General features: G+C 42.4%; 7 protein-coding genes, 5 long non-coding RNA genes, 1 other non-coding gene and 4 pseudogenes across 61 annotated transcripts, besides 34 other annotated features; 6 read left to right on the forward strand and 11 right to left on the reverse strand.

Annotated features, from left to right (window-relative positions):
• LOC105372091 (uncharacterized) lies at positions 351-87,559 on the reverse strand. 2 transcript variants are annotated; one of them, XR_007066349.1, is made up of 4 exons: positions 87,471-87,559; positions 81,215-81,341; positions 42,835-42,960; positions 351-467 (listed from the first exon to the last, which is right to left on the reverse strand). It is a non-coding gene; the product is annotated as an uncharacterized LOC105372091 (long non-coding RNA). The 2 variants fall into 2 exon arrangements; XR_935421.3 differs by lacking the exons at positions 351-467; positions 42,835-42,960 and adding an exon at positions 61,514-61,838.
• Positions 34,545-34,594: an enhancer, noted in NCBI's record as "active region_13259". NCBI's record gives its function as "activates an Ori minimal core promoter by ATAC-STARR-seq in GM12878 lymphoblastoid cells {active_cell/tissue: GM12878}" and the evidence as "EXISTENCE:reporter gene assay evidence [ECO:0000049][PMID:35858748]".
• Positions 34,675-34,744: an enhancer, noted in NCBI's record as "active region_13260". NCBI's record gives its function as "activates an Ori minimal core promoter by ATAC-STARR-seq in GM12878 lymphoblastoid cells {active_cell/tissue: GM12878}" and the evidence as "EXISTENCE:reporter gene assay evidence [ECO:0000049][PMID:35858748]".
• Positions 87,560-89,630: 2,071 nt separating the features above from the next.
• LOC101927961 (uncharacterized) lies at positions 89,631-112,443 on the reverse strand. Of its 2 annotated transcripts, none has more exons than XR_243875.4 (5): positions 112,076-112,443; positions 110,961-111,053; positions 100,507-100,596; positions 98,796-99,893; positions 89,631-89,749 (listed from the first exon to the last, which is right to left on the reverse strand). It is a non-coding gene; the product is annotated as an uncharacterized LOC101927961 (long non-coding RNA). The 2 variants fall into 2 exon arrangements; XR_430098.4 differs by having other exon boundaries at positions 100,463-100,596.
• Positions 99,038-614,763, forward strand: SLC14A2 (solute carrier family 14 member 2). Of its 6 annotated transcripts, NM_001371319.1 has the most exons (24): positions 99,038-99,283; positions 112,257-112,345; positions 127,432-127,557; positions 144,135-144,266; positions 414,308-414,397; positions 555,706-555,889; positions 556,758-556,938; positions 558,033-558,222; positions 563,425-563,553; positions 568,065-568,257; positions 570,821-570,968; positions 572,284-572,418; positions 574,207-574,256; positions 575,061-575,235; positions 594,860-594,982; positions 597,212-597,294; positions 598,010-598,169; positions 598,908-599,097; positions 599,424-599,552; positions 600,381-600,573; positions 603,975-604,122; positions 604,758-604,892; positions 610,050-610,099; positions 613,394-614,763. In NM_001371319.1, exons 6-24 carry the CDS (start codon positions 555,740-555,742, stop codon positions 613,592-613,594), a joined length of 2,763 nt encoding a protein of 920 aa, NP_001358248.1. In that variant the 5' UTR covers positions 99,038-99,283; positions 112,257-112,345; positions 127,432-127,557; positions 144,135-144,266; positions 414,308-414,397; positions 555,706-555,739; the 3' UTR covers positions 613,595-614,763. The 6 variants fall into 6 exon arrangements, with proteins under 6 accessions (NP_001358248.1, XP_024307038.1, XP_016881505.1 ...); XM_024451270.2 differs by lacking the exons at positions 99,038-99,283; positions 112,257-112,345; positions 127,432-127,557 and adding an exon at positions 134,138-134,464; XM_017026016.3 differs by lacking the exons at positions 99,038-99,283; positions 112,257-112,345; positions 127,432-127,557; positions 572,284-572,418 and adding an exon at positions 134,138-134,464.
• Positions 144,085-144,134: an enhancer, noted in NCBI's record as "active region_13261". NCBI's record gives its function as "activates an Ori minimal core promoter by ATAC-STARR-seq in GM12878 lymphoblastoid cells {active_cell/tissue: GM12878}" and the evidence as "EXISTENCE:reporter gene assay evidence [ECO:0000049][PMID:35858748]".
• Positions 266,664-267,229: an enhancer, noted in NCBI's record as "NANOG hESC enhancer chr18:42915554-42916119 (GRCh37/hg19 assembly coordinates)". NCBI's record gives its function as "activates a minimal SCP1, AML or CMV promoter by ChIP-STARR-seq in naive H9 embryonic stem cells {active_cell/tissue: H9 hESC(naive)}" and the evidence as "EXISTENCE:reporter gene assay evidence [ECO:0000049][PMID:30033119]".
• Positions 293,473-295,245: an enhancer, noted in NCBI's record as "VISTA enhancer hs1363". NCBI's record gives its function as "enhancer in: midbrain (mesencephalon)[5/7] | forebrain[4/7]" and the evidence as "EXISTENCE:transgenic organism evidence [ECO:0001131][PMID:17130149]".
• SLC14A2-AS1 (SLC14A2 antisense RNA 1) lies at positions 295,962-438,138 on the reverse strand. 3 transcript variants are annotated; one of them, XR_007066352.1, is made up of 11 exons: positions 434,999-435,222; positions 425,157-425,294; positions 415,202-423,201; positions 414,246-414,624; positions 413,472-413,682; positions 378,331-378,415; positions 367,718-367,793; positions 366,274-366,400; positions 298,343-298,481; positions 297,802-297,923; positions 295,962-296,653 (listed from the first exon to the last, which is right to left on the reverse strand). It is a non-coding gene; the product is annotated as an SLC14A2 antisense RNA 1 (long non-coding RNA). The 3 variants fall into 3 exon arrangements; XR_007066350.1 differs by lacking the exons at positions 295,962-296,653; positions 297,802-297,923; positions 298,343-298,481; positions 434,999-435,222 and adding exons at positions 354,839-355,231; positions 438,049-438,138 and having other exon boundaries at positions 415,202-415,270; positions 415,362-415,483; positions 423,115-423,201; XR_007066351.1 differs by lacking the exons at positions 295,962-296,653; positions 297,802-297,923; positions 298,343-298,481; positions 434,999-435,222 and adding exons at positions 354,839-355,231; positions 434,849-434,900 and having other exon boundaries at positions 415,202-415,270; positions 415,362-415,483; positions 423,115-423,201.
• Positions 315,580-315,629: a silencer, noted in NCBI's record as "silent region_9415". NCBI's record gives its function as "represses an Ori minimal core promoter by ATAC-STARR-seq in GM12878 lymphoblastoid cells {active_cell/tissue: GM12878}" and the evidence as "EXISTENCE:reporter gene assay evidence [ECO:0000049][PMID:35858748]".
• Positions 333,292-334,491: an enhancer, noted in NCBI's record as "P300/CBP strongly-dependent group 1 enhancer chr18:42982182-42983381 (GRCh37/hg19 assembly coordinates)". NCBI's record gives its function as "activates an origin of replication core promoter dependent on BRD2, BRD4, P300/CBP, MED14 and CDK7 cofactors, with strong dependence on P300/CBP, by STARR-seq in HCT116 cells {active_cell/tissue: HCT116}" and the evidence as "EXISTENCE:reporter gene assay evidence [ECO:0000049][PMID:35650434]".
• Positions 387,396-387,465: an enhancer, noted in NCBI's record as "active region_13262". NCBI's record gives its function as "activates an Ori minimal core promoter by ATAC-STARR-seq in GM12878 lymphoblastoid cells {active_cell/tissue: GM12878}" and the evidence as "EXISTENCE:reporter gene assay evidence [ECO:0000049][PMID:35858748]".
• Positions 484,166-486,339: an enhancer, noted in NCBI's record as "VISTA enhancer hs1464". NCBI's record gives its function as "enhancer in: limb[4/6]" and the evidence as "EXISTENCE:transgenic organism evidence [ECO:0001131][PMID:17130149]".
• Positions 519,457-521,839: an enhancer, noted in NCBI's record as "VISTA enhancer hs1440". NCBI's record gives its function as "enhancer in: hindbrain (rhombencephalon)[4/5] | limb[5/5] | branchial arch[4/5] | other[5/5]" and the evidence as "EXISTENCE:transgenic organism evidence [ECO:0001131][PMID:17130149]".
• On the reverse strand, positions 537,411-713,911 carry LOC105372093 (uncharacterized). Its single transcript, XR_935423.3, has 10 exons — positions 713,822-713,911; positions 711,790-711,834; positions 709,181-709,349; positions 698,992-699,232; positions 678,201-678,352; positions 668,541-668,669; positions 623,470-623,515; positions 567,898-568,232; positions 542,711-542,872; positions 537,411-542,615 (listed from the first exon to the last, which is right to left on the reverse strand). It is a non-coding gene; the product is annotated as an uncharacterized LOC105372093 (long non-coding RNA).
• LOC105372092 (uncharacterized) lies at positions 644,224-654,110 on the forward strand. 3 transcript variants are annotated; one of them, XR_935422.3, is made up of 4 exons: positions 644,224-648,041; positions 652,298-652,434; positions 653,072-653,285; positions 654,013-654,110. It is a non-coding gene; the product is annotated as an uncharacterized LOC105372092 (long non-coding RNA). The 3 variants fall into 3 exon arrangements; XR_001753558.2 differs by lacking the exon at positions 654,013-654,110 and having other exon boundaries at positions 653,072-653,286; XR_001753559.2 differs by lacking the exon at positions 654,013-654,110 and having other exon boundaries at positions 653,075-653,286.
• On the forward strand, positions 655,256-683,595 carry SLC14A1 (solute carrier family 14 member 1 (Kidd blood group)). Of its 13 annotated transcripts, XM_047437758.1 has the most exons (12): positions 655,256-655,348; positions 656,025-656,088; positions 658,407-658,493; positions 661,061-661,195; positions 661,375-661,546; positions 662,090-662,279; positions 665,349-665,477; positions 667,531-667,723; positions 670,238-670,385; positions 670,603-670,737; positions 679,451-679,500; positions 680,853-683,595. In XM_047437758.1, exons 4-12 carry the CDS (start codon positions 661,112-661,114, stop codon positions 681,024-681,026), a joined length of 1,275 nt encoding a protein of 424 aa, XP_047293714.1. In that variant the 5' UTR covers positions 655,256-655,348; positions 656,025-656,088; positions 658,407-658,493; positions 661,061-661,111; the 3' UTR covers positions 681,027-683,595. The 13 variants fall into 13 exon arrangements, with proteins under 13 accessions (XP_047293714.1, NP_001122060.3, NP_001426093.1 ...); NM_001128588.4 differs by lacking the exon at positions 661,061-661,195 and having other exon boundaries at positions 658,336-658,493; NM_001439164.1 differs by lacking the exon at positions 661,061-661,195 and having other exon boundaries at positions 658,336-658,493; positions 683,253-683,595.
• Positions 713,912-731,655: 17,744 nt separating the features above from the next.
• EPG5 (ectopic P-granules 5 autophagy tethering factor) lies at positions 731,656-898,404 on the reverse strand. Of its 21 annotated transcripts, none has more exons than XM_047437706.1 (44): positions 898,252-898,404; positions 885,469-886,413; positions 883,475-883,718; positions 882,177-882,313; positions 880,559-880,666; positions 879,578-879,651; positions 877,738-877,843; positions 875,080-875,194; positions 874,236-874,386; positions 870,675-870,830; positions 865,884-866,041; positions 861,751-861,905; positions 859,944-860,084; positions 856,813-856,977; positions 854,343-854,462; positions 853,416-853,675; positions 848,754-848,894; positions 847,513-847,657; positions 847,084-847,281; positions 846,586-846,696; positions 844,781-844,903; positions 843,365-843,531; positions 841,596-841,817; positions 839,033-839,156; positions 835,048-835,192; positions 832,071-832,242; positions 830,479-830,641; positions 820,873-821,015; positions 818,826-818,982; positions 815,692-815,886; positions 813,349-813,562; positions 811,150-811,298; positions 810,088-810,289; positions 809,451-809,523; positions 807,311-807,414; positions 801,642-801,817; positions 798,638-798,823; positions 797,873-798,082; positions 796,690-796,834; positions 791,179-791,421; positions 789,641-789,857; positions 788,928-789,143; positions 786,648-786,762; positions 731,656-731,965 (listed from the first exon to the last, which is right to left on the reverse strand). In XM_047437706.1, the coding sequence occupies exons 1-44, from the start codon at positions 898,312-898,314 to the stop codon at positions 731,888-731,890; spliced, it is 7,632 nt and encodes a 2,543-aa protein (XP_047293662.1). In that variant the 5' UTR covers positions 898,315-898,404; the 3' UTR covers positions 731,656-731,887. The 21 variants fall into 21 exon arrangements, with proteins under 21 accessions (XP_047293662.1, NP_001397787.1, XP_047293660.1 ...); NM_001410858.1 differs by having other exon boundaries at positions 807,311-807,417; XM_047437704.1 differs by having other exon boundaries at positions 843,338-843,531.
• Positions 737,295-737,796: an enhancer, noted in NCBI's record as "H3K27ac hESC enhancer chr18:43386185-43386686 (GRCh37/hg19 assembly coordinates)". NCBI's record gives its function as "activates a minimal SCP1, AML or CMV promoter by ChIP-STARR-seq in naive H9 embryonic stem cells {active_cell/tissue: H9 hESC(naive)}" and the evidence as "EXISTENCE:reporter gene assay evidence [ECO:0000049][PMID:30033119]".
• SIGLEC15 (sialic acid binding Ig like lectin 15) lies at positions 756,750-775,169 on the forward strand. The gene is made up of 6 exons (NM_213602.3): positions 756,750-756,855; positions 768,104-768,163; positions 768,588-768,971; positions 769,793-770,170; positions 771,286-771,316; positions 773,181-775,169. Exons 1-6 carry the CDS (start codon positions 756,804-756,806, stop codon positions 773,260-773,262), a joined length of 987 nt encoding a protein of 328 aa, NP_998767.1. The 5' UTR covers positions 756,750-756,803; the 3' UTR covers positions 773,263-775,169.
• Positions 759,098-759,277: an enhancer, noted in NCBI's record as "active region_13263". NCBI's record gives its function as "activates an Ori minimal core promoter by ATAC-STARR-seq in GM12878 lymphoblastoid cells {active_cell/tissue: GM12878}" and the evidence as "EXISTENCE:reporter gene assay evidence [ECO:0000049][PMID:35858748]".
• Positions 759,840-760,538: an enhancer, noted in NCBI's record as "H3K27ac-H3K4me1 hESC enhancer chr18:43408730-43409428 (GRCh37/hg19 assembly coordinates)". NCBI's record gives its function as "activates a minimal SCP1, AML or CMV promoter by ChIP-STARR-seq in primed H9 embryonic stem cells {active_cell/tissue: H9 hESC(primed)}" and the evidence as "EXISTENCE:reporter gene assay evidence [ECO:0000049][PMID:30033119]".
• Positions 769,417-769,918: an enhancer, noted in NCBI's record as "H3K27ac-H3K4me1 hESC enhancer chr18:43418307-43418808 (GRCh37/hg19 assembly coordinates)". NCBI's record gives its function as "activates a minimal SCP1, AML or CMV promoter by ChIP-STARR-seq in primed H9 embryonic stem cells {active_cell/tissue: H9 hESC(primed)}" and the evidence as "EXISTENCE:reporter gene assay evidence [ECO:0000049][PMID:30033119]".
• Positions 828,139-828,433: an enhancer, noted in NCBI's record as "tiled region #10800; HepG2 Activating DNase matched - State 8:EnhW". NCBI's record gives its function as "activates a minimal TATA promoter and a strong SV40 promoter by Sharpr-MPRA in HepG2 cells {active_cell/tissue: HepG2}" and the evidence as "EXISTENCE:reporter gene assay evidence [ECO:0000049][PMID:27701403]".
• Positions 829,266-830,465: an enhancer, noted in NCBI's record as "BRD4-independent group 4 enhancer chr18:43478156-43479355 (GRCh37/hg19 assembly coordinates)". NCBI's record gives its function as "activates an origin of replication core promoter dependent on BRD2, P300/CBP, MED14 and CDK7 cofactors, and independent of BRD4, by STARR-seq in HCT116 cells {active_cell/tissue: HCT116}" and the evidence as "EXISTENCE:reporter gene assay evidence [ECO:0000049][PMID:35650434]".
• Positions 881,816-883,015: an enhancer, noted in NCBI's record as "P300/CBP strongly-dependent group 1 enhancer chr18:43530707-43531906 (GRCh37/hg19 assembly coordinates)". NCBI's record gives its function as "activates an origin of replication core promoter dependent on BRD2, BRD4, P300/CBP, MED14 and CDK7 cofactors, with strong dependence on P300/CBP, by STARR-seq in HCT116 cells {active_cell/tissue: HCT116}" and the evidence as "EXISTENCE:reporter gene assay evidence [ECO:0000049][PMID:35650434]".
• Positions 898,163-898,664: an enhancer, noted in NCBI's record as "H3K27ac hESC enhancer chr18:43547054-43547555 (GRCh37/hg19 assembly coordinates)". NCBI's record gives its function as "activates a minimal SCP1, AML or CMV promoter by ChIP-STARR-seq in naive H9 embryonic stem cells {active_cell/tissue: H9 hESC(naive)}" and the evidence as "EXISTENCE:reporter gene assay evidence [ECO:0000049][PMID:30033119]".
• Positions 908,410-908,981: an enhancer, noted in NCBI's record as "H3K27ac hESC enhancer chr18:43557301-43557872 (GRCh37/hg19 assembly coordinates)". NCBI's record gives its function as "activates a minimal SCP1, AML or CMV promoter by ChIP-STARR-seq in primed H9 embryonic stem cells {active_cell/tissue: H9 hESC(primed)}" and the evidence as "EXISTENCE:reporter gene assay evidence [ECO:0000049][PMID:30033119]".
• Positions 914,611-1,003,335, reverse strand: PSTPIP2 (proline-serine-threonine phosphatase interacting protein 2). The gene is made up of 15 exons (NM_024430.4): positions 1,003,231-1,003,335; positions 971,022-971,122; positions 955,684-955,761; positions 946,978-947,012; positions 942,256-942,362; positions 936,544-936,606; positions 930,511-930,609; positions 929,869-929,914; positions 928,824-928,903; positions 924,680-924,778; positions 923,181-923,277; positions 922,977-923,058; positions 921,797-921,831; positions 919,777-919,834; positions 914,611-916,525 (listed from the first exon to the last, which is right to left on the reverse strand). Exons 1-14 carry the CDS (start codon positions 1,003,261-1,003,263, stop codon positions 919,785-919,787), a joined length of 1,005 nt encoding a protein of 334 aa, NP_077748.3. The 5' UTR covers positions 1,003,264-1,003,335; the 3' UTR covers positions 914,611-916,525; positions 919,777-919,784.
• RN7SKP26 (RN7SK pseudogene 26) lies at positions 920,728-921,020 on the reverse strand (annotated as a pseudogene).
• Positions 944,903-944,952: an enhancer, noted in NCBI's record as "active region_13264". NCBI's record gives its function as "activates an Ori minimal core promoter by ATAC-STARR-seq in GM12878 lymphoblastoid cells {active_cell/tissue: GM12878}" and the evidence as "EXISTENCE:reporter gene assay evidence [ECO:0000049][PMID:35858748]".
• Positions 959,267-960,907, forward strand: LOC100422497 (UTP18, small subunit (SSU) processome component, homolog (yeast) pseudogene; annotated as a pseudogene).
• Positions 994,816-994,865: an enhancer, noted in NCBI's record as "active region_13265". NCBI's record gives its function as "activates an Ori minimal core promoter by ATAC-STARR-seq in GM12878 lymphoblastoid cells {active_cell/tissue: GM12878}" and the evidence as "EXISTENCE:reporter gene assay evidence [ECO:0000049][PMID:35858748]".
• Positions 994,926-995,125: an enhancer, noted in NCBI's record as "active region_13266". NCBI's record gives its function as "activates an Ori minimal core promoter by ATAC-STARR-seq in GM12878 lymphoblastoid cells {active_cell/tissue: GM12878}" and the evidence as "EXISTENCE:reporter gene assay evidence [ECO:0000049][PMID:35858748]".
• Positions 1,001,821-1,001,920: an enhancer, noted in NCBI's record as "active region_13267". NCBI's record gives its function as "activates an Ori minimal core promoter by ATAC-STARR-seq in GM12878 lymphoblastoid cells {active_cell/tissue: GM12878}" and the evidence as "EXISTENCE:reporter gene assay evidence [ECO:0000049][PMID:35858748]".
• Positions 1,001,961-1,002,020: an enhancer, noted in NCBI's record as "active region_13268". NCBI's record gives its function as "activates an Ori minimal core promoter by ATAC-STARR-seq in GM12878 lymphoblastoid cells {active_cell/tissue: GM12878}" and the evidence as "EXISTENCE:reporter gene assay evidence [ECO:0000049][PMID:35858748]".
• Positions 1,002,871-1,003,250: a silencer, noted in NCBI's record as "silent region_9416". NCBI's record gives its function as "represses an Ori minimal core promoter by ATAC-STARR-seq in GM12878 lymphoblastoid cells {active_cell/tissue: GM12878}" and the evidence as "EXISTENCE:reporter gene assay evidence [ECO:0000049][PMID:35858748]".
• Positions 1,003,240-1,003,741: an enhancer, noted in NCBI's record as "H3K4me1 hESC enhancer chr18:43652131-43652632 (GRCh37/hg19 assembly coordinates)". NCBI's record gives its function as "activates a minimal SCP1, AML or CMV promoter by ChIP-STARR-seq in naive H9 embryonic stem cells {active_cell/tissue: H9 hESC(naive)}" and the evidence as "EXISTENCE:reporter gene assay evidence [ECO:0000049][PMID:30033119]".
• Positions 1,003,291-1,003,340: a silencer, noted in NCBI's record as "silent region_9417". NCBI's record gives its function as "represses an Ori minimal core promoter by ATAC-STARR-seq in GM12878 lymphoblastoid cells {active_cell/tissue: GM12878}" and the evidence as "EXISTENCE:reporter gene assay evidence [ECO:0000049][PMID:35858748]".
• Positions 1,003,471-1,003,630: a silencer, noted in NCBI's record as "silent region_9418". NCBI's record gives its function as "represses an Ori minimal core promoter by ATAC-STARR-seq in GM12878 lymphoblastoid cells {active_cell/tissue: GM12878}" and the evidence as "EXISTENCE:reporter gene assay evidence [ECO:0000049][PMID:35858748]".
• RNY4P37 (RNY4 pseudogene 37) lies at positions 1,008,079-1,008,174 on the reverse strand (annotated as a pseudogene).
• Positions 1,011,323-1,035,302, reverse strand: ATP5F1A (ATP synthase F1 subunit alpha). 5 transcript variants are annotated; one of them, NM_001001937.2, is made up of 13 exons: positions 1,035,212-1,035,302; positions 1,029,247-1,029,354; positions 1,026,128-1,026,206; positions 1,022,757-1,022,926; positions 1,020,898-1,021,071; positions 1,020,641-1,020,807; positions 1,019,184-1,019,332; positions 1,018,416-1,018,567; positions 1,018,083-1,018,307; positions 1,017,462-1,017,569; positions 1,017,188-1,017,332; positions 1,015,579-1,015,729; positions 1,011,323-1,015,438 (listed from the first exon to the last, which is right to left on the reverse strand). In NM_001001937.2, the coding sequence occupies exons 2-13, from the start codon at positions 1,029,304-1,029,306 to the stop codon at positions 1,015,357-1,015,359; spliced, it is 1,662 nt and encodes a 553-aa protein (NP_001001937.1). In that variant the 5' UTR covers positions 1,029,307-1,029,354; positions 1,035,212-1,035,302; the 3' UTR covers positions 1,011,323-1,015,356. The 5 variants fall into 5 exon arrangements, with proteins under 5 accessions (NP_001001937.1, NP_001244263.1, NP_004037.1 ...); NM_001257334.2 differs by lacking the exon at positions 1,035,212-1,035,302 and having other exon boundaries at positions 1,020,964-1,021,071; positions 1,029,247-1,029,371; NM_004046.6 differs by lacking the exon at positions 1,035,212-1,035,302 and having other exon boundaries at positions 1,029,247-1,029,371.
• TRK-CTT6-1 (tRNA-Lys (CTT) 6-1) lies at positions 1,020,380-1,020,452 on the reverse strand. The gene has a single exon. It is a non-coding gene; the product is annotated as a tRNA-Lys (tRNA).
• Positions 1,028,737-1,028,796: an enhancer, noted in NCBI's record as "active region_13269". NCBI's record gives its function as "activates an Ori minimal core promoter by ATAC-STARR-seq in GM12878 lymphoblastoid cells {active_cell/tissue: GM12878}" and the evidence as "EXISTENCE:reporter gene assay evidence [ECO:0000049][PMID:35858748]".
• Positions 1,028,737-1,029,970: a biological region, named in NCBI's record as "BRD4-independent group 4 enhancer GRCh37_chr18:43677662-43678861".
• Positions 1,028,771-1,029,970: an enhancer, noted in NCBI's record as "BRD4-independent group 4 enhancer chr18:43677662-43678861 (GRCh37/hg19 assembly coordinates)". NCBI's record gives its function as "activates an origin of replication core promoter dependent on BRD2, P300/CBP, MED14 and CDK7 cofactors, and independent of BRD4, by STARR-seq in HCT116 cells {active_cell/tissue: HCT116}" and the evidence as "EXISTENCE:reporter gene assay evidence [ECO:0000049][PMID:35650434]".
• Positions 1,028,887-1,029,036: an enhancer, noted in NCBI's record as "active region_13270". NCBI's record gives its function as "activates an Ori minimal core promoter by ATAC-STARR-seq in GM12878 lymphoblastoid cells {active_cell/tissue: GM12878}" and the evidence as "EXISTENCE:reporter gene assay evidence [ECO:0000049][PMID:35858748]".
• Positions 1,035,285-1,035,384: a silencer, noted in NCBI's record as "silent region_9419". NCBI's record gives its function as "represses an Ori minimal core promoter by ATAC-STARR-seq in GM12878 lymphoblastoid cells {active_cell/tissue: GM12878}" and the evidence as "EXISTENCE:reporter gene assay evidence [ECO:0000049][PMID:35858748]".
• HAUS1 (HAUS augmin like complex subunit 1) lies at positions 1,035,460-1,059,408 on the forward strand. Of its 2 annotated transcripts, none has more exons than NR_026978.2 (9): positions 1,035,460-1,035,516; positions 1,036,269-1,036,483; positions 1,049,256-1,049,391; positions 1,051,001-1,051,135; positions 1,053,542-1,053,665; positions 1,054,374-1,054,439; positions 1,055,897-1,055,968; positions 1,056,819-1,056,866; positions 1,059,150-1,059,408. NR_026978.2 is itself a non-coding variant. In NM_138443.4 (9 exons), the coding sequence occupies exons 1-9, from the start codon at positions 1,035,487-1,035,489 to the stop codon at positions 1,059,198-1,059,200; spliced, it is 837 nt and encodes a 278-aa protein (NP_612452.1). In that variant the 5' UTR covers positions 1,035,460-1,035,486; the 3' UTR covers positions 1,059,201-1,059,408. The 2 variants fall into 2 exon arrangements, 1 of the variants encoding a protein (NP_612452.1); NM_138443.4 differs by having other exon boundaries at positions 1,036,269-1,036,443.
• Positions 1,035,775-1,035,864: an enhancer, noted in NCBI's record as "active region_13271". NCBI's record gives its function as "activates an Ori minimal core promoter by ATAC-STARR-seq in GM12878 lymphoblastoid cells {active_cell/tissue: GM12878}" and the evidence as "EXISTENCE:reporter gene assay evidence [ECO:0000049][PMID:35858748]".
• Positions 1,052,690-1,052,796, reverse strand: RNU6-1278P (RNA, U6 small nuclear 1278, pseudogene; annotated as a pseudogene).
• Positions 1,059,409-1,068,180: the final 8,772 nt, after the last annotated feature.

Here is a 1,068,180-nt window from a genome sequence, read left to right on the forward strand (position 1 = left end):
GGAGTGACAGGAGGGGCTACTTAATAAATGACAGACAGTTACTGATTACCTACCCAGTGCCTATGCTGAGCGTCCTTGCTCTAAAGGGACTTACTAGGCCTCCATTTGAAAAATGAAACTAGCAATTTGAAGCTGAATATGGCCAGCTGTGAAAGAGTGATGGGGTCTCAAAAGGAGTCTTTACTGCTTTCCTGCCTGTTTTTTCTACCCATTCTGTTCCACTTTTTAGTTTGTATTTATAAGTGGGTTTTAAAAGCCTGTCTTAAGCACTTTGCACATTATACTTTAATTGTATGTGAACATACAGGCATTTATATATTTTTTGCCTTCTTTCTTTGTCTTACCTTTGGACGTGCGTCTTCCAAAAGCCAACAAGATAGTCAGGAAATGTTATGAGCTGCTCCCCACTCCTAGCCATCAATCTGACCCAGCATAACATCCACTGTGACTTTCGGTATTTGCAGCACCTGCAGTAGAATTATAGACGTCAATGGAAGTCTTCAGGAGTAGAGTATTAGGGAGCCGTTGCAGGAGGAGTGAAGCACTCCTACCTCAGCTCGTCTCCTGAGACTCAGAGAATTTGGTCAGCCACCTCTAGTAGAATAGGACTTGCCTTCTTTCTCCTCTCCTCCTCCCACTATCTTGCACTGAACTAGGACAATTTAAAGCATTCTATAGTCATCATTCTAACTTGGGCTCATTAATTCCATTGATACTTCTGAAATCAGCAATGACTTCTGAGAGTGGCCCTAATCTCTTCCTACAAGCTTCTCATGCAGGGACAAAGCTGTTGCCTAGGAATGGATTGGCTCAACTCTAAAGTTTTTAAACAGTCCATAGCGGAGCAATGTGCTGACAAAGATTCTCAGGAAAGTTGGATGTATCCACACATGTGGCTGGTGCAAATCTCAGTCTACAAATTGATGGATGGGAGGAATATATACTTTTTAATTTTTCTCCAGCTCAATATTTATTAATTTGTAAGGCTCCATTCCACCAACATATAGCAGAATCTTACTTGCAGAGCCAGGGAATCATTTTTCTAATCCAAAGGGGAAGGAAGGAGGGATCCTGGAAAGCCTGGCTCCAACTTTCTTCCAAATTGTTTCTCTGTGCCCAATTCCTTTCTATTTCCCAAGTTTCTAGACATTTGAAGCCAGAAAGAAAGTATTTTTCATGTTTTCCCTGCTTTCTGCTGTCAGAAACATGCCCTGAGGGGATAAGCACAAACCAACCTCGCTGCCTGTACTGGGAAGAGGCAACTACTAGAATAGTGAGGATGCTGGAAATCAATTGCCACGTGGAAAAATTTAACCTGTCACACATGCAATAGGGAGTGAGGACAATGGGATGCTCAGGGCTAAAGGATTTGCCCACAGTCATAAAAAGACTCTTTACAGGTCAGATGAAATAACAAATGGCTATGAAAGGGAGTGGGTAGGTGCAAAACAGTGGTGTGTGCATTTCCATTCCTTATTACTAACATTTTCACTTTTATGGAAATGCCAACACCCAGTTTTAAATCATTATAAAGCATGGTAATGCACTTTTCTAAAGTGTCATAAGGGCTTTCATTTTGGATTAATTAAAGAAAAAACTAGTTCCAAAGTGTTACATTCACATATGGGAAGATTGGGAAGTAACAAATGATAAGTGTTAAAACCTCAAAAGAGTTGGAAACTACATCCTCTCATTATAAAAAGCTTGATATTTTAAAGCTTAATTCTCTACTTTTTAGGGGACCGAGCACTGGAATAAGGGTCAAGTGACATGGAATATGTTCCTGCTTGGTCACTAAAGACTCTGTATCCAAGAGCAAAAGTTCTTTGAGTCTCATCTGCCTACTTTATAAGATGGGAGGTTAAACTCTCAATGGTGTCTCCAAGGTTCTTCAAGTCAAAAATCTCTGATTCTGTCATCTTTGTACCTTCCCAACAGAACCTATCTTTGATTTCCAACTTTATTCCCACCATTGTGTAAAGCCAGCAATACAATGTGGTAGTATGAAAGAAGTTAATGAAAAAAATATAATGATGACATACAGTTAAATCTTTCCTTCCTTCTTCCCTCCCTTCATTCCTTTCTCCCTTCTTTCCTTCCCTGCTTGCACATTGCCAGGTACCAAAGATGGAAGAATGAGCAAGAAAGACAAGACCTCGTTGAATTTTATTCAAGCAAACATTCCTAGATAATGAATATTCTCTATACGTTCTCTGCCTATCCAAATTCTACCTACTTTTAAGGTTTAATTCCAACTTCACCTTCTCCAGGAAATCTTACGGCCACAGTCCAGAAACACCTCTTTATCTCCTGTACCACTCATTTGGTAACTGCCCTTAATAATTCCACATATGACAGAGTATAATTGTCAACCAGGGCTGTCATATAAGGTTGCACCAATTGCTCCCTGCACAAGGGGACTTGGCTGAAAAAATTAGGGCTAAAATCCAGCCTGTACTTATCTTGCCAAGATCTGCTCCCTTGGTGTGGTGCCCACCCTGAGTGGGCATCTTTTTCTCATTTTCACAAAATTTCTTTTGTGAGAACAAAACCCTTTAAAAAAAATTCAAGATCTACTGTGTGTCTTTGTAAAGCAGAATAAACTCCTAGCAGAATGGTATCTGCCTCTCCTTCCCACTCAAACTGTCCATGCTGCCCTTGCCTCAAGACCTCAATAGCCACTCACAAATCCAGGAAATCCTACCACCACCATTATAGTCAGCAATACTCCATACTCTAGAAGACTCCAGAATCCATTTCCAAACTTAACAATTGCCCCAGCTGTCTGCCAGGAGAAGTGGGAAGAAAATAATGACACCGGAAAACAGCCCTGCACAAATGAGTCAGCTAGGTTCAATGGCACATCCTAGTGAGTACAGTTTACTAAGATGCTGGCATCTGACATCTCACAAAGTCTTCAATTTTTCAAAGACTTTTAAAATTTTTATTTTTACATAATTACAGAGTCACAGGAGGTTGCTAAAGAATATACTGAGTCCTATGCAAGTGTCTCCCAACTCTCCGCATCCCATGCCAATGTCCCACACAACCACAGTACAATATAAAAATCAAAACATTGATATTGGCACAATCCATAGAGCTTATTCAGATTTCACCAGATGTACATGATTTCATTTATGTGTGTGTATTTGTGAGTGTGGTTGTATGTGTAGAGATCTGTGCAATTTTGTCACATGTATAGTCTTGTGAAACAGCCACCACAGTCAAGATATTCAATTGCACCGTAGCCGCAGAGCTTTCACTGTGGCAACCTCCCTTTGAGTTCCCCTCATCATCCTTAACCCCTAGCAACCACGAATGCCTGCTCTATCTCTACAATTTTGTTATTTCAAGATCATACATACTGCATAATGGAATCATGCAATATGTATCCTTTTAAAAATAAAGTCTATTTTTAGAAAAGTTTTAGATTTAGAAAAAGTTATGAAGATAGTACAGAAAGTTCCCATGAACCCTGCACCTAGTTTCCCTTAGTATTAACTTCGTACAATAGTATGGTACGTTTGTTTGTTACAATTAATGAAACAATATCATTACATCATTATTAATAATGTCCACACTATATTCAGATGCCCTTAGTTTTTAGCCAATGTCCTTTTTTAGTTTCCACCCAGGATACCATATTTTATTTAATCCTCATGCCTCCTTAGGCTTCTCTCGGCTATATCAGTTTTTCAGACTTTCCATATTTGTGATGTCCTTGACAGTTTTGAGGAACACTGGTCAGATATTTTGTTGAATATCCCACCATTGGGTTTGCCTGATGATTTTCTCGCGATTAGAATGGGGTCATATGCTTTGGGGAGGAAGACCACAAAGGTGTGATTGTCCTCACTTCCTATCAGGGGTACCTACTATCAATATGATGCATCATTGTTGATGTTAACCTTGATCACCTGGCTGAGGTAGTATCTGCTCAGTTTATCCACTGTAAAGTTACTCTTCTTTTCTCTTTTTTCTTTTTTTTAAGAGATGGGGTATTACTCTGTTGCCCAGGGTAGAGGACAGTGGTACAATCATAGCTCACTGCAGCCTCAAACTCCTGTGCTCAAGTGATGCTTCTGCCTCAGCCTCCCAAGTAGCTGGGATTACAGGTGTGCACCAACACACCTGGCTAATTTTTTTTAGTTTTTGTAGAAAGAGGAGCAGGCTGTTCTACAACAGGAGCCCAGAATGGTCTTGAATTTCTGGCCTCAAGCAATCCTCCCACTTCGGCCTCCCAAATCACTGAGACTACAGGTATGTGCCACTGCACCCGGCCCTCTCCATTTTGAAACTGTATTCTTTGGAAGGAAGTCACTTTATGGAGCCCACACTTAAGAAATGTGGAGTTATGCACCACCTCCTCAAGGTCTGCATTTATACATAAATTATTTGGAATTCTTATGCACAGGAGATTTGGGTTTTTAACACTTTTGATTTTGAAATAATTTTAGACTTACAGAGAAGATGCAAAAACAGTACAGAATTCTATTTAATGCCTCACCCAGCTTCCTCTGATGTTAACATCTTATATAACCATAGTACAATGATCAAAACTAAGAAATTAACTGCGGTACAATACTATTAGCCTCACTGCAGACTGCATTTCACCAGTTTTTCCAATTATGCCATTTTGAAAACATTTGGAGAAATATTAAGTTGTAGTAAAATACACATAACATAAAATTTATCATCTTAACCATTTTAGTGTATAGTTCAGTAGTGTTAATTATATTCACTGGAGATTGTGTAACCAATCTCCAGAACTTTTTCATCTTGCAAAACTGAAACTCTATACCCATGAAACAACTCCCCATTTCCCCATCTCCCCAGCCCCTGGAAACCACAATTTTCTCCTTCTGTCTCCATGAGTTTGACTACTCTGGATACCTCAGATAAGTAGAATCATATAGTATTTGTCCTTTAGGAGGCTTGTCTCTTATCCTTCATTTATTCATTTACTTGATGATTTATTTATATTGGTATAGACTCATGGACACCTGTTTTATATTTTGGGTTATATTCCAACACTATTTTGTTGCTCAACTTAGTAAAGATATGGCCATTGAAAGCTTTTTCTGTGGATTCCTGGGTCCCTTTGACATACTCCCATCATTACGGTGGGGTTTTTAGTTTTATTTGTTTTGTTTTACTTTCTCATACCAAAGGAGCATCATTTTGTGTGTATGCTGGGACAGTCCTAGAATTAGTCATTTCTCTAAGAGCTCTGATTCTTTTTATGGGAGAAGGGTGTTAGAAACCAAGTTCTGAGTGCCAGGTATGCTTGTTCCTACTAGAGTATTATTGCTTCTAGGCCCTCTCAGCTGACACAGCAAGGAAATACATGTGTGTATACTACCTCATGTATATTCACCACAGATCTATGAATATTTCTATATGTGTTCATTTCTATATGTATTCATTTAGACTCATGTTATAAACATGAGTCTAAACTGCTACCTCTAACTCTAATCTATTACCCCATGGATCATTCTAACCTCCTCCCTTTGCTTAGCTATACTCTCCCACTTGATAATGAAAAACGCAAATCTTACCATCTGCCATTTATTTACTTAAGTAAGTATTTAATTCCAGTATAGCAGTATCAGAACAGTTGACACATATCTATCCTTTTCTTACTTAGCATAATTTCTTGAGGTTCCCCAAGTTGTTGTGGGTACCCATAGTTGGTTTCTTTTTATTATTGAGTAGTATTCCATACCATGGCAGTACCAGGGTTTGTTTGACTCTTCATTCATTCAAGGACATTTGGGCAGTATTGATTTTGGAGCTCTTTTAAATAAAGCTCCTATGAACATTCATATACAAGGACTTATGGGAAAATAAAATTTTATTTCCTTGGAAAATTTCCCCTAACTGTAATTTCTGGGCTATATGTTAAGTCCATTTTTAGTTTTGAAGGGAACTGCCAAACTATTCTCCAGGGTAGTTATACCATCTTACATTCCTACCAGCAGTGTATGAATGATCCAACTTCTCTGCATCCTCATCAGTATTTGATGTTAATACTATTTTTTATCTTAATCATTCTGATAGATATGTAGTTGCCTTAGTCCATTCAGGTGGCTATTACAAAATAGCACAAACTGGATGATTTATAAATAACATTCATTTCTCACAGTTCTCGGGCCTGGTAAGTCCAAGATCAAGACACTAGCTGATTCATTGTCTGGTAAAGGCCTCACTTTCCGGTTCATGGATGGCGCCTTCTTGCTGTATCCTCATGTGGTGGAAGGGGGAAATAGGCCTCCTTTATAAGAACACTCATTCTATTCATAAGACCTCCAACCTTATGACCTAATCTCTTCCCAAAAGGCCCCACCTCCTAACACCATCATCTTGGGGGTTAGGATTTTTACATATAAATTTACAGGGGAAACACAACCATTTGGACCATAGTAGTAGTAATAACTCATGTAGTTTAAATTTGCATTTCTATAATGGCCAATGATGATGAAGAAGTTATCATGCAGTTTTTTTCTTTAATTGTTTTGTTTTTTGCCATTAGCACAACCTCTACAGTGAAATGTTTTGGCATATATTTCACTCATTTTCTAATAGGATTGTTTGATTTTGAAACACTGCTTTTGATAATTTTTTATATATGCTAAATATAAAGCTTTTGTTGTACATGTGACTTGCAAATTTTTTTTCAGTCTGTAATTTGTCTTTCTATTTACACTTTAAGTCAAAAAGTACCCCTGAAACGTTGACGTTACTCACATTTTAGTGTGAGAGACAGAACAGGGTTATCAAGATAAAGTGAATTGTTTTTGAAATACACACCTATAAAGGGCATAGCTGGGACTAGAACTCAGTACATTCATAGTCAAATACTTTTCTACAATGCAAAGTAATCTTGGTAACATCTCATATGGTCATTCGTTACCTTTTCGTGATGCCAAAGAGCTTTTCAATTAATAACACACTGTGATTTTGGAAGGAACCTTAGAAAGCTTATAGCTGAAGTCCCTCAGTTTATAATGGAAAAAACTGAAGCACAAGGACATAAAGTGAACCTGCACTACTCACATGGCTTATCAATTATCAGTGGCTCCCAGGCTGGAGTCTGAGGCCTGGACTCCCCCATCTGATTCTTTCCCTACTCTACCACATTTCTCAGTATTCCCCAAATCCCACAATGTCCAGCATGCCCGTGTCCTGAGAGGTTAGGGAAGGAAAACAATAATGAGTTAGGAGGTCAGAAAGGAGCTCTTTACCTTGGAGAGGGTGAAGGAAAGTGAAGAAGTGCAGCAGAAAGCAAATGGCACCAAAAGAAGTGATATGGGCATGTGGTCACCAAGGAGAATCTTAGAGATTTCTTCAGTAAGAATGCAAGGGGACTGCCAATGCCTTGTGAATGTCATCACTGTACCCCAAGACAGATTTGTTATTTATTTCCCTGAAATATCTGTGACAATCATAATAGAGCCTGTATTTTCAGGCCTAATAGTTTACTATCACCTTGACTCAAACTTCTAAAATATACTTATTCCTCAGTTCAGCAATTTATGTCCATGCTTCCATACTTTCCGTTGTACCCTTTATCACCACCACCATCTCTCTCTCACCTTCCCACACACATCCAGGCAAACACACATCTAGATCCAGGCTGAGGTAGAGTAGGGATGACACAAAGCTAGGGAAAAGGCTTTGCTTCTCATTCTGCCAGAGCCAAAGCCTTTGGCTTAGGAAGCTATAAGGTTCTGCCCAGGGGGACCAGGGAAATGTGCATGTTTAGAAATAATCACAAAGCCCTCAAGGGCTCTCTGAACTCTCTGCATCTTTGGGGACATATTTTATTTTAAAATCCTTACATTGTAAAATAAAATATCAATGTACAAACCATACAAAATGTGGTTTTATGAATTATAAGGTAAACCTTTAATAAGCACCACTCAAGTCAAGAAATAGAACGTATCAAACTACCCCAGAAGCCCCTCCATGTACCTCATCGTATCCCAGCCCAGCCCTCCCTTCAAAGGTAGGCTCTCTCGTTACTTGCTTTCATGTGTTTTTTATGATCATGGTTTTATCATCCAAGTGAATTCCTGGACATCAATGGTTAGTCTTGCTCACTTTTAAAATGTGTTATGTCTTTTAAGTCTCTGAATCTACGTCTCCCCGACATTCCTTACTTTTCCTGATATGTACCTGTTGAAGAACATAGACTATTTGACCTGTAGGGTTGCCCCAGTGTAGATACTGCTGAATGCATACTCAAGATGCAGTTCAATATGCTCCCTCTTCTGTCCTCAGAATTCCTTGAAAATTGCCTGGATCTAGAGATAGAATCAAACGCAGGGTTGATCCCTTTAGCACGATTATAGGTGGCATTGTGTTCTTACATCAAGTAGTACATATGTCTGGTTCTTTCTCTGTGACGTTCACAGCCATTGATGTTTTAATGCCTAGGTCTATTAATTTATGAGAGATTGCAAAGTGATGATGTTTTAACATTATTATGTTTTCATTAATTGGTATGCTTTTATAAAGAGATGCTTCCCCTTGTCAACTCTTTGATTACCTCTTGGTACAACTCACAGGAAGAGCAGGATAAATATTTGATTCTTTCTTTAATTTTCAAGATCATATATTCCCTGTGGTCCTCCAAAGATGACCAACTAGAATTTTCATTTTAATCTCATCTTGAACTCATGGGCTTAGCCATGTTTGCAGGGTTTCAATCATTGTAATTACTGTCATTATTGAAGCTTAAATTCGTCCATGTGTGGCACATTGGAGTCTATTCAAGTTGGTTCCTAAGTCGTTTTTCCATAATCCCAGCTGTTTTTTATAATCTGGTAAGCTTTGGTGACTTCTTGGATATATGATGTTACAAGACACTCTAAGCTCATCTTATGATTTTTCTGTTAGACCTGAAATGAGCCATCTTTTCAAGAATACTTATTTCATTTTTTAACTGGGAAATGGTATTTCAAGACCACAATTTGGACCCTAGGAATGGATGGATAGATAGATAGATAGATGATAGATAGATAGATAGATAGATAGATAGATAGATGATGATAGATAGATACATAGAAATATAATCTGAAATAAATTTGAATTATAAATATCAGTATGAATGTGTGTATGTGTATATTCATACTGATATTTCTAATTCAAATTTATTTTAAATTTTTGTACTTCAATTGTAAAAGTTTTAACTAAAACTTACATCTGTATCTTCTAAAAGAATCAAAAGAAAAACATATTATTTTTGGTTCATTTACTCCACATCATATACACAAGATATAAACAACCGTAATTTAAAAACAACCATAAAAAAGTGAAACAGCCATAATACAATTATCAATATGATTACTAAAAACATAGAAAAATAGCATATGTTTTCCGCCTTTTCCCATTTTTATAGTTGTTCTGTATCTACATTTTCAGAACATAATGAGCATATCTATCTGCTCCCTTTCAACACACATTTAATCTTAGTTCTAAAAGTAACTATTTAGTGCTCACAACCAGACTTATGTCAATGCTTCAAGTCATGTTGGTTGCCTGAAACTCATGCTCAAGCAAATCCCTAAGAAAACGCTCATTGGAATAAAGCTTCCTGAGTTCTTGCATGTTAATAAGAGTTGTACCCTTTATACTTGAAAGTCCATTGGTTGAATATAAAATCCTTGGCACACAACTTCTTTCCTTAAGTATTTTAAATAGGTTCCTCCATTCTCATTTGGCATGAAATGCTGCTTTTGAAAAACCTAATTATAATCTAATTTTCTTTCCCTTATGTCACTTGTTCTTTCTGTTTAGATACACAAAGTATATTTTCTTTTTTCTTAAAATCCAATAGTTTTACTAGAATATATTTTGGTTTGGTTAATGGTCTCTTTAGATAACTGATTCAATATTTGTTAAGGAACATTTTCCTGAATCAAGTATTTTAGTATTTATTCCCTTTTCTTGTGTTGATTTTCTTCTTCAGGGATTTCTGTTACCTTTAGGGATCTTCTTCGTGTGGCTTCAATTTTAGTCACTGTTAAGAATCTTAAGTTCTTTTCACCCTTTCCCCCACATTTGTTTTTAATTTTAAAAATTCTCCTCCATTCAACCTTCTATTTCTCTTCAGGTATTTTCTGTTGAGTTTATTCACTCTTGTATTCCTACTGGTTTCATCTTCATCTTTGACATTATATTTTTATATACAGTTGACCCTTGAACAGCATGAACTTGAACTGTGCCAGTTTACTTATATGCAGATGTTTTTCAATAAGTGTATTGGAAACTTTTTTGGAGATTTGTGACAATTTGCAAAAACTGACAGGTGAACCAAGTAGCCTAGAGATATCAAAAAAGACAAAAATATATATTATGAATGCATAAAACATATGCAGATACTAGTCTATTTTATCACTTGCTATCATAAAATATACACGAATCCATTATAAGAAGTTAAAACTCATCAAATCTTATGCACACTTATAGACCATACACAACACTATTCACAGTCAAGGGAAATATAAACAAATGTAAAGATGCAGCATGAAATCATAACTGCATAAAATTGACTATAGTACAGGATAGCCTACTATAATAATTTCATAGTCACCTCCTATTGCTATTGTAGTGAGCCCAAGTTTTGCAAGTATCCACTTAAAATGTCGTATGACACTAATCATCACCGTATGAACAGTTCATCGCTCCAGTAAATTGCATATCGCAGTAAAAAGTTATCTCTCACAGCCCTACTCCTTAGGATCCTCAACGTGAAGATGATGAAGATAAAGGACTTTATGATGATTCACTTCCACTCAGTGAATAGTAAATAGATTTTTTCTTCCCTACAATTTTCTTAGTAATATTTTTTCTCTAACTTTATCATAAGAATACAGTATATAATACGTATGACATACAAAATACGTGTTAATTGTTTATATTATTGGTAAGGCTTCCAGTCAACAGTAGGCTATTACTAGTTAAGTTGAAGGGGGAGTCAAAAGTTATACACAGATTTTTGACCGTGAGGCTCTCGGCACCCCAACCCCGATGTTGTTCAAGGGCCAACTGCATTTTCAATTTCTCCTGTCTTCTGTCACTTTATTTCTGAGTTTTCCTAATTATAAATTATGCTATTATTTCATGTCTCTTATTATTTTCATATATCTTTTGCCTCATTTTGAAACAGTGAATTAGAATTTTGATTTGTGGGCATAAGTTATTGATATGTTTTTAATTCTGTCTCTTTTTCTCTTTTCTTTTTTTTTTTTATTTTTAATTTTTTTTTTTATTATACTCTAAGTTTTAGGGTACATGTGCACATTGTGCAGGTTAGTTACATATGTATACATGTGCCATGCTGGTGCGCTGCACCCACTAACGTGTCATCTAGCATTAGGTATATCTCCCAATGCTATCCCTCCCCCCTCCCCCGACCCCACCACAGTCCCCAGAGTGTGATATTCCCCTTCCTGTGTCCATGTGATCTCATTGTTCAATTCCCACCTATGAGTGAGAATATGCGGTGTTTGGTTTTTTGTTCTTGCGATAGTTTACTGAGAATGATGGTTTCCAATTTCATCCATGTCCCTACAAAGGACATGAACTCATCATTTTTTATGGCTGCATAGTATTCCATGGTGTATATGTGCCACATTTTCTTAATCCAGTCTATCATTGTTGGACATTTGGGTTGGTTCCAAGTCTTTGCTATTGTGAATAGTGCCGCAATAAACATACGTGTGCATGTGTCTTTATAGCAGCATGATTTATACTCATTTGGGTATATACCCATTAATGGGATGGCTGGGTCAAATGGTATTTCTAGTTCTAGATCCCTGAGGAATCGCCACACTGACTTCCACAATGGTTGAACTAGTTTACAGTCCCACCAACAGTGTAAAAGTGTTCCTATTTCTCCACATCCTCTCCAGCACCTGTTGTTTCCTGACTTTTTAATGATTGCCATTCTAACTGGTGTGAGATGATATCTCATAGTGGTTTTGATTTGCATTTCTCTGATGGCCAGTGATGATGAGCATTTCTTCATGTGTTTTTTGGCTGCATAAATGTCTTCTTTTGAGAAGTGTCTGTTCATGTCCTTCGCCCACTTTTTGATGGGGTTGTTTGTTTTTTTCTTGTAAATTTGTTTGAGTTCATTGTAGATTCTGGATATTAGCCCTTTGTCTTTTCCTTTTAATAACTTTTATAGGATTTAGAAGTTGATACTTTTCTGTTTCTAATTTTTATTTGAAATTAGTTTTCCTAAACTTTTAGAAAGAGACAGTGTCCAAGATAGTTTTTCTAATTTTGCAGCACTCCATCTTCTGTCGTTTCCCTGTGGTGTGAAAAATGTTGGTTTGCTTTCTAGGATTTCTTGGCTCTGTTTCCCTCACCCACTTTTATTTGAACCTTCTCTTTCCATCCTTTCTATGGTTCCTAACTTCTCTTATGTCATTTTAAATGACATGAGGATTTGACTATTAAGCATATTCTCAAGGCTTGACCATGTGCTACATGCTGGTAGATGTTAAGACGGCCTAGAGCCCATCTCTGATCACAAGTTAAGGGTCTTTCCAAGTTTAATTGTAGATATGCCACACAAAATAAATGGGCCAGACTACCCACATTGGCAGAGTTAAGGAGAGAAAAATAATATATCTAGATGTAGATAGGAACTGAGTTTGACCTTAAAGAGTAGATATGGACTGCCTGAAAAAGTAAAGAATGTAGGCAGACAGGTCTACAGATGGCCCTGGCCAATCCAGCTCTCCTTCCTCCAGCTCTTATTTCTCAGAATAACTGTAGAACGTTCTAAGAATGTGACATCCTGAAATAAAGAGGAAGTGTCCAGGGCAACACAGTCTCTGCCCTCATCCCTCGTAAAACAGGATGCTCTGCAACACTTGGGCTCAGCAAACCAAGAGACACCCGGGGTATAAAACCCAAGAGCAGAGTGCTTTCTGGGGCCCTCAGCTGCAGTGAAACATACAGCATGTGCAGACAGAACTCCATTCGCCTGGGGCAACTTGCCAGAGCCTGGAGTCTGGCTCCCCAGGGATCCTAGGCTTCTATTTGTTCTTATCTGTGAGTGAAAAATTTGTTTTGCTTCACGTGTGGTGTGACTGTTCTGTCTCACTGAGCTTGAGAACCTTTGCAAAGGTGAGGCATTCCCTGGCATGTGCCAAAAATGCAGGGAAGTGGGTGGGGTGGGGGATGAAAATACAAGCAAATATGTGGTTAAGGTTTATGCACAGGAGCGGACATGGTGGCTCACGCCTGTAATCCTAGCACCTTGGGAGGCTGAGGCGGGCAGATCACTTGAGGCCAGGAGTTCGAGACCAGCCTGGCCAACATGGTGAAACCTCATCTCTATTAAAAACACAGAAATTAGCCGGGTGTGGTGGCGGGTGCCTGTAATCCCAGCTACATGGGAGGCTAAGGTGCGAGAATCTCTTGAACCCAGGAGGTGGAGGTTGTGATGAGCCAAGATGGAACCACTCACTGCACTACCCCAGCCTGGGTGACAGAGACTCTTTCTCAAAAAAAAAAAAAAAAAAAGAGTCATCCACACAGAATTATGGAACAGAGAGGAGACACGATTGGCTAGTGAGGTAAAGTGCCACAGAAGGAAGAAGGAGAGGGGTCAATGGGGAATGTAAGTGAATAAATAGAAGGGGATCATAATGTTAAAAAGAAAGAAAATTGGGCTGAAATTGCTTAGCATTTATGATACATTTTAAAAACAATAAACCAGGATTCAAAATTCTAGAGAGATTGGTTTGTGGTTTATGGGCCAAGTCTTCTATTTTGATTATGTGCTCCCTTTTATACCTAGTACCTTGCACATACAATGCTCTGAAATTTGCTGATTCTACACAACAGGAAATTACTGTAGGTATACTCCAAAAAAAAAAAGTCTTTGTGAACCAATATAAATACACTGATCATAAAACAGGTGCTGGCCCTCAAGGAAAATATAGTCAATGATGTCTAAGACAGTTGAGATAAAGAATTCACAAATCAGCGTGGCTGTGAATGACCATTAGTATGGCTTAACGTAAAAAAAAAGTACACCTTTTAAACATATGTTTAAGAAATGTTATTTTCAAGAATCACTAAATATGTGAAGCAAGCAAAGAGCAAACGAGTTTAAACTCAGATAGAAGTAGATGTCAGCACTTAATAAATGATATTTTTTCCCCTCTTTCTCTCCTCTCTTTTTCCGACATGAATGTGATACTGTTCCTACCAGACCAGAGGCTGATAAACATCGGCCCCTGGGCCAAATCCAGCCTGCTATTTTGTGTGGCCCACAAGCCAATGGTTTTTATATTTTCAAGTGGTTGGGGGAAAAAAATCAGAAGAAGAATAATATTTTTATGTCACATGAAAGTTACATGAAATTCAAATTTCAGTGTCCATCAGTAAAGCTTTATTTGAACACGGGCTTACTTATTCATTTACATATTATCTGCAGCTGCATTTGTGACATGACAGACTTGAATAGTTGCACAAGAGATCGTATAGCCCAGAAAGCCTGAAACATTTACTATCTGGCCCTTTGCACAAAAAGGGTGCTGACCTGTAGACTAACACAAATCATGGGTCCCTAGAAAGTTGAAACACAGATTATATTAACGTAATTCAGCTCATTATGAAATTTGCCTTGCAGCATTTTACTCAGCTCCTGAGAGGAAACAATATAACCTTCCAACTCAGTCACTTTTCTTCCAAGCCAGGACACCATTCTTCGGCATCCCTCAATCATGCGGGCTTCTCGTTCCTTGCATAAGCTGGTATTTATTTAGACTGGTCTCACTAACCCCTTAATGTTTCAATTGTGTCCAGGCTTCCAGTCCCGTGAAAGCCTCCTGGCCTCTAGAATCCCACCCTAACCTGTGTTCTGCCAGATGGAAGCAGTTGCCCTTCTGCCCCGCTGGAGCATTTAGGCTGTGAGGTCAGATCATCTAGCCCTGATTAATAATGAACTGTTTCTCATTGCTGTCAGCTGTGTTGAGTGTCTGCTGAAGTCTGAGGGGAGCACCTCCAAGGAAAGAGCCTCTGCTGAGCACTTTTTTCTGTCCCTCCTACCTAGGGCCACCATGCCCATTAGTACATGATCAACATGCATTTGTTGATTGATTCGTTGATGGACTGATGGAGCAGCTGGGCTACTGGAGGAGCAGCCTGGGGTAAAGGAGGAGCGATCAGAAAGGCCTTTATGTGGGCTGTGCCTCAGAAAGTGTCTATTAGTTTTGTGCTCTTTCTCCTTCATGCCCCTTCTGGGTTCACTGGATTTGAATGGCGTTTGAGAAGGGGAGAAGGTGGCGCAAGTGAACCAAAGCAACTTAACTCCATCTGCCTTCGATTCCAAGGCTGAGAAAACATTTCCAGAAGGCCTGGTGCATAAGAACCTGATGTGGTGACAGGATGTTCTGTCTTCCTCTTGTTACACAAGCAAGCGCGCTGAGTCTCGGCAGGCTCATAAATCCTGAGGGCCTTTTCCAGCAGCCCCGTTCGGGTCGCCTACCCCCATTCCAGGAAAGGGACGCTTTGAAACCCTCATCACAAGAGAACATTGTGTCTTTGAACATCCGGCGCCACTGGGGTTTGACTTCTCCCAGCGCAGGTAGGATGGGCCAGCCAGTGAGGTCAGATGTGATTTATGCTTCTAAAGCTCTTGCCTTTCAGAATTTTGGAAGAAAATACAAGCTGCCCAATACTGCACAGTGCTATGTTTGAGTGAACTGAAATATGTATTATAAATTCATGGCTTGAATTTTCCAGAAGGAGACCCAGAGATGTGTGGCCCAGGGATTAACACAGAGTGGCTGCTTGCAGAGTGGAATTGGGATGAAACCAGGGCCCAGGAGGGGGCCAGGTCAGACCTGAGGAATTTGTAGCAAGTCACTGGCAAGTGACTCCCCAGCCAGCCCACTTTGAAGGCTCTTCCGTAACTACCAGAGGAAGGAAAGTCTGGGGCCCGGCATAGAGGAAGAGGGAAGGAAGAGGAAAGAGAGAAGTGGGGACACTCGTAAGCCAGACACCTAGCCCAGGCCCCTTCACACACTCCCACACCCACAGCAATGGTATCTTGGTACTGCCCCCTTTTCTGCTTCTTTTCTCATCAATATTTGTGGTGTTTCTGGCCACACATCGAGTATTTGATGTTTGGCGACACATTTTTAAAGCACACACAAAAAACACATTATGCCAGCAAGGTACCGAGTTCTGGTTTGGCGAAGCATTTAAAACACACACACACAAACATTGTGCCAGCAAGGGGCTGAACTGCAGGTCCTCTGGTGTGAGACCTTAGGCAAGAATTATGTTCAGTTCCTTCTTCTATAAAATGAGAGACCATAGTATCTACCTCCTGGTGTTACCTTGAGAGTTAAGTCAGACACTGTCTTTGAAAGTACTTTATTCACTGCTATTCAAGCAGAAAACATTACTAAGAAGCCTGGGGTACTAAGTATGTGGCTACAGATACACCTACTATGACTATGGCCACTAGCCCTGCAACTATTACCAGATATGCCAATCAAAGGGACGGACGACAAGGTGAAGAATCTAGAAACCACATCATATCTCAGAGGAATGGCTGAATAACCCAGCTGGCACTGGACTGTAGAAACATCTCAGTGGGAAAATAACTATCTTCAAGGATGCAAAGGTTTGTCATGTGGAGTAGCAGGTGGCTTTGTCCCGAGTGCCTCCAATAAAAACTCAAGACCACAGATCAGGATTAGAATTAGAATTGTTCACTGGCAAGTAAACAAAAACTATTTTATTACAGGACAAGGAGAACTTGCTCTTAATATAATTGTCAAACAGTGCAAAATACCATCATAGGACAGACACAGTGAAGACATTGTCTTAGGAAATGCCAAAGGAGAGAGATGAACATCTATACAGACGGACTTCAGTCATTCAGTCATTGATTTACTTCTATAACAATGTCTATTGATGGCCTTCTGAATCTCAGGCAGTTCTTTGTAGGTACTGAGAACACCACAGTGAACAAAACCGATTCTTGCACTCACAGATGGTCCATTACATAGGGCCCTGGATGGGAGGGCGATGCTGCATCACTATAGCCATTTTTTTTATCACCTCTATCATTTCTCTTTTAGAACACTACAGTTTCACAGGTATATGATTAAATGGGAAGAAGGGAACAATTGACTCATATCCTGTTTTTTTTTTTTTTTTTTTTGGCCTTGTACATTGATTCTCCCTCCAACCTGGCAGAGAATGGCCCTGGCAGTATGGAACGAGTAGTGAAACAATCCTCCAATTCCCAAGGAACCCCTTCTTCTTACTCAATGGCTCTCCCTTGGTGAAAATGGCTTGCCCTCCCCCAGTGAGTTTCAGGTAATGACTATTCTGAGAGCTGGACTTCCAGGACAGCCTTCCAAGGAGAGTCCTTGAAAGACAAAGAGCCCTAAGCCCCCAAGACATCTAGGAAGCTCCTGCAAGGGGAACAGCAGGGTTCCTGCACACAGACACAGGTGACTGCAAACAGGATGATGTAACCCTACTCTGCCTAAAATACATCTTCTCTTGCCCTGAAGATAGTCTGCAATTCTCCCAGGCAACGTCTCTTAAAATGCAAACATTCCTGACAGGAGTCCTCCTTATTGCTCAAATCCAAGCTCGGTAATTCCTGAAGGTTCACCCTCCTAAAACTTCACCTGGCTCTTTCTCCTCCCCTGCACCACAACTGCCTTGCCACCTCTTGCCCAATGTGTTCTAACAACCTCTCGCCAGTCCTCTTACCTCCTGCTAAAACTCATGCCTGTCTGAGCAGCAAATCTTTGTAACACTGGAGCTCCTCAAAAGCCTGCCACTTTCTGACTAACCTTCAGTGGCTCACTGCTGCCGACAGCACAGTCTTCAAGAGGGAGTATACACGCCCCAGGACTCTGGGAAGGAAATACTAGAACTTCTCTGAATGTGTTTTCCTAAAAAGTAAGAAAAGTTAATCTTTACTGATAGAGCTAACATATAGATCAGGGCAGGTGAGGTCTTTACAAGAAAAGGAGGTAGCACATACCAGAAGATGGCCCCCTCTAGGCATCTATTGGCATTAGGAGCCTGAGACATACTGCACTTAAGTGGATTTGAGGTTATACTATTTGAACTATTTAAACCAGCCTCCACACATAAATAACTGGTTTAAACAATTTGCTGCTTCAAAAACTCTTGCTAGTTGAAGAGATGAGGAAACGTATGAGTAAACAACAAGATAAAATAGAATCGTCATTTCCCCAGGTCTTATCCCACTATATGACCTTCATCAGCTCCAGTACAAAGTAATAACAATAACCTAAACAATAACAATAGCCTAAGTAACAAGAACCTAAAGACATCTGATAAGGAGGCTAAAACACGTTTTAAGTCCTTGAGAACTCTGTTCCAAACGCGTGTTTACGTCTACCACGATTAACACTAGACTACTCCTTCAGATCATATCCTGAGCATATGAACTGCCTTGAAACATAATCTAATAATCATATGATAATTAACAAGACATTTAAAACCTTGGGAGTCACCATTTCATAAAAGAAAAAGATAAATAATAATATGTATCTATTTATATATATGCATTTGCTTTATTTGCATAAATAAATATTAGAAAGGGTTTATTTATATAAATAGATATTAAAAGCTAATAAAAGTTGTTCACTGTGTGGGCAAAGAGGATGAATGGATGGGGCTGGGGTGAGAGAGACTTCTCATTTCATACCTTCTGAAATCACAGTGACTTTGGAACAATATGACTCTATTAACTATTCAAAACATTAAGTGAAAAAAACAGCTTTGACAACACCATGTCGAACTACGAATCTGTAGCAAAATTTAGTGTCATATAATAATCCAATTATTTGCAAAATGTCACTAAAATTAATAACAATGTATAGAATCCCTGTTTCTATTTTCTTAAAAATATGAATTCAATGGAACATGTATAAAATTTAGAAATACCTAAAGATCGATATATTTGAGATGCCTACTCAAAATTGTTTTACAGACAATTGTGTGCAGACGAAAATATTTGGTAATGACTGGCCTGGAAGATTAAGTCCAAACTCTCAAGGCTGTTCTTCTAGACACCTTCTTAGCTTCCATTCCTTCCCTTTCCACACTCTATGCTTCCGCCACGTTTTGGCCACTGCCCTGCCAGAGACTGAATATACAAATGGACAATGGTCAGACCATATATGAAAAGAGAAAACTTGGCCGGGTGCGGTGGCTCACACCTGTAACCCGAGCACTTTGGGAGGCCAAGACAGGTGGATCACCTGAGGTCAGAAGTTTGAGACCAGCCTGGCCAACGTGGTGAAACTCTGCCTCTACTAAAAATACAAAAAAATTAGCCATGCATGGTGGTGAGCACCTGTAATCCCACCTACTCGGAAGGCTGAGGCAGGGAGAATTGCTTGAACCCAGGAGGCAGAGATAGCAGTGAGCTGAGACTGGGCCGCTGCACTCCAGCCTGGGCAACAGAGCGAGATGCCATCTCAAAAAAAAAAAAAAAAAAAAGAAAAGAAAAAAGGGAAAACTTTAACCCATGACCAGCAGTAACCTGCCCGGAAACCAACCCCTTGTTGACAACCCAGGAAAAACACACCTAGTCTAAGACTTATGGGAAGCCAGATCACTGTCTCTAGTGACAACTTGGGATGCTAAACAATACAACTTCTGTAACAATCAGTCCAAAATGGCCAGGACTCTATTAATAACTGACTTTTCCCTAATTTTTGACCCTTCTTCCAACTTAGGAGCAACCAGTAAAAGCCAAATATGCCCTTCTAACCAATCACATGCCAAATATTCAATGTACCCATCTATTCACCTCTTCATCTGTTTTAATTTTTTCTCCCTTTCTCCTTCCCTCTCTTCATCTTCTCCCTCCCTTCCTATCTTCTTTCGTTCCTCCTTTCCTTCCTTCCTTATTTTTCCCCTTCCTTCCCTTCTTCCTTTCTTCCTTTCTCCATATTTCTTTGTTTCTTCCTGCTTTTCTATTAGGACTACAAGAAGAAAGAGAACAGCCCCATTGAGAAGAGAAGCAGGAATCTAACATTAGGAGATCATTTCCTCAAGTGCACAAAGCTCAGTTCCTAAATGAAACCCTGAACTTCAGGGGCCACCAATAGATGGGATGATGGCCTGAGATAAGCAGAGAGTGTGGAGTTCGCAATTTTACAAAAGAGCTAAATATAATAGTAATTGATGGAAGCAGTTAGATCAAAATAAATTATTTCCTAGGCAGTTTCAAAATCAGAAAATGCTTAAAATGCAAACCACAAAATGAAGACAACCTCAAAGGTTAATGAAAACCTGCAACAATAGACAAAGGAAATGAAGAATTGCAATACAGCCTCCTCCCAAATCTATTAAGCAGTCATACCAACATCCTTCCAAATGGGGAATGCTATCCCGCTCCATTTATTCTGCCTTGGAACTGCTGAAATAAGGACAAGATGTTAAGATAAAATGCCTCAGTGGCTTCTCTCTCCACCAGACCAAGAATAAAGACACTAGTCCCTTCAAACATTGCTGAGACAGCACTGGCTTATGCAGCATTGCCTAGTAGGTGTCCCATGAGAATTTGCAGAATGAATTAAGAGTCCATGGGTCTAGCCAGTTAAAAAGGGCAGGGAAGAACTAGGGAGGATAGCGGTAAAGAAACTGTATGGTAGATCTAATGCAGAGCCAAAAATACTTGTCCAGGGAAGGAACTCAAACAAAGTCAAAAAGTCTAAACTCATAGAAGTCACTATAAAAGTTAAAAGGTAGATACAGGGAGGCTGAAAAAGTAAAATTGGGTAATAGGTTCTGGGTTGACAGAAGGGAATTTAGTGCTATGGAGAGTACAAATTCAAGATCCAGAAATTTAGGCGTATGCTCAAGTCTGAAAAATAGAAGAATATTCAGCCGTGGGAAGAGGACTGGAGACAAGTAGACATGGGCCCTGGGGCACATAGAGGGGTGAGTTGCCTCCAGATCTGTAGGATTTATATTTCATAGAATCTGGCCCTATTTTTGTCAGAATGTGTTCTTAAAACAGTACTATGTATTGTAGTCTGGCAATGAATGCCTGAAAATCAAGAATTCTGGCTTTATGCTAATGTCCTGTTCTGTACCCTTAGAGATGCCACTGAACTTCACTAACTACAGAAACAGAAAAAAACTAGTTCCTGAAAGATGAAATAGCCAGGCATAGGCAGGAGAGAAAAGCCACTGTACAGTTGTCAGGAGTTCTGGTTCAGAGCCTGGCTCCATAACCAATTTATGTGTGGCCTTGGACAACCATCTAGACTTTTTCTGTTTTAGTTTGCTCACCAAGAAGATAGGGATGAATTGCCTTATAACTTGCTCCTGTGTTTATGTGGGACCCAAGTGAGATCCTGCAGGTACATGTCCTTTGGAAACATAAAAGCACTATTCAGACATGTCCCTTATAATTATGAGTCAACAGTAGGACAACTAGGTTTGTAACTATTACTTAGGGCACCACCAAGCACTATCCTAAAATTGTTCAATTTCTTTCCAAGGAAAGACTGAATTTTGTTGGGTTGGGTTTGTTTTGTTTGCCTCCCTCAAATCTTTAAGTTACACCTGGGAAATTGGTGGTTGGCCTGATCCAGGCCTGCATTCTCCTTTCCTTTGCTTGGCATGGGATTTCAGGTGCTTTGATGTCAGATGCTCTGCTTGGCGACTCCAGCATGGGCAGCATTTTCCTTGTCTCGCAAGCTGTCAGGACAACAGGAAATTTTAGAGTTGGCATGAGAGTATAACCCAGCCACCCTGGACTCTGTTTCCTCCAAGAGATAAGCTTAGTTGACCGTGAAGACAAATGGAGGGTAATTCTGCGGAAAATCGCAGGGAATTGGCCCATTTGGGTGCCATGTAGTTGGGATCTTGTGCTCATTGGGTGAACTGATTTTCAATAAAAACATCACCTCTGTCTGTTCCTTTTTTGCTGACAGTACACAGGAGGTATGCTGAGCCGGGAGAAATTGGTTGCAAAGTTTATCCTGCGGTCTCCCTGACACTCAGTCACATAAACATCCACTGGCAGGAGCAGCCTCTAGTCAGGGAAGCTCAACTGCAGTATGATTATAAGTTAACCAAGAGTAAAAATGGCCAAGAGAACAACATTGGACCCCCAAGCCCATGAACCTTCCTTTTATGCCTTTGCTCTCTTCTGCCTCTAAACGTTGTTTTCTCCCCTTATGGTTCCTCAAAATTTGCTTTCCTGAGAGTTTGATATTATTAATGAAGCCTTAGAGTGACATGCAAAGCAATGAGCCAAACATTGAATCGAATGACTTGGGTTTAGTCTTTAGTCTTCCACTGTGCACTGGAGTGACTTCATTGCCATCTGTAAGCCCAACTGCCTCCAGTGTCAGCCAAGCAAGGGATAATATAACCAGAACTTCTCTCTTATTTCATGCAAGTGTGAGAGTCAGACAAAACTAACAACGGAAGGACACTTTGAAAAATGGAAAGTTACAGTACTTTTGATATATTTTTATTAGTAGCAATATTTGTATTAGGAGTAGCCATAGGAGTAGCATTAGTAGTAGCAGTCTTCTTGATATCAGAAAGAACCAACTTCTTGCCAGTCTAACTCTGTATCAACTATTAACCTCATTACCATAATTACTATTTAATATGCATCTCTCATTTTATTTTTTCTATGGCATTCACCTAAGCATAACTAATGTCTGTCTATTCTCTTCCATGTCTCTCCCATCCAAACTTGCTCTTGGGAAAGGATTTGATCTCAGTCAACAAAACAAAAAGGGTAGACGTGGTAGAATAAAAATCCTAAACCTAAAGAGGAAAAAAGTGAAAAGGAAAGAAAGAGGGGCAAAGAAAGAGAAGGAAAGCATTCTCTAGGACTTAGAATCTCATGGAGAAAAAAAAGAAAGACTGTTTAAGATTTTGTTAGGGCCTCCCTCCTCCACTTCTCTAGGCCAGGAACAGTTTGACCAGTGGTCATTTTCTTAGCTGGCTTAGACTTCCTCAATATGGAGAAAGAAAGCGCTTATAAAAGTCCCAAGAGGATTTGAGTAAACGTGATCCTGCAATTCAGGGTAAAATCTTTGTGTTATTTTACACAATTAATTGCTTCCTCAACATTTGCTGTAAGATGCTATTTTAAGAGGTGAGTGAGCCACAGGAAGCACTGAGACTCCCTGTGCTGAATGGATGGACTGTGTCCTGGTGATCAAAATTCATTTCCGAGTTATTTCCTGAAATGGTATTTTGACACCTGGGTCATACGTTAGCTTTATGGAGTTCCTCTGTGACATGCAACGATGATGCAGATGTGTGATAGAACATTATTCACAGAGAGGTAACTTGGAAGTTCATTCCTGCTTGTGAAACTGAGTTAAGTATAGGGAAAGGTTTAAGAACTCAGATTTGCTTAAATGCAAAGTGCAAAAGATTAGTTTACTTTTTAGTTGGGATGACTTTCTCCTGTGGCATCGTTCCCAATCCAGTTGTCTGTAGCAGAGCCTTCACGAGGCTAAATCGTTCATTATAGGGCTCCACATATTAAGGGTAGAAGGATCCTGAGGGATCACCTTTTTCAGACTTCTGCTGCTGAAAAACTGCCATTGTTATCCCCAATTTCCTGATAAGCAAACTAAGGCACAATAGTGTAAGCGAGCCAGCCATAATCATGCAACTGACAAAGGCTGGGCGACAGGCTCCAACCCAGAGCTCTATCCCAGGTGGAAAGCAGCGTCTAACTTTTATCCATAAGCATACTGGACTACTGTTGAGGGAACAGTGAAATATCCTTTACCCCGGGCTTGAGAAAGATGTAGAAAAAGGTCAATCAGCTGGTGGGTTTTGTATCATAACTGTTGGTGTTTTCTCCTCCCTCATTGAGCCAACCTCATGAGTTGGCAAAATAGGAAGCTATCAACAGGGTATGAATACCTTCTCAGCCCGACAGGGCCTCCAACCCCTGAAATACCTTTACCAGAGTCAACACCTTTCTTTCTTCAGTAAGTGCTAGGCCTGGAAATGCAGATCTTCATGTGGTAGCATGCTACCATGATTAAGAGAACAGCTTTCATATTTAGAAACATCCAGGATCAACTGGCTTGTCACCTACTAGCTGTGTACCCTACAACAATTATTACAAACTGTAATCTAGTTTACTTCTTTGTTAAACAGTAGTACATCACCTATCATGTGGGGCTGGTAATTGGTTAAATGAGATTGTGAGATCCTGGCACATCAAGTGAATTCACCAGTTCCATTCTGCCAAGATGGAGAAATTGGGCAGTCTTTGGTTTCCTCTCCCAGATCAACTCTTGAAAAACTGTAGGAGCAAGAGGTTAATATGGATTTCAGGAAATAATAAGAACCGCAAGTGAAGAATATCTGGGAGACTAACGTAGAGAGGTATGTGGTTACAGGGTGCAGCTAGAGGTAAAATTGAAGAAAAAGGTTCAGTTCAGCACTATTCACAATAGCAAAGCATGGAATCAACCTGATGTCCATCCATGACAGATTGAATAAAGAAAATGTGGCACATATGCACCATGGAATACTATGTAGCCATAAAAAAAGAACGAGATCATGTCTTTTGCAGGAGCATGGATGAAGCTGGAGGCCATTATCCTCAGCAAACTAATGCAGTGACAGAAAACCAAATACTGCATATTCTCACTTATAAGTAGGAGCTAAATAATGAGAACACATGGGAACAAAGAGGGAAACAACAGACACTAAGGCTTACTTGAGGGTAGAGGGTTGGAGGAGAGAGATGATTAGAAAAAATAACTATTGGGTACTAGGCTTAGTACCTGGGTAATAAAATAATCTGTTCAACAAGCCCTCATGACATAAGTTTACCTATATAACAAACCCGCACATGTACCCTGAATCTAAAATAAAAGTTTTTTTTTTTTTAAAAGATTACATTTAGCTCTTGCCTGTTCCAGCAGTAACATTCCTTTGGGACAATCATTGCCTGAATTTTATACCGTAAGTCTGCAGCAAGAACCCAGACCACCAGGGCAGGTCAAAAGCTTTACTGGGTGAGAAACTGAAAAATAGGTACAAGAGGCCAGGTACGGTGGCTCAGGCCTGTAATCCCAGCACTTTGGAAGGCCGAGGTGGGCGGATCACCTGAGGTCAGGAGTTCAAGACCAGCCTGGCCAACATGGTGAAATCCCGTCTCTACTAAACATACAAAAAATTAGCCAGCATGGTGGCAGGCACCTGTAATCATCCCAGCTACTTGTGGGGCTGAGGCAGGAGAATTGTTTGAACCTGGGAGGCAGAGGTTGCAGTGAGCCGAGATCACACCACTGCACTCTATCTAGCCTCACCAACAAGAGCAAAACTTTGTCTCAGAAAAAAAAAAAAAGGGGTATAAGGGTCTGGTTGTCCTCTGGCATGGCATTCATTGCCACCTCAGCTCTCTTCCCCACAGACTGCCAGCTGTTGTATTAGTTTTCTATTGCTGCCATAACAAATTACCACAAACTTAGCAATCAGTCCTGTGTGGAGAAAGTCTGGGTACAATGTGGCTCAGTCGGATTCTCTGTTTAGTCTCACAAGGCTGAAATTAAAGTGTCAGAAAGGCTGTGTTTTAAGGCCCTGGGAATAAATCCGATTCCAAGTTCATTCAGATCATTGGCCAAATCCAGATCCTTGCAATTTGGTGACTGAGGTCCCTGTTTCCTTGGTGGCTGTCATCCAGGGGCCAATCTTTTCTCTTAGAACCTGCCTGCATTTCTTATGCTTTCCATGCGGCCTCTTTCAGTAACAGTGAGTGAAGTTCCTCTCACACTTCAAATTTCAGAAACATCTTTTCTCTGTTGTACCTGTCTGACTTTAACCAGAGAAAGTTCACTGCTTTAAGGACTCATGTGATTAGATTGTTCTCACTGGGAGAATCCAGGCGCCTCTCCTATTCAAAGGCTCAAAACCTTACGTGCACCTGCAGAGAGTTCCTTTTGCCATGTAACATGACATATTCACAGGATTCCAGGGATTTCAGTGTGGACACCCTTGGGGAACTCACTCTGGCCTGTCACAGCTGGCATGCTTATAGGACTATTTTATCAACACTAAAGACCTGTTTCATCACCTGCTCCTTCCAATCCTTTCACCTGCAGTCTAGATTCTTCTTCTCCTGCCCTCATCCATCAATTATTTTCTCTTTTGCATATATTTATAAACTGTTTCCCTAGGGATCCTTACTCAAAGACTGTAAACATCTACTGGTTTCTCTCCAGCTCTTAAAACCCTCTGTCAGTCCTTATCCCCTCTTACATATGCATTTCTCTTTTTTATACCCTGTTCCAGATAACATTTTTCACTCATCTTTGCCATTCCCTCATCTGCTCACTTCTCTGTCCCCATAACAAGGCTTTGGCCCCTAGAAATCCAAGGAAACTGCTTAAGCACGTGTCATCAATGACTTTCAAGCTTTCTAACCTGAACGTAATCCCCAGGTGTCAAGGGAGAGACCAGGTGGAGGTAATTGAATCGTGGGGGCAGTTCCCTCATGCTATTCTCATAATAGTGAGTGAATTCTCACGAGATCTGATGGTTTTATAAAGGGCTCTTCCTTCGTTGCTTGGCACTTCTTCCTGCTACCTTGTGAAGAACGTGTCTTGCCTTCCACCATGATTGTAAGTTTCCTGAGGCTTCCACAACCATGCTGAACTGTGAGTCAATTAACTCTCTTCCTTTGTAAATTATCCAGTGTCAAGCAGTTCTTTATAGCAGTATAAAAATGGCCTACTACAGAGACCAAGTCCTATCCAGTATACTCTATTTCTTTGGCATCTGTCACATCCTTACATCCTCCATCCCCATTGCTATGTCTTTATAGGAACTACTATTTGTTGAGTCCCTATATATGAGATATTGTGAGATATTGTTAGACCTTTTTTTTTTTTTTTTTGAGATGGAGTCTTGCTCTGTCACCAGGCTGGAGTACGGTGGTACAATCTCAGCTGACTGCAACCTCTGTCCCCCGGGTTCAAGCGATTCCCCTGCCTCAGCCTCCCAAGTAGCTGGGGTTACAGCTGCATGCCACCACGCCCAGCTAATTTTTTATATTTTAGTAGAGACAGGGTTTCACCATGTTGGCCAGGATGATCTTGATCTCCAGACCTTGTGATCTGCTCCCCGCCCCGGCCTCCCAAAGTGCTGGGATTATAGGCGTGAGCCGCCATGCCTGGCCTTTAGACCCTTTTTTTTTTCTTTGAGATGGAGTTTTGCTCTTGTTGCCCAAGCTGGAGTGCAATGGCGCCATCTCGACTCACTGTAACCTCCACCTCCCAGGTTCAAGCGATTCTCCTGCCTCAGCCTCCTGAGTAGCTGGAATTACAGGCACCTGCCACCAAGCCCAGCTAATTTTTTGTATTTTTAGTAGAAACAGGGTTTCACCATGTTAGCCAGGCTGGTCTCGAACTTCTGACCTCAGGTGATCTGCCTGCCTCAGCCTCCCAAAGTGCTTGGGATTGCAGGTGTGAGCCACCACATCCAGCTAGACCCTCTTTGAAGATTATTTTAGTTTATCTTCACAACAATCTGGGGAGGTAGGTAATATTATTTCTATTTTACAGCTGACAAAATGTAGGCATAGTTAGGTTAAGTGATTTAGCATGGTTCACATAGTTTCTAAGTAGCATCCCAGGTTCATCTAGTTCTTAAGTCAATGCTCTTTCCAAAGCACTGTTGCAATATGCTGTTTGAGATCTTAGTATCCTTCCTATGGACTCCGATGTTTTCTCTAAACAGTCTCCCTATAGCCCTTCTTGTTCTGTTAATCTCTCCTCAACACGTGGAATCAGAGTAATTTGTATAAAACAAAAATTCAAGGATATTACTACTTGGCTTAAAACCTGTCCATGTTACTACCTGGTTTAAAAAAAATCTGTGCCACACTGAGATCATTCTTACCTCTTTAAACCTCATTTTCGTTTGATTTGCTTTTGCCTCCAGCTTATTTTCTTGTCGTACTCCTATCTGCTCCCCATATCAAGCTCCTAACCACTCCCAAACTTGCCTCCCTATTTCTCACTGCACCCTCCACTTGGGATTCCCTTTTCTAACTTGTATTCTGGAGAACCTCTGTCATTCAAAATTAATCAGCTCAGCTTACTCATTGAAACTATCAACCTCCTAGTAGAAAGCTTTCTAGGTTTTTCCAAGAAAAATGTAATTACATGCTCTTTTTGTGTGTGTGCGTGCACCATGCTCTGTACATTTTTCTCTTGTTGAACTCAACTTTGGTTCACTTATATTTGTTTACCTTTCTTCTTCCTTCTATTAGAAGTATAAGGTCCAAGAGTCAACGAACACATATTGCTTGTATTTACATTCCTACTACATGCTTGTCACATGTGAGGATTCAATGATTGTTAAATGCACGAATTCATGAAAGACAGAGACTTGAAGGCAAGACTAAACAGTCTAGATTTTATTCCCTAGATTTAAAAAAAAAGGAAAAAAAAGTCATTGAACTTTTGGAGAGGTTTTTGGCTTGCTTTTGCACATGAGAGTACCACGTTCAAGGTGGATGTAACTAGTAGCAGTATGCAAGGTGGACTGACATGGGGAGCACTAGATCCTGGGAACACGTTACTAGACCACTTCTATAGACCAATAAACAAATGGAAATGTGGTGGAGAAAGACACTGATAATGACCTCTAAGACACAGCTATTCAACACATGGAAAATGAGAGCATCATAGCAATTGTGCATTACTATGCTCTTTTGATGTGATGCACCAGCAGGCAGTGAATATGGAATAAACAAAGAATTGTGTCAAGTGTGATTTCACAATGCCTTTGGATTTTGGAAATGGTGGGTGGATTGCGGGCGGGCGGTGGGGGGAGTTTATCATGTCTTTTTATACAAATCATAAATCTCCTTGGCACCAATTGAAAGTAAAGGCAGCAGCCTGAGTATTTAGATTTTATGCTCCATTTATTGTCTCATATTCCTCCAGTCAAAGATAATTATTTCTTAATTAATCATACGTAAACAGTCTATATCCTTTGCAGAACTGGCTACTTAAAAGAACATTTATCACAGCAATTGGTCCCACATACCCAACTGCAAATCACCCACTTTCAGTTGATTTTGCAGCAATTGACTCCTGATCATTTTTGTGTTTCTGATGGTTTGGGGAAGGCAGGGGGACAGAGATTGGAGGAGGCCAGAGGAGGGATAACATGCATAATTATCCTTTTTTTCTTGTTGATTCTCTTTAGAAAAAAATGTACGAGGATATAAAAAACCCACCGTATATTGAGATATTAGCCATTTGTATTGGAGTTGCTCAAAAAGTTATTTTATTTCAACCACAAGAAAAAGCTCCATGAAGAGTTCCCCCCAGAACAATGCCACCACCACACTATTCAATTTTCTGGAGTTATATTTATAAATGACCTAAAACTGTAGACGTGGGTTAGTGCCATCTTGGTATGGGTTATATGATCTTGAAAGGAATGTACTGAGTATTTTATCTTCATGGGCTCCCAGTGAAAATGGAATCATAGCATTTTGGCATTGAATCCAGGAATATCTAGTCATTTTGTCTTGTAGTTCTCCAGTCTCTTTAGAAAGTACTAACCAGCTTTCCCTACCTCATGGACAATAGCTGATTGATGAGCAATGTTAAAGATTTAAGTTAGGCTAAAGTCCACGATACAGAGACTAACCACCCAGGTTGTCCAGTTAAGTCAAGAAGACTTTATCTTAGAGAATGTAGTGAACCCAACCCTATGTAACTAAGGTAAGTCTAGAAAGCAGCAGCTTCAGCCATCATGTGGATCCTTCTCTTTGAAAGCAAGCTATCTGATGGATCTTCATATCTCCTCTAGCAATAAGCTCTGTTCCTGGCCCCAAATAACAATAACAAGGATAGCAAGTATTTATGCAGAATTAATTAGGGGCCAAATACTATTCCAAGTGCTTTCCACATATTAATTTAATCTTATCAACAGTCCCAGGAGGTAGACTTCTATTACTATTCCTATCTTACAGGTGAGGAAACTGAAGTATTGAGAAGGCAATTCGCCCAAGTTTACAAAACTAGTATGTGCAGGTGCTTAATACATGTAAATCAATTGGGATTAAATTGTGAGTTCAAAGATGAACTGAGCCAGTTTTTCTCAGTGTCTGTGTTGCTGCTTATAGTGCCTTAGATCCAAGAGGGTGTTCCCTTCCCCTCATCATATTTCTGAGATAAAAGTTAAAACCAAAGTCATTAACCAGGCCTTCTCTGCTGCCAGAAAACCCACTGGGACAGGTTTCTCAGCCAACTTCATTGTTCCCAATGGAACCTTCTGTCCATCTCATTCAAATGAAGGCTTTAAGAGGTTTTCTTTTCTCCCCTTTTTCTTGGCCCCCTCATTTGTATTTTCCCTGCCCATATCAAACCTGTAAATTTTTCCAAAGAGCAGTGATATGTTCTACTCATCTTTTTTCTAACTCCTTTTTATATAGCAGGCACATAATAAATGCACGTTAAATATCTTAAATATTTATATAGCAGGCACATAAATGCACATTAAAGAAATATATAAATATTTTAAATATTATTATATTTTTAAAGTGGCAAGCTTAATGAATTCCTTGACGGTATTAAATTGCAACAGTTGTACCACAAATGCTTTGTAAACTGTCCAATCTAATTCTCCTTGCTTAGAAATGAGGACACTGAAGGCTGGGCATGGTGGCTAATGCCTGTAATCCCAGAACTTTGGGAGGCTGAGGTGGGCGGACCATCAGGTCAGGAGTTCGAGAACAACCTGACCAACATGGTGAAATCCCGTCTCTACTAAAAATACAAAAAATTCGCCGGGCGTGGTGGTACGTGCCTATAATCCCAGCTACTCAGGAGGCTGAGGCAGGAGAATTCCTTGAACCTAGGAGGCAGAGGTTGCAGTGAACCGAGATTGTGCCACTGTACTCCAGCCTGGGTGACAGAGCGAGACTCTGTCTCAAAAAACAAACAAACAAACAACAACAATAACAACAAAAAATGAGGACACCGAAGTTCACTGGAGGAAACTCATCTATCCAGTGCCCAGTTGGTTGATTTGCAGGAACCTGAAAATAAGGCTACTATGAAATCCTCTTCCTTCTTCCACCTTCTTGCTTCCTTCCTCTTCTTTCCTATGACCCTGTGCATGACAACATGGGAAGGGTTCCACCTATATATTCAGACCTAATAAAAACCTTGTAAACAGGGTATTTTTCTCCTCGTTCTGTAGATTTAGAAATTTAAAATTTACTAGAGTTAAAAAACCCACTTAAGGCACTTAAATAGTAACTGTTGAAGCTGTGTTTGTCCGATGCCAAATCCTGTGTTCTTACCTCGTTTACTACAAGAATGATATGACTTCCTGAAAGAAACTTTGTTTTTGTATTGCTATGGAAAAATCACCCAAGATATACTAACAAAAGATCATCACGATATGCAAAAGACAGCACAGGGCATGGGACTTTGTGTAAAAAAAGAAATATATAAAAACATATATTTTATTGGATTGAGTATGCCAAACTATTTACACGAATGGACAGTAAATTAATCACAGGGATTACTGTGGAAACTTGGCAAATAAGGCAAGAGTGGGAGACTTCTCACAGTACTTTAAAAATACATGTTAAAATTTGAAACATATACATGGATTATCTCAACTTTTTTAAATTTAAAGCAGGTTTTACAAAGTATATGGCTTTTTATCTTGGCCATTTTGACATGGGGCCTTTTTAACCTGGTCATTAATTACAACTATTATAACTGTATAACTGCATGTCAGACATACTGCAATTATTCATTGTTGAGCCATGCCAAATCAAAACCAGTACAGAAGCCTCAAGATTATGTCTAGAGCTTCTGCTTTTACCAAAAGTACATGAGGACTTTGAGAGAGAGGCATTGTGAGGCCAGCTTCCCAGTCTTTAGCCACCCGACTGCCACAAGGCCTCACGTAGTTTTGCCATGTTGGAATAACCCCTGCCCATGGTCAGTTCTTTAGCCTCATATGCTCATTCACTTTCATTTTCCTCTTGACCAAAAGTAGATCTGTATGGCCAGAATAGATTCACATTATCTAGGTTTATAAGAGCCTGGAATATAAACTACAGAGCCAGCTTAGTAATTTATAATGAGACATATAACAGAAGAGCCAACACATTCTCTCCCGTAGGCAAAGACACATGGTGGTGCAACCTGTATTAACAGATTGCTTAATCCATATGTCGTGAGAACAGGGTGGATGAGCTCTGTGCTGGTGAGCAGTAGTTCAAGGTTGATACTACTATCTCTGCAGCAGGAACAGCTGTGCCACCAGGACCTGGTAGGTTCTGTCCTCAGGTCTGGACACATCTCCCTTGGTCATGGCTTAGATGACCCTGGAACTCCACAGTGTTGTGCTTCTGATAGACATGTTCTCCCTCTTTAGACCTGTTAAAATATTCAGCCTGGTTACGTTTGAACTGGTGACTATTCGGATCTTTAAGATGACTTAGCACAGTTTAGTTCTAATCACTACTTGAATGAATTACACGAACCTGAAATGGCCAGCCTCATTTACCTTAATCTCCAATTTTAGTGTCTCCTTCCTGTGAACTTCTTGCCACACCTACCATGAACGTTCTACAGAACCCCTGTCTCCTGACCCCACTCCCAGGATTTTTCATGCACTCTTCCTGAGAGCTGACCAGCTGTAAGTTGTGGCCAACTGAAAATACTCAAATCTGATATCCAATCCTGAGGCTTTGTTTCCTTCAGTCTGGAAAACTATATTTTCAATTTCTCTGTTTACATGAAAGGGAAATAGTGTATTTTTGTATTAGGACTGTATACCTACATAAGAGTGAGTTGGCCTCCACATTAAGTGTCAGAGAGTACAGAGGAAGGAACCATAAGATTCCTCCAGAAAGGAGGTGAAAGGACTGGATGGAGCATCTTGTTTACTACAGAAGGTGGTGAAAGAGCCACAGACAGACTTGAACAGTCTCACACTTTTGCTGATAGCTGATGCTGCAAGAGAGCATCCAAGGGAATTGAAGATCCTCAAGTCTGTCCTCACTTCTGCTAAGGGTGTTTCCCTGGCAATTTTTTTATAAAGCAAATTCCTCCGGAAAGATCATATATTCAAAGTCAAAAGTGCAGGAGGATGTATGGCAGTGCCTTTCTGGGAACTGTTTTCTTTTTTTTCACGTGAGGTCCTTCCTTTTTTGTTAAACTACATTGTACACATTCATTTCTTGTTGTACACAACAGAAATTCAGAGTAAAAAGTAAGAGTTAGAAACTTCTGTAGCAATGTGACATTTTCTCTACGTCCAAGTGTAAAACCAGTGGACTTTAGCCCAGGAAAAGGGAATAAATGGGTTTGAACATTGTCAAAGTCATGTGGTAAGTGGTACATAAAGCAATCTGCATAGAAACATACGTAATAGGACCATGCACTGGTCTGTAATGAATGAGGGGAAAAATATTGGTCCTTCTCCCTCACAGGTAGCTTGGAAAGCACTTCTGTATGGTGAAAGTCTTCCTCTTGTTCTTATTCCTCAGCTATCCAGTTCCCTCCTGGAGGCAATCAATGTTATTGGTCTCCTGTGTTTTACACACACACACACACACTCACACTAGCTTATTAAATGTTCTGTATCTTGTTTTTGCTTTTTTCATTTAGTAATATGTCTTGACGATTTTGTTTGAAACTTTTAAAATAGCTGGAGAATAACCACTTGTACAGAGGTTCTTTATTTTAGCCACTTCTGTTTTGTTATGAAGATACTGCTTAATGAATAATTGGATATATTTTATTTCACACATGCAAATAAAATGTTTGACATTGAACACTTGTGTTTAAAAGGAAGCATGCATTTAATATGCATATTAATTGTTAAATGAATGCTTGTTGAGTTAAAAATGCAAGAATTGGTGAAGCTTTTGAGGAGAGATAGGCAGATCATCTGTGGAGCCTTAAGTGCAGGGAGAATTTGGCGTCATAGGGTGGAGGCTTTGTGAAGTGCGGGGACAGCTCACAGAGCACTCAGGTTCACCTCCACGCTGCCTTGTAGGAAGGCAAGAGATTAGCAGAACTGAGCCTCAAACTCAGGCCCCTCCTATCTCAACTTCCTCCCTCTTTAGACTCCTGCTGGGATGCTCTGCTCCTTTCTTTCTGTTAAACTACATGTGTATACCCATCACTTGTTGATTGGACTTACATCTCTCTGTAGCAGGACGAGCCGCAGACAAGAACCCCTCAGATACCGAATTGTAGAAGGAAAGGGCTTTATTCAGCTGGGAACATTGGCAGACTCACGTCTCCAAAAACTGAGCTCCCTGAGTGAGCAATTCCTGTCCCTTTTAAGGCCTTACAACTCTAAGGGGGTCCGTGTGAGAGGGTCTTAATCAATTGAGCAAGCAGAGAGTACGTGACTGGGGGCTGTGTACACCTGCACTGGTAATTAGAGTGGAACAGAACAGGATAGGGATTTTCACAGTGCTTTTCCATACAACGTAATCTATAGATAACATAACCAATTAGGTCAGGGGCCAATCTTTACTAGGCCCAGGCTGTGGTGCCGGGCTGTCTGCCTGTGGGTTTCATTTCTGCCTTTTAGTTTTTACTTCCTTTTTTTCTTTGGGGGCAGAAATTGGGCATAAGACAATATGAGGGGTGGTCTCCTCCTTATCTCCTGTGCCTTTTCAGCTTCAGGAAGACACAGTGGAAAAGTGGAATGAGTTTAGGCTTCGATATAGATGCAAGGTCCTGGCTTTAAAGCCTTCTCTACCTGTGGGACTTGGGCCAGTTGTTGAACCTCTCCATTTCTTGTGTCTAAAATTCAGACTGTAGTGTGTCCTCTAGTGTGTCCTCACAGAGTGGGGAAGTATGAATTAAGCTGGCTCAGGTAATGCTCCAGTGCTGGTGTCCAGGTTGTAGTAAGCTCTCAAAAGGTTTTGCCCCCTCACTACCTTGAACACCTGCCCAGATGCTCTGTAAATGCTCACTGAACTGAATCTAGTCACATGAAACTTCACAGTACATTTCTGTATCTCTTCCTTATTGAGGTGGCTGCTTGTGTCTTCATATCTTCAAGATGCATTTACTGCCAAAGAGCTTGGGAGGCCAACTCTTAGAGGCTCATTGCATTAGAATGAAAAAAGCACAAGAGGCTGATTGTCCCCCAAGGAGAAACAGGCAAGATACTGAAGGAAAGGGAGACTGCTGCTCTTCTAGGAGTTCAATGAGAAACAGTCATTAGAGCCACAGCCTGCTGTGCAGAAAACAGGCTGTAGTGAGAGAGCATTTTGGATTCACTGACCCGAAGTTCATGCTTCCTGTCTATCTGCTGCATTCTTATATTACCTTAACAAATGTCAGCCTAGCTGTTGAAGGTACAAATGGTACACTGCAAAGAATGCACTGAACATGTTTTGAGCTCAATGTTGATGCCTCCAAAAGGGCAGGGTGGGAAGGAAATGACCAGGGCCAAAGAGGCTAAAGGGTGCCCTGTTGCAAATTGGCCAATTGAGAGTTGTTTGCTGGGACATGCATTCTGGTGCACGCTGGTGGTGCACTGGTAGTCTGTATAGCTCCTGTTGCGTCTAGTCCATGAGCTCTTTAGCCCAAATGCACTCAGATGCTCACAACAGGCTTTTAAATAGCACTTGCTGGATGAATGGCAAGTGTGTCTTTGCAGTCTCCTGCAGGATTAATTAGCAGTTTCCTGGACTTTGGTAGGATGTCCTTAATGCTCAGCAACAATCCAGCACAAATCAAAAACCTGTGTAATGGTCATTACCGTTAGAACTCAATACCAGGAATCCTCACCTTTTGTTATGAACTATTTAACTCCCTCTGCCTCTAAGAAAAAGCACATTTTTGAAATTAAAGCTGCATTTACACCCTTAGAGAAAGGTGTTTTGTTTTAGCTTGAATACTGAAAACTACTCAGTCCCTCAGGCTAATGTGAACATGATCCCCTTGTTAGTCTTTTGCTTTTCCCATGTAATACAAATGTCAAAGTCCTCAATACCAATACAAATTCCCTGCTCTTGAAAAAGACTGGTAAAAAAGGATAAAGATGTGGATGAAGAAGAGGATCTGGCCTCTCCAGGGGGACTAAGCAGAATTCATAAGAATGCCAAACTTTTCAACTGAGGCTTTAATCATTATCCATCCATCCACCCATGCATTTAACATCTATGGGACATCTACTATGCCAGAAACTGTGCTTTGGATAAAGGATGAAGAAACCACAGCCTGTGTCTTCAAGCTTCTAGTTATGAGCATCCACCAAGAAGTTACCATAGGTGATCTTGTCAGATGGCAAGAAGCCATCTGAATTCAGAGCAAGGAATTAGGGATGAAACCAGAGAAGGCCTGAGTAGTCATGGATACAAGAACATCTATCTCCCTCAATACTTTTGTGAAATTACCAGTTTTCTGAGTCTTTTCCCTTTACTTGTAATAACACTAGTCAAAGGTTGATTGCCTGATTTATTCCTTTTGGTTCCTTCCTCTGAAGGTAAGGATTCTGCTTAAGGAATGTCTAGCAATTAGTAAATACCTACAGCATAGGACTCATGTCTTCTAGAATGCCAAGCTTATTGCTAAATACATGTATAACTAATAGGTGCCTGTCTGGCCTGTTGTAGCTTTGGTATAATCTTCACTAGGTTCCATGAATACTGAGTAAGAACAGGACACTGGCAAAAATGGCAGTCATTTCTTTACTGCTGTTTCTTCTTCATTCACACCACCTTCTAGAGAACCTCCTCTTTGAAATGTAACCCCAAGTACCAGAAGCTCCCCAAGCCATGCCATGGCTAACTACACCAGATGAAGCTCAGGAAATCCATGTCTCTTTTCAGAATTAAAAAGGAACTCCTAGATTAAGTAGATTAAATTAATGAGTGTCAGTGCTTTAACTAGAAACCTATATAGATTCAAAGGGTGTGGCCACTTTTGGGTACTGCTCTGATTTACGTGATGAGTGCACGAGTAGAGAAGCTCATCTGTGACAGAAAAATGAAGCAGAGATGAGAAATTCTTAGTATCTCCCAACTCTGCAGGTCCTATGATACCCCATTATGTAGCCATTGGGTTCTATGAGTTATATATTTACATGTATAACTTCTTTCTAATATTTAAACTAGTTTGAATAGACTTTTAGTGCTCATAACCAAAGGATAGCTGACTAAGGAGAATAAAGGTCTAGGTTCTTACTAGGAATTTATCAGGATAAAAGGCTAGATACAGAAGGAATATGGACTGTGGAGGTCAGAAAGCACCAGTCTGTGATAATCCAATAATCTTACAGAAATAGGAGAAGAAAGATATCAAACCAACATCAACTTTTGCCTGTTTTAGATTAAAAAAAAATCTGAAGCATTTGGTCTGTTTCTGCTTTCCTGATGATCTATCTGATGTGAAAATCTTGCATTGTCTTTATCTACAGCTGTTCCAGCTAGTTGGTATGGAGACATTGTGGCTTTACCACTGCAGCAGCACTGCCCAGTAGAACTTCCTGTGATGACAAAAATGTTCTATATCTGTCCAACACAAAAGCCACAAGTCACATGTGGCTGTGGAGCACTTGCAATGTGACTAGTGTGACTAAGAAACTGAAAATTTAATTTATTTTTAATTAACATAAATGTAAATAGAAAGAGTCACATGTGGCACTCTCGTAGCTACTGTATTGGCTAGAGTGGCTCTAGTATATGCTGCCAAATCCCACAACTGTTATCTCAGTGCTACAACCCACTTCAACAGCCGCCCAGCAGTTCCTCTCTTCTCTCTGTTGTTTCATTATATGGCCAGTCTTCACAAAGCTATGGGAGAGATCTTCAAAAATACAAATCAGCTTAGGAAACCCTCCTGTTGATATCCCTCCTGTGATTTATCTTTACATTTGTAATAAAATCTAAACTTCTCCTGCAGCCTGAAGGTCCTACCTGATCTGACGCTTGCCTACCTATTTCGCTGTATCTTCTTCCAATCCTCCTACCACTCTGTCCCATATTCACCACACTCCAGCCTCACTGGCCTTCCTTCTGTGCCCTGGACACACAAAGGACACCATCAGCTCAGGACTTTGATTTCGTCTCTTTTAAACTTAGAATATTTTCTCCCAGATCTCGCTGTAGCTGGCTGTTCCTTGTCATTTAGATCTCAGTTTGTGTATCAGTTTCTAAGATAATTCTTTCCTGGCCACCCTGCCTAAAGCAGCTTCCACAATGGGTCCTTCTTCTTAAAATGTATTTATTTTCGTTCTGTTTCATTTTCTTCATAGGACTTAGCACTTTCTGAAATCATCTCATGTATATCTATCATATTATATCATATTATATCTTTATCCACTTACCCATCTACTCATCTATATTCATCCATCCATCCATCCATCCGTCTTCTAGTGCTCATAACCAAAGGATAGCTGACTAACATAAGGAGAATAAAGGTCTAGATTCTTATTTTTTATCATCCATCTTATCTTTTACCATCTACCTTTTACCTCTGTATCCCTTCACAAAAAGGTAAGCCCATAACAAAAGAGGATTGGTTTGACTTAGTCACTATTGTAGCCTAAGAGCCTGGAACACTGCCTGGAATGCAGTAAGTGCGCAACAAATATTTTCTGATAGATAGACTGACTCACTGAATAACTACTTATTCATAGTTTGGAACCCTTGGCTGAGGCTCTTGCAAGGACTCCTTCTCACACAGCACTGGATCCACCAGAAAGGTACTGATATGTCAAAAACTGAGCTCTGACCTTTCCCCAAAAACTGACTCCTCTGCAGTTCTCTCTGTCTTGATTAGTGATAGCACCATTCTGGTACTGATTCATGCCAAATACCTCAGTGTCATCACTGACTCCTCACTTTCTCTTACCCCACATCCTATCCATCAGCAACTTTTGGCTTAGATGACCACTTCTGACTACCTGCACTGCTACCGTCTCACCTAAACCACTAAAATCCCTTCATCTCGTGCCTACATTATGGTAGAGCTCTCTTAACTTCTCCTACTCCTAACCTTGGACTCTTCATTCTAGCTTCAACAGCATGATTCTGTTAAAACATAAATCAAATTATGCCATTTCTTTATCCAAAACCCTCCAGTGCCTTTATTTTACTCAGAGTAAAACTCAAAGTTCATTTAGAAAGACCCACAAGTCCTATACCATTGACCCCATCACCTCTTTGATCTCACCTCTAACAATGCTTTCTCCTGCTCACTTCTTAACCACACTGGCATCCTTGTGCCAATAAGATGCCAAGCACACCCCATCTTGCTGACTTTTACAGCACTGCCTTTAAAAACTAGAAGTCTCTGCCCAAGCCACTCCTATTCTCTTCCCACTTTATTTTTCACTCTAGCACTTAAAGTCTTTTAATATATTACATAATTTTTAAATTGTGTGATTCATTCCTCATCTGCTTCTCATAGAACATAAACTCTATAAGGGCAGGGGCTTTTACTAACTTGTTTGTTCTATTCACTGCTACAGTTCCTATAACAAGGCCTGACTCTTAGCAGAATTCAATTCATCTTTGTTGAATGAATGAATGAATGAGTGGCACATAGCCAGAAATTTAACTTAACTAATTTAAATAGCTAATGAGATAATTTTCCAGATAAAGTGAGTTTATGTTTTAAATAGATGGAAGTGTCATCAATTGACTAGGATGCTAAAGGATCAACTTACTGAAATACTTCTGTCCCAAAGTATTGAGGCCACTGAGAGTCCAAGTTGATTGGCTCAGCTACTGATTTTTCAGAGCAGAATATTCTCCTTCACCATTGGCACTTAACACCGCAAGATCATCAGAACAACTTGGCGAACACAGTATGCCCGTCAGACAACCACAAACACAGGGAGGAGGAGATCTTTGTAAATAAGTCAAGAAAGTGAATAAAAAATCTCCTCTGTCAGGATTTTCTTGTTAGCATTGTTTACAAACTGCAGGTTCTTTAGAGCTGCTTGCCACCCTAGGAGATGACACCAGGGGGCCAGAAACTATCAAGGGAGTCAGGCGTGGTAGCTCACGCCTGTAATCCCAGCACTTTGGGAGGCCAAGGCCGGCGGATCACAAGGTCAGGAGACAGAGAGTGGGGATGCAAACACCTCAATAAATGAGAGGTCACTTCAAGAGATGGAGGAAAGGCAGCCTGGACCCATAGCTGCATCACTAGCTTTTCCTGTCACCTCAGTTGTGCCAAAATGCAATACTTAGCTTCAGGCTACTTCAATGATACCAACAATAAAGGGAATGAAAGTGGTATGGTGTCTTCCATTTTAAAATAATAAATCAAGGATTCAGAGAGGCCAACTAGTTTTGATATATAAAATTTGCTTAGTACATGCAGTAGAGCAGCCACCAAAAATCTCTCATCACGTCTGTGAATTCCCCACACCCCTTACTCACATCCATAAGTTCTAATGAACTGAAGCTTTCTTATTTTAAGTGAGCATCCAATAAACTATGACTTTCCTTGACTCATCATGCATTTCAGCTCTCCACTGGTGGGAAAAGAGAGAAGAATCGTTTCCTAGGAGTTGTGATGAGCTTGTAAAGAATTTTATGATCCACCCTTTCATGTCTTAAATCTGTGAAGTACATATGTATTGAGTATCTGTCTGCTTTGTGCAAAGACCTAAGCTAGGAATTTGATCTACAAGGAGAAGGGAGAGACAGGACTCTGGTGATAGAGTCCAACCTGTAAAGAAGTAAAGGCAGAGGGACAGCTGCCTGTGGTTGAACACTTATATTGGAGAGCCATCCTATCTGAGGAGTAGTTTCTAAAGCCAGAAAATATGATTTGAAATCAACATTAGCTTGAAATATCTTAGGAAATACCACAGTGAGAACCAACTTACAACTTTTTAGTAAGTTTATCTCAGCCAGTTTTTCCACTAGAGAGATCTTTCCTGGCTGAGTACCAATGAAATGATTGCCTTTTGTTTAGGGGCCTTGAGAATACAAAACAAAACCAAAATGAAAACATGAAAAAAAAAATGAAAACCCTCAAACACAAAATCCTGGTCAATGTGGGAAGATTTCCACAGAACAAGGGTCACATGCAAACTGAGACTATCTCAGACCAGACACTCATGAAGGGGAATGAGCTACAGAATCACCATATTTTGTAGCTTAATGTTGATCTTTCTCTATTTTGGCTAAGCCCATATAGTTGAGTTGAAGTCCAATGCCTGAATAAGACAACGGGGTGTTACTATGAGTCAGGTGTTTGTATACTTTTCTAATCTTTAAAATTCATATGCAAGATATACATCATTAGCTCCATTTTATAAGTCAAGGTGATGAGGCATGGAGAGGTTAGATAATGTGGCCAGGGTCACACTGCAAGTAAGTCAAAGTCTGTTATCAGTCCCAGATGGCAAAATAAAATTGGATAAGTTTAGGATAGTCTAACAAAAGTATTTTCAAAGTGTGTGCAGGTTGCAGTGAGCTACAGCAGATAGTGCAATATCTTGGTGTTACCCCACTAAGCCTGAAGAAGAGAGGGGAGGCATAAGGAGAATGTGCAGAGCACCACTGATTGGGACCATGGTTCCCTTGACGGATGCAGATAACCCAGGTGAATAGGCAGGGAGGGAGCCAGGGGAATAAATATTCTCCAACTTCTTTCCATTCTCTGTCTCCTCTCTCTCACTGCAAGGTTCCTCATTAACTGAACCCTTCAGGAAGCAGAGGACAAAAAAACCTTTTGATATAGTCTGTGCTGTCAGCCTTCTGGGACACTGAAGAGGGTGCATGGTGAGTCAGGAGCAGTGAGTGGAAGCTATCCAGCACAGTTCTCTGCCAGATAGTAAGTCATTCCTTCAAGTGAATGACAGCAGCGTTTTCCTCATCTTTATATTTCACAGAACAATGTCTGTCATATTATAAACTAACAATTTAAGAATGCAATAATACCCTGTCTTTCTTTCCCTTTCTGTTCTGTCTCCAAGATGAGAGGTCAAAAGCAAAAGATGATATTAACAGTCAACTGTGGGCTGCTAGTGGTTGTCTAATAAGAGAAACTGTTGTGCTCCTCTCCGCCCCCACCACAGTTTGCGTGGCGCGAGTGGAGAACACGCTAGAATGGGATTCCCTCTGGTAAAGACTCCATGTTCCTTGCCCTTTTGCAGTTGGCCTGGAGGCTGGGAACAGGGAGGATAAGTGTTTCTTTTTCTGGGGATGCTTCCAAGCCATTTTGTGGAGCATCAGCAACTTTAGTTTGGGTCAAGACCAAAGTTTGAGAACCAAGCTATTCAGTGAAATTCTTTACAAGATGTTGGAGGAAAAAAAAAAAAAAGCACTATTTTTCAAGGGATCAAAATTGTTGTGGAAGCACTTCAGGTTGAATCATACTCATGAGAAAATGTTGCAGAAGAGGACTGCGTATCTGTTTCTTCAATTAGTACTTACTCACTGTCTATCAAGTTCTCTAGTACCAAAAACAATCAGCTAGAGAGAACATTAAGGAATGAATAGACACTAGTTTAAAAGCTACAACTAAGAACTTTTTTTTTCTTCTCAAAGCCCTTCCCAAAAATCCAGTGTCTCAAAAACTGGTCACTTATGCTCTGAGGAGGTTGTTTTGCTCCACTTGGAGTATTTGTTTCTGACAAACCTTTCATATGGTGTTGATGGTCTTTTAACCACAAGCAGCTGGGATCTCACTATTCATTAAAATTTCTCCGGGCACATTTGCAGAAGAAGAGAATGTGTAATGAAATCTTCAGGCTTAAAGGTCCCAGAGAGGTCATCTGGTATGTCCCCTGTCTTTTTGTACTCACTCTTTCCCAAAGTAGTTGATAGGAATCCTCCTGAGGGTGAGAGCTTTGAAGAAGAAAAATAATCCTCTCTTCCAACTTGCCTTGTCTTGCTGCAAGAAAGCAGCCTGCTTCCTTTGAATCTTGTGCCTGTTCAGAATTAAAAATGGAAAGTACAATAGTTTAATACATTTTATGACCTTCATGTTTTATTAAATTTCATAAAGGCGTTCCATTCAAAAGAGGGTCAGATTTTAAATTAAGGCTGTACAACAAATATTTAAATTCAGATTTAATAAAAAAGTTATTGTGTATTTATGCAATCGCAATTGATTATAAAAGACTTAGGTATTGAAATTTTAAAAGGGTAATAGATATTGCAAATGGATAATAATGTTTAACAGGACACTGAATTTGGTATTTATCTAATCTATTTTAGGTACATTTTGAAAATTTATGGAACAATGGTAATTGTTTTTTAGATACAAGTGCTTCACACATAGAAGGGGCATAATAAATATTGATTGAAAGAATGCACAGATTATATGAGTAAAAAAATTTGCAAACTTTATGATGTCTTGTGTTATGAGAACTAATACACTTTAATTAATTCAATGTGACAAAATTTCGTAGGGAGTGTAATTTGTTCTAGCATTGCGCCAAGCTTTGAAGGAGCTATGTGAAATGTTCATGAGAGAGGCTGCATCCTTAAGAAGGGGAGCATTGAGATGAAGAGGCATGATCTATATAGACATAAAACACTGTGGAAATAAGAAAAAGAGACACTTGGCTCTGTTGCAGCTCTCAGGGGAGCTGGAATGGTGAGATAAGATACTACGGAAGTGAAATTGAGGCAGGTATTGAGTAACTTCCAAAGGGGTGTATAATATGCTCTCCCATTTTATCAAAACAAGCATTTAAAAATTGTCAAAGGATTTGCCAAGGATTCTCAGTAAAGCAGTATCTAAAGGCTATTTAAAGAAATCAAACTTCCTCCCTCATGCCAGTATTTCTCTCTATGGAAATTTTCTTTTCAGTTATATTTCCAGAAGTTTGACTCTATAGTGCCTGGATATAACATTTTTGTGTTTTTACCACTTATGGCTTACTGAGCTTCTTAAATATGTGGGTTAGTGTCTTTCATCAGTATTGGAAAGTTCTTGAGCTTTTCCCCCTCAAATACTATTTCTTTCCTATTCTCTTAAGAATACAATTACATGCATATTCAATGGCTTCATTCATCTCACATATTCCCTTCTGTTTTGTTCTTTTTACTCTTCCCATGTTTTGGTTCAGGTATTTTCCCGTAACCTCTCTTGAGATTCAATAATCCTATCCTCTGTTGTGTCCAGTCTGCTGTTAAACACGTGCAATTTCTGATATTATATTTGTACTCCTAGAATGTTCATTTAATGACTTCTTAGTAGATTCTTACTCGCTACTGAAATATTTTATCTGTTTATCTATCCCACCCATTTTTTCACTCTATTTTCTTCAACATAGTTTTTTGGAAGTCCTTGTTTGTTAATTCCAACACCTAGATTTTCTCTGCATTTTATTCTGCTAACTCGTCTTATCTCTTTATTGTGAGTCACTTTTTCTGTTTGATTTTATGTCTAGTAAATTTTGATGGTATAGTGGACATTGTCTATAATGCAGTGCAGAGGTTTTAGATTATGTTATCTTCTAAGGCAAATTGAATTTTATTCTGGCAGGTCGTTAATTACTGGTGAACCCCTTTGATTCTTTTCAAGCCTAGTAAAAGTTTTGTAGAACAGAGCTATTTCTGTTTTTTTTTTTTTTAAATTATTATTCTCAGGCACAGCCCTTACTTTTATAGAATGGCCATTTTAGAACCTTTAACTGGTGAGGGTGTTGCTCAAGGTACTGCTACACTGGCTGCCATCTGCGGGGCTTCTGGAATCACTGGTCAGCTCTCAACCTCTCAGCACCTGCTATCTCTAGGCTTCCTATAGTCTCATGCTGTACTTGCACAGGCAAGGAGTCGGTCTAGGGTGTGATGCATATTTCCATACAGACTTTTGAGATGCTCCTTCTCTGGCAATATACCTTCAAAAGTCCAGTTACCTTAGCAGGCCCAAACTCTAATTTTGCTTCCTTTGGCCATTAAGATCACTTAAGCATTTATTGGGCCCCTCTTTCATGCATCAAATCCCAAAAGAGTCATTGGGAGAAAGTCTGAGTGAATCTGGCTATCATCTCCTATGCCTGCTTCTCTTAAAGAATACACCATTTTATTTGGTTGTTCTCTGATATCTGTAAACAAATGATTTGATATAATTTATACAGGTTTTATAGTTTTCTGATGGGCAGGAGAATATAGTACCAGTTACTCCATCATGGCCAGAGTCTCCCTACTAAAGAGAAGTTCAAACTCATTTATACACATGCATAATATGCAGGTTTAGTTGTATTCTCACATACATATGTGTGTATGCATATGCATATATGCATTCAGGTTTTCTTGTGTGTGTAGATATGCACACACATATGAATGAACATATATCTACATGCATACAGGTTTACTTATAAATATACACAATGTATGAGGATAATTATGTACACACAAACATGAATGCAATTGAGGGTTAATTCATGCAGGCAGAGTTAGCTTTGTGTGGTTAGAAGGTAGAGATTTTCCTCCCCACTCCTGGGTAGTCTATTGGAGAGATATTTTGTTAATTGAGGATTTTCTTGAGGGTTAGTTCACCAGTCATTGACTCCTTACTGTGAATTCCTTGAAATACTCTCCCCTTCTAGCTAGGTCCCAACAAGGGTAAAGGCTAGAACTGCTGTTCCAAAACAGGTCTCTGCATTCCCCTTCCAGTGCTCCTCCTGCTGCGCCAAATTGTCTGTCTCAAGAAGGAATTGGTTTTTTCTGCTATTCTTCACTCCGCAGATACATAGTTCTTTGCTGCACTAAGCATTGACTACTAATGGAGATGTTCTAGGCAGCACTCTGGAGATTCCACTCTGTCCCTCTGCCTTAGTTTCAGGAATAAGCTTTAGCAAGTTTTGTTTTAATTCTTTCTCAAAACAGAAGAGCCTATTATTCACTCAAGCAGGGTGAAGAATAAAAAGAAAAAGTAACATTTAGCCAGAAGGAAAGGCTGGAATTAAGTAGAAAAGGAACCACAGCCCTGAGCGACTTTTCAGTTCAGAGGCTTTTATTTCTTATCCTCCCTGTTCTCTATATCTGATCTTGTCCCAGTAATGGTAGCATTCAGGCCTTCTCAGTATTCTTCCCATTCTGTCTTCTAACCCTCAATTCCCAATAAAACCTCAATTTGAGGTGAGAATAACCAGTGATATTAAGCTGAAATCTGCTCCCCTTGAAGACACTTGCATCTCAGCAAAGGATCTTCTCCTTGAGCTAAAGAAACAAAATTCCCAAGGCGGCATTTCTAGCATTAGAGAGTAAGTGAAGGAGGATTGGGCCAAAGCTTAGGGAGAGGCGGGAAAGTCTTTGTGCATCTCGGAAGTCATTCTCCATGGTGGAATCCTTGGCGACTAATAACACAAGATTGATAAAATCCTGACATTCTACTCTGAGTCTAGGTCCATTGGAGATGATGCTATTTTCAATCCCAGAGGGAAGGAGGATTATATAAAGGGACTTTGTGAAATGAAGAGAAAAAGAAACTCCCTGAGGTGCTCATTCTTTGTTTTTTTAATTTAAAAGCTGATAAAATGATTAGTCTGATCTAAGTTTAACAAAATTATTTATACATCCTAGAAAGTGTTTACACATCCTAGAAAGCTGTATGGTAAGAAAAAATTAATGTATTTAATTCTTACAGCAGTCAAATTTGTCTTTTAAATATGTGAATCATATCATGCCTTATCACAGCTTAAAAGCCTCCAAAGTCTTCCTGTTGCATGAAGACTGGACTAGCAGCACCTGGTGATCTGGTCTCTGTCTTCTTCCTCTCCATCTCCAAGCTCCAATCATGCTGACCTTTCTGTTTGGAAGCCCAGCTTGTTTCTGCCTTGGAAATCTCACTTTTTGTTTTCATTTGAAGAAAGAGCCTGAACAGCTCTTCCCTCAGATCTTTGCTTCTCCTTGTTATTCAAGATTCACTTCCAATGTCATCTTAGGTTTCCATAACCCTTCATGCTCCATTACATTCTCAGATTGCATTTTTCTTCAGCAACAATCTTGATTTTTGTGCAGTCATGGTCTAAGCCCTTTCTTCCCCATGAGAATGCTCTCTTTGAGGGTGGGGTCCCATTTTTTTCTCCTCTCAAGTATATGTTTGATTGGCAGAACAGCTACTGGCTTAGAGCAGGTTTTTAGTAAAGTGTGTGAAATGAAGGAATTAATGAATCAGTGAACAAATAGTTCATTCCAATAGGCTTACAAGAATTGCATTCATAGTCATAAAATGCCTAAACCGAGAAGCCCACGGAAAGGCTCTCACGTACTTTTCACTTAATGCAGCTCCTACCCCTCCTTCAGCATTTTGATAGCTGCTTCTGCTTAAAACAACAGCTTTATGCAACAGCTCATCTTGCTCAGACAGCCTTCTTAGTCCCACACTCAGTGTGTGTTGACTTTCATTTACTGCACAGTTTTAACATGTTCATCTGGTTTCCACGTCCTTAGGAGACCTACAGCACCAGATTAGGAAAGGGAGGGGACTGTCACTGAGAGGAAGATGAGACATCTCATAGTTGACAGTGGAAGAAAAAGACAAAACTCTCTGAAGAACTCATAACCTGGAAGCTGCACCCATTTAGTTAAGGAAATAGTTGAGTGCATTTAGTAACTGAAAAGCACCATAATATACATAAGGGGAGTACTATAAGAACCTAGACATTGTCACTGAACTGATCTGGGTTCAAGTTCACATTAGTAAAGTGGCTTCAGATAACAAAGTTTACAAGCCCCCAATTGCTCCTTTGTACATTAGAGAAATAAGTCTTGTCCTGAGAGATACTGTAAGGAGTGATAGAATCTTTGTACAATACTTAGCCTTCTGTACTGCCATGAAGTAAACCTTCAATAAATGTGAACTACTCTTATTACAACCTTCAATAAATGTGAACTACTCTTATTACAATAACGCTCATTTTGATGGCCTTATATTATAGATAAAAGGATAAATTCTGTGCAGTAAATTTTATGAATACCCAATGCTATTACTTTTTAGATTTTAGTATAAAATAAATAAAACTTCACACATTCAAACGACCTGACACAATTCATGTTAATACTAATATGTTTTATTTTAATTAATTTTATATTTTATGAACCCCTTTCATAGATATTCTCTCATTTGATGATTCACAGCTGCTTATTCAATGAACAATGTAAAGCTCTAGCAATATTTTGTAATAAAAGTTACCTGTATTCCGGTTCAAGAAACAGCTGCATCTCTTCAGTCTTAATGTTTGGTTTGGCTGAATCAGACTTCCTATGCCAGAAAGTACAGAACCAATTTGTTCTCTTAAAATCTCAAATGTTAAAGGTAGGGAAGAAAGGTCTTTATCTTTAAAAGGCAGCTTGGAGATATCAGTTAAATTTGCTGCCACCCACAGATGCTTAACCTGGAGAAATCAGAAATAATGGAGGATTAAAGATTATGTGCCTACAGTAATTTTGGAAAATGAAGGAGTCCCTCAGGTAGAAACATGATCCATTAGCCCAAAGCTTTTCAAGTTACAGCCTATAAATATTTGAAGTGTTTAACTTCTAAGGAGGCAAAGGAATTACTCAACCTAGTACAAGGAGAGGTGATGAGGAGTAATGGGATGACATTAACAAAGAGAACATTTCCTCAACAGAGGGGAACAGATAACTTAAAGGCTTTGCTTAAAATGGAGACTCTGTGACTTCGAAGAGTTGAAGCAATATGGCACTTTATGATTAGACCTGATGGCTGAGTCCCATTTTCAGTTCCTGTGGCTGGTCACCTGCTCAGAGTTCATGGAGTGATTTTTTAATGGTTCACTCAGCACCTTTTAGCTTGGATTTAGGTGAACTAGTATGAAAGAAGAAGAGTCAGAATGAGTAGAAATGTTGATGCTTTGTAGGACATTGACATCCACTTTTGCTGTTTTTCTTATTCAACACTGCCTATTGACTACACCCCATGTTACCATGATTGCCTGTTTCCTTGATGGTTTTTAATGATGACTGAATAAGGAAAGGAAAAGACAAGAGGCAGGGACTGGAGGAGAAAGGTGAATATGAAACTGGCTGTCATACACATGTAATCATTGATGAATATTCAACATTACCCTGAACAACTAGCACACAGGCAACTGTTTCTATTTGTAAATATATACTTCTTTTTGGTTCCCTTTGTTGACTCTTTATCAGCAAGCCTGCTTTCTATATTATTAAATACAAGAAGAGAAGAAAACAAATATAAATAATGAAAGAACCAGAGTTGAAATATTTATGTCCTCCAATGTATCAATTTTGAAGTCAATAATGAGGCTTTAAAATATTTAGATGATGCCAATGCAGTTTAAAAAATATTGTAGGATTCCATTTATATGAGGTATCCAAAATAGGCAAACTCATGGAGACACAAAGTGTAATAAAGGTTAGCAGAGGCAGGTGGAGAGGGCACTAGGAGTTATTGCTTAATAGATACAGAGTTTCTGTTTGAGATGATGAAAAAGTTCTGGAGATGAATGAGGGTGGTGATGGTTGCATCATAAGAATATACTTAATGCCACTAAATTGTGTACTTAAAAATAGTTAAAGTGGTGAATTTTATATTCTGTGTTAACACAGTTTTAATAAAGTTTTTCTTAAATTTTTGAATGTTAAATCTGAAGTCAAGGGATTCATTATAACTGAATTGCTAGCTATAGGACATTTTTTCAAGAGAAGACGGTTTTCACACTCCCTAGACATCCGAATCATTTCCTAACACCTTGTTTCCCCATTACCACTAGCAATAACTTTCTAAAATTTAAGTTAATCTTTAAGATTAAATGCTAATATTTATTAGCCACATATTGATGATTTGAATTTATGGCATATTATAATTTGTGATAAGATAAAATTTATTCATTTACTAATTCAGGCAACAAACACATTTTAGCACCTGCTGGTCAAGACTTTAGGTAGTAAATGAGCGTGATATATATAAAGATTGGTGATATTAGTCTCTACTTTTAATGAGCCTAATATCTATCAGAAAACTAAGACATGTATTTCAACAATTGAAAAAAAAGTAGAAGTTAATATATGTTGAAGATACTGCAGCTGTATTTAAATTAATATATTGTAATGAATAGTTTCACAGTTTGGAAAACATACTTGCATAAAAGGAGGAGGATTTGTTTTAACATCGCATCTTCATGAGGGCTAACATTTCATCCAGGTCATAGAAGATGGCAGCATATTAATTCCCATTTTGTAAATTACAAACACTTCACATAGCTATGTACAATCTAACAGTTTGGAAGGCTTATAGATCTATAGTACTAAAAGGAGACATGGGATTTGGAATCAGAGCTAGATTTAACTTCTAACTCTGATTACAACTATGTGGTTGACGGCAAATTACTTAATCTCTTGGAGTTTCAATGCGGTGTCCCATAAAATGGAAGCAGTAGCTCCCTAATGGGCAAGTCCTGGTGACTGAGATAACGCACATAAGGTATTCAGATGTAGCAACTGCTCAATAAATATTAGTTGTCTTCTCTAGTCATGGTTGTTGTAGGTTAAGTTGTTATAACATAAGGCTGATTGATTCCGTGATTTACTTGGTGTGATTCCTGGGTCAGGCACACCAGTCCTAATTATAACACTGTTCGTACCTAAAAGTGTTACTTGGTTCTCAGTGATCTGTGCTTGATAATCTTTGTGGTGAGGTTTCCAATGACATGACTCCATGAAAAGCAAGGACTGTCTTTTATATAAATGTGTGTGAATACACATATATAAAAGATACATTTATACCATTTTCAAATATTTCAAGTAATGCAATCTAGTGTCTAATAAATTGTTAGAGAACAGGGCTCCTACCAGATGTGTTTGAATGACTGGATATCAATCATTTGTAATTAGCACACTGTATGTAAATTTATGCAACTTAAGTGCTTGAAAACAATTCATTCTTGTAAGTAGATTAAATTGTCCCTTTTACAATCCTGTTTACATTGGTAATTTATATAACAGACCCTCATTTCATTGATGGTAAACTTTACCCTGCCCGAGTTCAAATTCTTTCAGTTTGGCTAAGTGCCATCTGAATTCATGAGGTTATAGTGTACGAAGGAAAAAAAATGGTGGAGTACTAAATTCCATCAATCAAGTGTTGGCTGTCAGTGACAGGAAATTGGCACAGGCACAGGGACCCCTGACCAGATGGTAGACATCTGTGCTTTTCTCATCAGCAGGGCCAGGTCAATTGTGCACCCTCTGCAGATAGGTCTCAAAGAGTCAGAGCCCCATGGGTGGACGGCTCCTCAGGGCTGTTAAAACATTTTGGTTATGAACAGCAAAGAGGAAACTGACACCTTGGGATGCCTTGAACTTTTTTGTTTTAAAAATTATGTCACAGAACTTAGGGCAGAAGTCAAGTTTGACCTCCTTGAGAGTTGTTAAGACTGGGTTAGTGTCTGCATCTCCAGAATGCAGAGAACAACACAGAGAAGCAATCTTCCAGCAGGACATTCTCAAAAGTATCCTGGGAAGGAGTGTGGGGAACTCTGGCTCCAACCAGATGGGAGAACTTGGGCTATTATATGGCTTGGAGTCTCAGTTTTTCTGTGCAAGATGGAACATATGCTCTTTGGTTTTTCTGCCTTCCAGGGAGGATTGGAGGATCCCATAAGCTGAAGAATATATGAATGTACTGCTTGAGTCCAGAGAGAACAGGAGCAAGTAATGCACCACAATACGCTTCACCTACTTAAATCACAGCCATTCCATGACAAGATTAAGCATTGTGTTTTTGTGTTTTCCATGAAAACTACCCTCATTCTTTCTTTCTTTTTTTTTTTTTTTTTTTTTTTTTTTTTTTTTTTTTTTTTTTTTGAGATGGAGTCTTGCTCTGTTGCCCAGGCTGGAGTTCAATGGCACGATCTCGGCTCACTGCAACCTCTACCTCCCAGGTTCAAGCAATCCTCCAGCCCAGCCCCCTAGTAGCTGGGTTTACAGGCCCACACCACCATGCCCAGATAATTTTTTGTATTTTTAGTAGAGATGGGGTTTCACCACGTTGGCCAGGCTGGTTTTGAACTCCTGACCTCAGGTGACCCACCCAACTCGGCCTCTCAAAGTGCTGGGATTATAGGCATGAGCCACCACACCAGCCCAAACCACCCCCATTCTTACCACCCAAGTCATGCCTCTTATGTCTGAAGTGCTAGGACCTCTAAGATCTAACCAGATCTTGTACTATTCTGGACTGTACCCTGAAGTGATAAGGAATTTGAGCACAGGAGCCATGTCTTTTCATCCTCTTTCACAGGAAGATGCTAAATAAAAATGTGTTAACTGATTCATAGCTCTGACATTTCCACTCATATTCACAGCCCACTAGACTGCGGTACTTTTCCCTCAAATCTCTGGCTGAAATCCTGTTAAAAGGACAAGCAGGATATTTCCATTCTCAGGGATTGTCAGTAAGCACCAGCCCTGCCAATGCCCACAGATGAGTCCCTGCCTCTTCTGTTCTGTGAAAGTGAGGGGGACCCTATAACCAGCCTCTCCCACTCAGAGAAAGTCATCATTGAGCTCCAAAAGCACTTGCAAATCTGGCTCTCTCTTTAAAGACTGTTGTTATTGAATTTTGATCACCAACAGTGGTAGCAAGGACAACATATGAGAGAGATAGAGAAAAAGAAGGGGAAAGAGAGAGAAAGAGACTGATTCCTTATCCTTGTGGTGATTTAAAAAAAAAAAAGGCATAAAAATTTAGAGACCTGAAATCAAATTATAGTTCTGCTCTTAACCAGCTCTGTAAGCTTGAGCAAGTCATTTCACGAACTTGAGCCTCAGTTTCCTTGCTTCTGAAATGATTATTTGAACTAGATAGTCTCTAATGACCCTTTCCATGTAATGATTCCAAGTGGAAAAGTCACAGGTAGTAAGTTATAAGAAGGTACGCAGGGAGTGGTGATGGGAAATGTGCTAACTCTTGCACTCTTTTCTGGAAAAAAGAAACAAAAATCTGTGTAGTTATTTATATGTCAGCAGAATTAAGGCTCTGGTGCGGCAACCTTCAGAACTCTACTTGGGCAAATGTGGAGATTCCATAGATGAGCATGACAGGAGGCTTATTTATTTGCATGTTTACTTGTGAGTACATGTGCATTTATTCATCATTTACATATTTACTTCATTGTTCAACAGATATCTGTTGAGCATGAAGGACTGTTGCACTGGGGATATAGCTGCACACAAAATAGATAATCCTGGCTTTCATAGGACTTATATTCCAATATTCCAGTAGTGACAGATAATAAATAGATAATACGTGAGCTAAGCTTAAGAAATCTGAAAATGGAGTAGGAAAAGGATATATAGTGAGGAATAGGAAAGGTGCTATTTTAGACATACTTTGTATGTTTGAGGGACAACTAAGAGCACAAAGTGTGTGGAGAGCACAATAAGGAAAGGGGGGAAATGAGATCAGGGCAGTGGCAGGGACAAGTATTATAGCATCTTACAGGAAGGTAGGTGTTTGGGCTTTTATTCTGAGTGAGATGGAAACCATTGCAGGGTTTTGAGTGGAAGAGTGCCACGATCTGACTAGGTTTTACAAGGCTCACTCTGCTGTACTGTGGAGAACACTGTGAAGGCAAGGCTGGAAGCAGAGCGACCAGTTGGGAGACAATTTAAATAACTTGGGAGAGAATGGATGGCTTCAGATTAAGGGCACAGCAATGGAAATGGGGAGACATGTTCTGGAATCTAAATGCATTTCCAAGGTTGAGCTGACAAACAGTGCTGATGAATTATATGTGTGGCATCAGAGAGAGACAGATGTTAAAGATGACTCATATTAAGGAGACTTAAAGTTTTTTCTTTGAGCAAGTAGCTGGTAGAATGAAGATGCCATTTGTGTTATAGGAAATAGAGTGAGAGCATGAGGGCTTTGGTGTAAGGCTTCAAATCAAGAGTCCTGTTTCAAACATGTAAAGCTTGAGTTACCTTTCAGATCTCCAAGTAGGGGTGTGGAGAAGGACATTATAGCCATGCATCTGGGTATCAGAAAAAGGTCAAAGGTAGAGATATAAATTTGGCCATCACCAGCATATAGCTAGTATTTCAGCCCTGAGACTGAATAAATTCACCAGATAAAATAGATGAGGAAGATGACCAAAAACTAAGCCCTGGGACTCTCTGACACTTAAAGGTCAGAAGGATGATGAGAGTGATCAGCTCTATCAAATGATTCAGATTCTGGTAAGTCTACTAGGATAAGGGATTTTATTTAGAATACCCATTGTGACGCAGGCAACTTTTCTTTTCCCTCATTTGCAATTGTTCTTCCAATCAATAGCCTTTCCTGCTCATTTGAATATGAGAAATGACCACTAAAATGAAATTAAGGCTCTGGTCCACTGCCATCCACCACTTGCATGAAGGCTCAGGACTGGCTTCTGTTTGGGATCAATTAGTGTGTGGATGGGTGTGTGTGTGTGTGTGTGTGTGTGTGTGTGTGTGTGTGTGGCGGGGGCAGGGGGATGGGTGGTGCCTGAGAGAAAGAAAGACAGATACAGAGAGATAGATATGTTTCGTAGAGAAGCACAATAGAACTAGGCACTGTCCCGGGCCTTAAAGTGCCTTCCCTAGAAAGACAGAAAAATCCCAAGTTGTTGTAGATCAAAATATACTTAAATAACAGACTACAGAAAACCAAAATGGAGAGACTTAGCAATTAGACAAGTGCTATGGAGCTGGGAAGGCACTATAATGCCTGAAAATTATTGTAACTCTGCATTGGAAAACTAAAGAATTAATTTATTTTCAGGAAGCCATGCCTCAAAGTCATTTCTCAAGTTATGTTAGTACATTCTAGCTTTTGCTTAAAAATGTCCAAGGGTGTTCCATTGTCTGGAGGATAATATTTCCCACAGAACACTGGTTGTCACTTGAGGTCTTTCAAACACTCATCCCACTCAGTCCTTCTAACCATTCTAATTTATAGTGAGCTCTGCCTTCAAACTCTGAGATCACTAATTACCTGTCTATCATTCATTAGATGTTTTGTCTTTAAACAAATGTGCTGTATCTCTTCACACAGATTATAAGTGATGGGAGAAATGAAACCTTGTTTTACATTTTCTCCCTGTTCACTATTACAGAACTATTATTAAATGGGTATTTGATAATGCTACTTGAATGAATGCACAAAAACTTAAATATTTCTTTACCTGCCATTTCTAGTATCTAACCAGATGAAATGTAACTAAGAACAAAATGAACAGACATATTCTGGGGTGGTGGATGCACCATTGCTAAGGTATTGAGCTGTCATATTTTCCATATTTAAGTAGAATATAAAATGAAAGAGTTTAAACCCAGGGTTGGTGTGTGTCATTTGTGTTCTGAGAATTTCATGAAACCTATCTCAAAGCTGCCCTGTCTTTTACAAGTTAAATCATGGCTGACTTGTTATTGTCATTCACAAAAAAAACAATGACTTAACCCATGGGCCTTAAATAGAGTAACCTTATGATTTATAATCTAGGCTGGGACAATTTTGAGAGTGAAAGAATATGCTAACAAAAATTATCTCAGACATTGGCTGGGCATGGTGGCACGCATCTGTGTTCCCAGCTACTCAGGAGGCTGAGTAGGGAGGCCAAGGCTGCAGTTAGCCGAGATTGTGCCACTGCATTCCAGCCTGGGTGACAGAGTGAGACCCTGTCTCAAAAAAAAAAATAAAATAAAATTAAACCAGATAAATAGACATAAACCAGGGCTATCCTGAATTTTTGGGTAGTAAACTCCTTGCAAAAGGTTGAAAGCTATAATTAATTTTTCCAGAAATAATTTAACTTATGTTTTAGGATATTAGGCACCCCCATAGCCTATTCAAAATCACTGCTTAAAAATCCTTGACCCATATTACTTCATGTCCATTTAAGTGTGTTGCTCACACAGTAAACTCACACATCCACATTAAAGAATTAATATGATCTTCAAAGGCCCCCAAATAAAACCAGATGAACAATACATAGGTACTGTTTGCTGTGCTTGATATATGCTACCAACTAAGATGTCTGTGAAGTTTATTTCTATGGAAAATAAAAACCTATTTTCTGCAGCATTTTGAAGAGGGAGACATGTTCCCATTTAGGGGAAAATTGTTAGATATTGTTCTATTTATAAGAGCATAGTAATTACTTTTGAAATAGATTCATACTTTTTCAGTACTTTCAAATATAACCCTAAGTCCTTTGTCTTTGAACTCCTTTTGGCCTCCTTGATACCAAGTTATAAAGTCAATGGACCTATGAGTTGTAATCTCTGAGGGAGCTTGGTGACTGTACCACACCCTGCCAATCACTGTAATATGCTGGGCTTCTCTGGGAACAGTTCTTATGCCTTATATTTTTTGTATGATGTCAAATTTCCAACCACGATATTGTAATAACCTCATCACAACACATCAAGTAAGACTTACAGTGTGTGCCCCACTCTATTCATTTTGTCCCTTCAGTTTTCTAAATATAATGAGCAATTAGTGAAAATAAATGTTTGGTGAGGAGGCACAGTCATAGGATGCTGCCAGTTGCTTGTCCTAAAAGATATTTCTGTATGCACATGCATAGACAAATATATGTTAATATTTAGGATGGACTTTTATGTCTCAATGACTATTTTTAAAAATAACATTAAAAAATCTAAAGTAACTATAATCTCATTGTAGAACATTTGAAGTACTGGTAGAAAATGTTTGAATCACCTGTAAGTCCTTCATCCAGCGGTAACCACTAACAGCATATACCTTTATTTTTCTATTTATTTTTTCGTGTATAACATATAAATAAAAAGCTTGGGGAATTTTTATAAGATGGATATTTGTGTGTGTATACGTATGTACATTTATCTGCATTTTTAAACTCAGATAAAAGCATAAGCACTTTCCAAAAATCTAGAAATTAGACTTAAAAAAGAACTTAAAGATCTTTCTTCTTGTTTAGCACTATTATATTACAGATGAAGAAATTAAGACGTGAAATTCACATCCACTTTTTGATTTTTCAATTAACAAATACACAGAGCCAATATTTTAGTAAATGAATATATGTATTGATGTGTAATATCAAATTTAGATGTTGTGGAATAATTCAATAAACATATAGACTACTATAAGTACAACTATACTTTTTTGAGTAATACTTGAGAGATAAATAATGTTTTGGTATATTAGCTTCTTTAATCTCCAGAATATAGTAAATACTATTATTACTATAATTTTAATTTTAGATATTAGGTAATCGAGGTTCAGTTCAATGAAACAACATGCCAAAATCAAATAAGAACTAGATAGCTGAGCTGAAACTCGAAGTTCAATGCTTTGATTTCAAAACCTTGTTTTTGTATAGTATTTGGAATCAGGTGGTAAAGTTTACAAAGTATGTTCTGCCATTAAGCATTCTTCCAGTTTTGCTGAAGGGACAATGGTATGGTTTTGCTGTGTCCCCACCCAAATCTCATCTCGAAATGTAATCCCCATAATCCCCACATGTCCAAGGAGGGACCAGGTGGAAAGTGATTGCATCATGGGGGCAGTATCTCCCATGCTATTCTTGTGATAGTGAATGAGTTCTCACAAGATCCGATGGTTTTATAAAGCAGTTTTCCGGGCTCTTACTCTTGCCTGCTGCAATGGAAAATGTGCCTCTTCCCCTCCGCCATGATTGTAAGTTTCCTGAGGCCTTCCCAGCCACGTGGAACTGTGAGTCAATTAAATCTCTTTCATTTATAAATTACCCAGTCTCAGGTAGTATCTTTATAGCATGTGAGAATGAACTAATGCAGACAAGATGTATTTGTCAGACTACGTGAACACACAGGCAAACAAAAATAGCTACAATTTATTGAAGATTCACTAGGGACCCAGTACTATGCTAAAGAATTTTGTTTCATTATCTAATTTAATCCTCACTTCTAAGGTAGGAACTCTTATTCGTAAGGTGAAATTATCCACTTTACATGCAAAGAAATTGAGAGATCATGCAATAAACCAGTAAAAGAAGTAGGGTTTGGTCCCAAGTAGCTGTATCACAGAATCATAAAGCTGAATAATAATCCAAATACAATGAAGTTTCTTTGCCGAAAAACTGAAGTTCTTTTTTTGCCATTAAATCTGACATCTTTCCTGATGCTGGGAGTAAGTAGAAAGAAGCTTCATAGAAATTGTAGAGTGTTGGACTATTGAGAGTCAGGAAGGAACTTAAACTCAATTTTGACATTGAATAAAAACACATGGATAAGTTGAGTATAAGAATAGAACTGTTGTCATTGCAGATGCAGACAAGAACAAGAGACAGATAGAAGGATATGGTATTTATGGAAACAGTAAGGCAACTCTATAGACAGAATTCTGAGACCACAGCAAGAGCAAATGTTTGGAGCCAGATTGCGAAGGGCCAGGAGTGCCTGGATGAAGAGTTTGGGCTTTGCCTTTAAACAGTTCAGGGCCATCAGATATTTCTGAATATGAAAGTCTGACAATGGTGTGCCATAAAGCTGGAAAGGGGAGGATGTCTAGGTCAGTATAATTGGCCCTGAGCAGCAGCAGCTGTCAGGAGCTTCAGTTTAAAAGCTCATCTTTGGTTTTGCCTACAGAGTTAAGGAAAAGAATCATTGCTGTCCATGGTTCTATTGTGGCTATGCCCTGGGGCAAGGTTGAAAAAAAATAAATGTCAGTCTGATTTATTCTGTTGAAAAGCAAGAAAGAGAGCATAAACTCTGCTCTGTGTTAGCAGTGTGAATTTCAGGAATCACTTTCAATGGTTCTCAAGCCTGGCTGTGTGTTAAGTTACCTAGGGCAGTTTTCAAAAGCATGTATGCTCCTGACCTATGCCCAGATACTGTGATTTAGTTTCCTTGGGGAGGAGCCTAAGCACTGGGATTTTATTTATATATATATATATACACACACACACACACACACACACTTACATACACACACACACACTTTATGTTCTGGGATACATGTACAGAATGTGTAGGTTTGTTACATAGGTATAAATGTCCCATGGTGGTTTCCTGCACCCATCAACCAGTCATCTACATTAGGTATCTCTCCTAATGCTATCCCTTCCCTAGCCCCCCACCCAATGACAGACCCCTGTGTGTGATGTTCACCTCCCTGTGTCCATGTGTTCTCATTGTTCAACTCCCATTTATGAGTAAGAACATGCGGTATTTGGTTTTCTGTTCCTGTGTTAGTTTGCTGAAATGGTTTCCAGCTTCATCCGTGTCCCTGCAAAGGACTTGAACTCATCCTTTTTTATGGCTGCATAGTATTCCATGGTTTATATGTGGCACATTTTCTTTATGCAGTCTATCATTGATGGGCATTTGGGTTGATTCCAAATATTTGCTATTGTGAATAATGCTGCAATACACATACATGTGCATGTGTCTTTATAGTAGAATGATTTATAATCCTTTAGGTATAAGCCCAGTAATAGGATTACTGGGTCAAATGGTATTTCTGGTTCTAGATCCTTGAGGAATTGCCACACTGTCTTCCACAATGGTTGAACTAATTTACACTCCCACCAACAGTGTAAAAGTGTTGCTATTTCTCCATATCCCCTCCAGTATCTGTTTCCTGACTTTTTAATGATCGTCATTCTAACTGGTGTGAGATGGTATCTCATTGTGGTTTTGATTTGCGTTTCTCTAATGACCAGTGATGATGAGCTTTTTTTCATATGTTTGTTGCCATATAAATGTCTTCTTTTGAGAGTCTGTTCATATCCTTCTGAATGGGCAAAAACTGGAAGAATTCCCTTTGAAAACAGGCACAAGAAAAGCATGCCCTCTCTCACCACTCCCATTCAACATAGTATTGGAAGTTCTGGCCAGGGTAATCAGGCAAGAGAAAGAAATAAAAGGCATTCAAATAGGAAGAGAGGAAGTCAAATTGTCTCTGTTTGCAGATGACATGATTATATATTTAGAAAACCCCATTGTCTCAGGCCAAAATCTCCTTAAGCTGATAAGCAACATCTCAGGATACAGAATCAATGTGCAAAAAGCATTGAGAATTTTAAAAGCTCACAGCTTCTTCTAGGTTGAGAACAATTGCTGCAATGGAGGATACTAAAACCAGTACTGGAACACCATATGTATGACTTTTATTTTAGCCTTAAAACAAAATCTCCTTTCCAAACCCATCAGTTAAACCTGAGCTCCCAGCCTCTTCCAGCCAAGTATTTTAGAAAATATATTTGGATTCTCTTTTTTTAAAAAAAATATTTATGTATAATTTTGTTGCAGAATCCAAGAGAAGAAATAGAAAACTTAATTGTCCTGCCTGCATTTATTTTTCTCATCTTGTTTGAATTTTCCATCCAGATCTACCTTTCTGACTCATTTTCTTATTTTTCCTCCACTAGCTTTCCCTACTTCACCACCACTTATCATGTTATTTTGTTCTCAGCAATCAGTGTACAATTTAAGGAAGAGATTCCCTTCCCCCAAGAAACCTTTGTCTGAATCATTCTTCAAGGCTCAGCCAAGGCAAGTCTTATCTCCTTCATGTGTTTATCCCTGGTGGACTCTGTCCTGAAATCCTATTTTTCCTCACTTCTTGGTACTTATGACATTAACAATATCTTGAAGCATCAAGCTTTTTGTATGTAAGTGTTTCATCTTTTCCTCCTTAAACTGCAATGCCTTCAATATCATCAAATACTGCTTGTGGCAGGTGTTCATTGAATCTCCTCTAATGGTCTTCTGTGATGAACTTCTCCCCACACTCATGACTCTTTAATGCTGCTTGTGGGTCCTGATGCTTAGGTTGTATCATGCTTTCTCACTACTGTTAATTTTTTCACTGCTCATTCTAATTAGAGTAAATGACTCATGGTTTGTAGCATTTTCTGAGGCATTCTCCACAGATCTCTGGACCTCTTCTTACAAGGAGACCTGAAAAATTGTATATTTTTATAGCTCTTAGATAGTTTTGATTATTAGCCAAGTTTGCAAAGAACTTCTTAGAGCAATATTTTAAATTTCTTCTGCTACGGTGCATAGGAATATATTTTTATATTCCAATCCAGTGCCTCACATACCCATAATTGAAACAAAGAAATATCTACCTTTATTACATGTGAGATATTCTGATGTTTTCTATTCTATTTTGCTTCATGTTTTTTTTTTAAATAGTGATCTTGCAATTCTCTGTTGGGTTGCAACCCTTAGTCTGAAAAAAATATTCTTCTAGAATGTAGTAAGAGTTACACTTTTTTTTTTTTAATGCTAGTGGTATTGATTTGTATCTTTGTGTTATGCCATCCCGAGAAATGGTTTTACTTGAAAATTTTTTTTATTTCATTTATTTCTTTCTTAAACTAAGTCATGAGTATGAGCCACTTCCTCAGGCTTACTCTATTTCAGCTCTATGTTTCTTTAAATGTCTAGAAAGTCTTAGTGCTTCTAGGAGATATCTCTGAAGAATCTTGCCCATGTTCCAACCCATAAAGACAAGAGAGTAGTTGCTTTTAACACCATAAGGATCTTATAAATATCTCGATTTGTGTTTACTGTGCATTTTCTTTGGCTGACTTCAGCCTTCTAGAGAATACAGTTTTTGCCTGTCCCTATCTGTATTTCAAGAATTTGAAATACTGCTGTATGCCATTTCGTTGATTTCGTTGTTTAATACATAGTTGTTGAGTGGTTGTCTTGTGCCTTCTAGCTTGGTCTATATGTAATAAAACTTGACATCAATTTATTCAAGCAGAGACCTCTTAATATACCATGCTGTCACTTCTAGCTTTCCAGTTGAAAGACAAGATGGCTGACACTCATACCAAGGTGGATTGTGTCACTGGTTCTCCTGTATAAGAAAGTAAGAACAGGAGCTGAGCCAAAACGATAAAAAATGCATGGCCCCATTCATTTTTTTAATTGCTTTTTGCAATGAGATCCTAAAAATCTTTGGCTAATCAAATCACTTGGACAGAGGTAGAGATAAAAAAAAAAAAAGGCACCCTCAATTTTTCTATCCTATGTTAATTGGACCAATGATGGGGCTAAGGAGACCCCTCAGAGCTTGAAGGTGTTTCTGTCACTTAGTGGAAAGCTGACGCAAAACACTTAACATAGCTAGTTGGATTGCACATGGATATTATGGATGCTGCCTGGAGCAACTGTCTAGATTAAAAATTGGCTTATGAGTAACACACTATACTCTGGATGAAATTCGTAGGGTTGGATTTAGGCTTGCTTTTTAAAATGTTTCATTTTAGATATCCAGGTTATTTTAAGCTATATCACGACCATCTTACAGAAGGTGTGTAGAAAAATAATAATAGTTAAGAAACAGAATATCTTTATGTTGAAAGGCTGATTTTTTTATAGTAAGATGTAGTTAAATTTATAGGTCCATATTTTACACACACACACACACACACACACACACACACACACATACATACTGTTAGCAAGACTAGCTAACACCATCAAAGAGGTCCAAATTCTGTTGGGCATGTGGAGCTGTGCAAAGAAGAAAGAGAATGAACTCTTCTGAACTGACTATTGATAATTGAAACTGATAACTTCTTTGAATTGGATTAAATAATTGCATGAAGATCATAAGATACAATTTTCTTTTGATTTTTATAAATTTGTTTTACAGATTTCTTTTCATTCATTCAGCAATAATTTATTGAGTACTCATGATTTGTCAGGCAAAATGCCAGGTTCCTGACATTAAGGAGCTCTCAATCTAGTGAGAAGCATGTAAACAAAAAGGCTTTTTGAATGATAAGCTTCAATGGAAAACATAATAGAAGCCATGTCGACTGATATAATCTGAACCAGTATTTTGTGTATTGAGAAAGTTAAAAAGAATTGTAAAATTGCTAATGCTATAAATACTGTATGTTTAGCTTAAAATGATCATTAATCAATTATAATGTAATATCAATGCCTTTTGCGTATGGGTTCAATAGCTGGTGTTTTACATGGTCTTTTTATGTAAACCATGTCTACAATGCATTATATTCAATTTCTAATTTTAGTGTTTTTGCTTTGAGGAAGAGTGAAAAGTTAAAAATATTTGCATCAAAACAGTCTGAATTCTGAATACCTCTAGAATGTTTTATTTTTACCTCCACTCTTGTATAATTTTTCACTCATACCTAATTTGACTTGCTTTTATCAAGTCTTTCCAGACCAATTAACATAATTTTCAGAAAAACAACCCTTATTTTTCACACTCATATCATCAGTTTAATACATGATTTAATTACATAATCACAATGAAAAAGTTCAACTACCAAACCTGGGAACACACAGTCGGTTCTCAGGACCAAGGTATGCACTAGGCAGAGGGTACCAGCCTCCTACTTTCAGTGTGCCCTGTCAGCTATTTTACAGGGGAAGAAAGCCAGAAGTTATTGTGAAAATTTTGTCATTTGAGACATCAAAAAGCTTGCTAGGTAAATGCTGTAACCTAGGGTCAAGCAAAATGGAGTAAGAGTGACTAAAGGACTGGGGAGATTTGGAGAAGGTTTCATAGAGGTGATGATATATGAACTGGATCTTCAAGTAGGAGTTTTCTTCATGAAGAAAGGAGCAAAAGCTATCCCATCCCGAGAAAGCAGCTTGTTTAAATGCAGAGTCAAGAAAGATATGGAGTGTTTGAGGAGAAGTTGGAAGTTGAAGGTAATTAAGCACAACAGTCAGTCAATGGATAGAGTAGTGAAAGATGAAGTTGGAGAAGTAGGATGCAGTAGATTGTAGAGCGACATACCAATTAATTAGAGATTCAAAATATAATTGAGGTACATGATTAATTATGAAAGTAGGCAGGTTACTCATTAGGTATTTACTAAGTGAATGCAAAGGAAAACAGGTGAGTGCCTATTACTGTACATCACTTTTTAAAGAATAACCAGGTCAAGATTAAATTTTATCAAGAATGCAGTATACAAATATTTTTTAAAATTATCTTCCAAATACAAGGCTTGAAGTAAAAGCAAAAGCACTGTGTGTCCCAAAACTGAATATTTTTAAAAATCCAACTAGAAAATGGGCAAAAAACATGCACAGACATTTCATTAAAGAGGATACACAGATGCCAAGTAAACACGTGAAAAGATAGTAAGCATCATTAGCCATTAGTGAAAAGTATATTTAAACTACAATGAGATATCACTACATACCTATCAGAATGGCTAAAATGAAAAATAATGGCAAGGGAAAATATTGGCAAGGATGCAAAGAAGCCAGATCACTCATACATTGCTGTTGGGAATGTAAACTGATACAGCTACTTCAGAAGTTTGGCAGTTTCTTTCAACACTGAAAATCTACTTAACATTCACCCAGAATTTTCAGTCTTGGGTATTTATTCCAGAGAAATAAAGTCTTATTTTCATGTGCACAAATGTTCATAGCAGATTTATTCATAATAATCTCAAACTGGAAACTACCTATATATCCCTTAATGGGTGCATAGTTAAATAAACTGTGGTTATACATACCATGGAATACCATTCAGCAGGAAAAAGAAACAAATTATTGAGAAATAGAACTTGGACAAACCTCAAGAAAATTATGCTAAGTGAAAAGCCAGTCTCAGAAGGACATGTATTGGTTCCATTTATGTAACTTTCATGCAATAACATACCTAAAGAGATGGAGAATAAATTTGTGGTTTCCAGGGATTAGGGATATTGGGGAAGGAAAGAGTGAGTGTGGCTATAAAGGGATAGCACAAGAGAAATCTTCGTGGCAATGGTATAGTCGAGTGTCTTGATTGTGGTGGTGGTTATGCAAAGCTACATGTGTGATAATATTCCATAGAACTGTAAATTTGCATCCCTCAACATACACAAATGGGTTATAGATTTACCATCTATAACTGGTAAAATATGAATAAACTATGGATTATACTAATATCGGGTTTCTGGCTTTACTATGGTGCTAGAGTTGTGTAAGATGTTAATATTGGAAGAGGCTGGGGAAATGGTGCACTGGAACTTCGCTGTACATTTTTTTTTTTTTTGCAGCCCTCTGGAATATATAGCTATTTCCCAATAAATAATTTTATAAAACTTTGCATCTATGTGTTATAATTTCTATATGTCTAATCGGTTGTGGCAAGTAGCTATACTGAGCCATATCTGTCACCTTGTGGCAGCCTCTGTGGTGGTAATTCTTTGTTAGGATGTGGAAAATCTATTCAGGATCAACCTTAAGCCCTAAGCCACAATACATGTAATAGTTATATCTATCACACTCAATGACTGTAAGCGATACACTTTGTGACAGCTGGCTTCACCACATGCTACAAACCTTGTATAGAATAGGTCTTGGATATAGATAATTGCTCATGATACAAATGCATTGATTATACTGACATCTGCCAATGTTCAGTCTCAACATACTAATGGATCTTTTCCTTAGGTAAGGGACAAGAGCACATTCCAAAATAAACTAACTGAAACCTAAATATAATCAACAAAGATGGTTTTCTGCCCTATATATTAATGAAGGTAAAGAAAACACACGAATTCAGGAAAAATCTAAAACAATTCCTAAACAGTTCAAACTTTTAGAGTAATCTTTGTTTGCAGGTAGAGAAGGGTGAGGTTTCAGGATCGTCATGAAAGATGTTGGCTTTTATCCACCTTTTTCCTGATGCCAAAACTTTTATAACTGGGAGAAAATACTCTTCCTTTCAAATGCAGAAATCAGATGCACTACAAATCCCCCTAGAAGGAGGATAAATGGTAACTTCCAGGATAGAGCTTGGTATTGCTATGACGACTTTAGATTCAGGTTATGAATCTAAAGGTTATGAGGAATGCGCCTGAGTGTGCAGCGTGAGTATGTGCTCCCCTGCATTCTGTGACTGCAGGGCTGATAGGAAAACATCCCGCTTTAAGAATCTGACTTTAAGACAGGCCCATTATTCTTGGATGATCCAGTGCTATGCCTTTTAGAATTTTTGCCCCAAGTGGGAATGTTCCCTCTTTCTGCCATAGATTGAGATCTCCCCAGTACCCAGCTCTTCTGCCATCTCAGGCACCAAGGAAAAGAGGGCAGGTAAGTCCCTGCAGCAGCCCTGATGCACCACCATGCCCTAGATTCTGATCTCTTCACACATTCTCTTAGCCTTGTTGTCTTGGTCTCTGGCGCCTCAGCTGCTCTCTGCAGCACATTAAAGACTTGCCATCTCTATTAGCCACCAATAATGCACTAATACATTTGTCCTCCTATTACCTCGGACACTAATTTGGTGGAATTGGATAGTGACAGCACATTGATGTTGTTGAAGTTAATGACCCAGCAATTTACAAGATAAGTCACATTAGTAGTCAAATTGATTGTAATCATTGTTTCACTGAACAGAATCTGCATTAAGTACAGTGTGTTGTGCTCTGTCCTTCACCACCCCATTAACAGAGAGAAAGAGATGATCAGAATCTTCACCTTCATATCTTCTTTCACGTTTCTGCAATGAATATGTTGGGACTTCTGCTTTCTTTTATAGCTTTCATTGAAAGATGCTAAGCACATATGAGAAACAATAGAATTTAACTTTATATACCTTTGAATATAACTAGGCCACTGGAGAGTTACAGTTATTCATCTCTTCTTTATTGGGCACCTATAATTTTCTTGGTTTTGTGATTTGTACTAGGGACTCCAGATAAGTTGTAAGATGTAATTTCTGTCCTCAGGGAGCTCACATTTGAATAAGAATCATGTAACAGCCAGGCTAGGTGGGTCACACTTGTAATTCCAGAACTTTAGGAAGCTGAGGTGGGCGGATCACTTGAGCCAGTAGTTCGAGACCAGCCTGGGCAACATGGCAAAACCCTGTCTCTACTCCCCCAGCTCCAAAAAGCAAACAAACAAAAAACATAGCAAGTCCTGCTGGCATGCACCTGCTCCTAGTTATTTGGATGGCTGAGGTAGGTGGATCACTTAAGCCCAGGAGGCAGAGGTTGCAGTGAGCTGAGATGGTGCCATCATAATCCAGCCTGGGTAATGAAGTGAGATTTTTTTTTTTTTAAGGAATCATGTACAAGATGATGAGATGGTAGGAGACATAGGAGACATTCTCAATGGGTAGAACAATCACTTCTGAAGAGAGAGTTGAAATAGACAGGGAGAATGTCATACTGGAGATGAAATTGTCAGTAGGCACTAAAATATTTCTAAGATATTGATAAATATCAGTAAATAAGTCTTTATTCTTTAATTTGTAGTTAGAAAATATAATTTAAAATATATTTATCCCTTGCAGTTGTACAATTTTGCAAAATATTAAACCTTGTTTTCCTCCTTTATTAAGGGGGGGTAGTATTGTTGGTCTCATGTGTCTTTAATAATATGAGAATGGTCAAAATGGACATAAACTTTCTGGCAGAATGTTGGCATATAGTAAGCATTTAAGTAAAAGCTATTTGATTCCATATCTGATTTAATTTCTAGGAAAATTAAAAGCCACTTGAAGCCAAGATGGAAATAAGGTGAATGGTCAGACTTAGAGATACAATTTGGGTTATGAATAAACAAGATGTATCCCTGAAATGATTGCCTCAGCTGTGTGTGTGTGTCCACGTGTGCATGCGTGCATATGGCCATGCATGTAAATAAGCTCTGAAGGCACGGAAAAGGGATGTTCTAGAACTGTATTGAGTCAGGAGAGTAGCATGGCAGCATGTGAAAGGGGAGTGAGAACTGAGAAACCATGTGGTACAAACTCTTAATTTTGCAAATGAAGAAACTATAACCAAAAGAGGGGCAGAGGTAGATTGTTCCATGACATATAATTATGCAAGCACAAACCCTGGATTAGAACCCTGATGAACTCATTCCTAGAAAAAATATTCTTTCCACCACTTCAAGATGCAAAAGTATCTCTTGTGAAGAACAATATTGGTCATACATTCTCATCTGGTTTCTGCATGTTTAGTCTTATTTCTTCACCTTCACATATCCTATAGGAATTCTTCTTCTCCTCTGGTTAATAGGGTGTTATTCTCACTCTTGCATGTCTCTGAAACACAGGACCACCCACATCCTGTCTGCTGCTAAACTGAACTTGTCACCCTTCTTTTACCTGCTAATTATATCACAAGCTTCCCTGATTATAGATGAATGTCCTGACCTGGGCTGAGAACCCCATTATGCCCAGTCCTGGTGGGTCCTCAAGTGACTTCCCCACCTGTTATCTGAAGCTGGACAATCACAAAGCATTCTTATGTCCTTACAAATTAGAAAAATTATGTTTGATGTCTTCTCATTTGAACTTCTGCTTTTGTGCTGTCAGAGAGCCTGGGGCATACATTATACCTACCTTGTGACTAGATTTCTACCTAGATAAAGCCCAGGACCCTTTAGTTAATGCTAATGAAACAGAAAAATAAAGTCACAAACAATATCAATAATAATCACAATAATAATAGCAATAAATGAGTTCCTTCCAGTTTAGAGCAGCCAGAAAGAAAGGCATGTCAGGGACTTGCAGTGTGATATATTGTGGGAATGCAACCGCCCACCCTTACCAATTATTTAAAAAAAAAAAAAAAAAAAAAAAAGACATGCTTCACTGCCTGCTACAGATATAGTCTAGAAAAAATGAATAGCAGAATTACTGTCTGTCCCATGTTATAGTTCTTATTATCTCATAATTAAAAATTGCTGGGATGTTATATTCCCCTAATTTTTTTGTTCTCCTTAGTATATTCTTGTGGTTCAAGATTCAAATAGGACTGGGTTACTGTGGTGTAATGATGATGTTAGCCAAAAAGGACCAACATAATTGGATTCTACAATGTTGGTAAGATATGGAGTAATGTGCTGAGGCAGGACAACACAGTTGAGTAGGTGAGGAGGAAAGGTTGGTTCTTAGGGAGGATATCAAGTAATGTGGAGGCAGCAGGAGAGCAGAAACTGATTCCTACACATGATAGGAATCAACAGGCAGAGGGTGGATCATCACCAGGCTCAGCATCTAGAGATACAGTCAAATAGTCAAAAAGAACAGATGCCCAAGAGGCTTTAGAGCTTTTGAGATTTAAATCTAGACCTCAGAGCTAGCAACGACAAAATGTGGTTCAGAGAGAATGGGATAAATACCAAAGGCTTGCTAAGGTATGACATGTTAAAATGTTAATACTAGGACACTGGGATCAGCTGCTATCTGCCCATTTAGTACTCCCCCAGTTTTATGTAGCATTTCTATAAGGCTGAAAAAATGTTGGCTAATGCATTTCTCTTTCATACTAGGACCAGGGGGCCTAGGAATGTGGATTGCCTCAGCCTCCTGAGTAGCTGGAGCTACAGGCATGTGCAACCATGCCAAGCTAACTATTTTTATTTTTTTGAGATGGAGTCTTGCTCTGTTGCCCAGGTTGGAGTGCAGTGATGCAATCTTGGCTCACTGCAACCTCTGCCTCCTGGGTTCAAATGATTCTCCTGCCTCAGCCTCCCAAGTAGCTGGGATTACAGGCACCCGCCACCATGCCCAGCTAATTTTTGTATTTTTAGTTGAAACGGGGTTTCGCCATGTTGGCCAAGCTGGTCTTCAACTGCTGACCTCAGGTGATCCACCTGCCTTGGCCTCCCAAAGTACTGGGATTACAGGTGTGAGCCACTGCGCCCAGCTGCTAATTTTTTAATAGAGATGGTATTAGCAGCCTGTGGCCCTCCTCAGATGTCCAATCTTAAACTTTTTCAGACATCAGAATTGTTACCCAAATAAACATTTTTTCTTTATTATTAATTACCCAGTCTCAGGTATTCCTTTATAGAAATGTAAATGGACTAAGACAATGTCTAATTCACCATTAGCATTCGGTCTTGTCTTTGTGCCTAAGGCCCAGCAAGCCTCACTCTGTTTGTTCTTGCCTCTCCCTTGCACTTAAACTGCTGTTATTTCTTCCTCAATATTTGCTAGGCTGGTTGGGGAGGGAAGAGCAGGCCAGAATTCTCTGTTGTCCTTATTCAGCCTTAGCCTTAGTCATTGTGTTGCCCAGGCTGGTCCGTGAACTCAGGGGCTCAAGCAATTCTCCCACCTCAACCTCCCAAAGTGCTAGGATTGCAAGTGCGAGCTACCATACCCAGCCCTGGATATCCTCCTTCTAGCTCTTTGAAACTATATATTATGGTTAACTATAGGCATTCTACAGTGCTATACAACACTAGAACTTATTCCCCTTATTATGTTGTAATTTTGAATCCTTTAGCAAGTATCTCTTTATTCCCGTTTCCCCCACCGTTTTCAACCTCTAATATCTTCTGTTCTACTTTTTACTGATGAAAGGTCAAATTTTTTTTGCTTCCACATATGAGTGAGAATATGTGATGTTCAACTTTCTGTTCCTGGCTTATTTCACTTAACATGATGTCCTCCAGTCCCATCCATGTTGCTTTGAATTAAAAGATTTCACTTTTTTATGGCTGAATAGTATCCCATTGTGTATACCATATTTTCTTTATTCAATCATCTGTTGTTGGACACCTAGTTGATTCCATATCTTGGCTATTGTGAATAGTGCTGTGATAAACATGCGGGTCTGCGCAGAGGTCTCTTCAAGATACTGATTTCCTTTTCTTTAGATAAATGCTCAGTATCTGAATTATATGGTAGTTCTATTTGCAGTTTTTTGAGGAACATCCATATGGTTCTTCATAGTGGCTGTACTAGTTTACGTTTCTATCAACAGTGTGTAAGAGTTCACTTTTCTCCACACCTCACGAGCATCTGTTCTTTCTTGTCTTTTTGATGATAGCCGGGCCAACTGGGGTGAGATGACACCTCACTGTGGTTTCGATTTGCATTTCCCTGATGATTAGTGACACTAAGCATTTTAAAAATATATTTGTTGGCCATTTGTATATCTCCTTCTGAGGAATGTCCATTCAGATCATTTGCCCTTTTTTTTTTTTTTTTTGCTGTTGAGATACTTGAGTTCCTTGTATATTCTAGATATTAATTCCCTGTCAGATGTATACTTTGCAAATATTTCCCCCATTTTGTAGGTTGTCTTTTAACTGTATTGATTGCTTCCTTTGCTATGTAGACGCTTTTTAGATTCATATAATCCATTTGTTCACTTTTGCTTTTGTTGCCTGTGCTTTTGAGGCCTTATTCATAAAATATTTTCTCAGACCAATGCCCCAAAGTGCTTTCTATATGTTTTCTTCTAGTAGTTTTACAGTTTCAGGTCTTACTAAAGTCTTTGATTCATTTTGAGTTGATTTTTTGTAGGATGAGAAGTGGGGGGTCTAGTTTTATTCTTCTGTACATGAATATCCAGTTTTCCAGCACCATTTACTGAAGAGATTACTCTTTCCCCAATGTATGTTCTTGGTGCCTTTGTCAAAAATGAGTTGGCTGTACATAATAGATTAATTTCTGGGTTCTCTATGCTGTTTCATTTGTTTATGTTTCTGTTGTATACCATTTTATCTTTACTATTGGCTCATTATTTATATCTCTTTTAAAATTTTCTTTTCAGTAGTTGCCCCAGGATTTATAGTACACAACTTTAATTAGTCACAGACTGCCTTCAAATGATAGTATGCCATTTCATGTGTAGTGTAAGCACATTATGACACCATACTCCCACTTTTTTCCATCTGTCTTTTATGCTATAGTTATTATACATTATGCTGTTACTACATGCAATAAACACAAAATACATTGTTACTATTTTGCCTTAGAAAATTATATCCACAGTAATAAAAATTAGAATAAAATAAATTTTATACTTACCCTATGTCATTTCCATTGCTTTTTATTTCTTTTTGTATATTCAGTTTATTCTCTGGTATTATATTCCATCTGCCAAAAAAACTTCTTTTAACATTTCTTGCAGTGTTGGTGGTAGTGAATTTTATCAATTTTTGCTTGTATAAGAAATTTATTTTAGCTTTATTTTAGTTTTATTTTTAAAAGATATTTTCACTTGGTAGAGAACTCTCTATTGATGTCTTAAAAATTTAGCAGTTTGAAATTATTCTCCATTCTCTTGCAGCTTGCATACTTTCTGATGAGTAGTCTTCTGTAATTCTTATCTCTCTTTCAGTATATGTAATGTATCTCCCACCAACTTTCCCCCAGCTCCTTCTAGAGTTTTCTCTTTATCTTTGATTTTCAACAGTCCAAATATGATTTGTTTAGGTGTATTTTGGGGGATATAGATAAATATCTTGATTGATGTTCTCTGTACTTCTTGCAGTTGTGAGTTGGATGTTTTCATTAATTTTGAAAAATTTTTGGTCATTATAACTTTCACATTTTTTTCTCCTTTCTCTTCCTATTTTTTTTTGAAATTTCAATTGTAAATACAGTAGACTGTTTGACATTGTCCCACAGTTCTTGGATATGCTTCTGTTTCTTTTCTTTTCTTTTCTTTTCTTTTTCTTGCTTGCTTGTTTTTTTTTTGTTTTGTTTTGTTTTGTTTGTTTTTTGTTTTTTTTGCTTGCTTCCTTTTTCTATTCTTATTTCTTTCTGTTTTAGTTTGGGTACTTTTTGTTGACCTACCTTCAAGTTCACTGATTGTTTTTCTATTCTCTGTTACTCTTTTTATGAGTTCATCAAAGACATTTTTGTATATTTTGTTTCTCTTTTATTTTTGGCATATTCATTTGATTCGATCATGTAATTTCCATCTTTATTTCTGTTCTCTAAAATTTTTCTATATGTTCATACATCCCTGCCTTTTCTACTAAAGCCTTTAGTCTATTAATTACAGTTACTTTAAATTTCTTATCAGGTAGTTGAAGCATATGGGGCATATCTCAGTCTGATTTTATTGATCTTTTTTTCTTGATAGTGTGCCATTTGAATTTTTGCTTTATAATATTTTTTGGAAGATGAGCATTTGTGTAGGACTATAAAGGCTAAGACAAATAGTATTTTTGTTAGACATAGATATGCTTTTTAACTTTATCATGCCTATGCCTTTAGTGGTGGTGGTGGAGATGTTGAGTCAATCTAGTTTGGAATTGACCTGGGTTTGGATTTTGTTACTGCTGTATTTACCTTCTGTTTACCTTAGGCTTCAAATTCCTCTAGCATTAGCTTGCACATGAAAAAAAAAAAAACTGGTTTTGTCAGGGTTATTTTCTTAATGTCTGCTATAATTTGGTTTGTCTGACTGCTCCAAATCTTATGTTAAAATTTGATGTCTCATGTTGGAGGCGTGGCCTAATGGAAAACGTTTAGGTCATGGGGGTGCATCCCCCATGAAGGACTTGTTTCCCTCTATGCTGTACTCATGGTAATGAGTGAACTCTCTCTATTCATTTCCACAAGAGCTGGTTGTTAAAAAGAACCTGGCACCTCTATCTCTTACTTCTTCTCTTGCCATGTAATCCCTGCACAGCTGGCCCCCTCTTACCTTCTGCCATGAAACTCAAACTCCTGACCTCAGGTGATCCACCTGCCTTGATCTCCCAAAGTTCTGGGATTATGAGTATGAGCTACCATGCCTGACCATGAGTTTTTAATTTTTAGTAGAGATGGGATTAGCAGCCTGTGGCTGTCCTCAGATGTCCAATCTTAAACTTTTTCAGACATCAGAATTGTTACCCAAATAAACCACTTTCTTATTATTAATTACCCAGTCTCAGGTATTCCTTTATAGCAACATAAATGGTCTAAGACAATGTCTAATTCACCATTAGTATTGTGTCTTCCCTTTGTGCCTAAGGCCCAGAGAAGCTCACTCTGGTTGTTCTTGCTTCTCCCCTCCCCTTAAACTGCTGTTATTTCTTCCTCAGTATTTGCTAGGCTGGTTGCAGAGGGAAGAGCAGGTGGGAATTCTCTGTTGTCCTTATTCAGCCTTAGTCTTAGGAAAATTCTTTGTCCCTGGGTCTCATGTGCAGGTCCTTCTCCATGATCCTGCCTCTCCCTCAATAGTACAAGTTCTTTTGCGCCAACCAAGTGAAGTTGTTCCGACCTATTTCCTTCCCCAGGGGTTAAGATTTTTTTTTCTCTTCTATTCTCCCAGCTATGATGTGTTTCCACTTGTGCCCTGAGAGGTAAGAGGTTTTCTGTACTTCCTCCAGCAGCTTAAGGCTTTTGTTCTGCAGGGCAGCTAGAAGAGTAGAATCCAGGTGAGACTTGCTGCCTTTCCTAAAGTTATTGCTGCTTCCCTCCTCCAGGCATGCAGCACGTAGGAGGATTTCTCTAATCTTTGTCACCTTGCCCCCATCTTTCTTGTGAGTCAACAGTATGGTCCCTGGAAAAGATCCTGAGAGTTTGTACTCATTTTCTTTATGTCTGTGTCTCCCATGTTTCTATATTTTTAATCATCCTTTAGCAATGATTTTTCTTTAGCAATTGTTACAAATTTTAGCTGAGTAGTTTTTACCAGATTGCAGGATGCCTGGCACCTGCCCCTAATAAGCAAGTGCTGTGTCCTGTCTTTCCTTGGAGACTTCTCCCTTCCTTTGGATTTCAGGCTACTCAGTTGTCCTGCAAACTCAGCTCTCTGATGTCTTCGAGAAAAATAATCTTTTCATAGATTATCCACTTTTCTTCATTCTAAGAGTGAGGATGACATTTTTCAGTTTTCTGCATCCTAAGCTGAAGCCAGCTATTTGTAAGCTGTTGTTTAATTTGCCAGGCTTTTTGGGGGGGTCTCCTATTCCCTAAATATACTTTCTAAAGCTTTTAATATTTTTATACATAGATGTAGTAAACATGGTTATTTTGTAGTATTTGTGTGATTTTATACAACTATAAAGTCTTTGTGAATATATTTTTTTTCTTTCTGTTGTTTCTGCTGCTTCGTGGATGTATTCACTTGTTTTGTGTCCCTGTTTATTTTGATGGTGGGCTAGTCCTCTCTCTCAAAAACATATCTGTGTAGGTTCCCAAAGTCTTAGGATGAATATATTTTCCTCTAGAAAAAGTTTACTTTTTTTCTGGATCCCCAGGGTGCCAGAAGCTCAGAATCACTTTAAATCTATTCTCGCATGGTTTGTGGTTTCTTTGATCACCCCAGGGATTAAAAGATGGGACATATATCCATATATAATTCTGTCCTCTTGGAATTAAACTCTCTTTCTCTCTCTCCCTCTTCCTTCCCTCCACTGCCCTTTTCCCTTCTTCTCTTTAATAAGGCAATTGTCCTCTACTTTCAGGAAGGAAAGCTTTCAGGATAAAACACTAGAGAAACTCATTTATACAGACATATGGAGATTTAGAAGGACAGAAATATTTGAATCCAAAGAAGCAATCCTTTATGATAAAATATATCTCCCCAGAGATTATTAAATGGAGTAGTCTATGGGAAAAAAGGGAGACAAGGAGGGACTCTTCCACGGAACCCTCCATTATCTTACTACCTATCTCTCTTACAAAGCCAGGTAACTGTTGGCCTAGAAGGCCAACTTTAATGTGAACTATAGATAGAAGAGAGCTGGATGCTGGATCAACAACTTGCTAGATAGTCTAAAACCTGGAGGGTAGAAACCTGTGTGTGGGCAGCATTATTGCTTTATTCAGTGGCTAGGCTGGGAGTTTCAATGAGATGGAATGCACTCTACAGAGAAGGTTACTGAGATCTGGCCTGATTCTCACTGCCTGAAGCTAATCATTGGTTCCCTGTGCTTCTCTGAATGTTGGTTACTGAATCGTTTTTCAATAAATGTGTTTTCCATATCTTCTGTAGGTCTTCAGCAAGGAATAAATGTTGATTCTATACACTTTTTACATAAAAATATATACCTCAATGGCTTTCCCTAAAGCAAGACAGAGTTAAGAGTTTATCAAAATCAATAAAGTTTAAGGAAGGGAATATCATTAAAGCTTGGCAGATCAGGAACCTTAATATAAGGGTCAGTTTTCCCCATTCCCTACCTTCTCCCAGTAGGTGTGAACTTCAAGGCCTGAATTTATCTTTTTGCTCCTCAGACTCAATGACTTCAGGATTGTTCTTTGAAATTTATACCTCAGCTTTGTTTCAATTTGCTCCTATTACGAAGCAAAAGAAGAGCTTTGCTCCTGTTTTCCTACAAAGAACTCTGCTTACATTTTCCACCATTCATAGTACAGGAAAACTGCCAGACATTTCCCAGAAAATCTAACCCTTAAAGTTATGGTGAAACCCTAGTCCCATAATAGCTTTATGTTATAGAATTAGATAACTAAAGAAAAGTGCAAATATTGTTTTTATTTATTTAGAAGGGTTTTTTTTTTTTTTTTTTTTTTTTTTTTTTTTTTTTTTTTGGTCTAGAAGAGACATCAGGTACCTTACCAGGAAAAGTAAAAAAAAAATAGCAAAATGGTAAATAAAGGAAAGAAGGAATGAAGGAAGAAAGGAAGAGGAGAGAGAGAGGAAAGAAGTAAAGGGAACCAAACATTTCACAAATACTTCCTATGCGTTGGCCACAAATTTGGTTATAAGACATAATTTAGTTTACCTTGAAAAAAGCCTGATGAATCGTGCAAATTATGTAGTGTCTTATCAGGTTCAAAAAGATGACTTGTTCAGGATACCCAGAACTCTCCTAACATTAACAGTAGCTAGGAATGTCTCATAAAGAGGACTACTAGCCATCATAAAGAGGACTCTGAGTAAAAGAATTAACAACACCCTTTACAAAATCATTTGGGTAGTGACACAGCACATACTCCTTGGAAGCTTTTCTTATGAGATCCCTCAGCATTGACCAATGACACCATACAGAAATACAATCTATATAGGTAACACCACAGGAGAATAAAACAGTATATAATGGGGCCCCAGACATGCAGCAGGGGTATTTCCGAGTCCTGGGAGATAATAGAATAAACTCATGGAGGACCTGTCCTTGAAGATGGATATTTGGACAAAGGAAATGATGATGTCAGACATCAATGTTTTGTATATATTTTAAGTCTTTTAAATGTATTGAGTAAATGCATGAGGAATATGGAAAGTTAGTTTTCCCAATGACATCAAGTGTTTTGAGGGTTGATGTGATAAAACTTTGTATCCATAACACAGTGTTTAGGACATAGTAAATGTTCAATAAATAGTAGTCATTGAATTAAGCCAAAATAAAAGGCAGAAATATACACAACTGGCACATTGAATAGTAAGAAGACTGGCTTGACGGAAAAGGAAGACTAGGTGGAGAGGAATTCAAACATTTCCTCTTTCAGGAAGCTTTTCTTTTTTAAAAACTTATTTTTTGTATACTTAATTTGTTTAAACATTTATTTTAGGTTCAGGGGTACATGTGCAGGTTTGTTATTGTGTATTGTGGGAGTTGGTGTACAGATTATTTGGTCAACTAGATAATAAACATAGTATCTGATAGGTAGTTTTCAAATTCTCACCCTCCTCCCACCCTCCACCCTCAAGTAGGTTGTGGTGGCTATTGTTCCCTCCTTTGTGTTCATATGTACTCAAAGTTTAGCTCCCAATCATAAGTGAGAACATGTGGTATTTGGTTTTCTGTTCCTGTGGTAATTTGCTTAGGATAATGGCCTTCAGCTCCATCCATGTTGCTGCAAAGGACATATCTTATTATTTTTTATGGGTACATAGTATTCCATTGTGTATATGTACCACATTTTTTCATTTTAGTCTACCACTGATGGGCATTTAGGTTGATTCCACGTCTTTGCTATTGTAAATAGTGCTGCAATGAACATACGCATACATATGTCTTTATAGCAGAACAATTTATATTCCTTAGGGTATATACCCAATAATGGGATTGCTGGCTTGAATAGTAATTCTGTTTTAAGTTCTTTGAGAAATTGCCAAATTGCTTTCCACAATGGCTGAACTAAATTACTTTCCCACCAGAAGTGTATAAATGTTTCCTTTTTTCCACAACCTCACTAGAATCCAGCATCTGTGATTATTTGATTTTTTAATAATAACCTTTCTGACTGGTGTGAGATGGTGTCTCATTGTGGTGTTGATTTGCATGTTTCTACTGATTAGTGATGTTGAGCATTTTTCATATGCTTTTTGGCCATGTGTATGTCTTCTTTTGAAAACTGTTCATGTCCTTTGCCCACATTTTAATGGGTTGTTTCTTTTTTTGCTTGTAAATTTATTTAAGTTCCTTGTAGATTTCTGGATATTAGACCTTTGATGGATGCATAGTTTGCAAATATTTTCTCCCATTCTGTTGGTTGTCTATCTACTCTGTTGATAGTTTATTTTGCTTTGCAGGAGCTCTTTAGTTTAATTAGGCCCCATTTATTAGTTTCTGTTTTTGTTGCAATTGCTTTTAGTATCTTCATCATGAAAACTTTGGCAGGGCCTATGTCCAGAATGGTATTTCCTAGGTTGTCTTCCCAGAGTTTTTATAGTTTTAGGTTTTATGTTTAAGTCTTCAAACCACCTTGAGTTGATTTTTTGTATATGGTATAAGAAAGGGGTCCAGTTTCCATCTTCTGTGTATGGCTAGCCAGTGATCCCAACACCATTTATTGAATAGAAACTCCTTTCCCCATTGGTTATTTTTGTTGATTTTGTTAAAGATCAGAGGGTTGTAGATGTGCAGCATTATTGCTGGGCTCACTATTCTGTTCTGTTGGTCTATGTGTCTGTTTTTGTATGAGTGTCATGCTATTTGGTTACTTAGCTTTGTAGTATAGTTTGAAGTCAGGTAACACAATGCCTCCAGGATTGTTCTTTTTGCTTAGAATTGCCTTGGCTATTTGGGCTCTTTTTTTTCTGCTTTATTTTTTATTTTTATTTTTGTTTTTTTATTTCAATGGGTTTTTGGGGGAACAGGTGGTGTTTGGTTACATGAATAAGTTGTTTAGTGGTGGTTTCTAAGATTTTGGTGCACCCATCATCTAAGCAGTGTACACTGTACCCAATGTGTAATCCCTCACCCTCCTCCCCTTTCCCTGAGTCCCCAAAGTCCATTGTATCATTCTTAAGTTGGGCTCTTTTTTGGTTCCATATGAATTTTAAAGTAGTTTTTTCCAGTTCTGCAATGAATGTAATTGGTAGTTTAATGGGAATAGCATTGAATCTGTAGATTTGCTTTGGCAATATGCAGGAGGCCTTTCTTATTCACTCATCTTTAGGCTGAGTTAATCACTTCTCCTGAAGACTTCTTTCTCTGCCTACCAGGGGCTCCTACTAGGGAATTTTCAGACCATGTTGTAATTATTTGCTTACCCTTCTGCTCCCGTTTACTCTCCCTACCTGCCAACCCAGGTGTTCCTTGGATACAAAGACTCAGGGTTTTATACTGTTGTATCCCAAGCCTAAATTCTTAATGAATATTGACTGAATGAGTGGGAAGATTGGGCCTGATTACTGGAATAATTTTGAAGGAGTTTGATCTCCAACCTTTACAAAGACTTTGTCCTACAGAAAAAAAAATTAAGTTCCTTGAGCAAATGAATTAAATAGATATTATTTTCTAGGAATATGAATGCTTTTATGTCTAGGTTTGCATAAGAAGTTACTAGAAATGAGACCAGTTCTGAAGCTGTTGTAAGGACAAAGGGCTGGAATGACAGGAACCAGAATTATGGTAAACAAGTAGAAAACAAAAAGAGTTGTCTCAGCAGGTTGTTTTTCATATCAAAATAGCTCATGCAGGAAAAAAAAAAGTTTAAAGTGAAGTTTTGGGCCAAGTGCGGTGGCTCATGCCTGTAATCCCAGCACCTTGGGAGGTAGAGACAGGCGGATCATGAGGTCAGGAGTTTGAGACCAGCCTGGCCAACATGGTGAAACCCCATCTCTACTAAAGATACAAAAAATTAGCCGGACGTGGTGGCATGCACCTGTAATCCCAGCTACTCGGAAGTCTGAGGTAGGAGAATCGCTTGAACCTGGAAGGTGGAGGTTGCAGTGAGCCAAGATAGCGCCACTGCACTCCAGCCTGGGTGACAGGGCAAGACTCCATCTCAAAAAAAAATAAAAATGAAATTTTGGTTAAATTCTACTTCTTTCTTTCCTATCACATGAAAAATTATTGCCCCAAGTCCAAAAATAAACGTTCTTCCCATGATTATTCACGTATCTTTAATACCCTTGGGGAAAAACTGTAACAGCAGCATGAATATGTCAGTAATGAACTGACATATTCATTAGGTTTTTCTAATAATGAATATGTCCTAGGTTGTCTTCCCAGAGTTTTTATAGTTTTAGGTTTTACGTTTAAGTCTTCAAACCACCTTGAGTTGATTTTTTGTATATGGTATAAGAAAGGGGTCCAGTTTCCATCTTCTGTGTATGGCTAGCCAGTGATCCCAACATCATTTATTGAATATAAACTCCTTTCCCCATTGGTTATTTTTGTTGATTTTGTTAAAGATCAGAGGGTTGTAGATGTGCAGCATTATTGCTGGGCTCACTATTCTGAGCCCAGCAATATTCAAATATTCAAATTCTGAATATGAATTTAATGACATAAGCCATTAGGTTTTTCTGCCTTGAAGGGAATGAGGATTAAAGGGAACTCACATCTCTGAAAGAGTTGGGCTTGGGCTTTTCTTCTCCTCCAACACTAACATTAGAAAGTCACTTACCCTCTCCTAGTGTCTATTTCTTTATTCATCAAAGAAAGGATAATAATATTTTCCATAGCTTAGTTATGGGGCTACTGAGAACTGGGACCTTGTCTTATATCCAAATACTTAGCACAATGTAATAGTAGGCAATCAGTAAATATCCGTCCGAAGAATGGATAAAGGAGACAATGAATATTATATTGCTGAGAAAAGTCTACACATCTTATAAATTTAATACCATTATAAAAAATAAAGCTATCTCATATTTGTGCCATTTCATGTTAGAAATCACTCACAAAGAGAGAGGAAGTTTTTTTCTCACACTACACTGCTTGTTTAAGTGTAGCTGGTTGTGGGGCAGGGATAGAGGGGATACTGATGTGGAAGAAATAGTGAGACACTTTATTTCTTCAGTCTCAGGTATGTTGGGGGATGTTTATAGAGATTGGCCATTTCTGTAGAAGATTCTGGATTCCACCCTGCTTGCCAGAGGCTTCTGTGTCAACAGCCAGAATGAACGTATGTCTAATTTTAACTCAAGTGGAGCAGACATTTATTTTGGGAAGACAGGATCCTTTTGAGAATGGCTGCAATTGCCTGTGGGTTGGATCAGAGTTGAATTTCTTGATCATTTTGCTTCACTATCGGGAAAGATATCATTGAATTTTTACCTGGCTCTGATATGATTTCTTCCTTTAACGTTCTAAAGGACGATTAGAAGAATTTATTTTTAATTCTCCAAGATGCCTTACCTGTTGCACACTTCCTGGGATCTTTATCTGATTTAGCCTTCATATATGGCTGAGGGAAGTGTTTAAGCAGCAACCTTTGATGGTGTTTTAGGCGACCACATTTCCCTCACCCCTCAGGGCACAGCAGCTGTGATGAGAGAAGGAAACACTGGATTGAGAGTTAGATAGACTAGGAGTTCCTTCCAAGATCTTCTACTTATTAGCACATAACCTCAGGCATGAGAACTACTAAAAGCTCCCATTTATTCTTACATAAATTACATAAATATGTGGGGATATATATATATATATATATACATACATATATTTATATAAAATAATATTGCTTTTCTTGACCCCATAACTATGCCTGGAGCTTATGTCATTTATCTTAACACCTAAACCTTTCAAGACATATGTAAGTTATTATTCTTGGAATCTGTAAGGTCTAATTCCACAGTGATTCTTTATACCTTTTTATACTGCTTTAAAGATGGAATTGGGCATGAACAAAAAGAAAGGGATAAAGGAAATTTTCAAAGAATTTTTTCCAGATAAGGCTGCCTCTGTTTGGAAGCCAGTGGTAACAGTAAAGACCCCAACATGACGGAACTACTTGGCTAGGAGCTGGTGACGTCTTACTCCCAGAGGAGTGAGTACAGATTGCTGTATTCTCAAGACCCTATGACCAAGTGCTGTTGCAGAGGTACCTACAGGTCCATGGGGCAACTTCATTCTGAAAAGCATTCTATTCGAGTTGAGGAATGTCTGCTGGAATCTTCTCTATGCCTCAGTGTAGGGTATATGGTGCTGGGATAGTATAAGAAATGGTCCTTGACCTCTAGGAGTTCAGTTTATTGCAGGTGTAAGATATAGACCAAAGAGACAATCATAAAGCAATGATAAACAGTGTATAACAAAATGTAAGTGAAATGCAATTCAAGTAGGGTGACAGAGAAATGGAATGCCTGAAATGCCAGCTCAGGTTCCACTAGCTCTGTAAGCTTCAGAAAATCACTTTATTTCTCTGGGATTCATTATGCCATCTTTTAAATAAGGGGCGTATGTACAGGTAAGAGGCAGATATACTCAGATCTCTTGCAGTAAAAATCCCAAGCATGCCTCTGACAAATTAGAATAAGACATCCTTTTCCCCAGGCAGGGCACATTGTTGGCTTGTTGAGCAGAGAATAAGTTATCAGGCCTCACTTGTCCTCTTCTTGCCCCGCTTTGCACAGTGCCTAACCTGCACAGTGCCTATATTGCAGTCTTTGGTCTATCCTGGCTCTGATACTTGTTTGCCCTGTGGTCTTTAGCAAGTTATTCCCTAAGCTTCATCTTTCTTACCTGAAAAATGGAAGAATTATGTCCACTTAACAGCATTGTTTTGAGTATAAAGTTTAAAGCAAATATAAAATATTAGTCACAAACTAAGCATTTAGTGTCAGTTATGAGTGAGATCATTGAGACAATGTGGAAAATGCCATGATGTATTAAATAAGTATCACATTTTTGAAAGCCAAGGAGAGGAACACAATGAGCAAGATGTGACTTCATGTAGGAGATGTGCCTGCAGGTGGTCCTTGCAGGATGGTGGAGTTCTGATCAGCATCTACCTGGGATCACATAATTTAGGCAGGGGAATGTTCTTCGAGATCAGGGTAAGTGTAGTGTGTGACAGAGTGAGTGAGCAAATCCGCTTTCTTGGAATAGAAACTTGATATCAGGAATGTCAAAAAGAGGGCATGAGTATTCAGATGCTTCAGAGGATAAAGAACTATGGGAGAGATAATGATTGCTAAAGAAATTATTTTGAGAACTCCTATTAAATGCATTTGGAATTTCTAGATCAAGTTTCCACACCACTTAATTTTGGTCTGTAGTTTCTGTTTCCCTATCTTCTGTGTGAATACAACCTAACATCTATCTTACTGGTTTGCCCTTCAGCTGTGTCTGGATTTTTTAATTATATATATATTTTTATTTATATTTTTAAAACTTTTTTTGTCATAGGTACCTACTCTTTTTTCCCCCCATTAGTTTTTGGGAAACAGGTGGTATTTAGTTACGTGAGTAAGTTCTTTAGTGGTGATTTCTGAGATTTTGGTGCACCCATCACTCAAGCAGTATACATTGTACCCAATTTGTACTCTTTTATCCCTCACCTTCTTCCCCCAAGTCCACAAAGTCCATTGTATCATTCTTTGCATCCTCAGAGCTTAGCTCCCCACTTATGAGTGGGAATGTATGATGTTTGGTTTTCTATTCCTGAGTTACTTCACTTCGAATAATGCTATCCAGTTCCATCCAGGTTGCTGCAAATGCCATCATTTCATTCCTTTTTATGGCTGAGTAGTATTCCCTGATATATATATGTGTATATATATATATATATATATATGGTATATATACATATATATACCACATTTTCTTTATTCACTCATTGACTGATGGGCACTCAGGTACCTACTTTTATTTTAATCTCCTGTTTTTGTTTTATAGGCTGTTTTTTCAAGAATATTATTTCATCCATTATCTCTCTGAGGATATTTAAATATTTTAAGAGCCTTTCAAATTACTCTGTTATCTCTGTTTCCTTTTATGGTGTTAGCTTTCTTCATATTATCGGTAGCTGTTGGTTAAATGCTTAGCTTCAAGAAAATTTTTCCACATAACTTTCCCACTGAAATTTTCATTATCTGTGAAAGTCTCCCTGTCAAGTGGCAAAGCAATACGGTTCTGTCCTCATTTCACCACCATGTTTTCTCCTGTCTGTATCTCTTTTGAGGAAGTTTCCTCATTTTTTTGTTCATACTACAAAGTATGGCTTTGAAGTAATTGATTTCTTTCTTACATATGCAATGGTTTTGTGCAAGAAGTGAAGATTTCAGGAAGAACCCAGTCCACTTTTTAGAAATCAGAAATCCAAAACTACCTCTTTCTAACATGTCCTATATGTCTAAAATGTTATAATTCTTTATGTTCCCTTAGGCATGTAACTACATGTTAAGGCACATTTTCTGGGTTTTACATCTTCTTTTTACTTTCTATTTCTTAAAAAGTTCAAATTGGGGCCAGGTGCGGTAGCTCACGCCTGTAATCCCAGCACTTTGGGAGGCTGAGGCGGGCGGATCACGAGGTCAGGAGATGGAGACCATCCTGGCTAACACGGTGAAACCCCGTCTCTACTAAAAATACAAAAAAATTAGCCAGCGTGGTGGCAGGCGCCTGTAGTCCCAGCTACTCGGGAGGCTGAGGCAGGAGAATGGCGTGAACCCAGGAGGCGGAGCTTGCAGTGAGCCGAGATGATGCCACTGCACTCTAGCCTGGGCGACAGAGCAAGACTCCGTCTCACTAACACACACACACACACACACACACACACACACAAAAAAAAAAGTCAAATTGGTGTTTGCAAAACACAATGGAGTCTGTACTAAAATATTACTGGACGCTGAATTTTTTTTTGAGGTTTGTGTTTAGCCTTATTTGTTATTCATTTCCAAACAAAACCAATGCCACGTTCAATTTTTCCACGTGATTTAGAATTGCTGTATCCAATACGATAGCCACTAGCCACCCAGGGCTACTCAAATTTAACTTAATTAAACTAAAATTGAAAATTCGGTTTCTTAGTAACACTCGCCACATTTCAAGGGTTCGGTAGCCAGTGGATAGCAGTTATCGCAAAGGACAGCACAGATAGAGAACATTTTTATCATCACAGAAATTTCTGTTGGATGCCATAGTTATTTGGATCATTGAGATTCCAGAGATATAAGCAGAATCTCTCCTAATATGTGTGTGTGTGTGTGTGTGTGTGTGTGTGTGTGTGTGTGTGTGTGTGTGTGTGTGTGAGAGAGAGAGATTTCATGTATAATGCAGAATTTCTTCAGTAAACAATATGGAATATGACTGGCAAAAACTAAGAACACAGTTTTTTAATATATTTGACTATATTTGTTTAGATCCTTTAGCTAAAACCATATGAATGGGCTGTGAGTTCTTCACTGGTGCAAGTCCACTTGGAGTGGTCTCAACTCTACTGCTGTCTGTGCCCTGTACCTCCCTCTCCAAGATAAGAACCCAGCAGGGTTTGTATCCTCTGAGGCTTCCTCTCTGCTTGACTTGCAGATGGCCATTCTCGTGCCGCCTCTTCACATGCTCTTTGCTCAGTGTGGGTTCATCCTTGCCATTTCTTATGCCTGTCCATATTTTCTTTTCTTATAAGGACACCAGTCAGATTGAATTAGGGCTCCCCCTAACATCCTTATTTTAACTTAATCAGATATTTAAAGGTCTTATCACCAAATACAGTCACATTTAAAGGTACTGGGTGGTTAGGGATTCGACATATGAATTTTAAGGGAACACAATTTAGCTCATAATAGATAATGTCCTTAGAACTGAAGAAAATATAACCAACTCATGATATACTTAGAAGGCTATGAGTTCCCCTGATGAATTTAATTTTTTGTATAATTGCAGGTCAAGTAGAAAATCCCAGTGGTTCCACCATGTTAGTTCCATGTAATTAGTGTGTTGGTTATCGGTATTTATTTTTCCTCACTAGTGAGGGTGCTTGGGACCTAGGAGTGAATATTTCTTCTAAAATCATGAAGAAGGTTGTAGAGTCATCTTGGGATTGCCATTCAACTTCTTTGCATCTCTGTATCCTCCAGTGTAAAATGGAAATAATCACAACTGTCTTATAATGCTGTTTTCAGTTATTTTCTACAAAGTATCTATCACAAACCCTATTTCGTAGTTCATGCTTTATAAATGTCTTTTGGAAAAAGAAGAGACTGAGTCTGTACTGACTTCCAAACAACCTATATTTTTAAAAATTTCTTCATCTAGATTTTTTTCCCCTTTACTGACAAATTTAAATGCTCAGTCAATGCAGTAAGGCCCATGTAATTAAACACTCCAGTCAAAAGAACTCTACCTTACTAAGATTTAATGAAGAACTCAGAAGTATTCAGATGCAATAGACATAAGATTTTTTCCTCCACCAGAAGATTGCTGGCCACCCTTGCACAGAATACCTTGGGCTAGGGGAGTCATCTAGTTTGAAACAACCTCTATTCCTGTGAGTTTTCTCCAGGGAGAGCCACAGTGCTCTTACAATCCATCTGGAACTCCCTGGAGGAGCTTGCTCCATTATGTGTCTCTCAATTAATTATACCATGCCAAGAAATAACTAAGACACCAATACTTTTGAATTGGAAGGAAATCTAATCCTTTCTGCCATCCAATATAGGTGACCTTTCTTCTGCACTCCTTTCCTCCAGCCTCATGGGCACTTAGGCATATCAAGCTCACCCCAAGAATTCCTACCACACATTGAGATAAAAATCTCCCTGTCTATCACTTCCAGTCCTGAAAGCAATTGCAATTCCCCTAAGTCCAGCCTTAAAAATGGCCTTTAAGCCACATTTATGGACTAGAAAGGAACAAACTCATTGATTTAATGAGATCATCCATGTTTCACTAACAACAGTTTTAAAATGCTGTTCTGAGGACCATTCCTGCAGTTCAAGTTTGCCTGTTGTGAATTGAGTCATTACAGGTATGTGGGTGAGTGGATGATGCCAACCTTATGGAGAGCTGGTTGAATGATTAATGGCCTTGGCTTCTGATTTTAGAGGTTCCCATTAATCACAAGGGATTGAGTCTTTTTCATGAAGACTCTGTTATAGCTTCTCCTGCCATTTCCTCACTTCCTTCCTAAAGTGAGTAAGATGGATATTTTTGATCTTGGAGTGTGGAAACCATTTCTTATAAATCCCTTTGGAAATTTCTGGACCAAATTACCCTAAAAACACATTTCTTAATCCTATACTATTTGAACCACTCTGGAACAAGAAGAAAATTGGTAAAAATGCCAATGAATGCACTCCTTCAGCTTGGTCTGTGAAGTTATTATCTTTATCATGGGGAATTTCAAGAAAAGCATTTATAGAGGTCTTAATTAAAGAATACCACTATCATTGGAATCATTAAAATGTCAAAGAAGCTGTATTTGCCACCAGTACTGTCTCTTGACCATGGATGGATAAAGAGTTACATGAGATAAGAGCACGGTGAAGGGAAATTAGCCCCACAATGGGGACACAATATTTGGGGTCAAATCCTGGTTCTGAAATTGACTGACTTTGTTGCACATAACTCTTACCTGCCTCAGTTTTCACATCAGAAGTAACAAAAGAGGAATCAAGATAAGGTTATTTGAAGAGTATGGAAAAATCTGTATAAATATTAGTCAGATTCTTACCTAAACTTCACTGACTTCTTTCTTCTGTCCTTTATGACTCCAAGATTTTAGTCATACTGTGCAAAATTGAAGTGGTTTGCTCAGATAAATTTTCAAAGTCAGCAACAAGCTAACCAATGGGACTGAACAATAGCATGGTGAGATGGAAAAAAATGGGGGTCATACATTCCTGGGTTTAAATTCTCACTTTACTTACCCATGTATCCTTAAGTAAGTTACTCCACTTCCTTCATTTAATCTTTAAAATAATATTTACCTCATAGGATTATTGTAAGATTAAAAAAGATAATATATATCTAAAATAGTTGCATAATGCCTGGCACCTATTAGGTACTCATTAAATATTATATATACATAAACGCCTCTTCCTCCCCCTCTTTTTCTTCCTTCCATAAAAGTCACCTAATCTCTGATCAGTCAATGTGGAACTTGTGATAGGGAATGGAGGAGACAGAGGATAGAGTGAGCAATAGATTCAGCTGGAGCCAGAGAGTCTGCAGGACAGGAGAACAATCTACCAAGATCTTGCCCATCTGTTAAGGAATAGGAATTCTGTAAGAAATTTATTCTCACCTCCCATCACAGACCTCTGATGGGTCTTCCCTGCAATATGGTGGAGAAGCAGAAGAAAGGACAAGGAAGGATTCTTGATCTTAAAAGTTTCTACAACCGCCCTCCTACGAAATCTCATTTCCTAGGCCAGGACACTTGGCTGAAAATAAACTGTGAAGCTCTCTGAGCCACTTGGAAAAATGCCAAGAAGTTGCATTTTTGACTTGTAATTCACATAGAAAATGAGAGCATTTCAGATTTTGTTTGCATGTAACTGTATTGAGGGTTCCCTTCTTCTCAAAATGAAGCTGCTTGGAACCTCTTCACAGTAATATTTCTCTACCGTGAGTAAGTCATAAATACTCAGGGCCATTCCTGCCAATCTAACAAACCAAGCTGAAGTGGACCCTGGTAACTGTTGACCTCAGGGCTCATTGGAGGGGACTGGCTGAAGTCTTCATTAGGCAGGCACCTGGAAGGCTTAGGAGGGCCCCGAGGCAGCTCCAGGGCATGTGAAGAGCAGTGTTACAGCCTCAGAGACATGGATACCAGTCCAGGCTCAAACATGACTTGTTTGGGACCTCAGGCGGGTCTGTTGAGCTTTCAAGGACTCAATGCCTCCTCTTTAAAATGTGGATAATGATCATTATACCACTTTACCTCACAATGATGGGGTGAAGATTAATGCTGATTATAGTTGTGAAAGTGTTGTATAAAAACAAAACACTATTATTATCTTTAGTAATAGTCTTCTTAAGTCTTGCCATAGCTGCCCTGGGACTGTAATCTATGGGACCACTTTATAATGAGCTCTTTTGGGAATTCCTCTGACCAAATTTCCTTGGATGCCATTCAAATTGGACCAGTATCATAGTCTTAGAGAGTGTTAAGAGCTAGAAGCAATCATAATAGATCTAATTTAACCCTCTCATTTTACAGAGGAGGAAGAGTCCTAAAGAAAGAGAAGAACTTGCCCTAGGTCACCCACGTACAAAATAGAAAAGTTGGTGTAGGAGCACACAGCCATGCATAGTGCATACACTGAATTCTACTTTTACACAAAGTGTACATAAACCAAACCCACTTCTTCCTTTCATGGCAGTTATAGGTATGGATTGATCCCTCCCCCTTTCAGACTTTGAGTCCCTAAATAGTCCTCCCTAGTTTTCAATTTGCCAGTGCGATCTCATTTTACTTACTGCCACAGTGAGCTTCTTAAAGCACATGTCTGATCACAACACACACACACATGCACACACATATTTTAAAGCTTCTCCATTATCTTCAATATAAATTTAATATTTTTTAAGTAGAGGGAATAAGTCATTCTAGGATCAGCCACGCTTCCATCTTACTTTTGGGCTCCCTTTCACATGGACTTGACCCTCTAAGCCTCCTGACCTTGCCATTTGCCTTCCATGATTTCCCTTCTTCCCTTTACGAGTGATCTTCCCTCTCCCTCGAGTCTTCTTTCCCCACTCCATTATGTGGCAAATCCCCCCAGTCGTCCATTATGCAACTTTCTCTCCCCACCCCCAAGCCTCTAGTCATAGGTACTTTATTCTCACCCCACACACCTGCTCATTTTAACATCTGCACACCATGCAAGTTGGAAAGGGAAGATCAGGGTTGGCATAACTGAACTTTAAAGTCTGTGTCAATCTCAAACTTCTAGCAATTTGTGCAGTCATTGAGGAATGGAGCTTTGGGGAAGACTTTTGATGTAGCTGTAGAAATTTGAAAGATAAAAGAGTTTGAAAAAAGCAGAGAGAAAAAGATATATCAATATTTGCTTGTTCGTGAAATGTTTTATAAGACACTTAAAGCTGTCTGTCACCCAAGTTATATTATAATGTCCTTTACAGTCAGAGTGCATGTCTAATTCTTGACTCTTGCTCATCCCTGTACCTCATGCCCAAACCGTGCTCTATATGCAGAGGTGAGGTGGTACAATTAGGCACATTTGTCTTAGAATATCGCAAAGGAAAATAACACTACTCTGTCAGTTTGGCCGCATACTGTCCTCTCTCCTTTCTCCTCCTCCTTTCCCTCTTCCTCTCACTCCTCCTTCTCCAGGTACTTCTCAGGGGAAGGTATAGGAAGGCTAAGAAAGAATGTTCTAGATCACTCAGAAGACACTGTTCAGTTGCTTTTGTAACCCCATTCCATCCCAGACTAAGTGAAGAAAATTATTCTAAAAACACAACTCAGTTATTATAGAATAGCTCTACAGATTTTTAGTGCCTATATTGTTCAAAAGCACCATTATTAGATGTCATAAAAACCTATGCAGCAGGTGGATACCAATGCTATGATGTCTGTGTATCAGACAGAAAAACTGAGTCTAAGGGGGTTTATGTTACAGACCTAATTGGAAATGCTTGTCTTGGAAACCAGGGCCCTGACTGCCTATTTTGTGATCACCAAGGGCAAAGTGCTTCTGCAGACAGAGAGAACTTGAGCCTCCTATTTACCCCTTTGGTGATGGAAGACATCCCCACCCTAAATTAATACTAGATGACTGCACACCTACACTGACACCATGCAGATGAGGCTGGCAGCAGTTTATTAGTCATGTGTACTCACAGTCCAGGGGTTGAGCCGGGGAAGAGGACACCACACATCATGTAAGGCCACCTAGGGGTTGCACTCAGAACAGAGGGAACCATCAGGGGATGTGGGAGGCAGGCTTTGTAACAACGAGGGTAAGGTGACCCCTGGTTCCCACAGGAGGATGTGATTGGCTTGTTTGCGTAACTGCTGGCTGGAAGGGAGGTGAAACCCATTAGGTTAAGCGCTGGGAGGGGTGCAGCTTGTCTAGTTGATAGTAGAACTAGCCAGGTGGGAAGCCTTTCTGCTGGGTTGGGGACATCTCTGGAGAGAGCAGAGGAACTCACACTTAGGGCCTCGTGGTCCTGTGAGGCTCAAAGGTGTCAAGGCAGCACATGAAGTATTAGGTCTTACAATGCAGCTTTCCTTCCCTGTTCATAGAGCATCTGCTCTGCAGAAAATACTCTAATTCATTGGCACTTCCCTTCAGGCTTTCACTAAGATCTTCTCTCTCACACAAATAACTGTTCATGAAAGAATCCCGTCAAGGAGCTGGCCTGTCCCATGATGGCCCGATAGATAAGGAGGCCTGACATTAATTCACTTGCCTAATGAATAACATGGTAAAGTCTTGGTTCGATAAGTGCACCACTTACACCAAGGTCTTTCATTCACATTCAGCTTCATAAAATGGACATCCCTGTAGAAACCAATTGAATATTGTTGGTGTCTGGGATAATGAACAATGTCAGCACACTTCGAAGATTAAAGAGCTACACCAAGGGGAAGTGGCAGCAGAAGAGACGAGCTTTGCTTAGTGAAGGTCACCATGGCCTCTCATGCTTGGACCATTTTCCCCACTGAAGGCATCATGATAACCAAACCATTCTTCAGTTTTTCTTTTCTAAAAGCCTACAGCTTTGAATCTCAAGATTTCATTGAAAGCATCTGATTTCCAAGAATGTTCATGTTCAATGACACTTACAATAACTCACAAGACTAAAAATTTACCTGGTTTTCCAAACAGGTTTTATGTTATTAGGGTTATGTTCTGACCCTCCCCTTATCCCCAAATCTCCTAATATTCAAGGTATAATTAGTGGGCCAGATAGAAATAGAAGATGTTTGCATCTTCTCTCCTTACAGATGTTGTCTCTGCACTAAAATTTGCAAGAATAGTGAATTTGTAGTGGTCCCATATCTGGTACCTGCAGACATATGGACTCCTCTGTCTTTCTGTTTGCTACATTGTGATGAGCAATACAATTTGGGATTTATGCAGCAATAGAAAATGGCAGGCCTATGGAAATTAAGATATTATGTCCAATTAAATGCTTCTCATTCCAGCCTGCACATGAGAATGATTTGTGGATTTTCTCCTGTTCCTTTTCAATGTTCTTTGTTTGGTATTTTGTTTGTTTTACAGGTTCCTGTACTCCTTCTGTTTCTACTGAATTCATATTTCCTGGGCAGAGGCTATGCAACAAACTGCACGTGTGATTCACATGTTACTGTCATGCATAACCAGGGGCAAGAATCCCTGATACCTTTTGAATAGAAAGGCTTTAGCGGTGACTACACATCCAGAAAAATCCATAAGTTCAGATCAGGGAGCAGTTAATATGGAGAAAAGCAAAGAGGTCCAGAAAAGAGAAATCAAAGACAGTCAAAAATTGCTAGGAATGAAAACAAAATTAAAAATCAAGCAATAAAGAGACAATTAAATAAGGAAAATTATAAAAATGGCTTTAGATGTGAACACCATGCAACCTTTATTGTAAATATGACCTTTTTCCCCAAAGCCCTAGTTTTATATTCTACCAGGGCTCATGGAAGTCAATTTGGAGTTGTAGCTGGAATATAGTGAGGCAGGTTTGGACAGATTCAGATTCCAGATAAGCCCAAGGGTGGGAAGGGTGGTGAAAGGGGGTTGGCACAATGAATTCTGCAAGGTAACACACAGATTCCAAATACAATAATTTTAGAATATATACATATATATATATATGTTCAACATCTGTCCATCTTGAAAGAGTTATTGACATAATTAACTACTTTTACTAGTAAGTGACTTATACCAAAATTTTACTAGGAGGATTTTTTAAAAGTAAAAATTACTGCCCTATCCTCAGTGAATTAAAAATCTGGTTTTGGAGGCAGTTCTCACAAAGTGTTGATTATGTGATTTAGCCTTATGCCAAAGAGGGAAAAGTTAGGATTGGTTGAATTCATCTCTTGCTGTTTCCCTACATGTTCCTACACTCCAGAGAAGCCAGAATGTAGGAACATGACTTCTCTTCTTCCCTTTATGAGTGATCTTCTACTTCCAGTCTCCTAACATGCCAGGCAGTTTCATGTCTTCCTGTCTTTACTGGTGCGGCTCCCTCTGTCTGAACTAACCCCAACCCTCCATAGCCGCCCAGCAATGCCTTTGCTTCCTGACCAATTCTACCTCAGTAACATCCCTCTATTAATTCTCTTCCTGACCTCTATCTGTCCTCAGAGAACTGACACTTCCTCATTCGCAAGCCTGCCTTCTTTCCGGAGTGAACGTTTTTGGTTCTGACGGGTTAGAAGTTTCACTGTCAGACCAGGTCATGCCTGTTACCTGTTGCCCATGGGTGGTTTCCCTCATGGTATTGCAAGGAGATGGGAAATAGACATACCAAATGGTTAAGACAATTCCTTTTTCTGTTTGTTTTGATTTCTAGAGCCAGCCTTGTGGTAAATATGCATCATGTAAGAAAGAGCAGAAGTACTGAGAAATGCCAAGACCATACTACAGTCATACATGAAGAAAAACCAGGATTGGAATGAGTGAATGGAAGTCATGTAACTTTGACTACATTCAGCTCTTAAAGCAAGGCCATTTAACTATCTTACTATCACAAAAGGAAATATATTTGTATGACTGTTTTCTGATTTTAATTGTATAAAAATATTAACTTACTAAATATTATTGAGTACTCATGCTGTACCAGGAAATATTCTGTGAGTTTTACACACATTGGTCCATGTTATCCACACAATGTCACTACAAGATAGGTCGTTTTGCAGCTATAGGAGCTGAGGCTGAAAGCAACATAGCCAAGAATGAGCAGAGATGGATTTTAAACCCAGATTGTCAGGTCCTGCAACCTACACACATAATCATTATGCTTTGTTTAGGGTAATCAACTGTCCTGGTTTCTCTAGAAATAAACAGGTTCCTGTTACCTAGAACGTTCATTGCTAAAACCAGGAATGTCCTAGGCAAACTGAAACAAATTGGTCACTCCAGCTGTGCTACAGGATCAGGGCAACTGCAATGAGGTCTTAAGGGAAATGTTTGTTTGCTAGGGCTCCTGTAAAAGAGTATCACAAACTGGCTGGCTTAAACAACAGAAAATTGTTGTCTCAGAGTTCTGGAGGCCACAGCTCTAAAATCAAGGTATAGGCAAAGTTAGTTCTTTCTGAGGGCTGTGAGGGAGGGATCTGTTGCAGGCTCCTCCCCTTGGCTTATAGATGGCTTTCTTCATGTTCACGTGGCATTCTCACTGCATATGGGTCTGCCTCCAAATTTCCCCTGTTTTTAAGAGTGCCAGTCATACTAGATTAAGGCCTACCCTAATGACTTCATTTTAATTTGATGATCTCTGTGAAGACCTTATCTCCAAATAAGGTCACATTCTGAAGGGGTTAGACCTTCAGCATATGAAGTTTGGGAGACACAATTCAACCCAATGCAAGGATCATTTGATAATCAGGAGTCAGGGTCAAGGTCAGGCCATCAAGTATATCATAAGTCTTCCATTTTGTTGTATGTTCAATTCACCTACATAGCATAAAAATCAAACAACAGAAAACATTGCATTCAAGCCCCATAACAGACCAATTAAGTTGGAATTTTGATCATGGAGCCCCAGTGTTGGAAAAATTGTGAAAGCTCCCCAGATTAGTTTAATATACATCCAGGGCTGAGAATCTATTTGAGCTGAGGACCCTGCAACTAGCGGGATCAGAAGAAACAAGGTTGGGGGAAAGGGTTAGACAAAAACATAGAAGGGGAAAGTATGATCAAGGGTTCGTATTTATAGCAAAATCCCCCATTGGAATTGGGAGTGGTGGCACCAGGAGTTCAGGAGACAGAGGAAGGTGAGACAGGGTCAAGCCAAGAGGTAGTGAACAGAAGCTATGTGCTGACCTGGGCCAAGGTCTTCAGCTCTTCAGACCTGGGAGGAATCATTTACTGGCAGATAATAGAAAGCAGCTGATTTAAAAGCCAAATCCAGGAACTAGACTTGCTCAAGTGTCTGTCGGAGGCTCTATCTGCCCCTCTGCTGCTGCCGTTTATACAAGTCACAGACTCAGCCAGCCTACAGCCACCTCTAATCAGGAGGAACGTGAAGGATGATTTAATGTCTGAAACGTGGAGGCTCACAGGTACCCCACTTTCAGCAGATACACATTGTTTGAAAATCCAGATTTGTAAAATGGATGCATTAGAGAATATTTACTTCACAAAATGATTCACAGTGGGACTCCTTTAAATAGCCTGTTTCCCCTGGGCCAACTGATTTGATTTGCCAGAAGTCATTGCACACAATAGTTTTCCATAAGCACATCTGGCAAGAAGCATCATGAACAAAGTTTTAGAAGACAATAATTCTTGTGTTTCTGACACCAGTTTTGAACTTAAACACATAGTGCACCTCTCTGAGACTTCATTTTCTTATTTGCAAAATGAGAATATGGGTCCTGACTAGTTTAGTATCTTTAAGCAATGAAATATGTGTGAAAATAATTAGAAAATGCTGAAATGTCTTAACAAAATATATTTATGGAAGCCATTATTAACACTAACATGTGGCTTGAGGAAATCTTATGATTCTATTGTTATTTAGCTCATAATATTGGATGTGATGAGATGAAGATGCTTGCTCCATCAATGGCTTCAGGGAGGATGCTTTATGGCCTGAGCTCTGTTCCAAATTAGGACAATTAGGAAGTCTGTCCCTGACTTCATCACAGTGAAGAGGAGAGAAAAATTTCAGCAGAGAGAATATAGGCAGGGCAGAATGCTAAAGCTGGAGTGGAAGAGAACTGCAGGCACATCAAAGTCATTTCTAGAATTAAGAAGACCAGGCAGCTAGCCTTTTCCACAACAGAGGAAGGAAAGTCAGCATTCCCTCCAGAAGCCTAAGCTCCCGTTGAAGTTTGGGCATCTGCAGATGGAAAAAATTAAAATTATTAATAAGAGCCCTGGAATGGAAAACAATCAGTCCAGTGAGGAAAGACTGTGATGAATCAGCAGAAATGGGATATAGGAGAAGGGGCATTGCTGTCTGATACAAAACAAACAATAATGTTGTTGGTGACCTTAGGAAAAAGTTACTAACATGTCTGTTTTTCTTTTCTCTTTTTTTAAATTATACCTTATGTTCTGGGATACATGTGCAGAACATGCAGGTTTGTTACATAGGTATACACATGCCATGGTAGTTTGCTGCACCCATCAACCTGTCATCTACATTAGGTATTTCTCCTAATGCTATCCCTCCCCTAACTCTCCACCACCCCAACAGACCCTGTTGTGTGATGTTCCCCCTGTGTGTCCATGTGTTCTCATTGTTTAACTCCCACTTTTGAGTGAGAACAACCAGCATATCTCTTTATGAGGCAGAATTAGGAGATGATATTAGAATGCCACTGTACATTATAGCTAACTATTCATAAACTTTATTTTGTAATGAAATACATAGTTATCATTAATAGTTCATTTTAATCATTCTTTTGGCTTAAATCATCATGTTTTATAAACAATCTCTCTTAGTGCTTTCAAGTAAAGAATAATCTTGCCTAACTTTTGAGACAAGCTGCTGAGGCCCTGGTGGACACAACCAATTGCCAGCATCCCTTATGAAACTGGGTTGGATAGAGGCTTCTGGAGTTCTGTCCTGCCTATACATTGCACACACAAACCCATTTCCTCCTGCCTGACCCATGCTCTCACCCCATCACTTCTGTGAGAAGTTTCAAACTGAGGAGCAATCAGATTTTCACTTCTCTCTTCATATCCCTCCTCAGCAGCAGCAGCACACATACACAGGGATAGAACTCAAAGCCAGAGGGAACCAAGCAGATGCATAGTGGAGATAAAACATGTAGACAGTATGTGCAGGGAAGCCTGCACCTGAAGAATTAGTATTTTATGCCAAGCCACTTGGGAATACATTTTCGTAAAGAGAATGAAAAGGAATTAAAATGGGAACCAACTGCGTAAAGGAAAGGGTTGAAAGTCTTACAGAACGCTCGTCAGCAGGATTGTTTCAACACTGGCTCATTCTTCCTCTCTGAGTCTAGGTGTTTCTCATTCTGTCTCTGCTCTATTTTCAGGAAGATTCAAGAGGTAAAACAGGACTGAGCCAATCTGGGAATTTGAGAGGGAAACTGACTTTCGTTAGTGAGTTGCATGGAGGGTGTGATAGACCATCAAAAGGTTTGCTCCTGAGCACACCATCCTCCAAATTCCTGAAACCACAAAGTGTGTTGAACAGTTACTGTCTACAGTCACGATTTAGGTCAGCTGGAAAAATTTCTTCTGGAACACAGAGCATTTGATGATAGACATGTCTAGGAAGCATCTAAACATTATCGTGGGAGTCAAGATAAATGAGTTGTCAGACTAACTCCATGTGTTTCTTCAAGCAGGAGAGAATATATGTTTTGGGAGGTCTCTAGTGGCCTTTCCTAAGAAGTTTAAAATACTGTACAAACTAATCTAAAAGTGAATTTGCATGACAGTTCCAGCTTGGGTGGATTCCCCTCACCAGCATTGGAACCTGCTCTCAAGAATGTCAAACTTGCAACAGTGCTCATGTCTGAGGATAAGGTTCTCCAAGATAGGATGGTAATAGGACTTATGATCTGACTCACAGTGTATGCTCAGGTCTTTTATAATTGTTTTCTTTCTTTTCATAAACTGTATTTTAAAATGTGATATAACACAAACATTGCACAACATAGGCACATTGTCCTCAAGATCTTTCTTGGCCCTGACTCAGATTCTATTCTGAGTTTAATTGGCTGGACCCAGTAAAGATGATGATCTGCTCTGATATCCACAGACTGAGGCCAAATTCCAGTCTCAGGACTCACCAGACTTGTGGCATCGGAGCAGTTCACGTAAGTCCCATATGTGCCATAGTTGCTGCAGAAATAGCAATGCCAACATCTCGTAACAACTGGGAAGAATGAAGCAGCAAATACGAGGCGGCTCCCAATACCAAAACTCACTCCCAATGCAAGATCATTAAATGTTACTCTCATGCCCCCTAAACTAGATGTGGTTACTTATCCTGTTCCCCCGAGGCCTCAAGCCTATGCCCCTGTCCCTGAGCTGGTTTGGCAAGAGGCCCAAAGAGGGCGGCACCAGCCTGGCTGACTCTGTGAGGTTCAGTGGCTCTCTGGTCAGGCCTCATAACTCTCTTGATGTGGTGAATTAGGCTACTGTCAGGAACCAGGAGCTGCCCTTCGGGATTCCTAGGGAGATGTTATGGTCAATGGGGGAAAAGTCAGCTAGCAACATCTGGCCCTGCATTGTGACAACTGCTCAGAGAACATCCTTATCTCTGCTTCCTAGTGCTCTATAAAGAGAGGTTATTGCCTCAATCAGCCTCTTGATATATTTTATGTTGACAGTGTGGGACGTAATGACTTTCAAACATATTGACAGTTTAGTTTTTACTACACACCATACACTACTGAGTGATATCACTATTCTTGTTGATTTTTATGTTCAGTTGAGTCAACATTAAGCCTCGGGGCAGCCCTGCATGTCAGATCTTTACCACAAGCCTTTGAGCACTTCTCTCAATAACAACTGACCACATCCAAAAGGAAGGCAAACCAAGCATTTGGGGGCTAATGTTTTCCTCCTATAAACTCAAACAAGAAAGCACATGTGCAACAGAACTGACAAACAATTATTGCACTCAGTGTGTGAAGCATCAGGGCTACAAACCAACTTAAGTTGTGTGGCTTTCCTTATCAAGGCTTTTATAGAGATGGTGAGACATATTTATAAATAAATCTGTAATCCCTGCTTCCCAGGATATGGATGTCTGGGCATGAACAATCAATGGGTGGTTTCTGACTTGGGAACTCCCCATTGAAACTTGGGAACTTAGACCAGCTGCCTCTGAGTCTCACCTTTCACTCAAGCATCCCATGTAATCCACCTACCTGCTAGCAGCAACTGTGCTACCCTTCTGATGACTTTGGCTGGTCCTTGTTCTCAGTTGTTGCCTGGTGCATATCAGATAGGATGCTCTTTGAGCTCTCTGCATGGGAAACCAATTAAGACAATGCTGGACACATAAGCATTGCTCATTTCCCAGTTAAGTTCTGTGGCTTTGTGTCATGACCTGACTGGAGCTCGTATCTTCTGTGTAGCCCTCTTCTATGTGCTTTCCTGCTGCTTCACCATTTGTATAATTGTGAGCTTGGTAGAGGCATCATTGCAGATCTGCTACTAACTCGGCATGGCCAGCTCGACAGAGAGCCAGTTTGTTAAACAGCTTGGTGGGGGAGTTCATCCGTCTTGATGTTGCCCTGAATCTACAACTTCATATTCAATATGCTAAATAATCCTCTTTTCTTTTCGTGTGATTCATGATAGTGTCATCCTCATCAAGCTTTATCTTTCTCATTTCTTGCAATTTTCTCTTAAGGTAACGTATAACTGGCAAAAAGGTGAGTTGCTTTAAATCACCACTTTAAAGTTTTTAATTTATTTCCTAAATTGCTCCTGAGGGAAAGAAAACAATATGATTTCTAGTATGAAATTTCTATTTATGGTGAATACCATGTGGGCTTTGGAGCCAGACGTTCGGTATTTGAATTTTGGCTGAACCTCATACTCATTTTTATATATGTAAAACACTGAGTGCCTCAGTTTCCTCAAGTGTAAAATGAAAATAATGAGTCATGCCTATTCCTTAGAGTTGTGTGTTGATTAAATTCAACCACAAAAAAGAGTGAGAATAGGAGGCATATAAGCAGCACTCAGTAAATAAGGGTTTAATAATATTTTTGAAATGTACTTATATTGGAAGCATAGAATTTACGTACATGAGCCTTTATATCTTGGCAAAAGTGACTTCCTTTTGAAAATTTACTATATTGTGATCTAAGTGCTTAGAATATGGTTTATCATGAGAAATCTTTCTCTTTTGATGAAGCACTCAAATCAGGGCATTGTTTTGGTGGAAAAGGAACTTTTTTTTTTATGAAGCACTCAGGGCCTGGAACATGATGCTCACATCTCATGATGAAACATTCCTAAAAATGAAAAAAAAGGGTTTTCATTATAAAATCTCCTGCTCTCTATATATTAAAACTTTTTGGATATTTTAATTCTTGTGTCAAATGGTGCATAAAGGGTGTTTTATGGTTTTGCATCATGAGACCAAATTCAATGATGACAGGGGTCATGCCTGTTTCATTTTCTGCTGCATATGGGGCCTGGCTCCATGCCTGACACATAGGAGCCACCTCTTGGTTGGTTGTTGACTATATACACAACCATTGAAAGCAAGGATTTGAGAGTTTGACTCACTGAGAGATTAGCCATGTGTGGTTGTTGACTCTAAATACACTCCTCTTGTTTCAACATTGGGGAAAAAATTGGAAAGAAAATGATGTTGATAAAAAGTCATGTTATTTAAAGCCAATTAATAGCCACAAGGTAGATTGTTGATGCAAAACTTCCCATATGAAGTATAATTTTTGCTGAAATTTGACTAAGTGTGATCTGCTGTTGTATGGAATTTTTGTTGATGCTCTTTGGTGAGCCAGTTCATTCTGACGTTGAGACCTGAGGCTACTGCATGTGCGCTTACACAACTCACTCTATAATTGATCTGATGCTGACACTGACACTGCCAGCTCTTACTCAGTGCTTTCCTGCCTCTTGCCTCCTGCCAACTCATTCCTCTTCTAAGGTTGCTTCCACTGGTGTTACCTCCAGAGATTTTGGATAAGGCTGTAATCACAGAGTCAGAGTTACATTAGGTTTTTGCATTTTGTGTATCTCTCTTTATGACAAGTTATCCTGGGCTTAGGTTGAATATAATGAGATATGATGATATTCTGCCAAAGACCATTTCTTCTCCACCATACTTAATCTGTAACCCTGGAATCATCCAGAAAACCCTGCTCCATTTTCCCACAGTGGCTTCTTTACCCTAAACACTGCCCAGAATGTTAAGGATAGTCATAGCCCTTGCTGACTCAAGCCTTAGTCATATTATCTAGCTATTGGGCAATACCATCTACTCATTATTCTTTCCACTTGCACCATCAGGCCATTAGGAAAACAGCACCCCAGGGACCACCCAGTATCCTTGCTCTCAGCACAGGGAATAGCTTTCTCTCAGAACCTGGCCAATAACAAAAACACAACCTAAAAAGAACTAAGTATCTCAAGAGGGCTACAACCAAAATGCCACCTGAGGTTAGAAGAGACAGAGAAAAAATTTCTGGCTGCAATGATGAGTAAAATCTTTCAGAAAGAGATGGTATGGTAGCTAAAGCTGATTCTTGAAGAAAGAACATGGAAAGGGAACAAATAAAAGACTTTGGGGTCACTTTTGAGTCGTGGCTCGGTCACTCTGCTCCCGAGCATTGTTGCATAGACCTGAGGTTCATCATTCTTCATAGTTAGACCAGATTCCTAGAGCTCCTTTTGCTCTACAACTTCACAGATGAGTGACTCTATGAATGGGTAGGATTTGGAGAGGCAGAGGTGAGGAGCATTAGAGACAGAAGCAGAAGGGCAGGCAGAGGTTCAAGGTGTCTTTGGGAAATGTTGAGTAATCTGTGGAAGGAGGTAAGACTCAAAAGGGAAAAAATAGATTCAGTTTTGAAAGGAAGTTAAAGTAAAGAACTTTATTTTGAGGAGAAATGTAGGTTGGTGGTAGAAGGGATATATAACCTTGAATGTTTGCACATGGACACAAAAAGGAACTCAGGACCTTACAAGACATTTCAAATATGTGAGGAGGTTGGTTCAGTGTCCTGCAAGACAGAAATTGTAGGTTAAAGTGTAGCTAGGACAAAATTGTCTAGCCAAAAATGCAGTTCTGCAATGACCTCATAGAACTTTTCAATTCACTAGAAATAGATTACTTTCTATTTTTCATTGTTGCTGGTAACACTGATCACCTGCTCTGGAACCAGTGTTAACTTTCACTGAGTCTCATCCTATTTTCCTGTGGGTCTAGGCAAATGTGACATGGTTATATTGTCTGAGTCTGCTTGAGGAAAAGGCGGCCCATGTTTTGATAACTGGGAGCAAGTCCATCAGTTGTGAAGGAGTCCCACAGGAATCTACCAATTACAAAATGATAAAAGGTGCCATTGGGGGTAGGAGAAGATGCAAAATGTGTAACACCCAGTTGTGTCTCTCACAGAATTTCTAATCTAGTTAGGGAAATCAGACAGACACAGACACTCAAAATGATGAATAATAATGTAAGTACACATGGAATGACTCAAACAGAGATCTATAGGATCTGGGGAAAAGAAGAGAAAAGTCTGGTCAAAGATAGGGTTGTTAGAGTTGGCAAATCAAAATACAGGATGCCACTAACATTTGAATTTCAGATAAATAACAGATAATTTTTATCACACATATGTTCATGAAACATACTTGCACAAAAACATTATTGTTTATCTGAAATTCAAATGTAAGTGGGTGTCCTGCATTTTCTCTGACAACTCTAGTCAGGGGAGATTTTAGAGAAAACGTCTAGTTTATCCTAGGGCTTCGTGGATGTAAAAACCTTTAGAAAAAAAAATGAGATCTTTAGAGGAAAAAGGAAGGTGTATAATGTTTAAAAGGTGACTACCATTTGCAAAGGGAGGGTAAGTAAAATATATAGTCTAGAATTAAGAGCTTATCTTGAAGAGAAATGTGGGCTGTCAGGAATTTACCACTTGAATTACATGGAAATTTTCAATTGATAGGTTCAATGACTTCTGGATTGAAGATGTGAAATTTAGGTAGATATGATTCTTTTGTTTTATAAAAAGTGTATGGACTATTAATGTGGAAGAAACACAAGCAGTCATCTCTCCCCTCATTTACAGATGAAAAAGGGACAGCCATAAGTCATGGAACTGGAACCAGAACTCTGATCTAATTCTCAGGCCAATGTTCTTCCTCTTCTCCATGCTAGTTATATTTTTCTTATTTCTCAGATGAGTAATACCAGATAACAGTAGGCCAAACCAACAATTTATTAGGACCTGGTGGTGAAAGCTAAGTAGTGAAATTCTTTGCTAAATTCTGTCTGAATCACTCAAATCTTCTCAATTTTGGAAATCTTTCTTGGGTGTTCAGATTATTCCCTAAGGCCCAACTTCTTTCGTTAGCCCTCGGTGGGGCAAATCACTACTGGTATCTTACAAAGTTTAGGGAGGCAGTTTTTCTCCTGAGTTCTGGTAGTTGTTATTTTCCACAGACAATGAAATTCTCCACACACAGATTTGTGCCAGAAAATAATCTTCCATGTGTATCAATGTCGTAAGCAGTGACTGGCCTGGGCTGAGCATGCAAATAAGATTTGGCTTCGCTCAAATAATTATTCCCTTAGTTACTTCACTCCTCTTTGCACTCCCCACAGGGACCCTTGCACCAACCTAGCAGTAGCTCATGTGACCCACTTCCTTTCCTAGGCCAACCAATACATTCAACCATCATCAAAACAATTTCTTGAAAGGAACCCAGTAATTCATAAGGTTAATTCAGTGCTCCCCTTCTAGGTGTGATAAAATTTATAATAAGCCAGCATCATTAATACCATAAAATACTGAAGAGGCTAAAATGGAAATGTCATCTCAGAAGTCACCAAGGATTGAAAGTCATGTTTCATCTGAATGTTCATGGATATTGGTGGTAACTGAACACTTTCTGGCAACCCTGAGCCTATGTCTTGTGGATGGTTATCTACCTTGTTTATATGTTTGTTGGGTCATAAAAACTCAATTCACTCATTTATTTATCAGTGGTTTAGGTGTCTTCCATTTGTATAGCACTGTCATTGCCTCATTAAAAGCTATAGCTGAGGAGAGGTGATGTTTAGAAATTGTCTAGTCTTCTGTCTTTATTTTACATACTATTAGGAAACCAAAACTCAGAGAAGTGAATTTTCTGAAGTCATGTCTGATGAACAAAGCTTACGACAAAATCCTACTTCTGTGATCCAATCCAGACTCATCCATAGATTGTCTCAACCTTGATGGAAGTCAATTCATAAAATGTAATAATTGGAATTGCATCCCCAACACAAAACAGCTACTAAAGATTACAGCTGGTATTTGGCACTTTTACTGTTAAATAAACACTAAATTGACACTACCAACTGCCAAGTGCTTTCTCCTAATTTGGAGAAAGTGATAATTTTAGGGAAAGTCACTCTTCTTTTTGAGTTTCAGTTTCTTAATAGTTTAGGATGAGGCAAGGCATAAAGAACAATGGGTCAATGTCACACTGCTTTTAAAGGGGTAAAAATGGGAAGTCACATACTACCATTATTAAGATACCAATGTGATTAGCTGCCTGTGCAGTAATGAGTTTCTTATTAGCTGTAGTATTCACCAACTACATGGCCCTTTGTCAGGGATACTGTATAAGACATTTTGAAATGGGTGGGAGATGGAGCTGGAAGATATATTTAATGTTTCTTCCATCTCTAAGATTCTGTGATCAGAAATACAAAATACTAAAGGAAAACCCACATCTGATCATTTAAATCTAGAAGCAATGACAATAACAACATGAATGAGACATCATATAGGATGCCTAATCATAGTACTGGCTCAAGTATGGAAATTCAGTATCAATGTAATCACGGTTTTCCTTTCATCATCATGCAAGTAAGAGCCAAAGTGTCAAGAGTAAAGGAGATTGCCTGAAAATTTCTCTTTTTACAAAAAGGGAGAAAAGAAAAAAAAAAAAGGAAAAACTTACTGGATGGAAGTTGGAAGATGACTCAGCAAAATAACCCGAGAGAAGTCAGGTCTGCTGTGAACCCAGGTGTTTGGGTGCTGATGGGCTAGTGAAGAGGCCAATAAGTTGTCAGTGGCAACTTGGAAGGTTTTAGAACCTGACTTGGAACTTGAAGCATGCATGGATAATCACAAATAATTTTCAATTATTTTTCCACTAGTGATAACTACTATTTAAAAGTAAATTTCCTTTAGATGCTTAGAAATGAAATGTATGGCTCTGTTTGCTAGCAACCTGGCTGTGGTACTACAGAGAATCCTAATGCATGAAGCTGAAAGAGGGCCCTGAGATGCTGCAACACAGCCCTGCATTTTGCACAAGAGGAAACTGAGCCCAAAAGTAGTGCAACCTGTCTCAGGACACATAGCTAATAAGTGACAGAGCTTAGATTAAGATCAAAGTCACCTGGTTTTATTTTGACTGAATTGGTGGTCATATATTAAACCATTTCCTGAGTTTCACTTTAAACGGTATTATGGAGTAAGCCATTACCTCATGTGAGTGTATGTTACCAGGTCAATTTTTGCATTGATTATGTTTCCCTCCCACCCCAGGGCAGCCCCTGACCTGGGCTCATCATTTCTATTTTAAAGCACAGGGCAGATCAGATATGTACACCTAGGAAATGAGTTTTCTTCCTGGAAGGGAGCATGTCATAGAAGATCTCTCCCACCATGTCAGCATCTCTATTAAGAATGACACTCACTCTGCCTTCCCCCAGTGATGACAGAGTCCTGGCCATTTTTCTTCTTTACTGATGGATTTCCAGGTGACTGACAGATGGTTGTAAGGGTAATTCCTCCTCGACAATTTCCCTCAAATTCTATTCTTTGCTCCACCATTTTCCTAACTACTATCTTGAGAATAATTGTTCTAGGGGGACCACTCTAGCAAGGTTACACATATTCTCTAATTTGCACATTTCTCTCAGAACTGGGAAGAAATGAAACCCTGCTAAAGTGGAGAGAGTCTGCCAGAATCACCGCTTAAAAAAAAGGCAGAGTTTGAATGTCAGTCCTAAATTGTCATCCGTCCCTGCTTCGTTCCACTTCTAATAATAGTCTCATGTACCCTTCTGCACACACACGCTCATGTGCTTATTAACAGAGAATTCAGGAAAGAACGGGTCTTGACCAAAAACACAAGAATTGGATCCTAGGATGGTGCATTAAAAATTGGGCAGGGTAGCAGGGGACAGGAGAAGGACTGGACATGTTTAAAATATGTGAGAAAAGGAACAACCCACTGGATGGATGGATCATGCATATGAACAGAGAGCTAACAGAAAAGGAAATGCAAAAGGCTCTTAAATGAAAAGATGCATGAGCTCATACATAATAAGGGAAATGGAAATGAAAATCACACTGCAATCCCATTTTTTACTTATCAGATTGGCAAAAATCCACAAGATCACAAACATACCCTGTTGTCAAGGCTGTGGGGAAACAGACCCTTTTTAGACATTGCTGGTGGGAATTTAAATGAGTACAACCCCGATGAAGGGCAATTTGGTGATATCTGTCAAAATTACAAATGCAAATACCCTTTGACCTGTAATCCCAGTCCTGGGAATTTATCCCACAGATATACTTGCACAGGTGCAAAATGATATACCTACAAGGTTGTTAATTGCAGCCTTGTTTGTAATAGCAAAGGACTGGAAACACACCAGAAGTCTGTCAATAAGGGCCTTTAAAATAAATCATCATATATCCACACAGTGAAATAATACGTAACTTTAAAAAAGGAAGGAGTTCTCTGTATACTAATTTAAAAAGCTCCCCAAGATATTTTTTAAAAAGGTAAAAAAAAGTGTCATAATATACTATATTTAGTGATTTGAAATGTAGGGGTAAGAAAACGTTTAAAAAAAAATCCTCTGGAAGATTCAGGTGTGGGCAATACCATTAGTTGCATGTGGCAATGCTGAGGTCTTTGTGTGTTAACTGGGCAGGTGGGGAAAAAGGAATGGGTCTCTTCATACTGTTGAACTTTTGTGACTTATGAGTGGATCATGTTCCATGGAAAATAGGACCACAGGCCTAAGATCTTGAATAAGCTGTTTTCTAAGGTGACAGGCAGAAAAAAAAATAAGACTCAGGTTCAGTAAGTCACACCACAAGCTGTTCGCTGAGACGGGTTACAACATTGTGGAATATTCTGTGGTGCTGACTTATTATTGGGCCATGAGGTGAGCAACCTTGAAGAGCCTGCTGTAAAGGGTGCTGACAGCACACTTTTGAAAGGGGTTATATTGTTTGTTCAGGGGAGTAAAACATAAGGGTCTTATCAGCTTGCTGTGCCCTTAATTGGCAGTCTATTTGACAAGTAGCTCTGTCTGTTATAAGGGGCTGATTGCTTCTTCAAGTATCTGGTCAAATAAATAAAATTTTTAAACTATACCATACGACAATTCTCTGGCTAATAACCTTCTATTACTGCCCTGTAAAATTCATGTGAAGAAACGGAATGGAGAATATATCCTTGCAACCAGGTAAAAGGATGCCAATGAGCAGACTGCCAAGGAGGCTCTACTGAGGTCTACACTGGCTGTCCGCCTCTGCCAACCCCTAGGAAGAGAATGAGCTTGCCCACTCGAAGTTGTAAGCACAGCTAATAATCACTAAGGTTCCTAAGCACCAGGCATCAGCAGGAATACTTTGCAAATGCTAATTCACTGAATTCTCACAACCACAATATGTGATAAGTAATATTTATATTTCCATTTTATATATGAAGAAACTGTGCACAGAAAACTTGCTCAAGTCTCCTTAGCTAGCAAAGAAACAGAAGAGGGATTTGAACCCAGGCAGTCTAATTCCAGAGTCTTTGTAATCTTAACCCCAATCCTAGCCCCTTTCTCTGGTTGAGAAACAGGATTTGCACCATATAGAAAATTTCCACACAATTAGTAGTCATTGTCCAGACTGAATTTTTTTCTTCACTTCCTCCCATTCCCAACTAATACTTCCATTTCTATGGCTACTCACAGATGGAAACCCCCAGAATAACATTTTTTACAATCCTCGCTAGAAAAATAGGAAAGAAAGGCTAAAGCTAACAAAATGTCTTATTTGACGTTGTTGACCATTACTCCTTCCAGAAGCCCCCTCTTCCTGTGGCTGCATTCACACACCCTCTCCTGATTTTCTCTCTGCATTGTGGACTTTTCTCACCTAATATGATTTGCTGGCTCATTCTCTTCCCTAGCCAATGAATGTGGAGTTCCACATGGCTCAGTCCTAACCCACTTCTCTATGCAAGTTAATTCCTCTTTCTTGGAGATCTCAAAGATGTCCAGAGCACAGGTCCATTTGCCAAAGACTCACAAATCTCCCAAATTAAGCCCAAACCTTTATTTTGAGCTCCAGATCAGTATTTTAACTGCCTTTTGACATTTCTACTTGGATGTCTTCATGGCTCCTCTAATTGCAATCTTACTAAAAATAACCTCATGCTTTTTCCTTCCAAAACTATTTTTTAAACTTATCTCAATGAAAAACTCTACTAGCAAAGCTGCACAAACCAGGACCTAAGGGGCATGCTTGACTCCTCACTCTTCTTTGTCTCCATTCTTCCAGCACATTTTGTTATGTTGCTCTTCATAAAATCTCTCCATTCTGCCCACTTCCTGCCATTCCTACTCAACTACCCTGGTAGAAGCTACTATCTTCTCTCATGCATTCCACTAGCCCCTAGCTGGTCAACTGTGTCCGTGGTTGACACCCTAATTCATGTTCTTCTCACCAATCAGGTTGATCATCTGAAGACCAATTCTAGCATATCAATCACTACACTGCTTAAAACCTGGTTAGCGGCATTTCATTGGTTTTAGAATGAAGATCAGTGTCCTTAAAAAGAGCTGGCAGGGCCCTACCTGAGCTGGCCTAGGCTACTTTTCCAAAGCCTTGCATTTTATCCTCCCTTTTATACATCGTGTTCCAGCCGCAGATTTTCTTTTAGTCCTGCCTCAGTGTGTGTTGCATGTCCTGTTTCCCGCATCTGGAATGCTCTCCCTCCCATTCTTTTGAATAACTCCCATTCACCCTTCAATTATCAGATTAAATGTTAGTGCCAGAGGAGTCTTCCTTGATCACTTCCAATATTCACTCCATTACTCTTTCCCCTCACAATATACAATAATTCACAACTATATATTTGTGGGATTATTTGTGGGTCCTTCCTGAGACATGAGATCAGATCTATTTTATTAGTAGTTTATTACTAGTGCTTGGCATAGAGTAGACATGCAATTCATAGTTACTAAATAGCCATTTGTTTTGAATGAATAAATGGATAAATGGAAGGGTAAGCCGAAGTAAAGATTTTTAGATGAAGGCAGAGTAAGGACACTGGTACCATGATATCCCCAGGTTTTTCATGTATTTCAAAGATGAAGTTATAGAAGATGGAGAAGTTCCATATCAGAAAAATGTCTTCTTCAGCCTATGCTTCAGCCCAATGTTCAGCTGCAAACCCAAGATTCTACTCATACCCAGGAAGGTAGAGAGAAGAACCACAGGTAAACAACACAGCCTGCTCAGGGGTAATCAGAAGATTGGGCTCCATGTCTCTTCCAGGAAGAAGCAATTTGTTTATTATTAGAATCCATAAACACATAAAACACTTAAAGCAATAGTAAATTTGCATATCAAAACATAAGAAAAGTGAACAGCTATGAAAAACCATTTAATATAGAAACAAGATGAAAATTTGAAAACAGTTTTGCATTCTTAAGCACTAGAATTCAGTCTACATAAAAGAGTGACAGTCATATTAGGAAGGAAAGTAATGAAATAAAAACATAAGTAGATGAAATGAGAGATGAGTAAGATTAAAAAAATGCAAGAAAACATAGCAGAATAAAAGCACACGTTATTGGCATTAAAGAACAAGAAAAAAATAATAAGCCAGTAATTTAGAGAACACCTGAGAAGTTTTACATTAATATGAAATGAAAGCAAAGATATAAATACCTCTGAGTAGAAAAAATAGCAAAAGAATTATAGGCATTCCTGAGGAAGGAGCTAGAATAATTGGAATAGAATCACTAGTAAAATATGCAATGATAATAATATTTAACTTTTATCAATCCCTTGTGTTGTGCCAGGTCTGTGCTAAAACATCACCATAAGCACATAATTACTGCTGCATGGAATAGTACAAGTGGAAGCAAAGTTTTATTTCTACAAATAAGAAAACCAAGGCACCAAGAGGCAAAGTAATTTGCAAAAGATTCTTCAACTTACACATGAGAAATCCTTGATGCATACCCTAGCTCTAGTACCTGTGTTCCTAGTTACCATGATTACTTAATAAAATATTTTTGAGCTGAAGAAAACATCTGATCATGTAGATGGAAGGTGTTAATCACTTTCTCAGTAAAGTTGATCATTAGAAAACTACTACAAGTCTACAGAGAAATTTGTAAAATAGATGGTTGCTGGAAATGTAACCTGGAGAATCCCTGTCTCTGACAGATATAGGTAAACAGTCTTTAATCCCCAAGTCTGTTGCCTGAGACAAAATGAAGTCTTCCCAAGTGACTTCTAAAATTTCCCAGGGAGTTTGCTTCCTCTTTAGCCTCTTCCCAGACACTGCCCATTCCACCCTTATCAATTTGCATGGTAGACTCAGGCCCTTCATCAATTTCTATGGATCCTGTATCATAGCACACCAAACAATCTATTTGCATCTATGAGTTTAGAGGTTTGAGAAAGGTCGGAGAGGCCATTGCAGAGCATGATGTGGCCTTCTGTCATCGCACTGGCTTCCCTCTCTCCCATCAGCCCATTTCTCTCCTCTCTCCCACCATGGCCTCAGGCTGGAAGTCTAACCAGCTTCCTTTGCCATAGGAACATGCCTTCAGAGTCTCACCTTTTAGCTCTGGCAGTTTCTTAATGCACTCTTTTGAAGAAGGAAAACAAAAACAAAACACAGGGTTCTTCCTAAAAGTTATTCTGTGAATAATGCTTTTGCCACATTGTAAGAAGAATAAAGATTTTAAAAATTCTCCTAAACATCCAGCTGACATCAGACCTTTCCTCAGTGTCACTGAATGCCGAAGGAGAACACAGCAAGGTTATAGCATAATTTCTATTTGTTTAAAGAATATTCTCCAGGTGAACTTAAACACAATTAATCTGGATTTCATAAATGAAGTAAAAACCATTCTCTGGCATATAAGGGTTCAGAAAATATACCATAAAAGTACTGTTTTTGAAAAAAAAAATTGACAACCTATAGAAAGATTAACTAAAATTGAGAACTTACAAATGATAGGAAGCAGAGCAGATCTAAAAAAAAAAAAATGGGCTGGGCACAATGGCTCATACCTGTAATTCCTGCACTTTCAGAGGCCAAGGCAGGTGGATTGCTTGAGCCCAGGAGTTCGAGGCCAGCCTGGACATCCTAGTGAGACCTTGACTCTATAAAAAATAAACGAAAAATTAGCCAAGTACGGTGGCACACACCTGTAGTTCCAGACACTCAGGAGGCTGAGGTGGGAGAATAGCTTGAGTCTGGGAGGTTGAGGCTGCAGTGAGACGTGATAGTACCAATGCACTCCAGCCTTTTCCACAGTGTGAGACCCTGTCTGAAAAAGAGAAAAAAACAAACAAACAAACAAAAAACATGGGCCTGGAGCCTGATTGACTGCTGGGTTTTAAGTCCTGTCTCTGTTGCTAACGAGTCATGTGACTGGAGCAAGTTATTATCTCTGTGCCTCTGTTCATCTGTAAAATGAGGACAATATTAGCACTCATCTCATAGGGCTGTTGTGAGGATTAATTGAGTTATTATTCTAATGTACTTAAAATTCTTGGTACCTAGAAATGACCATGCAGGTATTTGTTGATTATAATAAGAAATGTGGAAGTTGAAGTATAAAAAATATGGGAAAATAAGCACTGAAATCATTCACTTAAACATAGAATTAAAACTGAATAATTCTTGTAAATGTAGTAGCTTAAAAATAATGTCAATGTTACAGAATTTGAGACATGAGTTAAGAATTGCAAAAAGAATAGTGATTTATTAACAGACTTTGTAAAAAATCTCAGTTTATATTTTAAAGGAAAAAGGGGTATCAAGGAAGTATAATAAAACCATGCTAAATCCCTTCCCATATTCAACTTAGGATTCAAGAGATTCCATTCCATGTTTTTCTTTAATAGTTATAGAAATATCAACTAAAACTTAGTGAAATGATATTTTTGAAAAACGGAAGAATTCAGAACATGATATAATCCTTTCAAGTCTCTGGGACATATAAAATCAAACAATATATTTTGCATAGCAAAATAAGAAAATAAAAAAGTTTACTGAAGCATAATGAATAGAAAATGGGAAGCAATGTATTATTCAGAGACACTCTTGGGTCATCTAGGGTGAGAAGGGGATTCAGGGAAGAAGGGGCACAGGACACTGTCCTAGCCAACTGGATGGAGACCTGGTATGCTGCACCACTGTGGGCCTGGCTGTACTCTGCTCTCCAGCCTCAGGTAGCTCCCCAACCATAGGACTTGTTCCCTCACTGGTTCACCACTGCAGGCCATCACTGTGTCCACGTCACTGTTTAATGTCCCCAGATGCCACCAACCGATTGCTCTCTCATCTCCTCTCCTCCACAGGACTTGCACACGAAGTCTGTATGTCCGTAGGGCTTTGTACATCACTCTTGCAAAAGGACTCTCTTCGTCTTGCTTTCAGACTTCTTCAGGTGAGGGAATAATTGAGTTGCCCACTCAACACTCTATGGGGTAACCTGCTGAGATATCGGGTGCAGCCATTTCAGAGGCTCTCTTTGGATCAAGTGCCACTCCCTGCTCAGGGTGGCAGAGGTACAAAGCCTCAGGAAGGTGGTGTGGGTGGGGCAGGCACTGTGGCCTCACAGAGGGAGGTAGTTTCACACACTGGGTCACCGCGTGGTCTTTTCAATTACCTCCATGGAGGGCCAAATAAAAGATGGCAAGAGGGAATGTAACTTCTTCCAAACCTGCTTTTATCAGGCTCTTGGTTTATAAAATTCCCAGATACATATGTAACAGAATCAAGCAAATTCAAGCATAAAAAAATGACAATATTAATTTCAGATAAACTAAAATTAAAAGAAATTGCACAAAATAAGATAAAGGGTCCATTGTAATTGATAAATGATGTCTTCTGAAACAGATTTATGTACCAATTAATAACATCAAAATGTATTTGAAACTCATAAGAAATATAAAAAGAAATTTACAGAAAAACAGTTTACTTTAATATATCTGTGCGACTCTTTATTAAGTAGATTAAGATAATTTGAATATAATAATGAGTTTCCATTAATATGTATTAAACAAGAGTTTATTTTTTAACCTGTGCCATTTCTCTTTAAAAACTTGGGTTAAGAGGAAATCAAAAGTACAATTACAAACTGGTTAAAAAGTTCCTAAAACGAGAGAGTATTTATCAAAATATATGATTTATGGCCAAAAGAGAATCATTGGCAAATTCACACCATTATATGTTTTTGTTTATTAAGCAATAAGAAATGAAAGTAATTAAGCAGCCAAGTAAGTTTCAGAGGATTACCACACTAATCTAAAAAATAAAGAGAGTAAAATAGTATGTATAAAATAAAAATCAATGAATTATGAAATAGGAAAATTAGATAAACAGACTTTTAAAAATAATATTTGGTACGTTAGAAAAAATAATCACAATAAATGACCTTAGGAAAATTGAATCAGGAAAAAAAGATAGGATAAGAGACACAGTACTTTTAAAGTAACACAATACTGTATAAAATGCTATAGTGATAAATTCAAAGAAATGGATCGTTTTCTTGAAAAAGACCTTTCAACATTGATTTAAAAGGAAAAAATAACTGAAAAAAATTGTTAAAGACTGTAACTGATTTGAAAAATGTGTTATTTCAAACTTTGAAAAGATAAATAATTCTCATGTTTTACCAGAGCATAGAAAAATATAAAAAGTAATTAGTAAAAAAATTGACTTTAAAACTCCTAAGGCCAACGAGAGTATTTTATAATACAGAAAAGATACATAGACATCAGAAGCTTTCCTATGTTTCACAAAGAAACAGAAACTATTATAAAAAACAAGTCCTTTTAAAAAATAAATACAAAAATATATAAAGCAACAACAAAAAATATATAAAGTAGAAGAGTATAAAATGTGCTATAGTTTCATTAAGAAAAATCACACAGTTGTCTGAAAAGCATGAAATATGACTTAATACATGAGAAATATGCTACATTTGTACATAGGAAAATTCATATAAATATGACAGTTCTTCTGATTGTAATTTATAGGTTAATTCAATCTGAAGTGATTCTAGAATTTATCTGGAAGAATAAAGGCTACAGATTGCCAAGAAATTTTTTTTAAATAAAAATCATGAGGGAATAATTAAAACAGTACCGTATTGGTGCTAGACTTGACAGATTGGTGACTAGAACAGTATAAATGGCCAAAAACAGAGACTGGTATAGATTAGAATTATGAACAGTTAGATTTGGAAATGTAGTTCCTGGGTCCATCTGTTCATAAGCCCAAGTGATGATGAGGGTACTGTTTGCGCTGGCTTCCCCCAGTGCATTCCCACTGAACCAGATTGAGAGGTCGTCTTTCAGTGCTTTAAACCCAGGCACACCCTTCAGCTTCTTGCTGATCCTCCTGCAATGGCTTATCCTTTAGGAAACCATGTCAGTTCCGTGAAGGCTGATAACACCTCTTGGGGTAGGCCGCTCCCTCCTTGAACATCTCTGTATGTGCTTGGAGACCCTCAGCAGTTAACCTCACCTTTTATCTTGCTGCACACTTTGATGTGCTGATTTGAATGAGCCTTGAAGTGGGATGGATCAGCAGCCTACTCGCACCATATAAAGCTTTTATTTTCTCAAACTCCTATCCTCTCAGAACATTTACCAAACAAGCCACTGATGTTGATCATGTTTCTTTAGCCCACATCCAAAATATTTCCCATTAGCTTTGTTAGTGTAGATTATTGTTTATTGCAGAGGAGTCTGACACTTTCCTAGGTTGCACAATTTGCTTTTGTCCATCTGAGCCTTTTCTTTCCTTTCTTTTCCTTTTCTTTCTTTTTCTTTTTTTCTGTCTTTCTTTCTTTCTCTCTTTCTCTCTGTCTCTCCTTCTCTCTTTCTTTTCTTTCTCTCTTTCTTTCTTTTCTTTCTTTCAAGACAGGGCCTTGCTCTGTGGCTCAGGCTGGATGGAGTGCAGTGGTGTGATCATAGCTCACTGCAGCATCCAACTCCTGGGCCAAGCTATCCACCTCTCAGCCTCCCAACAAGCTGGAACTGTAGGCAGCACCACCTCACCTGGCTAATTTTCTAATTTTTTTTTTTTTTTTTTTTTTTTTTTTGTGAGACATGGAGTCTCATATGTTGCCCAGGCTAGTCTCAAACTCCTGCCCTCAAGCAATCCTCCAATCTCGGGCTCCCAAAGTGCTGAGATTACAGGCATGAGCCACCATGCCCAGCCATCAGGGTCATTTCTGACTGTGGAACTATTCATTCTACACATGTGTGCAATATTTACAAGTTTCTGAGTGCTTGCAATCATTAGTAATGTTCTATTTTTTAAAACTGCTTAAAAATGATCTCTACTTTTGTTTCTGTCATTATCTTACTATAGTCACACTGCTATTGTGTTTATCTGATATAATAGGGTTAATGATGTTAGAAAACTCAAATTTAGCAATGAAAAAAGCAAATACATGTAGTAAGTTAACTAAAATTACCACAGGTGACCACTAATGCCACTCTTTGGTGGCAAATGCAGTCAAAATACTCTTGCTCTGAAACATAGCTTGATTCCTATTTAAGTTCATAAGCAGAGGAGATTCTACAACAATGTCATCACCAATCAGGAGAAATAAAAAATGAAGAAGTGGCTTGTGCAGACACAGTACTTAATTATTTAGAATGGGGATAAAGTTAGATCCTTGTCTCACACCAAGCCCACAAAATAATTCCACATGGATGAACCATGTTAATTTAAAACACTGAGATGCCAAGGAAGAAAAGGTAACTACTGACTTACTTAATCCTGCAATAGAAAACCACTTTTTAAGTATAAAAGTAAAGGAAAAAAATCACATATAATAACTGAAATATTAAACAAGGCATAAGTAGTAAACTTTCAGCTGCAATTAACAGATAATCTAACTTTATAATGGATTAAACAATAAAAAATAGTATTGTTTCACAACATCTGAATCCAGAAGTAGAGCAGGTTTCAAAGCATTGACTTCATCCAGTGGGCTCAGTTCCTTCTCTTTGTGATCACTTCAGCTTCACCTATGCCTGTGGGTTGGCTTTATCCCTCAACAAGTTCCTCTCATGTTGGGAAAATAAATACAGTAGGTTCAGGTTTCACATCTGCACAACTTCTTAGCTTGGATTTCCCAGAAGGAAGGACGTATGTGCTAGTATTTTATTGGAAAGTATAATTGATGGGAAGTAGGAGTGAGGAAAAGTGAGAATGGTGCATCAATGAGTGGAGAGCCAGTTCCCTAGCTGGCCTCTGCTTTGAACCAGGCAACATGGATTGTTTCACTGCATCTCACACTTGAACCACTTAGTGCTCCAGAAACATTTGTGTCTCAGAACAGTCCTTCCTAGGAAGGGAGAAAGAAGAATGTATTTGTCACTTGTCTCAAGGGTCAAAGGATTGTTCTGCATAGGGATATTTTTCTTGAACTTGGAGGTTGTGCACACATTGAATTGTTCATGGTCTCTCATGCTTCATATCCACAGGGAAGATCTAAAGCATGAGGCAAAAGGCATGCAGTGTGACCCTCTCAGATTGTGGCCACCTGAGGCTGGCCAGAGTCTACACAGACATGGTTACCTCCGAGGAGCCTGGTATAAGAACAAGCGACCTTTGCCCCAGAATCGGGAGGAATAGAAGGAAACATCCTCAGTCTGATGAAAGGCATCTACAATAAACATACAACAAATGTCATACTTAATGGTGAACCATAGAATGTTATCTCTCTAAAGTTAGGAAGAAGACAAGGATGTCTACCCTATCACTTCTATTCAACATTGTCCTAAAAGTTCTAGCCAGTGAAATATGGCAAGAAAGAAATTCATCAAATTTTGAAAGAAAAAAATAAAACTATCTTTACTTCCAGAAAATATAATTATTCATGTAAAAAAAAATCTAATGAAATATATGAAAAAGTTATGAGAACTAATAAGTGAATTTAACAAGGCATCAGGATTAACAATTAATATACAAAAATCAACTGCATTTCTATATACAAGCAACAATCATAAACTAAATTTTTTTAAATTCCACTTACAATAGCATCAAAATATATAAAACAGGCTTAAGTTTGATGAAAATAAGACCAATACAAAGAAAACCACAGAATATTGCTATGAGAAAATAAAGATCTAAATAAGTGGAGCAGTATGCATTGTTTATATATGTAGGTAGATTCAGTATTGTTAAGATGTCAATTATTTTCATATTAGTCTCTAAATTCAATATTCTCAATAGAGATGCCAGCAGTCTTTTTTGTTGTTGAAATTGGCAAAATGACTCTAAAATTCCTATGCAAATGCAAAGTACCTACAACCGAAAACAACTTTGAAAGACACAAATTTGGAGTAATAACATTATGTGATTTCAAAACTCATTATAAATCTGTAATAATAAAGACTATATAATACTGGTTTAAAGATAGACATCAGGTCAATAAGACAGGACAGAGGGCCACTTTTATATATGACCAACTGGTTTTGCACAAGGGTGCAAAAGCAAACTAAATGGGAAAGGATTGGCTTTTTTTCCATATATGGTACGAAACAACTGAATATTTGTAGGCAAAAAAATTAATATTTCACATCATCTACAAAAATTAACTCAGAGATTTAAATGTAAAACCTGAACTATAAAACTTATAGAAGAAAACGTAGGGGAAAACTCTAGAGACTTCCAGTTTTAACTCATGCACATAGACAGCCAGGAAGTCCTCATTTCCTTCCTTACAAGAATAGCTGGACAAACAGAATGTCAAGGATTTTTTTGGACCCATCAGAGGACTGCAGTTGCAGGACAAACTGCCACTCCCAGATCTGGAGAGACAGAAGCATCCAGAGAGTCATAGCTAAGATCTGCTTAACTGGAGTATACACCATTACAGTCATAAACTAGTAAGAATACTTACAAGGTGGTTGCAATGAATTGTTGAAGACTGGGTGTAACCTACTGTGAGAGGAAGAAACTCCCAGAGGCTGCCATCTTAGGGAGAGCCCCCAAATTTCTATGAACTTTCCATCCAGGGATTGTACCATGTTTTTATGGTGAAGATCCTCTCGTGGCTTTATCTGTCTCCTGCAGCTGAAACATCACATCACCCCAAGGCTCTCCTTCACGAGATTCCTTGATATGAATCACTTTCTCTGCCAGGATAATCCCCTGCAGTCACTGTGGGGAAGCCATTAGATGGTTTTCAGAAATTACTGTTGCCCACCGCAGCAAAGCCTGGGTGCTTTTAAAAAGCATGAATTACTCAAAAAGTTAAATCACCACCCAGGAATATTCTGCATTTCCTTTTATCTTAGAATGTTTAGTATACTTTGGTGACTATGGCAGAAACACAAAAAGCCTAAGCAATGACCTGTATGGATCAATCAGGGAGAACCACAGGAGATTTGGGTGAGTTCTGTGGTTGACTGGGTAGACAGACAACCTCAAAAGTTTAGATGGAGGCTTCACATTGCCAGGGACCATGTATGCAGCCCAATTTTAAAGACAGCTTTTGAGATTGAGGTGGAAAGAATGCCAAACTGAATAAAGCAAAGTGTCTGCCACCAACTCCAACAGAATAGGACTCCCAATTAGAATTAAATTGTGGAACAATAAAGGTTTTAATCTGGGGGTACTAAAATTGCAAACTATGATATATCCCCTAGGATACTCCTTTTAGGATGTATAACTATCATTGTTTACTAGAGGCTGAGAAGGAGATAATCTTGGCATCATGGTATTGAGAGACGCTTTGATCATCTAGCACTTTTATGGCATTAACGTGTGGTTGCCAAGAGCCCCCAAGAAGGTGAAGCCACCTTATGCCCGTCCAGAAAATTATCTATGACTTGGGGCAAAGGTGTAACTTCCAGATCACTTCTTCTCTATGTTCTGCTAATTACTCCCTTCCCTGATTTCTGCTTCTGGTAAAAAAATAAATAAATAAATTAGTTGTTTGATAATAAGAGAATTCTGTTTTGGGAGAATATTGTGGAAAATGTTTATCTTTGTGAAAATGTATCTTTTGAGGTGAGATTGAGTCATCTTATGCCAGTGGGTGTTACAAATTCAGAAAAGTTTCTTAAACAGTCCATGAAATAGTAGGTTCCATTTTTTTTCTACATTATATTGGGACTTCAGGACTTTTGTAGCTACTTAGGAAGTGTCCTGTCAGTGCTAATAGAGGGTGTTACCTAATATATCCCGGGTCATCAAATTTCCCGGTTGGGAGGGTGTAATTTAAAGAGTGTGAGAAACTAAACAATTGAGTATGTCTATAATCCAGGGGCCCTTATAAATCAGACATAGATATTTGAATTCAAGATGGTAGAGGATGAAGAGTTAGTGTTGGTAAACCAAAAATATAGTTTGAAGGAAGTATAAGAGAGGTTAAACTTTGTGGGCAACTGAAAGTAGTGCTATGTCTTGCCCCGTTACCTATCTTCTATTCTACTGATGCTCTCAGGTAAGAATTTATAGAATCTTTGGACACCTCCTCAGTGATGATCATCACTAATTCATCCTGGCCATTGATCCTGATCTTGTTGATATCCTGTGTCTTGTAAGTAGGTTACCATCTTTTCTTTTATGTATAATTCCCTGTTTTGATAACCTACCTGCAAGACAAGGGTGGTCTAGGACTGTAATCAAGCATGCTCCTAGAATTCCCTACCCTTATCTCTGTATTCCAGCTATTTGTCTTCACAGGCTCTAGGTGCTGCTTAACAACATTAGCATTGCCCATCACAGGACCTCCAGGATCCCAGGTTTCAACTCCCTGCCTGAATGTCTTTTCTTTCACCTTCTCCCAGATTTTCCTGCTCCTGAGAACTGTAAGTCAAGTTCTGCAGTGAGGGTTTGCCTTGTCCCTCCCAGACTTGGAACTTTCTTTCCTTGCCCAATCAATTCTGCCTTAGATGGAGTATGAAGGCAGCCAGACCTAGGAAATTCCCAACATATAGAGATTAAGTATGAGACAAAAGTCAAAAGTTATTTGGACAATTGAGAGTTCAGGACACCCTGTGGTGTCAGAAGGCAATAAAAGGCAAGGTTGGAAATAAAGTATGAGCTATCTGACAACATGCCCAGAACATCTGAAAGTGGGAATACCTCTGCTTGCAGGCCTCCTGTTGAATGATTCTACGAATATTTTTTGAGCTCTGTTACATGCAATGCAGTGTGCTAGTTTGTTACATGCCTTTTCCCAGGTTTGGGTTTTGTGACTGTTTTCTGGGCAAAAGCCAACCTATAATCCTGATGTAGAAACAACTGATTTATGTAAAAAGCTAGTAAGTGGCAAACTGGATGTGATGTGTGATGAAAGATACTGACAAATATTATAGGGGACTGGAAGTATGCTCAAAGATTACATGCTTGAGCTTTGTAGTCAGAAGACTTGAGTTCAAATCCAGACTCAATAATTATGACTTCTGCAACCCTGAGAGCAAAATTTTCTTGGGGTCATGTTATTTCAGTTAAATGGGGGTAACAATACAATCTGCTTTATAATGTTCTTATGAGGGTTGAATGGGATAAGGCACAAAAGCACTTGGAAGTGTCCCTGGCTTGTTACAATACACCAATAAGTGTTGTCTTTCTTGTTGATAGAAAATAAATCTGGCAGCCAAATGTAAGAGGATATAGCCTATGGAGAAACTGTCATCAATAGATAAAATGTAGATATTGTAAAAGTATGAAAAAGTAGAGTAGAATGATTGAGACGCTGGGTCTTGTACTTGGACTTCAGTTGTCTCACTAGCTGTGTGATATTGGCAAAATTATTTAACCTCTCAGAGCCTGACTTTGTACATCCATTAGGCATGATAATCGTGTATGTTTCACGTAACTGTTAAGACAAAGCATGCCAAATGCTTAAAGCAGTGCCTTAGTGGCATAGTAAGTGCTCAGTGACAGATGATGAAACCAGTCATCCATGTGGGGGGAGTTTAGGACCTTTGCTTGGGTGATAATGGATGCAAAATCACAAACTGACAAAGAAATAAAGAGCCAGGAGTATGTGTGTCAGTAGGCAGGCAGTCCCATCCCTAGGGCAGTCCCATCCTAGTTTACATTTAGATGAGGCCCAGCTCTCAGAGTTCCCTGGGAAATGTCACCTCTTGGCCCCAGAAGATTCCCCAAAGCACAAAAGCTGAGATGATGGTCCTGGTTTTCCACAAGATACAGCTGATACCTGGGTCCTGAACAGGACACAGGTCTGTAAGCAACATTTGAACATAGGGGAAGGCTTTGCAGGTGAGATAAGAATAATTTGTAATTAGCACATTCTCTGTTTAGCAGAATTATTTGCATACAAAGTGATTTTTATAATTACTTGGGAACCGTTTGTTGACCTTTCTTCTTTAGTAGGCTAAATATTTTCCTGTTGATATAATAATTATCTCTACAATCTCTTCCTTTAGATCTTGCTTGGAGAAGCAGCATATTAAACTACAAAAGTTCTCAAAATCCTTTTCTGGGGATAGACAAATAAATGAGTATTGGCACTTTGTGTTTAAACTGACAGATCTCAAAGGAGGACACATTTACAAATCCTGCTTTAGATTCCTGGAGTAGATGTTAAAAACACAGTTTCCCTCCTCTCATCCTAGGCTGAATGAAATAGAGCCTCTGGGTGGGTCTAATAGTCTGCATTTTTAACAGATGTCCTAGATGATGAGTGTGAGCAGTTGGGTTTGAGGATTAGCATTTCAGGTCACTCCAAGTGGAATTTCTGCCCCTGAATCAAAAACCAAATTGGTCAACTGGTTCACTTCCTGGTTTGTAATAGAGATGGGCCGTGGCAGTGATTCAGTTCAGTGAGAACCAGACACATTTCTACCAATCCCATGACACGAAGTCTACCCCGCCAGTTTAGTTTGTATAAAGCATCCACTAAGAGTCAGGCACTTTTGTCCAAAGGGATATCATTTAATTGATCAACCAAAAATGAAGGTATAATTATTATCCGCATATTACAGGTGAGAAAACTAGCACTCAGAGGTGGGCAATAATTTGCCCAAGGCCTCACAGCTAAGAACTGCAGGGCCAGGATTATAAACTAGGTCAATTTTCTGCTACTCCATGAGGCCTTTTTTAGAAGGAAAATGCATCATGTTTCCCTTGTTCCAGGTAGGGCATTTTGGCTGTCAGTGACATGTTACAGAGGGAGAAAATATGCTTCTTGAGCTGAAGTACCTATAGCTCAATGGGGAGACAGGAGGACAGCTCCCATGGTGTCCCAGCTGGCATCCAGCTCCATGCCCTCCCAGCTTTCCTCCTCTTGGTTCATCTCTTCCCCAAGCCACATTCTATACTAGATTCTGACCCCAGTCCTCTCCCCCAATAGACTAAGCTCCTTGAAGGCAGAGGCTGTGCCCTGTTGAGGTCATGTTCATCCCAATTCCCCTCTGTTAGCCCAGCAATGCTGCCAGATCCACAGTCTCATTCACACGTTATATGCAGTGGATTGTGTAAGAAAATAAATAAAATGGAAGCATATGAATTAAGGAGTCCCAGATATGTCTGAATCAGAGAGACATGATTCAACATATGTCCTGAACTGTCAGTTCTTCCTGGGGTTCCAGAAGAATAGGAATGCCCAAGGTAGAAATCAAACAAATGTATACATCCATATAACAATTGTTTCAGAATACCTTCAATTATGGAACAATTTCTAAGTCATGTCCCAAAGGAAATGACATTTTAAGTGTTCAATTAAATGACATATCTTGGTTCTCAAGTCCAGTTCGGGCTGTTTCTTGGGGACTTCAGCCAGGGTCCTCTTTTGTCTCCACAAACTAGGTCCCCTGGGGGGGAAATTCTAGGGCTTTCTCCAAATAAACCTGCCCTTTCATCTCAACACTGAGACCCTGGGAGCTTGTCCTCACTTTGTGGCATGAGACCTAGGGGTGTCAAGCAGACACCCCTGGGTGTCCACCCACCCACTGGGTAATTTATGTAGTAATTGGGAGAAACCAGGTAGAAACAAGAGGAAAAAAATCATGAGTAGATCTGGAAACCATATCTTGCCTCTGCAGAAACTGGGAATGTTTATTCTGGACAAGGGGTGTCCTAAGAGGAGTTAGGACAGCTGCCTTGGTATATTTGATGAACTGTTAGGAGGAAGAAGGAATAGCCCCCAAAGAGGAATTACAATCTGTGTGTGTAAATAAAACTTGTCTATTGAGGAATCCCAACTCATGAGAATATCCATATGCTATGGCTTTTTATTTTTCTTGTCTCAGCTTTCAACTGTGCTTCATTGAACCCCTCTTCCCTGCAGAGTAGCAACAGACATCTTGTCCGGATTCTAAAATAGTGAAATTTACTCTCTCTAGCACAGTTTTGTCCCTTTTCATTTTCTTTTTAGTGTACTTGGAGGTGTGGTATCAGGCATATATTCAAAATATTATTTTTCAGTTTTATGGAAGCCTAATTGACATATTACAAACCACCTATACTTAAAGAATACAATTTGATATGTTTTGACATATGTATATATGGTTGTTACCACTTCTTGGCTATTACCAATAAAGCTGCTGTGAGCATCCATGTGCAAATCCTTGTGTAAATATATGTTTTTATTTGCCTTGAGTAATAAGGATTGGAGTACCTAGGATTAGAATGGTAGGTGTTGTTTAAGGTTTTAAGAAATGCTACATGGTTTCAAAAGTGCTTGTATCATTTTATATCCCCACAGCAGTGTTTCGTTTCCTTCACATGCTTGCCAATACTTGGTATGGTAAGTCTTTTTAACCATTCTAACAGGCAGGTAGTGGTTTTGTGTGTGTGTGTGTGTGTGTGGTTTTTTTTTGTTTTGTTTTGTTTTGTTTTGTTTTTTTGAGATGGAGTCTCACTCTGTTGCCCAGGCTAGAATGCAGTGGTATAGTCTTGGCTCACTGCAACCTCCGCCTCCCAGGTTCAAGCAATTCTCCTGCCTCAGCCTCCCGAGTAGCTGGGACTATAGGCATGTGCCACCAGGCCCAGCTAATTTTTTGTATTTTTAGTAGAGACGGGGTTTCACTGTGTTAGCCAGGATGGTCTAGATCTCCTGACCTCGTTATCCATCACCCTGACCTCCCAAAGTGCTGGGATTATAGGCATGAACCACCGGGCCTGGCCAGCAGGTAGTGGTATCTTATTATGGCTTTTATTTTCCTTTCCCTAATGATTATCTTGTCATATACTTATTTTAAACCTTTTGTCTTCTTTGGTAAAATGTCTGTTTATATCTTTTGCTTATATTTGTATTGAGTTGATTATTTTATTATGTTTTGAGAATTCTTTATATATTCTGAATACAATCCTTTAGCAGACACATATTTGCCAATATTTTCTCCCAATCTGTAACTTGTCTTTTCATTCTCTTAAGAGTCTCTTTCAAAGAGCAACATCTGTAATTATTATGAAATCCAGTTTATTAAATTTTTCTTTTATGGATGGTGCTTTTGATGTTATACCTAAGAAATTATTGCCTAAGCTAGGGACATAAAGTTTTTCGTCTGTTTTCTTCTAGAAGTTTTATTGTTTTAAGGTTTACATTTATAATTCTTTTTGCTTTGCATATAGGGCAAATAATCAAGTTCACTTTTGTTTTTGTATGTGTTTATCTAATTATTCCAGCACCTTTTCTAGGAAATATCATCTTTCCACACTGAATTTTGTACCTTTGCAGAAAATAAGTTGGTCATATGTGTAGCAATCTATTTCTGGACTCTCCATTCTGTTCATTGATATATTTGTCTATCTTTCTGTGACTAGCACACTGTTTTAATTACTGTAGCTTTATAATATACCTTGAAATCAGGTAGTGTTAGCCATCTACCTTTATTCTTCTTTTTCAAAGTCGTTTTGGTTCTTCTAGTTTCTTTGTATTTCCAGACAAATTTTAGCACCAGTTTTTCAATTTCTACAAAAATTTCTAGTGGGATTTTGATTAGAATTATATTGATTCTAGAGAGTAATCTGAGGAGAATAACATTTTGAGAATATTGAGTTTTCTATTCCATGACTACAGTATCTCTGTCCATTTCTTTAGGCCTTCTTCAATTTCTCTCAGTACCATTTTGTGTTTTTCAATGTATAAATCTTGCCCATATTTTCTCTGATTTTCCCCAAATATTGCATATTTTTGATGTTATAAATGGCATTTCCTAAGTTCCAATTTACAATTATTATTTGGTAATAGATAGAAATGCAATTGATTTCTGTATATTGATTTTGTATTCTGCAAGCTTGATCAACTCCCTCATAGTCAACTTTTTTGTAGATTCCATTGGATTTTCTCCAGAAATGATCATATCATCAGTGAATAAAGATATTTTCCATTATTTCTTTCCTATATGAATGCCTTTATTTCCTTTCTTGCTATATTACACTAACTAGAATCTCCAGTATAATGCTGACTAGAAGTGATGAAAGCAAAAACCTTGCCTTGTTCCTGATCCTAGGGAGAAAGCCTTTAAATCTTTTACCAGTAGTTAAGGTTAGTTGTCGACTTTTTTGTAGGGTCGCCATCAGGTTCAGAAAGTCCTCTTCTATTCCTAATTTATGACAGTTATCGGAAATAGATGTTAGATTTTGTCAAATTCTATGGAAATGATCATGTGGTTTATTTTTGCTCATTCGTTTAGATTTTAGTTTTTCTTTATAAGGTAAATTACATTTATTTTCCAGTGTTAATTTAAGCTTGCATGCTCAGGGTAAACTCCATTTGGTCATGAAATAGTCTCCTTTATATGTATCGTGAGATCTAATTTGGCAAATTTGTCTTATTGTCTTTGCATCTCTATGAGGGATATTGGTCTGTAATTTTTTTTTTTTTTTTTTTTGAGACGGTGTCTCACACTGTTGCCCAGGCTGGAGTGCAGTGGTGCGATCTCGGCTCACTGAAAACTTCACCTCCTGGGTTCACGCCATTCTTCTGCCTCAGCCTCCCGAGTAGCTGGGACTACAGGCACCTGCCATCATGCCGGCTAATTTTTTGTATTTTTAGTAGAGATGGGGTTTCACCGTGTTAGCCAGGACGGTCTCAATCTCCCGACCTCGTGATCTGCCTGCCTCAGCCTCCCAAAGTGCTGGGATTCTTTTCTTTTAATATCAACCTTGTAGACTTTCCCAAATCTTTTTGAATAATACTCTTGGAGATCTCCCTTACCTGGCTTCAGGCGTGAATGGGCAGAGAAAGAAGAAACTTCTTTCACCGCACTTCCATAAAGGCAAACGTCTCAGTTTTTCTTGCAGTCCTCTCCTTACTGAAACTATTGACTCTGGCCTCTTCCTATTTAGATCTGGAGAAAGAGAGGAGCCTGTAGCATAATGAGGGACGAAGTATCTGTGTCCTCTCAGAAAGCCCTGAAGGGAGTGTCTGGCCACAGTGTTTCATAAGGAGTGTAGACTTTGGCCTTAGCCACAATCCAGGACGACAAAAGATGCTCCAAAAAACATCTGGGTACAGAAGTTACAGAGAAACAGTTCCTTATCAAATGTGCTAAAGAATTTCTTACCAGTTAGAAGATTGCTAAAAAGGTTGAAGCAGATACCAAATGATTGGGGAATAAGAATTTTTTTTTTCTTTGAGACTAAGTCTTGCTCTGTTGCCCAGGCTGGAGTGCAGTGGTGCGATCTTGGCTCACCACAACCTCCACCTCCCAGGTTCAAGCGATTCTTCTGCCTCAGCCTCCAGAGTAGCTGGGACTACAGGCACATGCTACCATGCCCAGCTAATTTTTGTATTTTTAGTAGAGATGGGGTTTCTTTATGTTGGCCAGGCTGGTCTTGAACTCCTGACCTCGTGAACTGCCCGCCTTGGCCTCCCATAGTGCTGGGATTGCAGGTGTGAGCCACTGCGCCTGGCTGGGAGCAAGAAATTCTTATCTGGCATGCGGGGAAAGTAACTTCTATATCAGAGTCGTGAATTCAAAGTAGCTTCTCATATTCAACATCTCTTAAAATATAATAGAATAGCGTAGGATTGGATAGGATAGGATGAGATGGGATAGGATAGGGCAGGACAGGATCTAGTAATATAATATTTTTAAAAGAAAAATATGAGACAAATCAAACAGAGTTTAATTGAGCAAAGAAAAATTCGTGAATCGGGCAGCCTCCCAAGCCAGAGTAGGCTCAGGGATACTCCAGCACAGCCACGTGGTGGAAGAAGATTTATGGACAGAAAAAGGAGACTGACATACAGAAGATGGAAGTGAAGTACAGAAACAGCCAGATTGGTTACAGTTCGGCTTTTGCCTTATTTGGACACTGTTTGAACAATTGGCCCCCTTTCATTGTCCAAAACTCAATGATTGGCACAAAGATAGTTTACAGTTTGTTTACACTTCCACTTAGGTTATAATTCAGTATGTACACAGAAATATTTACACTGAAGTTCAAAGAGGTAAGGGGGCAGTTTTATGCTAAAGTTGATTTAACAATATCAAGTGCACCACATTAGTTACGAGTTTGCTGAGACTTTTTTTCATTCTCATTCTCTTTCTCTCTCATTCAATCGCATGTATGTACTAGGTCACAATGTAAAAGGTGTTTCTTATTGTGGATCACAGCTGAAGAATTTTGAAGCTGCTCAGCTAAAGGACTTTCCCTCTGCGAAGCTGTGATTCTCTGAAGTGGCCAAAGAAATTATGCAGTAAGGTAAGGTTTACAGCTGTTGCTGAGGTTCTTTCTCTAAGTCAAAATCTGCTTTGAGCTTGCCAACCTCAAGGTGATATTGAGGAATATTTCTTAAAACAGACAGCTGCCTTTGTAGGAGAGTGGGGAAGCATGATTATAGACCATCTGAAGGTGCTCTGTGCCCCAACTCAACCCACCAACTGTGACTTTGAAGGAAGCCCAAGCCAGAAGAGTGAATTTTGTGTCTTCCCTCAACAGCAATCAATCAATACAGAGTTAATTCTCTAGTGCCTTGCAGGTTGTCAGCAAACTTCTCAAACTGTGTTTCATACCTGGAGCTAGGGGCTGTTCTCAAAGGGCTTTTCCATTTACTTGGCGAATAGAACTAATATCCTTGAAATAACTCACAGACCAAGACAACATATAAACAAGAGCTAAGCTGCATGCAGCATACTGTAACTACAAAAGGAGTTTAGCAGCACAGAAAACGAATTAGCCAATGGGGAAGACATCTCTAAGGTAGACTTGGACTAATGTTGGGATCACTACGAAGGATGTGCTGGCTTCAGAAATCCGGAGGAAAAAGGTAGCGGCTCTTCAGTGTCAAAAGACATTAGACATAGATTTGGATGTGCCACACACATTTATCTTCCATCATGTCCACACTCCAGAAAAAAACAGCCTATTGTGCATTCCAACTAAGTCTCTTAAGCTGGGAGTTAGTCTAGGACCATGAAGAGAGAATTTTCTTTGTATCTAAATACATAATTATATTTTAGATTACTGGTTACCTTTCTCATTCACCTGTTCTATCTCAAAAACCTGTGGTATGCAACATTAACTTGGCTCTATAGAGAGCTGCATGATACATAAAAGACCTTCTATGTTCAGATTTTGTCCAACTGATGAGGAAAAAGTGTGACCCAGTAAGAGAAGTGAGAGCCTATCAGTATCAGTCAATAATATTCAAGCTATCCAGCTCTATAAACAAGGAAGATATTCGGGGTCAAAAACAGGTGAAGGTGAAGAGCAGTATAGTCAGAGAAGACATCCTGGAAGAAGTTGAATTTGTGTTTGTGACAGTCTTGTGGGTTCTATCCCACCAACCCTTCTCAGCAGTGACTCAGCAAATTGATTTCAGAGGCAGCCTCTGGGAACTTACATCCCACTGATGGGTTTATAATGAAAATGCTGACGCACTCCTAAGTCAAACCAGGACTCTTGAGCAGCACTACAGAATTGAGTGCGTCATTTCCCCCTGAACAATGCGTCTCATTCATTGCTTGAAGTGTGACCATTCATGTTGAAAATGAAATTCCGCAGTGATCTGTTTGGGGAAATTATTCAGAGCTACTCACTTAAAGATCTTGCTATCTTTTGTGGTTCTCAATTAAGGCTCACAAGAACCTCTCCAGGGTAAATTGGTGCCAATCTAGGCATTGAGAGTAGAAGGAAAAATGAAAATCTAAAGCTCGTAGGAACTTTCAAAAGTCATTTCTAAAGGCCCCTAGGGAGTAGATAACATACAGACCAAGTTATCCTGAATATAAGTTATACTGATTATAACCAGAATATCTAGAATATTGGTATAATAAGAGAAAAAACATGGATGTGAAATTAGGAAGCATTGGTCTTAGCCCTGGTTCTGCCTATAGCTACCTGGGTGCTTTGGAGTTAATGAATTATTAGACATAGAATGATAATCCTGTCCAAATATATTTTGTTAAAAATAGAAAAACATAAGGTATGCAAGGAAAAGTTTAATAATACCTGGGCTTCTTTCACCCCTAATTAATAATCATGAATATTTTGCTATATTGTCTCTTTTTTAATACACAAATCATGAACACATAGATAAAGTTTACCTGGACCCCTCACCCAATACTCAACCACTATCATGAGTTTGATGAGTTTGATTCTTTCAGTCTATTTAAAACATTGCATCTAGTTGGTCACATTTATGATGTGTTCCTATTATAATTATTAAGGATTTTAAAATTTTGCATAATAGGCATCGATGCTATATACAAAGTCTTATTCTGTAGCTTGCTTCCCCCATGTACATTTGGATTTATTTCTACCATGTTATTTTGTGTTCTCTATATACTTTTGCTTTACTTCTCTATTTCCCTCATTAACAGTCTCTTTTGAATTGATACAGTATAATTTCCTCTCTTTGCTCTTTTCTCTCTTACACAGCTTTGTAAGTTAGGCATTTTATTTCTATTGTTTTAGTGGTTGCCCTCAAATTTTTAACATATCTGTGCTGTTACTAATTTTTTTAACAAAATGCACCAAGGAAGACCTTAGTATACCTCATATCCCTTAGATCTCCTCACTCTAATTTTCTTGCTACTGTTGTCTGGAATTGTAATTCCAACATGTTTTAAAGATAAAGAGAAGCATATTTTCTCAATTATTTACAGTAAACACCTATGTATTTTTATCATCACAATACCTAGTTTCTTTGTGCACCAATTTTCTTGATTCCCACTTCTTCTGGATTTAATTTTTTCTGATGAATTATACCCTACAGTAGTTTTTGCAGTGAGAATCTGATAGTATTAAACTTAGTCCTTAAATGTCTGAAGATGTCTTACCATTTTACAATTACTCTTGAAGGCATAAAATTATACATTCACAATTATTTTCACATAACACTTTCACCAGGTTCTTTTATTAGTGAAAAATAAGCTGCCAACCAGATTGATGGATTTTATGGTGTCTTCATTGCAATGTCCATATGTGGGTTTATTTTTATTCCTTCTGCTGTGTGTACACATTAGGCTTTTCTAATCTGAAGGCTCCTGTGTCTTTAATTTTAGAAAATTTTAGTTATTACCTAACTCTTTTAGACCCTCTTCCCAATTATTTGTATTTTTTTCTTCTAAAATTCTTATCAGACAGATATTGTTGCTTCTCAGCCTCCAAGTCTGTTAATTTCTCTGTCATTTTTTTTAAATCATGTTTTCTGTCTTCATCCTGGAAAATTTGTTCAGTTCTTTTTTCATTTTACAATTTCATTAATTGTGTCAGCCTAGTATTTAACTCATTGTTGAGTTTCTCACTTCCATCTATAATTTCTTTGAGGATTTCACAGATACTCATTTTAAAACTTATTTTCAGATTTTCCCATTATTTCTATTTCCTTGAATAGGAACCTCTCATTTCTTTGGTTTCACTCTTCTCTTAGGAAGTTTTCTCTTGTGCTCCTTCCTGTAAAGCCATTTGATGTCACCTCAAACCTCTTGGTTGTATGGGTTGTCTGGATTCATAGGACTCCTTATATTAGCAGCTAAGCTGAAGTCTTCCTTTCATAAAAAGGTGGCAATTCCATTCTCAATGCTCATACCTTCAATAGCCTGGGAACCACGATCATGTGAGAATCTTGACTTTGGCAGTAGGTTTTGGAAAAACCATGTTCCTAGAAGCCACCTTGGGCAGGCAAGAGGGGATGTTCCAATCTCTGTGAAGTGCAGTCTGTGTCCGATCAGGAGTCCACATATCCCCATTAAAGAACCCTAGCTGGACCATACATATGGAGCTAGTCTCAACTCCCTGGTGGCCATGGGGCTTTAACCTCTGCCTATATCTATAGGTTTTCTTTCTTTGGGGATCCTTGAATTTTTTTCTTAATACTTCGTGCAGTTTTTTATTTTAAAATATAAATAAATGTATTACATTCTTTGTGTTTGGAGTTGGGGGAAAGATTATACATGAACTTTTCTCTGCTGTGGAAGTACCCTTCGTTTTTCAGACAGGAAAACTAAACCCAAGAAAATGGAATAAGCTTGCCTAAGCCACAACCTAATTGTGGTCAATATGTAGATTAGGAAACACTTCTCTGCCTTAAATACATTCAACATGAGTCTCTTTGCCCCAGGATTTTGATGTTCAAAATGGAGAAACTAATGCCTTCCTTACCTTTATCAATACATTAGTGCAGTAATTTGAAATGGCAAATAAATGTGAAAGTATTTTGAAATAAAGTTTAGTCTCTTATGAGCATCACCATTTTAAAGTTCTGCTGTGTGTATAAGTAATGTCAATATTTTCATTGCTGAGAAATTATTTCTGATTTTTCTACCATAGAATTTGTTTTTTTCATATGCCATTTCTACCCTCAAAGTCATTTTTAGTATTAAAGAACCCTTGGGTAGAAAGTTACTTTGGGTAAACTCACAGAGACTAAGGAACAAATTTTAGTTTTTCACATTCAATAAACACCTGTTGAATGCCATTGTTTTCATGCACTTAGGCTTTGCCTGGGATGCAATATGTAGATTTCTTTTTTTAAAAAGAAACTTTTAAAGAATAGTTTTATACTTATAGAAATATTGCAAAGTTAGACCTCCAAAATACCCAATGCCTGCTTGCCTCTATTAACAACTTTTATCAGTATGGTATATTTATTATAATCAATAAACAAATCTTGATTCATTATTATACTTTTATTAGTGTTTACCTCTTCTCTTCTAGGATCCTATCCAGGGTACCACATTACATTTAGTCATTATGTCTCTTTAGGCTTCTCTTGGCTATGACAGTTTCTCAGACTTTCCATTTTTTGATGACCATGACCGTAACAGTTTTTAGGATTATGGGTGAGGTATTCTGTAAATTTGTCTCATGTTTTAATTCTGAGTAGAGTGGTGTTATGGTTTTTTAAAGGAAGACCACAGAGAAAAAGTGCTATTCTCATCATTTCCTATCAAGGATACAAAAAGGTGATATCATTTGTGATGTCTGAGGTAGTGTTAGTCAGGAAATCTCCCCTTTCCCCTGAGCATGCTGTATGCACTCTTTGGAAAGTAGTCATTTTAGCCAGCCCACTTAAAGAGTGGGGAGTTATGTTCTATCTTCTTGAGGGCTGAGTATCCACATCAATTATTTGGAATTGTTCTGAATGGGAGATTTGACTATTCTACCCATTTATCTATTTAATAACTCATTTATATCGGTATGGACTCATGGATATTTATTTTACTTCACTTCTTTATTTTTCAAGTTGTTTCAACTTTGGTCATTGGAAGCTCTTGGCTCTTGTGTTCCTTTGACATATCTAACACCTCCATGTATGTATGTGTGTAGTGTGTGTGTGTGTGTGTGTGTGTGATTAAATACTTCTTGCTTTCTGGGATTGAAAGGTTCTCTATGCTCATTTTGTATATTTCCTGTTTCAGCCTTAGAATCAGCCATTTCTCCAAGGAGTCTTTGTTTGTTTTAGTGAGTAGATTATTGACTAAAAGGAAATATGGCATTGAATCTAACATGACTGGACATTATTTTCTTTACTCACTCTCACTTATGAAAGATTTGGTACTTTTTCTCCTGTCAGTTTCACAGGAATAGGGTGAATGACCTTATAAAATCATTAGATTTATTTGAAAGGGGAGACTTTCAAAATGAAGAAATGTAACTCCTGAAGAAAATTAAGAAATTCAGCTGAGATAACACAGAATTTCACCCTTAATTGGCAATTCAGACCACCCATCTCTTCTAAGAATGGGTCTAATAATGAATTATCAAGTGAACATTTCTTAAATGCAAGAGCAAATTAACTTGGAGATATACTAAATTTCAAGAAACAAAATTATTTTTCTTTAATCAGAACTAAGGGCAATACTTCAGCAGGTATTAATAAGCTATTGTTGCTGGTTTAAACAAAGAAACTTAAATGTTTATTGTTGCAACCTATCTTTTATGTGTGCCCAGACTCCAAAGTCTGGTTTTATTTGTAAGGTTCCCCAACAGAGTGGTTGCTATAGATATAGCAAAAGCCCAAAGGACAGCATGCTGAGCCTTTGGAAAAACAGTTTCATTTCCAAAGGCAAGGAATAGATATTGAGGCTTAAAGGGAGTTGATCCTTAGGATAAAGTCATAGCTAATGTAAGGTTTTCAGAATAAAATCTAAGATTTCAGAGAAATCTAGGGACCAATTATGTGATGTTCAAAGGAAACAGTGAATACAAGTGAGTCTGAGTTTTTACCCAATGTTTGAGGCAAATATATGCAAGTCGTTCTGCTCAATGTTATCAAACATAACATTGGGGAGTAAAATATTATTTTTGTTTCGTTTTGTGATAATCATAGCAAAGAGGAGGAGAATGAAATGAGGATGATTAAGTCTGGGGTTCTAGTCTTCTAGTTTTAAGTTACTTCAGTTTGGAAATTACTATAGTGGTGTAACTGGACTACAGCCTGGTTCTCTCTCAAAGAGAAGGGGATCAGATTCTATGGGAAGTGGTTCTCTTGACCTCTTCTTTGAACCTGCCTCTCCCACCTGAGTTTCATCATAAAGTATGCTCATGTACCAACATTTAACATAGCCAATTAGTTTCTCAAATGGAGTTTTCCACCTGGAGAAGGCCAGGTGTACAAGTCCTCCTTATCTTCCATCAGCTCAAAGACAATAAGATTTGTAAAAATTTAACCTCTCAGTAATGTGTAAAGAAAAAAAAGGAGGAAACCATATGGCAGAGGGGAGACCAAGCAGAACCAGAGTGGTCACAGGAAGAATCACCGTTCCAGTGGTTCTGGCTGGGGCCGCTGAGTTGGGTTGTCTGGCTACTTAAGAAGCAAATTCTCCAATGGCAAAATAATCAGGTCCTCACATATCACTTGGCCATTGAAAGAGAACGGGATGCTAATGAGAGTAGTCCGAGGAGAGGCACTTCAAAAGCAAATCTCCTGAAATGACAGACCCACGTTAGTGCTGAGGGACTAAGGAGTGGGGAAGGACTGAGTGAGCCAGGAGAGTGAGCCAGGAAAACAAGCCCCTGGACACCTATGTGCCTTCAAAGTCGGCTGTCTTCTTTGCCTTGATCACCTGAGAAGGACTCCACATTCTTACCCAGTGTGATCTCCTAGGTGATATTGACTACTCTTCTCAAAACCATCACTTCAAGGTTCAGGCGGAACTGTGGGGTAAGGCCTAGCTCTTTCTTTAATGTTGTTTCTTCTTGCTAACGTTTGGAAATCCTTCTTTTCCACCTGCTCATGAGAGAAATTATCGGTTTCTAAGTTTCTTTTCATCTCCCTTCCCACCTACCGAAATAAAAATACAACACTGTGTGTGTGTATGTACATCATCATTTTCCTATTATTAAAATATCTGACATGCTTGTTAGCCAATAGTATAGATAATTTGCAAGCCTTTTGAAGATGGGATCCTACTTTTGGTGGCATGGAGAAATACAGCTGTGATTTCACATATGGCATCTTTCAATTTCTAATTAGTTTACTTTCAACAGCACCCCCATACCCTAATCCAACACCAATTTAGATTATAGTGTTAAAAATATCATCATAAAATGTAGCCTTGTACAAAGAGATGATCTAATTATTCAGCCTTGCTGTATCAGCCTAATGAATTATGCAGTCTTGCCTACAGTATTTCACCTGACAGAATGAGTGTGTCAAACACTATAGTGCATGAATTCTCCAACCAGCCTGTGTAGGTGCCAGAGCAGTGAGTGTTTAGTACCACGATCTGAGAGTCAGTTTTACGGAGCTTGAAGAGTGAATATTAATAATTCACATTTTTTTCTGTAGGGGTTGGGAATATGCATTATCCTAAGGGGCTTGTATGCACATAGAATATATGATATGTGATAATTGTGGTATATTTAATAATGTTCATTCAAACAAAGGGTAGGCTGTTGCATAATTACTTGCACATTATTCCAGAGTGGTAATAAAAAAATCTAAGAGGAATCCCCCAAGAGTTCCAACAAGTTTATTTGGGACAGATGAAAATCAACCTCTTGAGGCTCCCGTCAGGAGAACAAGAGGACATATTTACAGCTCTATCTGTTCACATGGGAGAAAGCTCAAACATCTACTCCAGCCACTTAGGTGTACTGAATGGCCGTTAAATGGAAACCTTCGGGTCTACTTGATTGTCTGTTCCAACATCACCGTGTGTGATTGTAGAGCTGGCTTGTGCGATCCCTGTGGACTGTGGAAACTTTTGACTGGTCTGATGGAGAGTTGGTATTTGATGACCTCTGAGAACATTGCTTATCAGTGCATGTAGACTCAGTATAAGTGTGGGTTTAAAGTCAATGATGGAGACTATGTATTCTTATTTTGTCTTATAAATAACACTCTCAAGAGTAATGCATGTATTGTAAATTCATTGTGGCTAAAAAGCCAAGTGCTCATTGGCATTAGCAATAAAAGAATGATAGTTAACAATTTATGGCCTTATATTCAGGTTAACTGGCTGATGTCAAGGGAAGATTTATTGGACATATAAGCCATGGTTTTATATCAGTGAGCCAAATTCAACCAATGCATTTTCACGAATTAAAAGCAGCTTCCAATTTTAAACCTATCACTGAGATAAAAAAAAAAAAAAAAACTTTCCCAGAGAAGGTACTTACCTCATTGCTTGCCAGAAACTTTCCTCTGCCTCACACTCCACCTATGCTAATGTTGCATGAAGAGAGAAGTTTGTATGAAGAAAGAGGGAGGAGGAGAGTTGGCTGAGTGAGGAAATACCTGCCTTGGGTATCAGCTCCCTCAGCTTTGCTCAGAACACCTCCATAGGAAATGTAAGTATTAAGGCACAATTATGTGCCTGGCCATGGTATGGAACTAGGTGAGAACTTGGAGCTTCCACTTGGTGCTGGACATAGGGACCTCTCTGTGTTGAGACTCTTTTCCCCAGCATGCGGGCCTCCTAATGGCATGGGGGCCCAGACCTTCCCCTAGCAGCACCAGCTTTCAGGCAGCATACAGGGCCAGGGATTAGTATCACCATTCATCCACTGAGGGATGATGGATGATATTCTCAAATCAGCAGGCCAAAGGTGGTTTAGGTATAATTTATACAAGTACAGGTTGCATGAACTTTAAGCCAGTGTGGGAAGGATGGGCTGGACTGTTATTTTATCAGTTACCTGACAGAGGATCTTTAATGACTTCATGCTGTAAGTTGCAAAACATTTTATTAGAGTCGACTCTAAATTATCTGGGGATAGAAGGAGCAGACAAAGCTGGACATCAGCATTTGTTGAAGCGAGCCGTATAATGAGGACCATTGGGGGTTAAACACAGTAGTAGGGAAAAGGTCATTGTTGTTGTGGTGCTTAAGAGCCCTTGATGGAAAAATAGATCGGGTAGATGCAATTCAAAGACACACCACTCAAGACTTCACTGCTTGCATTGAAGCTAAAATCCTGTCACTAGCAAACCAACCTAGTGGGTTTTAGAAATCTTTTCTGTTTTTCACATATTATAAACTTGAAGATTCTGTGGATCCTTCAGAGTACAAGGCCTTACAGAATGGTCCCTGGCTGGACCTATCCAGGAATCCATTCATTCTTTTATTCAACAAATATAGAGTGAGCATTTACCCTATGTGAATCCCTGTGATTTCAACAAAGGAATCTGTTGCTCTCCCCTTCCATGCTAGTGCAGGAGGACAGCAGCATGGAAAGAGGGAGGGGGATCCCAAAGAAAAGAGGAGAGTAATGATTCAGTCCACCAGTTCCAGCCTAGAGCTCTGCATTTAGCATAAGGCTCTCAATGTACTGTGAATCCAAAAGATGATTTGAAGAGGCCGGTGGAGATGGATAGGCCATGAAAATAGAGGAGCAAAGTGTGTTGTTTCATCTGTTTATGTGAGATAGTGGTCACTGAAAACAGAGTTGATCTTTACACTGAAATTTACAAGATAATTGTTCTAGTAGACCAGATGGTGATGAAATCAAGTTTTTGGCCTTTTCACGTAGTGTTCCATGTAGCCCCTGTAGCTCAGTCACTGGAGAACATACTTTCCTGAGGTTGGTGTAGTGGAAAGGCTGTAATCCTGAAAATCTGAAAGATCAGATTCTTGGCTCACCTTTCCCACCTCTCCTGGTTCCTTTTTCATTTGTGACATGAGGGTATTTGATTAAAGAAGCCCTAACAGTGACCCTCCAGAAATTTCAGTACACACACATACACATACACACACACGTACACACACACACACACAGAGATACTTGGCCTAAAAACGAGTACTGCCTAAAGGTATTCAGCGAGGTTAGCCTTACTGTGCAATAACTTGCAAATAACTTTATTACATTTCATCCAGTTTGAAAATTCTATGATTATATTTTTGTATGCCTTTCTCCTTTATAATTGAGCATCTATTGCAAATCTCTTATTATTTCCTAGGGTATATTACTTTCCCTGTGTATGTTCTAAGGAAACTACATTTTAAAGACAAAATAATCTGAGCAGTTGAGTGCCATACAAGGCTGGTAGGCAGGTACTAGTTTGGGGAGTTCTGCAACTCAGGCCTCTGGACAGGGGGTTACATACACCAAGAGCTAAGGATACCTACAGGGTGCTGACTTGATCCATTAACAGATCAGCAGTCTACAAACTAAATATCCCAAAAATCAGAACCTGTTGTCTTTCAATCCATTGTGGAAATAAGGGCCTTTATATGGACTCCAAGAGTATTCTGGTCCAGTGAGGCAATAATTCTCATCCTATCAGAGAATGTGTATTGCCCCAGTAGGACATGGAATGCCTGGGAATGTTCATCAGTATCCAAGTTTTCTGCATAGTAGATAATGTATTAACTATATCATTTACTCTGGTACCTAATAGTAAACAACATGCATTTAGGTACATTTTTTAACTACTAGAGCATATCTGTGTGCTCTAGAAAAAATGGTGAGGCTTTGCAAGCATTTTAAGTAGACAAGGGCAGGGTAGAAGTAAAATATCACACTTTAGTCAAAAATTCATGTGGCATTTTCTTATTTGAATGTTTATAGATTCTTGTTGGAGGAAAGGGAGAGATGGAGACATGAAGGAAAGAAGAGAAAGGTAGGAGGGAGAGAAGGAAGGAAGGGAAAAAGGGGGAAGAAAGGGAGAAAAGGAAGGAAAAGGGAGAGGGAGGGGAAAAGAAGGAAGGAAGGAAAGGGAGGGGGGAGGAAAAGAGAGAGAAAGAGAGAAAGAAAAAAGAGAAAGAGAAAGCGTAGGGGATGGAAGAGGGGAAGGAAAGTGAAGAAAAGGGGAGGGGAAAAATAAACCTAATAATGTGTGTGCATATGGGTGTGTGGCATGTGAGCAGTTGAAAATCTAAGGTTGGAATCAGAATCTAAAATGGAAATTTCAGTCATAATACTTAACTGGGTTGCTAACAACAGCTTGACCATCAGCCTTCAAACAATAAAGAGAATAATTTTTTGTTAAGAAGTTGACTCTGCCGAATGTAATGTGAAGAGAGTTAGAGATGGGTCATAGAGCAAACACACAGACATAGGGGAATCACGTTTCACGATAGAAATTAGTTTAGGGTGGTTAGAAATACTTCTAGTATTGCATTTTTTTTAAAAAAAAGCTAGAGATGCCCAGAATGTTTTCTTAATAATAACTAACATTTGCAGAGCCCCTTATAATTGACAAGGCTTTTACAGCAATTACCAAAGTTAATTCCCACAGTAACCCTATGAGTTTAAATATTAGACTTCCTATTTTACAGCTGATGGAACTGCTACTCAGGAAGTTAAGGGGATTTTCTCAAAATCACTCAGGAGTCAGCCATAAAACTGGGACCCAAAGCCAAACCTTTTCACTATGAATTGTCCTCTCAGCCTCTCTGCCTTCACATCCATTGAGGCTTCTGCAGTTACCTCTATATGACAAAGCTGTAACCACCTAGAGAACAGATATGCACTTCTCACAAGCCCATGGGCACCTAAAGCTACTTCTATAACCAACACAAAAATTTGGGCTTGGAGATCTAGAATTGCAATAAAATTGTTTAAAATACAGAACTAAAATATATATTTTTTTCTCAAATACAATTCTTTGAAGTATGCCTAACTTCTATAATAATAAAGCTTTGTCGTGATAAAGTTAAGAAATAAAACCATATGAGTTGCTGAGTCATCAACAGTGACCCTGCTTGCGGACGTTCATTTCTGAGAGACATAAGAGCTAACGACAAGCTTATGAGTTAACGCAGGTGGCCAACTATAGTGGTTACAACATCTCTGGGTCCACCTCTGCTTTCATAGGAACGTGCAATATGTTGAGAAACACACCTGCACATGTGGAAAGAAGGGAGAAGGAGAGACGTTAAAGGCAGGGGACTCAGGAATGTGTGTGCCCTGGCTAGGGATCAGAGTAAGCCTCGTTAGTTAAACTGAAGAGCCCGCCTTACAGAGCAGTGGAGTGAGAACCTAGAGAAAGAAAGAGACTGAAATGGCAGACTGAGAAGCTGGGTTTTATACTGAGAAGAGTGGGGTGTCATGATGGATGACAGAGTAGAAACAGGGCAGAGTGAGTGTACTTAGGGAAGACAAATCTAGTAGGAGCATGGAGAATCAATCAGATAGAAAAAGTTAGGGGTTTGGGAGACCTGTTGCAAAGATATGGTAGTATTATGGAATGAGGTAGCATGAACATAGAAATACCAGTAAAAAGAAATTATTATTATTTCTACTATCATTATTAATAAGGAACATTGTCAGAACTGGCTTTGAATCATTTTGAGATGTATGATCAAAAATGGATTTTGAGGAATGCTGGTGCCTCTGGAAATTAACAGGCATTTAAAAAAAAAAAAAACAACAACAACTGTGGCCGAGCACGGTGGCTCACGTCTGTAATCCCAGCACTTTGGGAGGCTGAGGCGGGCGGATCATGAGGTCAGTAGATCGAGACCACACTGGCCAACACGGTGAAACCCCATCTCTATTAAAAATACAAAAAAAAAAAAAAAAAAATCAGGTGGTGGCAGGCGCCTGTAGTCCTAGCTACTCGGGAGGCTGAGGCAGCAGAATGGCATGAACCCGGGAGGCGGAGCTTGCAGTGAGCCGAGATCACACCCCTCCTCTCCAGCCTGGGCAACAGAGTGAGACTCCGTCTCAAAACAAAACAACAACAACAACAACAACAACAACAACTGTGGTCAAAATGTATAGAAATTACAGGTAAAATCAGGTTTTAAAAATTTACAGCAGGATTTATGAGACTTTATTATGTAAAATATACATTTTTAATTTCTGAAAGGATGATAGAGAATGCTGCATTTTCTGAACATTTTAAAGTAACTAGAATCACCCCTTCCTTTTTCTTTTTTTTTTTAACAAGTAAAGAATCTTTTAGAATTTGTAGAAATGTCTTAAAGATTATTCTTGACTGGGAAATCAGAAACCTAGGTTTCAAGTTAGTTAGAATCTAATGTGTAACCTTGGACTGCTGTGGACCTTGATTTCTTCATTCATCTTGCTAACCTATTTTTCGAGATTAAGAAGATAAAAAGAGACTGCAGGGAAAGAATCGAGACAGCTATTTATTCAACAGCAAGTATAGCTGATGGACATGCTCTCTTATTGAGGCAATAATTAATTGGTCACAACCATGCCCAGTGCTCCTGATTCCACTTGATATAGTCCTCTAATATCTCAGGAAATTATCTACTGGAAACAAGGTCAAGCTTTAGAATTTTCCTCTAGTTTTACAACTTTATGCATACCATGTGATTATGTCAGTATGAATGCCCACAAATGGGATGGAGAAAGCCCGATAGCATCAGAAGTGTTCCTTCTCACCAATGCATGTCTTACCTCCTCAAATATCCATGTAGGCAACCCCTACTGTTGTCTCCAGATCATGGTCGCTCGAGCCCAGGGAAGGATGCTAGGCTTTTATGCCAAGATCTAGGGTCTGCAAGACAGAAACATCCAGGATAGAATGAGTATTTCATACCCATAGATTGAAGTTGGTATCACTTTCTGCACCTGATATTCTCCAACACTGTGTACAGATTGAAATGGAACTTTACTGAAAGAGATAACCCTCCAAAAGCAGTACTCCTTTAAATAAAACAAAGGTGGCCTGGCATGCTGGCTCATTCCTATAATCCCAGCACTTTGGGAGGACTGCCTGAAGCCAAGGGTTTGAGAGCAGCCTGGACAGCATAGTGAGACCCTGCCTCTATGAATATTTAAAACTTAGATGGGCATGGGGGTGTGCACCTGTAGTTCCAGCTATTCAGTAGGCTGAGGCAGGAGGATTGCTTGAACCCAGGAGTTCGAGGCTGCAGTGAGCGATGATTGCTCCACTGCACTCTAACCTAGGCAAGAGCGTAATGCTGTTTTGAAAGAAAGTAAAGCTGAGTATTGTCATATGCCTACTGTGTGCCAGGCACTGCCACAGGCATTTTGAATGTCATCTAAGTACAGCATCATGGACCACAAGATTGGTATTGGCCTCAGCTTGCCCTTGGTTTTGAGTTTTTGCTCTGCCATCTGCTAGTGTAACTTTAACCAAACCATTCAAATTTCTGAGCCTGGTTTTCTCATCTGTAATATGGTACCAATGTATAGGGTTGTATTGAGCATAACGTGATATAGAATATGGAATGTGTTGTTGTGCATTCTGTGATTCATTCATGTTAGGCTTTATTAACACTACTACTATTTTTTTCTCAGTACAACTTCAAATATTCTCTAACACAAATGAAAGAAACAAAGACTGAGGCCCAGAATGACAAAAATCTTAGGAAATTTGCTAAGTGAAATTTTATTACTAAAGGCAACAGGCAATGTTTTCCTATTTTCCCCTTTTCCCGAGTTGTGATCTCTCTTTTCAGATAATGTTCTTACGGATCTGAAGCACCAGAGAAAATGTCTCTATTTTGCTTTGACTTTTCTAGAAGGAGCTATTGTGATTTCCATCCAGTTTTGGAGTGCCAGAGTTCACCTTTATCATGCAGCCAAAAAGTCAATTTCTTGACAGCACAACCAACATATTTTCCCAGTGCCCAAAGTACAACTTGATGGAATGCTGTTTACCTTTCTCCCCCTTTTAAATCCCACAGTCTCAGCCGGGGGCTCAGTTCTTAGCACATTATTCTTTAGCCTATAGGAAAACTAACCAATCTTAGACCAAACAGAAAACTGCACAAAATTTAAGGTGAAAAATAGAATGATCTGCAGTGTGCAAGGCAGGTATTTCAAATTCCACATTGTTTCAGATGACTTCTTTAACTTTTAGGGAGAAGAAAAAAATTACAAATTAATTCAAATTAATTGTCATGTTGATCTCTCCACCATTCTACCCTCTTCTCTTCTTTCTTCTTACCTTCTTGCCTTCTCTTTCCTCCTTCTTACTCTCCTTCTCTTCTTTCTGCTCTCTCCCTCCTCTGCTTTTTTCTCCTTCTTTATAGCCATTGTAATCACTAGTGTTGACTTTTATTCAGCACTTACTCTTTGCCAGACACTGTGCTAAACACTCAATGTACACTACATTCTTTAGTCTGTCAAAACACAATGTACAGAACAATACATTTTCTGTACAAAAAGAAAATTAAAAGGCTGATGCCCAAAGGCTACAAAATCTCCAATGACAAAAACCATACCTGAGTGGGCTGAGTTAAGATGAGAGCCAACCATCTCAATAGAAAAGGCTTTTCCTACAACATAAATGGAACTTGTATTGTTACCTTAATGCTAATGTATTTTTAGGTAAATAGTGAATGGCTTCATTTAGGTATACATGTGGATTTGATATATCTACTTTAAAATTAGTTAATATTCTTTTAAATGACTCCCATTTTAATTGAATCATATATTGGAATTAATTCTTATATATTTTTCTGTGATAGGGTTATTTAATAATTATCCTGGGGTGAAGAGGGAAAAGTGGAATGCCATATTTATTCAACTTTTTATGTATATTTGTAGTCCAACATAGATCAAACTTTTGCATAGAAGGTATTTTCATTTCGTATAGTGCACATGTGAGTATATTTGTGCAAACATACCACAAACCATATTCCCTGGAGTTAATTTGCACATTGTAAGAAACTGTAGCAAGTCAATGTGGTATGAGGTATAACTGTATTATGGTTTTGAAGCTTAGCAGAACTGGATTTTAATCCAAGCCCTGTAATTCCTTAGCTATGTGACCTTGGACAAGTTCCTTAACCTATACAAAGTCCATCAAATTTCCTTTGGTGAAAATGGGGCAATAGTAGGCACCTCTTGCAGCTGTTGTGAAGGTTACATGAGAAAGCACATGAAAAGGTCTGGCATACAGTACGCGCAAGAGAAGCTAATCCCCCTCCTCCAACGTGATCCTTATTTATTGTAATAATGGCCCCTAATCTTTAGCTACACCTATATTGATCCCTTATCTATATAATCTAACGCACATGTGTATTATTATATTGTATGTGTGTGCACATGTGATACATGAGATACACTCACAACCGCATAGGTAATCATACTCCAAAGAACACACACGTATGCCACCCCAGGTGTACCCTTCAATGTAGGGTCAAACTTAAAGACGTATAAAACACCCACATACACTCACTTTAGTCCGTTGGTACTGTATTAGGACCTGGCCTATACAGAATTGTGAAAACTGATCCGATCCCTCTGTTGTGCCATGGTTAACAGTACCCACGTATGCCATAGATGTGTCCTGGCGCCATCTAGTGGGGGATCCAACTTTCTGCTCCATAGTGCCTCCTTAGGCTGGCTCCAGCCATTGCTCCAACTCACCATTTTGTAAGCTGCCTCCATCATCCTAAAAAACGACCATGCTGAAAGAGCTCCTCTGTATTTCTTGGCAGACCCTTTCCAGTTTTCATCCTGGGTGTTTCTGAACAGGAACATATCTCATTGAAGTATTTGCACCTCTACCTACAGACAAGGAAAAGGCTTGGAGCACCTCCATTCATTGTGCCAACAGGACCTGAATGACCGTGAGTTGCCCTGCATCATTTATAAGTCCATGTCTTCAGGATCTAGAAGGAAAACTCTGTATGCTGTAATTATATGGCTTTCTGAATTCACTAAATTTAGGAATATTTTATATATTTTTTTCAGGAGAAAATATATTCTTTCTTTCAATGAGAATATTGACCCACAAAAAGACACCACCAGTCAATTGTTTCAAAGAGATGAGATGGTACTGGTCATCCTTTAGCTATGAAGGAAGCCAAGCTGGTTATAGGGAATTGTTACTACTATACCTAGATTAACCCATGGTATTCAATTTTCATTTTTTTAACTAGTAGATTTTATATACCAAAAGCATTAATAATAGTGGAGAAAATGCAGGCCATTATGGCTCTGTCTATATAGCTAATTAGTTTTGTAAGTTCTTTATCCCATTCAAAACGTTAAAGGTGACTGAGTAACATGGAAGAGGATGAGGTGAGGAGTAAATGTACTGGTTTAAATCTTATTGATTGGTTAATTAGTCCACATAACTAGTACATGCTATTAAAAACCAGTCAAATCCTTATCAATGTTCCAATGAAGTGACCAGTCAAATTAATGATCCTGTTCAGGCTGCTTATGTCACAGTAAGGCATATACAATTTGGGGGAAAGTATCAACCCATGATTCTCGCTTTCCCATCATCTGCCCCAGATCTCTGCCAGGGCCCAGGGACGTTTGGACTGACCACTTTTATTATTGTTTCACAGTCGTCAGACCAATAATAGTGCTGAAGATGTTACCTATATGATCAATAGAAATGGCCGAGCTTTCTGCCTAAGCATTCCCCACCTGCCAGGATAAAAGGAAGGGTATAGGTAGGAAAAGGGTATGCAAGAGTGACAGAGATAGGTGAGATGAGGTTCATTGCTAGATAGATTTGGCCCAAACTTCTGCTGCTACGTTAATAAGCCAAATCTTATTGAAGAAGATAGGAATTCAGACAAGAAATAAGTAGATTGTTTTACTCTTTGTGTGTATGTAAATGAGAATTGTATAAATTTACTCAACCCGACTCATATCATGAGAACTTAACTCATTTGAAAGGCTTGGGTTTGTTTTGGCAACAGTTGAATGCTCAAGTTTGCCTTCCTCCTCCTCTGTTTAAGGGGCAAGTGACGTGCATTCTGTGTATCTTGAGGGAAATCAGAATCTCGGTCTCTGGGTTGGGGAGATAGAGAGGGAGGAAAGGAAAGCCCTGTGCTTTCATTATGCTTGAAGTTGCTTATTTGCAAAGAGGTTCTTCATCAGATGAATGTATCTATTATTCCACAATGGCCTCTCAGTTCTGCTGCCTTTGTTGTAATGTTACATTTTGTATCTAATATTTCTTGTTACTGCTTAGAAATCATTGTGACTACATTGGTCTTTATCGATAATTTTATGTAGCATAATCCATCACCATGTTAGATGTTGGGGCAGGGAAGAGGGTATTACTTTGTCTTTCACTTGGTACTCAGACAGCTCTCTCATATTGATTTCTTGGCTTGCATGTTTGTTAAATGATGATTTGCACTTTTCCAGTATTATGTTTATCCAGATTATGTTTCAGATGTGTCTATAACATGTCATCATTAACAACAAACATTTATTGAACACTTACGGTCTGTGGATCAGGCTCCAGACTAGGTACTGGGAATAATAAGAGAAAGGTAATGTGACCCCTACCCTGCAGGGTTTTAGTATCTATCGGACCATGTCTTTAAAAAAAAAAAAAAAAAAAAAGAAAAGAAATAAAAGAAAAAAAAGATACCTAATAGCTTATATCCAGTGAGTGCTACAGGCAGTAAGTACTCTTGGAGTTTAGAGAAGGGAGTGATTGGTGAGGACTGGATGGTCAGGGAAGGCTGTAGGAATGAGATGAAATTTGAAAGGCTTCTTAAAAGATGAGAAGACTCTCTTTATGGGTTACTGAATACAGTGAGTTTCTAAAAACCATTGTGCCAGGAAAAAAATGCCTGTATCTTTAAACTAAAATTGCCTTATACATTATTCATGAGTTTAAGATTAAGAATCAATATTCACCTGCTTTCCACAGGGCTTTGTGCTGAGTTCTATTGTTAATAGCCTTACACGCCTGTCTTACACACCAAGGAAAAGTCAGCCCTGTTAAGTTTGTCATTTAGATTTCTGTGGCCTAGTCAACTTTTAAGATTGTCTTTTGCTTTGTCTAAAATTTGCCCTAGTTTTTCCCTTATTGAAAGCCCTAGTCAGAAAAAAAAAGAAATGGATGTTCAATGACTTCTTAAGGTTAAATGAATTTTAAGAAAATAGGAAAGGGAAAAAAAATCATGACTTCCTTGTGAATGTTGCTTCATCACATCATAAGAAGTCAAGTCTGACTCTGGAGAGGATATTAGTCCCCCAAGGGAAATATCCATTTATGAGAAGTTCTAGGGGTTTTCTTCCATAGGAGAGAGATGCTCAAACATTTTTGAAGATTGAAAACTTCACTTATTACTTCTGTGGGACTTCACTGGTCTAGATAGATATTTGCCGCAGCTTATTGACAGAAAGCTTTGCAGGAAGACTGTCTGTGGTTACGATTATTAATATTCTAAGGACTAAGCCCTATGACTTTCCCAGTACCGGTTCTTTTTACAGAATTCTCTCTGTGATTTCTATAATGGTATTTTTTTTTGGTCTCTCTGTTTTGTAATTTATTTTGGCTTTGGTGGAATGAGAGGCAGGGAAGAAACGAAATCCATGTTTTCTTCTTTTTGTTTCTTCATACAGTGTACATTTAGGGACACCTATTGAGTACATAACATGAAACATTCCACAGATCTCCAGGAAACTCTAGCCTGCTTGTTGTGTCAAACATGTAAAAAGGAGTGAACATTCACACACTCTTGAGTTAATGGGTCAGAAAATAAAAGAATAAACTTTTTTTCCCTATAACTTCTATCCTCACTTCTACCAATAGTAGTGGGGTAGATTTAAGTATTCCAATCAAGGCCAATTCAATCTTCTTTATTTTAAAATAGTTTTTTAAGTGTGGTTTGGTCTAATTTGGGCAAATATTTAGTGAATTTCAAGTATAAATGCTCAATCAGGGCTATTTTCCCTTTCACAAGAAGCACCTCTGTGTCCCTTCCCAAGACGTCGATGTGTGCAGGGAAAGCTATGTCTTCTGGGACAAGGGGGTGCCTGTGGCCTGTCCTCCCTGCTGGCCAACAGAGTGAGGCTGGTCTAGTCTGATTCCTGAATACTTTGTGCTGGCATCTGCCTGCTATGGCTAATCTCATCTGTTTTCTGGGGGTGTTATGTTGGTGCTCACAGCTGAAGCCCATAGTCATTGAAATATATCGGTGTTGGAGAGGCCGTGTATTTTTTATTCTTCTCATCTAACCCAGTGTTACAGAATCTCAGCACTCCTCTGTCCCCCACCCCACTTTCTGCGGTATATGGGAACTCACAGTACCGCTGCATGCAATGCACACATCATGTGTACTCAGAGCTCTGAGAACCACCTATTTGAGACTTCCTGCCATCTTGGACATAGGGGGGCCGAGCAGCAGTCCTGGGTGTTCTGGAAGAACTCATTTTGTCTAGTCCGATGTTTCGGTCAACTTATTTCCCACCTTTGGCCAAGGCCCAAGAAGGTTAGGGCCTTTGATTCTCAGAGAATCAAACTATATTCTTATCCTGGGGACATCCACACAAAATCCTCCTCCTCCTTATCTGGAAAAGCACTCTCCTCTTCCTATCTGGTGAGAACTTCCCTTCTTGTCTATTCTCCACACTCTAAGTTAGGGTAATAGTCTAACATTGAGTTGCCAGGCTTGGCTTCTCATCTGGAAAGAGGAGATTTTGGAATTTCAAAAAGCCCTTCTCTCTTGACCAAGCTTGACTTTCATAACCTTTATGTCTCTGTAGATTCAAAACCCAATTTTCCTCCTTTCCTTGCACTTCTATTTTAATAATCCTTATCATCCCCAAAGCAACAGATTTCTCTAACCAAATATGGAGAACACATTAAACTATATAAATATAAATATTTATATATGTTTTTATATATAAGCCAAGTTATATATCTATTATATATAATATACATATATTACATAGATATGTATTACATGTATATATACATCATCATATATACATATGTATATATAATGTACATATATTACATATTCTATAATATGTAATATATATATGCCAAGTTACAACATCTACCAAAAAGAAGAACAAGTCTCCACATAGTTATGAGTGTGATTATAGTAGCCACAGTGGGTTAGAACAGTGAGGAATGGCTTTCTTTTAGGCAGGGGGTCTTGATCTGGGCCTAAAAGAAGGAAGAAATAGCATAGGTGAGAAGAAGAGGGAAAGGGTTCTCAATCAGATTTCATATCTTCCTCCCCCACATCCCTAGAGATCTGTATTTATAACTCATGCACATTTAGCACAGTCTTTGTTATCACCAAGTTACTCATAGACATGTTTTCTTGTAAGATTTATAAATTACCTGAGGATTGGGATAACAGCATTTTGTGTTTTATATTTCTGTCTGTAATATTTTCTGGCCCTGTGCTTACATATGGTTGGTCCTTCTATATATTCAAAAGTTAACATGCTTAAAAACTTAGGATGTTAAAATTATTTTTCTCTTAGCTTTCCATTTCAAAGCTGCTGTGTTGCTTTACCTCCTATATCACAGAAGAATATTTTCAAAAAGATATCCAGGGAGAGATTTGCCTTGAATGTTCTTCAAATACCAGTTATTCAGAGTCTCCTTTCTCTTCACCCTTCTGATCTGTGGGATTTCCATAAGGTGGTCACCTCCAGTTACTTGTTTTATTGTAGTAAAACATAAATAACATAAAATTTACCATTTTAACGATCTTTAAGTGTACAGTTCATGGGCATTAAGCACATTCACATTGTTGTACAGCCATTGCCCATCTACGTCCAGAACTTCATCCCCCCGAAGTGAAACTCTTTAATCATTAGATAATAACTCCTCACCCCTTCCTTAGCCCATGGCAACCACCATTATTTATGTCTCTATAAATTTGATTCTAAGTACCTTATATAAGTAGAATCACAAAATATTTGTTCTTTTGTTCTAGCTTATTTGGCTTAGCAAAACATCTTTAAATTTCATCCATATTGTAGCATATATCAGAATTTACTTCCTTTTCAAGGCTGAATAATATTCTATTGTATGCATAGGCCACATTTTGTTTCTCTCTCACCTCAAGTTGATGAAGAAGATAAAATGCTTGTTACTGTCCAATCGGCATCTATATGCATGCTAGTATTTTTGGTAACTTGATTCCCTTTATATTGTGAAATATGTGACTGTTTGACTTCAGAGCTTGAATACAGACCTTCCTAAAAATATATGCCATGTGGTACCCACCAGAAATAGCATTTCCTCTGAGGCAGTAAATAGTAATTCTGAGGTCAAGTCGAGTAATAGCTTGGACTTTTAAAAGAAAAACAAACTTTTTAAATTTTATGTCTTTAAGCTCTCTTTCTTCTGCAAGTCTTTGAAGTGGCTAGAGACATCAAACCACTAACTGGAGGAACACTAGTTCCTCGGACTGCTCATCCTAAAAAGATGCCCCGCACGAAAGCAGTATGGAAGGTCAAATCGATTTGTGAGTGTAGCTTTCAGTAGCACCCCTTGCAGGTCCTCTTGGTCCACATGCACTAAATCTCTGAGAAGTCTTGCTGCTTTAAAAAAAAAAAAAGCTTCATTGATTTTACTCAGCATTTTCCAAACACATCTGAATTCAGAATTAATTTTTAGTTGTTATTTTGGTAATACTTTGAAATATGCTGGATTAAAACAAGGTAAAATCTTTAAGAAGATAACAAAAGTCAGGGCATCTGAAAAACAAAAAATGTATAAGTGAGTCCTCTCAAAGCGCTGACCTCAGTGGATTGTGATCCATAGACAAATAAATTTGCCTCAATTTTCCCATCATTAGGACAAAGTCACTTAGATTCATAGTCAGATAATTCATATTATTCGTTTTAAAATCCTTTAGCTAAACTGAAGAATTTTTCTTGCCTGCATAAATAACATGGAAAAATCAATGTAGTAAACCCTTTTAATACTCTTGTCTGCATTTTTGTGAAAGGCATATAGCAATGTTATTTATATAAATTTGTTTAAATAAAATGCTGTGTAAATAAAATTTCTTCTACAGTCTTTTGCTGTATGGAGCAAGTAATAAGTGAAGGCAGTTAAGTCCTTTGTTAGAAGCATATTCACCACAAAGGAAACTGATTATTAACCATGGGGTCGGTCCTCAGGTGGTAGAATCTAGAGAGTAAGAGGAGGTGAAAGGCGAACGGTTATCAAAGCCATGAGTAAAATATTCAGTGGGGGCTATATGAGACTCATGGAGAAAGATGCATTTGCAAAATAGCAAAGAGAGCTAAAAGAAAAACAGTTCCTTGTTTTCGTGCCTCTGAAAACCTGAAATATCAGTTACAAAGGACTTTTCATAACTTAGTAAATTTCTTATTGTTTGTCTTTAACCTGCGTTTTTAAACTTTCCTAAGTAAATACCTTTAGTTTACTTTTAAACAAGCACCAGTGTTATTGAGGGACAGAGAGGCAGGAAAATACATGCAGAAACTATGTTTTAGGAAGGGGAGAATCCCTGCAATAGAATGAATGAGTGGGCAGTGATAGAAAAAGACTGCAGAGAAGGAAAAACAATCAACAAACAAAATCAAATGTAAATAGACCACGAAGTTATTTAAGGTTTAAGAAGTAGTCCACATGGCCGATACTTGCAGAGGGTTAAGACTTTGAATCTTAGCTCAATGATAGATTTTCTGTCGGAAGTTAAGGTGACCATGCTACTTTGTTTTCTGACAGACAGTAGGCATGCAGTAGCTATCTGGTAAATGAATGAGTGTCCACCTTAGACTTAGATCTGATATTGCTCTCTATCAGCTGAAGTCATTCCTAATAGAGCTAGGAAGTACCCATTCCTGATAGTAAGCAAGCAGCTGATTTGGAAGTTGGAAAAATGCCCCTGGAAGTGTCATCCCGTCCTGTTTAAACCAAATCACCTGGTCTTAGCCAAGTGACCACCTTCACTGGGTTTATCTTGCAGGAGAGTCTGTCTGAGGTAAACACCATCTAGAAGGAAATGCCAAGTGGTTTTTGCAATCAGTTATCAGGCCCTTACTACGCACAGACTAAAAGTCAGTTTTGTCATTACTTAGTCCTAGGTTTCTGGATTCTTTTAAGGGGAAAAGGTGTTTAGCAAACAAAAAATGTTGGGCAGCCACTAATTCATCAAACTGAGGCAGGGTTTTAAACTTGCCTGTCTTAAGCTTGACCTGTGTCCCTAAATGAGTCTACAGTGAACCTGTCTGTCTTTCTGTTGTCACAGGCATTGGGCCTTGGGACAGGGTAAGAAGCCATTTGGGATACAAGTCACCATTATATTTGCTGAAGGCATTTGACATCCTGCACTCGTGCCCTTTAATTGCAAGACTTAGAGACTGAACATGAACTAATTTGAACCAAAAAGGGAAATGTTAGGATATGTATTAATTTGCTAGAGCTGCCATAACAAAGTACCATAGACTAGGTGGCTTAAGCAACAGAAATTTATTTTCTTGTGGTTCTCGAGGCTGGAAGGCCAAAATTAAGATGTTGGCAAAATTGGTTTCTCCTGAGGCCTCTCTTTTTGGTTTACAGAGGGCTACCTCCTCACAATGTCCTCACACAGCCTTTTCTCTGTGTATGTACATTCCTGGTGTCTCTTTTCTGTGCCCAAACTTCTTCTTCTGTTAAGGACACCAGTCATATTGGATTAGGGACCATCACAAGAGTCTCATTTCAATTGAATCACCACTTTAAGAGCCCTATCTCCAACTACAGTCACATTCTGAGATTTTGGGGGTTCAGGCTTCAACATATGAATTTGTAAGATGAGGGCACAGTTCAGCCCATAACAGGGTCATTTAATCAAACCATCTAACTGCCAGGGGTACAGCTGGACTAGGAAAAAGAGAAATCACTCATGGTCAAGATTTTCTTCTTCTAAATGTTGTCTTTGCTCTTGTCTTTCAGTCTGCTCCATTGTTCTGGAATAGCTCATGGCTTCTAGCACCTCTAGCCTCACATCCTTATTGCATTATTAAAGATAAAAAGAAGTGCCCTCCTCCCAGTTTGTGTTTGAAAAATCCAGGGGAAAGCCTCTAATTGGCCTATCTTGCATCCTGTGGTCTCCTACGGGCCAGTGTGGCATGGGAGTGAGACACTTTGATTGGTCCAGAATCAGCCGGTGCTCACTACCAGATCAGTCACTGCAGCCGGGGAGGCAGGGTGTAATCAAAATAGCAGCCCTCATCTGGAACATATTTCAAGAATGAGTGGGATGGGAGGAGGAGGTGTTCTCCCAGAGAAGCTTACCACCAGAAAAAGTGTGACCCATACAGATACTCAATGTGTCATTTGGGAGTCAAAGACTGTCAAGTCAGCAGGAAAGTTTCAGTGCAACGTGAGAAGTACCCTGAATAGGGATCTCATGTAACCTTCAACAGAAAACATGCAAAGGGTTTTAGGACGGCACTTGGTGGGCACCAACAATGTCTTAGAGTGTGTAGAGGTCAGCAAAGACTTCACATAGGAAAGGGTCTTCAACCTAGCCCAAGGAGAAGAAGGCTAGCCACATAAAGTAAGGCATGGGAAAGATAGACAAAGGCTTACATAAAAGTTGAGGATGGAGAGTACACATCCTCAAAATAAGCAAGGTTGGAAGACCCATGGTGGATCAAAAATGAGCATACATTTTTGGCTATTTTCTCAATGAAACAACAAAGCTCAGAAGTCCATTAAGATACAAAGAGAGAAGATGGAGAACGTAATTTGGTTTGGTTCTCTTAATAGAGTTTAACATTTCCCATAGCTTGAGTACAGAACTACTAGTCTGGGATTTGACATTAACTGTGACTTTGGGCTATAAACCTTTTCTTTGGTTCTCAGTTTACTTGTTTATTTCAAATAAATTGGACCGTATGAATGTTTAGGATCCTGCCAGGTCAATTAGTTGCTACTTATCTTTCTGCCAAAAAAAGTATAAGTATGTTGCTTGAATGTTGGTTATCAGCTCCATCTGGTCTCAGTACTGACCTCGTTTTTGGAATGCAAAAATCTGCATTTGGCGTGAGTCCTGTCCATGAAGAACTGCAGACTAATCATCAGGGCTTAAATGTGAACAATGGAGTATTAGTGCCAGGTCACCATACTGAGACTGACATGTGAGAAGTACAGACAGTTCTGTTCTAAGGGCTCAGAGGAAGGAGAACAGTGGTGAGAAAAGCTTGACAGAGAAGTGGGATTTCAACTGGACTTTGAGGATGGTTGTGATTTACATAGGCAAAGATAAGGAGGGAGGTCAGAGAGAATGGGGGTTGGGTACCAGCTGGATGGGGTGTGAACAAGAAGGCAGAGGTGAGAAAGAGAAAAGCTTATTCAAGGAAGAGTCATTCAGGTCTGCAAAAGATCACCAACTACCCTTTGGATATCACTGCACACTATCTATTTTAAATATTCCAGGCCATTTTTATTCCTTTGTTTAATACTTCTTATCCACTTGCTTGGATCGACTTCCCTAGAAAGTTGGTCCTACTCATATAAAGCAGCCATTTATGGGGCTTGGATAGTGTAAGATGGTCTCTCCCTTTCTCAGTGCCTGCATTCCCCAGTGATACTCAGCTGAGGCCGCAGAAAACCCTTTACTTCCCACTCAGTCCTGTGCAGGGCCTCAGGCACCCCATCAAGACTAACACTAAACAAGGAGGGTGTGAGGGCTGCCATCTTGACCTTCATCCTTATCACCATGGACCATCATGGCCAACAGAACTATATGCCACGTACTCTATGCTAAGGCATTATAGTTATTATTTCATTCAATCCTTCCAGCAGCCCTATAAGATGGAATCTGTATTATCTCAAATGAGGAGAATATTGCTTAGAGAGGTTCAGTGACCCACCCAAAGTCACAAGATGGTAACTGATGGAACTGGGACTTAGGCTCTTGTCTCTGGTCGCTGGGAGCTCACAATCACTGCGTGTGAGAGGTCACAATGACGGAAGTTCAGGAAGGCAAACAGCCCACCGTGGGTCATGCATTAAGCACCATGGAGAAAAGCAGAGAGAGACAAAAGAGGATCTTTTGATAGATGCATATGTGTGTGTGTCTCTGTGTGTGTGGTCTCCTACCTAGAACACAAGGGAAAAAAATTTATTACTTGCCTGAATGTCAGAAATAATTAGGGAAAACCAAACACAGTCAGAAATCCTGGTCTCTACTAATGGATAGTCAGAGAGGAAACTCACTCTCAGACAGGGTCTTCTTTCCAATGGTTAGTTTTCATGATGTGTGTGTTGGTGGGAGGTACACACACCCCCTCCCCTGGCTAGGCTTCCATGGCTAATCTCCCCAAGGAGTACTTATGTGGGAGGTAGCACTCTTTCCCACTGACCAGTGGGGACACAGGTGCCCTCTCCTAGCTCCCTTAAGGACTCTAAGACTCAGCCAGCCCTGAGGTCCAGAGGCAGGAGATCAATTGCCTGGGCCAGAGCCCTGAGGTGGGGCTTTGGAAACCCAGAGACCTTCAAGGCTCTAGACTCTTCTGAGCTGAAGTTGAGCTCTCTGGGGCAACTCCAGGGAAACAGGCCCTTTGTGAGGTGCTCCTTTGATGAGAAACATAATATACATACAAATTGCTATTATGTCAGCTTCTGAGAAGCCACTTCAATCCATTTGGGCACCTTTGATTTTATTCCCCTCCAATTCCTTTCCTTCTTTAAAAAAATTAATAAGAGCATGTTTTCATCTGGCCTCAAGAGAGTAATTTATTTATTCAAAGTAATAATAAAGTTTCAGCATAATCCTTAGTTCCCAAGCGGTAAAGAGACTCTTTGAACAATTTATTTTTCCCATTCTTGAAGTGCGAGGGAGACCAAGAGGCTGCTGTGCAGTGTCCTAGAGCCCACTGCCATGGCAGCAGCCAAAGCCTCTTGGCTGCCCAGCCGTAGGCTGCTGGGAGGCAGAGAGATGCGAAATGGTCTCATAACACTCTTCTTCCCCTCTCTCTGCTACAAGTCCTCCCTTTAAGAAACTGATGGACAGAATGGGATGAAGCCCTGGATCAGCTGTGGGAGTAAGAACAGCAACCTTGAAAGCTTATCACGACCAATCAGGTGCCAGGTTGGAGGCCCACAAGAAGCAGGTCAGGGCAGATGGGTGAGATGATGGCTCTGAATTCACATTCACACTATGGAGTCAGAACATGGGGCTCTGAGGGCTGGGTGAATGGGCCCAACTATGGGAGACAGGAAACCTTCAGAAATCTTGGTCTTCAATGAGTGCTGCAGGATGATAGAACCACCTCTAACAGGAAAACCAGTGCTATTTGACACTTATCTGCCAGCCAGTGTGTTAAGCATTGTATGTTCATTATCTCATTTAGTATTTATATGAGCATAGAACACTGTTGTTCCTATATTTTGGATAAGGAAAACAAAGTTGTGGAAATTAGTTAGCTTGTCCAAGTTCATACAGCTAGTAAGTGACAGACCTGGGATTCAAACCTGACTGGCTTGAAGAACTCAGGTTTGTATCCATTATAGACATTGCCTCTTGGTTTGAACTGGTTAGGGAAGGCTAATGAGGGTAGTTCTATCAGTTAAGAATAGTTTTGTCAGATGGGTAGATTGTAAAAATTTTCTCCCATTCTGTAGGTTGCCTATTCACTCTGATGGTAGTTTCTTTTGCTATGCAGAAGCTCTTTAGTTTAATTAGATCCCATTTGTCAATTTTGGCTTTTGTTGCCATTGCTTTTGGTGTTTTAGTCATGAAGTTCTTGACCATGCCTATGTCCTGAATGCTATTGCCTAGGTTTTCTTCTAGGGTTTTTATGGTTCTAGGTCTTATGTTTAAGTCTTTAATCCATCTTGAATTAATTTTTGTATAAGGTGTAAGGAAGGGATCCAGTTTCAGCTTTCTACATGTGGCTAGCCAGTTTTCCCAGCACCATTTATTAAATAGGGAATCCTTTCCCCATTTCTTGTTTTTGTCAGGTTTGTCAAAGATCAGATGGTTGTAGATGTGTGGTATTATTTCTGAGGGCTCTGTTCTGTTCCATTGGTCTATATCTCTGTTTTGTTACCAGTACCATGCTGTTTTGGTTACTGTAGCCATGCAGTATAGTTTGAAGTCAGGTAGCATGATGCCTCCAGCTTTGTTCTTTTGGCTTAGGATTGTCTTGGCAATGTGGGCTCATTTTTGGTTCCATATGAACTTTAAGGTAGTTTTTTCCAATTCTGTGAAGAAAGTCATTGGTAGCTGGATGGGGATGGCATTGAATCTATAAATTACCTTGGGCAGTATGGCCATTCTCATGATATTGATTCTTCCTATCCATGAGCATGGAATGTTCTTCCATTTGTTTGTGTCCTCTTTTATTTCGTTGAGCAGTGGTTTGTAGTTCTTGAAGAGGTCCTTCACATCCCTTGTAAGTTGGATTCCTAGGTATTTTATTCTCTTTGAAGCAATTGTGAATGGGAGTTCACTCATGATTTGGCTCTCTGTTTGTCTGTTATTGGTGTATAGGAATTCTTGTGATTTTTGCACACTGACTTTGTATCCTGAGACTTTGCTGAAGTTGCTTATCAGCTTAAGGAGATTTTGGGCTGAGACAATGGGGTTTTCTACATATACAGTCCTGTCATCTGCAAACATCCAGAATCTACAAAGAACTTAAACAAATTTACAAGAAAAAATGAAACAACCCCATCAAAAAGTGGGCAAAGGATATGAACAGACACTTCTCAAAAGAAGACATTTATGCAGCCAAAAGACACATGAAAAAATGCTCATCATCACTGGCCATCAGAGAAATGCAATCAAAACCACAATGAGATACCATCTCACACCAGTTAGAATGGCAATCATTAAAAAGTCAGGAAACAACAGGTGCTGGAGAGGATGTGGAGAAATAGGAACACTTTTACACTGTTGGTGGGACTGTAAACTAGTTCAACTGCTGTGGAAGACAGTGTGGTGATTCCTCAAGGATCTAGAACTAGAAATACCATTTGACCCAGCCATCCCATTACTGGGTATATACCCAAAGGATTATAAATCATGCTGCTGTAAAGACTCATGCACACATATGTTTATTGTGGCACTATTCACAATAGCAAAGACTTGGAACCAACCCAAATGTCCATCAATGACAAATTGGATTAAGAAAATGTGGCATATATACACCATGGAATACTATGCAGCCATAAAAAAGGATGAGTTCATGTCCTTTGTTGGGACATGGATGAAGCTGGAAACCATCATTCTGAGCAAACTATCACAAGGACAGAAAACCAAACACTGCATGTTCTCACTCATAGGTGGGAATTGAACAATGAAAACATTTGAACACAGGGTGGGGAACATCACACAACGGGGCCTGTTGGGTGGGGGGAGGGGGGAGGGATAGCATTAGGAGATATACCTAATGTAAATGACGAGTTAATGGGTGCAGCACACCAACATGGCACATGTATACATATGTAGCCTGCATGTTGTGCACATGTACCCTAGAACTTAAATAATAATAATAATAAAATAATAGTTTTGATTGCAAGTAATGAAAACTGGACTAATTGTCACTTAAATAGATAGAAGTTTATTTTCCTCTCCTAATTAGAGTCCGGAGGTGGGCAGCAGCTGGCACACACTCAACAGCTCAGTGACAGAGGCTGTTCTTGTGCCCTTTTGCTCATGCTCAGCACCTTCTTGTCACAAGAAGGCTGTGCACCTCCAGACATTACATCTGTATTCAAGGCAGGAAGAAGGAAAGGAGAAAAAGTTGGTGCCAGCACTATTCATCATCATTTAGCAGGAAAGTAAATGCCTTTCTCTCCCCAGCAAAAGCAGACTTCTATGTGATATTGGTGAGAAAGAGTCACACTAGCCTCCCCAGCTGAAAGACAGGCTGAGGAATGCAGGAATTTATCTCTCCACACCCTGCAGTGAAAGGACAGGAATGGCTTTTTGCAACTACTTCACAGCAAAAATGTGAGCTGGGCATTGGATGGTCAAAAAGAAGGACAAAATGCTAAAGGAGAAAGTTGCAAGAATGATGAGAGTATCTCAGTCCATTTGTGCTGTTATAACAGAATACCACAGACTTGGTAATTTATAAAGAACAGGAATTTGTTTCTCACAGTTCTGAAGGCTGGGAAGTCCAAGATCAAGGCACCAGCATTTGGTCTGGTGAGATCCTTCTTGCTTCATTATCACATAGCAGAAGGCAGAGGGCAAGCTAGCCAAAAGCAGCCTCTTTTATTTGGGCCTTAATCCCATTAATGAGGGAGGAGCCCTCCTGGCCTGATCACCTCTTAAAGGCCCCACCTTTTAATACCACCACATTAGCAAAGCCTGACTTTTGGAGAGGCCACATTGAAACTGTGGCAGATGACGAAGCACTTCTAGGTCTGGATCTGGGGTTAATGTGGAGAACTGGTGGGAGAAAAAATTGGAAAACCAAGTGGGGCTTAGATTGTGGTGCAATGTAAGTACCAATCCAGAAAGCCAAGCTTCATCTTTACAGGCATGTATTGTTTCCACACTCCTGTCAGCCCCATTCTCTTGCTCCTTTCTTTAACAAGATACATGTGTTAGTTTCTTTAATTTGCTAAAGTATTTATCCCAGGGCTTGGAGCTGGATTTCATTGCAGGAAAAAAAGGTTCTAAATTCATATATAAAGAGGTACTTTGTGTTTCATTTAAAGTGGATTGTATCACTTTAAATCGATAATAGATTAATTCTTCCTTTTCTGCTTCCATTTTCTCATTGCCATTGGCAATGTTCATTCTGTAAGACAAGAGAGAATCTTCCATTGATTAAAGGGATTAAGGGTAAGAGACAATGACAGTAGCTGTTGTGTTAGGTGACAGGATGTGGGATGATTTAGTATTATTACAACATTTTCATGAAAGTTGAATTTTATTTTGGTTAAAACAAGGAGGAAATATTTAAGGTCATTGGAAAAGAATATTTGGTCAAATTACTGTGACAGTGGTTCTAGAAGAGAAGGATGAGTCTTAATATAATGGTCAGAAACTTTTCTGGAAGGGGAGCTGTTACCACAGGCTTAGGGGTGGACTGTGGGAGTCCTCCCTTAGGTGTTCCTTGATGTGTGGATGCCCTTCTCCCCAGGTGAGCCCACTGCCACCATGGGAGGCCTGCTTTGTCTCTGGGGTTCTTCCAGACTGGACTCTGTAGGGCTATTGTAGTCTCTGGGTGACACAGAGTTCATGTCCAGGTGACTGCCACAAACTCGGGACACAGGTCCTCAGTATCCCTCTTTATAGGAGATTTCTTCAGAGGGATTTCTGGACCTTCCCCCTTCTCTTCTTAGTTAGGGGGTGGAAAGACATCCTTCACTAACCTGCAGGGAAACTAAAAGTTTAGGGTGTCTCCACAAGGTCCTCTCTTGAACTCTTCCCTGGCATCAGATAGTCTTTCACCCTCATCATATCCTGATGTAAAATGCCGCTCGTCACCATTTTCCTTAAGAAAGCTAATCGTGTTCAACACTCTGTAAGCTTAGGACCTTGACAGAGGCTTTGGGAGGCTCCAGTGCATATGGCGAAGGCTCTGGCTGTCTCACCTGAACCTCATGCCTCTCAAGCCCCTCTCCTTTAACATCTATACCTCTGTCATGTGATTAAACATTGGCCCGGTTCCACCTCCAGTGTTTTCCCCTACAACCATTGCCATCTGTCGCAGAAATCCTGGAAACTGCCCAAATCTGGTATCCAAAGGCCCTCTCCAACTTTTAGAAAGACTGTTTCGTTTACCATGTGTATGTTTCCCTGCTTTTGCACTGTGAATTATTGGCCTGTAGTCTTTTCAAAAGCAGACAAGCACACATCCTCAATAAAATACGTTCAAGGACACATGACTCAAGTCTTAATGCACTTACTGAATTCTTTTCTTGTAAGCCCCTGTGCTGATTTAGGTTCTGTAGTAGATGCTGGAGATACACGCAGATTGAAGCCAGGTCCTGCCTTCCAGAGGGCCAGAAGTCAGACGCTAATAATTAAGAGGTTAAATATTAAGGAAAAGAATCAGAATTTGAAAAGTAGATAATAGATATAGATCACCTGGGAGTTAAGACAGCAATGATCCCCGTAGGTTTTTTGTTTGTTTGTTTGTTTGTTTGTTTGTTTAAAAAAAAAGCCCTCTCCCACTGCCTTCCCACTCTTGCTTTCTTGATAGGTCAGGCGAGAGCTAAACAAGTTCTGCCGTGTCACTCCTTCACTCAGAAACCTACTATAGCTTCCATCTACCTAAAATTAGAACCTGAGTGCCTAGCACAGCCATACCTACACGATTGTTTTTGAAGCTACTTTTCCTACTTGTATCTACTGGTATACCCTCCTGCACTCTACCTGGTGTCAGCTCAAACTCTTCATCTTTCCCCAAGCACAGAGGTGTTCCTATGACATAGTTCATGTTACTTGAGCCACATAGTGGTCTCAATGGTCTCTTTACTCAAAATCCTGCTTACCAGTTCAAGGTCAAGCAACCTTATTTAATCTGGAAAGTTGCTTCTGCGTTCCCAGGTGCAACTCTTCACCCTATGGAATGAACATGATTAAAAGTGTAAGTTCTAAAGCCAGACTGCTTGGATTCAAATCCTGGATCGGTATGTGCTTGCTACACAGCCTTGGGCAAGTCAGTTAATATTCTCAGGCCTCTGTTTCCATCTGTAAAATAGGGTCAACAATAAAACATATCTCAAACATTACATAATTTATTTGTATATTGCTTATGATGGGGTCTGACATATGGTAAACACTATTTGAGGGTTATTGTAATCATCATCATTGTCATTAATATTATTGGCTGATCCCACTCTTGCAGAGTTACTGCCAGGTGCCTTTCAATTGTGACTTCTCTCCTTGTTCCTCCTTTGTTACTTCGTGAGGTCTGTATTACTTTTCTATTGCTGACAATAAAAAATAACCACAAGCTTGGTGGCTTAAACACCCCAAATGTATTATTGTAAAGTCCTGTAAGGCAGAAGTCGAACATGGGCCTTGCATGGGCTAATATCAAGGTAACGGCAGTGTTTTGGGGGGCTTCTAGGGGAGAATCCATTATCTTGCTTTTTCCAGGTTCTAGACCACCTGCATTTCTCGGCCTGTGGGCCCTATCTTTCATTTTCAAGGACAGTGACATTGCATCTGTCTATTCTTCCATTGTCATACCTCCCTCTCTGGTCACAGCCAGGAAAGATTTCTGTGAAGGAGCTGTGGGATCAGATTGTGCCACCCAGACAAGTTAATCCAAAAAAATCCCCCCAACTCAAGGCCCTTAATTTAATCACATCTGCAGGTTTCTTTATCCATGTAATGCAACATATTAATAGGTTCTGGAGATTCAAATGTGAATGTCTTTGGGGGCCATTATTCTGCCTACCACAAGGTCCTTGAAGGCAGATCTTCTTTTTCCCCTTAAGTATTCCTTGTAAGGGTTGGCATAAAAATGCTTTTAAGAAATGTTGAACTGAATCCAGTTCTCAGAGTGTCAGGAAAGGAAGACTCCAGGAGAGTTCCAAAGAGCTGGTTGTTGTCTTCTGGAACGTAGTTTCTTAGTATTATTTGTACAAATTATTGGAATGAATAATTATGCTATTTTGAGTTAATACCTCAGGCAGGAAAAATATTTTTTGAGCCCAGGTTTCAATTATGTTAAATCTTTAACAAGAACAACAACAACAAAAGTGTATTGGCAAGAGCGCCAAAGGCTAGGGTGTTTTACATTAGCCTACCAGCCTCCTGGAAATGTCAAGGAATAGAAGGGCATTACTATCCATGCTTTACAGGGTAAGAAATTGACGCACAGAGAAGTTAAGTAACTTGTCCAAAGTCACAGTGGACAACCCAGAGGCAAAAGCTGAAATATTAACATCTTGATACTTTTTTTATTTTTTATTTTTATTTATTTTTTTGAGGTGGAGTCTTGTTGTATCACCCAGGCTAGAGAGTGGTGATGAAATCATAGCTTACTGCAGCCTTGACCTCCTGGGCTCAAGCTATCCTCTTACCTCAGCCTCCTGAGTACCTGAGACTACTAGCATGCATCACCATGCCTGGCTAATTTTTTATTTTTTTGTAGAGACAAGCTCTTGCTGTGTAGTCCAGGCAGGTCTTGAACCCCTGGCCTCAAGCGATCTTCCTGCCTTGGCCTCCCAAATGGGAAGTACTGTGATTACAGGTGTGAGCCACTACACCCCTCCCATTATGGTATCTTGATGATTAAGCTAGTGCTTTCTCACAGCTTGTGACACTAAAAACCCTTCGTTGTCTCCAGTCAGGATACTCTGACCATTCCTTTCTCATCATTAAACACTCAAATTATGCCCAATTCATTGTCTTCATGCCATCCATTACATAGTCCTTTAATATGGCCATATGCAAATGGCATGATCAATAATAGTGCTGGCAAGTGAGGGGCATGTTTGGAGAATGACACACACTTCAGTTATGCTATGCTATGGGGTGCGTATGAGGAATTTGGTAGTTCATTCAGTGAGTAGTTACTGAGCATCTGTAAGTGTTATGAGTTCCCCTGCTGTCCTTATGGAGTGTTTATAGTGTGGTGATGAAAGCAATTCTTCAAATAAATAAGTATGTGTGTGAAAAGTGTTAACAAAGAAGAAACACAGGCTGCTCTGGGAAGAAGCAACTGATGAAGCTGGAAGACTTTCATATGATGCCTTGAGAACCAAGCTAAAGGATTTCAACTAAGAGTCCATTGCAATAGTAAAAAAAAAAAACAAAATGATGAGTGAATGAACCAGAGTTGAAGCTATGGGAGCAGAAAGGGAAGTGTATTGTTTATTCTCACACTGCTAGCAAGAACTACCCGAGACTGGGCCATTTATGAGAAGAGAGGTTTAATTGACTCAGAGTTCCACAGGCTGTACAGGAAGCATGGCTGTGAGGCATCAGGAAACTTACAATTATGGTGGAAGGTAAAGGGGAAGCAAGCACATCTTATGTGGCAGATCAGGAGAGAGAGAGTGAAGGGAGAAGTGCCACACACTTTCAGCCAGTCAGATCTTATGAGAACTCACTATCATGAGAACAATGAAGAGGAAGTCCATCCCCATGATCCAGTCTCCTCCCACCAGGTCCCGCCCCCAACATTGGGAATTACAATTCAACATGGGATTTCAGTGGGGACACAGAGACAAGCCATATCAGGAAGAATCAACTAGGTGAAAATAGTAACTTGTCTATACCCATTGTTCTAATTCTCTGGCATTCTAGTGATCATTTAGACATATGGAAGAATTAACCAACTTGGTTCCAACTTTGAAGATTCATTTGTCAAACCAGGGTACAGGAGGCTGTCACCATAGACAATCTGTTTGTGAACCAACTCAAGAGACTGTATATAAATACATTTTGGATTGTTACTTTTAATAAATCTGTCATAAGTTCAGCTTAATTGGTTAAGTCACAAGGGCTTTAAGAGCTCCTCCTGTGTAGCCAGCTCAAGGCTGGATGTCATGGGAGATGCTATTAAGCAGCTTATAGGCCCATTTTGAGGCACATTCGTGAAACCACAAAAGGGTAATGTGACTAAAAACTTAGAATCAAGTTCCAACCTGTGTGTAACTGGCTACCGGTGCTGTGTTGGTTCAGGTGGGCCATGAGACGAGAAGGTATAGGTTGACTTCTTGCACCCCAATTTTTCTCTAACTTAATTGTCTGTAGGAGATTTTTACCACTTGAATCTCATTCCTTTTGGGTGAAACAATTTCCCCCTCTTGCAGTTGTCTTTGAACCTGAGAGAAGTGTTAGATTCCTTTAGTTTCACTCTAGGTAACAACTTTCTAACATTGTGAATGGTTCAACAATGGAATCCACATATCGGAGTGGTAGTGAGTTCCTGTTGCTGGAGAGGCTCACACAGAACCTGAGTGAACATCTTCCTGCAACACTGAAGAAGGGATTCCTGTGTTGTTTAGGAGATTTCACAAGTTGACCTCTTAAGGTCAGCATTCTCCTGATCTGTGCTCACATAACTAACAAAAATGTATTGTTGAAATGTTACTTGTTCAAGATAAACTATCCCCTCCCCAAAATCAGCTCTGGTTATACAAATTATGTGACTCTTTGACCCTGATGAATGTGTTGTCTTTTTCTCTTGATATGGGTGAAAGTGTATCACAGGAGTATTGGACACCTAGAAGCACTGGAAGAAACCAAACAAAAAAGTCCCCTATTTCATGGTCTTGCCCGGGCTCCCTCCTGCGTATCACGAAAATGTTTAGGCAGAAAAAGTAATCTCTGTGGCTCTGAACAAAAAGTTAAGTTGCGATTGGACAAGTGCTTAACATCCTCATTAAATTCCTAGTTTCCTTGGGCTTGCTGGGCTGATCTTTCTAAGTGTCTCTTAGCCTTATTGCCTCCCGAGGTGGTCTCTATGTTTCTGGATTTATTCCAAAGTGCTCATCACTTTCCCGCCCCACCCCCCGCTTCCCCCGCCCCGACTCCCCCTTCCCCCACCCACAGTGCCCCCACCTAAAAGCATTTGCCAGTGGTCATGGGTCCTTTATGTAAAAAAGTGGAGTTGCTTCTTACCTTCTCACTTCCACTCATTTGCCTCTGTGTTTTTTTGGGCAAGGAGTGAGTTTAGAGCTACCTATCAGAAAAGTGAGAAATTAGCTCATTAGCAGAATGCAAGCTTAATAATAGATAAAGAAAGACCACCAAGACTATTTATTGTCTAGACTACTTACAGCCTTCCAGGTATTATCAGAGGTAATTTCTGCACACTATACCTCCAGCCAGAATCAATTATTCTTCCTGTTTGAAAAATTAAGAAAAATTAAGTGCTGATAACTAAATTCCTTAACCTGCCCAGCACCAGAAGATCATTCAAGAAGCTCACTGGAATTGCAGATACACTCCTGGGCTAAGAATATGGAGCTTTGGCTACCAAAGATGATTGCCCTAAGATATCTCCAAAGGGCTCATGTAGGGGTTGTTAGGTGATCTGCAAGGTAGGAACTCATTTTGGAAAATTACTATTTATCTTTCAATGCATATAGTCTTAGAGTGTTCAAGTACTCCATTCCAGTGTATTTACCTATTGGGCATCTGTTAAGTCTTTACTTACACAAGCATTCTATGACTAAGAACATTTTAAAACTACTGATTTTAGTCAACTGATTTTAGTGAACTCCTTTAGTTGACATTTGGGAAATAGATCCCAAAGTGGCTAAGAGGCTTCCAAAACATCACTCAAAATTTTGGAGGTAAAGCTAAAGACCAGCAATTATTTAAGTGGAGACGCATAGACTAGGTGTAAATTAGTAACACTTTCCTTCTGTTTTCACTTCAGTCATTTCATTCTTTTGGCTTCCCTTCTGTGTTCACACCACAAATCAAGCATGCTTTGTCCTTAATCTTCTGTGGGGAACCCGTTTTAATTCTCTACTGCCTTGTTGGGAAACCGTATCTGCCTAGAAGTTGCCCTGGAGTTTCTAGAACCAAACTCTATTTCTAATGGGATGAATTATTTATATAGCAGCATTTTGTTTTTATTATTTAGCGCCTTTTTTTTTCTTTTCAAAATACATGTTTCTTTATCCAATACCTTATTTAGTCCTCACAACATCCCAGTGAGACAGATGAAGCAGGTGTTAGTAAAGTACATCACACAAATAGCAAAGTGACTGTGCAGGTAGAACTTTAGGTGTTTTTCTTTTTTAAAAAAACAAGAGACATTTTCTGCTATTTCATTGTGTAGACGGGCATAGAAAGTCACTTTGGAATCTTCAAATCTGCCTCTTTTCTGAACAAACAAGTAATTCTTCTAATCAGGCAAATGTAAGATGTGAGGGGCTAAGCCTTTATATACTTTCAGCATCTTATAGTATGCTTACCTGGAAAAGAGATGAGGAAATTTGCATAGGTGCCAAGGGGTCCCCTGGCAGACAAGGGACACTCAGATTCTAAACAGATTCTCCTTTTCTTTTCATTAAAATGCTTTATTTTTATTATTTTGACACACAATAATTGTGCATATTTATGGGATCCAGTGTGATATTTCAAAGTATGTATATTATGTGTAATGATCAAACCAAGGTAATTAGAATATCCATCACTTCAAACATTTATTTCTTAGTGTTGGAAAAATTAAAAATCTTCTTTTCTAGCTATTTGAAAATATATAGTAAATTGTTGTTAACTACAGTCACCCTACAGTACTATAGAACGCTAGAATTTATTCCTCCTATCTAGCTGTAATTTTGTATCTTTTAACCAACCTCTGTATATTCCCCTCTCCTCTCTACCTTTCTTAGCCTCCAGTAGCTACTATTCTACTCTCTACTTTCTGTGAGATCAATTTGTTTGGTCCCCATTGTATGACTGAGAACGTGTGATGTTTGTGTTTCTGTCCCTGATTTATTTCACTTAATACAATGTTCTTCGGCCTCATCCATGTTGCTGCAAATGACAAGATTTCATTCATTTTTATGGGTGAGTAGCATTCCAATGTGTATGCGCGTGTGTGTGTGTGTGTGTATATATATATATATATACGTGTATATATATATGTATATATACATATATGTGTGTATATATGTATATATACATATATGTGTGTATGTATGTATATATACATATATGTGTGTATATATGTATATATACATATATGTGTGTATATATGTATATATACATATATGTGTGTATATATGTGTATATATACATATATGTGTGTATATATGTGTATATATACATATATGTGTGTATATATGTGTATATATACATATATGTGTGTATATATGTGTATATATACATATATGTGTGTATATATGTGTATATATACATATATGTGTGTATATATGTATATATACATATATGTGTGTATATATGTGTATATATACATATATGTGTGTATATATGTGTATATATACATATATGTGTGTATATATGTGTATATATACATATATGTGTGTATATATGTGTATATATACATGTATGTGTGTATATGTGTATATATACATGTATGTGTGTATATGTGTATATATACATGTATGTGTGTATATATGTGTATATATACATGTATGTGTGTATATATGTGTATATATACATGTATGTGTGTATATATGTGTATATATACATGTATGTGTGTATATATGTGTATATATACATGTATGTGTGTATATATGTGTATATATACATGTATGTGTGTATATATGTGTATATATACATGTATGTGTGTATATATGTGTATATATGTATATATACATGTATGTGTGTATATATGTGTATATATGTATATATACATATATATATGGGAAAAAGTATATATTCATGTGTGTGTATATATGTGTGGGTGTATACACACACTTTTTCTTTTTCTTTCTTTCATCAATGGACACTGATCTTGATTCCATATCTTAGCTATTATGAATAGTGCTACAATAAACATAAGAGTACATATCTCTCTTAAACATTGTGATTTCCTTTCCTTTGGCTATATATGCAGTAGTGGGATTGCTGGATGACATGGCAGCTTTATTTTTAGTTTTCTGAGGAAGCTGTATGCTGAAACATCCCCTTTTAGATCTTCTGTGATAGCTTAGCAGAGTCAACCAATGTCTGTTGGTGGGAAATCACTTTAAACATCTGAAACTGTTGGTCTAGTCTCAACCCTGGGGCCTGGAAGTCTTGGGGGAGAGCCCAGAACTTGTGCTGCTAGGCATATGAGTGTAACCACTGACAACTGTAACTCGGAGGTCACAAGTGAGGAGACCCACTATAGCCAACAGCAGAATGGAGACCAGAAGAGACACCAGCTCAGCCATAGAAAGAACATAGAGGACTGTGTGGTATATGGCTGTTTTCATTTGGTGGCAATAGAAACAAAGGCAGCTCAACTGGGGCTCGCCAATAAACACATGAGGGCCCCAAATTCTCTCTCTTCTGACATTTGAAATGAAAATTAGCCCATTTGACAGAAGTTCTTGGATAACTAAAGAAGCCTCAAGAGGAAAACACTAGACCCCTTGTTTTTATGAACATCCAGGATGCCCAGGAGAGTGTCCCTGGTTACGTATAAAGATGAGGTGAGATATAGATTCTAGGTAAGGAGTTGAAGGATTTTGCCCAAGGTCACATGGCTGGACAGATCCCAGCACTCAGCCTTCCTTTCCAGCCCCTTGCTAGTTCTCTAGTCGGCACAGCATGCTCGATTCACTGCTAATGACTCTGCTTTAACTACGCTCCCCATTCTCATGCCTCTGAGTGGAAATGTGACCTTGGAGTGGTGGCGAATCGTAAATCCTCCTGAGCCTTTCTGCTGCCCAAGCATTGGCTGGTTCCCATCTAATTTTTCATATTGTTAGGGACAGTTCTCAGAAACCATTAGATGTATCATCTAAGAGCCCTTAGGCACAGTTCTGAAATGCTGAGAACTCTTGTCTTGCTTGTGGGAGTCTGGAGGCAAAAGATGATTCTCCTTCTCCAGAGCCTTCCTGAGAGGCTGACAGTAAGACCAGGGGCACCTTAAGGTTTCAGCAGAGTCTGCAGGGCCCCTGGGAGTGCCTTGTCCTGGCTCCCACAGACTTCCATTGTGGTTGGTAGTATGCATGATAATGGTAGTTTAGTTCTTTTCCCTTGAAGATAGCTTTTAAATGTGCTCTGTTGGCCTCTTGATGAAATAGCTTCATGCATATTAATGACATCTTTTATTTACTGAGCAGCACCATTAAGCACTTTGAAATACCAGATTCCACCCAAGGTCTCCGGGGAGACAAGCCAATATCTCTAGACTTATTGGATGAATTGGAAACTGAGGAAACAAAAAAAGCTCAGTAACTTCCTAAAAGCAACACAGAAAGTCCCCAAGCTACATGTGCTGTCTGCCTAGCAGATGGTTATGGTCTTGATTGGGTAGTATTATATCAGGTTTCCGGCATGTCCATTCATTCTTATAACAGGCTTTTATTGAGCACTTGCCATGTGCACAGCACTATATAGGACACTGAGTGTGAAGGAAGGTGAATACAAGACTAATAAGACACAAAATGAAAGGGCAGACTCTATTTAAGAAACAGTCCGGTCTCTGCAAACCTGAGAGAGCGGTTAGAGTGTAGAAAGCAAGATCCAAAAGGTAAGATGGCAGCACACTGTTGAAGACTTTGAGGGATTGCTACTCCCACATGCTCATGCTCCTTGGCCCAAAAACTCTACTTCTAGAAATATAGCCAGGAACAAAAATGAGTTAGACACAGGTGACTTGGAAAAGATGACCATTATGTAACATTTAATGGGGAAAAAAATCTTCAGACCAATGATTTTATTTTTATAAACTGCATGTGTAAATGTTTGGGATTGTATGCATATATTATGCATGTAGATAAATAGGTGGGCATAGATAGGTAGATAGATAATAAAAGATAAGTAAGAAAGAGAGGTAACTAGAAAATTAAGGAATTTCAGGAAGCGTATACGTACAACTAACGGCAATGTTGGCAGGGATAGAGGCACATTGTTGTTTCTAATTTCACATTGTATTTTAACAGTCAAGTTAGAGGTGATTTTGTTTGTTTTTTATTTTAAAAATAAAATACTCAAAAATTAATACCTAGAAGGCGTTGTCCCCAACCTCAAGGACCTTATAGCCTAGGACAGAAGACAAAGAAGCATTAACTACACTATCAGAAAGAATAAAACAAAGACACTATTAGCATATGAAGGATGTCTTTAATAAGTGTATATAAGATAAAAAGAAAAGGTGTATATAAGAAAAAGGTGCATATGTTGAAAGAAAGTTTCCTACCGGGAATGTTGGCCAATGACTTCTTTCTTCCTTTTCTAGAGTAATACCTGCTAGTGAATCCACTCTTTAGGTTCTAGGGCGGCTCCTCCCAGATCCACTCACCTAAGGAGGAAACTACAAGCCAGTCCCAAATCCCCCCAAGTACCAAGTAAAGTGTCAAAGATGAACCAACTCTTTCTAGGCTCCCATTCCAATCCCACTGCCACTGTCCACTGTTGGAACAGAGACCTGTAGGTGTATTAGAGCTGATCTAGGGGAAGATTTTGGTAGCTTTGTTGATATGAATTTTCCCAGGGATGTTGAGCTTTGCTTGCCATGTGTCAAGGCTAACTAGAGATAAGGTAACATAAATGAACTTTTTACCATGTGTGTATGCAACCCCGGGCAGGATCCCTGAGGTGGCACACCTTGAGGGTGAGGAGGGCAAGCTAGGCTGATTCTCCTTGCAAGGTGCCTGCTGTGCTCTTGATGCTGCTGAAAATCATGCCCATCAGGGCAGAGACACATGTTGTACAGCAACAGTAAAAGATCATAGACAAAAACACATGCGGAGGGTGGAGAGGGCAATGAAGAGTGCCTCATTCTGACCGAAAAATCTACGATGGCTTCACTGGGGAGGAAATTCTTGTGCTAATCATTGAAGGACTGAGTTTTAATTAGTAACGAACATGGGAAGGGTATTCTAGAAAAACAAAATGCAAAATTTAACATTCCAATAGGAGCTAACATTTAAATAGCCCTTACCCTGCCAGGTACTAACCAAAGATCTTCATATAGAGTGAATGAATGAATCCTTGTAACAATTCAATGAGGATTATTTTACTTACCATCATGTCCTCCAGGCACATCAATGTCACAAATGACAGAATTTGATTCTTTTTTTATGGCTGAATAATGTTTAATTGTGTATCTATACCGCATTTTCTTTACTCATTCATCAGTGGACAATTAGGTTGATTTCATGTCTTGGGTATTGTGAATAGTGCTGTAATAAACATGAGAGTGCAAATATCTCTTTTTTTTTTTTTTTTTTTTTTTTTGACCGAGTCTCACTCTGTTGCCCAGGCTGGAGTACAGTGGTGCAATCTCGGCTCACTGCAACCTCTGCCTCCTGGGTTCAAGCGATTCTCCTGTCTCAGCGTCCCGAGTGGCTGGGACTACAGGCATGTGCCACCACACCCGGCTAATTTTTTCTATTTTAGTAGAGATGGGGTTTCACCATGTTAGACAGGATGGTCTTGATCTCCTGACCTCGTGATCAGCCCACCTCGGCCCCCCAAAGCTCTGGGATTACAGGCATGAGCCACCACGCCCGGCCCAAATATCTCTTTAATATACTGATTTCCTTTCCTCTGGATAGGATGCCCAGTATATATGTGATTGCTGGATTACATGGTAATTCTATCTTTAGTTTTCTGAGAAACCTCTATACCGAAACATCCCCTTTTAGATCTTCTATGTTCTAAATACTGCTATTATACCCATTTTACAGATGAGGAAACTGAGGCACAGAAAAGTTAAGCAATTTTCCTAGGGTCTTGGAGGGAGAAAGTGTTTTTTTTTTGTTTTTTTTGTTTTTGTTTTTGGTTTTGCCTTTTTGAGACGGAGTCTTGTTCTGTTGCCCAGGCTGGAGTGCAGTGGAGTGATCTTGGCTCACTGCAACCTCTGCATCCCAGGTTCAAGCTATTCTCCTGCCTCAGCCTGCCGAGTAGCTGAGATGACAGGTGCCCGCCACTATGCCCGGCTCATTTTTTTCTATTTTTAGTAGAGATGGGGTTTCACCACGTTGTCCAGGCTGGTCTCGAACACCTGACCTGGTGATTCGCCTGCCTCAGCCTCCCAAAGTGCTGGGATTACAGTCGTGAGCCACCGCGCCCAGCTTCATGGAGGAAGAAAGTGGTAACACTAAGCTTCAACCCAGGGAACCTGGCTCTAGAGACTTGCTCCTACCCTCTGAGAACCTTTAAGTGGAAGAATAATGAGCTCCAGGAAGAATAATGAGTGAGACAGGAAAAGGAACAGCATGGAGCACCCAAGGTGAAAAGTGCAGAGCAGCAACTCCCCTGGCATGGCTGCAATAGAGACAGCAGCCCTTGGGTGATGAGCTGGCACTGCAATGGGGTGGTCCTCGGCCACTGAGTAAAAGGCTAGGAACTTTATTTGAAGAATCAGGAAGCCACTGGACATGTTTTCAGAAAAGGGGTGACGTGCTCTGGCTGCTGTCTTGGGAAAATGTCTCTGCTGAGGACAGGAAGGCTGAATGTGAGAGGAGCGAGAATGAAGATTTAGGAGGCCAGTTAGGTAAGAGATGCTGAGGGCCTGAATCAGGTGGAGTCATCTGAGTGAGAGAAGACAATGGAAACAAAAGGCCCTTTGTAGATAAGAAACCACTTTCTATCTGCTTCCGCTTGGCCACTGGGTCCCTGGTAGGAAGTGAATGGTGAAGACAGAGGTGCAGCCTGAAAACAGGCAACAGCCAGCAGAGGCTACCATCTCCAGGCAGTCCTCTGGCCTCTTCTCAGCCTTTGCTGACTTATTTGATTTTCTTTTCTTTTCTTTTCTCTTTTTTTTTTTTTTTTTTTTTGAAATGGAGTTTCACTCTTGTTGCCCAGGCTGGAATGCAATGGCACAATCTCGGCTCACAGCAACCTATTTCTCTTGGATTCAAACGACTCTCCTGCCTCAGCTTCCTGAGTAGCTGGGATTACAGGCATGTACCACCACGCCCAGTTAATTTTGTATTTTTAGTAGAGATGGGGTTTCTCCATGTTGGTCAGACTGGTCTCGAACTCCCGACCTCAGGTGATTCACCTGCCTCGGCCTCCCAAAGTGCTGGGATTACAGGTGTGAACCACAGTGCCCGGCAACTTACCTGATTTTCAAAACAATCTTCCCCCATCAGCACCTTCTCCCAAAACTCTCCTTTTCCCAACCTTGAAACTAAAAACTTCTGCATTCTACATGCCTAGGACAGTGTTTCAGAGCACTTTACTGCACAACAAAGCCAAAAGCAGCTGGCATGATTTTGGCTTTTTCTGGTCCAGGTCCTGGGGGAGGTGGCTTGAATAATTCCTGGGGGTTTGGGAGCAGATGACGCTAAGCCCAGGCCCAGTTTGCTCTACTCCGTTTGTAATTTCCTCACACTGTAAATTGTAGACATTGTAGCTGGGCACTCTCTTTATGGCTTACTTTCATCTTGAAATGTTCCCGTGCTACATTTTCATGTAACTTATGCACCTCAAATGTTGTAAAAACTGCCGTAAAAGTCAATATAAATTCAATAATGTCACGTCAGTCAAAGGCGGCAGAGCAGCCCTTTTGAGCAAACAATTGGGAAACTAGAGGGAAAACTCGATTGCTCCATGTTGCAAATTGATTAAAGATATGAATCAGAAAATTAAAGGGCTTTTGGAGTTTAGGTTATTACTAACTGCTTTACTTTATGGAGCAATTACTTTGATTCTATCTTGAGTCCAGTAAAGCGACTGCCAGCATATGGTGAGATGGGGCCCTGTGTCTTTCTTATTAATGTGAATTACTCAAGATCAGGCTAAATGAATACATACATGCGTCTGAGCCATGTGAATTCACTTCTTAAGCACCGTATCTAAAATTGTAAAGAAATAATTTATACTTAGGGTCATATCTCTATTAGCCTAAACCTGCAGGTTCTTCTCTGCCAGGAGTAGAAACCCTATTTTCAAAGAGTGAGATGTTGCAACAAGTCACCTGTATATTTAGTTTATATATTTTTAGCCTATGTTGGAAGTGCAGGGAAGCATGGGGTGGTGTTTACATGAGCTGGTTTGTGCTACTCCCAGGTTTGGCCTATTGAGCTAAGTATTGAAATGTCAACCTCATCTGATTATCTCAGTATCTGAAAGTCCATAATGAGATAGCCATTCCTTTAGAGCTTAAACCTTTTTGTACTGAGCTCCTTGTATAAGTATCATAGGATTGAAAAAACTGGGGCTCAGAAAAAACCTTAGCAATAATTAATTTGGCCTTTTGGGCCTTGGCAGCCGGGAAGCTAAGAGCTAAATTTAATATTCAGTTGTAGTAATTACCCTGCAATGGATTCCTGGCCTAGCATAAGGCCAGGCACATTCAGTGGGTGCTCAGTGAGGGAAGGCTGAATAGAGGCATGAGAGATAATGAATAATAGTCACGATTATTATTGCTTACTGTGAGTGAGAGCTTGCATGTGTGCCAAGTGCTTCACAAAAGTTACCATAATTAATCCTAACAATAGTCTTCTCAGCCATTTTCATGACCATTTTACAGATAAAGAAGCAGGCTTGTAGAAGTTAAGAGACTGGTCCATGTTCACCCAGCTTGGATTTGAAATCAGACCTCTATGACCTCAGAACCAGCAGTCACAGCTCCCACCCCAAAGAATGATCACATGGATGCTCACAAGGACTTAAAATGGGGAAACTAGGGTTACCCTGAGAGTTATTTAGAAAAACATCACATATCTGAACAGAGATTAGCTGTTCCTTGTAGAGAGAAAAGTTTCCAAACAAGAAGGTTTTGACTGTAAATGTATTCCGAGTTTTGAGTCATCTTTAGGAAAAATGGATCAAGAAGGAATGTTGTTCAGCAAGAGAAGCACAGACCCACTGGAAATCAAGGAGGCTGGTGTGGGAAGTAGCCACCCAGTTGTGGCTGAGAGACTGGGTGTCATAGCTGGGCCTTGCACATCACAGTTCTGTTGGCATCTGAATATACGTTCATTAATTGTCAGAATTCCCCTGTTCTGTTACTGTGCTCACCAAGAAGCCTTCCGGTTTGGTTTTGGCATCCCAGGTATGTCTGTCTACAGGCAGACATGTACTGGCTATACCCAATCTGATTGGCACAAGAGTTATGGTATTCGGGGTAGATTAATTAATGAGGTGTCTGATTTATATAATGTCTCTGGGGTTAATTGGAGACCATTCCTGGCCAGCGTACTCATTCATGGGAGCTTACCAAACCGGGTTTCTGAGACTGCAAGGCTGAGAGTCAAATCCTGGACTGCCAAGTTCCGGAAGCTTAGAAGGCAAGTCTCCGAGCCCCCTGGGCAGCCCACCAATCTAGCCCTTCCTCAATATATAACTTCACATTTATTCAAATTTTTACAAATTACTTTATAAATTATTATGCTCTGCTTTCTTTAACAATGATTCTGAGTCTGCTGGTCACTATTTTATTTGTTCAGTTTTAGACATGTCTATGAATAGTTATTTCAAACTCTTTTTAAAAAAGCCGGGGGGAGGGGGGTGGTGCTGGGCGCAGTGGCTCATGCCTGTAATCCCAGCACTTTGGGAAGCCAAGGCGGGCGGATCACGTGAGGTCAGGAGTTTGAGACCAACCTGGCCAACATAGTGAAACCCCATCTCTGCTAAAAATGCAAAAATTAGCCGGGCGTGGTGGCACACCCTGTAATCCCAGTTACTTGGGAGGCTGAGGCAGGAGAATCACTTGAACCCAGGAGGCAGAGGTTGCAATGAGCTGAGATTGTCCTACTGCACTCCAGCCTGAGTGACAGGGCAAGACTCTGTCTCAAAAGAAAAAGGAGTGGGGGGGTGGGGGAGCAGGTGGCAGGTGGTGCTTTAAAATAGACATGCCTGTATGAGGAAAGCCCAAATCAGCAAGAAAGATTATATGGCATCCCGCTCTGATCAGGGTACTGAAGGAATAAGGTACAGGGAAGTTATGGTAGAAAGAGGCAGAAAAAATAAGAAAGACAGTTTTAAACTCTCTAAAATTTTTGCCAAAGGAAGACCCAATTGTCTCACATCTATTCATTCATCCATCTGTCTATTCATCCATCCATTCATTCATTCCAGCCAATACCTACCAATAAAGTGTCATGTGCCAAACAAACACTGTTGAGCCTAAGAATGTAAGTGGAAGGTGGTGATTCTGTCGGCAGGGCAATCCAACTCTTCTGGCTAAATACTTTATGCCATGTGCCATACTCAGACATACTCATCACACAATGAAATGAAGGGTGCCTCTCTCAAATTCCTGTGATTCCTTCCATCCTAACCTTTTCCTGCACCTCCTTTCTGCAGGAGGATCAAGGAGTGTATAACAGGCAATGGAGCAAACTTCTAATTGAGGTTTCCAGTTAGAAGTGGGAAAGGGGTTTGAGGTTTAGGCCCTGGGGATTCCTGTAGCCCTTGAATCATTTTATAACCCTGGCTTGCCTTATGTGTGAATACTTTTAAGAATGTAGCTGGAGATTTTCCCTAGGACTTCATGGCAGCTGGAGTCTGTGAGGTCTCCACTGTGTTCTCTGTGTTGCAGCATCTGCTCATTCTTGTCTCTTATCACCATCGCTGTGACCTTTGTCTTACCATTTCTCCCTCAGACCCCATAATTATCTGATCTCTTGAATTTAACAGAGCTCTATGCAGTGTAATTTCATCAGAGGCAATGTCAGAAAAACAAAACCTGTTGGCCATTTGGGAATTTAGAAAGCTCTCTGAGCATCCTGTCTTCATGCCTTTTGATTGCTGTGCACACTCTGACTTGGCCTTTACTTTCTGGTCACAACCAGCCACCAAGTGGCCAAGTAGAGTGTAGATGAAGGGAAGGTGTTTTCAGTAAGTGCTGCCAGTTTGCTCTGGAAACTGTATGCAGAAGAGATCATTTCCACACAATTTAACTCATCATTCCTTCATAAAATACTATCCACTCACTCAGTCACCAATCATCCATTTCTAATTATTCATTCATTTTTGTATTCATGTATTGAGTTCTGTTGAACACCTCTTCTACCAGACTAAAAGCTGGTGGAATTTTCAAGCTCCCATTCTTGGTATATTTTCTTCAAGAGCATATACTATTGTTTTGCTCTTTTAAAAGATGCTTTGAAAAGTAAGTCATGTTTCTAGAGCAGCTTCTGTGTAGATTCTTATTGAATGGGGTTATGGACTGAATTGTGTTTCCTCCTGGTCACAAAATTCACTTTAAACCCACAATTCCCAGTGTGATTTTATTTGGTAGAGTCTTTAAGGAGACAATTAAAGTTCAATGAGGTCATAAAGGAGGGGTCCTAATCTAGTAGGACTTGTATCCTTACAAAAAGAGGAAGAGACACCAGGAATATATTCACATAGAGAGGAAAGGCCACGTGAGAACACAATGAGAAGGTGCTGTCTGCAAGCCAAGAAGGGAGGCCTCGGGACAAAACCTACAAACACCTTAATCCTGGACTTCCAGCCTTCAGAACTGTGAGGAAGTAAATTTCTGTAGTCTAAGCCACCCAATCTGTGGTATTTTGTTAGGACAGCCTGAGTAGACTAATACAGATGGTAAGAAGGGATAATGTAGCATAGTCCTAGGTAATAAAAAACTTACAATATTAAATAATACATATTTTATATAGTGTATTGTTAGTATTAGTATCTTACAGTGATGTTAAATTTAAACTGTCTTTTCATAGGCTTACCTCATTTCAAACCTCTCACTAACATTGCAGAGTAGAAATAACTTTTGTTGTTGTTGTTGTTGTTGTTTTTGAGACAGACTCTCACTCTGTCGCCCAGGCTGGAGTGCAGTGGTGTGATCTTGGCTCACTGCAACCTCCGCCTCCCGGGTTCAAACAATTCTCTTGCCTCAGCCTCCCAAGTAGCTGGGATTACAGGTGTGTGCCGCCACACTGGGCACGGTGGCTCACGCCTATAATCCCAGCACTTTGGGAGGCCGAGGCAGGCAGATCACGAGGTCAGGAGTTCGAGACCAGCCTGGCCAAATATAGTGAAACCCCGTCTCTACTAAAAATACAAAAACAAAAACAAAAACAAAACACCTATTGTAATCCCCATTTTTTCAGAGGAGGGGAATAAGACTTAACAGAGATAAGATAGCTTGTTCAGACCATCCAGTTTGAAAAAGAAGAAACTAGAAACTCAACTCTATATACCCCAAAGGACTGCCTTGCCTGCAGTGACAGGAAAACACCCATGATACAACCAAAGATGTTTTTCAGAGTGTCAGATTAACAGAACATCAAGTTTAATGTGTAGGTTCTTCCCACCCTGACACCCTCTAGAATTTCAGCACACCCAATATAAAATCTGTATTCAAACACAAGGTAAATTCTAAGGCTATTTCGGCACTGTTAGCAGAATTACTACTTTGTTTTAAAGGTTGTTTCAACACCAAACTCCCCGGTACAGTCAAAATTTGATTCTTTCTTTAGAAAAATTGATTTATACACATTTTCCATAAACACATCTATTGTATAAAAAGTTATATAAGTTTGCGAGAATTGAGCAAGTAATGTTGAAGAAATGCTGATAAGGAGAGTAATGGTGTGTGGCTTCCTTCAACGGATTGTGGAGGCCTGGACCTATGACCTAAACATCCTTGGGTTCTGGCCTCAGTTACTTATCTGTATTCAGATTTAGATGTGGGAGAGAGATTTGTTTTACAAGCATTTGTTGATTTCTCTGATAAACATATATAACTCTGTCTATTCGTTCTTCTAGAAATACAGTACTCCCCTTCTCATTCAGTAGTTCAAGTGAGATCTGTCATGCTCTAACAGATCTCACCCCCTGAACAAACTGGACCAATTATAGAATCTTAGCCTGCTGACATCAGTTGGTTATTCTGTTAATGTAGGCCTTTTTTTTTTTTTTTTCATATTAACACAGTCAAAGCACTTCTTCAGCATTTTTGAACTCAGGCTCCAAAAGAAATTCTCTGGTGCTGTGATACGAGGCACTGGAGTTGTAAGCAACCATGTCTCTCATGACCAAAGAAGCTCATCTATGTAGGAGAGAATGGAGCTGACACAGACAGAAGCATTGATGAGAGAGGAAGGTGGTGGAATTACAATTCCTGATTCCTGGTGTCCCTGGGGCCCATAACATCCATGCCCTTCCAGCATCCAGTTGAGCTCTTAAGTTCTCCTTGTGCCTAAACTGGCTCTGGTTGAATTTGTCAGTAGGGAGCAAAAAAACCCCTTTCTATCAGTGAGGTTCTGAGAGTATATGTCAATAATCCATTGAGAAGATGGTAGCAGGATAATTTAGATTTGTGCAGTAAATGCTTAGCTGGCAAGAGTCACTGATTGGAAGAGGAAGGAAATGTAGGGAGGTGGCAAAAAAGCAACACCCTCTCTCAGTTTTGCCAAGGAAAAACTGTGCCTTAGAGAAGAAAGATCCTCCAACACAGAAAAAAGTCATAGTCATTGTCAAACCCATTTTATCGTCCCATAGCAAATACCGGATGCTTTGATTTGATTGTTATTTCTTCTGTTCTTGAGACATGAGGGCCTGTCTGAGGTTCATGAAAGGCACTAGTGCATGCAGACAGTTCCTGATCCCTGGGCAGAAGGGATTTGAGCTTGATTATTCTTATCCCAGCATGAAACAGGAGGACTTGGCCTGTTCCCCCCGAGATCTCAGCCCTCATAAGACCCCTGGACCACAGAATGTGGGACTAAAAAAGTTGGTTGAGCTTGTTCAAACAAAGTCTCAATTTCCCGACAAGCAGTTGGAACTTGGGGTTACATGTTGAGGTAGACTTCAGACTATTTTAATGGCATGCAGAGACATGGCTCTCCAACCAATTGGCATTCAGGAAATGTTTATCAGTTCTGACAGCCACAAGTTCCACCCTGGCCAATTTTAGCTCCTGTGACTGGAAGTGACTTGGATGTTTGAAATTCTGTAAAACACAAGCTAGTTTTGAAATGGAGCCACAGAACTTCAACGGTATTCTGGCTTAGCTCTTAGGCAATTTAGGTCAAAATTCTCCTCTCTCTTCTAAACAGGGAAAAGCTTCCCTGAAAGGACTGGTGATAAATTTTCAATAAATCTGCGGGGTGGAGGGAAATGAGAGAAGAAATTTTTAAATGATTTATGAACCTGAGTGAAATGATATTTTCATTGCTGTCCACGTTCCATAATTTTTCTCTTTTAAATTCCCTTTAGTGCCTTTTCAAGGAAATAGAAGAAAGGAGCCAGCGTCCTTTGGGGGTTACCTCTAAGATAGCAAGCACAGCACAGGACTACATATACACATGTGTCTGTTCATGTGTGTAAGCAGCTTCACTTGGGAGCAACCGATAACTCCATTTATAAGCGTGTTTGCCTCAGTATCAATAGAGAAGGAAATATATTTTATATAAGTACATTTTTGGAGATGTTTCCTTCATTAAAAACTATTATAAAATTTTTTTTGCATAGTCATGCTCCAGCCTTTTTTTTTTTTTTATCTGCCCTGTATGTACATGCAAAGGGTGGAGTATTGCTAACTGTGTGTGTGTGCCTGTGTGTGTGCTGAACATGCGTTGAGCAGCTGCTCTGGGTTTGTGCTATTTACTTTCTAAGCATTGTTTTTTTTTTAATATTCTCAAAAATTCTTGAAACAACTATTATAAAACATTCATTTGAGAAAAGACATAACTGATCTCAGAGAGGTTGAGTAACTGGTCTGAATTTCAATGAATGTGTGGTCTTTTAAGAAACATCTGGCCTCTCTGATTTTATCTCCTCTTCTGTCTGATGAATAGTCTCTCTCCTTACATCCAGGCACAACCCTTGACAGCAATGAATGGTATAATTCCTTTAGAAAATATCTATTTGGCCAGGCATGGTGGCTTACACTTGCAATCCCAGCACTTTGAGAGGCTAAGGCAGGAGGATCGCTTGAGTCCAGGAGTTCAAGACTAGCTTGGGCAACATAGCAAGGCTCTGTCTCTACTAAAATTAAAAAATTAGCTGGGCATGGTAGTGTACACCTGTAGTCCTAGCTACTAAGGAGGCTGAGATGGGAGGATCCCTTGTGCCCAGGAGTTCAAGGGTGCAGTGAGCTATGATTGTGCTGCTGTACTCCAGCTTGGGTGACAGAGCAAGATTCTGTCTCTAAAAAGAAAAAAAAAATGTTGAATTCATTCTATGAATCAGAGTCATTGACTAAATTATCAACCTAATAGCCACCAGAAGAAAAGATGGACCCTCACTAAGGCCAGATCTTGGATTTGAAATGAAAGTGGAATGTGAACCCACATGTGGAAACTCACACATGTGATATGATTTACTAACAAACATTGATAACACTACTGAAAATATGGTCACTTTAAAGAAACAAGTGACTAAAATCAACAAAAGGCACTTAAAGCAGTACTAATGAGCATCTATATCATGTTTTTCTGCTCACAGCATTAGGTCCAGTTTGACTTTTTGGCTTTAGATCATGAGTACCATTTACAAACACACACGCATGCACACATTTGGGGCCACATTTTTAACTAGTCCTCTTTGGTATTTTAATCTCGTTTTATTCCATGACTACTTTATAACACGTGATTGTCATACATAGCCTAATTCTTCCCCCCCTTATTAATTTTATTCTTATTTTCTCCTCTTTGTTCTCTTTTTTCTCTCCTTCCTTTGTGCTAATTTTTATGACTCTTGTTTTCTCTCTCACTTTGAGTTTTTCCTTTCCATCGTTGCTGTACTCACTTCCTGTTCTTTCTACTTTCTAAACATCCTTCCCATTGCCCTTGTCTCCAGAGCTCTATCTGGGGATGGGTAGTATTAGATCAGGATTTTCCATGGGAAACCCACTGAATGGTGCTGCCCCGGGATTGAGAAAGACCCAGGAGGTCAAAAGGGCTGAATGTTCCTGTACTTGTCTTACAACTGAATCCTCTGGCTAGTGGCTTCTTCCTTTTTTTTTTTTTTTTTTTTTGGCTTTGAGACATCTTCGGGTGAGAAAGAAGGTTATCTTTATAGGAATGTTTTCCTGAATAGAAAGCCAGTTGTGAACATTATGGGAAACTTTGAAGATGAGATGCCTGAGGCAAGTTAACTGGAAAAGTGTGTAGGTCCTACCAGAAATAATATTCACTGCTCCTCTGAAAGAGTTAGCAGAAGGCTGCAGAGAAATCAGGTTGAGAAAACTTCATAATTCAGCCATAGACATTAGAAAAAGAATCTTTTTATTAATTTTTTATTTCCATAGGTTTTGGGGAACAGTTAAAGTATTTGGTTACATAAGTTCTTTTGTGGTGATTTGTGAGATTTTGGTGTACCCATCACCCAAGCAGTATACACTGAACCCAATTTGTAGTCTTTTATCCCTCACCCTCTTCCTGCCCTTTCCCTCTGAGTCCCCAAAGTCCATTGTATCATTCTTATGCCTTTGCATCCTCATAGTTTAGCTCTCACTTATGAGTGAGAACATACTATGTTTGCTTTTTCATTCCTGAGTTACTTCACTTAGAATAATAGTCTTCAATTCTGTCCAGGTTGCTGCAAATGCCATTAATTCATTCTTAGAAAAGAATCTTACTCGGAAATACTTTCCACTATATTCGAGAGGCCCAAACTACCCTCTTGGTCAGAAAAGTACTCTTCTCCTGCACATGCATCATGATTCACAACCTCGGTAGTGTATTGTTTCCTAGGATTGTCATAACAAAAAAACACATACTGAATGGCTTAAACAACAGATATTTAAAGCACCAATCCTGGAGACTAAAAGTGTAAGACCTAGTTGTCTGCAGCGTTGTTTCTTTTGAGGCCTGTCTCCTAGGCTTGCAGAAGACCATCTCCCTGTGTCTTCACGTGGCCTTCCCTCTGTAAGGTATGTATCTGTGTCCTAATTTCCTCCTCTTATAACGACACCAGTCATAGTGGATTAAGGCCTATGCTAATGACCTTGATTTATCTTAATTACTTCTTTAAAGACTCTATCTCCAAATACAGCCACATTCTAAGGTCCTGGGGTAAGGCTTCAACATATGAATTTTGGGAGCACACAGTAAGCCCATAACATGTAGCAAATAGAGTATCTATGCAAATACAGCAGCCTCCAGTTAATGATGATGACAGAGTCTCTCCTGGTGTAGAGTCTGGAGAATCTGAGACGCATTAGCTTGTAGAACATTAAAATCATCATGGAGGAAACACATCCCTCGAATCTTTGCTTTAGTGCAACAGCTTGCCTCAGAGGCTGTGTTACTGATGAAAGCTATTTCTGCAATAGAAAGCCCTTGGTCTTCATTGTGACCAGCAATGAGAATCCTACCAAGGGTGTGCTGAGTTTCATGTTGAGCTCTGGCCTGGACAGACCCTGCCCTCTGAACATCTGTAACAGAACCATAGACTTATTTTCTTCATGAAAAAGCCCAGGAATCAATTCTATCATGAGAAGATTTGAAATCTATTTTCACCTGAGATTGAGAAAGTAGAAAGATGAGGATGAGATGCTAGAATTTTGAAAGCACACAAAAACCTCAGAAATTATCTGTATCTGTGTTTCCTGGACTTTTTGCATTTTGCCACCAGCAATTTTTAAGAGGGGTGTCCCTCAGGGTTCCCCAGTGTTTGCTTTGTTAAATATAGATAGACATCAATGAATGTAAAGAACATATTAACAAAAAGTTAGATGGATATAATCCAGAACATAAACAGATATTTAAATGGAGTCATTTGTCCTAACAAGCAGGCAAACAAATGCAAACAAGACAAAAACAAAACTCTCTTCACTTAAACATCTTGCCTTATTCTGACAAGAACTTCAGCGTGGATCAGGAGCTGTCTGCTGACTCACATTTGAAACCCTCACGGTTCTAGATCAATGATGTTCAAACTTGAGAAAGCTCAGACTCTCTACAAACTCAATTTGAGAGACATTAAAATCAAAGTTAGATGTTTCACTTCTAATTTTACTTTGGTGCAACATACTCATAGCAATATTGACTTTTTTTTTTTTTTTTTGGCAAATGAGAGAGCCTAATGGAGAGAGGTCATAGGAATTAAAAAGCATGATTAGGCTGGGATAGAACAAAAGTCACAAAAGATGCCTGTTTCCTCCCATCATGTTTTTAAATATAAGATTTGAACATTTCTACAGATAAGATAATTTAACATAAGGACAGCTATTCAAAAAAGATGGATGTTGGGGTGCTCAGGAAACAAAGCCATGACTGATGAAATAAAAAAGGCTGCATCCATCCACCCTACAGTCTTTTCCTGCTCCAATTCTTAATCCCTTCTGCATCCGAATCACCCAGAGGATATGTTAAAACCAGATTGTTTGGCCGAAGTATATCCAGAGTTTCTGATTCCACAGGTCAGGGTAGGGCCCAATATTTCGCATTGCAATGATTTCCCAGGTGATGCTGTTGTTGCTGGCTGGAGGGTAACACTTTGAGAACACTTGCTCCAACACAGGCTGAGAAGTGGAGCATCCTGACCACCCAGTACTGAGAGGCAGGAAAGAGCAAATGGGAAAATAGAAAACACGGTGGACGAAGGACGGAATGCAGACCAAGAAGCAGCTCCAAGAGAGTGCAGAGAGATCCAGGGATTTGGGGATATGAGCAGATTACTTCTACACAATGCTTCTTAAAATAGTTGCTCTCTGCATTATGCTGGATGCTTTGAAAAACAGACATTCATTACAACTTTAAAAGTCAAATGACTGCAAAAAAAAAAAAAAATCTTAATTTGAAAGCACAGAGCCCAGGCACTTTAAAATTTGGTGAGCATGCATGATTTTCCATCAGCAGCTGTTAGGAGGATAATCAAGGATTAAATTTTCATTTAATCATTTTTATATATGAATATACTTCCCTCTCCTTCACCCCAACCCAAGCCATTTGAAAAATGGAACTGAACCTCTGGCTCCAAGTCTTATCTTCAGAGAACAAATAGATTTCTTCAATTTTGTGAACTTATTAAAGTGATTTAAGAAATATTTGATTTAATTCCTATTTTCTAAATTAAATTTTTATAGAAAATAATAGTTTGTTTTGTTTTTACTATAGTGTTCTCATGTGCCTGAGTGGGTGAGGAGATTCTATTCTATATCTAGAAAGAAATCTGGGCAAATTATATCTTATTTGAATCCAAGGCTTGCTGGAAATTGGTGAAAGTGGACATGAGGGGGACATGAGGAAGTTTCATAGCAGAACCAAAGGACCGAACGCTAGAAGGGGCCCTAGGGGTCATCCAGGCACATAGCTTTATTTTATAGGTGGGGAGTCCCAGGTCCTGGGACGATCCCTGTGCCGATCATCACACAGCCAGGCAGTGTCCATCCTGGGACTGTCAACCAGCTCCTCTCATTCAGTCGACACTCTTGCCAGCTGGCCATGTGCCTCCTCAAAGAACCAATAGAGCTCCAGCTCTACTAACTGGGTAAATGGTCTGTTAACTGGGTAAATTGTCATGTCCTGTATTTGGTTTTGACTCCAAGTCCTGGCACCCTGGGGAGAGACACAGGAACCTAGAGGATCTTGAAAGCAGCCTTGAAGACAAGTCCTGGACACATGTCAGCCACTAGGCATCTTCAGCCCAGAGCAAGTGAGCTAACATATTAGAGGCCACACACATATTTCCATCACATGAGCTGAGATGCTGAAAATTTGGAAAGGGGTCCTCAGGGGAAGAGGAGAGAAGTGCAAATATAAACCATCCAACTGCACAATTTGGTGAAGATTTTTGCTTCCATAGACTGTGAAACAACCTCAATTTTCATGCTTTGAAGGCCTGCAGGCAGCTGACTGGATTTTGCTTTTTCTCTGGGAAGAATCCACACTCCCTTGTCTCTATGTTTGAGGAGAGAAATCCTCTATTTGAATCTTCTTTATTTCAGCAATCTCGGTGAAAATAAGAGGTCACCAAGGAGTGGGGTGTGGGGGACCGTAAGCCATCCTCAGGGGCCTGACCTGGGTTTCCGTTTGCAGCAGCCTGGAGGGGGCCACGTTCTTCCTGCGCCCCATAGCTGCCCCAAGGAGGCCAATGATGCTGGCAGGCTCAAGCTGGGCTTTGCCAAACCAGAGGGAAGGACTTCCCAACCCTTCCCTGGGGCAGGCCTGGGCAGCCGCCCACATTTACTCCGATTGATTCCAGCTGCACAGTGCCTGGCTGGCCTGGCCTTCTGCATTAGTAATGCTGTGTGAAGGGAAAGGAATACCAGCACACTTGCTCCCCTACCCATCCCCTTTACCTCCACATGGCCATCTTGCCAATTCTCTCACCATACTCACTTCCATTTCCTGCTTCTTTCCTTCTCTCTCTTCTTTTCCCATTCCCCCCGAACACACTGTGCTACCCTTTCTCTTTCTCTGCATCTTTTCCGGCTCTGCATTTATATCCACCCAGACTTTCTCCCTCTCCCAGGGGCTTGCTGTAGCACCCTGCTGTTTTCTCTTCCTACTGCTGGCTCACATCACCTCTAGTGTCACACCAGAGTTAAGCCATCCTCATTGCTCCTTTTAAATAGAGAGAGAGAGAGATGTTGATTTTGCACAGCTGCAAGCAGGATTGAGCAAGATGGCTCTTTACAGCATGGTCTTTTGTGGCCAAAAAGGGAGAGCGCATTTGTGTGTGTTTAGCAGCTTTGTCCGGGGCTCCATTGTCCAGCATTCAAGAGCAGATCCCTACTTTGCCAGAGAATCACAGACAAATAGTCAATTTGCTTTAAAAGACCCTTGATTGAAACCTTTGGAGAACTCTACCTTTGGCCGTGGTTTCAGAAAGTGATTGCCTGTCATCTCAAGATGTTAGAGTCAACAGCAGGTCTGCTCAGGACCACATGTTTATTTTCCACAGTGGCATGTGCTAGGTCACGTGGTGTCCATTTAATTTCCACGACTGACATTCCACAGGTCTGAGATTTCATTCCTCTGGGATTATTTCAAATACTTGTGGTTTTAACTAGCAGGGGGAAAATATATATATATTTAAAAAGGAAAAGCATAAGCCACCAGCCCCTGCACCCCCTGCACCCCCTTCAATGGTGTCCTTGGCAGAGTTTTGTGGGCAGCTCCTCCGCCCTTTACCTCTCAGAAACCTCCAGGCAGAGGGATCCCAGAGAGCATAGAAAGGCCCGGATGTATGCTTTCTAGAGATCTTAAAAGACTAAGCCTTTTGAATTGACTTCAGCCTTTCATAATTGGGGCAGTCATTGTACTTTTGATTCCTGACACCTGCCTTTGTCTCGCCCACTGACAAGCTGGGTTATGGGACTCAGCGTTCTGGAGGTGCCGGAACAAATGTCCACCCCTATCCCCAGGGTACTTGATATTTCCTGGTGAAGAGACTGGTGGTACCTTTTATCTAACATTCCCTAGTTAGATCTCAGACGGTAGAGGAAAGAGGAGAAAACTCTTACTGAAGTATTTGGATTGTTGTTTCTCACTGGGAGTTAAAGGAACAGAAATAGATAAACTATGGCTGCTACAGAAGAATGAGGTGTCAGCAACAGGGCCAGCCCAAAGCTAAATTGTGGGGAAAAAAATAAGTTGACATCATCTTCATTTCAATCACCCCCTTCCATCTCTTTGAATTCCACTGAAACCTGGCACTTCTTTATGATAGTTCAACTGCCTGGAGAACTCCTGATAGGTGTGTTGTGCAGGGCCAAGAATGGCCTTCTGTGTCCTGCCTCTCCTTCTCTGTGATTCTTACAACTCCAATGCCTCATTCCCTCTTAGCTAATCCTGTGCTAAGGAACAGTTAAACTCAATTCGGTGGAAGGCATCTTAATGGATCATACTTTTGTGTTGCTTCTCTGATGTGATAATTTCATTTTAACAAAGGGTTAGTTACCAATGATAGAACTATCATTAAGACAGATTCTGGAAGGTTCAAATCCAACAGGAAACTTGCTATCACCAATTGATGACCAAAATCAGAACCTAATGGTTTACAGTTTTTACTTCTCAAAACTATTTTTCTTGACTGTGTTGGGAAAGAAAGGGAAAAGGGGCAAATCTCAGGTATAACCTAAATTAGGATTTTGGAATATCAGCTCTGGAAAGACCTTGAAAGGTCAACCAAACATCATAAGTACCCTGTGATGTCCCTTAGGCTGGGGCTCATGGTCAAGGCCATGAAATGGCCGTATATTACCCCTTTACATGGACCAGTGTTGCTCTTGTCTGCAGATTGTATGCTCTAATGTGGATAAATTGTATTTGTTTACATTTCTATAGACAATGCCAGACATTAAATTTTGTCACATCCTGCTACCCTTACCTTCTTTCCTGATGCCTCTACCATGTTCTTCTGAAGGACCCATGTGAAAGAGTGACAGTGTTTTCAAGATGGGCTTGTGTAGAAGTTGGTTTTAGTGACACATTTTCAAAGAGATGGAAGTGAACATTAAACTGATCACTGCATTTGGATCCATTGACTCTATAAAGTGGCAATTTGACTTTGGAAATTAGTTGTTCCAGGGATGATGGACACTGAGGAGTTTTAGATAAATTCACACGTAATAGACTAAGTTGTCTAGGAAGTTATTCCTAACTTTTGTATTTACCAGTGCATGAGACACATGTAATCCTAATGCATACCTTATGGCCCTTCTGCCATTATTGAGACTTTGTATGCTAATTCTTAAGTTCTTCCTCTCTTCTTTTAATAAAATGGCAGGTCAGCTATTGGCCAGCAAGAAGAAAAGTTAATATTTCAATCAATTTTAATCAAATAATGAGCTAGTAATTAAAATATGCAAGTCATGAGTTTTTAGAAATTACAATATGGTTAATATTGTTTCCAATTGATTTCTTTATTTCTATGTAGCTCTTGGCAATCTTAAAATATCAGTATATTGGAGATTTCCTCCATTTCTCCAACCTCATAGAGGAGGTTCCCCAAAGTGTGCCCTGCGGAGAAGGTATAAAATCACTGGTGTTAAGTAGGACCCAAGGGCCCCATAGTCAAGTATGTTTATATTACCTAGGTTGGCTAAAGTTCAATCTCTTTAAGGATTTCTCCCAAGTTTCAAAACGTATGTGCATTGTTTTTCATGTAAAAGGTGGCAATTATCACATATTTGAGCCACAGAACATCCTCTGGGAGAAATATCAGGCACAACTAGTACGCACAAGGACTATTGCTCCCAAATGAAGCACTTTGGAAAACACTTGTAATAATAACAACTACAGTAGTCACAACTGTCATGAGCATTTACTGAGCACTTAGTATATGCCAAGCACTGTTCTTCATATTTGGCATATCCTAGACCCCCGTTTCATTCTCACCACCATCCTATGAGCGAGCTACAGTTATAACCCCCAAGGCATAAAAGGCATAAATCACTTTTCCAAGGTCACCTGTTGTTACTTTTGGAGATGTGATTTGAACGAGGCTGACTGACACTAAAGCCTGGACTCTGCACGCTCACACTGGGCTCCCATCCCTCCTTTCTGTGATGGGAGGTTGACAATGGTAGGACATAGTGCCCAGGAGCCTACCATAACCCAGGAGCACAGATGCCCAGAAGTGCCCGAATCTCACAGACCACCCCTGTTGCAACAGTGAAAACATTACCAGTATCAGGAGTAGGAACATTTGATCAATATTATTATTTCCTATCTGAAATATTTAAACCTCTGAAATCTTAGAACCATTGCAATATGCTACAGCCCAGAATTTAGCACCTGATTTGATCTGCTTTCTTAGGGTTCCAGCTGTGTAAGTCTGGATAAGCTAGGTACTTTTGTCTTCTCAACTGAACTTTAAGCTTCTTGTAGGCAAGGACCTTTCTTATTGCTTCTTCCTGACATAATAAGTGCAAATTATATTGATCAATTGATTTGGATGACCATTTTAATAATCATCCTTTTATTCTTTGTTATAGTATCTTATTTTCCAGTAACGTCATCCACGTGGTCCTTTGCAGTTTGTAAATGCTTTGACCAGTACTGAGATCATTGATCCCCATGACAGCTCAGTGAGGGAGATGGAAGTTGTCTCTCCCCTTTCCAAAGATGACTAGGGGTGTGACTTGATCAGGCTCCTAGAGGAGAATTTGAAGGTGGAAGAACTGGAACTCAATGTAGTTTCTTCAAATCCAGGCCTTGCACTTCTCTCAGCTGCCTTGATCTCTACATCACCTCAGAGAAGTGCAGCGTCTCATCCAGGAACTACCATTCTCATTGGAGTGTGTCCCTTCATATGCTGACACTGGCACACTCACACGTGGATTTCCCTGAGCTCTGGAGCTACACTGCCTTCTAACCCCTACAGTTGCTTTTCAAATAGAAGGCAGTGGTTTTGGCCTGTAAGACATCAGGCAGAAAAGAAAGGGAGGTTTGGAAAACTTCAGTGGTACACTCTTATCTCCTCTCTCCTGCTCAGAGGGTGGAGAAAGATCCCTATCACTCTGGAATAATTTTTAGGGTTAGGACAGCAATAAAGTTCCTTGGAATCATGAATTATGTCCACTGTAGGGTCATAGAGGCAAAACAGGAAGAAATAATATGTTGGAGAGAAATGACAACCCAGGGCAGGGGAAAGAAACAGCATTTGGATAATTCGCCACAGCACAATTGCTGCTGTCTGGAAAAATGAAAGGAGTTTGCAGTGTGCCCCAAATCTATGGGAATTCATTTCACATAAATGGCACCAAAAGAATGATCATAAAGATAGCTACAGACTCAGGATTCCAAGTTGGCTGCCTTATGTTTGGCCAGAAATAATTTAGAAGTATGTAAGTGAGAGAAATACAAAGAGAAGGAAAGGTGAAGAGTAAAGATAAGAGTGATTCATAAATTGAATGAAGATTTTTTTTCCTATGGAATAATGCATTCAGTAAGGAAACAAGTATGTCTTCAAGGGCACTGAAGGAGCACTGCACTTTAGATATTGAAAATGGAACCAAGAAGAATGTGGCCAAAATGCTTAACGAGAAGGGTAATATTTTATTTCTTTAGTAATTGCCAAGCACTGAAGCCCAAGTTTACTCTGAAGGTATATTCTTGGAAGAAAAGAATATAAAGGAGTAATCTGGGGAAGTAGATGGCAGGATTTGTTTTGTCCCTCAGACAAGAGAAAAAATAACGGTAGAGCACAAAGCTTGAGCATTGGGCTCAGTATTTCTGAATTTGTCTTCTCAGATATGGTGCTAATGGAATGATTTTTTTGGTAGAGGGGGAATGGGAGGGAGGGATGTCAAAAAGCTAACTACTCCCTTAGCAAACTCTGACAGAGTTCAGGGAAGACCAGTTCTAGCACTAGAGAATTTTCTATTTTCCAAGTTTGTTAAAATATACACAGATGACAAGTTAGCCTGAAGCAAAATCACGAAATAGGAGAACATTGGCTTTAGGACCTTATGAATCAATCCATCATTAGATATTTATTGAGCAGCTCCTCTGTGCAATGGATCATACTAGGGAAGGCATAAACACAAGGCACATGTGTCCTTGCCCTTGAACAACCTACAGTTTAGTTAGGAAGTCACAAGTTGCTATACCCAGAAGAATTAAATAGTATTCTGAGTCACATCATGAAGTAACAGGAAGAAAGATCTTACAGAGATCTTTAAATTTGAAGAGCAAACACTATGTAGCATTTACCATGTTGCAAGTCAACTTTTAAAAACTTCACACTCAGTAACCCTACTACTGGGTACATACCCAAAGGAAAATAAATGGTTCTGTCAAAAGACATATGCACTCATATGTTCATTGCAGCACTATTCACAATAGAAAAGACATGGAATCAACCTAGGTGCTCATCAAGAGTGGACTGGATAAAGAAAATAAGGTACATATATACAATGGCATACTACTCAGCCATAAAAAATAATGAAATCATGTCCTTTGCAGCAACATGGATGCAGCTGGAGGGCATTATCCTTGAATTAACAATGCAGAAACAGCCAAATGCCATGTATTTTTACTGGCATTTGTTGTAGAATCAACAATGTACTGGCATTTACTGGGAGCTAAACATTGAATACACATGGTCATAATGATGGTAACAACAGATACTGGGGACTACTAGAGAGGGGAGGAAGGGAGTGGGGAAAGGGCTAAAAAACTATGCATTGGGTATGATGATCACCACCAGGGTAACAGGACCATCCGTACCCCAAACCTCAGCATCGTGCAATATACCCATGTAACAAACCTGCACGTGTACCCTCTGAATCCAAAATAAATTTTATTTTCTATTCTCTTAATTTCTTTTTTTTTTTAATTTAAGTTTTAGGGTACATGTGCACAATGTTCAGGTTAGTTACATACGTATACGTGTGCCATGTTGGTGTGCTGCACCCATTAACTCGTCATTTAACATTAGGTATATCTCCTAATGATATTCCTCCCCCCTGCCCCCACCCCACAACAGGCCCCGGTGTGTGATGTTCGCCTTCCTGTGTCCATGTGTTCTCATTGTTCAATTCCCATCTATGAGTGAGAACATGCGGGGTTTGGTTTTTTGTCCTTGCGATAGTTTGCTGAGAATGATGGTTTCCAGCTTCATCCATGTCCCTACAAAGGACATGAACTCATTATTTTTTATGGCTGCATAGTATTCTATGGTGTATATGTGCCACATTTTCTTTTTTTGTTCTTTTAATTTTATTATTATACTTTAAGTTTTAGGGTACATATGCACAATGTGCAGGTTAGTTACATATGTATATATGTGCCATGCTCGTGTGCTGCACCCATTAACTCGTCATTTAGCATTAGGTATATCTCCTAATGCTATCCCTCCCCTCTCCCCCAACCCCACAACAGTCCCCAGAGTGTGATGTTCCCCTTCCTGTGTCCATGTGTTCTCATTGTTCAATTCCCACCTATAAGTGAGAACATGCGGTGTTTGGTTTTTTGTCCTTGTGGTAGTTTACTGAGAATGATAATTTCCAATTTCATCCATGTCCCTACAAAGGACATGAACTCATCATTTTTATGGCTGCATAGTATTCCATTGTGTATATGTGACACATTTTCTTAATCCAGTCTATCATTGTTGGACATTTGGGTTGGTTCCAAGTCTTTGCTATTGTGAATAGTGCCGCAATAAACGTACATGTGCATGTGTCTTTATAGCAGCATGATTTATAATCCTTTGGGTATATACCCAGTAATGGGATGGCTGGGTCAAATGGTATTTCTAGTTCTAGATCCCTGAGGAATCGCCCCACTGACTTCCACAATGGTTGAACTAGTTTACAGTCCCACCAACAGTGTAAAAGCATTCCTATTTCTCCACATCCTCTCCAGCACCTGTTGTTTCCTGACTTTTTAATGATTGCCATTCTAACTGATGTGAGATGGTATCTCATTGTGGTTTTGATTTGCATTTCTCTGATGGCCAGTGATGAATCCAAAATAAATTTTAAAAATTAATAAAAACAAAACATAAAAACTTCATAAATTGCCTCCTTTTATATTTAAGACAGCCTTATGAGGTCAATTCTACCCTCATTTTATAGATTAGGAAATTATGACACAGCTGGTCAGCAGTGGAATAGGATGGGAACCAGCAACATAAACCTAGAGCCTGGGCCCTCCACCACTGTACATGCTGCCCCTTGGGAAACACTGTGATGTCCAGCAAAAGGGGAGTTAGCCAGGCAATCACACCGCAGGGATTCTGAGGAAGGGGATGCTGCAGTCATCATTCTGGTCCGGACTCTCATTGTGTGCTTTGAGCCTAACCATAGCCCTGCCAGGGTGAGAGGGTAGGCCCCTATTAATTAATGCCCACACCTACAATAGAAAGGATTGACCAACTTTTTCAAGGTCATACCACTCTAAACAACAATCTGGTGAAGCTAGAACCCGATAAAAATAAGATCCCCTTCCTGGTAATCAGAGCCTCCCACCCTGGATGGGGGAGCCACTTTGTAGTCCAGGCACAAGGCCCGGTCCTGAGTACCCGCTGTCTTACTGTCATTCCTTCATTCGACAACATTAATTGAGCACACTGCTACAGACTGAACATCAAGGAGAGGATGGAACAAAGGCAACTCCAGCATGAGCCAGAAACAGTGACAGACCCCTGAGACCTTGATCATGGCTTTAAACTTTGTATTTTGAAAGAATTTTGGACTTACAGAAAAGCTGGAAAAGTAGTACAGAAAATTCCCATGCACACTTCCTCCAGCTTTGACTGCTAACATCTTGCACACACATAACACAAATATCAAAACTGAGAGATTAATGTTGGTACAATATTATTCACAAATTCAAGATTTTATTTGAATTTCATCAGTTTTTCCAGTGTTTGTTTTCTGTTTCAGAATCTAATCCAGGGACCTACGTCACATTGAGATCTCATTGGTCCTAAATCTCCTCCAATCTGTGTCAAGTCCTCAGTGTTTCCTCGTCTTTCATGACCTTGATACTTTTGAAGAGTCTTGGTCATTAATTTTGTAGAATATTCCTCAATGTGAGGGCGTCTGATGTTTTCTCGTGATTGGATTGTGGTTATGCATTTTTACTAAGAAATTTACCAAGGAAGTGATGTGTTCTTCTCAGCGTATAAGATCAGGGGTTAGTGATATTGATAGAGCCATTTACTGGTGATATTAACCTTTATCACTTGGTTAAATTGGTGTTTGCCGAGTTGCTCCACTGCAAAGTTCCTTTTCTTCTCCCTTTGAAATTTATAGATATCTTAGAGGAGATACTTTGAGATTATACAAATATCCTGTTTCTGTTCAAACTTTCATCTACAAATTTTAGCACACATTGGTGGATCTTGCCTGTACCAATTCTAATGTAGAGTTTTAATGATGATTCCTTATTTCCCTCATTTTTCTACATTTACTAAGCAAAATTCTTCTGGAAGGAAGAGCTGTTGTTTCTCCTATGTTTTTTAAGTGTTTATGTATATCGGTTTAGACTCATGGATATTTATTGTATTCTGCTGTTACAGATCAGGTCATTGAGAGCTCCTTCAGGTTGGTTTTTCTGCCCTTTTGATCTGCCCACATTCCGTTTAAAGCACTTTCTTGCTTTTAGCCACTGCAATATGTTCCAGGATCATTTTGTATTTTCCTTACTACAGCTGTGGAATCAACCAGGTCTCCAAGGACACCAATGAACGAGGTCTCCTTTTATTGGAGAATGGCATTTAGAAACCAAGATCTGGGCATTAGGTATACCCATTGCTACTATTATGACATTACTCCTAAGTCCCCTCAGCAGACAGAGCTTAAAATATATACTAATGGCTATTAACACAAGCATGTGCACTATCTTTTCTATCTATCCATCTATCTCTATCTATTAGAATCAAAGGTGTCATTATGAAGAGTATGAATCAAATGTGTCAGATCCATCTATCTTCTGTCTAACTATCAGATATCAGTTCATACTGACTCCTCTGATTCTAACCCAATACCACAGAGTTCATTTGAGCCTTCCTATTTTCCTTTTTTGTTTTTATTGCTCATTATTTATTTATTTATTCATTCATTTACCAACAGTGAAAAGGAACAGTTTTTACCAACAGGACTTTAGCTTTTTCCAACCTGACTCTCATTTTCTACAATATATTGCTCCCTCAAAACTATAAGGCACATAAAGTATTTTCAGAATTATTAACCCATACTCTTTTGAGAAATAAATTTACTAACTATATCACAGTATTTTTACGTAGTTCGTTTTATCTTGAGCCTTAGTGTATTAGTCCGTTTTTTTTGCTGCTGATAAAGACATATCTGAGACTGGGTAATTTATAAAAAGAGGTTTAATGGACTCACAGTTCCACATGGCTGGAGTGGCCTCACAATCACAGTGAAAGGCAAAGGAGGAGCAAAATCATGTCTTTCGTGGGGACAGGCCTGGGAGAATGAGAGACAACCGGAAGGGGAAGCCCCTTATAAAATCAACAGATCTCGTGAGACTTATTCACTACACGAGAAAAATATGGAGGAAACGGCCTCCATGATTCAATTATCTCCCACGGGGTCCGTCCCATAACACATGAGAGTTATGGGGGCCACAATTCAAGATGAGATTTGGATGAGTACACAGCCAAACCATTTCACTTAGTATATGATTTTTGAGTTTTGAAAAACAGAAACTTACCTTGAGCTTTCAGCTGTACTGTTCTCTGTGCTGGCCATATCTCTCCTGGAGGGTTATGTTCTAGAAATTTCACTTTAAGAGGGACACCAGCAAAGTAGAGAATATCCAGAAAAGGATGGTTAAGATGGTGAGAAGTTCAGGAGCAAGACATTCATTAACCCAGTGAGTGGGCCATGTCTTTGTATGCACCTATACATTCACTCAGTTATCACTGGTCCACTCACCCATTAAAAATCATTTATTTGGGGTATATAAAACAACATATCCTATTAGCAACAAAATAGTGGGATTGTTGAGGTTGGATCAGAAGTCAGAGTAAGGCTATGACAATTTTCTTCAAGCTTATGAAGAGCTCTTATGTAGAATAGGAATTAGACTTTTTCCTAACTAGCTCCAAAGAGCCAAACCAAGACCAACGGGCAGAATTTAGAGTGAAGCAAATTTCGGTAAGAAAGAATAATTCTTAGAATGGCCCAACAATTAAATGGGCCATCTTGTAGAGTTATGATCCTCATTACTGGAAATCTCTGTCAGAGGCTAGGAAGTTGGAAACAAGGTCCTCTAAGGTCCTTTTGAAATATGATTTTATCTGGTTCTATAACACATCCCTTCATAACCAGATATTCATTTGCTTTGTGTCTGCCCACCCTTTCATTTTATTTGGACTCTTGTAAAAGGCACTTGGCTTGAGAGAGCACCATCAGAGACTGCAAAACCTGCACATGAATAACAGATTCTGTCATATTAAGAGGGAGAGAAAATTATAACCTGGACATTTAAAAACGGATGATTTGGCCATCATTTAGTATTCACTGGCTGAGTAAAAGGTGCTTCAGGAATAAGCCTGAGGAGAGGGCAAGCCCATCATTTGGGAAAGAAGTGGAGACAAAGGTAATTTATAAGCAGAGAGTGAGTTGCCCTGTTGTTACTGTTTTTAGAATTTATTTCAGGTCAACAAATATTTGTTAAGCACCTAATGTGTGCTGGGTATCATTTTACGTGCTAGGGAGAGAACAGTTACCAAAATAAACAAAAATCCTTGCCATCATGGAGTGTACCTTCCACTAGGCAGAGACAAACAGTAGTTAATTAAAGTATATCGTAGGTTAAAGTTGATGCATAAAATTGATTAACAACAAAAACAACAACAAAAAACAGGTAAGGAGAATCAGGCTCACCAGGGTAGGAAGTTGTGGTGTAAAATGAAGTGGAGTTCAGGGTGAATCTCCTGAAGGTGATCTTGACTTGAGACCTACAGGAAGGATGGAGGTCATTGATGCCTGCTGTGCATCCTGAGGAGTGTGCTAGAACTGCACTTCCTGGTTCCCTACTGCTTCAGTAAGGCCACGCCATCAGTCCCGACTAATGAGCTAAGAGAGGAAGTGGGTATATTCCACCTGTGCTGGTGCATCTAATGACACTGAATTTGGGGAGTTTGGAATTTCAATTCTGACGGGTTCCTCTCCCACTCACATTGCACTAAAGCCTGAGAAGGGCAGGAGGTCTTGGCCATGTCATGCTAACTGTAGGGCTCTTTCAAGCCATTGGTTTTATTCACAAATCTGGGATCTTTTCATTTACATTCTCCAAACTTCCATCGAGACAGAGTTAACTACACTTTACTGAGTGCATGGCCTCTTCATAATTATTAGCCAAGGCTTTATTTTCATGGAAAATTCAACCTAAACTCCCTTAAAAAAAATCAAGTTGTTGATACTTTCTTTATAGCCTTTTATGGCCATAATGCTGTGAAAATCTCACTACAAACTGGTGATTATCAGTTGGTATGTGGCAGTTCTCTGGGTGCCAATCACCCTTTGCAGACACATTGCCAAATCATATATACAACTGTGTGTACAATAACTTCATTACAACTGAGGACCCATAATTGTATAGCTATGGCTGTCTGGCCGAATGCTGAGCTGGGTGATATGAGTACTTCTTGCTATAGGTCAGGGGTAAGGAATATAGTGTGTGATCAAACAACTACCAGCCTAACATCCTGTATTTTTAATAACATGTGAGAACACTGCCTTTTGAGTTAATAACAGAATGGAGTCAGGGCAGTGACACGTCTCCTCAAACATGACATAGATCTGAAGGGAAACCAGGCAAACCATGTGTACATTAATGTGGAAGCTTTTATGGGCACTGGGAGGTTCTCCAATCATACTAGTAATGCATTCTCCTCATGGACAGCTTGTTTAGGAACATTTAGTGTTCAGGGTTCTGCCAAAAATTCCAATTATTCAATTCAAAAAATTCTGACAACACATCCGGACACAGGCCTGTCCTGTAGAGTCACGTTTTCAAACATGAGGTAGGTGGGTATGTCACAGCAGTCTACTGAGATCTGATCCTCCTCATGCAGCTGATAGGAGATGGAGCTGAGAGCCTGACTTTGCTCCCCAAGTTCAGACCTCTTAGTCTCCATGCTCTGCGGCCTCATTTGATAACTCCACAACATTTTCTGAGCTCCCACCCTTCTGGTTATCCTTACCACACTCTTTCTGGCCCCAGCATCATGATGATACCACACTCTATTCCACTGTGCTGTCAACCCTTTTAGACTCATGGCATCCATTGTTGGGGAAACTGGATATTTTTAGGAGTGTGAGCTAGCCTACACATCAATAGGCAATCATTTTCAAACATTTGATCATTATGAATAATGCAATCATTAATGAATGTCTACTATGTGCCAGTGCCAGGCACTAAGATATCAAGAACTACAAATGTTCAGATGTCAAAGAACATCAGACCTGTTGTTTCTGGAGTTCTCTGGATCCTGTGAATCACACCCTTACTTGCCATTTATGTAATGTGGAGGACATTCCTGGAAAGAAATATGACCATTATTGTTATGGGAAATATAAAGGCAAGAAACCAAACATCCTGACACTGAGGACACTTAGATTGCAAAGGTGTTTCCCAATGACTGTGATGGAAACTGGATCCTTAGCAGCATTCAAGACTAGACTAAACAGAATTATAAAGAGATAAATTGTAGAGAACAGTTTGGCGTGGACTAAAGGATGTGCCTGTTTTGTGTTCTTTCATCTCAAATCCATGACTGTAAAAATTTTATTTTCTCAGGGATTTTTGTTTGTTTTTATGCCTCTATAGCAAACATAGTTCAATGCCCACAATTCAGCACTTGACCGTAAAATGTTGTGCATTCATCTCCATTTGTTTCATGCCCATTAATCATGTCCACCCTCTCCCTTGCAAAAAAATTGTAATCTCCAGGGAAGGGAAAGCATCATAAAATTTTATTCTGTAAATCCCACAGTAACTAGAACAAAGTTGAAGCAAATACCAAGTACCCGATAAATATGTGTTGATAAACTATGGGTTTATTTAACACAAATATATGTCTAAGCCCTACACTAGGATCTGGAGAATTTAAATATGTTCCTTCCTCAAACTATAGGAGAAGTAGAAGAAAGACCACAAGTAGTTAAATGTTCGTATAAAAGTTAAATAGAAATGCTGAGAACTAATACATATAGCAAAAAAGAGATCAAAAACAGTCTCTAATACAGGATAAATAAATGGTACGATATGATCTATGCAACCACCTTGAGTGCTTTGTTTCATAAACAGTTGGACTCAAACTGACAGAAGATTTTGTCTCAGCTGAAGTGAAAAAGAATGCTCTGATTTTTCCCCCTTTGTCCTGGTGTCTCTTTGGGATAGCAACACGGTTACATGAAGTCTAAATGTGTGGTATGTGAGAGATTTGGAAGCACCTAGTATAAGCAATTATGAACAGCTATGGTCTTGACTCAAAGGTAGTGGACAGGTGGTAAAAAGTCTGGACTGCAGGCATTTCATCTGTTGAATGGAGAAGGGTAGAGAGCTGGTATACACCATGGCTCAGACTGGCCAAAGGTTGAGCCTTATATGACAGATAAGGCTGGACAGTCAAGCATGAACTATGAGAGTTATTGAGAAAGTCTATTGTCCAGCAGGTTAGAGCAGCAAAGGTGGAGGAATTGAAGTGGAGGCACCAAGGGGAGTTCTGATCTGGGTGGAAAGAGTCTTCAGCATCACTTTGCCTCCTTTATGCTGTTGGTGTGTTTGTGTGTGTGTGTGTGTGTGTGTACAAAACGGGATGGGAGGAGGCATGGGTCACTAACAATGATCATTGACAGAAGGAGGGAAATCCTGAGGGGGATTCCTTCTTCCCAAAAGAAACCTGAATGATCCAAGCTTTATAGGCCAAATCAAGATAAAACAATGAGAATGACCTGGACCTCTCAAGGCTCTCCCCTTTCATTTTCACTGCTAGGGCCCTCTTCACTCAAAAGCAGAGTGGATAGGCTGGATTTCAGTTGTGCTAGGAAGATTCTTCTCACGTGGTTGGTGCCTAAAGGACATTCCTCTGGTATAAGACTTTGTTTTAAAGTGAGTATATGCCATGTAGAAAAACATGATAAGGTTTTAGCTGTCATTTGTACATTACTGAGGCTGTTCTTCAAATCCTTCCATTTAGGGCAAGAAGTAGAGGGCAGGCATTGATAGATGGGGAGTGTAGCTAATAGTGCTAATGTCCACAGCCCCCAGCGTCACTGTCTCCCATATGACGTCTTACCACAATTCACTGAGACTGCCTGAGTGCCAGGGGTTAATGCCTAAGCTCCAGCCACCAACCCCTCCATCATCAGTCAAACTGCCTTTGACTGATGATGAAATAGATGAAATGCCTGCAGTCCAGACTTTTTACCACCTCTGCACTACCTTCGAGACAAGACCATAGCTGCTCATAATTGCGCGTACTATGTGCTTCCCAATCTCTCACAAGCCACATATTTAGACTTCATGTAACTGTGTTGCTATCCCAAAGAGACACCAGGATAAAGGGGGGAACATCAGAGCATTCTTTTTCACTTCAGCTGAGATAAAATCTTGTGTCAGTTTGAGTCCAACTGTATGAAACAAAGCTGTCAAGGCAGTTGCATAGATCATATCGTACCATTTATTTATCATGTATTAGAGAGTGTTTTTGGTCTCTTTTTTTCTATATGTGAGAATTAGTTCTCAGCATTTCTATTTAACTTTTATATGAACATTTAACTACTTGTGGCCTTTCTTCTACTTCTCCTATAGTTTGAGGAGAAAAACATATTTACATTCCCCAGATCCTAATGTAGGGCTTTAACAGATATTTGCATTAAATAAACTGCCTTTGACTGATGATGGAGGGGTTGGTGGATGGAGCTTCCTCATCATTTGATAGGACAACGTCAAAGCCTAAACCATACACTCTTCCCAGTGTCCACAGCAGAGTTGGACCCTACTTGCCCTTAGCAAGCAGCTACTCACTAATGTACTCTGTGTGGGTTTCCTTTCCTTCTCATCACCTTTTCCCACTTTTCTACTGGTTCTTCTGTTGTTCACATCCCAAATAAACAATTTGCACCCAGTTTTTTTAGTTAAGATATTCTCCTGGGAAAACTCAACCCAAGACAGGAAGGCAGGAAAGAACTAGAGGGAAGAGAAGCCACTTTCTGCTACCTTCCTAATGTTGTTGAGGTCTGCCCCAACTTCTTCCTGGTGCTGCATGCTTGCTACTCTGATGAGAGCCATAAAACTATAAATCATTTGGTTCTAAAACTTTATTTTATAGACCAAGTCTGAGAGGCTAAATGACTCATTCTAGATTACTTAGACAGCTAGTGGCAAAACTGGGACCAGAACCCAGTTGTGCTTAGTTCCTGCAATAAGCTGTTAGCTTGTGCAAAAAGTATGTGCTCATTGGATCTCTATCATAACAATAACTGGCACTGATAAAGAAAACTGATATTTGTTTTGTCTCTACATCCCATCCATCTTTGGATATTTCTATGAGATCTTAAGAAGTATTCAAGTCCAGAGCCTGCCAAGAAAAATCAGATTCAGGTAAAGATGTAGCTAATAATGGAATGCAATTGGCTAAGAGATGGAGTTACTGGACTCTAGCTCAGCCTAAGTCTACAACTAGATCTTGGGCTTCACTCACCAAAACCAGCAAATGCAAAAATACTCTAAAAAAGTGAGAAAGCCTGAAAGAAAGCCTTGTTGATTTTAAGCAGATACAAATTTAGCTTTCAGCAGGATATCAGTAAATATAGCAGGAAAATGCCTTCCTTTATGTGTGTAAGGTAAAACAATTCTGCAGCAACTTCCCTTCTCTGCTTCCCACACACTTGCTTCCCCTGAAGCTTAGATGGTGGATCCCACTTTCAGATAAAGAACATTGGTGATGCATCCACTTGAAAATCAAGTGACATTTGCAGAGCCTAACCAAGTTAGAAGAACAAAGGAAAAAGTAATTCTTATCTGAGCAAGTAATGCTTGTCAGCTCTTCCCCAAAGGAAATGCCCTCTGTTGTGTAGACATCTTAGTGGCTGGGCCAGTCCAGTTTTAGTTCTTTCTAGCAATGGTTATTTTTTCCTTTTCCCTTGGGAGGTGATTCTAGGAGCTAAAAGATCATGTTAGCACAGATTGTAGAAAAATCAGGAAATTTATGACTTGAATGGAAATACAGACTGATGATTAACTGTAATTCATGACATTATGCAAAAGAAGATAGCAGCTGGAAAGCAACTTTAAAAGTATCAGCAAAACATGCAATGATAAAATGCTACCTACAGTGAACAATCTGAAACACAAATCAAAAAGTAATCCCTTTTACAATAGCCACAAATTGAATACCTAGAAATTAAAAAGAAGTGAAAGAATTCTATAATGAAAACTATAAAACACTGATGAAAGAAATTGAAAAGAACACCAAAAAATGGAGAAATATTCTATGTTCATGGATTGGAAGAATCAATATTGTTAAAATGTCCTTACTACCCAAAGCAATCTACAGATTCAATGCAATCCCTATCAAAATATCAATGACATTCTTCACAGAAATAGAAAAAAAATCCTAAAATTTATATCGAACCGCAAAAGACCCAGAATAGCCAAAGCTGTCTTAAGCAAAAAGAACAAAACTGGAGGAACCACATTGCCTGACTTCAAATTATACTACAGAGCTATAGTATCCAGAACAGCATGGTACTGGCATAAAAATAGGCACATAAACTAATGGAACAGAATAGAGAACCCAGAAACAAATCCATACATGTATAGTAAACTCATCTTTGACAAGGATACCAAAAACATACACTAGGGAAAAGAGAGTCTTTTCAATAAGTGGTGCTGGGAAAACTGAATAGCCATATGCTGATAAGGATGTGGAGAAAAGGGAATCCTTTTACACTCTTGGTGGGAATGTAAATTAGTACAACCACTATGAAGAATAGTTTGGAGGTTCCTCAAAAAACTGAAAATTCAGCTACCATATCATCCAGCAATCCCACTGCTGGGTATATATCCAAAAGAAAGGAAATCATCATATTGAAGAGATGTCTGTACTCCTGTTTGTTGCAGCACTGTTTACAATAGCCAAGATTTGAAAGCAACCTAAGTGTCCATCAACAGATGAATGGATAAAGAAAATATGGTACATCAACATGGATGGAACTGGAGATCAATATATTCCATCCATGTTGTTGCAAATGTTGCAACAACATTTTACTATGTTAAGTGAAATAAGCCAGACACAGAAAGAGAAACATCACATGTTCTCACTTATTTGTGGGATCTAAAATTCAAATCAATTGATTTTTAGTAGTAGTACCCTTCTAGTTTCGTGGACATAGAAAGTAAAATGATGATTACCAGAGGCTGGGAAGGGTAATGGGAGGTTGAGGGGTAGATGAGGATGGTTAATGGGTACAAAAAATAGAATGAATGAATAAGACCTACTATTTGGAAGCACAATAGGGTGACTTTAGTCAATAATAACTTAGTTGTATATTTTAAAGTAACTTAAAGAATATAATTGGGTTGTTTGTAAATCAAAGGATAAATGCTTGAGGGGATGGATACCCCATTCTCCTTGTTGTGCTTATTTCACATTGCATGCCTGTATCAAAATATCTCATGTACCCCACAAATATATGCACCTACTGTGCACACACAAAAATTTTTTTAAAATAAAAGCTACCTAAGCCAGCAACTGAATCCCTTATAGGGAGCCTAGTCATTAAGTAAACCCTACACTGCTATATCCATCAGGAATCGTGCAATTGCAAATATCGGAATAATGGACTTGACTGACTTAAACTAAAGCATGATTTTTTTTCACTCATCTATCTGAAATGTCTAAGAGTTTCAAGCTCAGATGGATCGAGGTGTCCCGATATCATCAGATCGGGGTTTTTGCTCTATTACTCGACTCTCGCTTTGCTATGTACTGGTTTTATTTTCAGTGGTTTTATCCATTGAAGAAGTAAAATGACCATCCAACAGTTCCAAGATTACATCCTCATAGCTGTAAGCTCAGCAGTAAAGAGAGAATAATTTTCTCAAAATAGTCCCAGAAGTCTTGTAACTGCCTTGTTGGCTCTGATTGGGTCACATTCTCATCCCTGAACCATTCACTGTAGACAGGAAAATGGGATGCTATGATTGGTTAGGCTTGAGTTATCTTCTCTGGAGGTAAAATCAAGATAACGTTCAAACCATAGAGCCTTTAAATGGGTAGGTAAGAATTTCCCAGGAGAAAAGCGTTGTCCTACAGATGAAGAGGGAACAGGTAGTGTGCAATACAACCATCAAATACTTCTACACTCTAGACTTGACTTTTTTCTGATAATGTGTGTGTATTTGTGGAAAGGAGTGGCCAAGAGGAGAAGGAGGAAGCACAAACAGGTGAGCAGAGTAATTGGGTGTGCAAATGAAGTCCAATAGTCTTTTTAAAAAAGCATTAACCAGGAGCTAGGAGGCAAGATGTAGGCCAACAGCTTGAAAAACAAGCTGAATCCAATGTGTTAGCACAGATTGTACTTTGGGTGACACAAAATTCTCTTCTCGTTTGGAAATTAAAGCTTAACTGTGACATCTGCAAGGCATTTTTTCTTCTCTGGACTCTGTGTGAGCATCTATAGAACAGTATTGAAGGGTGAAGAAAATTTAGATCAACTGAATACTAAGATTCCATTATGCTGTAAATGTGTTATATTTAACATTTAATGCATTTTATTTAATTTGAGTTTTAATTCTAAGACAGAACTAATGAGAATTAGGTGCAAGAAAAAATGCAATACAATGCACACTGCTTCCTCATATCTTTGATTCCATCTATGTGATAACAGGCTTACCAGGAATCCCTTGTATTGGTGATAGCACAACCTAACTTGACCAACAATGACACCCACAACTCTGAGATCTTCTGTTAGTGTGTGGGGGTAGGGGAGGCCAAAGTACATGAATCAGCTGTGATTTGGCTGGGTTCTCTCACCCATGTTGACTTTTCCTGGGTCAATTCATGCAAGATGTGTGTTGTTCTTGTTAACGAGGCTAAACATCTGGCTGAATGAGAAAATTTTAGTCTGCTACTTGCTTAAATAGCAAAATCTAAACAATCTACTAAGCTGAAGGGTTTTTTTCTTCTACTTTATTTTTGGAAGTCTTTGGGGTTAAATGATGCCTTGACCATTGTTTGCCAAGGCCAAGACTCAGCTATAGATCTTTTTTTAATCTTTCCTTATAGTTGTAGTCCAAGCTTTCACAAGGTCCAGGTTTTCCAAATCTCTGATTACTCCACGGTTATGGATGCAACATCTTGTTACGCTGCCTTTGTTCTTTGAGTTACTCACAGGGTAGGAAATCCAAGCTCTAACAAATTCTTACTTTCTCAAGGCAGGATACTGCCAGTCAACAGATGTCTGGGTTGGGACTACCACAACCCAAGATTTACAGCAATATCCTCAGATCCAAATATATAATTAATTCTGTGGTAGTAGTTTGGGCCTTGCCCAAGGGAGTCTGGCCCACTTAATTCTCTGTGACTTCCTTGATAACTCAATTCATTTGTCCTCTTGAACATCATTTGCTCCTTATTGAACACATCCAAGTCTCCCTAGAGAACGTGATTTTTGGTGTGTGTTTCTCAAGCAGAGCTCTTCCAGAACAGTTTTTCTAGACTTGATTCCCTGTTTTGATAGATGCATTTGAAGGTCTCTTCCAGGGAGAAGCTGTAGAGATGCGTTGACTGAATTATCTTTCTTAAGATTTATCCTTAGTTATGATTTTTCCTTTTTCCAATTTATGATTATATTTCTCTGTAATACTTTATTTAAATCAAAACATTATAGAACATAGAGCTTGGAAAGGGGTTGGGGGTGGAGGCAAGTAAAGCACTGTTTTTCACATTTCAGGGAACATGTGGTAGTTTCACATTTGCAGTGACCTTATTATTCGACAAAAATGAGTAATAATGAAAAAGTATGTGCAAAGAATAAAAAGATGGAACAAATACTTCAAAATTTTCTTACAGGGTTTTGAAAAACTATATCTCCACTACATTGGAAAAAGTGTCATATTTGTTCAATTCATGTAAGACCAATGGTTGTATTCATCTCTCACAAAGAAAATATATAAGATAAACTCAATAAGTACTGAACGAATTGTTGACTAAAGATGATGGAGTAGTTTTGCAAACCAGTGTTACTCACCTTCCTCTTTTCCATACACTGCTCCTCTCTGTCCTGCAACAATGAGATGGTGCAAAGACAGCAGGGTATAAAAGAAAGTGCATAGGATTTGGAAGGAAGATAGCGGTTTCCTCTTTTTAAGTCGGGGATGAAGGTACCCATATGCCAGAGCTATTGTGATCAATGAATTAGACAGTATATGTAAAGAACTTAAAATTGTGCATGCTTATTTAAGGTGCTCCAAAAAAGTGACTTCCCCTGAAAGTACTATGCCTGCAGTTCTGTTCTCTACCACTAGGTGGAAGTAGTCTCATTAAAGAGAGTAATAGATTTCATCTCTTTTTTTACTAATAAAGTGATCAGTTGTTTACTATTTGGAGATCAAAATCCCTGTCTTCACTGAGCTTACATTTCAATGAGGGAGATAGATAACTTTTTTAAAAAATAAATCAATGCAAAATATGCAGGTCATTGAGAAATGCTAAGAAGAAAAAGCAGGTTAAAACAGAGAATTAAAGAATAAAGGTGCTGTTTTTGACTATATGGTCAGGAAAACCTGTTTGCGAAGATGGCATTTGAGCAGAGATCTAAGTCAAAAGACGAAATGAGCCATGACAGATAACTGAGGGAAAAGTGCTGCAGACAGCTGCAACAGCAAGTGCAAAGGCCCTGAGGCTGGCTGCTTGTGGGCAGTGGGTTTCAATAGAAGTGTGTGAGGCAGAGAGTATAGGTAAATGTAGTCTGTGGGGTACCTGGGGCAGATCATCTAGAGCCCTGTAGGTTGTGGTAAGAAAATATTTCACAGGCGGCATATTTCATTTATTTATTCCTTTAGCAAGTTCACTCATGTGTGAATCAGATGCTATGCTAATAGGGACCCAATAGAAATACAGAATTTTCAGTGCAGGTGCCTGGTTACTATAACAGAGGTGTGTACAAAGTGTAAAGGGGACATAGAAGAGGCTTTGAAATCTAAGGAAGTCAAGAAAGACTTAGAATATCAGCTTTGAGAAGTGAATGTTGAATAGGAGTTTTCTAAGCCAACAAAGAGGTAGAAAGCAAGGAAGGTAGGATAAAACTACAGATAATAGCAGTCAGAAATTGGAGAGTGTGGTGTGTTCAGGAACATCATTGATATCTGATAGAAAAAGCCTGCAATACTGCATGTGATTTAATTTTTTTAAGTTATATTGAACAAAAATTTATTAGACATTACCTATGTTAACATTGAGTTAGAATACAATTTGGAACAAGCTTAAAGTAAATTGTATTCCTAAGCACAGATTGGTGACATAGAAATAACTGAATTATCATCAAGTACTCCTAAGTTACATTTTATTTTATTGGTCTGCAACCTCCAATGCAAAACTGAATTACTGTACCGGTGCCCAGGACAAGCTACACCGTAAAGGTTGATGTTTAGACCCGACTTTCCACTGTAGCCCTGGCTGCTTCGACCAGTGATACCACTTTGCTTTAATTGCTTGTCTTCTCTGGTAGACTTAAAACCAATCTCTCTTTATTGATGTTAATAATAGTGATCCTGGGCCTTTGGCCTTTATCTTCTTTATTCTCTCCTATTAGTTAAAATTGTCCTGAAAACAGAGAATAATACGAATGTACCATTTTCCTTAGCCTGTCATGGGAGCCAATCAGTCATCTCAGGAAGAAACACTTCTTAGCTGACTTTCCCAGAAGATTGACACTTAGCACTTGAATTTCCTTGGCGGATAAGAAATAAATAACCTACATATAGCATCTTATGGTTTCCAGTTCTGCTACATATTAGCTGTATGACCTCGGACAAGTAACCATATTTTATGAATTTAAAAATCCAAAGATTGTCAGATGCATCCTTAATTCAGACACATTAAAATATAAAAAGAAAAAAAGCCCAACACATTATAAGATGCCACAACTTTATAATGCATATCTATTCCAGAATGTTAAAATGTGAAACTATATTTGTTTAAAATCTGAAAAATACATAGTAGTTAGTTTTTCTTTTTTTCTTTTTTTTAGAAACAGGGTATTGAAGGCTGAAGCGCAGTGGTGCGATCATAGCTCACTGCATCCACCAACTCCTGGGCTCAAGCGATCCTCCTACCTCAGCCTCCTGAGTAGCTGGTACTATAGGCATATGCCACCACACCCAGCTAATATTTTAATTTTTTGTAGAGACAGGGTCTTGCCATGTTGCTCAGGCTGGTCTTAAACTCCTGGACTCAAGCAATCCACCCACCTTGGCCTCCCAAAGTGTTGGGCTTACAGGCATGAGCCACCGTGACCGGCCTACCTAGTTTGTCTAAGCCTCAGTTTCTACCTTATAAAGTTGTTTTGAAGATAAATGAGAAAACATATGTAACACAGGATATGATATACAAGAAGCACACAAAAATGTGCAGAGAACAAAAAGTTTCTGTACTTTATTTTCTGTTCTAAAGGGGTTTCCTTTTTCCTACCTTCTGAACACATTTAACATTTATATGAACAGTCTCACATTGTGGATTTCTCCCAGTAAGTACACGCTGCTTTTACTCCACCTCCCCCTCCATGCCAGACTGACTCCTTATAACTGAACTCATGCAGGAGGACTTTACCTATGAGGTCAAACTCATGTATAGTTAGGGCGTTCCCCAAACACTCCTAAATTCTGTAATAAACATTGTGACTCTGAGGTTTAGTGAACATATGGTATTGACAAAGAGCTATTTCCAGGAGCTTTCCATTGTAACTCACAGCCCTTGAGATGAATCAATGACTTCCTCATAGAGGGTGGGGTTTTCTGATATTTATTCAGTGTGACATTCTTGTGCTTTTGGTGGAAGGAATATAAGATTCCCTGTTAAGACAGGGTTTCTCAATATCGACACTACTGATATTTGGGGTCGGATAATTTTTTGTTGTGAGAATCTGTCCTGTGCATTTTATGATGTTCAGCAGAATGCTTGGCTCTGGCTACCAGATGCCAATAGCACCCACCGGTTGTCAAATATCCCCTGGGGGTAATAAATTTGCCCAATTAAGAATCACTGTGTTAGAGCATCAGATGCAGTAATTCTCACTGACCCTGGCTGAGCACCTGAGTTGGGCAGGAAATAATAAACTTGGCTCACCCATATCACAGGATCACTGTGATGGGCAAAAGGGAAGGAGCTTATGAAGTGCTGTGCCAATACAGTCATTCCTCAGTATACAAAGGGGACTGGTTCCAGGACCCCTAAGTATACCAAAATCCATGCATACTGTAGTCCCATAGTCAGCCCTGTGAAACCTGTATATACTTGGATTTCACATCCACAAATACTATATTTTCAATAGTGTCTAGTTGAAAAAAATCCACATATAAATGAACCTGCACAGTTCAAACCCGTGTTGTTCAAGGGTAAGCTGTATTATCGATTATAATTTTCCACCCAAAACCTGAAGGGTTTGGTTTACTTTTCTAAACAGCGTGGTTGCTAACTGGTGCTTACCACTGCACAGCCACTGTATGGGAGGCGTGATGTAAAACACTTTGTATACATGATCTCACAACAGTCCCAAAAGTTTCTATCTATCCATAGATAGAAACAAGTACGAGAGAGATAATAAGTAACTTGACCAAGGCCACATGCAGTAAATTGGGGAGTTGAATCCTGCCCAGGCATGCTGGCCCAGGGCCTGGTTCTGATCAGTTCTGCAGGCCACATGGAGGGTTCAGCTCCCCCTCAGCAGACAACTACTGACTGTCCAGTGGGCCAGGTTCTATGCGTGATGTCAAGGGATTAAAGGGAACATGCCGACAGCAGTAACAGGTTGTCTGAGATATTTTAGGATAATTATGAAGGAGAAATAGGAAGACCCTGAAATTTATGTACAATATTTTCTAGCAAAAACAGGTCACTTGAAGCATTTCTGATGAATTTACGGGCAAAGGTGAAGTTTCCTCGTACTGCTCAGGTCTTCCTCATATATCACTTTGAGGGCTTGCAGTAAAAAGGGATGGATGGAGTCAAATACCCTTTCCTTTGTTGACAACCTGTTGGAAAGCAGGGACTTGACAGTATTTTTCTCTTCTGAACTGTTTTCAAGTGATCTGAATGTGGTTTCCATGTGATCATCTACTACTATTGGGTTTTGTTGGGGGGTGGGGACACAGAGTGTGTAGTTTACTTCCATCTCATGCCTTGAGCAGATGAACCAGTGGTACCAAAGCAGAAGATCTTTTTGCCAGGAGAGTCAGTCTCTTCTGTGATTCCTTTTACCAAGCAGGTGATGACTTTTGAGGCTTTTTATTGTGCAAAGCCCCAAATGAGAAACAAAGAGGCTTTAGACACAGCCTCTGCCTACCCTTAAGAAACTTACAACCATCCAAGGCTCACATACATAAAAAACACAAAGCGACCCATGAGAACAGAAGCTGCCATCAGTGAAGAATCCACTCTGCAAGACATTTAATAAGTAACCTCAGCACTGTTCACATTCTAGGCTGCATAGTTCTTTGATGTGGTGGTTGGAGGGTGTCCTGTGCCTTTGGGATATTTAGCAGCTTCCCTGGTCTCTACTCACTCGGTGCCAGAATCCACACCCCCACCCCTGTGGTTGTCACAACCAAAAAATATCTCTACACATTGCCAAATGTCCCCTGGTGGGAAAGTGCTGATCTATTTCTAACAAACCTGCTATTTGTGCTGCGTACTGTTCACTCCTCAAACCAGGAAACTGAGGCTCCAAGACGGTAAAAACCTTGTTCCAGAGCACACAACTAATGAGAGGCAGAGGTAAGATTTGAAAGGAACCTTCCTGACCTCAATGGGGTTGTAGCCCCACTGCCTGCCAGGAGCTAAGGGCGCCGCTGATGTGCACAACAGGAATCACAACAAAGACCCCTGAGGAGTCTGGGCATGGTGGGAGGAAAAGGGGCCTCAGTTCAGACAGGAGAGATCAGGGAGGGAGGCAGACAGCCCAGGTTCAAAGGCATATAAGGGTGTTAAGGGGCCACAAGCAGGTTGGAAGCGGCAGGGAATGGTTTGATTTTGGTCGATTGAGGTTACACAATTGTGGGAGTGATACTTCCACCACCATACTGGGGTCTCCAGCCTCGAAGGCCACAGATTGAAGTGTGGTCCAGTCCATTTTGATACCAGTCCAGGCTCTAGTCTCCATTCTGGGTGATGTGTCTACAGGTCCTGGGAGAAGGACTCTTTCTTTCTGGATGGCTGCCTCTGGTTGAGCTCTGCTCCCTGACTCTCAGCCCTCCTGGAGGCATTTGTCATTGGGGTTTTCCTGCCTGGAGCACTAAGCAAGCTAAGCTCAAGGTGCCACAAGCTTTGAAGAGAAATAAAAGTGCTGAGAAGTGATGTTTATCCCCCTGTGGTCTGGCTTTTGACCCCTGCCTTTTCCTCTTGAATCATCTCTGAAGAGGTAGACCTGGGAAATGCAATTCTGCCCTTCTCACCTAACCCTGCCACCAGCATCCCACCATCCCAGCATCGCTGTGCCTTTATCTTTCCTTCCTTTCTCTCTCCTCCCTCCACTTCGAAAAGAATTCCTGTGCAGGCTTGTCAATCTGTCACCGAGGTCTCCAGCCTCCTCCCCTCCCAACGTGCCAAGCCCCACCAAGCAGCCCCTCTTTGGCGCTGTCCCTTGAACATCAGTCTAAACAGTCATTCCGTGTCTGTCAAAATACTGACAGCGCTTCTCCCTGCTCGGAGAGCATCAGATCCCATCTGTATCACAAGCAGTCTTCCAGGTTTATTTTGCCTATCACGTCTGAACACTTGCTATTTAAATTCCAAATCATTTTTCTGGGGGTTAACAGTGTCCCTGCTATTCTTGGAGTTTACTCACTACATCTCCAACTCAGCAACCTTATTTGTATGCTGCTATATCATATATATACACACTTACACACACACACGTTCATACCATACACACACACGTGCACGTGGACAGACACATCAGCAATGACTCCGCCACACCATCACTGCCATAAGCACCAGGCAGGATTATCATTGGTCTGCATGTTACATGAACAACAAAATGTCGGAGATCATTCCTGCTTTCAAAGGCCATTTGGATTATTGGGAAGAAAAACAAAATATGGAATAAGTTTAGATATTTTTTGTTTGTTTCTTCAGGCTCTTTCCAATCCAAATTTCATTTTCTGACTCTGTCAGTTGAAATATGTTGAGAACGGTTGTCATCATTCTCTCTCTCCTCTCTTGAGGGCTGGGGGGTGCAATTTAGAAGTATCTCTTGGTAAATAAAACATGCCTATCACTTTCTATGCTTAGTAGAACAAGGCCACTTAATGGCTAAGGAGGGTGAAGTCATCCTGCCTGGGTCAGGAGTAGGAGTCTCTTAACAAATCTGACACCTTTCTGTTAATGTGAAACACTTCTAGGTCTAATCATACCACTGCCATGCAGCTGAGAGTGTAAAATAGGAAGGGGAAACAGGATCAGAGGTCAGCCTTGTTCACCAGAGCTCAGTGGCTCAGTCTCTCACCTGCCTGAGCCCTGGCACCTGGCTGCCTCCCCTGGCATCTCTCTGACCTGGTTCCTACTTGCAGCCTCCTCCTTTCCCATGAAGCTGATCTCCTACCTACCTTGACTTCTTTTTTCCTGAATCTGTGCCTGGAATGCTGAGTCTTGGTGTAGCTCACTTCCCTGTGGCAGTGGGAGCCTTTGGTCATGGAGGTGACATCACTGGGCTAATGCAGACAAAAATGACATGCTGAGCCATTGCACCCCAGGTCTGAGTCCAGAGAAGGGTTTGAGAACTGGTGACACCTTCAGAAGAGAAGTCCATCAGGCCCTTCTTAGTCCAGGCTGGCTTGAAATGACCTAAAGAGTCAACTGTGAGTGAGAGAAGACCAGCAGCTGGGGTGCTTTAGTTACGAGTCATAGGGTGCTCAAGAGCTATTTGGACCCCAACTTAGTTCTCTGGATTGTTTTTCTCAAGCCTGGAGTTATTCTAAGAATTGGGGGACTGTCCCTGATCTATGATGGGCTCAGCTGGCCTTGGAGACTGGGTTCTACTTTTCCACCGCACCAACATTGCCCCCTACTTTTGAAACTGTGTGCTTGTCCTTACCTCTTATAAAAGCCAGCCCAAAGGTCTGCCTTCAAAGAATGATCTCATGGAGGACACAGGACTGTCAAAAGTAGATCCTGTGCCAGACGGTAGAGGGCAATGCTGGGGCCAGGCTTATCTACCCTGGAGCACATCTGCACATCTAGGAGACACCACCCTCGCTGTGTGAGGCTGGACAGTGGGCAAACCATAAAGATGGGATTTCGAAATACAGCAGGGCATATCTTTGGTTATTGTGCTCTGTGTGGGGTCAACTTATACTAGTTGTATATTCTGCTTTTGTTTGGTTTGCTCTAATTTATTTCTTCCCTACCTCCCTCCCTACCTCCCTCCCTTCCTTTCTTTTCTTCTCTTCCTTCTTTCCTTGTATCTTTCTCATTAACTTGTGCATTTGTGCAAGTCCCCTTTGTGATTGTACTGAGTTTCAAAAGAATACAAAATCATTTGTAAAATATGCGTAGGGTGTGAAGACTAGAAATACCATCAACAGTGATGGACCTCCGGCCCGGTTAAAGACACATGACATGGTCACAGCTTTAAGCCCCTGCCTCATCCTTTTCCCTCCTCCGTGAGAACGAATCATTACCCCACATTGTGTGTATCTGACTGTGACCCTCCTGACTTACTGAGACTTCTATAAGCCCAAAGTGCCCAGACACTGACTTAATACCCGCTCTAAGGAAAATTTCCCTCTGACTCTGAGCAGGGCACATGAGAGAAATTTCTGAACACGTCGAGTCTCCTAATTGATAAAAGTGGAAGCTATTAAAAACTAATATATCATCATCCAACATCAACCAAAAAAATGCTGCAGTCACTAGCACAGCTTATAATGCTGTGACCCTCCTGACTTACTGAGACTTCTATAAGCCCAAAGTGCCCAGACACTGACTTAATACCCGCTCTAAGGAAAATTTCCCTCTGACTCTGAGCAGGGCACATGAGAGAAATTTCTGAACACGTTGAGTCTCCTAATTGATAAAAGTGGAAGCTATTAAAAACTAATATATCATCATCCAACATCAACCAAAAAAATGCTGCAGTCACTAGCACAGCTTATAATGCTGAAGCTCATTAATATGATGTGTGAAACAGCTTTAAATGTTATTAAATCAGGTATACATAGCACTGTTTTTCTCAGACTTCTACACTGTGTATTCAACAGGTCTCCATTGTGTTTGCTTCTTCCTCTTTCAATTCTGAGTTCAGTAAGAATTTGTTGAAACTTTCACTTAGACAAGGTCTTTTTTTTAGATATAGAGATATGCCCCCTCGTGGGTTCTTGTCTTACCTCGAGGGTCTTACACTCTCCCAGAGCCTGAAACCATGAGAGATCACTGGAAGCCCTTAAAGCTGTGCTTTCTGGTAGGAAGCCACTAGCCCTCTGTGACTACAGAGAAATGTCTAAATTGAAGTGTGCTTTAAGTGTAAAACATGTACTGGATTTGAAAGACTTAGTATGAAAAAAATGGAAAAGCTCTCATTTAACCTGGTAATATTGATTACACATTCAAATGACAGTATTTTGGATATACTGGATGAAATAAAATGTATTATTAAAATTTATTGCATGAACTTTTATTTTTAAATGTGACTGTAAAAAATTTAAAGTAGTATATGTGGTTCATGTTTCATGGCTTGCATTATATTTCTATTGGACAAAACATACAATCAGGCATTACAGTGTGTTATACAGCTAACACACGGAACACTGTAGGTTCCTGGCCTTCTGCCTGCAGAACCAGTCCTTGTATTCTCCTTACTTTGCTTTGTATGACATGGGGGCTGACTCCTGTAATACCTTGTTTCCCAGATTTCCATGACATCTGGCTTTTGACTTGGTTTGGCCAATGGGAGGCACTGTTGGGAGATTGGAGGGCAGGAAGAAAGGAGGAAGTAGTATGTTTCTCCCCTCTCTGTGTTTGGCAATGTTTTGGCAGGCGCTGTCTCCTTCATGCTCTAGGTCTCTACTCCATGCCCCCTCCACCCTGCCCTGGGCTCCAACTCCCACCAGGTAAAGTGGCTGCTAGACCCTGGGCTCTAGTAGCTCTACCTCCTCCATTCATCCTTCCAGCCTACAGGGAGTGACTTCCTGCTGTTTTCATTGCAGTCTCACTCTCATCTCCCCATTTCACTTTTCATCTTTTGCATTACTTCTGTCACAGATTCCCTCTGTTTCTTTTTTCCTGGTTGGATGTTGACTGATGAAAAAACCTGAATGAAGGGAAAGAACAGAAAGGGCTGGAGGAGATGGTGAAATACAAAACGAGGGTCTGGGGGCTGAAAGAATCTCAAAGCTGAGTTAGTGCATCGATGAACTAGAAGTATGGAATGCAAATGGGAATGATGAGGGAAGAGACAGAGGGAAAGGGAAAGAAACATTCAGAAGAGGAGGCTAGCCCAGGAAAGACTCAAATATGGTGATTTGCATGGCCTGTTCAGAAGAGAGGGAATAAACCACCTGATGGGATAGAAAGGCTCTTTTTTAAATAAACTTTTAATTCTGGAATAATTTGGGGCATCCCAGGTTTGCACAAAAAAAAAAAATTGCAAAATTAGTATAGAGATTTCCCATAGTCATCTGACCTAGCTTCCTCTAACATTAACACCTTATGTAACTATTGTTCCTCAGAAGGTTTATTTTAAATGTGGAGGGTGATACATTCTATTGGTAGAATAGAGACAGACTATAGAGGATCTATATTGGTTTCCAAATTTTAGAATTTGAAGGGGTCTTGGAGATTGTATGGTCTAATCCTTTAAATTTTACTTATTTTTTGATATAAAAAACCTAATGCTCAAAGAAGCTACGTGACTTTTATTCATTTACTGTATATGAATTACAATCTAGGTACTGGACTACAGTGGAGAACAGTTTGCACGCCAGGGATTGTTCCATCAGTCACTGCACTATACTTGGAACAGATTAAATTTTTTTTTTGAGACGGAGTCTCATCTGTCGCCTAGTCTGGAATGCAGTGGTGCAATCTCGGCTCACCGCAACCTCTGCCCTCCAGGTTGGAGCAATTCTCCTGCCTCAGCCTTCCGAGTAGCTGGGATTACAGGCACGCGTCACCACACTCAGCTTATTTTTGTATTTTTAGCAGAGATGAGGTTTCCTCATATTGGCCAGGCTGGTCTCGAACTCCTGACCTCAGGTGATCTGCCCCCCCCCCCCCTCGGCCTCCCAAAGTGCTGGGATTACAGACGTGAGCCACTGCGCCCAGCCGGAGCAGATGAATTTATCTGCTGACAAAGGGAGCCATAGTCAGAGTTTCATGCATGACATGTCTCAGGGCGAGGCCTGTGTGGTCTCCTCTTTGGGGCACAGTTTGGCCACTGATTGGAGGACTCTGCACTACATTTCCTCAGAACAGTGGTTCTCAGCCATGGCTTCCCATTATAGTCACCTGGGAGGCTTGCAAGATGCCTGTGCCCAGGCCCAGCTTCTTCTCACCTAATTGGTCTGGTTTGGAGCCTGGACATTGCTAATTTTAAAAAGCTCCCTACCACTGCCCTAGAGGGTACAGTAGCACAACTAGAAGTTGGCACTTTCTGGCTTAACAATTCCTGTAGCTATTCTGGGGAGCTGAATACTGATCTGAGTGAAAAATCTTCATTTTCACAGTGTATTGATCAGGTGCTCTTCCAAGACTGGTCTTCCAAACTTCCTAGGAAACACTCAAGCTCTCACCTGGGAACTGCCCAGCCACCTTTATTACTGTTAGCATCCTCTTTACCATGGTTCATTATTTCCATCTTTGTTCATATAATCACATGGCCTTGATTCAATCCTCAGAGATGCTTGGATTCAGCAATGTGTCAAATGTAGTCTCTGCCACCTTCAGCATCCTCACTCAGTGCCACTTTTTACGTCCCAGGTCTGCACATGCCCAAAGCTCTCATTTTATGGTGGCCTTTCTTCTCTCCTTTACTAAAACTCGATTTGTAATTTCTCATTTACACCAAGTTCCAAATTTTAGAATCCAAGAATGTTGGTGATGGATAAAACTAAGACCATATCTACTCTCATTTTATAGAGGACTAAAGGTGGCTGCATTAATTTTAGATCGAATATTGCCTTTTCTCATCTCATACTTCTACCTCTAAGAAGCTGAGAAACTGAGGGGATTTCCCAATGTTCCCAAATTCCTCTTTTATAATTGACATTCACAGTTTTAATGCATGCATAACACACACACTCTCTCTCACTCCCCCCAACTTGTGTGTGTGTGTGTGTGTCTGTGTGTCTCTGTGTTAGGGTCTGTAATATACAGTACCCCTAAATGCTCATAGATGTTATGGAAATGACGGAAGGGCTATGCAAATCTCAAACACCAAGCATGCATTATTCTAAGACTTTGGCTCCCCATATGTGAACCTGTAAAAACAGGTGATAGATTTATGTTCATACATTAAACAGGCCACCCAGCCCCAGTGTAAAATCAGGGTGACAACTGAATACATCACTGTTCCCAGCAGCTACCTGTGTGCACTCATTACCCAGTGGAAAATGGGCCAGCCTTGTTCATTAGAGCTCCCTTCTCCAAAGGAGAGCCATTTGCACATTGTCTCATTTAAAACAAACCAACCAACCCCACAGAGACTCAAAAGAAAACAGAAAGACCTTTTCCTAAATAGCCTCTGGAAGGTGTTGTGTGTTGTTCCTGTTTGCCTGTGTCTAAGCTGTCATGGATGAAGGATAGCTGCACACCTGCTTAGAAGAGGGAATTGTTTCCTTGTGGGAGGAGGGATTACCTGCTAGCATTAATTAGAAAGAGGTAGAATCTGGTAAATGTTTTTGGGAGAAATTACTACAACTTGCAATAACAGCATATTGATTGTCACCCACGTCAGCTCAGAGAAACAAATGGACTGATTGGATTTGGAGTGCAAGTGTTGTGAACCTAGTGTGCTGGTCAAGGCCCTGCAGGGCAGGCCTTCATGTGAAGAGCAGCAACTCGTGGCCCACAGCAAGCGGGTGAATTGTGAGACTGGGGGAGTTCATGGGGACAGGGTAGGAGTGGGGACTCTACTGGACTTTGCTGCCTGTGGCTTTCCTCTCTCAAGTTCTGACACTATGAAAATTCTGTGGAATTCAAGGATGGAAGCAGAGGCCACAGAGTGGGCATGAAAACTAAATGATCACTCCTCATTCTGCCCCATCCTCCTGCCTGCCTACCTTGCTGGCTGTTGTGAACTTCCACCTTCTCTGGCTTCCAGGGCCTTTGGATCGCTGCCCGGGCTTCCTGCTTCTCGAGCCATTCGGGCAGCATTCTCTGCTTTGACGTTCTTTCAGATACCACCGAGTCCTCTCCCTCTGCTGATACCAGCGGCTGTGGATGAAACGTGGTCTTCCCCAGCCCCGCAGGACCTACACTAGCACAGCCAGCCATGGCCATCCTTGACCCCAGAGGATACTGGACAGTCCTAATATGCCATCCTAAGAGCAGAGTAACTCGCCTGCAGTCCTAGCTCCTTTTGTCTCCTGCCCAGTGGCTTTGAGCAAGTTGCTTTAATTCTGTGTGCCTCCATTTCTCCTCCCTACACAGGAGCAATATGGGAGTAACCATCTTAGATCCAGAAATATTTATTTCATAGGGTTTCTGCAAGCTTAAAATGAGATGAAGAAAGTGAGTGCTACAAAGCTCTTCACTGGGGCAAATGGTAGCTTTTGTTGATACTGACCCTCCTCCTTCTTAGGAATGCTTCCTTGTGTTTCTGATAGGTTTACAAGGGTTCATCACCAAAAACTCAAGCAAACCTCATATCCTCCCAGTGATTAATCCTGTGCTTCAGGATCAGTTCTATATGTTGACATGTGAGCTTGACAAGTGAGCTGCCTCACCCTAGACTCATGAGCAAACAAATGTCATGCAAGGCTCCACACTGCACCCTCAGTGGGGCAGGAGCAACGATGGTGACAATAATGGTTTGCACTTTGGGGTGTAGTTGACTTTCCTTGTCTGAGGAAAGGCCCTTCCCCTACAGGTACCCCTGTTCTGGTGCCCTGGCAGCTTCTGGATAGAGGTGGGACAAGCGTGAATATGCTTTCCTACAATCTCTAGCTTCTCTATGTGGTCTAAGTTGCCAGACACCCCAAAACAGATCAGAAGATTCAGGAGGCTAAAACCTATGGCCATTAGGGAGCTGCAGAAATGGGAAGAATCATAGTTCCTTCCTCATCCCAATTCTGAGGGTCAACTGAGATAATTCTTCAGTGACTGACAGAGCGTCATTCTGCAAGTGCAGACAACCTGCACTTTTCCTCTTCTACACAATTGATCATGCCATGCCCAGTCCCCGCCTGCCTCCCTGCTCTCACTTCCAGGAAGGTATATGGAGACAGGGCTAGAGGTGTCCCTAATCCTACTTGTAGTTCCTGTGGGGATTCATCCCGCCTTAATGCAGTCAGAGCATACTCTACAAACTCATGTTAAACGTAAATGAAGGAGCCCCACGGCTCTTTGCCTGCTGCTCACTAACCCAGGATATCATTGCCTGAGCAGATGCTGGGAACCTTCAAGAGTAATCCCAAGTCCTGAGCAAGCTGGGGCCTGGGACGCTTGCTGTTCATTCTCAGCCACCTCAACAAGAACAGCCACCTTTCTTTTCTACAGGAAAGGTGGACGAGTGCTGGCAGGGGCTGGGTATGCTGCCCATCATTTGCTTTAATTATTATATCCATGTCTCTTTCATTACATTTTATTGCTTATTTTCTTATCACATTTTTAATCTTCTTTTTTACCATTTTATTTTAGCCTGGTGGATGATCCCCACCAGCCCAAGGTGGGAGGCAGTGAGGGGGCTGCTGAACAACTCAAGCAAAGGAGAGCTGGCACCTTACCCTCAACTTCAGTCACCTCCATAGTGGTTCTTTGAGTCCCCTTGAGGCTGGAATTTAATGAAAATCCCTTAATTAAATCTTCTGGGGATTTCCATGAAACAAAAATCTACCTATCAATATGAAAGGGTGACAATCCTACTTTTTTAAAAGCTCACAAAGCTGATAAACTCTAATGAAGCACAGGCCAATGTTCCTTACTGTCTCCCCATCCTTTAGCCAGGGCAGCGAGGAGTCTTGCTTTAGGTGCATTTTGACTAAATTTCTGGAATAAAATATATGTCCCCAAATGAAAAACTCCTTTGGCATCCTATGTGTCTCCTTGTCTATCCCAAGCATGTGTGTTTCCCCTAAAAACATCCTTCTCCCTGGGCTGAGCAGAAAGGAGGTGGTGTCTGTTCCCCTGGATGAAATGTTAAGTCCCAAAGACTGTCCTATAAGAAGTGCCAATGTGTCATGCAAGGAAGGGTTTTTGCTTCCTTTGAACATCACTTAAATGGTTACTGTCAAAGTCAGATGCAAGACCTGAACAACTCGAGAAGATCACTCAGTGGCCTGATAGATGAGTTGTTTACACTGAAAAAGAGAAATATAGTACCTGGGATGAGGCCTCCCTCAATGACAAAATGGACAGATTAAATGAGTTATTGATAATAACTTTGACAGACCTTCAATTGCCAAGATCCCATCTGTGGCTCATCTTCCCTCTCTCATTGGCCTTTAAAAGTTTTCATTGCACTGTTTTTTTGTTTCAAAGTTCTTTTGTAAAAAAAACGTTTATTTTAGATTTCGGGGGCATATGTGCAGGTTTGTTACACAAGTATATTGCGTGACACTGAGGTTTTGGGGTATGACTGATTCTGTCCCCCAGGTAATGAATATGGTACCCAATAGGTAGTTTGTCAACACTTGCTTCCCACCCACCTCCCTGCTCCCACTAGTAGTCCCCAGCAGTCTTTTGTTCCATTCTTTATGCCCATGTCATTGCAAAATTTTTTGTGCCCACATTGTTAAAAGCAAGACAAACTAGATTTCTCCTGAGACTTCTTAGAGGCTTTATGTGACTAAGGTCTTTTCAGAGGCATTTGATGGGTTGGGCTTATGGCTGAGGTTGGCATGCAACAGGGAGAGAAAAGAATATTACCCAGAGGGTTAGGAGATGTGGGTTCTATTCCTGGCTTGGCTACTAACTGGCAATGAGACTTTAGGGCTGTGCTGTTCAACACAGTAGGTACCAGCCCCATGTGACTAAGAACTTGAAATGTGGCTACTCCCAACTGAGATCTGCTGTAAGTGTGAAACACACACTGGGTTTCGAAGGCTTGACGTGAGAAAGCATGTAAACTATCTCGCTAATGATTTTCCTATTGGCTACATGTTGTCATTGATATTTTCGATATGTTTGGTTAAACAAAATATTAATTTCATCTGTTTATTTTTAGTTATTTAATGTGGCTACTAGAAAATTTAAAATTTCATATGTGGGTTGCATTATATTTCTATGGAAAATAGAACACAGTGCTGCCTGAGACGAAGCTGTACAACTTCTCTAATTTGGAAAATTAGGGGCATTAGAGACCATCTCTGACAATCAGTAATTTCCTTGCATGAAATATGTCCTCCAAGATTCATTGGCTTCTTTGATATTTTAGAAATGGTTCCCAGCGTCATCAATAAATGTTAGAGAATTTTGAATGTTAGAAAGTTGTGTCATGTGGGTTGAGTGTTGGCAACCAGGCACTATACAGACATGAAAACCACAGTTCCTGCCTTCGAGTCACAAATGCTAGGGGTGAAAATATAGACATGAAAACACAAAACAATTACTACTGATATATAGTCATGTGTGATTAATTGTCAAATTAGTTTTTCTCACAGTATAGGATACATAAGGCTTTAACAGGTTCAGAGCAATTCAAATTGGGAGACTACTTCTCAGAGCGAGTAAGAGTAAGAAAAAAAAAAGAGACAATTCTTTCTTTCTCTCCCATAAAGGTTGCGTGGTAATAATGAGGAATGATGAGTGAGCATGAAGGAACTAAACATGTTATTGGGAACAGAACATGCCTGCAGATCCATTACCTTTCCCTCCAAGAATATTTTCCCAACTTTTTCCCCATTGAGATGAGGAAATTTGGGTGGTGCTACTTATTGCCCCTGGTTACGCAGAAGCTCAGCCGTTTTCTCCTAACCTCCCAGTGTGGGAACCCAGGAACCATGCCAGTGTCCTCAGAGGCAAGAGGGGACGATATTAGAAAATCCTGACAGCAAAGGGCAGTAAAGGCATCAGTCACTCTTCAGGAGAAGAATAAAGTAGTGGTTGAACACCACTCGTTGGCATGTTAGGGATCTTCCCGTCTGCTTTGTGGACGTTCCTCCCCCTGCCACAAGAATGAATCCCCCCTCAGCACATTTCAAGCCTACATAGGAGTCACGGTGACGAATCAATCGAATTGTCGTTGTGCTATTCTGGGTTTCTCCGGGGGCGGTTGGGGGGGTGGGGAACGCTTTGGAGAAAACCACAAACTGGCCAACATCCTCTCTCTCCTTCAAAGTTCTCCTCCCAGATAATTCAGGAAATAGCATCTCAGAGGTTCCCATCTTGGCATGTGTGGTGTTTTTAAATCCTTTCTAAATGGCTAAGAAGGCAATTCTTTTCAGCCATTTGCTTTGTGCAGCCCTCCCCTTTCCTGGCGGAGACAGTGTATGCACTGTATTAGAGCATTTTTTTCCTCCATATAATGGCACCAATTAAATTACCTTGCAGCCCGACCTTAATCTGGCAGGAATGATTATTCCATGAAACAGTTAGGGCTCTAATTGACATGAAGTGCCTGCAAAATATGTCTTTTGCGGCAACCCCTGTCAAAGTCACATTGATATGCTAATCCCTATAGCTGGCAGAATCACTTCATAAAGAGAGACATTGAAAATTGAATTATTTCAATTTCAGTACCTAGGAATCTAGTGATCTGTCTGTATATGTAACTAAGTAGGTGCAATACTTTATATGGGTAAACAGCTGTACTAGGGCGTTGCCATGGAAACTGCTTGACTCATGGCAGTTGTGTTAGTGACGAAGTCATTAGCAGTGTGAAATGTACTTTGAGGTTGTCAAGTGTAACACTCCGGGAATATTTCAGTGGTATTAGTGGAGCCTTTTCATTTACATAATTTAGGCTTTCACGCATGATCTCATTATGGTGCAAGAAAGGAGTGGGTTGTGGGGGCAGTTGTACCCAGACCAGATGAATCTCCATTACACCATTCACTTACTATTCTTTCTCCTTAAATAGGGTCCCCCAAATAAGTCTTATGGGAAATTGATAACTCCCTGCAAACAATGACTTTGAAACCCTGTTGGTGGTGGGACCGGCTACATTGGCGTATATATTGCCTGAACAATTAGAAACCATTGACAAGTTTGGGATTCATTAGTTACTTTTGTTCTGATGTTTCATTAACCTTGTAAGTTAGGAAATAAAACTTTCAAGTCAAGACACTCATTTTTAATCAATATTCAGGTAAGTGTCACCCTCTTTCATGTACACTCCCAATGGCTCCTTAATGATCTTCAAGATGATATGTGATGTGCAAGTTCAAAACTTGTCCTCCAAGTTAAATGATAAGCTTTGTTGCTTGACACCGCCCCTGCCCCCCCGCAAAAAAAAAGTGACTCCGTCCATGCTTTCCAGATTCAGGTCTGCATGATTTCTGGCTGTTTCATGAAATCAGAACACCCTGAATCAAGCTCTAAAGATCCTTCCAAAAGGAGAACTCTAAACATATTTAAGGCAGTAATTACATTATTAGAGTAAGCAGAAAATGTCCCATGGAGAACCTTTTTTGACGTGCAAAACACTCCAGTGTGTGTGCTTAGGTGTATGAGTTTATAGCCACATTTCAGTTTTAAGTCTGGTGTTATTTCATTCATTCATTCATTCATGTATTCATTCATAAACACTTATTGAGTATCCATAAAGCCCATGCCAGAAAGAGTTGCAGGTACTGGGGGAAAAGTGGTGAATGTAATGGACACAACACTTGTCTTCATGAAGTTCAATTTAATAGGGGAAGACATATATTAAAATATATATATGCAATTATAAGAACCAGAGACAATGAGAGAGACTAAAGGCAAATGCCTATTTTTATTAGAGGTGTCAGGCAAGGTCCCCCCGAGAAGTGCCATTTAAGCTGAGAATTAGGAGAAGAGGGGGCAGTGAGGGAAAAGTAGAATTGTATTTCACAACATTAACTTTGTCCTATTCAGGCCACACAAGTTTACTGAGCTTGAAAGTGTAGTTAAATCAAGGCAAGTTTGATCTTTAAAGCGGGATTCCAGGTTTGTAAGATGCCAGTGTGCAGTGTGTTTCTTTACGAAGAGGTTGTATTGTGCAGCCAAATATATTTGACTGTGGAAAATCATTTTCAAGTTCTACCTATTAACATTTGCAAAACTCCTCTGCAGAAGACAACATAGCTTAGTAAGCACTTAAAAAATGTATGGGGCCAAAGTATGCCATGTTTCATATTAGTTATCTTTTATACATTCCTTCCAGAAATTCTACAATATCCATATAGTTCTAGAAGATAACTGAGCGAGATGCGAAACAAATAACAGCTTGTTTTGCAGAATTTAAACAGAATTTAAAGAAAGTGGGTGGGATCAAGGGAAGAGTTCACGGTATCCATCACTTTTGGGGAAAAATAGATACTGTCTTAAAAGAGTCATTTCTTTTACCATTCATGTGAGTGGTGAGTTATCAAAGGATGCCTCCACATAGAATGAGAGTCTTCACATTCTTCAGAAATGTAAATATGTATTAAAATATCAAATAGGCAGATATTTTTATTTGTGCTTTTCCCTTGTGTGGGAATATATATATATAGAAAGAGTGATTAAGCAAGTATTACATTTTTACTGAAGAAAGTAAATTCTCAGCTATGCCATAGGGCCTAAACTAATTTATTTACTTCTCTTAACTTCTAAATACAGTTTTTTCTACTGAAAACATCCTGTATTTTATATATCCTTTGTCAATTTAAGGTGTGAATATTAGCTAGTATTAATGTTAGATTACCTGTTCCTGTTCAACTGTAAGACATTTAAGGACAAAAACAAACTGTTATTTGTTTTGCATCTCACTCAGTTATCTTCTAGAACTATACAGATATTGTAGAATTTCTGGAAGGAATGTATAAAAGATAACTAATATGCAATGTGGCATGCTTGGGCCCCATACATTTTTTAAGTGCTTACTAAGCTATGTTGTCTTCTGCAGAGGAGTTTTGCAAATGTTAATAGGTATAACTTGAAAATGATTTTCCACGATCAAATATATTTGGCTGCACAATACAACCTCTTCAGAAAGAAACACACCGCACAGTGGCATCTTACAAACCTGGAATCCTTCTTTAAAGATCAGACTTGTCTTGATTTAACTACATTTTCAAGCTCAGTTGATCTTGGACCTTCCTCCATCCTCACTCAGTTTTTGACAAACACATGGCAGTATCTGTGAAATGCAGTTTGGGGAACCCAGTTCATTTTAAAGCTTTTCTAAAACACATTTGAAATATGTATATTTGTTTTTCACTTTTTGAAAGCATACAACATTCTCTAAAGTGAATCCTTAATGAACCATGATACTTATTGTTTCATTCCTTTACTCATTTACATACATCGATTACCTCCAGTGGACACGTAATGTGCTGCGAGCCACACTTCAAGGGCAGCAGCTAATAAGAAAGCCTGCTCTTGCAGAGCAAAGTGGTAAGTGGGGCTGGAGTTGAGTCCCCAGGCCACTCCTGGCACAGAGGGGCAGGCCTTTCCCATTCTGTTTTGGACAACTGGGAGACTGTGATATAGACCAATGATGGGTTATTTTCTCAAACTTGTTCCCCATTGTCCGTTCACACAGCATCCCCTTAACATGTAATTAATATACATTTTTAAAGCATTTTTTTTTTTTAGGAATAGGGGAATACTCATGGAAAATGCAGCTGTTCACAGTCCTCTAAGTCCCTGGACCCTCCACTTGCAGTTGCAGTTGTGACTGTGACCATGACGAGCATTATTATGGGTTGTCATATGGCTGCCCAAGGTCATCATTAAGTAGCTGTCCATTCTCTTCCCAGTCTGCAGCTTTCCACCGCTGAAGAGGAGAACTAGTAAAGAGCCCATTACAAACATTTTCCTAGATGTGTTTCCTTAGAAGAGGTCAGGGCACAGTCACTGCCGGATAAGAATCAGCACATTTCTCGGAAGCAATCCCAATCCTTTCCATCAGTCCTCCCAGCGAGGCGTGTCATGTTCAGTCCATTTTTACAGGCCTTATCTATCTGAAGCCTGCCTTTTCACCTTGATAACTGATTTCTGCACCACCAATCACATTGGCTATGGGAACTATCTGAAGGACCCCAGAAGTGAGTGAAAGACTAGATTTACACTTTTCCTTTCTGGTCTCTTTTATCAAAGAAACACATTTTTAGATCCTGACTTTAGCTATACGACTGCATTAACCACTAAATTTGCCCATCTGCAAAATGGGAATGATAACTAATACTGACCTCAAGAGGCTGTTGTGAGCATAAATACTATAAGGAAAGGAAGATTCTTAGTGAGGAATCTAGTAGGTAGTGAGTACTCAATCCGGTAGGTAGTGAGTATGAGCTATATTTTTACTCTTACTATTTCTTAGCTGTTTTTGTCAGAGGCAGGTTTGGAAGTAATTTTTGAAGCCTCACCTTCTATTTGCATTAAACAAGGCTTAATTGAGCACCAGACATGCAATTCAGCAAATATTTGATAACCACCCATAATGTTCAAGGCTTTGCACTGGGCTCTGGGGAAACAAAGGTAAACAGATTAAGAACCCTGCCTCCAAAATGAAGTAAAGGAGAGGGGAACCTCCGAGTTCATTCCTGTGCCGGGTCCTGGCATGGGGTGGGATAGGTATAAATGTAGGAAAGAACAGTTCTTGCCTTCCAAAGACCCTAAAACTTCTCTGCTAGTCAGAGACATCAGCTTTTTATTCAGGGAGTAAGGTAAGTTGGGATATAATTGAATGCCAGATTGACAGGAATGTTTCTCTAGCATTAAATAGAGAGCCAAGATGTGAAGCTAACCTGGTTAGAACATCTGGCACCCAGGAGTTAATGAAGTATTTTAGGATTAGCTAAGCCAATCTCCTGGTCCTTTCCATCTTCCCGGTGACCACCTCAAACTACATGCTGGATTAGGGAGTCAGTCTTCCCTCTGGAATGTTGCTGTTGGGCATTAATTATAAGTAACTGTATTCCCCTGCTAGGCACCCCAGACAGCTCTGTAGGCCCACTGGTAGAAGTAAGATAGTCCCTAGGCTCTGTTTTCAGGGAAAGTGATGGAGGCTTGTTTCGGAAGAGCAGTAGTCTCGACTTCCCCAGTTTAGGGAGAAAAGTGTATGACAACTTCCTTTCTGAATGTATTTTTCCCAGGGTAGCCGTCATAAAAATGTCAGTCTCTGCTGGCTGAGATATTTTTCTCCTTTTCAAATATCCTATTGTTCTTTTCATGTTTATTGTTTCCTTTATGCCTCTTTGATAGCTTCTTTTTGAGGCCTTGTAAGGTATTTTGATACTGAATCAAGAAGCCAGATGTGAGACCCTCTATTATTCTGCCTCTTATTTTGATTTAAAGTTACATGCTGCCCTATGGAAGAAAACAATAAAAGTACAATGCTGGAAGAAGGAAAGAAGGTTGGAAGATGAATAAGAAGCTGTATCATTGGCAAATGAAAGAAGAAAGATATTGGACATTAACAATCAATATAAGAGATCATGGGTGATGTGTAGATAGTCTGTTCACCCAATAATGCCTTGTTAGAAGGTGATATTTCTTGAGGGTACAGCAACTATTGAAAGACAGTTTAAAACTGTGGTTTCTCTTGATATGTTGTCTAATTCAGTGTAATCATCATCTTTTATGTATTAATTACAGCTTAGTTTAACAATAGAGATGAATGACAGAGCTGGCATCAAATCAGGCCAGATTTGGTTAGCATCCTTCGACAGGATTCTTATCCAGGATGGCATTTTGAAGACTGTGTCTTCTAAGAACTAATGCAGATGAGAGTGTTTGGCTGGTAAAGATGAGTGGGTAGCATGTCAGCCTGGGTGCTCCGCACTGGAAGTTACCCAGTCCTAATCCCTACTCCATTACCTGCTAGCTATGGATTTAGGACAAATCACTTGATCTTCCTGGGTCTCAATTGCTTAATCTACAAAATAGAAGTAAATATATCCACTCGGTTGATCCAACAGGATTGCTGGGATGGCTCACTGGAAAAAAAAAATGTACGTGAAGGCGCATGTTCTAAACTTTAAATTGTTAAACATGTTAGAGTCAGTTCCTGAATGACCAGAGACACCATTCCCGGCTGGACAAATAGAGACATCTTGACCAGTCTTTTTCAGGGTCCAGGTCAGGTGTTTCTGCAAATAGCAGGCACCCAACCAACCCACGGAACTGACCACATGGTTTGGCTGCTGGGTATGGGCATCACTCTGAAGGAGAGACTTTACAATCCTATTTAGGAGACAGATAAAATGTGACAAGCCACTCACTCAAAAGGTCAAAAGAAGTTCACTTTAAAGACAAAGAGGCATTTTAAACTTTATGCCTGTGTCTCCATTTTAAAAGTAAATGGAACAATCCTTCAAAGACAAATTTACTTCATCAAGCCACAGAGCAATGAAAACCTATAATCATAATATAATATCTTCTGAATATTTATTACCTTTAACTGCACATAAGCATCTTTTTAAAAAAATATTCCTAACACCATTCCCTATAAAATAGCAGGAGAGATCATTTAAGATTTAGGAAAATGTGTTCCAGAATCATTTGTTCTAGGAGACATCCCAGTAATTGGTGGAGCAACATGGGAAAAGCCAGTGATCCAGGAACAGGTGTGTTGCCGTTACTTAGAGAAAAGGCTCATGAAATACCCATTTATTTTAAGTGGTTTGCTTGCTTGTTTCCCCTTTGATGCGGATATAACCATGTAGCATGCAAAAATCTACTGGGAGTCCAGGATACACCAATCCAAGGGCGTAGCAAGAGGTATGGTGTGAAGACCTGTTTACTCTCTTCTGATCAGATCATTTCAACATAGAATTTTCTTTCCTTGAGGCCCCTTTAGCCCACTTTCCATTCTCCAGCCCATGGCCCTAATCACTTAATTTTCCTGCCTCCTGTTTAGATTAGTAAACCTGATCAAAGACCATCTGTCTACTGGCTTTCAACTGAGGTTAGCACACATCAGAATGTGATTAACGTTTGATTGTATATTAATATCATTCTAATTATGAAAATGGAAAGTTAAATAAAGATACCCAATTTAAATCTCTCCTATACTCAGCCTTCTCTATGATTCTCTGGGAGAGAAGGAAAGAGGATTCTCTGACCTAATTCAATGGGAGGAGTGGGGGACCTTGTGCCCCCAAAGACCTGGTTTTATTCCTTTTTGAATATGACAATGACATCTTTCTCATTCTCAAGGAAGAAACAATTCTCAAAATTTTTGTGTTTTTAAAGACATAGTCTGGAGTTGAGTTACTTGACCCATTGGTTGAAAAGCCATTATTTAACTGTTAAAAAAAAAAAATGCAGAGTAACTGATAAAGCCAAACACAAGCCTTCTGGCTAAAAGGTAGTTTTGTTTTGCAAATTAGATTCTTTGACACATTAGGAATTCGGTAAGAAAGATACAGCATTCAGCCTGGGTTCTGAATAGGCAATGTTCACCGGAAGATAGCTCAGCTCCTAATACATAAAGCAGTAGGGTACATTCAAGCTCCACAGTAACTGCTGATGAGGCCAAGCTGTCCCTGGTAAATGAGAATCCCTTTCTTTTTAGAGAGTTCCAGCATCCTGCACATTAGCAAGTTTCTAATGTTCTATGTAAAGACTGAGAATTAGAGAGCAATGCTTTGCATGCCAGGTTGCCTGTTGTCTTCTTGCCATCTTTTTGGTTGTCCTTCGACACAGATTAGCTCCCAGGAAAAGCCAGGGGTGCACACACACATGTGCGCATGCACACACACAAACATCCCTCTTTATCGGTTTTGTTTTTGTTTTTGTTTTTTTATTTTTTCGAGATGGAGTCTTTCTTTGTCACCCAGGCTGGAGTGCAGTGGCACAATCTCAGCTTACTTCAACCTCTGCCTCCCGGGTTCAAGTGATTCTCCTGCCTCAGTCTCCCAAGTAGCTGGGACTGCAGGCACACATCACCATACCTGGCTAATTTTTGTATTTTTAGTAGAGACAGGGTTTTGCCATGTTGGCCAGGCTGGTCTTGAACTCCTGACCTCAGGTGATCCACCTGCCTTGGCCTCCCAAAGTGCTGGGATTACAGGTGTGACCCACCGTGCCCGGCACATCCGTCTTACTTTAAAATGCAGTTGAGGAAAAGGCAGCAACACCAAGTCCTCTCCACTCCCCATTTCTTGTCTCAAGTCCTGGCCTGAGAGAGGCAGAAAGTTTCTAGTACTTGTCGTGTCTTGGCCTGTTCTCTGAGACTGTCCCCATTGGTGCTGATGCTTGTGGCTGGGGTGAAGACATGCAAGGGGGTGATATTTTAGTTATTTGGCTGGTAATTAGGTTTGTGGTTTCACCTTAGGCATCTTGGGCAGCAAGAGAAGGAGCCTCTCAGACATCTTGATCAGACATCCTTAAGTGTCCGTCTCAGGGCAAGGTCTAGGTTTGACCTGGGTATATTTCAAAAGACAAGGCTATCACGAGAAAGGAAAAAAACAAGACTGACCATCCTGTCTGGCCTCACTCTGTTCTTCATCACAGTTATCCTTCTGGTCAGTGTTGAGCCCTCTCTGAGGGGCTGCAGGCTCCTATGTGTTGTATGTTTATCATCTCTTCCCATTTTTCAACAGGACTAATGAGTTAGGGACTGCTGTATCTTCATTTTACAGTGGAAGGCACTAAGGCTTAGAGAGGTTAAGTAACTGGCTCAAGTTTGCACAGCCAGTTAAATGACAGAGCCTGCTCTATCTCAAGTTCTTGTAATTAACCAATATGCTGTTCTGCTGAACCCTCCCCAAAAAAAAAAAAGTCCTAAGAAGTTGCAGAATTTCTTTTCCATTTCACGTGAAACTAATGACAATCCTGACTTGTAGTCATTTATCTGCTTTATCAGAAAAAGTTCATTACCCATTATGTGCAGGTCACTGGGATAGATGATGCAGGGGATGTGAAGTTTTTTAAAAAGCACTTTTTTTTCCATAAATAAAAATAATTGATAGCTAATGTTGACTTACTTTAATCTTATAAACCAGGCACTCTTTTAAGCATTTTACATACATGATTAATCCTCTGAGCATCTCTGAGGTAGGTTCTACTTTATCCTCATTTTACAGATGAAGAAGTAGAAACATAGATGGGAAGTGCATTCCTTGCCTAAGATCACACAGCTAGTGTGAGTTAGACCTTGGATTTCAACCCAGTGATGTCTGATGGGAACCTATGCTCTGCATCCTCCAGTCTCCTCTCCCCGGGAGCTGGCAGCCTGATAAAGGAGGCAGATGTGTGCATGAATATCTCTGCTATACCACAGGAGACACTGCCTGACTGACAGGAAGGGGAGATTGTGACTTTGGCATTGAAGCATGGGGAGGATTTGGGGCCGAAAACAAGTAGATGATGATGCGACTTCCTATATAAGCAGATCGTCTGCCTGATGGCTGGGCCAGAGGCACAGTGCTCACCACTCTTCTTAACACATTTTGCCATTTTATAAAGCATCTTCACTAGTAATGTGGGCAGGGTGATTAACAGCATTCCACTTTAGAGATCAGGAAATTGAGGCTCAGTGAGGACGAGGAACTCGCCCAAGGTCATGTAATGGATTTAGTAGTTGAGTCAGGACTAGAACCCCGACACTGTGGTTCTCAACTCTGCCATCTCAAGCAAATGATTTGCTGCATCGGTCTCCTGTTTCAGCCCCACTGAGCCTCCACGCTGGGGTGGGAGATGACCACTTCCAGTGGAAAAAGACAACTTAGACTTTCAGAGGCAGCAGAAGTAGTCCGTGGAGTCCCACCCACCCTAGCTAGAGGCTACCTCCATTTACAGAACCATGTCAGGCCTGTGTCCTGAGGCCCCACCTCTCTGTCTTACCCTTTTGCCATAGATGGTGTAACTGATAAAAACTAAGAAAAACTGGTTATTGGCATCACAGACACCCACATTTGTGCCTGCATTTGGCTTAGAGAATTTGTGACTGATATCAGAGATTTGTTTTTGTGCAATTCAATCAAACTGGCTTGTGTGTATGGTGAAGCTATAAGCCAAAGTAACAGCTTCGAAAAAAGAAAATGCAATCCATTGACCAGGTTGTTTTGTCTCCATAACATCAATTGCTCTGTTGGAATGATTTTGTATCCTGAACAGTCTTCTGTGACTTCTCCCTGGAAATCTTTGTCCCAACCAGTCTGGCCCATTTATTTGTCCTTGAGTGTGCCATAAACATTCTCACCATCATGCTTTTACTTATGATTCTCTCCTAAGTCTATCCTCCTCTTTTTTAGGTCAGACCCTTCTCTGAAATTCCACCCTAGAGTCACCTGTCTTTGAAACTTTCTCTACAATGCCAGCCCTGAAGTCTCACTCCCTCTGTTGGGTTCCTGCAGGTCTTGCAAGGCCACCTTGTTTGGTATTTATCCTTTCTGCACCATAACAATCATCATCTGTGTTGAAGTCTCCTGTCTCATCATTTATACTGGAAACCTCAAAGAGGAAGAGGCCATGCCTGATGCTCAGTACTCCTTTCAAAAATATAGCATCATTCAAGGCTCTTGGGCAATATTTGTTACAACTGGTGAAAAATGGCTTGAGGTTGGATCTTTAATGGGTCAGTTTTTAGATGATAATGTCTCTGGCTGCTGTGGGTTGGAATAAGTGGAATAAGAGTTAGTCTATACTGCTGCTTGCAGGCAGGTGGGAGCCATAAGAATTATCAGATGTCAGCACTAGCAGGAGCCCTACAGAATAGCTTTTCCAATGACTTCATTCTGTAGATGTGGTCACTGAAGCCCAGAGGGAAAATAACTTTGTCCAAATTCTCTCAGAAAGTTATGGACAGAGGCCTCAAGATTCCTTGTCTGGGCCCTTTGTCTATTTTCCCATCTCAATATCTAATCTTTCCACAATGTCTGCCCTCTTGACATTCTCTAGGAACAGAGGTCTTTATTTCTTCTTTAGTCATCTATTCTTTGTATTTGTCAATCCTGAGTTCGGGTCTTCTTTCTATAGCCAACAGACACTCGGGTTCTATTATTGAAAGAAAAATAATATTCATTATAGTCTCATATGCCTGGTGTACAGCAATGCACTATGGGAAATCCAGAATATATTAGATGCCATCTTTACTTATAAAATACATGTGGAATAATATGTAAGGAGATAGGACATGTTTACATAAAATGTTAACAAAAATATAAAGTAGTAAGTGATGAATATCCAAATTGCATTAACCAGCCAAGCTACCAAAACAATTCCTCAGGAAGAGCTCTCCTGTAGCAGGCAGTGCTGGGTAACTGTGGGTAAAAGCCAGTCTTGCATGACAGATGACAAAGCCAGGGTCTTAGGTTGTGGTTGATCAAGGAAATTTCACTTGATTTAAAAAAAAGAAAAGAAAAGAAAAAGAAAAAGAAAACTTCAGCTGAATTAAATTTAAAGGAGTTTAATTGAGCATTGAAACGATTTGCAAATTGGGCAGCCCCCATAATCACAGCAGATTCACAGAGACTCCAGCACAGCCACGTGGTGGAGGAAGATTTATAGACAAAAGGGAAATGACGTACAGAAATCGACAGTGAGGTACAGAAACAGCTGGCTTGGTTACCAGCTGGCGTTTGCCTTATTTGAACATAGTTTGAACACTTAGCAGTCTATGAGTGGTTGAAGTATGGCTGCTGGGATTGGCCAAGACTCAGTTATTGTTGCAGCCACATACTGCTAAGTTAGGTTTTCAGTCTTGTCTGACTATTAAGCTAGGTTACAGTTCGTCCACAAGGACTCGAATATAGAAATACAGAGTCCTCAGGCCATATTCAGTTTGCTTTAACACACTAAAGTGTCCAGGGATGGGGAGCTCAGGCAAGACAGGGCCTCATGTGGACATTGCTGGGAATAGTCCCCAATGCTGGCTGCTGCTCTCGTCCTGGTGGCACATACACAGGCTTGACATGTGTCCAAGATGTGCCATAAGGGGAGGCATCTCTGCTTCTTCCACAGTGACTTGTATTTTTGATATTCATGGGTCTGCAATACCTTAATAATATTTATTACAGAAACACCTTGGCAAATCAGTGATAGGCCAGTTGAACAGGTGGATCATACTGTGCTACTTTTGTAAATGTGTCTGTTATCAATATGTTATTATTTTTTTCCTTCCATTTGAGCAAAAGATCAAGGTTCCAGCTAAAAGATCAAGATGGTCCATGGAACACTAATATTAGAGTGAGGTTCACCTGTTCCCACCAGTCAATGCTCCCACTGCTCCTCCAGCATCTAGCACAGAGTCTTGCAAATGGCAGAAGCTTTAACAAGATGTGGTGATGAATTAACAACTGAAGTGTTTTTCTAATTATTCGACAACCCAACTGATGGAAGAGATGACTCAGAGCTTACAATATTCAGGGTTTATATTATTTTTCTACAAAAGAAGCTTAATGATGTAGAGCAGAGTTTTCTAACCTATGGGCCACCATTCCCCAGGAAGACCAAGGAGCCATTGCAAGGGAATTTTAATTGCACATGTACATATATATTTTCCTCACAAACACATAGCAAAAGGCAACCGGGAGTATGCAAAAATGTATTTTACTTTTTAATAAGGATTTTTCCACTAAAAATATTAAGAATCAATGTAGAAAAATGTAAGAACAATGTGAGACTATTCCTTGTGGGTTTCTCATGGCATAGGGGATGGAAATGGTGAGACTAAATAAGCCACAAGCCCACTGGTTCTCCTTCATGGACAAGGATTCTGCTTTGTGCTGTGGCCAGCAATGCGGTTTTGTTTTTGTCTCTGTTTCTAAGCTGTTTTCAAGAAGGGATAGGCAAGTCTGCACTTAAATAGATGCTGAAATGAGATATTTTGAGTGGTATAAAGAAAGTTCTAAGGCCCTTCAGACTTTTCTGCCACTTCATGGTTAGAACTTAGCAGAAGGCATTGTAACTTGTTAAAATGCAAAGCCCAGGTGAAGGGTGGTCTGTGTATTGGGAAGGGAGTGATCATTCTTTAAGCAATGAATAGAATATCTATAGCTGGTGTTGGGAGCAAAAGACAAGACAAGACTCTGAGTGCTGAGGAGAGAGCAGCCTAACTACACAGTCCTACCCCAGGGACCCTGAGATGTAGATAACAGTCAGGATATAGCCCCAGTCTGGATTCAACAGCTGGAAAAGAGGACTCAGAGGCCCAAGAAGTTCATGAACCCTCTCCGAGTGAAAGCCTGGCTCCCTGTTTCATTGAGGAATGAGGGGCAACTCTTCTTTGGCACATGAATCATGTCTAACATGGCTCAAATAATGCTTTGTTAGAGAATACATACATGTTTCCTTGCCCTTGCAGGGCTTGTAAGAGAGTGTTGGAGAGGCAGAAACTACCCCCTGAGAATCATTCCACAGTGTCTGTGGTCAAATACAAATGAGTGCCTCTAGCCTGACTTGTGACCTGGGTTGGGAAAGTGCTGATCCAGATGTAGAAAACTAATGGGATGGGGCTGGGAAGGCCAAAGCATTTCAGGAGCAACAGCAAGGTCTAGGTGAGAGGTAGGGCAGAGAACCTGCTTGTTTGGGAGACAGGATAAGGCACAAAATGGCCTGTGGGTTAAGGAAGCAGTCTGAGGTCCCTGAGCCTATTTAGGGGGCACCCAAGGGTGAGTCAAACCAATACAACTGTTTAATGTTATTACCACTTTCTGGCTGAATGTGTCCATCAGTGGTCACTGGATTTCAAAGTCTTACTACTGATGTGCACTGGGATGCCATCTAGTTTAGCATTCACTTAGAGTGGGACTCTACTCCAGGATCCTGGACAGAATCCTCTGCTGAAGGTTCTTGCTCCTTTTGGATGGGTTTTATTATTAATATTAGGCTTTTCTCCCTCTGCATCTCTGACACTTCTCTTCTCCTGTTTTCTTCTCCTCTTTGTCACCAACCCTCCCCAGGTCTCCCTGACCCACCACCCATTCCACTTCCACCCATCACGTGAACTCTCAATTAGACCTGGCATCTCTGCCTAAGTCACTAGCGCACAGCTTCTTCTTTTATTAATTGCTGTGTGTAGCGAAGATGGTTTTTTTTTCCCCTGCCAGATTTCTTCTCAGCCTTATTATTGTTCGGAAACCATAAAACTGAAAACTGCATTTTTATGACTCCAAATGACCTTCAGAATTCCAGACATGGCTGATCCTGCTTGGCTATAATATTTTGGCTCATTAATTTCAGAGAAGATATTTCGATTTACAATTTTATTAAGTTTCTGAGGATTTTTAATACTGTGTTTCTAAATATGATGAACTTCTCGCCACCAAACTTTAATTAGGGAGCATATTAAATCTTCAATTAATGCTTGCAGTAATGCATATTTAATATCTAATAACATTTGATCAGGATCCTTTCAGAGAGGGAGGGACTGAGGCACAGGTTCCTTGGTTCTCACTGATGGATAGAACAGCCGCGTCTTCCTTTCCGTCTACTCCCTTATCAGTAGAGTAGAAGCCCATTATGAGATATTGGGCAGGAACACAATTAAAGCTCTCATTATTAGCTTCCCCACTGCAGTGAGAGGGAATGTTGGGCCACTGGGTATGCAAGATGCACAGCTCAGATTTTCTGAACAAGCCCATTCAAAGCACAGAAAGGATTTTTAAAACTAAGGGCCATAAAGGTACCTCATATCATCTTTTCACCTCAAATCTATTTCCCCATGCATAGGAGTAAAATGCTTTAGTGCAAATATCTTCAACATTTTTCTGTAAAGGTCCAGAGAGAAAAGGTCTGAGGGTGCAGGAGCCATTCAGTCTCTGTCATAGCTACCGGACCCTGCCCTCGTAGCATGAAAGCAGCCATAGCTAATATGGAAATGAATGAGACTGATAGTATTCCAATAACACTTCATAGGCACTGAAATTTTAATTTCATATAATTTTCACATGTGATGAAATACTATTCCTCATTTGATCTTTTCCCACCATTTAAAAATGTAAAAACCATTCTCATGATTTGGCCAACGGTCATAGTCTGCCAACTGCAGCTTGAGTAGAAGAGTCCAGAGCCGAGGTCAGTAGACCTGGGGTCTCGTTCCTGCTCTGCCACTATGTCGCTGAGGAAAGCCACAGCATTATCTCGGGAACCCGCTTCTTCAATTGTAAGATAAAGTTTTCAGCTGGGTGGCAGCTAAGATCTTGTTCTAAAGACAAGTGATTCTTTGTGCGTAACTCACTTGTTCGGGCACTCTTTCTGGAGGCCACAAGAACCATCTGTTCTCATTTTTTTCTCTCCTCTTAATCCCTCACCTCCACCATCAGAAGACAAACTGGAACTAGGGCAAAGGCAGCCAGGCCAGCTCAGGAATGCTCATGGCTCACGATCTGCAGTGCAGGAGTTAAAAGCTTTACTCTTGCCTCGGTTATCATAGGAAAGACTTCTTCCTCTGCTCTCTGGAACCTCCATCTTCTTGAGGGCATCAGTCTTCATTCAGAAAACCCACCTAGAAAAGACTAACCTTGGCCGGGCGTGGTGGCTCACACCTGTAATCCTAGCACTTTGGGAGGCCAAGGCGGGCAGATCACTTGAGATCAGGAGTTCAAAACCAGCCTGGCCAACATGGTAAAACCTCGTCTCTACTGAAAATACAAAAAATTAGCTGGGTGTGGTGGTGGATGCCTGTAATCCCAGCTACTTGGGAAGCTGAGACAGGAGAATCGCTTGAACCCGGGAGGTGGAGGTTGCAGTGAGCCGAGATCACACCATTGCACTCCAGCCTGGGTGACAGAGTGAGACTCCATCTCAAAAAAAAAAAAAAAAAACCAAAAAACCAAAAAACCAACAACAACAAAAAAGAAAAGACTAACCTCTAGGGGAAGCACAAAGAATTCAGAGGCGAATGGCCTGCTGTGGAGTGGAGAACATATATCTCCTCCCAAAGGCTGGCCCTCAGCTATGTTTTCAAGACTGAAATGAGGCTGATCTCCCTCCAGCACCCCATCGTGGCTCTCTATCCTTCCACAGCCAGGCCTCTCCCTTCATACTCTTCTACTTTCTGTAAAAAACCTATCCTCATAATAAGGACATAATCTCATCATTAATGTCAAGATGAAAGCAATTGTTGAAAACTTGTAACACTAGAGAAAGCAAGAGAAACTCAGCCTTGATAACTATAAGAGCCAACATTTATTGAATGCTATATTAGTTAGTTTGTGTTGCCACAAATACCTGCAGCTGAGTAATTTATAAAGAAAAAGGGTTGAACTGGCTTATGGTTCTGCAAGCTGTGCAAGAAACATGGTGCCGACATCTGCTTCTGGTGAGGACCTCAGGGAGCTTCCAATCACGGCTGAAGGTGAAGAGGTAGCAGACACATCACATGGCAAGAATGGGAGCCCGAGAGAGATGAGAGAGGGGCCACGCTGTTTTAAATAGCTAGAACTCGTGAATTTAGAATGAGAATCACTCATTACCACGAGGAGGGCACCAAGCCATTCATGAGGGATCTGCCCCCATGACCCAAACACCTCCCGGTATGTCCCACCTCTAACACTGGGGATCACATTTCAATATGAGATTTGGAGGGATCATACACCCAAACCATGTAAGTTGCTTACTATGTGCTAAGCTCTGTGTGCATGTTTATCTGTGTATGTGCATATTTTTCCACCTAAAAATTCTCATTTTGCAGCTGAAGAAGTCAAGATCTAAGAAATCTAAGTAACTTGTTCAAGGTCATCACCTATTAAGTGGCATGGCTGAAATTTAAACCCATGTGGTCTAACTCTAGGACTCCCACTTATATCATACTGAATAGTGAAATTTGGAGAATTAGTAAGTAGAAGAAACGTATTTTAAAGACCTCGCCTGAACTGCCATATTAATCGCTGAACATCGTGTGTAGCTGCCCCTCCTTTATCTCTGCATGAGGTTACCTCTCCAGCCACTCGCTTTCCTCCCCTCGTTCACAATTTGCCCGGAGGGAGGATGCCTGTGTCCTGGCATCTGGGAGGTGATTCTCCTTGGAGCTGTCAGTGCCGCCTCCCTCCCTTCCTCTCAGGTTGCCTTGCCATCCCTTACAGTGTGATTCCATCCAGATGGCCAAATCATAACCCCATTATAAAGATAATTGCTTAACTAAAGCTAATATTTATTATTTGATTCAGGATTTTCTTTCCTCCTGGTCTGAACATAACAAAAACACAATGCTTTAAAATGTCACCATGACCATCTGGTTGTTGCCTATCAGTTCTTGACATCATTTGAGTGGCTTGTTTATTTTGGGGTTTCCATGACTGGGATAGCACAGGAGGCATTTTGGAAAGTACTGGGACTACTGAACAGGAACTCAGACTTAGGAGGGACCCAGGCGTCCGTACTTCTCCCTTCCCTGTTCTCCTGGCATTATTTCTACAGAATATCTGACAGGTAGAGTTCACCCTCAGTTTTGGAGATTTCTGATCCAGTCATTGAGAGATTTGGTTTTTAAGAAGTTCTGCCTTTCTCTATGCCAAGGTTCTATCCTCTGGAACTACACAGTATAAGGGGCTTCACATGGTCAGATGCTCCAAAATTATAAAACCACCATCATGTCATTTGGAAGACACCCTTATTCCACAGTGAGGGTTTTTCATTTCTTGTCCTCACTTTCCTAATCTTTCCCCTCCCATCGGACTCCAGGACTTCTCTTAATATGGGTAACTATAATTCTCAGAAGCACTTTTTTTTTTTTTTCTGAAAGGGTCTTTCTCTGTCACCTAGGCTGGAGTGGTGCAATCATAGCCAACTACAGCCTCCAATTCCTGGGCTCAAGCAATCCTCTTTCCTTGATTCCCATTGTACAGATGGATGATTCCCATTGTACAGATGGATGATTCCCATTGTACAGATTAAAAAACTGACTCAAAGGTGGATGAAACAATGTGTTCAAAATCAACCCCTGACTTTTTTACAGTCCGGTGGAAAGTCACTCCTTGTCCACTGTTCTTTTCTCTGTAGACCGTTACCTGCTCATGGTATACGACTTTGTGATAAAAAGTGCTCAGAGCATTAGTTTTCTTTTTTAAAAAAAATTGGTTTTGTTGCTAATTTTTAAGTGAACTACCTCAGATACATTACAAGAGTTTGATTAATTGTATGAGGAACATTTTTGTAGCCACTACCCAACTTCAGAAATAAAACATTACAGATATCAGCTTGCATATCCTTGTATAATAACTCCTATCCCATGTCCCTCCTTTTGCCTCAGAAGTAATCGTTATTCTAAATTTGATGATCATCATTCTCCATTTATATATATATATATAGCCCTACGCAACAATATCGGTCTGCATTTTATTAAATTTCATAGCTGTCTATAGGTATCCTGATTTTTTTTTTCACTCAACAGATTGGTTTTGAGATTCATCCATATCGATGCGTAGGACCATAATTCATGCTTTTCTATGGCCTATGTTATTCCTGTCAATGGATATATCATTTATTTACTCAACTTACTGTCGATGGACATTTAGGTTCTTTCTCATATTTGCCATCCTAATGATGCTTCAACGAACATTGTACTTCTAAGTTCTTATTTCTCTAGGGTTTGCCTAAAAGTAAAACTGCAAGGTCATAAGGTATGTGGATCTTCAACTTTAGCAATTTTATCGGATATTACCATATTGCTTTTGCATGTTATGCCCACCAGCAGTCACTGAAGGGTTCCATGGTGCTACCTCTTCACCCACACTTAGTTGTATCATACTTCGCCAGCCTGATAGGTATGATCATCATTGTTTTGGGCAAAACAGGCATCATTATTGCTAATTTATATTAGCATGTAGAAAACTAAATTTAATTAAAGTTAACTGGCTTGAACAAGCTACACAGTTCAGACAAGAATACAAACTCTTTGGCAGGAGTTAGAATTTGGTCCACTGATATCAGCCATTACCAATATTTCCTAGATATTGGTTTAAAAGGAACACTATCCTAGGTGCCATGGGGCATTGCTAGGAAATGTATTTGCATGTGTTAATGGAGGCAAGGGACAGAAAAAGTGGGTTTACAGTTTGGACCTGTGCTGCTTTCGGAGATGTAAGTGACATGCACACTATGTCGGTCTCTATAACAGCAAGATATGTAATCATGGGGTTCTATTGATGTGCATATGCTCAGGCAGATATTAAAGCCAAAGCAGGTCATTGACTGTAGGAAGAAGCAAGCAGGATGGTGGGGTACAGCAGGCCAAATGCCAGCGGGGTTACTAGAGCAGTTCCTTAGAGAGGGTTTATAGACAAATAGCACAGAGATGGCAGTGGAAATTCCCTTGGCACTCTTTGTTGGCCTAGAGGGGCCTGGGACAATGGCTACTAATCAGATCCAGAAGCTGAGGCCTGTACAAACTTCTGCTGTGTGCCTGCCAGCTTCAGACATGGGCAGGTACTGAGATAATAGGTATAAGACCCAATTCTTGCTTCGGGCTTGGTATCCAGTCAGCCAGCAAGAACAAGGAAGAAAAAAGCATTTTAGGCTTTGCATACACAGCACATACTAAAAAGAAATGAACATGATGAAAGAGTTCATGGTGGGGAGTAGCAGCACTAAAGCTGAAGGGAAAAGTCAGAAGGCTGTGGTAGGGAGCTTTGAATGCTGAGCGACATCACTGAAATATCACCCAGTAATCATATCAGCATACTTAGCCCCTGCTATAGTCTAGTCTCTACACACTCTAAACACATAATCACATTTAATCCTCTCAGTCACTATATGAGATATGTATACTCCTATCCACACTTATAGAGGAGGGAACTGAGCACAGAAAGGTTAAAAGACTTGCCCAAAATCTCAGTTTTCCCATGGCAGAGCCAATCTTTGGACCAAGGCAGGGTAACTATATGATCTGGGCTCCTGACCACCATACTCTACTCCGCAACTATAAGATCTTGGAGCTTCTAAGCAGAGGTGAGTTAAAGACATATGGCTTATTTAAAAAATATTCAAATGCCTGGCCCCACCACTGGACATTCAGATTTGACATTTCTGAAAGACTGAAAAACTCCTTCGGTAATTCTGATGTGCATGCATTCTTGATTGACAGCCACTGCATCAGCTGTTGGTAGCCACTTGGGTTCTGATAAGCCAACATCCTCAAAGTTGAGTAGTTGAGAAAGGGGGTGTTGGAACCAAAGTAGTGATTTAGGAGGACTGATCTGTGTGATTCTTGACAGGGACTAAGGAAGTCAAGAGAATGGAGATGGGGAGATAGTGGCAGATTATGCAGAGGCCAAGACGTGGGAGATGAGAGCTGTGTCAGAATGGGAGAACAGAAATGAAATAAGCCATTGATGCTGGAGACAAGCTATGACTATCTAAAAATAGTCATGGATACCTTCAAGTGAAGAAGTCTTAGTGAGTGACCAAGTCCTCATGCCATTGAGTCCACCATAGTGGGTGACACATGAGCTCTGGTTCAAATCCTTGCTCCATCCCTTACAAGCTGTGTGACTATGGGGAAGTTATCTAACATTTCTGGACTTCGTTTGGCTCATTTATAAAATGAAAATAATGATAGGCCCTCCATCACTGGGTGATTACACATACATAGCACTTAACGTGGTGTTTTTCTCACAATACATTATCAATAAATGTTAGCTCTTATTATTTTTATTGGTAGGAAAGGTAAATTTGTTATGTGAGCAATATGAGAGACAATCAGCTAAGATTTCGAGATTTTGGTCTTAGATGTGGCAAGATCTCTGATCCTTCTACAGGCTACCTTCAGACTAGAAAAAAAAAAAGCCTGCTTTTTTCAAAATGACAGCAGCTTCGTTTTCAATGAAAATGATGCTAATTACTGGGTATTGACCTAAGATGAATTTCTCTTTGATGAACTCCATACTGCTCTTCAGAAAACCTAGCCAAATCATCTCAAATACCAGGAAGTGTGGGGTAATGAAGCAAATGGGGGGAAAATGTGGATCAGAAAAAATTATTGCTACAAAAATATTTTCAGTAAGTTTGTTCCCTTCATAAATAGTGTGAATGGAATGCCTCTGCAATCAGCTGAAAGCCTGATCTTCGCTGTGGGCTAATTGCTCGTCTGGTTAGTGCAGAATTTAATTTGTGCTATTGTGCAGGCAAGGCTGAGAGCGTGAAATAAACAATGTGTGTTAATTTCACGTTTTCCAGTCTACTTAGCCAAAGAGAGAGCTCAGGCTCCTCTCAGGCCTCACCCCACCCCCTCCCCAGCTTCGCATCCCAGAGTTGCAGACCACAGAGGGGCGGGGTATGTGCTGACTGCAGGTGCAGGGTTCTTGCCCCAAGACCAAAGGCTCAGGGAAGCCGGTTGGCCTCGTCAGTGATGCTGATGGAGGACATACATGGTGCACACCCTCCACCACCACACGCCCAGGGTTGGTGCTCCAGATCTTTCTTCTAAGACAAATGGGCACCTGCTGATGCAATGCAGCTGGCTTTATCCTCTCAAGTTTAATGATGTCCTTGGTCCCCTATGGAGCTTTCACTGGGGCAAATGGAGAGCCACCAAACCGGATGGCATCCATACTGAACAGACTAATTTGATGAGCTGAGGGGATTTTCCTCTGGTGAGGGAAGAATACATATCTTCATCAAGAGGGGGACTAGATGCCCACTTCTAGGATGGGATTGGAGGAAGGCTGGGCTGGCCTCCCTTCCTGCTCCACACTAGGAATATGAGGAATGGGAGCTAAGTCATCCCCACCTTCTTTCTCCATGACTGCAGGGCCTGAGACCCAAGAGAAGTCATTTGCTCAGAGTCATAGAGCAACTAGACTCTTGACTAGGCCTCAAACTCACAAAGACCTCATTCCCCTCCCAGTACTTTCTGCTATACCGTCTCTCATTCAGTCTATATAATGAGCAAAATTATATAGACCTAATGAGAGAATTAAATATCTTCTCCTTGATAATTAATTGTGAGCAGGGATCCTGAAGTAAGGCGGCCTGAATTCAAATCCTAGTTCTAGCTCAGTAATATTTCACAAGCTACAGTGCCTCAGTTTCCTTACCTGTAAAAAGAGCATATAGTCTATAGGGTTATTATGACCATCAAACTAGTTAATACATGTAAAGTGCTTAGAACAGTGCCTGGCATAACTAAGTGCTCAGTAAACATTAATTATTATTAGTGTTACCATTTAGGATTTTTCAACATCTTACCTGTTCTTATCAGAAGATTTTTGTCTCTGTGTAATCAGATATTTCTGTTCCCCTAGAAAAGGGCTTTCTGTTCCCTTACCTTCACTATGCCATCCCTCCTGTTTTTATTGTTGAAAATCTAAGAGGGAAATTTCAGTCTTCAGAAAGGCCTGGGTTCCTTTCTAATTGAGAGAAGAGCAGATTTGAAGTCATGGATGCCCATCCGTGCAATGGCAGGAAGCTTGCCTTATTTGTCTCTGTCTTTCCAGTGACAAGCACAGGCCTGACACAGTGTGTCTTGAATATGTGCCGGAGCACCAGAAAGCACAGCAGAAGAGGCCAGATGTGGTCTTCATGGCCACAGAGGCCAAAGAACAAAGTGAAAAGAAAATCTTCTTGCCCTTGATCATGAGGGTGACTGGTGTTTCTTCTTAGGGAAACAATATCAATCTTATTTTAATCCATTAAAGCATAGGGTAGAGCAACCTTGCCCGTGTCCAAGATACACCACTGCATATGTTCTCAGTGGAATCTCCATAAATAAGTAGTAAACCCCTCCTAGTTAAAATACAAAATACTGAAGATACAGAGATTGTGCCTGTCCTCAGGGAAGCCATAATCCTCATAAGTAGTCATCCTAACCATGATAATGCAACCTCACATTGAAACAGCACTCTGAGGTTTGTAAAGCACTGTGTGGACAGTTTCTATACTGCAGATTAGGACACCAGGATAATGAAAGGTTGAGGGACTTGCCCAAGGTCACACAGTTGGGATATGACCCTATGTCTGTTGCCTTGAGGTCCTCTCCTCTCTCCACTGCACCGATCTATATCTCCATGAAATAAGGGGTATCTGTCCTGACAAACTTGCCCCACTGACTCTTGGCAATTGCAGAGAATAGGCACATTTTTTGATGTACTAGGTGAGGCTGTGTAACCTGGAGATAAAAGAACAAAAATCCTTCAACAATGTTGTAATGTCCTTGGAAGTCTGGGGAAAATTAATAGTACTAGCAATAAAGCAACCACAAGCTAAGGAGCATTTACTGCATGTGAGACACTGGAGTAGAGTTATAAAAGGGGGCGCAGAGATAAGGAAGATACTGTCCCTGCCTTCTGATGCATCACAAATTAAGAAGATAATAAGAGTGTCCACAGAAGCAAACCTCATGTTAGCATGTGGTAGCTGACTACCTGGGTTGCGTGGACTGAATGTGGCTTCGAGTTTGAGAGGAGGTTAGTCTACAAATGCTGGGCTGGAGTTAAGCATACAAAAACAGAACCAGGTAAGAGATGACCCCAGAAGGCACTTCAATGGCTCCCTGACAATAAGAAGAACTGTATCTCACTGCAGGTAGGAGTCATCAGAGGAAGCTTCAGGAGGCAGGGGAACCTACAGGGGCCTCCAGAAGGGAGAAGTTGAATCATTGGAGTAGTGGGACAAGGGATTTCAGACAGGAGTGTCAAGATCAAAGGCACCAGAAAAGGCAGGGTGCATCAGATCTGATTCCAGTTGTGGTCTAATTGGAAAGGTCATTTGGCTGTGATGACAGGCAGATTCTAACACTCTAGCATGGGGAAGATGATTGTTTAGTGCCTTACCCAGCAGAAGGAGGGTGGGGGAGAAAAGAAGGAATGTTTGGGATAAGAACACTACCATCTGAATATTCTACATGACTTCCCTGTTTGGCCAGTGCTCACAGGTTAGACAGTGAGCAAGTGGAGCCTGATTAGACAGGTAAACAAGAGGCTGAGAATTTTCCTGGCTTGGAGGAACCTGAGCAACCCCCATCCCTAATTATATGTTGTGTCTCAGAACCATCCCATCCCATCCCATGGCCCAGTAATACATGAGTACTCCTGACTGGGGGCTTGAGGGTTCCCTAAATGCTTGTATTTTGGCCGTAAGAAGAGAAGGGAATGAGATGAGATTCAAGTGGTCCACAAACCCTCCACTATCCTCAAGCAGGCATCACATAGTAGTTCTCTCCTTCAAGGTTCTCCTGAAGTTCATTTGTAGCTGGTTTTCCCTAGAAGGAAATATGTGGAGCTAAAGGAGAAGAGGTTGGCGTGGAAAAGGTAGCACACAGTGCCTTCAGAAGCCATATTCCATTGCTCCTTTTGAATGAGATGTTACCACAGTGAGAATATAAATACCGCTGGGAGGGGGACCCCATGAATTGCCATCTGCATTTAGGAGAGAATTTGCTTGTTAGACTTTTCTCTGTGCCTCCTCTCTGAGAGCTGACTCTTGTGGAAGAAGTAGGGGGCTATTCTCAGGGACCCCAGAGGGAGCAAGTACCCCACACCCTATGCCATTTGTGCCTCCCTCCCGGCTTGGGGAGCTGTTGAACCAAAGGAGAGCCCAGAGGAGAAAAGTACAAAGCAGAGGCCAGCAGAGTCCCCACAGAAATTTCTGCAGCTTCACAATCTCTCAGCAGGCTAATGTGGGCTCTGTCTTCAGCTTTCCTTCCTGAGAAAGCCCTAGGAAGGACCCAAGGTCTCAGTCCGAAAAGACCCTCGGAGGCAGAGCAAATGATGGCCACCAGGAGGCTGCCTGCACTGCAGTGCATCAGAGGTTGAGATAAAGGGAAGAGGAGGTCGGAGTGTGGGATCTCAGAGGTTAAGTGACCCAGAGGGGAAGGTGAAGGGCTTGTCCAAGGCACATAGCCATTTGTTTCAGTAAATGCATCAGCATGTCTGGCATTTGAAATCTAACATAGGAAATTGGATTTGTCATATGTTCCAAAGAAACTGACTTTTGAGGGCATCTGAGGACCCGATATAAAGGTTTAGAGATCCTGCATTTAGACTTCTCATGATGCGTGGACCTACCTGGAGCTTCAAAAATTTACAAGTGTGAGAATTCTGAAGTGAGGTTTCGAGGAGAGTATAGCAGTACTCTGGGTGCTCTGGCCTTTGCAGTCACCAACTACACACATGACCTGAAGGACTCTTCGCACAGGAAGCTTCCATGGACAGAACTACCCTTCCCTTCACCTCCAGCTCCCAAACCTTTTCCATCCTTCAGGAATCAGTTCAAGGACAGTGCTCCATGAAGGCATCTGCAAATAGCCAACACTAATCTCTGTGCTCTCCTCCCAAGGGTGAGCTAGTGAAAGCACCCAGCTAAAGAGTGTTCACTCCATAGGCCCTGCAGTAATCATGGCTTACCTCATTTATGTTCACAGCAAACCTATGAACTGGGCATTCTTCTGTTCACTGATGGGAAAACTGAGACACAGAAAAACTAAGGCATTAGAACTTAGGTCCAGCTGATTCCAAATTCTGAGCTGTGTACCACAGCTTTCTAATACCTCCTCTAGCCCTGTGTGCATTGTGGTGTTGATATTAAAACCACCTTAGATTATAACTTACCTTGCTAGGCTCAGTGGGAAGATGAAGCACTGTAAGATACACATCCCCTTTTGTTCAGGAAACTTAGAGTCTAATAGATAGATCAAGCATAGAAATAGATAGTGAAGACATGGGGTGCACACACGCACATTATATCATGACATCAGCCCATAGTCACTGAGCATCTACTATGTGCCAGACATCATGCTATGTTCTCAAAGAGCTTAAGGGAGATCTCAGTCTATGCCCCAGTGAAGCTTGTAGTCCACTGTGGAAATTAGTCCTTAAGGAAAACGTTTGCAACTAGCTATGTAATTTACAGTATAAAATGTTAGGCAGGGAGAGAAAGATCCATGAGAGAGAATAACAGGAGCCTGTTTTAGATGGGAAGGTCAGAGAAGGCCTCCCTTCTAAAGTGTCATTTTAGCTAAGATTTGAAAGATGAATAAGAGCTGGCAAAATATAAGGAGGTTGTAATATGGGGAGGGATGATTTCCGGTCAGAGCCCCGAGGCAGGAAGAAACATGAAACTCGAAAATCACCTCTAGCCCAGGCAGCCAGCTGTGTTCCCCAGCTTTTGCCATCCTTTTTGGGTTTCTGGAGCCCCAGGACCCCACACTCTGAATGCCCTGGGCTTGACAGATGTCTCCTCCCCTTCTGTCTCCTCCACTGGTTTATTTCTGATGATGTTATCCACAGCTTCAATCTGAGCTCAGCCTCTTGCTTTGTCCATTTCCTCCTTTGGATCGCAGTGGGGGCTTCTGAGCCACATGGATGATGAGGCTCATGCTTCATGAGCCCCACCTCAAGAGCTTTGGAGCCCCACCTTTGGAGCCCCACCTTTCCTTTGGAGCCCCACCTCAAGAGCTCTTTCCTTGTGTCTACTTCTTCCCAGCCTCAGCGGGAGCTAGGACCTGGGAAAGACTGTAAACTGTATACATTATTTCCTTTTTGATTAGGTGAATAAATAACTTGATTGAGACGCGCCTCTTTGGAGGGTGATGCTGGCAGGCTTCCAGGAGTGGGAGGCAGCTGGCTCCAAGCACCGGGGAGACGGCAACAAAGGCCCAAGGGACAGACACATTGTGGGGAGGCTTGGGGTCCAGCCTAGACCTGGAGAGGACCAGCCAGAAGCACTTAGGGAAAGCAGCCTGCTCCTTCCCTTCCATGTGAGAGGAGGCCCAGGTTTGGGATGCTTTTCTCAGCACTGGGTCATGTGCTCCAGTCCCTGCTTTCCTGAGGAACAAGCTTCTGCTGAGAGGAAGGGCCACAGGCTCAGGGCAGCTGACAACTGTTGTACAGCCCAAGTGAGAGAGTCCGTGTGAAAGTTCTTTATATATAATAGGTATCATTGTTAAGGAAGACCTCTTGGGTGAGGCGCGGTGACTCACACCTGTAATCCCAGCACTCTGGGAGGCTGAGGTGGGCGGATCACCTGAGGTCAGGAGTTCGAGACCAGCCTGACCAACATGGTGAAATCCCATCTCTACTAAAAATACAAAATTAGCTGGGCATGGTGGTGGGTGCCTGTCATCCCAGTTACTCAGGAGGCTGAGGCAGGAGAATCTCTTGAACCCAGGAGGTGGAAGTTGCAATGAGCCAAGATCACACCACTGCACTCCAGCCTGGGCAACAAGAGCAAAACTCTGTCTAAAAAAAAAAAAAAAATTCGCAGGTCCTCCCCAGGCTGGGACATCACTCAGCCCCGGTCAGCATGCTTGCTTCCAAGGAGGCCTCAGTGAATGTGAGGAAAGGCCAAATGCGCCACCAGATTCGGAGCCACGCCTGAGCTCATGGGGATGAGGACATTGTCAAAGGGACTAGAGAATCTGATTCTGAGTTGAATCAGATCCAGCTCAGAGACCCCAGTACAGAGACTCCCGTGCTATCTCTGCAGCAGTTTCCTTGCTCCTGCCAGGTGAGCCTCAGGCTGGCTTCCACGTGAAGACTTCCCACTCATACAATTTCTGCCCACCTTTGACCCTCACCTCCAGTTTCTCCATGAGCCCCAGCTCCTCTTTAGGACCACTGACTCTCCATTCCCTTCCATGCTTTGAGGCTCAGCTCGAAGACAGCCTCCTTGATGAGGATAACCCTACAACCCTCCCTCTTCTGTTACCCACTCCTGTGATAGCACTTACCACCTTGTTATACATATCTGCCTTTCCCTCCAGAAAGGAGGCCTCTTAAAGGCAACATTGGTTATATTCCCAGCATCTCACATAGCGCCAGCATATAATGGCTCTTGTAGGAAGAATTCCCTGACCTCTACCATACTGCCTATCTTGGTTAGCTATAAAATCTCTGTACCCTCGCATTACACTACTCACACATATAACATGATGGGGACTGTCTGTGTATTTGTGTGCACCATCCAGTAGGCCAGAGCACCAGGAGAACTGGGACCATGGCCATCTTTCCATTAGCCTAGCACATGTCTAGCCTCTAGGAGGCATTCAATAAATACTGTTGAGTGAATGAACAAGACAGTCTGGGCTTCTGAAGACCAATTAGGTTATAGACTTTGCCTGGGTTAGATGTTTTATTCCAGTAAACACCTTATTCTCAATCCAGGCCCCCTCCCAACATACTTGATCTGCAGTTGTCCAGAATCCCAACATCATGAAACTGTGCTCACCTCACATCACTGTGCTGGGGGTAGAAGTTGTAGATAAATGGCTTCAGTAGGGTATATTATTGTTTTTTTCCAGAAATGCTGGGTTTTCTCCTTTGCTCTGGTGCAAACAGAACATCAGCAACTAATGAGCTTTTTTTCTATGACATACAAGGAGAGAAGATAAATATAGTGTATCCAGTGGCAGGTTTGGTACTTTAAAAAATTGAGAAATCTGTGAGTGATGTCTTGGAAAAAGCTTTCTTCCCAGGCGTTGGGAGACCAGACTCCACCATTAAATTCCTGTGAGACCTCAGCAGATTCACTGAAGTTGCCTCAGTTTTCCAGTTTGTTTAATAATTGTTGCAAAAATTAAAAAGTACTTTCACAAGTACCACCTTTTAAGTGTTTATGAAGCTTATTCATGTGCTTTATCTCTTGTTTCCTGGACCTGTAAGCTAACTAGGATAGTGGAATTATTATTAATAAGGAGTCTAGACTGGATGATCTCTAATTTTTGGCACATCTTTCATTTTCTAAAAGGTTTGAGTTTAAAGCTTTGTACCCTTTGACCCCTAGGCGAGATCTCTTTCCCAAGGTGAGGCTAACGACTTTCATGTAGTCCAATCACATAAGTCACAAAACCCAAACTCGTCTACATGGAATGGTAAGAAAGAAAATACAGAGGGGCTTATTCCCCAAAGACATGACTCCCTGGTGGAGAAATTTCCCACAGTCATGATGGTCTTTTTTGGCAAGAACGTCTTCTTGCTTTCCTGTAAATCGCAGACTGGGGCTGACACCTTGCAGTGCATTGCACTGACCTTGCCTTGTGATCCTGGTGCCAGGTTTTTTGAGCCTGGCAGGAGTGGTGAGAGTGTCAAGTCTGAGATGGTCTGGACTTGCAGCTGAAGTTCAGTTAAGGACCCAAATCAAGTACTTTCAGCCACATTCCATTGCTTGCTATCATCAGATAAGAAAAGACAGCTATTTTATTATACTATTTTTGAAATACAGTGCTTAGAGAGGTACAGTGGCTGGCCCAAGAACCCCCCAAAATTCAGTGGTCAGGATACATCGCTACAACACCCACTCCTTTTCCAGAAGGAAAACTGCCTTCTCATCTAAAAGTGCCTTTGAACTCTGACTACAACATCATCTGCATAAAGATTGCATCATCAGTGCTCATGGGCTTGAACCGAGTGGAAACTATGCGATTTCACATGGGGAAAATTCTGGGCAACAAGACATTGAACCAGGGTTCTTAGCTGCAGCCCTAGTTAGAGAATTGCTTCCACATTCTGGGCCTGTTTTCTTGTGTTTACACAGGAGAACTGGTTGGGAGAAGTGGTTCTCACTATTTGGTCTAAGGATCGACTGCATCCCAATCATCTGGATCCATGTTTATAAAGGCAAATCCCTGGGCTTCCCCAAGATCTGTTGACTTGGAATATGAAGGGGTAGGTCATGGAAATCAGCAGTTGATACAAGATTACTACGGGATTATTAAGCATACTAAGGCTCAACAACCACAACAAGGGGACCATATGATCTCAGAACTTCCATCCAGAAATATTGTCATACGATTTTATGAATATATCATTACTGTAAGGTCCACAAGAAACAATAGCTAGGAACAGAACTATACTTGTGACGTCTTGATTTTTTATTCTTCACCCATGCATCCCAGTTCTATGTGGAAAGTGGATGCATTTTAAAAAGCTAGTCCATTCTGTGGGAAACTGTAGTCACTGACACATCCTGAAGTTCCCTCTAGGCTGTTCTGGAGCGTGGAGCCCTGAATGGTGGGGTGAGGGAAGAAAGCGGATCTGTGTTCTGAGGGAAAGACAGAGTCCCTATAAACAGCAGTCCCGGAATTATCCTCCAGCGCCCGTGCTATTATAAAGAAGAGCTGACACAGCAGAGTCCGGGGGATGCTGTGTGTCTGCAGAGCAGTAATCACGGAGGCAGGCAGGCTAAATGCAAAGAGAACATTTGCACAAACAGCACCTGTACCGAGCAGTCATCCACTATTTTTAGAGCTGCTGCAAAGAGCAGAGGGACATTTGGAGAGGCTCCTAAAGGGCACCAGTCAGTAGGAAGGTGGAGAGGTTTTGGCATGTTCTGTCTGGCTGATTCTGCAGTGCCCTGTCAACTGAGTCATTGAAGACTTGGGCAGTCTGACATTTTTGTTTTGCTTTGGTTTTTGGTTGAGAATGGGGTGGAGACATGCTGGATGGTGTGGAACAAGGGGGTGATAAAGAGGATTACTCTGATCTGTCAGTGACGTTTTTGATGGCAGAACACATATTTAAAAGTTTAGATTATTTTGATCCTAGAAAATAGAAGAACAGTTTGTTCTCCAGGGCTTAATCTGGAGCAGCCCAAAGCAGGAATAAATGGCAAATACTTTCATCTTATTCATTTGATCCAGCTGCAAAAATGGGATTGTCACATCTCACATTTGTAGATAGAATAAATTATATAACTTAGTGTTGGACATATACTGGTTAGGTCAACATAATTAGAGCCTGGAGCCTGGAGGTTGTGGCCATTTAGACAGAATACCTAAATGCTCTGTGACTCAGTGCATCAATTCTTATTTTCAAATAAGGAATAATAGTGAACACTAATTGAAGGCTTAAAAAAACATTTCCAAGGACAGGCCCATTGACAATTGGCTAATGACATCAACTCCGTGTATAAGAACAGAATGGGACTTACATAACGTTCTGACATGTGGAATTTCCCATCAAAGTGAACACAATCGATTTGATAAATGTTACACATTTGTTTGACCTTTCAGGTAGATTCGCAACACATCAGGTCAGCAAATGTCATTTCCTGATCTACCACCTCCTCTTCTCCCATTTGCAATTAGGAAATTCTTTTTGTTTTTAGCCTCTTCAGGAATGTTGTGTTGAACTCTCATGAGGTATCTGGTCCATTCCTCTCCTAATATGGATTAGCAAAATACCCTTCATCAAGACTACTTCTCAAGCCCACACAGCAATCTATTTGCAGAGTTAGCTTGAAACCTAGATATGTGACTCCCAGCCCAGCACTTTTTTTTCACTTTATCAGAGACACCGAGGTTCTTTGAGTTGGAAGAAACTGAGAAGTCATCCAGCATAACCTGTTATTGTCAATGCTTGAATTGATAAACTGGAGATCACACAAACTTTTTCTAATAATTATTTCGAAATCAAAATTAGACAACAGAGATGAATGCAAAGTTGAAATTATATTCTTTTCGTCCTGTTTGATGTAAAAACAAAACAAACAAAAATACTACCTGGCTGCATCCTAATGAATAGTGGTCTTGAGGTGTGTGATTCAGACCGTATGGACCTCACAAGGCTATTTTTTCAGAGTAAACTAATTATGATGGGAACCAAGCTAGGCTCTTGGTGTGTAAATACTATCTATGTTCATTGATGCATTCTAACTAATGCAAACACATTGAGACTGTTGGAACAATAACCTCAGTAAACTGATTATTTACAGAACTATGAAAAAGCAAAATATGTCTTTTGCAATGTCTCCTCTTTTTCCCAACTATTTATCTCTGTTCCTTGTGTCAGGCCTCTCCCAAGGAGCCACCATTGTGTTAAACATCATTCTTTAGAGTCTTTCTCTCAGCCAGCTATATCCTCCCTGAAAGTATTTGCCCATAAAGATTTAACAAGTCTGGGAAGGACAAAGGGAAGACGAAAGAGAAATGGAGGTTTAAGAAGTATAAATTCCTAAATCTGACCATATTTTTTTTCTCTCCTTCTTTTGATTGTGTTTGCTTTCATTATGGCTCTTTCAAATTCTGCTTTATATTAGGTTGAAGCCTCTAAAATTGCCGTTTTTGTAGTTCAAAATCAGTTAAACATTAGCAGTTTAATAGGATTCAGCCTAATGACATTGAGTCAATGTGTTCTGGGGAGACCAGGGATGTCCCACAGCATCCTAGCACTTCCTGTGTGCCACCCGATTGAATTAAGGTTCCTATCTCAGTGGACTTGTTTGCCAAGGTAGATTCCAAACACCAGTATGTAGTCTCAGCCCTGCCTTCCACCTCCCAAGACCAAAAATGCATCCTGTTTTCTGGGGCATTTGCACTAACAGACATTGAGAAGTTGCAGGTTTTTCTTTGGGTTTTCATCACCCTTCTCAGAGATGACTGTTGAACTACTCTTAGTACTGCATGTAACACGCATGCACTGGAGGGTTCAAGTTTAATGGCCATAGGGAAGGAAGGCAAAAGAGAAAATGTGAAAGAGACGTTATAATTTGAAAGCACAAAAACCCTTTCTTTAGTGGCTTGTGGGGTATATGCCCATCTATTAAATTGGAGTAAGCTTCTCAAAGATAGGTATTGAACTTTCCATGCCCCATATATTACTAGAAACATAATAGCTGTTCAGTAAGTATCTACTGAGTCAAAGTAGAACACTCTGTTAAGGATCCTCAGTAGTGAACCCATAGCAGTGGATCCAGAATGTCCCTTCTCCAGGCATTTTTTTAAACCACGCCATGGTGGCAGCCACTGTTTCCTTGTACTTGTGAAACCAGCTTTGATCCAAGTTTCTTCAATCTTTTTACTCTTTTTCTGCACTCAAGCAATCGCCAACGATTATTTTAAGCAAGATTCACATCTCTAAGTCCTTTTTTATTCCTCCCCCAAGGACTCTAAAAGCAAAGAAAACAAGAAGTCAGGAAAGTTGAAGCCTCTGAACTCCATCCTGGCCTCACCCCATCACCTCACACCCTCCTAGCTTCTGCAGGATAGGCTCAGCTCCCCTTCCTCCCCCTCACCCCACCCCCTGGGGCTGTTACCCTATCCCAAGGAATTCCAGCAAGTCTTGGAACAAAGACTGGCAGCACATGTAATGCCCTGTCTGGACTGAGACTAGAATGCAATTAGCCAGGGGAGGTTGTGAAATTTGTTTTTAAATGCTATGAATGTTTTATCTCCTGACCCTCACCTCCATAACATTCCCCTTTCAGCCACCGCCCCCCACCCCCGCACACACACACACAACCCCTTCACACTGGGTCTTTGCAAAGTAAAGTATGACCTTTAGATTGAGACATTCTCTGTTGCAATATGTTGGAATATGTTTCAACGCCGTAACTCGAGATCTATTTACTAAACTGTTTGGCACATTCAGCACATCCTGGGGGAATTGTTGGCGGGACCTGCGGTGCGTTTTTCACTCCTCCCTGATGCATTACCAGACATAAGGTCATCCCAGTCTAGCAAAGATGGGTGCTGTGCAGGGCTCATTACCTCGCAGCAAGCCAGCCAGATGAGGCCGTGGGATGTTTTCTCTTCATCATTCAAGCTTGAAAGGAAACTGTCAGCCTCCACTTGCTCTTAAAACAATGAAAATTTAGGTGACAGTGCTCTCATTAGCTCAATGGAAATGAAGGTTTCCAGGCAAAGACTTCCCTCTAGAAGTCAACGGGTGAGTCTCAGCTTCTGAGGAATGGGTGGTGTCAACGTCAGTGACCCACACTCGGATGACCAGAAACTTTCAGGATACACAGCTTCTGAGCTGGGGAAAATGGGCAGATTTTAGATAGGTGACAGGTTTTTTCACAGCTGCCCCTTTGCTGGGAAATGGATATATTCATAAGACTGTCTTCTTGTGACTTACATACATTCACATGACCAGAAAACAAGCAAGGGTATTATTACACTGGTGAATCCTCTCCCTAGGAGAAACTCAAACAAAAGTGCCAAGTGTCGATCCTGTTCTCCAGAATTACATTGCAGAATTTCTAATCTAAGAGGGTTTGGTTAATATTTGATGAACCACTTGGATAATGCACAGAATTATGGGAGTCCTAGTAATTGCTTACATTTGTGTAGCACTACCTTCTAGGACATCCATATGCATTATTTTCTTATTTGATCCTCGTAACAGCCGTGTTTAATGGTCTTGGTGAGTATTCAGTCTGTTTTTATAGAATCATAGGAATACTAGAAGTAAAGGTGACCTAAGCTGTAATCTTGATCAATGGATGCTAACCAGGGATGCATGTTAATTTATCCAGGGAACTGTTTCCAAACCTGTGTGCCTGTGTTCCCCTCCCCAACAAACTCCTCAATTCTTCCTGCACCCTCCAAAATACACATACAGGGTCTGGATCAGTGAGTGAGGGGTGAAGTCCAGGCATAAATACTTTTTAGAGAAAAATACGCCAAGTGATTTCAAAGAACATCCTGCTTTACACCACTGCTCTACATTCAGGCTGATCATTCAAGCAGAGATGTGATTTACTCAGAGCCACAAACAATGGCAGAGTTGCATTCACACCCACCCAGGCCTCCTGATTTCTAGCTGGATGGCCTCTCTTTCACACTTTCCTACCATCTTTCTGAATTAAAAAGGGAATTACCAAAATGGTGCCATTTGTTTTAAACTGTCTTTTTTCTAGCCAGAAGAAAAACAGTAAGAGATGGTCTGTCCAAAATATACATATGAGTAAAATTACAAGCACCACAATTCTCCACCTGAATGCAAGTTTTTCACAGGTTTTACTCATCAGTCCCAAAATTTGGCTAGGATCCTCATAAATGATTCCCTTTTTCTCTTGGTGGCACCTCCTTTGGATTCTCTATATCTTCTCAAAACTACAGGAGTATACCATTGAATGTGGGAATCATATTATCAATATCTAAAATGTATAGGAAAGCTACTGATGAAGAAGAGGAAGGACTCCAGACTGCATATAAATTATATTGAGGAGAGGAGCAAAAGTGCTTCTCCCCAACTCCTCTGCCCCTTCAACCATTCCTTTTGAGTCATCTCCCCTACCCTCCTGGAACTCAAAGAAAGAGAGGCTAATGGAACTATGTAGAGGTAAGGTCCTTTTTGCAGACCATTTTACTAGTGAGCAGGGTTACTGTGTGAAAGGGCAGAGTGCTTGTCCTTGTGCTTCCTGCACCCAAATACTAAGGCACAGAGGCTGGCCTTTCCAGGCACGCCTCTTTCCTCATACAGGTTGGATGAGTGGACTTAGGGCAGGCTCTACAAATTTCCTTCCCCCAATTCCTGTCCAGGAGTAGGAAGCCTCGTTGAAGCCTCATGCCTAGACTGTATTTTTTAGTCTAGATTTTAGTAGAGGGTCTTACATGAGGGTGAGGATGGAGAGCAGGAACATAGAAAGTCAGTTTTCCTACAACAGCTAGGACTTCACAGAACCAGACTTTTCCCTTCTCTATTTGAGATATCTCTATATATCAATCAATCAATCAGTCATTCTATCTATCTGTCTATCTCTCCATCCATCCATCCAGCCAGCCAGCCAGCCATCTAGCTAGCTTTCTCATTAGGAAATTCCTGGCAGTGGAGGGAGTGGAGAGTTACCTAGCTCTCCTCTTAACAAAATATGCTCAACCCAAGATGTTCCTGATTTAAGCAAGGTTCTAAGCACCACAATTCCCTATTATGAGCTAGCTATCCCACCTACTTGGTAGGAGCCATAATGTAATTAGTATATTTTTTTTACTCTTGAAGAATGTGCATTTGGGCTCTTTTTCTAGTAATAAGGGCCTGCAAATCAATAGCCCAGTGCTTTTTTGGTAAAATTTACATATAAATTTTACCATTTTTACCATGCTAAATGTAGCCCAGTGTACCATGCTAAATGAGACAGCTCAGTGGCATTAAGTACATTCGCAATGCCATGCAACCATCACCACTATCCATCTCCAGACCTTTTTCATCATCCCAAACAGAAACCGTACTCAAATAGAAACACTTTACCCATTCAAAAACCCTCAATCTCTTCTCCTCTGCATTACAGTCCCTGGTACCCTCTATTCTACCTCTGTCTCTATGAATTTGACTACTCTAGGTACTTCATGTAAGTGGAATCATATACATATTTGTCCTTTTGTGTCTGGCTTCTTTCACACAGCATAAGGTTTTCAAGGTTCGTCTACGTTGTAGCATGTGTCAGAATTTTCTTCCTTTTTGAGGCCGAAAACATTTTGTTTATGTATGTATCCATTGATGGACTAGGCCAGGCACTTTTATTATGTCATTGGTTGGGTGTGATGTATATTTACCTAAATTATAGGGGTAGGAGTGAGCGAAGGGAATGATAAGGCTTGGTAAATTCATAGACAGCCTCTGAATGAGGCTTCATAAACTATAGAAAGATTATGGTGCCTACTTTTCTCTGAACTAAAAATGAGAAGGACATGACTTGACAGATATCATGTTTGTATGGGGATAGCTGAAGAGAATGTTGGAAATATACTGTCTAGACACTTAAGCAGGTTTGGTAAACATAGCCCTCTTGGCAACTGAAAAAACAAAGTGGAAGAAAAAAAAATGTTGTTCCATAAGGATTTTCCTCCTGGAACAAAGGCTTTAGAGCTCTCTGTTCCCTCTCCTCCTCATGCTCCCTTTTCCCAGGCCTGTTTATCTGACTCTTTATTCCTGCCTCTCATATGAAAGCAAGTGCATTCTCCTCCTGAAGGTGCTTGTGTCTGCAGAGCAAAAAGGAAGTGTGGTCCTGGAGTCCCCAGCAAACGCATCTCAGGGTATGCTGCTTGTGGCTCAAGTAGGAGGTCTGTGTTTATTATCACTGAACATCAACCACAGGGCCAGAGACAGGAATGATGGACAAAGCCATGGATACTAGCGCAGGACAAAAGCCAACTCTGTCACAGCATTTTCAGGGTTTCAGTTGCACTGAGGTTATGCCCTGAGACAGCTGCTCTTGAGCTCAGATAAGACAACTCAGTCTTGAGATTCATGAAGTCTCAGTAACTCCCTCAGGGGCTGCGTCAACTTCTTGGAGGGGTATTTGGACATCAAGAAGTTGATAGAATAACAATAGGATTAAATTTGTGATTTGGTAAAGAACAAGTTCCCAGAAAATCTTCCTTCTCTTCCTTGACCCTAACTGGTAGATTACATGTTATGTAAGAAGCATATGCTTAACACTAAAGATGGGAGCTCCTTCTGCAAGGTGATGGGGGAGCACTGGAGGAGGAGCCAATTGGTTTTTATGAAAAGCAAAGGAATTATGAAAAGCACATTGCAAATCTTGTTATTTTTCTTATAATACGTTCCAAACCCAAACAAACTCAAAAAAAGTATGTGTGCAAAAGCAAACCTTAAACCATTTTGCGAATCCCGCCCTAGATTTCACATTTCTCCAGTGAAGCTCACATTCCTTTATTCAGATTCCAAAAGTAGAGATAATTTGTTCCAAATGTTTCCAAAGCCGACCAGCAGAAGGGCCTAACGATTTTTCCAGAGCTGGAGAAAACTGTGAAATTTTCTACACTCTAATGGAGCATTCAAAGTGAAAGAAAAAAAGGAGACAAGTGAGGGGAAAGGGAAAAGAAATGTTTTGATGATCTATTTGTTTATTTTGTTACGGTTATGGCTCTTTGACAAGGTCTGGGGAGAGATGCTGATTGCCAATGTCTTATTTCCTTTGGCAAGGTAGCATTTCTTCTGTATTATGGAGCAGATTATGATGGAGGAAATGGCCATACAATTATATATTTCTTGCAAGACGGTGAGGCAAGTTCATTTCAAAGAGACTGAACTTGGGGAGCCTTAGGGATGATGAGTGTGTATGTGTGCATGCTGGCAGCACCCTGCCTCTAGAGTGATCCCTGTCCTCCTCCCTAGCATATCTTCAAATAACCATCAATTTGCAGACTACAACACCCTCTACAAATAGAAAAGACTGTGTCCCAGGGAAGCTTCCATTTAGAAATGTGCTTGAGCATTTGGAGCCAAAGCTAGTGATTGACACCTGAGGTAATTTATAAGGAGGGGGTAAGACTCAGTGGAGCAAGAATGAAAGGTTTTTTTTCCCCACTTTTTCTCAATTGCCACCAGCCTGTGTTGTTATCCAATTGTTTAAAATATGTATACCTTGACTCTGCTGTGAGATTCTAAATGCCTGCAAGTCTAGAAGTGCATCTTTCTCTTCTTTGTAACTCCCACAGTGCCCAGCACAGTGCTTGACCAGAAATAGATGTTTATTTGGGAAGGAAAAAGATAGAAGGAGATACTATACATGCATGGAGCCAACACAAAGAAACAAACAAACAAAAACTTAGGTAAACTCAACTAGGCAGACACCCAGTTTAAATTCCAAGTCATCATGGTTTGTAATATAATAAATAATACTTGTAAACCTATTATCATCCTTGCTATCATGGGCACCATTTATTGAGGTTATGTTGTGTGCAGTGACAAGTGCTTTATATACATACTCTCACTTAACCTTCATAACCATTCAGCAAAGAGAAAATAATATCTCGTTCTACAGAAGAGGAAACTAAGGCTCAAAGAATTAAATAATTTTGGATTTCAGTGACTGAAGGAGGGTCTGAACCTGCTTGGTTGATGAGTCTTTGGGTGTAAGCTGAGACCTGGAAAGCAAGCAGAACTGATATCCCAGCCAGCTCATTCAGTAGGGTCAAGCAAGGAGCTAGTGAGACCAGAGCCATGACTGTGACCTCTGGTGTTTGTGTTACATCAAGACAGCCTCTTTTTTTGGCTTCCAATTGTACCCCTAAGCCTGTCCAGCTGGACTTGAAATTGGTCACAGACAATTGGTCACAGGCAAAAGAGTGTGGGTAGCTGGGGGAAAATTTATCATTAGGCTTGAGGTTGCATTTCAGAGCACACGGCCTTCTGATGGGAGGCTGGGAAAACATTTTTGTGTGTAAGTGATGATGGTGCATGGTTGCCAGAGGCTGAGGAGTGATGAACGTGGAATGTTAGTCATGCCCTATCTTTGAGTGATAGAGGATATACTAAAGAAGGCAGAATGCCTGCCCATCCCAAATAGCCCACAGGAACATGGAATATGGACTTCATGAGTTAGCACACATAGATCCTTTTTCAGCTCTGCATGCAGATGTGAGGTCATGGATGTGATGCACCCAGGCAAGTCTTCACTCTCCCGCCAGACCCTTAACACGCTGTCCCTCGGGCCATTTCCAATTCAGAAAGTCTTGTATTAGAGAAAGAGAATATTGGGCTTGAAATAAGAAGATCAAGATTCTGGATCAAGTCTTTCATTGACACTCACTAGCTAGAGAAGCCGTTGCACTGAGTCTACAATTCCTGAGCTAAAAGTTTGGGATAATCTCTGCCTTCTTGAATTTATGTGGTTGTTGTGAGGATAAATTGACACATACCACACAAACATGGAAGTGCTTCATGCATTTTCAAAAAATACGTGATTGAAAAAATATACAAATGGTGATATAACATAAAACCCAAGGAACATAAGAAAATACATAGGTAAAATTGTTGATATTTTTGTGCCCCAAATTCTGTAAGACTTTTGGATAAAATAATTGGAGACATATATGACACCATTCAACCCACAACAGCCATATTCCTAGCAAGTACTGCATCGATGTTCAGGCATCCGTCTTTAGAATATACGGACATCTAACTCCCTTTGTCTTCAGATTTGGGAACCCAGTGAAGTAAAACCTAAAGCCAAGTCTCCTGTAATATCCCCTTATACAAATACTAAATTATTTTAAAACTACATAAAAATTTTGACAAGCAGCATGGAGCTGCTCTTCCCTCAGCAAGTTTCTAAAGATGGCAAAGAAGTAACCCTCTCTTTTTTAGTTTTTACATAATTTAAAAAATATTTAATCCTGGCCGGGTGTGGTGGCTCACGCCTGTAATCCCAGCACTTTGGGAGGCTGAGGCAGGCGGATCACAAGGTCAGGAGATCGAGACCATCCTGGCTAACACGTGAAACCCTGTCTGTACTAAAAATAAAAAAAAATTAGCCGGGCGTGGTGGCGGACACCTGTAGTCCCAGCTACTCGGGAGGCTGAGGCAGGAGAATGGCATGAACCCAGGAGGCGGAGGTTGCAGTGAGCCGAGATCGCACCACTGCACTCCAGCCTGGGTGACAGAGCGAGACTCCGTCTCAAAAAAAAAAAAAAAAATTAATCCTTCAAACATACATAAAATAGAATAGTATATATGCCCTCATGTACCATTACTTGAATGATCCTTAACATTCTAGCACTCTTGTTCCATCTATTTTCCTGCACCAAAAACACAAACACAAAACACTCAGACCTGCTTTGAAATATTCCAGGAAAACAAATATATTTTACTTCTAAATATGAAGTGACCTCTTCTTGTCATTGGAGTTCAGGCCATATTTGACCTTCCTCTGTGCAGACAGCAGGTGGGGTTAACAATGAGAAGCCTCATCTCTGCTCTTGAGTGGCAGCTGGATGGGTCTAAAAAACTTAGCTATTTGTAAAGAATAAATCCTGTCCCCTTCAAAATCCATGTCTACTCTTATCTCTCTTCTAAAACTTCTCTGAAGTTAAGGGAAGCTGTAACATTCCAATCAACTAATGTGGTGGATTTACTTTGTTTTCATACTGCTGGATTTCTCCTTGGCAATCAGTTCTGGTTTCAAATACAGTTGGCCCTCTGTATCTGTGGGTTATACATCTGTAGATTCAACCAACTGTGGATCAAAAATATTTGAAAAAAAATTGAACCTGTACTAAACATGTACAAACTTCTTTTCTTGTCGCTATTCCCTATACAACATAACTATTTATATAGAATTTACATGTATTAGGTATTATAAGTAATCTAAAGATAATTAAAGTTACATGGAAGGATGTGTATAGGTTATATGAAAATACTACACCATTTTATATAAGAGAGTTGAGTATCCATGGATTTTGGTATCCGTGGGAGGTCTTGCCCAATCTCCCACAAATACTAAGGAATGACTGTATATTATTGTGCCCACTAATAATTAAGGACCAGGTCCTGGATGGTTCCTGTAGGAACTTCTTTCAAGAGACTTCCAAAATAGTAGAAGAGAGGAAATAAGACAAATACATAACCATACATCAAAGAGAATTAAAAACCCAAAGAGGAATAAAAAATTGCAAAGTTGAGTCAAAGTCTCAATCCAGGTTGACAACTGCTATCTTGGCCTGCAGAGACATTTTTGGAATTATGGTTCCTAAACTAAGTCCAGAGCTTAGATTGAAATAAAAGTGCTGGCAACCATTGGGGTGACACAATTTTGTACAAGGAGAACAACATAAGGGCTTGGTCCTGGTGACATTTGCAAGTGAATTTCCCAGCCACTTTTCTCAAGATTCAGACCGCCTTTGGGAGCAAATGCAGTCATTCAGATCCTGACTATTAGTCTTTCTATTTCAAAGTTCTTTCCTGAAGAATTCATAAAAATGCAGCTGGGGTAAATGGGCTGAAATCTCCTGAGCTACACAGCTCTGGCAATTTATCATTCAGCAAGGCTTTTCTCCAACTCAATTTGGCTTTTTTCTCTTTGCTAATAATAGAGTGTTTAGGGTGGTTTGTGGTTTCAGGTTATCTCCTTCCTCAGCCAAATTATACTCCCAAATGCATCAGTATCTTCTGGGGAATCATATCCATTGACAGAAGAAGTTATTTGCCTTCTCAGAGGATCAAGCAGAGGAGTCTGGAACCCAGAGATGAAAATATTTAGATAGAGGCAAAAAAAAATCCTTATTTGTAATAGTGGCTACAGTATGCAATAAAGCCAGTGACTGACTCCAAGAGTAAATCTGTAGGAGTTATTATACTAGAAAAGAGATACTTGGGAAAGAGTCATAATACAGGTAGGAGCTATCTAACAGAAATTTTTAAGGGTATTTTCTTGAAATTCAAAGCATGGTTTAATGCCCTTTAATTTGTATTGACAGTATAATTTATATTCTACAATATGCCTAGAAAATAACAGTAGATCTGTACCAGAACTGGTCTTGAGAAATATTGTAGAGTCAGTAAATTGCAATCAGTTAACTCATGAATCTTTACTGAAGGCTCATGAAGAACATCACCTTTTTGCTAGGCATGGCGGGAAGTTTGAAGGGGTGTAAACTCCTGCTCTGTCTAAAGGAGCTTATGCCACTTATAGCCAACTAGTCTTTAATACGCCTTGTCAAATTAGAAGGCAAGGTTAAGCTAAAGTTTGTGCTTATTTTGGGCAAGAGGATCTTGACTCCATTCATTAATTTAATAAGTGTTTATTGAGTGCCAAGCACTGAGCTCTGTACTAAGCCCACCCAGTATTGACACCTATTAATAATAATCTTTGGAATGTTTTTTAACTTAAAAAGTGTCTGTTGAAATTGATGAAGCCCAATTTTATAATGAGAACTATATATAGTTTACTGTACATGGTGGTATACCATACAAACAGGTTCTGACATTAGTCTCAGTTTCTTCTTGTGGAAACTAATAATTTAAGGTAAAGGGACTATTTCTGGCATCCTATTTGTTCAGCATCCTATTCAAAAGCCTGTGTTGCTTTTGTTCCTTGAGGTGTGGGCAATGCTGAATGGTTTGCTCCAGGATTTGTAGGTAATCAGTGATATAATAGAAGAAATTATATAAAAATTTAATCGCAGTCATTGCCCTTTATTGTAAGTGGAAGTCTGCATATTAGGACCCCAAAGAACAATTGCATTTTGCTTTGTCTATTGAATGAGAATTTCCTGTTAACCCTCCATTACAAACACTTTAGACCCCAACCAGTAGCATGAGGAAGCACTGGAGACATTGGGGATGTGCATGCAGTAGCCACATGTTTCAGTTCATGTGACAGCCACATATATTCCTCTTTTTTGTTTTGTAATTCTGGAAACTTCCTGTACTACAGTGGCAGTAGTAAAAGAAGTTAGCAAATTCCCATTACACCACCTGAAGAATAAGAAAGAAAGTTCTTAAGCACTTTTGTCACAATAACGTATAAATGTATTTACTTCTGTGGGTCCATCTTGGTCTGTAAAATCACAGAACTTTGGAAATTATCTTTTGAATGTACATTCTAGATGACCCCTCACATTTAGAACCCATTTTGCCTTGATCTTTCTTTTCTTTTATCCATAAAATAGGTTAAAAATTTTTGCTCCTCTGTGTCCTGGAGTTGTCCTGAGGAGTAAATGAGTCAGTAGCTGTGAGATGCTGGGAGCAAGCCTGCAGCACAGGTAGCCCTAGGTGAATGGTGACTGTGATTGGCATTCATCTTTTCTTTGGGATCTGCACACCACAGAGCAGGTGCCCCCCAACGCCTGCTGGCGGAGGGGTCTACCCAGAAAGCCCTGTGTTCTGCCTGTCTCTTCCACCTCCCTCTTCTCGCTAAATGTTCACCTCCTGACTTGGTACTGAAGTGCTCCCACAAGAATTTTGGTGAATGAGTGTGCAGTTTTTATTTACATATGTATATATTTAAACAGCTGTACAGAAGTACAATTAATATAAAATAAATTGCACTTATTAAAGTATGCAATTTGCTACCATCACCACAATCAAAATAATGAAGTATCTATCTTCCCCCCAAATTATCTTATGCCCCTTTGTCATCCCTCCTTTCCATCCTTCCTACTCCTTTTCCTCCCCTGCCACCCACTCCAAGCAGCCTCTGATCAGCTTTTTGTCACAACAGATGACTTTGCCCTTGCTAGAGTTTCGTATAAATGGAATCAACACAGTGTGGCATCTTTTTCATTCTTTCCTTCTTTTATTTCTTTTTGTCTAGCTTCTTTTACTTAGCAAGATTACTTTGAGATACATCTAAGTTGTTGTATGTGTAAATTAGATGCTTTTTTGAGGACATCTATTGAAGGTAGATTGATTGACTGCAGTAGAGGAAGGAGGCATAAACACTATTATATGCAGGTATGAGAATGCAAAGTGAAGTGTTTTGTATCCTGGGTGTAACCACCAGTCTTTCATGCCTCACATCATTCATTTAAGCCATAAGAATAGATGTCAATAAAGATGGCTCTCAGCAATAAAGACAAGAACAACTTGTGGTGAGTATTCTCTATTTAAGAAGACATGGAAATACAGAATATACCCTATAGAAATTTCCAAAATAGCTAGAATTATTTTGAATTTTGAAGGCTAAGGAAGTCACCCTAAGAAACCTGAAAAACTTCCCTTGCCAGAATGATTCATTCCCCACAGGTTCTGAGCTGCCAAGGTTTTACTGCATTTTACTTGTAGGGTTTCCTCTTCCAGCCAGGAAAGGAGGAGCCTCTCCCTGATTCATTGGATAAATGGCTCCTTTCAGAGGAAGGTGCTAAATTCTTGCTGGTTCCCTGGCCAGAACAGGTAGATGAAGCGCTGGGCTTCCTCAGCATCTTTGCAAGCTTAATGGGGCGATAACGAGGAGAAAATGGCTTAATCTGTGTTTTGGCCTCCTTCTCGCCAAGCTGGTTGGAATGAGAGAGGCTGTAACTTTGGAAAACCTAGTCATAAAATAGGTTTTTTAACGTGGCTGTTTTTGGCAGGTTTAGAAAGACCCTAAAGGAGCAAGTGCCTGCCAGCTTTTGCTTTGAAAATGGACCAATTAATTAGAAAAATGAGGGGTAGCAAAGGAGATGCAACATGTACCACCTGGACACCCACTTTCTTGTTGCCTTGTTCATAAGGAAAACACTTAAAAGAAGTGAATCCAAAAGAAAACAAAAGGGTATTTGAACTGGGAAAATGTCCTCTGGGCAGTAGCCTAACTGGATATAAAAGTTGAGGGATAGACCCTTGAGAAAAGGAGCTTTACAGGGGAAGCAGCAGGGAACCCTAATTAACATCAGCCTGCCATAGTTAATAATTCTGCACTGGGCAGGAGGCTGGGCCAGGTGATCTCGGAGGGCCCTTTCTCCCACTGAGATCCTAAGATGCTGATATTTACAGCACAATATTCAGAACCTAGAAATCAACTGCTCTCTGGTGGTGCACCTAGTAATGTCTCTCATTTCATCAGTTTTCCCCCTGGATCTTGCCTCTGTCCCCCTGTTACCTCATCGCCAACAGAGCAGGAAGAGTACATTCATAGATCCCTGAGTCACATCTGGAGGATATGTATTGGCCTCCAGCCCTGGGCAGATGTTCTGGGATTGTTCCTCTGGTCCCATATTTCACATGGAAATGTAACAATAACTGCCTATGATGGCTCCTAGTTTCATCCATCACCAAAACTAAATCTACAGCCTGGAATTCAGCATCCTTCATCAACTGGCCTCTGTCTTTCCTCACAGCCCAAATGCATGGAGGCTCAAGGTCTATTGGTTCAGGTTCTTAAGTCAATTGATTGACCAGCAAGTATTTACTGAGTATACAATATGCATTTACCTTGGGGTCAGGCTGTTAAAGTGGCTCCAATGGAAGGGGAATACATTTCCACACTCAGGATGTTTATAGCCTAGTTTTTTTTTTTAAGTGTGCATACAAAAATATTTAGAAAAAAAAAACCCCTTAGATTATATAACCGTGTATTGGGTTGTATACCTCCAGCTCTAAGCAGGATGGGAGTTCAGAATAGGAACTCAGAAGGGCTGGAGTAGCCAGGAGACTTTGGCTATGAGGAGTACTTGAACTAGGCTTGGAAGGATGAGAATAAATTAGGATGGGGAATATGAAGGAGGGTCAATTTGGTAGAGGAGACCAACATGCAAAGAGGCATGAAATTCCTTGCAAACTGACCCATGCCGATTATTTAGTTATGGTTTGTAGATACTGGTTGCCTCAGAAGTAAAAGGTAGAAGAGGGATAAATGCCAGTTTTCCCACTAACTTGCTTCCAGGTAATAATTTACCAAGTAGTTAGCCCTCCATGTAGTACTCAATTCTGCCATATGCACACAAGTTTATTAGCAGACAAGTATGAAAACAGTCACACAACCTGTAAGCCAAAAATAAAATCCTAAACTTCCTCAACCAACTGACTAGACGCATTCTGGGCCAAGAGAACCCCAGAGAAACCTGAAAAACTGAATTCCCTGCCATGACAGGAAAGCAAGTGGGACATGCCTCATTATTCCTCATTATACCCTTCTCCCTTTGGAATTTAGGCAGAGCTGACCAGCATTAACATGATCTCTATAAATAAAATAGAGATCATAAGACTGACAACAGATTCCTTTTGGCAATAAGATACCAAATTCTAACCTGACTCTGGCATAGCATCACATGACAGATAGCTGACCCTGAAAGAAATCAAAATATGTAACCCCACAATATATTTCTTTGGTGTATTTTGAAATGGCCCTGCAAAGCCATCTTTAGTGGGGAAAATTTGCATCTGTAGAGATTCTCCAATAATGCAGCCAGGCTTTTCCCAGATCTAGGAGAGATTAAGAATATGACACCTTTTAAGGTCCCAAAACAGACATTTGCCACTTATTCTTTCTGAAGGCTGTAACCTGGAGGCTTCATCTACATAATAAGAACCCTGCTCTCCACAACCCCCTTATATCTTACCTCAAGCATTTCCTTCTACTGACTTCAAGTGTATAGACAAAGCTTAATTCTTTCAACCAATTGCCAGTCAGAAAATCTTTGAATCCACCTATGACCTGTAAGCTGACCACTACCCCTGATTCAAGTTATTCCACCTGTTTTTTTGTTTGTTTGTTTTTTGATTTTTTTTGAGACTGAGTCTTACTCTGTTACCCAGGCTGGAGTGCAGTGTCGTGATCTTGGCTCACTGCAAGCTCCGCCTCCTGGGTTCATGCCATTCTCCTGCCTCAGCCTCCCGATTAGCTGGGACTACAGGCGCTTGCCACCACACCTGGCTAATTTTTTGTATTTTTTAGTAGAGACAGGGTTTCACCCTCTTAGCCAGGATGGTTTCGATCTCCTGACTTCATGATCCGCCCGCCTCTGCCTCCCAAAGTGTTGGGATTACAGGTGTGAACCACTGTGCCCGGCCAAGTTATCCCACCTCTTTAGCTGAACCAATGTATACCTTTCATGTATTGATTCATGATTTTACCTACAATTTCTGCCTCTCTAAAGTGTATAAAAACAATGTGTAACCTCACCACGACAGGCCCACTTTCTCAGGACCTCTTGAGACTGTTCCCCAGGCCATAGTAACTCACACTGGCTCACAAAAAAAAAAAAAAAAAAAAAAAAAAAAAACTCTTTATTTACAGAGTTTATTTTTGTCAACAACCCTGTCAGCAACATGGGTCCTGTCCCTCTGTCCTCGTGTGAAAACGTGCACTGAAGCAGATGCAGCAATATTCTTGTGGCACAGTTCTGGTGACCTAATCTGATAAGGAAAGATAGGGGACCGATTGGGTTCCTAACCCCAGGGACACCATTCCAAAGTGACAACAAAATTGCTCTCACTAGATTCTTATACCTTTTTTTTTTTTCTTGAGATAGAGTCTTGCTCTGTCACCTAGGCTGGAGTGCAGTGGTGTGATCTTTGCTCACTGCAGCCTCCTCCTCCGGGGTTCAAGCAATTCTCCCACCTCAGCCTCCCAAGTAGCTGGGATTACAGGTGTGTGCCACCATGTTGGGCTAATTTTTCTGTTTCTGTTGTTGTTATTTGTTTGTTTGTTTTTAGTAGAGATAGGGTTTTGCCATGTTGGCCAGGCTGGTCTCAAACTCCCAACCTCAGGTGATCTGCCCACCTCTGCCTCCCAAAGTGCTGGGATTACAGGCACAAGCCACCGCACCTGGCCTCCTTATACCTCATTTATACTAGGACAAGACTGCCTGTACAACACTGCAAGCCAATTCCACATTCTAGCCATCAATGAAAACATGCTTTCTAACATCTGTTATTCTAATTAACAAAGCCACTGGTCATAACGAGAAATAAAGAAAGCTGAATGCCTGCAGTAGGTGCCTCTGGAGCTACAGTTTCTGATTTGAGTTTTTAAAATACTAACTATGCACCTCTGAAGTATGCAGTCCTTATTAAGGAACTACACATACTCATCAATCACCTCTAGGGTATAGATTAAAATGAACACACACACACACAAACACACACACACACACATTCATTATGCTATCTGCATTTTGAAGTAAATCGCAAACAATATAACTACATGGAGAAGAGAATGACCTGGATTGTGGACAATGAAAAGAGCATCAGCTGAGCAATGGATGGTGGGAAGAAAGGAAAGAGCAGGTTGTGTGGGCAGGTTTTTGGCAGATTGGTGATGCATTGGATTCCAGGCTGAGCAGGTTTGATGGCATAGTCCATGGGTAGGGTGACCATATAATTTATTGTCCAAAGGGGGACACTTCAGAGAGCAAAAGGATGCACTGTTAATAGTGCCAGGACAACTGATGTAAACTGGTACTGTCCTAGGAAAACAAGGCATATGGTCAGCTTCGCTGTGGTCATGGGATTAAAGCATAAGGAAAACGTGAAGAAGCTGATGAAACTGCATTTGAAGATGACTCATCCATCAGATATTAGAGCATAGCCTCTGCTTACCTGGGCACAGAAAAGAGTCCTGGGTGGCTTGGTAGGTCACATGTGCTATCTGAAAAGGAAACTCCCTTTCATTATGCTTTGATTAATTCTCTCACACTTACCCATCTATGGCCAGCATGGAACCCTACCTTTCTCAGAGCAGCATTTCTGAACATGTTCATCATCTCCAAATTTTGGCTTGTCCAGAAGCAATTACATGACAGGAAAAAAATTACCTCTCTTACCATTTTGCTTATGCAACCTTGGGCAGTTACTTATCTGGACCTAAGATTTAGAAATGACTGTGTGCTGATGGAGGGCTTTTCTCTATGTTATCTCATTCCTCCTGATCGCCCTGAGAAGTACATGCCCTGCCCATCTGTCAAAGGAGGAGACAAATAGCTGCCATACTTTTATTCCAGAGTTTGTGAAGATAAAGGGAGGTGAGAAATTCCCAGAAAAGTCAGAGAATTTGTTGTCCTGATTATGAAGGTAGAGTATCTCTGATATTCAATCGGAGTCCATCATAGAATGCCTAACAGAAAAGTCTTACCAATGTAAGTAATTCAAGGTATATTTGCTCTGGATCCTAAAGCAAGTTAATGGTAAAAATTACAATACAACTTTCCTGGTCTTTTGTAGGCTAGAGATTCTGAATTGAAAGCATTCTTTCTCTGCAATAATTGGTAGAGTAATGAACTATAAGCTGTAACCACAAACACTGTGTTTGTCAGAAAGGGGATCCTGTAGTATGGAGAAAAGAGTACTGGTGTGGAAGAAACCTTGAGTTCTGGTTCCTGCGATGGCCCTTTATGTGTGTCACTTTGGGCAAATCACAGCATGGGTAAGGGTGAAGCCACCCTTCACAACCTGCAACCCCAAAGGGTGGTCCCTGCTGGGAACAAATACAGTCAATGAAGGATTAGACCACAGGTTGGCCAGTCCCTTAACAATAGAGTTGCTGTATTGGAGAAGATAAGAAAAACAATTCTGAGCCATCCTCCTGTCATCCAGCCAGGAAGTCCATCTCAGATCAAGGCCCCAAGGGTGGCTGTAGAAAGGCTTGAATCATTTCTTTGCATGAATAGACAACTGACCAAGATTGTGGTTTATTTTTTCAATATATAGCCTCAGGCATTTCTCATATTTATTTGTTTCTGAACACGTATTTATTAAGCATCTACCACTTCCTTCCTAGGCACTGTTAAGTCCGGTGGGCCAAGTGTAAAGCAAAAAATTAACAAACAACCCTCAAAGACCTTATAATCGATGGAGGATAAAATAGAATTGATCTTCATTATTTGCCAGTTCCATATTTGCAAATTTGCCTGCTCACTAAAATGTATTGGTAACCTCATTTGCAGTCATGCACAGAGTGGTGAAAAATTACGGTGGCCTGAAAAGAAAGTTCCCAGCTGAGGTTTACCAGAGTGACACTGACTTGTTTAATCTCTCCTCCTATAAACAAATGTCTCTTTCACATTCTATTTGGTGCCACACATGTTCTCATTTTTGCACATTTTGTTGGTGAATTCACTTTTTTAAATGGCCCCCAAGCCTAGTGTTGAAACACTGTCTAGTATTACTTTTTTTTTTTTTTTTTTTTTTTTTTTGAGATGGACTTTTACTTGGCCACCTAGTGGTGTGGTCTCGGCTCCCTGCAACCTCTGCCTGCTGGGTTCAAGCAATTCTCCTGCCTCAGCATCCCGAGTTGCTGGAACTATAGGTGCCACCACACCTGGCTAATTTTTGTATTTTTAATAAAGACAGGTTTCACCATGTTGGCCAGACTGATCTCAAACTCCTGACCTCAAGTGATCTGCCTCCCTTTGCCTCCCAAAGTGCTGGGATTACAGGCACGAGCCACCACGCCTGATCCCACTGTCTAGTATTTCTAAGCACAAGAAGGCTGTGATGTGTCTTACAAAGAAAATATGTATTAGGCAAGCTTTGTTCAGCCTGGAGTTATAGTGTTGTTCACCATAAATTTAATATTAATGAATTAAAATATGTATTAAATACAGCATCTTTAAACAGAGGCATGCATAAGACAAGGTTATGTATTGATTGGTTGATAAAAATACTGTGACCAGAGGCTTACAATGAAGTAGCTGTACATTTCCCCTAGGAACGAGGTTCGGTATTCGCTAATTCAGGATTTATGGCAACATTGTTGAACAGAACTGTGAATAATGATAATCAACTCTGTTAACTAAAATAATAATAATAAAGGAATGCAGCTCTGAACAGTTTCTGACACTATGAGGTTAGGGTGACCAGATGAGACGTTGCTGGATAAGGGCTTGAGCTGAGATATGGCAGATAAGAAGAAGGGAAGTAGAAGAGTGTCTGGAAGGCAGGAACAGCAGGGGGATTCCTTTGAAAGAAGAGACAGCAGATCTGTGTAGCTGGGCTTGAGAGTGAGGGAGGATGTGTGGTTTAAAGTCAAGGGCAGAGACGTGAACACGGGCCAGTCCATGCTGGGACTTGGAGAATTTTAATTTAGAACAAAAGGGTTATGGTCAGACTGATATTTTGAGGAGGTCATTTTTGCTGAAATGTGGAGAATATAACTCAGAGCAACCAGATGAATGCAGGGAGCCCAAGAAAAGGTTATTGCTAGTGTCTTGCAGAAAGATAATGTTTGTTTGCACCACAATATTGATGACTAGGATGGAGAAATTCAACTATTCAAGACATACTTAGGAGGTAAATTGAGCCAGACTTGGTGTTGAACTGAATATGGAAAGATAATCATGAATTATTCCTAACGTCCAAGACCTTTCCATGACAATGCAATCTAGTGACTGGTGATTCTCTGAAACTTGAGCTCTGTCCTTGGAAGAAATATAGAACTTCCAGATCTACTTCTAGTTATAGAACTATTTCCAGAGCAGGAAGCTCCAGGTCTACCAATCCCTGTGTAACCATTATTCAGACCTTTAATCAGTCTTTCTTTGATACCTGGATTACAAACTCCGAACCATTGTCCCTGTTCTCCAAAACCCTGATGAGTTGCCAAGACTAGCAGTAGCGGGAGGCCAGAAAACTGGATAGAGGAACCTAAATCTGGGTGGCACAACCTACCTGAGTTAGTCCTATCCATGCTGCTGCTGAAAACTGTTCTCTCTGCTTTTTTTTTTTTTTTTTTTCCTCATAAGCAAAACCCTAACCCAACTCCAAGGGAAGCTCCTCAAAGTTACCTTCATTTATTGAAGGTTGCATTGTGTCTCTCTCTCAGCTCTGAGACTCTGCATCTGAAATGAGTCCCACAGAGGAGATGTGTTATTTTATTTGGGCTGCCTTGTGCCTGCCAGTATGTAGTTTCAGGTGATCAGAGGTAACCAATGCTAGGGCGTCGGGGTGCTGCATGATGGTCCCCTTGTTGGTTGAATGCTCCCATGACAGTCTCTTTCTCTCCTCTCACCTCACTACTCCTCCCTCCTGTGACCCCCTGACGTGCTACTGTGACACAGGGAGAGTTCGAAGCACTCCAGAGCCACAGGATTCCATGTCTCTCCATCCAATTAAAATGTTTTACTATCTTCCCTTTTTATCTCGCCTTTGTAATTGGATTCCCAGTTTCTCAATTTTCATGGCAGCAAAGGGAGGGGGAAGATGATAGCAATATCTGATAAAAATAAAATGCTATGATTTAATTTTGGCTGAAAGGATTCTCTCTTGCCTTTGTGAAGCCTTTGAAAGGATTCCTGAGTCCCTGACTCCATCAAATTGTGGCCCTGTGATTCCTTTGAGTAATCAAAGGGCCTTAGAAATTGCAGGCACCATGAGATCAAAAGAAATTTGAAATCACCGCCTGTACCAAATACATGAAGGATCCAGAAGGGACAATTTGTGGAGTGATGACAAGACTAGATTTTGTGTGACAGCAATATCTGATTATATGAGACCTCAGACACCCTGAAACTATAGTCCCTGGAGGGGAAGTAGGGAAACTGTATGAGGGCTCGTCTCCCAAGAAAGCAACATTTGTGATGCAATTTGTGCATAAAAGCAGCTACAATTTGCTGGCCCAATAACTTTCATCAAAGTATGTGAAAGCCCTCTGTGTAATTGTCTAGTTAGAATTTGTCACAATCATTGTCATTATATTATTATCACTCCTACTATGCCCCATAGTACCTGACAATCTCCCATGTATCTCCTTCACTAAATCAATATACACTGATCTATTCATTGGGGGACTACTTAATTTCTGTGAGTTTGAACGCCAGTCCTCCAATACCACTTAGATGTCATTCAATTCAATTCTGACACTACCTGAAGTTCTCTAAGACCACATAAACAAAGGGTTCCATCCTGAAAGACTGCCCCAACTTCCAACACCAGCCAAAAGTCAGGGTAACCCCAAGTTCCGCTGGCTGGCTGGCTGGCTACAAATTCACAGCTTCCTATAACACCCTTAGTTTTGATAATTCCCTAAAACAACTCACAGAACTCGGAAAACTTCTATGTTCACAATTACTAGTTTGTTATAAATAATACAAATAAACAACCAGATGAAGAGACACTTAGAGCAGGGTCTAGAAGGGTTCAGACAGGCAGATATTTTGGATGCAAGGGGGAAGAAGCAAATCCCAGAAACGTTGTCAAAAGGTTGGAGTCAGTAAGGTACCTTATGATAAATAAATCTCCTAATAGGGTCTTATTTAAATAACACTGTGCTGGGAGTGAGGCAGAAATCAAAAGATGAACCATTAAGCCTAGTAATAGGAAAGTGGTGTGCGTCAGTGGCATTACTGCATCCCAAGAAGCCACATCAATTAGGCACCTAATGCATGACCCGTCACGTAAACCAGTCCAGCCACACACCCCTCATGCTCTCACTATTGATTGTTGCCCAGATATTTGGAATTAAACTGAGCCTCCTAATTATCCAGCATGCAGAGCTGTGCTGGTCCTGCCATCAGGAGACTGAACCGTGGCCTCTTCCCAAGGAATTTCCCTCACTGTGATAAGCGTGCTGTCCCTGTGTCTCTGAAGAAAGTGTTGGACGTGCAGTATGATCCATGATAGCCTGAGACAGTGTGTAATGGAGTTTCACCATGTTCTGCCCAATTTCTCTGTGTTCCTTGTGCATTCTTGTTCATAAAGGTGCTTCATGTCAGTACCTTTCACTTTGTGAAGACCCACAGTGAGAAATAAAGAAAGCTGTCTGGCCAGGAAGTGAATGCCATGAGAATAGTCTCAGAGAACATCCTGTATTTACTCTGTGTTTCTTTCTACAAAGAAGGGGAGAATTGGTTCTAATCGTTATTCATGCATTTTAAAATACATTATTGAGAATTTACTTTATGTTAGGAACTCTGATAGGTGCCAGAGAGACAGATTTTTTAAAGGCAGAGTCCCTTTCCTCTAATGATGTCACTTCAGATATCTGATGGACAGGTGTTCAGGAGTGAAGCCTTCTCAGATCATGCCATGCACGTGATGTCCTGCAAAAGCTTCCCTACAAAGGCACGGCCCTGAGTCTTATCCCTTTTGTTTATTACCCTGATCTTTTTAGTCCTCAGGCAAACCTCTCCCACCAGGTCTGTCTTCTGGACTTTATTTATAAGCATGATCCTTGTGCATCATGGGTACTTCTCTATATCATTCCATTGGAAGACCATTCCACAGCTTATTTATCCAGATCTATCAATCTCTTTTAATACATCTGGATAAATAAATTTATCCAGTACTTATTTACTCAAGCTCCTTTGATAGATCTGAGAGTTATTTTCAATTGTATACTATGCAACAATTCATATATGTGCCTCCAATGAACTCCCTGTGAGTTTTAATCCAGAGGAAATACTTACCTGAAGAATTGCATGAATATAGAAAATGTGCATATTTAAATTTACTAGGTAATGCCAGCTGCTCTCCGAAATGGTGGTACCAATTTATACTCCCACTAACAGTAAATGAGAGTTCCCATCAGTCTGTATCCCTGTCAACACTTGGAATTGTCAGGCTTTAAAATGTTTGCCAGTATCATGGATGAGAAACTGTATCTCACCATAGTTTAGTCTGCATTTCCCTGATAACAAAAGGATGAACTTCTATTCGCACATGTTTTCATGATCTGTATTTTCTCTTCTATGAATTGACTATTCCAATGTTTTGTCTCCTTTTCTACTGGGTTCTCCTTTTTTTTCCCCTTGAGTTGGAGTTGCTCTGGTGCCTAGGCTGGAGTACAGTGGCACAATCTCAGCTCACTGCAACCTCTGCCTCCCAGGTTCAAGCAATTCTCCCACCTCAGCCTCCTGAATAGCTGGGATTACAGGCATGCACCACCACATCTGGCTAATTTTTGGTATTTTTAGTAGAGACAGGGTTTTGCCATGTTGGCCAGGCTGGTCTTGAACTCCTGACCTCAGGGGACCTACCCGCCTCGGCCTCCCAAAGTGCTGGGATTACAGGTGTGAGCCACCATGCCTGGTCCCTGGGTTGTCTTCTTCTTACTCACATTTACTAGTTTAGAAAACAAATTCTGAATATTGATCCTTTGTTGTTATGAGATGTGAATATTTTCTCTAAGTCTGAATTCTTTCATCTTTTTAGTGGCATCTTCTGATAAGCAGGAGTTTGGAAATTTAATATAAATTTATCAGTATCAAAACATCAGACCTAGGCTGGGCGCAGTAGCTCAGGCCTGTAATCCTAGCACTTTGAGAGGCCAAGATGGGTGGATCACATGAGGTCACGAGTTCGAGACCTGGCCAACATGATGAAACCCGGCCAACATGGTGAAACCCAGCCAACATGGTGAAACCCCATCTTGACTAAAAACACAACAGTTAGCCTGGCGTGGTGGCGGGCACCTGTAATCCCAGCTACTTGGGAGGCTGAGGCAGGAGAGTCACTTGAATCCGAGAGGCAGAGGTTGCAGTGAGCCAAGATCATGTCACTGCACTGCACTCCAGCCTGGGCAACACAGCGAGACTCAAAAATAAAAATAAAAATAAAAATAAATAAATAAATAAATAAATAAATAAACAAACAAACAAATCAGGCCTACTTTACCTCATGATTATATTTTCTTTTTTAAAAAGTTTTGTGGCCCTGCGTGGTGGCTCATGCCTGTAATCCCAGCACTTTGACAGGTCAAGGCAGGCCGATCACTTCAGCTCAGGAGTTCGAGACCAACCTGGGCAACATGGCAAAACTCCATCTCTACTAAAATTACAAAAATTAGCTGGGCATGGTGGCATGCACCTATAGTCCCAGCTACTTGGGAGGCTGAGGTGAAAGGATGGCTTGAGCCAGGGGACAGAGGTTGCATTGAGTCAAGATTGTGCCACTGCACTCTAGCCTGGGCAACAGAGTGAGACCCTGTCTCAAAAAACAAAATGTTTTGTTTTCCATATTTAGGTCTTTTACCTACCTGACATTGATTCATGTTCATAGTATGAAGTAGAGATCCAATATTTGACTTTATTTTCTTTTCATAAAGAGAACCACTTATCTCCACAAGAATGGGCCATTCCATCCTTCCTCTATAAATCTGCAGGGCCACCTCTGTCATAGATCAGGAACCCAGAGAAGACAAGGGCTGGTTTCTGGCTTTCTATTCTGTTTTCCATCTCTCCTGGTGCTAATACCATCTGGTTATAATAACTACAGCTTTACACTAAGTCTTTATATTGGAAGGTACCTCCTACCTTATTCTGATACTTCCATCATCTTGAAGCTGTAGTTTCTCTTTTTCTTTGATCTCCCTTTAGTCCCCACTCACCAACTACTGGATTTTCAAGACTTAGTATAAACTTCCATGTTGCCACAGACACTTCCAGAACAGGCCACTCAGAATGATTGCACTCAACTACCATGCTTTTTTAGTGCTTACACCTCTATGTTAGCATCTTTCAAGGTCTGTCTTAGGTCTTAGCCCATGGTCCGGGGTGTCCCAACCCACTTTATCTATGTCCACACATCTGTGAGCTCCCGAAAAAACCAGAAGTGTCATCTGTGCATTCCCATGGCACCTCATACCAGGTGGACAGCACATGGTAAGCACGAAGTGGAATTCGTCAATTGAAGCTCCTTGCCATCATGATGGCAGTGATTTCTGTACTGCTGCACCATCCAGAACACAGGGACAATTTCTCCTGCAGGAGTCTGCTTAACTCTTCTACCAGGCCTTGGATGCACTGGCTCAAAGCCTGCAGGAAGCCCAGAGCGGGTAGTACGACTTCAGTGAGAAATTCTGGTTTGTGAGATGTTTATGGAAAGTAGTTGCAAGATTTGAAATGGACCTTGACAGTATTTAGTCCTCTTATCATTTACGCATGTGTTAAAAACAAAGTTTAGATTTCTGAAAACCCTTGCATATAACTCATCTCACTTGGACCAGGTGACAAGGGGTCCAAATACTCCAGTGGCCTCCTCAGTTTTCCCATTAATCCCCTAATTCCTCTGCTACTCTGGGACTCAACTCCTTCACTGTAAAGTAAAGATATTGCACCATATCAGTCCCCAGGTGACTTCTAGCTCAAATATCCTATGGCTGGAATTATACTCATGGTCCCTACTATTCCTCCTAAGGCCCCAGTTATACTATTTGACCTTGACATCACTGGACCTGAACAGTCTTATTTAACAGATGAATGTTGGACTCAATGCAATCATTTGCAGTTCCAACATGCTATAATTCTGTACGTGCCATATCCAATCTTGGATGGGTAGAACAGTAATGATTTTCTCTATTTAATAAATAAGGAAACTGAGCCCCAGAGAACTGGAGTGGCTTGCCCGGGACAACACTGTAGAAAGTGAAAAAGCAAAGACTGATAGTTCAGACTCTAATGATCAAGCTCAAGCATCTGTTTCCTGGATCATTCTTTTCTTTGCATGCAGACCAGTTGTGTGGCTCTGCCTTCCTTTTACATGGCTAGTCATAGAAAGACTTTGAAATCAGCAGTAGTTGACCAGAATGCTCATGTCAGAGGTATCAGCTTGCTTCAGGCTCCTGCTGGTCTCTTGTATCGGTGATAAACCCGTTGTTGACTCTGAGGAAAGTGTTGGACGTGCAGTACAATTCATGACAGCCTGCGACAGTGTGTAATGGAGTTTCACCATGTTCTGCCCAATTTCTCTGTGCTCATTTCGCTTTCTTGTTCATAAAGGTGCTTCCTGTTCCTTGTCCATTTGGATACAGCAGATCATATTTGGAAGGACTATCAGTTCACTGAAAAGCTTCACTTGATGAAAAACACATGATGCAAGCTGGGAATTATATCAAATAGGAGAAATGTTACATAATCGGGAATACATAGAAATGTTCCAGGGCAGATCTATTTTCCTTTGTAGCCACATGAGAATGTTGCAGTATACCAAAAGTGGGATGCTGGGGCCCATTGATCATGTTTCAGTGATAGAAATAGATACTGTTGTTTTAATAAGTTTGCTAGCAATCCCCTTTTCCCCTGCCCTGTGTTTTGATTGGCTGGCCACATTCCAACCTTCTCCTAGAGATGGAATATATGTCAATGGGCTTCCTAGGCAGTAGACCAGCACATCCATTCCAGAACACAGCAAAGGTCAAGCAAGACAGACAGCAACAGTGGTCCCCATGTTGCACTGGGCAATTCAATTCTCACAGGTTGCGCAGTGAATGCAGCAGGAATGGGCAGATTGCACAAACATAACCCATCTTGGTTACAGCTCTCTCCTCTCCTGGGCATTTCCCCAAATGTTTCCCTGGAATCATCCAAGGTGTTGTCATCTCCAGATTATAAAAAATTAAAAGGCAAGAAGTGGAACGTAGATGAAGATTAAGAGAACTAACTAGGCATAACTTAGCTAAATGAAAATGCCAGGGAACCTGAAAGCCATCTCCAAGGTTTTTACATGCTTAGGTAATTTGGCAAAAGGCAATGTCTAAATGCATCAATGGCAGGAAACATTGACTACTTCAAGAAGCATAAGAAATCAGAAGTAGTCAAAATAATCAATATTATCAACTTTTTATTGAGCTTCTACTATTTCTCCAACCCCAGGCTTGGCACCAAAGAGGATTTAAGACAAAAGCAAAATAATTACTGCACTCACTGTTTGGGTCAACAAAGACAAAACACAGACCCTTGAGCATGGTCCAGTGAGTGAGACTGACAGCTTGCTAAAAGAGTTCAGGGCAGGGAGCATTTCCTATGACTGAAGGTAGCCAGAAAGCCAGAGAAACGTGCGAGAAACAGATTTAGAGTGTTTTCACCAAAGTGAATAAATGTCGTTAAAAACCATTCTGGATAAAACCTCAGAATCACAATGCATTACTAACATACACTAAACAGTCACCATTTTTGATATCTCTGATTCCTGAGAACACCCCCATGGCTCAGATACAGTTGATTATAAAACAAACACACTCATAGCTCAAGGTCACAGGGACAGCACGTTCATCACAGTGAGGGAAATTCCTTGGGAAGAGGCCGCAGTTCAGTCTCCTGATGGCAGGACCAGCACAGCTCTGCATGCTGGATAATTAGGAGGCTCAGTTTAATTCCAAATATCTGGGCAACAATCAATAGTGAGAGCATGAGGGGTGTGTGGCTGGACTAGTTTATGTGACGGGTCACACATTAGGTACCTAATTGATGTGGCTTCTCGGGATGCGGTAATGCCGCTGACGCACACCACTTTCCTATTACTAGGCTTAATGGTTCATCTTTTGATTTCTGCCTCACTCCCAGCACAGTGTTATTTAAATAAGACCCTATTAGGGATTTATTTATCACAAGGAAAAGATTTATCCAGGAAAAAAAAAAAAGCTCCCTGAGACACAGCAGTTCCGCTTATAGAAGCACCATAATAAAGAAGACAATAGCAATATTTTTACTGTTTAGGTCGATACAATTATAGGATGAGAGAAGGCAAGAAGCAAAAAATATAAATTTCACACTCAGTGACCTAGTAATTTGTCAGTCATTTTCTGCATTAAACCTAATGCATCCTCTGGGACTGGGGCAGAGGATACCAGAGAAATCTCAGCACTCCTGGCCTGACGTTCCTAACTCCACACCGTCTCTCCCTTTCTTCTTTCTTCTTGATCATTTTCTCTATGTGTGTAATTGTCTTTGTCTTCTCAGTTCCTGTGCTTTCTGATGATGGTGTTCTTTAGTCTTTTATTCTGGTACCAATTGCTGGAAACATAATCACCTATTTGTATTTCATTATTGAAGGAAAGGGACCTTATATGAGGTGGTAGAAAAATCTTGACCCTGATCAGTTTAACTTTATCACCATGGCAGAAGAAGAAAATCCTATCCTTCCTGGGTCTCCAACCCAAATAGCCTCATTTTTTTCCCATGCAAGCCCTTTTCTATTCCACTTATGCACCGTTTTTTGTTTGTTTGTTTTGAAACAGAGTCTCTCTTTCTGTTGCTCCAACTGGTGTTCAGTGGTGTGATCCTGGCTCACTACAGCCTTGACCTTCTAGGCTCAAGCAACCCTCCTGCCTGAGCCCCCCAAGTAGCTGGGACTACAGGCATGTACCACCACACCCAGCTAATTTTGTTCATTTTTTTAAAGACAAGGTCTCACTATGTTGCCCAGGCTGGTCTTGAACTCCTGGACTCAAGTGATCCTCCCACCTGAGCCTCCCAAAAATGCTGGTATTACAGGCGTGAGCCACCATGCCCAGCCTACTTATGTACGCTCAGTACCTACAGTATACTATATTTCCAGCCAATTACTGGGTTTGAAAAGTATAGTAAAGAGGCAGAAGGGAAATGTTTCCCTCTGAGAGCTTACAACCTACATGGAGAGATGAGACAGACATGAAACAGAGGACTACAAATCACATCACAGAGTTTTAGTATGGGGCTGGAGAGGCAAGAAAGGGAGCAGGTGGAACACTTGGATTCAAATATCAGAAGGACTGTAATGGGAAAGGAGTAGATAAACAGGAGAGCTTTGGGAACACAAATGGGCTCAAGTCATAGGACCATCAGGGAGACAGATATTAGGTCAATGTAAAGAAAACGTCTCAGTCCATGAAAAAGAGTCATCTGACAACAGCAGGTGATGTATATGAGGAAGTCGTGGACAGGGCTGTGGTGGGGGCTTGCTGCACTGGACAGGGCATGGGACTGTGGCGCCTTCAAACCTCAGGTTCTTGATGTGTTTTAGGAATCTGTAGAAGGTGCACATTCATGAGGTCTTCAGTCACCAGGAAATACTTCAAAGAAAAGGCAAACACTGAGTTGAGTCCTGTGTAAATTTTCAGAGAGACCATGGAGAAGGGGCTTCTGGAAAGGGAATGACACACACACAACCTGTACCCCTGTACCCCACCCCATACCCATTCTTTCTTATGATTCTCCATCCAGAGGGCAAGTTTTCCTCTTTTAGGTAGAGACGAATTGTTCATGACATAGTCATTTATCCCCCAAAGAGGAGGAAGAGGCACATAAGTAGACTAAACTTTAAAATTTGATACCTTTATTTATTTATTTTCTCTTCTGTCTTCCCATTCTTCCTATTCTATCTTTCAAAATGACTTACTGAGGCCCTAGGCACTCGGGCTAGATTCCACAGATAGAATGATGTGTAAGGGCAGATTTGATCCTTGCCCCTGTAGAGCTTACAACCCATCGAGAGAGACAGACATTAGCCAAATACTGTCACAAATAAATGTTTACAAGTGACACCAAAGGAAAATAAAAGAAGTGGTAAGAACAGGTAAGAGGAAGCCCAGATTGAGGCTGTGGTGGGGACAGAGCAAGCTTCCCGGAAGAAAGGAGAGTTGTGCTGAGATCTAAGGTTGAGGGACAGTAACTGGGTAAAAGGGGGTGGCAGTGAAGAGGGTCAAGAGATAAGGAGAGAAGGAAAAATATTAAATAATATTCCAGGAAGAGGAAACAGCATCCCCCAGAATCACAGCAGATTTAGAGAGACTCCAGGGATGCCTCCTGCATGGTCAGAACAAATTTATAGACAAATAAAAAGTGACATACAGAAATCAAAAGTGAGGTACAGAAACAGCTGGATTGGTTACAGGTTGGCCTTTGTTTCATTTGAATACAGTCTGAACACTCAGCAGTCTACGAGTGGTTGAAGTGTGGCTGCTGGGATTGGCCAAGACTCAGCTATTGTTACATAAGCATACACCTAAGTTAGGTTTTCTGTCTTCTCTGCCTGTTAAGCTAGGTTACCGTTCGTCCACAAGGACTCAAATATAGAAGTACGGAGTCCTTCTCAGGCCATAGTTTGCTTTAACAGAGGGCGGACTACAAATGGTAGAAATTCAAAGAAAACTCTAGGAAATGCCAACAATTATACATATCCACAGTGGTGGAAGACAGTTGAATTAGGTTCATAATTCATGACTAGGGATACAGGAAAAGAATGATGGTAAACTGGTGAAATGTGGGAACCAGAGATTTCCATAAATAGCACAGTTCTGATTTTGTACAGTTCTTTGGGAAGATGGGAAAGTTAGTGTCCTTGTAGGTCAATTGTGTTACAGAAAATATTTATGACTGGATCCATGTGACCTGGTATAGCACAGTTCTCCTGAAGGTCCAGTTATAACTTACAGATTAAAATTGTTCTTACCTCTTAGTTATCAATGCACAAATTATCCCTAGTGACCTGGGACCAGATGTGGCTTTCCTTCCCACCACATCGTTAAGCCTCAATGGGACAACAATAAGAATGCATACTAAGTGTGGAAGATCCCTAGGGCTGGTGCGTTTGAGAGAGTCTGGGTGTGGCAGGCATGCATGAAGGCTGTGACTCATGGTTTTCTTCTCAGCACCTTCCAAGACTAAATATACACCCCTGGATTGACCAGCCTTTTATATTAGTCTACCTATGGCTGCTTGAGACCTGCTTTACTCTAAAATCTTAGAGGCTTATGTTAAATGGAGATTAAACTAGTTGTTAATTGTTTTCTTTTTCCTGAGGTTAAAAAGTTTTTTAGCAAGATGTATGGGGACTCTTCCAAGAAAGGCACGATGGTGGAGATGATGGACAGTGTTTGTGCTCTCCCTTCACCATGAGAAAGAGGCAAAATTCTTCCCTTCATCTGTAAAATATTGAAGGTGCTGGAGGTAATTTTTCGCAGGGGGTAGAGTTGACATAAGTTATAGGGTGAATGAATAATTGTTCTCTATAACATCAATACTACGTAAATATAAAGACAAATTACCTACACTATAACCAGTAGAAGTCGCTGATTCAAGCTTATCTAAGCTATTGATGTTCCCGGGATCACCAGTCCAACTTGTTAGCATTCTATTTACCAGATCAATAAGCCTCAAGGGTCCCTAGTGAATCAATCAGCAGAGCTCCTAGACACTGGGAGGAGGCTGATTTCTGAGAGACCTTGAGAAATAGGCAGAGCTGGGATGCACTGGCTTCTGGGTGATTGGTGGCAGCAGGGGTGGCTGTGACCCATTCCTCCGCTCACTACTTCAACCCATCTTGAGTAAGGTCTGCCATGTGAGTGACACAAGAGAACAACCATGTCAGAGACAGTGTTGACTTGCGGAGGCTCCCAGTTCAGTGGAGCAGACAAGCTTGCAAGCGTGTCCTCACATCCCAGAGGGATACCTGGAGCCCTGTCTGGTGGAGTCAGGGAGCTATACCAGAGCTGGTGATGCTTGGTTATCTGGTGGGGTCAGCTTGTATATGTCTTGGCAAAGCCACTGCTCTGGTAAAGGACAATTTCTGTGGAAATGGCCAGATGAGGAAAAATTAGGAAGGAGATGAAGTTTTCCAAATTTCATGGTATATGCTGCACTTCCCCAACCTTCACTCTCCATGTAGCCTACTGGGTCTACTATTCCACAAAGTGGCTCAACCTCCAAATGACCTCTGGTTTACCCCTATTAAAATCCCAAAGGACTTTCAGCTGTGTGGACTGGGCACTCACTAAAAGATGTCAATGACTGCTAATTCTATGTTTTGTTTTGTTTGTTTTGTTTTGTTTTAAGAAGTATGATATCTTAAATGGAGCATATATTGGTAGAACTGAGGAAAGATAAAATTATGGAAGAAACAATTGAGTCTGACCTGCCTTTGAGATGAGGAAACAGGGCTCCTTCACCTCCTGGTTCTACAATCTAGGGCAGAGAGATGTTCATGGATTTCCATGTTAATCTCTTTGAGCCCAAATATCCTAGTCTGTGAAATGGGGACAATCATAATTGACCTTTCGCAAGGAGACAATGTATACAGTGCACGGGGCCTGGCACATAGTAAGTGCTCAAAGAATGACAAACTTTATGATGCTAATAGAGATATATCTCTAATCCTATAGAGATATAAGAGACTTAGGCCTGGCGCGGTGGCTCACACCTGTAATCCCAGCACTTTGGGAGGCCGAGGTGGGTGGATCACGAGGGCAGGAGTTCGAGACCAGCCTGACCAATACGGTGAAACCCTGTCTCTACTAAAAATACATTAAAAAATTAGCCAGGCATGGTGGTGTGTGCCTGTAATCCCAGCTACTCAGGAGGCTGAGGCAGGAGAATCACTTGAACCGAGGAAGCAGAGGTTGCAGTGAGCCGAGATCGCACCATTGCACTCCAGCCTGGGCGACAGAGTGATACTCTGTCTCAAAAAAAAAAAAAAAAAAAAAAACCCTGATTTTTTTTAGCTGCCAGGGCAGTTGGGGAGGAAAGGTATTTTTGGAGAGGAAGTACAAAGACCCCTGCCACACACTCCCACAGTCAGGCTACATAAGGCTTACTGTTGCTTCAGACAGAATGTCTGGATATGAAACCTCTGAACACTACTGTCTGAATGCACCCACTCATCTCAGAACACTGGGTGGGCTGACTAGGGAGCATGGTCATATTTGATTTCTGAGCGGACAGTCAAGGCAGGCTTAGCATTCCAGGAAGCAAGAGTTAAAGAGACCTAGATGGGTTAATCTCAACCAAGGTATAAGGCAGGAGCTGAATACAGGAGCTGGGGAGACTAGAGGCAAAGAGAAAATCAGAAGACGGAGACTGAAACATAACTGGGGCAGGGGTTGGGGAACAGTCCAGGACTGCTGAGAACATTGCAGGGGTTTTGTGACAGCTTTTGTGATAGCTTTGATGGGGTGTGTGAGGGATTTGTGGACATGCCAAGTTTCAGACTACCTTATCATTGACTGAAACCAAAACTTCACTCAGTGTAGTGTGACCTCTGGTGGTCCAAAAATTCAAAAGGATGGGTTCTGTGGCTCCTTGAGCATGTTCAATACCTTCTCCAAGTCTCAGTTTATAAATCTGTACAACAGGACTGACACTGCTGGGTCTTAAAGCTTTCTGTGGGACAAAATGAGATCATGGATATAGAACAGCCTTGTTTTCTATGACAGGCTACTATTATGACTATGATTTTTAGAGTTTCAATAATCATCATCATATAGGAGTGCTGGTTAAACAGCAAAACCCATCCAACAGACTTTTATCTTATTTAGGGAATTTCCCCAGAGTGTGACGGTATCCCACTTACAGATGCCATGGAAGAAACCTGTCACATCAGCACAGACAGTGACAAATTGGACTAATGAGATACGGGAAACGATGTGGGAAGTGATCGAACCTGAGACCAGAAAGCTGACTTTCCTTAAGGTCATAGCTGGAGGAAAGGAAATAAATAAAATGTAGGCCAACAGTCTAGATACTCAAACATCAAGATATGGGTTAGGAACAACATAATATTTAGTGGCCTGTATCAGAGGTGCTCAAACATGGCTGGCGGTTACTAGAATTAGCCCAGAAGCTTTTACAAAAATATAGGCCTATTGAATCAGAAACTCTGGGTAGTGTCTGGGACAAATGTTTGCAATAGTTTCCTAAATGATTGGCATGATCAACCAGCCAGGTTTGGAAATGAGAGGTCTGTATCAGGTCTTGGAGCCAGATACAAGAAGCCATCAGCCCTGCAGAATCAAGAGCCTGGGAACCTGGGGCTGGGCATTTAGCTGGACCACCACGGGGGCACCAGGTGCTAGAACACAGCAGGAAGGATGATGCAGCAGGCTTCACTGGCCTCATCTTCACTGGATTTTGACTATTTGTTTAATTAGGGTTATATACATTCTAGAAGCATAGGGACTTTTATTGGGGATGTTGGAGAGGCAGTCTGTAGCTATGAGGAGAGAGGAAGCTACAGTGCTAAGAAGGGGGACCAGGAGGAGTGGCTGAGGGTAAGACTAAGACAACAGCTTTTCTCTTCCCACTCTTTCCCTCATTCTTTCCTGAGGCAGTGGCCTTGGGACACAATTTTTTTTTTTTTTTTTTTTGCTATTAATACTATCAGGGCAGGTTGAGAAAACAGATCTTGAGGGGGAAATACGGTGGAATTGGAAGAAAGAGGCCAGGCATGGTGGCTCACGCCTGTAATCCTAGCAATTTGGGAGACTGAGGCAGGAGGATACTTGAGCCCAGGAGTTCAAGACTAGCCTGGACAACACAGCCAGACCCCATCTCCCAAAAAAGTGTTTTAAAAAGTTAGCTGGGCGTGGTGGCACATGCGTGAGCCCAGGAATTTGAGGCTTCAGTTAGACATGATAGCACCACTGAGCTCCAGCCTTGGTGACAGAGTAAGACCCTGTCTCAAAGAAATAAAAATAAAGAAATAAGAAGAAGGAAGGGGAGGAAGGAAAAAGAAGACCACCCCACAGTGTGTGGGTCTGCAGGGTGTGGAGCCCCTCTGCAGCTTCAGGCAGAGGAGGGAAGAGAAGCATAGGCCTGAGATGAGCCATCCCTCCAGGGCTCATGACCTGAGGAACATCAAGGAAGATTCAGGCAGTGGACTTGCAGGAACCCTGATGAAGAAAGGCTGAAAAAAGGCTCATTCCCTGCCACATCTTAGGAGACTTCCAGAAAGCCCCCAGCTCTGAAGCACAGAGTTTTTGGTAACCACAAATGCAAAAATAAATCACAAATCACTCTCCTTGGAGACATGACAAAGTTAGTGAATCAGCACAGATGAGCTGGCAAGGGCCATATAATTCCCCAATCAAGGTAGTTGATTGTGCATATCTTCAGTTGAAGAAAAAAATTAAAAATAAACTCTCTGAAGGAGAGAGAGAGGCAGAGCAGAGAGGTTTGGTGGTCTACCCTTTTTGCTTGGTGAAGTGCCCAATGAGGACTCAACATTAAATCTTCAAAAATTTGCCAGAGAGACTGAGTTGCAGTGAATGGTGTGCTTTGGAAGGGAGGAAAGAGTAGAAACCAGCTTGGTTTCCCTGGCAGAAGCCTGTTTACCACGTGCATTGATTACTTTTGCAGCCACACTCTCTAATGTGCTTAGGTGGCCAGTGATTAATGACGCTTGGACAGCAGCCTGGTTGCTTTGTTGTGACAGATGATGCCTCGCCCACTTTATATTCCCGCTACTGGGGCTTCATTTCTATGAAAAAGAAAGGACCCCAAAACCACTCCCTGCTCCTATAGGCCACTTCTGTCGGGCTGCTCCTTCTGGAAGCAGTACCTCCTTGGGTTCAGATGAAACTCTGTAAAATGAGAATATTGAAAGACTCCACAGAGTCCTATTGGCCCACTAGAGGAATACAATGAAACACTCATAAAACTCGACTTACTTCAAGTAGCCTTTCTTTCCCCATAATTTTTTTTAGGAGACAGGGTCTTGCTGTGTTGCCCAGACTGAAGAGCAGTGACATAATTATAGCTCACTGCAGCCTCTACCTCTTAGGCTCAAGCAATCCTGCCGCCTCAGCCTCCTGAGTACAGAGATTACAGTCATACACTACTGCACCCAGCTAACTTTTTCGTATTTTTTTTGCAAAGATGGTGATCTTGCTATGTTGCTGGTCTCGAATTCCTGACCTCAAACAGTCCTCCCACCTCAATCTCCCACAAAGTGCTGGGATTACAGGCATGAGACACCATGCCCAGCCTCTTTCCCCACAATTAAATGTACAATGTATGACCAAACCGGTATAGCACAGAGAAAGGAAGGTGAACTTTGAATATCAGATCCAAACCTGACTTCTAACACTTTTAGTTGCATGGCCTTGGGCAAGTTAATAAACATCTGCAAAATGGAAGCAAGGATTCCTACACCTGCCACCTAGAGTTTTGGGGAGAGTCAGATGAGATAATGTCACTTTTTACAGTCTCTGAAGTATACCAAGCAGCAATCCAATGCCTTAAAGGTGATGCTGACTCATGGTTCCATCCGGGATTCTTCCCAATTTTCCTGCCAGTTGTTTGGATTTCTCTCAGGTCCCCTTTTTATAGGGCTGGTTTGAGCTGAAATGGAAGAGTGGGCTGAGGTGGAAGATAAGCTGAGAAGAGAGTTTGGGGTCAGACTGTGAAAAGAGATGGGAAGCAGGCCCCCCCGTCTAGCGTTTGTTCCAGAGTGGCTCCCCAGGGCAATGGTTCCTGCTCCAGCACCCCTCCTCCTCCTCTGCCTCTCTGCATCAGCCAGTTAATGTCTAACCCTGTGGTGCCTCCTTCTCCAGGGAAGAGATAAGGAGTAGGCCTCCCCGGACAGGCCCAGGCTGCATTCCTCAGTGCCCTGGGCTCTCAAGGGCACACCTCTGTGATCAGGTGCTTATCTCCAGGTGTTCGCCTAAAGGGAGGTCATGAAAAATCAACACCAATCAGGGCAGTTTCCTTGGAAGCTGAAATTATCTCACAGGCATCTCAGAGCAGGTGCCAGGCTATTTTGGGACAGCAATCACTGTGTGCAGAGGGGGAGCATCGCCTCTCCTCTCAAACCAGGCAGCAGCCTGGAGAGCACAAATTATGGCAAGCTGCTTCCAGCCCATTATGTCTGTGCTGCCACCAAATGGGGCAGGGTGTCCTGGCATGGCACGGGTCTGCTGCCCAGCCACCGGCAAGGGCTTCTGTCCAACTGATGAAATGATAGGGGCTCAGCTTTCTGGACAGAAACAGAGCTTCCCTCACCTATATGGTAAAGTTCACATTTCTTAGCTTGGAATTCAAGTCTCCCTGATTTCCAAACTCACTGCAATCTCCACTCAAAATCTTTGCCTGGATTCTTCTCAAGTTCATTTCCAGCCCAGGCCCTGCACTCCTGTCAGGAGATGTCTTCATTTTAGCCCAGACGAGCTGTACTCAGCTCCGGACTTCTGCCCAACCTACCCTCACCTCCTCCCTTCCCAGTAAAAGCTCCTCTGATTGGTTTTTTATTTCTCCAGATTCACTGTCTTCATCAACATATACTTCCTTCCCTGATGGCTGCCCCAGCCCCACAAAGATGTTTCCCTTTTCTGCCCAGGCATTGTTGGAACCACAGAAGCCAGTCGTGCATCCCTATGGACGCTTCAGTGGGCAATGATGATTTTCTGGGCCTACGACACATCCCTCCTCAAAGAAAAACAGAAAGAGACTCAAGGGTCTTCTATTTCTTTGTGTCCCCATAGTATCTAAGAGTAAAGTCTGGGCACTGAATAACTACTCATTTAATTTCTACCTCTCCTACCTCCTAAATCTTCTGCAGAGCTCAGGATCTCCCCTGACTTGTCAAAATCTCAAGCCACTCAGATCCTCAATGCCAGTTATAAGCAACATCCCATTTTCTAAAGGCTTCTGGTAAGCCAGTCCTTTCTCTCCAGACAGTCCATGTCTAAGGATGGGACATGTCTTGTGTGTACTTCCCCAGACAACATAGAAAGAAGATGCCCATTGTGTGTTTCATTTGCCTAAAGGCTCTCTAGCTGGTGATCTGATTTCCAAGAAGGGAAATAACTTGCACTGTAAACTGATTTATTAAAATAGGCGCTCATGATCCTTATCTTTTAGAAGCCAACAATTTTAAAAATATGCTACAGAGAGAAAGGGCAATTGAAATGACAAGAACTAACAGCTCAGTATTTTGAAAACATCAGGGCTCTGAAGAAGAAGGGGAGATTTTGTAGTGTTGTACATTGAAAGTTTATCTGAAACATTCCCCCATCTCTCTTTTCCTCTCTCTTTGTCCCTCTGTGCCACCCCTAATGTATTCACTTTTTTCTCTACTCACTCCCTCGCTTCCAATATTTAAGTCTTTAAAAACATTGAAATAAAATGCAATGGACAGGACCCGTATCCGTCAGTTCTTGTTCTCTTCCCCTGAAACTGGGTAGCACATCTTGTCGTTCCTGTCAGACCACCCAGCTAGAAGTCCCCTCTCCTCTCTCTGAGACCTGATAGCATTTTGTGTCCCTCTGATACAGCACAGATGAAGTCACCCTGGATTGTAGTCATCATGTGTGTGATTTTTATCCCTTATTTGCGTAATAAACCCTTAATAGAAGAGACTGGGTTTCATTCATCCCCCAGTAGCCACAGGACAGAATGCAGTGTTTTTTGTTATAAGGGGGTGGCCTTCTGCTAAAGGAATGAGTGAGCTGTCATTTGAAACCATGATTCTCTCCAGGGCTTGGCAGCCCATGGACACATTGACATTAATCACCACATTTTGGTCCTACCCAGCTCCCACCTACACAACCAGACAGTCTCACACATTGACTTGATTAGAATTAAGAATCAAGGAAAAGGGCACCTCTACAATTTTATTGAATGGAATCCCAGACAGAACCCTAATATCAAAAACAGATGGGACAGTTTAAAACTTCTGGGCTTGGCAGAAACCACTTTGTTGTATGCAGAGTCCCTGAAGCAACCCCAAGTGGCCCCAGAACTCTGTGCCTGCACCCAAGGGACACTGTGGGGGCATAAGAGCTAGGCTGACTCAAGCACAGTCCTGGCAGCCCTCTCCCTCTCGGCCAGGGCTGCTCGGCTTCTCGGCTTCTCCCTGTTTTACAGTCTGAGATTTCAGGTAAGATTTTGCTTGAAGAAAGTCTTGCAGTAATTTTTTTTTTTAAATCTTGAAAACCACTGGGTTAAAACAAAGTTTCCTGATAATTGCTGCATGGAAAAAAATGACACGGCTCAGGCCCATCTTTTCCCCGGGAGCACCACTTGACCACTTTTCCAAGAACCGCTTTAGACTATGAATCACTGGTGATATGGTTGGGCTCTGTGTTCCCACCCAAATCTCATATCGAATTATAATCCCCATGTGTCAAGGGAGGGACCTGGTGGGAGGTGATTGGATTATGGGGGCAATTGCCCCTATGCTGTTCCCATGGTAGTGAGTGAGTTCTCACAAGATATCATGGTTTAAAAGTGTAGCACTTCTTCACTCACTTGCTCTCCTGCCAGCTTATGAAGAAGGTACTTGTTTCTCCTTCCCCTTCCACCACGATTGTAAGTTTCCTGAGGCCTCCCCAGCCATGCAGAACTGTGAGTCAATTAAGCCTGTTTTCTTTATAAATTATGCAGTCTCAGGTAGTTCTTTACAGGAGTGTGAAAACAAACTAACACAACTGGGGAGTAGAATTTGAGCTGGGAAATGTGGCTGCCAGTTGATCTCCTCCACTGACAGGAACCCTCTGGTGCCCCCACCCCACTTCCAAACTTTTCCATAAATGTTCTTCATTCCTAGGAGTGAATAACTCAATGTGAGAGTCAGCAGGGCTATTCGCATCCAGCCCAACTCCCCTGGTCTTAGAGATGAAGAAATCTACTAAAAATTACAGACAAAGTGACATGCCCAGAGTCACACAACTAGATGGTGGATGTAAAGACTCATTCTCTTTGGGTCTTTGCATGTTTACAAGTTTAAAATATCACACTAAGAGAAACCAGGAAAATCAGAGGATTTAGGGCATTAGCTGCTACCAGGTAGGGCCACCCACGTTCTGTCCAAAGCAGGAAGCATAGGTTTTTCTAGATATCCAGAAGCAGCTGGTATAGCATCACTCACACTGCATAGCTGCTGCTGCAGAAACTTTTATCCTGATAAACATTTGATAGTTTCAGCCACAGGTAAGTGGCCTTGGACTCCAAGACAAATATTTAGTTCTCATCTTTCCCAATTTACCTGTCTCTGGTGTGTGCTGGATGGAGCTGCTCCCCCATGCTAGGGACAGATCTGCCATGAGACTGGAGCTCACTGGGGGGTACCAGCTTGACAACCTCCAGCATAACGAAATCCACCAGGGCCTGGCACTTTTCTGCCTGCTCATATCCATTCCTGTCTGCCCCTGCCTGCCCTTCCCTGTGCAACGACCCCCCCAACCCTCGGCCAAATCAAGAGCGTTGTATTTCCCAAACCCCATTTCACAGCGATATTGTTTTATACAGCCCCTCCAAAATACCTTGAATAGTCCCTTTTTATCGCTTCCATTTTCTGAAAACTCCAGCTGCTCCTCTGAAACCATCCAAATCTAATTAACCACAGAAGCTGGAGTTAGGGAGAGTGGCTCACTTTCGGGTCCTTAGCATACCCATTCAGGCCTTCTTTCAATATGGGCACAAAACCAGGAATTTCTAATAATTGTATCTATGGGCCTGGAAGGGGGAAAAATAAAGAAAAAGAAAGAAAGAAAGCTGCTAATAAGTAGGTCTGTGAAAGGAGGGAGATCAGCACCTCGCATGAACTTGGCAGCCTGGCCCCGAGAAACTTGGAGACAATGCCACTGGGGGATCTAAAAAGCTTAGCCTCCTGACTCAAATCTTGTGAGAATGTACCCAGGCTGTGAATAGAGATCGGAGTCTCAGCCTTAAATTGTCCCAGCTCAGACTCATTGAAATGTCTTCTCACAGAATTAAAAAAGAAGAGGGCAGGAAAGTTTGCTGAATATCAATGAGGCCGTGCTTAGAAGTGGAAGATGGAGAAACTCAGAGGTTTATTCCTGAATGACATGGATTAAGACAAAAGTAACACATTGGGTCTTTGCCAGGTGGTGATGATGGGGAGGGGCTGTGCTCCTCGGGCAGCTGTGGAGGATGGAAGCTACCTGGGCATAAGCCACTTCCTGGGGTGTCACGCTGGGGATGGGGGAAAGTCACCTCCTCAGGCCTCACTTCTCCTTTAACAGATGAGAGGTGAGGCTCGGAGGAGGAATGGGCTGCAGCAGGTACCCCTTGACCTGGGCCTCCTGCCTCCCCAGAATGGCCTCCTTCAGCATTACAATGCAGTCTCCTCAATTGCTTTGCCAAAAGAGGCCATGTGTACCTAATAACTGTACCCATCCTTCCAGTTTCAAATGCCAGTGCCTCCTTAAAGCTTTCCCGTCTCACCTGAGCCCCCTCCCATCCCTCAACTCTTCCCTGTGCTCTGTAGCTGTCTGAGTCACTCCCTCAACTCGTCAGCCCTTGCCTCCTACCACACTTTTTGGACATTTTATTCCCTGCTCTAGATGGCTGCTTGCAGGGGGTCATAGATTACATCATATACTTCTGGTATTCCCTGTCATTTGCTATGCTTAGAAGGCAATTAATAAGCATTATTTGAATAGAAAAATGACTAGCCCAAGCTAAGACTGAAATTCAATGTCTTCTGACTCTTAAAATATCTCAAAATGTCACTATACTAGGTGTGAAGACTCTTTCTGATGGTTGGTTGGTTTACTTCTCTTGATCACTGTGAGAGTAGAAGAGAAAAGGAGTTGTTCCTCTGTAGTATGTACTATGTTGAAGTTAGACAAATTATAAGAATTAACTTATACATGAACATATATACACCTATGTATACATATGTGCATGTATATGTGTGTATACACAAAAATGTATATATGAAATAGGAGTGGATGTGGCTGAACAGAGCAATTGCAGCAAGAGAGAAAACAGTTTTCTTCTGAAAGATGTCCATGATATGTCATTATAAAGAAAAACAACTACAGGTTTTTACAAGCAGCAGGGATTGGGGAATGCACGTTTTAGAATAGTGCTTGGCACCTAGCAAGCATGATATGTTTTACTCATTTTTATTATCAATATTGTCTCGAGTTTTTTCTCCAGAAGTAAGAATGGGTTCTCTTTTACAAGCAGGAACTCACTCACAGGAACTTGCCAGCAAACTTTTATTAAAAAGAAGTAACTCAAGCACCATTCTCTGGTCACCTCTTGTGACAGTGATCTGAAGCCCAGTTCTAGCTCCAGATATAAAGAGTAACAGAACTGGAACAGAGTGAATCGCAGATTTTGGGGGGTCATAGAATTCTCTTCAGATGAGATCACAGGCAGGTAAATAAGTCGAGGAATCCTCTCTGATTGAAAGAGAATAGGGGAATAGGGGTCTTCTCCCTTCTTCCCACCTCCATCTCCCCTCACCACTCCAGCAGCCCCATGTGGACTTCTAAGACCCCGAGCTCAGAGGAGTACTACACCAAAACCTCTGCTTCTCCAGTGTCCCAGCTTTACAGAGCTAGAGTTAGAAATTCTGGGTATAGGTCCCAATTCTGCCTTTTTCTAGCTCTGTGACCTTGTGAGATCATTCCTCCATAGTAATCTTTGTAATCTTGCCTAGGCAATGGTCATTATAGGAACTTCTTACTATATGTACCCTCTAGGGTTGCTGCAGAATCCAATAAGATCATGTGTGTTAAGTGTCTTGTTAGACAATTAATTCATTCACTCAATAATTTATTGAGCACTTACTTTGTGCTAGGCACGAACTTCATGGAGAGGAACAAAACAGGCATGTGTGCCTGCTCCTGTGGAGCTTGCAGGATGCCAAACACAAAGAAAATTCATAACCCATTCAGACTCTGTGACTTCTTGGTCTTGGTTGTCTTCCTTGCTAGAGAAGAAACTGAGGATTAGAGAGATTTCGTATCATGCCCAGCATCGCAGAGGTTCCAGATCACCTATACCTCCCTGCTCGGTGCTCTTCCCCTATGTCACTTGGGCAACACTTTTGGTGAAGAGGTCTGTCTTTTGATGGTTATGATCACAGACTTTAGAGCCAAGAGGCCTGCGTTCAAATCACAGTGCTACCACCTGGCTTAGAGCAAGCACTGTCTGTGTTAGCTATTGTTATTGTTACTATTAATAGTATTGTTACTAGTGATTGTTTTTCCAGCACTGTGAATGAGCTGGTCTCTTATACACTTAGCACACATAAATTGTCCAATTAGCCAGTTTAGGGTTGCAGCTGGGGCTAGATTATCCCATAAACAGACTAAGCACGTACACCCAAGCAAAGCAAAAGGACCAAAAAAAAAAAAAAAATCAACTTCAATAAACTTAGTTTTGTAATCAAAAAATTCCTCCAGCATGAGTAGAGTGAACACCACTACAGTTTTTAGTTTTTCTTTTCCAAAGGACCTACCATGAAGCAGAGTGTGCCCTGGAGCAGAAAACGCAACACAGCTGCCTCCCTGGTCAGGTGCTTGACCCAAGCACCTTGACTTCCTCAGCGGAATCCTCTAAGCTCCCTGCATTGGCTAGCCACAGCTGTCACCACGATCACACCATCCTTCCTGGGCTCAATCCCCAACTTCACCCAGGGGCTTCCTTGGCCTCCTTCCACAACTGCTCTCCTCTCCTCAAGAAAGGTTTGAGATAAACAGAGACTCTGAGCTCTGTCCAGCCAGGTGCTACCAGGTGGGGAAGGCATGTGACAATCAGAGAGACAAAGGCACCAGTGTTCTCATGCTGGGGACCCCCGTGTGGCCACTCCTACCTACAAAAAGACAGTGTGCAATGTGGAAGATGGATCCCCAGCATACTGTGAATTAGAGAGCTGTTTATCACTTCTACCTCCCTTTTCAACATCTTTTCTCTTACTATAGTGCCTTCTCCTCTCCTATCACCCAGAAGCTGCTGGCTAGCTGCTTTCAGACTACCCAGAAAAACCAGCTACAGCCTTCTGCCTAGGACATACCTCTGCCCCACCAGGACCCATGCGTGAATCCCTCTCTCCCACTTCCTTACCTCCATGCTTACCTGGAGTATGTCTCTCACAATTGAGGGAACTGGCTCAGCTGGTATCTGGTGGAATACTTATTGATACAAAAGCATTCAGGCTGCTGATGGACTGGATGTGCTTCATCAGAGCAGTCTACCCCCTTCAGAATGGAACAGAGTGTATGCGTAAAGGTAGGATATCAGGCCAAGTAACGGACCTGTGAGAGAGTAGTTTAAGGGCAGGGCTGGGACTTACTGGTATCCTTTCAATCACACAGCATGCAGAGGCCTTACACACAGAGACAGAAGTAAAATCTGTCAGAATCACAGCTCCATTTAGCTGTGGGGCAGGCAACCAGTTATACAGCAGCATGTAAATGAAGAAAGGTGTTTCTTTGATCTGGAATTGTCAGTTTGGTTTTATATTTTGGATCTGTAGCTTTTGTATTTTCAGTTTGGAGTAAGAGAAATGTTAGAACTATGAGAGAAACTTTGAAGTCCACCTTTTCATTTTACAATTATGAAAACAGCAAGCCAGAAAGGGAAAAAGACTTGACCAAAGTCCCAAGCAAGGTGGTACCTTATGGATTTGGAGGATGCTACCGAGATTTCATATATTTATGATGAAACTGGGTTTCCTATAGGTTATGGAAGAATGAGCGTCCTTGCCTCCTTATATCTTTCTCCTGGGTTTTTAGGTTCTCAGAAACCAGCTGACTCTGTCATGTACAAGAACAAGGAAAAGAAAAGAAAAAAATTATTCAGTGCATGTAAAGAATCTCATCTTCCCATTTTAAATGGCACATTGACCAAATCAGTGAGCAAGCAGACTGGAACATCATGTCAACCTGTGGACTCAACATTTTAATGGCCTCATGACCTAGCAAAGGTCACTTTCTCCCAGAAGTCCAGAAGTGTGCCAGGGCTGGCTCATACCAAGCCAGTTGTGAACATCATTCCCCAACTCCAATTTCAGTAACCTCACATTGGTAGCTTAATATTGGCCATGATTCAAGTATTTACACCATGGAAACCAGCAAGTGCTACAAATCAAATTTTTGTTGTTGTTGTTGTTGTTGAGCTGGTGTGTAAGTTTTCTTCCTTCCCAGGGCTCTGTTTACTCTGCTATAAGAGGCTATCTTGGCTCAACTTACTTCTGGCTCTTGAGTTCAGGAATTGTAATCAGAATAAAGTGGCAGCTCTTTATCTAGAGAAAGAGGCACTGAAGGCTTAATGTTCTTTTTGATTAATCAAAGGCAAATCTTGAGCTCACTGGTTGACACCTTGGATTGAAAACAGGAACATCTGGGTGGCTGTGATCCTTCATGTCTCTTTGCTGCTCTGTGCACAGTGGGAATTCCTACTGTGGGGATCCAGGAGGACAGAAGATAACAGACGCATCCTCCAAGCAGATTTAATGTGGGAGAGATGGAGAGACACACTCTGATGTTTTCCCTTTACCTAAGTAAAGGGCACCTGAAACTTTCTGCAGGTCTCCTGAGCAGTGCTTATGAGCCAGGCCTCTCAAGAGAGTGACATGCCCACACTTACAGTTAATTTCCTTTGAATGTATAATTTGCCTTGTTGCTGTTGAGTTTCATGATATTAGAATATATAGAAAAAGCATGAGTTGAGGGTGAGAGTGTAGGAGGGAAAACAGAATACTTAAGATAACATCCATAGCCTTGCACACCAAGAACTCAGAAACTCTGGTCCCTTAGATCCATTCGTAGCTTTTCCCTGGGCATAAGCCACCAGGAGTCAGAGACTGAGATGTGGCTGGAGTAGACAATCGCTTCCATGGCAAGATTTAAGGAAGAACCCACACTTCCTGCCACATTGGGCTTATGACTTTATAATGTCGTTTCCCTTGTTAAGCATTTGGGAAGTCAGATTTATCATCTCTGTTTAACAATCCATGAAACTTCGCAAATGTCAAAGCTAGAAAGGTTTGGGGACTCCAGTGTTGAGGTCAGAGAGGAAAGGCCATGCAGGCAAGGGAGAAATACAAAAAGCAAGTGGAGACGAAAGGGCTCAAGACAAATCACAACCTGCTCTGAATTTCGTTTTGGATTGGCTTAACTGTTTGCTTCTCTCCTACCAGTGAGAAATTGGTCCTGTTGGACACTGAAGTGTTCCGAGTAAAGTTAATAGCCAATAAAGACCAAAAATCTTAGTAATCCAATTAAATTGGAATTTTCAAAATTTTTCAGCCATTCAGCCGTAGAAGCACAGGCCTTAAAAAGCATGAATTCTCATCATCTTCAGCCAAGAAGAAGCTCAGCAACAACTCAGGCTGCTAGGATGTTGTAATGGGGATACCTAAATTGAATGAGTGTTTTCAACCAGTCCACCTAGAAAAGGCTGATTCTCCATGAAGTGAAAGTGATTATTCTGCATGGGTCTCAGTCAACATGGGAAAAGCAAATAAACACTAACACTGCTCATCTTTCCCTTTATGCACCACTCACTAACCCTGATCCTCACCATATAAAAGGAAATTCCGCTTGATTCCCTAGAGCAGAAAGATGAGGGCAGTTTAGTCTCCGATGAAGGAAATTCCACATCCATCTTTCTTTTCCCATATCTTTCTACCTATGCACTTCTCTTTAGGGTTAAACAATAAGGGTGTTTGTTCTCTTCTGCTTTTCTTAGGAAAGTTATTTTTCCAACTAATTCACATGTTTGACTTAATTTGATGCCCACCCCAGGTACATCTGCATTTTAAAAGAGGTTATTAGGAAAATGTAGGGCTTAATCCAAGGAAATATCATATATTTAGTAGTGAAATCCCAGGGACCAAAGATGGGTATATTATATATGGTTGGGTTGACTGAAGAATCGTGTTCCAACGAGGATAAACTAAGATTCATTTGATATATGTATATGTTTTATGCTAGCATCATTATTCTATAGTGCTTTCATTTAATTTCTTTTAATAGTAAAAGCAAAGCTGTGAGAAAGGTGTATTTGCTCATGTGTGTGTATATTTACACAAATACATATTTTACGTATGAACTTGCTCAAGGTTATATTTTTATTAGTGAACATCTACAGTGTACCAGGCACAGTGCTAAGCTCTGAGAATACAACGAGAAGCCAAGCAAACATGAGGACTCTTTGGTGAGATTACAGTCAAATACACCCTCTAAATTGTCCAGCAGAATCAAATCCTCATAACAAGTCCAGAACTCTTTCTACTGTGTTATAGCTGTTTCCCAGGGAAGTTATAGGAAATGTGTATTGGTAGATATTTTTCCCTCCAAAGGCATCCCTAGACCAAACTGGATCCTTTATGAAACTCTATGGACTGAGAGCCAGAGCTGTTGAGGCTCTAGGCAAAGCCATCTTCTCTAACCAACACTGAGGAGTCAGGTTGATTTTGGTATTTCTCTACCTTTCCTTTCCCTGTTCCTGCCAAATATTCTTTCCCCATATCAGAGGCAACCCTACTAGAAAACACAAAAGAAACAGAAACAGGATTACTCCCCTTCCTGGAAAAGGAGTATAAAGGCTGAACACATGGGAGAACCCAGGGTGACGAATGTCTAGCCCCCACTTCAACCACCCCTCAGAGTTTTTTCTTCCCCCAAGAGACCCCAGAAGGAGAATCAGCCACAAGGGAAGATTCAGGCAGGCCTCCGGAATGAGGGCTGGTGAAGAAGTAAATCCAGGCAACTCTATCATCTGCTCCGTGGGAGACCAGGCTGGTGAGCTCAGAGGCCTGTTTTTCCCTTAACAGATGCAAGAAAAGAGCCGGAAAAGGTCAGAGATAAATGCAGCCCTCACTTTGTTCTGCATATTCAAAAGAACTTCTCTAAAGAAAGACCCAAAATATATGTGTGTTCACTCAACCTTTTCCTGTCAGGCACAGGGTTCCAGATACGGACATGACAGGGTAACCACTGAGAAAATTTTTGCAGGTTTGCAAAATAGCAGTGCTTAGGAGCAGGGCGCCCAGAAAGAGTGCACTTCACGCGGGACCCATCAGTCTGGTGGGAGAAAGAGAAGCTTGGAAACAACATATTATCTTGAGAAATCACTCCCAGAAGGGAGCAAAAAGTTCACAGGGAGAATGCCAGGGAGTGGGAGAGAGAGAGCGACTGGAACACTGTCATCAGAGCGGCTGGAATTGGAAACGGTCCAAGACCTCATCATGGCTGACATCCCCGCGCATAATCAGAAATTCCTTTCAATTATGTGGGAAAAGTCTCTTTGCATTGTCAGCCCAGATGCCCCTGTGAAGAAATAGCATGAAATGAGTCTCAGGGAAATGTCAGCGTGGGAGCAAGATCCGATTGCCAATAGCTTGGTTAGGAGAAGACAGGCCAGAGAGGCGGGCTGATGGAATAATCTGTTGTACCCCAAGGCAAAACAAAGCAACACCCCCAAAGGTGAAGGAGCTGTGTACCCTGGCTTGGTGGTACAGATACCCATTTTCTCAGCATGAGTCAAAAATGTTTGATCTTGTAGCCCTGAGACATCGCTCTACCTCAGTTTCCACTAAAAGGACCCAACCAGCCTTTTGAGCCATAATTCCCACGATCTCCTTCTGTTCACCAAACTGGACTATCTCCTGTTCTCCAAACCTTGTTAAACCTCAAAGACCTTTTCAAATTCCACTTTCCCCACGCAGTGTTGAAAAGTGAATAGGCCCTGTCCTGTAACTCTTTTCACCCACATAATATCTAGCCCCATACTATATTAATTTCCATTAATAACAATAATAATAAAAATAGCTGATATGTATTGAACCCTAACACCATACTAAACTAATTTAATCCTTATACAATCTATTGCATAAATAAACAATGATATCATTCAATCCTTTTGCAGAGGAATAAACTGAGACTTAGCTAGTTAAGTCTAAGTTTACACATGTATCTAAGACTACATATAAAGGCAGAGCCTGTATACAAACGTTGGTCTTTCTGACCCTAGAGCCTATTCTCTAAAACCTTGTGCTTTTCTATCCCCCTCAATGTTTGCTTACTAACTCTCTCCTGAGGAGGAATTGATAAATGCCCATTGTGCAAATCTAGCCCAGAGAAGAAGCTCAAAAGCCAGTTGTAAATGTTTGTTGGCTTCATATCTGATTATTTTCTTTACTCAGTGTCTGTTTTCCAAATACTAAACTTTCTACTACTTGCTTTACAAGTAAATTCATTGACGAGTATGTGTACCAGGATAAGGTTTTTAAAAGGATATAGAAAAGGGTTATCTGATGCAGAGTTAAGTGTTCTTGAAAATAATTGGGATAGTATTACCTACTTAGATAAGGCCTTGGGTGGGAACTAGAGCTTCTAAAATTAAATGTTATGATAAGTAATTCATTTATATTAGGCCACACACAGTGGCTCACGCCTGTAACCCCAGCACTTTGGGAGGCTGAGGTGGGCAGATCACCTGAGGTTGGGAGTTCAAGACCAATCTGGCCAACGTGGCAAAACTCCATCTCTACTAAAAATACAAAAATTAGCCAGGAATGGTGGCACTTGCCTGTAATCCCAGCTACTCGGGAGCCTGAGGCAGGAGAATCGCTTGAGCCCAGGAGGCGGAGGTTGCAGTGAGTCAAGATCATGCCACTGCACTCCAGCCTGGACAACAAGTGAGACCCTGTCTCAAAAACAATAATAATAATAATAATAATAATTTCTATTAGATAAAATTTCTACACTATAATCATAGGGTCGTAGAATACTGGATTGAGCTGGAGATGATCTGGAAACATCTAACATAGCTTCTTAGATGGGAAATCTAAGGTCAGACTGAGGATGGCCCTTGTTCTTGTCATTCAGGGAGTTACTGCCAGAGCTGGCATTGTTTAAAATGTGAACACCTGAAAAGACTAACCCACAGAGGAGACACAGAGTCGCTGGTAGAGGCGAAGTCTTCTCAAACTTTCGTGTGCATACAAATCAACTGGGGTAATGTCAACATGCAAGTTCCGATGCAGGGTAGGGCCTGAGATTCTGCATTCCCAACAAGCTCCCAGGGGATACTTGTGCCAATAATCCATGGACTGCACCTAAGGTAGCCAGGATCTAAACCATCACTATCTAATAGGAATATAATGCAAGCCATGGATGGAATTTTAAATTTTCTAGTATCCACGTTTTTTAAAGTTTAAAAAAGATTATTTCAAGAATATCGTGTATTAAATCTAATATGTATATAATGTTATTTCAACATATAATCAAGATAAAATATAGTTAGATATTTTACATTCTTTTTTCATGTTAAGTCCTTTGACATCCAGTATGCAGTTTTAAATTTTCAGCACAATTTGGACCAGTCACATTTCGAATGCTCAATAGCCACACCTGGCTAGTGGTGACCAGATTGGCCAGAACAGCTCTAGACTACACTTCTGTCGCTTGTAGACTATCTGATGGAGTCTATTTCATTTTGAAGTCTTGAAACCCAACTAGACCAGCTCCTCCATAAGAACAGGGTTTATTGCTATGTATGCCCCATGACACTAAATGTGGGCATATACAGAGTGATAGTTCCTTATAACTCATCAACTGATTTCCCCTTCTCCTTCTCTCTTAGTAGGAAAAAATATCCTTTCCTCCACTATCTTCACACATTTATATTATTCGGCTCCAGGCTCTCTCTCTAGCATAGTTGCTGCATTGGGTGATGTTAGATTAGCTGACTTCCAAGCTTCTTTCTTCTCCCAAAAGTCTATGATTTTATCCATCCCAACACTAGCTGCAGTTATTGCCCCAGATACCTTCTCAGCTTCCTCTTTTTCTTCATAGCAAATAGTTCCTACAGCCCTCCCTCATTTCCTCTTTTAAAAACTCATTAATCACCTACATGCTCCCTCTGGAGCCAACTTCAGGCTACTCTCAGATTTAGAGGCTTAAGTGGAACACCAGAGTCTAATAGGGGACAACTGGGGGCACTATATCAGATGCTCCTGTTTCTACATGCCCACAGAACTCAGTCTTGTGTTTATATATGGCCCTGAGAAAAATGGCCCACGGTCAAAGTATTAAGTGTCTGAGGAAGAGTATAGTGTAGTGGTTAAGTGCACAGGCCTTGGGATCAGACAGCCTGTGATCACATACCAGCTCAGCACAGGGCAAGTATGTAAATCCTCTATGCTTCGGTTCTCCTAATAGGTAGGTGAAAGAGCCAACCCAAGTGAAGGACTTAAAAGACAGTGCCCCTAGATAGTCAGTGCTCAACTATTAAAGTTGGTTGTTTTTGAATTGTGAAGACAGGATTCATTGCATGGCTCAACCCAAGAAATACTGTTGCTAAAAAGGAGTGAACACATTGTGGATTGTGCCTAACTTAGAGCAAAACTATCTCTATTTCACATTAGCCATCTGATCATGACAACCTCAAGACCTTCTCATTTTAGTCCTCTTAAGATCCTGTTGCTTTCTTCCCTCTCCTCACCTTCCTACCCAGCACCCACTGCTGACCTTCACCTGGCTATTTATAAGAACCTGTCAAAGTACAGGTTATTGCAGAGAGGCCCACAAAAAGATATGCTGAGTGACAGCCTTGTCTCCATGCTGTCCAAAGTCACCCTTGTGCAGTTTGCAAATAAACAACTCTCCTGGAAGAAAGAACAAATAATTCATAATTGGCAATCTGCATAATGAGTGGTGCATCTATGCAAATATAACATTTGGAATAATCTATTAATATCTCAACTGTGATGTCTGTGGGCCACCACTTCCCATGCTAAAGAGCCAGAGCCAAATATTTTCTGACTCCTCTTGAGGTGAGAAGAGAGAATGACAAGCTGCTGTCTTCCTGGGGTTCCAGTTAAATATCTGGAGACCACCAGAGTTGGAAGGGACCTCAGAAACTGTTCAATCCCTACTCCCACCCCCACCTCTCAGATAAAAGATAAGGAGTCAGAAATCCAGAGAGGCATAGAGGTTCCCAAGTTTACTGTGCTATTAGAGGCAAAACTAAGATCACAAGCCAGTTACAGACTCCCAGCCTCAGCTGCTGAAAACTTCAGTCATCCGTGTGGGATTATTTTACTTTGTACAAAAATCAGTTACTTTGTACTTTGTACTCCCTCCTCTACCTCCCATCCTTCAGAGCTGAACTCCTTTTGCTCATCTGGACTTCTAACCTAGGGAACCAAATTCTAGGACTGCAAAGCAGAAGGATTAGGGAACTCAAACAAAAAGCATCTGATCCCAAACAAGGTGGCCATTTGTGAGTTAAGCTAAGACACAACCCCTGGGTTGAGCTGAGCCCCTTTGCTCTGGAAGTAGAGAGACTCTTGAACGCACATGCATACTTGAATAAATAAAGCCTCAGATTTATAAAGGTAATACTAAAACCGCCCTTGCAAAATTATGACTGAGAGACAATGAAAGAGATCTAACCTAACCAACTCCATCTTGCTTCTAACCTTTAAGCTGTCCTTGTTGCTTCCTGGCTGTAGACTGAACTAACTTTGGGAGGAACTTAGTTCATAGTTTATAGTTTAAAACAAAGACAATAACAGTCCTTTCCCAAAATAAACCTCCTTCTTGCCTGGGGACTAGACTGCCTTTGTAGGACTTACAAGTTAGCCACAAGATTAAAAATTATGGTTTAGGAATCATGCAGCTGGAGGCTAAAAGATTCTGACCCTCCCTAAACTGCTCCTAAGATCAGTGCTTGAGATACTTTGCAGACCCTGCATGGGATGGATCAGCTGGCACCACCCAGATCGATAAACTGGCTCATCTGGTCTTGTGGCCTCCACCCAGGAACTGACTCAGCACAAGAGGACAGCTTCAACTTCCCATGAGTTCATCTCCTACCCAACCAATCAGCACTCTCAACTCACTGGCTTCCCCTCACCCACCAAGTTGTCCTTAAAAACTCTGATTCCAGAATACTCGGGGAGACTGATTTGAGTAATAATAAAACTCTGGTCTCCTGCACGGCCGGCTCTGCATGAATTATTCTTTCTCTATTGCAATTCCCCTGTTTTAATAAATCAGCTCTGTCTAAGCAGCCGGCAAGGTGAACCCATTGGACAGTTACAATGTTACAGTACTTCTACTACTGAACCACCAGCATTGAGGAATTGCAGGACAGGCTCTGTGAGCAATCCATGACTACATTCCCCCATCACTTTCCTTTTCATCCTTATCTCTCCAGCCAATCCTAGGTAGCCTCACCACTTTCATCATGCTCCTTCTCCCCTTCCCTAGAGGGAACAGGGGCTCCCTGTGTCACCCCAAATATCTAACAAGCAACAGTGCATGCCCACATACCCACTGGCCAGGACAAGCTGGGAAACTCTGGATGGGTACAGAGCAATCAGTTATTCAATCAGGCAGTTAACCATTGCCCAATTTGGAAGAGTAGCCATGTGGATCTGGGAGGTTGGGCCACACCCCCGACATGGACATTAACTAGCCAACCTTAGTCCTTACTTTTTCTTTAAGGTACAGGGCACATAGTTTCTTCTCCTTGAGGCTTTTCTGGAGTTAACCTCACTTCTAAAATTCAATTAATAGCATCTCTTCCTGCTCTAGTTTGTGCACGCCGCCACTTTACTTTGCACAATTTGTATTTTGCTGAGCTCTTTGTATCTCTCTTGCAGGCTAAATTGTGAAGGTCCTGAGCACCTTGCACAGTGTCTGCCACAAATAAATGCTCAGAAAGTGTTTGAGAAATGACAGAACCAGTATATTAAGTCATAAGCCTCTCCAGACTCCAATTTCCACATCAGGGGAATGAGGGAAATGATGGACTTAGTCAACTTAATTCTATGACTAAGATACTATTAAATATCTGCTTGTGCTCAGATTCTGCTAAGGGTTACTGAGAATTAAGGGAAGTACAAAAACTGCTCCTAGTCCCCAGGAATTTAGCTGGAAAGACAAACACACTCAGGAAAGAAAATCATTTCAGGCTACTCTGGGTGGTTCTAACTGTTGATGCGACAACGGATCAGAGAAAAGAGAGATCACTGCCAGATATGACATTTAGAGATGGTTCTCGATGGCTTTGAGATGAGTACAGGGTGGGGACATCCCTAAAAGAGATGACTCTGTGAGCCAAGGCATGCTTTGAAGCTAGGCTTGTAAGCCAACTATCTGGGCATGGGAAATGGCAACCTCTGGAGCTGCAGATCTTGATTTCTGATGGTTGATTCAATGGATACTTTATAACGACAGAGACCTTACTAGATTTTTGGTTCTTTTCTCTTGCTCATACTTTTCACCTCTTACTTTCTACCCATTTCTTCCTAAAAATAGGTCCTTTTCTCTCCTGTCTTAATAAAACACATTGTTAACCTTGCTGTCCTCTCAAAATGTTCCTTTACTTCCTATCCCCTTTAAAGTGTGGTTTACATCACTGCCCCCATGCCTGAACAACCCATTGCCATCTGACTGCCTCTTCCACTATGCCCTGATGCTACTTTCTAAAGGTGATGAAAACATCTGCAGTTGCCAAAATCAGAAGCCATTTCTCATTCCTGGTCCTGTGTGACCTCTACTGCTGTTTAGTCTATATTAACCCTCAGCTTACATCTCTTGAAGTGTCTCTTCTGGTTTCTGTGGTCTGCTCAGGGGTGATTTTTTTTTTTTTACTACCTTCTTCTTTTCTTTTCCCCTAAACACAGATATTCTCCCCAAATCTCCTGAGGATCCCCACACTCAATCCCTTGATGGTTAAATCTTTTTGTATAACATTGGCATCTACTCCAATGACTTTTAAATCCCCAGTACTAATCCCAACTCATCTGAAACTTTAGACACTGGCTTCCAACTGCCAAATAAACTCTCAGCCTGGAGTCCTACCAGCACCTCAGAACCAAAGTCTAAAACCTAGTCCTTCCCATTTGACCTCTACCTCTTTCTCCTCCCCATTTCACTCATTTCCCCCTCTCCTTTTCTAATCACACTTATTTCAAAGATTAAGCATCACAGGTCCTTGCTTCTCAACATCTCAGATTCATCCCCTTCTTTCCATTTCACTTGGCCACTTTGGTTTGGCTGTTCTCTACCTCTAAGACACCTGCATTTTCACTCCCACTTCCAATCCATCCCAAACTTCCAGATGCACTTTTTCTGTCCTATAACTCTAATTGTTCCTCTTCTCTGGGTGACAGCCTTCCATGATTCTCTATTACCTACTAAACTTAAAATGAACCCTTGGTCTGGTCATCCAATCCTCTGTCTTCTACAGTCCCATCTTCCTGCTTTACTTGCTACAGCTACCTACCAGCCACCCAATTACAGGGATCTCTCCAAGGAAATCTCACAAATTCCCATTTCTGTGGCTTGTTTATCTATCTTCCTTGAAAATCCTACCCCCAACAATCACCATAAAAAAATGCACACATCTTTCAAAATTCCTGTGAAATCGCATTTCCTTCTCGAACCCAGAAACCAGTGTAATCTCTATCTCCTTGTTTCTCCCCTAAGGCACTTAGATACTTTACTTTGAATTTATAGTTATTTATCTATGGGCTCCAAACTACAGTAAGCTCCTAAGGCTTGGGACTGGGTCTTATTTATTTCTGAATTCTCTGGAGTATTTAGCATAGTGTAAAGGCTCCTATTAAGAATTGAATTGAGTTGAATTGAACTGAACTGAATTGAATTACTGGTAAAGATGTCTGAAGACAGCTCCTTTTATTGAGGTCTCCAGAGTAAAATCTTAGGAGAACTACTTCTTGAGAAGAATCTATGAGCTGTTATAGCACAGTTAACATTTAGAATTGAGCTTGGATGGCCATCCCCTATCTCTATTGAAAACTGACTTCAAAAATGTCTGGAAGTAGTTTTTTCTTTACAACTGTGAGATGACATGATAGAGGCAAGTGATTCAGCAGAAAGCATTTGGGGTTGGACATCAGTTGTCCTGAATTCTAATTTATTCTTTCATATGTAATCATGTTAATGGGCCACATTTTGCTAACACTCCATAAGACTTAAAAAATTAGTTTGTATTACCGTTCCTGCTGTCATGTTTAAGGTTTTGGTGGAACTCTATGAGAGGAGGGGACATGTCTGTTTTATTTACCAGGGTATTCACAGGTCCTGGAACACATAAATGCTCAATGCATTTTGTTTCTGATCATTGCTGTTGTTGTTGTTGTTGTTGTTTTGTTTTTTAGGACTGGGTTTTGCCATGTTGGCCAGGTGGGTCTAGAATCCCTGACCTTAGGTGATCTGCCCGTCTCAGCCTCCCGAAGTGCTGGGATTACAGGCGTGAGCCACCGCTCCTGGTCGCTCAATGCATTTTGATCAAATCAGCCTTATGGTGAAAAGATACCTGACGAAAGAGCTAATTAAATTAAAATCCAAGGTAGTAAATGATCAAATAAAAAACACAACATAGAAAAGTGACTGAATCTTGTTAATCCTCGAATTCTCTGCCCCACTTTTACTTTTACCCAAACCCGAACAGTGCCTGGGGTGACCTAACAGGACACATTAGAGATGGAACAACTGCAAGTGTCACGGAATACAATCCATCTGGCACACTATCTGCTCTCAAGTGTCCCTCACAAAACATCCTCCAGGTTATACTTAAATTCCCTCAGGAATAATAAGCTTACTGCCATCTACATTGTTGGACAGCTTTCTATGTTAAAAAGGCAATTCCTATATTGGGCCAAAAGCTGGCTTCTTATAAATTCCGCCCACTGGTCCTAATTCTGCCTCCAATGTAACATAGTGAAAGTCTATTTTCTCTTCTGTGTGTGGCCTTTCCCATGTCTGAAGACAGCTATCAGATCTGCACCACATGGAACTATTCTGCAAGCTACCTCTCCCCACCCCCATTCCCTTAACCATTCCTCCTTCGACCTGGTTTCAGAACCACCCTTCCGAGTCATTACTCTTATCTGAATGCACTCCACATACCCATGATCCTCTAAAAGGTTCCCAAATCTGGGTGAAATACCTTTAAAATGCTCAGTCTGGATAGTCACTTTCTACAGTGTGAATGAACACCATCCACCTTTTAATGAAGCCTAAGAGTACATCAACTTTTATCAAAGCTGAATCACTGTTAACTCACACCAAGTGTGGGATTATTTTAAGCTTTCATAACCATTTTAGATAAAATCCTCCCCACTGAGTCTCCCGTCCTCTAATTTTGTTGTTATCCCAGAACTTGGCCATGACCAAAAAGAATGTCATGCATGTACTTCATTTCATACATGGACCTGTAGAGGTATGGTTGATAAGGAAAGGAATTCTTCCCTGAGTAGCTAAGGAACACTATGTAAATCACTTTCCATCCCACCTGCCAAATGGCACAGTAATGCCCACCCCACCTTCCTCGCCAGAGTAATGTAAGGCTCCACTGGAATCATATGATTTGAAAAGGATTTGAAGAGTCAAAATAGTGACTCAAATGGAAATTTTTCAGATGACTCATTCTTCTTATACCCTAGTACCTTTTAACTATCTTTTGATGGCACCACAACACTTTCTGGGCCTCTGTCTTATGATAGTAGTGAGAGTGAGCCTTGTTTCTTTCAGTGGTTTGGTGTCCTGGAAAGAACCAGGGGCTAAATATCATAAGACCAACCATTACTAATTGTGTGACCATGAAAACACAGTTAACCTTATGGAAATTGTCAATGCCCACTAGCCAAAGACCATCAGGAAAATATCTGTAGTCGACCCAGGTGGGTTTATTACTCTTTGTAGCAATAGAGAGCACACACCATGAGAAATTATGGGCATCTGAGTAAGAGAATGTTAGAAAGAACCTATTATAGCATTTGGGCCCTGGATGGGTGATATGGGGAAGGGTCTAAGGAAATAAAGGTTTACTTAAGATTGAATGCTATCAGAAAGTAGAGACAAGTCTATGATTGGCAATCTCAATAAATTATTTCTATAGTGAGAATGAGAATCTGCAACTAGTAAAAAAAGTGGAATGCATTCATTCTACCCAAGAGAGGGTATGTTTGATGTTTCAGGGTGACACAGGGGCCTTGTTTTTGTCAGTGTTTAGACAAAATTATGAAGTTGGCTGTGCTTTGTCTCATTTTGTCTTGGTCTCAGAGTAACCTAGTTGGGGGTTTGTATACTTTGAGATTGTTTATGTCCAATAGGAGAGTAACATGGCCTAGCTGCGAGTGCCAGACCAGCTTTTGGATATTAGAAGTTGCTCTTTTCTCTTTCTCAAAAATCTGTTTAACTACTTGTTGACCTTGAATCTCAGCTACCTCATCTAGAAAACATAAATAACAACCCTTAGCCTTGTTATCGGGGATCAAAGTGGCAACACTTATGAAATGCTTTGTCAACTCTGAAGTTGTTTGATAAATATGTAGCTCCTTTGTCCAGCTCTAGTCTCCAGGATCTAGATCTGTGGACTTTCTTGAATTTTCCTGGGCACTGTTAGGCTGTCACCCCTTAGAACAGAAATCTCACCTATAGCTTCATAGCTTGAGTCCTCCAAGGAAGCTGTTCTTGAACCTTTCTGATAAACCTCTTCACAGATGGAGCCAGCCAGTACTCTGCACTTGTTAGTGAATTATCTCCCTGACCAGCTAGAGCTGAGCTCTCTGGTAGGGCAGAATCTGGCAAGTCTGAATCCACCATCTCACACAATGCAGTCTGATAGTGATGACTGGCTTATATTTGGTTAATAAATAATTACAGACTCTGAATTAAAACATCATGGGATATTAGATTTGGAAAACAAACATATCTTTGACCAAACCTCTTATTTTATAGTTGAGCAAATTAAGGATCAGAGAAGGGACGACCTCTTGAACTTATTTTCTGTGGTCTTTTCACCACAGTCACCCCAAACTGCATAAACCACAAAGACACAGGACTGGGTTTGACACAGTTCCTTTGCTTCTAGATCCTGACCTCAGCCAGTTGAGGACTTTTACACTTAAGTCCATATTTTCTTTCTTTCTTCTGCTGATGTCTTGGGCATAGTTTTTGTTGATCCAATTATATGGACTATAAGCTCCTCATAGGAATAGACTGACTGGGAACAAAATTTGTATCTTAATTCAAGTAACATTTGGGAATAACACTTTTTTGTTGTACCAAACCTCCTTCAACTCCGGGGGTTGGGGGGCAGGGGAACAGGGTGGTGAGTGGCACCAGGTTTGAGAGGCCAAATAAGAGATCCACAGCCTGCAAATGAGACATGGGGTTTTGTGGGGGACATACAGGCAGGAGCGAGAGTCCAGTGGCAGCGGGCTGGACAGGAGAACCATTTTACATGCAGTCCAGTGGTAGCAGGCTGGACAGGAGAACTGCACCACCCAGGGACAATGGGCTGGGCTGAAAAACTACAACTGCTTGCAAAAAACATGCAGTTTATATAACATTTCCGCTTAGCACCCTCCCCCTAACAGCTTCTACCTGGCAACCTTCATTCAACCCAATATTCAGGGCCTCAATCTCCTGTACAATTGTGTTCTACAGGATAGGCCAGGGGCTCAGATGATACTCATAGACAAGGGATGGATTTATGGTTGGCCACTCCCAGATTCTCTAGCTCTGAACTCTGAATACACACATTCAGTGCATCTGCCATATAGGGTCATTCTCAGAGTATGCTTAAGTTATTGCTATCAGGTGTGTTTACCATACAAATACTTGTGCTAGATGTTGGGAATACATATAGGGAGGAACTTAATATAAGCTCTAGTTTCACAGAGCTTAGACTTTTACAGAAAGTTAGTACATGGCAGAATCTATTGAGCAGTATAATGGGGGTCAAGGACAATGGGATTTTATTCTGTTTGAAAATATAGGGGAAGACTTCATGCAAAATAGGCCTGTATGTTAGCATTAGTCTCCATGACTTGGTCTGCAATACATTTAGCCACCAGGTTATGTCTCTCTGACTCTTCTGTAGTACTTAACTTTCTCCACCCCACTTTTGTTACCTGGAGAATAAGGGATTTCCTATCCTGAATTATAGAAAAGAATTCTATGCCCTTATGAATCAAAGTGAGTTTAAGGCTATTGTTATTAGTCCCTGAAATAGCTGTATCTTAGGCTGAATCTCTCTATAAAGAACTTAGAAAACTTCTAGACACTTGGTAGGCACTTGCTAAATACTTCTAATTGACACCAATGTCTTCAGATGTCTCTTTTTTACTTCACGTAGCTCTTTTGAAAACAGCTGTAGATATCCCTTTTTTCTATGACCATGCCATTCATGGGCAGTATATGGGAGAGGAAGAGTTTACTTTAGAACTGCAAGTCAAGTTTAAAATTATCTAGTCCAACAATAGTAAGTAGTTTTAATCTCGAAGAAAAGCTCTATTTGGTTGATATTGGTTGTCTCCAATGCAGTGTTGAGAAGGATTCTAAGTGTTGTTCAGTGGGAAAGAATGTTGCCATCTAACAGCAATATGTGCTATGGGAACAGACTGCTTGGCTTCATTTGTGCTGCACATTTGCCTGCCCTGAGGTATTTCAACTGTTATATTTGACAGAAAAGCAAACTAAAAACCAGAGAAGAAAAATGACTTTCCCAAGATCACAGAATGGGTTAGCGAGAAAAGCAGGACCAAGACCTAGGTCTCCTGATTCAAATACAGTGCTTTTCCCATAATCCCATTCAGCTCCCAGAAGCACCAGGGAGATTCTATTCAGTGATGCGCAGAAAATGGAAGCAACTGGCCTACTGTATACTAAAACAGCTCAGCTCCAGGTGGGAAACTTAGTGACCCTATGGAATCTCCTTCAGCCTAAGGCATTTCAGAATTCCACCAAGCTCATAGAATCCCAAAGGCTGAGTTTAGATGGTCTTAGAGATTATCCAGAGTAACCCACTCAGCCCATAGAATCCCAGAGGCTGTTTAGATGGTCTTAGAGATTACCCAGAGCAACCACTCACCAGTACAAAGTCTTGTCTACAGGTTTTCTGATAGCCCTCAACATTTTCATGTAGGCAATATTTACATGTGTTAGGCTCTCCCCTCCCTTCCCTTCTCTACTTCTCCCTTGTCTCCTGGGGTTCCCCTCACAGGCCTCCAGGTGTTCATATCCTCATGATGCTCTGGATCCAATTAGACCTGCCACCCAGGCTTAATCTTGCCCCAAGTTGTTCCATGTGTCAGTTTCTAAACCACCATCCCAGTGGCATGTGCTAGGAGAGCAATCTGAAAAATAACCTTGCATGGCTGCCCTGGGCTCTGCTTGCCTGGGCTTCTTTATTTCCTCCACTTCTGAATGCATTGGTTCCCTCCTTTCTCTTCCCTGCACCCCCAAGAAGCCCCTGACAGTGATGTGAGGTGAGAAGGATGAGTGAGGTTAATCTGAAATTCATTTTCAGGATGGATTTGAAGAGAAAGACCAATATCAAGGATAAATCCCCAGAAAATGAACAAGTTTAGAGAGTCAAGGAAGGTCCCTGGGTTGGGCAGAGGGGAAAAGAGTTGCTTTTAGATGCAAGACATGCTAGCATAGGCACTACACAGGAAAATAGAGATTGGAGGTAAATGGCATATGTGTGAAAATGAGAGAGCTAGGACTAGAAGTCTTTGTGCTTTCTCTTAAACCACTAGGACCTAACCCACTGCATTAAAAGGAGGAGTGAGAACAAGTGAGGGGGCCACACAGACCCTCTCCTCTGGTTACTATGAACTGGGCTCACCTCCCGCAGTTGGTGATTTCACCTTCAAAGTGAATAGCAGCATGGCATTGTGGAAAGCACCCTCCCTGGACCAGTCTGGGAATCCATGAACAAATTCTCTTGCTGTAAAATGAAAAGGTCAGAACTTTGCTCCCTAAAGAGCTTCCTGGCTCTAAGATTTTCTTTGTTTCTCAGTAGGAATAAGCCCACCCACCTCATAAGGGAAATATTTCTCAATTTCTTAGGGCTGCAGGGGACACCCCTGAGTCACCCCCAACCTGCCTTAGCCTGAATCTGAGTAAAGGAAGGGATTTATGATCTAATGTTAGGCACTGCTGCCCTCTGCTGGATGGTATGTAGCCAACTACCCCCGCCCCCAACCAAAAGGTATTCAGTGCCTCTCCCCCCGACAACCCCCAGCTGTCCAGGGGCTGCCCTCGCATTGCCCCCACAGTGGTGACCTGTCTTGCATCTCATGTTGCAAGTGGAAAGCCACAAAAAAACTGAGGACCCAGGAGGGTATGTGTATGTGTGATTGTTGTGGGGAGATGGGAAGTGAGTGTAAATCCAAATAGCCAATTGCTGTCAATTATGTGAAAGTTCCTCTATGACTTCAGTGAGACCTTAACCAAGGTCCCACTCAGCTGCAAACCATACACAGCTTTCCAGCATGATGGCACCTTCAAGTAAAGATGAACAGGGAGCTTTTAAGCTTCTCCTGCCTTTTATCATCGATGAGCTAAAACGCAGAAACAAAATGGGATAGTTGGATGTCGGGAGAACATCAGGATATTGTAATTGTCCTCCTCAGAGATGAAAAGGGAAGCTGAAAAACATCTGCACACTGAAATCTGCTCCAATGCACTAAGTGGGCCAAGAAAACCTGCAACCGCGAAGTGGGGCTGATTTACTGCTCTAATCACCAGCATCCAATCCGAAGCCAGACATTATCTTAAAGTACACACCACTTCCAGGTGGCGTGCAGCAAATGTTTGATTAGCACTACCAAATTCCCTGCAGGTTGATAACGCTTTCGAGTGTGCAGGAATCACAGGACCCCACACTAAGGGAGTTGGGCTGCTGCAAGCTCCACAGCAAGGTGTTTCCCTCTGGGTCAAAATCTTCCTAAGAAACACATCTCAGCCCTTCTTCCCAGGGTCTGAGACACGGGATTCAAATCAGCAGAAAGTAGAACTGAGCAGAGGAGAGAGGAGATGGATTTAGTAAGTGAGGAGAAACCAGGTTGTTTCTAGAGAGGATTGAAAACACAATAGAGGGAGAGTAGGAGATTAGTAAGACCCGTATAATATTCAATATATGTCAGGTGCTGAATATTTTATATCTCATTAATTCTCCCATTATAGTACATGGTTGCCACCACTATCTTCCTATTCTGCAAATGAAAGAACTGAGGTGTAAGTGACTTGCTCAAGATGTCTCAGCTATAAAATTATTATTGTATTATTTAAATTGGACTGACATTGATTAGGACTGACTTGAAAACCTTCAAAGTACACGGTTTGAAAGAATAGGGGATCAGATGAGGCAATACAGATGTTAGGGTATTCCAGGGGTTATATAGAAAAGTAAGAGAAAGAACCTAAGTCAGTTGATAGCATCAGAAAAGATGGAAATAAAGTGGGCTTGAAGCAGCTGAAGCTTTCACTGAGCCCCCACCATGTCCCCAGGGTAGGGTTAAGGACTGTGGGTGTGGGTGAAGCAGAAAACACAATGACTGCCCACAGGAGCTTAGGGTCTATTTGAAGGTTGTTTGGGCCAGAAATAAGAGATGCTGTGGGGTTCAGAGACGAGGGCTATGTTTGACGAACAAGGATGATTCAAATCAGCAGAGAGAAGAGCATAAGCCAAGTTATGGAGGTGAAAGTGATGGTGGTGAGTTATTCTGGGGTAAGTGAGGAGTCCCAGATGAGAAGCTACATCTGTCTAGCTGGAGTTGGTTCAAAAATTGCACCTGGAATCTACTTCTGGCTGGCTTTAAAACCCAAACTGAAGGGTCAAATGTCTCATGGAAATTTCATTTCTAAAACCCATAGATAGGGAAGGCCAGGCCAGTACAAGAACTCAGTTTTTGTGGCTTTTTGGGAGCTGGAACTCTGATTTCTGCAGTATCTTCTAGAACTCAAAGACCGCAGGAGGGTCTTGCAAAACCAAAGCCAGCCATAAGCTTGTAGTCTGAAGGCACACGGCGCCCCCTAATGGACCCAAGCATTCCCTCTGTACCTGGATTCTCTCTGTTCTCCACTATGGCTACCTGGCTGGGTACCATCCCGAAAAGATTTGCTTCCTGCCCCATGGCTGTGGGCAGACCAGCATTAGCAGATTAACTGAGTCCTGCTAACACATAGCGCAGACTCCTCCTCCACTCAACAGCTGCTAAGTTCCCTGCTTTCAGAATTAGAAGAACATCATGGTTGAGAGCATAGACTTTGGGGCCAGGCCGGAATTTGAGCCTCTGCAGTAGTGCCAACTGGCTGTGGGACCTCAAACTGTTGATTAACCTCCAAAAGACTCAGTTTCCTCAACTGTAGAATTGAGATGCTGATAGTATCTACCTCCCAGGGCTGTTGTGAAGATGATGTTGATGATTTGTGTAAACCACTTAGCACATAACCAGGCACATGGTGAGCACAGGCAGTAAATGGCAGCTTGTTATTATTAGAATAATTGTGATTCAGTCTGAATTACTCACTATGACACTCTGTGAATATTAACTTTATCTCCCTCTAGACCTTGGCTTAAACTGTTTCTGGAGTATTCTTTTCTGAGTTACTCTTTTTCTCTAAACTGGGCTCAGCCCAGTTGCTACTACTTCCATTGGGCCCTCACAGATATTCTACTCATTGTGGAAATCTCTCTCCATAAGAATTTTGCTGTATCTCCCTTACAACTTCTGTATGTTACAACCATGTATGGCCATCTCTTTTTTCTGTCTTAAAAGGGTATGCTACTTATATCAGTCAAAATAGGCAAGGTTCTGCTACAGCGTCAAGCAACCCCGTATTTCAAAGTATTAAACCCATAGCTTGCCACAACTCCTCAGCCAGAATTAATTCTATGCCCTGCCCCCCAAACAAGGAGGCAGAAAATGTAACCCTCCCACATCACCATGTCACTCCCACAAGTAAGGAGAAACAGATATTTATGAGAATGACTGATGGTTACCACACCCTGGAAAGCAAGGGCAGTCTCTAATTCTAAGTCTCCCTAGCAGTGTGCTTCATAGGCAGTAAATGCACACTATAAATCTTTGGTGAATAACTGATAGGATATATTAGTTCACAATTATGTTATCTCTCTCAATCAATATCATATTTTGAAATACATATCCAGATCAAAAATTTCTTAATGACTGCTAGTAGAAATTTCAGGTATCCTCAGGGCAAGTCAGAAGGGATGGCTTTGGGGACAGGGTCGAACTTTATTTCTCTCATGTCCACATCATGTCTCTTCGAATGTAGAAAGTTGTATGAGCTATTATGACAATCAACTGAGAAGGATTATTTGCCTTCAGGAAACTGATTCACACACTAAACAGCATTTACACATGAAACAGCTGGAAGAAAATTGAGGCTATTTGTCAAAAATGCATGAAAGCCGGTATAGGCTTTGTCCATAGGGCAGACTGAAAAGTGGGGGAATCTCTCATGAGGTCAGGTTATGTGCAAAGAGGTCATTTTTGAGGTCAGGTTATGTGCAAAGGAGGTCATTATTTAAAGGCTGTATACAGCTTGGGAAGGCTCAAAGGAGGATGAAGTCCTGGATTGCCCTAAGCTCACCTTGCTCATATCTTTTTTTTTTTTTTTTTTTTTTTTTTTTTTGAGACGGAGTCTCACTGTGTGCCCAGGCTGGAGTGCAGTGGCGAGATCTCGGCTCACTGCAAGCTCCGCCTCCTGGGTTCACGCCATTCTCCTGCCTCAGCCTCCCTACAGGTGCCTGCCAACACGCCCGGCTAATTTTTTGTATTTTTAGTAGAGATGGGGTCTCACCATGTTAGCCAGGTTAGTCTCGATCTCCTGACCTCGTGATCCACCTGCCTTGGCCTCCCAAAGTGCTGGGATTACAGGCATGAGCCACCGCGCCCGGCTGCTCATATCTTAAATAAACCAGGCACCTGAAATGAAGTCTTGCTTTACTGTGGCTGGAAAACAATTTCACTCCTCAGCTCTTGACAGCAAGAGCTCTTATAATAAAAGACAGGGCATAGGCTGGTTGGATAGCATCTTCCATTCCTAGATACCCTTCCTGGTATCTAGGGCTATTTTTCGTCTGTTCTCTTCAGTGCCCCAAGATTGCGAATACCTGGGGTTGAAGATTTTTATATATTGAGATGCTGAATCTCTAATCCTTTCTCTCTGCCACCCGCCCTTATATTCCCCAAGAGAACACTTAAGAATAGGAATTCCACTCCATGTTTCTCATCCCAGATACCAACTAGACAGAAGGGCATATTGGCACTTGCATGAAGAAGAGGTACAAACTCTTCACAAGCTCCTCAATGTGACCTATGAAGACAGGAGGTCGCTGAAGGCCACAGGTGCACACAAATACGCATTTGTGAGTGATAGGATGATAAAGCAAAGGAATTATGCTTCCAAATGTGGATTGGCTTCTTCAAAGAAGGCACATTGATGGGCTAGCATCTAGTGAAGATTTTAAAATATTGAATAAATAAGGGAAAATAGAAGTTAAATATTCATATATAAATATGTGCATAAAAATAGAGACAGTAATCTGGCATGGATGAGAATTTGCATTAACCCTTTGAGAGGCAAAACCTTTTGATTTCAAATCATTTTGATGTAAATTTTCATAAAATGTATGACACCTGTGCAAGCCCTGGTATGTAGAGAAAACTGACCATTTTGAGATTATGTGCTGGTGATAAAAAGCACCTTTCTGACCAGCTATTGGGCTGGCTATGGAAGCTCACAGCTTGAGTGATGGGATGGAACATGTGCTAATTGCAAGACAAGTTTGCGACTTGTTTTCCTGACTAAATTTGCTTATTGGTTTGATGCTCTATAATTTCTCTATCTCATAAATATGGACTACAGAATCCATCTACATCATTTTTGGAGCCAAGTAACATAGCTCTCTCTCTCCAAAAGTAATGGTCAATCCAGTGGTCAAATGAGGCTTTTCCAAAAGGATTGTCTCATTATTCATCAAGTCATACTATTTTCTCATAATCAAGAGCTGACCATTCTTGCAGTATAAAAAGCATTATTCTTATAGTTACTTCAGGATCCCAAATCAACTTCAACCAGCCTTCTTTCTTTCTTGGATTAAGTTAATAGGTTAAAAAGTGTGACATTTTAGGAATTTTCTACCAAAGGTTCTTAAAGAGTTGTTCAACTAAAGAGCTAAAAGGTGCTTTATATTTGAGAATATTTGCTTACAGGTGCCAGAGGCAATATAGGCTTAGGCAAAATAAGAAAATAGTTAAAGTCTGACATGAACTTGATGGGTCTCTCTACCCTATTTCTCTCCTCTTGTCCCACACTCACCCCCACTCCAAAATATCTGTGAATTAAATCCCACACCCACTGTAAGGAGTAAAAACGTTGACCCTGAAAAAAGATCTTTGCATTTTGATGGATATCCAAACTTTAATCTTCGAGAATGTAACTGTAGCACGTAAAAGTCCCATTGGGATATCTCTGTACCTTCCTCCTTCCTCTCAATTTTGCTAGAATGAAACCTAAAACTGCTCCAAATAAATAAAATGAAAAGTGAACCTAAAACTGCCCTAAAAATATAAAGTTAAAATCTCGTTGGTATTTGGGGGAGAATTTGAGAGGCTGAAAAGGCTTTGCCATAGGCCCTGGAACTGCAGAACATAGGGAATGCTTATTCTGCCTGCACGCAAGGCTGCAGACAGGACAAAAATCGACACGAGCACTGGGAGAAAACCAAGTTCTGAGACTGGCTCTGATATGTCCAGGTGGTACCAACAGGAGACCTTCATTTGTCCTGCTTCCTCTGGTCCTGAGCACCATCTTGTCACTGGGCTTCATGAAGCAACCAGTGAACAATCTCAGGAGTATCTAATCACTTCCTCAGTGCTTGTAGGGCTCCAAGAATGGGACACTCAGGGTAAACTGAGTGATCTTCCCATATGCTAAGCTTTATGGTAGAAATGGTGCTCCACTGTGCTGTTTACCAGTGTTGTCTGCCCCACGCCCTAGTAGGTGAATTTATTCATTTATCATTAAACAAATATTCACTGAGCACCTAATAAGTACCAGATATTGTTCTGCTAGTAAACAGAGACACAAAAATCTTATCCTAATGGAGCCTATATTTTATTACCTGAGAGAATAATAAAAGATGCACACATAAGAGAGGGTATATATAAAGTGTTAGGAGGTGAGGGTGAATACGGAAGGGGTACAATTTCAGATGGGATGGTCAGGTCTGAAAAATCTAAAGGGAATGATCACAATTGCTACCTGTCATGCAATGGCTGCTGGAGCCAGGCACCAAGCTGCGCACCTTTCACCCAGATCGTATAATGCTCACAATAACCAGGTGAGACACTCAATATTGTTGTTGTTGTTTTGCCATAAAATTATTTCTTTTTAAGTTGCTAGTAATCAGCACATTTATTTTAATACAGACACATCATTTTCACTGTAAGTATTTATGATGTTTTATGTTTTTTTATTATACTTTAAGTTTTAGGGTACATGTGCACAATGTGCAGGTTTGTTACAGATGTATACATGTGCCATGTTGGTGTGCTGCATCCATTAACTCGTCATTTAACATTAGGTATATCTCCTAATGCTCTCCCTCCCCCCTCCACCCACCCCACAACAGGCCCTGGTGTGTGATGTTCCCCTTCCTGTGTCCATGTGTTCTCATTGTTCAATTCCCACCTATGAGAACATGTGGTGTTTGGTTTTTTGTCCCTGAGATAGTTTGCTGAGAATGATGGTTTCCAGCTTCATCCATGTCCCTACAAAGTACATGAACTCATCATTTTTTATGGCTGCATAGTATTCCATGGTGTATATGTGCCACACTTTCTTAATCCAGTCTATCATTGTTGGACATTTGGCTTAGTTCCAAGTCTTTGCTATTGTGAATAGTGCCGCAATAAACATACGTATGCATGTGTCTTTAAAGCAGCATGATTTATAATCCTTTGGGTATATACCCAGTAATGGGATGGCTGGGTCAAATGGTATTTCTAGTTCTAGATCCCTGAGGAATCGCCCCACTGACTTCCACAATGGTTGAACTAGTTTACAGTCCCACCAACAGTGTAAAAGTGTTCCTATTTCTCCACATCCTCTCCAGCACCTGTTGTTTCCTGACTTTTTAATGATCACCATTCTAACTGGTGTGAGATGGTATCTCATTGTGGTTTTGATTTGCATCTCTCTGATGGCCAGTGATGATGAGCATTTTTTCATGTGTCTTTTGGCTGTATAAATGTCTTCTTTTGAGAAGTGTCTGTTCATATCCTTCGCCCACTTTTTGATGGGGTTGTTTGTTTATTTCTTGTACATTTGTTTGAGTTCATTGTAGATTCTGGATACTAGCCGTTTGTCAGATGAGTAGATTGCAAACATTTTCTCCCATTTTGTGGGTTGCCTGTTCACTCTGATGGTGGTTTCTTTTGCTGTGCAGAAGCTCTTTGGTTTAATTAGATCCCACTTGTCAATTCTGGCTTTTGTTGCCATTGCTTTTGGTATTTTAGACATGAAGTCCTTGCCCATGCCTATGTCCAGAGACACTCAATATTGTTATACCTGTTTTAGAGATGAGGTAAGCAATGTCTAGAGAAGTTTAATAACTTGTCCTGGGACACGCAGAAAGTAGTGAAAGCAGAATCAGCACTTCAGAATCCTCACCCCTGTGCTGCATTACCTCCTTGGAGTGGGCAAAGTGAAAGACACTCAAACTACCCAAGGCCACTGTGGCCCCCCAGAGAACCTCAGGACAGCTGCTGAGGTCTCCCCAACACACATGCTTCTCCCCTATGCTTGCCTGGTTTTGTACTGTGTATCTAAGGGTTTGATTTTGTTTGATCTATGTGAGTTTTTACTGCTAAATATTTGAAAGGAGGAGAATTTTTAAAACATAGTCAACTGGGCTTATGGAATACTTGGGCCAATGAAAGCCTCATTGCCCTCACAGTGCAGCATGGTAATCAGTGCACATAATATTCACCCAGCCTTCACCATAGCTCTGTTTAAAACAGGTCAGAATGTAATAGCATATTTTTAAAAGATTTTTAGCTAAAATGGCTATTTGCTTTAGATGTTATATACCATGCTTACATCAAGATTTCACTTATCTAAAATGGTAAAATAAGCTATCATTTTGTGTAACTATACACTTTATATCTGAACATCTATACATATATACCTATATTTAGTGCAAAAATATGTCATTTAAAATTCCCACTTTGAAATAAAATACATATACAACTAGGAAGTTCAATCTTTAAATTGTTGGAATTAACTTGTTTTAAGAGCACATTTGTTGTCTAATAATGTGAATTAATCTATGTTCTTTTTAACAAAGTGGTAAGTTCTTAGTAAATGAAGATAAAGCATGAAAAGGTTTTTCTTCATAGGCTCCTTCAGCATTCTTTCTACAAAAAAATAATTTGACTGGACTCCCTGTCCACTCTCAACGTCTCCCCTTATACCTTATGTGATCATATTGTTTAATGTCAGTTTTATCTGTTAATATGCTTTTAGAGTTAACTTTATGCCTATGATCACAACCAATATTTCAGATGACTATACACTTTATATCTGAATAAGTGATTGACCTTAGAGTATAGGTTGGTGGACCACTATAAAGAGGGAGAAAAGTCTCCAGTAGAGTTCTGGATGTTGTTACAGTAGTGAACAGAAAGACAAAAAGCTTATCCCAAAGGAGCTTACGTTTTATTATCTAAGAGAGATAAAAATAAAAGATGCATGAATAAAATAGGATATATGTATATAAAATGTTGGGAGCTGAGTGTGAATAGGGAAGTGATGTGACTTAGAAGAGTCCAGGAAGACCCAAATGCCTAAACACGCCTCATCCCCCTCTGTCAATCCATGCCTGAATTTTTGCCAGTGGTTGATTCATTCCCTTGATCAAAGCCTTGTCCTCTCCAGCCCAAGTTTATAACGTGTATGTACTCCTGGGAGACATGACACCTCAGTTGCTTCAATAGGATAACATGTTCCAGTTCATTTTTCTCTACAGAAAGGATTGTGACCATAAATTATCCCTGTGCATCATGGAAACCCAAAGCCTGGCACATGGAAATACTCAAAAACCTTTGAAAGATCACTATCCCAAGAAGGTGGGAGGGAGCTGGAAGCTCTTGAGAGTAACGCAAGCACTAGGAGTGGACCCAGTTCATCCAGTCTGGATTGGCCTTCTCCATATGGGGAAGCACCTTGCTTGCTCTTCCCCATTCCTTCTTGGATAGCTCTGGCCTGCTTTGCAGGCTGGATGCACAACAATTACCATTTTTCTACCAGTGACTTACCCTTTTCAGAGCAGCAGCCAACACTCACTGAGTTCTCACTATGGGATATACATATGGGACTCTGATTCTCTGAAATCCTCCCCAAATCCCTCTATGGTATCATCATCCTTATTTCACAGAAGAGGAAACAGACACCTGAGTCGTCATCATTAGTAAGTGATGGAGATGGGATCCAGATTCAGGTCTAAATGGCTCCAAGGTCCTAACCCCTCTCCACTCTGTCCTTCAGATGGTCTGAATTCATTCAGGTTTGCCCTCTTAGGGCAACTCAGGATTTTATTTGCCCTCTTAAAGAAACCAGAAATATTATGAACATTGATTACTTTGCTGTACTGTGATGCAATGATACTTTCGTTAGTCCAAGTATTACATGGGACCAATCAATTGTTTGCAAAATTAAATTCTTTCAATCCTCACCTCTATGTTTTTCTCATTCTTCTCTTGTATATCAAGCTGTCAGCAGTCACTTTGAATTGTCATCAGTTCACTACTTTGGACATCCTTATACCCTTTTAATTGCCTTTATATAATCTGTTAGGGTGCAGGAAATCACAGAATCATGCTCCTTAAAATCGTATGTAAATTGAAAATAGACAGACTCTGAATCCAGCCATCAGGCTTCACAACAAATTAAATATATATGAAATTTGTAGCTTTCTTTGAAACTCGAAGTGCTTTGGTTACTTTAAATTTTGGAGTCACAGAATATAAAAGTAAAAATTAACTTTTAAGAAATTGTCTATTTTTAAAAATAATGGCCATCCATGCTAACAGGTGTCAGGTGCTGTGATTTTGATTTGCGTTTCCCTGATGATTAGTGATATGGAGTATATTTTCATATACATGTTGGCTATTTCTATGTCTTCTTTAGAGAAATGTCCATTCAAGGCTTTTGCCCATTTTTTAATCTAGTTATTTGGGTTTTTTGTTGTTGTTGTTGAGTTGTAGGAGTTTCTTATGTATTTTTGATATTAACTTCTTATCAGATATATGGTTTGCAAATATTTTCTCCCATTCTGTAGGTTGCTTTTTCACTCTGTTGATTGTTTACTTTGCTGAAATTGGAACTCTTGTTCACTGTTGGTAGGAATGTAAAATGGTGCGGTCACTGTGAAAATCAGTATGCAGGCTCCTCAAAAAAATTAAGATAGTCCTGCCATATGATCCAGCAATCACACTTTTGGGTACTTACCAAAAAGAATTGAAATCAGGTGGGTACTGGCCAAAAAGAATTGAAATCAGGTGGGTACTGACCAAAAAGAATTGAGATCAGGATCTTGAAAATATATTTTTGCTTTCATGTTTATTGCAACATTATTCACAATAGCCAAGAGATGGAAACAACCTAAATGTCCATCAATGGATGAATGGATTTTTGGAAAATGTTATATACATACAATGGAATATTACTTGGCTTTAAAAAAGTAGAAAATCCTGTCATAGGCTATAATATGGATGAGCTTTATAGACATGCTAAATGAAAGAAGCCAGCCACAGAAGGACAAACATTATGTGATTCCATTTATATGAGTTATCTAAAGTATTCAAACTCTGAGAAGCAGAAAGAAGAGTGGTGGTTGTCAGAGTCTGGAGGAAGCCTCCATTTGGAGGCTGAGTAGAATGGGAGTTGCTGTTCAATGGGTATAGAATATCAGTCATGCAAGATGAAAAAGTTCTAGAGATCTGCTTCACAACAAGGTGCATATAGTTAACAAAACTGTTCTGTACACAGACAAATTTGTTAAGAAGGTAGATTTTTTAATATGTGGGGTTTTTACCACATAATAAAAAAGAAAGCATTTATCTAATCCAAACTTTTTTTTTGTTTTGTTTTACAGATGAAAAAAATGAGACTTAGAAGGTGGCTTTCTCAAATCACAAAGCCAGTTAGAGAAAAATAACAGACTTTACCCACCCACTCAGAGCCCTGCCCTTACTGTATGCCAGGACTGCCACCCCATTATGTCCCTATAAATCTTCTCTCCAAGCTAAATAGTTTTTCTCTGGGGTTTGGCCACCTCAACAACAGGTCATGAGGGATGTGCCTTTCAGATTTCTTTTCACCCTAACTATTCTCTCTGCCCTCACCCATATAAACACTGGTTTGTTCAGGCCCTTCTTTGGGAAGGACTCTTAGCACTGAACACATCGTTTCAGGTGTGATCAAATCAATGCAATGGTCTTCATCTTTGCCTGAACACTATACTACTAATTGCAGGGCTTAAGGGAATATATGGTGTTTGGCTAGCATATCCCACAACTGGAGTATAAAACCTTTTTGGTCAAATGAATCATTCTTAATCTTTTTTTCATTTAACTTCTAGCAAATCAGTTTATCCATATTCCAGTTGTGCAGTTTTCTTTTTACCTGAGTTCAGATCTTTATGTTTATCCTGATTAAAATGCATATTGTTTATTCTTCATCTTTGTCATATACTGAGACTTATTTGTCATCCAATAGCTAGTCTTCCCAGATCTGTGTGATCCCACAATCCTTTCTATGACTTCATACAAGCTATTGGTAAAATAAAACTGCTGAGCATGTCCAGGGCAGAGTCCCATGGAACTCTATTATAGACTTTTCTCCATCTTTGTAATGGTCTGTTAACATATACTCCTATGTCAATCATTTACTCAGATACATATTCACCCAACTATACTATCCACATTGCTCCCCCACTTGTCAACACATACTTAAAAATGTCAAAATTCTTCCCCTTTTCTGTCACTTTCTATGATTTTTTATTTTGGGGGGTTTTCCATTTATTTGTTTCTTTATTTGTAGAGGTATTCGAGTGTGAAAGTAATGAATACAGCTTGGGAGTCAACCTGGTTTTTTTTTGTTTTTGTTTTTTTTCTTTTTTCCCTCTTTTTTCCCTCTTTTTTTTTAACTTTTATTTTAGGTTCGGGGGTACATGCAAAGGTTTGTTACATAGGTAACCTCGTGTCATGGGGGTTTGTTGTATAGATTATTCCATCACCCAGGTATTAAGCCCAGTACCCAATAGTTCCCTTTTCTGCTCCTCCCCTTCCTCCCACCCTCCACCCTCAAGTAGACCCCAGAGTCTGTTGTTCCCTTTGTGTTCATGAGTTCTCATCATTTAGCCCCCACTTATAAGTGATAAATGTGGAATTTGGTTTTCTGTTCCTGCCTTAGTTTGCTAAATGTATTAGCCTCCAGCTCCACCCATGTTTCCACAAAAGACATGATCTCATTCTTTTTATGGTGACATAGTATTCCTTGGTGTTTATGTACCACATTTTCTTTATCCAGTCTGTCATTGACGGGCATTTAGGTTGATTCTGTGTTTTGCTATTGTGAATAGTGCAGCAATGAACATTTATGTGCATGTGACTTTATGGCAGAATGATTTATATTCCTCTGATATATACCCAGTAGTGAGATTGCTGGGTTGAATGGTAGTTCTGCTTGTAGCTCTTTGAGGAATTGCCATACTGCTTTCCACAATGGTTGAAGTAATTTACACTTCCACCAACACCATATGTATTCCCTTTCCTCTACAACTTTGACCACATCTGTGATTTTATTGACTTTTTAATAGTAACCATTCTAACTGGTGTGAGATGGTTTCTCAGTGTGGTTTTGACTTGCATTTGTCTAATGCTCAGTGATGTTGAACTTTCTTTTCATATGTTTGTTGGCTGAATGTATGTCTTCCTTTGAAAAGTGTCTGTTCATGTCCTTTGCCCACTTTTTAATGAGGTTGTTTGTTTTTCTCTAGTAAATTTGTTTAGTTCCTTATAGATGTTGGATATTAGACCTTTGTCAGATGCATAGTTTGCAAATATTTTCTCCCATTCTGTAGGTTGTCTGTTTACGCTGTTGATAGTTTCTTTGGCTGTGCAGAAGCTCTTAAGTTTAATTAGATCCCTCTTGTCAATTTTTGCTTTTGTTGCAGTTGCTTTTTGAGTTAACCTGCTTTATTTGAATCCTGACTCTGCCACTTACTAGCTATGGAAATTTGAGCAAAATAATGAATCTCTCTAAGTCATAGTTTCCACATTAGAGATAACAATAGTACCTACCTTTTCAAAGAGATACCGAGAAAATTTAATAAATTATGTAAAAAACTTAGTTCAGTGCCCAGCCCATGACAAGCCCTCAAGTATGAGTAATGATGTGATTATGATATAAATAAATAAATAAATAACGAAACTGCCAGTTTACATCACTTTTTTGCATTAATCCTAGCAAGGAGGTTAGGAAGTAATATTTATTGAGGGACAACTATAAGCCAGGAATTTACACATATAATCTCAGTTAATTTTTACAAAAAAAGTCGATATTTATGTATAGAAATTACTTTATATATGGGAAAACTGAGACTCAGAGGGACTAAATGAATGAGGCAAGGCCCACACAGCTTAAGATAAAAGAACCAGGGTTCTCATGGTGTTCTTTCTGAGTCTAAAGCTCTTGTCCTTTTCATCAACTTCTCTTCTTCCTTTTTCTCAGCATTGAGTGTGTGGCTGAGATCAAGGATAGTTGTTAATTTCCTACCAAAATCAAACAATGAAAGCTAAGATTCCTGAGGGAAACAAGATGGCAGCACTATTTCCAGGCTGTCTCAGGAGTCAGACAAGGTTATTATCAGAAAGCAGCAGGGATTGGGCAGGCAGAGGTTTTGCATGAAACAATAGTAAAATCAAAAGAATTAAAAGCAGGGATTCAGGGAGATATTTGTACACCAATGTTTATGGCAGCATTACTCATAATAGCTTAAGGATAGAAACCACCCAAATGTTCAATTGACAGATGAATGGATAAACAAATTGTGGTTATATACATATAATAAAATAGTATTCAGCCACAATAAGGAATGAAACTCTGACACGCGCTGCAACCTGGATTAACCTTGAGGACATTATGCTAAGTGAAATAAGCCAGTCAACCCCAAAAGGATAAGTGCTATATGATTCATTCTCTCATTCTCTCTCCACCCAACCAACTTAGGGCACTTAGAGCACGCAAACTCACAGAGACAGAAAGTAGAATGGTGGTTGCCAGAAGCTGGAAGTGTAGAGAGAGAATAAATAGTAATTGTTCGATGTGTACAGACTATCAGTTTAGGATGATGAAAAAGTTCTGGAGATAGGTGGTAGTAATGATTGCACAACAACGTACACATACTTTATGTCATCGAACGAACATTTAAACATTAAAATGGTAAATTATGTGTTTTTTACCAAAATAAAAAATACTTAGCCCAAAAAGAAATAGTATAATGACACTTATTGGATGCTAAGTTCCATCTCATTTCATCCTCACAACAATCTCAAGAAGTAAATTCTATGATTGCCCCCAATATTGAGATGAGAACACTGAGGCAGAAAGAGGTTAAGAAACTAACGCATGTTCACACAGATGATGAGAGCTGGAGTCAGAATTTGAACCCAGGCAGTCTGGCTTCTGAGTTTATGCTACACCTGGTAGAGCAAACTACCATTCCAGATTTTAAAGATAACCTTGGACTTTAGGCAACTGGGCACATTCCCTAGGCCTTAGTTGAGGTGCTTCAAGAGGCAAGCTTGCAGTGCTGAGCGTGAGATTGTGGGCACTTGAGCCCACAGAAGGAATGCAGCCCTTGAAGCCACTGCCACACTTCTCTAAGAGGCAGGGTTTGAGTTTGTCTCCAGTTCTGAACACCTTCCTAGAGCCTTATAAATATTCTGGATGTAGGCAGTCTAGCTGGGGTCCATTGATAAGAAGGTCATGTGGGTGAAATGCTACTTTGCTTGCCTTCTCCTTGGCCCACAAGAACCTGGGAAATTTCCTGGTAGTGGCTGATTTTTTTCCCTTTTATTATTCTGTTTTAGGGTTGTAGGGGGAGAAGGAAGAATACATATTATGGTGGGATGTTTTTTTCCATTTGTATCTATTTCTTTCTACTTTTTCAGATCTTTCTTCTATTTGCTGCCACCCACACACTGCCAACCACACAGGAAGACAACTGGTGAGATTACATTTGGAGTTAAAAGGGTTCTGATCATGCTACTATTCCTGGAGAGGAATTTGCAAATGAGAGTTAGTACCAAGAGCCAAGGGACAAAGCCACCCCATCAACCCCCTCTTCCTTCTTTTCTTCTTCCTCATCCTCATCACACTTGGCTGTGGCCCCAAAGGTCCTTCAGACGTGAGGCAATGAACTGTCTTATCACCACTCATGGCCATATCACAGGCAGTTGCAATTTGTGTTCCAGGGAGCTTGTCACTGGCAATTGTTAAAGCATGGAAGTTTAGAGTATACTTTTTTAAGTGTAATATTATTTGAGACAAGTTCAAACTTACAAAAAAAGTTGCAAGAACAGGATAAGGACATATCGTACACTCCTCACACAGAGACCCCAATCAAGTTACACTAAATGCTCCATTGATGTTTTTTTACAGCAAAAGAGACCAATTCAGAATCATGGATTATAGTTAGTTGTCACATCTCTCTGATTTCCCTCAATCTCAAACAGTCCTTCACTCTTTACTTGAGTCTCCTACTCTTGATGTGTTTTGCGATTACAAGGCAGTCATTTTGTAGAATATCCCTCAACTTGGGTTGACCCAACCCTTTCTCATAATTAGACCCAGGTTATGGATTTCAGTCAGAAATATTCCAGAAGTAATGCTGTGTTCTTCTCATTGGTATTCTCTAAGGTGACAAGAAATATTAGTTTGTCCCATTCATGTTGATAGTATCTTTGATCGGTTGATTTAGGTGGCATCTTCCACTTTCTCCACTTATATTAAAGTTAATTTTCCCCTTTGCACTTACTAAATATTTTCTGTGGAGATACTTTGAGATCTCTTCCATTAACCCCACTGTCACCCACTAGTTTTATTATCCATCAATGTTTCTTGCCTGAGTTAATTATTATTATGATAGTTGCCAAATGATAATTTTCTAATTCCATCATTCCTTCTACAGTTATTGTCATTCTGCTGTAGGTAAGAGCTTTATTTTCTCCCCATGTTTTTAATTCATTTGTTTGTTTATATCAATGCTTACTCATGGATTTCCCTTTTATTCAATGGATCATAACTTGTTTCTATCATTATTTGCTTTGATGCTCGGACGTGTCCTAGATTTGGCCAGAAGGAGCCCCTTCGAACTTCCTCCTGTGTCCTTTTCATCTGGCTGTCTCATTCTTTAAGTAATTTATTTGAATTGTACTTTCTCTGCCTTAGCTCTGTAGTCAGCCATTTCCCAAGGATCCCTTGTTCTTTTCAGTGAGCAAGGGCCTTTAGAAGCTAAGATCTGGGTGATAGGTGTACTCAGAACCTCTAGGGTGTTGCTGCTTGGAAGATCTCAGTTGACTGAGCTCACTCCTCATTTCTGTTAGGTCTTCATTAAAATGTCACCTTATGAGGCCTTTCCTGTTTACACTATTTAAAATTACAACCACTGACATCATCCCTCACCACAGTACATCTCTCTTTCCAGCTTTAATTTGTTTCTATCACTATCAGCACATAATGTTATGAATATTTTCATATATTTACTTTATTATGCTCCCCCACCCAAAACAATAGGTGCCATGAGGGTAGGGACTATTTTAGGTGACTAAAACAAATGAAAATCCTTGTCATCATTAATGAATCTGAAAGATAACATAGAAAGTAGCCAAGAAAAAGCAAAGGGGGAGTATGCATAATGGCCCTAAGATTAAGAATGCCACAGCCATGCTGGAAATGTCAGGAGGCTGAAGCTGATGGCTGAGGATGGGAGAGTGATGGAAATGAGGGCAGAGCTTTGCAGCTCAGCAAAAGAATTTGGTGCATTTCATTATAAGTGCAAAAGGAAGTCCCTGTAAGATTTCAAACACAAAAGTGGCCTAATCTATCTTACGTTTTTCAAATATTGCACTATTTACTAAATGGAGAAATAATTATTTGGGGCAAAAAATTTAGTAGGGATACTTATACAGAAGTTGTTTCAGGGGCCTGAGAGGAGGAGGGTCAACTATGGTGGTGGCAGTAACGTAATGGTAGAAGATGTAGGAAATATTCTGGAGATACACTCCCTAAGACCACTGGTGATACATTAGATATGCTTGATGAGGAAGAGGTATATGTCAGTAATCATTCCCAGATTATAGTTTAAATAAGAGGGAGTTAAATCTGGACCTGTCTGCTTCAGACCCTGTTAAGGTAACTGCGTTGACATCCCCAGATGGCCAAAGACAAAGAACAAGGCTTTAGAGGTGAATATTTGGATTAAGAGTTGCTTTGTAAAATCTGCCGAAGCTTCCCCTCCTACCAGGAAGCCAAATCCCCCTCTAGCCAAAGAAGTGATGATACGGGTACTGAGCACGTAAGACAGAGGCCCACAGTTCCTTTGGAGGTCTTAATAGAGAACTGGGCACTGTCAGGGGAACCCCCAGAAAGTCCAGGAATGAGGAATCATATTCCAGCCTTCTCACCCAGCACCCCTCCCTTCCTTTCCTCCTGCAAAAAAAAGTTTCTCTTTGTAATTGTCTATAAAAGATTATTGTCTGCATTTTATTTAATTATTCCGTATGAAGTAATTATGAGAGAATAATCAGCCAGTTCGCCGATAATAGACGTTTCATAAAAGAACACAAAAGACGCTAATAAAGGCAGAGCCAGCCCTCATCGCTGTCATTATTACTCTACATCTTTAATTTTCATACATTTTTATTGTTTGCCTGAAATTAATTGTCCATTTCTTTTCCTAATCAGGTTTATTGCAAGTGGGCCACTTCTAGATAACTATACCATTTGTGTGTTTATCTGGCGAATGTCCCAGTAGATCTTGTCAACATTGAAATATCTATCCAGGAGACTAGAAGGAAAAGAATCATAAAATCATTGTGCCTTGGCACTCTAAAGGACTTTGTGAGGATTTAGCCACTCCCCTCCACCCCAACCCCACCTGCCATTTTGGTTTATAAGAAAAGAATCTGAATTACTGGGAGGAGTTGGCACAGCTAGTTAGTGACAGAGTTGAGACCAGAGTCAGATCTCTTGGATGAATCTAGAATAGTGAAGCTGTAGCAAGACTTAATCATCTTAAATGAAATTCAGTTTCTATCACAGGTATGAATCATTTCAGAGAGTGGTGACTAAAGCTTCGTCATGCCTGTGCACACTACTAGGAATGTTCTACCTCAACTTCCAGTTGTTAAATACCATCTTATTATTAGTAAGGCACTTCAGTATCACCTAACAGGATGTACTGATCTGCTAGAGCTGCCTTAACAAATTATTACAGACTGGGTGGCTTAAACAACAAAATTTTATTTTCTCACAGTTCTGAGGCTGGAAATCCAAGATTAAGGTCCCAACAGGGTTAGTTTCTGGTGAAGACTCCCTTCTCGGCTTTCAGATAGCTGCCTTCTCACCATGTCCTCGTATGTTCTTTCTTCTGTGCATGAGGAGAGATAGATCTTTGGTGGCTTTTCCTCTTCTTATAAAGACACCAGTCCTATCAGATTAGGGGTCCACCCTTATGACCTCATTAATTACCTCCTTAAAGGCTCTATCTTCAGATACAGTCACACTGGGGATTAGGGCTTCAATACAGGAATTTTAAGAGCACAAAATTTAGTCCATAACATGGAATAATAATTTAATTCTACCATAGAACCTCATTTAAAATTTTTAAGCTAGTAATAGCAATAATTGCTTAGAGACAACAATGGTGCTCCATCGCTGTGGGCCATGGACACAGTGGTGCCTCTCAGACTTTTGCTTTGGGTTGCCTCTGAGTGTACTGCCTGCCTGGCCACTCCTCCTCATGTGAGCTGGCTGGAGGGCTTGTGCAGTGGCACAGATGGAGCATGGCAACAGGCAGGACTTAATTGGATGCTCCATGGCCTAGTTCATGGTCTTGGCCTAATTCACCCTGTAACTCTGGGGAAAAAAAAAATGCTGTATCTATTCTTCTTTCTATCCCCAGTATCAGAAACAGGTTCTGGCACAGAGTAACAATTTAATCAGTGATGAATGAATGAATGAATGAATGAATAAATGAGTGGACATTCTATGAGTCAGATTGCATCACCTAGCTCCCCTGCTTAAGATGCCTCAGTGACTCCTCATCACCCGTAAGATAAAGGACAAGCACTTCTGTGACTTGACTGTATTCAACCCTTCCAGCACCTCCCATTTTGGCAATGACTCCTTTCTCCCTATATCTCTGTCCACACCAAGCATCTTGCAGCTTTCAGAATACCTAAAGCTTTTCCATGCATTTGTGTCTTTTATCACACTGTTCCCACTGCCTGGAAGGAACCCATCTTTAGCTGGTTAACTGAGTTTGGGCATTAAAACTCTATTACCTCTTCCCAATTTGAGAGGTTCTCCCACTTTCTGGGCTCCCATTGCTTTCCATCTGAACCTTACCTCAGTGTTATATGTGTCCATAAACTTGTCTGTCTCCCTCCTTTAGTTATGGGATAACTCATTTATCCTTGGGTTCTTACTGTCTAGCACAATGCCAGGTATACTATGGATTAACGAGCCTAATGTACTATGATAGAAATTTTTGTATTATGTAATAGTAAGGCTATATTTTTGATCCATAAATCAAACGCCACTGCAGTACCCACCTGTGTAAGACAATTAATGGTCTTGAGGGCTCAGGGAATTTGAATGACTCCTGACTTCCCCCCTTTCCTTCCTTCTTCCCATTAGTAATGAAGTGTCTCCCTTATGTTACTTCATACCTGCTAGAATGGGAAGCTTGAAGGTTAGATGGCATAATGCAATAATTCTCAAATCTATCAGAATCTCCTGAGAAACTTATGATTCAAAATATTATCACATCTTCCCAAGGCACATACCCCCATCGCTAGTGAGTCAGTCTCTCAAGGACAGACCCCAGATATTTCTGTGATGCTCTCCAGGGCTTCCAGGGTGGGAACCACTGGTATAATGGAAAGAAGCCTGAAACTGGAGTTCCACTTGATCTGGTCACTGATGAGCAGAGTGTCCTTGGGAAGGTCACTTTCCTCTTTATGCTTTAACCAGTCTTCTGTGTGTGGAGAAAGTACAACTGGATTGGTGTTTGTCAATCTTGTTTTCTCAGCATTGGAACAAAATCTTGCACAGAGGCCCAGTATATAAAACAGAACAAAGCAGGGTTGCAGTGTTTGAGGGTGAAGAGGGCTCCTTATTCAGCCTTGTTCTCAGTGCCACCAGCACTGCCCTGAGGTGCAAAGTCCTCAAGGCACTTCCACATGGAACTTCTAGGGCTCTCCAGCATGTAACTTGAAAAATTCTAAATTAGAAGATCCATGTCCCTACTAGTTGTGGCATTTTGCAACTCCATGGTAACGTGCTTACCTTGAAAGAAGCCCTCCAGTCATTTTCTAGACAGAGTCTGGGAAGTTGCAGAACACTCCCCAGGGCAGGAGAGCCGTCTGAGAATGTGGAGGGAACAGCTCCAAGAACAAAAGACAAAAGAAGACTGGGGACCATCTTTGGAGTTCTGATATCCAAAAAGCACAGGGAAAAGAACAGAGCAAGTTGGCAAACTAAGCCAGGAGAGGTTCAAGTAGCAAAGGATTGAAACAAAAGGAGAATCTAGGCACTATGTACCTCAGTCAGGAGTCTCCGTGTGCTTAGTGCTGAAACAGAAGTCAGCAGGAGGAACAGAGGAACCAAAATTGTTCCAGGTGACCACAATAAAGTGAGTATCACATTAAAGCAAGTCGCCTGAAGTGCTTGGTTTCCCAGTGCATATGAAAGTTATATTATACTATATTGTAGTCTATTAAGTGTGCAATAGCATTGTGTCTTAAAAAAAGATGTACATACCTTAATTTAAAAATACTTTATTGCTAAATCATGCTATCAATTGGCCGGGTGTGGTGGCTCTTGCCTGTAATTCCAGCGCTTTGGGAGGCCGAGGCAGGTGGATCTTTTGAGATCAGGAGTTTGAGACCAGCCTCATGGTGAAACCCTGTCTCTAGTAAAAATACAAAAAAATTAGCTGGGCATTGTGGCACACACCTGTAATCCCAGCTACTGGGGAGGCTGAGGCAGGAGAATTGCTTGAACCCAGAAGATGGAGGTTGCAGTGAGCTGAAATCTCGCCACTGCACTCCAGCCTGTGCGACAGGGAGACTCCATCTCGAAAAAAAAAAAAAAAAAATGCTAACAGTCATCTAAGCTTCAGCGAGTTGTAATTTTTTTTACTGGTAGATGGTCTTGCCTCAATGTTGATGGTTGCTGAAGGTTGAGGTGGACATGTAAGTTTCTTAAAATAAGACAACAGTGAACTTTGCTGTATCAATAGACTGTTGTTCTCATAAGAGAATTTTTCTACAGTATGTGATGCTATTTGATAGTATTTCACTCACAGTAGAACTTCTTTCAAAATTGGAGCCAATTCTCTAAAACCCTGCCACTGCTTTATTAACTAAGTTTATGAAATATTCTAAATCCTTTACTGTCATTTCAACTATGTTCACAGTATCTCCACTAGGAGTAGATTCCATCTCAAGGAACCACTTTCTTTTCTCATTCATAAGAAGCAACTCCTCATTTGTTAAAATTTGATCATGAGATTGCAGCAATTCAGTCACATCTTCAGTCTCCACTTCTAATTCTAGTTCTGTTACAATTCTACCACATCTGCAGTAACTTCCTCCACTAAAGTCTTGAACTCCTCAAAGTCATCCATAAGAGTTTGAATCAATGTCCTCCAAACACCTGTTAATGTTGTAATTTTGGCCTCTTCCCATGAATCATAAATGTTCTTAATGGCATCTAGAACAGTGAATCCTCTCCAGAAGGTTTTTTTTTACTTTGCCCAGATCCAACAGAGGAATCACTATCTGTGGAAGCTATAGCTTTACCAAACATATTTCTTAAATAATAAAACTTGAAAGTCACAATTACTCCTTGATCCATAACTCCTTGATCCATAATATTGTATCCATCCCTACTAACACAACATCCATTGTTGGCATGGAAACAATATTAATCTCCTTGTACATCTCCATCAGAGTTCTTGAGTGACTAGATACATTGTTAATAAGCAATAATATTTTGAAAGTAATCTTTTTTTTTTCTGAGCAGTAAGTCTCAACAGTGGGCTTAAAATATTCATTCAACCATAACGTAAACAGATGAGCTATCATTTAGGCTTTGTAGTTCCACTGATAGAGCATAGGCATAGTTGATTTAGCATAATTCTTAAGGGCCCTGGGATTTTCACAGTGGTAAATGAGCATTGGCTTCCATTGAAATTCATCAGCTGCATTAGCCCCTAACAAGAGAGTCACCCTGTCCTTTGAAGCTTTGAAGCCAGACATTGACTTCTCCTCCTGAGCTATGAAAGTCCTAGATGGCATCTTCTCCCAATATAAGGCTGTTTCATTACCATGAAAATCTGTTGTTTAGTGTATCCACCTTCATCAATGATCTTGGCTAGATCTTCTGGAAAATATGCTGCAGCTTCTGCGTCAGCACTTGCTGCTTTACCTTGCACTTTAATACTATGGAGACAGTTTTTCTTAAGCCTCATGACCTAACCTCTTCTAGCTTCAAACTTTTCCTCTGAAGTTTCCTCACCTTTCTCAGCTTTCATAGAATTGAAGTGTTAGAGCTTTTCTCTGGATTAGGCTTCAGCTTAAGGGAATGTTGTGGCTGGGTTGATCTTCTATCTAGACCTCTCAAACTTTCTTCATATCAGCAATAAGAATGTTTTGCTTTCTTATCATTCGTGGGTTCACTGGAGTAGCATCTTTAATGTCCTTCAAGAACTTTTCCTTTGCATTTACAACTTGGCTAACTGGCTCAAGAATCCTAGCTTTCAGCCTGTCTTGGCCTTTGACACGCCATCCTCAAAAACTTAATCATGTCTAGCTGTTTATTTAAAGTGAGAGGCATATAACTCTATTTTACTTGAATACTTAGAGGCCATTGTAGGGTCCTTAATTGGCCTAATTTCAATACTGTTGTATCTCAGGGATTAAGGAGGCCAAGGAGAGAGAGAGGTGAGGAAATGGCCATCAGTGGAGCAGCCAGAACACACACAACATTTATCAATTAAGTTCACAATCCTATTTGGGTGCTGTTCATGGCACTTCCAAACAATTACAACAGTAATATCAAAGATCACTGATCACAGATCACCATAACAGATATAATGGTAATGGAACAGTCTGGAATATTGTAATAATTACCAAACTGTAACACAGAGACATGAAGTGAGTGCATGCTGTTGGAAAAAAATGGTGCCAGCAGACTTGTTCAAGGCAGGGTTGCCACAAACCTTCAATTTGCAAACAATGTAATATCTGTGAAGTGCAATCAAACAAGGTATGCCTGTAATACCTAAGTCAGGTTGAAATCCATTTGGTGGAAATCGGGCCGCCTTTCTTTGAGCTGAGGTACAAATGCTTTGTTCTTCACTGTTCATATCATTGCTGGGGAAATCAAGCTGGCATATGTTTTCAGTAACCACCACTGAGATCATTTTTCTCTCTCTCTGGGGTAATTCTGGGAAAGAAAAGCATTCAAAATATTATATTTGCTATCCCCTAGAACATTCATGTCATGTAGCACCTACAATTAATGAGTGGTACTTGTGAGGATGTGAGTCATTACAGCAAAGCATTTAATTCAATTCTTCTCCAACACACTGATTTAATCCACCCTGAGTGAAGCTGGAACTGTAACACACCTTCCCTGAATAGAGTACCATGAGATGACATGGTGTGTCTGAATGACAGCAATTTTGCACATGTACATAGCAGCTTCCAGCCTGGGATCTCCAAGAGTTGCTTCTCACGTGGTAATTGATGGCACCTCTAAGTGTTACATTAAACATTTAATTGAACAGTTAAATGTGGATTAATGAGGCCATTAATTAATACAGCGGGGAAGTCTGCAATTCTTATCTGTGGACCACAGAGAGGATTTCCCCACACCATGTATTTGAAACTACATCGTGAAAATTCAAAATTGTTGAAGCTGTTGAAAGTGTGAGAAAAAGAGTGTGATGAGAGTAGAAATAATGTAAGGCTGACAAAAAGAGGACCCAGAATATGGATACATGAGTTCAAGACCAGGTTCTATGACCAACTAGCTGTGTGACTTTGTGTATATTACTTTACCTCTCTGGGCCTTGAATTTCTTATCTTAAAAATGAGAGGTGTACATTGAGCACAACAGTCGTTTTATTAACCAATGCTCTGAGCCTGTGAACTTAACAAAATGCAATCTGGGATTGGCTCAGTTTCTTGGACCGTTCACATACCTTTTAACTTCTGTGTGTCAAACATTTGTCTGAGAGCTCCAGCTGTCCAGTTGCAGCCCCCCAAGGAGAAGTAGAAGAGCCCTGGACTTGGACTGACAAGTCCTGCTTTCTACTCTGCTGCTAGAATTGAGATCCTAGAAGTCAACAAATGCATCTGAGTCTCCAGGTTCTCATTCTTAAAATGTAGACATAATCTACTGCAAGGAGCTGTTATGAGTACTAAGCAAGATATTTTAGATGAGAGCAAGAGAGTGTGATGTATGTGTGAGCTACTATTCTTGTTTTTATTATTTTCACCCTGGGCCACTGAAAATTGGTTCTGGGGGTCATGTCAATGCCTACGGCTACTCCGTCATCTCTCTACCTTCCTTCCCTTCTTCTCTGCCTACCGTAATCTTCATTCTTGAGTCTGTATTTTTCTAAATATAAAGCAAGATATTTATTAGCAAACCTTTTGGCATCCATAATTCTTCACTCCCCAAAGTATTATTAAACCCTTTTATAACTTTGATAGTGAAAATAAAACAGAAAACCGTAAAGTTTCACAAGACGACATTTCCCCTCTCAAAATCAACCCAACCACTGAGCCTCCTGGGGAGCTTTCCTCCTACCCACCCCTTTCCCAGAAGACAGTTTACAGGATGGTCCTTAGATGAAAATGAAGAAGCAAAAAGATCAAGTAAAAAATGATTTGTGCTTTTGTTTTATTCTAAATCAGCATGAGGAGTATATTCTAGAGCAACAGTCCACAACCTTTTAGGCATCAGGGACTGGTTGTGTGGAAGATAATTTTTCCACAGACCGGGGTTGGAGGGTGGTTTTAGGATGATTCAAGCACATTACATTTATTGTGTACTTTATTTCTATTATTATTACATTGTGATATATATTGAAATAATTATACAATTCACCGTAATGTAGAATCAGTGGGATCCCTAAGCTTGTTTTCCTGTAACTAGTTGGTCCTATGCTGGGGGGCAGCGGGTGGTGATGGGAGACAGTGACAGATCATCAGGAATTAGATTCTCATAAGGAGCACACAACCTGGAGCCCTCCCATGCACAGTTCACAACAGGGCTCACGCTCCTATGAGAATCTAATGCCGCTGCTGATCTGACAGGAGGCGGAGCTCAGGTGGTAATGCAAGTGATGGGGAGTGGCTGTCAATACAGATGAAGCTTCACTCACTTGCCCGCCGCTCATCTTCTGCTGTGTGGTCCGGTTTCTAACAGGCCACAGACCAGTACCAGTCTATGACCCAGGGGTCAGGGACTCTTGTTCTAGATAACTTGTTTTACTTTAAGCAAACTTCATAAACTTTCATGGGCAGGTCATTTGGGATGGTCTTAATATAAATCTATGAGGTGCATTATCAAAAAATTAAATTAGGTTTAGTAGCATTTACTACTAAATATGCGTTACTGCCTAACCTCATATGATATATATATAAACTCTCTCTTAAAATGTTTTATTTTTCTACTATATTGAATAACAAATCTTATTTATGTAAAAACTGTTTATTGGGCACTCACTACAGCCAGCTACAGCACTGAGGAATATACTTAAGTATACAGGTGTATTTCTCTATATTATATATACAGTTGATCATCATTGTTTGTGGATTCCATATTTACAAATTAGCCTACTCCCTAAAATGTATTTGTGACCCCCAAATCAATAATCCAGTGTTTCCACAGACATGTGCAGAGTGGTGAAAACTTTGAGTCACCTGATGTGCACATTTCCAGCTGAGATAAATAAAGCTATGCTCTGCCTTCTTGCATTGGCAGACTTCCTCGCTTAAGAAAACCTCCCAGTGCCCTTTCTCTGTAGATCTGTAGATGACGTGATAGCATTAGATAACACAAGCTACTGTGTATAATTATCTGTTTATACATAAGCATTAGCTCCCCATCCAGGACCATAAACTTCTTTCAGATGGACCCTAGGTTCTATTTTTCTTATACTTTAACTACACTCTTATACTTTAAACAGAAACACACATAAAGCAAGATTATGTATTGATTGGCAACAATGATGTGATAAGAAGCTTGCAGGAACCTAACCCTGTATTCCCTTACGAGCAATAGTTCAGAATTCACTAATTCAGTGTTTGCAGCAACTTTATAAAACATAATGATTGCAAACATTGAGAACTGACTCTGTGTGCTATGTGTGTGTGTGTGATTAAGTGCTAGACATGGACTACACAGGAGCTTAATGTGTAAATTTATCCAGTGCTTTTGTATTTAGCCTGGTAATCTCACCAGAAATTGCTAATTTAAATTAGTTCCTTTGCTTTTATTAAGATAAATGGAATCTCATCAACTCAGTCTTAGGACACAAAGGAATTAGCCTTAGAAATAAAACTTTATTTTGTTAAAAACTCTAGTGAAGGAAATTATACAACAGAAGCACAGTGAAGGGATATCGTTTTTCACCTTTGTGAGCACAAAACAGATTTGAGTCTTCCCCATATCACACAGATTCAGCTCCCTCAAGCCACCCAAAGTGCAAACCGTGCCATCTCTCTTTTCTTCTAGATCGCTATCCACTCAACATTCACCCAAAACATACACCCAGTTTCCGATGCACAGGTAATAAAGATGATAAGTCCTTGGCTTACAATTACCACATGTGTAGTGAGCTGAGAGGAAAATATGGGAAGGCCACTGAGGACCACTCAGCCAGGGAAGAACAGTGAATGTCAGATAAAGCCACCAGAAGATGAGATGCTTGACCTTAGAGATGAGGAGCAGTTAATATGGTGGTCTTGGTGGGATCCCCTGGTACAAAGGTCCGCAGCACCTACTCTGTGAAGAGCACCAGAACAGATGTCATGGATGATTGAGTCAGTATCAGCCAGTATCCTGAAACTCCAGTATTTCAAGGAAGCTTTCCCTGGAGACACCCTCTCCTCCATGAACACATGCACTCCCAACCAAGAAAAAGTCTGAATCCGTCCATAGGATTCCTTTCTCCTTCCATCCTGGCACTTATTTAATCAGTATCTGTCTCCCCAAATGAAGCATATGCCCCTAAAAGCAGGAACCAAGTATTTTGTTGTTGTTAGTTTGCTGTTGCATCTCCCACTGCCTCAAGACTTGCCTGGCATAAGCTGCTGAACAACTGAATGAAGATTGCAGAGTAAGGCCAAGGTCTTATTCATGGGGTGACAGCTTTGCTGGGAGATTTTACAAGGTCATAGTATTGTGGGGATTTTTTTCCACAGTGAACAATGTTTTATCCTGGGAAATCAGTGTACCTCCCATAGGTATTTTTGTTCACCGTGCTTTTCATTGCTTAACTCTTTGACCTAATAACTAGTAAATTAGCAGTCACTAGAACTGAGAAGAGAGAAAACAGGAAAGTTTCAGGTCTTCTAACTTATATTCCTAAATGCAACCTGTGGTCCTGCCAGGTTGGCTGATATTCTTGGCTCAAACTGGGGACTTTCACAGGAGCAAGGGCTCATGTGCCTGCTTTCATCATCACTTCTAGAGCCAGCCCAGAACCTCACCCCCCAGAGGAATCATCTGCTTCTCCTCAGTCCCTTGAAATATTCTTGCCATGAGGACCCCTTCTCTCTGGGGGTAAACAGTAAGATAGATAAAGTGTACTCAAGTGGGACAGAAGTCACTAGCACACATCATGGTGGATGAGCTGTATCACAGCAGCCACCCCTGAGATGGTAGAAGAATGCTGTAAGGCTGAGTCATAGGGACTTGCCCTTTCCTGTTTCTCACCTCTTTGTTGTGGGGTTCTCACAACCAAATGCTCATATGGCCAGGCAGGTGGTCTAAGTAAGTGGAGGTGACAGGGTGGAAGTGTGGCAAGCCCTAACTGAAGGGAATAGCTACTGCTCATCTCCATGCAAGAATTTGGGACAAGTGTCACCAGATCTTCTGGTTTTTCAAGAGAAAGCAAAAGTGCGGGGACCAGATTTGTTTTCAAAGAATCTGGTTTCTTGAAATCAGAAACCATCTTAAGGTTGTCCGTTTTTCATTACTGTTGTTTTTCTGAAATGCTTTTTGTCAATCATTAGGGAGAAGATAAAGACAAATAGAACCTAGGGTCCATCCGAAAGAAGCTTATGGTCCAGGAGGGGAGCCAATGCTTATGTATAAAAAGATAATTACACAGAGTAGCTTATGTTATCTAATGCTATCATGTTATCTACAGATCTACAGAGAAAGGGCATCGGGAGGTTTTCTTAAGCAAATTTGTTGCGGAGAATCTCCTCCCTTTAGTAACAAGAAACTCAATTGTTTCTACATCCAGAAAAGGACTTTTTTTCTTTTAAGCAATAGGGCCTCCTGCTGAGACAGTAAAATTGTAGAGATACTTGTAGGGTTGTGTTGCAATATGATGAGGAGGCCAATGAAGGTGGTTCCATCAAAGAGTGCTTGAGTTAAAACTAATATATTCAAGCAGTGATACTATTTTGGCATTCTTCAGCTCCGTTTTCTTTCTTCTTTCTCCTCATCTGGACTCAGACCCTAGTTCCTGACTTTCAGTGTGGCACTCTTTCCTCTCCCTGCTTAAGAAGGAGCAGTCAGAATTATAAGGTCATGGCAACATTGTAGATTTGAAATTCCACTGTCTTACGAAACATGGCTTCTTGAGCTCCAGCATTGTTGTTTGGCAAGTTGATCAGAAATTCTCTTTCTGCCAGTGCTGAGCCATGGTAGTTAATGTGTGGAGTTCTGAAGCAACAGTTTGGATCCCATTTCTACTAACTTATCATGCTAGCTGTATGACTTTAGGAAAAGTACTTAACTTGGTACCTAAGCCACAGTTATCTCACGTATAAAATAAGGTAACCATAGTGCCTGCTTGTTAGGTGTTTTGTGAAGATCAAATGAGATCATACAGGTAAATATTATGTGAGTGAAAACCCCCACAGGTATACTAATAGAGCGTAAAAAAAAAAGAAAATCACGTGGAGGTCTATATTTGAAGAATGAGACCTGTGCCTCGTACAAAAAAAGTATTCAATTAAAGAAAGTCCACATCAGTATTACCAAATAGGGACATGAATCATTCCTTGCTGTGGAGTATTGTGAGAATAAGGACCTGCATAATTTATTATTTACTGCAAATGGAGCAAGTCAGTCTTGGAAAACTCTGATTTATTATCATATGGGTGGTGAATGAGCTTTGACCTGGCCAAGAGAAAAGTGTGCCACTCCAGGCATGGATGTCAAGCCTGGCACTCAACATGCACAATTGCTGGACTGAGCTGAGGTACAGTGCATGAAGTTCAACTAAAACCTCACCTTGGGTGATTCTCAGCTGGGAAGTGGCCCTAGCTAAATAATAATGGCACACTCAGAATCTTCCATGATTTTTGGAATTCTAGAATAATGAACTGTTTGGGAACAGGGGACTCTTCTGAAGTACCCAACAATTTAAAAGGGAGAAAAGTCCTTCTTCCCTCTCTCATCAGTCTCTTCTCTCTTCCTACCTATCCATCCATGTATCCAACAGAATCTGAATTAGAATATTTTGGTACGTGTATACCTATGTAACAAAACTGAACATTCTGCACATGTAATCCAGAACTTAAAAAAAAAAAGAATATTTGGGCATTCATGCAATCCACTTTTTCAGAGGAAAGTTAGTCTTCTTTCAAATAATTTTATAATTGCATCAATTCATCTAGGATACAGTGGGCCTTTTCACATGCCAGGTGCGGTGCAAGGCACCGAGCGTAAAAAAAAAAAAAATATATATATATATATATATATATATATATATATATATAGAAAAGTACAGTTCATGCCCTCAAGGATCTCATAGTCTCAGAGGCAAGTAACTTTTGTAATTCCCCAGCCTTCCCTTCTCTCCTTTCAGAGCTCCTCACATACTAAGTGCCCAGTGTGTTAATTTATTTTCAGCAGAGTCCGATCAGCTTCTTTGCATGAAAGTCTACATGTTTAACCTCTCCAAATTACAAGGGTGCCTGCTTTTTTAAAGGAGATGCTGTATCTTAAACCAAAAAGGTTATTTTGAGAATTTTAGACATGCTGGAAAATTTAAGTGAAGCAAATTTTTATAAATTGTGTATATACTTGCTAACCCTGACATGAGCCAGGTATGTAGCTACCAAAAATTTCTTGGTCAGGATATTCTTGACCTTTCGTGCAGGTTGCTGGAAGCCCCCAAGTCTTGTAGTTACTCTTTACTGCAGACTAGTAAAGAAACATGCTTTGGATCAGAATTGAGACCTGGGGTCAGGGGGTGTGTTTCTATCCTCATTCTCTCCAATTTTATACGACTGAGCACTTCTGTATTGCTCAAACAAATGTGTCATTTCTTGTACTCTTGGAGTGTCCCAGTATGTGTGTATACCCTGGGACTTGATGACATAATGAATTTCCCCATCAAAGCTCTGTAATCGAGCCATCTTCACTATCTGATGGCATAAGTCAAATATTAGTCTTAATTTGAACCAGGCCATTATCATATTAGACTTCTCTGTCATTCTTGATGACTGCAGAGCCAATGGCTCTCACATTTCCAAGTGTTAAAGAATTACCACTTCAATGGGCTCAACTGTTCCCCAATTTTTATTTAGAAAACTGATAATGGTTGAAATAAACCACAGGGGGTCAAAAAGCCAGGTGGCCAGGGAGCTTATACCCGAAATGAGAAAAGCCTTGCTACCTGCTGGTTTAATAGGCTGCCCTTATTTCTAATGGGGCTGAGTGGAGCTGAAATCAAGGCTGAGAGACCATATCACAGCGATCTTAACATCGAACCACCTGACATTGGGTCTGTGGGGGATATTTCATCATTGTCTGCTTGACCTTTGGCCTGTTAGACTTACAGCCCATCATTTCTGGGAAGCAGCGACTGAAAAAGCCATTTGTTCCCCATCGATGTACCTGTCCTGATGTGCTGTCAACAGCTGTTTGCATTGCTAACTGCGCCAAGGGAAAACAATTGATGCTGGCAAACTCGAATTTCTAACCACCTCTTTTATTTTTGTCACTCCTGGTGCTAATGATGACCTATATTCTCTACCATAATGATTATCTTAAAAGTCTTTTTGGCGTTGAAGAGAGCGTTTGAGTCCTAAGTGCCTGTATTGTGAAAGAATATAATATGGAGAGGTCTATTATCTTAGAATTCATTTGCCTATTTTTTTCTTTTTTTAAGGCAGCACTGTAAATTAAACCACTTGAGTTGGCTTTGTAGGTTTCCTTTTTTGTTTCCTTTTTTTTTTTTTTTTTGCATACACAGCAAGGATAACTACACCTCAGATTTATGAGCATTGTGAACAGGTTGCCATAGCAACCACTCTGGCTGCTCTACACCAAATAACCTTGTCATGTGAGCGTTTATCACAGGAACATCAAGGACTGGATTGCACTGTACGCTCTTTGGCTAAACAGCAGGATTTTTCTGAATAATAATTGGTCGTGGCCTTTTATTCCACCAGTCAGAGTTAATCATCCTCGGAATCTGAAATTAACCATAATGCATTCAAGGCGCAGAGTGCAGCCATTCAAAAATTCCTCTTTGGGGAAGAAAACTTTCCAGTGATCTTTGGTCTTTGTTGTATATGATCATTGTTGTTATTGTTATTGTCACTATTATTGGGAAGGCTTAATGAGAGAAGGATGAGCATTTGGGAATGGCATCTAGAACTCATTAACATGATATAAGTAAAATGGGTATTTAACTACCGTATTATTTATGAGAAATAAGAGATATTTTAAGCTGCCATCAAAACCAGCAGGTTTTTTCCTCTCTCAAATTACCTTTATAGGACATTTGATCATTTGAATATATTTTATTAGGTTAATTTATTTTCCATAGATCATGTTTTAATACACACCCAGAAATCACAATGTGCTTCTGATGTATCATCTGAGGAGGGAAAATGAGTGGGGTGTAAAGGATCAGCGAGGTCCCAGTGCCTATGGAGCACGTGTGTGTACACACATGTGGTACTTGTGCACATCCACACAAATCCGCAAGATGGACCCTAGAAAGAAAATAATTACATCACAAGGATACAGCTGGCTCTCTATCATAGGCAATTATGTTAGAGCTAGGGGTTGGTGGGTTTAAAAAATATCAGGATTTTGGTTATTTATCAGCAGAGAGGTTTTCTGATCTGTGAAAAGTCACCTTACAAAATTCTACTAGGGATAAAGCCAGGCTTCAGCAAATTCAACAAATTATGGGGTTTTTTTTAAGCATCTTAACACTTCCCCTTTTTGGTGATCCTTTCTTTTACCTTTTCTTTTTCAACTTCCTTGGTCCCTAGACCTTATTTCTTACAGGCCATTTGTATTTGTCCATTCTCACGCTGCTATAAAGAACTGCCCAAGACTGGGTAATTTATAAAAGAAGGAGATTTAATTGACTCACAGTTCTGCATGGCTTAGGAAGCCTCAGGAAACTTACAATCGTGGCAGAAGAGGAAGCAAACACATTCTTCTTCACATGATGGCAGGAAGGAGAACTGCCAAGCAAAGAGGGAAAAGCTCCTTATAAAGCCATCAGATCTTCTGAGAACTCACTCACTATCAGGAGAATAGCAGCATGGGGGGAACCGCCCCCAATTCAATTACCTCCCACCAGGTCCCTTGCATGACATGTGAAGATTATGGGGACTAAAATTCAAGAGCAGATTTGGGTGGGGACACAGCCAAACCATATCACCTTTTATCATCGTTATTGTTGATAATAATTGTCATTGCCTTAAGTGTGACCTCTCCTGAAGATAATTACTTAAAAAAAAATCTCAAATGGAGGAATTTCAGAAATCAGTAAATAATATTTTTTAAAGAATGCATTCAAGGAGGAAAGGACTTTTTTAAGTTCCCACCTAGTCATACCTTCTAGGAAGCCACCAATATTGCCAACTTCTAACACTCTTTTATAAGAGGAACCTGTAGTCATTCCAATCAAATGAAGCTAAATGATTGGATGTGAAGATGAAAAACAGCTAAGTGGGAAGACTTGGGTGCAGCTATTCAGGGAAATAGCACCATCCATCTCATGTCACATCCCTGCTCTTGTCTTTTTGTTGCTTTTCCTTTGAAATAAATGTATATATGAGTCAGTAAAATAAGTTTTAGAAAAGCAACAATATTCATTTATTCATCATATTATGGTAGTTGTAAATGCCAAGGACACTGCTAGGTGTGTGGGGGGAACAGCAATAAAAGAAATCTGATTCTTATCCTCTGGGTACTCACAAGCTTGGAGGGAGACGAGACATAAAGAACCTGGATAGTTACTGCACTCTTAATAAGAAACAAATGTCTTGTGAGTGGCACAGAAGTGCCACTAGAGGTGGCAGCCATCTCTGGCATTGTCATAAGAGGGCGTCTGTTGCATGTGGTGTTGAAACAACTAAGCTACAAGAAAGTGTAGAAGGCTGGTGATTGGAAGGAGAGCATTCCAGGGAAAGAGGATAGCAGGAGTGAAGTAGGAGACATATGAGTGTTTGGTAGAGTCTGAGAAAAGCCAGCATTTGTCAAGGACCCAGGTTCACATCCATGAGTCGTCAGTAGAGATAAAACTGGAACGGTACCTTCAGGTCAGATTTGAAGCTTGGTTACCAGGGGTCTTGAATATCTTCCTAATATGCCTGGGCATTTATTTGGATGGCATCAGAAAGTCATTTCAGGTTCTTAAGCAAAATATTGATGTGATCAAAGTGATAGAAAATTTAAATGAGACTGGGGTGAGAAGGACGAACGAAGACATTTTAGAAGTTGTTTCATCATCTGAGGAGGTGGATTTACCTCTAATCCCTGTTCAACTAGCTTTCTCTTATTTTCCTTCTGAGGAAAAAAAAGGCATCTCCATTTTGGTAGTGATTTTGAAGTGCAGTGTCAGAGGAGGGGAGAGGGTCCACTCCTGGTGCAAGCATCAGATCCATGGCTTAGCAATCAGAGGGGAGGACGGTTAGGAAAATGCAATTGGTTATATTTGGGCTGTTCAGGCTGAAGCACCAAAGATACTGCTAGAGTCTCTTCATTTGATTTCTCAAGATTTAATGTGTGTTTTGTGAAGAGGAAAAAAGTGATAAATGTTTCTGACCAGTGCTCACTAAGCTATGACCAACCTGCCAGTAAGCATTGCTGCTATTAGGCCTGCTATTATTATAAGAGTGCTATCCTTTGAAACTAACAAGAGAAACATATTCACTCTATGTGGTGGAGAATCTTCATGGAATTGTGCCGGGAACCCAGGGTTCCTAAAGCACACCCTGACTGGGATGATCCCCAAAGTTTCTCACAGGCCCCTTTTATTCTGCTAAGGGGTATGATGTGTGTAGGTGAGGCTTAAAGTATGAACAGGAGGAAAATGATTCTCTCTCTGATGCCCCTTCACTCTTCCTTACTCTTGAATATCAAACTATTGAGAAAACTTGTTTTGTGTTGTCATTCTGTCCCAGAAGCAGTTCAAAATGAACTTTTAAAACATTTTATCAGGTCGGGCGTGGTGGCTCATGCCTATAATCCCAGCACTTTGGGAGGCTGAGGCAGGCGGATCACCTGAGGTCAGGAGATCGAGACCAGCCTGGCCAATGTGGTGAAACCCCACCTGTACTAAAAATACAAAAATTAGTCAGGTGTGGTGGCGCACGCCTGTAATCCCAGTGACTCTGGAGGCTGAGACAGGAGAATTACTTGATCCCAGGAGGCAGAGGTTGCAGTGGGCTGAGATCACACCACTGCACTCCAGCCTGGGCGACAGAGGAAGACTCCAACTCAAAAAAAAAAAAAAAATCTCCAGTTTTATTTTATGTAATTAATGAGGACAAAAATCAGTGTGTCCTTTGCACTTTCAGTAGAGTGGGCATTCTTGCTAATAGTACTCAATATGATTCACCTCCGGTTCTCCCTGCTTAGAAATAGCTGCTCTGTTTGGGAAATTCCATGTTACCTAAAGCTGCATAACAGATTGTTCCAAAATATAATGGCTTAAAACAACAATAGTCATTTAATATTTCTCACAGTTTCCATGGGTCACAAATCTGGGAACAGCTTGGCCAGGTAGTTCTGGCTTGGGATCTCTCATGAGATGTCAGCTATGGCTGTCATCTGAGGACTTGACCAGGACTAGAGGATGCACTTCCAAGGCAGCTCACTCACATGGCTGGAAAGTTAGTGCTGGCTGTTGGCAAGAGTCCTCAGTTCCCCACCCGAATCTCTCCACAGGGTTGCTTGAGTGGCCTCAAAACATGGTGGCTGGCTTCTCTCAGAGTGAGTTATTCAAGATACTAAGCAAGACGTCTTTATGAACCAGCCTTGGAAGTCATATACCATAACTTCTAGTGTATTCTATTGATCACATAGGACAGCCTGATTCAATGAGAGTGAGAATTATACAAGGTGTGAACTCCAGGAAATAAAGATCCACAGATCCACACGAGGATGGTGTGGGAAGGGGGCATGTCTTGGAGGTTAAGTATCACAGAGGTGTATCTTTGCAGCTCACATGTGGATGTGTCAGGTTCTGGTATTCAGAAGATGATACTACCCTGTTTCTGCCCCCAAACTGGAAAATGTTCTACCCATGCTGAGGTTGAGTGGTAAAGAATTCCTTTAATCTGATATAATCTGGAATAATGGTTGATAATAGGAAAGGATGGTCAAATTCTTTTAAACATGATTTTAAACTTATAAATATGCACTTATTTGCCAATCGTTTGGTACAGGTGGAATTATTTTTATTATTATTATTATTTTTTTTTTTGAGACGGAGTCTCACTCTGTTGCCAGGCTGGAGTGCAGTTGTGTGATCTTGGCTCACGGCAACCTCCGCCTCCCGGGTTCAAGAAATTCTCCCGCCTCAACCTCCCGAGTAGGTGGGACTACAGGCATGCACCACCACGCCTAGCTAACTTTTGTATTTTTAATAGAGATGGGGTTTCACCATGTTGGCCAGAATGATCTCAATCTCTTGACCTCGTGATCTGCCCACCTCAGCCTCCCAAAGTGCTGGGATTACAGACATGAGCCACCGCACCCGGCCTGATTTTTTCTTAAATAAACTTCTTCTCATTAAAGTTCTGCATCCTTTCCCTCCACAAATCATTCCAAGAATACATTATTTACATTATCTAGCTTTGGGTTCTTTAAAGTGAATCAAGAACCTAAAATGTATTTTATGAGCTATCTACGTGCAGAATTTTATTATTTTTAACTAATCTCTTAGAGTTGTCCCACCCACATTCTATTTAACATCGATCCTTTTTTTTTTTTTAATCAATTTCCCATTTACTGGCTCTTTCCAAAGCAATCAACTTGTTTTTTTGTCAAATCAACAACCCTCTTTGCATTCATAGTTCACAGTTTTGCATAATATTTAAATAAATTATAACTACAACCAGCATAAAAAGGTTTGGGAACAAACACAATTGATTCTTGGGAAGCACGCATTTCAACAGGTATGAGTGGCATGTACCAGCAGAGAGGAGTGTGCTAGACCTAAGGGTTCATCAGAACATCTTGAAGATAGAACGAGCAGCATCAGCTATGTGGCCATGTGTTAAGGCGATGTTTTTGGTCCGTATTTTTACTTAATTTAAATTTCCTCAAAAATTTACATTGTAATGGCTGATCTTTGTATCCTTTTCTCAAAAGTCAAATCTGTGCAAATGAATGCACTGGCCATGCAGCTGACCAATCACAGACTACCAGTGAACCCACAATGCTCTCCTCACCAAGCATGTAGGATGACCTACACGACCTCTGAAGGCCTCAAAGAATGGAGAGATGAATGCCTAAGAGTTAATTATGTTTGGTCCCAAACCTTAAAATGTCAATGTGAATCAGCCACTAATCCAACGCTGAATGATCATGCCTGGACAAAAGTGCATCAGCACTATTTTCAGCAGACAAGGTAGGCTTCCTGGAGGAGGAGGTCTTGACTTTGGACTTGAATAGAATATGACACATCCAATGGGACAGGAGGTTATACCACAGAAATGAGAATGAGTGGGAAAGATAGGAGTATTTGTTGAATAGCAAGTACAACATGGAGAAGAGAAGCTGAAAATGTGATCTCTCAGAGAAGGTAGGGCCAAAGAGGCCCGAGGGTCTTGTCTGTTAGAAATAGGGAGCTATAGCAGGTTTCTGAGCAGGGGAGTAGCATGACTAATGAGGTGTTGGAAGACTGTCAATCTGGCAAGAGGACACTGGGTACTCTCAAGCAGGAAGAAGCTGGATCCAAGGCCTGTTTGCAGCAGCTATTACAGTGGTTTGAAAATGAGGTATGAGAAGGTCCCAATAAAGGTGTGGTCTGTGAATATAGAGATTTCACTAGCAAAAAATAACTGGATTTGGGAGCTGTAAGACAGGGAAGGTAAGAAGAAGAGAGGCAAATTTGAGTCTAGGGAGTTAGAAGAAATAGTTGGTGCCACTCATATAGTATGAAAACATGGAAAAGGGAACCAGGGTGCATGAGGAAGTGAGGAACACAGATTTAGGCTAAGCGTGAGGTGGAAGGGGAGGCGTGGAGAGGACTAGTGGAAGGTTAGGGACAGAAGACGGCTGAGCCAGGGAGAGGGGCAGATTCAGGAATCACCCACAGAGCAGCCTGTGAGAGGCCCCAAACATGGACAGGTGAGGCCTCTGGGGAGGATCCTACAGAGAGACAGAAGGCCAATGTCAAGACTGAGCCACGGCCAGAACCCCTGCTCCATCAATGGAGCCAGAACTTTTCATGGCCCAGAAAAGGCAGTTAGAGCTGTTGCTGTCTAAGCTTTTATAGGCCACCTCTCTGCTTTTCATTTCCTCATCTCCTTCTTGTCCTCTGTCTTCCCTTTCTGAGTCTCCATTTAGAGGACAGGCAATTACACCTCATCAGTGCGATTTGTACACTGCTGTCACATGTAGGCTTAGCCCGGCTCCCTCAGTGCTAATTTCTGCTTCTTTTTGCTGTCCCCTCCTAACTTTTCCACTTCTTCCACTATCTTACTTTTCTACCTCGTTAAGGACAGGAGCCCCTCCATTAGAACTCACACTCCATTGTGTCACACATCGTTTAAATATCTTATCACTTTGCCATTGGGAAAAACAGTAATTGATGGTATTTCCATTTATTTTCACTCTCTCTGCTCCATTTGGGGAATGAAGACGGTTTCAAATAGCTCATTATTTATTTTCCGCTCAGGCTCAAGTTGTATTCCAGCACCGTCCTTACAGGGACCCGAACTTCCCACAATCCCATAATGTTTTATGAGCAGTTTTACAATCAAGATGCTATATTATCATATCCTTCTGAAAGGTGGTTATATGAATAGTCAGGAAGCAGTAGCTGAAGTACAGAGAAATCTCTGCGACAGTTTGACAGCGAGTTCATAGTCCTGTCCTGGGGAGAGCCCTTTGCTCAGGACCCCCTGTGTGGAGGAGCTTCTGCAGGGGCTCAGAGTGGCCAGTAATGTTGTAAAATGCTGTCCTATTTAATGACAACATGCACAAACAGAGGAGGTGCAACAGAACATTCTAACCAGAGGGTTCCTTAGTGAGCATCTGGCCTATCCCACCTATTTTATGGGTGAAGACAATGAAGCTTGGGTAAAAAATGTGACTGACAAGGGACATAGACAAAGATGACCTCTGAGCTGGAAATCAAGCTTTTTGACAGTCACAAATAAAAAAAAATCTTTTTAAAAAAATAATTTTGTTAAATACATCATAAATATGACATCCAGCATATCTAGTCAACTATACTAATAGGAACAAAAACCCACAGATGATGACATAACTTGATATTTATTGTCAACAAAGCAAAGCAGGCAGAAGTGCTGGTAATTGGTGTGTCCTCATCTCATCCCCAGTGCTGGTGCTTGAGTGCTGCATTTTTTATTTACCTTGTCAGACAGCATCATTTCACCCAAGATTTATTGAGTCCATGTGGAGTATGTTTTCATTCCTTATTCATCTCTCTCTTGGTTTTCTACAATAGAGAAATAACTGGAGCTGAGCTAAGAGGCTTCTCCCACTGTATTTGAGATATGCTAACCAATGCCACTCTTGGGACTGGCTTCTGGAGAGGTCCCTGAGATGGGCAGAGGGAGGGAGGTTGAAGACGTCACGTAACAGCATCACTTCTGGATCCTAGCTGAATTCTGGGAAGATGGGATTTCCTGTAATAAAATGGGGTTGGGAAGTACACTGTTTAAAAGGCCTGGGATCACAGACACTAAAAAGAACTATGAACTTGGACCTGGGATCCAGTTCTAACTTTGCCATCAAATAGCTACATGACTTTTCGGAGCCTCCATATCCTCATGTATAAAGGGGTTGGTTCTGTAGAGTGAGACTCCATCCAGTGCTCATATTCTGGGGTTCTATGGAGACTGTGCCTGTGGGAGATGGTGAGCAATGATTGCAAAGAACATGGAAGGGGGGATGCTAAGGCAAAGCTAATGGGAAACACATGGTGTGGATGCCTGAAGGCAGGAAGAAAGGGGGTAGGGTCAGCAGGCCCAGGGGCTTCCCATCAAGGCTTCACTTCTCCAGGAGCAAACTGTTTCTAAAATCACAACTGTGCACAGGCATGAGTAGGTGGACACCCACACTTGCTTTTTCATTGCTCATCAAAGGAGAGCCATTTATAATCATCTCCATTGACTTTCAAACATGCTGTGAAGTAAACAGACTCTATTATAACGTGTTTACAAATGAGGTCACTGAAGCTCCAAGAAGGTAAGAGACTTTTCAAGATTTATCGTTTATGGGCTGAGCTGGACAAGACCCAAAATTTCCTAGTTCCTAGTCACAGGCCTTTTCCAACTCCAACTTCCAAGTTTGCTATAGCAACCACTTATATTTCTATAGAAATTTTTACTTGTAAAGTATATTTAAAAACCATTACCTCATTTTTATCCTGCTGAAGGCCTGTCAGTTGGGAGTGCTGGGGGCTATTTCTCTTGGTTTAGAGATGGTGAAACTGAAGAGATTTTCCCTGAGTTTCCTAATCATTCAGCAAACCCTCTTAGAGCACCCATGTTTCACCAAGCACATCCCAGACATGGCTGCCTAATGGCAAAGCTAACTTTTATCTCAATGTGTCTTGACTGCACATCCAGTTCCCTTTAGGAGTTGAGATTTTCAAGGCACGAATAAAAGTTTTCATAAGAAGCTTCTAAATATGCCATGGACAAATGGTCCTGGCAATGGTAATAAATATTCCATCCAAATGCTGACCCTCCATAGCCCACTCTTATTTTAAGATGGCCTTCCAACCCTAGAATTAATGTAAGAGATATGTAACAATTCTAAGATTGTTAATTCTACATGGCATGGCTATAACAACATTTGATGAGGGCACCAGTCCCAGGCTTTGGTTTTGATTTGAAATAGGCAAAGCATGTATGAATGCCATCCACCCTACCAGTGCTGTCTCCTCTCCATCTTCTCAGCACCATGATTCTGCATGCTCCTCCACCTGAGAACTGTATCCTTGGTTCTGTCCCTGTTAGTCCCCCTGATGAATTGCCAGTACATCAGTGGCACAGGCTGTCACAAAAACAGAGATGGGATGGCAAGCCCTAGAGATGGCTGTGGAAGACATGTCTGCTCTGGGAGAGGATTTGAACTAGCTTGTGCTGAGATTCACTCTGCTGCTAAGGACACATGAAATAGACTCACTGAAAGTATTTTAAATATCTTCTAGTAACGTGGTCTCTCCTGGAATTCAGTGTCAGTCAGGCCCCTAGGTATAATAGTAAGCTGTCCAGCACTTTCTAGTTTACACATATTCTGTCAACCTTCTACAGATTCTCAAAGCAATTCCCATTTCTACATTTTCCTTTATGACTTTCCCATGGATAGGTAAACAGTCCTAGGGTATTTTTTTTTAAAGGGAGGGGGTGGATTTCATTTGAGTGAAAAGCTGTGTGCTGTCCCCGACTTCAGAAAAGGTGCTTCTCCTCCATTATTACCTGGGATACTCTCTGGAAGTGAGGCATGTTTGAACTACTCACAACTCTCTTACATCCTTTTTGTCATTAAAAGAGAGCAAGTCCCTGGGAGCAAAGGGGAAGTCTATGTTCTGAAAAGTGAGCCAACCCAACTCTCCTGCTCACTCCTCCACATCTCCCTGGCACGGCATCGATGGCCACCCCTCTTATCTAGCAGTCAAGACCCAACTTGAGTTCCACCTCTGCCTCTGATTCTTCCTGAACTATCCCGCCTCTGTTTAGCTTCTCCCTGTTCTGGACTACCCGAGTCAAACTTTCTGTTCCTTGCTGAGTGCCACTTATTGTCATTGTTAGCCTTGAATTTGGAGCTAAGTTACAAAGCGTGTAATCATCTAACTTATCGAGTGCGTAATCGTGATTTTTCAACTGGATTGTGGTTTTCCTGAAGGCAGAAGACATGCCTCCTTCAGCGGTGGTCCTCTCTGTGCTTTACATTAACTAGTCATATGGTACCTGTTTGTTTGTTTATTTAAAAAGTGATGTCCAAGCAGAGCACACCCTTGTATGTTTTATCCCTGATAACACAAGCAGAGCCGAATGAGATCAGCATGTGTGTGTGTGTGTGTGTGTATACACACATATATATAGTATATATATACACACATATATGTACTATATATATACACATATATATACTATATATCTATATACATATATACATACATATACATATATATACACACATATACATATATACATACATACACACACACACACACACACACACACACACACACATACATACACGCTTAATGGAAAACCAGCCCTTGAACAAAATTGGGCATTTTGTAAGAGAAGCAGAGTATTGTCCCAGGTTCCTGGTTCTGCCTCTGGGAACCTGCATTGGTCATGTGAGTGTGTGTTAGGAAGCCCCTTCTCGGCCAATTCTGGACCACCTATTGCAGCAGGAAATACATCCATCTGCTCTTTTCCCTCAGGGAATGATTGCATTGCCACCACCTCCTTTCACCTCTTCAGATGCCAATTTTTTTCATCTTTTCTCAACATAGAGTTGGGGAAATATTTGTATTGGCTGAGTTGAGACTGGCTTATTTGACCCAGTTAACAGTGACCCAGTCATTCCGACATACCTGCTGAGGAACATAAGTAGCAGGAAAATGGACACCTCACCCCCTTTCACTGGAAGAATGTGGAATAATTCTTTGTGTTTGTCATGAGGGAAATGAAACCCCTGATCTGATATTCACTTAATTTTTCTTCATGGAGAAAGCTGTTGAATTCTTCTATTAGTAGGGTTAGAAAAGAAAGGGAAAAAAAAAAGGACTCTCCTGGAAATCAGGAGGCCTGGCTCTCACCCTGGCTCTGTGCCCAAGGCCTCCCCACCTGGTTCTTTCCATGGGACCACACACTTACACATTTGCACACCTGCCTGTCACTAAGTACCAAGCAATGGGTTCATTTGGATGCCAGTGTTTCCCTTGAAGACCACCCTGAAGTTCCTCCTGACAGTCATGCTTTCTACTTCAAATTATTGGGTGCAGGCAGACCAACATCTGAGGTACATGGTGTGTGTGTGCACAGAGGTGTCAAAGTTCCAGCTGGAGGGTCTGGGAACTGAGTTCTGTCCCACCCCATTCACTGATCAATGTGTGACCAGGAAAGTCCCTTAAGTCCCAGTGTTTGTTTCTATAGGTTGGAAATAATGACTCAGATAACCCCAACCCAGGAGTTTCTCCCAGGGCTCTTGTGAGAATTAAATGGGATCAGAAATGTGACTATATTTGGGAAGAAACGGATGTGAGGAAACAGTGGTGGCTATCAGAGCATCCTTGTGTGTGTTACCAAGAGGACAGGGCAAGCAGGAGATCCTGGCATCAGGTTCTAGCTTTGGCTGCCAATGATGTGATCTTAGGAAAGCCATAAGATCTCTCAGGGCTTCGCTCTCCTCATCTGTCAGATGGGGATTAAAATAACTGCCCTGCCTTTCCCACAAAGGTGTCGTGAAGATCTGAAACAATAGGCATGAAAGAGCATTGACAAATACACAACACCATCCAAGTAAGAAAGAGTTCACTGTTTATAGCAAGTCTGCTTGGACTGAAGGCCACTCATTACATGTAAGAAACTCACAAACTCACCCTCCTAAAAGAGAGTCCCAGAGGGAGAGATTATATGTAAATCACCTAGCTACTGCACCAGCATTTCTTCTGGAAGTTATGTCATTGAACCCAAGGAGCCCTAGCCTGGGAATTAAGGATGGAAGCTAGACATTTACAGGGAAAATTCACAATATAGCCAGTCTCTAGGGATAGCATATATTTTAGCAATATTATATCTGACTCAAATAAAACAATACCTTTCAAGGGCATGGTGTCACTTCTTCAAATTGTTGGATAGAAATGATCCATGTTTAAGAAGCTGTAAAATGGCAACTACAGACCATAACTTTAAAAACCTGTTTTGCAGGATTGTAACAAAAAAACACTGTGCACAATATTGGAAGTGTGGAGGAGAGAGGGTGCTAACATGAACATAAAGCAGACAGCAGGCACCACAGAAGCTCAGGAAGGGAAATCCTTGAGGACTGAAGAGGAGCCACCCCTATAGGCTGGAGGTCATGGGCACCCCCAGGGCACATACCCCACTAGTTGGTCCTAAAACACAGGCTGTACTTGGAAAAGTAGAAAGGAGGGAACTATGTCAAAGTGACATGTCATCTGGGTAGAGAGGTGAGCAGAAGGAAATAGCAAGTTTAATGACAGAATGGACCAACCCTTGAGACTGCATTACAAAACAGCCTGTCCCACTTACTACCCAAGACAAAAGAAGAAACATTAAAGAAAACTTTCATTTGAGTTCTGTTTAATAAGTACAGAGAACATACAAATTCAGCTTCTCTGATTGTTTTTGATAAGTCCCCACTATTGGTTCTAGATTTCTGGGAAGAGATGGGCATCTGTTGTTCTCATCAGAAGAATCCATGCACTTTTCCTAAATGCATGAAACCTCATCACCAGTGCTTGGTTGAGAAGATGGAGTACTAGATGGTTCATTACTGAACAAAGACAGGAAGAGAGTAAAGGGGCCAACGGCAGAATTTACTTTTTCAAATATTTGGAGGACCATACTCCCTGAACAAGAATGAAGTTATAGTGGAGGATGGAAGAGAAGACATTGACGCCAGAGTTCCATATTTATTGGCATAAAGAAATGATTACAATATATTATTAAATTTTAAATTACCTTATAAAACAGTATATACTATATGTTTTCATTCTTTGCAGAAATAAAAGTCTACTTATTACATGAATAAATACTGTTATGTTTTTTAAGTCTAAATCCATCAAGCCAGGAAACTGTGGAGAGTCTGTGGAAGACTTGCCTATGACTGAAATTGGCGATGGCTAAGCAGAGGAAGTTGGTCTTCATGCAAAATGATTTGAGAGGCATGGACCTCTCTGAGCAGAAGCAAATTGGCAGGGCACAGGGTGGACCATCTATGCCACTCACTCTTTAGGGATTCTACAGTGAGCACAGGGAAAGCCTTGAGGAAGAAATCTAGCCCATCACTTGATTCCCTGTTGTCAAATAACTGTGATATGGACAGCAAGTAGCTCCTAGGACCCCCATTTAGAGTCAGAGGCCTCTCCAGCCTGACCAGTCTTACAATAGCATAAATCATATTTTTATGTACATTTCAGCCTCACTGATGGAGTCTAGTCTTTGACAAGAGTCCAGAGGGAAAGAAAGACAGAAGTGCGTGAGTTTGATCCTCGAAGCCAAGTTACCTCCTGGGGCACCTGGAAGTCTCCTTCTGTGACTCCCCTGGGGTGGCTGAGTTCAGATCTTAGCAGTGGGAAGACCTGCTGTTGTAGTCTGATCCAGTAAAGGTCTGTAGTTGAGGAACAGAAAGAACCTGGTTCCCTTTGCTCCTGAAGTTGTTTTAGTCCTTCCCTAAGGAATCAGAGGCATTCCTTGGCCCAGTGATGTTTAAGGCTTTATGGAAACTCAATAATATGCCCTAACTGACTGCGCTGTCTCTTGATCCTCATTCATAGGTTTCACACTCAGCCTCCATTCTCAGAACACTCAGATGTTAAGCAACTCAGGTCTGGGGTGGGTCTTTCTTGGCAACTTCCTTTTTCTTCAAATGTTTAATCAATTCATGAGAGTATAGTTATAACTTTGGGAAAGGTCTTAGAAGTCCATTGCTAAAGCATGGTCATTTTGGCAGATGGGAAAATAATCTTTGAGAGTTAGGTAGCTTTCCCCAAATCACATAGTTGGTTAGTAGCAATGCTGGAACAAAAAACAAGTTTCCAAATCACTAACCCAGTGTTCTTTCTTACTACAGCTTCCTTTTAGTAGTTATATTTGTTGGACATTTGCTAAGAATGGTTAGAGAAAAGTATAATACATATCCCATATGCTCATGGCTATAAATCAAGTTGAATAAAGAAAATATACACAAGGGAAATGAGAGGGATCTTGTAATAACTCACGTAGCACTAACTAAAGATTTCAGAAAAGGGAGAGATCTGTGTGGATTGGGATAATTGGACTGGCTCTTTCTGTGGAAGGGAAGTTATTTTATTTTATTTTATTTTATTTTATTATTTTATTTTATTTTATTTTTTGAGATAGAGTCTCGCTCTATTTCCCAGGCTGGAGTGCAGTGGTGTGATCTCAGCTCAGTGCAAGCTCCACCTCCTGTGTTCACACCATTCTCCTGCCTCAACCTCCTGAGTAGCTGGGACTACAGGCACCCACCACCATGCCTGGCTAATTGTTTTTTGTATTTTTAGTAGAGATGGAAAACCAGACAGAGAAAGAGAGAGCTTGCAGAGATGGTGGCCTTCACATGGTGGGAAGAAGGGAGTCTGCTCACTTCCCATAAAGACTAGGAGATCTGTGGATCCATGGAGCTGATGACTGGAATGGACACCCAGGGAGACCTTTTAGCCTTTGCCCAATGTGAGTTCTAGTTTAGTGAGACTCCCCTGGTTGGGTGCTGATGACTTTTTAGAGGAGAAGGAAATGTGCAAAGATGAAGTTCAGGATCCAGGCATGAGATAAGAAGTATTGGATCTTATATAATCTACTTTAGATCATTTACCTTTTATTTGGAAACAATCATAGAATGTCTCATTTGGAGGGGTAATTACACAAGGTTTAATGCTGATTAGGTAGAGGGAATAGTTCTCTATATGGTATTCTTTCTGCTACAGCCTAAGTGACCATTGGACTCTCTTCTCAAGGGATTTCTGGAGTCAGTTTTGAAAGAATTAAGATGTTATATTTTAAAAATATATTACACGTCTAGCAAGTGGATGAGTGTGTTGTGCGTGGTCTGTGTGTCTGTGTGTGTGTGCATTGTCTGATTAATGAATGAATCCTGGCCCCTCACTACCTAGTTAATTTACTAAACCTCTCTATGCCTCAGTTTCTTTCCCATGAAATAAAGATAGTGACACTTACCTGGCAGGATTATCAAAAGAAGTAAATATTATTTTTTTAAAAAACTACTTTGTGCAGTGCCTAGCATATGGTATGCACCCAAATAATGTTAGTTCTCTTTCCTCTTTTCTATTGACAGTCACCTAGCAAAGAATAGCACTTTAGGGGACACTGGGCAGGGGGACACAGAAAGCTGGACGTTAGGGCACCACCTCAGCCTGAAGGGACAGCTCAGTTAGAAACTGGAGGTCATGGGCACAATAATGTGTGTGCAATGTGCTTCAGGCACAGGAAACAAGCAGTGCCCACAGGTCAGTGAATACGGTCAGAGCTTTGGTCCATATGACCATTTCACTCCTCTTTGCAGAGAACTGGGCTTTGCAAGGGGCCCATGGTAGCCAATAGGAGGTGACAATCCATCCACTAAAATGAAGGAAGTGGGAAGTGTGACGATGAGGAGAGGAAGAAACAAACTTCCCTGATTAGAACCCTTGGCCTTTGGAGGGTTCTTGTGCTTCCAACAGTCTCTTTTGTTAGGTGATTTGACAATGGAAGGCAGTACAATGGCAGAACTGAGTACACACAACCCCTGGTTTATGTAGTCAAAGAGGGAGATGAAAACTGAGCGCAGGGCTTCACTGTTGAATATCATTCCCCCAGCAAGACAATGCCTCGTTTGAATATTTGTTCTTAGTCACTATTTGTTTTTATTCTGAGCAGCCATTAACCTCCTACTATTTTTCCATCTTTTATAATAAAAATAGCAGTGTTGGAAAGGATAACAACACTCCCAGCACGGAACCCTCCCCGTACAGTGTTCTGCATGACAATGAAGGAATGAAAATGACAGACACTCCTGTGCAGAATGATAAGGCCACAGGGGCAGGCGGGACCCAGGTGACCGAATAAAGCTTCTGGTATAGGTTTTGGGAATTCGCCATTATGAAACCATCCTCCAAAGAACGTAGCTACAAAAATAATAGGTGATTAATTAACAATTGGGCAGGAATACTTCAGTCCCTAATAAGCTCCTTGCCCATGATACACAAATTGCTGAAACCCAGGGAGTCCCCTGGGGATGTGCATCCTAACAAAGGAGGCCAGGAGTTCTGACCACATTGCTAGAAAATACCCAGAGTGATCTAGGGGAGACAGAGCCCAAGAGAAGTCACCAACTGCAATTTCTCTGCAGCAGCCTCACACCCAGCCACTAATTTTCCACCCTGATTTCGGCTTTGTGAGTACACTTTGATATGTTCATGATTCCTGCACAGACCTGGACCGCATCAACCCAGCATTTGAGTCTTCCCAGTACAGGGTCTTGTGGATGCCAGGATAGTCTAGTAGACATGTGATCCTAAGATAGGATTTGATGGCCACATAGACATAGCCTCAGTCACCAAGGACTTACTGCCTGACCCTGAGTCATTAAATCTAACCTTAGGGGCAAGAGTTTGTCTGGGATTTTGATTTCCATGTATTAGCAAATCCTTTTGTACATTTTTTGTGCAATAAATAAATAGGTAAATGAGAGCCCAAAGGCCTATTTTGCCACCACAGATTTGCTAACTGTTTTCTACTCTTTCTGTCCTCCTCTAAATTCTCCTCATCCTTCCCTCACTCTCTGTAGATGAACTCCATCAACTTTTCTCTTTCACTTCCTCAAAACAATTATCTACCTCCTCTGAACTATAACCTTCTCAATATGGATTAGATAGACATAGGTTTGAGTCCTGACCCCAACATTTACTACCAAGGGACTGCAGGCAGGATCCTTTCCCTAACTAAGCCTCAGTTTTCCCATGCATACAGTGGAGAATATAGTACCCCCTCAACATGCTGTTGTGAAGGTTAAATGCAACAAATATTATTTTATAATTAATATTGTATTCCCAACATTGTTAACCAAATAACAGGAGCTTTTCTTTGAATGCAATCTCAGCTTGCCTACGTCCACTCTTCCCTTATCTTCCTAGGCCTTCTTCTATGATGGATATAAAAAGCCTTAGTCATACGTGAGAGGTATCTCAAAGGCATTCAACTTTCTCCAATCCTCCAGATGGACATGCTTTCTTTATTTCTGAAACACCAGGGGACTCCACACTATTCTTGTGACACTTACCTTATTCTATCACACTTCTCCGCCTTGTACCTGCTACTGGGTTAAAAAGATCTAGAAAACTGGAAACAGGTGACACAATATCCAGCCATGATATGACATCAATAAGTTTGTTTTGATCTGCATTATCTTAAAGCTTCCTGATTATTTGGGGCTACAATGACATTTAAGTTAATTGGATTCAAACTAAGAGGATGTGAATGTTGCTTAAGATCAGGGCATTTAAGCACTCATTATTGATGAGACCAAGGCTAGGGAATGGGTATGGAGATCCTGAGTGGACACTGAGGATGACAATAGTTTTAAAAAGAAAAGAAAGTGTGGCTTTTCCTCTCCTGGAAGGGGGAAGATGGATGGTGGCCACATAGACACAGGAAGGGCCAGTGTTAGTCTGGTCAACTTCTCACTGCCTTCAGTTCATCCCATGCTCATAATACTTACTCAGGGCTCCTGTGTCTTCCCTCAATGGCAGATAGTCCTTTACACCTAATATAACTTCATCCCCATCTCTGAGGGTTCTTCTGGGTTTAGGAGACCATTCCCTCGACTCCTTATTTCTCCCATCTCTGAATCACAGGGAACCCTATGGTCTGAACATCCCCCTACCCTTAACTGTAGATTGTCCCATATTGTTCTCTCTCTAAAGCATGAACCCTCAGAGGCAGACACCATATTTTCCCTTCCTTTGCTTGATTCATGGCCAGCCACAAAGCCGGTCCTTAAGAAATACTTGTTCCAAGACTGATGGGTTGAGAGTCCCACTTACAAATGGAGGTTATCCTCAATGATATAAGACACTGTCAGTCTGATGACTCTGAGATGTCAACAATAAAAACTGTTAACAAGTAAAGGGAAAAGCTGTAAGACCTATTTTATATTTTGTGCACTAAAAAGGCTGGCAGTTTAACTCAATTTCATCAGGAAATTTTGCAGAGCTTTGTTGTTGTTGTTGTTGTTTGCATGATTTTAAATAAGCTCCATCCATTAAACTGTTATGCACATGTGGATAGCACCAGTGGATTTCCTGCACAGAACCAAGAGCAGGGAAAACCTAAGCGCCACAGCAGTCCTTGGAATCCCTGAATTGTTAGCAGGTTTACTAACTGGCAGCCTGAAGGCAATCTATTTTATTAAGAGATTGAAAAATAGTTTAAAAAACCAGCACGTGAAGATTTCAATCAGAAATAGATGGGCACTTTTTAAACTGCAATTGGTTTCTAAAGAATGGGCAAGATAAGAATTGATAGAGGTGAATAGCTATCAAAACGTGGGGTGAAAAAATGAAGCAAATTGCCACCTACTTGAAGTGAATAGCTCTTGTAATGTAATGGGTTTTAAACTTTAAAATTGTTTTGTTCTCTGACATACATAACCATGGAAGGCTGGATTGAGAGTGTTTATTGGTTTTTTCCAATGGAAGGTTGCCTGTTTGGTATTTGAATAATAATCTCTATATAAAAATATGGTAATGTAATTATGCTAACTAGTATTTTCTATAATTCAAGACTCTGTTTATAATAATGTATCATATTTTGCAGTCAGGTAGGAATCCATTTGTCCCCTCCACCTGGGCCTGGAGATAGGAAGAGAAACTTTAATATACAGTTCTCTGCAATCAGGTCCTCTCTGGAGTTAGTTTCCCAGAAGATGATACAATAAATCTTACCAGAAATACCTTCATTTACCACATGCTGCCAAGTGGAGATGAAGCTGATTCTTCAAAATTTCGCAGATAAAGTTGCTTTGATCAAACTCACAGATGGAAACATGCTAGCAGGAAGATATTAGCCCAACTCAAAGGCAAAGGAAATGAGAGAGGAGCTTAAATTACTTTGGGGAAAAGGAATAGAATAGGTCAATTACATTTATTATTACACAGTGTGTTATTGAGAAATCTGTGCATGAAAAATGAGTATTTCATCAGCTAGTATTATAATATCACACACACCAAAATTTTAAGTTGCAGGATGGCTCTATACTAGATTGAGTTCTCTTTTAAATTGGCATGGTACTAAGACAATTTTGGCAAGACTGCTGTTCTTATTTTTACACTAAGAATAATAGCACTGATGGAGTCCCTTTAACCTCCCAGCTGAAGAGTTTGCCTTTGGCTGGGACATAAACTCCAAAAATACTGATTAATAGAGAAAGAGCAATCCACTGGATAGTGCCTAGTGGCTTGTCCCAGGACTCTATATCAACCTGTTCTGGTCAAGAGCCTTAATAACTAGGGTGAAGATACAAAAAGCAGAGTATACAAAACCACAGTTTAAGTAAAGTGGTAAATATATAGGAAGGTATGTTGCAATCCAAACTGGTTTCCATGGCTAGCAAAAGTGGGCCTGATTTAACCTATTAAAATGTACATGGATAAATATAAATTCCTATATTTAGGTTTCTCAAAAACTCACAATCAAAGAGCACAGGACAGGGAAGATGTGACTAAACAGCAGCATATGACATGCCAGAGGAGCTTTAAAAGCTTTGGAGCTCTATTACTATTAATAGAGCCCCAAAGACCATGACCAGACAGAGGGAGGTGATACTGAACGTAACACACTTCGAGTTTTGTGTTACATTTGGGGGTACCACCTTTTAATAAAGAAGTTGATAAATTGGAGTAAAATGTCCAGAATGGTGAATGAGCAGTGACTGAAAAAAATTACGTTGTTTATGTTAAAAAGAACAGTCTGTTTTCAAATAGGTTAGAGGCAATCAGGTCAATGTGCAAATGGACTTATTCTGGGTGATTCCAGAAAGCAGATGCAGTTCCAGTAACAGCATGGATCTATAGACCACCTTCTCTGTCCTTTGATGACCCCCAAGTTTGTATTTCTTAACTAGGGCAACAGTAATGGTAATTTATCCACAGAGGGAAGAGCTGGAAAGGAGGGAATTTAGAGAAAACCCAAGAACACTGCAGGTCAATCTTTACAGGAACAGAGACCAAACCCTTTCAAACAGTCTTCATTCCCTTTCCCTCTATCACTTCTTTCTTCTCTCATATCTCCTCTCCCTACAATTTTTTTCTCCTCATAAACGAGTCTTGAAAACAGTGAACTGACCAGGAAAAGTATGTTGATTCAAACCTCTTACAGCATCCTGGTTACCTTTCTATTTTTGTTCCATCACAGTGACAGGCGATTTGAGGTGATGATAAATCCACGCATTTAAAGCCTTGATTGCCTGAATAAATAGATTGGATAGCTTCAGTAATTGGATAATTAAAGCAGAAGCTGAGTAAGGATGGCTGGAGATTTCTTTCTTTTTTTTTAAGCCGAAACCAAAGCTGTGGGAGTAGAAAAGGTTAAAACCAAAAAACAATGCATATTCACATCAAAAGGTGGGTGCAAGGGAAAGGGGATAGAATTCCACTGAACTGAGATTCAAATGTCAAAGGAAGACACATTTGAACTTTGTCTCCCAAAGCATGTTGGTCCTCCGCTCAGGATTCTAGGTTGGGCCACACAGGAGACCAGAGACTGGAGCCCCTCTTCTGAATAAGCGCTCTTCCCACTGCCTGGCCCACCCCACTTCCCACACACACAGGCACGTATAGATGTACGCGCTAATGGACGCACGCATGAGTGCGCATCCCTCTGCTTTGCCCTTTATTTTCATCTTTCCATTTCTCTCCGATTTTTATTGCCCTTTCAACATAGTGCTTGAAGCCTGTGGTTGGACTCCCAAATCTGTAAAAAGCTACCAGAGAGGGAATTCACTAAGGCACTCCTCCTGTCTGTACACCCAAGGGAGCAGGAAAGAAAGCAGGGCCAAGGTGCAGGCACATCCTTGTTTCCAGATGGTGGAAACCAGCCTCATAGAGAGAGTCATGCACCCAGGACCCCACTGCCAGACAAGGAAGTTAAGCTGTTTTCTCTGCTTGTGGAGAGTCAGATGAGCCTCTCTCCTGGAGCCAGGCATGCCCAACCAGCACCAGATCACTGCACAGAGCCCCACCTCCTTCAAGCCTCGCATCTGGGAGTGGCCCATCCGCTCCAGCTGCTAGCCACCCTCATGTCATGCGGTCTATCATCCCCATGCACACCAGCCTGCACTGGAGGTGGTTAAGTGGTGGCCATGCAAGAACTCGGTCACCGCCCTCCAGCCGCACCAGCAGTTGTTGTGTTGTGTGCTTACTATGCACTGCCTAAGCTCCAATCTCAGCAGGCAGTTGTGTTGAGTGCTCACTATGTCGGACGCTGTGCTAAGCACATCCTCGATGTCTTGGCCCTCAAAAATCACTTGTTGTTTCCCATTTTGTTGATAAGAAAATTGAAACCTGAAGAGGATAATTAACTTCTTGGCAGATAATAACTCCAAGTATGAGGATTCATATTCATACTGAGCAAAATACATGCTCTTAATGTATGCGATACCCTGCTGTCTTCCAAAGGCCTAGAAATCTTGGGTTATAAATATACTTACCCCCTTGACTTCCTATTGCCCTTCTATCTACAGTCATACATCCAACAAAACATTTATTAAGCCCTTACTATATATGAGGGTCTGTGCTTGGACTGAAACTGTAGAAGGGAACATCAGAATGGTGATCTCAACGACATGGAGAGGCAAAAATAAAGACTTTCAGTAAGTATACAATGTAGTAAGTTCTTAACTATGGTAGGTACTCAGCGAATATTTGTTGGATTTGATTGATTAAATTATTTTAATTAAACCTCCACAAATCATTCCCCTGAGAGCAGGCAGCCATTCAGCATCTCTCTGCATGACTGGTTGAGGCAGGATGAGGGGGTAGGGTGGGATTGGAGTAAGGAAGTCTCTTCTATTCCTATTGCAACCACAAGCTGGCCTGAAAAATACAAAGAAATATTTTTTATTCCACAGCTAGCAGAATTTACCTCCTGTTATCTGTATCTACACATACAAACTAGTTCGAGAGGGTTCAGGGGAAAGTTAAAGAAAGGCTCAGTGTGTGTTTGGGTGTTCATACATGTGTGTGTGCAAGAGAAAGAGCAAAAGTGAGAGCAAAAGAGAGAGAGAAGGAGAGAGATCTTTGTTTAAGACTGTGTTTAAGATGATTTATAATAGCCAAAGCAACTGTTTAAAACAAACCTATCCCGCTAGAGGCTAAACAATTCCATTTCTACTCAAACAAACTGTGAATGAATTGTGTCCCTCAGAAAGGAAACCAGGAATAAAAATATCCTAATGATCTAGCAAGAAAGTTGAAATTAAAGCCTTATCTATATCTATGATAGGAAAATGGACAGGAATACTGGCCATCTTCCTGTCATTTAAGAATTCCTGTCCATATAAGAATTCATCAAGGAGCTGTGGGGGACATACATGTAGTTCATTATTCCCCATATCAGGCATTAGGCACTTTCTGAACAATATCTCCTTTAATTTTCCCAGTGATTCTCTGTACCTCCAATGTTACCTAGGGCCTATAACCTGTCAAGAGTAAGAGAAGACAGTGGCAGCCCTGGTATTAAAACCCAGACAGGCTAGACATGATAGATTATGCCTGTAATCCCAGAACTTTGGGAGTTCCAAGAAGGGAGGATCACTTGAGGGCCGGAGTTGGAGACCAGCCTAGGCAATATGGCCAGGTGCCATCTCTATAAAAATAAAAATTAAAAAATTAGCTGGGCATGGTGCACACCTAGCTACTTGGGAGGCTGAGGAGGGAGGATTGCTTGAGCCCAGAAGTTTGAGGTTACAGTGAACTATGGAGGCACCACTGTACTCCAGCCTGGGCAACAGAGCAAGACTCTATCTCTTAAAAAAAATGCCAGGCAAAGTTGCCTGGTTTGCTTGTCAGATTTCACCATGTTGTTAACTTAGATACTAACCTGGTTACTAAAGGATTAGCTAAGGCATTTGGCTCTCAGAGAAGTGTTCAGTAAAAAAACTCTACTGATTCTCATGCTATGTATATATTCTGATTTTTTTTTTGTTTTCTTTTTGAAAAACTGTCAATGAACAGCTATTTATTGCACATCTACAATATGTTTGGCACCATGGTAGGTGTTGAGGATTCATGGAGGAACACAACCAACCTGTTTCTTGCTCTTATGATGCTCACAGTCTAGTGAGGAAGAAATGCCAATGAAATAATTACATATAATTAGCTAAATAATTATACACTGGTCTCTGCTCTGCTGCACTAAGGAAAAACACGAAAAAGAGTTTTGCCCACATTTGGTGGAGAGTTTGGAAGGGAATGGCACCACATCCACATCAGCACAGTGTTGGGGGTGAGGGAGACACAGGAATCCCAGTTTGCAAGAACCCAACAGAGAAGAGACCACTCCAGGGAAAGACTTGACACCAGTTGGCCTTTTACACCTGGAAAGTCTTCCCTCAGGCTCTACCCTGCACAGAGCAATCCTTGGAGACTCTATGCTTTTTTTCTCATAAGTAAGACCATTTCCTTACAGGAGAGTAATTCAGCATTGGAAAGCTAGTTGCAGTGCCCTGTGACTGGTTTAACTGAGTGTTTCCCTTTTGCATGAATTGCTCTGGCATTATTTAAGCCCAGTCATAATATTGTGGTTCACCGGAAGCTAAAAAGAGGCCTGTGTAGGTTGATCAAATCATGATCTAATGAAAATGGATGGCTGGCTCTTCCAAAGGAGTATGAATATGGGCCACCTCTGGGCAACTTAGCCCTAGAACCTTGCTATGCAAACACTGTTTCAGAGAAATCATTTTTCAAGTTTTTTTTTTTTTAATTTTCTTCATGACATCTGGACTAAATCCAGCAGTGTTGCTCTGTGACTTTTTCCAACATATACAGAGAACCCCATGTGGCTGTCCTCTAACACTCCATTCTCCACTACCCCCACCTCAGCCAGGTTTGTCAACAGACACTTACTCCAAGACCATAGAGATGAGAAGTTGGGTAGTCTGGGTTTCCTTTCACTCCTCACCAGCAGAGCTGTTCCAGCTTGTTGGAAATCAGAACGTGTCTCTGGGTGCCAGACCACATGTCCACATCAGCAGTTTAGTGGAAGGTGAACCCAGTAAGCCTAGGCAGGGGGAGGCAAACCTACCAGAGGACATGGGCTGAAGACTACAGCTTTAAAAGTGTGTTCCTGACTTAGTAGACAGAATTCCAAGAATGAGACATTCCTAACTGGAGTCCTGGCACTATCACTTACAAGGTACATGACGTTTGGAAAACTGATCTCTCTCAAAGCTTCCATTTTCTCATCTGTAATGAGGGGAGTAATAGAACTTACATAAAAAATAAAGCACTTGGAGCAACCCAGAACACAGAGACATTATGCAATAAAGGGAAACGGCTGTTGCTATTGTCACTTAAGTCATAGGTGAGAACCTACCAGGAATTGAGACACTTTGAGTCCTTAGGTCTCAGTCCAGCATTGCTCTAGGACTCAAATGCCGGGAGAATAAAAAGACAATAAACAGCATCCTCCCTGAGGATCATCCAGGCTGCCGTGTTCGTGCTTCATTGTGTTTTGATCTGCCATTGACTGACTTCTCTATTTCTGGTCTCCTATTTTTGCCCAATCTCTGGAGCTGAACTGTGGATTTGAAACCATCTGACTGCTTCTGCCTGCTCCCAACTGTCCCTTCCCTCGGACAGCCATGCCCTCTCTTTTTCCACTTTGGCTGTCTTTGACTGCATTCTACTTATGCCAATGTTCCAGCCTCACTGCTCAGAAAAATAACAAGGTGCCTTTTTAAAATGTAGTTTTACATAATTTTTCAGCTTGGGAAATGCTAAGAAATGGCTCTTTCAAGCAGAGATTCCAAGGATAAGTCTACATGTGCCCTCTTGTGGAGGGGCATGATATTCAAATGATTTGGAAATGGAATAAAATCCAAACGGGCTGCCATTTCTCTGCCCTCACACTCCCCTTTTCTCCACCCAGTCAAAACCCTAAAAGAAGAATGCCATAGCCATTACCCAGGACCGCCATGGATCTTGGCTTCAGGAGACAGGGTGAGAGAACACTCCTAAGTGTGGGACCACCAGTGCTTAGTGCTGGAAGGGCAGTAAGACAAGGAGGCCTAGGAGGAATCTGGTCTGTTTGGCTTCAGTGAGAGAGCCAAGTTCAACTTTTCTCTGTGTTTGTGTGCATGCACACGTGCACGCATGCCCATACATGTGTGTTTGTGACATCTACATGGATGGATGCCAGAGGGCAAGGAGGTACTCTGGCCACAGAAACCAGGAATGAGGAAGCATTTTAGGTTTAATCTTGGCTTTCCTTCCCAGCCCAGATGAATTTAGGAATTTGCTCTCTCAGAAACAATATGAAGCATGCACTGCATTTGGGGGCCTCCAGTGCATTTTCAGGGCTAAAGAAATGAAACGAGAAGATTGAAGAGGGAAACTTTATTTTCTAATGTCATCCCTTGGCATTTGATTTGGGATTCTGTTAATTGCTGAACAAGGAGAAACATGAAAAAAGTAGACAACAGACCCCGGAGTGCTATTAGTGATGGGAGTGTGACCTGGGAGAACTGGCTGTCCTATTCCAGGCTGACAAGGAAGATGTATCATATCTGGCTTGTTGTGGAGGAAAAACTAGCCTTTCCTAGCTTTTACCAACACAATTTCCCGTACCTGAGAAGGAGCAGAGCATGCAGATCCAAGTTTGAATACTGGCTTTGCTCCTTACCTGCTATGTGGTCTTGGGCAAGTTATTTAACTGATGTGAGCCTCAGTTTCCTTGTTGATAAAATGAGGATAGGACTATTCAAAGGCTTTGTGGTAGTATGCTAGCACTGCCATCACAAAGTGCCGCAAACTGGATGGCTTAAATAACAGAAATTTATTGTCTCACACTTCTGGTGTCCAGAAGTCAGAGATCAAGGTATTGATAGAGTTCATTCCTTCTGAGACTGTGAGGAAGATTCTGTTCCATGTCTCTCCTCTTGCTTCTGGTGGTTTGCTGGCAATCTTTGACTTTCGTTGGCATGTCAAGGCATCACTCAGATCTCTGCCTTCATCCTCACACAGTATTCTCCCTTTGTGTATGTCTCTATATCCAAATTTCCTCTTTTTATTAAGACACAGGTTATGTTGGATTAGGAGCCCACCCTACTCCATTATAACCTTATCTTAACTCATTACATCTGGGATAAACTTATTTCCAAATAAGATTATACTCTAATATATTAAGAGTTAGGACTTCAACATATGAATTTTGGGAAGATACAATCAATTCATAAAAGGCTTGTCAGAAAAAAAAGTGAGATGTATATAAAGCTTAATTACAAATTAAGTGTTCCATAAAGGAAGCTACTATCACTATTGTTATTGTTTGCTAAGCCTTCATTTGCTAAAGATTTATCTTTAACTAAGTCAGGTAGCTAGAAAAAAATTCCCTCCTGTATACATCAACCATATTGTCTAGGTTGCCCAGGATGTGTCTGTGCATGGGGATTGGCAGGTGCTAGGTTGTTGAAGCTTTTAGACTGTGTCTACACAATGTCAATATGTGGGCCAGCTGTGCACATATGTATGGTTTTATATGTGCATGTTTTGAAAACTATTTGGGAAAGTCTCCTTGCTCCAAAGTCTAAACCCACTGAAATTTAACCATGAGATTTATCCTTGTTTCAAATTAACAGTTTCCCCAGTATATTAGTTGGCAGTGTAGGTTCACTGAAGGGGAAGGGGAAGGTGAAGGTTTACATTCTGAAGATTCACTGAAAATCACTGACAAGAGGCAAACTAATAGGAGAAGAGGCATATAAATGTGTGTGATCATAGTTTTCCATGACTTGTGAGCTTTCAAAATGAAGACCCAAAGATGCAGGGAAAACTGTCTATTTTTATGCTTAGGTTCAGCAAAGTAAGGATAACTATGTAGAAATACAACTGGACAAAAAAAGGCATCATCTGATGCTAATGGACTGATTGGGGATGCCCAGTAAGGCCTGTCTGTCTAGATTCTTCTTGGCCTCTTTGAACACACAATCTTTCCGTGGATGTGTGGCAGAACTGTCTCTGGAATGGGGGTCTTATGACCTACAGTCAAAGAAGATAGGTCAGATAATTTCTTGATGGCCATCTTGATTTACACAGAAAGGCAGTGGGGGTGGGGGAAGAGTTAGAGTAATCTTTGTAGGTTTTATGGCTGGATTGGGGGAAATGGAGTTCTAGTTTCTGTGATCTTCTGTAGGGCAGAGGGGTTCTAGTTTCTATGGCTAGCCTTGGGAAGAATGAGAGGCAGAGAGAGGAGGGCAGGTCAGAGAAAGACTTTTGCTTCTGAGGGATTTGTTTTGGGGTATGTTTTTCTGAGACCCTACATCAGTCACTCAGATCTCATTTTGAATAAGGGTGTAAGGCATTCCCTCTCTTCATTTGAAATAATAATAGTCAGCTGGGTGCAGAGGCTCTTTGAAAGGGAAGGAGAAAGAAGCCTATCCAGAGTAGTCTTTTCCATAATCCAGGCCTTAGGGAGAGAAAACAGGTGCAATTAGCAGTACAAAATTCCTGGAAACACACATGGAGAGTGGGTCCCTGGAAAAAGTAAAGAGGACAAGGGAGAAGAAATGGAAGCACAGTAGAGTAACCATTACCAATGCTGCAAATTTGTTTCTATCATAAAGAAAGTTTGGATCCTCTGTGGAACCATCAGCAATGTATCTGAAGGCAGACTTTTGTGCGTGTACTGAAGAACCAACTGGAAGCCCTGTTCTAAGGTTTTCTGAGGTGTTAACAGCAATCCTAGAGATAAGACAAGTTGAGAGCTCTGGCTAGGGAGTCTGGAAGCTGAAGCTCTGCTCCTGCTTTGTGGCAATCTTGTAGGTTTTCTTATCTGTAAAGTGAGTGGATGCACTACCTTCTCCCTGTGGACCCTGCCAGTTCTGACATACTTTGATATTCTGATCCTGGCTCAGACCCCACTCCAGCCCCAAAGTCAGTAAGAAAGAAATTCTGCTGAATTCTGTCATGAAGGATAATGCTATCCCCAGCATAGGTTTCTTCCTGGCTGGATCTGAAATAGGTTTTCAGAAGGGGGAAAATAAAGAAGAAAAGATGATCTGTCCATATTTAAAAAGGAGTGAGTTGCCGTTGGATGGAAACCTGAACTGGGCTTGTGCATGCCTGTCTTTGAAGTGTGGAAAGGCACTATCATGTGAGTGAATATGATGAATTAGGCTATTTGATTAAGCAGGATGAAACTGGTGAGCCAGCTTTCTCTATTTCATTTTATCTAATGGCTGTAATCAGAAATCATGCCATCATCTCTTTAAAAGTGGGAGCCAGTGGCGAGCCGCACAGGTAGGTGTGCATCGACAGCTCTTTTTAAAGCTACTTCTCTCAGGGAGCCTATGAGAGGTGGAGAAAGTGGAGAGGTCTCTACCAACATCAAAGTCATTAGATCACGTTGTCAATTCAGCTAATAGCCCATTGGTTCAATTTCCTTTTGTAAACTTGGATTTGATAGCCAGTATCTAATACAATGACTGGTACCAAGTAATGTGCTTCGAAAATATTTGTTAAATGAATTAATGAGTGAATGGAACTATGAAGGAATGCAAAACAAATGGATGATGGGAATCTTGTAGGTAAGGGAGTAAATGTGCAGATGTTTAACTCTTTGTGGCAAATTGACATGCTTTTTTTTTTTTTTTTTTTTTTTAAGACGGAGTCTTGCTCTGTTCCCCAGGCTGAAGTGCAGTGGCACAACGTTGGCTCACCGAAACCTCCGCCTCCCAGGTTCAAGCAATTCTCTTGCCTCAGCCTCCCAAGTAGCTGGGACTACAGGCATGCACCACCATGCCTGGCTAATTTTTATATTTTTAGTAGATATGTGGTTTCACTATGTTGGCCAGGCAGATCTCGAACTCCTGACCTCATGATCTGCCCGCCTCAGCCTTCCAAAGTGCTGGGATTACAGGCGTGAGCCACCAAGCCTGGCCTGACACCATTTTTGATAGGACGTAAGAGACATTTGTGATGGAGGATCCAACTGTTTATTCTTTAGTGATAAAAACAAAGATGCCTACATTTGAGTCTGTGGTGGTCTTTTCTTCACTTGCTGTGTAAACTTGGGGAGATTGCCCAATCTCTCTCTGCTTGTTTTCTCATCTTTAAAACAAGAATAATAAGAATACCAACCTAGCTCATAGGAATGATTGAAAGATTGAATGAGTAATATGTGCAAACATTAATTGAAGTTAGTGGCCCAACAAGCTACAGATTAGGTTAGATGAGAATAGAGTTGGCCCTATGCAGATATCACAGATGGAGTAGGCAGTTGCCTTTATGGCATGATATCAAGAGGCAGATGAGGCCCTTCCCTCCCAAATATTATCCCACTAACCTGTAGTGTGCCTAAAATTCCTACTCTTAGAATTCTCTTTGAGCTAAAGAAAATGCCTAGAGAAGCCACATTAGTAACACGTGGAAAGGAACACTTTCAGGAAAGTGGTTCTTTTGGGAAATAACCACTGATTATTCTACCTTCAGAAGGCAGAGCAGTAAGCAAAGACATTAAAGCCTTGGCTTTGGAGTCACTGGGTTCTAACTTAGGCTATATAATTTTCTCCAAAATCTTAGTGTTCTCCATTATAAAGGATTAATGATATTTACCTCTTGCTGTCACCATGGGGATAATATGAGATAATGTAAGTGAAACCCCTGGCACACAGGGTTCACGCTCAGTTAAAGAGTGTGATTATTGTTAATATAATTGTTCTCTCATTGAATATGTTCAGAAGATCATTGTTATGGATAGAATGTTTGTGCCCTCCTCATTCATATGTTGAAGCCCTAACCCCATATATGATGGGTTTTGGATTTGGAGCTCTTGTGAGGTGATTAGGTTAAGATGTGGTCATTAGGGTGGAGCCCCTATGATGGGATTAGTGTCCTTATAAGAAGAGAAAAAGACCAGAGCTCTCTCTTTCCACCACATAAGAACACAGTGAGAAAGTAGCTGTCTGCAAGCCAGGAAGAAAGCCCTCACCAAAGACCCAACAATGCTGGCACCCTTGTCTTAGACTTCCAGCCACCAGAACTGTGAGAGAAACTGTCTTTTGTTTAAGTCATCCAATTGATGATATTTGTTATAGCTGCCCAAGCTGACCAATACAAACATGAAAAGCAGATCTATCTATCAATACTATTTGGAGTAGTATCAGCATTATTGAAATAGCTTCAGCTCCCAAAATGTCCACTTTAAAGGACACAACTCATCTTCTTGCAGCCCTTTCCCCACCTCGCACAGGTCTGTGCAGTATTGACTGGTCCACACTATAGGTGACTACTGAAATGAATAGGGGGTTAGGGAAGACCACTGGAAAGAAGTAGTCCCAAAATGGGGCTCAGCAAGATGAATAGGACAGAATAGGAAATGGGAAGAGAGGTCATTCCTGCTTCCTTGTGACTGTCAGCATTTTCATGAGCCCTCGGCTTCCTATCTCCTTCCCTCTCCCCCTCCCCACCCTGCTTCTCATCCCCACCTCCACTTTGTCCTAAAAGAAGCAGAGGAAGAGAGACTCATTCTCCTCTGGAAACCTGTTTTTGATTCATTGATTTGGTCTCAGCACTTTCTAGTTTGGGATGTTGGGAGGCTGCTTCATGTGCTTGTTCTTTGGCCATAGCTCCTGGTGGGAGGGATGGGGGGTGGGGGTAGTCAGTCACCTCCCCTGGGAGCTGCCCAGACTCAAGGAGGGAGTATCAAGCTAGAAAATGCAAGGGCACACAAATTCTAGCCTTTTGCTGGTTTTAGAAATCATCTTTCTCTTTTGATGACAACCTTACCTGGCTTCTTTGCCCCAAGCTAGCATCAAGGACACCACTCTGTGTGGAGACAGTGACCTCCGGATAACCAGGTATTCCGCTTTCACTTTTCCAAAGTGAAGATGTGAAGCCAGAGAGGAGAGGAGAAACAGACACATACAAAACAATTCAGTGCACTACCATGTTTGGGTTGCTGCAGAGAAAGGGGTTAAATGGGTATTTTCTTCTCATATCTTACTGAGATCACTTTATGACTCCAATCTCAAGGGAAATGAGCAGTTTGCACATTTACTGTTTCCTATCAGTCGACCATCTGTAGGCACCACCTTTCACAAAGAGCTTATACATTAACTGGTCACTTTATCATTGTAATATATTTGAAAAATCAAAAACCAGCTGCTATAAAGCTATAAACTGAGGATTTTATTACATATTGTTTATCATTGCTTTAGTATTTGGAGATTCATAATGCATGGACTTTGAGATCTATCTGTATTGCCAAGGAGGCCGAAGTTTATTTCCCTAATAATATGCAAATGGAGCCTTTATACCAGATAATGAATAATCACTAGATTAAAGCCTGAATTTTCTTTTAGTGGTACTGGCAGTGCAGCCTTTTGCATGCAGTTAATAATTAATTTAAAGAATTACCACTTCAGTGAGCCCTGCTTACATTATTTATTAAGTGTAATTAAAGTATTTATTAGTCAAGTAATAAATGAGGGACAACCCTCTGCACCTTAACAGTGTTGTAAAATAATCACAGACTATGTTTATCTGCAAAACAAGACTGAGTATGGCTCAAGTGTGTTAATAGATTATCCATGATCATTGCTGTGTTATCAGCATACCTCAGCAATGAGTGTATGACTGGCACACCCACCTGCTTCTATTCTAGGCAAAAAGGGTGCCTTGGCTTTTTATTTTTGTTGATTTGTATATGTTGATTTAGAAGCAAAATAAAGGGGATTTCTTGGTTCAAGCTTACATCCCTTCCCAAAATCTACCATGTTGCTTGCAGCTTAAACAGCTAATCCAACATTGTGACCTTAGAATTTCTGAAAGGCTGCTGAAAGCATTGTCAAGAATTAAGATGCCTATATAATTCATTTCTCAAACCATGACAGTTTGTACAATGAAAGAAGGTTAATTAATAATATGTAAACTGGGAGAGCTCTAGGTAAACCAGAAATTAGCATGGACTTTTTCCAGAAGTTATCATGGCCTTTAGATGGGTTGTTTTCAGTAATGAAAACACATGAAATGATTTGAGAAAGAAATGACATGAGAATCAGCTTCTACTAACTGCCACTCCACATGCAGAATTTTAGATAAAACCTAGAGCTCTGCCTTCCCTCAATTTCAAGTCCTGTTGCTCTGCGCAGACTCTTCCCCAAAAAACCTGCCCTTGTCCCTCCATCCAGAAGTGACAGCTCCTCCCTCTAACTCCCACCTCATTGCTTACTCTTCTCTGGGTGCATATCTCACTGGCTTGCAGCATCTTCATTCATGTATTTATTTTTAACTCCACTCCATGAAGAGACTGCAAATTCTTTGAGGAAAGAGACAGACTGTATTTGCAGATTTTTAGATCTTCAAACATTTTTACCCTGGTGCCTTGCTAAAAGTAGGTACCCAGTAAATATTTACTAAATAGATTTATAGTTGGAAAGCACAATCACTTTCCTTTCTGATCAGGAGAGAGAGTAAAATTTCAGTCCAGGATCACTGACCGGAATCTGTAACAGAGCAGATGGGCATGTGGAGCGGACATAAGCAGAGGAAGGTGCAGCCAGCAGGTGGCCATCCCAAAGGGCATTCAGGTCAGCTGTGAGAATCACTCAAGAGTGGGATTTAACTGGCAAATCAATGAGCAAAGCCTCAAAGCCCATTCCAGGCAGGCCAGTGCTTCATCTGCCCTGCAGTATATTGCCTGAGCATCTTTTTTCTTTGAGTCCTTTGTCTGGACAGTTCACCATCCTGTGCTCTTCAGACAAACAAGGATAAAGACTATGAAAGAGCATATAGATTGAGACTTTCCAAAGGTTAGTGGAGGGTGAGGGGCAATTCTGCAAATCCCACTTCTTCACCTATGAGAATCTCACCTATCCCACATTCCACCTCCTCTCTGAAGCCTTCTCCTGACCCCAACTCTGACCATTTCCAAAACACATTGTTCATACCTCTCATTTGGATCCTTGGCATCCTTGGGTTACTCTGCCTCATACACATAAACTTCCTGCGCCCGGGGAAAGACGATGGAGTCTCCTTTTCCTACATCTTCCCCCAGTGCTGGACACCCAGTCAGGCCTCAGCAAGTGCAGAAAGGGAAAATCAGACCTCACCCAGTTTTCCCTGACCCCTTCTTTCTCCTAACTGCCTGCTTGCTTCACTCACTTCCCAGAATCCCATCTGAAGGGTGTTTCCACTTACCAAATGATACCATCATATTAAGAAGAGAAGGAGTTGATGGGGCGTAAAAGTTAAAGGGGCTGAGTGGCATTCAGGAAAACAAACCCCAAGAATCAAACTTAGTTTTAATAGCAGCCAGCACTACTAGGCCCAAAACGTGTGGGCTTATAAACTGAATTGTCTTTGGGCCTTTTTAGAGAGCTGTTTCTAGGCGACCAACAGATTGGTCATAGATCATGTGTGCTCCAGCCTCATGCTGCAGAAGCCTCCTTCTGACCTCTTAATCAAGCTGAGAGCTGGGACACAGAGAAGAGATACACGATCACTTACAGAAACACCCAGCTGGCATCGGTCCCATGAACCATCTGCCTGTCTCACTATGGTCAGACTGTCTGCTAATGCCCGCTTCTTCTATGAACCATTTATATATTTCCCCAGCCTTTTTTAAAAAGTGGAAAACAAATAGCATTATTGGATGTGCTCTGCCTGGCTGCAGCTGTGAATCACAAAACTGGAAATCAGTCCAAGACAGAGTCAGACAGCACATTCTCTGCTTGGTTGCGGAGAGGTCCAAACTGCTGATCTAGCCTCATTTGATCTTTGATATTTTATTTATCTATAAATTTGACATGGCCCTGTTAGGAAACATCTTGCTGGTGTGCATTTTCCCATCCTTTTAGGCTTCTAAAGGGAAGGGGCCTTTGGTTTAGTCTTAACCCAGGGTCAACATTTCTTCTTGGCCTTGTCAGGAGGTAATCACTCTGAAGACAATACAACTTGAGAATTATATACAGCTGGTAGCAGCAGGGATGGGAGAGGGGTTATAGGGGTTTGACATAATTCCCCTTGGCTCTCCACTGCTTACCAGAGTCAGTAATAGATCACAAATACAGATTAGTGAACAGAACCAGATGAACTTAGGGTGGGACCCTTGACCATCATTGTTGTTCCATTCAACTAGAATTAAATGAGTACCACTGCAGGGGATAACATCACGCCCTCTGAATACAGAATGCACAATCCCCATATCTGCAAGGTTACACTCTGACAGTCTATTAATTATCTGATCAACAAGTAAATATTAACTGTAGCCTCTGTGCTTGTCTTAGTTTGAGTTACCCCAGAAGCTGACCCTGAAGATAAAGGATTTGAGTGCAAACCATTCAGTCAAGAATTGCAGGTAACACCAGGAGACAAATGGGGAAGGTAGTATGAGGAGAAAAGGCAGAGAATAAAGGGTCCATCATTTAGCCAGCTGCTACTGTGGGCCATTGGAGCCTTAACTCTTGGGGAAGCTCTGGGAAATGGTGCAAAACACATGGCTCAACCACTTCAAAGGACAAGGGAGCCACGGTGTTTATACACCAGCTCCCAAGAGCCATTGGTTTGAGGACTGCTCCTGAGGAGTAATAATTCCTTGAAGTTTTGGCCTGCCATATATAAAAACAGTAAGCTTTCCACAATTGATGCTGAAGAAAAAGAGCCTTCAAGCACAGAGAGGTCAATATTGGCAGCTGTAAGTTAGTTGAATGGTCCAGTCAACTAACCCTGACCCCTTCAGGGATTTTCAACTGAATGCCCAGTTGAAAATAGGCAGGGCCCTGAAAGAACTTGCTGAAAGCCTGTCCCTAAGAGAGGGGGTTCTCGGGGAGCAAGAAGTTGAAGATACACTTCCTGCATTCTTAATGCGTTCAATTTGGAAGAATAAAAGTATCAGAAAGCAATTCAACAATTAAATGCTAAGTGCCATAGTGAAGACTAAGAAAAATACAAATTCAAAGGAAGGAAAAATAACTATCTGATCCTTGGGAGAGTTCCATGAAAAAGCTTAGAATTAAATTAGAATTTGAAGAATGGGTAGGATTTTGTTTATTTAAAAGAGGGGAAGAAATTTCATTGTATGAAATTTTCTTATTCCCAAAATTGAATATAAAAGCCCAACTTAAAATAAATAAAAAATAATTAAATTGAGGCTAATAAGCTCCCTTTTCTCTTATTCACGTTCACATTACATCTTAGAGACAGTTTATCTATGCCTGCAATTGCACTCCAATAAACCATTTTTCTTTAAATTTCTTGGCATCTCAACTCAATAGTCAAAGATATTTACACCAGATGACTCCTAAATTCCTTTCCTATCTGAGAATTTTAAGAATTATGGTTCAGCAACAAACTATTCAAAAGACCAAGTACATTCTGTTTTGAAAGATCATATTATGGGTTCGGTTAATGATTGCTTCCCAATTTATCTGTTTGCCCTTTCTGCAAGTCAAACCTCAGTTAACCAGAACATGGTTAATCAGAACCTTAGTTAATCACAAAATTGACTGAGATGACAAAAAGCTCAGTAATCAAGACAAATCATCTTTCAATGCAATATTTTTCAAATCAAAAATATGGGGGGTACTCAAGAGTGGGGACAGCTGGGGGGATATCTGGTCACATGTCCCTTTGACAGAGGACACGATGTGTGTGTAAGAGACACTCTCAAGTTCTGATTTGATCCTGGATGAGAGGCAAGACACTGTAGAAGTTTAGCCAAAAGCTTGGACTCAGAGATGCCTGCATTTGAATCCCAGGTCTGCCATTTACTAAACAGGACAGTGCCTATAAAATATGAAACCCAGCACTTGGGGTACTAACAACCCAAAATACAAGGATAATGAAACACCAGTGAATTTTTTTAAAGTGCATTATTGCCAATCATCCAAGAGTGCACATCCCTTTGGTTTCAGTACTTATTACCACTTGACTTTACATACTATGTCCTTCATCCATTGTTTGTGTGTGAGTGAGATGGAATTTAGTATTTCTTACTGGGTACGTGACATTTTAGCCAATATCTACATTTTAGGTTCAGGGGAAACAATGCAACAAAGAAGGACTCTAACATTAGGTGAATGCCATAGAAATTAGGCCTTTAAAAAGTCTGACATTAATTTTATGTGTTTATTATTTTTCTTGTCATTTACATTTCTCTCTCCAACACCATGGACTAGAAAAACGCCATGCACTCACAAAAATGCTTCTTTGTGAGTGTGGCTCCTGGGACAGCCACTCTGTGGAGCTGGCAGTAGGTCACAAGTCAAAGCCATGAGGGGCTAAGACTCTAGCAAGACAAGGGTAAGGTCACACACATAAAAAATAGCTACACGGCAAAGGCTAAGAGCTATGAAGCTTAGCTGAGGTTGAAAGTGGTGTTTGAGGCATTCTTCAGCAGCACCAGAGATCCACAGAGATTAGAACTCAAGTGAAGGGCAATATCTTTCTCCTTTGTAGTGCTCAGGAGTGGCCCACTGAAGCAATTGCTTAGACAGCAGCCTGGCCCAGGGTGACCATATACTTAGTGTTCAACCCCGGACATCTTAGAGAGCAAGATGAGGCACTGTTAATAACTGCCTTGAGACAACTGGTGCAACCAGGAATGTCCCAGTCAAACCAGGACCTAGATCTCCTCTAGCCTTGAGGATATCTTCTGCTTTTTCACTTGGAAATTCAGACCCACCTACTCAGCTTCATTCTGCCTGGGAAGCCCAGCCCTCAAATTCCAAGGTCCCACTAGCTGTCCCCAAAACTCTCACCATTTTTCTTCCCTAGGGATGAATGGCAGGAGGCTCCCCTCTGCCTTTAGCTGTGCCCATTGCTCTCCGGCATCCCCTGGCTGAGAGCAGGAACTAGGGCAAACCAAGTGAGGCAACTCACTCTGGGCACAAAATTGACAGAGGTGACAAAAATCTCAGTAATCAGGACAAATCAGCTTCCAGGGCATTTTTAAAATCAAAAATTAATGTCAAAAATTTATGATAAGCAAAGTATCAAAATGTTTAAATAAAGACAGGATCAGTAGCAGTGCTGTGTTGAGCCAGATTGGAGCCCATAGCAAAAGGAAAAACCAGTAATACAATCCTGTCTTTAACATTTTGGTGTTTCATTTATTATAGATTTTTGCATTAACTTTCATTTTTAAATATTGTATTAAAATATTATTTGTAATTCTTGAGTATTTTTGTGATCCTGTGAACTTTGTGCCTAAGGCTAGTGTCATTCTGCGTAGATAACAATAGCTGCCACTCACTGCATCCACATGAGGTAGGGACTCAAACATGCACATCTTGCATTCACAGTGCCTCCCTTACTGAAACCTGCCCTCTCCCTCAACCAAAATTCCCATAGCAAGTTCCGCTTTCTTTTTTCTTTTCTGTTTTTTTTTTTTTTTTTTTTTTTTTTTTTTGAGACAGAGTCTCACTCTGTCACCCAGGCTGCAGTGCAGTGGCATGATCTCGGCTCACTGCAACCTCTGCCTCCCGGGTTCAAGCGATTCTTCTGCCTCAGCCTCCCGAGTAGCTGGGATTACAGGCGCATGCCACCAGGCCCAGCTAATTTTTGTATTTTTAGTAGAGACAGGGTTTCACCATGTTGGCCAGGCTGGTCTCCAACTCCAGACTTCATGATCCACCCACCTCGGCCTCCCATAGTGCTGGGATTACAGGTGTGAGCCACTGTACCCAGCCCAAGTTCTGCTTTCTTGTAGAATCAAAGAAGCTTAGAGCTGGGGAAGGGTGGGGAATCCACAATGAAACATTCTAATCCTCAACTTCCTTTTTTTTAACATGAGGATCTGAATGCATGTTAGACTAGTTAAGTGACCGATCCAGGTTCACAGAGCTGTCTGGGGCTAGCATCCATTCATTGACTAACTTAAGAAATGTCTTTTTCTTGTAAATTTGTTTAAGTTCTTTGTAGATTCTGGATATTAGCCCTTTGTCAGATGGATAGATTGCAAAAATTTTCCTCCCATTCTGTAGGTTGCCTGTTCACTCTGCTGATAGTTTCTTTTGCTATGCAAAAGCTCTTTAGTTTAATTAGATCCCATTTGTCAATTTGGCTTCTGTTCCCATTGCTTTTGGTATTTTAGACATGAAGTCTTTTCCCATGCCTATGTCCTGAATGGTATTGCCTAGGTTTTCTTAGAGGATTTTTATGGTTTTAGGTCTTACATTTAAGTCTTTAATCCACCTTGAGTTAATTTTTGTATAAGGTGTACGGAAGGGGTCCAGTTTCAGTTTTCTGCATATGGCTAGCCAGTTTTCCCAATGCCATTTATTAAATAGGGAATCCTTTCCCCATTTCTTGTTTTTGTCAAGTTTGTCAAAGAGCAGGTGGTTATAGATGTGTGGCGTTATTTCTGAGGCCTCTGTTGTGTTCCATTGGTCTATATATCTGTTTTGGTACCAGTACCATGCTGTTTTGGTTACTGTAGCCTTGTAGTATAGTTTGAAGTCAGGTAGCGTGATGCCTCCAGCTTTGATCCTTTTGCTTAGGATTGTCTTGGCAGTGCAGGCTCTTTTTTGGTTCCATATGAAGTTTAAAGTAGTTTTTTCCAATTCTGTGAAAAAGGTCAATGGTAGCTTAATGGGGATAGAATTGAATCTGTAAATTACTATGGGCAGTATGGCCATTTTCACAATATTGATTTGACCCAGCAATCCCATAACTGGGTATATACCCAAAGGATTATAAATCATTCTACTATAAAGACACATGTACACACATGTTTATTGCAGCACTATTCACAATAGCAAAGACTTGGAACCAGCCCAAATGTCCATCCACAATAGACTGGAGAAAGAAAATGTGGCACATATACACCATGGAATACTATGCAGCCATAAAGTAGGATGAGTTCATGTCCTTCACAGGGACATGGAGGAAGCTGGAAACCATCATTCTCAGCAAACAACACAGGAACAGAAAACCAAACACCACATGTTCTCACTCACAAGTGGGAGTTGAACAATGAGAACACATGGACACAGGGAGGGGAACATCACACACCAGGACCTGTCAGAGGGTGGGGGGCTAGGGGAAGGACAGCATTAGGAGAAATAACTAATGTAGGTGATGGGTTGATGGGTGCAGCAAACCACCATGGCACGTGTATACCTACGTAACAAAACTGCACATTCTGCCATGTACCCCAGAACTTAAAGCATAATAATAATAATAATAATAAAGTAAAAAAAAAATCTATTGAGCATTTGCTGCATCTTCTGTTTTAGACATTGGGACTAGAGTAATGAACAAAAGTGACAGTGTCTGTGGTCTCATGGAACTTACATTCTAGTGTAAGAGGGCAGCAATCCTATAAACAGTTGAACACAGATACATTTACGTATATTAGACAAAAGCTATGAAAAACTTGAAGCAAGATATAGGAGAAAGAGTGATGGAGTGAGAAATGGGTATTTTCTTATTGTAAGATGGTTGTGAAGGGATTTCTGGTAAGGGGGCTTTGAGCACACACCTAAAGTAAAGGAAAGAGGAAGTCTTGTGAATGAGGGTGCTGGGAGTTAGTTCTAGACCAGTTAATAGTGTTCACTTGGGCACTATTAACATTTTGGTTTGGGTAACTCTTTACTCTGGGGGCTCACCTGTGCATTGTAGAATGTTTAGAAGCTCCCTGGCCTCTACCTAAGGGGTGCTGGTAGTACCTCCCTCCCAGCTGTGACGATCAAAAGTGTCCCCAGACATAGCCAAATGCCCCCTGGGGGCTAAAATCATCCCCTGTTCAGAACCACAGGGCTAGGCAGAGGAAGAGGAAGAGGAAGTGCTAAGTCTCCAGTCAGGCTTCTCATAACTCAGAGCAGCACCATCTGCGACCATTCATCCCAGCTCATTCTAAGCACCCAGAGCTCTGCAGAGTCAGTGCCCCCAGGGGATGCTGTTTGTCCTCTTATCCATTTTATGCTGGCTGTTAGTCTCCTTGCATCCACAACAGCAAAAGCTCCCTGAAGGCAGGAGTCCAGCCTTACACCTCTGTTCCTGTAGAGGCCTGGGCTCCTCAGTAAGGTGGCTGCATGTCTGCACCTCCCATCTGCTCCTCCATGGTGAAGACACTCTCTCCAAGTGCTCAGGGATTGGGGCCAGCTCTAAGAGAGCAATGTGTTCTCACACTGCAGCCCAGTCCATGTCTCCAGTGAATTACCCTCTCCACGTACTGGAGGACGTGTAGCTTTCTCAAAGGGATGGCTTGTGATGAAAGTTCACCTTCCACTCAATTAACCTTGAGAGAGTGGTGTTTTTTTCCTTTTCTTCCCCAGGAGACTTTTTTTTTTTTTTTTGGATGACCTTTTTGAAGCATCTTATTTTCTGGGCAAAAAGCCAAATGATATACTCTCTTCCCAGCTGCAGGGCTGTTGCAGATTTTCAAAGCTGAGGTAAAGACAGCCTTTGGAATAAATGCAAGTTGGGCAGTAGGGTTGGGAAGCATGAGGAAATGCTCTATTATTCCACCCAAGATGTGCCTGGAGGGACGGAGCCTTTGTAGAGGACATCCCTGCAGGACCCACAAGATACAGGGACCTGGAGACCTCAGGGCTGCCAGGATCTCCTCCTAGTTAGGGAGCACACAGCAATACAAATTAAAAAAAAATCAATTCCACTTTGGGTGAAAGTTGAATATTAGTAAGTTATAACAAAGCACATTTTGCCTAGTACTTTGTAGTATACGAAGGTTTTTTTAATATTTAATCTCATTGAGTCTCAGATTCAGCTACCAAATAAGACTAAATCTTATTTAAGACTGGATCAATAGAGTACAGTAAACAACTATAGCCCTTTTTCAGCCAGTTTGCTGGACAATGGTTCCTGAAAGCCCCCCTACCATCCCAGACGTACAGCATCTCTGGTTTGAGGCATGTCCCTGGTGGTGGATTTAGAGAGAAGCAACATGCAGGGGGTCTCCAAAGTCAACTGCATATATGTGCAGAGGGGAACAAATAAAAGAACCCAAACCAGCTCCATTTCCCCATGGAGCCTCAGTGTTGGTAGCTCATAGCTCGGGTAGCAAAGGGAGTTTCATAAAAGTGGCGAGGCTTGCTTTGAATTGCAGTTGGGCCACATTTCTCAAGCCCAGAGGCATTTGAGAGTTCTAAAATCCTAGGAGCAGTGTTTGAAAGCAACAAGTTAGAGAGGGTCACTGGTAGTGACCTGTTTGGGGACCAGGACATTGTGACTGGCAATCAGAAAGGTTATGGAGGTTAAAAAAAAAAAAAAAAGGAAATCTGCATGGCCAAGAACACAGGCTCAGGAGCTGGACTGCCTGGCTTTCCTGTTCTGACTTTACCACTTACTACCTGTGTGTCCTTGGGCAGGTCACTACCTAATTGTGCGTCTGTCTAAACCATCTGTAAAATGGAGATCATGAGAGCAGCTACCCCCGGGGCTGGGGCGGTGGGAGGAGAAGAAGCATCCTGGAGTCAGATGCTGTCCTATGGGGAGACGAGTGTCAAGAATCAGGGAGGAAAGTTGCCGGGAGAGGTGACAGGGAAGCTGCAGACACACACATGTGAGCCTTCGTAGGAGAATGGTGTTGGAAAAAAAATGCTGATGTGACATTGGGATTTTGTTCTGAATGTGAGGTAATAGCAAAGAGCCTGGGCTGGGGATTTCAGGCCTCATCCCTGAAGGGAGATAGACAGAGAAGAAATGCCTGCCCAAGGGAAGCACTGCTGCCTAGCACCTGCCATCTGCAGCCCCTAGAGTGGAGCCAACAAAAGCTGGGCAGCACAAAGGAGCTTTCTGGAAAGGGTTTGCAGCAACAGGCATTAATATAAAAGCATCTCGTAAGTCCTGGCTCCTCTCATTAGTCTCCATTTGCTGTCACAGGGGTCAAGGACCAGTGATTTGTCTTCCATGAAAATGTTCTTCTTGGAACATTAGGAAAGGGAAACTGGCATCACAGGAAAACCCAGAGTGGCCTACAGCTATTTGGCAGGGTACCCCACACTCGGGGTAACACTCAGGGAAAGAAGTCTTTCCTTCCGGCTGTGTGGGCTCCACACTCCCAAATCTCTCTACTCCCACACTTAAAAGTCTCCGTTTTCTCTCTGTGACATCATGCTTGAAATGATTAGCTATTGATGCATTTGATTTTATAAATGCCTCTCCTGGCCCATCAGCCATTTCTACTTCAGTGGATTAAGTTATAACTGGAAGAAAGCTTAGAACCTATCTAGTCCAGCCTCCTCTTTTCACAGAAGGGGAAACTAAGATGCAGAGAGAATTTTAAAATTGCCCAAGGGCAATTTTACTAGCCACATGACAGCCTCTGAGTCCCAGTGTCCTCAAACATTTGTGGATCTGTGACAGAGAGAGTGAGGGTAGAGTCACATGTCAACAGACACCCGGATGAAACTTCCTCAAGACTTTTCACAATTCCACTAAAGTTGGAGAATTTACAAGTGGTTTGGTGCAATGAATATACTGATGTACCGAAAGCTATACTTTGGAGGTAAAAATGACAGTAAAATAGGACAACGATAATAAGGTGCTCTCTAGAAAGCCAGGGGAAGTCCTGAGATGGAGGGACAATGTGTGGCAGTCCATTCTGAATAAGGGTTGATTTTCAGAGATCCCTGAGTTTGTCAGTGCAGGACATCTGCTGAGTAGTTCCATAAGAGTAATATTAGAATCCAAACTCTCCCCAGCAATGGAAAGGGCACCAGCCAAGCTTGGAGATAGTCATTTGCCCTTCACCACCGCCTGCCAGGGATCCCCTTTCCAAGCGCTAAGCAAATGAGAGTCTTAGGGTGGAGACAGAGAGGGCCTACTTGTCAGCCCCAAAGCAAGAGTGCCCCGGCAACTGGGACATTTGCTGAGCTCCATCTCTGTAGACTTTGGCTTATTCGACCTTGTCTCCATGTGCTGTAGAGGAGGATAAAACTCTGTGCTGTTGTGCCCTCACCTCCCTATTTCAAAGAGACTTTACCCTTCAGAGAGCTTCCCACTTGGCCACACTGGGGGAGGTTGCTGTGATGTCATACAAACGTCCAGTGTGTCTTCTCTGCCTCAAAGAAGGTGTGTGACTTTCAGCACACCACCTCCTTGTCTGGGCCTTAGTTCTCTCAACCAAGAAGAAAGGAAGGTGAGCAGCTGGACTGAAAGCATATACCACCTGCAGCCTGCTATTCCCGGGGCCTCGCCCAGTTCCTGGTGCACCAGCCTGCTCAGAAAGCACACACAGAATCGGGACATCTCCAGCCCCCTCCTGGCCTGACATTCAGAGACTAGGTTTGGAAACTAAAAGCTCTCATGCTATGGCCTTTCTCATTTAAGTTTGTGGCTTCGATCATGCCTTTGAGGGTAGCATCCCCATTTATAAGAACCTATAAACACGTTGAAAGCGTGGCCTGACTCTGCTGTAAGAAAAACAAATTTGAGAAAACAGCAGAGACCTGGAGATGGTTGCATTCAGCCCAAACATCCTCAACCTCCCCTTTGCCACATCTCCTTCCTCAAAACCTTAGCCCATTTCCCACCAGGTACCTGGGGCTCTCATGTTGCCCCATCCAGGTCCAATCTTTTTGGTCAGCACCCAATATCCCGGACTCTTCCAGCTTCCTTTAGTACTTAAAACTGCTCTCTAAGATAGAGCCATTGGGTTCTGAGAGATTGAGTTTCCACTGGCATGAAGATGTGAGTGATCTATTCCATTCTCAAGCATATTCCCACCTGAAAGGAAATAATGCTGCCTTCACCCAATGATGGCTCTACCATGGCACCATTTCAGGCAGCCACCAAAGCCAGGCAAAGGAGAGGAGGTAGAAGATGAGACTCCTTACTGATGGTCCTCTGTGAATCACACACTGACTCTTCACCCAATCTACCCACCACCACCTCCATGCTGCAGCACCCTCCCAATGAAGTCTTCCTATTCAGGTGCTATCCCCACATGTACACACTAGGGCTGCCCAGTCCACCTTGCAGAAGGGTTAGCCCAGAATTTGAGATTCAAGGGACCTTCCTGACTGTTCCTGAAAGCCCTTCATGATAGAAGAATTTTCCTCTGTGAAACTCCCAACTTATGGGAAAATAGGGTTGGCAGGTCTGAACTGTAAGAGAAGCTAAGAAAGCCTTAATAAAGTTCACTCTACCCAACAACAAATGCTACGTGCTAAATAAAGGAAATATCACTAACATTTCATGTATCTTAAATTAGTAATAATGGGCCCTAATGAGTTCTGTACTATTAATTCCATTTACAATCCCTCTCTCCTTGGCAACTTTTCATGTTCTTCCTCCCCTGCAGTTTTAATGCGATACATGTAAATCCATTTTGCTTTGTGGCAGAAAATATTCACCCTAAGAAGCACTTAAAATGAGTAGGCCTTGACCTTGGGTGTCTTTAAGATTTTATTGGCTTCTGCCTCCTGGGTTTCACAGTGTGACTTAGAAGCTGGAAGGAAAAAAGGCTTTGACTCACCTTTATTTGACTTGTTTGGTGAAGCTGAGTAGGTGTTGTATGAACCCCTTCTCAATACCTGGTGTCCTAAGTCCAGGCACCTGACCCAACCTTTCCTATGAGATCTCAGCTCCCACTCCCTCACAAAGGCCATCTGAGGCCAAGATTATTTTCTACAATTCCTTTTCATTGCCCCCCAAAACTCACTCCTCCCTTCCACCCAATTTGCCCCTATTTTCTATTTTCTACTCCACCTTTCCCATGTCCTTCAGTTTCTTACTTTTCCCAATACTGAAAATTGCAGGTCACAGTGGCTCAAACAGAGGTAAACCTAAGCCTACTAGAATCTTGTATTGCATTGGGAAAACTTGCATTGGGGAAAGCATCATTGTGGTTACCTTTCAGAGATACTCCTTTGCATTAGGGAACACTGGACCATGTGAGGATGAACCTAGGTGGATAGGAGCTGCCTAGGTTGGGTGTAATTGAGCAATTAATTAGTGAGAATTGCATTTCTCTTTCTTCCTCCCCTGCAAAGGACAGCATCCTGACCATCTTTTAGAAGCTCTAGACTACAATCTATTCCTTAGAACCTCATCTATTTTATGGAACAAAGCTCTGGGACCTGTCCCTCCAGTCTGCTAGAAAGGCTCCCATAGATATTTGAGATCAAAGTGCCTAGAATAGTTTCAGCTCTGTAAAGAGGTCGTTCTGAAGCAAAATCCATGTGCACAGTCAGAATCAGCCTCATATTTAGACAGAGCCCATCATTGCCTGTGTGATATGACATGAAGGGCAACAAAAAGGCCTTGAAATTCTGCCCAAACTTACTTCTCTCACAAGTGCCTAAAATTGCATCGTTTGAGCATAATCATATATTTGGGTTAAGGAGAATTACTCATCTTCAGCATTTTTTAAAAAGAGACAACAATTTATAAAAGATTGCAACTCATCAATTCTTCGTAAATACTGTGAATTAATGCTAGATTGTTTTCCTCCCTGGGAGAGTCTGAGGTGATGTGGGGCCTGGGATTATTGCAGGTGGGAATTGAAAAGGGAAGACGTGGTAGGAGGGATGCAGAGGGTGGAGCAGAAAGCGTAAGAAACAAACTGCACAGTTTTCCTAGTTGCCAGTGCTACCTGGAAGAAACCTGGCCCTCTCCAAGCACCAGAAAACATCAAGTTATCATTGAATGAGTGAAAAACCCCAAACAAAACCAATCAATGTTTCTGTTTTCATAATTCCATAGAAAACAACGTTTCTTTTTCCCTCTTCAGCAGTTTCAAACACAGGGCAAATATTTTCATACTACTCTATAAATCTAGATTCTGTTGAACTACAGGGAATTTCCTCTTCAACTGTCCCCCATAACAGCATCAAAAAGGAAAATAAAACCTCAGTACAAAAGGCATAGACTTTTAGAGCCAGCCAACTTGCGGGAACCAAGCCCTGGTTTCCATGGAGAGTCCACGGGCCAGAGACTTGCATTCCGAGCAGGCAAGGGACTTGTACACTGTCTAGCAGGGCCCATAAATTCCCTAGCTTTAGGGTCCCCTCGTGATGCTGCCAGGCAGGAGGCATATATTGTCCACTAGAGTCTGAGGGTTCTGAGATATGTGATTTGAAACGGAGCAGAGAAAGAGTGTAGTCAGGGAGGCTGTTCTGCCTCAGTGACTGTTCCAGGTAATTGAAATGTATCCCTTTAAGTACAGGGATAATTCTGAAATTTTAATTATTTAGTAGGAAAGCTTTCTAATCAGCAGTGTATACTTCCTTGAGAGCCACGTGGTAGATGGAGCAGCTTTGGAAACAGGCGGCTTGACACTTGAATCCCAGTTCTACAGTTACAATCTGAATCAATCTGGTTTTGCATTTTTTTTAATTTTTTTGTTTTGTTTTAACATCTTTGGACTTTAATTTCCTCACCTGCAAAATGGGAGAATGCCTACTTTGCAGATTTTTGTAAAATAGAAGTGAGGCACTTAGCAAACTGCTTGTCACCTGCTAAGCACTCAATATATGGCCTCTATTATCATGACACCATTATGATGATTTCTCTCCTTTTAAAACGAAATATGCTGAATGTATGTTAACTTTTTGTTTCCCTCGGAGTGATCAATGTCCATTCTTATAATGTGCTCTGATACAGAATATCTTTGGAAGCCCAGGAAGTATACAGGCAGGTTCAGCCCACCCCAACCCCTGACGCAATAACCAGTTCCATCTTCTCCTACTCACATGGTGGCTCTGCTGTCCCTTTCTTCCATGAACCAGGGACCATGAGTTCACTGTAGAAAGCCTGTACTCCCTTTGCTACCTTAATCTGGGTTCCCTGTAAATTGGGCAAAGGGGGAGGCAGTTGGGTAGCCTGGTGTGGAGCAGTGATAAGCTTTGTCATTTGAAAGCCTGAACACGACACCCAGCAGCTTGACCCACCAGCTGTGTGACGTTGGTCTCCCAAATGTTCAGTTAGGGACACAGATGACAAAGATGATCCCTACTTAATGGGGTGATGGTGAGGATTAAGGGAGATGATGAGGGGGGAGCCTCTAACATAGCATCTCATGCACTGTAGATGCTCGATAAATGACAGCTGCCATTATTACGTAAAGGCCACATTGCGAAAAGCAAGGCCATTTATCTACATCTTCACATTTGACACATGCAGGGAGCATGGGTGGTTGTAGCCAGGTTTGTAGGACATTCTAGAATCCTTCAGTCATCTTTTTGTGTGTGTGCATGCTTCCGTTTCTGGCTGGGGTTTTCCCAGTGTTGCATGAGGCAGTACCACAGTGCACAGAGGTGAATCCCTAGTGGGCAGGTGGTGAGCTAGTCACTGAACCCTATGGACATGAAGATCTCCTAGTGAGAGTGTGTGGATATGGGCTAACCTGCCATGTAATAAGCCCGTGACACATGGCAGACCCTTGGCAAAAGGCTCGTTGAACATGATTAAGCACTTTATGACAGGGCTTTGCCTCCGTATTGATGAAAGCAGTGTCCCTGCTCAGAGCCAGCTGAAAAGGCTCAAATCAGTCCAGGAGGATTAGCCCTGCCCACCCTATTTCTAATTTTTCTGATTACCAGGATGTTTTGCAAGGTTAGTAGACTGGTTGGAAGAACATACTTTAAAATAAATGAGATACAAGAACGCTAACGCCTAACAACCAAATGGTCTGGGCAGAATCATTTGTCTTCCTGGAAGCTCAGTTTCCTCCCTTGTTAAAGGATAATAATTCCACCATGTCTACCCAACAGAAGTAGTGGGGTGAAGAGTAAAACGAACATTTCCTCAGGAACCTAAATATCTGAGTTCTTGTCTGGTCTTTGCTACCAACTAACTGTCTGATTTAGGGTAACTTAGCTTCTCTGGACCTCAAATTTCCCATCTCTGAGATAAATGGTTTGGATTAAATAACCTCACAAGTCTCTGTCAGCTCTGAAACCCCATGGACCTCTGAGAGAGAGTGTGTCAGGTCATAGCTGTGACTCTGTTTACAGAACTGCACAGCATCCTATAAATGTAAGGTCAGCTCCCACCTGGTACCTAGCGTACTGTCAACGTTCAATGAAGTCTTGTGGATGAATTAGTTATATTGTGTCAAATAAGATAGATTCAAAAGCCACTTTTGAAAAAAAGAAGCAAAGAAATAAAGCCCGGCATGAGTGGCAGATGTTCAGGTGGAGAGGGCCAGTGCTGTGCGTAATTTCGTGTAATTTCTATTTTTTGCTGCTCTTTGCCTGCCTTTGTGGAATGCTAGAAAGTCTAGAGGGACATTTGCAAATCTGCCCACTGTCAGTTCCACTCGTAGAGCAGTCCATCTTCTTGGGAGTGCGTGTGACCTTTGCAGGTTGTCGCATCCTGGGCACGGCACCAAGTGATCCTCCAAGGGGGCTGGTGTGGAGGAGCAGGCCCTGAGCCGTGGGGTGGTACAAGCGGCAGTTTCTGGGCCCAATGCCAACCTCCAGATAATTGCCGGCAGCAGGAGAGAGATGGTGGAGGTTGGTAGAGCCTGTCTCTGACAGATAGATTGTCCCCTTCTCACCGTGACAGCATCATGGCAGTGAGAAGGAAAGCCAAAATGCAGGCAGGCAGGAGAGAAGTAGGGAAGGGCACAAGGAAAGGGGCAGCCTCAGAAGGAGAGAGACAGAAACAGACAATGGAAGGGACAGCTAGAGAAATAATAGGAAGACAAGAGATGGTGGTCACACAGGTACCAGCTAAAGAGAGAAAAAACACATACAGAGTGAGACAGAGGAGGGTCAGAGAGAGAGAGAAATGCAGAAAGAAACGGAGAGAAGAAAACACTATCTCTGTCACAGTGTCATCCCCTTGCAAACCTCTGGAGATATTTGGGGGTTCAGTGAGAGAAGCAGTGCCTCCAGAATCAATTGCATATGTGTGCAGAGGGGAAAATAAAAGAAAGCACCCAAACAGCTCCATTTCCTCATGGAGCTGCACTGTTGGCAGTTGTGGTAACAAAGAGGGTTTTGTGAAAGCAGCCAGGCTTGCCTCCCATCCCAATTTTCTATCATCTCTCCAAGGCCCAGGACAGGGCAGTGAAGGGCATGGGCCAGTAGTCCATGATGGAGGTGATCTTTTCTTCCCTCCTCCTCTGGCCTCCCAAAGCAGAAAGTATCTTGTCATCCCAGACCTGGGCCCGAAGCCTCCCTCCCTCCCTTCATCCATCCATCCATGCATGCATCCATCCATCCTTCTCCTCCTCCCTTCCTCAGGGCCCTATCTCAAGAAAACCATGAAAGCATGCCTGGGACAATGGACTCCCAAAATCAGTCAGCTAGGAGCCCACCTGACCCAGGAAATGCTTTCCTAGAGGTAGAGCAGCTGTGGCGAGGGGTAAGCTATGACGGGAGGAGCAGCCAACTGCCTGGCTGGCTGAGAGACAGCCATAGGGGAGGACTCTGGAAGGGCATGGATGCGTTGGAAACCACATTGCTAAGTATAAAATGGAGAAAAGTGTCACGTTGCAAATATAAGAGATGTCTGCTGGACAGAAAAAAAAAAAGTGTCCTCCTGACTTCCTAGGTAGCCCAAGACCTGTTAATAACAAAAACAACAACCAACACTTACTGAGTGCTTTAAATAATGCTGGGCATTGGGTTAAACTATAGATTTTATCAGCCATGCCCCACAAGGTCTGTGGCATAGAGCATATGGGATTTGTGATGGGAGAAAGTGAGGATTATTATCCCCAATTTGCAACGAGCCCTGCAGCCTGATTCTATGTGCTTATCTCGGTCAGGTCACAGTTGATCGTTTTGCACTAATTTACACAGATTTATTCATGTATTATATTACCTGGACATCCACTTTGTGTGAGACTGCTAGGATATGGTTGACTATGAGTACAGAGGGGTGTGGTAGAAAAGAAGGGGGTAGAGGGAAAAGATGATGGACAAAGACAAAGAGAGGCAGAAGGAGGCCTGCACCCAGGAAACCTAGAGTCTGCCAGAGAAGGGAGGGCATGTGCATCAGTAACTGGTATCAGTACAAGTTAGAGAGCATGAAGGCTGAAGAATGTGCTAGCAAAGCTGAGCAGCATGTGAGATTCTTTCTGAATGAGAGGAATAGAGCATGAGTTCCATCTGAGCTGGGCCTTGAGGCATGAGTTCAAAATGTGGGATTGTGAAGTACAGAGAGAAGATGCATCCTAGATAGATGGAATCACCCAAGCCAAGGCACAGAGTCCACAGAGACAGACCAAAAACTCAGGTGACCTAACATCCTGCTGCACACTAGGAGGTTCTTTGAACAAGTAGGGTAGTCATAAGAGAGAAGGCCAGCCAAGTAGATTGAGGGTAAATAAAAGAGAGAGTTAAATTCGGAATGCAATGGGCAGTGATTGGAGATGACTGAGCAGAAAAAGAGAGGCAGCCAAGCACCCTGTATACCCCTGTGAATGAATAAATTACCACATTCACTGATTCCTCCATTCAGCAAATATTCTTCATGTGCCCACTGTGTGCCTGGCCCCACCTAGACAGATGGGCACATCTGTTAACAAAGCAGGTAGAGAACCCTTCTCCCGCGGAGCTCTAATTCTTTCAGGGACATGTGTATTTTATTTCTTATCTACTGATGATGACACAATGTCCATGTGGGTGTGACTTTTGGGGTATCTAAGCAGACAGGAATCAACCCCCAATGAACCCACAGTGATGCTGAGTGTAAGGACACTCAGTTTGGGGTAGCCAGGGACGGCACAGAGCATATGGGACTTGTGATGGGAGAAGTCACCAACAGAAAGGGATTATATTAGACAGGATTTTCTTGATTGCAATTAACAGATCAAACTGGCTCCAGCAGTAGAAGGTAATTTACAGGCTCATATAGCCAAGCTCCTTAAAACCCAGGGGTGGGAGCTGGCCTCACGAATAACTGGTATTGGAGTTCTAGTATCACCCATCCCTCAATCCCCATTTATGTTTCTCTGCGGATGTTATGTCATTTCCCCCATATTGGCTGTTGTTGAGGTTTGGCATCAGCCCCTGCAACCTCATATCCTGACAGTTTAATAGCCAGAGAGGAAAGCTGGCTTCCTCTATCCAGCTCCCCTTGAAACTCACAGAGAAGGACTCTGACTGGTCTGGCTTGGGTCACGTGCCCATCTCTTCTCAGGCCAACCCAGCAGCCAGGAAGTTGAGGTTCCATCTGTACTCAGGCTGGGTTACCTTGTCCCCTTCAGGGTCATAGGGACAGGAAGGGAAACAAAACTAATAGATATACACTACTGGGATTGAGACAACTGAAAACTCATTTTACCTAATGGACAGTTATGCTAAAGGGTGACTCCAGCATCCATTCAAGATACATAATATAAGGTAATTCCTACTCAGTCCAGGACATCGGTAAATGTTACCAACCCACTCCACCCTCTCCCACAGACAAATTAAAAAGTGATACATATAACGTAGAGAACAAAAAAAACACACTGTGAATTAGCTGTCCTGGAGGAGGTGGAGGTAGATCATTCTAAAGACAGTGTGGGAGGTATGGGGAGAGAGGGGCTGGTCAGAACAAAATGAGGTACAGGCAAGTTCCAGGGCTCACCAGAACTGCATCAGCACAGCCACCTGCCTGTATTCCCAGAGAATCAAGGCAGGGCTGCACCCTCTCCTCTACCAGCCACCACCCCCACCTCCCAGCAGGATCAAGAACCTTGGTCAGGAGTAGTGCCTTCCGCTGGAGGATCTTCATTTGCTGAGAAGGCCAGCCCTGCAGGAAATCCCGAGCTAAGAAACAAGAACAATTTGAAAGGATGCAGGAGGCATTAAGCCAGAATGGTTCTCCAGGGGCTGGTGGGGCTAAATGGAAACTCAGGCAAAGAGAACAAAAGGAGGATAGAGTGGAGCCATCATTCATGGAAGAAAAAGGATGCTAACCATCAAGGAAGAGGCAGTATCTTCACTGGGAGGGAGAAATCAAAAGCAAAATAAGGAAACATTTTAGCAAAAATCAATGCTTTCAAAATGCATTTAATCATCTAGAGTTCTGGAAACTTAGCAAAGGGGCAGAGCTTGTTCTGGTGTAAAGAATAAGGGACAACAAGCAGAAGCTAGGCAGTCTGACCTCCCTTGTGCCAGTGACATACTGTGTGGTCTTGGACTCGTGACTTTATTTTCCTATTTGTAAAATTAAGCCAACAATCCCTGCATTGCCTGCAACACCGTATCATGTGAAGGCCCACTGAGATAATGGAAGGGCAGCAGTTTTTAAAATATTAAGCAACTCCATTGTAATTAATTAGCCTAGCTGAATAATTAGAAAATGATGGTTAGAAATTGGGTCACTCTAACCTGGAAGGGAAGAAGCCGTGAAAGAGGTTAAGGCTTAGGATTCAAATGCACTGGCATCCTGCTAAATGACATGTACAAAAGCAATGGATTCTATGTTTTTAAAAAGAATATATAATTGCTGAGCACCTACTATATTCTCGACCCCTTGTAAGATATCAAAGATAATATAGAAGAAGCACAAGACATAATCCCTGAGGTGTCAAGTGTATCTGATGAGATAAAGCATGTACAGTAAAGTGCAACTCACAGCATGAATTAAGATAAAAGCCAAGCTGAGGTGTTGATAATAAATGTCACAAGAGCTCAGGGCAGAGATTTGTGGCCTGATGGGCTGGAGGGGAAGCGGAGGTTGCCCCTCTGTTGCCCTTGAAGCAGGATTTGGATATGTAGGGAAGAAAAGCAGGAAGAACATGAGAAAGGTGATTATGGTACAGGTCAGGATGGCCATAGAGATGGTATGTGTCCATGGCATTGTTGGAAGGATGGTCAGTGTGGATGGAACGGTGTGTAAGATGGTAATAATGGACAATTATTTAGGAAAGGGCATCATGTCCAGGCTCCGAAAGCCTTGAAATCAGATGAAAGAATTGATCATAAAGGAAAGGGAACCCACTGGAGACCCTGGAACAAAGGAGCTGATTGACCAAGTGTTACTTAAGAAGATGGATGCAAGGGCAGATGCTGAATCAACAGGAGAGGGTGATGCTTCCACAAAATACTCAGAGAAGAGGAGCTCAGGGATACAGGGGTGACAGTCAGGTGGTTATAGAAGAAATGAAAAACAATAGGGAACAACTGGCAGGCCTTTGTACCTAATTACGTGTGGGGAATGAAGGATGAGGTGGAGCAAAGGTATCTCTCTTGTCTTGATCCCAAGGAACTGGGTTAGTGCCAGTGTGGTGTAAGCATGTATTAATTGTTTCCTGTGCCTGGTGGGGGTTGGAGGCAAAGAAGGCTCCCCAGAGGAAGTGACATGTTTGTGAAGTCTTAAAAATTATGTCCACCTACTTTCAGAGGGAGTGAAGAGCATCCAGAGAAAGGAAACGGCATGGACCAAGGCAAAGGCAAGGAGGTGTGAAAAGGAAAGCTCCCAGTGTGGGGCATGTCTGTGAACACCTGAAGAGTGGGAGAACACTAGAGAAGTAGGCAGGGACACATTATAAAGGAACTTGGACTTATGCAGCAGATATGGGGAGCTATGAAAGGAATGGTAGCAGGGAGAAGATACTGTCAATTCTTTTATAGCTGTTTGTAAAAATACAGCGAGTTGAAAAGTAGAGAAAATCCCCAAATGAAGTGTAATGTGACTCTAAAAGTATTCTGATATCTTTAAACTGAAGGAATTGTATTGCTCTCTTACTCTTTATACATCTCCTGCCTTTTGTTTTTATATGTACTGCCTTTTAGCTTAATAAAAGCTGTTGCTATGTTTTTTTGGTGCATAAATATTTATAATGTTTAGATCATCATTGCAGGTTTCAATAAAGTTTCTATCTTTGTGTCATTTACTGTTTTGAGCCCTGTACTCAACCTGTCTGATACATGCCTGATATTAAAACTAAGATTTCTAGTTTTGTTTTGATTTGCTTGCTTGCCTTTTTCCTTCCTTTTGTTTTCAACTTTCCAGTCACTTTATTTTAATTGTGTCTTTTGCTCATAGCACAAAATTGTTCTTTACATTGTAACTTAAATGGAGAATCTATTTATTTTGACTGATACATTTTTACTTTTATATTTTTTAATGTCATAGATGTGTTTGTACTCAGTTTAGACATCACATACTTTCTGCCTCTATTGCCTCTTTTTATCTTTCACTAACAGTTATGGTTTGTTATATTTTAATTTGGTTTGTGTGTAGGTTCATAGAGATAGTTGGGAAGGTTTTAACATTTTTCATTCTTTATTGTTTATCTTTCTGATAGTTTATACAATATATTTAATCCTCTGTATCCTTACTAGCTATTGACTGTCAGCTCTGCAAGATAATGACATGTGTATAGTTCCTCTTCTGTAGCCTCTCATTTTTCTACTCTTACCGAATTTTAATTAATCATGATGATGACGATGATGATGATGATGATATTTCTGCTAATCTCAACCTTATACTTTTTAATAAACATTTCCTTCTATTTGATTCTTTAGCACTAAGTGGTAACCTTTGACCCTTGGCTACCTTCTCATTCCCTTCAACTTCTGAATTTTTTTTAGTTTCAGTGTTTTAAAATGTTATTATAGTTCATTAATATTTACATTGTGTTCTCAAATCATAATTTCCAGTTTGTGTGTGTGTGTGTGTTGTAATCCTAAAGTCATTAACAACCCACCACCAGTTCTTCTGCCATAGTTTCTTCATTTTCTACTGATTAGTTAAATTTCAGCCTCCAGTTTCTTCAAGATGAGATCAGATAAATGCATTTTCTGCATTATTAGGATGTGTGGTGAAGCATTTGTACTTGAACAACAGTTTGAGTTTAACACATTTTTACTGTTTCTTATTTGTTCTTAGTGAGGTTTTATAAGCATCATGTTGCTATGGAAAACTCTGGCACCAACCTAATTTTCCCCCTTGAAAAATAAATTCTGGTTTTGATCTTGGTTTTCTTTTGTTTGTTTCGCTTTTTGTTTGTTGGGATGGCAAGAGAGTCTTTCTTTACCATTGGGTATCATTTCTGTATCAATTTTTCCTGAGACGGTTTATGTTTTGTTTGTTTTGCCTTGCTTTGTAGGCAGATTTAAATATTTTATTTTTGAAAACCGTTTTGAAATTATACTTCTCCAAATACATTTTCTATTCTATATTTTTTAGTATTCTTCAAATACTACATTTATGCATAAGCATAGATCTATTGTATCTATTTTATCTTCCATTTCTATCATGTTCTTTCTTATTCCTTTTTAACTATCCATTTTCATGTGTTCTGCTCACTTGATCAATCCTGTTCTTAAGTCTGTTTTTGTGTCTTGAGCAGTTTCTTTTCACCGTCTTGTTGCTGCTGATGGGTCCCTAATTTTGGTGATGACTCTTTTTTTCTCCTTTACAACTTTCCTGAGCTCTGCTAGCTCATTTTTTGCTCTTTCAGTTGTCTGGACATGTCTTTCTTGATATTTTATTTTATATAATGATTTGTTTCATTGAGGCTTGTTGTTTTTTTATTTGTATGTTTGTCTATAATAGTTTTTTTTATTATACTTTAAGTTCTGGGGTACATGTGCAGAATGTACAGGTTTGTTACATAGGTATACACGTGCCATGGTGGTTTGCTGCACCCATCAACCCATCATCTACATTAGGTATTTCTCCTAATGCTATCCTTCCCCTAGCCCCCGACCCCATGACAGGCCATGGTGTGAGATGTTCCCCTCCCTGTGTCCATGTGTTCTCGTTGTTCAACTCCCCCTTATGAGTGAGAATATGCAGTGTTTGGTTTACAGTTCCTGTGTTAGTTTGCTGAGAATGATGGTTTCCAGCTTCATCCATGTCCCCGCAAGGAACATGAACTCATTCTTTTTCATGCTGCATAGTATTCCGTGGTGTATTTGTGCCACATTTTCTTTATCCAGTCTATCATTGATGGGCATTTGGGTGGGTTCCAAGTCTTTGCTATTGTGGATAGTGCTGCAGTAAATACACGTATGCATATGTCTTTATAGTGGCATGATTTATAATCCTTTCGGTATATACCCAGTAATGGGATTGCTGGGTCAAATGGTATTTCTGGTTCTAGATCCTTGAGGAATCGCCACACTGTCTTCCACAGTGGTTGAACTAATTTACACTCCCACCAACAGTGTAAAAGCATTCCTATTTTCCACATCCTCTCCAGCATCTGTTGTTTTCTGACTTTTTAATGATAGCCATTCTAACTGGTGTGAGATGGTATCGCATTGTGGTTTTGATTTGCATTTCTCTAATGACCGGTGATGATGAGCTTTTTTTCATATGTTTGTTGGTCACATAAATGTCTTCTTTTGAGAAGTGTCTGTCCATATCCTTCGCCCATTTTTTGATGGGGTTGTGTGTTTTTTTCTTCTTAATTTGTTTAAGTTTCTTATAGATTCTGGATATTAGCCCTTTGTCAGATGGATAGAATGCAAAAATTTTCTTCCATTCTGCAGGTTGCCTGTTCACTCTGATGATAGTTTCTTTTGCTGTGCAGAAGCTCTTTAATTTAATTAGATCCCATTTGTCAATTCTGGCTTTTGTTGCCATTGCTTTTGGTGTTTTAGTCATGAAGTCTTTGCCCATGCCTATGTCCTGAATGGTAATGCCTAGGTTTCTTTCTAGGGTTTCTGTGGTTTTAGGTCTTACATTTAAGTCTTTAATCCATCTTAAATTAATTTTTGTATAAGGTGTAAGGAAGGGGTCCAGGTTCAGTTTTCTGCATATGGCTAGCCAGTTCTCCCAACACCATTTATTAAATAGGGAATCCTTTCTCCATTGCTTGTTTTTGTCAGGTTTGTCAAAGATCAGATGGTTGTAGATGTGTGGCATTACTCCTGAGGCCTCTGTTCTGTTCCATTGGTCTATATATCTGCTTTGGTACCAGTACCATGCTGTTTTGGTTACTGTAGCGTTGTAGTATGGTTTGAAGTCAGGTAGCATCATGCCTCCGGCTTTGTTCTTTTTGCTTAGGATTGTCTTAGCTACATGGGCTCTTTTTTGGTTCCATGTGAAATTTAAAGTAGTTTTTTCTAATTATGAGAAGAAAGCCAATGGTAGCTTGATGGGGATAGCATTAAATCTATAAATTACTTTGGGCAGTATGGCCATTTCATAATATTGATTCTTCCTATCCATGAGCATCAAGTGTTTTTCCATTTGTTTTTGTGTCCTCTCTTATTTCCTTGAGCAGTGGTTTGCAGTTCTCCTTGAAGAGGTCCTTCACATCCCTTGTAAGTTGGATTCTTAGATATTTTATTCTCTTTGTAGCAGTTGCGAACAGGAGTTCACTCATGATTTGGCTCTTTGTTTGTCTATGATTGATGTATAGGAATGCTTGTGACTTTTGCACATTGATTTTGTATCCTGAGGCTTTGCTGAAGTTGCTGATCAGCTTAAGGAGATTTTGGGCTGAGATGATGGGGTTTTCTAAATATACAATCATGTCATCTGCAAACAGAAACAATTTGACTTCCTCTCTTCCTATTTGAATATCCTTTATTTTTTCTCTTGCCTGATTGCCCTGGCCAGAACTTCCAATACTATGTTGAATAGGAGTGGTAAGAGAGGGCATACTTGTCTTGTGCCAGTTTTCAAAGGAAATGCTTCCTGTTTTTGCCCATTCAGTATGATATTGGCTGTGGGTTTTTCATAAACAGCTCTTAATATTTTGAGATACATTCCATCAATACCTAGTTTATTGGGAGTTTTTAGCATGAATGGGTGTTGAATTTTATTGAAGGCCTTTTCTGCATCTGTTGAGATAATCATGTGGTTTTTGTCATTGATTCTGTTTATGTGATGGATTACGTTTATTGATTTGTGTATATTGAACCCCCTTGCATCCCGGGGTTGAAGCCCATTTGATCGTGGCGGATAAGCTTTTTGATGTGCTGCTGGATTTGGTTTGCCCGTATTTTATTGAGGATTTTTGCATCAATGTTCATCAGGGATATTGGCCAGAAATTTTCTTTTTTTGTTGTGTGTCTGCCAGGTTTTGGTATCAGGATGATGTTGGCCCAGTAAAATGAGTTAGGGAGGGGTCCCTCTTTTCCTACTGTTTGGAATAGTTTCAGAAGGAGTGGTACCAGCTCCTCTTTGTACCTCTGGTATAATTTAGCTGTGAATCCATCCGGTCCTGGGCTTTTTTTGGTTGGTAGGCTATTAATTATTGCCTCAATTTCAGAACTTGTTGTTGGTCTATTCAGGGATTCAACTTCTTCCTGGTTTAGTCTTGGGAGGGTGTATGTGTCCAGGAATTTATCCATTTCTTCTAGATTTTCTAGTTTATTTGCATAGAGGTGTTTATAGTATTCTCTGATAGTAGTTTGCATTTCCGTAGGTTCAGTGGTGATATCTCCTTTATCATTTTTTATTGTGTCTATTTGATTCTTCTCTCTTTTCTTCTTTATTGGTCTGGCTAGCAGTCTATCTATTTTGTTAATCTTTTCAAAAAACCAGCTCCTGGATTCATTAATTTTTTGAAGGGTTTTTTGTGTCTCTATCTCCTTCAATTCTGCTCTGATCTTAGTTATTTCTTGTCTTTTGCTAGCTTTTGAATTTGTTTGCTCTTGCTTCTCTAGTTCTTTTAATTGTGATGTAAGGGTGTCGACTCTAGATCTTTCCCACTTTCTCCTGTGGGCATTTAATGCTATAAATTTCCCTTTAAACACTGCTTTAGCTGTGTCCCAGAGATCCTGGTATGTTGTGTCTTTCTTCTCATTGGTTTCAAAGAACTTATTTATTTCTGCCTTAATTTCGTTATGTACCCAGTATTCATTCAGGAGCAGGTTGTTCAGTTTCCACATAGTTGTGCAGTTCTGAGTGAGTTTCTTAATCCTGAGTTCTAATTTGATTGCACTGTGGTCTGAGAGACAGTTATGATTTCTGTTCTTTTGCATTTGCTGAGGGAGGGTTTTCCAATTATGTGGTCAATTTTAGAATAAGTGCGATGTGGTGTTGAGAAGAATGTATATTCTGTTGACTTGGGGTGGGGAGTTCTTTAGATGTCTGCTTGGTCCAGAGCTGAGTTCAAGTCCTGAATATCCTTGTTAATTTTCTGTCTCATTGATCTGTCAAATATTGACAGTGGGGTGTTAATACACTATTATTGTGTGGGAGTCTAAGTCTCTTTGTATGTCTCTAAGAACTTGCTTTATGAATATGGGTGCTCCTGTATTGGGTGCATATATTTAGGATATATATTTAGGATATAGATATAGATATATGTTTAGGTTATATATATATTTAGGATATATATATATATATATTTAGGATATATATATATATATATATATATATATATATATATATATATATATGATAGTTATCTCTTCTTGTTGCATTGATCCCTTTACCATTATGTAATGCCCTTCTTTGTCTTTTTTTATCTTTGTTGGTTTAAAGTCTGTTTTATCAGAGACTAGGATTGCAACGCCTGCTTTTTTTGCTTTCCATTTGCTTGGTAAATCTTCCTCCATCCCTTTATTTTGAGCCTATGTGTGTCTTTGCACATGAGATGGGTCTTCTGAATACAGCACAGTAATTGGTCTTGACTCTTTATCCAATTTTCCAGCCTGTGTCTTTTAACTGGGACATTTAGCCCATTTACATTTAAGGTTAATATCGTTATGTGTGAATTTGATCCTGTCATTATCATGATAGCTGGTTATTTTGCCCATTAGTTGATGCAGTTTCTTCATAGTATTGATGGTCTTTACAATTTGGTATGTTTTTGCAGTGGCTGGTACCGGTTTTTCCTTTCCATATTTAGTGCTTCCTTCAGGAGCTCTTGTAAGGCGGGCCTGGTGGTGACAAAATCTCTCAGCAATTGCTTGTCTGTAAAGGATTTTATTTCTCCTTCTCTTATGAAGATTAGTTTGGCTGGATATGAAATTCTGGATTGAAAACTCTTTGTTTTAAGAATTTTGAATATTGGCCCCCACTCTCTTCTGGTTTGTAAGGTTTCTGCAGAGAGATCTGCTGTTAGTCTGGTGAGCTTCTCTTTGTGGGTAACCCGACCTTTCTCTCTGACTGCCCTTAACATTTTTTCCTTAATTTCAACCTTGGTGAAGGTGATGATTATGTTTCTTGGGGTTGCTCTTCTTGAGAAGTATCTTTGTGGCATTTTCAGTATTTCCTGAATTTGAATGTTGGCCTGCCTTGCGAGGCTGGGGAAGTTGTCCTGAACAATATCCTGAAGAGTGTTTTCCAACTTGGTTCCATTCTCCCCATCACTTTCAGGTACACCAGTCAAACGTAGGTTTGGTCTTTTCACATAGTCCCATATTTCTTGGAGGCTTTGTTTGTTCCTTTTCATTCCTTTTTCTCTAATCTTGTCTTCATCCTTTATTTCATTAAGTTGATCTTCAATCTCTGATATCCTTTCTTCCACTTGATCGATTCGGCTATTGATACTTGTGTATGCTTCATGAAGTTCTTGTGCTGTGTTTTTCAGCTCCGTCAGGTCATTGATGTTCTTCTCTAAACTGGTTATTCTAGTTAGCAATTCCTCTAACCTTTTTTCAAGGTTCTTGGCTTCCTTGCATTGGGTTAGAACATGCTTCTTTAGCTTGGAGGAGTTTGTTATTACCCGCCTTCTGAAGCCTACTTCTGTCAATTCATCAAACTCATTCTCCATCCAGTTTTATTCCCTTGCTGGCGGGGAGTTGTGATCCTTTGGAGAAGAGGAGTTCTGGTTTTTGGAGTTTTCAGCCTTTTTGCACTGGTTTTTCCTCATCTTCATGGATTTATCTACTTTTGGTCTTTGATGTTGGTGACCTTTGGATGGGGTTTTTGTGTGGACATCATTTTTGTTGATGATGATGCTATTCCTTTCTGTTTGTTAGTTTTCCTTCTAACAGCCAGGCCCCTCTGCAGCAGGTCTGCTGGAGCTTGCTGGAGGTCCACTCCAGACCTTGTTTGCCTGGGTATCACCAGTGGAAGCTGCACAACAGCAAAGATTGCTGCCTGTTCCTTCCTTTGGATGCTTTGTCCCAGGGGGGTACCCACAAGATGCCAGCCGGAGCTCTCCTGTATGAGGTGTCTGTCGACCCCTGCTAGGAGGCATCTCCCAGTAAGAAGGCATGGGGGTCAGGGACCCACTTTAGGAGGCAGTCTGTCCCTTAGCAGAGCTCAAGTGCTGTGCTGGGAGATCTGCTGATCTCTTCAGAGTCGGCAGGCAGGAACATTTAAGTCTACTGAAGCTGCACCCACAGCCACCCCTTCCCCCAGGTGCTTTGTCCCACGGAGATGGGAGTTTTATCTATAAGCCCATGACTGGGGCTGCTGCCTTTCTTTCAGAGATACCCTGCCCAGGGAGGAGGAATTTAGAGAAGCAGTCTGGCTACAGCAGCTTTGTAGAGCTGCGGTGGGCTCCACTGAGTCCAAACTTCCTGGTGGCGTTGTTTATACTGTGAGAGGAAAACCACCTACTCAAGCCTCAGTAATGGCGGATGCCCTTACCCCAACCAACCTCGAGCATCCCAGGCTGACTTCAGACTGCTGTGCTGGCAGCAAGAATTTCAAGCCAGTGGATCTTAGCTTGCTGGGCTCCATAGGGGTGGGATCCGCTGACCTAGACCACTTGGCTCCCTGGCTTCAGCCCCCTTTCCAGGGAAGTGAATGGTTCTGTCTCACTGGCGTTCCAGGTGCCACTGGGGTATGAAGAAAAACTCCTGCAGCTAGCTTGGTGTCTGCCCAAACAACCACCTACTTTTGTGCTTGAAACCCAGGGCCCCGGTGGTGTAGGCACCCAAGGGAATCTCCTGGTCTGTGGGTTGCAAAGACCATGGGAAAAGAATAGTATCTGAGCCAGAATGCACTGTTCCTCAAGGCACAGTCCCTCATGGCTTCCCTTGAATAGAAGAGGGAGTTCTTTGATCCTTTGTGCTTCCCAGGTGAGGCAACGCCCCACCCTGCTTCTGCTCGCCCTAAATGGGCTGGATCCACTGTCTAACCAGTCCCAATGAGATGAGCTGGGTACCGCAGTTGGAAATGCAGAAATCACCTGCCTTCTGTACTGATCTCACTGAGAGCTGCAGACTGGAGCTGTTTCTATGCAGCCATCTTGCCAGCCACTGTCTATGATAGTTTGCTTGGCACAGTTTCCTTTAGCTTGATGGTAACACAATTTGGTACTTGTTCTTTGTCTGTTTCCTTTTATCATTACCTTCTTTTCTTGCAATATCTTTGTAGAGTTCTTCTGATGGTTTCTGTTTAATTCTGGCTCATATTTGACTGAGATAAGCTCTTTCTTAACCAGCTATTTTGCAGAAAAAGGAAGGCGTGAAGAGCCAGCCTATAATGTCATCCAGTAGCATCTCTCTAGTTTATAGGGATGTGCCTGACAACACACAAGGTTGTGTGTGTGGATATGTGTACAAGTTAATTTAGCCTTTACCTTTTTCCAGAAAAAAAAAAAGAGATTGTCAGTTGCCAAGACCAATTAAAGTGGAACCTATCTTCTCTAACCTGCCTTCCCAACAGACAAGCTTAAATAGAATTTTTAAGTGTTTTCTTATTTATACCACCTCCCCTTTTCTTAATGGAAGAGTCCAGGGATGCTTTTACAGGCAGCCATTCACCTTAGACCAGTTGACCCCCAAAAGACGGTGTTGGTTCTGCCCTCTTTGGCAAACTCTGTGCTCTGCGAGCTTTGCTTGAGGTCTTTGGCAGCAGACACCTTTCAGCATCTACCTGCCCTAGGTTGGAACTTTACTGCTTTTGGCAGCCCTTCCTCAACAAAGGTGAGGTTTGCATTTCTGTTTCTTATTATTATTGTCTTGGAACAAATTCAAAAGGAAGTGGGCAGGGCTATCTTAACAACACTGTCTTAAAAGTAAAGCTCTTTTTAAAAAGCTGTATATCCCAATTTTCCTCCCCTAAATCTCTAGCACCTAACGCTATATCTGACAAAGAGAAAATGCTCAATTAATGTTTGTTAATATTAATAGCTAATAATAAAATGAATAAATAAAGGAATGAACAAACAATTCTCAAATGTAATAATTGAGATATAACTGTATTTCAGGCCTGTCCTCAAAAGAACTTTAACAATGAATTCTCCTTGATCTTCCTTGCAACAGCGTAATAAAGCATACTTCCCAGGGCTTGTCATGGCTCTGACATCTCCTGCCTACTTTTTTCTCATCCTTTGTTATGTCTTGTCAGCATACTACTCTCACTCACTATCTGTGCCAAGTTAGAGTACCTAGCACACAGGAAATAGTGAATTCTACAGGAAAACTCTATATAGTCGGTTTTTCTTTTCCTAGTCTGGTGTCTAGCCTCAGTTTTTATGGATGTATTTTGAATTTGTTTCTCTTTGTCTTACTTCTAAAATTGGAAAAGCTCTGTATCTGCTTTACCATAAATCTTCAGAAAATTAAAGGCATAATGATGCTGTTCTCCCCCTGTTTTGGTAAGGAATGGAAATAATCATTCACATTACCCACAGCAACAGGCCTCTGAGCCCCCAAAGGTCTGGACTCTGTCCGGATGTGGCCAGGGAGGAAGGATCCTCTGGGAAATGGAACATTGCAAGACGTGAACATTTATTGCACCTCTCGTAAATTCCATGAGGGTCTTCATCATGGGTGTGGAATAGTGGATGGCCTTCCCCAAGAAAGGATTTGCATGGTTCAGTAAGTAGGGCTAGCAGAGTCCAGCTTTCTCTCTGCTTTCCATTTCAAAGGAAAGGGAGCCTTTGACTTAAGGAAGCAACCCATAAGTGCCCCCAAAACAAAAAGTATGTCTCAGACTATTCTTATGCCTTCCACATGAAGATATAATAGGTTTTGAGAAGTGTATATGCTCATTTCTGATTTGCTTGAGTCTACAAGTAACACCAAAAACTTTGCTACCTGTCCAAAATTTTTCAATGTCTAATCCCAGACAAGATTCTTCAATTTCTTTTAGAGATCTTCAGTGTATTATTTTCTTTCTTTTCTTTCTTCACCTTGAGTTTCCAGACCTCTTCAAATTGCTCATGCCCTGTACTCTGTACCCTTCTCACTGCTGAGCTGAATGCAATTGGCTGCCCACACCTGCCCGTGCCTGTCTCCACAGAGTGTTCATGCCTACCTGGATATCAACACTAAGATAGGTAGAACAGCAGGAAAGGGAAGGCCCAAGGGATACATGCCTATAGTCTACATTTGTGTTCTCACCAGGAATACAATGACCAGCCATCTCTGCCCACAGCCAGGTACATCAGTGCTCTTTCTTCCAAACAAGCACACATTGAGATTACCCCCACAGCCCACATAACCAGAGCAGAGCTCCCCTTACATGCCTGAAAACTCATGCCCACTGCCACCTTCCCCCTCCCCTGGGGGCCTGCATGGGCTTTCATTAGAGGCACCAAGCATCTTGGATTGCCAGGAACAGTCCCAATTAATGTCTGGTGCCCTGTCCAGAGAAACATTTGTCCCAGTCAAAAGCAATTTTTCTAATAGTAAATTATGTGCTCTCTCTAATTTAATGCTTAATTTTTAAAAAGCAGCATGAGTCAGAATGCTTCTGGTTATAACCAAAGTTCTTTTCTTCTTCCCAGTTTTTAAAATATATATATATATATTAAGACTCACTAAGAAAATGAAGCAGACAAAGAGACCTGAAGTCCAGGTACACAAAAGACCTGGGGCAGATGATTGATAAAGTTTAAAAAGTAAGCACTGGCAGGGTTGTCAGACAGGCTAAGAGAAGTTTTGTGTGAGGCTTGAGGGAGGAACCAATCCCCAAAATTAGGAGGAGGCAGGATTCCAGGCTCAGGGGAGATGTTTTGGGATAATGCAATCCCCAGGCCAGGTTTTGGAGGACAGGCATTTTATGTGTCTCTCTCCCCTCTCTCCTCCCTCTTTGTGCCTGCATATTCTGGCCAATAATGCACCAGTGATTTTTCTCTGTTATTTCATTTATGGCAATGACTTCAGGTCTTGTGTCTGGTCATAATGGTGATCTATGTATGCCATCTACACTGGGCATGGCTAATGAATCCTATTTTATTTCTTAATTAAGAATTTGAAAGTGCCGCAAATTACTGCAATTAATATGGATTTTCTTCCTCATTTATTTACTTATTTAGATGCCTGAAATTGCACCCTTAGCTTAAACCAACCGCAGAGTTCAGAGCTTGTTAAAATATATAGCATTCATTAAAATATTTACTCTTCCCCAACAGTAAGGGTTGCAATTTGGAAATGGTGGTGGTATCTATGTATACAAAATGCTTCCAAAAAATCTATTGAATTCAGTTTATCCAGCTTAGTAATTTAAAAAGTTGAATTTATTGACAATCCTTTGTGCAACTGAAAAAAAACAGGATTTTCAAACTAGCCTATTGTTATGTTGACTTCAACCAGAGAAATTGTTGTTTTCCCTTTCAAAGTTCGTGAAGACTATGAGTATCACCACATTTTCAGGACTTCTGTGTCCATTGAAAGATAAGAATAACAATTTGAGGGTGGTTGAATTTATCAGACTTATTTCAAAACAATGGTACTTTGAAAATTGTTTAGCTTCAAATTTATCTCATAGTTTTCAAGATTCAACCTTAGTTTTCTTTCCTGGGTTCTTGTTTGGGGCTTTTCTTGTTTGGGGCTTTGGTTTCGGTTTCTAACTGGTTTTCATGGAGACAACTCAAGATAAAGTAGTTGAAATTAACCTGAACTACAGCCAGCAGGACTGTAAATGAATACAATCCTAACAGAAAGTGATTGGGGAATAACATACCAAAAGCTTTAAAAAAATGCATACCCATTGAAAGCCAGCTATTTTACTTCAAGGAATTTATCCTTAGGAAAGAAGAACGTGTACCAATGTTTAAGTACAATAATATTCATTGCAGCCCTGTTTATAATAGCAAAACAAAATAACCAAAATGTGCAGCAACAAAAGATTGAGTAAATTATGGTACAGACATATTAACATATGAAGCAGCTATTAAAAATTATGTGATTTGTATCAGTTATCTATGGCTGTTTTACACCAAAACTTAGTAGCTTAGAACAACAAATTTATTATCTCACAGTTTCTGAGGGTCTGGAATCTGGGCTTGGCTTAACTCCATCCTCTGACTCAGATCTCTCACAAGGCTACAATGAAGGTATTTGATGGAGCTACAATCACCTCAAGGCTTAACATGGAGAGGATTCACTCTCAAGTTCACTCAAGTGATTGTTGGCAGGATTCAGCTCCTCCTGGGCTGGTCTCCCTTAGCTCCTTGACACACGGGCATTTCTGTAGGGCAGACAGTTGATGACATGGCAGTTGGCTCCATGGCAGAAAGCAAGCCAGAGAATAAGAGAGCATGAGCAAGAAGATAGAGTCTTCTTGTAACCTAATCTTGGAAATGATATCCCAACACTGTGATATTCAATTGGTTGGATGTAAGTCAGAAGTTCAGCCCACACTCAAATGGAGTGATCACACAGTTATACAATGGTGAGAACACAAGGGGGTGGGGATCAAAGGGAATCATCTTAGAATGTGTCCACCACAGAGTTGAAGTTTATTTACTGGCAAAGGATATTCATTAATATCTTATTCAATGAAAGAAAAGGTCACAAAACAGCAAGGACAATAGGATCCCTGTTTTGTAAACTAAGACCGATAGAAAATATATTTGCATGTATACATAAATATTCATGAAACACTCTTTAAGTGTTCCTGGGTTAACAGTAGTTGTATCTAGATGGTGGAATAACAGATGAGTTTTATGTCCTGTTTCCTTATTTTTTTCTTTTTTTTCTGTAAAAGGAACATGTATTGTTTATAATTTTTAAAAGAGTAAATATTATTACCTTTTCAAGAAGCGATTTAAACCCTCAAGGCTTCTTTATTCTGACCTCCATTCTCTTTACAGGATTGTTTCTTGCTTACTACTTGTGGTCAACTAAGTAGAGATTCATAAGACCTTTATAGAACCACTGACAACACTGTGACCAAGGAAACTGTGAGTATGTTCTAGAACTTGCTTCTGTGTTTGTGTCTTCAAAACAGCTGCTATCACCAATAATTAAACCATAAAAAACCGAAATTATTTTTCCCTCTGGGGTGATTACAACCACACGGGAGCTGTGATGAGAGGTGAGTCCTGTGAAGATCTCCTCCTTGAGTCTTCCCCACTCCATTCTGGTTGCTTCCAGACAAGTGGTAACAATAATCACATGCTCATCTCCTCTGAAAAATTTAAAAGGGATAGGTTCTATTTATATGTCAAAAATAGATGAACAGATCTGACACTGCTGAACATAATTGCAAATTTGAAAAAAGGAGAGGGAATGGGTGAGAGAAAAGATAAAGCCATTAATAGCCTCCATACTTCATTAGTTTTCCTTCCTCATGCCACCAGGGAGGCCTGAGTTGGGGTGCCACTGATTTGGGGTTGGAATGATTTCCTAGCAATATAAAGTTTATCTTAAGGTCACTTGCTGATAAAAACTACTGTTTTGCCAGGCATCGATTTATTGGTTGTTTGACAAGCAGACCAGCTGTTCTATACTTATATTAAGCACAAAGAAAGCTGCTCAAGATGGATGCGCTGGCATCAGTGGGGGAGGAGGGTAATAGCCTCAAAGATGGCAGAGGATTAGGATTAGGTCTGAAATACTGGTGGATCTCTTTTCATTGGGATCTATAATAGAATAGCTGTTGTAACAGATAACATTCAAACTTTGATGGCTTAATAAAATGGATCACATTTCACTCATATAATAGCCAAAAGAGTTTTTGTCCAAATAATGGTTCAGAAACCCACCTGCCAATTGTCTGTGTTTTCTCCATCTTCTAGGGACTCTGAGTTGTATGTTAGGTCCTCTGTATCTAGCTGGGTTGATTGGGAAGGAGAAAATGAAGATGACACCCCCACTTCCTACCCAACTTGGCCTAAAATTGGCACACATCACTTTCATTCATACCTCACTGGTGAAAACTAATCATATGGGCCTCTCCTTGATGAAAGAGGCCTTGAGGTAGTCTCTGGCTAGTAGTTACTTCCCCACAATTCCACCATGCAGAAGGGTAGCACACACTGTGAGTGCTGTCAGGAAAGATCATAGCATTAGAACCTTCTTGCTGAGGAAACTTTTACTGGCATTCATATATATCTCACAGAGCAGGGATTAGTTAACTTATCAATGACTCTTTGAATGGTCAATTGTTCTTCCCTATATGGAGGAACTTCTAATGCCAGCTATATCCCCTTCTCATGGTTAAGGCAATAAGCCACTGGCAACAAGGTCCTAAAGATTCTAGGTTTCAAGGTTGTTCTCCACTGGAAGTGGTAGGTGTGCCTGCCAGTGCTGGAAGTCAGCAGAACTCACTGGGGTTTCAAGATACTAGCTTTCAAACTAACTCACTGTCTCTCTCTCTCTCTCTGCTTTAGCTTTTTGTTTGTTGACTGGTTGGTTGGTTTTTCTTTTTTTGAGTGTGCGTGTGTGTAATGACAGTAATAAGATATACCTCTTAGGGTTGTAAAGTCCCAAGGAGATAATTCAAGAAAGAGCACAATACACATTATCTCAACACATGGGTGGCTTTTCCAGCAAGTAGCCACATATATAAATAATTCCAGAAGTACCTTACCAACACTACCACAATTGCTGTTTCTTGTAATATCATTGTTATTAATAGGCTGCTATTATAATGATTAGCACTACTGCCAAAGATAAAATCATAACATCTCTTGTGTAGTGCTTTAGCATTTATTTATTTGATTCTCATGACAACCTTGTATAGTGAAAAGGAGATTCGCTATGATCATATCTATTTTATAGATGAAAGAACTGACCCTCAAGGAGACCAAGGGATAATGACCATGATGATCACATGATAGCCCAGTCAAACTGGCCACTTGGTTCTCAAACCCTGGCCTTTTAAGTCAAAATTGTATTACTACACTAAATGTAAAATGGCATCTTACCAAAATAAATGGAATCTTTGAAGAGACTTAGTCTCAATTCCTCATTGTTCAAATGAGTTGGGATATCTAGGAAAATTATTCTTTTTTATTCCACTACATGCTACTGACCTCAGGTCATCTTACTTTTTTCAAGGCTGGTCAGCCTAATTGCACCTGGGTTGGTGAGGAGGAGCAAATAGTATTAATGTTGGTGATTTCAGTTTATAGAGGCCATAATGTAGAGGGTTCTTGGAAATTTCTCCAAGGAATGTGAGTGGGGCCCCAAGAGGGAAGAAAATGGGTGCCCTCCAGTTTGGTATGTTTGGAAACAACACTGTGTGGCCAGCATCACAAACCCTAGTAGGCAGGTGACAGTCTGAAATCCACTTCTTGGTTTCTTATAGTTTTTTCTTCCCTTCAACTCTTTGGTCTTTTCCTAGCTAACTTTAGTGAATAATTTTCCAGTGACTTTTTTTTTTGTTACTGAGTGCAAAAAGAACTGTTACAGTGGCTCTAGGTTTGCAGTGTAAAGTCTTTGGAGACTGTGTTTGACCCTGTGTTGGGTGACTCCAACTGCCAGGAGCAATGAGCTATAGTCAACCTAGACCTCAACACGGAGACCAGCCCCCGGCCCCAGACCTGCTGTTGGCTGCTGTGATGACACAAGTTTAATTTAGACTCCAAGGAAGCCATGTTTTTCTCATCTGTCAAATCAAGTGGATGATGTTCACCCTCTCTACTTCCCCTACTTTCTTAGGGAAATACTGAGAACTTGAGGCTCAAATCAGTGAGTAGACAGAAAGTGCTTTGAAAAGCATACCATCTAGATAAGTGTGGAAGAAAGTCATCATTAGAATTCTGCTACTGCCATTATTGTTTTGGGGTCAGCTCAGCTTTTCTTAACACAGAGCAGTTAATGGCAACTGTATTAGATACCCACTGGGAGGGCAAAGGAGCCAGACAAGGGTCTCCTTTTATCCCATTTTAGCATCCTGTTTTCCTTTCACAACAGCTGTGTCTTGCGGGTTTATAAGTATTTTAATTACAGTGGCATTTTATTATACATTCTCCTGACAAAATTCAGGCTAGGGACTTTTTTTTTTTTAATCTGAAAAGTGGTGGATTTTCCTAGAGGCTGAGTTAACTTTAACCAGCAGTCAGAACACTGCTACCTTTGATCCCACTTAAAAGCATGGTAACTACCATTTTTCACAAATTATTTTCAGCATAACCAAAAAATAAAAATGTATTTGCAGGTCCACTAGCAAAAAGCAAAATGACAAAATCTATTAGCCATCTAGCTTTGTTTAATAAATTGGTCACCAGCTGAGAAGCATTTTTCCCATGGCCATAAGGAGTTACAGAATAGAAAATTTAGAAATCAACATAAAGACAGACCAGAAGAGTTAGACAAAGAAAAAGAGTATCTCACTCCTCATCCTGTTGTATGGCCATTCTGTTGCTTCCTGCAGCATCTCAAATAGGTTTTCCCAGAATAATCATCAAAAAGACAAGTAAACTCTGCCTTGCTAGAATAAAAAGATAAATGTTGCAAAGTAGGTAATCCATATAGTTAGAATGAAAAAATGTCAGGTTGAAAAAGGCTTTGGAGCATGTAGTCTAAAATTGTCGTTTTACAGGTGAGAAAATTAAGGCTCAGACCAGTGAAGGGCATGTCCAAGATCATGCAAAAGAGCAAGTATTAAGATGACTCCTAAGGGACTGTATCAGTTTCCCATTGCTGCTATAATTAATTATTGCAAACTTTAGTGGCTTAAAGCAACACAAATTCATTGTTTTACATACAGTTCTGTAGGTCAGAGGTCTGACAAGGGTCACACTGGACTAAAATCAAGGTACCAGCAGTGCTGGGCTCCTTTCTGGAGACTCTGAAAAGAATCTATTTCCTTGCCCTTTCCAGCTTCTAGAGGTTGCCTGCATTCCTTGGCTGATGGCTCCTTCCTCCATCTTCAAAGGCAGCAACATTGCATCTCCCTGACCATTCTTCTGTAGTCCATCTCTGGCCACAGCCAAGAAAGGTTTTCCACTTTTAAGGGCTCATATGATTAGGCTGGATCCACCTGAATGATGCAGAATAATCTCCCTATCTTGAGTTCAATGACTTTTAATTACATCCGCAAAGTCCCTCTTGACATATAAGGCAACACATTCGCAAGTTCCTGGGGATTAGGGCACAGGCATCTTTGAGTAGAGATGGGCATTATTCTGCCTACCATGGGGAGGAAAGATGGTGAGTCAGTAGAGAGTTGGTTGGTTGAGCAAGGAAATAGTTGTGGATACCTGTTGCAGGTTGGGGTCCCCAAGCATCAAACTCTGAGATGAAGGTGTGTGTGTTGGAAGTAAGAGGGCTTTCGGGATCAGCCACTGCAGAGGAGTGGAATTAAAAGAGGCAGAATAGGCAGAGGGAGGAGCTGGACTTTGGGCTCATCACAAGGTCCAGCTGACCCCTTGGGGATACCTAAAATGGGATGGCCTCTCAGAGTTATCAAGAGGGGCTGAGACTTTAAACTCTTTCTCTGATTGCTATGACCACATCAAGCAGTCACAGGATACGGGCTGCCCTGTGTATGTGTGTTGGGGAGAATTGCTGGTGTAACTAAGTCAGCTTTCTTCTCCGAGGTCAACTCCCAATAGCTAGGGTAATATGTCCTTCATTCATGAAAGATGATTTAAGCAAATAATCACAGCTACTTCTAGAATACCTGTACCTAAGCTTCACTTTTACATGTGAAAAAAATAAAAGGTCAGCTGTGGTCTGGAATTAAACCTGATTACAAAGTGGTCCTAGACTCAGAACTTAGGAATCAGAAGGAAAATAGTCATGTGTTTCATCTATAGTGTAAGGAGAAATGAGGTATGGCCTTGAAGGAGAGTGGACTCTTTGAGGATGTATGAACATGAGAGCAAGAGCAGGCAGGGATAACGTGAGCATGGCAGAATGATGAGATTGGGTTGGATATGGTGTGGACCCCAGAGGAAAAAAACAAGCAGATTGTAAGTTCTGGGGACTAAGATCCAAACCAACATCCAAATCCAGGGTTCTGCCCAAACAACAGCAAAGAAGTGGCATTGGCAGAGGCTGAGGGCAGGGCAGGGCAGGACAGGTAGTCCTGATATTGGCTTAGAAGGATTCCAGCAACTTTCAGCAGGTACTGGTGGTCAAAAGAGTAGAGTTCATGGTCAGCCATGGAAGTGGCTAAAGAACAGGTCAGAAATCTTATTTCAACAGAACTGAGGAAAGGGTAAGAACTTAGTGGGGAAAAGGGCATTCTGTGTTACAGTAAGCAGGTGGACTACAGCTTTGGGTCATCTGGCCCATGAATGTCATTGGCTCAAGCCCAAGTCTGATCCTGGTGCAGGAAATGAAGATGCTCTGGTCACCTGAGTAGCAAGGGTTAAAAACATTTAAGGGGCTGGGAAGGCAAAACCATCTGCTCACTCCAGGGGAAGTGCTCTCACATTACATCAGGGCTGACCTCAATGTTCAATCTAACTGAATGGTATCCACACTCAGCAAGGAAGGTACAAAGACTGATTTGTTCCCACCCTTTAGTCCCCACGTTCTCACTCCCTCGGGTCAGTGGTGAGCCAGCACTGCATAAGGATAGTTCTTCCTGTTTGTCCAGATGGACAAGACGAACTCCCCAGCTACCTCCACTTTTCCACACATCCAGGCTGCAAAGCCTAAAGGACATATTATTTTTGAAAAAGATTTCCTGCATCTTCTAGAAGACTGTGAAGACATTGCACTGGGCCAACCATACTTGTAGACAAAAATGGTTTTGATTATCCTACATGGTTCGATTCAAGTGGTGAGAAACATCATTGCCTTTCTGTAAGTCCTTTCTGCATGCATATGTCAGCAAGAACATTCATAATAATGGCTCATGATTCTTATAGGGCTTCACATTTTATGTAACAGTTAACCTATACTAAATCTCTTGAATTTCACAATGCTACTTATAATCCCAGCACTTTGAGAGGCTGAGGCCAGCAGATCATTTGAGGTGAGGAGTTCAAGACCAGCCTGGCCAACATAGGGAAAACCTGTCTCTACTAAAAATACAAAAACTATCTAGGTGTGGTGGTGTGCTCCTGTGGTCTCAGCTACTTGGGAGGCCGAGGCATGAGAATTGCTTGAATCCAGGAGACAGACATTGCAGTGAGCCGAGATCGTACCACTGCACTCCCGCCTGGTCAACAGAGCAAGACTCTGTCTCAAAAACAAAAACAAAAACACAATACTACTTGGGGGAGAGAATTTTTAATATTCTTCTTAAAGGTGAAGAAATTGAGATTCAAAGAGTTTAAGTGCCTTACATTAAGTCACAAAGAGAGAATCCAAAATGGGACCCAGGGCATATAAATCCCAGCTGTCCCCAGCCCATCAACATAATAATTCTACCCTGAACAGAAGACCTTCGCATCTCACTGGAAGATGCAAAACACTGGAAGTTTGACAGAAAGGAGTGTCACAAAGTGTAGAAAAAACTGGGGGAGAAATAATCTGAATTTCACATTTTGTCTCAGATCACATAGAGATTATTGTTTTTAACTCTTTAACTTGGTGTTTTGAACTGTTCAAAGCATCTCTCATCTTTATCTCATTTCATCAGCTCAGCAATCCTGTGATATAGGCAAAGCAGACCTGACAGGTGAGGAAACTGAAACCCAGAGAGATTAGGGGACTTGCACAAGAATAGACGGGCATTTGGTGGCAGATTCAAGGCTGGAAACTAGATCTTTGAGGGCAGTAGCCTTCAGAATAGGAATGAGATGGGAGAGAAGTATGTGTCGAATGAGGTAGGAGGGAAGCATTTTATTAAAAGATTAATCAAAATTCATTTGAAAGCCAAAGGGCCAAGAACAGTCCAAAGAAATTTGAAAAAGACTGACTATGAAGAAGATGAATTTACACTGTAGACATCAAAGCACAGGAAAAAAATTGTGCAAGAGAAGTATAGGGATAGAGAGACCAGTGGAATAAACTAGAAAGTCTAGAAAGAGACCCAGGCATTTTGGAAAACTGGTACATGATGGGGTGATTACAACTAAGTGGGGAAGGAATAGACTGTTTGATACATAGTGTCACAGAAATTGGCTCTTCATATTGGAAAATTAACATTAGAGCTCAATTTCATATGCAAAATAACACAAAATATTGCAAATAAATTCCAGATGGATTAAAAGTTAAAGTAAAAAATTATCTTTTAAACTATTCAAAGAATATTCAGGAAGATAGTTTAATAATATCTGATTAAGAAAAAATTTTAAGAACACAAAAGTAATGAAAAAGATCAATAAATTTGACTATGTTAAAATTTAAGACCAAGTTTATAGTCTTGTAGGAACAAAGTCACCATAAACAAAGCTAAAAGACAGGTGAGAGATTTGGAGGAGAAGTTTGCAATGCATGTGACCTAAAAAGGGTTAATCTCCAAAAATGTGTGTATATGGGATAGGGAGTCAGATGGGGACAACAATAAGTAAAAGACAAACAGCCCAACAGAAAAACAAAATATTAAAGCAGGCAGTTCACAGAAATGGAAATCAAAATGGCCTATAAAAATATGAAAAGATGGCCTACCTCACTGATAATCAGGGAAATGCCCATTAAAAAGCAAATAGATAGCATTTCACACCTATTCAACTGTCAAAAATTGAAAGGTTCAGCAATGCCAAGTTTTTATGGGAAATGGGCACTGCCATCCTAGAGGAAGTCCAAATTGTTTTTATCTCTTTAGAGGGCAATTTAGAAATACCTTGTAAAAGTAAGGATATACATACCCTATGACAACTAGTTTTATGTCTAAATATAATCCCTAGAAAAACTCTTACTCCGGTGTGTAATAGGACAGGTAAGAGGATGTTTATTATTGCATTATTTACAATATTGAAAATTGGAAAACAATTTAAATGTTCATCAATAGAGCAATGGGAAAACACTGTACAGGCACAGCAGTGAGTTCCCGTGAGCTAGATGCAGGCATCAAGAAGGATGATCTTGAAAAAATCCAAGGTCTGTGTAAAAAATCAAACCACATTAATATACCATTTACACACATATTTAAAACATATAAAACAATGTTATCAATCACGTATGGATTCAGACATATGCATAATAGAAGCATAAAAACACAGAATGCATGCAAGTTCAAGAGAATGCCTTTTTGGAAGAAGGAGTAGAATAGGCTCACAGAAAGGATAAAAAGGGTGCGATAGTACCTATAGTGTTTTATTTCTTTAATTACAAATAAAAGTAAAAATAAATCAGAGAAATATTAGCATAATAATATTCTGGGCAGTGGATATTGAGTGTTTAATATAGTAAACAATTCAGAAAAGGGAAAAGGAAAAAGCTCCTCACCAGCAGCCTCACCTTCCTCTGGTGGAAATGAGAAGGCAGTGGGGAGCAGGAGGCTACAGGAGAGCAGAGCTGACAGCTTTGAAAATTACTTGGCTGTGGATGTCTGCTCATGCACACACACACACCAAGATAGTTCTGCACATGATAGTAGTGGGGTCATTTGTGGAAAGAGCACTGCTGAGCAAGGTCACCAAGGACCACTGGGGTCCCAGCCAGCACCAGCTCTGCCAGGGCATTCCAGAGCTAGGAATGGGGTTTAGAACACCAAATGGTTAAATATGGTAGGAACATGTTTCTCTCAATTTAAAGGAAGTCCAGAAGTACGCAGTACGGGGCTAGGATGGTGGCTCTGCCACATCCCCAGGACTCAATCTCTTTCTACCTTTCTGTTCTGCCATTCCTAGTCACAGGGGTTCCATCTCCAAAGTGACCTTAAGATCTGAGGTGACCACTGCAACTCCAAGCCATCCTGGTAAGACACAAGAAGAAGTGAAGATGGGGAGGGCAAAATGGTCCCTATTGGCTGACTGTACCTCTCTAAAACTTCTTTCCTGGAGGCCCTTAACTTGCATGGACATTTTTGGATCATCCCTAATGCCAAGGGAGGCTAGGAAATTGTATTAGTTTGTTTTCACACTTCTATAAAGACATACTTGAGACTGCGTAGTTTATAAACAAAGGAGGTTTAATTGACTCACAGTTCTGCACGGCGGGTGAGACCTCAGGAAACTTACAATCATGGTGGAAGGGGAAGCAGGTATGCTGTACATGGCAGCAAGTGAGAGAGAGTGTGTGTAAGTGCAGGGAAAACTACCATTTATAAAACCATCAGATCTCATGAGAATTCACTATCACGAAAACAGCATGGAAGAAACTGCCCCCATAATCCAATCACTTCCCTCAGTCCACATGTAGTGATTACAGTTCAGGATTAGATTTGGGTGGGTCACAGAGCCAAGCCATATCAGAAATGTTTTCTTTAATTCAATCAGCAATGTGCCTAGCTAAAAAGTTGGGATTACTATTGCTAAGGAAAAAGGGGGAATGGCTAGCTGGTTCGCAGCTAATAATGGCTACCAGAGTTGGTGACTAATTCTGTGCCCACAGACAAGGGCTTTCTTCCTCTGAACATTGCTTTCCTGTCCATGCAAAAAAGAGGATAGATGAGGTGCTGCTTTCCTCAATAGAGCCAATCATCTTTTCTCACCTTGTTCATTGCTTCAAACTTTAGTCAAACTTCAACTTGAGACAATTATCTTGAAGCCCTTGTCTACTCGCTCTCTTTCCCTTACTGCAGGGATTTGGGTCTTTGAAACTTTTTCGCCCTGCATAGTTTTGGTTCTATATCTATGTTCCACACTCACCTCTCTTTGGGAATTACAACTTCTCTTCCAGGTTCACCAACTGCTAGAAACACCCAGATTTTAACTTTCCAACTCACTTCTTCCAAGAAGCTCCCCCTGGTATATGGCCACCTCCTCTGAGACCACTTCATCCCACTGTCCATTGTCAAGAGCATGTCTTTCACTCAGAGAATCAAAACTTTTGTTGAAGACAGACCTTACACCATCTGGCCTAATGATTTGCAACTTGTTTTTCAGAGCCCTTTCTGCAAGTAAAAACATATGTGAAACCCCAACATGATGGATAAAATGAATAAAATGTAGAATGGGATGGGGCAGAGGAGCCCCAAGTCACTTCAGAACATAGTTAGAAAAGATAATATCTTGCCCTCATTTTATGAATAAAGACATTGCTGCCCAAAGATAGAATTCAATTGTTCATGGTATATAGCTCATAATAGCAACACCTATAATAACAACAGCATTATCTAATACTAACCCACTGTGTGAAATACTGGTGTGAGTGTTTTATGTATATTAATTACTTTGTGATAATCCAAAGTTGCATAGGTAGTCAAGGAAAGAGCCAGGATTTGAACGAGGCACTCTGACTCGAGAGACTGTGCCAGAAATCACTATTCAATAAGCATTTTAGCCACATGGCTGGAATAATTCTAGTCCTCTAACTCCTAGGCCAAAATTACCTTCTATGATTTGCTTTATACTAGTTTTTTAGTTATGGATTCTGGACATGTTTCTTTAAGTGTTGTTCTGTGACTCATATTTATTTTTTCACTGCATACATTAGGCATTTAATGAACACTTTTGATAAAATATTTGAATTCAGTGGGTAAGGAACAACTGCTTTTCACTTGAAACTTTGGTGAGATTTGACTTGGCTCACAAAGGCCACTGCATAAAGGCTAAATAGAAACATCAAGCCACATCCTTAATCACCTAAATGGAAGACTACATTCCTGCCAAATCATGTCTGCAAAGAGGAAAGGCAAGCATCTTGGACAATGTTCTGTGCATAGTCATCTTTTAAGTCAAGTCCTGGCAGGGTAGAAAGTGGTTGTACCTTGTTAGCGTTCTGTACTTCTTTCTCCAGAGTGGCGGTATAGGAAGGGTGATCTGGAGACCAGGAAGGCAAGAATTGGGTGACCATTTGCAAAGCCCAATTTTTCCATGTCCACCTTTCTATCTGGACAGTTGAATTCTACAGGAGAAATCACAAATTCCCCAAATTAGTGCCTACTGTACATTCATGGTCCCTTCCTCAACTCAGGCTATCCTTCATCATGTCCATAGTCACTCATCATCAACCCTGACAAGAAACAAGAAGTGCCGCTTCTTCTCTGTTATCAGCAACACCATCCACCCTTGTGATCAAGCCAAAACTTGGTAGTCATCTTTTATTTTTTTCTCACTCTGTCACCCAGGCTGGAGTACAGTGTTGCAATCTCGGCTCACTGCAACCTCCACCTCCTGGGTTCAAGTGATTCTCCTGCCTCAGCCTCCCAAGTAGCTGGGATCACAGGCACATGCCACCATGCCCAGAAAAAAAATTTTTTTTTTTTAAATAGCGACAGGGTCTCACCATGTTGGCCAGGCTTGTCTCAAACTCCTGACCTCAGGTTGATCTGCCTGCCTCAGTCTCCCAAAGCGCTGGGATTACAGGTGTGAGCCACTGTGCCCGGCCTGGTAGTCATCTTTGACTCCTCTTTCTCCCTCCACACCATCATTGAGACAGTCACTATGCCCTGCTATTCCTATCTCCTTCACCTCTCTTCAGTCTGTCCACTCCCCTCTGTTAGTCTACACTTTGTTTCGAGACAGCACCTTCCAGCCCGTTCTTGGTCTAAGGAAGCCAGAGCTTTTTAAAACAGAATCGGGTCATCACACACACACACATACACACACACACACACACACACACATCCTTTCTTAATGGATCTCCATAATATAAGCTTTGGGATAGAGTCAAAACTCATAAAATAGAAAGCCAGGTTGTTCAGTGTCTGGCCACTGCTTTCCTCCCAGCTTCATATTTCCTCACTTGGATCCTAGATTCCCCTAAATTGTGGATCTCTGCATACGCTGCATCCTGTCTGACTCTCTCTCTCGTCCCTACCTCTCGGTCAATACTTGGCAAATGCATGAGTGAATTTGGATGCAGGAGGAGAAGAAAGAAAAGACAGACAGAGGAAGGAGGGATAAAAGTAACAATAATAACAACCACAAAAAACTTGGACATGTGGATGGAGGAAGAAAGTTTGTCCAAAGTAGAAAAATAGGAAATAAAAACAAAACAAAATCAAACAAGAAACAAACAAAATACAATGGCCGGGGCCTCAAAGCATTGTTTATAAGATCCTGGTGGCATATTTCTATTTTAAATTAAACTCTAGGGCATAAACTTCACTTGACTGGTCCCTAGTCAGCACTGTAGACCTCAAAATGCCACCCAGCCACCCGGTGATCCTACAAAGCAAGGTGAGGGGTTGAAGCCTTGAGGACAGATCAGAGGAGTGGTGATTAAATCCAAGACTGAGTCTTGCTTCAACCTTGGGATTATATCAATGTACATTTCTATGAGACAGTGTCCTCTTGCCTTCTTACTGAAGCAAGTCATTGCCTATGTTAGCCCCCTTCTTCCCTGGACCTCTCTATGACACCCTGGGAAAGGTATACTTATTGATAACTTGGCTCCATTTCTCGAGGGATTTAGGTCACTTAATATGTAATGGCCCTTAAGAGAAGCCAGTTAAATTTGGGGCTGAACTGGTAAAATATTAGTATCTGCAACGTAGCAGCCCAGAGCACAGAGAAAAGAGTGGAAAGAACACGGAACGCCTATGTCATGAGACCAAGTGCTGCTATCCCAGCACCTTGGCAAGCGCCAACTCCCAGGTCTGACCTGCTTGCTGAAAGTTTGAAGACCACCCAAAGGCACTTTAGCAATTCATGTGAGCAAAGGCCTCATGAAGCTCCGTGTGGCAACACCAGTTTCCTGGGGCCAATGCTTCATGCCTATTAATGTGATAATCTGTTTTCAAACCAGACAGTTGAAGTGAGAAAGAAGAATGAGCAGAGATGATTCCCATTACCAAGGGCAACTTGATCCCTAATAGTAGCGGCAAATGTGAACAAACTCAATTCTTAACATACTTAATTTCATTCAGTGCTCACAACCCTCCTATGAAAGAAGTATCATCTTTATTATACAAAAGAGTGTGAAATTCAGAGAAGTAACATTTCCAAGTGTGATGGTTAATATTAGGTTTCAACTTGATTGGACTGAAAGATGCCTGGATAGCTGGTAAAATATTGTTCCTTGGTGTGTCTGTGAGGATGTTGCCAGAGGAGATTGACATTTGAGTCAGTGGACCGGGAGAGGAAGACCCACTGTCAGTGTGGGTGGGCACCATCCAATTGGCTGCCAGGGTAGCTAGAACAAAGCAGGCAGAAGAAGGTGGGATAACCTTGGCTGGGTGCAGTGGCTCACGCCTGTAATCCCAACACTTTAGGAAGCTGAGGCAGGCACTTGAGGTCAGGAGTTCGAGGCCAGCCTGGCAAACATGGTGAAACCCCATCTCTAGCAAAAATACAAAACCCCATCTCTAGCAAAAATTAGCCAGGCATGGTGGCAGGTGCCTGTAAACCCAGCTACTGCAGAGGCTGAGGCAGGAGAACTGCTTGAACCCAGGAGGTAGAGGTTGCAGTGAGCCAAGATTGCACCACTGCACTACAGCCTAGGCAACAAGAGCAAGACTCCGTCTCAAAAAAAAATGGAAGGTGAGATAACTGCTTGCTGGGCCTTCTGGCTGCCTTCTTTCTCCCATGCTGGAGACTTCTTCCTGCTCCTTCCACCCTTGGACATTAGACTCCAGGTTCTTTGGCTTATGGACTCTGGAACTTGCACTAGTGGCTTGCCAGAGGCTCTCAGGCCTTTGGCCACAGACTGAAGTCTGCACTGTCAGTTTCCCTGGATTGAGGCTTTCTGACTCAGACTGAGCCACTACCAGCTTCTCTCTTCCCCAGCTTGCAGACAGCCTATTGTGGGACTTTGCCTTGTAATAGTGTGAAGCCCATTCTCTCTAATAAACTCCCATATATATGGGAGTGTGTATATGTGTATATATACACACACACATACTAGCTGATGACAGAGGCAGAAAGTGATTGCTGGATTTCTTGGTTCCCAATTTGGCTCTTTCCTCACTATACCCTACTGCTTCCTGGACTCTTGCAAGCATGAACCTGATAGCCACAGTCATTCAACAGTTAATTCAACAACCGTGTATTGATCCCCTTCCAGGCATCAGGCACTGTGTTAGGCCAGTGAGGATACAACAGGTTCAAAACAGAAAACGTTTCTTATCCTGTGTGGGGGTCATATTCAACTGAAGAGATAGACATACAATCTTTCAGGCAGAGGGCAATACACCCTATGTCCTATGCAAAATAATAAAACAAAGCAAGGGAAACAGAGAGCAGTGGGGCAAGAGAATAGGTTTTGTTTTTCAAGGGTGGCCAGACAAGGCCTCTCTGTTGACACCTGGCTTTGAGCTTTCCAACGAAATCCATTTCCAGCTTTGATGTATGCCCTGCTGGTACCCACAGTGCAGCAGCGGGCTGACAATGAGCACATTAGAGACAAAGAACAACCAGTAGGCATGGTGTTCCCATTGAGAAGGGAGGATTCAAAAGTAAGCCCCAAATATGCCACATCCTGCCATGGGGCAGTTTCACAAGTAGAATGGGGTGGTCACTAACTAGCTTGGCAAGCAGAGAGGATTTTTTGGTGACGGATCTGTCCCCAGCGAAAATGGCCCAATGACTCAGGAGCTTAAGGAAGCTGTCCGTGCAATCTGATTCTGCCTATGAATGCCTTCTGAATACCTTCTATCAGAAATATAATAGCTGGAGAACTGCAGGAGGAGAGCAAGGGGAAAGCCTTTAGACAAGCTTCAAGATCTCATTGAAAATGTTTCCTTCATAGACTTAGGAGGTTATGTTTCTGGGAAAGCCACTAAAAGTAAAATAAGAGGAAGATTCTGTTCATGCCTTAGAAACAACATGGAAGTCCATTCCTGTCCAAGGACCAGAAAAAAAAACTTTAAAAATAGAAAGTGACAAATATAATCTATTTCATAACTATAATGCAATATATCTGTACATTGTGTAGTGCAAGTTTTTAAAAAAGATTTAGCAATCAAATAAATCAACAACAAAGAAAACAATTTCCCAGCTACATACTTCCCGGGAACACATTTCTGTATTTTACTACTGAAATCACCCTCAGAAGAGTTCTGTGAGGCTGAGAGCTCAAGGAGAAGCACCTGACAGGGTCAGTGCCTGAAGCTGGGAAATAAGGATGCAAAACAGACAGGGAAGGGCAGCGAGAAGCTGCCAGACGCCCAGAGCCAAGAAGTTTTGTGCCCAGGGTGACAGGAAGCAGCCTGGTTGAATGGTGTCACTTGCCGTTTGCTGCAACACCATAAGTTCTACGGTAGATGAAATTGGCAGGAATCATGCAAGAAGCTCACACTCCCTCTGTATCTTCACCTCTCCCTCCCATCTCCACTCCTGTTCCTGGAGACTGTCAGATCTGCTCTGAAGTTAACCTCCATCTCAGCTCAGGATTCATCTCCTCCTGTCTCCTAATTAGGCTCCTTCTCCCTCAGCTGGTCTCTCCCTTTCAATTAGTCTTCCTCCCATTTTAAGGGAAAGAAAAAAAGAGAGAGAGAACTTTCCTTGGTCCTGCTTTCCCCTCCAAGCTGGCATTCCATCTCTCCACTTTGCTTAATTGCCAGGTTGTAAAGAAAGGTTTCTGCACTCACTGTCTCTCCTTCCTACTCTCCACCTTCTTTAACACCCACAGTCAGCTTTCTGTTCCCACAGCTCCACAGAAACTTCTCTAACTGCTGAATGTGTCAACTTGTTTAAGCCTTTAGCCTCTGCAGTTTTGTCACTGTAACCATTACTTGGACCCAGCCCCTTAAAACTTTCACCTCATTTGGCCTGCATGACTCTGTCCCCTTGGTCTTCTCTAAAGCCTTCTCATTTTCTTCCCAGTCCCAAACACCACCACCACCACCTTCATTTTTCACTGGTGGAGAAGAGACGAGAATCACCAGACTCACTGGTTGTTTTGGGGTCACACACTCCTTTGAGACTCTGATGGCAATGTTAGAGTCTCCCCAAAATGTCATTTTATTGATACATATTCACATACACACATATGTATATACATGTGTAAACATTATCTCAAAAGGTCCCTAAATTAAGAAGAGCCTCTGTCACAGAAAATAGCTGTTTTTACAAAATGTAACTATGATGTCATGTGGCTGATCCACACTACACTTAAACCATACATTTCTGGTGAGTGCTCGACATTCAGAGGTGCTATAATAGAATAAAACATTTTATCAGGAGGCTGATCCCAGGATTCTCATCCAGTTTTCACACCTTAAAGGCTGTATGATCTTGGGCAATTCACCTCTCTAAACCAAAGTTATCTCCTCTATAAAAATGGGTATTATAATTTCTTCTTTGCCTTGCGGGATTGTTGTAAAGATTAAATAAGATCAGGAATTTGAAATACTTTGCAAACTTCTAAGTATTACAGAAATGATCACTGTCAAAATCATTGATCAATATCCTTGGAGCTGCAGTGTGTTGGGGAAGAGGGGCCAGGAGGGTGTCAACATTGGGTTTTAATCCCATCTTGGGCACCACATTGTGATTTGACCTGGGTCCATGTCCCAGTTTGTAGACTGGAGATGATCATAGGTATCTTAGCTACCTCATAGAGCTAGTCTGAGTATCAAATGAAATAATGAATGTGGAGGGACTTTGCAACTCAGCAAGACCAGGGCGCCTGCCATTTCTCATCCTCTTCTTTGTCTCTCTCCACGTGCATTAATTGAACTCTGTGAGCCAAACAGAGTGAGCCTGCTCTGACAAGAGTCTCACTATGCCTGACGATAGAGCATTCCTACAAAATAACTCTAGAGTCAAATTAGACTCCAGTGAGTTAATCATGGATAATATAATTATAAGAAGCCGCAAATAAATTGGTAATAATTGGCTACTTATTGTTTTTTAAAAGGGGGCATGGAGAGAAAGAATACAGTGTACAAGAAAGATTATCCTTTGTAGAAATAATCACTCCTCCTGATCACTTGGCCTATATTGGAACCCACCCCAAGGAGTGCTGCTTTCTCTCTGGCATGCTGGGTTGCTATAAAATACTTTCTTGAAATCCTTGACTTGAAATCCTGCCCTTAGGCCGGGCGCGGTGGCTCACGCCTGTAATCCCAGCACTTTGGGAGGCCGAGGCGGGCGGATCACGAGGTCAGGAGATCGAGACCATCCTGGCTAACACGGTGAAACCCCGTCTCTACTAAAAATACAAAAAATTAGCGGGGCGTGGTAGCGGGCGCCTGTAGTCCCAGCTACTCGGGAGGCTGAGGCAGGAGAATGGCGTGAACCCGGGAGGCGGAGCTTGCAGTGAGCCGAGATCGCGCCACTGCACTCCAGCCTGGGCGACAGAGCGAGACTCCGTCTCAAAAAAAAAAAAAAAAAAAAGAAATCCTGCCCTTATCCTGACGCATGAGTGTGTTAGTAATCTCTAGCAGGTTTCCAGTTCCTCAAGAAAGAGCATGGTGGTCAGAACTGTTGCACATTCCTTGTTCCCAGCCCCTTCTTTACTTCACTGCACCCAGCCAAGACTCAGAATATAAAGGTCAGGGGCAAATGCAAACAGACCAGCAAAGTTAAAGTGGATCCGTCTCTACCTTTTCACCAGGTTCTATCTGGTTTCGGGAAGAGGTGGGATTTTCACAGCACTATGAGAAGGAAGGGATCAGCTATTGTCTTGTGAGAACAAGCCTGGTCACTGTCAGATAAGATAACATAGCAAGAAGTATTTCTCAAAAGGACCTCCTTTGCAGGGGTGAGGAAAGACAAGGGTCTGGGGCTCCACATACAAGGGCAGGAAGAGAGGAAACGGGAGAGAAGCTAACATTACTGAGCTAAGGACATTACCTATATTATTTCATTCAGTTCACTCAACAGTGACCTCTAGTATGTGTGTATTGTCCCGTTTTACCAGCAAAGAACCTGAGGATCAAAAAGGCTATAACTTGCCCAAGATCACACAGAGAATAATGAACAGAGAAGCCTCCAAATGCCAGACTATTTTGACTCTGGCAAACTGGCTCGCCAAAGGTGAGGATAGCCAGGAAAAGAGAGTGACTCTCTGCTTATGTCCTGTCCATCAACACTCCCCTTATAAGGGACCTGTGATTATGATGAGGGCCACAAACTATGAGTAAGTCAGGACCAACCTGAGACTTGAATCGTCCACTTACCAGCTTTGTGGACTGAGTCCTTAAAACATATTAATAAAGTGAACATAATATTATCTCTCTGGAAAATGTGTAAGTTGCTATGTAGTTCCAGCACAATGCTTTTTGTATAAATGCTTCGTCTCCCACCTGCATTAGGCTGCATTGCCATGTAGAGAAGTGTCATTGTCTCTGTTGAACAGGGTGCAGGTGAAGGACATGTCCCTGGCAAAGATGCAGAAGAGCAAGGGCCATAGAGTTGCCGGGACACTGGGCAAGGATAAAGTTAGCTTTAGAGTACCCAGAACACAGTCAAGGTCCGATAATGAATTACCCAGTCAGAGCAGGACTGGAAGTGACAAGGGATTCCTGAAAGGTTTCTCAACACTTTCCCCGGATCAGAGTGGTCCCAGAGTCTTGGGCAGAGCTACATCTTCCCATGGTGGGGCAAGTGACTTCCGCTCTGGGGAAAAAATCACTCATGAAGGAGGAAGCCCACAAGTCTTGGCTAGAGCAAGAACATCATGGGACATGAGCTCCAACCCTGATTTCTTCCTCTTATCCTTGGATGTGATATCCTGGTTTTATGGCTCTTGAGAAAAGTATAAGCTCCTAGAGGTAATGGATTCTATAGTAAATGTTATTGGATTTTTCACAGGGCTTAGAGGAGCATAGAACTCAAATAAGTGGTCCCTAAAGGCAGGATTCCGTGGCATCTGTCTGTGAGTTCCCATAGTTAACTTTTCCCATAGTGACTTTAGTGTGGGGCAGAAGATGCTGGAAGACTTGTGAAACAGGCAGATTCCCAAATTCCACCCTGAGAGATACAGATATGGGAAGATTAGGGGTGGGGTTGTTAAACTCACTAGTTGTTTCCAATGCAGTTGATTCTTGGGGGGAAATCTTTGAGAAACTCTCGATAGTCTATTGTTTCACATATCATCTTGAACTAAAGTTAATTGTTTAGAGATTAAGCTGCCTCCATGAGAACATAAGCTCCTCCAGGGCAGGGTCTGTGCCATCTCATCCCGGTAACCCAGAGCCTAGCAGATCACCTGGCATGCTGTAGGTGTTTGGTTGGACTCAACAGACCTGGAAGACCATAAAATGCATCTTATTCCCATAGGAACAGTTCCATGTCTAGGATTTGTGTTGTGGACAAGGGTCACTATATCCTCATATATCATAAACATGGGCAACAATATTGCACCATGAGATGCTAGAGTGATCAAGCTGAAAAGTACCCTAATTCATTCTTTAACATTCATAAAGCAAAGGAACAGCTCCGGACCTCTGCAATCACTGGGAATAGTAAGATTATGCTCCAAGAAACATTCTGTGACAGCGCATCTAGTCAATGTAATAAAGTTTACCTTACAGTCACTTTGTAGATAGGAGAACTGAAACATAAATAAGTTAACTGACACATTCAATGTTGCATCATGAATCAGCACCAGACCCAGAATTCAGACCCAGGATCCTGGATTTTCTAGGTGGTGCTTCTTCCAAACCACAAGATTCTGATAAGGACCTATGTGTCCTATGTGTCCTATTTCTGGTTTTTTTTTTTTAAGGAATGATCAATAAAATATTTTCTTTTGTAATGCTTCTACTGCTTGCAACAGGGAAATTTATCACAAGAAGAAGGCATCATTTTAAAGTTCCATGGGCAGCTCTTTCCAGAGATGTGGTCCATGGAAAGTCTTGCCCAGAGACCCTTGGAATTCTAAGAAGGAAATAAAGTGAGAGTTAATTAAATGTGTAATTAATGTTGATTGTGGCAAGCATGCTTCTTTTAGGTCAGATTGATGCTGCAGGGGAGTGATAGTATTTTTGATTGTTGTGTTTGTTTTTAGGATATTAGGGCCCTTGTCTAAGCCCTGGGATTTTTACTTAGAGTCAGGCTTTGAGATTAGGGAACAGGCTATGGTGGGCTTCAGGGAACAAGCTCTACAAGGGGTCTCTCCACGTTATGTACATTAACCAAAATGGGGTCATCCCATGCTCTGTGCTTACTGAGCAAGTTTCCCTTCAGCACTGCCACATCCCTCCCTAGCCAATGCTTAACAAATCACACCAACGTGACTAACTCAGTGTCTGGTTCTTATTTTTCCTCCTTCCCTTTTCTGTTTGCCATTGTAACCCTCCTGTCTTAATGCTTTTCTGCCTCTTCAGGAATTTTGACTACTCCATCAAGCTTTAGTCTCTGCAAAACACATTCCTATTAGTCAGTTCTCAGACACAATCTCCACTTTTTCACCTTATGCAAAGCTCCACGTACTCTTTCTTGGCAACTCTAGTTAAAATGCTAAATTACAGAGGTGGGCAGACCCTATTGATAGTAGAGAGACTGGTGCCCCTCTCTTCTTGCCTACCTTTGCTAATGGCTTAAAAATAAATCTCTCCAATACCTCACCTGCTGATCTGCTGTGGCTTAATCAGCCTGGTAGATTCAGAGTAATTATCCCTGAATTATCAAAGATACCACTGGAAGTAGGTAAAACAGAGAGGAGTTTATCTATTTTGCAGATTCTGAACCTCAGGATCAAAGATTCAGCTGACTTACCCAAAGTTAGTAACAGAGCCCCTTCCAGAACCATCGCTTCCTGTCTCCTGGTCTAATGGTCATAAGTCCTTATTTCTCTCTGATCTTGCTCTTGCTATGGCTAAAGTGCACTCACAAGGGTGACTGATGGGTCCTCAGTAAGATGGAAGGGAAGGAGGAGGGAATCTTTGTTTTCATCTCCTGGAATGTTCCAATAGTTCCAGCTGTGGCTACAGTTCATGACTGCAGGGATTTTTTGCTTGTTTATTTTCTTTTGAAAGATTCTATCTAGATTCCGGCAAACTTTCCAGCAAACAATACTTTGAGGCAGCTGGAAAAGGGAGGGCTCTTCCTTCCCTGTCATATGTCCTTAAAATAACAACAGGGGAGGAAAGCCCACAGTGTCCCCTTAAGGTACCAAGGATAGCATAATGAATTTGCTAATCATAAACGGTTTGCTCCTGAGTTCCAAACGATATGGTAATGAATTGCCAGTGAACCATTTGCCAGACCACAGCCATATGGTAAGGGATGGGACCCTGGTACATAGTAGCCATACTGTGGGTTTGTCTGCATAACTGTTCCCATCCAGAACCTTCCCATCTCTATGGCTGCTAGTTAATATCCTGTTTAAGCTTCTGTTGTCAAAACTAATCATTTGTTTGCCTTATGTGGATAAGTCTTTCTCTTATCTGGTCAGTAATAGTGACCATTAAGAAATGAAAATGTGTTTGAATCCACATAAAAATATTTGAGTTACACATCTTGCATTACCCAGTGGATACCTGGGCCTGGCAGCACTAGCCTGTGGAAGCAACTCAATCCAGGAACTTATTAAAACCAACAAATTATCATCTTCCCCTGCAGAAACACAAATGAGGATTCAGTTCATTAATTTCCCCATTGTTCTTCCTTTCTGTGGACATTAGTTGGATCTTTAGCTATAAAATGTGGATTTTATTATAATAGCGATGATAATAAAAATAATTAGGAGAAGAAGGAGATTCATTTATCAGAATAAGGCACCCTTTCAAATACACACTCCCTCTTGATTTGATGAGATGGTGAGATTTGGGAAAGAATCTGCTGTTTCATTGCTGCCTTTGTTGGTTTCCTTAGCAGTTACCCAATGGGGCTAGAAAGAAAGAGAGTTAGGAAAAGAAAAATAAAAGTAAAGTGACTCTAGGATCAAAGGGAAATGAGGACCTATGATGAGTAAACAGCAAAGCAAATCGGAAAGAAACAATTTTATGAGGGATTAGAAGTACAGCAGGCTAGGGAGAGGCTGTTTGGATAGTCCAGTGTGCATCCAGTGTCTTACATGCCTCACCACCACCACCACCAAGGGCAGACAGGGAGATGGGGCAGGGATTGTCCCTCTGTCCTCCTACCCCCTGCCACATCCTTGTGACAGCCTTTGACAGTCTTTTTCCACCAAGACTGCCTGCTATCCATGTAAATTCATTTTCCTTTCATAACGACGTTGAAGAATATGGGAAAATGGAACCAAAAAAGAGGGAAGACGGAGTGGGTGAGGAGCCCACAGGGTAATATTCCCTGAGAATGCTCCTGGGTTTCTTGCTTCCTATGGGACCCAGCAGGAACAATCACTCTTTCACAACTTTCTGAGTTTTCCCTGCATCCCCACATACCTCACCCCAGAAACAGCCAATGTGCTAATTGCAAGGTCAGGCCAGTGTCTTACGTGGCATCTGGGACATGGTATAATGCAAACAGATTTCCATATGTGGTCCCTTCCAGTAGTCCTCGGCCCCCCGAGCACCCACACCACGTGAGAACTCAGCTTCTCAGGAGACGCTGACATTTTAATTGGAAGCATCTGTTGCCTTTTCTGTTATTTTTGGCCAGGTTTGGTTTATTTGTATGAGCCGATGTTTGTGTACAGACCCGCCTACACGTTTCACAAAGCCTAGCCTTGCCTCCTCTCTCATCTTCTTCTCAAGTAGCTGACTGGGATGTGTGACGGGGCCACTTGCCTTCACCCTGTCCATTCTGATGTGGATTTCTCTCCGCAGAACTAGGGTGGGGAGGAAGGGCCAAGCTGAAAACTTCAGAGAAGCACCTTCTTGAAAAAGATGTTCTGAGGGAGGGAGGCTCACCGCTTCCTGCTTACTGCAAAGTGTCTGCTAGCCTCCCAGCAGGAGATTCTGCTTCCAGCTTCAAGGCTGCAGCCAGCTTTGAGGCTGCAGGGGGACCTTGAAGGTGTCAGGTCCAGTCCTGTACCCCTCCCAGCTCTGACTCACACACTAACTGAGGCCCCGTCCTCAAGTCTCTCAGGAGTCCTGCTCCCACTAGCCTTTGAGACCTGCCCTTCACTTTATCCTCACTTAGAAAACCCAACCTTCTTCTCCCCATCAAACCCAACCACCTCCACAGAGCCTTCTTCTAGTTGTCCAGTTAGCCTGATCACACACCAGCAGAGCCACTATCTGTCAGTAATCCAGTGGCAACTGGGTGTTTGCTGAATTCCGAGCTGTAGTGGGTTGAATCGTGCCCCATCAAAAAAATAGTTCTACACAGAACCTTGGAATGTGAATTTATTTGGAATAAGAGTTTTTTGCAGACAAGTTAAGGCTCTCCAAATGATATAATCCTAGATAGGGCGGACCCAAAAATCCAATAATGGAAGAGACAGAAAAAGACATGAGAGAGAGAAACAAAGGGCATGTGAAGACAGGCAGAAATTGGAGTGATGCCACCACAAGCCAAGGAATGCCAGGAGCCACCAGAAGTCAGAAGTGGCCAGAAAATTTTTTCTCTAGTGCCTCCACAGGGAGCATGGCCCTGCCAACACCTTAGTTGTGGATTTCTAGCTTCAGAACTGTGAAAGAATGAATTTCTCTTATGCTGAAGTACCGAGTTTATTGGTAATTTGTCACAGCAGTCCTAAGAAACTGATATTCAAGCCCTGGGCTAGGGTACCATGGTGTACAAAATCCTAGGAATGAAGGGGAACTGGAATCTGCCCAGACGTAAAGTGAGAGGACCTGACTTTCCTCCCCTGAGGGGAACCTGACTTACCCCCTCCTCAAGGGGATATCACCACTCACCAGCTATATACCCTGGAGGAGGTCACTTGAGCTCCCTGTCTTCACTGTCCTTTCCTGTACATTGAAGGAGATGGACAGGACAAGGTCTACGAATCCCTACAGCTCCAGTGTTGTCTTTTTTGTGTAAGAAAGGGAGATTATAACTACACAAGGTGATGACATCATAACCCCGGGTCCCCACTGTGAGAGGCACACTGAAATGAGCACTACAGACCCTAGGAGGGGAGGGTTCAAGTAGAGTCAGGGAAGGTCCTAGGGGAGGTGGTCTCTGAACTCAAGGGCAGGTTGCCAAAGAGGAGGAGTTGGGAGAGCATTGATGACCGGCAGAGAAGTCAATGCGCAGAGGTCAGATGAGAGAGTGACAAGGAGGAAACAAGGCAGGCTGGAGCAGAGAGGACCACAGGAGCACCATGTCATGCTTCACCCAGAAATCAGTCTTTGGTAAGCTCTGCCCCATAACCAGGGTCTAGCATTGAGGGAAGTGCTTTCCTCCATGGGAGAGACCAGGCTGACCCTCAGGTCACACACATCCACATTAAATAAATATGGATTGAACACTCACTGTCACCCTGCAGTCCTGGGCACTAAAGAATCTGTGGGGACACAGACTCTGTCCTCAGTGGGCATACAATCTGATGGTGGAGGCAGCCTATTGAGCATGTAACTGTGTTCAGGGAGGTAGGTATCTTAGGCAGAAAAATGCAGAGGAGCTTCTGCTGCCGTTTGGGGAGCGGACATCTTCCTGGAAGAAGGGACTTTTAAGCTACTTGAGAAATGAATAAAATTGGCCAGTTGACAAGAATGGTGAGAGTGTCCCTGTAACTCTCCCTCATGTGAGTCCCATCAGACTCTCTTTGCTTACTGCAAAGTAAAATAAGGAAGCAGAAACATACAACAGGAATAAATAGGAACTGTGAGAAAAGGTAAGAAGAACCAACTAGAAAAACATGGCAATCTGGGGCCATCTGGCAATGGGGCAAATATCCCTGAACAAACAAGAGCCTGCCAGGTACCACTCCAATCCTATAATGCAAGCTTAAAATAGATTCCATGTACTCTGCTTATCTCAAAGGTAAGAAAGACTGGAATACTTAGAAACATCATCATCCAACATGCTCAACAGAGGCATCTCAGAACTCTGAAAAATTGTTCTGCGTAGATCTCATGTTCTAGCTGGGGCTGACCTCCTGAGTCTTCCTGTGTTGACTTGTTTACAGGCTAGTCTTCACTTGGGTTCTTGCTGTGACTCTTCTCTTCCTCTATTAGTATTTGGAAGAGGGCAGGGCCTTTGATACGGTTTGATTGTATCCCCATCCAAATCTCATCTTGAATTCCCATGTGTTGTGGGACGGAACCCAGTGGGAGATCATTAAATCATGAGAGCAGGTCTTTCCCATGCTGTTCTTGTGATAGTGAATAAGTCTCATGAGATCTGATGATTTTAAAAAGGGGAGTTTCCCTACACAAGCTCTCTTCTCTTGTCTACCGCCATGTGACATGTGCCTTTCACCTTCTGCCATGATCGTGAGGCTTCCTTAGCCATGTGGAACTGTAACTCCATTAAACCTCTTTGTTATGTAAATTGCCCAGTCTCAGGTATGTCTTTATCGTCAGTGTGAAAACAGACTAATACAGCCTTCATCTTTTCTTTGCTTGCCAGCCTACTAATGGGTGCTCAACTTTCTACAAGATGTTTCTGCAGAATGGCCAGTGTCCTTTAGATGGGTCACCCAATCTTCTGGAATCCTCCATTCTGATGGGCCACTGGAAGCTGTCTGACACAGGCCCAGTCCCTCAACTGGACTTTATCAAAGGGCTACTAGGTTCAAGGCATCATGCACACACAAAAATGCCTACTCCAGGGAATTAACAAACTGGTCTTGCAAATGAGACAAAAATATGTAAACATGTAAACAGAATTACAAATTATCAAGATATTGGGGGGTGACAGATGACCTTTGAGTTGATTTCATGGATAACAATGCCAGCATCCCCCAAACCTTCAGATCCATCTGAGGCAAAATGCTAGGATAGAGGACCCATGGCCCCAAACTCAGGGACTTCAGATGGTCATGACTCTATCCTGGAGCCTCCTGTATAGCCAGTGGTATTGCAAGCCTTTGGAAGAGTCCAAGAAGTAGAAGGAAAATGAAGACTCTATGTGTCCCTTCATGGGATACCTTGCCCAGTCTTACCCAACTCATCTGTGGATTCAACTGTTTCCATCACATCCCTCTTTGTAGATAGGCACACAAGAGGAGATGGACCAAATCTCCCTGTCTCTGCCTAAATTTACCTCAGTCATCTCCTCCCTATATATATATATCTCTCTCTCTGTCTTTCTGGCCATCAATATCTGCTTGTCTCTCTTTCAAATTCTCCATAAGTTTTCTTCCTGTGGTTTTCTCTCTCGCTACCTCTGTCTTTCTTTCTCAGTCTCTATCTGTTTCTGTTACATACACATAAATGTTTTTCAGGGAAACCTACTTCTCTTTTCTCAGTAAGCCTCAGTTCTAGTTTATTAGCATGAAAGCAATCAAGGTTTAAAAGAAAAAAAAGACATTTACAGAAAAGCCCAGATATGGTTGTGACAGCATTTCAGGTCATGGAGGGGACAGGGAAAGAAAAATAAACTGGGCAGAATGGAAAAGTTGAGACTGGGAAGCCAGGTCACATGGTGTCGGCAATCTGCCACTCAAGTGGTCGCCACTCTGCACCCTGTGGGCCCCCATCCCTGCCTCCCTTGGATGGTTCTTGAGGGAGGTTCCAGGGGCCAAAGCCCTTGAGAAGTTCCATTGCGATGAACTTTGTTTGTAGAGATGTCTGACCCAGGGCCCCACACTGTGACTTCTCTATGGAATGCAGAGTTCTGTAGGTCACGGACTGGACCTCTGCTGCATAGAGAAAGGAACATTGCTGGTTCCATGTTAGAACCTGAGAGACCTTGGAGAGGATCCCATCCATCCTCTGCCTAACAGAAGGGGAACCTGAAATCTGAGTGGAGGGGTTGCCCATAATCCTACCCCCTGTTAGGGGCAGAGCCAAGCCCCAAACATTTCTCCCTCACCTCCTCACTGTCCTTCCAAGGTTCCAGGCTCAGTTTCTTCTTTGATGGACAACTTCAAGTGAGACACTTAACCTCTTTGAGCCTCCGAGTTCTTATCTGTAAAATTAGGGGCATGGAAGTGAGCATTTTGGATGGCTTCTTACAGGTGCTAAATGTTTTTTATAATTATTCTCACACTTAAATGTGACAATAGATTTGTGTTTTACAGTGGTCATTACAATTCCCATGTGATAGGGGAGAAAAAAATGAGCCTGTCTGAGATAAAGTAAACTCCTTAAGATCATGCAACTTATAGTGATTTATCTGTGCCCCCAAGCCATACTAAGCGTAGGTTTGATGGAAAATGAGAAGGCATATAGAACAAAAGACCAGGCTCTCCTATACTCCCAGGCCCCTCTATGCGGCTCCTACTGTGGAGGCAGGGAGTACCCCCAGTCCAACCCTGCCACCAGTGGAGTGGTGCCCACAGGAGGACAGCCTGGCCCAATCTTTCATGGAATGTCACAATATTGCCTTCCCCTTTGCCTGCTGATCAGGGTCCTGCCTCCCGAAAGTGATCTAAGCCAATGCCCCACCCAGAGGCAGAATCAAAAGGCATTCAGCCATGCTCCCCATACTTGGGTTTCTACCCACCGAGAGAGGCATAGAGATGCCCAAAGCCCCTCTCAGAACAGCCAGCTGATCCCGTCATTGAGAGAACTTGTTTGGAGAGGTGACAGTTCCCTAGCTTGTTCTTGTCCTGCTTACACAGCAGAGCAGCATTTCCAGCTGGCATTTGCAAAGGCCACTCACCTCACTTTGCATTCAGGACTCTTCCCCACCAGCCAATGCTCAGAGCGGCTGCACTGTTAAATGTGTCTGTACACAGCACTCACACACATGCACACCAAATGCTGTTATTTTTAATAAGACTTCTTTTTCCCCCTCCTCTCCTGAAAATCCAAGAGAGTCCTCTGCAGGGCAGAGGCCAAGAGGTCAGCCATCCACATCATATGATTTGCAGACAGCAGAAAGGTCCCCATTCCTAGCTCCTGTGTTAACTCCCCTTTTATTGTTGTTTTTTTTTCTTTTTTCCCAGCCTTCTGCAAGGGGCATTATCTGGCCCAGACATCTTTGCACTTGACACATCCTTGGCACTTGTTTCTATTTAAAGTAGCACTTTATTATGTATAGCCTTACATTATTATTTCACTATTTACTCTGTGAGAAAATTTCCTCCCCAACTAGGTTATAGCTCCTATGGGGAGAATATTGATACACCTCTATATTTTGGGGCAGTGGATCTCTGAAATTCTAGAATTTATATAGTAGCTTAAACATTAATTTTTCAGACTCTCTGACATCACTCAGGAGTGGATCCTTTTGGGATCCACTAGAAGACCCTTGTCCCCTAAGTCGACTCTTACTCCTCCCTTAAGGTCTCCTTGCAATCTGTTCTTTATTATATCCCTTCCCTGGGCTCACTCCCACCACCCTTAGTACACACCTTACAGATTACCTTATCACAGTGGTTGATATTTAGCTGTTAAATGTCTAGCTGTCTCTCCATTTGGAAAGTGAGCACCTTGAAAGGTGAGTAAGTGCCATAACCAGGAAAAGCTTGCAGGATGAGCTGGGGTCTCAGGTGTATGTGTTTGAGAAAGAAGGAAGTTGAAACTACATACAAAGGGAAGAGGAAACTAACCCAAGTGTCCCAATTTCTACCCATAGGAGTTCTTCCATTTGTGTCAAGTACTGCTCCCTGGAAGGGTCCTTATAAAAAGTACTTTGGATGAAGAGTACAGATCCCAAGGTGCTTGGTGATACCACATAGGGTTCAAGCCTCCATCTGCACACCAGGGAGTTCACTTTAGGAGATAAAGCACTATGGCAAGAAAATATTCAGAGGAGGAGCAGTGTTTGAAGACAGGTAGACTGTGGCATCAAGGCATTGACCCTGAAGAAAGAGGAAGGTAGAAAAATGGGCTCTCAGCTCTCAGGGAAGGAACCTAGGCAGAGCCCAGGCAAACAGACTAAAGTTTGAGGTGCTATTCCAAGCCCAAATTGGAATAAAGATGCTATATGGGTAAACCAAGGCAGGAGCCCAGATGCATGTACAGGAGCACATTTCAGCAGAAAGAGAAATGCTTGGGAACTATATACCAATATCCATGGAGCATCCCTGGGCAACAGATGAATTCCAGTCCCCATCAGATGGTGGAGGTGAGGGTCCCAAATGAGTTCTTGTCCTCTTCAGATATAGCTCAGGAATTAGGAGTGAACCAGACTAGCATGGAAGGAGTGGAGAAAAAAAAATCAAAGTCAGATGGGCGATACCTAGGCCAGGGAGAAGAGTCCTTTCTCAGTTTTACACTGCCATACCCAGAAAATTGCCTGATGCATACTGAAGAGTCAAGAGAAATTCGTTGGAGTACAGTTTAAAAGAGAGAGAGGCTTCCAGATGCCTTTCCATCATTTTGGCAGGTAACTCCCTGCTTTCCTGGTCAGCCCTTGCTTACTGGAACCCCTTCATCCAGTGCCACAGAGAAAGTGCAATTTCCCTCCTGCACTGCTGCTCATTACCAAGAAAAATGACAGCTTGATGGTCTTCCAGCAAGAGAGAACAATCTATTTCATTTGGAAGTTTGGTAATTGATTAGGGCAATAGATTTTCTTCACGGCAGCCTCCCCGGGAGAGTCTGGTGAGGGCACAAGATTTACATACATCAGACTCATTCTGCCTGCAAAATCTGTCTTAGAGGATGAGATCACAAGGCCATTACTGGATTGGGGGGAGCTGGAAGGGTGGGAAGGCAGAGCGGAATTCCCAGACATCATTTCTCAGCAACCAGTACCGTGGCTAGTTCAGAATGTTTTCAAGTACTTTCTGTCAGTAACTTGCAGGTAAATCCAAGGTTCTGTCTACTCAGGGTGTGATCAAGCAAGTGATTCTTTGGGAGTCTCTGTTGACCAAGCTTCTGAATAGATGGGCCCCAGAAACTTACTATTAGCCTATGTCACCACCAACAATGGCTACCCTATTCTGTGGCTGCACCACAGCCTCAGTGAAGCAGTATCCTGAGAGTTCATATCATGGGGTTACCTTGAAGGTCATCAGGGCCAGCTTTTAGCAAACACTTGTTCTCTACTCAGACTTCTTCTGGAGCATATCTTCATCTTATATACCACCCTCTCCCCAGATTTTACTTCTAACTGTTTCTGTGTGCCTCTGGATCAAAATCTGCTGTACAAAATCTTTCAAACCTGTCATTTACCTTATGTGAGTATAAATCATGATGTTCCCTTTCTCAGAGAAACATTCATTTTAAGCCTTATCGCCCAATATGTGATAAAGAAATTTCCAGCATCGTTGTATTGATGAGAAGTTAGAGGGAATGTATACCAAGAACAAAGCATATTTTTTAATGCTACTTACATTGGAATGATACTACACACTCCATTGTGTAATGGCACTTCATTTCTTTGGCCACAACACCACCTTCTAAATTAGTTGAGGCCAATAGGACTGTAATCAGAAGTTGACTATGATACATAGAAGTTCGAATGTAGCCCCAAATGTAAAGGTTGAAGGGTAAGAGTGTTTAGATTTTATCCATATATACATAAAGAATTTGTGGATGAACTGTGCCTCTATTGCCTGGCTCCAGATGTCCCAGCATTCTCAATAAGAGTTAGGGCTGTGGTCCCACAAATAGTTGGGACACAAAGACATATCTCTGGGGTGACCTGAGGATATGAGATACTCTGTTTCATTCTTACTGTACCGACTCAGACCCATAGTGGAGGAAGTTTCTCTCTTGATCAGCCAAAAATGGACCCAGTTTCCACAGGGACCCCACAGACTAAGGAAACATCTCCACCTCCTTCTCCACCCAACACACAGAGTGCTCTGCCTGGAATAGTGAAAAATTCTGCCATTCATGTTAATTTTCAGGTAGAGATCCTACCCTTTCTAACTTACAGTTGCTAGTTTCATCTCTGGAACTAAAAAGTTGGTCCTAATCAAACTAATAGAATCAGCCAGCAGATGGAAAAAAACATTTTTTCCAAGGATGATATCATGGAAGTTGTATTAGGCCATTCTTACACTGCTATAAAGACATGCCTGAGACTGGGTAATTTACAAGGAAAAGAGGTTTAATCAGCTCATGGTTCTGCAGGCCGTACAGGCTTCTGCTTCTGGGGAGGCCTCAGGAAACTTACAATCATAGTGGAAAGTGAAGGAGAAGCAGGCACATCTTCACATGACTGACGGGAGAGAGATAGCATGCAAAGGGGAAGATGCTACACACTTTCAAACAACCAGATCTTGTGAAAACTCCACCATGAGACAACACTACAGGAAAGGTGCTAAACTATTAGAAACCACCCCCATGATCTAATCACCTCCCACAAGGCCCCAACTCCAACATTGGGAATTATAATTCAGTATGAGATTTGGGTGGGGACATAGAGCCAAACCATATCAGAGCTAGAAAATCACTTAAAACTGGCCTTGTAGATGAACTTGATGTATTAGAAAACTCTGTGGATCTATTAGAAAATGCTGTGGATGCCTACATTAGGTGAGCATCCTAACGTAGACCTGACCTATATTCCTTGGTAAGCATAGGGTAATATTAAGAGGCATACCTAGCAATCAGCAAACTTTGTTGAGCATCTATGATGTGCAAGCTTTCATGCTATGAAGGATACAAAGATGAGTAAAGCCCAACTTATACCCTCGAAACGTAGATGGGGAAACACCCATGTAGTAACTACCACAAACTCACTTTTGCTTATACTGCACTGGGTGGCTATTAATATATCCATTAATATCCATAGAAATGTTAATTGAAATATTAATAAATTGATTTATTTCTACCTATCATGGCTATATTCTTTCCCCTGTTCCACATTTTGTCAAATAGAAATGCAAGTACCAAGTTCAATGATTCTCTTGAAACATAATAAGAAAATAAGAACCCCATGAAGCATCCTGACAGCACTGACTTTTCCTAGAATAGGTGGAGGAGAACATGCTGACTGAGCAGACTTAGCATACCACTCACACACATGTTAAAGAGGCCTGCAGTATGTACCTGGCATGACAACAGTGTCTGACACTAAGTAGTTTGTGGATAAATATTTGTTCAAATGAATGATTAAAAATGGAAGACTTCAAGTGTTTGTAATACAACTATGAAATCTGGATATTATGGTTTTAAAGTAACTGCTTTGTCATATTGACTGTAGCCTCACTGAGCTAAAATGAATTTTAAGGAGCAATGATTATAGAGAGTGTAGACAGTGTCAATTTGGCATCAAAAACATGGGTTTTAAGCTTGATTAATACTAACTAGCTGGGTTGGCCTTGGGCAGGTCTTTTAATCTTTCTGAGCTTCCATTTTCTCATTAAGTAGACTGCGAAATGGAGCACAAAGGAATCAACAGAACCAGTGGGGGTTAAGTTCGGATTGGGGGCACCAGGAGACACAATGCTCTGAGAAAGAAGAGATCAGCACGTGGGCTGCTGTGAGCATAGAAAGCTTCACATGGGGATGAAACTTGAGCCTTGAAAGGTGAGCAGGATCTAGAAAAGAAGAGGAGGTCCCACTCTGCAGTCAGGAAGGGAAGAAAAAAAGCACGCATAGCCCAGCCAACACTCGGGCAACCTGTGCAACTCATCCCTGTGGATGTAGACACATTGGGCCCGGGAGAGCAGGCCTGGGCAAAGGAACGAATTGGTGCAATCATTGGGTTTGTACTTCAGAAAACCATGCATCACAAGAAACAGAACCAGAGAAAGAAGGATTCAGACAAGCTGTTCTTGTAAATGAAGCAGGGCCTGCTTTGCATGCCTGCATGCCCTCCTTGAAGTTATCCATGGAACATAGCTTCAAATACCCAAGCCATTGTGGTAACTATAGGAATTACTAACTGTAAGAACTCAAGTTGATAGTGTGAAGTTTTAGTATTAATAACTATTTGAGTTAATCATTAATATTTGTACCTAAATTTCTTTTCTGAAATTCTCCATACAAAACTTAATCTTTGAACTTTTAACTGGAGAGGAGCTCTGCTATACCAAGCATAAGGCTGTGTTGATGCTGAGGTCAGAAAGAAGAAAATATAAACTCTCCATGATGTATTGAATATATAGTTTTTCCTTTATTTCCTTTCTCTCCCCCCTCACTACTGTTTCCCTTCCTTCCTCCCTTCCATTCTTTCCTCCCTCCCTTCTTCCTTTCCTTCCTTTCTCTTTCTTTCAGCCAAAAGTTAATGTCATAGAATGGAAAGGTCACTTAGGTAACAGTTTGAAGACCTTGGTCCCCCTCCCAAATTTGCCGCTAAAATAAGTGTGTGAACCTGGCCAAGTCACTCTATTTCTCTGGCCTTCAGCTTTCTCATTTGTAAAAGGAAGGTCCTAGACAGATCTGTGATTTTTCAAGTGCTGCCCCAGGGACGAGAGTGGGAGAGAAAGATAAGAGATGGGCTTTCTGAATCTCTGTACACTCCTCAACCCAAAGAAGCAAACTTCTTACCTTTTATATGCAGGGGAGGAGATTCCATAATCATTCATTTGAAAAGAACACAGGGTTCTTTTTGCTGCTTAATAGGAAAAAAATTAGAAACCCACTGGCCTAGTTGATCTGGGCAGCACTTTCCCACTCCAGCATTGTAGGTTTCTCCTGTTCATTGATTTCTGCCACGTGAAAGACATTGTATCTGATGCTATAAGTAAAGATGGGAGAAGTACAAGCATTGGCTCCAAGGAGCTCACTCAGCTTCAAGATTAACCAGTGGGGGTTAAGTTAGTGTTGGGGGCACCAGGAGACACACTGCTCTGTGAAGAAATAGATCAGAATGGGCTGCTGTGAGCAGAGAAAGCTTCACATGGGAGTGGAACTTGAGCCTTGAAAGGTGAACAGTATCTGGAAGAGAAGAGAAAGCACTGTGCAGACAGAGAGAGCTATTTCTTCTCTCTCCAGGCTCTCACTGTGTGCTGTCTGTGAACTGGGCACAAGGACACAGAGGTGAATGAGACTGGCAGGGTCCCTGCTCTCCTGGAGCACAGTTCGGTGAGATGTGCACAACTCACCGAAGGACACAGAGGGCTCAGGGCCCACCTCCATCTTGTGGGCTTCATGATGAAGACAGAGCTTTTCCCACAGATTCATCTGCCTCTGGTTAGCTTAGGGAAGGCTGCCTGAGTCAGCAGCAGGGCAGACTAATAACCTCCCGAAGTAACTTCTCATGAGACGCGGCCCTGGCTGATTGAGTTTGGCAGGAATTCCGAGACATTCCAATATCTGCACAAAGGGCAGACCCTCGCCCCAGCCAGGCTGACCTCAGCCTCCCCCCTCCCAATAGATAATTACGCCTCTAGGTCTCCAAAGCAAGCCCTGTTGTGGGTAACCCTTGGAAGTGACATGCTGTTTTCTGATGGGAATTAAAAGGTCTAGAGTGGCCAAAAGGCTTCTCAGCAGGAGGGTTTGTTATTCTTTTAATTGTGGCATTAAACCTCAGGCTGGAATTGCATCAACATTCATGCTGCTATCCAGCTTGCCGAATTTGCTTCTTTTGACAGACTTTATCATGGCCAGGTCCAGTCTCACCCGGCGGTGAAGGCGGCCACCAATGCTTGGCTGGAAGTTGTAAATCTTGGAACTCGAGGAACTCCCTACCCTGACCCTCCCTCCAGGACTTTCTGTCCTTTTGGCTGATGCCTGGAATTCTACCTTTGGGACTTCAGGGCATTCCACTGAAAACTTTAATCTCTCTTTCCCTGGGAGAAAATATTAGCTTAAGTTCATAGGGGTACAAAAAATAGAAGTTCACTGGTTATAGAGAACAATTAGAAAACAAACAGCTTGCTCAAGGGGGCAAGGGATATAAGAATAAGGTGCTTATTGTAACTGCTGTAGAAGATTGTTGAACTGGAATTTACAAATCAATGCCATATCTTAACTTTGACATCTTAAATTAGATATCTTAACTCCATAATAATAATAATAACTAATAATTAACACAACATCTAGATTCAGTCTGTTTCCTACTTCATTTTATGGAATGGAATAGGATATATATTTCCCAATTGCAATCCTATTCTGTAAAAGAACTGTTACCTAACAAAGCCTACATCACACAGTTCCGGGTTGCTCCAAGGCCTCTGAAACATCTTTGAGATTGTCCATCTCATTTCACAGCTGATGCAAACAGAGTCCCTGTTCCCCAAGTGAGACACACTTCACCTTTCATACCATTAAATACTATGATTTTTGAATGACTAATGATCCTCTTTAAAAATTACACATCCATTGTTTACATGTACCCAGTGTCAAACTCCATCTAACTCCCCTATGATAGCATTTGTCTTCATTCATTCATTCATTCATTCATTCATTCAGCCTATTTACCAACTGTCAAGTACAGCATAGACACTGGTGGAAAGCAAAGGTCCCAAACCAAGTTCACAGTCCAGAGGTGAAATAGACATTAGTAAGTAAAACAGCCCTGTAACTGTTGGAGCTGAGTCATGTCAGAGAGAACCCAGAGGAAGAGACTTGTTAACTTGCCTGGGGTCGCTGGAAAAGCTTTACAGAGGAGTGGCTCAAACTGCTGGTGTCTGGACTTGGCCACTGATAGTCAGGGATAAAGACCAGAGTTGGCCCTTCCTCTGTGTTTTCAGAAAAAGACGGATAATCTAGGTGACTAAAATTGAATTTTTTTTCTAATTCTTTTCTTAGAAAAAAAGAGCAGGAGGACCTCAGGTTTTCTGATACCTCTTCAACAGAGGGCCACCTTAGCTCCTTCTCCCTGGAGAGCAAAGGCCAGGGCAAGCAAGCTGTTTTGCACAGGTGTCAGGGAAAACGAGATGTGTCCACTGTGATTCTGGTTAAGCTGAGAGCCCCAGCTGGCAAGGGGCCAGCCTGGTGGCATGCAAGTAATATAATACACAATCTAAATGCAAGCATTTGTGGCCTGTTTGGGGAATCAATTAACAATAAGCATATACATCCATTTACAAAATAGCAGTGTGCTAGAGTATACCCACACTGTAATTGGAAACTAAAATAATACCAGGAGGAATAATCATTTTAAAAAATCCTCCAAAAAGCCAAGAGTAATACTAAGAAAATAAAATAAAAAATGTCGTCCATCTGCAGAGTTATATCCTTAGGGAAGCACTGCAGAGCGCACTAACAAGCAACTGAATCCATGTATAAATGAACAGAAACCCATGAAGGCAACAGAAGGCAAGGTGGGGTGTGGAAGGAAAAAAATATCCCTGGTAGATTAGCTACCCCTGAATCAAGCAGAGTTCCATTTGATTGCTTCTTGTAGGAGATGGAATGCTCCAAGGCCAGGCATGACCCTCAGGGGAAATTATTCTTTATCTGCCCATTCACAGAGTCTCCAGTGTTGGTTTTGAACTTGGATCCTCCTTTCCCACTTCAGCACCCCCATGCCCATGCGTGAGCATGAGCACACACACATACACCTCACTCACTCACCCCTGGGGGAATCCCAGACACATAATTTACTGTTAGCTGCTAGCTGAGGAAGATTCCCTGCCAGAGAACTAATTGGAAAAAGGGGGCAGAGTAAGCACGAAGAAGGAGGAGAGAGCTCATATAAACCCCAACTTGTGCACTTGGCAATCAAAAAGGGGCTAAGCCAAAGATCTCCTGTCTGATAATTTTAAGAAATTAAGCTAAAGGCTCAGAGAAATTCCACCCGTGCTGTTACTCCGGGATCTGCTCATCCCCTGGAGCCTGTGGTTTAGCAGCCCTTTGTGAGATCGCTCTGGGTTCTACACTAAGGGGAGGTCTCTGAAGGAAACCAGAATCAGATGGGACTCCTACACTAGGAATTAACAGGCTGGTGCCACCAACTACCTGGCAGTGGTATCAGGCTACTCTGGGTGTTAGCAGGCCCTTGCATACATGGATGGGAGCTAGCAGCTACTGCCACTTTCACACACCAGAAATCACAGCTGTGGTGTGCTTAGATCTCTTTGGGCCAATGGGCATGTCTTGTACGTACCATTTGGTTGAAGTACGTAGAGGGTGGAAACCATATTTGGTATGTCTTTAGAAAGTTAAAAAGATGCTTTAGCCATATTCTTGGAATGAGTCATTCAACCATGTTGGACTCAGTACCTAGCACTATTCCCTGCTTCAGTGCAGAGAATCAAGATGTGGTTTTTGCAGAAGCAGAGCCCATCATCAAATAGATATTGAGTCCCTAACAGGTATAAAGCCTCAACTAAAATCTCAAAAATTCCTTTCAGGAATATGAGTGTGCTACATGTGACTGTTGGCAGATCACCTGATGGAGACTTAGGATAATGGGTGGTGCAGGCTGCGAGTCCATGGGCATGCCTTAAACACACCCTTACCTTATGTCCCCCTGTCCCTGACCCAGTGCCCGCAACTGGGCTTTTACATGGTACTAAGCACTAAATAAATACCTTTTGAATGATGGACTAAATGCATTTAAAGTTGCATTTATTTCTGTTCTTTTTGATTAAAATGTATGGAATAAACTTTGCATGTCAAATGAGCTAGATCTTTATAGAGAAGTGTTTTTCTGGGCGTTTCCATCCTAAGGAGGTATGGCCCATGAGACAAGAAGCAACATGGTGTCCTGGAAAGAGCATGAAATTTCAGCATCAGAAAATGTGGGTTCTCACACATCTAGCTGTGTGACCTAGGGCAGTTACCTCAACCTCTGGGAACATCTATTTCTTCCTCTCTAGACCAGAGAGAACAATCTATCTAATTTGTGGGTTACCATGAGAAGATAAGGGAAAGGCTTACTAAGTGGCAAAGCCCAGGGCATATACAAGCTGTTAGGATCATGATTATTATTATGACCGAAAGTCTGCACAGGTGACAGGGCCTTGGTGATTGGGTGCTTCCCCAGCAGTGGGAATGGGTGGGCCTTCCTCCTCCCACCAGGTCCTCTGAGATACTCTAGAATCTTAACAGCTGGCCCAGGCAAGAGTAGTGTCTATGACCATCCAACAGGCCCACCTATGGCCTGGAAACATGACCTGCACCTCCCATCACCTCAGTTCTACATCAAGTGACCTGTCAACAGTCATATTTTTTAAGGGAATTTCTGAGAGCTTAGTTGAGGCTTTAACCTGATAGGGACTCAATGCCAGTTTGATGATGGGCTTTGCTTCTACATCATCTTGATTATCCTTACTGATGGAGAGTTGTGCTAGGCACTGAGTCCGACAGGGTTAAATGACTCATTCCAAGCTTACAGCCAAAGCATACTTGCAGTTTCTGGCATTGTGCTAAGGACTACTGGGAATGCAGAATACATAACTCAGAAAGAGTGCACAGGGTTAGGGATAGAGACTCACACAAGACAGACACTCAGTAACTGGATAGTACCATAAGCAGGATACAGCTCAGGGACCAGAGAGAGTAACACAAGAAAGGTACAAAAAAGACTTGGAAAATTGAGAGAAGCCAGAAAGAAGAGAGAGGACATTTAGATATGAGGTATAACTTTGGAAAAGACCTTCAGAAAGTAACCCTGTTTCCTTTTTCATTTTTTTTCTTTTTTAAATAAAATTACCTTTCGAGGAAACAGATTTACATATGAGATTATGTCTGGCTCAAGTGACCTTTAAAATCCATTGTATTCCATAAACCAGCAAGTCGCAAGATTTAATGTGCATCAGAATCACTTGGTGAGTGTGTCAAAAATGCAGGTTCCCACAGAATCAGAATCTCTGGAGCTGGCCCTCATAAATGCATTTGTTCTAAACAGCCAAGTGATTCTGGGACTCAAGCTGAGGGAGGCAGGAAGGGGTGTGGCTGATTGTGAGTGGGCATATTCATCCAGAAAGTAAGAGGTATTTTCCCAGAGGCCTATGGGGTAACTGGCCTTAGACATCGTTACTCTTTGAGCTATGTTTCATTTGAGGGCAGCTTGCCATGGAGGAAAGCGTGCTGGACTGGGAGTCAGCAGACTCATGTTCTAATCCTGCCTGGACTATTTGCCCCTTGGGCAATCTAAGGCAGTCTAAGGCAGTTATGTGCCTTTCTGACCTTCAGTTTGCACATCATATCAGTGGAGATCACCATCCTTCACGTGGGGTTACTGTGGATTTCAAATGGGAGCATGCATGTTAAAGCACCTTAAGAAATAGAAAGTGCTGTAGGAAAGTTGGCAGCGTCAAGTTCTGGGTATGATGTGTTGTGAAAAGGAGGCATTTTTTTATGTTTAGCCTTGCTATCCAAAACAGCTAAGCCCTAGAAGCATAAACACTATAAGCCCATGAGAAAATGTCCAGCTTGCAGTAATAAACTCGAGAAGGTAACCCCGGAAGGTGCACCCTTGACATTGCAGACCTGGGAGAGTTTGAGCCCTGCCATCCCCAGAGCGGCAGCTTCCCGGCACCATCCCTCAGTCCCTGCCTCTCATTCTGCTGGAGATGGCCCCGAGCTCAGGGCGGGAGCAATCCTACATAACTCACTACCCAGAATGGAAATGCCACATAGCACATTTAATTCTGCACTGACAGTTCTCGGGAAACAGGCCTAGTTCTCCATCGACCTCTAAAATAGATGATGGTTTTGGTAATAGCACTTTCTTCAGGAAATTCCATTCATGTTCATTCATTTATTTTAGACCACAAATATTCATGAATTTTGTACAGTGTGCTTGTTATTGTGGTTGTTGTTTGTTGCGTGAAGATTTCTGTTTGCTTGCTTGCTCACTTTACTCAGGCTCTCATTGGATTCCCCAATTCTTATTAACATGTGGATCATTAGAAAATCATATCACCAAACCAGCTATACCCTGTTGCCTTGGGCAATAGAAGTCAGAGGCCATTTTGCTGAGGACACCTGGTTTAAGCATCTGGGTTGCCAGGGGTTCCCATTTCTGCTAAGTTCCAACGCAGAGCATGCCATGGCTTGGCACGCATGCAACCAAAAAACTGATCTCTCCAAGTCATGGGTGAGAGGGCAGAGTGTCTTACCATGACCCCATAAGTGGTCTACGGCAAGCTGTAGTCTGCACTGGTCACTGGTGGGGTGTGGGGTGGGGGTTCTCCACTTTCTCAGCTGGTGAGAATTGTAGTTTACACTCAATTTGAGAAAAGGATTAAATAAACAAAGGAGGGAAATGCCAAGAAAGTTCCTCCAGCTCCAGCCCCAGCCCCTATGCTGAGTCTGGATAACCCAGCCAGACACCTTGAGATGTGGATAAGTATCACAAAGACAGGTCGCCCAGGGCAGGAGCAATCTATACTCCCATCACCAGGTTTTTTTTTTGTTTCTTTGTTTGTTTGTTTTGAGATGGAATCTCACTCTGTCACCCAGGCTGGAGTGCAGTGGCGCAATCTCGGCTCACTGCAACCTCCGGCTCCCTAGCTCAAGCGATTCTCCTGCCTCAGCCTCCTGAGTAGCTGGGATTCCAGGCACATACAACCACACCCAGCTTTTTTTTTTTTTTTTTTTTTAAGTAAACACGGGGTTTACACCATGTTGGCCAAGATGGTCTTGATCTCCTGACCTCGTGATCAGCCTGCCTTGGCCTCCCAAGGTGCTGGGATTACAGGTGTGAGCCACCACACCCAGCCACTAGTTATCATTCTTTAACCCCACGAAATCTCCCCTGTCTTTGGAGACCCAGTGCAAATGATACATCCTGCCTGTAACCCTCCCCACCTGAGACCTGCCTTTGCTCTGACACAGCAACTGCCTGGATCTCCACTGAGGGCTTCCTTTAAGGGCACTATTTCACTTTTCCCAGGTCGTCCAGATCTCTGGCCACATTTGTTGAGAACTTACCCTACACTAGGCTGTTTGTGTGCCTTTTACTGTTTAACCCTCACATCTGTCCTTTGAAGAAGATTTTGTCATCATTTTCAGATAAGAGAATGAGAGATGCAGAAAAATTAAGAAAGTTGCCCCAAAGACACATAATTTGTAAAGTACGGAGTTGAATTGAACCTCAGGACTGGACACAAAACTGGAGCTCACCTGAATACTCTGGGCTGCCTCTAATACCTGTCTTTCCTGGCTATTGTAAGGATTGGCAGTAACAAGTATAAAGCACCTGGATGGAGCCTGGTCCTTAGTGGGTGCTCAATAAGTGATCCTTATTACTACTATTACTTATTCTTTACTATTCTCAGCCTTAGACTGTGAGACTTGACTGTTTACAGACCTGTTTTCCTCTTGAACCTTGCATGGAGAGTGTATTTTATTCACTTAGTGCCCTCAACACCTCAACAAGTGTCTGGCTACCCAATGTTTTGTACTGATGAGGTCCTCAATAAATGCTTGTTCAATCCCATTGCACTGCATTCAACTCAGCTGGGACTTGAAGACCCAGTAGGGTGTGAATAGAATGCAAGAAAGAAAAGACAAAGGCAGTGAGAGGGATGTGCCCTTGATGGGGTGTGGGACCAGCCCAGCTGGACCTGAGGTGAGAGGAAGGGTTGGACACTGGCCTCAAGGAAGCCCAGAGCAGCCTGATCACCTATGGTAGGCAAGGTACCCTGAACATAGTTCCCTATCCAGCCCTATATATCCACATCAGAAGGCCAACAGATGACACATACACATGAAACTTTGGCATTTCATTCTTCTTAGTTCAGGGCTCATTTAGAGAAATGGGTAAGTGACAATCTTCATGGAAAGAACACAGGACCGTATACGAAAACACACAGGTGTAGACCTAACTGCTAAGCCCTTAAATGCCTCACCTGCCTTATCTGGCCTCAGCTGCTCCATATGAAAAATAAGATAGAGGCACCATGGCCCCACCAGCCCCTGCCCTTTTTCCTGCCCCATTTTCTCCTCACCCTAGCATTTGGAGTTGAAGGAAAGTTTTCTCCCAACTTTGGTGAGATTTCTGGTAGGACTAATTCAGGAGACTTAAAGCATCTCCTTATTATCAAGATGAAATGTTGAAGTCAAATTTGAAACTACAGGGATAATATAGAAAGCTTATGGGCAGCTTTTAATATCCACCTCCCTATTTAAATCTAGAACAATCTTATGCCTTCCAGATAAAAAGGATACCTCTTGGGGGTAATTCCCAAGATGTTTTTGAAATCTTTGCATATAGACACACACACACACACACACACACAAAACTCTCCTCCCTTCAGCTCCTTGTCCATCCTATAAAAATTTTCTCTCTGACCTACCTGGGGTATTTTCTTTAATGTGGCTGCTATTGGTAATGAATCAAATGCAGTATCTTGCAGTTAATCATAAAACTAAGCAAATGAAACAAGACTTCATGGGCCCATCCTTGGACTTCTGTCTCCCTGACTCCTCTTTTGGGAAAGGTTGAGTGGATTAGGCTTGAAGTGAATGACTGTAGTGCTGCTGGTGCATCCACCATGCATGTCTTGAAGAATGTCTCCTACCACTTCCAAGATCCCTAGAGATATGCAGCTTAGATATGCCTTGGCTCCATTTCCCTTTATTACTGGTTATTAACTCCTTTGACTTGTTCTGAACATGTGCCAAAGCCCTTGGCCCAGACACAGAAATGGCTTTTATTAAACACTAGTGATAAAAATATGCTTATATCACCCATGATGATTTCAAAATGCTCACAAACTTAACTATTTTCAATGCATTCCAATTAGCATTTGGTAGATCTGCCCAGGAGTTATCATCATCACATTTTAGATGATGCTTCCTAAGAGCAGGAGTGTATTTTCTGTTTGTGTCCATATGAACTGGGACCCATGAACATACAATGGGTCACAATGCAATAGCAACTCCCCATTTACAGTTGTACAAATTCAAATTTGCAGGAGATGTGCTGTTTTTAAAGTAGTTGGTGGTGGCCATTTTGTTTCTAGGTGTTTGCTGAGACATGATGGAATTCCAGGTGCATCTTCAGACTCTTTCATAGTGTAACAAATCTCAGCAAAATCAATTCAGTAGCTCAAAGGGTATTTGTAAGCAAAAAGGCAAGAAAATTTAAAAGTGCTAAATGGTAAATAAAAGCATCATTTTACTTGGTTAAATAAAGAAAGAAGGCAGTAAGGTATTGGAACGTTCCCCACATAAGGGATAGCTTCAGAGAAAATGAATTTACATTGTGGCTATAAGTATCTGGGTTATGCAGGGAAAGTCTTTAGTGCAGCGTATCTTAGCTTGCACAACCATTCTCTTCCCAACAGTGACCCCTCATGGTTTTTAGTCACTGGAATTCCCTGTCCAGCTGAAGGTAATAAAAAATCCTCTTAGCTGCTATGATCTGAGAGAACCTTGTGTGATACGGCCAGAAGTCACTGTCAGGATGCCTTGAGGCTGCAGCAAAATGTTCATTCCTAATTCTGGTGCCTGAGAGGCAGGCTTTTCTGAAGGCATTAACCAATAGGTTGGTGCTTTCAGACATCCTACCAATCAAAAACACCAGACTAAGTCTGCTTGGCACTATGGATATGGAAGAAAGAATCACAGGATATCTGAGTCAAGTAGCTTGTAATTTACTTGGAAAGATAAAGAAACTAACCAGAAAATCCAGTAAATGGAAAACAGTAGGGCCAAGCTATTGCTTCTGATAAGAAGTGATTTTGGAGTGAACTTGAGAGGTCAGTGAGGGATCATAGGGTGTATAATATTAGAGAACTGAGTCATATAGAGGGGGAAGATGGGTAGAATTCTGACTTAGCTGGAACAGAAAGTTCGTGGGGAAGAGGAAGGGGAAATACATTGTGGACAAGCAGAATGGAACAAGATTGTAAGGCCTGAGCCAGGCAAAGTAGGGTGGGTTCTTTTCTAATAGTCTGGATCAGGAAATTTATGGACAAGGAGGGAGTTGCTAAGAAATTCACCATGACCCCACAAAGAGCATGAATAGAGAAAACTTAATCATGGAAGGAGGAATCAGACAGGAAGAAGATTCTTGAAAATCAGAATAAGGGACATTGGATGGATAATAATGGAAGGCTATAAACAAAAAATGTCAGACCTACAAGGATCTTAGATGTAATCTACCAAAACCTTCATTTTTTAGACCAGAAAAGTAAGGCCCAGAGAGGGGCATGACTTGCCCAAAAGTCACATAGCTGGTCAATGACAGAGCTAAGATCTTCCAGTATCTGTTCCCAAGAATCTTCCAAGAAAAGGAAGTTTGGCTGTCTGTCCTGGAGAATTTAGGTGCTCCCTGTTCTGATGAGAAGCGTTGGGATGGCAGATTTATCAAGGTTCTGTTGAGCAATAGAATCCTGAGCCCTTAGGTGGCACCTCTCAGCTCCCGAGATGACGCTAACAAATCCAAGACTTGAGATGATTAGGAGTAAAGTTGCCTTTATGATCCCATTTTTTATCTCAAAAATCTTAACTCACACCCCTTTAGATGTCTCATTTATTATAGATGATGTTGATGGTGTTAGAGAAAACAGCTTAAGATAAAAGCAAGAAGACAGGCTTCCCTTAAAGTTAGCAATAGCAATAGAATTACATAAATTACTCAACTTATGCCTTAACCTATTCAACTTTTTGCAAAAAGAAAGACAACATTTAGAGAAAATAAATACATTCAAGTCTTTTCTACAGACTCATGATATGGGAAGGATGTGGCATTTGGAGTCCAAAGTCTCAGGTTAAGTTCTAGCCTGGATACTTATAGCAGCCATGTCCATTAGGCAAATCGTTTGTTCTAAGTCTATTTTTCTCAACTGTAAAGTTCAGTATCTAAGTCATAGAATTGTGAGGATTAAATGCAATGATATATTTTTAAGTGCTTTACAAATCTATAAATGGACATACAAATGTGAATGATTACAGTTCATAACTCTTGTCTACTATGCACAATTTCTCTCCTAGAAAGCTATTCTTGTGACCAAATCAACAGCTCTTTCCAAGAAAAAAAGACCTTATTGATGTGAAGTCTTGACACTGCCTCCTGGGAGCATCGTCCTGTAATCAAGGGCAGAAAACTCTGTGTGTGTACATGTGTGTAAATGCATGTGTGTGCCCATAGGGCCACCATTAGGCTAAAAGGCCCTTATGACATCCATGTGGGAATTATTTCCTCCTCCCTCCAGGCAGATGCAGCCCCATGCTAACTTGTGGAACAGGTTTGGTTTCAGGCCGCACTTACTCTTTTGACCAAAGTTACAACTGTTCACAACACCTGTGTGTGTGTGTGCGGGGGGGGGGGGGGGTGTCTATATGCGAAGATTTCAAAAACATATCAGAAATTACTCCCAAGAGGTATCCCTTTTTATCTGGAGGGCATAACATCGTTCTAGATTTATACAGGGAGGTGGATATTTAAAGCTGCCATTAATCTTTCAATATCATTCCTGTAGTTTCAAATCTGACTTCAAAATTGATGTAGAAAAAGACTCACTGACATCCTGACATCTCAGGATCCTACCTGTCACTTTACCTGGACTAAAGACCTTCGAACATCCATGCTGTCCAGGGGCACTCACCCCACAGGGTCATAAATCACAAATAGTTGTTCTTTATTTCAGTTTACTTCATGAATTAATTATGCAGCCAATAGGAACCCCATTTTTCCACCTCCCCCCGAATTAAAACACACACACACACACACACACACACACACTCGGCTCAGTCAAACCCTGATAGGTTCCATCTGAACCAGAACTATGGAAGATGGTGGAGATACACAGATGAACAAGCCCTGATCCTGGCACTCAAGTTACTTAGAGTCTCAAAATCTATTCAGTTAATTGAAAAAAAGTTAAATCTGTGCTAGATAGCACCCAAGGATGGCTGCTATCAATTCTTCCTTTCCCTATGTGCTCCTATCATCAAGAAGCAGAGGCTAGTTCACCCACTCTGGGGCTGGCCTCATGACTTTGTTTGACCAATAAACTATGTATGGTAAACATGGCACTGTGCCAATTTCAAGTTTAGACTAGAAGCTTCCACTTTTCTGCTTTCTGGGGAAGCCAGCGGCTATAAAGAAGCATAGGCTAGACTTCTGAGGGGTCAGATGCCACATGGAGAAAGAGAGGCCACATGGAGTAAAATCAAGACACCTTCCAGCCCTACCATCAGCTGAATGCAGCTAAGTGACCTGAGGGAACAAAAGAGCCTCCCAGCCAAGAGCCCTGCTCAAATTGCTGACTTGCAGAATCATGAGAAAAACGTAGTTTGGGGCTGTTGGTTAGGCAGCAATAACAAATTATTGGTGAGAAAACAAAATTATTGGTGAGAAAATTAACACAGTCAAAACAGCTATTTAACCTTGTGCAGAAAAAATACTGTTTTAAAAAGCAGACATCTCACTGTGGTCTACTTTCCAATTGGTTGTCTGGCCATATACTGACTGAGGTACTGCATATGAAACCCTATATGAAAAATCATGTGGACTGGAGGGAATCCAAGAGACAGAAGTTGTGGTTCCTACAACCTGGTACTTCCTCCTCACCTAGATGGTTTTCCATAAGAAAAAAAAATTATGTCTTCCATTTCTTTGGCACTGTCCTATTAAAGATCTCTGCATATTATGCCGAGCGCATATGGGCCATCAATGAATATAAATGGATTGAGTTTGTAAAGTTTAACTCAAATTTCAATCCCCAGTTTTTTCCACCCTCTGCCTTTCGATCTTTAGTCCTGTTACATTGAGGCCCAAGACTTAGGGTTGAATTGAAGTATCTCGGTCAGCAAGAGAAAAGGAGTTTTGACTTAAGAACTCAAGGCCTAGGAGAATGGGGTCACATGGTCACTTCACATGTTCTCTTTAGCACACCATTCCTGCATGGAATTCCATCTCTGAAGCCCTTTGGTGGGGGGCTATCTTGTATGTGACAGTTTAAAGTAAAAGTGTCTGGAATGGAGTTTCCTACAGCCTTCAATTCCTCAAAATAGGCATAAAAGAGTGCCAGACTCCTAACGTATTCTCAGGCTTCCAAGCCAGGCACCAAGATGGTTCACATCTACTCCTACAAGAAGCTCTCATTGAACCAGCATCATTCTCTGAGAAAGAGGACCTTGCCTGCTTAGTTGGTAGGTGTCCCATACAAATTTTTGTTCAAGGACTCGTTAGGAAACATGATATGGTATACAAGTGAATTTCCTAGAAATTAAAAAACACAGCCATTCAAACAACCCTTCTTTTCTTTCATTCATGAAGTGTTTATTGAGTATTCACTGTGTGCTAAGCATTGTGCTAGGTACTTGGGACGTTGAATACAAATCAAGGTTCCTGTGCTCAAGCGAATCTCATTAACAATAACCTTTTTAAAAAATTTGGCTGATGTTTGTTGTCAATTCTCCTGACAGAGATTATTTCCTCCTTACTTTCCTATAAAGCAAATGCTAAAATGAAATGAAGGCTCTTCTCCATAACTCATTATTAAATAAGACAAAAATATCATAGACTACTAAATCTACAAAAACATAGAAATATCCTTGTATTTCTGTGTTTTTGTGTTGAATCTAGACAGGTTTTCTTTTATATCTCATACTATCAGCTTCATTTCTTCCTAATGCCAGCACCTCTCATAACCCACTTGCTATTCAGGTTCTCCATATCTAGTCTTCTGTAAGTCTTGGGAACCATCTATGTCTAAATATGTTAGAAATGTGTGTCAAACAATGGCCAATAAAGTGCTGCTTGAGAGCCTAAGAAGAGAAGGTACATGAGCTTTAGTTATTGAAAAAATTCTGTCTGCCACCTTTTCTATTTTTTTATTATTATTATACTTTAAGTTTTAGGGTACATGTGCACAACATGCAGGTTTGTTACATATGTATACATGTGCCATGTTGGTGTGCTGAACCCATTAACTCGTCATTTAGCATTAGGTATATCTCCTAATGCTATCCCTCCCCACTCCCCCCACCCCACAACAGTCCCTGGTGTGTGATGTTCCCCTTCCTATGTCCATGTGTTCTCATTGTTCAGTTCCCACCTATGAGTGAGAACATGCGGTGTTTGGTTTTTTGTCCTTGCGATAGTTTGCTGAGAATGATGGTTTCTAGCTTCATCCATGTCCCTACAAAGGACATGAACTCATCATTTTTTATGGCTGCATAGTATTCCATGGTGTATATGTGCCACATTTTCTTAATCCAGTCTATCATTGTTGGACATTTGGGTTGGTTCCAAGTCTTTGCTATTGTGAATAGTGTCACAATAAACATACGTGTGCATGTGTCTTTATAGCAGTGTGATTTATAATCCTTTGGGTATATACCCAGTAATGGGATGGCTGGGTCAAATGGCATTTCTAGTTCTAGATCCCTGAGGAATCGCCACACTGACTTCCACAATGGTTGAACTAGTTTACAGTCCCACCAACAGTGTAAAAGTGTTCCTATTTCTCCACATCCTCTCCAGCACCTGTTGTTTCCTGACTTTTTAATGATCGCCATTCTAACTGGTGTGAGATGGTGTCTCATTGTGGTTTTGATTTGCATTTCTCTGATGGCCAGTGATGATGAACATTTTTTCATGTGTTTTTTGGCTGCATAAATGTCTTCTTTTGAGAAGGGTCTGTTCATATCCTTCACCCACTTTTTGATGGGATTGTTTGTTTTTTTCTTGTAAATCTGTTTGAGTTCATTGTAGATTCTGGATATTAGTCCTTTGTCAGATGAGTAGGTTGCAAACATTTTCTCCCATTCTGTAGGTTGCCTGTTCACTCTGATGGTGGTTTCTTTTGCTGTACAGAAGCTCTTTAGTTTAATGAGATCCCATTTGTCAATTTTGGCTTTTGTTGCCATTGCTTTTGGTGTTTTAGACATGAAGTCCTTGCCCATGCCTATGTCCTGAATGGTAATGCCTAGGTTTTCTTCTAGGGTTTTTATGGTTTTAGGTCTAACATGTAAGTCTTTAATCCATCTTGAATTACTTTTTGTATAAGGTGTAAGGAAGGGATCCAGTTTCAGCTTTCTACATATGGCTAGCCAGTTTTCCCAGCACCATTTATTAAATAGGGAATCCTTTCCCCATTTCTTCTTTTTGTCAGGTTTGTCAAAGATCAGATAGTTGTAGATATGCGGCATTATTTCTGAGGTCTCTGTTCTGTTCCATTGGTCTATATCTCTGTTTTGGTAGGAGTACCATGCTGTTTTTGTTACTGTAGCTTTGTAGTATAGTTTGAAGTCAGGTAGCATGATGCCTCCAGCTTTGTTCTTTTTTCTTAGGATTGACTTGGCAGTGCGGGCTCTTTTTTGGTTCCATACGAACTTTAAAGTAGTTTTTTCCAATTCTGTGAAGAAAGTCATTGGTAGCTTGATGGGGATGGCATTGAATCTATAAATTACCTTGGGCAGTATGGCCATTTTCACAATATTGACTCTTCCTACCAATGAGCATGGAATGTTCTTCCATTTGTTTGTATCCTCTTTGATTTCATTGAGCACTGGTTTGTAGTTCTCCTTGAAGAGGTCCTTCACATCCCTTGTAAGTTGGATTCCTAGGTATTTTATTCTCTTTGAAGCAATTGTGAATGGGAGTTCACTCATGATTTGGCTGTTTGTCTGTTATTGGTGTATAAGAATGCTTGTGATTTTTGCACATTGATTTTGTATCCTGAGACTTTGCTGAAGTTGCTTATCAGCTTAAGGAGATTTTGGGCTGAGACAGTGGGGTTTTCTAGATATACAATCATGTCATCTGCAAACAGGGACAATTTGACTTCCTCTTTTCCTAATTGAATACCCTTTATTTCCTTCTCCTGCCTGATTGCCCTGGCCAGAACTTCCAACACTATGTTGAATAGGAGTGGTGAGAGAGAGCATCCCTGTCTTCTGCTAGTTTTCAAAGGGAATGCTTCCAGTTTTTGTCCATTCAGTATGATATTGGCTGTGGGTTTGTCATAGATAGCTCATATTATTTTGAGATACGTACCATCAATACCTAATTTATTGAGAGTTTTTAGCATGAAGGGTTGTTGAATTTTGTCAAAGGCCTTTTCTGCATCTATTGAGATAATCATGTGGTTTTTGTCTTTGGTTCTGTTTATATGCTGGATTACGTTTATTGATTTGCGTATGTTGAACCAGCCTTGCATCCCAGGGATGAAGCCCACTTGATCATGGTGGATAAGCTTTTTGATGTGCTGCTGGATTCGGTTTGCCAGTATTTTATTGAGGATTTTTGCATCAATGTTTATCAAGGATATTGGTCTAAAATTCTCTTTTTTGGTTGTGTCTCTGCCAAGCTTTGGTATCAGGATGAAGCTGGCCTCATAAAATGAGTTAGGGAGGATTCCCTCTTTTTCTATTGATTGGAGTAGTTTCAGAAGGAATGGTACCAGCTCCTCCTTGTACCTCTGGTAGAATTCGGCTGTGAATCCATCTGGTCCTGGACTTTTTTTGGTTGGTAAGCTATTAATTATTGCCTCAATTTCAGAGCCTGTTATTGGCCTATTCAGAGATTCAACTTCTTCCTGGTTTAGTCTTGGGAGAGTGTGTGTGTCGAGGAATTTATCCATTTCTTCTAGATTTTCAAGTTGATTTGCATAGAGGTGTTTATAGTATTCTCTGATGGTAGTTTGTATTTCTGTGGGATCGGTGGTGATATCCCCTTTGTCATTTTTTATTGCGTCTATTTGATTCTTCTCTCTTTTCTTCTTTATTAGTCTTGCTAGTGGTCTATCAATTTTGCTGATCTTTTCACAAAACCAGCTCCTGGATTAATTGATTTTTTGAAGGGTTTTTTGTGTCTCTATTTCCTTCAGTTCTGCTCTGATCTTAGTTATTTCTTGCCTTCTGCTAGCTTTTGAATGTGTTTGCTCTTGCTTCTCTAGTTCTTTTAATTGTGATGTTAGGGTGTTAGTTTTAGATCTTTCCTGCTTTCTCTTGTGGGCATTTAGTGCTATAAATGTCCCTCTACACACTGCTTTGAATGTGTCCCAGAGATTCTGGTATCACCTTTTCTAATGACTAAATCTGGCTCAGTAGTTTTAATAAAGCCAAACATTCCAGGCCCAAGAACCCAAATCACGAAGAATGTAGAAAGAAGAAAAACAAACAAACAAACAAACAAAAAACCTTGTTTAGGGTTTAGGTTTTTGAGCTGTCCCAGTTCTTAAGCTTTTGTGCTTCCCATCTAGGGAACAGAGAGGTATGGTAAAATCGTGATTTTGCTTGGGAAGGTGCTTTGAGTGTGAGGAAGCAAAGCTGCAATTTTGGACGTGGGAGAGACCTAAAGGGTTCATTTCACATGCATTCCCTCCACGAATTTCACTTTCCCCTCCTCATCACTGCAGAGCATTTCCTTACAAGCCTTCACTGAGGTTGGAGGGATGATTCTACAGTGGAGTGGCAAGTCTTAGAAACAGGGAGCTAGAAACACACAAAGACTAACTCTCAAGCACCTAAATTTATAGTCAAAAGGAAAAAAACCCCAGAGAGGTACAGACGCGACATGCCTGGGACAGCAAAGCTGGTTAGCAGCTGAAAAAGAGCTAAAACCAGCTCAGTGGTTTTTCTACTATACTGTGTAAGCAGGCCTCTGAGCTTCTTCATTTTATTTCACCAGAAACACTTGAGATCAAGGCCTCGTAAATTTAATCCTCTAATGAATAATAATAATAATAACAATGTAGACCCTTGAAACAATAGCATGTCGGAAACTTTAGAGTTCATCTGGTCCAAATCTCACATTTTACAGATGCTCACTCAAGGTCAAGCAAGGGACAAGTTGAGCCTTCGTGGAGGATATGGGACATAGGCAAAGGGTTGAAAATAGAGCAAGAGTATATAAAATTATAAACCGAGGAACCTCAGAGATCATTATTCCAACCATGCATTAGATGAAAGGTGACCCTGAGATCACAGAGGAGAACTAACTAGTTCATGGATCAGTTAATGGTAGATTATTTTCAGCCCTATGTGCCATTGACTGCACCACAGGGCATCTTTGTAGTCACTGATGGGAAGAAAAATACAACCTGCAAACATTAACATACTGTAAAATCTCAATTTACTGGAATTCTCAGGAAATGAGGCATTCTGGTTAAATGAATTAGCTGGTTAATGAGACCTAAGGTCTGGTGGATGTCTGTAATTCTTGCCCACTTTCCCATCTGCTGTGATACCTGATCCTTTGTGAAGAGGCAACCAAAAAGCTCTTTCTGTTTGTGCTCTGATGTTTGGAGATCTTTCCAAAACGTCAGATTCCCATTGTCTTTTTCTAGTCAGTCGCGTCTGGTGAGTATCACTGCCCTTCATTTGCCGGGGAAGGAGCTTGTTAGCACTACATAACACTTGCTATTAATGACAAAGCTGGAGGAGATTATTTTACGTACCTCCATCATTTCTGACAACTTTTCCAACTTGAGCTGAATGTGACAAATAGAAAGAGTTTGTTGGAAGCGTAATTGGTTTCTACCTTTTTCTGTCTGGAGTTTATGTGATCAGAATAAAAGTTAAGGAATGAAGGTTCACTGAGCTTCTGCAGTACACAGTCTCCGTTACTCCGTAGCGTTCTTATTGAATTGTTCCGACCATCCCGTGAGATATATATTTCCATCCTCATCTTACAGATGAGGAAGCTGAGGCTCAGGGAGGTTGAATAACTTGTCTAAGATTGTGCAAAGAAGGAATAATGGGGCTGGGATTGAACCTAGCTCTGAGTCCAGAGTTAGCAGAGACTGTGCAAGTGACTAGGAGTATGTTTCCAACTGTTTGAGTGAGCAAAAGGCCTGATGTTCGCACTCTTGCATGGACACAAAATGAAAAAGCTTCATGGTTCTTAATCTTTCGGGGTCACTTTTTCTGCCTGAGCCTCAGTTTCCTCATTTGTAAAATAGGAAAAGGAAAGAAGTGAACCAGATCCCTACTTACTAAACAGTCTTTATCCCCTAGCCCTAGTGCCTCTCCTCTGCCATAGTTGGACTTGGAACTATAGGCAATGAAGAAGACAGATCTGTTTCTTGCCCTAAGGACATTTAATCAAAGGAACAACATGGCAATGAATGAGCAAGTAAAGATAAATAGATGAGATGGACTGTCAACATCTTAAGCCAATAGGATGCACATCAACTGTGAATAAAAAAGCCAGATGTTCTAGAGTTTTAACCTAAAAATACAGGGATATGAAGAACATTGACTTCCTTTTTCCTTCTTATTGTCCAGGAGGGCTTCTTGGAGGAGGTATTGTATTGCCTATGTGAGAGAAAACAGTCTGGAGAGCATGGTGGTTGTGCCCTGAGGTGGTGTCCAGCAATCTGTTAATGCTGAGAGATGGCTCTGAGACAAGAGTGGGGTGGGCTTGAACAAGAAAGCATAAAATGTGTATTAATTTCCCAGTACCTGGGTACTCTGACATTAACAAAGTTCCACAAACTAGGTGGCTTAAAACAACAGAAATTTATCCTTTCACAGTTTGGGAAGCTAGAAGTCTGAAATCAAGGTGTTGGCAAAGTTGGCTCCTTCTGAGGACTGTGCGGGAGAACCCATTCCATGCCTCTGTCTGGCTTCTGCTGATGGCCGGCAGTCCTTGGTGTCTGTTGGCTTGTGGATGCATCACTCTAACCTCTGCCTCTGTCTTCACATGGCCTTCTCTGTGTGTGTCTCTTCTTCTCCAGAGGACACCATTCATGTCAGATTAAGAGCCGCTCTTCTCCAGTATGATCTCATCTTAATTTAGATAATGACGTCCACAACAATCCATTGCCAAGTAAAGTCACATTCTCAGGTATTGGGGGTTGGGACTTAAACATATCTTTTGGGGGGCACAATTCAACCCATGACAAAGCAAAAAAAGCTGCATATGAATGGCAGCAAAGACCCAAGGAGGTAAAAATATCCAGATTTGTCACATTGTAAGGGCAATGAAACTGGGAGCCTCCTGGGCTGCCAAAAGCAAATCAATCAAAGACATTCCCTGAAGCTGGTCTCAGCAGGGCCTGTCCTGAATGCTGGGTGTCCTGGGTGGGCATCCTTGCAGGCCTTCAAGGACCTTGTGGTCTAGCCAGGAGAACTGCATTTGCTAAACAATCATTCAGACCACAGTGCAAGAGCTCTCATCGGGTGGTTCGTCCCCCTCTCTCCCCTCCCTCCCTCCCTCCCTCCCTCCCTCCCTCCCTCCCTCCCTCCCTTCCTTCCTTCCTTCCTTCAACAAATATTTATAGACCACCATTATTTGCCAGGCACATTGTCCTAGGTATTCTCTTCTAGGTGCTGAAGATATACCAATGAATAAAATAGACACAAAAGCAACAACAACAAAATACCTGCTCTCAGGAGCTGCTTACATACCAGCAGAGATGGGCAAATAAGTAAGAAACATAATAAATAAATCATAGAATAATTTTGAAGATTTTAGTGCTATGTAAAAGGAGACAAAAAAGAAAGCAGAGTAATGAAGTCTGGGAGTTCTGGGGGTTGAGCTATCAAGATAGACTTCAGGTTGACTTTTGACAAAGACGTGAAGAAGGCGAGGGAGTGAGCCATGCAGGTAACTGGGGAGGAGAGTCCTGGACAGGGAACAGAGCCAGCACAAAGCCCTAAAGTGGCAGTGTGCTGGCAGCAAAATGGCCAGTGTGTTCCCTGGGAAGTGAGCAAGTGGGGAGAGAGGTAGGAGGTGAGGTCAGAGAGGAACAGAAGACAGCTTTGTAGGATATTTAAGGACCGTAGCCTTTTTTCTGTGAAATGAGGAAGCCATTGGTGAATTTTGTTCAGAGGAGTGTCATGATTTGACCTACATTTGGTTGGGATCATTGGCTGCTGGGTATAGAATAGACCGCATTGGCCACTGAAGGAAGCAAGAAGCAGATGGAAGCTGGTAGCAAGCATCCAGATAAGAGTTGCCCCTAACTGCAATGGGGAAATCTATGGAGCAGCAGGTTGGGAGATTGACCAGGAGTTGAGTTTTGGAGTAAAGGAAGGAGATGTAAAGGAGACAGTGGGATATACAGTTCTGGAGTTCAGCAGAGAGGTCTGGGTTGGAAATAAAAATGTGGTGCCATCAACAAATAGATGGTGTTTGTAGGAGTCATTTATCACTGCATAATACATTACTCCCAGACTTAGAAACCTAAAGTAACACTCATTTGCTCACACAGTTTCTGAGGTCAGGAATGAGGGAGAAGCCTAGCTGGGTTTGCCAATGGAGTTTGTGAGTTCAAAAGCTCAGTGCCCTTCCATGCAGGTGGGACTTGCAAGGGCCTCATCTCAGAGCTGAGAATCAGATCAAATCCAGACCCTGCCTCTATCTCCATGTCAGCCAACCCTGCTGGAACCCAGCCAGGCAGCCTCATTGATCCCAGAAGATGCAGGAGAGCCTTTGAAATATGGTTGCCTCTTCCTGGGCCTGTTCCCCTTGCCCCCATGGTGTCATTTCCAAACCCACTACATTCCAATGGCTTTGGGATCTTTTAATTACATGGGACAAAACCTTGCTTTTGCTGGCTCTGGCTTAGAGTCTTTCGTGAGGTTTCAGTTAAGCTATTATCCAAGGCCACGGTCATTTCAAGGCTCGACTGGGACTGGAGAATCCACTCCTAATCTCATCACCTGGTTGTTGGCAGGCCTCAGTTCCTGACTGGCTGCTGGCCCCAGGCTTCAGTTCCCCTGTGGGCTTCCCCGTAGGACTGCTGACACAACATAACAGCTTGCTTCCTCCAGAGTGAGTGACTCAACAAAGAAAGAGGGAAGAAGACAGAAGCCACAGTCTTTTTTATAACCTAATCTCAGAATTGACATACCATCACTCTGCCATATGCTATTAGTCACACACATCAACCCTGCTACAATATGGGAAGGGCAGGAAACTGAATACCAGCAGGGACCACTGAGGGCAATCTTGAAGTCTGATTCTGGTCATCATATTATTGCCATGAGATGAGAAGAAATGACCAAAGGTCCTTCTCCCCCTTCCCTTTTTTTTTTTTTTTTTTTTTGCTTGCTTTCTTTCCTTCCTTCCTTCCTTTTGTCCTTTTTTGCTTTCTTTCCTTTCCCCTATTTATCTTGCATCCCTTCCTTCCTGCCACAGCTTTGCTGATCACATACTATATGGCAGGCCTGTGTAAAGCCTATAAAGGTCAGAGAAGACTTAAACACATTCCTTGCTCATGAGAAGCCCATGGGGATAGAGAAGCAGTCAAGTAAAAAAATAACCACACCCAGCACTATAATGTTCCAAAAACTGGAGAGTCGAGGTCCTCTGGGAGCCCAGAGGAAAGAGCAATGGACTCTAGGTGGATGCAGGGATTCAGGTGGGAATCTTCAGACAGAGCATGAGGTTGCTAAAGTGATGGCTTCTGGAAGAAAGTTGGGCAAGAATAAAAGGATTATTGTACTTGTGAGGAAGATGAACACCAAGATCTTCTCCCCTACCCTGGGCTTAGGTTATGTCTATCTGTAAGACTATGTTACTTCCATGCTTCTAGAAACCCACCTGCCAGGACAGAGGATGCTCACTGCCATCACAGATGGCTGCCTGGACAGGCCAGGCCAATGGAGTTTGTGAGTTCAAAGGTCACTGCCCCTCCATGGAGGTGGGACTTGCAAGGGCCTGGTCTTAGAGCTGAGGATCAGATCAAATCCAGACCCTGCCTCTAGCCCCATGTCAGCCAGCTCTGCTGGAGCCCAGCCAGGCAACCCCATGGAGCCCAGGCAGGCAGCCCCATCGATCCCAGACCATGCAGGAGAGCCTTTGAAATACGGCTGCCTCTTCCTGGGCCTGTTCCCCTTGCCCCCATGGTGTCATTTCCAAATCCATTACATTCCAATGGCTTTGGGATCTTTTAATTACATGTGACGAAACCTTGCTGTTGCTGGAATTAGACGGCCTGTGTTGACGATTTATAGTCCTCAGCTTTCATGCAAGCAGGGTAATAAATAACATGAAATGGGCCCTTCAGTATTAAAAACTTCAGAGCTACCCACTAAGCCATGACAGAAAGAAAAAAAATGAAAAGAGTAAAAAAAAAAAAAATTTAAAAAAAACAGTAATGTCTGTATCTCATGTGTTTAAAATACTGTATGTGAAACAGGGAATGTCAAAAATACGGGGTGCTGAGCAATAGGCAACTCGTAAAATTTTATCTCTGGTATGAGGATTTCCAACCATATAATGAGGTCTTTCCTTTCCTTTCTTTTTTTCTTTCTTTCTTTTTTAATCCTGGGCACTTTGTGCCTGATGAGGTGACTGAGAGGGCAGAGTGGCTGGGACACCTATTTTGCTGCTGCCCCAGATTTAATGGCAGGGTAAGGACTGAAGTGGGCAGGACCTCCCAGCCCCTACACCCCATTTGGACTCTCCTTCCTGGCCCCCTTGCCCAGCCACATCCTGTTCCTCGGGTCTGCTCCTGCTGTTCTCAGTTACTGGAGGACCTTCGCATTCCTTTCCATCCAGCCCCACATTCCCACCCCCAGTGCGCGGGGCTGCTGCTGAGCCTTACTCCAAATTCACCCTGTTGTGGGCAGTCACACACTGCTTGGAGAGTTAGCAAGCTGCTGCTCACAGGCTTTATCATCTTCCAGAGTGGGCCGGGTGCGGTGGCTCATACCTGTAATCCCAGCACTTTGGGAGGCCAAGACGGGCAGATTACTTGAAGTCAGGAGTTCAACACCGACCTGGCCAACATTGTGAGACCTCATCTCTACTAAAAATACAAAAAAATTAGCCAGGTGTGGTGGAGGGCGCCTATAATCCCAGCTACTCAGGAGGCTAAGGCAGGAGAATCGCTTGAATCTGGGAAGTGGAGTTTGCAGTGAGCTGAGATCACGCCACTGAACTCCAGCCTGGACAACAGAGTGAGACTTCATCTCAAATTAATAACAATAATAATAATAATCTGCCAGGGTGGAAGCTCCCTGAGGGCTGGGGTGGGACATCTTCCCTCCCTTCTTTTCCCTCTTGCCACCTGGCACAGGGCTGGGCCTGCAGTAAAACTCTATGAAGTCTTGCCCTCGCCCTTAAGAAGCTAAGAATCAAGGATTCCATTGGGTTCCAACTCAGAGAGGCAAGAAATAGCCTGTGAAAGAGGGTGATGAGAGGGAAGGGGTGAGGCTGAAGGACAAGGAGGAATGTCTTATTTCAGCCCTTTGAGAAGAACACAAGCTCAGGATGCCTTAAGCACAAGAGCCTCCTCCCAGGGCACCATGACAAATAGGAAGCTCAGAGTCTAGGGATCTAAGCCATTCAGGAGTCAGGGATAGTTTGTGCCCCTCAACAACAGGATTCTTTGTCTTCTTGCCAGTGGTTCTGCCACTCCCATGATTCAGCCATATGTGTGTATGTGTGTGTGTGCACACGTGTGCCCCTGTGCCCATATCTGCTGCCACTACTGACAGCATGATGAGCCCCTTATCAAGATTCGACTGGCCCACTGAAATCACATGGCCCCTTTGCTCCTTTAGACAAATCTCCCAAACCAAGACCATCGCATTAGCCATCTGGCCAGCCTAGAGACAGGTTGCCTTTGAATCTGGTGCCCATCCTAGTCCATTCATCTGTCTCCAAAGAACAGGCTTACAGACGTCAGCTTTGCTGCTCAGGTAAAAGGCATGGGCCAGACCTGTGTCTGTGGAACTGAGGAAGAACAGGCTTTCTTAGGGCTTCTAGTACAGAGTAGTTCACAGAAATGGCTTAACTTGGGTTGAGCCTTAAAAGTTAGTTAAAATGTAACTAGGAAGATATCATTCTAGGCCTGAGCTAATGACTGACCTAAGAGCCAGACCCAGCCCTGCCTGCTGGACATTAGACATTCAAGCCTTATGGATAAGGCAAGATCTAGATGTTCAAATCTGAACAAATGGGAGATAATTGGTAGGAGATACAGAGGCAGGTCAGAGCCTATGAGGTCACTGCATTGTCTCTTTTCGCCTATGGCTGGGGCTTCATGAGATATAATTTCCAGATGGGCAGGTGTCAAGGACACCCTGTTTACTGTGTGTTCCCAATGCACAAAACAGGGTCTTGCACAAAATAGGTACTTGTGTGGTGAAGGAATTAGTAATGTTGAAAGACAGAGACCTCTTGCTGACAGCAGGCTAACTTCTTTGACAGCCATTACAAGGAGCATCTTTCCTAGGGGCTTGTTAGATGAAAGAGAGAGGGTTTTTTTTTTTTTTTTTTTTTTTTTTTTTTTTTTTTTGCTTTTGAGTTTCCTTGGCATCAACAATCAGAAAGTCTGGCTTAGGTTTTCAGCTCTCTTGCCTGAAATAGCCTCTAGCATTATCACAAAGGTATGTTTCCCTCCTTAATAATAACTTTCTGATCTCAATGGGCTTCTAATTCTCAGAGGGCATGGCTGAGAACTGCTATGAGTGCCTTTGGAAGGCCCAGGGGAACCCACGGTGGACGTCACGGCCAAAAGATTACTGCCGAGGACTGCATCTCAAGGAATGGGCAAGGGGAAGACAGAATCAGGCTAACTCAGCAATGCCAGTGTCTCAAGCATAAAAGGTATTCGAGTAGAATTTGGCAAAAAAATGGAGAAATGAAGAAGTTAGATTTAAGACACTGAAAGTGGTGTGCAGCAGAAAGCTTTGTGGTGATTTGTGTATTCTCTTTTCTCCGTGAAACTTCTGCAGTGGATAAACAATGATAGCATCCATAAAGATGTATCTTGTTTTATATAAGAAAAAAAGGATTCCTGAAAAATATTAAATAAAAATTGAATTTCATTTTCCCACTGACTTCCATTACTAAGTCTCAGAGGATCAGTGAAGTACTGTCTAGTAGATCTGGAAGGTACCCTAGAGGCTTAGCTCAAATCTCTTACTTCACAGATGAAGCATCTGAAACTGGGAGAGTCTATAGCAAAAGGGAGAACATGACAGTGAGGTTTCTGCAGTGGAAGGGAGCAGAGGCTGACGAGTATCCACCATTCGCTCATCTCACTACCCTCAAGGAGTTGGATGTGGCCTCTTATCCCTGGGCTGTTATTTATTTAATATTTACTATAATTTAATATTTTTATATAATCATTTTATTTTTAACTATTTACTTAGTATTTAATATTATTTAATATGCGTCTCTTTTTTTTGAGATGGAGTCTCACCTCGTTGCCCAGGCTGGAGTGCAGTGGCACAATCTTGACTCACTGTAACCTCCGCTTCCCGGGTTAAAGTGATCCTCCTGCCTCAGCCTCCCGAGTAGCTGGGATTACAGGTGCACACCACCACGCCCGGCTAGTTTTTGTATTTTTAGTAGAGATGGGGTTTCACCATGTTGGCCAGGCTGGTTTCAAACTCCTGACCTCAAGTGATCTTCCTGCCCAGCCTCCCAAAGTGCTGGGATTACAGGCATGAGCCACTGCGCCCAGCCTGTGTCTTTAAATTGACTCACATTTTTTAAAATAATAGGCTTACCCAAGATAATATCTGTGGTATCAGGGTTTTAAGGGAAAAAAAATACACACATATATATAAAATTATATTATCTTATATATTTAAATACACATCAAAATAGAAGCCAGCTAACTCAGTTGGTAGAGCATGAGACTCTTAAATACACATCAAAATAAATATATGAACACTACAATACAAACTGTTCATCCATAGATGGCCTAAATTGTCTTGCTTACCACCAGTGGTATAAGTTTGTCCTTTGGAAAGTACTGGACTAATGACCTCTAAACTCCTTTCAGTATTAAGATTCTCTGATATTTGAAAAGAGCTTGTTTTGTGAGCATTGGCTACACCTGTAACCCTTTCCCTTTTTCTCTCTACCTTCCTAAAACATGGCTCAGCTCAAACTCACCTCTCCCCCATGAAGGCATTGGTACAGAAAAAAAGGAAACATGGCAGATATGAGACTGCTATCCCTACAAAAGCCTGTTGCAGTGTTGGCCTTTGGCTGGTGTCAAGGAACTTGGATTTTAAGAGTGTTCCCACCGTTGCCTAACTGATAAGAGTGGCTCATTGTGCCTAAACTGTACAAACCACGTGGTTTATGCTAAACACCTATGTTCTGAAATGTTGGCAGGTGGAGGCAAAGGGTGGCTATGAGGCCAGCCCCAAGTAAAAATGCTGGGCACTGAGTCTCTAATGGGTTTCCCTGGTGGATAGCACTTTACACTTATCACAACCCAATGTTGGACGAATTAAGCACATCTTATGTGACTCCACTGGGAGAGGGTTCTAGAAACTTGTGCCTGATTTCCTCTGAAAGTCGCCCAATGCACCGTCCCCTTAGCTAATTTTGCTTTATATCCTTTAGCTGTAATAAATCTTAGCAATGAGTATGATAGTATACTGAGTCCTTTAAGTTCTTTAGTAAATCACTGAACTTCAGATGGTCTTGGGTACCCCACACACAGCTTTCTTCTGTGATCATCCCAGCCTCCAATTTTCTTCCTATCCTGAATCCCTTCAGCAACTTACATATACATATAATCATTTAACTCTCCTGTTTGCTTTGTCAATTAGTGTATATACAGTACTAGTAATATATAGGATCTCTCTCCCACTCATTAAGTGTCTATATAACCAGGGACTTTTTCTTATACAACTTTCAATTGCATTCTTGTTTGTTCCTGATGTTGTCTTGTTCATAGTAATCATTCTAAGTTTCTTTATAAAAAACGACACAAAAACATCAAACTTTTTGGATGAAATATGTGGTTATTTTAAACATTTAGAAAATACAAAGAAGCCAAAGAAAAAAACAATTAAAATCACCCATGATGCCTTACCCAGGAATAACCATCTTCACTACCCTTGGTTGTATATCCTTTTAGTCATCTTGGTATCCATAAATAGCTTTTATAAAAATGATATTATGATTTTTACTAGTTACCTTTTTAAATTTAACATATTATAAATATGTATTCATGTGATTATATATATATTTATCAATAATGTCTTTTTTTTTTTTTTTTTTTTTTTGAGACGGAGTTTCATTCTTGTTGCCCAGGCTGGAGTGCAGTGGCACAATCGCGGCTCACTGCAACCTCCGCCCCATGGGTTCAAGTGATTCTCCTGCCTCAGGCTCCCAAGTAACCGGGATTACAGGCATGCAACACCATGCCCGGCTAATTTTGTGTTTTTAGTATATAGATGGGATTTCTCCATGTTGGTCAGGCTGGTCTCGAACTCCCGACCTCAGGTGATCTGCCCGCCTCGGCCTCCCAAAGTGCTGGGATTATAGGCATGAGCCACCATGCCTGGCCAATAATGTCATTTTAATGGTTACGTGATAATTTGTTATATTATGTATCCCAAACTTTCAAGCTAAACACCATCTGCGGACATGCTTTGTTTGTGTAGCATAGCATTAGCCTGCCCAGTGGTTATAAATAATATTTTAGAATTAAAGTCAATATTTTAAGCTTTTATTTTAAAAATGGTAACAGCACATCCCCATCGGGCCACATAGGTGGAGCTGGATGGAAGCTGCTGGTGCTGTCTTTTTGCTGTAGTCCCTCCCATTCTCTGTGGCCTCCATAAAACTCAGGCTGAGGGTCCGTTGCTATTTATCATGCTCTTGGGCTGATTTTCTTTTGCTACAGTCAAGATGGAAGTGAAATAGTTCTTGTCCTCATATGTCTATCAAAATAGAAGAGAACATATGTCTGCAGCCCCCAAACTGTGTACCAAAGAACCCCAGGCTCCCACAGGAAAACCACAAGGACAGTTTAGGATTTTTATAATTATCAAGAAACACGCCATGATATTCAGTATTGTCAGACACCATGCAGACTAGCAGCTTGAGTGAGCTCAGCATTTTAACAGTAGATCATGCTACACTTGGTATCATCACATCTTTGGAAAGCTGGGTTTTCATTGGTCACTGTGTTAAAAAGCAAGTACCATGGGAAAATCATCATCAAACAGGAAACAAAGGTAGAGGTGTCCATTCTGACTCTAGTTTAATTGTGCGATGCTCAATAGGTACACATATCCCATTAGTAAATATATTTAAGAATGAGATTTATATATTTTTTCTTTCAAATTATGTGTAATATTTTTTAAACAGCTATTAAGTTGTTAGGACATAAGTATTCCTCGTTTATTTGCACTCATATACTTAATAAATCTAACTATGAAGCATTTATTTTTTCCTAGAAATGCTATAAAACTATTACTGAGAGATTTTGGGAACCTTTTGTATATTTCCAGTGGAACTAAAGACACTGCTGACTGCCCTCGTTCCTGCCTCACTGGTCTCAGCCCACATATCCACTGTGTCATTGCAGCTTATGATGCCTGTGTTAGATACATGTGTTATAACCAGTCTGTCCCTATCCCAGCAACATGCCTATTACTTTTGCTATTCAATAAACAAAGAGGAGCATCTTCAGAGCTAATATTCCCTACATTCAGGATTTTATATCCTTAGAACGAACTCCTAGAAGAATTGCTGAGAGAAGTTATTCAAACATTTAAGGCTTTCAAAAATTATTTCTGAATTGATTCAGCTTCATCTGAGACTCCTAAAGACAGAGCAATCTGCCTGACACACAGTGATGCTGAATTCCGTGTGGAACTGAGTTGAATCGATGCAAACGAAATTGAATCTCTAGAGACACTGAGCTATGCTTTTACCTCTCTTTGTCTGAAGCTGCCTCTGTTTCTAACACAGACCCTATAATCAGTGATCAGCATTACTGGAGCAGGAGAGCCCTAGCTATGGAAAGGAAGCCTGTGGGCAATTCTTTCACAAAAAGTGTATCTTAGCCCTGAAAGGTCAAAGAGCTTAATAGTCAAAGGATTGGTTTCGAAGCCAGACTGATTTCAAATCTATCACTCACTAGTTGTTAACCTTGGGCATTTTACTTAAACTTCTGTGCCTCAATTTCCTCATCTGTAAAATGGGTATACTAATAGGACCTACCTCATGAGGTTGTAATGCAGAAAAAAATATATATACACACATTGCACATTGCCAGGCAAATACTAAGTTCTCAATGGGAGCTATTCATTTTATTTGTTCTCTTGGATGCTTTTAGATGTCCCTAAAGCAAGGTCCACCTTGATTTTCATTCCGTCCTATGGGCTGGCTACTCTTGCCACTGTTGGAAGGCATAGGAAACACATAATCAAACCATGCCCAGCCTTCTCAACCCAGGGACTAATCTATGGTCCCCGGACCCTCTTGAGCCAACCTGAGCAGAGAGCACTTTTTAAACTCCTTTCTGATTAGGGCATGGGCTAATCAGACGGTCCAGAGCTCCTTCATGTCCCAGGTAGCAGTAGCTACCAGACCAACCAGTTCTTGTAGTTATGAAACCAAGAATTTTGCTATCTGAGCTAAACAAAAGGAAAAAAAAAGAAAAACTTTTATTGATTTTGGATTAAGAGGCATTATGATGTTTAGAAACCCATTACTTTGAACACCAGAGAACCTCATTCCCACCTTTAACAAGTCCTCTCAGGGAAAATTTTTTCAGGGTCATTTAAAGCCTGACATTGTGCCCCTGAAATGCCCTGTGTCCAAGCCCTTTCCCTCCAATGCCCTTCCAGTCTGTCTTACCCTGCAGCAGTTCCTCCTCTGACTCTTAGAATATCTTCAGCCAAGAGAGCCGCAGAACAGGGAGCAGGCCACTCTGGAATAAACTAAGCCAGAGCATAGGAGTGCCCACAGCCCCACTGATGCATGAGCTTCACTGCCTATGTTGGAACTGACGGAACTCTTAGCTTGGGACCTGGGAACTGTATCTGAGTCCCGGCCAGCCCCTTGTGGGCCTTCTGATGACCGCCTTGTGATCTTGGGCTCATTTAGTCTCCTTGACCCTTGGTCTGCTCACCTTTAAAATGGGAATGATAATGTCTAGGAGATGATGAAATGAGATGATCTTCATGAAGGTGGCTGGTAAAATACTTACATAACTGTAAGGAATTGTAGTTAAGAAATGAAGTTGAAGCCCAGTATTGATCTGGCCCAGGAAGACGTTTTTATAGAAAGAGACTTTGGAGAACAGAAGGGCTGCACAGCAGACAGATAATGAGAAAGTCTATGAGGGCCCAAAGAGCAAAAGGGTTGGCCTGGGGTGATCAGAGGAGGGTAAGACTGAAAGGTGGGCAGCGTCGGCTAGGAGAATGGGTTCAAATAGGACTTTGTAGCCCAGGACTTGGAGTCTTTCCCAAGAAATCAATTACTCAAAACATTCCAAGGGCCCAGCCTGGTGCCAGCTTGATTTCTGATGTCGGGAAACTCAGGAATCTGGTTATGGGAGGCAGGAGTCAAAACAAGAGAATGACCCATGATAGCCGTGAAGTGAATGTAGGGACTGTTGTCCAGTGGAAGTTCTTCAAAAGGAAACAGGAAAGCAGGCCTGCCCTGTGATGTCATCCTGGGCTTAGGCTAAGAATGGAGTTTGGAGTGAGGGCCTGAGGCTACCAGAAAGACACTTTGTGGCATCAGCTTTTCCATTAGCACAGGAAGAAGACTTCCTTCAGTGAGGAAGAAGACCCTGAGAGGATGGACCACAGGAAAAAAATGATTTTTGATTCGGGGAAAAGAGTAGTAGAGGAACTTGATTAAATAATCACAAATTTGGCAGGGCATGGTGTTTCACACCTATAATCCCAACACTTTGGGAGGCTGAAGCAGGTGGATTACTTGAGTGCACGAGTTTGAGACCAGGCTGGGCAACAAAGTGAGACCCTGTCTCTACAAAAAATAAAAAAATTAGCCATGCGTGGTGACATGCACCTGTGGTCCCAGCTACTCAGGGGGCTGATGTGGGATGATTGCTTGAACCCAGGTGTTTGAGGCTGCAGTGATCTATCATCATGCCACTGCACTCCAGCCTGGGCAATGGAATGAGATCCTGAAAACAAAAAATAAGAATCACATAGTTTACAGCTACCCGGGATCAGAGTTCATCCCTCCCCAACTCACTGCCCTTGCTGTATACAAGCTGAAGTTTACACAGGTGATGTCACTTAACCTGTAGCTGGAAGGCAGATCTCCAGCCTTTGGTGATCTTTTGACCCCTTGATGGTAATCTAGATGCAGCCAAGTGTAGGACTGTGGGGACAGGACTGGATGGCATGTTGGAGCATCTGCAGCAGGTATTGTAAAGATCCTGTGCACCTAGATGAAGGTAAAAGGGACCCCAGAGAGTAGACCAAGAGAGGCATTTAGGATTAGTCTCACAATATTGCCGAAGGCTAGCGCCTCCTCCATCCTCCTTCCTATGCTGCCAGTTCCCCTTTCTTCACAGTCAGATATGGATATGCGATGCTGCTCGAATAGAAGTAAAATGGACAAAGGACTGGCAATGTGACCACAAGGGGCCTCACCATTCCCTAGAGAGGAGTAGTTCATGAAGTAGGAATTTGGCTTTTGGTCCATCAATGCTCTGCCTTCGGTGGATTCCTGGAGGCAGTAAACTGGGGTGCCCCAAAAGAAGGACTACGATGTGCTGGGCTCACAATTTATGCAAACAACTGATATTCAGATGTGCTACCAGCATGGCAGGGCCAGAGCCAGCCAAGCTGTAGAAAGCATTTGGGAGGAAGGATGGAGCAGCTGCCTTCTCAAATCCTGAGCCCCACCTCAGTGCAGCCCCAGCTCTGCCTTCCCCAGACAGGAGACAGCTTGTTCAAGCGCACTTGTGAACGTGAAAAGGGAGAGGGAGGGAAGCAGGGGGGAAGAAATCCGTTCTACCTCACCGCTTTCCACCTCTGCCCCAGTGGAGTGCAGGTAATTTATTATACCTAAAGAGCAAATGCCGCCTTATGTGGAGGCAAAAATGCTAGTCGGATGCTACGGCAAGTTGCCTTGGGAGACCAAGGGACCTAGTGAAGTTTTGCAGCCTGGCAAGGGAGTCTGCAAGAGGAAGGAGTGACTGGCTCCTTCCATCAGAGTAATAAGCTCTTGTGTTTGTGCTGAGTTTCTTGTGTTTTGAGGTTTTCTTACATGTATGGTTATACTATGAGCCTCATAACCATCCAGTACAGTAGATGGCTCTAGTGTTATTTTCCCTATTTTTTAGGTGACAAGACTGAGGCCTAAAGGAGTTTTAAAAATTGACCAAAGTCATGAAGGTAATAGAAGGATATATCTCCCAATTCCTAGTTTCCAAATGTTTTTCCATGTCTTATTTTTTTTTTTTTTTAAAGAGCATGTAACTGGACTAAGGGCAATGAGGAACTTAAGAGGTGTCAACTACATCAAGCTGCATAGAGAGATGGAAATGAACAATATAAGATAAATCAAAGGAAGTCCTTCTTCATGTAGAAGAGGAATAACTCACAGACCTCATTACCAAAGAAAAGTTTTCATTAATAAATGTACCCATTACAATTTGAACAATGACTGAGGAAGCTTGGGGTGGGAGTCTCTTGCCAAGCAAGTTGGGGCTCCCTTCCTCACCCTCCTGCTTTCCAGGCTGACCTCTCAGCATCTCCCATGTCTCTTTTGCCCTAGCCACACAGAACCATGGCTGCTCCCTGAACCCCCCAGTTCTTCCCACTTCCATGCCCTTGTGCATCCTCTTCCTGAACCCTCAAGTTCAAATATCAAAATTTGGAAATCCCATATTGAGTTAATTGCTCCCTCATCTGAAATCACTTTGAAGTGCTCACAGTCTGTCTCCTCCACTAGACTGTGAGCTCTCTGAAGGTAGGGAGTGTGGCGTATTCATCCCTGAACCCCAGAACCTGCCTGTGTGCCTGACACTTATCAGGATCCTAACAGATAAATGAATGGCTCAATCACCATTACCACCTTCATTTTATCAGAGTCATTTATTGAGCCCCTCATGGCTCTCGACAGAGAGTGTGCACTATACTGAATTCTGGCAATTTCATTGACATTATAAGAATCCAAGTGTGGTGAAAATCTGAGCTGTTTAAGGCTGGATCTGAGGAGTCTTGGAGGAAAATAAGGGATTAGAGGACATTCCAGGACACTATAGAAGGTTTCCTTCTGGGACAGGTCCTGTGATGACTGCAAGATCAACATAGTCCCAGTTGTCACAGAGCTGAGAGATACAGTGCCAACACAGGTGAGGCATATAGAAGAAAATTAAGGACTAAGAGCTACGGAACTGACTTATTCCTGCTGTAGTGACTTCAGAGAAGAGAGGGCTAGAATAATCAGGAAGGCTTCATGGAGGAGGTGACATGAGCTGGGCTGTGAATTTCATTTAGATACAGAAAGATAGATGTCCCTAGAGTAAGGAAAAACATGGGCCTAGAACCAATAATTAATCAATATGGCTTAGAACAAGCAATGAGTAGCCCTAAGTTCATTCTGTACTCTAAGACAAGTTCTGCTACAGGCAGGAAAGACATGAAGAAATACCTTCCTTTGCACCAAGACACTATTTTTTTTAATATGGGGAATTTTAAAAAAAAGAACTCCAGATGGATTTTAAACACAGTGGGGAACTGGGCGGTGTGATGGCAGATGGCTATTTCAGCTGCACATGGGTAAAAATAATTCCAACTCCCCAATACCCAGGACTGCTCTGAACTTGTGAAAACCTTTTAAGGAAAAGCTGCAGTGTGATGCTCAAAGCGCAGAGCTGCAGCAGACTGGGGGCCAAGGGCTTGGAACTCACCAATAAGAAAACAGCTACCGCTGTTGGGACAACAGAACTCAACCCATTTGGGGAGGCTCCCTTCTGACCAGGTTCTGTCTGGGCCGGCCCTCGATGTCAGTCCAGGCTCTCTGGCATGTCTTCCTCTATGTTGGGAGAAAGGGGAAGTGAGATGTGTCAACATGAGGGCTATCAAGTAGGGAGGCTGTAAGATGAAGGCATGGGGAGCAGGAAATGTACAGAAGGGAAGAGTAGTGAGTGCATGCTGTGGGAGGGAAGGTTGGCCCAGAGGAGGGCAGGGCAGTGACTGTGAAAGGTAGCACTTCTGCATGTCTAGTGGCTACAAATGTTGATACACTGGCTTCACAGTGGAAAGCTGGTCTCATCCACGTTTACTGTCGTCTGCACCACATCCCAGAGTTGGAAGGGGAGACTTATGTGGAAATTCCCTTTGTCCATCTGAATGCCACCTTCTGGAACACTGATCCTCAGCTGATATTGCCATAAGTACTATTGCATAGTATTCATAAGAGTTTAAAGTTAATTTGCATCTCACATTCCTTTTCATAATAGAATCACTTAGATTTTGAGATTTTCTTAACAAACCCTTCTATTTTGTAGCTTTAGAAATAAGACCCAGAGAAGTGAAATAACTAACTTTTTAGTAGCAGATCCGTGACCCATACAGGGCTCTTGTCCATATATGTCCTTAATTATTAGCCCACCCTTCCTTGGCGTTGAAAGATACAAGGGACACAGGAGAATGAAATGGGCCCAAGAAAACTCTCCATGCAGCTTGCATTAGGGCAGAAAGGACAACAAGGGACATGCTCCATGTGATAGATGAGGTGCCATGAGTTTGAGTGACTGAGCCTCAGTCCTCTGACTCCCATGGCCCGCATAGCAGCAAGGAGAAGGGGAATGCAGCTGGGCCCTGCCAGCCCCAGGCTCCTTCTCTCCCCCACCCCCTGCATTTTCTTTGTGTGAGTTTCCCTTCTCCTTTCTTGCTCTCCCACCCCCCAACCCCCGTGTCCTCAAGCTGGGACACTCATTCATTTCACAAATACCGACTTAGCCCACACTACAATGCAGCCATAGACACCTTGGACAAAGTACCTGTTCTCACAGAGCTGATGTTCTGGTGGGAAAATACAAACAAAAACAAATAACCATGAAGTTATGTGGTGCTGGGTGTGTGTGGAAAAACAAAATGGATGAGGGAGGAAGAGTGTCATGGCAGGCAGTGGTTAGACAAAGAGGAGCAGAGACCTGGAAAGGGGGAAGGAGACCAGCTATCTGAAGACATAGAACAGGTGTGTGATGGGCAGAGGGTAGCAGCCAGTGCAAAAGACGTGAGATGGGCACTTGCCCAGCATGTTTGAGGAACAGCAGGGATCTGCAGAGCTGGGGGAAAGAAAGCAAAGGGGAGGACAACAGATCAGCCCAGAGCATGAGGCCATGGCAAAGATTTGGCTTTAGCTCAGGGTGAGATAGCAGCCATGGGAGGGTTCAATTTAGGAGAACCTAATATTTTAAAAGGATCATCCTGGCTGCAGTGTTGGCTAGGGATAGAAGAAAGGAGAATGTGCTCAGGCTAAGGTAGCAATGAGGTGAGAGATGATGGTGACCTGGGCCATCAGATCTACCCAGGTGACAGGGTAGATCAGGGGCTCCCAAATTTCCCAGCTCAAAAAACCCTGTTTGTCATTTAATAACCTTACAAACACTTCCCAGCCTAATAACAGTTACCATTTTGGCATTTGTGGATTGGGCAAACACTTGATGTCCACATTTCTAAACAAATCCACAATGTTCATAGCCCAACAGGGCTTCCATACATTTGAAAAAGAATTGTACATACAAATAGTTGATTTTCAGGCCCCCTATGTCACTGTGGCCCCAAAGTAGGCCACTGAAGCTTTGCTTCCCTCACTTTTCCCATTCCCTTGACCAGCCTAAGCCCTGATTCCTCCAACCTCTCTGCTAGAAGGGGCTTAATCAGCTTAAGTGGGCAATAGTGTTGATGGGTGAGGATGACAACTGAGCAGGGATTCCTAACTTAGCATTGATCCATAGTTGAGATTTGAAGAGTCAAGAACAGCTGGAGATTGTAAGCAAAATGCCTGTGAGTGGGGTGAGGGTGTGCTGTATGAGGTCAACTTTCATTAGATTCTCGAGGGCCCTTTACTAAGAAAAAAAGGGGAGAAGGGCAAGAACCACAAGTTTAATGAGTTATTCCTCCCAAATATTATGTATGTTTTAGCAAGGACCTTCAACGCTTAACCCCAAATAGTGAGTGCCAGATGTGGGAAGGACAGACATTTCAAAACCATAAGGCTTCAGTTGGCCCTAAGCAGAAAGGGACCCACACAATCTATAGCTAGAACATAACATTTCTGACTCCAGAAGACAGCTTTCTTTCCCTCCTAAAGTCAGTCTTGGACCCTGCCTATAACACGCTCAATAAGAATTTGTGGAATGAAAAAAACGCCATACAAGGGTTCCCATCTGAGAAACAACAGAAAGGCAATGGTGTATGCTGTGCTGCAAGATCATTCCAAATGAACTCATGTATTCGGAGCAAAACTAAATAAATAAAAAAGCCAAAGGCTGTATGCTACTCTTGAATAATCATGCCTGATTTGAAGGTCAAGAGCATTACAATGCCCCACTTCACAGAGGTGCATGAAGGCCGAAGCTTGCGGTATGGTAGAAGAATTTGCAGGGTATAATTATGCACCCCTTCAACATCCCCACTGGCTTCCACGTGATATGAGACAATGTGTCACAGTCCCATACAGTCAAAGCAGTAATTTACAAGAGTCAGCAATTCCATGGGGCAGGTAGGCCATATTTCAAAACTGGAAAGGGAGTTGGGGGGAAGAAGGGGGAAAGCAACCGATCAATTTACAAAGATCCTGTTTCTCTGCCACTCTGTTGACCTTTCAGGCAAGACCTAATGCCAATTAGCTCAGTTATAAAGTCCATAATTCTTCTGGGGAAGGCCATGGGTAGCACATGATCATTTTACAACGTTTGCCCTAATTTGCAGCCCCCAAACATGGACTCCTGGGGCTGCAAGGTGGGGGTGGAGGGAATTTGTTGGCAAGCAACGGGAGCAGCTGGAAGGGATCACAGAGCACAATTACTGTCTGCGCATGGCCACATCTGGAAAACAGCTCCGTGCTGGCTTTAAAACAGCATTAATAAAGAATGGAACCTTGTGCTGGGAAGGATGGGGGTGTGGGGGGGAATAAGGAGGGCCGCCCTTCTGCCCAACATGGTGGGGATAAAACGACAACAAAGGAAACAGCAGGCAGGGTATAAGACCAGTTCCAAGGAGAAGAGGGTGTTGACAAGAGAGGAGCAGCAGATATGCTGCTACTTTAGGGAAAGATCTCTAAACCCCCTCATTTCTTGCCATCTTCAAACCTGGGCATCCATGCAGGGCTGATCCTTTTTATATTAGTTATGCAGACATTTGTCTGTAATGTGGGATTTTAGTAAGACTATTCCCCATCAGTACCAAAATTCTACCACTCAGTCCTTTAGTCAGAGAGTTCCTTCCCTTGAGATGGATTTGAAACTGCAAATGTACCTGTTGCCTTTAGGATACCAGGGATGTAGTAGTTGCTCAATAAATATTTGTTGACTAGAACCAAATTGAATGAGCTGAATAAGTTATTTTGTGGCTGTGACCAAGTTAATTCCTATCTCTGGTTTCTCAGCTATAAGGGTTCCAGGAGACCAGTGATTCTCAGTTGTGAGGGCAGAGGTACAAGGTAGCATACCCTCATAAGGAGTATATCACAATTCCAAGGGGAGGGGAGAAGGGAGCATTCATGGTTTTAATAAGAACATTCAATGGTATAATATAGTTTTATACACATGGTCCCTGACTTAACAATGGTTTGACTTATGATTTTTCAACTTTCTGATGGTATAAAAGTGATACACACTCAGTACACTCTTTGACTTAAGATGGGATACATCTAGATAAACCCATGGTACATTGAAAATATCATAAGTCAAAAATATAAGTTGGGGAGCAGCTGTATTTGAAAACCAAAGAGTCTACCTGTGACTTCCTTAATACAATCTACAGAAAAAAAGCTCAACAGACTCTTCATGGCTGATGAGGATTCATACATAAACCAATCTTAGAATTCAAAGTGGACACTTCCCATCCCACCAGAAATCAGGGCATCTCTGGATCTCCAAGGCAAAGATAGGAATTTTTTTTATTATGAATCAAAAAATGCTTAGACACTCTGAGTGGATGTATTTGAGGCCTCCAGCTTGAGTTTTCTCCATTTGGCTGCTTAATGTTCCCTCATGGAGACAGATCAGCTACTTGGGTCGCCAAGGGCTGGGTAACATTAAAGAAACAGCAAGGAAAAATTACAAAGAAAACAGGGATTCTGGGGGTGTAAACAGACTTCACTCACCTTGCCCTTGTGCCAGACTGCCTGCCCAATTCCACATCGTTGGCATTGCATTGGAGTGTGCAGGGTCCAGCTCATTGTCTTAGTTCATCTGGGCTGCTATAACAAATTACCATAGACTGGGTGGCTTATAAACAACAGACATTTATTTCTCACAATTCTGAAAGCTGGAAGTCCAAAATCGGGGTGCCAGCATGGTCAGGTTCTAGTGAGGGCCCTCTTCTGGGTTGCAGACTGCCATTTTCTCCTCGTTACATGCTCATGTGGTGAAAGGGGCAAAGACACTTCCAAAGTCCCTCTCATAAGGACAGTCATTGCATTCATGAGTGCTTTCCTTCGTTACTGAATCACCTCCTAGTACCATCACCTTGAAAGTTGGGATTTCAACATATAAATTTTGGGGAAACACAACATGCAGACCACAGAAACCACCTTATCATATATTTTAGTGTTTTACCCTGCAGGTCTATGGTGTGGCCTCCTGAAAACCCCAGATGCCACACCACAGACCTGAAGACATGGAAGGAATCTTATCAAACCCTACCCATAAGGCAAAAATTCTCTTATCAGCATCCCTGACAAGTCTTCCTTTATGCCTTGTGTAGATACCTCCAGTAGCGCATAGAAACTAAGACCTTCAAGGAGGTCTGGGTTCTCGGCCTACTTCAGACACTTACCAGCTAATTGAGCATGAGCAATTTATTTAATCTCTCTATGTCTTGACTTCCCTTTCTGTAAAATGAAGATAATAGTAGTTAAATCATGGGATTCGTGTGAAGATTAAATGAGACAATATATATTGTGATTTCCCTGCTGCTTAAAATTCTGTATTTATATTTACACAATACAATTTATATTTATCTACCTATGACATTGTATGCAATCTGTATATAGCTAAATCCACAGATGTGTTGACTGTGCCTGCCAAAAATGATGTAGGCAGTCGATTCCAATATGGAGCTCCCATAGGGGTACATGGTTTTGACTTTCCCACTCCTGAGACACACCACTCTTACACTGTTATTGCCAAAAACTTTATGCATATAAGAAATCTTTAGAATACACCCACCAAAAGAAGGCATTCCCACATGTCCCAAATAAACCCAAAGTAACAGATCTGCAAATCTGAGTCCAACCAGGTTTATGCTACAGTGAAATATAGCATCACTCCCCGCATAGGGTAAGTGTTCAAGAAAGAGTAGCCAATGCTAGCACAGCCAGCACCTTTGCTTGTTGTACAGTTCTCAGGTATTTGGAAGCCAATATCCTTTGCATTCTTAGTTTTGCTGCCATGGAAGCACTGGCCACAGTGTTGACCCTCGACCAGTCACAGTTCAATAGACATTTGACTGCTGCAGCTTTGTAACCTGCTTCATTCTCACCCCATCATCTCATGCCATGCTACCTGTTTCCCATTCTCTAACTGTTTCTGCAATAGGTTCCCTCTAGTCCCTGCCATGCTGAGCTTGATGTCCTCAGTCGCCAATGCGTCTCTTTGAAAGCAGTGCCTAACATGCTCAAGCCAGGCTGCCAGGCTCCATTAATGTGTGTAAGTTGCATTTATTTTCCTGGCATCCTGTCACACTGTAGGCTCAGGTTCTGTGGCTATGTGCTCTTGAACTTCCTAAGGAAAAGGTGTTTGGAAATAGCCTCGAGCAGCTGGGTCTGACTCACATTCTCCTCTCACCTCCCAAAAATGTCCCCAAATGCTGCCTCTTTCAGGGTCCCTATTCTCAGCTTCTCTGGAGTTGGATGACGGCCATGAGAAGTTTTTCCCTTCCTAAGACAATGTCAGAGGCCCCATATATTGGGCCTGGAGTTTGTGAGTTAGGCATCCCCTCCTAGTGTGGTCTTCTTCCCTTATTTTGCCTGTTCTGCCTGGCAAGTGCTTTCTCATTGTCCTTGCAAGGAGCCTAGCCATAGTTTCTTGCCCATTTAATTAATCCTTCCTAGAGACCATTCACACCCTAAAGCAGGTTAGGCACTTAGGAGAGACCCTTCCTAGACTGGCATCAGTATAGACCCATGAGGGTGTCCTCCCTTTAACTCCTGATGAATTCACCCCATACCTGAGGATTGGGGCATTTCCATAAGTGACACACCCAGGATGTCCACTCAAAGACACTCAGAAACCACTTCAGGTATAAATACCTGGCATTATTGAGGGCCTGCCAAGCTGTCTGCCAGGTAGCCTCTCAGATCATTCCAATTCCTGGTCCTTCATCTACCTTTCTTCTCCACCTCCTATAGTCCCTCCTTTCCAGCTACTCTCTCAAGTCACTTTCTCCTAACACCCTTGGCTCTTGATTTGGTACCTTTCTCTCTCCTTTGTCCTTCCAAATCCCATCTGTCCTCTAAAGCTCAGTTCAAATGCTGTCTCCTTATTGTAGACCCCTAAGGACACCCACTTGAAGCCAGTTCAGTCTTTCTGGAAAGCATCACTTATGTCACTAGTACGACCCTGCCTTATACAGTATTAATCTGTGAGTCTGGCTCATCACACTCACCCCAGCTAAATAGTAAGCACTGGAGCAGTAGACACTGTACAGAGAAGATGGAAATGAGAGAGGAATGGCACTGGTAAGGAGGGCCATGTGGGAGCTCATACTGGACTGTGAGTTTGTGTCCCAGGAGTGGAAGGGAAGTGGTCAGAAACTGAGTGTAGAGCAGAGAAGAAACCACAAAAGCAGCATCACCACAGGTGTTGTGTTTTCTGTAGGAAATAATCATGAGTTTTAGTCTCACTGGGGTGGATTAGAAACTATGGAAGTGTGAGCCAAAGTCAGGTTGGGTCACCTGTTAGTGCTTGCACCTTGGAGAGCATGAGTTTGAATTCGCCACAAGTGTCCATTTGACCATAGATACCAAGGGACAAAGGATTATTTGGTCACCAGGGTTCTATCTTTCCAAGAGATAGAGATAGAATCCTTTGAGTTTCTTTTTTTTTGAGACGGAGTCTCACTCTGTCGCCAGGCTGGAGTGCAGTGACACGATCTCGGCTCACTGCAATCTCCGCCTCCTGGGTTCAATCGATTCCTCTGCCTCAGCCTCCAGAGTAGCTGGGACTACAGGTGTGCACCACCACACCTGGCTAATTTTTTGTATTTTAGTAGAGACGGGGTTTCACCATGTTGGCCAGGTTGGTCTCAATCTCCTGGCCTCGTGGTCCGCCCGCCTCGGCCTCCTAAAGTGCTGTGATTACAAGCATGAGCCACTGCACCTGGCCCCTTTGAGTTTCTTATGTGTCCAGCATTGTGCTAGGTGGATTAGAGGGGGTTATAGGCTAAACTCAATCAGTTCTCTCAGGGGGCTCATAGTATAAAAGAAAAGATGAGATACGTAAGCAGCCACAATGTTAGTCAGAGAATGCTAAAAAGTCAAACAAAGGAAAGAGGCACTGAGCATTTGGGGAGGTTAGAAATGGAAGAGTGGTGAAGATCAAGAATTGTCATTGAAGTTGAACCCCTTAATCCTGTGGGAAGAAGGTGAGATTTGAGTTGGGCTCTGATGAGATGGTAGAGTTGGCTAGGAAAAAAGGAACAAGATGGCACGTTAAAATGGGTTAGTGTGTTCTGCTCACTCAGCAGAAAGGAGGCTTGTACAAGACAGCCAAAGTAGGAGAGATCACCAGAAATACCATCTGGCCACTTTGTGGGAGGTTCCAGTGTCCAAATAGGATGTTCAGACTTTGTCTCCCAGAAAAAATGGGAAATTAGGTGTCTCAGGTGGACAAAGCCCTGTGGTATAAAATCCATATGGTCCTCCCACTCTCCTCCAAAATATTTACAACTTGGATTTGTACCAAAGCCTTCTCTAATCACCTTCATTGTTGTCACCTTATTTTCTAAACATGTGGTTATGGTGCTCTGGTGCCATTGGCTAAACTCAGTAGAGACTAGATTACTAACATCCAAGAGACTGCTTTGTTTTCCCTGTCCTCCTTGGGGTGCACCCTACTGTGGCCTCCAGCTGTAGTGCCAGAACCCACAGGATCCACCATTAGCTGAAAGTACCAGGTTTCAGCCCAAAGGCTGTTCCCTAGGGAAGAGAATGTTTGACCCAAGGTGTCTGGCCTTCAGGAGATAAGGGATCACCACATCAAGGTCATGGAGCAGAGGCTTCCTGGGTGTGGCCCAAGTCCCTATTAAATGTCCTCTGCCTACACGTTGCCCTGGACCTCTGGACCCACCTATGAACATATGCCCCCTCCCAGGGAGCTCACTGCTTCATCGTCATCTGCCTATTCATTCTGACTGGCCTGCATTTGTCTGGCATCTACTGCATTAGCCAGGGCAATAGCATATATTTGGATAGCACCCAGTGGTTGTTAAACACTTGTACCTATTTTATTCATTAAAACCTTAGCAGACCAGCCAAGGTGTATTATCTCTTTTCTAAAAATAAGGAACCTGAGTCTTAGAGAGGCTAAATAGCTTTGTCTAAGGCCAAAAGGTCAGTAACTGACCATTGCTCCACCACAGATGAAGACCCCATCTCTACCCCCAGAATCTCCTCTCCATCCTGGACTTTCCCACTGCCACCTCCTTTTTATCCATATACCTCAGGGATTTAGCCCCTTTTTGGCCCTCCTTCTCAGCCATGGTCTCCAACCCTCTCAACAGAGCCTTCTACTCCTCTAGGATAGGCTGAGGAATAGGAAGTTGATTCCAGATATCTCCCCTACCTGCCCAGCTGCCTCTGAGACAAACAATCCCCTTGCATTCTAAGGGAACTTATATGAAGCCCCTATGGAGGAATGAAAAGTGATAACAAAAATAAGAAACACAGGAAGCCATAAAGTTTAAAGCAATGCAAGAAACCCTGGCTAGAGTTAGCCTTGATCTTCTCTGAAATGAAAATAAAATTCAGCCCCTTCCCCAACAGCTCATTGTTGGAGCCCCCATACCCTCACCTCTTTCATGTCCTGGGGTTGACTTCCTGCTTGTCCCCACCTCTCTCCAGGAAGGGTCCCTTTTACCCCAACTCTAGAAATTCTAGCCTCAGAAGAGGCCAATGTGCTATCCTCATTGGGCTCCTAGAGGAAGACCAAATTAAACACTGCTATTCTCTTCTCTTCTGCTTAACACGGAAAAAGTCAACTTAGGTCATTCCCTGACAGAGAGATACAAAGATAAGGCATTGTCCCTGTCACCAAGATATAAGCAACAGCACAGGATACTGTGTGGTGAAAGACAAAATAAGCAGTAGAGATAAGATTTCTGAGGACTGGAGGGAGGATATGAGGAGTGAGGGATGAGCCACGGGAGGCCACTGTCACCAGCCACAGTGGCCTGGACCAGGCAGAAGAGTCTTATGGTTGAGTATGTGCCATAACAGCTGTAGGGAGGACATTCTGGGTAGGAGGGTGAATGAAGGCAACGTGCCTGTCGGGGAGCCAGCTGAAAATCCATCCTGTGGGCAGAAGAAGGCCTTGGGACTTTGCTCAGTGGTCATGCTTCCCTCTTCCTGTTCCCTATAGTCCCACTTAGTCTGGGGAAGCTCTCTGCAAGAGAGTGACAGCAAAACAAGCAGTTTGTCTGCTGCTAGGGCTGCGGAACCCAGGCCAGGTGTTCCAGAGGCCACGTTCCTGGCCTGGCTGCAGCTCACTGCAAATGAGGCTGGGAAAGGGTGTCCAGTCTTATGCCAGGAGGAGGGGCAGCCCGTTGGGTGGCTATCATGCCTGACTCTACTTCACAAACACCTATGTACTCACCAAGCAGAAATAGTGAATGTTAACCTTCTCTTATTTGCTTCATATTTTTTAATAAAAATGAAAAATATTCAGAAGGAATTAAAAACTCTTAGGTCCCACTCCCACTCCCCTCCCTCCCTCTCCAGCAACAACCCTATTATGAATTGTACATATTTCTTTTTCATCCGTGTGTTCTCAAATGGATATATTCATATGGATCTCTAAAACACTATATAGTATTTGTCGATATGGCACTGAATTTACATAATTGTATCTTAACATTATTCTGCAACTTGTCTTTTTCACTCAACATTTCTATTTGGGGATCTATATAGATTGATGATTTGACTCCATTTTCTTTATTTAACTGCTCTATGGCAAGTCATCATATTCCCTAATTTCTTTATCCATGCCTTCATGGATGGACATTTAGCTCAGGTATATATTTTTTTTAAGCAAACAATGCTGCATTGAAATTCCTGTGCCTATTTCCTGAGGCACCCAGTTCTCTCTCCTGTTGTAGAGAAAATGTTGAGACTCCCCGTTCCAGTTCAAATGCAATTAGTACACCTCCATCGGGTGCACAACACCAAACTAAATACACTGAATCATTCTAAGAGATGCATTCAGAAGAGTTCCTCCCTTTAAGGAGCTTACAGTCTAGCAGAACAGATAAGCATGTTGTGAATCTACAAGTTAAAAGCTCTAGGACAGTGCCCAGTCTATACGTAATTAAAAGATAATGTCAGTTGACCTGATAGAGAAGAGCTGAAGGTAGACCAAGTAAGAGTGAAATCTACATGGATATGGGTCTTATCAGGAAAGCTTTCCTAAAGGAACTTGATCTTGATAGGGGTCTTGAAGAAAATACAAGCTTTAGGTGCTCAGTAGTAAGTGTTCAATGAATAGGAGAGAGGGCATTCCTGGCAGGGGGACAGCAGGAGCAAGTGTCCTGGGGCAGGACTAAGCATGGAATGTTAGATGTCTTGTCTGGCTGGAGTGTCTGGCTGGATTGAACTTGGAGCCATTCTTCTGTTTTCAAAGTTGATCTTAGCCCCACAACAAGTCCATGTGGCTTGTTGGCCCGGGCAGCCGGCCTGGGTGGTATTTTTCCATTACTCTGAGCAGAGAAGAAGTTCAGTCACTTGTTGATAGCAATATGATCATTCAAGGAGAAAACAATTAGGGATGCTGAGCTCTGGCCCCCGGAGAGGAGGGAGGGAAGGAAAAAATTCTCCCTGGGGGGAAGGGGCTGGGTGGGAAACAACCAAGAGGGTAATTGGTAAATATTATTGTTTCATTCCATGTTTGCCTGCTCTGCTCTGGTCCCTCTGCAAGCGGTGCATTTAAATCACACTGTCTGACTTTGGCAGGTTTAATTGAGTCGCCACTGAAAAAGAAATTATCCCTGTGCTATTAATTTTTATAGTTCCTCGGGGCTTTTAAAAAGTGTTTGGATTTTCTAGGTCTTTGAAAATGAAAACATTAAATTTTATTAAAAGGAAACGCAGGGGGGCTGGCAGGGCCCAGCCAGGCCCTGACAAGACGGTTGGTGGGAAGGTTTGGGCCCTCTGAGGCAGTGTGACAAAAGTTTTGCCCCTTGTAGAATGAGAGGCAGGTGGTCTCTAAAGATGTGTGAGGTCTGCCAGACCTGCATCCCCCACTGGCTCAGGATGGGTGCCTTGTCAGTGCCACCCCAGACCCCGCCCTCATGGCCAAAGTCTGTGCTGGCAGCCACAGGCCAAAGAGTGCTGTGACCGGGAGCTCTCTGTAGGAACTGGGGGGAACATAAGGGCAGACCAGTGTTGTGGGGCCAGAAGCTTTCACAATTTAGAAGGCCCTCTTGAAGAAAAAGAAAAGAATTCAAAATCCCAAATGCAAAATTACATTCGAAAGTATAATTTTATTGAGAAAGAATGAAGTCACAACAAATTACACATTTTAAAAAGCTGACAAATTCTACAGGCACCACAAAATCTAAAATAACTGTCTGACACATCCGTAATACTTTTCTTCCTACATTTTTTTTGGCTACCAACTCTCTGATCATCTCTTTAAATGACTATAATTTTTCAATATCATTTTTATAGAGAGAATACAAAGATAATTCAGTCTATCTTTTACCAAACTGCAAACTCTTTGATCATCTCTTTAAATGACTATAATTTTTCAATATGACTTTATAGAGGGAATACAAAGATAATTCCGTCTATCTTCTAACAAGCTGATCAAATTTTGTACTTTATTATTCACGGTTTGGAAAGGTTTCTTTCAGTCTCACAATTTGTCACTGGTAATGCCACGTGAATTTTCAGGATTGTTATCAACTTTGGGAAAACCTCTGTCAAGTATCTTTCACATATGAGCTATGAGATTTCAGGGCATTTTTTCTTTCACAGCAACAAATCTAAAATGCTCTTTGAATTTATGAAACTTACTAACCAGATTGTCATCGATGCCCTCATTGTAGTGGCGTATAATGAGTTTTATGTTATCTCCATCAATGTCAGTATTTCCTGTCAAATCAGCAAGACATTTAAACATGGGGATTCTGATAAATTCTAAGTCAGTAATTCCCATCAAAAAAGAAACAAGATGAATGGTGCATATATAATTTTATTACTTTGCATGATCGAGTGTATTCTTGACAAGAGAGAACTTTTATTTTGATGAGGCAGTGATGAGAATGCTCTTGTGATTTTACATACCTAATGATTGGAGGAATTTCCCGCCAAGTAGCTTCTGGCTCTGGGCATTTAAAAACTTGTTTCTCTTTCACCATCTATATGCTTCCAGTGCTGGGCTCTGCAGGACACAGATACTCAGGTCTCTGTACAACTGCATCCCTTTCATGGCACAAGACAGAGGATGTCTGCACAGTGGGTAACAGGAGTGTTCCTGGCAGCTTTTTCCACATGGTGACAGCTACTGATGAGTGAGTTACACAGAGAGGTGACTAAAACTACACAAACACCTCGCACTGAACCTAAACCAAACACAGCCCCAGCTCAACTGCCCCTTAGCTAGTTTTCAAAGTGGCAGCATCAATGCCCCCCAAAATGAGGAAGGGGATGCCAGGGGGAAATATGCCAGGGAGAAACAATGGTTTTAAGAGATTATAGTTGAAATATCTCACTTTTGCCAGCTACATAAAAACACGTGACTGTGTACGTGCATTGTGCCAATGAAGGGCTCTGGAGTTTAAGCATCATTATCATGACAGGAAATTCACTTGTGCACGCTATGGAGGTTCTCGGGGAGAGATCTTTGCACCTAAGTCTGTCAAGGAATTAACTGCATTTGGAGAGACAAACACAGCACAGCAGTATAACAATTCAAACATGACAAGGTAACTAAAGTGAGACTTTGTATGGGGAGGCTTTGAAGTTGAGACAAGCAAGTGATGAGGGTAGGATGGGAAGGCCCAGGAAGTCAGGAGGTGGAACTTGAACTGGATACAATTCAGATAGCTGTGGAAGAGCACATGTGGGTGATGTGTGTGTGTTCGTGCATGCGTTTATAGACATGAGTGCCTGCAACTATGGTGTATTGTGAGCGTGCATGCATGTGCTTCTTTTTTTTTTTTTTGAGACAGAGTCTTGCTCTGTCGCCCAGGCTGAAGGGCAGTGGCATGATCTTGGCTCACTGCAAGCTCCGCCTCCCGGGTTCACACCATTCCCTTCCTTCAGCCTCCCGAGTAGCTGAGAGTACAGGCGCCCGCCACCAAGCCCTGCTAATTTTTTCTATTTTTAGTAGAGATGGGGTTTCACTGCGTTAGCCAGGATGGTCTTGATCTCCCGACCTCATGATCCGCCCGCCTCGTGGGATCCCAAAATGCTGGGATTACAGGCATGAGCCACCACACCCAGCCGCATGCATGTGCTTCTACGTGAGCATGCATGTGCATATGTTGTGTGCACTTGTGCACGTGTAAGCATGTGTAGGGAGGGAAGGAAGGGATTGTCATGAAGTCTGCAGGAGAAATGGGCTGGCGTCGTGGATATCAGTCTGACACATGAGGACGATGAGGCTCAGGAAAGCGAGGCAACTTGCTCAAGACTGCACATCTGGTCGGTGGCAGAACTCAAGCTGTCCCCAGGCATCCCGACAGCATTTGCAGGATGTTCCCAGCACACGCATCGGCTCCTACCCACATACAGCCAGGGCTGAATCAGTGTGCGTGCCCTGACCCGCTTCTCCACAGGCAGAGTGCCCTTCTAGGCACAGGAAGGAATGTCAGTTCCATCCTGTGATGGCTGTCCTCCTCCCTCTGCCTCAGGGGTCACTTCACTCCAATAAATCATCCCAGGCAGCCCTGACCCAGGAGAGAAGAAAGTTGCCTTGCCCTTTTACGCTGACACCTCAGCTCCAGCTCTATCCCCAGATAAAGTCACAAGGCACTAGAGTGTCAGGTGGGGACATGTGTGTTTTGTTTCAATGGCAGAGTAGTGGGCAGTTTGTGCACAGCTTCCTTAAGGAAACAAAGCATTTCTGTTGTGGAAGTAAAAACTTTGGTTGGTTTATGAGTTGTGACAGGTAAGGAAATAAAAATGTGGAATAACCCAAATGTCAATTCAGATAGAAAATTAAGAAATAGTCAGATTTCCCTCCCTGGGCTAGGCGTTCAGCACTCCCAACTCTATAATGTCAGTGCTCTGATCGTGCCCATTTTACAGACAAGGAAACTGAGGCTTGGAGAAGTTTAGGAGTTTGCCCAAGTCACACAGCTAGAAATCATGGGGCCAGGATTTAGATTCAGATAGTCTGATTTCAGGGCCTGTGTTCTCATTAGGATATACTGCCTTCAATGGAAGAAAGTAGGGAGAATTCTCCCATAAGCACAAAACTTTATTCAGATTTCCTAAAACACAGGACCATTTAAAAACTCTCTTAATAAAAAGCTGATGGCAGGCCTCTCCCTGTCGTCACCCTCGACATGCATGTACATGCGCTCACGCTCGCACACACACACACACACACACACACACACACAGTGTCCACATCACTGCTCACCCCAGCCTTCCCAACTCAGCCCAAATTCCTTCCTTGTGAGTGTCCCTCCACTGATAATTAAGGCTTCAGCCAGCCAGTTGCTGATTTCTGATTCCCATTTAATCTCCACAAGGACTTTCAATACTTACAGCTCTTGCTTCTCAATATTTCAGTGTATTAAAGGAAAACTCTTGGGGGCAGGAAGATGACATCTCCACGAACAGGTAACTGCAGGGCGGTACAGACAGAGAATACTTCCAGCTTTGCTCAGAAGGACAGATTTATCAGAAGTACTGGTGAGGGCTAGAAGTCAAGGTGAGAAGCTTTCAGAATGGGGGTGTGCACGTGTGCTTGTATGTGTTTAATGTATTTTCAAGTAACAACTAAAAGTTTCTGCCTTATGTGGTCAATGGGAATCTGGTGATTTATTTGAGCTGAGGACTTCAGGACATATAGACACAAACCACTATCACTGTGCCTCATTCTATAGCTGAGGACATGTGCACATAGTGTGTGTGTGTGTGTGTGTGTGTGTGTGTGTGTGTGTGTGTGTAACTCACAAGGAGAAAAAGGACCAGGGAGCAAGGCTGACACAGATTGAGGGGTACCCATTTGGAATTTTCTTTGTAACTCTGTTTACCATTGAAGAGACCCACTTGCTCCTGTAGGGAAGGCCAACGCCCACCCCCACCATCCCAGACTAAAGTCATAAATCTCAAGCCTGTGGGAAAAGGGCCCACCCTTCCTAAGCTGAGATAGACAGAGACGCTGGCCCAGACAGACAGAGTGTGGAAACTTCCACTGGCCTGCATTTGACCTCCCTACCTCCAAGTTTTGCATCTTAAAGGGACCCCGACTGATAGAGAGCAAGCTGGCTGGACAGCCCAGATCTGTCTGCTGATTTCAGGCTGTTATCCTTGAGCAAAGGGAAGCTTCTCTGTTTTATTCAATACCTAGGATATCTTAAAAACTGGGAAAGAGTCAGAGTGTCCTTTAAATTCAGAAGAGTGAGGTTATTTTAATCTATTTCTGAAAAAGCTAACCTGTGTCCAGGGGTTAGCCCGGTGAGTGTGACCATCCTGGGGAGTGTGAGGAAGGCAGAACTCCTGGTCTTTAGCTGTCCTGCGTCAAGCAAGCCGCCCACCTCTCTCGGCCTCTACCTTTCCACCTCTCTCGGCCTCTACCTTTCCTGATCACTTCATTGGACAGTTACTGGGTTCAAAGTCAAAATGGTCAGTATTCAAGAGGAGGGCCTATAAAATGATGTTAAAACCTTTTTAACAGGCAAGTGCAAGTGATTCATGAATAAGAGACCCACCCCAGGATCTTTCAGGAGAAGATGGTGAAGATGTGCAGAAGGGCAGCCACATCCCTCACAACCTGTTCTACAGTTCCTGGGTCAGGGGAGGTGTCACAGGCTTGACCCGGGCGGTTCTTTCCAGTGCTCTTATGCTCAGTTCACTGCAATCAAACCAACATGGGTGTTCAGCTGTCCTGATCCCCTCATTCAAACATTCATGAAAGTGCCCAGCTCCCAATCCTGAGAGGCGGTGGGGGCACCAGACCCCTCAAAATGGCAGCATCGAGGTCCCAGTCATCATGAGCAGCCTCCCTCCTGTGTCTTCCTGAGGGATCCTTCACTCCCACTGCCATCCCCAGCAGGCTTGTGCCTTGCCCCCGCCTCACCTCACCCACCTAATGAGCTTCATGGCCTATGGCCTGCAGGACCAGGCTAACTGATGAGCTCTATGGGCACAGCCAGTGTGTCCCTACCTCATGATTGGAGCCATGGCTGCCCCATATAGCATCTCCACCAGAGAAGCAGAGGGCTGCTCTCTCCTTGCCTTCAGGGGACGTGCTGTCTAGCTGGAGGAGTTCTGCTGGCTAAATGTGTTATGGTCCCTCCCCATTTGAGGCACATGGTAGGACTGTACTTCCTCCTCATTGTGATGGGCAGAGCCACGAGAGTGGTTCTGAAGAATGAGTTGTAAGCAAAAATGTCATGTCATTTCTGAGCCACAGAATTAATTGCTGAGGCAAGACTTCAGAAAGCATTCTTTTATCCTTGGCATGAGGTACCAGCAACATTCAAGAAGGCAGCTCCTTTGTCACCTAGCCTGCCTGATGAGCAGCCCTTTGTCAGCCCAAGTCCCTGAATGACAATACGAAGTAGAGGCCAGCACCTACCTATGTATTATAGTATAAGTAAGAGCTAACCCTTGGTTGTCTTAATCCACAGAGACTTGAGGGGTCGTTACTGCAGCATAACCTAACCTATCCTGACTGATACAGAAATGTGTGGCATATCAATCTGGAATAAAACAAGAGTAATACAGGGCTATGGATAGTTATGTTTTGGACACTATGGAATTGATGGTAAATTCTGGATCCAGTAAAAGAAGAGGAATGTATTGTAAGCTGTTATGGACTGAGAGCATTTCCAGGAGACTGAGTAGGATTTAAATTAGCTTGATGGAAGTAGGAGGAAGTGCCCACCTCTCCCATTTCTCCCTAAAGATTAGGTACCGATTCTAGCCTAAGTTGCACTTCCAACATTTCACTAGTTAGGAGGGCATGGGCCTTCAATTTCACCCCTCATGCCCCACTGTCCTTATCCCAACTGCTTCTCAACACAGAGCTTCAATCTTCTATTTATTTCTATCTTCACCCATCCTTACCTCCAGTCTGAAAAAATCTGTTGCCCTTCTCCCGTCTAAACCCAGTTCTCTCTTTCTACTGGTTTCTCACCAATAGCCTATAAATGCTCTCAACTATCTCCCTATTTGAAATAAAACTCATCTCTTAACCTTGAACTAACCCCTTTACTCTATTCTAAATGATTCATTAATATACCAGTGCTACACTTTCTTACTCCCTTAGAATCTACTATGAGCTTCCTCCTTACAAAATAAAATTCAAGATTTAGAGATCCAATGCCATAAAAAGCAACTCAAGGTATATTTAATTCAGACTTCATATCTCATCCCTGGCCAGCATTAGCCATCTCACAACAATATATCTGGGAAATCAATATTCTATGAAATAAGGATTTCAAGGAGAAAGTCCACCCTAGCTGACTACATGTGGGTAATTAGGTAAGCTGTAGTGACAGTGGACCTGATTTACTACCAAATGCTCATGCTATTATGGCAAAGTTAGCTGGCTCATTAAATAATCTGTCTACCAAGAGTGTGAGTCCACACCGATAACCACTCCAAATGACAGTGGGAGACACAGCCCTGGGAAGGGAGCCAGGAGTCCTTAGGCCTCTTTCCAGCCATCGACCAACCAGCTGTGTGACCTTGGGCTAGTCACATTCTTTCTTCAGGCTTCAGTTTGCAGCCTACCCCCCTTCATTCTTAATCAAGAGAGTTTGACTAAAAGCCCTGCAATGGCTTTTAAAACTGCAAAATCCCTTGACTCTCATCATTGTTTTCTGTGCTAAATTATAGAGTCATCAAAAATGAAGAAAAAATTGGAACTGTTTCAAATGGTTCCAGATAATCAGGAAAAAGTGTCTTTCATCCTATAGCAAGTGTGTGGCATTGAGGGGCACCAGCTGGAGAGGGAGCAATGTGGGCTCGTATGTGGTCAGCATCTCTTGACAGCAAAGAAGGATGAAGAACACAGCCCTCTATCCTCATTTTAGCTCCATCCCTAATTTTCCATGTGACTTTAAACCTGTCACTCAACCACCCTGGGCTACCCTTTGGCTCCAAAATTCTATGACATCTGATACGTTCTTTAAGACCCAGGCTCCAGACTCCCTACACCCTCACCTATCTCACCTTGAAATGAAGCTCCTCTTGGATTATATGCCTGGCATTTAGCCCAGATGGTAGATCTTAAAGCACCCTCCTCTAAGTTCAACCACACCTATATGTACCCAAATACCAGAATCTGAGAGTGAGAAGAGAATAAGAGCACTTTAGAGAAAGCATAGCTGCAGGCACTGAGTCCATTGCATTCTGGAGCATGGTACGTTGGAATTATAAAATTCCTAAAAATTGTAGCCACCCTTTACAATTTACATAGGATGTTGATCAAGCAATATACCTTCTATCCTTTTACTTGATCCTAACAAACCCCTTATCCTCTGTCCTCCCATCCAGGACCACATGCCTTTGTTAATACATGGCAGGAGGCCAGGCACCAGGACCATGCACCTCCTCCTGGAGTATCATTTGGTACCAAGATTGTGAAATGAGACAAGGAGAGTGTTTAGAAATTAGAAGTTGTAAATAATGTTTCCTTATTTCTACTTTCAACAAACTCAGATAAATCATGAAATTTATTGTGTCTCTCTCCACTAGAATAGAACAACATAAAACTAGGGTCTTTTTTATTGTTGCTCTGTGTTGAGTCCCAAGTGCTTACAGTAGTGCCATGCATGTAGTAGGCACTCAGTAAAATTATGATGAATGGAGGAAAGAACATTGTATATGAGTTGTTAAGGTAAAACTTGAGACTTTGGAGAAATGACATGTCATTAAAGGTGTGTCACTTTAGGCTCTAACTCTAGACTCCTCAGAGTTTATTGGTTGATTCTCCTGTGCCTTTGGGGCACTTCCTGAAGACTGATTAACTCCCCTTTAAGGAGGAGGAAGCCAGTACTGTAGATGAATAAATAACACACTCAAAGACACACAATCCATAAATAACGGAGGCCAGGACAGGACACATGTCAATTTGACAAACATTTATTTAATAAATTCTTTGTGCTGAGCATTGGGTTAGTTGTACTTTCAAACACAATGGAGCCATGAGGGACTGTTGCTCCCAGCTGGCTTTCTTCCTGGCAGCCTGCTCTTTTCTCTGGAAAGCTGTCCACATCCAGGCTCTGCCTGGGGGCTCTTCCCTCCAAGATGCTATGCCACAAAGCCCTCTAGTTCTCCTCTCCTGACAATGAGCCGGCTGGCCCTTTTCAGTTTCAAGGATTTACTGGTAGATGCTTTGAGGCTACAGAAGGGAGTATTAAAAATAAACGTGATCATTATAAAATTCTAAGAAATCAGACAACGTCTTTAAAGTAATGGTCCTAGTCCGTAGCTCCTGACTCCTTGCTGAGCATTACACAGAAGTCTTAAGATGGCCTTTCCACTGCTCCGCTCAACGGGGCCCACATCTTATGTTTTCTTCTCTGGGTCCATATTTTTTTATTATACCAGCCAAGATCACTCATATCTGCCAGACTCCCCAGCCTGCCAAGACAACGGCAGTCTGATCCATTACTTGAAGAGCCACCAAAAATCAGAGAAAACTGATGTCTGAAACAACAGAAACATTTTCTCATTGAGTAAAATATAATATGGGTTGATTGATAGGGTTGGTTGAACATTATCTGTACCTACAGTTATACCTGCTTGCTCCTCCAGGGGCAGTGGTTCACTCCCTGGCTGCACATTAGATCCACCTGGGGAGCTTTTAAAACAGTGCATAGACCCCATCCTGGACCAATTAAACCAAAATCTCTGGGGTAGAGTCCAGATATGGATTTTTTTAAAGCTCCCCAGTGATTCTAATATATAGCCAGAACTGAGAGCTACCGCTATGATCAACTTGTTTCCTTTCCTCTGGGGTATCTGAAACTTTGTGATTAGGTCAGTCTTTAAAGCTGTTCAGAGTTAATTAACACATATGCATTTAGACTGGCTCCATTGAGCCAGCCAAGGCAATTCCCAAAATAGAATTCAAGGGTTCAGAACTACCTTCCGTCTTCTTTCCTAAAAGCATGTGATAAGATGCCCCCAACAAATCACCACGTAAATATCCTACTGACCCTGAAGACATCTAAAACATAACCACTGACCTCTTATGCTAGTGTTCTCTCTTGGAGTTTCCAGGTTCTTTTGCCTTCTGTCAAGACCCTCAACACCTAGTCCCAACATCTTTTCCAAGTTATCTTCCACTAAATCTCTCAACACATACCCCATTCCTGGCAATTGATCTACTCATTGTCTTCACTTTACACCCCCATTTTAGACTGCCATGTTTAACCCTGGCATTCACCTGCCTGAGCTGACCAGGAGTGCCCCTCCTCACTATTCATCTATCTGTAACCTATCTTTAAGTCTCAATCCAGAACTCATCTTTGAGATGCAACCTTCTCAGTGTGACCACTCCAGCTCTCAGAAGCTGCTTCCTCTTCTGAGGTTATTGTCATCGTATATACCACTTATTGGGGCACTTCAGGTATACTCATTCTATGGGCAAGTGTGTGTGCATTCCCCACTGGGCTGTAACACTTACAAATGGTGGAAATCAAGATTTCTCGATTGTGCAACCCAATGTAAAATAATGAAAGCCTGGGCTCCCTTTATTCTGAGAGGTTTAAAAAAAAATTCTATAAGGATGAGTACGTAATAAATTATTTGATCGTTAAGACGACCTTATGAAGCATCATTGTTATTGTCACCATGTTGGCAGTTAAAAAACCAAGTGGAGAATAGTCCGCCTTTATCCCCCAAAACACCAAGACAGACAGAAAAATGGGCACAAGGAAACCAAGACTCAGAGTGAGTCACACAGCCTTTAATAACATAGCCAGAGCCAAAATTCAGGGTCTACACTGCCAGCTCAGTGTTCTTTCAACTAATAGATTGATTCACAAATTTTAGCATGCATCAGAATCACCTAGAAGGCTTGTTGAAATGATTGATAGGTCTGGACTGGGTCCTGATAACTGCATTTCTAGCAGGTTTCTAGATGATGCTTATGGCACTGACCCAGGCTCCATACTTTTGAGAAATACTGCTTCAATATAAGCTTCTTTCTTGAAAGAAGAGAGATAGAAACAGGGATTCCAGCCCCACCAGAAGAGATGTTAGAGATGTTAGAAAAGCAAACCAAATGTCATATGGAAATAATAAGAAATAATAAATAACTGAATTTATTTCAACAAAAGATTTTCTACAAGAGTAATTTGTTATAAGTTACAAATAAAAACTCAAAGTCATAATACAGAAATCATTCTTACTAAGACTTCAGGCCAAAATATCAATATGTTCAAAGGGGCTGAAATGAATTCAGGCATTATACATCCATAATACATTAGAAACAATTCATTAAAAATGGCAGAGAAAGAATGGAAGCCAGACCACCCATACTCTGAAAATTCCCTTACATGGGATGTGGCTTGGCAGCAAATCAATTGATCCCTCCATCAATCTGCCTATCACTTAATCAATGGCCCTTTTCTACATATCAACTTTATGCCACTAAATTCTGTAGGCCAATGAGTAAAATGTAAACATGGCCCAGCACAGAGTTCCTGCTCATCAAAAATATATCATCTAGTTTAAGACAAAATCTACAACTGGGAAAATTTAGACAACAGTGTTGAAACCTTATTAAAATTAAGTAGAAATGACATATGATATAGATGTTCAGAAAATAGAGATCAAGGCAAACTGGATTAGAGAAAAATATGTATTCACATGGCTGTAAGCTAGGGCTTAGTACAGTGTCAATTACTAGTCATCGTATGAATTAATGAATAAACAAAGTTTAGGAAGTTAAACTAGATCTTTTTAAATGGGTAGGATTTGGATGGGATGGAGAGAAGAGCGAATGGTATTTGAGACAGAATTAGTGTCATGAGTCAATTGACAGGAAGGAACCTGCTTGCCTGCACGTGCATGTGTGTATGTGCACCTATATGCATGTGTGCTTGTGTATGCATGTGTGTGTAATGTAGGGGAGTTATGGGGAGAAGGAGCATGGAGAAGTAGTGAAGGGGCTTGTGCTACCAGACAGAAGGTTCATGGAAGAGAAGAGGATAGTGGTGAGAGGTAGGTTAAAGACAGTAGATTAGGTCCAGAATATCCCATAGGTCTTCAGGGTTCTTCCTATAGACTGGAGCAGCCATTGCTGACTCTTGAGCTGAGGTGGTTTGGGAGTGGAGTTAAAGTTGAAAGCAGTACCACCCTACAAAAACCGTCCCACCCTCAAGGGAGAGGGCTGGAGAAAGACTCAGCTCTCTGCAGGTTGACACAATAGACCAACAACACACACTGCCTCTGCCCTTTGCACAGACCCTCTCCTAACATTTGCATACCTAGGGCACAAGTACATATGGAAGCTGACATATACCATATGGGTAAATATGCAAGAGTTATAAATCAAGATAACAAATGTCAAATACGTTTCTTCCTCCTTCATTGACAAATGTACCTTTTCATCAACCGAAAAGCAAAGTTTGAATTTCAAATTCTCAGAATTCTCAGCTTTCTGTAGCAAAGCTGGAGGCCTCTGGCCTATACCTCTCCTCTCTTCCCACGCTTGGCTCCATCCTACATTTTATGAGACCTGGGCATATGCATATGAACATCCTAGGCCATGTGTCCAAGCTTTTCTACAGCCTCCTATAAATAGCCACCACTTGGCCTCCTTCAAGTCCTGAAATGTACACATCACCAGTGATATCTATCCTCAGAAAGATGAAGCAAGGAGGAGCTCTGTCCACACCGACCATGGAAGTGGGTCTGGATCCATTTATTCAGGAAATTGCAGATCCCAGGTAACCCTAGTGAGGTGAAAAAGAGGGCAGTGAACTCCACGTGAGCACTATTTCTGGGCCCTGTGGGTTTCTTGACCATGAAAAGGCATGGTAAAAGGAAGGTCAGAGTGGGGAATCTGAATCAGGGAGCTCTCTTGCCTGGGACAGAGGGTGATTCAGTCCCTGAGCTACAGTGAGTCTGGATTTCACTACCACAACCCACTGTCAGGTAGCCCCCTCCCTCCATGCCCCTGTCTTTCTCCCCATGTTATAAGTTTCTCCCTTCTAGCTGGTGATGGAAGGGTCACTAAATCAAAGCTGCCAGCCTGGGCTCTCAGATCCCCACTTTGATGGAGAACTCAGTCTATGGGGAACCAAGCCAAACAAAGCATCCTACAGGGTTTTCACCTGCAGAGATTGTAGTTCATCCTTCACAGTCTCTCCCCTTCACACACACTAGGCACCCGCAGATCTAGGGCTTCAGAAGCTCGTCTCATCACTTCCTTTTCAATCCCCACGTGAGCACTTGTGCTCTCCTTCAAGTGCTCCAAGGTAATTTTAAAGAACACCGCATTTTGCTTTCATTTTCCTCTGGCCTGGCCTTCCCATAAATCAGGGCTGAAGCAGAACTTGAGAGAACTGGGCTAATCAAGACTTCAATCTCAAGAAACGTTTAAATATAAATCAAAATAGTTGAAGGCTCTCCAGATCCTCAATTTTCTTTGAAAGCCTAGTTTGTCTTGTTCTTTTTTTTTTTTTTCTTCCCACTTTTTTTTCTTGTTGGCCATGCTGGGCTCTGAATTTCCTCCTGGTGCCCCTAGAAATATTTCTGAGTAGTTCTCGATGTTTTCTTTGAGACACTGTACGAAGCAATACAAGAGAGATATTCCTGGTGCCCCGGCTGGGGAGCAGAGGCCATCTACAGCATCTTGCTCTAACTTGAAGGATTTCAAATTTTAAGAATTAAATGATCTTAAAGAGTCATAAATAGTGATTTGGCAGTCAAAGGGAATAAAAATGAAATCTGCAGAACTGTAACTCTAATCATCTCTCCTGTTTCAGATACTTATGACTGTAACAAACTGTCCCAGCTTAGTGTTACAAAACAACAATAGTCATTTAGTATGATTGTCTCTCCTGGTTCTAGGAGCTGATGGGCACTTCCTGCTTGGAAACACCCAGGCAGTTTCAGTCTGGGTGTTTGGAGAGAAGGTGGCTGGAGCAGGGGCTTTTTTTTTTTTTTTTTTTTTGAGATGGAGTCTCTCTCACTCACTCTGTCGCCCAGGCTGGAGTACAATGGCGCGATCTCGGCTCACTGTAACCTCCGCCTCCCAGGTTTAAGCAATTCTCCTCCCTCGGTCTCCTGAGTAGCTGGGACTACAGGCACACGCCACCACGCCCGGCTAATTTGTTTGTGTTTTTAGTAGAGACGGGTTTCACCATATTGGCCAGGCTGGTCTCGAACTCCTGACCTCATGATCCACCTGCCTCGGCCTCCCAAAGTGCAGGGATTACAGGAATGAGCCACTGGAGCAGGGGTCTTCTTAAAGGCTTCTTCAGTGTCTGGCACCTGGGCTGAGAAGGCTGGAACAGCAGGGGCTCCTTGCCTCTCCCTCCCTGTCTCTGTGGTCTCTCCATGTGGTCCTTCCAGCCTGGCAGACTTCCTACACTGTGTTTTAAAATTTAGCCCGCATTATTCAGATGTGGTGAGGCCAATGGATCAAGAGACAACTGCCATTGCAAGGACAGTTTGTTATACTCAGAGATGCCAAGGGGATGGGCATGGCACGCCGAGGGGAGCCACATGGGAAACACAGGCACCAGGGTTGTGGGGCTGGAATTTGGTCAAGAGCCTTTATTGTATTCCTGTGGAAAGGAATGGGCAAGGGAGGCAGGGCAAGTAGGTTTAGGATTGTCTAGTTTGAATAATTTCAGCAGGCTCTAGGGCATAGCAGCTGTTCTTAGTTGTCTGGTACAGGGCCTTGGGGTGATTAGGCCTGAAACAGAGAGGTCTGGAGTGAGAGAACTCCACAAAAGAGGTAGTTGGGGCACAGGCTCTGGTTATTTGGTTTGCATATGAAGGGCACCCTCCCAGGGGAGTTGTTTCTTATCTCTAGGAATTAGCTAACCTCCAGGGTCAGCAAGGCCTCAGACATCAAAGCATCAAAATACCGAGAATAAAAACATACTTAATACACATGGTAGATGAGGGATTCAAAAGCTTCTCCAAAGCTACAGAGCTTTGGATATCTGGAGCTACAAGATAGCTCCAGGAAGGAGCTATCTTGCCTTTTATGAGCTAGCTTCAAAGTCATACAGTATCACTTCTGCTACTTTCTATTTGTAAGAGGAGAGTCACTAAGGCCAGCCCATAATCAAGAGAATTGGACTTCACCTGTTGATAGAAGAAGCATCACATAATTTGTGAATCTGTTTTAAAACCAGCAATCTTTCATAATAGAGTATTCACAAAATGTCATTTGTGATTAATGGGCCCCTTTCCCCATCCCTTAGAACCCAGAAGCCTTTGACTCAAAAGGTGCTAAATCCAATTGCCCATCTGTTAGCACCCCATTTCCCAAGCCAAAATGCTAGACAGGGTGATACTGTTCTGACTGTAAAATGAAAATGACAGGGGTTGAGACTGAGAAGTTGTGATCCCATTGCTGTGAAGTACAGCAACATGTCCATAGTGAAATTTATCATTAGTCAAAGTTCACAGGCCAAAATCTCCCAAGTCAACTCCATGAATAATATAAAGAAAGGAGAAAACTAGCTCTGCCCTACAGGAATTTGCACTCTGGTGGAGGGGAAAAGTCATTAATTACTTAATGAAGGACATGGCATTCAGAAAAATAATAAATTATTCTTTGGGGAGTAATGAGAGAAGGCTCCATGGAAAAGGTGGACCTTAAAGGACATAGAGGCAGCTCACAATCCACTTCCATGGATAACTCACTCCATTCCAAGGCCCTAAAATTTCTTTAGCCCTGTGGGCCATATTTCCTGGTCTGTCCCACAAACAAAATGTGTACCCCCTTCCCCTAGACCCTACCATTTCCCTGTCTGAAAGGCTCTCCTCTTTCTCCTTTAACCATTCAAGTCCTGTCCTGCTTTGGAGTTCACTTTCTCCAGGAGCCCCTTTCTGACATCTCCCAAACAACCATCACCCTCTCTACAACACCTTTAGGGCCTAGACCTTCTACCACAAATTTCATCACTCACTTACATGTCACCATTTTCATGTGGTTCGTTATGACTTCATAATTGTTGACTTGTTTTTCTCCATCTTGATTTTGGTTATTGCAGACCATAAACCACACATTCTTCTTGCCCTTAATGCCACCCACTGTCTCAAGGCCAAGCCTAAGCATACAGTAGCTACTCCATGTATATTTTGGGAGTGGTTGACTGGTGGTATAAATGTAGTGTTGTCGAACTGCGTTGATCCAGGGCCCCCCAGGGACCACCCTGCAGAAAAGAGCCAAGGAGTAAGAAAGGTACAGGGTTCTAGGGCCCTATGCCACCTTCAACAGTATAGGTACTCTTTTGACTGGCTTTCCATATTGGAATACATACAATTTTGCCTGAAGGTAGAACTCTGTGTCCAACCAATTATTGAAAACCACCAATGTTATAGACATAGCATTGAATTAGGAACTGAAGCTTTGCCTCCTCAAGCCTCTGATTCCTCATTCCAACAATGGAGATAATTATTACTCCTGTCCTTTTCTCTCACAGAGTGTATCAGTTAGCTAGAGCTGTGTAACAAATCACCTCAAACATGTTGGCTTAAAACTACAATTTATTTAGCTTAGGAACTGAAGGTTTCTGGGGGCTGGCTGGTCTAGGATGGCCTTGCTCATGTGTCTGTGGGCAGCTAGAAGGTCAGCTACCAGTTGGCTTTGCTCAGCTTGCTCAAGGATCAGAGGTCTTGGCTGTGATGAATCAGCTGACTCAGCTCTGCTCCATGTGGTCTTTCATTCTTCAGGAGGCTGGCCCAAACTTATTTACATGGTAGTCACAGGTGTCCAACAGAGAAAGCAGAAGCTGCAAGGCCTTTGGGGACTAGACTCAGGACTAGAAAAGAAAATGTCACTTCTGCCATATTCTACTGGTCACAGCAAATCACAAGGTCAGCCCAGATCCAAGGGATGGGAAAATAGATTACACCTCTTGATAAGAAATGCTACAAGGCTCTTTGTATGGGCTTGGATGCAAGGGGGCATGGAGAATTGAGACCATTTTTGCAGTCTGTCATGGGGAGGTTATGAAGATCAAATGAGATTACAAATATAGAGATCTTTGAAGAAACACACAACTTCATGCAAGGGATAAATATTACCATGGAAGATTTTTCTCATCAATAGGGTTGGGGATGGTAGTGATGCTCTCAGATACATTCACATAAATGGGGAACTTGCTTTTCCCTGTTTAAGTGGCTTTATAGGCTAGTTATTTTCAAATGTTTCAAAATTATATTTTCTTCTAAAGAAAAAGAAATCTGCATTTATGGTTCAAACCTCTGTCTTTTTTAGGTATATGTTAATGTCATGCCTTTCTAAGCTTTCATGTCAGCAGCATGAAATCAAGAGTTCACTCATTCGTTCACTAGGCATGGGCCAGACACCAGCTGCACCAGGCCCACAACAGGCACTAGAGCTACAGTGACAAATAAAACCTCATCCCTGCCCTCAAGATGCCCATAGATGAGTGCAAAGTATTGGAAGTATGAACCAAAACTTGTAGAAAACAGAAAAAGGGGCAGCAAATTTTACTTGGGGGTGTTGGGAAAGTCTTTGCAGCTAAAGTAAAGTAAACTGGGTTCAAAAGAAAGAGAGGGAGTGTGAACCATGCAAAGAGTTAAGAAGAAAGAATACCACGTGGGAGAACACTATGTGCAAAAGCATGGAGTTGTGAAAAGGAATGGGGGACTCGGGAAGCCTTGAGGTTGCCTTGAAACAAGTATGGGACATAGGAGGGAGAGATGGGATATTGATGTTGGGGAAATAAATTGCAGCAGATTATAAGAGCCACAATACCTCAATCCTTACGCAAAGCCACGAGATCAGACTTTGTGTTTAGGAAGAAGTCTGTGGACAGCAGGCAAGGTTTTGATTGTGTAGGAAATGAGACAAAGTAAACCAGAACCATAGCTGGGACAGTGGGGACAGGAAGGAGGTAGCACTTATCTACATTTTGCATTTTTTTATGATGAACATGATTGCATGTACAATAAAAGTGTCAGAATTTGAAAAAAACAAATGTGGTCATCGTCAGCAGATCTGTCTTAGCTAAAGTCATGGGAGTGGACAGGATCACTGGGGAAGAACATACAGCAAGGCTGAGGCAAGAAAGGTTAGGAAAGGACAGTCCTGAGGAGCACTAGCCTTTAGAGAGAGTGTGGGGAGGAGGTGGTTACTTCAGAGGAGCCTTAGAAGTCTCAGTCTTAGGAGAGAGGGAAGCCTGAAGGAAAACAGTGCCTAGCCATCACAGAAGAAGACAGTCTAGGGAGCATGGGAGGAGAATAATTGTAGCTAGTTCTCAGTTATGGCTTAGCATATGCCAGCCCTCATTCTGGCTGTTTTGCATGTATTAAACTTTTTTTAATCATAGCAGCCATATATTGCAGGTAATGCTCTGAGCCCCATTTTAAAGATGAAAAAATGGAGGCACAGGGAGGTCATATAACCTGCTCAAGGTCACAGAACGGGTAAGGGGCAAAGCTGAGATTCAGACTGAGGCTGGGGTGACAGAGGGAGAGATAAGATTGTAATTTAAGGCAGACAGTGGGCAAGGGATTCAACTTTAAGATGAGAGAATCAGGCACATTTGCAGGTGAAGAGGAAACTGCTGCTAGAGACAGATTGAAGGCAGAAGAGGGAAATACTCAGGCAAAACCAGGCTGAGCAGGAGGCAGGAGGCACAGTTGTTCTGCAGGACAGCTGGAAGGAAGAAAGGCCTTGAGAGGAGACATGGCAGAGAGGCAGGGAGACCAGGGCCATGGGGAAGGGAGGGAATGTGGAGGGCATTTCCTGCTTTCTCCATGAATTGTCATCTTCTCTCACTGTGAAGGGAGGGTGGAGTGAGGGTATATGGGGACGAAAAGAGCAGTGATTGTCTAGAGTGGATATTTTGGGAATGAGAAAGGGAGATGAGAACAGAGGGCAGAGGGGTGTGGGCCCAGCGATGAGGGCATCTCATGGACGTGGGCCACCCGTGTGCCTTGCACAGGGCTGCAGGAACAAAGGACAGGTGGGGGACAGACAGAGAAGCAAGGGACCCAGGGTCCTAGAGAGCAACCCTCTGGGATGTCCAGGCTCAGTATCCAAGCTAAGGAGAGAGGCCGTGGAGCCAGGAGAGTCCAGAACAGTGGGTGAGAGAGTTGAGAAGTAGCAAGCTCAAGGTCCTTCTAAGAGTTAAGGAAAGCTAGAAGTCAATGGAGAAGAGAAACTCACCACACCAAGTGCATTGTGTGGGGCCAAAAACAACACCAACATCAAGGGCCCTGAGTCTTACAGACTGAGTTTTAATCCTGCCTCTGCCACTCACCCAAGGTAAGTGGTGTATCTCCTCCGAGCCTCAGTTTTCTCATCCTCAGAATGGATATAATAATAATTCTACTCACACAGTTGTTGGGAGAAGTGCTTGACACATAAGCAGTCAATGTTAGCTGTGTTGTTGTTGATATTGCTGTATTGTTATCCAGCGGACTCTGAGTCCCGAATGACCCTAGAGGACAGTCACTTGATCTAGTCTCTGAGCAGCACTACTTCTAAGATGCCCAAAGAGAATCACAGCCTGATCTGTTTCTAGTCCTCCAGAGAAGCTGCCCTCATTTCCCCATTGTGTGCTCAGCCTGGTGAATAAGCTCTCTGTCTTAGTTTATTTTCTGTTGCTATACCAGAATACCACAGACTGGGTAATTTATAATGAATGGAAGTGTATTCAGCTCACAGCTCTAGAGGCTGGGAAGTCCAAGAACATGGTGCCAGCATCTGGAGAGTGGCCTGAACAATGAGATATAGATGAAAAGAGAAAAGGTCTAAATGAACATGCATGACATCATTCAGCTCAGAATACCTTTGCTCTTGACCTACTGACTTCCAAAGCATCAAGAATCAGACACCAGGAGATGATGAACAAGAAGGGTTCACCATGGGCACATGGTCTAGGTAGACAAGCCTCCACCTCTAGCATTTAAGTAGTATAATTCCTGACCTCAGAAGGGATTGAGATGGCCTGTTACAAATTAATAAAATGATATTGGGCTAGAGATGCTAGGAAATGTGCAAAATCCTCTGCTTCTAGGTTAGAAATTTTGCACTTTAGGACTTAGTATTCAGACATACCAGAGCAGGTGGTATAACATGTACAGATAAGAAAGGATTTTTTCTATTATGTGCTCTTGACCATTTGTGATACTGACAAAAGCCATATCAATAAAAAAAAATTCATTTCAAGTTTATTTTATGAGAAATACCCCCACGCTTAAAAGTTAGGAAAAGGGAATGTAAAATAATCAATAAATACAATAAACACACACAAACTTTAGTCCAACGTGCTGATTTTAGAGATGAGGAAACTGAGGTCCAGTGAGGGGATGATGTTCCTGGGTCACACAGAGAGCTTTCTGACCATGTGCTCTCCCACCACCCTTTACTGCAATGTCACTATCTGTGACTTACTCCTGCTGGCTCTTCCCTGTCATTCCCACACTGATGTCACTGATGGGCATCTTCACATGGCATCTCCAATGTGACATACCCCTGGGAATTTCAAAGTTACCCACCCCCCTTAGGAACACTCCAGATGACAAAATGGAACCACTGCCTGCCCAACCACCACTCATGGAGTCTCATCTTCCTCCTGGCCCTTATAGAGGTGTCTCCAGGTACAGTCTGATCTCCTCACCACCCACCCACCAGGGTCTAGCATCAAAGCTTTGTTTCTTGCATGGAATCCTGATCCTTGGGACATGAGGCTTCAAGGTTAGATGTTCTACATTCCAATTATCCTTTGCTGGAAAGAGACATTGGAGAAGGGAAGCAGGAAGGAGTAGAGCAAATACATGTGTGTGACTTTTCAGCATGTTCTACACAGCTTTCTTCCTTGTGCTCTAAATCCTCTTTCACTATCATTTAACAGGATGCCCTATTCCTACCTCCCAGGCCATGGCAACTCCAAGCCACTTGGCAACCCCATTACACCTGAAATGATCTTCCCCAGCTTCTCTCTTGACAACTCCCATTCATCCTTAAAGATCCAGCTCAAACAGCCCTTCCTCCCTGAAGCTTTGTCTGCCCCTGCATCTCACCCTCATCCAAGCACTACAGTCTGTCCTATTCACTGGGTTTCATTTTTATCTTTGCCTTGGAAATCTGCCCTAATTTCTATCCTGTTCTGGATCATTACTCTCACTAGCTCCTGAATGCCTAAAAGCAGGACTGTGATTTATTCATCTTAAATCTACATGGTCTAAAACAGTTCCGTATACATGGTATTTATTCAATGATTGTGGATGAATGAATAAATGAATGAGATAAGACAGGCACTAGGGGAAAGAAACAAAAGAAAGCACCCAAAACTCCCACACTCAACCTGCACATCCAGATAAGAAATCTTGGGAAATAAAACATATAGAATAGCAATGACTGAGAAATATAATGTCAGGAGTGATGTGCTGGTAAGCCAGCTCTTGAAAAAAAAACAAAAAGCCCCAATTTCCATGGTATAAAAACACCCACTGTGGTTGATTTCACACTACCATCCTGACCTCACTAAACACAGAAATTGAGAGGAAAGACACACAAGTGGCTCTCATGAACTGGTATGAGCTGGCTCCAGTACACCATTGCATGCAAGCCATATGTGTAATTTTAATTTTCTGGTAATCACATTAAAAATTGTAAAAAGAAAAATTTAATAATGTGTTTATTTAGCCCAATAGACCCAAAATATTTTTAAAATTATTACTGAGTTTACATTATTGGTTTCACGTAAAGTCTTTGAATTCTGTATGTATTTATACTGCAGTATATGTCAACTTGAACTTGCTGTATTTGGCTAGTGGCCGCTGTATTAAAACAGTGCAGGGCTAGAATCACAGAATCAGAGCCACACAGTGACAGAATAACCTGGCCACCATGTTTTTTTAAGATTTTGGATACAGGGTGATTTTTCAGATGGTGTTGCATTTTTACAACTTCAGGCAGAAATGGTACTTGTCTTGTGGGCTAGACTAATTTAGGAGGATCCCAGATCTGTTACACTTTAACAGAAACTCATGCCTCATCTCAGCCATATGCCTGCTCCATCAGGATCCTACGCCACATGCCCACACTTACTAATTACCACATATTCTTTCCGGCTTTGTATGTGGGGTTGAAGGCAGCTAATGAACAACCTGTAGCAGTTTTTTTCTCTGCACCATGTGGCAATTCAGCAACAGAAATGGCCCTCCTTCTAGGACTGCTCCTTCCATCACAGAACGAGGTTTGATTTTTCAGAAGCTAAATATGAATGCACAGTGTTCAGAAATGCACCTGTTGATTAGCCAAGGAGTTGAGCTGCCCCTTAGGAGCCTCAAGGTGGCGAATGTAGGGCCTTCTTTTTTGAAAAGAGAGTTTGCAACTTTGAAGCAGAGGCCCAGGCATCAGAAGTCGTAGAACCCAGCTCTAGCTCTGTGTGAGCTAGAAAATTCCTTCATCTCTGTCATTTGGCCTATGCTTCTATAATCTGACTTTAAGACTCTGATAGCAGGTTTCTGAATATAGAACGAAGTGATGTTTATGAAAATGCTGTGAAAAAAATGTTAAGTGCTGGAATCGGAATCTTGAGATGAAACGCAGCAGATCTTAGTGGGAGATTCACGGAATATGAATAGGAAAACATGAGTTCTTTTCTTGGCTCCATCAAAAATAGTCTGTGGGCAAGTCAATTAATCTCTCTGGGCCTTTTCCTGATCACTAGAAGGAAAGGGCCAGTCCAGATGACCAGTGGAAATTAGATCATGACACCCTCTCCTAACACCTTCCAGTGGCTTCCCATCTCCCTCAGCATCAGATTCCCACACCTCACCTCTTTGACACCATGTCCTCCTCCTCCTCCTCCTTCCTGGGCTTCAGACATTCTGGCCTTCTTGCTGTTCATTTGACCCTCACATCTCATTCACAGGACACCTTTCAGTGAGGTGTTCCCTGACTGCTCTATTTTAAATTGTAACTCCGTCCCCTATCATATTTCTTTCATAGCAGTTATCACCTCCCTAGCATATCATTTAGTGATATATTTTGATTATTGCCTCCCCTCTCTAGAATATAATCTCCATAAAGTCAGAAATTGTTGTCAGTTTTTTAACCTAGTATATTTCCAGTATCTAAAACAGCACACAATAGGTCCTCAACAAATAGTAGTTGAATGAATGAATGAATAAATGGGAACCATTCTGGCTCTCACATTCCAAGATTATGTTTCCTATTAAGAAAAATTAGCATTCTACCAGAGAAGTTGACAGCCAAAATTCTAGAAATTTATCATAGGCATACCTGAATTACCCACCCTGCAAGGCAGATCCAGCTTAGTTCCCCTGGAGCCCTGAGCCCAGAGAAGTGAAACTAACAGGGTGGCTTCCTTTGTCTGGTGACCCACAGCCTCCCATTCACGCTACCTGCTCTTCCAGTCCTCGACTCCACTCCCTCCCTACTGCAGATACCCCAGTACCCACCTGCCCCCTTCTCCCTCTGCATGAGCCACTCTCAGAGATGCTCTGATGGCCTGTTCTGAGCAATGGCTCCGCGAGAGTCCTTGAGTGCCTGTTCCTGAGCAGAACTGGTTACACCCTATCTCGCACTTAGAGCAGGTTCGAGGGTTCCTGTGATGCCACCTCGCACTGGGAAAAGTAAGGCTTTATTCACATACTTATTCAGTCAACATGGATTAATTGGGTGTGTTGGGGAATACGGAAGCAGACAAGACAAAGTGCCCTCTGCCCTCCTGTGGCACCGACAAGTAATAAATATGTTAATACATATATAATACACCATCAGCTAGTGATAAATACTATTAGGTTTGCGCAAAAGTAATTGCGGTTTTGCCATTGCTTTCAGTATTTTAAAGTGAGGTGGGTTAGACGAGAGAATGGCAGGGAGTGTCACTCTAGGTGAGGTGGTCACAGAAGGCTGCCCTGAGGAGACCTCAGTGAAGTGAGGGGGCAAGTCCCACACCCGGAAACAATCAGTGCAAAGGCCCTGAGGCAGCAGTGCGCCTGCCTTGTCCAAGGAGCCTCAGATGTCAGTGTAGTGAGGAGTGGGGGAGGAGAGGAGAGGAAGTGGGAGAAATCGCTAGAAGCTGACGCTCATAAACTTTGAAGGCCTTGGCACTGATTGGGATTTTGTTCATAGTGTGCTAGAAAGGGATTAAAGGGTCCAGAGCAGGGAAGTGCCATGATTTGACTTAGGTTTGCAAAGGATACTTCTGGCTGCTGAATGGAGAATATTCTGCAGGGGAACAAGAGTGGAGGCAGAATGGCAGGCCATTGTACCAGTCCAGATGACACACAGTGGTGACCTGCCCAGGCCGTGACTGCTTGCCCTTTGCCGTGCCCCAGCGTACTGCAAGCTTGTCCACCTTTTGAGTCCCTGCTCTTCCATCAGAGTCCACAGGTCCCTTTCCTCCATCTCCCAATCTACAATCAGGTGTGTCAGTGGTTTGCAGCCTTAGGTTACCCCCACCTTCAAGCTGAATGAGGATCCCACAGACCACACCCTTCCCAAGGGACACTGTCAGGGATCAGAGGGGGAGTCTTGGGGGTATGAGGAGCAGTGGAGATAAAATGCCAACTATAACTTTGCCCCTTTCCCTATCAATTTAAGAACTTATCATAGAATATGCAGGAGTAAGAATAACTGTCCTTACTAGAAAAAAAAAAGTTTATTCTTCTTTATTTTAAATTATTTTTTTTGAGACAGAGTCTCACTCAGTCACCCAGGCTGGAGTGTAGTTGTGCGATCGCAGCTCACTCTCAGGTTCAAGCGATTTTCCTGCCTCAGCCTACTGACTAGCTGGGATTACAGGCACATACCACCACACCCGGCTAATTTTTGTATTTTTAGTAGAGACACGGTTTTACCATATTGGCCAGGCTGGTTTTGAACTCCTGGCCTCAAGTGATCCGCCTGCCTCGGCCTCCCACAGTGCTGGGATTACAGACATGAGCCACATTCTTTAATTGTTAAATTATGCACTCACAAACTCAGTATGTTAACTATACTAATAACACAGTAATGGCTTGCAAGGTGCCAACACACAATCAGTTGCTTTCACCAATACATCAACACCAGGGTTGAGAACCCCGTTCCAGGATACTTTTTGGGGCATATGGTTAAAAAATATCTTATTTGGCCCTTCGATTATGTCCTCTTGTCTATTTTTTATCCCATGAACCTAAAGGTAGTTTCCCAGGAGGCAAGAACCACAGCTTCTCCTCCTCTGGTCTAGTTCACTGTCAGCACCAGTGGATAGATGAGCAGAGGGTAGCAGGATCTGAGATACAGAACCTTTCAAGGCACGAGTTGGCATCAAAACCTGCCCTTATGAGGCTGTTGAGCCAGAAGAGATCTTGGAAGTCACTTAATCCAGCTCTCTGATTTCCCAGAGAAAGAAACTGATGCCCAGGAAGGTGAAGTGACTGGCCTAAGACCACCCAGCTAGGAAAGGCAGGTGAAGATAGTGAGGCCAAGAAGCTATGTGTGGAAGCTCCCACCCTCACCAGTTCACGGTCTGCTATATCGGTGTTGAAAAAAACGCAGAGGGCACAAACCTCTTCATCTCATTGCAATCCTCATAGCCATCCTAGAAGTCAGAAACAGATGCCACCGCTATCCCCATTTCATAACTAGAACAAACAAAGTCCAAGATTCTGCCTAGTGGTTTGGACCATATGTTGCAGGGGGGCGCTAGGGCAGCAGGGAGATGATTGAAAATGCCGGATTGACCCTTTTTTTAATCCTTGAAAAGGGGAATGCTGAGGTGAGGATGATCATGGAAAGACTGTCATTCAGAGAAGAATTCAAATTCTTCTATGTAGCTCCAGAGGCAGAATGAGGACCTGGGCCCAACAGGAAAGAGAGATGTCTGATCACTAGGGCTCTCTGAAAATAGAAGGAACTGGCTGGGGAAATGGTGGGCTCCCAATTTCTGAGATGTCCTGGGCCGAGGCTGGAGGTCAGTGAGTCAGGGGCACTGCTGAGAGGACTCCAGCTTCAGGGGCAATTGGACTGAATGGCCTCTGAAGTCTCCTTCAGGCCTGATATGTAACAATTCTGTTTACAGGGGACTTGGCAGTGGATTCTGTCTCATAAAAAGAGTTTCTCCCACCCACATGGCTGGAGGCATTCTCCCTAATGAAGTCATCCCAAAGGACTACAGCTGAATGTCTTCCAACCCCTAAGGATGGGATGAGGAGAAATGACCTTAAGTCATGTGACATCCATCGGCCCTGTGAAAGACTTCCTATGTTGTGAGCTTAGAGGTAGGGTGCAGCTGCCAGAGGGTGTTACTAAAACTCCTCTCTGGTGATCTCTGAGGAGAATGGGGATACCCACGGTCCTCACGGCTTTGGATAAAGCAGTGTGCAGGCAGGGGGATTGATTTTGTGACCTTTCCCAGTTTCCTCCAGCCTGTTCCAGCTACAATTCTACGATAAAAGCATTAGAGGGCCCAGAGGTGGTTTAGCCTCACTTCTCCCATTCTGGTGATTGAAGACATTTTTTCTAAAACCCTATAAACCCTAAACCGTAATTCTTTTACAGCAAAGGGAAAGACAGTACAGTCATGCACAGTTTGAAGCAAGGGAGTTACAGGGAGAGGTGAAAGGGAGAGGAAGGTCTGTTTAGATTGTGGTTGTCTTTTTTTGTTTGGGGTTGGTGGGTGGGGGGGGGTGTTAAATGTGAAGTTTGATGACTGAACAAAGAGAGCAAAGGAGAAAAAATGTGAAAAAACTCAAACCTGCAGTTTTCTGATACACAGAAGGGAAACCCAAACTCCACTCATTATGGCACATATTTATGGCAGATCATAACATTAAATTACAACTCGGCGGCCTCGGCCAGGACTGTGGAGTTCTTCCCATGTGCTTCCAATTAAGCCTGTTTGAAGTTGCCCTGGATATTTATTTGTAGGGGATTTACTGCACAGAACGATTAAAGTTTGTTCTTGTTAAGAGTTGGGGGCTAGTTTTGGGGGTGGGGAGCTGGAAAGGAAAAAAAGCTGGAGAGAGAAAGGGGGGCTGCAAGGTACCCCAAATGAATATACGTGTATGTCTTAAAGTGCACACAAACACACACACAAGGGCCCTTTGTTTTCAACATGGTGAGGGGCCAACATCTCTGACTGTGATTTTGTTTATAGGAAATCCTTTATAATGCACGTTTAGTGTTTCCATATGGAATTCTCATAGGACATTTCCCCGCACCACCCTCCCCACTCCCCTTTTTTTATTTGGATAAGGCAAGAGAAAAGGGACTGTACATTCCAAAGATTCATAGTCATTCCGGATCAAATTCAATGGATTTTGGCAAGAGTTGAAAAACCCAGATGCAGGGCTTCAGCCTCCCGCTGAGCCGCCTCCAGCTGCGAGTGTCTGGTGGAGGCACTTTGTAAAATCATGAAAACCCTATTAAATTCATGAAATATGATATACTGTCGTTTCAGACTAACTTTCCATTGAACTGTCCATGAAGAGAGAATTTGGTTAACTTGCTGAAGAAGAGGGAAGTGGCAAGGCTGGGGCAGGGAGGGGAGGAGGGAGGCGCTATTGAAGAAAGAATGCAAAGAAAGGTAAGGAATTCTGAGGAGCTTGCAAATTTCTGTGTCTGAGCGTGAGAGCTCCTTAGGACCCCAGCAGAACTGGGCTTTCTTGAGGTTTGGCTCTTCTCAGAAAATGAGGTGGTCGCCATCATTCCTCTCCCAAGTGGGTGAATATCTCATTTTGACCACTTTAGCTGCTGGGATGATTTGCTTCAGAGCGCATGAGACTCCAGCAATTCTTTGGCAGACATTTAGGTTCTGCCCCACCTTGTCTTCTAGCTGAGAGGCCAAAGGCAGAGAGAGAAAGAGGGAGTAACTTGCCCAGGGTCCAACAGTTTGAAAACCCAGAGTTCCTGAATCCCAGTTTGGCTCTTTCCATCAAAGCATGTCCCTTCCCTGGATAAATGAGATAGAGAGCTTCACTGCGGGTGCTGGCTCTCCTTGCCTCAGATCAGAGCTGCTGACAACATTGTTTTTTGCATAAACTCACAGGCCCATACTCCCCCCAGCTATGAAATGGTCCATCCTAAAGAAGTTGGACAGTCTTAGTTCATTTCCCACTGGACTATAATTCACATCGTAAAACTATTGCATGTTTATTTTCAAACAGAACAGGGTGAGGAGTCTCTGGAGGTGAATTGGTTTTGTTTTCTGGAAACCGCCACAGGACATGGGCAATTGCAGGAGCTCACGTGTGTGTACAGAGTTTGTCTTGCAGAAAGCCAAGCGGGGCTCTCCTTTCCCAGGTCTTGGCACCCTAGGGGTCTAAAGTCCAGACCCCTGGAATGTAAGGGCAGACAGGAACATCAGGACCCACCTGCCATTCATGCAAAGGCCCTGAAGTAGGAATGTCACACCCTGCAGTTGGCAGCATCTCTGACCCAGCTGCCAGGGACAGCTTCATGCCTAGAAAATTATCAGAGTAAAAGCTGACATTGATTGAGTGCTTACAGTGTGCTAAGGCACTGTTCTAAGGCACTGCTCTAGACATGGATTAAATCACTTCATCCTAACAACCCTGCAACGTAATGATATTATCCCCATCTTGCAGATGACAAAATTGAGGCAAGTCGCCCAATGTCTCACAACAGACTAAGATCACATAACCAACATGAGTGACTGAGCCAGTATGTGAACCTCAGCATGGGTGCTGCAGAGTCTGAACTCTCAAATTGCCACCACCCTCCCCACTCCCAATCCCACCCCAACACACAGACCTAAATACCACATGTCAGTCACTGAGGTCTTAACTCTCCCTCTTCTCACCCCCATTGGAGGTGTATTTTTTTATTTAAAGTTTTCCTACCCTCTCCTTACTCTTCTGATATGCAAATATCCCTGAGGGTGGTAATAGCTTGTTACTAATAATCTAAGCCAATGCTTCTCCAACTGTAATGGGCATACACATACCCCCAGCAGTCCTGTTCAAATGCAGATTCTCATTCAGTAGGTCTGTGGAGGAGTCTGAGATAACAATATTTCTTGTTTTGTTTTGTTTTTTTGAGATGGAGTCTCGCTCTGTTGCCCAGGCTGGAGTGCAGTGGTGCGATCTCAGCTCACTGCAACTTCCGCCTCCCGGGTTCAAGCAGTTCTCTGCCTCAGCCTCCCAAATAGCTGGGATTACAGGTGCCCACCACCACACCCAGCTAATGTTTTTGTATTTTTAGTACAGACAGGGTTTCACCATCTTGGCCAGGCTGGTCTTGAACTCCTGACCTCGTGATCCACCCACCTCGGCCTCCCAAAATGCTGGGATTACAGGCATGAGCCACCACGCCCAGCCGAGATAACAATATTTCTAACAAGCACCCAGTGCTGCTGCTGGGTCATAAAGTACACTTTTGAGTAGCAAGGCTCTAGGCTATTTACCTGATTGCTTCTCTCCACCAAAGGAGACCCCACTATACACTAAGAGTTGTGGGTACATGAAATGAAGACACATGCAGAAAAAGGGACCTGGGAGAGCCAAAGACATTTCATCAGTTTCACAGCTGTGGTCCAGGCTAGCCCATTTGCCACCCATCAGTAGAGCCACTAGATTTCCAAGCTTCAAGTGCCAGGCACTGGTAGACATGGGGAAGCATGCAGAGTTTTTGGAGCCCTGAGAAGCCTTTTGATTTTAACCTCTTCAGCAGCATGCAATAGCCAGATGATACAGGAACAGAGAGTCCAATACCTCTATACCCATGGCAGGGCAGTAATATATATACAGTAATCACTGGGGTCAAGAAGAGTCAGCATCAAATCCCTCCCTTCCATCCTGGGGGAAAGGTTGCTTACCAAGAGGAATTGGCCCAGCGATAGCAGTTTCCACCTTCTTGCTGGGAGAATTAGGGCAGATATTTAACCTTTATTTAACTTTTCTGTTTCATTTTTTTTAATGTAAAATGAGAAAATTACACTAGATTTTTCAACCTCTCTTCCCTCCTCATCCCCAATCTATGAGTCTATAGAAGCCTATATAATAAATAAAAATCCACCAACTCTCTGGATGTCTCAGTATTCTGATGTCATTGTTGCCAATACCATGCATCAGGATATCAGATGGAACTGGTTGCATTTCCACCTGGAGGTTGAGTGCCATAAAAACATAGCTTCCACACAACCCTAAGCGCCCCATTCCCAGTCCCATCTTGGGAAGCAGATGCAGGAAAGTTCGTTTCCCATAGTGGCCAAGCATGCTGCCTGAGACTCAAGACTAGAAGGCAGTGGTCTAGTCCCCAGAGCTCTGCTTCACAGCCAAAACACACTGTATTATATTCCTACCAGCTCTGAATGCCTTGCACAGCCAAAAGGTACAGGCATTTGAGAGCAGCAAGGGGCAGCACTTGATCCCTGGCCTGTTCTGTCTGGCTGTCTCTGGCAATGGGAAGCCAAGCACCATGGCCTAATGAGGGCCTGGGAGACCCAGTAGACAGTTCAAGTCCAGCAGAGCCAAGCCCAAATCCTTGCTCTCCCATGTCTGGGTTATGTACTTGTAACTTCTGTTAACTCTTAAGGCAAAGAGTAGGTGAGCAATAATGTAAAGCTATTCCTCTGAATGACTGTTGACAATAAATCAGACACTCTCTGGATTTGCTCTCCAACCTGATGGAATCCAAGGGGATCCCTTGGAATCTGCGTTGTCAAACAACTAAAGATCCAAAGTTCTAGACCAGAGCTGTCCAATAGAAATAACATGTGAGGCCGGGCGCCGTGGCTCACGCCTGTAATCCCAGCACTTTGGGAGGCCGAGGCAGGCGGATCATGAGGTCAGGAGATCGAGACCATCCTGGCTAACATGGTGAAACCCCATCTCTACTAAAAATACGAAAAAATTAGCCGGGCGTGGTGGCGGCGCCTGTAGTCCCAGCTACTCGGGAGGCTGAGGCAGGAGAATGGCGTGAACCCGGGAGGCGGAGCTTGCAGTGAGCCGAGATCGCTCCACGGCACCCCAGCCTGGGCGACAGAGCAAGACTCCGTCTCACAAAAAAAAAAGTGAGCCATCAATGTGAGGCAGTGTGAGCTGGTGCGAAGGGACGTAGGCTAGAGCTCTCCCATCATCTCCTACAAACCCCCAAACAATAATAATATTAATAATAGTGAAATCCCAAGAATGACATTCTGAGATATGATAACTAAGCATTTCCTTAATCTTTTTTTTTTTTTTTTTTTTTGAGACGGAGTCTTGCTCTGTCGCCCAGGCTGGAGTGCAGTGGCACGATCTCGGCTCACTGCAAGCTCTGCCTCCCGGGTTCACGCCGTTCTCCTGCCTCAGCCTCCCAAGTTGCTGGGACTACAGGTGCCTGCCACCACGCCCAGCTAATTTTTTGTATTTTTAGTAGAAACGGGGTTTCACCGTGTTAGCCAGAATGGTCTCGATCTCCTGACCTCTTGATCCGTCCACCTCGGCCTCCCAAAGTGCTGGAACCACCAGTGTGAGCCACCGCGCCCTGCCGCATTTCCTTAATCTTACCTAAAGGGTGAATAAAAGGATTTTTAGAAAACTATGCTATTTGTATTGATCTCTAGTATTCGAGCTAAGTAAAAAATATACAATACAACTCTTAAGACATTAGCATTTTCCCCCACTTCTGGCCAGACCGTCACCCCTAAGCTCCTTCAGTAAAAATTTCTGTAACTATAACTGACCAGTGGAGAGGCCAGTGGGTAACCCAAAATAGCACCTGCCAGAGTTTCTCAACCAGTGAGGTGTTTAGTGCTGCTTACTTTTTAAAAATTTGATTTGAATGAGGAGAGGACCTTGAATACTAGAGCACAGGGTGCTGGGAGGATACAGACTGCAAGAGTGCAAGGTTTGGGACATAGGGTGCTGGGGGACAAGAGGGAAGGGTTAATTTGTATGGCACACACTAGTCACTGCTACAGCAGAGGATTTGAGAAGGACCACAAGCACGCAGTACCAGGATGCAGAGTATTAGGAAATGCACTATAGCAATGGGATGTTTAAGTGTAAGACACATCAAAGAATGCTTGGACATTAGATGTGAGGTTCAAGGGAATCAGGGCATGGAGTCTGGGGAAAGCAGAATTTGAACAACCCATAGACTCATCTGGTCAGAAAATGGCACCGCAGGTTTTCTCCGTGAACTTCAATGATCACCTGCCAAGCTTTCTTTGATCTTCATTTGACTGTTAGGATTGAAAGGTTCAGCTTGTCCCTCTCTCTCTGATCCCCTCCTCTCCTTTCTCTCCTGGACCGGTCATTACCTCTGTGAACAAAAGGCATCTGAACAGCAGGGCAGACCCAGGCAGAGTGGGCACAGCCGTCCAACCATCCAGAAACTAGACCCATCACAGCTCATGGCACCTTACTTGTCTCTTCCTTGTAAAAATTGGGATACTATTTTCTAGCCTGATAGATGGGAGGCTGAACCAGATGTCTTCTAGCTCTAAACTCTGGAACTCTTGGAAACAAGTCAGAACTCTAGAGCCTAAGTCTTGTTACCAAAGTGAGATTCTCCCACACAGATTTCATGGTTCATCACTATCCTGGCTCCACCACCCCCAGCAGCCGTCACACCCTGGTCGGAACAGAATCCCACCAGGCAACTACGCATGCCACACCTGCACAACTTCCCCACCGACCCCCAACCCCTGTGAGACTTCATCCCCTTCAGAAATGACTGCTTCCTTCTCCGGAATGTAATCCTTTCCTCTTTCCAAACCCTACCCAGACATTCACTCTGCCATGAAACCTTTCCACATTAACCACCCGGAAATCCAACCATCTCATTTACTCAACCATCTCAGCATTTTCACCTCCTTGCACAACTGCCTTTTAAAACCGTTTTCTTGTATTATAAAAATAATAGTATGCTTTACACCCTTTCTGTGTGTTTGCATACATGTTAGAGTACTAAGCTTAATGTTACGCAAAAAGCAGGGTCTCAGTAAAAATGGGCTAGAAAAATGATCTTCACAACATCTCTGTGAGGAATTAATGATAGTTAACATTTATTTTGCACTCCTGTGCTAAGCAGTTTATACGCAGTATCTCATTTCATCAATAACCCTGTAAGGTAGGCATGATTTGTATTCCCCATTTTGCTGGGTTTTTTTTTTTTTAAGCTGAAGCATGGAAGATGCTAAAATATAGGCAATCTTACTTCAAACCCCACACTTTTGCCACTGCATTTAGACTGTCTTTCCACTTAACCATTAAGTAAACTGGGGTACGCAGGCATTAAGTGAATTACTTGAAGTCACATGGTTGGGGCTAGAAATTGTGTACTCTCCACCAGGTCTCGTGGCCTCTTTCAAGCTTTGCAATTAGATTCTCCTTTCCATGTGTGCCTGAAACAGCAAAGACTGTAATGCCAGGCAGAGCCTCTATTTCCTAGGAGGGTTGCTGTGAGGATTAGAACCAAGAAATGCTCTCAGACATGGCCTGGCAGGTGCTAGGTACTCAGCGGCAGCCTTTGACCTCTTCCCTGCTCCCCGGCTTCCTCACTTCCACACACTCCAAAGCCTTGAACGTCCTTGTTCAACTCAAACTCTGATGTTCGGAGCGAACATCAGACTCAGCTGGCTGCCCCCAGGGTGTTCATTGAGGAGGGTCCCCCTCTCAAATCATGAAGCTGCAGTGCAGAAATGAGGTCACAGGGCCCACATTGCTCATGCTTCCTGGAGCCCTACTGCTGAGTGGTACGGACTTCATCCAAGAAAAAGAAAACCACCCAGTACGGACTGGAGGAAAGCATCTGTTCCATAAAGACCCTCCCCTTCCTCTGTTCACAAGGCACCTCTCCTCTCTAGTCTCCCTGTAAACTCTGCCTGTGTACCCCAGTTGCCCTCTCCTATCTTGCCACAGTGGCATAAGGCTAAATTAATTAATGTGGGTAAACCATGTGGAAAGGCCTGGCTTGCCAAGTGCTCTAAGTTTGAAATACTATTGGAAGCAGTGGAAATTGGCACGGCTACCTAGAACAAAATTAATCTCACCCCCAGGACTCCTGAGCTTGAATTTGGTTAATGGAGGCATGCGCAGCTAGAACACGATCTTCATTCAAAACACTGTGGGTATATTTCAAACTCTTATTGGGGAACAGGGAGATATTACAATTAAAAGGGAAGGAAGATGGCCAGAATGGGCATTTCCTGTGATATATGAAACCCAATGGGAATTACCCAGGAGTTGAACAAGAGAAGGGGATAACTTACAAAGTGAGGTCTGTAGGGCTATGTTGGTTTGGGTGTCTCTGGGAGACAAGAGTCTTCCTACCATGGCAGGTGTGCGTGTTCCCATCAGGAAGGGCAGCTGGAACTCTTGGGCAAAAGCTGAAGCTATTGTTCACATGCAGAATTTCTATTTTCTCAAGAAAGCTTTGGTGCTACTTTTCAGGCTTTTCAACTGATTATATCAGGCCCATCCAGATCATCGAAGGTAATCGCTCTTAAAGTCAACAGATTATGAAACTTAATACAGCTACAAAGTACCTTCCCATACCAACACCTGGATCAGTGTTTAATTGATCAACTGGGGACTGTGGCCTCACCAAGATGACACAAAAACTGCCTTCACAGCTGCTCTGCACTCCTCACCACTCAGCCCCCACCTACCTCCTCTACCATTGGACCCTTTTACTGCCTCTGTGCTTCTATGATGTCCCATCCCCTAGAAATGGCCTTTGGGCCATCTATTAACCAATCCCATCAAAACCTCAGACAAGTCTCCAAAGAAGGTTGGTTGCAGCCGGGCACGGTGGCTCATGCCAGCACGTTGGGAGGCCGAGGCGGGTGGATTACTTGAGGTCAGGAGTTCGAGACCAGCCTGGCCAACATGGTAAAACATGGTAAACACCATCTCTACCAAAAATACAAAAATTAGCCAGGCGTGGTGGTGTGTGCCTGTAGTCCCAGCTACTTGGGAAGCTGAGGCAGGAGAATTGCTTGAACCCAGGAGGAAAAGGTTGCAGTGAGCCAAGATTCTGCTACTGCACTCCAGCCTGGGCAACAAGAGTGAAACTCCATCTCAAAAAAAAAAGAAAGAAAGAAAGAAAGAAAAGAAATGGAGTTTACAGTGACAGTCTTTTATCCACCCATTCAGTAAATATTATTTGATTTTGGCATTTGTTACAGACCCTGCTCTAGGGAAGGCCTCATCCCAGTGACTACCTGGTAGTTCCCCAAGAATGTCAGGTAGTGGTGAGTGTTTTGGGGAAAACGGTAACTAAAAGGGTTGGAAAGTTGGGGGATGAAGGCAGGAGGTAAAAGATGATATCAGAGAAGTGGCCAGAGGGCAGGTCATGGAGACCAGTAGGACATGGAAGGACTTTGGCTTGTGTCTGAGTGAGCTGGGAGGTCCCTGCAGAGGTTTTGAGCAGGAGAGGGACTCTGCTACATATTCAAAGGAACGCTTAGGCTGCTGTGTGGAAAATGGACTGAGGGCAGGCACAGGAGGATGCAGAGAGACTGGTCTGCAGCCTATTCACCTAATCCAGGAGAGGGATGGTGGTGCCTTAGACTCAGTCACTTAGCAGTAAAGATGATGAAAAAAGTACATTCCAGATATAATTTAGAGGTGGCATTAATAGGAATTGCTGGTGCATTGAGGTGTGGTGTGTGAAAGAGGCCTGAGCCACCAGGTAAGTGACAGTCCCTTGTACTGAGACTGGGGAGCCTCATGGGAGGATGGGTTGTGGGGAGGTGCAGGCCAGTCATACACACCCAATCAGAGGTTCCCAATACATTTTGCATTTTACTGAATGGGACTTTCTACAAATGGGCAACCCACACATTCACACAACAGTTACAGCTCACACGTACTGTACTGTAGAGACCCGAGGCCCAATACCTCCTCAAGGGCCTTCTAGTCAAAATGGAGCCAGCCAGCCCCGACTGTTAGCGTGTCTGTGCCCACGTAGGTTATCTCTGTCTCATTTTACCCATCAGAATAGATTACCGAGAAGCTCCAGTTCCCTGTTTGAAATGATCTCTCTGTAGAAACAAAAAGACATTCAAGACCCGAGGGCTTCAAAGCAGTGGAGAAGGGGAGGGAGAAATGACATGGCACTGCAGCTTGGGTCTGCTCAGGAGAGTGGCCCCAGCATTTCTCCTACAAATTTCTTAGGTGGGCTACATGGACGGCGCTGCATTATGACTGGCGAGGGTCCTAGACGCTTTCCTTTTTAAGTCCCTTCCTCCATAAAAATAAAAAAAATTATATTTTATGACTGTGTTGGTATTGAGATAAATATAATGCAAGCAAGATAGTATGCATTTTTTTCTCCTGATTTTAAAAAGGCATTTTTATGGGCCCCTAAAAATATCTTGGGCTATAGGCATTGTGCCTCCTGTACCCAGTGGATAAGTTGGCTTTCTGTCTAGGAAGGAAAAGAGGTGGGTCTGCATTGGCGGTGGGCATCAGGGACCTGGACTCTTGTCCTGACTTTCTAACAATTCGCTCTGAGACCTCCAATCAGTCCCTCCACCACTCAAGGCTCCTCTTTCCTTATCTTTCTAAGGAGCATCTTTCAGCTGCCTTCAGGCAATAATTCCTCAATATTCTAACTAAAGCACGCAGACCGCTTGCTTCATTTTTAACTTTCTTACCCCAAGGGAAGGCTCTTCCTCCCAAGTATAATATTAAACTCGTTTTCTCTTTCTGAATCTTCTTCTCTCATCAAATCATGTGCCGGTATATGCAGCCACTGGTTTCCAAAAAGAGGCCATAAAACCATGATGAGTATGAAGATACCAATGTGAAAATGACAGAGAGAAAGTCATAAACATTCAAATAAATATATAAATATAAACAAGTCTATAAACCAAACCCTGGAGGCATTTTAAACACATAATGTAGCGTTTATATCTCTTACTTTGCACAGCAGAACTTTCAAAGGAATTTCATTTAATTCTATTGCTCACACCCCTAACCCCCATCCAGGAGTAATCGCTAATAACCAGCACAATTACTGCCTCCCTCTTGATCAAGGGTTCATTTCAGAAGCTGATTCTTGAATTCATTATCCTGCTGGCAATGAGTTGAATCACAGCGGATGTGGCCATATGACAATCCCCCTTGCTCTTCTTCCAGTTAGGTTCAGCGAGATGCCTGACAGTCCTGGCCGCGACCTGCTCTGACTCTTGCAAAAGTAGTTACCTTTCTGTTACCTGGCCCAATTTAAAGAAGTCAGTCAGGACTTAGGAAGTGAGCAGACAATTCTGTTTTGTGATGGGCTTGTGAATGGAGGGACACCCTACCATGGAACATGATTGTGTCTGTCTCTCTCCAGAGTGCAGGGAGCATGACCCAGCCACTCTGCACCTCCGGCAGGGACACGGGTAAAGAGGACACTGAGCAGTGTCTGAGCAACAGGCACTGTTCCGAGCCTGTATTAGTCTGTTCTCACACTACTGATAAAGATATACCTGAGACTGGGCAATTTACAAAAGAAAGAGGTTTAATGGACTTACAGTTCCATGTGGCTAGGGAAGTCTCACAATCATGGCAGAAGACGAGGAGCAAGACACATCTTACATGGATGTCAGCAGGCAAAGAGAGAGCTCATGCAGGGAAACTCCCCCTTATAAACCATCAGATCTCGTGAGACTTATTCACTATCACAAGAACAGCATGGGAAAGACTTGCCCCCATGAGTCACCAGGTCCCTCCCACAACACATGGGAATTCAGGATGAGATTTGGGTGGGGACACAGACAAACAATATCAGAGCCCTTCTCAGGTACTTGCTCATCTGATCCCCACAACAGCCCATGAGGTAGATATAGACCCAGCTACAGGATTTATGGGTGCAAAATGAAAATGTAGGGCGCTTGTTAAAAAAGCAGAGAAAATAAGAGGCAGTTAAAGATACTAAAATATAAAACTTGTTTCTTTCTTCCACGAGTGCTCTTTTTCTCTCTCCCTCCCTCTCATGGTGTTTTTATTTGCTACTTATTGTCATACTGCTTGGGACACAAAAATACTTGCTAGATGAGTGAAGACCATCACGGGAACCCAGGGGTTCCATCCTGCAATTCAGTGTACTCCCAAATGGCCCACTGGCCACCAGGTCCCCCCAACACACACACCAGCCATCAGACTGACCTGCTGTACCCAACCAGGAGTGGAGAAATTGAGTCAGGCATCCCTTCTTCTCACAGGCCCTCCACCTCAACCACAACACACAGTGAACAGGCAGCCTCAGGGTATGGTAATCTTGATGCCAGGATACACTTGGCACCAGGATTGGGCTAAGATGCTGCAAGGTACATGCACTCAACTCTGACCCTCACCTGTGCACACCTCTGCACAGAGAGCAGCAGCAGTCACTGGGTAGGGGGCAATGAGGAAGAGGCTGGGCAGGTCCTTGGGCTCCAAGAGGTGGGGAATAGGCACTCAAGAACCATGAACCAAGGGAGGCAGCAGGAGGTAGGACTGAGTGTGAGCAGAAGATCTAGTGGCTCGTGCTCCATTGTCCCACTGGACTTCCCTTACAAAACGCAAATTCAAGCTTTTAAATAATTGAAAATATTTGAATTATTGTGAATTTCAAGATGGTGACTGTAGAGCCCTGTTTATACAGGGCCATATGCAAATTGCACTTGTTGCAGGTCCATGAAGCCAACCCTGAGTCAATTTTATGACCATCCTCATTTGAGGGAACTCATGCTCTGTATTCTGCCCAGGGTCATAATGCAGTGAAGTAGGATAGGATGGGAGGGGGGACCAAGACTCAAACTCAGTCATCTGCCTCCAGAGCCTCATCCTTACCACTTCCCTAGGCTGTCCCTTATTCCACCAAACCTGACTGCCTCCCCTCAGGATGATCAGTGCTGCACCACATGGTATGGTGGAAAAACAAAAGAGAATGCGCGGCCCAACCTACAGCTTCATTCTAACTGGCTACCAACTGGCTTCATGACCTTGGCAAGTCACTTTACTTTTCTGAGCTTTATCCTAACTTACCACATGGAGGTGCTGCAGAGAAAAACCCATGGGGTCATAAAGGTACAATTCTAACAAAGCCTTTAGTGTCTAGTGGGAGAACCTTACTAAGCAGATCCCAGATCTCTCTGTCATCTCCTCCTTTCCTAGTCATTTCCCCACCCCTCTGGGCAACTGACTGAATGTCCAAGAGGACAGTGTGCATGCTCTACCATCGAATTGTTCTATGGCCACATAGTAAGAAAGGGACAAGGTTGGATCCATTCACCACTCAGAGCTATAATATTTTCTGGGTCTGTGTACAACTACTTTGACTTTGTCATCTTAATTCCAATGGGGTTTTTCTTTCCCCTCTATCTTTTCAGTCCAACTGGCTAGTGCTCTCCATTCATGACCCAGAAGGAATCTCCCAGCTGAGCCTAACCAATGTTTTCTAAATGAACATCATTGAGGAAAATTCTGACAATGCTTTTTTCTGAAATCAATTGATCAGACTGGCCCATTAATAAGCATTGACTTGAAGGGACTCCAAGTCTGTAGCATGATGAAGCAACACCATGGTGATCCTCAATCTTTAAGTCTTTTCAGCTGAACTATGGTGACTTACACTTCCTTGGACAAGATTGCAAGCATTTTCTTTGGTCTTATCCAGGAAGCATCTGCTTAGGCAGGACTGGCTGAAAGATGTGAATGGTCAGAGCCTTTGGCATTGGCCATTCTGTCGGGTGAGGGCATGTACGGTTGTGCATGATGCCCAGGGGTCTCCTTCTTTCTGGGATCCAAGTCCCACTCTAGGAATACTCATTCACTTCCCAGATTAAGCCAAAAATATGCAAACTCCACCAGACCTTCAGTTCTAAACCTCAGTCAAAGAAGCTTATTTCATAAAATATCAAAAGGCCATGGATGAGCCATACAATGGTAAATAGATATGAACATTAAAGGAGATAGTGTGTGTGAAGTGCCCAGCACAGTGTCTAATACACAATAGGTATTCAACTAATGTCAGTCCTTAATGAAAATGTCATCTCTCTTGGAGAGGGTTAGTGAGCAGAGTGATTTGTCACTCATTCCTTATGGAGATTGGATATCTGCCCTGGAGAGGGATAGAATGAGGGCACTGGATACCCTAATGAAGGTGGAAGAAGATCTAAAAAGGAATTTGAAGCAGGGCAAGGAGGCAGGAGCAAAGATTACAGAAAACTGAAAAGCCACTTCACCTACTGTGTGGCTTTTCCATGGATGAGCTCTGGCCTCACCCCAAGGGTGGAGTTAGCATAGGGGTCTTTGGTGTGATGTGAAAAACACTTTCACCCCCATACTCACTTCAGCTGCTCTACCCTCTGCAGAGACTTGAAACATGACTGTGATGGGGCAAAGAAGTTGGTCTTTCCTTGAAAAACTCAGACCCTTGCAAGAGATCAGAAGATACAAAATTTCACTCAGGCTCTTTCAAAGAATTCTCCTCTTTTTGTATCTTAAGGCCAAAAGCCTTCTGCTTCCTTGTGGTAAAATGCAGACACTTGTGTGCTTTCTTCAAAGCAAACACTCCCCGCTGATGGATTCAAACATTTTGACTGAACTCATTCAAATTCCCATCAGTTTAGCCAATTGATGTCATCTCAAATATCTGTCAGCACAACCAGCCAAGTCGATTAGACACCTGGTCTTTTTAGTTAGCTAACTTGTTATTTCCAAAAACAAAAATAAAAAATCAAGATAAAAATAACCCATCAATTTAGTTAGCAACTGACTGATAGATTCTATCAAAAAAGTACATTTTGTCAAACAATTTTGCTTTTTTTTCACTGAATCTACTGAATCAATCAGTTGTTGGGATAGAGTGGTATTGAGCAGATGTGTCAGCTTGCTGAACAAGCAGGGAGGGGAACATCACAAATGAATCATCACAAAGATTCCATCAGAATGACCACTGCTCAATCATTCACAACAGTGAGAAATGGAATCCTGGTAAGTGTACAACAGGTGATCCCCAATCACAGCAATTTTGTGCTTTGAAGAGCATTTTTCTATTCTTTCTAGAAATTTGCTCTTCCTGTCTCTTGTTGGTCCATAATTGATAAGAACATGCGTGTGGTTTCCCAGAGAGTGGTCTGATCTTTGTCCTAGATTAACCATTGACAATCAACAAGCAGATGACAGAGTCACTGAAAACTGAGAGTTCACTGTATTTATTGGGGTCTCTTGAATAGTGTATTACATTGAATTAATTCTGAAAGATGTGAGTCCTACCCAAGACCAGAGAGTTATGATAAATTCAGTGGTTGATGTAGTCTCTAGGGTTACAATCAGGGTATTTCTTCGTCAAAACTGAAACCATTATAACTAGCCTTTTCTATTCTCCTCCCTCTGCCTTTACTCTTTTTCAACCCTCGGCTCTCATCCCCTCTCATACAGCCCCTCCCAGGATGCCCAGAATCCTAACAGTGTGCCAGAGCTCTCCCAGTGGAGGAATCATCTAATAGACTAAGTCACCCTAAAGAGTCATTGACTTGATGTGCTAATTCTTACCAGGGGTGCTTGTTTTTCAAAAGAAGATACCTGAAGTGGTCTGTGCTTACCCCAAAGGAGTGAGTCACTAATGGCATAATTTCAGATGCCAGGTAACTGGAGAGGGTCTAAGAGTCAGAAGACATGCTTTTAACAAAACTATGTATTTGAAGAACAGTCTTACTTAGAGAACCAGAACATATTTACTTTCAAATGTCTTCATACATAATTAAGTGGCTCACTTTCGTTGGATTCAAATTTTCCATTGGTCAGATTTTCTCCTGGTCACAGACACTTCTGCAACAGGAATAAGCTGATTATTTATTACTAGTCACTCACACCTATAATTCACTTTTCCAATTTTTCTCTGTTGCCTATGTAGTGCCATTTTGTCAATCCCCGTGGTTTATTGACTGAGTTTTGATGGCTGGGGTAAACAAATTACTTCAAGAATGAATATGATGCAAAAAAGTCATTTCTCACTGCGTTCTAAATGATGAAATTGGTGTGAGATCCAGTTAATCCTAATGTCAGGAAGCCATTCACCATCATGTGGAGGCATGTTACCATAGCCTCCTATCAGCAGCATAACTTTGTATGGTACATAATATTTACCATTTTAAAATTCTAAGTAAATATCTGACAATATCCAGATCAAATGATTTTGCAGTTAAAATACTCCAAATCATGCAGTCTACTCCTTTAAAACCCATTGAAAATATAGCGCAGAGAAACAACTCTGCTTTATAAATGCATCAGGAACATCAGTAACAAACAGGTCCACATTCTTATGTTATATCAGAGGATACATATGGGGTCTAGTGAAACTCTGCACAGTCAGAACCAAGCATGTGCCTACTTCAGTGGTCTCCAAATTTCTTTACTGTGCAATTCCATTAGAAAAATATTTTTGGGCAGTCACCCCCAATATGTTTCTTTAAATATAAATTACATATGTGTACATACATCAGCTAATATGTCAAGGCACAATGCACACTTAGGTGAGGGTCATCTTTAATGTCAATGAATGTAAATCCTTGTTTAAAGTAGACTTCACAGTTTTGGCATTTTGGAGGGCCTAATCTCATCGTGGCTGATTAGATTATCATTGCCTTTACTTTTACAGTGTAGGTGGTGATGAGCTCACAATCAGAACAAAGGAACCAATAGCCCTACCATTTTTGTATAAATTATTTGGGCTTCTATTAGTCTTCTTTGCAAGACTCTGATTAATATGAGTGTCAATTTTGTGTACATCCTTCTGCACAATGAGGCTTCCACTCTTCCCCGCAGTGATCATCATCATAATACAATATTGATAACCAATAGGAAGCACTAATCAAGGCAGTCTGGCTCCAGGGCCTGCATGAGCAACCACCAGCATCTTAACTTTGCAATGCTGATCTTCACGCACGGTAGACAAGGACCACATGTGACAGGTAACAACTTGAAAGACAATCCTAGCCAGGCTAGTAAAGCTTGATTTCCTTCTTAACCTCTGAATAAAAATATACATAAAAGTTCTAATATTTTCTACCCATGCACTGATGGACTGTCTCATGTACCCCTCAGGGCAAACTCCCCACTTTGGGGACCACTGGTTTTAGTTCACCTTAAAATATAACCCCCTCTGGAGAAGAGGGTGAAGATGCCCACTGACACAAATCAGACTTTATGTTCTGCCAGGACTTTTGACCTCCCGGGGGCACAAAGAAGCATTAAAGAGTCTTAAATGAGAGGTGATGGGATTCAATGATTAGATCATTATTCTGATTGCGGTAAGAAGAATGGACTGTGGAGGATGCACAGATAACAGGAGAAATAATAATGGTCTGAGTTAAGGTTGCAGCCTTGAAACTGGAGAGAAGTGGGCAGAATCACAAAATATTAAAGATTTGGTTATTAATTAAACTTGACCAAGGTTAAACAGCTGGTAGGCAGCAGAGCTAAATTTAGATCCCAGGTCTCCTCACTCCCAATGCAATGATTTTTCTTCTGATTTGCCATGTCAGAGAACACCTGGTCCCTCCATTTTATCCTCTCCCAGAAAGATAGGTTATCAGGAGCCTAGCATGGAACAGCAGCCTGCAGTCTCCAGAAGGGTGATGAAGGAAGGCTACAGGAGAGGAAATGCACTGCCTTTTCCAGGTACATTTATCTTTGCAGGATCCATGAGACCACTACATGAAAATCTGTTTTCGGGGTATTGAGTTCCATACTGAAATAACACATTTCCCACTGACAACAAACAGAAACTCCAAGTAACTATTCAAGTCCAGACTTTAATAAAAACCATAACCCATCCAGCTGGAGGCGGGGAGGTGATGAGGAAGTATCAAGTTGGGGGAAGGAGAAACAGCCCCTTTTAATCACTCCCACCAGGGAACCCTCATCTCTCCTGGGCTATTTGAAATCCTTACTCCTTTATGCTAAAAAGTTACCTCCTCCAAAAATTCCTTTCTAATTATTCCATCCCTCCCCTCCTCTCCCCTGCCCCAATCTCATGTAACACTATCTGGTTCCTTTCTTATGGCATCCATCAATGAGAGTTCAGCATAGGAAACAGAAATCACTACAGGTATTTTAAGCAGAAAAAGATTTAATAGAGAGATATAAGGGCTTACAAAATTTGGGGCAGGGTTGCGGGAGGGAGCTCTAGAGGTGGGTCGGAAATTACTCCTGGAACTCCGCAAAACTGATCTACCATAAGAGCCACTACCTCCAAGGCCACCACTGAAACTATTGCATTCAAGAACCCACCACTGTATTCTAGGAATCAGTCAGCCACAATCACGATGCCACTGTAGTTACTGCTTCTCAAACCCCGTAAAGCTGGTGGCTGAGCACTGAATGGCAAGAAAACATATGCCCATGACCTTACTTTCATCAGAAAATAGCCAAAAAGAGCAGGAAAAAATCTTTTGTTTCACTCTCACCTTCTAAATTTTACCTAAATGCCTATAACTGACAAAGTCTAATTAAAAAAAAAAAAACAAAACAAAAACAAAAAAAAAAAACACTGGCTGCAAGGAATGCTAAGAAATCTAATTTTTAGTTATCTAGCCTCTTGGGTATAGTAAGGTACACTAGGAGGAGGACTGAGCAAGCCAGGCTCAGGTTCCGCCACAGGAATTTTCCACATAATACATCCTACGTTGTTTTTATGTGTCTGATCATCCCTCAGTTCCTGGAGGGCAGGAATCATGTATTTCCCATCCTCAAGGCTACAGACATTGCAAATGAGAGGTTCTTGCTAAGGATAGACAAATAATTAAATGATGGAACACTTCGACTGTTTTAATATTTTCTTACTTTGCTTTCTGATTTTTTTTTTCATGCATTTAAATGTTGTCTCTGCATTCAATCTCGCTGAAGGCAATGTTGGTTAAGTACTTCTTGGGTATGTCCCCAAGGGGTAGCCAGAGGGTTTGGTATGTAATTCTTCAATTAGTGGGTTGTGTCTTCAAAACCAATCCCCAGTCAGGGTTTTTTCCCCTAGAGATATTTATGCCCCATAAGACTCAACCAATAGGAAACTAACTTCCTGCAAAACTGTGAAACCAACAGATCTTTCTTACATGGTCTGTCATCCCATTTTGTCAGCAGACTACCTCCAAATTTATAGGCAAGTGCTCTCTACATGATTCTACATGGTTGCTAGGAAGGATTAAATAAGATAACATAGGTACCAGTACCTACCACATAGTTGGTACTCAGCAAATATTAGTTACTTCCTTTCACCAAGAACCTTTTCCTCCATAAAAAGTATACCTTTTTTGGGTTCCTGCTAGGAGACCACCTTATCTGATCCTTAAAGAGCTATTAATGGCTAATGTATTCATTATCTATCAAGGTGTGACAAATTGCCCCAGGTGTGACAAATTGCCCAAACTTAGCAACATAAAATGATAAACACTTATTATCTTCTTAATGTCTCTGGACAGGAATCCAGGAGGAGCGTAACTGGGTTTTTCTGGCTGAGGCTCTCTAATGAGACTGCAGTCAAGATGTCAGTCAGGGCTGCTGTCACCTGAAGGCTTGACTGGGGCTGGAAGATCCACTCTCAAAGTTGCTCACTTACATGACTGGCAAGTTGATGACAAGAGCTCTCAGTTCCCCTGTAAGGAACTCCATAAGGTTGCTTGTGTGTTGTCATAACATGGCAGTAGTTTCCCCCAGAGCAAGTGACACAAGAGTGCCTCTCAGTCCTTGAAACAACCAAAAGATTCTCTCCAATGCCTCCATTCTCTACTCCTACCCTACAGTGGGAACTGCTATGACCCCATTCCTGGGCATTAACAGTTACTTTCTGGTTTCCGTTAGAGTACGATGAATTTTTTCTTGTTCACTGTTGAATCCCCTGTGACTGGTACATAATAGGTGCTCACCAAATGCTTTTGAATGAACACTATCTGGTACAGGATGTGCTACAGAGAAATCGGTGCTTTAGAAAGATTAACCTTCCAAATATTTACTTCAGCAGATCCACTCTCATTAAATCCCTGATGGTTGGAGTCTTTAGCACTTGTGAACAACCCCAGAAAAGATGGGAGGAGAGAGGTGAAAACTGACACTTGTTGATACCCACTATATACAGTACACTGGGCCCTCTGTGTGTTGCCTTACAAGGCAGTTCTCACCATCCCTGCCTCATGGATTAGGAGGATTCTGTGCCCAACATGGCTCCGGAGTAAGTAGAAGAGCTGCAATTTGGCTCTTGGGTCCATGCTCTTTTTGTTCCAACTGCTATGACCGTCCCAGTGCGTTTTGCTCATCAACACTCACCCTCCTTTTAGAAAACATATCTTCAGAGATTTCACAACAAGCTCAATTTACTTTCCAGTGATGTCCAGACAAATTCCATCTTTTCAGAGTTTTGGCTGTTTAAATATAACCAACTTATCTGTCCCATTACCTCAGTCAAGCTTCAGAGGATTTAGACAACAAGCATCTTGGCAAATGCCTTCCAGCCACTTCCAGCATGCACACATCCCTTAATGCTCAACTAATGCAACTCTAAGTAGCTTCTTTGGGAAGTAGCTTCTTTGGGAATGTAATAAAAGCTCATTTTGTAAATCTGGTTAGGCGTGAGGGGGGCATGGAATAAAACTGGAATTTGCAAAGTTCTTCCTTCATGCCAGGTCCCCTCTGCATTTTCTCCTTGGGTAGCTGGTCCAGAGGATGTCTATTTCAAAGTCTAGCTGGTTTGCCAGGAGCCACAGGGCAATGGAAAAGAAGAGCCCTAGTGTTGCTTCTCAGGGAAGATTGTTGCTTCATCCTACACAGGATTCTGGGAGGAGGGGAAGAAGCCCCACCAGGGAGTCTTTGGAGGCTCACAGGCTGTTGCCCCCTTCAGAGTAGGGACAAATGGCTCAGGAGCATCCATCTGTCTCCCTGTCTCCCTGCTCCCATCTCCTCTTTAAGCTTGTTTGGCTTCCTTCTTGGCACATCCCTTCCTGCCATCACACCTACTGCTCCTGCACTGTGGCTTCATTTTCTCTCCTCTCCTCCTTTACCTCATTTTCTCCTTATTCTCCTTCCTTTCTTTCTTGTATCTATCTAAAACTTCCCAATCCTTTCACTCTTTCATTCCTTTGTGCCAATCATAACTACATTATTTCCCTTCTCACTACCTCCACAAAATGTCCCTTTCCACTCCAGGTGAGGCTTTTTATGTCTTTTCTTCTTTGGTAATGCACAGTTATTATTCAACTACTTATGGTTTTTACTAGAGCTCTCCATTAAGGCATCCACCACCCACTGCCAGCATTCCTCATTGGAGTTTATACCAAGACTCCATGAGGGTACCACAATTAAAGCCTCCTAAGTTTGGTTCACCTCAACCTAAGTCCAGAGGGCCCATGCTTCTGTTCCCATCAGGGTTGGGCAAATCAATAACCGATCTGTCTCTCCTCTCTATTCTCTTGTGTGAGTTTACAAAGAAAAGGTGAGCATTTCATTTAGCTATTTCAGTAACTGAGCAAGACTCCATTTCCAAAAGTGATACACTTTTATTTCTGAAATTGTGTACCACCTATAACTAGATTCCTCAGGAGCATGCCATTGCTTCAACCCTGAGCAGGCTGCTTAGGAAGCAGTGATTTAAATTCCACTGGCCAAGACACAAGCTGAAAAAGACTGAGGTGCTTGCCATTTCCTTTCATCTGGAGATGCAGGATGCAAATGGCATTTAATTAAAGTCATAAATCTAGTTTTTGTTTAGTTGGTTTTGCTGTTGCTAAATCTAATCTGATTTTGCTTGCTTACTGAATGCTTTGACCACTAAGCAAAAATTGTAAAATAAATGAAGATAGTTTCCAGCCCCTCTCCCACCATCCCCTCTCCCTTCTTATAGCTGTCTGCACCCCAGCACTGCCCCATTACACCCCTGAGAAGCCTGTGTGCAGACCTGAGTGAGCCCAGGAATCACCTAAGGTGTTATTCAAAATACAGATTCTGTTATGGGGGTGGGGCTGAGAGCCTGCATTTCTAACAAGCTCCCAGGTGAAGCTGATGCTGAACCCTCATTCACCTGGAGTAGCAAGGGCATAAAATGTGTGCAGAAAGAGCATAGACAGAAAGATCTAGGTCAGGGTTTCTCAATCCTGGCTGAACATTACCATTACCTAGGGAGCTTTTAAAAATTCCAGTGCCCGGGTTACACCAATTAAGTCAGAATCTCTGGGGAAGGGACCCGGTCATCAGCATTTTTTAAAGTCCCTAGATAAAGATGACTGTGTGCTGTCAAGATTGAGGATCTCAGTTCTCAGGGCTTCAAGGAAGGAGTGTTCACATCCACTGAACACTGAAGCTGAAAGGGAAGGGGAAGGCATTCTAGAAACAAGGCTGTAACTGAACTAAAAGGAACCCCTGTCTCCTGGTAGGTTTCAGCTCTTGTCAATAGACCAGCAGGAGGCATATGTTGGGAATGGTAGGCTTTGCAAAACTCTGTAATTCCAACACCCCATGGAATTCCAGACTGGTCTAGTGTGGCCACACACATCCATTGATGGTCTTCTTTCACCTAGAGGTTTGTTTTGCTCTAACCCTGGTCTTCCCCAACACCCACAGATCACCAATGAGGTGGCAGCATCACCACCTACTACCTGTCAGTCTTCCACCAAGTCAGGATAAAAGCATGACTTAGGGTCTTCTTGTACAGAAAATGTGTGCTGAAAGCCAGTTTTAAAGGAGTGTAGGTTTACTGCCTGCGATGACCCTAAAACACATTTTGCCAGGATGAGAAACACCACGTAAGGCACAGAGGATCGGCACACCCAGGTGCTCCACTAGGAGAACTAGGGCCCATCAGCTGGTGCTTAAGAAGACCTGAGATTCAACACCAGCCCATTAAGCATTTTCCCTACCCTCACCAAACACCAGCCTCCTCCCATTCCAAACACCCCCATTCTGACTGCAAGTTATCCTTTTCCCCACCAGGAATACCTTTAATAGTCATCTGACTCCGAGCTTTACCTGAATAAGAAGCTCTTAGGACAGCATCTGATGGTATCTGTCCCGATTTCTACCCCCTCCCAGGGACAGCCCTTCCTCTTGACTCCAAAGCCATGTTGTTCTTAGAAAATAAACATCTGTGCAGGAAAAGGGGATCAAGGTTCTGTTGAAAAGGAAGAAGGTAGCTCAAGGGCCTAAAGGACATGCCACACTGAGCCCTTACAGAGGTCAAGTGCAGGAGAAGTGCATCCTCACCAAAAGGAAGGAGAAGGTCTACATACCAGCCCAGCTTGCACAAAGGAAGACCCAGCTTCACACCATGGCACAGCACCTGAAAGGAGACGTGTGTTTATACACATTGAATCCAAAGACAAAAAGCTTAAGCTACATAAGGCCCAGCTCTAGGGAGAAGAATTAAGGACTCACATGCCCACAGTCATTGGATGAGGGAGAGAACCTTAGGGAAGAGTCCAGGGCCCAACACAAAGAGGTTGGGAATGCTGTTGAGCAAAGAAGGCTGAGACAGTCTTAGCTCCTGTGTCAACTCACTGTGTGGCCCATGAAGCAGGTACCCTCACATCACTGACCCTGCAAAACAAGAAGAAGAGCACCATCTATAGCTTACACCCCATCATGAGATTGATTGAGGAAATAAATTCAGTTTGAGGAAGGAAAGTGCTTTGTAACATATAAAATACCATGTGCATGGTGACTTCAAACAGTACAGAATTTGTAAAGTTCATAGTCTGCAATCTTCAGTGAATACTTCACTCATTCATCAAATATTTATTGAGCACCTATTGTGTACAAGATGCTATACTTCAAGAAAACAAGGAAATTGCCGATAAGGGGCTCCTGGCTGTCTCCTAGAGATGAGACATATACATAAACAGCAATGACAGATAGCTGAGGCCTGGAAAAGGAAAGATAAAGAGCTCTCAAGCAGTTGCTGCTGCTCCCAGCCTCCATTTAAGGTGTTTACTCAGAGATCTTCCAGCCCAAGGTCAACAGAGAGAACTGCCCAGAGCTCAGTGGGAAAGAGCAAGGATGGCTCAGACTCTGCGGGCTGGCAAGATAAGCAAATCAGCTGGTCAGAATATTATGTGCCCATGACATTCCAACATGGCAAGGTTAACTTCTTAGAACATGCAGAATAGCATTTAAACTCCTTACCCATCTCTCTACTGCCTGAATTCACTTTTGATTGGGGTTCTTGGACAATGGCCCTGAAGATGCTCAGACACACCCACATGAATACATCACTCACAGCATAAGCATGAACAATTAAAATCGCTAATGTTTATTAGCTACTTAATATGTGCTAGGCACTGCACTAAGCAACTTGCATGCATTATTTCTTCTGAAACAATCTTATGAGGTAGGCACTATTATTGTCCTCACCTCACAGATGGGATGAGAAAACCAAGACACAGAGAGGTTGTGGGGCTTCCCCAAGGATGCACAGCTAAGTAGGTGGGTGGTAGGGTTTGGCTCTGTGTCCCCACCCAAATATCGTTTGGAATTTTAATCCTCATATTCCCCATGTGTCAAAGTCGGACCCAGTAGGAGGTGACTGGATCATGGGGGCAGCTTCCCTATGCTGTTCTCATGATAGTGAGTTTTCACAAGGTCTGATAGTTTTATAAGTGTTTGGCAAGTTCCTCCTTCTCACACACTCTCTCTCTCCTGCTGCTATGTGACAAGGTCCAAGTTTGCTTCCCCTTCTTCTGCCATGACTGTAAGTTTCCTCAGGTCTCCCCAGCATTGTGGAAATGTGAGTCAATTAAACCTCTTTCCTTTATAAATTACCCAGTCTTTGGCAGTTTTTTTTTGTTGTTGTTTTTTGAGACAGTCTCACTCTGTCGCCCAGGCTGGAGTGCAGTAGCGCAATCTCGGCTCACTGCAAGCTCCGCCTCCCAGGTCCACACAATTCTCCTGCCTCAGCCTCCCGAGTAGCTGGGACTACAGGCGCCCGCCACCATGCCCAGCTAATTTTTTGTATTTTTAGTAGAGATGGGGTTTCACCGTGGTCTTGATCTCCTGACCTCGTGATCCGCCCGCCTCAGCCTCCCAAAGTGCTGGGATTACAGGTGTGAGCCACTGCGCCTGGCCAGCAGTTTTTATAACAGTATGAAAACAGACTAATACAGTAAATTGGTACCAAGATAGTGGGACAGTGCTATAAAGATACTTGAAAATGTGGAAGCAAGTAGGGAACTGGGTAACAGGCAGAGGTTGGAACAGTTTGGAGAGCTCGGAGGAAGATAGATAGAAAGATGTGGGAAAGTTTGGAACTTCCTAAAGACTTGCTGAATGATTTTGACCAAAATGCTGATAGTGATATGAACAGTGAAGTCCAGGCAGAGGTGGTCTCAAATGGAGATGAGGAACTTGTTGGGAACTGGAGTAAAGGTCACTCTTGCTATGCTTTAGCAAAGAGACTGGTGGCATTTTGCCACCTCCCTAGAGATCTGTGGAACTTTGAACTTGAGAGAGACGATTTAGGATATCTGGCAGAAGAAATTTCTAAGCAGCAAAGCATTCAAGAGGTGACCTCGGTGCTCTTAAAAGGATTCAATTTTATGCATTTACAGAGAGATTGTTTGAAATTGGAACTTATGTTTAAAAGAGAAGTAGAGCATAAAAGTTGGGAAAATTTGCAGCCTGACGATGTGATGGAAAGAAAAACTCATTTTCTGGGGAGAAATTCAAGCTGGCTGCAGAAATTTGTCTAACCAGAAGCCAAATGTTAATCGCCAAGACAATGGGGAAGATTACTCCAGGGCATGTCAGAGAACTTTGCAGCAACCCTACCATCCTGGGCCCAGAGGCCTAGGAGGAAAAACAATGGGCTGGTCCAGGGCCCCACTACTGCCCTATGCAGCCTCGGGACTTGGTACCCTGCATCCCAGCCATGGCTAAAAGGGGCCAGTGTACAGTTCAGGCCATTGCTTCAGAGGGTGCAAGCCTCAACCCATGGCGGCTTCCATGTGGTGTTGAGCCTGCAGGTGCACAGAAGTCAAGAATTGAGGTTTGGGAACCTCCACTTAGATTTCAGAGGATGTATGAAACGCCAGGATGTCCAGGCAAAAGTTTGCTGCAGGGGTAGAGACCTCATAGAGAACCTCTGCTAGGGCAGTGCAGAAGGGAAATGTGAAGTTGGAGCCCCCACACAGAGTCCCCACTGGAGGACTGCCTAGTGGAGCTGTGAGAAGAGGACCACCGTACTCCAGACCCCAGAATGGTAAATCCACTGTCAGCTTGCACTCTGCACCTGGAAGAGCCACAGACACTCAACACCAGCCTGCGAAAGCAGCAGGAGGAGAGCTATACCCTGCAAAGCCACAGAAGCAGAGCTGCCTGAGTCTGTGGGAGCCCACCTCTTGCATCAGCATGACCTGGATATGAGACATGGAGTCAAAGGAGATTATTTTTGAGATTTAAGATTTAATGACTGCACCACTGGATTTTGGACTTGCGTGGGGCCTGTAGCCCTTTGTTTTGGCCAATTTCTCCCATTTGAAATGGGAGCATTTATCCAATGCCTCCTGCACCCCCACTGTATCTTGGAAGTAACTAACTTGCTTTTTTTTTTTTTTTTTTTTTTGAGACACAGTTTGCTCTGTCACCCAGGCTGGAGTACATTGGCACTATCTTGGCTCACTGCAACCTCCACCTCCCAGGTTCAAGAGATTCTTCTGTCTCAGCCTCCCAGTAGCTAGGACTACAAGTGTGTGCCACCACACCCTGCTAATTTTTGTATTTTTAGTAGAGACAGGGTTTCACCACATTGGCCAGGCTGGTCTCGAACTTCTGACGTCAAGTGATCCACCCGACTCGGCCTCTCAAAGTGCTGGGATTACAGGCGTGGGCCGCCGCACCCGGCCATTTGCTTTTGATTTTACTGGCTCATAGGTGGAAGGGACTTGCCTTGCCTCAGATGAAACTTTGGACTTTGACTTTCAAGTTAATACTGGAATAAGTTAAGACTTTGGGGGACTGTTGCTAAGGCACAATTTTGTTTTGAAATGTATAAAGAACATAATATCTGGGAGGGGCCAGGGGCAGAATGATATGGTTTGGCTCTGTGTCCACACCTGAATATCATCTCAAATTGTAATCCCAGTAATCCCCATATGTTGAGGGCAGGACCCAGGGCAAGGTGACTGGATCATGGGAGCGGTTTCCCCCATGCTGTTCTCGTGATAGTGAGTGAATTCTCACAAGATCTGATGGTTTTATAAGTGTTTGGCAAGTTCCTGCTCCACACCATCTCTCTCTTCTGCCGCCATTTGAGAAGGTCCAAGTTTGCTTCCCCTTCGCCTTCCACCATGACTGTAAGTTTCCTGAGGCCTCCCCAGCAATGTGGAAGTGTGAGTCAATTAAATTTCTTTTTTTTTTTTTTCTAATAAATCACCCACTCTCAGGTAGTTCTTTATAGCAGTATGAGAATGGACTATTGCAGTGGGGGAGCCAGGATTTGAATCCAGGTATTCTGTCTCCACTGTGCCACCACTGTCTAATAACACTAAAATTAACTACCTAGAGCCACCTCGGGGCAGCTTGTGTATATAAGTATGTGTGCATGTGTGTATGTGTAGGGGTGTATGTGTGTGTGTGTGTGTGTGAGAGAGAGAGAGAGAGAGAGAGGGAGAGAGAGAGACTACTACATTGTGAAATAGTCCACCACACAAGCCAGAGCAGAGGTCACCATGCTCCTAAGAGGCCAGGAAGGCACCATGGCCATGTTAGGGGTGGGTGTGTGAGCAGGATGTGTGTGAGTAAAGGAGATCAATATTCGTGCATGTGGAACTGAATTGGAGGTAGCTGTGGGACCTCAGGAGGCCACCTGCCCAGAACAGTGGCACACACTGCAGAGAAGCTGAAAATTGTCTTGGGCACAAGTGGAGCACCCCTGGGTAGAACCGAGGGAGATTGAGAACAGTTGCTATCTTCAGAGCTTTTTAACTTCTCCCCCTAAGTAGCCTCAACTGATGGGAGAATTGACACATTACCCCTACGTAATAGGTGGGCACAGCCTGAAGCAGCCACCTGCAGACTCTACATTTCTTCCCTTTATATTTTATTTTAATAATATAAAGAGTTGCATTTGACTATTTTATAAACCATGTTTGCTTAAATATACAACTATTATTCTATATTAGTTCATATCAAGCTCAATCAGCATTCCAGAAAACTGTGCTTCTCAGTGCCCTGGGCATTGACTACTCTGGCTCAGAGTTTCATGCCCAGTTTCAGGAGCGAAGCACTCAGACATGGAGCACCTCAGAAGGTTTTTGAGCAGTGGCACGACCAAGTCATGTTTTAAGATAATTTACCCATCACCAGTGGCAAGGTGGAGAAAAACTGGGGAGACTGAAGTGAGGGAAATCAGCTAGAAGGTGACCTGCGTTGGGGAGGGCCTGGCTTAAAGGGAGATAATGGGCTGATCCAGACTGAGGGCTCTGAAGGAGAACTCGATGGCTGAATAATTGCAACTGATGGAATGCAAGAGGCAATAAATAAATTGCCATTTATTCATGGGATGAGAGGGCTCAATATGTGGAACATTGAAGGGTCACCCCACTTTAGAAGTGTCACATAAGGACCGGGTGCAGTGGCTCACACCTGTAATCCTAGCACTTTGAAAGACCAAGGTGGGCGGATTGCCTGAGCTCAGGAGTCTGAGACCAGTCTGGGCAACATGATGAAACCCCGTCTCTACTAAAATACAAAAAATTGGCTGGGCATGGTGGTGTGCGCCGGTAGTCCCAGCTACTAAGGAGGCTGAGGCAGGAGAATTGCTTGAACCCGGGAGGTGGAGGTTGCAGGGAGCCGAGATTGCGCCACTGCACTCTAGCCTGGGCAACAGTGGAGACTCCATCTAAAACAAAGAAAAAAGTGTCACATAAGAAGGGTGTGACGATCTCCTATGAGATTCTTCCAAACACAAGCTAAGGAGGAGCATCAAAAGAGGTCAAGTGGTCTGCTCTCTCCCCCACCTCATCTCACAGCCACTGCAGGCTCCTCAGAGCTTTTCTGCTGGAGGCCAGAATTCCCCTGCCAGGCTCTGGTTAGATTCTCAGCTGCAGAACCCCAGCCCTGGCCCTGCAGCAGAAACCAGAAAGATAAAGCCCCTGGCCCACTGGCCACCAGCCATCTCTAACCCCAGCCAGTCCTCAGAGGACCCAGAGGAGGTGGTGCTGCCTCTGACTCCTGCCCCACCCAGCCTGACCCGCTGGCCCCAGTGAGTCAGTCTCCTCTCAGCCCAGATCAGACTTACTAACTTGGAGCTGCCAAGAAAACTCTGAGCCACCCCTAATAAAAGCCGGCACTCAGCCAGGCTCTTATACAACCCAGCCCTGAGTAAGGCACCTCTCAGCCCAGCTACTGGACTGTTTACCTGCCTTGTCTTCTTAGTGCCCAGGTGTCTCCTGGATTCCTCCCCTCCCTGATCTCCCTGATGTGTGATCCACCAGTCCAGGGGCCTCATCTGTCCCCATTCTGGCAGCCTGACCAAACATCCACCTAGCCCCACACACCTGATTTTTCACCTTCAGAGTCTACCAACTCAGGGATGAGTGAAGCCAGTGCTCCCAGGGACCCAGCCTGACTCACTCAGCAAGGTCCTTTCAGAATGATGCTGTCACTGAGATCCTGGTGGCAAGATGGCAGAGAGTCTGGGGTTGTGTTTGGTGAGCCAGAGTGAAGGACAATCAAGCAGACTGCCCTAGAAAAATGAAGGCTTAGGATCAACCTCTGAAGTGCTCTTAGGTGGGAAAAGGAGTCCCTGTATCCTGTGCAGGTATAATGGACAGAACTGGAAACAGCAAAGAGAAAAAGTCCCAGGGACTTGATGTCAGCTCCACAGATACAAGGGTTTCTAGTAAGCAGGGCTGTTCTCAACAAGACCAACCTGCCTCATGGGAAAGGGACCCCAGCCAGGAGAAGCTAGGTATCCAGAGGTGTTAAAGAATGGATTCCTTCATCATTTCAGAGAGGACATCCCTCTTGGTTCTAAGGTTGTAGAAATTTATGGAAACTCTCCTTGCATCAATTGCAAGGTCTTAGGCAAAATATATCAATCCAACTAATATTCTGGAGAACCTGCTAATCACTTTTACTTCTCCAGAGCTGCTGTGGTCTCAATAACTGAGTTGGTTAGAAGATGAAGTAAGGCCAGGCACAATGGCTCACGTCTGTAATCCCAGCACTTTGGGAGGCCCAGGCCAGTGGATTACCTGAGGTTAGGAGTTCAGGACCAGCCTGGCCAACATGGTGAAACCCCGTATCTACAAAAAATACAAAAATTAGCCAGGCGTGGTGGCAGGCGCCTGTAATCCCAGCTACTCGGGAGGCTGAGACAGGAGAATTGCTTGAACCTGGGAGGAGGAGGTTGTAGTGAGCCGAGATTGCACCATTGCACTCCAAGCTGGGTGACAAGAGCGAAACTCTGTCTCAAAAAAAAAAAAAAAAAAAAAAAAAAAAAGAAGTAGTAAATGGGGCCATTTGAGATTCATCCCCAGATGACCAGGGGACTGGTATACTTAAGCCCAAGAGACTAGGGATAGGGAGAGAGCTTTGACTCTGCACTAATTCACACCAACAACTCAAGAAATCCCTTTGAACATGGGCCCCTTACATCCCAGGGCAGCAGGAGCATACGAAATAGGCACAGCCCCTCTTCACTGGGCATGGGCGTGTTTCTGCAATTCTACTGGAGATGGATGATCTTTAGGAGAAAATAATCAGGAAAAGAATTTCAAAATTAGTACAATAGAGCAGGAGCCACAGTTTTTCTAACCATTGGAAGAATTTGGGTCCAAACCTAGACACTAAGGACTCCTGACAGTCTGGTTCTCACACCCTAGTTTTGTCTTTGATTGCCTGCTGACATCTCTCCCATGCTGTAGCAGAGTCCATGCTGGGACTTGCTTGCCCAAACCATGTATTTTCTCAGGCATTTCTCTGGAGTGTGCTCCTCTTTCTCACCTGCTTAGCCAAGTCCTGACATGGAAGCTGAGCCCAGTCTCCCCAGGGCTGGGAGGGCAGGGCAGCCGCTCTGTGCTCTCTGCACCGCCCTCTTGCCCTCTGCCCTTGTGCCTCCTGCTCAGGACACAGTGCCTGCTCACTGCTTCTCCTGGGCACTCGAATGTGAGCCCTTTGCAGGCAAGGACTGGGCCTTCCAGCAATGATCCCTCCAGGGTAGCCCACAGGCGAACGGTAGATATTCAACAAGGAGGGTTCTTACAAAGAGGATGGAGGAGCTGGTCTGTTTTGGGAGCCCCTTGCCAGACATTTGAGGCCTGGTTTTTGGAGAGACGTGGGACTGATCCAAACAGCCTCTCTGTCCATATTTCTGAAGGAGAAGAGGAGGTGTGGGCAGCCAAGGAGAGTCTGAGTGCGCCAAGCAGATCATTATGTGTTCTTGGAAGCAGGTTTAATGGACTGGCGCTGAGCTGAGCTGGGAACGGGCTGAGGCCCTCAGCCCGGACGTGGCTCGGGCAGGGATTTCACATCCAGTTCTAACAAGTGGCGACGCCTTATGGAAACTTTTGAAAGCTGTTCCGTTTCACACCAGCCAGCTTGTACTTCATCTGGCTGCTCCCACCCTCTCTCCCTTCAATTTGGGAGCACGAGAAGAGGGAAAAGTAAGATCACTAAGCGCCTACTATGTGCCAGGAACCAAGTCAGCAATTTCACTGTCCTGAGAAGCCTACGTTGCCCTTCGGAGACATGGAGGCCCACGCGGCCCCGAGTGGCAGAGCAGGGAGGCAGGAGCAGCCCCACCTCACAGCCTGTGCTCCTTCCGGATGCGGAGACTTGCTCTCCACAGGGCCATTGGTGCTGCATGTCTCGCCCCCTACCCCAAAGCCAAAATTCCCCGTTGTAACAGAGTAAACATTCCCGTGGCAAAGGAACGCTGTATTCCCTAGAGGAGGTGCAAGGCCCTGTTCCTGCAGAGGATACATAGGATTGAGAAACACAACAGCGGGCTGAGGCCCTGGACCCAGGCGCTCAAGGGCCAGCCACTCGGCTGTGCATGGCCCAGCCAGGCAGTCAGAGTAATGGAGAGCGCAGTGGGGAACTGGGTCTAACCTTGACTCTGCAGCAAACTGCTCATTTTCTGGGTCCTGCAAATGTCACAATGAGGTGAGCTTGCTCTGGAAAATGCTGAGAGCAACATACACATGAGAAACAATTCCTATTTTGCTTTTCAAGGACATGATTTATCTGTAAATGGAAATATTGTCTGCATACAGAAGGGACTCAAAGGTGGAGTACCTTTTTGGAGAGTACCCTAGAAAGAACTTCCCTTGTGCAATAATAATAATAAAGGGATTTTTAGGTGTAAGGCTTTCTGTTGGGTGGTATAAATGCAGAAATTAACAAGGTAATGGCCCCTGTTCTTACAGGGATTATAAAGTAGACACATTTTTTTTTCATCAAAAGAAATATAAAAATCTTTAAATTCTTACGGTTAGGAAATAATTTCTGAGTATACCCATTCTCAACTCCTACCTGTATACTTCAGCCCCACCACTTAAAAGAACACTATATTTCCTTGATTATATGATGTATATTATTTTCATATTTTAACATTTCTAAAATCAGGATGCATCTTGAAATTATGAATGGAAGCATTTTCTTCTTTCTTTATGATACATAAAATAGTGATCAATCTTACAGCTGATAACATCTTAGATTCCATGAAATATGTTTAGGAAAAACCTTTATCATTACCACTTTTCAGCTAGACTTTTAATAGATTTCATAGCCACTGAATTTAACACAAGGCCTTTCCGGAACATATCTAGTTCATCCAGTTGTATAGTGTCATGCAGATTGTGTGTCTAGATATCTGATTGCCCCTGCTTACTTTTCATATGGTTGGCTTGGAGGGAAATTTTTACCAAGGGCCAGGGATGCTGTATCACCTCTTGGCCACCAGAGGGAGAGAGCGCATTGGAGAGGAACAGGTTCTGGGGCTTGTCGGATTTCACTGTCTCCTAAACCTTTCCAGCATGCCCCCTCTATGGCAGTGTGCCCACCCCTTACTGAAACCCTACCTACAGGGTCAGAATACAAGGAAAGGCCTCCATTCCGGAGTTATGGCAGCATCAGGGTTAGTTAGATCTGAATGACATTTGCAGACCTACACAAAAATTCACAGTGGTCTAATGAGCTCCTCCTGGGAATGAGAACGGTGCTAGACATGACAGGGGGTTCTGCCTGCAGAAAATGCATGGCTGGTGGGTGGCCCCACGCTGTTCTGAAACCACTGGAGATCCCTGAGATCCACAGAGATTTGTAAAGTTATGCAGAGAAGTGTTCCCTATCTATCAGTCACCTGTAACCTTGCTCACAGTCGCTTCCTCCCCCCCACCTCTTCCTTCCATATTTATTTATTGAACCCTTACTACATGCCACACACTGTGCTAGGAGCTGGGGTCAAAGCAATAGACAGAACAGAGGAGGCCACCGTCCTCATGAAACCTAAGTTCTGGTGGGAAGATAGAAACCATACAAATAAATATACAAATCTGCTATAAGGAAAAATACCTGGTCCCATGAGAGTATGTGACAGGAGAACATGGTGGGTGGATCTGCGAGGGTTTATTTAGCAAGTGATCATTGAGACAAAGCCTGGCAGAAGTGTAGGGGTTGACCAGGAAGAGTGAGGGAAAGGTCTTCATGCCAATGAACCAGCACTTGCAGAGGCCCTGAGGTGGAAAGTGTTCAACACCTTACAAGTACTAAAAGGAGGCCAGCATGGGGCCTGGAGTCATGGAGCCAGAAAGCAAGGGACTCACTAAAGCACAGTGGCAGCTCAGAGCCTTGCACACCCTGTCAAAGAGGTAGTTTTCCATCTGAAAGCATTGATGGGCTTTAAGCAGGGATCCAACATGAGATTAATATGGCAACTCTTCCCTGCGGGGCATGGCTTTGAGGAGAAACCTGGGAAAAAGTAGGGATATCCAAATGAAAGTCATTGAAGATGTGGTAAGAGGTGATGGTGGCTAACTGGTGACCATGAACGTGAAGGCATATTTTTTAGAGACAGAATTGTTAAATTTAGAGAGTAAGAAGAAGGGAGCATTAAGTGTGACTCCTGAGTTTTCTGAAGGAATGGCTTGGAAGGGGAAGATGACTTTTCCTAGGTGGTCACCTGTGAGGGAGGATAGGATTTGGGAAGGCAACATGATGAGTTGTTTTGGCAAATTAAGGCACTTGGAACGTCTATATGTGAGTGTAAAGTAGACAACTAAATCTGTTAATCCACTGCTCAAAACTGGGCTGGAAATGTGAGTTTTGAGGGTCATCGGCAGGGAGATGGAATACGAAGCCATGCTGAGGGCTGACGTCACCTGGGTAGGAGCACCAGGGCTGAGAAGAGGGCCCGGAACAGGGGTCTGCAAAATGCTCCTGTTACACGAAGAAGAGCCGCCAAAAGAGAGTGTGAAGGAGCAACCAGAGAGGGGAGCAGATATAACGGCCAAAGAGTGTGTCAAAGAGGGTGATCAACTCTCAGAACACCACTGAGCAGCCTGGTGGGATGGGGACTGAAAGTGGACTTGCCATGGAGGCCTTAGAGACCACAGCAAAGGCAGCCATAGCAGAAAGCAGACTGAGCTGGACTAAAGAGAGAAAAGGGAAGCACCTAGTGTTCACCTGAGGACAGCAATCCAACTTACAGTGAAAGCAATCTACTCGGTTATTACCCTTGTTCTCTAGCCATGTTCAGTTGTTTGGTGAAAGCATGGAAAAGTTAGGCATTTGGGTTTATCCCGGCTGGAATTTCACCATACAAGCATGAGGGAGGGAGACAGGTGCAAGAGAGTTGGAGGAAGTAACATAAGGGGCCATGAAGTTAAGTTGGTCAAGGAGGGAAGGGAAGACAGGTGGTTGTGGGAGCTGAAGGGCTGTCAGAGGGGTCACCTGAGCAGGTGAGCCAAATGTGCAAGAGGAAGTGGCCAGAGGAGAGATCTGACTTTTGAGATTTCCAGTGTGTGTGATATTAAGCCCATGCTGGGACTGTGGAAATCAGTTGCTGAAAAGGGGAGATGAAAAGGTTCACTGGAGATGAGAAGGACAAGGATCTGAGAAGCCAGAGAACAGGATGATGAGTTATCTGCCTGGACATCGAAGCTGCTTAAAGTTACTGGAGGGGGATGAAGATGATTAGTAGGAGCACTTCAAGTCTTCTCTGAATGACAGAGTGACCAGAGAGTCAGTAACGCAGCAGTGGGCAGTTGGAGAGGATGGTATGGCCATTTGAGATAAGCCTCAAAGAAGAAGGGTTTCTGCCCAAGCAAGGTGAGTGGTGCTCAGAAGAAATTGTGGAGAGTAAGAATTCCTCTCATTAGGAGGAGGAGAGGTAATAGCCTAGCGAAATGGAACTAATGCAAAATTAGATAGGGGACTTTATCCCCTTTTGAAGGGAATCCTGCAATCCTTGAGCGGTGTCTGGAATGATGAGTATACGGAATGGTAGTACCCATGTTAGGGATCTGTGATCCCTGTCCTAAGAGAGACGGTCCTACACTGAAGGGATGCAGCATGGAGCACGGAGCAATGGGGAAAGCTCTAGGTCATACTGAGAGGAGACCGCATGCAGGTCCAAAACCACCTCTCAAATAAATAAATAAAAAGATATAACTGAGCTGGAGGAGGCTAGAGAAGAAATGCACAAATGGCTGTATGGGAAGGAGAGAGTACAGCACTACCAAGGGGAAGCCAGACAAAACCAGGAAACTGAGGACCTCAGGCAAAGGATGTTCCAAAAGCAAGTCATGGCATAAGCCCTGACCCTGGTGGTACGGGGACAGGAGCCCCATGTGGAAGGGAAGCTCCTTCAGCTGGGATGCACACAGCTCATGGAAGAATAGACCAGTGCTTCCTACTGTTCCTAGGGAAGGGAAAGAGGGAAGGAGCTGGAAATGGTAGAGGGAAGAGAAGGAAGACTGGAGATCAGTTGTAAGCAATGTAGCCTCCATAGAAATTCAGGAAGAGTTTCTCTTAGACACCCCCCACCTCCAATCAGTACTGGATCTGTGTGTACGTATCAAGGGGAACATACGTGTACCACTAACTACCACAATAGGACGGCACAGCAGGCAATATGAAAGGCAGAGAAAAAACACTCAGTGATCAAGAGAAAAAGAGAGACTTCCATTCTGACTCAGTGGTCAGGGATATCTTCATCGGCCAAATGGACATTCTTCTGGACGCGGAAGAATGGGAGGATTTTGAAAGGTAATGAGGTAGAGAAATGTCCTCAACTCTACAGCACAAGCTGTAGATCCCACGTGTGTCACTGTCCAACCCCCAGGACAGACCTGAGGTCTGAGTCCAGCCTCAGCCAAGTCCCTCTGGGCCCCGTCCTGACTCACTAGCTCTTTCCCTTTCCTTCCGTCTAGTCCATCGATAGAAGAGTGGCTGTGACCCGAAGGAATGTCTGACCCCCACAGCAGTCCTCTCCTGCCAGAGCCACTTTCCAGCAGATACAAACTCTACGAGGCAGAGTTTACCAGCCCGAGCTGGCCCTCGACATCCCCGGATACTCACCCAGCTCTGCCCCTCCTGGAAATGCCTGAAGAAAAGGTGAGAAGTGTCCCTCCTAGGATGTTTCCTGGGAGGGAGGGGATGGGAAAAGTGGGGGCAAAAGATGCCGCTTTCCCACCTTCCCAGTGAACTTAGCACACTGAGGAAGTGCCACTGTCAGTACATGGTGACACCCATGGTGGGTCCTACCTGGCCTTAGATAATGTGGCTCTTCATGAGACATGATTTTAAGGACAAGTACAGAATACAGACACTCACTCACCAGTCTTTCAATCAGTCTCTAAAATCTTTCCCCTTAAACCTGCTCCCTTGAACTACCCTACTGTCTCCAAAGGGAAGGCCTTTGTTGAAATGCAGGCCATTAGCATCCTCGGTGGTAGCACAGAGGTAGACTGGCTGGCCACTGCTGCAGTAGAGAGGGACTCAAGACTGCTGGGATGGCCTTCCAGAGCTGTCCTGACTTGCGATGAGGAGGTCCCATATCTTTACTCATCACTACTTTGAAATTACAGAAGGTATTGGATCTGCTGTGCATACATGTGTATCTTAATTTTTAGTAAGATTATAACTGCATTTCAGTATAATTGGCTTGGTTTGCCGTCCTATTTATCTGATCTTTGCATTTACAAACATTATTCTGAAAAGAAGCTCATGGGCTTCATTAAACTGCCAAAAGAGATCCATGGCACAAAGGTGAAGAAATCCTGCTGTGAAGAAGGTGCATGGTCCTGGGAAGAACAGGCTTGTACGGGGCACTCTATGCAGCCGCAGACAATGGGCATGTGTTCCACCCTTTGTCTCATGATCCTTTATTTTTATCAAAAAACCTGCCACCCTCCTCTATCCCCAAATGTCCCTGCTCTCAGAAAGCTGTATCATTTGATGTCTGGTTGGTTTCTCCTAAAAGGATCTCCGGTCTTCCAATGAAGACAGTCACATTGTGAAGATCGAAAAGCTCAATGAAAGGAGTAAAAGGAAAGACGACGGGGTGGCCCATCGGGACTCAGCAGGCCAAAGGTGCATCTGCCTCTCCAAAGCAGTGGGCTACCTCACGGGCGACATGAAGGAGTACAGGATCTGGCTGAAAGGTAGGAAAATACCCTGGGGAGAGGCAGCCAGACCAGGCCAGGCCAGAGAGACAACCCTCTCTCCGGTTTGGTCCAAAGCTTCTCCCTCACTCATTCACCCTCACCCTGGGTGGATCTGCCCAGGACTGGACCTCACCCAGGGCTGGAGTCCACAGCTGGGGGAACTTCAGCCCTAAGCTGACTCCAAGGGGATATGATATACCCTACTGGCCTGGAATTCTCATGGTTTCAGAATTAAATGCATTGATCTTAGTTCTTTGCAAATTGCTCGTTCCTATGTGAAATAGATATAGGACAACCATATTAGCAACATATAAGCCATTTCCCAAGCTAGCTGAATGATCATTCCTTCACTCGATTCACTTGTTGCACAGCCATTTATTATGTGCCTGCTATGTGCCAAGAAAATATTGGTATCATCCTTCCCAAAGCTTCAGGATTCTTTCCTTTTAACTTCTCGAACTAAACACTGAAAGGAATGCCACACCCTTCACTCCCACTAGCCCCGACACCTGCACCAGTTGTCATGGAAACCAAACCAGCAAATGAGGCAGAATGTACGCCCCTCTCCTATACCTGGCCTCCTCCAGGCCCTGACTCAGTACTGATTTTCACAGCTGGGCTACAACAATTTCTTCCCTAGTGTCTTTTCTTCAGGCTACTTTCTTTGCTGCTCAGATACCAGCCCTTAACTGAGTCATCCAGCACTACAGAAAAAAGAATTTCCTGCCCCCACCCCCCCACCTTCCCCACCCTTTCTTTTGGACCAATAAATTTCCCTTGGAATGCTCCCGGGGCTTCTTTTCCAACCAAGCCAGTGGCTGGAACAGCGTTAAATTGTTCTCAGCATGGTGCCTCTGTCTATATGGCAAAAACTACCACCCACTGCAGAATGATTGCTGGGCTACTGAGAGATTTGGGCTGGGCACCAGCCTCCCCTCTACCCCCACCCCTCCACCCCGACCCCTGGCCTGGCTGAATGGGAAGGGTCCTGGCTTGCACATTCCTGTTTGCCTTGGTTGCCATGCCAACCAGCAGTTCAGCAGAGCAGCCCAAGCTGGACCTGCTGATGGCTCGCTCTCTGTCTCTTTCAGACAAGCACCTTGCCCTCCAGTTCATAGACTGGGTCCTGAGAGGGACCGCTCAGGTGATGTTCATCAACAATCCTCTCAGCGGCCTCATCATCTTCATAGGGCTGCTGATCCAGAATCCCTGGTGGACAATCACTGGGGGCCTGGGGACAGTGGTCTCGACCTTAACAGCTCTCGCCTTGGGCCAAGACAGGTGGGTCCCTCTCTATAGGGATTTTAGCAAGATGTGTGGAACAGAAAGTAGAGAGGTGTTTACTTGAGTAATCAGTCAACCTTACCCTCCCAGCCAGCCAAAGTCTCCTGAGTATCAACTTTAAGCAGGTCACTGACAGTCCTTGCAGAATTACACTGCTCCTGCTCACAGCATGTGACAGTGTCAACATTCATTTGACTGTGGAGACTTCTGCAAACACTGCCTCAGAGGGAGGTGCAGAGGAACAGCTAAGCTGTTCTTCCCTCACAGAGCCTACCATCTAGTTGAAGGAGACAAGATTAATAGGCAATGAATGTCTCAGAATAATACAGGACAGTATATAATTGAGTTCAGAGAAGACAGACATTACCAAGTGTTGGGAAGATTAGAGAGGCTACCTCTGAGTTATAAAGGTTGCATATGGGGGATCTGAGAGAAGGCGAGGAGAGAGAGGAGGACAGTGTGGGAAGGGGCACTGAGGAAGGGGAGCAAACAGGGCTGGCAGGAGGCATAGATACAGATGTGGAAAGAGAAGTTGGCCTCGCACTGGCTGGTGCAAAGTCAAGTAACAATAACAAGGGCCAGGCACGGTGGCTCACGCCTACAATCTCAGCACTTTGGGAGGCTTAAGACAGGCAGATCACTTGAGGCCAGGAGTTTGAAGCCAGTCTGGCCAACATGGTGAAACCCCGTCTCTACTACAAATACAAAAATCAGCTGTGCATGGTCGTGCATGCCTGTAATCCCAGCTACTCGGAAGGCTGAGGATCTCTTAAACCTGGGAGGTGGAGGTTGCAGTGAGCCAAGATCGTGCCACTGCACTCCAGCCAGGGTGACAGAGCAAGACTTTCTCAAAAAAAAAAAAAAAAAAAAGAAAAGAAAAAGAAAAAAGAATAAAAACTTGCATTTTGTAGAACTTGACCACTTCCTGAGACTTTGCCGTATATTTTTCCAGTGGCTCCCAAACTTTCCTGATGGTCAGAATCACTTAAGGTGGTTGTTAAGAAATAGTTTCAGGCTGGGCATGGTGGTTCACACCTGTAATCTCAGTACTTCAGGAGGCCAAGGCGAGTGGATCACAAAGTCAAGAGATTGAGACCATTCTGGCCAATATGGTGAAACCCCATCTCTACTAAAAGTACAAAAGTTAGCTGGGCGTGGTGGCGCTTGCCTGTTGTCCCAGCTACTTGGGAGGCTGAGGCAGGAGAATTGCTTGAACCCGGGAGGCGGAGGTTGCAGTTAGCCGAGATCGCACCACTACACTCCAGCCTGGTGACAGAGCGAGACTCTGCCTCAAAAAAAAAAAAAAAAAGAAAGAAAGAAAGAAATCGTTTTGGCCCACTCCTCCCCCTTCCTCTCATAGCTATGAAAATTCAGTGGATCTGAGAGTGGGTACTTTTAACAAGGTCCTCCTAGATGCTTCTGATGGTCAGAGAAGTTTGGAAAGCACTGGATTATCCCCTATCTTAGTGTTTTTCAATTTGGGGATCACCAAGCCATTTCCAGATCATGAATTAATTGTCAGCAGCATTTTTTAAAGTTAATAGCGTAAAATAAAACTGATGAGAGTTATCTATATATGGTAATGGTAAGTATTATTTGGTGGAATTTTTGTTTCATTTATGTTGGGGATGTGTGCGTGGGAGAGAAAGAAAGAAAGAAAGTGAAAGCTAAGTCATAATATAAAATGCATTTCTTACAGTGGGTTTCTCTCAAAAAAAGAAAACTGAGAAGCACTGTCATATCTTATTAACTGTGACTCTTACCACCACTGCACAAGGCACAGTGAAGGGAACAGAGTCCACATCTTGCAAGTGAGGGAAAGGAGACTGGAAGGGGAGAGCTACCTACCAAAGGTGCCACAGCCAGTGGGTGGCAGGACTTAGGCTTGGAGGCATGACCTGCATCTTAGAATCAAGGTCATGCTGTCCCCATCATGGCACCTGTGAGGACAACATGGTCAGAGGCCCATTGGTGAACCCAAAGTAATCAGAGCTGGAAGTGTTGTAACCAACGTCAGGCCCAGCCGACGTTCCTCATTCCACCGAGGGAAATGCATGAGTCAGCCTGGCCCTGGTGAGAAGTTGCTCATGCACCTCTAGGGTGGCGTTGGAGGACCACTCAGATTCTAGCATGCTAGGAGGCCATTCAAAGTCAGATGGATGAGAGGCTGAATTCTTCTGAATGCAGATCTGGTGGGTGAGATTAAAAATGGGCTCCAGCCAGGTTCCTGTGTCTCCTTCAGTTAGTGGGCCTCCTATTCCTTGTTCCCATGTACCTATCAACCATGGGCAGCTGGCACAGAACTGAGCCCCTGGCAGATCAGCCCATGCCTCACTGCTTCATCATTGTGTGCTGAAATTTACCTGGGGTGAACTCTGTCCAGCCCACTGCCTTCTTAGCTGTGTGACTCAGGCAAGTACTTCCCCCTCCAGCCCCATTATCCTCATCTGTATAATCTACTGTCCAGCTGAGATGAGCCCAAGACCCTCCCTGCGCTGACACTCTGATTCTTTGATTATCCTCCCCACCATTAATCTACTGGTAAACATGCCAAGCCATTCAGAGGGTCACTTCACAGACTGCAGTTTTACAAGGGGGGATGCACACCAGGCATGCCTAATCCTCACAAACACCCTGATTAAGAATTTAAGATAAATATGCATCAGATAAAAACCCAGTCCCTCAGCTTGGCTCCCCAAGTGTCATTTGATGGGTCCTACAGTACCTAGTGCTCAATCAACATCACATTTGTCCCTAGTTAAGTACTTTTGCTTCTGTGATCCCTGACACCAGCTGTACCTCTGTCTATCTAATTCTACAGTTCCCTGGAATCCTTCCTCCCCCAGGGAGCCACTCCTGATTCCCTCTATGCTCTCTGAACTTTTCTTTCTCTCTGAACAACCACAGAACACATCCCAGTACTAGATTGAATTGTTCTGTAATTAATTTTTTTGATTCTTCTTTCTCTGGATATATTCTAAGCATGTTCAGGAGAAGTTGGTTTCCAATGGGCCATATACACCCACAGTGCCTAGAAAAGATCTAGGCTTTGTTGCTGACAGGTCAGTGTCTTGTTCTGCATCATAGGCTCAAAGCTCTAGCCACTGGACACAACATCCATACACATATCTTCTAAGGAGCCACGAGCTCACTGCTGTACACAATGAACCACTGACACAGTTGCATATTCTAAGCATGACCTCCATCACCCCCACTACCCTTTAATCACCCCCGCTGTCCCCACCCCCAATTCCCTACTAGCCTAAGACTATACTTTACAGATGGTAACTGAAGGTCAACAACACCAATGCTGCAGTGTCCTGATGGAATGTGGTCTTAATGGAGACCTTTTTGGCACTGGAGTTGAACCCAATTTTGCATATTTTATAGTCAGGGAGGGAAATCCAGAAACCACCAAAGTTTTAGTAAAAACAAGAGTTCTGGAGGGACACTCTCCACAGGGTGGGACAGCTATTGGTATTAAAACAAAAAAAGCACTAATTTATATCACCAAACACAAATGGGAAAATGTAGAGAAAATACAAACACACTAAAAATAATGATTTTCCCAAAACATGGATTTCTGCTCCTGAAGTGCTCCCCAGTGGTCTTCTCTGCCACCTCCCTCCATCCCACCCACTGCCTGTCTCCAGCTGCCCCCATATCTTCCTGGCCTCAAGAGCAGCTGACCACACAGCTTGTCCTGTGTCCAGTACAAGTGTCCACACATGTGCCTTGTGCTACAGCTTTCTTGCAGGAAGCTGTCTAGATATGCTCTCTCCTGCCCCTTTCCCATCCTCCTGCTCTCCTCTTATCTAGGTCACTAGACCTCCTGGTCACTACAGAGGTGAAAGGTCCTCCCCCTTCCAAACCTAAGCCACAGCCCCTGCTGGGTTGGAGCCCTCCTCTAGCCAGAATTCCCTTCCTGCATCTCAGGGAGCCCTAAGCTTCCAGAAGCTTCTGCCATGCAAGAACAGCCAACACATGGTAAGGTTTAGCACGCCCACATTATTCATTCAACAAATACTAGCTGAGCACCCTCCATGCACAGATACTCTTGACATTGCTGGGTTACTGGGCCACAGCAACGGACACACAGACACACTTCAGCCCTCATAGAACTAAGGCAGGTGCAGAGGGACTGACCACAAGCACACACAGGTCACTCCTTGGCAGGGGCCTTGCATCACAAGCTGCCTATGCCCCTCCCTCACCCACAGCCTATGCCCCTCACCCGGCAGAGCAATTAGAAAGGTCAAGGACAGTGTTTATTACGATCAGGAGGAGAATTGTAGGTGCATACACCAGCTTCTCCTCTGAAAAAGAAGGAGTGGCTAGACTCATGCTTGGATACTACCACACTTCTGGGCTGCTCCTCACCAAGGGGCACCTGGGAACCCAAAGCTAAACCAGCTTATTCACTCTGTTGCAGACATGCAGAGAGAAAGTACACAGATTCCAGCTACAGAGAATTTTTTGTTTTTGAGACAGGGTCTTGCTTTGTCACCCAGGCTGGACTGGAGGGCAATGGTGAGATCTTGGCTCACTGCAGCCTCAACTTCCTGGGCTCAAGTGATCCTCCCACCTTAGCCTTCCAAGTAGCTGGGACTACAGGCATGCACTATCACGCCTGGCTAATTTTTGTATTTTAGCAGAGATGGGGTTTCACCATGTTGCCCAGGCTGGTTGAACTCCTGGGTGCAAGTCATCTTCCCACCTTGGACTCCCAAAGTGCAGGGATTACAGGCATGAGCCACTGAGCCTGGCCAACTACAGAGAACTTTACACAATGTAATCATAACACTCTTTCTCCTTCCCTCTCTTCTCTCTCCCTCACTCCCACACACAACTTCCTTGTGTCACACCTCAGGTTTCTATTATATTCCCTCTATATTTAGCAGTCTAAGTCTCCCCTGATAAAGAAGAGCTTAACCACAGACAAAGTGCATAATTTTAATTGTCGATCAGCAAGACAAGGGTGTGTGTGTGTGTGTTTGTGTGTGTGTGTGTGTGTGTGTGTTATCAGGAAAGGTGCTGGCAGCTATGTGACTGCCCAATATTCATTGAGCGAACTGACTTTTTTCTAAGCATTATTATTAAAGGAATCATCTAAATTAAGCATATCCTCAGAGCACCAGGAGGGAGGGGCCCAGTAACACCACCAACTTCAAATGCAAAATCAGTCTGTTTCACCGCCAGGTCTGCCATTGCCTCAGGACTCCATGGGTACAACGGGATGCTGGTGGGACTGCTGATGGCCGTGTTCTCGGAGAAGTTAGACTACTACTGGTGGCTTCTGTTTCCTGTGACCTTCACAGCCATGTCCTGGTGAGGCACCTCATTTTTTCTGCTCACAGCTCCATGGGGCCCCCAAGACACTTGTGTCTTATACTGGCCAGAGACAGGACATACACATGTGGGACCCAGCCCCTTCATAGCCAAGTTAGCTTGTCTGACACCATGAAAGCCCATGAGTTCTCTTGTAACACAAGGGGGTCATTTGGAGATATGGAATAAGGAGGATTCTTTTGTTTTTTGTTTGTTTGACACAGAGTCTTGCTCTGTCGTCCAGGCTGGAGTGCAGTGGCGCAATCTCGGCTCACTGCAAGCTCCACCTCCTGGGTTCACACCATTCTCCTGCCTCAGCCACACAAGTAGCTGGGACTACAGGCACCCGCCACCACGCCCAGCTAATTTTTTGTATTTTTAGTAGAGACAGGGTTTCACTGTGTTAGCCAGGATGGTCTCGATCTCCTGACCTCGTGATCCACCTGCCTCGGCCTCCCAAAGTGCTGGGATTACAGGCGTGAGCCACCATGCCCAGCCAGGAGGATTCTTTAAACCAACAAAAGACAACATTTTTTTTATTGCAATGGTAATCTTCCTGAACGACATTCTTAGTAATAAAAGTCAGCATTTCCTAAGTTATTCCTACATGCTTGACACAGTGCTAAGCAGGGCTTATGCAGTGCTAAGTATGGCTACATTTGCCATCAGTTTATGGAAGGGAAGACCAAGGCATGCAGAGATTAAGTCACTTGCCCCAAGTTGTACTTTGTGGTAGTTTTTGATGCTGGCATTCCAAATCCAATCTGCACTATTAAACCCCAGGTTGCATGGGAATTGTCTATTATGTGACGTAACCAAGACCTAAAAGCTGAAAACCTGCTTGTGATAGAAGCAGAGAGCTTTCTTGGAACAGAATATTTATATGTAAAGCATAGAACCTTTGAACTGGAAGTATCGGTTGAGATCTTGCTGGGCAATCACCTCATATTCTAGATGAAATAAGAAGGTCACCATGAAAGGGAGTTAGGAACAAATATTCACCTAGCGAAGGGTGTGCTGGGCCATTCACACAATGATTCTTAGTTCACGTAAATTTACAGCAGGTCTATCAAGCATCTTGGGGTCTCTGCAGTGTGCTCACTGTCATGGTGAACCTTTGTCCCCCAGACCCTGACTTCACATGTGTATACCACCCTGTTCTCAACTTCCCTCAAACAGTGTGATTTATTCTTATTGTCAGCAATAAATCAGACAGGATGATTTACTTTTAACATCTCTAAGAAGTAAATGTCTTTCCTTGGTTTCAAAGTCTGCAGTTACTAAAACCAGCTAGTTTAATTTAGCTTAACTACTCTTTTATTACTTTTTAGTAGTGCTTGCAAATAAATTACTACATTAAGGATTCTGGGCAATTTAGTTTTCCTCTTAGGGTTTCGTTCTTAATCCATTGGGACAAAAAGCCAAGACAGTCATTTCTATGTGGATTTTCTTAATGCCCCCCACGTTCCTGCCTGTGAAAAGGAGAACTTGCCCTCATTTGCAATACATTTGGTTTAAAACTACATAGATTAAGCCCCTCAACACAGCTCCTCAACCACATTGCACTGGCTGGCAATTAGACTTCAGTGCCCCCCATCCCACTTCCCAATTTAAAGGACAAAAAAACACTGAGCACCCCACCCTGGGCTCTGTGCTACTACTCCAGTGCATTCATCAATCCATTTATGGGGACCCTGAAATTCAAGTCATAGGGTAGGTATTTGTAGTGCCATTTTCCAGATTCATTCAATAAACAAATATCTGTTGAGTGCCTGAACTATTTGTTGAGTGAAAGGTTGACCCTAGATGCTGGGAATATTTGTAAACAAGGAAAAGTCTCTATTCCCTTGGAACTGACATTCTTCTTGGCTAAGACAGAAATAAACTCATAAACTAGTTAATAAAAGGGATCATTTCAAGATGTGATAAGTGCTTTGAGGAAAGCAAGAGAGGCTAAATGGGACAGCAAATGATTCCAGACATGTGTGCTCAGGGAAGACAACTTTGCAGAGGGGACATTTGAGCTGTCGCCTAAATGATAAGAAGGCATCTGTCATCTGAAGATGTGGGTGAAGGATGTTGCAGGCAGAAGCAGCCCCCAACTGGGGAAGTGTGATGTATTCTAAGAAGAGAGACAAGACTGGTGTGGCAGAAGCCCAGTGAAGGATGGAGGAGTGGCAGGAGGGGAGGGCAGGTACTCGATGAGAGTCAGACCAGGTACACCCTGTAGACCCAGTAAGCCTTTGGATTTCTATATCAGCTGTGATAGAAAGCAGTTAGAGAGTTTTAGGCAGAGATGTGATGGGATATGGTTTAAATCTAAACAAATCACTCTGTTTGCAGGATGGAGACGGATTTTAACTGGAGTAAGAGTGGATGCTGGAAGCATCTGCTACAATAATCCACAATTGTCTGCTACAAAACCCCACAGAGATGACAGTGTTTAGATTAGAGTGATATCCATGAACATGGTAAGAAGTGAGTGGGTCTGGGGTATATTTTAAAGAAGATAGAGGCAATATAACTTGTTGGGAGGTTGTGGAAAACCAAGGAGAGGAAAAAAAAAAAGAAAATTGAATACACTCCTTTAATTTGCCTAAGTACCTAGGTTGATACAAAAGACCAAGAGAAGAACTGGTCGGTGGCAGGAGACAGGATACAAATCAAGAATTCTGTTTGGACACATTATACTATAGACTTCCAAGTAGAGATGTTGTAAAGGCAATTGGATGTACAAATCTGAAACAGTGATATGATCAAGATTTGGGAGGTGGAAACACACAGAAGCTTTCATCTATGGTACTAAAGGCTATCACCCAACAGAGAAGATTTTTTAGAAGAGAGAGAAAATATTCAAGACAGAGTCCCATAGGCTCTTCCAACATTTAGAAGTCTGGCAAGAGAGGGGAAAAACCATCAAAAGAGACTAAGAAGGAACAGGCAAAAAGAAAACTAAGAAAATCCAGTGTCATGGTAGCCCAGACAAAGTATTTCAAGATGGTGGGCAGGTCCAACTGTCAAAGCAATAGGGAATGACCATGGACTTAGCAAGATAGATGCCATTGGTGAAATGGACAAGAGCCATTTCCATGGTGTAATGAGGGCACACACCTGACTGAAGTGGGTTTGGGAAAGACTAGGAAGAGAAAGATTGGGGATAGCACAGAAAGCCAACCATTTCGAGGGCTACTGCCCGAAGGGGAGCAGAGAAACGGAGCCACAGCTGGAGTGGCCATCAGGTTAAAGGGGGAAGATGTTTAAAGGTAGAAGATACTAGAGCATGTTATATCCTGATGAGAATGATCCAAAGAAAAAGAAGAGATTGAAGCTGCAGGAGAGAAATGAGAAAATTACAGGAATGAAGTCCCTGAGGCAGATTAGATCCAAAGAACAGGGAAAAGAACTGGCCTGATGAAGGAGCAGGGATGCTTCCATTATGTGAAAAAGACAGAGAGGCAGATTTTGTGGGAAGAAAGCAGACAGGGTGTGGATTTTATGGCTGGGAAAACAAGCCTTTCTCATCTTGTCACTTCTATTTTCTTAATGAAGTAAAGCCAGGTGGTTGGCGGAGGCTAAAGGGAAGCAGACAGTAAAGATTTGAGAAGAAAGGTGAAAATGTGAAATACTTGTCTCAGCAAGTCGGAGAGTTAACTGGTGAGGGATGTGTAGGAGGGTTTTCAGGAAGTCTTAAACGCCTTTTTGAAATTCATGGTCATTCATTAAAAGCAGACAATTTAAACACATCATGCAACTTCAGGTTTTGCCCAGCAGGTCACTGAGTGTGGATGATGTGGGGTATTTGGTGTCTAGGGTGGCTGGTGCCTTCCAGAGGAAACTGAAGCTAAGGGAGATTAATTACCTAACATTGTTCCTTCAGCCTGTATGCATAGGAGTGAGTCAGGATTTGCACTAAGCTTCATCTGTCTCCAACACCCATTCTCCTTCCAAGGAAAAGATGAAGAAGACAGAGGGTACAAACAACTGAAGGTTCTATTTTCCCCTGGCAGTTTCCAGAGTAGCTCTAAGTATTTTTGCTGAAACTAGACCTGCAAATTACCCATATGCCATTGCAGCCTCCTCCTAGAAGGTCAGTCTTCTAAAATGTTATCAGAGCCTTGAACAATAGTCATTGTACACCTTGGTGATTCAAAGGCAATACATTACATTTTGTTTAGTTTTCTTGGTTTAAAAAACAAGGAAATATTTCCACTATTTTATAAAGTGTTTTACTCAAAATAAGTTACGATATTTTTAAAATTTGTTTCTCAGAGGTGTAAGCTTATGAAGCAGATGACAATAAATTGGCAAAAAAAAAAGAAAAAGGTAAGAGCTGAAATTGAATACCTTATTCTATTCCCTATCCCAGATCATTGGAACACTGGAGTCTCAAGGGGGCCAGGAATGCTGTGCCTAGGAGAGGAGGCAGTGGATGATACAGTGGCCAGAGCTGCTGAGACAATGTAGACCTCAGGATGTCACAGGGATTAACCCTCTGTCTCTTGCATCTTCAGCCCAGTTCTTTCTAGTGCCTTGAATTCCATCTTCAGCAAGTGGGACCTCCCGGTCTTCACTCTGCCCTTCAACATTGCAGTCACCTTGTACCTTGCAGCCACAGGCCACTACAACCTCTTCTTCCCCACAACACTGGTAGAGCCTGTGTCTTCAGTGCCCAATATCACCTGGACAGAGATGGAAATGCCCCTGGTAAGTTACCCAGCGGTGATGAGTTGAGACCCCCATATTCCACTGCAGACCTTCTCGCCAACCAATTTGTGGACTATCCATGCTCTCAACTTCTCTAGAAACATCTATACCAGATGATGGGCCTCAGCAGGGTATCAGAAAGGGTTGCTGCCACATCCATAGATCCTTTCAACAGTACTTATTGAGCATGTAACATGGCCTGGACACTTTTTCAGATACTGATAATACAAGACAATGACATCCTGCTCTTAGGAAGCCTACATTCTATACGGGGAAACAGATAACATGCAAGTGAACAGATAAGCGTTGACAGTACAGAACTGTGGTGGTTGAGTGAAAGATATTAGATAAAATGTATAGTCAGATAAAGGGGCAAGATACTAAAATAAACATTTAAAATTGGGATTTTAAAGGCATTAGCATAGAAGACAGAGGGTTAATTTTTATATACTCTCTCTCTTAGTGGTTCTCAGGCAGGGATAATTTTGCCCCTTGGAGACATTAGGCAATGTCTGGAGACATTTTTATTGTCAAGACTAGAGAGGTCCCCAGCACGCTGCTCCCAGGCCACTTCCCTCTTTCTCTTTGAAACAACAGAGAAAGGCCTTCCTTTTCCTTTTTGTTTAATCAGCTTATTGTTGCTATATAAGAATTATGAGGAGTGTGAAGAAGGCCTGGTGCTTAGTAAATTTCCATGGCACACCTGACTGCCCTTCACACCAGGGTGTCAGCTGCGGCCTGGGAGCAGCGTGCTGGGAGGGAAGGCCGCCCTGGGGCACAGCTCACCAGGCTGAAATATAGATCCCAGCGGAGGAAGCTTCATTCTAAACCCAGGCTCCATTCCAAGGCCACTCATTCCCTCATTCCTCTCATTCTTGACCGCTTGGGCTTAAAATCTGCGTTCCCGGATGGAAAGGTGGACGTGAACTCCCCTCAGCATCCCGCATTCCTCAGATGTTGGCAATCATGGGATATTTATTAAATAGACTTCCAGCCTGTTCCCAACATTTAAGCTGAGTTCCCTGGTCTGGTACAAAGTGTTTTCTGGGTTTCTATAAATAAATATGATTGAGTACCCCTCCCTTGCCATTCCTTTCGCAAGATTATAAACTCTGGTCCAAACAGCATTTGGTTATTAAAAGACCATTCATTCAGAGACAAGAGTGAGCAAAGTTTAAGAGCCCTCTAGGCTCTTCAAATACTACTCCCTGAAGAAATCATACTTATTCCAGAATTAAATCAAATTGTCAAAAAGTACAAAATTTGGTCCAAAGGGAGAAACTAAATTATTCCCAACATCTACAGCAACGTCTACAGTAGATCATCTATAACTAATCTCCCATCGCACACTAGACTCACCTGAGGACCTGCCATGCCCCATATCAATTAAATCAGAATGTCTAGGGAAGAGCTGGGCATCAGTATTTGTTTAAAGATTCCCAGGGGATTCCACTGTACAGCAAAGTTTGGGAACCACTGACCTAATCAATTCCTATTTGTTAAGCACCTATGGTGTACCTGGGCATAAAGGGCCCTGTCCTCACAGAGGTCATGTGACCTGGCAATGGTGAAAAGAACTACAGAGTCTTAAAGCTGGAAGATCATCTGCCAAGCCAGCCTCTTGTTACAGACGAGGATGTGACATGCTCACAGTCACACAGTGAACTGTGCAGAGCCCTGATGGAAGCTAGAGCCCTCTACTCCCAGGCCAGTGCTCTGCCTGCCCTGCCATTCTCCCTCCTTTCTTTTTCTGCCCTCAAAGGACTCCAAAAATATCGACAATTCAGCCTGGCCACAGAAAAGCCATCTGTCAGCACTGCCAAACAAATTCTCCCCAATTCCAGCACCAAGTTACTCTCAGGCTCAGGGATGTCTGGGCTTCAGGCCATTCTCCAGATGTGCCACATACTACCTTTCTACAATGCTATGCGGTCTTCGAGAGCAGGGGGCATGCCTACTGCTCCTTTCCAAAGGCTCACAACCCCCCAGGGTAGCAGTGAATGGGCAGGGGCCGCCAAAGAGGACGTGTCAGCAGTGGCTTGACAAAGAGACAGCAAGGGTGACAAAGACCTCAGACCTGAGCTAGGGGTCAAGCTCAGAGCCTCTAGCCTGCACTTGACCAACAACAGGCTGGGTGACTTTTAGTCAAATCATACATCAAAATGGCCTACTGTATTTTCAATATTCCTAGAATATTTGTATGGATTTCAGAAGGTCTAGAGGAAATCCCCGAGAGCCCTGAAACTCCCAGCGGCATTCTAGGGAGGAGGTGCATTCTGGTCCCCTCAAAGCAGAAGCCGTATGTTCCTCAGAAGCATCCATGCCCAGCCCATGTTGGGGGCCCTGGCTTTGCATGAGGGATGCTCACATGCCTGCTGGGTGGTAGAGTGAGGAGCTGTTTGTTCCAGCTCATGCCTCCCATGTTCTCTCACATGCTGGAGGGTACAGTCATCCTCCCGTTCCACTCCATTACTCCCCCGAGGAATGGCTCAAATCTGGCCCTGAGTCTGGTTTTTGCATTATTGTCCATGCTCCAGTGACCTGTATTCTGTTAACTTTGCAGCTGTTACAAGCCATCCCTGTTGGGGTCGGCCAGGTGTATGGCTGTGACAATCCCTGGACAGGCGGCGTGTTCCTGGTGGCTCTGTTCATCTCCTCGCCACTCATCTGCTTGCATGCAGCCATTGGCTCAATCGTGGGGCTGCTAGCAGGTAGGACAGAGCTCCCTCTCTTCAGGTCCTCAGGATAATTCACTCAAGGTCACTTTTCCCCTACATACAGCAAATCTTCCAGACATTCTCTTCCCTGCAGTTTTAAATACTTTCAGGGAGACAGGCACGGTGACTTATGCCTGTAATCCCAGCACTTTGGGAGGCCGAGGCACATAGATGACCTGAACTCAGGGTGAAAACCCATCTCTACTAAAGAAAAAAAAGTACAAAAATTAGCTGGGTGTGGTGGTGGGCACCCATAATCCCAGCTACTTGGGGAGCTGAGGCAGGAGAATCACTTGAACCCAGGAGGTGGAGGTTGCAATGAGCCAAGATCGTACCACCTCACTCCAGCCTGGGAAATAGAGTGAGACTCCGTCTTAAAAAAAAAAAAAATACATGTGGAGAGATGCAAGGGGGTAAGAACCAAGTTGGCCTGCAAACTGAGCCCCTGGAGCTGAGGATGCTGGAGAGACACAGGGGTAGGGGCGGGAGCAGTAACCAAGACCAACTGTGATAAAATAAATGGCCCAGCACTCTGAAATTTTTGGTAAGATACAAAGAAAATTGTTCTCAAACATTGGATTGCCACTTAACAAATGTGCTTTAATATTGCTACCTGTGTATATGTATGTATACACATTTAAATAGGTATTTGCTCTTTCTGACAACAGAGTCAGAGATTGGGGTAGGAGCATTGGGAGTAGGAACCTGTTTTAGACTTCTTCTAATATTTTTCAAAGATTTTTTTGGAAGCAAAACTTTAAAAAGTATTTTTTATTTGGAAATAGTTTTAAACTCATCAAAAAATGGTAAAAATAAAAATATGAGGCATCTGTAAATTCTTTCCCCAGATGTACCCACTGTTCACATCTTACTCCTTCTGCTGTATCATTCCTCTATCTACATATATCCATAAGTGTATAGGGATATTTTTCCAGAGCACTTGAAACAACTTTTAAAAATATTTGTTTAACTCTTCAAACCTTTTTGGAAACTTTCTTGCTAAGACTGCAGTTGCTGTAGTCAAAGCAGTAAGAAGGGGCCTAGAATCCCACCTCCTTGCCTCTTCTCACCCAGGAGGACCTCCAAGTGAAGCCTGTGGCTTTGACAACTGGTTTGGAAACCACTGTTCTCTTTTCATTGAAGGTCTCCTAAGACCGGATGCCATTTGTAGAGGCTCTTTTGATGGGCAGGTTTGGAGATGTGGGGTGAACAACAGCATGGAGGCCACTCTGAGACCTGGCACCAGTCCCAGGGTGGTCTTTGTTCTGTGGCCCAGAATCAGACAGAAATACCACACCTTGTCCCATAGCCCTGTCAGTGGCCACACCCTTCGAGACCATCTACACAGGCCTCTGGAGCTACAACTGCGTCCTCTCCTGCATCGCCATCGGAGGCATGTTCTATGCCCTCACCTGGCAGACTCACCTGCTGGCCCTCATCTGTGGTAGGTGTTCAGAAAAGCTGACAACCAGGTTATTCTGGCTATTCCTTCCCCCCTTGTTTATGTGAAACCCATGGGGACCACTAATCAATACTGTTCAGCAGTGACAGAAAGGCCAATGGCTTGCGTCCTAATGCCAGTGCTGCCCTTAACAGCTGGGGATTTCAGGTCCCTTTTCTGTCAAATGGGATCACAACCACCGAATGGTATTATACTTACACAGTGTTGTAAAGTTTATAAGGAAATCACATATGCATTTCCTTGTGTGCTAATGACAGCATTCCTGCTCTCTATAACTCTTCATTCAACAACTGTTTATACAACACCATCAAGTGCCAGGACCTAGTCTAGGTATAGAAGATACCATGGTGACTACATCCTCATGAAGCCACAGCCTAGCAGGAGAGAAGTAATTGCACAAATAATTACTAAGGCTGCAGCGTCCACAAAGGTTGTTGGAATGATCCAGTGAGGTGATGTACCAGGAGCACTAAAAATCATAACCACATTATGGAAGCTCGATTTCCATAAACAGAGAATATGCTGCCAGAAGGGAAATCAGCCATAGTCCTTCTCATACACCTGTATCCCAGCACCATACCCTGTTATATAAATATACAAACTCACTTAATCCCCCCAAGAATACCACCAGGCATAGCCTGCCTGGCCCATTTTACAGATGAGGAAATGAGGCTCAGAGGGGCTAATTAACTTGCCCTAGAAGATAGCTATTAATGGCAAAAGGGAGAGTCAATCCCAGCCCCAGCTTGCCACCAGCTCTCCTCTCCTGGTATTGTTCTCTGGAAGCAGGACAGGACATTAATAAATAAAACTAGAGTCAAGGAAACAGAAGACTAGCGTCTGGAACAGCTTCTCTTTTGTTTTTTCCCACTTATGCTTGGAGACTGAGAATGACTTCCATATCCCTTGTATCCCCTCAGCAGCCAACATGAGGCTGGGCATGGAGACAGTGGACCTAGTAAATATTTGTCAAGTTAAAAGTGCCTGTTATTTTGAGGTTCAGACCGTAACTGCTTTTGGCCTTCAGAGAAGTGGCAGATTCCTGTGGCTGGAATCATCTGGGAAGCCTACAGGGGGAGGCTAGGGTTTATCTCAACACTTCTAGTAGGATCTGAGTTGACAAAGAGAGAGGGAAGAGGTGTTCCGGACAGAGAAGGAGAAAGAGCAAAGCTGCAGGCAGAAGGAGTTTGTCCAGAGGCACCAGCTACATGGACGAGCTTTCCTGACTGTCCTCAGGACCCAGCTCCCATGGGGGAACCCAGCTGCCTGGCTCCTGGGGACTGGTTCAGGGGTCTAGTAAGGTTCAGCCCTGGTGAGACTTGGTGAACATCAAGCAGCATCACAGCTGCTCACAGTCTTGAATAGGAGGGACCTTGGCAGGAGCTCGTATAGTCTGACCACTCTTCCCCTACAACAATCATCCAGCCTGTACTAGCTCTTCGCTACCATCAGCGTAGACTAGCATATGATGTGTATTGACCCCTGACTCCATGCAAGGCCACTATGGAAGCAGGGAGGGGACAAAAGGAAATATATGTTTTAATCTCTGCCCGAAGAATGAACAGTCTGGTGGGAGACTGGCCTCACCTGTCTACAGAGATAACAAATGCCAGGCAAGCATGCCAGCTGTCAGGGCATGGTGCAGAATCTGAGGCTGCAGGAGAGAGGGTGGGGCTCCTGTTCTTGGTCTGGGCTCCCTGGTCTGCAATGGCAGTGGCTTAGGGGGAAGGCCCTGGGAAGCTCACTCTGGTGATCCTTGTTCCTCCACAGCCCTGTTCTGTGCATACATGGAAGCAGCCATCTCCAACATCATGTCAGTGGTAAGTGTGGATTCTCCTGAACACTACCCCAAAGTGCTCTTCCCAGAGCTTCTGGACATATGGGGTTGTGGGGTCTGGGAAAGGAACATTGAGCGGGTAATGGTAGCTGGTGCTCACACGACATCTCTGTTAAGGTTTATCTAAGGTTGTCCGGAGGAGGATTGACAATTGCATACATGTACCTCTAGGAGAGGGAGGGGTGTGTGTGTGTGTTGAAAGATTGCAATGTAACTAGCAGTGGAAAACACGACGGACAGATGGAGCTGTGTGACTGGACATGGGGGAACATCCTCAGGCCAATTTTCAGCTCCATCATTGAAAGATTCTGATTGTGGCTCAAATTATCTGTTTTGTTTTTGTTTTCTTTGCAAGACAGGGTCTCGCACTGTTGCCCAGGCTGGAATGCAGTAGTGCAATCTTGGCTCACTGCAGCTCCAACCTCCCAGGACTCAAGCCATCCTCCCAGTTCAGCCTCCCAAGTAGCTGGGACTAGAGGCATGCACCATCATGCCCAGCTGTCTTTTGTATTTTTTTGGGTCTCACTTTGTTGCCAAGGCTGGTCTGGGCTCAAGTGATCCTCCCACCTTGGCCTCCCAAAGTGCTGGTATTACAGGCATGAGCCACTGCATCCAGCCCTAAATTCTTTGACCAACTACTGTGACATTGCAAATCCAGGAATATCAATGCCTTCACTGGAGGGAGGATCTCCATCCTCAACGCCTGTCACATCCTTCTCCCCCAGAGTCCCCAGCCCAACACAGGAAACTAGGAAACTTCTTCAGTCCCCAATGCTTTTGTTTCCAGGTGGGCGTGCCACCAGGCACCTGGGCCTTCTGCCTTGCCACCATCATCTTCCTGCTCCTGACGACAAACAACCCAGCCATCTTCAGACTCCCACTCAGCAAAGTCACCTACCCCGAGGCCAACCGCATCTACTACCTGACAGTGAAAAGCGGTGAAGAAGAGAAGGCCCCCAGCGGTGAATAGCCATGTTCGGGGAAGAAACGCTCTTTGCCTGACCTGATGTCCTCTCCCTGTGTTCTCTGCTCTGGTTCAATCAGTTGCAGCACTCACCTTCTTTGCCTCTCCTTGCACCTGTGTAGAACCAAGCACACCTGTAACTTTCTTTCCCTGAAGCTGATTTTCATTCTCTGCCAGAATCTCCATAACTATCTATTGTGCGACATTAAGGGATGTTGGTATTACAGTAAAATTTCCGGAGTTAGCAATAAGGTGTGTGTCTTAAATGTTGTTGACTTAAAACAAAAACAGTAGTCTTTTGGAAAGGTAATTAACAGGTGATCTTCTTGGCATCTTAAACTAAATAATAGATGCTATAAAATTAAACTTGTTGAGTGGTTCCTAGGCAGACACAGAGTAGGGGGGTAAGTCAGGGGACACAGGCTAGGAAGGGAAGGCTCTCTAGTGGCTGAGCTAGAGACTAATGACCACAAAGAGAGGAATTTCACACTGATGGGATTTTAAAGTCAAAACAGGGACGATTGGGGCAGGGAATTATCTAAATAAGGAGTCTTAACCATTCAGTGGTCTTTGTAAGGGGCAAGGCGATATTCCATAGCAGGGAGGAATTAATAAATTAGAATCCTATATATGACTTTATTATGGAGGATAAGCATTTCTTAGTTTAGGTCAAACCAGCATCTCTTTAAAATTTAATTTTTTTAATTTTAAGTTCTGGGATACATGTGCAGAACATGCAGGTTTGTTATATAGGTATATATGTGCCATGGTGGTTTGCTGCACCTATCAACCCGTCATCTAGGTTTTAAGCCCCACGTGCATTAGGTAGTTATCCTAGTGCTCTCCCTCCTCTTGCCTCCCATCCCCCAACAGGGCCCAGTGTGTGATGTTCCCCTCCCTGTGTCCACGTGTTCTCACTGTTCAACTCCCACTTATAAGTGAGAACATGTGGTGTTTGATTTTCTGTTCCTGTGTTAGTTTGCTGAGAATGATGGCTTCCAGCTTCATCCATGTCCCTGCAAAGGATATGAACTCATTCTTTTTATGGCTGCATAGTATTCCATGGTGTATATGTGCCACATTTTCTTCATCCAGTCTATCAAGACTTTGCTATTGTATACAGTGCTGTGATAAACATATGTGTGCTTGTGTCTTTACAATAGAATGATTTATAATCCTTTCAGTATATACCTAGTAATGGGATTGCTGGGACAAATCAAACCAGCATCTCTAAGCAGAGATTTCAGTTAAGGAAAGTACCTGAGTTCCATGTGTAAAAAGCTTGGGAAATTTACTTCATTCTTCTATTTGCTTGTGAGCATGGGAGGCTTTATGAAGTGTATGATATTTAAAACAAATAGGTAGCCCTGACTATAGAAAGACAATTATCTATGAATTTCATAATTTTGTTTCTCAACTATAGTCAATAGCTTTCATTTGGTCTTTTTAAATATATATATACATATACAAAGATATATATAGATCGGGGTCAGCAAACTTTTTCTGTAAAGAGCCAGATAGTAAATATTTTCTGCTGGGAGGCCATATATTCTCTTTGGCAAAGTCTTAACCCTGTCATTATAGCATAAAAGTAGCCATAGACAACGTGTAAATGAATGAGTATGGCTATGTGTCAATAAAACTTTATTAAACAAGCAGTGAGCTAGATTTGGTCCACAAGCTGTATTTTGCAGATCCCTGATAGAGACAGTCTACATACTAATGCTTACAAACTGGTGGGCGGTGCACAGGCCCAAACAGACACCACCAAGTCCCTTGCGACATAGCAAAGGGGTTTTACATGCTGGTGACAGCATGAAGACCCTCAGGAAATGGAGGATACCCAGAAAAGTGACAGTAGCATGACTGGAATCAGGAGGACCTGCTCTGGGGCTGCTGGAGAACTAGGATACCCAGTGATGTGCACTAAGGGGTGCAGTTTTAAACCAAGACCCGCCTTCTACATTGTCTGGGAACTATTTCTAAGGTTCACTCTTCTCCAACCTCTCACTCTGTTGTTCTCTCATCTGCCAGAAAGCACACCACTCTTGGACAAAGAAAAACTGATGACCCTTCAGTGCTGGAGTTTTCCAGGCAGGAAGGACAGGGAGGTTCAGAGAATCCCAACGTTTGAAGGGAGTGTGAAGATCAGGTGGTCCGATCCCATGATGCATGAAAACCTCTATAATATTAGGATAAGGGCTTCAGTTCTCTGCCGGGTTTCCAGAACAGATTCAATTACCCAAAATGGAGGCAAGGCTCCCAAAGTATTTTAACAACAGATAACCAGAACCAGAGACCCCACTCATTGCCCTAGAAAATCCCCTCCTGTCTTCATTAAGCTCTTTGAGGCTGTCCACCCAAAGCATTGGGTCTGATTGGGGACTGTCTTTTAGCCATGCTTACTGGATCCCCAGGAGAGGAAAACTATTTGGATATAAAAAATTATTTCAGCTGATTTGGACAAGATTATCGCTTTCTTTTCCCACCAACTCCCCCCATCTCCCCCACCCCTGCCAACTCTTCACCTCATCTCACGAGACTGGAGAGCTCCTGGAGTGATCTTGTCCCACCTTCCCCAGGGCTTCCCCACCTCATCTACCTGCTGAATGGGTAGGTAAAAGATCTCTAAACTTACAGATTCACAGCACCAACATGAGGTTGCATGGGGGCAGGCCATGATGAGAGAAGAAGAAGGGTTTGGGGACCCATATTCTGGCAGTTTTTCTACCATCACCCCAAACTACAAGCAACAGCTCTTGGCTGTACAAATGAGAGTGTCTATGTTGAACATAAATATGCAATCATTAAAGATGTGTCAGTTTGGAGAGAAAGGGACTTTAGAGGAGGCTGTGTCTCAAACTCTTTTCCTATCTCACCCATCTTCCACTCTCCCTCTCCCAGTCTCTGCCCTCCCCAACACTTTCTCCCATCTTTATCTCCTCTCATACAACACTGATGAATTCTATCAGCCATGACAGTCTTGTCCTGCTGCACTTTAAAATGGCAGATCTTAAATCATCTTTCCAGTTTCTTCCATAATTGACATAGTCAAGTTTTCTGCTTCATCTTGAGTCAAGCTTGAGCATTTGCTAAGATATAATCAATTTTCTTTAGCTTTAAATGTTTGTGGCCATAGAGTTACTTATAATGTTCTCATAAAACAATTTCAGTCTCTCCTGTATGCATGGTTTTATCCCCTTCTCATTTCTACTCTTACATAATTTTGTTATCTCTTTTCTTTAATCAGGTTTGCAAGGAGTTCGTTAATTTTATTGACTTTTTCAAAGAAGCGATTTTGGATTTATTTGTCCTTTCTACTTGTTTTGGTTTGTTTTCTATTGATTTATTTTTCCTGTTTTCTTAAGGTTTAAATGTTATTTTCTAATGTTTTAAAATTGATGTAGAATTCCTTCATTTTAGGTCTTTCTAACAACAAAGCCATTTACAGCTATTAATTTTCTCCTGAGTACAGCTTTAGCTGGATACTATAGGTTTTAGAATAAAGGAGTCTACATTTATCATTTTTAAAATAGTTTGTAATTTTAATTTTTATTCCTCTTTGGTTGTTTGAGGATTATTTAATAATGGGTTTCTTAATTTCTAGCATTTAGGAATCTTGATTTTTTTAACTTTGTATATCTAGTTTTATTGGATTATGAGCAGAAAACATGGCCTGTAAAAATCTTTATTTTAAAATTGTGTGAATTTTTCTTCATTGTCAAGTACCTGATTGATTTTGGACATATAAAATTAAATTTTACTTTGAAAGAAATACATATTAAATTGATTTGTTAATTGTATTATTCAATTTCTCTATGTTCTTATTTTTTTGTATATGGGGTCTTAATTCTGAAAAGGGTTTGTTAAAAATCAACTATAATTGTACTGTTTCATTAATCTTTGCATTTCTAAAACATTTACCTCATATAATTAGTTACCACATTGTTTGATGCCTATTAATTTATGACAATCTTTTTCTTCAAAAATTTTGCCTATTATTATAAGTTACCCTCTTTATTCTAGTTAATGCTTTTTTTTTTTTTTTTTTTTTTTTTTTTGAGATGGAGTCTCACTCTATCGCCCAGGCTGGAGTGCAGTGGCACCATCTGGGCTCACTGCAAGCTCCGCCTCCCGGGTTCACGCCATTCTCCTGCCTCAGCCTCCAGATTAGCTGGGACTACAGGCACCCGCCACCACGACCAGCTAATTTTTTGTATTTTTAGTAGAGATGGGGTTTCACCGTGTTAGCCAGGATGGTCTCGATCTCCTGACCTCGTGATTCGCCCACCTCGGCCTCCCAAGGTGCTGGGATTACAGGCATGAGCCACCACGCCCGGCCTAGTTAATGCTTTTAACCATCACTCCAACTTAACCAGTATTAATATTGTTGTACCTTCTTTCTTTCTGATATTTTCTTATCCCTTTGTTTTAACCTTCATCATTTCTTTTAATTTTTAACTTTATTACTTTTAACTATATTTTTTAAAAATAACATATAGCAATGTTTCATATTTTTACCTAATCTCAGTGTTTCTGTAATTTAATAAGTTAACCTTTTCACATCTTATGTAATAACTAATATACTAGTTTTTTTCTTTCACTTTTTTACTATTCATTTTTCTTTGCTTTTTTGTTTTTTCATTGTTCTCGTTTTAGAAGTTTGATCATGATACTCCCTCTTTCTTTCTTCCCTTTGTTAATTTGGAAGGTCCACTGTTGTTTTACATTCTGCTAGCAGTTACTGCTCCTTTCCCAACACTCATAATCAAAAGCATATTCGTCTCTCACGAGGTCAGGAGATAGAGACCATCCTGGCTAACATGGTGAAACCCTGTCTCTACTAAAAATACAAAAAAATTGCTGGGCATGGTGGCGGGTGCCTGTAGTCCCAGCTACTCGGGAGGCTGAGGCAGGAGAATGGTGTGAACCCAGGAGGTGGAGCTTGCAGTGAGCGAGCCGAGATCGTGCACTGCACTCCAGCCTATGAGAGCGAGTGAGACTCTGTCTCAAAAACAAAAAACAAAAACAAAAAGGCATATTTGTCTCTTATTATATAAAAACAAGATGAAAAATACTTTTCCCTGACAAGATACCCCATTTCTCCAATGATCTTTCCCTACCCTGAGGAACTAAGGCCTTTGAAATAATTTCACTATTCTCCTCCCCAGCGCCCCAGTACCTAAAATGCTTTTACTTCTCCAGCTATCTCCCACTCCTAAATTGTGCTAAGACCATTTATCATTTTTAATTCTTTCCCCTTGCAATATGCCTCTTCTTTTCACAAGAATTCTTACTGAGCCCCTACATCATACATTCCCAGCCATTCTATCATCCATTTGGAGTTTACCATTTGTATTGAACATGTTACATTTTATTACACTTTCCTCTCTTCTTCTTCCCCTGTCTTGCTATCTCTGTTCCAATTCATTTATTACTTGTTTACAACTCTTTGTATTTTCTTCAAGTAATATATGAGAGAATATGGTGACATATTCTTTGACCCTTTGCATGTCCACAGAGTTTCTTGCCCTGGCAGACGGCGACATTTTGGAGGCGAGGGGCTCCTGCCCTGCAGTCTCTCCCCTCAGTGGTCTCTAGATATTGTTCCTTCATTTTCTGGCTTTTGAGTGTTACACATGAGAAATCTGGTGTCAATCTCATTCTTTTTCCTTTGTGAATAACCTGTTCTTTCTTTCTAGATGACAGTTAGTTGTCCTTTCTGTCTTCGGAGTTCGGGAATTTTATGAAGCTAAGCCCAGGGGCGTGTCTTTTCTCATCAATCCTGCCTCTTAATCTGCAAACTCAAGTCTTTCTTCAGCTTAGCAACTTTTCTTCTAAGATTTGATTATTGGTTTCCCTCCATCTCTTCCTTTTTCTGTTTCTGGAACTCCTATATCCATGTGATGGGCCTCTTTGATCTCTATTTCGAGTTGCTTATGTTATTCTTCACAATTTTTATCATTTGTATTTTGGCTCTGCTTTGAGATATTCCTTCCATTTGACCTTCCATTTGACCAGGCCAGTGATTTAGGTCCCAACAATAACCTTTCTTTTCTTCAATTCAATGGATAAGTTGAATTTTTTTAGTTTAAAAATCATGTTTTTAGTTTCAGAAAATCTTTGAGAGCTAAAATAGAAGATCCATGTGTGTTTATGATTTTTTTTTTAATTTTCTATCTCCTCTTGCTCCAGAAATCAGATGCAGCTTCTCACAACTCCTGGCCCCAAGCTTCTGCCCATTCCCCTTAATCCATCACAGATGGGCCCCTGTGTAGCCTGCCCAGGGCCATTTGCCAACTTTCATAAGCTGAGAAACTCTGTCTGCCTCATGGTCTAACCTCATTCACTCATTCATCCAGAAGACATCGCATGAGAAACTATTAATGTGTTACTCAGGCCCCAGGATTGACAACAAACCAGGAAAGAATCAGACCAGCTCCTGCCTTCAAGGAATTCATTTTATGGGAATTTACCTGGCCAGGTGAATAGTCTCACCTGAGGTGAAGATGAGGATGCGGACTGCCTGAGCCCACTGAAATTCACAGCACCACAGGTGTTTTGGGTTTTTTTGTCTTGTTTTGTTTTGTTTTTGAGACGGAGTTTTGTTCTTGTTGCCCAGGCTGGAGTGCAATGGCACGATCTCGGCTCACTGAAACCTCCACCTCCCAGGTTCAAGCGATTCTCCTGCCTCAGCCTCTTGAGTAGCTGGCATTACAGGCACCCACCACCATGCCCAGCTTTTTTTTTATTTTTAGCAAAGATGGGGTTTCACCATGTTGGCCGGGCTGGTCTTGAGCTCCTGACCTTGTCAGGCTGATCTTCTGTTTAAAAAGTGTTTTAGGCATGATTTTAAGGGTTCCAGGAAGATTTCAGTGCCTTGTCCCCTTGTATCCCCTATCTTTCCATTACCTGCAGCCCAAGCATTCCCAGCCATTCCTTCAACTTAAGGCTTTGAATCTGTTCAACTGTAAACAGTCCTGAGAAGGTACCACAGTAAACATGATCAATCATTTGTATCTTAGGCCAAAGGAGCCATTTCTGAGAACAGTTCTGATGAAAGGGGAAGAAAGAGTACAAAGAAAAATGGGTGGCACATTTCGAGAGGGTCTTTGGCAAAGGAGGGCATGCCAAGATGAGGCCAAGCTGGATGGATGAGGGTCTGGAGCACCATCATCTCACAGGGGATGATGAAGCTGGTTGTGTTTGGCTTGGAGAAGAGATGAAAGAGCTGCAGCCGTGTGTGTCTGCAGTATTAGGTAATGCATGTGGGAGAAGTCAACTTGTTCAGTGTTTCTCCAGAGCACAGAGGGAGTGCACTAGGTACGAGTGATAAGCAAATGGACTTTGAATCAGTGGAGAAAGGCACTTTTTAACAATGGAAGTTGCTTGAGAGATAATGTCCTATAAGGTCCTAAGATTTCTGCCCTGATAGTGCAGGAGCAGGGTGTGGAGGCCGGTTGGAGATGCTTGTTTGGGGTGGGTAACCAGACCGGATTACCACTGCGGCCTCTCTTTTCCAATTCCCAACGTTCTGTGATTCTATGGCCCTGAGTTCCCATGGAGGAATAAAGAGGAGTTATCGCCGAGGTGGTAAAAAGGTAAGAACATGAAGACCATGTGTACCAAAAATATGCCACAAGTGCCTTTGCTACTTTTCTAGAGCTTAACCAGTTAGCCATTTGGCCACTTTACCAAAATGCTCAACATGGTTGCTTACATGGACAAAAGCTGGGGACCAACATTATTCAACTCTCCTTGGCATTGACTTTCTCCTTCCCATCACTCTCCTCTCTGAAGGGACTCTCTTTCTGGTCAACCCTCTAAGATCTGCCTGTCAGGAAACTGTCTTCGCAGCCTGAGTTTGTGGTTATATCAGACCAGTGTGCAAACATCGTGGAACATTTGTTTATGCTTTCCTGTATGAGCCTAAACTTTGTTTTCTTGGGTCATAAAGGTTTTGATGGCCTGAGGACAGCTCTAATCTAAAACCAGGTGGGGGCTGGCAGTTTCAGTATGGGCATGATTTCTACTCAATAAACCATGGTCTCATCTGGTAACTTTAAAGGCATTCACATTTTATGTGAGACTTTTTTTACTTGCCTGGTTTTTCCTGTCTCTAGCCATTCAGAGAAGATGAAAGAATACACAGGGAGCCCTTCTACCCCAAGTGGAACTAGAAATTCCAAGACCCCAAGAAGGGGGCAAGGGGGAAAATGACAAGTCCTTTTTAACCCTCTGCAAATTGATAACAAGGACCTCCCAACCCCCTTCTACCGCTGCACAGGCTGCTAGAGCAGAATGAAGCAAAGTAAGCAGCCCTTTGGAGAACTTCCAGCTCCAGCTTGCATTTATTCCACATGGACTTGGGCCCTTTCCCTTGGAGGATCTGACCTTCCCAAGTTTAGCTCCTGGTGGTCAATGCAGGCCTCCTCCCTCTGTAAAGTTGAAAACGTAGAATTGAAGGAAGCCACGAGCATTGTGAAGAAAACCTTGTTCTGAAGCGAATTTCAATTGAGCCTTCAAATAAAGAGTGTAGGCACAAATTGATCTCTTGAAGAGCCCTTGGTATCTGAGCTCTAGCCTTTATCTAGCTCTAGTCAAGGGGACAAGATTATATCTTGGCCTTCTGCTTTCCAAGGCAGCACTTTATTGCCCCACCCTGAGTCTAGTGTTTGTGACAGATACTCACTACATCTTGAAGAACCACAGTTCCATTTGGCTAATGGAATGTGTATGAACTTCCTGAAAGCCTTCTTAAGCAGTCATTTCCTGTCTTTTCAAATTAATGACATATTGCTCACAGGTGGCTCCCTGTTATGTCTGGAATAGGTGGATGCTTAGGTAGCTGGAGTGAGCGCATCTCAAGAAGTTCAGGAGCCCTTGGGAGAAGCCAGGGCAAGAGAACAAGGGACAGCAGCAAGGACTGAGCCAACAGACCAGCCAGCAGGGACAAGAAAAACGTGAAGGCTCCGTGTTAACCAGCAGATAGCCATGGATCCTGAACTAGCAACACAAGGACAGGCCTCCATGCAGGCGACCGACCTCCCCTCCACACCATTCCCCACCACTCCTTGGAATGTGGGGGCCTGCTGGGCTCCTCCCACCCCCTTTGTTTGCTTTCCTTCCTCACAAGGCCCTCGTGATTAGGACCCCTCTTCAACAGTTCCAAAACACCTGGCACAGTGGGAAGGGGGCCTTTGACGTCAGTGGGGGAGTTTGTCTACTCAGGTGTAGCTAATTTCCTCAGAGTGAGGTTTTGCTTCTGAACCTGGGTAGGCTGCCTCACACCCCACCACTGAGTGTGTGTATGTGAAAGTGGCAGGGCAAAAGCTTGGGGGTTGATGCATGACCCATCATACTCACAAAGCCAAACAAAACATGTTTGGATTGGGCCCCCTCCCCAAACTCCAGGCCCCCAGACCCTATGGCCTCATGGGACTTGCAATGGCCAGCTCCCTAATATATAGATCTCAGAATTCTTCCTGCTGGTGGGGGTTCGTCACACCCTTCTTGCTCTGAGAGGGTCCTGCAGTGAGCCTCCAGGTCCCCAGGACCCCAGTCAGCAGGAATCAGAAGGAAGAAAGGTCTGAAAATTTCCATAGAACTAGAAAGGCAGCATCTAGTATTGGGCTGTGCAGAAATTTCCATTCAGATGCTGATGGCAATACTGTTCCCCAGCCTGTGCCCTGCCCCTATGGGGAATTAAGGGAGTTTATTGAGGTGGGAAGGCAAATTGGCCCCCTGAGGGGATAACACTTAAATAATAGCTTTAAAGGCAAATGCTGGAGCGAGAATTCTAATGAGAGGTGCAACTGGGAGGTAACCTGTGGGACAACAGGGAAGCTACCAGACAGTCCCCAGCTCTGCCTCTTTAAAGGAAACCTACCTGATCCAACCAGGTCGGGGGAACCATGGTAGCTGAAGCTAGTCCTCCCCAGGGAGTTTAGGAAATAGTCTTTTGGCAGGAATGCTGGGGGGGACGTGGGTGAGCTGCAGAAGGGGCATTTGTCTTTCTTCTCCCTGATCCTCCATGGTACCCTTCCTCAACTGGCAGACGTGCGCCAGGCAACAGGTTCAGGGAACGCAAGCTAGTGAATTTATAGCAAGTCAGACAGAGGATGAGCTGGAGGGCTCAGGGAGGTGAAGGGGTTGGTGTTTAGGAGAAGTCACAGCACCTGAAGTTGAGGACCAGAGACGCCGCCCAATCAGAAGGAAGCTGCTTCTTTCTAGTCCCGATGATCTAGATTCCTCCTACTGCGTGCAGGAAATCAAAAGGAGCCCAGGTAAGAAGTCCTGGGGGAGAGAGCTGAACCAGGTACACGTCCTAGCCAACAAAACCACTTAATTCTTCAAAGGAAGAGAAGAAAGAAAGGCTAGTCTTGCTCTGTTTCTTCCTTCTGTTGAACTGCATCTGGGGAAGACAGTCCTGGGGTGGGAACCTTACTAAGAATTCCAGAGACAACATAGATTTTGGAAGCTTCGAGCTGGGTAGGCTTTAATAGATGAGGAAACCACGGCTTGTACAGAGACTTGTCCAGGTGGTAAATGAGGCTGGACAAAAGTCCAAGTGTCCTAACTCATAACCCTGAGTACTTCCTGCTCACCTGCTGATGAAACAGGCTCATCCATCAGCCCTCAAATCCCTCACCACCACACACACCCACTGGATGAGCCTTCTCGTTATTTGTCATCCTTTCCATGACTCTATGACCCACAGCTGTGACATCAGTTTGGTTTCCAGGGCAGCACTGTGCTGAGTTGGGCCTCTGGGATGTCACCTCTGGCTAATGAGATAGAGCTGAATACCTTCTGCCCACGATTCATTACCTGCAGCTTCCACGGAAGATGCTTCTGCTCCAGGCTCCTTGGCCTCTCTCCTCAGTTCCTGTACCCCTTCCTCAGAAACACCAATAGAACTGGGTTCTCCAGTGTCCACAAATGTCTTAACATCCCAGCTCCTAACAACCTGTCTCCTCAGGGTCCCCCTTTTACATACTCAGATTACTGTAGACCTAGTCTGTGCAGCCACTGACAGTGGATGTGTCTGGAAGACAAATAGCCATGCCATAAGGAACAACATCCCAGGATATTGAAGTTCTCTGATCAGAGAATGGACAGCCTTGTAAAGTATGTGATATCCTCCAAAACCAGCACCAAACGATATAAGCCTTGGTGAACTTGGTGAGGGAAAGCCATCCTGTGAGGCATGAATGTGCCCAGATGTGATAGGTAGTGTCCGGCCTCTACCTACTATCACCACCCTGGCCTCGTTGGACCCCTTCTCTCAAATGTATACAATGTCCACACCCTTCTGTGTGGCTACATTTACTCTAAAGTGCCTGATTGGTATTGGCTTTCAGGATCATTGTGTTGACAAGGATTCTGAGGCTGTATCTAGACTTACAGGGAAAGAGTGCTGGGATCAATTAGCTACGTCTGCCATAGGTTGCCATAGCTTCTGCATAGCTATGTCTGCCATAGGTAGCGCAGAAGAAGGCATAGAAGAGCATGTGGAGAAAGAGAGTATGAAAGAGAAGCCAGTATACAATTGCTCAGAACTTTCTATGGCCTTTCAGGGGGTATTGCGATTGGGATGACACACAGGTGTTCATTATTTTTTGGTAATTTTTGTAACTCCTTTTGAGATACAAAATAATTCTTAATTTTTTTAATTTAAAAAGTTGCAAATCCATTGATATCATTTGAGAAGGCTCCAACTGTCTGTAAAACACCTACCATTGCAGGAGTAAATAATCCAAAACCAGGAGGTCAAAAACTTGCTTCCTAACTGATCAGCTGTGTGGCCTCAGGTAAGCCACTTATCTCTGGGCCTCAGTTTCCTTCTGCCAATGCTCAAACTCAAAGGATCACTTGGTTACACGGAATTGCTAATTCCAAATAGTTTCATTAGATTGGAATGTATGTATTGAATACTTTTTATGTGCATTGTAACTAACAATAGGAAACTCCACTGCGGCCTCAACTTCAAAAGGTGTAGTCTAGAGTAACCTCTGCAAATACAATGGGAATTCAAGGGCTGGAATCATCCATATGGCCAAATAAGCCAAGGATGTCTTCATGGAGGAAGTAGAACACAAACCAGACCTTGAAAGATGGATAGAACTTAGGCAAGAAGAGGGATGGAGGGAGAACAGAGGGCCAGTGATAAGGCCAGAACACCTTGGCAGGGTGTGCGTTGGGAAAGAAAAGGGTGAAGCTTGATGAAGTTGTTGTAAACACATCAGGAAAGCCAGGCAGAGGAATTTGAGCACAATATTCTTGGCAATAGGGAGCATGTAGGTTATTGAGTAAGAGAGTGACATAATAACATGGTCTAGCCGCTGAAGCTAAGAATGGATTGAAAGAGGAAAGATCAAAATTAGGAAGACTGATGATACAGACATGCAATTCTGAGGGTGTGGGCCAGGGTAGGAACAGTGAGAAGAGAGTGCAAAGTCATTCTGGAGAAAAATCAGTCTGGTGTCCCGCAGTTAGAGATGGGGTGCTCTGACCTTTGTACTCTCTTTAACCTCATTTATGAGGCTTTATCATCAGGCATCATGAGGTTCAATAAGGCATCAACTTATTTATGCTAATTAACGTCTTCCCCATGGAATAAGCCAAAGACACCGAAAGAAATGAGATTTAGGCTAGTCCTTTGGCCAACAAGTGAGCTGCGTGGGAAGGAGAAGAGAAAGTTTAAAGCATTTGCTGTGAGGATGAGTCTCGCTTCTTTCAAGGTAACAGTGACTCATACCCCCACCTTCTTAAAAATAAAAAATTGGCTAATGGATTAAGAAGTTGAGCCTTCCAAGTAATTTTATCTCCAAGTGTTCCCATGGACCTGGTCTTCCTCTTCATTCCATGCATCTCTCATCCACCTCCCAGTCCAGATAGGAAGTCTCAGGAAGACTGGGGTTTTTCTTGAGGAAAGGGAGCCATGGTTTAAAGAGAAATAGATTCGAGAATACCTACCTTAGGCCATTATATTCCAAAGCAGAGTTGAATTGAAAGATTTTGACTAGGCCGGGCACAGTGGCTCACGCCTGTAATCCCAACACTTTGGGAGGCAGAAGCGGGTGGATCACCTGAGGTCAGGAGATTGAGACTATCCTAGCTAACACCGTGAAACCCCATCTCTACTAAAAATACAAAAATACAAAAAAAAAAAATTAGCTAGGAGTGGTGGCATGCGCCTGTAGTCCCAGCTACTCAGGAGGCTGAGACAGGAGAATTGCTTGAACTCTGGAGGCGGAGGTTGCAGTGAGCCGAGATCACGCCACTGCACTCCAGTCTGGGTGACAGAGCGAGACTGTGTCAAGGAAAAAAAAAAAAAAAGAAAGGAAAGAAAGAAAAGGAAGGAAGGAAGGAAGGAAAGAAAAGAGAGAGAGAAAGAAAGGAAAGAAAAGAAAGAAAAGAAAAAAGAAAGAAACTGAACTTCCAATGGGGAGTAAGGTTTAGGGAAATAAATCTTAGACTACAAGATAAGAGAGAAGAGACACCTATGTCTTATCTACACTCAGCTCTGCCAATAGCTGTGTGGCCTAGGGCAAGTCATTCCATTTCTTGTGGCCTCAGTTTCCAAATCTGTAAAATGGGAGAGCTGGACAAGATCATCTCAAAGCCTTTTTCAATTCTAACATCCAATGCCTTAGAGAGTTTAGAGAATGATCTTTGAAAATTTCAACTAAATATAACTTCACAGAAAAAGGTACCATCCCACTTACCACCCACAAGTATCCATATCGCACACACAGAGAATAGCCTAGGAAATTACAAGTCTTAGTACAAAGCTCAACTTCCATGTGGAGAAACATTGTCCAAACTGTGGCCAAAGCATAGTCAGTCAAAGCATAGAACTGGTTGTAGAAAAAAAAAAGATCAAATTATACGTGATGTGTCACTTCAAAGACAGTGGTTCTGGTATTGCAGCAAGGAAATTGCCTTGTGGTGTGTGGGTGTGTCCACAAACAACAGATCAGAGGAGTAAGAGGCCCAGGAAGCTGGGGAGGGATGGCAAATAGGTCTTGATGGTAGCCTCTCATGCTCCTTATGTTGGACATTGCAACTGAAAGATGGACAACATCAATCCCCCCCTAGGAGAGAGTAAATCTTGTTCAAAACCTGAGAAAGGGCCAGGTGTGGTAGCTCACGCCTGTAATCCTAGCACTTTGGGAGGCAGAGGTATGCAGATCACCTGAGGTCAGGAGTTCGAGACCAGCCTAACCAATATAGTGAAACCTTGTCTCTACTAAAAATACAAAAATTAGCCGGGTGTAGTGTCTCACACCTGTAGTCCCAGCTACTCGGGAGGCTGAGACAGGAGAATTGCTTGAACCTGGAAGGCGGAGGTTGCAGTGAGCCGAGATCATGCCACTGCACTCCAGCTTGGGTGATACAGCGAAACTCCAACTCAAAAAAAAAAAACCTGAGAAAGACAACTCACAGAAAGTGTAGAGGCATGGACCTGTTTGGGTAAAGGTTGATATTCAGAAAGAGGGTAGATTATTATTTCCCCTCTGAAAGAAGTCACATATGATTTAGGTTTATTTTGTTCCTCTCAAAGAAATTGTAATAAGTGTTATAACTTTATTTCACCAGTGGGCACTTCTATGAAATCTTTTTTTTTTAACCTCTGATATTTGAACAGTTGGCATGAGTTAGAGGCATGAGTCCTTCAGGATCACTACTCCCAAGGAAAGTGTTCCTGAACAAATCATCATGGCTCATAACTGTTCTTTCCTTCTCTGAGTCAATCAAAAGAAAGCACCATTGGCCTCCTGCCTATTAAAACACAGGATGATGGCAATCCTCGAGGGCAGGGACCGTGCCCCTGAAATGGTCCTGAAAGGCCCCCAGGGTGAAGCTACATGCACCGGGACACTTAATAAGGCTTGTTAGAGGAGGGGAGAGCAGCAGCTCCTACACCAAGCAGGTATGCCGAGGAGTTACTCAGCTGCTGAGGCTCACCCACAGGTTTTCCAGGACATGCGTGTAACTGCCCAAGAGAGCCACCCCTGACCTCCAAGCAGCCAGGTGCTGTAGCAGAGTCCCTGGGCTCAGGCCCTCTGGCCATAAACATCATCTGTTTACTGCACCATGCTGTACAAATACTATTTTTAATGTGTGCCATGATATTGGAGGTGAGGGGGTGGCAAAAAGTGATTAAGGCAATTATTGAGTGCTTATTGTAAACAAAATTTACTCTTGAGCTATAGAATGCCCAGCCTCACCTCAAAAGAGCTTAGGGTTTCACAACCAGACGGAATGGACTTATGTAATATCTTAGGAACCAAAATAAACCACAGGGAGCCAGCTCTCCATCTTCCATGGCCTATTTTCTTCTCTTTCATTAATTGAGTTCTTCCAGCTACTCTTTCAGAGCTCCTGTGTTTCTTGTTAGTTGATCATAAATGACCAACCTTTATATCACCGTCTATAAACTTCCACTCTTTTATCCAAGTAACACTAGAAATAATCAATCCTTGCCCTGCAATTTCCAAAGCCTCACACAATTCAGATATAACTTTTATCAGTCTATGAAGGACTCTCACCTATATTTCAGTGTCTATCAAACATTTAACATTTATACTAAGATACATTATTTTACAAAAACTGTTTGTACCCTGAAATATCTAATGACTTTGTCCATTATACTAGTCAGAAATTAAAATACAGGCTGGACGTGGTGGCTCATGCTTGTAATCCTGGCATTTTGGGAGGCCGAGGCAGGAGGACCACTTGAGCCCAGGAGTTTGGGACCAGCCTGGTCAACATAATGAGACACTGGCTCTACAAAAAAAAAAAAAAAAGAAAGAAAAGCCATGCATGGTGAGGCATGCTTGTAGTCCCAACAATTCCGAATGCTAAGGCAGAAGGATCACTTGAGTTCAGGAGTTTTAGGCTGCAGTGAGCTATGATTGTACCATTGCACTCCAGCCTGGACAATGAAGCAAGATCGTGTCTCAAAAAAATATTAAAATGCATAGGATAATTATCCCTCAGTAATGTGTTCAACAAACTACAGTATACCACATTCATGATAGTTAGTGGGGAGCCAAGCAAGGTAAAATGGCATAATCCTGGCTGTCAAAGATCTCACCATCCTACAAAGGTGACAAGTCAAGAACATATGATTAACTCTTAGCAAGGTAAGAGTCAATGCAGGTAGGTGTAAAATGCCAGGTGTGCCCTAACGATAAGGAGCTATCTTGCCTGGAGCAGAGGGGCCTAGTTCCATCAGAGGAATGTGTCCTCCCTCAGGAGATACCAAATGTTCACACATTTGAACACTGCAAATTTATTTTCCAGCGCATTTCGTAAGCATTATCTCATCTCCATAACAATATCAGAAAGAAATGGCAGGTACCCCTCTGAGATATCTGTCATCATTTACAGTTTGGGTTTGCAAGGTCAACCCTACAGGGTCTGTATATTTCTTTCTGGGAGAATTTCATGCCTGCCATTGAGGAAACTGTCAGTGGGATTATGTGACTTGCAAAACACCATGCAGAAATTAGTGACTTCTGGTTCCCACCAGTGTTACTGTTTTCTTTTCTCCCCACCTCACCAATGGCACACCTCATTTCTAAACATTTGATAGACATGTTCATAATCTTCTTGAAAGTGTCTTTATCCACGATGAAAGTCCTAAGAATTTGTCCCAGAGGCCAGTGGTAAATTGCTTTATCACCTTCACTGTAAGTGTCTGCACAGACTTGAGAAGTTTGCTATTTTATCTCTAATCTTCTTTGTGGCATCTGTTCCCCTCTTCCATTCTCAACTCTTGGCTGCCACATCGTGAGGAGCTGCTGCCCTCCCTGGGTGGTCTATAGCCCAGCACTCCAGTCTTGGCCATGTGAGAAAGGTACTTTCTGTTTTTGATTTTTGCAGCTGGGCCATCAACTCTAGGAACACATAGCACAGAATCTGGGCTGCTAACTGTGAAGAATCAGGGAGTGGAGGCTGAGCCACTGGCCTTCTGTAGCCATGTCAGCTCTGCCAGGGCAATCACCTACCCACCCATCCAAAGACCTTCCATCAGCAAGCCCAGCACTCTCCACCTGTGTTACTATGGCTGACTCCTCAGTGAACAAATCTGGAGTATCTTAACAACCGGTAACTTTCCAGGTAGATGTTGCCTTGTTTTGTTAAACTGGAGTGCCTCTTTGGATATATGAAGAATAACATTGGTTAGTAAATGGTGTTTGTCATGCCCTCCGATATCCAGGTACAGGCCCTAGACTAAAAGGAAAACTCCTTTCTTGCACCAAACAGGTCTGTGCCTTTCGATATAATGCAGCATCAGGGTGGAAAGAGCAGTGAATTGGGAACTGAGAGACCCAAATGCAATTCCTAGCTTTGCCAGGATTAATGAACTGTATGATTTGGGTGAGTTAATTTCTCTGAATGGGGAAGGTGAACTGTGATCTTGAAACTCCCATTCAGTTCTGAGTTTATGATTCTAAGGTCAAACTAGGATTACCAAGGGGATGACTAGGGTAGCAGACACTTGGCATATGAGGAACAAGAAGCAGTGGACTGGCAGAGGTGCCTTCCCAGTCTGGCAGACATGCTCTGGGGAATGGCACTATGGGAGAACGCCCCACTTGGTCAGGTGATGCAATGATACCCCTCATCATCCTGCATGAACCCTGCCTGCACAGACGTCCCAGGACAAGTTGACACTCCAGGTATCTCTGAAATGCAGAGTTGAGGGGCACTTCTCAGTCTTGGGAGTTACAGCTCAACACTGACCCCTGGACAGGATGCTGAAACAGTAGCTGCTTCTCCATCCTGAGCCAGAGGGAAGGGACACGATCAGGTGTGTAAACTTTCAGCATAAAAATATAGACAAGGCTGGGCGCTGTAGCTCACGCCTGTACTCCCAGCACTTTGGGAATCCCAGATGGGTGGATCACGAGGTCAGGAATTCAAGACCAGCCTGGCCAAGATGGTGAAACCCTGTCTCTACCAAAAATAGAAAAATTAGCCGGGTGTGATGGTGGGCACCTGTAATCCCAGCTACTCAGGAGGCTGAGGCAGGGAATTGCTTGAATCCGGGAGGTGGAGGTTGTAATGAGCTGAGATTGTGCCACTGCACTCCAGCCTGGGTGACAGAGCAAGACTCCGTCTTAGAAAAAAAAAAGTGTAGACAAGACCTGCTTTCCTTAATCATGCATGCCCCACAGACCCTCTTGTTGTTGGCCCTGCTATGTTCTGAGCTTTGCCATAGTTGTTTCTACATAAGCAGTGTGATCTACCCCAGTGCTTTCCAGCTTTCGTATGCACACGAATCAGCTGGAGATCTTGTTAAAAGCCAATTCAAATTCAGTAGTTCTGGGGTAGGGCCTGAGATTCTGAATTCCAAGCAAGCTCCCTGGTCCACAAACCAGACTGAGTAGCAAAAATGCAGAGAAAAGGATTGGGAGCTGAGTCATGTGACTCACCATTTGTAGGATGCTAAAGAAATCACTCTGAGCCTCAATTTTCCACCTTTTAGTGATAATATATAGTGCCCATTCTATTCAAGGCACTGCTGAAAAGGCCAAATGAGTCAACCCAGAAAATATGCAGATGTAATAGTGTGAATGTTTTCTACTGTTCCAAGCAGCTGCTGGACCATCTAACTCTAGTGTGTACTGGAGCTCCAAGCAGAGCAAGGTAAAACTGCATACCCCCCAGGATCACCAGATTTTCCAATTACGAGACCTGGGTGTGGGTGAGGCAATAGGGCTAGGAGCATGCACTTTAACAAGACACCAAGATAATTCAATGCTGTCAGTTCTTGATCCACACATTGAGAGACCCTATCCCAAGTGATAAGAGTGCTCTGCTCTCCCAATAGTGTGAAAACTGAACATAATAAGGTACAGCAGAGTGCTTCTTGTAGCTGATTACAGACTCAGCACTCCTAGCTCCCCATAAATTGGTATTGGTCAGGCTTTAATAAGCACAGAATTCACCCAGTGGCTCTTGTTAAAATACAGATTCTGATTCCATCAGTCTTGGTTAAGGCCTGAGATTCTGCATTTCTAACAAGCTCCCAGGCAGATGATGCTGATGCTACTGGTCCAGGGACCACAGGGACCACACGTTGAGTAGCAAGAGCTGATGTCAGTTCTCAGCCCAAGCTGCATATTGGAGCCATCTTTTAAATACCATGGGCATTCAAAACTTTAATTTTTTTAAACTGGTCTGAGGTGGAGCTCAGGCATTTTTTTAAAGCACCTGGGTGATTCTAACATGCAGGCAGTTTTGGAACTCCCTGCCACAGATGAAGTCCAAGACGCTGGCTGCCACCTGCTCATGCCAGTGCAAGTTGCAGCTAAATGGGTCTTAGAGTGCTTCCTTGCACACTAAGAAATAAGGCAAACTGCTCATCCATTTCTTGACAGACTATAACTTGGGTTACTGTGGGGAGAGGAAGTAGAAGTTTTAATGGGAGAAATAGAGAAGCTAAGTGTTTTATGCAGAGACTGATGCAATGACTACTCCAGCTTCAGGCTTCACTGCTCTCTCCTTTCCAGCATCTGTGTGATTTTTCCCAGCTCTCTGCTTGGCTCTCTCAGGTGCGGACTAGGTGGGACACTGACCTGTCTTGTTTTGCCCCTGGCTAGGAGGCGGTGGGGAGCATCCACCCACAGCAGGCCCAAAGGTGGAGGAGGGCTCGGAGGCTGTGCTCTCCAAGCACAGGAGTGTATTTCACATCGAGTGGTCATCCATTCGGAGGAGGAGCAAAGGTGTGCATGTCCTCCCCCTCACGCTTGGATCCCTGCCTTCCTAGTCTCTAATAAAACAGGGACAATGGCAATACCTACTTCACAGGGTGGTGGGGAGACCCGCTGGAGTCAGACTTGACCTCTCACACCTGACGTCTGACCAAGGCCACAGTTCCCCGAATGCGTCTGGATGCCCCCTGGGTCTCGGAGAGGCTGAAGCTGGGACAGGCAGTGAGATTCTGGGGTCTCAACCTGGCTGCACATTGGAATCACCTGCATCCCATCCCAGTGACTAGTTTAATTCATCTGCAGAGCAGCCTGGGTGGGCATCAGGAGCTTCTAAAGCTCTCCAGGAGATTCTAATTTGCCAGCAAATCAAAAACCACTGGTCTAGGAGGCTAGAGATGAACAGTTCCCATCTATGGCAATGGTGGGGAGGCCAAGGGCACAGGTAGAGACCCATGGTGGGGAAAGTGCTGCCAAAGGCCAGGAAGAGGGTATCCAAGGGCCGCTAAAGCTGAACAAGTGGAGGCCAGAAATTTGGACGTGGAAGCTGAGAACATGTGGCAGCAAACAGGGAGGAGTCTGGGGAGGTTTCCTCAACCAGCTGCAAGGTTGGAGCAGCCTCATGAAGATCCAGGACACAGGGACCATCTAATCCTGCCTCCAATCCCCAGAGAGGGGGCAGCATTGCCCAGAGTCACACAGCTGACTAGGGCCACTGTTGGGAATAAAAGTGACTCCCAAGTTAGTGCAACATCACATGCTCCCCAGAAGATGCCTGAATGACCTTCTTCCTCCAGCTCCCCCAAGTCTCATCATTTCATACCACAAGTCAGTTAGCCCAGAGAAATGGACTTTGAGTGAATATGGGAAAATACACGAGGTGGAGAGGGGATTGCCGAGGACATTGCACATCTCAAGGGCCCCTGTAGCTCAGGAGTTTGTCTTTGATAGAGGTTCCCCAGCAGAGTGTGGAAGAGACCACGGTTTGCCTCAAAGGCTTAATAAATTCCTCCTAACATCGTCTCAGGATAGGGGCTGTGGTTGGGGAGAGCATAGTAGAGAGCCCTGCAGCACTGGCAGGCAGAGAGGAGCTTCAGACAGAAACAGCGGGTCAGTGGGGATATCACACACAGGCCTCCAATTTCAAGGGATCCCTTCTGCTTCCTACTCTTCCTTTCAAAGCTTTCAAAATGAATTTGTTTGTCCTGAATGGTGTCACCTCCCAAACACACTGGTATCTGCAGTCCCTGTCCCTTCAGAAGTGGGAACACAGTGCCTTCGATGCATCCCTTCTAGTGTTTTGACACCCTGACGACTCATGAGTGCAGAACGGGGGAACAGGCAATTCAGTCTGAAAACACAGGGTAGTCAGAGCCCAGCCTGCTATTCTCACACTTGACCACAGGAGGGAACCAAAGCATCAAGAAGGAAACTTCCAGGGGCCTGAACATCTTTCAGGATGCATAAAACCCTACTGAAATTGGTGGTCTCTAAAAGTAAATTACCTGTAATAATAAAAATGTTTAGATCCACATTGCAAGAGTTTTCTACAATTACAAAGGCTTGCCAAAATCTGCTTCAAGAGATTACATGGATGTCTCTTGTCCTAATCCCACCAGCCATTGCTACTACAATACCTTAAAAAAACAAAAACAAAAACAAACAGAACAGCCTGAGGTCATCCAGGTGAGGAGAGTCATGGCCAAATTCAAACACAGATTATGCATGGCTCATGGCTCAGGCAGCTTAATACTTTATGAACAGGAAGTGAAGGGCTTCAACAACAACCAAGTTTCTTTTTTTTTTTTTTTTTTTTTTTTTTTTGTTCACCTTCAAGTTCTCCATGTGGAACAGGAGAAAGAACCCTGGATTCCGGGATCAAGCACAAGTCACTGTCTCTCCAGGCTGCTGTTTCCTCATCTAAAAAATTATCAAGGTTGAGCTAAATGAGGGCTTCTTAATTAAAAGTTAGTGGAATCTCTGAGCTCCCTAAATTCCTTGTAAAATGCCCTGTTTATATGAAGATGTACACTTTTTCCCCAAAGCGAGGGCCCAGATGGATCCATGACCAGTAAAAGAACAAAAGAGCCTTCGAGCTGCAAGGCCCCATGATTCTGTGCTTCCTCAGTAGGAACAGGAAATACTGCATAATCTTAACACCTCTTGAGCCTTGCAGGACATTAGCTTCTGAGGTGCCAGAGTAGAGGTGTCCTAACTGATGGTGCTCTTTCCTTCTAACTCCAGTGTTTGGAAAAGGCGAACACCAGGAAAGACAAAACAAAGACCCATTTCCCTATCGATACCGGAAGCCCACAGTCGAGCTGCTTGTGAGTACTGAGTGTCCTGAATCAGGGACAGCGCCCTACAGTCACAGAGCCCACAGCAGATGAGGGAGCTGAGAGCTGTAAACAAGGTTCTCCGATTTAGGCAAACTTTTCTTGCATTCGTATTTTCTGAAATGTAATTACCTGGGACAAAAATGTCTCTTTCACAGTTTACTTTGTAACTTTTCATATTCCTTGTATTTGAATTATTATCAGGCTTCCTTTAAACCCAGTATTCAAGCATTTAGGAAATAAGCTGGTGCCTGTTTTCAAAAACAGAATCTTCACATGTTCAATTTCATACCCTTATGTTTATGAACAGTTATATCTTAAAGACTAGACATGCCAGGGAGAAAGCCATTTCTTCTGGAAAGAGTATTAATGTTAAAAAAAAAAAAAGACTAAAAATCTGTGGTTAATCTCAGTTCTACTGTTTGACCTTGACCTTTGAAAATGAGAACCTCCACTTGCCAGAGTCCTCCTCCACAGAACGAAAGTAAAGATGTTATCTTACTGTGCCTCACGGTAGTTAACCTATTAGATGAGGTCATGTGTCAAACAAAAGACAGTCTAATCTACAGAAACAGGGAGGTTAAACAGCAATTTAATGAAATACCAAATGACAATCTTATTTGGTCCCTGAGTGACCACAAACATGAATTCTCAGTGTAAGAACCACCGAATGTGGGAGACTCTTGCCTATCTCTGTCCTGGACAGGATCTGGACACCATGGAGGAGAGCTCTGAGATAAAAGTGGAAACAAACATTTCCAAGACATCCTGGATTCGGAGTTCCATGGCTGCCAGTGGGAAAAGGGTCAGCAAAGCCCTCAGCTACATCACAGGAGAGATGAAGGAGTGTGGAGAGGGACTTAAAGGTAAAATTCTATGAGAACAACACTGACCCTGACCCTAAAAACTCACCTCCACCCATCCCCAGGAAACCCATTGCCATGGGGGTTCCCTATAGACTAGACTTAGACTAGACTGCACTCTGTTACTGTGGTCTTTCCTGGAAGCTGGGAGTTTTGCTGTTAAAACAGACATACAGCCTCTTGAACTATAAATAGCAATACATGCAAGAGTGTGAGCTCATGAGCTCTCATTTCTGAACAGAACACTTCTGCTATCTCAAATATCCCATCTGAATATTGCAGACAGGTGTTTTTCGCATTGGGATTCTAGAGCCAGCATTCTAGAAAAACGCCATCTGGATGGTTCATGGGAGAACTGTGTCTACCATGCCAATAGGTTCTCTTTAGCAATCTTTCCAGAGCTCAGCCCATGGGTTTAATGCCCTCTATGCAGCAAGAACATGTTCTTGAAAATTCATGGTACCACCACAGGGGTCAGAGGCAGCTCAGGGCACCTAATCCCCCCTGCCAGAAAAACAACCTGGAGGTCACATCTGGCTGGTGATGGGTCTCAAGAGTTTTCTTGGCAGTCAGATGCTCTCTTGAGTTCCTTGTTTACCATCTTTGGTGGCAGGTGACAGCAGGTGGCTGGCTTCCTGCAAACCCACTTCGGATATCCAGATTCCCTCACACCCTCCATCTGCCCACCCAGGGCTGCCCACACTGAGCACTTGCCTACTTCCTGCCCCGGTTCCATTTCAGACAAGTCCCCAGTGTTCCAGTTCTTTGACTGGGTCCTCCGAGGCACATCTCAAGTGATGTTTGTGAACAACCCCCTCAGCGGCATCCTCATCATCCTCGGCCTCTTCATCCAGAACCCCTGGTGGGCGATCTCAGGCTGCCTGGGTACCATCATGTCCACCTTGACAGCCCTCATCCTGAGTCAGGACAAGTAAGTCCCAGAGGCTCAGGGTCCAAACATGTAGCCAAGAAGTCACTCCCCATGGGGACCATTCTTCCTCTTCCCAGCTGAGAAATCCTCAAAATAAGGACACTGACAACTAAAAATGACTGTTCCCTGGTTATTTTGTCATAGCAACATATTTCTAGAGAAATATGAAGGATTCATAGGGTTGTCTTCCTTCCCCACTCCCAGAAGGGTGGTCTATTTGAAGGCGTGTGTAGTCAGGCCCCAGATAAAAAGAATCTGACTCAATAGGAAAATGTAAAGGGCCCTGGGGAAGCCCCTGCTCCACCTGACCCTCCCTCTCCTGCCAGGTCGGCCATCGCTGCAGGATTTCACGGCTACAATGGGGTGCTGGTGGGGCTGCTGATGGCCGTGTTCTCAGACAAAGGTGACTACTACTGGTGGCTGTTGCTACCCGTCATCATCATGTCCATGTCTTGGTAAGTTTGCTTTTGAAGGGTTGTGGGTTCATATCAATGGCCACCAACCTTTTCATCCCAATCCCATGACCGTCTGTCTAAACGTGATATTAAAGTGGCATGTATTTAGCTTGCACATCAGAAATGTCCACTGGACTAATAACTAAGTTTATACCATGGTAGCCCCATGCTAGGTCTATACACAGTATCCCATTAGCGACCACCCTTTATTATTCTTTTAAGATCTAAATGGTTTTTGGTCTCACCCTGCCAGAGTGCAGAGAAAGAAACTGAGGCCCACATTGGTTAAGAGCTGCACTATAGGGTCCTGTCAGTTTCTGGAAATCTTTTCAACCCTCCCCTACCCCGGCTTTTCTAAATCCTTGGGACCCCTGAGCAGACCAAGACCACCTCCCAGGGTAGGCTGAAGGCCCAGCCATGGGGAAGCCCTCAGTGCCTGCTCTACCCCATGTTGAGAAAACACAGGGCACCCTGGCCACAAAGCCCATGCACACAGCCACTCAAAAAAACATTTGTTGAATGAATGTGATTCCCTCCCCTCGGCCTCCCCAACCTGATGCCTGGGGATGGAGCTATAGGATTCCTGAAGGAAGTTCTGAGACTGCCTGCCTTATATCTTCTTCTGAAGTTGAGTCTGGGTGCCCCACCCTGTCACTGTGCAGGGAGGAAGAGGCCCAGGGAAAGACCTGCTCAGGGCCAGTCAGGCTCCAGAGAATACCCAGCAGGCTGCTTTTCTCTAGGAAGGCACAGGGAGCCCCCACTGCAGCACAGTCTAGTGTTATGACCAGGCGGCTTCCTGACCAGCATCTCTCATGCTTCTGCCATCAGCCCCATCCTCTCCAGTGCCCTGGGTACCATCTTCAGCAAGTGGGACCTCCCAGTCTTCACACTGCCCTTCAATATCACTGTGACTTTGTACCTGGCAGCCACGGGCCACTACAACCTTTTCTTCCCCACAACGCTGCTGCAGCCTGCATCCGCCATGCCCAACATCACCTGGTCAGAGGTCCAAGTGCCCTTGGTACGTATCATGGAAGGAGGAAGGGCAGGTCTGTCCACACTGGATGTTACTGGCATTTGCATATTTTGCACATCAGAAACATCCACAAGTAATAATTTTTAACAATTACACAGTACCAAGCATTCTACATATATATCTCATGAGCTGCCATCCTTTTCTACTTCTGAGAGCAAAAAGGGCTAGTTTTGGTCTCACTCTATGATAGCACAGAGAAGGAAACTGCGGCCACGTTAAGAGACCTGCCTTAGGTCTTACAGCCAATTAGGGAGGAGCAAAGTCAAGACTAGAACTTCAGCCTCCTGACTTCCAGCCTGGGCTCTTTGTGGATGTTTAAAAAGTCTTTTTGAGGCTTACAGCTTGCGTTGTGCATTTTCTTTCATTCAATCACACGGAATCATTCAAGTCGTACACATCATGCTACCATCTATTGGCTTAAGAAGTCGTTGTTCCAACCTCCAGAGTTTATTCCCTTCACTCACCAAAGCTGGGCCTGGTGGCACATGCCTATAGTCCCAGCTACTCAGAAGGCTGAGGTGGGAGGATCGCTTGAGCCCAGGAGTTTGAGGCTGCAGTGCGCTGTGATTGTGTCACTGCACTCCATGAGACTCTATCTCCAAAACAAAAACAAAAACCCCAAAATCAAATCGTTTTCTTGCTAAATACTGGTGCTTCTCAGTGTAAACTCAGGGCTTTTTCTACTACACCATGCTGTTGGTTTTAAAGCACAGGTGTTCTTTCATTAAGAAACATATAACAGAGCTTTTAAAGTTTTTTTTAATAAGTATTCTGTATATAATCCTGACCTCTGGAAGTCAGCCAAGGTGATTAATAAGAAGCTGCACTCACAGTATTAAGTCAGCCTAGAGAAATGTGCCTATTAGCCAGCCACCTTATCTAACAAGGCACGTTTTCTCCAAGGCCCTCCTACTTTCCGTTACACGAAACGGCTCCACAGTCTGGCGCTCACTCTGAGACTTCGTTATTGGCAACTCATCATCTGACCACAAAATCACTTGGGCTTGTTGAAGGAACTTTCTCTAAAATAATGATGCCTCGTTTCTCTTAGCTTTCCACAGTAAGCAACAGCGTGGTGTAGTAGAAAGAGCCCTGAATTTACACTGAGAAGCACCAGTATTTAGCAAGAAAACTATTCGATTTTGGGGTTTCTGTTTTTGTTTCAGAGATAGAGTCTCATTCTGTCACCCCGGCTGGAGTGCAGTGACGCAATCACAGCTCACTGCAGCCTCAAACTCCTGTGTTCAAGGGATCCTCCCACCTCAGCCTTCTGAGTAGCTGGGACTACAGTCATGTGCCACCAGGCCCAGCTAATTCTTTATATTTTTTTGTAGAGATCGCTCTTGTCATTGTTGCCCAGGCTGGTCTCAAACCTCTGGCCTCAAGCGATCATGCCACCTCAGCCTCCCAAAGTGCTGGGATTACAGGCGTGGACCATTACACCTGGCTGAGAACTATTTGTGTTAGTCGGATCCTTGATCATTTTGTGTGTGTGAGGACCTTCTTGGACCAGAAACAAGAAAAGGTGCTGTGCTGGCAGTTCAGCTTCTTAAGCTGCCCGTTCTTAGTCTACCCAATTAATATCTTTTGGAGACAAACTTGCTCTAAGTGGCATGCTATGGGGAAATGATGTCAGAAAATGCAGATTTTAGATATTGCATTCTATATGTCACAGTTTCAGTTGAGAAGAAATTTTGAAATTTTATAGAAATGGAAAAAAATGAATAATCCTGTACAAACACTTGAGACCCACCACCACCACCACCACCACTCCACCAGTGTTCCAGGAAAGAAAAATTCAATTTTGTGGCATTATTCTTTAAGAAGTAACTTTCTGGCCAACTGAATGGATTATGACAATGACTCATATGTTTTGTCTTTTTGACCTTTAAAATTAGAGCCTTGAGTTTCTGATAAATAAGTGGTGAATTTCAGAGGGATTGTCTAAACTTCCCAGCAATGTTGAGTCCCCACGGCTTCCTCTGCTCTTGTGACCACTGAGAGCCCTCTGAAGGGTGCAACTGGCTGAGGACAAAACTGCCCATGCTGCTGCTTCTGTATGTGCAACTCTCTCTCGCCTGTCCCCTTTGCCCTGCATGGTGAGGCCAGAGCCCTCATTCTGTTCTCTGCCCTGGGTAACAGGAGACTAAGCCCAAAGCCTAACCCACTCAGCCTGTCTCCTGTACACACTCACTGTGGCGTGAGGGCCCCCGAGCTGCAGGATCTCCCTCCCCGGCCACGCGCAGAGGGAAGAGTTCTCTAGAGAAGAGCGTCCTTGCCTTAATCTATATACAGGGACTCGCCCCAGGACACTGCCTCTCCTCAGCTTCCTGCCCATGGGCCTTGGCTAGACCCTCCAAAACACAGTCCCTGTGGCTGGGGAAGCCCGCATTTCCAGGATCCTCTTCCCAAACTCTCGGACCTTTGTGCAGGTGCCCACAAGGCACCAGACTTTTTCAAGTGTTTTTCCATTCACAGACAGGCCCCACCAGCCCCAGAGATAGATGGAGCACGGAATCAAGCAGGGTGCCCTGGGGGTTTATTAATCAAAATAGCAGATGCTGGGCGATACTACCTTCTCCTGGCCGCTCCTGTAGATACTAGTCGAGTTCCTCCTCCAGACCTTACTAACAAAATCACACCCCAAACATGTTGTACTTGAAAACACACAGGGCCATTTTTTTGTCTAATATTTCACCTTCTCATCATCTTTTTAGCTTTAAAAAAAAATCATGGCCAGGCGTGGTGGCTCACGCCTGTAATCCCAGCACTTTGGGAGACCAAGGCAGGCGGATCACCTGAGGTCAGGAGTTCAAGACCAGCCTGATCAACATGGAAAAACCTCATCTCTACTAAAAATACAACATTAGCCAGGCATGGCGGCATATGCCTGTAATCCCAGCTACTCGGGAGGCTGAGGCAAGAGAATCTCTTGAACCCGGGAGGCGGAGGTTGCAGTGAGCCAAGATCACGCCATTGCACTCCAGCCTGGGCAACAAGAGCGAAACTCCATCTCAAAAAAAAAAAAAAAATTCACAAAGGGTTTTTAAACCCCAACTTTGATCAGACATATATTACTTTTCTAATCAATAGTACCCTACCTTGAAAGGTTTTCAGTTTCTCTTCCCTGAGGGATAAATGCCTCACGCTCATATTTCTAAATAAAGGAAACTCAACATCCTAATCCATCAGTGTTCTAAGAACTCAAGATTAAGATAATAAAGCTTTTGTTCCTGTTAAAGTTAACCTATTTGAATAGAAACAAAAATCCTGGACATCCATTGCAAAATGTTAGTGGGAAGGGTTCAGTGCCAAGTCTCTTGCAGCCAAGGTCAAGTTGTCTCTTTTGCCTCCATAATGAGCATGTAATCCTGTTATGCCTACAGCTTTTGAGAGCCATCCCCGTTGGAATTGGCCAAGTGTACGGCTGTGATAACCCCTGGACTGGAGGCATCTTCCTCATAGCTCTGTTCATATCCTCACCTCTCATTTGCTTGCATGCAGCAATTGGATCCACCATGGGGATGCTAGCAGGTCTGTGTCCTCACTTCCCTGGGCTGTGAGGGGGTTAGAGCCTGGGGCCAGCTCCAAATAAAATGGTGACTCTCATCTTCAACACTCCACCTGCTGATTCCTGTGAACTTTCCCTCCTTCTGTTGTACCCTGTTTCTCCGTTTTTGATCTAGCCCCTTTATCCTCCCCTGAGCCACAGCTGCCCTCAAGAAAGGCTTTGGTGTTAGTCATTCACACCTTAGTATAAATTTAAAGTTTGGGGGAAGTTTCTTCCAGGTATATTTACATGTTAAGTGATCTGCAATGACAGCAAGAAAGATTCGTTCTCCATTAGAGAATTAAGGTATCGATGAAGGAGGAGAGGTTCTCTTTCTTGGCAGGGGAAGGATATTCTCTGGACTGTTTAAATCAGACTTCTGTCCTTACTCAAAGAATCTCTTCAACCCATGCCAGCTTAACTGCTAGTATTCATGGGACTCTATGGCCATTTGTTTCCTTTAGATGTTTTTTCACAGAATAAAGCCAGAAGTCCTTTTTGTATAACTACCTAAGAAGATAACTGGCTCCGGGCTTTGAGGACTGTGGTAGGTTTCAGGGCCAGCAGATGGGCCCCATAAGACCCTAGACCCAACCCTGATGCCTGCCTTCTGTCACAGCACTCACTATTGCGACGCCCTTTGACTCCATCTACTTCGGCCTGTGTGGCTTCAACAGCACCCTCGCATGCATAGCGATAGGAGGCATGTTCTACGTCATCACCTGGCAGACGCACCTCCTCGCCATCGCCTGCGGTAGGTACTCCCCACAGAGGATTTGTTTCCTTTATAAAAGGCTTTTTACATAAAACTGTTTTTTTATGTTTTTTAATGGTTATTTAGTAATTAATAGATTAAACACTATTTTCACTGAATACTCAACGTTCAGTCACATGAAGACGGTGGTGGAGGTTTGATTGTTGTTCCTGGGCTGTCTCCTGTGATTGCTACTCTCCTGGCGGGGGTTGGAGCAAACTGGCTGAGCAACTCTTATGCAGGTTACTCGTTACATATGGAATTGGGTGATTTACGTCTTCTACAGCGATTCACCTTAAGCATTCAAACATTAACCACAGACCCTTCAAATGACTCCTCTTTGTTATATATTTGTTCAGAGTCCCAGGAAATTAGATCGACTGTAACAAGTTGGTAGATTTGTATGTCCTCATCCTTGAACATCCTTTATTTCTTGATGTTATATGACTGGAAACCAAACAAAACTCCTTTTGAGCAGAACATTTAAAACAGAAGTTCTATTTCAATACATCTGTAGACTCTGTGAACATTATCTATATAAACTTATTTTTAAAAATAAATTTATAATAAAAATTTTCCAAATATTCTTGCTCGGGAAGATGTTCTGGATCAGCTATGGCCACATATTTGTTTCCTTAAGATAATTTGTAGATATATTTTCTTTTGCATTTTATGACAGTGACTACGAACTCTAAACAAGATACGAAGGGTAAAGCTGCTGTCTTTTTCATTTGCTCTTCTTAAAATTACTTTTTGCTACACCAACCTAAGGCCAGCACACTGTAGTTACTTAAAAAAAAAAAAAGTAGCTGTCATATTGCCCAAATAAAAGGTAGCCATTCACCTAACACCCACCACAAAGTAGGCACTTTAAATACGTCATCTCTACCTTAACACTAATTCTCAAGGTTGGTATTACTATTCGTATTTTGCAAACGAGGAAAAGTTGTGTCAAAGAGCAAGACTAAGGTGAGACAAGGGAGACACGTGGGATGCAAAATTTAAGGAGGTGCTTACTCTCAGGGCCAAGCAGGTGATGACCCTGACATATCCCCATGACCCTGAGAGTGAAGGCCACTTGAAATTTTGCACCCCAGGTGCTTCACTCACCTCCCCAAGTCCCAGCCTTGACAAAGAGGTGAAGTGGCTCAACTGCGTGTAAAAGACAAGGCTGAGACATGAAGCTAGGTCTTCCTCCATCCGAACTCATTAAACTCCCCACCCCCTTTCCCAGCATGGCACCTCTCTCTATTCCAGAAGCCTCTGATAAATCAAGGTGCACTCACTGGTTTCAAGGAAACTGAGTCACATCATCTCCCAAAAGTGCCAATGAGCCTGACGATCTCAGGAAACATGAGAATACACTAAAGTGAATTTTAAGCCCCTGTAGGTGGATCCTTGAACTTTTAGACAGACTACACAGTAATAATATCTAACATTTATTGGTTTTCACCAAAATACTTTTCCAAATATTACTCCATTTTATCATTTTTAGAAGCTGAAAACTCCAGCTTTATTTTGTAGCCGTGGTGCCTGAGGCTAAGGGAGGTAAAAGGACTTGCCTGTGGGCAGAGGTAGAGTCAACCCTCCTTCTACAAGTTAAAGAAAGACCTGGAAGCATCCAGTGATGTACGTATAGACCAAAAATGGGAAAGCAGTCTATAACACATACAAGTGGAGTTTGGGGGGCGTTTTACTGTTGTTGTTGTTGTTTTGAGACAGGGTCTTACTCTGTTGCCCAGGCTGGAGTGCAGTGGCATGATCACGGCTCACTGCAGCCTCAACTTCCCAGGCTCAAGTGATCCTCCCACCTCAGCCTCCTGAGTAGGTGGGGCTGTAGGCATGCACCACCATGCCCAGCTAATTTCTATATATATATATATATATATATATTTTTTTTTTTTTTTTTTTTGGAGAGACAGGGCTGCACTATGTTTCCCAGGCTGGTCGTGGGCTCAAGTGATCTGCCCACTCAGCCTCACAAACAAATGTTTGTACAGGTTCAATGAAAAGAAGAAGTTGAGGCCATCTAGAAAACCTGGAACACGTAGTCAAGCTTACTTGTGCGTAGGGCCCATTGATAGGCAACCAGGAGGCAGTGAGAGCAGGAGGGAATGATAGCTCCTTCAGCAGACAGAACAGCCCCACTGGAATTAAATGTCACTGTGAATATTTTAATTTAAATTAACTTTAACTTCTTAATAGGCCAGCATTTTTACATGACCTGAAACTAGACCTATGCCTAAGTTCCTTCCTTCCATAAAAATGTCCCAATGGCAAAAATTCTAAATGCTCAGAGATCTTTAAAATCAGTCGTCATTTATATTATTAAATTGGTTTGGGCCTCATCCCATTAAAAATTAAAAGTCTGAATGCTAGAAATGAGAAGTCAAGGAGTCCTGAAGTTTTTAAAGATTCAGAGTCAAGACTGTGCCACTCTAGGCTCTCTTAGTGGCCCATGACTTCCACATAGGATCGGAGCAGGTGGCCCGGTGGGGAGGTGGCTGCGTCCAGACCGTGGAGCTATAACTTCTGTCCAGAGTCTCAGAGGACAAGGACATCTAGGATACCAGCTGGGAAAGGACATTACAGGATATCCCTGGCTACCAACTCCAAGTTCTACTTATTCACTAAGGGATATTCATGTTTAACAAACAAATCTTAAATGCCCAATTTATGTCAGATGTTACACGGGTGGTTTTCAACCAGGGGTAATTTTCCCCTTCCCCAGGAACATTTGGCAATGTCTGATGACATTTTTCTGTGTCATACCTGAGGCTGGGGGAAGTGCTACTGGCATCTAATGGGTAAAATCCAGAGACGCTGTTAAACACCCTACAATACACAGGACGGCACCCCCAGAATAAGGAATTGCCCCATCCAAAGTGTCCATGGAGCTGGAGCTGTGAAACCTTGGTACAGGTCATCTCATTTAATCTTCCCTCCAGCCCCATAAAGTGTGTGGATGATATTAATATCCCCATTTCACAGATGGAGAAATGAGGCTAAAGGAAGCTAAATACATTACTTGAAGTCAGGTCTGCCTGACTGTAAAAGGCTGTGCTCTTTGCAGGACACCACACTGTTTCCTGAAGCCAGTGCTTTTTCTACCAGTAAAAAAATCCAAGCCCAGAACAGTTAGGCCCTTTTCCAACATCATACAGTCAGTGATGGATAAGACAGGCCAGGTGGCCAGGCATCCTGTTGCAAAGGTTCCTTCCACCACTGCCTGCTCGGCACATCACCTGAGACAGACAGTTTTCCCTCCAGCCCAGGCAGGCCGCATGTCTCATTTCGTCTTCTTTCTTCTATCCTTCCTCCTCTCTCCCGACTCTGCAAGCCCTATAGCCACACAGGAGCCCACACGGGGTTTTCGGAGGGTTTTCCTGCTAGTAATAACACCAGATTTGATAAAATAGCAAATATCAGTGGGGGAAGAGGGAGACAGAATGAATCCTTTGGCTCTGGGTCCCAGGGAAGATGGATGGAGTTGGAGTCTTCCATTCTTCACAGACCAAGCCCAGAGTCCCACTCAGGCCATCTGGCTCCCCTCTATTCGGGGGCCTTGGTAGTGCTTGGTTTGCCTCTCTCTTTCCAACCTCAGATCTGAGAGGCTGATTAAGAGCCCACTCCCAGAGCCAGATGGCTGGAGCTCCGCCACTTGTTAGCCATGTAATCCTGGGCAAGTTGCTTGAACTCTCCATGCCTGATACTAACAGTGCCCAACTCCTACAGCTGTTGTCAGGATCAAATTAGATCATTTGTGAAAATGATGAGAATAATGCTGACACATAGGGAATGTCCAGTAAGTGCTGACCTCTATTATCTCTAGTTAAATGATGTATGTTAATTAATGAGGATTCAGCAAACACAAAGGACGGCATGGGCTCCTATTCGCTCTCAGAGAATAAGCTGCCTGGTGTGACCCATGAAACCCATTGACAGCCCCACATTCTACTTCATGTAACTCATTTAACTCATTCTCTTTTGTTTGTTTGTTTGTTGTTTGTTTTTTGAGATGAGGTCTTGCTCTGTCACCCAGGCTAGATCACAGTAAGTAGCATGATCATAGTTCATTGCAGCCTCAAACTTCCGGGCTCAAGCCATCCTCCTGCCTCAGCCTCCCAAGTAGCTGAGATTACAGGCACATGCCACCACACCCAGCTAATGTTTTTGGTTTCTGTAGAGATGGTATCTTGCTTTGTTGCCCAGACTGGTCTCAAACTCCTGGGCTCAAGTGATCCTCCCATCTCAGCCTCCCAAAGTGCTGGGATTACAGACGTGAGCCGCCACTCCCAGTCGTGTAACTCATTCTTTAATCTCATCTACTCTTCCACCTTGAATCTCCCCTCCAAAACAAAAGGGGCTTCTCCAACTGAAATATAGGCTGAACAGTCATATTATTTCACCTCTCTGAGCCTCAGTTTTCTCATGTGTGAAATGAAGACGATAATAGTGCTTACACTGTAGGAATGCTGAAAGCTATGGTAGTATTGCTACTAGCTGGGCACACAATAACACACTAATAAAGGTTAACTCTTGTTAATATAATCCTAAGGACAATTGGGATGCTCTCAGCGAGAAATGAAGGGTTTGGAAGCAAAGGCCAATTACACTAGTACATTTTAATAGCTTCTCCCCTGTTGCCAGCACTGGGCTCATTCCCAGTGGCCAGCCTCGTCATGCCTTCTGCAGAGCCTACACGACAAGGCACTGGGCATGTCTAGTCTTCCTCAAGCTTTCAGAACGCTGCTCTTCCCTAGAAACCCATATTATGTTAATAACTTGTGATGAAATATTCCAGTAGGGAGTTCTGGGATTCACTTGCCTTTGCCGTATAGTAAAATTTTCATTTATGGTTTATGCTGTTAAATGTTCCTTTACTGGAATGCAAGGTGGTGGGACCCAAGAGAACCATAACAGCTCAATTCTGGCCCTTTTTAACAAGTTCATCTGCTGTCTTTGCTGCACCAGCATTTGCATGGAATTTAACAATTTTAAAGCTGCCAAGCAATGGAAACATAACTCAAATTTTTAAAAAATCTTAGAGATAGCATTTGTGGCATAAAATTGATGGGAAGAGAATATGTAGAGCAATCTTGAGGTGCTATTAAATAGTTACTGGTCTATTTCTTTCTTTTTTTTTTTTTTTTCTAGCACTGTTTGCTGCCTACCTGGGTGCTGCCCTGGCTAACATGTTATCTGTGGTGAGTCAACACAGGCTCAGAACGTGCCTACAACATCCTTCCTGGTGTCCTCTTGGCTTCCCCAAACCTGCTGAAAACCTCTCTCCTCTAAGAACTCTTCCCCAGTTCATCTCCCTTATTTCAAGTCACACTACTCACTTCAGCACCTGCTAGGCAGAGGGAGCCAGGCCCCAAAAGTTTACATTTCAACTGTGGGCCAATCCATTCCTATCATCAGTAGGCCAGGAACTCCTTAGAGGAAATTTGAGGAGCATTATCTTGTAAATCAAATTCCTTTCTATCTTCCTCTATAACTATTTTTAAATCTTTATTATTTAATTTGTGTGTGCCTGCCTAGCTAGCTTGTGAGCCAGCATATATCTTTGCCCCACGGCAACTAACTAGCTCCCCTCCATAGAATAAGGGGAGTCAAACCCCAACCAGGCGAGACAGAAGCCAGAGCTGAGGCTTAAAGTCACGGGCCACAGTCTGGGAACCCCTTCCTCATCTGGGCTCCAGTGTAGGGTGATGTGTGAGGTCAGGAGGAGCCCATGCTGGCCCCCAACCCCAGTGCAGAGGGCTCAGGGCTCCACTTGCAGCTGGTGCCTCCCCTTGTCAGATAAGGGTAAAAGGGCACACTTTGCATGGACAACAAGAAGTCCAGGTGATCCTGCAGATAAGGAGGGAGTGGGCATTCTAGTAACACCTGCCTAGATCTCTCCCTCACCTTTAGTAAAAATGGGTGGCTTGGACTTAGCATAAGAAGGAATTTTTCTAAGCAGTAGAATTTGCCTTCCCTGATACTATCCCGTCTTCCCCAGTGAACTGAATCTCTTTTCTGGGCTTCATTGTATTTGTGCACACCTCGGCTAAATACTTGATGTCGTACAGTTTTGTGATGAGTCTAGTACTCATTGGTCTTCTTCTACCCTCAGCCAGTCCTCTCCCTTGGAACAGGGACCTCATCATATTATCTTTATCTCCAGTATCTGTTATAGTCTTCAACACATAGTAGGTGCTCAAGCAATACTGGATGAATGAAGCCCTAAGATAGTGAGCCTCTATGACAGGGTGTTTTAGAACCGGGGTTGAATAGCGAAGCATCAGAAACTCTGAGGGGGAATAAGGGCATGAAGTATTGGCTCTGAGGCTCCCTTCAGGCTTTATCAGCCTCTAACTATACCCATCCATTCACCCAGTCATTCATCCACTAAATCCGTGCCATGTGCCTTCCTTGAACAAGTCACTGAAAGAAATGCAAAACAGGAAGCTGCGATTCCTGATCATGGATGTTTACAGTGATGACTGGCCTTTCTCTCTGTTTTCAGAGAAGTTACAGATTAGACTATTCAGTTTAGACATCTTTCAAAACAAAATCAAGTTTACCTAGTTTGCCTACTGTGTTTAAGACATTGTGTTGGCCACTCTCCGGAATATAAAAAAGTACAGGCTATTAACTCACTTTAAAGGAATTTCCCACAATGTCATCGAGGAACAGGAAATAAAAATGTTGAATGACATTTATGGGACCATCCAAGCTCTCCTCAGAAGAGCACATAGGAGCTGTACTCTTTTGTTTTCTAAGTGGCACATGTATATACAACCTCATGTCTTCAACAATGCTGCCATCTGTTTGATGATAATAACCACATATTTAGGATCATTTGTATTGAGTACTTGGTATACACTAGAGGCACCAACTCTCTAAGTAGGCTTTATTATTCCTATTTCGCTATTGAGGTCTCAGAAAGATTAAATGGCCATAGCAAGGTGATCAGAACTGAGATTCGGTTCTTGGACTGTGGAAATCCAAACCAACATCCTTTCCAATGTAGGACTCCAAGGGTGCTTCCCAAACACTTTGTGCAGTCTTAGTGGGGCTTTGGAAGACTCGCTGAATGGAACTCATCACTCATGGGTGCCCCTTACAGACCCAGCTCTGGTAGCAGGCTGTCTTTGTTGTTCCCCAAGACGCACCCAACGGTGCCATCTCTGGACACACACATGACTGGCATTGTTACTCCCATGGTAGTATCTGAGGTTTTTTTTTTTTTTTTTTTTTTTTTTTTTTTTTTTTTGAGACGGAGTCTCGCTCTGTCGCCCAGGCTGGAGTGCAGTGGCGGGATCTCGGCTCATTGCAAGCTCCACCTCCCGGGTTCACGCCATTCTCCTGCCTCAGCCTCCCAAGTAGCTGGGACTACAGGCGCCCGCCACTACGCCCGGCTAATTTTTTGTATTTTTAGTAGAGACGGGGTTTCACCGTTTTTAGCCGGGATGGTCTCGATCTCCTGACCTCGTGATCCGCCCGCCTCGGCCTCCCAAAGTGCTGGGATTACAGGCGTGAGCCACCGCGCCCGGCCCTGAGGTTTTTACTGCTTATAATAAGATGATGTTTTGGCAAGAGGGGGCATATTTGATGTGCCTCGTAACTGAAGTTGCAGGCTCATTGTTAGCAAACTATCCATTCAAGCTATCTCAAATGAAGAGTGGAGAAGAGTACTAAAAAGCCTTAGAGCATCTCAAGAAATAAAAACAGGTCAACATCAAGAGAAAAAGAGCTGGAGATTGGAGAGCCCTTGAGAAGAAAGGCAGCTGTGCTCTGTCTCCAGCTCCATAGGACAATGATGACACATCTTTGCCTCTCTCCATCTCTCTGCTCACTTTCCCTGTGTCTCTCTGACGGGTTACTTCTACTGCACACATCCCCCAATGGCCACCCATCCCTGGTTTGTTCCCCAGTTTTTTCAGTTCCAGAACCCTGTAGACACAGTCTCTGTGCCTCTTAGTTCAACTATTCAAGAGAGGGATTCTGTTGGCAGCGGGCACTTTCACCTGCCTATAGGAAGCAGTGTTTGAGTTGGGTGCCTATCTCTAGTCCAATCAGCTATGACCAAACAGAAAACATCTTGAGCTACCAAATGGCTGCCAAAGACACTTCTCCAACAGGGGCTGATGGGAGAAGACACAGGATGACCATAGTTCCTAGAGTTAGAAGTCTAACCTGGCCAGAAACATAGCTTCTGACAAAACACAGCCTCTACAAAAGGCATATTATGTTCTGATGACTTCTACATAAGGGCATATTAGCCCAACTATTAGGGTTCCCAGTGGCTGCATTTTGAAAACTGTGCATTCACCTGTTGCAATGCAGATGAATAGCACTGGCATGATTTTATTTATATTGGTCATCAATGAAGTATCAATGCCCTCAAAGCAGTCCCTCATGTCCCCAGGGCTGTAGGTGATTGATAAGGGCTGATTAAAATGCACAGGCACCTGATGTGACCAAGGCTTATCTGTGTTCTTTCTCTCCAGTTTGGATTGCCGCCCTGCACTTGGCCCTTCTGTCTCTCAGCTCTCACCTTCCTGCTCCTGACGACCAATAACCCCGCCATCTACAAGCTCCCGCTCAGCAAAGTCACCTACCCAGAGGCCAACCGCATCTACTACCTGTCCCAGGAGAGAAACAGAAGGGCATCAATCATAACAAAGTATCAGGCCTACGATGTCTCCTAAGTTTCCCTGTCTAAAACACATCAGTGTAAATTCAGGCTTCAGCACGCCGTCCAGATCCCCAGGATAAGAGACCACTTAGCCTTCCCTTTGGTCTGTTCTGTGACTCTCTCCCCAAACACAAAGAAGCGTGTATGTAGTCACCATTCCAGAACCTCTCTTTTCTAAGATGCACAACACTTATCAAAGATATGTTTAGTTTAGACTTTATACCCTTAGCTTTCCCATAAGAGCTCCCTTTGTGGGGAACTTGCCCTCTTCTGCGAAATAAGCCTCATCCTTAAAGAGAAGTCACCGGCCGGGCACGGTGGCTCACGCCTGTAATCCCAGCACTTTGGGAGGCCGAGGCGGGTGGATCACGAGGTCAGGAGATCGAGACCATCCTGGCGAACATGGTGAGACCCCATCTCTACTAAAAATACAAAAAATTAGCCAGGCATGGTGGCGGGCACCTGTAGTCCCAGCTACTTGGGAGGCTGAGGCAGGAGAATGGCGTGAACCCGGGAGGTGGAGCTTGCAGTGAGCCAAGATCACGCCACTGCACTCCAGCCTGGGCAACGGAGTGAGACTCTGTCTCAAAAAAAAAAAAAAGGGGAAGTCACCAAGAAAGGGATAGAGGTCAGTGACATGGTCATCACACAACTCGGTCATTTAATATGGCAAAACACAATACCAAGAACTGTGCATTAGCCCGGAAGGCAAGAGGGTTGGTTCTGCCCCAGCTCTGCTGCTAATGAGCCCCTACCAGGTTGAGCAAGTCTTTCCCCACTCTCCACCTCCATTTCTTAATCAGTTTCATGACAGGGAAGGATTTGAAAGTCCTTTCCACCTCAGAAGTGTTGATTATTCTCTCTCTCCTATAATCTGATGAAATCAGCATGACAACAAGTAATTTAAGTAAAGGACAGAAGGGTTACCCAAGAAGAGGCAGGAAAATGTTAACGTTCTATAAAGTTTTATTCTTGAGTCATAGGAAAATGCTCTCCAGACGTGGGGTTAGGAACCTAAATTCACTGAAAATGCCAATGTGCTTTCCTTTACATTACAGAAATATTTCTGGAAGTGTCAGATGAAAACTGATCTTTATCAACACTCAAATCATATTATAAACAAATGTGTTTCCCTTTGTAATATTCATAATCATACTGTCATTAAACTGTTTAAGTTTGCAAGTCGGCATCAGGGTTTTCTTAAAACGGGGCTCACCTAGAGGTTCATACATTGCTCACTTGAGGGGTTTTCCATGGTCAAGCATGTGCCTGAAAAGAGACAAGGATGGGCTCAAAATCATCAGAACAGGGGTTGATTTGCTTATGGAGCGAATTACACAGAAATGACCTTGGACTTGGTTTTCTGTTTGAGTTGAAGCACAGATTGTTAATAACACATCTCACTATTTAGGGTAGAGTCTTTTAGCTTTGTGCCCCCAAATTACAAATCAAGCCAGTCTTGAGTGGCCAGTAACCCTTGTTCAGTCACTCTGGTTATAGTTTCAAGCTCCTAAGCCACAAACCTTCTTTGTGGAACTCCATGTGGCCTGACCTTCCCACGCCTTCTCCAGAGGGGAATGAACCTCTCATAGCACCATAGCAGTGCCTCCCACCACCCTCCAAGCACACATGCACTCCCAGTTTAGTGTCATGGGGATGAGGACATAAGAGGGAATGTGGGGAAGGAGAGGCGGGGACAGACCCTCTATAACCACAGCTTTAAGAATTACATTTAACCAAATCCATCATTTGGAAAAAGTTAATTTCTATGTTTGCCTTTTCTTGGTCTGCCCCCAAGATTCTGGCCATCTTTTAGCAGCCCAAGAGCACTGGGTGGCATATTTCTCTTCCACATCATATCTAGCCCATATGACTTCTCCAGAAAAATGCAGCACTTAAGGGTGGAAACAAATCCTCCACCTAGAAAAAGCAAACGAGTCACACTCCAGAGGCTACCTCTGAGTTTGCAATCACACCTTGAGGCCAAGAAGGTCTCAGGCTGTATTTTAATGACCGTGGAATTAGTGGTCTCTGAGGATTAAGCATCCAGGAATTTCACCAGAAGGCTGTTTATGCTCACAGCTCACTCAGTTGCCCCAGAACCTCCAAATGATGACATACAACTATTAAAGCACCAGTTTTCATGCATTTTCCACCAAAGTGTTATAATCTGGTTTTATTAAGAGCAGGAAACCCTTCACATGCATGCTGTTCTTGTTATTGACCACGAATAAAACCCTTCAGCTGTTCTAAGTATTTCAATATCCTCACCTATAAAGCAAGTTAAGTTGGCCCATGATACTAAGCAAAGTAGAAATAGATGGGGTAGAAGAATTTGACCTATGAAAATATACAAGGTCTACAGAATACCAAAGTAGCTAGTCTAGTCCAGCACTTCAATTAAGCACCAACAGTGGAGAGCTGCAGCCGGCTCCATCAGTTCCTGAGAGTCCACTGCACAAGTGAGCACATTTCTCCCCATGCCATTCAGTGACATCACATTGATAGCTTGAAACCGGCCATGGTGGGAGTATTTACATCACAGACATCAGCAAACTACAAATCTGGGCATGCACACAATACACCAACACATGTTTTACAAGCACACATACAAACAAACAAACAAAAAAGTATACAGGAATGTGAGAGGGAAAAGGGAGTGAGGTATAAAAATAAAAGGACAGGACCGGGCACGGTGACTCACACCTGTAATCCCAGCACTTTAGGAGGCCGAGGCGGGCAAATCACCAGAGGTCAGGAGTTCGAGACCAGCCTGACCAACATGGAGAAACCCCATCTCTAGTAAAAATACAAGATTAGCTGGGCATGGTGGTGCATGCCTGTAATCCCAGCTACTCGGGAGGCTGAGGCAGGAGAATCGCTTGAACTCAGGAGGGAGAGTTGTGGTGAGCCGAGATCGCACCATTGCACTCCAGCCTGGGCAACAACAGTGAAACTCTGTCTCAAAAAAATAAATAAATAAAAGGACATACACACCTATATATTCCAGACAGGGGCCTCGTATGGGCCCATGAAGATATGCTGGGCACCAAGGCACATGATTAACTCAATTGTTGGGAAAATTTTTTAAATGGGTGGAGCAGAATGTGTGCTACATATATGTACACAAACATGCACACACACATGCACAGTTGTTTTTTTTTTTCCTTCATCGAACTAGCCCATTGATGGCACATAATAGCCCTGAGAAATAGTAACTGAGTAATTGACTGAAACACCCTCCTACCCCTCTGTCTCAGTGGAGATGCTTTTCTATTCTCTCTACAGAATAAGTTCCGTAGAGAGAATAGACTCTATTGGCTGGAATTTGAAAACTGTTTCACGCACACAACGTCCTTATAACAGATACACACGCTCTCAACTAGGCCAACTGACTTGCCTCCAGAACTTATTGCCTGTAGCCTCCTTCCAAAACACATGTGTAGGGTTCAGGGAAAGAAATTTTCAGAGTAGTGCACGGCATCTAGTCCTCAGCATTCCATCATTTTATGAGCAATAGCTTCAAGCCTCTTTTGCAAACGGTCTTCTGCAACCATCCTTTCCTTACAGAGCCTTTGTTATTCAGACATTTAAACTATGTAATGGTCTCAGGTGAGGGGCAGGTAGATAGATGGGAGATTGGTAGTTCTCAAACTCAAGCATGTATCAGAATCACCTAGAGACCTTATTTAATGCAGGTTAGTGGGCCCTATTCCAAGACTGTCAATCAGTAGACCTGAGGCACGGCCTGAGAATTTCCTTTTCTAACAAGTTCCCCACAGATGTTGATGCTGTGGGTATAGGGGTCCCATACTTTGAGACCCACGAGATAGACTTAGAAATAGGATGCTGCCTCCACTGATTTATTTCCCTTTCATTGTATACTGTAATGCACTGGTTGTGCATCTAAGAATCATCCGCAAGGCTTATTAAAACACAAATCCCTGGGCCTCAACCTCAAAGATTTGGATTCACTAGAGCCGGGTGGAACCAAAAATCTGAGCTTCTAACAAACTCCCAGATGATACAGATGCGGCTGGATCCAGGTCCAGAGATCGTTGCACAGGTTCTTACTCTTGGTTAGATCAGGATCCTCTGATTCTGATGCCAGGCCCTACCTCAGGCCAATTAAGCCAGCAATGGGCCTGGGCACAGGTAATTTTTTTAAAGCTCCTGGGGTGATTCTAACATGCAGCTGGGGCAGGAAAACAACGGTGCTGCCTATTTCTTGGACCCCAACTGTTTCTAATTTGAGTCACTCTTCAGCACTCCGTTAAACCCCAGTCCCCATCCTCAGTTCCCAGGTGGGTTTGCATAAGGGGTAGTAGACCTGCCAGGAGATGCAGTGAGAAGCACTGAGCACTGAGGCAGGAGGAGCACAGACAGCACAGAGAATCCTCTAAAGTGAAGTTTCTCTCTTTCTCACTGTTGTTGGGGACTCACCCTGCACCACAAAGAAGACTAGATAAAGAAAACCACTAACCAGTAACATCCGGCTCAGTAGGCTGAGCACAAAAGCAAGGTTTTGCTTTGGCCCTAGACCTAGAAGCCTGCTGAGTGAGCGCCTTGGCCCTAGAAAAGAGGAGCAGGGGGTTGTCCGGAGCCCCTCCGACCACGCTGCTCTCAGTCAGGCACCACAGACACAGGCAGAGCTGGCTAGAGGTCAGAGGCATGGCCCCAGTGAGAAGCAGCAGCTGTGCCCTGTGAGCAGGTAGGATGGGGTTAAGGGCTGGCCTGGAATGGGGGCAGAAGGTGGAAGTTGGGAAATGGTGATGACAGCAGTTATTGCAAGGGGGCAAGCCAATGGGCAGGCAGTGGGCGTAGAAAAGCAGCTCCACTGAGACAGCCATGCAGGGAGCCCTGTGCAGGCAGACAGCTGTGGTCAGGGGTTAAAGAGGTGGAGAAAAGCAGAACATGGAGCCATGTAGAGAGCAGGTGCTGGCGGCCAGCTGGTACTGTAACAGGAAGAGTGCAAAAAAAAAAAAAAAATAGCAGTTTTTGCCATGGGGTGAGGCTCCACCCCTCTTTGAACTGTCTGGTGGGGCCAGGGCTGGGGCTGGGAGAGGGATGGGGTGGCTTTCACTCCTCTCCCCAGTGCTTGCTTCTTGATGGGTCAGTCTGGGTCACTAGGGTCCACCTGTCTCTTACGGCATGGCCTGAGCAGTAGTTTCAAGGGGTGTCATGGGGCGGGGAGGTGGGCAAGTCGGGCAGCAGAGCATTACAAACCCTGGGGCCCAGGCAACAGCCCAGACTAGCTCTATCAGAACCTTAGGGGCGGCCCAGGCCGGGGTGGTTGCCAAAGCTCCCCAGGGGGCCCCATCAGTAGAAGGTGTGGGGGCTGCTCGGTGCTGTGCTGTGCTGCTCTGTGCAGGGCTGCAGGGAGAAGATTCTCTAGAGAGCTCTCAAGTGGGAGGAGCCCCAGGCAGCATGATTTTGTCAAATGGAGATTGTCTCTGTCCCTGAGGTCAGAGGAGGGCTGTAACCATACAGTTCTTAACCTCTGGATTTGGACAAATGTAAGCTGTGTTCCTGGCCCCTCTAAAGACCTGTGAATCCTATTCTGCTCATCTGTGTGTAGTTCTTGTTTTTAAGCTTCCAGAGAGACACTGATTCCTAGCTAGTTTCTAACCCTAGCATACAGCAAGATGGAAAGCTCAGGACACAAGATTAAAGTGACAGCCTGGAGGGCAGGACAGGGAGTCTGGGCTGTGGCTGGAGCACCCATCACCATTCCTGGGCCACAAGCCGCCTTCAGGGACTGGCTTCCTGTTCTCCCAGGCCCCGCTGTGGCTCCTTGGCCTTAGCCCCAGGTTCTCAACATGAACAGACTGTGAACTCCTTGTGAACAGCGATGAGTTTTGTACATTCCCCTAACTGGGGCCTCTCTCCCGCAGTGAATGAGTAAGTGACAGACACAGTTATACTAAAGTTATAAGTTATGTCCAGCAAAAGAGAGGCATTGCCTTCTCTGTTGTCATCTGTCCTCCCATCAGTGTCTTGCAAGTCTTAATAGCTTTTGAACAAATGAATCATATTTACATTTTGTACTGGGCCCCATGAATTACGTAGCTGGTCCTGTGCTGAGCTCTTGGTGGCAACTGGAGCTTGCTCTCCCATGGCTGCAGCATCAAAGATCCCCCTGGGCTAGTTCTCTGCTTTCAAACTCCTTCCTCACCCATGACAGCATGAGACAGCAACACAACACCCCAATATACACAGAGCCTCACTTGTGGGGTACTCACTTGACAAGCACCCCAGGGAGCAAAGGAAGTGCAGAGAGAGGTGGCACCTTCTATCCTGAAGACCCAGCACACCCAGGCTCCATGGTGCAGGGACTGGAACAAACCAGGAAGGCACCCCACAACCAAAATATTTGTAGATTTTCCAGCTGGAGCAAAGGAAAGACCCAGACAGATCCCTACTCATAATCAGCTCATGAAACGCCCTACTGGAGAAAGGCAGAAAGAGTAGCTGGCTTTTTCCCCATCCCTGCATACTCCCCTGGGTGCTCTTTGAATCAATGTTTAGCCGGATTTCACCCAATCATGAGCGTGTGAGTGGGGAGCACCCCCATGACTTGGCTTCCTGCCCAACACATCACACCACAACCTGTGAATAACTCATCTTCCCCAACACATTATAACCTCTGAGGGGCCAGATTATGTATTTTCATGGCCCCCATTCCAGGCCTGGCACGTGGATACATATTTACTGACAGATGGACCCCTACTTCAGCATCCCTGTAAGCCTGGAATTAATTCCAGGAGGTGGGTACTAAGCAAGATAATGTTTAACCAAAATGCAGATTCTAGCACCTCCCCTGAACCCTAAGATATTGGGATTCAGTAAGTGATGGGGTATCTGCATTTTTACCTGCATCGCAAATGACTTAAGAAGGCCAATTCTCCTGGCTATCTGAAGAACTGAAGGAGGTGGGTAGACAGAGGGGGTCTCAGCACAGGAATTTGAGTAGAATTCACGTAGAAGCCCAGGACATGATTGCATGAGTGGCCATGGGTCAGTGTGCAGCTTGCAAATCCAGTCACTGTAAGGCCTTATCCTAGAAAGGCCCTGACGGGGACTGGGGTTGCGGGGGTGGGGATTGAGGCAGGTGGCTACCATCTGTCAAGAGCAGCAGCAGACCTGCAGCTGGCTCCATGGCTTCTGTGGCCCATGCCCACCCTCCCTCCTTACCATCACAGCAGTCGCCCAAATGGCTCAGAGAGGAGCTCATGGGAACCCCACTTACTGTTGACACTGGGGGAAAAGAATGGAAATATGATTTGGCATAACTTGAGGGACGTATAAATGGTTTGTGCCTTTCACACCCCAAAAACTTCAATTTACCTCCCTCATGAATGTCTTAGAAGCTTCTGCATTCTTTAAGAAAACTCTAGTTTTTACATAAATTTAATATTGACCATATAATTCAACATTCAATTTTATGTTATCTGGTATCACCTGCCACCTGGGTGGAGGGTCTTATTTGCTCAGCAAGATGGGAAACTCTAAAGTCAAAGACCTCATCTTATAATTACTTGAACACAACATACTTTGGAGACCAAACATATTACTGAGCACAGGATATCCGTGCTGCTTGATTCACTTACTATTTGAACTCCTGGTTCTGAGACTGTTATCCGAGGAGAATAAAAGGGTGCTGGATGGGCTTCCATGGAGAGATGGAAACTGTCTGAGTGTTAAGGGCTCAGGCTAGGGAGGAGACAAAACTCTTCTTCTGAAAGTTTCATAGCTTTAGCTCTTATATTTAGGTCTTTGATCCACTTTGAGTTATTTTTTGTATATGGTAGTAGAGTCCCCAATCTTCTGCAAGTGGATATTCAGTTGCCCCAGCACTATTTATTGAAAAGACTATTCTTTTTTGCATATGGGATTGTTTTTCAGAATCCAGAAAAATCTTTAGTTCACATTCCTCTTGCTTTAAGGTAGTATTTCCATAACTCATCAGTCATGGATCTTAAATACATATCCAAAAGAAAAAATTTTAAATAAGAAAAAGTCACATGATCCAATGAGATCCAGGTACATTAAGCCAAATAAAGTTTAACATCTTTCATTAGCATTGGCTTCTCAAAGACTTTAATGCCAGTGTGCTTTTAATGAATCACTTATCCTTCTTTTATCAGAGAAGGGCGTGTGTGTGTGTGTGTGTGTGTGTGTGTGTGTCCACATATTAACATCTCTACGAGTACACTTCCAAACACCTCGAGTTTTGGAATCATTCTTTTGCAAGAGTAGACTTACTGACTTGAATGCTATTGGATTGTTTTAATTTCATCTTGGAGAGTTCGGCTAACAGGATGGTTGGGGTGTGTGTGTTTTGTAGACTTGTAGCTTTTATCTTCAACCAGGTCAGAGCAGAAATAACACAGTAACCTATGAATTCCTCTGGGGTGTTTTTTAGCAACTGAATGTAGAAGCCACAATTTTAGTTTGTTTCTGAACTGTCCATTTTTTTAAACTTAAATATTAAGGTGTGTGTTGTTGTTTTGTTTTGCTTTTTGAAAGTGTGGTCCAAGAACCACCTGAATCAGACTCACTTGGATGTAGTTAAAAAGCGCAGATCCCTAAGGCCCCTTCAGACCTAATAGTCAGAAACACTGGGGCTGGAGCCCAGACTGCACCCCTCCCCCCGCCCCGCCCCGCCCAGGATCCCTGGTGATTCCTGTGCATATCGAAGTTTGAAAAGCATGCTTTTCCTTGAAATTAAGAGACAGTGAACCCAGTTGTCTGCAAAGAGATAGGGGACAGAAACTTACATGTACCTAGGACGAAGATGGCTCTTTCTGTACCTTTGTCCCTTCCCTTCATCTGCACTGCCCACCTTCTGTGCCCTTTTGCATGCTCACACATCCTTCTGTATGATCAACGGACTTGGGCACGCTGCACACTCCTTGGCTTATGAAACTTTCACACTGTCAGCAGAGGGCGCCAGAGACCCTCCAAAAGCCACGGAATGCTCCATTTGCTCGTTGCCCTCCTTTTGCATTCCAGGCTTTTGCATTCTATTCTAGGCATCTAGTTTTCCAGGCTTAGGCCTGTCCCCCACCTCACTGATTCTCAAAGGGACATTGGATCTCAGGAGAGTGCACAGCTTCTAAGAAACGCACTTATTGTGGGGCCTGGAAATTTATTTAATGCCTCTGAGCCCAAATTTCACATCCTAACAAGGAACTAATTTATTAGCCTGTTACTGTAGTTCTTTTAATGGTTAAATGAGGTAACAGGTGAATGTGCCCATGAAGGTCAGCAGCCCAGTGACTGCCAGCACCCTGCCACTGCCACCACTGGTGCAAGTGTAAGCATGGACACTGGCAACCCTGCTCCCACCTGCACCCTGCCACAGGTACAAGTGCACACAGGAATGCAGCAGCTCGACTTCTGCTGGTACCCCAACCCCACCAAGGCATAAGCACCCTGCGGCGCTGCCACAGGTGCCAGAACACGTGAGTGAGCACAGATCCTGCTGCCACCGCCCCAAAGAAGCACTTTGTCTGGCACCACCCATCAGAGGGTTGTGGCTAATGGACCAGGAACACCTTGGACCCTCTGATGCAGCAGGTTCCCAATCTCACGGGGCCAGATAACAAAGCTGGGGTCCTGGTACCAACTCCCCAGACTTAGAGTCCACCAGGAGTGCTGAGCTGAGCCGTGGCCCCTAAAATCTTCCAGAAATGAACCCAGTCAACTGAACCTACCTTATACTGCAATGAAACCCCCAAGGGCAGCAAAGAAGAGAAAAGCAAAGAAAAAAACATGCATCGAAAGGACAGCAACTTCAGAGGTTGAGGGAACATCATCCCACACAGATAAGAAGGAATCAGCACAAGAACTCTGGCAACTCAAAATGCCAGAATGTTTTCTTACCTCCAAATGACCACACAAGTTCCCCAGCAATGGTCCCTACCTGGGGCTGAAATGACAGAAAAAGAATTCAGATTACCGACAGGAACAGAGAACATTATCATTGACATCCAGGAGAAAGTTGAAACCCAATCCAAGGAATCTAAGGAATATAATAAAACAATACAGGAGATAACATATGAAATGGCATTTTGAGGAAGAACCAAACTGATCTGATAGACCTGAAAAACTCACTTCAAGAATTTCATAATACAATCACGAATATTAACAGCAGAATCAACCAAGCTGAGGAAAGAATCTGAGAGTTTGAAGCCCAGTTCTACAAAATAGACAAAAATAAAGAAAAAACAATAAAGAAGAATAAACAAAACCTCCGAGAAATATGGGATTATGTAAAGAGACCAAATCTACAACTCCCTGGCATCCCTGAAAGAGAGAAAGAAAGAGAGAGAGCACGCACATGAGAGCGAGCAAGCACAGATCACAAGCAACTTGGAAAACATTTAAGGATATCATCCATGAAAATTTCCCCAACCTCACTAGACAGGCCAATGTTCAAATTCAGGAAATGCAGAGAACCCTTGCAAGATACTATACAAGATGACCACCCCCAAGATACATAGTCATCAGATTCTTCAAGGCCAAAATGAAAAACAAAATGTTAAAGGCAGCTAGAAAGAAGGAGCAGGTCACCTACAAACGGAATCCCACTAGGCTAATAGTGGATCTTTCAGCAGAAGCTCTACAAGCCAGAAGCAATTGGGGAGCCTGTATTCAGCATTCTTAAAGAAAATAAATTCCAATCAAGAATTTTACAGGCAGTCTAACTAAACTTCATAAGCAAAGGAAAAATAAGACCCTTTTTAGACAGGCAAATGCTCTTGGAATTCATTACCACCAGACCTGCCTTACAAGAGATCCTTAAGGGAATGCTGAATGTGGAAAGGCCATCACTGGCAACTGCAAAAACACATTTAGGTACTGAGACCATTGACACCATAAAGCAACCACACAATCAAGTCTGCATAATAACCAGCTAACAACAGAATGCCAGGATCAAATCCACACATATAAATATCAATCTTGAATGTAAATAGGCTAAATGCCCCAATTAAAAGGCATAGAGTAGCAAGCTAGATAAAGAAGTAAGACCAAAGTATATGCTGTCTTCAAGAGACCCATCTCACATGCAATGGCATTCATAGGCTCAAAGTAAAGGGATGGAGAAAAATCTACCAAGCAAACAGAAAATAGAAAAAAGCAGAGGTTGCTATTCTAATTTCAGATAAAATAGTCTTAAAACCAAAAATAATTTTAAAAAGACAAAGAACATTACATGATAGTAAAGGGGTTCAATTAACCAAGAAGACCTAACTATCCTAAATAGACATGCCCCCAACACAAGGGCACCTAGATTCATAAAGCAAGTTTTTAGAGACCTATGAAGAGATTTAGATAACTGCACAATAATAGTGGGAGACTTCAACATCCCACTGAAAGTATTAGACATACCATCAAGGCAGAAAACGAACAAAGACATTCAGGACTCAATCTCGACACCTGACCAAATGGGCCTAACAGACATCTACAGAACTCTCCACCCAAAAACAGCAGAATATACATTCTTCTCAGCTGCACATGGCACATACTCTAAAATCAATCACACAACCAACCATGAAACAACCCTCATCAAATTCAAAAAATCCGAAATCATACCAAACACATTATCAGATCACAGAGCAATAAAATAAAAATCAATAGGGGCCAGGTGCAGTAGCTCACACCTGTAATCCCAGCACTTTGGGAGGCTGAGGCAGGTGGATCACCTGAGGTCAGGAGTTCAATACCATCCTGGCCAACATGGTGAAACCCTGTCTCTACTACAAATACAAAAATTAGCTGCATGTGGTGGCACACGCCTGTAGTCCCAGCTACTCAGGAGGCTGAGGCAGAAGAATTACCTGAACCCGCGAGGCAGAGATTGCAGTGAGCTGAGACTGCACCACTGCACTCCAGCCTGGGTGACAGAGCAAGACTCTGTCTCAAAAAAAAAAAAAAAAAAAAAAAAAAACTACTGACATGAAGAGCCAAGATGGCCGAATAAGAACAACTTCAGTCTACAGCTCCCAGTGTGAGCGACGCAGAAGACGGGTGATTTCTGCATTTCCAACTGAGGTAGCAGGTTCATCTCACTGGGGAGTGTCGGAAAGTGGATGTGGGACAGTGAGTGCAGCGCACCGAGCATGAGCCAAAGCGGGGCAAGGCATTGCCTCACCTGGGAAGTGCAAGGGGTCAGGGAATTCCCTTTCCTAGTCAAAGAAAGGGGTGACAGACAGAACCTGGAAAATCGGGTCACTCCCACCCTAATACTGTGCTTTTCCAAAGGTCTTAGCAAACGGCACACCAGGAGATTATATCCCGTGCCTGGCTCCGAGGGTCCTATGTCCATGGAGCCTCACTCATTGCTAGCACAGCAGTCTGAGATCAAACTGCAAGGCGGCAGCGAGGCTGGGGGAGGGGCGCCCGCCATTGCTGAGGCTTGAGTAGGTAAACAAAGCAGCCGGGAAGCTGGAACTGGGTGGAACCCACTGCAGCTCAAGGAGGCCTGCCTGCCTCTGTAGACTCCACCTCTGGGGGCAGGGCATTGCCAAACAAAAGGCAGCAGAATCCTCTGCAGACTTAAATGTTCCTGTCTAACAGCTTTGAAGAGAGTAGTGGTTCTCCCAGCATGCAGCTGGAGATGTGAGAATGGACAGACTGCCTCCTCAAGTGGGTACCTAACCCCCGAGTAGCCTAACTGGGAAGCACCCCCCAGTAGGAGCAGACTGACACTTCACACGGCTGGGTACTCCTCTGAGACAAAACTTCCGGAGGAACGATCAGGCAGCAACATTTGCTGTTCACCAATATCCACTGTACTGCAGCCTCCACTGCTGATACTCAGGAACAGGGTCTGGTATGGACCTCTAGCAAACTCCAACAGACCTGCAGCTGAGGGTCCTGACTGTTAGAAGGAAAACTAACAAACAGAAAGAACATCCCCACCAAAACCCCATCTGTATGTCACCATCATCAAAGACCAAAGGTAGATAAAAGCACAAAGATGGGGAAAAAACAGAACAGAAAAACTGGAAACTCTAAAAAGAGTGCCTCTCCTCCTCCAAAGGAATGCAACTCCTCATCAGCAATGGAATAAAGCTGGATGGAGAATGACTTTGACAAGTTGAGAGAAGAAGGCTTCAGACGATCCAACTACTCCAAGCTAAAGGAGGAAGTTCGAACCCATGGCAAAGAAGTTAAAAACCTTGAAAAAAAATTAGATGAATGGATAACTAGAACAACCAATGCAGAGAAGTCCTTAAAGGACCTGATGGAGCTGAAAACCAAGGCATGAGAACTATGTGACGAATGCACAAGCCTCAGTAGCTGATGTGATCAACTGGAAGAAAGGGTATCAGTGATGGAAGATCAAATGAATGAAATGAAGTTAGAGAGAAGTTTAGAGAAAAAAGAATAAAACTAAACGAACAAAGCCTCCAAGAAATATGGGACTGTGTGAAAAGACCAAATCTACATCTGGTTGGTGTACCTGAAAGTGACGGGGAGAATGGAACAAAGTTGGAAAACACTCTGCAGGATATTATCCAGGAGAACTTCCCCAATCTAGCAAGGCAGCCCAACATTCAAATTCAGGAAATACAGAGAACGCCACAAAGATACTCCTCGAGAAGAGCAATTCCAAGACACATAATTGTCAGATTCACCAAAGTTGAAATGAAGGAAAAAATGTTAAGGGCAGCCAGAGAGAAAGGTCGGGTTACCCACAAAGGGAAGCCCATCAGACTAAAAACTGATTTCTCAGCAGAAACTCTACAAGCCAGAAGAGAGTGGGGGCCAATATTCAACATTCTTAAAGAAAAGAATTTTCAACCCAGAATTTCATATCCAGCCAAACTAAGCTTCATAAGTGAAGGAGAAATAAAATACTTTACAGACAAGCAAATGCTGAGAGATTTTGTCACCACCAGGCCTGCTCTAAAAGAGCTCCTGAAGGAAGCACTAAACATGGAAAGGAACAAACAGTACCAGCCACTGCAAAAACATGCGAAATTGTAAAGACCATTGAGGCTAGGAAGAAACTGCATCAATTAACGAGCAAAATAACCAGCTAACATCATAATGACAGGATCGAATTCACACATAACAATATTAACCTTAAATGTAAATGGGCTAAATGCTCCAATTAAAAGACACAGACTGGCAAATTGGATAAAGAGTCAAGACCCATCAGTGTGCTGTATTCAGGAAACCCATCTCACATGAAGAGACACACATAGGCTCAAAATAAAGGGATGGAGGAAGATCTACCAAGCAAATGGAAAACAAAAAAAAGGCAGGGGTTTCAACCCTAGTCTCTGATAAAACAGACTTTAAATCAACTAAAATCAAAAGAGACAAAGAAGGCCATTACATAATGGTAAAGGGATCAATTCAACAAGAAGAGCTAACTATCCTAAATATGTATGCACCCAATACAGGAGCACCCAGATTCATAAAACAAGTCCTTAGAGACCTACAAAGAGAGTTAGACTCCCACACAATAATAATGGGAGACTTAACACCCCACTGTCAACATTAGACAGATCAACGAGACAGAAAGTTAAGAAGGATATCCAGGAATTGAACTCAGCTCTGCACCAAGTGGACCTAATAGACATCTACAGAACTCTCCACCCCAAAACAACAGAATATACATTCTTCTCAGCACCAAACCACACTTATTCCAAAATTGACCACATAGTTGGAAGTAAAGCACTCCTCAGCTAATGTAAAAGAAAAGAAATTATGACAAACTGTCTCTCAGACCACAGTGCAATCAAACTAGAACTCAGGATTAAGAAACTCACTCAAAACCACTCAACTACATGGAAACCGAACAACCTGCTCCTGAATGACTACTGCATACATAACGAAATGAAGGCAGAAATAAAGATGTTCTTTGAAACCAGCGAGAACAAACACACAACATACCAGAATCTCTGGGACACATTCAAAGCAGTGTGTAGAGGGAAATTTATAGCAGTAAATGCCCACAAGAGAAAGCAGGAAAGATCCAAAATTGACACCCTAACATCACAATTAAAAGAACTAGAGAAGCAAGAGCAAACACATTCAAAAGCTAGCAGAAGGCAAGAAATAACTAAGATCAGAGCAGAACTGAAGAAAATAGAGACACAAAAAACGCTTCAAAAAATCAATGAATCCAGGAGCTGGTTTTTTGAAAAGATCAACAAAATTGATAGACCACTGGCAAGACTAATAAAGAAGAAAAGAGAGAAGAATCAAATAGACGCAATAAAAAATGACAAAGGGGATATCACCACCAATCCCACAGAAATACAAACTACCATCAGAGAATACTATAAACACCTCTACGCAAATAAACTAGAAAATCTACAAGAAATGGATAAATTCCTCGACACATACACCCTCCCAAGACTAAACCAGGAAGAAGTTGAATCTCTGAATAGACCAATAACAGGCTTTGAAATTGAGGCAATAATTAACAGCTTAGCAACCAAAAAAAGTCCAGGACCAGATGGACTCACAGCCGAATTCTACCAGAGGTACAAGGAGGAGGTGGTACCATTCCTTCTGAAACTATTCCAATCAATAGAAAAAGAGGGAATCCTCCCTAACTCACTTTGTGAGGCCAGCATCATCCTGATACCAAAGCCTGGCAGAGACACAACAAAAAAGAGAATTTTAGACCAATATCCCCGATGAACATTGATGCAAAAATCCTCAAAAAATACTGGCAAACCGAATCCAGCAGCACATCAAAAAGCTTATCCACCATGATCAAGTGGACTTCATCCCTGGGATGCAAGGTTGGTTCAACATACACAAATCAATAAACATAATCCAGCATATAAGCAGAACCAACAACAAAAACCATATGATTATCTCAATAGATGCAGAAAAGGCCTTTGACAAAATTCAACAACTCTTCATGCTAAAAACTCTCAATAAATTAGGTATTGATGGGATGTATCTCAAAATAATAAGAGCTATCTATGACAAACCCACAGCCAATATCATACTCAATGGACAAAAACTGGAAGCATTCCCTTTGAAAACTGGCACAAGACAGGCATGCCCTCTCTCACCACTCCTATTCAACATAGTGTTGGAAGTTCTGGCCAGGGCAATCAGGCAGGAGAAGGAAATAAACGCTATTCAATTAGGAAAAGAGAAAGTCAAATTGTCCCTGTTTGCAGATGACATGATTGTATATCTAGAAAACCCCATCATCTCAGCCCAAAATCTCAAGCTGATAGGCAACTTCAGCAAAGTCTCAGGATACAAAATCAATGTGCAAAAATCACAAGCATTCTTATACACCAATAACAGACAAACAGAGAGCCAAATCATGAGTGAACTCCCATTCACAATTGCTTCAAAGAGAATAAAACACCTAGGAATCCAACTTACAAGGGATGTGAAGGACCTCTTCAAGGAGAACTGCAAACCACTGCTCAATGAAATCAAAGAGGATACTAACAAATGGAAGAACATTCCATGCTCATGGATAGGAAGAATCAATATTGTGAAAATGGTCATACTGCCCAAGGTAATTTACAGATTCAATGCCATCCCCATCAAGCTACCAATGACTTTCTTCACAGAATTGGAAAAACTACCTTAAAGTTCATATGGAACCAACAAAGAGCCCGCATTGCCAAGACAATCCTAAGCCAAAAGAACAAAGCTGGAGGCATCACGCTACCTGACTTCAAACTATACTACAAGGCTACAGTAACCAAAACAGCATGGTACTGGTACCAAAACAGAGATATAGACCAATGGAACAGAGCAGAGCCCTCAGAAATAATGCCACATATCTACAACCATCTGATCTTTGACAAAACTGACAAAAAAGAAATGGGGAAAGGATTCCCTATTTAATATATGGTGCTGGGAAAACTGGCTAGCCATATGTAGAAAGCTGAAACTGGATCCCTTCCTTACACCTTATACAAAAATTAATTCAAAGTGGATTAAAGACTTACATGTTAGACCTAAAGCCATAAAAACCCTAGAAGAAAACCTAAGCAATACCATTCAGGACATAGTCATGGGCAAGGACTTCATGTCTAAAACACCAAAAGCAATGGCAACAAAAGCCAAAATTGACAAATGGGATCTAATTAAACTAAAGAACTTCTGCACAGCAAAAGAAACTACCATCAGAGTGAACAGGTAACCTACAGAATGGGAGAAAACGTTTGCAATCTACTCATCTGACAAAAGGCTAATATCCAGAATCTACAATGAACTCCAACACATTTACAAGAAAAAAACAAACAACCCCATCAAAAAGTGGGCAAAGGATATGAACAGACACTTCTCAAAAGAAGACATTTATGCAGCCAAAAACTGCATGAAAAAATGCTCAACATCATTGTCCATCAGAGAAATGCAAATCGAAACCACAATGAGATACCATCTCACACCAGTTAGAATGGCGATCATTAAAAAGTCAGGTGCTGGAGAGGATGTGGAGAAATAGGAACACTTTTACACTGTTGGTGGGACTGTAAACTAGTTCAACCATTGTGGAAGTCAGTGTGGCAATTCCTCAGGGATCTAGAACTAGAAATACCATTTGACCCAGCCATTCCATTACTGAGTATATACCCAAAGGATTATAAATCATGCTGCTATAAAGACACATGCACACATATGTTTATTGCAGCACTATTCACAATAGCAAAGACTTGGAACCAACCAAATGTCCAACAATGATAGACTGGATTAAGAAAATGTGGCACATATACACCATGGAATACTATGCAGCCATAAAACATGATGAGTTCACGTCCTTTGTAGGGACATGGATGAAGCTGGAAACCATCATTCTCAGCAAACTATCGCAAGGACAAAAAAAACAAACACCACATGTTCTCACTCGTAGGTGGGAATTGAACAATGAGAACACATGGACACAGGAAGGGGAACATCATACACCGGGGCCTGTTGTGGGGTGGGGGGAGGGGGGAGGGATAGCATTTGGAGATATACCTAATGTTAAATGACTAGTTACTGGGTGCAGCACACCAACATGACACACGTATACATGTGTAACTAACCTGCACGTTGTGCACATGTACCCTAAAACTTAAAGTATAATAAAAAAAACTACTAAGAAAATTGCTCAAAACCATACAATTACATGAAAATTAAACAACTAAACAACCTGCTCCTAAATGACTTTGGAGTACACAATGAAATTGAGGCAGAAATCAAGAAATTATTTCAAACTAATGAGAGCAAAGATACAACATACCAGAATTTCTGGGACACACCTAAAACAGTGTTAAGAGGAAATTTTATAGCATTATCTTATGTCAAAAAGTTAGAAAGATCTCAAATTAACAACTTAATTCACATCAAGAAGAACTAGAGAAACAAGAGCAAACCAACCCCAAAGTTACAGAAGACAAGAAATAACTAAAATTAGAGCTGAACTGAAGTAAACTGAGATGTGAAAAACCACACAAAAGGTCAACAAATCCAGGAGTTAGTTATTTGAAAGAATAAATAAGATTAATAGACTGTTAGCTAGATGAATTAAAAAAGAGAAGATCTAAATAAACACAATCAGAAATAACAAAGGGAGATTACCGTCAACCCCACAGAAATGCAAAAATTAAACCCTCCAACACTGCTATGAACATTTCTAGGCACACAACCTACAAAACATGAAACAATGGATAAATCCCTGGAAACATACAATCTCCCAAGATTCAACCAGGAAGAAACTGAATCTCTGAAGAGACCAATAGCAAGTTCCGAAATTGAATCAGTAATAAGAAGCCTGCCAACCAGAAAAAGCCCAGAACCAGATGGATTCACTAGTGAATTCTACCAGATGTATATAAAGAAAGAGGGGGTACCATTCCTACTTAAACTATTCCAACAAATAAGGAGGAGGGACTCCTCCACAACTCATTCAATGAGCCCAGCATTATCCTGATAGCAAAACCTGGCAGAGACACAACAAAAAGAGGAAACTTCAAGCCAATATCTTTGATGAACATAAATGCAAAAATACTCAACAAAATACTAGCAAACTGAATCCACTAGCACATCAAAAGGCTAATCCACCATGATCAAGTAGGCTTTATCCCTGAGATGCAAGTTTGGTTCAACACATGTAAATCAATAAATGTGATTCTTCACATAAACAGAACTAAAAACAAAAACCACATGATCATCTCAATAGATGCAGAAGTCTTTCAATAAAATCCATTATATCTTCATGTTTAAACCCCTTGACGAACTAAGCATTAATGAAACATACCTCAAAATAACAAGAGCCATCTATGACAAACCCATAGCCAACATCATACTAAATAAGCAAAAGCTGGAATGATTCCCTTTGAGAAACAGAGCAAAAAAGGGATGCTTCTCACTGCTCCTATTCAACATAGTACTGGAAGTCCTAGCCAGAGCAAATAGGCAAGAAAAAGAAATAAAAGGCATTAATAGAAAAAGAGAAGAATTCAAACTATCTCTGTTTGAAGATGGTATGATTTTATACCTCGAAAACCCCATGGTTGCTGCCCAAAATCTCCTATTTCTGATTTTAAAAACTTCAGCAAAGTTTCAGCATACAAAAATTATGTACAAAAGTAGCATTTCTGTACACCAACAATGTCTAAGCTGAGAGTCAAATCAAGAATGCGATCCCATTCACAATAACGACAAAAAGAATAAAATATCCAGGAATACACTTAACAAGGGAGGTGAAAGATCCTACAATGAGAATCACAAAACACTGCTCAAAGAAATCAGAGATGACACAAACAAATGGAAAAACTTTCCATGCTCATGGATAGGAAGAATCAATAGTTAGAATAACCATACTGCTCAAAGCAGTGTATAGACTCAATGCTTGTATTAGTCTATTCTCACATTGCTATAAAGAAATACCTAAGACTGGGTAATTTCTAAAGAAAAATGGGTTTAATTGGCTCACAGTTCTGCAGGCTGTACAGGAAGCATGGCAGCATCAGCTTCTGTGTAGGCCTCAGGGAGATTTTACTCATGGCAGAAGGCAAAGCAGGAGCAGACATCTTACATGGCAGGAGAAGGACCGAGACAGAGTGAGGAGGTGCCACGCACTTTTAAACAACCAGATCTCATGAGAACTCACTATTGTGATGACAGCTCCAAGGAGGATGGTGTTAGACCATGAGAAACCACCCTCATGATCCAATCACCTTCCACCAGGCCCCACCTCCAACACTGGGGATTACATGTTGAATCATGAGATTTGGACAGGGACTCAGATCCAAATCATATCATTCCATCCCTGGCCCCTCTCAAACCTCATATCCTTCTCACATTGAAAAATCCCATCATGCCTTCCCAACATTCCTGCAAAGTCTTAACTCATTCCAGCATTAACTCAAAAGTCCAAAGTCCAAAGTCTCATCTGAGACAAGGCTAGTCGCTTCTGCCTATTAGCCTGTAAAATGAAACACAAATTAGTTATTTCCAAGATACAATGGATATATAGGCATTGGGTAAATACTCTCATTCCAAAAGGGAGAGATCAGCCAAAAGAAAGGGTGAATAGGCCTCCTGCAATTCTAAAACCCAGCAGGGGAGTCATGGGAAGATCCATCCCTGTGGGCTCACAGGGCAGGTTTATCCCTGTGGCTTTGCAGTGTTCAGCCTGCATGGCTGCTCTTAAGGGCTGGTGTTGAGTGTTTGCAGCTTTTCCAGGTACATAGTGCAAGACTTTGGTGGGTCTACAATTCTGGGGTCTGGAGGATGGTGACCCTTTTCTCACAGCTTGACTAGGCAGTGCCCCAGGGGGTCTATGTTGGGGGGGGTCCAACCCCACATTTCCATTCCACACTGCCTTAGCAGAGGTTTTCCATGAGGGCTCTTCCTCTGCAGCAGGCTTTTCCATACATCCTATGAAATCTAGGTGGAGGCTCTCAAGCCTTAACTCTTGCTCTCTGTGCACCTGCAGGCTTAACACCACATGGAAGCCACCAAGGCTTCTAGCTTGCACCCTCTGAAGCAGTGGCCCAAGGTGTACCTGGGTCCTTTTTAGCCACAGCTGAAGCTGGAGTAACTGGGATACACGGTCCAGTGTCTCAAGACTGTGCAGGGCTGCAGTGCCCTGGGCCTGGCTCATGAAACCATTCTTTCCTTCTAGGCCTCTGGGCCTGTGATGGGAGGGGCTGCTGCAAAGGTCTCTGAAATGCCTGAGGCCTTTTCCCCCATTGTCTCGGCTGTTGTGATTTGGCTCCATTCCACTTATGCAAATTTCTGTAGCCTGCTTGAATTCCTCCCCATGAAAATGGGCTTTTCTTTCCTACCACATTGCCAGGCTGCAAATTTTCTGAACTTTTACACTCTGCTTCCCTTTTAAATATAAGTTCCAGTTTCAGGTTGTTTCTTTGCTCACACATTGAGCATAGGTTATTAGAAACAGCCAGGCTACTTCTTGAATGCTTTACTATTTGGAAATGTCTTCCCCCAGATAACCTAAATCATCACTCTCAAGTTCAAAGTTCCATAGATCCCTAGAGAAGGATCACAATACACCCAGGCTCTTTGCTAAAGCACAACAAAAGTGACCTTTACTCCAGTTCCCAATAAGTTCCTAATTTTCATCTGAGACCTCCTCAGCCTGGACTTCATTGTCCATATCACTCTTAGCATTTCAGTCACAACAATTTAACATGTCTCTAGAAAATTTCAAATTTTCCCTCACCTTTCTGTCTCCTTCTGAGCCCTCCACACTCTTCCAATCTCTGCCCATTACCCAGTTCCAAAGTTGTTTCCACATTTTGAGATATCTTTATAGCAATGCCCCAGTCCTTGGTACCAATTTTCTGGATTTGTTTATTTTCACATTGCAATAAAGAAATATCTGAGACTGGTTAATTTATAAGAAAAGAAGTTTAATTGGCTCATGATTCTACAGGCTGTATAGGAAGCATGGTGGCATCTGCTTCTGAGGAGGCCTCAGAGAGCTTTTACTCATGGCAGAAGGCAAAGCAGGAGTAGGTGTTTTACACGGCAGTAGCAGGAGTGAGAGGGAGAGGGGGAGGTGCCACATACTTTTAAACATACTTTTAAACAACCAGATCTCATGAGAACTCACTATCATGATGACAGCACCAGGAGTGGATGGTGTTAAACCATAAGAAACTGCTCCCATGATGCAATCATCTCCCACTAGGCCCCATCTCCAACATTGGGGATTGCATTTTAACATGTAAAATGTTTGGATGGGGACACAGATCCAAACCATATGAATATTATTCCTATCAAACCACCAATGACATTGTTCATAGCATTAGAAAAAAAACTATTTTAAAATTCATAGGGAACAAAGAAAGAGCCTGAATAGCCAAGACAAGCCTAAGCAAAAAGAACAAAGCTGGAGACATCACATTACCCTACTTCAAATACTTTGGCAAACTAGACTTTGGTTACAAGCCTACAGTAACCAAAACAGCATGGTACTGGTATAAAAACAGACACATAGATTGATGGAACAGAATAAAGAGCCCAGAAATAATGCTTCACACATACACCATCTGGTCTTTGACAAAACCAAAAGTCAACAGAAACAAGAAATGGAGAAAGGACTCCCTATTCAATAAATGGTACTAGGATAACTAGCTAAGTGCAGAAGATTGAAACTGGACCCCTTCCTTTATCATGTACAAAAATCAATTCAAGATGGATTAAAGGCTTAAATGTAAAGCCTAAAACTATAAAAACCCTGGAAGATAACCTAGGAAATATCCTTCTGGACATAGGCCCTGGCAAAGATTTTATGAAAAAGGTGTCAAAAGCAGTTGCAACAAAAACAAAAATTGACTAGCAGGACCTAATTAAACTAAAGATCTTCTTCACAGCAAAAGAAATTACCAGAATAATAAACAGACAACCCATGGAATGGAAGAAAATATTTGCAAACTATACATCAGACAAAGGTCTAATATCCAGAATACATAAGAAACTTAAACAATTAATAGGCAAAAAACTCCATTAAAAAGTGGGCAAAGGACATGAAGAGACAATTTTCAAAAGACCTACACATGACCAACAAGCATATGAAAAAATGCTCAACATCACTAATCATTGGAGAAATGCACATCAAAACCACAAGAAAATGCTATCTCCCACCCCACAATAACTATTATTAAGTCAAAAAATAACAGATGCTGGAAAGGTTGCAGGAAAAAGGGAACACCTATACACTGCCAATGGGAATGTAAATTAGTTCAGCCACTGTGGAAAGCAGCACGACAATTTCTCAAAAAACTTAAAAAAGAATTATCACTGGACCCAGAAATTCTACTATTAGATATATACTGAAAGGAATATAAATTATTCTACCATAAAGACACATGCACAGATATGTTCATCGCAGTACTATACACAATAGCAAAGACATGGAATCAATCTAAATGCCCATCAATAGTTGACTGGATAAAGATAATGTGATACATATATACAATGGAATACTATGCAGCCATAAAAAGAAATAAGATCATGTCCTTTGCAGCAAGATGTATGAAGCTGGAGGCCATTATCTATTTTTTTTTTTTTTTTTTGAGATGGAGTTTCGCTCTTGTTGCCCAGGCTGGAGTGCAATGGTGCAATCTCGGCTCACAGCAACCTCCACCTCCCGGGTTCAAGCGATTCTACTGCCTCAGCCTCCTGAGTAGCTGGGATTACAGGTAAGCACCACCACCATGCCTGGCTAATTTTTGTATTTTTAGTAGAGACAGGGTTTCTCCATGTTGGTCAGGCTGGTCTCAAACTCCCGACCTCAGGTGGTCCGCTCGCCTCAGCCTCCCAAAGTGCTGGGATTACAGGCGTGAGCCACCACGCCCGGCCGCTAGAGGCCATTATGTTAAGCAAACTAACACAGGAACAGAAAACCAAATGCTGCATGTTCCCAGTTATAATTGGGAGCTAACCATTGAGTATACATAGACATAAAGAAGGGAAGAGACAATGGGGCCTTCCTGAAGGTGGAGAGTGGGAGAAGGGAGAAGATCAAAAAACTACCTACCAAGTACTATGCTTATTACCTGGTTGACAAAATAATCTGTACACCAAACCCCTGTGGCACACAATTTACCTATGCAACAAACCTCTACATGTATCCTGAACCTAAAATAAGTTAGAATTTTTTTAAAAATGAGATAACAGAGGTGAAGCTCTTTGATCAGCTCCTGTTACTTTACCATAAGGCAATGATTTGCATTTCTAGAAAACCAGAAACCTTGAATTACAAAAATAATGTTGTAATTTTGTAATTTAAAATAAATTTTAAATTTTATCATTAACAAATTATTAACAAATCTAAGTTCAGTCATGGCTGTCTTTCATCCGTATACTCAGAATCCTTCCATTTCCTCCATAATTTTTGGCCTTAACCTTGTAATTTTGCTGGCAGCACCAATGGTGAGCAGAAGAGCACAGGTTACAAAAGAGAGTCTCCCTCCAACAGATCAGCTCCATTCTCATGCTTTACACTCCACTCACTCAGCTTTCTTTCTCTACATTATGCTCATCAATTTTTAAAAATATGTAGTTAAAATTTTGTTCCCTGGCCAGGCACAGAGGCTCATGCCTGTAATCCCAGCACTTTGGGAGTCCGAGGCAGGTGATCACCTGAGGTCAGGAGTTCAAGACCAGCCTGGCCAACAGGGTAAACCCCGTCTCTACTAAAAACGCAAAAAAGCAGGTGGGTGGGGGCCAGGCACAGTGGCTCATGCCTGTAATCCCAGCACTTTGGAAGGCTGAGGTGGGCAGATCACGAGGTCATGAGATCGAGACCATCCTGGCTAACATGGTGAAACCCTGTCTCTACTAAAAATACAAAAAATTAGCTGGGCATGGTAGTGGGTGCCTGTAGTCCCAGCTACTCAGGAGGCTGAGGCAGGAGAATGGTGTGAACCAGGGAGGCAGAGCTTGCAGCAAGCCAAGATTGCACCACTGCACTCCAGCCTGGGTGACAGAGTGAGACTCTGTCTCAAAAAAAAAAAGGAGCTGGGTGTGGTGGCGGGTGCCTGTAATCTCAGCTACTCGGGGGGCTGAGGCACAAGAATGGCTTGAACCCGGAAGGAGGGGGTTGCAGTGAGCTGAGATCGCACCACTGTACTCCAGCCTAGGCAAGAGAGTGAGACTCTGTCTCAATAAATAAATAAATAAATAAATAAATAAATAAATAATTTTGTTCCCTAATTAATTGTGCTATAATTAGCACTATGAAAATTTATTCTGTGAAGACAATTATTGTAATAGGTACTCTGGTGGTGATGGTGGAGGTGGAGCTGGTGGTGGAATTGATGGTGATGGTGGAGCTGGTGGTGGCATTGGTGGTGGTGAAGCTGGTGGTGGCATTGGTAGTGGTGGTGGTGGTGGTGGTGGTAGTGGTAGTGGTGGAGGTGATAGATTTTCCTACTTAGCATCCCTCAGAGGTTCTACCTGTCTGAAGGATAAAGCCCAAACTCCTGAGCTTGACAGACACGGCACTTCATGCCCCAGCTGTTGCTTATCTCTTTAAACTCACTTCTCCCCATATACACACACTCACTCTCACTTACACTTACTCACTAAGCTCTTCCACATTAAATTACTTTCTGAGCCTCACACCCAATGCATCTTAATTTTATTGTCTTTGTTCATGCTATTCTTGTCATCCCTTTCTTCCGTTTTCCACCAGAAACACACCTATTCAGTCCTTAATACCCAGTTCAAATGTCACTGGCATCTTTTGTGAGGACTTCTCTGAACTTCAAGGCAAAGTTAAGTTTTCTTCCTCAATACTTTTGTACACTTCGTCTCTAATATTTCTGATCTGGCTTTTAAGAGGCTGGTGGGGTCTCCCTTATCACCAGAGGTGGCCTTTTGATTGATCTCTCCACTGGCCCCTCTAGATTGATATGAGAACTCTGGCCTGCTGCCCTCAGGGTAAGCCAGCAGTCACTCCATTACAGGATCACACACAAGCTATGAGGTCAAGCATCAGGGCAGGATGTGCTCTGGGCTCAGAAAGCCTATAACAAGTTTTTTGGTTTTTCATGTTTTTCTTAAAATATAACATCTATCCAGAAAAGTGAGCAAATCATAAATGTACCACTTAATCAATGAATTTCCCATAAATGAACACACCAATGTAACCAGTATGCAGGTCAAGAAACAGAATATTACCAGCATCCAGAAGATTCTCAACAATTGGACATAAAAATGCATTTTAACTGTTTAAACTTATTATTAAAAGTTATCAATTTTCAATATGCAAGCAGTTACTAGCTTTTTGAAGACATTTTAGAAGTGACAAAAGCCAAAATGCCACTGAGGAAGTCACTCAAAGGGTCTGGAGACACTGTGTTCCATTCCAAAGAAAAACTCAAGCCCTCAAGTAACCTGGGCCCCACCGTGAGTACACCTGAGCCTTGGAGCTGAGCCAGGTGCAGGAGAGACAGGTACATTATCTAACTGAGTGAAGCTGTTACTGAAACACCAGGGGTTCAGTCTAGATCCTACTGCTCACCCCACAGAAAGCCAATGACTGAGGTGATGTTGCCAAGGAAGAAGGCTTTAATCGGGTGCTGCAGCCAAGGCAATGGGAGCTCCGTCTCAAATCCATCTCCCCCACTGACTAAAAGTAGGGATTTACATAGCAGAAAAGAAATGTAACAAGGTGTAAGAAAACAGAAACTAGGGAGGGGCAAGGAAGCAACGATGATAAATAAGGGATTTGGCATCTCATTGTCTGGATGCAGCAATTTGTTCCAGAGTTTCAGGTTTTTTATACTTTTTTGAGAGGCCTGAAGGTCATTTCCTTAAAAAGGAACTCAGATAAAACAAATGTAAGTTTCAATGTTTAAGACAAGGGTCCATTTTTATGTTTATCCAAAAAATAAAAATAAAAAAATAACATCTATGTGACAACTGGGTCAGTTTCAAAACAACCAGAGCTCTCTGGAGAACAAGATGACTTCAACTCTGAGGACATTCCAAGCAAGGGAAAAGGGAAGTGAGGTGGAGAACAGCTGTGACTGCTTGCCCGCCAACTCTATACTGGTGTCTCTACTAAGGACTTCACATATACCTTCTCACTGATACCACTGAGACGGCTGTCCCCCTTTTAAAGAAAAGAGAAAGGTAACAGGACTTGTCCCAAATCTACATATTATGATGCTCAGAAGCCCCTAAACCACGATCTCAACCTATTTGGCTCCCAGTGCATCTTCCTAGAAGAAACAGCACAGGCAACGGCCTGGGATGGGAATAAGGACAATTTGTCCCAGGGCACTTCCCCTGTGAAGGAACTGACACCTTCACGCAACATCCCATTGAGGAGTAATGAGAGTTAAGGATGGAGGTGTGGAGTCATGCCCCATTACAGAGGGAGGGTCCTGAAAACATGTAGAGGAGCTTTGATGGAGGGCATCTCTCATTGGCCCCAACCTGCTACTTCACCCTTCCTGCCCCTCCATGTGTGATGGTTGAGAAGACTGTGCTTGTGTGTGAAATCTTGAGTGTAATTTTTCTTCTGCAGATGTATTGATGTTTCATGTGGGTGTGTTTGGTAGTCCCTACTGCCCTGGGATTTTCTATGACAGAAAATGTGCTGGCTCTGTTATTGACACATCATCCCGGCCCCCAGGAGTACACAGGGGTTTGGAATGGCACCCTGACCTCCTGGCCTGATGTGCTTTCAGGAAAAGCACAATCCCAGCAGCTCACATGAGGCAGTGGGAAAACAAGCCTGTGTCACTGCTGTGTGTGCACGTGGGTTACAACACATTCCTTCTTTATCCTGAGAGGTCCTGTATTCCAGGGAAGAGTGCAGAGCAGCATGTTGCTTACCACCCCCTCCACTGACTTTCAGGGCCCTTCTGTGAGGCCAGCTGACCTGCCCAGGAACCTTGCTGCCCTCTGTTGTTGAGAGCTGCAGGGTTAGAGGCACCGCATACCCTGAAGTGTGCGGGAGGCTGAACAGGTGCCAACACTCCACCCCTCACCAGCCCTGGACAGCTCACCTCGCCAACCCTCTGTTTCCTCAGCTTGTAAAAGGAAGATAATGCCACATGAAATGATGAGGAAGCATCTGCCCCACCCAATTAAAACGTAAGTCCTAAAGGACAGAAATCACGGATGGCAGAGCCAAGCGCAGGGACCTACTGGGGGAAAGTGCTGAATAGGACTCTGATGAATGGCTCTGCGTGCTCCTCATCCTCCTGGCTTTAACAGCCAACTGGTTCTAATTGCTTCTAGCTGGCTCCAACTGCTTCTAGGTGATGCTAACTGCTCCCCTATGCCCATGCTCTCATCTTCCCTGTCACTTCTGTGCAAACAATCCCCAAATTCGGTGTCTCCAGCCCTGGATTCTTACCCAGTCCAAAATCCCACATCTCCAACTGCATCCTGGCCATGTCCACCTGCCTGCCCAGACATCTCAGACTCTGTCACAGAATGGACTCCTAGTTCACTTTGCTCCACTTCCTATTTTCATTTTAACATTGTTATTAAAGCATGATAGATTTACATTGAAGTGCACACATCACAAGTAGACAGCTTGATGAACCTTCATGAATGGACACACCCAGGTAACAAGCACCAGATCAAGCAGCAGAACATTATCAGCATCCCAGAAGTCCCCCAGGGCCCTCTTCCAGGGATGACCAATGGCCTGACTTCTGTCTGCTTAGCCTGTTTTTGAACTTTGTATAAATGAAATTATACAGTCTGTTCTCTTCCATGTCTGGCTTCTTTTGGTCAACATTGTGAGATTCATTCATACCATTGCATGGAAGGGTAGACCACCCATTCTCTTGCTGTGCAAGTACAGTATGACTTACCCAATATATTGCTGATGGCAATCAGATTGTTTCCCTTTGGGGGCTTTGATGAGTCCTGCTGTACTGAACTTGATGGTGCATGTCTTTTCTTGTGACTATATGTACACATTTCTTTTGTGTATAGTCCCAAGAAGGAATTGCTGGGCCATGGATTATGCATTTCTGCTCTCAGAGATGCTGCCAGCAGTTTTTTTGGGTTTTTTTGGTTTTTTTGGTTTTTTTTGAGATGGAGTCTCACTCTGTCACCCAGGCTGTAGTGCAGTGGCGCGATATTGGCTCACTGCAACCTCCACCTCCCTGGTTCAAGTCTCCCAGGTAGCTGGGATTACAGGCGCCCACCACCATACCCAGCTACTTTTTCTTTTATTTTTAGTAGAGACGGAGTTCTACCACGTTGGCCAGGCTGGTCTGAAACACCTGACCTCAGGTGATCCACCTGCCTCAGCCTCCCAAAGTGCTGGGATTACAGGAGTGAGCTGCCGCACCTAGCCGGTGCCAGCAGTTTCTAAAGTGATCGTATCAATGCACATTTCTACCAGCAGTGTGGGTAAGTTTTGGCAACTCCACTTCCCTGCCAACAATTGATGCCATTTTTGATTCACCCTTCCATGCCTAAGGTATTTCTTTTTTCCTCCAGAATGATCTCATATTTTCAGCCCTTTCCTCTCAGTACTGTCCTGCTTCAGGAGAGCTCACAGTGAGGCTCCCTGGCACTGGCCCTCAGGCCTCCCCGTGGACTGCTCCCAGATAAGCTCCCTAAATGCTGCTTTCATCCTCACACTGTTCTGTCCACAGAACTTCAATTACTCCTGATTTCCAATTACTTTAGAGTTATATCTGTTCATCTGGTTTTTGACACTCTGCAAACCTGGTCAATAATCCAGAAGACCTCATCTTTCCTTTGGGCTTCATAATTCCTACATATCATTTTCCAATGTCATAATCTCTCTTCCAGTAAGTCTCCAGCATCAGCTTGTTTGGCAGGAAAACTGTCTTCTTTGTTAGCAGTTCTGTAAGGAACCCTCCCTCCCTACTAGCTGGAGAGGGTAGTGGCAGCAAAGCCTCAGAGAATTTGTTCCAACACCCTTGTTTTCAGAGAAGCCCCAAAGTTGTAAAGAACTTTTTAAAAAATCCTAATGACTTGGCAGGTTTTCATAACTTTCTTAAAGTGGCAACCACCACTTCTTATTTGTTACTATTCTTTATTTAATACGAAAACAGGCAGAACTTTGGAGCTACAGGCATCAAGCATCTGCTGCATTTAGGGAGGTTTTATTTTTATTTATTTATTTTGAGATGGAGTCTCGCTCTGTCACCCAGGGTGGAGTGCAATGGCACAACCTCGGCTCACTGCAACCTCCGCTTCGAGCAATTCTCCTGCCTCAGCCCCCCAAGTAGCTGGGATTACAGGTGCCCACCACCACGCCTGGCTAATTTTTGTATTTTTAGTAGAGATGGGGTTTTCACCATGTTGGCCAGGCTGGTCTCGAACTCCGGACCTCAAGTGATCTACCCGTCTCGGCCTCCCAAAGTGCTGAGATTACAGATGTTAGCCACCATGCCTGGCCAAAGGAGGTTTTAGACCAGTAGAAAGTGTTTGAAACCTTCCATCATTACAGAGAATCATAGAAATGCATGGAAAATAGAGAGCAGGCAAATGATGCTTATTTCTCCCACGTTAAGAAGAAAAATCAGACTGCTCTGTGTTTAATATTTGCTTACAGTTTATATAGTTATTACTTGAATGTTGTATAGTTATTAGAATGTTATGTAGTTATATATATAACATGTTATATAGTTATATAGACTGTTATTATAGTTATTACTTGAATCCTACTTTATATAGGAAATCCCAATGCATTCTAGTTCATATTGCCCATATTATTGAACGTAGAGCATAATTTTGCTATTTTAAATGGCATAGGATTCATAGTTGCATCTTGTCTTTGATAATATAGTATTTTTCTTACTTGTACTTTATTTGATGGTGAGTCCTTTGGTAGGGGCAGTAGGGGCTCCATGTCTGGTCATTGTATCATACAACATGAGGAAGGGAATGTCAGAAGATGCTATCAGTTCTGATGCCTTATGCAAACATAAAGAAACAGTGCTTTCCTTGTGGACATAAGTGGGGGCTAGATTCACAGGCCATGACTCACAGCACACACCTTCTAGTCTGATCACAGGCTGTTTGCAGCCCCTAAAACAAGCCATGCTTCTCTTAGCTTATCCTTAAGTCTCTCCCCTGAAGGCCACTCTCTCTTTTCCTGCCTTCGCTAAATGCTACTCAAATATTAAGGGCCTTATTAGGCCAACATCTTTAGTAAAGTTCCTTCTGCTTACTCTAGACTCTACTGATATTACCCAAACTCTCTTAATCCTAAATTGTGTCTGCCCACAATTTAGCACTTAATTGCATATCACATAGTATCATTTAAGGGAGACTTAAAATCTGGCAGTTCTTGATTGAACTTGATGGGCATCCCGTCCCTCCCTGGAAGACCACATAATGGGTTCCCTTTTAGCTAATGATATTACAAACCCCTTGTGTGCTAAGGAAGAAGCATTATTTTGCCCCAATGTCACCATTGATCTTATGCAGCCTTGACTTTCACTGATGCTCCCTGTGTCTTATTGCCTCCCCAGGTGCAAGAATTATCTCACACCTCACACCATTCCCTGGAGTCCTGAGGACTTACCCAGATACTCAGTAGGATGGGAAATTGGGGGTGAAAAATGACAGTTAATTGGAAGGGCATGGCCTGCAGCCTGAGAGAAGTTGCTGAGTTTGGAAAGTAGGAAGGCGGTGAACTGGCCAAGGGATCATGAGTTTACAGCTTGTGACCACGATGTAAAGGAAGGACCGGTCCCATTCCACACCTGATCCTTAGGGGCCTCAGGCCTCTGGGTTTGGCAGCTGGGATTGGTATTGTTCTGTGTCATCCACAATGATCTCTGCCAAAGAGGGCCTGAAGATACAGGCTTCCTTCCTGCTTGCCAGCTTCAGAATGGCTCGGGTGTTCCCAGAACTGGCCAATCTATGCACCTAGAACTGAGGCTTGACACTCCCCAGGTTCAGGGCAGTCCTAGAAGCAAGCTAAAGCCTCTCCCCTTGGGGTAGATCTCCAAGGCTGGCATCCTGGGAGCTTGGTGCATAAGGCTGATTCACCTGCCACAGGACCTATGAGCTCTGTGTGTGTCCCCAGTGGCAAGGGCATTGACCCTGGGCTACCTGTCCCAGTCACAATTCTGGACCCCTGCTCTGAGGGCTATATTTAGAGGAATTGTACCCCGACTTCCCTGCCAACCTAGAGACACACACACCCTATCTCAGGACCTCACAGGAACTCATCCTAGTCTTCAAGTATCAGAGTCGTTCACCCATTTATTCATCCATATACTCAACAAATAACTATTATGAATCTCCATGAGCCAGACACTGAACCTGGGGCTACATCAGTAAACAAGACCATCCCAGACTCTGCCCTCAGGAAGCTAGCCAGTGAGTGGGGAAGCTCTATAAAGCAGACAGTTGCAAGATCCTGTAATTACGGTGAGAGGAAAGAGAAATATTTTGGGAGATGCATGCCAATGACTGTGGCCTGAAGTTTGACCTTTTCTCCATCAGGCAGTCATAATGGAAGATGCTTACCCACCCCTGTCCTGGGGTAGGAGGGATAGCAGATGGGATGGCAGTGTCATTTAGAAAATTGCCTTCAAAATGTCTATTTTTATAATGTAGGCTACAGAAAGTACAGTTCCACACAGTGTTTTGTTATTTTGGCCTTTTGGACAAAGAAGTCATATGTATACTGGTGTGGTATAGGAGAGAATTACTGCAGGGTCCCTGAATTTACAAAGATCAGGGAATCCAAGGTGGAAAAACCAGGGCATGGAACCCACCAAGAAAATGTTTCAAGAAGTCCCCTGAGACCCTGGGGTGGGGATTGCTCCTGCAATGCAGCGGGTGTCAGTCCTGTGAGTGGGCAGGATGCAGAGGCCTCTGGCTAAACCACACAAGGTGCTGCCAGACTCCCTGGGCTGGAGGAAGCCCTGCCCCTGTGTGTGCAAGCATCACCCTCCCGTGACATGTGATGATGTCTCATGGTAACTGATGGCCTCAAGGCACCCACCAAACCTATATGAAGCAACCAGCACCACGCAGAGGGTGGGACCTGATGGAGTGACTTGATGAAGTTTAATGGGAGGACAAGGCTTGGCCTAGAGTGTTGCCTTCCATTGGTGTGGCCCAGCATGCAACGGCACACTCCCTGCTGCCAGCTGGAATGCCACCATGACTCACTTGGGCTCACCATGGCATCTCCAAACAAGACATCGGAATTTGTAAACTGTCCCCACTCCAGGGGCTGAATTCATGCCTTTTCACCTAGTCTCAAGGACAGGGATGCTTTACAGCAGTGCTTTCCAAACAAATCCCCTGGGGACCTACTTAATGCAAATTCTGATTCTGAAGGTCTGGGTGGGACTGAGATGTTTCATTTCTAAACAAGTTCCAGGGGATGTCAATGTTGCTGATCTGGGGACCACACTGTGAGTAGCAAGACCTGAAAACATTCACCAAAGTGAGTGAAATTTAACCTTCACTTCTCCTTCACAAGGAAGGATGATCGGCTCCACCATCTGGTGCTCACTCAGCAAGCATTTGTTGAGCCTAGGAACTGAGATAATGGTAACACCATTGGCGGAAATAATGAAGTCAGAGACAGGAACTGTTGTTTTAGGAGAAATAATAATAATTACCTTTGCTTGAATGCCTGTCCTGTTCTATGATCTTGTTTGATCCTTATATTTGGAAGGTAGATATTATTAATCTTCATTAATTTCATAGTGGAATTAGGCTCAAAAAGGTGAAGTGATTTTCCCTGAGGTGTCATTGCTGGCTGGAAATTGAACCTGGTCTATTAAACTCCAAAATCTACCTGATCCCACTGTGAAGCAGTTCCTTGTTCTAGAGAGTGGGGAATTAGCGTTAAGTAGATTCAGCATAGTGGTTCGCAACCCTGCCTGCACGTTAGAATCACCAAGAAAACTTTAAACCCCCCCACACCCCAAACTAATTACAATAGACTCTCTAGGGGAGGGATGCTCTATCCACATTTTTTAAAGCTCTCCAGGTAATTCCAATGTGCAGACAAGCCTGGGAATCGCTGAGTTAGCCCAACTCTTCTCCTAAGAAGTGAGCAATTGAGAAGCCAATAAATGAAATGGCAACCTTGTCAGAACTAGTATCTCTCCATTCCTTCTCCAGGACTGTTTCCAATAAACTGGCTAAACATAACATGCTGTAGTGGGATGAAGCAGAATGGGAAAGAAAGTAGGATACAGGAATTTGCCAAGGGAAAATACATAAGGAGCTGAGAATCCAAGCCAACACTGGAGGCAACACACATTTAGGAGCTGAGGAGAAGATTCTGAAAGATAGAGAATTTCACCAAACTAAAATCCTTAACATCAAGAACAACATTTCTTCATTTAGGAATCCTCCTGTGTTTGGCATCTCTTACACGATGGATGAGTGAACGGAGGAAATGAGAAAGGTGGTGTGGCTCTAATGGACAAGAAAGTTCAGAAGCCAAGTTGAGTAGGAAATGGGTGTCACATTGGGATTGAGGAAAGGCATAATAACAGGTGAGATGGCTTTACCCAGTGTGAATCTACTGAAGGAAGGACTATAAAAGTGAATGGCCTCCATGAGGAAGTCATATTGTAAGGTTTTCTGATTAGGATTAGGATGATTTTTAAATAATAGAATGGAATACACCAAGTAGAGAAATAAATGGAACAATCTGCTTGAAGCAAAAAAAAAAAAAAAAAAGGCTTGAGGCTACTCTAGGGACCATAATGCCATCTCTTGCCATAATCAAGAGAAAAGGCCAGAGCCCCCCACCATCTCCTCAAAGAGAAATCTTAGATAACAGAACAAAGTTCTGGGTACTCCACCAACCACCTGGGATGCCCCTGGGTAACTTCATCCTTCAAGGCTGTCATGGATGTTAAAATGAATTTCTCCTTATTAAACATTGAGGATAAAAAGCTATTGAGGACCAAGTGTGGTCTTCCCCTATAATCCCAGCATTTTTGGAGGCTGAGGTGAGAGGGTTGCTTGAGGCCAGGAGTTCAAGATCAGCCTGGGCAACCTAGCAAGACCCCTTGGTTACAAAAAATAAAAATAAAGCTATTGAGCAATTGGTTGTGAGACTTACATGGCAGTCAAGTCTCTTGGGGGTTCTGTAGACCCCAGGTTTTACAAAAGTGTGAGTCAGAAGGAGCCAAAATGCTAAGTGATGTTGGGCATTAAAAGTCCACATGGGGATATTGTTTTACTCATCATATCACAAGGGTGTTTAAGTTTCTGCCTAGGATTTTCCATCTCACTCAACAATGTTTAATTCATTGTCCATGTTGATGTGGGTTTAATTGTGAGATCACAGACACTTGTCTTCAAAGATGACATCTCCTGAACCATGCCTTAGACACTCTTCTGTATGAAGGAAGGACATTTCCTCACCCATCCTCACTCCCCTGGCCCACTTTCAGACCTCCACTGACACTTTGGGACTGGCTGGCCGGCGTGCCATTGTGTCATGCTGCTGGGGACTAGAAAGCTAAGTGACCTACCCAGGAATAAACTCTTTGACTTCCCTCACATCAGCACATCCTAGCCACCTCAGGCCCAGGACAAAACTAAACATTAGCCCCCAGTTTAAATATGTCCCTTGGTCCAGGTGTTGGGAGAAAATAATCAGCAACCTCAGCTGAGTGAGAAAAAGACTGCAGGTAGGGAAAATGGATAAACAATGGGAAACCTGTGTCTCCTTGTGTATGCCCTATTTCTTCCCACATTGCTATTTCTCCAGGACCCACAGTTGACACCCCAGTTGGGAGAAGGTTCCACTGGTCCCAAGAAGCTGAATTAAAAGCTGGCTTCTTCCGGTACCAGAAACAAAGTCAATGCGAACACTTCTCCAAATAAGAGTTACAATAGTGTTGAGAGTCGCCATCTTTTGTTTAAAAGCAGGGGTTTGTGATTAATTAGGAACCCTCCTTTTAGTTCTATCACCATTTATTCATCTGAATCTTGAATGAGAAATGGAAAATTTTGTATTTTTCCAATGCTATACAGAAAGGATAATGGTGCTGTAATGCCTAGCTGATTTTTAAGTACTAATAAGAGATGTAGCATCCAAAATAAATAAATAAAGCCTTCTCTACTGGGTGTTAATCTTGCTTTTGAAGAAAACTTGGACTCGGGTTTATTCTTTAACAACAGGATACCATGTTAGAGGTACAGGGGATTCTCCTCTGTGTCTATAGTATCCCTGCAATCTGCATTTCTTAGGCCAACGCTGTTATAGTGAGAGTTGCTAAGGCTGTGGTCAGTTAAATCATAATACTCCAGTTTCCCAACTCAAGAAGTTGAGGATGCAGTGTTGTCCAGTTTCATGTCAACTAATGGAACAGGTCATTGAATAGTTTGTCCAGTTTGCCCTTAAGTTCCTTCTGCCTTTGCCCCACAACCCAGCCTCGGTGATACCAAGAGAAAAGAAAGTAGAGGCCAGGGGAATGGGAGGAGGGGTCAGGGTTAAAGGACTTTGAATCACTGTCCAGCTCTTGGCTGTCAATTGGTGTAAGGCAGGAGAATAGTAACAGGGAGGATTCCTAATAACCACAAAGGTCATTAAATCAGGCTGAGCAACAAAACTGTGCAGCTGGCAGATACTCAGTCTCCAGTTGAGACAAATGATGAGGAAGGGGCCTGAGCCAGCTGCCACCTCCCCAGCTCCAGAGAATAGTCGCACTTTAATACACCTGCCCCATCCCAGCCAGGCCCCTGGTGAGTAACTCAGATCCTGATCTATGCATGGGCAGTTTAATGTTACACATAATTTTCACCTCAAGAGTATGTAATTGGGCAGCACCCACACTCAGGAATTCTATAAGACATTCTCATGCTTCTCTGTCCCCTCACCCTCAACAAAGAGCATGGCAAGGACTGCAAGTCTGGAATACAACATTCCTTTGCAGTGTGTTCTGAGCCCACGGATGTTTTGGTTTGGCAAACCTTCAGACAAAAAGACAGCAGATCGATCTGGGTGCCCAGCGAGCCCCATTCGCAATGGTGATGCCAGGCCGTCCCACCTCCTCTTCCCGGCCCAATTATCAAATCGAGCTCAACTTCCTAACCTTGGGGCCAGCATCCCCTCATCTTTTACAGTAAGAGAACAATCCGATGCATGTGGTTTATCCTTAGCAGGGGCCTAGGGAAACGCGGCCATGCCAGTCCCCACCCCTCATTTTTCCAACACTTTACTCTCCTTTTCATCTGAGCCTAAAGAGATTGAGATGATTCTCCTCCTACCTCTTTCCCTATTGTTCCTCACTGGGAAATGATTTTTTCTTTTAATCTTGAAGAAACAAAAGGCGCAAGCCTGGGAGGGAGGATGATGCCCCGGGTGGTGTAGTGGATGGGATTTGGCGCTCTCACCACCATGGCCCGGATTTGATTCCCGGTCAGGGAAGCCTTTCTTCTTGCCAGGCGTGGTGGCTCATGCCTGTAATCCCAGCACTTTGGGAGGCTGAGGCAGATGGATCACTTGAGGTCAGGAGTCTGAGACCAGCCTGGCCAACATGGTGAAACCCTGTCTCTGCTAAAAATACAAAATTAGCTGGGCATGGTGGTGCATGCCTGTAATCTTAGCTACTCAGGAGGCTGAAGCAGGAGAATCGCTTGAACCCAGGAGGTGGAGGTTGCGGTGAGCTGAGATCACACCACTGCACTCCAGCCTGGGCAAAAGAGCAAGACTCTGTCTAAAAAAAAAAGAAGAAGAAGAAGAAAAAGAAACAAAAGCTGGCTTCTCGGTGTTCAAAAAAAATAAAAATGAAAATTTTTAAAAGCTCAAGGTATTGCTAGACAATATGGCTCCTTGCACAGACACACTAGCACCCCTTTTCTCAAGACATTTTAGTACCATCTTCAAGAACTTTGTTGCAATAAACACACAAATTTCTAGGACATTAATAGTGACCCCCTTAGACGTGGTGCATTTGTGCAGTGCACAACCTGCACACCCTTACGCATTGGCCCATGACACCAGAGACTACATTATGAGCCTTACACTGGTCTGATTTTAATTTAAAAGCTGGAAAGGTGACAGATGGGCATCTGATGAAAGTTGTAGGTAGGGATGGAGATTACATGAACCCTCTGCTTTGTGCAGGAGGAACATCATCTCTGGATGCTCCCAGCTATTGATCCCCGTTTACTCCTAAAATGGATGGAATAATTTCAGGACTGCATTTAAGGGGAGCTAAAAACTTAGGGACCTCAGTGCCTCCTTTCATCACCCGTCATTGTGTTCCCCCAGCAAGGGCAGGCAGTGGAGGTTTGAGTGAGACTTTTGCACTCTCTGCGCTGCCTTGATCCTTGGCTTCACTCTAGGGAATGCCTACATCAAAGGGTCCCCTCCAAGTGTCGTTCTGGGAGTTTTGGCTCTCGTCTGGTACCTTTTTATCTGACTGTTTACCAAACCAAAGAACTCAGTAGGCTCAGAACTCACTGCAAAGGAACATTCTGTTCCAGACTTGCAGTCCTTGCCACTCTCTTCGTGGGGGGGTGAGGGGACAGAAAAGCATGAGAATGTCTTGTAGAAGTCCTCAGTGAGGGCACTGCCCAATTACATAATCTTGAGGTGCCAATTATTTATAACATTAAACTGCCTATGCGTAGATCAATATCAAGCAGCAATCAAATGAAACAGTGTTATAATTTCTGATTAAAACAACACAAATTTAGAAATACCAACAAATGCAAGGTATTGTAGAAAAAATATGAAAATTGTGTTTTATCCATAGTTGCATTCTCCTTTCTCCATTTTGTCACCTAGTTCTTATGTCCTCTTACGTATATTTGATGAACTGCCTCAAAATCTTTCTGGAAAGAGAGGTCCATTAGGAATGGAGAGAGCTATTGGATCCTGACTTCATCATCCGGTACCTTCCGGCCCAGATGGGACTGTGCATCGTAAGATATATTCTAAAAAATAAGACAGTACCAGAACTGTTGCAGAGCTAGGCGGCATGATTTCATGGCCAGTGAGGAATAGAGATGTAAACTGCTTTAAGTGCACAGAAGCCCACTGCGAAATCCAAATAGATTTGGGCAGAGTATGAGGAGGGGGAGGAGAGAGAAAACATTCTAGGGGCAGAAACTCCAAGAAGAAAGTCGAAGAGGAGAGCAGCTTTATGTAGGTTCATTTGTGATTGTTCCAGGCAGAGAGATGGAAGGTGCATTCACTTGGTATGGGAACAGAGAGGGGCACCCAAAGAGGAGATGCAAGGGAAAGACCAAGGAAAGGCAATGTTAGGGCATACTCAGCAAATGACTCTCTGGAAATAATAAAGGAGCTACTGTAGAAAGAACAGAGAAAAGTTCATTGTATTGTGCAATTAGGCTGTTAAAAGCACCGAGAACACATGTATGCACGCAATGAGTGCCCAGTTGTCTACAGCAACAGGGTGGCAGCGGACCCTGGCATCTCAGAATCCTGCAGTATGAGAATTTGGCAAGCCCTGCATCAGAAAGCTACCTAGTTCACAGTTCTTGAATGAAGCAAATGGTTTCCTCTGTACTCATAACTGCACCCCTTCTGATGTCAAAGCAGGGAGAAGTTTGTCCCCTTATTCAAGCCAGGAGGAAGGTTCCATTTGGAAACCCCCAAGGTAAACCAGTGCTGATTGAGAGGGGCTGACATCAGAATGGGGGCACCTCTACATGTTCGGCACGGTGCTTTGAAGATGTCATCCCTCATCACAACTTTATAAAGGAAGAAAAGTTACCCCACTTTACACTGAGGAATCTGAGGCTCAGAAACTGTGAGTAACATGCCTAAGGTCATACAGCTTGTCAGAGAAAAGCTAGTATTCAAACTCAGGTTTATCTGACTTGGAATTCCATGTGCCTTGTGCTGCCTTGTGCATACAATATGGCAAGGCTGTAATTTGTGGCCCCCCACTTAAGGTGTGGCTTTACAGGGACCAGGAGAAAGGCCAGGGAGGGAGGGTGGGTACAGAAAGAGGTGGTTTTTCCAAGGAGGTCTGAGATTCACTACACACCTTCAGCCCTGACCAGTGCGACTGAGGCAGAAGGCTCCATGGGTGTCATGTGGAGGCAGCTTCAGGATGAGGTCCATAAATATGCATCATGGCCAAGTTGAGTGAAGGAATTAATGAAAAGCAAACATACAGGCAGAAGTTGGAAATATTGGACAGCACTGGAGTGGCTAAAAGTACAAACTTTGAGTCAGACTTTGAGCAAGTTATTTAAACTCTGAGCCTCAGATTGCTCATCTACAAAATGGGGACAATAGTATAATATAGGAATTTTGCAAATGCTCTACCATTTGTGGCAGTTATTATTCTCATTACCATCATTAGCATGATTATTTCTATCAGGGACAGTGGTCCATTTGCATAAGGAAGTCATGGAGACACTAGTATGATTCCTTTCATTCCCAAAGCAGGCCACTCACACTGTCTCCTGAAGATTCATTTTTCTCCTTCAGGGAAACCCGAGGAGCTTATTTTCTCCTTATTTTACCAGGGAAAAAATGTTGGAAGGAGATTTGCCTGAACCTGGAAACTCTTATTATGAACCTAGACCTATACACACCCTACCTCAGCTGCTCGGGAGGCACTTGGAGGAAGGATGTCCCAAGCCGGCAAGAACCCTGTGGTCTGGCGGGTGTCCAGCGGGTGGAGCCAGAGAGCTCCCAGCCATGGGCCACCTAGCTGAAGGCTGATAAGTACTATCTGCACATCCAAGCAGGCAGGAGACCCAGATAAAAGACCTATGACATCTGCATGGCTGGCTGTGGGATTACATATATATATTATATATATATTTAAAAGTATATGTATATATGTATATATATTACATATATACACACATATATATCTACACATATGTAATATATGTATATATGTATATTTATTATATGTATATATCTACATATATACATGTATGTATGTAATATAGATGTATATATGTTACATATATACACACATATACATATATACACATATATTTTTTTAAAATTCTGCACTCATAAAAGTAGATTTGAGTTAGATTTTTGCCATAACAGAACAAGCCACAAAATTGAAATTTAAAAAGAAGGGGGAAGGAGGAGATATTTTAATTCAGTTTTAGATTTCCCTGCTATAGAATGTTTGCTTCCTGACTTTTAAAGAGGCAGCAGAGTATGTCCAAGAATTCTCACCTGGGAAGACAGACATTCCAGGGAAACACTGATATTTTTGTTTTCTCCTCACTGGGAAAAAGGCAGCTGGCCTTCAGAAAACAACTTGCATGTACCTTATCTTCCCCACCCTCCCAACAGCCCCTCAGGCCCTTGCTGGAGTCTTACATCTGTGTAGAAGTTGTGCCAAGTCTAAGAAAATTTCACCCCAGGAGCAGTCGCTTAGCTTCCGAGTCCACACAGCAGCAACCTGCCCCATGGTTTTTAGTTTGACACCGTGTTGATCCTTTTCAGTTGTAAATCTTTCCAAAAATATGAGTAGGGGCCAGAGGAAACAGGAGAAGAAAAAGATGCATTTTGGTAGGATTATTGCTGGTCAAAGACCTTGGAATGCTGTGGAAACTGTGGCAAAGCAGTTGGTACTCTGTCAAGAACAGAGAGAGAGACATCGGGTACTGAAGCCAGGGGACCAGTTCCTTGGTGTTGCTTTGGCATTGATGCCTGAAGTGGGAGGAGAAAGCCGAGCCCACAAACACACAGAGCAGAGTGGGGCTCTGAGTATATAACTGTTAGGTGCCTCCCTCCAGCACCATCTCCTGAGAAGCACTCTCCCTTGTCGTGGAGGTGGGCAAATCTTTATCAGCCACTGCCTTCTGCTGCCAGGAAGCCAGCTAGAGTGGTGTAAGTACTCATCCTTATTTCTATTCATTTCCAACTATTCATCATTTGGGGCTTGTCTTCACAGTTCTAAGTTTTGCTCTTTTTCTTAATGAAGAAAATGTTTTATATCACCGGAATTGATCAGAAGTAGCAAAATCAGAGTTCTGGTAGACTAGAAAGCAATTTACCAAAGCCACAGGCTTCTTCCTGGAAGCTCAAAGGCATGCCTTTATTCGTGATTTCTGAAGCAAGGTGCATGCAGCACCTGAGCTGATGTGGAAGAGGGTTTGCAGGGAGGTGTCCACCCAATGTGCTCAATGATTCTGGGTTAATCAACACTATTAGGAGTTTCAGGTTGTGTTCTTGAAATAATAATTTGGGCTGTGTTCTTGAAATAAGTTCGAGGCGAGTGTCTACAAGACTCAAAAGAAAAAAGTGGGCCACTGGGAATGGCCCTTTCCAGTGATGGATTTATGGACTCCTCTGTGTGTGCTGTCATGCTGAAGGGAATGTTCTTGTGCACCCATCGGGAGAACAAGTCAGTCACAACTGAAGCCACGAATTTGGCAGCTTCCTTGCAGCTGCACTCTCTGGAGTCTGGAATCAAGACTTCTGGGAGTAGTGTTTTCCAAGGAGGGAAGTGTTTTAACCAGGACACAGGAATATCTGACAGCATTTTCTTTGTTTCCAATTACAGCTTTAAAGAAAACTGGGCATCTCCTGCTACTTAAAATCAAAAACTACCTAAAATAAAGATTATAGTAAGTACCAAATAAGTGTCAATGCTGAAAGTCTCTTTATTATGCTAGACCATGAGTGTTTAAATGCTTTCTTCTATATCCATATCCAACACTTCATATTATTTTTAAAAGTAATAGCTGAAGCATGGAAAATTGAAGACTTCAGGTCTCTCCAATTGCACAAATTTCTAATACATGCTGGCAATAGAATATATTTTATTTCGTGTAATAAAATAGAGGATATTAGTTGACCTGAAATCTTGATATTGCCTTGTATTAAAATGCTAAGCACTGCTTCATTTTACTAGTGATCTGGGGTATGAAAAGTGCTTTTTGACTTCTGCTGGAAAGCTCTTCAGGTGCAGCTTCCAGGATATTCTTGGGATGTTAACTTCAGCACACATAAGCCTTGCTGTAGATGTGTCAGCTTTGAGGCACAGGGAGACATTTGTTTGTCAGAGAGTAACTGCTTCTGGCAAGGGCATAGGGTGAAACTGGGGATAGCAGAGCTCTTTCTTTGTGGTTGTTCAACCCCCACCCCAAGATTAGTTCAAAGTGACCGTGAAGATAGTCTGTGCCCACCGCATCGCTAAGTCCTAGCCCTCTCTGCATACTCCAGCACACAGAAACTGCTGCTTCACTTGTTTGTTGACTTGAACCGAACCTTGGGTGGCATTAATGTGCCTGGCCCAAGACTGAAAAATTAAGAACCACCAGAGCTGACCTATTCCATAAGACCCAGTCTGCCTGCCACGTACTGAGTGAATCTGGATGATGCCCACTCTGATCCTTGGTTTTCTCTTCTATAAAATGAAGGCTTGAACTACGTGGTCTCTAAAATCCTACCTAGCTCTCAAATTTCTCTTGGTTCTAGGAAAATATTGATGTTGAGCTCAAGGAAGGGGTTCTCCAAGGTGTGTGATTTTGGTGGTAGAGGAAAGGCCGGTGCCAGGCAGGGGCAGAAGGAGACGCTGTCTACACTGAGAAAATGTGACAACCCCTGCTTGTCTCTTTTTTCATTCTTCATTGTTTCTTATTTCTTTGTTTTTAGCTTTATATAACATGAGAGCCCTACCACTGGGTTTCTTAACCATTTGTTCTTTATCAAATAAAAATATTCATAATGCAACATGCAGGCACATCAGTGTGGTACAGAACTAGCCAGCTAGTTTACTATAGGTAAATATACACACATGCATGCACACACACAATTTTTACCTGAGACATGTCAGAAGTGTTTCCTAAAATTGTGGATTTTTCTGAGTCATTCTGGTAAAGGGTAGGTTTTCAGGTTTTAGGCCAAGCCAGAAGAAGAAAGTAAAAACAGAATAAACAACAGGGGGAGAAAAAGAGAAATACCACACACACAACTGGAACTTCTGGTAAAAGAGTGATATTCTTGGATGCAATGGAAGTTTTAAAAAGGAAAAAGAAAATTTATAAAAAGCTGCCACATTTGTGGAATTCAACTAAAAACTGTTTATTATTAACAAAGTGATGTTCAAAATTTAAGAGTTCTTGGCCTGGCATGATGACTTATGCCTGTAATCCCAGTGTTTTGGGAGGCTAAGGTGGGAGGATCACTTGAGGCCAGGAATTCAAAACCAGCCTGGACAATACAATGAGACTTTGTCTCTAAAAAAAAATAAAATAAATTAAAATAAACACAGCTGGATGTGGTGGCACAGGAAAAAAAAATACCATTTAGGAGTCTCTTAAAGGCAGCTTGTGAATGCTTACAAAGCGTGGCTAGTATCTTATTACAGAAAACAGAGCCCACATCATGCATCCTTCTTCTCACATTTCATAAACAAGGCCAAGGGAAACTGCTGTGGGGCAACCTGTTGCTTTGGTGTTGGTCCCCAAGATGCAGCCCTCACAATCTGCCCCCAAACGTGTCAGAACATGAACCCCCTCCTCCCCCTCTGGAAGAAGCAACCTCAGATCCAACAGCAGAGACACGCAGCAGAACAAAATCTGGGCATTGGTCCCTGTGTAGGATGGCTTCCCGTTATTTTTTTTTTAAGCAAAGTAAATGAACATCAAATTTCCATAGTCAGCTGCTGTCTTTCTGCCCACTGAGAGCTCTTTGGTGAAGGCAAAGTCCTCCTTCTTCATTAGCGGTCTCCCATGTGGGGCCACATCTTCCCTCACCAGGAACCCAGTGGGCGCGCTCCAGCCCCCCTCAGCTTGCCTTTTGCGTGGTCATTAGAGCTAGGGCACACGTCATGCTGATTCACATATTTTTGCCCTTTGTCATGTATTGAGAAAAAGTAAGGATGAATGGACGGTCTTTGATTGGCGGCGCTGGTGACGCCCGTCATGGTCCTGTTTGGAAGGACCCTTTTGGAACTAAAGCTGGTGACGCAGCGCGCAGAGGCATCGCCCGGCTAAGCTTGGCCCTGGCAGATGGGTCGCAGGAACAGGTATGCTTCCTTCGTGCAGCCTCTGGCTCGGGGAACCTGGGAGCCTGCTCCAAACTCTGGTGTATCTTTTCCGGGCAGAGCCTGGGAAGTGGGGGTTGGCTGTGAGCTAAGCCAAAGGCACAGGGATCTTGGTCCAAAAAGCCCCATGGCGCTCACCTTGGTTTAGAGGCTAGACCATTGAGCTGAGAAGTTTTGACAGCCATGGAAAAGCTGGGGATAAGTCACCTGGGGTTTTACGTTTACCCTGTGTCTATTTTATTAGAGTGCCTTTTACTTATTGTCCCTTCTTCTTAGTTGAAATTAATGGCCTGCTTCACTGGGGCTAAGATGTTTGAACATTAGCAGAAGGTCCTGGCTGCATAGCCTTGCCTTGTCTTCCCAGTTAGGATGTAAGGACTCTTAAAGTTCCCTAAGAAATGCAAATATTTTAGCATGGCAAAATTCTAGGCCAACTACAACTGTAAGTTTCGTATTTCTCCTAAGTGGTTCTCATGCCTGACTTCTGGAGCAAGGAGTCAGGTCTCCCAGGGGCTCTAGAAGGGTTCAGCTGTTCAGAATAAATGGTTCCTGGGGACTCTAAAATAGCAGCAACTGTCTGCCCAGGTCATGAGAAGACCCCTCTCTGCAGGACATCCTAGCCCTACAACCCATCCCAATTATGTTGAAATTAGATTCACAAATGGCAATAAGTCTTCTATATGTTGGGCTGTCGATTTGGAGAAAACTAGTTTAATCTTTACTTAACTTTGGGTGGCTCAACAGGAGACTCGGGCCGCTCAGGCTCTCAATCACGTCTGGCCAGTTCTATTATCAGGTTTCGAATCTGTATCTCCAAAATCTCTGAGGTGATGGGATATTTCAAGCCCTCTAAAATAAATAAATATATGCTGGGAATTTTGAGAACATGAATTTGTTTATTCTGAAATGGTCCATGTTCCTGCTTTGGGAGTTGATGGAAAATGCCACTTGAGTGTTTTCATTTGATGCTGCCACCTTAGGGTTTTATAGATTCAGTTCCAGAAACTCAAGGCATTTATCTCTTTGGGCTGCTTGTCCTTGCCTGAGCTGAAGCCTGATGCCTCCCATAAGTTGGTATGGCTTTGAAAATGGGTCACTACAGCAGAGGCATGGGCTTATCAAGCAATATGTTCAGCTATGAAATTTGAAGAGGGAGATAATCTGAAAATAAATGACAGCCACCACTTAGATTATGAAATAGAAGTACTTTTTCATAAGTGCTTAATTATTCATACGGTTTTTTATCTTTAACTATGGAGCCAACTCAGCTCCATATGGACTTAATTTTGGTTCCTGACCTCCAAGATTCATTGCAAGTCACACAGATGTTGGTATCTAACATTGTTTTACCGAGATAAAATGACCTTGGTCTGGAATGCATTGTATAAAAAGCTGCTTTTTTGTGTAAAGATTAATAGTTTGGCATTGTTTAAAAAGCAGAATGGTTAGTTGGGCAGTGAGGTAATACAATTGAAATGTAATTGCTACCAATAAATCAGTTACCCATATTGATTTCTTTACTGGGATTAATAGAAGCCAAAGCTAGAGTTCAACTTTTTTTAATAGGTATAACTTAGTATCTGTTCATTGCTATTTGTTAGCTATGGTAAATGGAACAATGATGGGGCCAGAAATATCCATGAGGACCATTTGATCACAGCCTGGCAACACAGAGAAGACAGGCTGGTTTCTCTATGTGGGCTTTCAGTGTTTCTTTGGTAGTGTCTTATGTGGCTGTGGCTTCAACATTCCACAATTATGCCTTCCAGGGTCTGATGATTTTGGCGTTTCCCTGCTTCCCAATTGACCTGGCTGTGCTGTTGGCTGTTCTTGCACACTCAAGGTGGTTTTGCCATTGGCTTCCTCCCTCAGCCTGCCTCTGGGATTATGCCACTGCTATTCTTTTTTATCTACCATCAGCACAATGAAATCATCATTTTTGTCTTCAAGGTACCAAATTCTGGTGATATTGGTGCTTTCTTGCAGCTACTTATCATGAGAAGTGAATGGTCTCATAGTGAACACAGTCATGGTTATAGTGTTCATACGTTCCAGAGACATGTTTCCTATAATTATGCCCTGCACATTTTTCTATCATACAATCCTTAGATTACAGCTCTTTGGTTTTCAACAGCTTTGTCCAATTCCATCTTTCCCAGTTTCTCTACCTTGATGAAATATCCTTCTTGCCTGGTTTTACATATTTAAATAACAAATTCCAAAAGTAAAGAGTATCTGAGGCAGTCACATGACATAAGGACAAATTCAAGCCATCTTGGACTTGCAGAGGGTGGGGAGACCGTGTCAACACACACAATTTTAAAAATTTCTTCCCTTTCAATCTTTTAAAAACAAAACTTTTTATAAAATAAAAATGTAATTTAAAAAGGCTACCTGTCTTGGCAAGTAGCTGATCAGCCTGCATTGGTGAGCAGGCCATTCCATAACCTGGTTTCTTGCTCCTTAATTGACAGCATGGAGCTAACGTACTTAATTTCAGCTCTTTCTACGTGATTTGACTCATTCTGTTAACATTAACTGTTTTTCAGTCTTCTCAACTAGACTGAACTCCTTAAGTGCAAGAAATACACGCTTAGTAAATGTTTGTTGGACCAGACACTGCACCTTATGAAATTAAAGACCAGAACATTCTCATGGTAGCATTACAGACACTGATGGCAAAGGTACTGTGGGATTTGGGTTTGGCTAATAAGCTCTGTGGTGGTGTTTCAGAAGGAAAATGGTGCTCTCTTAGTTCTATGGAACATAGTGGTCCAGATCTTCTACTGTAACCAGGCCCAAAGCTGGCTAATCTGGAGGGCTCTGCCTTAGGGATACTTATAAGCTCTGTCCTTCCCTCAAGGAGCCAGAGGAAGAGATAGCCATGGAGGACAGCCCCACTATGGTTAGAGTGGACAGCCCCACTATGGTTAGGGGTGAAAACCAGGTTTCGCCATGTCAAGGGAGAAGGTGCTTCCCCAAAGCTCTTGGCTATGTCACCGGTGACATGAAAGAACTTGCCAACCAGCTTAAAGGTATTTATCCTTTCACATTTTGGAGAGACAGGAGAAGTAGCTTTGGGGGAAATGGTTTCCTGGTACTTCTACTTATACCTTTAGTTATATTCTCCAACTTTTTATAGATCTCTTTACTCACCATTTTTCTACTTTTATCTTTTAACCTGCAAACCTCTCCATTTTTTTTTCTTATGGAGACAGTAGCCAGGGCCCAGCTCATATTAGAAGGCACCTGGCTTCATCCTGTAGTTTCAGTACTTAAAACTTAAATTTATTCCTTTGGCTTCAGAATTTGTACCTATAAGCATGAAAATAAGTGCATTAGATGCTTTCAGGAGCTTAGATTCTAGGAGGGGCAGTGTGGGTTGAGCATACAGTAGATAGAGGCTTTCAGGGATCTGGGTGCCACTAATGCAACAATGGGTTGAGAGAGAAATATTAAAGAAATATCAAAAATGTTTCACTTCCAGGAGGTTTTGCTGATTTTGCTCAGGGTGGGCCTGTGGTTGAAGAGTATCACTTGGCAGCTTCCTTAGCTCTGCTTTACCTCATCCCTTCCAGACAAACCCGTGGTGCTCCAGTTCATTGACTGGATTCTCCGGGGCATATCCCAAGTGGTGTTCGTCAACAACCCCGTCAGTGGAATCCTGATTCTGGTAGGACTTCTTGTTCAGAACCCCTGGTGGGCTCTCACTGGCTGGCTGGGAACAGTGGTCTCCACTCTGATGGCCCTCTTGCTCAGCCAGGACAGGTAGGTGTACCCTTTCAAGCCTTCTCAGCTCCCTTCTGAGACACAGGGGCTGACCAGTTACTGTGGGCAACAGTGATAAAACCACATCCTTCCCAGGATAAACAACATTTAGTCCACAGAACTGTTTATATTTGTTTTTAGTCAGAGGTCAGGGAATCAGTTACAGTCTCTTGCTCTTGATATCTGAATAAATGGCTGGTCTAAATGATGCCAGATTCTTGTGGCATTACGTGCTAACCAGAACTAAGCTACAAGTATTTCCCTGGAGAGGTTCTGAAGGGATCTTCTTTAATGATTGATAAAATTATTTGTCGTCAGCATTCTATTTGGGAAAAAGTGCATATGAATTCAGAAAAAGTTTTAGTGGCTTAATAACCCCCGTTATATCTTGTTGCTATGATGAGTTTAGGAAACTCATTCTTCATAGACAGTGCAAAGGTCAGCTCAGCTCCTGGAGAAAAGAATAACCATGAATTCCAATTGAGTGGATTCTGACTTAAGAAGCCTTAGTGAGTCTTCTGATATATTGATTAGATTAAAAATAGCACACACTTTATAAATTGATCTGTCATTGAAGAAGTGATGAGCTGACTCTCACCAGGGCAGTAGATAGCTCCCCACTAGCCAGTTCCTTTAGGGAGGGAACCAGTATTCCAGGTGTCTGAGATCAACGCATAATCCCAATCCCCAGTGTGGTCATTACACAACTAAGCTCTTGTAACACTGGCTGCAAATTGCCTAAAGAGGTCCGTGGGGAGAGAGTTAGCAAATGCTCCACTTTTCTATCAATTTCAAGGAGTCTGATTTGCTCCCTGTAGAAGGGGATTTTATAGCTTAGGTTAAACTCTATTCCAATGCATGCCAAGAAAAGGTCTCCTCAGTTTGGGGATGGAGTCTATAATTGTGCCATACTGAATATTCCTTTATGATTTTGCTCTGATGAAACATGATCAACTCATTTTTTGTCAGATATTATTTAGAAGACAAGTCATTTATATGTGTTAGTTTCAAATGTTTTACTTTCCTTGGTCTGAAAAGACTGCATTAAAATGGAAATTCTCTGTTTTAAGTAAATATATGTCTTCCTGTGGCTTTAACTATGGCATTCCACAATTTGTAGATGTTGCCATTAATTTTCCACTGATCAAACTCAAGCATTAACATCTCCAAGTCAGTTGTTGAGAGGACAAGTCTGCATGGCTCTCTACTGTCATGTGTAGTCCCAGTCTCTGAGTTGTACCTTTGCAAATTGTATCACCTCCCATTTGCCCTCAAGGATTATTTAAGGGAAACAAAGAACTTTTGAATAGGGAACCCCACATTTAATGTTCATCTGGATTAATGTACGTGACATCATCTTGCCTGTTGCAATGGTGCCTCCTGGCCCAGTTAGAAACAAGCCAAGAAGCAGCTGTCACACTATCCCTTACCAGCCCCTGCAGTGTGGCTCACTGGCTATAGCACCTCCTGCTCGAGCCCAGCATTAGGCCTCACCTACTCACTTCACCATCTTTACTCCCCCATCCCCCTACAGACATCATCCTTGAGTGACAGGCCCTTGGGAAGTGGATCCTGTGCCTTTCACGGTGCCAGACGTTGCCAACTCTCAGAGCTGTGGGAATCCTGCCTTGTCAGGTCAATCAATCTAGGTGCCCATCAATGGTGGATTATATAAAGAATATGTGGTGCATATACAACACGAACTACTACATAGCCATAAAAAGGATTGAAATCAAGTCCTTTGCAGCAGCATGGATGTATCTGGAGACCAATATCCTAAGTGAATTAATGTAGTAACAGAAAATCAAATACCACACGTTTTCACTTACAATTAGGAGCTAAACACTGGGTAAACACGGACATGGAAATAGTAGACAACTGGGACTCCAAAAGAGGAGAGGAAGGGAAACAAGTGTTGAAAACCTACCTATCAGGTACTTTGTTCACTATTTGGGTGACGAGTTCAATAGAAGCCCAAACCTCAGTCAGCATCATGCAATACATCTATGTAACAAACCTGCACATGTACCCCCTCAATCTAAAGAAGGAGAAGAAGACGGGGAAGAAATGAGATTGAATACTAAGCAAAAAGTAACCTCAGAAAGAACTGGGTGCTCAACATGCACATAATTAAATGGGATACTTCTCCAAGTAAGAGAAAAGCAATTGTTCTTCTTTGCAATAACTTTGAAATGTGCGTTTGGAGACAACAAAATAGAAGCATCAGGACACAAAAATGTATACTAACCTGGAAGATTAATGTTGATAAGATCAAAGACACTGTGAAAGTGAATTTACATTTCAGGAATCTTATATCTCTCACCAAGAAATCAAACTTAAGCAACAGTTTCATATGCTAAAAGCGCTCTTCAAGTCAGAGGCTCTTGATTTAAAAGAATAACTTTCCAAAGGAAAGGCTAAAAGAAAACAGAGCAGATTGCCTTACTAAACTCCCCTTTCCTCTCAGCCACTGTAGACCTGTCTTTAGCCGTGACACCTGTAGAGGGAGTCATTCTCTATCAGGGGTCCCCAACCCCTGCACTGGAGACAGGTACCTGTCTGTGGCCTGTTGGGAACTGGGCCGCACAGCAGGAGGTGAGCGGTGGGCGAGTGAGCATTTCCACCTGAGCTCCGCCTCCTGTCAGATCAGCAGAAGCATTAGCTTCTCATAAGAGTGCGAACCCCATTATGAACTGGGCATGTGAGGGATCTAGGTTGCTTGCTCCTTATGAGAATCTAATGCCTGATAATCTGAGGTGGAACAGTTTCATCCCGAAATCATCCCCCATTCCCCATCCATGGAAAATTGTCTTCCATGAAACCTGTCCCTGGGGCCAAAAAGGCTGGGGACCACTGATCTAAATGCACATTTATATTTTTATCTATGTATATTTCACTTCATGTCTTTATTAGTTTTTGTACGATGCTTACGTAGACTTTGAAATACATTTCCAAATATAATCTCATTTTTTAATATGAATATGATCTGGAAGTTACTAGTGTTATTTATGTGCAAGTGCAACCAAAGCTCACCCAGGAAATGTCCGTGCTGTGTCTCTTGCCCCACAGGTCATTAATAGCATCTGGGCTCTATGGCTACAATGCCACCCTGGTGGGAGTACTCATGGCTGTCTTTTCGGACAAGGGAGACTATTTCTGGTGGCTGTTACTCCCTGTATGTGCTATGTCCATGACTTGGTAAGTTACAATTGGTTTTCAAAATGCCTTTTTGAAAAAAAAAACATGGCAGAAGGAGGGAATGGGAGTTGTTATATGGCAGAGTTTCAGTTTTGCAAGATGAAATATGTTCTCTGAATGTATAGTGGTGATGGTTGTACAACAATGTGATTGTCCTTAATGTCATTGAGCTGCACACTTAAAAATGGTTAGCCGGGTGCGGTGGTTCTTGTTTGTAGTCCAAACTATTCAGAAGGCTGAGGGGGAAGGATCACTTGAGCCCAGGAGTTAGGGGCTGCAGTGAGCTATGATTGCGTCACCGCACTCCAGTTCTCCGAACCTCCTTGCTTGGGCTAAGTGAGGAGGAGGAGGAGGAGGAGAAGGATGGAAAGGAGGAGGAGTAGCAGGAGGAGCAGGAGGGCAAGGAGAAGGAGGAAGAGGAGCAGGAGGAGGACAAACAGTTAAAATGGTAAATTTAAAATTGGATTCCAGTAGATTCTGTCTATTGGAAACAGAAACAACCATTTTAAAAGATGTATATTTCCTTACAACCAGTTATTTGGCCTTTTGTCTGATCTGGCTACACATCCACTAATACCTCTCAACCAGAGGTGGCTGCACATTGACACTTCCATGGGGAAGGGAAACAGTGCTGCAATGAAGATACGAGTGCAGGTGTCTTTTTGGTAGAAACACACTGATGCACGTGGCCCCCACATACACTTGACTCCTCCCTCCCAAGACTCTACTGTCATTGGTCTGCGGTAGCGCCTGGGCTTTGGGAGTTTCTAAAGCTTCCCAGATGACTCTAAAGTATAGCCAAAGTTGAGACCCACTTCCTCCATCATTGCCTCTCAAACTTGAGCAATATGAGAATCACCTGCAGGGTTTGTTACACCACAGGCATCTGCTCCCCGGCCCCAGGGTTTCTGATGCAGTCTATCTGGGGTGGGGCCCGAGAATTTGCGTTTCTAACGCATTCCCACATGATGCTGGGAGAACCACTGTGCCTACGTGAATTCCCCCTTACCCACCTGCCCCCCAGGTCTCCCTTAGAAAAAATTTTTTTGCTGAATTCCTTTTTTTTCAAACCCAAATCCTTCAAACTAGTTTTTATGTTGACAATGTCTTACATCCTTTTTCTGGAAACAAAGATTTCCTTCTTTCTATATTGTAGTTAAATATAAAATACTAATATGCACATAAATAAGCACAGCCTGCTGTGGGCAGTGTCTGCAGAAGGGATGCCCACCCTTACTGTACCCACGGGTGTGTGGACGAGGACCTACCTGTAGAGCTAAACTCTTCAGGAAGTAATTTGGGCCCTGCTCTGAAGAATAGGTTCGTGGGAAGGAGGCCTAGCCTGTAAGTGCTCACCACGCTCCCTTCCACAATCCAGGAAAATGGGAGTTCTGGTCTTTAAGTGATGGCTCTTTGATTGGGCCAACAAGTGAGAGCCTATGAGGGACCTCGGGACCATGCAGCCCAGCCCCACAGTTTATGGGCTCTGAGGCTAAGGAGATGCGCCTTGCCTAGGTCATGCAATTTATCAACAGCTCAAGGACACACACTCTGCCCCACCAACTGTGATATCATTTTCCTCCAGCTCACACTACCTGCATCCTTGAACGATTGTTTCTCTTTTCCAAAAATAGGTATATTAAAGAAATAATATCTGCCAAATCAGAATCAGGGTTGCCTCTAGTGGGGAGGGAGGGACATAAGAGCAAGTGGAGGGACAAAGGGGACTTTAACTATGTAGATAATATTTTATTTTGTATGTCATAAGTACTTCAAAAATATTTTTAAAATCTCAATATATAGCTCACTCTGAGCAACCCCAGAGTAGAATTTTTCAAAAGCCAAATAAGCTGAGAGTTGATTTTTTACTTTATGTAATATTTACTGCCTCTATAATAGGATTTATCCCAAGTTTTCTTTCTGTGGCAAATGTGCCAACACAACACGTAAGGGGCCTGTTGGCAGGTGAAACAAAGCCCCTCCAGAGTATAGCGATTCCGTGTGTCAGCCTGCTTTGTCACATGCACATTCTTTTGCTCTGTTCTTTTTTTAGCCCAATTTTCTCAAGTGCATTGAATTCCATGCTCAGCAAATGGGACCTCCCCGTCTTCACCCTCCCTTTCAACATGGCGTTGTCAATGTACCTTTCAGCCACAGGACATTACAATCCATTCTTTCCAGCCAAACTGGTCATACCTATAACTACAGCTCCAAATATCTCCTGGTCTGACCTCAGTGCCCTGGAGGTAAGAGACACTGGCTTCTCACATTCGCCCTGGCTCTGCAAGATACGCAATGGCCTCCTGGTCAACTGTCCACGGGTGTCAGAGTCTCCTAGATGCTCAGGACTATGGTGGCCTTTCTGCCTTCATCTTGCCATTTAAAGCATTTGTTCTACTCCAGAGCATTAGGGTCTAAGGGATTTTTTAAAATTACTATTTAGTCAAGCTGATTTTTCTGCCTTTTCCCCTAAACATCTACAGTGCTAACCCCAGAGTACAGTTCCACTGGGAGTCACTCTATCGTAAGCTTGGGGGTGGGGGTGATGGGAGCCAGCCCTTAAGGCATGTGGCCTCCAGCCTGGTTTTAAATCTTCCATAGTCTACTCCCTCCAATCAAAAAACTGGATGCTTACTCTTAGAGCTTCTGACAGAACCTCTCTATTCTGCTTTTCCTTATGGCATAGCTCATAGAACATCTACAATAATTTAGGGTTCCCAAGCTTTGGTAGGCATCAGAATCACCTGGGGAGCTTTAAATACCCAAACAGGCTTCATCTCAGACCCTCTAAATCACAATCTCTAAGGGTGGGGCCTGGAACCTGTTTTAACAAACTCCCCAAATTGTGATGCGGGCCAGAGTTTGAGAACCACTGTATCAAGGGGTGAATCCTATGTATCTCTTTAAAGATGGCTATAAAGAGATTCTGTATTTTTTAAAACCTGGTTAACCCAAATCAAATTCCAGCTCTTCCTGTTGGTGTGTAATAAATATGTTTAAGGTTTCTGGATTATCAAGAACAAGAGAACACCTGAAATTAGAAGAAAACCAAAGAAACCTTACCTTTTTAATGTGCTCTCCCACTGTCAGGTTATGAAACGCCCTTTTGTCTTCTTTGTTGAGTGATCAAAACACACGAGGAGCTCAAGTCACCTTCTCCCTAGCTTCTTGCCAGAAAACTAAAGGGAGCACCTGGAAATAATTCAGAAGGAAAAAATCAAAGATTCATTAGAACTACCCATGAAAAATAACAGTATAAAATAGCATTAATCGATCTAGAACTGCACTAACACAGGAGCCTCTAGCCCCATGTGGCTATATAAATTTAGATGTAGATTAGTTAAAAATTGAGTTCCTCAACCTCTCTAGCCACATCTCAGGTGCTTGATAGCCACACGTGGCTAGGACCCACTGTATTAGACAGCACAGATACAGACTATTCCATCATCTCGGAAAGTTATCCTGCACAGTGCTGATCTGGGGCAGGGGAAGCCTTGTCCTTCTCACTCTGAATGAACAGCCCATCCTCAGCACCAACCCCAACCCTATGGCTACCTGAGAGAGAGTTCTGCAGCCAAGTCCAAAAACAAACAAACAAACAAAAAAAGCATATGCCATCTTTGCCAAGTTCCCTGGTCTAGAAATAGCAAAATGTCTAGACATGAAGACTCAGCATGGGCTGGAAGAATTTAGAGTCCATCTTAGGGTAGAGTCAAACTCACACTATGGTCTGGTGCCCTTAGCCAATGTTAGACTCAGCCTAATATAAGAGGGGAGAAGACACTTCCCCTTGTGCCAAAGCTGGGGCTCCCTCTGGTAGAGTCACTGCCTCCAGAAGGTCTTTGGTACATACACGACCTAGCAATGGTGGAGAGGGCAAGATGGGAACTGAGGAAAACATCTTTCAGTAAATGGCCTTGCTCAAAAGGGACATGCTATGGCTAATTATGCCTATCCTAGCCCTACCAGAAGTTCAGCTGTAAAGAATGATCACTTGTTAGGTTCAGTTAAACCTTGTTCACTCCTGAGAACTGCAATTCTGTGAACAGAATAACTAAATTCAGGCCTCAGCCAGAAAGTAGAATTATGACATTTCCATGTATTTTTGTGTTTTGAGACCTGCTTGACAGTTGTTCATAACTAGAATAAGCTAAAAATATCTTTGTTTAAATGAATACATGTTCCACTTAATGACAGAAAAGTAAATTCACAAACTTGCTAAAAATTACTTCTAAATTGTGGACAAGATAACCTGGCTTTGGGTCTCTGGCTTTAGTGTAAGCATCCAAATTGCATAGTGATAATAATCTCTATTGAACATAGGGATGCATGGATAGATTAAATCACCCTCAACACTGATGGACATTTGAAAGCAAAAGAAGTGTCAGCTGTGGTCCTTGCCATCCCCAGTAGGAGGCAAGGCAGATCCTCATAGCCAGGAGCAGTGAGTGGCACCAAGCTGGGAGCTTAACAGTGACCAAGGCCAAGTGTCAGTGCAAGCAGGAGAGCACAGGGGGAGCTTTGAGAAGGCATGTGTTGCATGCACCAGGGAAGGGCTGGTGTATCTCTGGGGATAAAGCTGAAGGATGACTGGGATTTTTCTGTAATCAAAGAGAGAGAATTTTAAATGGTATTAACACTGTTCTTGAAAGAGGTAAGGTATGTCCAATCTAAAATTACATTGTAGGAGTTTGTGGGTGTCCTGTGGGTTTCTGTTCAGTTGTTTTGGTAGCCTCATTTTTCTTAAATTTCTTTTGCAGTTGTTGAAATCTATACCAGTGGGAGTTGGTCAGATCTATGGCTGTGATAATCCATGGACAGGGGGCATTTTCCTGGGAGCCATCCTACTCTCCTCCCCACTCATGTGCCTGCATGCTGCCATAGGATCATTGCTGGGCATAGCAGCGGGTGAGCACAAGAGCCCTTACCAAATATTGAGCACCTCCTCCATCCCATGCATTGCCTCAGGCATCTTCTGTGCTCCAGATCTTCCTTGAGATCTTGGCTTCCTAGGGACCAATGGGAGTTCCCGGGATGCTTCCTGCTAACTTTCAATCCCACCCTCAGTTTCCTTCCAGAACATCCTGCCTTTAGTCCTGAGTTCTGACCCCTCCTGTCTTAACAGGACTCAGTCTTTCAGCCCCATTTGAGGACATCTACTTTGGACTCTGGGGTTTCAACAGCTCTCTGGCCTGCATTGCAATGGGAGGAATGTTCATGGCGCTCACCTGGCAAACCCACCTCCTGGCTCTTGGCTGTGGTGAGTCTCCCACGCCCCTGGGGGAGGGCTGCTCATGACTACAGGATCTCAATCAAGGATAAGCAGTAAAAACGGACTGCATGAAAAATCAGGGCCAGGGTTCTGGCTTGAGCCCACTTGCTGTCTAAGTGTGTGAACAGGACAAGTGACGTCCCCTCTCTGAGAGCATTAAAATCACCTCTGCCTACCTCTCTGATGATTGTGAAGGCAGGAGCCTATTGAGTCATATTAATATCCTAAAACATGGATGTTTGGGAGGATAGAAAAAGAAAAATCCCAGTTATTCTTCAGCTTTATCCCCAGAGATACACCAGCCCTTCCCTGGTGCATGCCACACATGCCTTCTCAAAGCTCCCCCTGTGCTCACGGGCTCTCCAGCTTGCACTGACACTTGGCCTTGGCCACCAATAAGCTCCTAGAATGGTGGCACTCACTGCTCCTGGCTGTGAGGATCTGCCATGCCTCCCACTGGGGATGGCAAGGACCTCAGCTGACACTCCTTTTGCTTTCAACTGACTTGTCTTGCGTTCTTCAAACTAGTTGTTTGACCCAACAAACTAAACGGGAATAACTCCAGCTAAATACAGAGCAATGTCCCCTGGTAAATCAGGGTTGATTACATTTACCCCTTTGAGTGAGCATCACAGTAACCCAGCCATTCTAAAACTTCAGAATGCATCAGAATCACCTGAAAGACTTGTTAAAACACAAATCGCTGGGCCCCCTCCTCAGTCTGATTCAGCGTCAGAGATAAGGGGAAGAATATTTCTTTTTTTATTTTTCTAAAAAACAGTCTCATTCTGAGCCAAGATCGCGCCACTGCACTTCAGCCTGGGCAACAGAGCAAGACTTCATCTCAAAAAAAAAAAAAAAAGAGAAAAGAAAAAAAAAGAAAAAGGGTCTCATTCTGTTGCCCAGGCTGGAGTGCGGTGGTGTGAACACAGCTCACTGCAGCCTCAACCTCCTGGGCTCAAGCAATCCTGCAGCCTCAGCCTCCCAAGTAAAGTAGCTAGGACCACAGGCGTGCCACCATGCCTGGTTAATTTTTTATTTTTTATAGAGATGGGGTCTCCCTATGTTACCCAGGCTGATCTTGAATTCCCGGGCTCAAGCAATCCTCCCGCCTCCACCTCCCAAAGTGCTGGGATTACAGGCATAAGCCACCATGCCGGCAGAATTTCCACTTCTAACAAGTTCTCAGGGGGTGCTGATGCTGTTGCTCTCAGGATCACATTTCAAGAACTGCTGTATTAATCCTTTCTGACTCCCAGTGTTCTAGCCAGACTCAGCCTGTCAGAGCGAGAAGGCATCCTGAGACCTCTACTCCATCCTTCTTACTTTACTGTTGGGGTCCTGAGGCCAGAGAGGCTAAGGGATGTGCCGCAGGGAATCTGGACAGCAATGGGTAAATCCACCCCCGGAACCCACACTTACCATCCACCTCCAGAGTTATCCCACCGCACTCCTCTGCTTCCCTTTTATAGCATTCAGGCCCTCACGGCAACCTCTTAGGTGAAAACAGACTGCATGTGATTTGGATCTGAAAAGCTAATAGATCCCAGGTGGATTTTGAGTGGAGGCTCATTCACCCATAGCCTCTGGCATGCCTAATTCAATCAAAGTATAAGCATTTAAGATAATATTCTAGAGTGGAGAGAATGAGATTTGCTTGGGAACAAAAAGGAGGAGGGATAGTGTAATGTGGAGAAATTATGTCTAATCTAGTGGAAATATATGTCTAGAATCAGTTTATCACCAGATTAATCAAGCCAAGGTATCTAAACAGTTATGAAAACAGTGGGCCATGTATCAGGCGGGTTTAGAATAGATTTCTGCACTGGCAGAAAATGGGATGGTACCAACGGTTTCTAAAGACCCATTCCATTTTGATTCGATGCTATAGCAAGGGTAACATAACTCAGGTTGCTGTGATGTAGCCATGTAGATGTCATTTTGTCAAATTCTTTACTATTACTCAGCTATTTCACCTAGCTGTTCTGTTGAAATGTTGAACTCCTTCTCCATATTCGTTCACAAGGATAAAGGAGAGGATTACAGACAGGTGCTGTAGCCACCTGAGTTCAGCTGGGTTGGAATGTTTATCCTACAACCTTTCAGCTTTATTCTGAGATTGGTTAGGGGTTTCCACCTGAGTTCAGCTGGGTTAGAATGTTTATCCTACAACCTTTCAGCTTTATTCTGAGATTGGTTAGGGGTTTCAAACCTTTATTTGGGATGCATACCTTTATTTTTCTGGAGGAAGTAGCCACAAATATGTATTAAACACACATGATACAAAAGACAGTACCAGGAAGAGCAAGGGGTTTAGAAGCTTTAGGTCCCATGCAGTTCCTGCACAGAGTGTTACAATAGAGGGCAGAAGCCAGGCAAGGGAGTGAGCCCAAGAGGACCATGCAATCTTTGTGGGAGAAGAAGAAGTCCATAGTACAGGATTCTCCAGGGGGCCATTTCCACTCAGAATTATCACAAAGTACCTCCAGGAAGAAGGGGGCTTTTCCATAAATGCTAGAAAATAAGAGGAGGAATTCTGTTTGGTGGAAAGTGTGGTGCAGGCCAGCATGGGGACAGCCTGAGCATGTCCTTCAAGATCAAGGAGAAGGCATTTTGAGCACAGGAGATGGCGACGAGGTTTTTGTTTTTCTGGGTTTTTTGTTGTTTTTTGTTTTTTGGTTTTTTTTTTTTTTTTTTTGACAGAGTCTTGCTCTGTTGCCAGGCTGGAATGCAGTGGCACAGTGGCACGATCTTGGCTCACTGCAACCTCCGACTCCCTGGTTCAAGCGGTTCTCCTGCCTCAGCCTCCCAAGTAGCTGGGCTTACAGGCACGCACCATCACGCCTAGCTAATTTTTGTATTTTTAGTAGAGACGGGGTTTCACCATGTTGGCCAGGATGGTCTCAATCTTCTGACCTCATGATCTGTCCACCCCGGCCTCCCAAAGTGCTGGGATTACAAGTATGAGCCACCGCACCTGGCGGGTGCTGAGTTTTTTGTTTTATGTTGTTGTTGTTGTTTGAGATGGACTCTTGCTCTGTAGCTCAGGCTGGCATGCAGTGGCACGATCTCAGCTCACTGCAACCTCTGCCTCCCGGGTCCCGGTTCAAGCAATTCTTCTGCCTCAGCCTCCCCAGTAGCTGGGATTACAGGCATGTGCCACCATGCCCAGCTAATTTTTTTTTGTATTTTTAGTAGAGATGGGGTTTCACCATGTTGGCCAGGCTGGTCTTGAACTCCTGACCTCGTGATCCACCTGCCTTGGCCTCCCAAAGTGCTGGGATTACAGGCGTGAGCCACAGTGCCCAGCTAGTGATGAGGTTTTGACAGACCATGGAGAAGAATGAAGTCGAAGCTCTTGACATGTTGTTTCCCCAAAGTGGGAATCTTTGATATTTTCTCAATTATAGAAGCAGCACAGATTTATTGTATAAAACAAAACAAAAATGTAATCTGTATAGAAATGTATGAAACAGAAAGTGGAAATACTCCATCTTACTCCCTAGAGAGGGCTTTTTTGCCCCCTTCTTATAAGGATCCTTGTGATTACATTGGGTCCATTCAATAGTCTAGGAAATTCTCTCCATCTCAAGGTCTTTAACTTAATCACAGCTGCTGCTAATTCCCTTTTGCCATGTGAGGTCACATATTCTCAAGTTCTGAGGTTTAAGATGTAGACGTCTTTGGAGACCATTATTCTTCCTACCACACTCACCTTCCTTTGGATAGATTTTTTTTTTTTTTAACTGGTGTAGCATAATGGTTGAGGCAGTCAACTGAGCTAAAGAGCTCAGACTCTGGTGCCAGACAGCCTGGATTCAATTCCAGCAGGTCTGCTACTTACTAGCGTATTTGCTTATGAATGTAAGCAAATTACTTAACCTTTCTATGCCTCAGTTTCCCCATCTTAGAAAATGGAAGTTACCATATTTAATTCATACAGTTGTTCTGATGATTAAGTTAGTTAATGCATGTCTGAAACTCATAGAACAAATAGTGTCTAGCACTCGCTCAGCACTATTTAAAAGTCTGGAAAAACAGTTTTTCTGGTGGATTTGCATAACTTATTAAGAATCAAGCTTGTTTATTTTCTCCTCTCAATTGCTTAAGTTTATCAACATCTGTATCTTCTCCCCAAATATGACTGATACCCAAGCCTGCCTTTACTTCCTCTGAGAAGGCCCACCCCTGATGACTACTAAAACCATTGATACTGTATAGAATTTTTATTTTGGATTTGTCGTAAGTATAAGTTTTTGTTTTGGGTACTTGCTTATTTAGGCAACTGTAAACTTTATTAACTTGCTTATTCACTCTGACTTAGTTCATATTAACCTTCTGTACTTTTTTTTTTTTGAGACAGAGTCTCACTCTGTTCCCCAGGCTGGAGTGCAGTGGCACAATCTCAGCTCACTGCAGCCTCCACCTCCTGGGTTCAAGCGATTCCTATGCCTCAGACTCCCAAGTAGCTGGGATTACAGACATGCACCACCATGCCCAGCTAATTTTTTGTACTTTTTGTAGAGACAGGGTTTTGCCATGTTGGCCAGGCTGGTCTCAAACTCCTGACCTCAAGTGATCCACCTGCCTCGGCCTCCCAAAGTGCTAGGATTACTGGTGGATTACTTTTTCAAAGAGGGTTTGCAAAGAGAGTTTTGTTTTCTTCAAAGAGGGTTTGCAAAGAGACCTTGTATGCTGGAGAATATCTTCATTTTACCTTCATTTAAATTTTAGTTTAGCTAGCTACCAAACTCAAGATTTAACATTTTTTTCTCAATATTTTGAAAGTTGTCCTCAAAGACTACTCCATTGTCTTCTTATACCCAAAATTGCTATTAAGATGTCTGAAAAGAAACTAATTCTTGTTAAAATTGATTTTATTTTTCTCTCTGGACTCTCTGAATTTTCTCTTTGCATATGAGATATATATATGGTTTTATTTCACTATTATCTGTCTAGATGTAACTTTTTTTTCTATGCTAGTAGGTACTCAAGTCCTCTCAACATGAGCCCTCATATCTTCCTTTAATTCTGGAAACATCATCAGTTTTTACTTTGTCAAATCTTTTCAATTTTTCCCCTCTCCTTCTGTGATTTCTAGTATTTGAGTACAATACTTTATGCTAAGTTTTTCATAACTCTTGACTTTTTCTTAATATTTTCCATCTATCTTTTCCTGAGGCCCTTCAGTTCAGCTGATTGGCCCGATCATTCTTTGGCTCTGTCCATTGCACCGATCACATTATCTGTTGAGTTCTCCATTTCTGGTTCATTAATTAAATTTTACTGGCTGGGTGCAGTGACTCACACCTGTAAACCCAGCACTTTGGGAGGCCAAGGCGGGTGGATCACAAGGTCAAGAGATTGAGACCATCCTGGCTAACACGGTGAAACCCCATCTCTACTAAAAATACAAAAATTAGCTGGGCGTGGTAGCACGCGCCTATAGTCCCAGCTACTCAGGAGGCTGAGGCAGGAGAACCACTTGAACTCGGAAGGCAGAGCTGCAGTGAGCTGAGATCATGCCACTGCACTCCAGCCTGGGTGACAGAGAGAGACTCTGTCTCAAAGAAAAAATTATCGACTGTAGGTTGTTCAGTTTGTTGTCCTTCTTTTATGGTATTTGCTCTCCTGGGATGTCCCCTTTCCTTGTCCTGGGAGCTCACGTTTCCCTCGGGATACCAGCTGTTTGGGTGAGTCTCTGGGCAGAGATGGAAGCCCAGGTTGGAGCTGCATTTTTCCTGGTGCATCTAAGGAAAAAGGGGTCCCCTGCCACAGGGTGTAGAACCTCCATTGCTCAAGGCTGTGGAGATGGTGACTGTGTAGACATTTTATATGATAAGTGCCCTTTTGCTGGGGGAAGTTCAGATTGCTTCTAGTTTGAAATCATTACAAAGAGTCCTGAAATGAATATTTTTGGTACAAATGTCCTTGTGTACTTTGTACAAGCATTTCTGTAAGAAAGAAGATTCACCTTCTTTTCAAGAAGCTAAATTGATGGGTTAAAGGGAATGCCAATTTTGATTTCAGTGGATGCCAACTTCATCTCCAAAAGAGCCATACCAGTTTCCACTGCTGCCAGCAGTGTGTGAGAGTGCCCACTGGGCCCCCACAAGGTACAATCAGACTTTTAAATCTCTGTGCATGGATTTTTGAGACAGATCTCCAGCCCCCCTTGGAAAGCAAATCTCACATGTAAAATGCCACAGCAAGTTTCAGCTTGTCCACATCACCCTGATACTGCCAAACAAAAGACCAACCCTCTTAGCCAACATAAATAAGTGACAGACATTTATTACAGAGCTGTTTTTTTATCAGTCCCCAGTGGCTTTATCAGGAAGTGGACTCAGGAAACTCTGACAGAACCTGGCACTGCTGTCTTTCTGGCCTCTAAGCCAGAGCAACTGCGTGGCCAGAGAACATCTCAATGTTGTTGTTTTACCAGTGGAGAGTGTAAACATATTGTGTATCTCTTCCCAATGGTTGGGTTATCGCAGTGGGACTCACCTGTGGCAGTCCATTGGAAGGGACACTATCCAGGAGGAGCTGAAATCCAGTTTCCCCTTCAGTACTCAAGGGCCTTTTCTTCCCTCAGCTACCAAGAATGCTGTCAGGGTCATTGCCTACAAACTGATGATGCTGTGCAGAATTGCGCCTCTACTGTAAGGCTTTCCCGGTCCTACTTGGCGAGTCTTAATTGACATACCTACCATTAAATAATCTATCACTTGTACTATGGAGAGAAAAGCAACTTTGAATTGGAGATCACTTCACAGCAGCATAACAGTATGAGACGTAAACGTGCCAAAAGTGAGCCTTAGAAGTGTAATGGATATTTTAAAAAGAGAGAAAGCAACAAGGCCTCATGTGCTCAGGGGTGGTGTTGTGGTAGAGGGGGCACTCAAGAGATCAGGGACAGAGGGCCCCAGTGCTTGGCAGAGGGCCAATGAATAGTTGTTAAATTAATTGATTAAATTTCAACAATGAATGAAATTGGTGTAACCAAGGAGAGAAACCCTTCTAAGCCAAGCCATGAGCACCCTTCTGCTCAGAGCAGTAGCTCAGTCCCATGGTGAAAGAGATGCATTTACAGCTGTGTTTATGGAAATACAAGCTCTCATTTGAGATTCTTCACCTCCCAGTAAGGCAGATCTTCAAGGTGCCTTTTTACAGATGATGAAACTAGATTCCAAGACAGTGATTTGTTATACAACAAATAAAATGGCAGAGCTGGGATTTGAAACCAGTACTGTTTCCAAAGACCAGCCTTTCCCACTAGTGTGAGACAATTCATACGTGAAAGAATTTGATATACTATTGAATAAGAAACACCAGGATAAAAAGACAAAATATTGGTAAAAGGACAGAAGTCTATGGTAAAGTAAATGAGGATCACAGAGCCTCTCCCACCATGTCTGCCACATCCCCACACACCAAGATAGCTGACGTACCAGACATGAAGACGAGATGGTGAGTGTGTCTCACGGTGAGCTCCGGTGGCCCAAGTGGCTGTGTGGCCATTATATGAAGGTCATTCTTCAGGCTGTCCCCATGAAACCTGAGGGCTTCCCTGAGCCTCTGTGAGCCTTCTCTTCAACCAAAACTGAGGAATAGATAATTAGCTGGTTGAGATCTTTGCTTTTGTTGTTTTACACTGAAAGTCACCCATATACTCGAATTACTGATTCTACAATTTTTTGGCCACTCAAAGCAAATAAAAACATAAGACGTTGGCTGGGCGCGGTGGCTCATGCCTGTAATCCCAGCACTTTGGGAGGCCGAGACGGGCAGATGACAAGGTCAGGAGATTGAGACCATCCTGGTTAACATGGTGAAACCCCGTCTCTACTAACAATACAAAAAAAAAAAAATTAGCTGGGCGTAGTGGTGGGCACCTGTAGTCCCAGCTACTCGGGAGGCTGAGGCAGGAGAATGGCGTGAACCCAGGAGGCGGAGCTTGCAGTGAGCAGAGATCACGCCAGTGCCCTCCAGCCTGGGCGACTGAGTGAGACTCCATCTCCAAAAAAAATAAAAAATAAAAAAAAAGACGTTTATTCATTGATTTTAATGGTATTGGAGAAGATGTTATCAAGGGGAGGAATCTCAAGTTTGTGTTCAGTTCCTGCTGTTCTCTGAGTTCTTTCCTTCTTATTTTGTAAACATGGTTTTGTTTTGGTTTTTAGTACACAGGCTGCCAAAGCAAGCACTATGATTTTTTGTAGCTGTGAATTCAATTCATTAATATGAGAATCCTAGATGCTATCTCAAGAAACATTCATAGGTTTCATTTTAATTCAGCTATGCTTGGATAAAACATCAGAGAAATTTATTTGCCATGGAAGGCCTTTCCCTTAAGTATTAGCAATAACAACAAAATAGTAACCATAAAAAAACTACCTTTATTGAGCACTTACTGTGTGCTAAACACATGCATTATTTCCTTTCATCCTCACACCAACACCATGAAAAATATATTCCTCTTACTTCCATTGTACAGGTGAGGAAATGGAGGCTTAAAACAGAGCCCATGGAGCTCCTAAGTGATGGAGCCAGGATTTGAACCCAGGACTGCTGACTTTAGGCTCATGCTTGTAATCAGGGCACTGTGCATTCCAGGTGATTTATATTGGAAGGCAGCCTTTCCTGTGATTAAAAGTGCATCTACGAAGCATTGTTCTTTCCCTCCTTTTTTTTTCTGTAGCCCTGTTCACGGCCTATCTTGGAGTCGGCATGGCAAACTTTATGGCTGAGGTGAGTTTGCTTTAGTCTCACTTTTCATTAGCGTAATTGACCAGCTTACAACTATATGGGAAATGCTCCTGAAGTCCACTGGGCTGGCATCCAGTGGCAGGATCCATGACCATGAGAAGCACTGCTCTCCCTTCTCCTGGAGCTCCCTGGCCTTTCTTTCAGCATCACAGCAAACTTTAGTCCAAACCACAATCACCCAGTTGTTACAAGTATCAGATTGCTTGGTTTAAAAAAAAATGAAACGTAGGTTGTATAACATATTATCAAGTTCAGAGTCTAACTCTAAGTGATAAGAAGTAGACTTTAGGATATCTTTTACTTAAACAGAAAGCCAGATATTCCATTGCAGGTGATGCAGGGCCGGTTTCTGATAGCTTAGTCCATGTTGATGTGGTCATGGCTGCTAAGGAGTCAAGGCAGTATCTAGCCCTTTTGGCAGCAGCATGGAGATTTTATCTGGGAGGGTCCTTAAGGAGACACAGTGTCTTTCTGGTGGAAAGCCAAAGTCCCATTACACACATGCATGATGGAGAGTACATCAGAGCACATGGGGCCCTTCACATGTCAACAAAGAAGATTCACAGGCATCAGTCCCAGGACCCAAATGGGCAAGCTGCACACCAGAGTCAGCTAGGAAGACAGAAAAATATGGAGCCTTAGGCCCTGTCCTTTGGTATTTCTGATAGAGTAGGTCTTGTATGATGCTTGAACATCTGTGTTTTTTTTTAACTCCCCCAGATGATTCTGATGTGCAGTCAGATTAGGGTACCCCTACACTCCATCACACCCCAGGGAGGTCCATGCATCAGGTCAGAGCTAACCAATGGTGTATGCTCAGAATTGTGTGAGTTTCCATGAGCAGCACAAAGAGGACCTACCCTCAAGGAACTTAGAGTCTATTTGGGAGACAGAATGGAAAGAAACAAAGCAAGTCAAGTCTAAGATCTAGACCAGGCAGAAGTCAAGGTCAGAGAGGTCACTGTGGGCTGGACTAATCAGAGAAGGCCTTGTGGACATGAAGACTGGTCAGGGGCCATTTGCAGTTTGCAAGTGTCATCTCTGTCAAATGTTCTCTTGGCACATCTGGTGCAGGAAGTCTGAATATATGAGAGGGAGAGAAAGACATACAAGATAGAGACATAAGTGGCTGCCCTAAAGAATGGATGTCAACATTCCAACAACTCAATGCCCTGAGATTGTAAATTCAGTCTCCACGAGCATGCACAGAATCCAGAGCAATGCCCCCAGTGGTTCATCCCCCTGGGCTGAATGCAAGTAGAGGGGGATGCCTTGTGCAGCTCAGCTGTCAGATGGGATCTGAAAGGAGCGTGTGGCTTTCTCTTCTTCCCCAGGTTGGATTGCCAGCTTGTACCTGGCCCTTCTGTTTGGCCACGCTATTGTTCCTCATCATGACCACAAAAAATTCCAACATCTACAAGATGCCCCTCAGTAAAGTTACTTATCCTGAAGAAAACCGCATCTTCTACCTGCAAGCCAAGAAAAGAATGGTGGAAAGCCCTTTGTGAGAACAAGCCCCATTTGCAGCCATGGTCACGAGTCATTTCTGCCTGACTGCTCCAGCTAACTTCCAGGGTCTCAGCAAACTGCTGTTTTTCACGAGTATCAACTTTCATACTGACGCGTCTGTAATCTGTTCTTATGCTCATTTTGTATTTTCCTTTCAACTCCAGGAATATCCTTGAGCATATGAGAGTCACATCCAGGTGATGTGCTCTGGTATGGAATTTGAAACCCCAATGGGGCCTTGGCACTAAGACTGGAATGTATATAAAGTCAAAGTGCTCCAACAGAAGGAGGAAGTGAAAACAAACTATTAGTATTTATTGATATTCTTGGTGTTTAGCTGGCTCGATGATGTTAACAGTATTAAAAATTAAACCCCATAAACCAACTAAGCCTTATGGAATTCACAGTCACAAAATCGAAGTTAATCCAGAATTCTGTGATAAGCAGCTTGGCTTTTTTTTTAAATCAATGCAAGTTACACATTATAGCCAGAATCTGTATCACAGAGGTGCAAGCTGACAGCAGAGCTCAGTCCCCACTTCCTGCAAACAATGGCCTGCACCCTATCCCTTGTGTGTGTGACATTCTCTCATGGGACAATGTTGGGGTTTTTCAGACTGACAGGACTGCAAGAGGGAGAAAGGAATTTTGTCAATCAAAATTATTCTGTATTGCAACTTTTCTCAGAGATTGCAAAGGATTTTTTAGGTAGAGATTATTTTTCCTTATGAAAAATGATCTGTTTTAAATGAGATAAAATAGGAGAAGTTCCTGGCTTAACCTGTTCTTACATATTAAAGAAAAGTTACTTACTGTATTTATGAAATACTCAGCTTAGGCATTTTTACTTTAACCCCTAAATTGATTTTGTAAATGCCACAAATGCATAGAATTGTTACCAACCTCCAAAGGGCTCTTTAAAATCATATTTTTTATTCATTTGAGGATGTCTTATAAAGACTGAAGGCAAAGGTCAGATTGCTTACGGGTGTTATTTTTATAAGTTGTTGAATTCCTTAATTTAAAAAAGCTCATTATTTTTTGCACACTCACAATATTCTCTCTCAGAAATCAATGGCATTTGAACCACCAAAAAGAAATAAAGGGCTGAGTGCGGTGGCTCACGCCTGTAATCCCAGCACTTTGGGGAGCCCAGGCGGGCAGATTGCTTGAACCCAGGAGTTCAAGACCAGCCTGGGCAGCATGGTGAAACCCTGTATCTACAAAAAATACAAAAATTAGCCAGGCATGGTGGTGGGTGCCTGTAGTTCCAGCTACTTGGGAGGCTGAGGTGGGAAAATGACTTGAGCCCAGGAGGAGGAGGCTGCAGTGAGCTAAGATTGCACCACTGCACTCCAACCTGGGCGACAAGAGTGAAACTGTGTCTCTCAAAAAAAAAAAAAAACAAACAAAAACAAAAACAAAACAAAACAAAACAAAACAAAACAGGTAAGGATTCCCCTGTTTTCCTCTCTTTAATTTTAAAGTTATCAGTTCCGTAAAGTCTCTGTAACCAAACATACTGAAGACAGCAACAGAAGTCACGTTCAGGGACTGGCTCACACCTGTAATCCCAGCACTTTGGGAGATGGAGGTAAAAGGATCTCTTGAGCCCAGGAGTTCAAGACCAGCTTGGGCAACATAGCAAGACTCCATCTCTTAAAAAATAAAAATAGTAACATTAGCCAGGTGTAGCAGCACACATCTGCAGCAGCTACTCAGGAGGCTGAGGTGGAAAGATCGCTTGTGCACAGAAGTTCGAGGCTGCAGTGAGCTATATGATCATGTCACTGCACTCCAGCCTGTGTGACCGAGCAAGACCCTATCTCAAAAAAATTAATTAATTAATTAATTAATTAATTTAAAAAGGAAGTCATGTTCATTTACTTTCCACTTCAGTGTGTATCGTGTAGTATTTTGGAGGTTGGAAAGTGAAACGTAGGAATCCTGAAGATTTTTTCCACTTCTAGTTTGCAGTGCTCAGTGCACAATATACATTTTGCTGAATGAATAAACAGAAATAGGGAAGTAAACCTACAAATATTTTAGGGAGAAGCTCACTTCTTCCTTTTCTCAGGAAACCAAGCAAGCAAACATATCGTTCCAATTTTAAAACCCAGTGACCAAAGCCTTTGGAACTATGAATTTGCAACTGTCATAGGTTTATGGATATTGCTGTGGAGAAGCTCAATTTTCAGTGTTTGAACTGAACCCTTTCTTGTTAGGGAACGTGTGAAAGAAGAATTGTGGGGAAAAAAAAGCAAGCATAACCAAAGATCATCAGCAGTGAAGAATCTAGGCTGTGGCTGAGAGAACCAGAGGCCTCTAAAATGGACCCGAGTCGATCTTCAGAACAGGGATCTACCATGCAGGAGCTTCTTGTGCTCACACAAATCTGTAAATGGGAACATTGTACATTGTCGAATTTAAATGATATTAATTTTCTCAAGCTATTTTTGTTACTATTTTCCTAAAATTGAATATTTGCAGGGAGCACTTATACTTTTTCCTAATGTCTGTATAACAAATTTCTATGCAAGTACATGAATAAATTATGCTCACAGCTCAGTTTTGTATAATGTGCCATTTATAGCCATCATGTATATGAACAATCACAGGCATAAGTAGGTATCGCTTATGTTGCACGTGCTAGAATCCTTATTCCTTTCTTACACTTGGTAATAGCACCAGATGTATAGTTGAGTAAACCCTTTTCAATTTCAGATTGGCAGGCCCATCCCCTTGGGTATCCTCTCAACTATCCATTATTCTTTCAACTCCTGGATGAGAATGAATAACTGAGGACAGTTGTTCAGGACATGCTCCTAACACTTTGAGATCAATATCCCAAGAGCCACTTCTATGCATTCCCAGACAGGCCCTGGGCACCACCATCAGGGCTGACCCTGGGCCACAGCATGCCTCAGGGGTCAGCTCTCTAGGACCAGCCACTTGTCAGAATGTTATCCCCTGAGGCTGAAGCCACAGCCATGCTTGTCTCTTCCACAGAAGCACTTCTCTTCCACACCCTTTCACCACAGTTGGCAGATTTGAAAGAAAATATGGTAAGATGAGAAATTTACTTCAACAAGTTTGAATGATAAGTTTCAAAGCAGCCCTAAAAGGAAACTAAAGAAGCCATAGTGGGGTCTCCCTATTGAAGTGCCCTCTGTCATAACAAAACTTCTCCTACCTATGGTTTCAAGGTAAATTCAAATAAATTCTCCAGAGGGATCTGGGCATTCTATGTCTTCTTTTATCTGGGGTAGAAACGACAGGTTGTGAGGCTCTTATGCTAAGGACACTCTATACCTTTAGGAGCTAAAGGGGCCAACTTGCCTGTTACCCATGATACAGGATTAGCACGGAATATGTCAAGATCAAAGCTAAGTTTTACAAGAAACCAGGAATTTCTAAGGAGGCTTCTTATTAACAATTTTGCAAGAATATTTTTGTGGTTAGTAAACATAAGATAAGATTTCAGGCACAGGACTGTTTTCAGCCTTTCTCCTTATGTAACTAGTTCCTTCCAAAAGGCTTCACTCTTTAGTTTCATCTTCTTCTTTAATCTGCATTGACAACTCCCAGACCATTAGGAGGGCTTATAGCTTCAAGGCTGTAGAGTGCCACTGGCTAAAGCAATCAGCAATGCAGATCCTGAAGGAATTTAAGGCTTAATAAATGAATATAGTAAATAATAGACTTTTAAAGAATGAAATATAAGTATAGCTGCTTTCACAGCTCTTAAACTATAAAGTAGATGCAGTAAATCAGATCAGACATGTGCAAAGTCACCTAAAAGAGAAAATTGCTCCCAGGACTGACCTAATCTTATTTAATATTAACCTGGTAGGTGTGAACATATCTAAAGCAAGCTTAGGTCCACCTGATGGGGTAGCAAGTCAACCACTGAGGCTCAGGAAGAGGAAAACCTAGGAAGGGGGTCTTCAATATTGGAACTTGGGGTGGGACAGGTGTCAAGGGTGAGCTCTGTGGCGGAAATGGCACTGGGGTATTATGGTTTAGTAAACTGAACTATATAGACCAAGCAACTAATGCTCCTTGTCCAATCCTGTACTCACAAGCTATTTGGCTTCCTATGTAGACTTGTCTTACAGGGTAAAAACACATGTGTCCACACTGAGGAAGGGAGGTTTAGGCAGAGATCTAAGGAATAGGCAGGAGGTGGAGGAAGGTGGAGTGTGGAGGGAACAGTACCCTTGGCAAAGGGAAACTTGTGGATAAAGGCCTTGAAACAAGGAGATTGGTGCTTTCAAGGAGTGAGAAGATTGCTGTGGCTGGATTATGGTGAATGAAAGGGTGCTGGAGTGAATTCAGCAAGCCAACTGGGAGGCCATTGCAGTAGTGCAGGAGAGAAGTGATGGTGGCTTGGACTTCAGTGGTGATGGAGAGACGTTCATGGATATGAGAGACAGGAGGCAGAATCACCAGAACTCTGTGATGAGTTGATTTGCAGGGTGAGGGAGGGGGAGGTGTCAAGGATGGCTTCCTGATTTGTAGCTTGGGCTACAAGGTGAATGGTGGTGCCACACCATCGATGGAGCACTGAAGGATCACTTCTCCTCTCATGCTGCACACTCTTCCTCGCCAATCCCATCCTTCTCATGCTTCAATCCAGAGCTTATCTTCAACTCCCTACAGGGACTGTTCCAAAAGCACTTCCTCAAACTCAACATATCCAGGACAAAACTCATCTTCTTCAACTATTCTTCTCTCCCTCCCATGTTGACTCATGGAGAAAGGTAGCACCTTCCACCCGAATGGGAAAGCCAGAAACAGGATGCCATCCTTGACCTCATTCTCTCACCTCCAGGAAATAGTTAGCCAAGGGCTGAGGGTTCCACCTCCTTGATAGCCCCCATTCATCCATTTATTGAATGACTGTTTACTACATAACAGGAACTGTGACTACAATAGTGAACCAGACGGCCATAGTCTCTTCCCTCACAAAAACTTTATGAGGTGAACTGACAAGTAAAGGAGTAATATAATATAGTGCAGTGATGATAATGAGTAAGAGACAACCAGTTAACAAGTTTGAGGGAAGAGTATGCCAGTGACCTCTTTCTTCTAAAAAACGAAGACAGTAATATATCATTAAGTACCAGGCATCCATAACAGTTAGGATGCCTTTGCCTGCAAGTAACAAAATACCTGACAGAAAGTGGTTAAAACAACAGGAATTTCATTCCTAAAAGTAGGAAGTTCCAGATTTTGTGCTCAATGATGTCACCAAGGGGTGCAATTTCTTTCCATCTTCCTCATCATTCTCAGCATCCTCAGAAGGCTCCACTTTCATCCTAGAGCTTGTAGCCTCATTGTTACAACATGGCTGCCCTGGTTACAAACATCACAACCACATCAAGAAGAAGGGGGGCAAATAGAGTTGCAAGAGGGCCATTCTCTCATGTTTCTCTTCTTTATCAGGGAGGGAAGTCTTTCTTAGAAGCTCCTCTAAAATAATTTCACTTGTGTCTTTTTGGCAGAACTGGGTTGTATGGCCATTCATGGCTGCCTAAAAAATCTGAGAAAGTAGGCATCTGGTATGTAGCTTCTCTTGTAACAGGTGAACTCTGCCATATTGGAGCAAAAGCAAGAGGAATGGCAATTGGACAGGCAGCCAACATGGCTGCTACAGTGGTATATAGTACCACCATATAGCATGTAGTTCCTATGTGCCCACACAAGAGAGAGACATAGTGATAGGTTAGACTGTCTATTGTGAGATTCACAAAGGGGTTTGGAACAGAAATCTAGACCAAGACCTTTTACACAAGAGATTCTTTGTGGAATACTTGCTGGAATATTCCCAGAGTATTTTGGGATACCCCAGACTCATACAAGGTTGTATAACCTCTAACTAACAAGATTCTAAGCAAAGGATGAGACGTGATCATGCTCAGGTAACGAAAACTTAGGGTCAATTCATGTTCTAATTAGTTCTCTTGATCTAACAGTTACGGCTTATAAATCATTCCATGTCGGAAGCCCCACCGGAAATAGTTGAGGTTCAATTCAGTTACAGCTCAATGAAGTCTGAAAACAAGTGTCCAACATTTTCTGGTTCATGGTTTAAAATAGGTTTCAAATAAACAATGAGGAAGCCAGTTTCCTGTTTGGGTTGGGTCCATTGGATCCTAGCCCATCAAAGCTTTGAATTATATTACAATGACAGGCAAGGACTAGAGGGGGAAGAACTGAAACGCAGAGAAAAGTTGGCACAGTGCCAGGAAACCTGGCTAAAATTAAGTCCCTCAGTCCAAAGAAAACAATGGCAGCTAGGACATGAGTCAATGGTCCAAGTGCAAGTGCATTTGGGGGCAACAAGAGCACACACAGGCAGGCCATGGAACTGGCCAACCCAACAAGAAGGTCTTTCCACATTCTGAGATCCCCCCTAATGCTGGCCTCTCAATGAGAGGGTAGATCTGTACTATTGAATACAGTAGCCACTATCCATGGTGCAGCACTTGCAGTGCAGCTGGTCCAAATTGAGATGTGTTCTACATGTAAATTGCACACTGGGTTCCCAACACTTATAACAAAAAAGGAAAAAATATCTCAATAATTGTCTATATTAAATTTTGAAATGACAATAAAATATATTGTTAAAATTAATTTCACCTTTTTAAATACATTTTTAAGATGGCCACTTTTGAAAATCCAAAATTATACAAATAACTTGCATTTGTGGCTCACATTGTATCCCTATTCAACAGCACTGGGCTAGACAGTTCCCCAGCCCAGGATTCTTAGTGGTTTACAAAGTCTCCATAGCAACTTAGATGGCACTGAGCTGTTGGAACTCAAACTTCTGGAGAATTCATTCATTCCTCCCTCAGAAATAATGCATGGAAATGAAGCCTTTCTTCTGTCACGTTGTGGAGACAGAGCTTACTGATTCTGGGGTCTCTATATCAAATTCATCAGTTCAAAGATTCCTAATGTCAATTTAAGGTAAAACTGTGTACTTTTCCAGGAGGGCTAAATGCTGTGCACCCTGAGGATGTCATTTCTTAAAATAATCATAACATGGCTACAGAGTGAGGAGACTGGTTTTCCTGCATGTGATATTAAGTTATTCTGAAGGCAGTACCTAAAGAACAGCCTCAGAAACACTTGGCCCTCAGACAGCACTACTGGGACAAACAGGCTGCCTCTCCACGTGTCCATGTGCAGGATAACTCTAACCTGAATGTACAAGTGCTCATCAGTCATAAGCTATGAAAAAAGTGAAGTACCTGGACATAAGGCAATAGGGAATAGTGGGGACTGTAGCCAATTGAAGATTGCATGCTCTCGCCTAAAAGTATTCGCATTCAGTTTTTTTAACACTATGCTAACCAAACAAAGCACATTTGGGAGATGGATTTCTTTCGTGGGCTCCTTTTTGCAAGTTCTATTTCCAGGCAGCTGTTATGAATGCGCTACAATGTTTCACAACCAGGGGAATTTATCAGAATTATGCCTAAGGGCCTTTGAAAAACTTCAGTTATTCCCATCTCTTCTCAGACCTCCTGAATCTGAATTTCTAAAGTTTCGGGGGACCTGCCCCGAAAATCACGTAGGTTCTTTTCTATTTTCCTAAGTGTCGGCTGGCTTGAGAAATAAAGGGACAGAGTACAAAAGAGAGAAATTTTAATTTCTGGGCGTCCGGGGGAGACATCACACGTTGGTAGGATCCATGATGCCCCACAAGCCACAAAACCAAGCAAGTTTTTATTAGGGATTTTCAAAAGGGGAGGGAGTGTGCGAATAGGTGTGGGTGACAGACATCAAGTACCTAACAGGGTAATAGAATATCACAAGGCAAGTGGAGGCAGGGCGAGATCAAAGGACCACAGGACCGAGGTGAAATTAAAATTGCTAATGGAGTTTCGGGCACCATTGTCATTGATAACATCTCATCAGGAGACAGGGTTTTGAGATCAACCGGTCTGACCAAAATTTATTAGGCGGGAATTTCGTCTTCCTAATAAGCCTGGGAGCGCTATGGGAGACTGGAGTCTATCTCACCTCTGCAATCTCGACCATAAGAGACAGGTACGCCCCAGGAGGGCCAGTTCAGAGACCTACCCCTAGGTGCGCATTCTCTTTCTCAGGGACGTTCCATGCTGAGAAAAAGAATTCAGCGATATTTCTCCCATTTGCTTTTGAAAGAAGAGAAATATGGCTCTGTTCTGCCTGGCTCACTGGCAGTCAGAGTTTAAGTTTATCTCTCATATTCCCTGAACAATTGCTGTTATCCTGTTCTTTTTTCAAGGTGCCCACATTTCATATTGCTCAAACACACATGCTGTACAATTTGTGCAGTTAATGCAATTATTGCAGGGTCCTGAGGCAACATACATCCTCCTCAGCTGATAGGATTAAGAGATTAAAGTAAAGACAGGCATAGGAAATCACAAGGGTATTGATTGGGGAAGTGATAAATGTCCATGAAATCTTTACAATTTATGTTTAGAGATTGCAGTAAAGACAGGCATAAGAAATTATAAAAGTATTAATTTGGGGAACTAATAAATGTCCATAAAATCTTCACAATCCACGTTCTTCTGTCATGGCTTCAGCTGGTCCCTCTGTTTGGGGTCTCTGACTTCCCGCAACACTAAAGGTACTACAGATGATTCGAAAAGTGAAAGGAAAATAAATCTCGAGACCCCAAAATCATTAAGCCAAAGGGAAAAGTTAAGCTGGGAACTGGGTCACGCAAAACTGCCTCCCCTTTGGTTCCTAAATTGGATGGCTACAAGATGAAAAGCTACACACTGCCCTCATATTTTGCCCACAGGGAAATCCCTAGTGAACTCCAAGATCTTTAAAGTGTTTCTGTTAAAATTCACCATGGTGCCCAGGCACAGTGGCTCACGCCTGTAATCCCAGGACTTTGGGAGGCCAAGGTGGGCGGATCATGAGGTCAGGAGATTGAGACCATCCTGGCTAACACGGTGAAACCCCTTCTCTACTAAAACTACAAAAAATTAGCCGGGTGTGGTGGCAGGTGCCTGTAGTCCCAGCTACTCGGGAGGCTGAGACAGGAGAATCACTTGAACCTGGGAGGGGGAGGTTGCAGTGAGCCAAGATCGCACCACTGCACTCCAGCCTGGGTGACAGAGCGAGACTCTGTCTCAACAGAAAAAAAAAAAAATTAACTATGGCAATGTAAATGATAACTTATCTTTACAGGTGCAATCACCCCTCTTCCCACCTGATACAAATGCATATCTGATTATTCCCACCCACCCACCCCCCACCGCCCCATTTGTCTGTTAATCTTATGTAAAAGTGCAGATTCCTTGCATTTCCCCTGTCCCATGTGGCCATGTTACATAAAAATGCAGATTCACTGAGCTAGACAAAGACATGAATATTTTCTCCCTACCCACCTCTTGCATGAAAATTGTGTACTTCTCACTATCCTGCCCTTTCCTCTTTAAATCTGGAGCCCTCAAAATCATCTTCAGAGAAAAGCATAGACCTGTCGCCCAGATGTGCATCCTTAACTTTGGCAAATAAACCTCCTAAAATGATTGAGACTTGTCTCATCATTTTTCTCTATTGACATAATGGGCCCTCCTACATAAAAGCCACTGCACATTCAGAAAATTCAGAGTACCCTGGAGGCTGGAGTAGATGAGGATGGCTTCCTGGAGGAGGTGTGAAGGTGTGACTCTGGCCTCATTCTGACACATTCCCTCCCTGGCTCACCTAGACTTGGCTTTAGGAGCTCATCTGGGCTCCCCCTGGACTCCCAACCACGCCCTTTCCAGAACCACTTCTAGAGACCAAGGAAATGATGCTCTTACCAAGGGGCCATGTTGTGGTGGGGCCTAAGATTCATAGTTCAGGCAGTGTATAGAGAAGGTGGCCAGAGCAGAAGGGAGTGGCCATGGCACAGAATCTATTTTCTTTAAATGCTCAAAGCTTACATATGTCAAGTCAGCCTATAATAGCCATCTCTTCCCATTTTGATCCCACCCCACCTTGACACAGCCAAGGCAATGTCATGGCATTTCTCTTAATCACCCTCATGGTCTGCTGTGTGCTTACTCCTTTTCAACTGTAAGGATGACCTAGAAATATATAACCATATTTTATATAAATACAGAACTGCCTAAAGAAGCAGCTAATATTGTGATTCCCCTGGCCCTGCCCCCACCACTTCCTGCCTCCAACTCCCCACCCACCATGTGAGGAAAGCTTATGCTTCTCTTCCTTTCTCCTGGGGACCTCCTTTCACTGCCACACCAGTCCCACTTGTCCCACCTCTGCCCTACACATTCCTCATGGACAGCGCCCATCACCTGCCGCTCTGCCCCTCACTGCCAATCACAGGGCCCTGCAAGCTCCAAGCCACACGGCCAATGGTAGCCTAAGGACCCCCTTCCTGCACACCTCGAATTGACCACCACTGTCTGCTCATCCTAGGAACCTCCAAATTCAGGCCCTTTCAACCCTCAGGACTCCAGATTATTCTTCCCTATACCCACATCTAGGACTGACCCACTGCTGATTCACACCAGTGCAGACATTCAAATTATTAAAATATTCAGTTCTTTTGCACACTTTGTGGTAAGTAGCCACTGCCCTGAGCCCTGTCACTTGAGTCTCTCTATGACCTTCAGGAATTTCTCCACAATCCAGCAACTAAAGGGTTAACACAAAGCACAGCTGTGAGTTCCAGCAATCGTTCTGATTGGTCAGTCCCCTTGCCTTACCAGGTGATTAAGGTTTTAAATTTCACTGTGGCACCACACGGCAGATAAATTTTGTATGCCTAATGCTGGTTGTAATTTAATGCAAATAATCATTTCTTTTGAGGCTGCAAGATGGGGTCTAAGGACTCTGGACTCAGCGTGAGGTGCATGAGGGCATGCAAACACCTGGCATCAGGATCGTGCAGTCACACCCACATCAAGCCAACATCTGCATAATGCAACTGAGAAGCAGCAAAGCTGGTCCCCTAAGATGCCTTCACCAGCAGCCCACCACGGAGCCCAACATTTCTCCACTCATTCCCTGAATTTTCAGTGAGAGAAGCAACACAATAAGATCTCAGATAGCAACATCCTAATTGAATTAGTTTTACCTGGTCTCTTCCCAGTTTCTTCCTGCCTAATAGCAAGAGAAAGTCCTGGCCAGTGCAGTGGCTCACGCCTGTAATCCCAGCACTTGAGTGCTGGGATGGATCACTTGAGGTCAGGAGTTTGAGACCAGCCTGGCCAACATGGCAAAACCCCGTCTCTACTAAAAATACATAATTAGCCGGGCATGGTGGTGGGCACCTGTAATCCCAGTTACTCAGGAGGCTCAGGCAGGACAATTGCTTGAACCTGGGAGGCAGAGGCTGCAGTGATCCAAGATCACACCCCTGCACTTTAGCCTGGGTGACAGAGAGAGACTCCGTCTCAAAAAAAATAAATAAATAAAATAAAATAAAAAAATAGAGAAAGTCCTATAGGAAAAAGACTCTAGAAAGATTAGTTTTCATGGGAAATCCAAGGAAGGTGGCCATCCAGAACTAGGGGAGTATCATGCAAAGGAAAGGAATGAGGCATAAGAGGGGTGTACAAGAGGAAACCCAGGACAATGCATCATTTAAAGTCGTGTTCCTCTGAACATATTGCAGTGAAGAGACAAGCCAGTCAGCAAGGATTTGACTCGTTAGTCAAATGAGGTGTGAGCCCAGGCTAAGAAGCAGCTTCCCTCCTCCATGCCATTTACGTGGTTACTTCCTCTTCTTGTAATCTTCAAATCCCAGCTTGCCTGCTCTAATGGCCATTTGTTGTTTTTGTCTTCCCCGCATGCTTCCCACCTTCTTCTAGTAACAGCGACTCCCCTTCCTTAAGGGATCTCCTCCTTCCCCATCCATGGGGTCCTCTGAGGCTGCTGGCCTCAATACCATAATCTCAAACACAGTGGAGTCAGTGACTCAGCTGTAATCAATCATAGTATCTCAATCCCCTGGCCATGGGGATTGGTCCAAGGGACAGCCACCTAACCCAAACTGAGGCAATAAGATTCTTCCCTGCAGGAATTTGAAATCTAAGTACACAGACATCCAGGATGAAGGGAAATCGAGGCTGGGTCTGAGAATAGTGCTCTAAGAGAAAGGCCATGAGATACCCAGAGCCATCCTGGTTTCTTTCCCTCCCAAGCCCAGGTTACTATTACCTTGATGTAATAACAACATTAACTATCCCCCAGCCCCATATCTTTCCAATAAACTGAATTGGTACTTAAGTTAGAATCTGTTTGTGTCATTTCAAACACAACCAAAATTGATACAGAATATTACAAGTGACATCTCTAGAAGATGGAATAGGCAGAGTCAAGAAGGGGCGGGGATCTGACAGTTCTTGCTACATGGTTAAATGATTAGCTGATACATATTGTGACCCAAACCGTATGTACCCATGGCTAAAGCATTAGAAAAGGCTTGGTAGGAAAATGTCAGGATATTAGAGAGCTCTGACTGATCACTTTAGCTTAGACTAAAGCAGGATGCATGGACATGTTGGGGTTGCCTCTTTCTGCCTTTAGCTAATGCTCCAAGAACCCGGGGGATGAACGATTGAGCTTCCTGCCTGTGCAGGTTATTAAGTTATTGTCTCCCAGTTCTAAGCCCACCCTTCTACACTTTGATCTGTGATGGCAGGGCTAAGACTCTGCAACCCACTGTTTTCTTTCTTTTTTTTTGAGATGGAGTCTCGCTCTGTTGCCCAGGCTGGAATGCAGTGGTGCAATCTCGGCTCACTGTAACCTCCGCCTCCCAGGCTCAAGTGATTCTCCTGCCTCAGCCTCCTGAGTAGCTGGGATGATTACAGGCAAGCACCACTATGCCCTGCTAATTTTTCATATTTTTAGTAGAGACAGGGTTTCACCTTGTTGGCCAGGCTGGTCTCAAACTCCTGACCTCAGGTGATCCACCAGCCTCGGCCTCCCAAAGTGCTGGGATTACAGGCATGAACCACCATGCCTGGCTTTTTTTTTTTTTTTTTTTTTTTAAGACAGAGTCTCACTCTGTTGCCAAGGCTGGAATGCATGGATGCGATCTCGGCTCACTGTAGCCTCCGCCTTCCCAGTTCAAGTGATTCTCCTGCCTCAGCCTCCCTAGTAGCTGGGATTACAGGTGTCCACCACATTTTTGTATTTTTAGTAGATACGGGTTTTCACCATGTTGGCCAGGCTGGTCTTGAACTCCTGACCTCAGGTCATCTGCCTGCTTCGGCCTCCCAAAGTGCTGAAATTACAGGCATGAGCCACCATGCCCAGCCCAACCCACTGTTTTCCTTTGCCTGTTGGATTCTGCCAATAGGATGAAATACAGAGAGAATGGAGGGAAGAGGGATTTGCCCCTTTCAGCAGTAGTTTCCAGCTCCTTGTCACTTTGCCACAACCTGACCCATCAGGCCCCCTTAAAGGGTGCAGCACCGCTAAGTCATTCATTCCTTCCTCAGTGAGTTCTGTCCCTGGCCCTAATTAAAATTAATGTCCTGACTAGGAAGTGACTACCCGGGAGGATTAAAAGAAATGGGCAAGTCTGATCCCAAGCACCTTCTATTATCAATGTTTTCTTTGCCAAAAAAAAAAAAAAAAATGCTAGCAATTCCTGGCCACAATTAAGTGTCACTCACTTGGGAAGAGCCTGGGGACAGAGGCCGTACTGACCTTATACCTATGCTAGAAGGACCCTATACTGACCCCTCAATGCTTTAAAATGTCCCAAACTGACCTCCCTCTAGCCATTCCTCTGCCCCTTCCCTATGGACAAGAAGCGCATGGGCCCAAGAGGATATGTCCACCTGGAGCCTGGGACTCTCTTCTGGACCATGCTCCAAGTGCCTAGGACAACAGAATGCCCTCCCCAGATGGCCTAGAGCTTGCTTTCTGGGCCCATGAGGCCCCCTTCCCTGAGTTCTCCTTCTAAAAGGGGATTGGGTTTCCAGGTTACACACCCCTTAGCCTGAGGTGCTACTAAGAGATGCTGATGGAGGCTGGGGGTGAATGGAGCTTGGACATGCCCACTGAGTTGTCCATATGCTTGCATAGGGCCCCACTAAGCAGAACAGAGTCCAGTGGAAAGAGAAGATGGGGTGGGCAAGGGACTTCTTTTTGTGTTCTTGCCCCAGCCTCACAAAGAGGCTCAGAGAGGGCCTCACAGGAAGTGAGTAAGTTCCAGGCCCTGGATCTAAAGCAAAGGCCAACAAGATCATTAAGCCGAGATCTAAGGAAATGAGCTAAGAGACAGAACTGCAAGGCTGGGCACAGATTCAACCAATGAAATGAGTGAGAGTTTTATGAGGCTGTATTGCCAGAGAAACCTTAAGCTGAACATATAGGTGCTTATGATTGTAAACCCCAAGCACCAGAACCCATGCCAGAAGGGAGCGGGCCTCAAGGCAGGGCCACCCCAGCAGCAAAATCTTCCCAGGTGCTCCTCAGGAGTGTCCAAGGTGAGCCCTGGATGGGAGACCCCAGCAACAGGGAAGCCATACTCACTGACCACAGACTCACCCACAACCAGGCCGTGAGTCAAGAAACATGTCTGCCTGCTTACTTACTATTCCTGACAAACAGGACATGCTGTACTCTGTGCCAGGGGCTGTCACCTCCTGTTCCCTTTCCCCTTTTTAAAAATGGAAGTTTTTATTATCTTGCTTCTCCCCCATCATGGTTTCTATATTGGGTGCATTGGGGTGACATGCTTATCTCTTTGCCAGATCCAATGGAGGGGAGAAGAGGTATCAGTAGCCATGGTTGTCTCCCGGGGGAAGGAGGTATGAACAATGCGGAGCTATTTTAAGCAGAGATATCTTTGAGATCGTGCACGTGTGAAGAAGGTTGCGTGTGAGTTAGGCAGCAAACTAGTGTTCCCTGTGCCCATCTCCCACCCCTGGCCCTTCTAGTCTCAGGCCTTGAACCCTTAACTGCAGAGGAAGGGCATGAGCCAGGCTGGAACAATCACTGCACTTTACCTCAACCACAGTGACTGACTCAGGGTGGTCTTATCACAGCAGCTGCCAATCTCAGTGCTTCTGGATGGAGCTGGTGGCAACGAATGCCTTTCTGTTTTTTGTTTGTTTGTTTGTTTGTTTGTTTTGAGATGGAGTCTCACTCACTCTGTCACCCAGACTGGAGTGCAGTGGGGTGATCTCAGCTCACTGCAACCTCCGCCTCCCAGGTTCAAGCAATTCCCTTGCCTCAGCTTCCTGAGTAGCTGGGATTACAGGTGTGCGCCACCACACCCGCCTAATTTTTGTATTTTCAGTAGAGATGGGGTTTCACCATATTGGCCAGGCTGGTCTCAAACTCCTGACCTCGGGTGACCTGCCCACCTCACGCCTTTCCTTTTTGACCCAGCTGTCGCCATGTGAGTCCAAGGCTGTGTCAGAGGCCGTGTTCCCCACTATGTGGGGAAAGGCCAGGTGGAGTAGGAGAGAATTAGACAATGGGTTAAGTGAGGTAGGGAGAGAGAGAGTGTGTGTGTTCTAGAAGCCTCAGTTCTCTCGTTCTAGTCCCAGAGGTCACCAGAGTTTCCTGCAAATCCACTTTAGGTTCTATGAGCTTCCTTACCTTTTCTACTTAAGCTAGTATAGAAAGTATAACTGACACTTTCAACTAAGAGTCTCAACTAATTAACCAATCCTTAACATTTGAGTTAAACTTTCTTAAACCCATGGTTCTTTAAAATACTTTCTCATTCTGTTTATATATCCTCCCAACAGAATAAGAGAGAGAGAGAGAGAGAGAGAGAGAGAGAGAGTGTGTGTGTGTGTGTGTGTGTGTGTGGTTTAAAACAATAGAAATTTATTCTCTCACAGTTCTGGAGGCCAGAAATCCAAAACTAAGGTATTGCCAGAGTTGTGTTTTTCCCTGAGAAAGAAGATTCCATGCCTGTCAACTGGCTCCTGGTGGTAGTCAGCAATCCTTGATGTTCCCTGGCATTTCCTGGCTTGTAGTGGCATCACTCCAACCTTTGTCTATATCTTCAGATGGTTTTCTTCTCTTTGCGTGTCTGTGGCTCTGTGGCTCCATGTTTTCCTCTCTTTTCCCTTACAAAGATGCCAGTCATTGGATGTAGGGCCCACCCTAATCCAACGTTACCTCATCTTAACTAGCTACATCTGCAAAGGCTCTGTTTCCAAATAAAGTCACATTCTGAGGTTCTGGATAGACATTAGCCTTAGGGGGCACACTATTCAACCTATTACACATATATAATATGTCCTACCATTGCCCACTTGAGAGGGCTTGGTTGTTTTACATGCCAAAAGCAGTGAGCATACCTACCACTAAGAGCGTGGCTTCTAAATGCCATTCTTAAAACCTGCACATTCTCCACATGAATCCCAGAACTTAAAGTAACAACAACAACAAAAAAGAACCAAATAGTGATCGAAGAATGATCGGGGAAAACTGAAAAAGACACAGAAGTCAGTTTGAAAGAACTTCCACTGGCTAAATTTGGGACAGTTTGAGCATGAAAATAAATAATAACAGTAATATGTCCTCTCAAATAATATAGAAAACCATGAATCAATACTTATATACCTAAATACATACATACAAACAAACATACATACATGTGCTAATTGAAAATAGAGATATTTGTCATTCCTTTTTCAGCAAATATAATTTCATCCTATGGATATATATGGTAGTTCATTTAAGTGTTCTATTACTGATTCAAGTTAATTCCAATGCTTTACTATTTTAATAGTAATGCAATCCATTTTTTATTTTATAATATTTTAGACTCAGGGGGTACATGTGCATGTTTGTTACATGAGTATATTTTGTATTTGTGGGGATTGGGCTTCTACTGTACCCTTTACCCAAATAGTGAACATTGTACTCAATGGGTAATTTTTCAACCCTCGCCCTCCTCCCAACCTCCCCCCTTCAGGAGTCCCCACTGTCTATTATTTCTATCTTTGTGTTCATGTTTACCCATTGTTTATCTCCCACTTATGAGTGAAAACACGTGGTATTTGATTTCCTGAGTTAGTTCACTAAGGATACTGCCCTCCAATTCCATCCATATTGCTGCAAAGGACATGATTTCATTTGTTATGGCTGCCGAATAAATTCTATTGAGCTTTATTTTGTATTTCAAAATACAGACAATTTAACCAATTAGAATTAAGTATGACTGCAACTAGCATAGACTCAAAGTAATAGTGGGTAATTTCTTTCTCCTATTTGGAAAATCTGGAGGCAGGCTGTCTGTGGCTGGTGCCCCACCAAGTAGTTGAGGACCCAGGCTTTTTCCCTCTTTCCCAAGAGGACCTCCCAGTCTAAGATGGTTCTGGATCAGTGGCTCTTCATCAGGGATAATTTCCCCCCTAAAGGACAGTTGACAATGTCTGGAGACATTTTTATTGTCATAATGGGGACGAGGTGCAATGGCATCAAAAAAGTAGAGGCCAGGGGTGCTGCTAAATGTCCTACAACCCCTGGCAACAAGGAATTATCTAAGCCCAAAATGGGAACGGTGTGGAGGTTGAGAAATCCCGTTCTCACTCCATCTATCACACCTGTGATCCAAGAAGCAGGTCAGCATACAGAAGAAAGGGGCAAAAGGCATATGCCAGCTGACTTAAGAAAAGTTTCTAGAAGCTGCCACACAATTCCACTTATATTCCATTCACCAAAACTTAATCACATGGCCACACATAATTGGAAAATATAGTCCTTATTCTCAGCAGCAATGTGCTTAGTTAGAAATTGAGGACCAAACTGTCAGTCTTTGACATAGTAATTATACTGGACATGACTTTTCAAATTAAATTTACCTTCCTCCCCTTGCCACCTTTCCCATGACTGACCCCCAGCAAAAAAAAAATCATTCCCCTCCCTGCCAAGAAGTGGTTGCTTTTCTCCACCGCTGCTTTGAGAGTTATTGCCTTAGGGAGAAAGAATGTCATCTTGAACCATTACCTCAAAACTAGTTGAGATTCTTTCTTGCTTCATTGACTTCACTTGAAAAATATTTATTGAGAGCTTTAAAGTGCCATGCACAGTGTCGAAGGCAGCTTGGCACCTCCCACAGAGCCAGCTCAGACGCAGGCATGGAACCAAGCAGACCACTTGGACATCATGGCCAAGGCAAACCTAGAGCTATCTGTGATGAGATGTCTCTGTTTTCCCCTAGGGAAAGAGAGGTCTTGCAGGAACACACCTGTGGAAGAAAGAATAGTGCAGTCAGCAATCCCTGAGGCCAGTTCTGAACCCACTACCAGTTCATGTGACCTCGAGCAAGCCATATCCTACTGCACCTCTATTTTCTCCTTTGCAAGTCTAAGGCTGGGATCCAGAGGTTTCCCAGGCCAGCACTGAGCTACCTACATGAATCAACTTGGAAGTGTGCTTAAAATGCAGATTCCTGGGCCCACCCCAAATTCTGATTAAGAAACACTATGGTGGGGCCTGATAATTTATGAGTTTTTTCTTAAGTGTATATGTTCTCATGCCCAACAGCTGTGAAAATTACTAGACTAGTAGAAATCCTTCTTAGCTCTAACAGTCCAACATCTTGGAAATTAGAAACAAATCCACATTCATGAGAAAGTACCTGTAACATTTCAGGAGACACTACACACTCAGATGTAAAATGAGAGCTTGCAAAGTCATAGAAAATAAGAAGGCATCATTTCTACCAAAAGCATTACTAATCAACTGCTTCAAGACTGGGAAGTCATTTTCTATTACTGGCATAGAAGAGGAATAACAACATTATAAAAGGTACTTTAAAAAAAGATGGATTTTCTGAGCTCTGAGACTACACTGAAGGAAAATAAGCCATAATTCTATGTCACTATGAGCCCATAATTTTTGCCAGAAAGAGAATAAAAGGAGTCAGGTCTTCCCTAAACCTACTTGCTAGAATAATCAGGCATAGGGATTAGCTAAAGGATGCAGAGAAGCCCTCTCTACATCTTCCCCCAGCACCAAGAAAGCTATGCCAGCCCTTGGGCCCAACACAGCTTTGATCATTAAAGAATCATGCCAACAAAGGTTTGGAAGCAGTGCACCTAATGATCTGAGTGATATTCAAATTTAAATTGACATAGAATGAAGAGAAAATAAAAGCCTTGTACAGGTCTCTGCATCTTGAGGTCCTACATTTGCACATCTCACTACCATCAAAATAATCAAAGTACAATGAGCTCTCGAATGAGACCTAGAACAGACCTGGAACATACAGATTATCAAAGGCTTATCCAAGAAGACATCTGCAAAACTGAATTCTGAAGGCTTAATACGTGTTAGTCACAAAAGTGTTGGAGAAATTGTAGGATACTGGCCAGGTGAACTAACACACACCAAGATCTGGAAGAAAAGCATCAAATGAAGTATACAAACTACAGGTAGTTCATTCATTTGCAACCTATCCCAGAGTGGTGAATGGTGAGGCTGGAAAAGTAAGCAAGGCGAGAGCATGAGTGGCCTTCATTGCACACAAGTACAGGAATGTGGGCTTTGTCCTGAAGGCAATAGAGAGGCACTGGAAGGTTCAAGGCTGGGGAGCAACTCTAGCTGCATGTAGAGAATGGGCTGTAGCAGAGCAGTATTCCAACTAGGGAGACTAGTAAGAAAGTTAGTGCAACACTCCAGGTAGGAAACAATGAAAGTCTGACACAAGAGAATGGTAGTGGGACGGATAAAAGGAAAATTCCCTAAAGCACTTTGAGTTGTAGAACTAAGACTTAGTGATTGATTTCACTTGAAGAATAAGACAAAGGGGATAGTCAGCAATGACTACTTCGGGCACCTGAGGTGGTGACAGTCAGTGAAAAGTCAAACACAGAAAGGAAGCAAGTTGCAAAGGTTGGGGCAGAAGAATCCAAGTAAAGCCTCCCAGGAGGCAGTTGACCGTAATGGCCTGAGACTTAAGACAGTGATTTAGGCAGCAGATGATAAATCAAACCACAAGCCAATAAAATGACCCCAGGAAAGAATTAAGAGTGAGAAGAAGATGAACATAAAACCCCAGGGAAAAAAATCAGCCTTTAAGCTGCAACAGAAGAAAATGGGCATAAGAAAAGCTAAGAGTCACCAGAGAGGCAGAAGGAAAACTATGAGAGTGGGTACTACAAAATTCAAAGGAAGAAAAGATTTTAGGAAAGGAGTGTTAATCATGGCCACTGTTTCCAAAAGGTTGTCCATGAGATTCCACAATGAAGAGGTCCCTGATGATCTTGGGAGGCACAGCTTGGAGTGGTGGGCGCAAAGCCAGAGAGCCTTAGATTTAAGAGAGAATGGGAGGTGGGAGGTAGGAAGTGAGGACAATGAGTTGGAAAACCTTGGTGAAGCGAATCTGTAAAGAATTTAAAAGAGGGAGGCAACCAGTGCTGGATGGGAGACGGGAAGGTGATTCTTTTAAAGATGGAAGACACTTGGGACAATTTAAAGGACTGAAATTTACTGAGTATTCATATGTGACCTCATTTGAACCTCCTAATATTCATGAGGAAGTTTTCCCATTCTGCAGATGTGGAAACTGGAACTGAGGCTAAGTGACTCAGAAACATAGGGGAAATTGATGGTGGGCTTTGGAAGAAGAGATACAGCCATTACTTCCTTGCCTGAATTCCCACTGCCACTTCATCATGCTGGAGGCACAAGGCAGGGAGGCATGGAGAGAAAGACGGAAAAGAGGATTGGAAAGGAAGACTCACAGTGCTAAGTCCCCATTAGGTGCAGGAACTATTAGAAACTTACTTATTACTGCATTAGCCTGTTCTCACACTGCTATTAAAGACATACCCAAGACTGAATAATTTATAAGGGAAAGAGGTTTAACGGACTCACAGTTACATGTGGTTGGGGAGGCCTCACAATCATGGTGGAAGGTGAAAGGCATGTTTTGTTTTGTTTTTGTTTGTTTTTTGAGATGGAGTTTCACTCTTGTTGCCCAGGCTGGAGTGCAATGGCGTGATCTCACCTCACTGCAACCTCCGCCTCCCCGGTTCAAGCCATTCTCCTGCCTCAGCCTCCTGAGTAGCTGGGATTACAGGTGCCCACCACCACACCCAGCTAATTTTTGTATTTTTAGTAGAGACAGGGTTTCACCATGTTGGCCAGGCTGGTCTCGAACTCCTGACCTCAGGTGATCCATCCACCTTGGCCTCCCAAAGTGCTGGGATTACAGGCGTGAGCCACTGCACCCGGCCTGAAAGGCATGTCTTACATAGAAGGAGGCAAGAGAGAATGAGAGCAAAGTGAAAGAGGAAACCCCTTATCAAACCATCAGACCTCGTGAGACTTATTCATTACCTCAAGAACAGTATGGGGGAACTGCCCCCACGATTCAATTATCTCCCTCCTGGTCCCTCCCACAGCATGTGGGAATTATGAGAGCTACAATTCAAGATGAGATTTGGGTGGGGACACAGCCAAACCATACAAATCACCTTTAATCAAATCCCACTAACCCCTCAAGGAAGACACTATTATAAAGTTTGGCTTACAGTGAGTAAGAGCTCTGAGGTTGAGAAAGGTTACACCTTCACCAGGTCATGCCACCAGTAAGTGACTGCATCTGATGTCAACTTGGATCTGCAGAAATTAAGGTGTCCTCTCACCGCTTCTAGCGAGCCCTTCATTTCAGAGTCTCAGGCACTCTCCTCCAGCAACTCCACTAGTCTCCACATCACCCCTACCCCCACCCCCACAGTAGACTATTTATGAACACTGCTTTCATTCCAGTCTGTGCTCACCCAAACCCTACATGGCCTCATGTCTCACACCGGGGTCAGCCCCACAGTGGCATGAGACCACGTGCCTGGAGGAACGGAAGCTGAAGAATACTTCACTGGGTCCTTCCCTTTTACTCAACGGTAAGTAATTTAAAAGACTATTTTTATATGAAAAAATAAATCTGAAGACATTGCTGAGCCAAACACAAAAATTACATGAATTTCTGAGATGAAATATGAGACTTCCATGAGATGTCCTGCTTGTGGTGCAGCTTTGGACTCCAGCAAGTTCCTGTTTAGAATATTTCAATGGAAATTCATGAAAAACAACTTAAAACAGGATAAAGGGCTTATGGTGGAATTTCAGAACTTCCAGTCCATCCCACTTGCTTTCCAGGCTTAACTAACCCCACTTCCCCACAAGAACCTTACTCGATACTCCTACTACATCCCTTCAGCTTTCCCCTTTATCTCGGCTTCCCCTGCAGCCTGGAATGCCCTTCTTCTACTCACTCATCTGAAACCTGTTCACCTTCCATGAAGTCCTGTAGGATCACAGTCATCTCCCTTCCACTAATCTCCCATGTTAAGCCAGCACTTGTCACTGCTATCGTGCATTGTTATATTATCCATCTGTGGTGTAGGGCTTGTCTCTCTAAGCTGCTTAATAATAGGGATCGTGTCTGCTATATCCTTGGGCTTCCACACATAAGCAAGATAGCTTTCCCAGAGAAACAAAAACAGCAGCAGCACCAACTTATATTTAATAGGTACTCATATATATGATCTCATTGGAACTTCATAATAATACCATGAGGAAGTTTCCCTACAAAACTGACACTTAGAGAAGCTAAGTGACTCTTGCAAGGCCATACAGGTTGGAAGAGACTGCTACATTCTGGCAGCAGAGCCTGTGCCATACTAAGTAGGTGCTCAAAGAATATTTATTAGTTGACTTTTTCCACTTCTTCCTCTTAAATGGTAGCAGAGTACCATTAAGTGATCTTCATAGACTCCATAGAGAATAGCAGAATCATCTAGCAGAGCCCCCCCGCTCATTTCTGACCCACAAAATCACTAGACATAATACAATGGGCTTATTGATTTAGGTCATTACGTTTCTGATTAGTTTTTCAAGTGGCAAGAGAAATCTGAAAAACCCTCATGAGTTCTGAAGCAAATTTCTCATAGTTGGCATTTAACACAATTTTTGTATTATCACTGAGCACACATTAGGCAAAGTCTGTCCTAGTGCATTCTCAGTTCATTGTTGATGCCCTTTCCCAACAATCCAGTTCTCTCCAAGGTCCTCTGAAGATCCCCTCTCAGATCTTCTTCCCTCAAGATGCCCTAAACCTTAGAATCCTTCTGGTCTTATGCCTCTCTTCCTTCTTTCTTCTTTTTTCTTTCTTCTCCTCCTTCTCCTTCTTTCTTTTCCCTTCTTCTTCCTTCTTCTTCTTCTTTCTTCTTCTTCCCTCCCCCTCCCCCTCCCTCTCCCCCTCCTTCCCTCTCCTTCTCCTTCTCCTTCTTTCTTTTTACCCAGGCTGCAGTGCAATGCCATGATCTCAGCTCACTGCAACCTCCACCTCCTGGGTTCAAGCAGTCCTCCCATCTCACCTCCTGAGTAGCTGGGATTACAGGTGTGTGCCACCACACCAGGTTAATTTTTGTATTTTTAGTAGAGACAGGGTTTTGTCATGTTTGCCAGGTTGGCCTTCTTCCTTCTTTACCCTTCTATTATCCTTCCTCTCCTCCCATTAAAGTGTTTCATTTTAAAGGAATAATTTTTTTTTAATAGAGTCTCACTCTGTTACCCAGACTGGAGTGCAGTGGCTTGATCTCAGCTCACTGCAACCTCCACCTCCTGGGTTCAATTAATTCTCCTGCCTCAGCCTCCTGAGTAGCTGAGATTACAGGCAGGTGCCACTAAGCCCTGCTAATTTTTTTGTATTTTTAGTAGAGACGGGGTTTCACCAAGTTGGCCAGGCTGGTCTCGAACTCCTGACCTAAAATGATTCACCTGCCTCAGCCTCCCAAAGTGCTGGGATTACAGGTGTGAGCCACCATGCCCCACCTTAAAAGAAGAATTTAGTAGCCCTAAAGAATCTCCAAGGTGAAGACTAGAAGAGAGAAATCAATGCAGCATTTGTGTAGAGACCTAGGAGGAGAGGGCCTGAACACCAAGCAGTCTCCCTGGTGTTTCTTCTCCATCTTCTATTCATAGCCTTCTACACAAACCAGAAAAAGATCATCAATTTTACACCAGATGTGAGAAGATGCCCACTCCCACTGCCTCCCCCAGTAGTAAGTCCTAATTAAAACTTGCTACCCTCTGAATCTAAAATGATTTAATGCTTCCTTTCCTTTGAAGTGATGATATTACAGATTTTATTATCTTTTCAAGGAGAAAAGGTCTGTTAGAATAAATAAAGCCTTAGTATATGAAGTAATGTTCAGAGTGTCTTATCAACTTTAGTCTTCCCCTGGGAATCCTCTCTCTTCCCCTCTGCTCACCACATCCTGTCCTTCTCTTCCAGCCCTGCTCTGATTATTAACTAAGAACCCATAGAAACTAAGGTTTCCTTTAGCTCTCCCTAAATGGGGTTTGAATAACCCACTAACCATGTTTAAACAGGTCTTCTTAATCATAAACATCACCCTAGAAGACAAACATCACTCTTCTATTATGTGGCTGCCCATAAAACCCAGACAGCTTCCTGTTTCTCTGTTTGGACCTCATGTGCCTGCCAAAGGTATGTGCCATTTCCCAGTGGCTTTGAGGGAGGCATAAAAGCCAGAGCCCACAGGACTGTGTTACTCAGTCTTTGTCTTAGGTCTCAGGTGGGGCCAGATAGGGAGGGGAGTGTCACATCTTGTTGCATTACTAAGGCTGATGGTCACCCAAAATACAAAGATAGGACTGTATCTCTTGGAGATGAAGGTTCACATGTCAACATACACCTCCCACCTATGTCAGTCTTCCCATCCCCAACCTTGGTCATGTCATTCCTCACCTCACTTCCCTCCTACTCCACTTCCAATGTGGAAAGGACCCCTCTTCTCCTGTCCACCCAACTAATAGCTACCTAGCCCACCAAAGTACACTTCAAGCCCCACCTCCTTTCTGAAGCCTCCACTGCCCACTCAGGTGACTTTCTTCTACCATTCACAGATGGTAACATGTGTGTATCATTCCTACCTAAAATGCTGGAGAATGGTATGTTAACTCTTCCTGTGGTATTTGTTTTCCCAACATTATATTTAAGTTCCTGGAGTGCAGAAAGTGTGTGCTGTCCATGTTTGAATGCCCCACATGCCTAATGAAGGACAATGTAGATGGAAGACCCATGAGCAATATACTGAATCAATTAAAGAGACAGGGCATGACATTGTTCAGGCAGCTGTTAATAATAATAATAAAATTAGTTGCTATTATTAAGCCTGTCTTAAACTGCAGAGAACAAGACAGACACAGGGGATGACCTACAAGCTTCAAGACTCAGAGAATTCAACAACCTTAAGAAATACCTCCTGGGCAGAATGCTGTATTTGGAAGGTTGGAAGACTCTGAGCTTGAGAACCCTGAAGAAGGCGGAACTGTTGGGTTGCCGGCAGCCGGGAAGGGTTTGCCTGACACTCTTGGCTGGGCGGGAAGAAATGGGGGGAAGGAGAAGGGCGGCGCACTGGGCTGCTGGAAGCTGGGTTCCTTCCGAAGGGACGTTACGCTACCGTCCGTAATATCACCCCAAGCCCTAGCATTCTCAGGAAAGTCGCTTATGAAGCTATGACTCAAGTGCCGCAGTGCTTGGGCCCACGCTTCGCAGCGTGGAATCAGCGGCGGGGCGCGGCGGCACGAGGAAGCTGTGCAAAGCCGAAGGGGCAGCCTCAGACCAGGAACCTTACCCGTCTGGCGGGTCTTATGGCCGAGTCACCGTGGCGGCGCGGCAGCTCGGGCCCGGTTCTTCCGGGCGGGCCGGGGTGGTCACCTCTGCAAAGCAGGGTTTCTGGGCCGTGATCGAGTCTTGCTCACGGGCATGTCGGGAAACGCCTGCTGCGCTCCCTGCCTGAAAATCCACTCTTGAAAATGCACTCCCTTAGGTTAAAACGCTGCCTTTCCTAAGGACCTTCTTTAAAAGTAAATCCTAACATAAGTTGGTGCAACCAATTTCCTTCCCTTACAGACGCTAAAAGCAGAGCACTGAAGGGGTGGGATTCTTGAAGGGGAGGGAGGGAGGTAAGGCTACTGATGATCCTGGAAGGGACAGCTCCACTGCGAAGGGTTTAGGGGAAGGCGGATATCAGCTCTGGTTGCTCGGTTAGTTTGCCCTATTTGAGCTGACGACTTTCGTTAATGAATTTCACCTCTAGTGCTCAGTGGTTTATCTGAAAGAAAAGGCTGGACTAGAGAAGTGGTTCTCAAATTGGTCCCCAGACCAGCAACATCAGCATCAGCTGGGACCTCGTTAGAAATGAAAACTATAGGCCAGTCCTAGATCTACTGAATGAGGGACTCAGCGGAGAGCCCAGGAATGTCTTTCAACAGCCCTCCAAGTGTTTCTGATTCATGCTGTCATTTGGTGACAAACTGGACTAAATGATCTGGCGAGTCCCTTGCACAGAAGAGAGCTGATACTTTTTAATGTGGTTCATGAGGCCATACAAGGCCCTCACTGATGTGGTCCTCATGTAACTGTCCAGTCTCTTAAGGCAACAGTCTTTCTCATCTACATAAAACTGATAAAACTTTCTCTAAAGAGATTTCCTCTTTGAAACCCAGGCTTACATATGCTGCTCTTCCTGACATAGCCTTTTTCTTCCATTACTATCTCCTATTTGTCCTGTAAGACTTGTTTTGTGATTATCTCTTCCAGGAAGGCCATCTCACACCTCCCAAGGTCAGGTGTCTCCCTTCTGTGTTGTTGTAGCACCTTGTAAATGTTATATCCATTTACCACCTTTATCAGGTCACCCACCAGACTGAGCGAGGTGTGAGCAGAAACTTGTACTTCTGCACGTTCAGTGTCTGACACAATGTTAGCCACTACAGTAATCATCAATGCATGAGTGAATGAATGGATGAATTGAATCCTTTTGTCAACTGAGGGCTCAGATAGTGGCTTTCTGGTTCTTTTTGATCTCTAATCATTGATAATTTAAAGCTCTTCGTGTTACCCCAATGATTTGATCAATGCTTATTACTGTTAGTAATTTTTTTTTTTTTTTGAGACGGAGTTTCACTCTTGTCACCCAGGCCCGATCTCGGCTCACTGCAACCTCCACCTCCCAGGTTCAAGTGATTCTCCTGCCTCAGCCTCCCGAGTAGCTGGGATTACAGGCACCCACCACCATCCTCAGCTAAATTTTTATATTTTTAGTAGAGATGGGGTTTCACCATGTTGGCCAGGCTGGTCTCGAGCTCCTGACCTCAGGTGATCCACCCACCTCAACCTCCCAAAGTGCTGGGATTAGCCACCACACCCAGCAACTGTTAGTAATTCTTTATAGTACATTACATAATACAAATTATTTCATATCCATTAGCCCATTTCAACTTCTCATCAACCTTAAGAATTAGAGTAGGTATTGTTTTAATCATTTTAACAGCTGTAAAACAACTCACAGATATTAAATGGCTTTCCATGGTTACCTATTTCTGTAAAAATTATTTACACAGAGTACAAATAAAACACAAAGTGTCTCCTTGGCAAGGCATAGTGATAGACACATAGGAGTTAAAAACTTATTAAAGACATGATCCTTATCCTCAAGGAACCTCTATTTTAGGAAAAATAAAACATATTCTCCAAATAGCCACAACGTAATAAGTGTATAATAAATCCAATCTTAAGTGAGTCATTCCATTAAGGATTTAGGAGTTTGGTGGACAGAGAAACTGTGGGTGGCAGAGTAGTTAGGGGAAACATGATTGGGGCAGAGGCAGAAATTGCATGATGACTGGACAGAAAAGGATGTGAACAGATATGAGAAGAAAGCCTCCCAGGAGCAGAGAATAGACTAATAAATGAACAGAGACTGGAACAATCAACATTGTCTGGGGCAGTGAATATATCTAATAGCTGTAGCAAATAGCAGAGATGCTATGAAGGGGAGCTGTGAAAGTCAAAGATAGAACTGGTGGTGGCACTACATATGCCACTGAAAGTGGGCTTGATGGGAGGATTTTTCATACTTTTATTAGGCTATTAGTGGCCACTCTTGAAATTACAACATATATCATTGATTTATTAAACATTAATGTTAACTCTTAATTTTCCGTCCTCCCAGACAATGCAAGGACCTTAGAACACTTTAACTCTATTACCTCCCTCCTGACTTGCTATCGTTATCATGGATCTTGAGTATGTATTTTAAACCCCACTAGTCATTATTATTTTCATTTTGCATAGTCAGTATTCATTTATATTTACCTGTGTTGTTTCCATTTTCATTCCTCTTCAATTTTTCCTTCATCTCCAAGCTTTCATCTGGGATCTTCTCTTTACCCAAAGAATATCTGTCAGAATTTCCTTTAGTGCAGGTCTCTTGGTGGCAGCTTCTTTCAGTTTTTATTTCACTGACTTTATTTTACCATGATTACTGAAAAATATTTTTACTAGGTGTAGAATTCTAGATTGGCCAAATTGAAAATATCATTCTACTATTTTCTTATTTCTGTTATCATTTTTGAGAAGTCTGCTGTCATTCTTTTTGTTCTTGGAGATGAGGGTCTCACAGTGTTGCCCAGGTTGGAGTGCCATGGCTAGTCACAGGTGCAATCATAGCTCACTGCAGCCTCGAACTCCTGGCCTCAAGCAATCCTCCCACCCGCCTCAGCCTCTTGAGTAGCTTGGACTACAGGCAGGCACCACTGCACCTGGTTTACCAGCATTCTAATTGTTGCTTCTGTCTATTGTCACTTGTCTGCTTTTAAAATTTTTCTCTTTGATTTTGGTCTTCTGAAATTGGACTATGATATGTCTAGGTATGAGTACATTTTATTTATGCTGCTTGAGATTCGTAGGATTTTTATCTGTTTGGGGGAATTCTCAACCATTATCTTTTCAAATGCTCACTCTCTTCTCTCCATTGGGGATCCCATTTGAATAGGTACACATTTAGCATACATGCTGATCAAACTGCATATGTCTCTGACTCCTCTGAATTTTCATGCTTTTTCCTGAGTTAAGTCTGGATAGTTGCTTTTGACCTTTCTCCTAGTTCTTTCATTAACTGTATTTATTTGCTGCTAAATACATCATTGAGATCTTGATTTTGGTTATTATATTTTTAATTAGAGTGTTTCTAGAGGTTCTCTATCAAATGTGGACAATTACTTTTTATAGCTTCCAATTTCCAATCCTTGCCAACAAATTTCAAGTTTGGCCTTTACTTTCTTTGTTTGTTTTTGTTTTTGTTTTTGAGACGGAGTCTTGCTCTGTTGCCCAGGCTAGAGTGCAATGGCACAATCTCTCCTCACCGCAAGCTTCACCTCCCGGGTTCAAGCGATTCCATTCCCCTGCCTCAGCTTCCTGAGTAACTGGGATTACAGGTGCCTGCCACCACACCTGGCTAATTTTTGTATTTTTAGTAGAGGTGGGGTTTCACCATACTGACCAGGTTGGTCTCGAACTCCTGACCTCAGGTGATCCGCCCACCTCGGCCTCCCAAAGTGCTGGGATTACAGGCGTGAGCCACCACACCCGGCCAGGTCTTTGTTTTCTTGAGTATATTATAATGTTGCTTTAGAGTGCCTGGTAATCCCACTGTCAATAATGACCATGAATATCTTTCTGTTACTTCTTGTTTGTGCTGTTCTTTGAATGTTGTCTTCATTCCTCATTTGCTTGGTTATTTATTACTGTGTGTTGAACATTACGTTTGAAAAAGTATCTGTAGAAATAATGTGAGACTTAGGATGATATCTTCTTCTGGACATGATTTTCAGTTTCTATGCCAGGCATCTAGAGACACTAGTAATCCAACAAAGATTGCTTCAATTCAAAGTCAAAGCTTCAAATTTTTTGAGCCACCCAGATGACTAAGGCTAGAATCCATGTGAAGTTTAATTCCAGCTTAGTCTGACAGTGCAGCCCTTCGGGGCCCCAACTCTGAGTGCCAAGTAGTTTACCAGGGTCTCCACCATGGAAAAGAAAGGAAGCAGTAGATTCGAACTTATGGGCACCTAGCCACCCACAGTTTTCAAAAACATGGCTCATCTCTCTGTCTTCTCTTTAGATGAGCCAGTGCCCCCTGGGCAAAAGTAGCCCTAAATGCCAAGCTTGCCTCTCTAGAGCCTCATTGTCTCCTAGATCTTGGCTTGCTTCCTCACTATCTTATTAGCTTTTGATATTTTAGGGAATTTTTTTTAAATGTTTTCTCTGAATTTGTTAGTTGTTTTCAGAGGGAAGGTTGGCCCATATTAGCTAGTCTGCCTCTATTAGAAGCAGAAGTCTGATATGGACTTTGGATAGAAATGAGGATCAGAAGTTTTTAAGAACAGAGGGACATGGCCAGGCACGGTGGCTCATGCCTGTAATCCCAACACTTTGGGAGGCCAAGGCGGGTGGATCACGAGGTCAGGAGATTGAAACCATCCTTGCTAACATGGTGAAACCCCGTCTCTACTAAAAATACAAAAAATAAAAATAAAAAATTTAGTCGGGCATGGTGGCAGGCATCTGTAGTCCCAGCTACTCGGGAGGCTGAGGCAGGAGAATGGCATGAACCCGGGAGGGGAGCTTGCAGTGAGCCGAGATCATGCCACTGCACTCCAGCCTGGGTGACAGAGTGAGACTGTCTCAAAAAAAAAAAAAGAGGGACATAAGCAGATAAATGAATCAGAAAGCAGTGTGTATGAGGGGGCTGTTGCAGGGGTCAGTAAAGAGATAAGAATGGAAGAAGATGATTCTTTTTATTGGTTCCCTTGCTTCAGCCAGCATAAAGGATCAAAGAATTTATTGGGCTAATGCTCAGATTGTACTTCTAATCCCAGTTAAACCCATGGGATTTCAAAAACAGGCAGTATTGTTTAACTTACTTAGTTGTTTCCTTGTTGGAGAGCCTTTGATTCCAACTGCAAACTCTGCCAAGAGAAAAGAGAAACCTAAACCACAGATGGATTAATCCCTACTCTAGGAGCACTGAACCATTGTCCCTGCTCTCAGAGAACCGCCTGGAGCAATGCTGGGGCAGTGGGTGAGTTCAGAGGATCGAGGCTGCACTGCTGAGACAGAAACACCAGTCAAGGTGCAGTGCCCTATGCTGTGGTCCTCTGGCTGCCTGCCTTTCAGGGCTATAGGTGCTGGAGCTTTTGAATAGGGATGATGGCAGACCCTGCTGCTTGGGCAGCATAGCACCCATCCTCTACCTCCTTTCCCTTTACTTCTTTCCATTAGAGAGGCTGCAGTAGCTAAATATTCACTCTCCCAATATACCTGTATCATGGAGTGGTCATGTGATACAGTTCTGGCCAAGGAGATGTAATCAAAAGTTTGGTAGGAGAGTTCTGGGAAAGCTTCAGCTTTGCTAATAAGAGACAGATGGGGCGGGCACTGATCTTGGTATTGATCCTAGACTTGAATGCAGATGTGTCATATAGAGTTGAAGCAGCCTTTTCATGACCATGAGGAGACATGCATGAAGGAAAGGCCCAGAAAATCTCCAAGGCACCAGCCCTAACATTGCTTTTCTCTTATGTGAGAAAAAGAAACCACTCTTGTTTCAAGCTACTGTGGGTAGGCTTTCTATAATTTGCAAACAAAAACACTCCTAATTGATGCAGGGAGATTCCTAATGCCAGGACCCAGCATCTGAGCAAAATCATCTTTGGCTGTAGAATTAAAAACATGATCAAACAGCAAATATTGACCAAACTTCTTGTGAAGCCAGCACTGAGCTAGGTGGCACTATGGAAATCACCAAGGTAGCAGGCACTGAAAGCATTCACAGCCTAATTAAGAGAAATAATTTAATACAAATGAAATCTCATGATCAAATGTTAGAAAAGCCTTTAAGATGATCTAGTGGTTTCGGACATGTGTCAGCCATGATACCATCCCAACACCATACAGAGACTCAATGTGTAAAAAATAAAAACTGCTTCATTTTAAGAAACCTGTGCAATTGGCCCCTCCATATCTTTGATGATTTGTGGCTGAAAATTTCTGAGTAGCACTGCAATTGATTTGACAGCTGAGGAAACTGGGGTCTCCATGCAGAATGGAAGCAACTTATTCTAGGAGATGTAACAGGTTTGCCATGGTGCCTGAATGAAATCTACATCTCCAGGACCATTTTCAAGGCTGTTTCCTTCCAAACAGTGACCAAAAGAAGGGAGTGGATTATTACACAGTAAATTGGAAAGCAGCAGCAATAATTGGTACAGGAGACCAAAGAAAGGAGAAATTAGCATGACCAGAATTAACCAAAGCAAGCTTCATGGAAGAGGTGGGACTTGAATGAGGACATGAAAGTTGAATAAATTCAAAATGGGTCAGTGGTTCCATTGGCCCCCAGGAGACATTTGCAATGTCTAGAAGCATTTTTGGATGTCACAACCTGGGATGGGGGGTAGCATTTAGTGGACAGAAGCCAATGATGCTGCTTAAAGTCCTACAATGTGCAGAAAGTTCCCCATAACAAAGCATTATCCAGCCCAAAATGTCCCAATAGTGCCCAAGTTGAGAAACCCTGGAATACATGGAGAGAAGGCCAGGCAAAGGGAATGGTGTGAACAAATGCAGAGGTATACATGAGCAATGAGTTCCTTGAGCAGAGACTGTGTCTGTCTTATTCTGTGTATACCAACACACATCAGTGGCTGCCTGATTGGTAGTTATTTGCTGGATGAATGAATAAACACTGTTCATCTTTGAATTCTACCCTAGCACTTTGGCAGCAAAGAACTTTGCTCAGAATAAGAAAAGCAGTCAGCCTCATCAATATTTCTTTTCCTGATTTCCCCTGCCTCACCTGTTCCTCATCCCAAGTTAAGAAAGGAAGGGAGTACCTCTTATTCATCCTTCTAAACTCATTTACATTCTTACACCCAGGCTTCTCTCAGTACTCACCAAACTCCTTTGCTACCTGGGTCTCAGAAACAAGAGAAGGTACCAGCCCTCCCACTCACTGAGCAGACAGATGACCGGTGCCAGGGAACTGTGTGTCTATTTGTACTCATAACAGCTCTAGGGGACTCCCAGCCTCATAGCCCAACCTCCCATTTACACACTTGTAAATGGAGGAGGGGAGGGAGAGTGGGGTTTCTGGTCCTCCTGGTGCCAGTATGTTTCCAAGATGAAACTTAAGGCCCCAGAGAGTCCCACCCTCTTCTGGAGGGCTCTTTCAGGTAAATAATAGGTGCCCTGTGGGCCCAGATCCACTGTGGATTTTTAATGCATATCCTGGTAGGAGATGGTTCCTTGAAATCTAATTGCTTCCAAGACCTTAATATCAGCCATTTTATTGTGTACAAAGAATGCTCAGGAGAGCAAATGTGAACATGGGAAAGCCCATACCTCAAGGCATCTGGCTCAGTAAACAGTGTGTTCAGGAAACAGCAAAGGATTAAACAACCGTCAGGGCATCCATAGCCAGGACTCTTCGTCTGTGGTCTGCTGTACTCCGATTCCTTATGATCCCCACTCCTACTCCTCACTCAGCCCTGTTCCTTTACCTCTTATCCAAACACTTCCATAAGATTTCCTATCAGTCACTGACCCCTCAGTCTAGTATAGCTCCAAGGGACTAGATTCTCCTATCTCTGGTTCTAGAGAAAAACTTTATCCTTCCTAAAATGAGTTTTAGGCTCTGAGGCACAGGAGACGGTGAGACTTTGTATAGTGCTTATGACAGTGCTTACTTGAGGGAATTCTTCCCTGGATTCCTGAGATTCCTGAGTATTACTGCCTTCTTCACAGAAGCCCAACCCTGATTCTTTCAGATGGACTTATCCCTATTCCTCACATCCAAGCAGTATCAGATCCGAGAGGCTAAATAACTTGTTCTGGGCCAGGGAACTAAGTGCCCAAAACAGTAGTTCAATCCAGACCTGCTCCACCCTAGAGACGGAGACTGTAATACTCCTAAACTAGAGGAATGGGAAGTAGCACCAAAGGGCACAAAAAATGTGCACGTGTATGAAAATCTATTAACCTGAAGAGGCTGTTATTTCAGTGAGGGTATGAGCAAAAACGGAAATGCGCTCATGCTAGAAATGCACACACAAACACATCCACAGCCAGATCAAAAGCATGGGATTCCTCCCTTAATAGACCTCCTAAAATAAATTTAGATGCATCAAGCTGGCAGATGGAGATGGGAAAGGGGCCTCCCCAAGAAGTCAAGTTCTGCTAAAGCTGCAGTGCCTAATAAGGTATTATCTTGCCTCTCTGATCATTTAAGTTAGAAAAGGGAGGCAATAACAAGAGGAAGTTGTATGGTTTCTCAGTGTTTATATCTGAGTGAAAAGAAAGAACCAAACAGAGTCATGAAAGTGACATCCTTGGGAGGCAGTGATTTCTCCCCTGCTGTTGAAAGTGGATTTTATTTATTTATTTATTTTTGAGATGGAGTCCCACTCTGTCACCCAGGCTGGAGTACAGTGGCGCGATCTCGGCTCATTGCAACCTCCACCTCCTGGGTTCAAGCAATTCTCTTGCCTCAGCCTCCCAAGTAGCTGGGATTACAGGCATATGCCACCACACCGGGCTAATTTCTGTATTTTTAGTAGAGACTGGGTTTTACCATGTTGGCCAGGCTGGTCTCGAACTCCTGACCTCAAGTGAGTCAGCCTCCCAAAGTGCTAGGATTACAGGCATGAGCCACTATGTCCAGCCAGAAGTGGATTTTAAAATACCATAGACCAGATATGTATAGAAAAAAAGAGAAAACTACATATAAAAATATTAACAACATTTTCCTTTGAGTGCAGAGATTACATTATTTTACATTTCTTTTTCTCTTTTGGTCATTTATTTTTTCTCTTGGTCTTTTTTTGGTCTTTTTTTCTCTTTTGGTCATTTCTTTTTATCTTTATTTAGAGACAGAGTCTGGCTCTATCACCACACTAGAGTGCAGTGACATGATCATAGCTCACTGCAGCCTCAAATTCCTGGGCTCAAGCAATCCTCCTGCCTTGGCCTCCCAAGTAGCTAGGACTACAAGCACGCACTGCCAGGACCAGCCATCTTTTGGTCATTTCTGGATTTTCACGGGTTTTTTTTTAATACTAAACAGAGATTGCTTTTATGATTACACATATAGGTATGTTTCAAAATTAATAATACATGAACAAATCCACAAAATAGAAGGAAGAGCTTGGAAAATTTAGATAGAAATTCTAAGAATAATGTAGACATATCCAAAGTCCAGAGTAAACAGGACTTATGAAAACTGCTAAAGACCCCAGAGAGGCCAGTCAAGTTATGCTCAGACAGAGCAGAAAATCAAGGAAGGGGAAGGCCCATGGCCCAAAAAGAAGGCTCCAATGTTGAGGATCGACAAAGAGAAAGCAAAACTCAGCAACATCTCTCTCCGAACACCTTGTCTCCACCACAGGAAACTGTCCTCAAGTTGGAAAGGGCCCAATAGACACCACCATGAATTCCAGCCTAATATGGTATTTTAATGAAGACTCTTGGATGCAAGTGACATAAACCCAACTCCTATCAGCTGACAGTGAGGAGGGAGGGGGTTTGGAAAGAAGGGCAATTGGTGTTACTTTCTGAATCAGAAGAACTGCAGGATGTGGGCTCCTGGCCAGAAAGAGCCTTGGCGAGTCTCAGCACAGTCAGGAGGCTGCCTGTCTCTCTCCGTCTTCCTCTGTCACTATTGCACTGTTTTGTCTTCTCCCTCCCATTTGCTTTCTCTCAATCTTTCTCATCTCTGCTTGTCTCCCTAGGCTTCTATCTTCAGGGCAGGAAGATGACCACCCACAGCCCAGCAAACCCAGGAGGGAGAGAATTTCTCTCTCCCAGGGTCTCTAGAAGAATCCCAGGAAAGGGGTCTGACCATACTTCAGTTTCCACAGTTAGAACCAATCACCATTGCCCAGAATTTGGGTTCCACAATTAGCCAGGCCCAAGTCATGCACACCTCCCTTTGGCCATGTACTGGGACTAATATCCATACTCAGGAGAAAGAACCAGAGAGCCCCCAGGTACTCTCAGTTTGTCTCCAGGCTCAAATATTTTGTACCCTATCATTTTAAAATAAATATCTTAAGTATCGTCAGATTTATCAACAGTAATACTTGGTAAATTATGGAAAATAGGACATATTTGAAAAGGAAACACACATTTCTTTAAAGGGGACAAGCCATGTTTTGAAAGACACTCTAAAAGATCCCTAACATAGGCCTGAGTCCCCTGACGCTTCCATGCAAATCTTTTTTCCTTCTCAATGGAAGCAAATTTGGATTAATGGTAGTCACTGTTTATTGTACTTAAATAAGGTACACCAAGGCCTTTGTACACCTTCCACGGAATTGGTTGCTTATGTGCCCCCAGGAACAGTTAGTAGAGGGGCAGTGCTGGCCTTAGGTAAGGCCCTGGACAAGGCTCTACTGGCTTTCCTACCATGGAGTGAGCTCCTTTGGTATCTGAGAACATTCTACTGGCTGGCAACCCTCACGGAAGGGCAGAAGCCAGGACAGCAATATTTGGCATTATAACGAAAGGGGGGTTGGTTCTGGGCATATGAGCTTTTGTACCAGTTGTAGCTCTTGTCAATAATAAAAATCAACTCTGGCTAACTTAGGCAGAAAAAGAACACATTGGTAGATCAGCCAGGTGTGGTGGCTCACGCCTGTAATCCCATCACTTTGCAAGGCTGAGGCAGGCGGATAACTTGAGGCCAGGAGTTCAAGACCAGCCTGGCCAACATGGTGAAACCCCGTCTGTACTAAAAATATAAAAATTAGCCAGGCATGGTGGCGGGTGCCTTGTAATCCCAGCTACTTGGGAGGCTGAGGCAGGAGAATCGCTTGAACCCAGGAGGCAGAGGTCGCAGTGAGGTAATATCATGCCATTGCACTCCAGCCTGGGCGACAGAGTGAGACCTTCCTCAAAAAATAAAAAAAAAGAACATATTAATAGATCATAGAAATGACTGGAATGCTGGGGAGCTAGGCTTGGAAGGCAAACCAGGGAGGCTGGGCAGGAAGTCATACAACCGGTACAGCCACAAGGGGCAGCCTAGTTGGGAGGGCACTGCAGGCACTGCCGGTTCCACTGGACTGTCGATGCCACCGTCTCTGGACTCTTGTCTCTACCTTTACTTATCAGTAACCTATAACTTGTCCCTGCAAATTGCATTGTTCCTTCCAGGCTCAGAGTCCAGGTGGGATCCTCCAACAGCCCAGACATAGTCATGAACCCACCCTAAGCTGCCAAAGGCAGAGAGAGAAGCTGGCCCTTTGCAGATGCCATATTGGGAAGGAAACGCCTCCCACTAAGTCGCACAAACTGGGGAATTCTCCCAAATAGAGATGTGACTAAAAGGCAGCTAAAAACAGAACAAAACACCACAGGCTAACTATGTGTGTCTTCAAAATCTGCAGGGCGAGATTGCTTCAGCAGAGCTCCTAAGGGCAGAGCTGAGTTTGGGGGGCAGGAGATTTCAATTTAGATGAAGAAAATCTCCCTCAGGCTGAGAACTGCCTGAAGGTAGTTCCTGAAGGGCAGCCCATCCACACCTCAACTTATTGACACAGTTCAGAACAGAGCTTCTTGCACTCAGCAAGGCCTTCAAACCCCATGTCTTCTTGCATCCGCTTGTTAGAGCATAAGCTTCCCTGAGAGAGAGGACCAATGTTTATTTATCTTTGTGTCTCATAGTGTCTAGCAGAGGATGCTGCACTGACAGAAACTGAACAAATTTGGCCACATAAAAATAAGCAGCCATTATGCTACATGATGGCAGGTCAGATTTTCCAATCATGTAGCTGACAAGATGCTCAGCAAAAGACCTCCCACACAGCACAACTAAAAATGGTGGATTTTTAAAAGATGCTTATGAGCCAGTGGGAAAGGAAGAGAATTCCACAGAGGCTAGAAAGATTTAAAAAATGCAAATCCGCCGGGCGCGGTGGCTCACGCCTGTAATCCCAGCATTTTGGGAGGCCGAGGCGGGCGGATCACGAGGTCAGGAGATCGAGACCATCCTGGCTAATGTGGTGAAACGCCGTCTCTACTAAAAATACAAAAAAATTAGCTGGGCGTCGGGGCGGGTGCCTGTAGTCCCAGCTACTCAGGAGGCTGAGGCAGGAGAATAGAGTGAACCCGGGAGGCGGAACTTGCAGTCAGCCGAGATCATGCCACTGCACTCCAGCCTGGGTAACTGAGCAAGACTCCGTCTCAAAAAAAAAAAAAAAAAAAAAATGCAAATCCAGGCCGGGCGCGGTGGCTTACGCCTGTAATGCCAGCACTTTGGGAGGCCGAGGCGGGCAGATCACGAGGTCAGGAGATCGAGACCATCCTGGCTAACACGGTGAAATCCCGTCTCTACTAAAAATACAAAAAATTAGCCGGGCGTGGTGGCGGGTGCCTGTGGTCACAGCTACTCGGGAGGCTGAGGCAGGAGAATGGCGTGAATCCAGGAGGCGGAGCTTGCAGTCAGCCGAGATCGCGCCACTGCACTCCAGCCTGGGAGACAGAGCAAGACTCCGTCTCAAAAAAAAAAAAATGCAAATCCAGTAGGTTAAGAACACACTAGAAGTCAAGAGCATGACACACACCTGTAGTCCCAGATACTGAAGAGGCTAAGGTGGGAGGATGGCTTGAGCTCAGGAGATAGAAGCTGGAGTGAATTATGATCACACCTGTGAATAGCTACCACACGCCAGCCTGGGTACAAACATAGACTTGCAAGACATGGCCTGTATGAGAAGAAAAAGACCACACGAAAGCAGCGAAAGAAGCACAAGAACGGAATGAAGAAAGCCAGGGACACTGCAAAGGCCAATATTGGTGCTGGCGAAAAGCCATAGGAGTAAAGATGCTACAGTGACATCATCTGCAGACATCGTGTGGATTTTTCATGAGCAGATTAATAAACTAAAAGCTCTCATGTGAAAAATAAAAAAAATTAAAAATTTTAAAGCAGTAATTCAATTCAGCAGAAAGAGAATAAGCTAATATATGGTGGTGGTACTGCTGCTGCTGCAACTATCTGGAAGAAAATTAAATGAACACATATGTCTTATACTATATATTTTTAACCCCACTTGAATTAAAAGGTTGACTATTAAAAGTAAATATGGTAGAGGCTGGCTAGCTCCTGACAAATCCTTTTCCTCTTTCTGAGCACTGAGAAAGACAGTTTCCAGCCTCTCTTCCACTTTGGTTGAGACCGTGGGGCTGGGTTCCATGCAATGGAATACAGGAGGAAGTAACAGAGAACACAAAAAATCCCTTGAGTAGGTGTCCTCTCTCTTGCTCCGTCTTCCTCTTCTGAAGTGACTGTGGGAGTCACATGTTGAAGATCCATCACAAATGGAAGGGATCTGAGTCCCCACCTCATTGCTCGGGATTGACTGTCCCACACATGGTAAGACTGATTGAAAACTAAGCCTCTCTTGTGCTGGCTACTGAGGCTTTGGAGTTGCTTGTTACCTTAAGTAGTACTCATTCCTGTATTACAGAAATGCAATAAAGATCTCACAAAGAGAATCTAGTAGACAATACGTTATTGGCTGAGTGTTTGTGTACCACCTCCAAATTCATATGTTAAAGCACCAACCCCAAGTGTAATGGCAGCAGGAGACGGGGCCTTTGAGAGGTGATTAGGGTCATATGAGGCCACAAGGGTGAGGCCTTCATGATTAGATTAATGTCTTTATAAGAAGAAGAAGAGATACCAGAGCATTCATGAGCTCTCTCACTCCCTCACTCACTTTCTCCCTCTTTCTCTCACTCTTCCTTTGTCTCCGCTATGTGAGGACACAGCAAGAAGGTGGCCATCTGCAAACCAAGAAGAGAGCCCTCACCAGAAACTGAAATTGCCAGCACCTTGATCTTGGACATCCCAGCCTCCAGAATGGTGAGAAATAAATTTCTGATATTTAATCCACCGAGTCTGTAGTGTTTTGTAATGACAAACCAAGCAGACTAAGACATGATGTATATGAAATAGCAGAGAAGGTCTTCATAACTAAGACTGAGAACTAGAAGCTATTTTTTAAAAAAAAAGATAGGCATATTTTGACTGTTAAAAATTACAAGGAAAACAAGAAAATTTTGTACAGTAAAAGATTCCATAAACAAACTATAGTTGTCCCTTAGTCTACGCAGGGGATTGGTTTCAGGACCCCCTCTTATACCAAAAGTCAGTCCTGCAGAACTGGCATATATGAAAAGTTGGCCCTTTGTATATGGAATTTTTGCATTCCATAAGTACTGTATTTTCAATCCACTTTTGGTTGAAAAAAATCTACATATAAGTGGAGCCATGCAGTTAAAACCCATATTATTCAAGGGTCAACTTTACAGTAATGCAGTTGCCCAAAGGAAAATATTTATAATACAGATGATATAAAGTTAGTTCTTAAAACATGCAAACAGCTCTTACAAGTGTGACAAGAAAAAGACAATCATCACAAAGAAAAGTGGACAAATCAAATTATTTAAAAACCCACAGAGGAGCAAACCCAAAAAGCCAGCAAAAATGCTCAAATTCACTCACAGACATGGAAATAAATGTTACATAGTTACAAAACATCACCGTATGCCCTTCTGATGAGAAAAGAAAATTAAAACTTAAAACTCCTATTGCCGGTGTGGATGCAGAGAAATATGTGGTATTTTCCTCTATTATAGTGGAAACGTGACATACTAGAATCATTTTAGATAGCCAACTGGGGCTTTCACTAAAATTAAAACTGTATGGCCAGGCGTGGTGGCTTACACCTGTAATCCCAGCACTTAGGGAGGCCGAGGTGGGTGGGTCACCTGAGGTCAAGAGTTTGAGACCAGCCTGGCCAACATGGTGAAACCCCATCTCTACTAAGAATACAAAAATTAGCAGGGCGAGGTGGCAGGCACCTGTAATCCCAGCTACTTCAGAGGCTGAGGCAGGAGAATTGCTTAAACCCTGGAGGCAGAGGTTGCAGTGAGCCAAGATTGCGCCACTGCACTCTAGCTTGGGTGACAGAGCAAGACTCCATCTCAAAAAAACAAACGAACAAAACAAAACAAAACAAAAACTGTATGCCCTTTGGCCTAACAATTCCACTTCTGGGAATCCATCTTATAAAAATAAAATTGCCAGTACATGAGGATATATGCGTGAGGGTGTTTCTTACAGGATTGTTCATAGGGGGGGGAAATGAAAACAAATGAAATTACCATTAATAGAGACATAGCTAAATAAATGTGGGTATACCCACACCATGAAATATTATGCCATTATTTAAAAGAATGAATAAGATAACAAATGGCTTAAAGAAGTCTTCAGCAAACATCGTTGAGTAAGAAAAGCAAACGACAGTCAAATGTTCATAACTCAATCCATTTTAATAAGTTAATCACCTCAAAATGCTGTATATGTAAATGTTTGTATGTACATATATATGCATGTATTATATGCATACATATCTGTTACATATATACACACGTATATGGCATGAAGAAATATGGCAGAGTGAATAGTTGTAAACATGGTTTACCTGAGGTTGGGGGCAGGATGATAACGTGGAAGGAGTGAAACTGCCATTGCAGAATTATAGCTGAGACAATGAAAGAGATCTGACCTAACCAACCCCATCTTGCTTCTCACCTCCAAACTCTCCTTGTTCATTCCTGGGTGTAGGCTGACCTAACTCTGGGAGGAAGTTAGTTTATAGTTTAAAGTTTAAAACAAAGACAGTAACAGCCCTTTCCCAGAACAAACCCCCCTCTTGCCTGGGGGCTAGACTGCCTTTGTAGGACTAACAAATTAGCTACAAGATTAGAAATTATGGTTTAGCCACAATGAGATACCATCTCATGCCAGTTAGAATGGCGATCATTAAAAAGCCAGGAAACAACAGATGCTGGAGAGGATGTGGAGAAATAGGAACGCTTTTACACTGTTGGTGGGGTGTAAATTAGTTCAACCACTGTGGAAGACAGTGTGGCCATTCCTCAAGGATCTAGAACTAGAAATACCATTTGACCTAGTGATCCCATTACTGGGTATACACCCAAAGGATTATAAATCATGCTACTATAAAGACACATGCACATGTGTGTTTACTGCAGCACCATTCACAATAGCAAAGACTTGGAGCCAACCCAAATGTCCATCAATGATAGACTGGATTAAGAAAATGTGGCACATATACACCATGGAATACTATGCAGCCATAAAAAAGATTGAGTTCATGTCCTTTGCAGGGACATGGATGAAGCTGGAAACCAACATTCTCAGAAAACTATCACAAGGACAGAAAACCAAACACCACATGTTCTCACTCATAGGTCGGAATTGAACAATGAGATCACATGGACACAGGGCGGGGAACATCACACACCAGGGCTTGTGGGGGGTGGAGGGTGGGGGACTGGGGGAGGGATAGCATTAGGAGAAATACCTAATGCAAATGATAAGTTGACGGGTGCAGCAAACCAACATGGCACATGTATACCTATGTAACAAACCTGCAGGTTGTGCACATGTACCCTAGAAGTTAAAGTATAATAAAAATTTTTTTAAAAAAAAGAAATTATGGTTTAGGAGTCATGACGATGGAGGCTGCAAGATTCTGACCCTCCCTAAACTGCTCCCAAGATCAGTGCCTGACATATCTTGCAGACACTGCAGTTGATGGATCAGCTGGCACCACCTGGATCAATAAACTGGTTCATCTTATCTTGTGGCCCCCACCCAGGAACTGACTCAGTACAAGAGGACACCTTCAACTTCCCATGATTTCATCTCCAACCCAACCAGTCAGCACTCTCGACTCACAGGACTTCCTCCACCCACCAAATTATCCTTAAAAACTCTGATTTCCAAATGTTTGGGGAGACTGATTTGAATAATAAAAAAACTCCAATCTCCTCCACAGCCCGCTTTCTGTGTGAATTACTCTTTCTCTATTGCAATTCCCCTGTCTTGATAAGTCAGCTCTGTCTAGGCAGCAGGCAAGACACAGACCAGCTGTTACAAGAGGAAGGGAAAAAAGGAGGAATAAAGAGCAAATCAAAAAACAATAAAGGGGGGGAAATTGCACAGAGATGAGTATATATACAATCATATTTTTGCAGCTATTAAATTTATGTTTGTGGGAGGTTAGATATCCAAGGATATTAAGTTGAAAATGTCTTGTTTTTCAGAGCAGTAGAGTAGCTGCACTATCTCAATTCAGGGAAACCCAGTCCTGAGGGCCCTGCAGCCTAGACCAGGTCATTGGGACAGAAATTTTGGAAAGTTTTGGAAAGTCTCTGCCTACATCAGAAGCATAACAAGACCTGTCCTTCCAGCGGCACAGCCTTGAGCGGCCACCTGTTGGCCTCCATCTCTGTAGCAGGTGACCCAAATGTTAGGGCCAAAACCACAACAGAAACCAAAATCCAGAAAACCTCAGCAGGTCCCGCTTCCCCTGACTTGCAAATGACTCTCAAACTCTTGGAAATTCAACCCTCAGCATTCAGCCACAAGTCCTTGCCTCTCTTCTTTTAAAGCCCTGTAGTGTGTGGCAAGAGGTCAGGTCTTAGGAGGCTGCCAACATCTCTGACTGTCACCACCTGTGTGCCCTTGGGCAAATTCCTATCTCTGAGGCTTTGCTTCTTCATCTATACAACTAGAATGGGGAATGTTGCAATCTATCAGGGTTGCATTACTCATGCAAAGATTACTCATGTAAAACACTCAGAAAGAAGTTGAAATTTACTACAGATTTGTTGATTCTCTTATGATTGTTAATCGTGTCATTGTTTTGGGGACAGGCTCAGGAGACTGGGCCTGATGGGAGGTCAGGGAGATGTGTGACTTTCCTTGTGATCACAGCAACAGAAGGGTTTTTCCAGCTTGCAAATGACCTCTCAAAATAACCTGAATTTCCACCCAGGGCTGGTGGGAATGTAAGCTGATACAAACTTCGGGGAAATAATGAGGTGGAAGATAGTAACTGGCTTAAGAACGTAAAGGGCAGAGGAGTGGAGGTTGAGACTCAGCGTCCTAGGATTAAGAGAAACCTGTCCTGGTCATCCCACTCCTGAAAGTCTGTCCTAAAGGACTTCTACACCAAAATGGTCATTTCAGATTTACTTATAGTAACTTAAAAGTAAGGTAGAGTTGGAAACAACTCAAATATGCAAAAAGTAAGCAAATTTGTTAAGCAAAATAAGCATATACTTTTGGCAGGTTGTCATGTAGCCATTGAAAATGATGGTTACAGAGTTTTTGTTTTTGTTTTTGTTTTTAATAATTATTATACTTTAAGTTTTAGGGTACCGTGCAGTTTTGTTACATATGTATACATGTGCCATGTTGGTGTGCTGCACCCATTAACTCATCATTTAGCATTAGGTATCTCTCCTAATGCTAACCCTCCCCCCTCCCCCCACCCCACAACAGTCCCCAGAGTGTGATGTTCCCCTTCCTGTGTCCATGTGTTCTCATTGTTCAATTCCCACCTATGAGTGAGAACATGTGGCGTTTGGTTTTTTGTTCTTGCGATAGTTTGCTGAGAATGATGGTTTCCACCTTCATCCATGTCCCTACAAAGGACATGAATTCATCATTTTTTATGGCTGCATAGCATTCCATGGTGTATATGTGCCACATTTTCTTAATCCAGTCTATCATTGTTGGATATTTGGGTTGGCTCCAAGTCTTTGCTATTGTGAATAATGCCGCAATAAACATACATGTGCATGTGTCTTTATAGCAGCATGATTTATAATCATTTGGGTATATACCCAGTAATAGGATGGCTGGGTCATATGGAATTTCTAGTTCTAGATCCCTGAGGAATCGCCACACTGACTTCCACAAGGGTTGAACTAGTTTACAGTCCCACCAACAGTGTAAAAGTGTTCCTATTTCTCCACATCTTCTTCAGCACCTGTTGTTTCCTGACTTTTTAATGATCGCCATTCTAACTGGTGTGAGATGGTATCTCATTGTGGTTTTGATTTGCATTTCTTTGATGGCCAGTCATGATGAGCATTTTTTCATGCAGTTTTTGGCTGCATAAATGTCTTCTTTTGAGAAGTGTCTGTTCATATCCTTTGCCCACTTTTTGATGGGGTTGTTTGTTTTTTTCTTGTAAATTTGTTTGAGTTCATTGTAGATTCTGTATATTAGCCCTTTGTCAGATGAGTAGATTGCAAAAATTTTCTCCCATTCTGTGGGTTGCCTGTTCACTCTGATGGTAGTTTCTTTTGCTGTGCAGAAGCTCTTTAGTTTAATTAGATCCCACTTGTCAATTTTGGCTTTTGTTGCCATTGCTTTTGGTGTTTTAGGCATGAAGTCCTTGCCCATGCCTGTGTCCTGAATGGTATTGCCTAGGTTTTCTTCTAGGGTTTTTATGGTTTTAGGTCTAAGGTTTACATCTTTAATCCATCTTTAATTAATTTTTGTATAAGGTGTAAGGAAGGGATCCAGTTTCAGCTTTCTACATATGGCTAGCCAGTTTTCCCATCACCATTTATTAAATAGGGAATCCTTTCCCCATTGCTTGTTTTTGTCAGGTTTGTCAAAGATCAGATAGTTGTAGATATGCGGCATTATTTCTGAGGGCTCTGTTCTGTTCCATTGGTCTATATCTCTGTTTTGGTACCAGTACCATACTGTTTTGCTTACTGTAGCCTTGTAGTATAGTTTGAAGTCAGGTAGCATGATGCCTCCAGCTTTGTTCTTTTGGCTTAGGATTGACTTGGCAATCTGGGCTCTTTTTTGGTTCCATAAGAACTTTAAAGTAGTTTTTTCCAATTCTGTGAAGAAAGTCATTGGCAGCTTGATGGGGATGGCATTGAATCTGTAAATTACCTTGGGCAGTGTGACCATTTTCACGATATTGATTCTTCCTACCCATGAGCATGGAATGTTCTTCCATTTGTTTGTATCCTCTTTTATTTCACTGAGCAGTGGTTTGTAGTTCTCCTTGAAGAGGTCCTTCACATCCCTTTTAAGTTGGATTCCTAGGTATTTTATTCTCTTTGAAGCAATTGTGAATGGGAGTTCACTCATGATTTGGCTCTCTGTTTGTCTGTTATTTGTGTATAAGAATGCTTGTGATTTTTGTACATTGATTTTGTATCCTGAGACTTTGCTGAAGTTGCTTATCAGCTTAAGGAGATTTTGGGCTGAGAGAATGGGGTTTTCTAGATATACAATCATGTCATCTGCAAACAGGGACAATTTGACTTCCTCTTTTCCTAATTGAATACCTTTTATTTCCTTCTCCTGCCTGATTGCCCTGGCCAGAACTTCCAACACTATGTTGAATAGGAGTGGTGAGAGAGGGCATCCCTGTCTTGTGCCAGTTTTCAAAGGGAATGCTTCCAGTTTTTGTCCATTGAGTATGATATTGGCTGTGGGTTTGTCATAGATAGCTCTTATTTTGAGATACGTCCCATCAATACCCAATTTATTGAGAGATTTTAGCATGAAGGTTGTTGAATTTTGTCAAAGGCCTTTTCTGCATCTATTGAGATATTCATGTGGTTTTTGTCTTTGGTTCTGTTTATATGCTGGATTATGTTTATTGATTTGCGTATGCTGAACCAGCCTTGCATCCCAGGGATGAAGTCCACTTGATTATGGTGGATAAGCTTTTTGATGAGCTGCTGGATTCGGTTTGCCAGTATTTTATTGAGGATTTTTGCATCAATGTTCATCGGGGTTATTGGTCTAAAATTCTCTTTTTTTGTTGTGTCTCTGCCAGGCTTTGGTATCAGGATGATGCTGGCCTCATAAAATGAGTTAGGGAGGATTCCCTCTTTTTCTATTGATTGGAATAGTTTCAGAAGGAATGGTACCAGCTCCTCCTTGTGCCTCTGGTAGAATTCGGCTGTGAATTCATCTGGTCTTGGACTTTTTTTGGTTGGTAAGCTATTAATTATTGCCTCAATTTCAGAGCCTGTTATTGGTCTATTCAGAGATTCAACTTCTTCCTGGTTTAGTCTTGGGAGGGAGTATGTGTCGAGGAATTTATCCATTTCTTCTAGATTTTCTAGTTTATTTGCATAGAGGTGTTTATATTATTCTCTGATGGTAGTTTGTATTTCTGTGGGATTGGTGGTGATATCCCCTTCGTCATTGTTTATTGCGTCTATTTGATTCTTCTCTCTTTTCTTCTTTATTAGTCTTGCTAGTGGTCTATCAATTTTGTTGATCTTTTCAAAAAACCAGCTCCTGGATTCATTGATTTTTTGAAGGGTTTTTTGTGTCTCTATTTTCTTCAGTTCTGCTCTGATCTTAGTTATTTCTTGCCTTCTGCTAGCTTTTGAATGTGTTTGCTCTTGCTTCTCTAGTTCTTTTAATTGTGATGTTAGGGTGTCAATTTTAGATATTTCCTGCTTTCTCTTGTGGGCATTTACTGCTGTAAATTTCCGTCTACACACTGCTTTGAATGTGTCCCAGAGATTCTGGTATGTTGTGTCTTTGTTCTCGTTGGTTTCAAAGAACATCTTTATTTCTGCCTTCATTTCGTTATGTACCCAGTAGTCATTCAGGAGCAGGTTGTTCAGTTTCCATGTAGTTGAGCGGTTTTGAGTGAGTTTCTTAATCCTGAGTTCTAGTTTGATTGCACTGTGGTCTGAGAGACAGTTTGTTATAATTTCTGTTCTTTTACATTAGCTGAGGAGTGCTTTACTTCCAACTATGTGGTCAATTTTGGAATAGGTGTGGTGTGGTGCTGAAAAGAATGTATATTCTGTTGATTTGGGGTGGAGAGTTCTGTAGATGTCTATTAGGTCCACTTGGTGCAGAGCTGAGTTCAATTCCTGGATATCCTTGTTAACTTTCTGTCTCATTGATCCATCTAATGTTGACAGTGGGGTGTTAAAGTCTCCCATTATTATTGTGTGGGAGTCTAAGTCTCTTTGTAGGTCACTCAGGACTTGCTTTATGAATCTGGGTGCTCATGTATTGGGTGCATATATATTTAGGATAGTTAGCTCTTCTTGTTGAATTGATCCCTTTACCATTATGTAATGGCCTTCTTTGTCTCTTTTGATCTTAGTTGATTTAAAGTCTGTTTTTTCAGAGACTAGGGTTGCAACACCTGCCTTTTTTTGTTTTCCACTTGCTTGGTAGATCTTCCTTCATCCCTTTATTTTGAGCCTATGTGTGTCTCTGCATGTGAGATGGGTTTCCTGAATACAGCACACTGATGGGTCTTGACTCTTTATCCAATTTGCCAGTCTGTGTCTTTTAATTGGAGCATTTAGCCCATTTACATTTAAGGTTAATATTGTTATGTGTGAATTCGATCCTGTCATTATGATGTTAGCTGGTTATTTTGCTCGTTAGTTGATGCAATTTCTTCCTAGGCTTGACGGTCTTTACAATTTGGCATGTTTTTGCAGTGGCTGGTACTGGTTGTTCCTTTCCATGTTTAGTGCTTCCTTCAGTAGCTCTTTTAGGACAGGCCTGGTGGTGACAAAATCTCTCAGCATTTGCTTGTCTGTAAAGTATTTTATTTCTCCTTCACTTATGAAGCTTAATTTGGCTGGATATGAAATTCTGGGTTGAAAATTCTTTTCTTTAAGAATGTTGAATATTGGCCCCCACTCTCTTCTGGCTTGTAGAGTTTCTGCCGAGAGATCAGCTGTTAGTCTGATGGGCTTCCCTTTGTGAGTAACCTAACCTTTCTCTCTGGCTGCCCTTAACATTTTTTCCTTCATTTCAACTTTGGTGAATCTGACAATTATGTGTCTTGGAATTGCTCTTCTCGAGGAGTATTTTTGTGGCATTCTCTGTATTTCCTGCATTTGAATGTTGGCCTGCCTTGCTAGATTGGGGAAGTTCTCCTGGATAATATCCTGCAGAGTGTTTTCCAATTTGGTTCCATTCTCCCCGTCACTTTCAGGTACACCAATCAGATGTAGATTTGGTCTTTTCACATAGTCCCATATTTCTTGGAAGCTTTGTTCGTTACTTTTTATTCTTTTTTCTCTAAACTTCTCTTCTCACTTCATTTCATTCATTTTGTCTTCCATCACTGGTACCCTTTCTTCCAGTTGATCACATCGGCTACTGAGGCTTGTGCATTCGTCACGTAGTTCTCGTGCCGTGGTTTTCAGCTCCATCAGGTCCTTTAAGGACTTCTCTGCATTGGTTATTCTAGTTAGCCATTTGTCTAATTTTTTTTCAAGCGTTTTAACTTCTTTGCCATTGGTTCGAACTTCCTCCTTTAGCTCAGAGTAGTTTGATCTTCTGAAGCCTTCTCCTCTCAACTCGTCAAAGTCATTCTCCATCCAGCTTTGTTCCGTTGCTGGTGAGGAGCTGCGTTCCTTTGGAGGAGGAGAGGCACTCTGATTTTTAGTTTCTGGTTTTTCTGCTCTGTTTTTTTCCCATCTTTGTGGTTTTATCTACCTTTGGTCTTTGATGATGGTGACGTACAGATGGGTTTTTGGTGTGGATGTCCTTTCTGTTTGTTAATTTTCCTTCTAACAGTCAGGACCCTCAGCTGCAGGTCTGTTGGAGTTTGCTGGACGTCCACTCCAGACCCTGTTTGCCTGGGTATCAGCAGCGGTGGCTGCAGAACAGCAGATATTGGAGAACCGCAAATGCTGCTGCCTGATCCTTCCTCTGGAAGTTTTGTCTCAGAGGTGCACCCAGTCATGTGAAGTGTCAGTCCGCCCCTACTGGGGGGTGCCTCCCAGTTAGGCTACTCAGGGGTCAGGGACCCACTTGAGGAGGCAGTCTGCCTGTTCTCAGATCTCAAGCTGCGTGCTGGGAGAACGACTACTCTCTTCAAAGCTGTCAGACAGGGACATTTAAGTCTGCAGAGGTTACTGCTGACTTTTGTTTGTATGTGCCCTGCCCCCAGAGGTGCAGCCTGCAGAGTCAGGCAGGCCTCCTTGAGCTGTGTTGGGCTCCACCCAGTTCGAGTTTCCCGGCCGCTTTGTTCACCTACTCAAGCCTCAGCAATGGCGGGTGACCCTCAGCCAGGCTCACTGCTGCCTTGCAGTTTGATCTCAGACTGCTGTGCTAGCAATGAGCGAGGCTCCGTGGGCATAGGACCCTCCAAGCCATGTGCGGGATATCATCTCCTGGTGTGCCATTTGTTAAGCCCGTTGGAAAAGCACAGTATTAGGGTGGGAGTGACCCGATTTTCCAGGTGCCATCTGTCACCCCTTTCTTTGACTAGGAAAGGGAATTCCCTGACCCCTTGCGCTTCCCAGGTGAGGTGATGCCTCGCCCTGCTTCGGCTCATGCATGGTGTGCTGCACCCACTGTCCACCCACTGTCCAGCACTCCCCAGTGAGATGAACCCGGTACCTCAGTTGGAAATGCAGAAATCACCCGTCTTCTGCATCGCTTACACTGGGAGCTGTAGACTGGAGCTGCTGCTATTCGGCCATCTTGGCTCCACCTCCACAGAGTTTTAATGTCATGGGAAAATTCTATTGACATGGAGTTAAGTTTTTAAAGCAGTATAAATAGGATAGCTGAACGTGTGGTGCATACCTGTAATCTCAGCTACTCAGGAGCCTGAGGCAGGAGGACCCTGGAGTTCAAGACCAGCCTTGGCAACACAGTAAGACCCTCTCTCACAAAAATAAAAAAAAAAATAGTATACACTATTTTATCTCAGGTATAAAAGAAAAAAATAGATGAAAAATACAGTGGGTAGTAACTTCATAGACAGTTTTCATCAACCTCTTTATCATTTTCTCAGATTTCTACAATGGGCATGCAGCACCATGATGGCTGGGGAGGAAAAAACTAAAAATCAAAAAGTCAAAAATTAAAACAAAAGCTGGTTTTATTGATCGATAACTGCACATTTTTGGTTGGAGGTGCCAGCTCTTGACGAATTTGCAGCCCTCTCACTCTCGATATTGGAGCTTCTTCCTCCTGTGCTGTCTTCTCTGCCTGGGGAAATTTGTGTCCCTCAGCTAGGCCACCCAGGGGAATCACATGATGATCCTGAACATTCCATCCCATCAGGCTGTGCACAGGACTGGCTGCATCTGAGATCAAACGATGTTCAAAGAAAGTTCAGACTCCAGCACTCCAGTTAGGGCAAGCCTCTTAAAAGGTGAGCGTCTTGATACCTGTTTGGAAGGAGGGAACACTGGTTGCAGGAAATTCAGGTGAGCATTTTTGAAAGAGGTGGTGTATAGACTCCAAAGCATCTTCCTCCTACTTTCTTAAATTTTTTTGTTTTGTGTGTTTGGGTTTTTGTGTTTTGAATGGGGGGTTGTTTTTCGGTTTTTTTGAGATGGAGTCTCGCTTTGTCACCCAGGCTGGAGTGCAGTGGTACGATCTCAGCTCACTGCAACCTCTGCCTCCTGGGTTCAAGCAGTTCTCCTGCCTTAGCCTCCCAAGTAGCTGGGATTACAGGTGCGTGCTACCACACCTGGCTAATTTTTGTATTTTTAGTAGAGACAAGGTTCACTACGTTGGCCAGGCTGTTCTTGAACTCCTGACCTCAAGTGATCTGCCCACTTCAGCCTCCCAAAGTGCTAGGATTACAGGCGTGAGCCACCACATCCGGCCCTGTGTGTTTGTTTTTTGAGACAGGGTCTCACTATGTTGTCCAGGCTGGTCTCGAACTCCTGAGCTCAAGCAATCCTCCTCCCTTGGCCTTCCCAGTAATTGGCTTTTAAACATTTGATGGAGGGTGCTGGTGAGCAAAACTTGACAGTTATGAAACAGGAAACCAGCAGGAAAAGGACCTGCCCAAACTTGGAGGAGAAGGTAGTGCCAGGGAAGAAGGGATGGCACTGAGCTTAGTGTGCAACCCAGAATTTGTGACAATTGCACAACACACCCTCTTGTCATTCCTGTCAGTTTTATTCATTCCCCTCCCTCCCTTCCATTCCTTTCCCAGTCTTTAATCCCCCTGTTCCTTCCCTTCTCCTACTCCCTTAATCACTTACAGTCCCACTCCCAGGAGGAAGGGGTACAGGAAACTGCATTTCTCCTCCTGAAGGTCACTGTGTGCAGCTGAAGCCACTTAGTCCACAGGAAGGAAGGCCAGCTGGTAGGAGTTCAGATGGCAGTTACAGCCACCAGGGGACAGCTTTGGCATCCACCCCCTTCAGGGCTCTCCTGAGAGGGAGGAGCAGTGCCCACCCTAGGGAGGGCTGAGCTTTATCACACTCTCTGAGGGCTCTCTGGGTCCTGCCTCATCAGCTCTGATGGCGGAAGGGTTGACAGGGGGCAGCAAGGATGGTTTTGTCCTGTGGCACCTCACCCTGCAGTGTCCACTCCCTCCTACCCCCAGCTCTTCCTGCCTTGCCTCCTGTTCCCTGTGATCCTCCCTTGGTGGAGTGCTGATGTGATGGAGTGGCCCTTCCTTGGAGACTCCCCACAACAATCCAAGTCCCCAACACTCTCCAGTCAGGGAAGACTGAAGCTACAACAAGTACTGGCACTGATCTTTATGACTCTGGTTCAGGCTAGGCATGGTGGCTCACGTCTGTAATCCTAGCACTTTGGGAGGCCGAGGCAGGTGGATCATTTGAGGTCAGGAGTTCAAGACCAGCCTGGCCAACATGGCAAAACCCCATCTCTAATAAAATACAAAAATTAGCCGGGCATGATGGCATGCACCTGTTGTCCCAGCTATTCAGGTGGCTGAGGCAGGAGATTCTCCTGAACCTGGGAGGTAGAGATTGCAGTGAGCTGAGACCACACCACTGCACTCCAGCCTGGGCGACAGAGCAAGACTCCATTTCAAAAACAAAAAACAAAAAAAAAAGTCTCTGGTCCTTTCCAGCTACATCCAAACTTCCAACCCCACCCCAGTGCCCAGAGAAGGGAGGAGGTGGGGACTAAGCCCAACAGGGCCCACTTGTGCCCAATACCTTTCCCCACACTGTCCTACTGCCTCTCCTCACCTTCTGCCCCACCCTCACTCTGCATGACTGAATGACTTAATTCAAATTGCATTTATTTGCTCATTTCTAATCACATCCTAGGATCTCATGCTCTCTTGATGGTAAATAAAAGTGAACAGAAAATGTCTTCTAATGACCTGGTAAATCAAGTTTATACCTTTCCCAAATCAGGGTCAATTTGCTCTAAATCTAGTCAAGTCAGAACCCAGCATTAGTAGGTGGCCTGACCACATGGCCCCTTCCCCCAGTCTCTTAAGGCATAGTGAGTCACTCACAGAGGCCAGCTTAGCCCTTCATGAGTCAGTATCTCCTGTTTATGTACAGAGTCATTACTTTCTCTATAGGAAAAAAAGGAGGTGGTGGTGGAGGTGCTTGTCTATAGATGGACTGGGCATTGTAATTTGAAAAGCATTGAGAAAAGTCCCTATCTCCAAAGACATTATCAGCCTTACATAATATCTGAAAACCTATCATTTGAGACATTTCTCAGAGCAATGATCCTTTATAAAATATGGGATGAGGCCAGAAGAGCCATTTTACTATGTGACAGTCAGTACAACTCAGTGGCTAGGAATCAGGATCTGGATCGAGTTCCACTTCTGGTATGGCTGAGTAAACGCTTACTGTACTGAGCTTCCTGCCAATAACAACTATAAACTCAGGGGTTGGGAGAGGACAAAATCTATCTGAAGGCCCTGGAGAGTATACAACAGCAAGCAGGCTCCAGGGGGAAGTTAACACTTGGAAGAAAGGGTTAGTAGGAGGTTATTCTCCTGTTTTTACCACTTTTGGCCTGATGGTCAGCTGCAGTCACTGTCCTGAGGGGCAGCTAAAACTGAGAAGAAACTCACCATCTTTCTGGCCTGAAGAACTGGCAGACAGAGTTTGAGGGCAACCCCAGCTGCTAGAAAGTGAGGGAGAATCCTCAAAGGGAGAGAGCCAGAGAAAGAAAATCCCAAATTCCATGTATAAAGTCTGCCCCAATTTTTGCCTGACCCCCAAACACCCATGTACAGCAGAGATTGTAAGCACCCTATCTAAGGGTGAAAGAACAAAAAGCAGATATGAGGGGCCACTCAGAAAAAAACAGAATTTGCAGTTTGAACCATAACAAGTTAATTTCTCATTAAAATGAAAAATTCAAAACTCTTTGAAAGAATACAACTGAATCCAGTCTCCACAATATGACATTCACAATATCCAGAGTACAATCCAAAATTTCTTGACATATTGAGAGACAGGAAGATGTGATGTATTCTCAAGAGTAAATATAATAGGCAAAAGTCAAGCTCAAGATGACACAGATATTGAAATTAATAGAAATTTATTTTAAAATGGCAATTCTTACTATACTAAATGACATAAGGAAAAATGTGCTTATAATGATTAAAACATAGTTAGTATCATCACCTAAATAGAGACGCCTAAAATTATAATCAAATGGAAATTCTATAACTAAAAAATACAGTATCTAATTTTAAAAAATTAACTGGATGGGGCTTAACATAATTTTTTAAAACAGATGAAAGAGTAGGTGAATCTAAAGAGAGATCAACAGAAAATATCCAATCTGAAAGACAGAGATAAAAATGATAGTACCTAAAGGGTGGTATTGAAAGGTCTAACATACCTACAATTGAACTCCTAGAAGAACAGAGGACATGGGGTAGAAAAAAATTATTTGAATAAATAATGGCCAAAAAGTCCCCAAATTTGGCAAAAGACATAAATTTACAAATCTAAGAAGCTCAGCAAATCCCAATCAAGTTAAATAAAAGAAAAACATGCCTGGGCACATTAGAGTCAAATGAATGGCAAAGTGTCAAAAGCATGCAGAGAAAAACAGCACATTACACAGAGGAGAATAATGAGTCAAATGACTGTTGATTTCTTATATCAGAAGCAATGGAGGCCAACACAGTGAACCAACATTCTCAAAGCACTAAAAGCAATATCTATCAAATATGAAGCAGAATAAAGACTTTCCAAATAAAAGAAAACTAAGAGAATTTATCACTAGCAGACCTTTATTATAAGAAATGCTAAAGAAAGTTCTTTATCTGAAGATAAATGATATCAAATGAAAATATGGATCTTTAGACATGAAGAACATCAAAACTAGCAAATAGAAAAAACTGCTTTTCCAGCCTAATTCCTTTCCAATATATATCACTATTCAAGGCAAAAATTATGACCTTGCATTGTAGGATGCATAATGTATATAAATGTCATATGGTAATCATAACACAAAGGAATGCTGGGGGCAGGTATAAGAGGACCTATACGATTGCAAGGTTTGCATATTTTATGCAAAGTGGGACAATGTAAACTCAAATCAGATTATAAAAAGTTAAGAATGTATATCGTGATTCTTAGAGCGGACATTGGGTAAAAACTACAATAATATATAGAAAAAACATTAATATGTAAATTAAACTGGAATTCTAAAACATGTCCAAATAATAATTTCTAAAAGGCACTAAATGCAATATGGTACCCTAGATTGGCTCCTGAAACAGGAAAAAGGGGTTATTTGTGAAGAAACAAAGAAATCTGAATAAAGTCTGGCACTTAATTAATAGTAGTGTACTAATGTTAGTTTCTTAGTTGTGATGAATGTACTGTGATAATGTAAGATGTTAACTTCAGCAGAAACTGGGTGAGAGGTATACAGGAACTCTCTGTACTATTTTTGCAACTTTTATGTAAATCTAAAATTTAAACAAAATAAAGAGCTTCTGTAAAAAAAAAAAAAAAGACAAGAAAGAAGTAACAGAAGAACAAAAATCAGAGGGGCAAAAAAGAAAACAAATAAAATGGTGTATCAAAATATAATCAGAATAATATTAAATGTTAATAGGCAAAAATTTCCAATTAGCTAAAAAAAAAGAAATAGCAGAGCTTGTTGTAATGGCTTAAAAACAAAAGTAAGATTTAAAGATATGCTGTGAATGGGACCCACTTTGAATATAATTATACAGATAGAGTGAAAGTAAATAGATGCAAAAGTATATGCAATGCCATGCCAGAAAAAGCCAGATCATTCAACACAGAAGTATTACCAAAGATTAGGAGGGATATTTCACAATGATTAAAATGTCATTGGGAAAACATAACAGTCTTGTATGTGCATGTGCCTAACAACAGCACTTTAAAATATATAAAACAAAAATTGATAGAGCTAAAGGAAGAAATAGACAATTCTACAACCATAGATTTTTGTAGAGTTTTGAAGATTTTAGCATCCTTCTCTCAGCATTTGATAGAAAAATTAAGATAAAAATTCAGGAAACATAGATGATCTGAATAATGCTACCAACTACCTTTTTTATTTATAAAATGGAAATAAACTCACTGTTTGAAATTGGTATAAAGATTAAACAAGCAAATAGTTTAGCCCAGTCTGGGCACACTGTAAATCCACTATACTTACTGGTTATTATTAGCGACTTATCTGGGAGGGGAAAATTTATCAGCTCAATAGTATCCCATTGCCAGGGATTAATTTGCCAAATTAGCTAGTTTGGGGGTAGTGAAAAGCAGATACTTCAAGAGCTGAATATAAAGGAAAACTATTTTTACCATAAATTAATATATTCAGATAACAGAAAAATGAAAACAGTGTAAAAGAATATAAAGATAAGGGGATCATGGTGGGCGGGAGGCAGGACTAGATTGCAGTTCTGACTCAGACGCACAGAGCAGCATGTGGAGGCTTGCATCATGAATTTTTGCTCCAGAATGACTGCAGGAATAAATCAGGAAACCTCACAGGACCCACAGACCCTCTGAAGGAAGCAGATTGCCTGGGAGACACAACAAATACTGTGAGTGCCCAAACTGTACAAGTGGGAAAGGGACATTGTCTGCCCCTGAACACACCTCCCCACCCCCACACCCCAACTGGGGAAACTGAAGGTCTAGAATACAGGAGAAGACTAATACAGGAGAAGACTCTGACCTTACCTGAAGCCGAGTCAATTTAGAGAGCCTAGCAAAATACAGGGGCAGAGGAAGCAATGAGGAAAGACTTGTGAGCTCGCTGGGTCCCCTAGCAAACCATTTCTGCCTGGCCTCACGGGATCCTTCAGAAGGGCAGCCAGAGGCACTGGGAAAAGGCCACAGAGAGAAGGACATCTTCAGCTGAACTTTGAAACAATTTGAACTGGTGGAGAACTCTCCTGGTCAGAACTCAGGGGAGGGCATGAATCTGGTGTGCAGACTCCACAGGCAGGGGAAGAAGGAAAGACATACTTGCTACTGCAGCTGGGAGGCAGGTATCGTGCGGCAAGTTCTCAGCCCTGCTCGCCCATTGCCTGGAAACAGACTCAGTGCTATTGGCAGGCGGGGGGCAGGGGGCACAGTGAAAGTGAGACCAGCCCTTCGGATTATGTGGGAGCTGGGTGAGACCTGTAACTGCTGGCTTTCCTGCACTGCTCTGACAACCTGCATGACACAGTAAAGACATCTATAATCCTTGTAGGAACATAGCTCCATTGACCTGGGAGCCTCATCTCCATCCCCCACAGCAGATGCAGCAAGACCTGCCCAAGGAGAGTCTGTGCTTAGACATGCCTAGCCCTGCCCCCACACAATGGTCCTTCCCTATCCACCCTGGTAATTGAAGACAAAGGGCATATACTCTTGGGAGTTCTAGGGCCCTGCCCACCACCTGTTCTTCCCCATACTACTGCAGCTGATGCTCTCTGGAAAGCGCCACCTCCTGGCAGGAGGCCAACCAGCACAAAAATACTACATTAAACCACCAAAGCTAAGAACCCTCACAGAGTCCATTTCACCTCCCTGCCACCTCCACTAGAACAGGTGCTGGTATCCACAGCTGAGAGACCCACAGACGGTTCACATCACAGGACTCTGTGCAGAAAACTCCCAATACCAGACCAGAGCCTGGTAGACTTACTGGGTGGCAAGGTCCTAAAGAGAGAAAACAATCACTACAGCTCGGCTCTCAGGAAGCCACATCCATAGGAAAAGGGAGAGAGTTCTACATCAAGGGAACACCCTGTGGGACAAAAAAAATCTGAACAACAGACTTCAGCCGTAGACCTTCCCTCTGACAGAACCTACCCAAATGAGAAGGAACCAGAAAACCAACTCTGGTAATATGGCAAAACAAGGTTAATACCTCCAAAAGAATCACACTAGCTCATCAGCAATGGATTCAAACCAAGAAGAAATCCCTGATTTACCTGAAAAAGAATTCAGGAGGTTAGTTATTAAGCTAATTAAGGAGGCACTAGAGAAAGGCAAAGCCCAACGTAAGGAAATCAAAAAAATGATACAAGAAGTGAAGGGAGAAATAGTCAATGAAATAGATAACAAAAATAAAAAACAATAGAAACTTCAGGAAACAATGGACACACTTATAGAAATGCAAAATGCTCTGGAAAGTCTCAGCAATAGAATCGAACAAGTAGAAGAAAGAAATTCAGAGCTTGAAGACAAGGTCTTCAAATTAACCCAGTCTAACAAAGACAAAGAAAAAAGATAAGAAAATATGAACAAAGCCTCCAAGCAGTCTGGGATTCTATTAAATGACCAAACCTAGAATAATCAGTGTTCCTGAGGAAGAACAGACATTTGAAAGTTTGGAAAACCTATTTGGGGGAATAATCAAGGAAAACTTCCCCAGACTTGCTAGAGATCTAGACATCCAAATACAAGAAACACAAAAAACACCTGGGAAATTCATCACAAAAAGATCATACCTATGCACGTTGTCAACAGGTTATGTAAAGTTAAGACAAAGGAAAGAATCTTAAGAGCTGTGAGATAAAGGCACTAGGTAACCTATAAAGGAAAACCTATCAGATTAACAGCAGATTTCTCAGTGGAAATCCTACACGCTAGAAGGGATTGGGGGCCTATCTTCAGCCTCCTCAAACAAAACAATTATCAACCAACAATTTTGTATCCAGTGAAACCAAGCTTCATATACAAAGAAAAGATAGTCTTTTTCAAACAAATACTGAGAGAATTTGCCATTACCAAGCCACCACTACAAGAACTGCTAAAAGAAGTTCTAAACCTTGAAACAAATCTTGGAAACACATCAAAACATATTTTGATATTTAAAGCATAAATATCACAGGACCTATAAAACAAAAATACAATTAAAAAATAAAAACAAAAAAACAAGGTATACAGGCAACAAATAGCCGATGAATGGAATGCTACCTGATATGTCAATACTAACATTGAGTGTAAATGGCCTAAATATTCCACTTAAAAGACACAGAATTGCAGAGTAGATAAGAATTCACCAACCACTATCTGCTGCCTTCAGGAGGCTCACCTAACACATAAGGACTCACATAAACTTAAGGTAAAGGGGTGGAAAAAGACATTTCATGCAAATTGACACCAAAAGTGAGCAGGAGTAGCTATTCAAACAAACTTTAAAGTGACAGCAGTTTAAAAAGACAGAAGGACATTATTTAATGATAAAAGGCCTTGTCCAACAGGAAAATATCACAATCCTAAATATATATGCATCTAACACTGGAGCTCCCAAATTTATAAAACAATTACTAGACCTAAAAAGTGAGATAGACAGCAACACAATAATAGTGGGGGACTTCAATACTACACTAACAGGATTAGAGAGGTCATCAAGGCAGAAAGGCAACAAAAAAAATTGAATTAAACTATACCCTAGAACAAATGGAATTAACAGATATATACAGAACATTCCATCTAACAACTGCAGACTATACATTCTATTCAACAGCACATGGAACCTTCTCCAAGATAGACCATATGATAGGCCACAAAATGAGCCTCAATAAAGTTAAGAAAATGGAAATCATATCAAGCACTCTCTCAGACCACAGTGGAATAAAACTGGAAATCAACTCCAAAAGGAACCTTCAAAACCATGCAAATACATGGAAATTAAATAACCTGTTCCTGAATGATCATTGGGTCAGAAGTGAAATCAAGATGAAAATTAAAAAGTTCTTTGAACTAAACGACAATAGTGACACAACCTATCAAAACCTCTGGGATACAGCAAAGGCGGTGCTAAGAGGAAAGTTCATAGCCCTAAATGCCCACATCAAAAGGTCTGAAAGAGCACAAACAGATAATCTAAGTTCACACCTCGAAGAACTAGAGAAACAAGAACAAACCAAACCCAAACCCAACAGAAGAAAAGAAATAACCAAGATTAGAGCAGAACCAAATGAAATTGAAACAAAAAAATACATAAGATAAATGAAACAAAAGCCTGGTTCTTTAAAAAGATAAATAAAATTAATAGACTACTAGCAAAGTTAACCAAGAAAAGGAGAAAATCCAAATAAGCTCAATAAGAAATGAAATGGGAGATATTATAACTGAAACCACAGAAATACAAAAGATCATTCAAGGATACTATGAACATCTTTATGTGCATAAACTAGAAAACCTAGAAGAGATGGATAAATTCTTAGAAAGATACAACTCTCCTAGCTTAAATCAGGAAGAATTAAACACCCTGCACAGACCAATATCAAGCAGTGAGATTGAGATGGTAATTTAAAAATTACCAACAAAAAAAGGCCAGGACCAGACGGATTCACAGCAGAATTCTACCAGACATTCAAAAAAGAATTGGTACCAATCCTATTGACACTATTCCACAAGATGGAGAAAGAAGGAACCCTTCCTAAATCATTCTATGAAGCCAGCATCATCCTAACACCACAACCAGGAAAGGACAAAACCAAAAAAGAAAACTACAGACCAATATCCCCAATGAACATGGATGCTAAAATCTTTAACAAAATACTAGCTAACCAAAGCCAACAACATATCAAAAAGATAATCCGGCCGGGCTCAGTAGCTCATGCTTGTAATCCCAGCACTTTGGGAGACCCAGGTGGGTGGATCACCCAAGGCTAGCCTGGCTAACATGGCAAAACCCTGTCTCTACTAAAAATACAAAAATTAGCCAGGCATTGTGGCGCACACCTGTAATCCCAGCTACTCAGGAAGCTGAGACAGGAGAATCACTTGAACCTGGGAGGCGGAGGTTGCAGTGAGCCGAAATAGTGCCACTGCACCCTAGCCTAGGTGACAGAGTGGGACTCTGTCTAACAACAACAAAAAAAAAGATAATACTCCATGATCCATGATCAAGTGGATTTCATAGCAGGGATGTAGGGATGGTTTAACATATGCAAGTCAATAAATGTGATACAACACATAAACAGAATTAAAAACAAAAATCACATAATCATCTCAATAGATGCAGAAAAAGCGTTTGACAAAATCCAGTATCCCTTTATAATTAAAACTCTCAGCAATATTGGCATACAAGAGACATACCTCAATGTAATAAAGGCCATCTATGACAAGCCCACAGCCAATATAATACTGAATGGGAAAAAGTTGAAAGCATTCCCTCTGAGAACTGAAACAAGATAAGGACGCCCACTCTCACCACTCCTCTTCAACATATTACTGGAAGTCCTAGCCAGAGCAGTCAGACAAGAGAAAGAAATAAAGGGCATCCAAATCAGTAAGGAGGAAGTCAAACTGTCACTTTGCTGATGATATGATTGTTTACCTAGAAAACCCTAACAATTCCTCTAGAAAGCTCCTAGAACTGATAAAAGAATTCAGCAGTTTCAAATTCTACCAGAGGTACAAGGAGGAGGTGGTACCATTCCTTCTGAAACTATTCCAATCAATAGAGAAAGAGGGAATCCTCCCTAACTCATTTTATGAGGCCAGCATCGTCCTGATGCCAAAGCCTGACAGAGACACACACACACAAAAAAGAGAATTTTAGACCAATATCCCTGATGAACATTGATGCAAAAATCCTCAATAAAATACTGGCAAACCGAATCCAGCAGCACATCAAAAAGCTTATCCACCATGATCAAGTGGACTTCATCCCTGAGATACAAGGCTGGTTCAGCATACGCAAATCAATAAACATAATCCAGCATATAAACAGAACCAAAGACAAAAACCACATGATTATCTCAATAGATGCAGAAAAGGCCTTTGACAAAATTCAACAACACTTCATGCTAAAAACTCTCAATAAATTGGGTATTGATGTGATGTATCTCAAAATAATAAGAGCTATTTATGACAAACCCACAGCCAATATCATACTGAGTGGGCAAAAACTGGAAGCATTCCCTTTGAAAACTGGCACAAGACAGGGATGCCCTCTCTCACCACTCCTATTCAACATAGTGTTGGAAGTTCTGGCCAGGGCAATCAGGCAGGAGAAAGAAATAAAGGGTATTCAATTAGGAAAAGAGGAAGTCAAATTGTCCCTGTTTGCAGATGACATGATTGTATATCTAGAAAACCCCATCGTCTCAGCCCAAAATCTCCTTAAGCTGATAAGAAACTTCAGCAAAGTCTCAGGATACAAAATCGATCTGCAAAAATCACAAGCATTCTTATACACCAATAACAGACAAACAGAGAGCCAAATCATGAGTGAACTCCCATTTGCCATTGCTTCACAGAGAATAAAATACCTAGGAATCCAACTTATAAGGGATATGAAGGACCTCTTCAAGGAGAACTACAAACCACTGCTCAACAAAACAAAAGAGGACACAAACAAATGGAAGAACATTCCATGCTCATGGGTAGGAAGAATCAATATCGTGAAAATGGCCACACTGTCCAAGGTAATTTACAGATTCAATGCCATCCCCATCAAGCTACCAATGACTTTCTTCACAGAATTGGAAAAAACTACTTTAAAGTTCATATGGAACCAAAAAAAGGGCCCTCATTGCCAAGTCAATCCTAAGCCAAAAGAACAAAGCTGGAGGCATCACACTACCTGACTTCAAACTATACTACAAGGCTACAGTAACCAAAACAGCTTGGTACTGGTACCAAAACAGAGATATAGACCAATGGAACAGAACAGGGCCCTCAGAAATAATGTCGCATATCTACAACTGTCTGATCTTTGACAAACCTGACAAAAACAAGCAATGGGGAAAGGATTCCCTATTTAATAAATGGTGATGGGAAAACCGGCTAGCCATATGTAGAAAGCTGAAACTGGATCCCTTCCTTACACCTTATGCAAAAATTAATTCAAGATGGATTAAAGACATAAAAGTTAGACCTAAAACCATAAAAACCCTAAAAGAAAACCTAGGCAATACCATTCAGGACATAGGCATGGGCAAGGACTTCATGTCTAAAACACCAAAAGCAATGGCAACAAAAGCCAAAATTGACAAGTGGGATCTGATTAAACTAAAGAGCTTCTGCACAGCAAAAGAAACTACCATTAGAGTGAACAGGCAACCCACAGAATGGGAGAAAATTTTTGCAATCTACTCATCTGACAAAGGGCTAATATACAGAATCTACAATGAACTCAAACAAATTTACAAGAAAAAAACAACCCCATCAAAAAGTGAGCAAAGGATATGAACAGACACGTCTCAAAAGAAGACATTTATGCAGCCTAAAGACACATGAAAAAATGCTCATCATGACTGGCCATCAAAGAAATGCAAATCAAAACCACAATGAGATACCATCTCACACCAGTTAGAATGGCAATCATTAAAAAGTCAGGAAACAACAGGTGCTGGAGAGGATGTGGAGAAATAGGAACACTTTTACACTGTTGGTGGGACTGTAAACTAGTTCAACCCTTGTGGAAGTCAGTGTGGCGATTTCTCAAGGATCTAGAGCTAGAAACACCATTTGACCCAGCCATCCCATTACTGGGTATATACCCAAATGATTATAAATCATGCTGCTATAAAGACACATGCACACGTATGTTTATTGCAGCACTATTCACAATAGCAAAGACTTGGAACCAACCCAAATGTCCAGCAATGACAGACTGGATTAAGAAAATGTAGCACATATACACCATGGAATACTATGCAGCCATAAAAAGGATGAGTTCAGGTCCTTTGTAGGGACGTGGATAAAGGTGGAAACCATCATTCTCAGCAAACTCTCACAAGGACAAAAAACCAAACACTGCATGTTCTCACTGATAGGTGGGAATTGAACAATGAGAACACCTGGACACAGGAAGGGGAACATCACACACTGGGGCCTGTCATGGGGTGGGTGGAGGGGGAGGGATAGCATTAGGAGATATACCTAATATAAATGACGAGTTAATGGGTGCAGCACACCAACATGGCGCACGTATACATATGTAACAAACCTGCACATTGTGCTGATGTACCCTAGAACTTAAAGTATAATAATTTAAAAAATTAAAAAAATAAAATTATCCAATAAAATTTAGAAATTTGAAAAAAAATCATCAATATATGTTAAAACTAGGGAGTAAAAATTTGAAATGGGAGAGGTTATCTACATATTCTCTGAGTATCTCCCCACAGATTACTTAATAACTGTAAAGGGAGAAATTATAATTATAAACCAAAGGAACCTGGAAGACATCACCTTAACCAAATAATCAAAATCAACATCACCAATAACAAGCCAGACAGATACCATGTGTTTCCTGATGCGAGGCACTGAAAAGGACACAACATCACTTTTATGGTATTCCAGAGGGGACAGGTAACATACACTAATCATGAGGAAGGACGAGACAAACCCAGTTGAAGGGCATTCTGCAAGACAACTAGCTTGTACTCTTCCAAAATGTTAATTCATGAGAGATAAAGGCTCGAGAAATGTTCTAGATTAAAGAAGACTAAAGAGACTACATAACTAAATGCAACATGGGATCAATTTGATCCTGGATTGGATCTTGAGATAAGAAGTAAAAATTCCTCTAAAGAACACCATGGGACAGTTGGCAGATTTTGTATATGGAATGCAAATTATGTAATAATGCATACATGTTAAATTCTGTAAATTTGATAACTATACAGTTATTATGTAAGAGAAAGTTAGAACCTGAAATATTTAGGGATAAAGAGAAAAGTGCATGATATCTGTGACTCATCAAAGAATCATAAAGTGTTAGAGGTTGAAGGGTCCCTAGAGAGTCAGTAGGCCAAACCCTACTTTCTTGAAATGATGTGACCAAAATCCTGAGAAATTGAATTATCTGCCTAAGACCACACATCCAGCCAGGAGTTGAGCCCAAGACTCTCTGGCCAGGTGTTTACAGTGAGTGCATGATATTGGTTGTTCTTGTTCATCATGGGTCAATGCTCAAATACATTGTTATCCATTAACTACAAGCCAATATACACCCCCACAGCTTTGACCCAGCTTCTGCTAATGCAAAGGTCCCTGACTTCTGGTGGGCTTACATCAGAGGACAATGACCCTGGGAACTGATTTATTTTCACCCTTCTCAGTGCTGACCATGGCCTCAGAGGTGAGTGCTCTCAGGAGAGCCCTCTGCTGTGTGCTGTAGTGGAAAGGGCTGGAGCTTACAGTTGGGTAGACCTGCTAGATGAGATCTGTTACTAGCTGTGTGACTTCAGGCACAGCTACCATTTATTTCATCTGACACTCAGTTTTCTCATCAGTAAAAATGGAGACAACATGCATATTTACGGGACTAAATGAGATCATCTATGTGATATATGCCCACCCAACAGTAAGTCTTAGTAATTGCTCATTGTTTTCTTCTTTCTTTTGGTCCAAAAGTATTTATGACTATGAATGGAGCTGGGTGGAGGGCTTGGAGAACTCACTACAAGTTATTTAAACTTTTTTCTCATTAGAAGAATATTACCAAAGTGATATGCACCTTATAGAAAAATAAAAAGACAAAAATATTTGAAAAAAAAAAGAATTCAGCAGTTTCCAGATACAAAATTAATGTACACAAATTAGTAGCTCTTCTATACATCAACAGCAACCAAGCAGAGAATCAAATCAAGAACTCAACCCTTTCACAATGGTTGCAAAAAATAAAATAAAATACTTACGAATCTACCTAACCAAGGAGGTGAAAGACCTCTACAAGGAAAACTACAAAACATTGCTGAAAGAAACCATAGATGACACAAACAAATGGAAACACATCCCATGCTCATGCATGGATACAATCAATATTGTGAAAATGACCATACTGCCAAAAGCAATCTACAAATTCAACACAATTCACAACGATACTACCATCATTCTTCACAGAATTAGAAAAAGCAATTCTGAAATTCATATAGAACCAAAAAAGAGCCCGCATAGCCAAAGCAAGACTAAGCAAAAAGAACAAATCTAGAAGCATCACATTACCTGATTTCAAACTATACTATAAGGCCATAGTCACAAAAACAGCATAGTGCTAGCACAAAAATAGGCACATAGACTAATGGAACAGAATAGACAACCCAGAAATAAAGCCAAATACTTACAGCCACCTGATCCCTGACAAAGCAAACAAAAACATAAAGTGGAGAAAGCACACCCTTTTCAACAAATGGTGCTGGGATAACTGGCTAGCCATGTGCAGGAGAACGAAACTGGATCCTCATCTCTCACCTTACACAAAAATCAACTCAAGATGGATTAAGGACTTAAACCTAAGACTTGAAACTATACAAATTCTAGAAGATACCATTGGAAAAACTCGTCTAGACATTGGCTTAGGCAAGAATTTCATGACCAAGAACCCAAAAGTAAATGCAATAAAAAGATAAATAGCTTGGACTTAATTAAACTAAAGAGTTTCAGCAAAAGGTATCGTCAGCAGAGTAAACAGTCAACCCACAGAGAGAGAAAATCTTCACAATCTATACATCTGACAAAGGACTAATATCCCGAATCTACAATAAACTCAAACAAATCAGCAAGAAAAAAACAAACAATCCCATCAAAAAGTGGGCTAGGGACATAAATAGACAATTCTCAAAAGAAGATATACAAATGGCCAAAAAACATGAAAAAATGCTCAACATCACTAATGATCAGGGAAATGCAAATCAAAACCATAATGCGATACCACTTACATAATGCAGGAATGGCCATAATAAAAAAATAGTAGATGTTAGCGTGGATGCGGCGAAGAGGGAACACTTCCACGCTGCAGTTGGGAATGTAAGTACAGCCACTACGGAAAACAGTGTGGTGATTCCTTAAAGAACTAAAAGTAGAACAACCAATTGAGCTAGCAATCCCACTACTGGGTGTCTACTCAGAGGAAAAGAAGTCATTATACAAAAAAGATACTTGCACACGCATGTTTATAGCAGCACAATTCTTAATTACAAAAACGTGGAACCAATCCAAATGCCCATCAATCAATGAGTGGATAAAGAAACTGTGGTATATATGTGGTGGAATACTACTCAGCCATAAAAAAGGAATGAATTAATGGCATTCACAGCAACCTGGATGAGACTGGAGACTATTATTCTAAGTGAAGTAACTCGGGAATGGAAAACCAAACACCTTATGTTCTCACTCATAAGTGGGAGCTAAGCTAAGAGGATGCAAAGGCTTAATAACTACACAATGAATTTTGGAGACTCAGGGGGAATGCGTGGGAAGTGGGTGAGGGATAAAAGGCTACAAATAGGATGCATTGTATACTTCTCAGGTGATGGGTGCACCAAAATCTCACAAATCACCACTAAAGAACCTACTCATGTAACCAAACACCACCTGTTCCCCAATAACCTATGGGAATAAAAAATTGTTTTAAAAGAATGAAAGAATATAAAAATAAAAATGTCTCTCTTTCCTTTTTTAGAAAAATTTCAAAAAAGTTTCTTTCCTTTCTTTTCTCTACCACCACTTCTACTTCTATATTAGTTATTTACTGCTAATTACAAGGACACCAAAACTTAATGGCTTAAATCAACAAACATTTATTTTATAATTCTGTGAGTGAGGAATTCATGAGCAACTTAGCTGAGTGGCTGGGCCCAGGGTATCTCATGAGGTTGCAGCTAAGATGTCAGCATCTTCAGGGCTGCAATCATCTGAAGGCATGACTGAAGCTGGAGGATCTGCTTCCAAGTTGTTTTATTCATCTGACTATTGGCAGGTGGTCTCAGGCCCTCACTGCTATTGGTGAGAAGGCTCAGTTCTTTAGCACATGGGCCTCTCCACAGTGCTGCTTGAGAGTCCTCATGACATGTCAGCTGGCTTCCTCCAGAGTAACAAAAGAGAGAGCAACAAGGAAGCCACATTGACGTTTATGATATATTTCAGAAGTTACACACTGTCATTTCTGCCATATTCTATTCATTAGAGGTGAGTCAATAAGGCCAGTCCACAGGAGAATAAAGTTCCATCTTTTGAAGGAAAGAAGGAAGGAGTATACTTGTGTACAAAAACTTAAACTATCACACCTCCCCAGAGACAATAACCTTTCATTGTTTCTTCTGAGTCTTTCTAGAAAGTATGTATGCATACACAAGCTTATAGCCCCTTTTTCTGTTAACATAAGTAAAATCACACTATATAGACTATTCTATACCTTATTTTTTCCATTCAATATTATCTTGAGAATCTTCCTAAATCAGCACATACATATATGTTCTAATCTTTTTAATAGATTCAAATTATCTAACTATATGGGTATTTAAATACTTGACCAGTCCCTGCTAATGATAATACATGTTGTTTACAGTTGTCTATTATAGCAAAACAATACTGTAAGGAAGATTTTATTTTTTTTTTTTGTTTTCCTTTATTTTGGAAGATTTTAATATGCATATTTTTGCCAACTTCTGTGAGAACATCTACAGAATCAAGTCCTTGGAGTAGAATTGCTGGATAAGGGGATACACACATTTGCAACCTTGATTGATTATGCCTAATTGTTTCTAAAGAGATGACTGGTTGATACATTCACCTGTATTGCTAAGAGTCCCTTTCCCTACTCTTGTCAGGTTTTCATCTATCTTTAAAATGTTTGCCAGTCTGATAGGTGAAACAGGTATTTCATCATCCATTGAATTTGCAATTCTTTAGTTACCATTAAGTACATTTATCAGCCATTTTTATTACTTTTCTGTGAACTATCCTGTATTGTGTGAGTGTGTAAAACAAAAGAAACTAGTCCTTATCTACCATACATGCTGCAAATGTTTTCCCCCACTTCGTCATTTGCCTTTTGACTTTAATTGGGGTTTTTTTGCATAACTTTTTTTTTTTTTTTTTTTGCGATGGAGTCTTGCTCTGTCACTCAGGCTGGAGTGCAGTGGCGTGATCTCGGCTCTCTGCAACCTCTGCCTCCTGGGTTCAAGCGATTCTTGTGCCTCTGCCTCCCGAATAATTTGGGTTACAGGCACCCTGCACCACACCCAGCTAATTTTCATATTTTTAGTAGGGATGGGGTTTCACCATGTTGGCCAGGCTGGTTTCGAAATGCTGACCACAAATGATCCACCCGCCTTGGCATCCCAAAGTGTTGAGATTACAGGCGTGAGCCACCGTGCCTGGCCTAAACTTTTAAATAGTCAAGTTTTAAAGCAAAATTTTTAAGAGGTCAAATTTATCAAAACCTTATGGTTTCTGGGATTTTTTCCCCAAACTTAGAAATATCTCCATTTCATGACTCATTTAAATATCACCTATGTTTTCTTCTTGCATGTTTATGGTTTCAATTTTTACCTTTAATTAATTGCTCATCTGGAATATGGATTAAGAATTGAGAAGAATATGTAGCTTTGTTTTTATTCAAATAGTTTTCCCAGTACCAATTATTAAATAATCCACTTCTTTCCAATAATTTGAAATATCTTATGCTATGTTTCCCTCTGCTTGGCAGGCTATTTATAAACTCTCTTTGTTTCATTGATCTGAAGCGTCCCTTTAAGGGAAATTGTTGAAGTACTGAGAGGAGGAAAAAAGTTCAGCAGCTGAGAAGTTCAAGGCCAGAAAGGAAACACAGCTGGGGAGTGAGAAGAAGTTGGGGTGAGGATTTAGGGAGCACTGAGAATGCAGAAAATATATAGATATCTAAATTATATAATTGTATTTTAAAAAGCAATTGTGTTGCTTCTCAAAACAACTAAACCAACAATGAAGACTTGCCCAGGTCCTCAGAGGATGCACATTAATTAATAGAAGATAGGTGTGTTAATTAGTTCACCAATTGTTTCTAAAATGCTTGAATCAGCCTCTCACAGGTATCTATTTTCCACTATTATCTTCTGTCTAACTCTTGAACTCACGTTGTTTTTTCTGAAATATGTTGTTTTCAGGATGAATCTGAATTGATGTGTATTCCATACAGGTGGGATCCAAAATAAAAAGATCATGCTGCATTTTCCTGATGATTAGTTGAAGACACTGTGAGCCAGGCACTAGGCATCACCCCTTTTTATATCACTCCGTCTTTCTTGTAGCAATACCATAAGGAGGCCATCATCATCCTCATTTTGCACAGGAAATAAAATATGTATTTGCCCAAAGTCATCCTGTTGTTAGTGAGAAAGCTGGGACCCAGTTTCACCCCCATCTGGTGCAGAAACTGTGCTCTTGCCAGGACACAATATGGCCTTTCCCATGTGATGGATAGGGTAGAGGGAAAAAACAGCATGGGAAGCTGAAAATAACCGGGTTTTCCAGAGAAGAGAAGGCATGGAGAAGAATGACTATCTCCATCCAGAATGAGCAAGAGGGCATGGCCTCATGGACTCTGATAGAGAATGACTTAGAAAACCCCAAGCATTCTGTCCTTCTTCCCAATCTAAGTGTGATATAAGCTGGTGTTACACTGACCTCACTCAAGTTCCCCATGTCATGTATTAGGAAATGTTCTGCTCTCTGGCAGCCTCTAGGCAGAAACCTGATTTGACCTCCCTGGCTTCCTAACCACCCAAGCCTTGTAGCTGGCCCTGGTTCTGGGGCCCACTGAATTGGAGCATCACCTTACCTGGCTGGGGGCAGGCATGGAGTTGGCAGGTGCTGAGGAATGAGAAATTCAGTTCAGCCTGGATCCCTGCACCCTCCTGGAGGGTTCCCGCAGGCTTCTTCTGCCATTCCTCCTTGCTGCTACATGACCACCTGCTGCTGCTGAGATTGACACCTCTGTTCCACGGACCTGAGCCAGCTGGGGGTTCATCTTCATCAAATCAAACCTGCTTACAAGTGGCAGGTGGCTGAGAGAGGCCCTTAAGCTCCCCAGAAACAATCCTGGTTTCATGTTCCAACCCTTCCTTACCTTTTCCCCAACACTCACACAAGATTGTCGCATACCCTTGTGCAGGTTATATACCACATGATGTCATGGGGAATATAAATCACAATGGCTTCTGATTCACATATTCTTACCTGTTTGAGAATTTGTTTGGGAAAGACTCATTACCAAGTCCCTAAACAGTAGTCCCCCAGGACAACGTACATGAGGTATATGAGAGTCAAGAAAAGAACCAATGAAAACCAGGGATCATCTGATAAAGTTCAGAGACTGCTTCCACAGTATTTCACTGTATACATTTGTCAAGTGCAGATAAATAATTTCTACTCTGTTCACTTCCCAGAAATATTATAAGGGTAGGATAGACTCACGGATGTGAAAATACATTGCAAAGTAAAAAGCATCAAGGAATGAGAGCGGTTTTCTTGTTGATGACTATCAGCTAAGCAGTATCTATGGAGAATGGACTTTATGTTCTCTGAGAACCTGTAAACATGTGTTTCCTGTGCTCTCTGAAGCACTGTGAGAAATCCATGCATGCACTATAAAGCAGCAATGTGGGGCAGTGCCAAGGATATCTAAAACAAACTAACTTTATCTTACTTATGCAAAGTTGCTATATGTGGAATTATTTTAAAATCAGTAAGATTAGGAATCAAATTAATGAATGAATATATACTAATTTATCACAAGGTGCCTAAGACAAAAAAGAGAAGGCATTTTATATGAGAATATCTAACCTAAATATAAAACCCGAAGCTATAAAACACTAGAAGGAAACATAGGGGAAACATTTCAAGACATACATCTGGGGAAAGATTTGATGAGTAAGACCTCAAAAACACAGGCAACAAAAGCAAAAATAAGCAAGCGAAATTATATCAAGCTAAAACCTTCTGCATAGCAATGGAAGTAATCAGCAGAATGAAAGGACAACCTGCAGAATGGGAGTAAATATTTGCAAACTATTCATCCTCTGCAAGGGGTTAATATACAAAATATATAAGGAACTCAAGCATCTCAACAGCAACAAAACAAACAATGCAATTAACAATGGGCAAATGATCTGAACAGATATTTCTCAAAGGAAGACATACAAATGGCCAACAGGTATATGAACAAATGCTTGACGTCACTAATCATGAGGGAAATGCAAATCAAAACCACAATGAGATATCACCTCACCCTTGTTAGAATAGCTATTACCAAAGGGACAAAAAAATTACATATAGTGAAGCCACTATAGAGAACAATATGGAGGTTCCTCAAAAACTACAAATAGAACTACTATATGATTCAGCAATCCCAGTAGGGGGCATTTATCCAAAGAAAAGAAACTCAGTATATGAAAAAGACATCTTCATTCCCATGTTTCTGGCAGCACTATTCACAGACCCAAGATATAGAATCAACCTGGGTGTCCACCATCAGATGAATGGAGAAAGAATATGTGGTATACACAATGGAATATTATTCAGCCATAAAAAAGAATGAAATCCTGTCATTCGTGGCAACATAGATAGACCTGGAGGACATTAAGTGAAATAAGTCAGAAACAAAAAGTTAAATACTGCATATTCTCACTCGTATGCAGAAGATTAAAAAAAGTTGATCTCATAGAAGTAAAAAGTAGAACAGAGGATACCAGAATTTGGGAAGGGTAGGGAAAGGAGAGGATAGGGAGAGATTTGTTAAAAGATACAAAATTATAACTAGATAGAAGGAATAAATTCTAGTGTTCTATAGCACTGTAGGATGACTATAGTTAACAAAAATATGATCATATAGTTTCAAATAGCTAGAAGAAGGATATTGAATTTTCCCAAAACAAAGAAATTATAAATGTTTAAGATGATGGATATGCTAATAGCCTTGATGTGGTCACTAGACATTGTATATATCAAAAAATCACTATGTACCCCATAAATATGAACAAATATGTGTTGATTAAAATGCTTTTAATCAAAAACAATTAAAAATTGAAGATTTTTAAAAGAATATCTATTAAATATATCTCTCCTTGAAGAACTTATAATCCAATCAGAGAAAACAGGTTAGCCCAAGAAACAACTGGAAAATAAATCAAGACAGAATATAATCAGGCTGCAAGTGGGGTATACTTTCACTGATGCATTCATGCCTTCCGGGACTATTTATTAGGTACCCTGTATGGTTTGGCCCTGTGCTTGGTGAGGGAGACGTAAAGTCACAGCCACATCCCCAAGTTCCCTAAAGTCTAGAGGAAAGATAGACAAAAATATCAAAGATCCTAGGTCAAGGGATATACCTAGGGGTAGAGGTTGCACAGAGAACTGTGGAAAAACACACAGGTAGGCAGCCAAATGAGACTGGGCTGCCAAGGAAGACTTCCTAGGAGAGGTGACCATGGGAATGAGTTTTGAACAACAAGCTAGGAGTTACTGAGATTCAATGGGGTGGGAGTGGTGGTACTCCAGGCAGAAGGAACAGTATGGAAGGTGGATGGGAGGTGCTTTAACAACAAATTTAGGAATTTGAGCTTGGTCCTGAGGTTTTAAGGAAACTCTGGAGACACCTGAGATGAGGGTGAGGGGTGCATGATCATATTTTCACTTTAGAAGGTTCACTCTGACAGCCACAGTGTGGAGGTAGTATTGGAAGATCTAAGAGGCAACTTGAGCTTTCCTAGAAGAATTGAGACCCCTTGTCCCTAAATTACCTCTCTCACCAGTTCAATGACACTTGGCATTCCATCGGTAAAGCTGTATTTCCTTAACCCTAATATGCAACTGTGAACCCTTGACCACTGCATCACCCTGCAAGAATGGAGTCATACTCCCGGCAACCCTCGGCCATTTACACTGAGTGTTAGCAAGTTTCAAGTATCTTCCTGAGGATATTATTTTATTTTGTTCTTTTATTATTTTTTTATTCATCTAATTGATTTATCTAACTGCTAGTCTGCACAAAGTCCTGTGATACAGACCAGAAACATGGTTCTCTCCTCCATAATTATAGCCCAGGAAAAGGAGGGTAGGAAGGAAAGGCGATGGAACAGACCAGCAAACAAACGATGACAACACAGCACAGCACGTGCGAGGAAGGAGGTCTGCACACAGGGAGCAAATGCCCCTGCATTCTTTCAAATACCTCTCCAGCACCTATGGGATGCCAAGTGGCGCTCTAGGTGGTAAGAATCACATGGCAACTAGTGCTGAGCACCTGAACCTTATATCTGGGGGAGGAGAGGAATGATAAACAAGAAAATAAATAAGTACATAATGTAATTGCAGGCAGAGATGATACTGAGGACTGAGGGTTAAGAAGGAGCTGACCCAGAGGATGAAAATGGGTTGGGAAGACCACAGGTGCAAAGATGGCTTGGGAACTGTGGTTGGGTGGGGGCAGGTGAAGGAGGGGAGGCACAGACAGTAGACCAGCCTCTGGGCTGGGTCCTGAACCTGAAGGGCCTCCTGTGTCGATCTCCAGTTGGAACTTTTTTATTTTTTTTTGAGACGGAGTCTCGCTCTGTCGCCCAGGCTGGAGGGCAGTGGCACAATCTTGGCTCACTGCAAGCTCCGCCTCCTGGCTTCACACCATTCTCCTGCCTCAGCCTCCCAAGTAGCTGAGACTACAGGCACCCACCACCACACCCAGCTAATATTTTGTATTTTTAGTAGAGACGGTGTTTCACCGTGTTAGCCAAGATGGTCTCGATCTCCTGACCTTGTGATCTGCCCGCCTCAGCCTCCCAACATGCTGGGATTACAGGCGTGACAGTTGGAACTTTAAGAAGAGAACAATGAAATGTCATGAAAGGGTTTTAAGCAGGGAAGAGAAATTATCAATTTCATTGTTTTCAAAAGTCGCTGTGCTTGCAGAGAGTGACCAAGAAGTTGAAGGAGTCCCATGAGAAGGGATACAGCCTGAGCCAAGGCACGGCCAAAGGGAGGAGGAGGAACAGAACACAGGACTGGCTGTGTGTGGTGAAGAGGAGGTGGTGTCAAGGGGGACTTGCACATTTCTAGCTCAGCTTTCCTAGAAGGATAATGCTGCCATCCACCGAATCATAGAACCTAGAAGCTGGGGGACAAGAGGAGGCAGAGAGAGTATGGTAACAGGCTCTGTGGGCCTGTTGAGGTGGAGAAGTCTGCAAGCTGCTGAAGAAACGGGTCTGGCTCTGGGGACTCGCAGCTGATTGGACATGAGGGTTAGAGAGACTAGGAAGACCCCCAAGTGCCAAGGGAAGGGGGCAGAAGGACAGGGAGGTGGCTAGCAGCAGGTGTCAGGTCACTGTCTAAGGGAGAAACTGCTCCACAGTTGGGTCAACTGCTCAAAGAGCAAACATCTGTGTATCTGCCCTCTGCATTCTTGACCAGGCCCAGAGACCCAACCTAAGCTTTGAGAAGGGAGGTAGGAAAGGAGGGAGGGAGGGAGGGAAGGAAGGGAGGGAGGGAGGGAGGAAGAGAGGGAGGGAGAGAGGGAGGAAGAGAGGGATAGAGGGAGGGAGAGAGGGAGGGAGGAATAAGGGAAGGAAAAAAGGGAGAGGAGAAGGGAGGATGGGATGGAAGAAGGGAGGGAGAAAGGGAGGAAGAGAGGAAGGAAGGAAAGGAAGGAGGGAGGGAGAGGAAGGAAGTGAGGGAGGGAGGAAGGAAGGGTGAGCCACATATAAACAGCATAAAGACAACAGTTTTCTGTGAGGGGATGGCAGCCACAGGAAATGGCCCTGTTTCTTTCTCACCCTCTTTCCTGTTTCCTGTCCTGGAAAATCATCCCAGTGATTCCCCTCTTGGTTTTCCACATGACTAAACTCCACGGGGCTTGAATGATCAGACCTCAGGCTGCCAGGCTTCCTGTCCCCAGTTCCTCCGGCTCCCGCAGAGCCCACAGGGACCTGCAGATCTGAGTGCCCTGCCCACCCCCGCCCGCCTTCCTTCCCCCACCACGCCTGGGAGGGCCCTCACTGGGGAGGTGGCCGAGAGCGGGTCTGGCCTGGGGTGTTCAGATGCTCACAGCATGGAAAAGTCCATCTGGCTGCTGGCCTGCTTGGCGTGGGTTCTCCCGACAGGTGAGTGTCTGCTACTCTCTCTGGCCCATGCTCGGGACAGAATAGATGCTGAAAGCATCTTAGGTACAGTCTCCCCTGGAAGGCAGGAAGCAGGTGTGCAGAGCCTCCAGGCCTGTGGAGGAGGAAGAGCTGCGCTTGGGGCCTGTGGTGCCAGAAGCCAGAAGTTCAAATCAGTGCTGTGTCTTGGATTTCAGGTGACTTGAGACAGGCACTCCATGTCTCTGGCTTCAGGGTGGCTGCCTATATAAAGGCTACTTGCCCCACCCATTGCTGCGAGCATCCAGAGGACAATAGGCCAGGTACAGAGAGGACATCACAGGCTCTGAACAAGCTTCTTGTGCTGCTGTCACCCAAGTGCCGTGTGTTTTGATGGGCACAGCCTGAGGAAGAAGGGCGGGGAGTGCATGGGCGTTTGGGGACAGTGCTGATGCATGGGAGGGGGTGATTTCATGTGGGGGATATAGTGAGGGATAGAGGCCCTCCCAGCAGGAATCCCAGTGGGTGAGTGGGAACACTGTGGCAGGTTTAAGCAACAATGTCATCAGTCACTTAGCTCGGTGACTTGGTATCCTGGGAACAGTGTTTCAAAAGGCACAGGGACCATCTGCATCAGAATCCCTGGGGTTAGGAGAGGGCATTTGCTAAAATGCAGGTTCTTTGGCTCCACCCCAGACCTGCAGAATCAGAGTATCAGGCAGCAAGTCCTAGGAATCTGCATTTTCACCACCTTCTTGGGTGATTCTGACACTCGATGCATTTGAGGGCACCTGGGATTAATGGCAAAGGCAATCCTCAGAGCACCTCTCTCCAGATCCCAGTCCTTACCCCATCCCCATCCTAGGACTCAGCATCCATGCCACTGTATGCTCGGCCATCACAGGCCACACACTGACATCATGGTGTCCTGAGCTGTTAGTCAACATTCCCTGTATGGGGTCCTGGCTCCATAACTGGATGATAAACTCCCACACCTTAGACCCCTTTGCCCTCCCATCTGGCGTGTACTCAGACTGGAGTCCAGCTCGGGGCTGGTTTGGGCAGTAACAGCAAACCTCTGCACAGCTGTCACCACATGCTGGGCACTTTAGTAACTCACATAAGGCTGAAAACCCTATGAGAAAGGAACTCTGTTTGTTTGTTTGTTTCTCTTTGGAGACAGAGTCCCACTCTGTCACCCAGGCTGGAGTGCAGTGGCGCAATCTCAGCTCACTGTAAACTCTGCCTCCCAAGTTCAAGTGATTCTTGTGCCTCAGCCTCCCAAGTAGCTGGGATTACAAGTGTGTGCCACCACGCCCAGCTAATTTTTTAAATTTTTAGTAGAGACAGAATTTTGCCACGTTGTCCAGCCTGGTCTCGAACTCCTGACCTCAAGTGATCAGCCCGCCTTGGCCTCCCAAAGTGCTGAGATTACAGGTGTGAGCCACCATGCCCGGCAGAGAAAGGAACTCTTCCCTATGAAACATTCTCTTTTCACAGATGAAGAACATGGGGCCCAGAGGGGCTCAACAAGTGGCAGGGGTGGAGCTGGGATTTGAACCCAGGTGTGTGGGGCTTTTGGCTGGGCCCCCCCACTACCCCACCCCACACAGCCATGGACCCTTGGTAGGCACTGACAGGGAAGGAGCTATCTTTTCCCAAGTTGACCTAACTTAGCCATCTTTCTGGGATGATTTAGGGTTGGGTCCCACTGAGACAGTGGCCAGACCCAAGTGGTCAATGGGAGAGGGGTTGAGGGTGTGGATGTTGGCAGCAGGGCAGGTCTGAAGCCCACCTCTGCTGTTTGCTGTTTACTGGCTGCATGGCCTTGGGCAGGCTGTCTACCTTTCTTGAGTCCCTGTAAACTGGGGTCCCTGCCACCTTGAAGAGGAGCTGGGGAGATTCATTAGACACTACATCAAAGGCCCCCAGCACAGCTCCTGGCCCTCAGTGGCCGCACGATAAATAATGGCCATGAAACCTTGCCAAAGTCACAGCGTTTCAAGAGAGCCGAGGCTTTGGGGATTTTAGGTTTAGGGTGATTTCTTTTTTTCTCTCCTGTTACGGGTCAGCTGCTATGAATCAGCAAGACACAAAGGATTTAGAGGAAGCATGGGCTGTGGAGTCACATGTTCAAAAACAAACGCCAAACCACACACCTTCTCTGTTGAGATTACTGAGTGCAGCCAAGCCACTCGCGTGAGCCGACTCAGCTGCAGAAAGTCATTTTCTTTACAAACAGCAGCTGCTTCACAGTTAGAACCAGGGTGGTCCAGGCCCCCACTTCCTGACGCTCTTCTGGCTGCTCTTCTTCTGGGAGCCTCTCCTCATGGCTCAGCCAGAAGACATCCAGGCCACGGCCTGGGCAGGAGGCCCGAGGAGCAGGCTCTGCTCCACCACCGTGTGTGCACCAGAGGCTCTGTGAGCAGACGCCTGTGCCAACGCAGGCCCGCCAGTCGTGGTCCCTTCCCTAGCCCAGAACAGCCCCTTGGTGAGAGAAAAGTGGGAAGCATTTGTCCCAGAAAGGCCCCTTCTACTTTCCATGTCCTCCCCTTCATGCAGGAGACCCCCATACTCGACACCCAGTGCCCAGCAGCCCCTAATCTCCCAGGGGCTCCCCACATAGCCTCCCAGGTCCTCCTCCATCTCCCCCCATATCTGCTTTTAGGAAGCTAGAGATGCCAGGGAACGTGGGGCAGGGGGAAGAACACTGGTCTGGGAGCTCCAACCACCCGAGTGACCTTGGACAAGGCCTCAGGTGGTCCTCAAGCCTGTGATAGGCAGATATCACAACCACAACCACTGTCATCTTCAGAACCCCTTGTGCCAGGCCTGTGACAAACAGTTCATTTACTCTTCAGCACAGCCTTGCAAGTGAGGCTCCTGGCCTCTGCAATGGGGATTTGGTGACTGCCGGGGCATCCAGCCTAAATGGGAAGCAGAGGCTTCTGAGTGTGCATCCACCTCTCCCGCACCCTCCTGCAGTGGGCAGGGAGCCTGGGCAAAGCCTGGTGTGGAGAGCTATTTACTTCGCTAGTTCTGAACTGCCGCAGAAAAACAAACCCAAATGGCAAGACAAATAGCAGCGGTCACCCAAAGATGCAGGGGTGCTTATTCGGGACACAGGCAAAGGTCAGGACCGGAGGACATGGGCTGGTGTCACAGCCCAGGAGGAAATGGGAGGGTTTAATGAGCCAGGGCACTTCTCTCCCAGTGGCTGTTGTGAGCAGTTTGCTTGAACTGAGGAAGTCCTATCTGGGGCGGGAAGGGGAGGAGTGAAGGGAGCAGGGATCACTATGGAGGCTGGGCAGGGGGTGGGGGCACCAGCAGAGACAGGCTACATCGGGACTCTGAAGAGCAGCACTCTGGGGTGGGCACAGGCCCCACAGCAGGGTCAGCCTGTGGCCCTGCCTCTCCATCAGCTCAGGTAAGCAGGGCCACACCCACGCCACAGTCAGCCTGCGGCAGAGGCATGGGTTAAAGGGGAAGCCAGATAACCCTGAAGCAGATAGAGACCAGCTGGCCTTTCACTCACTACTCACACCTCACCCCTTCCCGGGAACCTTCAGGGTCTGGTTTGTGCTGACAGTTGGAATTTCTGCTTCCTCTCCCTCCTCTGCTCTCTGATCTCCACCCCATTCTTGCCCTTTCTCTGCTGATAACCTATCTTGACAACTTGCAAGCCCAGAGAAAGATTTGCAGGGAGCAAACCAAGGGGCAGGAGGGGAAGGGCTGAGCTGCAATGAGCCTCAGCTCCACCCACATACCTACAGGTGAGGTCGACAGCCAATGGGAGTGTCTCTCCTTGCCCTCAAAATGCCCTCTCCTGGCCCTCCAGGTGTCACAATGCCGGAAGTGCCACCCCCGGAGCCACACTCCTGGAGCACCCTGTTAGCATGCCCAGGTGCCCTCAAGGAGGGTAGCCCCTCCCAGATTGTTGGGCTCCTCATACTGGCCACTCGTCAGCTGGTAATGTCAGCCATGTGGTGGTGGCAGGGGCACAAAAGATGCCTGAGGGACTCCAGCTCTGAGGGCCACAATGCTGTCCCTCCTGGAGGCGTGGTCTTCCTATGGTGACTGCCCACTTGGTTCCATCCTTCCCTTACCCCCTCAAAATCCGTGTCACATAAAGCCCACCCCAGCAGACCTAATTTTTGTTAAAGTGCCATTCTGTAAGGGCACCCCCTCTGGCCATTATTCCACCACGACTACCACGGGACTCACTTTCCTGTCTGTGACACCCTGGAGAGGGTCTTTAATTCCAGGCATTAGTAAAACATCCACAGAGAGCAAGTGACCCGTGCTCCGCCATGAAACCGACAAGCAGCTCAGCTTTCTCTCTAGTTAACAGAAGCGTGACTACGCCCACAGAAGATCTACACAGAGGTTCCCGTGCAAATTCCTGCTTTGCTTTTTTCCTTACCAAGGAACTGGTGGAGATTTTGGTCAGCTGTGGCAAAACCAAGGTTTCTGTTTCTGACCCTATCCAATTGCAGCTTCTGCTGGTGTAGGCTCCCCAGCTCTGTTTCTGTCTCCCTGGAGCTCTCTGCCTACCCTGGCAACACAGGTGTGGGGCTTTGGGAGAGTAGGTTCGGCATCAGTCAACTGCTCCCTAGTGGGATCATGATTGCAATGATGTGAGAGCTAATGCCCGATGCGGCAGCCCCAATCCTTCCTCCTTTAGATTGGTCACTGCAAGGAGGCATGAAGGGAGCTATGGGGGGAATTTCGCTATGAAAGACCATCAAGGCATGGATGCTACTTTCAGGTCAGTTTTCTGAATACCTAAAAGTCCTTTGATTTATTTTAGCTAGATATTTTTCTTTCTTTTTTTTTTTTTTTTTTTTGAGACGGAGTCTCGCTCTGTCACCCAGGCTGGAGTGCAGTGGCACCATCTCAGCTCACTGCAACCTCCGCCTCCCAGGTTCAAGCGAGTCTCCTGCCTCAGCCTCTCAAGTAGCTGGAACTACAGGCACCCACTGCCATGCCAGGCTAATTTTTTTTTTTTTTTTTTTGTATTTTTAGTAGAGACGGGGTTTCACCATATTGGCCAGGCTGGTCTTGAATTCCTGACCTTGTGATCTGCCCGCCTCAGCCTCCCAAAATGCTGGGATTACAGGCGTGAGCCACCGCGCTTGGCCAGCTAGACATTTTTCTAAAATGCTTTATGTGCTTTCTTGTCATTTTTATCCAAGTATCATTTTCAGACATAGATTTTTAGAATTTAATGTCACCTTAGTAAACATCTAGAGTTATCAACTCATGGATGAGACTACTGACGCCAGAGAGCTATGGCAACTTGCCCAATGTCCCAAAGTCAGCATCAGAGCTAGGGCTGGAGCCCCGGACAGACCCCTGACACCCACTCTGAGGGGCATGCCACCAAAGCAGAATGCCTCTTGCGGCAGTGAACCCCTCCATGGTGCCTCGGGCCGTCTCTGTGTCCACCTGCTACACTCGCCTGCTGCCGTGTTGTGATGGCTCAAAGCCTTCTGGGTTCACTCCTTCTCCAAATAGTCTCTTTGACACTGTACATTTATCATTTCTGCCTAAGCTGTCTTTCCACTATTTTTTACTAAAATTTGCCTCCCTCATTGAATGTCAACTCTCATTTCTTGCTGCTTTCCAAGAGTCTACAAACAGAAACCACATTCTAGCTTTTCAATTTTCATGTCCCTGGGCTGGGAAACTAACCAAATAAGTGTGTTAGAATTGTGCATAAATTAAAAAACAAATAGTGGCTGAGCAATGGCCAGACTGTCAACCTAACGAGGAGGCTATTAATTGCCACTGCAACTGTATCCCCAGCACCCAGCAGAGTCTCTAGCACATGGTAAACTCTCAATAAATACCTATTGAGTGAATACATGAATGAATAAATGAAGAAATTCCAGGTGAGTTAAGGACAAGGATTGGGCAATTATACTTCAGCTGGTCCAACATGCTAAATTGAGCTGCAAATGGTGTAGTGTCCAGGTACCAACATCTTTTTTTTTTTTTGGCGGAGTTTCACTCTTGTTGCCCAGGCTGGAGTACAGTGGGGCAATCTCGGCTCACTGCAGCCTCCGCCTCCCGGGTTCAAGCGGTTCTCCTGCCTCAGCCTCCTGAGTGGCTGGGATTATAGACGTGCACCACTGCGCCCAGCTAATTTTTGTGTTTTTAGTAGAGGCAGGGATTCACCACCAGGCTGGTCTTGAATTCCTGACCTCAGGTGATCCACCTGCCTCGGCCTCCCAAAGTGCTGGGATTACAGGCGTGAGCCGCCACGCCCGGCCCAACATCTTAACCCCCTGTGGCATCACCCTGAGCACTTTCCCACCACCCTCTGTTCACACTCCCTGTGCAGGACTAGTGAGGGAAGGGAACTAACACATATGGAGCATTTGCTGTGTGTGAGGCACTGTGTTCAGTGCTCTACATACGTGGTTTCATTCAATCCTCAATCCTATGTGGAAGGTACTATGTTCGCCATTTTGCAGCAGAGGACCCTGAGACCCGGGATATTATATAACTTGCCCAAAGATCACCCAGTAAGTGAAGGAGCCTAGGACGTGCCAGGCACAGATTGGGTGCTTGATAAAAGTCTGATGTTATATAACTTGCCCAAAGATCACCCAGTAAGTGAAGGAGCCTAGGACGTGCCAGGCACAGATTGGGTGCTTGATAAAAGTCTGATGTTATATAACTTGCCCAAAGATCACCCAGTAAGTGAAGGAGCCTAGGACGTGCCAGGCACAGATTGGGTGCTTGATAAAAGTCTGATGAAGAATGGCCAGAGGTGGAATTGCCACCTAGGTCCAGCTGTGCCAAAGCTAGCATGCTTCCCGCCATACCCTATGGCCCACCATTGAGGGAGGGTATTTTGGACAACAGGAAGAATGTGGGTCTCCTGATGACCCCTGAAGGTTGACAGAGATAAAGCAGAGAGATTAGAGACCCTACAGTAAGGGGCCATGATTCCAGTTCAGGAATCCTCCCTCCCCTGTCTTAGCAGACAGGCATAAGCTGCCAGAGGGAATTGTAAATGTCACAGGATGCTGGGGAGCTTGTATTCTAGCCAAAGCAAGCGCATTTTTTTCCCTGGGCAAATCCTGCTGAGTCTTTCCCACCCTCACCCTGAGTCCTCTGGGCAGCCTTATCCAAAGGTCTCTGTGTAAGCGGGAGTCCAAGTGCCCGCTTCTTTGAATCCCATTCAGCAGGTAAACAGGAAGCACAAATCTCTTCCTAATGGCAGCCAAGATCGTAACCCTTGGTGAAAGACCCTCTGTGTTCCCATTCTGCTCCTAGAGCAAAGCCCACCCAGGGAGGGAGGGGCCCAGACCTGCCATTTGCAGCACACTTCAGGACATTTTCAAAATTGGCTCTTGTCCTTGGGCACTGGAGCATACAGGTAAAGGTAAAAATCCTTTGAACAAAGGAGGCAAAACTACCCAGGGTTAAGCCTTGGCTCTGTGACTTCACCAAGTTGCTGTGGTTCTGCAAACCCCAGTTTCCCCTTCTCTAAGAGGGAGCTAATGATAGCACCTGATGGGGTTGTTGTGCATTTTACTTTTATTTATTTTATTATTATTATTATTTGAGGCAGAGTCTCGCTCTGTTGCCCAGGCTGGAGTACAGTGGTGCAGTCTCAGCTCACTGCAACCTCTGCCTCCTGGGCTCAAGCAATCTCATGCTTCAGCCTCCTGCATAGGGATTACAGGGGACCATCACCATGCCTCACTTATTTTTGTATTTTTAGTAGAGACGGGGTTTTACCATGTTAGCCAGGCTGGTCTGGAACTCCTGACCTCAACTGATCTGCCCACCTTGGCCTCCCAAAGTGCTGGAATTACAGGCATGAGCCACCACGCCCGGCCTCTTGTGCATTTTAAATGAGATGAGGATATCATTGAGAATTATATCCTGACGTACAGATTTAATGCAAACCAAGCAAATTCTCAAAAAGAGTTTACTGCTGTCATTATTGTTGCTGTTGCTGTTAGTTCATAAACTAAAATTTCTATAAAAGGGCAAAGACCAAGGTATAGATATATAGGACCGAATATGAGGGAAAAGGTGGGGAACCATCCAGATTCATTAGAGTGCTGTAGTAATGAAGCACATGACATGCTGTATTGATACAGAGGTGAACAAATTAACCAAGATAAGTAAAGGAAATATGGAAAAAAACCCATGAATCCATGGCAACATGACACATGACAGAGTATTGTTTTTAATGAGATGAGGACTCCGCAGAGCACTGTGTGCTCTGGCCTCATTACGCCTTCATGCCTGGCAACCTCTATGCTGATTGATGTCCACGCCTTGTGGCTTTGCTCTGCTGTTCCCTTTGCCTAGAATGCTACCTCAAGGCTTCGTGCAGTCCCCTCCCTTTCTCAAGGCTCTGCTGAAGTGACATCGCCTCTCTCAAGGGTTCTCCAATCCCTGCCTGCCTAATACACCCCTACTCTAACCACCCCTACCCTCTCCTGTCAGCCTGGACACCCACCCTTCTGTCCTCACATAGCAAATCAATCCAATGTCAGTGACTGAGAGGCAGGTACCATGCTGGGCAACAGCAACACAAATAGAACCAGATAGATGTGGTCCCTGCCCTGCCAGAGCTTCTGAGTGTCTGGACAAGACACACAGTTCAAAGGCAATGCTCATATTGAGGAAGTACCTATGCCAGCTCTGAGGCACAGGGGAGGGAGGCCAGCCCTAGGCTTGGGGCTCAGGGAAGCCCCCTGCTGTAGGAAAGACTCAGTGGAACCCTGAGGATGAAGAGGAGGAGCTGGTGAGTGACATGGCCAGAAGCCATATTCAGACAGAAGGGATATTGTTCATGCCCATCTTTACGGCATCTGGCAGACTGTAGTGTAATTATGTGCCTACAAATCTGTCTCCTTTTCTAAGCTGCAAGCCCCAGCAGGCTGATAAGATATCCTGTCCACCTTTGTCACCACAGCTCGTACCCCAGTGCCTGGCATAAAGTGGGGAAGTGTCCAATACATGTTTGCTGAATTGATGAATGCACGATAGCAAATAATATGTGGGGAATCTGTGCCTGGCTCTGTGATGCCTGCAAGATGCAAGAGGTCAGAGGAGGCTGAGGTCACAGAAAGTGAGAAATAGCAGGGAAACTAAGGCTGGGGCTCAACCTCAAGATTGGAGAGATGCTTTCTGCATCTAGAAGTACTGACTGAACCAGCCAATCCTTCAGACAGGGTTTCTCAAATTTGGAGCAAGGTTCTTTGATGATTAACTGAACAAACAAGCTCTTTCTAGAGATAAAATGTTAGGTCCTCCACTCGGGTTCAAAAATGTAATTACATTTGTCCAGAAAAAAAAAAGGAGATTAGGCTTAAAAGCAGGTTGTATGAAAAAAAGAACTTGTAGTTTTGAGGCAGGAGAATAGTAGAGGGAAGTGAAGGGGCAGGTGAACACAAAGCAAGAGAAGAAGCAGAAGTTGAGCAGCCAAAACAAAAGGGAGATAAGCAAGTAAGAGACCCCATGGCCGGCAAGATCCAGACCAGACCAGTAAAGGTAAGCTTCTCAGAGATGGGCATGTGCACTAGAGAGAAAAAGTATACTTAAAATGACCCTGTATGGTAATTAGCTATTTAAGGTTCATGCATATGGACTGCATCTCATGCATGTACTTAAAATTATGGGATGGAGGCAACGCACAAGCACACAAGGGCCAAAGTAACTAAGCAGTCTATCAATCAAAAGGCAGATGCTGGCTAGAGATTAGGCAGCTCAGGAAGAGAAGAGAAAAAATAAAAGGCCATGAAATGTAACAAACTGGTGCTGATCTCATTTCGTAGAGGTCAGTCACTCTCCCACTCCAAGGGTGTGATACTGTACTTCATACACTCTTGATGCTTTGCTTTGCTATTTCTGTCATGTCCAATTGTTTGTGGCACCAAGAACCTGGAACTGAACCATCCAGTAACACTTTTACCTGATGGCAAGCTGGGCATGAAACACAGTGGGATTTTTTCCAGGCACAGCTCCCACAGCCCAGGGCAGCACTGTGGGACTCACGGCACTGCAGGTCCAGCACACCTAGAGCACACACCTGGAGCCCCCAGGCTCAGGACACTACAATGAAGGAAGAGGACAGTGAGGATGAGGAAGGCCAGGAAAGGGACTGGGATTTTTCCACCAGAAAAGAGAAGGCTCAATGGGTCCAGGATAGTCATGACAAGACCCTGCACGGGGCCATCATGAGAAAGCGATGTGCACACACCAGAGAACAATGGCGGTCCTGTGGGCGGCCGGAGATTTTGGTTCTGTGCAGAAGGAATGTCCCGACCTGTGATTATTCATAGATGGATGGTCCCCATGGAGGATGGTCTGCCAGCGATGGGTTAGGGCTGAGAAGACTCCTGCCCAAGGAGCAAATTGGGCTAAATTACCTCAAAAAGCAAAGAGCACTGGGCTTGGGGTCAGAAAAGTCATATTTCTCCCATCTTCAACCTGTGTGACTCTGAGCCTTCATTTTCTCACCTTTAATAATATCTGCCCTGCCTGTCTCCACTGGGTGCTTTGAGGGTCACATGACATGGTATCTATGAAAGCACTGTGTAAACTGCAAAGCCCTTTGGAACTACAAGAGCTGCCGTATTATTTCCTCTAAAGATCCTTTTGTGAACTGCACCCTGGGGCACCGGCTGGGCAGGCTTAGAAGCCTGCCCTTTCTCCTTGGGAGGCACCACCCCTGGCCTTATCCTCTGAGGCGCGCTCCCCTCTCCCCCAAAGCAGCACACATAGGCAACCACACACACCCTGCAGTTCACCAGCCCTCTGTGAGCTGGAGGCAGAGCTCTGCTTCCAGACCCTGGCTCAACCACACATCCATGGTTCACAAGGTGGGGAATGGGGAAACTGTTCAGAGGTGCTTGCACAGAGCAAGGAGGCAGTGAAACAGCCCACCTCTCTGGTCTCTCAGCTCCCTCCCTGCCCAGGCACTAGGGAAGCCAGTCAGGGCACAGTTCACTTGGGTATACCTGAATTCTAGAGGAATCTCATGCACCAACTCAACGCATTAGCTTCCAAACACACTGCCCCCTCGCAGGGGCTGTTTCCTCTCTGTAAGTGGAAGTGCTGGTGTCCTCGGAGAAGCCCCAAAGTTCCCAGCCTCTAGTGCACTAGAATGCAGGCTGTAGAGTGAGGCGATCCTGAACGCTGGCTTGGCCTCATGCTGGCAGTGTGACTTCAGTTACTCAACTTCTCTGAGCCTCAGTTTATTCACGTGTAACCCGGGGTTAACTGTGTTTATCTGTAGGCTCATTTGTGAGAACTAAAATAGATACTACGGAGAACTTGCTCAACACAGAGGTGCACAGTAAGTGCTTTTATTATTATCACCATCTCGGGGATCTTGGGAGTCTGTTTTAACCACGAGATCCCAGGGTTTTTCCACAGGGCAGGTTTTGATGGGGAAAAACTAAGGGTAAGAATATGGGGTCAAGGGGCCTGCAGGTGAATTAGGAAACGAAGAGGGGAATAGTCCCAGGGAAGAGCCGCGGGAACGCAGGCACTCCCAAGTCGAGGGAGTGCAGGCCCTGGGGGTGCAGGCACCAGGAATTGCCCCTCAAGTCACAAGGTGGGGTTCCGGCTCCCCTGGAAGTGGGGGACGATCCCTGAGTCCTGGGGTTTCCAGGCTAGGGGTTGGGGGAGCGTTTCCTGGGTCGTGGGGTTTCCAGGCCCCGGGTGCGGGCGCCTCGACCCCAGGGCCCCGAGCCTGACGCAGCCCGCCCCGCCCTCAGGCTCGCCAGCGCAGCGCTGGTCCATGCAGGTGCCACCCGAGGTGAGCGCGGAGGCAGGCGACGCGGCAGTGCTGCCCTGCACCTTCACGCACCCGCACCGCCACTACGACGGGCCGCTGACGGCCATCTGGCGCGCGGGCGAGCCCTATGCGGGCCCGCAGGTGTTCCGCTGCGCTGCGGCGCGGGGCAGCGAGCTCTGCCAGACGGCGCTGAGCCTGCACGGCCGCTTCCGGCTGCTGGGCAACCCGCGCCGCAACGACCTCTCGCTGCGCGTCGAGCGCCTCGCCCTGGCTGACGACCGCCGCTACTTCTGCCGCGTCGAGTTCGCCGGCGACGTCCATGACCGCTACGAGAGCCGCCACGGCGTCCGGCTGCACGTGACAGGCGAGGCGGCGTGGGAGCGGGTCCCCGGCCTCCCTTCCCGCCCTCCCGCCTGCCCCGCCCCAAGGGCTACGTGGGTGCCAGGCGCTGTGCTGAGCCAGGAAGGGCAACGAGACCCAGCCCTCTCCTCTACCCCAGGGATCTCACACCTGGGGGTAGTTTAGGACCACCTGGGAGCTTGACACAAATGCAGAATCCAGGTCCCAGGAAGGGCTGAGGTGGGCCCGGGAATAGGCATTGCCGTGACTCTCGTAGAGTGACTGTCCCCAGTGGCTCTCAGACGAAGAGGCGAGAAAGACAAGTGAATGGCAATCCTAAATATGCCAAGAGGTGCAATGTGGTGTGTGCTACCAGCCCGGAAAGACACTCGCAGCCCCTCTACCCAGGGGTGCACAGACAGCCCACCAAGTAGTGCCTAGCACTTTGCCAGACCCTGATATACAAAGATGCCTGAACCAGGGTCCCGTCCCTAGAGCAGTGGCTCTCCACTCTAGCCCCCACCCTGCTCTGCGACAATAATGGCCACTTAGCATTTGCTAGGGAGCCGGGACCTAGTCCAAGCACCCACAAGCATGAATTTGCCAAATCTTTTCAGCAACCTCTTAAGGCAACTGCTATCATGATCCTCACTTTACACATGGAGAAGCAGAAGCAGAGATGATAGAATCTTTCGCCCAAGGCCACATCTGTATTGGGACGGGGGCAGCCTGGCACCCAAGTGCCCATTCCTCCCTTCTGACCAGCCCCCACCCCTCCGGCTCTGGCGTCCAAAGGGCTAAGGGGAGGGGTGCCCTTGTGACAGTCACCCGCCTTCTCCCCTGCAGCCGCGCCGCGGATCGTCAACATCTCGGTGCTGCCCAGTCCGGCTCACGCCTTCCGCGCGCTCTGCACTGCCGAAGGGGAGCCGCCGCCCGCCCTCGCCTGGTCCGGCCCGGCCCTGGGCAACAGCTTGGCAGCCGTGCGGAGCCCGCGTGAGGGTCACGGCCACCTAGTGACCGCCGAACTGCCCGCACTGACCCATGACGGCCGCTACACGTGTACGGCCGCCAACAGCCTGGGCCGCTCCGAGGCCAGCGTCTACCTGTTCCGCTTCCATGGCGCCAGCGGGGCCTCGACGGTCGCCCTCCTGCTCGGCGCTCTCGGCTTCAAGGCGCTGCTGCTGCTCGGGGTCCTGGCCGCCCGCGCTGCCCGCCGCCGCCCAGGTGGGTGCGCCCCAGACACGGGTGGCCGCGAGGGGCCGGGCCGGGGCTCTCTGCTCTTAGATAAGACCACCTGGCTGACCCCCTGGCACTGCCAGAATGTCGGTTTTTTTGCCCTATGCATCGTGGCGCTTTCCTCTCTTTGCATGAAGCCCAGCAGGTGTAACCAGCACGAAAAAATCCCATTTTGCAATAAGGAAGCTGAGGCTCAGAGAGGTTAAGTAACCTGCCTTTTGATAGCAGCACAGAGATATAGAGACCCAGACCCGGTTAACTCTAGAGCCGTCCCTTTGCTACCACCCGGTAAACGATTCCTCTGGAGGGGCTCTGACTACAGACCTTCCTAAATAGCACCGTTCCTGAGGACCTACTATGTGCTGTGTGGGTGCTAGGAATACACTGATGAATATGGCATGGTCCCCTGCCCTGCAGTGCGTGCTGAGCGGTAGACAGATCATTGCAATGTGCTATGAGAAGGGCTCTCCTCAACCCTACCTCTGCAGAAGCCAGAGGAAGGTATGCCTCCCTCTGGTGGGGCATCTGGAGAAGGCTTCACACAAGCCGTGCTGGGAGAGCTAAATAAAAATATGTAAGTAGGCATGAGCTAGGAAAACAAGGAGAAACGCTCTTCCTAGCAGAGATCATGGTGGATTGACTAACAGGGTGTCCTGAGATTGCCACTCCTGCTGTCTCTGATCTGGATCAGAAATCTGCCCTGTGCCCCAGAGAGGGAGGGAGCTTCTTGGAGCCCCTCAGAACCCCCAGGTCCATAGCACTAGGCTCACACTCTAGTGAGATCAGACTTTGTCACAGTGGCCCTGGCTGCTGCTGTGGCCACAATGGCTTTCTTGCCCGTTTCTTGGAACTCATCAAGTGTTTTGTGCTCAGGGTGCTCAGAAGAACGGACTTTTTACTGGATTGCTCCTCAGTCCACCCCTCTCCTCACTAACTCCCCAGCAGGGTTCCATGGCACAGCTTCACACCCTGCTAGTCTGCTGTTTGCTTCAAAAACAGTGGTTTCCTCGAGACCCCTTCCACATGGCATGGGTGGGGGTGGGCGCACAGGCTGCAGACTGCGGTGGAGATTCATGCCTGCTCTCTTGCTGTCCCTCCCACAGAGCATCTGGACACCCCGGACACCCCACCACGGTAAGTGAGCTCCCCGCCTCCACCCTACCCTACCCCACCCACCTAGTCCTCATCACCCAGGGGGTCCAGGCAGGAGAAGGAATAAATGGCAAAGGGCTGGGGCTGGGGTCCTACTTTGACCAGGGGCTGGGCCTTCCTTGCAGCCCACCAAGGCACCCCTCTTGCAGCCTGCCAAGGTCTTCCCTGGACAGACCAAGCCTCGCTGACCTGCTCCTCCCCCACGACTCCAGGCTGTGTTTCTTCCTGTAGTTTCCCCTCCACATTCTTGAACAGGCAGATTCATACAAAAACCACATTGGGGACACTCATCCCCGTTCCCCCCTGGCACTCTGCTGAAGGCTTTGCAAACAAAATCTCTAGAGGTTCTGAGAGCCTAGGTGAGGGGCCCAGAGACCCCTAGGAAATCACTGACTCCTGGGTCATACTCTCCTCTTCTGTGGCATCCACCCATGTGAAGGCTGGTGTTGAAGGAGAAAGAACTCAATTCATAGACCCTGTACAGGCTGGGCCTGATCCTGGCAGAGGGTAGGAGTGGGAGGAGGAGCCTAGGCACTCCCATAACTCCACCCACCTGTGCCCTGAAGGCTGGAGGTGCCACACTGCTGGTGGCCCCACTCATCAGCTGCCTGCCGATCTCTCCACAGTCCCACAACCTGTCCTGTGTCCCTGTTTGCTGATTTACTGTCGCACCAACGCCCCTGAATCTGAAAGCCGACCGTTGTTCAGTCATTTAACAAATACTTATTGAGTACCTACTGCATACCAGGCACTGGTACTAAAGACACAGCAAGATCCCTGACCTCACAGAACTCATATCCTATTGTGGAGAATTTTAATAAATATGGAAACACGCCACCTGACATCGTAAAGTAAGAGCTGTGAAGGAAATGGACACGTGATGCAGCAGATTCCCTGGGGAGGGGGCCCGCTGCTGGGCTGAGGCTGCTTTAGATCAAGTTCTCTTGGAGGACATGACATTGAGGGGACCTGAGGATGGAGGCTGGGGCCTGGGCAGGTAGGAGCGGTGGAGTTCCAGAGAGCAAGCCCCACTAGAGTGTGGACGTAAGACAGGGACAGTAGGGGCAGCCCGGGAGAGGAAAAGGCAAGTAGAAAGACTCAGGTGAGGCCCAGAAAGGAGGCAGGCATTTCTGGAGGGTGGACGGGAGGAAGGCAGGAAAGGCGTGGGGGTTATTGTGGGTGCAATGGGAAGTCACTGAATGGTTTTAAGCGGACGCATGGCTCCATCAGAACAAGCTGGCCCAGGAGACTTGGTTGCAGGCCGTTGGCAAGGCTGAGGCTGGCTTGGCTGTTTGGACAAAGGTGCAGGGGTGGCGGTGGGGAAGTGGGTAGACGGGAGGCAGGGCTTGCCCAAGAGCCCAGTGGGCAGCACACAGTGTGAGAGGGAGCCAGGCTGCCGGGGTTGGGAGCCTGAGCCCTGGGTCCCACTTCCTGAGATAAAGACAAGAGGAGAAGAGAGTGGGGCGGGTGTGAGGGTCATGCGTAGCACAGTGGACATTGAGATTTGAGATTCCCACTGAGATGTCCTAGGGGAAGTCAGGAAAGCAGTTGGGGACCAGGAGGCCAGGCCGGAGATTCCGATTTGTAGGTCAGGGACATGGAGCCAGTCTTGAGGCCTCAGACAGAGATAGCAACTCTATGGTCTGGGCTGCCCTGGCCTTTGGGGGCCCCTCCCTATTCCTGACTCTGCCCAGCCTCCGATGCCATTCATCTCTGAGCCCTGCCGGTTCCAGCCGCACTGCTCCCCAGAATGTCTCCTCTTCTTGGCCCACTGCTGGCATATAGTTTGGGCAGTTGTGGACCTCCCACCTGTTTGGATGATCATTCAACTTTCTCCTGTCCACAGGTCCCAGGCCCAGGAGTCCAATTATGAAAATTTGAGCCAGATGAACCCCCGGAGCCCACCAGCCACCATGTGCTCACCGTGAGGAGTCCCTCAGCCACCAACATCCATTTCAGCACTGTAAAGAACAAAGGCCAGTGCGAGGCTTGGCTGGCACAGCCAGTCCTGGTTCTCGGGCACCTTGGCAGCCCCCAGCTGGGTGGCTCCTCCCCTGCTCAAGGTCAAGACCCTGCTCAAGGAGGCTCATCTGGCCTCCTATGTGGACAACCATTTCGGAGCTCCCTGATATTTTTGCCAGCATTTCGTAAATGTGCATACGTCTGTGTGTGTGTGTGTGTGTGAGAGAGAGAGAGAGAGAGTACACGCATTAGCTTGAGCGTGAAACTTCCAGAAATGTTCCCTTGCCCTTTCTTACCTAGAACACCTGCTATAGTAAAGCAGACAGGAAACTGTTTACAGGGCCTGGAGGCCCAGTCTTGTCCTCCTCTGTCACCGACTTGCTGTGTGGACCTGGGACACTCTCTTCACTTCTCTGGGTCTCAATTCATTTACTGTTGAACACGGACAATCATATTCTTCCCTCCTGGCTGGGAGGACTACAAAGATCTGAGGAAATAATGGATATGAAGGGGCTTTGGAAAGTACAAAGCCATCTTCTCATGAGGGGCATGACAGAACCCTCTTTGCAGAGTGACCTTTGGACGTGCAGTCAGTTCTTGGAGAAGTGTGGCCCCTGCAGCAGTGTCACGGAGAACACAGAGTTCCAGAGAGCAAGCCTGGGGCAGGGGCTGTGCAAACGTGTGGTCAGAGGAACATCAAATCCTGGAAACTTGGTGGCAGGGAGAGGCCTGGGGCCTTTACCCCATGCCCCCTGGGATCTCCACTGTGACTGTCCCACACCCTCTGCCCAACTCTTGCCCCATCAGCTGCCCTGCATTGCCTTGAGCTGGGACCCCTAGGAAATGGAAACCAGGCTCCCCTCTCTCAAGGTATCTGGGAACCACTGTCTCAGGAGCTGAAGCCGGGAGACCTGAGGGGAGGTCTGGCCGGAGAGTCCGTGCGTAAAGCAGCTACAGCTCTGACCTCTCTGACCTGCAGCCTCTCAGGGCGTGCGAAGTCCAAACGCACTGGCAACTTCACCCCCTTTGCCCTAACGCGGGCAGGCTGACTTGGAGGGGTGCTTCCCTATTTACACCTCAGGGTGAATTTGTTGATCACCTTAGCTCCTGTGGTCCTTGGGGCTTAGGGAGAGGAGGGAGGCATGCCTGGGTCCCAGGTAAGCTGGCAAGAGGAAAGGGCCACAGGCTAGGGGAATAACGAGGCCATGAACAAGACATCTCACCCCAGTTACAATGGCTTTTATCCAAAAGACAGGCAATGACAAATGCTGATGAGAAAGTGGAGAAAGAGGAATCCCCATATACTATTGGTGGGAATGTAAATTAGTATAGCCACTATGGAGAACAGTACAGTTTCCTCAAAAAACTAAAAATAGGCTGGGCGTGGTGGCTCATGCCTGTAATCCCAGCACCCTGGGAGGCCGAGGCAGGTGGATCACTTGAGGTCAGGAGTTCGAGACCAGCCTAGCTAACATGGTAAAACTCTGTCTCTACTAAAAATACAAAAATTAGCTGGGCGTGCTGGCACGTGCCTATAGTCCCAGCAACTTGGGAGGCTGAGGCAGAAGTATTGCTTGAACCCAGGAGGCAGAGGTTGCAGTGAGCTGAGATCACCCCACTGTCCTCCAGCCTGGGCAACAGAGAGACTGTCTCCAAAGAAAAAAAAAGAAATAGAACTACCATATGATCCAGTAATCCCACTGCTGGGTATCTGTCAGCAAGGAAATCAGTATATTGAAAAGATACCAGTACTCCCATGTTTACTGCAGCACTATTTGCAATAGCCAAGATATGGAATCAGCCTAAGTGTCCATCCACGAATGAATGAAGAAAATGAACACACAATGAAATATTCAGCCATAAAAAAAAAAAATGAAATCCTGTCGCTTGCAACAACATGGATGGAACTGGCAGCCATTATGTTAAGGGAAATAAGTCAAGCACAGAAAGATAAATATCGCATGTTCGCACTCACATGTGGAAGCTAAAAAAAGTTGAAATTGAACTCATGGAGTAATAGAATAATGGTTACCAGGGGCTGGGAAGGATAGCAGGGAGCGGGCGATAACGTGGGGATACTTACTGAGAACAAAATACTGTTAGAACGAATAAGATCTAGTATTTGCTAGCACAAGAGGGCGACTATAGTTAACAACTTATTGTATATTTTAAAATAACTAAGAGTGGAATTGGAATGTTCTTAACGGTAAGTACTTGAGGTGATGGATACGCCAATCCCTGATTTGATCATTGCACATTGTATGCCTGAATCAAAACATCACATGTACCCTATAAATATATAAATACATATACCCATACTAATTAAAAATGTTTTTTAAAAAAGAGGCAGTGATGCTTTTTCCAGGGAGACGGTCTGAAGGTCAAGGGATCTTCACAAGATCTTCACAAGTTATTATGCAGGCCAGTGGGTTGCAAAGCTCCACTCCTCACCAGAGCCTTCACCAGGGCAAGAGGTGGCTCCTAATTAACCTTGGGATTCATCCAGGAGCCTGTCTGAGCTGTTAAGAGGTCACAGGAGCAGGCTTGTGTACCTCCTTGTATGGGGATGCTTTGGGGCACCTCTATGGAAAGTCCTGCATGACCAGGGAAGAAGTTAAGGACACAGGAGTGGTGTGTATTGGAACATCTGCCTGGTCTTTGAGGCCAGTTTCACAGCCAAGAAAAATTGCAATAGGAATTATTTCTTAAGTATCTGCTTTGTGCTCTATCACCTCAATACCATTACCACATTTGAGATCATTAACATGAATGCAGTATCATTTTACAGTCCGTATTCAGATTTCCACGACTGTCTTCAAAATGTCCTTTTGAAGTTTGTTGTTTCTAAGCAGGAAGCAGTTGACTCCAGGTGATTCTTAAGCTAACGGTTGAGACTGCAGCTCTGGGTGCACCTGGCATTGGCATGATGGTGCAGATGTGTAACGGTGCCAGGTAATCAGCTGGTGCTAGCTGATACATACCCTTCTGCGGTACTTGCATTTTGAAGAGGGCTTCTTGGGACTGGAAGAAGCGCCATTCCTCAGAGAGACATGCCTCTGTTGGCATGGTTTCAGATGCAGTGAGAGGCTGTGGGAAGCATGTTGAGGAGGGTCGGCCAGCTGGCACCCCCTTTAACAACGGCACACAGTGCACAGGCAGCCCCCAGCTTGGCCTCCTGATAAAGCCGCTGCTCCTAGGGTCAGAGGGGAGGGTGGTGAGGGGACAGCACTCGGCCCTCCCCAGACCCTCTGGGCTGCTCTTGGAGCCTGGCACTGTCCCTGTAAGAGGTCTGGGTGGAGCAGAGCTGCCTGTCTTCCCCCACCCACCCTCTCAGAGTACTCAGGCTCTGTCACTGGCAACAAAGACCAGAGACACGAGCGGCAGGCTGAGTCAGCATGGTGTCCTGCGGCACGGAGTCAAGGAGAGAAATGACCCAGAAGACTCGGTGTTTTCAAGATTGGACTTCCTGTTGTAGTGCAGGGCACAGCGTTCCATGAACATGCTCTTCCCAGGGGCTTCTGACAGGCAGGCTGCGGCCTGCAGGCTTTGCTCTGTGGTCAATGCCCACCAGACTTTGAAGACAGCAGTGAGAGGAAGTGGCCGGCAACTACCTGGGTGATCTCCTGGGTCCACCAGGAGCCCAACACACTTTCCCTGCTGCCAACTGAAATTTAAAACTAGATGTAGCTACGTGAGAAGAAACCACCCAGGGGATAATCTATGGTGAAAGTAGGCCCTGCCTTGAGATGGAAATGAGTTGGCTGGAGACACCATGGGCTGAGTTTTCACTTGTACCTCACTGGTCAGACAGGACAAGAGAGCCAGGGTCAGGGTGGGTGCTTGGTCCCCCACCAGTCACAGAAGCCTCAGGCTGGAAGGCTCTTTAGACAAGAGTCAAGCGTCCGGGTTTTGTCCCGGCTCCAGTGCTGGCCACTAAAGTCCAGTCCCACCCCCTCTTCAATAACAGCCCCTCATGTTTCTGGGCCCCCTGTGATCCTCAAAGCCCTGTAAGATCCCAGTGGAGGTCAGGGGCGGTGGCTCATACCTGTATCACTTTGGGAGGCCGAGGTGGGCGGATCACCTGAAGTCAGGAGTTCAAGACCAGCCTGGCCAACAAGGCGAAACCCCGCCTCTACTAGAAATACAAAAACTAGCCAGGCATGGTGGCAGGTGCCTGTAATCCCAGCTACTCGGGAGGGTGAGGCACAAAAATTGCTTGAACCCAGGAGGTGAAGGTTGCAGTGGGCCGAGATCGCGCCACTGCACTCCAGCCTAGGCAACAAGAGCAAAACTCCCTCTCAAAAAAAAAAAAAAAAAAAAAAAAAAGATCTCGGGGGTTCTAAGAGCCCAGCAGGTAAGACTGGAATTATACTCATTTTAAAATGAGGAAAAGCCCCCAGGGAGGAAAGAGATCTTGTTACCAGAAAGGGGTCCCGATCCAGACACTAAGACAGGGTTCTTGGACCTCGAGCAAGAAAGAATTCAGGGTGAGTCCACAGTGCAAAGCAAAATCAAGTTTAAGAAAGTAAAAGAGTAAGAAAATGGCTACTCCATAGGCAGAGCAGCCCCGAGGGCTGCTGGTTGCCCTTTTTTTTGGTTATTTCTTGATTATATGCTAAACAAGGGGTGGCAAAGAAAGACCAAGAGAGAAAAGGGCTGTCTTCAGAAGAGAAGCATTTTCGGAGAAAGATCGTTTCTTTCAGAGGGTCCCCACAAAGATGCCCACTGGTCTGGAGACAGCTAACTTGGCTGCTGCACTAGAAGGAAGTGAGACAACCTGCCTCTAGGCCACTTTCCAACCCTTCAATCTTGTGGTTCCATCTGGTTTAAAAAGCTGCCAAGCTTAGACAAGGGTGAGGGAGACATACCCCACTCCCAGAAAGGCCTGTCCCTAAGGAATCCCAAATTGGTTTAATTCTCAAATGGAATGTGCAGACCCTTCTCCACACCTTGGCCCATTCAAAGTGCATCTTACAAATGTGAGTGAAAAATAACACTAAAGAGAACTCCCTGGGCATCCCACCACTGAAGGTGGATTTCCCCAGCAGACCATGACCAAGCTGGGGTTACACTGCCAGAAGCACCCCCACTCCCACCTCATTTGTGCAATTTTTATGGCCCTGCTCTTACCAAGCTCAAGGCCACATCACAGACCCTCCTGACCTCTCTGAGATCAGCAGGTGGCCTCCTGTCCCTGCCAATTCTGAAATTCTCAAGTTAAAACTTCTCTTTGAAATTAGAGGCCTCGCCCATCGTGGTGAAAGGTCACAAAATAACTATTCTATCCATTACGAAGTTTCTCATATAAAATTTTTCTTATTGTGGTTTAATGTATGAAAAGACTGTCAACCAACTTGCAGGAAACAATGAGACAGGCCCGCCATGTGTAAATTAAATTCGAATCTAGTTTATTTGCAGAATTTTACTTAACCAGTTGTCATTTCTTCCTGTTTCTCACCATTATATAAAAACTTACCCTTTGTACAAGTATGAAAAATGTGGAACAATGAATAAGTAGTGAATATTGCACATTTAATGTCCAAAATAAAGTTGTGGTTTTTAAAGGTCACACTAGATATGTGGGAAGAAAACGAGTTGAACACACTTAAGTATGTGTCTCCACATAAGTGATTTTAAACTATTGAAAGAAAAATAAATTCTATCAGTGCTCAATGAGAGACAGTACATCTGTACATTAAAAAATAAAAGTTATAATCAACAACATTCCTTCGCAATTTCATTATCCCAAAAGAGGATCAGTAGTATAATTATTTTTTTTTCAAGTTATTTTCATCAGGAATCAGGAACCTACCAGAGTGAAGGAAACCTCAAATACAGCTACTCCTGGACACTGATGCCCGAGGCATGCTGTGGAAACCGGACCAAAATGAAGTCTGCGTTAGTAAGTCTAGAACTTTACCCAGCACAACCCAGACACAAATGGAAGATGGTAGAAGGGGATACTTTCTTTTAATCAACACACTTATTTCCCAACATTATATTCTCCATTTTGCTTAATAAGACAAAGTTAACTGATCAGAAAAATGATCAGCTACTATCTCAAAATGAGCTGTACAGTTGGCCCAAAATGAAGAGCAGGCAGTAGTAGAGGATTAAGGGCAAAGTGCCTTGTTGTTAGGCCTGTCATGAAGATGTGGGGTGAGATCTGTCTTGGGCAACAACTGATATTAAGCTGAGGTCTGCAGTCTCAACTTGCCACTAGCTTAATGTGCCTCCCATGGGGCACAGCTACTGAAAGCTGATGCTGCCCAAGCATTTAGGGAGATAATTATGCCACTTGGACCACACTGGTGCGACTCTAACCCCAGGGCTGGGGCCAGAATGAGGTAAAGGAGGCACCACGGGGGTAAACCCAAGGAAGCACTCTCTTGGCACCTGCAAGCAAGCACCAACTTAAATGTATGCCCCAGGTGCCTCATTTGTCTCACCCTAGCCCTGGCCCTGCTAATCCGGGGCACACCCCTTTTAGGATAACACGGACTAATTTGGACACTTTCCCCAAACCGTAGCCCAGTTAGACATGATGGTGGAAAAGGTCTAACTAAAGACATTGCAGGGGAGATGGGCGCGGTGGCTCACGCCTGTAATCCCAGCACTCTGGGAGGCCGGGGCGGGCGGACCACAAGGTCAGGAGTTTGAAACCAGCTTGTCTCAATGGCTGGGTGAAACCCTGTCTCTACTAAAAAATACAAAAATTAGCCGGGCGTGGTGGCATGCACCTGTAGTCCTGGCTCCTTGGGAGGCTGAGGCAGAATAGCTTGAACCCAGGAGGCGGAGGTTGCAGTGAGCCGAGACCATGCCATTGCACTCCAGCCTGGGTGACAGATGAGACTCGTCTCAAAAAAAAAAAAAAAAAAAAGACATTGGGGGATTTAGCTTGGATTTAGCCTAAGAGGTGAGGGGTGGGGTGGAAGTGGTGTTAGACATGTGATGAAAACTGAAAATATCTAAAGGTCTGCCTCAAGGAGGGGCAAGTGAACAGCCCCAGCCTGAACTGCTCTGGACAGAACCACGACCAATAGGCAACGTAGAAACATCTTGGTTCAATAGAAAGCAGAACTACAGAGCCTGCGGATGGCAGCCTAGGCCTGCCCATCACAGGCTGGACCACCAGGCACTGGACAGGGGCAGAGGAGAGGCAGGAGGATCCCTGCAGAGTGAGAGGGGCACTAGATGAACGTGAATGACCCTTCTGACTGTAAAAGTCTACGATTCCAGGACATTTGCTTCCTGCTCCAGAAGAAAGAATTTCAGGAATAAAAACTCAGTGAAAAAGTATATATCACCTTCATTTGAAAGGAACGAGGACATGAACACTCTTGGCTTGTATGACATGTACACACTGATTTTGATGATGAACTGAGAGGAACCAGGAGGCCGTCACTTGGTTGAAAGGAAGTTAGGCTGGTCTATGGGTTTTCATTTTCTGGACTAGGCTTTCCCCAACCTCAAAGAAGTGAGAGACGCAGGCACACAACCCCAGTGGGGCAGAGGCATGCGATGTCTGAGCCAACAAAGGATGGTGAGACTGAGAAATGAGTCACGCCTTGGAGCTGAGGTCCCGAGTGTGCAGGAAGGAGCTTTGGAAACATGTACAGGTGGGTCCCGAATCCACTGCTACTGTCATGCTATGTAGACAGTTGTGTAGACACATCTGGCAGGACCTCCCTCCCTCTATGTCTGGTGTGTTCCAGCATTCTGCCCTTCACTTGTTCTATTAATAGGCAGTGGGACAACATGATTCCGGGATGCAGCCTGCCTCTGCAACCCACCTGTGCACTGCAGCATGGGGAGTGATGGAGAGGGAGAGAGATGTTTTTCATGGCAACCAGAATCCTGCCTCCTCCTGCTCCCAGGAAGCTGTTAGACATCTTTATTTGGTCCCGATGCCACTGTTGGCCACCCTGTGGTGAAGTCTGGAGCCTGCAGCCGTTCGCCCTCCACGCTGCTCAGTCCACAGGGCCTTGGTCTTGCTTGATTCCCGTCTTGATGTGCGGCACCCATCACTGATTCTGAAACCACAGCCCCGTGCTCTCTGGAGGCCAACAATTTTTTCAAGCCAAGGCTCATTACCCCTGCAAGCCAACAGGCGGGCTGGTCTCTCTGCCGCCCTTCTTTCCCAGGAGGCTACAGCAGCATGGCCATGTCTGAACTAGCTCAGTGTCTTTATAGCACGTTCCTAGCCCAGAGTTTCCCATAGACACCTAGGAGTTGAGTCAACCTTCCAAGGTTAAGCAAGAAAGAGTTAAAGAGGAAGCGCTTTCACTGACCATCTCTGATTATTAATGAAGTTCAATGTCAAATAAATTAAATGACATCAGGCATAAAAACCTACAGCAACTTTAACAGCTGAAACACTTTACAAGATAGTGTGATATCCCTATAATTTGGTTTTTAAACAGTTACAACCAAAGATAAATGATTTTATTTTTTATAATTTTTACAGACCAAAAAACATTATACAGATTAATCATAATTTTCTTTAAAATGTGCATACTGTCACTCAAAAATTTCACATCCTAGGATATCAGTAATTATATCCTCCTCAAAGAAAACACAAAATATTTCCAAACAAAAATCGCTGTTGCCAGATCAGACTATTAAATTGTCCACAGCTTCTCAAATTTTCTTATACAGAGAACAAGATGATTAATTTTGAAAACGGAGAGAAGCAAAAATAAGAAAAGCTGAGACAGATCCCTCTGAGACGGACATTTTGTGGCCTGTAAAACTCAAGAGACTAAACAGGGATGTTCTTTATCAGAGCTGCAAAGCGTGTCTTTAAGGCAGAATCGTTCTGTCCAAGTAAAGAAATTCAAAGTAAAGAAAAGCTCCTACCAACTTCCCAATTTTGGGGGAAGCATTCCAAAAGGACATTTGAGGAGAGATTAGCACTCTGTTAACTATATTCCTATACCCCTATAAACATTCTTGGTGGCTGTTTAGACATTTTTAGGTAAATATTCTCAGGCTACAGACTACCCATACACAAAGACATATTAAGCCAGCTATGCAGGCAAAATCCATCTAGAGCTGATAGAATGAGGAACGTGGGAACAGAAGTCAAACTGCTCATTCCCAGGAGAAATAACATGAGCAAGAAGATGGCCACAGAACAAGGCAAAGTTACACACAGGCTTTGGTAATGAATGAACTGTCAACAACAGAAGGCACGTGGCTATGGAAAAAAAGCCAAATTTCAGTAGATCTCCCGACCTGACCCAGTTTCCACAGACAAGTGTTTCAGCAGGTCCATTGGCTTCATCTGAGTTTGAAGTTAAAAAACAAGCAGGGAACAGAGAATCAGGTCTTCAGTCTCCCTCAGTCTCTGTCTCCTGACACTGAGCCTTTCAGATATCGAACATGGTGTCTATCAAAGGGTGCAAACTTAGGTGTCGACAGGGGCAAGTGATGTGAATGAGGCTAGGGTCAGGGCCCGAGGGAATGCACAGACTCTCCCGACTAGAGAGAGGCAGCCCTGTCTGCACTCCTCACCAAGTGGACCAAACAAAACATCTGTGCAAAACATGCTCCTCCCAGACTGCCAGCTTGCCATCCTGATTCAGACAGGCAGCTTCTCCATGAGGATACACGGCTGGATGGAAATTGACTTGTCATCATCTCTACTGCCCACTATAATCACGATCAAGTGGTCGTATTTTACACATGACCCACTTTAACTAACTCGGCATTTTTATCTCCCTTCTGAGAAAAACAATACTTTAAAACTATTGTATTTGTCCACATTTGAGAAATGCAGAAATTTTTCAAAATTGACTTCTTTACTTTGGAGGAACACAAATGGGGTTTAAAAGTAAGGGTACTGAGTGACTTCCAAGGTTGTCAGATCTGGAACATTTACATAAAACAGAGACAGAAGTGGAAACATACAAAGAACTCCATCTGGAGGTCTTGTGAGATGACTGGGACATTCGGCAACTGTGAGTGGCTCTGCACCCAAGTGGAACTTAGTAAGTTTCTCTTGTGGATAAATATAAAAACTTAAAGAGTCCCCAGAAGGTCTTAAGAGCTAAGAAAACACACACACACACACACACACACCCCAAAATTATCTAATATCTAACGCCTCCCAACTTGCATCTCAGTCAACTACACATTGGCCAAACTGAGCTCTACAGTGCAATTGAGCAAAGTTACTTGTGCAACAGCAAAGTTAAATGTAAACATAAACAGCAATGGGTTTTTCAAGAGCCTCAGTGTTAACTATCGTATGTGGTCCAAATAATGCACTTCTGGATACAGACAGTTAACGAGAAGAGCCAAGAAGCTTTTCCCATCTTGAAGGCAATGGCCAGGATGCCTTATAAATTGGGTGGCTTGCAATATTTGATCCTGGTATTCAACATACTGCTTACTTGATGCCATGGATTCAAGAGCATTCAGAGCCTAAAAGACACGGAAGATGAGAGGGTTAACTCCATAGAGGCACATAATGTGACTGCCAGAGGTACAGCACACCCATTATCACTGTGTACTTCAACTGTGAGCCTTGTGGGAAGGAGGCCTACAGAACTGAGGCCAGGAGTCCGGAAGGCAGGCATTGATTAACTTAACCACAACCAGAAGGAGGCCAGCAGCCCAAGCCTCTGTGGCCTTTGCAGCATCCCACACCCAGCCTTCCCTGTTTCTGTTCTGTGCCATTTCCCAACCTTGCCTTACCAAGAGCCACTGCTGTGGCAGGCTGCTCTTGTTGCTGGGCGCCTCACCTGCCACACCGATTTCTAAAGCCTGCCTTGTCCTCGTTCTCCCCAGTCCCACCTGTGGGGTCCTCCCCACCAGATTGTCCACTCCTTCCGTTCTAGGGCGCAACCGGAAATCCCAGGCACCAGCCTCATCTTGCTAAGGTGAAATCTGTTCAATCTGCTGTTGGGTATGTTCCTAGGTTATGAGATAATGTTATATGAAACTGTCTAACGGAAAGGAATTCTAGAGGAACCAGTTGCTAAGTGCTGCCAAGAGTAAGTGAGAAGGTTGTTAAATCAGCCAACAAGCATGAAGTACATAGGTTCCTCCCGAATCCATCTGACAAATGACACAAAATCATGGCAGAAACTGTTTCCATGCCTCTCTTCAGAGGAAGGAAAGAAAAGCATTCTTTGACTCCAGAATTTTGATTATTCCTTTCTTCATAGTAGGAGAAGAGAAGGGGAAGAGACTGTATATGGAGAAAACAAAAAATCAACAATGGCTCTTGATTTTTGGGGTGAGGAGTTTTGTTTTCCAACTTAACAAGCTCATCCACCCCAGGATTCTGACGGTGTTCCCCTCCTCACTGGGGCACATCCCCCACCATGGAGTGCCCCACTCCCTCCTTGTCCCTTTTACAGAAACCACTGCACTAGAAAATATGTATTAAAAGATGGAATGTGCTTGATTCAAAAACCATAAGAGAGGGGATTTTTTTGAGGATGATAAATAAACCAGAATTTTAGAAATTAACTACCAGGAGGGCTGTAGATGGAAGTCTTTGGGCTGAAAATAAACTGAAGGTATCTGGGTACCAAATTAAGAGCTATGTAAACAGAGTTCAATTTAAGAATAGGAATCAACTGGGACAGGCATTCCCATGAATCACAGTGTCCCTCTGTCTCTCTCCCTCTCTTTTCCTTCTTTAAATTTAGTCCCCCAAACAGTCTACTTTGACAGTTTGCCTAACGATAATCATTTTCTAAAAAGACAACTTTCTTCAAATCTGAAAATCCTGATGACAAGTATGTATGGGACATACAGGGAGTCATCACTTTAAGTCCAAAGAAATGAAGGCAAAGAGGCCAGGCCTGGGCAGCCCAGGGCCCCAGCTAAAGCAAGAAACTGATGCTGCAGGTACTGGTGGCCACAGGAGACGTAGTCTTCTCAAATACACCCTGCATCTCACTGACTTCACAACCTGCCCTCAGGATATTCATCTGCCCACTGGGATGTTTCATGTAAGACAATAGGGGATTCAAACAGCAGCTGTCTAGGCAATGAGTGACAACTATCAGCTATTTTATAAGCCCAGATCCCTGTGGAGAACCTGCTAATCTGCTAATTATTCTGTCTGATCCTTGCTCTTAATAACCAAGATCTGACATTGCATGTGGCTGGCTTAGACATGACAAAGTTGCCCCAGCAGAGGAGCTAAGGTGTTCAAGCTCTGAGCACTTACAGAGACAGCCCTGCAGAGCAGGGAATGGGAGAGGCCTGGAGCCAGACTGGCCAGTGCGACTTCCAGCCCCAACACTTACTAGGTGTGTAATTTGGGACAAATTACTTAGCCTTTCTCTCTCTCTCTCTCTTTCCTCATCCAAAAAACCAGGATAATAATAGTTCCCAGCTGGATGCAGTGGCTCATGCCTGTAATACCAACACTTGGGAGGCTGAGGCTAAGAGGAACGCTTGAAGCCAGGAGTTTGAGACCAACCTCAGCAACAAAGCGAGACCCAGTCTCTACAAAAAAAATTTTTAATTAGCCAGGAGTGGCAATGCATGCCTGTAGTCCTAACTACTTGGGAGGCTGAGGTGGGAGGATTGCTTGAGCACAGGAGTTCAAGGCTGCAGTGAGATATGATCACACCATTGCACTCCTGCCTGGGCAACAGAATAAAACCCTGTCTTAAAAAATAAAGTCGTTTCTGTGCTATAGCATTGCTATGAGGATTAAATGAGTTAAAGCTTTAACTCACTAATATTGGTCGAGTTAAAACTTATAATAGTACCTGGCACAGAGGGAGTACTCACGAATGCTGATCATCATTTTTTACTGTGCACCTTTGTACCTGGCCAGCATGTCCATAGGTTATAGGAATGTGGCCTTCCATGTTTTTAGAAGAAGCTATAATTTCTAGCTACCATTCTGTCCATGTTAGGTTATTCTAGCATCAGCCAACAATAGTCAACCTTCAGACTCACAAAACAGGAACTACTTTCTCGGTTCCAAGCTAAAGCTCAGCTAATTTCCATCCATCCCAACTGTAGCCACATCTTCTGTGCGAGATCCCAGTCCCCAGCTCCAGCCCCTGCCCCAGCCCAAGCATGTGGTAGATAAGTGCATATTCACACTTATCAGAACCAAATTTAATGCTAGACAGACTTTTCGTTTGGCCTTACTTTTCTACAATGACAGTAGCAGCGATCTAGACAACTGCCTACAAAAATTTGGAGGTTGGCACATGAAACCATTTTCCCGTAAGTAGGGCACATGAAAGGGAACACTGTGCTACCACCACAGAGCATCATGTCATGACGCGCACAGGCTACGGCTGCCACCTCCCTGCCTTCTAGGGAAGATGTGCAGGCAAACTTCTAACCCTTCATTGTATATACTGACCTGCTGAGCTTTGGGGGTCAGATGTAATTCAGAGCCAGGCCTCAAACGGATCTGATCTTCCATAGGAACCTGAACTGAAAGGAAGGCAGCCATGCTTCGGGCAACCACTCGGAACCTTAGGCATTAGGGAGAGGTCAGAAGAAGTAAATGGCTATTAAAGTAAGCATTTTGAAATAAACACCATATTTTCTATGACATAAAAAGATGAACACATTTCCAGATCTACTGTGTTGTTCACCTTCTCAGGAAAATCTTAAATATGATCAAGAAGAAGTTTTATCCATTATCACCATCCAAACAATATATGTATAATTCAGATTCAAGAATGAAAGTGTTGGCAAAGATGTGGAGTAACTGGAACCCTTGCACATTGCTGGTGGGAATGTAAATGGTGCAGGCACTAGGGAAAAGAGTTTGGCAGTTCCTCAACAAGTGAAGCATAGAGTTACCATAGGACCCAGCAATTCTGCTCCTAGGTATACACAAAAAACTAAAAACAGATGTTCTAACAAAAACTGGTATACAAATGCTCATAGCAGCATTATCTGCAATAGCCAAAAGGTTGAAACAATCCAAATGTCCATCAGCTAATGAATGGATAAACAAAATGTGGAATACAAAGGAATATTATTCAGCCATAAAAACAAACGAAGTATGGATACATGCTACAACATAAATGAACCTTGAAAACTTTATGTTAAGTGAAAAAAGTCCAACATAAGGGGCCACACATTATATGATTCCATTTATATGAAATGTCCAAAATAGGATTCAATACATAAAGTCATAATGTCAATTAGTGGTTACTAGAGACACGGGGATTAAAGGGAATGGAGGTGACTACTTAATGAGTGTAGGGCTTCCTTTTGGAGTGATGAAAATGTTCTGAAGCTAGATTGTGGTGATGGCTACAACAACATTGTCAATGTTCTAAATGTCACTGAATTGTGCATATAAAAATGGTTACCATGGAAAGTTTTAAGTTATGTGTATTTTATCACAATTAAAAAGAATAAAAGACGCAAGCCAAATTTAAGTAAAACAAAATCTCGCAGTCCTGCTATCTTCCACCGCAAACAAAAAAACATGACGTTAACTGGTTTGGAATGAGTGAGTCCCAAAGTTACAACATCACAATGGGCTATTCCACAAGAATGCTGACATCATCAAGTTTGCAAACTCTTTTCAACACTGACAAGGGCTTGAAAAGGAAACCATGATGTAAGTAAGTATTATGAGAGAAAACAGGAGCTAATGGCAAATTCTTCCATGCCTTGGGATTTTTTGCAACAAAAATCCAGACTTGCTTCTCATTACTTATCCTTCTTACCAACAGGCCTTTTATTCATTTTTTCTGTTTTTTTGAGACAGAGTCTTGCTCTGTTGGCCAGGCTGGAGTGCAATGGTGTGATCTCGGCTGACTGCAACCTCTGCCTCCTGGGTTTAAGCAATTCTCCTGCCTCAGCCTCCTGAGTAGCTGGGACTACAGGTGCTTGCCACCACACCCAGCTAATTTTTATATTTGTGTTTATTTATTTATTTATTTATTTATTTTTAGACAGGGTCTGACTCTGTCACCTAGGCTGGAGTGCAGTGGCATAATTTCAGCTCACTGAAACCTCTGTCTCCCGGGTTCAAGCGATTCTCCCACCTCAGCCTCCAGAGTAGCTGGGACTACAGGCATGTATCACCATGCCCGGCTAATTTCTGTATTTTTTGGTAGAAACGGGGTTTCACCATGTTGGCCAGGCTGGTCTCGAACTCCTGACCTCAAGTGATCTGCCTGCCTTGGCCTCCCAAAGTGCTGGGATTACAAGTGTGAGCCACCGCGCCTGGCCACCAACAGATCTTAACCCAGCTTGACGACTTTACAGTTCACTAGACTGAGTCCCTCACAGGTTCTGGATTTCCCTGAACGCCTCAAGTGCCCAGCTGACTTGGCTTTTAAACTATGCTCGCATACCGTCCATGACTAGCTCAAAACCAAAAAGAAATCAGTAGTGCAGTTAGGTTACAAAGTCCAAACACAACAGGAGATACTATTAAAAATACTGTTTGAATTGAAAATTTTTTTTAAAGGTAAGAAAAAATAAAAATGCTTTTTAGAATGTAAAGATGTAATCAGGCTCTGTTTTTTTTTTCTTTTTTTTTTTCCATTAATCTTTCTGGAGAACCTAGATCCTAAGTCGAAAAACCTACTGAAGTATATCACAACCTGTAAGTAGGTACAGATGTCTGAGGCCTATTTAGAACAACAGTGTTAGAAAGGCGCTTCCTTACCTGTTAGACAAAGGCGACTTCCGGCCAAACCCAATTGCCCCCAGGATCCCAGAGCTGAGTCTCTCCTCAGCCACGAGGTTCTGCCTGCTCTGAACCAAGAGCAGAATTCGAATGACAGATTCTGTCAGGACGGAGTCATTCTGCTCTGTCTGAATGAGGGAGAGCTGAAGGACTTGGTGCCACCACAAAAACAGCTTTGCCTCTTCCTCCACGGAGCTAGGGGAGGCACCGGAGGAAAATAAAATTAGAAGTAAATTTTTCCCACTCCCATTTAACTGCAAGTCCACATCAGAGTTTGAAGGATAGGAGACATTCAGTACTTCAAAAGCACAGGCTAACGGCTGATGTTAATAGAGCCATGGGATTGTAACCACCGCCATCTGTGGAACACCTACTACACGCCACTGTGATGAACTTCGTGTTCTTCCACTTCATCCTCATGACAGCCCTATCAGGTAGGGATTACTATCTCCACTTAACTGGTAAGGAAACTGATGCTTGGTGTTTCAAAGTGCCAGTTTTAGGAAACAAAAAATCTGCTCAGAAGATTAGCCTATTAATTAAGAATCTTTCCAAAACAACTGTCACCATACCTTAAAACCTTATTTTTTATGCACCTCTTGGTTCTGTGTACTTAAAGCTAGACTTAAGCTCTAAATTCCAAGTTAACCAAATACAGCAAGTTTGATGTAACAGCCTGAGGGCCAACGTACCTTGGGTACACCTGTTCCAGCCACTTGCTTAAGATGAGCAGCACTTTCATTTCATTCCTTAAAGTCTGTTCGCTGTTTAAACACTGAAGCAAGTAGACGTAAAGAGTCAAGTAACTGCCCAAGGTGAGGCACTCCTGCAGGAACTCTTCCATGGTGAGCTCGGGAACCTGAAGGGATACCAGAATGGGTCCCCATCCTGAATTCTGATTGAGAGGGCCTAAGAACATGAAGAAGAGACATCAAGATATAGGCAAGAATCCAATTACTTGACAACTCTAGCAAATATTTTCACTTTAAGCTTCATGATTTTTTTTTTTGACATAGCAACCTATGAGATAATAAGCTTCATGTCAAGACAACCTTTCTTACAGTGACCTTGGAGGCTACAAAAGTCAAATATACCTCAGGGCTCAGACTGGATAGCCCTCAGGCCAGATGCCTGTCCCCAGCGTAGCCACCAGAAAGGTTTAAGAAATCAGAATTCAGGGCTGCATACGTATAAATCACCTTTCTATCACATTATGATCCTTAAAACCACATGTAGACACTGCCTGTCCTGGTCAGTTAAGAATTTTAACTTTAATACCCTTTTTAAGAACATATGAACACTTATGCTTTCCGACGGGAAACTGTTATCACTCAATCTGTGAGTAGTTTTACTTATCAAAGCTTAGTTTAACTCATGTATTGAAACTGTTTGATTTTTAGTAACACACATGAGTTTGGAATAGCAGTGTTATCCTAATGGTTCTCCACTCTTTGGGGGAGCGAGGGTGGGGTGGCATGGTGACATGCACACCACCTCCATGGGTGGGCATGTGCTGTTCATGGGTGGTCAGGACAGGGCAGATGGCAGGTTGTGGGCACTTCCTGGATCCTTGCTCCGATACCCTCCTTCTCACTACTGCTTCTCTCCCACTGACTGCAGTGTGATGTGTTATCTGGATATCAGAGTTGAGAAGTGCTGTTCTCAGCAATTCTTAATCAGACTAAGCCGCTTCCAGAGTCTGACAGTTTAGAGGTAGAAAGTAAAACAGATTTTTAAAAAGGAGGGGTGACAATGAATGAGCCCTTCATAATGCTTTAAAAGGTCTGATAAGCAGCAATTTTAAAAACTTCTATGAAAACTCCTTTTACCAAAAGTGACAAAAACAGGGAAAATTAACCTCATGGACTATGATTATATAGATCCTGGTATATAGCATTTGTTCTGAGGACTATGACTTGGCCTGTGACACAACACAATTTGCATATCATAACAGGTTGGTCTGACCCTCCAAAACTAACGTGAAGTGGATTAGAGCTTTTCTCCCTTGAAATGTGATTGTACCAACAGACATGGCCACAGGTTCTCATGCTAACTGCAGATCTTTATGAAAAATACGTATATTCAGAAACATCCACAACATTTGTAGAGCAGAAAATTAGAATGGCAAATCCCTCACTGGGAAGAGTCTGGAAACATATCTGCTGATGACAATGCTTTCATCTTTCTGGAAAAGACCAATACAATGGAGCGTAAGATGACCTCCTCTTACTTTCTTTGAAGTAGGCAGTGATGCAGGCTTCTGTAGTCTCAGCCATGTGGCGGACGGACGCCAGGCTCTGGCAGGCTGCTGTTAAAAGGGGCAGCACCACCAGCCCATGCATTTTTTGGCCAATCCAGGTCCGGATACTGCCCCGAAGGAACTCTGCTGTTGGAATAGTCGCGTTGTTCATCATCATCAGGACTTCCATAAAGAGGCTGCTGAGGGCCATGTGGCGGGTCTGGCTGTCCATGTCTGAAAGGAATATAGACACACTCAAGAATGGCTGCCAGAAAGGTACTATCCATGTGATCAGGAGAATAACAGTGCTTCAATCTTAGCTGTTCTCCAGGCAGATTTTACAGTGCTAGTAGCTGACTGCAAGGGACTGGAAGGAAGGCTCTGGATGGTGTTAAGTTTGTACAGGTAGTATGCGGCACACGGTTACTAAGAGTAAAAGCAGGAACTACTGTGAGTTCCCTGGGTACAGCAGCATAGCAGAGCAATACTTAATAAATAGACAAATCTGAAGCTGGTGTGAAAGAGTAACTTATCAGAACATGCCTAGTCAGTCTTTATTTTCCAACCTTTGCTCATGGAAAACCAAATACGTAGATCTCACCAGTCATTCAGTAAACCAAGTAGCAAAAGTACCCACTGTCACTGCCACCGCTGTCAATATTCTAGGGTGATTTACACACATTAAAGGTTATTACTTAAAACTAAATATAAATGTAAGGAAAAACCTTTGTAAAGTGTCCTAACAGCAGCTCTTTTATTTCTTTGTTTTTTAAATAAGGAAAGTAAACCAACTGGTAATTTTTCAAAAAAAATTGGAGGTAAAGAGAGAGGAATTCAAGAAAAAGAACGAATTCATTTTACAAGAGAACTGCAAATCTTCACATTCAAAAACAGAAAATATATTTTACTGAGAGTTAAATGGAATAATTTTTGCCAACTCTTCTAGCTCTCCTCAAGCTGTAGCTTTCACACCACAAGGATTCAGTATTTATGTCAATAGGAAGGGTAAAAAGTTGAGAGATCTTACTCATCGCATCTATCAAAACAAATTCATCTACTTATGCAGGGTTAAATAAACCCTCACTTAATCTTTCTGTACGACCTACTTACTATCAAGCAAGGACTTAAAAAACAAGTTTGAGAGAGATAGTAACAGTATATCTGTCTATTTCTTCATGTATTTCTATGGGTACAAATATTCTTGGAAATAAAGGCTCATCTCTGAATTTCAACGGAATAGCAATTTAAATTTTATCTCTTAATTATGACTAATAGGAATAGATTACTACAACAGACCCTAGTCTCTCCCATTCCTGTTCATATCAACAGGGCTCTCAAATCTTTTCCTAAATACCATATCTGATCCTATCACTCTTCCGATGAAGATCTTTCCAGAACACCCTTCTCTCCTTTCCCTGGCCAGCTATTATTCAACCTTCCTGGTTCAATCATATCTGACCAACTCTAGAACAGTTTCTCCAGCATTGCTTGCTGATAGTTTTTTTCCATAAGATTTATTGAATGTGGCTGACTTGCCAGGCTGATGCTAAAATTTTAGATATTATCTCACTCAATACTTACAATATCTACATGAAACAGGTATGACCATTAACAACATTTAGCACCGTTTCATGTTTATTGGTGATCAGTATATTTTCTTTTGCAGAATGTCGTTTCAAGGGTCTTGTCCATTTTTTTCTACTAAGTTGTCTTTTTCTTCCTTGTTTTATCTGGTATGACAATCTTAGTCATTCACAGTTATTATAATTAATTACTGATGTAGCTGGGTCTAAATCTACTGTCTTCCTATATGTATCCTATTTGTCCCTCCTATTCTACATTTCTTTTTCTCTCTTTTGCTTCTTTTAGATCATTATTCTACTTTTTCCCTGTTTTAGCTTGAAAACTAAATCCTCTCTTAAAATTCTGACAGTGGTTATCCTATAAATGAAAACATGCATTCCTGATTTTTTGAAGTCTAATGTTAATTGGTTCCCAGATGATGTAATGGCTTTGGAACATTCTAACTTCATTTCTCCACTGTTGCCATAGCCCAACAAACCATTTCTATTATTATTGTCTTATACAGTCAGATTTCATTTAGATTTACCCACACATTTACCAGTTTCATTGTTCTTCATTCTTAGTTTCTTCCTATTTATTTTCTCTTTATTATTTCCTCCCCTCTACTGTCTTTGACTGTAATTTTGCCGTCTTTTTAAATAACTGTTTAATGCTTATCTTTTTAATTTTCACCTTTTAAAAAAGTCTATGATGAGCACTTAAGGCCCTGAAAGTAAGTGATACGGTTTGGATCTGTGTCCCCACCAAATCTCATGTTGAACCGTAGTCCCCAATGTTGGAGCAGAGTTTAGTGTGAGGTGGCTGAATATGGGGGTAGGTCCTTCATGAATGGTTTAGCACCATCCTCTTGGTGCTGTTCTCATACTAGAGTTCTCAGAGATGTCGTAGTTTAAAAGTGTGCAACATCTCCCCCCTTGCTCATTCTCTCTCTTGCTCCTTCTCTGGCCATGTGGAGTGTTACTCTCACTCTGCGTTCTGCCGTGATTGTAAGCTTCCTTAGGCCTCTCCAGAGGCCGAGCAGATGGCAGCACCATGCTTCCTGTACAGCCTCCAGAACCATAAGCCAATTAAACCTGTTTTCCTTATAAATCACCCAGTGTTGGGTTTTTCTTTATAGCAGTGTGAGAACAGGCTAAAATAATAAGTCCCATGTTAGCTGCATCCCACAAATTTTGATGCACTGTATTTTATTATTCAGTTGTAAGTATTTTAAATTTCTATTATGATTATTCCTTTGGCCATCAGTTATTTAAAAGTTTGCTTCTTAATTTCCACAGTGTTTTTCCCTCTAGTTCTATTTAGTTACTGATTTTTTTTTCTTTGTCATGCAACTTCGGGGCAGAAATACACAGAGATGAACATCTGGCTTTTACAAAGTTTTCTGCCTTACAGATCTATTTATCTGATATTAATATAGCTATGCCAGCTTTCTATTTTAATATTTGCCTGACATAATCATCTTGTGGAAAGCTTTCTATATCCTTAGGCTTTTGATGTATTTCTTATCAACAGCTTAAAGCTAGATGTTTTTGGTTATTAACCTACCTTAACAATCTTTGTCTTTTAACTTAAGCATTAGTCCCTTTACCAATACATTTGAATTTTATCATCTTATTTTGGTTATTTTTCTCACTTTCTCCATGCTTCCTTTCTTGCCTTCTTTGGACTGAACATACTTTGGACATTCCTTTTTATCTCCCTCTACTGACTTGGAAATTGTACATTTTAATTTCTATTCTTTTGGTTAATTTCTTAAAATTGTTAATATTCATACTTTAATCAAGGTATAAAGTTAATCTCTTGACCACTAAACAGCAGTAGAACCTTAGAACACTTTTAACTCAACCTCCTTCCTAGCATGCTTTAGTATTTTCTTTAGTGACACCTACTGGGACAAACACTCTCAGGGCTCAATGAAAGTATGGTTCTTTACCTCGTCTTCATCATTAAAGGGTGGCTTTTCTTAGTTTACAATTCTAGGTTATGAGTCATTTTCTCATAGCACATTGAAGTTGTTATCCCACTGTCTTACAGATTCTTTTATTGATACTGAGAAGTCAGCTGTCAGTCTAAATGTTGCTCCTTGGTAGGTAATCTGCCTTTCCTTCCTGGATGTAAAGGGTTTTGTTTTGTTTTGTTTTTTAATTTTGCCACTGGTACTTCTGCAGGTTCACTATAGTGTATACAGGTTTGAATTTCTTTCCATATATCCTACTTGGGATTTGCTGGGTTTACTGAATTTGAGGATTGCTGTCTTCATCAGCCCTGAAAATTTTCAGCCTTGCTATCTCTTCAGATATTGCTTCTCCCCAGTTAAGTATCTCCTCTCCTTCTGGAATTCTACTTGGATAATAGGATGTATATTAAACCTTCTCAGCCTATCCTCTATGCCTTTTAACCTCACTTTCGTATTCTTTTTATTTTAGAGATGGGGTCTCACTATTTTGCCCAGACTGGAGTGCAGTGGCTATTCAGACACAATCATTGCACACTGTGGCCTCGAACTCCTGGCCATCAGCAATCCTCCTGCCTCCGCCTCCATGCCCAGCTCACTTTTACGTTCCTTCTCTGTTCCTCTGTGCTGCAATCTGAGTATTTTCTTCAGTTTTGTTTTCCAGTTTACCAATTTTCTCTTCGGATGGGTTTAATCTGTTGAACTTATCCATTAACTTTATTATAATCTTTATATTTTTCATTTCTAAATTATATAAATCTCTCAAATCTGCATATTTCTACAATCCCTTGCTTCTTACTGATATCTTCAATCCTCTCTTATTTCAGCATATAATAAAAATAACTTTTTTGCTTACTGTACTAATTATTCCACTATCTTCAATCTTTTCATTTCTGACGCTGCTGTTGTTTTCTATTACTTTGCTCATGGTACCTTGTTTCCTGTGTTTTGTGACTTTTTTTACTGTGAGTTTCTTGGAACTTTGAGGCATGAGTTAAAGATGCGTTTCTCCAAACAGGAGCTATGGTTGCTTTTTGCCAGATGCTGGTGGCACCGCCAACCCAGAACTACTCTAAATTCTTAGATTGAGGTTGTTGTTATTACTGCTGTTTCTACCAATCTAGGTAGTCTGAATTCTTGCTTCAAAACCACATGAGGGTCAGCTTGTTATCAATTCTCAAAACAGATATCTCTTTTCCTGCATAAACATTTAACCTAACAACGAGGCCAAAACAGGTAACTGTCTTTGCCTTCCTCTCACAAGAGGAGGTTTACTTCTAGCTTATCTTTACAGTAAAAATGTCACCCTGTGGATTATGCATCGGATTTCCTTTTAGGCTCCCATCTTAGGCAGGCCCTGGGCTTTACCACCTCCCCCTAATATCCAAACATATTCAGCAAAACTCTTCAGGGTGACAGCAGCCTCAGAACTCCACCTACCTTTATGGGTTTCTCCTTTCACTTAGGTTCTGGCCTCTGAGGTTCCCTTACCTTTTTGCCACTCCACTAATAAATTTAATTTCCAGTTTCTTAAAAATATTTCATCCAGCACCCAGTTATCTTCAGCAGGAGAGGCAGGCAGTATGTCTAGTCCACCAAACTGCTGGGAGCAGAAGGTTCTCCAGACACAGTTTCTTGACAAGTCTACAGGTGATTCTGAAGTGCCCTCCCAGTTAAAAGCCAAAATCCCTAGAAATGCCGCTCACTGAAAGGTCTCTGATATCTCCTAATCATTAGATCCCATTGTCCAGCTTAAAGGTCAGTCTCGCCCACCACCCAACAGCATCTGCCAGTGTCAATCCTTCCCCACTGCTGAGTCCCTGGTGTCCAAACACCTCTCTGACCATTGCTTCTCTGGAAAGAGGAGTGCCAGTGTCCTGAACATCCTCCTGATCTCACAGTGCCTTACGCACAGCAGGAATGCATTGACTGAATGAATACAGGACTTCCGACTGGTCACTTACCGGGCGGGTTAAAGACAATGATATCGTCTAAGAGCTTAGACATTTCCTGTTCTAGGACTGCTAAGGTGATTTTTCCATTTTGTTCCAGGGTGCTGAGGAATTGAACCATCTGATGAGTAAAAGCTTGGCATTTTGGAACTGCATCCTGACCAAAAAAAAAAAAAAAAATCATTCAAATGAATCCAAGCAAGGAGTGTTAACTGCATATTTCCTGGGAGCATGGCACTGCAATGAATGCTTGGGTAGGGAGTAGAGGGGACAGAACAGGAAGCCACATGAAGACTTAGTCCCACGTGGCCCAAGGGGCCTAGTGAAAGGCAAATCTATGGTAACACTTTGACCAGGGCCCATGTTTTCCCAAATTGTGGCAGAATACTCTTCCTTTTTTACTACAAGAATAACAACATTAACCAAACACTAACTACTTGCCAGAAACTTTTCCAAAAACTTTTATGTTCATTATCGAATTCAATCCTCAAAACACCACTTTGAGACAAGGTACTATTTCTTTTTTTTTTTTTTTGAGATGGAGTCTCACTCTGTTGCCCAGGCTGGAGTGCAGTGGTGCGATCTCGGCTCACTGCAACCTCCTCCTCCTGGGTTCAAGCGATTCTCCTACCTCAGTCTCCCGAGTAGCTGGGAATACAGGCACCTGCCACCATTCCCCGGCTAATTTTTGTATTTTTAGTAGAGATGGGCTTTCACCATGTTGGCCAGGCTGGTCTCGAACTCCTGACCTCAGGTGATCCGCCCACCTTGGCCTCCTAAAGTGCTGGGATTACAGGCGTGAGCCACCGCACCCAGCCTTTGCAAGGTACTATTTCTAATCAGATGAGAAAACTGAGGGACTTGCCCTGTCAAGCCTAAGTTCATATTACCAACCTCCCTTCCTCCCTGCTATTCTGCTGCCAATGACATTCAGATCATGAAACCAGCAGCTTGCTGGCAGCCCTCAATCCTTTTGACCTTTCATCGACATGTGACATTGCTAGTAAGTAAAAGTTCACCCAAAGGGAGAACTCAACCCAAAAGATCTACAAGGCCAAAAGATGAGTATATGATAATACACATCCTCCGACTTCCTCTGCTGAGCACTTCCTAGCTTCGACTGTCCTTTGTAGCACTTATGCTGCTACCAATCTCCAGGAACAGTCTCTGCCTTTTAAACTACCTCTCAACTTACAAGATGCTTCTGGCTGTCAGTAGGAATAGAAAGGCCCGCAGACACTTTTAGGAGCTTCATGATTAATTCAGCATAAGATTCTTTTGCCAGGATGATGGACGGCGGGTAATGGCTGCTGAAATAACTTAGCACACTCTGGTACGACACAATATCCACAAGATGCCATGAAAGTGAGCTTGTCTGTCCAAGGAGACTAAGTAAAGGTGAATCCTAAAAATAAAACACATATTCCTTTAGTTCCAGAGCCCCAATTTTTCCAGAAATATGTGTTGCTAACTAGTCTGTGGAATAACTACTAAGATGGCCTATGGTAAGCACAGAACAGTTATGATATCAAGTAAGTATCTACTCGAGTTAGGAGTACTAGTGAAAGCAATAACCAAACTTTTGGCAAAAACACATTCATATTAAGATGTATTGAGTATCTGGAACCCAGGTTCTTTTCTTTCAAAAGAACTCCCTGTTCTGGTGGGACATGCCAAAATTGACTTCAAGAAGCATACAAGAGATTGAAGTAGATATTAATGAGATACAAAATAAAGTTGATTAATACATTCTAACTCAGTGTGGTTCTTTGCATAATTTAGAATCAGATAATGAGCTATCCAAGAAAATCAGGCATCTGGTTAAAGGTACATCTCATATGCCAAGCATCTGTTCACACTGATAGGGGCACTGGAAAAACAAATGAAAAACTACGACCTAGTAGAAAGCAAAGATCTAAGCAGCCTTGCCGAATTTTTGCCATAAGCTTCCCAAACTTACTGTTTGGTCTACCAGTTGAACTTCCTTTGCCAATAAAATCATCATGAAAAGGAGGCAGACAATCATGCTGCGGGTTTCTGGGTGGGGACTGGAATTCCAGGCATCAGAGAGCACACTAACCCAGTTGACTTCACAGAGTACAGACCCCAAAAATAAGAAACAGCTCTTGGGGCTTCCTCGTTCCACCTAAAAGAAAATGAATTAAAATCATTCTGTTGCCTTGTGCTATCTATGTATCTGGAAAATGTATGTAAATTGTTTCATAATTATGTTTTTAAAAAACACTTTTTCCCCAGATTATATCACTTAGAATCCCACCTCCTAGAGATTTAGACTTAATATTTGTAATATCTTTCCTTCCACAGTGTATGTGTGTATATTTTAGTTTGTCTGTTCAGATTTCAGCATTTATTCCAATCATTCTTAATAAGCGAGGAATGACCTTCCCTAACCCCAACCTGGGTGGAGAATCGCTGCCACAGTAAGTCACTGGAGCTGCAGGGAGTGTATCAGAATCCTCAGGTGTGCCAGGACAGGGCAAAGTTGAAATTTACTAGTCAGTAGTTCCCAAACTTAAGTGTGCATCAGAACTAAATGGAAGGTATATTAAAACAGACTGCTGGGCCTACCCCTAGAGCTTTTAATTTTGCAGGTATGGGTTGGGAGCCAGAATGTGTAAGTTCCCAGGTAATGCTGATGCTGCTGTCCCAGGGACCACACTACTTTGAGATCCACTACACTAGTGTATATTATTTATATTGCCTTTTTCCTTTTTCCTTTTTTTTTTTTTTTGAGATGGAGTTTCACTCTTGTTACCCAGATTGGAACGCAATGGCACGATCTTGGCTCAACGCAACCTCCGCCTCCTGGCTTCAAGCAATTCTCCTGTCTCAGCCTCCTGAGTAGCTGGGATTACAGGTGCCTGCCACCATGCCCAGCTAATTTTTTATTTTATTATTTTATTGCTTATTTTTTATTTTATTTTTAGTAGAGTCCGGGTTTCTCCATGTTGGTCAGGCTGGTCTTGAACCCCCAGCCTCAGGTGATCTGTCCACCTCAGCCTCCCAAAGTGCTGGGATTACAGGCGTGAGCCACCGCGCCCGGCCTATATTCCCTTTTTAATGTAATGCTGTATTATAACAATGTCTCCGTATTATTAGTCTTTACAATTTTTGATGACTGCATGTTTAAATTCTATTTAAAATATGAGAGGCCGGGTGCAGTGGCTCACACCTGTAATCCCAGCACTTTGGGAGGCCAAGGCAGGTGGATCACAAGATCAGGAGATTGAGACCATCCTGGCTAACATGGTGAAACCTCATCTCTACTAAAAATATAAAAAATTAGCTGGGCATGGTGGTGGGCACCTGTAGTCCCAGCTACTTGGGAGGCTGAGGCAGGAGAATGGCGAGAACCTGGAAGGAGGAGCTTGCAGTGAGCCAAGATCGTGCCACTGCACTCCAGCCTGGGTGACAGAGCAAGACTCCGTCTCAAAAAAAAAAAAAAAATTAGAGAATGAGGAACAGATGTACTATAAAGTATATAAGAAACCTCAAAGATCTCTTACAAGCTATTTAAATACTTCTAATTTGTTTAAAATAAAACATGGCTACTCATGAATTTTTCCTTTCAAAATGAAGATTAAAAGCTCTAGTCTATTTATAAAATCATGATCAATGGAATTTGGTGATGATTCATTTCTTGTCATTACTGTTATTATATTATGCTAACTACTAATTCTCTTCCTTTTAGAAAATGATTCTTCATTGTCCATTATAATCTGTTCTCTATCCTCATCCTCAACCCCACCAAAAAAATATAGTTTATTATGCCAACAAGACACAAAGAATTAAAAGATCCCCAGCTTCTGGGGTGGTCAGGGTCATCTGCCATTAGAATAAAACTCCTAGAGACAGAGTCTACAGCATCCCTTAACAGGCTGTGCTACTATCTAATCTGTCTTATAGTTAAGGTCATCCTTTTTAAAACTCCATCTTATAGTTCTTTAAACCACCTTTCTCTAGTATGTTCATAATGGTGATAAATATTTACTTAATGCCCGTCTCATATACTAAATCTAGCTATAAAATCATTCTTAAGCCTGGGATTTCTCTAGAACAACTGCCCTCAGCTTTTCTTGCATTTCAGCTACTGAGTGGCTGACAAGAGCAGCACAGATGGGGTTCCATTAAGGGCACTAAAAAAGTTAAGTATATTTTGCTAACCTTCATAAATAACTGTAGATCTGTATCAAAGCACTTAAGGTGTCTCAACAATAAATGTGACAGTAAGAGTAAACACTAACTGATGAGACTATGAACAAATGAACTGAAACTACCATAAAAACCTAAGACAAGAGTGTAATTAAAAAAAAAAAAAAGAAGAAAAACAACAACAGCTCCAAATGCCTGACTAGTATGTAAGTTACACTACACTCTCTGTTTTCTGGTTTTGTAACCATTGCTTCTACTGCAAAGACTCGCATGCACTCTCTTTTTTTAAGTCATTTCAGGTCTGCACACGATTATGATGCATCATCGGTTGTCACAATGCATTTTATCTCCTATAATCAAATTATTCACTTGCATAACTGCTAAAAGAAACTAATAGCTTCAGTACCAATTTACATTTGCTTTAATAGGACATTTAACGATAAGCAGTTGTTGACACAAACTGTAATGACACAAACACATCAATAACAACCAAGATTAAGCATAACGGAGGCATTAAACTACGTACTCACACGTGACAAAGTCTAGGGGATGACTGACATATTATAGATAAAATCTTTCTCTGGGTTTTAAAAATGGTCCTGTAGATGTTTTAACACGATAAAATGACTTCCACAAGACACTGTTTTCCACAGGCACCACCGAGGCAACACAGAATGTATTCATGGTCCACGCTAGCACACACTGCCACTATGCCTAACAACCACAGTGACCAGGCTGCTCCCTAGAAGCCAGATCTCTCTAGGCTGCGATGCCGGGAATGAAGGGCTTACTTTGAAGAAGGCCTCCATGAGCATCTGGTCAGGGTGCAGGTCCTTCCATGGCAGTTTCCGGTACGTGCTATGGAAAGCGTACAGAATGAACTCTGGCATTTTGGGTGCTGTACATGCTTCACAATAATGCATCAGGTGCAACCAAAGGGCTCCTGCATCACCTGGCAACAGCTTATCTAGAATGTGAAAAGAAAATAGAGCTGAAGACCTTTGGTTTACCTTAAAAAAAAAAAAAAAAAGCAAATTTGAACTAAAAGTCTAAAATCTAAGGTTCTCATGATTGACCCAATTTCAAAGATTTTCATGTAGGGAGAGTGGTTAAGGGGACTACTGGCAGATTAGTAATAAAGAATGGTACTTTAATTACCCACTCGGGTAACTGGAATGAGCAGATGCTGTGTGGGAAATAATCAGCTTTTCTTTAAAATTTCTAAACGTATGGCTTTTTAACTGAAATACACTCCTACAGCTTGTTGCCCTCAGTATGTATTCAGTTTTACACATTTAGTGCTTCATTCATTTGGCACTCAGGAGAAATCCAAAATCCCTCAAAAGGAAATGTTCCATTTTTTAAAAGAAGGCATACAAATAGCCAATAGGTGCATGAAGAAATGCTCAGCATCACTGATCATTAGAGAAATGCAAACTAAAACCACAACAATGTATCAGTGCACAGCTGTTAGGATAGCTGTTATCGAAAAGATGAACGATAACAAGTGTTAGAGAGGATCTGGAGAGAAAGAAACTCTTAAACACTGTTGGGGGGAGTGTAAATTAGTACAACCATTATGGAAAAAGGCATGGAGGTTCGTCAAAAAACTAAAAATAGACTACCATATGATCCAGTAATCTCACTTCTGGGTATATATCCAAAAGAAAGGAAATCGATAGGGAGAAGGGATAACCACACTCCCATGTTCACTGCAGCATTATTCACAATAGCCAAGATATGGAAACAACCTAAGTGTCCTTCAAAAGATGAATGGATTTTTCTAAATGTGGTGTATATACACAATGGAATACCAGTCTGCCTTAGAAGAGGAGGAAATCCTGTCATTTGCAACAACATGAATGAATCTGGAGAACTCATGCTAAGTGAAGAAAACGAGGCACAGAAAGACAAATGCCACATGCTCTTACTCATATGTGGAATCTAGTAAGTTGAACTCATTGAAGTAGAGAATAGAATGACAGTTACCAGAGGCTGTGGGGTGTCAGGGGAAAAGGGAGGGAATGAGGAGTTGCTGATCAAAAGGGCACAAAGTTTCAGAGGGCAGGAGGAATAGGTTTCAGGATCTATTGTACAGCAGGGTGACTACCGTCCACAACAATGCATTACGTATTTCGAAATCAGAAGAGAACCAACTTTAAATGTCTCATCATAAACAATGAAAGGTAAGCAAGGTGATGGATATCTTAATTATCTTGATTTAATCATGCCACACTGTAAATCACACTGTACCCATCAATGTATATAATTATGATTTGTTAATCAAAAATAACATTAATTTTTTAATTTTAGAAACGGTGGAAATGTTCCAAATGACTAAAACTTAATTAACCCTTGGTGCAATGAAACTAGTCCATTAACTGTCATTCATGTAAGTCATTCTAAAATAAATCTCACGCTTTTCTGAGACCTGGATTATTACTCAATATTATCCTCACAAGTATCAATTCCATTAATGCCTTCAAGGGCTAATGACTATATAAGGGACATTTAGTCTAAAACAAGTGGTTTCAGACTTTCTGGTTCCATGCTAATGGAATGCAGTCAAAGAAGAGAGAGCCACACACAGTAAGAACAGAAACCTGATGGTTTCTCAACACAAATCTTTTAAAAAATGGCCAACGAGGCTGTGTGCAGTGGCTCACGCTTGCAATCCCGGCACTTTGGGAGGCCGAGGCAGGCAGATCACTTTAGGTCAGGAGTTCGAGACTAACCTGGCCAACATGGTGAAACTCTGTCTCTACCAAAAATACAAAAATTAGCCAGGTGTGGTGGCAGGCACCTGTAATCCCAGCTACTCGGGAGGCTGAGGTGGGAGAACTGCTTGAACCAGGGAGGCAGAGGTTGCAGTGAGCCAAGATCGCACCACCGCACTCCAACCTGGGCAACAGAGTGAGACTCCTTGTCCAAAAAAAAAGCCAATGAGCATCAACACATTGTACCAGACAACTCTCATTTCTAACATGCTTGTACCCTCAATTCCACAACCCGGCATGGAACAGGAATGCACATTTTTAACAACCTTTAAGACAGAGGTTAATGATAGCATTCGTTTAAATATGGATAAAAGACAGTTTTGTTTAGATAAAGTTGGGTAAGTATGTAGAAGATATCCAGAAGGATGTCTTAGGATAGACTGAGCTGATAGTTCCAGCCAAGACACAAATTCTGTGACGTCAGATAAATTCTTTTCATTTTCAGGTCCCCACTTTTCTCATCCATAGAAGGAGCTAGTGGATCAGATAACCTCACTAAAAAGCTGCAATACTTCTTCATCCTACCTTGCAAAGCTCTCCTGTTTCCTTTCTTTGAACCCAGCTACCAAGTCTTGATGTCTGTGAACCCTTCTGTCCTATGCCACTTTCTTATTTTATTCATATACAGGGGCAAGAGAGCCTTGGGGTGCTTTCCCCTATACTAAGAAATTAAATATGGCTGGGCATGGTGGCTCATGCCTGTAATCCCAGCACTTTGGGAGGCCAAGGCAGGCGGATCACAAGGTCAGGAGTTCAAAACCAGCCTGGCCAATATGGTGAAACCACGTCTCTACTAAAAATACAAAAATCAGCCGGGTGTGGTGGCGGGCGCCTGTAGTCCCAGCTACTCGGGAGACTGAGGCAGGAGAATCGCCTGAACCCAGGAGGCAGAGGTTGCAGTGAGCCAAGATCCTGCCACTGCACTCCAGCCTGGGCAACAGAGTGAGACTCAGTCTCAAAGGAAAAAAAAAAAAAGAAATTAAATATATAGCCTTTATGATTATAATTTGGTGCTCAAATCTTTTTCTCAGTAATCAATATATTCTGGATGGTAAAAAGCAGCTAGAAGTCTGCCTTTCAAAAAAATAATTGAGTACTACTAGGATTTCATGTGTTACTCATTGAACCACTATTTATCAAACACACACTGAGAATATGGCATTACCCTAGTTTTGTAGGGAGCAAAAAGAAGCAAAGAATAACATTTCTGTTATTCTATGAAGAGTTTACACCTCTTCAAGGTAAGATAAGATATATAAAAGATAAATCAGAAATACAAATAAGGTACAGCCAGACAAAATGAAATGAGCTATCCAGCCATGAAAAGGCATAAAGAGACTTCAATGTCTATTACTAAGTGAAAGAAGTTAATCTGAAAATGCTATGATTCCAACCATAGGACATTCTAGAGAAGGTAACACTATGGAGATAGTAAAAGGATCAGGGGTTGAGGGGAGGGAGAGATGAACAGGCAGAGCGCAGAGGATTTTTAAGGCAGTGAAACTGCTCTGTATGATACCACAATGGTGGGCACATGTTATTTGTCATTTGTCAAAACCCACCGAATGTGTTTACCAAGAGAGAACACTAATGTAAATCATGGACTTTCATTGATAATGATGCCTTAATGTAGGTTCATCAATTATAACAAATGTATCACCCTGGTGTGGAATGTCCAGAGTGGGGAAGGCTTGTGCATGTGTGGGGGCAGAAGGTATAAAGGAATTCTTGTACTTTCCACTTAATTTTGCTGTAAACCTAAAACTGCTCTAAAAAATAAAGTCCGTTAAACAAAAAATAAAATCTATTACAAAAAAAAAACAAAACTGGATGACATATGCTTAACTGTATGTATTAGCTCATTTTCACACTGCTGATAAAGACATATCCAAGACTGGGTAATTTACAAAGAAAAAGAGGTTTAACAGACTCACAGTTCCATGTGGCTGGGGAGGCCTCACAATCATGGTGGAAGATGAAAGGCATGTCTTACATGGCAGCAGGCAAGAGAGAGAATGAGAGCCAAGCAATACGGGAAACCCCTTATCAAACCACCAGATCTCATGAGACTCATTCACCACCAGGAGAACAGTATGAGGGAAACCGCCCCCATGATTCAATTATCTTCCACTGGCTCCCTCCCACAACACATGGGAATCATGGTAGCTACAATTCAAGATGACATTTGGGTGGGGACACTGCCAAACCATATCACTCTATAACTAAATGCCACACAAACACATGGCAGCCACAGGGGCACTAGGTGTATTCAGTGGAAGAAAACACCATGGGCCAGAAGCAAAGAGGAAGCCAGAGTGTTAAACAGATGCTGAAACCAGCCAACCGAGGACTATTTGCCTGCTGAGTTTTAACAGCACAAGAGGACAGAACATGAGGTTTTCTAAGGACTATATTCTTACTGAAAGGGTAGAATGGGGCAAAAGAGGAAACTTCTCTGCCTTACCCTAGATTGTGAGTCAGGAGAGATCAAAAAGTTTACTGTGAGAATTGAGGCCAGCCCGCAAGTGAGTTTGGGGTTTCATTTCATGTAACTGGTAGCACGGGAAACCCCAAACCAAGAAGTTAAGTAGTTCCAATTGACAACAAATGTAGATCCTCTCTGGAGGACTTACACACCCTCAGCCTAGGCCTTATGAGATTCCCATCAGTCTCTCTAAATATGGGCTCACAATACAAAATTTAAAAACACACAAGGAAACATGCCTCCAAGAACAAGAATCCAAAGGAAAATTAAACAGCAGCATAAGACAACCCCCAACAGGAATTTCAGATAATAGAATTAATGTACATACATCATAAAGTAAGCATGTTTAAACAAATTCTAAGGAAATAAAAAATAGAATTTTAAATGAAAGAAAAGATACTACCAAAAAGGATCAGGGTACATTTGAAAAACAAACAAATAGATCTAGAAATGGAAAAAATAATCACTTCAATGAAAAATTCAATTGATATATTTTAAGCAGATGAGACAGAGCTGGAGAGAGACTAAAGAAATGGAAGGAAGACCTCTAGAAATTACCCATAATAAAGCAAAAAAAGACAGAAAATATGAAAAAGAGGTTAAGAGTTAGGGAGGACAGGAAGAAACTCAACATGCAGGACAGGCAATATTGGAAGAGAGAAAGACTGCAAATTTACCATAACTGAGAAACTCAGAGCAACCTAACAAAAAAAGGTAAGAAGTTACACACCTAAAGGCCGGGCGTGGTGGCTCACACCTGTAATCCTAGCACTTTGGGAGGCCGAGGCGGGCAGATAGCCTGAGCTCAGGAGTTTGAGACCAGCCTGGGCAACATGGTGAAACCCCGTCTCTACTAAAACTACAAAAAAATTAGCCAGGTGTGGCGGCATGCGCTTGTAGTCCCAGCTACTCGGGAGGCTGAGGCAGGAGAATTGCTTGAATCTGGGAGGCAGAGGCTGCAGTGAGCCCAGATCACACCACTGCACTCCAGCCTGGGCGACAGAGCAAGACTCCATCTCCAAAAGAAAAAAAAAAAAAAAGTTACACACTTAACACTAAATAATTGTATCAGCGACTTTTCTTCAGTCACAAATAACTGCCTATTAAATAAAAATTAAATAGAGGAAAGTAGAAGAAAAAGACTGACTGACTTAGGGAAAAATGAAAACTAAGCAGAGACAGCCTGACATCTTCCTACCTTTAAAACTCTCATGCAGTGAGTCAATACAGTCAGTGAACAGCTGCACAATGCTTGAGGCCACCACAGTATCACTCTCTAGCCAGGGGTAATGCCGCTGTTGGCTGCTTTAAAGAAAAGAAGCACACACTTAGGAATGCAACCGTGATTAAAATACTGTTAAGTCCCAGTGTCTAGGGCTGGCCTAAGTCCTGGAAGCCTGTCCATTATGTAGGCCTGACACACATTTAGAATACTTAAAAGGCTGTAAATAACTGCAGGCGAATTGTAGCTTGTAACACCAGCCATATAATTTTCTTTCATCTCCTTCATACCCTTTATTCCAATGCAATTAGATTTCAAAAATGTGCTATCTAAATAACCCTTAAATTAACATCTTTTTACATCAAATTTAGACCCTTGGACATCTTGGTTACATTTCAAATGCCGTAGAAAAACACCCTAAGTCAGCTTCAACAGTTTTCTCTACTCAAAGCATTAAAAAAAAAAAATCAAATTCACATAACAAAGAGATGGCCAAATATTAACAAATAGAAAATGAGCAAATAAAATTTTTTTTTTTTTGAGAGAGAGAGTCTTTCTCTGCCACCCAGGCTACAGTGTAGTGGCACGATCTTGGCTCACTGCAACCTTCACCTCCAGGGTTCAAGCAACTCTTCTGCATCAGCCTCCCGAGCAACTGGGGTTGCAGGCACCGACCACCACATCCAGCTAATTTTTGTATTTTTAGCAGAGACAGGGTTTCACCATATTGGCCAGGTTTGTCTTGAAGTCCTGACCTCAAGTGATCCACCTGCCTTGGCCTCCCAAAGTACTGGGTTTACAGGCATGAGCCACCACGCCTGGCCCAGAGAAATTCTTTATATGAAAAATTTAATTGGCTGGGCACGGGAGCTCATGCCTGTAATCCCAGCACTTTGGGAGGCAGAAGTGGGCAGACTGCTTGAGGTCAGGAGTTCAAGACCAGCCTGGCCAACATAGCAAAACACTGTCTCTACTAAAAATACAAAAAAAATAAAAATTAAAATTGAAAAATAGCTGGACGTGGTAGCATGCATTTGTAATTCCAGCTACTCAGGGGGCTGAGGCAGGAGAATCGCTTGAACCTGGGAGGCAGAGGTTGCAGTGAGCCAAGATCACGTCACTGCACTCCAGCCTGAGCAACAGAGTGAGACTCTGTCTTAAAAAAAATTTTTTTTTATTTTCTGAATCTGGTCTAGAAAACTCAATATCCAAATAGGTTCCGTTAATTCTTACTGGAAATAAACAAGCAGCCAGCACTATGGTAAGCAGTCTATATGTACACAGTCACTATAAAATCCTGAAGCTTGCAGATTATTCAGATAGCCCTCTAGCAAAAGCAAACATTCAGAACCTTTTATACTTTCCTTAAGTGGCTCGTAAAGCATCATGGGTTAATGCAAAGAGTCTAGAAACAGAAGTCTAAGACCTGAGTTCTAGTCGCAGCTTCAGCACTAACCAACCAGCTATGAGACTTGAGTTTGACATTCATGTTCTCTGAGTCTCAGAATCAAATTCAAGTTTTTGAAAACAACTCCTATAATGTGATGTTTACCACTGTCGTAATTTTTATAAAACCCTGACAAGTTCAACTAGCTTCTGCTTGTATACTTTCAGGGAAAAAAAAGACTCAGAAGGCAACTCACTGAATTTGGACAGCTCTATACCTCTAAGTATTTCAAATGCTTGTGAAATAATGCTTTAATTGAAGAGTCCTAGATTTAAAGGTAATTCCCACCCAATAATTTTATAGCCAACTTAGTTCCAAAACACAACTGATGTAGTAGAGAAAAATCAGTCTCATAAAACCCTCAAGCGAACAGCATCATTTTTTCTGAAATTAAACACTAAAGTTTATTCAACCTCTTATTGTGGAAAACTGGAAATGAGTGTCCAGTTTTGTTCCAAAATTATTATCAAGATAATATCTCTGATGATCCAGACTAGCAATTCCATAAATAGAAAATGTCTTAAGTTTTGAAAAGAAGCCTTTTCTAAATTTAAATATGGCCTTACACTAAAAAATTAAATCTGTGAACTCATCACTTCTACCAAATACCATTTAGAATTTTAAGTCTACAAACGTCAAAGGAATTTGAATATCTAAAAAACTGTTTACCTTTCGTTGTCCTCTAAAACCAGGATCCATGGCTTAAAGAGCTGAATGATTACTGAATGTAGGGATTTCAGCACTAAAAAGTTTTAGAGACAAAACAAAGGTCATCATTTGTCATTTGTCAATATCACTGCTCACATTATATAGAAAAATCTACCTCTTATTATCTGTAGCTTCATAAACCTATGTTAATGTATAAACAACATGCTTAGTGTAACTATGTATGTTTACGTTTTCATTGGCTACACTGGAATTTCTCTGAATTGAAGAATTTGTATTACAATACAATATCATGGATAATTTTATAACACACTTTTAAAAAAGATAAATGTATAAGATTTAGAACCCCATCTTAGTAAGACAAATGACAGAAAGGGTTGGAAACTGAAACCTCTCTGTACCCCAACCTGCAAAGGAGGGGCAGAGACAAGCTATAGCAAGCACCCTACATTCACTATGTAATGAATATATCCATTCATATATTGTGACATATATGACACATATATGGGCTCATGCCTGTTCTATATATTTCTACTTTCTCTCCTTGACACTCAATATAAATCTCTTAATGTGCCTATTTAAATCTCTCTTAATGGAAAGTCCAAACACCTAGCTCCACATCGCATGAGAAGTATATTACCTGTTTTCCTGCTGGCAGTTGGGTCTTGGGCCAAACAGGTCATTTCTAAGTCAATCAGCCTTTTCACAAGGTAGCCCAAGAATGTCTTCACATCAGCCATATAAGGACTCCATTTTGAGAATAAACCAAAGCTTTTAAAGTCCATCTTGGATAACCGAAGCTTATAAAAAAAGTCTGAAAGCCACTGTATAGTCTCCATTACCTGGAAGAGACAACTAGTCAAAAAATGCTTACTAAATATGTATTTTAGTAAAGTGTTATGATACACTGTGATGGGGGTGTATATAGTAGGTCTTTGACTTTATAAGAGAGTGGCAAAAATATAAAGCATATGAGAAATAAATCAATGGTTTTTTGTTTTTGTTTTTGTTTTGAGGTAGAGTCTTGCTCTGTCGCCTAGGCTGGAGTGCAGTGGCACGATCTTGGCTCATCGCAACCTCCGCTTCCTGGGTTCAAGCGATTCTCCTACCTCAGCCTCCTGAGTAGCTGGGACTACAGGCGTGCACCACCATGCCCAGCTCATTTTTGTATTCTTTAGTAGAGACAGGGTTTCACCATGTTGCCCAGGCTGGTCTCGAATCCCTGACCTCAAGTGATCCGCCCACCTTGGCCTCCCAAAGTGCTGGGGTTACAGGCATGAGCCACCGCGCCAGGCCATCAGTGGGTTTCAAACCTTTTCTAAATCAGTGGAACCATTATTTCAAATAAATTCTCATGCAAATGCATATCAAACAGAAAGGATAAAACCCAGAGCTCCATGGGACACTGCATCATAGAAACCCGACCAGAGGTCTCAGGGTGGAGTCCGATGGGCTAGGGTGGGCAGGAAAGATCTACAGGGGAGTGCCTGCCCTTGTCTTGGATACATGGGCAAGAATTAGACTCAGGGGAATGGGGTGAGCCATCTGGAAAAAGGGGACACGAGGGAACCAAAGCACTTAACACAAAGAAAAACACATGGCTCTTAAAGATAATGCACAAGTTTTCCAACTGCTTAAAAAATGAATAGCAAGGGAAATAAAAAGAAATGCACAAACACGTCAGAGACCAAAGGCTACACACCTGCTTGTCTGACAAGAGAGCATCAGAAGAGCTGGGAAGCACGGCGCCCTCGGTGGACGCTGCCCCCTGCTGGCAGCTGGGGGCGCAGCAGCCCAGGGCTCTCAGAGTGGCCTTCCAACACTCGGGGCTCAGAAGCTGCTCCGCGGAGCCTGCCAGCAGGGACAGGAAGAGCAAGTCAGTGGCTTTCCCGAAAGGAATATTTTAACTTGTAACAAAGAATATGAGCACCTTATAAAGGAATAAAAATAAAGCCAAAATCCAAAACAAACTCACAGGGATATCTGGGGTGAGGAGGCCCAAGTAAAGAGAACCTAAGAGAAGAACTGGCCACCTGCACATTTGGTTTTCCTGGTTCCTGGTAACCCTGCTGGGAGTGAGCGCTGCTGAAGCTGGTGGAGCTACACTCAGAGGGGTGGGAGACCTGACCCTCCGACCCTGACTGGGGAATGGTGGCAGTGCCTCTCCTGGCTGGGGGACCACAGCTATCTATGAGTGTGACAGAAACAACAGTCACAGGACAACGGAAACCACATGATGAAGGCAACTCAGGGCCTGGGCTCTCCAGAAGGAGTCTCCTACCGGCCCCCCAATTCCCCGAAACCAAGACCCAGAGGCAGCATGGAAACGCTGGACAAGTCCAGCAGCCCATATTCTGAACTAGTCCCAACTCTGCTACTTAATAACTTCCCATCCCACAGGACAGGAATAATATCTCCTAAAGTACTTTCCACCCAGAGCGAACATGAGAATCAACTAAAATAACAGGTTCATGGAGCAGGTCTGAGGAGAACGATGGTGAGGCCAGTTACAATATGTCCAGTGTGAGGTACCTGGGGACAGTGCCAGTCTGTGTCCAATGGCCACTGGGGTCTGGATCTTAGGACAGCGCCCCAAAATTAAGCTATCACTGGAAATCACACATGCCTAGAAGGTGGCAGTGACATCAGGGAAAACAACGGGCTCACCCAGAGGGAATGAATGCAGTAGAAGAGCAAAGGATGCTCCCAAGGGAACATCAACATGGTAGCCAAGGAGGAGAAAGAAACCAGGAGGCTGAAGCTCATGACATCTGAGAGGTATCATATTGTTATTCTTAAGTCTGAATTACTTTTCTTGGTAAGAACAAATTTCTAGCTAAATTCCAGTCAATAGTGGTCTAATATAAATGGTTTACAATCTCTTTAAAAGATTTCAGGGAAAAATCCACAACACACACTATTTGAAACTTTAAAAGCTTAGAGAAAAAATTAGCTATGCACATATTCATTGGCATTTGTACAAATGTATTTCCCTTCCACCATTCTCCACCCACCCTGCAACCTGCCTCTGTGGGAAACAATTAAAGCTTGAAGTGCTTTCAAAATGAGAGGCTGCACATTTCAAGGTCCTTTGGGCAACCCGATACACTGGATCATTAACTTATCCATTAAACTATTTCTATGATGTAACACAAAAATTTGGTATAAAGCAAAATTTCATTTGCTATTATATCTATAAACCGTATGAAGTTTGCATTAAAAAGTAAATACTATCTCATTTATCAAATTTTAATAAAATTACTGCCTAGCGAAACTCCAAAAATAAAAAAGCCTACCCTATTTATTTCTCCTCTAAACTCTAAAATTGCTATAGAAAATTGTAAGAAGGGGGAACAGAAGTGGCAGGAATGTGGAGATTGTAATGCTGCTCTTTCCCTTGGTAAATATAAATAAAGTCTATCATTACATATGGATAAAATTAATTTGCAAAAAACAAGAGTAAAAGACTTAGAAAGGAAAAACTCCCAAAATGTTTGGAACTACAGAGAAACAAACTGTCATATTAAACATATCATAAGGCACAACCTCCTTGCTTTGCCAGATCTGTCGTCTGCAGAGTAAGCCAGTCCTTTCCCACCCCACTTCAAGACAGCTGAAAAGTCAAGACAAAGAAGTACCTGCATGACTGTGGACTCCACCAAACTGGAGGTGCTGCCTTGCCCAATTAGAGCCCATTCTCAAATTTAGAACAATAACTGGCCATATTTACAGTAACAACTTTTTGGGCCTTGTTCATCAAGCCCTTTAGATGACAATTAGTGATTCTAAACTCCTATACTGGTATTACTTTCATATCTTTGAATAACATCTGTAAGATGAAAAATGTGATATTAAATATTCACTAAGATCTAGTTAGTTACAATTAAATGAAGACACTTACTTTGCATAAGCAGCCTGAGAATGTCACTGTACTGGTCAGGAAACTGGTAGAGAAGAAGATAAGTCCAGTGCTTACAGAAAAGATTAAATGGCATCAAAATATCCTCATCTGGTTCAAGGCCCCAGGCAGTAAGTGCCAAGTGAATGGACTCCAGAAGCCTGGTACGATCAGACAGAGGAGGTTTAGTGGCGCTTAACCATTGTTTAAGATCGAACTAAAAAGAAAAAGAAACAAAAAGCCGTTTTATTTGCACTAGAAAAATAGTTTAAGAGGAGAGAGGTCTGTGTAAATTTAGTTTAAAAGCCAAAAATTACCCAGCATTTTATAAAAATTGAAATTAAAATGTATAAACAAGTACATAAAAGATTCAACCTGAGGAAGCTAATTGTAAAATAAATAAATAAATAATAAAAAGAGAAGTACATAAAAGAATATAAGAAGTTCACTAATTGGGTCGGGTGCGGTGGCTCACACCTGTAATCCCGGCACTTTGGGAGGCCAAGGCAGGCTGATCACCTGAGGTCGGGAGTTCAAGACCAGCCTGACCAACATGGAGAAATCCGGTCTCTACTAAAAATACAAAATTAGCCAGGCATGGTGGCATATGCCTGTAATCCCGGCTACTCAGGAGGCTGAGACAGGAGAATAGCTTGAACCCAGGAGGCGGAGGTTGCAGTGAGCCGAGATCACGCCATTGCACTCCAGCCTGGGCAACAAGAGCGAAACTGCGTCTCACAACAAAAAAAAAAAAAAAAAAAGTAGTTCACTAATTGGTGCCATTATGCATCTATTTCTGTGTTACTATCTAGAATCTCAGAGGCAGAGTTTTCTAAGCTCTGTGTGCTTTTCTTGCAATTTAAAAATTTTACTGATGATTCATTATTGGCTTATAATTTTATACTGTTCCTCAGAGTCTCATACATTTCTGTCTTATAATAAGTTTCCTCTCCAAGAACTGGATCAGAACTTCGTAGCTCTCCTTCACTGGCGACAGTGCCACAAATAAGCAGCCACTTTATGGAACTGTCTCAATTTAACAGCCATGTTTCTGGTCTGCATCAGTTACCTGTCTCAGTTAATAAAATTCAGACTGTTGATATTCCCTTCCAAAATCCCAAACTATAAAACATGTTCTCCTCCATTATAGGCTGAGATCAATCTGTAGGCCCTAAAATTGTCAAGGTTGTCTTTTTTTTTTTTTTTTTCACAACAGGTCTCACTCCATCACCCAGGTTGGAGTGCAGTGGTGCAATCACAGCTCACTGCAGCCTCAACCTCCAGGGCTTAAGCAATTCTCCCACCTCAGCCTCTGAAGTAGCTGGGAGTACCACTAGCCTGGTGTTTTTTTTTTTTTTTTTTTTTTTTTTTGTACAGACAGGGTTTCTGTGTTGGCCAGACTGGTCTCAAATTCCTACGCTCAAGCAATCTTCATGCCTTGGCCTCCAAAAGTGCTGGGATTACACATAGGAGCCACTGCACCCGACCAAAACTGCCAAGGTTTTGATTCATAGATGTAACAGAAATACAAGTGAAGGCAAAGTAGCTAAGACTCTGAAATTCTCAACTGCTTAAGTAAACTCATTACCTTGGTCTAACAGAGTTAATATTCTAATGTTATATACTAAGATATTAATATAAAATATAATATTAATATAAAATAAAATATTAAAGTTAATATTCAGAATGAGATCAAAGGCAATTTGCTTAGATCCAGCTTATTCTAAATATGAGAGAGACTAACAAAACCTTTGTCAAACACAATTTAGGCATAAATTCAGGATAAATTTTAAAAAAGGATGTACTAAACTACTATTATGAATATTTTCAAAACTGTATTAAGTTTTTAAAAAGGGGTGGGAATTAGGTCCTTTTTACACTAAGTGGAATAAGACTACCCTATACAACAGGGATCCCCAAGCCCCACCTCCTGTCAGATCACCCATGGCATTAGAGTCTCATAGAAGTGCGAACCCTATTGTGACCTGTGCATGTGAAGGATATAGGTTGCATGCTCCATCTAATGCCTGATGATCTGAGGTGGAACAGTTTCATCCCAAAACCATCCCCTCTACTCCAGTCCATGGAAAAACTGTATTCCATAAAACCGGTCCCTGGTGCCAAAAAGGTTGGAGACCACTGCTATACAAGACAACCAATGCCCCACCCCCTAAGAAGCAGCTGTGGGGTCAGACTGCTTGAAGCTCATGCAAACTGTGAAAAAGGCCTCTCAGCCTCTGCTGTACCTGGAAACAAAACTGCAGAGGTCCTTTTATTTCTGTAGAGGAGGAAGCAACAATCATTCCTACGTTTCAACAATATGGTGAGGATGGAATTACATCTTACCTTGGTTAGCAGCATGAAAATCATATCACTGTTGTCCTCACTTAGAAACTTCACCACTTGCTCATACAGCTGTATGAACTCTGCAGGTGCAGCATTGGGAGTGAAGAAAGGAGACAGCAGGGAGCAGAGCCTGCTGTTCTTCAGAATGGTTTCAAGTACTTTTCTGCACTCTGATTTAATGCCACTGATAAATACCTTGGAAAAATAAAAAGGAAAAATGTCACCAGATTCTTCCCTCACAACCTTTATTTAAGCAAGCAAATTTTTAAGGGGCACCAAATAAGGTGAATAGAATTTTTTTCTAAACAAAAGTCTGAAACAATCAAAAGACAGCTAAAATCAACATAGATAAGCCTATTGCTTCCAATGGAAGTAATATTAGAAATTCTGAAGAATCCATAAATCTGATTTGGACAAGTCACACAGAAAATGCTGAGTTAGTCCGGGTGCAGTTGCTCACGCTTGTAATCCCAACACTTTGGGAGGCCGAGGCAGGCGGATCACCTGAGGTCAGGAGCTCAAGACCAGCCTGGCCAACGTGGTGAAACCCCGTCTCTACTAAAAATACAAAAATTAGCTGGGCGTGGTGGTGGGCACCTGTAATCCCAGCTACTTAGGAGGCTGAGACAGGAGAATTGCTTGAACCCGGGAGGCAGTGGTTGCAGTAAGCTGACATCACACCATTGCACTCCAGCCTGGGCGACAGAGCAAGATGCCGTCTCAATAAAGAAAAAAAAAATGATAAGTTAACTATACTACAAGACTTTTAAGACATTAAAATATTGGGGTACTTTGAATCCACAAACATGCAATGTCCCCACCATGATTACTACAGTACCCAACATGGTGCTGCATTACGTCAGAAAACAAAACTTCCAGGTTATAGATTTTACTGAGAGTTATATTTAATACCTGTCAAAAACTAACTTCCATAATAATATATAATCAAGATGACGTCATCTTGTTTTAACTTGGTTCTAATATTTAAAAGTACAGAATATAAGCAAAAATTGAAACAATTTCACCGGCAGGAAGGCTTTCATATGGTTGACCACAGGCGGAAATAATAAAAGAACAAGACTGATAGGCTTGAATATATTAAAATTTTAACTTCTATAAGGCAAAAATATCATAAAATTAAAGGAAAAAAATGACAAACTGGAAAAATGTTTTTTTAACACATTCCAGATGCCAGGTTAATAGTGTGAGGAGCTCTTTCAAAGCAATCGGAAAACAAGAATCTCCAACAGAAAGTGTACAAAGGACCACAATCACCAATTCACAAAAGTATATATAAATGGCCAATAAACATATGAAAAGGCATATAACTTAACAAGTACTTAAAGAAGTACAAATTAAAATAATAATGAAATACCACTCCCTTATCAGATTAGCAAAACTTAAAAGAATGAGAGTTCCTAATGTTGGTTATGGTATGAAGAATAACAAACTCAAACACTGCAATGATAGCATAAGTAGGTGCAAAATTCCCAGGGAAGGCAGAGTGACTATGTCAAGCATGATGTAAAACATCAAATATACAATGTGTATCAAATTCCTTTGACACAGCAATCATACCTCTAAGAAATTATCCTAAAGAAAATAGTCCAACAAGTTCACAAAGACATACAAGAATATTTACCTCAGCCTGATTGCAGCAAAACAATCTACCTAAATATCCATCCATCAAACACTAGCTCAACACACTGTAATAAATCTGTATCATGGAGCACTATACAGACATGCAATGTCATGATATAGGTCTGTATTTATTAACATGAAATAATGTCTAAAAGATGTGTTTAAATGAAAAAGGAGGTTACAAAATAGCATGAGCCCATTTTAAGTGCCTATCCATATCTATATATCTCTATATATGTAGAAATATGTTTACATATACATATACACAAATAGACACACATATACAAGACAAACTATAATGAAATGTTAGCTATGTAGTCAGTATTTCTAGGTAGTTAGGATTATAAGAAAGTTTTCTTCTTCATACTTTCTATGCTGTCTGCATTGCTTATAATAAGCATACATTAATTTTTTTTTTGAGACAGAGTTTTGCTCTTGTTGCCCAGGCTGGAGTGCAATAGCATGATTTCCGCTCACCGCAACCTCTGCCTCCCAGTTTCAAGTAATTCTCCTGCCTCAGTCTCCCAAGTAGCTGGGATTATAGGCACGCACCACCACACCCAGCTAATTTTGTATTTATAGTAGAGGCAGGGTTTCTTCATGTTGGTCAGGCTGGTCTTGAACTCCCAACCTCAGATGATCTGCCCACCTCAGCCTCCCAAAGTGCTGGGATTACAAGTGTGAGCCACCCCACCGGACCAGCACACATTAATTTTATGATCAGGATAAAAAACTTCCTACAAAAAAATCAATGATGATACCTGTTCAGCATTACTTCCTTGTAAGCATCCAATAAGTAAGTACTCATTCAGTTGAATTTGGGTGAGAGTACATGGTTAACTAGTGTTTACATATTTCAAACAAGAGGTTTTCCTTTCTTTTATGAAACATTTCATAAATCTGTATGATTACCCTTACCCTTATTAAATATCTATCTATGTCACTGTAAGCCAAATAAATAAATAAACAAACAAATAAATGTTGACCAAGACTAGCAACCGGGACACAGCAGTGGGGAGGTGGAGCAAGCACTGAGTGTTGTCAGAAGCCCTGGGATCCAGTCTCAGCTCCACACTCACCAGCTGAATTCTTTAGGCCAGTCACTTAATCTTCTAGAACCTAGTTTTCTCATCTTTAAGAAGGGAATCTCAATCACACAGATTCCCCATGAGGATTAAACAAACTGGGAAGTATTTTTATAAACAATGAAGAGATTTAGTACTGTTATTGTTAAGAACACCAAGGATATATGACAAGTTCTGATGTCTCCCTAGACTTTCAAATATGAATAATCTCCCTTGTATGAGAAGCAAAATTCTATACCAACAATTCTAATCATATTTTGAGAAGCCTACAACTCCAAGAGGCTTCTGACTTGGGTAAGACTCTGAACCTGTAATATAAGTCTGAAGTCAATGCTGACTATATCCAAAGAAGACAGACACCGCAGAGACTCATTATCTGATCAAGGCAAAAGGTACAGATAGCCTTACCTGTCCCAAGATCTCAATACATGAAGTAAAGAACTGCCTTGTTGGGGGATGACGCTGCGTCTCATCGCTGACGTAATCCACAATAGTAAAGAAAAGGCTAATGCCAACTTTCTGAATCCCAGGTGTAGGCTGCAACTTGTAGGCATTCACTAAGGCCCTGTGGGAAAATGTGGGTAAGACTGCAGTCTACAGTAAAAGATTCCATACTCACAAGGCCTTCTTTGATACCCTACAATTTCTCAGGCAATATTCTTAAGAATCCTCAGAGCACCCATGAAAATGTCACTTTAGAAATATTTCATGGAGTAAATATATGTATCTTCCAATTTTACTGACAACTGATTTTCTTTTTTTTTTTCTTTTTGGGGTGGGGGAGACAGAGTCTCACTCTGTCACCCAGACTGGAGTGCAATGGTGTGATCTCGGCTCACCACAACCTTCGCCTCCCGAGTTCAAGTGATTCTCCTGCCTCAGCCTCCTGAGTAGCTGGGATTACAGGCACACGCTACCACACCTGGCTAATTTTTGTATTTTTCTTTTATTTATTTTATTTTATTTATTTATTTATTTTTTGACGGAGTCTCACTCTGTCACCCAGGCTGGAGTGCAATGGCGCAATCTCAGCTCACTGCAACCTCCACTTCCAGGGTTCAAGCGATTCTAACACCTCAGCCTCCCAAGGAACTGGGATTACAGGCAGCTGCCATAATGCCCAGCTAATTTTTTTGTATTTTTGTAGAGACGGGGTTTCACCATGTTGGCCAGGCTGGTCTTGAACTCCTGACCTCAGGTGATCTGCCCGCCTCGGCCTCCCAAAGTGCTGGGATTGCAGGCATGAGCCACCGCACCTGGCCAATTTTTGTATTTTTAATAGAGATGGGGTTTCACCACGTTGGTCAGGCTTATGTCAAACTCCTGACCTCAAGTGATCCGCCCACCTTGGCCTCCCAAAGTGCTGGGATTACAGGCGTGAGCCACTGCATCTGGCCGATTTTCAATACTTAGTAATAATTTCATAGTCTCCTAGGGGAAAAAAATCAGCTATAAGAACTAATTAACATTCTCATCCTTATTAAAAATGTTCATATTTTGCATGTAATTCATAATTTGTTATTTAACTTTTTGTATTCTTTATATAATTTTTTTAAACACAAAACCCTGATTTCTCTACATTTTAAAATCCAAAACACTGACTAAAGTTGAGATAAAGATTTCTGTGTAGAATAAGATCCTAGAATAAAGATAGCCCTTCCAATTCTCACACCTTTTTGTGTCCCTTTCCCAGTAAAAGAAACATCAACCTCTTGTTTGCCTGGTCTCCTCCTTCCCAGGAGCCCCAGCCCAACACACAAAAGGACTCGATGCTCCCCTCCATACACCATCCTACTCTACTGAGGGGATCAGCTGTTGGAACTGGAATGTGGAGTCAGTCACCTTAAAGTAAAGGCAGAGTCAACCCCCACCTCCCAAGTCATGTCATGGTGGCTTTGGAAAGAAAGAGGACAGTGAGAGAAAGCCACAATGAAAGCCAAAAGAAAACGATGGTCAAATGCAAGTTCACAACCACACTTGAGAGTCCTAATTCCCCTAAATAATTGTGCTATGAACTTTGTTCAGTCATCTGAGTTGACAAGGATAAGTTCCTGGGTAAATGTGACTTTGATATAACACATAAGCACTAAATCTCTCCACAACTGAATTTCAATGCACTATATCATCTCACAATTCAGGGGTCAGCAAACTTTTTCTATATAGGGCCAGATAGTTAATATTTTCTGCTTTATATCTCTGTTACAACCACTCAATCCTTCTGCTGCAGCATAAAAGCCATAGAAATTATAAATAAATGGGGATGGCTGTGTTGCAATAAAACTTTATTTATAAAAATAAGTAGCAGGCCAGATTTGACTCAAAGGCCGTAGTTTGCTGATGTCTGTACTAAATTAACCTGTGGGTGCTGCAGGGGTGGTGGTGGTATAGTAGCATGTATGATTACTATTCATGATAACAAAACAGTATTTCAAATTATAATGCCTGCAAAACTTACGTGATCAAGTTTTCTGCATGTACAGCAGCTTCCACAATATTAAGTGATGGTGGTTTAGCAGCTTCTGCTTGCAACTGCTTCACTTCCTTCCGTAAAACATGAAGCTGTTGGCTTATGGCTTCATTCTTATGCATGCCTTCAAACTAACAAAAATTAAAGTTATCAAAAGACATTTCCCCCCATGTGTCAGGTTTCCCATGAAGACTCAAACTGAAATAAAATTATTGTCTTATAAAAATACCAAAATTTGTATCTCTTTATATGACTGCCTTATAAACTGGTAAGATCTTGAATTAATTTATCAATAGTTCAAAGCCTTTTGTAGGATACTATTTCACTTATGTTTCAACTCCTGAAATCCTCATCAAAAACACATCCCATGTCTTCCACCACTGAGGCTTTTCTTGAAGCACAGGAAGCCCCTCCACTGCTGATCATGGCTCCCCAGCCGTAGCCCTTCTGTGTGCTCTCAATCCAACATACAAAACACTCAACTCCAAACACTCAGGCTGCGTACACATGTGTGCCCAGCATTAAAAAAAGATGACACAGATGCTGCTCACAAATGTCGTTTTGAAAGGAAGAAAATATATATAATCATAAAACAAACAACAAAATAAGATAAAATATGGGGAAATGCCCAAACCAACTCCATGCCAAGGAAAGAGCAATTGGCTAATTCCTAAATTCACCAATTTAGGTTCCTAGAAGCTGGTCTTTGATAAAATTTTTATTGGTTTTCAGTAAAGGTGGAAAAACAAGGAGAATTTATTGAGCTTCTTTAAAAAAAAACTAAATTTTTTTCAACTCAAAAGATTATCCTTTTTTAAGATTAGCCTTTCTTATTTGAGAAGCCATCAACAAACCCTTTCTCTGACTGATAGTGACATACATAACTGGTTTGTTTATGCAATTTTAATGTCATTTTTTGGATGTGGATAGAGGCAGAAGAAAAGAGAAGACATCCTGGGCCCAGATTGCAACACAAACACAGAACTGACATGACAGCTGTGGGGGATATGGGACAGAGATACAGGAAGGAGGAGCCTGGCCAGGGTTGCAGAGTGCAGTAAAATCAGACTGGGGAGCTGAGAGAGCCCTCTTGGAGAGGCTTTGAAATGCAGGCCGGGGAGTCTGGACTTACAGGTACAGCTGAAGAGACCATAACATTTAGAAGGCAAGAGTTCTAAACTCTACATTCTCCTCCTGTCTTCCCCAAACACATGGGTGAGCAGTAAGGTCTACATTTTTTCCTTACATGCACCTGCCCAAACCCAGTCTTCAGCCATCACTGCAATGATTAAAGATATCCTTTATAAATAATGTAAATAATTCACAAACTTATTACCTGAGGCTCTTATGTCACTTATGAGGCCCAGGGTTATTATCATAAATTCTGTATAAAAGTTCCTGAAGGGCGGCCAGGCATGGTGGCTCACACCTGTAATCCCAGCACTTTGGGAGGCCGAGGTGCGCGGATCACTTGAGGTCAGGAGTTCGAGACATGCCTGGCCAACGTGGTGAAACCCCGTCTCTACTAAAAATACAAAAATTAACTGGGTGTGGTGGCAGGCACCTGTAATCCTGGCTACTCAGGAGGCTGAGGCAGGAGAATTGCTTGAACCTAGGAGGCAGAGGTTCCAGTGAGCTGAGATCATGCCACTGCACTCCAACCTGGGCGACAGCGTGAGACTCCGTCTCAAAAAAAAAAAAAAAAAAAAAGTTCCTGAAGGGCAATGGTCCTTCCTATTTGTTTTACTTACCCAGAACCCCAGCACAGCATAACTCTGACAATACACTGAGCAACTATTTTTTATGACTGTGATAATAATAACTTTCTTGTATAAAACTCATTAATGTATTAAAAATCTTTACAAAACTTCTTTAAAAAAGAAAAAAGCTCTGTGACATCAAAATGCACAAAAGTGAATATTCTAGAACATATAATGTTAACAATAATTAACTTTTACTATTGGAGAAATGAAAGATTAAAAAAGAAATTACTTGCATTTAATTAGATAATAAATCAATACAAGTATCTGAATTAAATTTGAAATCTTTCAAATAACAGACCAATGTTTAATATCCTAAAATGTGATTAGGAGTATCTGCAGTCAGCCTTTTTGTTCAATACATCACCAAATACAGTTAGACCGGGACTATGCGTGTCACAGAATCCCCTGGCTGGCCTGGAGAGACAGGAGCCAAACAGGAAAAGAGAGAATCTGAGATAAGGAAGGAAGACACAGAATGAAGGGAGGTGGAAAGGCAAAGGATCCAGAGACCACTTGACTGGAAAAATGCAGACAGGACTAAAACTACTCTGTAATCCAAACTTTACAACTGCCATTCCATGTTGTAGAAACTACTAAAATAAAACCAGGTGGTTTAGGCAAGTTTAGACCCTCTCACAAAAAACATCCCCAAATTATTATTATTTTCTAGTCTACTTATTTTTGTTTATTGTTCCCACTACTGTTGAAAGTTTTCTTTTTTTACTGCAATGAAGGTGAGAGCAATGGAATGTCTATCAGTTCATAATTACAAGAAGTAGTAGACAATAGAACAAAGTAGCATGGTGGAAGCCCCTCCACTTGAGTCATTTTAAGTGGACACAGAAATTTAAAAGTTTCCTTGTCTAAATTTAAAAGTTGGACAAAGCATGTCCTTCAGCCAGTTTTTACAATAATGTGAGGCCCTCAGTGGGTCTTTTCCATCGTTCATTTCTTGGAATTAACAAATTTTTCACATGATAATAAATCAATCCTGGGGTCAGCAAGCATACCCACAATACCAAAGTACATCAAAAGGAACCCAATTATAAATCACCCCATTTCCCCAGGGAACATCACTGAATTGTTAGAGCCTTCTACTGGGAAGAGAGAACACAGAAAGAAGCATGTCTCACTTCCCATAAAATATATTTGCCTTTGTATACCCCAAACAAGCTATCCATAGCTCAGACGCTTGCAGATAGCTGGAAATTTCCAGGACATTCTTTCCCAGAAAAAATCTATTAAGGAATAAAATATTTTCATGATATAATTTGAACTCTTTATAAAGGAGTCATTCAAAATTATATTTAAAATCTGAAGTCATTTCCCATAAAGCTAATTTTTAAAAACTGATCTAATCTAGAATGTTAAGATCACAAATTCTCTAATCACTGAAAAAAGAAGGCAATACTATTATACAGACTCAGAGAGAAAATGAAATGGTACCTATATTCATTTACATGAGATTTAACTGTCATGATCAGCTTGCTCAGAATCACACTGCAAGTATTCAGAAGCTGCAGCTGAAACAGCTGAAGCAAAACGACCTGGCAATATTGAATGGGAAAAGTAGGGGTCTTGAATTTAGACATATGCAGGCTTGAATCCTGATGGAGCTACTCACTAGCTATGTGACTTTGGCAAGTCTCACAGTGTCTCTGAACCTGTTTCTCTGAACTCATCCTCATTCTGTGAAGATTAAGTTGGATAAACTAGGCACAGTGCCTCACATCTGTAATCCCAGCACTTTGGGAGGCCAAGGTGGGTGGTTCACTTGAGGTCAGGAGGTCAAGACCAGCCTGGCCAACATGATTAAACTCCATCTCTACTAAAAATACAAAAATTAGCTGGGCATGGTGTTGTGACCCTGTAGTCCCAGCTCCTCAGAGAGAATCATTTGAACCTGGGAGGTGGAGGTTGCAGTGAGCCAAGATCGCACCACTGCACTCCAGCCTGGGCGACAGAGTGAGACTCTGTCTAAAAAAAAAAAAAAAGTTAAGTTGGATAATGAAAGCAAAGCACCTAGCATAATACCAGGGACATGAGAGTGCCCCAAGCAAGTGACAAAAAGTACTGTGAACATGGCTGGGAAAGACAGTGCAACCATCCTTACTGCTTCCCAAGACTGAATATTTGGGAGACATTTACACTAGAGTAAAAATATACAGTAAGCAGTGTATAGTATTTAAGTTGAGTATTTAAGTATGGAAAGTATTAAGTTGTTTAAAAGCAAAGGTAAGCACAATCAAGGAATGAACTGTTAATTTTTAATAAGAAAAAGTTCCAATTTCCATGATGTCTGTCATGGCCAAACAATATCCACAAAATTCCCCAAAGTAGTTAAAATCAGGGAACTTACTTATGAAGGGCATAAATCTAGAGCTGTTCATTCCTTCAAACACATCCATTTTGCAGCACTGACTGTATGAGGCACTGATGATACAAACATGAATAAGACAAAGTCCCTGACCTTGTGTAACTCAAAATCTAGTAACAGCATAGAACTAATCATAACACAAAATAAGTTGTAACACAGCCTAATGAGTGGTGTGTTACAAATAAGGATGCTTCCTTTCAGCAGAGGTGTACTAAAAAAATTAAAACAGGCCAGGCATGGTGGCTTACACCTGTAATCCTAGCACTTTGGGAGGCCGAGATGGGTGGATCACCTGAGGTCAGCAGTTCAAGACCAGCCTGGCCAACATGGTGAAACCTCATCGCTACTAAAAATACAAAAATTAGCTGGGCACGGTGGCACCTGCCTGTAATCCCGGCTACTCAGGAGGCTGAGGCAGGAGAATTGTTTGAACCCAGGAGGCGGAGGATGCAGTGAGTGCCACTGCACTCTAGCATGGGTGACAAGAGCAAAACTCTGCCTCAAAATAATAATAATAATAATAATAATATTAAAAACAAATAAAGATGGAAACCTTATTCCCAAAGAGTTCAGTCTGGCAGGACAAAACAGCAAGTGACTGCAACAGCATTTAGGCACAAGCTGCAATGAGGGAAAGAACATCTCAATTCGACTGCAAGAGTCCGCAAAGACTTCAAAAGAGGTTTGGCCTGAACTAAATACTGAAGGCTGAGCAAGAAAGAGGTCAGAAATGGGTGGGAGGAGAACAAAAGCAGCATATGCGAAGAACAAAGGTATTAATGTGTATGTTGTGTTTAGAAAAATGCAGAAAGTCTAAATGGCTGAAAAGTAAAATGTCTGTGAAGTGGGAGAGAGGATAAATGATGCTGCTAGAAAAAGATCAATAACAGATTATGAAGGGCGCTAAGGGTCATATTCCTTTTGATACTGCCAAGTAAATATGGGTTTTTAGCCTGAAAATGTGATCAGATCTATGTTTCAAAAGATGAGTAATGAGAGAATGGAAAACAGACTAGGCAGGGAGAGAGATATGGACAGGAAATCTAATTAATGCAACAGGTCAAGGGAGAAGCGAGGTGTGCATACCATGGAGAAATGGCAACAGAAACACAGAGAAGGGAATGTCACGGGCTTCAGAAAGCCATTTCAGAGGCAGAACCAATATGGAAGCAACTTTGGAAAATACAGGAATGAAGTAGGGTAGGGTAACTGGAAGTGATGATATTGATGCCTAAGTTTCCAGCTTGGGAGACCAGCTATGTGAAATTATAGGAAGAAGAGATTTGGAAGGTAAAGGTGAGATTAATTTGGGAATATGGAGTTTGAGGTATTTGTGGAACATTCAGGTAGAATGAGGCAGGTGGAAATCTAGATTTGGAACTCAAGAGAGAATTCTGGACTAGAGAAACAGAACAGGATTATCAACATATGAGTAAATAGCTCTTTTGTTCGTTTTGAACTATTCTGAGATCTATTGGAGTTATACACTCTCCAGAAAAAAAAATTTATGCACACTTTCAGGAACTTCACCAATTCTCTAAAGACCATTCACAGACCCCAGATTAAGAACTCCAGCACAGACAGTAGGCAAAAGAAGATGATGTCATATGAAGAAGAGAATCAGGATAACTAGCAATTTAAGGGTTTGAGTTGAGGAGGAAGAAACCCTGGAAACTGAGAAGTGCTTAGAGATTCAGAGGGAAAAGATGTGACTACATAAAGTTCAATATCACAACAGAAAGATGTTAAAAGGAATCAAAACTACTGAACATAGCCATGAGGTGGTCACTGGACACATCTATATAGAGGGCTACAGTTTTATGTATAAAAATAACACAACCTACCTTTTGCAGGACATACTCTCTCCCAATGACAGTTTCATGATGAGTCATAAACACTGAGAACTCACCCTCTCTATCCTCCATTAACACCTCTTTTTCCAAAACTAAAGTCATCCATAACCAATATTATCCATTTGGGTATTGGATGGCTTCATATTTAAGTACAATCTTTGGCCAAAAATCTGAGCAAAACGAACAACTTGCATAGATAATTCCCCAACTTCATAGCAGGTAGAGTTTCAGCTTTCCTCTATCTTGCCCTTTGCCATTAATGTGTAACAAAACATATTTTTATCTTCAAGTCCTAGAAGTATCAACCAGCAAATACCGCCTGGGATAGCCTCAACTAGCAACAACAGTACTATATAACTTTCAAGATTATTTAAGTCTCCGCCTATAAAAGTTGTTCACTGTCCATGTTTTTAATTGCCCTGGCAAATCTGCGTTATCAGGCAAAACACTGGCTGCAGTCGATACTATTATTGATACTGAACTTCTAGGAGCCATCAGTGAGGGATCTCAAGCTTGTGGAACTTCCCAAGTGGGACTAAAAGTCAGGGCACTAAGCAAACGAGTGAGGCCAGCAGAAAAGTAAAACCTGCTTTAAGAAAACTTAAATATTTCTAATGAGGTTAGGGCCACAAAATACAGCTATTTTTTCAAATTCTTTACGCTTCTGCAACATCTCCTTTTTTCCCTCTCTCCTTCATTACTTTTCCCCCTTCTTTCTTCAAGCTATATTAGCAATTACCAATTTTTCTTTTTTTTTCTTGAGACAGGGTCTCACTCTGTTGCCCAGGCTGGAGTGCGGTGGCACAGTCACAGCTCACTGCAGCCTGGACCTCCTGCGGTTAAGTGATCCTCCTGCTTCAGCCACCCAAGTAGCTTGGACCACAGGCGTGCGCCACCATGCCCGGCTTATTTTTGTATAATATTTTTTGTAAAGACAGAGTTTCTCCATGTTGCCCAGGCTGCTGAACTCCTGAGCTCAAGCAATCTGCCCACCTCAACCTCCCAAAGTGCTAGGATTACAGGAGTGACCCACCACGCTCAGCCCAACTTTTCTTTAAAGAAAAGAAAGCACAAGAACTTTGGTATGTTTGTAAAAACATCTAAGCCATGTTCACATCAGTCCTTATCATAAATCATCTTTTCTCTGACCTCCCTCCAATCAAAATTACCTAGAAGACATTTTAGAAAAGGTGTTTCTTTTTATTTCAGAATTAACAAAGCAAAAGATTATGTTTAAAATCTCAATTCAAGGGTTCAGACAAATAATATAATACTATGATCCCTTTTTCTGTAAAGGAAAAGAGACAAGTCACAGGTAGGCTTAGAGCTTCAGCTCCCTGGCCTGCCTGGTGGTATTTTCCACTGCAAGGCCCAGAGAGTTAACAGGAGGTCAGGGCAAGAGACCTGTTCTTTAGCTGAGGCAGTAAATATTTACAGTTCTTCACAGAGCAAGCCATCAGCCAGAACTGGAAAAACATTTCTTTATAGTTATCTCACTTGTCACTTATAAAAATGCATTTTAGAATTCTCTTCTCTATATAAAATTAACAGTCTGGCAAAGATATGTAGTTTTAAAATATGGAAAAACACAAATTGGTGAAGACACCCCTTTTTTTATTAAAACCGGATACATTTTCAGTTTTTTCCTCACTAACTCGAACTCCACCCAAAATTGGCAAACTTTTCTCCCAGTTTTATTACTTCAGCAAGCGATCTTTTCTTAAATATTTCTACCTTGGTCTTACTATAACAGCATTAGTAACTGGGAAAAAAATACACCAAAAGAAAACCAACTGTATAAAGCACCTGGCCAAAGATAACTCAATGTTTAAGAGTCGCACATATTTACAATAACATACGGGAAAATAAGTTGGACTCATCCTAACTTTTAGGTCAAATTTCTGAACTTTAGACAAATACAACTATGTTGAAAAATCAGAGACACATTTTGAAAGTAATGAAAAATACAATACATATAAAAGATTATTTCAGAGAAGACATTTTGTAGAAAAGAGTCTCCCAAGGAAATTGATGGAGACATTGGAATAGTTACAATGAAAATTAGCAAAAAAAGAAGGGAAATTTCTGAAAGACAAACAAGAGGGAGTAAAATAAATTTTCTCCAATTTCCAAAAGCTAACAAAAAAGAATCATTTGTGTGTAGACAGATTTAGACAATAGGCAGTGCTAATCTCCAAGCATTTCTCTTTCAGCTTAAGGAATACTGACTTCACTCGAAGGAGGAATACAGTGCGGTGATTAATGAACACAGGCTGGCCGGGTGCGGTGGCTCAGGCCTGCAATACCAGCACTTTGGGAGTCCGAGACAGGCAGATTGCTTGAGCCCACTAGTTTGAGAGCAGCCTGGGCAACATGGCAAAATCCCATCTCTACTACAAAACCCCATCTCTACTTTAAAAAGAGCACTGGCTCTGGAGCCGGACTGCCTGGGCCTTTCTGGCTGTGCCACTTACGGGCTGTGGCACTTCAGGTGAGCAACTTAATTAACTTCTCTGTGACTCTACTTCCTTACCTGAGAAATGAAGATAATATGATAAAGGCCACCTTGCAGAGTTGTTGTGAGGATAAAATAACTTATTTAAAGTGTTTAGACAGGGCCTGGCATAAAGTAAATGCTATGGCACACTAGCTTCAGCGAAGCTTCCATTGTGAAGTGCATACCATATTGCAGATCCAAATTCTGCCTATATTCCAGTGCAAGAAGGTAACTCTGAGAGGCAGTTCAAGTTTCAGTCACATTGTTGCATGTCTCTCCTCTGCCTGTCAGCAAGTTCCACCCAACTAATCTGCTTCCCATATATCCTTCCCACGTTCATCTTCAGGGGCTCCCTGCCATGTGCAGCAGACAGCCAGAGTTCCCAATGATGGTGCACACCAAGCTTTCCAATGTGAATTCCCACCAACACCCCCAAAACACTTGGAACGGGCTGACCTAGCCACCGACCCCTAAATGACATCATGGCCACTCCATTTCCAAATTCCTTCTAACTGTATCATCACCAAAGTCTTTTAATCAATTGAGACCGGACGCGGTGGCTCACGCCTGTAATGCCAGCACTTTGGGAGGCCGAGGCGGGTGGATCACCAGGTCAGGAGTTCAAGACCAGCCTAACCAACATGGTGAAATCCCATCTCTACTAAAAACACAGAAATTAGCCGGGCGTGGTGGCAGGTGCCTGTAATCCCAGCTACTCGGGAGGCTGGGGCAGGAGAATCACTTGAACCCGGGAGGTGGAGGTTGCAGTGAGCCAAGATCGCGCCACTGCACTCCAGCCTGGGGACTCCGTTTCAAAAAACAAACAAACAAAAAAAGGAATCAGTTGAAGCCCTCTCTCTAGGAATCTTCTCAATGATTCTGATTTTTTTTTAATTCCTATTTGAATATCTGTCTTATAGGACTCATCTGGTACCTACAAAAATGTGTGATTAGCTCTATGAGTGTTTTCATGCCCTGCAAAACTAGTAAATGTTTGGGACACAGACAGTGTGCTATATATGTCTTTCAATCTTTCTCATTGATAAGCCAACATTACGGACTCAATTAAAATTCTCTCAGTTCTGAAGAAATTTAAACACTTACCTGAACCGTGACAACTGCGGCTCCTTGGCATTTCTTACCGCTGCTGCCTCTGCACTCCAAATGTAGTGTGGTCTGTTCTTCACGATTCACATACTGCTTTGGCATTGTGTCTAACAGCTCACCATCCAGAGCAACCTGCTGAGATTCCCGAAGAGCTGCGGTTCTGAAAAACATCATCAGGAGGTAAAAGAAAGTCTTAGGAAAGGTTATATGATAGGTGATAAAGGCTTCCAGTTACCCACAGCCAGCATTATAGTGCAGCAAAAGACACATAAACCATAGTAACAGAGGACCAAAGGTTGTGAGCCAAGACTTACCCAAATCATCCCCCAGCAGAGAGGCTAAAGAGAAAGCTAAGAAATGAAAGAAAAGCCTATAGAGAAGTGAGACAACTTGATAGCCACAAACAAAGCTCCATTTAGAATCCATGTTATACCAACAGACCCTACAAGAACAACTGAGAATTCTATCCTAACTTCATCACCCTCAAGGGGTGCCTTAATTATAAGTACCAATGACTTCTTAGGTATTAGCAACTCAAAACGAAATGTCAAAGACCAAGAAAGCTAATCGCATACATGGGGTGTCAAAACTGGTCTAACGGTATGTATCATTACATTAATGGGCAGGTGCTTATATGTGCACTCAACACACACGCAACAAATGCCTGGACCAAAAACAGACAAGGAAAAAAATACTGATAAGAAATTGATTCATGGCCTGGCGTGGTGGCTCACGCCTGTAATCCCAGCACTTTGGGAGGCCGAGGCGGGTGGATCACGAGGTCAGGAGATCGAAACCATCCTGGCTAACACAGTGAAACCCCATCTCTACTAAAAATACAAAAAATTAGCCAGGCGTGGTAGTGGGCGCCTATAGTCCCAGCTACTCGGGAGGCTGAGGCAGGAGAATGGCGTGAACTCGGGAGGCTGAGTTTGCAGTGAGCCGAGATCATGCCACTGCACCACTCCAGCCTGGGCGACACAGCAAGACTCTGTCTCAAAAAAAAAAAAAAAAAAGGAAATTGATTCACATAGGATTTGTAAAAGTAAGGCTCGCTTACTGTTAATGAAACAGACTTACTCCACGTACGCTCCTTCTCACAAGATCTCAAGTTAGATCAAAACCTTAAATGGTTGATCATATTGTATCCACCTTGTGAACTCAAAACAATGACTTTTCCACACTTCAATCAATATTTATGTCAATTTCTTAAAGAATATGGAGAAGTAGAGAGTACAGCAATGAGAAAAGAAAGGAACTCTTACTTCACACCTTTCCAACATCATCTTTCCAATATCAGAAGATCTCTTCATGAGAAGCATACGAAAATCTTAGCTGGCACTGCTGATGCTCAGAAATGCCACCACAGGAAATGTGAAATTGATAGTTGGTGAGAGTACCACATAATTTCGATGTGAAATTATAAGACTTGTCACAACTTGGTTAACCAAGTGAACCGTCTGGGCCAGGTTGGTCAAACTATCCTCATTGTAAAAATGCTGACAAGGAAGCCACTCCAGGTAGCAAATTATCCAGGCTGTCAAAGCCACCAACATGGGAACATGATCCGTGAGGCTGCATGGTCTTACCTGGCCTGCTGTTGCAACAGATTCAGGTCTGTGCACACCAGCTGGGTGGCGTCCTTCTGACTCAATAGCACAGCAGAGGAAATAACTGGCACAGGAGGCTTCGTCGGGTGCAGAGCAAGGGGAGGCTGGGGAGCCTCATGCTTCCGCAAGTTACTTAAAACCCTTTCTTTAGCTGAAAGAAAATTAAGTCATATATACTGAGCAATCAGGTGAATTAGCAGGAGAACAGAAGCATGTGGTACAATTCAGTAGAATTCCTATCCTCAAAAAATTTATAGTCTTACGATAGTTGAAGAGTTAAAGCTCATGATCTTAAATTATTACCCTAGACAGGCCTTGCATGACATGCTAACAAGTTTGGACTTGATATTAGTGTAAAGCTACTATCTAGTGCCTTACGCTAATATCACGTGGATCTAGTGAACACCTCTATGCAAGCTTGAATCAGATGGTAGCTATCATCTGAATAATGGTTTAGGTAAATGGAGTAGGTCTGGAGGCAGGTCACCCAGTTAAGGTTTTAATGCCATCATCCAGAATTCAGAGGAATAGAAGAAAAAGGAATAAGCGTTATGGAATATAGCCGAGTCAAAAATCTGAAATCAGGTCAAGGTTTGAACAGGAGGACTGGATGCAGTAAGAGATAAAATGAATGAAGACATATGCATAAGCTCCTTCAGCACTTCTATTTATGCAGTCATATAGTCCATCAGTCATTTATTCATTCACTCAACAAATGATTTATGGAGTCCAAATAAGCAATCCTGTGCCACACACACACACACACACACACACACACACAAAGGTGAATCTCTACCATGCAACTTTGCCCTAGATTACACATGATCTCATACTGTTTAATCAAATTCAAATGTTTGATACTTCTAGACTTAGTACAGAGCTGAATACACAGTAGATATCCAATAGATTCCTATCTTCCCTCCCTCTCCCTTCACCACACTATACACATACCACACAGCAGGTGGGGACTGAATAACATGAAGAAAAATGCTGCTACCTACCCAATTCTTTTCAATAGCAAGAAACAGAGGAAGGCAGTGGTCAAGGGAATTTCAAGTCAGTAAGTCAAGTCAACAAGTACTTAAGGGACTACAGTGAATTTCCGATTACATTCCAGATGTAACATTCCATTTTCTATTCTTGTTGAGAAAAATTAAAGAAAAATTAATAGCCATGACTTTACTTGGCATAAGGAGACTTGTATTGTTTGTACCCCAAACAGATGGAATTCAACATTTCAAATAGGTCAAGTACAGCACTATCCCTTATAGTTAGTGTTTTTCCACTAGAACTAACTACTCTTTGCACAGATGTAACCAAGTTAGGTATTCACCACTGGATAAGACTTGTTACTATTTATGTTAAAGTTCCTTTCAAGCAACATAAGAGGCCATGATGCTAAAGGAAAACTGGGGGCTCTTTCAAACCCAATATAAGTTACCATAAAAGAAAAACCAAGGTATTTTAAAAACAAACAAACAAAAAATCTAAATTCATATTTAACAGTAATCACCACTCTGGACCACAACTGACAAAAATATTGAAGCCAATAAAACAAATTTAGTTTAAGAAAAAGAAATTGCTATCACAAGGGTGCTAGTGAAATTTTTCCTACAACCAATCATAACCACAAATTAAATCATTTGATATAATCATCAACTAATCTCTTATATCTGAGAAAAACCTGAAACTCACTATTTAGAAGTATAGGCCCTAATTTTGTTTAGAAGTACAAGGTATCACCAGACACAAGAGGTAGAATAATGAGTGGTGAACAGCAGGTCTCTGGAGTCAGACGGCTCTGCCCAATAACCAGCTATGTGGCCCATGCAGGCAGGTCACCTAACAGCTTACAAATTGGGTTTCTTATCTGCTCAATAGGGATAACCTAACAACATAGGGTTTTTGTGAGGACTGAGTTAATGCATATAAAGCACTGAGACAGTGCTCGGAACAAACGAAGGGCTTCATAAATTACTAGCTTAACTCCAGCGAAAACAATTCGTATTTTAGGGCAGTGTTCAGGCAACATAGAAACACTATGAATGGAAGGGCATGAACGGAAATCATTTAATAGTTCCCAGATCTGTTCATATATTTCTTCTTCTTAACAAACTTTCAGGAATAGAAAAATGAGAATCTACGTTGTTGGCTTGAGGGCAATTTTCATCCCTTTCTCTATATACCTTTCTATATCATTTAATATTTAAAATTAATATATATCTTTTATAATCAGAAAAAAAATTATTGTTTCAAGAAAAAGTGCAGGGAGAGGAAATGTTGGAGGGAAAAATTTTAGAGCCTTAGAAGAAACCAGCCAGCACCATTTTACAGATGAATGGCGTGAAGTCCAGAGAAGTTCTTATTTGTCTCTCTTCATACAACTAACGCGTTTTGGTTAGTGGCAAGCTGGAATAAGAAGGTATTCTGCATTTCTCTGAATCACCTCAGTGTCTTCTTACACTATATATTGTAATAAATATTTTGGTCAACAATTGAATTTACAATGATATGTCCTATATTTTTGAAATATAGTCAGTAATTAAAATTAATAGGTTACCCCAAATATCAGCAACTTTATAGGTTAAATGGGCTTTTGTGGCCTGATAGAAAACTAACTGGTAATTTATACCACTGTTTCTCTAGAAAAATGTACTGGGAGAAACAAGTAACTTAGAAACTTCAGGAATCTGATTCATTTGTATGGTAAGGGTTCTAGGTACAAAGGAAAAGAGTTTATAAAAGAAAAAGACAGACTTCTGATTTTCAAAACTGCAAAGTAATTACATTTACAGTTGCAATTTACACCATTGTGTAAGTCAACTGAAATCTCTTTTTAAAGCACCAGAGGAAAAATGAACACTGGGGGAATAAAGTATGTCAGCCTCAACCCTCAATGGCTCTGATTCAATCATTCATTCACTCATTCGAAGGGGCAGGTGCTCCCAGGACCCACCCAGCAAAGGATCAGTGAAGTCCAGCTGCACGGACAAACTGCAGGGTGTGGAATGGGACTCAAGCTTGGCCTGTGTCCACAGACCAACAGTCTCCTGAAACTCATGATAGATGCGCTCCATGTTCAAATACTCCATCCACAGATCCTGAAACAGAACGACAGTACTTTAACTCTGACAGACAAGTCATAGATTCACATATAAAACTATGTATTTAACTATAAAGTGAACCAGTAAGTTTCAACACGAAGTGGTCTACTCCAAGTCCTCCACCATTAGGATAAATTGCCATTAAAATGACCACTCTAACAATCCCTGCAGTAGCTGTAAAACTTTTTTGATTGTGTATCATGATTAGAAAAAATTTTAACAGCCCTATATGTATATTTGTAAATTATATACATACACTATAAAGCTAATACATTATGTATACTATAAGACATAGGTAAAAAATAGCAAATGTTAAAGAGGTAAAAAATAAAATGTTAAAAAATAATCAAATCTGAATTAGATCAAGACACTAAATCCAACTATCAATTTACAGTAAATACAGGGGACAGAAAAACATGTTAAACTACACCGTGAAGATACAATTAGCAAAATCCATACTGTGGGGAGCCTCTATGGACAAACTACTCAGTTTCTTCAACAAATAAATTGCAAGGAAAAGTAAAGGGATAAGGGGAGGACTTGTAGATTAAACAGACTTATAAGACATATCAACCAATCACAACATGTGGATCCTGATTTAAACTATGAAAATAAATAAAAAAAAAACTTTTATGACATTTATGAGAAAGGTGGAAACTTGAACATTGACTAAATATTTGATATAAAAAATTATTTCTAATATGTTTAGGTATGCTATTGGGTTATGTCATTTTTTTATCCCTATCTTTTAAAATCTTCATGCATCAAGTGCTCTCTGGGATTACCTCCAAGATAAAATGGAAGAGGAAGTGGATGGGCTATAGATGAAACTAGACACATGGCATATGTGGGGAGGGGGAGAAGAGCATGCCCATTATACTGCTCTCCCTATTTTCCTATAAAATGGAATTTTTTCATAATAACAGGTGTCAAATAAGTAAATAAATAAAATGAGAAAACAATAAATATAGTAGCTCTAGTAACCTCTCCCTACACTCCCATGGGCTGTCTTGCATATTCTGAATTATATATATTTCACTTTGGTGATCACTACACTTTAGAATGGGGGACTGCCTTTAACAACAACAACAAAAAGTCAAATTATCAATGAACTTTAAATAGTAATAGCAAGTGAGCAAACAGGGACTATGGGTTTGTGGACCGTGATTTTTTTTGGATTTTAAGTGTTCTAAAGGCCCAAGGATCCCTCTAAACCAAAAAATGTCCTTGGCTTCTCAATAAGCATACTGCTGTGAAGTCCCAACTCATTATTTCCAAACCAACCTCACAGTCCAAGGCATTCCAGACTCAGAGGAGGAGCTCCAATGTAATCCTGATCACAATCCTGAATTCTACATGCAGCTGAGTGTTCAATGTGCTGGGCTAGATCCTCCTATTGCATACATGCTCCTTTAAATAGGGTCACTCTGTCACTTTCTCTGCCTTTATGCCAAGTAACTGTTAACAGAGGCTAATGAATAGAGCAACTACTAGGAATTAATGATAGGTAAGCAGAGACATCTTATAAACCATAAAAATACAAAACAACCCTGAGCTTGAATTACAGATCAAGAAATTATACATCAAGCACCAAGCAAGGGCTGACTTAAAAAGAAAAAGAGAGAGAAAGCAAGCAATTAATTCTGTTGATGCTGAGGAACCAGGATAAATCTCAGAGAACCAAGAAAGCTATGGCTAATTTTTAAAAACACTGACCAAGTACCTACCATGTACAAAGCCTTGGATATGGATGAGGGGTGTCAAGCATAAAAAGATGAGGATGGAACTGAACTCAAAGGATGTCAGGACACCATGGTCTCATGTGTATTTTTCTTGTTTCTCTGGCCCTATACTCTCAGTCTTATTTCTCTGTGCGTTAAATGCTGTTATCTCTCAATGTTCCATCTTCAGTCCTCTTCTTAATCTACATATTCTCTTACCACTAAATCCACATATCCGACTTTGCCTCATTCCTGAATTCTAGATATATACCTCCCCTTCTGACCAACTCCTTGATAGAGAGCTCTCGTTGAAGCCCCTCAGGCACCCCCTCTTCCAGGGTTTATCTCTGGGGGACAAAGTCAGAAATTTGGAAGTCTTTGGGTATCTGATTCTTCCTCGATATATTTTTAATTCATCCATTTGTTTAATAACTGCTGCTATTTCAATAGTTCTCCAAACAAAGACTTCAAAATACAAGCCAAATTATTTAGAAAAGTATACATGGCCCTTAGGGATTTCATTCCTACTCATCTCTCTGGTTTCATCTGCCCCGCCTCAGGTGCTATGCCCTACCCTGCACCTTTCTGAACATGCCCATCCCTTTCTCACCTGCTATATGTCGCTGCACATACTGGTCTTTCTGCCCATTAACATCCTCTCTGCCACTCCCTAACACCATGCCTTTCCTTTCCATCTGCCCAACTCCCATTTGTCCTTCATGGCTCAGCTCAAAGGTCACCACTCCAGGCCCAATCCAAATCAGGGGCTATTCCCCTATGTTTCCATAGTACCCTGTGCATTCCACTCTCGTAATTTTTTTTTTTTTTTAAGACAGGGTCTCTCTCTCTGTTGCCCAGGCTGGAGTGCAGTGGTGCAATCTCAGCTCACTGCAACCTCTACCTCCCAGGTTCAAGCGATTCTCCTGCCTCAGCCTCCTGAGTCGATGGGATTACAGGCGCCCACCACCATGCCCGGCTAATTTTTGTATTTTTTAGTAGAGATGGGGTTTTGCCATGTTGGCCAGGCTGGTCTTGAACTCCTGGCCTCAGGTGATCTACCCACCTCGGCCTCCCAAAGTGTTGGGATTACAGGCGTGGGCCATGCACCTGGCCCATAATCTTGATCACAAAATGTAATAACTGTTTGTTTAGTCTCCTGTTGGCCAATAAGCTCTTAGGAGGCAGGGAATGTATCAGATTTCTTTTTGTATCTTCGGTACCTGGCACTTAGAAGACACTCAGTAAATACACACAGAAGGCAAGGAAAGCAAGAAGAAAGAAGGCAAGGAATGAAGGAAAGAAAACAAGAAAAAGACACCTACTGGAGATAAAATATACACATGATGTGAAAGTAGGAGGGTTTAAGGATCCAAATGAAAGTGTTTCAACTCTTAGAGTTTCCTAAATCCCATCCTGGTGCTGGGGTCAATACTCAAAAGACTGCAGCCCTAGAAAAAAAAGAACTAGAATAGAAGAGAATTATCTTCCCCACTTTTTCCCTGTCCCCAAGATGGCTAGAAAAGCTTAGAGAAAACTGACATCACAAGTTTTGGCCTGAAAAAGGGTCACAGACATCTTTGAGTGCCTGGGGGAGAACAGCTTAGGACATACGAAGACTGAAATCAAGTGGTTCCAGAAGAGCAATCAGAACTGTGACAATGACAAGTAAGCACCTCCAAGCCAAACAAAGGTGAGCTCCTGATCTCCTCCATGCAACCAACCTCCCACATCACATATGGATCCCTACAAATTCTTACAAATTCTTACACTGCATGTAAGAATGGGAGTAGAGATAATTGCTTAAAGGTATTCAGCTACTAACAACTTCCAATTAAAAAAAATATACAGTCAGAGGAAGGTTATGTTTATGAGGTCGTAAAAAGCCCTAGAACAAGCTTCAAGCCTTCAGGTAGAAGGCACGGTGGGGCTGGAGATTCAAAAGGGAGTATTCCCTCCATATAATCACTTAGATACTGACAAAACCATAGAAACAATGACCATCTGAGTGACTACCCATTTTCTTATCAATAAATTGTTTTATTATGAATATGACCAGTTCAAATTACATTCAGATATGCTAAAAAAAAAAAAAAAAAAAGGAGGGCTATAATTTCACCTGCTGATTCTGCATCACTTTTGCTAGCCTGTGAATATCATAATGCTTTGGTAGAGAAGGGATATAGGTATCTCCTTTTTGAAAATTCTCATCTTCTAGCCATAATATATATACATTGAAGAGCCTAAAAGATAAAAACATAATTATACGAAACATAAAAAGATGAGCATACAAACAAAGCTTCTTACATCTCTAGGAACACTGGCACCCCTACATAAGAGTAAAGAAAGCCCATAATACAGAAAATGTGGCCAACAACCACCACGGCTCCCAGAGAACTCCTGGTCCAGCAGGGGAGGCACGTCACAGATTATTCAAATATGATGCGATAATTGCTAAAACAAAAGGTATGAAGAAGGGGCTCTGACAACAATTCTTAAAGTAGATTTAAATACAGTACACAGAAAAAAATAACTGGAAAAGATGATTTTTACCACAGACCTGGGATCTGAATCTGGAGCTTTTCTTTCCTAGGCAATTCAGTCAGTTATTTTTGCTTAGAAAAGCAAAAATAATACATTCAAATAAAAACATTTTCAGAGAAAATATTAAGAGCTATTTTAAACTTATGCATTGTAGGAATTTTCCAGCTTTAGGCTCAAGAACCATCTCCCACCTCAGAGAATCGCAAATAAATATCACAGCATGTGTGTACGCCCCTCTCATCAAGAAGGAATAAAATCAAATCAGACTTAAAAAAATAAAAGTTCTGGCTGGGCGCAGTGGCTCATGCCTATAATTCCAGTACTTTGGAAGGCCAAGGCGGGCGGATCACAAGGTCAGGAGTTCGAGATAAGCCTGACCAACATGGTGAAAGCTTGTCTCTACTAAAAATACAAAAATGAGCCGGGTGTGGTGGTGCACACCTGTAATCCCAGCTACTCAGGAGGCTGAGGCAGGAGAATCACTTGAACCCGGAAGGCAGAGGTTGCAGTGAGCCAAGATTGTGCCACTGCACTTCAGCCTGGGTGACAGAGCAAGACTCTGCCTCAAAAAAAAAAAAAAATTCCAATTTTCCAGTAAAAACCTTTTAAAAATACAATACTTCCTTCATTTTTATTTTGCTTTTGTTTTTACCAGCAGTGCTAGAAAAATAGTCGGCAAATACACAAATTACTGGGTAGGGGACTGGGAGATGGTCTGGCCTGACTTTACTCAATAAAGTGGAAAATTACCTCCTTTACCTCTGCAACAGCCAGTCCAGGAAGACAGACAAGGACAGGGCTTTGGGGTTCTTACAGGGAAGAGGTTGCTAAGTAGTTCTCTCCTCCAGCTTCTGGCTCAGTGAAATAGATGGCCACTTTATGAACACATACCAGGAGGGGGATATAACAGAGGCAGAAAGGAATATCAAAGACTCTCTTGGCTTATCTAAAATATTCACAGAGAAAGCCGTCCACTGGTTAAGGCTGGTTAAAAATAAGTTCTCCTTCAACAAGCAACATAAGGGAAGAAATCATTCTGGAGGCTGACAGAGAGTCGTAAAAGGTTGAGGGCAAATAAACCTAAGGCCTCAGTGCTAGATGAAATGGGGACCTCACCTAGCTATTGTGTATTGAGGATTAATTCTTAAGAGCCATTTTTATTAAGTCTTATTTGTAAGACTAGTATTTGATTTATATCAAACTTATAAATGAAAGGGGAAGGAATAGTGTGAAAGGAATCCAAACCTACTTCAGAGTTCTTAACCTTTTAGAGGAGGCAAATATTGTACCCTGATTTTATAGGGCACATATTTTTGGGAGATTACTAGACCCCTCATCTCAGGTGGATCCCTGAATCCCGTGAAGGATCTATGAACCACACTTAAAGAGCCCTGCCCTGGTCATTTGTTTCTTTTGAAGAGCTATTCTAAGCTACGTGTGGTGGCACACACCTGTAGTCTCAACTGCTCAGGAGGATCACGTGAGCCCAGGAGTTTGGGGCTGAGGTGCACTATGATCGTCTCACTATAATCGTGCCTATGAATAGCCACTGCATTCCAGCCTGGGCAACATAGTGAGACACTCCTTCTTAAAAAAAGAACTATTCTAGCAAGGTTTTTTTGTAACAGAGTCTCACTCTGTTGCCCAGGCTGGAGTACAGTGGCATGATTATGGCTCATTGCAGCCTTGACCTCCTGGGCTTAAGGGATCCTCCCACCTCAGCCTCCCAAGTAGCTGGGACCACAGGTGCACGCCACCAGGCTTGGCTAATTTTTTTTTTATTTTTTGTAGAGATAGGGTCTCACTATGTTGCCCAGGCTGTCTAGCAGGCTTTAATAGTTGTTTACCTGCTATGATAAAATTTGGCTTATTTCTATTTTTACGTAAAGAAGTAGAAGAGGATTTATCGCTCAGACTACAGGCACTCGACACAAGTACATCCAAACTGTTGATTCAGTTCTCTTGAGGAACATAAAAGAGAAACATTTCAAGATGCAAATCTATATCAAAGCCACCTTCCATATTCAATCTAACCGTGTTAAGAGAATAACATCTAGCAGTTTGTAACACAGTTAACTGCTCCAGCATAGTACCTGTGCTGCAAACAACAATGTAGGTGGCTAAATAACCATACTCACCTCACCAGCTCCTTGTGCAGTTCTGGTGAAGTCAGGTAACCAGGGGTGCCAGAGTGGCTCTCTGGCAGCCCTTCACTGCCCTCTGCTGGAACACGGAGGGCCTTGCTTGCAGCATGGTGGAAGTCAGCCACCTCGGTCAAACGTCTCTTCATTTCTTTCAACAAATTGATATGAGCAGGACTTTGAAAAAACCTTCTTCCAATACAACCATCTATGGGTAACCTTAAAAAACACAAGCACAGATCTATAACCTTTCAACACAAGATGTACTTTCTGTATGGCATAAAATAGCAGTTAATTAGCAAGGCAATTTACTGTGATTGTGGATATACACCATTAAATTAACACCTATTATTTCTACCTCAAAGATTATTTTGATGGTCCAACAAGATGGTGTATATGAAAGTAGTTTTAAAAAGTGTGAAATGCTACACAAATTTAAGACATCACTACTTAGAGGTACAGCATAAAGATGGTTTCTATTCTTGAAGAACTTGCAATCTGGCAAAAACTAAAACAGAAGCGACTAAGAATCTATCTATCTATCTATCTATCTATACACACACACACACACACACACACACACACACATATATATATATATATACATTTTTTTTTTGAGACAGAGTCTCGCTCTGTCACCCAGGCTGGAGTGCAGTGGCATAATCACTGCTCACTGCAACCTCCACCTCCTGGCGACTCTCCTGACTCTCCTGCCTCAGCCTCCCAAGTAGCTGGGATTACAAGCATGCGCCACTGCGCTGGGTTGTTTTTTTTTTTTTTTAGACAGACTCTTGCTCTGTCACCCAGGCTGGAGTGCACTGGCGTGATCACAGCTCACTGCAAGCTCCGCCTCCTGGGTTCACACCATTCTCCTGCCTCAGCCTCCTAAGTAGCTGGGACTGCAGGCACCCGCCACCACGCCTGGCTAATTTTTTTGTATTTTTTTTTTTAGTAGAGACGGGGTTTCACCATGTTAGCCAGGATGGTCTTGATCTCCTGATCTCATGATCCACCCGCCTCGGCCTCCCAAAGTGCTGGGATTACAGGCGTGAGCCACCGCGCCTGGCCGTGCTGGGCCAAGTTTTCTATTTTTAGTAGAGACAGAGTTTCACCATGTTGGCCAGGCTTGTCTCGAACTCTTGACCTCAAGTGATCCTCCCTCCTTGGCCTCCCAAAGTGCTGGGATTACAGGTGTGAGCCACCATGCCCAGCCAGTATCTATATATTTCAAATGAGTAAGTTAAGGGAATGAGGAATTGAGGCAGGAGCTAGAGAGCAATGGTTCGTAATAGTGGATGGCTCTGGCTGGGTGGAGTATCTTCATATGAATCCCATGAAAATGCTGAATATTCCCAAGTACAACCTACAGGTGACAGACAAAGCCTGGCCTTTGTTCACACGCGCACCACTCATCACAAGGTCCCCTCCTACAAGCCCCATGACGGTCACACAGGCAGCCTCAGTTTAAGGCAGTTGCTCTCCCTTTGCATCTCCAGAAGTTCTGTGTGAAACCTTGCCCAATCCCAGGGTGTTGTCTTTACTACACTGGTCATGGAAGATGGTAAAGAGAAGCTGCCACAAGACACCAGCAACTCAATAAAGATCCAGTCTAATAAATGTCAAACATAGAGACAGAGAAAGAGTCCTCACCAGAGATCACCAAAGAATGATTCCAACTCACACTCCACAGTCTAAGAACACATAGAATGAGAGCAGTGCAAAGGCAGAAATGGACTCACAGAAACCTACAATACTGGGCAGCATACCCATACTGTGGTCCCGGACGGTGAAGATACAGAAGGAAGAACTTCTGCCAAATGAGTGGCAGGAGGGGGTGATCAGAAGGTGTGACCAGAGCCTGGTGGGCCCAGCGATAAATCAGCAGCCTCTGGAGGGATGGCACGATGGGGAGCTTCAGCTGGGTCTGGGCTTTCTACAAAAAAGAAAGGGCTTTGAGTAGCCACAAAATGAACATAAATGCAAACGGTTAACTCTTTCTAAGTGATCCAACTGAAACACCAAACATTCTGTTTTCAATTCAATAATATATTTTTTAAAAGTCACATAAAACTCACTTCTCCAATCCACTAGTTAACATTTTAACCTCCTTGGTAGCAAGACATGTAGGGCAGCTTTTTATTCTGTCAAAACACTTCACAGACCCCAAAATGGGTATGGGTCTTAAGAGTCATCTAGTCTAACCTCATTTTCATTTCTGAAATTCCTTGGCGAATACAACGTTATAGTGCAAGGGAATAGAAAGATATGAAAACCAAAAGTAAAGCCGGGGACAGTGGCTCACACCTGTAATCCCAGCACTTTGGGAGGCCAAAGCAGGTGGATCACTTCAGGTCAAGAGTTCAAGACCAGCCTGGCCAACACGGCAAAACCTTGTCTCTACTAAAAATAGAAAAATTAGCTGGGTGTGGTGGTGCACTCCTGTAATCCCAGCTACTCGGGAGGCTGAGGCATGAGAATTGCTTGAACCCGGAAGGTGGAGGTTGCAGTGAGCTGAGATTGTGCCATTGTAAAATTCCAGCCCGGGCGACAGGGCAAGACTCTGTCTCAAAAAAAAAAAAAAGAAAAAGAAAAAAAGAAAATGTCACTATGTGACTGTCAAACTTTATCAATCTTTTGAAAATTCAGATTTCAAAAGGACATTCGAGAATGCTGAATTCTTTGAGAGGCTCTGAAACCCAAAAGCAAATTCTTTAACAGGCTCTGAAACCCAAAAGCAAAATCTATACTAAAATAGAAGGTCTTTAAAGCCTTATTCCAGTCTTTCCCACATATTAGTAAGCCTAAGAATCAGCTAGGAGTTTCAAAAAATAACCTCCTTGTCCCACTCGAGACTCAGAGACTCCAAATCCCAGAAGATGAGGTCTAGGAATCTGCTTTTTAACAAGTTCTCCAGGGAATTCTGATGTACGTGGGATGCAATGACAACACCCGTCACATGTGCAATGATCCAGCCTTCAAATACTAGGCTGAGACTCTTGTTAAACAAACCTTGAGAAGCAAGTACTCTTCAATTACACAGTTTTAAGTATTGGTTTGGTTGTTGAGCTTTCCAAACATTCACAACAAAATAAAACACAAAAGCTCAAAAGCTACGGGTGAATCCATCAGCATCAAAGTGTAAGCCACCTTCTACCACTCAAATGCAGAACTGCTATTTGTACCTTCAGAGCTTGGTCAGGGGTGAAAGCAGAGTTTATCACCAATTCCCCTTCAATAACTCTCCGGAGCTGGGAGTCCTCTTCAAAGATGGATTCCATGTTGAGCACTGTCCAGGCAAACCAGACCTATAATGACACCAGATAAAGGGGAGGGGAAGGAGGAGCTCGCCCCACTGACGAAATACATCCTGATATTCCACAATTTAAATCTCTTCCTATCTCAAGCTCAATCAGCAAATATTTGCAGTTTCTAAAATTAACACCTTTTTATACCTACCTATATCCTTGTCGCAGATATAAATTTAAATAAAATAGATCATTGGAAAATGTTACATTCCTTTGGAAAGGCTACTTTAGTACAAGATGTTCATTAACTCCATATTTACCAGGCAAGATCTGTGTGCAAGAGAGACAGGAAAGAGGACCAGACAGGGGCTCTGTCTTTAAGAAGTCTTCCATCTACTGGAGTAGACAAGACTAATATATAAGTAAGCAAAATGTGAAGTTGAGCAGTGACGAGGACTGAGTCAAGGTAAAGTGCTATATCAGAGAAGGTTCTATGTAGATGTCAGAGGGAAAGGCATGCTGGTAAGAGAATCCGCTAGGCAGAGACAAAAAGAGGAAAAGCCCGGGATGTGTCTAGGTAACAGCAAGGAGTTTGTTCCAGCTCAATCCATGAGAGGTGGGAAGAAGAGCAAGAAGTAAGACAAATAAGAGGTTGAAGAACATTACTACTGATTTAAGAGATGAAACAGACATAATTTTATACACAAAGTCTAAGAGGTGGTAATGATAAAAATAATGCTGCTGCTGATGATAATAATAACAATGGCCAACACTCAGTGAGCACTGGTTATGTGCGAAGCACTGTTCTAAATGCTTTACATATAGGTGCCATCATTATTCCCATTTGACAATTGAGAAAACTGAGGACAGATAGGTAGGCAAGCTGCCCAAGGCACAGAGCTAACAAACGGCAGAAACCAGATTGAAACCCAGACTGTCTGGTTCCAGTGACCACTCTAAACCTCTCTGCAGTGCTGCTGGGCAGTCTCTGCAGTCCGGCTGGCTGCGGTATGATCAAGAGCTGTCTACTCCTGAGACAGTCCTTAATTCCACTGAACCTCAGTTACAGCTAGACACAGTAGTGTGCCTGTAGTCCCCAAATACTAGGGAGGCTGGGAGCAGGAGAATCACTTAACAACAGGAGATTGAGACCAGCCTGGGCAACAAAGTGAGGCCCTGTATCCAAAAATGTTTTTTAATTTAAAAAAAAAAAAAAAGAAACAACTCAGGCAGGGCGCGGTGGCTCACACCTGTAATCCCAGCACTTTGGGAGGCCGAGGTGGGCGGATCACCTGAGGTGAGGAGTTCGAGACCAGCCTGACCAACATGGAGAAACCCTGACTCTACTAAAAATACAAGGTTAGCTGGGCGTGGTGGCGCATGCCTGTAATCCCAGCTACTCGGGAGGCTGTGGCAGGGGAATAGCTTGAACCCGGGAGGCAGAGGTTGCAGTGAGCTGAGATCGCGCCATTGCACTCCAGCCTGGGCAACAAGAGCAAAACTCCATCTCAAAAAAAATAAAAATAAAAATAAAAAACTCAGTTAACTCCTCTGTAAAACAGGAATGGCAACAGCACAACCTCACCAAAGGGCTACTGTAAAGATTAAATGAAAAAGTATACTTACACTAGAATAAGTGCTAAATAAAAGTTAGTTTAGACAATTAGTAATTTCTTTGTAAGGATGATCATGAGATTAAAGTTCACAAAGATAACAAATGATCCTCTCAGTGAGTTTCCTACCTGAGTGGGCGTGGCCAAGCCCTCCACAAAGGAAGGAGTGATGTTGCCTGCCACAATCCAGCTTACCAAAGATGAGAGCAGACTCCGGTCACAGTGGTAACCCAAGGCATTCTACACCGGGAGATGTGGAGCAGAGAGAGGAGGTTTTAAGGAAAATCTTATCAATGACCTTTACAAGAGTATCAGCAACTGTCTTACTACAATACAAGATTCTGATAAGACAGAGATTTCAAGGATGAGTCCACCAGCAGCAATAGTCCAAGGCAGAGCATTACAGCCAAATGTAACAAGCGGGACTCTTCCTGGGCTGTCCTTTCCAACTTCCCTAGGGTCTACGCTAGTGGACTACGATTATCGGGATAAGGTACCATTAAGGCAAAGCTTAAAGAAGGTAATGGCCACAGAGTAGAACTGAAAACTGTACTTGGGGGAATCTTTTTAGAAAGCTACTTTATCTAGCCAATCACTGAAAGATAAATTCTCTAACAGGTTAATTACCTTATGTTGTTGGTAGAGTAATTTCTGTATGCAGTCTTCCTGCATCAGCTGAAAAGCTGCTTTACACAAGTGGTCCATGAGGAAGAGGATAGGTTGTTCTCGGTACCAGAGATGCTGGCTTATGAGAGCCTGAACCCAGAACTCCAACACAGCAACGGGGCCCACTTCATTGGGCTGAGTGCTTACAGATATGTGTGCCTGTGGAGAAAAGGCTCATGTGATGGGAAAGATAACAACCAGCCTCTCATTTTTTAAATAGCAACAAAATGCTATCTACCTCCACTACAAATCCCAAATCTATTGCCTTTCTTGGCCAAAAGCACACTAAGCCAAGTGATCTGAAATGACTAAAACCTAAGTGTGCTAACGCTAGAGGTCTTGGTTGGGAAGACAGGCGGGAGTGTGCTTAGGGGCTTGCAAGGCCCTCACCTGGATCATGCTGTTGAGAAGCTTCACGTTGTCCCCATGGCTGGCTCCTGTCAGGTGCTGTGCCACCTTGTGGGTGACCTGTTGTGTGACACCCTGAGGGACACCGCTGTCCAAGTGTAGGAACAAGAGGAGATGCGATAAAAACCTGCCAAGCACACAGGAGGACGCACTTTACCTTCCGATCAGAACTCAACAGAATTTTCCCTAATTACTTATGAGGAAACAGAAAATTCCTAAATTGGTCCCATTTTTCGACCAAAGCACTATTTAAGAAGGGATTCTAGAAGAATAAAGTTTTCACATTTAACATGGGTTAAAAGGAATTCTATCTACCCACAGAGGTATTAAGAACAGATCCACGACACACAAACACATGCAAGTTAAACAGCATTAGAGGAAAAACACCCAAAGGCACCACTCTCCCCTCCTCACTCCCCAACTCCATGAATAAAGGCAGAGATGTTTCCAAACCATTCAGTTTCCAAACTTGCCTCATACCCAGGGTGCTGATTCTTAAAAAGGGGTTGAAGGGTTAGGTGAGTAGTTCCCAGGACCTAACCCATTTCTACTAAAGTAACATCTCCGGGGGAGAAACCTGGGAATCCATATTTAATAAGCTCTTTTGGGCAAATTGGAGACATACTGCTTGAAAAGACACATAACAGGAAAACTGTAATGCTCCCCTTGTGCCTTTGGATGTACTTCATGTCCCCACTGTACAGGGTTCCTCCATATGGGGTGAGGCCTCACCTCCCCTTTCATCACTGTTCATGAGGCCCCAGCCAGATGCTTTACTCTTGCCTCCCTAGACAGGTTGTTCTCTTCCCACCTTCCTAGCATCTTATCTGTTTGCAACACTGCACTATGTGCACTGTAAACAATTTAAAACAATCTTTTCTATTGTTACAATGGCAAACCATTTGCTGCTTAATATCAGAAGCACGATTCCCAGAATCTCAGGGAAACAACTGCTCCTTCATATACTATTAAGCTTTAATAAGCAATTCAAAGTTATAATAAATGAAAAGGAAAAATATCTTTCATGGTAATAAAACTGGAGTCATTATTAGAATCACTGTTCATCAACCTGCATTCTAAACTGGGGTGCAGAATATTTTTGCCCCATAATACGCTGTTGAAATAGCATTCCCTTTATTTTACTTAAGAAACCAGAAGACACAATCATTTGTACTTGCTGGACTGTTTAAGAGTGTCTCCTGCCATAGATGGAACACACTTACTGCTCATTCTTCAGAAGGTAATACTGGCAAGGGTAAAATAAAGGCAGAATCTTATCCAGGACATGAACCACTGTTCTCAAATGTCTTGACTGGACCAGAATTCCCAATAGTGGGATGCCTTCTGCACAGAACTTCTCAATGCTATGGAAAAAGAGAAAGGCACTGAATACACAAGGGAGCTGGTTCATAAAATTCTGTTCTTCCAATGAGTTATGAGCCTTCAATACCTTGGGTTATCTCAGGTCTCCAACACATGTTTTATACCCAATCTTCACACAGAAATACTAAACCCAGAATTCTAGAATTGCAAAGAAACTTAAAAGTTAATCTTTATTTTCATTGTATGGATGAGGAAGGTGAAGTATCATGCCCAAATTCACATAATTTCCTAGAGTAAGGTCAAAATGAGAACGCCAGTTTGCAAATTTCTAATCCAGAGTGCTCTCTACTACCATATTTTATTTCTCAAAAAGAGCTTCTCCTAAGAGCCGTAGGGACTCTCCTTGTCTGGATATTCCCACAAGGTATCACAGCAAAGAGGAGACTCAAAAGTGACCTCAATCTGTCAGTACAGGTTGACTATCCCTTAACTGAAATGCTTGAGACCAAGTATTTTAGATTTTGGAACACTCGTATCATACTTAAAAGCTGAGCATCCCTAATCCAAAAGTCCCAAATCCAAAATGCCCCAATGAACATTTCCTTTGAGTGCAATGTCAGAACTCAAAGTTTCAGATTTTGGAGCATTTCAAAGTTTAGATTTTCAGATTAGGGATACTCAACCTGCATAAACTGCAAAATTCTGCTAAAACCAATTTGGCATAAAAGTTTTATTCTCTGCCTCACTTCAAAGAATCTATCCTTAAAAAATAATCTCAAATACGGAAAAAAATATAAAATATGATCCATATAAAGAGGCGCTTTTCAGGTTTATTTTTAACTCTAAAACTGAGAGGTTGAAAATGACTTAAGGCAATTTTAGAAAAATCCTTTCAATTGGAAATATTATTGTATCATTTTAAAATAATACACATGATGACCAAAGGCAATGTGGAAAAACACTTCTGCTATAAAGATACTAGGGAATAAGACATAAAATTTTATACTCATGATCATAACTACTAGTAAAGAAAAGTTATTTGTGGAGGCGAATACAGGGACAATGTCACAACAAAAGAGTCATTGTACAAGAGTGGCAGAAGTGAGTGGCTTTTTCTCCACTTTCCTAATTCTGCAGTTTGGTTATACTGCTTTAATTCTGGGGGAGAAAATCATTTCAAAAAATAAAGTAATTGTGCAAAGGTTATGCCACAAGGAAGCTACTTACAATTGTAAAGTGAAAAACTAAGGATATAAAATTATACATACATCTTTAAAAAGATCAAAGGAAAAATGATGGATGAAAATAAACAGAAAAAAAATCAATGATTTTATGATGGGAAATATTCTGGGTGATTTTCTGACTTCTCTACAATGTCTGTAATATTATATTCACAAACAACTTATGTCCCTGCCTACTCCACCCATACCTAAGATTGTTTTAAGTTACTTCTATATTCCAGTACACCTAATCCCAAATGCCCACCATGGAGTTTTACACTAGAGATCAGCCCTGAGAGGAAATGCTCATTCTCACTCTCACTCCCATTCAGGATTCAGTGATCAGCACAAATCAAAAGTTATCTCTAGAGAGAGCCCACAGCAGTATCAGTGAATAAAGGGCTATGGTCCCAGAATGGATACAAGAAATTCGAGAAATCATAAAACACTTAAGTTCAGATAACTGCACTCAAGAGAATCACGTCAGACACTGTTCTAGGCATGTTACATGTGTGGTTTTTTTTTTTTTTTTGAGACAGAGTCTCGCTCTGTCGCCCAGGCTGGAGTGCAGTGGCGCAATCTCGGCTCACTGCAAGCTCCGCCTCCCAGGTTCACGCCATTCTCCTGCCTCAGCCTCCCGAGTAGCTGGGACTACAGGCGCCCGCCACCACGCCCGGCTAATTTTTTGTATTTTTAGTAGAGACGGGGTTTCACCGTGTTAGCCAGGATGGTCTCGATCTCCTGACCTCGTGATCCGCCCGCCTCGGCCTCCCAAAGTGCTGGGATTACAGGCGTGAGCCACTGCACCCGGCCTACATGTGCTCTGACTCACTTAAGCCTCATAAAGTAAGTTTGGTGTTATTAGTACTCCCATTTTAGAGATGGGAAACCTGAAGTACAGGAAGCCGTTAATAACACTAGAGCTACTGGAAACAATATAAAGAGTATGTTCCTAAGGACCCTTATCAGGTCTCCTCTTTTCTAAATCAATTCTACCTTCTTTTACTTAGCTTTCAAATCTCTCCATAATTTGGCCCAACCAAACACCTGATCACCTCCATTCTCCAACATGAATCACAGGCGTCAGTGAGAAGTGTTTCCTCATCATTTCCCTTCCTCTCCCCTTACCCACTCAGACACCTGAGGCTCCTTTCCACATTCATTCAACCCACCAGCATTTGTTGAATACCTACTAAGTATAAGATCTAGAGATACACAATTGAACAGGACAATGTCCCTACCTTCATAGAGCAAACAGTCAATGAGGAGCAGGGGAGATTACAATGACAATAAAACACAGTGAGTGTGCTGTTCAGAATGTACAGGGGCTGCAGGTGGCAGGAGATGGCCCTTGAAGTAACTGTGGGCACTAAGTAACTGTAAGAGGAACACAACATCACTCTGCTCATCAGCCTAGGATGTTGTCTTAGTCCATGTTGCACTGCTATAAAGGAATACCTGAGACTGGGCAATTAATAAAGAAAAAAAGGCTTATTTGAGTCATAATTCTGCCGGCTGGAAGACTGGGCATCTGGTGAGAGCCTCAGGCTGCGTCCACACATGGCAGAAGGCCAACGGGAGCTGGCAGGTTCAGAGATCACATGGTGAGACAGGAAGTGAGGAGGAGGCGGGGTGCCAGGCTCTTCTTAACAACCAATTCTCATGGGAACTAAGAGACAAGAACTCATTCATTACTGAGAGGATGGCACTAAGACATTCATGAGGGATCAGCCCACATGACCCAAACACCTCCCATTAGGTTCCATCTCCAACACTGGGGATCAAATGTCAACATGAGGTTTAGGGGGACAAACATCCAAACTGCGACAGATGTCTTGTCTAATTTAAGACTCCTTTCCAAAAGTCAGCTCTTCCATGAAGGTATCCCACCATACTGATCTCTCCTTCCTTTACATTCTTTCTGCTCAGCTTCTAAGTAGTTCTCAATCCAGGGTGTACATTAGAGATACTTAGAGAACTGGCCCCCAGCCCACTTAGGCCAGGATTCTCACCCTTTTCCCTGCACTGGGATTTTTAAAAGGCTCCAAAAGTGAATCTAAAGAACAGCAGAAGTTGAGAACCACTGCTTTCCACACATCATCCAGCCTGCAATTATATTCTATAGTACTGCCGATTTATTTATGCCTATCATCTCAACAAAACTGTCAACAACCCAAGGAAAGCTATCAAACAATTCTTTATCTCTCCTACTTCATAGCACAACGCTGAAGACTACAGCTGATTGCAACTGGTATCCCACTGAAATTACACTTACTGTGGAACAAGATGTTGAAATGAGGATGCTAAAAAGTGTTACAGTGAGTCTAAAACATAAGAATCAGAAAGCAGAGGTCAAAGAGTGTGAAGACAAATAAATAGACTAGAAAAAAATTAATGCATAAGAAAAGAATCTTTAAAGAGAAGGATGTTTAATCAACTGAGAAGTCATTCATGCATTCAATTATTTACTGCACCAGATATAGTCTTCATCACTAGTGATAAAATGGTAACACAAGACAAATGCCATTCCTGGGCACTTCTCTCATAGAAGTTATATATAACTGAATCTCTGAGAAAATTGAACAGATTAACTATGATATAGTGTGATAAATGCTCCAGTAGAAGACATACAGACAGCTATGGGCTCATATCAGAGAGGCATCTGACCTAGTCAGGCATTTCATTCTTCTAGACAGTTAAGGGGACCTCTAGTTAAGAAAACCAAACACCACATGTTCTCACTCATAGGTGGAAATTGAACAATGAGAACACCTGGACATAGAGCAGGGAACATCACACACCAGGGCCTGTCATGGGGTGGGGGGCTGGGTGAGGGATAGCATTAGGAGAAATACCTAATGTAAATGATGAGTTAATGACTGCAGCAAACCAACATGGCACATGTATATGTATGTAGCAAACCTGCACGTTGTGCACATGTACCCTAGAACTTAAAGTAAAATTTAAAAAAAAAAAAAAAAAAGCCTGAGTTGGGCTACGATCAATTTTTCAAAAATTTTACTACAGGTGATCAATTATTTTTATTTGATCACAATTCTGAGGAAGACAGTACGAATCTACTGCTGACACGAACATTCCACTCCAGGAGACAAGCAGAACTCTCTTCATAAAGTAACATTTAGGTGACTTGCTTGTACAAATCTGAAGTATGTGAATTTGGGCAGCATCTCCCCTTGATAAGCTGTTAATCAAGGATTATTATTTGGCCCAATTGCTCCGCAATAGGTTTGACAGAGGCCTCAGAACTTGGGATATGAAACATAAAATTCTAGAACTATCTGCAAGGTTCAGTAACCCTAGTGGTTCAGCCCAACACTGTACCTGTGGCCCACAGCTGTCATAGATAAGGCTAGATAACAGCCAATGGGCATGCCCGCTTTCACAGCCTTCAAGAGAGGATGAAACGTGGGTGACTCTGTCATGTCAGGCACAGTGACGGAGAAGGGAACAGCTGGACAATTCGGCTGTATTCCATAATCGTTTTTGTGCAGTTTTAGCCTCAAGATTAAATTCCAGGCCCATTGGTTAAATGAGGTCTCGGGTGTCTCTCCATATCGAACAATACTGGCCAAATATGAAACCTAAAACAATTATTTATTTTGAGCCACATTAGTCACACACAAATTAAATCAGTAAGCTCATACACTCATCTCCTTTTGTGACCAACAATGCCCTCAACGCAGAGGAATATTCTACTTGCTGGTCTCCAATTAATGTTCACTGCACTACATCAAAGCAATTTTTCACTCGCAACTTGCGCTTACTTGCTAGTCACTTTGTGAACCTGATCTTAGCTCATGTAAAAGAAAAGTGACATAAAAGTTGATACTCAATGAATAGTGTGCCGATAAATAAGTTTAACCATCAGGACGGAGGTCTCATATATAGCGCTTGTCAATTTTGGTGGTGTAAAAATTCCCACCATGGTCAATTTTAAGCTACCAATGGTTTAATAACCTGGCTTGCAAAGTTTCTAAAAATTTAAGTCAGTTCTCCAGAGCCAGTACAACCAAGCTCTAACACACCACTGCAGTTCAATTCAAATTCTGTAATATTAGAATAGTTATATACAGGCTATTTCTTAAAGAAGAATCTTTATCAAACCATAGAAGTCAATTATAACATCTTAAATTGCTAGAAATGTTCTTAGGATACCTAATGGTCAATAGTATAAGTCTATCATCTTTATTTCTAAATGTCTTGGGAAGATAAAGATTCATGTTTCCAAATCAGAAGAGAAGGAAATACCTGCTTCATACTTTCAGAGAGAATCCCAGCATATGGCTTCTGTGCAAGGTACTTCTGATAAGCTTCAAGAACCATTAAAGCCACTTCAGCATGGACTGCTTGATCCAGATGAAGGGTAGCCTTTTAAAGAGAAAAATAATCACAAACATACAACCTTGGTTTTGTTTTGTTTTTGTACCTTTGAATCAAAACATTAGGCAGAATAGTAACAAAGGATCTTCGATGTAGAAGCTAAATGTTCCAAAAATCACATCCCACACAGTCAAACTATAAAATGACAATGGGCAAAAAACTGTCAAGGGCAATAACACTGTACCTAGATAGGTTTGAACCTGACTTAACCCCTACTCCAGCCAAAAAAGGTTATCTTTGAATGTCATCCCCCATTCCACCCAAGAATCTCTACAAACACTTCGGGTCAAGGGCAACGCCACAAACCAGGAAGATGCTTAATTAAACAGAAAAATATTTAATGAACTGTCTAGGCGTGGTGGTTCATGCCTGTAATCCCAGCACTTTGGGAAGCCAAGACAGACAGATAACTTGAGGTCAGGAGTTTGAAACCAGCCTGGCCAACATGGTGAAACCTTGTCTCTACTAAAAATACAAAATTAGCCAAGTACGGTGGTGCACGCCTGTAGTTCCAGCTACTTGGAAGCCTGAAGCAGCAGAATTGATTGAACCCAGGAGGCAGAGGTTGCAGTGAGCCAAATCGTGCCACTGCACTCCAGCCTGGGTGACAGAGTGAGATTCTGACTCAAAAAAAAAAAAAAAAGAGAAAGATATTTAATAAATTATGTCTACATTCCCTTTTCCTGTTCTATCATTAGTTACAATAAATAAGACACTCAGCAACACAGGTAAAATATTCCTTCTGATGCCTGAAGTTGCCTATCAAATTTCCTACACTATCTTCCTTTGCAGCCTGGAAAAATACATTCCTTAAACCTTTCAGAAAGATGACTTTCCTAACTCTTAACAAAGGCATAAGGAGACTCTCACGCAGCTCTTCAAGAGGAGAGCCTAGGTGATTCTGTTCACAAGCCAGAGAATGTGAAGGTGGAAAACAGCCCCCTGTAGCTCTTGCCTACGAGCATGTCAATGAGAGAGGGCCCAGATGAATCTATGGGCAGTCCCAAGTGGTCAAGGACACCTCAGCAGAAAAGCTCCCGGGCTTCAGTTTCCTCATCTGCACAACAGGTATCATGCTGTCCAGGACTAAATGACTTGCTCAGAACAAAACCTGTCAGACAGGTGTAAAGGGCTGAGTTTGCCACCATTTTCCCTTTTAAATGTTAATCTTCTTATGGAAGAGCTAACAAATAAGGCCTATGGTAAAGAGGCAGAGAAGGTCTTTTAACAGTGAAAATCACTTGAAATGTATCTCTGAAGATATATGCTACATAGCAAACCCTTAATAATAACCACACCACTGAGTACGTAATGTGTGGCAAGAATCATCCTAAACATCTTGTGTTTCCTCATTTGTTTAACCTTTACAACAACTCTATGCGCAGTGGCACGCGCCTGTAATCCCAGCTACTCGGCAGAAGGCTCTCTTAAGCCCAGGAGTTCAAGGCCAGCCTGGGCAGCATATTGAGACTCCATCTCAAAACAAAACAAAAAACAACCCTGTGAGACATTGAGGTATACTCGTTAATATGAATGTTTACAAATAAGCAACTAAGGCCCAAAGAGTTTAGGAAACTTGCTCAGAGTCACACAGCCAGAAGGTGGCAGAACTGGGATCAGAACCCAGGGAGGCTGGCTTAGAGCTCAGACTCTTAACCAATGCATAGTGTTTCAGAAAACAACCCTGACAATGACATGCAAGACAAATTACAGGAGAAAAAGGAATGAGAGGCAGAAGAGGCAATTAGGAGAAACTAAAGTAACTAGCCAGAGACAAAACAACAGATACAGCCAGGCACGGTGGCTCATGCCTGTAATTCCAGCACTTTGGGAAGCCGAGGCAAGGTGGATCACTTGAGGTCAGGAGTTCGAGACCAGCCTGGCCAACATGGCAAAACCCTGTCTCTACTAAAAAATACAAAAATTAGTCAGGTGTGGTGGCATGCACCTGTAATCCTAGCTACTTAGGAGGCTGATGCAGGAGAATTGCTTGAACCTGGGAGGAGGAGGTTGCAGTGAGCCAAGATAGTGCCACCGCACTCCAGCCTGGGTGACAGGGCAAGACTCTGTCTCAAACAAAAAAAATAAAAAATAAAAACAGATACATGGGAATAAGGAAAAAGGGAAGAATTTTCAATGTGGAACAATTTATCCTCATTTAATAGTTGCTCATTCTGCAAAAGAGAATTAAACAGAAAATCCTAAACTCTGACACAGCTACAAAGAATTTGTAGACCTTGCAAATGGTACTCAGAAATGTTAGTGTTTTGACAAAATCCTTCTTTGAAACAGATGCATGTACAACCTCCAGTCTCCAGGGAATGGTTTGAACACATACCTGTTTAGCAAATCCCCAATTCAGTCCTTCAAGAATAACACAGGCCAGTTTATTCTTCACCACTGTCAGGTTGTAATTCAATAACCAATCCCGAATCACCGCTATCTCAGATGCAGAAGGTTGCCAAAGATACAAAGGCAGTTCTTTAAACAAGTATAGAGAAACCTTATTAAAAAGAAAACAATAATCATTAAATAAAGACTTAGAAACAATGCTATATTACTACAATATTATATTATTAAACTGCTTGTAAAAAAATTTCTCCAAAAGGAACTGGAGTTTTTGTTTAATTTTTAGACAAGTGAAATGGAAATCACGGACAACCAAATCAAGTGGGTATTAAAATTGATGATACATCAAAAGCACATTTCATAATCCTTTGTAAAGATCAATCTTTTTAAATATTCAAATTGGTATGCTTCAGTTTAGGTAAACCACCACACTAATGCACATTTTTAAAGTCATGATAAATCGGGGGACGGCTATTCACTTTGCAAAAGAATTTAGCACTTTAAGTAATTATTCATTCTATGGCATTTAGAAAGATACTCTATTGGCTTCCAAGCCATCCAGGCCGGGGGTGGGGTGAGTGGGAGGGTGGTAAGATGAAACAAGATCAACAAAGAGACCAAGAGTTGATAGCTATTGTTAAAACTTGATGATAGGCCATTATACCATACTATTCTCATTACTTTTATATGTATTTGAAATAATCCACAATAAAAAATTTTTAAATCCTATTTACAGAAAGTCTACAGCACTACTTTTAAAATAACACATCCAAGTGTGCAAATTAAGATAAATCTGGGCCAGGCATGATGGCTCATGCCTGTAATCCCAGCACTTTGGGGGGCCCAGGTGGACAGATCACCTGAGGTCAGGAGTTTGAGACCAGCCTGGCCAACATGGTGAAACCTCGTCTCTACTAAAAATTAGCCAGGCATGGTGGCACGCGCCTGTAATCCCAACTACTCAGGAGGCAGGAGAATCGCTTGAACCCATTGGCGGAGGTTGCAGTGAGCTGAGATTGAACCACTGCACTCCAGCCTGGGTGACAGGGCAAGACTCTGTCTTGGGAGAAAAAAAAAAAAGAAGCCAAAAACAAGAAAAACACTTGAGAAAAATGTCATGAGCTCAAACTGAAAGAATCATATGATCCACTGTACATTTCTCTGGAATTCATCCACTAATCACTCAAGAAGGAGCAACAGAAAACTTCCTACTGTATTGAACTGTATATGAAAAGCTTTTTATCTCAATATAATCATCTTGCAGTAGCATACAATGTTTTTCTTTTCTTTTTTTTTTTTTTTGAGACAGAGTCTCTATCTGTAGCCCAGGCTGGAGTGCAGTGGCGTGATCTCAGCTCACTGCAAGCTCCGCCTCCCAGGTTCATGCCATTCTCCTGCCTCAGCCTCCTGAGTAGCTGGGACTACAGGTGCCCGCCACCACACCCGGCTAATTTGTTTTTTTTTCCATTTTTAGTAGAGACGGGATTTCACCGTGTTAGCCAGGATGGTCTCGATCTCCTGACCTCGTGATCCACCCGCCTCGGCCTCCCGAAGTGCTGGGATTACAGGCGTAAGCCACTGTGCCCAGCCAACACTGTTTTTCTTAAAAGGAAAATGACCATGTACTGCCACTATGGAAAACAGTATGATGGCTCCTCAAAAGACTAAAAATAGAATTATGACATGATCCAGCAATTCTACTTCTCACATGCCCAAAAGAAGTGAAAGCAAGGCCCGAAAGAGATATTGGTACATCCGCATTCACAGAAACATTATTCACAATAGTCAAAAGGCAGAAGCAACCCAAGTCCCCATCAATGACTGAATGGATAAACAAAAAGTTATACACACACACACACACACACACACACACACACACACACACGCACCAAGGAATTATTATACAGGCTTAAAAATGAAGTAAATGCTGACACATGCTACAACATGGATGAACCTTGAGGATATCATGCTAGCTGAAATAAACCAGTCACAAAGACCATATATTACATAGTTCCATTAATATGAAATGTCTGAAATAGGCAAAAATCTAGAGACAGACATTAGATTAGGGCTTAGGGCCCTAATCTATGAAAGGTGCTTAGGACCCCAACCTAAGAAAGCTTCTTAGAGCTGAAGGAGATAGAAGAGTAAGAGTGATAGCTGGGCCAGGCACGGTGGCTCATGCCTGTAATCCCAGCACTTTGGGAGACCGAGGTGGGTGGATCACCTGAGGTTAGGAGTTCAAGACCAGCCTGACCAACACAGTGAAACCTCGTCTCTATTAAAAATACAAAAAAATTAGCTGGGCATGGTGGCGGGCGCCTGTAATCCCAGCTACTTGGGAGGCTGAGATAGGAGAATCACTTGAACCTGGGAGGCAGAGGTTGTAGGGAGGCAGAGGTTGCAGTGAGCCGAGATTGAGCCACTGCACTCCAGCCTGGGTAACAAGAGCAAAACTCCATCTCAAAAAAAAAAAAAGTGATAGCTGAAGTCTAAGGGTTTTTGAGGTGATGAAAATGCTCTAAAATTGACTGTGTTGAGAGTTGCACATATCTGTGAATAGACTAAAAACCACTGACGTATATACTTTAAATAGGTAAATTGTATGGTATGTGAATTACATCTCAAGAAAACTTTTGAAAAACTACATGAAGATTGCAAAAGGGATTGTGACAAATGACAGAAACAAATTAAATGTGTCCTCCTCAACTTAAGTTACTACATACTATTTATTTTGCTTTTGGCTGACTTTAAATAGGACCTTCTTTGTCAGTTGTTTATTCCAAGTATAAAATATAAAAACTATGAAAGCCAAACAAATTATGAAATAAAAATTGTTAATTAACTATAGGTCATAAGTAAAGTAAAAATATGTTATTGAACGAGGTGGACAAGTCAACCTTGAGATTTGAGAGAAACAATCACATCTTTTTATAAGCAGCAGCTAATCCCAAGTTGGTGTGGTGAGTGACACAGAGGCTGGCACAGTAAATGTTAGTTCCTTTTATCCTGTTTATACCCCTAGTGACAAGATCATTCCCAAGAACCTTCCTATTTTTGCCAATGTTCCATTACTCCAAGATTTGAAAAAACAAAAACAAACAAAATCAGTGCTCTTACCATTCCAACCTGGTCAATGGTCTCTTGAACTCTATCCAGAAGGACGGAAATTATCTCAGGGTGAACAGCTGTGATAGTCCCTAAAAGCTCTCGACCAACCTTTGAAAAAGTCTCTCTGGTAGACAAGGTGACATAAGATACCTAAATGGGGGGAAGGGGGAAGAAGATGGCACTTTTAATATCAATTAGCAGTCAAAACACACTTATATCATTTTTTCAAGCAAAGCAGAAAGAATCTTACATTGAGCCTTAATTGACACTATGTTCCAAAAAATGTTAAAACTTCATACAGGCAACTGTCTACTCTGAGGCCGAAAGGTGCAGGGAGAGGAATATAAGAGAATGGCAACTTCTTATAACAATGACTTCAAGTGTGGATTCAAAAAGTATATCCCAAAGTCTGTCGGTAACAATAAAATGGTTCCTGCAGTTTCAAAACTTTTCTAAATCTGAGGAAATCACTACAATGATGAAAATCAGAATGCATTTCATGGAAATGCCTAGCTTCCCCTACAGAATAAGAACCCTAACTACAAGACCTTCTAAAACATTGTTTACCAACTCCTTTTGAATTATGTCTTCCAAAGTGTATGTTACAATCCATTAATGCCAATGGTATTTTTTAACACAATGGAATATACAGAAAAATAACAGAATAAAATAAAATAGAAAAATGTAATAGTGTATCACAGGTAGATTAAGTATTGCTTCAATTGTACATACACACACAGGATCAGAATGTAATATAGAATGTAATTTTTATTGTGACTCCTGGTCAAAACACTGGAAACTTTACTCAAGAGCATAAATATTACTTTAGCAACAGATCTTGAGAATGTCACTTAATGTCTGTGAAAATATGTCTTCTCTCCCCAAGTTTTTCAGATCATGAAGACAGTCTGAATTCCAGATCCATCGAGATCTTAACTTTATGCATGGTTATGAAGTACCAGTATAGGAACAGCTGAATCAAGTATTTGATCCTGGAAAGAACATCCAGGTTTGTCATTCTCAAACTGGATTATTAGGGGAAGATAATAAAACCCAAATAATCATCTTCAAACATAATTTTACTTGAGCACACTAGAATACTTTGGAGGAGATATTTTGTATGCAGATAAACAGATAAATGACAGCTTAAAGTGTAAAATGTGCAAGGCTTTTTAAATATACAAAAAACTCCAATGAACATTTTGGTAACCACTTTGGGCTAGTCCCTAGATGCTCAGGGGTCCAAATTTCACTCCCCTCCACCTTCACGGATGGCTCAGTGAAAAGATGAAGAATGCAAGGATCTCCTCCCAGCCTGTAATTTCATATTATAGATGAGGAAAATGAAGCCTGGGGTAATAAGTTATCTTTTTTGATGTGAGATGGCCAATTAATAGCAGAGTTAAAACTCAGGTATCCTAACTCCAGGTTCAATATTCTTCCCACCATCTCATTTAAACTGGCTGGGAAGCTAGGTTTCTGCTACTAGCCAGAGTGGAAGAGTTTAGTTGAAGGGGTGGGGGCGAGGGAAACATACATCATAAAAACTGTGTCAGGCTGTGTCACATTGTCTCTCCCTTACTGAAACTGGTGCAACAAATTTCAAAAGATAATAAGTACTGGGGAATGGATATAATTCACATTTTCAATAATCCCTGTAGCAAAATAATGTTCCACTGATTCTCTATCCCTTCTCTGAAGTGTAGACAGTAGCTAAATAAGTCACAATTTGTAAAAGCAATCCCCCAAAAAATCAACAGATGGACAATCCAAAAGAAAACATTTTTAGCTGATTTATAAAACTTCATATTCTAACCTCATATATCTCCAGAACAATAATTTTTATGAAGTCTTCGTCCACATTGGTTCTTCTGGCCTGAGCCATCTGAGCAAAGGTAGTCAGAAGGCAAATCTCTTCTGAGCTATTCATAGAAGAAAGACACTTCTCAAAGTTGGTAAAATGTTCTGGGTCTGCAAGTTCATATCAAGAAAATTAGAGTGGGGAAAGAATAAATTTATATCTTTTAATCACTCTTCCAGAGAAAAAGATTTAGGAATATTTAAAGATACAAAAGGTCTTTCTTTGTTCCAAAATAGATTTCTACAGGCATCAGGAATAAGGCTGGACCAGATGGCCTCTGAAATTCCAACAAACTCTAAATATAATGTAGCCTCACAGAAAACATTTAACATCTCTTAGCTTCAGTACCCACATCTGTCTCAAAAGGTTACTTAATAAGAAGGTTAAATAGCATGTCACTGGTGACGTGCTTAGTTAACTGCAAAGCACTGCTGCTGTCACCAGGCAGTCACCTTCAAAGGCAGTACTGCCAACTTCAAAGGCACACTTGAAGCTACTTGGTAACTGTCAGACAAACAAAGACCTGACTAATGAAAACTGCTAATACTAGCAACTACTTGGCACAAATAGGGCATTCCAAAAAAAAGAGATTTGCTTATGAAGAAAAACTGGGGGCAAGAAATTAGTTATAACCGTAAATGAAATACTAATGAATGTCATAAACGATATAATAAATGTGATATGTTTTGCCTATATCACAAAGGATGTTGTAAAAGCAATACTAAATTCTGCCATTAGGAAGCAATATTCACAAATATACATGACAGTAAACTACATGCAAAGTTCTACAGCAGAAAGGAAAAAAAGCCCATTTTAAAAATATATGTGCTTGGCCGGGCGCTGTGGCTCACACCTGTAATCCCAGCACTTTCAGAGGCCAAAGATGGGCAGATCACTTGAAGTCAGGAGTTTGAGGCCAGCCTGGCCAACATGGTGAAGCCTCGTCTCTACTAAAAATACAAAAATTAGCTGGGCGTGGTGGCACACGCCTGTAGTCCCAGCTACTCGGGAGACTGACGCAGGAGAATCACTTGAACCTGGGAGGCGGAGGTTGCAGTGAGCCAAGATCACACCACTGTACTCCCACCTGGGCAACAGAGCAAGACTCCATTTCAAAAAAATAATAATAATAAAATTAAATTAAATATATACATATATATATATATCCTTGATGGAACTTTTCACAGTAAGAAGGCAACAAGCCAATAATTCTTTTCATATTTACACATTTGAGAAACCAAGGTAGATAGCTCACCAAATTTCCTGCATTTTCAAAATAACTCTGGGACATTTACCAAACCAATTTTCATTTTCCATCTCCAAATTGGATTTATAGTGGAAATTATTACACAAAGTATTCCCAGAATAATGAAAATTGGCATGATCATTCTAACGTATATTGTGAAAGGATATTTAAAAAGAAAAAAAAGAATTATCATTCAAACTTACAATGTTTAAGGTACAAATCAAGGAAAAGGCCTTATATTTTAAATAACTCTATAGAAAAAACAATGGGAAAGTGAAATAACTTTCTAATTAGCTTTTAAAATATTAACTATAAGGACAAACACATTTCTACAGTTATTTATCATCAGATTTGCTTATGGCTACACTTTACTAGTAGTCAGAATGTTGATTAGACTAGAAATAAACAAAAAGAAGCCAAATTAAAACAGACTGGTTTTTAACAATCATTGCTAAGAAATCTGCTAGTTAGAAAATGTTAAAACTAGTTAAAATTTGTTCCCTGGAAACTGATTTCAAGCTCACCCTACTCCTATTACCACAGATAAATAAGAACTGGTTATAAAGAATAAGCACTTCTGGCATTTACTAAATATAAAAAGTGAGGAAGGGAAAAGATGTTAGAAAGCCTTATTCTTCCACAAACAATAAAAATCAAGCCTCCTAACAAAATTGATATATAAAAGATTAAGCAAAGGAGAAGATGAAAAAACAGCAAATTAGAGCAGGAGGATCAAATTTTGCAAAGACTCCACTCTCAAAGCTAGAACATAGTAGGCAGATGAAACTTCTCTACTGTGCCACTAACTCCTGTGTCAGGTGATACAGGCCCTAAGGGAGATAAAGATAAAAGTGCCGTGGAAGCCTGGAGTCCAGACAGAAAACTCCAGCAGCAGGATCCAAAGCTCTAGGGCAAGGCAAGGCTGGTACTGCCACTTCAGGGTCTGGAATCACATCCACTACAGAGCTGAGCTGTTTGACATCGGCTCCATCTGCCACATGCTAACACAGAGCCTGGCAGATAGTAAGTCCGCAATGAAGGGAGATGACACTACAAAGGAGACCTACCCAGGACTCAGGTATACAAAGTAGTGCTGCTGACCATCCCAGGCACTTCCAAAGGAAATGTCTGCTTCTGTATTAGCTATTTCAACCACAGAAATAGCCGCCAGAGGACAGACAATGGCTGTGAGACCTCTCACCTAGCTCACTCGTAAGCCCAGGTCCAACCACGGCAATGGTCTAATAGAAGCACTGCCCCCAGGACAGTGGAGAAGCACTTTACAAAGAATAATAATATAAGGAATCCAGAGCTACCACTAAGAAGATAGAAAGAAAAACAGAAAGGGACAAAAGAGGACGCATGCAGAGCCCCATAAAAGAAAAAAACAGAAACAGAAGAATAAAGACATCAAGAGAGACAGAAATGGAGGCTGAGTACGGTGGCTCACGCCTATTATCCCAGCGTTTTGGGAGGCCAAGGCAGGTGGATCACTTGAGGTCAGGAGTTCAAGACCAGCCTGGCCAACAATGTGAAACCCTGTCTCTACTAGAATATAAAAATTAGCTGGGCATGGTGGTGCACACCTGTAATCCCAGCTACTCAGGAGGCTGAGCTAGGAGAATCACTTGAGCCCGGGAGATGGAAGTTGCAGGGAGCTGAAGTTGCACCACTGCACTCCAGCCGGGGCAATGCTCATTCTCAAAAAAAAAAAAGAAATGGAAATAAAAAAATAAATCATGAATGTCTGCAGAAACTACTTTGCAAACAGTAGAGGCCCAATAATTTTTAAAGTATATGATTTTCTTTTAAGTGATACAGACATTTAAAAATTTGGAAAACAGCCTTTACTTCCTGCTGTGAAGGAAAAAACACTTGGAAAACAGAATTATCTTTGGTGTTTTTTTTTAGTCTTGTATTTCAGTAAATTGTCTATCTTTTTTAACGTATAGGGTAGTTTTTTAAAATCACTACAACATACATCTAATTAAATGGTGTTTTTCATTTCGAACATTATAATTTTGTTATAAGTAAATATCCTGGCCAGGCACGGTGGCTCACGCCTGTAATCACAGCACTTGGGAGGCCGAAGCAGGCAGATCACCTGAGGTCAGGAGTTCAAGACCAGCCTGGGCAACATGATGAAACCATGTCTCTACTAAAAATACAAAAAATAGCCAGGCGTGATAGCGTGGACCTGTAAGCCCAGCTACTCAGGAGGCTGAGGCACTAGAATCACTTGAACCCAGGAGGTGGAGGTTGCAGTCAGCCAAGAGCACACCACTCCACTCCAACCTGGGTGATAGAGTGAGACCCTGTCTCAAAAAAAATAAAAAATAAAAATAAATAAATATCCTGTAGTTTAGAGGTGGTATGACGCAAAAACTTAAGTTTTCACCAAAATTAATTTTTAAAGTACACCTGTCTACATCTTTAGTTCATAAAAACAATACAACTTTAAAAAAACAGCAATAAAAGAAAGATATTAAAATGGCTGGGCACAAAGCCTTAACAAATTTCTAGACAATTAATACATATCTGTTAATACAACTGTCAACTAGAATAATTTCACACACACATGCAAAAAAGTGCTTCCTAAAAGTTAGAATATTGTGTGTATTGGTATACTGTTTGGGACTAATCAAATTTTGATTTCAGATATGCTAGTTGCTATTTAATACATCAAAACTGTGAAGCAGTCTCCTGAATTTCAAAATCATTACACATGAGTATGTAGAGTAAAACATTTTCTCTTAGTCCTTCTAAAAGTAAAAATTAAGCCCTGAAGAGAAGCACAAAAAGATAGGGAGAGCTGGACGCCGACTGCTCGGCGGGGCTGTACCTTGGAGCTGCTGCTTGCACTGGGCGGGCTGCAGGGAGGAGGAGAGCTGCTGCAGGTTCTCGCTCTCCACCTGGTGCATGAGGTAGAAGAGCTTCCACAGCATTTGCACAGACAGAGTCCCAAAGGGCATCTCGGACATAAACAGCCAAATGCCAAGTCTGCATGTAAGCAGGAATCATTTTATTTATTAATCAGCTTCATTACACTAAGAAAGTAGACAAACCATTGGCTCTCAAGGAAAAAAAGATTCTTAAATCACACTATGATTTTTCTAATATGCTTTAGTCATAAACACCTCAAGGATGGCTAAGAATAACAGCAAATACAAACCACCCAGTCTGTGCCAGGGACTGTTCTAACCACAACAATGTGTGCATGTGTGTGTGTATACATGTATGTACAATATCAACTCAAACCATCCTCACAAAAACCAAGACAATAATTATGGATATGGCCGGGCGTGGTGGCTCACGCCTGTAATCCCAACACTTTAGGAGGCCGAGGCAGGTGGATCACTTGAGGTCAGGAGTTCGAGACCAGCCTGACCAACATGGTGAAACCCCATCTTTACTAAAAATACAAAATTAGCCAAGCGTGGTGGCGCATGCCTGTAATTCCAGCTACTTGGGAGGCTGAGGCAGGAGAATCACTTGAACCCAGGAGGTAGAGATTGCAGTAAGCCAAGATCGCACCATTGTACTCCAGCCTGGGCAACACGAGTGAAACTCCAACTCAAAAATAATAAGTATTATTATTACGGATATTAGCACCAATGCACACAGGCTACTAAGGCGCACACAGGTACTAAGGCACACACAGTAGTGGGTGGCAGAGAGGCCAGCTGTGGATGTGTGTGTCTGAGCACACACACAGGTACACGTGTGCCCACAGACACATGTGCAGTGGGTGGGAGGAAAATCGAAATCCATCCAGTACTCCTCTCTGAACACTGAACAAAGTTCAAATTCCTCAGCCCACATTCAAAGGCTTCCACAGTATGGCTCTGAATCATATTTCCAACCACAGCCCTCTCTGTCCTCCTTCAGTTACCACTGCATTCCAGCAAGCCTGGAGAGACCCCACACCTCCAGGCTGGCTCCTTCCATGGGTCAAGCCCTCCTTGGACTTCCTCCTCTGCACTATTACAGAACTCCATCCATACCTGACTTTGCCATCATCATACATTCTGCCAGTGATCCCCACACTGTAGTGGCAGAAAAACCACCTGGAGACTTTCTGGAAAATGCAGATTCCCAAGCCTCACCTATAGAGACCATGATTTTGTAGGTCACAGCTGGGGCACAAGAATTTACACCTTTATAGTCACCCTTGGTGACTCAGACTCAAGTGATTCTTAAAACACAACATGAGAAACCCCTCATGGTACTGTAATTTACATATGACATACTAACCTAACAGCAATTTGAGAGCAGAAACCATGTCTTGTTCATTTTTATATAAACCAGTTTATAACTAGAACCTTGTATTTTAATTATCTGCTACTTAAACCAGTATCTCAAAAACAATCAGCACTCAATAGATGCTTATTAAAATTGTATGTAAATGTTATCACAACTAAAAAAAAACACTTGTATCAGGATGGTGGCCATGCCCCAAGTCAGAATCTGCTAAGGAATGGCTGGATGCGGTGGCTCACGCCTGTAATCCCAACACTTTGGGAGGCTGAGGCGGGCAAATCACTTGAGGTCAGGAGTTCGAGACCAGCTTGGCCAATATAGTGAAACCCCATCTCTACTAAAAATATAAAAATTAGCCGGGCACGGTGGTGTGCGCCTATAGTCTCAGCTACTCGGGAGGCTGAGGCAGGAGAATCACTTGAACCTGGGAGGCGGAGGTTACAGTGATGGTGTCACTGAACTCCATCTTGGACAACAGAGTGAGACTCCATTTCAAAAAAAAAAAAAAAAAAAGGAAATCTGCAAAGGAATGTACAGCAACTTACCTGTTATTAAATTAAAAAAAAAAAAACTTAAAAAAATACGAGGCACTCAAAGCTGTTGCCGTATTTGAGAAACAACTACTACAAATCATCCAATTACAAATTATCTAATTACAAATAAACCAAATTTAAGAAAAAAATGAATAGTGCATGCCTAATCCACATCTATGAACCTAAACAGGCAACTGGTAGTTCAAACCCACACTTACCTGGACTCTGGAAAAGCCAGCTAGACTTCTGAACAAGAGATTAAGAAACTTCTCTAAGGTCAGTTGGGCCAGGTTTCTATCTTATTAGTTAATTATCCTAACACTTCACATGGGACCTGATGCTGTTTTATACCCCAAAACAAAGAAGGGAAATTGTAGAGGACTTAAAAGTAATATCACAAACAGGGTGTATTTCAGGCTATAAAATTCCCTATATGGCAGACATTCAGGAAGTCTGGCATATATATACATATATATACACACACACACACACACACACACACACACACACACACACACATATGTATACACACACATACACGTATATATTTATATAGGTATTTATATATATATACACATATATATAGATATACACATATATATACACACACACATATATATACACACACACATATATATACACACACACACATATATATATATTTTGAGACAGAGTCTTGCTCTGCTGCTGAGGCTGGAGTACAGTGGCGCGATCTCAGCTCACCGCAACCTCCACTTCCGGGGTTCAAGCGATTCTTCTGCCTCAGCCTCCCGAGTAGCTGGGATTACAGGTGCCTGCCACCACGCCCAGCTAATTTTTGTATTTTTAGTAGAGACAGGTTTTCACCATGTTGGCCAGGCTGGTCTTGAACTCCTGACCTCAGGTGATCCGCCCACCTCAGCCTACCAAAGTGCTGGGATTACAGGCATGAGCCACCACGCCCAGCCCTGGTTTATATTTTTGTTGTCTGTCTTTTAGTATAGTTCAGTTTTGTTTTAGGTTGAAGGGATAGCTATTGCCAGAAATTTCCATTTGAGTGCCGAATAAATTTAAATTTCATGGCTTTAAATATCTGGTTCTCATATAATTTGTTTCCTAAAATAAACTTAAGAACAATAGCTGTCAACATTTTAAAACAATTATCTTTGTGAAATTATATACACAATGTTACAGCAAGGGTTCACAGCTCAATATATAAGCTCTAGTAAGTAACTAGGATGAGAGCTTTGCCTCTCCACTAAGCAAGCACAAGAACAAGTAACAGATCAGAGAAGGAAGACTCCTCCCATGCACCAGGCCAGCGTCAGTGGACAGGTGCTACTGCACTGATGCCCTGACACAGTCCTGAACAGGATTTGGTGCATCTCATGAGACCACCAAATTTATGGTATAAGTATAACAGGAGTAATCTAAAGATAAGGCCGGGTGAAGTGGCTCATGTCTGTAATCACAGCACTTTAGGAGGCTGAGCCGGGCAGATCACTTGAGGTCAGGAGTTCAAGACCAACCTGGCCAACATGGTGAAACCCCGTCTCTACTACAAACCCAAAAAATTAGCCGGGCATGATGGCAAGCGCCTGTAATCCCAGCTACTTGGAAGGCTGAGGTGGAAGAGTTGCTTGAACCCAGGACACAGAGGTTGCAGTGAGCCAAGATCATGCTACTACACTCCAGCCTGGGCAACAAAGTGAGACTCCATCTCAAAAAAAAAAAAAAAAAGATAAATTTCTATACCCAAGTTCTATTTAAGTTAGACTCAATGCCTTCACAGTGTCTAAAAGTGGTTAACACTTAGCTAAGACCTCCTGATCTTTCTCTAAGTCTCTAGATTATTCTATTCCCCAGATGAAACCACACAAGAAAAACCCCCACTTACATTTGAAAAGTCCTTTATGGTTTAAAATGTATTTCCTCATATTACCACAATTCACCCTCATCACACATCCATGAGGTTAATGGAACAGTAGTATCATTATCACCATCTCCGTTTTAGAAATGAAAAAAGTGAGACCACAAATATTAAGCGACTTTCCCAGGGTAACAGTAAATGGCAGACCAAGACTCAAACTTACTATACAACACAGAATAAATCAGGGGCTAAGGCTAAGAGTTACATGGCAAGAGGGAGTGTAGGCAGCTAGCTCAGGAGAGGGCCAAAGCAGGGGAGAGCCAGTAGTTCATAAGCACAGCTGGGTGGGGGTGGAGGCAGCCCCGCATCTCCTAGCGGAGGGCATAATCCTGCAGCAGAGCCCACTCCTCAACTTGGCCAGTGGCTCAGGGAAGGGAGCACGGGATGTGCAGCTATGCCCTTGCCTATGCCTCAAACAGGTCCTAGGCTGTAAGCAGTGGCACAGTCAGCATGATCCAAAGACAGCATTTACAAAGCTAAGACAGGGAACCAAGATCCATGACATTCCCAGACCTTAAAACCCTTACCGGAAGGCAAATTGAACAATAAAATCAGCAAATCATTTGCACCACATGCTGCACACCTACTGCGTCTCACTGCAGGCACTGCAGTGGGTATGTGATAGATAGAATCTATCCTTGTTTTCCCCTGCTCAAGGCTGCCCCAAAAGTTCAGGGTGGCAAAAAACTGAGACACCAGAATAGTGTTATCTTAAAACAGAAAGAAATTGAGAGAGAGAGAGAGACCATTTCAGTCAACAGGTGGGTACTACAGATAAGGAAACCAAGGCCCAAGAATTTGCCCTCAATAAGAAATAGATGAAATACACTAAGAAACTATTATAAAAGACCTACTTAAGTGGCTTTCACCGAATGGTTCTTACTAGTGAGGAAGTTACTTCTCACTAAATATCATCATATGTCTTACTTACCTTTTGGCCTTCAGCACATGTAGGACAGCCCTCAAAAACAGTTCATCAAATTCAACCTGTAGTTTCTCCATAGAGTAGGGCTGTTGGGCCAATCCTGAGCCTTGGTTATGGCTCACATACTGTGCCCAATGGTCACTTACATAACCAAGAGTCATCCTGAGCATGAGGAAAGATAATACAGTACTTTTCATTAGCTCAATATCTGCACCTTTATATTACATTTCCAACATTCATTTATTCAACACATATTTATTGAGCACCTACTATCCACCTACTATTGTCCAGGTTCTGAAACTAATGAAATGGGGAAAATAAAATCCTACCTTCATGGAGCTTACATTTAGTGAAGGGCAAAGAGACAACAAATAAAATAAAGTCATATACAGTCTGTCACATGGTTGTAAGTGACACTGAGAAAGATAAAGCCAGAGAAAGGAATAAAGTATGTCTGGAGGTGGAGGGGTGGGCAGGATAAGGAGGTGGGTTGGGAGCACGAAAGGGCTTACTAAAGAGGGACATTTGATAATGTCTGGAAAACAGTGAGGAATCACATAAGTCTCTATGAGAAGAGTGTCCACGTAGAAGAAACAGCCAATGCAAAAGCGCCGAGGGGTGTCAGGTATGTTTAGGAACAGCAAGGAGGCCAATGTGCTGAGAGGTAGACTGGCTGGAGATGAAATCAGAAAAGTGGCAGGAAACCAGATCGTGAGGGGCCCTGCAGGCCACTGTGAGGACGTCGGCTTTTTCCCTGAGTGCAGTGGGGAGCACAGTAGGGTCCTGGGCAGACAGTGAATGGGCTGACTCACAATTCATAAGGAACACTGGCTGTTTAAGAATACACTGAGGTGGGGAAAGGGCAGAAGCGGGTGGTGGGCAAAGTCAGAAGCAGGAAGATAAGTCAGGAGGTTTAGGAATGAAATGGGGTGCTAGCAGTGAAGGCGGTAAGAAGCAGCTAGATTCTGGAAGGAGCATGTTTCATTGATTCAAAAGGATGCATGTCTTTCACACTAGTATCCCTGCAATTAGAACGTCAGAATCCATGTTAATATTAATGATGTGATGCCATAATTTGGCAGCATTTTCCCTATGTTAGTGGCATATAAAATGTATCTTAAAAAATAATTGGTGGCATTTTAGATTTGATAAAAGATGGTATTTTGATGGTGGAGATGATAAAATTTGCAGTTAGATTGAATGTGGGGTATAAAAGAAAGAAAAGCCACAGGTGGCACCAGGTGTTTTGGCCTGAGAAACTAGAATAGAGTTGCTACTTAATGAAACTGGGAGTAGTAGTTTGGGAAGGGGGGAGAGTGAGTTCATTTTGAGAACACTACGTTACAATGTTAATGAGTCATCCAAGTGGAGGTGCTCGGTTGGTAGTTGAATATACAATGTGTTTATGAGAGAGGTATGGACTGGAAATATAACTCTGAGAATTGTAACAGTGTTTAGATATTTAAAGATGAATGAATGACATCTCAAAAAGCAAGTGTAGATAAAGAGAAGAGAGGTCCAGGGACTGAGCCCTGAGACACTCTAACATTAAGAAGCCTGGAAGTGAGAATGAAACAACCAAGGAGGCAGAAAAGGGACTGTCAGTGAAATGGTGGAGAAATCAGGAGAATGTGGTATCCTGGAAGCCAAGGAAAGAAAATGTTTTAAGGATAAAATGATCAACTAACTACGAGAAAGGCTGCTATGTAAGCTGCGTGAGAGATGCCAAGTAGGATGAAGAGACCCAGAACTGGCCACTGGATCTGGAGCACAAGGTTCATTAGAGATCTTCATCTGTAGGAGCTGTTTGGGTAGCGGTGGGAGGAAAAGCAAGTTCAAGTGAGGATGGAGGAATAAAATGGGAACTAATAGACGATCTGAAGGCAAGCCCTTATGGGAAATTGTTCTGCAATTAGAAGGTATGAGAAGAATCTGCACTAGATACAAAAAGTAAGCAGATGGAAAGAAAAACAAAGAAAGAATAATCATAATACACTACAGCTGTTATTTACACAATAATGTAAACAGTGATCTTAAAACAGTAATGATACCAACGTCCTTCCTATAGAGTTACTGAGAGAATAAAATAAGAAATCACAGTCCTGGCATACAGTAAGCACGCAATCCTACATCATGTAAGTGAGCTTATGGACAAATTTTATTTATGGTCTTATTTATTAAGAAAAATCAGAAAAAGAACGTCTGGATGGACTTCTGTTAATAACAGGTAGATGGGCTTTTAGCTTTTAACAAATTTATCTCCAAGTCACCAGCCATCCTCCCTCCCACTGTCTCATTCTCCTAACTCTATACTCAAGGCTTTCTCTAGACCTCAGGAGGGACCCCCAGGCCGGGCACAGTAGCTCATGGCTGTAATCCCAGAACTTTGGGAGGCCAAGGCAGGCAGATCACTTGAGGTCAGGAGTTGGAGACCAGCCTAGCCAACATGGTGAAACCCCATCTCTACTAAAAATACAAAAAGTTAGCTGGGCGTGGTGGCACACACCAATAGTCCCAGCTATTCGGGAGGCTGAGGTGGGAGAATGGCTTTAACCTGGGAGGCAGAGGTTGCAGTGAGCCGAGATCGCACCACTGCACTCCAGCCCGGGTGACAGAGTGAGACCCTGTCTCAAAAAAAAAGAAGGGACCCCCACCCTTTTAGGGCATCCTATAATCACTTGACTGATTTATAAAGCTAATGGATACATATCTAAAATAAATGAATTAGGCCAGGCACGGTGGCTCACACCTGTAATCCCAGCACTTTGGGAAGCCGAGGCAGATGGATCACTTGAGTCCAGGAGTTTGAAACCAGCCTGGGCAATGTGGTGAAACCCCGTCTCCACTAAAAATACAAAAATTAGCCAGGTGTGGTGGTGCGCACCTGTAATCCCAGCTACTCAGGAGGCTGAGGCACAAGAATTGCTTGAACCCAGGAGGCGTGGGCTGCAGTGAGACGAGATCGTGCCCACTGTACTCCAGCCTGGGCAAAAGAGCGAGACTCATCTCAAAAAAATAAAAAAATAAAATAAATGAATTAAAAGTAATTTTGTTTTGGAAGCGAAAGGAGGGAGAGAAGTTTTGTAGTTTTATGGAGTTTCTTTTGGGTGGGGAAGGAAGTTGAATAACAGCATACGTATATGCTATAAGAAATGATCCAGTAAAGACAATTAAAATTAATAAAGCAGAAAAAAGAGTATAAAATTAATTCAAAGAAAAGCAGTACATATTCTCTAAATTTATTAAGACAGCTGAAGCAGTAAGAGCCTGTATTTTCCTAGATGCCTTCTCTCTCACCCAGACTTCAACCCAGCAACAGCTTTGGGGATCTCAACTCCAAGAACAATCATCTAGCAAGCCAGTTAAATTTGAGATAATTAACGAAATACTCTAACTGGAAGCAATTATGAAATTCCCATCTTATAGATGGTGAAGAAAAAAATCTTAACTATTACGAGAAATAAGACCTGAGGTTTACAACTAAAACGTCCATCATCCCAATTATGCAGTATCTGTGTCTGACCAGGGTGAAAGGAACAGAGAAGGGTAGAGCAACAGCAGTATTACCTGATCATATAACCAATTCGCTTCACAAACTGCCTATAGCGTGCTCTATTAAAGGTTTCTAACCCCACAGCCAGAAGTTCCACTAGTGAGTTGGCAAAGGCAAAAATTTTCATCATCTCTTGAGGTCTTGTTGTTTCAGGTAAATAATCACCTAGAAGTTAATCAGATAAAAGAAAAAAATCATAGTTACTATGAAAAAACATGAACGGATACATCTGTATAAATATTTTAATGAGGACTCAAAGCCAAGGTGGAGAAGAACTGACAGTCTCATTACTCTGGCTCCCATATCAACATGAAATGGGAAAAAACTTGAGACAATGTGCCAAATTAAAAACAATTTATTTAAGTTGGGAATGTGCAAGCTAGCTAGCTTTCTCACATTTAAGCACCAAGTGGGAAATTACAAGCACAAGAGGAGCCTAGAACAGCTAGGCACAAGAAACCCGAGTTGGAGCCTACACAAGAAGTAAGACTCGGGCCAGGCACGGTGGCTCACGCCTGTAATCCCAGCACTTTGGGAGGCGGAGACGGGCGGATCACGAAGTCAGGAGATGGAGACCATCCTGGCTAACACGGTGAAACCCCGTCTCTACTAAAAATACAAAAAATTAGCCGGGCGTGGTGGCGGGCGCCTGTAGTCCCAGCTACTCGGGAGGCTGAGGCAGGAGAATGGCGTGAACCTGGGAGGCAGAGCTTGCAGTGAGCCGAGATCGCGCCACTGCACTCAGGCCTGGGCGACACAGCAAGACTCCATCTCAAAAAAAAAAAGAAGACTCAATGCAGAGTTCCTGTGTTTACACTTGCCACTACCACATTTTACACTTAAGAGAAATGAGTCTACCTTTTGCTTTAAACCCAAGAAGATGCTGAAAGAGTTCATGAAAGGGGAACTGTGCTAAAATGGTAACCAAATCATCTTCATTAAGGAGAATCCAACTGGTCTCAGGGTCTTCATCCTAAGGGAAAAGACAAAAAATCATGTCAGCAGATTTGATCAGATCACACTATGATCTAGCGTTACAGGAGCTAAATTATCACAGGTCTCAATGGTATACATGTGATATCCTCATGAGTCTTCATGGACCTTTTCTCCAGGACAGCAATTTATAGTATCAGTTCCACAGACAGTTACACAGTAAATCCCCTGAAATTCCAAGCACAATTTTATATGTATCTGGGTCACAGCAAGTGATTGAAACTGCTCTCATTAAATGTCCATCCCAAAGAAAATAGAAAAAAAGAAATCCTCTAGAGTGAGGACCTTATAGGGATCAGTGCTTTGATAACATCAATTAAAGAACCACAGATGGGCCGGGCGCGGTGGCTCATGCCTATAATCCCAGCACTTTGGAAGGCCGAGGCGGGCAGATCACCTGAGGTCAGGAGTCCAAGAGCAGCCTGGGCAACATGGTGAAACCCCATCTCTACTAAAAATACAAAAATTAGCCAGATGTGGTGGCATGCACCTGTAATCCCAACAACTTAGGAGGCCAAGGCATGAGAATTATTTGAACCTGGGAGTCGGAGGTTGCAGTGAGCCGAGATCACACCATTGCACTCCAGGCTGGGTGACAGAACGAGACTCCATCTCAAAAAAAACAAGAACCATAGATGAGAGTTCAAAGTTATGTTAGCTGCAATTCTCTTCTCCCAAAATCAAGATCTATGTAGTATGCAACAGACTTAAGACGAAGCAATTGACATTTGCTATAGGTGACTAAAGTTCTGTTGTCAATTACTGCTGCCAAAAGCAGTATAAAAATAACAGTGGTCATACACAAAGATTACATAGGGGAAATCTTTGCGGTCTTTTCGTTTGACACAGAGCACTAAAGTCACCTTAGAAACCAAGTTGATTCATGTCCCTTAGGACATGACCATTAAAAAGGACGCTACCATTAAAAAGGGAAGGAAGTAAAAAGATCCTGAGAACCTGAAGAATATATCACCTCAATTTCAACAAGGGACTAAGGCAAAATCATTCATAATTTCCTTAAGCCACTCAATTTTTACACTCTTATTATGTATCTAAAATGGCTAACAAGCATTTCAGAAACTCTACTTAAGGCAGTAGTTCTCAACTTAGCTATTCTCAACTCAAAGGTACATTTAACCCCCAGGGAGGCTTTTAACTATTTGGATGTCTGGGTGTGGGCCTGGGCAAGGTTTGCAAGTTGCCCAGGTGATTCTAGTATATAGCTAGTAACAAGAAACCAATGATGTGGATAATTCAGAGTGCCTTCCTCCCTACAGCCTTTTCTGAGGTAATGGCACTCCCAACTTTCTCATCTACTCCTCAAGTTCTTGAATTCACTGAATATTTAGGGAGTGCTAAACAGGAGCCAGGCACCAATGCAGGGTGAGATAATTAATCAAATATTTTGACTGGAAGTATTTATAACGCCTAATCATTACATGTAATTATAACGCTCCTTAATCATTATCTGTCTGGGATTAAATGCAGGAAACCTACCAGAAAAAAAGACTTCTCCCCCAAGAAAGACCACTCTAAAAAAAACATATTGCTCCACTACAATCTTTAAAAGACCAATCTGTACTGGCTCCTAAGAAGCTTGCTTCAGAATGACTCCTCAGTTTCTAGCAAAAATGCCTGCACATCCACGTCATTTACCACCACCTGACCACCTCCTCCTGCAAGTCTCAGGAAGAGAAAAACGACTGTGAAGGGGGCTCCCTACTTCTGAATGAGCACTCTGGGAAATACACAGACACGATCCAACAGCTGCCACGGCTGTCATTCTGAGAACTGTTGGCTGGACACTTTCATCTCCTTTTAAGAGAGGGATTATAATAAATCGGTCACTGGACATTCTAGACAAGAACACCAAATCAAGATTCAGACCAAAATAAAGGACTAGAACTGATAATTAGCTGGAGAACAGAACTGCTTACAAATCTAATCACAATGACTATAGTAGAAAGGAAAATTAACAAGGGTGATCTCGAGAAGCTGGATTTTGATCATTAAATTCTCACCAAAAATGGAAAACCATCTTCTACCTTTCAAATGAGAATTTCTGGATAAGAAGTTTATGAGTTAAGGGAAAACTTTGCTAAGCTCCAGCTCTTTATTTCTCAGATTCATATCATCTGTAGGTGAGGCTCCAACCCCAGCAACTTGTTACTATATAAAAAAACTCCTAATATACATCTTATGTAATATGACTTTAATTTCCAGGTGCCAAATTCTCCCAGCTGAACAGAATGATATTCTAGAGAAGGGGTGCAGCACAGCACACTGGCTCAAAGCATAGGCTCTGGAGGCTCCACATTTAATGACCCTATGGTTTAAGAGAAGATACTTCACACCCCTGCACCTCAGTTTCCTCATCTATAAAATAGGAATCATAAGTCTTTACCTCATGGAGTTGCTGAGAGAATTAAATGAGATACTATGTGAAAAGTGCTTAGAACAATACTTGGTGCATAAGAAGAGTTCACAATGATTCATCAAAATAATGCAGATATGACAAGTTACCTCTTCTCCTCCTTCGTCTACTAGCGTCCAAGTCCCAGACCCAGGCCCTGAGGAGGATGGCTTCCGCTCGCTGGGCTTCATGTGGCACATAAACTCAGCTCGATTTCTAAAGGACAAGAATAATCACTCCCATCACTTAGATGTAGGCTACGTGAGTGCATTGTGGATTCTCTACTCACCCTGAAGAAGAGCCACACATCATCCCAATCTTCCAATGGTTTAAATTAGTGAATAAGAACTGGCCAAAAACCAAGGCTAATAAAACTGCACTAATTTTGGTGGAGAATGCAACCATTCTGAATTAGTAATGATGAATAATTGCAGAAAAGCAGCTACACTAGCACAGCTCCCTGCATGATGCAGGACCTCAATACATATGCTGCGGACCTTAACTCAAACCAGGCTCACAAAGTCTTGCCAGGGAAACTATTTTAGCAACTATGAGTTACTGAATAAAAAAGGGTAATGGAGGCTGGGCGTGGTGGCTCACGCCTGTAATCACAGCACTTTGGGAGGCTGATGGGGGTGGATCATGAGGTCAAGAGATCGAGACCATCCTGGCCGACATGGTGAAACCCCGTCTCTACTAAAAATACAAAAATTAGTTGGGTGTGGTGGCACATGCCTGCAGTCCCAGCTACTCAGGAGGCCGAGGCAGGAGAATCTCTTGAACCCAGGAGGCAGAGGTTGCAGTGAGCTGAGATCGTTCCACTGCACTCCAGCCTAGCGAAAGAGAGAGACTCCCTCTCAAAAAAAAAGAAAAAAGGTAATGGAGAGGCTTGTTTAGGGCCAAAACATAGATATAAATGCAAAAACACTTGTGAGTCAAATCATTATCTACCACGTGCAGGAGCAGGCCCTTGTATCCAAGGCAGTAAGGGAGAGGAACCATCAAATCTAAACTCCTCATTTAATTTCAAGGACTTCTATAATCCAACCCACCCGAGTTCTTCACCTCTATTACCAGCTCCCGCACACACCTTTGCTTCAGCCACACTGATCTACCTGTGCTCCGTACAGCTATCCTAACCTGTGTTGGGGCCTTTGCTCACACTGTTCTCCCACCTACATGTTCTCCATTGTCCCGTTCTCCTACTGAAATCTAATCCATTCTTTTTTTTTTTCTTTCAGTTGGAATTTCGCTCTATCACGCAGGCTGGAGTGCAGTGACACGATCTCAGCTCACTGCAACCTCCGCCTCCCAGGTTCAAATGATTCTCCTGCCTCAGCCTCCCAAGTAGCTGGGATTATAGGTGATTACACCACCATGCCCGGCTAATTTTTGTATTTTTAGTAGAGACGGAGTTTCACCGTGTTGGCCAGGCTGGTCTCAAACTCCTGCCCTCAGGTGATCCACCTGCCTCGGCCTCCCAAAGTACTGGGATTACAGGTGTGAGCCACCATGCCCAGTCCAATCCATTCTTCAAACACAGCTCAGTTACCATGAAACACTCTGACTACTCCACTCAACTCTTTATTCTCTTCATTTCTATTGCATAGCTTCGCAATTTAGCACTTAAATCTCTCTGTGCTATTTCTCTTCTGGCATTAAATCTCTTCTTCCAAGAAACAGATCACCTTTTTTGTCTGTAGCACCTTTCACAATAGTATATATGACCCACTAAAAGGGGGAACCCATAAAAATGGTTGCTTATATATAAGCAGTTGAAGGGTCACTTTGAAACAAGTATCAAACCCAAAGAAAATCTGCAATGTTAAATTCTAGAATGCCAACACTTCCCTTAGCTGTTCTTCTTTGGATCTAGGCAGTTTCAGGAGCCAATCCTTTAGAAGAAAGAAGCATTTCAATCTCTACTTCACAAAGCTCTTGCACACTTACTTGACAGGAGACATCAGCAGGGCAAGGGATTGCATAAAATGAAAGACCCCTGATGGGTTATGCAACACTTTGATCTGAAATCAGAAAAGCAAAAAGCATACTGTAGAAAACAAATAACCCAAGTGTCCATAATCTTGGTTCACAAGCATTCTGACCAAAGTTGCTGTTAAGAGAACAAAGCTGAAACTGGTACCTAATACACAAGAGTAAAGCACAGCCCATGGGTTACCTGGTGGCACTGAGTCAGCTGTACTCAAAGAGCAGAGGTAACTGAGCAGTTTCCACCAATTATCTGTAACAACATGGGATGAAGGACACTACTGCTACTTTAATCCAAAGAGAGACAAAACAAAAACAAAAAAAATCCTCCTTCTACCTAATAAGATTCAGACTTCTTGCCACCAGAAGTGCTAAAGAAAAGGAGGTGTGGAGAAGCTGAATTTGGCAAACATTTTGGCTCCTGCAAATTCTAAGTGGTTGCTATGAGTAACAAAATGACCCAAAGGCAACAGCAGAGAGGAGAATCTAAAAACCACATAGTCAACTCCTAAGTATACAAGAGTTGATCACATAGACCTGAGATCTCTGCTAATATTAAAGAACTTTGAGATGTGGTGGCTTCTGTTTGACCTGTACCAACTGTGGTGTAAGACAGATTGACTTAGGAAGCTGTATTGAGTACCACGGGAAAAAAGTCCTGGTGAGCCTTTCTACACAGGAATTGTGTAGAATTAAATGCGACTGAAACTACCCAGCCAGACTACAAGCAGACTTAGTACAGTCTGTACTATCAATTATGGGTAGCCCAACAAGTTTCAGTCTAAGAACTTTTATAAATGTATACTGGATATATTTTAAGAATTTTATTTTAAATATTACTCTTTTTTAAATAGTCCTTTTTTTTTCAGCAATTTCTTCAGGAATAATGTCTAATAAAACCTCTCCCCCAACCCCTCAGAATGAGTTGATGATTCATCATACCTGGATAAAAGGAACAGCCCATTTACTAACACCAGCGGGGCATCGAAGAATATGGTTTAGAAGGAAGAGGTGATCTCCAGGACAGCCAACTCTTTGTAGCACGGATACCTGAACAATAAAGGTCATATGATCTCACTATTTTTAATAAAAGAAATAATTTATCTAGGGGTCTAGTAAAGTCATTTATCCAGTGCTTCAATACATGCAATCTTTCAAAAGAGTAACCAGACACAAGATATACTATTCACTGATGAGTTTCTACGAGGCCTACAAATCTATGAGTACTATGATAACATCATAAGCAGATTCTCTACAAATCTAGCTTTTTCTTCTTTGGCAAATAACAAATCACTAATTTCCTGGCCACAAGTGAATAGATATAAGTCAAGTAGTTTAATCTATTCTTAGTTTGTAATGGTTTCTTAAATCCAAATAAGTATGCTTGAAACATTATCCTTCATTTAAGAACTCTAGTACAAACCTAAAAAGAGCAACCAAGGCAGCCCCACTGAAAACATAACCAATAAATAAATAGCCCTCTTCCCATAACACACTCAACATCTTTCCTAAGTTTTCCAAATCCTTTTACCTTTCTTCTTTCTCTTAAAAGAAACATTTTTAAGCATGACATTAAATATCACGACAAAAAGAATGACATATAGAAAATTTTTGATCGATACTTTATCTAAAATGCACAAGACCAGAAGTATTTCAGACTTCAGATTTTTTCGGATTTTGGAATATTTGCATAAACATAATAAGATATCTTGGTGATATGGTTTGGATGTGTTCCCACCCAAATCTCAACTTGAATTCTATCATCCAGAATAAGATAGAATTCTTCTTCTCCATTGTGGGAGAGACCCAGTGGGAGGTAACTGAATCATGGGGGCCGGTCTTTCCCATGCTATTCTCATGATAGTGAATAAGTCTCACGAGATCTGATGGGTTTATCAGGGGTTTCTGCTCTTGCTTCTTCCTCATTCTCTCTTGCCACCACCATGTACGAAGTGCCTTTTGCCCTCCACCATGATTCTGAGACCTCCTCAGCCATATGGAACTGTAAGTCAAACTAAACCTCCTTTTCTTCCCAGTCTCAGGTATGTCTTTATCAGCAGCATGAAAAAGGACTAATACATTTGGGGCTGAAACATAAGTCTGAACACAATATTCATTTGTAATTCTGTACCTGAGACAAAGTTTCTATTAAGTACTTAGGTGTGGAATTTTCCACTTGTGGCATCGTATCAGCACTCAAAAAGTTTGGAATTTTGGATCATTTCAGATTTCTGAATTAGGAATCCTCAACCTGTACCTATATTCTGAATATACATCTAGTCTTCAATTTCGCATACTTCCTGCATTTCCATTTCTTTCAAAGCTGAAGTCCAGAGTTCATTTAGCATAATCTTTACTAGAGAGAAACATACTTTGTGCTCAATAATGCACTAGATAAATAACTTACTACCATGTATCATGATCAAAGAAAAGTCATTAATAAACTCATCAAATAAATTAGCTGAAAAAGTTGAAGACCAAATGTAATGATATAACAGATAATTCCTAAATTATGAAAGAAATAAAACAAAGACTACTGTGTCTATCTCTGTCCCCTTACCAATTTCTGCAGCCAGAGAAGAATATCATCATGAAACTGAGTATCTTCATTAACTCTCCTGGTGAACATGAATAAGACACTAATGCATTCCTTTAGTTGACACAGATCAGAGGGAATGCTTTCTGTCTGCTTAGACGCTGTAAATGAAAGATATTAAATGAGTCTCTCATAAATGGTGTTTTTGGGGGAATTTTTAGTGTCTTCACTTAAACCAATAACAACAAAAACCTTTAAAATATTTAGTGCAGATAAAAGGAGAAAAGTTACATCAAAATACTTAAATTTTTATAAACAGACAAGTCAAAAATGTGTTTAACTTTGAAGTATTTCAAAATAATGGAAAAATCAACCTCATCATAATTTTTTTTTTTTTTTTGACACAGCCTCCACTCTGTCACCCAGGCTGGAATGCAGTGGCGCAATCTTGACTCACTGCAACCTCCGCTTCCTGCGTTCATGCCATTCTCCTGCCTCAGCCTCTTGAGTAGCTGGGATTACTGGTGCCTGCCACTACACCCAGCTAGTTTTTGTATTTTTAGTAGAGAAGGAGTTTCACCATATTGGCCAGGCTGATCTTGAACTCCTGACCTCAAGTGATCCACCCACCTCAGCTTCCCAAATTGCTGGGATTACAGGTGTGAGCCACCACACCCGGCCATAATCCACTATTTTTTATTTGAAAATCAGTACATCTCTGACCTACCCCCAGTTAATTGATTAGTTAAGAAAATGGGGGAGGGGGAATTTTACTTTAAAGTACCCTAATACATCCCCCAGAAATAAAAATTGCATAATTCAACAAGCATACTTAATATTCATGTCATAAAGACTAATTTCTTAAAATCCAAAATAAGATGAAAAATTCAGAACATTATTAATCCTCTGTTGGAAAATTAAACAAAACAGCCCTACAAACAAAGCAGCCCAAACAAACCACAAGAGATAAAGGGTGAAGAAGTATTCCGATGATTACTTTTATAATCAAAAACTATATTTGGACTCAACTTGGTAACAAGCACATTAACTAGGACAGCAAAGGACATTAATGATAGATAGTGAGCTTTTTGGCATCCTAGAGAAGCAGAGAAAGACAGCCACGGAGAAAGGAGACCTGGCAATGCTCCCAAGAAATGTCATTAAGGCAGATCTCAATCCTACAGTGGGGGAGGCCTGGTAAAACTGCAAGCACAAATGGTACCTTGTAAGACCAATTACTATACAGTCAATTCAACCAGGCTATACCCCTCAATTTTTTTTTACTTCAAAACACAAGAAAGAGAGCTTCATTACTTACATACCTCGGCCTTGCTGGTGAATTGCTGAAGATCTCAGAACAGCTGAACTACTGAGCAATGCATAGATGTAAGACTCCACTTGCAATCTTGAGAGCACAGAAGTATAAGAATGAAGGGCCAGGGTCTGGTGGAGGTGCTCAGATTTGGCATCGAATAGCTTCTTTAGCTCCACCAGTGCATTTTCATTCATTTCTACTCTTTGGTAGCGATGATAGCTGAAAACTTTCACTTGATCTGCACAGATACCCTACCAGAGGACAAAAAGGTACAATATGAAACCAGTTACTCTTTCCATTTGAAGTAAGCAGGCAGCAAGTATAAGGTACACAGGCTTCAGTACCATCTTCAAAGAGCTTATAATCATGGTGAGGAGACATATTACTGTGTAGAGAACATTACCAGCAAATATATGATCAGGTGCAAAGGAACAGAAGGCCAATCACAAATACATCGCAAATTCAGAGAAGGGAAGAGTAACTCTAGTAGTCAGCAGTGGGCCAGGCGCGGTGGCTGATGCTTGTAATCCCACCACTTTGGGAGGCCGAGGCAGGTGGATCACGAAGTCAGGAGTTTGAGACCAGCCTGGCCAACACAGTGAAATGCTGTCTCTAACTAAAAATATAAAAATTAGCTGGGCATGGTGGTGGGCGCCTATAATCCCAGCTACTCGGGAGGCTGAAGCAGGAGAATTGCCTGAACCCGGGAGGTAGAGGTTGCAGTGGGCCAAGATTACGCCACTGCACTCCAGCCTGGGCGACAGAGCTAGACTCCATCTAAAAAAAAAGTAGTAGTCAGCAGTGAAAGCTGCAAGAAAATAATAGAACTTGTCCCTAAGACTTTCATGATTGATGATCTTACCTTCTATTTTATGAATATGAAGCCAATGTGATATCTCCAAAACTTCAAGGTATCTCAAAACATCTCTGGATCTACCCTCATCATTCTTCATAGTTCTACTCAAGAGAATACACACTCCACCAGCTGTGTTCTTGATTCTATCCTCTCTTCTTCAATACAGTATTTCCAAATATTTCCCTCCTTACTATGTACAGAGATATACAGGTCTGCCAATGAATGAGGATTAGGGATAGGGGAATGACATGTTTCTCCCCAATATCCCCTCCAGCTTCCCTTCACTGCCAAACTTGTCAAGAGTAACCTCTTCTTCCTTGCCATCTCTCCTAAGCCACTATGAAATGGCTTATGATCACTTTGGCCTCCATAGGGTTGCATCTAATGGTCTTCTCCATCCCCTCTCAAACTTGAGAGGACGTCTCCCCCTTCCTTTGGGGGCTCTGTGTTACACATCAGGGACTCTCCATTGCTTATAGTTAAGAAGGTGAGTTTCACTCTCATTTTGTCCACTGGCATCATCCTGGAGCTAGGAATCAGTTACTACCTTCAGATTCCTCATCCCCACTCAATGGGGAAGACCATTGGATGCAACCCCATGGAGGCCAAAGTGATCATAACACCTTCAGTTTCCTCATCCCTTCTCAACCTTGACACTCTCTTCCCATTGGATGTTGGTAGCATTATGCCCAAGGTCACAAACTAATGACCCATGGGCTGAATTTCAGCTGGAGACATGATTTGCTTGGCCTACACTGTCTGTATGTGTCTGATTAGTTGCTAACATTTGCAAATTAGGATTCCTCACACTAAAATCTAGATTTCTAGTTTTTCTTGTAAAATCATAAGATGTGGCAATGCTGAACCATCACAACCTCACAGCAACCATCATCTAGAACTTGAGAACGGCTGTCCCATCTAAACCAGGCATGGGCTGGCCCAGTGACCATTGTCCCACTCAGCCTGCTTCACTCCTCCAGCTTATACACCTGGCTCCTGCAGGCATTTGACTTTGTGATCCCTGCACTCTATTACTCTAGGCTGAGGCAGGGTCAGAGTGGGTGTAAGGCACAGACTCCAGACCTGGACAACATCCCAGGAATAGCAGCTCCGCTGCAAATTCCCCAGGCTTCTGATCAAAATACCTGTACAGACATTTGTTCCTCCTTAAACTGCCACAGCCGACTTTTAGCATTTTGGCAATCAGATGTCAGAGTAAGCAGCTCAGCTTCAGCCAGCAGCAGTTGCTTCCTACATCGTGAGTAGTTCAAAAGCAACTCATAAAATTCATGCCTGTCTTGATGAGCCATGCTGTCAAATTCTTCTAAATATGACTCAACATTTTCCAGCCATGAACCAGGCTCCAAGATTTTTAGCTGTTCTTTAGTAAATGGTACTAGTTCCAGTTGAGACGGGAGTTCTGGGTAGAGTCGCTCACTGCGAAGCAAGGGTTTCACTGCCACCAAAGCTGGTGCTTCTCCAGCAATTTCAGCTGGCAACTGGGGATACAGTTTCTTCACTCTAGGTGTCTGAAAACCATGTTTGGCTGGGCAAGAACTCTGCAAGCCAACATTCTGTGGCACCTCTGAAGAACAAACCAGGCCTTGTTTGTCTTCTTTACTATTCTGAGTTTCTCTGACTTGTATATTTTCCATTGCTGGCTGAGTATAAGAAAAATTAGATTGGGGTGCACTTTCTGAAAGTCCACCTTGTACCGACATATTTTCCTCTACCTCTGTGAAGTTCTTGGGGGTTTCTACTTTAGTTCCAACATTGTCTCCAGGGTGGACCTTTGGAGTGACTGCACTGTCCCCCACACAGGGTCTGGCCTCTCCCCCTTCCTTTGGGGGCTCTGTGTTACACGTCAGGGACTCTTCATTGCTTATAGTTAAGGAGGTGAGTGGTACATCAAACATTTCACTCTCATTTTGTCCACTGGCATCATCCTGGAGCTGGGAATCAGTTACCACCTTCAGATGGTCTCCTTTGAATTCACAGGCTAGAGAAGGGATTTCCTGCTCTCTGGAGGTTTTTGGAAGGGAGACTTCACTGGACTCTTCCCTCTGAGGAGTTTCATACTTCTTCTTTTCCTAAAAACAACATACATAATGTGAAATAATTTATCACAATAATTAATGCTTTCAGCAGGAGGAATTTTAAAGTTGCACATAAAATCTAAATTTCATCATGTAACAAATGAAACCTAAATTCACTTTATCAGTGTTTTTGAACAGATATGAACAAATATGAAACAGAAATGTGTTTCATATTTCGTATTATCCAATATTGAGCGTGTTAAATTTGGAGATTCACTAGTCTGATCCTAATAGAAAAAGACATCACAGTAAGCAGCAAATTCTGATTCAAAAAATAGAAGGGGAAAGTTAATTAGATTGTACACCATTTTGCCAGGGGTTAAGTTAAATAGATCAGTCTCTACGGATCTTCAGCCACAATAGGTTTGTCTTCACCTTGACAAATTCACTCAAAACTCAGGGAGAAAAGGACGGAACAACTTGAGCAACATAACAATTGTAGTACTGGAATAAAATAAATATCCAGGAGCCCATACTGACATAATTACCTGAATGAATAAATACATAAATAAAATGAGTGAGAAGCGACAATTCTTCCATACAGGAAAATTCCAATGAATAGAATTAACAGAAGGAATGAGAAAAACAGAACACTTACCACAAGAACACCATGGTAACTGCCACAGGTAAGATCTACCCATGGATGCTAAAGTGAGTAAGTGAAGAGTTTAAGGGAAACAGAGTATCTGCATAGTCTCAAAGTATCTCCTCCCAAATATTTAATAACAACGAACAGGAAAATAGTAAGTTTCAGTGGAGAATCCTGGAAGATAATGCCTTAACCAAATGATCAAAGTTACATCACCAGTAATACTGACATCAGATAACCCAATAGGATATTCCCAGTAATGAGTAACCTCAATCTAATCATGAGAAAACATCAGACAAAAACCCAAACTAAGGGACAGTCTACAAAATAACTGAAGGAATGTGGTCATGAAAGACAAGACTGAGAAACTGGAAGAGACTGGAGAGAACTACAGTGATCTGACAACTAAGTGTATTGCGGGACCTGGATTAGAAAAAGGACATTAATGGAAAAACTGGTGAAGTTCAAATAAGTTCTACATCCTACTATTGTACCAACATTAATTCTTTAGGGTGTTTTATTTATTTATTTTTTTTTTTTTGAGACGGAATCTTGCTCTGTTGCGCAGGCTGGAGTGCAGTCACGCAATCTCGGCTCACTGCAACCTCCGCCTCCTGGGTTCAAGCAATTCTCCTGCCTCAGCCTCCCAAGTAGCTGGGACTACAGGCACCTGACTAATTTTTTGTATTTTTAGTAGAGACGGGGTTTCACCGTGTTAGCCAAACTCCTGACCTCGTGATCCGTCCGCCTCAGCCTCCCAAAGTGCTGGGATTAACAGGCGTGAGCCACCGCGCCTGGCCAATTCCTTAGTTTTAATCATTGTTCCATGCCATAGAATGTACGGTTATATAAGATGACGACACAAGAGGATGAAGGGTGAAGAGTACATGGGAAGTCTCTGTATTATATTTGCAACTTTTCACTAAGTACAAAATTATCTCTATCATCATAAAAAAGCTGTTCACTAAAAAATAAGTTATGGTTTCAAAAAAACCTTCAGGCATTAATACGCAAACTAGATAACAGGAAGTTAGGCTGAATAAAGAAGAAAAAATTATTTAAATAACATTTAAATAAAGTTGTTTCATTCAAACAGACTAAAAACCTCATTGAAATCACTCAAATACTTACTTTCTTGAAGAAATTTTAAGGCAGGCAAACATGAGTTATACAAGCTCTTGGTTATTTTGGATTATTCTGCTCTGAATGTCCAGCAGACTAATAGCCAAAAAAGTAGGGCCTTTATATATTAAAAAGAAAAAAAAGATGAATATTTTTGACATGGAATTTGAGGTCAGCTTGTTGAAATGAACCTGACTGCCAAACATTTACAAATGGTAATGATTCAAGAAGTAATATGACCCTCCAAATTACTTCACTCCCCACTGTGAACTGTGGACATCAGATCCAGAAGTCAGTCACCCAATGCATACCTCATACAAACTACTTTGTTAAACTGCCTAAAATCACAAATAATAGAAAAACATTATATGAGTGTTAATAAAACAAAAAAGCAAGCCCAAACTATGCTGCAATGATGTTTAGCAAACTTGCTGTAATAAACAGGGTTCTTAGACTGAGAAATCAGAAAGAAAAATTAAGAGGGAAAATGGTTACTACGGCAAGAGAAATGTTAGTGGACACATCAGGGACTCTTCATCGCTTACGGTTAAGGAGGTGAGTGGTACATCAAACATTTCACTCTCATTTTGTTCACTGGCATCATCTTCAAACATCATCCTTAAAAATACATATGATTCGCTTGGCCTATACTGTGTGTGCATGTGTGTGTATGTGTCTGATTTGTTGCTAACATTTGCAAATTAGGATTTCTCACACAAAAATCCAGATTTCTAGTTTTTCTTGGAAAATCATAAGATGTGGCAATGCTAAACCATCACAACCTCACAGCAACCATCAACTAGAACTCGAGAGTGGCTGTCCCCTCTAAACCAGGCACGGGCTGACCCAGTGACCACTGTCCCACTCAGCCTGCTTCACTCCTCCAGGTTATACACCTGGCTCCTGCAGGCATTTGACTTTGTGACCCCTGTACTCTACTAGTCTAGGCTGAGGCAGGGTCAGTATGGCAGAGGCCAAATTTTAGTGAGTTGACAATCAGAAAATGAAATTAGTAAAACAATTTCATTTATAATAGCATAAAAAGAACAAACTAGGGATAAATTGAGAGAAAGAAGCATAATACTTGTACTCTGAAACTTACAAAACATTACTGAAAGAAATTAAATGCAACTTAATTTATTTAAATGGAAAGACAATCTATGTCTTTCGCAATATTGTTAAGATGACAATATTCCTCAAATGGACCTACAAACTCTACACAATGCCTTGCAAAATCCTAGCTACCTTTTTTTGCAGAAGTTGATAAACTGATACTTAAATTGCATACAGAAATGCAAGTGACCCACAACAGACAGAAAATCTTGAAAAAGAACAAAGTTGGAGAACTCGCACTTGGCAATTCCAAAATCTACTACAAAGTACAGTAATAAAGACAGTATAGTGTTGGCACATGGACAAATAGATCAAAGGAACAAAACTGAGAATCCAGAAATAAAACCTTACATATATGGCAAATTGATTTTGACAAGAATGCCAAAACAATTCAATGGGGAAATTTGAACAAATGGTGCTACAACAACTGGATATCCTCATATGAAAGAATAAATTGGACCCTTACCTTATATCATATACAAAAATTAATGCAAAAAGGATCATACACCTAATGTGAGAGCTAAAACTTTTAAACTGTTAGAAGAAAACAAAAAAATCTTTATAAACTTGGGTAGGCAAAGCCTTCTTACATATGGCACCAAAAGCACAAGCAACAAAATAAAAAGATCAATTGGACTTCATCAAAATTAAAAACTTTGGTGCTGCAAGTACCATCAAGCTCACACCTGGTCTGGCACCAGTTGATCAATAAACTGGTTCATCTGATCTTGTGGCCCCAACCCAGGAACTGACTCAGTGCAAGAAAACAGCTCCAACTCCCTGTGATTTCATCTCTGACCAATCAGCATTCCTGGCTCACTGGCTTCCCCCAACCCACCAAGTTATCCTTAAAAACTCTGCTCTCTGAATGCTGGGGAGACTGATTTGAGTAATAATAAAATTCCAGTCTCTCACACAGCTTGTTCTGTGTCAATTACTCTTTCTCTATTGCAGTTCCCCTGTCTCGATGAATCGGCTCTGTCTAGGCAGCGGGCAAGGTGAACCCCTTGGGCAGTTACAAAATTAGCCAGGCATGGTGGCTGGCACATGTAATCCCAGCTACTCGCGAGGCTGAGGCAGGAGAATTGCTTGAACCCGGGAGGCGGAGGTTGCAGTGAGCCGAGATCTGGCCACTGCATTCCAGCCTGGGTGACAGAGTCAGACTCCATCTCACAAAATACATAAATAGGGGCCGGGCCAGGCATGGGCGGCTCACACCTGTAATCCCAGCACTTTGGAAGGCTGAGGCAGGTGGATTACGAGGTCAGGAGATTGAGACCATCCTGGCCAACATGGTGAAACCCCGTCTCTACTAAAAATACAGAAAACTAGCCAGGCGTGGTGGCAGGCACCTGCAGTCCCAGCTACTCAGGAAGGTGAGACAGGAGAATCACTTGAACCTGGGAGGCGGAGGTTGCAGTGAGCCAAGATCGCACCACTGCACTCCAGTCTGGGGTGGGGGCGGGGTGGCAACAGAGCGAGACTGTCTCTAAATAAATAAATAAATAAATAAATAAATAAATAAATAGGCCTGGGTGCAGTGGCTCATGCCTGTAATACCAGCACTTTGCGAGGCTGAGGTGGGTGGATCACCTGAGGTGAGGAGTTCAAGACCAGCCTGACCAACATGGTGAAGCCCCATCTTTACTAAATACAAAAAATTAGCCGGGCATGGTGGCAGGTGCCTGTAATCCCAGCTACTTGGGAAGCTGAAGCAAGAGAATCACTTGAATCTGGGAGGCAGAGTTTGCAGTGAGCTGAGATTGTGCCACTGCACTCTAGCCTGGGCAACAAGAGCAACTGCCTTTACCTACTTCAGTTAAAAATAAATAAAGGTCAGGTGCAGTGGCTCACACGTGTAATCCCAGCACTTTGGGAGGCAGGAGGATCCCTTGAGCCCAAGAGTTTGAGACCAGCCTGGGCAACACAGGGAGATCCCATCTTTATCTTTATAAAAATAAATAAATAAAGACACAGAAGGAAGACATAATGTATATATAATAATCATTACAGATCACAAAGTAAAATTCAGACAACTCTATGTGTATCAATTCCATGTGTATCAAGTAACATAATTTAAGCCAAAGGTATTTCCTTTTTTAAAAAAAAATCAGAGACAAGGTCTCACTGTGTTGCCCAACCTAGAGTGCACTGGCTATTTGCAGGCACAATCACAGCATACTGCAGACCTGAACTCCTGTGCTCAAATGGTCCTCCTGCCTAGCCTCCCTAGTAGTTGAAAGTACAGACTGGTGTCATCATGCCAACAAAAGATATTTCTTACAACTAAAAATGCCAGGCATATTAAGAAAAATCTATTTCTTTATTTTTGATCTCCACATAAGTTACATACAGATTAAAAAACGATTTTAAAGTCATTCAAATGGAGAAACAATAATGAGTAAATTTTACAAAAAGAGTTGATAAATAGAGAAAAACATGCTTAACTATACATTACAGTAAATATGCTCTGGAGTGTGGGTATATGGGGAAAAAAACCTAAAGAAAAATACAACAAACCATTACCAACAGTTATTTCCAGGAGATGGAATTCTGGGCATTTCATTTCTGGGTTGTACACTGTGAGAGTGTGTGTATGTGTACACTCATACACACTTTAAGCAATGAGGAATCAGAAAGTAATCATTTAAAACTAAAGTTTTTTTTAAGTTTTGGGAAATAAATGGGAAGTTTCTATTCATCACTTGAAAAAAACATGTAAAGATGTAGAATAGGCTTGGATTCACATGTCCAAGGCTACTCCACATTGCTACATGTTTATTTCAAAATTAACATATGTAAAACCAAACTCCTGATTTTCCCCCCTAAAACCTGTTCCACCCACAGCTTTCTCCTTCTCAGGGTCTTCCTTGACTGTTTTCTCTCACATCCCACATCCAAACCTCAGCAAACCCTCTTGGCTCTCAGACTTCAAACACTCCTCACCACCTTCTCTCTGACAATCCTGGCCCAAGCCACCATCACCTCTTGCCTGGGTGACTGCAATAGTCTCAGATGGTCTCTGCTTCTACCCTTGCCCCCTTACAGTCTATTCTCCAAAAAGCAGTCACAGTGATTCTTTAAAGCACAAGTGGAATCATGTCACTCCTCTGCTCAAAACCCTGTGTTGATTCCATATGTCACTCAGAGTAAAAGCTCACGCAAGGCCCAACATGACCAGGCTATGCTACTTTTCTGACTTCATCTCCTACTGTTCTCCCCTCACTCACTCTGCACTAACCACACTGCCTCCTTGCAGTTCCAAGGACAGGTCTGGCATGCCACCGCCAGACAGCCTTTTCCTGGCTAGTCCCTCTGCCTGAAACACTTCTCCCCCAATATCCACATAGTGAACTCTCTCTTCCCTTTCATGTCTTTACTTAAATGTCACCCTCAATAAGAACTAGCCAGGCTGGGCATGGTGGCTCAAGCCTGTAATCCCAGCACTTTGGGAGGCCAAGGTAGGCGGATCACCTGAGGTCAGGAGTTCGAGACCAGCCTGGCCAACATGGCAAAACCTCTACTAAAAGTAAAAAAACATTAGCCAGGTGTGGTGGTGGGTGCCTGTAATCCCAGCTACTCAGGAGGCTAAGGCAGGAGAATTGCTTGAACCTGGGAGGCAAAGGTTGCAGTCAGCCAAGATCGCGCCACTGCACTCCAGCCTGGGCGACAACAGTGAGACTCTGTCCCAAAAAAAAAAAAAAAAAACTATCCAGACCACCCATCCTAACCTCTCACCAGTACTCCTCAACTCTTCAACCTGTTCTTTTTCTTTTTTCCATAGCGCTTATAAAGCATGATATATTTTCTTCTTCATGGGTTTTTGTTTGTTTAGCTTGCTTGTTTTTTGTCTTCTCCCTCTTGAATGTTAAGCTCCACTAAGGCCAGGTTCTTTGGGGTTTTTTCTCTTTTACATCCCAAGTGCCTAGAATAGTTTTCGGAACATAATGGGTGATCAATGAGTGTTTGTTTAATAAATGAATGGCTTTTAGGAGGCACGAAAGAAGCTAAATAATACTATGCAGCATCCCCCAACTTCAAACCAATAACCACTCCTGATAGAAAGGAACTAGAGGTGGAAATCAATCATTTAGGCATGGCACAAGGGGGATGGAGATTCAAAGGTTTTTCCTGTGACCTTCTGGGACACATCTTTCTGTCCTTAGCAATTACCAGATGTTCTCACTATTAATAAGTTGTTGGCATTCAGAATTTAATATTAACTGTCAAAGAAAACACTATAAAATGCACTGCTCCTGCAGAGTAAGTCCAAATCTAAGAATCTACTGTACTTATAAATTATCAAGATCAATGAAGTCAGGGTGCTCAGAGTTGGGGGATTTTATAGCAGAGAATGACACTAAAGAAATGAAAACATTATTAGGTCTCTCTCTTAGGCATCAGGTGATAAGCACCACATACCTAACCACAACCTAGCAGCCGAGGTTAGCTATCAGATGATTAACATTGAGGAATGTAGGTCAGCTGCTGGGTGAAATCCAGAAGCCACTCAAACTGTCTAAAGGCAACAGCACATGACACTATCCACTTCCTGAACTGAGACTTTGAACCAGTTTGTGGTTCCCTAAATAGCTGCCAAATTATACTATAGATGGTAAAGGTTTCATTAATATAGGACTTTATAACTATAATCGAACTATAACCAGCACTAAGAAGTGCATCAATTGACTCTAAAAAAAATTACTTTCTAGATTGTTTTATTCTAAAAGAATTAACTTTCTAGATTGACAAAGATAGGGGCCTTGCTGGTATCATGGACTTTTTTCATCCGTTTTCTCATACTAGTCAGAGGAAATTCACTAGAGTAAATTCCTCTGAGTGACAAAGCTTGGAAATATTCTTCATTACTGGCATTTATTTCATCATTCGACGAACATTATCAAGTGACAAAGAGGCTACGAAGGGTACTGAGAACAAGACAGGTCCCTCCCTCAGTGAGTTCAAAATCTAAGGGAGAAGAGAAATGTTGACAAAGTAACCACAAATGAGATGAGTGGCACAGAGGGGAGCAGAGTGCTATTGGAGAGGCAGTGACACCAGGAAGATGAGAAAAAGCTTCTCTGACGAAGTACTGTTTAGCTGACACCTCACAAATGAGTAGCTGGCTAGGTAAAAAGGGATAGGAAGGGGTGTCAGAGGAAACAACATGGGCAAAGGCCCTGAAGCAGGAAAGAATATAAAGGTTAAGAATCAAAAGAGAACTTTGGGAGGCCGAGATGGGTGGATCATCCGAGGCCAGGAGTTTGAGAAGAGCCTGGCCAACGTGGTGAAACTCCGTCTCTACTAAAAATACAAAAATTAGCCCAGCATGGTGGCAGGCACCATAATCTGAGCTACTCAGGAGGCTGAAGCTGGAGAATCGCTTGAACCAAGAGACAGAGGTTGCAGTGAGCCAAGATCACACCACTTCACTCCAGCCTGGGTGACAGAGTGAGACTCGGTCTCAAAAAGAAAAAGAAAAGAAAAGAGAGAAAGTTGGGATTGGTGGTAGAACTGAGGCTGAGGAGGAAGACAGAGGCAAGATCATACAGAGCCCTTAGTCCATGCTTTGGACTCTAGCCTCTGAGTGATGGGAAACCTTTGAAAGGTTTTGAGGAGAGTAACATGATCAGTTTTGTTTTGAAAAATATATATCCAGCTCAGTTTAGAGAATGGGCAGCAAGAATGAACGTAAAGAGGCCAGTTTAGAAGAAATCCTCCTTGGAGGAGGGTTGTACTAGTTAGGATGGAGAGGAAATGCACAGAATCAAAAGAATATTTAGAAAATGCAATTGGCAAGACTTAGTGAATGATCAGATTTGGAGGGTGAGCAAAAGTAGATGTCAAGGATTTTTGGTTTGCCCAAATGCCTCTGAAATAAAGGCCTCTTCATAAACTTTAACAAAAAAAAATTAATGTATGTTTGTATAGGAAAGTTGCCTAAGATGGATAAAAAATATAATCAATTGGTTTTTCATGATGGATCTAAAAGCTTAAGATTTTTAACTTTTTAATTTAGAAATTGTTTTAAACAAAATAAATTAAGAGGGAATCCCCTTAACAGACTTTTTAAAGCATCTGTAACATTCTATCTATGGAAAGACAAAAGACATACAGATACATGAAATAACTATTAAGTTCCTGGATTGAGAGTCAGGATTTCTGGCTTTAACCTGAGTTCTCTCACGAACTGCATGACACTGAGCAATATTTAATCCCCGGAGGCTTTAGTTTCATCAATATCTTGGGGGAAAAAAACTAGAGATTAAGACTTAAGATTCTGCTCTCATAGACAACTAACATTTATGTGTTATGCACTACTGCATTATAGGTTCAGGAATTTTTTTTTTTCTTCACTGGATAGGTATGTTTTCTTTTTTTTCCTGTAGTCTCATCGTTAAGTAGGTTTAGGGATCTTATGCATAGCTGGCCAATGGCTTTTTTCTTCCTCCTGGGCCTGGATAGTTCTTTACCAACCCAATACAATGCAAAAGCATTTCTTTTAAAAATATTTCTGAGCCGGGTGTGGTGGCTCATGCCTGTAATCCCAGCACTGTGGGAGGCCGAGGTGGGCAGATCACCTGGGGTCTGGAGTTCGAGACCAGCCTGACCAACATGGTGAAACCTCATCTCCACTAACAATACAAAAATTACCCAGCCTGTAATCCCAGCTACTCGGGAGGCTGAGGCAGGAGAATTGCTTGAAGCCAGGTGGCAGACGTTGTGGTGAGCAGAGATCGCGCCACTGCACTCCAGCCTGGGCAACAAAAGCGAAACTCTGTCTCAAAATAAATAAATAAAATTCCTGAAATTTGGTACCAAAATGACTTTCTCACCAGAATAACTCCTCACAGACCTGGATACACCAATGTGTCTAACTCCACTACAGCCGTTTAAAAAGTCATATCAAGAAAACGTGGTAAATACTCAGCATGGAATACTATGCAGCCATAAAAAAGAACAAAATCGTGTCCCCTGCAGCAACATGGATGCAGTTAGAGGTAATTATCCTAAGCAAATTAATGCAGAAACAGAAAATCAAATACCACGTTCTCACTTATAAGTGGGAGCTAAACATTAAGTACACATGGACACAAAGAAGGGAATAATAGACACCAGGGCCTACTTGAGGGCAGAAGGTGGGAAGAAGGGAAGGATAAAAAAACCACCTGTCAAGCACTATACTCATTACCTGGGTGACAAAATAATCTGCACACTAAACCACCAAGGTGTGCATTTGCCCATGTAGTAAACCTCCACTTGTACCCTCTAAACCTAAAATAAAAGTTGGAAAGAAAAAAAAAGAGCATCATAATGAAAGAAATCCACATAAGTCATCTACAGTCTACTAAGTATGGTACCTATGAACACTACCCTCCTGTTAAAACCTTGTTCCCATGAGAAAATCGGATTACAGTATCATGCTTAAATTACACCTGCTTTGGAACATCACCCACTTCTGGGGAAAAAAATGTCCTGTACTTGTAATACCATCCTCCTTATTTCCCAAATGTAAACTCTGTTTCAGGTAAGCCAAAATTATGAGGTCTGGCCATGCGGGAGCAGCATTTAATCTGTTCATCTTAGAAAATATATATAAATAGGGTGGGCGCGGTGGCTCACGCCTGTAATCCGGGCACTTTGGGAGGCCAAGATGGGCGGATCACCTGAGGTCAGGAGTTTGAGGCCAGCCTGACCAACAAGGAGAAACCCCGTCTCTACTAAAAATACAAAATTAGCCGTGTGTGGTGGCGCATGCCTGTAATCCCAGTTACTCGGGAGGCTGAGGCAGGAGAGTCGCTTGAACCCGGGAGGCGGAGGTTGCGGTGAGCCGAGATTGCACTCCGCCGAGATTGCACTCCAGCCTGGACGACAGAGCGAGACTCCATATCAAAACAAAAACAAAAACAAAACAAAACATAGGCTGGGCGCGGTGGCTCACGCCTGTAATCTCAGCACTTTGGGAGGCCGAGGCGGGCGGATCACGAGGTCAGGAGATCGAGACCATCCTGGCTAACACGGTGAAACCCCGTCTCTACTAAAAATACAAAAAATTAGCCGGGCGTGGTGGCAGGCGCCTGTAGTCCCAGCTACTCGGGAGGGAGGCTGAGGCAGGAGAATGGCGTGAACCTGGGAGGCGGAGCTTGCAGTGAGCCGAGATCGCGCCACTGCACTCCGGCCTGGGCGACAGAGCAAGACTCTGTCTCAAAAAAAAAAAAAAAAATACATATACATATATATACACACACACATATGTATATATGTACGTATATATGTATATATGTGTACATATGTATATATGTGTATATATGTACTATAATAAAATGAAAATCCAGACTGCACTTATAAACAAATCAACTTAAAATCACTCTAATACCACATGTAGTCTAATACAGGAAACTCAGAAAATTCAAACACTTCCCTACTGTGTGAGTCCCGCCCTGGGTTAATTTCTAGCCATTCATGCCCCTTATAAACAATCAAGACAATAAGAAATAAACAGAGGCAGCACTACTATCATCTTGAACTTTCAAAGTGATCAGAAATGGCACAGCACTAGTCTACTTATAAAGTTCTGCCAAAGGTACCTTCTCCGCGTGGAGGAGGGGAACATTCCCTCTTTATGCATGGCAGGGACTAAAAATGTTCTAGGATATAAAAGAGTAAAGAGAGAGTCAACGATGGGGCTGGAAAGAGAAAAATTATTTCACGGCAGGAAACCAGACCCAGGTGAGGAAAGCCAAGAGAGCAGAAAAGGAAGAGGCCAGTGAAGTCACAGGAGGGAGAAGGAAAAATGGGGTCCTGACAGAGTGTGGCAGGGGGATATGGAGAAGGAATGGAGGAGAAGGGCCGGTGTCAACGGGTGGTGGGATCAAATATTGGAAGGTGGAGGCGGAAGATGCAGAGGGCTCAGGGAACGGGAGTAGAATTGGCTGGGGAGGCCGAAGAGAGGAGCAAGGAGACACAGCACACTGCCAGAGCCTCGGGAGGGTGGGGGAGATCCTCACCTTTGTTTTAGTCCGGCTGGCCTTGGCCTTGGCCCGGCGCTGGGGCTTCACCGCCTCGGCCATAGACCCTTCCGCGGCGCCGTCACCGTTTGTTTTTGTCAAACCCCTGCGCTTCAAGCAACCTGCCCGGTTCTGGCCTCCGGACTGTCACATGATCGAATCTCCGCCACTCCCGGAGAAGAGGCGGTGAGTCGGCGCCTCTACGGGCCGCAACGTAGGACAAACCACTCCAGGACGCATTTGCACTGGAGGAAGGCAGGCCCGCCCCCTTCCCGGAGCCCAGGCCCCACCCCTAGCCCTGGCTCCACCCGGCGCGCAGGTGTCTTGGGTTGCGCTGGACAAGGGCAGCGACCCAGGCTGACCCACCTCCTCCGTCTCCCGGCTCTGCGGAACCTCACTCAGTGCGGATCCCGGGCGCGCTCGCACACCTCACCCGCGTCGGCTTGAAGAAATCCGGAAAGTGGGTTTGCCATTCTTTTTTTTCATCTTCAGATAAACCAGATCCAGTCGGTTAGCCTAAATCCGCACTGCGCGCAAGGAAGAAACCCTGACGCCCATCGGGGTGTGCACTTCGGCGTCCTCTTTTGTAAAGGGGAATGATCACACCTGCCTTTTCGGATGTCATGAGAATTTAATGGGCTCTCCCAGAAAGGTGCCTGGTAGCGGCAGGCATGTCGGTACATGGTAGTTATTAATTATCATTACTGTACAAATTCCCAGACTGGAAAAAAGACATGTGCTCCTAAAAGGACAGGCAAACAGGTAACAAGATAAATAAGATCCGTAAAAGTATTCTTAGTATACATTTTACAGTGTGCTTCATTTGAAATTTCCAGATGTGAAAAACTTGTCCACATCTTCCCTTCCCAGCTCTAGGATTTCTGTGATTTGCTTGTATCCTTATTGTTAGTGTCTGTCAATCCTCCCAGAATGTAAGATCCTCAAAGGCAGGGTTCTTAATTTTGTTGCCTGATGTATCCAAGGGTCTTTAGAACACTGCACGTAGTAGCACATAGTAGATACTAAATAAATATTTCGTGAATCACACAAATGAGTATGAGTTTTGTCTGGCGGTGGGGTAAGATCGTTGAAATGGAGTGGGCCAGGCGCAGTGGCTCACGCCTGTAATCCCAGCACTCTGGGAGGCCGAGGCGGGTGGATCACCTGAGGTCAGGAGTTCAAGACCAGCCTGGGCAACATGGTGAAACCCCAACTCTACTAAAAATACAAAAAAGTCGCCGGGCATGGTGGTGGACGCCTGTAATTCCAGCTACTCGGGAGGCTGAGGCAGGAGAATTGAACCTGGGAGGCGGAGGTTGCAGTGAGCCGAGATCGCACCATTGCCCTCCAGCCTGGGCAACAAGAGCGAAACTCCCATCTCAAAAAAAAGAAAAGAAAAGAAAAAGAAGAAAAGGAAATGGAGTGTATGGGAGGGAGGAAAAAGACCATCCACCCACCTGTAGCATACCCTAGAATAAAAAATCCAGCAATATGGCATGAAAAATGGAAAAGACTTCAGAGATGCAGTTTGCTTGTTTGTGATGATATTTTAATTGAGTATATAATACAATTTCGTGTATTTTGTTCCCAAATCCTCAACAACAAAAATTATTAAGCTACTCAGAATATACATGTACTTTGTATGTCCTGGTGTGTGTGTGTGTGTGTGTGTGTGTGTGTGTGTGTGCATGTATATAAAGTTATCACCTGCAAAGAGTTGGCCAATATAAACAAAATCTTTATACCACCATTACTATCCATAACTTTTGCTGATATTTCTCCCAGTCTGGAATACCCTTGCTCTCTGACCTCTCCCAGTTTAAGTCATTTATGACATTTAAAGTTCTCTATGTGCTACCCACTACTTGGTCAGCAAAACACAACTGACCCTACTCTCAATTTGCATGTTTTACAGTTTAGTTGGGAAGCAGACACAATGCATAGATACATTGTGATACGTGTATCATCGCCTAACTGGTAAAAGAGGCATACATTGGAAAGACTGAATGAAGGGATGACACCAGGGCAGGGGTGAGTTCCACACAAAAAAGAGGTTAATCAGGGAGGATGGGAGAAAGAGGAGAAGGAGGAAAGAAATGAAGGTTCTTTAAAAAGCACCTCAGCCTGGCACAGTGGTTCACACCTATAATCCTAGCATTTTGGGAGACCGAGGCAGGCGGATTGCCTGAGTTCAGGAGTTCGAGACCAGCCTGGGCAACACAGTAAAACCCCATCTCTACTAAAATACAAAAAATTAGCCAGGCCTGGCAGCGTGCGCCTGTAGTCCCAGCTACTTGTCCCAGCTACTTGGGAGGCCAAGGCAGGAGAATTGCTTGAACCCAGGAGGTGGAGGCTGCAGTGAGCCAAGATCGTGCCACTGCACTCCAGCCTGGGTGACAGAGCAAGGCTCCGTCTCCAAAAAAAAAAAAAAAGCAACTCAAAACCACAGCCTCCTAGGACTGCATAAGGTACTTCTGCTGCATTTATGTGGCTTACTGCACTTCTCAAGATGGTGAATGTGAGTATGATGTATGATGACTGGAGAGGCCAGAGAGAGCCAGATTGCTCTGTATAAGCAGAGATTTAGAGAATTTAGAGAGGAAGGAAGAACAATATATAAGGGGAGGTGGAAACGAAGTCACCTGGCAGAGGGCTAACTACTAAGGAGACCTACATTTTCCATCACGAAGTTATCTGTCGTTGGATTAATTTCAGAAAGTGAGGCCAACAGCCAGACAATTCAAGTTCAGTAGAATCCAAACAAAAGGTAAAGCAACAATCAGTTAGGTAATGATATAATTTGAACCGAGAAGGTGGTTTTGAAACTACTCCTTTTGAAGGATATAGACTTGAAGTCTCTGTTGCCACAGCAACAATTTTAAAAGGGACAATGGGAGCAGGGGCTCAGAAAAGTTCCCGAACATATGCAGTCAAGGATTTCATGTCCCAGCCAGACAACTGACTGATAAGCAACCTGAGTTCCCAGGGCTGCTAAACCCAACCTGTGAGACAGTAGCTTGAAAAAGTAAACAGGCCGGCAGTGGTGGTTCACACCTGTTATCCCAGCACTTTGGGAGGCAGAGCAGCGCAGATCACTTGAGGTCAGGAGACCAGCCTGGCCAACATGGTGAAACCCCATCTCTACTTAAAAAAATACCAAAATTAGCGTAGCGTCATGGCATACACCTGGAATTCCAGCTACTTGGGAGGCTGAGGCAGGAGAATCGCTTGAACCCAGGAGGCGGAGGTTGCAGTGAACCAAGATGGCGCCACTGCACTCCAGCCTGGGCAACAGAGCGAGACTCCATCTCAAAAAAAAAAAAAAAGTAAACCAATTCCTGGAAGTAAAGTATCATCTCAGGAAAGTCAAATACAAAGCAGATAAAGTAATTTAAGCTGACAGCATAATCCTTTTGTGTTAAATTAGGAATAAACTGTATCTTTTTGTATTTAAAGTGCTTGTACTGGTTACGATAATTTGGCAAATTAAAGGATATAGACCTTATGATTCCAAATTAAAATATGTATTTTACTACCTGATTTTAGATTACATATATTTTAGTTAAAAATAAGATAATTTTATACGGCTTACATAATCATGGAATATCTCTGAGAAATTAAGATCTATCATATTTATAAACTGAATTTGTGGCTGGGTGCAGTGGCTCATGCCTGTAATCCCAACACTTTGGGAAGCCAAGGCGGGCAGATCACGAGGTCAAGAGATCGAGACCATCCTGGCCAACATGGTGAAACCCCGTCTCTACTAAAAATACAAAAATTGGCTGGGTGCACACCTGTAGTCACAGCTACCCGGGAGGCTGAGGCGGGAGAATCGCTTGAATCTAGGAGGCGGAGGCTGCAGTGAGCCGAGATCATGCCACTGCACTCCAGCCTGGCAACAGAGTGAGACTCCGTCTCAAAAAAAAAAAAAAAAAAAAAAATTTGTTAGACCTTAGTAGGATGGTTTAAGTAGTTAGAATGGTTGGTTGGTCAGTTCAGGCAACATTAAAAAAATTAATATTTTGAATTTAATACTGTAGTATAAAACATTTGAAGGAATTTAAGTGATGATGGGACCAATTGTTTAAGGGACTTTGGTCTGTTGAATGTGAGTGGATGAATTGTTAAGGTTCCCCCTTGAACATGACTATGAAACTCTATTAGATTTATAAAAATAATGTTGAGGTATGTATAAAGATAACTTGAAGACTTAACAAAAACTGGGCCGGGCATGGTGGCTCACGCCTATAATCCCAGCACTTTGGGAGGCCGACGTGGGTGGCTCACCTGAGGACAGGAGTTCGAGACCAGTCTGCCCAACATGGTAAAACCCTGTCCCTACTAAAAATACAGAAATTAGCCGGGCATGTAATCCCGTACTACTTGTAATTACAAGTACCTGCCTGTAATCCCAGCTACTCAGGAGGCTGGGACACAAGAACCACTTGAACCTGGGAAGCGGAGGTTGCAGTGAGCTGAGATTGCACCACTGCACTCCAGCCTGGGCAACAGAGCAAGACCCTGTCTCAAAAAAAAAAAAAAAAAAAAAAGGTCGAGCATGGGGGCTTACGCCCATAATCTCAACACTTTGGGAGGTCGAGGTAGGTGTATCACGAGGTCAGGAGATGGAGACCATCCTGGCCAACATGGTAAAATCCCGTCTCTACTAAAAATACAAAAATTAGCCCAGTGTGGTGGCGTGCACCTGTAATCCCAGCTACTCAGGACGCTGAGGCAGGAGAATCGCTTGAATCCGGGAGGCGGAGGTTGCAGTGAGCCGAGATTGCGCCACTGCACTCCAGCCTGTGAGACTCTGTCTCAAAAAAAAAAAAAGACTTAACAAAAACTAAATTTTAGAATGTGTATGGGTTTAATAAATTAAGATTAATTTTTAAATAATTTAAAATACTAATTTCAGCTAGCAAAATAACAACAAATGTCTTCTCTATGCATAAGTACTATTTGCAGAGATTCTAAGAAATTCATCTTGACAGCAAGCAGTGTTCATCACTGGCATAATAATCAGAGAAGGGTTTGCTACTCTGGGCTGTAATAATTATCACCAACATTTCCTGAGCTCTTACTCTCTGCTGGGCCCTGTTCTGAGTACTTTTCATGTGTTAACTCATTTGATTCTTCCAACAACCCCGCGATGTTGAGGATTTCATTGCTTTCATTTTATAAAAAGAGAATTAAGACTCAGAGAGATTGAATTATTTGCCTAAGGTCACACAGCTTATGTAAGTGGTGGAGCTGGGATTTGAACGAAGGCAGTTATACAATATAAACAGACTTTGAAGAGGAAGCCAGGTTTACTGTCTCCATGTTTGCAATATTTAATACTTATACACTGGGGCCAAGATGACTATCAGAAATATTTCATTTAAAAGATACTGTATTAATCATAATAGTCACAGTGTTGACTGCTGGATGTCAAGGTTATATTTTTTTCTTCAAAAATTTCTATAATAGTTTTAAATTATAATATTTCTTTTGGTTGTTGTTGTTGTTGTTTTTATTTTATTTTATTTTTGAGACAGAGTCTCACTGCAATGCCCAGGCTGGAGTGCAATGGCATGATCTTGATCTTGGCTCACTGCAACTCCCCCTTCCCAGGTTCAAGCGATTCTCCTGCCTCAGCCTCCTGAGTAGCTGGGACTACAAGCATGCACCACCACACCCAGCTAATTTTTGTATTAAATTATATTTCTAAATGCAACTGCAAACAATATAGAAGTACCTATGATAGTAAGTTAATACTCCTTTCCCCAGAGTTAACATTAACAGTTCAGTATACATCCTTAAAGACTTTGCTCTACTCACATACAAAATCACACTCTTAAATACTCCATGCCTATGTGTAGATTGCGACCTTTTAATTAATGAATCCTAGCGCTATTTCCTTGTAAAAACAGATACCTCTACCTCATTTTTCCTTCAATTAATAAAATATTTCATAAACTTATTTAAACTTATTTAAAACTTATTTAAACAGACTTTTGATGGCCATTGTGTTGTTTTCAATGTTTCACTATTAAAACCAGTGCTGGTGGGCGCAGTGGCTCATGCCTGTAATCCTAGCACTTTGGGAGGCCAAGGACGGTGGATCATGAGGTCAGGAGATGGAGACCATCCTGACTAACACGGTGAAACCCCGTCTCTACTAAAAATACAAAAATATAGCCGGGCGTGGTGGTACGCACCTGTAGTCCCAGCTACTCGGGAGGCTGTGACGGAAGAATTGCTTGAACCCAGGAGGTGGAGGTTGCAGTGAGCCAAGATCACGCCACTGCATTCCAGCCTGTGCGACAGAGACTCCATCTCAAAAAAAAAAAACACACCCACACAAAAAAAATCAGTGCTTATACATGACCACTCATATATTTTTATGCATGTTTATTTCTGTAAAATCAATTCCTAGATGTACAATTTTGATCATAGAGGCATTCTCATTTTTAATTTTGATAAATATTTACCAGATTTCCTCCTAATAGGCTGTATTAATTTTCACTGCGGCTTTAAGAATTTAAAATACTTTTTAATCTCATGATTAAAATCCTGGTCAATTAAAAACAAGAACAAGGCGGCCAGGGGTGGTGGGTCACCCCTGTAATCCCAGCACTTTGGGAGGTTGAGGCTGGTGGATCACCTGAGGTCAGGAGTTCGAGACCAGCGTGACCAACATGGAGAAACCCTATCCCTACTAAAAATACAAAATTAGGCAGACATGATGGCACATGCCTGTAATCCCAGCTACTCGGGAGGCTGAGGCAGGAGAATCACTTGAACCCGGGAGGCAGAGGTTGTGGTGACCCGAGATCGAGCCATTGCACTCCAGCCTGGGTGACAAGAGTGAAACTGTTCATCTCAAAAAAAAAAAAAAAAAACCAGCATTCATAAAAAGACTGTAACTCATATATTATGTTATGGCATTCCATAACATAATATGACTATGATGCATAAGTCAGCCAGCATCTGGAAAAGAGTAAAAGCAAGGTTCAGTGAAAGCTGCTGAACTCTAGAAGGTACGCTGGGTTGACCTTTCTTAAATCTCCTTCCAAAATTCCATTCCAGAGTCTCTGTTGCCATCTGGTGGCAATGCCTGCTTGGTGAAACCTCTTACATATGATTTCCGAGAAGTCATTCATGATACAGATAGTTACTTTCTGTACATCATAACAGCACAAGGCGTTATTTCATCATTCTTCATTACTAAATGCATTTTTTAAAATTGCGAAAGAATCAGGTTGCTTCTACATTATTTCAGTTTCTTGAGACAATTAGCTCCCAGAGCAAGTACGTACCAAAAATGTACAACCTATGTTTTTCTAACAAACTGTCTTCCATAGGTGGGCTCTTTTCCATTAACAGACTTTTGCTTCCATAGGCAGCAAAGCATATAAACTTTGTCCTTTTTTTCCTCTTATAATCTCCAAACATTAAATGAGTCATACAAGTACAGTTGACCCTTCAACACTGCAGGAGTTAGGGTCACTAATCCTCCACACAGTTGAAATCTGCATATAAATTTTGACTCCTCCAAAATTTTATTTTATTTTATTTTATTTTACTTTATTTTATTTTTGAGATGGATTTTCACTCTTGTTGGCCAGGCAATCTCGTGCAATGGCACGATCTCGGCTCACTGCAACCTCCCCGCTTCCCGGGTTCAAGCGATTCTCCTGTCTCAGCCTCCTAAGTAGCTGGGATTACAGGCATGTGCCACCACGCCCGGCTAATTTTTTTTTTTTTTTTTTTTTTTTTTTTTTTTTTTTTGAGGGGGAGTCTCGCTCTGTCACCCAGGCTGGAGTGCAGTGGTGCCATCTCGGCTCACTGCAAGCTCCGCCTCCCGGGTTCACGCCATTCTCCTGCCTCAGCCTTCTGAGTAGCTGGGACTACAGGCACCTGCTACCACACCCGGCTAATTTTTTTTTTTTTTTTTTAATGGAGACGGGGTTTCACTGCGTTAGCCAGGATGGTCTTTATCTCCTGACCTCATGATCCACCCGCCTCGGCCTCCCAAAGTGCTGGGATTACAGGCGTGAGCTACCGCGCCCAGCCCTAATTTTGTATTTTTAATAGAGACAGGGTTTCATCACGTTGGTCGGCTGGTCTTGAACTCCTGACCTCAGGTGATCCACCCGCCTTAGCCTCCCAAAGTGTTGGGATTACAGATGAGAACCAGATATTTAAGGCCATGAAATTTAAATGTATTTGGCACTTAAATGGAAATTTCTGGCAATAGCTGTCCCTTCAACCTAAAACAAAACTATACTAAAAGACAGACAACAAAAATATAAGCCAGGGCTGGGCGCGGTGGCTCACGCCTGTAATCTCAGCACTTTGGGAGGCTGAGGCAGGTGGATCACCTGAGGTCAGGAGTTCGAGACCAGCCTGGCCAATATGGTGAAACCCCATCTCTACTAAAAATACAAAAATTAGCCGGGCATGGTGGCAGGTGCCTGTAATCCCAGCTACTCGGGAGGCTAAGGCAGGAGAATCGCTTGAACCCCAGAGGTGGAGGTTGCAGTGAGCTCAGATCACGCCAAAAAGAATTCTAGCCCCTCTCATCTTGACTTGGTGGCTAGTGCCCTTTTATTTGTTTTATGAGAACAATTTAGCCTTTTGGGAAGGGCTGTTATATAAACTATCACTAAATTCCTTCCCAAAGCTAGTTTGGCCTATGCCCAGGAATGAACAAGGACAGTTTAGAGGTTAGAAGCAAGATAGGGTCAGTTAGGTCTGATATCTTTCACTGTCATAATCTTCTCAGTTAATATTTTTGCAAAGGCGGTCTCAGTCAGGGTGAAATGAAATGGTGATAACATCTGTGCTGCACCATAAAAAAGAACGAGATCATGTCCCTTCTGGGAACATGGATGGAGCTGGAGGCCATTATCTTTAGCAAACTAATGCAGGAACAGAAATCCAAATACCACATGTTCTCCCTTATAAGTGGGAGCTTAGTGATGAGAATACATGGACACAAAGAGGAGAACAGACACTGGGATCTGTTTGAGGGTGGAGGGTGGAAGAAGGGAGAGGATCAGAAAAGATAACTATTGGGGCCATGCGCGGTGGCTCACACCTGTAATCCCAGCACTTTGGGAGGTTGAGGGCTGGAGGATTGTTTAAGCCCAGAAGTCCAAGACCAGCCTGGGCAACATGACGAAACCCCGTCTCTAAAAAAACACAAAAATTAGCCAGGAGTAGTGGCACATGCCTATAGTCCCAGCTACTCAGGATGCTGAGGTGGGAGGATCACTTGAGCCTGTGAGGTGGAGGTTCGGTGAACCGAGATCATGCCACTGCACCCCAGCCTAGGCAACAGAACAAGACTCTGTCTCAAAAAATAACTATTGGATACTAAGCTTAGTACCTGGGTGATGAAATAATCTGTACAACAAACCCCTGTGATACCAGTTACCAATATTGAAATGCTTCATTCTCTTTCACCCATTCATGAGAAATAATTATTTCTCCCTTGAACCTCACAGGTCTTTGTAAATGCCTCTATTACCACATTGCATTTCAATTATGTTCATATGTAATGCAAGCCATTAGAATGCCAAACCCTTGTGGTTCAGTCTTGATGTGATGTCATGATTAAAGAGGCACAGGCAGACCAAAAAAAAAAAAAAAAAAAAAACTATGCTGCAGAATCACAGTTACTGAGGCCTCACTCGTGGTGAATTTGGGTGAAACAGGTGGAAGAGCTCATGCAACATTACTAACACTTGAAAGATATGGGGCAAAGGTAATTCTAAGGACTATCAAGTAGGTTGGTTTTTATCAACTGCTGTTGACACACTGCAGAAAATCACAAGCTTGGGTCACTTAGGGAATAGTGGGAAAGCCAGAAAGCCCTTATGGCATCATTTAAAGAGATGCATTTTGCAAAATTATAAAGATAACGTGAATATAAAAAGAAATGATGTTACTTCCAAATTACTTTATCTTTCTTCAGATCCCCTGAGTCACGGGTCAGGAGGGCACATCAGTAATCCTTCCTGCAGTGGAAATGGTACATTCTGGTTTCTTTGTTGTTGTTGTTTATAGAGACGGCATCTCACTATGTTGCCCAGGCTGGTCTCAAACTCCTGGGCTCAAGGGATCCTCCCACCTCAGCCTCACAAGTAGCTGGGACTGCAGGTGCATATGACTGCACTGCGTAGAAACGGTACATTCTGGATCAGGCCTAAGCAAATCCAGGGAGCACAAGTATGTTGCCCCAAAAGGTGATGCAGACTCATCAATTACCCTTCTCTGTTGTATCTGTGCCTCTCCCTCACCTCATACCTATGGCCTCAGAGAAGGCATTCTTCAACCCAGTTGATGGAGAAAAACTCAGGCCTGGTCAAGAATAGGTCAGCTCTATATGTTAATTGTTGCTCTGTACCCGTGTGGACTGCTGCCACATGACAGTCCACTCAGGAGGGACTGTGGAAAACAGCAGCGAAGAGGAATACGCTCAAAGCACAGGAGTCAAGCAGTCCAGCTGCTCATCAGCTTGCTGTGAAGGGAGACATAGCCCACAGTAAATAATATACATAGATTCCTGGGCTGTGGCACGTGACCTGACTGATTGGCAAGGGAGGAAATAGAAGACTGAAGACAGGCTGGGCATGGTGGCTCACGCCTGTAATCCCAGCACTTTGGGAGGCTGAGGCAGGAAGATAGGTCAGGAGCTCGAGACCACCCTGGCCAACATGGTAAAACCCTGTCTCTACTAAAAATACAAAAATTAGCCAGGCATGGTGGTGGGCACCTGTAATCCCAGCTGCTCAGGAAGCTGAGGCAGGAGAATCGCTTGAACCCAGGAGACAGAGGCTGCAGTGAGCCGAGACCACACCACTGCACTCCAGCCTGAGCGACACAGGGACACTCTGAATCTAAAACAAATAAAATAAAAATAAATAGAAGACTGAAGACAAAGAGGCCTAGAGAAGAAGCAGGCAAGTGGCCTCTGGAATTAGGCAACAAAATGTGCAACTCTTTGTGTCTCATACCAAGGCCTATGAGAGAATATCCATCACAAAGCAGGTGCAGAGCAACCAGGTGGCAGGGATGACTCATCCAGTGCAGTAAGCAAGCCTCTGTCCTTGGCCACTCTGGTGCTTCCTCAATGGGCCCATTAACAGAGTAGCCATGGTGGCAGGAATGCAGCTAAGGGGACTTCCCTGCTCACCAACCCCGATGTAGCAACTACCACTGAATACCTGATCCATTAGCCTAGAGACTGAGGCTGAGCTCTAAATATGTTACCAGTCCTCAAGGAAACCAACCATCCACTTGGTGGCAAATTGATCCCATCAAACCCATTCTACCCTGGAAGCATTTCTGTCTACTGGGATTGAGTTCAAGAATGGATTTGCCTTTCCTGCTAGCCTTGCCTCAGCCAGCACCACAATCCAGGAGCTTATACAGTGTGTAATGTAACATTATGGTTTCCACATAACATCATCTTAAACCAGTGTTTCTCAATTTTTTTTCTTTTTTTCTTTTTTTTTTTAAACGGAGTCTTGCGCTGTCTCCCAGGCTGGGGCGCAGTGGTACGATCACATCTCACTACAACCTCTGTCTCTCAGGTTCAAGTGATTCTCCTGCCTCCCCGAGTAGTTGGGATTACAGGCACATGCCACTGGGCATGGCTAATTTTTGTATTTTTAGTAGAGACGGGGTTTCACCATGTTTTGGCCAGGCTGGTCTTGAACTCCTGATCTCAAGTGGATCTGCCTGCCTTGGCCTCCCAAACTGCTGGGATTACAGGCACGAGCCACCTCACCCGGCCTTCAATTTTTTTTTCATTATCACTCCCTTAATATCCTTTTTAGACTTTTTTTTCCTGTCAGCCTATGAAACTTTTCTTTTTTTATTTCTTTCTTTTTTTTTTAACATGCCTTCTGAATTCAAAAACTCCCATGAAATTTTAATACCACAGATATACTGTATTATTCCTCCTCCTCCTCCTCCTCTCTTCTTCTTCTTCTCCCTCTCCCTCTCCCTCTCCCTCTCCCTTCTCCTTCTTCTTCTTCTTCTTCTTCTGGAGACAGACTCTTACTCTGTTGCCAGGGCTACAGTGCAGAGGCACAATCTCGGCTCACTGCAACCTCCACCTCCTGGGTTCAAGCGATTCTCCTGCCTCAGCCTCCCAAGTAGCTGGGATTACAGTCACCTGCCACTATGCCCAGCTAATTTTTTGTATTTTAATAGAGACGGGGTTTCACCATGTTGGCCAGGCTGGACTCGAACCCTTGACCTTGTGATCTGCCCACCTTGGCCTCCCAAAGTGCTGGGATTATAAGCATGAGCCACCGTGCCCAGCTGTATTTCTTTTTATGCAGTATATGTTTATCCATGCTTTATACATAAAAATAGTAAGTTTTGTTTTGTCTATCAATAACCAATTTTCACCCCCTTGGTGGCAATACTGCCCCCACTGAGAATACAAATCTTTTTTTTGCTTTTTTTTTAGACGGAGTCTTGCTCTGTTGCCCAGGCTGGAGTGCAGTGGCGTGATCTCGGCTCACTGCAACCTCTGCCTCCTGGGTTCAAGCGATTCTCCTGCCTCAGCCTCCTGAGTAGCTGGGATTACAGGCACATGCCACTACGCCCAGCTAATTTTTGTATTTTTAGTAGAGATGGAGTTTCACCATGTTGGTCAGACTGGTCTCAAACTCCTGACCTCGTGATCCACCTGCCTCCGCCTCCCAAAGTGCTGGGATTACAGGCATGAGCCACCACATCCGGCTGAGAACGCACATCTTACACTAAGAGATATTTGCTTTACGGCAAAGGTGGTACAACAACAGACAAATGCCCATCGGCTCCCCTTTGTCTACTGTGTACCGCATCACCTAGAAGATGCTGTCCTGATAGATTACTGGAATGTCCTCTTAAAGGTGCAGCAGCTTGAGAATAATACCTTGCAAGGCTGGGATGCTGGCCTTGATGATGAGGTATTGGTGTTTAAATGGCCACAATCTGGTACTGCATGTTATGACTCCAATAGGTAGAAAACACAGTCTGGGAACTGAAGAAAATTATGTATACAGTGGTCCATTTCCAACACAAAGTGCCTTGAATTGGCTTAGATCAGCAAACTACAAAAGAAACAGGATATATGAGGCCTCTGCTTGGATAGCCAACGCCTGCTTGTTGGCCTCCACCTTCCCCACAACTTAGTTGCCCTCACCTGAACCAAAGGAGTTTAGTCTAAGATGAAAGTTTACTAGCCTGCAGAATAGTTCCTTTTGTCTGTTCTTATCAGCCTGCCCAGCTATTTAGGTCATAAGTCAAATACTTGAACAGCGCCTGAGCTAGGATTGCAATGCATTCTGGGCTGCAACAAGATGCAGCAAGACAACCCTAAAAAAATACCTAAAGCCTTTACCCAACAATCAATTGGCAATGTCCAGGAAGATTGTGACCCTGTAATACTCAGCCTTTGAGGAACCGGGGAGGGACCTGTGCACTAGGGGATAAATTGCTTGTTGAAACTGTGCTGGGTGTGCCTGCCTATCAGACACCTGATCTTGCAAGACCATCATTAAAAGTCTCACTTTTGATGTTCTGCATGTCTCTGAGTCCATTCTTTGGGTTTGGATGGGTGAGTTTGTCTCTCACAGAAACCAAGAGGTAAGAGTGGCGTCTGTCACTATGGCTCACACTGACCCACCGGGAATTTGTGCTTCCCATCCCTTCGACTTTAGGCTCTGCCAGACAAAAACTCCTGACTCTAGGAGGTTGGCAGGGGATATCTATACCAGGGGATATAGAAAGGGTTCCATAAAACTATGGCCAATGCCTGGGCTATTGGGGTTCCTCATACCAATAGACCAGCAGGCAAAGAGAGGCATACCAATCCCAACAGGAGTTAGTGATTATCATGAGAAAAAGGGGGCAACGATGAATATATCTGGAAGGCAGGAGTTTCCCTGGGGTGCTTCCTTGTGTTCCCATGCCTGGTAATTAATATAAACTGGCAATTTCAGCAAACAGGGGACAAAAGCCTGATAACCAGGGCTAAGACCACCACCCCAGGGAGGAAGATGCAGATTATCCCACCAGTCAAGCAACCTAGACAAGCAGATGAACTAGCCAAGTTTAAGAGGATTCTAGAATGTCTGTGCATTAGTTCACTAGGGCTGCCATAAAAAAATACCACAGATTGGGTGGTTTAAACAACCAAAATTTATTTTCTTTCTGTTCCAGAGGCTGGAAGTCCAAGAACAAGGTGCAGAGTTGGTTTCCTCTGAGGCCTCTTTCCTGGGCTTGCCACTGGCACATGGCCACTCTCTTGCTGCCTCTTCACGTGCTCATTCCTCTGTAAACATGTACTCCTGCTGTCTCTTCCTCTTCTTTTTTTTTTTTTTTTGTTTGTTTGTTTGTTTGTTTGAGACAGAGTCTCCCTCTGTCACCTAGGCTGGAGTACAGTGGCGCGAACTTGGCTCACTGCAACCTCTGCTTCCGGGGTTCAAGTGATTCACCTGCCTCGGCCTCCTGAGTAGCTGGGATTACAGGTCCCTGCCACCACGCCCGGCTAATTTTTGTATTTTAGTAGAGTTGGGGTTTCACCATGTTGGCCAGGCTGGTCTCAAACTCCTGACCTCAAGTGCTCTGCCAGCCTTGGCGTCCCAAAGTGCTGAGATTACAGGCATGAGCCACCGCATCTGGCCTCTTCCTCTTCTTAGGAGAACACCAGTCACTAGGATTAGGGCCCCACCTCAACGGCCTCCCTTCAATTTAATCACCTCTTTAAAGGCTCTGTCTCCAAACATGGCCACATTCTGAAGTACTGGCTGGCAGCTGGGACTTCAACATATGAATTGTGTGTGAGGGTGGGGTGCATGATTCATCCATAATAGTAGGGGGAGGAAGGAGATGATGAATATCAATTATGGATTTAAGATTATCTGTAAGAACAGGAAATATAGCTGGTCCTGCTAACTGTTTCCTTTGTATGTGTGTGTGTCTGTTTTTGGAAGTTGGGACTTGAAGAAGTAGTGATAGGATGGAGTAAAAAGTGGGGTATGGATGCATCTGAACCATGTGGGGTCAGATGCTGTCAATGCCCCATCCACATCCCTTCAGTACCTCTCAATTCCTTAAACACACAGTTCCAACTGTCAGGAACTGTGTTCCTGCCTAAGGACCCTCTCAGACTGTTCCCACTCTCCAGCGTTGGAGGCAGCCCAGAAGTGCTGGGAAATTAATGCCTCCTAGGAGCATTCTGCAACCAGTGACTGACAGGAGTTGGTGAATAAATACTCCAGCTCCCTTGTGGCTTAGGTGCAATATCTCCTAAGTGTGTGTGTGTTCTTTTTTTTTTTTTTTTTTTCTTGAGACAGAGTCTCACTCTGTTGCCCATGCTGGAGTGCAGTGGCGCGCGATCTTGGCTTACTGCAACCTCCACCTCCCGGGTTCAAGCAATTCTTCTGCCTCAGCCTCCTGAGTAGCTGGGATTACAGGCACGCGCACCATGCCCAGCTAATTTTTTAATTTTTAATAGAGACAGGATTTCACCATGTTGGCCAAGCTTGTCTCGAACTCCTGACCTCAGGTGATCCACCTGCCTCGGCCTCCCAAAGTGCTGGGATTACACCGCACCCAGCCCCAGTTGTGTGTTCTGCACTGTTTCCTGGGAGTCTTCAACAAGAGTAAGCTCCAGCTGCCTGCCATGTAGCTTACTTGATAATGCACACTGTTTTTGCCTTTCTTCCTTTCCCTATCTGGCTTCCCCACTTCCATACTGGCACTTTCTGGAAAAAGTACTTGTACACAAATCCTTATCTCGGGGTCTGCTTCTGATGGAACCCAAATTAATATACCAACAGTCTGTAGAATAGCTCACATTTACTAAATTTAACACATGTACTCGTTTGGCTTCACTCACTTTGCACTCCTTATTTCTCTTTCAAGTGGTTGTTTCTCTAGCTATGTTTTCTTATGGGCCACTAATTCTTTCATAGTCTCTACTATGTGCCAGGTGCTGGAGATACAGCAGGAAAAAGAATAGACAATGGCCCTGCTACCATTGGGGTTCCAGTCTAAAAAGGAAGACAGGCTTTGAACAATTAATTTCAAGGGTGAATCATATCATAACAAGGAAAATGGAGGGGGAGGAGAGATACAGTAGTTGGATCCAACCTAGTCTGAAGGCAGAGATGGTGTCTCGCAGAGGAAGTAACACTGCAATTGACCTCTGAAGGATTAGTACAAAGTAGTTCGGCACCATCTCCATTTGGCTTCCCTGACCAGCGGTTTGTCTTTTTGAAGCCTAACAATCACAAATGTGGCAAGGGATCAAATAAAGCTTGGAAGAGCGATATGGTCAACACAAAAATACGAAACAAATCCCAAATTACCAAGAACCTTTATTTAACCTACCAAACTAAAAGAGCAATAAAATAAAAATATTTTCCATCCACAAAACGGTTTTACATCAACTACACTGACCAATACAGAGAAAAGGGAAATCCCTGAGGAACTGCCAACAATAAATAATATACTTAAAATAGAATGTTCTGAGTGTAAAGGAACATTTCCTGAGCCCGTTCAGTTTGGGGAAATTTGGCCCTTTGCAAAATTCAGTTTCTCAAAAGGATATCCAACTGATGCAAGTTTCCTGTCATGACAAGAAGCTGTCATGTTCAGTAGCACCTTACACGAAAGGTGGGGAAATAGGCCGGGCGCAGTGGCTCACGCCTGTAATCCCAGCACTTTGGGAGGCCGAGGCAGGTGGATCACCTGAGGTCAGGAGTTTGAGACCAGCCTGACCAACATGGTAAAACCCTGTCTTTACTAAAAATACAAAAAATTAGCCAGGTGTGGTGGTGGGTGCCTGTAATCCCAGCTACTCAGGAGGCTGAGGCAGGAGAATCACTTGAACCCGGGAGGCAGAGGTTGCAGTGAGCTGAGATCATGCCGCTGCACTTCAGCCTGGGGGACAGAGAGAGACTCTGTCTCAAAAAAAAGAAAAAAAGATGAGGAAATAATCAATCTTCTTCTGATCAATTTGTCCATAGTTCTGGAAAAGCTACTGCACAGAGCAGGAGAGGAAACTATTTGCTCTCTGTAATACTGAAAAACTGAGAGTGCTATTTTAACTTGTCAATAACTAAAAGGTACCATTTTCTCATAGTGCACAGGTGTTGTACAAAAAGTACATGACCTCCCTGCTGTTTGTGAGTGAAAAAGGAAAACCCAAATATTTGTGAAAGTGTAAGACGGATGCATTTAAAATTCTGGGGTCTAGCAAGGGAAAGATTCTCTGTGAAGACCCAAAATTGAGGACTGGTTTTATAACTCTAAAATTATCTTGAGGAATGGAATCAAAATATGGTATTTCATTGATTCTAAGATGTATTTTTTTCATACTTTAGCATCTTAAATTCAGATGGGCTTGGCCATCAATAGTCTGTCCCAAGTTTATTGGCAACTCCTCGACCCCACCTTCTTAGTGCAACATAAAATAATGGCATGTTTTACAATCAGTGGCTCCTTAAATTAGATTAAACATCATGCTCTGTAGTTCAGCATACACAGGGATCCACATAAAAATAAATCTGACATTTAAACCCTGGTGATTCTCCCAACTGAAAAAGTGCTGGCAAAAATATTTGGCATCTTAAATTTCAGCATGAGCATCACAACTTCAGGAAGGGTTAGAAGAATAGTGATGTGGGTTGGGCTCAGGCTCTAGTTCTGGTTCTGTCCCTCATCAGCTAGGAAAACTGTAAGGAAATTAATTTCACACTTGTAGGCTTTATTTCCTCATCTGTAAAATGAGAAAGTATGATCAGGCGGCTTCTAAGTCTTCCAGCCAAAAAGGAAGGTAATTTTAAATCTTGCACCACTGAGGCTGTGTGTCGCCGTGGAAACTCCACAGCCAGGCTGCCCAAAGCCAAAGGAGCCACTACTGCAGTTGGTGGCTCAGAATCCTCTGCTGCCACCTCTGCTCCTCAAGTGGATGCTCCAAATCCAGAAGTGGATTTCATGCTTCCCATGTTGAAAACCTAATTCATTCATAACCTGAGTAACTGGGAAAGAATAATTCTTCAGAATGGGGCAATTTGTAAACTTCAAAAAACTGCAGAACTCTACTTGCTTATGTTGTCCTAAATGTCTACCATAAATTTTAAATCTCTAAAAAATTATAGCAAGGGTTCACTTCAAAGTCTTCATTGCTGACATAACGTGGCTATAGGTCCTGCTGCTCTGGGTGCCCTTTCCATATCACAGAAGCACTAGCCGGAAAAAGCTCTGGTTTCTGAAAGAAAATAACAAAGAAATTTCCTCTGAATGAAAGGTGCTTGTCAATACTCTCTCCTACCTTGAGAGTATATTCAACAAGAATAAGGGTGCAGGCCAAGGAAAACAAATGGTGAGGAATGGGTATTCCAAGCAATGAGAAATGGAATGTGACGATAACAGCATTGCTTTATGGTAAATAATACATACATTTACATTTTTATACATATTTCAAATTTGAAATTTTTAATCTATCTTTACCTAAACATGTTAGAATTAACAACAGGAATAGCAGCTAAAATCAACAACTACAAAACAAATCACAAATTCCTAACTCTTCTTGTTTAAATTTTTTTTTTTTTTGAGACAGAGTCTTGCTGTGTTACCCAGGCTGGAGTGCAGTGGCGCAATCTCAGCTCACTGCAACCCCCGCCTCCCAAGTTCAAGTGATTCTCCTGCCTCAGCCTCCCAAGTAGCTGGGATTACAGGCACCCGCCACTGTGCCTGGCTAGTTTTTGTATTTTTAGTAGAGATAGGGTTTCACCATGTTGGCCAGGCTGGTCTCAAACTCCTGACCTCAGGTGATCCGCCCGCCTTGGCCTCCCAAAGTGCTAGAATTACAGGCATGAGCCACCGTACCGGGACCCTGTTTAAATTTATTTTCCAAAAGTTCATTCAAACTATTTTAATTGTTGTGATAAGTTGCTTAGTAAGTTATTCACTAAATTAGACTTCCTTCTTTAAAATTTTCTGAAATTCAGTATATGTTGTATACTGAATATGAATGTGTTGTATACTCCCTTTAGTAAAATTTTCTGAAATTGATGTATATGTTGAACCCCAACTCATTGAACTGGCACAGATTCCAGTGAACTCCAGTGAAATGATATAACTCAAGTACATGTGTTGGCACTAGCATCTTGCATTCAAACATCACACTCTTAGACTCTGAGGAACTACAGTTGTTGGGTCAAGTGGTACTATTAAGCTACTAGAATATATTCTTTACCCAAACAAGTAAGAACAGAAAAGAAAAAGGTAAAAAATAAAAAGAAACACTTAGGACTGCCAGTGACCTGCCCATCATCTACACAGTGCTCCAGAGAGCAGGTGCCACATCTGAATTCCAAGTCATTGATTTACCAGGTTTCCACTCTGCCTCTAACTAGGGCCTTGCCCCTTTCCATGAGAAAGAGGGAGGCTTATGAAATGAAGAAGAAATGATGACTGATTGTAAAGACTAGCATCTATTTGTAGATTTGTAGGTCCTAAGTTATATATAGTTAAAGAACAGGGTACTTTATGTCTTCAAGTTCCATATATTTTATAGCAAAGTTGCTTAAATATTAAATATATTAAGCAATTATATTAAGCAATTTAAGGACTTATGTTTAAATATAATAGAAACCAGCTGATTCTTTCCTTTGACTGAGTCTTGCTCTGTCGCCCAGGCTGGAGTGCAGTGGCGCAATCTCAGCTCACTACAACCTCCACCTCCTGGGTTCGAGTGATTCTCCTGCCTCAGGGTCCTAAGTAGCTGGGGCTACAGGTGCCTGCCACCATGGCTGGCTACTTTTTTGTATTTTTTGTTTGTTTGTTTTAGTAGAGATGGGGTTTCACCATGTTGATTAGGCTGGTCTCAAGTGATCCACCTGCCTCAGCCTCCCAAAGTGCTGGGATTACAGGCGTGAGCCACTGTGCCCAGTCATTAGCTGATTATTTTTATGTAATTAGGACAAGTTGGCATCTGTCCTAGATAGCCAGTTGGCTATAAGTCACAAAGTAGGTGTTTTTAGAGGACTGGAGACAAACAATGTTTGATGTGCTCACTTTGGTGGTATAGAACGCTATAGAAAATCACCCTGGAGCACTGTTAAAATCTGTTTAGGTTGATAAATGACAGTATATGTAACCAACACCAAACCAGGAAGGGTGAGAGAGAGGCTGTTGCCTTTCTCTGTTGACTTCTGGCATCCCACCCACCCACTGCCTGCCACTTGGTCTTCTGATACTGTTATCCAGGGCATACAACTAACAAGAAATGCGAAGACGTGTAGTTCAGAAGTGTAGCTCAGTCCACACTGAGATCAGGAATATGTAAGTGGATCAACCCTTTAAAACAGTTTTTAGTCAAAGCAGTAACACATTTTCATTGCAGACAAATTCAAAAACAGGAAGGAAAAATATTACCTATTTAGGAATATATCTCTTCAGACCTTTTCTTAGCTCGTGTGTACCTATATAATTCTTTTACCCCAAGATAAGCCCACTGGGGTAAAAGAATGATACTTTATGAAGAGTTTTTTTTAGTATCGCTACTTTGGCTTCTGAGGCATTTCTTCACATCTGTGAAGAATGATTTTGACTTGGAGAATGTTCCAAGCACCTGAGTGCCTAAGAAAAAGTCACCATGCAGTATATCTTTGCAGCTACAGTTGGCTTAGCAGTGTTCAGTCCTCGTCTAAGAATCCTCATGGTTTGCTTATTCAGAGCAATAATAATCTGCAGGATGACCTCCATGATGACCTTGTGTGTATAATGAGTGTGATATCATTTGCACTTCTTTTTATTTGACTTTTCCTCTTTTAGATGGTGGGAGAGTAAGCTAAAATCTAAATTACTTTAACAGTGAGGATGATGTGTGTTTTGTTGATGAGCACTGCCTTAAATCCAGGTGTGTAATAACTATAAAAGAGCTTAATAAGAGCAGATAAAGAGGGCTGGGCATGGTGGCTCATGCCTGTAATCCCAGCACTTTGGGAGGCTGAGGTGGGCAGATCACTTCAGGTCAGGAGTTCAACATCAGCCTGGCCAACATGGTGAAGCCCTGTTTCTACTGAAAATACAAAAAATATTAGCTGGGTGTGGTGGTGCATGCCTGTAATCCTAGATACTCAAGAGGCTGAGGTGGGAAGATCACTTGAACCCAGGATGTGGAGATTGCAGTGAGCTGAGATCGCACCACTGCACTCCAGCCTGGGTGACACAGCGAGACTCTGCTTCGAAAAAAAAAAGCAGATAAAGAGTTACTGTGGAATAATCAATGAAGGAAAAATAACCTCATTCAAATAGGTATGGAGGGGTCTCCAGTCTGCTTCCAGCTGTGGGATCCACAGAGGTGTCCTGAAGGGACAGCATGCTGGCCAGTGTACCTGCCTCATGCAAGGCCTTGCTAGTTTGTGGTAGTGTTATAAATAAGGTTCAAAGGCTTCAATAGCACAATTACCAGTCTACACATGACTCAATTATGTGAAAAATAAAGGTTCTTACCATTGATTTTACTGATAGAGCAAACTGTAGTCATCAACCAAAGAGTAATTGGGATCATCTGCAAAAGGCAGAACACAGAAAACAACAGTAACATCAATTTTTCATAATAAGATCTCACCCTTTTCAAGCCAGGGCATTTCACTTACAGATTCTGGTGTCTATCCTTTTGTAAAGAGAAAATAGATCTGCCAACAAAAACTATAAATGGTAGTCACGACTCCAAACCAGAGGACATTCTGGAAATCACTATTCTGACTTCTTTGCCCTTTTTCATCCATGCTCAGGTACAGTACCCACAGTAAAATCATCTTTAAAAATGGACAGAAATAGCATCCTACATTACCAAGTGGTAATTCTAAAACAACAAGAAATAAAATACCTTAAATCTTCATATTGTTCAAAGATATAATTTCAGCCACTACAGTTTTTTTTCCATCACTAAATTTTTAGTGAACTGTTAAGTGCAGCATAAACTGTCCTCCTCCCTTATTGATAGGTTTTGGCTCTGTGTCCCCACCCAAATCTCATCTTGAATTGTATCTCCCATAATTTCCACCGTTGTGGGAAGGACCTAGTGGGAGATAATTTGAATCATGGGGGCAGTTTCCCCCACAATGTTGTCCTGGTAGTGAATAAGTCTCACGAGATCTGATGGTTTTATCAGTGGTTTCCGCTTTTGCATCTTCTTCATTTTCTCTTGCCACCACCATGTAAGAAGTGCCTTTCACCTCCCGCCATGATTCTGAGGCTTCCCCAGCCATGTGGAACTGTAAGTCCAATTAAGCCTCTTTTTCTTCCCAGTCTTGGGTATGTCTTTATCAGCAGCATGTAAACAGACTAGTACACTCATTCTCTTGAACATGGATAGGTATATCTTTTCTTTACTCAAATAATAAATATATGTTGAACACCTACTATGTACTCAGAACTGTGTCAGCTGTTGTGAGTAATACAGAAGACAAAGTTGTACCTGACCTTGGGATCTTCTTATTATTCAAGGCATACAACTAATGAGAGCTTGTTTGGAGTAGCTGCAGGGGAATGCAGCTACTCATATACTCTTGACCAAAGACTGGCCCTCCTCTATCAGAAATGATCATCCTCTTTGAGCACGTAGCTTCGGGAGGGATGCACACGGACTGGTGAGGGAGGAAGGGGACACCCGCTTAGCCAGCCGGATGCACCGAATCAACCCTAGCAATCAATGGGCTGACAAATGTTGCAGCCAGACTGCCCTCACATCCCATACAACTAATAAGAAGTGCTAAGATGTGTACTTCTCCCAGAGATATCATAGGCGTTCAAAGAAAGAAAAAGACTACTGTGATTAGTGAAAGGTCTCATTAAAGATAACATTAAGTGACACGTTTCTTGACATCGATGCCTTCTATAAATTGTATTTCTATGTAATCCAAGGGGAACTATATCTCAGTTCTGCTGTTCTCACAGTCCAAGTTGAAATAATCTTTTAGGTAAAATCTGCTTGCAATAAGTTTCTTTTGGTATTTCAGTAACTGAATTATCTTGGATAAGCTATAAAATAGACCACCAATTATCATATTCCACTCTGTGACAAGTAGTATTATAGTAAGATTCTAATATAGGCTCATTCTCTTGGGAATTTGATTCTATTTAATCCTTTCATTCCCTTTATTTCAAAGTTCTAGCTATTTAATTTTAAAGAAAACCCAATATAAGAATTTCGTGGGTTTTTTGGGGTTTTTTTGTTTGTTTGTTTGTTTGTTTGTTGACACAGTTTGACTCTGTCACCAGGCTGGAGTGCAGTGGTGCAATCTTGGCTCACTGCATCCTCCACCTCCCAGGTTCAAACAATTCTTGTGGCTCAGCCTCCTGAGTAGCTGGGATTACAGGCACGCACCACCACACCCAGCTAATTTTTGTATTTTTAGTGGAGACAGGGTTTCACCATGTTGACCAGGCTGGTCTCAAACTCCTGACCTCAAGTGATCTGCCTGCCTTGCAATATAAGAATTTCAAAAGACCTTTTTTAGTGGCATACCTGGTGAGCTTTTAGGAATTGGGAGGGGTCCTCTCCTGTAAGAAATGAAAACCAAAGTATTTTAGATAAGTTCTTGTTATTTTTATAATCTTTTTACTTCTTGCTACAAGCCTATTGTACTCTAATCAGATCTGGTTTCTGCACTGGAGGGTCAAGAAAGCTCACCTAAAGCAAATGATCTGTAGCACTGACCTACGGAAATCTAAGTTGCAGACGTCGTACTATGGCAAGAGGCAGCATGCATAGTGATTAGGAGCACAGAGCCTTATCCCCACAACCCGGACTGGCAGGATTAAAATCTTAGCTGGGTAGGAAAGACTTCCTGAGTGCCTTGAACATCCGCATCCTCATAAGTAAAATAGGAAGTATAAACAGCTCCCACCTCATTGTGGGGATTAAATCAGGTAATTCACACTAACTGTTTTGAACAGTGCCTGACACGCTTAAATACTGATAATGATCATGCAATCCTTCCCAGGCACTCCCCATCTTTACTAAAACTGGAGTGAAAATTCAAAAGCTTAGACTGCAAGCTGACTATGTCAAACAGAAGTTTCTCTTTCCGCAGGATCCTTTACATGAACGGCAGCGAACTTTTTGAGTAAAGGGCCAAGTAGTAAATGATTTAGACTTTGCTGGCCACCTCCCGTCTCTCTTGCAACTCTACTCAACTCTAGTGGCAAAGCAGCCATAGACAAAACCTCAGTGAGTGAGGGTGCTTGTGTGCCCATAAAACTTGATAGAGGAACACTGAAATTTGAAATTCAAATAATTCTCACATGTCACAAAACAGTATTGTCTTGACTTTTTTCCAGCCATTTAAAAATGTAAAGACTATTCTTAACTCACAGGCCCTATAAAAATGGATTTAACTCTCAGGGGCCATAGTTTGCTGACTGGCTGTAAGAAAAGTATAGGATTTCTACAGACTATAAGAAAAGTATAGGATTCATCCATGAATAACAATGATCAAGTTCAAGCATGATATACTCCTCCCTGAACTATGACTATTAAAATCCACTTAATATTTGTCCTAAAAATACTATTTCCAAAAAGCAAGCAGCCTTATTAAGCAGATGCAGTAGTAGATATGTTCCAATTCTAACATGTCTTAGAACATTCATGATAACAATGTTTGTTAAAAGTATTTTTCTTCATATGAAAGGCAGCTGGTTATTACCTTGCCAAGTTAGGCCCTGTAGCCTTTCCTGCTGGGACTGCATTCTTCTGGGAGGAGTAGAAATTCTCATACATGATGGGTGCTAGGAGAGTCACCAAGAAACAGGACATGAAGAGGCAGGCGTCTTTCATCCTTAATGACATCTAACAAGAAAGGCTAATAGAATTGTGTAAATAACACTCCCCACCCCACTGCCCCATTCACCTGGTGGAATCTGTCCAGTTTTGCGTTGATTCACAAAGTATTCAATGTCCCTCTGAATGCTGCACATTTCTAAACTCTTTCGGACTTGTTCGTACATCTAATAAAAAAAGGTCAATTAATAGGTAGAGGTATGTTGAGATCATTGTGACACAGCTCCTTAAAAACATGGGTTTGAGGCGGGGCGCAGTGGCTCATGTCTGTAATCCCAGCATTTTGGGAGGTTGGGGTGGGCGGATCACAAGGTCAGGAGTTCGAGACCAGCCTGGCCAACATAGTGAAACCCCATCTCTGTTTAAAATACAAAAAATTAGCCAGGCATGGTGGCAGGCGCCTGTAATCCCAGCTACTTGGGAAGCTGAGGCAGGAGAATCACTTGAACCCAGGAGGTGGAGATTGCAGTGAGCCAAGATCACACCACTGCACTCCAACCCCAGGCGACAGTGCGAGACTCCGTCTCAAAAAAAAAAACAAAAAAACAAAAAAACATGGGTTTGATAGAGAGCTGACTCTTCCAAATTTTCTTGTTTTCAAAAAAAAAGAACACATTCCAAAGTCCCAGATTCATATTGGAGCTTTTCTCTGATGCACATCTGCTATTAATTTTTTATTTTTTATTTTATTATTTTTTTTTAGACAGAGTCTCGCTCTGTCACCCAGGCTGCAGTGCAGTGCAGTGGTGCAATCTCAGCTCACTGCAACCTCCACCTCCCTGGCTGAAGCAATTCCCCTGCCTCAGCCTCCCAAGTAGCTGGGATTAGAGGCACATGCCACCACGTCTGGCTAATTTTTTTTGCATTTTTAGTAGAGACGGGGTTTCACCATGTTGGCCAGACTGGTCTCGAACTCCTGACCACAGGCAATCCGCCTGCCTTGGCCTCCCAAAGTGCTGGGATTACAGGTGTAAGCCACCGTGCCCAGCCTACATTTACTATTAATTTTTTAAAGATGACAGAAAATGTATCTTTGTGGCAGGACAAAAGCCTTGGCTGAATTTTTTTTCTTTTTTTGAGATGGAGTCTCACTGTGTCGCCGAGGCTGGAGTGCAGTGGCACGATCTTGGCTCACTGCAGCCTCCGCCTCCTGGGTTCAAGCAATTCTCCCACCTCAGCCCCCTGAGTAGCTGGGATTACAGGGGTGCACCACCATGCCCAGCTAATTTTTGCATTTTTAGTAGAGACGGAGTTTCACCATGTTGGCCAGGCTGGTCTCAAACTCCTGACCTCGGGTGATCCACCCGTCTCAGCCTCCCAAAGTTCTGAGATTACAGGAGTGAACCACCGCTCCCAGCCATGAATCTCTTAATGAGAAAATCATGGTGGCAAATGAGCCAGGAGTCAGGTTACATGTTATCTGCATCCTTCTGTCAACTCACTGTATGGCCTTAGGCAAGTCACCTTACTTCACCAAGGGCAAAGTGAACCAATCAATATCTATAGTTCCTTCTACTCTAATGTATCCAACATGCACACGACAATCCTCAGTGGATGCCTCTGACTTACTTCATCACTGGTGACACATTGTTGTGACAGCTGATTCACATGTAACCACAATGCATTCCGGAAGAAGTTTATTCGTTCACATTCTTGAGCCTCAAATGCCTACAGAAAAATAGCTACGTGTACATAGATATGCAAGGAAAAGGACCATTCATTTTGGCTAGCTGTGACTTAAGAAACAGTGTCAACCTTCAGTTATCTGTAAACTTATTGTCCAATTTAGAATGCTTCTCCCCCACCACTGAGGAAACTCATAAACTCATATCACAAAGAATGCAAACAAATCCTAATATCACAGTAACACAAACAGGCTTGGAAATAGTTCTGAGGGTAAAAAGTAATGATGATCCCAGATACCAATGTTCTAACTGAGTTCCTACCGACATTTCCAACTATCTAACATCATCTCCACCTGAGCAGCCTGCCAGAGCCTCAGATTCAAAATGCTGCCCCTCCCACCCTGGAATGAATGAGTTTGACTGGCAAGATGGTCATAATTGTTGATGCTGATTGATGAGTACATGGGAGGCCGTGTACTTGTCTTCTGTCTTTGTGTATGTTTAATTGTTTTTCCTTAAAAAAAGGGTTAAAATAAAAGTCATTGCCTGAGATACAGTATTTTGGATATAAACAAATATCACCTTTAAAAAAATCAAGCTGTTCTATGAAGCAGATGGTATTCTATTCAACAGTGGATGTGATACATCAGTGTATTTTTAAAATATTGAATACCATAGCTATTTTTAACATGAATGAATTTTACATACCATAGCTTTTATATACCACAGCCCCTTTTCCACTCTATGAGGAGAAAAGGATGGGGACAGGTATAGCTATAAGTGGTTCTCATACTTGAATTCACATCAGAATCACTTGGAAGGTTTATTAGCATAGAGATTGCTGAGCTCTACCCCCACAGTTTCTGATTCAATTTCATATCTCATACTACAGGTTTTATTCAAAACCAAAAAATTTTGAATGCCTTTTAAAATTTGCTACATTTTAAAACTTGTTATAAAATAAAACAAAACTTCCAACATATACAAGTGTAGAGAGGTACAGATAGTATGATGAATCCCTATGTACTCATCACCAGCTTAAACATTTATCAACTCACAACCGATTCTATTTTATCTATATCTCTACCAATTACCCTACTCTCTGGAGTATTTTGAAGCAAATGCATTATTTCACCTCTAAATATTTTTATATCTATATAACATAGTATAATAATTTAATAATATTACATTATTGTTGTTATGGAATATTTCACATAGAATCAGAAAGCAGTATAATAAATACCTATATACCAACTACCTAGCTTTGTCAAAAACTTCAGCCATATTTTTTCAGATTCTGTAAAAGCCCCTGTGTGATTTACCCAGTTTCTATCACCTTCCTCCTTCCCCAGATAGCCATTATCCTGAATTGTATCATTCCTATGCAGGGTTTGTTTTGTTTTGTTTTGTTTTTTATGGGGAAGGGGTTGTTTCGTTGTTTGGTTTTGGGGGGTTTTATTTTGTTTTGTTTTGAGACAGGGTCTCACTTTGTCACCCAGGCTGGAGAGCAGTGGTGCGCTCATGGCTCACTGCAGCCTCAAACTCGTGGGCTCAAGCAATTCTCCCGCCTCAGGTTCCCAAGTAGCCTCTACCACCATGCCCGGCTAATTTTTATATTTCTTTGTAGAGACAAAATTTCGCTGTGTTGCCCAGGCTGGTCTTGAACTCCTGGGCTCAAGCAATCCACCCGCATCAGCCTCTGAAAGTGCTGGGATTATAGGTGTGAGCCACCGCACCTGGCCTTTATGCAGGTTTTTACACTATATATGTATCTGTATATGTACATGATATTGCTTTACATGTTTTTAAACCTTATTAAAAAATGGCCTCATTCTAGGCTTTCCCCTAAGAGTGTGGAGTTACAGAAGTAAAGCAGAAAACAGTGTTTTAGGAGAAGCATAATAACCTACAGTATCAGATGGCAAAGAGAGATCAAATAAGATTAGAAACTGCAAAGGCCCACTGGCCCTCATGCCAAGGGATTCTGGTGCCCTCCAAGACAGCAGCTGCAGGGAAGCAAATCCCAGATGCTGCAGGCTGGGGCAGTCAGGACAACATGGACTTGGAGACAGCCCCTTCAAAAAGCGTGGCTGTGAAGAAGGGCGGGGGTAGTAGGGGTCGTAGATAGAAAGTAAGAACTGCTGGTTTTGTTTTTTGCTTTTTGGGTTTTTTTGAGATGGAGTCTAACTCTGTTGCCCAGGCTAGAGTGTAGTGGCATGATCTCAGCTCACTGAAACCTCCACCTCCCGGGCTCAAGTGATTTTCCCACCTCAGCCTCCCAAGTAGCTGGGATTACAGGTGCTTGCCACCACATCCAGCTAATTTTTGTATTTTTAGTAGAGACTGGGTTTCACTATGTTGTCCAGACTGGTCTTGAACTCCTGACCTCAGGTGATCTGCCTGCCTTGGCCTCCCAAAGTGCTGGGATTACAGGCATTAGCAGCCACCATGCCTGGCTGAACTGGTGGGTTTTAAAGCTAGGAGAGAGTTGAGTCTGTGTGCAAGATAACAGAAGTTGACAAGTTCTCCATGCCCAAGAAGGTGGGGAAAGGCAAGCTGGATGAAAAAAGATCTTGAACAAGGAAGGAACAGCCCCTTTTCTGTGCTAACAGGAAAAAAGGAGTGGGGCAGGCGTGTCTGTCAATGATTCTTATACTTGAATTCCCATCAAAATCACTTGGAAGGCTTATTAGCACAGAGATTGCTGGGCTTTACCCCCAGAGTTTCTGATTCGGTAGGTCTGAGGTTGGTCTGAGAACCTGCATTTCTAACAAGTTCCCAGGTGATGCTGATGCTACCAGTCCTAGGACCTCACTTTGAGAACCACTGGAAGAAAATGTGTAGGCAGGATGACAGAAACTTAAGCAAGCTTCCAAGTTATGTTTTTTATTTTCTCTTGGAAATTGTGAGGTCATTTGCTGCAAAAGAAAGGGAGCAGTGGTGAAATTGAAGGTATGAGGAGAGTAAAAAAAAAAAAGAAAACCCTCCAGCCAGGCATGGTGGCTCATGCCTGTAACCCTGGCAACTCAGGAGGCAAAGGTGGAAGGATTGCTTGAGACCCAGGAGCTCAAGACCAGCCTGGGCAACAGAGCAAGTCCCTGTCTCTTTAAAAATAAAATAAATAATAAATAATTAACAAGGCGTGGTGGTGCACGCCTGTAGTCCCATCTACTTCACTTGAGCTCATGGGGTTTCAGGCTGCAGTGAGCTCTGATCATGCCACTGCACTCCAGCCTGGGCGACAGAGTGAGACCCAGACTCAAAACAAAAAGCAAACAAACAAATCTCCAAAGCCTACTCACTTGCTGTTGGCATTCCCTTTAGAGCCTATTGAGGCCGGGCTCTCCAAAGATAATTACTTAATCGACCATTAACTGATTCAGCTATTCTATGCTTGTGCTAACCCAACATTAGACTAAAATTTGAACTGTTGGACAGCATGGTCAGGATGGGGATGAGGCAGACAAGGTTTGGGGAAAACTATTCCAGTTCCTTCCATTCTTCACTTAAATTTCTGATTTCTTTTTTTGTTTGTTTGTTTTCTTGGAGACGGAGTCTTGTTCTGTCGCCCAGGCTGGAGTGCAATGGCACTATCTTGGCTCACTGCAACTTCCGCCTCCCAGGTTCAAGCTATACTCCTGCCTCAGCCTCTAGAATAGCTGGGATTACAGGTGTGCGCCACCACACCCGGCTAATTTTTGTATTTTTAGTAGAGACAGGGTTTCACCATGTTGGCCAGATGGTCTTGAACTCCTGACCTCAGGTGATCCACCCACCTCGGCCTCCCAAAGTGCTGGGATTACAGGCATGGGCCACCGTGCCTGGCCAAATTTCTGATTTCTAATTTGCCCTCAAGCTCTGTAACCCTATGAGAATCCGGGCAGATCATTTCTACAAAAGTAGACTCTCCAGGTTCTGGGCAGAAGACCCACCTCCCGCCCCCTCGTCCTCCCCCAACCCCCGGCCCCACTCCCCCTTCCCTCCCTCCCCTCCCCCTCCTCCCCTCCCCCCCCCGTCCTGAGCAGCTTCCTGTTACACACACCCCCACCCACCCACCCCAGTCCTGAGCAGCTTCCGGTTACGGGTACCTCGCAGGCCTTGATGTGCTCACTCTGCCACTCTTCTCGGACCTTATCCAGGGTGCCGATGTGCAGCATGTATGCTTTGTCTGCAACAGAAGGGAGAGACCTGGGTCAGAAACTAGACAGGAAGGTGGCTCGCAGATACACCCACAGGCTGGTCTCAGATGGCAAAAGAAACTCATCCGAGTTGTGCTGAGCTTACAAGGCCCCCAGGACTCTGAGCACTGGGAGTTATTGCATCTCTCACCCTCATCATATTTGGTGAAGTAGGCAAAGGAGGGTATCACTTTCTTTTTAAACATTGGACCTAACATTGAGAAAGAAAGGTTCTAAGGAAGAAGTGAAAGCTGATAAGAAACCTCAGCCAGGGTTTTGTTTGTGTAATTCCACCTCAGTATTTCCCATCGCTTTTCATTTTCAAAATTGTCTGATGAAGGATGCAGAGAAGAGAACTACCTTGAGCCCTAAAGGGGCACCAAGTTACTTTAGTTTCAAATGTAGAGATTAAGATGTACATAACCACCACAGTCATGAGGGATATTTCCTGCAGGATATTCTGGGAATTAGAAGCTTTTGCAAATGCCTGGTTTGGGTCTTAGATTTCAGTGATAACAAGGCCTTGCAGCTTGGCTGTTTCACAGCAGATAAGAGCTACCGGGGCTGAAATGGTCTTTTAGATAGATGCCCCAATACATCAGAGGAAGCACCTGATTGCAAAGCCGCTACCACATGACTCCACCATCTCACTCCCATGTAAGGCAGCAAGATCTAAGCAGACAGAAGCCAGAAACAGTGGCCTCATAGCCTCCTCCCACCTTCCGGGGTTCTAATATACCCTCCCTTCCTCTCTCCTCTTCTTTCCTTTCCTCCCTCCCTTCCTTACTCTCTCCCTTCCTTCCTCCCTTTTTCCCTTCAGATATCTCACTAATCCTGCTGAATATCCATATATTCTCTCTTTAAGGTATATAAAACTCCCTTTCTCAGGGACACATTTAGGATAACGTAAACCCCACCAGCAACCCTCCCCCATCCGTAGGAACTGCCCCCTCACCTGAGTCCTCTACTGCGGTCTTTGAAGTTGCCAGTTTCACAAAAAGCTGTGAAAACAAACAAACAAACAAAAAAAGAGCAAGCATTGGGAATGCTGGACGAGGCTTCCACAGGCAAAACAGATTGAAAAGCAGTAACTATGAAGAGACCAGGTCTAGTGCAAGTCCTGTGTACATTTCCCTCATGAGCAAATCATTCAACGTGCCCTGCAATCTTATCAATCTTGGAAAATATCCATAAAGCATCTTGCCCAGTGTCTTCCTAAAGACACACCCAGCCCTCTGGTTGCAGAAATCTTGTATCTAGATTTTACAAAGTTAAATTTGTAATCCACCCAAGCAAAAGGCAGCCTGACTACAAAGAATACATGAACTGAGTCTTTAAGAAAAATGACAACAACTGGGAAATCCCTCCAACCTCTTATCACCCCATCTCCCTCCCTCATAGCCATGCTTCTGTCGCTCTTCCCCTAACCCCCAAATATGTGGCAGTGGTTTTTCAGGTTCAGAAGACCCCCAATACATGAAGGAAGATATTTCCAGGGGTTTAGGATACAGGTTCATTTCTTATGAAGATTCATAATTGGCTTTAGCCTGACATAGGTCAGTCTCAGATTTTTCGGGTTGTTAGCCCTCCTGGGTACCTTTTCTTGTTGCTTCGGGTTCACCAGGTTGGCACTCCGGCTGACGGCCTGTTCTGCCTCATCTTTGTCCCGGCATTTCTGCTCATAGTTCTTCTTTGCCTTTGTCATTATGAACAAAGAGAACCAAAACAAATGAACAGAGTGTAACCATGAAATGCAGCCCCCTTGGCCCAGGAAGTCCAGCATGGACAGGGCCGTCTGATTAGTGCTCTGATTGTCACTAAGCCATGGGCTCCCAGAGGGCAGATGCTTTTTCTTATCAGTCTTTGAAAGCTCACTCTCTCTCTCTAGCCCTTTTTCAAATTATGTAATAGTGGCAACCTGATCAAGGAAGTAATAGCTCCTATTTGGCAACATAAAGTACATGAGCTTTAAAAATGGACTGAAACGAAAGATGGAATTTGAAATAGACAAAATTAAGGCCAGGCACCATGGCTCACGCCTGTAATCCCAACACTCTGAGAGGCTTAAGTGGGTGGATTGCTTGAGCCCAGAAGTTCAAGACAAGCCTGGGCAAAATGAATGAAACCCCATCTCTACAAAAAACACAAAACTTAGCTAGGCATGGTGGCACACACCTGTGGTCCCAGCTACTTGGGAGGCTGAGCTGGGAGGGTCGCTTGTGCCCAGGAGTTCAAGGCTGCAGTGAGCTATGATCATGCCACTGCACTCCAGCCTGGGCGAAAGGGTGAGACCCTGTCTCAAAATAACAATAACAACAACAACAACAATTAAAATAGTTACGTAACTCTAAAACGTGTGGTCTAAAATTTATGAAACATTCATAATCCTAAGAATGCCTGTACAAACACTTGGTTATTTGGCACCAACTCACTCTAATTCTAACGAGGCCTCAATATTCACCACAGCATGTGAACAGCCGGCAGGTTACCAATGCCATCATTTATTTTGCTTAAAGATAGTCATGTTCCTTATTTATTTATTTATTGAGACAGAGTCTAGCTTTGTCACACAAGCAGGAGTGCAGTAGTGCAATCTCGGCTCACTGCAGCCTCTGACTCCTGGGTTCAAGCGATTCTCCTGCCTCAGTCTCCCTAGTAGCTGGGACTACAGGCAAGCAAACATCATGCCCCGCTGATTTTTGTGTTTTCAGTAGAGACAGGGTTTCACTATGTTGGCCAGGCTGGTCTCGAACTCCTGACCTCAGGTGATCCACCCGCCTCGGCCTCCCAAAGTGCTGGGATTACAGGCATGAGCCACTGCACCCAGCCAGTGTTCTTTTTTTATTTAAAGAATTCTGTTTTATGTAGTTTAAACGTAGGCCATGGTCTATCGTGTGCTACCATTGCCACCAGTATTATGGAAACAGATCACAAACTATAATCATTAGTGAATCATAAAAATAATTTTCTGTTTCAACTGTGAAAGCAAAGACTTTTTTAAACACCAAAGCTGTTTTATCTTAATTCCAGGAAGTGGGAAGAAAACCAACAAAGCTGTGAATCAGTTAGCTAATAAATAAAAATGATGAGAAAGAATGGTTGACTAAGATAAATAAAGAAAATACGGCACATATACACAATGGAACACTACTCCACTATAAAAATAATGAAATCCTGTCATCAGTGGCAACATGGATAAGCCTGAAGGACATTATGTTAAGTGAAATAAACCCTTTGATCTACTGATTTCCTTTCCTTTGGATAAATACCTGGTAGTGGGACTGTTAGATCATATAGTAAGTCTATTTGTAGTTTTTTGAGAAATCTCCATACTGTTCTCCATAGTGGCTGTACTAGTTTACATTCCCACCAACAGTGTGTAAGAGTTCCTTTTTCTTTAAAGCCTTGTCAGCATTTGTTATTTTTTGTCTTTTTGATAACAGCCATCCTAACTGGGGTGAGATGGTATCTCATTGTGGTTTTAAGTTGTAGTTCTCTGATGATTAGTGATGTTGAGCATTAAAAAATATATTTGTTTGCCATTTGTATGTCTTCTTTTGAGAAATGTCTACTCAGATCCGTTGCCCATTTTTTTAACCAATTGTTTGTTTTTTTTCTTTGCTGTTGAGTTGTTTGAGTTCCTTGTGTATTTTGGATATTAGTCTCTTGTCAGATGAATAATTTGCATATTTTCTCCCATTGTAACCACTGTAAGTGTTCAATTCAGTGGTATTAGATACATTTATAAAGTTACATAACCATCACCACCATCCATCTCCGTAACTCTTTTTATCTTATAAAACTGAAATTCTATGCCCGTTAAACAATAACATCTCAACTTCTTCTTTCCCCAGCCCTTAGCAACCACCATTCTATGTTCTGTCTCCCTTTCATTATTTTTTTTTAATTTAAAAAAATTTTTGTGGGTACATAGTAGGTTTATATACTTATGGGGTATATGAGATGTTTTGATGCAGGCATGCAATGCAAAATAAGCACATCATGGAGAATGGGGCATCCATCCCCTCAAGCATTTATTCTTTGAGTTACAAACAATCCAATTACATTCTTTAAGTTATTTAAAAATATATAATTAAGTGATTATTGACTATAATCACCATATCATGCTATCATCCCCTTCAGTTTTAGAAGATATTTTCACTGGATATGGGGTTATGTGTTAACAGTTCTTTTCTTTCAGCATTTGCGATATGTTGTGCCACTTCCTCATAGTCTCCATGGTTTCTAATAGGAAATCTGCTGTCATTGGTTTTCCCTTTTAGGTTTTCCCTTTTAGTGAAGGTGTCATTTCTCTCTCATTTAGTTTTCAGAAGTTCGATTATATGTCTTGGTATGGATTTCTTTGGGTTTATCTTGGTTACAGTTTAATCAGCCTCTGGGATATATAGATTTATGTCTTTTGCTAAATTTGGAAATTTTTCAGCCATTATTTCTTCAAATAATGACATAAAGCTGGGCTTTTTCAGCCCACCTTCCTTCTCCTCACCTTTTAGTATCACAGAGACATTAGTGTTAGATCTTTTCTTATAGTGCAAAAAGTCCCTGAGGCTCTGTTAATTTTTTTCAGCTTATTTTCTCTCTGTTGTTCATGTCTGGTAATTTATATTATTCTGTCTTCCAGTTAACCAATTCTTTCTTCTGTCTCTTCCATTCTCTTCTTAAGCCCACATATTGGGTTTTCTAAAATTTTGATTATTATATTTTTCAGTTCTAAAATTTCCATTTGGTTCATCTTTATATCTTCTATTTCTTTGCTGAGCTTTTCTATTTCTTTGCCAGTCCTTCCTTTGTTTCTTTCATTTGTTTCAAGTGTGAATCAGGTGTAGTGGCACATGCCTGTAATTCCAGCTACTCAGGAGGCTGAGGTAGGAGAATCACTTGAGCCCAGGAATTCAAGGCCAGCCTGGGCAACATTGTGAGACCCCCCCATCTCAAAAAAAGTGTCTTTGTAATTGCTTGCTGAATATTTTGATAGTGGATGCTGTAAAATCTTCGTCACATAATTCCAACATCTCTGTTATCTAGATCTTGGCAGCTATTGATTGTCTTTCTTTTCATGGAGTTTCGTATCTTTCTGGTATGAAGAGTGATATTTGATTGATTTGGGGGAATTTTTGGTATTATGTTACAAGACTCTGGATTTTATTTAAGGCTTCTGTTTTAGCTAGCTTCCTCAGGACACCACTCCAGCAGGGGAAGGTGAGGCATCATCTCATTACTGTCATGTGAGTGTGAAAGTCCAGGTTTCCCCTCCTTGGTCTCCACTGACACCACAGAGTGTGTGTGACCCAGTTACTACTGGAAAGTGGTTAAAGTTCTCACTCTCCACTAGACCTCCTTAGACACCATCCCAGGAGGGAGAGGGTGTACATCATTATTTCCCGGTGCAGGTGGAAGTCAGGGTTCCCCACATAGCTCCCAATAACACTGTGTAGAGGAGGCTCTGTTACCTCCTGGTGGGAGTGAAAGTCCTGGTCCCCTATTTGTTCTCTGTTGCCACCTTGGCAGGGGAGTTGGGTGCTCTCTACAGCCTGGTGTGGTGGAAGTTTAGACTCTCCACTTGGCCTTTGCTGATGTGTGGAGGTGGGTCCCCAGGTTTTTTACGTGGTGTTTGGCTGCAGTAGAATGGTTATTTTCTAAAGTTTCTGTCCTGCTAGGCTGCCCCTTTTCTGGTCTTTTGGTTAGAGAGAACAGGTTTTTCTTGGAGCTTTTTATTTATTTTTTTTATTTTTTTAATTTTTGGTCTATGACCATTGGCATTTCTGGGATGCCTGCTTCTTTGGCACTCAGTCTGTGATAAATGAGGCAAAAAGAAAGCCCAGGGAACCCTTGTCAGGTTGTTCTTTGAGTCCAAGGTCACTAGCCAGTGTGCCTTCTTCTCTCCCCCTTTCAGAGTTTTTTTTTTTTTTTTTGAGACAGAGTTTCACTCTTGTTGCCCAGGCTGGAGTATGCAATAGTGCGATCTCGGCTCACCGCAACCTCCACCTCCTGGGTTCAAGCGATTCTCCTGCCTCAACTTCCCAAGTAGCTGGGATTACAGGTGCACACCACCACACCCAGCTAATTTTTTTTTTTTTTGTATTTTTAGTAGAGTCGCGGTTTTGCCATGTTGGCCAGGCTGGTCTCGAACTCCTGACCTCAGGTGATCCACCTGCCTCGGCCTCCCGAAGTGCTGGGATTACAGGTGTGAGCCACTATACCCAGCCAGAAAGTTATATTTTGATAAGCCTTTCTCTTTAATTATAAAAAATCTTGCCCCAGATTGTTTAAAATATAAAAGGTCTGGGAAAAATCATCTATCAACTAACACTATTTCTGTATTACACTGACATCATTCCCTATTTATCAATTGTTTTTGAGGGATTTCTGCATCAAGGAGAAAAAGAATGCAGCAGAACAGATTGCATATGCTATCAACACTGGTGACACTTCCCTATTACATCCTACTCGTAGAATATCATGATGATACTTCGGTGTCAAGATGGAGTCATATATGTTCTAATAACAGAGTTTGTTGTATCCAGAGTCAACAGATACATAAAAGCTAGAGAGAGATTTCTAGCAACTTGTCCAATCTCTGTCTTGCCAACATTTTTTAAATAAATTACTTAAAGGAAAAGTTTTTATAATTTTCAGATATCTTAAAACAGAAAGGGATCACTCAATAAAATAGGTAAGCAATCAAGATTCAAAATAGTAACAGGGTAAAATTGCAAATTCTATAAGATAAAGGGTATTGTACACTATATATGTTTTTGTATCTTTGCCTAAAATATTTGAACTGACTTGCTATATTTTCTCGGGTTACCAGAAAGATAACCCTGTTGCATTTCCACTATCTAGTGTCACTTTCAATCTTTCCAAGGCCTTAAAAAAAGAAAAACCTTATACACTGTTGGTGGGAGTATAAATTGGTTCAACCATTGTGGAAAGCAGTATGGAGATTCCTCAAAGAACTAAAAGCAGAACTACCATTTGACCCAGCAATCCCATTACTGGGTATACACCCAGAGGAATATAAAGCATTCTACCCTAAAGACACATGCACGTGAATGTTCATTGCAGCACTGTTCATAATAGCAAAGACACGGAATCAACCTAAATGCCAATCAATGACAGACTGGATAAAGAATATGTGGTACATATACACCATGGAATACTATGCAACCATAAAAAAGAATGAAATCATGTCTTTTGAGGAAACATGGATAGAACTGGAGGCTATCATCCTTAGCAAACTAATGCAGGAACAGAAAACCAAATACCACATGTTCTCACTTATAAGTGGGAGCTAAATGATAAGAACTTATGAATATAAAGAAGGAAATAACAGACACTGGGGTCTAATTGAGAGGGAGGGTGAGAGGAGGGAGAGGAGCAGAAAAGATAACTATTGGGTACTGAACTTAATCTCTGGGTAATGTAATAATATGTACAACAACAACAAAAAAGAAAACCCAAAGCATTTAAGGTTGTTTTCCCTAAAACACTGCACTAATAAATAATAACATTTTTGAAATGTTATTTGAGTAGGAATATGTTCATACACAGCACAGGATTTCAGAAAATGTCACCATTATCCCAAAAAAGACAATAAAATGTGACTCACATCCATGGTTTTCTTGAATTGTAAGCTCTTTTGTTTATGGATAGCATCCATTATGAGCTCTGTCTGTAAAGAGATCATAAACACTCTTAATAAAAACACAAATCATTATTAATAAAAACAGAAATCATTATCAATACCAGCTTATCTTGAGGGTTAAGTGTTCAAAATGATTACCCACATTTCACAATCTTCAGAGAAAAGAGACCAAACAATTTGCCTAAGCTCTTATTCCTAGCTAATAACGGGGCCCATCTTTGAACTTGTGCAGGCAAACACCAAAGCCTGAACTCTCAGACACAGTGGAGACTCACTGATCACCTTAGAGCAGTCTCTTCAGTAAAATCTGGAATCAAGGAACTTTGGTTTCAAAAAGGAATTTTAAAACTTTTGTTAAAGTGCCATTTATATTTTAAAAGAGGTCTTTATTCTATAAGTATACATCAGCACAGTTAAATTCGGTACTTGTAAACATTCATTTCTGCAGCCCATCAGTGACACATCCATGACCATCAGGGTGCCCGGGCAGTATGAAGGAAAAAAGAATTTGTAAGACAACTAAAAGAAGCTGTTCTGTTACTCTTTTATTCCATTTTTTTATTTTTTAAGACAGAGTCTCACTCTGTCACCCAGGCTGGAGTGCAGTGGCATGATCTCAGCTGACTACAACCTCTGCCTCCTGGGTTCAAGCAATTCTCGTGCCTCAGCCTCCAGAGTAGCTGGGATTACAAGCCTGCACCACCACACCTGGCTAATTTTTGCACTTTTAGTAGAGATGGGGTTTCACCTTGTTGGCCAGGCTGGTCTCAAACTCCTGACCTCAGGTGATCCACCCAGCTCGGCCTCCCAAAGTGCTGGGATTACAGGTATGAGCCACCATGCCCAGCCCTGGTACTTTTTTTTTTTTTTTTTTTTTTTTTTTCTGAGACAGAGTTTGCTCTTAATGCCCAGGCTAGAGTGCAGTGGTGCAATCTCAGCTCACTGCAACCTCCGCCTTCTGGTTTCAAGCGAGTCTCCTGCCTCTCAGCCTCCCAAGTCACTGGGATTGCAGGCACCCGCCACCACGCCCAGCTAATTTTTTTGTATTTTGAGTAGAGACAGGGTTTCACCATGTTGGTCAGGCTGGTCTCGAACTGCTGACCTCATGATCCACCCACCTCGGCCTCCCAAAGTGCTGGGATTACAGTCATGAGCCACCGCGCCCGGCCTCCCTGTTACTTTTTATACCCCATCCAAGTGAGGTAAATGCCTCGCTTGGGAGTAAATTCTTTATTGTGGCAGTGCTGTTAATACTTGTTAGCAAAAATAATGGTGTTAATAATAAAGATGTACCTCCCAGACATAATTATAGTAGCTTCCATTTATCAAGCACTTACGCGCTAAGCAGTTTTCATGCATCACAACTATGTGAGTACTATCACTCCCATTTTCCTGATGGTACTGAAGTTGATTAACATACCAAAGTAACACAGTCAGCAAGTAATAGAATTGAAATTTGAACCCAGTAGCCCTGACTCCAGTGCCCTTTTGTTTCTCATTATTACCCAAATTGTCATTATCCTTATGATAGCTCTATAAAACCAAACTGTAAACAACGAAAAGATGCGAAAATTCAAAATGAGCAATGACACTAACGCTGTGCAAAAATGATATAACATTGAAAATAAAATTCAAATGTAGTTCCTTCCAGACAGAGAAAACTTAAGTTTTTGTCTGCTACCATAACACATAAACATTGTTAGAAGAATTTTGAAGATATCCGGAAGGAATATTGGGAATGGTCTCACTTCAAATATGAGCTTTGTGGAGTACATGAAATTCCCTTGGAGGAGCTTCAAAGGAGCCCTCAGAAAACCCAGCAGTCATCTTCCAGCCCATGTGAAAGTCAGGTGCCAGGTGCTGGCCATTCGCCTGCTAATGGCGAAGGCAGCAGAGACATAGAGAATAGACAAGGTTCCAAGAGGAGCCCAGCATGGAAAGACACACGGCAGATCCCTGCCACTGCAGTCAGGAACCTGCGGTTCACATGCATGACTGTGTCCCTCTGCCAGGAGGAGAAGCTGGGTTTATTTATTTAATAATGGTTCCCAATTTTCCCAGGCTACACAGAGCAGATCAGTTAGCAACGTTGGTCTATTCCAAAGTCTTTTCTAGTCTGAATATACATATGGCCACTCTTATAGTTGGGAGCTGCTACTATATTATATTTTGTGGCCCCAGCTAGGCCACCTTACCTGTAAGATCTATATAACACTTGCTTCAAACACCTCTCAGGTGGCTGCAACATTCCACCACCAGCCAACCCTGTTCACCTCCTATCATTCCTGTCTCTGCCTTCAAGGATTCCTGGGCTTTGAAACTTGGTAGGAATCTAGAAAGCATCCATCCACCTCCCTAACTTGACAGGCGTGGACCCTGGGGCCCAAGAGGTGAGACACTTTGCTCAAGGTCACTCGTGAGTTAGTGGCAGAGACATCAGGTCCAGCTCTGTCTGCTACACTACCTGGATTTACGTGTCCTTGTGTCCATATTCACTTATGGGGTGACATTTGTGGTGACCCCAGTGAGCCAAAGGTGCCCTTTCAGAGCTCCTCAGGGCAGTGTCTCTTCTGAGACTCAGACTTTCTGCTCAGACCAAATCCAATGGAAATGTGATTGGGTTTTATTACTGATAACACAAAGGAATGCAGAAACACAACTATCTCTGCCATAGGGTGGGGAAAGGCAAGAGAGGGAGAAAGGAAGAGGAAACTTGCAAGTGACCCCTATAACCCTGAGAGAGACTATTGGAATAGCTGCTTCATGGCCCGTTTTTCTCTCTACTCACACTCAAGCTGTATTCTATTTTTTATTTTTATTTTTTGTTTTTTTGAGACAGAGTCTCACTCTGTTGCCCAGGCTGGAGTGCAGTGGCGTGATCTCTGCCCACCCCCCACCCCGGTTTCAAGCAATTCTCCTGCCTCAGCTTCCCGAGTAACTGGGATTACAGGCATGAGTGACCACACCTGGCTAATTTTCGTATTTTTAGTAGAGACGGGGTTTTGCCATGTTGGCCAGGCTGGTTTCAAACTCCTGACCTCAGGTGATGCGCCCACCTCGGCAAAGTGCTGGGATTAGAGTCGTGAGCCACCTTGCCCAGCCTTAAGCTGTATTCTAAAAACTGGAAGCATCGCCTCTGTAACCACGGAGGTTCCTTTCTTTGGAGACCGCTCTCCACACAGGCAGCACGAAACTCTCCCATGACCATCCCAATCTTAGCTGAGGTGATAAAACCATGTGGGTGCCAGAGTACAGTGTCTGATCATGTGTTGTCATTGTCATGCTACAGACAGTTATGGACTGGGGAAGAAACCTCATGACCCTCAAGTGTCAATACCGCTGAGAATGGCTCCTAAGACCCCTCCCTACCCTGCCAACCCCCTGGGGTGAGTATCTCACTCCTCTATACAGCCTTTCACCCCACTGGTTTTAGCATCAATGTCCTTCTTTTGGGAGGCCTTCCCAAGCCTCCAGATGACATTACGTGTTCCCACTGTGTGTTCAGATAGCGTCTTCCTCCCCCCCATCATGTAAGGCACATCACGCTTTACCATGATTCCTGGGTCACATCCGTCTATCTGGCCCTGCTCTCATGCTTAGTGAGAGAAGGATGACCATGTACGTCTTGGTCACCACCTTCATAAAACATTAGCTGCGAGGGACCATACCATGAACTTCTGGCCAGCCCTTCCAGGACCTGCACCTCTTGTGCCCTCATTTATTAAAAGAAACCAACTGATGGTTTTCCTTAAGTGGAAATGGCTTAATTTCCAAGAAGTGAAAGACCAAAGCGTGTGTCTGACCAGTGAAAAATGAGAAGTTAGCATTGGCACATTTTCTTCCAAAGTTTTATGGTGTAAAAAAAAAAAAAAAAAAAAAAAAAAAAACCTAGCTAAATACGGAAGTGGTAAAACCCAGAGTTCATTTTGACACAAGTAATTACAATTTTATTAATAAAATGTGGACTTCTCAAAGAAAGCTTTGAAGGTATTATCCCACTGCAGATGGCACACAGAATAAAGGGAACTTAGAGGGTGGCAGGGGACTGAGCACAGGTGACTTACACTATTGCTTAACACAGTTCAGAGCAGAGTTCAGTTCTAGCTTAAAATAATTTGGTCTGTGTAGCTTATTAGGATGAGGAAGTTTCAGAAACCTTGCAAAATTAACAAACTCTCCCTGAAAGGACTAGGGCTACCAAGGAGGGCACTTAAAACATGCAAGGAAATGATTCTCCTCTCCTCTGAGGGGAAGTCATGCGTGCCTAGACTCTGGTTGTCTAAGGCATTTTTGATTCTGAAAAATTGTAATTCCCCTAGAGGGGTGAGCAGTCCTGGCTATGTCAGCCAAAAGGGTCTGACCATCCAATGGGTTTAATACACATGCTATTTCTGCTCTGAAAAAAGGCTTCAGGTCAGAGGCACTCCTCAAACCTGATACATCAAGCTTGAGAGAGTATGTCAAAGCACCTGACAGGGTGTTCCCATGTTCATTTCTACCCTTCCTTCCTGGTAAAAGGAACAGCACAAGTACAGGTGTAAGATGGAAGAGGCAGTAGTGTGCTAAAAGCAGCTGGTGAAACAGCAATAGGGGTAAAGCAGGAAGGCTCTTAGGATGCTGCTGCCCACCATAGAGGCCAGTGGCCGCCAGGGAAGCTGGACCTAGACTCCAACCCAGAACCACAGGCAAAGTTGCTGAGACTGAGGTCAAGGTAGAATCAGCCTTAACAGCTGGCTGCTTATCAGATATGCTCATTGCAGACAGCAAGCTCAGGCCCAGGATAAGGAAAGGTTTCCAAAGGGACCCCCGGGCAGGGTGAAAGAGGTCACCAAAAGTCACGCAGAGCTGTGCCGGGAGACCTGGTTAGACATCTTTGGGTGCCAGATAGAGAAGAGCTTGTCTCCCATGTGAGGCCCAGGTTCCAGTCTTGAAAACCAGACACAGAAAAAAATTCTCTAAGGACCCTACATGGCTGCAGGATCAGCCTGAATATCCAGTCTTTCAGGAACAAAATAGAAGAGAACAGAGTTGTGGCTGGTCTAGTCTAACTAACACTTTGATATAAACCTGGACTTCTTTTCTTGATCCCAAATATTTGTCAGTTTTATTAACTCTTGTTCACCCTTGTCTTCTTCCATGTAGTTGGTCAGAGTAAATCTCATGAATGAAAAAGAGCCTATGTATAGCTGCTTTGAAGACAAGAGTACTCGGAGTTCCCAGGGCTTCAGTTTTCCCATTTGTACAGTAGAGTAGTTGGACTACATTATGGTCTTCAGGGGGAGCGGGAGTCTCTTCCACTACTTCTCCCTTCCCCTATTGCCTTGTCCAGGATGAGGAGTGTGGTTTTGGGAGCCGTCCAGCTGGGATGTGCTAGAGTCTATTGAATTCAGAGGGTTCCCCTTTCCATTCATAGTCTGAATAGCGGCAGCAGACCTGAAGAGGAATGCAAGCTGGACCTCTGAATCCTATGTGAACTTTAAAAAAGGACAACTGGCCTGGGGTGTAGAAATGCATATACCCATCTGGACTGAGTCCCCATGTGGGGACTCCAGTAAGTAATTTCTCAGGTCATGATTACATGATGGTGGGAGCTGAGCTGAGGAGTATAATGAACAAACAAGCCTGCGGTTTTCTATAGGAGGAAAGGAAACACCTTAACACGTATGCAAATCCAACCTTTTTTCGTTGTAGTTTTTGCTTTTCCCTGAATTCTTCCATCTTCCTGGCCTCTTCTCTTAAACTCTGTGCAAGCTGAATGTGACATTGTGCCACATTGTCTACTTCTGCAAAAAAGAATTAAAAAAAAAATCAAGGTCTACATATGTCTGAATTAAAATATATAAAATCATACAAAATAAATATGTATATACAAAATACTGGAGTAAGTGGTAAAATCAACATCACTTCATTTGGTCACCAACATGTATTGAACCTCTCCATATGTCCAGCATAGCCCTGGCCACCAGGATCAAAGCTAGAAGATCTTTAGCTTAGCCTCCTACCACTACTGTTACTAACCTAGGGTGCCCAGGACTAGGGAGAAAAGCAGCCAAAGTTCCATTTCATGAAGGTTACATCCTAGGAGACATTACCAAAGCCAGCACAATTTCAAATTTGACTCTTCATTCTCTGTAGATGACCTCTAAGTTTCCTTCCATCTCTAATGTCTCATGAGCCTAAATGTTTATAAGAAAGGTCATATGCCAAAATTTTGGCTACCAATAGTTATCTCTGGGTAGAAAGATTATTGCTGATTTTTCCCCTTATTTTTTAAGATCTATACAAGGAGTATGGCCTGCCTTTGTAAAAGAAAAGAATAAATACTTGTTCTAAGAAAACAAATCAAAGCATGGCATTAAAGCTAAAAAGTCTGACAGATAAAGCTAGAAAGACTGAAAGATGGTCAGATTGATCTAAGAAAAAAATTTAAACTTGTGGGTATCAAAACCTTGAAGAAGGTTAAAAGATACATGACAAACTGGAAACATATTTGCAATTTATATAACAAAGAGCAATTAGCTATATCAAAAGAGCTTCCACAAATCAAAAGAAAAATACATATTCCAGTATTTAAAAACCAGTTAAAGAACATGAAATTCAAAAAAGAGTGGCTAAATGGCCAATAAACATTTGGAAATACACCCAGCCTTAAAACTACTGAAAAAAATGCAAAACTTTAAAATGTAAACCTTTCAGTTGGGCAAAATTTTTAAAGCACAAATATTCTTGATATTGGCAAGCATGGGACAAAACAGCACTGTTGGGGAAAAAAAAAACAGCACAACCTTTCTGGAGGAAATTTGGCATTTTTTAGAAACGAAATTTTTTAAATGTAAAAGAACGAGGCAGATCTATATGAATTGAAACGAAAAGCTGTCTATGATATATTGTTAAGTAAAACAAACTATAGAGAGAGATGTATAGTATAACAGCATAAAAACTCATTCACGTCTATATGCATATGTGCATCTACAATTAAAAAAGAGTTGGCCAGGCGCAGTGGCTCACGCCTGTAATCCCAGCACTTTGGGAGGCTGAGGTGGGTGTATCACGAGGTCAAGTGATTGAGACCATTCTGGCAACATGGTGAAACCCCGTCTCTACTAAAAATACAAAAAATTAGCCGGGCATGGTGGTGGGCACCTGTAGTCCCAGCTACTCAGGAAGCTGAGGCAGGAGAATGGCATGAACCCAAGAGGTGGAGTTTGCAGTGAGCCGAGATTGTGCCACTGCACTTCAGCCTGGCAACAGAGCGAGACTCCATCTCAAAAAAAGAGAGAGAGAGTTGTAAATGCACAGAGAAAGGTCTGGAAATATATACCAAACTACTAGCATGATTTTAAAATGATTGTTTTCATTTTCAAAACAATGTAAAAACATATCTGGCCCCATCCCAGAAATTGTGGACCACTGCCATGGTATAATACTACTTATGTATATGAATAAACACATATATACTATACACATATATGTTTAATTGCATTAAACTGTCTGGAGACAATCACTGAGAAGAAAATTCCAGTGCTTACTATCTTCTTTACAGTTAGTTGTCTCATTTTAATTTTTAAGATAAATATATATATTATTTTAATAAGAAAATAAAACTTATTTTTTTAGAAAAAAAGAAAACAAGTAAAGCCAAAAAAATGATTTAGGGGACCCAGCCTACGCTGAGGTTTGACTTTGGGCCATGCCATACTTGGCCTCACAGTGCATATAAGGAACGTGAAAAGTTACTGTCTCTACTCTGAGAAATGTATTCATTGATGAGTTACGGAGGGAAGAAGACACCTTCTATGTAAAAGTTAATATGAATATTTAGCTAACATTTACAAACGTCTAGAATTACTCAACTAGCTACAGAAACACTTTAAGCAAGCATTAAACATACTATGCTGTGTTAAAATCCTTAGCTTGGAAGGGCCAGGTATTCTGAAAAACAGAAAGCTTTAGAGGCAGGTTCTGAGTAACAGGCCTGAAGAATATTAGAACTGGATAGGACCCCTTGAAAACCAAAGTGCCAGTGCCTCACCCTGGATCGCCCAACTTCTGCTTGTCATCACATTAGAATAATAGGAGCTAAATAAAAATCTGTTGGCTGAATTCCAAGTTGCAGTTATAACCAAAGGCCACAAAGTGGAAATGAGAACTGAGAAATTAAGAAAGGATGCTGAGGGCACTATGACTTATGTCTTCCATTTCCCCTCCAGACTCATATCAATAAATAATAATTTCTCATACCAAGAAAAGCAAAGATGACCAACACAGGAAGAAAATGACTCCTTAGCCTCAAAAAGATGAAGGGAAATAGAACTTCACCCCAACAGAGATGAACTCTGACAACTGTGACATTGGTATTTCCAAAGACTTTCTATTTCCTTTCTAAATTAGCCTTTACCATTCTCAAGAAGTCTGATAAAATTAGAATACCCGATTCAAACCAAGAAAATAAATCCAAACAGGAGGGAACTACCTCCCACTGGGTTCTCCTCTTAAGAGGCTGAAGGAGAGGAGTAAAGAAGGGATCTTTTTTTTTTTTAAACAGTCTTACTCTGTCGCCCACGCTGGGGTGCAGTGGCAAGATCTCTGCTCACTACTACCTCTACTTCCCAGGTTCAAGTGATTCTCGTGCCTCAGCCTCTGGAGTAGCTGGGACTACAGGCACATGCCAACATGCCTGGCTAACTTTTGTATTTTAGTCGAGATGGAGTTTTACCATGTTGGCCAGACTAGTCTTGAACTCCTGACCTCAGGTAACCTGCCCGCCTTGGCCTCCCAAAGCGTTAGGATTACAGGTGTGAGCCACCGCACAGGCCAAAAGGGATCATTTCTAGGACATAGCATCCTGACCCTGGGAAGAAAAGAATAAATAAATAAGAATTCTTAAGGAAGAAACAGGATGTGGTTCTAAAAAGACAGATCTCAATGGCTGAGCGCAGCGTCTCACACCTGTAATCTCAGCACTTTGGGAGGCCAAGGCAGGAAGATCACTTGAGCCCAGGAATTCAAGACCAGTTTGGGCAACATAGTGACACCCCATCTCTATGAGAAGTAAAAAATTAGCCAGACGTAGTGGTGCATGCCTGTGGGCCCAGCTACTCAGAAGGCTGAGCCTGGAGGATCGCTTAACCCTGGGAGTGTGAGGCTGCAGTGAGCTGTGACTGTGCAGCACTCCAGCTTGGGTGACAGAGTGATGCCCTGACTTTAAAAAAAATAAAAATAAACAGATATGAAACTTCCTTAGGCAATCAGCCTGTAAGATCATGAGTTCAGCTGCAAATATTTTGAATTTAAGGTGCCTTTGAAACACCCAAGAAGAAATACTAAGTAGGCAACAGGATGTAAATTCTGGTCCTTAGAGAGTTCTGGACTGAAAATATGGATATGTACATTCTTCATGTAAAAGTGATAGCTGGTGTCAGGGATGAGGATGTTTTTCTAGGCAGACTGAGAAGGGCTAGGACCAAGCTCTGAGGACCCGCAATATGGAAAGGGACAGAGAAGTAGCCAGAGAAGCAGGAAGAATCCAAGGGAGTCAGAGGGATGCAGGTTTCCAGAAGAAAGAAATGCACCACAGTGCTGAATGCTGTTGAAGAGTCAAGCTAGAAGAGGCCCAAAATTGTCCCCTAAACTTAGTGACCCAAAGGGCTGGTGTCCTTGGAGAGAGCAGTTCCAGGTGAGTGGTGGGACTACAGGCAGATTAGAGTAAGAGGTGAGGGAATCATGACAATATTTCCTTCGATGCTTACTGTAATTAACTTTATTCTGGATACAAATGTTTGGTGATCTGGGAGAAATGGCAAGACACTCACAACAGGGTCCCAAAGTCTGAAGCCCTGCAGGGGTGGCTCTGGGAGAAGAAAACCAGACTGAGCATAAGAACATACCAGGGGTTAGGTTGGTAGACAGTCTGGCTGAGGCAGGTGGGGGTGTGGAGGAGCACTTGGATGACAGTGTCTCCGAGTTAGACCTAAGAAGTATAGACGATTCTCTGAGGCAACCATTCTCCCAGCATGGTCCCTGGACCAGAGGCCTCAGCATCACTTGGGAACACGAGAGACATGCAGACTCCCAGGCCCCACTCTAGACTTCCTGAATCAGAAACTCTGGGGATGGGTCTCAGGAATCTGTGTCAATAACAAGCCCTCCAGGTGATTCTGATGCTCATGCAAGTGTGAGAAGCATGGCTCTGAGTAAGGCAAACACACATCATGATGTGCAGGTGTGCAGGTTCTCCAGCTCATTTCGAGCCTGCAGAGCTTTGTCTCACCTTAGGAGTTGCTCTAATTTTTTTTCACCCACTATGAAACTGCTGTTCAAATTAAAACACACCTTTGACGACAGACACAGGGCTTGTCAAGGGCAGTGAATACATTTTTTAAAAAAAAAATCACTTACGCTGCTTGAAGACTTCAAGGGCCCGCTTCAGGGTGCTAAAAAAAACAAGCACATATATAATTTCAGTTCTGGAAATTCTCTGCACAATCTTATTATAATGCCTTTGCATGCTTCTCTCTGCCCATATCTTAACTTAGAAACTACAGACCAATTTTTGCCCATGAGCTAGAGAGACAGCAAAAGACCAAGACTTCTTAAGTCCAGTTTCCTCAATCCCAGGCACAAGAAATTCTTCACTGTTCATTTGGGGAGAGCAACATGCCAAAACTCTTTGTGTTTCATTTTCTCCAATGATAGGATAGGAGTTATGATCCTTTTCTCATAAGAATACCAGTGATTCTTTAAAGTATGGCAAGGAGGCTGAGGCAGGAGAATCACTTGAACTTGTGAGGTGGAGGTTGCAGCAAGCCAAGATTGCACCACTGCACTCCAGCCTGCGCAACAGAGCAAAACTCCATCTCAAAATAAATAAATAAAGTATGGCAATTCAAAATATGAATACAAGGCAACAAAGGAAGGGTTCAAACCTAGTCCTGACTGCCTCCTTTTTCACTCATTTACATTCATTTAGTCAATAATCATATATTTATTGACCATAAACCATGGGCCAGGCATTGTGTCAGATGTTGGTTAATCAGTCCTACAAGACAGACCTTATCCCAGACCTCAGAGTCTAATGGAGGAGACAGACATTAAACAAATCGTATCCATTTTTCTATTGCTGCATGACAAACTTAGCAGCATAAAACAACACACATTTATTATCTCACAGTTCTGTGGATTGCCAGTCTGAATATGGTTTAGCTGGATCCTGTGCTTGGAGCATCACAGGCTGCAATCAAGGTATTGCCCATGCTGCATTCTCATCTGGTGGCTTGACAGAGGAAGAATCTGCTTACTCAAGGTTAGTATTATACTTACCCTCAGCAATAAAATACCTAAGAATGCTTTAACTCCGATTATCCTTCCTAACAAGTTATAAGCTTTTAATGTCCAATATTTTGGCTCCATTTTGTTTTTTAAATCACCCAAGTTGACATTAATACCATTTATTTACAAACTGTTTAGATTTATCCATATGTGCCATATTCTTTGCTCACTATTCCGTCTTGCACCTCAGACCTTTTGTCCTGGATTATTTTCCTTCTTTCTGAAGTATATTTTTTAGAAGTTCCTTCATTGAACATCTGCTCATAGTTAACTCTAATTTTTTGTTGGATAACATCTTTATTTTTCCTTCTTTCTTGAAAAATAATTTCTCCAAGAAAAATAATTTTTCCAGGTTGATAATTATTTCCTCTCAGTATTTTAAAGACATAATTCTGCAGTCTCTGGCTTCATCATTGCTATTGAAAAAATCAGCTGTTGCTCTAATAAATGTTCCTTAGTGGGTAATCACTCTTTCTGGATGCCTTTAGGACTTTTTCATTAACTTGGATCTTACTCAGTTTGACTATTCTTGTGTACTTGTGAATTTCCTTTTAATTTATCATTCTTGGGATTAATTTTGCTTCCTGAATCAGAAGATTAATGGTTCCCATCAATTCTAGAAAATTGTCAAGCTCTGTTGCTTTAAAAATTTCTTCTCATTGTTTCTATTCTCTCTTCTGGAACTCAGCATTGACCTTCTCATCCTATTCTCCATGTCTCTTAATTTTTCTTTACTTTTAACCTCTGATTTTTTTTTCTGTGATGAATTCCAGATAATTTCTTTTCTTTTTTGAAATGTATTTATTTACTTGACAAATAAAAATTGTATATATTTATCATGTACAAAATGATGCTTTGAAATATGTACTTTGTGGAATGGTTCAATAGAGCAAAGTTACATATGTATTACCTCATGTACTTACACTTTTTGTGATGAGAACACTTAAAATCTACTCTCTTAGTGGTTTTCAAGAATATAATACATTATTATTACAGTCATTGTGTTGTACAATAGATCTCCTGAACTTATTCCTCCTAACCGAAATTTTGTATCCTTTGATCAACATTTCCCCAAACCTTGTCCCCAGCCTCTCCTGATTTTTTCATTTCTAATTTTTGAATTCCCTCTTCAATTATAGTTAATGTGTTACTTAATGCATCTCATCTACTGAATTTTTATTTTAAGTATTTTCTATTTTATTTATATAAGTTCTATCTGATTCCCTTTCAAAATTTCTTGAATACCTCTGAAAGTCACCCTACTCATCCTCTTAATTCACTCTTTTATTTTCTTTAAACATACTATACATACTTGTTTTTTAGATCTGTTAGTTCTAGTATCTACAGTCTTTGCATGTCTAATTCTGCTATTTATTGCTTCTGTTGACACCCAGGACCACTCTAAACTAAATTTTTAGCTTAGGATTCTTCAGACCACTCTGATGAAATTTGGTACTTTGGAGCTCCAAATCTGCAAGAGAACTGGCTTATAATTACAGATTCTCAGGAGATGCAACCACTCCCAACATTCATAATCAAGGCTTAGAGAGGTATCTTTCGTTGATATCTTTTTTTTTTTCCTGCAACAGAGTCTCACTCTGTCACCTACGCACCCAACTTCTGCCTCCTGGGTTCAAGCAATTCTCCTGCCTCAGCCTCCCGAGTAGCTGGGATTACAGGTGCCCACCACCACGCCCAGCTAATTTTTGTATTTTTAGTAGAGACAGGGTTTTTCCATGTTGACCAGGCTGGTCTCGAACTCCTGACCTCAAGTGAGCTGCCCGCCTTGGCCTCCCAAAGTGCTGGGATTTCAGGCATGACTTGATATCTTTTACTGAGATTTTTTTTCTCTGGTTTAGCCTTTCATTAAGACATTATTTATCTTTGGGTTTATAGGCTTTCTCTGGGATTTAAGAGATGAAGAAAAGCTTGAATCCAGAGAGCTAAGTGACCACTGAAAGACACCTTTGATTCGTCTTTGGCCTGGAACGATTTTCCTTACTTTCTTGACAGCATAGCCACGTATTTATTTTAAATTATTAAAATATATTTTAAACCAGCATTTTAAGTGTTTTACAATGGGAGGGCTTTCCCAATATCTAGTCTACCATGTTGTGGATATGGAAGACCATGACTCATTTTTCATTCCTTCTCTCAATCTCCCCCATCCTCTCCCTTATAATCAACTCCCCTTTGCCCATTATTTTAGTTCTCCCCCAACCTACACTTCCTTAAGCGAACTCCCTCGGAGGTGCCTTGGCCCTGGTAAATTTCTTGCTCACTGCTACTTTCATGGAGGCTGATCTCATGGAACTGTGGACTGTGCTCACTCAACCTACCCAAGCAGGGTTGGGATTTTGTACACTCACGGTCCCCTACCACAGCAGCATAAGATCATGCATCATTTTATATATATATGTATATATGGCAAATTCTACTATTTTAGAAATTAAAGGCCTTGTGTTTTCCAAGTGGCCCCTTCTTTCAGCTACCTTACTTTTCCCACTCTATTTATCTCAAAACAAAGGTTCTTATTTCTCTCTGCCTTTTCTCACATGAACATTTGCGCCAGTTATTACAAATACATTAAGCAGGACAGCCTAACTGCACATTCTCCATTCACTTTACCCATCTTATGATACAATTTTTCAAGGAGCACAATGCATTATAACAGTGTCCATATTGAGGCCGGGTGCAGTGGCTCACCCCTGTAATCCCAGCACGTTGCGAGGCCAAGGCGGGAGGATCATTTGAGGTCAGGAGTTCAAGACCAGCCAGGCCAACATGGTGTAACCCCTTCTCCACTAAAAATACAAAAATTACCCAGGTGTGGTGGCACGTGCCGGTAATCCCAGCTACTTGGGAAGCTGAAGCACAAGAATCATTTGAACCCCGGAAGCAGAGGTTGTAGTGAGCCACGATTGCACCACTGCACTCCAGCCTGGGCAACAGAGTGAGACTCCATCTCAAAAACAAAAATCAAAATAAAAAGTGTCCATATCCAAACAAATGCACCAATGGTCAACTGAAATTAATAAATCCACTCTTCAGTGATGCTTATTTGTCTTCAAAGAATAGGAAAAAAAGACGGGTATGATAGGAGATACAACTGGAATTCTCTCCCTATAGTGAGTCATAGATTGAAAGGCCAGCCTTACAGCTAAATTGTCTGTCCCAAGTTTAAAATTTTTCTCCCACCACAGTGACTGATTGAAGGGCCCCTAAAAGAGCAGCCCCATCTTCATTTCCTTTGTCATCAGCTTTGTTGTCTCCCATCATCACTTCATTGCCATTCCTCGTGTTCAGGACAAAATGACATTCCAGGAATGGAATCTGAACCATGGGAATGGTGGCGTAACAACATTCACCCTCTCTTCTCCACAGTGTTCTCCCTCACTGTGGAAAAGGAAACTATTCTACAACTCTTTTAAAAAGCACGTTGGCCTTAAGCCCTAACAGGTTCCATTATAGATTTGAGTCTCTCAGGGTAGCCAATGAGGTGGAAAATCCTAGCTAGTCCCTGGATAAGCAAAATCATCTGGCCGGGCGCGGTAGCTCACGCCTGTAATCCCAGCACTTTGGGAGGCTGAGGCAGGTGGATCACGAGGTCAGGAGTTCAAGACCAGCCTGGCCAACATGGTGAAACCCTGTCTCTACTAAATATACAAAAATTAGCCAGGTGGGGTGGCGAGTGCCTATAATCTCAGCTACTCAGGAGGCTGAAGCAGAGAACTGCTTGAACCCCGGAGGCAGAGGTTACAGTGAGCTGAGATCACGCCACTGCACTCCAGCCTGGGTGACAGAGTGAGACTCCATCTCAAAAAAAAAATCATCCACTGTCTTCTAGAACATCTTCCTAAAGATCATGTCATGGGGTGACAAAAACAAGTCACCTAAACAGTGTTTCACTTCAGCCTTGGAAACAATCCCAGTTCTCCTATCTTATGACTACTTCCTCTCTGAGGTATACTCTTAGAAGGAAAACTGACTGGCTTTTATCAAGCAACAGAAAAGAACTGTGTTACAGTCTGTCTGAATTTACCAAGTAACAAGGCAAACGTCAAATATGTAAGGATATAAGAAATATCATTTCGGGTCAGATTCATTCTGCTAAATATCTTTTGCAGGAAGTAGTAGAGAGAATACGGCCATTTTCCATCACATCACCTCAAAAGTTTTTGGGTATATTGCCAATGGCTTATGCTTTCTTTATAAATGAAAAAGTTTTTCTGGTCAACTGACCCACTTATCTTCCATAAAATGTTCTAAACCATTCTTTAATTACAGTGAAACTTGTCTAAGTTGATGTAGTTTGGACCCTTGGACGTGCAAATGTTTTACATATTCAAAAAATAAAACTAAGTCAAACAGGAAAAAGAAAACAATCCCTATAATTTAAAACAAACCGAAACAAATAAACGTAACTATAAGTAAAATTGGTTACATAATCACACAGAGCAAATAAATGTTTAAGTGACCTATTATGGTCTAAGATCAAAAGGAACTGAAAAGAAATGTTAAGCTCTATTTAGAAGTTTTATTGTTAGTAGCAATATTGATATTATTTTAAAACAATTTATATATATATGTGTATGTGTATATATATATAAAAAACCAAATAAAGCAAATAATTATACTAATATTGTTAGGTCTTCAATATAAGAGGAAAGAAATATAAACATAAAATTTTAAACATTATATAGAGCCCTATAAATTTAAATTAGAATTGTAAATATTAGTATGAACTCACACTTTTAAAATCCATTCCCTGCCAGGGCCTACATACGATGATGCCTCTGTGACAATGATCAACATTAAAACTGAGAATTTGGGCCAGAGACGGTGGCTCATGCCTGTAATCCCAGCACTTTGGGAGGCCAAGGCGGATGGATCACTTGAGGTCAGGAGTTCAAGACCAGCCTGACCAACGTGGTAAAACCCTGTCTCTACTAAAAATACAAAAAATTAGCCGGGCCACTGCACTCCAGCCTGGGCAACAAAGCGAGACTCTGTCTCAAAAAAAAAAAAAAAAAAAAAAAAAAAAGAACTGAAAATTTGGTTTCTAAATACGATTAATCATGAAAAGGAACAGAACCAAGTATTCTTGGAGAAATATTTGATTCCAGATTTAAATTTAAAGCATTTACATTGTTAATAATTGTAAAATCTTGGTGACAAATATGAGTAACTGTAAAATCTAGGTGATGGGTATATAGCTATTTATTATGTTCGTTTTTTTACTTTTCTGTGATTTTTAAATTTTCATTTAAAACATCAAAAATATATAATTAGCCAATGAAAAATAAATCTTCTTTGTACTAATTTCCTATGTCTGAGGGTAACAAGATTTTTAGGTTTATATAACTATTAATATTTTCAATATCTCCCAATGTTTTCCTCCTCAGTAGTTCAATACCTTTCTTTGTAGTCTAGGATGAGTGTGTGTGTATGTGTGTGTGTGTGTGTTGCATGTGTGCTTGTTTTAGAAGCAAGAGAAGACAAGAGGAAGGCCAATGTCCTATATGTCCCTATTAGGGCCTCTGAAGGGACACAGACCTCTGCGCATCTCTGAAGCTGTTGATAGCACAGCCAGAGCAGGATACAGGAAAGTATGTTATGTGGTTAGGTCTGGAAAGAGAAAGCCTGACCTCCTTCTCTAAACCCTCCCTCAACATGTTGGGGAAGGAATCTAGAAATTTCCAAATGAGTAGGACTGGCTACATAATTTGTGACTCCTACTGCAAAATGAAAACATGAGACCCCTTGTTTATAAATTATTAAAAATTTCAGAATGGTGATAGCAGGGCATTAAATCAATTATGAAACCCTTCTAAGTGTGAGTTGCCACAGGACACCAGGGAAACCAGCCTTGTGTAAGACGGAGTGTATTGCTAAAGTAGGCACCATGACCTGGTCACTTCTGTATCCTCAATATATTAAATGAATGACTGAAAAATTAAAAATTATGGTACAGAAATCTCACATGGGTTGTGACAATTATGAAATGATGCAAGGAAGACATAGAATTGACCTAAATGCCCATCAATGATAGACTGAATAAAGAAAATGTGGTACATATACACCATGGAACACTACGAAGCCATAAAAAAGAATGAGATCATGTCCTTTGCAGGGACATGGGTGGAGCTGGGGGCCATTATCCTTAGCAAACTAAAACAGAACAGAAAACCAAATACTACATGTTCTCACTTATAAGTGGGGGCTAAATGATGAGAACACATGGACACGTGGAGGGGAACAACACACACTGGTGCCTATCAGAGGGTGGAGGATGGGAAGAGGAAGAGGATCAGGAAAAATAACTAATGGGTACCAGGCTTAATACCTGGGCGATGAAATAATATGTACAACAAATCCCCATAACACATGTTTACCTATATAACAAACCTGCACATATACCCCTAAACTTAAAATAAAAGTTTTTTCGCCGGGCATGGTGGATTACACCTGTAATCCCAGTACTTTGGGAGGCCTAGACAGGTGGATCACCTGAGGTGGGGGGTTCAAGACCAGCCTGACCAGCATGGAGAAACCTCTTCTCTACTAAAATACAAAATTAGCCGGGCATGGAGGCGCATGCCTGTAATCCCAGCTACTTGGTAAGCTGAGGCAGGATAATTGCTGGAACCCGGGAGGCAGAATTTGTGGTCAGCCAAGATCGCGCCATTGCACTCCAGCCTGGGCAACAAGAGCAAAACTCCTTCTCAAAAAGAAAAGTTTTTTTAAAATGGTGCAAAATCTCCTATAGTTATCACAAACAAAAAAATATATGTATAATTTTCTATTTTATATACAATTTTAGATATATAATTTTATAGGTGTTTTACTTAGGATAGATATTATAAAATAATATCAACACAGACCTCTGGGCATCTCTGCTATCAACACTTGCAGAGACGCCCAGAAGTCTATGTCTCTTCAGAGGTCCTAATGGGGACAAATAGGACATTGCCCTTCCTCTTGTCTTCTCTTGCTTTTAAAAAACACACACATACAATACACACACACACATATACACACACAGGAAGCTCTACTATTAAATTTGTAGTATAAATATATATAATATAGCCCTACCTACGAAAAGGTGTACATATAAAAAACTTCAAGAAAAACTTAGAAGGTATTAATAACAGGTTGTGGCTTCATAGTCCACTTTAGCCATTTTTCTGCTTGTCTTGATTTTTCACAATTGAAAATAATAAAAAAAATTATAATTTTTTTCAGGCCAAGTACAGTGACACGCGCCTGTATTCCCAGTGACTTGGACAGCTGAGATGCAAGGATCTTTTTTTTTAATTTTTTGAGACAGAGTCTTGCTCTGACACCCAGGTTAGAATGCTGTGGCACAATCTCTGCTCACTGCAACCTCTGCCTTCTGGGCTCAAACCATCCTCCCACCTCAGTCTCCCAAGTAGCTAGGACTACAGGCATGGGCCACCATGCCTGGCTAATTTTTCTATTTTTAGTAGGGATGGGGTTTTGCCAAGTTGCCTAGGCTGGTCTTGAACTCCTGGGCCCAAGCGATCCACCTGCCTCGGCCTCCCAAAGTGCTGGGGTTAGAGGCATGAGCCACTGCGCCTGACTGAGGATCTTGAGTTTGAGCCCAGCCTGGACAAAATAGTGAGATCCCATCTCCAAAAAAATTTTTTTTTCAGCCAGCATACTTCAACCTCCTGGTAACTCTGTCTGCTGAAGCGAGGGAGCTCCCAGGCATTATTAACCAACCTGGAAACCAGAAAAAAACTTGATACATACTTGATTTCAGACTGTCCACACGGCTTCTTCCTAGAGAGGTTGAGCAGATCTTTGCCATACCTCTCTTCAATTGCTGCCCTAGGGGAACAGAAGAGAGGGTTATGGGTCCTTCTCAGAGCTGACTCTTTGTTAAGACACAATGACCCTCCCTTGGAAAGCAAAACTGCACCTGTGACCATAGAAGCTCAGATACAACACCATTCTCTAAAATGCAAGACTCCCTCTGTATGATAGGGAACAACTGTAAAAAGATCGATGGCCCTCATCTCTATGGTGGTCTTCTCCAGCTGGAAGTCCCTAACATGGACATTATGCGAACATTACAGTAAAACTGAACATTTGTTTAAGTGGAATAAGAAATGCCCAACCCTCCTCCATCTTTTCTAAGAGTGCCCTTTACCATGCTATAGAGCCCTTCATTCACAAGCAATTCAAATACGCAACTAAACTGTACCAAAGGAAGGGGGATTTCAGGAAAGAAACTCTGCAGTCAGCATGCCCTATAAAAACACTGATTGTTACTCAGCATTGCAGGGTCGGTCTCAGCACTAAACATCCTCCTTCCCCTTCCCCTCTCCCCACTGCTTTTTGTCACCATCTCCACTTCTGTCTCAGCCCAGCCTTATATAAACCATACGATTAGGACAGAGTGATTTAGGCTCATCTACCCTACTTTTTTCTTCAGATTTAAAAAAATTATATAAGTAATAAATGAATATATCCTCACGGTAAAAGACTGTAACACCACAAAGGTAGACAGTCTAAAACACGCCAGCACCTTCCCACTCTCTTCCAGCTCCACTGCTCTCCCCAGGGGCAGCCACTGCCAAGGTTAATAGTTAGCTTTCCAGTCCCTTTTCTCTGCATTTACATGCCCATATCTCACATATACACATATGTGTAACTTTCATGTTTATGTAATTGAGATCATTCTATTATTTGCTGTTCTGTTTTTCACCTAGTAACACATCATATAGAATGTTCCTTATCAGCACATAGGGATCCACCACATTCACAATATGGAGTTCTCTGTAGTACAAAGTCTCCTGAGTTATTTCCAGTTTTCACTACCACTAAAAAAAAAAAAAAGAAAGAAAGAAAAGAAAAAAGAAAAAAACCTAAATGAACATCTGAACATCTGTGGACATATATCCACGGGCATCTCTGAGAGTGTCTCACTCTGCCACCCAGGCTGGAGTGCAGTGGCACAATCTCGGCTCACTGCGACCTCCGCCTCCCGGGTTCAAGCGATTCTCCTGCCTCAGCCTCCCATGCAGCTGGGACTACAGGTGTGCGCCACCATGCCGAGCTAATTTTTGTATTTTTAGTGGAGACAAAGTTTCACCATGTTGGCCAGGCTGGTCTCGAACTCCTCACCTCAGGTGATCCACCTGCCTCACCCTTTCAAAGTGCTGGGATTAAAGGCATGAGCCACCACACCCAGCTTGAGAGTGTTTTTCTGAGAGTTCTGAGAAAGTGGATTTACTAGGTCAGGGGAAAGAATGCATTTTAAATTTTTGAAAAATAGTGCCAAAGTGTCCTCCAAAAAAGTCTTCTCAATTTCTACTTCCACAAAAAGTGTACAGGAGCTCCCATTTCCAGGAATGCTGACCCACAGTGGATATAAATAATCTTTTAAAATTGCTACCAGTGTGAGAGGGAGGTTGAAGAAAGGAAGAACTTCTTTTTGAATTTGCATTTCCCTGATTTCTAGTGTGGTTGTGCATCATTTTATACGCTTATTGTTTATTTGCATTTCTTCTTCTGTAAGTTATCATCCAACTTTTTAACTGAGCATTTTGCCTTATTCCTATTAATTTGGTAGAAGTTCTTTATAGACTATGTATATACAACTTATTCTTACATATGTTACAAAGTTTCTCCCATCCTGTCATTTGTCTTTTCTAAATAATGATTTTACCCAATTTATTAAAATGATACATGCTCATTACTCAAAAATAAACATGAAGAAAAGTACAGGCTGGGCATGGGTGCAGTGGCTGATGCCTGTAATCCCAGCACTTTGGGAGGCCAAGACGGGAGTATTGCTTGAGACCACGATTTCAAGAGCAGCCCTGGCAACACAGCAAGACCGCGCCTCTACAAAATTAAATAAATAAATAAATGAAATAAACGGGTGTGGTGGTGCATACCTGTAGTCCCAGCTACTGGGGGAGGATGGGGCAGGAGGATCACTTAAGCCTGGGAGTTCAAGGCTGCAGCGCACTATGATAGGAAGGAAAAGTACAAAGAAGAAAACAAACAACCCAAAATTCCACCAACTAAAACTAATTAGTATTAATATTTGATGATGATTGTAACAGGGATTTCTTTCTGCAGGTATACAAATAGGAAGGATGAACAGATGCATGCAACAAATAATTTTTAAAGAATAAGACCATATGGCCGGGTGCAATGGCTCACACCTGTAATCCCAGTACTTTGGGAGGCCAAGGCGGTGGATCACCTGAGGTCAAGAGTTCGAGACCAGCGTGGCCAACATGGTGAAACCCTGCCTCTACTAAAAATACAAAAAATTAGCCAGGCATGGTGGCGCATGCCTGCAATCCCAGCTACTTGGGAGGCTGAGGCAGGAGAATCGCTTGAACCGGGGAGGCAGAGGTTACAGTGAGCTGAGATCGCACTATTGCACTCCAGCCTGGGCGACAAGAGCAAAACTCCATCTCAAAAATAAATAAATAAATAAATAAATAAATAAATAAATAAATAAATAAAAATATTAAAAAAATTTTTTTTAAAGAATAAGACCATATGCCACATGCCTTTTAAAAATAGCTTGGACTGGTGTTGTGGCTCACACCTATAATCCCAGCACTTTGGGAGGGCAAGGTGGGAGGATCGATTGAGCCCAAGGGTTTGAGACCAGCCTAGGCAGCATGGGAAACCCTGTCTCTACAAAAAAATACAAAAATTAGCTGGGTGTGGTGGCACACATCTGTAGTCCCTGCTACTCAGGAGGCGGAGGTAGGAGGATCACTTGAGCCTGGGAGTTTGAGGCTGCAGTGAACCGTGACTGCGCCACTGCACTCCAGCATGGATGACAAAGTAAGACCCTGTATAAAATAAAATAAAATAAGTAAATAAAAATTGAAATTTTAATCTGATTTTAATTTCACAGAAGAAAAAAAACTGAAGTGAAGCTGAAAGAATTACTAAAATTGAAATAATAGTCTCTTTACCATAGGAAAAATTAGTTCCTCAAAGATCTTTCTGAGGTTAAAAGAAAAAGTTTATGAAAATAAGTAAGAGGGCCGGGCACGGTGGCTCACGTCTGTAATCACAGCACTTTGGGAGGCCAAGGCAGGCGGATCAGTTGAAGACAGGAGTTTGAGACCAGTCTGGCCAACATGGTGAAACCCCATCTCTACTAAAAATATAAAAATTAGCCAGGAGTGGTGGCGCGTGCCTGTAATCCCAGCTACTCAAGAGGCTGAGGCAGAAGAATCGCTTGAACCCGGGAGGCGGAGGTTGCAGTGAGCCAAGATCGCGCCATTGCACTCCAGCCCGGGCGACAGAGTGAGACAGTGTCTCAAAAAGAAAAGAGGCGCGCATGCGCAGTGAGGTTTCACGCGAGCGCCTGCGTTTCTCCTCAAACCTAACGATGCCGCGGGAACTGAGGAGCCGAATGAAACTGCACAGTAGAACCGCAGCGAAGCCGAAGCGTTAGCCCGGAACGAGGGCGGACTGGAAAGCCGGAGCGGGGCCGAGCGAGCCGCCCCAAAAGGCTGCCGCTTCATCCCAGCGAAAACCGCCGGCCAGGCCAAGCGCGGCGAGGGAAGAGGAGAGACGGCTCCGGCAGCGGAACCGCCCGACGCTGGAGAAGACAAACCGGCCGTGGAGTGGTGCCTGGAGGAGCTGGTCTTCGGCGATGTCGAGGACGACGAGGACACGCTGCTGCGGCGTCTGCGGGGTCCGTGGGTTCAAGGACATGAAGACTTGGGAGACTCAGAAGCGGAGAATGAAGCAAAAGGTAATTGTGCACCTCAAAAGAAGCCAATTTGGGTGGATGAAGAAGATGAAGATGAGGAAATGGTTGACATGATGAACAATCGGTTTCGGAAAGATAATGATGAAAAATGCTAGTGAAAGTAAACTTTAGAAAGACAAACTTAAGAAGCGACTTTAAGAAGAATTCCAGCATGCCGTGGGAGGAGTACCTGCCTGGGCAGAGACTAATAAGCTGAAAACAACTTCAGATGATGAAAGTGAAGAGGATGAAGATGCTTTGTTGCAAAGGACTGGGAATTTCATATCCACATCAACTTCTCTTCCAAGAGGAATCCTGAAGATGAAGAACTGCCAGCATGGTAATGCTGAACGTCCTTCTGCTGCTCAGATCTCATCTGTGCAGTTCCGTCCTTGTGCACAGATTGTGATGGTCGCTGGATTAGATAACCTATATCACTATTTCAGGTTGATGGAAGAACAAATCCTAAAATCCAGAGCACCTGTTTGGAAAGGTTTCCAAACTGTAAGGCTTATTTTAGTGCTAATGGGGAAGAAGTTTTAGCCATGAGTACTCACAGCAAGGTTTTTTATGTCTATGACATGCTAGCTGGAAATTAATTCCTGTGCATCAAGTGAGAGGTTTGAAAGAAGATAGTGAGGAGCTTTGAAGATGTCTCCCCAGATGGGTCCTTCTTGCTCATAAATGGCATTGCTGGGTATTTGCATTTGCTATCGATGAAGACCAAAGAACTGATTGGAAGCATGAAAATTAATGGAAGGGTTGCAGCATCCACGTTCTCTTCAGATAGTAAGAAAGTATATGCCTCTTCGGGGATGGAGAAGTTTATGTTTGGGATGTGAACTCAAGGAGGTGCCTTAACAGATTTGTTGATTAAGGCAGTTTATATGGATTAAGCATTGCCACATCTAGGAATGGACAGTTGCTTGTGGTTCTAATTGTGGAGCAGTAAATATAAATAATCAAGATTCTTGTCTCGAAGGAACAAACCCAAAGCCAATGAAAGCTATAATGAACTTGGTTACAGGTGTTAATTCTCTGACATTCAATCCTACTACAGAAATATTGGCAATTGCTTCAGGAAAAATGAAAGAAGCAGTCATTGGTTCATCTTCCTTCCTGTACAGTATTTCAAACTTCCCAGTCATTAAAAAGAAAACTATTTCTCATGTTTACGCCATGGAATTTTCTCTCAGAGGTGGATACTTTGCCTTGGGGAATGAAAAGGGCAAGGCCGGCTGGGCGCGGTGGCTCACACCTGTAATCTCAGAACTTTGGGAGGCCGAGGCGGGTGGATCACCTGAGGTTGGGAGTTCAAGACCAGCCTGACCAACATGGAGAAACCCCATCTCTACTAAAAATACAAAATTGGCCAGGTGTGGTGGCAGGTGCCTGTAATCCCAGCTACTTGGGAGGCTGAGGCAGGAGAATCACCTGAACCCAGGAGGCGGAGGTTGTGGTGAGCTGAGATTGCACCATTGCACTCCAGCCTCCGTGACAAGAACAAGACTCCGACTCAAAAAAAGAAAAGAAAGAAAAGAAAAAGAAAGAAAGAAAAGGGCAAGGCCCTGATTATAGGTTGCACCATTACTCAGACTTCTAAAGAGACTATTTGAAGTCCAGTTGAGTCACAAGAGAAGCCTGTCTTGATATATCGTCTCAGAAACTTTCCTGAATGTGTGATAATATATGGAAAATGGCTTATAGAGCCAGCTGTGCTTAAGAACCAGTAATGTCTTAATAAACATGTGGCAGCTTTTGTTTGAAAAAAAAAAGTAAGAGGATAGAGATATGAAAACATTTTAACAATTTGTTTGTGTTTTTGACCATTTTTAGATGTTTGACAGCATGCCGGAAGTGTTAGATAATGAGCATTGTTGTACTTCCACCTCCTCAATATTGTTTACATTTTGTTTCATTTGTGTATAACATATTCTGTTCTCCAATCATATTTCCCCCAGTTATTTAGTCTGAACTATTTATTACAATGAATTTGAGGCTCAATAATTGTCCTCTTACCACAATTATTCATCCTGAAGATTTTAATTTGGATTCATTTCTTGCTTGACTAAATTTTATCACTACGTAATCTTTTGCCAAAATAGTTCAAGGGTAGGAAGGGGGTTGGTATTCCCTGAGTTCTTTCATATTTGAGACTATTTACCTGTGGACTTTATATTGGACTGACAACCTCACTGGTATAACGAATGTTCTTAAATATTTCCTCAGAACTTGGCTGAACTTGTTCCACTGGCTTCTGTCATTGTACAGAAGCCTGGGGCCATCCCAAATTTCCCCTGATTATTTCTGTATAGACAACTTGTTTTTTCCTTCCTTGATATTTGAAGAATTCTTTATTTAATTCAATAACTTAGCCAGGATGTGTGTTAACATTGATCCTTATGTAATCATAATCAGTATTGATTACTGTGTATCAGAGTTTCCTGGTTCATAGTGTGCCCTTCAGATCTATTTAGTCCTTCCTTTCATGACATTTTTCCTGTATTATATCTCTGAATACTTCCACTATTCCTTTGGGTAAATTTTCTACTTGGGATCAGTTATCCACATGTTGGATTGGCTTTGTTCTTGAGTTATGGGCTCTGGTTCTTTGTTGCTTTTGCCTTGATATATTTCTTCATTCCTTCCTTCTCTCCTTTTTTGGTGGAGGTGCATTTGCATGGCTGTTATGTGATTTGGCTTCATCTTGCTCCTGGTACTGTGGGCAGCCCTATCTGCTTGCTCTGAGACCATGCAAGTGATTTCTCCTTCATGCCTTTCTGGTCTTAGACAGTACTCAGTACTACAGTTTGAGCAAGAAACCTGTTTCTTCTCAGGCCTCTATTCTTCGACTCTACTTCTAAAGATTTTCCAGCTCCTGACAATGTAAAGTGCACCTGAAGCTGACTCTAGTTATAGAAAAAGATGCATCTTAACTCCCTAGTAACTGTTTCTAACTTTCTGAATCTCTGTTCACTGTATCTATATAAAAATGTATAACATGCTACAATGAACATTTAATATTTTTACATGTAAAAAGATGTTCAGTCCATTTTCATTTTTAAAAATATATAATATACAGGCATTTTATCCTTTTAGCCGCAGAATTATATCCATTAAGATTTCTTTAGACTCTTTTGTTGTTTCCAAGATAAGAAGTCACTCACTCAGTTTCTTTCTTGTAAGAGGAAGACATCGTGAATCTAAACATACCATAGGCCACATCTTGTTCCCCATGAAACAAGATGTTCTCCTAGAACCCGGGAAGTAATGAGTTCCAGCAAGCATCATGGTGTGCTTTTTGGAGAAAAGAAGGAGCTTTAATGGAAGTGAAACTAGAATCTCAGCCTCATAAAACCAGGGAACAACCACTGAGGTTGAGAGGGTATTTCCCCGTAAATGGGAAGCAATGGGTCCAGGCAGGCAATGAAGGAATTACTAGAACATCACATAAATCACGCTTGAATAAGTAGGCCTTTAACTAGATCACCCTCCTACTACCTATCTGAATTTTTCTGTCTCATCTGATCATCAATTTGTCATTTACTGAACATCCACCATGTGCCAGGCATCGTACTAGGTGCTAAGAACACAGAGATGACTGAAATATGAGACCTGCCTAGTGGTGCTCATAATCTAGCAGAGGAGAGAGATGCAAACCAATATTTTAGTTTACTACCATGTAACAAGGGCCAGATGAAAATGTACAAAATAGTACAGGAAACAGAAGAGGCAATACCACACCTCTTGCACTTAGCTGGCTACGCTTCACAAAGCTCTCCTTAAAAACCCCAACTCCCTTTGACCTCGCTTCTATCCAAATTCCCAGACCAGGAATAATCCATGTGCCATTTTCCCTTCAGCAACCCATGACAGGCTGGGTGCCGTGGCTCACATCTGTAATCCCAGCACTTTGGGAGGCTGAGGTGGGCAGATCACCTGAGGTCAAGAGTTCGAGACTACCCTGGCTAAAATGGTGAAACCCCATTTCTACTAAAAATACAAAAAATTAGCTGGTATGGTAGTGTGCACCTGTCATCCCAGCTACTCAGGAGGCTGAAGCAGGAGAATCACTTGAACCCAGGAGGCAGAGGTTGCAGTGAGCCGAGATCATGCCATTGCACTCTAGCTTAGGCAATAAGAGCAAAACTCTGTGTCAAAAAAAAAAAAAAAAAAAAAGGAAAAGAAAAAAGAAAAGGAAAGAAAAGAAAAACAACCCATGACAAACATCATCAGATATGGCCTTTTCCATCAGGTCTGAAAGCAGCCTCAGGATGATCCTCAATCTAGTGCTCCAGGTTGCCCCAAAATCAGAGTGAACTGAAAAGATGAAATCCTTTTGCCATAAAACCTAACACTTAAATATTTTGCTCAATTTTACTGTATATGCCATTCACAGCACCTCAACTGAATGATAAGTTCCTTGGGAAGACCCATGTTATTAGATCCAAGGGGCTCTCACAGAACATCTCATACAATCCAAATTTTATGGCTAACGAAACTGGAACCTAGAAAGGTCTAGGGCCTTGAATAATATCAGCACTGGCCAGTGAGGAAGCCAGGATTAGAAGGCCACCCAGGTGTCTAAACTCCCATCCCGATACTCTATTTCCCATGATGCTCTCAGCTTCCAGTACATTCTTTTGGGCACAGGTGTTCCTCCCGCAAAATAGGTTGCAGTCTCAACCCCCAGCATCTTAGACTGTGACCTTATTTGGAAATAGGGTCATTGCAGACGTAATTGTTGAGATAAGGTCATACTGGAGTAGGGTGGCCTCTTAATCCAACATGACTAGTGTCCTTATAAGAAGACAATGTGGGCTGGGCATGGTAGCTCACACCTATAATCCCAGCACTTTGGGAGGCCAAGGCAGGTGGATCAGCTGAGGTGAGGAGTTCAAGACCAGCCTGGTCAACATGGTGAAACCCGGTCTCTACTAAAAGTACAAAAATTAGCTGGGTGTAGTGGTGCACGTCTGTAGTCCCAGGTACTTAGGAGGCTGAGGCAGGAGAATCGCTTGAACCTGGGAGGTGGAGGTTGCAGTGAGCTGAGATCATGCCACTGAACTCCAGCCTGGGGGACAGAGTGAGACTCCATCTCGAAAAAAAAAAAAAAAAAAGACAATGTGAAGACACAGGGGAACAACACCACAGGATGATAGAGGAAGAGATGGGAGTTACACAGCTGCAAGCCAGGACATGCCAAGGATTGCTGATGACACCAAAAACCAAGAGAAAGGAATGGGACACCTTCTCCAATAAAGTCTTCAAGACAGCATGATTCTGCCAACATCTTGATTTGGGACTTCTGGCCTATGGACTTGTGAGAGAATAAATTCTGTTATTTAAAGCCATTCAGTTAGAGGCAATTTGTCCCAACAGTCCTAAAAAACTAATATGGTACATAATGGCTTGACAACTTGACCAGCTAATGCACGAAGGGAATCTGTCATTCCCACCCTGGCAATCTGTCCTTCTTAAGGCTGTCCTGAGACATAGCCGACCACAGTGAGGGTCCCGGAAACAGAGCTGTAGCCAGGGCAGGTTGACCATGGGACGTACAGGAGCTTATGGGGAAGAGTACAGAGTCCTGAGGCACCGGGGCTGTGGATCCCCTAGAGTATAGGTATAGCTGCTAATCTACAAATGGTAAAGAATTCTGGGCATAAAGGTGTTCCACAAGCATGCTTCCCTCCTCCCTACTCAGGATCCTATTGCAGCACACAATTAAGAGAACTGACTTGGCTGCCAAGTTGCTGTTCTTCTTCGGAGAATACACCCAACTTTCTCAAGAGACCATTAAGTAAAGTGGAAAAACCATCAGACAGGAAGTCAGCAGGAATCCCAGCTTTACTACTTACTCATATTGTAATCTTGGGCAAGTCATTTAAAGCCCACTAAACTTCAGTGTTCTTATCTGTAAAAGGAAGCCAATGATATATTCCTTACTTGCCTTCTACACTTAATATAACAATATTAGTAATGGTTGTGGAACTTGCCTAAGATCAGTGGGTACCATTTACCCACTATATATTGTGTACCAGCTACTGTACTGGGCACAGTGTACTGGTTAATAGCAGATTCCAGGGCCCAAATTTTCTAGGTTTGAAACCGTATCTACCGCTTATTAGCTGTCTGAACTTAGGCAAGTTCCATAGCCTCTCTGAACCTCAATTTCTTCAATTATAACATAAGGATGAGAAAACTTACCATACAGAGTTTTTATGAGAATTAAATAATATATACAAAACACACTGTAGCTTGCATAGAGTAAGCCTTCAATAAACAGCAGCTATTAATATAATCTCATTTAATCATCTCTAGCTACCCTCTAAGGTATGATTAACCCTATTTTTATAGTTCTCATTTTCTGCTCATATCAGGAGCTCATTATATAATATTTCGCCACATCTGGGGATCTGAGGGTGGGAGAGTCCATGGGCTTGGGCTACCAGTGACAAGATGGCTTCATTTCAATTGTTAACCAGCTGAAAGACTTCAGACTAAAGTCCTATGTAGAATGTTTCCTTTAAAGAGAAATAAGGTCGGGCATGGTGGCTCACACCTGTAATCCCAGCACCTTGGGAGGCTGAGGTGGGCTGGATCACTTGAGACCAAGAGTTCAAGACCAGCCTGTGGCCAGGAAAAACCCCATCTTTACTAAAATTACAAAAATTAGCTGGGGTGGTGGTACATGCCTGTAATCCCAGCTACTCGGGAGGCTTAGGTGTGAGAATTGTCTGAACCCGGGAGACGGAGGTTGAAGTGAGCTGAGATCGCACCACTGTACTCTAGCCTGGATGACAGAGTGAGACTCTGTCTTAAAAAAAAAAAAAGAAAAGAGAGAGAGAGAGAAATAAAAGAAGAGGAAAATTTGACCTGGACTTGGAAGGATGGGGAGAATTTACTTAGGCATCAGGGAAAAAGGAGGACTTTCTAGGTGGGGAAATACTGAAGTAAAGACGTACAGGCAGAGACATCCAAAGCGTGCTCACCAATAAACCCATCTGGCTGAAATAGAGAGAATGGGTATAATGAGTGAGATTGTATAAACAGACAGTAAAGAAAGGGAGAGTGTGTCTGTGCTGGGAAGTAGCCCATCTCCCTAGATAGCCACCAGCCTTTTTGCCAGTGTTGATGAGTCATAAACACAGGGGTTGTATGAGACCCCCATCCTCACCAGCCCCTGGAGCCATTCTGGGTTCTGTCACTTTCTAGATTCCCCTGGTAAATTACTTAAACCTCATCTACAAAGCTACACTTCTGTGCCAAGAAACCTCATGCAGCCAACATAAGTGCCAAAGGGATGTGTAAGCCTCAATGTTGTTGTTATATTATGTAGCTATTCAGATGTTGGCTGTGGTTGCCAGCATCACCTCTATTATTGTTGTGCTTTTCCAGCTGACAGAAGGGTAAACTAGATAAATTTACAATTTACTGATGGAGTGTTTGTTACTGTGTTTTGTTACTTACAGTATTATTTAATTATTATATATTATCTGTATTAATTAATTTAATTAATATCATTTTATTTAATTAATATTAATTAATATTATAATATTAATTGTTAATGTGTTATAATATTGATTGTAACAATTAATTGTAGTAGTTATGAACAATTATTGTAACAATGTAGTAGTTATAAACAATTATTGTAACAATTAATTGTTAACAATTATTAATTATTATTGTAACAATTAGTTGTTACAATAACTGTTCTCATCCTTATGTTACAATTGAAGAAACTGAGGTTCAGAGAGATTATGGCATTTGCCTAAGGTCAGACAGCTAATAAGGAGTAATATGGTTTGAAACCTAGGAAAGCTGGGCCTTGGAATCTGCCCTATGTATCTAGCAAGCCTTCAATAAACATCAGCTATTATATAATCTCATTTAACCACCTCTAGCTACCCTCTGAGCTAACCTTATTTTTATATGTCTACCCTGGATGCAAGAATCTGCCCTGTGGGTGGCAAGAAAGGCAGCCTCCCTGCCCTTCCAGAGCAGCACACGGAGCGGCTCCTTGCACTGGGGTGATTGTTCTGTCCAACCCCACATGAGGGCAGATGAATTTACTGCAATCTGCCTGGGTACGACCAAGGAAAAGGATATTTCCTAGTTTCGGTAATGGAGGTAAAATGTGGCATGGAGGGGTGCAGTGCTGGGTTCCATCCAGGGAAGAGCAGGGCTGGGGAGCTCACCAGGAAGTATAGCATCTCCCTCTTCCCCTTGCCACTTTCTGGGCAGGTTAAACTGACAGAAATTCAAGAGGCCCATGGTAGGACTCTGACACTTCTGGAAAGTCTTAAAAGCACCCCATTAGATATAGGGCATGTTTAGCATGTACCATGTAAAAGTGGTATAAATGTATGTGTATTAAACTTGATGAACTCAAAATAATAAATAAGGTATAACATTGGACAAGAGGTGGTTGTTCAAAAATAATTATTACATACAATAGTCTGTTATCTTTGCCCCTGTATTTGTGTGTGTTTGCCTCTTGTCTCTAAGAACCACAAATATCCCAGAGTTGTACATGTAATTTTTGTTTGTTTGTTTTTTGTTTTTGTTTTGAGACGGAGTTTCACTCTTGTTGCCCAGGCTGGAGTGCAATGGCGAGATCTCAGCTCACTGCAACATCCGCCTCCCGGGTTCAAGTAATTCTCCTGCCTCAGCCTCCCGAGTAGCTGGGATTACAGCTACACCATGCCCAGCTAATTTTGCATTTTTAGTAGAGATGGGGTTTCTCCATGTTGGTCAGGCTGGTCTCAAACTCTCGACCTCAGGTGATCTGCCTGCCTCGGCCTCCCAAAGTTCTGGGATTACAGGTGTGAGCCACCACGCCCTGCCTCTACATGTAATTTATGACAGCTCGGTCAAATAATGTTTAAGACTCAAGGAGGATGTTTCAGTCATATTAGATGATGGCACAAATGCAGCCAACTTAGTCCCAGTTCCCACAAGCATCCTGCACCCACCCGAACAAGAGGAAAGCTGGATCCCCAAGCCTGGACTGTCCTTCTGCACATGAATTACCCTTGAACAAGACACATTGGAGGAACAAACACACAGGCTCAATGACAGCAGCTTCCTTCCTGCAAGCGTGCCACCAGGAACAGAGGCCCAAAGCCAAGCAGGCCACACGCTCAGGGGCTGCATCTCCACGCCCAGGGCATGCCCATCTGACACTCTGATCTAATGCCTGCAGATTCTTCCCCAGAATTGGAAAACACAAGACTGACTTCTTTTTGCTATAAAACCCATGGGAGAAAAGAGAACATATACTAGAAATACAATATAAATAATCAACAATTTTTATTCTCCATTTATTTCCTACTCTTATGTATTTTTGTGAATCGTTTTTAAAAGCGAGATCTTAGCTTTGGGATCCTATTTGGACTAGCGTTTTTCAACTGTGGGTCACGACCCATTTGTGAGCCATAAATCAATTCAGTGGATTATGACCAGCAATTTTTTTTTGAAAGACAGGATCTCACTCTGTCACCCAGGCTAGAGGGCAGTGGTGCAATCAGAGCTCACTGCAACCTTGAACTCCTGGGCTAAGTGATCCCCCGACCTCAGCCTCCTGAATAGCTGGAAGACTAGCATTTTTAAATTAAATACTATTGGATAAATTAACAGGGTAGTCCTGTTTCATTGTTTTATTTATGCATGTGTGTACTGGGTGGCTGTGTAAAATACATTTTTTTTGAGGGTCACATTCAAAAAAGTATGGAAGCCACTGATTTAGACAAACCCCACTGTATCAGGGGACCCTTGGATGGCCCCCCAGGCAGTCAGTGCCTGGGGTCCTGAGCCGACAGACACTTCCTTCCTCTGCAGATGTATTCCAAGGCCATTTCATTCCCAGGAGGAAATTTATAGAAGCCATAACTGGGGGAGGAACAGAAAAAAGCAGTCTTCTGCAATCTCTAGATCCTTCATGCTCATGAAACTCTTTGTCCTAGCACTGTTGAAGGAAGGAGGAAGCCCACTGCCAGTGTTTGTAAAAAGAAAGGCACACTTTTTAACTGGGTGTCAACACTGTCAACCATCTTGGGTAGAAAAGAAGGGAACTGCTCCCTTAAAGGAGGAGGAGCAGCAGCCAGCTCCACAGCGCTGACAGTAGCCGAGCCTCTCTTGGTTCACCCGTCCTCAGGCCTCCAGGTCCTCCAGACCTTTGGAATGGCTCAAGGAGACAGGCCTCACCACCCAAGGGCTGGGCAACCCTTGGTTGCTGTCATAATTTACATGTAGAGGCAGGGCGTGGTGGCTCACACCTGTAATCCCAGAACTTTGGGAGGCCGAGGCAGGCAGATCACCTGAGGTCGAGAGTTTGAGACCAGCCTGACCAACATGGAGAAACCCCATCTCTACTAAAAATGCAAAGTGTGAGTAAGTTTGATCGTTACCTAATTTTCTCTTGAGTAGAAAGTGAGAGAGTTGACCGAAAATGCTTTGATGTCTGTATCTCTGGGTTCTGAGCCTTTCACTTACTGCCTTACAAATAGAACCTGTTCATTAATTTGAATCTTGGCAAGGATCCTGATCTTTGGCCCCAAATCCTCTTAACATATTCTTTCATCCAGAACCTCTGTAAAATGGAATATTCTAGATCAATAAGTTTCCACAAAACTAAGTTTTGTTTTTTTAAAAATCTTATCCATTTTTAAACAGAAGAAAAGAAAATCCTCTAAACCATGCCAGTTCCCCATGGACTACCATGCCCTGCCACCCCCAGGAGCATCATGATCGGCTTCACAGCTTTCCCACAGCTCCTCATCCTCCTGGTCTCTGAGCTGCACTCTGCCTCCCTCTAACCACGTGGGCCATCTGATTCCCACCTCAAGCTTGCTGTTCTCCCAGATATCCAGGTACTTCTTCACCTGTCAAATCCACCTCACCCTCTGAGGGCCACCACAAGGACCTACTCCTCCATGAAGCCACCCCGTCCTCTATTTTATTTCCTTCTTTCTTTCCCTCCCTCCCTCTCTCCTTCCTTTTTCCTTCCCTCTCCTTTCCTTCTTTGCCAATCCTCAGCAGTCTCTTCCTCAGCAGTCTAAAAGCTACATCATGGGGTCTTTCAATGTTATTTGTACCACAGTACTAAGTGTATTTCTTTTCTTACTATAATTCGTTCGCAGTTTCATCATAAATCTTATGTGTCAAACTTGTTTCTAAGAACTTTAGGACAGAAGTATCATGTACTTCTCAGGTATCATTCCATAACCTAGAGCAGAGAGAGGGTCTTCAGAACCATTAAACACAAATGAAAAAAAGGAAATTGTTCCTTGTCTGTGTGGAGACATCTTGGCCCACCCTCTTCAGAGAGGACAGAGCATCATCGTACCTTTCTTTTAGAAAGTCTTCAAACTCTTTGCAGTTCTTGCGGCCATTGTTCAGATGTTGGATAATGTTGTCATAGCCGATGGTGCTGAGGATGTCTGCACTCTGGGGGAAAGACAACATGGCATCAGACCAGGAACAGAAGGCAGCCCCCAAGGCCGGAGAGAAGATAAGACAAAAGAGGTGGGAAGCTGGCCACGGAACGTTGCTGACTCACTTTGAGATGGCGCAGGGACCCACTTAGGAGCCTGTCAGGCTTCTCCACCCCCACCCTGGAGATGAAAGAACATGTTTCAGTTCCTTCAAGGAAAATTCCAGGTATCTAGCTAGCCCTGCAACCAGAAATTAGGGATGTGAATGAATAATCCACCAACCAAGCCACCCAAGTAAGTCAGGGTCACAAGATGTTTGGTTCCCTATAGAAACAAAGATAACATCTTTACATACATCCTTGAGTTGTTTTTCAGAAACCAGGACTCTCACCTGATAACAAATGCTGATCACAGTCATGTTGACCTTCGACAGACTGGAACCAGAAAATGGATAAGGAAGTTCCACAAATTCCTAAGCCCCTAACTCACTTTGGAAACCCCCTCATTCCTGCCTTTAAAAACCCTTGCTTGTAAGCCATCATGCCCCTTTTCCTTGCTTGGTGCCCTGCAATAAATGCCTTTCTTTCTGTAACTGCAAACATTTGTGTCAGTGTTGGGCTTTGCTGTGCCCAGTGAGCAGACCCAAGTTCAGTAGGGTAACACTTTACCTCCAAGACACAGGTAGCTAAGAAGAACAATGGAAGAAGTAAGAACACATGTAGTGTGAAAGAGTTTTTTAATTGATGAGACTGAAGGGCCACAAAACAGGAAGTGACAGACAAATCACAGGCACGTGGATGAGGGAGCTGGCTAGGCTGAGGTCCCTCTATGGATCCTCTACTGAAGCCCAAATTCAGGCCAGGAGAGGGAGAAGGAGCTGGGCGCCCACTCCAGCCTTCTGTCATGTGCTTCCTCATACTGCCGGATGGAAACTGACTCACGCTACAGGACCATGTAACCTGGTGCTATAAAATTTTTACTCTGTCCTTAAACTTGCCACTGAACTTGACCCTGATAGCTCTTCCTACCACCAGTTAGCGCTATTGAGGGTCAAGGGTATCTCTACAAAAGACAAGCAGCTCTGAGCCAGAAGCCAGGAACCAGGATTCAGGAGTGGGAGAATGGGGCTGTCTGTCCACTGGGAAGCATGAAACATGCTCTCCGTGGTCACTGGCCCCAATTAGGGGAGAAGGAATATATATATATGTTATGTTTTGTTTTGTTCTGTTTTGATACAGGGTCTCACTCTGTCACCCAGGCTAGAGTGCAGTGGCACGATCTTGGCTCACTGCAACCCCACCTCCTGGGCTCAAGTGATCCTCCTGCCTCAGCCTCCTGAGTAGCTGGGACTACAGGGACATGCCACCATACCCAGCTATTTTTTGTATTTTTAGTAAAGGTGAGGGTCTCGCCATGTTGCCCAGTCTGGTCTCGAACTCCTGACCTCAAGCAATCTGCCCACCTTGGCCTCCCAAAGTGCCAGGCGTGAGCCACCATGCCTGGCCAAATTTTTAAATTAGCAGTTTATTTATATTTTATTCTACTGTGCTCTCCAAGGTTGGAGGGACCAGGCTAAGTCCCCCAAACCAGTAGCCTCAGATGCAGTACATTTTAAAAATCAAGCCAACAAGTCCCCAAACCAACAAATCAGTCCACTAAATAACACTCCAAAGTGTCCCCTAAGGAGGCTGGTTCCCTCCTTTCTACCCCTGAATGCATACAATGGGTTGTCTGATTCAGACTATAGTCCCTAAGAGGTTGGTTAGCTGGCCTCTGGATGTGCCCTGGGGAGTTTTGAACTCATCCACGCCATCCCAGCCAAAGCAGACCAACTCTTCCCAGCGCCAGTTTGCAGAAGGAAGTGTAGCTCTGTATGGGATAAGGGGTTTCTAAAGATACCTCTCTACCCAGCCCTGGACACTGGAGAAGCAGAATTTCTCTCTTCCATTTGCTGCCACTTATGATGGCCTAGTTGAGCAGACAGCAGTCCCAGAAAGACCCAGCAGGACCCAGGCCTGGGGCTGATTTCAACTTGGCACCCTAACAAGCCATTTCACCTTGCACTTTTCAAATGGACCTATAAAATCATCAAAACTTTTACAAGTTACGAATCTAAGTTAGAAATGTTTAATTCTATGCTTTGTGACAGTTGTTTGAGCACAAATTTAGACCTTAGAAAGCCCAAAAAACAGCTTCCACCAAAGCCTCATTTGTCCACTGGCCTCCTCCATACATACCCCTCTGTCTTAGCCAGGAAGGCATCTAACTGCCCCTGAAATGAAGCTCTCAGCAGCAGCTCTAAGATGATGCTAACATTATCCTCTCCTGAATCCAGATCTAGCCCCTCAATTCCCAGGTTTTCCCGAAGTCTTCTCTGAGTAGCCCCAATTCTCCCTTCTCTAGGTTCTCAGAGTCCCCAGCATCTGAATTTGTTTGCTATTATGCCTGTGAATACCTTTCTGTCCCCACTCCACTGCAAGTGCTTGCAGCTTCTTTCAAGTTTTGAACTACCCCTGCATCCCCTCCCAAAAAATCTTATTATTCACATCAAAGGCCTACAGTAAAATTCTGGAGAATGAAAAGGCCTATTGTGCTTGCTGCCAGATGCATTAGAAGAGAACAATGAAAACAGATTCCTGAGTGATGAATGAATGGGTACCAAATGGTCAGTGTCAAAACCGGTTTGTAGACAGGAGTCTTTGCCCTTCCCAGAGAAAGACACTGGAGGATGTCTTGGTGCATCGTGCAGCCCTTTTTCTTGGCCCTCCTATTCTTATTTTTGTCAGTCAACTTACCACCTGTGTTCTCTGAGTAACATACACAGGAGTTTCCAGACAAGTCCTCCACCACTTTAACTTGGCCTTCAGCACTCTTTGTTTTCTCCTGGGTATTTCCTTTCTTGGTTGCCTCTGTAGTCCAGCCACTCCTCTGAAGCAGCAATTCTGGGTTTTTTAAAGGCTGGCAGCTGGGAGGTCTGTGGTTTTGGTTTGTGTTTCCAGGAAACTCTGGCCTAGTTCCACCCGTGCAGTCCCACTCAAAGAGTTTCCTCATCCTTAATTAAGAAAAAGGGGCCAGGTGTGGTGGCTCATGCCTGTAATCCCAGCACTTTGGGAGGCCGAGGCGGGAGGATCGCTTGAGCTCAGAAGTTCAAGACCAGCCTGGGCAACATAGCGAAACCTCACCTCTCCTTAAAAAAAAAAAAAAAAAAAAAAGCCAAGTATGGTGGTGTGCCTGTAGTCCCAGCTACTTGGGAGGCTAAGGCGGAAGGATTGATTGAGCCTGGGAGATCGAGGCTGCAGTGAGCCACGTTCATGCCAGTGCACTCCAGCGTGGGTGACAGAGTGAGCCCCTGTCTCAAAATGAAAAAAAAAAAGAAAAGAAAAGAGGAATCTCAACGCAGAAAAAGGATTTGAAAGACTTCAATACCACCTCACAATAGAAAATCAACAAATCATTAAGAGAATGGAATGTCCTCAATCTGACAAATAGTATCTACAAAAAGCCTCAGCTAACAGCCTATTTAAGGTGAAACACAGAATACTTCCTTCCTAAGATCAGGAACAAGGCAACGATGTCTGCTCTCACTACTTCTATTCAACACACTGAATGTCCTAGCCAGTGCTAGGCAAGAAAAAGAAATAAAGAACATACATATTGGAAAGGAAAAAGTAAAACTGCCTTATTTGTAGACAACATGATTATGGACATAGAAAATTCTAAGAAGTTTACAAAAAAGTTACTAAAACTAGTCAGTTTAACAAAGTTGCAGGACACAAGGTCAATATACAAAAATCTATTGTATTTCTATATACCGGTGGAAAAAAAGGAAAGAAAAAAATGTAAACATTTATTTATATTAGCATTAAAAAGATAAACTATACAGGGATAACACAAGAAGTTTTGCAAGATTTCTTCACTGAAAATTACAAAAGGTACAGCTAAAAGAAATGGAAGAAGACCTAAATAAAAGTAGGTATATACCATGTTTGTGGATTGAAGGAGTGAATATTGTTAAAATATCAATTTCCCCAAATTGATCTATAGATCCAAAACAATCCCATCAAAATCCTGAAAGTCTTTTCTGTAGAAATTTGCAAGTCAGACCTAAAATTTATAAAGAATTACTTTAAAGTTCACATGGAAACAAAAAAGAGTCTGCATCACCAAGTCAATCCTAAGCCAAAAGAACAAAGCTGGAGGCATCACGCTACCTGACTTCAAACTATACTACAAGGCTACAGTAACCAAAACAGCATGGTACTGGTACCAAAACAGTTATAGATCAACGGAACAGAACAGAGCCCTCAGAAATAACACTGCATATCTACAACTATCTGATCTTTGACAAACCTGAGAAAAACAAGCAATGGGGAAAGGATTCCCTATTTAATAAATGGTGCTGGGAAAACTGGCTAGCCATATGTAGAAAGGTGAAACTGGATCCCTTCCTTACACCTTATACAAAAATTAATTCAAGATGGATTAAAGACTTAAACATCAGACCTAAAACCATAAAAACCCTAGAAGAAAACCTAGGCATTACCATTCAGGACATAGGCATGGGCAAGGACTTCATGTCTAAAACACTAAAAACAATGGCAACAAAAGCCAAAATTGACAAATGGGATCTAATTCAACTAAAGAGCTTCTGCACAGCAAAAGAAACTACCATCAGAGTGAACAGGCAACCTACAAAATGGGAGAAAATTTTCGCAACCTACCCATCTGACAAAGGGCTAATATCCAGAATCTACAATGAACTCAAACAAATTTACAAGAAAAAAACAAACAACCCCATCAAAAAGTGGGTGAAGGACATGAACAGATACTTCTCAAAAGAAGGCATTTATGCAGCCAAAAAACACATGAAAAAATGCTCACCATCACTGGCCATCAGAGAAATGCAAATCAAAACCACAATGAGATACCATCTCACACCAGTTAGAATGGCAATCTTTAAAAAGTCAGGAAACAACAGGTGTTGGAGAGGATGTGGAGAAATAGGAACATTTTTACACTGTTGGTGGGACTGTAAACTAGTTCAACCCTTGTGGAAGTCAGTGTGGCGATTCCTCAGGGATCTAGAACTAGAAATACCATTTGACCCAGCCATCCCATTACTGGGTATATACCCAAAGGACTATATAAATCATGCTGCTATAAAGACACATGCACACGTATGTTTATTGCGGCACTATTCACAATAGCAAAGACTTGGAACCAACCCAAATGTCCAACAATGACAGACTGGATTAAGAAAATGTGGCACATATACACCATGGAATACTATGCTGCCATAAAAAATGATGAGTTCACGTTCTTTGTAGGAACATGGATGAAATTGGAAATCATCATTCTCAGTAAACTATCGTAAGAACAAAAAACCAAACACCACATATTGTCACTCACAGGTGGGAATTGAACAATGAGAACACATGGACACAGGAGGGGGAACATCACACTCTGGGGACTGTTGTGGGGTAGGGGGAGGGGGAAGGGATAGCTTTAGGAGATATACCTAATGCTAAATGATGAGTTAATAGGTGCAGCACACCAGCATGTCACATGTATACATATGTAACTAACCTGCACATTGTGCACATGTACCCTAAAACTTAAAGTATAACAATAATAAAGTAAATAAATAAATAAATAAATAAATAATTACCAAGGGCCTAGAATAGACAAAAGAAAAAAACATTTTTTTAAAGAAAAACAAAGTTGGAGGACTCATACCACCTGACTTTGAAACTTTTTTTGACCCAGGCATGGTGGTGCACACCCACACCTGTAGTCCCAGCTCCTCAGGAGGCTGAAGAAGGAGACTCACTTGAGCCCAGGAGGTTGAGGCTGTAGTGAGCTTTGCATCACTGCACTCCAACCTGGATGACAGAGCAAGCGCCTGCTTCAACAACAACAAAAAACCAACTTCTTTTGAAGCTACGGTAATTGAAACAGTATGTACCTTTCTGAGGATAGACAAACAGACCAACAGAACAGAATAGAATGCAGAAATAGACTCACTTATATATGGTCAACTGACTTTCAACAAAGTTGCCAAAGCTATTCAATGGGAAAATGGTAATCTTTCCAACAAATGGCTCTGGAATAACTGCATAAACTTGGTGGGGGGAAAAGCCTCTACTCATTCCATGCTGCAGGGCCTCTGAGAACTTATTTCTATGCTCCTTTTCACCTCTTCTATCCTCCTATGGCCTCTGGGCAGAAGCGTAAGGAGCAGAGGGGAAGCAAACAGCACCCGCAGTCTCCAAAGCCACCAACAGGGTTACGGGTCCCGCTGCTGAGCATCCGCACATCTAGTTCTGTGCTGCATCTCCAGCCCGTTCCTCTCATGATGTCTGCTATACAGCCTCTATAGACATGGGCTCCAGGGATCAGCAGGCTAGAATCACTCAGGCAGCTTGTTAAACATGCAGACCCCTCAGTCCCACCCCAGCCCTGCTAATTCTGAACCTGGAGTGGGGCATGGCAGTCTCTACCCTTCTATACACCTTCCAAGTGACTTGGAATGCAGTTTGACAATTGTGGCCATACAAAATATAAAAGGCTAAAAGAACCATCATGGTTCCTGCCTAGAGGAGCTTATAAGAAGAAGAAAGCAGGATGCAGGCCTGTGAAAATAAAGAACACTAGAGAATGGGGAGGTGAGAGAATGACTGTCAGAAGTGCAAAGAAGAGGCCAGAGAAGACCCTCCATGGTTTGCATTTCATTGTTTAAAAAACCTCCAATCTTGAGTAAAACATGCAAGTTGGCAATGATGGCTTTTGGAAGCCCAGAGAGCCCCACTAGAACAGGGAGGAGGCCAGTTACTTTGCATCTCATACAAAGGCTGCAGTTTGGTGCCTGGGCACAGGGTGCATAAGTGCGCTGCACTTTGCATTAAAGAACCACAACATGTTCCACAAACACAGTGAGACAGAAGCTCTTTCTATGTTTTACAGGTGGAGGAAACAAGGCACTAGGAAGCTTTCCTTATTCGCTTTCCTTGTCACTGCTTCCAACCACTATGAAAAATTTTAATTCTCAACTAACAATATTATCCAAATCTCTCAGTTATTTATTAAGAGCCATAAAACAGCAGACTTGGGATAAAGACTATGAAGTTCATGTTACCTCCCTATGCTGTCAACCTTGATCTTTCTTTCCTGTTTACTTACCACTCTATGAGGTACAACCAAACGGATCAAATTCTGCATATATGGATTATTATTAATTAATATTAATAATTATGTCCAGGGTTAGGTGCGGTGGCTCATACCTGTAATCTCAGCAGTTCGGGAGGCCAAGGCGGGCAGATCATAAGGTCAGGAGTTCGAGACCAGCTTGGCCAGCACAGTGAAACCTCGTCTCTACTACAAATGCAAAAATTAGCCAGGCATGGTGGCACGCGCCTGCAGTACTCAGGAGTGCTGTAGCCTGTAGCTACTCAGGAGGCTGAGGCAGGAGAATCGCTTAAACTCGGGAGGCAGAGGTTGTGGTGAGCTGAGATCACGCCACTGCACTCCAGTCTGGACAACAGAGCGAGAATGTGCCTGAGGCAGGAGAATCGCTTGAACGTGGGAAACAGAGGTTGTGGTGAGCCGAAGTCACGCCTTTGCACTCCAGCCTGGGCAACAAGAGCGAAATTCCATCTCAAAAAAAAAAGACCTATCAAATTATATACTTAAAACATGAGTAAGTGTTCTTCAATAAAGTTGGGAAAAAATTTTAATCACCACTTGGCAACTGTCTTAGCAATAATTGATTAAGGCAAGAATTTTCCATGGATGTTAAGACTAATGGATTTAGTATTCATTTGAGAAGAAACTGGATATTTACATGGTTTCAAAATATTTCCCCTGAAGATACTTATTAATTATAAAGGGGGAATCAGTAATTTCACAATTGAGAAACCTAGAAAATAACACTATGCTAGGCTAAATAAGAGCCCCTAAAGATGTCCACATCCTGGTCCCTAGGACCTGTGAATATGCTTCCACACATAGCAAAAAGGACATTGCAGATGTCATTAATGTCTTGGGATGGGAAATTTTCCCTGGATTATTCAAGTGGATCCAACCTATTTACAAGGGTCCTAAGAAAGAGCCAGGAGGGTCATAGAGTCAGGATAGGAGATGTCAATGACAAATACAGAGGCCAGAGAAAGAGATTTTAAGATGCTACACAGGTGGCTTGAAGATGGAGGAAGGGCCACAAGGCAGTGAGTACAGGCAATCTCTAGAATCTGGAAAAGTCAAGAAAAGAGATTCTGCCCTACAACCTCCAGAAGGAGCCAGCCTTGCTGACAACTCAATTCTAGCCAAGTGAAACTCACTTTGGACTTATGACCTCCAGAACCATAAGTAATAAATCATCTTGTTTTAAGCATAAGTCGGTGGTAATTTGTTACAGCAGCAACAGAAAGCTAACACAACCACCTTGACCAAAGGATCAAAGTTAACACCACCAAGTAATAGGGCAAATAAGCATCACGTGCCTTCTGTTACTGAGATTGACACAGCATCACTCCTGCCTTGTTCCTCCCAAAACACATGGCCTGAATCTAATCATCAGGAAACGGGCAAACTCAAATCAGGGCACATTCTACAAAATAACTCTCCCATACTCTTCAAAAATGCTAAATTCATAAAGACACAGAGAGACTGAGGAACTATTCCAGGTTAAAACAGACAGAAGAGACGTGGCAGCTAAATGCCATGTGGAATCCTGAATGGGAAATGTTTTCTTCTTTTGCTAGAAAGGACATTATTGCAACAACTGGGGAAATTTGAGTAGGGTCTATATATTAGCTAATAGCATTATATTGATGTTATTTCCTGATTTGTCATTGTATTGTGATTGATTGTGTAATAAGAAAATATCCTTATATTTAGAAAATACACATTGAAATGTTTGTGGATAAAGGGAAATCATGCCTACTTCTTTACTTTCAAATGGTTCAGAAAAAAAGCATGTGTGTGTGTGTGTGTGTGTGTGTGTGTGTGTGTGTGTGTGTGTGTGGAGAGAGAGAGAAGGAGAGAGAAAGGGACAGAACTTTTGAGAAATCCAAGTGAAGAGCACATAGGAATTCTTTCTACTATATTTACAAGAGTAAATCTAAATTTCTTTAATTAAAAACATCAAAATTCAGCATAATAGCCAACTAACACAAGAACAGATAACCAAATACCACACGTTCTCATTTACAAGTGGGAGCGAAATGATGAGAACACATGGACACATAGAGGGGAGCCACACACTGGGGCCTTTTGGAGAGTGGAGAGTGGAAGGAGGGAGATGATCAGAAAAAATGACTAATGGGTACTAGACTTAATACTTGGGTGATTAAATAATCTGTACAACAAACCCCCATGACACAAGTTTGTTACCTATGTAACAAATCTGCACTTGTATCCCTGAACTTAAAATAAAAGTTTAAAAAAAAAAGATATTCAAACAATGTAAAAAGATGACAAATAAGGAGGAAAAAAGAGCAATAATATTTAATCAAAGATTAATGTGCATAATGAGCTCTAAAAATCAATCCCATAAAAATGAACAACCGGCCGGGTGAGGTGACTCACGCCTGTAATCCTAGCACTTTGGGAGGCCGAAGCAGGCGGATCACTAGGTCAGGAGATTGAGACCATCCTGGCCAACATGGCGAAACCCCGTCTCTGCTAAAAATACAAAAATTAGCTGGGCGTGGTGGCACGTGCCTGTAATCCCAGTTACTTGGGAGGCTGAGGCACGAGAATCACTTGAACCTGGGAGATGGAGGTTGCAGTGAGCTGAGATCACGCCACGGCACTCCAGCCTGGTGACAGAGCAAGACTCCGTTTCAAAAAACAAAACAAAAAAAAAGAACAACCAATTTTCTCAAGTGGGTAAGAGATATAAACAGGCAACACTCTAAAAAGAAAAACGGTCAGTAAGCAATTTTTAAATAAGAGAATCAATATTAATAATCAAATAAAGGCAAACAAACGAGATATAATTTTTCATCCATCAAATTAGGAAAGGTTGAAAATTTCTAACATTGGCAAGGAACTATAGGGAAATACTGTCAAATTCTACTGGCAGAAATGCACATTGGCATAATCTTTTGAGGAGGAAATTAGCAATATCCATTAAAATTTTAAATATGTATAGCCTTTGACGATGAGGAGTTTATCCTACAGAAATAACTACACAAACATGAAAAGATTTGTACACAAGGATGTTCAGTGCAGCATCATAATGACAAAAAACTGGCCAAGTGCAGTGGTTCACAATCATAAACCCAACACTATGGGAGGCCAAGGTGGGCGGTTCACTTGAGCCCAGGAGTTCGCGACAAGCCTAAGAAACATGGCAAAACCCCATCTCTACAAAAAAATTTTAAAAATTAGCCAGGCATGGTGGCATGCACCTGTGGTCCCAGCTACCTGGGATGCTAAGGTGAGAGGTCGAGGCTGAGGTGAGCTGTGATTGCACAACCGCACTCCAGCCTAGGCAGTGGAATGAGACCCTTTCTCAAAAAAACAAAATAAAATAAAAAAGATAATAACAAAGAATTGGAAGCAACCTAAATATTCAGCAATAAAGATTATTTAAATAAATTATGTACAATCACATGATGGAAAACTGAACAGATATTAGAACAAAGCAGAATTGTATACATTAACATAATGATACAATATATCAGGAGAAAAATGAAAGTTATATATATGAGCCCATTATAAATGAGTTCATACTTGTTAATGTACAGGTCCACTATATGTAACTGCAAAGAAAGGGACACACCATACATGTAGTAGTGACAATCTCTATCTCTGAACTGTGTGCATTCTTTTTTTTTTTTTTGAGATGGAGTCTCACTGTGTCGCTCAGGCTGGAGTGCGGTGGTGCAATCTTGGCTCACTGCAACCTCCACCTCCTAGGTTCAAGCCATTCTCCTGCCTCAACCTCCCAAGTAGCTGGGACTACAGGTACCCACCACCACACCTGGCTAATTTTTTGTATTTTTAGTAGAGACAGGTTTTCACTATGTTGGACAGGCTGGTCTCGTACTCCTGACCTCAGGTGATCCACCTGCCTCAGCCCAAAAAGCTGGGATTATAGGCCTGAGCCACTGCACCTGGCCTGTTTGGATTCTCATAACAAAAATTGAACATAAGGCCGGGTGCAGTGGCTCACACCTGTAATCCTAGCACTTTGGGAGGCCAAGGCAGGAGGATCACTTGAGGACAGGAGTTCAAGACCAGCCTGGGCAATGTGGTGAAACCCTGTTCCTACTAAAAATACAAAAATTAGCTGGGTGCATGGTGGGCACCTGTAATCCCAGCTACATGGGAGGCTGAGGTGGGAGAATCACTTGAGCCCGGGAAGTGGAGGTTGCAGTGAGCCAAGATCGCGCCACTGCACTCCACCCCGGCTACAGAGCAAGACTCTGTCTCAAGAAAAAAAAAAATTGAACATAAAACTGAAAACAACACAGATTATTTTCTATTATGTATGTTAAGGTCATGGCTTTTTGAAAGACCATTATTCCTGGAAACTTAACATAGAAGGCATAAGAGTCAGTAGATTTCAATGTTCAGAAAGTTGGTTAATGTTTGACATTACCCATCTAAACATCAACATGATCCAAATCCCAGAAAAGCCCCAAACCCCCAGGGACATGAGAAATTCAATTCACAATTCCATTGAAAGAGAAAACCTGAGAATTGAAGTAGGTGTTTTAATTCACAAACATTCAACCACCTCTGAGTGTATTACTGAAGTTAATGTTCAGACTTTTCCAGTTAATAAAAAACAAGTTGAAGTTCTGTTGGATATCCCTGAGAGGTGAACAACCACATATATCACAGGGTAGAATTAGTGATGCATCATATTACCGGGCAAATCAGTGATGCGTTCAAGATGTGTGAAATGCAGACCCCACGGGTCTCCTCCTGATCCATGGCATTCCCTGAGAACCCCTGGGCATGCCCAAGACAGGAGCGGGGAGGCAGGCAACTGCCAGGAAGTGGCTATACCCAAAACTGGAACTAGGTCCGCAAATATGGGACCAGAGGAACAGAGTGAGACACCAAACCTCAGCAGCTCTAGAAAGCAAGCCAGGTCAAACAACAAATGTGCTGCCACTACTGTCAAAAGCAAATATAGAACTAGGAGCTAGGAACTTGAACTAGGTCAAACCCAGGGGAATGTCCAACATTGCTTCACCAGCTGACTTGTGTTCCTTTTCACTCCAAGTACAACGTTTAGGCCCAACCCATAGAAATTCCAAACAGCTTCTGACTACTATGTCACATCCCTACCACAATACAATTTTGAAGGTCTTTGATCTCTATCAGCTAGCCTCTAGTTGAGCCAGATAAGCAAAGTACAACAAATATTGAAGGCTTATGACACCATATAACTTTGAAGACCTAACCACAACCCTGTAAAGGCTGGGATGCATTTCACAGCTGCTAACTGGGGAACCTTGGCTTACCTCTTTATCCCAAGAAATTGCAAGTTAATAGAAAATGTTTAATGTTAATTTAAAAAAAAAAACTTTTTCTAAGGTAAAACCTGACCTCAGTGCATTCATTCCCATTCAGTTTCTCCCATCTTATCCATCTTCAAATCCCAAAGCATAATTGAAAGAATCCTCCAAAACAAATTCCCTTCTGTTCTTCACACTTGGATTTTCCCAGACAAAAGTAGATTTACAGTTTCTAATACTTTTTGAACCAGAAATGAATCAGTGTTCATTATCGATGAATCAGAAGGTACAATTACTAAGATTATCCCATCTCCTAAATGTTCTAAGTAATCAAAGAGTCTATTTACTTTCCTACAGTGCTCTAGTTTTAGAGTGCTAGGATATCAGAGGTAGAGTACATCTTGGAGATCAATCATATCATTAATTTCCATCTTTTTACAAATGAAAAAACAAACAAGCATAGATTGCAAGTTGACCAAAATCTTTAGACTCTTCATATGAACAAAAATACATAAATACAAAAAAGTAATCTCCAAGTTTACACATCAGACTGATTAACTTTGCCTCCGATAAGTAACACCAGTGTCCATTGTTTATTCCAAGAACTTTTCACCTTCCATGTCTCAGTGGGTCAGCCTTCTCCAATCCTTGAAATATGTGACTCTTGTTTCTACTTGCTATTTATAAAACTGACATTTTGTGTTGTCCTTGAGGTTTTTTTCCAAAGTTTTCATTTAAATTAAGTTTTAGATTAAGCTTATTTCTAACTTCACTACTGCCATTTCACTGAGGCCAGCCCAAGTTCAGTTTACTTCAGGTCCATAACTTATGGGAGTGAGGATGTTTTATATATTCAAATTTCAGAATTAAGCAAGTCTTAAATGTTAGGATTTTAGAAGCGACTTACAGGAAGTGTTTCTTTCAGTACATGTTCATCGAAGTCCAATGCCTTTTCTCCTCCTCTAACTTGCTGATTTTTTACCCAGCTTGATCTAATGAACATCTTACATGAGTTTTCAGCACAGCAGAGTATGCAAACATCTTGATGTGAAACACATGTGAAAATGACATTCAATTCAGCCAGACCATTAAGTCTGATTCATTGAAACTAAACCTCAACTAAATTGAGTTGAAAACTTATACCCACACAAACTTGCACACAAATGTTTATAGAAGCTGTAGTCATAATTGCCAAAAATTGGAAGCGACCAAGATCCTTCAATAGGTGAGTGGATAAACTGCTACATCCATACAATGGAACATTAATCAATGATAAGAAGAAATGAGCTATCAAGCCACAAGAAGACATGAGGGGATCTTAAATGCATAGCGCTAAGTAAAAGAAGCCAGTCTGAAAAGGCTACACACTGTATGACTCCAACTACAATCATATGTCACTCAACAATGGGGATACGTTGTAAGAAATGCATCATTAGGTGATTCTGTCATTATTTGAACATCACAGAGTGTAGTTACACAAACCTAGATGGTGTAGCCTACTACACAGTGAGGCTATATGGTATGGCCTATTGCTCCTAGGCTACAAACCTGTACGGCATGTCACTGTGTTGAATATTGTAGGCAATACTCACACTGGTGAGTATTATGTATCTAAACATATCAAACAGAAATGGTATAGTAAAAATACTTGTACAGAGGATGTTTTTAAATGGTACATCTGTATAAAGCAACTCCATTATTATTTTATGGGACCACCATCATATATGCAGTCTCTTGTTGACCAAAACGTCATTATGTGGCCCATGTCTACATATGACATTCTAGAAAAGGCAAAACTATAGAGATTGTAAAAAGATCATTGGTTGCCAGGGGTTTAAGGAAGAGTGATGGATGAAAAAGTGGAGCACAGGGGAATTTTAAGGCAGAGAAACTACTCTGTATGATACAATAATTGTGGATATATGACATTATTCATTTGTCAAAACCCATGGGACACAAAGAGCTACACCTAATATAAACCATGAGCTTCAGTGAATAATAATGTATACATACTGGTGCATAATTGTAACAAATATACCACATTAATGCAAGATGTTAATAATAGGAAAAATAGGGAGAACGGATGGGAAATCTGGGCTTGAGTTCAAGTTTTCTGTAAACCTAAAACCGCTCTAAATAATAAAACCTACTAATTTTTTTTTTTTTTTGAGACAGAGTCTTGCTCTGTCGCCCAGGTTGGAGTGCAGTGGCGCGATCTTGGCTCACTGCAACCTCTGCCTCCTGGGTTCAAATGATTCTCCTGCCTCAGCCTCCTGAGTATCTAGGATTACAGGCACGTGCCACCACGCCCAGCTAATTTTTGTATTTTTAGTAGAAACGGGGCTTTACCGTTGGTCAAGCTGGTCTCAAACTCCTGACCTCGTTATCCACCCGCCTCAGCCTCCCAAAAACCTACTAATTTTTAAAAATTGTTGAAAATGAGGCAACAGCATATTTTAGCTTTGTAGGTAATTAACAGAAACTAGTTTTTAGTGACTTGATCGTATCAGCAAATTGGCTCTTGTCAACTGATTTTCAGCAATTTGGCCAGTTCCTGCTTCCTACTAAAGTCGCACTGGTCTTTCTGTTCCTCTAACTGATCCTTTCCAGCCTCACTGTTATCTCTCCCCTTTCCCCTGACATCCAGAAGGCTAGCTTGACCTTACCACATCTCAATTCAAATGTCATCTCCATGGAGAAGTCCTCTATGGTCCCTCTGTCCCTCATACACATCCAGTGCCTCTCCCTCCAATCACCTAATGTGGTAGGTAGATAGTGACACCCTCTCCCAAAGATGTCCAAATCCTAATCCCTGGAATTATTAATAGTTAATTTGTACTTTGTATAGTCTCACTCTGCTACCCAGGCTGGAGTGCAGTGATGTCATCACAGCTCACTGCATTGGGCTCAAGTGATCCTCCCACCTCTGCCACCCCAGTAGCTGGGACTGCAGGCACATGCCACCATGCCCAGCTAATATTTTGTATTTTTTTCGTTGAGGTTTCATGATGTTGCCCAGGTTGGTCTCAAACTCCTAGGCTCAAGCGAGCTGCCTGCCTCGGCCTCCCAAAGTGCTAGGGTTACAGGCATGAGCCACTGTGCCCAGCCAGTGCCAACATTTGTGATTGTTAAGGCTAATAATGCACACAGCCAAATCCTCTCCAAAATAACTCTAACAGCTTACCCGCAATGACTAAATGCTCATTTCCTGCACCTTCCCCCAGTGAAAGATACTGACACTTGATATACTTTTTAAAACTTGCTAAAAGCAAAACTGTACAATTTGGACTTTTTTATTAGTAGTAAAGTATAAAAGTTCTCCATATTTTTACAATTTACTTTTAGACTCTCATTTGTCTACTGGAAAAATCACTTTTAAAAGAGGATTAGGAAAATAAAGGTAGAGAAAGCAGGCAAACAAGCTTCTACTCCACGGGAAAACCGAGTATTTTTAGACTGTATCTTTCTTGTTTAGTAAGTACCTAACTGAACTGCAGGTGCATTTTCTCACTAGGACAGCTTCTATAGGAGCCCCAAGCACAAACTTGCCCTCTCCCTTCTCTCTCTACAGCAGAGATGGGCTCCCCACAGCTCCACAGCCCTGCAGGGGCTGGGATGATGGGGAATCTGTGCTGGCTTCGCTTCTTATGTCCAGGTGGTCCCTCGGCAATGTAGATCCCTTAGCTGGTCTGGGAGTCTGTAGGAATTCCCTTTGCAAAATGGATCATCACTTATGTTCTCCAACTCCCCTCTCCAGGCTTTCCCTGCCCACCCCAAATCCATGCTTCCCTCTGTTGTGCCCTGTGCTTCCTTAAAGTACTCATTGGTCCAAAACGTCACCCTCCTCCAGGGCCCCTACTAGGATGAGGCATGGTCGTGCATGTGCAGGGTTCAATTCTGTCTTTCTTTACAATTTTGAGGGGCCAGGCGTGGTTGCTCATGCCTGTAATCCTAGTGCTTTGGGAGGCCAAGGTGGGAGGATCGCTTGGGCCAGGAGTTTGAGACCAGGAGTTTGAGACTAGTCTGGGCCACACAGCAAGACTCTGTCTCTACAAGAAATTTTTAAAATAGCAGAGCATGGTGGTGCACACCTGTGGTCCCAGCTACTCCGGGGGCTGAGGCAGGAGGCTCACTTGAGCCAAAGAGTTCAAAGCTGCAGTGAGGTATGGTTGCACCACTGCACTCCAGCCTGGGCAGAAGAGTGAGACCCTGTCTCTAAAGAAATAAAGTTTTGATATTTTGTTCCTGGAAGGGTTTTTCTCATTAACTTTGTTTTTTTAAAATATTACATTAAAGAATAATTTATCTTGGCCAGATGCGGTGGCTCACACCTGTAATTCCAGCACTTTGGGAGGCCAAGGTGGGCAGATCACTTGAGGTCAGGAGTTCAAGACCAGCCTGGCCAACATGGTGAAACTCCATCTCTACTAAAAATACAAAAAAATTAGCTGGGTGCAGTGGTGGGTACCTGTAATCCCAGCTACTTGGGAGGCTGAGGCAGGAGAACTGCTTGAACCGGGGAGGCGGAGGTTGCAGTGAGCCGAGATCAGGGCATTGCACTCCAGCCTGGGCGACAGAACAAGACTCCATCTCAAAGGAAAAAAACTACTGAGGGTTTTTTTGGCTCCCCCTTAAATTTTACGTGCAAGGCAAGTGCCTCAGCCTAGCCCTGGCTCTGCCTGCGTCCCACTCAGCAGAGACCCCTCCCTCCCTCCACAGGGGCCTCCCTCAGAGAAAAGATTGCTTGGTCACATGAAGGTGCACATGACTTAACCACCACCTTTCTTGGGAGACATTTAAAACTATTTTTTCTTTTCTTTTTCTTTTTTTTTTTGAGGCAGAGTTTCACTGTCGTCACCCAGGCTGGAGTACAATGGCGCAGTCTCAGCTCACTGCAACCTCCACCTCCCAGGTTCAAGCGATTCTTCTGCCTCAGCCTCCAGAGTAGCTAGGATTACAGGCGAGCGCCACCACGCCTGTCTAATTGTTTTGTATTTTTAGTAGAGATGGGATTTCACCACGTTGGCCAGGCTGGTCTCAAACTCCTGACCTCAGGTGATCCACCCACCTCCATCTCCCAAAGCACTGGGATTACAGGCGTGCCCCACTGTGCCTGCCCAAAACTATTTTTTCTTAATTTACAGAATATCTCATTGTTCTATGATGAACACATTAGCAAAAAAGAAAAATCAAAAACCACCCATAGGCCAGGCGTGGTGGCTCACACCTGTAATCCCAGCACTTTGGGAGGCCGAGGCAGGCGGATCGTGAGGTCAGGAGATCAAGACCATCCTGGCTAACACGGTGAAACCCCGTCTCTACTAAAAAATACAAAAAATTAGCCGGGCGTGGTGGCGGGCGCCTGTAGTCCCAGCTACTCGGGAGGCTGAGGCAGGAGAATGGCGTGAACCCGGGAGGCGGAGCTTGCAGTGAGCGGAGATCGCACCACTGCACTCCAGCCTGGGTGACAGAGTGAGACTCCGTCTCAAAAAAAAAAAAAAAAAAAAATCACCCATAATCTTAAAAACCAGGTAAAATTTCTACTTTTATGTTTTTTAAAAAATACAAAACTCTGGGTCAGAGGAAGAGATGGCTTGCTAACCTGCCATTCCTTAGCATGATAATAAGTACACTTCTTCAACATCTCATGTAGACAATTACACTTGCCTACCTGTATAGGATGGGAGACTCCTGGAAAAGACTCTGAAAAGATCCTCTATGAGTAATTTACCCCTGGAGGTTGGGATTTGAAGGCTAAGGGAGGGATTTTTATGGTTTTTTACTCCATATACATCTGTATTGTTTTGATATTTTACAATAAGCATGTGTTATATTCCTAGTTTTTTTTTGTTTTTTGTTTTTTTGAGACAGAGTATCACTCTGTCGCCCAGGCTGGAGTGTAGTAGCACGATCTCGGCTCAGCGCCACCTCCTCCTCCCGGGTTCAAGCAACTCTCCTGCCTCAGGCTCCTGAGTAGCTGGGACTACAGGGGTGCGCCACCACACCCAGCTATTTATTTTTTGTATTTGTAGTAGAGACGGGGTTTCACCGTGTTGGCCAGGCTGGTCTCAAACTCCTGACCTCGTGATCCACCCACCTTGGCCTCCCAAAATGCTGGGATTACATGCATGAGCCACTGCACCTGGCCCTACATTCCTAGTTTTTTAAGGTACCAATAAAAATGAAAAATAAATAGCTCATGGAATCCATAGGCGGTTCTCTCTGCTTAAAGGCAGGGGTGCTGAGGAGAGGTCTCGCTGCAAGATAATTGTCATTAGGCAGGTCCTGTCACCAGCGGGGTGGGACCCTCTGTGTCCTCAAGGGAATGGTTGTGGCCTTGCCACAGGCAGGTGGCCAGGACCTAGGACCCTGGACACTGCCTGGGAGGCTGGTCCACTTCCATCTGGGTTTGGGTACAAGTTGCAGGTTTGGTATTTTTTGTATTCTATGGTCTGAACAAGTATACTTGCTCTTCTTTTAATACTTTAGGGGGAAATCCTCTTAATTCTTTTTTTTTCTTTTTTTCTTTTTCTTTTTTTTTTGTGAGATAGGGTCTCCCTCTGTCGCCCAGGCTGGAGTGCAATGGTGCGATCTTGGCTCGCTGCAACCTCCGCCTCCCAGGTTCAAGTGATTCTTCTGCCTCAGCCTCCTGAGTAGCAGGGATTACAGGCACGCACGACCATGCCCAGCTAATTTTCATATTTTTAATGGAGACAGTGTTTCAACGTGATGGCCAGGCAGGTCTTTTTTTTAATTTAAGACAGAGTCTCACTCTGTCACCCAGGCTGGATGGAGTGGCACGATCTCAGCTCACTGCAACCTCTGCCTTCCAGGGTCAAGTGATTCTCCTGCCTCAGCCTACCAAGTAGCTAGGATTACAGGTGCCTGCTACCACGCCCAGCTAACTTTTGTATTTTTAGTAAACACATGGTTTCACCTTGTTGGCCAGGCTGGTCTGGAACTCCTGACCTCAAGTGATCTGCCTGCCTCAGCTTCCCAAAGTGCTGGGATTACAGGCGTGAGCCACCGCGCCTGGTCTTATTTCTTTATTTTAAAAGTTATACTTATTTTATTGTTGAAAATTTTTAAGTATAGATTAAAAAAAAGAAAATAATATTTTTCAAAGTGTCTAAAATTCCAGAGAAAACAATAGTTGATATTTGCTATGTAATCCTCATATATTTTCCTAGTGACATATGACTGTCTTCATTTTTTGTTTAATAAAAATGAGGTCTAGGCTGGGCGTGGTGGCTCACACCTGCAATACCAGCACTTTGGGAGGCCAAGGCGGGTGGATCACCTGAGGTCAGGAGTTTGAGACAGCCTGACCAACATGGTGAAACCCCGTCTCTAATAAAAATACAAAAAAAATTACCCGGGCGTGGTGGCACATGCCTGTAATCCCAGCCACTAGGGAGGCTGAGACAGAAGAATTGCTTGAACCGGGGAGGCAGAGGTTGCAGTGAGCTGAGATTGCACCATTGTACTCCAGACTGGGCAACAAGAGTGAAACTCCGTCTCAAAAATAAATAAATAAAATTAAAATGAGGTCTTGTTTTCCAAATTGTTTAATAACTTTCTTTTAAACTTAATATTACAAGTGTCTTTCCTGGTGTTTGTTTTAAATCGTCATTTAAATATCTTTATAATATTATTATATTTCAAATATCTTTCCTGGTGCTTGTTTTAAATCATAATTTTTAGTGATTAGGGACTCTATTTCACTATGGTATTTCACTGCAATTCCTTAAATTTTTGAAAGTGATTTCCACTCATCATTTTCATTCATTATCTAAATTTTTAAAAATTAATTTAACTGCAAAGAAACTAGTCTGTGGATATACTAACACATTACCCACAATTCCACCTCCTTAACACAACTATGACGTACTTTATCATTTGAAACACATTGTAGTCCTAAAATTGGGCTTGCCAGATATCATTATCCTCACTGCACAACAGGAAGCTCAAGTCCAGAGTGGTTAGCTGGGTGGCACTGGACAAGTCACTCATTTAGTCTGAGTACAATAGCGTGTAGACCCCAAATGACTCCTAATAAAGGTAGGAGAGCTGTGGCTGCCATTGGCTGGTGGCCTTGCCCTCTCCATTTTCTGTTCTCTCAGAATCAATCACAATTCCCTCTAAATGGCTGCAGTCTTTGTACACTCAAACTTTACATGGCAGGGGAGGGTGCTGGTCTTTCCAGGCTTCCAGCTTCCCCATGTGAGGCTCCGCCCAGAGGACTGGTTTCTTTGCCCTCTGAGAGCAGACAGGCTTCTACAATAACTTGCTGAGCCCTTTGGCCTTGGGCTTTTCTGCTTAGTTTCTGCAGGGAAGGGCCATGTGCTCACAGGCAGGTGCCTTGTACTCTATAGTACTCTATCCTTGACATCAATATTACATTACTAATTGACAATGACACGTATAAAACAGCAGAGATGAAATGGTCAGTGGTTGGCAGATAAGAGGGAATGCACCAATAGATGCACATTAATAAAAAATCATACAGGAGGCTGGGTGTGGTAGCTCACACCTATAATCCCGGCACTTCGGGAGGCCGAGATGGGCAGATCACTTGAGGTCAGGAGTTCAAGAGCAACCTGGCCAACATGGTGAAATCCCATCCCTACTAAAAATACAACAATTAGCTAGGCATGGTGGTGCGTGCCTGTAATCCCAGCTACTCAGGAGGCTGAGGCAGGAGAATCGTTTGAACCTGGGAGGCGGAGGTTGCACTGAGCCAAGATTGCACCACTGCACTCCAGCCTGGTCAACGGAGCGAGACTCCATTTCACCAAAAAAAAAAAAAAAAATCATATATGAAGTTCATGACCAAAATGAGGCTGCTTCGCACTGAGAAACAATAGCTCTAAGTCAAAGGAAGCAGATGAGATGGAGATTCGGAGGACCTGGCAGGAGCATCAAGGTCCCTTATCCACAAACTTCCTGCCCATGCTGCCCAGGGAAAAGCAATACCAGTCTGTATCAGCCAGGGAGAGGCCTGCCAGCCAAGATAGTGGCTCTGGGCTGTGGTTGGTCACAGTAAAGGTCAACCACTCTTATGGGCAGGAACTAGACAAGAACGCTGATTAAATAGTTAGGCCCTAACATAGGACAGGTAGATGAGGAAACCTGAGCTTGGGACAGACAGCCCACAGGACAAATCAACAGTGCCCAGATCTGGCCATCTGCGGAAGTGCTGACAAAGGCCTGAGTCAATACTTTTTATTCCTGAGAGCTTAGGTCTTTTTGAACCCCTAGTTCAGTCCTTGTAGGGCAGGATCTGGATCTCCTGGGACAGAGAAAACAATATCTGTATTTGATAATAAGGGCTCAGAGCAGATTACAAGAGGTGGGGCCACCAAGGTTTGAAGCAGTGAAGGGACTTAGATGCCCATATTTCTAGGGTTTTCGAATATTTGTGGCCACTTATGAAACTATCACTTCCAACAGCTATTCTTTCAATAGTAACATTCAAATAGAAGCAGAGACCAAGCACTATAGGGCAAGTGTAAAGAGGACACACCATGGAGACTGCTTTCTCTGGCAGTTCAGCTTGCATGCCTCACTCAGCAAAACTAAGCTCAGAAGTTAGTTAGGCTCCTGCCCTTTAGAAGGCATGTGCTTCAGATAGGGATGGGGTCTCAGTCTCCCTACCCTGAACAGCTTATTCAAGTCTTCCTTCCAGCCTTCCAGCCTTGTGCCACACCATCCCCTCCCTGAGAGGTATTCTGAAAACAAAGATTTCCCCATCTTGTTGCATGCCTGGTGCCATTTTAGCACTCTTCAAGGAGTGGTACCCTATCGCACTCACCCAGCCAGACTTGTCCAAGAATCTTGCCCTGGTATGCTAGGCATGGTGGCTCATGCCTGTAATCCCAGCACTTTAGGAGGCCGAGGTGGGTGGATCATGTGAGGTCAGGAGTTCAAGACCAGCCTGGCCAACATGGTGAAACCCCATCTCTACTAAAAAGAAAAAGAAAAAGAAAAAGAAAAAGAAACTTGCCCCAGTAAACCACTTTTTTTTTTTTGGAGACGGAGTCTCGCTCTGTCACCCAGGCTGGAGTGCAGTGGTGCAGTCTCGGCTCACTGCAACCTCTGCCTCCCAGGTTCAAGCAATTCTCCTCCTGAGTAGCTGGGACTACAGGCACATGCCACCACACCTGGCTAATTTTTTTCTACTTTTAGTAGAGACGGGGTTTCACCGTGTTAGCCAGGAAGGTCTCAATCTCCTGACCTCGTGATCCACCTGCCTTGGCCTCCCAAAGTGCTGGGATTACAGGCAGGAGCCACCATCCCGGCAGGTAAACCACTCTTTTTAGCCTGAAGGAGAGTAGGTCAGTCTGTTTCCCATTAGTGTCCTACATCTTTGTTTGCTTCCTTAAGAAGAATGTAGGACCCTGAGGGCAGGAATCCACCTCCTCCTCATTTTGCAGGTCCACACAGGTCTCTGACTTCTGCAAATGTCAGAACACTTAAGCCCTCATACTCAAAAGACAGTATTTTTAGTGAGACAGCGTCTTGCTCTGTCATCCAGGTTGCAGTGCAGTGGTGTAATCACGGCTCGCTGCAGCTTCAACCGCATGGACTCAAGTGATCCTTCTGCCTCAGCCTCCTGATTATCTGGGACTGCAGGTACTGGCCACCATGCCTTGCTAATTTTAAAATTTTTTTTGTAGAGACAGGGTCTCAATATGTTGCCCAGGCTGGTCTTGAACCCCTGGACTCAAGCAATTGTCCCACCTCGGCCTCCCAAAGTACTAGGATTATAGGCATGAGCCACAGCGCCCAATCATAAGACACATATTGAGTAAAACTTGGACCACAGAAAACCTCGAAGTGTAATAGAAGAAATCACAAAACTTTAGATCAATAAACTTGACTGTATAAAGTGTTTTCAAAATCCATATACATATATCATTTTACAGATGAGGAGGCAAAGCTGAGGAAAGCTGAATAATTTGAACACGGGCACACACATTCTTTGGCTTGAAAGGAGCCAAACTGGGAATCAAACCCGGGAATGTCCAGTGCAAAAGCTTGAGGGCCTGAGGACTGCCTCTCACTGTGTCATGCCTATACTGGATGTTAGAACATGTGAATTACACACACACACACACACACACACACGTGTATATATACAAAAATATATATTTTAAAATATGCATATAAATTTACAAGCAAAGCATGAGGAAGAAAACAAAACCATTTGTAAAAGAGGAATTACAAGAAAATAACCAAATGTGCACTCTCCCTGGTGATAAAAACGCAAATGAAAGTTGAATAAGGCACCAAGTTTTGCTTATTGAATGAGCAGAAAAAAAGACAATAGCTATGACTGACAGAGTGAAACTAGCATCCGCACATACTATTGGGAACACTGAGAATAGGCCCACTCTTTAGGAAATCATCCTGGTTCTACATATCAAAAGTTTTTCAATGTCCTTCTGTTAGTTAATGGTTTTTTCAGTCATTCAGTAGGTATTACTGAGAATCTGTCATGTGCCAGGCATTGAACCAGGCACCACTGGAGTAAGCAGACAGGAGTGTGGGTCCTCACCCCAAGGGCAGCCATGCCAGCCCTGGAATGACCAATCAGGGGCTTGTAGATGAGAGAGAAATAAACCTCTTCCTTGTCTAGGCCACTGTTGTTTTGGGGTTTTCTATTACTTGCAGCCAAACTGAATCCTATTTATACAGAAGGTAAGTGAGCTTTCACCAGCTGCTCTGGTTTCTTTTTTCTTTTCTTTTTTTCTTCTTTCTTTTTCTTTCTTTTTTTTTTTTTTTTTTTTTTTTTTGAGACAGAGTCTCATTCTGTTGCCCAGGCTGGAGTGCAGCGGAGTGACCTTGGCTCACTGCAACCGCCCCCTCCCAAGTCCAGGCGATTCTCCTGCCACAGCCTCCCGAGTAGCTGGGACTACAGGCACCCACCACAACACCTGGCTAATTTTTTTTTTTTTTTTTTTTTAAGTAAAGACGGGGTTTCACCATGTTGACCAGCCTGGTCTCCAACTCCTGACCTCAGGTGATTCACCCGCCTGGGCCTCCCAAAGTGCTGGGATTACAGGCATGAGCCACCACGCCCAGCCCTGCTGTCTGGTTTCTTAATGGAGTAGAGGCAAGATCACCAAAACACAGTGAGAATGTGGGAGGGATGTGTAGGTTTGAGTGGAAAAGGCATGAAATTATCACTGCAGAAAGGGCAAGAGTGACTTATTAGAGAAACATAGTAAAATGGCTGGGCAATGATGAGTTCTGTCTTGAGTTTCCAGAAATAGATACTTAAAGAATCCCAATTTTAAATACCTTACACGAATGACATGCACCACATTCTTTATTATAGAAAACACTGGGCCGGGTGCGGTGGCTTATGCCTGTAATCCCAGCACTTTGGGAGGCTGAGACAGGCAGATCACCTGAGGTCAGGGGTTCAAGACCAGCCTGACCAACATGGAAAAACCTCATCTCTACTAAAAATACAAAATTAGCCAGGCATGGTGGTGCATGCCTGTAATTCCAGCTACTTGGGAGGCTGAGGCAGGAGAATTGCTTGAACCCAGGAGGCGGAGGTTACAGTGAGCCGAGGTCGTGCCATTGCACTTCAGCATGGGCAACAAGAACGAAACTCTGTCTCAAAAAAAAAAAAAAAAAAAAGAAAAGAAAAGAAAAGAAAACTCTAGAAATTACATAAATGCCAAACAGTGACAGAATAGTTGTATCACTCACAAAACTTTTCTAAATAATTGTTAGGGAAAGTAGATAGCAATATATAAAATAAGTTATAATTTTTTTTTTTTTTGAGATGTAGTCTGGCTCTGTCGCCCAGGCTGGAGTGCAGTGGCATGCTCTCAGCTCACTGCAAACTCCGCCTCCTGGGTTCAAACGATTCTCCTGTCTCAGCCTCCCAAGTAGCTGAGTACAAGTGCCCACCACCATGCCTGGCTAATTTTTGTTTTCGGTTGTTTGTTTGTTTTGAGACGGAGTCTCACTCTGTTGCCCAGGCTGGAGTATGGTGGTGTGATCTTGGCTCACTGCAACCTCCGCCTCCCGGGTTCAAGTGATTCTCCTGCCTCAGCCTCCCGAGTCGCTGGGACTACAGGCACCCACCACCACGCCCGGCTAATTTTTGTATTTTTAGTAGAGACAGGGTTTCACCATATCGGCCAGGCTGGTCTCGAACTCCGGACCTTGTGATGCACCTGTCTCAGCCTCTGAAAGTGCTGGGATTACAGGCGTAAGCCACCGCGCCCGGCCAATTTTTGTATTTCTTTAGTAGAGACGAGATTTCACCATGTTGGCCAGGCTGGTCTCAAACTCCTGATCTCAAGTGATCCACCCGCCTTGGCCTCCCAAAGTGCTGGGATTACAGGCATGAGCCACTGTGCCCAGCCAAAGTTACGATATTTTAATTAAAGCAGTAGAATACAAGATAGTACAGATACTATAGGATTATAATTATGCATGGAGGAAAAAAGTTGGGAAAGTACCAAATCACTAATAATATATATTTTAATAACCTTAATTTTATGTTAATATTAAAAACTATTGGCCAGGTGCAGTAGCTCATGCCTGTAATCCCAGCATTTTGGGAGGCCAAGGCAGGCAGATTGCTTGAGCTCAGGAGTTTGAGACCAGCCTAGGCAATATGGTGAAACAGCGTTTCTACAAAAAATACAAAAATTAACCAGGCGTGGTGGCATGTGCCTGCGGTTCCAGCTACTTGGGAGGATTGCTTGAGCCCAGGAGTTTGAGGCTGCAGTGAGCCGTGATCGCACCACTGCACTCTAGCCTGAGTGACAGAGCAAGACCCTGTCTCAAAAATAAATAATTTAATTAAATTAAAACTACTGTTTTAAAATTTCATGTTGAGACTCATCTTCTTGAGTAGCTAATAATCTCTTAGAGGTGAGATGTTGTGTGTCTGTCTCTCTGTGAGCCCACAGCAGCTACCACAAGGCTGGCCACTCAGACTTCACATAGACATTTGCTGAGTTGAACTGCCTGAGATTACGTGGGGAATGGAGAAGAAGTTCCTCTCTTCAACAAGTTGCTGTGTTTTCTCCGTTGGTCACAAGGTCTCTCACCAGAAGGTGAGCCCCACGTGTGTGGGCTTTGTGCTGCACCCCTTCTTGAGTATAGGGCTTCTAAAGAAGCCAGAGCCCGTCCTTAATGATATTCTCCTCATGCAAGACCACCAGCCAGTCACAGCAGAACAGTTTCTTTAAAAGGGTGGAACAGGCCGGGTGCGGTGGCTCACGCCTGTAATCCCAGCACTTTGCCCAGGCGGGCGAATCACCTGAGGTCAGGAGTTCCAGACCAGCCTGCCCAACCTGGTGAAACCCCCGTCTCTACTAAAAATACAAAAAATTAGCCGGGCGTGGTGGCGCATGCCTGTAATCCCAGCTACTCGGGAGGCTGAGGCAGAAGAATCGCTTGAACCCGGGAGGCAGAGGTTGCAGTGAGCCGAGATCTCGCAACTGCACTCCAGCCTGGGCAACAAAAGTGAAACTCCATCTCAAAAAAAAAAAAAAAAAGAGGTTTTTGACGATTATTTTAAAGCTAGCTCCCTCCGGCTGCTCTACAAAGAATGTATGGGAGAGCAGGTAATTGTTCATGACTCTATCTTCCCTTTTGCCACTAGGCAAGACAAAAGGAAACAGCCCTCCTGGTGTGTTTCTGGGGACCAGATTGTCAAATTAAATTCGACCTAGGCTGGGCGCAGTGGCTCACTCCTGTAATCCCAGCACTTTGGGAGGCCGAGGCGGGCGGATCACGAGATCAGGAGATCGAGACCATCCTGGCTAACACGGTGAAACCCCGTCTCTACTAAAAATACAAAAAAATTAGCCGGGCGTGGTGGCGGGCCCCTGTAGTCCCAGCTACTCAGGAGGCTGAGGCAGGAGAATGGTGTGAACCCAGGAGGCAGAGCTTGCAGTGACCCGAGATCGCACCACTGGACTCCAGCCTGGGCAACAGGGCGAGACTCTGTCTCAAAAAAAAAAAAAAAAAATGTTGGCCTAAAGCTGCCTCCATAAATAGCAAGCCACAACCTAACTTAGTGTGTAAACAAACCGTAACCTAACTAAGAGTATATTCTTGTAACAAGTAGCTGGGTCTCTGCCAATCATAACAGGGGAGCTTTCAGCCAATCCCAGGCTGCAGACTGCCCAGTCAAGTCCAAATAAGGCAACCACCCAGGTGTAACCAATCAGGCTATTTCTGTATCACCTCTTTTTTCTGTAAGTATTGCCTGCCCACTTTTGCCTTGTGGAGCTCTCTGAACCTTTACTGGTTCAGGGTGCTGCCTGATTCATGAATAGTTTCTTTGCTCAGATAAACTCTGCTAAATTTAACTAGTCTGAAGTTTTTCTTTTCATAAAATCCGAGAGAGTATTTAAAAATTACAGCAACAATCTAAACATTGTACAAAATACACTATGGGGTCAGCAGGGAGACTCTGTGGTGTTAACCTGTATTCTTTCTGTATTTTTTTTTTAAAGCAGCCTCCTATATTTATCTAGAGCACTGTACAGTCAGTTCTCCATATCTGCATCCATGGATTCAACCAACCACAGATGAAAAATATTCCAAAAATTAAAAAATAAAAATATACCAATTAAAAAATACAAATAAAAAATACAGTGTAAACAACTATTTACATAGCATTAACATTATATTAGGTATTATAAGCAATCTGGAGAATACTTAAAGTATACAGGAAGATGTGTGTAGGTTATATGTAAATACTACACCATTTTATAGAAAGAATCTGAGGACAGGCATAGTGGCTTACACCTCTTTTTTTGAGACAGATTCTCGCTCTGTCGCCCAGGCTGGAGTGCAATGGCACGATCTCAGCTCACTGCAAGCTCCACCTCCCAAGTTCACAGCATTCTCCTGCCTCAGCCTCCTGAGTAGCTGGGACTACAGGCGCCCACCACCATGCCCGGGTAATTTTTTTGTATTTTTAGTAGAGACGGGGTTTCACTGTGTTAGCCGAGATGGTCTCGATCTCCTGACCTCGTGATCCACCCGTCTCAGCCTCCCAAAGTGCTGGGATTACAGGTGTGAGCCACCATGCCCGGCCGGCTTACACCTCTTATCCCAGCACTTTGGGAGGCCAAGGCAAGAGGATAGCTTGAGGCAAGGAGTTTGAAACCAGCCTGGCCAACATAGCAAGACCCAATCTCTGTATTGAAAAAGAAAAAAGAAAAGAAAGGACTTGAATGTCCATGAATTTTGGTACCTGCATGGGAGTCCTAGAACCAATCCCCTACAGATACCAAGAGATGACTGTATAGAGAAAAACCATTGAGCAAAGCCAGAGGCAACATCAGTTCAAACTCTGCTAAGGCTCCAGAATGACAAGATTCCAATCTGGTAAAAGGTTTGGATGAGAGTGACAGCCTTGTGTTGACAGCAGGGCAATGAGCCAGTTCAGACAGCCCCAAGACTTTCCCTAGTCAATCCCAGGCAGAGAGAAGCCCTGCCCACTACAGGAACAGGGTTGCTGAAACAGCAACTAGGAAGCTGGTCTACACCAAGAACCTTGGGAATCAGGAAGGCCCAGGAAAAATAAGTATCTACAGGAGGTTCAGGGACGATTTGGACCTCACACCCAAGTGAGAAGCCTGGAAATCCCCAGGGGTGAGAGAACACTGCTTTCATCTACCCTTCCAAAACGGGTCCCACTGTCACCCGTGCATGCCCGTATCTGAAGGACACTGGTGTCTGATCATCCCAAAAACTGGAATTTTTTCTCATTGTGGCCTGGCTGTTTCCCTGGATCTTTGGAAACTGTGGTCACTGTCTTATTCTGACAAGATACAATCAAAGTTAACCAAGAGAAATTATACAGCACTGCTTAACCAAAGTGCCACAAAGAAGGTATAAACAGGGAAGGGTGGGAGAGAAACAACACACAGGTATGTACCAATAGCAGGCAAATTCATTGGGGGCCAATCCCAGTTTTATTCATTTATTTTAAAATGATTTTTAGAGACAGGGTCTCACTATGTTGCCCAGCCTCCTTAGTAGCTGGGACTACAGGCACACGCCAGCTCCAAGCCCAGTTTTAAACACTGATTATTCCCTTTTGAAGCAGATTCATCGAAGATTTCTTTAAATAAATATTTTCATGAAGCATTTAAATACATTCATTTATGAAGTGTGTATTGACTCATACTTTTTCAGGAACATGTACAAACACGTTTGACCACAGTCCTCTCACCTTCCTTGGAATGTCCCTCTCTTGGGCCTGTGATAGCTCTTTCCTGGTTGTATCCCTTCATCTCTTCCTCTATTTCTCTGTCCCCTTTCTCCTCCTCCATCAATAGAGGCATGCACTAAGAGTGCTTCTTTGTGGACTTCCGATCTCTTCATTCTTTCTCCTTGAATAACCATCACTCACTTCTTTTACTTGTCACCTCTACTGCTGATAATAATAGCTGGCAACTATAGGTGCTCTCTGTGTGTCAGGCACTGTACTAAACTCTCAAGTTTAATCCTCCCAACGGTCCTAAGGAGTAGACACTGTTATTATCCCCATTTTTATGTATGGAAAAACTGAGGCTTGGGGGCGGAAGCAGGCTGCCCAGGGTCACCTAGCTAGTAAGGGGCAGAACTGGATTCAAGCCCGGGCAGCCCACCTCAGAGGCTTCATGCTGTTCGGTAAGCTCTCAAAACTGGACATCTTCCCAAGGGGCGGGGCCATCTCCACCAGCCCCTCAAACCCTGCATGTCACCCACCAGACATTAGAGAGTACTCACTGACATGTTTGTACTGGCTGTGAAGATATTAAAATACTGCAAACTCTGTGGCCTGGAACCCTGTCTTCACCCTGTCACCCTCTCCGCTAAGACCTCCCCGTATCCAGCATCCCTGGCATGGGGCTGAGGGGTGGAGGCTGGTGGGGAGGGGCTTAGCGCCCGCCTGGCCTTAGCCTTGCCAGTGCTAAAACTGTGGCTAAATACTGAGGATTGTGTTGTTTGGTTGGGTTTGTTTGTTTGTTCGTTTTTGAGACAAACACAAATCACTCTGTCGTCCAGGCTGGAGTGCAGTGATGTGATCATAGCTCACTGCAACCTCAAACTCCTGGCCTCAAGCAATCCTCTTGCCTCAGCCTCCCAAGTAACTATATCTACAGGCATGCACCACCATGCCCAGCTAATTTTTAAGATTTTTTTGTAGAGACAGACAGAGTCTCACTATGTTGCCCAGGGTGGTCTCGAACTCCTGGCCTCAAGCAATCCTCCTACCTCGGCCTCCCAACGTGCTGGGATCACAGGCATGAGCCACTGTGCCTGAACTAAATACTGTTAGTATCACGTCTGCCTCCTTCTCCTTATGTCTCCACGAACCAGTTCCTCTGCTGACTTCCTTATTTCTGGGGCCCACATCTCATTCTCCAGTTTGTATTATACAGAGCCTTTTTCCCACAGTGCCTGCCATGGGATCCCCCAGTCCTCCATTCTACCTGAAAAACTCGCAAGCCTCCCGTGAGAGCCATCTGTGGTGCCCTTGGTTCCTCTGTGAGGCTGCCACCACCCTGCACCCTAGGGTGAGTAGTGCCCCAGAAGGACCTCACAAACTCCAGTGAAGGGACTCACAGGCACAGTCTCAACTGTGTCCCTGAGGTCCCCAGCCAGGTTTCTCTACCCTGCAGCCCACGTGGGGTAGAGGGACCATCTAGGCAGCTGTGAAGCTACCTGGGTGGGTGGTGGGGGGAGGCAAGCAGGAGCCCCAGTAAGGAGTCAGGGCCCCTTGGCAGCTGCGGTCAACTTTGAGGTTTGCAGCCTCCTGCTCCTGTCTTAAAGGGATGAGGACAGCTCCTCTGAATGAGGGGGCATGGACCTTGAGGGGCACCTGGGGAGTGAGAGGACAGAGGGAAGAGGACTAGACAGAGGAGGGGGACAGGCAGACCTGCTCCCTCCAGGCTGGGCTGGCCCTACCGGGCTGGGTGGGGTACCCCCTCCAGCTTATAGGGTCTCCCACACCATCAGCCCCGCTATGGGGCCTGGACGGAAGGGCTGGGGCAATGGCCTGGGGAGGGGGCTCGGGAAACAAGGCTGTAGAACAGGGAAAGCTCCAGCAAAGGGAAGCCCTCTATGCTGTACGTTTCCTGGAAAGGACGATCCCGGGGGGCAGCTGCTGCTGTCAACCCGGTAAAGCTCACAAGCCCCCACACCAGATCCCCCCAGATCCTCTCACGGCTCAGCTCCAGGGACCGGCAGAGACTCTCCCCGGACGGGTCTCGCCTCCCTAAGGGTCTCTGCTTCGCCTGTGAGAGGAGGGGTTGATGTCCTGACTCTAAGGTGTCTCGGCTCTCTGCGTCCTCAGGAGCACGCGCTGCTGGGGGCGCGGGCGGCAGAGGGTGGGCCCTGGAGTCCGAGCCCCCGGGACTCGCGGGCACGCGGTGGGTAGCGGGGGACAGAGAGGGAACAGCAGCCCGGCGTCCGCTCCAAGTCTGCCCCTCGAGCAGTGGGGCTGGGGCCCCGATCCCTTCACGCGCGAGCTCCGCCAAGCCCCCGGGCGCGCGGTCACCGAGTGGCGCCGGAGCTGGGGAGCCCCCCACGCCCGCCGCGTTGGCCTCCCGCCCGGGCCGGGTCCTGAGCCCCGCGATCCGCTGTCGGCCCCACGACTTACCCAAAAGTTTCCCTTGAACAGTGAGCGCGTCATCGCAGCGCGAGTGGGGGCGCGGAGGAGAGCCGGGCCGCAGGTAGCACAGAGCGGGGAGGCCTGACTGCCACTGCCCGCGGCTCCGCAGACTCAACTTCTGCGTTCCACACTCGCGCAGGGAAGCCGCCCCCGGGTCCTAAACCACTCCCGATTGCGACGGCCGCCGTCGGCGCTCTGCGCTCCCTGCGCGAGACCTGGGCGGGACCCTCGGCGCTCACCCGGCCAGGGGCTGCAGCCCGCACCCGGACCCAGGCCCATTTAAAGCCCCACAGCGTCGGGCCACGATCAATATATCAGCCCGAAGCTAGCTGCCTCCTTCTGGAAGTCTTTGGGTATTGGAAATAACTGGTCCTGGCTTGGGTTCCTGCCCACAAGGCCCCCTGGACAGCACGAAATCCAGGCTCTGCGGGGTGATAGACGGGATCTGATCAGATGGTCGCGAGGACCCGGTTTAAGCTACAGAAGGCCTGGGGCCGACAACTCCCGCAGACGCCTTGGCTTCACGGCGGGCCCCACCGGCACCTGCTGCAGATCAGGCCCTGGGGGACGGTTCATTTTTTATTTTACTTTTTGTTGTTGCAGGTGTTTTTAATGAATGGGGTCACGTTTTAGTCTAAAATGTCATGGAGAGGTCATCTCTGCTGTTTCCCCTTGACTCTAGTCACTTGGTGGTGTCCTAACAGGGCTTCCAGGAGCTCAGCCGCTCTCTGACTCCCTTTCCATTCTCAAAAGGCAAGACCCTTCCCTGCCCATTCCACCCCAGCAAGAGGGGCCCAAGATTCCTTCTTCTCCCTCCACTCTTCCACCCTCACAAATAAAACCCCAGGGCAGGTCAGACCCCTCTCTGCATTGTAGTAGATTGGTACAAAAGTAATTGCGGTTTTTGCCATGACTTTTAATAGTAATGCAGGGCTTATGACAAAGTACTGCCTGGTGCGACAGGCCCGAAGCCCAACCTGAGGCCCAGAGGGGTTGAATGGCTTGCCCAAGATCACAGTTTATTTAAGGGATGAAGAGCTCAAGGTTAGAGCTCTGCCCTTCTAAATAGATGCAAAGACAGACATCCTTCCTGGGGCAGATCCATCCTGGGCAGAGGAATAGGTGCTCAAAGTGGGGAGGATAAAGGTCAAGGTTGCCAAGACTGGCACCAGCCCAGCCTGGAGAAGCAAGCACTCACCCCTGGAGCAGGTTCTAGCTACACCCAGACACAGTGAAAGGGCAATTGCTAGAATTATGTGAAGCACCTGGAACAAGTTCTGCTCCATAAAACTGCAGCCAGCCCCACTCAGATGAACTCCCACCAATAAAGTCATCCACAACTGCAAAGATGGAGAGGTGGCCTCCAGCCACCAAGCATCTCCAAGGGATGCATCCATTTACGTACTTGCTCATATCCTTTGAAAGCAGTGAGATTAGAAGGAAGGCAGAGAAGCCTGGCAGAACCATCAAGGGGCAGCAGAGGACGTGGTAGGCACTAGGAAGCTAGGCTTAACTGCAGGGGGTAAGAAATGGCACAAACTGGGGACATAGAAGCGGGAGAGCTGAAGACACCACTAAGGTTTTTCCTGGAAGTTTTAAATATTCTGGAAAAATAGTTTAGATACAATTCTAATTGTCACATTTTAATTTTTAATACATGTATAATTTTAAGTTATTAGAACGTTTCACAAGCTCTCACAGTACATTGTGCTTGATTTTCGCGACTCAGACTCTAAGCTCCCTGAATTTTAACCCTCTTCCGCCATCTGGTGACAAAGTTTTTAATTGCAAATGGTCATCCACGCTGCTGGAAAATATTCTTCATTCCTCAAACAGCTCATCTCTGGGGCAGGTATTGTGAGTAAAAAAACAAACAAAGTGTGTGCTATATCCAAGGGACATATTTAGGATATTTTACTAACTTCTGTGGTTTGAATGTTGCCCCCTCCAAGAATTCTTGTTGAAACTTAATCTGAAATGAGACAGTATTGAGAGAGGTAGGATCTTTAAGAGGTGATTGGGTCACGAGGGCCACTAGTCCCATTCATGGATTAATGGGTTAGTAGATTAATGGGTTATCAGGAGATGAAACTGGTGGCTTTATGCTTTATAAGAAGAGGAAGAGATGGCTGGGCACAGTGGCTCATGCCTGTAATCCCAGCACTTTGGGAGGACAAGGCAGGTGGATCACCTGAGGTCAAGAGTTCAAGACCAGGCAGGCCAACATGATGTAACCCCATCTCTATTAAAAATACAAAATTAGCCGGGTGTGGCGGCACACGCCTGTAGTCCCAGCTACTTGGGAGGGTGAGACAGGAGAATCGCTTGAACCCAGGAGGCATAGGCTGCAGTGAGCCGAGAGTGCTACTGCACTCCAGCCTGGGCGAGACAGAGTGAGACACCATCTCAGAAAAAAAAAAAAAAAGAAGAAGAAGAGGAAGAGAGGCCTGAACTAGCATGATCAACCTCCTTGCCATGTTACACCCCATGCCACAGAGTCCCTACCAGCAAGAAGGCTGGCACAAATGCGGCCCCTCAACCTTGGACTTTTCAGCCTTCATAACTGTGAGAAATAAATTCTTTTCCTTTATAAACTACCCGATGTCAGATACTCTGTTATAAGCAACAGAAAACATACTAAGACACTAACAAAATTAAACAATATTATAGCAATTATGAAATAATGAAATTATTTAATATATTTAAGACATAATACATTTAAGATAATCGCTGTGAATATTTTGGCATACTCTCTTTCAACTATATATTTGCAAGAGTAAGTTCTTACTGTACATAAAATTTTGAGTCTTGCTTTTTTAACTTAGTATTTCATAAGTATTTTCTAAAATCACTCAATGTATTTTTTCTAACAAAAAGTTTGATAGAATACAGGGCTAGCCACTTTATAAGCAGACAATTTTGCACATAAAAATTGAAAATCTCTGTGAAGGGCTGGGCAGGGTGGCTCACATCTGTAATCCCAGCACTTTGGGAGGCTGAGGCAGGCAGATCACTTGAGGTCAGGAGTTCGAGACCAGCCTGGTCAACATGGTGAAACCCCGTCTCTACTAAAAATACAAAAATTAGCCGTGCGGAGGTGGCGCAGCACCTGTAATCCCACCTACTCGGGAGGCTGAGCCAGGAGAATCGCTTGAGCCTGGGAGGTGGAGGTTACAGTGAGCTGAGTTTGCACCACTGCACTCTAGCCTGGGCGACAGAGTGAGACTCCATCTCAAAATAAAATAAAATAAAAATATCTGTGAAGAGAAATTTGGCCATGTGATCAAAATGTAAAATGCCCCTATCTTTTGACCCATTAAGTCCATGTCAAAAAACTTACCTTACAAATATATTCTCACATATGCAAAGTAAAAGATGACACAGTTGTTCATAGCAGTGTGGTTATTTTGGCAAAAGACTTGAAATAATTAATGTCCATCCATGGAGTACTAGCTCAATATATTGTCATATATCGATCCAATGAAATCATATTCAAGCATAAAAAATGAGGAAGCTCTTTGCGTATTGATATGGAACAATCATCAGATATATTAATAAGTGAAAAACAAGGCAAAACAAGCTGTCACTAGAATGAGAAGAAAAAAGAACACACACACACTTTCTTTTTTTTTTTTTTTGAGACAGAGTCTTGCTCTGTTGCCCAGGCTGGAGTGCAGTGGTGCCATCTCGGCTCACTGCAAGCTCCGCCTCCCGGGTTCACGCCATTCTCCTGCCTCAGCCTCCCGAGTAGCTGGGACTACAGGCGCCTGCCACCACGCCCAGCTAATTTTTTGTATTTTTAGTAGAGACGGGGTTTCACTGTGTTAGCCAAGATGGTCTCTATCTCCTGACCTCGTGATCCGCCCACCTGGGCCTCCCAAAGTGCTGGGATTACAGGCATGAGCCACCGGGCCCGGCCCACACACACACTTTCAATGGTCCCCTCTAAAGTGGGGATCTGGGGCCTGAGAGATAGGAGAGAGCAGAAGAGAGCCCTACTTTTCATCCCATGCCCTTCTGGACCTTAGAATTTATACTCTGTGAGTTTATTATAAACCCAAAGAAAACTCATCAATATCATTTTTAATTTTTGCATAACTTCCCATCAAGTGGATATACCAATATGTACTTAGCATTTCCCTAATGCTTTTGGAAATATTACTGTGATAAATATCTTTTAAATAAATCATTGTTAAAATTATTCATAGTGGAGGCCGGGTGCAGTGGCTCATGCTTGTAATCCCAGCACTTTGGGAGGCTGAGGTGGGTGGATCATTTGAGATCAGAAGTTCGAGACCAGCCTGGCCAATGTGGTGAAACCCTGCCTCTACTAAAAATACAAAAATTAGCTGGGTGTGGTGGTGGGCGCCTGTAATCCTAGCTACTTGGGAGGCTGAGGCAGGAGAATCACTTGAACCTGGGAGGCGGAGGTTGCAACGAGCTGAGATCACGCCACTGCACTCAGTCTGGGCAATGGAGTGAGACTTCATCTCAAAAAAAAAAAATTACTCATAGTGGAATTACAGGTTAAAGAATATGAATATTTTTAAGGGTCTTGAAATATATTACCAAATAGTTTTCCACAAAAGTTGTATCAGTCTATACTCTCAGTAGTCTACAGCGGTGTCCCTGCCTTTTCAGAAACATTGGATAACATCATTCATAATCCTTGTTATATGATCATGGAAACGCTCTCATTATGCTTTAAATTTGCATAGTTTTAATTACTACTTGATCAGGTTTTTCATACGCATGTTTTTTCAGGCTATGCCATCTTTTGGGAATTGTCCTTGTCCTTTGCCCATTTATCTCTAGAAGTTTTGTTAGTTTTCTTTTTTAAAGCCAGTCAAATTTAGCAGTAGGGGACTGTACATCAACTTTAGTGACACTAATGTTAGTAAGTTCTGATAATCCACTACCACTGGACCAGCCTAAAGTCTTGTTCCTTTTTTTTTTTTAACCAATTTGCCATTTTTGTTGCAAACATGTCTTGCTCTGTATTTCACAGCCTAGCACGCTACCTAGCACATCATAGGTGCTCAATAAACATTGATTTAACTGAATTAATTTGTATTTAATTAGATTTTTGGGGGCCCCGTTTTCATGTTTATACAACCCTATGTATTGACGTCCTCTGTCATTTTTTCCATTGCTTGTTTTGCTTAAAATCCCTTTCCCATCCAGGATCAGTGCAAAACAGATGTGACTTGGAAGAACCTCGGAGCAGTCAGACCTATCTTGTAGTTACAAGGACTTGCTGACTTCAAAAAGTAAGAAATCATCCCACCCAACCTGTACTCATTACCTATTGCTGCAAAATACATTACTTCAAAAATTGCAGCTTAAAACAAGAAATATTTATTATTGCCCACAGTTTCTCAGGGCTAGGGATTTTAGAATTGTGTGAGTCTGGCTCAGGGCAACTCATGAAGTGGTAGACAGGCTGTCGGTGGGGCTGCAGTGGGCCTGAGCCCCACCAGGAACTGGAGAATCCGCTTTGAGCTAACTCCTGTGGTTGTCTCCAGCTGCTTGCTGGCTGTTTGCCTGAGGTAAACGTCATAGTGGCATGGGCTTTGTCATAAAGCTGCTCACAACATGGCAACCTGCTTTCCCCAGAGCAAGGGATCTGAGAAAGAAACTCAGACAGAGGCCATATTATTTTTATAACCTAATCTCAGAGCCCTATTTAGGGCCATGTCACCAACAAGTGGCAGGAGTTCCTACCTAACCCAGACCCCAACCCTGGGTCTGAATGGAGATTCCCATGCAACTCAGATCTGTGAGGCACTGCTGTGTCTCCTCTCTGCCCATCAGTGGTCACCCACACACAGCATTAACACTGCTAGCTGGAGTCTAGGTTTTGCTTTGGGGAGGAACCCATACTCTTGTCAGAATGCCCCGGTACAGTGAACTAGCCATGCCACTTAGAAATTCCATGGCAGGCCGGGCACAGTGGCCTACGCCTGTAATCCCAGCACTTTGGGAGGCCGAGGCGGGCAGATCACCTGAGGTCGGGAGTTTGAGACCAGCCTGACAAACAGGAGGAAACTCAGTCTCTACCAAAAACACAAAATTAGCCGAGTGTGGTGGCGCATGCCTGTAATCCCAGCTACTCGGGAGGCTGAGGGAGGAGAACTGCTTGAACCTGGGAGCTGGAGGTTGCAGTGAGCCGAGATCGTGCCATTGCACTCCAGCCTGGGCAACAAAAGCGAAACTCCATCTCAAAAAATAAATAAACAAACAACATAAGAAGCACTGACAAATAAGGAATGATGTTTGACCTTGAGTTACATTTTTCTTTTTTTTCTGAGACGGAGTCTCACTCTGTCACCCAGGCTGGAGTGCAGTGGCATGATCTTGGCTCACTGTAATCTCTGCCTCCTGGATTCAAGCAATTCTCCCGCCTCAGCCTCCCAAGTAGCTAGGACTACAGGCGCATGCCACCACGCCCGGCTAATTTTTGTATGTTTAGAAGAGACAGGGTTTCGCCATGTTGGCCAGGTGGTCTCCTTGAGTTACATTTTTATGGATGTGTTGTTATACATATTCCAAAATTATTTTAGATTCCTAAAATTCTGGTATGTCTTGGTATGTTATCATGTAATTATGGTAATTATATTAAATTATTATAGGCACGGAAATAACCAAATTTGTCAACTGTGTCTTTAACCATGACCATCTCAAGTCATTTCCACAGTTAAGTGCTTAGATCCAACACATTTTCTAAAAGCTCTTTGCAAGCAAGCAAAATCCTGAAGTGTGTCTTCAAAGAGATTCATGAATGGGGGGAGGGGGGAGGGATAGCATTGGGAAATATACCTAATGCTAGATGATGAGTTAGTGGGTGCAGCGCACCAGCAGGGCACATGTATACATATGTAACTAACCTGCACATTGTGCACATGTACCCTAAAACTTAAAGCATAATAAAAAAAACAAAATAAACAACAAAAAAAAAAACAACAAGGAGATTCATGAGAAGGATGGAATGGACCCTGACAAGCACTCTTGAATACAGGCTTCCAGTAACTTTAGGATCATATTATTTGGACTGGATAAGAAGTCTCAGAACTCTAATGAAGAGACTGCCTGGTTTATGAAACTGGTAATATAAACAGGATAAAAACTAATTGAATATCAAGAAAATAATTTGCCATATTTTCATGCCGAATTAGCCAGAACTGAAATTGTTTATATATGCAATTTGAATGAACACTTATGGTCCAAGTCATATTACCTGTGAAAGCCAATTTAATAAATAGTGCTATGCACCTGAATTAGAGAAACAAAATTGGTAGTTAGGAGGATACAGGCCAGGTATGATGTCTCATGCCTGTAATTCTAGTGCTTTGGGAGGTCAAGGTGGGAGGATCACTGAAGGCCAGGCAGGGCAACAGAGTGAGACCCTAGCTGTACAAAATATTTTTAAATTTTTAAAAAAAGAATATAAATCCAGTGTTAAGCAGGGACTCATGGAGAGCCTAGATGGCCACCTGGTCTTCCCTGAGTCCTTAAAGCTTCCATTATTAAAAGCTCTGCAATCTATGGATCATCATGGAAGGGCTAAAATAATCCAAATGATGAGTGAGTGTTTGGGTAGCAACTGTCCTAAATTGCTAAAATGGTTTATGACCAATATTTGGTTTGTCACATCCATCCCATGAAGTAAGTCAAAAGTCCGGCAGCCTTATAACTCTTGCCAAAGGCCAACTCCCCCATAAATTCTTTCCTAGTTCTACCATTAAACATAGATCTTTTAATCCAAATGACACTTTGTAGTGGTTAGTTACTCCATCTTATTTGTATTTCTATGTAGTAATTATACAGTATTTACAAGACATGATGAATTGGTCTTTTGTTCTCCCTCCTCCTCCTTACTCCTAGGTTAGGTAAGTTATTGATGGAGTCCTTTTGTGTCTTACTCATCTTTGAATCCTTTTTAGTGTTCATCTCATAGGTAATGCTCAATTAATAGCTGAACTAAGTACTACTTCAGATATGCTTATCTTAATATTCTTGCAATCATAGATTATAGAGCTGAGACGCTAAGAACTTTCAGGAGAGCAAAAAAGACAAGACCTTACAGTTAACAAATAGTTTTTAAAATACAAGTCTGAAATCCATAAAACTTCACATTTCAAAGGTCAAGTGCCTTCTCAAATGTTCACCACCCCCAGTGATAAGATAAATGCACACAGACACAATTTTATGACAGCCATTTTGTTGCCACACAGAAGGGCCACTTGGGCAGTGTATTTAGGCCTGCCTGGTTAAAAACAGCCAGGTGCCTATGAGGTCTCCTATGTCATTAGTCTGTAAGTACTTAGTAAAAAGCAGTATTTGAATCTCATGGTTCATTGCTGTAACAGAAAGGGCTGGACTCTATAGCTCAGCAAAAACACCAGGGAAAGGACTATACAGTTTTAGGGGAGATCTTGAAGTCTTCTAGCACAACTTTTTTTAAGAGTCAGGGTCTCTGTCACCTAGGCTGGAGTGCAGTGGCGTGATCATAGCTGACTGCAGCCTGTTTCAAACTCCTGGGCTCAAGTGATCGTCCCAAAGTGCTGAGATTACAGGCGTAAGCCACTGCGCCTGGGCTATCATATTCTTTAAAAATATCACATATTTTTAAATGTGATATTTAAAAATCACATTTTTAAATATCACTGTGCCTGGCGTGGGCCAGGCACAGTGGCTCACGCCTGTAATCCCAGCACTTTAGGAGGTCGAGGCACGTGGATCATCTAAGGTCAGGAGTTCGAAACCAGCCTGGCCAACATGGTGAAACCCCGTCTCTACTAAAAATACAAAAATTAGCCAGGCATGGTGGTGCACACCTATAATCACAGCTACTCAGGAGGCTGAGGTAGGAGAATCACTTGAACCCAGGAGGTGGAGGTTGCAGTGAGCCGAGATCGCGCCATTGCACTCCAGCCTGGGCAACAAAAACAAAACTCCGTCTCAAAAAAAAAAAAAAAAAAAAAAATCTCATCAGACCAGACCAGTAGTTAACATTTGGAATTTGATTTATAATGGACAAACATGGTTGTCTTCATTTGAGAAGTTTATTGAGCATTTACGTGCCAGGAGTGGGCTACGAGATCCAGTCAACAAACAAACAATACATACTCCCAGTAATAAATTAATTCCAATCCATTAGCCAAAGTATTTTTCTCCAAAGTAGTAATCACCACTGACACTAGGTATAAAATGCTCCAACAAGCCGGGCGCAGTGGCTCACCCCTGTAATCCCAGTACTTTGGGAGGCCGGTGGACCACCTAAGGTCAGGAGTTTGAGACCAGCCTGACCAACATGGAGAAACCCCATCTCTACTAAAAATACAAAATTAGCCAGGCGTGGTGGTGCATGCCTGTAATCCCAGCTACTCAGGAGCCTGAGGCAGGAGAATTGCTTGACCCCAGGAGGCGGTGGTTGTGGTGAGCCGAGATCGTGCCATTGCACTCCAGCCTGGGCAACAAGAGCAAAACTCTCAAAAAAAAAAAACAAAAAAAAAAAAAAAAAAAAAAAACGAAATGTGCAGAACCTTCTAACTAAAAGTAACTTCCTTATTTCAGAAAAGGAAAATCAGATCTAGAAGTTATTTCTCAAGTAGCTAGAAAGCAAGAGTTGATCAGAAATGACCAACTGCTATCAAGTTTAGTGTTCCTCTAAGTACTGAAAAGGACTTATGAGTACTTTAAGAACTCTCCTTTTCCTACCAAAGATATTGGAGCCCACATATGTAAATATATTTTGACTTACTGGAGACAGAGAGATGGATAAGAATGAAGTTTCGGTACAGCAAATCCCCATCAACAAAATAAAATGGCAAGGAAGGGGGAACCCTAGGAAAAATATTTTAGAACATGACCATGTATGACCCTTACAGACAAAAGCCTTTATATATCAGTAAAAAAAAAAAAAAAAAAAAGAGGCCGGGCGCGGTGGCTCAAGCCTGTAATCCCAGCACTTTGGGAGGCCGAGGTAAGTGGATCATGAGGTCAGGAGATCGAGACCATCCTGGCGAACATGGTGAAACCCCGTCTCTACTAAAAATACAAAAAAAAAAAAATTAGCTGGGCGTGATGGCAGGCGCCTGTAGTACCAGCTAATCGGGAGGCTGAGGCAGGAGAACGGCGCAAACCCAGGGGGCAGAGCTTGCAGTGAGCCGACATCGCACCACTGCACTCCAGCCTGGGAGACAGTGAGACTCCGTCTCAAAAAAAAAAAAAAAAGGCCAGGTGTGGTGGCTCACACCTGTAATCCCAGCACTGTGGGAGGCCAAGGCAGGCAGATCACAAGGTCAGGAGTTCGAGACCAGCCTGGCCAATATGGTGAAACCCCGCCTCTACTAAAAATACAAAAATTAGCAGGGCATGGTGGTGGGTGCCTGTAGTTCCAGCTTCTCGGGAGGCTGAGGCAGGAGAATTGCTTGAACCTGGAGGCAGAGGTTGCAGTGAGCCAAGATCAGGTCACTGCACTCCAGCCTGGACGACGGAGACTCCATCTCAAATAAATAAATAACTAAGTAAAAAAAAAGGTAACACATTAAGAATGAGCAAAGGCTATGAAAAATTAAAAGTAAATAAATAAATCAGTAGGCTGGGCGTGGTGGCTCACACCTGTAATCCCAGCACTTTGGGAAGCTGAGGCGGGCAGACCACGAGGTCAGGAGCTCAAGAGCAGCATGGCCAACATGGTGAAACCTTGTCTCTACTAAAAATACAAAATGTTAGCCGGGTGTGGTGGCATGGGCCTGTGGTCCCAGCTAATTGGGAGGCTAAGGCAGGAGAATCGCTTGAACCCAGGAGGTGAAAGGTGCAGTGAGCTGAGATTACGCCACTGCTCTCCAGCCTAGGTGACAGAGCAAGACTCTGTCTCAAAAAAATAAATAAATCAGTAAAAAAAATTTAATGCAGTAAGAATGAGCAAAGGCTATGAAAAGCTAGTAACAGAGGAAATAAAGTAGCTGTGAAAATATTAAAAGATGGCCGGGCATGGTAGTTCACACCTGTAATCCCAGCACTTTGGGAGACCAAGGCAGGAGGATCACTTGAGCCAAGGAGTTCATCATCAGCCTGGACAACATGGCAAGACCCTCCCTCTACAAAAAGTAGAAAAATTGGCTGGGCGTGGTGGTATGTGCCTGTAACCCCAGCTACTCAGGAGGCTGAGGTGGAAGAATCAATTGAACCCAGGTGGCAGAAGCTGCAGTGAGCTGAGATCACACCACTGTACTCCAGCCTGGGTGAGAGAGATGGAGACCCTGTCACAAAACAAACAAAAGAGATATTGACAAGTTTTCATAATCCTATGCATTCTATCTTCTCAGCTTTTGTTCCAGCAATTTTTTCATTTCCCTGAGAATTTTAACTGTCCTATTATTTTCCTGCCTACAGTACCTCTTTATGCAGGTACATCCTCTGGGCAGAGAAGCCAGCTATGCTCTTCAGTATTGTCAGCCTGCCACATATATCCAGTTTAGGAATTTCTCTTAAACACAAAGTACTCTAGAAACTTACAAAGAGCAGCCGGGTGCGGTGGCTCACACCTGTAATCCCAGCACTGTGGTAGGTAGGCCAAGGCAGGTGGATCACCTGAGGTCAGGAGTTCGTGACCGGCCTGGCCAACATGGTGAAACCCCGTCTCTACTAAAAATACTAAAAAACTAGCCAGGCGTGGTGGTGGGCACCTGTAATCCCAGCTACGTGGGAGGCTGAGGCAAGAGAATTGCTTGAACCCGGAGACGGAGGTTGCAGTGGGCCGACAGGGTGCCACTGCACTCCAGCCTCAGTGACAGAGTGAGAATCAGTCTCAAAAAAAAAAACAAAAAAAAAACTTACAAAGAGCTCAGCCTTGAATTATCTAGCCCAGTTGACTGTACCAATATTCAAGTAAAATAGATCAAGAAGCATTTGCTTACCAATTTCTCAATTTGATCTTGGTTTTAAAGAATAACACAAATGACAGAAAACAACTATGCATTATGGAACCTTTATTTTTCATGTGATTTCTGTACATAAGGAGTATGAGAGTAACCCTTTTACAAATGGAACTAATTTACTAGAACAATGACAAAACTGAACTGGTATTTGATGTGAATCCACAGGAGTTTAAGCTTCAAATCCAGCCAAGAAATTTGTTACAATCTCTTTCAGCTTTGCATCTGATTGTTCTGAGATCTTTCCATCAGCCCTATTTGGAAATAAAAGCAGGTCGTAAGTTCTGACCTGGAAAAAGTTTTAATGACTAGCCTAACTACAGATTTGAAAATAATTTTAACTTCATATCTTAAACATAACTTTAAAAAAAGATGCCAACAATTGCATTCATACCTGATAGTGCCCAACAAGGCTTGGTGCTGGCTGACGACATGAGACAAGAAAGCATTCTCAAACTTTGTAATCTTGCTGGGCTCCAGTTTATCAAGATATCCCCTTACACCCGCATAGATAACAGCCACTTGTTCTTCAATAGCCATGGGAGCTGAAAAGATACAAGAAGAATGCCAAGTGAGTTGCTCAAAGAAATGAATGCCATGTTACCAAGGTCAGGAAAACTTACTTTTTCTCCAATTCCTAACATGTCCCTGTAAATTATCTATTCTTCACAATATCAATGACCTAGAACTCCACTTAATAATCCTTCCTCCCACCCCTGACAGAAAACAGTTATTTCTTATATTTTCAAGGCTTGAGGCATAATCTTTCAGTATAGTCCATAAGCACTGTTTATAATCTGACAGTGTTAATACTGTTTTGAGTATAAATATTTTGCTGAAATGACTTGACAAAATAAAAACGTATTAACTTTCTTTTAAATCTGCCAAATTACATATTCATATAGCCAAGTGGGGGAGGGGACTCTAACAGGCCTTAATTCCTGAAAGGAAGACATTAAATATACTTAAGTTTTCCTGGTTGTGAAGCCCCTATCATTTACACTCAAATGATAATAAGAAATGTAGTTTGGGCCGGGCATGGTAACTCACACCTGTAATCCCAGCACTTTAGGACTCTGAGGCGGGTGGACCACTTAAGGTCAGGGGTTCAAGATCAGCCTGGCCAAAATGGTAGAGGTTTTACCATTTCTACTAAAAATATACTCCAGCCTGGGTGACAGAAGGAGACTCTGTATTAAAAAAAAAAAAAAAAAAGAAAGAAAGAAAAAGAAAGATAGTTTGAGGCCGGGCATGGTGGCTCACGCCTATAATGCCAGCACTTTGAGAGGTGGGAAGATGGCATAAGGCCAGGAGTTCAAGACCAGCCTGGGCAACATAGTGAGACCCTGTCTCTACAAAATACAAAAAAATTAGCCAGGCATGGTAGTGCATGCCCGTAGTCTTAGCTACTCAGGAAGCTAAGGCTGCAGGACTGCTTGAGCCCAGGAGTTCAAGCCTGCAGTGAGCTATGATGGCACCACTGCACTCCAGCCTGGGTGACACTGCAAGACACTGTCTCTCTTTAAAAAACAGAATACAGGGCCGGGCATGGGGGCTCACACCTGTAATCCCAGCACTTTGGGAGGCTGAGGCAGGGTGGATTACCTGAGGTCAGGAGTTCGAGACCAGCCTGGCCAACATGGTGAAACCCTGTCTCTACTAAAAATACAAAAATTAGTCGGGCGTGGTGGCTCACACCTGTAATCCGAGCTACTAAGGAGGCTGAGGCAGGAGAATCGCGTGAATCCAGGAGGTGGAGGTTGCAATGAGCCAAGGTTGCGCCATTGCACTTCAGCCTAGGCCGTAAGAATGAAACTTCGTCTCAAAAAAAAAAAAAAATCAAAAATCAAAAAACAAATGTAGTTTAAGTAAAAGTGCCTTTGATGAAAGATAACAGATAACAACACGTAGTACAGGCCGTGATATGTGATGCAGCTCTGTAGGCCTGGGAAGACCCTGATACACAATAGGAACCTGACCAAATGAAGAAAAGAACAACTTACAATACTGTCCTTGCTTCAGCAACTCAGTTAGACGCACGCCACGACTCAAAAGTTGTTGAGTGGCAGCATCGAGGTCAGAACCGAACTGGGCAAAAGCAGCAACCTCACGATACTGAGCCAATTCCAGCTTCATGGTACCTGCTACCTGCAATACAGAAATTACTGTACTGTAACTCAGTGACACAGAGCACTATACAAATATAGTTAATATATTAATACCTTAAGATGCTAATCTAATGATAGCCCCCTTACTGCCAAAGTGATGCAAAATTACCTGCTTCATAGCCCTGGTTTGGGCAGCGGATCCGACACGAGATACAGACAGACCAACGTTAATTGCAGGGCGGATACCTTTGTAGAACAATTCTGTTTCCAAGAAGATCTATAATGTAAGGAAATACGCACGCTAGCAAGCTTAAAGTAAGAAATCAACTATCTTCAAATTTAAGTCATTATGCCAAAAAGCTGAAACTCAAAACCTAACAATGCAAAGCATCAGTACCCCAAATCTTTCACGACCTGACCTGTATATTTTATTGCTGCAATTAGGAGATGTGCATGAGATGAGAAAAAAACATAATAGGCAACATATTTATACTGAAATACATACAAATGAAGTGATATAATTTCTATTTGATTCAAAATTATCTAGAAGGGAGAACAGTAGTGGTTAAAAATGAAACTAGAACGAAACATGCTACTCTATGCAATAACTGGGTGACAGATACATGGGGTTTCACTATGCCATTCTCCTAACTTTTCTATGTATTTGAAATTTTCCATAATAAAAAGTAAAATGCATTTAGCAAATCAGTCAATATACCATTAGTCTCAACCAATGCCTTAGAATTATCCAAATCTTTTTTAACATTTCTTTTAATCATTAAAATAATACCTGTCCGTCAGTGATGGAAATGACATTTGTTGGAATGTAAGCAGACACATCACCAGCCTGTGTTTCTATGACTGGCAAAGCAGTCAAGGAGCCACCACCAAAAGCATCGTTCATTTTGGCTGCTCTCTCCAGCAACCGGGAGTGTAGGTAGAACACATCACCAGGATAGGCCTCACGACCAGGGGGTCGGCGGAGCAACAGAGACATCTGACGGTAAGCAACAGCCTATGGTACAGAATAGGTTTGTGAAGTTAACCTATTAAATAGAAGTTGCATATGTGAACTTTTACTTCAGTACAAATAAATGGATTCTAAAAATTTATTTCCTTTGACCTGTTTGGATAAGTCGTCATAGATGATCAAAGCATGTTTGCCATTGTCTCTAAAATACTCTCCCATGGAACAGCCAGAGTAAGGAGCCAGGTACTGAAGTGGGGCAGCATCCGAGGCCGTAGCCGACACCACAATGGTGTACTTCATGGCATCTGAGAAAATATATTTTACAATTTTATCAATATTGTGGTTTTAAATTGGAGGCTACTATAAAAATTACCTAAGTGCTAAAAATATTTACCATTAAGAGTTAATCAGGCCAGGCGCAGTGGCTCATGCCTGTAATCCCAGCACTTTGGGAGGCCCTAGGCGGGTGATCACCTGAGGTCAGGAGTTCGAGACCAGCCTGACCAATATGAGGAAACTCCGTCTCTACTAAAAATACAAAAATTAGCCGGACGTGGTGGCATGCACCTGTAATCCCAGCTACTCGGGAGGCTGAGACAGGAGAATCGCTTGAACCCAGGAGGCAGAGGTTGCAGTGAGCTGAGATCGTGCCATCGCACTCCAGCCTGGGCAACAAGAGTGAAACTCCGTCTCAAACAACAAAAAAAGAGTTAATCAGAATCAAACAGCTTCCACTTTAAAGAAACCAACAAAACCTTTAAATGTACTACTGTTTTACATTGTCTTACCTACTGATTTGTATTAAAAAGTTCAGCCCATTAGGAAGTAATTAAAATATGCCTTCATTAAGTAGAAGCTATTCTACAATCAGCAGCAATGGGACTTAAGATAATAGCAATGGGACTAAATTTCTTTTAATACCTGCATCTGTAAGTCTCTTCACCAACTGGGCAACAGTGGATCTCTTTTGACCAATAGCAACATAAATACAGTACAGCTTCTTCTTTTCATCAGATCCATCATTGAAACGTTTCTGGTTAATGATTGTGTCAATAGCAATTGAGGTTTTCCTTTAAAAAGAGAAAGTAAATATAAATCTTCCTAAACTTAAAAGGACTTCCCTGTGGGGGAAAGAAAGAGAGATCAGACTGTTACTGTGTCTATGCAGAAAGAAGAAGACATAAGAAACTCCATTTTGTTCTGTACTAAGAAAAATTCTTCTGCCTTGAGATGCTGTTAGTCTGTAACCATAGCCCCAACCCTGTGCTCGCAGAAACATGTGCTGTGTTGACTTAAGGTTTAACGGATTTAGGGCTGTGCAGGATGTGCTTTGGTAAAAATGTGTTTGCAGGCAGTATACTTCGTAAAAGTCATCGCCATTCTCCAGTCTCGAGTACCCAGGGACACAATGCACTGTGGAAGGCTGCAGGGCCCTCTGCCCAATAAAGCCTGGGTATTGTGCAAGGTTTCTCCCCACTGAGACAGCCTGAGATATGGCCTCGTGGGAAGGGAAAGACCTGACCATCCCCCAGCCCGATACTCGTAAAGGGTCTGTGCTGAGGAGGATTAGTGAAAGAGGAAAGCCTCTTTGCAGTTGAGATAAGATGAAGGCATCTGTCTCCTGCTTGTCCCGGGGAATGGAATGTCTTGGTGTAAAACCCAATCGTACATTCTATTTACTGAGATAGGAGAAAACCACCCTATGGCTGGAGGTGAGATATGCTGGCAGCAATACTGCTCTTTACTGCACTGAGATGTTTGTGTAAAGTCAAACATAAATCTGGCCTACATGCACATCAAGGCACAGCACCTTTCCTTAAACTTATTTATGACACAGAGACCTTTGCTCACGTTTTCCTGCTGACCCTCTCCCCACCATTAACCCTACAGTCCTGCCACATCCCCCACACCGAGATAGTAGAGATAGTGATCAATAAATACTGAGGGAACTCAGAGACCAGTGGCGGCATGGGTCCTCCATATGCTGAGCGCCGTTCCCCTGGGCCCACTGTTCTTTCTCTATACTTTGTATCTGTGTCTTATTTATTTTCTCAGTCTCTCAACCCACCTGACGAGAAATACTCACAGGTGTGGAGGGGCTGGCCCCCTTCATCTGGTGCCCAACATGGGGCTCAAACCCACGACCCTGGGATTAAGAGTCCCATGCTCTACCGACTGAGCTAGCTCGTCCCACCTGATGAGAAATACCCACAGGTGTGGAGGGGCTGGCCCCCTTCACTTCCCAGCTGAAATTTTACTATTAATCCTCGTATTAGATTCTAATGTCCCCATTACCATTTACCATTCCAAGACTAAAATATAATCCTTCCATTGAGCAAATTTTAGTTAGAACTTTTAATATGCTTTTGAGTCTTTACCCAGTCTGTCGGTCACCAATAATCAGTTCACGCTGACCACGACCAATTGGCACCAAGCTATCCACAGCCTTAATGCCAGTCTGCATTGGTTCCCGCACTGAAATTCGAGGAATGATACCGGGGGCTTTCAGACCAACTCGCCTACGCGTCTTGGAACCAATTGGACCCTGTTAAAAAATAAAAAGAAAAACCCTAAGCATAATCAGTTTTGATGTTTGTTAGAAGCTGCAACTATATCTAACGAACATTAAACCTACCTTTCCATCAATAGCATTACCAAGGGCATCAACTACACGACCCAACAGCTCCTCACCAACTGGAACGTCCACAATGGCTCCTGTCCTCTTCACTATATCTCCTTCCTTAATTAGTTTATCATTTCCAAACACGACAACACCAACATTGTCAGGTTCCAAGTTCAAGGACATACCCTGCACAAAAGACACAATTGAACATCAATGAAGCTGAATGGGCACTCCTCCCCATACACCAATACTACATAAGAAAATAGTCGGGGGGTGGGGGGGGAAGCAGTATTGTCCTTTTCACCTGGTTTATTCTTGAGTACTTTTCCAACTAACAAACAACCCTCTCTGATTAAGACTTTTAAAATTGCTATTTTGAATAATCTTAGGACAGCACATTGATAAGCCTAATATGCTCACTATCATATCCTCAAATAACTATTACAGAAGCAAAGAAATTGGACAGGTTAATAAGCTTTTTTCCACTGTATTTTCTTTGGCAATGATTCTTGGGCTGGGTGATCAGTATGAAATAAAGTGATGAAGGCCAAATGGAAATCTTAAGACAAATTTGATTATCATCTTATTTATGTGTGAGAAGCTCCATAAACAGTTTCAAAAATTAATCAAAACCTGTACTCTTCGAGTTAGTAGAAAGTGAAATTAAAAGCTACCTAACTGTAACCAATCAAATACAAATTTTCATAACATAACAGCACCAAATCATCTCTCATCATTAAAACTATATTTTAGATCTTTAAATCATGTCTGAAGCAAAAAGGCTATTCCAGGAATAGTCTGGTCAATAATGAAAACTCTGGAGAAGTACTTGGAGTATCATGGAATATCATTACACATCCAAAAACTTTAACCTACATCTCTGATGTTCAATACAGCATCCACTAACCACATGTGGCTATTTAAATTTGTCAAATTTAAAAGATTAAAAATTCAGTTCCTGTCACACTAGCCACATTTTACATGATTAATAGTGATAGTATAGTAGGTACCATATTAAACAGCACAGATGTATTCTCATCACTGCAGAATACTACATATTTCCAATACTACTGGACAGTACTGTTCTAGACACTTGGATTTCAAAAGCTAAAAGGGGAACTCAGAATTAATCTGTTTCGACCTCACCTTTCAAAGATAAATACTGTACACTGAAGATGCTAAATTGGCCAATGTCTTACAGCTAATGATAACTTTGGGCTCTGTAATTATTCTTCCACATCAAGTGGCTCTTTTTCCGTAGTAGACATTACCAAGAGTATCAAGACTATCTTTTCCCATATCTGCATGCCTACTAGACAGTTCCACTCTCTCTAGTTTATCCAGATGTCATCCTCTGCTTTCCCTAACTCCTACAACTTATTTCTCATACCCTGACAGATGAGGCTCAACCCAATACAAAGTAGACTTACATTAGAGAGCTTCTGATAGCTACACCAAAACTCGCCTTTGAACAATATGTCTACTCACTAGAAATACAAAGTCACGGACTTCCAATTTCCACCAGAAAAATTTTGTTGAAGTTATCAAATGCTTTGCTTTTGTATAAAATAATCTTAACAGCAAGACAGAACAGACTTAAACTTCTTGGATTTGGGGTGAAAGTTTATTCAATTTTATATTTTGGAGCCAGTGGCTACAAGTTATGTATAAATCAGTCCCTAGAGTAAAAAAACTTGGCTAATTCAAACCCTTAAGTTTATTCTCTTTACAATCTATGATAATAACAAGAAAAAAATCTGAGGCAAATTAAGACAAAGTTTTTTAAAAATCTGATACAATCTTTGAATCGCTAAATGAATAACTGAGAAGACTTAGATCCTAAAACACCAAAATCTTATTTTATAATTTACCTTTAAGCCTGAAGAAAACTCTACCATTTCTTCTGCTTGAACATTCCTCAGCCCATGTACGCGGGCAATACCATCACCAATACTTAAGACACGCCCAGTTTCTTCAAGATCAACAGAGGTATCAGCTCCAAGAATACGCTCTTCAAGAATAGAGGACATCTCAGCAGTCCCTATGGAAGACAATTCAATTCAATTAAAAAAATAATCTGGGCCAGGCACAGTGGCTCACAGCTGTAATCCCAGCACTTTTGGAGGCTGAGGCAGGCAGATCACCTAAGGGCAGGAGTTTGAGACCAGCCTGACCAACATGGAGAACCCTGTCTCTACTAAAAATACAAAATTAGCTGGGCATGGTGGCACATGCCTGTAATCCCAGCTACTCGGGAGGCGGAGGCTGAGGCAGAAGAATCGCTTGAACCCAGGAGGCGGAGGTTGCGGTGAGCTGAAATCACACCATTGCACTCAAGCCTGGGTAACAAGGGCAAAAACTCCATCTCAAAATAATAATAATAATAATAATAATAATAATAATAATAATAATAATAATAAAAATCTGGTCCTCGGATCTTTTCAAAGCCCATTTCTCAACAACAAAAAACTAGTTTTGTGATCATAATAATCCAAATATATTCTACAGACCCAGCACAGTGGCTCACGCTAGCCACAGTGGTAATGCTAGCACTTTAGGAGGCTGAGGCAGGCAGATCACTTGAGGTAAGGAGTTCGAGACCAGCCTGGCCAACATTGTGAAACCCCGTCTCCACTAAAAATAAAAAAAAAATTAGCTGGGCACGGGCATGCCTGTAGTCCCAGCTACTCAGGAGGCTGAGACAGAAGAACTGCTTGAACCTGGGAGGTGGAAGTCACAGTAAGCCAAGATTGTGTCACTGCACTCCAGCATAGGTGACAAAGTGAGACTATCACACACACAAAAATTATATATATATATATATATTCTACACTGTAACACGAGATTCTATTTTTAAAAGCTATGAAAATAAAACCAAGTGATTAAGGAAAAAAAAGTCCACACAAAACAAATGTAAACCAGACAAGAAGCTAATCAAATTAAGTAAAACCCTTAAAATAAATGTTCTCCTTTAATTTCTAAGAAATCTGTAACTATGTTAAAACCTGAATTTTTGGCTAAATTCAATAAAAACATATTTTAAAAACCAACTGTTGGCCAGGCACGGTAGATCATGCCTGTAAAACCAGCACTTTGGGATGCCAAAGGGGGTGGATCACTTGAGGCCAGGAGTTCGAGACCAGCCTGGGCAACATGGTGAAACCCCCATCTCTACTAAAAACACAAAAGTTTGCCGGGCATGGTGGTGCATGCCTGTAATCCCAGCTACTTGGGTGGCTGAGGCACGAGAATCACTTGAACCTGGGAGAAGGAGGTTGCAGTGAGCTGAGATAGCCCCACTGCACTCCAGCCTGGAGACAGAGCAAGACTCTATCTCAAAAAAATAAAAAATAAAAAATAAAAATCAACTGTTAACAAAGTGTGTCTTTCTCTTTCAAGGCACACAGGGTAGTATAGGTGGTATTCTTCATCTTAGCATACAGGGGTTGGGTGCAGTGGCTCACGCCAGTAATACCAGCACTTTGGGAGGCGGGCGGACCACTTGAGGCCAAGAGTTTGGACCAGCCTGGCCAACACAGCAAAATCCCATCTCTACTAAGGAAAAAAAAAAAAAAAATTAGCCAGCTGTGGTGGTGCATGCTTGTAATACCAGCTACTCGGGAGGCTGAGGCAGGAGAGAATCACTCAAACCCAGGAGGTGGAGGGTCCAGTGAGCCAAGACTACGCTACTGCACCCCAGCTTGGGCAACAGAGCGAAACTCTGTCTCAAAAAACAAAACAAAACAAAATAAAAAAACATCCCAGCACTTTGGGAGGCCAAGGTAGACGGATCCCCTGGGGTCAGGGCTTTGAGATCAGCCAGGCCAACATGGCGAAACTCTATCTCTACTAAAAATACAAAAATTAGCCAGGTGTGGTGGTGCGTGCCTGTAATCCTAGCCACTAGGGAAGCTGACTCAGGAGAATCACTTGAACCTGGGAGGTGGAGGTTGCAGTGAGCTGAGATGGCGCAACTGCACTCCAGCTTGGGCAACAGAGTCTCAAAAAAAAGGAGGCCACGCACAGTGCCTCATGTCTGTAATCCCACCACTTTGGGAGGCCAAGGCAGGTGGATCACCTGAGGTCAGGAGTTCGAGACCAGCCTGGCTAACATGGTGAAACCTTGTCTCTACAAAAAATACAAAAATTAGCTGGGTGTGGTGGTGGGCACCTGTAATCCCACCTACTCGGGAGGCTGAGGCAGGAGAATCACTTGAACCCGTGAGGCAGAGGCTGCAGTGAGCCCAGATCATGCCACTGCACTCCAGCCTGGGCAACAAGAGCAAAACTCCATCTCAAAAAAAAAAGAAAAAAGAAAAACATATATGCTGAACGTGGGGGTGTGTGTACACATACACACACACACACACACACACATATACACACACACTCTCACACACATATATATTTAACCTTTATTTTAAAAGTCCAAATACTCATCTCCAAAGAAATTCCCCAACTTATAGTGTCTTCCTATGCTTGCCTCCCCACTTCTCTACTGCATCTGTAATGTGCAAGTTCACAGATTGCCAAATATCTAGTAGCTACTGCCTTTGAAAAAATAAAACCTATCAGTGGACCGGTGCAGTGGCTCACGCCTTTAATCCCAGCACTTTGGGAGGCCGAGGCAGGCATATCACAAGGTCAGGAGATCGAGACCATCCTGGCCAACATGGTGAAACCTTGTCTCTACTAAAATACAAAAAATTAGCCGGGCATGGTGGTGCATGCCTGTAATCCCAGCTAGTCAGGAGACTGAGGCAGTAGAATTGCTTGAACTCAGGAGACAGAGGTTGCAGTGAGCCGAGATCTTGCCACTGCACTCCAGCCTGGCGACAGAGCAAGATTCTGTCTCAAAAAAAAAGAAAACGAATAAGAAAACCTATCAATAAGAACTTACATTTTTTCTAATGCCTTTTAGAAAAGGAAAAAGGAAGTCTTCCAGAGGTCACAAAGATTCCATTACCTAGTGTATGTTCTTTCTGTTTCTACCCAAGGGCCATTACCAGAACAAAGAAGCCATACTAATATCAAAAGAAAAATATGTAACAGTAGTTCATTTGACTATAACAAGAGAACCATGACAGGGCTAAATGGTAACAATATGGTTTAAGAACCTGAGAGTCTATACAAACTAGAGAAAAAACTAACAAATGAAAAACAACTCACCACAGTTATACGATGTATGTAATTTATATCTTCATCTAGTAAGTGCGGCGTAGACTGAGAAATAATAACTTACCAGTCTTTTGAAGATGAGTGTTAGAGGCATGGAAGTTCCTTGCAGCAATGAAAGATGAACCCAAAGCATTTCTGGAGACCTAGTGCAAAAGTATTCTTAAAAATTTGATTTTTAACAAAGCCTTTATAAAACTTACAAGCTTAAACAAATGCCAGCTTAGTGTGATCAAAGTACTGGTGAAAATGCTAATTACATATAAAGCATTTTGTTTAAAATGTCAAATGGGAAAGTAGCTTTTGATATATGTGAAAACCTTTTATACAGCTCCTAGTACACAGTAAACACTCGCATATTTTTAAAATGCAGTCTGTACTTTATTATTATTGTTTTTTTGAGACGGCTCACTGCATCCTCCACCTCCTAGTCTCAAGCGATTCTCAGCCTCCCGAGTAGCTGGGACTACAGGGGTGCGCCACCTCCACCAGGTTAATTTTTTATATTTTTAGTAGAGACGGGGTTTCACCATGCTGGCCAGGCTGGTCTCGAACTCCTGACCTCAAGTGATCCACCCGCCTTGGCCTCCCAAAGTGCTAGAACTATAGGCGTGAGCACCGCACCCGGCTTATTTTTTTTTCTTTTTTGGGACAGGGTCTCACTCTTGTCACCCAGGTCGGAGTGCAGTGGCTCAATCACGGCTCACTACAGCCTCGACTTCCTGGGCTCAGGTGATCCTCCCACCTCAGCCTCCCCAGTAGGTGGGATCACAGGAGTGCGCCACCTGGCCAGGCTAATTTTTGTACTTATTTTTTTTATAGAGACAGGATTTCATCATATTGCCCAGACTGGGCAGTAAATAAATATATATTTACTGGGCAGTAAATATATATATACACACACATTTTTTTTTTCCTTCTGAGACGGAGTCTCATTCTGTCACCCAAGCTGGAGTGCAGGGGCACGATCTTGGCTCATTGCAACCTTCACCTCCCAGGTTCAAGCGATTCTCATGCCTCGGCCTCCTGAGTAGCTGGGACTACAGGCGACCACCACCATGCCCGGCTAATTTTTTTATTTTTAGTAGAGACAGGGTTTCGCCATGTTGGCCAGGTTGATCTCGAACTCCTGACTTCAGGTGATGCACCCACCTTGGCCTCCCAAAGTGCTGGAATTACAGACGTCAGCCACTGCACCCGGCCTGGCAGTCAGTATTTTAAAAAGCAACTATTGGCAGGGCACGGTGGCTCATGCCTGTAATCCCAGCACTTTGGGAGGCCAAGGCGGGCGGATTACCTAAGGTCGGGAGTTGGAGACCAGCCTGACCAACATGGAGAAACCCCGTCTCTACTAGAAATACAAAATTAGCTGGGCGTGGTGGCACATGCCTGTAATCCCAGCTACTCGGGAAGCTGAGGCAGGAGAATCGCTTGAACCTGGGAGGCAGAGGTTGTGGTGAGCCAAGATCGCGCCACTGCACTCCAGCCTGGGCGACAAAAGCAAAACTCCGTCTCAAAAAAAAAAAAAAAAAGCAACTGTTAACAAAATGTAAGTGTCTTTCCCTTTAAAGGTACCCAATTTTTATTATTTTGACTTTAGATGTATTTTAATGGAGTTGCAGGAATTCTAAGATAAACAGCTTCCTACAAGGGGCAAAACTCAAAGTAGTTCCAATTTTACTTAAAAACAACAACAACAACAACGACAACAAGCGGCCGGGCACGACGGCTCATGCTTGTAATCCCAGCACTTCAGAAGGCCGAGGCGAGCGGATCACCTGACGTCAGGAGTTCAAGACCAGCCTAGCCAACATGGTGAAACCCCGTCTCTACGAAAAACTACAAAAAGTAGCAGGGCATGACGGCGGGTGCCTGTAATCCCAGCTACTCGGGAGGCTGAGGTGGGAGAATCACTTGATCCTGGGAGGCGGTGGTTGCAGTGGGCGGAGATCACGCCATTGCAATCCAGCCTGGGCGACTGAGCGAGACACCATCTCAAAAAAAAAAAAAAAAAAAAAAAACAAGCAAACAAAAACTGAATAAATGCTAGAGTTAGATTAGAAACCAAGAGTTGTGGCATGTGGACTTATTTTACTCTCTCAACAAATCCTGCAGCCACCTGGAACTTCCTTCAGTTTCTCCTTCAAGTTGTAATACTGCGACTGGTCACTGTCAATTCTGAAGCCTCTACCTTCCATAGGAGCTAGATGAAAACCGTTAAAAATGCTTTTTTGTTAACAGAAACCCAAGATGCTACCAGCGGTTGTTAAGGCAGCAAAACAGCCAACATGTTTATTTCACCTTTCAAATTGAGATTACTTTTAGAACAAAAAAAAAGTGTCAGTGTCAATGCGTTTACACTGAAATCATGTTAATTTCAAGGGAAACAAATAACGAAGGGTATTAATCCTTACAGCCATTTTCCAACCTTGTTCTCTTTTACTTGAATTCTCCATCACTAAAAATTACTCAAAACCAGGTGGAAAACTCAAGGACAAATTCTTTAAACACGTCCAAGTGCCACAAAGCACACACTCTGCCGGAGAGACAATTTAGAAACCAGCTTCACTGTTGTCACAGTGCTGGCCACATGAAATGGTTCTTTGCACCTGCAGGACGTTTTCACGGTCGTTTCGTATTCAGCACTAAGAGAAAGCCTACGTAAGTATTCCAAAAACCACCTTCATTTATTCCTTTCCTCTAAACTGAGCTCCAGGCAGAGGTGAAATGCTGGGCCTGCTGACCTTCACACAATGTCAGACTCCACTGACTAGCTTCAACAAGAGCTGACAGCAGTTTTCTGACCTTCAGCGGGACGCGACCCTAAGAATCGAAAGAGAGGAACCTCACCGATTCAGAACAGGCCTCGGAGAGCTAGCGCCCAAGCCCTGACCTTCACCCAAGATCCCCCTTCTAGGGCCGCTGTCAGCCGAAGACAGGAATCTTGAGGCCCTGTCTCTGGACACCATCGAGTTAACTGTCTGCCCTGTACCATTCTGCCTCTGCGCAGGTGACGAGCAAAAGGGCACCTGTGTCGCCTGCTCTGTCCAGCCGGAGAAGCCACGGGTGCAAGATGGCGGCATTCGCCACAGCCCCTCGCCCTCCTGCAGAGAGCGCCCGAGCCGGCGCACCACCACCCTGCAGCCCCACCCGGCCGCCTGCATCATGCCGGCCTTCGGTGCTCACCAGTCCGGCCCGCCGAGGAAGGGCGCGGACCACGGCCGCAGCAACGCGCACGGACAGCATCTTTGCAGTTACTCCGCAGGCGGTACTTCTGCAGCCGCAGCCTCCGGACTGACTGGGACAAAATGGCCGAGCCGCAAAGAAGGTCAAGACAGCCGGCCCACCTGACCCGGAAGTACTGCCCCTCGCGTTCACCACCTCTCCCCCCGCCCCCGCCGCCACTCTGCATTTTTTGGCAGGTTACTTATTTTTTTATGTAACATTTTTAAGTTTAAACCTCAAAATGAATGATTAGATATATTCCGGCTTTGGTCCTGGCATTCGTTATACATTTATTTTGGTCTTTTGAGTCGACCTTGTGGTTGCCCCGGGTGACCACGTGGGTAGCTGAATCTGCTAAGCAGCAGTTCCCAGGCCCCATCTGGTGCTAGAGGATGAGGGCCTCACCCGTCTGGGGTCGCGGCTGTCTTGAGGACCAGGGCGATTAATAGTGTCGGTAGTGTTAGACCGTGGTTTAGCACGAGTAGCAACAGTGAACAGCTAAACCCCGGGACTGGCCACCAGCAGGGAGCCTCCCACGGAGCCCGTTAATCTGCAGATCTTAGCCCCACTTCAGACCCTCTGAGTCGAAAATTCGGGGCAATCTGAATTTTTAACAAACACCAGCACCGTTCCACGTGATCCGATCTGCGCTCAGGTTAAAGATTCCCAGCTTTTTTAGATTCATTCTAAAAGAATCCTGTCAGTGAATTAGAGCAAACTGTTTAAAAATCCTGATAACCGGGGGAGGGGAGCATCAAGATAAATAGCTAATACATGCGGAGCTTAATACCTAGGTGATGGGATGATAGTTACAGCAAACCACCATGGCACACATTTACCTGTGTAACAAACCTGCACGTCCTGGACATGTATTCCGGAACTTTAAATTAAAAAAAATATATCAACAATCACAAGGAGGCCTAGAAGAGTCATTGCCAATCCTACTGAGAATTGTCCAGAATCAGAAGTTTACACCAGGATAGGACGAGGACTCGCTTTTTCCTCTGCCAACATCTAGTTCATGCTATTGGGAACTCTGCTTCTTCATTTGGAGTCAAAGGGAGATGATGAAAAAACACTTTCTATGCTTACCTGGATGGGCTTTTTTTTTTTCTCCACAGAATTACCATACTGAGATTTTTGTGATATATGCAAGATTTGTGTGTGTGTGTGATGCTGGTTATTATTATGTCATAGTGGACACTTATTAACGTTGCCTTCACTTTTCTTTTTTTTTTATTTATTTATTTTATTTTATTTAAGACAGGGTCTCACTCTGTTGCCCAGGAAAGAGTGCAGTGGGTTTATCACCATTCATTGCAGCCTGGAACTCCTGGGCTGGAGCAATCCTCTGACCTCAGCCTGTGCCCCTGTGGTCCCACCACCATGCCTGGCTAATTTTTTTGTAAAGACGGCGGTGGTGGGCAGGGCGTGGGGGGAGGTCTCTCTATGTTGCCCAGGCTGGTCTCGAACTCCTGGCTTCAAGTGATCCTTCCTCCTCAGCCTCTGCGCTGGGCCCGCTTTTCACCGTTTGGAGAAGCATTTTCAGTTCCATCCCCCAAATCCTGGCTTACACCTAGAACCTGAATTTTGGTGAGGCAAATAAATATCCGGGCTACAAGGGTCATCTCCTGAAACATGGCTTGTAAACACGTGATTAGCCATCCTTTTCTCTAGTATCCTACTCTTTTCAAGGTAAGCCATGGGAAAATAGAGCAGCAGTTCTCCTGGGAATCAGGGGTACAAAAAGGCTGTCCAAGCCAGGCGCAGTGGCTCACGCCTGTAATCCCAGCACTTTGGGAGGCTGAGGCGGGTGGATCACCTGAGGTCAGGAGTTCGAGACCAGCTTGGCCAACATGGCAAAACCCCATCTCTACTAAAAATACAAAAATTAGCCCGGCATGGGGGCGGGCACCTGTAATCCCAGCTACTGGGGAGGCTGAGGCAGGAGAATTGCTTTAACCCGGGAGGCAGAAGTTGCAGTGAGCCCCAGATTGCACCACTGTCCTCCAGCCTGGGCAATAAAAGTGAAACTCCATCTAAAAAAAAAAAAAAAAAAAAAGAAAGAAAAAAAGAAAAGAAAAAGAAAAAGGCTGTCCAAGTAAAATAAAATACAGAGACAAATCTATAAATTTAAAACATTTGGGAAGCAATAATTGCCATTCAGGGCATACACACAAACAGGGTGGTCTTTGGTACGTCAGAAGAACAAACAGATGGTTAGAGGTTTTATTTTTGTAAAAGAGAAATATAGCCAGGAACAGTGGCTCATGCCTGTAATCCCAACACGTTGGGAAGCCAAGATGAGAGGTTCACTTGAGCCCAGGAGTTTGGGAGTGCAGTGAGCTGTGATCACACCGGAACACTCCAGCCTGGGCAACAAAGCAAGACCCTATATCAAAACAAACAACAAAAAAAGAGAACTGTTGTATATTGTTCTTTAAGAAAGTTCATTGTCACTAGTAAGGTTTTGGGGAGCTGGCAAGTTTTGATTGGCAAGTAATGGCAACTAGGTAAAACGATCCTTAGAGTCACTGCAGGTTGTTTTTAGCAGCTAATTAGATAAAACTGGTTTAGGTCAGCCGGGCACGGTGGCTCACGCCTGTAATCCCAGCGCTTTGGGAGGCCGAGGCGGGTGGATCACCTGAGGTCAGGAGTTCAAGACCAGCCTGACCAACATGATGAAACCCCGTCTCTGCTAAAAATACAAAAATTGGCTGGGTATGTTGGCGGGTGCCTGTAATCCCAGCTACTTGGGAGGCTGAGGCAGGAGAATCACATGAACCTGGAGGCAGAGGTTGCAGTGAGCCAAAATCATGCCATTGCATTCCAGCCTGGGCGACAGAGTGAGACTCCATCTCAAAACAAACAAACAAAAAAACTGGTTTAGGTTATAGCGGGCAGTTTCAGCAGCCAGGCTTACAGATAATTACATTTTTGGAGCAATGTTATGTGCCCTGAGTGCTTTTTTTTCCCTTTACCTCTTGACACTGTTTTAGTTGGGGATGACAAGAATGACCCAATCAACTTTCACAAGCTAACAGGAAAAAATATCGTTTCTAAAAACAACAAGGCCGGGCATGGTGGCTCACGCATGTAATCCTAGCACATTGGGAGGCCAAGGCAGGCAGATCGCCTGAGGTCAGGAGTTCAAGACCAGCCTGGCCAACATGGCAAAACCCCGTCTCTACTAAAAAATCAAAAATTAGCTGGGGGTGGTGGTGCACACCTGTAACCCCAGCTACTCAGGAGGCTGAGGAAGGAGAATCGCTTGAATCCAGGAGGTGAAGGTTGCAGTGAGCCAGGTGGAGGTTGCAGTGAGCCAAGATTGCGCCTCTGCACTTCAGTATGCGCGACAGGAGTGAGACTATCTCAAAACAACAACAACAATAACAACAAAATTAGCCGGCATGGTGGCTCACACCTGTAATCCCAGCACTTTGGGAGGCTGAAGCAGGTTGATCACTTGAAGTCAGGAGTTCAAGATGAGTCTGGCCAACATATCGAGATCCCTGCACCCCCTGCCCCATCTTTAGCTGGGCATGGTGGCACATGCCTGTAATCCCAGCTATTTAGGAGGCTGAGGCACGAGAATCACTTAAACCTGGGAGATGGAGGTTGCAGTGACCACTGCACTCCAGCTTGGGCAACACAGTGAGATTCTGTCTGAAAAAAAAAAAAAGGCCGGGCATGGTGGCTCATGCCTGTAATCCCAGCACGTTGGGAGGCTGAGGTGGGCGGATCACGAGGTCAGGAGATCGAGACCATCCTGGCTAACATGGTGAAACCCTGTCTCTACTAAAAGTACAAAAAATTAGCCGGGTGTGGTGGCGGGCACCTGTAGTCCCAGCTACTCGGGAGGCTGAGGCAGGAGAATGGCGTGAACCCGGGAGGCGGAGCTTGCAGTAAGCCGAGATTGCTCAACTGCACTCCAGCCTAGGCAACAGCACAAGACTCCCTCTCAAAAAAAAAAAAAAATTGCAGGGATATTTTGTAAAATTTGTAGTGATAAAAGTGGACAAAAGACATAAAGATAACTTTTTTTGCCCCATACTGAAGGGCTGCACCAGTTTATCTGAAATTTGGTTACAGAGCAGAGATATATTTAGTTTTTGTTTTTTTTTGTTTTTTGTGGTGGATTCTCACTCTGTCGCCCAGGCTGGAGTGCAGTGTCTCAATCTCAGCTCACTGCAAACTCTGCCTCCAGGGTTCAAGTGATTCTCTTGCCTCAGCCTCCCAAGTGGCTGGGATTACAGGCACGTGCCACCATGCCTGGCTAATTTTTGTATTTTTAGTAGAGATGGGGTTTTGCCATGTTGGTCAGGCTGGTCTTGAACTCCGGACCTCAGGTGATCCACCTGCCTCGGCCTCCCAAAGTGCTGAGAATATAGGTGTGAGGCACCGCATCCAGCCAGAGCAGAGATATGTTTGAAGCAAAAAGAATAAGCAAGACAGGCTGGGTGTGGTGCCTCATGCTTGTAATCCCAGCACTTTGAGAGGCCCAAGTGGGAGCATCACTTGGGGCCAGGAGTTCAAAAACAGCCTGGGCAACATAGTGAGACCCTCTTTCTACAAAAAATACAAAAAGTTAGCTGGGTGTGGTGGTGCACGCCTATAGTCCCAGCTACTAAGGAGGCTGAAGCGGGAGGATTGCTTGAGCCCAGGAGTTCAAGGTTGCAGTGAACTGTGATCACCACTATACTCCAGCTTGGACGAAAGAGCAAGACCCTGTCTCTAAAAATAAAATAAAATAAATAATAAATAAGCTTGGCTTGCTAGTAAGTTTCCTTTGAAAAGAAAATCATTTTAGGCTGGGTGTGTTGGCTCACACCTGTAATCCTAGCTCTTTGAGAGGCCGAGGCAGGCAGATCACTTGAGGTCAGGAGTTTGAGACCAGCCTGATCAACGTGGTGAAACCCCCCGTTCTACTAAAAATAAAAAAATTATCCCTGCATGCTAGCACAAGCCTGTAATCCCAGCTACTAGAGAGGATGAGACAGGAGAATTGCTTGAGCCTGGGGACGGGGGTTGGAGGTCGCAGTGAGCCAAGATCATGTCACTCTGCACTCCAGCCTAAGCGACAGAGAAACACTCCATCTCAAAAAGAAAAGAAAAGGTCGGGCGCAGTGCCTGTAATCCCAGCACTTTGGGAGGCCAAGGCGGGCGGATCACCTGAAGTCAGGAGTTCGAGACCAAGCTGGCCAACCTGATGAGATCCCATCTTTACTAAGATACAAAAAATTAGCTGGGCGTGGTGATGCACACCTGTAATCCCAGCTACTCGGAAGGCTGAGGCAGGAGAATCGCTTGAACCCGGGAAGCAGAGGTGGCAGTGAGCTGAGAGCCGAGAGCCGAGATCGTGCCACTGCCCTCCAGCCTGAACAACAGAGACTCCATCTCAAAAAAAAAAAAAAAAAAAAAAAAGCTGGGCGCGCTGGCTCACGCCTGTAATCCCAGCACTTTGGGAGGCCGAGGTGGGCGGATCATGAGGTTAGGAGTTCGAGACCAGCCTGGCCAATATGGTGAAACCCCGTCTCTACTAAAAACACAAAAATTAGCCAGGCGTGGTGGCGCTTGCCCGTAGTCCCAGCTACTTGGGAGGCTGAGACAGAAGAATCGCTTGAACCCAGGAGGCAGAGGTTGCAGTGAGCCGAGATCATGCCACTGCACTCCAGCCTGGGCGACAAAGCGAGACTCTGTCTCAAAAAAAAAAAATGTCCCTAGTTTTTAGGTTGGGGGAACTAACGGATCAAGTTAAGATTGCCTCAGCTCATATTGCCAGGGTAGAATATAAATTCTGAGTGGATGCAATCAATGTGGAAGAAACACAAACATCTTGCTAAGCAAGAACCAAACGTTTCAAGTACTTTTTTTTAACGACAAGTGATTCAAACAAGAAATAAAAATAAAAGAAAGAAAAAACAACCTGGTTCTAGGCGGCTCTATCTCTCGTAGTGTTGATTATACCGCGGAAGGCGGGAAGAGCTGGGAAGTGGCAACGAAGCGAGGCTTGCAATGCCAGAGCCTTCGACCAGCCTTGCACAGGGGCTCAACGGCCAGGAGTCTCAGGTAAAACCACAACTCCCAGAAATCCCGGGCCCGGCGAGGGGCGGGTGCCAACGGCGTGTGGGCGGGGCCTAGGGAGTGAGCGGGGCGCATCTCCCGCTAGGAGTTCCTAGTAAAGTGGCGGGAGCCGCAGCTATGGAGCCGCAGGAGGAGAGAGAAACGCAGGTGATGGGGCGGGAATGGGGATCGTTGGCCTCCTGGAAAACGCGTTTTTGACACCCCCGCGCCGACAGCGGGTCTCCTGTGCGCGCCACGTCTACTTTTCTCTCCCCTATTCCACACATCCGTCTTTTAGTGCCGCCGTCACTATCTGCAAGCCCCCCGTGCTTAGACTCTCCTGAAGGCCTTTCCCTTCCTGCCCGGGCCTCCCCTTGTTTGGATCTGGCCCGGGAGAGGCGTTGAGCAGCCCGTGTCCACAGACTCTGGAGTGGGACTTATGAAGCCAAACCCGCCTTCCGGTTCGCTGCTCAGCCCGGCGGCTTCCACATCTGAACTGCTTCCGCGCCCTGCATCCCAACACTGGGAGCCTCCCGGCGCGGCGGGGCTTCTGGTGATCGAGGGACAATTGCTTTTTTCAGACCATGCACGGTCTAATAATGCGTTCGCATTATTATGGTCTATTAAGCTTTAAGGTTTTTCAAGCGAGGCAAATTGTTAGCCTGTACCGCTTTTGCAGATTTGGAAAAGAACGGATTGTTCTCTGGTAATTTTCAGTATTGTACGTTTCTTTGTGTACTTGCTCACTTTTTATTTCCTGATATCTAGTATCTCCCTAAAGACAAGTGAGGTTGTGAAGTAGGACTCCAAAATAGTCACAGAAAGCATTTAGTTTGCTTTTGATCACTTCTTTGTCATATTCTCATCGAGCCATTACAGTAAACAAGGCTTATAATATTTGTCTTTCTTTTAATGGTTAGGTTGCTGCGTGGTTAAAAAAAATATTTGGAGATCATCCTATTCCACAGTATGAGGTGAACCCACGGACCACAGAGATTTTACATCACCTTTCAGAACGCAACAGGGTCCGGGACAGGGATGTCTACCTGGTAATAGAGGACTTGAAGCAGAAAGCAAGTGAATACGAGTCAGAAGGTGAGATTAAGTCCAGAGTTTTGAACGAGAATAAATAGAGGTAACCAAATTTTATAACACTAAAGTATACAGGATTAATTTACTGTAGACTACTTGTTTTGCTCCTTTATTTTTCCCAGATTTTCTTCCACTCTGTTATAGTAGTAACTTTATTGTTTTATGTTTATATATATGTATATGTATGTGTGTGTGTGTGTGTGTGTGTGTGTGTGTGTGTGTGTGTGTATATATTTTAGACAATCTTGCTCTGTCGCCCAGGCTGGAGTGCAGTGGTGTGATCTCAGCTCACTGCAACCTCCATCTCCTGGGTTCAAGTGATTCTCATGCCTCAGCCTCCCAAGTAGCTGGGACTACAGGCCTGCACCACCACACCCGGCTAATTTTTGTGTTTTAGTAAAGACAGGGTTTCACAATATTGGCCAGGCTGGTCTCGAACTCCTGACTTCAGGTGATCCGCCTGCCTCAGCCTCCCAAAGTGGTAGGATTAGAGGCATGAGCCACCCTGCCTGGCCAGTAGTAATTCTCTAAGTAATAAATGTTATTATACTAAATATCTTATTGGTACTCTGATAGCAAAACAGTAAGCCTTAAAAGAGTCTAAACTTGTTAGTCTGACACACAAGATGCCTTGTGGTTTTTTACTTACCTATCTGTTTTTTCTGTTTCCGGTCTCCATGATTTAGTCATACGGACCTATCAGGACACCTGAGGTGGTGGCCATGAAATGTGAGACTTGGACGAAATTACTCTATGACTACGTATCAGGAGATTGCATTAGAATTTTCTGCTGGGCATATATAGTTTGAAAAAGTGCATTCAAGGCCGGGCACGGTGGCTTACGCCTGTAATCCCAGCACTTTGGGAGGCCGAGGCGGGCGGATCACAAGGTCAGGAGATCAAGACCATCCTGGCTAACACGGTGAAACACCGTCTCTACTAAAAATACAAAAATTAGCCGGGCGTGGTGGCGGGCGCCTGTAGTTCCAGCTGCTCGGAAGGCTGAGGCCGGAGAATGGCGTGATCCCAGGAGGCGGAGCTTGCAGTGAGCCGAGATCGCACCACTGCACTCCAGCCTGGGCGACAGAGCAAGACTCCGTCTCAAAAAAAAAAAAAGAAAAAAAGAAAAAGTGCATTCAAGATGCCTATTGTTTTGATAATACAAACCACAAAAGTAAAGATTGACAAAAATCTTTTTAGATACGAGAATACACCAAAGAGAGGAAGTGAGGCCTGCATTTGCCCTATATTTAATCAGATGTATGGTATTTGTTACATATGATATTTTGAATATAGTGCAGTTTATATTTGATTCTATTGCATATGTGCTTTTTTCCAGTTTTCTTTTAAAAGTTAATATACAGCAGGGCCAGGTGCAGTGGCTCACGCCTGTAATCCCAGCACTTTGGGAGGCCAAGGTGGGCGGATCACTTGAGACCAGGAGTTTGAGACAAGCCTGGCCAAGATGGTAAAACCCCGTCTCTACTAAAAATACAAAAATTAGCCAGGTGTGGTGGTATGTGCCTGTAATCCCAGCTACTTGGGAGGCTGAGGCGGGAGAAATTCTTGAACCCGGGAGGTGGAGGCTGAAGTGAGCAGATATCACACCACTGCACTCCAGCCTGGGCAACAGAGTGAGACTCTCTCAACAACAAAAAAAAATTAATTAATTAATTAATTAAAAATTAACATACAGTAAAATTGACTTTTTATTTTTGTGTACCATTTTAATACACTTAGAGTGTAGAACCACTCTCACAATCTGAAATCACACAATCAAGATGCAGAACAGTTCCATCACCCCAAAAACCTCCCCTGTGCCACTCCTTTATAGCCATATTCTCCCATATATGTGCTTTTAAAATTGTCTTATTTTTAAATGATTTTATTTTTGTAATTATTAAAATACAGTGCAGAGAAAGGGACTTGGAGCCCAGAAAAATCTCATTTTATAAGAGCTTTCTTTTTTGTCTATCATATACTGTAACCAAAAATCTAAGGATTTCAAAGTAAAATTATTTATGTCTGTCCTTAAATACCTTTCAGGGTGATACATATTAAATAACAAATGTTCTAACTAATGTATGCAAAATTTTAACACAATTTTTATGTCTAGGTATCTAGAAGAGCATTGCCACCATTGAGATCTGATAGCTCTATGCATCATTACTTCTCTTTTCTAAGTTTTTCCTTCTTTTATACAGTGAAAGTGTTGAGCAGAAAATGAAAAATATGTGGAACTTTATAACAAGTGTACATTGATGTGTATTGGTAAAGAGTTTCAGCTTCCTCCATTTGCGATTCTAAAAACTGAGTAGTAATGCCATCTATAGCTCGCTGGACTTGAATGACCTTTGAGTTAAAAATAATCCAAATCATTTTTTAGGTGCAGTTTTTATTTCTGCAAAGCACAGTTCTTTACAGCACATGAGATTGGAACTTTTGGAAATATTTGCAGGAATTGGGAAAGGACATAAAACTTTTAGATGAAGTTTTGTTGTTGTTTTTGTTTTTTATAGTGGAGAGACAGAGTCTTCCTATTTTGCTCAGGCTGGTCTTGAACTCCTGGGTTCAAGTGATCCTCCCACCTCAGCCTACCAAGTAGCTGGGATTATAGGTGCACACCACGTGCCTGGCTGTGTGGAGATTTTTAATCATGAGGAATACAAATGAAACTATTGAAACTATTCATTCTTCGTGCCACCTGTTTGTCACTTGAGGAGGCAAATGAGAAGAAATTGCCCTGGCTAGAACCTCCAATATGATGTTGGATAGAATTGGCAAATACAGACTCCTTGTCTTGTCCCTAATCCTAGACAAGAGAGAATCCAGTCTTCACCATTAAGTGTAATGTTAGCTGTGGGATTTTTGTAGACACCCTTTGTCAATTTGAGGGAATTTACTTCTTTTTTTTTTTTTTTTTTTGGTAACGGAGTCTTGCTCTGTCACTAATTTTGTATTTTTACTAGAGACAGTGTTTCACCGTGTTGCTCAGGCTGGCCTTAAACTTCTGACCCTGCCTCACCCTCCCAAAGTGCTGCGATTTATAGGTGTGAGCAGCCACTCCTGGCCCACTCTAATTTTTATTATTTAATTCCTTCGGCTTGCTTTTGGTTTAGTCTGCTCTTCTTTTTTCAGTGTCTTAAAATGGAAAGTTAGGTTATTGATTTGAGATTCTTCTTCTTTCTTAAAATAGGAATTTACAAGTACAAATTTCCCTCCACATACCATTTGCAATGTATTTCATAAGTTTTGTTGCATTGTACCTACATTTTCATTCATATCAAAGTATTTTCTAATGTGTTTGATTTCATCTTTACCTGTTGGTTATTAGGAGTGTGTTGTTTAATTCCACTTTGTATTAGTCCGTTCTCAAACTGCTATAACGAACTACCTGAGACTGGGTATAAAGAAAAGAGGTTTAGGCCCCGCATGATGGCTCAAGCCTGTAATCCCAGCACTTTGGGAGGCCGAGGCGGGCGGATCACAAGGTCAGGCGATCAAGACCATCCTGGCTAACACGGTGAAATCCCGTCTCTACTAAAAATACAAAAAATTAGCCGGGCATGGTGGCGGGCGCCTGTAGTCCCAGCTGCTTGGGAGGCTGAGGCAGGAGAATGGCATGAACCTGGGAGGTGGAGCTTGCAGTATGCTGAGATCGCGCAACTGCACTCTAGCCTGGGAGACAGAGCAAGACTCCGTCTCAAAAAAAAAAAAAAAAAAGAGAAAAGAAGTTTAATTGACTCACAGTTCCACGTAGCTGAGGAGGCCTCAGGAAACTTACAATCATGGTTGAAGGTGAAGGGGAAGCAAGGCACGTCTTACTCACTATGCCAGAGCAGGAGAGAGAGACAGAGGGCATGAAGCTGGAAGTGCCACACTTTTGAACCATCAGATCTGGTGAGAACTCACTATCACGAGAACAGTAAGGGGGAAGTCCGCCCCCATGATCCAATCACCTTCCATCAGTCCCCTCCCCTGACACGTGGGGATTACAATTCAACATGAGATTTAGGTGGGGCCACGGAGCCAAACTATATCACACATATTTGTGAATTTCCTAAATTTCTTTCTGTTATTGATTTCTCATTTCATTTCATTATGACCAGAGAATACATTGCATTATTTTGATCCTTTTAAATGTATTGACATTTGTTTTATGGCCTAGCATAAAGCTGTTCTCTCCTGAAGAGTGTTCTATGTGCCCTTGAGAAGTATGTGTATTCTCTTGTTGGGTGGAGTATTCTTTTTCTTTTCTTTTTTTTTTTCCTCCCGAGACAGAGTCATGCTCTGTCGCCCAGGCTGGAGTGCTTTGGTGTGATCTCAGCTCACTGCAACCTCCGCCTCTTGGGTTCAAGCAATTCTCCTGACTCAGCCTCCTGAATAACTAGGATTACAGGCACATGCCACCGTGCTCAGGTAATTTTTGTATTCCTAGTAGAGACAGGGTTTCACCATGTTGGCCACACTGGTCTCGAACTCCTGACCTCATGATCCGCCCACCTCGGCCTCCCAAAGTGCTGGGATTATAGGTGTGAGCCACCACGCCCTGCCTCAGTTGCTTTTTTAATCAGTTAAGGGAAGAAAGTAGAAAAAATATGCATGTATGCTGTCTTTATAATTCCATAGTTACCATTACTTACAGTCTTTGTTTTTTCATATGCATTCAGATTACCATTTGGGGCTATTTGATTTCAGCCTACAAAACTTCCCTTAGTTCTTGTAAGTTGAGTCTGCTAGCAACAGATTCTCTGTGGTTTTTCTATCTAGCAGACTTTATTTTGTCCTTTTTTTTTTTTTTTTTTTTTGACACAGAGTCTTGCTCTGTCACCCAGGCTGACGTGTAGTGGCATGATCATAGCTCACTGCAGCCTCGAACTTCTGGGCTCAAGTGATCCCCCTGCCTCAGCCTCCCAAGTAGATAGGACTACAGGTGTAAATCACCATGCCCAGCTTATTTTTTTAAGGTTTTTTTTTTTTTTTTTTTTTTTTTTTTTAGATGGAGTTTCACTCTTGTTGCCCAGGCTGGAGTGCGGTGGCGCAGTCTCGGCTCACTGCAACCTCCACCTCCTGGGTTCAAGTGATTCTTCTGCCTCAGATTCCCAGTAGCTGGGATTACAGGCATGAGCCACCACACCTGGCTAATTTTGTATTTTTAGTAGAGGCAGGGTTTCATCATGTTCGCCAGGCTGGTCTTGAGCTCCTAACCTCAGGTGATCCACCCATCTGACCTCTCAAAGTGCTGGGATTACAGGCGTGAGTCACCAACCTGGCCTTTCAAATTTTTTTGTAGAGGTGGGATCTTGCTATTTTGCCTAGGCTGTGCCTTCATTTTTTAAAGGTAGTTTTGCTAGGTGTAGGGTTCTTGGTTGAAGATTTTTTTCTGTTTGAGCACTTTGAATGTGTTATTTCACTGTCTTCTGGCCTACATTATTTCACCAAGAAGTCAGCATTAATCTTACTGGGGTTTCTTTGTAAGTAACAGGTAGTTTTTTTTTTCTCTTGCTGCTTTCAAGATTTTCTTTTTTTTTTTTTTTTTGAGACGGAGTTGCCCAGGCTGGAGTGCAGTGGCGCATTCTCGGCTCACTGCAACCTCTGCCTTCCGGATTCAAGCGATTCTCGTGCCTCAGCCTCCTGGGTAGCTGGGACTACAGGCATGGGCCACCATGCCTGGCTAATGTTTTGTATTTTTAGTAGAAACAGGGTTTCTCCGTGTTAGCCAGAATGGTCTTGATCTCCTGATCCATCCACCTCGGCCTCTCAAAATGCTGGGATTACAGGCATAAGCCAATGCACCCGGCCTCAAGATTTTCTTTTACTTCAGCATTTTTTACCCTAATATGTCTGTTTGTAGTTCTCTTTACATTTATTTTACTTGGATTTGTTGAGCTTCCTGAATGTGTATATTATTGCTTTTGAATGAGCATGGTAAATTTTCAGCATTGTTTCTTGTTATATTATTAATGTTATTATTTTTGAGACAGAGTCTCACTCTGTTGCCCAGGCTGGAGTACAGGAGCTTGATCTCGGCTCACTGCCACCTCTGCCTCCCCAGCTCAAGCAATTCTGTCTCAGCCTCCTGAGTAGCTGGACTTACAGGCATATTTCACCACACCTGGCTAATTTTTGTATTTTTAGTAGAGACGGGGTTTCGCCATGTTGGCCAGACTGGTTTTGAACTCCTGGCCTCAAGGGATCCTCCCACCTCAGCCTCCCAAAGTGCTAGGATTACAGGTGTGAGCCACAGCGCCCAGCCTAATTTTTGTATTTTTAATAGAGATAGGGTTTCACCATGTTGGCCAGGCTGGTCTTGAACCCCTGACCTCAAGTGATCTGCCTGCCTCGGCCTCCCAAAGTGCTGGGATTACAGGCATTAACCACTGCACCCAGCTAATTTCTTGTTATATTATTTTCACTTCTTTCTCTTTTCTCTCCTTCTGGTACTTCCATTATGCGTATGTTGGTATGCTTAATGGTGTTCCACATTTCTCTGTGGCTCTCTTCATTTTCTTTTCTTTTCTTTTTTTTTTTTTTTTATGAGATGGAGTCTTGCCCTGTTGCCCAGGCTGGAGCGCAATGGCACGATCTCAGCTCACTGCAACCTCCGCCTCCCAGGTTCAAGCTATTCTCCTGCCTCAGCCTCCTGAGTAGCTGGGATTATAGGCATGCACCACCACACCCGGCTAACTTTTTGTATCTTTAGTAGAGATGGGGTTTCACCATGTTGGCCAGGCTGGTCTCGATCTCCTGACCTCGTGATCCGCCAGCTTTGGCTTCCCAAAGTGCTGGGATTACAGGCGTGAACTACCGCACCTGGCCTTTCATTTTCCTTTGTTCTTTTTTTCTCTGTTCTTTGGCTTCCATATATATATAATATATATATAATGTGTATATATATTCCATATTATATATATAATATATAATGTGTATATATATTCCATATTATATATAATATATATAATGTGTATATATATTCCATATTATATATAATATATATAATGTGTATATATATTCCATATTATATATATAATATATATAATGTGTATATATTCCATATTATATATATAATATATATAATGTGTATATATTCCATATTATATATATAATATATATAATGTGTATATATTCCATATTATATATATAATATATATAATGTGTATATATATTCCATATTATATATATAATATATATAATGTGTATATATATTCCATATTATATATATAATATATATAATGTGTATATATATTCCATATTATATATATAATATATATAATGTGTATATATATTCCATATTATATATATAATATATATAATGTGTATATATATTCCATATTATATATATAATATATATAATGTGTATATATATTCCATATTATATATATAATATATATAATGTGTATATATATTCCATATTATATATATAATATATATAATGTGTATATATATTCCATATTATATATATAATATATATAATGTGTATATATATTCCATATTACATATATATAATATATATAATGTGTATATATATTCCATATTATATATATAATATATATAATGTGTATATATTCCATATAATATATATAATATATATAATATGTATATATTCCATATTATATATATAATATATATTCCATATATATGGAATATATATATTCCATATTATATATATAATATATATATTCCATATTATATATATAATATATATATTCCATATATATATATATATTTTTTGAGACAGGGTCTCACTCTGTTGCCCAGGCTGGAGCAGTGGCGGAATCTCAGCTCGCTGCAGCCTTCACCTTCTGGGTCCAAGCGATTCTCATGCCTCAGTCTCCCAAGTAGCTGGGACTACAGGCGTGCAACACTATGCCTGGCTAAGTTTTGTATTTTTAGTAAAGATAGGGTTTCACCATGTTGCCCAGGCTGGTCTCAAACTCCTGACCTCAAGTGATCTGCCTGCCTTGGCCTCCCAAAGTGCTGGGATTACAGGCGTGAGCCACCATGCCCAGCCCATAATATCTTTGATCTATCTTCAAGTTCACTTATTCTTTCTTCTGCCGCTGCAAATCTAGTGTTAATTCTCTCTAGTGAATTTTTCAGTTCAGTTATTGCACTCTAGAATTCCCATTTAGTTCTTTTCTTACAATTTCTCTTCATTGATATTCTTTATTTGATGCAACATTGTCATCTTACCTCATGTTCCTTCTTTAATTTGGTTTCCTTTAATTCTGTGAACATGCTTATTATGGATATTTGAAGTTTTTCCTGATAAAGCCAACATCTTGTCATTCTCACAGGCAGCTTCTGTTGCTTGCTTTTTTCTATTACAGTTCCTGTCTTATTCTTTGCATTCCTCTTTTTTGTTGTTGTTGTTGTTGCTGGAAACTGGACATTTCAGACAACATATTGTATCCTTGCTAGGTACTAATCTTACTTCCTCCTGTTATTGTTATTGGCTTACCTGTCTGATTGCTAGCTGGATTATTTTAATGAAGTCTGTTTATCCCCAACAGAGTTAAACTCCTGATGTTATCAGCTCCTCAGGGAGACACATACTTGAGTATCTCCAAGGTCACTCTGAGTTGACAGTGTTTGGGTCAAGCTGACTTCCTCTCTTTCACTGAGCACACCTGACTGTAAAATTCCACTAATTTACAGCTGTTGTTTTCAACAATGCCCTGGGCATAAACTGCTCTACGAGCAATTCCAATCAAATTCTAGCTCTCTTAGAGGAATAGTTTCTGAGGTCAGTTAGATATTTGTTTTATCTTCTGGATGGCTCTCCTAGATGTCTTAACTACAAACTAATTGCCCTACAGTTTAGCCTGTATCTTGAATCTGCTCCCAATTTCTTTGACCACAACTTCTACTCTTTTTGAGATTGCCCTTAGGCTTGAACCTTTCTAAGCTCTGTTGCAAATGTAGTCAGTTCCTTTGGGAAGAGATGGAGAGCCATCTGTTTTATGACTTGATTTTCCCATGAGGCAAAATCTCTGAACCCAGCCTCTGGAGTTGGGGTTGGAGGTAGGTAGGGAAAATGTCAAGTTTGTCACTGAGCGATATGCCAGCTATAGGAACTGCTTGGTAGAGAGGGAGTGCGGCAGCCTTAGGTCCTCTTGGCTTGCCTCTCCTGGTGTGGAACCACCACCTCACTAGCCGGAGCAAGGGCCATTGGGACTCCAGTATTCTCAGCTTGCCTTACTCAAGGAGCTTCCATTCCAAGAGCAGTGGCTGGGCAGACACACCTCTCAACCACATCCCGCTGGGACTTGGACGCAGTAGCAGATAGCTAGTGGCAGGATGAAAAACACTAAAGTCTTGCTTCTCCCAGGAAGAAGGCCTTCCAGCTGGGAGCTGGGAGCAAAGAAAGCCCCATGTTGACTGCAGCTGTCTGGAGTGGAGTCTCCACCTCAGTGAGCTGGAAGGGAGGAGGGAGGGAGGAGTCTTGGTTCAAATACCACAAATTCTCAGTGTCCTTACTGAGTTTTTATAGATTTTATTGAATAGTTGTTTCTTCATTTGCTGTGTACCCTTAGGACCATTTTTAGAGGCTTTAAATGCTTGGGTTTGTTTTCTTTCTTTCTTCTGATTTTCACCAGTTTCACAGAAGAGCAGGTCAGCCCAACTCCCACACTATTATGCTGGAAGTTGATCTCCTGGTCAATTGAATTTTGACAAGGGTGTAACAAGACAATTCAACGGAGAAAACAATAGCCTTTTCAACAAAAGGGACAACTGGATATCCATATGCTCAAGAATGAAGTTGGACTCAAACTCACACAAAATAGAAGAATTCTCTCAAAATGAATAAAGCGCCTAAAAAGGCCAGGCACGGTGTAATCCCAGCACTTGGGGAGGCCGAGGTGGGTGGATCACCTGAGGTCAGGAGTTTGAGACCAGCTTTGCCAAATGGCGAAACCCCATCTCTACTAAAAATGCAAAAATTAGCCAGGCATGGTGGCATGTCCCTGTAATCCCAGCTACTAGAGGGGCTGAGGCAGGAGGATCACTTAAACCTGGGAGGCAGAGGTTGCAGTGAGCCGAGATTGTGCCACTGCACTCCAGCCTGGGAAACAGAGTGAGACTGCATCTCAAAAAAAAAAAAAAAAAAAATTAGCCAGGGGTGGTGGTGCACGCCTGTAGTCCCAGCTACTTGGGAGGCTGAGGTGGGAGGATTGCTTGAGCCCGGGAAGCAGAGGTTGCAGTGAGCCAATATCGTGCCACTGCACTCCAGCTTGGGTGACAGAGTGAGACCCTGCCTCAAAAAAAAAGCCTAAAAAATATGAGCTAAACCTAAAATGCATAGAAGGCAACAAAGGTATATACCCTTGTAACCTTGGATTTGGCATTGGTTTCTTGGATATGATGCCAAAAGCACAAGCAAACAAAATAAAAAGTATATAAATTAGACATCATCAAAATTTAAAACTTTTGTTCTCAAAGGACACCATCAAGAATATGAAAAGACAGGCTGGGCATTGTGGCTCACACCTATAATCTCAGCACTTCGGGAGGCTGAGGCAGGTGGATCACCTGAGTCTCAAGTTCAAGACCAGCCTGGCCAACCCTGTCTCTACTAAAAATACAAAAATTAGCTGGGTGTGGTGGCACATGCCTGTAATCCCATCTACTTGGGAGGCTGAGGCATGAGAATCACTTGAACCTGGGAGGCAGAGGTTGCAGTGAACCGAGATCGTGCCACTGCACTCCAGCCTGAGCAACAGAGCGAGACTGTCTCAGAAAAAGGGAAGGGAAGGGGAGGGGAGGGGGAAAAAGGAAAGAAAGAAAGGGAAGAAAGGAAAGAAAGAATATGAAAAGAGACAGTCCTCAGAATGGGAGAAAATATTTGTAAATATATCTGATATGGGACTTGTATCTACAACATGTAAAGAACTCTTACAACTCAATAATAAAGCCTGGGCACAGTGGCTCACACCTGTAATCCCACCACTTTGGGAGGCTGAGGCAGACAGACTGCTTGAGCCCAGGAGTTTGAGGTCAGCCTAGGCAACATGGCGAAACTACATCTCTAAAAAATTACCAAAATTAGCCAGGCATGGTGGTGCACACCTGTAGTCTCAGCTACCTGGGAGGCTGAGGTGGGAGGATCACTTGAGCCCAGCAGGTGGAGGTTGCAGTGAGCTGAGATTGTACCATTGTACTCCAGCCTGGGTGACAGAGCAAGACCCTGTCCCAAAAAAAAAATAACGACAAAAAAAACCAAAACCTCAATAATAAAAAGACAACCCAATTTTAAAATGGGCAAGGGGTATACACAGACATTTCTCCTACGAAGATACACAAATGGTCACAAAGCACGGCATCATTAGTCATCAGAGAAATTCAAATCAAAACCACAGTGCTAGGCTGGGCACAGTGGCTCACGCCTGTAATCTCAACACTTTGGGAGGCCAAGGCAGGCAGATCGCTTGAGTCCAGGAGTTCAAGACCAGCCTGGGCAACATGGCAAAACACCATCTCCACAAAAAAATACAAAAATTAGCCAGGTATAGTGGTCCACAGGTACCTGTGAGGCCAAGGTGGGAGGATCATCTGAGATCGTGCCACTGTTCTCCATCCTGGATGACAGAGTGAGACCCTGTCTCAAGAAAACAAATACCACAGTGCCACTTCACAGTCACTAGGATGGCTATAATCAAAAAGACATATTGCAACTGTTGGAGAAGATGTGGAAAATTGGAGCCTTCATCACTTCTAATGGGAATGTAAAATCATACAATCACTTTGGAAAACAATCTGACAGTTCCTAAAATGTTTAAACATAGAGTTAACATATGACCAGCAATTCCACTTACACCCAAGAGAAATGAAAACATATGTTCATATCAAAACCTAACATTTACTGAATAAATGTTTTTAGCAGCATTTATAATAGCCAAAATGTGGAAACAACCCAAATGTCCATCAGTGGTTAAGTGGATAAATAAAATGTGATATGTCCGTATAATGGAATATTATTCAGCCATAAGAAGGAATGAAGTACTGGTACATGCTGTGGCATGGATGAACCTTGAAACTATTGTGAGAGAAGCTAGTCGCAAAGGACCACACATCTTATGATACCATTCATATGAAATGTCCCAAATAGGCAAATGAATAAAGACAGGGAGTGGTTGCTAGGGTTTCATGGGTTGGTAGATTAGGAAGTGATGACTAAGGGGGCCGGGTATGGTGGCTCACACCTGTAATCCTAGCACTTTGGGAGGCCAAGGCTGGCAGATCACCTGAGGTCAGCCTGGGCAACCTAGCGAGATCTAGTCTCTATAAGAAAAAATAAACCGGGGGCAGTGGCTTACGCTTGTAATTCCAGCACTTTGGGAGGCCAAAGTGGGCGGATCACGAGGTCAGGAGTTTGAGACCAGCCTGGCCAACATGGTGAAACCCCATCTCTACTAAAAATACAAAAAAAATTAGCTGGGCATGGTGGTGGGCGCCTGTAATCCCAGTTACTCAGGAGGCTGAGGCAGGAGAATCACTGGAACCCGGGGGGTGGAGGTTGCAGTGAGCTGAGATCGTGCCACTGCACTCCAGCCTGGGCAACAGAGCGAGACTCCATTTCAAAAAGAAAAATAAAGAAAAATAAAGTGATGACTAAGGGATGTAGAGTTTCTTTTTGGAGTGATGAAAATGTTTTTAAGAATAGGTTGTACTGATGGGGATACAACTAAAAGCCACTGAATTACATACATACCTTAGGTGGGTGGATTATATGCTATGTGAATTATGTCTTGATAAAGCTGTTAAAAATTTTTAAAAAAGCAAACAGTCACTATGGAACTCTTTCATGTTTTTAGCCAAGTATCTTCAAGACCTTCTCATGGAGAGTGTGAATTTTTCCCCCGCCAATCTCTCTAGCACTGGTTCCAGGTATCTGAATGCTTTGGTTGACAGTGCGGTGGCCCTTGAAACAAAGGATACCTCGCTAGCTAGGTAATTCTTATGACAGTTTTAATTTCCGCAATCATATCTGCTATAAGGTCTTAAAGACTTTTTGTTCTCAGCATAATTCTATATGAAAAATTGGCAATAAATACAAAGCACTGAATTTAGTTACTTCATGTCTTTGCCAGTGAGTATAATTAATTTGGATAAATATGGTATTGGTTAATTTTTAGTGTTTTCTTCTTCCAGGATTAGATTTATGAAGGGTGGTTCTCATGTATATTTGGAAAGGGGTTAGTATCACATTGTTCCCTGTGTATAATAAGAAAGATAGTAGGCTAAATGATTTGGTTGAGCATAATAAATTTTGGTTATGTCTACCTTTTTGTTAAGTAGGTCAGGAATTTTCATTCTTTTTAACAGGCATTTTACTTATATAATAACATGATTCTTCCAACAACCTTTAGAGGAATCAGGAGGTGTGGGTTAAATAATTTATCCGAGCTACTAAATGGCAGAGCTGAGATTCAAAACCAGTCTTATAAAGTTCATATGACTACCACTTTTGGCCATATCTTAGCTAGGACTACTAATATTTTGTTTTAGTTTTTGTTTTTGAGACAGAGTCTCATTCTGTCACCCAGGCTGGAGTGCAGTGGCGTGATCTCGGCTCCCTACAACCTCCGCCTCCCGGGGTAAAGCGATTCTCCTACCTCAGCCTCCCAAATAGCTGGGATTACAGGCGCCTGCCACCATGCCTGGCTAATTTTTTTTGTATTTTTAGTAGAGACAGGGTTTCACCATGCTGGCCAGGCTGGTCTCAAACTCCTGACCTTGTGATCTACCCACCTCTGCCTCCCAAAGTGCTGGGATTACAGGCGTGAGCCACTGCGCCCGGTAGAACTACGAATATTAATACAACTTATCATAATCAGAGAACAACACAGCAGAACAGCTTACCTGTCAATTTAAAGGCAATTTATGTATAAGCTCAAAGAGTAGTGTTTTAGGTATAAGAGCATCCCTACTGTATGGCAGCAGAAATCTAGACTTGAATTAAATAAGTTCAGCAGATAACAAATACCAGTTGTATGTTAGTTGTATAAGCACTGGGGAAGCAGGGATGAATCATATAATTTCTTGCCTTTTTTTTTTACAAATAATGTGTATTTTAGAATTTTTTAAACTTTTTTTTTATACTTACATACTATCATACAACTTAAAGTCACATTATGTTTTGTGCCTTCTTACTATAGCTCTGTTATAACTGGGGAAGCGAGATGAATACGATAGTAACTTCCTTAAAGAACAGTCTCTGCTTACAGTCAAATAAGGGAGATAGAAATGTGACTATAACATAGTGTGACAGCTGTAACAGTAAAAGTATGTACAAGGTATAGCTGGGTAGCACAGAGAAGGAGGTAGTTAATGCCAGGATGACAGGGACGCTCATCTGAGTTTTGAAGGAACAAATGGAACTTTGCCGAATGAAGAAGGGCATTCCAGGCAATGGGAACAGTGTGTAAAAAAAGGCATAAAGGTATGAACAGCATGGTTATATAAAAATCTACAGGGCAATAAAGTCATTTTTAGCAATGAGGAGTAATTATAATTATTGCCCATTAAGCCCATGTATATGACCAGATTCTTCTTTTAGTTTTATCCCTGCAGTGAATGATTTGACCTCTGATCTCTTTCGTACCAAATCCAAAAGTGAAGAAATCAAGATTGAACTGGAAAAACTTGAAAAAAATTTAACTGCAACTTTAGTATTAGAAAAATGTCTACAAGAGTAAGTAATTGAGTTCAGAGTGGTGACAATTTATAAATAAGGGAGTAATAGGACATTGTCAAATTTAGTTTTGGCAGTAGGTGTGATTTTAAAAACATTAGGAAATGGGATCCATAAAACATTTTTTTAAGTTGAATGATTAGTGGAGCTGGAGATGGTTGGATATAGACTTTTCCAGCTTTTTTTTTTTTTGAAACGGAGTCTCACTCTGTCACCCAGGCTGGAGTACAGTGGCACGATCTCAGCTCACTGCAACCTCCACCTCCTGGGTTCAAGCAATTCTCCCGCCTCAGCCTCCCGAGTAGCTGGGATTACAGGCATGAGCCACCATGCCCAGCTAATTTTGTATTTTTAGTAGAGACGGGGTTTCTCCATGTTGGTCAGGCTGGTCTCGAACTCCCGACCTCAGGTGATCCGCCCGCCTCGGCCTCCCAAAGTGCTGGGATTACAGGCGTGAGCCACTGCGCCCGGCCTGACTTTTTCAGCTTTTACTTCATACAATTTTACTTCATACAATTTCTTACCTTATTTTTTTTTCTTTTTGAGATGGAGTCTCGCTGAGACACCCAGGCTGGAGTGCAATGGTGCAGTCTTGGCTCACTGCAACCTCCACTTCCCGGGTTCAAGCGAGTTTCCTGCCTCAGCCTCCCCAGTAGCTGGGACTACAGGTGTGCACCACCATGCCCAGCTGATTTTTGTGTTTTCAGTAGAGACAGGGTTTCACCATATTGGCCAGGCTGGTCTCGAACTCCTGACCTCAAGTGGTCCACCTGCCTTGGCTTCCCAAAATGCTAGGATTACAGGCATGAGCCACCGCACCCAGCCTCCTGCCTTTTCTTAAAAACAAATAATATGGGTTTTAGAATTTTCAAAATGTATGTGATTTTTCTTATACTTAAAGTCACATTATGTTTTGTTGTGCATTCTTGCTATAGCTAGGGTATCCCTCTTATGATACTTTAGGCCTTTTTCTGTTCCTTTTTGCCCCAGAGATTAGGGCCTATAGATCAGGAGTATGTGTATATATGCACAAGTAATTTGACGGTATGTAAATTTATTCAACAAATGACTACATATGTGCAAGGCACTGTCATGTCACGTTTATTTTTATTTATTTATTTACTTATTTTATTTATTTATTTTGTTGAGACAGAGTTTCTCTCTTGTCACCCAGGCTAGAGTGCAATGGCGCGATCTCAGCTCACTGTACCCTCCGCTTCCCGGGTTCAAGTGATTCTCCTGCCTCAGCCTTTCAAGTAGCTGGGATTACAGGCACCTGCCACCACACCCAGCTAATTTCTTTGTATTTTTAGCAGAGACGGGGTTTCACCATGTTGGCCAGGCTGGTCTCGAACTTCATGTCACATTTAGTACAGAGGTATTTAGGACCTCCTATTTCAAATTGGCTTCAGATATGTTAAATTATTATTATTATTATTATTTTTTAAACAAAATTCACAGTTTATTTAGGTTGAAATAAACTATACAAAATTGACTTTCTTTGCCAAAAATAACAGCAATATTTTCCATATTATTTCTAGATAAGCCACAAAACAAAATGTGGAACACTTCACAAATTTACCCATCTTCCTTGAGTAGAGGCCACTCTAATTTTCTCTGTGTCGTTCTAATTTTAGTATATGAGCTGCCAAAGTGAGCACCAATTTTTTTTTGAATGGCTGATTTACTTTCTTCAAGAATAATTGGCTTACATTAATTGTAAAATTGTTGTAAACCTGGGCAGCATAGTGAGACTGTCTCTACAAAAAAATTATTTATTTTATTATTTTTTTTTATTTGAGATGGAGTCTTACTCTGCCACCCACACTGGAGTGCAGTGGTACAATCTCAGCTCATTGCAACCTCTGCCTCCCAGGTTCAAGTGATTCTCCTGCCTCAGCCTCCTGAGTAGCCAGGATTATGGGCGCATGCCACCATGCCTGGCTAATTTTTGTATTTTTAGTAAAGACAGGGTTTCACCATGTTGGCCAGGCTGGTCTCGAACTCCTGACCTCAGGTGATCTGCCCACCTTGGCCTCCCAAAATGCTGGGATTATAGGTGTAAGCCACTGTGCCTGGCCATCTACAAAAGATTTAAAAATTAGCCAGGCATAGTGGCATGTGTCTGTAGCCCTGGCTATTTGGGAGGCTGAAGTGGGAGGATCACTTCAGCCAAGGAGCTTGAGGCTGCAGTGATCACACCACTGCATTCAAGCCTGGGTGACAGACCAAGACCTCATCTCTTAAAAAAAAAAAAAACCCAGAGTGCAACATGGAGGGGAAGATGACCTGGTTACCAACTCTTGGCCAAGCCAGCATTGAATCCAAAAGTAGTAGAGTTTCTATTGTACAATACTTTTACTGAGAAGAAGAAGAAGAAAATGTTTTTAATTTTGCTTTTTAAAGGGATGTCAAGAAAGCAGAGTTGCATCTGTCTACAGAAAGGGCCAAAGTTGATAATCGTCGTCAGAACATGGACTTTCTAAAAGCAAAGTCAGAGGAATTCAGATTTGGAATCAAGGCTGCAGAGGTTTGTATGAAGGACCGAATATAGTTAGCTCTCTTCGGCCTGATTTTTTACCATCATCCTCACAGCTAGGCATTATTATTCCCTTTTTACAGATGAGAGGACTATAGAGAAGTTGGTAAGTTGCCCAAGATTACATAGCTATTACAGTAAGCAGATCTAGATTCAAACTCAGGCATCCAGGCTCTGAAACTCAGGCCTTACACACTGCACCCATCTTGTCACAAATGCGTGAGTGTGGAAAGGATTCACATGTAACGTACAAATGCTTAGATACATGTACAGTTTTTCATTTATACTTGTAGCTCCTCTTTACTGTGTTATATGTTAAAAATATTTGATGGGCTGGGCACGGTGGCTCACGCCTGTAATCCAGCACTTTGGGAGGCCAAGGTGGGCGGATCATGAGGTCAGGAGATCGAGACCATCCTGACTAACACAGTGAAACCCCGTCTCTACTAAAAATATAAAAAATTAGCCGGGCGTGGTGGTGGGCGCCTGTAGTCCCAGCTACTCAGGAGGCTGAGGCAGGAGAATGACATGAACCCGGGAGGCGGAGTTTGCAGAGAGCCGAGATCGCGCCACTGCACTCCAGCCTGGGTGACAGAGCAAGACTCGGTCTCAAAAAAAAAAGAAGAAAAAGAAAAATATTTGATGGTGGTCACTTTTCAAATAATTTTTTAACTGAACTCCTTTTTTTGGTAATTGTAGGAGCAACTTTCAGCCAGAGGCATGGATGCTTCTCTGTCTCATCAGTCCTTAGTAGCACTATCAGAGGTGAGCTTATTTTAACCTAATTTAACTTTCTTTAAAATTTTACTCCACAGTCTGCTTTTTCATTTGTTTCTTTTTATTCGGCTTTTATTCACTGTGGACCTGATTTCTTTTCCTTTACCTTTGTACTTTATATTCACTGGTATTTATATCTTTTATTCCTTGTTTAGCTGTATATGCCCTCACATTTGCATGGTTTCCTTTTTATTATAAGTTAGAAACTCCGCTGGAGTCACTTATGTATTATTGATGTATTTATTAAACAAATTTATTGAAGGACCATGAGCTAATCATCTAGGTGCTCCCCTTTCTTCTCTTTCAGTAGACAGTAAAATGCAGGTCTCCAAACTCCTGTAGTTACCAAATGCAATTCTGGGATTTTAGGTTATATAAAGGTTTTACCTGTTTTGGTGGGAAGAGAGAAATAGAGGGTTTTGTTTTGTTTTATTATTCTTAACGTTTTTCATACTTTGTTCTTGGAATCTAATGTTGACAATTCATAAATATGTATTTGGGATTCTAGTTCTCCCTTTACATTTTTTTCCCCTTGTTTTTATAAATAGAGATGGGGGTCTTGCTATGTTGCCCAAGCTGGTCTCAAACTCCTGGGCTCAAGTGATCCTCCCACCTTGGCCTCCCAAAGTGCTGGGGTTAGAAGTGTAAGCCACCACACCCAGCCTCCTTTATGTTTTGATTCCTCTTAATCACATTCTTTTCTATTCTAAGACAGCATACTTCAATCCTATTGTTAATAAATGGGAGCAAAGGCCAGGCATGGTGGCTCACACCTGTAATCCCAGTACTTTGGGAGGCAGAGGCAGGAAGATTACTTAAGCCCAAGAGTTTGAGACCAGCCTGGCCAAAATGGCGAAACCTCATCTCTACTAAAAATACAAAAATTAGCCAGGCATGGTGGCACATGCCTGTAATCCCAGCTACTCAGGAGGCTGAGGCAGGAGAAAGAAGAATCACTTGAACTCAGGGGGCGGAGGTTGCAGTGGGCCGAGATCGTGCCACTGCACTCCAGCCTGGGTGACAGAGCAAGACTCTATCTCAAAAAAAAAAAAAAAAAAAATTAGCCAGGCATGGTGGTGCACGCCTGTGGTCCCAGCTACCTGGAAGGCTGAAGTGGGAAGATTGGTTGAGCTGAGGAGTTTGAGGCCACCGTAAGCCATGATTGTACCACTGCACTCCAGCCTGGGCAACACAGAAAGACTCCATCTCAAAAAAAAATTATAATAATAATAATTAAATAAGACTATAACTTTCCTATTTTAAGCATCTAACAGGTGTTGTTTCCATTTGGAGTGAGTTTGTCTATCTTTGAAGCTTTTTATTCGATAACGTTATTTAAAATATACTAATGTTAATGCTTTGTTGTGTTTTATTTCAGAAATGGACAGTATTAGTTGCATTGTGAATGTTTCTATTACTCTGTGACTGTGTTCTTTTACCCCCAGAAACTGGCAAGATTAAAGCAACAGACTATACCTTTGAAGAAAAAATTGGAGTCCTATTTAGACTTAATGCCGGTAATAATTTTCGCGAATTAAAAAACAATTATTTCCTCCAACCTTCCCTGAGGGTACTATATGACCATGAAAATAGTGTGTTTAGGCCAGGCACGGTGGCTCACGCCTGTAATCCCAGCACTTTGGGAGGACAAGGCAGGCTGATCACCTGAGGTCAGGAGTTAGAGACCAGCTTGGCTAATATGGTGAAACCCCGTCTCTACTAAAAATACAAAAATTAGCTGGACCCAGTGGTGCGCAACTGTAGTCCCAGCTACTCAGGAGGCCGAGGCTGGAGAATCACTTGAACCTGGGAGGCAGAGATTTCAGTGAGCTAAGATCGTGCCACCACACTCCAGCCTGCTCAACAGAGCAAGACTCCATCTCAAAAAAAAAGGCTGGGCATGATGGCTTATGCCTGTAATCCCAGCACTTTGGGAGGCCGAGACGGGCAGATCACGAGGTCAGGAGTTTGAGACCAGCCTGACCAACATGGTGAAACCCCGTCTCTACTAAAAATACAAAAATTAGCAGGGCGTGGTGGTGGGCGCTTATAATCCCAGCTACTCAGGAGACAGGCAGGAGAATCGCTTGAACCCAGGAGGCAGAGGCTGCAGTGAGCTGAGATTGAGCCACTGCACTCCAGCCTGGGCAACAGAGTGAGACTCTGTCTCAAAAAAAAAAAAAAAAGAAAGAAAATAATGTGTTGGTTTTTAAAGGTTTAAAGTCAGTGGTAAATTTCAGTGTTATATGTACATTGGGTATCCCTCTGGGAGGATTTTTGCCTTTTGAAAAGGATTATGGCATTATTTTTCTCCTTGGGTCTGAATTGAGGCAATATAACCTTTCCTTGTTTTATTTTTTTTTAAAGAATCCGTCTCTTGCTCAAGTGAAAATTGAAGAAGCAAAGCGAGAACTAGTAAGTAGTTCCTGTAATTTTTTCAGATTTTTTTAAAAAGAAAATAAATGCTAATATAGCTAAAGTCTTCTTCATCCTTCTTTCCTTTCTCCTCAGTGGTAAGCTGCAGTCCTAAAGTTACTGTGTATCATTCTCCTGCATCTTTTAATACTTTTTTGGCTGTGTACGTGTGTATATATTTTTTCCATTAAGAAACATATAGTAGCTGGGCACAGTGGCTCACACCTGTAATCCCAGCACTTTGGGAGGCCAAGGTGGGTGGCATCTGAGGTCAGGAGTTCAAGACCAGCCTGGCCAACATGGGGAAACCCTGTCTCTATTAAAAATACAAAAATAAGCTGGGCGTGGTGATGCGTGCCCGTAATCCCAGCTACTTGGGAGGCTGAGGCAGGAGAATCACTTGAACCTGGGAGGTGGAGGTTGCAGTGAACTGAGATCACGCCACTGCACTCCAGCCTGGGGGACAGAGCAAGACTCCCTCTCAAAAAACAAAAAAACACATAGTAGTATTTTATGCCTTTTAAAATTTTGTGTACATTTCCCTAGTGGAAAAAGGGGAATATATTGAGAGATATAGAATATTCTAGGCAAAAAGAATTTGCAAAGGCATATAAGCTGAAACATGGAGGACTTACTCAAGCTGTAGCAAGTGATAAAGTCCGGCTGCTTAGAAACATGAAATGTAAGATAAAGTTGGAAAAGGTCAATTGGTTCATGATGTAGAAGGCCTTAACATATAAAGAGTGTTGAACTTAGAGGATGTAGGGACCACAGAAAGCTGCTGTGTGTTTCCTTGTTTTTTAAGCTCAAGAGAAATATGATCAAAGCTATGCTTTCTTTTTTTTTTTTTTGAGACAGAATCTTGCTCTGTCCTCCAGACTAGAGTGCAGTGGCGTTATCTTAGCTCACTGCAACCTCCGCCTCCCAGGTTCAAGCAATTCTCATGCCTCAGCCTCCTGAGCAGCTGGGATTACAGGTGTGTACCACCATGCCTGGCTAATTTTTGCATTTTTATTTATTTATTTATTTATTTATTTATTTATTTATTTATTTATTATTTTGAGATGGAGTCTTGCTCTGTTGCCCAGGCTGGATTGCAATGGCATGATCTCAGATCACTGCAACCTCCACCTCCCTGGTGCAAGTGATTCTCCTGTCTCAGCCTCCTGAGTAGCTGGAACTACAGGCACCTGCCACCACGCCTGGCTAATTTTTATATTTTTAGTAGGACGGGGTTTTGCTATGTTGGCCAGGCTGGTCTTGAACTCTTGACCTCAGGTGATCCACCCGCCTCAGCCTCCCAAAGTGCTGGAGTTACAGGCGTGAGCCACCGTGCGCGGCCAAATTTTTGTATTTTTTTAGTAGAGACGGGGTTTCACCATGTTGGCCAGGCTGGTCTCCAACTCCTGACCTCAAGTAATCCACCTGCTTTGGCCTTCCAAAGTGCTGGCATTACAGGCATGAGCCACCGTGCCTGGCCAAAGCTATACTTTTTGATCAGGTTAGTGCTTCAGAAGATTATTCTGTAGCCACTGTTGAGGGTAGATTGGGAGAAAGAAAATTGCAGAAACCAATTAGCTTATTTAGGCCAGATAAGAAGTAATGAGGACAGTGGCAATGAAAATGGAAAAGAGGCCAGGTGCAGTGGCTCACACCTGTAATCCCAGCACTTTGGGAGGCCAAGTGGGTGGATCAAAAGGTCAAGAGTTCAAGACTAACCTGGCCAAGATGGTGAAACCCCATCTCTACTAAAAATACAAAAAAAATTAGCCGGGCATGGTGGTGGGCGCCTGTAATCTCAGCTAGTCGGGAGACTGAGGTAGAGAATTGCTTGAACCCGGGAAGCAGAGATTGCAGAGTGAGCCGAGATTGTCCCACTGTACTCCAGCCTGGGCGACAGAGTGAGACTGCATCTCAAAAAAAAAAAAAAAAACACAGAAAAGAGGTGATGTGAGTGACATTGTGGAAGCACATTGTTTTAGTAGCAAAGGCCAGAAAAATTTATTCATATGTCGTTACAGATTTCTCTCTCTCTAAAGGCTTTTTTCCCTTCCCTTCACATATTTCTTAGAATCACTTAGGAGTCTGAGTGCTTTTGCAGGGGAAGAGGGGAGATGTAAAAACAAGGGAATATCTAAAAGCATATTTGATATTCATAATGGTATTTTTAAAATTTTTTGTTCTAATGTTTCCTTTTTTGCTTCCCTTATTTTAAATAACATTAAATAAAAGTTAGAGCATCTGTTTTATGTCCTTATCTATGGTATGTCTTTCTTCCTGTAGGATAGCATTGAAGCTGAACTTACAAGAAGAGTAGACATGATGGAACTGTGACAAAAGCCAAATAAACATCCTTTTCCCTAACAAAGTAAATTGAATAGGACTTTACAGAGTTCTTTTTCCTCTTGGCATTTCCTAATAACAAAACTTTCTGTGTTCTTAGATTACAGAATATCATAATTGATAGAATATGGTTTCTTACTGTGTGTTGCATTTTTGTGCCCAAATACATAGTTTTCATATTAAAAAGCCTTTTCTCTTACTTTGTTTCTGTGTGGTTGGTGGTTAAGCATCCTTCAGTAGCTCTACAAGGCAAACATTACAACAGTTGTGCATGTATTCATTAGGTCAGCTAAAGTGAAAAGGAAAGGTTCCACAGCTCCAGTATGTTTCTCCCACTCTCTTCTTTCTCCAGGGGTTTGCTGTCATTCTTTTTGATCAGCTCACTGCCTGCCTCCAAATGTTAATATATGCAGGAATTTAGTTTATGAAAAAGATGACCTTTTAAATCAGTAGTAGAAAGATGGATAATTCAACCCTTGGTATTAGGTCCATACTTCACACCTTATGTCAGGATAATCCAAAGAATCAAAGATTTAAATATAAAAAATTTGAAAATAAAGGTACTAGAAGAAATTGAAGGGAAGTTTTAACGTTTTGGCTTCTTTTTAAGAGACAGGTTCTCGCTATATTGCCCAGGCTGGCCTCAAAATCCTGGACTCAAGCAATCTTCCCACCTCAGCCTGTTGAGTACCTGACACCACAGGTATGTGCCACTGCACCCAGCCTAATGTTTGATTTTTAAATAATTGTGAGTCAGAAATGTATGACCAGAACCCAGGTGCCATAAATAAGTGCTTAAAATATTTAAATGTTTTGTTTTAAGACAGAGTCTTGCTCTGTCTCCCAGGCTGGAGTGCAATGGCATGATCTTGGCTCACTGCAGCCTCCATCTCCCAAGTACAAGCGATTTTCGTGCCTTGGCCTCTCAAGTAGCTGGGACTACAGGCGTGCACCACCACACCAGCTAATTTTTGTATTTTTAGTAGAGATGGGGTTTTACCATGTTGACCAGGCTGGTCTCGAACTCCCGACCGTAAGTGATCTGCTCGCCTTGGCCTTCCAGAGTGCTGGGATTACAGGTATGAGCCACCGCGCCTGGCCTATTTAAATATTTTGAAATAATAAAAATACCTGCATGGCAAAATCTATTGTAAGTAAAATCAAAGGACATGATAAATGTAGTACAGGAGGAGATTTTTCACTGTACCTTTTTGTGCCTTTTAAAGTTTTGTACCATGCAATTAAAAAACAATCAGCTTTAAAAAAATTATTTCAATGTCTTTAAAGCTTTTTTCTTTTTTCCTTTCCCTTGCTGTCAGCCAGAAAAAGACATTTGTATTTTCTTTTGGAAACTGTCCATATCCTTTTGCCATTTGTGTATTAGCTTTTGGTCTTTTTGTTAACAATTTATAGAAGCTTCTTATGTATTAGCTAAATTAATCTTTTGTGATTGGACTTGCAAATATTTTTCCAAGTTTGTCATTTGACTTAATTGCAGTGCTCTTCATAAGGCAATTTGATAGATTGATTGTGGAAATGACCACAATAATTCTTCTCATCTCTATGCACTCACCCCTTTGTAACATGACGTGGCTCTTTCTCCCATCAAAGGAGAATCTATACTCCACCTGCTGTATCTGGCTTGGCCCTATGACTTGTTTCGGCCAATGAGACAACAGCAGATGTGACAAAAGCAAAGGAATATAAACTATGCATTGGGGCTTGCTCTCTCTTACTTCCTTACTTCTCTTTGGAATTCCAAAACCACCATTTAAAGAAGCCTGGACAGGTCTGTTGGAGGAGAAGAAACTATATGAACAGCCTGGCATGGTGGCTCATGCCTGTAATCCCAGCCCTTTGGGAGGCCAAGGCGGGCCTATTATTTGAGGTGAGGGGTTCAAGACCAGCCTGGGCAACATGGTGAAACCCCGTCTCTACTAAAATTGCAAAAATTAGCTGGGCGTGGTGATGCACACCTGTAGTCCAAGCTACTTGAAAGGCTGAGGCAGGAGAATCACCTGAACTCTGGAGGTGGAGGTTGCAGTGAGCTAAGATTGCACCACTTGAGCAATAGAGCAAGACTCTGTCTCAAAAAAAAAGAAACTACATGAAGCAGAGACAGTAATTCCAACTGAACCTTGCCCCCAACCCTTAAGACAAAACTGGCTGCCAATTGCTAGATATGTGAATGAGGTCTTAGGCCATCTAGTTCCAATTGAGCCACCAGCAAACTGCAGAGATCAACCAAGCAAGCCCAAGCCAGAAGCTCAACTGATTTGAAACATTAATTATATTTAAAAATTTCTATGCCAGGCATGATGGCCCACGCCTGTAACCCCAGCACTTTGGGAGGCCGAGGCAGGTGGATCATGAGGTCAGGAGTTCGAGACTAGCCTGGCTAACAGTGAAACCCCCATCTCTACTAAAAATACAAAAAAAATAGCCAGGCGTGGTGGCAGGTGCCTGTAATCCCAGCTACTCGGGAGCCTGAGGCAGGAGAATCGCTTGAACCTGGGAGGCGGAGGTTGCAGTGAGCCGAGATTGCACCATTGCACTGCAGCCCGGGCAATAGTGCGAGACTCTGTCTCAAAAATAAATAAATAAATAAATAAATAAATAAATAAATAAATAAATAAATTCCTTGTACGGCAACACCTGACTAATGTATGATGGAGTAACTGGGAGAAGGTGTATGTATGCTACAAAGTGTCTTCTGCTGTCCTTCCACTCTCCAAGCCTCATGAATCTCCCTTGTAACCCATTCTAACTGGAAACATGCTAGGAAGAGAAATCTATAAACTGTAGTTTACCCAAGTTGACACATCACAAAGCCATTTCACACAGGTTCAAAGAGTCTATCAAATTCTAAGTAGGATAAGTGTGCAAAGAAAAGAGTACGAAACAAGGCTGGGCGCGGTGGCTCACGCCTGTAATCCCAGCGCTTTGGAAGGCTGAGGTGGGCAGATAACCTGAGGTCAGGAGTTCCAGACCAGCCTGGCCAATATGGTGAAACCTGTCTCTACTAAAAATACAATAATTAAGGCCAGGCACAGTGGCTCATGCCCATAATCCTAGCACTTTAGGAGACTGAGGAGGGTGGATCACCTGAGGTCAGGAATTCGAGACCAGCCTGGCCAGCATGGCAAAACCCCGTCTCTACTAAAAATACAAAAAAATTAGTCAGGTATGGTGGCAAGCGCCTGCAATCCCAGCTATTCGGGAGGCTGAGGGAGGAGAATCGCTTGAACCCCCGGGGGCAGAGGTTGCAGTGAGCCGAGATCAAGTCACTTCACTGCAGCCTGGGTGAAAGAGTGAAACTCCGCCTCAAAAAATAATAATAATAATAAAATAAGAATTAGCCAGGCATGGTGGTTGGTGCCTATAATCCCAGCTACTCGGGAGGCTGAAGCAGGAGAATCGCTTGAACCCGGGAGACAGAGATTGCAGTGAGTCAACATCGTGCCATTGCACTCCAGCCTGGGCAACAGCAAGACCCTGTCTCATTAAAAAACAAAACAAAACAAAAAACCAGGCACTTTGGGAGGCTGAGGTGGGCAGATCACAAGGTCATGAGTTTGAGACCATCCTGGCCAACATGCGAAACCCCGTCTCTACTAAAAATACAAAAATTAGCCAAACATGGTAATGCATGCCTGTAATCCCAGCTACTCTGGAGGCTGAGCCTGGAGAATCGCTTGAACCCGGGAGGCAGAGGTTGCAGTGAGCCAAGATCCTGCCACTGCACTCCGGCCTGGGCAACAGAGCAAGATTCTGTTTCAAAAAAAAAAAGAAGAAGAAGAAAAAAAGAATTCAAGTAAAGTGACATCAAACAAACAAACAGAGACAGTTTATTAAGAGCAGATCTAAATTAGCTGGGCATGCCGGTACCTTCCTATAGTCCTAGCTACTCGATTGCTTGAGCCCAGGGGGTTGAGGCTGCAGCTCCAGCCTGGGCAACAGAACAAGACCTTGTCTCTGAAACAAACAAAAAGTCCGGGCTCAGTGGATCACTCCTGTAATCCCAACACTTTGGGAGGCCAAGGCGTGTGGATCACCTGAGGTCAGGAGTTCAAGACCAATCTGGCCGACATGGTGATAACCTGTGTCTACTAAAAATAGAAAAATTAGTTGGGGATTGTGGCACGCACCTGTAGTCCCAGCTACTTGGGATGCTGAGGCAAGAGAATCGCTTGAACTTGGGAGGACAAGGTTGCAGTGAGCCGGGATTGTGCCACCACTGCACTCTAGCCTAGGTGACAGAGTGAGACTGTCTCAATAAATAAATAAATAAATAAATAATTTAAAAAATTAAAAAACACCCAGCAGACCTACATTAATGGAAATTCTAAAAAAAAAAAAAAATTATCAGAAGGAAAATGATTCCAGATTGAAGGCCTGGAACACAATGGAGAATAAACTGCAAAGAATGTGGCAAATATGTGTATGTGGGTAAATATAAAAAACATTGACCAGGCTGGGCCCAGTGGCTCACACCTGTAATCCCAGCACTTTGGGAGACCAAGACTGGTGGATCACCTGAGGTCAGGAGTTTGAGACCAGCCTGACCAATATGATGAAACCCCGTCTCTACTAAAAATACAAAAATTAGCTGGGTGTGGTGGCATGCGTCTGTAATCCCAGCTACTCAGGAGGCTGAGACAGGAGAATCGCTTAAACCCAGGAGATGGAGGTTGCAGTGAGCCGAGATTGCGCCATTGCGCTCCAGCCTTAGCAACAAGAGCGAAACTCTGTCTCAGAAAAAACCAAAATACAAAAAACAAACAAACAAAAAAACATTGACCAAGAAACGGTAACAAAATGATTAATGGGGGCTGGGTGCAGTGGCTCACACCTGTAATCCCAGCACTTTGGGAGGCTGAGGCAGGAGGATCGCTTGAGCTCAGGAATTTGAGACCAGCCTGAACTACATTAGGAAACCCTGCCTCTACCAAAATACCAAAAATTAGCTGTGTGTGGCAGCTGGTGCCTTTAGTTTCAGCGACTTGGGAGGCTGAGGTGGGAGGATCACTTGAGCCCAGGAGGAGGAGGTTGCAGTGAGCCAAGACTGTGCCATTGTACTCCAGCCTGGGTGATAGAGTGAGACCCTGACTCAAAAAATAATAATAATGACATGGAAAATAAACACAAAGGAGAGGATAAACAAACCAAAAGTTGGTTCTTTGAAAAGACTAGGAAATTTGCCATGTTATGTAAATTTTTAAATAAATAGAGATAGCATTATTCATAATATTTTCTTGCCTCCAGAATCTAAAGTGAATCTCCTTTGCTTACTTGTTCCAATAACATTTGGAGTTATAATAATAATGACATGGAAAATAAACACAAAGGAGAGGATAAACAAACCAAAAGTTGGTTCTTTGAAAAGACTAGGAAATTTGCCATGTTATGTAAATTTTTAAATAAATAGAGATTGCATTATTCATAATATTTTCTTGCCTCCAGAATCTAAAGTGAATCTCCTTTGCTTACTTGTTCCAATAACATTTGGAGTTATAAAAAAGGTGGTGGGATAGGGAGTGCAGCTCGTCAGGAAGCCAGGAAAGCTGGGTCCAGAGAGCACAGAGGAGTGGAGTAGATCCTGGAGGAGACAGGGGCAGCTGCTCCAAGGACCTTCTGTCTCTTTGCCTTGATGTGCCGGGAGGAATGTGGGGTGTGGACAAGCAAACATTTAAGGCAGTCCAAAATTAAAATTTTTGCTATAATTCCATTTCTAGGTCTCTAACCTGCATATATCTTGGAAACATCAAATACACACACATTTATGGGGAGATGGTGGCGTGAGAGGGAGGAGCCTCCATATTTTTGTCTCCACTTCTGATCCCTACACTGCATGTCTGACTGTAGAGAACCACCACGTTACTCCTAAATACTTCTCCACTTGTCTCCTAAGAACAGAGACATTCTGAGATAACCACTGTGAAATGATCAAAAACAGGGAATTTAACATTGATACAATATTACTAAATGTTATCAATTTGGGGGCTGGGCATGGTGGCTCATGCCTGTATTCCCAGCACTTTAGGAGGCCAAGGAGGGTGGATCACCTGAGGTCAGGAGTTCGAGACCAGCCTGGCCAACATGGTGAAACCCCGTCTCTACTAAAAATACAAAAATTAGCCGGGCATGGTGGCAAGCGCCTGTAGTCCTAGCTACTCAGAAAGCTGAGGCAGGAGAATTGCTTGAACTTGGGAATCAGAGGTTGCAGTGAGCTGAGATCACGGCATTGCACTCCAGCCTGGGAAACAAGAGGGAGACTTTGTCTCAAAAAAAAAAAAAAGAAAAGTATCAAGTTAACATTGATAATATATATAATCCATACTCAAATTTCTCCATTGTCTCTGTAATGCTCTTACTGTTATTATTATTATTATTATTATTATTTCGAGACAGAGTTTTGCTCTTGTTGCCCAGGCTGGAGTGCAGTGGCACAATCTTGGCTCACTGCAACCTCTGCCTCCCAGGTTCAAGCAATTCTCCTGCCTCAGCCTACCGAGTAGCTGGGATTACAGGTGTCCACCACCATGCCTGGCTAAATTTTTTTGTATTTTTAATAGAGATGGGGATTCACCATGTTGACTAGGCTGGTCTCGAACTCCTGACCTCAGGTGATCTCCCTGCCTCGGCCTCCCAAAGTGCTGGGATTACAGACGTGAGCCACCATGCCCGGCCTGTAATGCACTTTATAACAGTTGTTTTCCCAATCCAGGATCGTATATTGTGTGTAGTTGTGTCTGTCTTAAGCCAGCTTTAGAGACCTCGTTTTGACCGTTCTGCTTCATTAGGCCCCTATGTCTAAGTCTATGAAACTTTCTTTCCCAAATTCAGTTGTCTGAGCAGATCAGACAGGATGGCACAAATCTAGGAACCATTGTATATTGAAGCCCAAGACTTTCTTTGCCCCGAAGTTCTGCCTGCGGGAGGGGCAATACAGTCAAGAGATTTGTGTTGGCTGCTACTTAATTAAGAACTCGCAGCCTAGGCAAGGGGTCAAGTTACCATTAGAATAGAATAAATTGAGACAGCCTCTGTTCCATGGGAAGCATGCGAAGCTCAATATTGGATAAGAAGTGCATCATGAATGAAAAGATATCCCTTGTGAAAATGTGCAGCTATTTTAAGAGTGGACTGAGGATTGTGTGTAAATGTCCTTGGAACTTGTTTGATTGCCAGGAGAACTTTTTCTTGTGGATTGTCATAGGAGCACGTGACAGATGGCTCACTGCAGGCTGGCTGTGACCCTGTGTCTGGATTGCTGATGTTGTGGGTTAGATGAGATGCCACCCAAAGAGGGCAGTCTGTCAGCTTTATTTAGTACCATGATGCATGGACGTCCTTCTGATCCTAGCGCAGCTTCCTCTCACGTTGTGCAGGTGTATATTTTTAGACTTATCTTGCAGTACCCTGCTCTCACATTTTTGGTTTCCTTTAAATTCTGCAGCAGCAGTTGTGGGCTGACAGGCTGCCTCCACAGTGTTGGGAGAGAGAATTGCTCTCTCTACTTTTTCAGGATCCAGATTTTCTGCAGCATATTCAGACACCGAACAGGAAACCTAGCCCTTATGCTACTTAGCAATATGATCTTTAAAGACATCATGTAAATTCTGCGATGTCAAAATGGATATCACAGCTGCCTTACCGTCCTCACACATCACTCACTCATTTCTTAACAAGTATTAATAAGCACTATGTGTTAGAAGAGGAGTTACAAAGATAAATAAGAATTTCCCCTCAATCTCAGAGAGGCAATTTATAAATTTACAGAATGTCAGGCTGGAAGGGACTGTCCAGTGCAAATTTTAGTCTTACAGACAAGGAAACTAAGGCCCAAAGAAGTAAAACGACGGCCCAGATGTCACAGCCAGTCAAGATCAGAATGCAAATTGCTTACTTCCCATCCCAAAGATTTTTCCTCCTCATCACTTACCTTTGGCTAAACTCTAATTAAAACCTCAATCCCTATAGCTAGCTTTTATCTACTTTAGAAATCTAGACGGGAGATACCCAAGCTCCTCAAATGTAAAACAACAAATTTCATAAAACAACAACAACAACAAAAACTCCAAACAACTTTTAACCACAAAAATACCTGCCTATTGTAAGCATTTCCAACAATTCTAAAATATATAAAACTTAAAAGTCTAAGATCAGGCCGGGCGCAGTGGCTCACGCCTGTAATCCCAGCACTTTGGGAGGCCGAAGCAAGTGGATCACGAGGTCAGGAGTTCAAGACTAGCCTGTCCAAGATGGTGAAACCCCGTCTCTACTAAAAATACAAAAAATTAGCTGGGCATGGTGGCGGGTGCCTGTAATCCCAGCTACTTGGGAGGCTGAGGCAGGAGAATCCCTTGAACCCAGGAGGCGGAGGTTGCAGTGAACCAAGATTGCACCACTGCACTCCAGCCTGGGCAATAGGGTAAGACTCCATCTCAAAAAAAAAAAAAGTCTAAGATTATTTCCACTCCTATCTCCAATTCTACTCCCTAAGGGTAACTACTCTCATTGGAGTGTATCCCTCTAGACTTTTAGCTATTCAAATCCAAAAATATACACTTTTTTTTTTTTTTGAGATGGTGTTTTGCTCTTGTTGCTTAGGCTGGATTGCAATGGCACGGTCTCAGCTCACTGCAACCTCCGCCTTCCTGGTTCAAGCAATTCTCCTGTCTCAGCCTCCCAGAAGCTGGGATTACAGGCGCCCACCACCACACCCAGCTAATTTTTGTATTTTTAGTAGAGACGGGATTTCGCCATGTTTGGTCAGGCTGGTCTGGAACTCCTGACCTCAGGTGATTACAAAGTGTAATCACCTCCCAAAGTGCTGGGATTACAGGCGTGAGCCACTGTGACTGCCTAATGCATTTTTAATACATGGTACACATTCAGTGTCCATGTTTTCCTCCTATGTGTATAAAGATTCGGGATTCTTCTTGATACTTTGTTGTCTCTGCCCCAT

This window comes from Homo sapiens, chromosome 18 (genome assembly GCF_000001405.40).
Source record: "Homo sapiens chromosome 18, GRCh38.p14 Primary Assembly".
Lineage (NCBI taxonomy): Eukaryota > Metazoa > Chordata > Mammalia > Primates > Hominidae > Homo > Homo sapiens.

Excerpts from the sequence above, each read along its gene's own strand:
- SLC14A2 (NM_001371319.1), top strand. The coding sequence starts at position 555,740 with ATGTCTGACCCCCACAGCAGTCCTCTCCTGCCAGAGCCACTTTCCAGC. Across the intron at positions 563,554-568,064 it reads ACCTTCACAGCCATGTCCTG|CCCAGTTCTTTCTAGTGCCT; the intron begins GTGAGGCACCTC and ends TTGCATCTTCAG. Across the intron at positions 598,170-598,907 it reads GTGTGGAGAGGGACTTAAAG|ACAAGTCCCCAGTGTTCCAG; the intron begins GTAAAATTCTAT and ends GTTCCATTTCAG.
- SLC14A1 (NM_001128588.4), top strand. The coding sequence starts at position 658,347 with ATGAATGGACGGTCTTTGATTGGCGGCGCTGGTGACGCCCGTCATGGT. Across the intron at positions 667,724-670,237 it reads CTGACCTCAGTGCCCTGGAG|TTGTTGAAATCTATACCAGT; the intron begins GTAAGAGACACT and ends TTTCTTTTGCAG. Across the intron at positions 679,501-680,852 it reads TGGCAAACTTTATGGCTGAG|GTTGGATTGCCAGCTTGTAC; the intron begins GTGAGTTTGCTT and ends CTTCTTCCCCAG.
- SIGLEC15 (NM_213602.3), top strand. The coding sequence starts at position 756,804 with ATGGAAAAGTCCATCTGGCTGCTGGCCTGCTTGGCGTGGGTTCTCCCG. Across the intron at positions 756,856-768,103 it reads GGCGTGGGTTCTCCCGACAG|GCTCATTTGTGAGAACTAAA; the intron begins GTGAGTGTCTGC and ends GTTTATCTGTAG. Across the intron at positions 770,171-771,285 it reads CGCTGCCCGCCGCCGCCCAG|AGCATCTGGACACCCCGGAC; the intron begins GTGGGTGCGCCC and ends TCCCTCCCACAG.
- EPG5 (XM_047437698.1), bottom strand. The coding sequence starts at position 898,314 with ATGGCCGAGGCGGTGAAGCCCCAGCGCCGGGCCAAGGCCAAGGCCAGC. Across the intron at positions 883,719-885,468 it reads AGGAACAAATGTCTGTACAG|GGTATCTGTGCAGATCAAGT; the intron begins GTATTTTGATCA and ends GTCCTCTGGTAG. Across the intron at positions 846,697-847,083 it reads TACTCTACCAACAACATAAG|AATGCCTTGGGTTACCACTG; the intron begins GTAATTAACCTG and ends CTCCCGGTGTAG.
- PSTPIP2 (NM_024430.4), bottom strand. The coding sequence starts at position 1,003,263 with ATGACGCGCTCACTGTTCAAGGGAAACTTTTGG. Across the intron at positions 955,762-971,021 it reads GAAGACTTTCTAAAAGAAAG|GGCAGCAATTGAAGAGAGGT; the intron begins GTACGATGATGC and ends CTGTTCCCCTAG. Across the intron at positions 929,915-930,510 it reads ACCCGAAGCAACAAGAAAAG|CTTTTTGTGAAACTGGCAAC; the intron begins GTACCCAGGAGG and ends TTGTTTTCACAG.
- ATP5F1A (NM_001001937.2), bottom strand. The coding sequence starts at position 1,029,306 with ATGCTGTCCGTGCGCGTTGCTGCGGCCGTGGTCCGCGCCCTTCCTCGG. Across the intron at positions 1,021,072-1,022,756 it reads AGTTTTCTTCAGGCTTAAAG|GGTATGTCCTTGAACTTGGA; the intron begins GTAAATTATAAA and ends TCTTTTGTGCAG. Across the intron at positions 1,018,308-1,018,415 it reads ATGACGACTTATCCAAACAG|GCTGTTGCTTACCGTCAGAT; the intron begins GTCAAAGGAAAT and ends TCTGTACCATAG.
- HAUS1 (NM_138443.4), top strand. The coding sequence starts at position 1,035,487 with ATGGAGCCGCAGGAGGAGAGAGAAACGCAG. Across the intron at positions 1,055,969-1,056,818 it reads CCTATTTAGACTTAATGCCG|AATCCGTCTCTTGCTCAAGT; the intron begins GTAATAATTTTC and ends TTTTTTTTAAAG. Across the intron at positions 1,056,867-1,059,149 it reads AAGAAGCAAAGCGAGAACTA|GATAGCATTGAAGCTGAACT; the intron begins GTAAGTAGTTCC and ends TTCTTCCTGTAG.